At 47.5% G+C, this 1,153,433-nt stretch overlaps 11 protein-coding genes and 1 long non-coding RNA gene across 32 annotated transcripts; 6 read left to right on the top strand and 6 right to left on the bottom strand.

Annotated features, from left to right (window-relative positions):
- The first annotated feature begins 198,403 nt into the window (after positions 1 to 198,403).
- KIRREL3 (kirre like nephrin family adhesion molecule 3) lies at positions 198,404 to 730,935 on the top strand. Of its 5 annotated transcripts, none has more exons than XM_032868882.1 (18): positions 198,404 to 198,524; positions 200,987 to 201,440; positions 608,735 to 608,812; positions 639,173 to 639,322; positions 643,851 to 644,000; positions 690,007 to 690,164; positions 699,230 to 699,380; positions 705,289 to 705,394; positions 710,949 to 711,097; positions 712,381 to 712,508; positions 713,513 to 713,639; positions 717,472 to 717,572; positions 719,452 to 719,650; positions 721,233 to 721,268; positions 724,666 to 724,848; positions 726,497 to 726,606; positions 729,779 to 729,865; positions 730,436 to 730,935. In XM_032868882.1, exons 2-18 carry the CDS (start codon positions 201,386 to 201,388, stop codon positions 730,877 to 730,879), a joined length of 2,412 nt encoding a protein of 803 aa, XP_032724773.1. In that variant the 5' UTR covers positions 198,404 to 198,524; positions 200,987 to 201,385; the 3' UTR covers positions 730,880 to 730,935. The 5 variants fall into 5 exon arrangements, with proteins under 5 accessions (XP_032724773.1, XP_032724775.1, XP_032724772.1 ...); XM_032868884.1 differs by having other exon boundaries at positions 198,404 to 198,608; positions 724,666 to 724,773; XM_032868881.1 differs by having other exon boundaries at positions 198,404 to 198,608.
- Positions 730,936 to 739,485: 8,550 nt separating this feature from the next.
- ST3GAL4 (ST3 beta-galactoside alpha-2,3-sialyltransferase 4) lies at positions 739,486 to 771,590 on the bottom strand. Of its 5 annotated transcripts, none has more exons than XM_032868889.1 (11): positions 771,496 to 771,590; positions 748,474 to 748,549; positions 748,102 to 748,174; positions 747,611 to 747,691; positions 746,678 to 746,775; positions 746,392 to 746,452; positions 745,759 to 745,854; positions 745,473 to 745,662; positions 744,625 to 744,768; positions 741,398 to 741,541; positions 739,486 to 741,101 (listed from the first exon to the last, which is right to left on the bottom strand). In XM_032868889.1, the coding sequence occupies exons 2-11, from the start codon at positions 748,487 to 748,489 to the stop codon at positions 741,015 to 741,017; spliced, it is 990 nt and encodes a 329-aa protein (XP_032724780.1). In that variant the 5' UTR covers positions 748,490 to 748,549; positions 771,496 to 771,590; the 3' UTR covers positions 739,486 to 741,014. The 5 variants fall into 5 exon arrangements, with proteins under 5 accessions (XP_032724780.1, XP_032724782.1, XP_032724779.1 ...); XM_032868891.1 differs by lacking the exon at positions 771,496 to 771,590 and adding an exon at positions 771,040 to 771,058; XM_032868888.1 differs by lacking the exon at positions 771,496 to 771,590 and adding an exon at positions 763,679 to 763,756.
- Positions 770,684 to 773,806, top strand: LOC116874277. Its single transcript, XM_032868897.1, has 5 exons — positions 770,684 to 770,845; positions 770,947 to 771,184; positions 772,284 to 772,448; positions 772,574 to 772,661; positions 773,745 to 773,806. The coding sequence occupies exons 1-5, from the start codon at positions 770,750 to 770,752 to the stop codon at positions 773,764 to 773,766; spliced, it is 609 nt and encodes a 202-aa protein (XP_032724788.1). The 5' UTR covers positions 770,684 to 770,749; the 3' UTR covers positions 773,767 to 773,806.
- A 5,687-nt stretch (positions 773,807 to 779,493) lies between these two features.
- On the bottom strand, positions 779,494 to 817,206 carry DCPS (decapping enzyme, scavenger). The gene is made up of 6 exons (XM_032868892.1): positions 817,006 to 817,206; positions 815,679 to 815,859; positions 792,378 to 792,523; positions 787,062 to 787,175; positions 781,935 to 782,045; positions 779,494 to 779,835 (listed from the first exon to the last, which is right to left on the bottom strand). Exons 1-6 carry the CDS (start codon positions 817,204 to 817,206, stop codon positions 779,569 to 779,571), a joined length of 1,020 nt encoding a protein of 339 aa, XP_032724783.1. The 3' UTR covers positions 779,494 to 779,568.
- Positions 817,207 to 824,500: 7,294 nt separating this feature from the next.
- On the bottom strand, positions 824,501 to 840,205 carry TIRAP (TIR domain containing adaptor protein). Of its 4 annotated transcripts, none has more exons than XM_032868894.1 (4): positions 840,127 to 840,205; positions 827,921 to 828,082; positions 825,832 to 826,425; positions 824,501 to 825,229 (listed from the first exon to the last, which is right to left on the bottom strand). In XM_032868894.1, exons 1-4 carry the CDS (start codon positions 840,188 to 840,190, stop codon positions 825,210 to 825,212), a joined length of 840 nt encoding a protein of 279 aa, XP_032724785.1. In that variant the 5' UTR covers positions 840,191 to 840,205; the 3' UTR covers positions 824,501 to 825,209. The 4 variants fall into 4 exon arrangements, with proteins under 4 accessions (XP_032724785.1, XP_032724786.1, XP_032724787.1 ...); XM_032868895.1 differs by lacking the exon at positions 840,127 to 840,205 and adding an exon at positions 839,769 to 839,882; XM_032868896.1 differs by lacking the exon at positions 840,127 to 840,205 and adding an exon at positions 831,526 to 831,583.
- Positions 840,206 to 843,605: 3,400 nt separating this feature from the next.
- FOXRED1 (FAD dependent oxidoreductase domain containing 1) lies at positions 843,606 to 852,429 on the bottom strand. 2 transcript variants are annotated; one of them, XM_032868871.1, is made up of 11 exons: positions 852,299 to 852,429; positions 850,164 to 850,384; positions 848,043 to 848,153; positions 847,662 to 847,780; positions 846,467 to 846,561; positions 846,098 to 846,199; positions 845,675 to 845,751; positions 845,348 to 845,508; positions 845,087 to 845,216; positions 844,316 to 844,420; positions 843,606 to 844,127 (listed from the first exon to the last, which is right to left on the bottom strand). In XM_032868871.1, the coding sequence occupies exons 1-11, from the start codon at positions 852,381 to 852,383 to the stop codon at positions 843,873 to 843,875; spliced, it is 1,461 nt and encodes a 486-aa protein (XP_032724762.1). In that variant the 5' UTR covers positions 852,384 to 852,429; the 3' UTR covers positions 843,606 to 843,872. The 2 variants fall into 2 exon arrangements, with proteins under 2 accessions (XP_032724762.1, XP_032724763.1); XM_032868872.1 differs by having other exon boundaries at positions 850,164 to 850,427; positions 852,299 to 852,356.
- Positions 852,430 to 852,662: 233 nt separating this feature from the next.
- On the top strand, positions 852,663 to 857,839 carry SRPRA (SRP receptor subunit alpha). The gene is made up of 14 exons (XM_032868869.1): positions 852,663 to 852,899; positions 853,519 to 853,602; positions 853,874 to 854,037; positions 854,219 to 854,379; positions 854,645 to 854,804; positions 854,936 to 855,089; positions 855,314 to 855,405; positions 855,508 to 855,626; positions 855,759 to 855,845; positions 856,161 to 856,333; positions 856,435 to 856,648; positions 857,053 to 857,216; positions 857,305 to 857,403; positions 857,564 to 857,839. Exons 1-14 carry the CDS (start codon positions 852,783 to 852,785, stop codon positions 857,690 to 857,692), a joined length of 1,917 nt encoding a protein of 638 aa, XP_032724760.1. The 5' UTR covers positions 852,663 to 852,782; the 3' UTR covers positions 857,693 to 857,839.
- A 922-nt stretch (positions 857,840 to 858,761) lies between these two features.
- On the bottom strand, positions 858,762 to 908,784 carry FAM118B (family with sequence similarity 118 member B). Of its 7 annotated transcripts, none has more exons than XM_032868877.1 (10): positions 908,694 to 908,784; positions 890,924 to 890,989; positions 888,987 to 889,029; positions 885,606 to 885,698; positions 880,021 to 880,273; positions 870,295 to 870,522; positions 867,676 to 867,804; positions 865,413 to 865,698; positions 859,655 to 859,714; positions 858,762 to 859,408 (listed from the first exon to the last, which is right to left on the bottom strand). In XM_032868877.1, the coding sequence occupies exons 4-10, from the start codon at positions 885,689 to 885,691 to the stop codon at positions 859,395 to 859,397; spliced, it is 1,056 nt and encodes a 351-aa protein (XP_032724768.1). In that variant the 5' UTR covers positions 885,692 to 885,698; positions 888,987 to 889,029; positions 890,924 to 890,989; positions 908,694 to 908,784; the 3' UTR covers positions 858,762 to 859,394. The 7 variants fall into 7 exon arrangements, with proteins under 7 accessions (XP_032724768.1, XP_032724769.1, XP_032724766.1 ...); XM_032868878.1 differs by lacking the exon at positions 888,987 to 889,029 and adding an exon at positions 886,181 to 886,275; XM_032868875.1 differs by lacking the exon at positions 888,987 to 889,029 and adding an exon at positions 907,742 to 908,076 and having other exon boundaries at positions 908,694 to 908,743.
- A 93-nt stretch (positions 908,785 to 908,877) lies between these two features.
- On the top strand, positions 908,878 to 919,046 carry RPUSD4 (RNA pseudouridine synthase D4). The gene is made up of 7 exons (XM_032869006.1): positions 908,878 to 909,079; positions 909,446 to 909,611; positions 912,008 to 912,209; positions 916,431 to 916,524; positions 916,602 to 916,746; positions 918,134 to 918,231; positions 918,783 to 919,046. Exons 1-7 carry the CDS (start codon positions 908,891 to 908,893, stop codon positions 919,044 to 919,046), a joined length of 1,158 nt encoding a protein of 385 aa, XP_032724897.1. The 5' UTR covers positions 908,878 to 908,890.
- A 123,245-nt stretch (positions 919,047 to 1,042,291) lies between these two features.
- Positions 1,042,292 to 1,138,036, top strand: CDON (cell adhesion associated, oncogene regulated). Of its 2 annotated transcripts, none has more exons than XM_032868867.1 (20): positions 1,042,292 to 1,042,533; positions 1,076,687 to 1,076,814; positions 1,078,921 to 1,079,193; positions 1,080,654 to 1,080,800; positions 1,081,682 to 1,081,825; positions 1,082,672 to 1,082,959; positions 1,084,870 to 1,085,139; positions 1,091,371 to 1,091,721; positions 1,098,355 to 1,098,644; positions 1,100,170 to 1,100,344; positions 1,102,380 to 1,102,508; positions 1,105,788 to 1,105,991; positions 1,107,824 to 1,108,005; positions 1,108,575 to 1,108,680; positions 1,113,367 to 1,113,489; positions 1,117,043 to 1,117,264; positions 1,119,396 to 1,119,676; positions 1,122,811 to 1,122,890; positions 1,135,929 to 1,136,203; positions 1,136,807 to 1,138,036. In XM_032868867.1, exons 2-20 carry the CDS (start codon positions 1,076,736 to 1,076,738, stop codon positions 1,136,968 to 1,136,970), a joined length of 3,783 nt encoding a protein of 1,260 aa, XP_032724758.1. In that variant the 5' UTR covers positions 1,042,292 to 1,042,533; positions 1,076,687 to 1,076,735; the 3' UTR covers positions 1,136,971 to 1,138,036. The 2 variants fall into 2 exon arrangements, with proteins under 2 accessions (XP_032724758.1, XP_032724759.1); XM_032868868.1 differs by lacking the exon at positions 1,042,292 to 1,042,533 and adding an exon at positions 1,045,581 to 1,045,861.
- LOC116874269 lies at positions 1,130,502 to 1,134,568 on the top strand. 2 transcript variants are annotated; one of them, XR_004383958.1, is made up of 3 exons: positions 1,130,502 to 1,130,794; positions 1,134,018 to 1,134,043; positions 1,134,136 to 1,134,568. It is a non-coding gene; the product is annotated as an uncharacterized LOC116874269 (long non-coding RNA). The 2 variants fall into 2 exon arrangements; XR_004383957.1 differs by having other exon boundaries at positions 1,134,018 to 1,134,048.
- Positions 1,138,037 to 1,141,622: 3,586 nt separating the features above from the next.
- On the bottom strand, positions 1,141,623 to 1,151,969 carry VSIG10L2 (V-set and immunoglobulin domain containing 10 like 2). The gene is made up of 12 exons (XM_032869005.1): positions 1,151,879 to 1,151,969; positions 1,150,072 to 1,150,422; positions 1,149,558 to 1,149,833; positions 1,147,432 to 1,147,707; positions 1,146,630 to 1,146,878; positions 1,145,453 to 1,145,713; positions 1,143,846 to 1,144,136; positions 1,143,155 to 1,143,451; positions 1,142,351 to 1,142,473; positions 1,142,022 to 1,142,046; positions 1,141,860 to 1,141,912; positions 1,141,623 to 1,141,720 (listed from the first exon to the last, which is right to left on the bottom strand). Exons 1-12 carry the CDS (start codon positions 1,151,967 to 1,151,969, stop codon positions 1,141,623 to 1,141,625), a joined length of 2,391 nt encoding a protein of 796 aa, XP_032724896.1.
- Between the last annotated feature and the right edge of the window lie 1,464 nt (positions 1,151,970 to 1,153,433).

Raw genomic sequence — 1,153,433 nt, 5'->3', positions numbered from 1 at the left:
CTGTGTAGTTATACTGCCCTCGGTGGACACAGGAGGAAATTAAAGATAATTTTTATCTTTGCCAGAAGTCAGAGTTCACACAGCTCGATTCACAATTCCTTGCAACCTACCAACTCTTTGCATCTACTGTATGTCCCTACTCCCAAGTATGTGGTGCCACCGACCAGGGACCCTGACACTAACTCCCCCTGTGGTTCACATCTCGGCTTAAAGTTTTAAAGTGCAGGACAGTTTCCCTCCTCTGAGCCTACAGATTCAAGTGTGATTCGCTCAGCGCTCAAGCCACAAGTTCACGCTCTGGGTAAGGCGTTATTTCAGGCTCTGTGGAATGTTTTCAAATGTTTTAGTGGCACTATCTTCCTCCCTTCATGGAGCTTGCATTCTAGAAAGAGAGACGAGCCAGGAAAAAGTATCCATCACAGCATGTATCACACACAAACAGAGGAGGACAACCAGTCGTACTGATCATGTACTATGTTTACCATATACCAAACTCTCTTCTGAGCATTTCACATACACTAGTCATGGAAACAAATGAAGATCCCCCCACCAAATGAGGGAAAGCAATTCATTCGGAGCTTGCCATGACAAGGGAGCCAGTCACCATCCCCTGCATTTGGCAAACACTCAGCTGCAGCCAGAGGAGTGGGACAGTTTTGTAGAGGACAGGAGGGAAGGCTATGGGTGTGCCCCAACTGGAGGTCGTTGGTGTGGGTAAGCTGAAGGGAGGTTGGCTAATCAGAAGTAGGGCACCTTCTGTGACCAGTGAGGGGAGCACCTTTGGTTTTCTCCCCTTGGTCCTCTGTTGGAAGTGTGGGCAAAAATCAGGGAAGCTGGCAAGTATTGGTTATTCTTGACCACCAGGGGCTGATTGCTATAGAGGTTGTGGTTTGATTTCCTGAGCCAATCACTGAAGAAGGGGTATTCTATTTTTATATATAGCTGATCACTATCCGTTTGTCTACTCAGCCTTTTATAATTCACTTAAATGACAACAATTATGGAACATAGACACTGTGCTGGCCAGAAGAAAGTGGGGCACAGAAAAATTAATTAACCTGCCCAAAATCACATAACCAGTAAGAGGCAGAAGGCCATTCCAACCAGTTTCCTCCAGAACCCCTACCCACACCCACTATGCTGAAACAGTTGAATAGGAAAAGATTAACAATACAAAAGGAAATGGGCAAGAGAGTTTACAAAAAAGAAATGCAATAACCCTTAATATAAAAATGGATGCGCAGTCTCAATCAAATTAAGGAAAATAGAAACTAAATTAGAATCAGAAACTCTTATTATTTACCTATCTAGTTGGCAAATATCAAAAACTTTGATGATATACATTGTCGGTGAAATTGTAAATTGAAAAATCTGTGAAGGGGAATTTGACAGTATCTATCAAAATTACAAAGATATCTCTCCTTGACCGAACTGTTTTATTCCTGCGTATTTATTATACCGATTTTAACCCATGAGTGAAATGACATACAGACAGGGATATACGTTGTCCCATTTATCAGAGCAAACACTGGAAATGACCTAAATGACCATCAACAGAGGGAAGATATATCCCTAACGACAAATGCATATAAACACACACACACTCACACACATACACACACACACACACACAGATATATATATATACATACACACACTAACTCTTCTGGATGTTTTACATGTATTAACTCACTTAATCCTGGTAACAGTCCTATAAGGTGGGTACTCTCACTGTATCAGCTGATTAGATGAGTCAGCCAAGGTTAAGGTTAAATAAGCTGCCCAAGGTCATACAGAGAGCTTAGACTCAGACCGTCTGGCTCCAGTCTGTTCTTAACCACTGTGCTATACCCAACAGCTATTAAAAGTATACTGGGTGATGAGCATTCAGGAGGGCACTTGATGGAATGAGCACTGGGTGTTCTATGCAAATGATGAATCACTAAACTCTACCTCTGAAATTAATAAAACACGCTATGTTAATTGAATGGTTTTAAATAAAATTAAATAAATAGATAGATAGATAGATAGATAGATGAATGAATAAATGAATGACATGGTTCTATATGTACCAGTCTATAATGATCTCCAAGATATGTTATAAAGTGGGGGGGGGAATGGGGGCAAGGTACAGAATGTTATGCACGTGTGTTTATTATGTGTGTATATACATATATATATGGATATGTGCAAAATATATTCAGAAGGATAGCCCACTCGGTAGGGGAACTGAAGGACAGGGTTGAGAAGGAAATAATTTTACCGTAAAAAAACTTACCTTTTGAAGTAGGACCATGGACATGTTTTCCATTAAAAATACGATTATAAACAGTAACTCAGCTCATATCATTCTCCTGCTGGAGACCCTTTAATTGCCTACTACTTCACTTAGTACAACCAATTCCAGACCTCATAGCACAGACAACAATGTCCCACCTGCTCTATGCCTTCTTCTAGTGGAGTATGCAACTCTCCTGGCTTTCTCTGCCCAACTCTCAGGCCTTCTTTTATAGCTTAAACATTACAAACCCATTCCCACCTCAGGCCCTTTGCACATACTGTGTCTTCTGCCTACTATCTCTTTCCCATGTATAGCAACAGCTCCCTGCATCTTGTTCTACAGGCTTTGACTTAGCTCTGCAAGCATTCAAATCAAAGATGTTTCCCCCATTCCTGTTATTTTTATCACAGTACCCTGTTTTATTTTTTCACGTAGCTCTATTTATAAGCTGTAATTATTTATTTTGAGTCCACATTTTTACTGCCTTTGTAATTTTTTTTAACTAGAATAAAACTTCATTTGTCTTCTGTTACATGATCTTGCTAGCACACAGCACAGGGCTTGGCAAATAATAGGTATTCAATAAACATTTGGTTAATTGTTTAATTAATTAACTAATTAACCCTGTTGTTCACACAGAAAGAAACCCAGCATGTATGGGGATCTGAAGGACAGGATTTTCAATCCCAGCCTACAGTCTAAGTAGGAGACAGGAGGTTTTCACAGGAACTCTTCCAGTCACTTACTGAAAGGGTCCCCAAACTGCCTCTTGAATGGCAGTTGTTCCTGGGGGAGGGGAGATAAATGCATAAGTTTTGAAGTTAGATAGGCCGGCATTCAATTATGTCTAGCTGCACGTGCTGTGACTCTGGGTATAAATTATTTCACACCTACGAGCTTGAAGTGTGTCCTGCAAAATCAAAATGGTGGAAAGAGTATGAGGATGAAATAAAACAAAGGTGTCCATCTTGGACCGTGGGAGTCCCTCAATTATCAGTAATTATATGAGTGCTACCTCTATCCCTCTCTTAAATGCACAGGTGCCTTTGGAAACCAGAGAGAGAGAGAGAGATCACAGCTGCTGAGGGCAAAGCATGCTTGAAGGACTGGCACTCCCCAAAATCTGGAAGCAGGGTCCTTCCCCCAAGACCAGTCTTACTGCTATTTCTCTGGACCTGGTGATGATGATGATGATGATACTGATAGGACAGTAGCAAACGCTAAAGCTACTAGAATCGTCCTCACTACACTCAGGCCCCTGCCTATTCTCCTGGCCTCACAGCACAGAGCTGTATTTCCATAAACAGTGCAGTGTGTCCCTGCTGATGCCTACTTCATTAGTATGACCCCACGTTCTGTTGTAGTAATAAATTTGGAGCATAATGACTGCCTGTCAGGTCCTTTCAAATGCTCTGATGAAGGAGGATTTGGATGTCATTTTTTTTTTTCATGTTATTCCATTTCTCCTTGGGCTATGGAACCAAAGTTGGCTGGATCCTGTGAAACACCAAGGTGATCACTGACCTGCCTTTTTGCTCAGTCCCAGAAGATCAGAGAACCTGAGTGCACCAAGGCAGGGCAGACTTCGGGACTTCAGGCAGCCCTGGGCCCCAGGGGAAGCCGTGCCTCAGAGGGGCTCAAGATACTTGCACACAAGTCATGTTTCCCCTTGACAGTCTGTGTGTCATGACTCACAGGAATGATCACAAGGAACTCTACATGGCAGTGCCCTTGGAGATGGCGTCCTTTTAGTCCACCTGGAAGGGTGAGATTGAAACTGATGGGGGCAAGAGACTGAAGCATCCCGAGTGGTTTTGCATGATGCCAGAGGAAGAATGTAGACTCCTGGCATGCTGTTTTCCTGAGACACCCTTCCAGTCCCCTCAGACTTCTTCCCACCAGCCAGGAGGAAGACGTAAGTTAGGTAGCCAGCCAGAGAGAGACAGAGTTCTGCCAGCCAAACTCATCGGTCTGTCTTCAGGCTCTGAGAGTGTGAAATGGAAATGGATGGTATCCAGGGAGCCTGCTCTGATTTTATTATTTTGAAATGCTCTGGACACAGATTAACTCCCTTTGCCTGGTGTTCAGCTGTTTTTCTTCTCTTTATTCTTCTAGGGGATGGGGACAAGATGCTCAGTGATATATTCATGGGACAGCAGTATGTGTCCACCTCACCTTCTCGAGATGCCTCTCTCATCCCTTCTGGACAGAGATGCTCCATCTCAGAGTCTTGCCCCCCCCTGAATCAGACCAGACACACTCCTTCAGTGCCACCCCAAACAGCCAAGCTGTGCTTGTCCGGGGGAAGGGAGGAGGGAGAGGGACAGGGTAGCTGTTTCTCTCTGGCGGGGGAGGAGGGCACACATCAATCTTCCAGGGGTCCTTCCCATCCTCAGAGGGTTTCCATCCACTCTGCAGGGGATACAGATGGTCTTCCTCTGGCAACGTTTAGCTGCTTTGCTTCCAGCACCTCAAGGAACCCTGACAGGAGGTGGGTCACCTAGAATGAGTGATGATGTCGGTCTCCTCCAAGCTGGAGCTGAAGGAAGTCACACAAAATACTCCAGGCACCATCTGTGCGGAACACAGACAACCAGAAAGTAGGCAATTCCCCTGCAAAGCAGCTACGGCAGTGCCAGGGGTTAATTTGAAAAAGGCCATGCTGGCCGTGGAAGCACCTGGGTCCTCTCCTTTCCAGAATAACCTCCCTTCATTCATTAAACCCTTTTATCCCCCTTAGTTTCTCCATATGTTCAATGGGATAACTCCTAAGTGAAAGGCTAATGTTCTTTTGCTTTAACATGTCTCATCCACTATTTTAAATCCTTCACCCTCCTTTAACAGGTACAATATCTGCTTTTTCCAAGGCAGCATGGTATCGTGAGGAAGCAAATAGGTTTAGAGGGAATACTAGCCCAGCTCTTGGTTGTCCAATGTTGGGTATGTCATTTTACTTCTCTGGGCCTCCACTTTCTCATTCGTAAGTTGAGGATTAGCACTGTCTACTCGGGGTAAGATGAGAAAAACATGTGAAATAACTTCACACGGGTACCCCATCAGTGGTAGCTACTACTGCTACCACTGTCAGCCAGGGACGTGTTTTACGCAAATATTCAGTCCCCTGTCGTGCCTGGCACAGTGTTGGTACACAGTAAGTAGATACTCCGTAAATATCTGCTAATTGGTACCCTTTCGAGCTTCAAGGAAGAACAGAACTGTATCCACTAATGGTGTTATTCTTGCAGAATGATTTTATAACCCCATTAGTCTGAGAGAACAAAATGGAGCTAAAAATATTCACGTCAAGAGTTGTAGTGTCCAGGCCACTAAAACATTTGATTTTCTTCTTGTCTCCATCAAGTGCCAACATGTGAATGAGTTCATCTCGACTCTCCATTTTGATGTCTGTGTCAATGTGAAACCCACTCTGGGAATGAGCTGATGACACCCAAACTGTATCCTATTAACACATCCTCCTCTCGGAAGCTGCTGCTACTTTACAAAATGCCTTTGGGTGCGTTGCAGAGAAAACGCCAGTGACAAAGGAATCTGGGCTTTGATCAGAATTGTTTTCCTTTGCACTTCTCTCAAGGCACTGCGGAGAGTTTGCATTCGCAACAGGCTGACACAGTTATCCGTGGTTCTCATGAAAATCAAGGTGAGATATTGCTTCTGTTGTCCCCACATTTCTGGTCCAAAACACCGCTCCCAAGGATGGCAAACCATGCAAAGGGCTTGTGTCCTGCCATGTCTGAGGTCCAGCTCTGACCACCTTGCAAATGAGGCTTTGACCGTTTTGTAAGGACTGGTGTCCTCCCCGGGACCTGAATCGCCCTTGATCTGGGGCCACTTTGCCACCATCGGCTGGTTCAGCCCAACCCTAGCCTGTAAGACTGATCCTATCCCCAGGCAAAGGCCATGCAAGTCCCCTAAATCAGAGTTTCTACAATTCCCATTCTAACAACATTTATGAAATCAGACCACCTGCATCATTTCATCCATTCTTCTCGAAAGCCCTGTAAGGCAGGTAGTACTGTGATTCTCGTTTTACTTATGAAGAAACAGAAGCTCAGAGAAGTTAAGTCTCTTGTCCAGGTCCAACAGCCAGGAACTATTGGATTCAATTGGTAGAGCATGGGGGGACTTTGTTTTTAACCCCTTACATACTACTACCACCCAGCTTCTGCCTCCCCCTGTCGAGCAGCCTGATCTACCAACACTAGAGTCTTCATCAGGACTGGACTTTTTGATCTTGGTCGCTATCAGAACTTCTCAACTTCAGTGTGCATGTCAATTACTTGTGAGTGATGTGGAGAAAGGGAGGGCTTTACAGAGAAGGGCGATGGGAGGAAGGGCATTCCAGGCAGAAAGAACAACAGGAGAAAAGAGCTATAGACAAGAGCAATGCAACCATAGAGAGAAGTTCGAGTAGCCCAGCCCATCTGGTATTGGGTCAGTCTCCTTGGCAGTTCCCACCCTAATAACATCCTAGATGGCCAAGACTAGGCTGTCCAGATGGGGTGAGAGATACAGACAGGATCTGACAACCAGGACTGCAAATGACATGAAAAGAAACTAGATGTGAGTTATCAGAGAAGGGAACACATAGCTGGAAGGCAAATCACAAAGGCCAGTCTAGACGTGGACAGAACTGGTTTAACATAAGATCTGGTGTCCAAAGTTTCAAAGCGAATCCAAACCACAGCACGTCTACACCTTCCAGGAACCACTAAGCAAAGTGCTAGGTAGCACGTGCTCCTGGCAGGGACTCCATCCTTGGTTGAGCTGTTGGAAGCCAGCCTTGGTGTCTTGGCCTGCATTCACTAGATGTTTGCTATTCAAAACATGGTGTGGGACACAATATCACCTCTGTGGTATTCTTGCCAAAAACACATAACCTGAATCTAATTATGGAATATCAGCCAATCTCAAATTGAGGGGCATTCTACAAAATAACTAGCCTGTACTACTCGAAATTGTCAAGCTCAAGAAAGACAAACATAGCAGAGCAACAGTTCCAGATTACATGAAACTCAGGAGACACAACAACCAACACAATGTGTGGTCTCACATTGTATCCTGGACCAAGGGGGAATATCTCTGAAAAGGACATTATTGAAACAATTAAAAAAATTTTAAAACTATCTGTTTTAGATAATAATATTGAGCAACCTTAAGTTTCCTGATTTTGATAAATATAAAAAAAAAATCCTTATTCTTAGGAAATAGACATGTATTGAAGAATTTAGAGGTAGATGGGTACAATGTCCCCGGCTTACTTCCATATAGTTTAGAAGTATATGATGTTATAAACATGTGATGAGAAAGGAAGTAGGGCAAAATTTTTGCATTTTTATTTGGGTAAAAGTATACAGTGTTCTTTGTACCATTTTTGCAACTTCCATGTAAATCTAAAATGATATCAAATTTTTTAAGTTAAAAAAAGAGAGAAAGAAAGAAAAATATTTCATATATATAAGATGAAAGAATTGGTGTTTAAGCAGCAATTTATTAGAATGACAGACTTTCAGACCCCATACAAGACCCACAGAATCAGAATCTACATTTTAACAAGATCTCCATGTGATTTATATCCCCACTGGGAATCTTCATGCTATTATGCCCCAGGCTGGTCACCTGATCCCGGCTGTCAGGTATCTCAATCACAAATTACCTCTAAGCTATATCCCAAACTCCTGCTCATCCCTCAAAACACAGTCCAGAAGTCAACTTCTGTATGAAAATATTTTTCCCCTGCCTACAGCTCCCTTCTAAGATACTGTCCTGCAGTCAGTGCTTTCTAAGAACATTTTTAATTGTCTCCTCATTTTCCACATTACATTGGAATTCAGTTTCATTTTCCTATTAGAATAAAATACCTGTTCTTTGTGTATCCTCAGCCCTGAGTCAGGCAAATGCTGGTTTTAGGGAAATTTTGAGTGCATCAATGAATAAATATGTAAATGAATAAATTTAGCTCTGTTTCGTAAACCCCCATGCTATATTTAAGGCTCCAGGAACATACTGCTGGAGTCCTAGAAGAGACCAGAGGTAATTTAGCTTCAAGCCGACACATGGTATCTCACCAGTAGGGAATAAAGGAGTTGGTAGGAAGAGAAGTTCCCCACTGTAGATATCCATCCTCTAACCCAACATTGCTCCAATGCACTATGAAGATAACTAGTTTCAAGTTCCCTGGAAATTCTTAGCAGTTGTATAAATTGCCACTGGCTTTATGACCCAGTAACACATTATTATAGTAACAATTCATTGGTAATGTCTGCTTGCCACAAGATGTGTAGGTGTTCCAAAAACACAATAAATAGCAAAAGATACGCTTGACCAATACAATGGTTTAATCATGGTTACTAGGAGGGGAAAGAAGACAGGCCAAAAAGAGAGAGATTAGGAGGCTTGTGACATTGTTATCCTAATAGTTCTGTGCCTTTAAGAGACAGCCTTTTCTCTCAAATTCGGCAGGTGCAAGCAGCAATACAGGACAGAACATCAGAAAACTCAAATGACGGAAAGGAAAGGACAGGCTTTGGTTTGGGAGGCATGATCTTCCCCTCTTGCCTTCAAATACACGATAAAGGATGGATTTATATATAATGAGCTGCTTCTATCCAAGAAGTAAAGCAAATTTAAAAGAACCTACTAGTTACAATCTAGCCTCCCCGGTGTTTTCAGTAAAAGGATAATTTCGAATATCAAACCGCAGCATCCTAGGGCGTGTAAGGCTGTGTGGACTCCAGGTCTTTCGGTACAGATGAGATCGGCTACCATAGCACTTGCAGAAGAAATATTTTATTTTAACTCAACGTGGGACTTTTTAAGAATTCCCCCAGGAACGGGGTTTCGCCAAAAACTGGAGCTTAATTTAATGAGGGTGAAAAGTTTAAGAAAGAAATATAAAAGGAGAGTCTTGAAAGCACAGAAGACATTCGGAGCAGGAACCTGTGCCCAACTAGTTGAAACATATCAGCAATGGCAGTGAGCAGAATGGGCCCTTATGAGCTTCTGAGCCTCTCCAGGGATTTTCAGTGAACCTCTCACCAGCCTGCTGAGTGTGCCAGAAGCTTCTCAAATGTGCAAAGAAGAGCCATATAGGATTGCTTGAGGACGTTTATTTATTTTAATACCTACTGTGTGCTAGAAAACTTCATTTATGTCTGTGGGGGGAGGCAGCCTAACCTCCATTTTGCAAATACAAAAGCACAGAGAGACCAGATCACAACTGCCCAAGATCACACAGTCTTCAGAAAAGCCCCATCTCCTGACTTGAGGGAGGCCATAGCCATCCTTTAGAAAGCTGTCTCTGTTTATAGAGCCATCTAGTCACCTCTCTAGTGCCTCCTCCTATTCATACTCTGAACCTCACGGCACTGCAGGTGTGCCGACAGACGCCTACTCTGTTCTCTACTGGGGACCCAGTTACCAATCTCCCAACAGATTTATCATTTCAGCCTCCTCCTTTGATTCAAAGGCTTTCAGAGGCGCCTGGGTGGCTCAGAGGGTTAAGCCTCTGCCTTCGGCTCAGGTCATGGTCTCAGGGTCCTGGGAATGAGCCCCACATCGGGCTCTCTGCTTGGCAGGGAGCCTGCTTCCCCCTTTGTCTCTGCCTGCCTCTCTGCCTACTTGTGATCTCTCTCTATATATGAAATAAATAAATAAAATCTTAAAAAAACAACAACAACAATAATGGCCACTTTCACTCATGATGTACCTTCAATCCCATTTGGTTCTCACTGCAGCAGCCTTGAGCACATGCACTCAGCAACTTTGCCCAGACCTTAAATGTGAACTCCATTGATTAAGAATGTGATTTACATTCCCCTCAGAATGGCCATCATCAAGAAGACAAGGGATAACAAATGCTGGCATGGGTGTACAGGAAAGGGAATCCTTGTGTCCTGTTGCTGGGAATGAGAACTGGTGCAAACATGATGGAAAACAGTATGGAGTGTCCTCAAAAAATTAAAAATAGAACAACCATGTGATCCAGCAATTCCACTTCTGGGAATCTATCCAAAGGAAATGAAAACACTAACTCAAAAAGACATCTGTACCCCCATGAACATGGCACCATTGTTTCCAAAAGCCAAGACATGGAAGTAACCTAAGTGTCCACTGAGGCATGAATGGATAAGGAATCTGTGTTCTACAATAGAGTAGTCTTCAGCCATAAAAGGGAGGCAGATTTACCATGCATGACAACATAGATGGACCTTGAAGGCATTATGCTAAGGGAAGTAAGTCAGAAAGAGAAAGACAACTACTGTGATCTCACTTATATGTGGAATCTAAAAAACAGACAACAGACAAAGAAAACTCTTAGAAAAGGGATCAGATTTATGGTTACCAGAAGGAGAAGGAAGGAAAAGGGGAACTGAAGGTATGTGGTCAAAAGATACAAATTTGCAGTCATAAGACAAATTAGCACCAGGGGAAGGCAGGGACAACATCCTGACTGTAGGAAATATAGCAAGGTGTTAACAGAGTGGAGCCTAAGAGTTCTTAACACAAAGAGAATTTTTTTCTTTTTTTTATGGTACCTCTATGAGATGACGGATATTAACTCCACCTATTATGGTACTTATTCCACTATATATGTAAATTAAACCATCATGCTCTTTGCCTTAAACTCATTCAGTGACGTACATCAACAATTTCTCAGTAAAACTGGCGGGGGGGTGGATTCCAACAGAAAACAAAAAGAATGTGTCCTTCTTCCAACATTGACAGGACTGAAAATTTCCTTGATACCATGTATAAAGAAAAGACCATGTTAAGTAAATGAATGAAAGCAACAGAATCTAAGGGAAGCATGCAGGTAGGTCTGGGGAGGACTCAGCTTATTTCAGTAGGGGGGGCTGGTGTAATCTAGAAGCTTCCAGAGTGGACTGGAGGAGCCAAAGGGCCCACACTGGGGTCCAGTCATATCATAGATGGGGTGATGAAAAATCAGGAAATCAGGAGCAACTTCTTAACTTATTTCGGTGAGAGAGAGGTTTTCAAATATTGTGCATTCTGTGTCATCATTATTCAAATACTCTTTTTTAAAATTACTAGTTCTCAGCAGGTAACTGAAGACTTTGATTTACACAGTTATTCTCCTGTCTTGAAATACGCAGGTGTCCCTCAGTGCCTACCATGCCCGTGGGACTGAGAGAGAGCCCAGATCTCACGTGCTCACACTACCCCATGTCTGGAACACAGTAATTACCTCATGAGTGTATAGCTTAACAAATGTATCATGCTTTAAATGATATATTAGTTAATGGTGTTGTTGGTTTAACTGTCTTCCTCTCTGTATACCACCAGCCTGTAAGCTTCACGAAGTGAGGGCCCATGTCCTGTTGAGTTTACCTCCGCAGAGCAAGGCAGAGCTACTACCTAATATAAAAACTATTTGTCTTACATGATAAACCCTCAGTGACTGAGACCGATATTTGCAATACCCAACAAGCTGACCCAATCCAGCCTCACTAACATAATTTCTCACTCACCCATTACCCAAATACTGTGCTGTGCTCTACCCAAATTAACGATCCCTTAGGCCCTAAGTATATCATGTATTCACAAGTATTCTGGCCCAAGCTAAAGGGCCATTTCCCTTATATTATATATATATAATATATATGTATATATATTATATATATATTATATGTGATCATAAATTCAGAATCTAATGTTCAAAGAAGGACACCTAAGTGACTGGAAATTATCCCATGGTTCTGAAGAAGGAATAGCGTTTAGACTAGAGAAATTTACTTGTAGTGCCGCTCATTGTTTAAATATACATTTTTGTTAGATTCTGTTTTTGGTTTTGGTTTTGTTTTTTAACTTCCGCACTCCCCTTTTCCTTTCTCCTCAATGTCAACTGAGGATGTTCCGTGCTCTCATCCCTGTGGCGGGACAATCAAACATATTGATGTGTCTGCTTCTCTGTTCTCAGGAGGAACTTGTCTTCTAAGTCAAGTAAGCCTAATTCTTTCAAGATCCACAAATCAAATCCAAGAATTCTCCCACTTGCATCCCATTGTTCCACAACCAGTTTAAGAGCCAAATGATGCTCTATCATAAGCCTGTAATATACCATTTCATCTAGGCTCTGACACAATTAATGTCTGCAAAAAAAAAGAAGATATATTCGTCTCTATCAAATACTGAATTAAAAAAAAAAAGAGTACATGTCCTCTGACTCATGGCATGAAGCAGGCAATTGGAAAGTGTGGTATTGGCAGATTGGGAGAAAAACTGATGGTTCAGAACTTTTTATGAGTCAGTCTTTGTTTTGCATGAACTCAATGTAAACGAGCTTAGGCAGAATAGGGAAGTCATTGGTCCATTATAAGACCCTATAGATAGAGTATGTTTGGCAGCTGATCTAAGTCAACTCATACAAAGATTGGATGCTGACTGGGCTTTTGCCCTCACCTTACTTTCTTGTGACTATCACCTTCAATTATTCATGCTAGGTTTCTCATGAGGCTGGACCCATGGCCACTGGCAGTTCTCAAACTTATCTCTTCCCACCTTTACTGACAGGGTATAAGGTAGTCTCTTTCTTTGGCTTCATTTCAATAGAAGGTCCCAGAGAGATTCTGATTGGCTTGGTGTGGTCATATGACCAGCCTTAGGGCCAGTAGGACTCAACAGCATAGTTGCCCACGGATGGAATTTCAAACAAGTTTCACAGCAGAGGAGAAGGGAACTGCTCAGGAAAAAAAAAAAAAAAAAATTGACCTCTACTGTATACTTAAAGGAGAAAAAAAAATTTTTAATTCACAAGAGTTGTTGGTTGGAATGAAAGAAAAAAAGAATAAAAAGTCTCGACAATGGTGAATTCTCTCCTGTAGTGAGCCCCAATATAGAGATGAAGCACTTTGCTATAATCAAAGAAAAGGCTAAAATCAATATCTGCCATAATCCCCATCACAGTACATTATAATTTCCTGTGCAAGACTGTTTTCCCAGTGACAACTGAGCTCCCTATACTCAAGACCCTATTATATCTCTATTCCTAAGGGCAAACCCAGCACCACGATATGGTAGAGGTTTTTCTGCAAAATATCAGCATGGAAGACAAAAAGGAGGAGAGGGAGAGAAGAGATCCTTTACTCAAGTCGCTTACCATCTGGTAGAAGATTAGATGCGATGCAGACAACTAGAAGTGAAAACAGAATAATTAATACTGAATGGAACTATAAAAGCATCCCTGAGTAATTCAGAAGAAATGATTTCATCTACTGAGGAAAATCAGACAAACATTTGTAAGGAAATTAGCTTTTGGGTATTCCCAGAAAAACTCAATTTAGAGATCCAGAATGAGGAGATGGTGTCCAGATCAGAAACAACACATGGAGACATTGCATTGCAGCCCTATACTGCTAAAGGACAGCTGTCTTTCCCGCCTTATATGGGAGACTTCAGGGGTTCAAGGAAGATCCTTTATCCCTTATCTCCATAAAAAGTTCACTTTCACCTCTTCATGTTGCCTGAAAATTATTAGTAAGGTACAAAGACTTTCCCTCCATAATTAAGGATAAGATTTTTAAAATGTAAATATTCCTTGGACCAGAAACAGAGTTATTTATGTTAAGGAGTAAATGACTGATAGCTCAGGCTTTCTCTTAAAAGCTAACTGTGCCAGAAGGATAAAATGGAGACATTAAGTTCTGCAGATCAAAAAGACATTGCTGAGTGAAAGGTGATGAAAGAGAAGATAAAACCAATCCCAAGTAGGCAGGAATTGCATTGCATATTGGGCTGAAAATGCACAGTGACATTCTTTCTGATGCTTGACCTTCTGCTAGGAAGTAAAATAGGCAACCCCTGGCTTTGTTTTAGCATGTCTGAATTTTAGTAGATAAAACTTAGGTAGGAGTTTGGCTCAACACTAGACTCTATATTCTACCATGTCAGTGGAAATCAGCCTTTTAATGAGAATCAAATCAGCCCATTAAAAAGTAAGGAAGAGGGACACCTGGGTGGCTCAGTCAGTTAAGCGTTTGACTCCTTTTCAGTTCAGGCCATGATCTCAGGGTTATGAGATCAAGTGCTGAGTTGGGCTCCCCGTTCAGCACAGAGGCTGCTTGAGATTCTCTCTTTCCCTCTCTATCTGCCCACCACATGCCCCCACCACCACCCACGCATGTGCTCTCTTTCCAAATAAATAAGTAAAAATCTTGAAAAAAAGGCAAGGAAGAGTTTTGGTTTAGCATTAGTTATCTTGTCACAATGTCTTATATAACAAATTCAGGGACTTAAAAATAAACTTCGATCAGTGCTCACGGGTACATAACACGATGGTTACTTTTATGGGCCAATTTAGCTAGGCTGTGGTGTCCAGTGGTTGATCAAACCCCAGTCCAGATATTTCTGTGAAGGTTTTTTTAGATGTGATTCACATTTATAATCACTAGGCTTTAAGTAAAGCAGATTACACGCCATAATATGGGTGGGTCTCATCTGAGCAGTCAAAGGCCTTGAGAGCACAGATTGAAGGTCCTGAGGAAAAGGAAATCCTGCCTCAAGACTTCAATGTACAAACTCTGCTTGAGTTTCCCATCTTCTTCCCCTCCCCATAGATTTTTAAACTCAAGCCCACATTATTGTCTCTTATTTGAATTTCCAGCCTGCAGGCCTGCCCCACGGACTTCAGACTTGTTAACTGCCACAATCACATGAGCCATTCCTCAAAATCTCTCTTCTTTTCTCCATAGATGGATAGATAGATGATAGATAGATCGATCGATAGACAGACAGATAGATGCTCTATTTCTCAGTAAAACCCTGACTAATACAATAACTGGAAAGGTAAGCAATTCTTTGGGTCTCGGGTCCTCTGGGCTCTCTCACATGTGCAAGTATCCGGTCCCTGCCTGCTGTCCTCTTGTGTTCTAGGAGACAAGCACAGGCTTGTTGTCAGAGTAGTACAGTGAAGGCAAATAGGCAAACGAGAGAACAGAGGATCTCTTGAGGTCTAAACTCAGAATGAGGACACCACTGCATTCTGTTGGCCAACACAAGTCAAAAAGCCAGTCTGGATTCAAGGGGTGAGACCACAGACTGCATGCCTTGGTGAGAAGAGCAACAAAGTCAATTACAATGGGTGTGGACCCAGGGATGCCGTTCGTTGGGGCCACTATGCTGTCACCCTAACATTCTTAGAAAACGGCTCTGCAAAGTTTTCACAATGACACAGCTATGACCTGTAACCTAGCTGGATGACAACTAACCCTATCTGGGTGACTGCAGGAATGCGGCTATCCTCTGACTTTTTCTTAACATTTGCCCAAGCAGCCAGGCTGTTAAAAGGAATAAGGACTGTTGGGCCAAAATATCCTGAGTATAATAACCCTTAATAGTTCTATATACACAACATTCAACAGCTTACAAAACATTGTTGTATTCAGTATCAAATTGGATTCCTAAGATTTGGGAAATGCTAAGGGTATAAGTGGAATTAAAAAAAAATAAATAAAACAAAAAGGAGAGGAAGGAGTGAAGAAAGAAGGGAGTTGGGCCTTCAAGGCACTTCTGCCTCAAGACAAATACTATACAGAGTACTTCTTGGGGAGGGAGGGGGATGAAGCTTCTGTGAACCTAAGGGACAATTCTGAATTAGATTTGGAGATGGATAGTGAGTCGACCAAGATGACAGATGATATTAGGTGGGATATACGGCACCAAGTCCTGAAGCAAGAGAGCAAAACAATATCTTTAGAAGATAAATTTAGAGAAGAAATTCTTCCTAGGTGTTAACAAAAGTATATTAAATGTAGCTATGTTTTTATTTGTTTGAAACACTTTCTTCGTACCACCTTCCCTCTCTTAGAAAAACGGAGCAGGGGCAGGGGAAAGAAAGGGGCCCCGAGAAAGAGTGCAGGAGAGGGAAGAAAAAGGGAAAGGCTCGTCAAGGCTCTTCTACATATTAGTCCAGAGTCGCATCAGGGAGGCTGGAGATGGAGTGGGCGAGCGCCGTGAGCTACGCGGGGGGTACCCACCATCGGAGCTCCAGTGTAGGTGGGAGCCTGCCACGGCATGACTGGGAAAACAGAAGCGGCTCTGAAACAGTCACAGGCAGGCTGCACTGTGAAATGACGAGAGATTTAGGCAGATGTGCTAAGAGTTTGAACATCACTGTCCCTGTTGGCACGATGACAGAACTCCCCTCACAGCTGTCCCTGGAGTAAGGTCAAGTGTTAAAAACATACCCACAATTGAACGGTCTGATCACAGCATGCAGACCTTTTCAACTGCTCGGGGATATGAGGACAGCAGTTTGATATTTATTAAATAGCAGCGGGGTCTCGAGTAGAGTACCAATCCCTCCGGAAGCTCAGGTCCCAGCTCAGAGAAATTTTAAAGGCATAGAGCAAAAGGGAGGCCCGGTCTGAGCCGTCACCATCACCACAGAGTCAGGCTGAACTTTTATAATCTAGCCACTGTGAGCAGGAAACGAGTCCACTTTTAGCATGAGATGTTTTATTAATCTTCTCCCTCTTGGAAACTTTTCTACAGTCAGCCATCAGAGAAAACCCTAGATGATCAGGAAAGGTGGGAGTACTTTCCCCAGTGGAGATTATAAAAAGAAATCAGAATAAATGATAATAGGAGGCAAGAACAGCTACAGTCCACCCATTCTAGCATCTTCTCTAGTCCCGTCGATCAGAGGAAGTAGCTGGGATGGACAGAAAGGGTCTGACTGGGGACAGGTAGAAGAAAGAAGATTCTGCTAAGTGAAATCAGACAAGGAATTCCATAAAAGAATGTACAAGGAGTGAAACACAATTTAAAAAATGATATCCGGGGCGCCTGGGTGGCTCAGTGGGTTAAGCCTCTGCCTTCGGCTCAGGTCATCATCCCAGGGTCCTGGAATCGAGCCCCGCATCAGTCTCTTTGCTCAGCGGGAAGCCTGCATCTCCCTCTCTCTCTGCCTGCCTCTCTGTCTGCTTGTGATCTCTCTCTCTGTCAAATAAAGAAATAAAATCTTTTAAAAAATAAAATAAAATAAATAAAAAATGATATCCAATACCACAGATCAAAATAAATGTGAATTTAAGAAGATTCTACGAAAAAGCCTAAAACTAGAAATTTGAAGAAATCGATTTAGCTTGTATCTCTGCCACTCACTGGCTGTTACTGTATCTCCTTGAGTCTCAGTTTTTCCCTTGTGAAAGGGATAATAATCCTAACTGAAGTGTTTGGGGGAGCATCATGGAGAGAAGGCCTACGAAATGCCTAGTAAGCTATAAATGTAGCTATTCAAATGTTAATGTCCATAATTGGCATTATCATCATGTTTGATAAAACGGTGATTCTGGCACGTAAATTTGCATATTCATTAAAAGCTACAAAAATGCTGATATTATAACTGTAGTCACAGTTGAGGACCCAGTAGCCATCTAACTCTATCAAAAAGGAAATTATAGATAGACATGACTGAAATAGACCAGCCCTCAAAAGCTGATAAGGAAAATGAAAACTGGACTGTATCCTTAGCAAGAATGTCCCTTTAACCGTCTTCAAACTGCATATTCATTCGTGCCAACTCTCAAAGCTATTCTGAGACAAAGCAGAGATCACGGTTTCTCTCTTGGGCTTTCAAGAGCCCCCATTTGTATGGATTGAAAAATGGAGGCGCATGGAAAAGCAAGGTAGCTTGCACCAAATCCAGGTCTGCTGGGAACAGCCAGGCCTTTCCCGGCCGAGAGAACACCCCTGCAGAGAACCCAATCTTCTGGCTAGGGGTAAACCACAGACGAGAGGTAAAATATGAAATAAATGAAGACCACGTAGGGAAAAGAGAAAGATCATAGTCTGAGACATATTTTTAAAATAAGAAAGATAAATTCTAAGAAGGAAACGTGTCGGGAGAACAAGACAAATGTTGAAATAAATAGGAAAAGGAGACAAATTTGGGCCATATAGAAAGTAACATTCTAAAATGTTAAACAATGAGAGAAGAAAAGGTAAAACTGGGAGAGGGAGATAAATACCAAAAGGCAATAAATCATAGAAATAACACTTCTGAGAATTATTCTGAAGAAAACGCATCCCACAAAGTAAGTCTGCGAGAGTAAGACAAATGCAATGTGACTCGCAGATACAGATATCATGACAAGGATGAAAACCACGGTTGGGAAGATGAATGCCCCAAGTAACACTGACCGCCCTGGCCTTCCATAGGGAATCAGAATGGTAGGCGTTTCCCTAAACTCTTCCTCTTGGGTTGTTCTCCAGTCGCTGTCTTTTCAGGACTGGAGTGGAGGTCACCTCTCCCTTACCTACTATCAGTAGCTCCCACTGACTTTGTAAGGAACAGCTGGACTCTGTCTTAGCTGGACTCAGCGTCTTAGGAGAGACAATGTGCTCCTTAGCCACCGACAACCTCTCCCTTGGGAAAAAGCCACAACATGGCTCTGATTCCCAGAGGCAGACCTTGTCCCATGGAGGTGAATGGCTTCAAAGATGGCACTTGTCATCACACGTGATCACTCTTATTTGAACTGCTCACCTTCTTCCGAAAGCTCTCTCACTGCCTTCCCAGGGGTCTGTCAGGATCAGGGTTTTGGGTTTAGGCTCATCACCAGATTCTACTGTGAAAATCCTTGGACAAGATCATCCAAGATTGTCTGTCATGATGAAATCGAGGCTTGCTTTGGAATCAGACTAAGACTTGAAATTCTATGGGAGTGGAGATCAGCTGTGTGGTGTTGACTAGTGAGTTAAAGTCTCTGAAGCCTCTGTTGCCTCATCTGGGAAATGGGAATGATGTTTAATATTTAGGGATAGTTAGAGACAAGCATATATTTTACCTAAAACATCTAGCTGCTCTTAGGATTCAAAACCAGTAGCTGGAGGAATAATTATAATTCATCACAATCATAATCCTTACCTGCTTGTGGGATCTGGGTCCAGATGGACTGGAACCTGGCCACCACAGAAAAGCCCAGAAATGGGGGAGAAGAGGACTGGAAGCTTTAGCATCTCATCTGCGAAAGCAGGAATGAGTCAAATCCAGGAAATAGGAAGCATCCAGAACACAGTGATAACCATTATGCAGAACATCTGTATCACGCATTAGAGATTCATCAAGTGCTTTCACTCAAGAAGGGACTTAAACTTTGGATACTGGGTATAAATGACAGGATGGGAAGCCTACTTACTCTCTTTATAAAACACATTTTGACTTTGTGAAGTAGTTTCATATCCATTATCTAACATGATCACTTCCAACTCTGTAAAAGTAAATGGGGCAGAGACTATCCATCTTGTTCTCACAATGAGGAACCTGAGGCCCAGAAAGATGGTGACCGAACCAAGGTCATGCAAGGTCATGCAATCAGTAGGTGGCAGCTAGTTAATGGCTCCAGATTCACAATGATGCTTGCTGACAGCCATCCCATCCCTCTGAAAAGAGAAACGTTGCTACTTAGGCTGCATCAAGAGGACCCTCTTAGCTAAAAATACCTCATGCAAATGAATTCTCCTCCAGGGAAGAGAATACACAACCAAACAATCAGTGAGGGAGTAAATGCAGTTAACATGAAAATGGAGACCGGGAAATTGGCTCTCCTTTCCCCTCTCAAAGTGCCTGTCTTCAAACCCACAACTCAGTGTCGCTTGTGTGGTTGGAAGAAATGCAGAATTATATGTCAATTACACCTCAATTTTAAAAAGGAAAGATAAGAAAGTTTAAAAAAAAAAAAATGCAGGATCCGGGATCCACTGCGGACCCATTGAATCAGAATCTGCATTTTAACAAGATTCACAGGTGATTCATATGCAGATTACCATTTGAGAAGCACTGATCTAGAATAATTCAGAGAGGAAATCATTTTGCCATTGATATAGTCCTGAATTCACCTTGTCAGGGAAGAGCTCTGTTTTGCACTGCTGGACCAAGAAGACTTTTAGGATGTATGTACCTAATTGTCTGTCTTCACGCCCTCCCAGAGCACATCCATGCAATTGCCTACTTCAATTTGTCTACCTGAATCCCAATTGGCTCCTACCTTGACAGAATATATCCAAAGAGATCATAGTTGGGGGAAATCTTTGCTTCAGAAACAGACTTCATTGAGTTGGAAAGGGAATGAGCTTGACCTAAACCAGGCCATCTCAAAGGTCTCTTATATTCCTAAAATCCCTTGGTCAATGTTTCTATATTGCATTCTTGGTTTGAGTCCCTCGTTCTATGTAGGTTTCAGAACTTTTGCTTGCCCTGATGTCTGACATTTCTCTGCCCTTTTAACCTAATTACCTGGAAATAAATTTACTTGCATTGCTGACTGTTCTCCTAACTACTTCTGACCTATCTTATCTGGAGTGTCACCCACTACGTGATCACTCTTATTTGAACTGCTACTTCTGGGGTCCAGAGGAATAGTTTTCTCAGAATACTCTTGGGAAAGGCATGCTCAGTCCGTGACCCAGTTTCATTTGTTTTGCAAAAATAAGGCAGTTATACCTGGCTCTTTGCCTTGGAGGTGTGGGGACACATTACATCATGCATGGGGAGGTCTCCAAGGGTCCCACACAAAGATTCACCATTATTGAACAGTAGTATTATCCTATTGCCCCTCAATTAAAATAAGTGGCACTTAAAAATGCAGTAACAGCTGCTCCCAGCAGTGTCTCCTTGCAAAGCATTTGGGTTCTCAGTTTTTCCTTTTCCCTACAGCCTTTTACATCTTTGTTTAAGCTGTGCTTCACACACATTGTAAAATCCACAGGAATCCCAAACGTGAAATGCCCAATTCAACCCAAAACCAAAAAAGAGCTCAAGGCCCAAGAGAATGCTATGCCTGGACCCTGAAGGCCCTTTGCCATGAGAGCATTTTGTAGCAGAAGCTTAATGGGGTCTTCCTGTGATGCAGTCAAATCCACAGGCTTCACACTTGGGTCCTCTAAGAAGTTAGTGGCATGCAGTGAAAGGAAACACAATATGTCAACTACATATGTTTACCATTGGGGAAAAAAATCCAAATGCATCTGACTCAAAAGAGAAGGATTTTCATGCTTCTTTACTTCATTATATTTCATCTCATAAAATAATTCGTGTCAAATATAGAAAATGAAAAATAATCAACAGAAATAAGTTAACTCTTCATACCTTCTATTGTTGCTCACATCAGAGCCCTTATTCTGACTTCCCTTATGCTAATCATTGATGAACAGAGTTTATGACTAGCCCAAACCAGCACCTAAACCTGGGTACCAGATCTCATCAACTTCCCCACTCATGAATATCACTACAGAAATTCTCTTCTCTCTCATTCAACATCCCTTATTTCCTCTTGACTACCAAACCATTCCCATGAACATCCAAGCATACTATATTATTTCACATTTTTAAAAAAAGATTCTTTTAAAATTACACCTACATCTTCTTAAACTTACTGCTCCCCTCCCATTTTTTTTTTTAAATCCCCCATAAACAAAATTTCCTGCAAGTGTTGTCTCTACACACAGTCTTTGATTTCTTTCCTTCTATGCTGTTTTGAACATTTTCCAGTCTGGCTTTCACACCTCTGCCCATCTCCAATAAAACTGCTCTTATCGAGTTCAACAGAGAACAACATGAGGCTATACCAATTTTGAATTTTCAGTCCTTATTTCGTTTGATCTATTAGCAGCATTTGCTAGCATTGATCACTTCCTCCTGGATGCACTCTCTTCGCTGACTTCCAGTACTCCAACAACACTTTTGATTACCTTTTTACCTCACTGGTAGATCCTTCTTGGTCCCTTTCTCTGTTTCCTCCTCAGTTCCCTGATTTTTAAACATTTGAGTGTCCCGGGGCTAGAGCCTTAGTCCTCTCCATTCTCTGCCTACATTCATTCCCTCAGTGATCCCAACTGCGTGAGGGCTTTAAATGTCATGTTCATGTAGATGACTACCAAATTCATATATCCAACCCTGACATCTCCCTTTAACTCCAAATATTGGCTGCCTAACAGACATCTCAAACTTAACATGTCCCAAACTGACATCTTTATCTTTCTCTTCAAAGCCACTCCTCCCTCAACTGTTCCCATTTTAGTTAAAGACAACTCATCTTCTATTCGTTGAGGCCAAAACCATGTTTTCATCCATGATTTCTTTCCTTCTCTCATACCCCACAGCGAATCCAACAGAACTTTTGTTCTATTTACCATCAAACCTTTGAGAATTTGATGACTTCTTATCAACCTCCTGTTCTCACTGTGGTTCAAGCCACCACTATTTCTCACCTCCTAAACAGCCTCTGGTTACTGTTTCCATTCTCTACTGTCTACATAGCAACAAAATGGATCCTTTTAAAATATATTAAATCATGTCAGGGCGCCTGGGTGGCTCAGTGGGTTAAGCCTCTGCCTTTGGCTCAGTTCATGATCTCAGAGTCCTGGGATCGAGCCCCGCATCGGGCTCTCTGCTCGGCAGGGAGCCTGCTTCTCCTTCTCTCTCTGCCTGCCTCTCGGCCTGCTTGTGATCTCTCTCTCTCTCTGTGTTGAATAAATTTTTTAAATCTTTAAAAAAAATAATAAAATAAAATATATTAAATCATGTTACTATTCTGCTCACCTAATGGCTTCAAATCTTACTTGATAACTAAGTCAAGTTATCATTTTTAGGACTGCATTTATGCACTTACAAAATGATGATAACAGTGTTACTTACCTCATATGATCATTGTGAAATGTGAATACAATAATGCTTGTAGCTTGCTTAGGACAGTTCCTAGAATATTCTAAAAGACCCCAAATATACACTACCATCATCATCATCATAAAATGCATACATTGATAATATACTTAATAGGATCAATAGTATTGTATGTCTATAAAATATAATAAGATTTAAAGATAAAACTAGGAATTCTGTTCTACTTTCTGTCCATGTATTCTGAAGAGCCAGACTTAACCTCAGACACATCATAAGCCCTCTTTGGTATGGGGATAAATAAGATTGCTAAACAGGCAATGAAAGTTTCTTAGTGGAGACAAAAAGGAGAGGACACTAATAACAAAGTCAGTGAGGTAGGAAAAGTCAGTGACAACCACCAAGAATGCAGACAGGAAATCTATCCTGGGCACATCTGTCCATGGGCATTCTGTCTCCCTGAATTTTCTTCTGCCAACTCTGAACTCTGCAGCCCAGCTTCTTGAGTAGAAGGAGGTCAGACATTCATGACAATCTGCAACTGGACCTTTCCAGTCCCTCGTGCTAACTTCCCACCCCCACTATACTCTGACATCCCAATTTCTACTTCCTCCCTCACTCCTCCCATTTGGCCCCTCTCTTGCTTTTTGAGGAGAGCTGTGTCAGCTCTGTACCAGCTGGCAGAGAGACCCGTAGGAAAAGGTGAGTGCATCTTTGTGCTGGCGTCTAGTGATTTTTTTCCCTGTGTGTGTGGTTTCTTTTTTCCTCCTAAATTGACTATTACCATTTTCCTATTTTTTTTTCTTTCCTATCTGAATGGTACCACTAATGCAGGGAGAGAGAAAAAGAAAAAGAGCCAAAGCCCATTAAAATATAACAACAAAATAACCCAAGGCTCAGAATGCTGAGGTGGCTTCAAGGAGTCCTCGTTTCCTTTCTCATTATCTCTGTAATTCAGCTACCTTCTCCCACCCCCCCACCCCGAATCAAGCCCCTCCCTTCTCCATCTTCCTTGATGTTTTTATTTTCCACACTTGGCCTCCTAGTCTCCCACATTTCTTTTCTTCCCTTCCATTGTCCTGTCCTTCTTCTCACTTTCCCTCCTTCCCCGAAAGATTTCCTTTTACAGCCTCCGCCTCTTTTTTCAGCCATTTCATGAGCTATTGTTACAGGGTCCCTGTGCTATTAATTCTCACAAGAGCAACATCCTGAGGACACCGTGAGGGTGGTGGTGAAGGCAAACCAAAGGAAGCAGAAGACTATTCCACCGCAAAGAAACACATTAGCAGCAGACGATGAAAGGCACATGAAAAGCAGGACTGGAGACCCTGCTGGGGAGAGAAAAGAGCATGGGGCTCTAAAGCAGCAAGTCATATAGAAAAAATTTGCACCTGGGGAGAAGACAGATTCTGCCAGTTGAGTTGCTTGGTAACTATCTGCAGGTCATTAAACCTTGGCAGCCTCACCTGTAAAATGGGCATCACGAACACCACCTACGTCTTAGCCTTCGTGAAGATTAAATGAATGGTATGTAGGAGAAGTTAGTCTGACCACAAACTGCTCTACAAAACGAGGCGGTTCTTATTACCGGTGGACTCTCTTTTGAGGACAAGATATATATTTATTTATCCTTGTGGCCCCAGAATTAACAGATGACCTTGCACGTGGTAGGCAGTCAGTGAATTATGGAATACAATGGAGTTGAATTCCCATTCTTCTCACATACTCTGGAAACTCCCTAAATGTTTTATTTCAACAATAGCCATTTTTTTTCCTACTTCTCAAAATTACCAAGACTAAATAAAAAACGTTATTGCACTATAATGAAATAGCTCCTATGCAACCATTAAAAATTACCTGTTTAATGAGTTTAAATAGTCTGACAGAATGCTCCTGTTATATTGCTAAGTTTTTAAAACAAGATACAAAACTGCCTATATAATATGAATCCAAATATTGTGTCACATATACATATACTCCAAATATTACAATTACTATCTCAAATATTAACATACCAAAATAGCATTACTCTAAAATATTGATAGCAGTTACTTCTGGATTGCGAGGTTACAGTTGATTTTGATAATTTTTTGCCTTCTGGATGTTTTCAACAATGATTAAGCTATATTTTCATATTAAAAACATAAAATGCTATCTTAAACAAAGATTACAACAGCCAGGAACAACCACATGTACCCTTCCCCACTCCCACCTCATCCATAGTACTGGGCTCTTCCAAGATGATAAGCGAATATAGGGTCAGAAAATCCATAAGACACCAATGAGCGTATGAATTACTTAATTTCTGGCATATCACATCTAAAATCACAATGTCTTTATTCTCTCAAATACCAAAAACTTCATCTCTCTATGCAGAAAATTTGAACTGGGGTTCATGTTGGTGAGTCCAAAGATGAGTTACCATACAGTAAAAGGCAAAGGAAGAATGAAGAATTTCCTAAGGTCTTCGTTCAATCACCTGAGGGAATTCATTTCTCCTTCTCCTTGAAGGAAGCGTGCTCACAGATCACTGAGGGAAGGTTAGCCAGTTGTTTTAACAGGTGTGGAATCAAGAGACCTAACATATCAAGACCTCTCTGGTACTATGCAATGTCAGGATACCTCGGGTAGAATATGGCACTTGATAATGGACAAGGAGGAGGTAAGGTTTATGAAAAACCTGTATTTTGATGTGCTCACTGCTCTTCTAAAAGATACAGCATCTATCCAAACACTGACTTACTCCGAACCAAGCTCCCAACTTTCCCAAAGACTGTGGGGAGTGTTTCTTCACACTTGTTTTATATTTTTATATACTAAAGTCTTCAGTCCTCTTACTCCAAACATCTTGATCCTATTATTTGTTGGCGAGGACTTGCATCTGCTTGTCTGGAAACGTCCCTATGTTAGGTGAGGTCCACCAACGGTTTCTGCTTCAAGTAAACTAAACAAAGGTATCATCTGAAAGAGAAAAGTTAAAGACTGTAAACCTTCCAGATATTGTAGTCTGAATCAGAAGGAACTACAGTGTAAAATCACGGTCAAAAACTAGGTCTTCTGTGAAGCTATATCTTGAAATTTAATTCAACTCCTTAATGGGAAGCCAATAATTGGCAAAGTTAAGCAAGGGCTCAGAAGATCAAGAGAAATTTCTTGGACTCCAGGACTGAAACTGTTCCCCGGGGGTAGCATCTATGCAGACAAAATTCTGTTCTTGGACCATCCTTTTCTGGAACTTTATTCCTGGAAGATAGTTTTTAAAGCATCTAGACAAAAATGTGCCTATACACTATATTAGCCCTTGACACACGTCTTCTAACTGGTAAAACGCCTCCGAGACTCTTAGGTAACATTCTCCAATATATGCAGACATTTCACAAATTTTAGTTTCCTAAAAGAACTTTGTAAAGAAAATATGGGTTTATAACGTGGACCTAGGTCTTCTTTAGATTCACAGGGCACGTTTTTGTCTGGTATGGTTGTGCATTTGGTACATTTCACTGGGCAGCCCACCTCACCGGATCCTTTTCTAACACGGAATTGATGTGTGGGAAGCCAAACAAATATCTTATGCCAGAATCCCAGCTCCCCTGATGATAAGAGCTAGGGCGGCCATTTTCCCTTAGGTAATCTGATACCATATATATACACACTATCCCCAGTGTGTTATTTTTACTTCAAACTTTTACCTGGGTCCACTCAGCTTTCATGACTACCTGCCTCATTTATCTTAGCATGGACTCAAAAAAAAATTTTTTTTAAGCTTATAAGCTTTCAAATTTTGGTTGAATACTGCTCCTTGGACACTTCTCAACCTTTATAATAAATTTTACTTTTTGCTATTGGGTCACTGGATGTTTCATACCTTCCTACAGGGTCATTTATCTTAAACAACACATATTTTCTCATTGGTTGTATAAATACATATTTTTTTTTGTTTTATTCACCTGCAGCAGAGGGAAAAAATGAACTCTGACCATATAATGTGGTTATTCCTCTTCTGCCACAGTCACAGGAAGAAAAAGTAACACAGAGAACGTCAAAACCTGGAGAATGCCTGAAGTGCAAAGCCTTTTATAACTAGATTTCACAATATAAACCACTTTGAGAAGCTTCCAGAATGGCAAGCACAATAGTAAATCGACAGTGCCATCTGCCAAATGGCCTGGAGATGCAGAGAACCATTGGACTCATTAATTATTGATGACAATCAGAGTCAATTTGACTTCATTATGGGCCAAGAAGAGGAAATCATTAGGAGCTTGTTCTTAATGGACCTAAGTATAATGGGGGATAATCTGAGGGTGGCAGCGTCCATCTCCCCACCACTTCTCGTCCATCTCTTTGAGAGTAGCTGTGTAACCAGAGCTACACGAAGTGTCTAAATAATTTAGGCAAAAGTCAAGTGGCAGGAGGCTCTGAATTTCCAAAACCGAACATCTACCTGGCGTGGCTCACAGTTCTTCAGATAATTGTGCTAGCCTCTCTCGCAGGGAACAAGACTATTTAACCCAAATGGGGCTTCTTCCAGAACGTTTACCTGTTTTTATTCCATCGCTTTGGGGGATGATGCAAGCCACCTCCGCGGAGATTAAGAGTGGAGGAGCTAAGCCATGCCGTTCAAGTGTGGGGATGCAGGGACAGACTGAGGCTCTTGGTCACACGGACTCGGCTGCCTGGGCCCTTCACTGACTCCTGCATGCAGCCTCTGTTTATCCGAGCACAGAATTCAGCAAAGAAATGAAGCCGAGTACCATATCTGATTGGAACTGCAGGGGGCTTTCCGTAGACAGGATGCAATTACTCAACTTGGATTGCAGCCAGAGCCAACTCCTGTGATCACTCCGATTTCTTTGTATTTCTCTAGCACCTTCTCTAGCACCGCTCTTGCCGTTCTTTCATCTGAGCTTAAGAAGAACTCCTGTGCCTCCCCAGCAGCTTTTCTCTTAAACAATTCACTTCAACTGAACAACACGAAGCCTGTGATATTCCCAGTGTCGTTCAAACCATTCTGGGCATTATAAGCAAAGGGTAGGGCACCGTGTATGTGATCAAAAAAATTTAGTCTATTTGTGGGAACAAAATCTAAACCAAAGAAATAATCAGAGAGCAATAGAAAGGACAAGCAAGCGCAAAAACAAGAGGCCACAAGCCAGTGTTGTTGTTATTCCTAGGTAGGAAAGGGAAGCATACGCTCTCTTCTTGGCTACAGAGAACACAAAAACCGATCTTGAATCAAGTTAATTTGTTCATAGTCACATCTACACATGGGAAATTAACTGGGGTAGCATCGATGTGCTTTGATCATCTCTATGATCCCAATTCATTTCTGGGTTTAGACCTGGACTTTCTCTCCTTTCTAAAACAGAGGGGTATTTTTTTAAAGATTTTAATTATTGGGACCCCCGGGTGGCTCAGCGGGTTAAAGCCTCTGCCTTCGGCTCAGGTCATTTTCCCAGGGTCCTAGGATCCAGCCCTGCATCAGGGTCTCTGCTCAGCAGGGAGCTTGCTTCCCCCTCTCTCCTGCCTGCCTCTCTGCCTACTTGTGATCTCTGTCTGTCAAATGGATGAATAAAATCTCAAAAAAAAAAAAAAAAAGATTTTATTTATTTATTTGAGAGAGAGACAGAGCATGAGAAGGGGGAGGGTCAGAGGGAGAAGCAGACTCCCTACATAGCAGGGAGCCCGATGCAGGACTCGATCCCAGGACTCCAGGATCATGACCTGAGCTAAACGCAGTCACTTAACCAACTGAGCTACCCAAGTACCTGAGGGTTTTTTTAAAATCATACTATCTTAGAATTTTTCTTTAGCAAGTGGCTTGGTCACCATGATACTCTATATAGCTCATCTTCACTCAAAAACTTCCAGCAACACAGATGCCCCTTAATCCTTAGCATGGTGGCATTTTACTCTGATAGTCTGATATACACTCATGTACCTTTCTCACTAGACACTCTTAACAAATTAACTCAAAAATCTCTCCTGCTCATTTTTGAAGTGTCCTTTGCAGTTCACTTATATTTATTCTTTAAAGTTACTACTTCAGAATTTTAAATGGACATGGAATTTATTGGATATTACCGTTAACTCTAATAAGAAGCAAATCAAATGCAATTTCGAGAAGTTTCCATGATTATTAGTGCCCAGTATGCAGCTAGTGCAGTCATTCCCAAAACGGACACTAGAAAAAGCATGTTTATTTGAAGAGTATTTCAGGACGGCTCCTATTTTTCAGTATAATAAAGTACCTTCATGACTATTCAAAGTACTTTCACACACACGTTCCTATTTTTGATTCTTACAAAGATACTCTGAGGCACATAAGACGTATTTTCTTATTCTCGTGCTCCTGGCAAAGAAGCTGAGGTTTAGTGCTCTTCTGTGACTTGCCCAAAGTCATACTCCTAGGAAATATCACAACCAGCTATCCTGATTCCTGGTCCAGTGCTCTCTTTGCTGCAATCTCTTGGACTTTCTTAGATACCAGATGTCAAGAACAGAGAAATTAAACGAGACAGATTCTGCACTATTTGCAAGCTGACAAATGAGATTACTGCAGTCTCATGGATGGTGACAGAAAATATGAAACTCCTGGTTTAGAAACAAAGTACTACTATTCACAGCAATCATCATAGTCAGAATAACAGCATCTTATCCTCAGATGTCATAACCCAGTTCCTGCCGTGAACTGGGCCAGATGACTCCCAAGCATGCAGTAAGCTCCGTGATAGGAGAGTAACGCTAACTCTTGGGAACCCAAGCTTTTTATAATATGCATTAAATATGCTTGCCCTTTGCACTAGAAGGAAACATTAGCTTTATGATACTAGATAGTAAGAAACCTCCCCTTCTTTTTGGAGAGATGTTTGTTATGCATACATTCTTTTAAAAAGAGTCTGGAACAAAGGTATTCAGTACCTCAGTTTGAAAAATGTGCAAGAATATAAGAGATTGAAGAAAATTCTCTCACAATTCTAAGTTTTGCAGGAATTGTGGTTGGCTCCCTTATAAGCATCCTGTTCCAAGTGACAAAAACTGGCAAGTGGTTAAGTGACAAAGGATTTAAACCCATGTCTTTTCACTCTGTGTTTCATAGTCTATTGTTCTCTGCTACCTGTTCCAGAGTGAGGCAATATTTGGGGATAATGAGTATCTCTACATCCTCTAAATCATACCTTCTGGTCAACCAACTCTTCTTCAGTCCTGGTGTAGTCCAAATACCAAACATCCACTTCCCATATTCTCCACCCAATACATAGCAGGAAAATGCATTATAACTATGTAGAGAATGAAGATAGAAATAGATGGACTTTTGATCCTTTGAACTACTTGTCAAGAGTCTAAGTCCAAGATTTGGAGCCAGAGAGGAGATTGCATTGAATTAAAGGGTAAACAGACACCAAAGTGGGAGTTGGGGTTCCAACAAGGGAGGGAGAACACCAACAGAGCCTGAGAGCTAAATGGAGTAAAGGCAGATACTTAAGAAAACAGATTTATCTCATAGGAAGTTCATTCTTATGTTGCACCGTAATGCTCTTAAGGAGTAGCATCTTTGGGGAGAAATGAAACTCAGAAGTGCTGAATTTCATTTCTGGGTCTCCATGGTTTAGAGACCAAGGGAACGGAATCAAAAGATCTCACCTCTCCAGAAACTTACCAAAGTCTCAGGAAGGCTCACGATGTTTCCAGAAATGCTTTGTGCTATAAAAAGTCGACTTGTATGGCTTGCATCAATTGACCCCCATCCCTTTCAGCTTCTAGTTGGGTTCAGCCAACACAAGAAAGCAACTGAAGACCCAAAGTATACAAGGAGACTGCTACCAGAATATTAATTTTCCCAGCTCCTTCCACAGTTGACTATCTCCCTCTACCTAAGCTCACAGCTCTCATCAGGCCATCCTCTCTAGACACCTATTCTCTATAGCTTTATACCTTGGTCTCAGAGAAAGTCCAATTCCCATCATGGTAAAGTGCCATCTTTTGGGTTCTTAATTAAGCTTCAGCACTTGCTACCTGTGTGACTTTGGGTAACTAATTAACTTCTCTGTTCTTGACGTCCTTATGTGTAAAATTGAGCTAAAAATGCCTCAGAGTGGGGGCATCTGGGTGGATCAGTCTGTTAAGTGTCTATCTTTGACTCAGGTCATGATCTCAGGGTCCAGGATCAAGCCCCGCATGGGGCTCCCTGCTCAGCAGGGAATCTATTTCTCCTTCTCCCACTGCTCCTCCCCACTGCTTGTGCTCTCTTTTGTGTACTCTCTCTCTCTCTCTCTCTCTCTCAAATAATAAATAAAATTTAAAAAAAAAAACCTCAGATGGATATGTGAAGATTAAATAAGAAAATCCCTACCATAGTGCCTGACATATAGTAAATAATGGATCAGCATTAGGTCATTTTTAATCATTTTATTGTTGTTGTTGTTGTTATTGTTATTTTTCAATATCAACAGTATAGAAAAGAAGAACGTTTTGCTCTCAAAGGCCCATTAACTTTTAAAACTGAAAGACCTAGCTAGGGACCCAGTAAATGTCAGTGAACATATGGCCCTCCTAAATAGTAAAATGTCTAGAACCTATCATATTCATAGCATATTCAGAGCATAGGTTGCAAATATTTCAATCGACATGTCAAATATTAACAGCCTGTGTTTCAATATGTTCATTCAGTTCTAGAAAGATGTCATCTCCATATCAAGGGATTAAAATCATTGTGTGAATGTTTCCTCTAAGCTGAGATTCCTTGCATTATAGGATTCTCTATTATTAATCATTTTCTTTAATATCTTAATAATGTGATAGGAAAATCAAATTAGGCTGGTAGAAATTTCCCATCAAACCATATTAACTGTCTACTAAAGACTTCAGTTTTCTTCCTAATGAAAATGCTAACAGCCAGCTTAGTCTGCACATTGCATGGATCGGACAAGCTCCCAACCTTTCTTTTTTGGAGAATGTGTCAGAGCCATCTTGGAATCTCTCCTTTGTTGCCACTTACAACTGATCCGTTTCCAATGCTTGTCAATTCTATCTTTACACCAACTTCCCATTCTCTTTCTTTTTATGACTGCTTGGGTCCCCATTACATCTTGAGTAGGTGACTATTAGAGCCTCCAACAGTGGCCCCTACCAGGTCTTTTAACACACAAATCTGTCTTCTACATTGTTGTCATATTAATTATCAAAGTCATATCACTGAATATATCATCCCCCTGTTCAAAAGTCTTCTGTGACACCCTATTACCTACCAAAGGCAGTAGTAGGAGGACACATTCTTAGCATTTCAAATACTCCACATTCTGATGCTAAATTACTATTCCAAACTTATCTACTCTCCTTACTTTCTTTGATAGCCCAATTGGATTTTTAAGCTATGCTGAACATTTTCACTTTTCATATTTGTGCAATATTTCCAAATGCACTCTCTACCTTCTCTGTCCTGCTCTGTGCATGAGGAAGCTGACCAATGGGGGCTTTCTTGCTCTCTGGTTTCTAACTGGGTTTGGCATTGGAAGCACAAACAAGTGATCAGAGAGCTGGAGGAAAGTTAGCAACAGGTTCCTCTGCAAGCCAGAAGTGCTGTCAGGAAGCCTTCTCCGTATGGCTTTCTCTATTGGTGTTCTAGTTACTTCGGTCTCCTTGCTCTCCAGGCAAGATTCCAGATACTAGACCAGCCTTTGTTGGTATCTCTAAAGCCTGATCACACTTCTGCAGACAAACCCTTTATTAAACTCTCTTCAACTACACATTTCAGTATTTGCAACCATCTGTTTCCTGTTGGCACCCTGGCTGATACAGTAAGAGGGACCAAGAAAGGCTCCAAGAAACCAACCCTCAAGTATGATTCAGGGGATGGATATGAGGAACACATGGATAACCTAGAACCAGGAAAGGGGACCCTGGTTATCTGGGTTTCAGTGGCTCTAAAATTTTTCAAATTAATAACCATGGTACCATAGGACAGGAAGGTATGGCACTGTCATGACAGTAGCAATTCTAAAGTTGGGAGTCAGATGACACCACTCCTGCCAATCATAGAAAGAGCTCCCAGGGAAAAAGACATATTGAAGTCCTTCGATTTCCAGCTTAGTCCCTGGGGGGAAAATTAGAAAGGTCCCAGACAGCTTTGAGGGAAGCCCTCACCTCTTCAGCTGTAGGAAAGATATGGCTGAGCAAGGTCATAGGAAAAATTAAACATCAAAATGTGCTAGTTATCTCCTATTAAAAAAAAAAAAAAAGTAAGGGCACCAGTGGGAAAGGAGTGGAATCCTACGATATGAGATGAGGACATTTGGGCGATGAATCAGAAGAATCTGAGAACTCTGAACCTGGTAATTTCTCTGAACCTCCCTCATCAGTAAAGCAGCTACCCCTCATTTCCACCTTTTCTGATAGAATCCACCTTTCCCTGCAAAAAAATATCTTTAGTGACTTACATGAGGTCATTACCTTACAAAACAATTCTTCCACCACCACCACCTGAATTGCCTCCGGGACCATACCAAGAATTAGAGCCCGGAAGGAGAAGCATAAGGCCCAATCCAGGAAGGTGTGGCCTGTGCAGAGAAAGAGTTAAGGACTTCACCCGCTTGTAGTACACACTGTAGAAAAAGGTAAGATGGCAGAGTCTAAGGATGTTAGGTCAAGGTTGCCATTGCTGACACCATTCATCTACAGAAAGTTATCACTCCTGTTAGAAGGCCCTCTCCCTACAGCTCCCTTCTCTGGGTTTCAGTACAACCACCCCTTCCTCTTCCCCTTCAGGCTCAGAGGTAGTAATAGCTCCCCATTGTTGCCAGCCCCAAGGGATTGCATTACCACCTTCCTTGACTTCACTTAATTCTGCCCACAACATCGAACTTTCCTTAATTGCCTGGTCCGAGTGGGCTGATTCCTGCCAGGACCCTGACTGACACACTTTCTGGTTTCCTGCTTTCTTGCCACGGTGCTTTTTATTCACGCCATTTCCTCTGCTCAGAATTTCTGCGTACTCATCCTTCAAAGCCCAACTTAAAAATCAGTTTTGAAATGATGCTTTCCTGAAAGTGGTACTGATTTATTCCTCCCTGAAACCATACTTTTCTTCCTATATACCTCTTTGATGTTTCTTAGCAATTTCTTCTTTGCACTGTTGCTATTTCTAAACATGACGTATTTCCTTTCTCCATCATTAGCTTCCGGCAGGCAGTATTCATGTTAAATTCTTGTTTTTATCCTTAATTGGACTTGTCAAGCTGCTGGTCAGTAATAACAACCTTATTTAACTGTTTCTGTTTTTCAGGTACCGTTCTATGCCCCTCGTATATATTAACTGATTTGATCCTGCAACAGACTTTAGAAGTTACTACTATTATAATGTCCATTTTATAGGGAACAAATTGAGACTCACATAACTTGCTCAGGGCCATAAGCTAATAAACAGGAGAACAGGAGTCAAGCCTACCATACACTTTTAACCACAGGAACACAGTCCTCATTCAAATGAGCAGAAACAAGAAGAAAGCAAATTTAGACACACATTACAACATGATAACACATTATGCTAGTGAGGTAAAGTAGTTACAAAATGGTAAATAAGATTCCAGTTATATGGGATAGAAATCACAGAGAAAGAAAGTAGAATGATGATGTCTAGGGGCTGGGAGGAGAGGGAAAAAGTGAGTTTTTACTTAATGGGTATGGAGTTTCAGTTTGGGAAGGTGGGATGCTCTGCAGATGGATGGTGGTAGTGATGGTGGCATAGTAATAGGGAACATACTTAATGCCACAGAAATGTGCTCTTAAAAATGGTAAAAATGGTGAATGTGTTGGTATGGATAGTTTACCATGATTATTAAGTAATTAATTAATTAGTCAGTGAATTAATTTTTAAAAGTGAGCAGAGGAAATGCATGAGCCAATTAACAGATTGACTCATTAATTAATGATGAGGTAGCTTGTGGAGTGGACTGCGGCAAGCCTGAGAAGGTGAGGCAAGACCATCTCTCTGCATCTGTTTCATCATGCAATCCCAGTCAGGATTGCTTCCATGGCCGTGGGTCAGGTTTCCATATAAGCACTGATGTTTCTCATTTGGGAGCCCTAGCAATAATCACATAATCACATAGGCTAAAGGAGAACCTCAATCATTGACCCCTAACCAATTAAGTAAATGGTGAATTGTCTTAAACTGTGAGAGAACCAACCCAGTAATATCAGATTTTTCTAAGAAAATTCTTAGTTTTATGACCAGGACCATGGTTAGTAGACTCCCTCAGAAGAAGGGAAAGACCACCGACTCTACAGATGGAAGGTCTGGGCCCCACCTTGCTTCGCCCTCTCTTGTTATTCACCTTCTCTCCCAGAGCATTAAATACCCTCTACCTGCCCGTGATTCTCAAATCTTTATCTTCAACCTTGACCTCTTCCTAGTTCAGATTCAGATTTCAACTGCCTACTTGACGCCCTCACACAGACATCTAACAGCTATCTGAAACCTCAGAGTGACCAGACAGAACTCAGTTCTGCCCCTGCTCTCCCTCCCCCTGTGGAAATCTGCTCCTCACCCCAGTCCTTCCCAGTAAAACAAATGCCACCATGCTCCAGACCATTGCTCAAGCTTGAAACTACAAGGTACCCTTAACTCTTGTATTCACTGAGTCCACTCGCTCCTGTATTGTCATATGCAGTTTCTCTCTACTTCCAAATCTTCTCTGAAAGTCCGCTGTCATCACCACCTTTATCCAGTCTGCCCCCATTTCTCCCCCACACCACTGCAGTAACTCCCAAGTGCTCTTGCCTCCGCTCTCGCCCCCTGTCTTTCATGGTCTACACAAAGAAGCCAGACATGTAATTCTAAAAAACCTGAAGGATATCATGGCAGCCTCATGCCTAAAATCTTCTAATCCTCTCCACTTGAATTTAGAATAGAGTCCAAATTCCTAATGCTGCCCGACAAAAACCCCATGTAGTTCATGCCCCCACCTACCTCTCTCACTTCACTTCTTATCGGTTTTCTACTTGCCCATTACACTGCAGCCGAGCTGGCCTTCTCATTATTCTTCAAATAAGAATTGCTCATTCTTGTTTTATACCAACTATTCGTTCCCTCTACTCGTACTACCCTTCCCTGTATTATTCCATACTGACTCCTTTAAATGACTCAGACTTTGGCTCAAATATTCCTTCCTCAAAGAGGCCTTCCATGACCTCTCAATCTAAAGTAGCCACTGACTTACTCATTAGTCTTAATTAATTTCATAGTGTCTGTAACATTTTTCCTTCCTCCCTTCCTTCCTTCCTTCCCTTTCTCCTCTTTCTTTTTCTCTTTTCTTATTTTCTGTCTCCCCAAGCAGAATGAAGCTCTGTATTGAATAAAGACCATTTCTATCTTAAGTGTATTCCCCACAATATCCAATAGTACTTAGTACTGGGCAAACACTCAATATATGTGTGTTACATGTTGATTGTATCAGGCATTTTCATTTCTAGTAAACCACTTGTCCAAACAGAGTACACATCCATTTACGTGTAAAGTTATATTTGAGTTTCATTGACCTTCTAGCCTGGGAACAAAGCAACAGATTAAATTCCAGTGCAAGTTAATCATAAAAGCCAAACCTGGAAGCAACCTATGAATCTACCAACTGATAAGTGGATAAACACGTCCATGGAGTGGAAAAGTATTCAGCAATAAAAAGGAGTGAAGCAGTAAAACATACTGCAACATGGATGAACCTCAAACATGTGACACGAAGTTGGAAACATAAAACTAAGATGAGCACTAGGTGTTACATGCAACTGACGAGTTATTGAACACTACATCTGAAACTAATGATGTACTATATGTTAGCTAATTGAGTTTAAATTAAGAAAAAAACAAAACATGAAACTAGTTATAAAGAGCCACATAGGGATGGATGGGTGGCTCAGTGGGTTAATCATCTGCCTTCAGCTCAGGTCATGATCCCATCCTGGGATTGAGTACCACATTGGGAGTCCTTGCTCAGCAGGGAGCCTGCTTCTCCCTCTGCCTGATGATCCCCCCCCCACTTTCTCTCTCTCTCTCTTTCTGACAAATAATAAAAATAATTTAAAAAAAAAAAGTGTCACATACCGTACAATTCCATTTCTACCAATGTCCAGAACAGTTGAATCTATAGAGACAGAGAGTAGGTTAGTGGTTGCCTGGGGCTGGAATCAAACGCGAATTAACTATCATTGGACATGAGAGTTCTTATCAGGGTAATAAAACTGTTCTAAAACTGGACTACATTGATGATTGTACAACTCGGTAAACTTTAAATAGAAATCATTTGACCGTGCACTTAAAATGAATGAATTTTGTGATAAATTGCTCCTCAATAAAATTTTAAAAAACAAAAAACTACTTGCCACCTACCCCTTCCCTCCTCGCCAGCTGCCTGCCCCCCACCCCCTGCCCTGCCCCCAAAAAATCCCCAGTGAAAACATTTGACAACCATTCCCAATATTGCCTGTTTGGGGATATAGATTCCTTCCTATTTTTAACTAACTAACTAAATGGATTTTTTTTTCTCAGTCAGAAATCTACAGTTTTTCCCATTTACAGTGGCATCATGCTTAGCTCATCAACTTTTTTCAGCTCTTTTCTTTCTCTGACACTTGGCATCTCCATTGCTGTAACATAAACACAGAGTAACGAGTTGTAGTTGCAATTTATAAGGCCCACAGGACGAGCAAGAGATTCCCAGAAACAGAGACTTTAAGCAATAATGTGTAAAAATATCTCAGTCATAAATGGCACTTTTCTAATCTTATACTTACCAAATTGGTAAAGAGCTATATTTTATCGCCTTTTCACCTTAAATAACAAAGATAAATTTTAGAGGGAGCACTTCCACTGTCAATCCACCATTGCCCACCCCTCACCATGATCAAACTCTGAAAAACCAGACAAAAGTTTCCTAAGTGCAGCTTCCCTGACTTAAACAGGAGGACGGAGAATGCCGGAAGCACATGGAATCAGGTTATCCTGGAAGCGGAGAGATATTCTTATGCCCTGGGGATAAGTTGATGGAAGGGCAGACGGCACTGAAGGTACAAGGAACAAAAGAATCTGGAGGCTACAGATCACTTTAAAATGTCAAGAAGCAAGAGTTCGTCATGAAAGAGAATCCAAGGTTATCCTTGAGTGTTATGGTCCTCGTTTTTACATTTTGGGCCTTTAAATCTTAAGATAAATATTTCCTTAGCAGAAGACTTCAGCTGTTTCCATTGTTCACTCACATGACAAATATATACTGTGAGCCTACTGTGCGTCTGACGATGTATTATGGAAAGCGTCATGGTAGTCCCATCGGGAAAACAATGTGGCATATTTGTCGAGTACAAGTTTCAAAGCAAAATTCCTCAAGGTCAAGTCTGGGCTATTCCCTTGATTAACTATGAGAACTGAGGTAATTTACTTAGCCTCTTTAAGCCTCTTTCCTCATTTGTAAAATGGGGATGATGTATGACCTACCTCATAGGAATATTTACAGAGTAAGACAAGAGAATATATATGGAAGTCTTAGCACAGTGTCTGGGAAATAAGTACTCAGTAAAAGTTACCTTTTATTTCCTGAAAGAATTTATGAAGAATGGTACTATTTTTTCCTTTAATGTTCAGAGAAGTTGCCAGTGAAACAATCTGGGTCTGGAGTTTTCTTGGGGTATATTTTATCGGGATACTAAATTTAGTATATTTAGTGGGATACTAAATTTAATTGCTTTGATAGATATAGGGCTCTTAAAATTTTCTATTCTATGTTGCATCCACTGGTAATTTTTTTTTTGTGTGGGTCTTTTTGTTTTTTTGTTTGTTTGTTTATATTTGTTTCTTTGGGACACCTAGGTTGCTCAGTTGGTTAAGTGTCTGGATTTTGGTACAGGCTCAGATCATGACCTCGGGATCATGAGACTGAGCCCCGCATCAGACTCTGTGCTGAACATGGATTCTCTCTTTCCCTCTGCCCCCACTGCTCCCACCATCACCTCCACTCTTGCTCTCTCTAAAAATAAAATAAAATATTTATTTCTGGGCACCTGGGTGGCTCAGTCAGTGATGCATCTGCCTTTGACTCAGGTCATGATCTCAGTGTCCTGGGATTGAGCTCCGCACCAGGTTCCCTGCCCAGCGGGAAGCTTGCATCTCCCTCTCCCAATGCCCCTGCTTGTGTTCCCTCTCTCACTGTGTCTCTCTCTGTCAAATAAATAAATAAGACCTTTAAAAATAATAATAATAATAATATTTCTTTGAATTATGTTGTCGAGTTTAATGACATTAGTTGTTTATAATAGTCCCTTATTTTATATATATATACATGTTTTACATATGATACAGATGTAATATAATATTATGTATTGTATTATATATCATTATATCATATACTATATGTTTGTGTGTATATGTGTGTGTATATGTATATATATATATGTATGTGTGTGTGGGTGTGTGTGTGTGTATATATATATATATATCCATAGATTTCTGTTGTTTTTTTCTTTTCTTCTTCAGCTAGAAGTTTATCAATTTTGTTGTTTTTCTTCATAGAATCAGCTTTGGCTTTGTTCTATCTGTGATTTTCTATTTCATTGATTTCTGCTCTTATCTGTTATTTCTTTTCTTACATTCACTTTGGGTTTTTGATCTTCTTTTTCTAGTTTCTTAAGATACAATTTTAGACCATTGATATTATACTCTTTTGTCTTGGTAGAAGCATTTTAATGTTGTAAATTGTCTTCTAGACACTGCTTTAGAAACAAATTCTAATATATTATATTTTCATGATCATTTAGTTATATTTTGTAATGTTCTAGGTGATTTCTTCTTTGACCCATGAATTATTTAGAAACTGGTTGACAAATATTCAAGTTTTCTAGCTATCTTATTGGTTTAGAATTTAATTCCATTGTAAGGAACATGATCTGTATGATTTCAATGTTTACATGATTGAGTCTTGATTTATGACCCAATATATAGTCTATCTTGGGGAACACATCATATGTGTTTGAAAAGAATGTTATCCACAGTTGTTGGACATAGTAGTTTATGAATATTAATTAGATCACAGTTGTTGACTGCGTTGTTCAGATATTCTATATCTTCAGTAATTTGGGGAGAGGATCAAATAAGTTTCCCAAAAATTAAGGGAAGGATGTTAAAAGCACAATCTGATATTGTAGATTTTTCGGTATCTCCTTTAATAGAGTTTTTAAAGCTCTACTTTTAGGTGCATAACACTTTATAATTATTATATGTTGTGTTATGTATGAATTTATCTTTTTGTCATTATGAAATGTGTTGTTTTATCTTTGGTAATACTTCTTGTTTTGAAATCTACTTTATCTAATATTAATATAGCCATTCCAGCTGTCTTATGCTTACTCTTTGTATGTTGTATCTTTATCCATCCATTTTCTTTCAACCCATCTATGTCTTTACATTTAAAGCTCATATCTAGGGCACCTGGATGGCTCAGTGGGTTAAGCCTCTGCCTTCGGCTCAGGTCATGATCTCAGGGTCCTGGGATGGAGCCCTACATCTGGCTCTCTGCTCAGCAGGGAGCCTGCTTCCCCTTCTCTCTCTGCCTGCCTCTCTGCCTACTTGTGATCTCTCTTTCTGTCAAATAAATAAATAAAAAATCTTTAAAGCTCATATCTAGTAAATAGCATATAATTGTACCCTGCTTTTTTTTTCATCCATTCCAATACTCTCTGCCTTTAAACTGGAATCTTTATAGTCCACTTAATGTATATGTATGCTGGATTTAAATCCACAATATTATCATATTTCTTTGTTCATACCTCCATTTCCTATTTCTCAGTTATTTCTTTCCAGACTTTTTATTTTTGTTTTAGATTCAATTTTAATTTGTCTACTAGTCCTTTAAACTGTCCCTTTTTTAATAGTTGCTAGGAATTACAAAATATATCTTTAATTTTTCACTACATACTTAAAGTTAATATTGGACCACATCATATAAAATGTAATAATTTTGCAACTAAGTGGATGTATTTATAACTTCCTGGTCCTTTTTGCTTTTATTGTCAAATATATTTTATCTATCTATGTTATTAACCCTACAATGGAATCATTTTTGCTTAGTGAAGTGCACTTTCTAAAAACATAAATCAAACTCCTACATTTATCCTATATTTAGCATCTGTGCCCCCTTCAATTCTTCCTGAAAGTCCAGATTTCCATAAGGTATCATTTTCTCTTGGCCTGATCAACTTCATTCTGTACTTTTCTCCAGGCAGATCTGCAGGTGATAAATTCTCTTAGTTTTCATTCATCTGAAAACCATCTGTATTTTGTCTCCATTTTAGAAGAATTCTGGCTTGGCAGGTTTTGCCTTCAGCACTTGAAGGATGTCATTTTTCTGCCCTCTGGCCTCCATTGTCATCTCACCATTGTTCTCTCTGAGTACTGTGACTTCCTTCTCTGGTTGTGTTCAAGATTTTCTTTGAATTTTTGGTTTTTAATAGTTTGTCTTGTTATGTAGAGCTGTGATTTTCTTTGTCTTTATCATCAGTTTTCAGAGTTCTTGAATCTGTAACTTAAGTTTTCACCAAACTTAAAATTTTTTCATTATTCATTTATGCAAATAGTTATTCTGCACTCTTTCCTGTCCTCTGGAGACTGCAATTACATGTCTGTTAGAATTTTGCCATGGTCTTGGACATTTCTGAGGCTTCTTTTTGTCTTAAAAAATATTTTGTCCTTCCAATTGGATAACTTCTACTGACATATTTTTAAGTATACTGACACTTTATTCTCTTTTTCTTTTGTCATTGTCAGTACAGTATGCTTTTACATTCACTAAGTGAATTTTTTAATTGTAAAATTTTATCTTACTGCATTTTTTTAATTCTGGCATTTTCATTTTTTTATATTTATAGTTCATCTCCTGAAATATCCTATTTATCATTCATTACTATCATTTTTTTAACATTCTTGAACTCTATACCTACTAAATAAAATATCTGGATCAGTCTCTCTGATTGCTTTATCTCTTAAATATAAGTTGCTGTATTTTCCTGTTTTGTCCTATGTCTAACAAATTTGTTTTTTTAGTTTTATTTTAGTCCAGGCTTACTGAGTTATAACTGATATATAATATTATGTAAGTTTAAGATGTATAACACGGTGAACTGATAGACTTACCTACTGCTAAATAACCACCACCAGAGCATTAGCTAACATCTTCATGTCACATAATTGCCATTTGCTTTTTGTGTTGAGCGTATTTAAGGTTCACTTTCAAATATGTAATACAGATTATTAACTTTTTTTTATTATGTTCAGTTAGCCACTGTAGTGTACATTGTTACTTTTTGATGTAGTGTTCGGTGATTCATTAGTTACATATAACATCCAGTGCTCATCACAACACATGCCCTCCTTAATATAATCACGGTGATGTACATTAGATCACCAGATATTATTCATCTTATGACAGGAGGTACATACCCTTTCACCAACGTCTTCGCATTTTCCCTACCCACCCCCTCCTGGTTATAGCTATGACTCTTCTCTTTCTGAGTTCAGGTTTTGCAGATTTCCCATTTAAGTCATATCATACAATATCTGCTCTTTCTCTGACTTGTTTTACTCAGCATATTGCCCTCGAGACTTATCCATGTTGTTGCAAATGGCAGAATTTTCTTCTGTCTCACAGCTGAATAATATTCCATTGTACATTTATACCACATCTAATGTATTCATTCATCTATTGATGAACACGTAGGTTGTTTCCATATCTTAACCATTGTGAACAATGCTGCAATGATCATGGGGGTGCAGATCCTCTTTTAGATTCTTTTCATTTCCTTTGGATATATCTGGGTATATATACCCAGAAGGAGGATTGCTTCATCCTTTGATAGTTCAATTTTTAATTGTTTGAGGAAACACCATACTGTTTTCCATAGTATATTTTATCAAATGCTTTTTGTCTATTGAGATGATCATATGATTTTTATATTTTATTTTATTGAAGTGGTATATTACATTTATTGATTTGCATATGTTGAACTATTATTGCATCCCAAAGATAAGTTCCTCTTAATCATGGTATATGATTTTTTTTAAAGTACCGTTAAGTTTGGTTTGTTATTGCTTTGTTAAAAATTTTTACTTCTATATTCATCAAGGATATTGGCGTATAGTTTTCTTCTCTTGCATCTTTATCTGGCCATGGTATGTAGGTCATACTGGTCTTGTAAAATAAATTTGAAAATGTTCTCTTCTTTCAATTTTTTGGAAGTTTGAGAAGGATTGGCATTAATTTTTTAAATGTTTTGTAGATTCACTAGTGAAACCATCTGGTCCTAGGCTTTCTTGTGTTGGGTGGTTTTTGTTTATAGATTCAGTCAGACTTCCTACTTGTCCATGATTCAATCTTGGTAGGTTGAATTTATCCGCTCTTTCTAGATCATCCCATTTGTTGACATATAATTATTCATAGTAGTCTCTTACAATCCTTTGTATTTCTGTAGTATCACTTGTAATACCTCTGCTTTCACTTCTGATTTTAATTATTTGAAACTTCCCTCTTTCTTATTCCAGCAAAAGTCTTGGCAATGTTGTTTATCTTTTCAAAAAATAGTCCTTAAGTTTGTTAATCATTTCTAATGTTTCTCTGGCCTGTATTTATTTTTCTTTTCTTTTCTTTTCTTTTTTCTGGTCTGATCTTTGTTATTTCCTTCCTTCTTCTAACTTTGTCCTTAGTTTGTCCTTATTCTGCTTTCTTGAGGTGTAGTTTGGTTTTTTATTTGCCATCTTTTCTTTTTTTTAATGTAAGCACTTATCACTATAAGCTTCCCTCTTAGAACTGATTTTTCAGCGTCCCATAGGTTTTGATACGTTGTCTTTCCATTTTCATTTGTTTCAAGATATTTTTATTTCCCTATTGATTTCTTCTTTGACCCACTGATTTTTTTTTCAGGAGTGTGTTGTTTAATAGATACATGTTTGTGAAATTTCCAGCTTTCCTCCTATTCTGATTTCTAGTTTCATACTATTATGGTCAGAAAAGACATCTGGTATCATTTTAATCTTTTTAAACTTGCTAAGAGGTTGTTCCAGCTCTGTGAAAAAAGTTGACAGTATTTTGATAGGAATTGCATTGAATGAATAGATTGCTCTAGGTAGCATAGACTTTTTAACAATATTTGTTCTTCCAATCCATGAGCATGGAGTATTTTTCCATTTCATTGTGACTCCCTCAATTTCTTTCATGAGTATTCATTCTATAATTCTCTGAGTACAGATCCTTTGCATATTTGTTTAGGTTTATACCTAATATCTTACGGTTTTTGGTGCAGTTGTAAATGGGATTGACTCCTTAATTTCTCTTTCTTCTGTCCCATTGTTAGTGTACAGAAATGTAAATGATTTCTGTACATTGATCTTACATTCTGCCACTTTGCTTACTTCCTGTATGAGTTCCAGCAAGTTGGGGGTAAAGTCTTTTGGGTTTTCCATGTAGAGCATCATGTCATCTGCAGAGTGAGAGTTTGAATCCAGGAAATACAAATCAAAACCACAAATAGATATCACCTCACACCAGTCGGTTGGCTAAAATTAACAAGTCAGGAAATGGCCAATGTTGGCAAGGATGTGGAGAAAGGGGAACCCTCCTACACTGCTGGTGGGAATGCAAGCTTGAGCAGCCATTCTGGAAAACAGTATGAAGGGTCCTCAAAAAATTAAAATAGAGCTACCCAACAACCCATAAATTGTGCTACTAGGTATTTACCCCAAAGATACAAATGTAGTGATCCAAGGGAGCATGTGCACTCCGATGTTTATAGCAGCAATATCCACAACAGCCAAACTATAGAAAGATACCAGATGTCCATCAGCAGGTGAATAGATAAAGAATATGTGGTATATATGTATAATTGAATATTACTCAGCCACTAAAAAAATGAAATCTTGCCATTTGAAATGACATGGATGGAACTAGAGGATGTTATGCTATGTGAAATTAGTCGAGCAGAGAAAGACAATTATCATATAATCTCACTCATATGTGGAATTTAAGAAACAAAACAGAGGATCATAGGGGAAGAGAGGAAAAAAATAAAACAAGGTGAAATCAGAGAGGGAGACAAACCATAAGAATTCTTAATCATCAGAAACAAGCTGAGGGTTGCTGATGGGGAGTGGGGTAGAGGGATGGAGTAATATGGTGATGGATATTAAGAAGGCATGTGATATAATGAGCACTGGGTGTTATATAAGACTGATGAATCACTGAACTCTACCTCTGAAATTAATAATACATTATAGGCTAATTAATTGAATTTAAATTTTAAAATTTTTTAAAAAGAAAAAGTAAAAAAAAAATTGCTAACATTCTTTTTATGGCCTATCCTATGGTCTATCCTGGAGAATGACCCATGTGCATTTGAGAAGAATGTGTATTCTGCTGCTGTTGGATGGAATGTTCTACATATTCCTGTTAGGTTTATTTGTCTAAAATATGGTTCAAGTTCAACATTTCCTCATTAATTTTCTGTTTAGATGATCTATCCATTGTTGAAAGTGTGGTATTAAAGTTTTGTGTGTTTTTGTTTGTTTGTTTTTGCCATTTTTGTACTGTTGTGTGTTTGTACCTTCAGATCTCTTAGTATTTGCTTAATATATGTAAGTGCTCTGATTTGGGTGCATTTAAACTGACAATTGTATCTTCTTATGAATTGACCCCTTTATTACTATATAATGAATCTTTGTCTCTTAAGCAGTTTTGTCTTAAAGTCTATTTTGTTTGATATAAATATAAATATAGCTACACTTGCTCTCTTTTGGTTTCCAAGCACATGGAGTATAATTTTCTAGCTCTTTACTTTGAGTCTCTGTGTGCCCTTGATGCTGAAATGAATCTCTTAAAAGCAGTGATTTAGTTGGGTCTTGTTTTTGCTTTATCCCTCCAGTCACTCTATGTCCTTCAATTGGAGGATTCAATCCACTTACATTTGGAGTAATAATTGATAGGTTAGAACTTATTAACACCATCTTATTAATTGTTTTCTGGCTGCTTTGTAGATTCCTTGTTCTTTTCTTTGCCTATTACTGCCTTCCTTTGGGAACTGATGATTTTCCATAGTGCTATGCTTTGATGTTCTTCTCTTTGTCTTTAAAGAATCTAATGTAGGTTTTTGCTTTGTGGTTTCTGTGAGGCTTGAACAAAACACCCTACCAGTGTAACAGTTTATTTTACACTGATAACAACTTAACTGTGATCAAATACAAAAACTCTACCCTCTCTTCTTTTATGTTGTTGTTGTCATGATTTACATCTTTTTATATAATCCACCCATTGCAAATTATTATAGCTATAGCCATTTTTAATACCTTTGTCTTTTAACCTTTATACTAGATATGTGGTTAACAAACCACCATATTACATTATTATGTTGTTACAAATATTACATTATTTGAGAATTCTGAATCTGACTGTATCCTTACCTTTACCTACATATTGTATATTTTCATGCTACTAATTAGTCTCCTTTCATTTCAACTTGTAGAATTTCTTTCAGCATTTTTTATAAGGCAGGTCTATTGGTAATTAACTTTTTCAGCTTTTGTTAGGGAAAGTGTTTATGTCTCCTTAATTTATGAAGGACAACTTTACTGGGTAAAATATTCTTGTTTGGAAGATTTTGGTTTTGTTTTGTTTTGTTTTAGCACTTTGGGTATACCATCCCAATCTTTTCTGATCTACAAGGTGTCTGCCAAGAAATTTACTAATAGTCCTATGGGAGTTCCCTTGCATGAGATTTTTTTTTCCTGCTTTTAAAAACTTCACATTGTCTTTGATTTTGGACAGTTTTATTATAAGGTGGCTTAGAGAAGATTGTTAGGGATTAAACTTTTGGGGGGAACTATTAACTTTATCAACTTGGATTTCCAAATCTCTCCCCAGTTTTGGTAAGTTCTCAACCATTATTTCTTTAAATAACCTTTCTACACTTTTCTCCTTTCCCTCCTGGGATGCCAATGATGTGTACATTTGTTTCTTTTAATGGTGTCTTTAAGTCTCATAGGCTTTCTTCATTCTTTTTCATTCTTTTTTTATCCTCTGGATAATTTCAATTGCTATCTGCTAGCTCATTGATTCTTTCTTCTGCTTGGTCAAGTCTGCTGTTGAAGCTCACCATTGAATTCTTCAATGCAGACATTGTATTTTTCAGCTCCAAAATTTGTTTGGTTCCTTTTTCTTTGTTGAATTTCTCATTTTGTTCTTGAATTGTTTTCCTGATATTGTTAAGTTTATCTGTGTTCTCTTATAGCTCTCTGAGCTTCTTTAAAACAATTGCTTTGAACTTTTTGTCAGTCAATTCCTGGACCTCCATCTCTTTGGGGCCAGGTCACTATATACATTTGACAGAGTCAAGTTTCTCTGATTCTTGATGATCCTCATAGCATTGTGTAGGAATATGCATGTTTGAAGAAGCAGTCACCTTTTCCAGACTTTATGGACTGACTTCAGTAAGGTAAGACCCAACAACCTGTGGTTTGTAGCATTCTGGAGCATGTTGTGATCCCAGGTTTAGTGGTACAGGGCAGCAACTGCAGGGATGTGTACAGGCACTGGATCAGAGGGGCAGTGGGTATGTATCTCTTTGGCCCAGGCCAGTGTGGTCCACAGCATCTGTGTGGTAATTAACAAGCACTGCAAGGTTCTGCAGTGTCTACAAGGGGTGTTGGAATCTTCAGTGGCAACTCCAGGTCCTGTGGTAGGTCCATGGGCAGACAATAGAGGTAGCCAGAGTTATTGGTGCACATTCACTCAGATGTAGGGTCTAGCTGCAAGTGGCTGTGTACTTCCAGAGTTTGATCACAGATGCCTATATAGTGTAAAGAGCAAGGCGGGCAGCGAGAGTTGGGGCCATTTACATGCTCACTGGTAGCTGTGCGGGCCTCTGTTGTCAGAGTGCATTATCATGGCTGCTAGATCTCATCAGAACACATGCTAGTGGAGGCCTGTAACAGAGGTCAAGCCTGGAGTGTGCTGATGTACACAGTTTTGCATAGCATGCTAGCTGCCATGAACAAAGTAGTGCCGGCAAATGACAGAAGACAGGGCCTGATCAGAGCCTACAAGCATCCATGGAGACCCTGACCGGTGTGCTCTCCCATGACAGCATAATCTGCTCCCTACTGCCACCTCCCATGCATACTCCAGTGGAGGCTGTTAAGCTTCCAGGCCAGCAACATGGAAAAGCATTTAAGAGGCCAGCCCAAAGTCCACACCTGGCTCGGGTGTGGGGATCAACTGTGGGGATCTAGGTTAGAGTCTTACATTAGCACAGCTGCGGAGGTCTGAGCTGGCTGTTAAAGCAGTTCCTGCGCTGAGGTAGCGGGGGAGCAGGGACTCTGACGGATAGCATTAGCAAAAATACCTATGGGGTAAAATCTGGTGATTTCTGCAGGGAATCCACAGCAGCTCAGATGGCCACAGACTCATTTATGGTGAAATCTGCTGGATTTGGCTACAAAACAGGTCACTGCAAACTGTGACTGCTCCCACAGTGTGGTTGCTCCTGGGAGCCTTGCCCTTGTTCCCTGCTCTTAGTCCTCTCTATACGGCTCAGCTTTGCTGGTCTGGGTTAGGTGAAACCAAAGTGAGACCTTCGCACAGTGTCCTGAAAGGCTGAGGAAGATGGTTGCACACCCAGCTCTGGCAAGGGGAACCTTTTCTAGCTGGTAAGTTCCCTCTTGGCACCAAGCAATACTGGTCTGAGAGGCAGGATGACATAGATAAATGAAGTTGTCTTCTTTCCCTCCTTGTGCAGTTATTCTCAGGTTTTTTGTTCCCCTGTGTCCCTGAAGTTTTTTGTTTTTTGTTTTTTGGTTTTTTGTTGGTGTTTGTTGTTGTTGTTGTTGGTGGTGGTGGTGGTTTTTTTTGTTTGTTTATTTGTTTGTTTGTTTGTTTTTTAGTATACTTCAGAGCTGTCCTAGGGCTGTTTTTTGTTCATGGATAACTCTCTAATTATTGATCTTTGCAGGGGGACAGAAACTGGGAACTCCTATACCATCATTTTGGTGTATATCTAATAAATTTGAATTGCCTTCTAAACACTGTATGTGATACATACAGTATAGAAACTCTGGACTCAGACACAGCCCTCCAAAGAGTCTGATATTATTTGTTTTAGTGGCCAATTAGGTAGATGTAGATTCAAAATTCAATCTAGCTTTTAGTGGGGAGTGGCTGAAATCTCCGTCCATTCTTCATCCCTTAGCTGGAATTCTTGAAGTCTGCCTTGGGCATGCATTTTTTAAGAGGTTAGTCACAGATTTGAGCAAAGTTGGTTTACACACAGAAGGTGTGGAGTCCCTCTCTCCAGCACTCTCCTTCCAAGGATTCCTTTCCTCCTTACTTTCTACTAGCTAAGAGTGACCTAAACTCCATCCTCTGGTTCTTTAAGACGGTCTGATTATTGTCATCTATTTATAAGGTTCTCTCATTTTACCTAGTATGCTCTTGGGTCTGTGCTCAGAAAAAAGACAAACAAACAAACAAATGTAAAACCAGTCATTTGAGAATGGATTGAATAACATTACAGAAATTAAATCGAAAAACCTATCATCTAATTAGCAACAAGGAAGTACAGTAGAAATCAAAGATATGCACACAGTTTCTCTGGTCTGGAAAGTCTTCCTGTCCTGCACACATCAAAAGCCAATCCAGCCTTCTAGGCACAGCTCAAGCTGCCTTTCCCAGTCCACCATCACTCATTTCCACAAGGCATCAAGTGGGCACCGCCTCAGGCTATGTGGAACTGTGTGTGTTATATACCTCGCACTATCCAAGGTGATTTCAAGCTCTCTGAGATGAAAAACATGCTTTATGCATCAGTGTATGGACATACGGCCCATCACAGAGTAGGTTCTCCATAAATACTTTCTGATTAATTGATTCTCCCACTAATCTCCCTTCACAGTGTCTCTGATAATAGAGAAATAGCTCCTAAGCATCTTTAATCCTCACCATGACTTTTTAATACTTGCTAAACCTCCTCTCAGAAGGAATCGCTACACTTGCTATCAGGTTTGCTCATCACTCTAACGTATCCTGCCCATTTTAAAGGGACAGTGGAAATCCTGTGCTGAGAAGAGAGAACTCTTCTTTTTGAGTAGATAAAGACCTGAGGAAATATACTGAGCTGGTAAATATGTCCCTGTAGAATGGCTCTAGTAATGCTATGAGTGTCTTTGATCAGGAAGAAGAGGAACAAAAGAAAAACATTGTCTGCAGCCATAGGGCACTCCCTTTGGCCTTTACCTGTTGATATCAGTGCAAAGAAAATCCAACTCAAAAACGTTGATGCACTTAGACTGTAGGCATAATAAATGTTAATATGCAGCTGCTCACACCTAAAGGCTTCGTAGTATAACAAATGCAAAATTGGAATAAATATAGGCTCTGTACTTCTAGAAAGTTCCCAGAAGGCAGGAAATTGAAACACCACAGAACCCCAAAGCAATGGTAACAAAAAGGAGAGCCAAGATACCTTGGATCACAAAGTCCTGAAGAGCCCTCAGCAAGGCCAGTGGAGAGAGCAGATGGGCTCTCCTATGGGAGAAGCCCATGACTGGCTGACACTTTGATGGAGCCTGTTTTAAAACGTACACACACAAGCATTTCATCCTTCCTGCAATGAATGGAAAGAGGCAAGACTTGAGATACAGAGAAGTCTCCAAACCTTACTCACTTTATCTCTACGATGCCAAGATTGGTCCAATTGAAGACAAAGACCTGTTGAGAAACTCTCCTATTAGAGGGATGAGACTTAGGAGCCAAAGCAGAGACAGAGTAGGACCAGAGCAGAAGCAGAACAGCGTCAGGTAACTTACTGCCCACCCTCCCCATCGCACCCCTCCTTTTACCACCTCAGCTCTACTTCACACACCTCTCTTGGATGTGCAGCAGACAATGCAGCACAGGGTGCCCATCAGTCTCTCCTGGAATTTGACCCGTGAGCTCTGCATCCACTCTTTATTAAAGAGGCCCTGCAGCTAGAACAGGTGCTTCTGGATCCCTCCTACCTTAACATCCCTGTAGCCTCCACGACCCTGGTCCCTTGAATGGGTCAGTTCAACATGGTGCCATAATTGGTTTCCTAGTCTCAGTCTGCTACTGGATTCTGAGCTCCGTGAAGATAGAGATGCCACCCAAGTCATTCTTATAACCCTCATGTGTATCAATATCGAGCCTGGCACATGGCACACAATACATGCCTCTTGCTAGCTTTGTGCCTTGGTTTCCCCATCTTTAAATAAGGGTAATTAAAACACTTAACTCATAGGACCTCATTATTAAAAGATATTAAATGAGTTTAAACATGTAAAGCACTAAATCAATGCTAGGCCATAGGAAATACCCAATAAGTACTATTCATTATTATAATAGTTATTACTAACATTAAATTGGATTGTTGCAAGTGACCTTATATTTTTAAAAATTTGTAGTTTTTTTATGTTCTTTTTTTTTTAAAGATTTTATTTATTTATTTGACAGAGAGAAAGATCACAAGTAGGCAGAGAGGCAGGCAGAGAGAGAGGGAGAAGCAGGCTCCCTGCTGAGCAGAGAGCCTGATTCAGGGCTCGATACCAGGACCCTGAGATCATGACCTGAACCAAAAGCAGAAGCTTAACCCAATGAGCCACCCAGGCGCCCTAAAAATTTGTAGTTTTTTTAAAAAGATTTTATTTATTATGTATGCTAGCTAACTGGACATAATAAAAAATAAAAATTAAAGAAAAAGAGTTTGTTTATTTACTTAAGAGAGAGAGTGAGTGATAAAGAGAGAGCACAAGAGAAGAAGAGGCAGAGGGAGACACAGAAGCAGGCTCCCCACTGAGCAGGGCCCCAAACATGGGGCTTGGTCCCAGGACCTGGGATCATGACCTGAGCCGAAGGCAGATTCTTAATCAACTGAACCCCCCAGGTACCCCCCAAATTTGTAATTTTTAAGAACACCTAAAAGGACCCCTTATTTTAACATATTCCCTTCACTGAAATAAAAATTCCACATATAAAGATTCCTGTATAAAGATTCCATATATAAAGATTACGTATTTTTTATTAAAAAATTTTCTCCTTTACTCACTGATCTTTTGGAACATAAAAACCTCTGGGTGGAGGAACACCTTAAAGCCCCAAGTCTGAGTTTTTCATATGGTTTTTCCCCAGGCAGAATGGAAACACTGAGAATCTTGGAGGATGCCAATGGGCAGTGCAAAGCTGGAAACCATTCGTGCAAAAGAAGAAAGACTAACTTCTCTAGGGTTTAATTTTTTTTCATTTATAAAAGCAATGCCTGGCCTACAAGATTTCTAATGTGTTTTCATTCCTCATAAGCCATAAGCTCATTTATTTAGCTAATTGGTTGAACTTAAAATTTCATCTATGCTCAGACTTGCCAGTTGTTAGGGTAAAATCCAGCTCTCCTGGTTTTACTTTGGAAGCTAGCCTTCTAATTCTCTGGGTTTCCATCTTCTTATCTGTCCAATGGGCCGAGTGGAAAGGCAGAGAGCCTCTTTTGCGGGAGGGCTCACAACGAAGAAGGACAGGGCTGTTCCCAGTCTCAGTGAGAGTCCGAAGAGAGTCGCACACTAGGAATTCAAGGCATAACTACTACTTTTCTAGTCAGTTGCCTGCAAAGCTCTGTCCAACTGTTCTTTCTTAGATCCCTGTACCTTTGACATTCTATGCAGGCAAGTTCTCCAATACAAAATGACTTTGTCTCCTGCACTGGTTATATATGAACGCACACACATGCACGATCACAGACAGGCATGGCATATGCAGAACCATGCTACCCAAGATTGTACTTCCAAACATCAGCTTTATGAAGACATAACGCATTATGCCCATTTTACAGGTAGAGAAAATTATCTGCAGAGTCCTACCCAAAGGTTTCCCCAAGGCCCGTCCTGAAGATAGTAAGGTACATACCTGTGAATGGGTCCTTACAGACTCATGAGTAGGCTTCCCACAAGAAATGCTCAGTGACATCCTGAAAAAGAAGTACATATTTTCAAGGAGTGGAGATTATAGGACCAACAGGAAACTCATCAGACCCTACATCCCCATCAACCCCAACTCCAGGGAAAGCCCAAACTGAACTATAAAATATTGCACATTCCCCCAAAGAGCAGGTCAATAATAAAGGCCAGAAATCCTCCGAATAGGGAAGATTTAAAAAAAAAAAAAAAGCCCTGGTGTTACCACTAAAGATGCAAATGAGACCTCATATATAACATCGTGCCTGACTTCACTGATGGTATCCAGATTCCTGCTTGCCCATTCCAGCTGGTGAGGACCAACAGCCCTCCTACAGGCTGCTGTGCCCTCCTTCTTTGTTCTAACTGCTGGGAAGATGAAGATGCCCGGTGGGTACTTTCAATCATGCAGTTTTCTTACCACCAAACTCAAGGAAAGGAATTGGGGGTAGGGAGAAGGTCAAAGTGTCAACCTTTTCTCTCTTTTAATTTAGCTTTTCAAATGGAAAGAAAGGGAAAGGGGAGATGTTTTAGCTGACATCCAAGCCAGGAAAAGAAAGCTCTGAGACCCTGCTCAGAAGAGCAAAGGAAAAAGGTATCTTATATCCAGAGGTGAATAATGAGGCATTTCTGCTTGCCAATTGACTCTAAAGAAAATATTTATTTACTGAGAAGATGCTCAGGCTTCTGGGGTTCCTAGGTGGAAAAAAAAGTAGCTCATTGACCTCCCATTGGTTGTCCTGGAGAATCTAGAGAATTCAAACAAAGAAGTGCTGTAAGTAGGAAACAACCCCTCCCTGCCTGTGCTTTCCAGAAACAGCAGTAATAAATGGCTCCTGAGTCCTGAATGCTGGGGGGCTTGGAGCTTTGGGCCTCTATTGTGGAGTATGTGAGCAGCTCCCCAAAAAGAGAAAAACTGGGGACCTTAAGAGAAGAGCAAGTCTTGCTACAGTCCTTGGATGAGTGGCAAACCATGGCCATGAAAGCAAAGTTGAGTCCACACGGAAGGGGATTCCAGCCGGGCCATCTGGCTCCTGGGCTCCCAGAAAGACACACAGGGCTGATCTGTAAAGATGCACATTAATATGAAAAGAGCATGGCAACAGCAGTGTAAACTAAGTCATTGCCCTGGAGAATCAGGAAGGACAGGGACTCCATTCAAGCAAATAGCTGGCCGTTGGGCTGCTGCGGTTAGAAGGGGAGCCATAGGATGGGGGTTCTGGATAAAGCTCAGGCCAGCCTCTTGGATAATTCTTGGCAACCAAACACCCATGTAGAGTGAGGGCAGTGACTAGCTTCTAGCTAGAACCTTCCTCCAGATCAAATTGACAAGGGAATGGAAGGTTTTGGGTTGTAACATGAATTTCCTAGGGAAGGACACTATAGGGAATTTTTTTGAAACCCATAAAATCTGATTCTGATCAGTAGATTATGTTTAGCAATGCGGTGACAAGCCACATCTTATTAAATTTAGAGGAATTAGGTAGATTTCTAATCATGGAAAATAAGAGACAATAGGGAAACATGAGTATTTGTTTAATAAATAAATTTGGTCCAACGCTTGTAAATGAATGCCTAAGGACTAAAAGTGGAACTGTATCTAGAACTATTATGTATATAATACACATATAGCATGCATTTTCCAATCTTCCAATTCAACATGGCCCCACCAACGCCTTTTGCAATCTGTATTTCTTACCTGCTGAGCATTGTAGGTTTGTGAGCCTGTTACCAGTTGTGATCTTTCTCCAATTCCTTTTTCTTTAATTGACGAGGACACTGAAACCCAGTAAGTTAGGAGCAGAGATGTTTTTTCTTTAGGGTGCCTTCTACCGTGACATGTTCTTTCTTCTGTGGTAAGTAAATACCTGAATTATTTCTTCTGGTCCTCCAAGGTGTTTAGTTCCGTATGAAGAATTGGGTTATTTTCTGCCTAGAAATTCGGACAGCACCGTTCCCTCCATTGCATTGGCTTTGGGATGAAGGGTTCCTCTGTAGACAGAGCCCCTGGTGAATGTCCCAGACATGAGTGAACTTTTCCATCTGGGTCCTTCTGACCTTTCCTGCATTCATGCAGTTCCGCGAGGTTTGAAGAAAGGTAATGGTGCCTTTACTCTCTTCTTTTCTCACAATTCATCACCTTATTCTCAATTCAAGTCTATTACCTTTGAAAAGATCATGAAGAATTATTTTCCTTTTGTCAAATCTAAGTTGAAGCAAATACTCTTCTTTAGGCTTTGGCCTGAGACTTAACCGGCTTAGCTACCTGTTCAATACCTATCCTGGCAACTAAGTTACTGGCAATTTGCCAAGAGTTCTTTTTTTTTTTTTTTGTTAACTAGACTGTTGTTACCTTGGTACACTTTACTACTCAAAAGTGAAGTGTACTTGGACCAAACATTATAAAAATGGAGCTTCCTTAAAGGTTTCCAGACATGTGTCATCAGACCTAAGGGCCACACTCTTAATTATGACAGCTTTCAGAGAATGACAGGACATTTGCCCAAGTATCTGATCTTGCTGACCCCTTCTATGGGTGCCTCCATTACCTGTTAAAAAACAAATGATATCAAATGACGTCTTTGTTACACAAATGAATGTGTAATAGATTGAGTGAATGAATGAGCACATAAATGAACGCATGAATGAAAAACAAAAGGAAACAGCAAACAAAGTGGAATAGACCATAAGCAGTTGAATTGTTCAAATTGTCAATTCAATTCTGAATGCCTGGGTGTCTCATTCAATTAAGCTTCTGTTTCTTGTTTCGGCTTAGGTCATGATCTCAGGATCCTGGTATCAAGCCCTGTGTTGGGTTCTGTGCTCAGCAGGAAGTCAGTTTGAGATTCTGTTTCTCTCTCTCTCTCTCTCTCTACCCCTCCCTCCCCCTCTTTCGCTCTGTCTTTCTGAAATAAACAAATAAATCTTTTAAAAATTGCTAATTCTATACTTTTCAGTTTAGAGAAGGAGAGTGTTGAGCATGGCTTGGGATTGTCCAAGAACTTTATTGCAGTAAGAAAACTGAGAATTTAGTTCATTACCTTCTTTGGACCACCATGTCACTTGATGTTTTCTTGTGCTTGAAATTAAAGTCACCCAGACAAGAGGGAAGACAGGGAAAGCACCAGTCCCAGACTCCCAGGGCCAATGGGTTGTCCATCACCCCAGGGCTCTCCATAGTTGGGAAGGTGTCAAGGATTTTTTGAACATCGCAGTATAGTGTTCCAGATGCTACCTGGGAGTTGTTTTTTTTTTTTTTTTTTTTCTTAAGTACTGACTTCTTTTTGTTTCCTGATGTGGATGCCAGTCCATGAGGGATAATTCACCTCTTAAGTACAAATTTTGCCTGGCGCTATTTTCTCAGAGAACAGTCAATAAATACACATTTCTCTAAAACACATATAAATGGCCAAAAAAATGATTATCTATCAAACTGGGTTGATGGAAAGAAGAAAGGTTTACATTAAGCCTAATGGTCAATAGCCTGAAGTCATTCAAAAATCTGAAACTTTGACCTAAACACTGTGTTCCTCGGGGGGGAAAAATACTGTTTAAACCAGAGGACTGCTGGAAAGGTGCAGAGAGCACGGATATGACTTGAGCCACAACTGTTTCTGAGACTGAGGGATAGAGGTAAGCAGGGAAAGGTTATTGGCCATTTGACAGATCAGGAAGGAAAGTGAAAATTATTGATGTCATCTGGTCAACTGATTGCTGGGGACAAATCCTACTCACTGCCCACCAACTCCACAAAGGCCACTGTGCACTCAGTCAGGCCCAGGCAGACTCCACCGTAACTTCCCTGGGACTGACAGCTTGACAGACAGATGGTTCAGATAGGGACAGCACAGACAGCGCTGCCACCTCACTGTTCAGCCATTAGCACTTTAAGAAAGGAAGCAGAGTATCTCTTAAAGGAAACAAAGGAAAGAAAAGAGGGAGGAACACATCTCCTAAAAACAAACAAACAAACAAAAAACAGTCATAGAATTTGCTCTGGTTTGAGCCCTGCTTTCAATGCCAGTTAGAGTTCAGGTCTCCTGCTAGCATGACCTTGACCAAGGGCTGTTTCACAGTCTGCAGACCAGCATAGGCTGCTTCCTCATCCAACCAGTCATCCCATGGGTGGCTCAAGTCTTAACTGCTTCCTGCCTTCCCCTAGCTGACCCAGCATGCCCCAAAGCATGATCCTCACTGTGAATTACTGGCTGGGATTACTGAGCCGTGTTCCTTCAACCTGTAGCTCACATTTACCCTTCCTGAGCCAGGAACCCTCACGATCCCAAGAAGCAGTCTGCATTTGACATGTTCAGTTATATCCAGTGGCTAGAAGACTGCAAACACAGGCCAGATACTCAAATATTTCCTGACTAAATGACGGAATGAATAAAAATTTCTGTGACATTCAACTGTGAACGGGTCCAGAAGTCTTGAATTTACTATCTCACAATGTAACCAGGGCTGGATGGAATATCACCCCTCTGAACCCTCAATTTGTCTATCCTTTATGGGGCAATTGCCATTCTGATTTATTATAGCAAGTTATTTTTAACCTGGTAATGAGGTCTGTTCTTCAGAACAGACTCTTCTTATTTTGTGCATTCGACACATGTTTATTGAATACTAAATGTTCTAAGAGTTCTAGAGAATAAAGAGATGACTTATGTCTATCCTGTTTCCTCTCCCATGGATGTTGGAGGTGGTGAGAGGAGAGGATGTATGCCTGAGTTGAAAGGTGTGGGGATTGGGTAGAAATGGATGAAAAGTAGACAATTATTACAATAGTTCATGTTTATTGTGTGCTTATGCCTAGTAGGCACTTTACTAAATGCTTTATAAGCACTATCTCAACCCCTTACAAGACCTTCATGACACAGGCATTATTATTATGCCCATTTTACAGATAAAGAAACTGACCAGACTCACCCAGAATGGTTCAGTAATGGACAAGGCAAAAACCAGGAAGAACTTTCTGATTGTAGAACCAATCTCTTTCTCTCTCCCTCTCACACTCTCTCTCTGACACTCACACCTATACACACTCACACACACACCACACACCACACACACATGCAGGCATACCCACACACACATTGGAAGCTGAATGTATATTTAGTGACAATTACTTCTCTATTACTTGAAAACCAGTCTCACATGTGGAACTATTTTATTAAATGAACTGGACTTGATAAAATACAACCAAAAATGTAAATTTATTCTTTCTTCCATAGTCACTACAAAATCGCTCTGGATTAGTCTTCTCTATCCCTGGGATAAAATTTCAGGGAAGTCTTAAATCTGCCCAAGCTCCTTTTAATCACAAAAGTAGTCTCAATTCAGTAATTGTGTCCCCAAACATTCAGTACATCGTACTCATCAAAATGCCCAACTTCATTCAACTTTGGGATTCTCCTTAAGCCCCAGTCTCGGTTCTTTGAGGCTGGCAGCCTGAAGCAAGGCAACAGGTGTGCAATTTCTCTATCCCCCTCACCGCAGCTCTCCTCCACCTCTCCCAGGCCCTGGCCTTGCAGGACAAGAGGGAAATTAGCAGGAAACAACTGGAGGTTTCATGGAAGGTGGAGCTGTAATCTGGAGAAGGGCACGGTCTGAGTATCAGAGTTATCATTGCTGTATTTGTTGTCTTTTGTTTTTAAAAACCTCCTGCTGGGCACTGCATCTCTTTGATATGAGCAAAGTCTTTCCTCTGGGGATCGTATAGGACTTTCCTTCCAGAAACCTGGACCACCAACTCTTATTTGTGCCCTTTAAACAAAATCCCATCAAAACACGCCCAGGCCAGCCCCTACCACTATCCCTGCAGAGCCCATCCAGATGCTGGGACACATCTGTCTTTGTATCAGGAGTAGAGAAGTCAGTCTGTGCTGGCACCAGGTGACCAGCCCCAGCCTCAGCCTTAGTCTCCCTTGAGCAGAAACTTAAGCCTTTAGGTTTCCCAAGCTCCAGAGGGCTCCTAACAGGCTTTCTGAATGGCCCCTTGAAGTTTTTCTCATCTGCCCTGAGATAAGAAGAAAGAGAATTGCTTCAGTATTTCCAAACTCCTTTCCAGCCTCTCCAACAATTACTGTTCTCGTGTGCTGGATGTAGGGGGCCTCCACCTATGAAAAAGCAGCTTCCAAACCTCCTAGCAGGTCCTGCATAAATGATCTAGCACAGCCTTCTGGAGGCAGGACTGCTTGGCCCTTCTGGTATGGTTCTCAGCCTGTAGGGCATGAGGGCAAATTGAGCCAGAAGGAGTCACTTCACCATCCTGTCACTCATTGGCATGTAAGACCCCTTAACCCCATGCACACATATTTAACCATTGGTAGCAAAACTATCTCACTTTTGAAAATAGGTACCCTATTGGGCACCTGGGTGGCTCACTTAGTTAAGCGATTGCCTTCATCTTGGGTCATGGAGTCCCAGGATCGAGTCCCACATTGGGCTCCCTGCTCGGCAGGGAGTCTGCTTCTCCTGCTAACCTCTCTCCTCTCATGCTCTTTCTCTCTCATTCTCTCTCTCTCTCAAATAAATAATGAAATCTTAAAAAAAAAAAAAGAAGAAGAAGAAATGTTCATTTATTTAAAAAGAAGAAGAAGAAGAGAAAATAGGTGCCCTTTCAATACCATGGTCCAGATCCTTAATATTTGCACTCAACCCAGTTTTCCATAGGTCACCAACATCATTCCAGCACGCTGATTCTGGCCCCTGTGCCCTAATATCATGCTAAGAACCACCTCAGATGGGCTTTCTCGATGAGGTTGATTGTCTGCTTCTGGGCACTCGCAGAGTCCATGCTTCCAACCACCAACCTGGTGGTGAAGTAGGAATTATCATTTTACCACTCTGGAATCTAGCAGGTGGAGAGAAATGAGAAAGAAGAAAAACACAATGAACAAGTATCTTGGCTAAGAAGGTCAAAATGACTGGTGGCAGAAGTTTGTTGGGGGAAGAGAAGTACAGAATGACCATAATAACTGATGTCAATCAAATATTTGTTTGCTAGACATTGCTCTGGGCATTCTCCCTGCATTGATTTATTTAACTCTTACGCACTCTTAGGAGGGCTCTACGACTAGCTCCACTGTATAGATGAGAACATGGAAGTAGAGAACATCTACCTAACTTGCCCCAAATCACACAGGGAGTAAGAGGAGAACAGGTAGTTTGGCTCTAGAACCCAGGCTCAGAAAAGGCTCACTCTTTTGCTTCTCATAGATAAAGTAGTGGGAACTCAGAGGCAGACCAGGTGTGTGGAGTGCCATTTGTGTATAAGATGTTTAGGGTTATCCTCTGCAAGTGTTGGTGGATGATGGACTCTTTTTGTATAGGCCATGAACTAAGGATGGATCTTTATATTGTTAAGAGGTTGTGAAAAGCAACTCAAATAATAATACCAACAATAATACAGGACAGAGTGACAGATAATATGGTTCTGTGGCCTGCAAAGCCTAGAATATTTACTATCTGTCCTTTTATGAAAAGCTCACTGAGACTTGGCTGGACAATGGTTCTCATACGTATCATCTTGAGTTTTTTGAGTTCTGCTAGGATCTCAGTGAGCATCACCAAGACAGTAGATAGTGGAGGCTACCAAGCAGGAAATACTCCAGATTCCACCCTCAAAAATCCCGTAAGTGGAACAGCTCAATATTTTTAAAAGTTCAATTTCTTCACTAATATATTGTTTTTCAAGGATTCTACCACAAAAAGAAAATGGGAAACCAGTGCCACAGGCTACAGAAAACCATTATGGGCCTGTAACTGGGGAAGTGGGCTACAAAGCAGAAAGAAACAGAGGCTGGTAGGGGCATTCAGGACCAACTAAAGCAAGAGAAACTCAAAACAGGCATTAGAACAAAGATAGGAACCCATTTTAATAATCCTGGCCTGAGACTCTGGGGACAGGACCAGAGTGGCAATGACAGACTGGAAGGGGGAAGGCCTGGGGGACACCACACAGGAGGAATGATGGGCTTGAAAAGTTCCCACGTAGAAGAAGATAGAAGTCTTGAGGCTGACGTCAAGATTTCAAATGCTGGTCATTGGAGGCAAAAGGATTCTGCTGATGGAAGTAGTATGAGGAGTCAGACCTGGTTTAGGTGAAATCATGGAGCAACGTCCCTTAGAAACTTAGAAACCCTTAGAAACTTCGGTGGTTGTCCCTTCTGTCACCCATCTTGAGGTGCACAGGATAAGAAAGAAGACCACGTGGAAGGAAGCAAATTCTGCATTCCAAATCCAGTCAATACGGGGCGTTCACGAATATCCTAGCTCCGGGAGGGCTGGCCACGAGCTGTTCGTCTTAGGAACATTGTGTGGAGGAAGACCTTGGTTTTGGACTTGTGGAGTTCTCTTTCATCTCCCCCTTTTTCTCTTTCAAGATAGGTTTCAAAAATGGATAATAATACCACCACAAGGAGATCAGATGTTTTGTCTGCATATCTGAAATGGCATTTAACGGGATTTTATCTTTGCTCCCCTCCCTCCAAACAATGAACCTTAGAGCTTTCTCCTTCTTTCAGGGGCGCTCACAAGCTGCAATGGGTCCCTTGTCTTGGATCTGACTTCCGGTAAAGAATATAAACTTTCAGCCAGAAGACTTTAATTCCCTCCCATTCCCTTAGATCAGTGCCTGTGTCAGCAGGGTACTATTACAAGAGATTTTATTACATCTTATCCAACTGTTGGCAAGTTCTGAAATTTAAAAAGAATGGTTTTGTAGTACAAAGATTAGAGTGCTCCACAGAATACTAAAAAGGAAAAGAGAAAAACCGAAGTCATCAAGAAAAGTTTCTAAAAACCCTCTCTGCATATGCTAATTTGAAGAGCCTGCATTATGCACTTGGAATTTACTTTAATTATTAACGTTCCTTCTAAGCAGAGAAACTTCAAAGGGTAAATAGTCATCAGGGTTCAGGTACCTTCTTCTCTAAGTGTCTCCATAACAGCTGTGGTGGCAAGACAGCTATTTGGAGGTTTGCTTATTGTTGTTGCTGGGTTTTATTTTGTTTTGTTCTGTTTCACTCAGTGATTGCAAAATGCTTTATAAGGAAAAAAAAAAAAAAATCAATGAAGCTTCTACCCAGTTAGAATAAACTGAGATACAAACCGTGACTTGGCCCCAGGTCATTCTGCCAGTCCTCAAAGAACGCCCTGCTCTCTACATTCATCACTAGCTGAGGATCTGGCTTCCAAGGGAGGGTAAAAGAAGGGATGCATGTGGGGAGACCTGCTAAATGTGAGTATCTGAGACATGCCAAGGATACCAGTGCCAGGATGGGAGGGACTGATTAGTGAGACAAAGTCAGTAAGATGCAAACTGCTGTTGAAAACTCACAGCATCCAGCTGGATATACACACATGATCTTGGATGTCCTGGAAATGGCATGTGGTTCTCCAAAACAATCTCCACCATTGGTCCTCAATTCGAGGACATGCTGGCCCTCCTTCCCCAGGGGATAAGAAAGTGCCCTGCTATTCCGTTGCTAGTTTCACATCCTCCCATCTGCAGTGCTAGGTAGCAGAAGTTCCACTCTGGTGTGAAACAATGATTCAGAAGTCAGAGAAAAAGCCATCCAGGTAACACTGACCTCTTGAAAAAGATCATGATCATTTCTCTAGTTATGGGGTAATTATTTTCCCATCTAGCTAATATTTGGCCAGCTTTCCTTGTGCTCCTTAAACATCCATTTTCACCTAGACTGCCCTTTCCCTTGTTACCCTGAGCTGAAAAGTTTCTTTTCAGCTGTAGTCTCATGACTTTGTCTCAGTCAATTAGATTCTATCTGTGGCTCCAAAAGTAACCTATATAGGAGAATGTAACCTTTATACTCATATACCCCTGAAGGTTGCTAAGAGACCTGTCACTAGAAATCCACAAAGTCACCTGCTTGGTTCTGTTGGAAGACACACACACACACACACACACAGAGTACACACTCAACATTGGTGCTTATCCAAGATTAGAATAGTGATGGATTATTTTGAAGGCTGCAGAAGAATAAAGAAGAAACACAAGGCATAAACAACACTGATTTGCTCACTAATTAATTCATTCAACAAAAATTTCTTCAGTTTGTAAACTTAAAATATTCATTTGTACAGCCTTGTTCCTCAGTGAACTTGCTTCTACACAGAGTTCGTCAGAACCAATTATCTAACGAAATAGAGCCTCACTGATTGACAATGTCAGCTAAGCAAACCTTGTCTTCTCTCTTCTTGAACATCCTGTCTTCATTTTTAGGTAAACGTAGACATCTAAGGCCAGCTCTACTTCTAATAAATATCACACATTCAACTTAATTTCAGGTTTCTCATCCTTAATAACGCCCATTTAATTGGTATCATCATTGCCACTGTCACTGTCATCAATAAATATTTATGGAGCAACCACTGGGTGTCTTGTACCAAACCAAAACCCTTAAGGATTGTATAACCCAGAGGATATGCAGTCCCTGCTGTCTAGAAGCTTAAAGCAGTAGATGTTAAACAGATTAGCTAATTAATGACAAACAGTTGTTAAGAAGCTATGGAGTTTACCAAATCTGGAAAAAAAAAAAAAGAAAAGAAAATGAAAAAGAAAAACACATTCTCATGTATAATCAGTTATTTTGGATTTGTGGAAAATATTCTCTCTTTCCTGCTCATAACAAGCAGGGAGATAGTTTCTGTTTCGCCCATAGGGATCTCTGAATACAAATAATTCAAACAAAACTAAACTTTCAAACTTCATGCTTTCCCAAGGGAATCATCTTTTATTAGAAATAGTCACTTCAAAGGTTTGAGTAAATGTGCTGTTTTTTTTAAACACTGCGAGCAATTTACATTTTTGTGTGCACATTCACTAAATGATTCTGATCAGATTCAGGGAATTTATCCTGCCAGGAGTGCGATGAAAGTGTGAAACTTCATAGCACAGCGATATCAACCAATTAGTGACAGAAATTGGCGGGGTGTTCAAACCCCCCCAAATAAACTTTGGATCTGATGAATTTCTGACCCAGACTCCAGAAATGGTAGTAGGAGTTTATGTGTGTGTGAAGCCTCTTCTCCAGCAACCTCAAGGGCTTTTAAAGACATACTAGTTTCTGACAAGTGTCATTTATCACAATAAGAACCTGACCCTCTCTTTAGCACCTTACCAAAGTTTACAAAACGCTTTGTCACCCAATATTTTATGTATGCCCTCTTTAAACAATTCCACGAGTGTGATCTTATTATTCGTCTCATTTCATGATCAGAAAACTAAAGATTGAGGTTGACAAAATTGCACAGCTAAAACATAAAGGAACAAGATCTTGAAGCCAGATTTTATTTTAATATATTGGAATCTATCCTAAGCTGTTTGGGCCTGAAATTTTCAGATGGTTTTATATCAAACAGTATAGGGAGAGTAATGGCGATGGTAAAAGGAACCTAAATTATCCAGAATGACAGTATATGCATTACAAATATTCTAGATTAATGGTGACCTTTTTACATCCCTTGATGCTAAGCTGAACCACATCAATAAAAGACTTAAATCAAATTGCTAACTAGTCCTGTCTTCCAAACCAACAAAACCATGCAATGTGGATAACCTAGCAAAGACTTGAGACTCAATTAATATCCAGAGCTGATAATAATGGGTACACATTGGTACAGCTAAGCTGGTTCTCAACGACTAACGTCCTTTCTGATGACTAGTACATCCAATTAGATCCTAAATGCTTTCTGTAAGCCTGACTCCAAGGTGATTTTTGAAATTGTGGTTCCTAGAACCCTTACAACACCACTCTGTGATAAGCATCAGCCTAATTTTTTGCTCTTTTTTTTGGGAGGGGTACATTTTAAAGAAATTGCAAAACTTGTGATGATGATGATCTGTAACTCACACAGTCTATAGCTATAGGGACACACACCAGGGAAAGCAGAAACCAGCTATATTTAGATGGAGGGGAGTGCCAGTAAGAATCTCATTCTAGGGGCAATTATAACCTATTGTATAGTCATTGTAGAAGAGATGTGTTTCTTAATCTGCTTATCTTCCTCTTAGGCTTTACTTCCCTTTGACAAGACCTCTCTCTTAGCATAGTCTTGCATAATATACAGCAGAATGCCAATGAAGCATGGATAGTTCTCAGTCCTAAAAATCCTTAGGAAATCATCAATTCCCCACAGGGACTGGAGTCATTGATTCCCTCCTGGGAACTGCCTTTAGAAAAAATTATCTCAGAGGAATTTAGAAGCAGCATTAGCTCTGTCAGTGAGCCTAGAGGGGAAAAGTAGAGATAAATTCAACTTCTAATTCAATTCAATTCAGCAAGTATTTATTGAGCCTAACACAATCTTCAGCATGTGGAAGTAGAAGGCAGTCCTTGACCTCAAGGAGTTTGCCATCTTAGGGGAGGGGGAAGGGAGGCTGATCCCTAAGTGAGTTACTCAACCTCCTTGAGCCTGTTTCCTAAAGAGTGGACCTATGTCACCCCCCCAAACAAGCTGTCTGTTCCCATTGGATCCACTGGACCAGCTCCTTAACACTCATTCATCTTGTCTCCCGAGACTTTGCCCACGGTGGCACACCTCTGCAAGCGTTTGCAGTATAGCTCGGCATGGTCCGCTAACACTTTCCAGCTGTTCTCTACTGACATCTTCCCTCTACTCTGTTCATGATAGTTCATCAGCTCCCCTGTGTGGGTTACGCACAGTGTCACAAGCACACGTAGCCATAACCCAGCAGTCCCTGAACACCACACCTCTGTTCTCATCGTCCACTCTCTCTCTCTTCTTGTTGTTCTTGGAAAGGGCAGAAGGATCTAGATTTGTTCTTTCTGTTGTCATTGTTTTAGCAACTTGTGTTGTATCTATACATAAATCAAATTTCCTATGTAAATAAAGCTAATAAAGAATGAGCTTCAGGAGAACAAAGAGCTTATCAGACTGGAGAAGTGAGTTGGAAAAGAGGTTTAAGGACCAATTAAGAGGATGATTTGGAAAGGGGAAAAAATGACAGCTTACTTTCTACCAATGAGTGTAAAATCTGTGGGCAGTTCAGAAAACACCAGTCAGGGTAGCCTGGGTGGCTCAGTCAGTGAAGCATCTGCCTTTCGTTCAGGTCATGATCCCAGATCCCTGCTCAGCAGGGAGTCTGCTTCTCCCTCTCCCTTTGCCCCTCACCCTGCTCCTGCTCACGCTTTCTCTCTCTCTAAAATAAACAAATAAAATAATATATAAAATCTTTAAAAAGAAGAAGAAGAAGAAAAAGAAAACACTAGTCAGATTGACTTAATGTTCCCAGATTCGAAAATACCAGTTCGATCTATCAACATCACATGCGTGCGCGCGCACACACACACACACACACACACTCACTCACATGTACTCACACACACAAGACACAAATTCTATCAGCTGACAGTACTCTTGCCTCTCTGCGTGGTGGGGTTTATGCACGAAGAGAACCACATATACATCTCAATATTGAAAAGCTTTAAATGAAATAATAAACTAAGTAAAATCTGTGCTGTTCTCCAGCCATAATTCCTAATGACCTGAACGATCAGATTTGAATTTCAAATTGTGGCACTCCCCCCGAGTGCTCTGTTGCAACCTGGCAGCAAGGAGAGGTCCCCGTGCCTTGCCCGTATTCCTTCTCTTCCCACCTCAGGCTCTGATCTACAGCAGGAAGAGCCTCACAGACAAGTCTGTGGATGCCAGTCCGTCCACCAAAGCCTCATCCCCACCCCTTCCCACCACCTCCCTTGGTCCTCAGTGACCAGAGCAGGAAGAGCAGGAAGAGACCAGAGCAGGAAAGAGGCGCATTCAGATGCGTATATGAGCCTAGAGCCTTTCAGGTAGAGAATTTGGGAATCCTGGGTAGCTAGAGAGTGATCTCCAAAAGGAGTAAATGCTCAGAATACATACATCCCTTTACCCCCACAGACTCCTTGCCCCATGGGGAGGTAAGTATGGCTCTCTACTACCATGGATGGGCATCATTCTCTTTACCTGGGAGACTCATATTGCATTTTCATGAGATCTGTTTCACGCTTACAGAGTGCTGCCCCAAAGCGTGGAGCCCCAAAGCAGCCTGTCTTGCCTTGGGCTTCAAGTCAGCATGGACCAGAAGCAGTGTGGATCCCTCTCTCCTTCTCCCACCCCAAAGATATCCACGGAGTACAAAATCAGTGGTCTGGGACTCTACCATCTTCCCCTGACCACCTCCTGACACTGGATAATGGCTCATGGCAAATTTTGATCTCAGCCGTGAAGCATTCCAACCACAAATGAGGCTACCCAGTTATTTCAAGTCCATATTCTTGACCCTCAAATGCATGTGGGAGAGCCTTAGGGACTGTCACAAGAAACACAACTTCGATATCAAAGAAAGTGCCTTCCTTTGTGACCCTAATGCAAAAATAAGTCAAGAAACTCAAAGATAATCAAAGCATTTTAAATGGGAAATTGGCTCCCAGATACCCCATAATGGTTTGCAAATGCAGGTTTATCTCTTTTCTGTTTAATTCCTTTTAGTAAGTGCAGGTAGAGAGAGGCCTACTTTATTCCAAAACATCCTTGAGCCATAGCCCCAGGACTCCAGTTACTGAAAACATTACAACATTGATCAGAGCTATGATTCTAATATAAAAGGTGTCTATTATTGGAGGGCTCTGCTGCTAGGCAACATTAAGGGTGCTAGAGGGACTTTAGAAGGACATTAAGAGTCCTAAGACAGAAAACAGTTCCCCTGACTGTCATGACTCCAAGAGACAGATCCCTGAGTGAGGAAAGGCTGAGAGAGACACAAATACCATATAAGAAAATTAAAACATGGGGCACCTGGGTGTCTCAGTTGGTTAAGCATCTGCCTTTAGCTCAGGTCATGATCCCAGGGTCCTGGGATCGAGCCCTCGTTGGGCTCCAGCCCTCGTTGGGCTCCCTGCTTAGGGACTCTGCTTCTCCTTCTGCCCCCTCCCCCAACCCCACTCACACTCACACACTCCTTCTCTCTCTCAAATAAATAAATAAAATCTTAAAAAGAAAATGAAGACCCTAACTTAGGAGATCCCTTAATTCAGATAGGTTTCCTCCAACCTGTTGAGTCCCTGATGCTACAGTTTTCAGAACAATCAAAAGGAATTGACCTCAGGTCTTAGAAAATTTTCTCCTGCCAGGGACACCATTTCTGATTTAGGTAAGGCAGAAAGGCTGTTTTTGATACCTCCACAGTTTTATCTTTATAAGGACTTTATTTATACATGTTCCCCAAAGTTCAGTATATATGTTGTCATCTGCATTTTCCAATTTATAACCAAATAGCAACATTTGGGAGATGGAGTTTTTGTTCTGATATTTAAAGTGGGAAGACATGTTCCAGAAAGTCCATTTTTAGGAAAATGACTAATTGATTAGAGTCACTACTAATAGAACAGGTTGACATAACTCAAAGTGGAAAGCAGAGAATTATCAAGATAATGTATAATTCAGCCCAGATGGGCATTAGAATGTCTGCCTTGAAATCCCAATCCACTACATCAGTGGTTCTCAAAGCATGAACCCTGGACCAGTAGCACTGACATCACTAGAAAATTGTCAGAAACACAAATTCTCAGACCCCACCTCAAATAGGATCAAAATCTCTGGCCAAGGAGCCCAGCAATCTGTGCTTCTACAAAGCGACTCTGATGAACAATAAATTTCACTGCCCTGGATCATTTGGCTGTCGATCCTGGTTGCTCATTAGGATTATTTGGGAAGAACTGAACAAGTACAGAGGCAGGACCCAACTCAGATCAATTAAAACACAATCCACTGGGGTGAAGCCCAAGCTTCTTGGTAGCTTTTAAGCTCCCCAGGTGGTTCCAGCATGTGGCCAATGGCTGAGAATCCCTGTGCTGGATAATTTTTAGTTTGGTAGACCTAACTCTATGAACTTCTAAGCAAACTTTCACCCAAGAATTGGCAAGCAATCACTTACAAACAGGGGCATATTATAAAAGACCTATGCCATCAAGGTCTGATCACAAAGTCCACCTGGGCTTTGGACATATCTAGCTCAAAACTCCTGTATTCCAGCCTACCGAGCATCATTTGCACAGCTACAATTATTTCAACCATGGTTAAAAATGAAGGGAATTAAATTAGCTTGCAATCTTTTTACATGTTTCTAGAGAACATGTCACCTGTCACTCGGAATGAGATGTGCTTCTCCCTCTCTCAGGATGTGGTATAATGAGGTTTCTCTCTGAGCTCTGAATGCAGAAATGTATTTATGGCACAAAGGGAGATTTATGTATTTTCTAAAAATCCTGGCAGCCAATAATAGCCTTGACTGACTCTCTAGGGCTCCAAATGCAACTAGATTGTATTTGGATATAAATCTGGATGCACTGTAATCTTAGCCCTGTTTCCCTCCATTAAAGGCCAGATGGGGCAAAAGGGTTTGGAGGGGAAAAGTAATAAAATTATTGATAAAATGCACAAGAATAAAATACTAAGCCAGAGAAGGCCATTTCGGTATAATCTGTGCAAAATTCTCAGAGATACCATGTGTAAGTAGCATCTTAGTGACTATGCTAATGAATTCTGGGATAACAAGGATTCTATACAATCACAGCTTGGTGGGTAACATTTTTTTCCCCCTTAATGTCATCGAAAGTTGTAAGGAAAATATATTCAGAAAAGGATTTGTCCCAGGGTAGGGAAGAGATTCCAAAACTGTTTAACATCTGCCATCTGATATTTCCTCTCTCCTCGATCATTTCGTCATTCAAGAAAGTATTACTAAGAGAGTGAAAAGTAAAGGATGGTACTAACATACTTCGTGCCCAGTCTGCGATCGACGGGATAGCCCTCAGTCTCAAGAAGGCTGGGAATGAGGTAGATGGTAAGCAGTTCTAGAATCACTGGCTCTGGATTCCAACAGCTAAATATGAGTGCTCAGAAAACAAAACAAAACCTTAGAGTTGTCACAAGGCAATCTCTGAAAATGTGCCAAATAAGTAGCATAATCACTGTAAAAATTCGAACGAAGTTGTCTTGAGCTGTGTCCTAAATGGTACCAGAATCTGCCAGTTCCATGAGATGCATCCCCTTCACCAGGATGGAGCATTCTTGGAACTAATTTGTTTTTAGAACGTAGCATCTTTCTGCATTGTTGAATCCTGATAAATTGTATTCATGGCCCATCCATTGGAACCAGCTGTAGATTCATGACCACACAGGAGGACACCAGCAGAGGCCCAAATCTATGCAAGCTGGGTGACAAAAGCCCAAGGGCCATTGTATGTGCCCCAATATAGGGTAGCAGGTCAACACTGTCATAAATTGCTATCCTCCTGGATGGTGACCTATATTAGTTTTGGCTACTGCCATTTGGGGACTTGATAAAAAAAAAAAGTATCTGTCCTATAGAGCAGAACCAAGAGTAGCACAAATGCCCTAAAGACATTTTTCCAACTAAATTACATGCATTTATTTTTCACCATGGGGGTCAGAATCGAAAAGCTAACAGGCTCCAGAGGGACAGTGCATGCTAATTCCACTCATGGTAAAGGTCCTTTAAAATGCCACTCATGCCTGAAGCACTGATGAGTTTGCGAGTTGCCAGGCTCGAGGTTTGCTACGCACGCTCCCATTGGAACCCATTAGATGCCCTACAGATAGATGAGCTCTGCACAACCGCATATGTAGACCCACTATTCAAAAGTTTAAAAAAATTACTAAGCAATTACACAGATTTTCCAGCTCTAACAACAAGGCTAATGGCAGTCCAACTGCAATTGAGTACAGTAGATTAGTATGGTGCTAAGAGAGCTAAACTCTTTTCATTGAGTGCAAAGCTCCCATGGACCATGTAAATTACATCCAATTGCAATTCATAGATAATAACGGGGAGGGGTTGTGTTTGATGTCACAAACCTTGGGTGCCACACTCACCCACGTGGAAGCAGACCATACGCAACCCTAACCTGAACACACCAAAAGCCTCAAAGATGCTCTCCTATCCAACTTATGGAATATATAGACTCATAAACACGCTCTTCAGGTACTTGTAATATGCCAAGCTGAAAACAAACCTAGTTTGCCTACCCCTGATTTTACAAATAAGGAAGACAATGATACTTCCAAACTTATACTTTTGTATACATAGGCATGCATATGCCAGCACATGCATATATGTGTACTCATATACACACACACTCACACACACATGAAGGTGAACAGCTGTCTCACTTTGCCCCAGGTTTTGCACTCGAAGTCCCATGTCTTGTGGAACCTCTCAGACATGGGCAAACGGGATACTTGTTCACCACAACACACCTCTTTAATGAACCCTATCTAATTTTAAAAATCTTAAGAAGCTGAGTGCTATTAGACACTCTTCCAAAGATTTATCTTGTCAACTAAATTCTCTTCATGGGAAACTTAACCCAATTACCCAGGTTGGGGTCATTGGGGAACCAAAAGCACAAAATACAGACACTACCCAGGTTTCTACCTATTGTCACGTAACTCAGAGCATTTACCACCATTATAATTAATGGCCTACTGCACAACGGCTTGTTTAATATCTGCCACTTGCTGCTGTAAGTTCATGAAGACAAAGTGTGATCATGGGTTTCTCTACTATCTTATGCCAGATGCCTGGAATAGTCCCTGAGCCATGATAGGCATTTTATAAATATTTGTTGCACTAAAGGAACAGATGAAGAAAAATCAGTGGATGTCCTGGTATGGTCATGGGTTGGGGGTGCTTAAACTGAGCAACCCCAGCAAAGTATTTCTTTACAATTAAGGAGGCCAGAGAATATGCAGTTGCTTTTTCACAAAAATGGCCTCACTGTAACCCACAGCTCTGATCTCCATCTTTGATTACTATCACTATTACATCAAATAGTAATAAAAATAGCTATCGCAAGAAAGTTGAGCACTTTCTTCATGTCAGTAAAATATAAGGTACAGGTTTCATCCTATCTTAGGGCAGAACCACCATTCTCATAGTGAAGGATATTTGGGGAAGGCTTGGTCACTCTCCATTATGCCATTAGTCATCGGAAGGGACCCATTTCAGGAAGGTTAAATCTATCACTGACTGCCCATAAAAGGGATGGTGGACAAGTCCAGGCTGAGCTCTTCTCAGACATGCCATTAGAAGAGCACCCAGCACTGAGCAGAAGTTCAAGAATGTTGGTTAGAGTGGGAGGGGGTAATAAAGGTTATAACTGAAGAAAGAAAGTGAATGATGATGGGGACGATGCCTCCATCAGGGACAAGACATTGTTTATTTTGTGCCTCTAGTTCTATCAGAGAGCTGGAAAGTGTGCAATGATACCAAGGGAGGGTATGAGAGATTTCCATTCTAAACTCAAGCACAGCTTCCTGAAATCTGAGAAGGAGAATCCAAAATGATGAATGCTTTGTTTCTTGAAAGAAATTACCTGGTCCATCAGCTCAGCAAATCTACTGAAGTGTCCTGATGTAACATGCTTTGCACCTTTGCTCTGCCTGTCCCCTCCATCCTGCTACAAGAAACCTCAGCATCCAGGGGTGGCTTGGCCGCTCTGTGTCTCTCCTCGTCTGTTTCATTTCCTCCTGCAAGACCAGCTGCAGCTCAATTGTGGACCATGTAATTCAATAGATTTGCAGATACGTCTTGAGTCAATTTTAATTCTATTTAAAGGACAGTCGATAGAGTCATCTCTGGGGCTTCCTGAGATGAATTTCATATTCCATACACTGAACAAAATGGAAGGGGAGAACGCACTGCTCTTTAAAGATACAACTTAAGTTTCTAAAGCATTCCATGTTGGTCCCACTTCTCTAATTCATCAAGACTCTAGTCCAACTTAGGAGATTGTGTAGGAAATCTGGATGGCAAAGGAAGCATGAATTTATACATAGAAGTTTCAGACTGACCATTGTCCTTAGAGTTTGCCAAAATGGAACTTGTAGCCAGCCAGTTTTTCTCAGGGATTTCTCAGCATTGTATCTTTCCCTGAATTGATGCTACTCTCTCTGCCTGGGATGTCATTCCTTGCCTTTCCATATGTTCTCGTCCCTCCATGCTTCATGATCCAGCTCAAATGGCACAACCACCTCAAACTTTTCCTTTTTTTTTTTTTTTACATGATTTTGTGTATTGATTTGTCAAAGAGAGAAAGGGGGAGAGCAAAGCAGGGGAAGCAGCAGGTAGAGGGAGAGAGGCAATGAGCAGGAAGCCTGATGCAGACTCGATCCCAGGACCCTGGAATCATGACCCGAGCAGACACTTAACTGTCTGAGCCACCCAGAAGTCCCACACCTTGAACTTTCTCGTATCCTCTTCCCTCCCCCTCATCACCTTTCCCATGCCTCCTGTGAACATTGTCTCTTGGATGCATAATCATTCTGTATCTCACACTTTTGCTATTAAATGTATCTGTTTTCTTTTCCTGGTTCATCTGCAAGCTCCTTGAGGACAGGGTTTATAAATTTAATTTACTTTGGTGTTCTCCTGGATTCGTCAGGTTTTCAGGCTATGAGTTTGCTGTTCTAATGATGTATAGCAAATATGTCCAAAATTTCACTGGCTTAGAACAACATCGATTTTCCTCACTTGTGAGTCTGACCCTCAGCTGGGGTAACTTTTCTCGAGGCTGAATTCAGGTCTGCACCAAAGTTCTCTCAATCTGGGACCCATGCAGAAGCAGTAGCATCAACCTGGGGCAAGCTTTTTCTTTGGTGAATAGCAGGGAAACATAGGGTCAGGCTAAGCCACACTCATGTCACATCTCCTCCCACACCATTGGTCAAAGCATGTCATGTGGCCAAACCCAATGTCACCAATGAGGGAAAGGACTCGGCACTTCAAAGTCACATAGATGCATAATTCTACCCCGTTTAGGTCACCCCCACAGCCTGCCAGCTTCTTCTGATGCTTGCCTGAGTATCCAGGAAGTCCAGCAGTTATCACACATATTCCTAGGAAGCTTGAGCATGTTACCTACTACCTGTACTTGACCCTACACAATTCTAAAAGTTGTTTGGGAGTTCAACCCACAAGTAAGTGAGTAACCCCTAGAAAGTGACTCTGTATGAAACACAGTCTAGCCCTTGGTGACCTCCTAGCCCAATGCATATACACAAATGGGGAAAGAGGTGGAAGGAGAAAGCGGAACACCCATTGCTAAATGATGGTTGGAAAGTTTGGGGGGAAAGTAATCCACTTTAAGACACTGGTCCCAGCAAGAGTATTGCCAGTTGCCAGAACTCTGGAGATGAAAACAAGATCTTTGCTATTTAAGATTTTCCTCTGTTCCTGCTGGTTTTCCCCACCTGAAGGGCTAATCCTCTGCTGGCCTCGTCATTATCACCTCTGTGGCAAGACTCACTGCAGGGTCCAAATCCTCGATTGTGGGTTCCAGCGGTGAATGGCCAGCAGGTGAGTTTGAAACAGACAAACGACTATCATCCCAATTTCTCCGGGACTATAAAAAAATAAAAAGAGGGAAAGGAAGACAGATTCTCCAGGGAAGAAAGGGCCTCTTGCATATACTTGACTTAGCCACGTTCAAAGTGTTCTCCCTCCATTAATTCATGAGTACTGAAGTGTAAGTAGAGTGGAAAGAAGGGTCAGCACACACCTGCTCTTCCTTAAAAGGATAAAAAATAGGAGCCTGGAAAAAGCCAGTCGTTTCTGGAAGCTCAATAGGGATTCAGTCATTGGGCAAGATCTAGCATGTCAAGATGGTGGTTCCCAGAGGTACTATGCTTGTTTCCAGACCACACTCTGGAAAGTGTTATTATTAAGGCACTTATTTTGCTATTGGATGTCATTCCAGTCAGTGTCCACGTAGGTTTTTAATTGTATAATAAAGTCCATTTGTTTGATCTGCGATCCCAGCTTTCTAAATTGTGTTTGCTCCTGTATACGCTAATCCATACTGCTCACCTCTCAGCAATTAGTCAAGGCGGTCCCGGCCCTTAGTGTAAATTAATGAGGTTCTACCAGAATTGGCTTCTGAGGTTTTGATGAGACATGAGAATGGTTCTCTCTGCCCTCCTCCTCTCCCATGATATATGATCAATTTATTTAACTCAAATTGCGTTTTCAATAGCTCTCTCTTCCCAGCGTCAGCATGTCTGCTGTAACTTACACTCGAGAAAGGGAGTGACAGCGTGGTGTGGCGGGAGATAAGGCGGGTAGGAATAGGAGTGTTTTCTCTTATGCTACCTTGAATGAGCACAGTGACATTCGGAGCACAGACAACAATGTCAGTGGCAGCCACAGTCTTCTCTGCCAGGAACAATTACCTGGGGAGCATGGTGCTGCTTGGGCTTTCTATGAGATCTCCCGATGTGATGTTATTGGAATAATTAATTTATATCAAAGTGGAGCCTCACCCAAGTAGATACTTACACAGTATACTGTGCTCCCTTGTCAGACGGTTTCTTTTTAACAGCATAGAAAGCCCAAGTGAACATTTACTTCCCTATTCATTTACTTCCCTATTATGCCATAGAAATGAACTTAAACGTCACTAATAATAGCATCACTTTAAAACATAAAGTCGAGAGAACATATTCTCCAGTGTCACCACGATGGCATTATTTGTCTTGGGCTTAATTTGCCCTCACTGTGTATTATTAGGAGTTAACACTGTAGTTTTGTTTAATAACTGGCTTCACCACCCATGGCTGACTCCAAACTGATCACTCAGGCCTGCTGATGAAAGTCCTAATTCATCCTTGTTAGAGCAATTAGGGGGAAATTGGATAACCGTGCCTCTTCTTGCAAAGGTCTACGTGCAGCTATAGCCTATCCCCCAAGAGGTTAAGCAAACGCTCATTTTGGCTGCAAGTGAAATAGATACTTTCCTTGTAAGTGAGATAGTACCAAATTAATTTAGACTTCAAGAAGTTTTTAAGTGGGAGCTGGAGCTCGGCTTCTATTCTCCTCCTCACTCCGTTCCTCTCTCTGCACACAGCCAGGTTAAATGTTCTCTGCCATTAGAAATCAATTATGATTCCCTGCTATACTGCATATGCTGTTGTGGTATGAGCTACACCTCAGCATACTGACTTTGGCTGCCTTTTCTTCTTGCCCTTGACATTCGAGTAGTAATTTGAAAGTGGAAAACTTCTCAGACCATTACGACACATCCCGTCTCAGACCAATTACATTGGCCTGATGGGAGTGTAGCCATACACGGCTTCATTTCTGACTGGGAAGGAGTTGTCCCTGCTGCAGATGGATTTAACCAGATTGGAAAGGTTCAGGGACTGGGGAGAGGGTTACAAACAGGCTAGAGACTAGGGATGGGGGAAGAAATGCCCAAGTTAGGCGAAGTGTGACAAGAGATGTCTGGTGGGTCATGGCGGAGTTGGTATGGACCCAGAGAACAAAGGAAAACAAGAAGCAAGTGCCCCCAAAGTATCCTGAGATTTCTGATCCCTGCAGCAAGATCTCTGCTAATTTTGCTGTGAGCCTTGGTTTTGTCATTTACCGTCTCGGGTCTCTGATCTTTGTTCTTATCTGTGAAGTGAAACACTTGTGATCTCAAAAGTTCCTGTTGATTCTATAACCATTAGGAATGCTTTTTGCCACAAGTTATAGAACAAATGCGTTTGTTTGTGCCACAAGAAATTGAGAGATAAGTGGCTCTTGACATTAGTTCAGCGGCTTGTTATTTCCCAAGATCAGCATCTCTATAAACCTTTGGAGCTTTTTCTCATCTTGCCACTTGATGGTCACCCAGGTAGCTGCTGCTTTTCAGCTGTGACATCCACGTTCCACACCTGAGCAAGGGGACAAGCAAGAAACCTCCTCTTCCAGAGGCTGTCTTTTTTAGGAAAGAGATGCTCTCCCAGCAGATTTTTACCTATACCTGGTTTCCCTCGAGCATGAGCTTGGCCACCCGTGGGTACAAGAGAGGCTGGGAAGGGTTCCATTTTTCAGTCTCTGCAGAAAAAGAGGCAAAGTAGAATGATGTTGAGATGCGTGCTAATCAACCAACAGTATCTGCCATGGGCTTGGAGGCTTGGAATAGGCTATCCCACCTCAGCTTGCCTGTCGCTTTGCCTGTCTCAGATACACAGACTAGGGGAGTGACTAAGCATTGTTACTGCTCGTAAGCATTCCCGAGTCTTCTCCCTTTCCAGCCATGTTGGAGACAGGCGCAGCCAGGTAACTCGCTCTGGCCAATCACTTGCACGCAGATAGGACATGCATCCATTCCAGATCAAAGCATTTATCCGCCAGTGTGCATTCTTAATTTCTCCTCATCTCCCTACCCCTACATCTAAAGATGTTTCGATGGCAGACGCTCTATCAGCCTGGGTCTGAGGTGAGGACAAAATGGAGCAGAGCCACTGACAGCACATGAGGGTTGTGTAGGAGGAGTGTGACTCGATGAGTTGCTAGTTATCATAACATAACCTAGGGTGTCCCGACTGAAACAGATAGGCAGGGAGGATACGTTTATTCTCGATAACTCCACAACTCTCATCAGGCCCCTGTCTAAAGTCCATCATTTCCAGCTTGTGGTCCTGATTTGAATCATCTCTTTGACTCCTTCCTTCACTTCTGCCCTGCATTCTTAAGGGCTCCCCAAATGGCCAAGTGCTAAACCAGCCATGGAGACACAGTGGCCAGAAGTCTGCTGAGATGAGTGCCTCTCAGAGCCCCTTAGCTTTGTGCTGTGATGGCGCCACACAGAGGTCTTCCTTTCAGCATCTTTCTGTGAGGTTTCTTGTGGGTTCCTCCAAGCAGGCGAGAATGGGGATGTTTCCCAGGCCACAGCACTTGAAATCATTTTTGTGCTACAGCAAATCTGATAATGATAATGGCAATGGTTTTGTAACAAAGTGGCGTGCGATCCATTACTACTACCATCATCATCACTATTACCGTCGCCTCTAATAACAGTTAACACACAGGGAGCACACCCGCTGGACTGAGGCTTGGAAACATGTAATCTCTTCCCACTGAACATGCATCTTTAAGAAGCTGCTGGGATAAGCAAGTCATTGAAACCCCAAGAAAAATGGATATTCCTCACTTATAAATGCAAAGAGAGGCAGAGTAGGGTTGTGGAAAAGGGGCGGATCGGGCATTCGGGAAATTCCTTCCTTACCCACATACAGGCTAACCTTTGTGACCTAAACAAGGCTCTTATCTGCTCAGGGTTCTCTTTTCTCCAATTTACTATTAAAAAATAAAGAACCTATAGGGGCACCTGGGTGGCTCAGTGGGTTAAGCCTCTGCCTTCAGCTCAGGTCATGATCTCAGGGTCCTGGGATTGAGCCCCACATGGGGCCCTCTGCTCAGCAGGGAGCCTGCTTCCCCCTCTCTCTCTGCCTGCCTCTCTGCCTACTTGTGACCTCTCTCTCTGTCAAATAAATAAATAAAATCTTAAAAAAATAATAAAATAAAAAAATAAAGAACCTATATATGTGCACTTAATTCCTTGCTGTGTGTTAATGAACCCAGAGAGACCAACTTTGGCCTAAGAAAAATCTCCATCACGGTGAACTTGCCAAAACCAAGTACATGGGTCCGGTGAGTGATGTCACAGGCACCGGTTGTTCTACGATGATGTCACAGGCACGGTCACTCTACGATGACATCACGGGCACCGGTCGCTCTATGAGGCAGAGGAGGCTTCTCCTGCCCTGTGGGAGCTATTTGCTTATTTGGAAGGAGAGAAATGAACAGGCAAACAGGAATGGCTAAATACCCTTAGGCTATTTATTTGCAAATATGAGCAGTCCTGTGGTGTGTGTTATGCAGCAACACGGCAGATAGAATGGCGCAGCAGGGCTGGCCACAGTAGTTTACCAGCCTGGAACTCCTCACTTCCGGCTTCAAACTCACGTGTTATCGCACACATTAACACCTCATGTCCTTCCTGACACAGCTTGCTAACAGACTGGGCTTTGCCCAGCACTTGTCTTACACCTGTGCGAGGCAGTCTCGATCGCCTGGAAACATTGTGAGGAGCTGTGGGCTTCCTCCCCATTCTCTGTTCTAGGGGCTGGCACAGTCCATGGGCAGCTAGAACATAAGAGAGGTCAAGTCCCCTAAGGACTTGCAAATACCATTTAGAGGCCAATTTCCCTTCGAAAGGAAATATGGGCACGGTGACTCCTTCCTGGGATGCTGCTTTTCTTAATCTGTTTTTTCAATCAGTTTTTCCATTCATATCTTTTTTTTTTTTTTCCTGTTTCAAGATACCAGCCTACATTTAGCTGTCGAGTCTCCTTAGTCTCCTCCAACCTGTGATCATTTCTTGGTCTTCTTTCTCACAGCTGTGGCAGGTTTAATGAATACTAGCCAAGTTTTCTATAGCACACCCCTCAATTTGGATTTTTCTAATGTTTTTCTCAGGATTAGATTGGAATGATGGGTTTTTGTAACACATATCACAACAGGAGAAGTGCCCCCTTGTCACATATCAGGGGATACATGAGATTATCATGAGCTATCACCGGTCACATGATTGCGGATCACATGGTTTAGGTGGGAACGCCCAGCTGCTCCTCTATAAATTTATAGTTGTTCTGTTTATATCTCATTCTGCTCTACTATTTGGAGATTTCGACCACACTCAAGAAAAACAGAATTAAGCTCCGCCTCCACTTCCTAATTTACATACACTATTAGAATTCTTTTGCAAGAAAGATCTGTCCCTTTGGCACCACTCATTTATTTATATTAGTATGAACTACGTTTGTTTCAGACTTTAGGTTATAATTCAATACTATGTTATTTATCTTCTTGCTCAGAGTATTTTAGCTTCGGCCATTGGGAGTGCTTTCAGGATGACTCCTGTGTTCTTTTGATATGCCTCCCTTTTTCTTCCTTTCTTCCTACCTCTCTCTCTCTCTTTCCAGTGAAAATTTTCAGCACTTCCTAGCTGGCACTACAAGATGCTCCAAGCTTACCTTGCATGTTCCCTGCCCCAGACTTACCAGCGACTATTTGTCCAAGGAACCCTAGTTCCTTTTACTGGAGAATGGTATATGGAAACCAAATCTTGTCCTGAGTGTGCTCCTTGCTACTAGGATGTCATTGCCTCTAGACCATCTCGGCAAACTCAGCTAGGAAATATATACATGCATATTAATACATGTATGCACACATATATGTATCTGTCTGTATATATACATATCGATAAACCTGAGTTAATACCGTTGCCTCTGGAATGAGTCCAGCATGGGATTTGTTCTAGCTTTCCATCCTTTCTTATTGGGAACTTGTTTTTGACATTTTATTCCCATTATCTAAAATCCATTTACTTATTTGCCCAACTCTTAACCTCATTTTAAGTCCCTCTCATCCTTGAGTCTCAGTCGGGTTCCTATGTATAATGTCTCAGCATGCCTTTCATATCTTACTCATAATATGTGACTCTGTTTGACATTTGCATCCCCTGCTGCATTGAGTCACCTCAATGGCAGGACCAGGCTGACGTGCCCTCTGTTGTGCACTGTGCAAGGATTTGCTACATGAATGAAAGGGAGAAGTAAGAAGCCTAAGGCAATACAGGCCCTTCCAGGCTAGAGTCCCATTGTACACTAGGAAGGATGCCTGATCCTTCTTCGACACTCGATCTCATTACCCTGTTTTCCCATTACCCTGTTTTCCCATCTTCAGAACAATTATCTGCCACTATCTTGATTGTTTTCTGTCTCCCCCTACTAGACCATAAGCACCACTTGGGCAGAGACCTTGCCTGTCTTCTTTACCTCTGTATCCTAGAATAGTTTATCATCCAAAGCAGATTCTTGATTTTTAAAAATTGCTGGATAACAAAAACACTGCATTATTAGCTGTAAGCAGCAATGTTACTAAGAGTATTGCTTTTCAACTCAACACCCAAAGAACAAATAATCCAATCAAGAAATGGGCAGAGGACATGAACAGACATTTCTGCAAAGAAGACATCCAGATGGCCAACAGACACATGAAAAAGTGCTCCACATCACTCGACATCAGGGAAATACAAATCAAAACCACGATGAGATGCCACCTCACACCAGTCAGAATGGCTAAAATTGATAAGTCAGGAAATGACAGATGCTGGCAAGGATGCGGAGAAAGGGGAATTTTTGGTGGGAATGCAAGCTGGTGCAATCACTCTGTAAAACAGCATGGCAGTTCCTCAAAAAGTTGAAAATAGAACTACCCTACAACCTACATTTTTGGTGGGAATGCAAGCTGGTGCAATCACTCTGGAAAACAGCATGACGGTTCCTCAAAAAGTTGAAAATAGAGCTACCCTACGAGCCAGCAATTGCACTACTGGATATTTACCCTAAAGATACAAATGTAGTGATCCAAAGGGGCACGTGCACCTGAATGTTTATAGCAGCAATGTCCACAATAGCCAAACTATGGAAAGAACCTAGATGTCCATCAACAGATGAATGGATAAAGAAGATGTGGTATATATATATACAATGGAATACTATGCAGCCATCAAAAGAAATGAAATCTTGCCATTTGCAATGATGTGGATGGAACTAGAGGGTATTATGCTTAGCGAAATAAGTCAGTAAGAGAAAAACAATTATCATATGATCTCCCTGATATGAGGAAGTTGAGAGGCAATGTGGAGGGTTTGGGGGGTAGGAAGGGAATGAATGAAACAAGATGGGATTGGGAGGGAGACAAACCATAAGAGACTCTTAATCTCACAAAACAAACTGAGGGTTGCCAGGGGGAGGGGAGTAGGGAGAGGGTGGTGGGGTTATGGACATTAGGGAAGGTATGTGCTATGGTGAATGCTGTGACATGTGTAAACCTGGCGATTCACAGACCTGTACCCAGGGGCTAATAATATATGATATGTTAATAAAAAAATAAAAATTTATTTTAAAAAAATCAGACCCAAACCAAAAGTCAAAAAAAAAAAAAAAGAGTATTGCTTTTCTTAAATTCTATCGATGCAGGTATTAACCAGATGTGATTAGTATGCTTATTTTTGAGGCCTGTTTTGGTGACCTTATCATACAGGTATGTATGATACAAACAAAAAAATACCCAAACAAAGAAAGGTCAAAGTAAAACAGAAGAAAAGAAAAAATAAATAAGAGCCCTTAAGAACCAATTTTAGGCTACAATAAGAAAATAACTTTTTACAGATGCAGGGCTTAGAGGTCAAAGTTCAAGTCATTTACATCTGGGTTGGGGTTCTCTGGACATTTTTTCTCTAATGCTCTTCGTAATTTTTTCCACAACATAGTCTGTGCAAACTTCCAGTTTATGCTCTTTCCCTTTCCCCCTCCATCAGCCATCTTTCCCTCCCACAAAACTTATGAAACTTATGAAAACATATAAATCGTTCAAAACACAAACTAACTGGAGATTTGTTGGCTGAAGTAAAACAGGAAAAGGTTTGTCTGGGGTGGGGATGGTGGTCCGGCTTGCAGATTTCCCCAAGAAAGACTTTAGTCCTTGGTTCGACTCCGGAGTGCTTCTTTCTCATGTCATTGATCTGTAAATCACTTTTAGAATTGAAGCTTATGAATTTGGACATTTTTGAGTCAACTTTAAGAAATTTTGGAGCATGCCAGGAAAACATTTACTTTACCACTATTTTGAAAGAATTGTTTTCTACCCTAGGGGGAACCACCTGGCTGTGCATCGGGATCACCTGAGACTCTCACTAAAATACGGATTCCTGGACATCACCCCAGACTGAGTGAGCAGAAGTTCATCCTTCAGATGGAAGCTATAAACCCAGTCCCCCAGGTGATACCTAGGCCAGCAGCCCAGCGTTAGGCTGGACCAACCACATATTGTAATACTGTAAAAGAGCTTGTAACGGCACTGTTTAAGCTAAAATAAAACAATAAAATGAATAAATAATAATAAATAACTTAATAATAAAAATAAATATTTATTTATAATATTTATCTATATAAATATTTATAATATATTATATTTATTTATATTTATATTTATAATAAATATAATGTTTATAATAAATAAATAAAAATACATAAACATTGACTTAATATAAATAAATAATAATAAATAATAAAACATAAATAATAAATTAATAAGTAATAAATAACGAGTTAATAATAATAAATTTTAAAAACGAATAAATAAATAAACAAAACGAATCAGAATTCTGTTTATTCAAACCTCCAATTAATTTTTAATGTTATTTTTTAATAATTAATTTTTAAATATTATTGTTAAGTCAAGGAAGCCAAACTGGTTTCTTATCGTGCCCTATAGGAAGAAATATACTTCACATTGCATTCCAGTATACACACATATATGCATGTGTTGGCATGTATATAAACCAAGAGAAAATTCACAAAATTTTGTGAATTGACTGAGCCACCCAGGCTCAGTCAGTTAAGCATCTGCCTTTTGCTCAGGTCATGATCCCGGGGTCCTGGGATCAAGCCCCACCCCCAGGCTCCCTGCTCAATAGGGAGTCTGCTTCTCTCTCCCTCTCTGCCTGTCACTCTCCCTGCTTATGCTCTCTCTCTCTGTCAAATACATAAATAAAATCTTTTTTTTAAAAAAAGGAAATTCACAAAATAAAGTAAAAGTACAATTAATATTAATCATGATTTTCATATGATCAAATTTTGACTATCAAATAAAATACAGAAATCATCCCAAATAAACAATATAAGAATCTTCTAGTATTCTAGTATTCCATAAATGTTGATTTTGTGACCCACTAAGAAGATGCAGTCTGTGGTTTGAAAAACACTGAATTCGGGGCACCTGCATGGCCCAGTTAAGCATCCAGATACTTGGTTTTGGCTCAGATCATGATGTCAGGGTTGTGGAATTGAGCCCCCCACGGGACTCCATGCTCAGCAGGAAGTCTGCTTGAGATTCTCTCCCTCTCCCTCTGTCACTCCCCCCACACATGTGAGCGCCCCCATGTGCACACATTCTTTCTCTCAAATAAATACATAAGGGACGCCTGGGTGGCTCAGTCAGTTAACCAGGCTTCCTTTGGCTCAAGTCCTGAACTCAGGGTCCTGGGATCAAGCCCCGCCTGGTCTCCCTGCTCAGTGGAGAGTCTGTTTCTCCCTCCCCTCTGCCTTCCCCACCCCCCACCCCGCCCCGCTCCTCCTCATTCTCTCTCTCTCATGCTCTCTCACAAATAAATGAATAAGACCTGTTTCAAAAAATCAAATAAATAAATAAATAAATAAAATCTTCTTTAAAAAAGAGGAAAAAGAAAAATACACTGAACTAGTCCAGCCCCAGTATCCCTGTATGTTATTCCAAGCATTACGGAGTACTTAAAAAATATCAGAACTGCATTTTTTTTTTTAAATTCAAAATTAGGAAAACAAGCTCAAATGCTGAGATGCTCTTGGATTTATGAAACTACTTTAAACGCTTTTGACAAAAAGAAACAAACTGCTTCACTGTTTGATTGTTCAAACTACCATTAGCTTTTTAGCTCTAAAAACTCGCGGATCACTCATTTCACATCATGGTTTTTCCTGCTGTTTATTCCATCTCCTCCCTCAGCTTGGACTCTCCGTTTTCAGGTATCATTGACTCTGTAGAGACCCGAGTAGAAGCGACTCCAGCCATACGTTGTAGATGTTCGCTCTAATAAACCGTGTTCTCCGCTGATGTCCATCACACCTGTGTGTTCTCTTGCATGACTCATTTCTGTAAAGTAGGCAGCAATATCCCTTTTGATGTCCCCTGCCTGCTCCAGAACTCTGCTGAATTCCTACCTACTCTGCAAAGTCTTAACCCAACAAACTGTCCAAGCCAGCTACCCTGGACACAAATCTTTTCATTTCCTGTTCAAAAGCTCTCTTGTGCTCCTGAATGCTCACTAACTGTGCTCGTCTCCCTGCTCGTCCTCGCTTCTCCTAGCTGCCCTTCATGTTGCAACGTTCACGGGACCAGGGACAATAACCTCACCTCGCTGAATAACAATATCAAAGATATTGATACTGACGATGACACAGTAAATGCATTTCAATCCTTCCTCCAGCTCCTTGGGACACCCCAAGTTTACAAAAACTCTATATGCAGAGACTCATTATTCTAGAATAGAGGAAACATGGGGGGAAAGGAGGCATTCTTTAAAATCTGAGTTAAATACATGTGATAGAGAAGTTCAGCTTAATTTTTAAATACAATTAATAATAAAACCCAGGTTTAAAAAAATTACTGTTGAATACAGATCCTAAGGGACTTGCTTTAACATAAGTAAATGCTATATGCTTGGCAGTTTACATTTGATCTTAAACCAATGTTAAATGCCAGTTTTCATAAATAGTAATGGAAATAGCTAACTTTTATCAGATGCTCCTTGTAGATTGCTTTATTTAAGCCTATCTACAGTGCACTATAATTACACCCGTTTACAGAATCAAGGCTGAGATGTCAAGACGTGATCAAACTCGGAGCGTCTGGATGGCACAGTTGGTTGAACAACTGACTCTTGGTTTTAGTTCAGGTCATAATCTCAGGGTCGTGGGATTGAGCCTGCATTGGGCTCTGAGCTGGGCACAGAGTCTGCATGGGATTCTCTCTCCTTTCTCTCCCTGCCCCTGCTTCTTGTGATCTTTCTCTCTCTAAAAATAAATAAATGCATCTTTAAAGAATATATATGTAACTTGCCCCGGGGTGCATAGCTAAAGAATCTTGGAACACACAAACCCTAATTTCAGAGTGGTGCTCTTAACCTCACTTCCTAAAACTTTGTTTATTCTATTTACTTGCTTTGAAACCCCTGTACAAATGAACTGAAATCCAAAGCTTTATCTAAATCACGAAGGCTTTGGACAGAGAGTCGGCACAGTTGGTGACATGTTGTTGTAACTGCCTTGGGATCTAGGAAATGAAGGACAGACTTGCTAAAAATGGCTCCATCATTTCGGGCTTTGAAAACAATTCCTCTGTGAACCTTTATTTTTCAACTCTTATAATATTTCCAGATCAATTCTGTGGGGATCCCACCTGCTCCCTCCTCCCTTTGACTCCAAGGAGAGTCATTTTGGAGAGTTCCACTAAAGTGGAGGTGCCCTTTGTGAGTTAGAGGCCTGAGAAAAATTAACGTGTTTTGGTTTGCTTGTTTTGTTTTGTTTTTAAAAAGTCAAGACCTTTTTTCCCCCAGCTCCCCATAAGTCACAAATAGCTTTTCTTTCAAAGTTCAACCCTGTCAGGCCGTTAATCCTCCATGAGGAAAAGCGCATGTGATAGGTTTGGAAAGGTTTAGCTTTCAAATAAGGAAGTTATTAACTTTTACATTCCTGTTTGGCACCTTCTCAATGGTTCTAGAAGTCTCTGGGGAACTAAGAATCCCAGAAGCTGCCGGACTGAGGCAGCTACAAAAACCTTTTCCTCTGTGACCACCTGCTCTTTGCTCTCTACTTTCTCCTTTAGGAAGGAAGGTGCCGTGGCAGGGGAAGTCGCCCCAGGGCACAGAGTAGGGTGGGAAAAGGGGTAAAATTCAGAAAGGACACGCAGGAGAAGGCCAGCCTCCTGGAATGGAGGTAGCCTAGACTGGGGAGCGTGGCAAGAAAGTCTCACAATCTAAGCAGTGCCTCACAGAAGACATCTGCTCATGGAGGCTGAGGAGAGTAATCTAGGCCTCAAATATCTTCAGGCATATTACCCCTCAGCTTCATCATCCATTCGTTCATCAGGGTATTAGTAAACCAGACTTTCCAAGGCTACTCTTTCTATAGCAGCATACGGAAAACAGCGGGGAATTTAAATCAGAAGACCCGGTTTTGAACTTCAGGTCCAGCTTAAGTCAACACTCCTGAGCTGGTATTTCCTCACTTATCAGATGGGGTAATAGGATTTTTATGAAATTAGGGACGCCTCAGTGGTTCAGTTGATGAAGCGGCTTCCTTCAACTCAGGTCATGATCCCAGGGTCCTGGGATCGAGTCCTGGGTCAGGTCCCTGCTCAGTAGGGAGTCTGCTTCTCCTTCTCCTTCTGCCTGCTGCTCTGCCTACTTGTGCTCTCTCTTTGTCAAATAAATAAATAAATAAAAATCTAACCAAAAAAGATTTCTATGATGTTAGTAAGAGTTGGTGTTTATTGGGTGCTTATTATGTGCCAAGCACTGTGGGGTTTTTTTTGCTGTTTATATTTAATCCTTTGACAATCGTAAGAGGCACACTCTGTCATTACCCTCACTTTCCAGGTGAGGAAGCTGAAGTTGAGAGATGATATAACCGTTTGCTCAAGAGAACAGAGATCATTTCCAGGTTAGGACAGTTGAGAGCCCATTCACTTAGTCATGGAACACACAGCCTCCTGAGGTAACAAATATGAGAGTGTCTTGTAAATTCCAAAGAGCTGCACAACAGCCATTCTTTTTCAGTACATGGCATCCTGAGTAGAATTCCAGACTCTTGAAGTGACCCTGAATGAAACCCAGCAGAGCAGGAGGCACCATGAGGCCCTGGAAAGTGATTTTGTGTAATATGGTGCTTCTTAAACTTAAGCAGACTTCTGAAGAATCACATGGAGGGGTTCCTAAAATATAAATGATTGGGCCCCAAGCCCGAAGTTTCTGCTTCAGTAAGTCTTCAGTGGGGCCCAAGAATTTGCATTTCTCACAAGTTCCCAGATGGAGCTAACGTTGCCAGGCATGACCCGACTTTGGGCACCACTGGTGTTGTGGTTGAAACCATGGGTCTTGGCACCGGAAGTCTGTCTTGCTCGTTGTTGCCTTAAGTTCTCTGGGTCTCCATCTTCTCATCTACAAAATATAAAGAATATTAATATCTACACTGTAGACTTTCAATGAAGGTAGAGACAGTATAACACCACTGGACACCGATCTGGAATATAGGAAGCATCAGGGCGGCTGTCATGGGTGTGGGCCCCCTGTCTTCTGCAGACCCAGCTTTGTATTCCTTAAAGAACTTAACCACTAAATCCTGAAAGAGTTAAGTAGTAGACCATTGTAATTTTGTCTTTTAAAATCTGTAATTTCATTTTTCATTGAAAGGGGGACGAAGTCATACTAACATGTTGTATCAGTCAGGGTCTCAACAGGAAACAGATGGTACGCTCAAAATAGGAAAGTTCCAGGAGGGTTTATTTACAAAGGGACTGTTTCTAATATGTGGGTGTTGGGGAACCACAAGGGATAGTACAGTAACCTGGCGCTTAATAGTAGGTAAGCTGATATCACTCTGAGGCCAGAAGGAATAAGAAAGGAAGAAGCAGTTATTGGAGCCGTGGTGTAAAAGAACTCTTTAAAGTCTGCTGCCTTGAAAGCAGTGATCTGGGATCAAGGAGTACAACCAGTAGACTACCCAGCAAGAAAGAAAGCCCAAGGAATTAATACTCGCTCTCCTCCCTCTCTCTGTCACCTTCCAGAGCTCCCAACTAGTGCAAAGTTGGACTCTGTTCAGTCCAACATTGACCAAACCCAGCTGCAAGTCAGAGGGCATGGGAACCGAATGAATCCAACAGACATGTGTTAGCATGTGTGATATCATTTAATCCTCCTGCCAGCCATATTGTGTGCCCACTGTGCAGGTGAAACAGAGTTAAATTAGTGCCCAAAGTCACACTAGGTAGAGGTGGCTGGATGTTCAAAGCCAGACAATCTTATTCTGGAAAGTGTCCACTCACCAACTACAGTAGAGGAAGCTTCCGGAGAGAAATAAAAAAAATCTGAAATGTCTATTCTTGGTTAATACAAAAACAAATACTGTAAATTGTGGATATTTTCTAGTGGTGGAATCTAGGGTCTCAGTGACCTCAATCTGTCTTTTTAAGTTTTAAAAATAAAAATAAAAGGAAACAACCTTTTCTGTACACCACTATTATAAGCTGGTAAAATATGCATATGGCAATTGATAGAGTTGGCGATGAGAGGACGTGAGGATGATGAATGATTTTCTTTTTATTTTCCCCATTTCCTGAAGTTCTCTAACATGGCCAGATTAAACTTATACCTTTTAGCATAAAAGCAATCAAATAAAATTTTTAAAAATAAAGTAAAAAGAAGGGTGAACCAGACAATCTCTAAGTTCCCTTAAACCTTTTATGAGCTGACAATCTTGATGTCAATCTTTCTATCTCTCCCCTTTTCATATTAAAGCCATCCTGAAAATATGAGTAAAAGTCCAGAGACTCTGTCTCAAGTCTGTAGGCCCCATTCTTTAAGAAAAACAAAACAAAACAAAACAAAAAAATAATAAACAAAAAAATAACAAGGTGGTGGGGTGAAATGAAAAAGGAAGGGCAAAAATGCAATGAAACCCCTCTGGCTACCTCTGATCCTTCTTCTGTAGCATCTCTGTGACTTTTAGGAAGGTCACAGAGATTTAGAATAGCATTGGACAAAACTGATATGGAGAGATAACATGCTATAGAGGCATCCTTGGCAGAAGCTGTCACTGGAAGCTTAGTTCCTGACACAACGTTTCACCATGATGGGCATCTGGCTTGGTGCATGGGCATCACTAACAATGGCCACAGGTTCTGGAAAGTCCTCCAGGGGTGATGTGGTTTGAGATGGACCTGAAGGGATGGATCCAATGTTATGTGAGTGAGACACAAGCAAGAGGATTCCAAGTAGCAAGACTAGCACAAATGAAGAAAGGAGTGAGGCCAAAAGTGTGGGACAAAGGATTAGCTCCACTGGAATAGCTCATATGTTTGCAGGCAATGCAAGGGAAACAAAGTCAGAGAGATTGAGTGGCGCCATATTGTAGAATAGCACGGAAACCACAGCAAAAAGTCACTGGAGGTGACTGAACAGAAGATTTGTGCTCCAAGAAGAAAATTGAGACAAAATGTGAAGACCGGATCCATGTGGAGACAGTTAGGAGGTGGGGAGACCAGACAAGGTGATCTCATTGACCTTAGTGGGAAGTAGGATGTCATGAACTGAGGAGGCAACAACTAGATTAAGAGATAAAACCTAAGTGCTTTGACAGCTTCTGTCAGAACAGTCAAAAGCCGTCAAGAAGTAGATATGGAGTTTACAAGACTGAGCTTGGCCTCTGTTATTCTCAGCATGGTGCGAGGTGAGAGAACATTTGCCAGTTGCTAATGGAAAGGTCGGTAAATTTTCACCAAAGAAGATTGCACCGGCAGGAGCCAGTAACACAGTATGTGACCTGTTCATGACAGACTTCGGATTCCCCAAAAGGCGATTACTAGCTGAAACCGACCGGGAGGCAGGGCTGAATCCAGCGTACATTCCTCTTCCTTGACACTTAGGGCTGCCCGCACCTTCGAGGGTCCCTGAACCACCACTCATGTAGAATTCGAGGTTCTGCAAACCTGAAGTCATATTTAAAATTGCTCTCCGCACAGTACACAAACAAGCCCTTAGAGCAATTAAAGTCCTGGGCCTCTGCTCTCTTGCAGACTAATTGGCCAGCATGCAGCATGTGGTGTTGGGAGTCTAATTGCTCAGGGGGCAGCAGGCTCTTAGGCCTCCTGACCTAGATCTCTAGCGATCTCATCACACAGAGATTGCCCAGGCAGCACCATCTCCGGGGAGAGTGCGGGCCCAGAGAGGACCAGTACCTCATCCGTCAGATGGAGACCTGGCTGCCCCATACTGTGGGAGGCAGATGTTTTCCTCTTTAATTGTTCAAGATTAAGGTTTGCAAACGAAAAAATAAACACACCTCCTTCTGGCAATTATGGCCAATCAAATCACAGGCTTGGGGAAGAAAGATGGTGGGTATCTCCTCCCCTCTCTGCATGAGTCAGCCGCCCTCCCCTGAGCTCTCCTGGCCTCCCTGCGGGATTGTGTTTTCCTTCAGCACCCTTGTTCCCTCCCGTGATCTCTTCCAAGACAGCTGGGGAAGATGAGCACTTTATCCTAGGGGAACTTGTGTATTTTCCCCCCTCCCTCATTTAGTCAAAAAACCCTATCATTTCAATGTCCCTGTGGTAAGCACTGTGTTAGACACAATGAGGGATAAAAGTGGAGATTCAAGTGTTAGATCACCGCTAAATGAGAGAAATCAGGGAAGTCAACTTTGAGCTTCACTTCAAGACTAGGAAGGATGTTAACAGGCAAAGATGTAAAAGAGGACACTCTCTAGGAGAGAAACCATCTACGTCGGAAAATATCAGGCAAATAATTACCAGTCATGTTTGGGGTCCGGTATGGTAAACCAGATTGGGAGCATCACGCGAGCAGCGATATGACATTTATGCCTAAATTACGTGAAGAGATGAATAGCTAAATCTTGGATTGTTTGCATGACTGATAGAACAGTGATGACCCTTTTTGTGTCTGATGGAAAATGTGCATGATCTAAAAATGCTTCAAAGAGTTAACTTGGTTGCAGAACAATGTGCAAAATCAAATTAGAATTTAAAACACACACACACACACACACACACACACACACACACACACACACAAATTCTAATTGTCCTATAAAAGGAAAGAATTGATTTATCAGCAATTGTTCCTAATTAGACAAGTCCACTCCACTGTCTGACTAGCCAGCTGGCGGACACAATAATCTTTACACATCCGCACTCGGGCCAAATGAGCTACAGTTCATTTTAAATTTCCAAGTTTGATTTGAAAATATATACACCCCTTTGGATCTAATGAGATACAATCTGAATGATAAATACCAGTTGATTAATGGACACAGGGCTTCGGTTTAATAACAGTTGAACAAAAAATTATGTGGCTATTGTTAAATCTTAATAAATGTTTTAAATAATAAATTGGTCTATATTAACTGCTGGCTATTAGCTCTGTTATTTGTTATTATCTGGTAACATAGCACTTTAGACTTAATATGGCATTTATCATTGTTTACTTTCACAGTTATTGCTTACACCTAATGCTGCATTTCTATTTCTCCAGATTTTCAGAGTTCTCTTCTAATATCAACAATTACTTCCCTCTTTTTCTAAACCTCTGATGATCTCCTGCCCCAAACATAGCTGTACCACCGGACTTGTTGAAGCACTTACCTACTCAAGTGAAGAATCTGCTTCCAGAATTCTGCCAGACTCTCATCTTCCTAGGTCATGGTTGTGACTTGGTTTCCATTTCAATGATGCTTCGGGACTTACTGCAACCTGAGTCCTTCTGGTGACAGGCACCCCTTGAAGGGACTTCTGCAGGATACTCACCATCAATGTGAATTCCTCTTCTGTCCACTTATTGTGATGAGGGGGTTGAAGAGCACTTTTAATGAAAAAGAACTGGCAGCATCACAGCAGAGAAATGGCCCATAGTACACATGACACTAGATCTGATGGGGCTAGATCCCAGTCCTCTCTTGGATCACTTTTTCTACTTGAACCCGTGGAACAAGTCTTGGCTCCTTTAAGAGCCTCCAGTGAGAATTCAATAATTGTCTCTGTGGAAAGTATGAGTTCCCCCTAGTGCAGCATGATAAATCTTGGATAATAATAGCTCTTTCCAAAATAATCCTTAGACAGAAGCAAAATCCAACTGAGAAGGTTGTTCAGAGTCAAAACGTGGGACCTGGATCTGTCTTTTATTTAGCTCTATAAATACATTGTTTCTTTTGACACTGCTGTTGACATAATGTATTATTGTTACTATTCAGCTATTATTCCCTTAATGCCTTTTTTTTTTTTAATTTCTTGCCAACTCTTCATTCAATCGGCCAACTGTCCACTTTTAACCCTTAGTCTTCTGCTGGCCAGATTGTAGTTCTAAGCTTCTCCACTTTTACTACCACGAGTCAACACCAAATTTGAGATTTCTAGAAATGTTATCATAAGATGAATGGAGCAGATCCAGGCTTCAAAATGGCCCTGATTTTCACTCCATCATGATAGGGGGAATTATTAGGGAGAGGTGTTTTTCTTTCAGACATAATCTCCATATTTGTTATGTCATTTTCACAATATAGAACAAATTGAACTTTTTATGTCTATTCACAGAGGCCCTCAGAATGATACCCAGCTGTGTTCTGACTATAACTCATTGTGATGGTTCATTTTATGTGTCAGGTGACTGGGCTAAAAAATGCCCAGGTAGCTGGTGAACATTATTTCTGAGTATGTCTGTGAGGGTTTCTGGAAGAGATTACCATTTGAATCAGTAGACTGAGTAAAGATCCTCCTCACCAAAGATGGAGTGACCATCATCCAATCTCTTAAGGGTTTAAATAGAACAAAAAGGCAGAGGAGGGGGCAAATTTTCCTTCCTCTTGTGGGGATGACCATCTTCTCCTGCCCTCAGACATCACAGCTCCAGTTCTCAAGCCTTTGGACGTAAGGACATGACACCAGTGGTCCCTCGGCTCTTGGGCTAAATCCCATGACCAGTTCTCTTGGGTCTCCACCTTGCAGAAGGCAGATTGTGGGACTTCTTGGCCTCAGTAACCAATGAGCCAATCCCTATAATAAATTTCCTCTTGTATATATCTACATGTATCCTATTGGTTCTGTTTCTCTGAAGCATCATGACTCATATACTCATTATCCTGGATTGGTTAGGATTGGTTGTAGTGCGATTTACTTGGCAGAGACATGGAAGCTTTATCAGCAGAGTGTGCAAACAGAGGGTGATTCACCATGCAGTTCACAATTATGATGCTCATGACTAGGAGGGAAGGACAGAGGGAGAAGAGGACTCCCTGCTGAGCAAGGAGCCTGATGTGGGACTCGATCCCAGGATCCCGGGATCATGACCTAAGTTGAAGGCAGATGCTTAACTGATTGAGCCACCCAGGCACCCCCATCCTTGACGTTTCTACATTCCAAGTTCCCCCTGCTATCTCAGGTGGCACAGCTACCCATAATTCACCAGGTCAGGTCCCAGGTTCAAGCACTTTAAACACAAAACCTAAGTTTCTAAGACCCTGGGTTATTACCTCATCTACAAGTTCACGCTTTGCTTCTTTTTTATTTATGGGACAAACCAGAATCATAATTCTATTTTAAAATATCATAAGGCAGATTGTTTCATTTTCCTTCTTTAGAGTGTAATTATTCCTAATTCCACAGTTACTTTGCAAAGTGACAGTGTAGTGATTAAGAACACTCACTTTTAGAAAAATTTTTCCTATCACCAAACTCTATAAAAATTTAACTTCCTCCAAAAATTATGACGTTGTTGGGTAGTTTTTATTAGACAATTTTGGGGACTTGAAAGTTCTTTGTGACTAGTTCTCCCATACTCCAGCACATATATAATTATAATTAATTGCTTCTCTGCTCATTTCCTCTTTCTCTGGAAGGAAAGAAATAGTTTGGGGAAAATAAGAACAGTAGGACAAGCACAGAGGGGCCCTTTTCTTTGTTAACTGTATGGGGCTGACTTCCTGTGTAAGTGTACAGTCCATCATTTCAAGTCCTGGCTCTGCTGAACTGGGCTATAAGACATAGGCTAGGAAAAAGGCCATGGCATTGGATGGTTTCAAAACCAGCAATCAATGCCCCTCCCCCACACACACACACAGATTAGGAATTGACCTATCTCATAATCTGTCATGATGCTCGATGATACAGACTCTATAAGCAAGTGAGTTGGCAGACCCATGCCCTTGACCTTCTCTGAATCCCAAGTCAGATCTAAATCTGAAGTCCAGGAAAACAAGGGGCTTGATCACTCAGGTGTGTATCCCTTCCCAGCCCTCTCATTGACTGTGCCTACTCGTGGTTTGGAAAATCAAGCTTCAGGTCTGGAACCTCAGGAGCCTCAACCCGATGTGAGCTTGTGGAGGGTGAGGGCTAAGATTCAGATGCCCAAGGAGCTCATGGCCTCAGAGAAGTAGATTTGCCCGGTCATTTGCCTAGTCCCATCACCACAACAGAATCAACCTCTGTTTGGGGGCAGTTGTCGTGGGTGAAGAAGAGTTGGCTATGCCTCATTTATCCAATACAGTAGAAGTTCAATAGAAAAAATACATAGTCTGGCATGTGATAGAGACCGGAGGGATAAATAATTCCTTGGACTTGAGATTCTTAATTATCTGAGGCTCCATATGGTTAACCCTCCCTTCATTATTTCTGACCCCAGCTTTCTGACGTCGGACAATGGAATCAGAAGCTGAAATCTGGAGAAAAGGCAGGGGGACGCATATCCTCAGACTATTTCTAGGAGGAAGTGCCAGAGAGAGCTTGTGAAGCTTCCGTTTTAGCAAGCCCAAGAGGTGGGATAATAATAGCTCACTGCTGTGTGTGTGTGTGAGTGCGTGCGTGCGCGCGTGCCAAATGCGCTAAGCGCTTCCTAGACATTAGCTCATGCAGCCTCCTGGTTCCCTGGTGCAGCAGGTGAAAAGCTCTGATGCCACCCCCCGCGCGCTGAACATCAACAACCAAAGTGGATAAACCTCAGAACAAGTCACCGGTGCCAAGCGAGTTGTTTCCCTCGGCAACACCAAGATCTGACTAACAAATATGGATTCGATCTCTACTCTGTGCCTCAAATAGTTCCGAGTGAAATAGACACACTGGGGAAAATGGGACATGCAGCCTTTCTTCTTGATCATCTAGTACTTATAGGTCAGGAAAGGAAAGAATATATGTATGCCAAACATCTACGGAAGACAAGGAGGCGACATGGCCCCACATTGGAGAGCTGGGGCCACTGCTGAAATCCTCATGCCTTGGGCTTCAAGAGCGGCCTTGGTGGAGACTGTTGTGGTTCTTTTTTTAATGCTACAAATAACCCTTGTGGGGCCGTGGGCTCCTGTCTAGAGCTGCTACCATGACTTCAACTAGAGTTAAGACTTCTGTGGTTTTGTTTTTGAGACTCTGAAACTGCTCTCAAGACTCGGTCTCCCTTGGAGTCCTCCAGCCCAGCTACCACAAGGACAAATGCACGTCCTGGAAACTGCTGATGGCCCCTCAGAGGCGCAGTTGGAGCCCCTAGACGTTCCGGGTGGGCGGCTGATGGCCTCCGTTTGGGAGGGCGCACGTCTTCCCGTGAACTTGCACGCCGCGGTTCTTCCATTAACGAGCCCGTGGGTCAAACCGGGAGGCAAAGGTGGAGCACGACTGTGCACCGCCCCGGCCTCCCGCCTTAGGGTTGCGGAGGGGAGCCCCGAGGGCCCAGTTGGGCGGGGAGAGGTGTTCCCCCCCTGTCTCTCTGTCAAAAATAAAATAATAATAATAATAATAATGTTGATGATGAAAAGCCCATTATGGCTTGAGGGTGAAAATAACATTTTCATTCTGAAGCCTATATGAGGCATCGAAACATCTTCCCGCAGAAAATGATGAACTTGCACATCGGGAAGTGCAAAGAGTATTTAATCAAAGCCTTTAAGAAGATCAAACCTAATCATGAGATGTTAAAAAAATATACAAAAGCAGATAAGAAGAGGTTTTGGCTGCATGACCAGAATCTGAAAACCAGAAAAGAGCCTTTTAGGTTCTTCCACGACGAGGGAAATATGTCATTTTTTTTTTCTCACTCAGCAATCCAATTTACTCACTACAGTGGGGACGAGATAGGACTTAAATAGCATGGCCAGTCAGACAGCCTGGAAAACTGGGATGCTCTCACCAGGCTCTTGTTCTCCACATGGTCTGTTTTCAACTGTCCCCCTTTCCCTATTTTGATTCATTTTATATATGATTTTAAAGGAGGGAAAGATAATAGAGACATTCTAGAGGCTATAAATGAGTAGGTGCCGTGGAAAGAACTAATAAGGTCTCAGAGTGGTGTGGGGGCCCATCCTGCTGGCCCTAGGAGAAGCTCAAGGGTTCAGGGCTTCGTCTTTAGGACCAGGCCAGGGTCACAGGGTCACAGAGGGCCCCATATGGACAGTGGGATGCAGAAGCACAAAGAAAGCCTATAGAGTAAACAGGGGTGGAAACAACACCATTAGGGCAAGGTCAAGGACTTCGGGTAAACCAAGATTGTAATGCAGTGGTGTGTGGATTTGTTTCCATTCTTAATACGTCAGCATGATCAGGGCACCTGGGTGGCTCAGTGTGTTAAGCCTCTGCCTTCAGCTGAGGTCATGACCCCAGGGCCCTGGGATCGAGCCCCACATTGGACTCTCTGCACAGCAGGGAGCCTGCTTCCCCCTCTCTCTCTGCCTGCCTCTCTGCCTACGTGATTTCCCTCTTTCTCTCTCTGTCAAATAAATAAATAAAATCTTAAAAAAAAAAGTCAGCGTGACCGAAGGCCATCAGTACAAATGGAAGTGTACCAAGGACAGTGTACACGGAGGAACTATACCGAGAGCTACCACTGAGCAGTCACGATGTGCCAAGCATCACCTACGCGCTCTTGTACGTCACATCTGATTCGGCCCACGACCTCCCCAGGTAGACGCTCTTCACCCTCATTCTTCCTGGAGTCAAAAAGTTTAAGTCGCTGGAATGATCTAAGTCACAGCTGGAAAAAGCAAGACCTGGAATCCACTGCAGATCTGAGTCATTACAAAGGCTTTGCTCTTCTACTTCCGGAGTAATGCCCAACTCCTTTAAAACACGAACACTGCTTTCTATAACCACCTCCAAAAACAATTCCAGAAATTTTACAGAAAAGTAGTTGCACTCTCAGGATGCCGTCTACAGGCAAAACTTGGGATGCATTCACCTTCATGGCCCCTAGCGATCTCTCTGCAGCCCCAGAGGCTGTCATCCCTCATTGCAAAAGACTGCTACTAAAAAAAAAAAAAAAAAAAAAAAAAACAAGGAAAGCAAACATGAGCCCATGCCACCCCCGTATAGAAAAGAGAAAGAGGATCAACTCGCAAGTAGCCTACAAATGTGTAGCAGGAACCTCCATCCCTCCTCCCATCCCCTCAAGCTTCTCATCCTTTTGTAATATCCTCTAGTTCCAACATATGTTACAGATGACTGCTTTCCTGCCATTTACTTGCCAGCCTCCCTTGATTAAGACAGCCACTGTAGTTTTTTTTCTGATTTCACGATCAGAAATCATAGGGCAATTTCTCAGGCTCCACAATCTGCTAGGAATGGCTCTGTGTCCAGTTTGATGGACAGGTAAACACATAAAATACACACTTATCAAATCAGTGCATATAAAGAATATATATGTATGTATTATATACATACACACACACATATATACATACGAATAAATAGAAACATATAAACCAAATATGATATAAACATGATAAACATACATATGAATAGTACTAATTATTATAGCATAAAAATGTATAGCATTACATGGCTAAGAGTATGGGGCAAATAGAGGAATGGTAGGCATGTGAAGTTACTTAAAGGGTTTTACTTATAGATGGAAATGAGTTATAAGCAGATTTTGGATGGAAGAGAGAGAAGATAAAATGAATACTGCCACGATTAAAAGTAATCACGTAGCAATTCAGGGTACATACAGAACAAGGGTTTTGATATGTTTGCATTTTAGCTGAGGACAAATAAATAATCCACATTAATAGAAGAAAAACTAAAGGGAACAACATAAGGCATCTTATAAGATGCCACTAAGTTTTGTTCCCTCCATGACATTTCTTTCTGACCACCACTCAGCGAAAGGACTATTCTGGGGAGGGGGGTAGGACAAAAAGCCCCAGAACGAAGGCTAGGCTTTTTCCCTTCCTTGGCTTCCCGTCGCATCTTCTCCTGAGCCCAGGTCATCCCAGGGAAGGCTAGCAGGGTGCAAATACAGGGCACCAGATGCCTAACCCAACATCATTTTAGAAGTTTCTCATATGCCACTCCTACTTGGAACAGAGTAAAGGTGAACGTAAGAGAAGGCATCATGTCTCCATGTGCCTCTGTCTCTCTCTTATTCACCCTGTCACCTCGGAAGAAAGGAGTGAAAACAGGTAACAATCAGTCCTTTGGGAGTGGGAGGTGCTGGTTTGGCTCCACCTTCTGAGAGCAGCAGGGTGTGTCTCTGATGTCTGGGCTACCCAGAAGGATAGGAGCCTCTGCAACTTTGAGATAGCTTTTCTCACTCTCCTGAGAAGAACTTGATCTTATGATGAGCACAATTTTATGATCAGCAAATATACCGGAGGGCTCACAGGCTTTAAAACGTTCATCAGGAAGCCTCCACTACTTTGGGGAAGTTGCCTTTAGTCTTTTCATATCGCGTATGCATACAGAAGCACTTAGAGATTATGGATCCAAATCCTGGGACACTGGTGACCAGAATGGAGAGTTCTGGGTATCAGGATATCTAGAAAGTTGTTATCATTGCCTCTTGCTGCTTTTTCATCTCGGTAGCTAGATCTGGCTTGGGAGAGAATGCTACCTCTCTGCATTAAACCCTTGCATATCCACGATCTGCCTTTCAGGGACACAGTATCACTATCATTATTTTATCAAGGAGGCAATGACAGTACCTAAAAATCAAACGGCCCACAGTGGTTTGGTTCAAGGGCAGATCGCTTTGACCCACAGCCCAAACCACAAAATGCTGCAAAGACAAGAACACAGACAGCACGAACAGGTGCCTGTCCTTTGGAAAGCCCATGGGAAAAGGGGATGTCCAGCAAGTGCAGGTTTGAGGAGTCAAACATCTAGCAAAGGCTGATCCACATTACAGGAACAGAACTGGCGGCTGAGCTGCTGGGGTAGGCAGAGCGGTGAGGCTGGGGCCAGTGGCATCCCGGGAACCACGCAGTGCCCTGCTGGGTCCCATGAATGCTCACCTGACCAAAGATCCAGTTCTTTGACCTTCTGCAACATAACGGAGAGGGAACTGACCTTGGTATGTCCTTCCACCCACTTCACTTTCCTCTCCATCCTTAGTTCTCCCTTCCTGATATGGATTTTAAAATCTTCCCCTATGTTCTTTCCCTCTACTTTGAATTTCTTAGAGGTACGTGGCCTTTGCTCATGCTCTTCTCCTAACCCTGGGTCTTTGTTTCCTCCTTCTCGCTATTGCCCCTTTTCCTCTCTGTAATATTCCCTTCCATCTTGCTCTCATTTCCGATCCATTTTTCTCTCCTGAGATAGCAAAAGAACAAAAGAACGAGAATAGGAGTGATCCTTTGCACCTCCCTGAATGATTCATTATTTGAGTTTTTTTCATTATACTCTTTGAATGAGCTTCATAAGATCTATGGTAACTAAATACCCCATTTGTGTCAAATGCTCTTTTGATATGTTGGCACTGTCTCAATAAGCATTTCAGAGAATCTTCATCCTCTTTCTCTCTGTCACAAGTCCGATGGTTGGGCTTCCAGCTAAAGAAAAGAGAAGAAAGGAAAGAGAGAAAACATTTGCAGAAAGTCCAGCCCGTTTGGAGGGCAAGCCCTTGTGTTCCCTGGGCTCTTCAGGCTTTTGTGTTCCTTTGGGAGAGGGGGTCTGGGCAGGGAAGAAGGTCACAATATCCCACCCCAAAATAAGTCTCTTTGGATATTGATTACTTTGAACTGAAGACACTGAAGGGACTACAGGTCCAGGAAGGGCTCTCTGCTCTCCCCTTTTCTACCTAAAAGCAGGTCATAAAATTTCCCATGAGATAGGTGCCCTCCCTATTCCAGGAAGAGAACATTCTTATCACCAGAGACTGGGACTCAGCCACACACTGGATCCGTCCAAAGAGACCTATCAGAATAATTCTGATCTTCAGCTAGTTTCCCCCACATATTTCCCAGCCACTGTGCCCCAATTTTCCACCCCTGCAAGCCTAAGTCCCTTTTCCTCGGTCTTGCCACTTCTCCACAAATTTATCTTTCTTTGTTAAAAATGTATGTAAACTCCCAGTGCTGACAGCTCTCACAGGTCTCCATTTTTCCTGTGAAGGCTTCCAGGGGGGACATAAAAGTATTTAATATAATGTGTGTGTTTTTCTGCTCGTGATCTGTCTTTTGTTAATTCAATCCACAGGCCCGAGCCACTGAATTAAGAGGGTAGAGGAAAATTCTCCTCTTCCCCTTCAGCAGCTGTGCACGCCAGAGCACACATAGGCTTGCACAAGTGAGCGCTCCACAGGCTGAGAACGTCAGAGTTAGACATGTATGGCATCATGCAGACCAACCCTTTCATTCTGGAGACGCAGAAACCGAGACCAGAGAAGCCAAGTGAGTTGAGGAAGATCACACCACCGGCTCGTGTTCGCACCGGGACTGGAATCCCAGCGCTCCGTCTCCCGTGGCTCGGCGTTCTTTCCCTGGCTGACCCATCTAGAGATGGAGCTCAGAATCTTGCTGACTTTCCCTTCTGTAATCATTTTTGGCTCTATTATCCCTGAACTTGTCTGAAGTCTTCTTGAAGCTATTTCTGTTTTCAGTGTCGTGCTCCCAAGCAAGAGCCTGAAGCCACTGGGACGGAGGAAGAAGGGACGACGAAGGTTTTATTTTTGTTCCCTCTCAGATCCACGACCTCTTTCCTTCTGAGAGAGGCAGAGGCCTTGCAACTTAGGAGAGAGATCTAGGGGTGAAGCACTTTGATTCGGAGGGGTCTCATGGCCGGCGGTTGGAATTTCCCAGGAAATGAGTTACTGTTCCTTGTGCAGATACAATTTGACAGCAGACAAGGTATATAAGGGGTCATCTGCTCTGACTCTGCCCGTGACCCCCTGTCTGGTGCTTACATTGTAACCATCCGTGAGCTTAAAGTCAGAGTGGCTGGTCACTGGATGCCTCAGCCAGAGGCATCTAAACCTTTATCAGCCCCTGACAGGTGAACGTGGGGCCAAACTACCCAACTCGCCTCTAAATACATGAAAACCAGCCAGTGTACCATCTTCTTTGGTACACGACCCTAGGAGAGGCAGGAATGAACACAATTCACAGGTCCTAATTCCCAGGCAACCAGATCAAGTTCAGCTTTGTTTGCGAGACGTCTGCTTTGCCTCGCTTAGCTGTTCAGAGTGGAGAGATTTCTCCAATGTCTCTTGAAAATCAAAAGTTGGGAAAGGTCTTCTTTTTAATGAGCTCAGCCCCTTCCTGTTACTTTCCACCTTTCATCTTAGCCCCAAAAGGGCTTTGGATTTGGACCCTGGAGAAAGAGATAGGAAGGAGATAACCACAGGACCTGGGGCTGGATTCTTTCCATTTAAACTATGAAGATCCTGGCTGCCTGGGGGATTTGCATAATTCAAGGAGCCTATGGATGCCAAAAACCCGGGGTGACCAGAAATGAGGAAGTCTACCTAAGAGGTACGGGCCTTCCGGTAGGGACTGCCTCAGTAAAGAGAGAGAACAGGTCTTGCCACAGGGAAAAGGACCAAATCGTTCCCTTTCTTCTTAAGGAAATTATCATTTCAACTTTGCTCTGTCTTCTCTGTGGCCATTTAGAGGAAGGAAGACTCCCAATCTGCATTTAAATGGAATGATTTCAGGAAGCACAGAATAGAGTATAGGCTTTTCACCCACCCCATCAGAAAAAGGCCTTCCTCCCATTAAAATGGACAGCTGCTCTTTGCAAATGCAGAGGGCAACACTCACCCATTTCCAGTGGCCCTGACAGACCAAGGTTGCCATGATTTGGTTTGGGGGGATGGAGAAAGTCCTTCGCTCAAAGGAAAAAATCGGATGCCGTCTGGAATCCCACCATTTAACTTAATTGAACTTCCTCCCATGTTGCTTTGATCTGGTTTTAAGCAGCAGATGTCCCAGAAGAGGGAAAGCTTTAACCTATTATCAGTCCTTTATATCTAGGTATGATGCTGGGGGGGGGGGGGCTTCAAAAAAAGGTTTTCATTCCCTTAACAAATATGTGAAAAGCAGCTCAGCCGGGCAGGGGTTGGGCCAGTTTCTAAAGATCCCACCTCTAACGAGGCAGACCCACAGCCGGGCTGTGGGCTTTGCTGCTCAGGGTTAAGGTAAGAAGGCACAAAACGGACAAGGGAGATTTCAGCTCTGGGGTAGGGGAGAGGGGTCGGGCAGGAAAAGGGATCTGGGGAGCAATGAAGAGATGCATTTATGACATTTTTATGATTTTCCATTTCTGTCTCAGGCTTGTCTCTGATAAATGGCTCCCCGCTTGACTTCCAGGGATATAAGGCACCCGTCCTGATCTGGCTCTCCCTGGAAGGAGGGAGGGACAGGAGCTCTTCCCGTACACTAGGATTTTATTTCTAAGTCTCCCCCATCCCCACTTCTCAGGGCCGAGTCACTGCCCAAAGGAGAGTCCCATCCTCTTATTAAAATCTCCCCTCCGGTTTGCTTGGTCAGCATGTGAACCACCGAGGAATGGGCCTCTTCATTAAGATTATTTCTATTTCTGACAGGCCCTCGGGTGGGTTATGGGGATGGACGCCTCAGTCCGGCGCTGACTGATGTCCTCCTGCCACCATCGGTCTTGGTAATTACTTCTGGGGCTGACACTTCCCACACCTGCCTTGCCTTTGGGCCCTTCCGAGGAGCCGTTGGTGACAAGTGGAGGGACACCCCGCGAGGAGCCGGGGTGAGGGCAGTATGTGGGGGAGAACCCCGGGAAGCACCCCATCCTTGGCTTTCAGAAGAGAAGAATCAAGGCTCACTGGGGACGAGAGCGTGGACAGTGGCACACCTCTAAGATCCTGGAAAATTCATCCCCAGAAACCCTCTTCTCAACAGGACAGCCTTCTCCTATCACTGCATTTGCCCCCTGGAAAAGATCTTTATTCCATTCTTCCCTCCTGAGGAATGAATTCGGCATTCTGGCTTTGCTACACAGGTCTTAGAAACTATGAGAGAGCTATCACAGGGTTATACACGGGGAAAGGCTCACTGCCAGAAGTTGGTGGAGTGTTGGGGACAGGGGTCCATTCAGAATGTCCCAGGAAGGTTGCCATCCTTTCCCCTCTCTCTCTGGTCAGCCATTGTGAGAATTAGGATCTGCCAGGTAGCTCAGTAGAATTTCCGGGATGAGGGTTGACATGGATCAACATTTGGCAGAAACACTCCCCACAGCCAGATGACACTGATCGGGCCTGCATTCAGGCAGGAAAGAACCTTATTATGATTATCGTTATTTTACAGATGAGTTAAGTAAGATTCCAAGCAACCGCAGGATTTTCCCAAGGCCCTCGGGGTGGAAGAAGGGGTTAGAATCCGGGTCTCCATCCCCCTAATGCAGAATTCCACGAACCCCTCATCCTCTCTGTTTGGCTTAGAGAATGTAGAAAAGCCAGGACTGCCGAGAAGCCAGACTCAGTTTCTGGGTAGAAGGAAGCCCCCTGAGGTCTTGCTCCCTTGGACCCTCAGCTTCCTCCTCCCCCTCATTGGGCTGCGGTTGGTCAAGGCTCTGTGGGGAGACAGTTGTTCTCCCTAAAGGGCCGTGATGGAGCTTCTGCAGCAGTTTCTCTTGGGAACCAAAGAAGACATTTTTCACAGTTGTTTCTCCTCCAACAGATGATCTCTATCCGAAGACAAGTGCCAGAAACTCATGACCACCAAGCCAACTGTGTTTATGATCTGTACATTCATTTCTGAGCATGCTCGTATGGAGCACAGCTGGGCAACTCTGGGGTCCTAGTTGGGGGACACAGAGATAAACTGGACCCACCCAGTCCGCTCAGGAACTTAGCACCCAACAGAAGTGATGGCATCACCTTCCTCTCTCTCCTAGAGCTAATCTTTCCGGAGCAAGCTCCCATCACTGACCTTCGTGCTTCACAGATGTCATGTCCTAACTCAGAACAAGCCCACAAGGTCATGTGATGTGTCCAAGCTGTGATTCAAAGCTGGTCCTCCACCAGCTGAGCCACACTGAACATAGGCAACCAGATCCTCATGTCAGGTTGGGGTGTCAAGAGAGCTCCATGGTGTTTCAGAGGAAGAAGCCAACTCTTCTGTTGTCACCATGCCTGTCCCATGGCCTTGGAGAGCTGCTTCCTGATGTTCCACCAAAACAGCCCGGCAGCTTCTGGAGCCCAGCTCAAAGAAAGGGTTGCCCCGTGTCCAAGAACAGGAAATATTTCTCACTCCCCAGTCTCCTGGGAGAGGAAGTTCTCCCTCCTCTCCTCCCAGGGAGGAGCTCCTCAAGTTCCCTGCCTCCTAGAACTGAGATAAATATTGAACCTAGGAGAAGCCTTAGAGAGACACTAGTCAGCTAGATCACCCCTCCCCACAAGTTACAAGGAAAGAAACAAAGGCTCAGCTCAGCTTACCACCATTCCAGCCAAAGGCAAAGCCAGACCCCCAGGCCTGGCTGTCCATGCTTCCAACTCTGCGATTTCTTCGTTGGAGCTAACCGGGGAAATACAAAGTTGGACTTCTTAAGGAGAGTGACTGGCTTTAGCAGGTGCCATCTAGTAGGTCAAACTGGGGATAAATAGAGAAGCACTGATTTGGGGGTCTTAGCTGCTGTCAATCTCACCGCTTTCCCCAGCCTGACACTCGCAGAACATCAGATTCTGAAAACTCCCATTTAAAGGAAATCTCTTTCGGCTGATTAGCGCTGTGCTTTATCCCAACCAACAGCCTTTATTGAACACACCCTGCTAAGCTAAAGGTCTCTGGAGAATTGATTGTACAATCCTTGCTCTCCTAGTCTACGGACTGAGTCTTTGGAAACACCTGGACCGGAATTTCTGTCCGCGATCTGGTTTCCCCGTTCCCACTTCCTTACCCCGTCAATGAATGGGCGGGAATGAGTGACTTGGGATGTTTTTGGGCTGACCGAATCTGGAAGTCTGGTGTGTGTGTGTGTGTGTGAGAGAGAGAGAAAGACAGAGAGACAGAGAGAGAGAAATCAACCCCTGCTGCCACCAGTTTTATGAACGAGGACCCACAGTCACACGGATTTGGAGTTTGGAGAGGCTGAATTACCTAGGTTGTATCCTCAGTAGGAGAGGTTGTGACAATAGCTGGGAATGGGGAAGGGATGGTGGTGATGGAGATAACTTCTCCACCCCGAAGAGCAAAGGGATGATTTACAGGCCTGCGAGGCTCGTACCTGATTCAGCAGAAGCTCTTTGTTTCACTGCACCAGGTGAAATTCAATCATTCCCGGGCAGGGCCTTTGCCCGGTGAAGGGGGAGAATTGGGCTCTTGTTAAGTTAGGATTAAATTGCTGATTTCAGCAAATGAAAACTAATGACCACCGCTAGCCTCCCATTTGCAGGGGGTGCCTGTGGAGGTCATTTGGCCTCCCCAGTGAGGGGGGCTTGAGCAGGAAGAGCGTCTGGATGAGCTTCTGGGGGATGGTGAGGCTTCAAGGCGACTCAGCCTTACCCCTTGGAGTCAGACATTTCAAAGGACAGGTTTCTCGCTGGGGCTTATTTCCTTTCTGAGTAGGTACGGAGGGGAGGCAGAGGGTGAAGATGTGAGCCTTGGTTTCTCGAACTGTCCCCCAAGGGGTATCTACCAGGCTTTGGCGCAAGTGGCAAACCTGTTAAACCTTGGCGCAGTCCGTTATGGGTGTCACTTCTTCGAGTTTTGGTCTTGGAAAGCATGGAAACATGTTTACATGCCCTCTCCTGGCCCCCAGCAGCAGATCCACACCCCCTACCCCTTGCAAGGGCAAGGGCGTGATCGGCGTCTGCGTTCTCCCTCTCCGGGAAAGGCAGAAGAACATTGCCCTCAGAGAGGGGCCGTATCAACTTTCTGTCTTCAAGTATCTCCATCTCAGACCCAAATGTAGCTTAGGCCCATGCATTAGCTTGGCTAATCACAATCAACCTATACTAAAAATGAGGCTTAGCATCCACAATAATGATATTATCGGCTGAATAATTACTATGTGCCAGGCGCTAAGCTTCCTACAGCAGTATCTTTCTTCCCTTTTTTTTTTTTTTTTTAAATCCTCACCACGGCTTTGAGGCAGGTACAGCATTTTATACTCAGAAAGCTTCAGCGGCGCACCCAGGGTTCCACAGCGAGTAAGCAGGAGTCAGGAGCCAAACTCGGGGACTCTGACCACCCTGCCCTTTGCTACAGGTACGAGGGTTGTAGAAAAGGGTGGGGGAAGGGGAGCACAGGAGATGGGGAAACTCTGCTGCAAGGAGACAAGGGAGGGAACAGAAGAGAGCGTGCTGTGTCAGAGCAATTAATGTGCTCAGGTTTGGCCCAGACCCCGATTCGAATCTCAGTGCTAACATACTCTTCCCCCTGCTTCTTGGGATCTCAGATGACTGCTTGTCTCAGATTGTCCGTCTCCCTATCTGGTAGGCAGGGATGACGATGCCGCCCTCCACCCCCTATGCCCGGGTCTCTGCTGAAGGGTTTCTTTGTCTTGGAAGCCTCCCTGACCTTTCACCCCAAAACTGTATTACCCTTCTCTGAATATAGGATCTATGTAGTGTACGCATCACAGTGGGTTTTAGCACTTCCTCTGGCACAGTCTTTAAAGATGGAAACGGATCCTGTTCACTGTTCCGTCCTCAGCACCTCCTCAACTTCGAATGAATGAATGAATGAATGAATGAATGAATGAATGAACGAACTAGCAATGGGGAATAAAATGACCTGGAACACAGAAGACTTTCAAGAGATTAGTTGCACTTGACCCTTGGCAATGTGCCTGGGTCCGCTTCCGTGGTAAGGCTCAGGCACACTGTTACAAGGTGATAGCCATCAGGACAAAGAGACTTTTACCTTTAACATTTCTCAGGATTGGTCATTCTGGTTCTTGGACAGGGCCAGAAGGGTCTGGCACAGGGTGAGTTTTTCAGAGGCACCAGTGCCTTCTTCAGCCTTGCCCTAGACCAGTCATTCCATGAATATTGAGTTGATGGAAGGAGACATCCCTCTCCTGGTGTGTGTGTTCCCCAGGATGCTAACCTCGTTCTGAGACCACAGGGCGGGGTCTACGTGGTACCAAGTTGAAAGGCCACAGCTGAGGTGGGAAGGAATATGCACAGCCCAGGGAGCTACGTGTGGTCTCTGGGAATGTGGGTACGGGCGAGTTTGTGGGAAGGGTCTGTTGCACACAGCCAACCAGCTGAGGCCTTGACACCTTCTGAACCTGAAAAGGAAGCACTACACGGAGCACCCCGGGAATGTGGGGGGGCGGGGCAGGTGGGAAGGGCGGAGGGCCTGGACAGCCCATCCTACAAGAGTCCACACTTCTTCCACACAAGCAGAACAATCTTGTAAGGACCGATCCTTCCTCTCTACTTCCCTTATCCTCCCCAATTCCCCTCCGACCCCCACTAGTTCACCTCCACATCATCTGCTTCCCGTCAGGCTCTTGGCCCCACAAAGCACTACGTGGGAGTGATAATGATAAAAGCTAGCCTAGAGAAGAGAACATAATGAGCCAGGTCCTGATCCCATCTCCCACAACCACCTGCTGAGGCACTATTCTCCCCCTTTTACTGATGAGCAGGAAACTGAGGCACACAGAGTAGCTTGCCCAAGGTCACACAGGTTGAGGAACCTGAAATCAAGCCCAAACAAGCTGGCTTGAGCATCTCTGCTCCCAGATGATAGAGGCAGAGGGAGCGGGGAAGGAGGGAGGGGATGACCTGTAAACCAGAAAATCAAAGTGTCCGTGGGTGGGCAGCCTGGGCCCCCTTGAAAGCTACTCTCTTCCCCCTCAGTCTTCCGTGGCTGTGCATCTGCGTCTCCTACTCATGACTGGGAATTATGTTATTGGGGAACATGACATAGGAAATGTGCTCTCCACCTGGAAGGTGGTGGGTGGTGCGTGGTGTCCTCTGTCCTCCAGGTCAATGTCAACCCAGTTCCCCCCGCTGGCTGGCCCGGGGTACAGAGACACACTTCTGCCAGCTGGTCCTCGGGTTATTCAAAGAGGACATACGTGAGCTGAGACACTGAGCCTCCCAACACCCACCTTTCTCCCTTCAAGGCACACGCACACGCACACATACACGCACATGCACACGCACATGTACACGCACATGCACACACATGCGCCCTCTATCTTAACCCTCACCACGGGTGTCAGTGGCTCACCTTCCAGGGAGTGGAGCGGTTGCCCTGTGTCACAGCGACAGCCTCCTTCCCGTGTGCCTTCCTCATCCGAGGTGGCTTTTGACAACCCAGCAGATATTTTTCAAAGCACTTTTGTTTTTCACCGAATAAAGAAAAAAAAAATGTTCCTGTCATTGTTCACTGTGCTGTTCCTTCCTCCTATTAGCTCTGCTGAGATGCACCCAAAGAAAAGAAAATACAATTGCATACAATTAGCAATGGAAATTATTAATAGGAGCAAGAGATTCAATCCATTCTACAAGTAATTCTGTACTGATTTTAGTAATTGATAGTAATTAAACACTAATTAATTCATTTCCCAACTAATGTATTTACTTTATTTATGGGTATTCACTTTAATTACATTTGTTTGCATTCCTTGGGTTAAGTAGTACAAATTTGTTCTCTTCTCTGAAAATATTTATTTGGGCTTCTTTAAGTCATTCTTTGAGAACATGTGGGAGCAAAGACTAATTGCTTTGAATTGCAGCTAAGCACATTGATTTCTTCCTTTGGAATGTGGAGCTAATGGAAAGTGAAGTTTGCCACCTACCTCTCCTGGATGAAGCCTCACCTCTGCTCCCCTAATTTTTGGTCCAGCTGTCCAGCAACACTTCCTGTGAGCTCTCCTTTGAAAAGATCAAAATAACTGGGCACATGTTCTCCAGGGACCTGAAATGCCAAGGAATGAAAATCCCATTTCTGAGCCTCTTGTTGGCATGAGTGGGATGACCCTACAGATGACTCGTGGCAGGCATGAGTCAGTTCTTTGGACTGAAAGGCTGTCAGTTGCGTTATCTAGATCCCCAGGACCGGAAGTACAGTGCAAGCACTGCTCCCCGTCCAGCCACTCACCGATGCCCACGTGTTTCTGTCTACTGGCCACATAGCCTGTGTTTACTCAGTTCTCCTGGCGGGACACTCTCCCCGGTGTTCTGTTCCCGGATAGTTCCAGCTATTAGAAATTCTTCCTGACACGAAGCCCAAATCTGTTACTTAGAAAGTATCTTCTTCCCTGATTATCCCTGGACCTCCAACTATCCCACCCACAGGCCACAGAGAGTAAATTCAATCTCTTTCAAAGAGCAGCCCATCTGATGCTTCGCGGCTAACCTGGCAACGCCAGCTATGCTGGTCCATTCGACAACGCTCACGTGGAACGCATTTACATCCCATCAGCATCCTGTTGGCTGAAGAAGGTCTAGCCTCTTTTCATCTCCTCTAAAATATGCAAATGGTTGTGGTCTGACTCTTACAATGGAAAATGGAAGTGGCCTCTCTCAGTCAGGCTTCTGTACTTCTATTCATGAGCGCCTTAGTGTGGGTTGGCCACAGAACAATAATGAGCCATTTGAGATGTTGGCCCCGTGAAGAGCAACAAGTAGTATGCTGAGTGTTTCTGAGGGCTGTTACGAATACTGGCGAGGTCAAAGCGTTAAAGAGGCTCTCAGTCACAAAGAAGGTTTAAGAAAGCCCAGCCCTGGCATCAACTATAGAGAAGGAGACGTCTGCCTTGTTGGGCCTCCCTTGTTATACAAACCATGTTGTACCTAAGACTGGCCAAGAGCAAAATAGGGGAGGGGTCAACAAGGGAGACAAAACCCGTAGGATCAGGATGGCAAGCAGGCCTACACTCCTACTGCGTTATGCCGGCAGCAGACTTGACCTTGGAAGCTTCATCATAGTGTACCTCAAACCTCCCCTCCATCCTGAAGGAGAAAGAGGATGAGGAAGGGGAGCAGCAACTGAAGCAGGAAGTTGACCGGGGAGAGTTGGGGGTGGGTCTGCCTTCTGGGAAGCCCTGCGTTGAACGCCTGTGAGAAGTACATGACCTTGATAAAAGGTAAAATCCCAAATACACTTCATTCCTACATTCAGGGGCCGCCCCGTAAGACCATGATTGGATGTGTCATTTTTTTCACTAATTGGTCTAGACGGAGACAAAATGAGAAGCTGAGACAGCACAACTGGCTCATTGCTCATTCACTGGCCTGTGGAGGCACCAGCCCCCCCCCCCACCCGCCCCCCGCACCTCTGGGTGGAGCCTGGCCGGAGGAAGGGAGCTGAAGCCCAGGCGAGGCTGGGTCAGAGGGTTCAGCCCTGAGCTGTCCAGGAGAGAGAGTGCTGAATCAGCCCTAACTGCTGAGCAAGGAGGGTCTGCGGCAGCTGCTACCAGGACATAACTTCTGGCAATCCACCTTTACAAGCAGGGCAAGAGGTGATGGAAATAGCCACACAACCAAATTATTACAGAATTATGATTGGGGTTTGAATTCCTAAAAGAATTATGTTGGGGGGGGTGGCTGCGAGGAGTTGCATCTGGGTGGCTCAGTCGGTTGAGCATCTGACTGTTGGTTTCAGCTCAGGTCATGGTCCCATGGGTTGTGAGATCGAGCCCCGTGTCTGGCTCCACGCTCAGTAGGGAGTCTACTGAAGATTCTCTCTCTCCCTCTGCCCCTCCTCTCACTCTGAAATAAATAAATGAATCTTTTTAAAAATTAGAATTGTGTTGGAGAAGGGGTTGGGAGATCATCATAAAAAAAAAAAAAAAGCCCCATTTCGGGCCTGGATAAAGGCAGGCGGGTGCCTGATAAAAAGCCAATATTCCTTTCCAGACCTGATGCAGTGTCTTCTTCAGTGATAGAGAACCCTAGACCTCCGATTTTCCCTATTATTGCTTGATCTCTTAGAAAGCCCTTTCATCCTATTAAATAACTGCAGCCTATTTTTTGAAACGGCAGAGAGGATTTCCAACCGTGTAGAAGTGAATATAGCAGCAGCGTGGATGTATGTGGATTTTAATGAAAATTGTGTGTATGTGCACGTGCATACCATCCAGAGATACACAGACGGATGTGGTTTAGTTTTACCCACATGCAATGTAGGATTTGCATCTCCTAATCAGTTCAGGATCCAGAAAAGTAGCTTCCGATAGAAGAATTCCATTACTAGTCAGTCGACTGTGACATAGCGTACCTGTTCCATACCTTATATTAAAAAAGGCCTCTTTTCATCTCTTGTGCACGCGCTCGTGTGCGCGTACACACACACACACACCACGTTATCCTGACACGCCACAAGGGAAATCAGCCAAGAATTCATGAAAAAGTCCATGAAAGAGGGAAAAAATCAAGGTTCTTTGAATTTAGTTTTTCTATGAACTGGAATGAGATTTCAGGACCAGAATCTTTAACATGCTGTTTTATAATGAGGGAAGGAAGGCAGGGTGGGTTCGAGGGAGGCAAGGAGAGAGAGAGAAGGGAAAGAAGGAGGGAGGAAGGGCACTCTCACAGACACAGAGGAGTGTGAGCTCGATAAGAAGCTGCTAAATTGAAACAATAATTATGGGAATAAAGTGCATCTGACCAGTAAAGGCCAGACCCTCTCACCCTCTTTCCTTCCCTTGTCATCTTTGGAGAGGTGGCATTTAAGTACTGACTGGAGTTGCATTCACTGAGCCATTACTCACTGGGATTTGGCTCTGAGAGTGTAATGTTAACTAAACTTTAAGAAAATGAGAGTATAAAAGAGAAATCAGTTGGAATAGAAAGGAAGAAAAAACGATAAGACTTCACTGAGAACGAAATCCATTATCCTATTTGTTTGCTCATAGTGATCCTTTGCCTTGGTCGTTTCTTCCAAAAATAGACCCTCCCCACATTTAGTACGAGTTGTGTATTTGACTAAATTTAGGTAAGGGGATCCCTAACCAAAAAAGTAAGTGGAACACAGCCACCGCTCTTTAAAGGGAATAATTCAAATTGCCCATAGAACATCATCCCCACCATTCAGCGTATAGGCCAGAACAAGCTAAATATTCTGACCAGCTTTCTATTTAAAGTGAATTTCATAATCAAAAGCCTAATTACTGAAAGGCTCTCATTGACATGAGATGAGAACTGGGGCACAGCAAGTGACCTGACAATTCTGTACCTAATAAAAGACTGGGAACCGAAAATGAAGCAAAATGAGCTGAGTAAACCAGACAGAATCTTATCAAGGTTTGGAACCAAGTCGAGGGTTTGAGGAGGAATCAACATAACAAGCAAATATTCCGTTGTATGTACATTCGTGCTGATACATGATGATTCCACTTAGTGCTTTCTGTCCATTACCAATTTCACCGCATTTCTTTCCCATTCCTCACTTATCCGAGCCTTTCCCCTCCCGATACGTGGATGTGTGTCCACAAGCTCGCCCGTGTGGGGACCCCTGTGAGCATGTCACCTCCACCGATGAAATCAGCTGTTTGTCCGTCCTCCTGCATTGCTCCTCTCCTGCATGCCACATTATTGATCATCCCATTTCCCTTGATTACCGACACGCTGGCTCTCCTGTTTTCTTTCAACCCTGTGGAATTGATTAACCCCATCATCTGGATGTGCGTGCATTTTGAGCTCTGTATGTGTGCTCATGGGAGGTAGGGATACGCCTCATTCTCTTTCTCTTCCTTTTTGCTTGAATATAAATATTTAAGGCCACCGTGCTTTAAGCCTCTCTTTGTATGTTCTGTCCTAACAGTCGCATTCATTTCTAAGGCTTGAACCATCACCTCTATAAATCTGATGATCAAATTTAATGTCAGTCCTGGAATCAGTCCTAAGAACCCCTTTCAAATAGTCAGTGGCTTGATGAACTTCTCCATCTGTTTGTTCCCAGCAGGGCTTTACACCTGATACATCCCAGCTGAAATTCACTATTCCTCCTGTACCGCATCACAAAGGAAAGGAGCTTCCCGATGTCTTGCCCGTGTCTGTGATGACACCTCCTCCATCTTGGATCCCAAAGCCTCATCATCCTCCTTCCTCTTCTGCTCTGCACCTGATCCAACTTTGCGTTCCCTCGCTGTTGGCTCCATGGTATTTCCTTTATCTCCTGCTGCCACCACCCTATTCAGACACTCATAATCTGCCTCCAGGTTACTATAGTAGCCTCTTAACTGCTTTTGATGCCTCTAGTCTTCCAAATCTTTAATTCATTTTTACAAATCCCTGCCGCAGTGATCTTCCTAAAGCACTACTCTGATCACCTTACTCACCTGCCTAAAAAAGTTCACGTCTCCTGATTCGCTCAGTCCAAAAACAAACTCCTTAATCCGCACCCTCAGCTCCCCTACCACCACCCCAAGCTCTCACACAAACTGGCCCCAGCTCCCAGCTCCCTTCACCCTGAGGGTGAATGCTACAATGCTACCCTGAGCATTGTAGCCTGACTGAAGCGCTTACTACACTACATACTACTGTTTCTAGCTCCGTGCCTTTGTTCCAGGGGCACACTTGGCTTGGGCTGCAGTGCCAATTTCCACAGATGTGAGTCTCTGACTCAGGTGCCCTCCCCTCCTAAGAAGTTGTTCCTGGTCCCCAGCTGAAAGCATGTTCTATTCATCTGATCCCACCCACCTGTTTTTGCATGACCCCCATATCAATGTTAGTGTTAAGGTTGCAAAAGAGTGCCTCACCTCTTTTGGAAAACTGGAAATCCTTGAGAGTAAAGCCAACATGTTTACCACACAGTTTTTTCTCACTCAACACGTACCCATGCCTTCTGCATGAGTGCTTAACAGGCACTAAATGAATGAACACAGGTATGAATAAATACAGGTGTATAAATGCTCATACTTGCTCACTAAACACGCAGCCATTCACGGCAAAAAAATATGAATCAATCACTGTATACATCCATCACTTAACCACAGATTTACAATGTTCCTGCTCTGTGTCTATAATTGCATGCCCCCATGCACTCCTACTTAAAAAGACAGAAAAATGAACTCTGAACAAATGGGCAATGACTCTTTCTTTGAGTTCTGCAAGTCACCCTAGCATGAGCACCTGTGTAAAAGGAAAAGAAAACACTGGTGTTGCTCTGGAAATGCCAGGCCAGGTGAGAGAGAGAGGCTGGGAAGGGAAGAATTCCACACACCTTGGCTGGATCTGGGAGCCCAGACCAGGGCCATTCCGAGCTGCCGCTGAAGGGGTATAGAACCCCAACAGGAGAATATGCTTAAGGGAAGAAAGCTGAGCTGCAGACGATCCCAAAATGTCTCTATGTCACAGACAGCTTCCCAAAGAGACAGCAGACCACATTGCTATGGCTGACATGTAGCCGTGTGTGTGTGTGTGTGTGTGTGTGTGTGTGTGTGTATGGCAAGGGGAGGGATACAGGAATGAATGAACGAATTCAGGGCACCCTGATCAATTCCCCCTGGGATAAAACCCAAATGTCTGCTTCTAAGAGATAAACAGAAAGCTCTGCTCCTCAGAGGCATGGCCAGTGGCTGAACACCACAGTAATCTCCTCTGCACCGGGTCCCAGGCACCACGGCAAATGTGTGTCAAAAAAAAAAAAAAAAAAAGAAAGAAAGAAAAGAAGAAGAAGAAAGAAAGGAAAGGAAAAAAAAAAGAAAGAAGGAAAGAAAATGGAGGCAAAAAAGAGAATCTCACTAAAGGCAATAATGTGAATTCAAATACTTTTGCAGTTTGGATGAAAGCAACCAAAATTGATGTTGTTTCAAAGAGGGTATGGGAGCAAGAGCAGAGAAATAGATTAATTTGGCTGGAGAGATGAAGAGGACTCCCCAGCTAAGGGGTGGGCACAGGCCAGCTGCCAATGAGCGTGAAAGTACCATACATTTCCCAAGTACTTTGTACTGCTTGGAGCACTCTCCCATTTATTGTGTCATTTGATATTCCAAGAGCGGCACTGAACGGCAGCATGGGGGCTATTCCCACCCCCTCCCCCCACCCACCCTAGGGAAGAAGTTAACTGAGGCCAAGACATCCCCTCCCCCTCCTCCTCCCCCAGATTGGCATCCATCGCCTTTGGGCCTAATCTGGGGCTTTGGCTGGTACTTCTAAAGCTTTAATGTAAGTGTTACCTGGAGAATGAATTGAAATTCAGATTCAAGTTCAAGGTGAGGCCCAAGATTCTGCACCGATTACACTGGCAGGGGAGACCCAGGCTGCCCGTGCGGGAGCCTACTTGGAAGGGCATGGCTTTGGGTATCGTATCAAGGGGAACTCAAAAGACTTGCCTCAGCAGAAGTCTGACTATCAGCTCCTCATCTGGTAGTACATTACTAAATTCACACTACGAAAATTCTAGTGCAGATGTCACAGAGAGCTCCTCGTGAGGCCTGGGAAGGCTCCCTGTTTTCAAGGAGTTGGCTCTTGCAAAGCCCTCAGAATGTCCCAGAACACTAAGCCTGAAAAGGAAGATCATTGGCACCATGACACAAAGCCAAATTGACTCCTTCTGTCCTTCAAGAATCTCAACACATTCATCACCATCTCCGTGCTCCTTGCAGGGCAAGGACGGGCAGGTGTCATTACTCCAGCCTTTCTGGAAGAAGAAGGAAGGAGAGCACTGGCAGGGAGTCTCCTGGAGCGGGGTCAGGATGGAACTCTGGTGCCCTGATTTCTGACCCTGTGCTTTTAGATCAGAGAACAGAGAAAAGGCCACTTCCCTCATCTTTCCTATTGACCAGGCACAATGCTTGCATTCCATCATTTAAAACACATCCCTTTTGGATTTTAAGGGTTGTGTTTTTTTGGGGGGAGGGGGGTTGTTTTTGGTTTTGTTTTTGTTTTAGCTTCAAAATGTGGTATATATACACAATGGAATTTTTTTTATTTAAATTCAATTAAGTTAATATATAGTGTATTGTCAGTCTCAAGAGAAGAATTTAGTGATTCATCAGTTGCATATAACACCCAGATCTCGTTACTGCAAGTGCCCTCCTTAATGCCCATCACCCCACCCTTGTTTCCTACAGTTAAGGGTCTCTGATGGTGTGCTTCCCCCTCTGTTTTCATCTTATTTTGTTTTTCCTTTCCTTCCCCATGCTTGTCTGTTTTGTTTCTCAGATTCCACGTATGAGTGAGATCATATGGTATTTGTCTTTCTCTAACTGGCTTATTGTACTTAGTGTAATAACCTCTAGCTCCATCCATGTTGTTGCAAATGGCAAGATTTCATTCTTTCTGATGGTTGAGTAATATTCCGTTTTATATATATATATATATATATATATATATATATATATCACATCTTCTTTATCCATTTTTCTGTCGATGGGTATCTGGGCTTTTTTCATATTTTAGCTATTATGGACATTGCTGCTATAAACATTGGGGTGCAAGTGTCCCTTTGAATCACTATGTCTGTATCCTTTAAGTAAATACCTAGTAATGCAATTGCTGGGTTGTAGTGTAGCTCTATATTTTTTTTAAGATTTTATTTATTTATTTGAGAGAGAGAGACAGCATGAGAGGGGAGAAGGTGAGAGGGGAGAAGGTCAGAGAGAGAAGCAGACTCCCCGCAGAGCTGGGAACCCGATGCGGAACTCGATCCCAGAACCCTGGGACCATGACCTGAACTGAAGGCAGTGGCTTAACCAACTGAGCCACCCAGGCGCCTGGGTAGCTCCATTTTTAACTTCTTGAGGAACCTCCCTACTGTTTTCGGGAGTGGCTGTACCAGTTCGCATGCCCACCAACAGTGTAAGACGGTTCCCCTTTCTCCACATTCCCGCGAACATCTGTTGTCTCCTGAGTTGTTAACTGTAACCATTCTGACCCATGTGAGGTGGTATCTCATTGTGGTTTTGATTTGTATTTCCCTGATGCCCATCAATAAGGAGCGTTTTTTCATGTGTCTGTGAGCCATTTGTGACATACAATGGAATATTATTCGGACTTAAAAAGGAGTAATCCCTGTCACATGCTGCCACGTGGATGAACCTTGAGGACATTATGCTGAGTAAAACAAGTCAGACCCCAAAAAGACACATACCCTATGACTCCACTTCCATGAAGGTCCGGAGAATCACCAAATTCATAGAGACAGAAAGTGGCACGGTGGTTGTCAGGGACTGAGGGAGGGAGGGACAGGGAGTTAGTGTTTCATGGATACAGAGTTTCAGTTTAACAAGATGAAAAGAGTTCTGTGGGCAGATGGTGGGGACGGTCGCCGACAGCATCAATGTGCTCAGAGCTCCTGCACAGTACATTTCAAAATGGTTAAGATAGTAAATTTTATGTAATGTGTATTTTATCATAATAAAAAACAAGGGGGAAAAAGTGTTTTTCTGAAACCATAAACATCTCGGGCAGGAATGTTTAACACCTTCAAACTCTAATCATTTGACAACATTGGGAGAATTCATATGTTAGATATCTGTGACAACCAACAGACGCAAAGGTCGTACTAGAATGATGCGAGGAAGAAGCATCCAGGGGTAAAGGGGGACCACAAAAAGCAGCGGTGAGAAGCCACCAAAGGCTACCATCGCCTGCTTCCCAGCTTTGCAGAAAGCCAGGCCTGGGGGGGACCTGCTCTGGGTGCCCGAATTGACCTCGGAAGTCACATGGCCTGGGAGGTCTCCCAAGCCAGAAGTGCTCCTTTCCCCCATCCTCCTGCCCCGTGCTCACAGGCTGAGTTATGATTGGTTCAGTCTGTGGGACCCTGGGGTTCCGGTGCTGTTTCCAAGGAGGTGGCTTAGGGTCAAGGAGAATGGGTTCACTGATTTCGTGGCAGCTTGGCACTGCCTGTTCTCAGCGGGCTCGCTGAGAAGATGACAAAGAAGGAGAACTCCAATATCTTGATTCCCCACTCTGGAGCCTTCTGCCTTGGCCTCATCGCCAGCCCCAAATGCCCTTCAGAGACAGCAAACCTCCAGGAAAAATTAAATCCTCACCAAACACCCTTTAATTTTATCCACTTGGCTTAATGAAGGTTCCGGTATTAATGACCTCGGAGGCTTTCTGTCTGACAGTTCTGCTGGTAACTAAACCCTCTGCTATTTTCCCCCCGCAGCCTGAAATCTCAAACATCGCCTCTAATCTTATTTTCTATTTCTGGGCTATATTGCATTAGCACCTTTTTATTTCTCCTGGCATGTTTGACAGTGAGTTCAGGCTAGTGAGAATCATCTCTTTGTGCTGGCAAATGGGGATTGCATCGGTTGTTTTAGAATAATGACTTATAGTTAAAATTACCCCCAGGATATCATAATTACACGGTTGCAGCTTTCTTCTTTGACAAGGTGGAGAAGAGGAGCTCAGGTGGCCTATGGGTGGTTGCTTGGGGTAGGGGAGAGAAACACATGTGTACCCCAGGCTCCCCAGGAGGCGGGAGGACAAGGAGCATAGGCTGAACCTTAGGGTAAGATGTGATCCCGGAAAAGGTGTTCAGCCCCACCCGCCGCCACGGGCCTTCTGCCCATCCAGATGGAAATGGGAGAGCCACAGCCCCGGCCTCATTAAGGACGGCACAATTTACAGGATCCCCCAAACTTCCTGTAACCATGAATATCACACCCTATGGGACACACCAGGCTATCTGAAATTCACAAGTGAAATTTCCATTTGGCCTGACTCATTAAACAAAAGGTCTCTGCTAAAAGGGAAATGCTATTTGGGAGGGGCCCCATTATTAACATAAATAGATCAGCCTGGGTTAGCTCATGGGTACTCCACAGCATTTTTTTTTTATCTTTATGTTTGCTTTTAATAGTGAGATAAACATTATCTTACATGAACCCTGTAGTAGAAAGCAGTGGCCATACGGTGCTTGGGGAGACTTCTGTCCCTCACACCACCCCGTCTTCCACTCCGTCTCCATCCCCGAGGCCTCTGATGAGGAACGGTGATGGGGACCCACGTTGACAGCCACGGCTCTGCCAAAAATTCTAGCAGGGTCCTGAGGGGGTAATATCCAGAGACAGGGAAAGTGAAAAGCTGAGAACACTTATTCTGTCCAGTAAGAGGTCAAAGGGGAGGACCTTGGCCCTGACCAGGATGATGAGGGTACTGGACCCAGGGGAAATGGTGCTGGGCCAGAAAAGGAGCAGAAATGGGACCCGGGATAATGTAATTGCATTCTAGGAAGGGACAAGTCATCCCAAGGGACCAGTATAAGCCAGGTGGATATGGACTTTGGAGTCAGACCTGGGATCTAATCCTAGCTCCAACAGGATGACTGGTGCTTCAGGACAGATTACTTAACTTCCCTGAGACTCAGTTTCCTCATTTCTAAAATGGGAACAATAACGAAACCCAATAAAGTAGAACGAAAGTCGTAAGCACGAGGCAACGTGCTTCAAAGGGCGTGCGGCTTGTGGCTTCGCCTTGATGACCCAATGCAACCCCAACCCGTATGGTGATTGCCATGTAGCTATTGTTTGGACGAACCAAAATTGTCAATATCTTGCTCTTCTCATTTAGAAGTCCCCCAAATGCTGCTTTCAGCCCCTGGGAAAGGGGGTCAGGAAAATATCCCAAGGGAGGTGCGGAAGTTGGATTTGTTGAGGCTGGAGGAGATGCTATAGTGAGGTATGAATGGGCTGAGCCTGGACGGGCGCCCCGGCCTGTCTTTACTTGGTCCAGGAGCCCAAAGGGGTACTAGCAAGTGAGGCAGGGACCCGTGAGAAAGATGGTTTTTTTAAACACAACTTCTAATCTGTATAATTACTTCTAATCTGTGTAATTACTGCTGCTGGGCCAAGGCACAAGAGAGGAGGAAACTTGTAGACCATCTTCTCTTTTTGTTTTCCTCTCCATCAGAGAGACCTTGAGACCTCCCCAAGGTTTTGAAACAAAATTACATTTTTTCCTACCTCGGGGCAGACTCAGCCTGCAGGAATGAGGCTGCAGCATCTCCCGGATTGCCAACTGGGGCTACAGCAGAAGCAAGTGTGCAACGGGCCATTTTTTCAAGTGACACTAATTAATATGGGATTATTAGAAAAGCAAATCTACTTCTGCTCCTTGATTAAAACCCTCTGTGCTCCCCAGTGACCCCGTCTGTCCAATGGGCTTCGGCAGACACTCATGCTGAGGTCGCTGTCTGAGGAAGGAGGGACATCGCTTGATCCCCAGTCTCCTTCCCAGGTCTGCCATCGGGTCTAGTCTGTCACCTGAGAGCCTGGCTCAGGCTTCTCCTGGTCTCATGAGAAGGAGGGTGTGATCAGCATGGAGGATGGGGGCAAAGAGGCTGTGTGATTTCATGCAAGGTCCCAGAAGACCCTATAAAGTCAGCTTGTCTTTCACAGGGCTGGCTACCTAACCTTAGTGTCCTTGCCTGCTCTAATCCTGGGTATTGTACACTCACCTCCCACATTGTGCTGGGGAAGCACTATGGTAATGGATACTAATGAGCCTTCTACACCCCAAAGCCTTGCATGATGTGATGCTCAGGGTGGATGGTCCTGAGACCCAGGAAGAGAGGAAAAGCCCTCCAGTGCCACCATCATGTACAGTGTGAGTCTCAGTACAGCAGAGAGGGGAGAGTCCCTGATTAGCGTGGCTGGAGGGGTCACCATCCATTTCTCTGGCAGCAGCCGTACAGATGTGGTATTAGAAAGCACTCAGCTGTCCCTTCTGATTATGAGGATGCTGTGCCCATAGAGATCTTCCTAAGCCCGGCCCCTCTGAGATGCTGCCCTGAGAACCCCCACGCCCAGGGAGCTCCGGTGCATGCGGACTTACTCTCTACCAACAGGCTGTCCCTTTCCTTTCTTGTCTTACCTCCTCCTTGCACAGAAAGATCTTTGAGACTCTGCAATACACTTTGTGTCGTAGCTCCCTTGTGGCAGGGTGCCCCTGGTCTGGTGCAAATACGGGCTCACGAGCAGATGCTGACCAATTAAGCTGCGTTCTCCTGCACTTGTCTCAATGCCTGGCTTGGTGAGGACCCCCTGACTTCTTCGTTATGTAAGAGGGGCTCCCCTCTGGCTGCAGGAGCCTTGCCGAGGCCGGGAGCCCATCTGCTGATGGTGCTCCATCACCATAGAGCCAGGCTGGAGAGCCTAGGGGCCCCCCACACATCCTTTTCTCCTGAAGAGAAGTGGCATCTTTCCCCAGGGGCCCACACCCAGCAGGAAAAGAACCAGGACAGAGCTTTGTGTGTGCGGGGGCCTGAAAAGCCACATCCTCAGGTCAGAGGAACTAGATTAGCATTCTTTTTATCATTAGCTATTATTCTCTTTATCTGTCCTGGCCTTGACTTCTGCAACTGTAAAAGCAAGGGCCTCGACAGGTGACCCCCCCACCCCCGCCCCCGCGGTCCCTCCCATCTCTGAGACTCTAGAGCCCAGCTAGAGGAAAAGAAGGCCACCAGTAATTATATGAAAGAGGGTTAAACCCAGAGTCCGTTCCCCCATGGAGAGGCTTCAGTTCTGGAGAGTTGTGGGTCCTACTATGCCCCTTCCTAACCATGGCCAAGAAGAGTGCAGATATCAGCTACCTGCATGGCTCTGAGCCTCTGGAGCTAAGCTTCCATGGGTAGGGGGCTCCCGTGTAGGAGGATCATACCAGGGTGCCCGGGCAGCTCAGGCGTTAAGCATCTGCCTTCGGCTCAGGGCATGATCCCGGGGTCTTGGGATCAAGCCCCACATCGGGCTCCCTGCTCAATGGGGAGTCTGCTTCTCCCTCTCCCATTCCCCTGCTTGTGTTCCCTCTCTTGCTGTGTCTCTCTCTATCAAATAAATAAATAAAATCTTAAAAAAAAAAAAGAAGGATCATACCAACCCATTCCTTATACATTGACCTACGCACATGCCCTATATCATGTCAATGATACCACCATAAAACTGTGAAACTTGAAAAAAAAAAAAATATATATATATATGTATATGGCTTCTCAGAAAACATCTACTTCCTTTCCACCACCTTTGCAATATCATTTTGCCGTTGGAAAGAAAAAATAGGGGATTGTGCAGGAGGCTTTGTCTGTGTCCTGTTTTCTTGCTTTGTTGGGGCTCCGGAATAAATTTCCTGTTATTCTGCAGGCGGATAAAGAACGTTAAGCCCTTTGATTTTAGAGTTGGCAGCTTGTACTCAAATCCCAACTTCGCCTCTCATGAGCTGTGTGATTTGGGCCGGGTGATAATGGCCCCGACCCTCAGTGTACTCGTCTGTAAAATGGATGCCAGGTCTACCTGTCAAATGTGAATATGCTGAAGACAAAGTTATGCCCTTGGCTCCCAGCATGTCGCTGGCGCTCATGAAGCGGTTCAGCAAGTATAGCGGGGGTCTGCATGGGAAAGTCACACCCAGAACCATGTGAAGCTTCACCTTGCTTCTAAGTTCCAGCCTGTTTCTGTAAGATTTTTTTTTAGGTCATTTTGTTTTAAAGGGAAGATATCTTCAAAATGACTCTTCTGGATCCAACATTATGAGACGTGACATATCGGGGTCCAGCGTTAGCGAGGCTGGCTCCAATCTGATAACCCAGGGCTTCTTTGAGATTTTTTCCCCCCAAACACCAGTTCTTATTCCATTTTTCCTACAGTGGGACCTTAAGCCCTGCCTCTTCCCAGCCTTCTGAACTATCCTGCCTCAGAGGTATCAGCTCTGGGCCTCGACCCCCAATTCCAGGAGAGTACGAACAGTCTGATTTCTTGGCATCTTCGAGCTGTGTCATGCCCCTTTCCTGAGATGGCAATTTCTTTTCTGTTGTTCTGTTGAATACATTTTTTAAAAAAGATTCCCTTGGCTGCTGCCGCCTCGCTTTTCTTTGTGGTTAGGATGCAATGACTAGAATCGTGCACGTACTTACAAGTCAATTTTCCTTTAATGATGATTTTACCTGCTCTGAAGCTTATCAGAAGGAGGGTTTATGCACCCGGGGTCTCGGCTGGAAGCTTTCAGTGGGCCTCCACAGCTCTCCTATAGGCAGTGCACCTGTTTTGAATGTCGTCAATGCAATGCTAATATGCAAAACGATTTCTGGTGCAGGAACCGGAACCAACAGCGAAAGAAACTGTGTTTGGGATTATAAATCACTTCCCCATCAGCCGCTAAGCTTTCTTTGGGATTCGGAGGAGGAGGCGCTGCGGGCAGTGGGACCCTGTGACATCCCCTTTCCTGACTTCTGTTCTCTAAGAGAAGGATCCAGAGGGACATTGTTATATCTGGCAAGAGGGGATTAGAGGAGGTTACAGTGGAGGAGAGGTCTTTGGCAGAAGGAGGGAGCAAGGAAGAGGGCGTTTATTAGGCAAAAGGCACCAGACACGTGCTGAGATTTGCTTCTATAGCTGTGGCTGGCAGCCTTGGCGGAGGTTTGCATAGAGTGTTCTGGAAGGACTGCTCTACCTCTTATGAAGAAGAAAGGGCACCATTAAGGTTCATTAGAAACAACAGTCTATAATCCCCACCTCCAACAACAAAAGAGTCACTCTTGTGACTTTGAATTAACCTACTTCCATTAGCCAAACAGGAGAGTGAAGGTGATAGCTGAGTATCCCTGAAATTCAGTCCAGGCATGGCTGCCTCAGTTAACACATCTGTGAAATGGGTACAAACCATCTACTGAGGTCCCGGGCCTGGAAGGTTTCTCTCCCATGAGAACCATGCAGATTATGAGGGCTGAGTTCACCTCCTCTCTTGTTCTCAGAAGGAATGTGGGTGGCTACCTCAGAAAGCAGTACCTGATCACGGGACATAGCTCTAAAGACAACTGCCACCCTTTTATTGTGACTTAAACTGCATGCTCATCATAATTGAAAAGAGGTTTAGGACTAGGCTGGAATTCTTTAGACCAAGCCATAGAGTTCACACTGGGTTTGGCAGTGCTGGCAACTGAGAATTTTCTAGAAGGTTACAGAGGAGGTTTGGGTTTGGAGACCGGGGAATAATCAGCTGGGGATGGCAGTGGGTAAGAGGGGCCATTTTATGTCTAAGATGTTCCTATCTTGAGGATTAAATTGAAAGTTGCTGTAGGATGTCAGCTCTGTGGGATAAACAAGCCTGGGGCATCTGCTCCATGCGGGACGCCAGGCAACCATCCGCCCTCGAAGAGTTTACATAGCCATAAAAAGCTAAATGAAAGCACAAGGTGGCATATCCCAAATGTAAGAGCCTTAAATGCTGTGGGATTTCGAGGGAAGAAGAACTTATCATATGTGGGCAAAGAGATGAGGAAACTCGATCTGGAGCCTGCAGAACTGGCACGGAAGTTGCGGAGAACATTCTGGGCCGAGAGTGGCAGGAGCAAAAGCGTGATGAGAAATGAGCATCCAGGACAGGGCCACGGGGGTGGCAGCTGGGGCCTGAGGAAGCAGCAGAGACCAGGGAGGGGTGAAGACCCAGCGCAGAGGGGAGCCACTGGGGCAGGTCAGCAGAAGGGCAGTGCAGTCAGAACATGACACAAACTGAAGACTCCCCGGACAGCCAGCCTCAGCCCTGTGTGCCCCTGAGATGCAGGGGAGGCGCAAGCAGGTGGGGAACCCACCCAAAGTCCTACCAGCCCCGCATGCAAGTTCTCTTTTCACAGCTACAAATAGTCTGTTTTCATCAACACTAGAGGGGGTTAGCTGGCAGCTAGAACCCGCAGTGTCCCCGAAGGGCCTCTCTCCAGCACCGCTCTCTCCCAGGCTCGCTCAGGCATGCACTCGGGCACACCTGGGTCTCCTCCACCTGAGAACAAGGAGGAGAATCACCCTGACAGTCAGAGGGCGCACGGCCCCTGGTCCCATTCTTGGTATCATCGCATTCAAAGCTGCACTAGAGCTGTAGTCCCTCTGGATTTTCTCGGAGAAAAGAGTTATTTACTTCCTGGGCTTATTAAAAATGTACCCATTACCTGAATGCCTCCAGGCAACAGTACAAAAATATATTTTTAAAGGATGAGAATTCAATTAAGCAGAGACGCAGATTGTACCTCCAGCAAGTAGGCCAATGGGCTGTCCCCCCGAATGGACGGATGGCAGCCCGGATGTGAGACACCCTCCGTTCATTTGGGCTCCCCGAGCCCAGAGGGGAAGAGCCATGGAGATGTAAGTGTTCACTGGGTGTTTTATCACCTTCTGCTCTTTCCCAGTCCACCCAGAGCCTTCCACAGGCAAATGGCTATCAGAACTTTTCTCTTTCTGGCCCCGATCACCTAGTGCTGTTAGATAACCCTCCCTCCCTAGCAAGGGGTTAGAGTCAGGGAGCAGCCCAGGCTTAGTATCTGCAATAAGGCCGGGGAGGGCTGGGAGGTCTCAGGTAGCCGAGGTAGAAACGTCCAGGGAGGGGATTTGGACAGTATCACTTGTCTTCTGCGTATATGTTCCGTTAGCTTCATGCTTGGCCATAATCTGAAACAGCTTCGTGGGGAGGCTGTGGCCATCCCTGCAGAAATCCTGGGAGATAGGGAGCCATCTTTGCAAAACTCAAATATGATGATGTCCCTAAGAATCTCCGTGAGTCCCCAAGGAGTTAGGGTCCCTAACAGTATATGCACTACTTCATGATCAGAATGCTGGCAGACTCCCATCACGCCCTGCACTCTCCATTGCTCACAGCTATTAATAGATCCTCAAACTACTCTCAGCTAGTCTGCACCTCCAGGTTATTGGAACTGACACATCTCTCCCAAATATCTGGGGTAGCAATGTCATACTACTGCATCCAAATGATTCTCTTTGCCCTTCAAGTCAGTGGAGGCATCACGTGCTCCTGGAAGCCCTCCCTCCCCCTGGCCTTCCTTCTGGGGTAGGTGATCCTTCCCAAGCCCTAAAAAGCACCCATCTCACCATATTATAACCCTTTGCTTATTTGTCTCTCTGTCTGGCCTGAGTGTGAATTACTCAAAGAGAAGTTTCCTCTCAGGATGTCACTCACCTTGTCATTCATCTCGGGACTCCCGGTGCCTCAATGTAGAGCATCCAAGTTCAAATAGAGGCCTGCCTCTGACCCTGAAGTTTTCTAAGCCCGAGGCTCTCTTCTAGGAAATGGAAGCAATAATAGCATCTATCTTGTTAAAAAAAAAAAAAAATTGGTGAGGACAAAGTAAGACATGGCGGAGAATAACCCAGCTCTGCATCTTGTAATGTCCATGACCACTCTTGACTGACAGAGGGAACAGAGCTATAGCATATGTCCTTAACTTTTTCAAAATAAGAGACCAAGGCTGAAAAGTGAACTTACTTGCCTAAAGTCACGAGGAAGGTAAGGAGGTGGCCGAACTCAAACCTGGGCTTAACTAACTTCCAAGACCCTGTCCAAACTTTCCACATCTCAGTTCCCCTCACTCCCAGGCTCTGCAGACCAGAGACAACATCAACGTCTCTGCCCAGTCTCCATCCAGATGGCAAACCCTTTTCCCCAACAAGGGAAATGCAGTGGTCTGGGTTCTTCTGTCTGAAGAATTCACAAAACCTTCTTCACTCTAACCATCTAGGGCAGGGACTGAGTAAGTTCATGATAGACACATTTGTTTATATCTGGAAAGCATGATAGTTTAACGAAATGAGCAGTGGACTGAGGTCAGCTGTTACCCAATGAAACAGTGTCATCGTATTTGTTCCTTTCTAACCCTTCCTTTCCCCATTGTGAAATAAAATTTTGGAATGATTTACCATCTGGCTCTAATTTTCTGTGTTACATAAGTGAAATAAAAGAGTTAATGCATCACAAAGTCAAAATCAGCCTTGGGTTGCCCACTCTGGGATAATACACTGTTTCCATTCTTGGGCTTGGAAAATCAAAAAACTGCTGGTACATTTCTGCTGTCCACCTAGGTGAGGTCACTGTAGTTCGGTGAGCCACAGGGAGAAAACGTTCATGCAAAACGAAGATGGTTCAAGCCTTGCAGAGCTCCATCAGTCTCCTGGGGAGAGGGAAGCAGGTGTAGGACTCAGGGCCTGTGCAGTCTCCCAGCATCTTGCTCAGAGGCCAGTCCATACCTGCCCCTCAGATCCAGGGAGGGGCTTTTCCTGGAAGAGAAGATGCTTACAAAAACTGACTCTCCCCCATCAGCCATCCTGCAAGAGATTGATCAGCTGCTGGCCCAGCAGTTGCTACGAAGAGACCATTCTCCACTGGGGATCACAGCTGTGTTTACATTAACTGTCTAGGGTGACCTGCCTTCCCCAGACGCTCCCTTGCCTACTCAGCGTGGCGGCTCAGCTCAGAGCTCAGAGAACGCTTTGCTTTCAAGGAAAGGTGCATGTTTACCGTCGATGTGATCAGGCAACAGGGAGCCTGAGACCTGCTTGGCTTTTGCTGCAGCCATGCAAATGGCTATCAGAAACTTTTCTCTTTCAGGCCCCGATCACCTAGTGCTGTTAGATAACCCTCCCTCCCTAGCAAGGGGTTAGAGTCAGGGAGCAGCCATAAAGATGTCATCTGCACCATAGGCTGCCCTTTACTGAGCTGAAGAGGAAGCCCCAGGTCGTGGGCACGGTCCCTGGAGCTGAATGTGGAGGATGCTGACTTCATCTACAATCACTTCATCGGCATTTACCCACAATAGGACCTACATCCTAGGTTTGTTGCAGAGGTAAAAGGAATTAATACCGGGGTGCCTGGGTGTCTCAGTCAATTCAACTTCCTACTCTCGATTTCAGCTCAGGTCATGATCTCAGGTTCGGGGATTCAGTCCCTGCGTCTGGGTCCATACTCAACATGGACTCGCTAGAGATTCTCTCTCTCCCTTGCCTTATGCCCCACCCCCGCACTCATTCACTCTCTCTAACTAAAGAAAGGAAAGCTTTAAAAAAAAAAAAAAGAAAGAAAGAAAAGGAATTATTACATTCAAAGCCCTTAAAACAATGTCTGGCACAGATTATGCTCCAGGCAAGTACTAATTCTTAATTTCATTCCTTCAGTCCAGTGAATGTTTAGGGAACACCTATGACCGAGCCAGGCACTGGAGATGGAAAGTGGGAAACGAAGACCTACTTCCTTCCTATCCTTGAGATGCTTAAACTCTGTGGGTGGCATCCACGGGCATTCTCGGGGACCCCCTCCAAGAGCAAAGGAACTTGCCCTATGGGGAGGGAAGAGCAGCCACTCAAATTCCCATTTTCCAAGGTTGGGTGAGAAAAGTCACCCAGACTGACCTCTGCCTTTGCAGACGGAGGAAGAGTCCCACATTCTGTGCCTCCCCAGGGGCTCTCAAGGCACCAGTCATCAAAGCTGATCCGTTCGAATGAAATCTTATCCCATGTTGTCTTGACCCCGTATTTATCTACTGAAAAACTACCTTTCATCAAGGCTTTCAGATTTCGTTTTCTAGCAAATCCATTCTAGTTAGAATTAATTCCTAACCCAACCCTGTCTTTGTCTATAAGAAACAAGCAAAAAAAAAAAAAAAAAAAGAAGAAGAAGAAGAAGAAGAAGAAAAGAAAAAAAAAAGAAACAAAACTATCAAACAGTGAGAGAATAATCCTCATAAAACCTTATCATTAGATGATGGTCTGCTATTAAATGGACAGTCTCCCTACAGCAGCTAAGACATCTCAGTTTGGTGTCCTTCTCTGCAGACATGGAAAGTGGCCACTCAGTGTCCTCAGGGGATAACCCAGGGGGGCAGGGGTATCTAACTTTCTAAAATGCCAAGGACATATAGAGGAACATCTGGGAATTCCTCTTAGGAATTGATTTTAATTGACCCATTATTCAACAAATACTGACCACAAAGTATATACTAGACGCTAGAGGTAAAAAGTTACAATACAAATGGATGAGTGTGATGATAGAAATATGCATACAGTGGCCTCTTAGTGCAGAGTAATTTGTTAAAAAATGTTATTCTGGGGGCGCCTGGGTGGCTCAGTGGGTTAAAGCCTCTGCCTTCGGCTCAGGTCATGATCCCAGGGTCCTGGGATCGAGCCCCGCATCGGGCTCTCTGCTCAGCAGGGAGCCTGCTTCCTCCTCTCTCTCTCTCTGCCTGCCTCTCTGCCTACTTGTGATCTGTCTGTCAAATAAATAAATAAAATCTTTAAAAAAAAATGTTATTCTGTTGCTAACAAGCTTCCCAAATTCAACAACTATTCTCAACTATCCTCTGGAAATTCTTTGGATATATCATATTGATTAATTCCTTCCCCTGCCACGCCCTTCCCTCCCACTCCTGGTTCCTACAGCAAACTCCTATTCATCCTTCAAAACATTTTTCAGACTATCACAAGCATCTTAAGCATTTCCTTCCCTATACTACTTCTCTACATTTTTTCCCTATTTCCCTCTTTGCACATATTATCTTATATTCTGATTAATCATTTTCATATCCTTATTCTTTACTAGACCTATATTTCTTAAGGGTTTTAATACAATGCCTACCCTATACTAGATATTCTTAAATGTTGGTTGAACTGAACTGCGTATAACAGTATAATGATGTTACTAAAATGACCACCATCATAACTACTATTTTTGAGTATTTTTATGAATCAGGCATTATGATAAGTACTTCACATAAATTGGCCCAATTTTTCCTCAAAACAACTTTGAAAGCAGAAAGTATCATAGATGTTTTCTCCAGTAAGCAATACCTAACACAAAGAGTTTATTGTATGACTTGTTACTTTTCCCTTCATTCTTCACATCTCTCTCTGTCTCTCCTTCCCTCTCTCTCTCTCTCTCTCACACACACACACACACACACAATCTGATAAACCATCTTTGAACCTATTTCACTATTTTGGAGTTGATATCTGACTTAGCAATCTTATTTCTGTATTCCCACAGCACCCTTCATATGTCCATATAAACAAATATCAAGCTAGTACAACTCTAGATTTGGTTGTTTGCTTCCTTCCTTGAACTATAAATTCTTTGAAGTCAGACATGTCTCATTCATTTTTTTTTTCCTAAATAAACATCATGGTGCTTAGTACACAGGAAGTGTTCAATGAGTATTTATGGTAGAAGGAAGGACGGATGGAAGGAAGGAAGGAAAGAAGGAAGGATGGGAGGGAGGAAGGGCAACTTCTACCACAGACCAGGTGAGCTATTTAGGTAGACAATATTATTTCTCATAAAACTCAACACTCTTCAGCCAGGCAAAGGAGAAACACAAGATCAAAGAGCATACTGGAGTCTGGAATTACTGAGTTAACCAATCACCTGCTATATGTCGCTCATTATAGCATCCCTATTTCATAAAAAGAAAACTAAGAAATGTCGGTAAAATAAAAGGCCTTCAAATCCTCAATGGACTTTGAGATCTTCAACTTCTAGCCTGTTGCTTTAACTAGGGGACCCCACAGTTTTCGAAGACAGTCCCAGTGGCTTCTGGTACACTCCTCAAACCAAAGTGAGAAAGAACTAGAAATTGTGTCTCCAAGTATTTAATAATTTTTTACTACCATTCTGTGCCAGGTTCTCTACAAGGCACTGGACACACAGAGCCCTGTCCTCTGAGAGCTCTTGTTTCTAGAACTAGCCACCCCACCATCTTATGCCTGCTACTACTTAAGTCATCCAAGGTTAGCACATCAACAAGACAACATCTGTGCACTCAGCTGGCCTATACGAAGTCTGAGCTTACCTAAGGGGCAAGGAGAAAGGAAGAATAAACATCTGAAATTGAATTGTCTCCTGACTTTAGCTTAAGAATTGGAATGACTTTGGGGAGAAGAATTATGCATGGAAACTCTGCGTGAAATGTGCCCACTTTATTTTTTCCTGCATCACATTTAACAATTATTCAGAAGGTAAAAATAAATAAATAAATAAATAAATAAAAATAAACAAAGGACAAAAAAACAATTATTTGTAATAAATGTCTCTCCAGGAAAAAAAATCTCCAGATTCTTCAGAAGCTACCTGTAGACTGAAGACCGGCAACCCACTGTCCCTCATTCCCCCTTATATTCTATAATCTGACTTGCAGGCGACTTCCTGCACAGCCCATGGTCATGTGCCAAAACTCAGCCTTCTCCTGAGACACGGGGGCTGGGGTTGGGGTGGGGGAGGGGTTGTTTGTGCGGAGAATTTCCACAGGTGGGGATGCTCAGAGTGGTCCCCCATCCTCCTTCCTCTCTTTCCCCATCTTTTCCACTTTCTCTCAAGGTCAATCTAGACTGTCCCCCACTGGCTCTCAGGTGGTAATAGTTTACAGAATGAGATGGAAATCCAGCTCCTTTGAGGTAGAAACCAGCACTGTCCCCCATGCAGAGACTGCCACTCAACTTATCCTTCACCCTGCGACCTCCCAGGCACCTGTGGCTACAGAGTCCTAGGCAAGTGTTAGGTTGTCACATCAAGCCTTGATGCCCAAGGGGCTCCCCACCCACCAGGGCTGCTCAGGCAGCAGGAAGGCGATTCTAACCTATAATTTCTCATCTCGGTTAGCAGGTGACAGGCTCTGATAACATGGCATCCATATGGTGTCACCCCTTCTGCTGAGCACAATTTTAGGGCAAGATTCATACCGCTTCTCTCTGTGCTCAAAATAGATGCCCAAAATTGGGATAGAATTTACATAAGTTGGCTGAAGAGACTGTGTTCAATTAAAAAGCTTTTGTCGCCAAGAAATTTTTTTAGTTGATACATATGCTCCTTTATTGCAGTCCTATGGGGGGAAAGATTTTGGTTCTCTCTCTCACTCGCTTGCTCTCTCTCTCTACTCGCTCTCTCTCCTCTTCCTCCCTCCCTTTCTCCTTCCATCAATTAATAAATTAAGGAGGGGTTGGTTGTCTGCCCCCAAGGCTAAGTGAGCAGCAAATGAAGATACAACCCATATGGAAATAACAGGGAAACTGGCCCAGGAGGAAAAGAAGCAAGTGGTGCCTTCCTGTCTAGCCCAGGGCAGGGCAGGCTGCACGGCTCTTCTCTGTGTGTAATCTGGGCTCTGTCCCAGAGAGAATAGGTTGCCCCACTTTGCAGTCACCATAAATTCAATGGAATGCATTTTCAACTGCACGGACGCTGAGGCATGAATTTAGAAATATAAAACGTGGTTTTTTTTTCCCCCCATCATGCAATAATAGTGTTCTTAGGCAAAAATTGGGAAACGGAAAAATATAAAGGAGAAGAAAACACATTGGTGCTTTTACTTTCCAAAGATGAAACTCTGTTAGTTTGCTGCAACTGTATCTATTCGCACAAACTAGAGATGGGAATATACAAGTACTTTCCTATCTCCTCGTTTTTGTATTACTTTGTATTGTGATTTCCTGAGCATTTGTCTATATCAAGTACATTTCCAGAACGTCACTTTTAAAGGATGTATTATCATGTATTTAATCATCTCTCTAATTCGGAGATTTATATCCTTTCCAATTGCGTAGCTATCCGTCTGCAAATATTGCTGCAATTAACAGCCTTGACTTTGTATGCACCTCCAACTACTTCCTTGGTATGAATTTGCATGGGTTGTGATTTGAGGTGTCTACTCCTTAGTGAAGACAAGTTGCACTGAGCTTTTCACATGCTTTGGGACTGGTTCATCTTATGATTAATGCATGCATTTTTTTACAATGCCTGTTTAGCATCAGAAATGAAATCAGTGTTTAAGAAAGTAATTTGTTTCGAGTGTTTTCCTATAGAAAGCTAAATAACTCTGGACGGGACATCTGTTGTTTTTGCCTGTTCAGCATCCACCTTCTCCCCATAAGAGATGTATGTACAGTTGTCTCCAATTTCCATTCTTGTGCTTCTGGTGAGCTGAGGACCAATCAATCACCTTTGGATTCAGCAGTGGCCAATCAGACTCACAATGAGGGGTGGGCCTTGGACTTTCATTAGGGCTCTCTCTTTCCTCTGACTTAGCTGAGTTGGTAGAATAGAAGCCCAGAGATGCTAGGACTCCTCTTGGCCACCACATGGGAATAGTCCACCCAAGTATCAAGGTGGCATGGGAAAAAGCAGAGGTAAGAGAGGGAGATGAATAAATTCCTGCAAACATTTACAAATTCTGATCTACCTGTGCCTGAGGCTGAGGAAATTACCCCCACAGATTTTTCAGTTCTGTGAGTCAACATACCTATGTCCTCTGCAAATAAGCTCACTGGTGAACTATACAATTATCTAACACCTGCTCTGGACGGAGCTGTATGCTTACTATTCCCTGGCCAAAACTCGGGTATGACCGGCTCCAGGCTTACCACAAGCTGTAGGGCAAGACATGGAGATCATGAGGGTGTTTCCAAGGATGTGTAAGTCATGCCTTACTAAAAGGAAGAGACATAGTTTTGTTTTGATGGGATTTAACTGGAGCCTTGACACATTGGTAGAATTTCCATGGCTGGAGCTTGAGAATGAGGGAATAACACGGCAGATTCAAATAGCACGAGCCAAAGGGCAGAAGCGGGAAAGCCCTCATGGTAGCGTGATGGCGGGCATGGAGATTTGTCCATAATTCCTGAAGTTAATACACCATTAGCTGAAGAGGGAGCTAACCATTACCTGTAGCGCTGTAATTATGGAGTGATAATTACCCTGAATTACATCTCGCAATGACATATTCCAATTGTTTTTTCACCTACTGAACAGAAGGCTACTTGAGGCTGGACACAGCCTTTTCTCTGTACACCAAGCTCTTTGCACCTTGCCCTGTTGTACTACACATATTCCCAAAAGACTCATTGACCAAAGAGTAACTTCAAGCTAATTGCAGGGCTCAGTGAAACATAATCTATCAGACATTGAGAGATAACATCCTCACCTGGTGTCAGTACCCTCCTTGGAAGTAGGTCAGGCAAGTGAGTGCATTCACTGTTCAAACCACTAAATATTCTGCAATTCTGATCGCTGACTCTTTTGCTTTCCACGACATTCTCTACCTGACAGGTGGGACCTAACAAGGCACCTCGCTCATAAATAAGAACTTAATAACTATTGGGAATATTGAATTAATAAGTCCTGGACTTGGCTTTCTTTGTCCTTCTGGTCCTCCATCTAGCCACACTCGTCACCTTCCCCCTCATGACCTTATCACATCTTCTAAAAAACAGCTATTCCGATATTGGGCGCGAAGCTGAGGAGTGAGTTTTCTTGGCAGAATTTTCTGGCCCAAGGTGTACTTCCCAAACTATTCTGATCATGAGAGTCAGCTGGGGTGCTGGTTAAACACGTTGATTATTGGGTCTCTCCTCTGGGAATTGGGATTCATAAGCTTGGATGGGGGCCCAGGAATCAGGGCTCTGGACAGGCACCTGAAGTGATGCTTTGGGCAGGTTTGGGAAACCCTGTGAATCAGCAGAGCTCTCCTCGTTCTCACGAGTTAACTAATCACAACCATAAGCAACTAATTAGCATGTAGAAAAACAGTCCTGTGAAGTGAAGAGACCACGGTCAGGGGAATCCACTCTCTTGGACTCAGATACTACCTGCGACCCTTGCTATCTGGGTGGCTTTAAACAAATTAGGTAATCTCTTTGAAAGTGCTTCTGCCTTTGTAAAGTCAGGAAGACACTACTTGCCTCTTTCCCTCCAAGCAAACTAATGAGATGTTGCATGTATAAGTGTATCATCTAGGAGAATAATTTTTAGTTTGATGTCTTGACTGGAGGCAAAAGTCAAAGGGTAATCTGTCTGATGGAGGAACCAAGCCTGGCCCAGTCACTGATTATTTGTAAATATTAGCACCATGAAAGCGTTCACTGAATGCTTGTCCTATTCAGTGCCAACACACCAAAGCTGGAAGGTCATCTCAATAAATAACAATTAGCTTTATTGAGCACTTACTCCACGTCAGGCATAATTCTAGATGAATTATTCAGATGGATCAATTTAATCCTCACAATAGCTCCATGAAATAGGTGCTATTTTTATTGCTATTTTTTTAGTTGGTGAAGCGGAGATGTATCGAGGCATATTTGAACCATCTATGCAAGGTGTAACTGGCGGATAGTTAAACGATCAGTGAGAGGTCACACAGCTATTAAGAAGCAGAGCTGGGCTTTGAATCCAGACAGTGTGATTCCATAGTCCCCACCTCTGACCCACTAACCCACATACATAACTTCTCAAGATGTTGGGTGGGGTGGTCCCCATATTGATATGTAGAACATTCAGGGTCTCTATTTATTTACTTTGTTGTCCCTCTTTTAAAACAATGCAAAAGGGATCAATGAAAGACATAAATAGGCAGAACACAGAAGCTTTTGAGAGCAGCGAAGTACTCTGTGGGACAGGACAGGGATAGAAACGTGTCACTATTCCTGTGTCCGAACACACAGGACGCAGAGCTCTGAGAGTGATTTCTAACACCAACTGTAAACCTGAGGTGCTAATGATGTGTCGATGTTCATTCATAGATTGTAACGAAGTCTCACTCTGAGGGGACATGTTGATTTTGGAAGAAATTATGCATGAGAGGACATAGGGCAACTCTCCATCTCTTCCTCTCAATTTTGCTATGAATCTAAAAATGCTCTAAAAAAAGTAAGTCTATTAAAACAAAAATGTGGGACATCTAGGTAGCTCAGTCAGTTAATTGTCTGCCTTCAGCTGAGGTCATGATCCTAGGGTGTTGGAATTGAGCCCCACATCAGCTCCCTGCTTGGTGGGGAGTCTGCTTCCTCCTCTCCCTCTGCCCCTAGACCCTGCTTGTGCTTTCTCTCTCAAATAAATAAATAAAATTTTTAAAAAATAGAACAAGAGTACAAGAAGTAGTCGTTTTCCTAAAGACCACCCTATCGGCCAATTGGCCAATCATTATTACAAAATATTAACACTTGATGGCATGTCCAAAAACACTGAATCTGGGGGCGTTCTCATACTCATGTACCAATTGTATGCCCACAACTTTGAAGTGCTCTTGAGTTTTGGAATGCCTTTCAGGAAGGCACACACTGTGCCCCTGGGCCTTGGCAACACCTGGCCATTCACACCTGCACTACCTGCCTAACCCCTGAAGGTACTTGAGTTTGTGCCTTTAATCCAATCTCAGCCCTCCAAGGGGAAACAAAGAGCCCAGATAAATGAAATGGATTGCCCAAGTTCAAAGCAAATTAACAGCAGAGTCTGGAATAGATCCCAGCTTTCCCAATTCCAAACCACAATAAAGGAGAGGCCACAACAAGGTTCCGGCCATCAGAAAACAAAACAAAATGAAGCAAGCATGAAAGAGTGTGACGGATGAGAGTGTGAGGATGAGAGAGTGAGAGTGAGAGGATGAGAGTGTGAGGGTGGCTGGAGGCAGGGAACAGAGACCACTTAATGATCTCCAGCATGGCCTGCCTCCCATCTGGGTGGACTTGTCCTGGGGATGGGGTTGGGGGTGGAGGGATGGATAGCAGGACAGGTGCTTAGAGAGGCCACTCTGCCCTCGCAGCCCCCAAGGATGGCAGGGCCCCCCAGTCCCCATTGTTTATCACAGCGCCAGGAAGGTGGGAGTTGTTGGAAGGGCCCCTCCGCCCACTGAGGCAGGAGAGGCGAGGACGCATTTTAATTGAAGCCGGCAAAGGAGAATTCTGGAGTCTGGCCACCTTCTCTTTGCCCGGCGCCTCAAGGCCGGGGGAGGAGAGCACCACAAAGCCGTGCTCCCCGCGCTGCCTTCAGATGGCCGCCTCAGAGCGGCTTGTAGCTCTGGAGAACTTTTAATAGAAATCTGCGGAATGAAATGGGCTACAGCTGTTTGCCTTGATAAATATATTTTATGCTACATGCCTCAGCCGCCATCTGTTTGCTGATACGAGCACTTCTTCGTGGCAACTAAGGAGAAGTCATCAAAGGAGTAGCAGGAGATGGGTTTCTTAGCAGGTAGAGAGGGTGAGGCAGACAGACAGGGGAGCTGGCTTCAGGTTGAAAGGGACTGGCCTGAGGATGAAGGAGGCGGCAGAGGGCAGGCGCAGAAGAGGGGTGCACCCTGCAAGTCGGATAAGACACCCTCCCCATCTCTCCCTCCCAGGATTTTCCTGTGTGCCCTCCTAGAGTTCTCAGTCTCTCTTCCTTCCACCCACCACCTTTGGTCTCTAAAACCAAAAGCAAGATGCTGATGGGAATTGCAAGGTGCCCCCAGCCCTGGCCCGTGGCAAGCATGTCCAGTGGCACAGACATGTGGGGCGGGCAAGAGGCCTGGGGTCACTGCCCTGATCCCACTGACCGCAGAACCCAACTCCTGATATGGGCTGGGGGCAGAGCAGGCCCGAGAGGTGTCGAGGCTGGTGCCGCGGGAGTTCTCTCTCCCCTTCTGGGACCACCCAAATGCAGGGGCTGGTTTTCAAACACTTCTGCCCAGCCCTGTGGACACACAGCTACCCAGCCCTGCGAGGATCAGAGATATAGTCCCTGTTTGCTTAGAATGGATATGAAGGAGGAGGAATTTACCTGTTCTGGGTCTCTAAAATATTTGGTGAAAGGCAACAGATTTGTTTTCTCTCAAACCATCGAAGCAAGAGAACACAGGAATGTCCTTAAGAGAAACCAGCATCCACAGAGAAGGCTTCAAGAGTCCCAGGCTTCTGATTTCTGAATGAAGAATCTATGTGAGTTTGTCTCCGTCCTTCCTTCCTTCCCTCCCCAGAGACAAATGTGAGAGATCAATACGACTCACCACTGTCCTCAGTGGTTCCTATTTCTGGAATCTCATGGCATCCCCTGTCTCCCACCCACCAGCTGTCCTGTCGCTCCACGGAGAGAAATGCCACCTGTCCGGGAAACACAGTGAGCACCAGACGAGGGGGGCAAACAGACCCCCAGCAAGGGTCCCTGGGGCCCTAGGCCCTTCTCCTTCTTCCACCCCTACCTGAGGCCTGACAGGGAGGACACCCCTCAGACTTCTCCCGCTGGTGATGAAAGGGTCCAAGAGTCACTACCACAGCATCCTGGCACTGCCTCCCTTACCCTCACGGGGCTGGGAAAATCCCCCCTGCGGCCAGGTGGGAGGAGTTTCTGAGGCTGCGGGGGCGGGGGGGGGGCAGAGAGAAGGAGCCGCCCAGAGACAGGCTGAAGTGAAAGGAGAACTGGATCCGTGAGAGTGGAAAACAGGACACCAGCTTCCAAAACATATTAGTCAAAGACAAGCTGGATCGAGGACCTGCTGCTCAGGGCCACCTCCTCCCAAGGACGTGGGCAGGGTGACTGCTGGTGACATGCTTTGAGACACTCTGACAGAAGGCACGAAATCATTGTGTACCGAGGATTGTGATTTTCGGTCCAAGAAACCAAGTGCTTTGGACACGCTTGCAAACTGCTGGCTGTTGATCGGAGCCAAAGCGAGCCTCGGGCTCCATCAGAGCACCGGCCCCCGGTATTAATAAGTGTTTCCATGGTACTTGATATTTTACAATTATCTTTGCTAACACGTCTGCTTTAGCAAAAGTAACCGGCCAAATGTAAATCCGTCTGCCCTCCCTGATGCCTGCCAGCTTTGGAAGAAGAGGTCCCAGCTCGCTCGCTCACCTTAAGAGATTAGTAGGTCCTGCCAAATCCCCGGGTTTGCAGCGCCTTCCATCCACACTCGCTGGCTCCACACTTGCGTCTTCCACTCATTTCCACTGAGTCCACTTCCACTCATTTCCAGTCCAACTCAAGACAAACTCCATGCATTCGTTCATCCGTTTACTCATTCCACAAACATTTATTGAGCACCCACTGTGTACCCGGCGTCCTTTTAGGCACGGAAGATACAGCAGCAAATGAAAGAAACAAGCAAAACAATCCCGTCCTTGTGTAACTTACATCCAGTGAGGAGGTAGATAAACAAAAAGCAGATGATGATTTAGGACTATGAATAAAAATAACACCAGGTGAGGGGCAGAGAATAATTGGGAAGGGTATTATTATAGACCAAGGGATCCGATGGCCTGACATCTTGAGCAGAAATCTGAATTGAATGAGGGAGTAAGTTAGGCATCCGGGGGAAAACATTATAAGCAGAGGAACCAGCAGGTGCAAAGGCTCTGAGGTGGGAACATACTGAATGTTGAGAAACAGCAAGGAGGCCAATTTGGTTGGACCGGAGCCAAGGGGAGGCGTGGGTTGTCATGGTAATATACACTACCAGAGAGAGAGCCTTGCTCTGATCACAAACCCTCTCTTCTCCAGTCAGCCCAGCCCCACTGGCCTAACCTTTTTTGAGATTCTCTATTGGCCCTGCCTGAAGTGGGTCATTTGGACCTTATCAAGGTTTTGATAAGTTCGTAGCATCGCTATTTCGTGCATTTGTGTTTTCTATACCCACAGCAGATGGAGTTTCTCCAGATTTCCTTCTAGACTTCTGTGTCATTCCCAAGCCCATGGCCCTCCTTTCCATTCTTCCTTTCTAATATCCTGAGCGTCTTTCCACTGCCCCCTTGAAACCAGATGTTGTGGAAGAACCACATGTTGTCAGTTGTACGTTTCCAGGAACCCATCCGAGTACTCCAATAGCTTTTCTTTTTCCTTTCCTTTCCTTGCCTTGCCTTGCCTTGCCTTGCCTTGCCTTTTTAATCTATATGATAGACATTGTGCTAGTTGCTGGGAATAAATAGATGAACAAGACAGGTTCACTCAACAAGCACCAAGACTAGTGGACACACAAGTTATTATAGAAGAAGTAAACGCTAACACAAACATACAAATAAAGAACCCTGGGAGCACAGGGGAGAAAGCAATTAGTTTTTCATTCTTCCTGGAGAAGACAGGGAAGGCTTTACAGGGGAGAGACAGACTAGTTAGGCGCTGAAGGATGAGGCGGTGTTTCACAGAGAAAGAAATGAAAGATGTTAGAACAAGGGTTCTCAACCAGGGGTGATTTTATCTCCACGGGACACTTGGTCAATTCTGGAGACATTTTTGGTTGTCATAGCTTGGAGGGTGGCTGACTTCTGTTGGGGTACAGAACAGTCCCCCCAGCAAATACTAGCCTGCCCCCAATGTCAGTAGTAGCGAAGTTGAGAGACCCCACCTGGGAAGCAAAGGGAACACCATAAGAAATACAGAGCCATTGAAGGCGATGGCAGAACATGATGTCGGAAATGTAGGTTGAGCCATCCAGAAGAAGGCTTCATTTGCCAAACTGAAGTTTTACTCTGTAGACAAGAAATAGCCACTGAAAGAGATAAAAATCACAGCTGCTAGTTACTGAGCCTGTGTTCTGGGCCCGGACTTGACTGTATTACCTCTGGTTCTCAAGGGAGAGAGAAGCCAAGAAGACAGTCATGATTCTTTCTACTTTACAGGTGAGGAAATAGGGAAACCAAAGCTCAGAAAAGGGAATCTGCTTGCTCAGGGACAGTGACAACAGGAGATCCAGATTCAAGTGAAACCCTTCCAGTACCAGAGCCAGTAACATTGGTCCAAACAGTCTCTTCCGGTCTGACCTAGGGCTGTGCTGTGACTCCCGCTGGCTTCCGTGGACAGCTGTTCCCACCCGGGGGCTGCAAACGACATGCTCTGAATGTGGTAGGTGCTGAATAAGACCCTTCCAGTGGAAGGGGACACTGGGGAACATGTAAGTCTCTTTGGGAATCACAGGGCATGGTTCCATTCTTTCCACTCATTGGTGTATTTTGTGTCCCAGGAAATGTGTTTTAATTATTTCTGGAGAACACTTGAGCATTGGCTGATCTTTCCCTTTTTATCTTTCCCTCCCATCCTTCTCCCTTCCTCCATGCCTCCCTCTCTTTTCCTTGCCTGCTTGCCTGCCTAATGGGTTTCGTTTCTTTCCTTTTCTTTTCTTTTCCTTTCTTTTCTCTTTTATTTTCTTTTTTCTTCCCTTCCCTTCCCTTCCTTCTTTCTTTCCTTCTTTCTTTTAAAAGGATGTGCTTGACAAATTATGAATATTCACCAAAACTCATTTCTGTTTCCCCTGAGCACACAACCAAATGAAATTCCCCAGCTGCTTTGCAGCGGTGTAACTGAATTCTGGCCAACGAGATCTCTGTGGAAGGGTCATGTACTACTCATAGCCCATAAAAAATCCCCCACATGCCATTCCTGCTCACTGTCAGCACCCCCACCTGCATAAAGAGGACATGGAGTGTATATAGTTCAGCAGAGATGGAAGAGCACAGGCCCTTGGATCCCAGAAAGTCTGCCTGCCAACCCATTACTGCTGCATTAGGCTTAGTGTGAATGACGCTTGTATTGGATGAAGCCAGTAAGATTTGGAACTTTGCTTGTGACTGTAGTTGGATTTTCCTGCCCCACCTGGTATAGGGAGCCCGCGGGAGACGGAAGGAACCTAGAACTGAGTTTCCACATACACAGAAAATTCAAACAAGTGGCTTCTTTGGCTGAGGTCCCAAAGGCAGGAATAGGCAGGGATAGCAGTCATCCAGAAATCATCCTCCTAAAAGTCTGCTTCGTTATCTCTAGTGATGTTACTCTGTCTTCGTATATACCTCCAGATCTGAAGAGCAGTCGCTCTTCAGAAGGATGAGGAGCACATAGGAATTGCCTCCAGCTGAGTCAGCCCCACTGAAGGACTTGCCTAAAAGCCACGCTTACTGCCCTCTCTTCATGTCTGATGAGCCATGCCTCTCTGCAAAGACTCCTGGAAAACCACATCTTTTTTTTTTTTTTTTAAGATTTTTTGTTTATTTGACAGAGAGAGAGTGAGAGAACACAAGTAGGGGGAGCAGCAGAGGGAGGGGGGAAGCAGTTTCCCCGCTGAGCAGGGAGCCCAATAGGGAACTCAATCCCAGGACCCGGAGATCACGATCTGAGCTGAAAGGCAGAGGCTTAACCCACTGAGCCACCCAGATGCCCCCAAAACATCATCTCTTTACCAGTATCTTGTCACTCAGGATGAAATCAGAGTTTTACAGGGCAGAAGGAGAACAGATATTGTGTGGGAAACTCAGAGTCTTCCTTTAAAAAGGGAGAGGGGCACCTGGGTGGCACAATCAGTCAAGTGTCTGACCCTTGATTTCGAGTGAGGTCACGATCTCAGGGTCATGGGATGGAGCCCCGCATCTGGCTCTATGCTCAGTATAGAGTCTGCTTGAGATTCTTTCCCGCCCTCCACTCCCTCCCTATCGGTCCTTCCTTCCCCACCCCCGCACCCCCCAGCTCCTACTCTCTCTCCCTAAAATAAGCAAACAAACCTTTAAAAATAAATAAAGAAAAAGAAAAAAAGGGAGAGGATCGTGGTTTAGAATCAGGAATTTCCACCCAGACTGGTTCTATGACTGCTGCCTTCTGCCTCTGCACTGGGCAGTCTCTGGTCTCGGGGACCTATGGGATAAACATGTGGGGGTCTAAACTGGTTCTGGGGTAGATCTAGAAAGGCCCACCTTCCCCTTCCTTTCTTGGTTACCTCTGAGACAGGATGCTTTCCCCACCCATCCCTTGCACTCAGACAAACCCCGTGCATGCTAGCTCGCCCTCCCACCACAGTACAGCTTCTTCCCCACCCCCAGCACTCCTTCCAGCAGATTCTCCCACAACACAGAGCATCAGGGCTCCTGGGAAGGAGCTGCGTTGGCGCTCCTGGGCACTGGCTGCTTTTCACCCCTTCACAGTTAACACCATAAAAACACACAATCTCCTGCCATCGGACCAAGCCAATTTCCAAGTCCTATGTGAAGTTTGCGCTGCTCTCTGCCTCTCCCGCTCAGTGTTGCTAAACGCTGTTCCCTGTGGCACTCGGCACAGGCCTGCAGGGAGAAAATAACACTGAATTAGCCTTGAACATAGGTGTGGGGGAGAAAATACAGCTTTGCCAAAATGAGAATAATAAAGGGCTGGTAATCACCCCTTTAACGTTAGCACTTTGGGGTGCCACATAGAAAAAAAATCATGGTGGATTTTCAGATTTTATAATAGGGCTTACTGTATGTGGTTGATTAGTCCCTCTTCTTCCCACCCGTGTGCCCAAGCAGCAAGAGCAAAGAGGCAAGCCGAAGAAAGGGAAGCCAGCCTGCCTTGGCTTCTGGCGCCCAGGAAGCAGGCAGAGAGAGGGGCCCTCTGACTCAACAGCACATTGGGCCCTGGACCAAGGCAGGCTCCTCTAGCCTAGGCTCTCGGACAAGTATGCTGAGATGTTAGAAATAGACCTCACATAGTTTGGTATAGTTCAGTGATCGCCCAAGAGATCAGAAAGTTTCTCTTTGTTTCCCCCACTTCTATTTCACTGAGTCTAAATTCTTTTTCTCCATCTTGTATGAGAAATACCCCATTCACCTATCAAGGAGACTTCGGTAATCCGGGACAGTGCTTCCCAAATGTGAATGGGTGTACATGTCCCTTGGGTGTCTCAGTCGGCTGGGCGTTTGCCTTTGGCTTGGGTCATGGCTTCCGTGTCATAGGATCGACCCCAGCTTTGGGCTTCTTGCTCGGCAGGGAGTCTGTTTCTCTCTCTCTCTCTCTCTCTCCTGCCCTCTGCCCCTCCTCCCTGCTCATTCTCTTTGTCTCTAAAATAAATAAAATCTTTTTTTTTAAGATTTTATTTCTTTATTTGACAGAGAGAGTGACATCACAAGTAGGCAGAGCATTAGGCAGAGAGAGGGGGGGAAGCTTGGCAGAGAGCCCGATGCAGGGCTCGATCCCAGGACCCTGAGATCCATGTCCTGAGCTGAAGGCAGAGGCTTAACCCACTGGGCCACCCAGGTGCCCCTAAAATAAATTAAATCTTTAAAAAAAAATAGAGAGAGCCTGGGGTCGGTCTGAGACTCTGAATTCTGTCAGGCTCCCAGATAATGTCAGTGCTGCTAGACCATGGACCATACCTTCGTCTTGGCATCATTGACAAATAAACTTTGACTGGGTTAAACAACTGAGACTTAAAGATATGTTTGGGGTGCCTGGATGGCACAGATGGTTAAGAGTCTGTCTTCAGCTCAGGTCATGATCTCCAGGTCCTGGGATGGAGCCCCGAGTGAAGGTCCCAACTCAGCGGGGAGTCTGCTTCTCCCTCTCCTTTTGTCTCTCCTCCTGGTTGTGCTCTGTCTCTCTCGCTCTCAAATGAATAAATAAAACCTTAAAAAAAAAAAGAAAAAGAAAAGAAGAAAGATATGTTTGTCAGAGCATGGTCTAGAGTACAATCAGAACTTTGGATGGAAGACCCTATGACTTTTTTCTTTAGTTTTTATTTAAATTCCAGTTCATTAACATACAGTGTAATATTAGTGTCAGGTGTACAAAATAGTGATGTGACACTTCCATACATCAGCCAAGTGCCCTTCTTAATCCCCATCCCCTGTGTCACCCATCCCCCCCACCCACTTCCCTTCTGGTAACCATCAGTTCGTGAAGACCCTATGACTTTTAGAATTGCTGATCCCTACACCTCAAAAGGTCATGAGTCTAAGACTTAGAGGCATATTTGAAGTCAGAGCACTCTAACAACGAACCACTCACAGGACCAAGGTATATGAGAGACAGATTCATTGTTTCCAGGAGGCACCAAGGACTTTACATATCCTGTTAGCAGGTGACTCTTCGTTGTTTGATAGACCTGTGGGGAGTTTTGTTTGCAAGTGGCCTCCCAAGGAGAGAGGCCAAAGAACCTTATGCTTCCTTCCCTGCTTTGACAGCAACAAATGACTTTGTCAACAGCATCCCAAAGCCCGATGATCTTGGAGAAACTAAGGCAGGACACACGGTGTTCATCAGAGCACAAATCTGAAGGCTCTTTGCCTTCAAACTAGCCTCCTCGGGATCACCTGGTGGCATCAGGAATAGTAGGGCCCAGCTCAGCACTGCTTTCCAGAGTGCCCATGACCATCTTCCAAGCATATACCAGGCACCATGTAGAAGGGTCTCTCAAGTCTAGAGAATCCACAACAATAAATGGAGCCACCCTGTCCACCCAGCACTTTGCCCCTTACCTAACCTTCTTTCTCTTCTCCCGGCCATGTCAACAACCCCTTTCTTTCCTAGATTCTTCCGATTGTGCTTTATTTTGTCTTTGCTTCACTCTTTGATAGGACACATTTCTACTGCCTTCCCAATTACAACGGTGTCGCTTTCATTTCTCTTGTCTCCATTTCTAACTTTGGGATGGCAAATATGTCCTTCGGCTATGTCAAGTAAAAGTCTTCCCCTTCTAGGCTCTCTCCCAGGTGACCCCCTCCACACATGCTTTCAGTTACCATCTGTGTGCTGAGATATCCCAAACCTCCAACTCCAGACCCAGCTGTCTTCAGCATCCCAGAAATAAATACCCACAGGCACATCAAGTTCAAGGTGTTCTGAACTGTGCTGATCATTAGATCTGGAGGAATAAAGGAAAGAAGCAGGGAAAGAACTTGCTTTTTAATCTCCCAGCTCATGAAGTGACACTGTCACCTCCCCATCTGCTCCAGACACCTGGGAGCCACCCCCCACTCTTCTCCCTTCTCAGCCTCCCACAACTCAGTTGATGGTTAAGGTCTGGAACTTCCATCCTCCAAAATGCTGTGGAAGCTGCCATATTTTTTACAATTTCAGTGTCTTCACACCACCTTTTCTATCTGGGTACTTTTCCTCCTCTCTTTAAATGGCTTATGGTTAGCCACCTGGAGGACAATGCCCCCTTTGTCTTTGACTCACCTATAGCATGTTACCGTCTGTTACAGAGCAAGTGGCATGAGAACATGAGGCATGAGTGACTCAGGTACCAAAGGCTCTTGGTACGTCGGGGGCTCTAGCCAGCGCTCTACTGCCCCTGGCATTCTGTGTCATTTCGCCAATGCTGTCAAGGACACTGGTATTTTCCCCAGAAGAATATTTCCTAATGATTCCAAGAGAAAAGAATTACCCCCATGACTCAGCATTGAACAGAAAAGTCTGTCCACTCATGTTTTTTTTCTTTTTCTCTTTTCTTTGGTCTCCAGAGAGCATGTCCCAGGAGGTGAAAGTTTACCACACAAATTCCCCTCTGACTTCTTTCTTGTCAACAGGGAGACAGGGGAGATGAGAGGCTGTTTGGAAGAGATTAATGAGCCTACGTGCCAGCTTTTCCAAGAGCATTGTCTTCCTCCCTTTCTTTTTGCCTCTTCTTCTGCCCAGAACACTTCTCACAAAAGGGTCCTTATAGGCTGTATTCCACCTATCCCCAGGTGCTTTCCCAGAGCTGCTGAATGGTGCCGACAAGTTACCTAATTTTAGGTGACCTGGAATCTCAAGACTTGATTTCCAAGCACTGGGTCTGCCTGGGGCACACAGGTGGGCAGATCCCCAAATCTCCCAGCCTCAGTGTCTTCATTTATAAAACGGATCCCCGCCCACCGCAGTTATTACGCTAATTATCCAAAGTATTATCCGCATTTTTACAAACTGCACCGCATGCTACACAAATAAACATCACTACACACTGATAACACTCATAAGTTATAAACGGGCTTTTTTATTTGTCGAGGTGGTTACAAAATGCTCCAAAAACATGGAACAGTATAAAGAGAAGACGATAACGCAGAGGGAAGATGATGGTGAAACACAAACAGAAGAGATCTTGGTGACGGGAATTGGCAGCAATTAGATTCTGGAAATTGGGAGTGACAGGAAGTAGGTGTGGGGATGCCAACAGCGTTCATCCCTGCAGACCTTCAGAGACCACCTTATGGAGTAACGAGGATTTTCTGGAAACTCAGGGAGTGATGAAAGTGTCTAAAGCAGCAGAAGATCACGAGAACATTTTTATTTAATGAAGTCATTTGTGCTGCACTGTGGATATTGGACGTGGTTGGGTCAAGACTGAAAGTGGGGAAAACCAACTTAAGACTCTGGCAGTGACCCAAGGGAGAGGCGGCATTGCCATTGCTTGGAGAATAGCGGTGGGGCCGGGAGGTGAGAGATGGGCAGCATTGTCCCAGGTCACCATCTCATCTCTGACATCCCAGCTCAGCAACTACAAAAGACTGCCTCTAGGAAGGAAGGCACCGATCTGCTAACAAAAAGATCTGTGTTTGACCCCAGACTTGCAGATCGCTAATTAATTAATGATTAGCATTAGCTTTGGGGATTTGGGCCATCCACAAGCCAGCCTCAGTGTTCTCATCTATAAAATGGGGATAATAATGCTTGCCCTGCCTTGATGGCTGGGTATTCCTGACACTCAGGTCCAATGTGACCCACGATCTGCTTTGCAAGTTGCCAGGCACTGCATAATGGTAAAGCAGCCACAGCACTCCCTAGAGACCCACGCGAACCAAACACAAACGGAATAGACAGACATGAAGAGAAAAAGAACATTCCGCTCCTCATCGGGGCCTCCTGCCTGATGCTTCCCTGGCCTACCTTGACTTGTATTAGGCCGGGGCTTATTTCCATCGTTCTTTAAATTTTATAAAGCCTTTCATAATGAGAAAACTTTGCGAGAATCTTATTAGACACAGCAAAGACCAAAATCAGCACAAAGCTCACATATAAAAGCTTTAGGAAAAAAATAAGGATTTCTCTAGAGGCTCTATATGTGCTTAAATGGCACAGAGAGCTAAATTGCGAAATTACAAATGAGATGTGGGATGGCATATTTGATTATACGGAGTCATCTGCAATGCCTCATAACATGTAAGAAATTTGAGAGACTGTTTATCTGGCACTGAGCTCTGGAAGGAAATCTGCAGGAGAACGGAAGAAGCTCTAATAGGGCATTCAGAAGACAGAGGGTGTCCTTCGAGGGGGACCGCATGGGCTCACCTTCTCCTCTCGGGCCTCCAATCCACCTTCTCCCCCAAAATTCCAAAGGCTCCCATGAACTTTATTTGAATTGCCGCATTCGGGAAGAAATGGAAAGATTATTCCCATTTCACAGGTAATTTGCCTATGTCCTAAAACAATTATAAGGTATGGTGTCTATGCTCAACCAGTTCACAATCTAATAGGGTCCCTGTGATAGATGTCTGATACACAACCACTCTCCGCGGCCCGGTGCTAACAAGGTCTTGTACATCCGGTGAGAGACAGGAGAGCAGAGTCTTGGAAGCCGGGCAAACCAGCAATTACATCCTGACTGCTGCTTCCAGACCTTGAGGCCCCGGATGACATGCCTCAGCCTCCCCGAACCTTGTTTGATTTCTTCCACTGTGAAGCACAGACAGCAAAGTCTTGTCCTGTGGTGTCGGTGGAATTGAATAAAATGGTCCTGTAGGGCACGTACCCAGCGCCCCCCTCCCAGAAGTGCTCAATTAATATTCTGTGCATTTTGTGGCTTGTTAATACTCTACAGATGTCGTGGCAAGCCATGCCTTGAGCCCGAGATGGCACGAAGGGAGTATAGGGCCGTGTGTGATTCCTAGATCATCACCATGCTCTTCATCATTTAGGGACATCAAGGAGTTCCCAGCCACAGTACCCAAGATGCAGGTGTCATAGTAACAACTGAAGATTCTGGATTTCTCAAGCCCCAGGCAATGGGATCAGACACAAGCAGGTGCCCTCCCGGACCCGGCTTCTGCTGAAGCACCCTGACCCAGTCTCCTCTCCCCACCCAGCAAGGCCTCCCAGGGGCCCAAAGATGTTCAGGCCAGCTGGCTTCAGAAGACCAGCTTTCAGGCTTGCTGACTCTGCGAGAGTGCCCAGCAGGCAGGTGTGTGGGTGGGAGGCACTCACAGGAGCGAACAGATTGAGAAGGGCTTTGGGAAGTCTCTGGCACAGATGCCAAGGCAGAAGGGAAACTCTTCCCTGCACTCCATCTTCCTACCCCTCCCAGCCTTTCAGGGACAGGGGCAAGGAGCTTGAGATGGGAGCTTTCGTTTGAATCCAGCAAGGTCTAGAGCCCTCTCTTCAAATCTGGGCCATGGAGGCTATGACCCTAGAGGTCAACATCAAGGCGTGTGTAGTAAATCCCACATGGGGGTCCACGCCACTCCCAACTGCGAGGATTTATAATCGGACTACAGAAAGCACAGGTGAGTTTGGCACAGATGACAAACATGTAATGTGTGTGTGTGTGTGTGTGTGTGTGTGTGTGTGTGTGTGTGTCTGTTGAGTGTGAGCATGTACTGGGATAGAGATGAGAAGGTAAGACACTCATGTATTTTAATTTGACTTAATTCTTCATCGTTATTGAAAGGATGAGGATGGGACTCGGAGAGAATAAGGAAATAGGACAAAGGCATAAAGAGAAGGATTTTTTCTGTTAGACCCTCCCATTTTTCCTCATGCCACAGCTACCTCTCAAGGAGAGTCTGCATTTCCTAAAATTGTCCCATGTTACAATTCACAGAGGCACACGTATACACACAAGATTTCAGTAACGTCTCTCAGTTTCGGACACACCATTTAAACTTCTGTCTTAGAACTTGTCATAGAAAAATACTTCAAGAAACTTTGGCCAAGAGATCCTCCCAAATGATCAAACCACACACTTTTCTAGATTCTGCTGTCTCCCCTAAATCAATCAGCAGATAGACGTTAAAACCCCCCAAGTGCAGGGTCTTGTACCAGAACTTCCAGAAGATACAAGAAGGCCTGAGATTATTTTCTCTGCAGCAACAATCAATCACAAAGCTATACTGATTTGTTCTGCTAAATTTATCTCTGATCTGCCAATTCCTCCCTGTCCCCACTGCCCTCATCATCATATTTCCAGACGCCAACTTGTCGGTTCAAGTTGCCAGGTCCTCCAAGAAGCCTTCCCCAACCCAATCCCTGGCTTTGTTCAGTGTGCCTCATCTGTGTCCTCAGAGACCTTGAGCTTACATTTTTGGTAACACTTACCACACAATGTTAAAATAGAGTGATTTTGGACCTGCCTCTGACACTAATCTGATCACAATCTCTTTAAGAGCTTCATAACCCTTTCGCGTACAACACAGTGTCTGCCACTCCACTGATGCTCCAAGGACACTTGTTTGCCAACGCCTAGCCTCTGTCACAGCACATGTTACCGTGTCATAATTACCTACGGAGCCGGCCATCTCACCTAGCCAATGGTAGGCTCTGTAAGGACAGAACCCGATTTATCTTGGAGTCCCCGATGCCTACCACAACACTTGGCGCCTCCTTACAAACAAATGGAAGAATGAATGAATTACACATGAATGAATACATCTCCAGATTCCCTCTGATTTCTCTGAGGCTCGTTCTAATTCTAAAATAAGAGTTGATGTATACCACATGAGTGCACAGACAATAAACACTATTATATTTCTCAGGCAGAGCAGATCACTTTCAGCTAGGATGATTGGGGAAGATTTCAAAGAGGAAATGTGATTTCAGCTGGGACTGGAGGGCGCATAGGATCGGGGCGGGCGGATGGAGTGCAGAGGGGGGACCTTCTAAGAGGAAAGAAGAGCAGGAGCAAGGGTTCTGAGTTGAGAAAGAATAATCCCCTAGTCACCAGGTTTGTTTTCGGTGTCTGATCTGTATGGGAAGTGGAGGAACATTTCCATTGTTTGTTGTGCCTCCGCATTTCAGAGCTAGAATGTTATCTGATTTGTTCTTCACACCTGATCCTTCATAACAAAAGTTTCTGAGGTGGTGATGGGAGGGTCATAGAGTGACCACCTGTCCCAACTTGCCTGGGATTCGTGGTTTTAAGGAACTCAGAACTTGTAGTACTAAAACATGAAAAATCTCGGGCAAATGGGGATGAGGTGGTCACCCTTGCCCTAGTGAAAATACAGAGATACCCCAAAAGAAGCCAGATAAAGCTTCTGGAACCCACCCCACACCACTCTCCCTACTGTGGACCCCAGCTCCTGATGCATTTTCTCCTCTGAGGACGAAAGGAAATGATTTTACAACTGAAGAAAAATGTATTACCCTCTCCAGGAAATGTTTTCTCACGCCTTCCCCTCCTGATCCAGGGGCACCATCTCAATGCTACCATATGCAAATTGCTATCACACATTTACCAGTTATCACGTGGCGATGGCCTGCTGTCTCCCTTCCCCCCAAGCACAATAAGGTCCTTGCTGGCACGGACCGTGCCTGCGTGTTCTTGCAGCCTCAAAATACAGCACAGTGCGGACCACCCCATACGCATTTCTTCAGTGGATGCATTGATTGGCTGGTTCATTGGTGGGTTAGACGATCATAACTCACGATTTGAATATTTCACAGAAACATGTGTATCCATCCTAAGGTGACTAGAGCAGATCTTCCTGGAAACAACTCTATCTGCAGACCACCATTTTAAAGGGAAGATTGGAGCAGTTTTGCTGTTGAACAGAAATACATCATGGTACACCAGCTGATAGTCTCAGGGACCAGCTCTCTAAGGCCGAAAGGCTCAGGAAGCCTTAGGCCACTGAGGGCCCATAACTCCCCAGACACTGTCTTAGGTTCAGTGAGGAGCCAAAACAGCTTTCATAATGGTCCCTGCTGGTGTCGCAGCACAGCCCAGGGGTGGCAGCTGGTGGCCAGCCCTCTCTGTAGACTCGTTGGAAGCCTTGTCCCCAGTGGGCCGTGGAGCTCCAAGCAACTCTTGCTACATCATGCTAAGATTTGGGGGAAGGGACGAGCTGCAAGGGAAGGAATTCCAGTTTGGATACAGGAAAAAGGGAGGTTTTTGTTTTTTTTTTTTTTTAAAGATTTTTTTGTTGTTGTTGTTTATTTATTTGACAGACAGATCACAAGTAAGAGGAGGAGGAGGCAGGCTCCCTGTTGAGCAGAGAGCCCGATGCGGGACTCGATCCCAGGACCCTGAGATCATGACCTGAGCCGAAGGCAGAGGCTTTAACCACTGAGCCACCCAGGCGCCCCAGGAAAAAGGGAGTTTATGGATGAACCGGATCATCCCCAGGTTTTTCATTCTTAAAACCTTCAAAGCTCTAGAAGTTTGGAAGTATAACAGGAATGAAAATGCAAATACTTTCTTTCCACTCCATTCCCTAATTGCTAACATTTTCCTCTATTTGCTTGAGATGGCTCTTTGTGTTTTTGCTAAATCATCTGAAAATCAGTGGCAGGTATTTTGAGGTTCGACCCCTGAAACATGTTAGCAGTTACCTCCTAAACACTAGGCACTATCTCACATAAACACAATGGTTTGTTTGTTTGTTTTCTTACTCCTAGACATTTACCTCCCAAGACATTGGTCCATTAATATCATCTAATAGATCGCCCATATAAAAATGTCCCCAGTTGTCTTAGTAATAATCTACACCATTTTTTTCTGATCCAGAATCTAATCAAGAATCATCTGTTCCATGTCGTTGTCATTCTCTTAGTCTGGTTAGCCTTTTGATCTAGAACAGTCTCCTACTTTTTAGTTTTTTTGGGGGGGAGGTCTTTTGTCATGGGCAGTTTTGGCATCCAGTCTAGTGCCTTGTAGAATACCTTATAGTCTAGATTTGGGTGTCTCTTTCTTCACTCTCCAATTCAGAGTAGACATTTGTGGTATGAGTACTACATAGGTCATTTTGGAGCTTTCTCAGCACCTCTCTATCAGGAAGTTCATGATGTCATTTTGTTTCAGCGTTGACAATGATCCCACAAGGCATGGAAGCCTCCGGAGCAAGAACGAAAGTGGCAGTCAAGCAAGCTGTTCTATTTCTGTCACTTGGTTAAGGTGACGTCTATGAGGTTTTCCCACCACCAATGATCCTCTATTCTTTATAGATAATAAGTAATCTACGAGGTGGGGGGGACAGGGAGAGGGTGGTTGGGTTATGGACATTGGGGAAGGTATGTGTTATGGTGAGTGCTGTGATATGTTAATAAAAAATTTTAAAAAATTTAAAAAGTAAAGAAATAAAAAATTTAAAAAAAGTAATCTACGGGGTGAGACCATGTGAATAATGGATTCTCAAACAGCCTGGCCCCAGTGGATTTATCAGTAATTCATTAATGGTCTTTCCACGAAATACCACACTAGTGATTGCAAGTGGTGATTCTTTGAATTCTATCAGTTCTACATAGACAGGCCAGCATTCGTCTGCAAAGAACACCATGACGCCATCCACACACATACATGCTTATTGGTTAATTTTTGATCTCGAAATAATTATAGGCCCACAAGAAGTTACAAAAACATTCCAGAGGTTCCATGTACCTGACATCTACCTTCCCCCAAAGATAATATCCTATACAGTACATTATCAAAATCAGGAATTTGACATTGGTGTGACATCACTAGAATACCGATGGCATATGGATTGTGCTACTCTATCTTTAATTCTTAAATTTTGTCTCCATTTTGCAACTATCACTTTGGACTCATTTTTTCCATGGTATTATAATCTATTACCATTGTTATTCTTTCTCATGCTCAGATCGTCTCAAGTGTGACCTGAGAGAACCCCTTCGAGCCAGCTCTGGAATTTCATTGTGAGCCACCTCGGTCTTTGAACTATATTCTTTGCTTTCTGGTACAACAAGATGTCTCAAGCTCCAGACCTGTAATTAGCCATTTCTCCACGGAGCCCTGCTTTTTTCTTTCCTTTTTTTTTTTTTTTTCTCAGAGACTTGATCCTGATTCCAAGCCTGGGTTTCTTTCACTAGGGAATGATATTGATATTTAGGTATAAGATCTGGGTGCCCGGTGAGTTAATTGCTACTGGAGTTTTGCTTCAAAGACATTTTGTGGAGGTAAACCTGAGTTCAGACTGGTTCCTCTCATTCAAAGCCAGCATTACAGCAGTCTTTCTTCTCCTTTCCGATCCATCATATATTTCTATACTCCCTTCTGTGTGGATCCTATCACCACCAATGTGTTTAACTCATTTGTTTAGTCCTACAATATAGTCAAAATGATTGGAATTACTGTATCAATACCTTACGGACAGCAGACCTACTAAGTAAATTCAAGGTGTTCTTACAGTTCTTTTTTTTATAACCCACTTGGAATATACAGTTGAAACACTAGGCTTGAATGTTTTGAATTAATGATTTATTTTCTGTACATTTGTGCTATCAATTTGGTATTTGGTTGGCTTCCTTTGTTTCATTATGTATTCTGTTTTAACACTTGCTTTGTATTTATCTTAATGGTCTAATTTTATATTAAAATATAGGAAACCTTTATATGATTTTTAAGTCAAAATTATACAAAAAGATGTATCCCAAGAAGTCTATCACCCCTAATAATCCCTATTCCCTTATTCCTGAGCACCTCTGGTTTTTCTTAGTTTCTGGGTCATGTTTCCTGCATTTATTTATTTATTTATTTATTTATTTATTTATTTATTTATTTTAGTGAGGGGGTGGGGCAGAGGGAGAGAGTCTTTTTTTTTTTATAAGTATATGACGTGTTATTTGTTTCAGGGGTACAGGTCTGTGAATCATCAGTCTTACACAGTCCACAGCACTCACCATAGTCCATATCCTCCTCAGTGTCCATGACCCAGACACTCCATCCCTCCTTCCCTGCTCCCCTCCAGCAACCCTCAGTTTTTTCCTGAGATTAAGAGTCTCTTACGGTTTGCCTCCCTCTGGTTTGCTCTTGATTCATTTTTCCCTCCCTTCCTCTATGATCCTCTGTCTTGTTTCTCAAATTCCTCATATCAGTGAGATCATATGATAATTGTCTTTCTCTGATTGATTTATTTTGCTTAGCATAATACCCTTTAGTTTCATCCACGTCATTGCAAATGGCAAGATTTGGGGGGTTTGAGGGTTTTGTAATATTCCCTTGTATATATACACCATATTTTCTTTATCCATTCATCTATTGATGAACATCTAGTTTCTTTCTATAGTTCAGCTATTGTGGACATTGCTGCTATAAACATTCGGGTGCACATGCCCCTTCAGAACACTGCATCTGTATCTTTGGGCTAAATACCCAGTAGTGCAATGGCTGGGTCGGAGGGTAGCTCTATTTTCAACTTTGTGAGGAATCTTCATACTGTTTTCCAGAGTGGCTGCAGCAGCTTGCATTCCCACCAACGGTGTAGGAGGGTTCCCCTTTCTCCGCATCCTCAGAATGGCTAAAATTAACAAATCAGGAAATGATAGGGGTTGGTGTGGACGCAGAGAAAGGGAGAGAGTCTTAAGCAGACTCCATGCTGAGCATGCAGCCCAACATGGGGCTCGATCTCATGACCCTGAGATCACAACCTGAGCCAAAACCAAGGGTCCACTGTACCACCCAGACATTCCTCCTTCATTACTTTTTGCAAAAACAAGGAAGTAAGTACACGTGTTCTCCTTTCCCTCTTACATAAAAGGTAACCTGCTCTATTTACTCTTTCATGTCTTACCTCTTGCTCTTGACATATCCTGGAAATCATTTCCTATCATTTCATTTTCTTTTACATTGTGTATTTTCTCTAGTGTGGCTATATCACAGGTGATTCAGCATATCTTCTGTAAAAGAGCATTTAAGCTGACTCCAAGGTCTTCTTACAACAAACAGCATCACAATAAATAACCTTATCACAAGTGTTTCATATTTGTGGGTATGTATCTCAGGGTAAATCCCAAGAAGAATAATTCCTAGTTCAAAAAGCAAATGCATAATTTTGTTCAATGTGCCAGATTTTCCTCCATGGAGACTGATCATTTTACTTTCCCATCCACAATTTATGAGAGTGCCTGTTTCCCTACAGCCCCGTCAAGTGTGCATTGTCAACCTTTTGAATTCTACCAATCTGACAGATAAAACATAGTGCCAAAATGTACTTTTACTCTGCATTTCTCTTATTAACAGTAAGTTTGAGCAGTTTCTAAAAATGTTTTAAGACCCTCTGTGTATATTGTTCTCTGAAATGTCTGCTTCTTTTGCTCATGTTTCTTTCCAGTTTTCAAACTTTCATTTCTTGATTTTCAAATATTCTTTAGTATTACAGAGACATTAGCCCTTTCTTTATGCTATATATTACATATACTTTCTCCAAGTCTGTGGTGTGTTCTTTTGACTTTGTTTGTGGGGAGGGGGTTGCTATGCAAAATTTTAGGGTTTTTAAAAAATGTTTAAATATTTTTTAAAATATGTAACATTTATCAGTCTTTTTTCTTATTAAATCTGGATTTCCAATCATTATTGGGAGGACTTTCTCCACACTCTGATTATAAAGAAATTCACTTACTTGTGTGGTTTCTTTTCTTTTCTTTTCTTTTTTCCACATTTAAATCTCTGATCCATGCGGAGGATATTTTAGAAGATGGTGTGAGATATGGATCTATTTTTATGTTTTCCCAAATGGCTACCCAATTGTCCAATCCTTTATTAAGAAGGATTTCCCAGAGCTATCTGGAGGCTTTCTGCCCACAAGAAGTCCCACAGTCAACACTAGGCATGTCAAAACAGAAACTGAGGGGCACCCCGGGGGGGGGGCGCAATTGGTTAAGCCTCTGACTCTTAGTTTCAGCTCTGGTTGTGATCTCAGGGTCATGATCTCAGGGTTGTGAGATCGACCCCCACGACAGGCTCCACAGTCAGTAAGGAGTCTGCCTAGGATTCTCTCTCTCCTTCTCCTTCTATTCCCCTCCCCCCAAATGTGCTCTCTGTCCTCTCTCTATAAAAATAAATAAATCTTTTTAAAAAATCAAGAGTTAGAAAATTTTCTCTCTGTGCCTGTTCAGTGTGATACTGCCAAACCTTGAAAGAAAGGGAAGATGCTAGGGAAAAAAACAAAAAAGAACTCAGAGTTTCTAAATTATATAGTTTGCTTAATATTTTTAAGAAACAAGGGCACCTGAGTGGCTCAGTGGGTTAAAGCCTCTGCCTTCAGCTCAGGTCATGATCCCAGGGTCCTGGGATGGAGCCCTGTATCAGGCTCTCTGCTCAGCGAGGAGCCTGCTTTCTCCTCTCTCTCTGCCTGCCTCTCTGCCTCCTTGTGATCTCTGTCTGTCAAATAAATAAATAAAATCTTTAAAAAAGAAAAATATTTTTAAGAAACATATGCTAATGACAAAAATTTCAGGTTGAAAAAAAAATTTTCAATGAAAAGTAAAATCACCCTCTTCTATCAGATCTCTCTAGAAGCCATCAGGGCTGTTACGTTCTTCTATCTATCCACAGAGTCCATGCCTGTGCAGACAGAGAAAATGAAAAAGAGAGAGAGAGAGAGAGATGCTTTTAATGAAAGAGGAGGAAAGTGAGCACATATCTATTGAAAGACCCTTATCACTCGTTACCAAAAATTCCTACCTTCCAAAGGTTGTATATTTTCATTCCATTTTACAGATGAGAAAGTGAGGTTCAGAGTGACCTGTCCGAAGATAACAGGGCAAGGGGTGGAGCTGGGTTTGAACCTCCACTGTCTTCTCTGTACTATGACACGCATGCGCAGGGAGGGAGTAGTCACCACGGGTAAATGTCTGCTTGGAACTCATGGAGACACACTCGGCAGCATTCACCGCCCACAACAGTGAAGTGGCAGTAGGAGCAACGGGACACCCAGAGCAAGAAATGAACATATCATGTCATATTAACGCTTGGGCTTCACATGCGTATTCCTTCGGTGGGAATCTCCCCATCATGGTAAGGGCAGCCCATGCATCAGGGAAAAATCTCCCATCCCCAAACACTGACATTTTTCTGTAAGCTCAGCTATCAGGAAAGGAAAAAAAAAAAAAAAAAACTGAAAGAAAAAAAATCAAAAGAAAACTGGATTGTATCAAGAAACATTAGGAGCTATGACTCAAAGATACATGGGGGGCAGATCTGTTGACTCAGAGGGTCCATTTCTTAGTCACTTAACAGCTTTTACCACACTTTAATCTTTGAGGGAAAGAAAGTGATTTGCAAAGTGGGGGGAGGTAAAAATAAAGGACTGCAACAGAAGGATTTGCTTCTCAACAGCAGTTCCGTGGCAGCATGCAAGGAAAATATAGAGGAGAAAGCATTGTTATTCTATTCCAGAGAGAGGGCTTTTGAATACAGAAGTAGATGGGTGTCAATTTCTGTATATTAAAACATTCAAAACACAGCTCCGTTCCCTCAGAAGTTCCCTCTATTGTAGCAGAAATGTATTTTTTCTCATCTTTATGGATTACAACTTGGTAGAAGTACACATGCTAAAAGGGAATGGGGGAGTGAGGGAACAGCTCTCCTTGAAAGTTCACAAGCCACTTTCCATTTCCCTGGGGATTTTACCGCTTCTGGACTAAAAGCCCATGAACTGTTCCATTCCTTTGATTGGGATGAGACTCTCCAATAGGCACTTCATTAGTACGTGGAAGAGTTCTAGCTCATGATCAATCCTAACTCATCCCACCCTATCTGCTCTCCACTTTCCCCAATTTTCACCACCACAAACGATTTTGGAAGCACTAGAATTCTGGATTCTGTACTTGAGCTAGTCATGTGTATATTTTTTCTACTTTTTGATCACCAACTGCATACCTGCATTGCTCTTGCATGGATGTTGTAGGTCTTGCATAGATGCCCATTCTTGCACGGATGTCCATTCTTTCATGGATGCTCGTCTTTGCAAGGATGCCCATATTTGCATGGAAGCCAATTTTTGCATGGATGCCAATCTTTGCAGAGATGTCCATTTTTGCATGGCTGCCCATCCTTGCATAGATGCCCACCTTTGCATGGATGCCTATCTTTGTAGGGATACCCATTCTTGCATGGATGCCCTTCTTTGGAAGGATTCCCATCTTTGCACAGATTCCCATCTTTGCATGGCTGCCCATCCCTGCATAGATGCCCATCTCTGCGTGGCTGCCCATCTTTGTAAGGATACCCATTCTTGCATGGATGCCCATCTTTGGATAGATTTTCATGCAATGAGCTCTTTGCTGGAAGACAAGCTTCACTTCAGCACCTAACCTCTGACCTCCCAGCCTGGCATTAATTCTTCTCCTTTTCTCCAACCTTTACCTAATTCCCTTCAACTTCTGCTCTACTCTACTTAGGTTCTAGCCAAGGAAATATGCTGGTTCTACTCATCTCTACAGTCAGGAATACCCATCCCCATGATCTTCCTAGCAGGTATCCACACCCCTTCTCATTTAAAAATTCTATTAAAAATCCATGATTTATAACAAGCTTCCTCTGAGTTTTTTTTTTTTTTAATATTTCAAATAACTCCATTCTTACCCTTTGGCATCTGTCTACTCATCCATCAACTGATGCATTAATTAGATACTTGCTGTGTGCTCTACACAGCTAACATGAGGGGAAATGACATTTCTATAATGCTTTTCCATTTGCAAGGCAATTCCGCATCTGTTTTCCTATATCATCTCCACAATAACCCTTGAAGTAGGAAGGGCAGAATTAGTCACTAATCCCATGTTGCAGATTAAAAAACTGAGGCCCAGAGAGGTCAGGTGTCACTACAAAGTGACAAATTGGAAATTTCAGACACAGACCTTGTTTGGAAGCTTAGGAACTTCGTATCAACCATAAAGTTTATGTGCTCGACCATCCATGTGCCCCTCCCCAAAGCCCCCCCACACACAAACACACACAGAATCTATCTTTGTAGTTGCAATTTGCTGTAAGCATGTTTTTCTGTTTTTCTAATGTGTTTGTTCTGTCTTCCCTTTAATCAATAACGTCCCCAGAGACTAGAGCCCAGAGTGGCTCTCTGAGCGTGGTGCTGAAAGGGGTAAGGAAAAGTCAAATAAATCCACAACACTTAAGAACAAAGCTGGATAAAGATTTCAAATTGCACAGATGTTGTCCCATCTGAATTGCAGCTCTGAGTACTGAAAAGCCCATGCAGGTGGGCTCCCCGGTGTTTTACCAATTTAATAAGTATTAGCGTTTTGTGTTTTTTAAAGCAATTTTCATTCCGTCAACACAATTTAGGATGAATCAGCACTGACCTCTCAGTCATACTCCCTCCCCTAATGCAATAGCCAGTGCATGAGAAAAGCCCCCACAATGGACACATTATTGCCATCAAACTGCACACCCATTTCTCAAGGAACCCTTTGCATTGCTAGAGAACTGGATTAATCAGCACGGGCATGGTGGTTTTTGCATCTCTTAATTTACTACCAAACACTCCTTCTCTCCTGAGAAGAGATGTTTTGTTACGTGTAATTAGACCATGTACGCAATCCTATGTGGGACCTGTTATGTTGGCACAGGAGGATTGCAGAGCTGTCTCCAGGTGGGGAATGGTGACATGCTGTATGAACAAAGGTATGCTGCGTGCTCATTTGCAAACCTCCGCTGGCTTGGCGCAGGCAGGAGCGGGGAGATGTTAGGGCTGGAGGCACACGTGGGCTCAGCAACTGACTAATTGTCTGGGGCCTAGAGGTTCAGAAGATAATGGCTGAAGCATATGGTTTCCACTGCTTCTAAGGTTTTCTGCCTCCTGAGAGCAAGGCCGACAACAGCCACCACGAGGCTGAAGGGCCTGGACTTCAGAGCCCCTCCCTCCTTCGCTGGACACATGCTGGGGACCAGTAAGTCTCAATGCAGAGCTGGATCTGCTTTTAGGGAACCAAGAGGTAACTGGACTTCAGAGAATGAGGATGTTTCGAGGTCTTGAGCTCTGATCTGGGAGCTTTTCCTGAAAGCCTGAAACCCATAATTCCCAGCATCACCTGAAATGAAACTCTCAAAGCTCCGTCTCACAGCAGCAGCAAAATGAAAAAAGAACACAGAAGCACCATCTAGCCTGTTTTGAAAATTCTTCACTAACTTGCTTGGAAACTCCACTCATAACTCAAATTGTACTAGAAAAAGCTGTTCTGAATCCAAGTCAGTCAGTCAAAAACATACTAGCTTTGCTTTTGTCCTCCGCTGTCTTTCTGCTCCTGTTAATGATGAAGAAGCAAGACCAGTTGGGATGACTTCAGGCCATGTTTTCACAGAAGCCAGAAGCACACTGGCCAGACGGGAGAAGGGAGGTGTTTGACACCAACCACTAGACTCATGGTTAAGAAGCTCTAGAGTGTGGACATGCTTTGGGTCAGAGGTTCCCAGTTTGTGCTTCATCACCTACTAACTGAGTGACCTTGGGCAAGTCATTAGCTCTCTGAGCCTCCATCTTCCCAAGGATGATAATAGCAATAACATCTGGCCACTTTCCCAGGACCTTGGTGACCAAGAAAGAGCTCGCTAAGCCATATTCTGCTGCACAAAGGGAAAGCCTTGTTAGCCATAATACTGACTCTTCCCACCGGTGATAGCTCTGACCTGGAAGTTGGGGAGGAGGGCTCTCTAGCATACCTGGCTCAGGTTGGTCCCTTTGCAAAGGAACAGCACTCAGGAGCCATGCATGTGCCCATCACTCACCAAGGGACCGCTGTCAGAAGGTGCTGGAGGAGAGGCACCAGGGCTTGTGTCCCTCAGGTTTGACACAGCATAATTGTTTTGACATATGACGGAATTTGTCCTCACATGGGTCAGAAAAAAAGCCCAATACTGATGCTTTTCATCTAATTTCAATTACAGTCATTAAAACCCTTACTCCTGAGTCAAACCTTCCAAAAAGCCATCAATGACAGCCCATTACAGATGAGTTATTTATAGCGGTGCATGTTAATTTTACAGAACCACAGACCAATGATTCATGGCTTGGCATTAGTGAGAGACATCATTCACCGGGCTGAGCGATCTCTGACATAACCAGCACAGCTCTGTGTCTCGGCAGGGACGATTCAAGGCCTCTGACTCAGGGCCAGACCTTGCACGGAGCAGAATCACCAGAGCATCTGGGTCTTGGCCGTTCCCACCCATGGAAGACTTCTGCCCTCGGTGGGGAAGAACAGTACAATCTGATTTGGTATTGGAGTGTGACACCTATGGGATTCTGGCTGACATGAGACTGGCCCTGGGACAGAGTTTCAGCTCTTCCTTCTCACAATCTCAGCTGTTAGTCTGGGCATTCCATAGACCTCATATTATTTGCTGCTATTCAGTTGCTCTTGGGGGATCTGATATTCACCTGGGCTTGATGGAAAAAGATGGCTCTGGGGCCATCGAAAGCCCAACATCCTTTTATCCAAACTACTTCAACCTCAAGTTCATAAGTGCCACTTTGACCGATCAATATTGGGCTTCTTGATTCTCGGTCTATTTGTAGCTGAAATTCTCCCCCTTGATTAAAAATTCACCAAGAGGCAGCCTGATGTGACATTTATGAGTTCCTGGAAGTCCATAAATGTTGAATGTTAGAAATTAGCACCGAGTTGTTTAGACGATAAAAAGCAACAAGCAAGCAAGAGGGCTAATATTCAACACTCCTATATTTTTATTTTCTGTCTGCAGACACTCGTGGCAAAGGGGAATAACTACAACTTCCTACAAAGCCTTTCTGTATTGGATGAAACTTTGTACAGGTCCCTACCTCTAAATTAAACCCAATGAAGCGAAGTCGGTCTCCATGGAACTGACCGCCTTATTTCTTTCCCACCTCGTAACACTTTGGCGATGGGTAGCTTGCCCAGGTTCCCTGCTCTGTCCTAATGGGGGCCATGATAAACACTGAAATGAATTGCTTTTTTTGCTCTATCTTCATACAATAGTAGCTCTGAAATCATGGGGAGGTAAGTGGGTAAAAATAAATTTGTGACCTCATTATTTGGGAGTTTTCAACCGCAGAACTGTTCCACACTCCATCCATAATTATTTCTTTCAAATTATCTCCTACCCACAACCCAGCACTTTTCTGAGGCACTGTTCCCTTTTTTAAGTGACTTCTTCAGACATTTCTATAATGTTCTGCCTCTAGAACTTCTGGGCCATTGATCATAGTTCTGGGAGCTTTGCACCCTTCCTGGGATGCCTTGTCTAGTCGAGGCTGAAGTCAATGATGACACAGAGAAGGTTAAATGACTAAGACTCTAATCTCCACCCTGAGTACCATTCTACTATTACTGCACAGCCATCCGGAGAGTTTGTATCTAGAATGTCAATTCTGCCAGGCTGCTGGTACATTTTACACAATGTAAAGAGAGTCTTCTTGACTCTCTTCGAATGGAGAAACCCAGAAATGTGCCATATTATGCATGGATGCAGGAAAGTGCAATGGGAAGAGGATAGAAGCTAGAGCCAAGTTGTTGGACTTATCTCCAAGCTCTACCATTTCTTAGAGTGTGACCTTGTTCTTTATCTCCTCTGTGCGTCTATTTTGTCTCCCGTAAAAAGAAAGTGATCATGGTACCTGTCTCGGAGGGTTGTTATGAGAGAGACAATGCGCTGATATTTGGAGGCATTACCTGCCACACAGGAAATGCTGGGTAAGTTTTTGTTAAATAAGAGACTTTTCAATTTAGGAAATATTTATGGAATACTCACAGTCCGCTCTACAACACGGTATTAAGTAATGTGGGGATGTTAGAAAATGAACAGGTATTTCAGGCTTTAAAGACAGTGTGGGGAGAGGCATAGAAGTATACCAAATAGCCCAGAGAGTAGGGCTGGTACACGCTGTTTGCAGGTCTATCACACAAAGGTGATGCTGGACATGCAATGGAGGGAGGGACCACAGTACGTGGGAGGGGACCAAGAAGGTCGCACAAGAAGAGATGATATTCAAATTGTTCCTTAAAAGATGAGTGGTATTCCCAAGGGCTCCTAATGTGGAGCTATTGACAGAAGGCTGTCCCGTGCACCCAACACCGGCCCAGAGCCAAATTGCTACTCTGTGTGTTCACCCAAGGCCTCTTCGTATCTGCTCTGTGCCTCATTTCCCAGGTCTGCCTTCCTTTCTTCCTCTTCTTCCATCCCTCTCTCCACCGGCAAATTTCTACCACTGGCCTCACTTTTTCTCCAAACCCTTTCTTCTTCCTTATCTTTCAATCTCAAAAGTAACACAAGCAATTTTAAATGACTCAAATAATATAGAAGACCCTAAAATGAAAAGCAAAATCTTCCTCCACCCCTGACTCCTTGGAGGTAAGAGTGGTGTGGTGGTTATGAAACATGGCCAAGAATCCCTGATACCTCTCCCTCTGAAGGGCACCATTTGAGTGGACCTACAACGACTTCCACACGTAGAGAATCACAGAAGTGACAGTGTGCTTCCAAGGCTAAGGCATAGAAGACCATGCAGCACCTCCCTTGTTCATCCAACACTCCCTTGGAGCCACGAGCTGCTGTTTGAGGAACTCAGCTTCCTTGAGATAGCCCTGCTGGAGAGGCTACATTTGGATTCTCTGGGCGATACTCTCAGCGGGGCTGGCCCATCGGCTTCCTCCAGTACTTACGTAGCTTCCTCTCTTAGTTAACACACGTCATTGCACAAGCAAACCACAACTTATTTAACCTTTTTTTTAATGATAACTATTCTAGTAGCTTCTAGTTTTTTGGGCATTATGAAAAAAATCTGGCAATGAACACTCTTATCCATATATCTTTGTGCATTGTATGGGTGGTCCTGCAGGATTAAACTACTAGAAATAACATTGCTGAACCAAAGAGTATGTGCTTTAAAAAAAAAAAAAAAAAAGTTGTTTGGTAGATACTATCAAATTGCTTTCCAGATAGGCCCTGCCAATTTAGACTTTTCCTGATGGTGCATAAGAGGGCCTGTTTCCCTGTAACCTCACCAACACTGAGTATTATCAAACTTCTTCATGTTTACCATTCTGATGCTGTCTGTGCCTTCGTTATGATGTGCCCTGGCTTTATATGGTGTAAGCAAGCTCTCCCAAGTATGTCTTGTCCAAACCTGCAAATTCGTGGGGCTGAGGTGCAGCAGAGGAGGGGAGGGGGCATTCAAAATGGTAAAGGACAAAGAGAACACAAAAGGACAAGCTATTAATAACTTAGGGGCAAGAGAACTAATTTAACAGAAAGGGGAGCCACAGAACATCACAGATTTGCAGAGCAAATGTGTCAGAACACAATGAAATTCAGATCAATGACATTAGGCTAATGGCAGGTGTTAATCTGAGGTCCAGAATGGTGCAGTTAAAAAAGGAGGAGGTTGGGGGCTTATAAAATGAGGAGAGAGGAAAAAGGAAGTTCTCCCGGTTAATCGAAGTGCTCACTGGACAACTGACTATAAGTAGAATATTTTATGATTGATTTCAACTTGGCCAATTCCACAGTAGAGTCAGGAAGAGTGGGTCCCAAACCTAGCTGCCTAGCAATATTACCTAGAGCATTGCTTAGGAAAATAAAGAAATTTCGTCTTTCTCACCATCGCCCCGAACACATGCACAGTCATCGTGGGCTCCCATTCAGTTGGCTTGCCCTTTTGACTAACCCATCATGTCACTCGGAGGCAGAGCAAAGTTAAGGACAATTTTTCTGGAGCAGAGCTTCTGAAACTTCAACACACATCAGAATCACTCAGGGAGGAGTTATCAAAACACAGATTGTTAGGCCCCACCACAATAGCTGCAGATTTTTAGAATTTGCTTTTCTGACAAGCCTCCAGGTGATGCTGGTCCAACTTGAAGCCATTGCCATGGCCGCCATACGGGCACCAGCCACACTTAGGAACTTGCTGGAAATGCAGAATCATAAGCCCCTCCTCGACCTAATGAATCCGAGTCTGCATCTAACGAGATCCCCCAGCGACGTGAGCTTATTTAATTTGAGAAGTGATCCCCTGTAAGTCTTACTTCTATTGCGTTGGAGACTGTCCAAGGGAAAGGAGGCCTGAGGAAGTAAAAGGCTGCAGGAGAGACCCAGGTTCTAGTCCTTGTACTGATAACCTTGATGTTAAAAAACAAATTACTTCATCTCTAATGGTTTCTAATTCCTTGTAAATAAAAGGGACACACTGGGCTAAGTGATCTTTTAGATTCCTTTCCTTTTTTTCTGATTCTATGATTTCAATGACTCTATGATTCTAATTTAGTAATTGAACCATTGTAATTTAGTAATTGATTTAGTAATTTAGTAACTGAACCATTGTTGTGAGCTGAATTGTCTTCCCGCAAATACACAGGTTGAAGTCCTAACACCCAGGACGTCAGAATGTGACCACTAGGAGACAGGGTCTTTAAAGAGGTAATTAAGCTTAAATGGAGGTCCTCAGGGAAGGCCATAATTCAATATGATGGGCATCCTTACAGGAAGAGGCAATTAAGACACAGACATGTACAGAGGCAAGACCACGGGAGGACACAGTCAGAAGCGGGCCATAGGCAAGCCAAGGAGAGAAGCCTCAGCAGAAGCCAGTCCTGGCTGAAACCTTGATCTTAGACTTCTAACCTCCAAAATGGTGAGGAAATAAAAGTCTGTGGTTGAAGCCACCTGGTCTGTGGTTATAGCAGCTCTAGCTGAATAATATATACATATTGAGGTTTGTAACTAAATCCAGATTAGATTCTAAATACCAAAGTCCAGCTTCAATTTTCTTAAAGATTTTGTTTATTTATTTGTCAGAAAGAGATCACAAGCAGGGGGAGCGGCAGAGGGAGAAACAGGATCTCTACTGAGCAAGGAGCCTGATGCAGGATCAGGACTCGATCCCAAGACCCTGGGATCATGACCTGAGCTGAAAGCAGATGCTTAACCAACTGAGCTACTCAGGTTCGCTTGAGGTCCAACTTGTTATCAAAGCCCATTCCCCCATCAGACTGATAAGCTCCAGTAGGCAGGTTCTCCAAGAATGCCAGGGCTTTCCACATGCAGTCCCCCAGGTTTTCAAGGCAACAACAACAATGGTGGAAATTCATTTCCTTGGATTCCATATCAAAGAAAGATGGAACCCCTTTTACTGCTGAACCCTCATCCCACTTTCCCCGGTCTACTCCTCACTACCACACCCACTCCCACCAGCCTTCCCCGCTCTGCCTGGAGTTAGCTTCACATTTGGATCTCTGACTTCTGATCTCCCCCACCTCCTTTATTCACAAATCAAACAAAGGACACTACTATGCCCTGATTCTGACTGTTTCATCATCCCTTTGCCCAAGAACAGGTTTGTATTTCTTACATTTTCATTCAGATCATTTGTTTCTCTGCTAAATCCAGATACTGTTACAGTGCAAACAGAAGCGAGACATATGATGTCATGATCCCTCCAGTGTAGGTCCATTCAGATTCTTTTCCCACTTCGCTCTAGTTCCTAGAATAATACAGTTAGAAATAGGGATTCTAGAATTCTTCTAGAGAAATGCAAAGACCAGGCATCAAAACACTAACAGGAGAATTGCTATTGTTTTAAGAGCCCTAACGGCCAGACCATTTTTCATAAGGAAAGGCTATGGATACCTTGGGTGTTTTCCAGTAGAGACACAAAATAGTCAAAGTCCCCCAAAGGCAAGAATATTTCGACTTTTTCTGAGCAATGGGGAAAATGTCAAAACTTTTTGCTTTTTCCGTTTGCCCATCAAGGTAGTCTAGAGCTGTGCTTCTCAAATGTAAATGGGCATGCATACTGCCTGAGGGCCTTGTTCAGGAGATCTGGGGTGGGGCCTGAGGGTCTACCTCTCCTAATAGAAGCCCACGGGGCTAGTCCACTGATTATACCAGGAATAGCAAGGATCTAACGGCAACAAGATTGGATCCATGGTTTTTGCAGATTCACTGATAGCTGAAGTCCAAACTCTAATGTTCGTTTTCAGTGGGTGTAGGCCACTTGACCTTGACCGAGATGGGTGTTTGAGAGACACAAAACCCCGACTCCATTCACTCAGGCTCTTGACATCACCTGAGCATTGAAGAGGCCAGTGAGACCGAAAGAAGGCATCCAGTTTGTTGGCTATTATGGTACGTGATCTGTCCCTACTCGCGTTCCTGCACTGCCATGAATAGAGGGAAATAGGTGATGAAGGCAACCACAAATCTGAGTTTTAGAACCTAATAAACATCCCCTTCCTACCTTCCCTTGTCCTTGGAGAGACCTACCAGAGGCCTGGTTGTAAAAGTTCAGGAGAATTCTTGCCTGATCCCAGGCAAGTGGGATGGCAGTGGGACTACACTGCCATAACCAAAAGTACCCACGAACGAAGGCAATCATAGATGTCCTTTGTAATACACCAAGTTTCTGAGTAAACCCATAGAGCAGTTTTCCCAAGTTGTCAGTACCTTGGGGGTCACCTGGGGAACTTCAAATATTGTTATTGCCAGATACAACCCCAAAATATTGTGATGTCATTGGTCTGGGGTGTGCCCTGGGCTTCAGAAATTTTTTAAAGGCCCCAGTCCCCAACCCCAAGGTGATTCAAATGTGCAAACAAGTTGGAGCATTATTGCTATGAGAGTATATTGATTGATGTTGTATGATAATTGTTTTTCCCTGATTGACGTATTTCACTCATATGTGGAATTTAAAAAACTAAACATGAGGTCATAGGGGAATGGAGGTAAAACGAAAAGAAAATGAAAACAGAGAGGGAGACAAACGGTAAGGGACTCTTAACTGGGGAAGAAACTGAGGGTTGCTGGAGGGGATGTAGGTGAGGGGGTGGGATAACTGGGCGACGGACATTAAGAAGGACACTTAATAGAATGAGCACTGGGTGTTATATGCTACTATGACTCACTGAACTCCACTTCTGAAACTGATAGTACATTATGTGTTGATTAACTGAATTTAAATAAAATAAAATTTTGAAACTTTAAAAATTTTTTTAAAAGAGTATCCTGATTGAGTGCAAGGATGGAAGTGAGAGAGAAACTGTAGTTTTCTGAAAGATTCAAGACAGCTTCCACTGAATTGTTCATTCATTCATTCATTCGTTCGTTCCCTCAATCATACATGTGTCCAGGCCTTTATGCAACAGAAAGTGAGAACATACTTTGTACCAGTGCTATGCTGGGTCCTTGAGATGAAGAGAGGAAACACACAGGCCCTGACCTCAAGGGTTTAGTGTCAAGGTGGGAGAGGTAGATGAGTAAACAGATAACCAATGGAACCAAGAGTTCCATTGCCATGGCTGTAGAATATCTGAAGGATGACCTCTGTGACCCAGAGCTGTGTCCCTTGTGCAATGACCTCTCTCAGGTCCAGGCAACCACGTATCAGTTCTGATGCTAAGAGCATGCTGTACTCACTCATTCAATAAATATTTAGCGAATACCTATCATGTACCTATCCTTGAGTGAATTGCCGAGTAGATTATAAATGAAGCCATAGACTCAATAAGCACCCAATCTCTCAGAATTTCTAAATTTCCTAGGAGAATAGGTATCTCTTGCCTCTACCAGCTTGCCATCCATTCTCCCTTCTTCGACCAACATTCAGGACTTCCTCTAAGGGATAATTGCTCCACCATTCTCAGTCCACATTATCTGGGAGAGCTCCTTTCCTTTCTGCGGAACATCAAATCTCCGTGGCTCTGATTTTGTCCTTGGACTTAAACCAGGTGTGTATATAGACATGGAGCTATCGGCTGCCATCTTGAAATGCAAAGAGAGCAGCTGAGGATGAAGCCAACCTGGAGAAGAAAGCCAGGAAGTAGACGCTGGATCCGACCATGCTGTTTGCCTGGATGGAGCCATGCCTTTATCCCCCCTGCATATGCTCACAAATTCCCTCTGGGGCCTAATCCATTTTGAGTTCGTTTTTCTGTTATTTACAACCTAAAGAGTCCTTGCTGGTACAGCTAAAATGGATTTTTTCAGAAACATTTCCATTTGCGATTAAAAAAAAAAATAAACAAACCCATTACTATCTGTTCGTGAATTGCTCAGTTTCCTGTTTTGTGAAAATGTGTTTTTTAGAGATTCTATTCTAATATGTACTTAGGCGTATAAATGGAACTCTGTAAAGTAAGTCAGATCATGAGCTCAAGATGTTCTTCTGAAAAGTATTTAAGTGATGCTATACCTAGTTAGTGGCTGCCAGCTCATGGCTCAAAGAGCAGATGGAGAGAAAATTTTCAGGTTGTTCTATCCGTCTTCCAACAAGTACCTGAGAAACCTAGGTTTGAAGAGGCTCACTTGGGGGTTTTCACTGCCTGGATAGCACGGCTCTGGGGTTAGAATCACAGAGAAAGAGGAGCTGGGGAGCACAGAGGTCCCACAGCCAATCCGCTAGGAGTCCCAGCACAGGGGCGTGCTCAGCTCCCAGAGGACCAAGATGTCCTGGGCCCCAATGTGCACAGTGATTCCCACAAAGGTGGCAAAGATCGCAAAGGGAGCTGGAGGTTAGATGGTTAACCTAAGTTTATCTCTTCACCAACTACTACTGGTCCTTCTAAATATCTCTAAAATGATAGTCTTGGTGCACCTGGGTGGTTCAGTCGGTTAAGCCTCTGCCTTCAGCTCAGGTCATGATCTCAGGGTCCTGGAATCGAGTACCGCATCGGGCTCTCTGCTCAGCAGGGAGCCTGCTTCCCCCGCCCCCACCTGCCTCTCTGCCGACTTGTGATCTCTGTCTGTCAAATACATAAATAAAATCTTTTTAAAATTTTAAAAAATTAAGTTATAGTCTTGATTCCAAATATACAAACATTTTGTCCATTTCGTCATTTGCCGAAACTAATCCAACAACCTAATTGTTCTTCCTATCTTCTATAGCACATCCCGAGTCCATCCTCCACATGCTGTCAGAGCGATCCAATCACACTACCTACATAGAAACCTCCACAATTGTCCCATTACCTACAGAAGAAAGTTCAAGATTTCTGCCAGAGTCTGTTTTGCCCCTACCTGCCTATCAAGCCTCCACATCTAGTTCCCAGCAAGTGCTAGGCTGCTTCAAGTATTAGTACCTATGTCCATAGCATTCATCCTGTCTTCAACCTACTTGGAAAACTCCTCTTCATCCTTCAAAACCAATTCCTTCCTCTTCATCCTTCAAAACCAATTCCTTTCTTAGAATCCTTCCACCTTTAAAGCCAATTCTTCACTGTACTAATTCCCAATTACTTTTATCCTCTAACATTCTATATTGTATGTTTGTCCTTCCATCTAAATTTGAGCCCCTTTAACAGAGGATCAGTTTCTTATTCATTTCCCTATCTCTACTACCCAGTACAATGCCTGCCATATAGTAAGTACTCAGTAAATGTTCAATGAGTTAAACTGATCGCCTTTATCTTCAAGTCAGTGTTGAGGATGATTTAGAAAGAAGTATCCTGATAATCAGGGATAAGATGCAAATTGGGTTAAGATGTGGTACATAATAGCTAAGAAATAGTGATAAATTTTACCCACATGTTGACATCTTTTCTGAAGGAATATCTAATTTAACATGTAAAACTTAACCATATTTGGCTTTTGCATTCAAAGCAATATATTGTGACTAATATTGAAAGAACGTATATTTATAAACTGTGTAGGTTTGAGTTGAAGTCTCCATAGAAATCTCAAACACAAACACATATCCAAACACCTTCTACTTCACTCTGGGAGAAAATGGGATTCTAATTACCTCCCCTAAATTAAGTAAAAATGTCTAAGAGAAAAAGGAATTCTTTTAAAATAATAATAATAAAAGAAAAAGACATTCCTTAATTCCTAGTTATGCAACACTAAAATTAACTAGTTGAGGCAATCTAGGCTGAATCCAGAGGGTCAGAGCAGGCAATGGGAGAGAAAAAAATCCTTATCACCAATCTGCCATCCCCACTCTGGTGACTGGGTCCCTGAGCAGTGATTTCCAAACAACCTGGCTCAAAGCCAGGGGCAAGAACCAGATGGCCCCTCAGTTTGTTTTTCTGAGTCTCCATTCACCTTCCTGGAGAAGCCCGGCTTGATGTGGGCTGTGTTTATTCCTAGTAACCATCAGACTTACAACATCACTGCCAACGAGCTGCAGTAAAAGAAGAAGGGAAAAAAAGCAAGCAAGGAGAAGGAGCCAGAGTTTGCCTTATCAAATAGGCGAAGACTTTCACTTGCTTTTTGCTGGGGCTCTTAAAGTTGGGACTGGTTTTGCTGTTTCCGGGTGCCCTGTTTTGTTAAGGACCTACACTCAGATGAAAAGGTTGGGAACTGGGGGGGTATTCCCCACCCCCACTCCCCGATTTTACCTCTTTGTTTGCATCACAATTTCCTCATTCACACTAGATTAGCCTCTCCAGGCAGTACTCTTGGCCTCCTCCATGCCAAGGACACAATCCGGTTCATAAGTACATTAAATGCTTAAAAAAATAAAATAAATCAGCACTCGAGAGACAAATGTAACAACGTGGAATTTCTGGGTTCTCCACCAATCTAATTACAATGGCCGTGAAAGGACATGTGCCTAATTAAACTGCCAATCAAGCTGAAACGACACACATCCTATTTATACAAATGTTTACTCGTGTGGCGTAAAACAGTCCTTTTGACAGAGGAGGCGGCAACCAGTGATTAAAAAAACAAGAGAGATAAGGCGTCTCCACCAACAAAGAAAAGTCACCTAGCTTAACTTGGATTAAGTTAAAAAGTAACCTAACTTAACTCAAATACATCAGATTCAGGTTTTTTTTTCCTTAAAAAAAAAAAAAATCTTTTACTGGAAACGAGCATATCATGTGTCTAGTTTGCTCAATGTCTCCAGATCAAATAGATCCATTTTCTAGCAACAATCAGAGAACATGTCTGGCACCCCCGAAGTCCACCACTTTCCCCAATCAGTCACTCCTTCCTTCCCTCCACCGGTAGCCACTGTCCTATCTCACCGAGCTTCTGTTTTTGTCCTTTGGGTAAATGGAATCATAGAGTATGTACTCTTTAAGTGCCTGCCCTTGTCCCTCGACACAACGTTGGGAGACCCACCGGCCCCAAGTTGTGCTTACGTTGTTCCTTCCTATTGCTGGGTAGTATGACCTTGGGACTATCACAATCCACCCCTCCGGTCTGGTCCTGGTATGTGAGCTGTTGCCGGTCTGGAGCTGTTATGTGTACAAGCTGACCCTTGAACAACACGGATTTGCATGGGCCCACTTATATGCAGATCTTTTCCAGTAAATCTATTGGAAAATATTTTTGAGATTCGAGACAATTTGAAAAAAGCTCCCAGATGAACCACATAGGCTAGAAATATTGAAAAAATAAAGAAAAAGTTAGATATGTCATGAGTGCATAAGCTATCTACAGACATTATCTCTTTTATCATTTACTACCATAAAATATACACAAATGCATTATGAAAAGTTAACATTTATCAAAATTTACCCACACAAACACTTAGAGACCACATATTATCTTTTAATTTGTGATGTCTAGTGTTCGTAATACAAGTACCATCTTGCAAGACTTTATATCACATTAGATAGTATTAACGTACGAACTGACAGACAATTCATCTTGTAAACAAATGACGTAATCTCACGGTATTGATAAATACAGCACAGCACCGTAAATGTATTTTCTCTTCCTTATGGTTTCCTTAGTAATATTTTCTTTTCTGTAGCTTACTTGATTGTAAGGAGATAATATCGAATACATACAACATATAAAGTATATGTTAATCGACTGTTTCTATTATCTGAAAGGCTTCTGATCAGCATAGGCTATTAGCAGTTAAGTCCTGAGGTTGGAGCGTGGGTTTCAAATATCACACATAGATCTTCAACTGCAAGGAGATGCTGGCACCTCTAACTCCTATGTTGTCCAAGGGTCAACTGTATTGCTGCCATCAACATTCTAGAATGTGACTTTTGGTGAAATAGGTTTCCAGGAAAAAAAAAAAGAAAGAAAGAAAGAAATAGGTTTCCAGACCAACTGGGTAAGTAGATGGGGTTGTAATTGCAGGGTCATCAATTGTGCATACGTTTAGCATTCATTGATGTTGTCACGGTTTTCCAGTCACTCTCCCACCAGCACGGGGAAACAAGCTACCCTTGACTCTCTCCCTCGTGGCTTGGACTAGGCAGTATGTCACTGCCTGTTTTCAGATAAGGAAGACTTGTGAAGGTAACACTAAGGGACAGCTGGGGCTCCAGCTCAGGCCCTTGTCACCTGAACACTAGAGCTCTTATTCTCCCTGCTCACGGCCTCACAGGGGTTCTGATCTGGTGTGGGGGAAGGTACCAACTACACCTTGTTCTTAACGGAGCTCCCGGGCTCCTTTCTCCTCTGTCTTGTGTCATGGGGCTTGTAGACTTCACTTACCTCTACTAGTCATTCCACGCTGTGAAACCTCAATCTAAGTGGCAAAAACATTGCTTGGCTTTGGGGATCCAAGTCCTCCTCGTGTTCCTTCTCCACCTCTGCTAGTTCCTTCTCTCCGCCCCCTCCTCCCAACGTCAGTGTCACAGTGCCCCAAATCTCATCCTTTGCCGCTCTGCTCCCTGGCTGATTGCAGAGACCATGACTGCCCCGTACTCCAGATCTTCCTGCCTCTCCGGCTTTTGGGCACATGATGGGTCTGTTCTTCCTGTTCTTCCTGACACCTCTTACATTCAGCTATGAGGCTAGTCTGGCCAGTGACTATGAGCAGAAGTGACACGTGTCTTCCCTTGAGCCAGAACATTCCATTGCCAATGCAAGCCTCTCCAGAGCCCTCCTTGTCCTCTTGCTGCTCTGTCAGCCTGAGACCTGGAGTCAAGAAATATAAAGCAGACCTCACCGTGATGGACATACAGCATAAACAAGAAAGAAACATGTTGAAGTTACAAACCATTAAGATTTGGGAAGGTGGCAGGGGCACTATTTGTCCTCTAGCCTAACCAAACCTATTCCAATTGATACAATGAGAACATTTAATTCTGCAAATTTAGTTAAAACGTATTTTGACCATTCCTAAATTTTACCTCTTAGTGGATCCTGAACCCTTAACTCCAAACCCATCTACCCTACTATCTTTTCTAAAGTCTCTCTTGGAAAACTAATATATAGCTCAAATTGAGACATGTCCAAAGGGGAATTGCTGATCTCCACTCTGCCCCCAACCTGAACCACGCATCATCTTCCATATCTCAGTGAACAGCAGCTATAATATTCCCATGACTCAGGACAAAAACCTTGGAAATACTCTTGTCCCTTCTTTCTCTTATACCCCACATTGACTCCACAGCAAATCCTTACACACGGACTTCACTTTCAAAATAGACAAATCTAACCTTCCCTTGGTTAGCTGATTTAGAAACCATGGTTTTTTCAAAAATGCATTCTACTGGATATGAGCATTTTTACCCCCCTTCCTTTGAAACTTCTCACGACACACCCTCTCACCCTGCCCTCCAACCTATTTGCCACGACATCATACTCCTGGCTCTCCTAAACTTCTTTCTTTCTTCGTAGTCTGGCCATGTTCTGTCCCCCACAAAAGTTTGCTGATCTTCTATGAGAAAATCAGGGCTTCTTATGGCTTTAAATGTCATTTTATCCATGTCTCACACGATGTATAAACCATGTGCGGCAATGATGGTACCGGGAATGATTTCAGAAGGTATATGGATGAAGCCTTCCACTTAACAGTTAGTTTAAAGTGTATTAAACAAAATATAACGAGCACATAAAGCCTGAGATTTCGCAGATATGACCACTCAGATGAAGCCAAATAAATCAGCTAAGTCAAATTAAAGTAAAATATTAAATAAACACTACCATAGGAGGCACGAGGTAGGGAAAACTATAAACACACACACAAAGTTTAAAGAACACAGTAAGGATCCTCAACGAATAAGAGCCAGTTTTCTTCTGGCGGCCACCTGGAGAGCCCCATTTGCAAAACCCACCATACCCTCAAAATTAATATATAAACCTCAGCTGGATTTTTCCCTTAAAACCGATCCCCTCACTTATTCAAGGACACCACCCTTCCAGCAGGCCAAGTTCAATAACTGGAAATGACCTTTTATTCATCTTTATCTTTCATTGCCTTTATTCACTAGATTTTAAAATCCTCTAATGACTGTCATGTGTACCCTTTCTCTTTTATTTTCATTAGCATCACTCTAAGCCGTGACCCAATTACCTCATACCAGATCATTGCAATGACCTCCAAACTAGTCTCCTTGTGTCCATGTAAATTCAGATTGTGCTCTGCCTGGACCCTAAAATCATCATTGCCGTGTTCAGTACTTTCGGTAGCTTCCCCCAAAGGCAATGTTCAAGATCCCTAACCCCATTCTAACAGTAACTAACATTTACTTAGTTTCCTGTATGAAAAGCCTTACAGGAATCTTATTTAATCCTGACAACCACATGAGATAGGCAGGACAGATGAGGAAATGACTTACCAAGAGCTGGTAAGAATTCTATCCCAAATAGCCTTCAGCCAGTAACTTTAAACAGCCTCACTAGATTGCTCATTGATAAATTTAACATGATTTCTCATCATGTGCCAGCTTTATGTCCTCTGTTCCATTTCCCCCTTCCCCCTCGTTTAGGTGAGGCTCATTCCTGCATATATTGGAGCTTTATTAAGATCCAGGTTGGCCCTGATATTCCGCCCCTCCCACTCAGTCCTCACCACCTTCTTACACAACATCCAAATATGCCTCCCCTTTGTATAGGACCCAGCTCAAATTCCACCCCGTATATGTCACTAAAGCCAGAACTAGCACTGAAAGAAATAGATGGCTATCCTCCGGGGTCTAGAAATGCCCTTGCCTAGACTCTGAATTGGCCCCTTCCGGTCCTGATGTTAACCTGTGGGTAAATGGACAGAAGGAAAAAGCCAATAGTCCCACTCCATCCTATGAACAGGAGGTCCGTTCATCTCTGACTTGAGACTGTTTCAAGGTAACGCCAGTGGACACAGTTCGAGCCTTTGTTTTTCAACATTTTATGGGCACCGGACCTTTTCCAGCTCCCTATTCTTTATGTTTAATAGACACTCAGTAATTTAGTAACACGGGCTGATTTCCAAATGTGCCAGGGTTTCAGAGAGCAAGGAGTCCAGACACGTATCCTGCCCTGAGAAATCAGTGACTCGTGGAGCTCTGGGTCCACCAGCTCATCTTTTGCTTGTCGAGCTTTCTTCAGTTGGCCAACTTCTTCCTTGAGTTATCGTTCTCCACAGAGATCAGGAAAAGAAATAAAGGTGGTAAAGATAAGCTGTCTTTTCTGTTCTTTTTGTTTGATGAAAGGCCAGCAAAAATCAAAACAAACACACACTTCTTAGAACTTGACGGGAATTTAGTCATCATCTAGTTCTACCCGTTCATTTCAGAGATGACAAAACTGAGGCTCTGGCAGGAACCGTGACACACGCAGGGTCCCACAACTAGTCGCAGATCTGGGATTGGAACCCGGGGCTTGGACTTCCAAGGCAACTTTTAAATCCCAGGTCTATTCATTGGGATTCTAGGTTTGCAAACTTGGTTTAGCCACGTACTGTTCCCGGGATTCTGTGTTCTTAATTCTGCAATGCGGAGAATAGGAATGATTATGTCTATTTGGAAGGATTGTTGTAAGGATCCAAGTCGAATGAAGTAAGTAGAGGGCAAGAATCTAACACATGATAGTTGCTCAATAGATGTTCAAGCGATACAATCAGGTGACAAGAAGGAAGAACCTAGAAAAGACATATTTTAAGAAGGTAACTGAAAGATTGCCTCTCTAAGCCCATAAAGTTTCTGAGTAGCTGAGAGAGCGTTGAGATGGGGCTGGGGAGAAGGGTGGCAGCAGTGAAGGGGGGTGTGTTAAACGCTAAAGGTGTCTCAGCTGTTTGTTTTTTAAAGAAAAGGTGTGTGTCAGCTGGGTGACTCATGAAACACTAATTAAATTTTTGCTTCTTTTTATCCTCGTAAAACAAACAAACCACTTTTAGCAATGCCGAGCTTTCTGGAGACCCAAGGAAATAATTGCCTGAGTCTCACATTAATTTTTTTAGAAATTAGTTCTAAGTCTTAGTTTGGGCTTTGTTTTTCAAGACGTTACGTGAGTTACCAGAATAGAGTCATAGCTGAGGTGGCGACGCCTGATCCAGTAGGAAGAGAGACAAAACTGAGGGGACTTCTTCCCAGCCCTGTCACACTGTCTGAATGTACAAGCTTGTCTCCTTGCTGGGTCTCCGCATAGCAGTCCGTGGGTACTGTGCCTGGTCCTGAGGCTTCGATGTCTACCTTGGATCTGCTAGAGGTTCCTGGAAAGCAGATTCCCTGAGTGTCTCTGTCTGTCCTTGTCTCTTTGCTCTGGAGACCATCAAGCTTAGACCAAGGTTTGTGAGTGCTGATATTAAATGATCAGGATAATTCTGATCTTGCAAAATATTCTGAGTGTTTTAATTATGAAAATGTGCAGACGCAGAAGAGTACAGAGAATCATTTAACAGAGACCCATGTCTCTCAGATCTGACATGTTGAGTGGGGCTTTTTTCTATTTGTTTTAGAAAAAAAATTTAAAGCAAAAATTTACAGATAACACTGAACTCACCACGTGGAGATGACACTCAACCCCCCACCCCTGGCCCATCCAATTTCCCTCCTTCCCCAAAGGCAACCACCATCTTGCAGTTGAAATTCATCTCTATACTGTTGATACTTCTACTGTTTGATACTTGCAAACAAAATATAGTATCAATTTCTCCTTAAACTTTATATAAATGGAGGCGCCTGGGTAGCTCAGTGGGTTAAGCCTCTGCCTTCAGCTCAGGTCATGATCTCAGGATCCTGGGATCGAGTCCTGCATCAGGCTCTCTGCTCTGCAGGGAGACTGCTTCCTCCTCTCTCTCTCTCTCTCTCTCTCTCTCTGCCTGCCTCTCTGCCCACTTGTGATCTCTCTCTGTCAAATAAATAAAATCTTTAAAAAAAAAAAAGAACGAGAAAGTTTAAAAAAAATTTTATATAAATGATATCATCTGCACATATATTTTTGTATCTTGCCCTTTTCACTCAGCCCTATGTGCTTGAGATTTATATATGTTGACACATTTGAATCTAGTTCGTTTTGTTTCAGCTACTAGAAAATATTTCTTTGTATGAATGGACCACACTTTACCCACCACATTATTGATGGGCATTTAGCTTGTTTCCAATTTTTTGCAACTACTAATAAGACTGTAATGAATATCCTTGATCCTATCAGCTTGTGTACATGTGCAAGATTTTCCCTAGGACATACATCCAGAAGTCAATTCCTGGATCATAGGGCATTTATATCTTAACTTTACTGGATATTGACAAATTGTTCTCCAAAGGGGCTGTTCTAACTTATACTCCCATCTCCAGCTTATGACAGTTCCTCTTTTCTTTTCAGCGCTCGACCTTACAAGAACTTTATTCTTGTTCTTAATCAAATGGGTGTAAAAATGACCTTTCTTTGTTTTTTTTTTTTTTTTGGTTTGTTTAAAGATTTTATTTATTAATTTGACACACAGAGAGAGATCACAAGTAGGCAGAGAGGCAGGTGGGGGGGGGGAAGGCTCCCTGCTGAGCAGAGAGCCCGATGCAGGACTTGATTCCAGCACCCTGAGATCATGACCTGAGCTGAAGGCAGAGGCTTAACCCACGAGCCACCCAGGTGCCCACCTTTCTTTGTTTTAATATGTATTTTCTTTTTTACTAATGTGTTTACATATTTTAAAATGTATATCAACTCTTTGAATTTCCTCTTCTGTAGCTTCTTTAGTTCATTTTTTTTTCTAATTTCTCTCTCTTTTTTAAAACATGTTTATAGAAAGGTATTCTCAGTATTCTGGGAAATCATCCCTTGTTGGCCATGCAATAATGATTTCCATGTTCCTAGACTCTCTGTTGTTTCTACTGGGCCCAAAGACTCAATGTGAAAGTAGCCATGGATGAACCCTCATGTTCAGTTACCCAGGGGCAGTCTGTATGGAATGATCATGGCAGATCTCAAAAGCAATAATATGGCAGAGCTGGGTCTCAGAAATCCTGGTTTTCCAGACTCAGTTTGACCCGTGATAATCGGAGAGTTTTCAGACCACTTTTTTTTTTCATCTATAAACTCATAATATTAATATTAGCCTCAAGGGCTTTTGTGAAAAGCGAATAAAATATGTAAAATCACCTTTGAAAATGTTCTACAAATGTTAGCCATTATTAGTTGCAACAACTCAAATACAAACTTGTTGTATTAGTCTGTGTGGGCTGCCATAACAGAGTATTACAGACTGGGGGACTTAAACAATAGGCATTTATTTCCCTAGAGCTCTGGAGGCAGGAAGTCCAAGGTCAGGCTGTCAGTACAATCTAGTTCTAGTGAGAGCTCTCTTCCTGGCTTGCAGAAGGCTGCCTTCTTGATGTGTCCTCACACAGAGACGAGAGCAAACTCTGGTGTCTCATCTTCTTACAAGGGCAACAACTCTGTTGAATTAGGGCCCCACCGTTATGACCTCATTTAACCGTTATGGCCTCTTCGTAGCCCCTATCTCCTCTAAACACAGTTTCCTTGGGGGTTAGGGCTTCGTCATAAGAATGTTGAAGACACAATTCAGTCCATAGCAGTCGTGGTACGTTGATGTCCACTCATCTATTTCCGAAGGGACCTAAGTGTCTTAATTTTTCATCAGGACTAGATGGGAACACCATTAATTTTGCAAAGAAGTTATCTCTAGCTTGCTCTATTCAAAAGCATGACTGTTATCAAACCAAAGTTTGACCATTTCTCTGACTATCATCCATATGGAACAAACCCTGTCAGTCTTGTTTCCATGCCTGTCAGCTTAAAAGTGATTGGGTAAGCAACAGAGCAGAATTATTCACAATAGCCAAGATATAGAAGCAGCCCAAGTAGATTCTTGTCAATGGAGGGATGGATAAAGAAGAAGTGGTGTGTAGGCATGTACCCACACACACACACACATATACACACTGGAATATTATTCAGCCATAAAAAAGTAATGAAATCTTGCCATTTGCAACAATGCAGATGGAGCTAGAGTATTATGCTAAGCAAAGTAAGTCAGAGAAAGACAAACACTGTATGATTTCACTCATAAGTGGAATTTAAGAAACAAAACAAACAAGCAACAGGAAAAAATGAGGAAGAGAAAGAGAGAGAGTAAAGCAAGAACAGATTCTTAGCTACTGAAAATAAAGAACAACAACAAAAAAAATCCCTTAACTGATGGTTAGGAGAGAGGAGGTGGATGGGGGGATGGGGGAAACAGGTGATGGGGATGAAGGAGGGCACTTGTGATGAGCAAGGGGTGTTGTATAGAAGTGTTGAATCACTATATTTCGCACCTGAAACTAATATTACACTGTATGTTAACTAGTTGGAATTTACATAAAAGCTTTTTAAAAAGTGATCAGGTAAAGAGACTAGATCAGTACTGCCCAGTAGAACTTTCTGTGATGTTAGGGTTCCTGGGTGGCTCTGTCAGTTGAAGTGTCTGCGTTGAACTCAGTTCAGGATCCCAGGGTCCTGGGGTTGAGTCTCGCATTGGGCTCCCTATAGAGTAGGGAGTCTGCTTCCCTCCACCCGCAACATCCACCCCCTGCTTGTGCATGCGCACTCTCTCTCAAAAATAAATAAATAAAAACTTAAAAAAAAAACTTTCTGTGATGTTAGAAATGGTCTATAAAATCTATACCAACACAACAACCACATGTGGCTGGCTACTGGGCATTTCACCTGTGACTCGAATCACTGGAGAAGTGTATTTTTAATTTATTTAATTTTAGTAAATTAAATCAGAACTATAAATATGAATCAGACCTATAAATATGGAGAACAACCTGATGATTGCCAGAGGGAAGGGGGGTAAAGGGAGTGGGAGGTACCAGCTTCCAGTTAGGGGATGAATAAGTCACAGGGATAAAAGGTACAACAAAGGGAATCCAGTCGATTTTATCGTAATAGCATAGTATGGTGACAGATGGCAACTCCACTTGTGCTGAGACTAACATCACATATAAAGGTGTAGAATCACCATGCTGTGATTACCTGAGACTCATGGAACACGGTGTGTCAACTACACTCAAATTGAAAAATTAAAAATGAGTTAATGAATGAGTGAATTACATGTGGAGAGCGGCACGTAGGGAGTGGTTACTGCAATAGGCCCTGTGCTCCCCAGGCACGAAGGGACTACTCCAGCTGCTGACTTCTCCTCCCTTATCGTGAGCTCTGAGATCCCAGACTCTGTGCAAGAGGGTGCCTGGTGTCTCCCTGTGATTTAACAGGAATGTCTGATGATCTAAAGGAGCAAGAATGGAAGTTTGGGGCTCACACAATTCCAAACTGAAGTATGGGTGTGTCCGGGCTGAGGCTTGCAAGGTCAGGAGCGGTCGAAAGGAAGGACAACACAAATTCTAACGGAAACAGTCCTGCAGGAAGTGCAGCGTGAGCAAGGTCAGGCATTTGGAAAACACCAGATCTTTACCTTCCCCAAGTTTCCTTTTATTTTCAGGGAATCTGTAAGATAATCCATAACGATAGAGGGTTTCCAGATTTACGATAGTGAGGTCCTCTTGTAACCACTCCGGACTAAAACTCGACAAGCCTGAAATGAGAATAGGAAAAAAAAAAAAAAAAAAAAAAAAGCAGCCACTGGCGACTTCAGAAGGTTTTGGCTTTGAAAACGACTTTCCCTGGGTCCCAAACAGAAAGGAATCACAGAGCAGAGACGATTCTAGTCAGACCTGTCATTCCCAGTCCCTTCCACCGCAGGCTCTATATTCTGCTCCCCACTCTTGTTAGGACACTGCATAGAAAGTTAACAAATGCCAGTTCCCAGACTGTCTGAAACCTTGAGCAATTAGGTGAAAGGAGCAAGGCTCCCGATGCTCCCTTATAAGATCGTAGACACTTATGGATACTTACGGAAGTAGATCGTAGATACGTATGGAAGCCAGGATTCCGAATCATTGGTCAACACGGAACACAAGACGTCTCCAAATCTGCTCTAGAAAAACAGGTTTGAGAATACCAGCTTTTTGACACAGTGTTTAGAATCTTGAAAGCTACCTCTCCAAACACGGGTGAACACTGTCTCTTCTCTTTGGCTCACCCCGACACACACTGCCAAATTGTATTTACTGGGTTTATGATTTGGCAAATGCCTTTGTGTGCCTGACAGCCCAGGCGCTGGAATTATGAGAACTATTCTATTGTGTTCAGATCAATAGGCCAAACCCACACGTATTTTTTAGCTCAGAAAAAGCTTTCCATTTGCTCCCCTAATAGCCTTGAACATCTGTGCCAACAACCAGCAAGCCAGGACGAACTGTCCCCGAGCTTGAGCAGGGAGATGGGACAGAAGCCACAGCAACACCTTCAAGGTTCGGAGGCCCTAGGGGTCCCTTCACCCTCCGAAGTGTCCACTCCCTGACGAAGTCACCCATGCACTCCCTCCCCTCCTGCATTCCGCAGCCTTCTGAGGGCTGCCATGTGCCCTCGGCCGTGTGCCCTCGCTCATCGCTGTGGCTCTCCCAGAAGATGTCAGGATCCAGATGACGACAGGGACAATCTGGGCCACCTCAGAGAGGAACCAAGCCGGGAGGAATCCCAGTGACTTTTCCAAAGTCTTGACCATTCTAATCTGACTCTTCTACCATTGGGCCCCGGTGCCTTTTGTTACTCCTCACGTTGTCTTCCCACCTCCTGCCCAAGATTAAGAATAACCAGGCAAGTTTCTAGAACAATGTGCAGTTACCAACACACTTTCCTGAGACTGAGTTCTAATGCCCTCCCCAGGCAGTCCTGCCACTAGGTCTTGGAAGCATTATTCCACCTGACTGAGCCGCCTATCATGGGGGTCGTAATAGTAACAGGTCTCATATGGTTATTGGGATATCCGAGGGGAAACTCTCCTTCCAGGGGCCTCCACAGTCATGCACACGCGCTGCATCTAATTCGCTGTCCATATTCTAACTTCCATGAGGCGAGGTAGCACTGTTTCTCACCAGCTCTTCTCTCACCTAGACTCAATAACAACAGAGCGTGATAGGTTTAACACTACCCATGGTGGCATTTGGCCATGTCTTGCACCTATAAATTTGAAAAAAGAAAATAAAAGCAACAGCCTCACTTGGTCCCACGCCACAGAACGAGCAGAGAAAAGCTCGGGGATGCGCAGCCTCTCAGCCCAGCCCAGTCTGGGTGCCTTGCGAGGTTCTCCGCTCCCCGATCACCTGACTAACTTGCTTTTTAAACTCACCTGTGCAACAGGGTGGCCCTCCTGAGGCCCTTTGGGAGCTCCAAGGCCTCCTCGTGGCTGGCGATGACTCCTTAGCCTGTCCCTAAGATCAAGGTGTCCCAGTATGACCTACACACCCACATTCCCACGGGCACCTCCAGGCTTGGTCCCTGTGCCCTTGTTGACCCCATAGCAACAGGCAAAGGCATCTGGGACTAATGGAACTATTTTTAATTCAGAAGGAACTAATTTCAACTATTTTTAATTCAGAAGGCTTAGCCCATGTCCTCCCAGGCTTTGGGGGTAACCAACCTCCATGGGCTTTGGGGGTAACCAACCAATCAGTGACCCACTTGGTCATTCTTCCCAGAGATTCCTGAGACAGTAGAGGGCTTCCTAGTGAATATGCTAGAAATCCTGTCTGCGCTGAGCAGGTCCACGTCCACCTACTGGTGAGAAACAGGAAGAGAGCCTCAAAGCAAGGCCAAGGGTACAGGCGGTAGCCAAGAAAACAAGCACTGATCATCAGGAGAAAGAGGAAAGCAGACAAAGAAAGATGCTTTTAAAAGGAGAGATGGTATGTTTAGGGGAAGACTTCATTTCAAATTATCATCACACTGGGGAGGTTTAGAAGGAATTTCTTTCCAGAGAGACCTGAATTAAAACCATCAGATTCCAATGTTAGACATCAGGGGGGGCCAGCTGGGCGGCGGGGGGAATGTGGAGAAATCAAGTAGCACAGAATAATCAGGGATTGTAGAAAAGCTGATGGTATGGTCCCCTTAGATTTTTCTTTTTTATTGGAGAAAAATCAGGTACAATTTTGTCTTTATGGCAAAGTCTGCCCCCCAGCAAGGATTTACAACCCAGTCCAAGGGACCAGTGCCCCGCAAGTTCTGTGTATTTACTCCAAGTATCACATCCCTACTGCATGGAGGCAAGGCCCCTTCCCCAGAGCAGGTCTGCAAGCAGGAGAGAGAGTTGTTTTTCCCGACTCATATGTTGATACGCAGAAAGGAGGGCAGCGCTCCTCGCTACTCCGTGTAAGCTGTGCTATTGAAGTCCCGTTTCCTGTCAATCTTCCTTTTTTTTCCCCATGAAGCTTTAATTTTTTGCCACAGCACTTTCTGCATTTTTGTTTCCTGCAAACCTCAGGAAATAGCCTGAAATTAATATCGTCAGATGCTTCTAAAAGTGCTGGCTTGGCGGCATTGCAGAATGCTCCTAGATGCCGTTTTTGGATGAAAATATACCAGTTATGCCCCCATTGTTTGCAAGAGAGGTCTTTGAATGGAGTTGTGTCTGGGATGGGACCGCACGGAAATGCAGGTTTACGAAAGTGGGAATGGAGACCCGGCTTCTCAGAATGAAGAGCCAGACGAGCAAGAAACACCTCTGGGGCTCAGAGTGCTTTCTCAGTGCCCCAGCAGTGGGGAAACTGAGGCCGAGACCCCTTACTCTCATTTTCCACGTTGGATTTTTAAGTCTTGGGTATGATCCCGCTGCTCTAGGGCTTCCAGATATGGCTCCGAAGAGGAAGACAAAGTGTCGTGAGAAATAAAACGAAGTAGAGAGATCATTTATTAGCTTCTGTGTTCTGGAACTAGTACGGAGCTGGGGGAGGGAGCACCCCGATCCTCGCTTTTGTCATGTCTCACTGGCCCTGAGGAGCCCAGATCAGCACAGAGGCGGGCAGTTGTGAGAGCCAGCTGTGCCCCTGACTTGCTTTAGCATTTCTCTCTCTTTTTTTTTTAAGATTTTCTTTCTTTCTTTCCTTGACAGAGAGCGAGCGAGAGAGAGAGAGAACAAGAAGGCAGAGCGTCACACAGAGGGAGAAACAGGCTCCTCACTGAGCAGGGAGCCTGACATGGGGCCCGACCCCAGGACTCTGGAGCCATGACCCCAGCTGAAAGCAGCCGCTTAACCAACTGAGCCACCCAGGCCCCCCTTCCCTTAGCACTTTAAACAGACTAATGCGTCCCCACCTTGCAGTTTCTCTGCCAGCCCAGTGGGGACAGGTGACAGGGTCCTCCCACTTCACCAAGCGAGGACGTCACACCAAGAAACTTCTAGCAACCACACGAGCATGCTTTGGGGTTTTGAGGGGGCTTGTGGGGCATGAATCAAAATTATGGTTATTATTGTTCACTTCTGTATCTATGATCTCCAAAGAGTGTTAGATGAGGTCACACTCTTTCTTTCAACATCTCCAAAAATCTATTTTGAATTCTTTGTAATACTGAGGATTACGTAGTCTTTTTACATCCTTTGTGCTTTACTCACCTTTTGGATCAGTCAGCGGCAGCTTCTCCTCCGGTGCACAGTCTCCATCCAATCAATCTGGGACACCTGTTGATTGCACAACCAACTCCTTGTTGCGTGTGTCTATGTCCTGAGTTCAAGTCCTCCTTTCTCTCCAAGTGTTAAAACCACATAATTAACTTTCCTGCTCTGAGCCATCCTGCTGTGGGCAGTGGCCACATGACCTCCTGCCGTCTTCCTCATACATTGCTCTAGTAGGGAAACAGTGGGGCTCATTGGTCCTTCAGAGATCTTAGGCGAAAACCCATATTTTATAAATAAGGATGCTGTTCCCGGAAAGACTAAGTGAATCCCCCTGAATCATCTTGCTAACCGGGGGTCAGAGATGGAGTGACAGCAGCCAGACCATTGAATACCGGTTCTATCCTATGGCTTTTCATGTCCAGGGATGGAGCTGGGCTAGAAACAAAGCTTCCGAATACCAGGTACAGACCATTTCTTATCAGCGTACGGTAGAGCCACATAGCAAAAGAAAAGGAAGTCAGGAGGTAAACATCTCAGCACTGCTGTGGCTCTTCCACGAAGTCAGAAAACTCGGGTTCTTTCTTACTCCTTTCCTTCTCCCAAGCATGGGTCTTTGTTCCGTGGCGACAAGATGTCTGTTCCACCTCCAGGCCTCAAGATCACGTTCTAGGGGTGCCTGAGTGGCTCAGTGGGTTAAAGCCTCTGCCTTTAGCTCAGGTCATGATCCCAGGGTCCTGGGTTCGAGCCCCATATCGGGCTCTCTGCTCAGCGGGGAGCCTGCTTCCTCCTCTCTCTCTCTCTCTCTGCCGGCCTCTCTGCCTACTTGTGATCTCTGTCCGTCAAATAAATACATAAAATCTTAAAAAAAAAAAAACCACACATACTAGACAGGAAAAAGGAGAAGCAAGCAAAGGCCAAAGGGCCTGGGCCAGGTGAGTCCCATTTGATGAGTCATGCACTGGCTCTCCCAGAAGCCTCATCTAGTGGGCTTCTGTTGACCTACCGTAGTGGGGGACTTGGGTCACGTGATGCTCCTCCAGCTGCAAGGGAGCTGAGGAGGTCCCTAGTTTTAAGTGGTTACAATGACACTCAGAAAAAAATTGGGGTTCTGTTAGTAAGGGTTCGAGGATAATGAATACCCAACAGGTAACTGGCCATCTCAGCCCCAAATGCCTTCCTGCTGTTGTTCAGATATTCTCCGGTTCTACCCGACAGACTTTTCTGGTCCCATTTCTTCCCGCCCGCTCCGTATCCCAGTCCAGCCCAGAGCATCCCTGCACCACCCCTCTCCCCAGGCAGGTGCTGTTTTCTCTCCCTGTGTCGCCCACCCCTTTTCTAAGTTCACCTCTTCTTTAAAACCCAGCTGAGATAGTGCCCCGCTCATCCGAATGCTCTCAAATGCAGTCAAAATTAACCTCCAACTTTTCTATTCTTTCGTAACATATTGTATTTATCTCTGTTAAAGCACTACTCACATCCCACTTGGAATTATCACTTGCCATGCCTGTATCTGCCTCATTCAGCAGGATGGAAGCTTCAGAAGAGCCGAGATCATATCTTGTTTATCTCCAGCACAAAGTTTAAAGTGCTCTGTGTCCCATAGTAAATGGCTCGGTGTTTATAATGGAAATTTTTTTTTTCCCATTTTGCTTGCATGGCTAATGATAGGTGAAAATGAACATCTCAGAAAACTGTGTGAGTGAAAATGTGACTTCTCAACTCCCCGGAATAGTCTAGTACCACCCCCTCGGAGGCTGGAGGGTGAATTCTAGAATTCTCTTCCAGCCAGTGGACTCTGTGATCCATTTAACACCCAAAGGATCGGGACTCTATGATTCAGGGACTGGTGGCTTATTCTGCCTCCTCCGAGCTCTAAGCTCATGAGCGTGACATGGACCACAGTTCCTTTGCCCTTTTGATTGGATCTCAGCCCCCTGAATTTCCGCCAGGTTTTTCTGGGCTGACCTGTTTTCGTTTCCAGGCTGAATCTTTATTAAGCTGAAGTGACAGCTAGTCTCTCCATTCCCTGACCACCATCGCACCGCCAGGATTCCTTCTCATACCTTCTTCCCTGTGCTCTGTGCCCTGAGGAACTGACTCCGTGGCATTCGTCTCCAGATTCCTTTTCCTTCTGATGTCCCGTTGGATTCAGCCATCAAGAGTCACAGAAAGAGATGGGAGAGAGAAGGGGTTATGTTTCTTCCGCCGCCTTTCTGCTTCATGGTTAGGTCCTGATACGGGCAGCACCTGTCCCTCTATGACTAGAACTCTTACCACTTGCCCCCCCCACCCCCACCCCATGCTTCAGTTCTCAGAGGCTCCAGGGACACTGGTCCCACCACTCACTATTTCAGGGTGAGGGCAGTAATGGCTGAATCACTGTTCCTTGTCCCTAAGTACCCAATACCAGCTTCTATTGGTTCCCTTCACCCTGCCCACACCTCTATATGTAGTCTAGAAATTTCTTTTCTAGACTAAATCTAGAAATTTCCTTCAGATTCCCAACTAAGTTATTTTATGCCAGGATACAGGCTGGCATGCCTGCCTAGGCCCTTTCTCCATGATCTGCAATAAACGTCTTCAGTATAACAACTGATTCAAATTTTGAACTGGCTCCACAAATGTGCTTTCGATGATCGTCTCCGGAGAAGCCCTGGGTAGTGTTTTCCTTGCCTTCTCCAAGGACTGAGGGAATCTTCCCCAAAGACTCAGATCTGGTGTCTGTTTCTACAACTTGTGTGATCTGGTGTCTGTTTCTGCAACTTGCACATTTCAAGAATGAACCTCCTTCTCTAATACAGAAAATGACACCTGTCCTGGGGAGGGGAACAGGGGACATGTGCCTGATGGATATTAAAGTCTCTGGTTAATAAGATCTAACACTCAATCAATTGAAGAATGCTTTCCCCAAGACTTCATCCCTCTCCGGAGTCAAAAGGTTTGAATGCGGAGAGCTGATCTAATAAACATCAGGTGGTCACTCTTGGAACGCAGGACAAACCCTTTTCTGCTTTGTTTGTGTGCTCCCGAGTGGGCTGAGAGAACGGAAGCCCCCAAATTCTCCCTGAGACGGGCATCCGAGAAACACAACCTCAGGCAAGTAGAAGGCAGAGATAATCTTTTTGTCTTGTCTTCTCTCTCTCTCTCCCTTCTTCTCTCTCTCTTTCTATCTTTTAGCAGAGAAGAGGCAGCGGTGGAGAGAATACCCCTAAAGCACTTGTTCATTTTTGTGCATAGAAAGTGATTAACAAATCTGGACTTGATAGTGATTAGTTCAAGGTGAAGGCTGTCTTGCTCCCTCCCTGAGGTCTGCTGATCATGGTTCGCCTGTGTGTTTCAAGAGTTCATTTTCGGTCCTGTTTTCATTTCCTATATTTAGGCCAGATTTAAAAACCTGGAGGCTCGGTGTGGCTCCTATTTCCCCTGGGCCCCTCACCTATTCCCTTGTGCCCCCTTGCCCTGACCAGGACAACAATTACTACTTCACTGGGAGCCTGGATCAGATAAGAATGAAAGAAGCAAGTCTTCCCTTAGAAAGCAGAGAACAAAAGGAAATGAACACTTCCATTTCTGTTTCCTTGAGGCATATTAAAGCAGACTATCTTTATCTATATCTATATCTAAGAGATTAGACTATATCTAAGAGACATATTGTTAAATGCAAAGAAGACATAATTGCAGAATAATATATATCATGTGTGTCTCTATTTATTCAAATGTATATGAAATGCTTGTCCTTAGTTGTGTATGTAAACACATAACAAAAGACTAGATAGAAGGGTCCACACAAAACTGATAATGGTGGTTACCTCTGGGAGTAGATTTGGGGTAAGGATTGGTGAAAGAAAGTATTCACATTTCCCTCTGTATGTTGTAATATTTGATTAAGTGAGATTGTCTTTTTTAGCTTTTGCTTACATAAGTAATATATGACTTCAATCACCAGTAGTGCGTTCTTTAAAATAAAAAATTTTAGGTCTTTTCTTTCCCTTATGTTCTACAAGGAAAAACCAAATCAATTTTTTTAAGTTAAAAAAAAAATTGAGATTTCTTCACTTGAAATACATTCTCTATCATGTTAGGGTGTCATTGTGCTTCCTGATGATGATTTAAAATAGATAGTAATGAATCATCTTCCCCAGCAAGTTTGACTCAGTCAAGTAAAAATGATTCAAATGAAATCAAAATTAGGAATTAATCTCATTCTCTATTACAGTTATGCTTCTCCTATCGAGTTTTCTGGATTGTGATGTAGGAGATGAAACATCAAGTGGAAAAGAGAGGGCAGTGGGTACCCGTGTCTCTAACCTAGCCACAACTCAGGTCAGGCTTGAACCCTGAGCCTTCCTGCTCCAGCTGAGGCCTTTGCAAAACTTCCTTGTCTACCCTGCCCACAGCAGACACTCCTCCTCAGAGCCTCTGGGTCACTGGATCACTGTCAGCTTGTCTCAAAAGCTCATGCTATTGTCCTTTATGTCTTACTAGACTGGAACAGACTCCCCGAGGACAGAATGCAAATCTTCTTCAGCTCTATGCTGCCAGCACCTGTTTCTAATGCCTGACACAAAGTAGGTGCTCAATAAACGTGCCCCATGAATATTTGAATGAATGAATGAATGAATGAGTAAGTGGTTGGCTGAATCAAGCAATGCTTCTGATTCGTGTCTTCACCTGCATTGGCAAGTATTTGAGGATAGGGACCTGTGTCTTCAGTCTTTTGTGTTCCTTCTAGTGTCCTAAGAAAGGAAAGCATTCAGCAAATATCTGTTGACCAATCTCTCATTTATTTTATTTTATTTTATTTTAAGATTTATTTAATTTAAAATTTCAGAGAGAGAGTGGGGGTGGGGGCAGGAGCAGAGGGGATGGTAGAAGGAGGGGCAAGAATCTCAAGCCAACTCCATGCTGTGTGCAGAGCCTGACATGGGGCTCGAACTCACAACCCTAAGATCACAAACAGCTGAAACCAAGAGTCAGAGGTTTAACTGACTGAGCCACCCAGGTGCCCCAATCTCTTGTATTTTATAGGATGAAGAAAAATATTCACAGAGATTTATATCTTGGTGTTTTTTTTTCCCCTGCAAACCTATTGACAAGAAAGAGAAAAAGAGATGTTTTCTTTCCGTCATGGTAGCAAATTCAAATAGGGTACAGAAAAGTGGGAAATGTTTAAAAAGAGGAGAATGGAAATTCACCTCCTGACCTTTTCAAGCTACTGTCTCAGGACTTTCTATGCCCCTCTAGAGCCTAATGTTTTCTTACTATGTACTTTTTCCTCCCCGTCAGGAAGCACGCCAAAGCTCAGTAGAGAGCCCGTTGCTGAGTGATCTCTGAATTTCAGGTAGTTAAAGTAGAAAGTGGCACTTCATAATTATATAGTAATGGCATAATTATCTAAAGGTGCCTTATAATTACATCCCTCCTCCCCAAGCTCCTTGAGCTGCTTCAACTGGGATACATGGTTCCTGTCCCTTCCTGTCCTGTGTCAACGCAATGCCACTGGGCCAACAGTAAGCATTTGGCAGGGATGGTTGTATCTTAATAAAGGAGCAACCCTCCAGTGGATTCTTTCAAAAACTTAGAACTCATGGACTATCGTGGCTCCTACGTGGAAAATTCCATTGCAAGTCATTCTGCACACAGCGCCAGATAAATGAGATGGGAGGTTCAGAGATCATTGTGAAGCCGTTAAATCTAGATGCTTCTTCAGTATTATCTCAAAGGGACTCTGTGACCTCGGTACACCATCCTGAAGATCTCCCCCAGACCGCCATATGCAATTTGTCCTTATTTGTAATTTCCAATCCCATGACAACCAGATTTCCTATTGGTTTAGCTTTGAAAGAAAAGAAAAAAAATCACCACCACTCTCCACCAAAGAAAAATATCTGCATGTTTCCTTTGTCTTGAGGTGGAACAGAGCTCCAAAACGGCAACCTCAGAGCGAGCAACACACCCAGACACAAGGGCAGAGAGTGAAAACAATCAGCTCAGGGGGGGAATAGCAAGGGAACTTTCAGTCAATAGCATACATCACCTGCTTTGAAAAATGGCTGCCTGCATGAACACCACGTCTCAAGAAAGAAAGGGCCGAGGGAGCCATTAATGAAAGCAAGAAACTCAGTTTTACATCTCGTTCAAAAGATGGATTCACTGTACTCCTCTCAGTCCAGGTGGGTGAGTCAGTTTAGTGTGGAATTTGTCTGCCCTCACTGAAAACTCCGGTTAGGCAATGAATTATTCCAAGTAAATTAAGTGTATCGATCCCCTCCCCTTTCTGACACTTTGCAGATATTGCTATCAAATCATGCTCCATGCAAGTGTCAGTTTTTGCCACAGATATCTGAAGAGGGGAGCAAATAATCTCTTGAGTTTCTCAGAGCCTAATAAGTACTCGTGGGGTATGATAGACCTGGAGAGGACCAGACAATGAGATTCCCACTGTGATGAGCCCAGCTGGTTAACGTAGAAGGCTAGCACACTCAGCTGGTAAGAACAAGGTCCTGGGTGTGCTCCCATATTTCTCAGGGAGTATCAGGTCTGGGCACAGGTTCCTACAGAACTCTGGCCCATTTTCATGTGAAGGCAAGTAAGCCATAGAGAAGATCAAGCAAAGGAATATGGAGAGAAATCGTGACTCTTATCACAATTCTGCATGAACAGTCAGACCTCAGAGCCTATGAGTACGAAGTAGGCTGGAACTTCTATAAAGTGCAAGGAGTCAGCCTCTTTCAAGGTGAAGGCATGTGTCATTTTATTAGGGGGCTCAAGTCGGGCTTGCTTCTTTGATTTTTCTTCCCCATCATAATGATCAGACTCATCTTTTTCTGAATGATAAATTCGTAATCCAAAAACAACAAAACAAAAGATATTTTTCTGTCTTAACTAGTTGAGCTGTCTTTTTGGGCCAAGAACGACCATACAAAGGCTGTGGAATGTATTTCAAGGATGAATTGTCTAGAGATGAATGGTCTGGCTCAGATATCCAACAAATGTATACTATAAAGTATTATTTTCATCCACATTAAAGTCTCTTATCGCATTCTCAAATTCTTATGGTTGAAAGGACGTGATGTCTGAATTTGCTTCAAAATAATCCAGTGAGATGGGAGGAAGGGAAGAAAGATGAAACAGAATTGGCTATGGCTTGATCTTTGTTGAGGCTGGGTGATGGTCCGTGGGAATTCTAATACCAGTGGTTCTCAAACATTAGCAGGCATCCACATTATGAGCAGGCTTGTTAAAACACAGATAGCTGGACCCCAATCCAGGCATTCTGATTCCAGAGGTCTGGGGTGGGACTGATGGATTCACCTCTCCAACAAGTTGTCAAGGACTACTGATGCTGCTGGTCTGGGAACCCCACACTGAGAACCGTTGTATTACCCCAGACTCTCCACTTCTATACGATTACAAAGAATCAAGGGGGACTGATCTGGGCTGGCACAATGAAGCAAGCTGGAGAAGGAGTTTCTGCCTCTTTCTGCTCACAACCTCAGACAGACACTGACAACAGAAAAAACACTGAGCAATCAATTCAATTCGAACTGGACTGAGTTGGGGAAATTAATGTTGGTTTTTCTCATGGGCTTTGAACCTGTGTTCATATAATCGTTATGGAGTGTGCTGGCTTCTCCACTGGTTTGGGACTGTGCAATTAAACAATCTGAATAACGGGGATTTCTAGCTGTTCTTCTAATACAGGAGCTGGAGTTGGGCTGTGTTTTATATACAAGGCTAACACCACCTCCCATTTGCCTGAGACTTGGGTTTAAAATATGTACTTGGAAAGCTTTCCCTCTAGATTTTCAGATGGGCCAAGTTCCAGGTGATGGATATGGAATTTCTTGGATCTCATGGGGTCTAAAATCATCTGATGATGAAGAAAGAAAATCTCAAGCTTGAGACTGGATAGTCCTAGAAACAGGTCTTTGTTGGCCTAATTTTATTGTGTTTAGATGCCATTTGGTAAACAATTGCTAGATGCCAGGCATTGAGCAATACAGTCTGCAAAAATAAATTCCCCAAAATGATCCTTCACCTTGAAAATTCCCCCAAATGATCCTTGACCTTGAAGATTTCACACAGAGTGTAGAAGGTAGACGTGTAAATAAATAATTGTAATTGCTAACTATTGTATAATAAGAGCTCATAAATGCTATGGAAACTTAGATGAATAAGATGCTCATTTTTCACTGAGGGGAGGAGGAGGGAAGCAAACTTCCTATGGGATGAGAGTCCAATTGGTTCTCGAGCAAGGGCCATCTGTTTTTCCAAAGGGGTGAGGGAAGGAGGAAAGACATGCCAGGAGAGGAAATGGGCTGAGAACAGTACAGAAAAGGAAAAGTGTCTGTTGCCCCTAAGCCATGAAGAGTAGTCTGGCTTAATGGTGGGTTGTGAAGGAGGGGGCTGGCAGTGAGGCAGAAAAGGTACATTGGTTTAATAAGGCCTTATAACACGATGGAGAGTTTATATTCTACCGTAGGGAGCATGAGCATTTTTAAGCACGGGGAAGATATTACAGAACTGCATTTCAAATGCATGTGGAAGACCCAAGGGTGAGACTAGGCAGTGAGTTGAGGGGGTACGGATTTAGGCAGAGGTGATGAAAACTGGAACTTGAGCTCCCGAGTTGAGAATATTTCAGGTAGGAGGCCCATTGCTAGCATGCTAATAGGAAATGTGTGTGTGTGTGTGTGTGTGTGTGTAAGGGTCTGAACATACATAAACTTATTTAACTTTATAAAGATGGATGTACAACTTTTATATCTATCTCTAGATAGTTTTTTTTTTAATATGGACAGAAGGAAGGAAGAAAAGAAGGAAGGGAGGAGGCAGAGAGAAATCCAGGAGAGAAGGGAAAGTGCCGTACACAATAAGCAAACAAGAGAAAGGAGTTGGTCACCAAGGCAGGAAGCAGGACGAGGCTTGTGGTGAGGTGCACCTGTTCCCTGGGCTGCCAAAAGGTTTACTAAATTCTAACATCGATCGGCCCCAGGGCATGTGTGTGCCTGTTTGTGTGGAGAGGGGTCATGAAATGGAATAATGGGGGAAAAGAATAAAAAGCAGCATAATCTCTAAGACTTTGAATACCACAAATGAGTCATCAAGTGGAATTTCACTTTGTCTTTCCATATTTCCACAATTAGCCTATTCATGCACACAAAAAGAGCACATGGCACATTCCGAAATGACACAAGACTTGTTCTGAGCCCTGAAGAGGGATGCTGGGACCCGTCTTCCCTGCCATCCCTGGAGCGTGGACAGAGGTCCTGGCCTCTGCACTCCGACGGCGATGAGACAAGGCAAGGCGGCCCCGGCACCTCCTTTCATAACGCTTCTCATATCTTTTCTTCCCTGTAAATTATACTCTGCAGGCCTTTGCTGGGAGAGATAATGCTGCTCCCATGTGAATTGAATACCCAGTGCCCCTCATGCATGAGTGTGTCAAGGCTAACCAGGTCTATTGTTCTTAAACAGTGCTGCTGGAGAATTGTCTCCTTGTGCAGAATGATGCTGAAGAGATAAAAATATCTTTCATTTCTATAGTGCTATGCATCTTAAAGTGTGTTCCACATTTTGCAAACTATATATAGGCTCAATTCATTACCCATCCCCATAAAATACAGCCAGAGCCGTGGCAGGCACATGCCAGATGTTTGACAATGGTTTAATAACGCAGCGAAGAAGAAGTTAAATTGGATTCAGAAAACAGGAAATAGGATGTGGGGCACTAGGTAAACTTTTCCATTCATTCAGCATTATGTGTTGAGTGCCTACCACCTACCAGGGCAGGAGCTGCTGCAGGGATCGTGAACTGGGGAGGCCCTGCTTCTACCTGCATGGAGCTGCCGAGATCTCGAGGAAGAGTCACAAGCAGCCCCATTGTCCAGTTGAGTAGGATTTGTATGAAGACGGAGTTAAAAATACAAGGTGTCCTGATCCTTATTGCCTTTCAAGGGAAGTCTTTACCACCAGCCACCCCGGCCTCAGCACTCCCTTGCTTTAATGAAACGTTTCCATCCAATGCAATTATAGGATGTATGTTGAAGAAAAGCTGTTCTGGAACCCAGAATCCAGGCTGGATGTGGGGTATGGTTCCGGGGAAAATAACGAGAGGAGGGAAAGCACCGGCGGAGCGAGCTGTGGAAAGACTGAGGACGGTCAGAGCAGGGGGAACAGGAAGGGTTTGGGGGGAAGCTGAAACCAACAAGAGAGCAGGGCAGTCTGGGTAGATTTCAGGCCGGCCACTGTTTTCTCAGGGGTGGGGATCAGCCACGCCCAGTCACTTGCCCTGACCCTGGGGGCTCCGTACAAGCACCCCCAAATCTCTCCAGTCTCAGAGGGGTAGCCTCTGGAGAATAGGCAGCAGAATCTCAGGACTGGGAGGGGCGCTGGAGAGCCACTGTCTCAATCCAGTCATTTTCATAGATGAAGAAAGCCATGCCCAGATTCATGAAGTGACTGCAAAAATTCAGTGTGTCCAGGCCAGAGCCGGGTCCACAGACTCACCATGATGCCCTCCCTCAGGCTTGGTCTTTGGCGAATCAGGGGAGACAGAGTCATCCTGCCCTTTGGAGGACGTTTCCAAAAGCTGAAGACCTCATCCTTTGGGCCCTTCTGCACTCTCATGGAAAGACTGATCACAGGGATCAGGGCTTATAACCCACCTCCACAGATGTCCTAAAGAATTGTGGCTCAGAAAATGAAAAAGAAATTGGTTAGAAGACTGTGACTGTCCAGGTCAGACAGGCTGCTACCCAGGGAGGACCCCTGAAGACCATTTGGTCTCTGGAAGGATATGCGGCTTGGAGCTCTTATTAACTTACCCAGGACGGAGAGTCGGATTACCCTAAACTCCCGGGAGAGGCCCGTTCAAGATTGTTTAAAATCCCTGGACAAGAAGGTATTAGCCAGCTCTGGCAGGATATATGAAAAACAAAAGGAAATGTGGTTTATAATGTATCTGTGCAACAAATATTGTGAAGAGGCATTAAACAGCAAATTCTCCACTCATGATGACTGCCTGTCTCCTAAAACCACCTCTCCCTCTTCCTCTCTTTATTCGGAGTAACAGCACCTGGGGAACACAAGGAGACAGAGAGAGCGCGCCCAGCCACCAGGAACGGGGTGGGAGAGAGGGGAGAGGTGGGCGGTACAGATACAGGGCTGAAGGTTGGGGCTCTGGGCTGCATCTCAGCCCCCCATCAACTTCCTGTAGGGCCTCAGGCAAGTGAGCCTAGGCAGACCCACCTAGAAAGGATCCAGCCTGACAGATGACCTCCAGGGCAATTTCTGCGTCATGAAAAAGCCAATGAGCTGTTTCATAAAAGTTTTCCCATGTCTCCACCTGTGTTTATTTCCTTCCAACTAGAAGACAAACTACTTCCCAACTAGAAGGTATCCGTGTATTCATTCCACACGTCTTTCTTAAGTATCCCACACAGGCCTTTGCCCAAATGGAGGAAATAATAAATATTACAGACATCGAACTCACAGCCAAGGGAAAGGTCACTGGAAAGTAGTGATGAGCTAGGGTCTGCATGGCCAATAATGAACTCCAACAGGAGCTTCAGCAACAACTCCCCCCCACCAAACACACACCCCCACTGCTGCATCTAGACCCCACCTGCCTCACTCTCTTTGTCCCAGACCTCAGAAAACTCTGGGGCACGCTCTCTGCCAGGAGAGCCAGGTTTGGAAGCAGTCCTGCAGAGACTTGGCCCTTCCAAAGCTTCTTGGCCCCCGAGCAGCAGAATCTGCAGGCAGCCCTCATTCTCTGTGGGCTCCGGCCTCCCCGTAGCTCTCGCCTGCCAGCGCGAGGCGGTTCAAAGGACACAGAACTGGGCACTGAAGGCCCCGGAGAGGGGGCTGGGGACTGAAAAACTCGGCCTCCCGGGCTAAGGTCCAGGAGAGGAAATGCTGGAGAGGTTGCCACCTGCTGGCGAGGGACCCCGGCTTGCGCGGTGGGCGCATCAGAGACCTGAAGCCGGGATGGGCAGAGAACCAGAATTCGGGCAGTTATCCAAGTGCTTGGTTTTCTGCTGTCTCTTTAGGACTGTCATCTCCACGGGGTCGTGCCCGGAGCCCAGCTGCCCTCGCGTCCCGCCTTCGGGACACGCAAGCTCCCACGGCGGGGTGGGGGGGAAGGTCTTCCTCCTCCCCCTCCCTCCTCCCCTCCCTTCCCCTCCCCTCCCCATCTTTCCTCTCCCTTCTCCTCCCCTCCCTTCGCCTCCCCTCCCTTCGCCTCGCCTCCCCTCGCCTCTCCTCCCCTCCCCTAGCCTTGCCTCGCTTCGCCTCGCCGCACGCTCGGAGGTCTAAGACTCTCCACTCTTCTCCATCAGGTGGAGCCGTCCGCGCCTCCCGCCCCCCCGCCTCGCCCGCGAACTGCGCGCAGGCACCTTGCAGCTCCAGGAGGTTAACCGAGGCCCCGGAGGAGGTGAGGCCAAGGAGCGGCGGGGCGGAGATGGCCGGGCCGCCGTCGGGGCTGGCGCCAGAGCCGGGCCGGCTGTGGGTCCTGCAGGTACCGCTGTCGTTCTCGCCGCCCCACGTGGTGGCTGCCGAAGATTGCCGTGGTTTTTCCGGCACTCAAGCTTGAAACGCCTCCCGGTCCTTTTAGAGGCAGGCAGCTCACCACTTAATCCAAGCTTTCTTTTTCCTTTCTGCGGGAGACCGGAGGCTGCGGGGAGGGGGCGGAAGAGGGTTGGGGGAGGGCGGGGTGGGAGGAGAAGGGAACAGGCCCAGCTGGCGATCTCAGCGGGTCTGAGGGTCGTGAGGCGTCTCAGGGATCAGTGCGAGAGGGAAACAAGGTCCTTCCAACCTCGGATTCCCACCATCCCTCTCCTGTCCAAGATCGAGTGTGTGTGTGCCTGCGGTGCGCACACGCCTGTACGTGAGCCTGGTTTCGTGTATTGCACAGTTCGCTCGCTTCATGACCCTGGTTTTGTAATATTTCCTTGGGGGCTGAATTAATCTGGGCCCCAGGCCACTTAGGAATTAGCAGTCAAAATGAAACAGCAGCTTAAAGGATAAATGTTAGTTAAAATATCCAGTGTTGCTTTGTGGGTATGGTCTACATTCTAATATTATTAGTCTTCCTCGCTGCAAGGCTTGCCTTAGGAATGGTGCCCAGACTTTAAATTTCTCCCCTCACCGGGTAGGTTTTAATGGAGACCTCCGACTAAAGTTAAAGCACTCTACCTGCCATGTTCTCACTCTTGACATGTTGTCTGGCATAGGCTGTTCAGAATCACCACCCATCCTGTGAATGTGTTTCTGATTTGCCTCTTCTCTTTCACTGTCTTCTCTGTCAGCAGGGCTGAGGCTGTGCTGACTCTCTGCTTCTGTACCTTGTTGCTAATTTAGCTGATGGGACGCCTCTTTGGGGTCCTCTTGGTTTTTGTTGCTCAGCATTCCTTTTTCTCCCCCCAAAATTGCTTACAAATTTCCCTTTGATCTGTTTAACAGCCTTGAAGGGATGCAGTTAAATAAACTATTAAGTTAAGAATAGAAAAGTCAACAAAGAGGACATCTACTAATTTGTAGATCTCTGATGTCAACTGCCAGATGTAAGTAAGCTCCTACCAGCACATACTTTTCTCAGGCGGCCCTACTTCTCTTTTCTTGTTCATCAGTACCAAGGGATACATTTTTAAAGTTAACATCCACATGGAAACTTGGAGTTGGAATGTGCCTGGAAGTCAGTAAAATCCCCCAAGTACGTAATACTAATGGAAGGAAGGCTAAGAGTCCCCCAAATATGTCCCCAAGGTCCAATGAATGAAGAAAGCAGTAATTGATTTTATACTGTAAGGCACACACCAAGAGAGCATCTTTTAGCTTTGTCCCCTTACTCTTTTGTCCCTCCACCTTCTTCTGTAAAATGCTGCATATTATACACAGTTGTAACTATCCTTATAGTTTGTACCTTATGTGTTTACTCTGCTTCCATACTAAACTATGAGTTCCAGAAGGCATGGTCTGTGCCTGGGATTTTAGCTCCCCCAGTGCCTGCTTATCCCGGGTTTATCTAAATGTCCATCAAGGAAACAGACGTAGGTAAATTGTTTGTTATCCTGGAGGAAAACAGTTTGATTTGAGTGTGGGCTTCACGACAGGTAAAAGACCTGAAGGTTCTTCAGAGGCAGTTGCCTATGACCTTGGCCTCTCCTTCGCAATAGGATTCACAGCACCTCTTGGAGAAAAAGACACTCTCAGAGTGATGGAGTGCTTATTAGAGGAGAGGCTGCAAATGCAAAGGCAGGCTACTCCCCTCTCCTTGTTAGGAAATACACAAACCAGGATGGTAATAATAATAAATGGGCATGTGTCACAAACCTGCTTGATTTCCCTCTAGTTCCTTCATTTTGTTTTGGAGGACTAGTGCAAAGCAAACTATGGCCTAAATGTAAGGGTTTTTATCTCCCACCTCACCTCCCCCTTTTAAGAAAGTCTCCCAAAAATGTAAAACGTGCTTATCTCTTCCCCAACTCTGAGACTCCCGCTGCACGCGTTGGCCAAGTCCTTCCCGGGGGAGAGATGCATCCCCCCGCTCCTCGCGGCTTCGCTGTTTCCCTTTCAGCCAGTTCCCAACCCCCGTGCAAAGGCAGGGCACGCATATTTTAATGCGTGTGCATGCATATAGTCCTAACTTCACTCCCTTTGAACAACCTTATGCGGTGTGGACAAAAAGTCCCAGTCGGCTCCCCGTTCAAGATGCCTTTTGGTCAATAATGGTGACAAAAGCTGCATTTCCCCCCTTTTAGGGGGGAAAAAGGAGAAGGGAAGAGAGAACAGAGCCCCCCCCCCCCCATGCCGCCCTCCGCTTTGCATAGATCTCCTTTTTCCAAGTGTTTCCTCTTTAATTATGACCTGTTTCCCCTCCCTCTCCCCCCGCCCCAGCTTCAGTGAAAGGAGCCCTTCTGTCACTCGTCACTGGCTCCCGCGCCCGCCCGCTCGCGAGCTCGCTGTGGGAGGAGCCCGCCGGAGGAAGCCAAGCCGTGCGCCGGGGCTGCCGAGAGCCACAGAATGGATCTGCTCCGCGCGGGGACGTCGCTGACGAGCCCGGCTTCCCGCGGCGGCTAGGAGCCCGGCCACCCGGCCACTGGCATCGGCAGGCTGCGGGGACCTGGAGGCCCGGGGAGAGCGGGGCCGCGCCGAGGGACGGACGCACGGACAGACCGATGGTTGGCGCGCGCCCGGGAGGACCGCGGCGGAGGCTGAGCACGGAGAGCCGCCCGGGAGGAGAAACTCACTGTCGACCCAAGTTGCCCCGCCGGCTCTCCCTCGCGGCGCTGAGGAATGAAACCTTTCCAGCTCGATCTGCTCTTCGTGTGCTTCTTCCTCTTCAGTCAAGGTAGGAGCCCCGCGCGGCGGCTGGAGTTGCCAGGAAAAGTCGGCTGGGGTGGCGGCTGGCGGGGCGCGGGGGGTTGGGGGCAGAAATCGGGGGGCCGGCTTCGGAAACTCGCCCCGATCCTTGCGTCCGAGATGCGCCGGCGTGGCTTCTGTGCCTTTGCCAATGCAACAGAATGGTCCTGTTTATTTTCCTTCTGCAAGGAAGGGGTGTGGGAGGGGTGACTTTCTCCTCTCACTTGTCAACCTCCAGCCCAAACTCTCCGATGCAAATGAGTTCTTTATGCTCCGGTATGTTAATGAGGCAGTTATCTGTGAGGCTCTGGCGCCCTGAACTTCTGGGCACCTCCTCTCCTTCCGACTCAGGTTGGGAGAAGGAGCGGGGCGGGAAGGGGAGCTTTGTTTAGGTGGCTCTTTCAGCTCGAGGAAGGTCTGACTTGCAGGAGTGGATTCAGAAGCCAGTGTGTGCGGTTACACGGTGGCAGAGGGGGCCGCCCGTTAGCCAGCGCACCGCCGGGGTGATGTGCAGTGGCTGGGGGAGAAGCTGGGCAAGAGTTTCATTGAACGTAGTGTGCTCTGAATAAAGCTGAATTCTGAATCCCACACAGCCCGGATTCAGGGTCTAACGTGAAATGTCGCCCCTGGTGCTGATTGTTTACTTTGCGCAGCCTAGCATGGGCAGAGAGGCTGGTGGACTTTTCCGGAAAGAACTTTGCTACCTCTGGGCTGGCTCCCTGCCCACGGGAGCCCTGGGGTGGGCGTGGGGGGCTGGCCTGGGGAAGGGAGGGGGCAGGCGATCTGGGCAGGGGCTGCGGGGTGCCTACTTAGCCAAAGGCATCAAAAGTCACCTGTGGAATTGAGTTCGAAGGGGAGAAGTAAATCAGCTCCTTCCCACTGGTTAGGCATGCCAGGGCTGCCTCTGCCTTCTGAGGCAGCATTTGTGCCAGCCTGCTGGGCTCTGAGAGGGACAGGACTCTCAGAAAAATCCACAACAGAGCATGTCCATCTGTTGATTAAATGAAGGGTAAAAGTTTTCAAGGAAGCAGAGCCCCGCCATGGTGGGGGGGGGGCGGGCTGGCTTTGCAAGCGAACTGCATGTCTCCTTTTCTTTCCCTGTCAGGGAGAAGCCGCATGTAAGCAGAAACCCACACCTCCTGCCTCTGCTCCTGCAGTGGTACTCAGGGTCGCTGCACATTTCCCCTTTATCAAACTTTGCTCCTGGCCATCCTGATAAAACTCGGGGTGGGGGGGGGCTTTCCCCCATTACAATGTGTATATGCCCACCACCTGCATGTAATTATAATGTGGACACACATGCACATACTCGTGTATTCATAGGGGAGTGTGCATGTCACCAGGGCTCCCTACAGCAGCAGGAAGATAAATTGCCTTCCCTAGAGTTTTCAGGCTGAATGAATAAGAACTATCTCAGAACACTGGTATAGAAACAGTTTGGGTTATATTACCATTTTGTGAGATTACCCTCCTTGGATGCCTGTGTGCTGGCTTAGGGGCAAACACACACTCTCACACACTCACATTCCTGTTCTCCTTTGCCTCTTCCCACTGTACTCAGGAAGTCGCCTGTAGAATCCCTAAAAGGAGGAGCCCACCACGCCCCCCACAAATGTTCATGGGACCCGCGCACATGTTAATCCGCCCGTGTGTTGTTGGAAAACTGGAGCTGTGCTTCTCCTCTGGATTGGCATAAGACGCCTTTGGTGTCTGAGTGCCTCTTCGGTTGTCTGAACCACTGCAGTGTGCATCTTCTGCTTTGCTTATCCCTTTTTTCAGTACTGGAGCTCCTTCTTCGCTCTTCTCATAGGAATCTTTAAATATTTACCTATGGAGGTTAAATGCTCCGTTTCATCTATCCTTAGCCCTGAGAGCACTAGGGAGAAAGCACAGTGCCCTGCAATGCCTACTTCCTTGTGATTCCTGAGTGTTCTGAGCGTGGCCGGCACTGCCCGCCCTACCCAGTGGTGTAGATGTCACGGTCCACGGGGCTCCAAAAGAGGTCTAAAGAAAGACCATGAGACAAAGTGGTGGTAACCAGCCAAAATCCCTTGCATCACTGGACACTGTAGGTTCCATGAATAGATAGCATTGGATGACAGGAATTCAAGGGCCAAGTGGGATGCTTTTTATGGACTTTGGTGATATGTTACCTTTTGACTTGATCCATAGACCTGTGTTTTAACGTGGATGTTATCCTGAGTATTGTGAATCCCCCCAGAGGATTCTACTCAACTCTACACCTCTATGATCAGTTCCTAGACTGTGCCCACCCCTACCTGGCACTGTAGACTTCTCAAGTTATTAGTTCAAGTGCATCTCTTCCGAAAGGTCATGGGAGGACCTGCCCACAGGCTCGAGGTCACTCCTGCAGACAACCCCTGCCTGAATTTGTACCCTGCCTGGCGCGCCCTACTGAGTTACCCATTTACCCCCGCCCCACCTCCCTCACACTCTTCCTCCTGGGATGCTTTCCAAAGAAATGTGCAGGGACTCAGGGATGCCCCTCCTCTCAGAGAAAACAAATGTCCAGCCTTCTTTTTGGACCTTTTCCTGGCACTCTCGTGACACGTCCGTCTGCTGCCCAGCACCTCTCCCAGTGGGAGCCTATGTGTCATCTTAGAGTTTCTGGTAATGCAATTCTCGTGCTTCCAGCTCCGGTTGTCTCATTCCCCCTATGGAGGGAGAGCTTCAAACAGCGCTCTGAACACTTCCTTAGCAAAACACTGAAGTCAAAACTCTGAAAGTCCCTTTCAGTTGCCCTTTCTGTCCCAATGTGTCTGGTATTTATTCACGTTTACTTTTTCTCGAACCCCTTAATAGAGAGTGAAATCCAAGTCTGTCAGTGTCAGTGATACGCTGTATCCCCTCTCCATTTAAAGTTTGGGCTTCTCCTGTAAATGGGAGATTGAATATTTATTTATCTTTCCTAAGGTGGCAGTAGAAAGACCAAATGGCGTGCCTCCATTTCCTCCCCTGCCAACGTCCCCGGGCCTGGCTCCCCACAACGAAATGGCGAGCCGCCAGTGTGTGCTGCTTGTGGATTTCTCTCTTGCTGGGGACGCCACTCCCATCAGCTGTCAGGACCGCGTGCTTTGTACAGAGAGGGATAATGTCACAGCACAATTTGCCTCCTGTGGAGAAGAGGCATGTTCTGCTCCTGGGTGAAAAGGGATCGATTCTCTTGTCATCCATAAACTTGGAACTTACGACATTTTTTTCCCTTTATCATTTCCGTTTGCCCACAACTGTTTCCCTCCATGCCCTCCTTCATCTTCAAGATCCGCGAGGCAGCCTGCACCTCCCCGTCTTAAGTAGCTGCAGAGGAGCCATGCGCTCGCAGGACGGAAGGTCGTGTTCCGCAGCAGATCCAAAAGTCTGGGGAAGGCACAGTGACACTAGTTGGTGCCTTGAACTCAGACGCTCTTTGGAAAGGTGTTCTCTCTGCACACTGACATTTTCCCCTAGCACTCTCAGACTGTCCCTTCTGGCCTCAGAACCTCCCGGGGTTGGAAAGCTCTAACTCTGGCCCAATCCAGATCTCTCGTTGGATTTTCATGCATGCCAGGCTGCTCTGAGTGTGTTGGGGGATACGGGGGTGGGGGGGCTGTGAAAACTGGCATTTACTTGTCAGTGACAGTCCCTGAATTGAGGATTCACCTGGGCTGTCACCTCCCCCTTGGGAAGAATCGAATTGACTTGCTCTCCCGACCTGCTGGCAGGAGTCACCCAAAAGGCTCTCTGATGGCTACCTGAAGGTCAGACGTTCGTGGTGACATGAGTCTCCAAGGGGAGAGAGTCTGAAGCCAAGAAGGGGCAAATAGCTTGTGAGTGGAGACACCCAGCTAGGATGAGGAAAGCCATGAGGATGACGGGAAGATTGGAGAGGAAGGAGAAACTGCTTCGAGATGTCTTAACTTGGGAGAAGCTCCCTTGGGGAGGGAGAGGGGCACTGAAAGTTACCAGGAACACATCAGAGGCAGCCAGAAGAATGGGGGGCTCCTAGGGGGTACAGGCTGAGGAGGCATTAGAAAAAGAAACTGGGAGTGAACCGCAACTTAGCAAACATTGAACCTTGCCCAGAACTGTCATATAACAAAAGATGAGGCAAGTAATAAGCTGCTCCCCGCACTGGCACCCCGAGTGGTATGACGTCTTGTCTAGAGGAGGAAGAATGGTTCCTTTTGTCCTGGAAGGTCAATGCACAACTGCTAAGGGTGTGGGACCACTTCTTGAACAAATCCTCGGACACATCCCTTGGGCATGGGGGTGGTCTCCGTGTCTGCTGCCCAGCAGGGAGCTCTCTGTTGCCAGCCACACCCATTGGGGAGGGAAGAGAAGCTCCCCAGGGGGAGAGGGGTGCGGGTGGGGGTCAACGCCCTCACACGGCCCTTACAGGATACTGCAGGGGGCCTCCCTCTTGGGTTACAAAGGAGGATCTCACTTGGAACATGGCAGCAGAGAGCTAGGCATGGCACCAAGGAGCAGCTCTCCCTGGTGTGCCTGTGTTGGTAGGAGCCAGGGCCAGCAGGAGATGGGGTGGAGCAGGGGATTAGGCCTGAAGATGCAATTTTTCTTTTTTGTTCAGCCCAGTGGGGGTGACTTAGGCGGCATTATATTGCAGACCCAAAAAAGCGCATGAATAATCCAGAGTGAATTCAAGAGATTTCAATAGCAAAATAATAACAATACTAATGATACCTTTGATTTGCAGAGTACTTTTCTTCCAAGGAGATAAAAAGATAAACTGTTTTGGAAACATGAACAAGGAAAAGAAAATTGGCTGTGACGGAGGAGTGGGGAAGGAGGGCCAACAGCATTCATTTTAGGGTCTCCTAAAAATCGGGGCTGGGGAGGGGGGCTGTTACATGGGCAAGAGGCATCATTCTGCAGCTCCCGTTCCTTATCCTTCTAAAATGGTGAAATACATAACTTTGATGTGAAAAACCAGGCATTTTTAATGGGAGTCAACTAGGAAGTGTGAGGCCACATATCCTGCCTGTGCCTGGGAGCAGAGACCCTGATTCAGCAGTGGGGAGGGTCGGTAAGATCGGGAGAAGGTCAGAACTTGCACTTGGACTCTCCACCCTTGCAGCGATCCTGATTTTAATGATGGTGCTGGCGGCACAGCCATTGGGGCCCCAGTCTTCCCACAAGGTCAGTGGACACCCCAGTGTTGATGTAGCAGGGTCGGGCTGGGACGGCTTCTCTGAGGGAGGTCTGCTCTCTTGGGTTGCTTGTCGCCTCGTTGCTGTCCACAGGGAGTGAGGAGAAAAACAAGGCAGCATCCCATGCCTGGCTGGGCTAGCTTTGCCCTGTGTTCCAAATACAGGGGGTTTTATTTCCATCGAGGAGACGGAGTCCATTGCTTTGAGGCACAGATGATATTGTATATGGTTTCCTTTTCCCTAGGGGAACACCAGAATCTACAGTTAGGCATGCACGTCCAGTAAGAAGGTAGATAACTTACAGATCGTTGCAATACTTCTTACACGGTGATGCAAAGAATGCCATGTCTTGCTTTCTGCCAGACCTTGAAGATCAAGCCTGGAAGGGCTGCAGCCTTCCAGGCTCTCTTGGAATCCACACCGTTGCCATAGAGTGAAGATCTCCACTGCCATATTGAATGTGAACTTCCATTAACATTCTGCTTCTGAACCACGGAAGGAGCTAGGGATCCAACATTGTGCTTCCCCCCCACCTTTTCTCTTCCGAGTGTGAAAATGAGTACTCTGGCTGTATATTTCTAGAAGTCAGTAAATGTCAATATTGGATAAGTGTTTCCTTTCTATCACTGCAATTTAGCATAAGCTGCTTGGAAACAAATGTCTTCCGTAAGCATACAATGTTTCCATGAGTACACAGTCAACAAGGCTATGAGGATTAAATAAATGTCAGCTTTCCTTGAGTACACTGGTAACAAGTCAAAACAGTGGAAATAGTGACCAGCCTGGGAAAATCCTGCTCCCTGTTGAATTATTCAGTTGCAGTCCTGGCTGGGGCTTGGAGGGTGAGAGGGGCTCACCCACCCTTCCCTCTCACTCCCGGACGGAAAGGCAAGGAGGTCGCCAGACATAGAGAATGACCAAGATGGTCAGCTTCCTTGGCCTGTGTTCCCTGGACAGTTGTTTGTAAGTTCAGACTCTTTCTAACCCTTGCCTAGAAGACAGGAATTTGAAATCTGATACTGAGTTGCATGGCAACCAGGGCTCCCATTCATCATTCCACACTTTTCCCCAGGGGCTCCATACTTTTCCCGGTGTCTCAGAGGGCCACATTCTCTTGGTCTTTTTTGATGCACTTGAGGACACCAAAGCTCAGCCCTTGGCCAAGCAGCTTATTACTTGCCTCATGATAGGCCAACTGTGTGGTGGGCACTATGCCAGGGACTTCTGAGGCAAAGACCCCTTAAGACATTATTTCTGCCCCGGTAGGGGCTCTCCACCTGGTGAGGGAGCAGACACTTTGACTCATGGTTACGGGCTCAGAGTTGTCAAGAGTATTCTGAGAGCTGCTGAAATGACCGAGGGCATCAGGAATGGCTGCACAGAGGCAATGACTTGACTTCAAAGCATGTTTTGGAGCCCTCCTGGGGAAGCACAGAAAAGAGTGTTCTGGGCTTGCCTTAGTGTGTGCAAAGGAAAGAAGGCAGGACAGAATGCCATCTGTTCCGAAGCAATGGGTAGTGTGGGTGGCTGGAATATGAGTGTGTGGAGGGTTGTGAGAAGCTCAGAAAGGGGAGGGTCAGCTTGTCATAAATACCATGCTAAATGTTTTGATGACTTAACTCTCAGAGTTAAGTCTGTTCCTTAGAAACATTGTGAGTAGCTTCTGGGTCAGCTCTCCTTTCTGTGCCATGCATCCTGTGGATAAAAAAAGGGGAAGAATCCATTTGTTATTTATTCTTCTTGCTTTGCCATGTCTTTTATATGGGGCTTTAAAAATGTGGAACTGAATGGACATACACCCATTCTCTCCAGCTCACCTTCCTTCATAGCTGGTATGTAAAGGGTGGGGAGGAAACTAAGTGAGAGCGAAAGTGTGGAGGAACCAACCTTCCCTGTTGGTCTGCTTTCCAGAAGGAGGCAGAGAAGAATAGCAGGTAGACGTATATTTAAGAATAACGCGTTGGATAAAGAATGTGGCGGGGGGTGGGGCGCCTGGGTGGCTCAGCGGGTTAAAGCCTCTGCCTTCAGCTCAGGTCATGATCCCAGGATTCTGGGATCGAGCCCCGCATAGGGCTCTCTGCTCAGCGGGGAGCCTGCTTCCTCCTCTCTCTTACTGCCTACCTCGCTGCCTACTTATGATCTCTCTCTCTGTCAAATAAATGAATAAAATCTTAAAAAAAAAAAAAAGAATGTGGCAGGGAACCACGGAGTACTTGGAAGCAGGGATGGCTACGTGCACGCTGGATTGTGAGTCAAATGGTGGCCACTGAGGAATGGGACTTACCCATTTCTGGGGCCCCGAGAGGCTCACCTAACGTTGAGGACGAATGGTAGGTAAACCAGGAAGGGAGACAAGAACAAGGACGAGATAAGTAAGAAATGCCTAGAGACATTTTGCTGATGATTTCTTTGCTGTTCTGAGGAGAAAGCTAAGTTTTGCTGGCTTTGAGGAAAACAAGTTTACAAGCTGTGATTCCACTCAGAAGATGGTTAGAAATGTTTAGAAGTCTCTGGTATCAAGAGTAAAGAACGTCATGAGATCTGCTTATGGGTTCCACACTTGGGGCTGTTCTCATCAGGAATTGGTGGGGATTTGGCAGGATGAGCTCAATAGTGAAGCAAATACATGCATTGTTCGGCCAGAAATAGGCAGTGACGTAGCTAAGACTGTCGATACTTAATCCTAGTGTCTAAGGCCAGCCCGCTGAACAATTTCCCACTGCTGACAGTGCTCTGAGGGTAGAATTCGGGCTACCAAAAAGGGAAGAGTCAATTCCCCAGGAGCGGATCAAAGAGTAGACTAGATACCACACGAATCCTCTCCGACCCCATGATTCCCTGAATATTATGTTAGCAACAACCTATTGATTCTGGATAATAAATTCCTAGAAGATAGATGATGTGTTACAGATGTCTTTTTTGTCCAGCACATTTTCTCATAAGTGCCAGCAAAGCCTGTTGGTGATGGCAGTAATAATGTTTTGATGCTGCTGGTGGTGGTGGTGATGAGTGTTGGTGTAAAGCCTCCCAAACTGTAGAGTGCCATTCTCAAGCCCTAGTTCATTTCATTACTGTGCTAGCATGAGAGGCAGCTGTCACACTGTCATACCCTCCGAAAGGTCACGTTGCTCGACCAAAGTCACTCTCATCCGCTTCACTTTTTCATATGCCTCAATGCTTCTCAAGATGCTGGGAGATGCAGTTGCTTCAAATCATCCATCCTGAAAAATGCATGAGAAGATCCTAGGCAGTGGCATAAGAGGGAACATGTTCTTCAAACTTGTGGGAATCCTCGGTGGCTAGGCAGAGAAAAGGATTTTAAGGATTTCCCATGAAAACCAGGGAGCTGACCTTCACACCGAGCCTCGCACTCTGTCTTTTGATTCCAGGCTTTTTCTGAGTTGGTTCCTTCATCTTCTGACATTCAGCTTTACCTTGAGGCCATGAGGTTTCCGGGGGGAACCACAGGCCAGCCTCTCCGGCTGAATAGCAATCAAGGAGATGTTGCTTGGATAGTTCCTTTTGTGGCTGGGTTGACAATTAAAAAGAAAAAAAAAAAAAGCAAGAGTAGGAACTTTTATTCTCTTAATTGGTTGATTAAAATATCCATTTCTTTTATCTACCTGCCCTGGTGCCAGGCATGCTGTTCAGCACAGAGGACTCTGAATAAATGTTGGAATGTTGGCATGAATGGCAAAAAACAATGCAAAGGAAGAGAAAGCAGGGTTTCTGACATCACATGCGTGGGGGCTGACAAGGCCCCCCTGGGAGGACAGAGGAAGATCCCAGCTATTTGGAGTAGGAAGTTGTTCCTCTCTGAGTGAGGCCTTGAAAGAGCAGGGGGTCACCAGGGACAGCGCCAAGAGAAACACCCTCCTGTGAGCCACCCACTTTTCAGTTTCAACAAAAAATCCTAGCCCTGTCCTTCTGTTCTTTAATGCATCTCAGTTTCCATTTCTGTCAGTCACCTGGGAGTGTCACAGGTCACTCGGCTCTGGTGCACTGTGACAGCCCACCTGTCACCCTTGGCGATGTTGGGAGCTATGATAGCTTCAGGGTAACAGTGGGACCTGGCTGGCTCATCATGCAGGCAACCAGGGGACAGAAGCTTAGAGCTTTCTCCTGAAGACCTTTCCTGGGTACCACAGGAGAAGCGAGGCCACCCTCCTCGCCTTCCTGACCTTGTGACAAAGAGAGAGAAATTGCCAATTAACCTCCCAGTGGCTTGACCCTCCATATTCTAGGACCCACAGTTTTCCACGCCTCTCTGAAGAACGCTGGGTCTACCCCACATTCACAGGGAGTCCCATTTCATCAGAGATCTGGCCTCAGAAGCCTTTTTCTTACAGAGAACGGTGCACCTGAGTGAGGGGCCATGTGTGGGAGAGAGAGAGAGGGCCTGTTTTTCACTTGGGTCCACTGGTGGAAATATGTTGGGATGTGAAACCGGAGAGCACTGCAGTTCCCGCATCAGCCTGATGGTGGCAGCAGCAGCGCTTGCAAAGTCCAGGAGTGAGCTGAGCGGAGGCCCAGAGCGCCCTTAGTAGCAGAAGAGCGGCCCTTAGTAGCAGAAGAGCCAGACTCTTGGCCAGCTGCCTGGGCCCTCGCCTGCCCATGACAGTGGGGCTGGGGCAGCTGAGCCAGAGCAGGGAAAGGGCATGAAGGGAAAAGACCAAGGCTTCGGATTGGCAGCAGCTCCCCCTGCTGCCAGAGGCTCGGGTGCTTTCTGCTGTTTCTGATGGATGTGAGGGCAGCGTGCTAAGGGGAGTGTGAGCAGAGGCAGGTGGGTACAATTAAAAATGTTCAAGGGTGTGGAAGAGTTGCAAAGAGAGACCTCAGCTAGCTGTCCATTTCCTTATGGCAGGTGTCTTCCCATGCTGGTGTCTTTCCTGTGGGTGATGAATGCGTCTGTCCCTCAACGCCCACCCTCCCCTCCCCACGAGGGGTGGCTGGCAGCCAGGAGCCCCACTTCCTGTCCCCAGCCCCCAACCTGGGCCCACTGCGCTTCTCCCCAGGAGTTTGCCTCTTTAATGATCCAGGAGCCGATATTTCTGCTTCTGCTCCCCTCTCATGCTGGAGAAGCAAAACAAACAGTTGCTAAAATTAGTCTCATTATTCCTGAACTCCCTGGAAGGCTGAAGAGGTGCTACTCTGTTTTCATCTCTGGACAGAAACAGACACCATTAAGACAAATCATGGTAAGCAGTGGTTGTTCATTTCAGAGCGCAACTTACCGGGCAAGGTAACCAGAGCCTAAGGGAGGGCACTGAAATCCAACGCCCGCCCTGCGGGGAGGTGACAACTTGCCCTTTTCACCTTTTGAAGATTGCATGTATGTGTCTCAGACCCCAGAGTCAATTTGTGTGCAGCATAAACAAAGACAGTGGGACATGGGGTGAGGGAAAGGTGAGGCCATCATTGGAGCAGCCCACTCCTTGTCTTCTCTGCGTGGCTTGATTGGCTGGTGAACTGGCCGTGTACGTTGCCCGACACCATGAGACGTTATTTCATATCCATTAGGTTTGGGTTGCCAGTAGGATTTTAGATGAGGTTCGCTCAAACCCAAGCGGCTCCCGCACCTGACTCCCCGTCAGAGCCCTTTGCTGCTTTGCCACTAGCAACGTGAGTTGCCACCGGCCCGATCTGTCTGTCCTCACGCTGTCTGTCTTCCTGGGAAGGGGCCAGGGGAGTGAGGGAGAGGTTCCCAAGGGGGTAGGAGAGAAGGTAGGATTGTTCTGCCCATGTTATTAATGGAGGGCCCCTGGCACGTGGCAGGTGACTTCCTGAGCATCTCTCGTCAGAGAAGAAAACATTTTGCCTAAAGTTGGCAAAGCTGTATTTCCAGCTGCTGATCAGGGGCTGCATGGGTTAGCGAGGAAACAGAAGTGCCTCATATGAGAAGCTGCTGAGAGTGATGGAGAGTGATCTCCCCACAGAAGAAGGCGTTACACCCACGTGGTACGTGTCATCGGCTCGCTGCTTTCCCGGCCCCTCCGTGGGGCCAGCCTGCTCCCCACTCTTCATTCACAAACATGAGCTCCCTCCGGGCTTTGGGAATCCCTCGATGGAAAGCTGAACTGGGGAGAGGGGAAATGGTGAGAATAGGAAAGAGTCGAACCCCATAACGGTCTCCGGATTCCGGCCTCACAGCGTGTCTTTTAACTCCCTCATGGTTGCTGACGTGGAGCCAGCCGTGGGGAGGTGTCCCGGAGACCTAGGACCAGGTCAGCTGAGCTCTGCCCGCACTCTGCTCTGTCACCCTCCTGGCAGCCCAGTAAAGCAGGATGGTCAGCCCACCTGCCGGTGACAATGACCGAGGCTGATATCTAATAACTTGCCCACAGATCCCATAATGTCGCCTCTCCCTCCTGGGGAGGGGTGGGACCACCATTCAGACACTCGCTTGTACCCCTCTGGCCCCTTGCTGCCCGTTTCTTCAGGAGGACTCGCCCTCACGCTGGTGGCTTCCACAGCTGTGGGCCTGGCAGGGGCCGCAGAACCCCTGGCCTGGTCCGTGGTCCCCCTCCTTCATGGCTTGTGGAGCTTGTGACCAAGAGCGGACCAAAACAGAGGAAAACATTGCCCCACGGACAGAAGCTGAGTAAGAATTCACAAAGCTCCGCTCCCCAGTGGCGGGCGGGGGCTCATTGCTTCCCCAGCCCAGATGGAGTTGAGATGAACATTCTGAAAACCAGACACTGATTCCTTAACAAGGACCCATCACCACCTAACTTTCTTTCAGTGGATTTAAAAAAGAAAGAAAGAAAGAAAGGAAAAAAGAATAAACCCCATTCTGCTGAGAGAGAGATGACCCCGGTGTTAGCTCACCGGAAGAACGGAGCTATTGTACACGAAAAGGCGTTGCAGGACATCCAACCCCTCCTTTTTGTCAGGTCTAGAATAGTAAAAATGTCAGGAGACCACATGGTTCTGAAATGATTAATAATGGTCGTTAGAGGGAGAGAGAAAGGACTCTGAGAACGTGGGATAGTCTGAGAACCGTTCAGGCCCAGCTCTCCTCATTTCAGCTCTGGCAGGGTCATCCTGCCTGGTGTCAGAATTCATTTCTGAAGATGGCCTGTCTCTACCTAGGCCATGCTCAGGATCCTGGTATTAGCGGAAGATAGGCGCTTCAGATAAACTAGCAAAACGTCAAAGTTCCTTGACGTTTTCAAAGCTCCTTTGGATTGAATCAGCGCAGTACAGAGGAAGAAGGCAAGGCAAATAGATCTCTGCATGGGAGACCGAAAATTCCTTCTTTTGATGCCACAGTCTGGGCCTTTCGGTAGAACCCATGGCTTCTGTCGGCAAGTGCATTGTCAGCTGTTGCCAGCACTCCAAACCCACGTGGGTGTCCCTTGCTCTGGACATGAGCTTGGCTTTGGGTTTTCTCTTCATCAAACCGGGCAGAGGCATTCACAGAGAGAAATCCATGCTTTATAGGTGAAAACACTTGCATGCTGAGCTGATCAGACTGGGAGAAATTCCATCCGGAAAACCTTATTCCTTCCCTCCCCTGTTCTCCTGCTAATAATAATAGGAAATCTGCATTTCCCTCTCATGATCAACAGACAGTCATTGACAAAGATCCATGCCACTGAATCCTTGCCAAGGAAGGCGCAAATATACGTCCTGCTGTATTTTTTCAGTTAAATCGTCTTCTTACATCGTGCTCTCTGCCTTAAATGTTCGCGCAGTCAGTGCTGGGATGTTTCTGCCCTTCCTAAGGGCTCTTGCAGCCATAGGGACTGAAAGAAATCTTTCCTAGTCAAAATAGGAGTGCCCTTTGCGCTGGACCGGTCTACCCCTTTGTACGGAATAGTGTTTTATGGAATAGTGCTCAGAGTATGTGAATGTGTGAGGCATGGAGGTCATAGCTTCCCTCGCAGTCGATACTGAGATGCCTTTAAAACCACTGCTGAGTAGAGGCTTGTCCAGAGAAAGAAGGTGGGTGCATTTTGGTACAGAAATCACCTGCATCCCCTTTTCACACCACCCTGTCCTGCCCCGGCCTCCTCTCCCTGTGAATGCCGCTTTTACTCATTTGAGCTGTATAAGTGCTCTGGAGAGCAGTTCTAACCAGAGGAGGTCAGGGAGCTGCCTCGAAGAATTTTCACGTCACATTATTATCTCAGGATGACATGCATGGTGAGAACGGACTCAGGAATCACCATGGGTCCTGAGCACAGGGAACCAAACAAGCGAGAAGGCCAGGAACATGACAATTTGGAACAGGGTGGCTTTGCCGGTCTCTCGCTGATGTCACTGCTTTCCTCACGAGTGAGAAGAACACACGTCCCTTGCTGTCTTGTCCCACCTCTGGAGCTCCCAGGAAAGCCACGTGATCTTCTGCGCTGACAAGGAATAATGGAGCCAGGAGCGGCCATAGATTTTTTTTTTTTTCTTCCACTTGCACTTTAAAATGTTTATTTTAAAGTCAACACTGTACTCCAGAGACGCTCATGTCCATAAAGGATGGATTTTCTGCTTGGCACAGTGAAGAGATTCAGAATGTATGTAATAAATAATGCACCCCGAGAATTCTTGTTCTGTTTTTTTGTTTTTTGTTTTTTTTTAATCTTCAAGGTCAATACAACCACCGACATTGCTATTCACTTCGTTGCGAACTGGGATCTCCTAGCCACGTACTGTCATTTTATTTTCCAATTCATAAAAAAAGATGTTCTCGTCACCAGGCCTCTGGGTCTCTTTATTCAGCCCAGATCACCAATGGGAAACCGAAGGCAGGGACTGATGAATACAGGGGTGGAGAGGAGGGTGGGGAGCTGGTGCCAGGTTTGAAGATGCCCCCAGCACGCCCCGACCCCATGGCTGGCTGCTGTGTAGGCCTCGTGGGTACTCCCAGATGGGTAACGTAGTCATAGAAGAGAAGAATGGGGAGAGGAGCGCAGGTGCCTGTGGCTGTTTTAGTCTCCTGGAGACCCCAAGACTGTAGGGTTCAGAGCTCGAACTCTCCCTGATCCAGAAAGGCACACTCATGTACATGGAAGGTTCTCAAGTTTCCATTCCCCACCTTAGCCATGACGACAGCCAGTGCGCCAGATTTCAGGGACACAGAAGGCTCTGTCTTTGGATGGTTGTCTGTTTCTTTGACGGTGTCCCAGCACCTTCAGGAGAAGGATCTCTCTTCTCCATTCTCAAACCCTTCACTCCATCCAAGCCCAGCTGCTGGCGTCTCTGAGTGTGATTTGCTCCCTCATACCTCCTGCTTTTCTCGCCTGTCCTTCTTCCCTCTAGAAGGATCTCCGCTCTTTGCCATGTTGGCCTGGCCAACGTCTACCCTGAGGATTAGCTCAATTTACCTCCTGGAGGAAGTTTCCTTACTTCTCTCCTCATAGACCAATTTAAGTGCCCTACCTCCTTGTTTCCACAGCCCCCTGTAAAAACCCCTAGTAGTGCTCCTAACAGTATATTAAGAAGACTTTTTTCTATTGGCCATCCCTTCTAGATCGTGAGCTTCTGGAAGCCAAGGGCTGGGTCCTGTGGGTGTCTGTGTGTGCCGTGCTCTGTCCAGCTTGGGCACATAGGCGGCATGTGACCAGACTGTCACTAGCCTCTACCTTCTGTGCCTGGCATTTCTCTTGCCAAGCTGTGGAAGTGCTTTATCAGAGAATACATTCTACTTATCATTATTATTGCCTTCTGCAACCAGAGTACCTGTGAGCACAAAGTAATCCTTGGGGGAAAGGTGATAATAATTTAATCCCTCCTTGCATTTATATGGCACTTTATGCTTTCCCAAACCCTTTCGCATTTGTTATGGGCGACATTCCTCACCTTACTTGGAAAGGTAAGAAAAATGAAACCAAGTTATGGTAAGGGGCCCCTCTGAGGTCACACAGCGGTAAGTGTGAAAGTTAAGACAAAAACCTAGGATTATGCAATCTAGGCCCTGTGGTTCTCCCAGCCACCCTCCCTGTCTCCTTCCCCTGGGTTCCTGTTCCTGAAGAGCGTAGGCTTAGAGGGTGCCTGGTGGAGTGGGCCCCCAGGGGTGTTTCCTGCATCATCCCATGGGGCGTGGTGGGGTGAGGATCTCCATCGAGAGGCAGAATAGCAACTTAGGAGGAGGCTGGGTGGTGAAGGCAGGGAGGCTGGTGAAGTAGGGTTAGCTGGTTCCAACTGAGGCCCAAAGGTCTCTCTCTTGTAAAGGAGGCAAACTAAAGAGAACATCGTAGCTTCCAAGGACTCTCCCGGTGCCTGGTACTCGGCTAGAAGCAGCTGCTTCTGCTTCTTCTTCAAGATTTTATTTATTTATTTGACAGAGAGAGATCCCAAGTAGGCAGACGGCAGGCAGAGAAGGGGGGGAAGCAGGCTCCCTGCTGAGCAGAGAGCCCGATGCTGGGTTCAATCCCATGACCCTGAGATCATGACCTGAGCCGAAGGCAGAGGCTTAACCCACAAGCCACCCAGGCGCCCCGCCAAGAAGCTTCTTCCTGGGCAGCCTTTCAGTGGGTACATTGGCTATGACCCTCCCCCACAGCACCTCTGCCGTGAAGTGTCGGTCTGTCAGCCTGTCCGTCTATCAATGCTGTTGAGCGTCCAGAGCACCTTCCAAGAGTTCCTCATCCTCAGCCCAAGTCTGGGACACAGGCCCTGGACTCAACAGCCCCAGGAAGCCATTGCTTTGTCGCATACATATGGCATGGCTCTGGGCATGGACCCGGAGGCTGAAGGGAATCAAGCTTTACCTGCTAGCTGGCTGCCTCACAAAACAGTTTCTCACTGAGCAGGGAGCTTTGAAACACCACGAGGGAAGCATTGTTGTGGAACCATCCACAGGGGTGAGGCATCTGCCGTCCTCTGGTTCCATCTTTCCAGATGTGTGATGCTGGTAGTCTCTCTTCAAAGCAAAATACTGTGTGGCTTTTTGGGGGACCAGGGTGTGGGGCGGGCAGGCCTCCCTTCTCAGCTTCGTTCACCAGAAGAAAGAAGCTCTCGTGCCCCCGAGGCATCAACTGTATATTAAGATACAGAGATAAACTAATTGTTAGGCATCTAGGTTGGTGCCCGTTAGGGGCTATCCTTGAGGAAGAAAAAAATTGTTCTCTGTATTATTTTCTGGGTTCTGTGGTTCAGAAGAGAAACCGCAGGCAGGGTGGGGACTGTTCTCAGTTCCCTGCAGCTGTTGTGGCCACAGGACAAACTGTAATGACGTACAACACAAGTGTCTTCTAGCCTCGGGTGTGCAAAGTCTAAAATGGGCCTCACTGGGCTGAAGCTGAGATCGGTTCTTTCCGAAGGCTGCGGGGGGACAATGGGTGTCCTTGGCTCTCCTGGCTTCCAGTGGCCCCCTGCACTCCTTGGTTTGTGTTTCCTTCCCCGCATCACTGGAACCTCTGGCTTCGGTCATCGCTCTTATTCGAGCTGCCCCTCCCCCGCTTTCTCACAGGGATCTTGTGATCACACCAGGCCTCCCGTACAATCCAGGATAATCTCCTGTCTCAGGAGCTCTTCACTGGGTCACAGCCGCAGTCCTTTCTGCCTTGTAAGGTGACGTCTTCAAGGACTAGGACATGTCCACGTCTTTCTGGGCTCATTATTCTGCCCATCACAGGAAGGAACCAAAGGCACGTGGAGCTCGGTGGCCACCCCTTCCTTTCAGAACAGTGTAGCCCTTCTTATCCTCCCTGTCTGTGAGAGAAATCTGTGCCTCAGTCTCCCTTTCTGTAAACTAAAATGATCTTTCTGCCCATTTATATCTATAAAGCACTTTGGGATTATTGAGGGAAAAGTGTTTAGCAGGAGACGGTTCATATGATAGGATACTCTGACTTGGTATGAATTACACTTACATGGATCAGTCAAGCTACTTACTACCAGATGCAACTATGGTTGGGTCCCGTGGGGTTGAGACGTTGGGGGGGGGGCATCTATTAGATTCTGTAGTTAAACCTCACTAAATGGTTCTTAATAGCAATTTACTTTGGCTTCATTAGCACGGAGTATGGGAGCTCTCCTTTAATATACCATATAGCTCAGCGTCCTCCGGTCTTCGAAGTCATTGAAATGAAACGGAGATCTACACAACAACAACAACAGTGTAAGACAAAGAAAGAGGCGCTCTGTCTACACGCGATTGCCGTAGGGGTGGGAGGCTCACCGCCTGACCTTGGATTTGTCTCTCTTTGCCTCCATGCCTAGTTGAGTTTCTGGCTTTTGACGGAGGATCTGGCTAGGAAGGAGGCAGGGGGCGTGGATATAAACTGTGTGGCAGTGAACATGGGGCGGCAGGCTCCAGGGTGAGTGGGTGTGTCTTACCACGTAACAAAACGGGACAGCATCTACTGTGATAGTGTTAGGCACCACGTTGGGTCACTTAGGTCGTAAGATTCAGTCAGTTGATATACTTTAAAAGGCTTTATGAGGTCTCCCTCGGGTGAGAGGCTGAAGAAATTTGGAAGCTTAGCCCTTCTCTGCCCACCCCACCACCAGAGGCATCAAAATGCTGTAGGAGGCTTGAGACTTAAGACCCCTTCCCTTGGTGTACGGGGAGGCCTCAGACTGACTGACCTTGTCGGACTCCAGCTCTGGGGCCTGCAGAACTAGCAAAATGTGAGGCCCCCGGACAGGTATCTGAGTCACCCCCGCATCCCGTACTCACCCTGCCAGTTTCCCGGGGAGTCTGCCTCGGAAGCCCAGGAAAGAGACACAATCACGGACGATGATAGCATCTTCAAATAGATTTATGAAATGTTCCACCCTCGAAGAGTCTGTGTCCAGGACGGGTTATGTTGCTGTTCAAGAGTCCCCGGGAAGGCATCACAACCAGCTCTGGTCCTCAGGGCTCAGGGGAATTAAAGGAGAGAGACAAGTCCCGAGAATGATTATAATCCCATTATGCAACGCTCCCCCTATTTATTTCTTCATATGGATGAATTTGTATATATTTGCATTTTGTTCTATCTGATAATATGCATAGAATTCAAATTGAAATGACTTGAATAGATTTGAATATTAATGAGGCGTTTAAAGGCTGCCATCCCTGGCAAAGTCCCTGCAAGGGAGCGCGTGGTGCAGCAGCTCAGAAATCTCCCCGGGCACCAGCACCACCAGGCAGTGACCCCCAGAGGCCCAGCTGGGCCTGGGGCATTGGAGGAGGGACACACTATGGGGTGGAGAGAGAGGTCTCCCCTACAGCTTCCAGTCACCGAGCCCAGAGCCTACGCCGATAAGGGGAGTGTTGAAAACAGCCCATCCGCAAGTGTACGTGGCTTGAGGTGTTTTCAGACATATGGTTTTAACAGTGCCATCAAAGGCAAGATGTTTTCCCATATTAAGAAAAGTCTAATTGCCTTTGCCTCATAGAATTTGGTGGAAAGGGGCAGAGTCCTGTTTCAGCCAGACAGGTACAGGTGTGGAAAGTGCTAAGGATTATCTTCTGCCTAGAGTCCTACGGCTCCAGGACACTTCACACCTCCTGCTGCTTTTTCTACAGGATCATGGCAGTTGGTCAGCATGATCTCTGTGGGCCTGAAGGCCGTCTGTCCTTCTCGAGGCTCTACTAAGGAAACGACTTGATGCCAGTCACTGCAGCCCCTCAGTATTAACATCCGTAGCCTGCCTAGGCCCTGGGCTAAAGTCTAAGACTAAATAAGATAGAATGGCCTGTGCACTTGAGAAAGACCCACTGGGGTTCGATTGGCCATTGTTTCCCCTTTTCATCAAGAGACGTGGGTAAAAGGTAAAAGGGTAAAAGGACCTTTTAGGTGGACCTGTGGTGAGGCTTCAAATTGCTGAGCCTCAAAATCTGTAGACCAATCGTGTAAGAATAGTGATTTGTAGCAATTTCTGTCGGGTTACCAGTTCTCCCAAGCGTAGAGCTCTAGACATACCATTATTCATTGCTGAAGTACTAGGGATCATTGTTTCTAAGGGATTCCCAATTGTTGTATCTGTCCTAACTGAATCTCGGTTAGTTCCAAGTTCATGCTCCTCGTACCGTTTCTAATGGCCAATTATGAGAAGTAGTAACGAAAACATACTTGTGAGTCATTTAGCTTCCTGCTGTATGAGGTTCTCATGTCCACCCACTGTCATTTCTAATCCAACAATCTGAAAACCAAACTCCTCATTTTATCCCCCGTTGTAGTCCTAATCTCCGTCAAGGGTAGCCCCATATTCCCAACCTCCTTCTGAAACCGGAGGCATCACCAGCCCCTCCCTCCTCACCCACATCCGACCACTTCCACCATGACAAATTCCATCTGCATTTTTCTCTTCTTTATTGCCCTACTCATCCTCATCATTTTCTTCCCAAATACTAGAGCATTCTGTCGAGCCCATCACTTATTTCCAGAGTCATCTGTCACCCCTGTCCTTCACTAGCTTTATCTTCCCAGGTCACCCGTCAAATTCACACTTCTGCATCTTAGCCAGGTCCACAGGGCTACCCTTGGCCTATAAACCAGAGCCCGAATGCCTCCACCTGGTATCTAAAGTCTAACCATCTCCCCACCTTTAAGATACTCTGCAGTCTGGCACTGACTGTCCTTCCAGCATGATCTTTTCGCCATTCCTCCTTGCTCTCTAAGCCGTAGGGGGAAAAAGAAAGAATACATTGCACCTTCTATATCTTTGTTTATGGTGTTCCTTGGGTCTGGGATATTCTTTGCTCATCATTTCTTGAAGTACTCTTCATATCTCAAGGCTCGGCTCAAACGTCTCCTCTTCCATAACTTATTTCCTATTTCCAGCTCAGCGATGCTCTTTTCTGTGTGCCTCTGTGACCTGACGTACGTATTCGATCGCATCATGTATTTTGTCCTGACCAGCCTGGTGTTTTCTTGATACCTTATCAACTCAATCGCAGGTACCGTAAGGAGAGAAGAAACTCGAATGTTTTACAGTTTTTGTATTATCTCATCACCTAAGACAGAGTTCAACAACTCTTTAATGAGTAAATGAAATGAGTATGTGGGAAAGTTTTAGGACCGCTGAGGGCATGTCCAGGTCTCCGCGACATCCTGTGAATTCAGCCCTTGCCCTTGTAGCACCCGGCCTTCTAGGAAAGACGCTCCCATTTATTACGCACCTGCTACATGTGCCCGGTGCTTCCTCGTGATCATTTGATTCTCGGTTTAAAAAAAAAACACTGCAGAGATCCTTATTTCCAGTTTGCAGGGGAGGACACGGATCCTCACTGAAGTTAAGAAATTTTCCCTAGGTCACATCCCCAGTGGGTAATAGAATCAAGGTGAAGGACAGCCCAAGCCTCCTGGCTCCCCGTCTCAGGTTGTTCAAGCCACCTGGCGTCAGCCAGAGAGCAGCTTCCCCAGACTCTGTGTCAGGCTTCAGTGCTCCGGGAGAATGAGTTTCCCTCAAATCAATCCTGGATGTAGTTATTATTTTATAGGGATGTTGTAAGTTGATAAGGTAGCTCTTATATGTTAATAGCTATTGTAATGTTGTTCTTAAGGCCTATTACTCGTGCTAGTTTGTATTTTAATGTGTGCAAAGGTGATTACAACTTTAATATGAATGTTAAACAGATTAGCTGATTTATATGTAAAAGAAATAAATAAAGGAAACTCATACTCTCATTTCTATTCATTCCTCTGTCCTTCTCTCTCTTCCCGCTCTGTCCAAAAGCAGATGTGGTCTGTGGAGCATTGACAATGGAACAAAAAGGGAGTGTTTTCTGGGTGATAACTAGTGGTTATAGACGGGTCTTTTGTTCCAGGTGAATTTGGACTTTCTGTCCTTAATAGCTGCTCGTCTGAGACGTTGCACGCTTGACAGTGTTTGGAAGTTGTTTTGTTTGAGAATTGTGCCTTCGCCACTCTCTCCCGTCAGTCTTGTCTCCCACCTCTGCTAAGCCCCTGTTGTTTTCTCGTGCCCACTGGAAAGTGTGCCAAACTTCCAGAAAGGCTAGTGTCTGCCGGTGCACTCCCGTGTATCCAGGAACGCAGGGCACAGAAGGGAAGACAGATAAGAACACAAACAATGAGAGTGCAAAAAGAAGGGGGCGGGGGCAGGTCTGCACATGGTTATTTCTGCGTGGGCAGACAGGAGGGGTGCTAACCCGCCTGGTGGAAAGAAAACATCTTCCATGAAGCAAAGCTCCAAGGATGAGTGAAAGATAGCTAAGAAAATGAACGGAGGGAGGGGTGCAGGTGGTGGAGGTGTTTAGGGGAAGGAAAGGGCATTCCAGGCAGAGGGAATGGCCTGTGCTGTCCTGAAAGCATGGACTACAGCCCATTCAGGGAGCTGCTTGGATCTCCTCCAGGGTCATTGAGGTCTCTGGGAGCACTACTGACTTAAGGCACTATGCACAGAACCAGAGATCAAGAAGCTTCCCAGCCAGGGATACTTGGCGGAGAATGAACACTAATCTTAGGAATTATAATAAAAACAGGACACTGGGCATGGTCAAATACCTATCCTAGGCTGTAGATCTATTGCTGAAATCCATAGAAAGGAAAGATATAAAAAAATGGGTGATCAAAACAAAAGGTGACTCCAGAAAGATGGGAGCTTCAAACAACAAAACTAACTTTGACGGCACAATGCAAATTATCCTGATGAAATGAAGGAGGCAGCATCTAAAGAAACCAGCACGGCCTCGAAGACAACTGGCCAAGGAGCTCAGGTTGTAGAAAGACAAGTGCAATGGATGGGAGGAGGGGCGTTGGGCACAGGATGGGGTCAGAAGAGGAGAAGGGGTCAGTAACAAAGGTACCGGTGACATAAAGACATGGAATGAGCCAAGCTTGGAGAAAAAGAAAAAAGAAAAAGATGATCACAAGATATGACAAAATAGAGATCTTTAGGCTCCAAGAAAAAGGCTAAAAAGGACGGCTTTTCTTGAGAAATAAGCATATTAACCAGTTGTGGAGGACTTCTCAGCTTCTCATCTGGTACTGCTCTTCTGTCATGCTTTTCATATTTGAGGGAGAATAAACTTGGTCGAGAAAGGATTAAAACCTGGGACGGGCACAGCACATAAGAGGCTCTCTGTAAGGCAGTGGTTGAGAGTCACCTGGATCAAGGGCTAGATGCCACCAGGAACTTCTCCTGGCTCAGTTTACCCTTCTGTAAAATAGAGATAACAAATATACCTAAGTCAAATATTTGTTGAGCAGAATAAAGATACAAATAAGACACTCGTCTGACGCATTTGAGAACTCAGTGAATGTTAGCCATCGTGTTGTTTACGATGAGGATGAGATGCTAATCTGATTACCAGCCCCCAACGTAATTAACCTCCCAGGATACTGAAACGATCTGAAGATAGGATCCAGGAACCATTCTGGGTGGGCAGTCATCAAGAAATACTGGAAAATAGGAGAGTCTGGAAAAATACCACGGTTTTCCTAAAAGTGGAGGTATAGACAGGAGTGGATTCTGGAAACAGTGGACAGGTGGGCTTCATATAGACTTCCAGGGAAAAAAAAATCTTAAAGAGATTAATTTCATGGTTCATAAACACCCTGAAAGTTGCCCGTGGTCACCGGAAACCACCCTGGGCTTGCTTAAGAGCAGATCATGCTAACATCTCATTTAAGAAAAAAAAAAATAAATCAGCATTATAATTTCATAATATGCCTCTCCTTTGTATGTTGTATTATTCACAAATTTGATAAACAAATCTTTCTCTGTCAAGTGTATTATAGAGTCTTAATTGAAGGAGGGTTTATTTATTGAAATCTCAGTATGAGTCAGCAGTGTGACACGTTTACAAATAATGGATGCTCTGGCTCCATCAATAGAAAGGGCTGTGTTCATAGTGGGGACACCAGCAATCCCGTGGTGCTGTCTGCTGATGTGACCACATCTGGGATGTGAAGAAGGCTTTGAGAGCCAGGATGGTGAAAAGCCTGGGAGTTATGTAATCTGAGGGAGGGTAGAAGAATTTAGCATTGTTTAGGCAGAAAAGGTAAGACTTGGGGGTTCTCTAGCTTTATTGTGCATGAGAATCACCTGGGGTGTTTGTTTAAATTACAGATTCCAGTGACTCCAATCCTTATATTTGTAGAGATTCCGATTCATTAATCCCAGGAGGAGCTCAGGAAATTACAATCGAACAAACATTCCAGGTGATTCTCATTCCAGTAGTCTACGGACCATGTTTTAAAAAACATGACTTAGAGGGAATAAAATAACCATTCTCAGATATAAAAGTTAGAGTCTCCCATGTAGTTTAAAAGAGAGAACCCTAACCAAGAAGTCCTCAACTCTACTGTCGGCCACTGGGGAGGGTAGGAACACTGGTGTTCTCATTTCTAGTTTCCAGTACAGTGTCGGGCACACAGTAGGTGGTTAGCAGGTACTTGTTTAATGAAATTACATGAAGATCAGAGAAAGAATCATGCAAAAATGAAAGCTTACTGAAAATGAAGCAGGTGGCCTTAGGCAAGCAACCTGCCATCACCAACCATCTTTATGGGGAGACTAGATAATAATGGGCAAGAGAGGGCATCAAAGAGAGTGCCATGTTGGAAGAAGGGTTCAATAAGGTGACCACCAGCGCTTGCCACATTCTTAAACATGAGCCGAAGAAATAGAATATATTGGAAAAGCTGACGGCAGTACAGAGATAGTGGAGTCAGAGAGGTATAGATAAAGAAAACACGGTGACATGCACTATAGAAAAGACTAAGCAGCAAACAACAAAACGTTTGAAACACAAAGAGATGATCAGGTCTGAAGAAGCACCGAATGTTTCAGCTGTGGGTGTGGAACCTGCTGTATTTTACATCGTACGTAACTTAATTCAACCCTAGGTCTTCACTGAGCACCTACTGTGCACAGATAGGAAACCGAGCGAGCTGGTCTCTGCCTTCAAGGACTCCCAGGGTAACGTAAGAGGTCGTGAGCCCTAGTTCTGCCCCAAGGATCACAGAACAGAATGTGAACCTTGGCTCTCCTAGTGGGGAAAGAAAATGGAAGCATCACAAGGGAAGGTCAGTCAATATCTGTCCTATCAATAGCTGTATCCCCCACACTCCGAAGGTCACTGGCATATTGGGGGCATTGACAAATATTTGTTGGATGAATCAATGAAGCAGAGAATGAATCAATGAGTCAATAAAACTAGCATTTATTGAATCCTGCTTTGCATACTTTGTACATACCATTGCTCTTGAGTTTTCCAAACCCTGTAAAAAGTATTATTCTCCTTGTTGGGCAGATGTCAGGATGGAAGCACTGTTGAGTTACGTGCCCAAGGTTCAAAAGCTTCTAAATGAGGGCTGAAGTTCCTGAACTTGAGCTGTCCACCTCCTTAAACTTGGGCCATTCTCCTACCGTTCTAGTCTAGAAAGCCCCATTCTGGACAAGAGAATTGAGGCTCAGAGAGATGAAATTACCTCCTCAGGGTTGTCCTGGTCGTTTGTGGTAGAATTGGGTCTGGCCCGAAGCCCAGTGGTTTTAGGAGCAGTAGGTCCTCTTCACATGGCAGCAGCCAACCCCACTCCACCCTCCCATGTCTTTCCTCTGACCCTTGAGGACCCTTGGCCTTCACACAGAGGACTGTGCTCTCACTAGCTCTCTCTTTCAAACGGAGTAGGGGTCCCTGAGGCTACCTCCACGTTGCTTGGGTCAATTTGAACTTGGCAATGGGAAGGGCAGCTCATAATCACAGTGGTGTAGAATTTCTAAGAAGACTCCCCCACCCTAAAAATGAGCAGATTTTTTTACCAGGGAGCATTTAGCCTGTTACCCAGAAACCTGTGACTCACATGCCCACTCACGCAGATTGGCCCCGGGATTCTATTTCTGCCCGTTTCCTCAAAACCTTGAGTTGGCAGTGGGATAGGTTTTGGGGCTAAATTGTTCTCCATTCTCTAGGGTTCAGCTCTGCCCTCAGTTGTATGAATACATTTCCATTGACTTTGGCCAGTGTCCCGATTGAGTGAAAGGGAGGGCAGATGGAAGGCTATCCGCTGGGTCCGAGTAGCATCGTGTGCCTTCTTCTATCACTTTCTATGTAGGTGACAGGGGGAAACGAAGAAAGGAAATGTTAGCTGTAGCATAACTTTGTTCCTACTTAAGAGAAGAAGAATGTGTAGGCGAGGAAGAGAAGGTACATGTGATGTGGTGTGGGGTGTGTACCCATGTGCAGACATGCGTGAATAGGGTGTGTTCACACCGTCTCCATCAGAGGCCTTTGAGGCAAGCAGCAGGAGCTGTCTGGCTGACAGGAACAGGCAAGAATATCGGGCAGGTCACATAATTGCCAGAATCAGGCCCTACAGTGGTCTGAACAAGACCCTAGGTCATCCTGCCAATCGACAATGCTGACCCCTGCATGGGTCTTGCCACAAAAGCCGACTCTGCGGGGAGGGATTCTCTGCTTGACCGTTTTGCAACATCACTAAGTGTCCAGGGAGACTGAGTTTGGGAAGTGGGTCAGATGAGCAGCCACTAGGTCCTGGACCTGGCCCGCCCTCTAGCTGCAAGGGAGGCGGGGAAAATCAGGGCCTGGAATTTTGCACCTTCTACGTAGAACAGGAAGGAGCCTCTGTTACCCACTGAGATGCCTAAAATCACGAATTTCTCCCCAGTACAGGAAGGGCAGACAAAAAGAATAATATCTATCACAGGCACACCTGTTGGGTTTTTTACTCTTACCTTTGGGGTAACACAGCATGTGAAGGCGCATGTTTGTACAGTCCTTTACACTAGGCCTTTTCTGCCCAATCCCCAGGTCTAGGAAAATGCATGCAAAGTAAATACACCCTGTGATATGTTTCAGTGAAAAAGGGATGGGGTGTCGTACCCTCGAAATCCTCTGGACTCCAGAACTTTCCAAGCAAAAGAAACTGGATTAGCTTCTGCGTCGCTCCCATGCGGTGAGTTTATCATCATCAACTGGAGAAAGGGTTGTATAAATTCTCTACCGTGAATATGTCTAATCTAGACCGATTGCATTTTTGTATGTTGTTTTCACTCGCTGGGCTCCATTTCTGGCGATCCTGTCTGTACAGCGTACTGAGCCCCTGGCACCCAGATCGGGTATATTTGGAAGGATCACTGCAAGTCTATGTATTATCAGAGCTTTTTGAAATAAATCACAAGATTTCCTTGCCTCTTTCCTGCAAGCCTTACAGGATAGACCGTAGGGAAAGACACAGAAAGGCTTCCTTGGTGCCCTTTGCTCCTTTGGGCTAGAGATGTTTGTTTTTTGGTGGGCGCCTCCTTCATTAACACCTTCGGTTGAGTTCAAAGCAGAGAACCAGAATGAAATTTTTTCACTTCCATGACTCCACTGAGAGCTCTTACTATAGTAACTCCCCCTCATAGGATTGCTGAGTTGAGGTAACGTGATCCTGTTTTTACTGGTGTGAAAAAGAAAGAGTCTCCGTGATATGCCAAAGGTCAGATGACATCATGGGAAGACAATACCCAAAGCAGAACAGAAAAAGCCTGTCCCCTCCCAGTGCCTTTTGACTCTCACTTTCCCCATCTAGCTGTTATCTCTAGAGAATTTCCAAGCAATTTGTAACGATTACAATCTTTTAGATAAAGATCATTATTCTCAAGGTGTAGCTGGGAAAAGTGGGAAGCTGGATGGGTTGCCTCTTGCCAGCCCTTTCATTCAAGAATCAGAGACACTCCTTGATGATTTTTCACTAATGGTTTAACCTCCCCAAACAGTGTACTTTTCATGATGTTTATTCATTTTTGTTTCTGGGATTTATGTCACCGTAATGCAGATGATACATCAGCTCATAAATAGTCAAATACTGCATAAATAAGAGTCTGCTTCTTAGAGGGAGATGACAATGAAGAGATACAAAGAGAGACAGAGGCTGTTGTGTTTGGGAGACAAACAATAAATTAAAGAAAAATTGAAAAACATTATCTGTTTAATATTTCAAATCCTAAAACAGCCTGAGCCTTTCACAGCCACTGTAAGTGAAGGAGGTGAGGGAGACTCGAAGCCTAGGTAGAGGCCACAGCATCACAGACGGTGTCTGTCTGTCCTTCCATCACTGCGTAGACACCTGGCAGATACTGACCAGATTCTAATGCACAAGTCTTTCTACAGTTCCTAGACATCACTTACTTGGAAATCAGCAAACATTGTTTTCAGGGAAGCATTGTTCTGAATTAAACTGGATTCCTCACCAGGCCACAGACTTTTACCTACCTAGGAACGTGGTTGAGATGTTGTATGTTTGTAATTTTAAGCAAAATAGAAAACGCTCCTGTCACATTATCAGTAAACTCATTCGCAGTTGAGTAATTGAATAAGCCAAGATAAACTCAAGAACTGTGTAATTTGGTATTTAATAAAAGTCAGATTTTGTTATATGACAATATATTGGTGCAGTATGTACATGGCTTTTCTGGACCCTCTGAGAGGTTGGCTGCACACATTTTTAAGGGTTTTAAAGATTGATGGTACTGCTTTCTTTCTGTCTCATTTTGCTTCAAGCCTATGGTTTTTTTGTTTAATTGATAGATCCCCATCGCTTAGCTTTATACGTATCTATCCATAATCATTAGAATGCTGTTTAATAAAGACAATGTGAGAGAACAGAAGAAAGGGGAAGAAAAGAAAAAAGGAGAGGATTTCCCAGGGAATTAAAAAAAAAAACTTTATTAAAAGAGAGCTAAAGAGAAACGTGTATAAATATGGAAAACACAGTGACCCAAGTGAAATTAATTGAGCAGTGAAGAGTGAAAACCAGGAAGAAGAGAGGATTTTTCAAATGCATTGGGCACAAGGGTGATGGCAGAGAAGGTGTTGTCCATGTCCCATCCCCAGGGGGCAGTCTTCAGCTGGGGCAGTTTGGCTTTCTGGGACTTGGGTAGGAGGCACTTTTCAGAGCCTTCTGTCTTGACTCAGGTAGAATCTTCCATTCATCACGTTGACACAAGACTCTTTTTGTTTCCCTCATTGGTTTTGTTGGAATTAAATGCCACCCCTCCAGAATTATTTTATGTATCTATTTAGGCCCCAGCCTCCTGGAGTCCCTGGGCAGTCAATAATAGGGAGAAGGTAGAACAGGAGAAGACTCTGGAAGGTTCTCCTGCTGCCTCTTTTCCTCCACCCAACAAGAGAATGCTGGAAAGAACTCATATCCAACTTTGAGTAAACCACAAAAATTCCCCATAGTCAGGGATGCCATGTCTCCTCCTCAGTGAACTCGAATTAGCCTTGTACCATCAATGGTCTGAAGGAGCATCAAGGTTACAGTCACACTTCATTGAAGGTTCTTTCTCTACATAAAGATCTTTCTTCTCTTTACTCCCTTGGGTGGGATTTGCCTAAGTGGACATTTCTGTATTCTAGTTCGGGATTGCTTGCAGTGCTCCAAACACCATGTTGCATCGTCCCCCTCCGCACAGCCCCACAATCGTGACAAGATGTTCTTACCCCCCTGCCCTAGCTCATTCCTGCTCGTTCTCCCGGACTCTGCTAGGGCATCGGCTCAAGAAATTTCTTGTACTCCTTCCGGGAGTCTCCAGAGCACCCATGCTACCCTCCCTCTTAGTGCTCCCCACACCACACTGAAGGGCTAATACTTTTGCCGCAGCGGACAGCCTCCTCTCCCTGGAGGACTAGTGTATCTAAAGATAGAAAGCTACCTTCTCTCTCCATTCCCGCTGCCCACGGGAGGCTCTCGGCAAGTGCTCACTGAATGAGTGAAGGAAATGAATTTCCCCTGACCCCCGTGATGTCTTCTGACCCTTCTGCCCCCAACCTGTTGTCCAACATTGAGAGGTGGCTACTTGGCCTCTGCATGCCCTCTTCTGTCCAGCAGAAGTTGGCCGTGCCATGAGCCTGGCTCTCTCACGCGTGGGTCCCAGAGCACTGGTCCTCAGACGCAACCCTCCCTCCACACATCGATTCAAGGATAAGGCAGGGTTTTCTGGATCTGATAAGACTGTCAGAAAACACCTCTGATCATCAGTTGTTAGAGCTGGAGGGACCGCAAGATGGTCCAGCCGCACCCCTCTTTTGACAGGAGGGAATGGAGTCCCAGAGAGGTGCCTCTCCTTTCCCAGAGTCCCACAGCGAGCTTGCTGGTGGGCCCACGACTGGAACTTTCATTTTCCGCCTTGCCCCATTTGTAGTGCAAGGTCATGTGCGCCCGATTCCTGATTCATGGGCTCCCAAGAGCCTTCTCCGTGGATAGAGCGAGTAAAGGGGCGCAGTCTTACAAATGGACTGGGTAATAAACATGGCTGCGCACCCACCTTCCAGCAGCTTTCTTCGGGAGGAGCGTAGCACACTTAATAGGCTGCTTGTGAACAGCAGCAATTTGAATAGTTTCTCCGGCACGCTGTTAACATTTATATGTGCCCCATTTCATCTGTAATCTGCTTTTACAAGGCACTGGTGAGCCTCTGATGGCAGCACTCGAATGACCCAGACGGCTTCATCCCAAATGTTCAAACCGAGCTGAAAATTTGGGAGAACCGAAGGTATTCATCTCTGTACAAAATAAATAAATAAACCCAAACACATCGACTGAAACTGCTCTTCTCCATCCAGATACATTAACTTTTTCTTCTTTTTCCCTTTCTTCTTTTCACGTTTTGCCATTACCATGTTCTGGTTATTGCCCACATCTGGAGCAAGGCAGCTGTCCTGTAATGTGCAAGCTGCGGTATGTAATTTGGAGAACTTGAATACAGATATCTGTTAATTAAAAAAAATACAGAACCATGTTTGTCAGCTTGTAATTATGTAAAGAACACCAACTCCCAAACTAATTTAAAAAGCAAAATGAAAATAACTTTACCAGCGGCTTTATAAATTCCAGCAACTCTACGTTTAGCTATTAACTTTCTTCAGAGCATCCCAAAGTCCTTTGCCGACGTCTGTGAAGTTCCTTTGGGGAGAGCGGGAGAGCCCAGCAGGGATGTCACGGGAGTGGGAGTGGGCTGACAGGTCACAGGACTCTGCTCTTTGTCCCTTTGTGATGAGTCTAGGGTAGGGTTTCTCAGCCTTGGTGTTGCTGATATTTGGGGCTGGGTAGTTCTTGGTCGTGATGGGCTGTCTTGTGCAAATGCGATGTTTCACAGCTGGGCCTCGACTCACTAGGTTCAAGTAGCCCGTAGAGATGCCCTCCTCCCCAACTTGTGACAAACAAAAATGTGTCCAGACATTAACCAGTGTCCTGGGGGAAGGACAGGGTGTTGCCCCCTGCTGAGAAGTGCTGTCATTTTCATTTGCTGTCTAACGAAGGAAAGAGCCCAGGCCGTGGCCTTGGAAGACTCAGGGTTAAGCAGCTACCTCCCCATTCTAAGGATCGGACCTTGACCAAATCCGCTGTCTCTTCTTGACACCTGTTTCCTCATCTCCACGGTGGGTGGTCGTGGAGATCCAATAAGATGTAGATTTCAAATATATTTTTAAAAAGTCACACTGAAGGTAAGCTTTATCATCATTATTACTGTAAGGTGGCCCCTGATGTGAAAGTTTGGAGGGAGGCCCTAGGCCAGGTTGGCCACACTCTGTTAGGACTTGAACCTCATTAGTACAGAGCCCTCTATGTCCCAGGCTTGACGGGCAGGGAGAACTTGCCATGTGCTTTGCAAATATCTGGGGACATTAGCGAAGGAGCATTGAGGGAAATCAAACTGCTGAGGAATTGTTTTACTTACACAGGAGGAGGGACGAAATGAGGCCCCGCCAACCTCCTCTCTCTACCTGCTCTTCTCCCCAACAGGCCAGGATGTGTGTGAGCTATCCAGGGAGCTATGGGGCTGTGTAGACACTGGGCTCTAGGTCAGAGAGAACGTCAGAATCTTTTTAATGGTATTTTAAAAGTAAAGGCAGGTGGATGGATGAAGTAGCCTCTCGAGGGCCCTTCCAGCTCAGGAATTCCAGGATGCTGGGTATAGGGCTGGGCGTTCTAGAATCCAGACACTCCCTTATCCAAGCCACGAACTCCTGGGGGGAGTATTAACAGCAGCAGCTGTCACTCACTGAGCCATCGCTCTCTGCCAGGAAGCGTGCCACGCGTTTTCGGTTTATCATCTCATTTAATCTTCCAGACAGTTCTGTAAGATAGGTATCATTCCCATTCCATAGATGAGAAGGCTGAGGTGTTCGCTGTGAAGCTACTGGTCACAGCGCGGTTAGTGCCGTGCGCAGGATCAAGTTGGTCAGTATCTCATCTGAGCTCATTACGAGAAGCGTCTGTCACATGCCTCTGGACTTCAGACACATGAGCACTTGGGCAAGGAGCCTATGAGTGGACCCAAGAGAAGGATCGCCGAGCTGCCACTCGCAGACAAAGCCAGCATGCCTGGCGTTCCCAGGTCTCCTCCACCGAACACTGCACAGCCCCACGGCCTCAAGTTTGAAGGCCAAGTGGTATGGGAGGGTTTAGTAGTTTGCTATGATGTTAAAAATAAAAAATAAAATAAAGACAGGAGGGAGAAGCTGACAGCTTGACTGCAACACACACAATCAATACACCCAAGATAACAATTTCCGCAGAACAGTGCCTTGCTTATCCAGACCCCCAGGAGACGCATGCCGCTCTGACAATCGGCTGAAATTCTGACTTGCTACAGATCTTTTCATCTCCTGCCTGCTCTTGCTGACTTTTTCATTTTACATTATTAAATATTAAACCCTGTAAACACTTTCGTTTGTCTGTACCATCCTGTCCGTCAAATTACCCTTTCGTAACAGCATTAGATCACATTGGTATCATTTACTTCCCCGAGTAATTCCAAAATCCTATCTCAGGATAAAACAATGATGTGCCTTAACTGCTGGGGGTCAGGACTCCTGTGTTCTTTTTTCAGACCCTGCATCAGCTAACCATTTATATATCTTCAAGTCAAATTGTTTCCTTTCCAAGCGAATGGAAGGGGCATGCTATTAAGACCCCACTTGTTCCCTCTGACAGATTTAAAGGCGATTGAAATAACTTTGAAAATTCAACATTCTAGAAGTTGAGCCTCATCGGCTCAAGTAGTGGATTGCAGAAAGCATCTCATCAAGGCTACTCTCTTGATACCCAGAACATGTCAAATACTGTCACTTCTCTGACTTTCATTTCATTTCTCTTCCTTGGCTCTGGAATTGCTCATTATTTCCCTGTGTTAAATATCCAGAGAAAAATGGAATGAGGCCAACATGGTACGTAGGAAAATAATACATTCCAAAGTCAGAGGGAGATAAGATTGTTGGATTGGCTGTTTTTAGATGATCCAAGTCTCTGTCCTCTCCGTTAGCAAAGATAATCAAAAGTTTATAATATTTAAAATTCACCTTTGAGACAGTAGAAAAGAAAGGATAATTGGATCCACACGTTCAAATGCCAATTATTTGCACGTTAGAATTTTATGACGTTTCTCAGTACCAGCATCTCGGAGCCCTCCTGTGAAAGTCAAGGAAGTCCGGAGAATTGGAATCTGATGATAACCATTGTACAAATTGAAGAACAGTCCATGAATCTGTTCCCTCCCAGTGACCACCAGTGGACTCCTCTGAAGAGTTGAATACCACTGTTCAAAGGCTAGAACTTATGATATGTAAATACTTAAAAATACAGTGGAATCAGCCCAAGCAGATTTCCCGACAATGGGAGACAAGTTACTTGAATTGAAGAAATGAAATCAAGTGGACTTAGGATTTTATGGGGAACTTTAATGAAGACACCGTTCTATAGATCTTTGCTAGCCTCCCCCAGAACTCCCAGCCTGCCGTTATCCCCAGCTGATCTTCCCATTGTTGTGCTGTTTATTCTGTAAAGTAAAATTATTTAACCTTTTCTTGGCTTTAATGATCCATCTGTTGAGTTGGGAGAACAAGATGCTTATGCATCTGGCAGAGGATGGTGCACTTTAATGAATGTTTGGAAAGTACTTTGAACATGAGTGCTTAGTATTAATGTTGCTTTCCAGTGCCCTAGACGCTCTAATGAGATGGTGTCTTAATCTGTGTCACAGCTAATTCATTTTGGAACTGAATCTACTGTCTACAGATCTCAGTTTGGGGGGTCACTGGGAAGATTTAGCTTTCCTGGGGGTAAATATTGACCTCCTGAGCCTCCATTAATATTTACCTCCTGGGTCAATAAATGTCAGTGTTGACCTTGATAAAAGTCAATATCTCCCCAGAACCTCAGGGTCTTCTTCATCTGTGATGCCTTAGTTCCAAGTCTGTCACTTGATTCTCTTCCAATAAATCTTTATCTGCAGGACTTTATATATAAAGACAAGCTGTTTGCGTACCCTCAGGGGTAAAACTGCTAGGTATATCTCTAGGCACTGGTATAGACCTGCAGAAGTGAAGCTATCAGAGTGCTTCTAAGAGAATTCCTGATTTTAAGCTCATCCTCTTCTTCTCGCGGGGAGGGATCTTCTAGGAGGATCTACTTAACATGAAATAAAGTGCATACGAGGCCAAGTCCCGGTAGAATCTATCAGACTGGACAGTTCTGTGCACGGAATATCTGAAGCCTGCCCCTGTATCTGGGACTAGGGGGCCCTGTGCAAATGCAGCCCAGCCTTGGCTGTTAATCTGAACATGCTAACTATAATCACTAGTGCTCTTCTTGGCCAAGGAGTCCACGTAGCTCTCCCTCCAAACCACGAGCATCTCTGGAATGGTCTATGGGCTGGGCTAAAGTCTACTGTTTTATAGGTACAGATTTTGTCCTCGAGTAGTAAGAAACTACTGTGCACAGAGAGAGTTCTTGCCCCCTCTCGGCTTCCATGCATACTCACTACCTATGAGGGGCTGAGAAGACAAAATTGCATGAGACATGGTGCTCAGCACTGAGCAAACTTTCTCTGTGACACGGACGGAGTTGAATGGCTTCCTCATTTTTCCTGTGGCTCAGCTCATGCAAATACTTGCACCCATGCCTCTCCCACTGTGAACACGTGCAGACTGGAGACCTGGGGCATGTGTCCGTCTTTAGCGTTGGACTCCTGTGGGACAGGACTGGGGAAGGTCATCCACTCCAGGGACAGCTCTTCTAACCACCTCCAGACATTTTGCCAGCATCACGTCATCTGCAATCTTCAGGGAATTGTTGGGGAACTTGCTTTGGCTGAAGCGTGAGAAGCACGTTTTCTAAGAGTAGGAGGTGTCTGCCTTGTAGGGCCTATGGAGGGGGCGATCTACGGGAGAGAGAAGGGCAGTCGTGAAATGCCACATCAGTGGCCTGGCTGCAACGTTCTTCGTGTTTTCACTTTGGGGTTTGCATTTAATTGCTTTCTGTATAGATTCAAGTAGAGAGACTGGTTCGTCACAAAGTATTTTGTTCAGAAAGTTGCTGGGATAAACAGATTTCTAAAATAAAGGTATGTAAAAAACTCAAAACTCTGTCCAGCATGTCTTATGATAAATGAGACTTTTTATGCATTTCTCATTGATTTATCTGCTTTTAATGGGCCCATTTGTAAGGAGCAGTGCTTCTAAGTTTTCGAGGATGGTGTGTGTGTGTGTGTGCGTGTGAGTGCGTGTGTGTGTGTGTGTGTGTGTGTGTGTCTTCGGTAAGGGATGGTAAGGGAGAGTCTAGCAAGCCCTTCCTCTCAGCAAGCTAAGAGGGGAAGCTAGATCTCCATGATTCCGTCAATGCTATCAGGAACTCGAACTATCAAGGCCAATTCTTTTATTTGCCTAGACATTTCCAAATAGTGAGGATGATCGATTGGTAAGGAGATGAAAGGGAAGGAGACTCTGGAGTTGTCCACAAGTAGGGTCTGTGTAGTCTGGATTTTTTTTTTTTTAAGATTTTATTTATTTATTTGACAGAGATTACAAGTAGGCAGAGAGGCAGGCAGAGAGAGAGGAAGGGAAGCAGGCTCCCCGCTGAGCAGAGAGCCCGATGCGGGGCTCGATCTCAGGACCCTGGGATCATGACCTGAGCTGAAGACAGAGGCTTTAACCCACTGAGCCACCCAGGCGCCCCTGTAGTCTGGATTTTTACCTTAATTTGCAGCATTCCATCCTGCCCTTTACTGGTGTCCTGGCTGCCTCATCTTTATCCAGGAGCCAGCTCAGCATTCTGGTCTCCAGACTGTTAGCAGCTGCCTGGAGCCACAACTCAAATCAAATCCATCTTGATGAGTTTGATTAATTGAACTTCAAGAGTTTTGCTCTGTGCGGGTCTTTTGAATCGAGGTCTTAAGATCCCAGGTAGCGTCTGTGGGGAGAACTTTTAATGCACCCTAGGGTCTCTTTAGAAAGATTGGGTTTGCTTCGGTGTCCTAGGCTCCGTTTCTGAAAATGGCAAGCAAAAACAAAAACACGAACAAACAAGCAAACAGAGTCTCTTAGAGCAGAGCTCGTCTTCTCCCACAGGAGATACTTAGGATGGTAGCTACCTTGCTCTTAAGATAACTGCATGTTTCTGTTTTCCTCATTTCACATTTAATCAAGGGGAATTTGCCTTTTATTTATTTCTGAAAGTTAAAGTAGCTTCTTTTTTCTGTTTCTTGTTTCCTGGGTCATGCCAAGTTCTTATCAGATGCTGTGCTTTCCTTCCTCCTTCCCGTGGACTTTCAAGGGAGGTCTTTCATTCATTCAGTGAGACAAGAGCCATTCATTAAGTATCTGATATTTGTCAAGTACTTTGCTGGGAATTGAGGGGTTTAAAAAAAAAATATATCAATCAGGATTCCTGCCCTGAAGGAAGACAGAATCTAGCATAGAAACAGGCCTATACAAATATGGGCAGTAGACACATAGAAGAGATGATACAGAATGACCTAAAGCAGGACTAACGGACATGGAGGGTAGAGCTGAGATATGAGAGGAGTCAAGAGTTTAAGCGTACTGTCCTTGAGCATTAACTGGATTTAGGGAGCGTCAGATGGATGGCCCCAAGGTTGGGTAACAGAGTGAAAGGCAGGACACTCTCTGAAATAGGGACCAGCACAGGGAAGGTAAGTCTGTTAGAAAGTGCTGCCATCTCCTTTGGATGGGTTGGGAGAGTGTGTGTGCAAGAAATATCCTAGGAAGGTTATTAAGTTGACGATTATATATACGGTATTAGAGCTGGAGCTTGGTAGGGATCTGGACTAAAGAGAAGGGTTTGCAGTTTTTCAGCATATGGGTGGTGGGTGGTTGGAGCCTTGGGAGTGGGTGAGACTCTCTGAGTATAGCATGTGGAATGAGGAGAAAAAAATGATAAGACAAAGCCCCAGTAAAAACCAACATTTAGGGGCATATTAGGGTTCTCCAAAGAAACAGAACTCTCTCTCTCTATATATATATAGAGAGAGAGAGAGGAAGGAAGGAAGAGAGAAAGAGAGACTGATTTATTACAAGGAATTGGCTCCCTTGATTATGGAGACTGAGAAGTCCCACACTCTACCATCTGTAAGAACCAGGAGAGCCAGTGGTATAAATTCCTATCCAAAACCCAGAGGGAGGAAACCCAAGAAGAGCCAATGTTTCAGCTCATGTCCAAAGGCAGGAGAAAGCGGATGTTCCATTCAAACCGTTGGGCAGGTGGAGTTCCCTCTTACTCTTGGAATGGTCAGCCTTTTTGTTCTAGACAAGCTCTCAGATGATTGAATGAGGCCCGCCCACGGTAGGGAGGGCAATCCGTGTTACTCAGCCTGCTGATTTAAGTACTGTTCTCATTCAGCAATACCCTCATAGACATACCAGGATACTGGCTGTGACCAAATACTGGGGCCCTGGGCGAACTGGTCAAATGGCCATATAAAATTAACCACTGAGGCAGCAGAGACAGATAGGTTAAGAAAGATAGAAGAAATGCCCTCATTTTCATGAGTAACCCCCAAGCATCTTAACGACCTTTTTGCTAGGTAAATTTTGCATGTTTCCATTCATGGGCACACAGTATCATGACTGAACCAAAAAAAAAAAGAAAGAAGTGTGAAAGTCACCGGTAGACCATCTAGGTATTGTAGGAGAATTCACAGATCTAGAGGATTCCGTCCTACCCAGTTGAGTGAATGAAGTTGGTGTGTAGCCATAGGCAAAATGGCAGAGTGAATGAACATGCCCACGGGACAGGGAGGGGCTGATAAAGGGCTGATCAGGGTCCTGGATATGGGTCCCTCTTCCATCTCATCGCTTAGCAATGGGGGAGGGGACCCCCGAGCCAGATGATGGGAGGAGAGATGCTCCTGTAAAGAAGCTTCTTATGGGCTCTTTTTTTTTCCTTTAAAGACTTTATTTATTTATTTGACAGAGAGAGACACAGAGAGAGAGGGAACACAAGGAGGAGGAGTGGGAGAGGGAGAAGCAAAGAGGGAGACCGACATAGGGCTCGATCCCAGGACACTGGGATCATGACCCAAGCTGAAGGCAGATGCTTAATGACTGAGCCACCCAGACGCCCCTCTTATGGACTTTTAACCAAGGCTAACAGAAGGGTATTGCCAGGAGCACCAGTCCCTGTGAACTTCATTTAGGATCTGGCCTCCTGTGGGGACATCATCCCATGTCTCTAACACGCTGTCTCTGTGCCCGATCAATGGTCATGATCACACTTTCACACTCCCATTCCCACAAGCCCTTTTATTGTATTTTTTAAGACTCGAAACCAGAACTACTAGAAACTAGGGTAAGCTGACGTTTGTGAAGTGCTGGGGACTGTGGCCCACATACATTATTTCCTTGGCCTCTTGGAGCAATCCTCTGAAATAGCCCAGCAAACCTAAAACTCAATCCACTTGAGATCGTAAGACGCTCCAAGGCTTCAAGACAACAGAGACCTCTGTTGTTCATTGTGCTTTGTAAACTGCAAAGGAGACTACAATTGCATAATATTTTTGTGCACAGACACAGGAGTCTTTGACATAGATGGCACCCTGCCCATTTTACAGAGGAAGAGACAAACGTTCCTTGAGGTTGATTTGATAGTGGGTGCCAAAGCCAACACCAGACCCAGGTCTGTTGATACAGCCTGGCCCTTCCCGTGACCCTATGGTCCTTCAGCTTGCCCACAGAGGAAGAGGCCAAGCTTTGGCCTCGTATCTCTTTTTTTTCTCTCCAGTCCAAAGTCAGCACTGACTCAGCAGATAGCCTGAGATCTGCAACAGAGCCAACCCTGCCTCTCACTTCTTAGAAATATTTCCCATCCAAGAACTCACTAGACTGCCGTGGTCCAACCTTCCTCTACAGTCTGTGGCCTTTCTCAGACTCAGAAACTACAGAGTGGGCAGTGCTAGAGGTTCTGTCCTCAGATACCCTGAGCATCAGTTAAGATGGGTCTGGGCGCTCACCTTCCCCTGGCAACCTGTGACAAGCTTTGCCATAAAAAAAAGTTACATATTAATTCGAGACGATTAATCTGTGACTTGAAAGGGGCATCTATACCATACGTGTAACCTCTGGACATTTCGATTTCCAATCTGCACTGTGAGATAACATCCTGAAAATGAAATGTACTCATCAATTAGCAGTGTTCCTTAGGACAAACGGATCTGCAGGAGTGAGCAGATCTCAGCATCTGAGCCATGGCGATTATAAGCATGGAGCTGGATAGTCATGGGAGAAAAAAAAAAAAAGAGAGAGAGACCTGAGTATTTGGGCCTTGTGACAAGTCACAGAGGCTGGAAGGTAGAAGGTCAGCTGAACCACTGGCTAGCTCTGTCCTCATGGGTCTGAGCTCCGTGAATTCGTCAGTTTCAGGAGCCATTAGTTTGGCCACCACGGGGTTGATGGAGGGATATCAGAGAAGCAGAAAATGTGGGCTCTGCCGTGAAGACTTGGAAATGGTTGCACAGTCAGATCATGCCCAAGTGAGGTGGCTTAGAACTATCACCCAGGTTAGCACACACAGGAATCTAAGTTGAAATGGGGCCTGGCGGTCATGGGCGTGTTTTCCTGCCTCTGTGTCACCAAGCCGGGGTTGTGGGGGGGGGAAACCAAAATCATCTGGCAGCAGCTGTAAAAAGTGCTTGTAGATCCTTGGTGAGACGTCATCAGCCCAGAACGGTGCATTGTGTTTTCTTATTATATTTAATGGAAAATTGAAGCACTCGGATGTTTCCAAAGTGTAATTTGTTCTGATGGGTAGGCTGACAGTGAATTGGGCTGCTTCACTAGGGAAGAGTCAAAAAAATAAATTAAACAAATTAATGACTGTGACGCATTCCGGGGGAAGGAAAATGCAGTTGACTGTCTACCCCCGTCGCATCCCCTAACCAAAATCATCATTTTTTATTGCAGTCGCATCTCCTTGGGCCGCCACTTCTTGTGGGTATTTTTAAAGAAAACTTCCCCTCCAGTTGTTTCCTTTAGCCCAATAAGCACAGTTGCTAATTTTCTCTCATTTAGAGATTCCCCCCTGGAACCATATGCCATTAAAATGCTTAGACATGTGGAAATGGACTGATGAAGATATGAGGAGACAGGGAGTTGGAGATGAGGAGAGACTTTGTCAGATGGAATGACTCTGACAGCAGATTCACTAACCAGAAGAGAAAGAGGCCGCCACAGGAGGGCGAGGGGGAGAGTGGTACCCGGCTTCTAGAAGGGTCCAGAAGGCGTCATGTTCCCAGTGCACAGCTCAGAGCACTGCCTCCAGCAAGTGCTCCTTGGCCGAGTGAGTGAATGAGTGAATGAATGGACGGACGGATGAGGGAGTGAAGGAGACAGAGGAGCGCCGGATGCGGAGACACAGGCCCATGGGAGGGGCCTGGGAAGCTGGTCGCTGTGGGAGGCGGAACTTGCAAGCGGAGGGGGGCAAGCGAGGGCTACACCGAGCCCAGCGTGGAGGTTTGGGCATATAACCCTGGTGCAATATAGACCCACAGCTCCATGTCCCCTTCTCTCTCTCTCTCTCTCTTTTTTTTTAAAGATTTTATTTATTTATTTGACACAGAGAGGAGAGAGAGATCACAAGTAGGCAGAGAGGCAGGCAGAGAGAGAGGGGGAAGCAGGCTCCCTGCTGAGCAGAGAGCCCATGCGGGGCTCAATCCCAGGACCCCGAGATCACGACCTGAGCCGAAGGCAGAGGCTTTAACCCACTGAGCCACCCAGGTGCCCCTCCATGTCCCCTTCTTGACAGATCTTTTTTTTTTTCTTAAATTTTGCATTTATTTGTACAATTATGCAGCTCCTGTTTCCAGGGTAATATTCAAACCAGTGAAGAACGGGTATAGGGACAGCACGAGCCCACTAGAGCAGGCACGATTGGAGTGGACACGGAGGTACCAGACCAGACAGACAGCCACCCAGAGCAGAAGCCCTGAGTGTCTCTCACTCCCCGGGCCCAAGCTTTCTGATGTTGCGTGTCTGCTTTCATATTTCACATCAAGCCTCAGCACCTAGCCCCAGCCTCCAACAGAAATACAGTTCCGCGGTTTAGACGCTGTGCCTGCTCTGTGTTTAGGAGCCACTCGACACATATTGGTGGACTATTGAGGAGAGGGGAGAGGAATGGAATGGAGCCCGGCCTATAGTCTCCCAGGCCTCCCCAGGGCCCCCGGGACCACCCTGGTGGGCTGGCACGCAGAGAAGGGAGGGCAGAGGCAGATTCGGGCCTATGCGCGCCCAGGGCTTTTGCAGCAAAGCGCTTTCCTGGACTTGTGTAAGTAAATCTGTTAATGCTCTCCTGCTTCCTCCCCTTTGTTAGGGAGCCCGGCGTATTAATTAAAAAACTACAGGCCGCTGTAAATCTCTCCTGCACAAGGATTAAGCCAGCTTTCTGTCAATTGCTTTCAAAGTGATTGCTATTTGCTAGAGAAATGCTTTCTTTCGGGGTTCAAGCACCTTGTTTTCCCTTTTCCATCTCCTCCCTTACCTTGTTACCCTGCTGGCCCTTTCCCCAGATTCGTGCTGCTGCACACCTGCAGCGGGAAGACGGTGGTGACATGCCACGTGCCAACGGCAGGACGTCCTCGGACAGGCATGGCTGTGTGGGTGCTAATGTCATCAGTGCAAGGCCAGTGGGTCAACCTTGCTCCTATCGACCCCTCAGCTTCGGCTGACTTAAGGTACCCATGACCTATTCTTATCAGCCATCTTTGGGGTACCAGTAAGGGGGGAAACCAGAGACAGGGTCGTCTCGCCCATAACGTGCCTCCGTTCACCCTTCTTTTCTGCACCCATTCCATTAGAGTTACTCACTCTATGGCAGCGAGCACATCAAGAGAGACATTTCTGCCTTGTATGACGAAGAACTTTCAGATAGAGCTCTTTGATAGAGCCGGGCCATTTACAGAGATGAGACTGTGGTAAGCACTGAGTAATGACTGTTAAAATGAACTGCCCGTGAGATTCAACTAGATGACCTTTAATGGCCCTTCCTGGGTTGAAATACAATGTTGTGAATCAGGCTGTCTTAGGAGGTTTTCGAGAAGTTGAGAAGACCTCGCCCCTCCTCCACAGAGAGGGAAGGTTTGGCCCTTTCTGGGCCATCTGCCCTGCCTGGCTTGTATTAAATGCTGGAGGGGGACAGGGTGAGGGAGATAGGACAGCACCAGAAAATCGGGGCAGAATTAAGCATTTCTGAGCTGCCAGACTATTTGTGATTGCAGAATTCATGTGATCAGCAATGAATATTAAGTAAGTCAATAAATTCTCCATTGAAATAATCATCAGTTGTAATAGCTCAAAATATGTCTGAACGCAACCGTAATGTGACTATAAAATAAAATGTCAAATTTGAGGCACACTTTTTTTTTTTCCCTGAGAGAGAGACCTGATCCGAACTTCCCATATCCCCCTCTCATCTTCACTTGGGCACAAACAGCGTCTGACTCCATCCTCTAGGCCCCGTGATGTGAGGACTTTGCTACCTCAGTCCCTCTCTTCTGGAAACGTTGAGAAATGATAGACAGTATGGAAGAGGTTCACGGTCCTTGGTGAGAATTCAGGCTCCGTGTGCACACTCACACACACGCGCACATGCACACCCGTGTCTGGCAGACCTGCGTCTTCTGTGCACGCCACATAGCAGATTGTGCTGTGAAAGCCGGCCTCAGCAAAGAAGGAAAGGGGAAAAGAAAAGATCTAAATCAGGATAACATAAATAAGCCTGTGGCAGGCAGAGAAAAACCCAAACAACTAATAACACCAGGGAAAAGTCACTGCAGAATTTATATAAAAAAAAGCGTATCAGAAAAGCTGTTTGAGAGACCTCTGAGACGCAGAAATCATGAAAACTCTTTCCTGCCAGCCTGTGGCTTAAATGTGTAAGAATTACTCTTTTGTGAGAAGTCGATGACCGATTTGATCATTTTCTGTCAACAATCACTCTTTTTGTTTGTCGTCACACTTGGTGGATTGACGGGTCTCTCCTTTTAGCTCTCAAATGTGCATGCATGCACACACGTGTGTGTGTGTGTGTGTGTGTGTGTGTGTGTGTTTAACTCCTATTTGCATCTTTGATCTCCTTTCCTTTGGCTCTTCTCTTTGGATTGTCAACATGTTTAAGTCCTACACAAATAAACAAAACTCCATTGCTTCTTAAACCCTCACTGTTCCTCTGTCTCCTTTTTTCAACCTTTTATAAGAAGACGCATAGGACAAAGATATAGATAGTTGTCTTCGCCCACTTTTTCCTTAAAGCATAATTTCAGTTCTTCTTCCTCTTTTCCTTTGGTCAATTGCTTCTTTCCTCAAGAGGAGTTCATTGCTACAGACTTCAATAAAGTGGAAAGGCTGTCCAGGGAGCATTTGGCCGATCCCTCTGCCTCTCTGCAGGATTGATTGGACCAGTCGATCTGGCTGCTGCTTTTCCTTCCGTTACTCTGAGGCTTGGTTTTCCTTCTGGTTGCTTTGTCTCCAGCGTCTCATGTGCCAGCATAACAACGGGCACAACTGTCTTGACGCTTCCAAGTACAATTAAGTCCTCCCACGAGGGGGAGAAGGTACGCACGCTTTCCTCCTGACACAATACAGTCTTCTCGTTCAGGGCTATCTGCTACTTTGAGCTTCTCCTAAGTAGGATACACCCATCTACCAGTGGCCAGTACCCCCTGTAACTTCCTCTTATGTCCAGCACTCACACTGGTCAGTAAGGCATTGTTGACCATCTGTCGTGTGTTCTGCAGAAAGCCAGATGCTATGGGTGACAAACTAGCAACTGTAAGACATAGCTTCTGCCCCTTTGAAGTTTATGTTCTAATTAGAGGAAATCCAAACAAACAAAAGCCCATTATCAAATGCCCAAAGTGTTCATACTGATGCATCCAACTCTCTTTTAAACCTCAAGTCTCCAGATGATTAGGTCATCTCTGTTTCTTTTATTTTGTCCTTTGTAGCAAAAGGTGTGTGTGGCTCCTCTGTTCCGAGGCTCTCCTAAGCAGCTGTGCTTTCCCTCTTGTGGGGGACAGATGATAGCCCCAAACATGTCCACATCCTCATCTCCAGTGCCTGTGAGTACGTTCCCCTTACAAGTCAAAAGTGACTTTACAGACGAGATTTGATTACAGATCTTAAAATGGGGACATTATCCTAGATGACGTGGGTGGCCTTCAGGTAATCCCAAGAGCCCTTATGTGAGAGAGGGGAGGGGTAGTGGCAACAGGAGCAGAAATTGCAGTGGTGTGGGCCATGAGCCAAGGAATGCGGGCAGCCTCTAGAACTTGGAAAAATCAAGGACATAGATAGTCCCCTCAAGCTTCCAGAAGGAACCCAGCCCTACCAACCCCTTTTTTTTTTTAAATGTTTTATTTAAATTCAACTTAGTTAAATACAGTGTATTGTTAGTTTCAAGAGTGGGGCTTTAGTGATTCATCAGTTGTCTATAACATTCAGCACTCATTACATCATGTGCCCTCCTTAATGCCCGTCCGCCAGGTACCCCAACCCCCCACCCACCTCCAACCCATTTTTGACTTCTGACCTCCTGAATTATAACATAATGAATTGGTGTTGTTTCCACCATTTGCAGTCATTTGTTGTAGCCAAAGTCGGAAACTCACACACAATTGCGTCATCCCCGGCTACCTGACCCACACTTGCATCTTTGGTCTTTCACCTTCTTTTCCACAGGCTATGGGTGGCCAACAAGTGTACATTATAAATAAACAACTCCATTCGTTTTTAAACCTTCACCAGCCCTCTATCTTCTATTCTTTTTTAACCTTTTGCAGCTAGGTTACTTTAAAAACAATCTAAGGCATTGATTCTCAAATCTATCACCCAAATCTCCTGAACAGTTTTTCTTATTTTTTCTTTTTTTTTTTTTTTAAGATTTTATTTATTTGACACAGAGAGAACAGCAAGAGAGGGAGTACAAGCAGGGGAAGTGGGAGAGAGAGAAGCAGGCTTCCTTCCGAGCAAGGAGCCTGATACAGGGCTCGATCCCAGGACGGGATCATGACCTGAGCGGAAGGGAGACATTTAACAACTGAGCCACCCAGGCGGCCCCTGAAGAGTTTTTCAATGATACGCCTGCCCAGGCTCCTTCACATCCCTGCTGAATTGGGACATCCCCCCACAACCACCCACTCACTGAACTGTGGCACCTACCACACCCGTGAAACAATGTGTGATAAGGTAACGATGATTCTCCTCCCCGCCCCGCATCTTCATAACCACCAAATATTGGCACCACATGAGGTCTGCAGGCTCTGAAACTCTGCTTCATTTCACAGTACTGACCACCTTCTTTCTGGATATTCTTTCTTTGTCTTCTAGGTCCTCCTACTTTATCACTCAATCCTCATTTGTTTTCCTGCATTGCTTTAAAGATGAGTCATCAGATCTATGTGTATCTATTTATCTGTCATCTTTCTATCTACCTATTTTAAGTATTTCCATTATTAATCTCCTGTCTGTCTTCTGTGGGGCTCAGCTACTCCTAGTGTTACGTCTTCCCCTGTGTGGATAATTTCTCAACTTGAAGCTTCTTCTCCGACCTCTCTTTCAGCCCCAGCATTGCTTTCCCAATGGGTTGCTAGACCCTTCCCTATAATAGCTACGCTTTGTGAGATGACTTTAGTCTTTGCAACAGTCCCATAAGATCTTAGTCCCATATTCACAAATGAGGAACCTTAGGCTTATGGAAGTTATGCAACTAGCCAGGGGTCATATGTCGCTGTGAACCAGATTGAAAATGTATCCTCAGCATTCACCAGAATTCTCAATTCTTCTTCTTCTTCTTTTTTTAAGATTTTATTTATTTATTTTACAGAGAGAGAGCATAAGTAGGCAGAGAGGCAGGCAGAGGGAGAAGGAGAAACAGGTTCCCCGCTGAGCAGGGAGCCCAACACAGGGCTCAGTTGCAGGAACCTGGGATGGTGACCAGAGCTGAAGGCAGACACTTAACCGACTGAGCCACCCGGGCACCCCTCAATTCTTCTTCTGACAAATTTACAAAATCTATTTATGTAAGGAGCTTCTTTTGGGGGTTCTGAGTGCCTGAATTCAAGTTCATTACCATGCTTATGTTTCTTACTAACACAAAGAGTGAATATATTTAAGTGTGTCCATCTCAGACATGAGCTAAGGAGGATACCAGCTTTTCTCAGGGTGAGGTACCTATTTTTCCATTTGTATAAAACTTCCCTTGGTTATCAATTAAAAAGCCTTTATGCGCCTAAGGTCTTGACCAAGTTCACACAGAAGAAATTGCCCTTTTTCTGCACTGGGGTTTCTAGGACAGTGACTATATAGTGAACGTTTTTCTCCAGCGTTATCCCAGCCCCAGGTACCTGGCAGCATGATTCTAGGACTTTGCCAAAGATTATTTGAATAATGGCACACTATATTGAACTTGGGGATATTTTCCTGTGCCGTCCAGAAACTCGCTTTTTTGAAAGGACCCTTATCTTTGAACTTCCTCCTACCTCTGAGTCATTTCCCTGCCCTCTCAGGGCAGGAACCCTCTCTCTAGACTGGGCTAGTGTTGGGAACTCCCCTTGATTTGGGAGGCTCAAACTTTCTTCCCTAAGAGGCCTATCAGCTCAGGTCTGCTTCCTCACTTTTTCTACCAAGAAGTCGAGGTACCCTATGCAAATGGAACCCCTAGTGTCCAATCCTCACACCCTAGAATTCCAGACATAAATATGCGGATGGTGGCTCCCCCCACCCTTCAGTGTAATGTGAGATGAGAAACGGGAGAAGTCATCCCAGATCAGCACCCGGTGGCAAAGGTACTACCAGCAGGACCCCATGTACTACCTACATGGAGGAGGAAAGTGGAAGCTTCCCTTGAAATGCATCAAGCAAGAGTAGAGACCTGCAGGTAGAAGTAAGAATGAGTGGTGGGAGAAAGGGGGCCACAGAGAGGAGACTACCCTGGTTGAGCTGGAACATTTAAGAGCTATGAAATTGTTTCAGTGACTGGGCTCAGATTCCAAAGGATCTTAAACACCAGCCAGTAGAGATTAGCTTTGGTGTTAGGGACATTGGGGATCCTTGTCTATTTTAAAGCTGGAAAGTGATCTAATGCTTTAGGTTTCCATAAATAACCAACCAAAAGGAAGAAGGAAAGAGTGGCCAAATGTCTTAAATTCCTCTTGGGCCTATTGCCTGATTTATCTTGGACCCCAAACACACAGACATGTGCAGATTTTCTTGGATTATTTATTTTGGTTTTAATGTACACAGTGGAGAACTCGATGTGAGCTTGGCTGGATGCTTCAGAGAAAAGGGCTGTGTTGTGTATGCATCTGTTGATGCAACTGGTACAGACCATCTGTGGGTGGTTCCTGCCATTCTTAGCAGCCCTCCTTCTCTCTTGGAGAATGAAGGCTCCTACGCTGAGTCATTTGGTGGCCACTGAATTTTATTTTAGGAACGTGTCCTAAATACTGCAGGCTTCCCACGCACCATGCAGAAGAGAATGCCCTTTGAGAAGAGGATTCCTATTTGTCTGACAACAGCTTGCTGCCAGGGCGATCTCTCTCTTTTGTCACTGGCTGAATGGGGAAATGCTCAGCCTTTGATCTCCAAGGGCAAGAGCAACCAGGGAAGAAGTGTAGCAGCCTGCGATGGTTTGAGTCTGACAGACATCTTTATGTCACGCCACATGAAGAGGCATGGCAATCACTACTTCAGTGTTCCAGAAGGATCAGAATCATAAAGTTTAAAAACTGGAAGGGACCCAAGAATCCAACTGCCTACAAATCCCATCAAGTCCCTTTACAGCAGTTCCTGTTAGGGGTCATTCTGTTGCTTCTTGCTGCCTTCTTGTGACCAAAGACTCACCACTGCGAAAAGATTTCTAACCCACGGTACTCAGTAAGTTCAAACACTGTTAATGGAAGCACAGCTAGAGAGACTGAGTTAGACGTGTTACGAGCTCACCAGAAATCATCCTTGCAGAGCCCGCAAATTCCTACCTCGGAATGTATCTAAGGAAATGAATGAATGAATGAAATGAATGAATGAAAAGCAGTAGTAGCTATCATTTTAAGCACTTGTTCTGTGCCTTTTCTCAGAGCTTTCCGTATATTATTTTACTTATTCATTCAGCCCTAGTGTTTCATGGGGTGTGTGTGTGTGTGTGTGTGCACGCGCGCGTGTATGTGCGTGTGTGTGTGTGTATTTGGGAGGTTGGGAGGGTCAGGGATTCTGTGAACATTTTAGAGCTTTTGAGGACAAACTAGGCGTGTTTCCCCCCCACCCCTCATCCCCTGTCCTAGCTTCTGAATTGCTGTCCAGGCCCCAGCCAGTTGCCTCCTTGAAACTGAACAAAACATTTCCCCACTTTGCTTCTTATTCTATGGTTGGTTGGGGTCCGTCACTTTTCTCCTCCCATCCAGACAAGGCAGGTCCCTGAAGAGGTAGGATTTTTTTGGAAGGCTTTGAAGAAAGCTCTGAAGAAGGGAAACTGATGGGTCTTCTAAAAGCATATTAATGCTTAATTGTTTCTGATGTTCTTTGGGGAGCCTGGGACACTCATTTTCTTGATGTCTCAACCCTGGGGAAGAGTTGTACTATCTGTCATATCAGACCATGAACTTGGCTTCCTGCATGGCAGTTCTAGAAAGACGCCACTGTCTTTCTAGCTGTGAGCATACCATTTGACTTTCCTGGACCTTAGCTAATGTCACAATGGTTAGAAGAGGGTCTAGGTCCCCTTGAGCTCTCTCTTGCCCTGAGATCCTTCTAGAAACGGGAGCAGATTCATGCCCAGAGAGTTTTTCTCATGCCGTGCTTGAATCTTGATCAGTTTTTTTTTTATGATAAAGTTTAATTTCAATCATATAGAGTTGGTTTCTTATTAAATCAAAGGAGAACGATATCAAGCATGATAGGTATTGTACTTTAAGTTGATTACAAAAAGCATTTATTGAGGGTTAACCACTGGGCGATGGATAGAAAATCAATTACACGGTAGTTAAACATCCAATAATATGTGTTTTAATGAACAATTCATATTTAACACCTCTAATGAAATAATGAACTGTGTTGGAGTTTTGGGGTAGCCAAGCAGCCTTTGGGATATAGGAGTTAACTCTTAAGGAGCCTGACACCATGTTTTCAGAAATAGCATCTCATGGCATCATGGTATTGAGGGCTGGTTCACTTCCCATTCCAGCATGTTTCCTGACCCATCTAGAGGGAGATCCAAGACTACACTGACATCAGATGGGTCTGAAAGAGGCAATCATTATTTTGAACTCATTAAGATGATGCTGTACATTATGAAATCAACATTTCCAGATTTCTTTAGGTAATGTAGAGAGCCAGACCATCCTTTTTCCATTTCATTCCAGTCTATAGAGACCCTTCTCTCCTCTGTCTGCCATATTGTCTCCCACACGATGTAGGAGAGCCTGACTCAGAACCCTTTATCTTTAAAACAGGGTTTGCATGGATTCTGTTCATGAATAACTCAATGCAGTTGCTATTCATGTTTTTTCTTCTCACTACGCTGCCCAATCAAATGTGATTTCAAGACAGGAAGGGGCCAGCCATCCAGTTTCGGAACCTGCCAAGCCACCCACACTTCTGGCTTCCCTGAAAGTTGTCCTGGAATTTCCTATCTCTGCTTCTGCTCTGGGTTCTGTAATAATGCGCAGCTAGTGTTTTCAACGGAGTTCACAGTTTGTGGCTCTGGAATCAGACCATGGTAGAGTCTTTCAGCCTAGCTAATTCACAGATATTTTGCAGAGTTACCGGAGAGGTGAAGGAGAGAGCAAGGAGTAGAAGACAAGAAGAAAATAGCAGTGTTGAGGTGGCAATTGAAAATGAGAACCAGTGAAGTGGGGAGAATACAAAGTGGCTATTTCATGGGTAGAAGAACGCTGTAGGGGACGTTCACTCGTGAGCAGGAGAGGCTGAATGAGGAAGGGACAGTAGGAGTGAGAAAGCTAGGGACTCAGAAAACGCTGGCTTTGGTTGACATTGGGAGGCTCAGAAAACCAAGCTGGGAGTTAACACTTGGGAGTTTAGGCTCTACAGCCTGGCAGACTAGATTTCTGGTTCTTTCTGACCCTTTCTGACCTAGCTATGTGGCTGGAATGTTCTTTAACCCCTCCGGGCCTGAAGATGCAAAATCTGGGTGCTTATATCATGGACCGAGTACAAGGTCCACCACACCCTTCTCACTCAATAAATACTGAACAACGTGTACACAATCTCATCTATTTTCTATGATCATTTTGTGCAAATAAATTGCAAAAACCCATGTAGAGCATTTAATGTGTTGCCTGGTACATAATAAGTATAACCTTAATAATGGCGAGAATTACTATTGCATCTATTTTTAAGATACACAAACATCTGATTTTCTGGAGCTGTTTGATCTTATTATGTAAATGATGTCCTTCCTGTTATGAATATCGGGACCTGCTCTATGAGCTCATATCGTAGTGACTGACATAAAACATGTTTTCAAGATAGGTTAATTAAAGGGGTCAAGTGTAGAATTTTAGAGAGGGGAGGTTACCTTAACTGAACGTCGAGCCTGGCCTGTGGATTTCAGAGGCACGCCTGTGAATCCTTTTCTGACCTCTTAGAAATCCCCGTAGCAGAATGGCATTTGGTTCAGAGGAAGCTGAGGCCCAGAGAGGCTAGGTGATTTGGGCTAGGTGATCCAGTATGTGAGGATCAGACCAGAATCCTAGCTCCGGGCATGTAGTTCCCAGTATGGCAGCAACCAAGTCTTCCCTTCCAGGGGACTCCACTTCATTTCAGAGGAAGAACGATGACTTGAGACCTGGTATCTAAGTTCATGTTTCTTCTTCTCTAGTCTATTGCCTCAACCACTTGGCCCTGACTACGTAGGGTTCTTGTTCTCACAAGCCCTACTTCTAGGGCTCTGGGTTCCAGGGCCGAATTCTTGGTAGTTCTAAGTAGACAGACTTCTGGACTCCATCTGAATTTCTAAAACACCAGCTCTGCGATCGGGAGAGGCCCCAGTCTAGCAGTAGTCACCAAAGGCTGTGGGACGGGCCCATGAAATGTGCCAGGAATGAGATGAAAGAGGTGTTGAGAAGCAAGGTCCTCATAGCAGGATTAAAAATTGGATTGACCTGGGGCACCTGGGTGGCTCAGTGGGTTAAAGCCTCTGCCTTCGGCTCATGTCATGATTCCATGGTCCTGGGATTGAGCCCCACTTCGGGCTCTCTGCTCAGCGGGGAGCCTGCTTCTCCCTCTCTCTCTGCCTGCCTCTCTGCCTACTTGTGATCTCTGTCTGTCAAATAAATAAATAAAATCTTAAAAAAAAAAAAAAAAAGAATTGGATTGACCTGAGACAGATTAACAAGAGAAAATCAAATTTAATAGGTGCCTCTATGGGGAATCCACATAGACGTGGAAATTCCAAAGACCATCAGGCAAAATGAAGTACGTACATCATCCTGAACTAAGGGGAAAAGGGTAAGGGTCTGGGACTTCAGAGAAAAGGAAGACATTTCACAGGGCCATAAGAAGAGCAGATGTTTGGTAATTAGACATTTGCCCTACACATAAATGGGTCACTGAGCTAAAATGCAACTGTTAATAACACTTATTCTGGGAGAGACCCCCAATTTAGATTCTTCTATGTGTTTACAGGAGGGACACAAGTTTCTCTTGAACCCCAGGGCTAGTTGCCTTCAGCTCAAAATAATCCACATGCCAAAGTGGCACATTCTGGGTGGGGGGCTGTCCTGAACCCCATCACAAGTCCGTGCATTTGGGGAGGAAAATGGTAATTGTGCTTCTTTAGACAGTGATTCCCGACTTTTTTTGGCTGGTGCGGTGGGTTGATCAAAGGGAATTTGCCTAGAAGCAGGGACCTGGGAAGAGAAGATTTGGTGACTATGGGGGACACCAGAACATGAAGGGGCAGGGTGTGTGAGGGGCTGCATCCAAGAAGCATTGGGTCACATTTCCCCTCTGTCCTGGTTTCCTGTAGTCCTTCCCCTACCCCCATCCCCATTCCCTCGGGACCTCAATCCAGCGACCTCTTAGAGAAAGGCCTGACACATGACAAGTCCTCAAAATGTATCTGATGGATGAATGAGTCCATGGATCCAGGAATCCACGGATCCACGAATGAATAGAATTTTAGAGCTAAAAAGGGACCTTAATGGACTTCAAGTGATGACTATAACCAGTATCATTGAAATTATTAATTCCAGTAAGGTGACTCCTCAAATACTAACAGAAGCTTGAAAATGAAGAATTTATCATCATTGGCATGCTTATTGTTGTCCCAGTCATGCTGGTGGCCTGCGTGGGACTTCTCCCCCTCTTTTCCAGCTACCTCAAGGAGATGGGAAGGCTACAGTGTAGAAACCCAGTGCAGGCGGGGTCATCTGTCATGCAAAACAATGAGACTATTAAGGGGTATAGAGGTTAGCAGCTTCCTCTGAAGGCACCAGGGGAAAACCTGAGGTGTGCTTCCCCACGACCTGACAGAACATATCTGAAGACCTGCTAAATCAGGAGGACAGACTCAAAAGAGGGAGAACGACTTCTTTCCAAAGGACCAGATGTGCTGGCTGGAAGGAGGGTGAAGGAAGCAGGAGCTGAAATGGGTCTGGGTTCCCTCCATGAAGTGAGCGGAGATATTCTGAGGCCCCCAAAGCAGCCCCTTATGTCACACTCGGGGCTGAATGTCGCCGATAGTGGCTGAGGAGCTGCAAACGCCGGGTCACTGAGAAGGGATCCTGGTGGTCTTGTCATTACCAAAATCACACCGGGCAGCAGCGAGATGGGGGTGGGGCGGCAGAGATCAGGGCCATGAGAATCTTCGAACGTGTCAAAGCAGTTTTGTCATTGTGAAAGCAAACCCAAAGCGAAGCATAATGGAGAACTCGAGGCAGATAGAGTCTGTCAGGGAGATTTAATTTGTTTCAGAACTGAGAGAGTTGCGAGAGCCCCCGTTCTTGATTGGAGTGGACAGCGGAGAGGAGGGAGGGTGTGGGGCTGGAGCGTTTCATTCCAGATAGGACTCGGGTAAACCAATCAGAGAAATGTCTTCATTAGGGTCTTGAGTAAAAGGCAAGTGGAAAGAGGGCAGAGCACAGCCTGGAGATTAAATTTGGTCAGAGCCAATATCTGACAATCCCCCATGCTGTTATCCAAATGGGAGCTAATGCAACCACGAATTAGCAGCCCCAGGAGTGATGCAGGAAGGGATTCAGCTCTCTCCAGCTCTGCCCCAGTCTAGACAGAGAGAGGAGCCACGGGAGGCTGGCGTGGCTCTCTCAAGGCATGCAGGTGTTAGCGGTGGCAGCGGGCAGCAGGGGGGCCGGGGTTGCGGGGAGTGTGGTGGGTGTGGTTGCGAGGTGCCCCACTGGGTGTCCCCACTCAAGTCTCTGAGTGTGAGCCTCAGTCACGTCATAGCTTGGCTTGGCCAGCTCCGGGAAGGCCCAAGGTGAGTCCCACTTCTTCTGGAAGGGTTCACCTGCAAGGGACCCCCATCCCCTCTGAGGAAATGTGGTCTTTCATCTTCTCACCTTCCTCTTGCCAACCTGGAGCAGGACACTCTGTTCCCAGTCAGCCCTGGACAAAGCTCCCTGGCTAGTAATTGACCAGCTGCCCCCCCCCCCCCATGGTAGCTATGCATGCGATGAACGCGGTGTAATGGATAGGGTCGTCCAATCATTACGTCATACACCGGAAACTAACGCAACGTTGGACGTCAGCTATACCTTAATTAACAACAACACAATTAAGTAGTCCCCACCCAGCCCGAATCAATGAGTCTATCACCCCCCCATGATAACCTGGAGAGCAGCCGTCCCCAGACTTTGTTTTCCACAGACCAGAGTGTTAATGAAACTAAGAGGACATGGGAGACCATGGGTGGCCTTTCTTCTACTTGCGGAGAGGGCTCTTTAATGCCTGGCTTCGAGGAAGTGCCTTTCCTTGACCCCTCACATCTGTCATTCTGGCCCCACTGACCCCGCAGTCATGCCCTTTTCCCTGCCTTACAACCCGCATGGCACTGAGGCCCAGAAATGTATTTGATATTCATGCATTATTGTTCATTTATCTTTTGGTCTGTTGACTTAATCTCGTCCTGGGTTTGTCCTTCACCCGTGCGCCATGGTATGGTGTAAATAGGCTCTTACGTTCCTCATGGACAAAGTCAGCCATGTCTGGGTGACTCTGTTTGCACAATGCAATCTCTAAAGGGGCCTTCTTTTGATGATGTTGGCGATAATGATATCAGATTGTACCGAGAAGGGCAGAGAAAAGCTGTGATTAGATCCAGGAGTGAGGCGTACAATGGCAGAGATGGGAACTCCCTCCATCCCTCCCTGGGACGGGGCTCTCACTGTCAGCGAGCAGGCAAGAGGAGAGGAAGGATGAAGATGAATGTTTTACCACGGTGGCTGCTCAAGGCCCAAAGCCTTGAGCCAGTCTCAAAAGCCAGTCCCTGAGACTCCCGAGGGAAAGGCCCAGTGGAGCAGTACCAGGGCCTCTGGCACTGATGGAAACATTTATCAGAAATCCGTGTGAATGAGAGCTTTGGAACAGAGGCTTGTCCCAAGAGACTTTGTCAGCTGTGGGTGAGGAGTTGGGTGAGGAGTCAGGGGGAGATCTTAGAATAAAATCTTTTAATGTTCCTCTGCGCAGCAATATAGCCTCCTTAATATGACAGATCAGAGCTCCTGGCGTACTTTACAGCCTGCATGTTAATGAGCCAAGCCCATGGAACAGAGCCATTTGGTGTGGGGGGAGTTTACAAACAACTTGGCTTTGAGATACTCACAGAGAGAGAGAGAGAAGGGAGATGAGGTTGCCTTGAGAGTAGCAGGCCTGGAGGAGGAGGCCGCCTCCTTGTGATCCCTGGGACTCAAGGAAAGCCCCCTGGGAGAGTCTTGGCTCTTGGAGTGACCCCACAGAGAGAGCCGGGGAGGACCTCTGAGACTGCATGCCACTGAAGGACCCCATTCATTAAAATAATATGCGAAACACCCTCTAGCACATTCCACAAGTCTCCCCGGATGAATGCAGGTCACTGTCGCCGTCTGGCTGCCAGTGCGTGGTGCTTCAGTGACCCTCTGCAGCTGGGAGAGCAGGGGAGGGAAGGGGACCGAGGCTTTCGCAGGAAGGGGTCAGCCCTTGTTTGAGTCCGTGGTTAGGGTTATGTCCAGATCCCTTATAACCAGGATCTGGGGGTCACTTTGTTGCAGTGGCACAGCGGCCGGTGTTAACTGGGCTCTTCGGAACATTGGAGATCTCGTTATAAGAACGAAGATGATGGCGATGGTGGTGATGATGATGGAGACACCACATACTCAGGGCTTACCATGTTCCAGGGCTTTAGATGCAGGGATCATTTAATCCTTACACGCAATACTTGATAGTACTGTTATTCCATTTTTATGACCAGTAAACTAAGGCTCCAAGAGATTAATAATAGCTCGATCAGAGTTATAAAGCTCCTTAGTGGCGTAGAATGCAAACATATTCGTCACTGGGGAAGCGTGAACCGAGCTCCCTTGAAGTGTGTTTTATCACAGAATACCTGAACTGGGAGGAACTTCCGACATCATCTGGCCCAAACTTTCTCATTGCTCAGGTGAGAAAACAGCAGCCTGGAACACGCAAGGGGTCTCTGTAAGACGAGGCCGCCGGAAGTGGCCACGCGGGTGTTAATGGCCGCTCTTCTGAATTCTGTGCTTTCTTCTGTAGAAAAGTTTGGGCACGTGTGTTCTCCTTCGCTTTGGTGTGTTGCAGGACTTTAATTTTTAAGTAACTTATTGATGGCTGGTGGTGATTTGAGTGGGAGATGAAACTGAAACACGATGGAACTAACCCAGGGGAAAGCTTGCACCCATTGAGCAGTTCTGGTTGGCCTGAGTTGGAGACCTGGTATACCCGCCATCTCCCCCAGGGACCCGTCACCTGAGACGGGAGCTGCCCCGCCTTGGGGCTGTCTGGGTCTTGTCCTGGGATCCCTGTTCATCCAGGCTTGTATCTGAACACTCAGAGAGGATGAAGACCAGGGAACAAGGAAATGACCAGAGATGGACCTTCTTTCTTATCCACCTGAGTGTGTCCAGCAGAATGGATGTAAATGCCCGTTTATGCTCCCATGTGGGGCTGCTTAAGAACCACCTGGAGAGTCATTTAAAGGCAGATTCCTAAGCCCTACTCCCAGAACTTCTGATTCAGTAAGTCTAGGTTGCTGTTCATCTCTGTTTTTTAAATTGCCTCCCAGGTGATTCTCCTTATCAACCAGCATCAGAGCCACCGCTGAGGTCATCGAGCAAAAGCGCAGCAACAGGGGGAAAATCAGCTAACAAAGATGGCCAGTTAAATGAAAAAATGGTGGTGGAAGAGTTTTTGGGGTTTTGTTCTGTTTATGTTTTTCAATATTACCTCCGAGCTCCCCCCGGCAACGATGCTGAGGATGAGTCTGATGTCAAGGAACCAGAGGGAATGGAGTTATGGGTAAGATCTGTTATCTTAATGCCGATGAAATTTTCAATAATTACAGCTTCTTGTCAAACACGGAGGCTCAATTGAAATGAGATCATGAACAGTGTCTGAATTGTCTAGATCCGTTCTCCTCTATGTGTTATCCCTGGTAGTTAGCAGATAAAGCACCCATCATGCGAGGTCATTATCTGGGTAAGTGAGGCAACTAAGAATGGCAAAGTAGCAAAAATCAATTCTACAGTCACCCAGCCATGAGCAAATTCTCTGGGACAACTCAGGCTGATGTAGCTGGGGGAGAAGAGGGAACCAGAGCACCGTCCAAATAGCTTGGTGACAAGCATGGCCTCATTTAGTGCTGTCACCAGAAAGGATAAAGTCACTGCCTGTGGAAGCAAGGAGGTAGGGACAAGGGTAAGTTAGAAGAATTCTGAGACCGTTCCTCAGTTATCCAGCTGCCGGATTCCCTAAGTGAAGCATGGTGAGCCACGTGACGGGAAGAGTGTGGCAAACTCAGTATCAAGAACATGGTCTTAGCATGTGGCATGAATGTCTGGCCCCTCTGGGTCAAGCAGAGGAGAACAAAGACGCACACGCACCCATGCACGCACGCACGCGCACACACACGCACTCCATCAAAATGGGGAAAAAGTTACTTCTCTCCGTTGTAAATTTAAATGAAGTCCGGAGTAGTGAAGGCCATTTGTAAGGTCTGCTGAGCTAATGGATTCATAATGACTTTTAAAGCTTCACTCGGGTAAGAAATACTGTTCATTTTTTAATTGCATATAATTATACTTTTTCATAATCTAGGGCAGCATAGCAAAAGTAAATCTACTGGCTTAATTATAAATCTTTTTATTATCTGGAACCCTGCTGAAATAAAAGGAAAGAAACAACTATTGTTTTTTTTAATCTAGTAAAAAGGATTTAAAAAAAAAATACCCTTAATGTTAAATGAGTTATGATGCTTTTGACGGGAGAACACTGGTTTGTTCCACGTTTGATAATCTTTTGAGGGGGGGAAGGCTTTTGTGAAAGTGCCAGGGCGTTCTGACCTGCCTGTGGTCCAAACAGCTTCTTGTCCTAGGGGAGTGGTCATTTGCTGGTCTGTTCAATAAGCTAAAAGAGTCCCTTTTGTTACCTCTAGAGGCGGACCCTGAGAATAGCTTCAAGCTTGAAGGGGCAGGGAGGTGGGGGGTGTGCGGTGCTCCAGGAAAAGGTGGGAAGTTTGAAGAGCAGAAGCTCCCCAGAGCATAATCAGATTACTCTTTCCCCTGGGCTCCCTTTCCGATCTTCCCAAGACCCTTATAGGACCCTGTGGCCGGCCCAGAGTGACCCTGGGGGAAAAGATGTACCTCCAAAGGATGCAGGATGCTAACTTGGCCAGGAAGATTCATTGTTTTTATGGAGTTAAGATTTGCTGTATTCCTAGTTTCTTGTAAAGTGGAAATGCTGGATCGATCCCATATAGGGAAATAACACCATCTGGGAGGAGAGAGCCAAGTGGGCCTCCACGAGTGTGTCTGAGGGAGGGAGAGTAGGCTCACACAAACACAGGGCGGTTCTCCAAGTTCAGCTCTCCACGGGGCCACCCCATAAGACAGAGTCTGTCAGAGGCAACTGTGTCCAGAAGACTGCTATCTGGGTGGGCAGCAGAGGCCATTAGCCCTGGAGCCCGAGGAAAGCAGGGGGGGAGCCTCTTGGCGGCCCTGTCTCAGAGCACTTCCTGGACTGTCCCGAGGACCTGACTTCTCCCTGACCCAGAATTCCACGATCCCTTGAAAAGGTATCAATCCTGGATGCCCCTTGTTTAAATGACTCAATTATTCCATCATTGTTGGGGAGGCAGGGAACCCAGAAAGAAAAACTAATTAAGCTCTTGAAGGCTGAGTAACCCATTTGGGCCTGATGGAGATGAATGGTCTTGAAGCCGTCTCAGAAGGGGGACATTACTTCCTGAAAGGAGCCAGCAGTTAGCAATTAAATTCTCTGAACTACTTTTTACCAGCCTGCCCCAATTCCAACCCCATGCCCAAACCCCCATGGCACCTCTGTGGCCAGACTATAGTTCTCGGGCTTAGAATGCTGGCCAAGGGCTGCTTCTCTCTTGGAAGCCTCTGCCCGGGCAGCCTTCCCTGGGACTGGTCTTGACCCTGACATGGAGCTTACCTTCTCCTCGCTCTGACTCCAGCCTCCAGCCTGCTGTCCTCAGGCCGGTGCTGCCAGAAAGCGGCGTTTTAATTGGGAGAAGGAAGCAGAATCACACCTGTCCCGTGGAGAGCTCCCTCAGTGCCCTCTGATGCCTACCACTGGTGTGGGCTTCCTGGAAGAGGTGAACTTTAAGGTACAAAAGTGGTTGTAAACAGTGAAAAGAGAATCCTGTCCAGAAAGTTTCTTTAAGTGAGAGTTTAAAGTATGAACTTTGCCACATCCATGCAAGCATGATGACTTTTGCTCGCCAACCCGAATCGAGCTAGGAATCATCCAGCCCCATATCCAGGCATGTAATGCTTTTTATCGGTGGGTCACTTAATCCTAGGGAGTACGCTTTTATTCCTCTAGACCCCCCTCGTAGCAGACAAGACACATGCCAGTTCAAAATCCTGGCACTGGCACTTCACTTGAACAATGTACTTGACCTTTCGTAACCTCAGTGTGCCCATCCATAAAGTGAGTATAATACTACCTAGTTTGCACAGTTACAAGAATTAGAGAAAAGTCAAGTAACTCGTGAAGTCAGAGGCCTGGGACCTTCTCGGTGCTCAACAGGTGGCTTTTGTCACGGTCACGGTTGTTGCTGTATTACTAGACTCAGAAAGCTGGGTGCGAGTTGCTGTTTTTCCAGTGGTTGGCCGTTTGACCTTGGATGAGTTGCAGAGGTTGTCAAAGCCTTAGTTTTGGCATCTGTGAAGCACAAATCATCATTTCTACCTTACCAGGGAGGGAGAGGTTTGGCAACAACAAACACAACCCAAGCACCGTGATTTAAACAAGGAGGCTTAATTCATCTCGCTTAATATGTCTTCCAGGGAGATGCTTCGAGAGTTGGTCTGGCAGTTAACCGTGTCAGGACAAGCGACCCTGGGGGCTCTCTGGGGCCCTCTGGGCCTTTTGTACGGGCTTCTCCCCTTGTGCTTCCAATATGACTGCTGTCCCTTAAAGGCACCATCACTTGTTCTAGGCACAGAGAAAGCAGAAGAGGAAGGGACAGCAGATCTGCCTCTTTGGGTCCGAAAAGCCAAAGCTTTCCCCAGAGCCCAGCCAGCAAACCGATGCCCACATCTCAGTGACTGCAGCTGGATGAGGGTCAGGCCAGTTCAGGCAGCGGTGTTTGCCTCATGTCTGCTGATGGGGCCGTGAGAACAGATGGGCCAGTGTATGTTAAAGCGTTTTGTAAAAGCTTCACAAAAGTAAGTTATTATCCTTCCTCTGGCTCTTGTACAAAGGAGAGGCCAGTCTACTGGTAAGTGATAACTGTATTGTTCAGGTCTTTTAACCCCCACAGAGATAAATGGAAGGCATTCCGAAGGCAATGGTTGTTTTAGTACTAGCGCATAGGTCATATCCTCTTTCTGACCAAGCTGGGGGTTATCCTGCCTCACTCTGCCAGTGAGATGATGTTTGAATTGGGCTTGGTGACTTCAATTGTCTCTGCTTGATATAAGTAGGAGGCTACGTCCTAGATAAATACAGCAAATTTCTAGTACCAGCAGGAGGTATTCCTGAAAGGCTCATTCGCCAGTAATGGGGTGATGTTAAATTAATCATAGGTAGTCTCCTTAATGTGTGCCCTCCCATTCACGTACCCTCCTGACATCCTTAATAAGCATCTGCTATTTTTAACAGCTTTATGGAGGCATGATTTACATACCATAAAATTCACTAAGTGCACAATTGAATGATTTTTAGTAAATTTACACAGCTGTGCAACCATGACTACAATCCAGGTTTAGAATAATTCAGTCTCCCTCCGAAAAAGACCCCTGCCCATTTGCAGACAAATCCCCACACTCCCACCCACCCTCACCCTGCTCCAGGTAATTACTGAGCTACTCTCCGTCTCTGGATTTGTCTTTTCTGAACATTTCACATTGACACAGCTACACAGTATGTACTTTTCTGTGTCTGGCTTCTTTCACCGAGCGTGTTGTTGAGGGTCATGTTATAGCACGTGTCATTAGTTTGTCCATTTGTGTTGCCAAATAGTATTTCATTGTTAGGGATAAAGAGTCGATGATGAACATGTCAGTTCCTTCCACCCTTGGCTTATTATGAATATGCCGCTGTGAACATTCACATATACGTCTTTTTGTGGACATGCATTCTCATTTCCCTTGGGTAGATCTCTAGGAGATGAGTTGCTGTACATCATATGATAACTTTATTTGTAACATTTTAAGAAACCATCAAGCTGTTTTCCACATTTTAGTATATTGCTACATTTGTTACCATCGATGAACCTGCCTGGACACACCATTACCCGAAGTCTATAACTTACATTATAGGGTTCATTCTTGGTGTTGCCCACTCTATTTATGGGGTTTTGACAAATGTATAATGACATGTGTCCACCGCTAAGGCATTGTACAGAATAGTTTCACTGCCCTAAAAACCGTCTGTGCTCTACCTATTCATCTCTCCTTCCCTTCTGACCCCTGGCACCCACTGATCTTTTTACCGTCTCCATAGTTCGCTTTTTCCAGAATATCATGTAGTTATTCAGAAAGTATAAAGCCTTTCAGATTGGCTGCTTTCACTTAGCAATATGCATTTAACTTTCCTCTGTATCTTTTCATGGCTTTCATCAGCTCATTTCTTTTCGGCCCTGAATAATATTCCATTTATGGATGTACCTTGATTTATCCACTTACCCATTTCTACTCAAGGACATCTTGGTTGCTTCTAAGTATTGCCAGCTATGAAGAAACCTGCTACTATAAATAAAAATCTGGGCGCCTTGGTGGCTCAGTGGGTTAAGCCTCTGCCTTCAGCTCAGATTATGATCTCAGAGTCCAGGGATCGAGCCCCACATCGGGCTCTCTGCTCAGCAGGGAATCCGCTTCCCTCTCTCTCTGCCTGCCTCTCTGCCTGCTTGTTATTTCTGTCTCTCTCAAATAAATAAATAAAATCTTTATTAAAAAAATCTATGCGAGGGTTTTGGTGTGGACATGGTTTTCAACCCACTTATGTAAATATGAGTATGCTTATTGGATCATAGTGTATGTTAATTTTATAAGAAACTGCCAAACGAACTTCCAAAATGTTGGTGCCATTTTGCATTCCTACCAGCAATGAATGAGAGTTCCTGTGGCTCCACATCCTCACCAACACTTGCTGTTGTCAGTGTTCTGGATTTTGACCATTCGAATAGGTGTGTAGTGGCATCTCTTTGTTGCTTTAATTTACAATTCCATAATGATGTAGGATAAGAAGCATTTATTTATATGTTTATTCACCATGGGTGTTTCTTCTTAGGCGAGGTGTCTCTTCAGGTCTTTTGCTCATTTGTTAACCATGTTGTTCATTTTCTTATTGCTGATTCTCAAAAGTTCTTTTATATTTTAGATAACAGCCCTCTATCAGATACGTCTTTCACATATTTTCTCTCAGTCTGTGACTTGTCTTCTCATTCTCTTTTTGCCTTTTAAATTGGGTAGTTTGCTTTCTTGTTATTTTAAAAGAGTTATTGCTATGTTCTGGATACAAGTTATTTATCAAGTATTTGATTCAAAATGTTCTTCCACGGTGTGGCTTATCTTTTCATTTTCGTCTTTTGAAGTGTGGATGGTTTTAATTTTAATGAAATCCAAATTCTTCATGTATTCCTTTATGGATCATGCTTTTGTGGTTTATCAAGACACTCTGCCTCACCCGAGGTCACAGTGGTTTTCTACTTTTTCCGTTTAAAAGTTTTGTAGTTTTGGCTATAACATTTAGTTCTCTATCAATTTTGGGTCAGTTTGTGTGGTGTGAGGCAGGAGTCTAAATTCACACTTTTGCATGTGACTATCCAACTGTTCTAGTACCATTTGTTGAAAAAACTATTCTTCTCCCATTGAATTGCTTTGAATCTTTTCAAAATGTCAATTAGCCATAAACATAAGGGTTTACTTCTGGACTCTCAATTCTGTTCCATCAATTTAAATGTCTGTCCTTATGTCAGAACCAGACTGTGTGGGTTAATGTAACATGTTTCAGAATTGGGAAATGTAAATTCCATAGTATTTCAACTTTGTTCTTTTTCAAAATTGTTCTGACTCTTAGGGGTTTCTTGCATTTCTATGTAAATCTTGGGATTGGGATGCCACATTTCTGAAAAAAAAAAATAACAAAACTCTGCTGAGATTTTGATAGGAATATATTTCTAATGATATCATGATTTGGGAACAATTGCCATTTAATATTATTGAATCATCCTATCCACGAACATGAAAAGTCTCCACTTATCAAGAACTTCTTTAATTTCTCTCAGTGATGTTTTTTAATTGGCAGTGTATGAATTTTTCATTCTTTTGTTAGATGTCATTCCTCAGTGCTTTCCTGTTTTTGATGCTGTTGAAGATGTTGAATGTCTTAATTTTTGTGTTTGGATTATTGCCAGCATTTAAAAAGAAAATTAATATCTGTATCTTGATCTTATATCCTGTGAGCTCATTGAAATCATTTATCCTACCAATTTTTTTATTGATTGCTTAGGATTTCTCACCTCTAGGATCTGCTACAAATGCAAACAATTTTCCTTCCTTCTTCCTGGTTGCCAAGTGTCTGTTATTCAATTTGGGATGTCATAAAACATTCACAAAGAGTGTAGAAGAGGTCTCCAGGGGAGATCAGATGAGGACTGGGGTGGGAGGCAGGGCCTGCAAATTGGAGCTCGGTGGCAGAAGGGACGGGAAGTTTCTCCTTAGGCTTTAATGACTTTAGGCTCCCTATTCATTTCCCAAGGCGCTAGCATGAAGGAACCGCCATGAGAAAGCCATGCCTGGGTTTGATGGTAGGGACTTTGATGGAGAAACAGGAGACATATTATTTTTGAGGCCCTCCCAGTGAAATGGAACAACTCCAATATTTTTTTTTTCCACTTTGTTCCATGAAGAAATGGTTGGTTCCTCTCCCATTAATCTGGGTGTCTTTTTCTGCTAAGCAAGGACTGGCTGGCACCCCACCTCTTCCGAATGGAGATGCAGAAATAGTGACACAGATATGGCCAATAAACCATGGAGAAGGCCTTGAGTCTCTCTGCCACCACAACAGTAATTCCAACCTTGAACAGCCATGCTTCCTCCTCTCCAGTGAAGTGCCTTTTAAATAATGCCTCATTATTTAAAATGCAATGGCTATTACTGCTATGTGAGCTGTTATCTATTTATGTTGACTATTAATAAATTATTAGACCATATTGTGTGGGTTTTAATAACTCCATAGGAAGAGAAGCGTGGCCAGGAGGTGAAATCTCAGGCAATTACAAATTCATAGGTTGAGTTAATTTTTTTCTAACACACAGAAGCTGTTCACTTACAAGTAAATTAAATACATAGGCCTGTTGCCCTTACTTAGAATTCTGGTCATGCAAAGAGAAGAGACTCGCAGCAGATGCACAGTTCCTGGCGGGGAGAACCTGCGGGGAGCAGGCCAGAGCTGGGACTGCCCAAGGCAAGACCTGCCGCTTGTCGGGTTGTATGCATTGAGCCTCGCCCTTCAGTGTGGGCCAGAAACCTCCATCAGGATATGAGTGGTGATGGTCACGGTCATATCTGTGTGAGGCTAAGCAGGGCTTTTAAAATGTATTATTCTAAATCAGCCTTGAAATAGGGCCCCCCAAACGGGCCCGCTTGACTGCTTCCCAGATGAGACCCAGGACACCGCTCCCACTCATGTCCTTGTTTACTCTAGACAAACAGGGGCGAGGCTATTTGAAAATCAGAATTAGAGTGTCAGCCAGGGAGATTCTTGATGAACTCTGCTCTGAGAGGTCAGACAGAGGCAGAGAAAGCACACTTCAGCCGCAAAATGGAAATGGACTCCAATCATTTTCTTGTCAGCCCGGATTTTAAAATCAATACACAGCCTCCTTGATACATTCTTATTCCTTTTCTTCTTTTCTTGCTGTTGCTGAGGGTGATGATGGATTTCCTTCTCCAGCTAGCTGTGGATAAAATCCTTCTCTCCTTGGGACAAGTGTGCCATGTCCACACCCATGCAGGTGAGAGCAAACTTGCTATCCAGGCTCTCTCCAGGGGGTGGCATGCCTCGCCCCTGTGCATCTTTCCTCATCGTCTTTCCCCCTTGCTGTGAGGGGCTGACTCCGCCTTTCCTCCTTCATTGCTCCCATCTGGAAACCAGGAACAGTCTTTCCTAAGATGTCAGGAGGAAGAATGAATACACGTACATGGCTGTTTCCATTAAACACTCGAGTTATTGGGGCGCCTGGGTGGCTCAGTGGGTTAAGCCGCTGCCTTTGGCTCAGGTCATGATCTCAGGGTCCTGGGATCGAGCCCCACATTGGGCTCTCTGCTCAGCAGGGTGCCTGCTTCCCTTCCTCTCTCTCTCTGCCTGCCTCTCGGCCTACTTGTGATCTCTGTCTGTCAAATAAATAAATAAAATCTTAAAAAAAAAAAAAACTCGAGTTATTGACACAACTGGTACTACTCATGATTGTCACCCTTAGCCTTGCTGCTAGAAGACAGATTTGGACACAAAACACGTTCATTCTCCAGGATAGCCATCTTAGGGTCCTAGGGTGTCTTTTCAGGGGAGCTTTCTAAAGAAACGTTTTGGAAGGTTGTCCCCAGCCTGGATCCCAAAGATGCCGTGGGCTGCTGGAGCATCAGGAGGTTCTTCTTTGGAATTCCCTTCTTGTTCACATGAGCATGGGGAATGCTGCAGAGTGATTGACAAGAAGGGAAGGAGCAAGGAAGGAGGGAGTGAGAGAGGGAGGGAGGGAGGGAAGGTGGCTAAGAGATTCCATTCTGTCCATTCATTCACTCAGGCTTGATTTCAGGACACACCGCGTGTGCCAGTCACCCCAATTGGTAGGGCCAGGCATACAGCAGCACCCAAGACAGAGGCCCTTCTCCCAAGAAGCTTATTGACAAGCTGGGGAGACAGACGATGGATGTAAATAGACAAACAGCAATGATCTGCTTAAGTTCTGTGTCAGGATAGGCACAGAGGGCTGTGGGAGCTCAAAGGAGGGCGTTCAGCTCCCCCAAAGCTTTCTGAAGGATGACATTAACCCTTGTCATGTGTGGGAGTGGGAGATGGATGGGGAAACTGTATAAACAGTTTCTGTGTCTATAGAAGCCTGGAGAAAAATGACTGGCCAGCCTGGCAATTTCAAGCTGCGTGAGTGTGGCTGGAAAAGAGCATGGAGTAGAGAGTGACAGGTCAGGAGGTTGGCGTGATACTCAGTCTGTAGCCCACGAAGAGCTTGGTAAGGGGCCATGTGAAGGATTTAGGATGCAGTCCTGAGGGTGTGGAGGGCCATAGGGATTTGTTACCAGAGAGTGGTGACATGAGCAGAGCGCAGTGTCATAAGACCCTCTGACTGCATTGGGTGTCCATGGGTGGGTGGGTAGCGGGGGAGACAGGAGCCTGGTGTGAAGGAGGAGACTGGCCTGGACTGAGTGGTGACCTGGGAATGAAGAGAATCCAGGGACCCATCCCTCGTCCTCAGTGGGATCCTTGGCGTGGGGTCCAGACAGTCTTGGCAGGAAGAACAGAAGACTTCAACCAAGCAACCGGCTGTATAACAGAAACAGCTTTTCTGCTTAGAGAAACTTTGAGGGAGGAAGGGGAAACCCCTGCCGCGGGGCCCTAGAGAGCTCAGGAAGGTAAGGAGAGGCTTGCCCCAAACTCAGGAGGAGAACAGGAAGGTCACGGGTACCCGGCATGGACTTGGAAACAGTCGGGAGTGGCCTGATTCCAATGCACCAGACTCAGGGCTCAACGGGCCAGGGTGGGATCCAGAGTACAAAGACTGGAGGAAAAGAAGGCTTTGGAGAGTACCATGGTATTCATTCGTGAACTTACCAGGTTGCTCCTGTTACCACAGTAACATGTCAAGGGTTTTGTGGATCTGCGAGAATTAAAAAAAAAAAAAAAAAAAGTCCCTGAGTTACAGTACTCAAAGCAAATTAGGTCAGTGTTACGAGTTATTAATTTTAATGCATTAAGAAAAGTGTGCAGGGGGGAGTGAAGGGTTTTATTTTTTTTCAAACACAGCAAATGGGAAACAGCAAAAAGTACAACAATAATTACGCTGAAAGCAAAGTGAAGTGTTCCATAAAATGTAAGAAATGAAGAAATTACACCCCCCTCTTTCCTCCTTCCTCCTTCCTCAAGCGTGGTTTGGAGTCGGTGTGGGAGGTGGGTGGCTCTCCCACGGCCTTCTGATGCAATTACGAGTTCTCATTTCACTTCTTTGTGCTCTGCCGCGAGGTGTTACTTAAAGCCAAGCTGAAGTTCAGCACAGAAAGAGAGCACAGGGGGGCGTTTTTCTGGGCTGGGTTACGTTGAGTGTGGAATCGCTCATAGGCAAATGTGCAGTCTGACGAGGGAAAATTGGAAGCCGTGAATAGATTCTCCAGGAACTTTCGTGCCCACGAGGACACCGGGTGAGCGAGGGTTTTTGGTTTCTGGGCCTGGTTGACTCGCTCTGGCAGCTTCCTTCCCAGATGGAGCTCTGGGTCTCCGGGCTGCAAAACTGGGTCGTGTGCTGTTCCTGCTCCAAGAGGTGGCGTTGTGTGGTTTTGTTCTGTGTTATTGGACTTCCTGTTGTTGTTGTTTTACGTGACTGTTTTCTGTCCGATCGGTTTGGCCTCGCTGTTTTGGAGGCAAGTCAAAAATGCCTCGTTACGGATGGTGGTGTGTGTGGATTTGATCTCCAAGGTCTTGCTCTCACCCTGACCCTGCGTGCCTTTTCCTGAACACATCCTTGCCACGTGCATGCCCACACCTCTCCCCCCTCACTCCCCATCTGGGTGGCGTCCGGGTCCTTAGGTGAATTTTAGGCTTGTGGGGAGAATCTAGGACTCAGCGCTAGGCTGTGGTGGCATCGTCTCTTCTGACCTCCTCCTGGGGCCTGAACACTCTGTCCTGCTTGAAACACTCTTCTCCTCTGCCTGTAAGAGAACTTTCTCTCGTGCGCCTTTTCTCCTCTCCCTCACCACCCCATGCTTCCTTTCCACTCTGTCTTCTGTTCCCTGCCTGGGTTCTTAAAAGTACATGCGGACTCAACACCTACCACCCGCCCCCTTCTCTGTTTGCTCCTGACTTCATTCATTCCTTCCTTCATTCATTCTTTCTTTTTGCCAGTCAAGAGATTTTCTTGCGACTCTTGAGCCTATAATTTGGCCTTAATTTTTTTTTAAAGATCTTATTTATTTGACAGAGAGAGAGAGAGAGAATGAGAGCACAAGCAAGGAGAGAGCAGCAGACAGGGGAGAAGGAGAAGCAGGCTCCCTGCCGAGCAAAGAGCCCGATGTGGGACTCGATCCCAGGACCCTGGGATCATGAGGTGAGCCAAAGGCAGATGCTTAACCGACTGAGCCACCCATTGACCTTAACTTCTAACATAAGCTCAGAGGAACCAGTGAGGTACCACCAGCCATGCAGGTCATCAGCACTACAAAACCGTTTGTTTTAAAACTAAACTCAGCTTCTGCCTCTCCTCAGTGGCCATAGTTGTGACTCCACCCCACTCTCTGTGCGTGGATAATGCTTCTGAAGTAGCCCACGACCGTCCCTGTCCTCCCGCTGCCCCCGTCAGACCTGGGCTCCAGCCCCTGCACTCTCCAGCCCATTTGGAGACACTCTCCCAGACACAGGGCCAGTCTGGGGGGGCCTCCCCTCTCTGAGCCACTCTCTGCACTGGTTTCAGAGTTCTTGCAAAACCCACACCTGACTAGGAGCATTCCCTGCCTGTGGGCCTGCAACAGCTAAAGATGAAGTAGGAAGCGTTTCCAGGCCCGGGGAAATCTGGCCTCCAGCCATCAACTTCCCCTCTCTCATTTCCAGCCACTCTTCCCCACCCCACCGTCCAGTCACACATCTGCTCTTCCCTAAATGCCCTGTGCTCGTGCGTGTGTCTGAGTCCTTGCTCCCCATCTTCCCTCTGATGGAATCCATCCCATCTCCTCTCTGCCTAGCAAGCTCCTACTCATCCTCAAAAGCCCATGAAGCTCCCATGAAGACTGAGTCCCCCTTCTCTGGACTCCTGCAAAATACCCAGACTGTAGCACTTCCCACAGCACACAGTGTGTGGACACATTTCTGGCTCCCGTGTTAGGTCGCAACCCCCTTCAGAAGTGCTGCCTCAGAAACTTCACCCCAAATGGGAACATTTTGCCTTTGTTATGCTTGATTCACATCTTACTCTTTTTCTCAACTCAATTCTCCGCTTGTAACGGAAAAGTCGTGAGATTTCATCATAACCTACTTAAGACCGTCGATCCCAAAGGTGGCAAGACCTAAATGAAATGAGAGACAGAAGGTCTGGAAATATGGCTCAGGTGGCCTCCTCTGGGAGACAGGATCTCTCTAAGGTCACAGGTTCTAAGAATGGATACTCGGAGATTTTGAGAACACAGGAGCGCTCCAGATGAGTGACAAAACCAGTCCCTGTCCCTGACCCTTCTATGACTCTTGCTGTAGGTTCAAGGGGCTGGCAGGTTTGGGAGCAGTGAGGGAAAAGCCCTTGAAATTCTGGTTTCTTTTCTACTCTGTTATTAATTAGATGTAGTAAAAGGCATGTCGACAGTTTTCTGTAAAGCAGTCCAAAGGGAGAGTGGTCAAAGGAGAGCTTTCATTTTTCATTTATTAAAATAATGCATTATTTTAACGACAAAGACAGAAAGAAAAACGTAAGCCTGGTGAAATCTCACAGAAGTCCGACGGATCTCAAGCCTAGCATTGCTGAGTAGGAACAGGTAGAGAATGGTGTGTGCCATTGGGTAGTAGTACACGTCAGTATATCCGTGTGTACACGCGCAGTCGCAAATTCCACCAATATTTATTGAGAAACCACATGGTGGTAAGGTAGGCAGTGTGTGTGTGTGTGTGTGTGTGTGTGAGAGAGAGAGAGAGAGAGTGTGAGTGTGAGTGTGTGTGTGTGCGCGTGTGTGCACGCACGTGTGCTGTTCCTGGCAATAATTTGTACAACCCCATCTCCTCTGTCTGGCACATTCTGGACACAGTGCATGGGGGAACAGTTTTTTTTTTTTTTTTCCAGAAGCTAATCTACCTTGTGAATGGAAAGCTCCACTTTACTTGATTCTGTCTTTCAAGATCCAAGTAACCTATAATCTTGGCTCCGTTGTCAATATTTTGCCTGCATCTTTCCTCAGCCTTTAACATGCAGATAGGGCTGCCCGAGAGCTGCTGTCACGGCTCAGGGTAATAATCTGCTTTTGATTTCTTTTCCCTTCCTTTTTCCTATACCCTCTCTCCAATCCACTAAAACGGGGGAAAATCCATAGCGATCAGAAAAACTTCCGACCCAGACATCTTTCTCCTTTCCCTTTCATCCACCCCGCCCCCGCCCTCGTTAGTATTCAGAAACCACCCAAACCTCAGAGGTTTCCACACTGCTCGGCTGTGCACGGCATCCCAACCAGAGCGGGGAAAGACGTCCTCCCCGGACACGTTGCGGTTCCTCTCGGGCCGGTGCCAGGTGCCTTCCAGCACGCTCCCAGGCGTGAGTCTGGCAGCAAGGCACTGGGGCCGTGATGGCAATGGTCCAGGGCCTTCTGTGGGAGCACAGAGTGCTCGTAAAGATAGGAATTCAGCAGGTAGCTGTCCCTGACACTACACGCTACTCGGGGGGCCAGGGGAAGGGGGTCTTCCAACAACAGCCCCTCAGAGCCATGGTGCTGTCGGGGGCGGACCTGGAAGGGGAGGACTCTGTTGTGGCTCCATGGGGAGCCGCACGATCCCCTATGACAGGAAAAAAAAAAAAACTCAGATTGACCTAGGAGGCTTGCTGATGATACTGGGCATGTGCTAGGAATGCTTCATGTAAACATTCATTCTCGAAAGCCGAGAGCTCAGCATTCTTCTCCCCACCTTCCAGAAGAGGAAACTAAATTGCTTGGCTGAAGGGGCACGACGAGCAGGTGGCGGTCCAGATTTCCAAGCCAGCTGCGCCAAGCACCTGCCCTTTGTCTGTGAACCAGGATCTTCTTGGCTCCTGGAGAGGTGGGCGGGGGCCCGAGGTGATGTGTGGTTGAGGAGTCCAAGGCCCGGGGATGCGAGGGAAGGGGAGGGTCGTGCACGGCTGGATGCCAGGGGAAGAGAGCCAGAGCCTCTCAGCACTACGACTGCCCAGCTGAGGACAGGTTACGCTTCTGGAAATGGATGTCCCAGCTCCAGGTGTGCCTGGTTTCTGTCAGCCTCCAGCTGGCAGAGAGCCCTGTCATCTGATGTTTGCAGATACAGTGAGGAGGGGAAGGGCTGGAGAAACAATGGCATAAGGGGGAAAGAGAAGACAGGTGCGTGCACTCATGGGGCCTTGGCCAGGGAGCAGTGGCTGAGATGGGAGGGAAGGAAGAGGGAGTTGAGATGATTTTAATGCTCTTACCTTAGCCGAGTCCCTTGTGGTGGCTCTGGGATATTGGCTACTCTGAGCTGTGTGGAGAATGAAGCTGGGGGCCTGGCGGTCACTGACAGCAAGAAGACTTAATGCCAGGGGGGAGAGGGCAGACTGGGCAAGCTCCCAGGCACTGACATCTGCTCTCCAGTTCAGCCCTCGTGCTGAGCTCATTCCAGCCCAATGGCCTCTTCCATTTAATCCATAAATCCCCGTGATGCCTCAGGTGGCCTCTGTGACTCTGTGCCTGTGTCATGGGGCAGCCACTGAATTTTTCTGCTCTCCACTCCATCCGTTTTTTCCTTCGTAGGCTGTCATCACTGACTTACATGCTGGAGAAAAGTAGACGCTTGCTGCTGCCTGGCAGACTCGTCATGCGTGTGTGGCCTCCATTCACCTGTCGGGACGTATGCACACGCGCAGTAGATCCCACAGCACTGAGAGCCGAGGCAAAGGGCAGGAGAACCTTCCAGTTATCGGTGGATTGTAATGGCGGGGGCGGGGGGGAGATGGCAGTGGTACCTTTGCAAGGGCTGCCATGATCCTATAAACCCTCACCCTTTTCCTTGTGGAAGGAAGGAGCTTGGAAAAATGCACAGCTCTTTCTAGAACAACCTCTTTCAAGACTGTGTGCACCCCTTTTTCTTTTCCCTAAAGCACAACCCCTAGAGATTTCCTTTTATTTCTTTTGCTGTCTCCTGTACCACCGTAAACACACACACACATAGCCACAATGAATGTCCTTGCATTTGGGAAGTGAAACATAATAATAACAACTTGCATTCCCAACATCCAGAGAAGCACACTAGGAGGGGCAGAGAAATGAGGTGAGCGTGTCCGTGGGACAGGGACGAGCCCGTAGCTGGTGTCCAGTTAGTGCCCAGCGTCAAGCCACAGCAGGAGTGAGGGGAAGCATAAGGACAGGCACTTTGCTTGGAGAGATGAGGATTTTAATGAAGCAGTGCTTCTCTTTCTCTTTAACCCTTCTTCCAAATCCCCAGATGACCCTGCCTTTTAATAAATGTTGCTCTGGGCCAGTTTCTGGGAGAGAGTAAACAGAAGCTGAAGAGTAGTCAGTGAGTCGGGGGTGTGAAGCCAAATTTCTTCCTTATGGCAAATGAGCAAATACAATAATGACATAACATTAATAGGCACTGGACTTCTTGTGTTTCTCGAAATGCTCTTCTTTTAGCTCCCAATCATTTTTTTCACTGAACAAATATTTTTGCAGCACATGATAAGCATCGGGCGCTAGGTCGGGTATTGGGAGAAAGCTGCCTGAAGGATGTAAGCAAGAGAGTTAGAAGATTTAATTTGCGATTTGAAAGGTCCTTCTCTACCTTGAGAAGAATGGTTGAGCTAGAAGAGGAAACTAAGGCAGGAAATCAGTTGGATGGATTCTTCCAGGTGAGAGAAGATGGTGATCTGAGCTAGAAAGTGGAGAAGGAGCAGAGGGTAGAGTCAGAAGATGAATAACCCACCAGCCACAAAACTACTTAATGACTACTGACTATCTTTAAGGCACTATGATAGATGCTGGGAATAGACAGCAATATTTATGAGTATGATAAAAAGAAGGTAATGATGGGTCGTAGGAAAAAGAAGAAGACATCGACCACTGGGTGAACAGAATAGCCCCTCATGGCAATTGAGATCATGTGAGGAGGAGAGCGTTTGGGGGGCAAAGCTCTGAGTTTCATTTTGGACACGTTGAGGTGGAGTTGCTGATGGGACCTCTAGTTAGAGATGTCCGGGAAAAAGTTTGGGCTTGTGGGGCTGGAGCTCAAGAGAGGAACCTGCTCTGGGATTATGGAAAGAACCTTGGCAGAATTCTTAATGAATGCCAACATTTAAGAACGGGGGTAAAAAAAAAAAAATAAGGGTCCACAAGGCAGACTGGGAAGAGACGTCCACAAAAGTAAGAGGAAAGCCAGGAGAGGATGCTGTCCTAGAAACCCAGGCAAGAATGTTTCAGTGAGAGAGAAGTGACCCTAGTGATACTGAGACAACCAGTGGCCGTTGGAATTCAGGGCAATGAGGTCATTAAACCACAGAGAAAGACATATAGGAGGCAGGGTAGACATGGACACTGGAACACTGTGGGCTGAGGAAGGAGTGGCAGTGAGAAATCGGTACTGTAAAGGTATGCAACTCTTTCAAGACATCCAGCAGTAACTAAAGAGGAGACAATGGGAAGTGGCTGCAGGAATCCAGGGTGAAGGGGGAGTTGTTGCTGCTGCCCTGTTTTGAAGGTGGGAGAGATTTTCATGTATGTTAATCCTATGGAGAAGAAGGAGAGGGGGTAAAATTGACAGGACAAGTTCCCTTGAACTTGAGTGGAGGGAAAGAGAATCCATAGCAGGGATGGAGGGATTAGCCTTACCTGGACAGTGGTACACATTTCTCATGTAACAGGAGGGAACGTGGGAAGGATTGGGATGGGTAATGTCAAGATGATGGGTTTGGATACAAGACATTGAGAAAACACTTACCTGTTGACATCTGCTTTCTCCGGGACGTAGGGAGAGGCCCAAAGTTTAAGAAGAGTGGAGAAGGTTTGAAGGAGCCTTTGTGGGAAATGGCAGATCCAATCACAGAAGCTCAGAGGTGTTGGAGATGGTGTTGGGTGTGGGGGGTGTAGTAGAGGTTTGTAGATCATCCATTAAAGTGGGGCCAGTCTGAGCGTTGGCGTCATTATGTCCAGCTCTTCTCAACTTCCCAGAATTAGGCACAGAGAAGGGAGATCATCAAGGGATCTGGGGTTGGGGTTTTCTAGGAAGGTAAGATGTAAGGACGAGCGGTCAGTGCGGTGGTTGAAGTAATGGACCACAGGATCCGAGCTGGATAAGGAAGAAAGTGAATGTGTAAGGCTTTATAGGTTAGGGAGAAAGTAGAGGCCACAGAGTGGTGACCAAGAACACATCTGTCTTAAAACTTATTCTGGGAGGGGCACCTGGGCGGCTCAGTCGGTTTAGCTGGTTAGGTGTCCAAATCTTGACTTCGGCTCAGGTCACGATCTCAGGGTCCTGGGATCAGACCCTGTGTCACACTCCCTATGCGGCAGGGAGTCGGCTTGTCTTGATCTCTCTCTGCCCCTCCCCCTGCGCTCTTTGTCGCGCTCTCTAAAAAATAAATAAATAAATCTTAAAAAAGAAACAACTTATTTTGGGAAATAGCCAAGTGAGATTAGGAAATCAGGAAACTGTGAACACGAAGTAAGATGTCTCTGTTTATCCTTCCAGAAAAAAAGGGCCACAGCCCTGCCCACAAGAAAGAAAAAAAAAAAAGAGAGAGAGAGAGAGAATGCCAATAGTATCTCCTCACATGTTGACTTCTTTCACGGGAATCCCAAATCTGGAGAGCAAATGGATGAAATTCCACAGTGAAGTGAGTCTCTCTGCATTTATGAAGGTTTAACTGCACCTTTTGTTTGGAAGTGCAGTGATTCCATAGCATGATTTTAATGCTGTGCATTTATCTTTGTCCAATCAGTAGGTCTCTCGGGATCCTGAGATCCATGTTATGGTGATAAAAAAAGACATCTTATGGATTGAGTCTGGGGTGGGAGATCATATCAGATTGTGTGAAGGCGATAAAATGCAGTTGTTCAGAGCAGGAATTTGGAGGTTCAATTCCTAACCTAGCCATCTATCATCAGTTTGACCTTAGGAAAGGGAGTCAGTGTTTCAGAGCTTCCCTCTAGACAACAGGGAGAAAGAGTACTTCATGGGATTGATACAAAGGCTAAATGATATAATCATCATGAAATTAAATAAGAGGTTTATAACCACCCTTAGCATCATGTCAGGCATGTAGTAATTGCTCAATAAATGGCAGTCAGGGAGGGTAGTGATGCCATCACTGGTTAAGGCAGAAAGAAGGAGAACTTAGAGTCTAGCTACCAACCCATTGCCAGCTAAGCCAGCCCCACACATGCCCTGCATTACCACTCCTGCCTGCTCTCTATGGAACTCTTCAACTCCCCGGCATCTAATCCAAAAGGCACGTACTCCTATTTAGCCCATATCGGGCAAAGCGTTTCCCTTCCAGACCTCAGCTGACTGTGCGAGTTCAAAGAGCTTCGGCGCAACGGGCTTGGCTGAACCGAGGCCTGTCCTCGGCGCCACAGGTTGTACAACCGAATCGCCCGCTCTCGGCTCCGTTATCTACTCAAGCCAGAGAAGCGGGCCTGCCGCGTGTTGAGGCCTTGGGGGGGTGGCTCGACATCAAGGACCTGGGTATCAATTATTCTAATTGTTATTCCGCACCACGGCCGGAGCTGCCAAGGTTTAAAGCGGCTTCCATCCTCCAGATCCATAAACTTGCCCTTGGCTTATTGAGCCAACCATAGTAGTTTAACAGAAGTGATTTTAATTACTCGACCAGAACTACAGAAAGGAGGAAGTGAGGGGAATACATGGCTGTGATCAGTGTTTAACCAAAGGGCCCGGAATTCTCTCCCGGGAGCAAAGGTACTCATGACGGCGACAGTCCCCCCACCCCACCCCCACAGTGTTCTGTCCCACCCACTACGCCGGACCATACACACCGAGGCATCAGATGTAATTGAAACTCACAGAGCTCCTATGCCTCTATTCTACAAGTTACACCCATGTTTATTTACTCTTTGAAAGGTGCGAAAACCTTAGGGCACGCTATAAAATTCTATTTCCTTTGGTCTGTAGCAATATACCTCTTTCCCTCGGCTAGTGTTGTAGGAATGTCTTACACTTCTAATTCCCACTCTCTCTAATGAAACTAGACCAGGAAGGCCTGGCACATGCTTGCTACAATCAATTGGTCGTGGCTGCCTGACATTAATGTAGGAAAGGATGCTGATAAGGAACTCTAGCCTCGATTAGTAATGTCTGCCACAGGCACAGGAATGAGGGATAAAGCACCCTTTCTAGGTGCTTGCAATCCCTATCTTAGATTATAAACTTCTAGGTGACGGGGAATGAATGATCTTAGTTCTCTGTGTAAATGTACCTTACGTCATGAGTTACTGATGATGATGGTGAAGGATACGCATGCAGAAATAGAGTCATTTAACTAGTTAGCTAAAATCTGGTGCTTGCCCTCCAACCCATAAGCTAGTTCATCATCTTGTCAGAGAATAAGCAACTCAGTTTACACAGACTTCACTCCTTACACTAAAACAACTTGGACAGTCTAAGCACCGTCATAAATATTAGACACCAAATTGTCAAAATAAATGAAGGGGGAAGTTTTGTGGTGTGGCAAATTCTTCTCTTCTACTATTAAATCATGTTTATTTGCTTGCTTGCAATTCACCGAATGTCCCCAGCATCTGGTGATGCTTCTGAGGCTCAGCTGGGCATACGTGGGAGAGGGAGCGGCGTTAGGAGCAAATGAATGACAAACATTCCTTTTGCTTCTGTGCCATCTATCTCACTCAAGTTGTGTGTCCTTCAACTACCGTACCGTGGGTCTCTGTGTCTCCTCCGAGAGGCATGTATATCATTGTATACTAACCTCATATTTCTGAGAATGCACAAAACCAGTTTCCCAGGTGGCAGTAAACATGTCAGAGATCAGCATGGAGTCTTCTGGAAGCCTTGTTTGAGGGGATATGTCACAAAATCCACAGTCTGCCCCATCCCTGTGACCTGCATGATCACTCACCAAATGAGATCGAGGGTTCAGCGGTGACCAGAGGCACAGCCCGGTTGGATGGAGGAAGAGACATCCCACCGCCTGTATCATCTCATTCTCCAGAAACTTCACCCTGACTCTGAAGTCCATCCCTAAGCTTAGGAAACTAGGAGAGGGCACAAAGGGACTGGAACCGGAAATCATGGCAGCCACCAAAAACCTCATAATGGGAGCTAGATTTTTCCAGCCCATCATTCTTCATCCCCACAAAACTTACATCTGTGTGGTGATCCGTTGTCCCCAGGGGGACAGCTGCTGGAGAAACCCCACCTGCCTTCCATCGTGGCCTTTGGTGGAAGCACCAGGCTTAAGGAGAACCTGGGACTTTGGGTCATCTGACTAAACCTTCTTCTTCCTTCTACAGGTGTAAAACTGAGAAGGTTGGACCAGGGGGTCACTAATGTCCTTTCTGGCTCCAGAATGTCTCTTCAAGACCTACGTTCATATTCAGTCAAATTTTAGCTAACATTCATTCTAAGTCAGCATCCCCCATCCCATGATCAAGGGTAGTAAGTTTGTTTATCTTACTTTTTCACAAAGATGGGAAAAGCCTTCCTCAATTAAATTGCATAGCCTGGCTTTTCACACTGATCAGTTGAGCATCATAACTTAGTCATAGTCCCAAAGAAGGTTCAGAACCATCTGTCTCTCTCATGGGCTTTTTTCTGCCCTTGAGAGGGTATGAGCTTAATGAGTCATTCTCTAGCGTGCTCCCAGGACCCATGGGATCAACATCGCCTGGGAACTTACTAGAAATTCAGATTCTGGTGCCTCCCCCAAGACCTGTGAACTGACACACTGGGTGGGGTTCAGTAGTCTGGGTTCTCTTAAATCTTCCAGGTGGTTCTAAGGTATGCCAAACCTTCAGAAACAGTGACTTCCATGAAGAAAGTCACACATGTTGAGAATCAGGTGACCTGTCTTCCCAGTGACCAGCCGTGGGATCTTCAGTTATGTACACAGTAGCCGGCCTTCAACTCCTTTATAAATAGACTAAGGATGACTTTGCCTTTGTTACCCACTCAGACTTCCAGCCAAAAACACTCTGATATTTGCAAACCACTAGAGGACCCATTTCAAGATTAGGTTCGGAGCTTGCAAGGGAATGAGAAAACGTGACATGCTCTCACCTGAGAAGAGCAGGGTCAGGTTATGTCAGGCGTAACAAGGACCGAGTTGACTACAATGTGAATAAAGCTGTATTGGCCACCAGGACAGAACGCAGGGAGAGAGATATGACACTTGTTAAGCGGGGCCTTGCCTTGATGACAGAGGAGACTTGGATGGATGGTGCTCTAGGTCTCATCCAGTTTACTTATCTCATCCAGATACTGCTTTTCTGCCCTCTCCCTGCAAGTCTACTATTCTGGCTTGTCTTGCACAAAACCGTTAGAGCCAAGTGTATTGATAATTCCTGAATTCTTTTTCAGAATCATAATTGGCCAGATCTCTAACATCTGAGATATGGACCCAATGAGAATAGACAACTGTTCCTCAGATGGACAGACCCCAAAACAAACTTTTAGAATTGGGGTTTTAATCCTTGGCCAGTATCGTGGACAAGCAGCTTTTTCCCCCCCTTTTAAATCCAGAGCTAAAATCCAATTTCCTAAATTTTCTGAAAAGAAATGAAAAATATGCTTGGGGGAAAAGAGTGGCTCGGGAGAGTTTTTGGACTTCAAAACCCTCAAAAATCTTTTAATGATTTAACTGTAAAGGAATCAGAAACATACTGATGAAATCCCCCTTGGTATCCACGTGGTGCTTACAGGTTCTGAAGGGAAGATTCCAGCAATGAAATCTGCTATTTTTTTTTTTATCAAACCCAAACCATTTGAGATGCCTGGTAAACTTCAATATGATGTAATCTTATCTTTTTCATAGCAATCCCTTCTCCCCAAGGGCAGAAGGGGAAGGAAAGGCCTAATTAAGCAACGGTGGTTTTTAAGGTTAGAGTCTTACGGGGGTGTCAAGTTATCCTGTGCCGAGTTACTTGTGACGGTTACACTGACCCACAGATGTGCTGTGAATCTACAGTGTTGAAATGTTAATTGTCTAATTTTGTGCTACTTTTCAATATACATTTGGCGAGACTTGTTCCATGTTAAGTTCGGAAACAGTAAATTTCCAAGCTGTCATAATATTGAGGTCTCATGTGTATTGCCTGCTCTGCATAATTAATTGTAAAGTGATAATTTGTACACTAAGATATTTCCATTCAAACATGAAAGCGAAAGTCTCAGCATCTTTGCCTCCAGCAGGCAGAAGAAAATGGGCGGTGGTCTACGGTCCCAGGGCTTCTGCAACACCCTTCCTCTCACGGAGGCCCGCCGGCTTGGTGACCTGCAGGGACCTGCAGCTGCTCAGGCCTTGGCCCCTGTTGTTAACCCCACTACTTTCCGAGTCTCATCCGTTCTTGAACATTGTCCCAGCTCGGGTACTTACAATTTGCCTAGAGGGAACACTGCGTGTCCTAGGGCAATGGTGTTGGGAACAAGATCCGGTCTATCCTAATCCTGCTGATTCTCGGTGTGCTTGAGCTGGGGACCGGTGACCTGTTTGCCATGAGCATGGATTCAGGTGCTTCCTGGTCATGAACTCCCTCTGAAACATGTGCAAAGGTATCAATCGCAGAGAGAAACCCGCACCTCCGCTTGGCAATTCTCACAATCCATGTGCACCCTGCCCTGCCCCTCACTTGTAGTGCTCATACGTGACAGTCTCTTCCCAAGCCGACTTTGGGAGAGGTATTTTCTAGGGAGGAGGAAAGCAGTGTTTGGGCTTTAAATAATGGAAACTAGCTCCTATTGGCTTCAGCCATTGGAAGTTTTGTTGGCTAACAAACCAGAAATCCAGAGCTAGGCACTATTGAATGAAGGTACTGGGTCCATTCTTCTGTCTTTGTCTTATCCCTTCTTCCTTCCTGGAGTGTCTTTCCCTCATGCTGGCCTCCTTCCTGGTCACAGGATAGTGACCAGGAACAACCCAGGCAGTACGCGGCTAAGTTACACCCATCATTCTGCAAACACCCTTCAGCAAGCTGTCCTCTCTTGCATCTCCTTGATCTAAATAAGGTCATTGGCCCCAGTTCTGAACTGATTACTGAGAAGGGGGATTGGAGAGCTCTTAAACCAATCAGGCTCATTCAGGGAGCTGGGCTTCCCTAAGCAGTAGTGCTGCTATTCGATGGAGAAGTAGAGTGGATTTGGGGGAGTCAGTGGCATCCCCCAACCGCATTTGGGGGGATATCCCAAGTATCTCATGGAGAAGGGATATTATAGGAAGATGGCAGACATGAGCCCAGACTTCCTGGCCCCCGAGACAGGTGTTCAAGAACTACAGTATTTTAATCTCATTGGGTAGGTAAGACCAGGGGTACATTCCAAATTTCACCTGCCTCCCAGCTACTGCGATGAACCATACTCACTCGGCTGTGAGTCTCATCAAGAGAGCCAGTGGCTCCCAAGGGCATGGCCTCTCTGGCCTGTGAAGACGGGTGCACCCCAGACGTCACCACTCAGCACCCTCTTGTGGGTCATCATGATAAACTGGCATTGGTAATTATAGAAATGGATGAAGTTCATCCCTCGTTTCCATTATCACATCAAATCCGTCTTGGCTATGCCTCACCTGCCAAGCCAGTGGGAATGAAGAGAGAGGCTGGTAATTAGGTTGATACAGCAGGCTGCTTTGCGGTGCCTCAGATTCAAAACAAAAACCCTGGAAACGTAATGAATGTCAGGGGCAGGAGCCCCGTAGCTACACAGCATGGCCTTCTGGAGGAAGGCACAGTTCTTTTTCCTTCCTCTGCTCATCAGGATCTTATTCCAAACTAATGGATAAGATGATTTGTTTTGATCTCACAACTCACGGTGGGTTGCGTGTGTGTGTGTGTGTGTGTGTGTGTGTGTGTGTGTGTGATCTTGGTCGATGCCTGGTGTGACAGGTTCCAGAAACTGCCTGGAAACTCTTGAACAAGCTCGCTGAAGAAGAGTGACCTGCAAAGGGGAGTTTGTGTGGAGGGAGGTGAAGAGATACTTTGGAAGGTAGCATGCATGATCCAGAAAGCTGAAGAGACAGGAGCGTCTGAGGAGGGAACACTAGCTCAGGGTACCCGTGGGCATCACCTTTAGGTCCTTAGACGCACTCTGGCCGGGTGAGTTGCTTAGGGGAACAGATCGTGAGCACATCTCCAAGGGATGTGTCCATGCTTTTGACTACTTGTGCTTTCACTCTCCCTTGTCTTTCTGAAAAGAGAATGGGTCTCCAGACTCATCTTCCAGAAGCTGGATTCACTTCGCTGAGCCTCCAGATGTAGCCTCATTCTTGCCAATGGTCGGAATGTCCCCAAAACAATAGTCATGGTCGGGGCTCAGACTTCTTGCCCTGTCTCTACTGAGTTGTCCCATGTGCTATCCTTATGAAAACATTCCACTGTCCACTGGGGGCCAGAAGAGGAAATACCTTCATAATAGTCCCCCCGCGCCCCCAACCCCAACTCCCTTACCCTTACCACTTCCTGGGGCTTCATCCACATGTCAAATCATGCCTCCTTTGGGGAGAGGAGTAAGACAAGCAGAAATCTGGGCAGGTTTCCCCTTCTCTGGCTGCCAGTGGCCAGCAAGGCCATGGAGGTAATTTAATGGCTGGGCAGCTTTAACACCAGAGTGCCCTTCTCGGTCTCTGCAACAGGACACACATCGGATTGGGCCATATGGAGACTTTATCAGCAGATGCATTGGCCGCTTCCTCTGTCTGCAGAATCTCCATTAAGTTTTTTAATTAGACAAATGTCAGTTTTTTATTCGGGGTGAGAAACTGTTTTCCGAGTTTGACAACAATGCCATTTTCAAAGAGGAATCTCAGCATGAGGACTGTCTTTTCTTTGGTTGCCTCCTTCCCCCTTCATGACTCCTACTTGGAGAGGAAGAGTGGTTCTGAAAATAGGTTTTTGTCATTGTCATCCGTGCTACCACTCTTTCTTCCTGCCATCCCTTGGGATTTCATGCTTCTGGCTGCTTCCCCTCCCTCCCATCTCCTTCTGATCACAGTAACTTTCTCCCCCACACACGATAAAATATAGGGAGAATGACTGTGGATCAGAGCAGTTTGCAGAAGGGGTATTGGAAAGCCTACCCTTCCTTCCTCCTGGAAATTGGAACATCTACCTTTCGGTCTGGCTCCCTGCTAAGCGCAAGGGTCCAGTCCAGAGTCACTGCTGGATCTCTTCTGCTATTGACATCATCTGATAACAAGGATAGCCAGTGGTCTCTCCTCCATCAGACATGTTGGTTTCTACCAACTGAATGGAGCCAGAAGGGTTGAGAATTTCCTATATTCCATAAGAGTAAATATACTATTTCTTGGGAACAGAAGCATGATCTGGGTAATGCATTAATGTAGATTAGTTTGTTGGGGTTTGAGCCCCGACCCAGCTGCCCTGTTAACCATCTGATTTTGAGTCTTAAAGACGCTGAGAAACTAGCCCAAGTCTCTCTTCCAGAAAAAGGAGAATCTATATGATTTACCTCCTGGGATTGTGTAAGAATGGAATGGATTAGTTTATGGTAATCTGTCAACATGGCATCTGGGTCTTAGTAAGCTCTTAGTAAATAGTAGCAAGATTTATCATCAAAACTACCCACTGACTCAGGAGTCTGATCATAGTTCTTCCCAAATCCTTGTTAGGTCCCTTGTTACCCATAGAGATAACCAGAGTCCCAATCAAGGGTTTAAAGACCTTTTCTACATGCTAACCCCCAACTCCAGAAAGGCCTGAAGATTCCCCAGATGATCCCTTCTTCCGAGCCAGACAGAGTACTCCTTGGTTGACCCCTTCCTCTTCTTTTGAAAGAGAACCTTTATACCAAGGGCTGCATATGAACCAGATAGCTACCTCCTTCCCCTTCTTGAGCACACAAAGTCCACCTCCTCCAGGAAGGCGTGAGATGGGTCTTTTCAAAGCCTGGACGCTCCTGGGAGTGGAAGATTGAACCGTCTGCCAGGTCTAGGGGAGTCAAAACGCTATAAAGAAAATGATGCCTGATGATAGACTCGGGACTGAGTTAGGTTTGTTGCTTTGAGTTCAGATAGACAATTTAGGGTGATTTTAATGACTCCGAAATGTTTTATCTTTTACAACCCCTGAAACCACTGCTCTGCAAGCTTAACAAATGGTTGCCTTTCCATTCCTCGCTCCCTGTCATCTTCAGTTAATACAGGCTCCATTAGGAGTTGAGAAACTTATTATTGCAATAAAAAAATATATCCTATCCATATCACAGACCATATATCTGAATCTTGCATAACACCCTCCCAGGGATTAATCCATATTTTAACCAAGTGTTTTATAATGGTGGTGCTTCGGTTCCATGCACAACTATTTCTGTGAATGCCGAGAGGATAATAGCGAAAGGTCATCTCCGAGGTCTGGATACTGCTCTCCTAGGTTTATGGAGAACAAAGAGCATTTCCCCTTCTTCTGGCAGGCTTCCCAAGAGACTCCTCGCCTGCTGAAAGAGGGGAAGGCACCATAGGGATGGGTGCTATGGTGACAGCCCCTGCCCCTGTCAGCACAGCCCATTTCCAGTTGTCACCTCCCCCTGGAGTGGATGTGAGGGGTGCATCCCTGAACTTAGAACACCCTCTCATTGGCAGAGCCACGCCCTGTGAGTTGACCCTTAGCGAATGTTGAAGGAACAGGTACTGCCTTTCCTCATGAGTACCTCTTAGAGGCACTTGCCAGGCATTTCTATAATACAGTGTTTCATGAAAGAGGCTTTGCTCTCTTCCTTTGAGGAAATGCCAGGTTAGTGAAGAAGTCCCCATTCAATCCCATGGCCATAGTGCTGTGATGTAAAGAGCCTTAGACTGGGACCCGGGTTTTGGTTCCATGACTTCTGTTAACTCCTTCCTTTCCAACCTCACCCCTGCCCTGCCCTACGCTGGCTATTTTATACTCAACCTTCAAGTCTCAGTAGACATGCCATTTCTCCAAGGATGCCTTCCCATTTCCTCTCAGCCTCTTCAGAATACGGATTAGGTCTCCTATCCTTCAAGGTCATGGTGCTTTGTGTCTTCATAGCTCTCATCTAGATTGTGATCATGTATTTACATGACTCTTTGTTCAACGTTCATTTCCTACGTAGATTACAGTTTCCCTAAAAGCAGGAACTGTTCTATTTAATTTGTTGCAGAATCCCCAGTGTCTGGTGTAGAGGAGGCGCTTAAATATTTGTTGAATGAATGAACGAGCGATTTTGAGCAAATTACTTCTCTCTTGTGGCCTTTGGTTTTCTTAATAATTGTCATAATAGTCCATGTTTCTAAAATGCTTATCCTATACCATGCCTGTTTTAAGTATCCCACATAATAATTATAACTGTTAAATTATAATTATAATATAAAATTATTATAATAAAATTATCATAATTTAATAACTATAATTAATCTTCACAAGAATTCCATGAAAGGGTCTCTATTATTTCCTCCATATGACATATGAGAAAACTGAGCAGAGAGGTTAAGTGACTTACTGAAGGTCACACAGCTGGTAAGAGACGGAGCCCAGGTTTGAATCGCAGTGATCTGGCTCCAGAGCCCCTGCTTTGGTTGCACAGAGATCGTTTTAGCTTTTGGCGTATAGGAATTTAGAAGCCAACAATCGGAATTCACCTAGATTCATTTATTTAATAAATATATAAATATTTCTCAAATGTCTATTCTGTGTCCGGGAACTGGAGATAATGCAGTGGAAGCAAACATGCCTGCCTTTATGAAAGTTACATTCTGGTCGGGGGGCAGGGGGAGGAGAGGATAGTAAACAAAGCAAACAACAGATCTGGTAGGTTCCATCCTAAGTGCATTGGAGGCCGGAAAGAGGCTTGGCGGGTCTTGTGGGTGGTGTAATTTCATATGAGGTGGTCAACAAAGGCTCTACTGAACAGGTGACAGGTCTGAAGACACTGAGTAAGCAGGACATGGGGACACTTGGGGGAAAAGCATCCCAGAAAGAGAGAGGGCTGGGGGTGCCTGGGTGGCGCGGTCGGTTAAGCATCCGACTCTTGGTTTTGGCTCAGGTCCAGATCTCAGGATGGGGAGATCGAGCCCCAAGCCTGGCTCTGTATTCAGCAAGGAGTCTGCTTAAGACTTTCTCTCCCTCTCCCTTGCCCCTTCCCCCGAGCCATGCTCACTTGCTCTGCCTCTTTCTCTCTGTCTCTCAAGTAAATAAATAAATCTTAATTTAAGAAAAAAGGTTTTGTTGGCTGAAGTTCTCTTATGCTTTTCAACCTGTCCTTTCAGTGCAATACCTGGCCTGGAGTCTGCAAGATGTCTTTTTCTTATATTTCAAGGTGTTGGGTGCCATTGGAAATGACCTTCCGTTTCAATTTCCTCTCTATTGCAGCCAACACAAAGTGCTGGGAAAACTATGATATTCTTTGGTGAAAAGACTCATCACATATTTGACACAGATAATGATTTGATAAAATGCAGACAGCCTCCCCCCCCAGGAGATAGCTCTGTGTTGAGGGCATATTGGCAGACGTGGGAGGCACGGGGTTCTTGCTTACTCGCCATGTCTGGTTAGTGTGAGGTCTGGGGAAAGAGTTTGAGGGACATCTCCAGCTGGAAGAGAGGTGGTTTTACATTTCCACCAAGTCCACATTCAACTGCCCTCAAAGCAATAGTCATGGTCGCAGAATTTCCTGACGGATTCTTTTGTGGACTGTGTGCCGGGCCCCGTGTGGAGTGAATCACAGGCATGAGAGGGGATCCTGTGTTTGAATAAAAAAAGGGGACTCCAGATCCCTTCATAGATTTGCTTCCTCTTCCCTTGGAGTGTCCAAATGATGACCCTTTCTTCATGCATTTCCTTTGTCAAGCAGAATACCTCAGAAGCAGAAGATTTGGGGTTCAGCCAAACCACTCTGACTCATTCCTGCAGACCTCAGAAGGGCAGAGCAGTCCACGGTGAGGCAGACAGCCTGGAAGAAGGCCAAGTGCAGCCTCATCTGGGGGGTTGCCCTGGAGGGCTTCAGGGTCCAAAGGGATGGGAAACTTCAGGATCTCGTTTGTTTTATAATGTGTGCAATGCACATCTTCTTTTTAAAATACTCTTCCTGATTATTCGTGAATGTAATGCTCCCCAAAGTGCTAAAAACAATGAAAGGAAATGGTATGTGATTCCTGGGGCAGGAGAATCCACATAAACTTATTCTGCTGGAGGGAGATCCAACGTACTGATGAAGGCAGCAAAGAAATCGTTATTCAGGTCCTTGCTGTCACGTGGCGTCTACAACTTGCCTCGGTGGGAATAGGCTTGCTGTTAATACTTCCTTGTCTGGGCCTCAGCCTCCCTCTACTGATAAAAGACTAAGGATCCCAGCTCTTTCTCCACGGCTCCCTACCTTCCCAGGCTTCTCTTTAACAAAATTAACACCGCCAGCGAAAAGCATTTCTCTCACCATACCTGGCAGGATAACTTTGATTTGGAGACTGGGAGTCATGTCTTTGAGCCTCCTGCCTCTCCAGTGGTCAGCAGGGAGAGAGAGAGCCTATCAAACAGTCTTCAAAGGAAACAGAGAGCATGGGGAGCAAGAGGGGCCAGGGTCTGCAGTGAGAGCATCAGGGAGGAGCTGGGCTGGCCTGGAGACCACAGCAATGTAAATGGAGCCTGGGGCCTGAGGCCCACCTCCCAGCCTTGAAGTTGGCCAGGCATTTGGTTGTACAAAGCAGCTGCTTTAGCAGATGAGATGATTTTTGACCTGGAGACCTAAACTGACAGCTTTGTGTACAAGCCCCAAACAGATTCACTCTGCCCGTCAACCTGTTTTGTCTTCCCGTCTGCTCTGCGGCACCAGGAATTTGGGGCTAGCTGGGTGTGTGTGCAAGGGACCCCCTGCAGCACTCTGGGGAGCCCCTCCCTCCCCCGCAGCCGCTCCCCAGTGGGCTCCTTAGCCACCAGCCTGGGCTGACAACCGGCAGATAAGGTTCTACGTCAGGCCCAGGAGTTGGGTGAGTGATTACTCCATTTCCCGTATGTCTCTGACATCTTGTTATGGGTTCACGGTCAGACAGGTTAGACAACGGGGAGCTGCCTTTTCAGCACGCAAAATCACATGCCAATGCAGTGTGTGGGATGAGGCTTTCAATATGTTTGTGGGTCACAAATGGGATGGGTCTGATAAGGCCTCCAAGGAAAGACCCTCTCTCCCTACCGTCTGATCCCTGAGCGAGGAATAGTAAATGCCACACATTGTTTCCTAGGCTCTAGAATCCCGGTGAGAAAGAGAATGATGGGCACACCTGCCTAATGTATGGCTCTTGACCGAGCTGATGAATGGAAGGTCTTTAGGACCACCCACCCCTGGTACCATTTTGAAAAGAAGAAAACAAGGCACTTGAGAGTTAAGACTTTCTCTTAAAAGATTTTGCGTTTGTCTCACGGGAAGCCTCTATCAGAATCTCAGCTAACAGCCCACATATGAGCATCTCCTTTACTAAAAAAACACTAACACCTCCCCCTTCTCCCCCTCCACCTGTTCATGGCAATTTACTGGAAGCCAAGTCTGATCTTCACGGAGAAAACGCTCTGAATCAAGTCTGGATCTCCCTCTGGAAGCCAAGCTGTGTGGCATCAGCAGAACCTTCCATGGGTGATACAAGATACTGCAATAGACACTGAGCCTCATCCTGCCCTTGGTGCCAAAGCAGGGAATGATCCAGACTCCTCCAGATTGTTTTCTCCCTAGAAGCATTGCCACAAATACCCACCTGAAGATGGGTTTTTATGTTACTTACTATTTCTTCATCTTCTTGACATCATCATCATCATCGACAGACAATTATTTACCATGTATTCTAGCTACACTGGGAGATGTCCTAGATACCTTCAAAGAACATTTCACAGTTTCTATTCTCTGGGGTCTCCGTGTCTCAGAGGGATAGCACTGATGCTTACAGACGCAAAGAGAATGTTGCAAATATTGAGTGAACATGGAATGAAAATAGAAAAGGCAAGATTAAATATGTACATTATGCATACCTCCTCCCTTTACCCCTTTTCCCCCAAGCTACAGATGTGCTAAGCAGTGGCAGGGGACAGATTTTCTTGGTCCAAGTAGGAATAGTCTTAAAACAAATGATTTCTTTCCCTGCTGTCAAAGACATATATTTAAAGTCATCGGTAGAAAGCCGTCAGCAGCTGAGCTAAGAATTGTGGCTAGGAAATGCTAAGGAAATGTTATTAGGAGTGACCCCTTATTCATAAAAGATTTCATGACCAAGTCTGCAATGCCAATGTTGGTCCAGACCTCGTCTCTTTGTTCGACTGTAATATCCCCACGAATAATCAGTCTGATTGGAGTTGGAAATGCAGTAAATATCAAGGCATAATTTAACTAGCAACTGCAAAATACCAAATAATCACAGGCGTGGGGGCCTTTTGGCCATAAAAATGCAGACGTTTACCTTGAATGTTGATTGAAACCACCGAGATTTTGTGCCAAATGAAGCTTGAAATGTATCATCCGAACTACAGTGTCCAACAGATAAAAATAGTCCTAAAATCTTCACCTTTGTATTATAAAGAGGTTTCAAAAGGGATGCTCCTCTTAAAGCCAGACAATTTGCTCTGTGCCATCTTCATAAAATCATAGCAAAAGACTTTCAGGGTCTTACAATCTAGCCTCTTCACAGTGCAAAAACCCCTGCTTGAGCATTACCTCCAGGCCAGGTTGGAAATATGCCGTCTACCCAGGGCAGGCCTCTCACAGGGTCACCTCAGGGAGGATTGGTTCTGTTCCAATGGGAACCAAGGGACTGTGCTCATGGTTGGGTGCCTACAGCCAAAGCAAGCCTACCAAGCAAGGTGTCCAGATAATCCAGTCTCCCTTAAGGGGGTGGAAGCATGACTTGGGGTATATTGAATTTTCTTTCCTTTAGGAGCCTCTTCTTCTATTTCTTGCTGGCAGCTTCCATCGTCATGTTGACTGGTTAAGGTGACTCTGGGAAATGGTGGTGGTCCAGCGTATCTCATTTTCATAATTGCCAGCCTCCTGCAGTTGCAAACTTCTGAACATGCCATAAATCCAATAGACTGAATGACTCTGGGAGCTCGGCAAAGAGGCTACAGCTTTTCTGTTTCCACTGAAGCCAGGGTTATGAGTAGTAATAAACTCAGCAGTCAAGGTCAGAAACGTGATTATATGGGGAAATGAGAAGAGGGACAGAGAGAGGAAAGCTAGGCCAGAAAAAATGCTCAGCGATCCTTGCTTTGCTGAGTTTTCAAATTCATTAACAACCTCAATTATTCAATTCCTCCATTTTACTCTGTAATTAAACACTGTTACAGACGCTGTATCTACCGAGGAAGGAGTTCAAACGGCCTCCTCTTAGTAAGTGTGCAAATATGGTCCTTGCATTGTTAACCCAGAAAAAAAGAAAGAAAGAAAGAAAGAAAGAAAGAAAGAAAGAAAGAAAGAAAAACAGATTAAGAAAAGAAAGAAAAGAAAAACATGAGTGCATCAACCTCATACCTAATGGTAATTGTAGAGGGACATTATTTTCCCTCTCAATATAGCAAAGATGACTACAAGGCTTCCAGCATTTTTCTATAATAATTTCTTAAATCAAAAGCATATTTGCTGATAAGAGGGTGCTTTACCAGAGCTATTCTTTTTCAAATAATTAGACAAGCAAGAATAAAAAAAAACAAAAGTGCAATGTGTTTCTGGGTGAACGATGGTACTATTATTTTGTGTGTGTGCTTATTTCACAAGGTCAAAGAATCCTGGGCTCCTTTTTAAAAAGATTATTATTATTGTTTGGATGAAGGAATGAAGGAAATATAGCAAAGACGTTGGATGACAGCATTTTGGTCACCAGATTTCTGTTTATTTAAAGCAAAGAGAGAGGGAAGTCATATCCACATAGCCTCCGAAAGAAATGTGATTCAAACACAGGTTGGAGGAAAACAGAACACCAAATTGCAACTTTTCTGTGATGGGAACTAGATTTCTCCATACAGAATATTGGAAGGAAGCTGTGCGCTAACGCTCGCCCAGTTTTCTGTCCACTTCTTAATACATGGCATTATCTTCAGTTTTCCCTTATACCTGCCCCCACAGATTGTGGCTTCATAAGGAAAAGGAGTATGCCTTTCACTTCTGTGTCCCCAGAATTAGTTCTTTACCAGATAACTCAGCAGGGACCAAAGAAATGTTTGTTTAAAGAATTTGCCAGTGTAGGGTGGTATAGTTATGAGTAAATTCTCTTAAATTCCCTTTTACAAACTCATTTCATAGGAAATATGGCCTTGAAAGTGATGAGCAAATCTGCATTATGTAAATAATATGTGTGTGTGTGTGTGTGTCTACATATTTCAAATAGAATAATTCAATCCCAAGAATCAAACGCAGAGCAAGCCAGAGATTTTAAGCAATGGGAAGGAACTCCTTCTCCTCTAGTAAAGAAAAAAAGTAGGTTTCATCTGCCCGCGAACTGAATCTGTCTTTTCAGTTATCTACAGCCCTCTACACAGTGGGTCCTCCCTTGCCTGTGTCCACCACAGCCCCTTTAGGTGGGACAGTTGGTTGGCCCAGAGGACCCAAAGCCCTCTGCATGTTCCTTTAAGGTCACCCCACCAGAGCAAGTCTTTGTGGGTCTTCTTGACCGAAAAGTGGCACCCAGGATTCAGGATGTGTTTTGTAAGTCCCAGAAAGCTGGGCACTGGCGGGGGAGGGGGGCGTGTTCTCCACTGAGCTGTGGGAATAAAGAGTGGGGTCACGAGGCTCTGCTGCACCACTCATGAGACATTTCACGCTAGAGCGGGGGTGTCCCGGTAGCCAGCGGGCAATCGGTGGGGGTCGCTTTAGCTGTGAACTCTAGGATGGCCTCAGTGCCAGGCAAATTCATTGGTGGTTTCTTTCTTTCAAGGAGGACGACAAGGTATGGGAGGAGTTTGTACCCGGCACCGTCCGGAGGCGTGCATTTTACTGAGCCTGTTAAGTGAGAAAAGGACTTTTTGGATCTCTACTCTCAAGAAACATACAGTTATGCAGGAGAGATGAATTGAAATCACAACTGCATGTTTGGGGCTAGCCTCCGTCATGTCAGCATCCTATATGGTGGCTTCAGACACTCAAGTCGTGACTATAATCGGTATGGCTCGGGTTCAGATGATTGGGTGGGGGAATCGAGGGCTTTGAGCCCCATTAAGAGGTTCCCTGTAGGGTCGTGATTATCCCCAGCCAAACCCCATTCTTTCTCTGGCCACGATCCTATTTCATTGCTAATTGAACTGTCCCTGGGCTCCTTCTCCCTCTTCACATCGCTTCCGAGAGAATGGGTCTGCCCTTGCTGAGACCGCACGTTTTCCAGACTAGCAACAAGCCATCTCCTCCTGAAGAAGCCACACCTCCCCAAGGGAAAGGGGACAACTTCTTGCTGCAAGGGTGACAATGAGTCCTTTGTCAGCGCTGCCCACAGAAGAGAAAAACTGATAAGAGCAGAACACTAAAAAGAATCTGTAACTTGAAGCAGGTCCCGTGCCCTGGTTTGAGCCAACATCCCGGATCCCCTTTCTTGGTTCTGTACATTGGTCTTTGCCCCTGCATGTTCCTTTCTTGTCCTCTACCTCTTGCAACCTGCCCTCTTTTCCTACAGCTTCCAAGAAAAAGCAGTTGCTTGACTTAACTTGCGACTATTGTGAGAGCACCTTTAAGTAGGTGCAGTATGTCCCCTCCAACAGAATATTATGCAGGAGCTCGGCAGCCCTGAAGATACACAATCAATACTTCGCCTGAACCTTGATACCCTTGCCCATCACTTAAATATCATTACAGGAAAGATTTCAACAAGATCGCGGCACATTATACTTTAAAGTTTGACTTTAAAGGATGCTTGGGCTTTGCTGAAAGGCATTAGTAATGGAATTCTTTATCTCTGAGCTTAATTTATTCTAAGGAGAATAGGGCCATTATCTTAAATCTATTTTTTTTTCCAGCAGAGAAAACAGGCCTCAGAAGTCCAACACTTATAAAGAAATCATTGTTTAATTACTTTTCTCTTTAACCCTTTGCAAAAGGGGGTGGGATTGTGGTATTGGAAGATGAATGTGCATTCCGATCGGGAGGCCATTGACAGACTTACAATATGCCTTTTTTTGTTTTTGGGGGGTTTTTTGGTCATTTCTATTCCTGGGCTTCTCTGCATTTCTTACATGTGAAAACCCTACAATCAAGTTGTTTGTGTAGTTCTGAAACCCCGCTAAATCCACTGCCTCCCTTGATCACTGGTGATGGAGGGGTCTTTGGTTGGAAGGAGGCGGGGATGGCTAACCAAAGGAGTCATGTTCTGGTATTAAGCTACTTGGTATACATCAGGTGCAAGTCATGTTCTGGTATTAAGCTGCTTGGTATGCATCAGTTAGTTGCAAAAGAACCGTGTATTTGCACACATGGGAACAGATACGCTTGCATTTAGCTCCTTGGCTCTGGCAGTGGGTCTCCATCATGCAAAACAACTGGTTGGAAGAGCAGAGAAAATGTTCTACCAACTGACTATTCCTTTTCCAAAGCACTAGCCACCCGGTGATTGACAGGACTCTTTCTTGCTACCCTCCCCGGTGACTACGCAAAACTAAAGAGTGGTTGTAACATTGTAGAAGGAGGTTTGTACTCTGGGAGAGTCTCTGAATAGATGCCATATGTCTACAACTTCTTCCAGGGCCCCCACTTGCTCATTTTTTTCTGCTCGAATATGTAAAACTCAGCCACCAGGTCTCCGTGATACATTTGGTTGGGGCCAGGTTTGGGGATCACTTGTGAACTAAATCATGTATTCAAGTGTTATGGACCAGGGACAACGGCTTCCCTAGCCCTAGGCTTCGTTGACGTCCCTGCTCAGCCCTTTTCTTGGTAGCACCTTTCCCTCCCGCTGCCTCTAGAACCTTAGCCCTAGGATTCTTGTGGTTGGATATGCCAGTTGGTGAGAATGGCATGGCTTTCCAAGGGCTGAAAGTGATCCAGCGCTGGGGAAGTTTTGTCCTTCAGGGCACTCTTGCAAATTGGGTAGATGGAGGGAGAAAACCAGGCACCATTATATTTCCAGGAAAAGGAAGCATATCAGTGTTCCACATCTAACTTTTAGTTCCTTCTTTTCCTTTGTCAGGATGACACCTTTTTTTTTTCCCACCTGCTATTATCAGAGATTTTGTGTTTAATGATTACTGGGTCACATGTTCACAAGTGCAAATAATTGATGACCTCCATCTACTCGGCTGTCTTCATGTCTGCAAGGAGTGAAAACCTGTAAAGAATTCAGACAGGTTCCTGTTTCGATCAGCATTTCCAGGTGATCATCACACCCAAGTCAAAAAGTCAGTGTACTTCCCAAATTAGAGCCATCTGTATAGGAAATCTCCATTTTTCAGGAGCGTAGTGCATCTGTTGTTTGTTTTTTTGTTTTGTTTTGTTTTCCCACCCTGGTGGGTCAGTTAGTTTGTAATCGTCTCTAATTGACTTTCTACCTTCTGTTAGCCTTTATTACCTGACTCACGGGGAGCTCAGGAATGGGAGAGATTTTCCACCCGCTTTCGAATCCCCTCATCTTATAACATCTCTACTGATGTTAAGGATAAGTAGATTCAGAGGATAGTTGTAAAAGGGAGCCTGGACCGTAGCTATCAGAATCACCGTTTATGCTCGTCTCTACTCCATGTTTTCAGGTATGTGCTATTTTTTTTTTAAGATTTTATTTATTTATTTGACAGAAATCACAAGTAGGCAGAGAGGCAGGCAGAGAGAGGGGGAGGCAGGCTCCCTGCTGAGCAGAGAGCCCGATGCGGGGCTTGATCCCAGGACCCTGAGATCATGACCTGAGCTGAAGGCAGAGGCTTAAACCACTGGGCCACCCAGGCACCCCTGTATGTGCTACTTTTTAAGTTGAATATAAGCTGCAAAGACTCGGGTTAATCATCGTTCTCAACTTACGGCACATTATCACCCATCTAAGAACTCTGTGCTCTAGATGTTTCTACCTTTATCCCTGGTCCTCAGACCTATGTCCCTTCCCCTTCCCATAGGTCACTGCTCTATTTGACATATGTCTTTGAATACATGTAAATACATGAACACATGCAAAATATGTAGCATTTTCTCTGAATGACTTTAACTTACCTAAAGGACATTGTACTGTGTACATGATTGTTTCTTCTTCGGCCCAGGCTGGCTTTTAAGAACTGTTCGTATGTTTAGACCTTTACCCAGTTCTCATCTCTAACGTCTCTAACTGTATTAACAAGGCTTTATCTAGCTAGGCCCTTTTGATCTCTAAGTTGCCTCTAGTTCCATGCCCTACTTGCGTGAACCTATTTGAGAATTCTGCCATTCACGCCACCGGATAATATTTCTGGGTACGTCCGGATACCTAATGGCATTAAGTGTTGCCAGGTGTATTCTAAAGTAATTGATCAGTTTACATCCTTGCCGTTGGTTCTCTGACGTGCCTGTTTCCCGATGTGCTCACCGACCTTCGGCATCCCCCGCTTCTCTAACCTTGCTAACCTAATTGATACAGGGCATTCTTTCATTGTTACTTTCATGTTCCTCATTACTACTCAAATGTCATCCGGGAGTGCCCGAAATAAAATGCTCAGCTTCATGAGGCAGCTGTTGGAGCTTCCCAGCCTGTGTGAGCAGCAGGCTTCCCAACGACAGTGCTGACCCTGTAGGACTGCAGGGTCTCTGTGGAGTCTGAGCAGCTTGGACGACCCGAGCGTCCCCTCCCCCCTCCCATGCGGAGGCAGAGACACCGCCTCCCTGTCCCAGCTGCAGCTCGAGGGGTCCTCCATCGATGGATGTGCTCACACTCGCTTGGTTTAACGTTTCTGCCCAAGTGGCCCACAAGTGCCATCTTATCAGAGGATCAATTTTATATCAGAGGGTCATTAAATTCTTTTTTATGAGAATAAAATGGGCTTCCGCCACTGCATGTTGTACCACCGCGCGCCCGAAACTAGAGAGGAAATCAGAGTGGAAGAGATTTAACCAAATTATCCATCTTCAGAAAATAAGCTCCACTGCAAATGTATTTTTGATGTGGCATTGTGCAACACAAAGAGAGGAGAAATAAAAACACGCTAATGGTCCTGTTATAAGCGAGCAGGAGGACGTTGTGACTTTAACCCTCTGTGCATGCTGGGCTTCCCTCTCCTTCCCACCCACCGCCAGGCAGGGTTGGGGTGGGGAAGAGTTGACCACGTGCAGGACCCAGGCTGGAAGCTCCAGATGGACCGAGGTCCCATTGATTTGCACAGTCACTGGTTGTCTTTTTCCAGAATCAGAACACTTGGTGAAGGCTTTTAATGTCCTCTGAGGGTTGGGATACCCGAAGGGGTGGTCGGTCTTGAACTGTGTGACCTCCCCGCACCTTCCATGACTGACCTGCTCAAGTGGTAGCCTGGGAAGAACACCCAGCGGCCTCCCTCCCCCACCGGCTGGGCCTGTGGTCAAATCCCTGCTCTTCCCAGTGGGGCCCCGTGCTCAGCAAACCCCGTATGGATGGTGAGTTTGTTTCGGTGGTGGTGGTAGTGCCGTGGTGATGGTGTTTGCAGTCCATACCCCAGAGATCGTTTTCTTCTGTCAGTCACGTGGGTAGTTGCAAGAGCAGGGGAGAGAGAGGTCGAGGCAGCTTGAGTGGGGGAGTTGGTCACAAGACAGACCCCTGGGTCCCTGCTTCCCTGACCGCTTGCTCCCTAGTGTCCTGTGAGTGCACGGGTTTGGAGGACAAGGAAAGGAGTCAGCAGCATCCCAGGGAAACCACAGCATTACTTACTATAGTGCCCCCTGCTGGCGAGATGCGGGATTACACATGATTGGGTTAGGTAGGGGTGCGAACAGTTAAAAAAAAAAAAAAAAAAAAAGGAAATGTGTTTGGATACGACCTAAGGAGGGAAACAATTATACAGACGAGACCTACAGTGCTGGAGATGGCTGGGGGGAAATGCTGTGGTCACGCTGTCCCTCGCCCAGGCTCTGAGAAGGTCCTGGAAGCTCAGCCGGCTCATACGGTCTCCCACATGCTGGATGGCTGGTGCTGAAGCCCAGGTGGGGACAGGCCCCACATCCTTCATGCTTTCCCAGGGCATCCGTGCCATTATTCCATCCACTCGGGACGCCCTCAGCTCTGCCTCCGGGATTTTGATGTTTTCTCCGTTCCAAGTGAACGGCAGAAGTCTTTTTTTACTTTTATTTATTTTTATAATTTTTTAAAGATTTTATATATTTGTCAGAAAGAGAAAGAGAGAGAGAGCACAAGCAGGGGGAACAGCAGGCAGAGGGAGAAGCAGGCTCCCTGCTGAGCATGTGTGGAATGTAGGACTCGATCCCAGGATCCTGGGATCATGACCTGAGCGGAAGGCAGATGCTTAACCGACTGAGCCACCCAGGCATCCCCAGCAGAAGTCTTTAAAACGCGTGCCTGGCCGTGGTTCTGGTGAGGGCACAGGTGCGTGGAGCGGACAGAAGCCTCCTGACCAGCTCAGGTGCTGCTGCTCCCTGGGGATCATTCTTCTCTTTGCAGACGAGCAAAGGGCCAGTTCTGCCTCCATCGGCACCGTGTTGGTTTCTCAGATACGCAGTTACCTCGCAGTGGATTAGAGGCCTCGAGGTGTCCTGGAGAATGACTTCCCTGTGATTAATGGAGGCCTTGCCTTTAAAATGGCCCAGCTCCGTTTTTCCATTTGCCACAAGCCATGCATGTGCTCTTAAGAGGAAACAAGAATAGAAAAAAACTATTTGCAAGATAAGTAAAGAGAAATGTAATCCCTGAGTGGAATGAAGGGTGCTCTGAAATGAATGGGGGATAATCCCTGTGTTGTCTATTACAAATGCACTTTATTTTTCCATTATCTGGCTATGAGAATGTGCCATTCGCTCTAAGGGACAAAGCTGCTGCAGTGTCTTCTCTTTATGTCATAGGAATTGTGTACAGCAAGGGGTGTTCATTGCCTGGGGTCTGAGGCGGCCTGGCCAAGGGGGGCAGCTGGGCCATGTGGCCACTGAGACTCCCGACAAAATGAGTTCTGTTCCAGGCTCAGGACAGCCATAAAAAGGAGGCTTAAGGCAGTGAAAGAACAAATGTCCACCCACCCCCACCTGCTCCAGAGGCTGAAGGACCCAGCGCTCTATTCACATAGGCTTGCAATAACTAAGAGACCCATAACTCAGTCCCTTGCTCCGTCTGAGGCCTGGGACTGATCTGTTTCCTGATCTGGCATTCGGTATCCTTAAAGGGACGGCAGGAAAATTCCAGCGCCTCGTGAGACAGCATTGTTTCGTCCGTCCCTTTCCTCTTCCCGCCAACCCCAGGAGCCTCTCTGCCGCACGTGACAATCTCTGTTCCTGGGAATGACTTTTGAGAAGCTCAATCTCCCCCCAGTGCTCATCTGTCGATTCTTGCAGAAAGCTTTGGAGATCAGCACCCCGCGGATTCCCGGAGAAGAAGAACGCATTAGGAATGATCTATCTTACATTCTTGGTGGGTAAGACGGCTCCCACGTTAGTACCTAGCACACTCGAGAGCTCGTGTGATCACCGGTCAGGAAACTCTTATGGGGAGGGTGTAAGTGCCACTGGCCTGTTTCCATGCTTCGGGGCCTTCCACAGCCAAGTGCACACGTGGAGGTCTGTGGTGTGCCCGCAGGACGCTGCCTGCCCCAACCCCAGCCTGACCGGACAGACACACCCAGGGCTGCCCTCATTTTGTTCTTTCAACTCTTTGGTCTTTTCTGCCCTAGACCATCCCACGTGCTGCTCTCCCTCCCAAGACCGCCCTTCCCTCCGTGTTGATCATAGAATCCCAACTTATCTAACCTCAGAGCTCAGCTCAAGTCTCGCTCTCTGCTGGGGTCCCCCGGGCCCTCCCCCAAGGAGGTCAGGCCAAAGCACCCCGTCTTGCAAAACACCTTTTTATTTTCCTACACATGATTAAAAGTAAAAAATCAGTTGGGTTGTCAGCTGCTTGCTGTGGTCTCCCTACCCTGGAAGGTAACCTCAGGAGGCCGGTCTCTCCCCCCACTGAGATAGCCCCTTACCTAGTGACTAAAGAAATGAAGACAACCTAGTTTTCTCCAGTTTGTGCATAATCCCTCATTTCATCACTGCCTTCACTCCCATGGAAGGAAGACAGGAGGGCTGAGGCTCACCAGCGTCTCTCAAAACCACTTTGTCCTGAGGTCGCCCCCACCCCAACATGATGGTTTGGGCATGGCAACCATGCAAATATGTTTTGTCACAACTACCCAGCAGAACCCAGAGAGATGTCCGCTCAGGAGGCTTGTGTCTCATCCTTGTCATTTCCCCCAGCCCATGGTCCCCCGCGGTATCCAAAAGCCCACCCCGAACGCCGAGCCCCATGCGGGTCAGGGTAGCTGCTTATGGAGGCCAGCTCTCGGGCTTGTGTTCTGTTCTGCCTCCCAAGAGCTTACAGATTCAGAAACAGAAATTGATTTCGGCAAATACATCCAGAATATGCTGACCGCGTAATGGAAACACAAAACTATGGATGTGAAGGTCCTTATAATATACCTCATTTAATAATACAATCTTTTTCTCATCGGGAAGAAGCAAGTTAAAGTGCATTTAGAGGTGGCAGATGAAGGTTGTCCCGCTAAGGGAGTTGGATAGAAAGGATGGGAACCTTCCAAGTCCAGGGAAAAACAGATGATTTTTCTAGCAATAACCCAGAGAGCCTGGCCTTTGAGAGGGTCGATCCCACTTCCAGCCCTTCAGGTGGCTGGTTGACTGGTTCCGTTTAAGGCATGAGCTCAGCAACAAATTAAGTAAAGTGTCCCCAATAAATGCTAATAAGCCCCAAGAGGAAACAGGGGCATTCCCATGCATACCAAATATACTCATTAGCATCCCTGCTATTATGAAGAATAGCAAAATGACCTTGCAATCATTAGAAGCTTAAGATGCTATGACTTAAGTTTAGAGGGACACATATTACATTGTAAAACCTAATTAGTGTTACCTTTGCTAATTGCCACCTAGCACTAAGCTAGATAAAATAAACGCATGATGGACGTCCGGGGACATCAGATATAACCCCATCACCAGTTTTAAAGGAAGTGAAATTATAGGGGAAGAGCCATCTGAAAAGATGTTTTGTCTGAATTGTTGTGAGTGGTTTGCGGGAAGTGGGGGAAGCATGTGCAGTCAGTGTATTTATTTGTGTGAATCCTAAATGCTGAAATTTTCTCCTGAGAACACTGTTCCTCTCCTGTGTTTCTCTAATGTGAACGCCGGGATGCCAAACAATAGGGGGAAATTACTGTAGCACCAAAATCCTTCCCCAGCATGAAAACAGGTGTTCAGGGATACAGCGAAATTCTCTCTCACAGGCAATCAGAAGACTCAGCCCTCTCCCAGCCCAGACCTGCAGCCAGGACATCAGGCAGCCCTCTGTGTTCAGGAGTGGATCTGTCCACTAGATGAACTCTGCTTGGGTCTCTCGTTCACCCTGGAGGAAGATCGGGGAGCACTCGTGTGGGACTGTAAAGAAACTCCGAGCACCTTTCCGGCTCAGGGTCGCTGTGGCCATCGTGCCCAGGACACAAAGCTCGGCTCAGGTCCTAGTGTCTCTTTACCTTGCAGACAATATCAAAAATAGTCAAAAAGGTTGCGCCTCCAACCACACCCAGCCTCTGGAAATGCGTGCCTGCACACACACACACACACACACACACACACACACACAAACACACATACACACAGAGCTGCGCCTTGCTTCCAGCTGTGCTCAACATTCATAATAAGGCTGTGAAAGAGAAATTATTTTCTTAGGGTTGTCAGGGTATTTTTCCTCCTTCAGAATAAATGATAGCTGATTTTTCCAGAAACAAGCCTGTCACTTGTGCCTCTCTTGGGGGCCCTCCTGAGTATGTCCTAAACAGTACAGATTAAAATCAAGTCATAAAGTTTTACAACCAGCAGTGGTCGTAAAGCTAGTTTAGAGCTTTGTGTTCATGCTCGGTTCTGAGGAGGGCGAGGGGTCCTCCGAGGTCCCACTGCCTCTGCTGGGGCAGGAGCAAAGGAGGGAGAGGAAAACAGAGCAGGGAGGCCTCCTTCCACCCAGGCTTTTAGCTACTTTCAATATCGAGTGTGCGTGTCATATTTCATTTGGAAAAGCAAAACTTCCAAGGCTAAAAATAGCTAGAAAGTCACCAAGAGGCCATTAAGGACCAGGGAGGCTATGCGATTTCCCCCAGGTGCACCTGGACCCCGGCAGGACCAGAACCAGAATTTGGGCCCCTTGGATCCAGGGTTCCATCCCAGAGTTGGGGTTCAAGGAACATGAGGAGCACCCACGGCTCCCAAAGTCGGTGACGCCTTACAGCCCACACTTGCTGACTTCCTGAAGGACATGATGCTCCAGCCGTCCTTTTACAGACAGTCTTAGGCCTTCTTAAATAAGATTTTGTTCATGGAGCTCAATTTCCCAAGGATAGCAGGGACCTCACTTGGTGTGGGGGCGACTCATATTCTGCCTGCTGCTGTCCCAGCCTCCGGAGCCTCCCACACCGCCCCAGCTCCGGGAATGTCCCCTCCTGGTGGCCTTTCTTCTTTGACTCAGCTGGTCAGGGCTGGATTCTAGAAGCGAAATTGGCTCAGTGTGATTGCTGGAGTCGGTGCGTTTGCCTTGATGATTAGGCCACCTGGCTTCTCTGGGAGAGTGGCTCCTGTCACTTGCTGCCTGACACCGTTAGCACCAGCAAGACAGATCGGCCGCTGGAGCCGTCCTCCACCGGCCACCCTCGAGACCTCCACGCAGCGACGACGGCAGGATGTCCTCACAGGGCAGCCCCGAGGGGACACTTCACCTCCCTCTTCCTCCTCCCCCTCGTCCTTCCTCCCACCCCCGCACCCCCATCCTTTGTAACAGCCAGAGAGTTTTTTTTTTTTTAAGTGGAGCTGCTGATAATTAAAATTATATCTTTGTTCCACCAATGTATGAAACTCTAGGAAGTCATTATCAGAGTGAGACAGTGATATTTTGATATCCCTGCATCTTTTTGATACAAAGAATCAAGTTCTAAGGCACGAGGAGCTAGAGTACCACACTATTTCTTAATCGCCCTTTATAATTTGCGGTGTCTCGGGATGCTTCTCAGATGTTTCCACTGTGGCTTATGTACACTTCAAACCCGTGTGCCGTTAAATGCAGAAGCCAGGTACTGAATTAATGAAGGCAGCTTCAAAAGCCCACCTCTCTGGCAGGCTGAAGATCTAAGAGCAAACGCAGAGAGGGTGACGGGGCTTTGAAAAGTACTAAGCACGAGCAATAAACCTCATTAAATAAAGTCAGCGGAGTGGGCTTGGAACTGGAGTCAGGCGAGTGGGGGACGGAAGAGGGGACAGTCTGTTCCACAACTGACTCTGTCCGGGAGCTGGGGTTTGGGGCGGGGGGAAAGGGGTGGAAGAAGGGATTGTGTTAGGGACAGTCACGTGACCCAAACAGAAGCAGCACTAAGGGATGCAGCCAGGAGGAAGCTGGGAGAACACAGGGCATGGGCAGGCCACCGTGCTGACCGACTGGGGTAAACAAGCACTCCGAGTTGAAACGTGGGGTTGCTGATTCCTCTTCGGCTTCCCTCGGCCACTTTAGTAACGTCTCAAGAAGGCAGAGCGTTTGAGCAGAGCCTGCAAGGGAAGAGAGAAGCTGACAGAAACTGCTCGGCCGTCAGAATGGATCCCCAGAAGCCCTGTGCTAGCACATGCAGTCACTCTGTCGAACAGAAGCGGAGCAGGGACTTCTGGAACCCTCAGCGTACCTCTGCACACAGCCAGGGAGTAGGAGACTGGGGGCTCAGTCACTACGAAAGGGGGAAGTTCTTCATGGGATGTAGCTGACAGCACGTGGGACGATTATGGTGTCAGACTCCTGCATGGGTTTCAGATGTGGATTGGGGAATATTCAGGGAGTTACAGTAGGACACAGCAAGGGCGGAAAAAAGGACAGCTCGACCTTTGGGGCTCCATGCTTTCCCTCTACACTCCTCCTGCAGAGAACCTGAGGGCCCTCGCCGAGTGAGGGCTGGCCCCCTGGGATGACCACGGCAGACCCATTCTGGGCCATCATGGCAGTCAGGGCTGCCCATCCTAGGGACAAGGCACTCTCTGAAGGTGAGAGCACTGTTCTCTGTTGTGCCTGCTATGCACCCCACCATTCTCCTCCTGTTTCCACGCCAACTCCCTCTAATAATTGTGTCTCCGTTTTAATTCAAGAATTTAACTATAAAGATTACACTGACCCTTCCCTCCAGAATGAAGGGACGTGGGATCCTCCACCAGATTTATTTGTGACTGTAGCTGGGGGTTTATGTAAACTAATTTTATTACTCATGACACTGATGACAATTTATGCAGTGAATGCAATTACAGGCTATGATTGGCTGTCGCAGCTAAGGGCTAAAGTGCCACTTCCTGGGATATGCAAGAAAGAAAGGCAGAGGATATTAGAAAAATAGTCACAGCAGTATTTTTTTATAAAGTGATCCCCCCAAATCTTCATTCAAAAAAAAAAAAGCTAATTTAATTTCCCAAATATCCTGTAAAAGATATCTAATTATCCGCTCCTAAATTGCTCTCATAATTTTTCCAAAGTTCTCTGTTGTTGGTGCCTTGGTGAGTTCTCCTTGTCTACAAGCGACAGGCTGCTGTCTCAGTGCATGGGTCCCAACACAACCTACTCAAGACGACACTTCCCAATACTGGGCGAAGTCCTGATGCCTCTTCTAATGTGTTAGCTCACCAAATCACGAGATATTTGAGACCTAAGACTTGAGCTGCTTTCATGTATAGTTGTAGGGGCAATAGAAGGAACTGGCCTCTTTTTAAAAAAATTTTTTTTTTGCTTGTTCTTTGTTCTAAGAGGAAAACTTAAAAAAATCAGAACAAGTCATGGTACATCCAGACAATGGCATAGTACTGAGCCCCAGAAAGGATTGAAGTGCTAACAACACAACAATGTAGACGAATCTCACAATACTTATGCCAAGTGAAAGGAACCAGCCCCCCAAAGGAGTTTCTACTATGTGATTCCATTTTTGTAAAGTCCTAGAAAAGGCAAACCTCTTTTTTTTTTAAGATTTTATTTATTTATTTGATACAAAGAGAGAGATCACGAGTAGGCAGAGAGGCAGGCAGAGAGAAAGGAGGAAGCAGGCTCCTTGCTGAGCAGAAAGCCCGATGCAGGGCTCGATCCCAGGATGCTGAGACCATGACCTGAGCCAAAGGCAGAGGCTTAACCCACTGAGCCACCCAGACACCCCAGCAAACCTCTTTTTTAAAACAGAAGGCTGAAAGTTGCTTTCCTGCAGGAGGGCAAAAGGGAGAGATCAGAAAAGTGCATCAGAAAACTTTGGGGACGTTGGGTGTGTTCGTCATCCTAGTGGCAGTGATTGCTTCATGGTGAACACATGTCACGACTTCTAACATTGTACACTTTAAACACATGCAATTTACTGAATGCTAATTATAGGTCAATAAACCTATCAAAGCAAATACACACCCTTTATTAAGTCCTGGCTCCCCTGTTGACTAAGTATGTAACCTTAACTTCTCTGGACGATAGTTTACTGACCTGCAAAATAGAAATGATAAGTCTTGTCCCACAGGGGTATTAGGACCATCAACATGAGAAAATAACAATCCAGGTGTGTGTGTGTGTGTGTGTGTGTGTGTGTGTGTACACATATATATGTACACATATGTATACATATATATGTATATAAGTATACATATATATGTATACTAACAAATTTGTAAATGGTCTTCATCAACTTCAACCACTGTATAAGTGAAAGGATTCAAAATAATTGCTCTGGGCCTTGCCTGCTACCATGAGGAGAGCCGGTACTCTCTCTTTGTATAACTGAAGGAGGACATCTGACACTTAGTAAACCTTGTTTGGCACCACAGAGTCTAAATATTATCTAGTCATTGAACTTCTTTGTTGTTGTTTTTTTTAAGATTTTATTTATTTATTTGGCAGAGAGAGACGGAACACAAGCAGGGGGAGTAAGAGAGGGAGAAGAAGGCTTCCCGCTGAGCAGGGAGCCCAATGCAGGGCTCGATCCCAGGACCCTGGGATCATGACCTGAGCTGAAGGCAGACCCTTAATGACTGAGTCACCCAGGTGCCCCTATTCATTGAACTTCCGGTAGGGAATCATGGAATCCTGAAATGGTACATCTTAGAATAGGAGGGAGGTAAGCGAGTGCAGATATCCCATCCTAGCATCAGACAGATGAGACAGAATGATGTCTAGCACCTGACTTGGGGCCCCTGGCCCTGTCTTTATAAAGGATGCTTAATGAAGGATATCGTGGTGACTAGGCTGATGGAGACGAAAGTCCCAGAACGTTTTGGTGTGCTCTCCCTATGCTCTTCTCCTACGTAGGAATTGATCTGCAGAGAGCCTGGTAAGAATCTGATAAAAGCCCTTTAAATTCACAGCACAGCGAAGTGGAATTGAGGTAGGGGCTGAGCTGAGCTCCCTTGCTTGAAAGACTCTTCCAGGCCCAGGTAAGCTCTGAATTGTAAATTGTCTGATACCAGCCTTTGTGGCGCTGTCTGGATTAGCAGCCCAAACTCTCAGAGTTTTCTCCCCAGCTTCCCAGCAATCAGTTCAGCCCACTTGATCGCGCACCTGCCTCACTCCAGCCCATGCTGTGTGTTTATGTTGCCCTTTGCAGATTCCAAAATACTTTCACAAAGTTATCACATTTAGTCCTAACCTTTGTTCTATGGGGTATGTAGAACAGGCCCTATAGGATTCCGGTTTATGGTTAAAGGAATCGATGCCCTTGTCGGAACAAGATTTGCTCAAGGACCCTCACTGAGCAGAGGTAAGAGAAGAGTCAAGTCTCTACCTTCTAACCTCTGTTCCTATGCTCTTCCTCCCATCCCCAAGGAGATGAATGACATCACCCTTGGCTAACTCATTCTGAAGGCAACATTATGCCTATTCCCGTTTTGCACATGTGACAGAAAGAAGTAATGTGACTTACATGGGGTCACACAGTGGCCAAATAGAGATTGGTCCTGCCAAATGCAGCCTTCTTCCACTGTATGAATTTCATCTCCAATATTCGGTTCATTTTAAACATTGTTTCTGCTGCGCATGCCATTCTGTGGCCTTTACGTTCTGGGCCAAGGTTGGGGAAACCTCGGGGTGTTTGGGGGTGGTGGGGAGGAGAGGGTGAGGAACGTAAACTTGCTCAGTAGACCAGCCCAGATCCCTTCCCCCCTGCAAATATGGATGGGCTGTGGAAAAACACCTCCCAAGTTGGTGAAGAATGAGCAGTGACCCTTTTGACTTCATGAATTTGGAAAAAGAACAGCATGGAAGTTAAATCTGGGCAGATAAGAGAATCCTCCTTGGAAAGCATGCTGACCGTGACCGTCATCAGTAATGCTCCTTACTCCTTAGCCTCCAGTCCCCAAAGCATCTCCCCACTGTTCCACTGACAAGACACGCTTGTCTTTTAGTCTTAGAGTGATGAATGCACGCTTGCTCTAATATTCATAGGGTACATTCAACGCTGAACCTGAGCAGTTATCAGCAGTTTTGGGTAGTCAGACTCTGATGTTGCAGATGACATGATACCTCAATTATCCCAAAGCAACCATTTCCGAACTGCCATCCCTAATTTTGTGCCCAGTTTATCTTGCAGGGACCCCCTGCATGCTCCCCTCCACCACTGCCCCCTGCCTTTCCCACATTGTCCCGGAAGGATAGTCAAGGTGAAGCAGTGTCGGACAGGTAGGCTGATCTCTGGTTCCTGGGCTAACCTCCTATTTTGACTTTCCTGAGCCCACTCAGAACCATTATCCTCTTTTCTGAATGTTGAAGGTTTCTTCCCCCCCCCCGCCCCCCACCGGAGGAGACATTTATAAAACTGATCACTACTGGAATGTGAATTTTCCTGTCAAGGGTGGGACAGAATAAAGAATGTGGCCGTTATTCTCTGCTCATAAAAGAGGCTTCCCTCCAGCTGTTATTCAAAAGACGATCTACATCCTCCCAGCCTTGGGTCACCCTTCAGACTGGCATTCCCCAGGCAAGGACCAGCCCGATGCTCGGTGCGTGGGACCAAGGTGTCCACCGAATGCAGAGCTTGGCTCTCTAGCACAACTGTTCACTAATGGTCTAATTAACTATTGCAAACTTCAGAGGACCCAGCTAACTATAATTGAGAGATCAAGAGAGGCTGCCTGGAGTTAGACATGCATACTAATTACTGAATTATCCAACACCTGTTTTGGAATGTAGCACGGAAACATGGCTATACTTTCAGGCAGAAGACCTCCAGTTTAAGTGAAAAGTTTGTCTTTAGTGAGCAGAGTGAAGCCCTCTACTGTCCGATGAACCATACACCATTCTTATTGGCACTGGTAGGTGATCAAGCGAGGGCTAAGGGAGTATAAACGAAGGCAGTAAATGAAATATTCATGCAGTGAGACCTTGGGAGGGATTCTGAAGGGGAAGACAGGGAATGCTTCAGATGGGTATAAATGACTCTGTTGATACCACGACGGAAGCAATGCTCAGTATTACTGTGTTTCACTATATTTCACTATATTTCACTTCCGCATGGCCATGGCAGAAGATGTCGCCATATTGAGATTCCCACTCAGAATGTTGCAGATTCCCGCACTCTTTGCTTCCAGCTTCTCCCTCCTTCAGATCCCTGGGTTGGTTCCACCATCGAAAGTGCTTATCATGAAGGACTGTTGGGCTAACACCACTTAGCATCTTCATTAAAACCAGGCAGAGTGGGATGGAGGCAAGGATGTCCAACGAACGGTGAGCAGGGGAGGGTGTGAAAGAGTCAGAATCTCGAGATAGAGAAGAGCAAAAGAGCAAGGGCCGAGAGAGAGGAGATAGCTCGGGCTCAGGGTGAGAAGTGAATTGAGCGTAGAAGAGAAGGAAATCTCCCATGGTCCCATTCCTCATGTTTACCAATTTGCTTCTGTAACCCATCATCAGTGATCTCAGACAGTGGTGAAATCACGCTTACCCTGTGAGCCTCACAGTTTCTTAGATGGAACATTTGTTGCCAAATAGAACAACGAGACCTCTTTTCAAAGCCCCCAAATACTCTAGAATTACACAAGACAATGGGGCAGGCCTGGGGCCCATAACCTGAGGTAGCTCGTAAGCCAGCTGGTTGTCCTCCGCTCCGTGCTCCAGCTAATTGAAACTGTCTAATTCAGGAAAGAAGGGAGTCTCAGTTTCCACAAGAGAATTAACAAATAAATCCTAAATAAAAAACAGACTCAGTAGTGTGCTGGCTTTTTCTCAGTTGGAAGAAGAAGGCTTTATAATGGTGATGATGATGGTGATGGCAGTGATGGAAATGGTTAATATGATCCTGGGCATTTACCAACAATGCAAACAAAACTCAAATAGATCTAAGGTTTCTAGATTCTAGGGTGATCTGTACTTCAACAGTCTTTCCCAAGAAATTTAATACATTGGATAAAAAATAGACCTGAAATTTTCTCAGAACATCCATTTCAGGAAGCCAGTCTAAGATTTCCACATTGCCATCATTTCTCAAGGAAGGCTGTGCCCATAATGAAGGCAACATGAAAGTGTTCTTGTGGAAAAAAGAAATAATAACTTTAACTGAGGGCACCCATTTAAAATAAAGCACATCAGAGGGGAGGTGGGTTACAGGGCGTAAGGAGTACACTTACCATGAGGAGCACAGAGTCATGTATGGAACTGTTGAATCGCTGTGTTGTACACTTGAAAGTAATATAACTCCATATGTTAACTGCACTGGAATTAAAAGTAAAAAAAAAAAAAAAACCAACAAAAAAAAAATTTAACAAAAATAATACCAAAGGCAACATGGACATCGCAGAAGATGACACCATACTGAGGTGCCTTCTCTTTCCCACCATACTTCTACTATGGATCCAAGAGCACTTGAAGGTGAATCTTTCCAGACTTGACACGCTTCTGCCTTTGAGATCTTTGTCACTGCTGAGATGTAACAATGAAGACATGATGGCTGTCCAAGACTGGAGACTATAGTACCTATGGACGCCAGATTCCTCTCTCATATTCAAGGTCTTAGCGGTCTTTGAAATGACCCTATATCCGACTACATCCAATCTCAGTGTAGATCTTCTGTATTAAGTTTGAGTCTGTGGAAGGGTTTATACATTTAAAAAATAATCTGGGGCACCTGGGTGGCTCAGTCGGTTGAGTGTCTGCCTTCGGCTCAGGTCATGATTCCAGGGTCTTGGGATGGAGCCCTGTGTCGGGCTCCCTGCTCAGCGGGGAGCTTGCTTCTCGATCTGCTCCTCCCTCCCCCCTCCCAGGCTCTCTCATGCACAAACTCTCTCTCTCTCTCTCTCTCTCTCTCAAATAAATATATAAAATCTTTAAAAAATAATAATAATACGCTGACTCAACCTGTTGCCCCTTCACTCAACATGTATTCCAAAGTAGGGTTGGTTGAATTATCAACTCCAAATGATGTTAACTCTGCAAACGTTGTCACGTATTGGTCGTCCAGTTTGAAGCTCTTGAATTGCTAAGCAGCCACTTGTCCTCTTGTGTATCTCAGACCCTTACTGACCACTCCACCTCTGTGCTAAAATATGGTTGCTGGGCTTTTCTGGATTACCCTCTCCACTTCATTAGCCTCTCCTGAGAGAGGACATCATGGCTTTTGAGCTCTCCATAAGCTCGGCAAATCTCTTTATCTCATTTCTCTGGGAATATGCCTCAGAATCTGCCATCTAGTTGAACAATTAATTCGTTTTCTGGGTTGTGATCTTGGCTTGCTTGCTCATTTGTCATTTTACCCTGAGGACTTTGGGGTTGTGTCCTGACCAACCCACCTCTGCTTTCTCAGAGCTCCTCAAGCACCTTTTCTCTGAGAGAGCCCTTCATCCTGGCAGTTTGGCTATGTAGACCTACGCTTTTCTCTGTACTTGGATCTTGAGCCCAAATTATAAATTTTTTTTGTACACACACATATCAGTGTGGGTAAAAACCCTCAGGTTGAGTTGAGTTCATGTTAACATAAAGTCAAATAACAAGGTTTAAGTTCATCGATCGGCCCATTCTAGAACAGTATGTCTCCAACAGTAGTCCTGGAGCTACTTCCAACAAAATATCTAAAGTGATGATTTAAAATGTAGATTTCCAGTGACCTTCTCCACATTGCTGCACAGAATTTTTGTTCAGAATGGAGTCCAGGATTACTAACAGGCTTCACAAGTGAATCTTAGGCACACTGAGACCCATGCCACTACAGATCTTTTCTTCTAACCAGTAGACCCAAACTATTTTTTATTCATTTATACAGGCCTATTGCTTCATGGTGTCTTAAAGTCAAAATTATCATAAAGACTCATGGGGATCATTGAGGGCATTTGTGCCCTCTCCCGAGGAGCCCAGACACCCTCCATTTAATACCTGTAGAGCTGGGGACCTCGTGACGTCAAGAGACTTCCATTGTTGAGCTGCTCTAATGATCTTTGTGCTGATTCAAAAATTGTATCTCTGCCTCTCCATTCCAGTTTTTGACTCTGAATAAATGCATAACAGTCCTTCTTTTGTACAACATGCTAATTTTGGGTCATACATTCAAATTATCAAGCACTTTTGAGCACCTTTTGTGAATCTGTAAACCAGCCTGTGGAGGGCCTGGGCATTCCAAGCCAAAGTTCTAGACCTGATGCTTGTGCCTGAGCTCTTCATAGTGTGATGCGGGGAAGAGGAAACCATATGCCTAGGGAAGAAAATGCCAATGTAGACATGCTCCAGGAGTGATGAGGTGAGAGCAACAAGTGCGATAGAATTCATGACATTCTAGAACATTCACAGATTAAGTCCCCTTCCCGAAACTTGAAAAGAGTGGTGAATATTTTTCCAAGTGCAGAGAATGAGTAAAGGGCATTCCAAGCAGAGGTGCCAACATGAGAGGAGTCATGGAGATTATGACAGTGACCGTGCACTTGGGACTAGTGCAAAGTTCTGTGTGCATAGGACCAAGAAGACTTGGATGTGGGAGAGGGACGTGACATGAAGTGAGGCAGGATGCGTTTGTTGAGAACACACTATAAAGGGTTTTCAATGCTCGGCTGTTGGAAGATGCCTCTCCTGACACCTTTGGTCCCCTGCTTGGCCTTTTCCTGTTGTCCCTTTTCCTCTGAACTGTAGCTGGCTTCTTGAGGACTCTCTCCAGCATGTGATGACCTTCCTATCTCCTGCTCAGCTACCAGGGACTTAGGCCCCTGAGTCAGTATTTGACTCTGTCCCTTTTTTGGAAGAGAAGAGCAAGGCACATTACGGTAACAAATCCTACCTGCTTTCACTTAAACCCAAGGATATTCATCGCCTTTCATGGAAATGATACTGGCTGTGGTGGGAGAAGCAAGCATGTGCCCTGAAATTGGCCTATGAGCAGATGGGCTCGGCAAGCAGACCTTTGAGGTCTGTCTAAATTCTTACCTCTTGTCTCCACTGCCTAGTCCCTGAGGGTCCAAAAGCTCATATCAAGGAGGGCAAGGGTCTCTGAATCCATGGTCCCTGGAAACTCCAAAGCTTTCTTCGTTTGGGTGACTTTTGAAGTTTCTGTGAAAAGCTGTCCGTCAAAAGGTACCTATTAGTCGAAGTGCGTGATAGAAATTTTCCCAGCAGTCACTGTGGTCAGAGAAGGCGGAAATCCTAACTAGAACCTTCATTACTAGAAGGTTCAATTTATTCACAACCAGACTGCCCTACTGTGCATAAGCAAGATGAAATTCTAAAATGTGTCCCATACTGCAAAGAAGGTTTGGAATTATTAATCTAAATGAGAAGGTAATGTGTGCACCTGCTTTAACAAGTGGTTGGCAATTTTTAGATACATTGGAAAGGATCCTTTAGTGAAAAGTGTTCTCAGAGAATGTCAAGAGGGCATGAGTGAACACGAGGTTTCCAGAACTAAAGTGCTCATTTCCCAGACGTTCCATAGCACAAGAAAATGATATGGAAAATGACCTTATCAGGGGCCCATTTAGGACTTGACCCCAGGAAATCTCCTGAGGGAGGCTTCTAATCTCCAGGCACTGCTTAGCTCATCCTGATTTCCTGGCAATTTTGGCACTTGTTTTTCAAAACAGGGCACCTTTTCTTCTCTCTCTCTCTGTAAGTTGCATTAAGAGCTTTAGGCAAAAACAGCCAGTTTCTAAGCAGGCCATAGCCTTGGACTTCTTGTCTTGGGGATCATGACCAAGGAAGCTGCAGCAAGGCTTGTTCTTCATGGATTGAACCAGGCCCCTTGGCTGGGAAGCCAGGCCGGAATGGAGTTTGCATAATGCCGGCCCGGCTGTGGGCTCTGCAGCCTTTCACACAAGGGCACCGCTCTGGAGAAGCCTGGAGGAAGAAAATGGGATCGGCTGGCACCTGAGAGAGATGCCCCGTTAGCAGAACATAGGGGAGGGGGAGGGGGAGCCACACACAAGGTTCAGCCCATTTATGCCACTTGGTTCCATTCTGGCTAATAAAAGATAGACTCCCCTATTAGGTATATTACACTGTCACTGTGATTGGTGGAGGGAGCAAAGTACTTATCAGCTGAGTGAGTATTGGCTGTCACTCCTGTTATCAAGCTGCCTGCTTATTTGCGATTTTATTTTCAGATGTGATTGACAGCTGGATGGCTCTGACATTCTCGGTGCAAACATACAGCCTGTTATTATGCTTGCATTAACATTTTGATAAACACATGGTGCAGCATTGGAAAAGTAATTACATGTCATCACTTCAGTGCTTCATCAAAGAAAAGTTTACTGTGTAATTGCTCTGTGATTTACCTAGGTAGAATGTGTTACATTCCACGAAGCCTCTCTCTATTTAATAGTTTACATTTACTCTTTAAAATACACAATATCCCTTCCCAGGGGCTTCCATGGTCTAAAATAAACCTGGCAATATAATTTAGCCTTCCATAAATATACTTAGATATTACTGTGAAGTACTTTCGCATAATAGTTATTTAATGCTAAGTGTAAATATTCAGTGCATTATATTGGCTGAGCTATCCAAAAAAAAGAAAAAAAAAAGAACTTTTTGACGACAGGGAAAAATGGAATATTGTTACCTTGGTTTCCACATTAAGAAAGGGGCCTTTTGCCCTTGTATTTATATCCATGCTTTTCACAGTGACATCTAATTTTGCAATAAAGTGACTTGAGCTGAAGCGCCTAGCAGTAGAATCTAAAATATTGGTTCTTGTTAGTGTTTAAAGAGCTCTTCTGATGTGGCACTGAAAGGTATGCTGGAGGAAAGCACAAATGATTGCAGGGTACTTGGGAAACCGAGCCGAAGGGAGGGTTTGAGTGATGTTCACTCGGTGGGATCTATCTGAACATTTGGATGTCTAGGGAGCAAAAGGTGGGGGTGAGAGGATCGAAGCAAGTAGTTGTTGAAAGCCCCCGACAGAATCTCAAAATTTAAATTGCTTTTATGACTGATATTGGTAAGGCACTTTGAGTTATCATGTGCTTTGTAATTATTGATGAGTAAATCCTTGCAGCTGTAGCCAAAGTCAAGTAGGCAAAACCTTTCTAGGATGCATAATGGTCGTGTGCACATCTGGGTTAGCCACCACTCAAGAAAGATTAGGCACAAGGAAGTATTGGGGCAGGGGGTGGGGGCAAATGACTATCACAATAGCTCATCCCTTTAGTTTTTCTACCTCCAGAGTTCTTCCCTGTTAAGATGCTCCCCAGTAAGTACCATGGCTCCCTTCTTGAATGACTGAGTGAGGGACAGTGGTCTATTCCAGGAGATGGAAGTCCCAAAGAGGGCTGAGCACTCAGGAAAGGGCATGGTATTGTAGGTCTCCAGAAATAGAATCTTCCGGGTCATGAAGTCATTTGAGTCCTTGAGATGGCCTTCACCACTAATCCAAGTGGTCTCCCTGCCAAAGGATTAGTCTCTCCAAGGATCCACTCAAGGATCAAGGTACCAAGATTAAATGTCTGAACCACAAAAACCTGGGCGAAATCCAAAGCCGTTCGATTTTTCTGGGACAAAAAAGCCCTTTGGCAGAACTCATGGTTGCGTGGAAAGTAGTTTGGCAGTGAGAAAATCGGGAGAAATGGAAGAGATTGCAGGCTGAGCTTGAAAATGAAGGTGGGAAACTCACATCTGGACAAAGACAAAGAGGAACGGCAAAAGGATCACAAGAGCGTGCGGACCTTGGTCTGGATCAGAAGGGCCTCTAGTTGTCCCAACAGCATGACATCTGTTCAGCTGGGTCTAAAGAGCGATGGCAACTTTCTCAGCTGCCTCTCCGGTGCAGCTGGCAGCCACAAAAAAGAAACAGTTAAAATACTCATTTCCAGATGTGTGTAACGGTTCAATAATTCCACGTTAGTGTATATTAATCCTCTCTGGAAATTGGCATTAACTCGGCTTTAGCACTAGTCTAAATAAACACATCAGCTCTTAGAGCAGGAGCTTCTTTGCATAACAGCTGCATATAGCATCTGCATCCTGGTTATAGGTTCCCTCTACATTACCTCTAAAATGAGCTCCCCTTTCCCTCTTTACATTTAGCCGGACTTGGAATATTTCCTCCTCCTGCTGTCAGGGATGGGAAGAAAGATGCCACTGTAATTGCCAGTTGGCCTGCGGAGTAATGCCCTGTAATTGACAAAGATTGCTTAGCTGCAAGGAGGAAAGATACACTGATTAGGAGAGATCGTTTTTAATATTGCATTTAACCTGCACTCTGTTTTTCCCCTTTGCTTTTCACCTGAGCCCTGGAAAGGATGGCTGTCATTCTTTGCTGTGCCACTTCTCTCTGAAGGAGAAAACCAAAGCGCAGTGAGGTCCACAAGGGAATACTTGCTACCTTGGGAGTAATTTCACTGTGATGAGAGGCTGAAAAGCCTTAATATGGATATATGCCGAATTACCCAAAAAGTGAATTTGTTCCCCCTCCCATTTAATGTAGCCTTTGACCTACCCATCCCAGAGGTGGCCAAGGCTCTCACCATTTTTCATCCGTGCCCCAAATTACTAGGTCCTATCTTCAGATCTTCATTATTTTCGGTTTTTGTATGTTTGTTTGTTTGTTTTGGTTTGGTTTGGTTTATTTTGGCTCTTGCCTTTGCTTCTAAATTCAGGGTTTTGTTGCATTTTTTTTCCTTGAGAATCACATTGACTTTTTTTTTTTTTTAGAGAACTTTATAAAAAATTGCACTGTTGAAAAAAAAATATATAGGGGCTCAAATGCATTTTTCATGTCCTTTCATGCTTTATTGATTTTTTTCTCTCATTTTTCTTACAAAAGAAAGTTTTAATGCAGTTTTGGGAAAAGAAAAGTAGTCAGCAGTTGCTGCCTCCCCCAGGACTGAAAATACTGGACACCTTGCTTAGAAATGCCAATGGCGTGTATCTCTCTATCAGTCTATCTCTCTAAGGGCATGGAAGGTGGTGAAACCCCATTAGTCACCTGTATGTGACACTGTTCTTCTTACTACACACTATTTTAATAGCTACAGGGGACTTCTAACTTGCCACAGTTTTTAATTCTGCATTGAAGTTTAAATGTCCTGCAGGGACTTTCTGATGTACCTATGGGACATTCAATCTGAAGACAGAATAATTGTGTCCGAGAACTACGCCACCTAGAGAATATGTATTTATCCATCATCCCCCATCCACATACCTACCTCTCTGTCTGTGACTGAAAGATCTGTCTAAAATAGAAAAGCACTGGATTAAGAGTCCGGGGAACCCAGGTTTGAATCTCAACTCTAAGACCTTGGACAAGTCACCTTCACTACTTGTAGCCTAGGACCTGTGATCTGTGAAATGAAAAGCCTGGGCTATATCTATATTCCTAAAGAGGAATCCAACCTTAACGCTGTAACAATTTCGCATCTATGATGTTACTATTTTGCTTTCTCATGCATAAGAAACAAATGTGAATGGTGAATTCAAGATCTCTGTGTTATTACATACTGCTGTCTGTCACATACAGCTGAATATTATATTGTTTCCCTCAGCCCTGTTTTTTTGTACAGCATTCTGTGCCCGGAGATATTTTGGCAATAATTCACCCAAGCTCTCTCATTTGCTGTTCAAAGTCACCCTTGCACATACAGAGGTTATGCTAGCCAAATCAGGTTGATAAGTAGTGATAATTTTCCAAATACCCAAGTCAAAAATGCTTTCGTCTAAATCAATTGATGCTGAAATTATTTTAGCTCCCAGGATAATTTACTTCGTTTCTCTGGGATAGATCTTGTAGTTGTGCCTGGGAAGTTGAAGAGGGAGGTGAGTGAAGGAGAGAGATTCTTTCTGTTGCAGGATTGGAGACCTTAAGCAGGTGGCCTGAGTTTCATAGATCAGATGATCTGCTTTCCCTGACCTTTTACCAACCAAGCCCTGTCCCTTCAGACTTGCATTTGACCTGAAGGTACAGAAGCCATAGGAAGATATGGAAAAAAAATACATGCATATATGAAATCCGATGTTCAGATCCAAGCCTGGTTCTGGGTGTAATTTGGCTCTCGGCTGGCTGTCCATCCCATGAAGAGAACTCTTCCCTCCAGTGGATCCAGCTAAGAAACATGACAGTGCCTCTTCTCTCTTAACAGAGCTGGACATCTGCTTGGCTTGCCCCTTCCCTTTCGGAACATCTGCCAGGCCTCCTATCTGCCCAGCAAGAGGTCGCCAGCCCGCTTGGCCAAGCGCCACAGCCAACTTTTACATTTGTGCAAACTCAAACTCCCTCCCGCCCATTTCTTATCTGTTGTTCCTTTTCCTTTGTTCTCACTAATCCAACCTTTTACATCGTTTCTGTGTTAGTCCATGTTAGACATGTATGTCATTAACTGTACGGGCTATCAATTATGAAATATTTTGGCTTAATGACAAAGTCATTACTTTCTCCTTTTTTAAAAAAATTTTTTAGATTTATTTATTTGAGAGAGAGAGAGAGAGTGAGTGAGCACAAGGAGGGAGAGGGAGAAGCAGACTCCCTGTTGAGCAGGGAGCCCGATGTGGAGCTCAATCCCAAGACCCCAAGATCATGACCTGAGTTGAAGACAGACGCTTAGCTGACTGAGCCACCCAGGCTGCCTTTTTTTTTTTTCCTTCATTAAAAAATATTTACTGAGTGGATACTGTGAACCAGCACCGTGATAGCTGCTATCAAGTAGCAAAGAACAGAGTGACATGGTCTGTGCCTGTTTCTCCCCAAATGTCATGCGCAAGCAAACCATCCAGACGGCGGCCATGTAGAAGCACCTCTTCCAGATTTTTCTTTTCTCTAGTCGATGCCTTTAGCCTGGTAAATGGATTCAGTGATCCTGCATCTGGTAGATACATTCCCTCCTGGAGGGCTCCTCTGTAGGCTAGCTAAACAGAGCCCGCTCAGTGGAACTCACCAATTCTTATTCTTGGGAGAAAAAAAAAAAAAAAAAAAGACTCAAGCCTGATCTCGGTTGTCTGTTGAGCCCATAATATCTAGACCAGAAAGTTCTGAAGGTTAGATAGAACAGGTACACTTTGAAGTGACTACTTGCAACACGAGGTCCCCTAGCACCACCCTCCTGGGTTCCCCTCCCATCACCAAAGTCAAGGTGGCTAGTGGGGAGGGGCACCTGCCAGGCTGTGCTCTCCACCTCTGGGGAATCAGAGATTTAATTTCCATTTCACCTCCAAGCTTTGGCCTGTTTATAACATCTTATGATACAGGGACAAGTTCTCCCGTGAGATGCCATGTTTTCTCTCAAAGTATTCATTTCATTAATGATCACAGCGTGTTATTATGTTTTCCCTGTACTATTCTATAGATCATTTTTATGATGTAGATACAAACTCTTTGATATTGTAATTGTGAATCACATATTATGAAGACAAATGCATTGGGCATAATGAGAATGGATTGCCAATAAAAGTTGGAAAACAATGAACCATTTTTAAAAGCTAACCCTTATCCGGAGCACTGTCACTTTGAATGTTCTGTAGAAAGGCCTTTGGATGGAAGTAGCTTATTTTTAGTCTAACGTTGATAAAGGTTTGACTTTGGTAGCATCTTAATTATCTGATAAAAGCCAGAACCCTCTGCCTTGCTCACCTCTAACGTCTAATGACTTCTGCTGGCATTAAAATTATTGCCATGACTCCAGAGAGGGAAACGAGAGATAGCAGCATTGGATTTCAGAGATGTGAATTAGAGTTTAAAGAGTCACTTGGTTTTGTTTAAGCAAATTACAAAAATAATGGGTTGCCCTTAAAAGGTCTGTCTCATGTATTGTTATATCCTTTACTCAAGACACCCCTGACAGCCCCATTCCCCAGATTATGTTTCCCACTAGTCATCAGGAGAAAATGGTGATCTCTGGGGGTGCTCTCGTCTGTGCTTGTTCACTTTGCTTCTAGATTCTGAAGAGCAGAGAGGGGATGAGGGCAAAGTGAGCCAGTGTTCCTGTGCCCCGAACGTAGGGTCACACGTGGAGCTGGGTTGGAGAATAAATCGGTTGATCGGTTGGTGTAAATTCACAACGTCTTGTAACTTCACCTAGGGTTGGAGACTGAGCTCCCTAGAGGACAGTGTGTGTTCATAAGCCACCAAGTAGTAAACAAAACAGACACAGAGCTCTGCCAGTTGAAGGGCGGTAAGGTCACAGGAGAGCATGATGTAGACTGAGCTATTAGCTGTGTGACCTTGCCCAGGTCACTTCCCCTCTCTGGGCCTCTGTGTCTGTCTTAGCTACAAAACTTAACATTTCACGAGCCCCCGCGGGCCGGGACTCTGCAGCCACAACTCCCCGCACAGCCAACCGGGAGGCTTCATCCCGGAAACCTCCCCTCTCGAAGAGAAAACGTGCCAGTTTAAGTATTGGAGGAAGACATTTTGCCGGGTTGACCCAATTCCCACATTAAGAAAATAATGCCCAGCCCATATGGTTCATTCCTTCCCAAACTGTTTGTTTGCCGTCACGCAGACCTACCCTGAAAATGAAGTATCTGCTGTAGTTTCAGAATCCAAATGGAGCAGAATGCAAATGAGGAGGATAATGGTAGAAAGGACATTTACTCTGAAAATTCTTTCGGGTGTAGTCATCAGCCGCAGAGAAGCCGCCGGTGTTGATTTTTTAACCACGTTGCTTCGTAATTCAAGCATGTAATTTTTACCTTGAAGAAGAGGTGTCATTTCCTGAATGCCTTCCCCCGCTCTCTCTTTTTTAACTTTTTAAGTTTTTATTATTTATCTTCAGTTTTTAGTTTTTTGCTTCAGCCTGCATCGACCCTTGGTGGTAAGCAGTGAGAGATCCGAAATAATGGGCTTTTCTTTGCCCTGGGTCTACGCTGTATGACCTGAGCCGGGAAGGGTAGGAGAGCTTCTGGAAGCCACAGGGGCTTCCTGTCGGAGTCCTCCCTATCTGATGCCTACCGGAGATGGAACTAGGTGTGACATATGCCACCAGAACAGAGGGCTTCACTGAAGTAATAGTTGGGGTGGGTACCATTGGCATCTGTCAGGAGAGAGGGTTGCAATGCCACGGACAGTGTTGGGTTAATCTCAGTAGCTGGTGGTTTGAGCTAGAGAGATGGGATTCCTTAGGAGTCCTTTTTGGCCGGGGGGACAGTGAGAGTTGGTGTGTGTGTCCCCATCTATGGCCTGATTGGATTCATCTTATAATTTCATATCTTGGCATCTTTTTATACTAGATAAACAGTGAGTACTCCTTGGCCTGGAAACGATTTCTGCCCAGCACCCAGATAGTGGCGTTAGGCTGGACAGGTGCCTGGAACCGCCCCCCTCCCGCCCTGCTGGGGCACCAGGTCCTCGTGCACACAGAGGTGTCTGAATGCCTTTGTTCTGGGTGTGCGTTACTCCTCTCCTTAGCTTTTAGTGCGTTGGAAAATAATTTTCATGGGCTAGTAATTATATAAAAATTGCTTTTGCTTTAAACAAGAATTATGCCTGAATCTTTTGAGCAAGAAGGAAAACTTGCAGAGGGAATCGTTAATTTTGAATAAAAACACTTACTTTCCTGTAACCAACAAGGGAGGGAAACAGGAAATTGGTGTTTTCTACAAACAGCCCAGTGCCATTCCCCAATCTGTTTGCTTGATCTATTATGCAGTCACCTGCAAAGTTGAATGTCTTGTTTGGCCTGAATCTGACTTTTATTCTTTTCCCTCTACCTATTTTTTAAGGGCTGTGTTATATGCATACCTCAGCCTTCATTTGCATCACATTAAAGTAAAACATTTTAAATTTCTTCACAGCAGAAGTAAATCTGACAGACTTTATGAAGCTATTATACCTGCAGGTATTTTATACTTTTAAAATACATTCTTGTCAAGCTATCTTAATTATATTATTATATGTACTTTTGAACTTGTATCCGCTATTCCGTGATATATTACACTTTTGACAGAACTGTCCTAAAAAGCTACAATTTATATCAAAGTACCCTGGCTGAACAAAGATGTATCTGTTATAGAATTGGGAAGAATTTGTTAATTACCACGCTGGTATGTGTAACCGGAGTTGGAGCGGGCTGCCATAATTTTCCGTCTAGGTGATTATGGAAGTTGGCGCGTCACCCTTGGCCTTCAGCAGCAGTGGCCAAGGAAGGTAGCTGATCTCCAGCAGCTGAATGACTCAGCATCAGTGGGAGAACACTGGCATGGCCTGGACGCCTTCAGGGTGTACTCCTGGAACCAGGCTGCCCAGACCACAGCTGTCCGTAGGGGAGTCATTCGACCCACCAAGAAAATAGAGGGCTGGTCGGCATCTAATTTCCTTCCTCATTTCTGTTCAGTGTCTTTCTGGCAGCACTGAGCGGGAACGTGGCCACACTCCCAGAGAAGGTGGACACAAGACTGGGGTGGGGTCAGGCGGGGTGGATACAGGAAAAGGAAAGTCAGAAGCTCCAGAAAACTTTTCCAAAGGCACAAGGGGCAGAGGTTCCTCCAAGCGGCGGCTTGGGTCTCTGTGTAGCTGTTCTCTCTGCACACGGGGCAAAGGGGGCCTCTGTCATCCCTACAGGCAACCCAATCAGATGGGGGAGATAGCCTGAATTGCTCCGGTCACGGTCACGCCTCTTCCTTCGTTCCCCGATGTTGGGGTAGCCTGAGGGGGCACACTCTGTGAAGGCAGGCCTGCGGGATGGAGCAGGTCCTTTATGAGATGTGTGGAGAGAAGGCAGAGCTGGTTTCCATCCCAGAAGCTCGGGGCTTCCGGTCTCTTCTGGGCTCAGGTCCCACCTCCTTTCGATGGTCTGCTTTCCCTCTCCTTACTGACGACAGCACTCCTCTGATCACACACACACACACACACACACACACACACACACTCGATCTGAGAGAGACAAGCTCATTATCATGGATGTGCTCAAGCAGATGCCACAGAGGGGATTTCTCCTTCTAGGGAGAGGCTGGTGCAAATGACAGGCCCTTTTCCTCTCAGATCATCTAAATTCTTCCACAGCAGGTCTGCAAGTAGATCCGCAAGATACTCCGCTCTTCTGCTGAGAGGCCAGGGGAATGACTATTTGAAGCTTTATTCAGAACCCTCATCCCTTCCCTCGGGTAAGGTTTGATTCCCTTCTTTTTCATGGTCTCCCAAACCCTATGAGGTATATCTGTATCTGGGACAATCAAAGGTGCAGAGAGGGTCGGTGACTTACCCAGAGTCACACAGCATAATGTAACATGATGGGACCCAAAAACCCAACTTGCCTACTATCCATGCCATGGGCCTTCTCCCCTGATTTCCTTTGCGGTCAAAGACGGCCCTGCAAGTTCCTCTCTCACTCAGACTCACAGGTTCTTTATAAATGGTGGCGGTGGGGAGATCCCCGGTTCTTGCTTATTCTGCCCACGCACAACCTAAACCTGAGCATCAGAGCAGACCGCGGTATGCTCTGCACACCCTGGCCAAGAGAACACAGCTGTTTGAGGGATGGAGATGGCTTCGAAAGAGCTATTTGGGACTGTTTCAGGCATCATCTTTACCAAAGAAGCCTCTTGATGTCTGCTCCTGGCTCTAGAGGGCCCCCTCCAACCCCCACTGGACTGGATTCCGGGGCAGAAGTAGAACTGCGAGCCTAGAGAAAAGTGCTCCATGCCTCTTGAGGGCAAGTGCATGAATTTGGATCCAGGCTCTCTCTGGGGCAGGAAAAAAAAATTCCCATTGTCCTATGCAGAAAGCACACATCCCAGCTGGCCCCACAAGTACCCTGTGGCCCCCACAGGACCACGCCACCAGGATCTCCTTTGTCTCTGCCCATGGCTTCACATGGCGTGGGCAAAGCCCCAAGGCAGGAACCGAGCAGTGGCTATGGCAAGGGCACCTGCTCGTTCTGCCCTGCGTGATATCTCCTCGGCGTTACTGGGGGTGGCTATGCTCCGGGCCTCCTGGAGGCCATGCTCACATTATTGCTGCTGCCTTTGCAACGAGTGGAATTGGAAGCATGGAGGTTAAGGGAGCATCTGTCTGTCCAATTTGGGGCCTGCCAAGCCTGGGACGAGGAGGGCGTGGTGGAGGCAGGAGGGCTCACCGTGGGGTGGTGGTGTGGGCTGGGCCAGGAGGCTGTGTCCTGGGGAGCAGTTTGCCTCCCACAACATGGTGTCTGACTTTTTGTGAAGGACTCACTTTCTAGGAGACTTGAATCTCTAGAGTTTAGGGACAGAAGCCTTGGTGGGAGAGCACTCCAGCTCCGATCGAGCCCTCTGGCTCTGACCCCGCAATGGCAAGCCATTTCCGAGTGGCAACCCACTTGACTAGATGAGGCTTCCAGCCGGCCTCGGCCCCGGAAGCCAGCCTGGCTCACTTGCCACCTTCAATAATTATGTCCTCGGCAATAGCCAGCCATCTAGTGCATCAGCTGTCGAGTGTGTGGCTCAGGCGGTCCTGGCGTCTCAGGGAGGTTATGCGGCATGGGCCGTGCGGCAGGGGCCATGTGGCAGAGGATGGAGGATACACTCTGCACCCTGGCAGGCTATGAGGCGAGGACAGAGAGGACACGGCCTTGGACCGTGGACAGGAGCCCTGCCGAGGACAGCGAACACCAGGGCCACGCACTCAGCAGTGCTCACTCCTGCTCGTTCATCACGGCACTCTTGGGCTCTAGTTTCAGAGTCTGCACCAGGCTGGATGAGCTTTATCAACACGGGCCATTTGAAACCGGTCGAGAAAAGGGTGCTGGTGAGACCGTTTGAAAGGCCACTCAGGGTTGGTACAACAGGATAAATAAAATAATGAACCCATTACAAGGCACTTTCGAGCCACTGTGGCTTTGGTAGCTGAACTTTTATCACTTTGGAAGCCAGAGAGAGGCATAGGGATTAGCTTGCCTTTGGACCGAGGGGTGTTTTTTTCTGCGTAACATGATCCAATTTAACGACTATCCACGGAGCATCCGTTCTGGGAGAGGAACTTCCAGCAAAGACGTGATGTGGCTGAGCCCCTGCTTTCAAAGACTGGACGACTCTAGCTGGGAGTGAAGGGAGGTAGGGGGCTGATAAGGCAGATGCTTAGATGAGTATATCATGAGAGGGATGCTGTCGGCGTCCTATGAGCATGCAAAATACCCAGAGCTAAGACTCTTGACATGATGAATGAATGGGTCGACCTGGTTTACTATACTTGGACAATGGGTGAATTTATCTATGAGCATATAAGTATATCTCTGCAATTCATGAAGACTATGGTGTCCTACTTTGGGTTCTCCCAGAAATAGACCCTGCAATTCAAGAGCAAGCAGTTCATTTGGGAGGTGACCCCACAGTGGGAAGGTGGGAAGGAGAAGGGAGAGGAAGGGACGGCATCTACAAGAATTCATTATCCAACAAGTCACCATGGGGCCACCCAGAGAACAGACCTCAAAGTCATCCAGCCGAGCGTTAGGGAAGCAAGGTGTTTATCCCCCTGCCTTCATCTGTCCCTGGCTGAGGACTGCTTCCTCTTTGTCCTGGTAGGAAAAGATCCCTTAGACCAAGGGTGCCACCATCAGTAGCCTTCTGCACTTAAGGGGACAGAGCAAGGCTGTGACTTAGCAAACTGAAGTATACACAGGACTTTCTCTTAGCCGCTATACTACTGTACTTTATCACGCTTCACCCTCATCACCAGCTGTAGCAGAGGCTGTGCAAGCCCCACAGCTCGGTATCATGAAGAGCGGCAAGGTGTGAACGAATCCCAATGCCGCCATTTTGTTTCACTGAAGAGTAAAGGCGGGTATTGGGGTCAGTGTCTCGTGACCACGCTCTTCCCTGTCTCCCCAGTGAAGGCAATGTGGCCGTCCTCAAAGGCCCACTGGCCCTACTGACTTCTCTTAAAGCTCTCTCCTACCACACCAGTGACCTACACTGATCTGCGGGGTCCTTTCATTATTCCCTTTTCCCATGCTCTGTGCCACACAGCCCTCCCCCAAGGCAGCCTGGCCTTGCTCTCTGGTCGCCACCTCCTTCCTCCAGCCTCAGCTTCACCTCCGCTGCCACAAGAAGGTTTCTCCTTCTGCCCTGTCCTCTGTGTCTGCCATGTCAAAGTAGGTGCTAAATGGATGTCCGGTGGTTGACTTTGCTGTGGTCCGGGATTACACTTCCCTAAGGAGAAGCTCGTTCTGCCCTCCCATCCGCACCCACCAGTCTTCCTGGAGCTCTGCATTATTTAGGTTTTTCCATAATGAGGAGAAAGAAAAGCACCCACGTCTGGCAGCTGTCTGGCCAGTCGATGAAGGATTGAGTTTATATTGAACGTCTCTTGCGTGTCTGGCTCTGAGGCGAGGTGCTGGAGGGATTCAGAGCGAGAAGGCACGCGTGGCTTCCTTAGGGAGTTCACAGTTTTATCGTGGATCTAAGCGAAAACCTAAAAATCAGTTACCTCAGACGTAATACTGGACTGAGAGGCGGTAAAAGCAGTGGTTAAAGGCTCATTAAAAAAAAAAAAAAAAAGAGGAGGAGAGCAGAAACTCTGAGTTCCAATTCTGGCCACCTTACATGCCTCCCAGCTGAATGTAGCCCCAAGTAATGACCTCACTCAGGCTAAGCCTCCATTCCGTCACCTGGAAATATCAACAGCACATCCTGATGGGTTAGAGCGGGTGGAGGCATTGCATGGAAAGCACGCGGCACCCAGCAGTTGCTCCACGACGTTTATTATTATGTGTTACGTAATGTTAGTGCTGAGTCTTCCCTGATTCAAGTCACAGCTGACTCCCGAGTCTTTGGAAGTCTGGGGAAGCAAATGAGTGGAAAGAGCTGGCTTAGTCACGGGAAGAGCAGAAGATCGAGTGGGTGTGAGGTTGGCCCTCGCAAGAGTTTCAGAAGTGGGAGCGATTACGGGCGGGGAGTACAGCTGTGCGAGAAGCTCCACGGCGAAGGCAGGTGGCGGGCGGGCATCTCCAGACACCTGGAGCCACGGGCTTGCAGGGTGAGTGGGAAGAGAGGCAGGAGCACAGGTCCTGAAGGGAGGGACTCGATTCGTCAGGAAAATGGTTTTAGGTCCCTAGGGCAGGCGAATAGCGTGAGGGTAGTGGTGTTTCAAGAAGGGCATGGTGATGGCAGTGTAGGATGGTTCTAAGTTCAAGAACCGAGAACAGGGTTCACACACAGGCTGTGGCGAAAGAGAGGACACCCTGCCTGCCCGGGCTAGGTGGAAAGGGAAGCAGAATCTCCCTGCGAGATACAAACCGCTTTCCCCTCGTTGTCTTTCCTTCTCGCTGCTGGGAAGTGTGGCTTCTCCGTAGTGCTCAGACGAGGGAGAAACCCCAGCGTGCCCCCATACCCCAATAGCTCTCCTCGGGTCCCAGTCCAGATACACAACAGAAGCAAACATATTTCTCTTTCTTCTCTTTCTGGGCTCCAAAGACGGCCTGACATTAGTAAATCACCGCAGCAGCCTTTAAATGATGTATGAAATGAAAAATCCCTTTCCTGTGTATTGGGAGGCCCCTGCCTAGCCGTGGGTTGTCTCTGCTGGCCTGGCTACTGTATTATTCAGCGCAGAGACTGCCAGAAACTCAGTGGAGGTGAGAGGCTTGGGATCACAAAGAAAAACAAAGTTTAAATTAAACACACACACAAAAGGAAAGGAAAATATCTACTGAAACATATACAAGTCTTTCTCCCTGGCCCGCACCTTTTTAAGACCATTTCTGCTGAAGCTTTTTAGCTGGGAAAACTTTTTCTCTACTTCCTTGGGCATGTTTCTTCTACCCTAAACCCCTATTCTCATTCCTTAGTTTCTGAGTTATTAACAGCTTCAGAGGCCTGTATAATTAACAGTATGTCTTTTTTTTTTCCTTTTAAGACTATTTATGTACTCTAGAAAGAGAGAGACAGTGCATGCAAGGGGGACGGAACAGAGAGAGAGGGAGAGAGTCCTAAGCGGACTCCCCACTGAGTGCTGAGCCCGAGGTGGGTCTGGAGCTCCCCACCCTGAAATCACGACCTGAGCTGAAATCAGGTATCTGAAGCTTAACCAGCTGTACCACCCCGGCACCCCTAGTTGATAGCATTTCTGTTCATTTCTCCATGACCTTTCTCAACTCCTGTGAGCGGTTGTGGATGGTCAAGGTGGGAGGGACATCCATAATGGATTCGCTCAGATTGGCTCCCCTCCCCCACCCCCAGAGTCCTGCAGTGTGGCCCCGTACGGTGTGCAGGAATGGCTATTGCTACAGCAACCCGCGTCTGCTTTAAGAAGCCGGGGAGGCAACTGTCCACCCGACCTTTACCCCAGCATCTGCTGATCCCAGGCTAAACACGTCCGTGACCCACTCTGTGAACCCCATCAGTACAGAATGCAACAGGCAGCCTCTTGCCTCTCAGCCTGAGCTACAAATAGACTGAGAGCCTCCTCTGTCTGCTGGGAGACGAGGCTTGATCAATTTGCTTTTAGCCGATGAAATAATCATCGATGTTTAGACGGACTTCTAATCTTGGCGCAGAACAGTCAAGAGGCGTTTTAGCTATAGATGGTAAAAGGGTTCATCCTGGGATATATTTAGCCATGTGGCCTGGGGGCAGGAGACAAAGAGGACTTGGGATCCAGGAAACTTGTGGGAGCTAGACCTGCTGTGTGCCTGGAGGTGCATCCCATAATTGCCTCCACTTTCTCTGAACAGCCCCTAGGTGGGCGCGGAGGGTTCACGCACAAGTAAGAGCAAGGAGGGGAGAGGAGGGCCTCCGGGCTAGGTACTGGGTCTGAGACAGGATACAGGGTGCGTTCTGTCCTTGCCTACAGGCTGGGAGGAAACAGGCAGGTGAGCAGACCACTGTGGGTAACCAGCGAGAACAGTGTGTGTGCCCCGACAGGGAGGAAGGGTCCGGAAAGCTCAGGGCAGGCCCCCTGGGACCACATTGCCTGCACCTGACTCCTGGATGCAGTCGGTACTTGAGCAACGTTGTCCCTCCATCCTTCGGTTTCCTGACCCATTAAACGGAGATAAATCTATCCTAAACTCATTGGTTTACTGCGAGGGACAGATACATGAAAAACACATACTTCCGTGAAGCACAGGTCCCGACTTCTTATGGGGAGAAGAGTGAGCAGGGTGTCACCTGACCCTGAGTGCAAGTGGCGTTTGCCCAAGGCCAGTGCCCACGGAGCTGGAGTCTCGTATTTGTGTCTAAAAGGAGTGGGGCCAGGGAGAATTCCACAGCTCCGCCCCTGCTCTCCCGTCTACCATGTGGCTGCACATGTCGCGGTGACAAGGCAGATGTCTTAAGAGGCACATGGCCATCGTAGGGCACTTGCACCTTTCTCCAGACTTCACAGGGCAAATGAGAGGGGGGATGCTCCACGACCAGCATTTTCAGGATCATTCCGGAAGCTACCCTCCTCTCACTCAGGAGACAGAGGCTCTGGGACGGAGTGCGAGGCTGAGTTTGAATTAGGTGTGACTCGTTCCTTCCTGGGACTCTGTCTCCTCATCCATGAAATGGGAGTAACAACCACATTTTCTTGACTTCCCAAGGGAAATAAGTAAAGGAAAAGGCTCTTCACAAACCAGAGTGTGCTCTGTGCTTTATAATATACTTTATCTGGTCAGACACTCTCTTCTGCCAAGTGTTTAGCTTCAAGCAGGATGCCCAGGGAGGGAGGTGGGAAGAGAAAGCCAGTGCCTACTTGACCACATGTATCCTCTGAACCGAGCTGACACGTGGGGTGGCCAGGTCCCAGCAGTCCTCATAGAACTTGCTCGTGGCCCACCAGCTCTGGAAGAGCTTTGGCATCCAGTCCAGACCTGCAGGCTCCCTTTTTTGTACGATCTTTGGCAAAGGAGGGATGCGGGACAGAGGAATGGCAGCTGCTTGGGGTTTTGGAAAAGCCAGAGAAATCTCCCCCTGCACATCCAGCTTTAAGTGCCTGCAAGGATGTGAGCCTCATGCACATTGCGTTCCACACTACGTGCGTGCACGCATGCAGGCCCCACTCCCTCTCCCCCCTCCCCCATTCACACTTCTGGGACCCAGACTTTGGGCTGAGCTGTCTTCCTGGGCAGCTGGCCCCCAGCACAGAACGGCAGCTGAGCAGTCCTCCTATCCTTTCTCCAGGTAGCCCATTCCTAGCCAGCAGCCCGGGTGCTGCAAAAACACCTCCGTGCTTTCTCCCACACCTCGGTCCCGAGGAGGAAGGCAGCAAGGCCCCAGCAGCTAGGAATCAGCAGGAGTTGCTGACAGCCTTTCAGACAGTGGGGAGCAACGAGGAAAGGGCGAGGCCAGTCCCTAACCATCACACTTCCTACACATTGAATTAACGCCTTGTCACTCACAGCTCGGTCTCCCAGTGCTGGCTGTCACGGCCACAGAGCAGGTGCGATGCCCAGGCTCTCTGTAGTCAGGGAGCCACAGCGAAAAACTGCCAGCCAAACTCCCACTCTGTCTGTTTCTTGAACGTCTGGCAGTGTAGACTCAGCCTCAAGGGTCTACACTGTCAAATGTGTCACTCTCTGGCAGGTAGACTTCTCTGTGCCTTTTCTCTGTCTCTCAGAATCAGAGAATGCGGAACTGGAAGGGCCCTTTGGTGTCGCTGATGAAATAACGAGGTCCACGGGGGTTCGAGTAGATGGCAGGGGTGGTTGGGAGAAACTGGAGACCAGAGGATAGATGTCTGCCTTCCTGGTGCAGTGCTCTTTCTGTTGCCTGAGCAGGGAGACCATTGAACCTGTACATTCATTAGGGCTTCTCACTGCGATCACGGGGCAGGGACCAGAGTGCCCCTTCCAAGCCTGCCATCCATGTCCCCGTGCCCGTAGAACTGGCACACCTCCTGTCTGCTCCGATGGGTTCAGGTTTACCCGGTGGAAGAAAGCATCTCCCAGGAGGAACGGAGTTTTGTCAATACCCACGGCAGAGAACGGGCTTGATTTCCAGTAAGAGTCAGTGAAGCTGGGAAAATTACTCATTACAGTTTTATTGATATTCACTTCACCCTGCAAATGACGTGGGTTAGTTCTGACAGGATATCTCCATGGGATTGGCTGAGAATCCATTTGGGGGGATGTGGGTTAATGGGGCTGAAGAGACTAAAGGTTTCAACTGCATTGGCCCTATTTGGGGGGATCTCGTCTGTCATGAGGATCAGACGATGTGTCTGGAATTTCTCCGGTGTTTTCCTCTCTCGCGCCGTCTCACCTAGATAGCACTGGACCTCTTCACTTGGCTGTGGCTCCGTTCATGAGGGCTGCTCACTGCCAAGGAGGGCAGGGGGCTAGAGGGACCTCTCTCCGAGCCTGATGCCCACTTGCCACACAGACTAAGGTAGTTCTGACACTAACAGTATAGAAACATGTGACTGGATGAGGCGTCTGGGTGGCTCAGTCAGTTAAGCGTCCAACTCTTGGGTGTCAGCTCGGGTCATGATCTCAAGGTCGTGAGGTCGAACCCTGCATTCAGCTTCACGCGCTCAGTACAGAACCTGCTTGGGTTTCTCTCACACTCCCTCATGTTTTCTCGGTCTCTCTCTCCCTCTCAAATAAATAATTAAAAAAAAAAAAAAAAGGAAACACGTGATTTAGTGTTCACCTTGTGCAGAAAGATTTGTTACACATGGGTATGAACGGAGTGCCCCCAGACCTCAGTGACACCCTGTTGGATGGACATGTCCCTTGGACGAGCACCAGGGAAACACTGTCCATCCTTCCTGACTCTTGATCCGGGCAGGGAGAGAATTAATGACCGAACACTTAAGTGTGGGCTCTCTTGGGCTGCCGGACAACCACCAGTATATAAGCACAGACAAGCTCAGAACCACACGTGGGGAGCTTTCTGAAATTGATGACGGGCTTTGACGTAGATTATCCCAGTTGGTTCTCACCAATATCCTGTGACATGAATAGGGCTACAGGATTTTTTTGAATTTGTTATACAGGAATCCCCCGCCTTTTGAAAGATCATGGTATGCCACTTCGCTTTAATGAAAGACCTACATTAGTACCTGTTGGCTAAGCGTTATAGAGGTGGCACCTGAACCCTGCACAGCACTGGTGGCCCCATCAGGCTCCTTCCCCAGAAACCGCTGGCTCAGCATCTCGGTATTCACCCCCCAGAGCTTTGAACTGTGTCTGTGATCCATCTTAGTTTACTTCATGCATCCATTCAAAAGATGTATCCTAAGGTATCAGAAAAGCGTAAGAGAGGATTTGGGTGGGGAGGGTGGGTGTATGAACGCTCAGAAATTTTTCTGTATTAATTAATGGCAATTGCTTCTTTGCTCTACATCATTTTGGCTACCTCAGGTTTCCTAGGAATGCTGTGTTCCTGTCTCAGGGAGCAAGGGACACTTGTGCTGGTCATTTGCCTTGTTTGTAAGATCAGCTCCATTCCCCACACTTCCCCTGCGAACTCTGCTTTCCAGACTCCCTTCCAGCTGACTTCGAGGCAGACTCAGCCAGCGCAGGCTCTCACAGCGGTGAGAGGGTGGTGGAGAGGGGCAGTCAGTCAGGCAATGTCACCCTGCTGTCTCAGCTTTCGGGTGTCTCGAAGATGGCAGGTGTGTCTCTTTGGTGGTCCCATCTCCCACCCGCTGGCCCTGACTCCTGAGTTGAGGAAATACTTCCCTTGTGTCTCTAGTCCTGGCTTGGACTCCACCTTTGGGGTTCCTCAGTCTCTCCTGTTGGACTACCTGGCATGGATTCTGCTTACCTGGATACAGCCTGACCCATACATTCCCGGAAATGATGAAACCAAGCCCCCAGGACAACATAGGTAGGAGGTGCCGTGTCTTCTAGTGCAAAACACATTCTCATGCTTCCAGGACCCGGCCCTTTCCCAGCCCATGTGAGGACAAGGAAAAGGAGCACTCAGATTAATACAAATCTGTTCTCAACCCAGAGAGAAAAGCCAACACAGAAGAGGGGAGCAGAGAGGATGGAGAATTTGTTTACACCTGGGAGCGTCTGTAAAGACTGTGGCAGAGGTGGCTTTGGGGCCTGGTAGAACACAAATACGCTGAAATGGGTGTGCAGGAGGTCCTTATTTCCCAAACTATGGAGAAGGATCAAGTGCAGGCTCACTCCGCTTTCAAAGTGTCCATCACTGCTGACCTGCACTGGTACTCCCAAGATGGGATCCCAAGATGTTCATCCTTTCTCACTTGGACCAAGGCTGTGGTCTTCTCACTGGACTGTCCATCTGTTCTCCACCCCTATTAGGAGTCCCTCTGAAACATACATCCAGCCAAACCAATGTCCCATCTAGAAACTTTTGTCAACTCCTGTAACTTTTAGGATTTGACCCATGATCCAAGGCCCTTGATAGTCTGGCTCTTCTGTCTCTCTCCAGCCCGCTGTCTGGTCACACTGGGGACAATGGCCAACTCTTGAGCAGGTCATGCATTTCTCTCCCTTGGCTCAAACTCTTCCCTCTGCCTGGAACGCCCTTCTCCATCCATCAGATTTCCTTCCTGTCATTCAGTGCTCTTAAATGATACCATTTCTATAACTCTCCCCAGAACTTCTGGCTGAAACATAAATAAAGGCTCCTTCCTCTGTGCTCCCAGAACCCACTGCTCACACTTTCATTAATTTTTTATCAAATTGTCATATCGTTGTGCATGTACGTGTCAGTGCCTGCACCACAGAGCTCACAGCCTGGTGAGGGAAGCCTGACTTCTGCATTCCCAGCACTGAGCACCAAGCACTGACACATAATGAATGTTTTTCAAGTGTTTGTCTCATTGAAATTAATTCCAGTGTCATCCCTCCTCTTCCTTATCTCCTTACTCCTTTCCTGAATTCCCCCTTACTTCAGCCACAGGTCAAGAGTGCCTCTTCCCTTCCAGGCTGTGATGGGCTCTTGGAATCTGGGGCCTGAGGCATGAGAATACTGAGCCACCAGTGACCCAGACACAACTTTTGGGGGATTGTGCTTTTCCACATGGTAGTATACCCTGTCAGAGTTCAACATAGCTGTAAAGTTAAATAATGGCTGGGGAAAACAAAATTAAGAAGAAAATTCCAAAAGGGAAAGACATTTGTTTTCAACTGGGATAGGTACAGATTTAAAAAGAGGGGGGTAGTAAGCCAGCAAGAGGTACTGTGTCGGGTGGACCAGAAGTAGCAAGACTCAGGCTGCAGTTGGTGCCGTAACAAGCAGTCTCGCCCCTTATGGCCTCTGGGGGAGCCCGCCTCTCTGGCCTCCACTCTGGCTCTTTTGAAAGTCACTTCCTCTTCCAGGAAGCTGGTGGGGGGAACCCTTGGGAAAAAACTTCTTTGTGCAACTTTGTGCAAACTTCTCAGAACTGGGTAGCAGTTTTATCTCTAATGACAACTAATTTGCAGATGTTTTAATCAACGTTTTAAGCTTTTTCCATGTGTATTAGGTGTGTGGTTTCCTCTGTTAGATTATTAATGAACTCTGGTCCCCGAGAGGTCCCGTGGGGCAATCCCTTCCTTGCCTCTCTGGGTATGGCTCCCTCCCTATCCTTTGAGACTGCTGTCCACTGTCCAGTCCAGTTGCCTATTTATGGACAGGTTACATAGTCCTGTGGTTGGAAGCAGAGACTTCTGAAACAGACTGCCTGGTTCCAGTCTCAGCTAAATGGAACTCCAAGGCTTTGGGTGAATTTCCATGTCTCAGCTTCCTCATGAGGAAAAGTGGGGATAAAGGTGGAGGCTCCTTCATGGGTCCGTCTAACCCGGTGAGACTAGAATAAGTCTAGAATAAGACTGGAATATATGTAAAGTGCTGAGAACAGTACCTAACACAGAATCCGCCATGGGTAAGTATTTGCTTTTAGTGTAATTATTTTTCACCTGCACAGCCTGTGGTCCTCTCCTCTTCCCACCCGTGGGCCAGGGACAAGGGCTTTGACACCGTATAAAGTCTTCTTTATAAGACTCTCCCTAGATGGGTAACTCGGCAAACATCAACTGTTGTCCTTGTCTAACTTGTTTAAAAGGAAGTTTGGGGGACACCTGGGTGGCTCAGTTGGTTAAGCATCTGCCTTTGGCTTGGGTCATGATCCTGGGGTCCTGGAATCGAGCCCCCTGCATGGAGGGGGGGGGTCTCTGCTCAGTGAGGAGCCTGCTTCTCCCTCTCCCTCTGCCTGCTGCTCCCCCTGCTTGTTCTCTCTCTCTCTGTCAAATAAATAATTTTTTAAAAATCTTAAAAAATAAATGAATGAATAAATAATAAATAAATAAAAGGAAGTTTGTGTCCCAGCAGTTCATTAAGTAAATCTGAGAGAAACCAGAATCCATCACTGGCTGGGACCTCTGTCCTAGGACACTAGCCCTTCAGCCAACTCCAGGAGCCCCCGCTGGGAACGGCACAGCTTAAAGGAGGCTCATTTCCCTCCCAGACTCTTTCCCCAGCAAAAACCACAGCCCCTGCTAACAGCCTGAACATGCGGCTGCAGAAAGGCCTGCGTCTGCAGCCATCAACAGAACTATGGCCGAGATGGTTTGGGAGACGGTCTTTCCATCAGCATCGCTTTGCAGAAGACTCTGTGTACTGATTGCCTCTATACAAGCCTGTTGGCATGTCCTCCAGCAAGAGCAATCCAGCTCCCCTTCCTCCTCAGGACCCAACAGGAAACCACACACAGACACAGACACACGCACATGCACACACACACGCACGCATGCTCTGCTACTGACGCGGCCTTGCCAAAATCAAAGCCAAAAGATGCGTCTGCCTGGTGGACGGTGGGTGAGGAGTCCCGCCGGTGCTGTGTGTGCACGTGTGTGTGTCTGTGTGTGAAGGAGGGGTGGAGGGGACACATGCTAAGCTCAGAGGAAGTCAGAGCTGAGAGATTAATCTCTTTAGCTGATGGCAAACAGCACCCAAGGGCGAGCAGTACGCATTTCACCACATCGTGCCAGCCTTCCCCTTCCGCCCGCGCACCCCTTCTCAGCATTTACGACGGCCTCTAGGGCACGGAGAGGGAAAGTGCATTTGGCAATGCTAATGTCTGCTGTTTAAGTCCTGTTGCCTCATCGAATCTGGCCCAGCAGCCTCTCACGACGGCAGCCTTTGCTGGGATGTGCGTTGTCCTCCAAGGTTAATGAGAGAAAAGTTCCGTTGGGTGAGTCTGGTCTGTATTTGTGTATATTTGTGTATTTTGCTGCCATGACATGATGGCTGAAATGGACCAAATTGCTTCCCAGTGTGAAGCCACAGTAATATTTCTTGGGCTTTGGTACATGAGCCTCCTGGCCTGCTTGGCTGGGGCCGTTTGTGCTGTAAGTGGGGCCTTGGCTGGGTGCCTGTGTGATCGAGTTGCATGTCTATTGCTTATTTCATCTTCAACACGAACTCTGTGCCCTTCCGCTGTCTGGAATGGGGCCAGGGCACCCGCTTAGATTAGATGAGGTTAATTTCCCCAAGGTGGGGCGTGGAAGCAGGAGAGGAGGGCTTCCTTGCATCCCTGTAACAGTATTCTACTGCCTCCAACCACCGCATCCCGGGCCGAGCAGGATGGCCCAGCCTCATCCCTGCAGCTGGTGACCAGGGCAGCTCAGAGACTCTCCTTCACACCCCACCACTGCCTCCTTTGGAATCAGACAAGGGATTGTGTTAGCAACCATGTTGTCTCTGGGGTCTGGAAGATTGCCATTCCAGTCCTATACATCCTGCTTACAAGAGGTATGACCTTGGAGGAATTTCCTGTCTCAGGTCAGAAGCTTAGATGCCATCGCTGGGCAAGGATTCCTGATGAAGTGTTCCCAGGAGAAGCAGGAAAGAGAAAAGTAGCAGAATAGAGACAGGAAGAAGCCAAGCAAGAGTGCGATTTTAGGCAGAGCCGCAGAGCCCCTGTCTCGGCTGATCCTGCAGAGAAAGATGTGTGGAATGTAAATGCATGTTAGAGTGTATCTAATTCTGAGCAAATACTCATCCCTCACACCAGTTGTTGGCTGAGGGCCCAAGGGGCATGAATGCTCTCAGGTATTGTTCATTCTCTGAAAATTGGGGCAAATAACAGGGCAAGATGTCTCCACTGGCCCAAGGGCACACACACACACACACACACACACACACACACACTCCATAGTTGCAGGTGGGACCAGGGCAGGCCAAGCACATGAGGGTAGAGATGGGCACATGGGACAAGCAGAAAGACATAGGGGTCTGGGTGGGGCACCAGCTGTGTCCCTTCCACTCTCAAACCTATGAGCCTTATGGCTCTTAGTTGCTTACATAAATGATCCCATACCTGGAAATGCACATAAAAGCCAGCTCCCTTCTCTTCTACACTCCTATCAGGTTTCCTGCCTCCCTTCAACAGTTGCACGCAGTAAGAAACTGAATGCTCGGGACCCTGGGTGATTCTGTTGGTTAAGTGTCTGCCTTTGGCTCAGTTCATGACCTCAGAGTCCTGGGATTGAGTCCAATGTCGGGCTCCCTGCTCAGCCAGGAGTCTGCTTCTTCCTCTTCCTCTCCCCCTTCCCCTGCTTGTGCTCTGCCTCTCAAATAAATCAATAAAAATCTTAAAAAAAAATATTGAATGCTCATGATACATTGTTAAGTGAGAAAATATTTCGGGATATAAAACTTTGTCCCTGACATTTTCACCATTTCATAAAACATTTTAAAAAAACATAGATTCCCGGAAAATGTTGTTAGAATATACTCGACATGCTCACAACAATTATCTTTGGGTACTGGAATTATGAGTTATTTATTTTACCTTTATACTTTTCCTGACTCTTCTATCACAAGCCAGTGTTATTTTTTATTTAAAAAAAAAAGATACATTAAAACACTGCATCTTAGAAAGATCAAGTAGTTTAATTAAATACTGTGAGAAAAAACTTAAAGGCCATCTTGTCTTCACTTGTTCCCAACTCCTATGTTTAGGTGCAGAGGCAAAGTTGTGAGGTAGATAGATTTTTATCTTTGATTTTTAACTCTTACCCTACTTACATATTTGCATTTTAATAGAGATTCTGCTGGATACTGTGGCTTAAATGAAGTTAAGCAGGATTCTTTGCTGTGAAGTTTCCCTGAGCCTTCACTGTCTGAAAGTGCATTATGACTCTTCTGGGTAGATGGATGGAATAGATAGCCTATGAGCTGTTCCCTGGGGAGCAGCAGAGTGAGTTTTATCCCAGGGACCAACTTTGGGAAATATGAGGCTTAAGGCAAATGGAAGTCGGAGTGTCAGGAGCCCTTTAAGAAAATTTTTTAAAGGCAGGACCATCTTTTGCTGCCTCCAAACCTCCTCATGTTGGTATCCACTGGGTCCACAGCCTCTGCCCAAGCCCACCGCCCACAGCCTAGACCAGGTCCAGAAGAGCCCCGACCCTGAGAAGCTCTGACAAGTGAGCCTAGAAATAGTGCAGCAGCAAGGGTGGAAGGAGGGAAGAAAACATGGGTCATCATCCCGAGGTGGGGCTCCTTGTGTCCCAGACTAGACGGCACCCAAAGCCAGCAGGAGAAACAGGCGGGAGGAGCCTGCAAGACGAGAAAGGCCAGGATCAGGACCAAGGATAGAGGCAGAATCTTGGCTTTCACTGAGGCTGGCCACAAACCAGGGACATAATGCTGCTTTTTGACAAAGCAGTTCTGAGTGGTGAAATAGCAAATTTGTGAAATATGGTTGCAGAGAGTCTGGTCTAAGAGCAGTTTCTCTGACAGCCGGCGTAACACGATGATGATGTGCCCAAGCTCCGGAGTCAGACTGCCTGGAGAGGAGTTCTGCCCGCATCAACCTCCACGCTCCCAGAGAGGGGCTGAACCTCCCTGCCTCAGACTCCTCATCTCCATCTTGGGCATCAAAGCCAAAGATGAATCTACATCTATGGAGGATTTTTTTAATTAGGGCTGTAGCTAGTTTTTACACGTGGAGAGAGGAGGGATGCTGAAATGATCGCCAGGAACCAAAATGGAACCCTGGGACATTGCCGGTGGGGATGTAAGTGGCACAGCCACTGTGGAAATCCGTATGGTGGTTCCTCCAAAACCAAACAGAATTACCATATGACTTAGTGATGCCACTCCTGGGTGTCTGTCCAAACAAATGAAAGTGGGAACTCAAAAGATATTTACACACCTGTGTTCATAGCATTCTTCACAATATCCCAAAGGAGAAGCAGCCCAAGTGTCCATCAACGATGAATGGATTAACAAAATGTTCTATGTTCATACAATGGGATATTATCCAGTCTTATAAAGGGGAATTTCTGACACATGCTATCACATGGATAAACCTTGGAGAAATAATGCTAAGGGAAATAAGGCAGACACCAAAGGACAGAGGTTATGTGATTTCACTTATGTGAAGTACCTAGAATAGACATATTCATAGAGACAGAAAGTGGAATAGTGGTTGCCTATTCTAGGGAATGGGGGAATGGATAATAGGGGGTTATTATGTAATTGGTACAGAGTTTCAGTTTGAGAAAAAGAAGAAAAAATGGATCTCGATGGTACTCATGTTTGCACAACGTGAATGTACTAAATGCCCTGAACTATACACTTCAAAATAGTTAAAATAGTAAATGTAGTATTATGAACATTTACCACAATAAAAAAGAAAGAGAAATATCAACATCAAAGAGAAAAATAGAATTTAAAAAAAAAAAAAGCAACTGCGTGAGGAGTTGAAGCCAAATGTGGGGAGAAGTTTCTCCCCCTAGGAAAAGCTCTCCCCTCCCCCAACACTGGAGGGCCCTCTCTCCCTCCATGTTTTCAGAACAGGCTGGTGTGATACAATTCCTGTGCGTTATTTGCTGATGCAGAGGACTGAAACAGTTGACCTTGGAGATCAATCGCCATGCATTTATTTTCTGCCCCACTGTCAATGTCGTTAAGTAAAGACCCAGAAACATATTGTTAATGTCTGACATGCAAAGTCTCTGTCATGTCTATGGAATGCAACAGAGTATCAAGGTTTCTGCAAAATGAGCCCAGAGTTATTGAAAGGAGTTCGAAAAAAAACTGAATTTCATAAAAATTCTTTTGAGAATCATTGTTACAGTATTGTTACAAATCCCTAGGGAGCATATGCATAGTGACAAAAATTTGGAGGGTGCTGGGTAAGTAGGAGCTGTCTTAGGCTGGCAGAACTGTGGGTGGATGTTTTCCATGTTTTAATTTCTTTTGCAGCATCAAATATTGTTTTAATAATAAATTAAATTGACAAAACGGTAACAATAACATTTGGGAAACTACACACGTGAAGAGCGTATTAGGATTGACATTGTTTCTCTTCCCCACTTAAAAGCCCAGACGTAGGAGTGGGGTAGGTTGAAATCAGAGACACAGCTTATTACAAACAAGGCCAGTCTCCTCATATTAAAGATTCAAATTATGGCCACAGGATAACTTCATGAGATGACAGTTCACAGAGTCAATAAAACCCCAGTCTGTTTGGAAAGCCAAGTTGCCCATATGCCAAAATACATATTTTGCAAATTGCTTAATTTACATTTGAAAGGACCAAACCTTAATTCTTCAAGGAGCTGAGTGGAGGGATTGAGAGAAAGTGAAGGAAAAAGAAAAAAGAAAACCCACCCAAAGGATGCAGTCTTAGCATCCTTTCATGGTTTTGCGATAGACATAATTTGATTGAAGTTGATAGTGTTTAGGAAAAGGAAATATTTTTCCATGAGGAAAGGGGAAAAAAAAAAAAACAAAAAACTCAGCAACAACACAAAGGCCTCACCAGAGTTACATGGTCTTTGTTGCCAGTGAGATTTTATGGACTCAAGAATGGAGACAACAGCTTTCCAGGAGAAATAACACAGACACACACACACACACACACACACACACACACAGTGGAAGTCACCTCCTCTGGCCACAGGTGCATTTGGCAAAAGACACGGAAAGAGCAGCCCCTGCCTGGATATTGTCTGAGGGCATCTTTGTTCTAGACCAGCCTGAGGACCGACTCACAGCTTCTGCTCAGGGAGTCTGCCTGCCTTCCAGAACTGGGCACGAAGCTAAGAGCACGGGGACCAGGTTCAGAGCCTGTCAATGCTTTGCTATGGGGCCTTTAGCACGGTGCCTTGACCCCCTGGCTCCAGCTTCTTCTTCGACAATGAACATAACAAAAGCACAACAGATATTTTGACCTCAGATGCAATGTCTTACATTTGTAGAGGGATTTCGAACCCATAAGGTGTTTTTTTCTGCTGGTCCCCACTTCACCGTGTCATGGATGTCCCCAGCTGGTTCTATGAAGGCAGACAGAGCTCAGGCATGGGAGCCACAAAGCCGGGTGACCTTCTGCAGAAGACTTCCTATCTCAAGAATGAGTTTCCTGGTTGTGATGAGAAGTAAGAAAATATAAGTAGGATGCCGGGCACATAATAGGTGCCCAGAAGCAGTCAGTGTGCTCCTTCCCAAACCACGCAAGTTGAATAAGGGGGATTAGATGATTGGTCTCAGGTTAGATAGCTAATAAATAGCAGGGCTGAGATCAGAACCACAAGCATCTGAATCCAAGCAAGCTGAGTGTTTGTTCCCCTCATTCTCTCCCTGTCTTATCCTCTCAAATTCCTGGAAAGTCATGCTTTGTGAAAGAATGGCAAGAGGAAAGCCAGTGCAGGCAGGCAAGGAGATGGTAGCTACCCAGGCCTCTTGAGAGGCTGTGGCCTGCTTTATAGCTGCTTCTGTGTCTCCTGGCCTGGTTATTGGATCCCCCTGCCTATGTGTGTCCTAAGGGAGCCCAGAAGAATGATCCAGCTTTATGCTGTCCCATCAAAAAGGAGCAAATACAGAGCTTGTCTCCCTGTCAGGATGTCTCACTCTCTCACACTAAGGGGTCTACCACTTGTGTCCTGCAGGCCAGAAAAGAGAAGGAAACACTCCAGGCGATGGGGTGGGAGGGGGTGTTGAGTCTGCTGTCTCTGTGGGGTTGGAGGACTGGGAAAGGGGGAGATACCACCCGGAGTGACGCCAAGAGCGTGCTCCAAAATCGGTTCAACAATTACTCGCTTTCTCTAATTTAGCTAGAAGTGTTTCTATGCAATATTACCGAGGAAGTTTCCATGAAACCATCTAAGCAGTGCCTCCCCCAAGTGTGTAAGTGACGTCCTGATGCCTGGTCCAGGACTTTTCCCATAGCAGCGTGCCATTGCGGGAGGGCACCACAGCCCCATGACCCACATACTCAGGTATCCAAAATACAGCCCTTTCATTCAGTAGGCTACCTAAAAACGCAACACACACACACACACACACACACACACACACAGGCAATGTGGTCCTGTGTGTAATTGGAACATGGGTAAATGGTCTGAGATCAAAGTCTTCTCCGTTTAGGATCCTTCTCCTTCCCAACCCTTGGAACCAGGACAGACAAGGCCCTGTCACCTTCAGAGAGGGGCATCCAGGCCCCACGAGGGCCACCTATATTACTTATCTGAACTTCCAAGAGCAAATCCCACTCTGCCATTGACTCAGTCGGTGTCTATGTGGCTCGGTCCCATTTTATCCCCTCACCCTCCATTCTCACTGCCTCTTTGGCCTGGCTGTTCAATGGGGTATCCTGAGTGAGGCAGATGGAGGTCTGTCGTCCAGGGCCCTCGTCGATCAGCCTTAGCCTCTCCAAATAGCCGGGGCCCCTCACCAGCTAGATTCCCAGGTCCCACATTTTCACCAGTTGAGTTCCGCCTTTGACTGTGGTGATAAACATTGGCTGAAACACTGTCCTCTGGAGTTCCTGGCAAAAGTAGTCTCTGTTGACAGCAGCGATGCTAACCGGGGCAGGCCACTCACTCCTGTCCCTTCGCCCGTATCCGCTTAGATGGGTTTGTCCCCGGTCCTGTGGAAGGTGCGGAGAACATGACCCCAGAATGAGGAGATAATAAGAAGTGGCAGCAGCTTGGGAAGAGGAGGGGGGCCAGGGTTCACTCTGTACACCCCCCCCAATCAAGGGAGCCTCCCTCTGGGGGTCCTGCCAGGTCTGGAGGCCAGGCTGCCAGAGGCCAAGTCCCCTGCTCAGGGCGCCACTCTGGGTAACAGCTGCCACAGGTGCAGGACCGCAGCCGTGCCCTCTCTCCGTCTGCACTTCCTCTTCTGAAAAGAGAATGGAGTCCAGAGAATGGAGTCCGCCTGACAGGATGGCAGTGCGGCTCCCCTGAGACAATGCGGGTGAAATTTCTGAAATCCCACAGATTTCGTAACTCTGTCATTGGCTCTCCGCGTCTGGCTCCTGTAGTCCAGGCTGGGCCGCCCTGCTGGGGCCTTACCTTTTCCTGGTGGCTGAGGGAAGATGGGCTGCTGCTCCCTGCCAGAACCAGATTGTTTGTGATTACTGTTCACCTCTTACTTTCGAAAGCGAAATGAATAAAACGTATGCAGGTCATGGACACTAAAGAGCCTTTTCATATCAATTTGGGAGGAGTTGTCAGCTTTGATTTATTAAGTAAAGTTCTGAGACAGGCTGCCGGCGTGCTGTCAGTCTCCCGATAATGGATGGGCCTCCCAGCTGACTGCCCGGTGACGATTATGCGTCCCAGCCCCTCAGTCTTCAAGAGAGGCCGCCATGGAAAAGGCAGCACACACATGAAGACAGACTCGCTGGCTTGGTGGCTGCGGCCTCCTCCCCTTCATCCCTCCACCTCTGGTCTCTTCTCTTCTCTTCAGTGCACCCCACCCTATACCAGTTCTCTCTCAGACCCGCCCCCTCTTTAGCCAAAGGTTGGGAAACTGGGTTTTCCAAGCCTGTCTCTTCCTCACCTGTTGGTTACCTGTCAGGAGGGACAGGGTGACAAGGAAGACCATACCTGAGCAGGCTTCCCCAGAGACCCCATTTCTTTGCCAGACTTTAGGACCTCGCTCATAGTAGCCAGTATTCCATTACCAATTTGGCTCATTTGGGGGTTCATAGTACAACTGATTAGGCTGTGAAAAGTCCCTGAGGGACGGGACTGGGCCGGTCCAAATGAAATCCAGGAATTGAGCGCTGGAATCGCTCCCTGCTGTCATGAATAATAAAGTGAATGAGCTCACCCTCTCTGACACCTACCATGAAATCTCTCCCGGGGTAAGGATTTCACGAGGACCTTTACACTTGGAGATCTTCCAAATTCCCCGTGACTCCGAGGCAAGATCAAATCCTATCTCTAGACCTCCACGCCTGCCTTTCATAGGGTGGGGACACAGTTTACCTGCACCAGTGGGTTTTCCATTAGTGTTTTTTCTTATTTTTTGTCTTGCTCAGAGACTGTGTATTCCTCCTGGGGAGCTGTTCTGTGTCATCTCTTGCTGGTCTGATTGTGCAGGATATTGTCCTAAAGGGCAGGAGAGAACGAGGAAGCTGTTGTACAGAAACAGGGACCGGCCTCTCAGTTTGGCCTCGGATTGTGTGCAGTTAGGCAGGAAGCCCGTGGATCAGATAAACTCAGAACTCTCCAGTTCTTCAGAGAACCAAGTCAAGGCCTTGCTTTTGCAGAAAGAAAAAAAAAATACCTGTATCTGTGATGCTCAGTCCTTCTGAACTTGGCCCCTGTTCTCGCCTGACTGAGAGGGCAGCTCTCAATCGGACTGAGGGGATGTCCTGCTGAGTCAAACTCATGGTCAGCCCAGCATCTGTGGCAGTTGGCTCTGTGGTGGGCGGTAGTCCTCTTTCTGAGAATGTGTCCGTGTCCTCTCACCAGTAACTTGCCCTTCACTGCCTCTCAGTTGTGGTGCCACCAGCTCGTGACACCTCCTGGACCTCACTGTGTAAGCCATCATGGGGGGCCAGAGCCAAGTCTGACCATGAAGCTCTGCAAATTCTTCTCCCTGAGGAGGAGGCACCACTAGACCCGTTCTAGCACTGTTTCTAGAATTCGATCCCAAGGGAGGGTGACCCTGTGGATGTTAGGGGACCTCATCTGAAAAAAAAAGAGAGTGAGCCCCGATACAATCATGGTCTTCCAGTGGGTAAGTGCTTATCCCAAGGAAGAAGGGGCCCGGATGCTGGTGCTCTCCACTTGGAACAGAGTCGATAGAAAAGAATTTGTATCACAGAATCCTAAGAGAGTTAGACCTGATACAAGGGACTGTTTTCTCATAACTGAGAGAGTTAGGCCCTAAAGCAAAGTTTGTAGACGTTCCTTAGAAGTTCACACATAGACGGTCGAGCAGATGGGTCCCTGTGGCAAGGGTCAGACTGGACTCAGCTTCACGGGTTGAATGCACTGTCTTAGTCCATCGTCCCGGACACAGAACCTGGATATAGCATCTGATGAAGCCGAGCCACCCCATGGCAGCTCCATCAAAACAGGCTCGGTGACTCCTGTCCTGAGTGGTCCTCCCCAACACCCCATCCTGAAAGTGCTCTCCTCTCTCCTGTCCTGCCTCTTCACTGAGCCAGAGCTCAGTGGAGCTGGACATGCCCAACCATTCTCCCCGCTGCCATATCCTTACCCAGCCCCAAACCCCAGGGAGACACAGAGGTGGGGGTGGAGAGAGGGAAGGAATGTTAGTCCCTTAGGACTGCGGCTTATTCCTCCTTGTTTCAACCCAAAGATCTGCCTTTGAACCTGGCCTTTGTCTTCTCTTGCACAGACTAAGTAGAAAAAAGACAGTTGTTGAATAGGTACGCATAAGAATAAGACCTTTCTGGCCCATTAAGAGAGAATCGGAAAGACTGCTGTCAACAATAATTAAAAGGGGTACCTAGACCCCGAGCGCAGACAGCTCCCTTAGGGACAAAGATGATATTATAGGGTACAAAGGAGCTAGTACGTTTCAAGTTAATTGCTACAATTAATTGAAATGTAACGAATATAACTTTGTTGCAAGAAATAAACATCTATCAAGTACTTACAGTGCCTGGTCCTAGGAATGCAGATCAGTTGAGTAGGACTTGTGGCTTTGAGGGCCCAGCCATCTGGCGAGCCAGACCAACATGGAAGCAAATAATGAAGTACTGTGACCTTACAAGTGCTATAAATAGATTTCTACAGTAAGCTGTAGGTACCAGAGGCAGGATTCATACTGTAATGCCTTCTTTATGCCTGGCACTCTTCTGGATGTGGGGATACATGGTCAGGAAGTAGATACAGGCCTTGCCTTCATGCGGGCTTATGGTCAGACGAAAACCCCTCGCTCTTCCTGAGGAGCTCAGATGAGGACCCAGGGGAAAGGGCCCGAGTCTTGCAGAAGAGAGCTTTAGTTGTTCCACAGATCGACAAGGGGGTGGTGAAGGCTGTCTGGACAGAGGAACAGAAAGTACAAGAGCATAGAGATACAAAAGCATGGCCTTCTCTATTATTCTGCAACCCCAGGGCCCCCCTGCCCATCCAACTCGACCGTTGGATTTTGTGAGTCATGGGAAGTGGGACTGTGTTGCTAAGACGTCGTCTGAAAATGGTCACTGACATCCGTAGGCTTGATCCTGGCACTGGAACATTCTTGAAAATTTTAACTAGCATGAACCAGTCCCCGTGGCCATGAGATTCCTACAGAAATCCTATATAAACTGAGAAGAAACCCGTGTGGATTTTAGTAAGTTCTAGACTTGAGATTTGCATGAGTTGCTTCTTTGTGCTGATAGGAAGGATAAGAGAGAAACTCTGTGCCCGGGGCGCCGGGGTGGTTCAGTTGTTAAGCCTCTGCCTTTGGCTTAGGTCATGATCCCAGGGTCCTGGGACTGATCCCCGCATCCGGCTCCCTGCTCAGTGGAAAACCTACTTCTCCCTCTCCCTCTCCCCCTGCTTGTGTTCCCCTCTCTCGCTGTGTCTCTCTCTGTCAAATAAATAAAATCTTAAAAAAAAAAGAAAAGAAACGCTGTCCTCAAACTCAGACTCCAAAATGGCATGAAAAAGAGTGTTTAGCAGTGTCAGTAGACAGCCAGATCATTTAAATCCCCATAGTGGATCTTGTGTTTTCATATGTCACTCTCCCGGGCCACATTGCTCTGTGTGCATGCCCCCGGTGAGACTTGATTTTGTGGCTTTCGCTGTGTGCACTTGCCTTCCCCAAATTGAGAATGTAGAAAGCATTCTGTAAGACAGCCAGCCGAAAGACGATTCATCCTTGTCCACTTAAACATTCATGACAGCTTGCATTTTGGTTCAAAAAGACACTTGTTTATTTAGATAAGATTTAATTTATTCATAATTTACCTAAATTTGCAGGAACGTGCATGTACCTTTTAGCGTGGAAGTAGCATAATACATAAAACATTACCGAAGCATGCCAATAGGACAGCGACAGCAGCAGAACCCGCCTGGATGTTTTAGGGAGATAACACATTTCCACCAGAGCAGAGACCTTCACACAATGGCCTGGGATTGCTTGCCGGTAATGTGCTGACTCAGCATCATCTTCTCACACAAGGCAAACTTCTTATTAAAAACTAAAATGTCTATACTGTGGTGTGACGTTGAAGAGCAGCTTTCGGGAACCAGGCCTGTGCTGTCTTCTCCCTGGTCAGGAGTCACTTCCACCATTATTCTCTAGCCAATCCGTTCTCCTCTGCCTGTCCCCAAACAAAACAACAAACTACCATGCCCTCTACATTTCCAGCCCTTGGTTGACAATTTTACCTTCACATTCACTTGCCCATTCATTACTAAGGTCCGTTGTTCACTTGTTGCATACAAAGACTATTCTAGACTTATTTCAACTGCCTTGTAGAGAACCTTATCTGTCTCCCACACCAGACAAGGAACTCTCCCAAGGCAGATGCTGTGTCTCGTTCACCCAAGTAGGACAGTGGCCAACCCTGACCTTGGCCTATTGTAGGTGATCGATCCATGTTGTCCATGATCTTGGTCATTATTTTCAGCAGCATATGGAAATTCTTAGCAATAGAGGGGAAAAAAGGAACTTTCCATGAAAGTTTTCTGCATGAAAAACTTTTCCATGGCTTCTCATTGGTTATGAGCCTGACATGCCCTTCATCCTGACCCTACAGAAGAAGAACAGTCTGGTCTTAACATAGAGCCAGCCAGGGAAGTGGCCTTTCTTGGTATGCGGGGTCTCTCCAGTGGGGACGCCATGTCTAAGCTTTGAAGGAGGAATTGGAGAGACACAATCCAAAGAGAACTTAAGAGGATTTAAAGGAAGGGGATTTGATTGGAGTCTTTGCTACCTAAAGGCATTAAAACTTTATAATGCCAAACAAGTCCCGTTTTTCTTTATTTATGGATCATATATTTCCCCCCTTTATTACTGCCATACATTTTTCCAGCCTGACAGCTGATAACACTGAAAATTCACTGCTAGCAAAAAATTCATTTACCACTCTCCCCAAGATAATAATTTTTAAATTAAAGGAGAAAAAAATACATGTACATCTATCTGCAAAAATATCCATGTTGAGTATCAGCCCTGGAACCCACAGTCCACACTGAATATGGATCTGGGGTTGAGAATCACATGTTGATCAGAGTTCAGGGGGATTCTTTTAAAAACATAACACGCAAACATCTGTTAGCTATTTACTTGGGGAAGAAATATCAGACCAGGCCATCTTGGTTTCCCAGAGTTGGTGCAATTTAATTTCAATTTGTCAAACACGGTACCTTGGTGGAGATGTGGTTTTTTCTCCGTGATTTATTAGAAATGTTCTAAGAGGGGCAGTCTGTCACTCCGTGTATTTCAGCCAGTCCCCTTGAAGTTTCCTTTTCTTTGGCTTGAGATCCAGATCCACGAGAAAGGGAGAAACAGCCTAAGAGATAAAAACCACAAGGGGGAAAAAGAGAGAAATCAATGTGCTTTAAACATGATGACAGGATGGGTTGTTTAAATCGCTTCTGCACATTGATTTAAAGCATGCCCAGTAGAAACCTCTATTATATTAACTATCTTGTCCCTTCATTTCAATCATTGTAGTTGCTGTATCTTATTACCTTCCAGACAGATGATGTTCAAATATAACGTTGAGTACGATTTTTTATTATTATTATTATTATTTGTTAGAGGAATGATGGGCAATGACTTAGAGGTCTGGGGACAGTATTAGTATCATAAAGAATGCGAATTCCAAATAACCCAAGGTAATGATAAATCACCTGTGCATTTAACTATGGATTATATCCTAGATGCGTTTCTCTAAATGACAGCTCTTTCAACCTTCAGAAGTGTAGAGAGATGGGATGATTCTGGCCATAGACTGTATAGGTTGTTGGAAACGGGGAGCAAGTTGCTGTCCCCAGTGATATAAACAAAGCTTCCGGTGTGAGAGGTGTCTTGACAAAATCCCCTTTCATCTCAATTGTCAGACTGCTGACATCTTTTGTAAAGTTACTTTTAGCTGGCTTACCCATACTTCAGTTCTGAGGGCGGGGAGCCATCATTCCCCGTGTCATTTTGATATTTTCATACCAGAGAGACTCTGTGACGGTCATAGGATGCGAAAGAGTGGAGGGGGGCTTTCTATTCTGGACCCAGGTCGTAGATGAGATCTGGGTCCCTTGTAATTATTATGCAAGTAATCCAATGAAAAAGAATCCAGCCCACCAATTCACTAGGTTTCTATCCCTGCTCTGAATCTTGGAGCATCTTGGTGAATCAGGACCACAGATTTTCATTCCAGGCTTCAAAAAGTTTTCTGAGCTGTATTTGGACGTCTTCTTTTTTACACACTGAGTGAGTGTTTTCATATATGTTGTCTCCTTCAGTCTCACAAGGCTGGGTAGATTAGACCCATTTCGCAGTTGAAGAAACTGAGTTTTGGACAATTGTTTACCCAAAGTCACACACTTGTTAAACACTGAGATAGGGATTCAACCAAGTGGTTTTCTATTCCAAAACTTCTGTTCTTTCCTCTGTACTGCACTAGTCTGAAACTGTTGTTTTATTCATTCATTAATTTTTTTAAAGTTGTATTTTGCTTTGTTTTGTTTTGTTTTAGAGAAAGAGTGCACACAAATGGGAGTGGAAGGGGCAGAAGGAGAGAGAGAATCTCAAACAGGCTCCACATTCAGCCCAGGGCTCAATCCCACAATCCTGAGATCATGACCCAAGCTGAAATCAAGAATCAGATGCTTAACCAACTGAGCCACCCAGGTCCCTCTGTTCATTTAACCAATGATTAGCCATTTAACCAAATTTAACTGAAAGATACTTACTCAATACCTTCTCTATGTCAGGCACATCGATGTCCAAGGTGCCTAGGATCAAAGCAGGGAACCACTGACCCTGCTATTAGGGATCTCGGGTTTTGTCAGGGTTTAACATGCAGGTAAGTTTGCTGGGTCAGTAGAAGAGCTAGAGCTGGGGTGTGCCCGGGGTGTCATGAGAGCATAGCTGAAGTCTTCCTGACCACTAGGTTCAGGGAGAACTTCTGGAAAGCGGGGCCCCTATCTGAAATCTTATCCTGAAACATTTGCATGTTTCATCCCCTAGAACGATGTCTATCTTGTGCACTTGGAGGTTATAATTCATAACTAGGGGGTCTATTGACCCACTCTGCAGTGAGGAATCAAGGCAAAAAATCTCCACATGTTTTTTCTTATCTGTACAAGTCCTATACACAAAGAGGCAGTTGGCTCCCTTGCTGTCATGTTCTTTCATGAGGTAAAAAAAGGAAAAATAGTAAGGGAAGATGGAAAAGAGGGAGGCAGAGAGAGAGGAAGGGAGAAAGAAGGGAAGGGAATGAATGGAAGAGAAGGGGAGGGAGGAAGGGAGGAAGGAATAGAAGGAGGGAGGGAGAGGAGGGAAGGGAAGAAGGGAGGGAGGGAGGAGAAAGAGAGGGAGAAAAGAAAAGAAAAACAGCTCCATCCTTTGGGAGTCTGAGACAGGCATCTTTAACTGAATTGTCAATACAGTAAAGAATTTTTGAACTGTTTGGTTTAACTTAAGTTCAGGCAGCCTGTTCATCTTCCTTATATCTGCTTGGCTCAGATCCTTATCATTTACCTTTGAATCCTGGTAAGGAGAACAAAGGCTATTTATCAAGGCTTTGTTGGAGTCAGGACTTACACCAGGCGAGAACCTTCAAGAGAACAGGTGTAATAGTTTACTTGGAGGCCCTTTTTTCTCCAAGGCCCTTTTTTCGCCTACCAAATGCGCATTTCCCCCTCCAGAGTTAGACCAACTGCATCATTACAGGAAACAGTCCCCCAAGAGAATACTGCACTTCCGACATCAACTACAAGTTCAGAAGTGTTCCCAAAACTACCGTTAGGTTTGATCAATTTCTTAAAGCAACTTACAGAACTCACTGGGAACTATTTATACTCATAATTAAGGTTTTCTGCAAGGAGAAGATTCAAGCCAGCCAATGGCAGAGGAGCTCAGGGCAGAATCTGGGGAAGTACTAAACGCAGGGCTTCAGTTGTCTTTTTCCTGTGGCATCACAATGCTTTACCTTCCTGATATTGACGCCTGGCCATACATGGGGAATACTAGCAACCAGGGGAACTCACCTGAGCATCAGTGTCCAGGATTTTCACTGGGGCTCCATGACAGAGGCATGATTGATTCATTGATTGGTTGATTGATCATTCTCTTGGTTAATCTCAGTCTCCGGGTTCACTGATGCCATGTGACCCAATGCCCCTGACCTCAATCACATCATTAGACTCTAGAGTGTGAATCAAATTTCCCCCTCCCCCCATACAAATGAAGACACTAGAGACACTGGCGGAGACACTGACAAAGGCCAGACTCTTTGGGGGCAAGATTCAATTCCTTACAACACTGTCCCCAGCACCCAGCTCCCAGCACCCCTTCATGTAAACTTGGCTTTTGTCCTCTGGAGTCCTACAGCACATTGCCCATGCCTCTGTTTGCACTGAGTATCCTCTAAACTCCTCGGGCCCAGAGGCCAGATCTGAATACTTACTCTGTGTCCACACTCAGCACCTATCGAGTCAAGCGCAGACTAGGTGTTTAATGCATTTTAGTTGGGTCAAATTTTTCTATTTTATGAGCAAACCCATCTTTGCATGGATTTATAAGGAGTTTGCATCTTACTGGTTGCTTCTCTTTAGCTCTCTGGATGACATTTTACCTTTTTTTATTTTTTTTTTTAAGATTTTATTTATTCATTTCACAGAGATCACAAGTAGGCAGAGAGGCAGGCAGAGAGAGTGGGGAGGCAGGCTCCCTCCTGAGCAGAAAGCCCAATGCAGGACTCAATCCCAGGACCCTGAGATCATGACCTGAGCCAAATGCAGAGGCTCAACCCACTGAGCCACCCAGGTGCCCCCATTTTACCTTTTTTAGACGCAGTTCTTCCCTTACATCGAACTACAGGACATCGCACTTTTTTTTTTTTTAAGCTTTTACCAGCATGTAAAACCTGTGGCTGCATCTTAGTTTCTAATGGTCACAGAACCTTCTTAACTCTGACCAAGCGCCGTGTAGCTTTCCAGGCACGTCGATCATGTCTACAGGAGAAAATTCTTTCCAAACCCTGGGAGATACAGAGTCCAAAGCAGCTCTTCCTTGCTTTGTTGCTATTTCTTCATGTGGTGACATTATTAAAGATAAGTCTGCAGGAGAATTCAGCCCGCTGAGAATCAGTCACAGGACTTTGGGTAGAAAATTCCGCCATGGTAGAAACAAAAAACTGCCAACAAGATGTAAAAAGTTGAGAAGTGGCCAGGAAGCCTCTGAGAAATGCACAATTTGCATGCACCTGGGTCGTTGTTGCTTTTTTTTCTCCCTCGTATCTGTTGTCGTGTGTTTGCTATCGTGTGGGTGGAGCCCCGATGTTCTGAGCATGATCAGTAGGAGGAACGCTCACCAACAAAGCAATGATTTGCTTGCCCCGAGCTTCTAATTACGTGCCAGCTGTGGAGTATTCCTCACGTGTCTGGGAGGGTGCACAGACTAGGTTCCAGTCTGCCAGCTGTGCCTCCGAGAGGGCTGCTGGCAATGCGGGCAGCCCGTCCCCCTATGCGTCAGTGAGCACGGACGGCAAGTCAACAGTTACCCAGACTCCTGTCAGGAAAACTCTTTGCCCTACACAGTGGGATTGGGCAAGACTCTGAGATGGCAGAATTTCAAACCAACAGCATCTCAAGATAATACTCAGTAATGGCATTATTCAGAGTGCCCCCTGAGTAATCTAATTTCTAATCTTTCCTCAATAGTGAGCTGCTGAGATGATCTTCAGTGTCATTGGTTTGTTCTCTCTCCTGCCAAGAGCCAGAGTCTGATAGAAGAGATTCTTGGGGCTTCTAAGGGGAAAGTAACTCCCACATTGTGTCTGTGACTCAGGCTTTTCTCTTAGCCCCGAACCGGTCAGGTGTTAACTGCTGTACCAATGCATAATTTCACCCTGGTTTCGACCTGCTCTCATGGTTACAGTCATCTGGAAGGTCAGCTCTTTTTTTTTTTTTCTTTTTTTTTTTTTAAGATTTTATTTATTTGACAGAGAGAGACAGAGAGAGAGATCACAAGTAGGCAGAGAAGCAGGCAGAGAGAAAGGGGGAAGCAGGCTCCCTGCTGAGCAGAGAGCCTAATGTGGGGCTCCATCCCAGGACCCTGAGATCATGACCTGAGCTGAAGGCAGAGGCTTAACCCACTGAACCACCTAGAAACCCCAAGGAAGGTCAGCTCTTGAAAGAAATCATGCCCCACCCAAATTCCGGGGCCTGTGAGCTATGGGAACCTCCGCACCCAGCCTGCCATTGAAGGGGATATGATGGGATCCTAAGACCCTACAGAGTGGCTCCAGAAATTATAGGTCATCTAACCTCAAATCACAATCTGAAATTATATATGGCCATACATTTAATGGGGGCATTTCAGCTACCCCTGGTACAAAATTATAACATAGAAAAAAGATCTTATAGAGACAGGAGACAAACTTTCTCCCAAACACTCATGCATGTGGGTAGATGCATTCAGGGAAGCAGACACAGAGGGCACGGAACTTGAAAGAAGAGATGGAATGGGCCCCAAAGACCAAAACAAAATGAGGCCATCCAATGAGATAAAACCCCAGGAAGCGACAGGGTATTCGTTCTTCCTCGCAAGTCTGGAGTCAGATGTAAGCCGCATATCATTTTCGAAAGTGTAAGAAAGACTTCACCCGACTTGTAAAAACCAGGAGCAAAGAGAAATGTGGAACTCAGGAAGGTGGGGGGAATGTGTGTAATGATTTCCGATCAGGGTCTGTGGGACCCGGCAGAGAGCTCCGTGTGTCCTCAGCCCATCCGTCTACCTGGGGCTATGGTGTGCTCAGAGGGCTAAAGGTGTGAGGGCATACATCCTTCAGACACGCGAGTGTGTCACCACCTGTCTTCACCGAGGGATTCCAATTTGCATGTTTCACTATAAGGGAACACTTCACAACTCATTCCACGGCTCTCCTCACAGAAGGCTGCTGATCTGTGGAAGGTTGCTTCCTAAGTGGGCGCCACAAATGAGTGGTCGACAAGGCAGCATGGAGCTAATTCCGCAAATGCGCAGATAGCGTAGTCGGACGCATTTCTCTGGCAATAAGGAAGGGGCTGTGTGGACAGAACTGTAGCCGGCCTCTGGACCGCACCGATGAATCCCATTCGCCACAAATTCTTTCAGTGCCTTTTTGTGTGTGCGCCTTTTTGTAACGTGTAGGTGTGCCTATTTCACGCTTTCAAGGGCTCATTACCTCGGGAAGTAAAATAATTCGCAGTAAAAGGGAAGATGGGGGCCCCACATTAAAGCAAGCTTGCTTTATCTGTGTGCTGTTTTCAGGAAGAAGGGTGGAACCGTGTGACAAATCACTTCTGTTTGAAATAGTCAAGAGCCGAGCATCCAGGAGACTAGATAAGAGAACTTGAATGATCCTATTATAAGGATAACAGCAGTGAGAAGAGTCTACGGACGGCATACACGGGCACATTCGGTTGATTTAAAGGTGGTTTGGCAGCCTGAGACTTGAATTCTCTGCTTTGGATGGCTTCCATGCAGACCTTTAACATTATTTTAACATAGCTTGATCTGTGTGCCACGGTGAAGTCAACTTGAACAGATCCATGTTAAAAGGAAGGGCCATCCGTGCACCAAACAGTCACGTAAAAACAAGCGCTGTGAGGTCCTTGAGGAGTAAGGGTGCAGGGAGGGGTCCAGACTCAAAAGGAAGAGGTCTTCTGTTTTCCCCGTTGCCGAGACTTGGGCCACACACGCCCTTTCAGAGCCCACATCTGCTCATCAAGACATTCCCAGCATGCAAGCCCAACACCAGCCTGGAGAACAGGGCCCTTCAAAATGAAAACACTTTAGGAACATATATTTGCAAGGGTCATATTGCGGGACCACAAGTTTCTCTCTCAATCCGGTTCTCCCCTAATGAGATACACAGCCCCAGCTTGGAGTAATTTTAAATGTGCAGGGGGTCTGCTGTCTTGACAAGACTCCAGCTTCAAGCTTTCCTTAGGAGAATTCCAGCTACTGGGAGGGGAGAGGAGGATTGCCTTTATGTATACCCTCGTCCAGGGATCTCCTTATAAGAACAGTTTTATTTCAAAACAGAATTCTCACACGTTCATTTATTTATTTTCTCCATCACATTTCTCTCCCCAGCATATAATCACGGTATGAGGTTCACTTTTAAGACATACATTGACCCCTAGGCCTTCGGTTAGTAGATGCAGCACCGAGCGGAGGGAGAAACATTTCTTCACACAGGGTACATACTGAAGTTCATTCTGAACATATCAGCAAGCACGTGAATAACTTGACCTTGTTGTTCCATTTGACTCTTGCTTGCTGTGGAATCAGGGACATGTAGCTCATTTCCCTTATTTTAAAAGAAAAATGCAGAAATATTTGATGGGGACATAGCATTTAATTTTTCAGAGTTCCCAAGGTTTAAATAGTGTAAAACCAATATAAACATAAAGACTTAAGGAGTATATGATTTGTGCAGTTTACATAGATATAGATAAATTACATAGATGTAGATTAATATCCGCACGTCCACCAGTTATATGCCATGCAGGCAATTTCTAAGTAATTTTACAAATAATAAGACTTTCCAAATGCTTGGCCAGTAGTAAGCCATTAGTCCTTTGACCACCTGCCATGTCTAGCGATCACGCTGAATAGCTTTTGCAGACTTAGAACTTGAGGTTGTTGCTTTAATCACAAGGCCTTAGGATCCCCTCCGGAAATATACCAGCCCCAGTGCACTTCAAAAAACCAAACCAAACCAAAACAAATACATATTTTCTCTCATGTGTAACCCCACCTTGTAAGTTGGGGGTGCAAATTATTCAGGGACACATTCAGGAATTGCTGAGCCAATTAAGGAAGGTTGCATTTGTTGTTTCTAGAAGTACCTTGAGACCCTCAAAATTATGCAGACCAGTTTGAAAAAACAGTGGTTCCAGGGAATGCTTTCAGGCTGTGTGGAGGTCGCCTGATGGTTATTCAGCATAGAAGAAGATGGATGGGTGGGTGGATGGTTGGTTGTTTGGATGGACGGACGGATGGATGGATGGATGGAGAAAGAAAGAGAAAGAGACAGATTCAATAAATACATTTCTGTAGCCCTTGCTCCCCTCCTAGAACACTATCTTGGAGAGGTTCATCTTGCACCAGTGAGTAAATGGGATAGTGGCAATCTCAAAATTAAGCTTACCTGATAGCTATCAGATAATACCTTACACCAGGTATCTGATACTTACCCAGCAACCCTAAAGTAAATATCACTGTTCCTGTTTTACAGATGTAGACAGAGTGTATGACCCATACAGAAGAAACAATTCGCTTAAGACCAGAGAGCTGGTATGTGGCAGTGCCAGGATTCAACCCCGATTTTGCACGATCCACAATCCCTGTGTCAAAGCTTAGCATCTGTACAGTCGGCGTGATTTTAATACCCAGATTTCAATTAAGATTTTAATACCTATGGAAAGACGTATGTGGATGTCCCCTTTGGCCATAAAGCAGCATTCCACTCGTTACAGTGTGATCTTTCTTCCGATTGTTCTAACGAAGGAACTTCTAATAACCAAATGGATGGAGGCTTCAGAATCCAGGCATTGGTGACACAAACAACAACCACTTCTTGGCACAGGGAAGTAGCCTGTTTGGGAAGAAATCATTTCAAGAGCTCTCACACTTCAGCTGCTATGCTACGTTAGTTTCTCATTCAGGCAGTTAGACAATGAAGGCATCTGGCACCAATACCTTTCTCAATGCCTGCCTGGCCAATCCCAGCCTCGCTGGCCCTTCACAGCCGCACTAAAATCCAAACGCTAAGCGGTGACTGTCACCAAGCCACCTGTAGAATCCGGGGATGCAAAAGGATAAGTCCCTCATTTAATTGTAAATGTGAGCTCCTTGCAGTCCAATTCAGAGGGCCGTCACTTAGAAATGTTAATGCTATTTATTGTAGCATGCATGGGATAATGGCATTTCTCAACATCTGTTTTCATTTAAAATTTCCAAGTTGCCTTTGTGCTCCATCCTGCGGGCACTGCTCGGTAATGATGCTGTTCATACTTAGGAAGCAGGAGGATGGAAAGTGGCAAGTGGGAACCCAAACAAAATATTATTAATGAATATTTGCAGCTGCTGGTGGGACTTGGTGAGTAGCTGCCAGCATCAGTGACAGAATTCATCTTGTAAAATGTACCTGTGATAAATATCCACTAGGAGTGATTAGCAAAGGTTATTCATTCATGAATGACTTGCAAGCAAACCAGCAATTTGATTGCCACTGGTAATGGGATGTATTTTTTTTTTCTTTTGCAAGGCAACCAGGGACTTAAGATCACAACATGGCCACCATGGCCACACTCAGCTTTCTCTTTGTAACTTGAGAGGTTGAGTCTGGAAGAAGATGATGAGAGAAGTGTCTGTGTGGTTAGGAAATGAACTGTGGTGAGATCATGCACATAGGTCAAGACTCAGGTCGAAATTCATTTCTTCCAGCAGCCTTTTGAGCAACTTCAGCCTTCTGGAACCTTCCTTGCAGGTTCCCACTGCACTCATCTGACTGTTCCATTCATTTAGCATTTAATCAGAGTTTCCCTTTTTACGGTGAAGCCTTTCACTTGTGCATTTCTTATCTTTCTTTATATACTGCAGATTCTTAAGGTTCTCTTACCTCTTTGCCACCATTGCCTTGACCCACCATAGCCTCCATGCTTGGTTCCTGGCACCTAGCGGTTCTCGTTAACTGTTTCTTAAATGAAAAACTATGTGAATAAACACACGAATGAGTAGTCTCCCCAAGCCAAGCCGAACTACAAACCAAGGATTTCTTTTTTTTTTTTAAGATTTTATTTTTAAGGAATCTCTGGACCCAACATGGAGCCCAACGAACTCATAAGATCAAGCATTGCTTGCTATATTGTCTGAGCCTATCAGGTGGCCCTACGAGCTAAGGATTTTAAGTAACTCCAGGATAGGCACGAAAGTGGTCTGACAGCTAGGGGATATACTCAATAATGCTGTGATGCTGTTGGTGACAGGTGGTGACTACACATATGGGGATGAGCTTTATGTGTAGGATTGATGAATCACTATGTTGAACACCTGAAACTAACATAACGTTGTGTGTCAACTGCACTTTCATAATAATTTTTTTAAGTAGTTTGAACGCTACGGCTCATGAAAACATACCTGGAAGGCAAAAAGCATACCTCTGACCTTTATTTTTACCTATAGAATCTAGGGGGTGACTCTTCGTCAAAAAGATTGACCAAGATCTTTTTAATCACCCAGGAGTGATTAACAAAGGCTATTAATTCATGAATGACTTACACACAAATTGATTTCTTTTCACATCCATTTCTACATCTTGTGACGTTTATTCTTTGTCTTTCCTGGGGTGGAGGAAAATTCTCTTAGCTTGCCATTAGCACCCCGTGACACATTCCATAGTTTTAACTCAGACTTTTAGCCCCAACAGGTCTGGACAGGTCTGTAGTTGCTCAGTCTCCCCTCCTGCTTTATTCGAAGGCTACTCAGGATGGAGGAGGCCTCAGAGCCTTTACCAATACCATGGGAATCTCTTCAGGCTGCATACAAGTGGGCCTGGAAGTGTCAGGAAGTCATCACTCCTGGGGACACCCTCAGCCAATGGGAGATGGGAGCACGAGGGTAAACCCTCCAGCCTCCTTTCCCTTGGGGACTAGTCTGGAAGGCCTTTGCTAGGATGTCCCAGATCAGCACTCATGGCATTAGCCTCAGTAATGTGCTCTCCTACTGGTTTCCTCTTCCCCATCTCATTTTTCCATTCCTTCATCCTCATGCTCATGCTCTGAGAATGCCCTCCTGGTTAATTACCTATGCTCAAGCCCTGGTCACAGACATTACTTCCAGGGGAACCAAATTACTCAATGTGGATCAGCTCTGACTTAAGGAAGAAAGAAAGAAAGAAAGAAAGAAAGAGAAAAGTTAATTGAAAGTCCTGGAACCTAGACATCCACAGGATGGTGCCCTTCAAAGTCACAACCTTTAAAGGCTACACATTCATTCCACAAGCTGGCATTGGCCTAGACATTCCTGGGAATATCAGCAGAACCTCTTTACAAGTCCGGGCAAGGGTGAAGCCATAAGGCACCTGGGATGCTAGATGTAAGTAAATGCCCATTGGGGGTGCTCGGGGGTGGGGGGTTTGCCTTAGGTGTTCTCATTTCTCCCCTTGTCCTTGCTGTTTACAAAGCACATTAGACAACTGCTCTTAGAATCTAATTTTATTTTAAACCATTGCACTCTAAGAAATCTAGAGCTTTTATGCAATGATTTCCAAGATGCCTTCGTAGTAGAGAGCAAGCGCACATGTGGGGATGGGAGTCCCAGAGGCCAGAGGCCAGGAGAGCTGCCTTCTAGAAGTGCCCACCACTCACTAACTATGCAGCCTCAGTCATGCCAACATTTCCAGATGGGAAAACTATGTCCAGTCGATAGGGTGGGTGTATGGATTGACTGGGAGCCTATAAGGTAAAGCACTCAGACTATAAGTAGTAAACCAGGATACATGGTAAAGCATTGGACGAATTACTCATTTTTAAAAAATGCTATCATTTCATGAATGTTTGCCGTGTGTCATGCACTGTACTAAATACTTTGCATACTTTATTCCACTCACTTCCCATTATAATCCTCTAAGGTGAGTCATAGTATCCTCGTTGTACAGATGAGAAATTAAATCAGAGAAGATAAGGAAAATCACCCCCTCACCAAGGTGACATGTCAGCTGAGATTAGACCCAAATCAGTCTGATTCTAAATCCTGATGCTCGGGGCACCTGGGTGGCTCAGTTGGTTAAGCACCTGCCTTCGACTCAGGTCGTGACCTTGGAGTCCTAGGATTGAGTCCCACATTGGGCTCCCTGCTCGGTGGGGAGTCTGTTTCTCCCTCTAACCTCTCCCTTCTAATGCTCTCTCTTTTTCTCTCTCACATGAATAAATAAAATCTTTTTAAAAAAATATTAAAGCCTGATGATCTTAACATTATGTCATTTGTTGGAATTTTATCCAGAGAAGACCATAGGACAAGGTGGCGCCAGCTTCTCTTTTGGACTAGGTCAGGTACAGGCAGGAAGAGAATTGCTCCCTTCTCCCACCTGTGACTTGACTCTCCCTCCCAAACCTGGCACCCCTTTACCTTACAGAGGTGCAAGTCAAAGCAAGTGGCATGGACCAGAACTCATGCATCCTCTCTAAAGTGATCGCTTGGAAAACGCTCTCCTATTCAGTGGTGCAGCCTGTATCCCTACAGTTCCAAAAACCCATTAGCATTATTTAAAAAACCGGTTCAAATGAATATCCTCTAAAGCACATTACTATGTACCTCACCCCCAGAAGAGACAACACCATTACCTTTAAAACAGTCCAGACTGGGGGCACCTGGATGGTTCAGTTGGGTTAACATCTGACTCTTGATTTCTGCTCAGGTTATGATCTCAGGGCCCTGAGAACCACACCCCCCAGCAGGCTCCCCACTCAGCCCCTTGCCCCACTCATGTACCCTCTCTTTCCTCAAAATATAAATAAATCTTTTTTAAAAAGGCAGTCCAGATTGTCCAAGGCAAGAAATTCAATGAAACAACTGAATCTGGGCAGACTGTCTTTGGACTATTTCCTCCAATCAGGTCTTAATATCTGGGAGCACAGAAAGGTGGATGACATTTGGTTCTTCCCTATTATTTATCTAAACACTGTACCAAGCATGAAATGGAAAAATCCAAACTAAGCCAAAGGCGGCTAGGGTAGTGAACACCCCCAGAGGGATGAAAGAAAGCCCCTCTCTGTACCATCATCCTAACAGACTGGGAGAGGAGGGTGGTCTCTGCTTCTACCGCTTCATTTCAACATAGCCACAGAGAAGCTGTGGCAGAAACTATCTCTTCCTGGGTCAGAAATGAAATGTCCTTGTGCAAACTTCGTGTTTTGGGGGAAAGCACCTTAGGCATGTGATAGATACATGTGTGTTGCCTTCCCGTCTTAGTGCTACATTCCTGGAGGCAAATAGAAATGGTAGCATCAGGTTGAAACCCCACAGGCTCCTGCCTTTCAGCAGAGCAGAACACATACCTTTGGAAGAGTTCCAGCATCTGCGTTGAGCGATGTCTCCCGACACCTCAAACAGATATTTCCCAGAACATCCGAATCCTGGAAGTTCAAAGCAGAAATAGCGTTTGAAAAAATTGGAAGAGAGTCAGAGGAGAGAAAGAATGATGATCCAAAGCCTGAGAGACAAAAGGACCCATTTCATAAATAGCCATCAAAGAATCTTATGATTGCTGCATGGTAATGTGGGGGCAAGGGGCAAGTAAGTCAGTAATCAAAGCGAGGAAAGAGGGACGCCTCTAGGACTACTGCTTCATTCATTCTCCATTCATTCCTTCTGCGCACAGTTACCGAGCATCTCCATTGTGCCTGGGCACACAGGTTAAGGGGTTCGGGATACAAGGGTCATCAAACCCAAGTAGAGTCCCCACCTGACAGCACTCACCATCTAGCAGGAGAAACCCATGTTGATGGAAGGATCACACAAATAGAAGTTCCCTTGTGAGGTTGCTAAGTGCTGGGAGGATGAGACATCCAGAGCTGTGGATGAATATGATGGGTACATGTCTATTCGGGAAGATGTCTCTGAAGAGGGGAGATCTGAAGGATGGCTAGGAGTTAACCAGCTCTAGGGAAGGATCACCACTCAAAAAAGTCTGCAGGAGGAGCGATGACTAGCAAAGAAGATGAACAGAAAAGACCTTGGGAGGGAGGAAGAGCAGGAGGCAGAGCTACCTCCAATGAGGAGGCGCCATTGGAGCGAACCCCGCCATTCTCCTTGTGGTTTCCGGTGCTGATGAACTGGGCAGAGGAAGACTGGCAGGCTCAGACCCCAAAATGCCCCTGTCAGGCTGAACCCAGAGGGAAGGTTCGTCTTCATAGGCTATTTCCCAAGAGGGCTGCAAATTCCACCATTGGAGAGAGGAAGAAAACCTGATGACCCATGTCAACTCAGTGATCTCGGGCAAGACCTTAATCTCTCTGTGGCCCAGTTTTTTAATCTGTCAAATGGGGATGATAGGGGTACCTACCTCACTGACTTACTGGGGGGATTAAATGTGTGGATATATATGGTGTGCCGAGTCAGGGGAATTCAGGAGAGCCTGAGAACTTGGATGGGAGGAAAAGTTGCATTCTTATTTTACTCCCTTCTAAAAGAAATTTACTAGGCCTTTAACAAATATAGACAACAGGAGTAACGACAGTTACCTGTGACATTGTCACTGAATAAAATCTCAGATACTTTCATGACACATGACTGTTTGCAGGATCTCAAAATATTGTTTATGGCGGTCACTACTTGAAATTATAGGAGATATTAGGCCTTTACAGGATCTTTTTGTTCATTTTATTGATAAAGAAGCCTACACTTTACCGCTCATTTGTTTTCCAATATTTTTATAATCATATTTCAGTTTTATTTCTTTCATTCGTAATCCTCATTATTCCAAGAAGACGTCCTCAGTGTCACCAGACCGTCAGACGTTTAAGAAGTCCTGTTCTGGGTCAAGTGTTCAGATCCTAAGCATAATATAGGATTTTATCCCTAAGAGCCCTTGGGGTGCCTGGGTGGCTCAGAGGGTTAAGCCTCTGCCTTCAGCTCAGGTCATGATCTCAGGGTCCTGGGACTGAGCCCCTCATGGGGCTCTCTGCTCAGCAGAGAGCCTGCTTCCCCCCCTCTCTCTCTGCCTGCCTCTCTGCCTGCTTGTGATCTCTCTCTGTCAAATAAATAAGAGCCCTGTCTTTATTGTCCCACCTACACCCTTAGTGTAGTAGTCACTGGATGGTGGACAGCAGACCACACTCCGAATCAGAAGGCCCGTATGCCAACCAGGAAACTCCCTGTGGCTACATGTGAGACTTCGGGCAATTTGTTGACCCTCTCCAAATATAAATGTCCTCATAACAAACCTTAGGTAACATAACATCTGCCTCACAGAGTTGTCATGGGTATGAAATGAGGGTTATTTCTGTGAAAGCACTTGGCATAGACAGGCCCTCCAAAACCATTCTTTGAATCGGATTCAAGGCTGTGGGCTTTTCGGGACATTTGCATACGCAGACATCAGCTTATAAGATGAGAATGCTTTTCTGTCTCCCTCCTGCAGGGACTGGGGGCCCCCTGGGATGCTTGGGGATGGCTTTGACAGCAAGGTGCCAAGAGGAAACCTGTGTTTCCATTTCCAGCCCTGTCCCCATAGGCAAACCATGCTGAGCCAAGGAGTTCACAAAGATCAACGTGAAAAGGGAAAACAATTTGTTCAGGGACCCTAGAGTCAGATACTCAGTATGCCAGGCTTGTGGGGTTTTTCAGCTTTAATCAGCATCAACTTGATCTTATTTTGAGGGATGCTAATGAGTCCAGAATATCTACAGGTAGCCCTTCCCATTCCTCCCTGCCCTCCAGAAGGCCACTTGGCACTGGGGTGCCCGGACTGCTCTTCTAGAGTCGGCCGTCAGCTTCTCCTCCGTGGCTTCATCTGGGAACAGCGTGCCAACAGTGCTTGTCACGTTGGTTGGGTTTTTGTTTTTTTGTTGGTTTTTTTTTTTTTTCTTTTTCCCTCTCCTCTCTCTTCTTTTGTTGAGTTCCATTTTTCTGAAAAATAATTTATCGTGGCAGAGAAGACAGCAGACAGAGAACCCTGGAGACTGATTTCCCCCTATTTATCCAAGGCACTGGCCCGGTGCTAGCAATGACAAAGCACGCACGTTCCCCACGGCAGGGACCCACCAATGAGACCAGCCAGGCTCTGGAGTTAAATAGCTTCTGTTCTCTGAGGAGCTCAAAGCGCTTTAGAAACATGAGCTCATTTGGGGTCCATTCTGACCTGGATTCAAAGTGCTCCAGGATCCTCCCCGGACACAGCTGTCTGAGACAGCCTGCCTTCCTGCTGAGGCCATTTGGTCTGCCTAGAGTCAGAAAAATGGAGGCATAAAACCCAAGGCCAATGAGCCCGTAATGAAAAGCAAGGGCCCTGGAGGTTAGATGAGCGACTTTCAATTGGCGCCCCATGGCCTCCAGGCTCTGATGTGTGCCTTAGCCGAAGCAGAATGCTTTCTTTTCTGACGATCAGAATAAATCATGAATAGGAACGCACCTAGCACAGTGAGTTGCCAATAGTAGATACTCAATACATGTTAGTTGAATCCAGACTGTTCAGAGTGGTGCGAGCCAATGAGTTCAGGGCTTGTTGTGTTACTGAGGATGGATAGCTTCATCTTACATCCGGCCGCCATTTTGCTTTCCCTGGGTCATCTCTAGTGAACACTGGAGATGTGTGGTGGGTTGGAAAGGGCCACAGAGCCTTTGACATCCTTCCCATTGAGAGGTGCGATCACTGGATCCCGTGGAATCTGGGCGAGACCTCTGACTGCTCTGACCTATAAGAAATGGTGGGTATCGGGGTGCCTGGGTGGCTCAGTGGGTTACAGCCCCTGCCTTTGGCTCAGGTCATGGTCCCAGGGTCCTGGGATCTAGCCCTGCATCGGGCTCGCTGCCCGGCAGGGAGCCTGCTTCCTCCTCTCTCTCTGCCTGCCTCTCTGCCTACTTGTGATCTCTGTCTGTCAAATAAATAAAGAAAATCTTAAAAAAAAAAAAAAAAAAGAAAGAAAGAAATGGTGGGTATCATGATCTGTATTTCCTGGCCCAACCCTTAAGAGATGATCTCTGCAAACACTGTTTCCGGAAGCCCTGTTCTGAAGAAGTCCAAGTTAGCCACCTTGCAGGGCCCCTCCAGTTGGACCAGCTGAATACCTCTATGGACCAAAAGAACCCCTTGACCAAGCCCTCCCTGTCTGAGTTCCTGACTCATGAATCATGAGCTATAACAAAGTGGTGGTGAGTGTAGTTTTGTTATACAACAACAAAAACCTCACTGTTATGTGAGTCACAAAATCACCCAGGGTCAGACCACCTTCCTCAAGAAGACATATATTAAAATTAGATTAAAACAGGAACAGGGTAAGAAGTCTATAAGGGCAGGAGCCCCTGGCATGTGTGATCCGTGCCCCGCTTATAACTGGGGCCCCTGCAGTTAGGGGGGGGGGAGAAAAGGTCCCAGAGGAACAGCCATATCTCCTCTCCCTTCCCCTTCCCAAGTAATAAAGATAGTCATTTTTGTCATGTTTGAGAACGTGCTCCGTGACCAGGCTATGTGCTTTATATAATAGTAATGCCATTAGCCAACTCTCAGGTGGCCCTTCCCGTGTGTCTGGCAACATTCTGATCCTTCACACAGAGGAATGGAGAAGTCAAGAGTCTTGTTCAAGGCTACAGATCTAGAGGTACCTTGCAATATTTAATTCCTCCATTAACTCTCTATATTACTTTCCTATTGTTGCTGGAACAAATTACCAGAAAGTCTGTGGCTTGAATGAAACAAGACAGATGTATCATCTTATAGTTCTGAAGGTCAGAAACCTTAAATGTATCACACTGGGCTCAATCCAATGTGGTGCTTGCAGGGCAGTGATCCTTCTGGAGGTCCTAGAAGAGAATTAGGTTTCTTGCCTTTTCCACCTTCTAGGGGTTGTCCACACCAATGCTTGGTATGTGGCTCCCCAACTTCACCTTCAAAACCAATAATGACCAGTCAGGTCTTTCTCATGCTGCACCATTCCTGAAAGAACTCTCTTGCCATCTCCTTTCCCTTGTAAAGACCCTGGTGATTACATCAGGCCACCTGGATAACACAGGCTCATCTCGCCATCCTGCTAATTAGCAACTTCATTCCATCTACAACCTTAATCCCCTCCTTGTCATGTAACATAACATAGTCACATGTTCTGGGAGTTAAGATTCAACCATCTTTGGGGGGGGGGGCATTATTCTGCCTACCATCCCCTGTAAGAAGGGAGTGATTCTATCTCCCCCGTTATAAATGAGGGAGCCAAGAATCATGGTAGTTGAAGAATTTTCTTTGTGTGTGAGTGTCACACACACAAAAATGGCACTTCACCTGAAAACTGTAGGGTCACGGGCTAAAAAGCATTCTGGAAAATGGCTAGATAAGCCTTTCCCAGAGGCAGGGATGTTGTTTGAAAGTCAACTAAAAAGATCGCTATGCCTTTCCACCAACTCAGGGAAATAGAATTTTCTGTCAGTTTCATAGTGGTGAGAAGCGTGATTGGGGGTTTTCCCCCTGCCAGCTTGTCCAGCCCTAACAAAAGAGAGAGAAGCCTTGTCTGGGAAAACCCCTCTGAGATTGCTTGCTTATCTGTCCCCAAGAATTGGAGGAACAACATTTCTCATATCCAGTAAAGCCTTCTGATAGTGAACTCTGTGATAAGGAGACTTCATTCATATTGAAGCCAGAATTCATTGCCCTGCATCAACCCTCTCAGTCCTGAGAGATAAAGAGGCAATGTTTTGGAGTTCTTTCAAAACATTTTATGTGCCCATGGTATTCCAGCCCTAAAAAGCTCAAAATATGCCCCACGCCATACATCACAAGCCCTGCCCCAAACGCAAGGCCTCGCTCTTGCAAAGCTACTGTGCTCACGTTCCTCATAAAATGGCGGTCATTCACTGAGCATTGGCTGCAAGTCAGGCGCTTGAGATGTAGGACCTTAAATCCTCACCAAAACCCCTGGAGGTGGGTGCTAACCTGTCTTCTTACCCTTAGTTTCCACATGTGAAAAATGGGGATAAGGAAGCTGTCTCCAGCGGGTAAGTGGCAAAGGTAGGGTTTCAACCCAGGTCTTTTAGGCCTGGGCCACTTTCCATTCTGTCTCTAACCTGTGTGCTCTGCCTGCTCATTACTTGTGCTTCTGGAGGGCTGTCCCCGCATCTGTCATTTCACAGGACTCCTGGCCCTTCTACCGCCGCCCCACCCAGCATGAAACCCGCCTGGGATGTTCTGTCTTTGCTGCCTACTTTAACCAAAACCCTATACCTCTTACACTGTGATAGCCCGTAACTCTGGGTCTTTATACATCTGTATCCCTGGGGTTTATTCACTTTCCCAACACAACTTGGGAACTCCTCTGGGACAGAATTCATCTCTTACACAGTATCTCACTTGACAGCATCCTGGAGCCCGCCGTAGGATTCGCTGCCCTTGTTTGATAAGAACACCCTGACCTGTGGATTGACCGACTTTATCTTCAGAACATCGATGTTATTAAAGAAGCTTACTATAAAGTTCCATCAGAAAAAATTAAGAAGCATATCTTGCGTCCATGGCCAATTTGTTGTTGGGTTAAACCTGGAACTTACGTATTCCATATCCCAACTCCCTCTGCGGCATTCTCTCTACCCCATGGGCTAGCTGTCATCGTTTTTCTTAAAGATAATTACCACACTGATAAAATGGGACAGGGACCATGGTATGTTCTGTTCATTGGTGTACCCGGAACAGGGCCAGGCCCCTGGGAGGAGCTCGAAAAATATTGCGCAAATACATGAAAATTGTTGAAAGTACTTTGAATATAAAATTCCAGATGAGTTCTTCAATTAGCTATTAATTAGACGATTAACTTAATTATCCCTGATCGAATGGAACCCAGGTGTTCTGGACTCTAAGCCAGTGCAGAGTCCAACTCTGAGAGTTTAGAGTGGGGTCTACATAGTGATATTTTTAATGCCCTTCCTGGATAATTGTGATACACTCTGAGGTTCAAGAATCAGTGCTTCATTAGAGGATGGTTCGTTGTGGGTTCTGAACCTGGCAAAGGGCGATAAGTCACACTGATCACTTGTCTGCAGGTAAAATCCCTCTGACAGGGTTGGCCAAAGCAACCCTTTGACCCTTCCGCCCTTATGCTCAGAGAGGGGTCCAGAGGACTGCATCCTCCAGGCAGTCCCCCAAAGTGGGACCAGAGTCCCTCCAGAAGGTCTGGCGCCGTCGGAGCTGCGAGAGGAGCTCCCGTGAAGTGGTCTTAATTGGGGCGGCTGCACATATCTAACTGGGAGGCTGAATGGAGGAACCATCTATCAATTCTGCCAGTGACAAATGGCAGGAAGGAGCAACCTCCCACACAACGGGCCTGCCCGCTCTTGCTCATCCAGACCTCATTATGCCTGAGAAATTAATATTCATGTTGCTTTGCCTTGACGAGCAGGGTGGAGTAATGTCAGAAGTGGTTTCCTGGTTCTTTGTCATCTTGCTGTCTGGTGCCTGAGTGGCACCTGGGGCTGGACCTGTATGCAGGAAGCTCCCGGGTTTGCTCCCTGCCCATCTGTTGATGGCATCGCCCACAGGCCCTGCCTCTCTTTCCCCATCCTTCCTCCTCTTGCACAGGCTGGTGGGAGTCCTGATGCTCAAAGATGCTCACACCTCTTCCCCAGCAACTGGGCCACCTTCCGGCTCATTTTCCCGGGCCTGCCAAGGAGGTTCAGTTCAACAAAATGTATTAAGGGTTCACCATGAACCAGGCTGTGGGCCGGAGTAGGGATGGGATGTAGGGAACGCATTCCTGGCCACAGGGCCACTCACCGTCTCGTAAATGTCTCATATCTAAGGAGGTTGAATGGCTGTGAAATCCCGGCAGAATTTGGGAACCAGAGACAGGAGGGATGGACGGCAGGTTGAGGCAGATCTGAAATCAACAAATGCAGTGACTTTGTGAAATCTACATGGCGGGGGTTGGGGGGGTCCTGCCAATCAAGGAGGACTTGCTTCTCTGTAGTAATTCCTAAGCCTCCAGAGAAGTCTAAAGAAACACACACACACTTCAATTTCTACTTTAAACAACACACATAGTAAAGTGGAGGGCTAATATTTTACGGATCCCTGTATCATCCTAGGTGCTTGGTATACGTACTTTTATTTAATATATGCAGCAACTCTGCAAGATAGATGTCACCATAATTAGGTGAGAAAACTGAGACTCAGAGAGGTTAGGGATCTGGCCCAAAGCCACACAGCTAGTAAATGGTAGAGGCAGGATTCGAGTGTCCTCTCCCTTACTCTGAAGCCAGCTGAGGTCCTCCTACTCTGCCACACTGCCTCTCCCTACAAACACTTTCTTCCTTGCTCACTCTTCCTAAGTCATGTTTGGCCTTTTCCAAGAGTCAGGAGCAACTGCAAAGATCTGGACTGTAGTCTGTGCTTTTCCCTCCTACTGTAGCCACCCCCTGACCTCCCCAACTAGGAACACGCTTCATGTGGCATCTAGCTGCCTGCACACCTCTCCCCCCGCCCCCTACCTCCCGGCTGTTCAGTGTGTCTGGCCTTGACATTGAGATTTGCCTCAAGCTGATCTCTGACAGATGCTCTTGCCCACCTGAGAGGGAGCCGCTGTGCCAGCTGCCTGCAGGGTCTCCACATCCTCAAAAGGGTCCTGATAGTCTCCTCGAGATTGAGCCACGCTGGTGGGGAGCACAGCGCCTTAATGAGCTTCAGCTCTTTCGAGGCTCTCCCCCCACTGAAGGCAGTGATTAGAACGCCGCCTGGCTCACCAGAGGCTCTTGTGAAGGGAACCATCCCGGAGCCAAGCAGAAGGGCACCGACATCCAGAGTCTGCACCCTTGGATTGCTGCTGGTGAACAAGTCAGAGCTTCTCTCCTCTGGGTGACCAGAGGCTCACCACAGTGATCCCCTCGGCCCTCAGATCGCGCTGGAGCTGGGGCAGCCAGTGCTCAAGAGAGTTAAATCCAGGAATGAGTCCATTCCCTGTTACTCCATGTGCCATAATGATGTCATTTTCTGTGCGTGTCAGGACGTGAACAATTTGGGGGAGTTCCGAACACAGAGCTCCGCATAGCTTTCCAATCCCTTTGAGACCTGACGTTTAACATTGGGTCTGTTTGCACTTCTGCATGTCATGTCATGAGTATCATTTTGTTGTCCCTTGGACTAGAAGGCATGAATATGCAAGGCCACTCCTGCTGGTTTGGGGGGTGGGTGGTAACTAATGCAGGGCTTCCATCAGTGGGGCAGGCTTGATGATGTGGATGTCTGAATGGTCAGAGGAGTGGGCAGAGTTGGCCCATCCCTCGCTCTGGCCCTTCCATTGAGCGATCCAGCAAGCAGCATGGCCACCCCATCCCCTTCTGCCTCTGGAGACCAGGAGGCAGAAGCCCTTGGTCACCTTGCTGTCCTTAGCCAGCAAAGTCATCTAAGTCGCCATTGACTTCTGCTAACTGGCTCGGCCATTGCCATCCACGTGTCACACCCTTCCTCTTTGAAAACCTGTTGTGACTCAGGCAGATCCTCATTTCCTACCTTTTCCAGTTGACAGATGCCAAAGTAAACATCTTAAACCTGGGGAGACTTGTTGATTTCCTCTACCTCCTCTGGTCTCAGACGGGCTGATTTATACACTTGGCTCTTGGTGTATCTATCTATTTGTATTCTTTTCTCTTTCTTGTTAATTTGAATAGAGCTAGCTTTTTCCTGTTTGGCCTTTTTTCCCTGCACCCCCACAGCTACAGGCTCCTCCTTTAGCCCTGCTTTTAATGCAGCAGGTTCTCCCTTTCATCAGGTAACATGTTCTCTGTAACTACTTTTGATTGTGCCCAGTATATTTGCATTTGTTTAACGAGGCTCTGCTCAGCGGCTCCTCATAGGTGCTCAGCCTGTGATTAGAAGGAATGTCATGCTCGTGCCATTTCCAGGTGCCTTTCAATAAATCAGTTATTTCTCTTTTCTGAGTTTGTTTCCTGGACAATTAGTGATTGTGGTGAGCCTCCCACGGCCCCTAGAGTGGGTTCCGTCTATCGCAATATGGAGAGCAAGGCTTGGAGCCAACAACAGCCTTCGGTTTTGCTTTCAGGTAGCCTCTGACCTTCCAGTTTGGGGGAGTGAGGGTGAAAAGGAGAAGATCGATGAGCATCCTGGAAACTTGGTGTGTGAGCACTTGGCAGATTCCCTGGTTTGGAGATTTGTACCTGGGTCTGACCTTAACATTCAGCTTTGGGGATTATAAATAAAACTGTGCCAGGACTTGCTTTTTCCATAGTGGGTCTCTAACTTTACAATTCTAAGCAGTTCTAACAGTTAATTCAGAACTGAGGCAAAGAACCCAGAGCCCAGAGAGATGAAAGCCGCCATCAGTCCTCTCCTAAAGACAGCGGGCCATTGTAATACCATTGGCTTGTCTAACAATGGGTTCCCCACTCAACCTCAGGAAACCGTAAACTCAAAAAGAAGTCTTCCCCCAAGAGGAGAAAAACAATTTGCCTATTGTCTGTGCAATTTTAGGATAATTGAGCTGACGTGCATTTGAATGATAATGAATAAATACTATTCTTATTTGTTATTTACCTACTTTCTCATTTTAACACACAGCACTAGTGATAATTACCAAAGTCTATATTTATAGAAAACTGACTCTTTCTTAAGAATCCAATGGGGCAATTATCTCCATACTGTATGTGCTGTTTTTCTGTAAATGTTGAAAATTCAGTAATTATCACTAGAACTCACTGTGGCATTTTGAATACAGATACAAAATAAGGAAGGAGGTCACTTATTCATTAATATTCAAAACACACATTAATTCTTCCTTTTCTTTCGTGGATGAGCTCAGCTTTGGGTTTTGTAAGAAGTTTACATAAGCCAGTTGAAAACTCTGCTATCCTGTGGCTTTTGTTTATTGAGAGTTGATAAGAGCTTTATCAAAGGGAAAGTAGAATGAGAAATATATCTTATAATAAAAATAATTTATTGAATACTTATTATGTGTCAGGTATTGTGTGATTTCAGAAATTGTCCTCTTCATTTCCTTGATGTCTTTACAAAAAGTAAGTACTATCCTTCCCCCATGTTACAGAACACTAGACTGGGGATTCAGAGACGTTAGTAACGTGCTGAGGTCACACAACTACAGAGGTGAGAACCAGCAAGAGAAGTAGGGTCTGTCTGGTTCCGTAGCCTTGTCCATTGCGTGGGAATCTAGACTACACTGAATTCATCACCGTGGCTGAGCTGGAAGCTTGATATACCCAGACTTGACTCAGTGGAGAGCTATAGTCATAAGGGCTACTTGCTCCATGTGGTTCCAGAGAATGATGAAAATGTCCGGAGACTTGCGTCATCTATTTTAACTAAGCCAACACCGTTGAGAGTAGACTTCCCTTTTCATAAGACTTTGGAGCCCAAAGAATGGGCCATCAGGTTTTGGTGTTTCCGTGTCACTGATTAGTCCTCTGGTTTTAGGGTACAGTTGCAGGAAAGTGACCTCAAAGAATCCACTCTTCTTTTTTGTTTGGGCTTTGGTTTCTTTTAGTACTCTGCAGATCCTGACTATGAAGCTCTGAGTTAAGGACTCTGTTCACTCACTCATGATGGAGACCTCTTTGCGAGAAGTTCATCATCTATGTAAACCTCAGTGTCAATCATCTGGCCTTATGGGTCCTAATGGCAAAAGGGTTAATGGTAGTCAAGATGGTATAAGGATCCTAAGCTCTCTATGAGTTAGGGAATTCATTCTTCAGTCATTCTTTGGGCAGAAATCCCATACACTGCAGTGGAAGTCAGGTGGGCAGAATCCCCAGGTAATATTTTGGCCCAGAATATTTGTAACTTTTTAACCAAAAATGTCATCTTGGCGGTGTGGATGTAGGATAAGAGGATAAATGAGCAGCAACCCGAGGAGTTGTAAGCAACAGGGATCAGAGGTCCCACCAATTTATTTGCTTCGTACGCAGGTGGTGCGAGGCGCTTTGGACTAATGAACATGTTTTTAATGATTTTGAAGTGAATCCCAAAGCCTTGTTAATACTCCAGTCACAAAGGGAAATAAGTCTAAAAATGCCTTCATCTCCCCGAGTCCTGGGTATCCGAAGGCATAGTCCTTGAATCAAGTTATTTTCAGCTCGAATGCATTGCTGAATCATTTCATCTAAATTTCCACCACCTCCCTAAAGTCTTGCAGTTATTACAAGGAGAGGCAAGTCCTATTTCGATGATGGAAGTCAGTTTACGCGGCTGAACTAGGGGAAACGGGACGCGACCCATAGGGAGCTGAGGCGAATGAAATGGAAAGCAGGCATTATCGCCTTGATCTGCTTGTTATGTGCTCAGTGTGGTCCTCCCTGGCCATGAACTCCAGGGGGAGCCCAGCTTCCTGTCAGAGCTCAGGTGAGCGGGCTCCCATAGCCCTCTTCCTACAGGACACCCCGTGTTCTCAGGCAGGTGGATGGCCATTGTTCACACGGGACCAGAGAGACAGTGCCACGCCCAGAGCTCAGATTAGAGCACAGGTTGACTGTAAGGCATTGGCTGACTGCTTGAGCCTAGTCTCAGGGAAACAGTGACTTTGCTGCTCATCTCAACAAGGAGGACCTGAACATCCAACACAGTGGCCCGAAGTGGGAGCAAACTAAGAGAGCCTGATTACTAACATGACCTCTCAACCTGCGATCTGACAGGTTAGAATCTAGTGATCAGATAGTTGCTTAGCATTTGTGCAATGTCTCCCGTGTGCCGGATACTTCTGGGTACTAAAGATGCAGAATGGACTCAGGCAGATGTGCTCCCTTACCTTTCTAGTAGGTAGGACACTTCGCACTAGAAATGGTTCGTTGTGTTTGCTGGGTGACATTTGTTACGGAAAGCTGTCGGAGTCCATCAAGAAACAAGGTTGTTTAGGCTGAAGACTACACCCAAAAATTGTTGGCCTGGGAGCACGCCCCTTCCCCCAACTTGTTGCCACTGTCCACATCAGCTGCATCTTCAAAGAAATATTAATGAGAGCCTACTAGATACAGAGCTTTGTCATCAATGCCCGAAAGGTCCAAAGGCAGGACAGCCAAGGTCTTTGGTCTTCTCTTATGATCACAATAGAAAAAAAACAGGTTAAGTGCTAGAAAATGACAAACTGTATGCTTAATAGGTGGAATCTATCATATCTGGCCATCAGGATAAATGGTGCACATGTAAGTTGAGGTTGAAAATTCTCCAGTCCCACAAGTGCTTTAACCTCATATTTACAAGTGACAATAGAAGGTCTGTAGCGTGTCAGTATCAATGCTGGGCTCGTGGGAGGACTGAATTAATCAATAGTCTCTTGACTTTTAATTAATGTTTTGACAGCTTGGTCTGATTTCTTTTAGGCCTAACGAAGTTCATTGCTAACGCTGAGTAGTTACAAAAGAAGGCTTTAGCTGTAAGTTGGCCCCGTTCATGTCCAATGCACACTGGTTCCTACTCACTCATTCATTTTCCATCCACTCATGCATTCAGCCAAACAACTATTTATTGAGAATTCTCTATGTACCAGGCACTTTCAAGGTCCTAGGGGTATGGAAGTAAGTAGTCTGGACTCAGTCTCCTGACCCTTTTGGGTCTTACAACCCAGCAACCTGCATGGGGAAGTCCAGACAAGGACCATAAGACTCCATAACAATGTCACCTGTTTTCTGGATCAAAGTTCTCCCTGGAGAAGAGGGTTTGATGGAAGGGAGGGGAGGACAGGGTCAGGGAGCACCTCCTTGAGAGCAGCAGCACAAAAGAAGTGACGGTGTCAGTGGGCCCTGGGGGTACCCCGGACATGACATTCCTTGCTAGGAATTGGCGATTTAAACGTTCAGATTCAACCCTCAGCAGGGACCGGCGCCATGCCAGGGGGTGCATGAGCAGGCGGAGAGCTGAGGCGGCCAATGGAATGGAGCAGATGGGGTTTGTCCAAAGGGCTGCTTGGCTCATTAGTGGTCACCCTCCTTTCCGCACAGGCTCCGACATGCTCGCCGACACCCGCAGCTGCCGGGGATAGAGCCCAGGGCTTGGGGGTGGGGGGGCTTAAGACAACCTCCAGAACAGCCATCCCACTCCCGGGTTGGCAGCCAGGATGGCAACGAAAGGTGGAAACTGCTCCTTCTTGCTCAGCCTCCCTGATTAATTTGGTGTTTCAGACCCAGTAGCCCATGAGGTCTTCATCCCTTTCCGTTAACTCCGTTAACTCCTCCAAACAGATGTCCATTTTATGAGCCATTTCTGAGCCTTTCCTTGGGAGCCAATTTCCCCTCCTCCGCATTAATGCCTCTCTGGCTTCAGCCAGCCTCCAGAATGCTAGCGATGCCCAGGTGTAGGGCTGAGCACAGAGAAGATCTGGGGGCTTATCCTTTTTCCTTGCTGTTCCATTCCCATTTACGGGATGTTAGCAAGCCAGTTAACCTAACCAGAGAGAGCCCGTTACAGCTTGGAAACATGTGAAAACCAGAGATTCCGGAGCGACCCTACAGGACTTGGGGGTTTATACAACCTGTTTTTTTAAGGGCTGTCCAAGAAAGAAAGCCTCACATGTGTGCAGAAAGCTAATATTATGGTAATCAGGGCAGTGTGGTGCGGCTGTGAGTTTTCGACAACATAACAAGGAACTTATCTCTGTTTTCCGCTGTTACTGCATATTCCTGGAATCCTTGCTTGCTGGAGAGGAGTGAATAGAAGATTTATTTTATATTGTTAGACTGTCAACGCACTCTAGAGCAACAACTTTCAAATGATAACTTTCCAAGCCTACAGAAGTTGTGAATTACATGCTTTTAGTCCAGTGTGAGCCCAGGGGCTGACAGCTCTCCCTCTCCCCATCATCCTTCACTTGGCCACTCAGTGCCCTATATGATCAGTGACTCAACACACTGCCCGTCCCAAACCCAATGGGGCTATTATTAAGAATGACAGAAATCTATTTCTGGCCATGAAGCAAGCTGAGGCGACTGACATGTCATCATAGAAAGAGAACTTTTTGACACCTAGGCCCCCAGAGCCCCCAGGAGAAACTTCTTTGCCAAAATTGAGACCATTTCAAGTTAAGTGGGTGTGAGAAAGGATTCCGAGGTAGGGTGGGGAAGGGAGGGGTGGGGGATGTGCAATGAGATGGAGGTGGTTTCACGGCTGTTTTGTTTTCCGTCTTCTGCCTTGGCTGGTCACTTAGATCTTGGGGGAGAACACAGATATTCCCTAGAAGCAAGCGGGCATGAGGGCAAAGCCTTGTAGGCGGCAGGACCTGAGGCTCTTTTTCCTTGATCTCTAAGCAGCTGAGGACACTGGGAAGCCTCTAGCGTCTCCACTTATCCCAGAGCTATTGAGTTAATTAATTAGCAAACAAATCTCTCCAGCAGGGCTACCAATAGATAACATTCTGAAGACAAGGAACGGGACAATTGAATTTTCGACTCCTGCTTCTCCCCCTTTTTTTTTTTTGCAACTGCATAGAACCTTCGTTATTCCACCTGGCACAGTGGGTGGTCACATGTCTATCTCCCCCATTGGATTATAAACTCCTTTGGGGGCACGGTCAGGGCCTCTCCTATTGTCTCCCATCACCCAACATACAGTGTGCTTCGAGCACACCTCCATCGAGTGCTACCGGATTGAATTAGGGTTCCACCTGATAACAAGACTGATGGCCTTACGGTGCCCCTGCTTGAACACAGAGAATATTGCCTTTTCCCTTCAGCGTCATGCTTCATTTCATTTGCTCCTAGGGCCTGGGAGTCAGGCTCGTTTTCAAGACTGGGTGAGCGTCTTCTTCTCCGCTGCCCCTTAATGAAGGTTCTGCTGAAGCCAGGGGCTCCGTGTTGTGAAACTGTTGTTGCGGTGTTACTCGGGGCTGCTGAGCAGCTATGCTTTTGGGTTTATTATTAGAAGCCTGTACACAAGGGCTGGCTCCTCGCCTGTTTTTGTTTTTTGTTTTTTTCTTTTCTTTTCCTAAGGCAGCTGAAAACAGAATAGTTCCATTTGTTTTGAGGGAGGAAAAAAGAACAAGAGACTTTGCAAACAGTTATGAAAAAAGCAGAATTGGACCATTTTGGAACCTCCCGACCTTGACAGTGTCCCTCTAATGCTATATAAACATTTGTTTTCAGTATTTAATAAGCTGCCAGCTGACAAATTGCGGAACTTTTTGCAAGAGCCCCTTATCTTTTCTAGAACCACTGAGATGGCAAAATATATTCTCTGTCTCAACAATTCACTCTATATTTGCATGTGGAAATTGGAAAGAAAGTTGTTTTTCTTCGTTTGCATGACAAAACTCAGACCCCAAAATACAATTCAGCATTTAATTTGAGCTCGTTAGAGAGTGCAGAAAAGGCCCCCAGCCAGTTTGGCTCAGGTTTGCTGCTGATGTTTCTGTTGTTACAATTAAAATTGATTTATAATGCTAAGGACACAAAACACCTCCGTGAGTTGCGCCGTGAACCTGGGGAGTCAGCGGCCCCACGACATCACTAGGAAATAAGAAACACAAACCCCTGTGAAAAACTGCTGTTATTTTAAGGCTTTAATAACTAGGTTACAGTAGCCTGACAGAGGCTTCCCCACAACGTGAGACGGTGGCCATTCCGCCCGGGGCAAGGAGAAGTTGTCAGAGTCACCCCATGGAAGCCGCTCCTGATCACAGCTTTGCCAAAAGCAGATCGGGGAGAAGAATTTAGGACATTTCATTTTTAAACGCATCATTTCCTTCACCAATGCCTCCTCCACTTGCTTCCTTTACCCTCCCAGGCTCAGGAGGGGGCTCCTCCAAACTGCAGGCCCTTGTCCCCGACCCCCAGGGCAGGGGCTGTACCCCTGCTGCAGGCATGGAGTAGGGGCACCCAGCGATCACGGGGAACCCTCCTCGCTCGTCTTCCTCCCGATCTGCAAGTCAGGGCCTCCATTCACTGCATCGGTGCTGGGTGTTGGGTGCTGTGTGGGCGCGTGCGCCTTGCGAGGCACTGAGGGACACGCACACACACACACACAGCCTACACCCTCAAGCTCTCAAGTGGAAGGTGGGCCAACAGGCAGTGGTAACACGGAGCTAGAGTCTGGGAACGGGAACCCTGGAATCATCTTCGGGCAGGTTACATGTCCACCTTGAGTTTCTTTCCAGCATCTTCCTCAGAGAGCTGTGGTGAGCATTACTGGAGAGACCATCCACGAACCAGCTGACGGAGTGTCTGACACGGAGTAAGCCCAAAATAAATGATAGCCATATCTGTCCGAATAAAGAACTGTGGACCCCCGGAATAGGACCACTACCCACATCTCCGAATGGGCAGGCGGGACAATCCCAAACACCCTCTGGAAATGGTCTGGAAGACTGTTTTGCAAAATCCAGGTGAGGGGTGGGGGGAAAAGACAATTCAGGCAGCAGAAGCAACAAATTTCAAGACATGTAGCCGGGAAAACGCAGTGTCACCAGGTGCCTGTAAGTGGCTTCATGTCATGATGACAGGCAGAGTCTTTGTTCCCGACTGTGCTGTGGACCTAGCACCATGGCCCAGGGCGAGACCACCATTTCAACTTTTTCATCAAAATCCATTTTGAAAATTTTTCATAGTTACCTATGCACGTGAATCGTTAGACCTGTCGCTAACTAGAAGGTCTCGAGACCTCGAGGCTGAGGGTTAGCGTGAGCGTTGGCTGCCGGTTAGAAAACCTGCAAGCGGCAGAGGGCAGGGGTAGCAGGACTGCGCGGCCTCATTTTCCAGAACCGTCCTTTCTCCTCGTGTCTTCCTCGCTGCCTGGAAATGCAACCAACCCTCCCCTGAGCACTTTGACGGGTGTCTGGGCCACCGTCCGAGAGCTCAGTGTGAGAAGTTCCTTCGTTAGCTGAGACTATAAGGCTTTATCCGTGGGAGTTGGGATGGTCAGGAGAACTACAGCCCCAGCACGGGGTGGGGTGTGGGCAGTCCCTTGTCCCAGCCTCCCTCCCTCCCACTCCCAGGCATGCCGCGTACAAGAGAAGATCAGGACCCTCTCCTCTCACGGACACCCCCTCTGCAGAAAACACAGTTAATGTCTGATCCTTTCCTAATAATGCTGTTACTATCCCTAACTCCCAGGTTAGGACTCTGAGGCATGAGGGAGCTCATGTAAGTTGCCTGCAGATACACACATCATAGAAGGAGGAGTTCGGCTCAGGGAAAGTGTCTGCTGCACCAGAAGTCCATTCCTGCCTAAATAGAAGACTTGTCTAACCACTAAAACTATGGGAGCTCTCTGGCATTGAATTCTAGAATCTTAGGACTGTAGAGGACTTATTTTCTCACGAACCGCCCCCCCCCCCCCGCTTATTCCCCCAGAGATCTGCAGGAAGAAGTGACTGTTTGTCCAAGGCCCCAGAGCTGTTCGGGGGCAATGCTAGTCCAGGGACTGTTTTGAAGGCAATAGATTCTTTTTTATTACCGTCACCATTAGTTTGCCTATTGTTGTTGTGAGCACATGAGGGAGAATATTATTCATGTTTTTATTACCTCCATGAGGCTCATCAAGGCTAAGAATGAAGACAATAGCTTTCCCTGAAGATCTAAGCTCTGTTTTCCTCTTCCTCATTCCCCAGCCTCTCTTTTTGTCTTTTGGAAGTTCGAACTCAAATTGGGAGATTCGAGGTCTGGATGTTTGTGTAACAGCTAGGCTGGTGGCTGTTCAGGCATTTAATTTGGCATGTGACATGTTGGGTGTGGATTTTTTAAGTGTGCTGAAATAGTACCAGGGCGGAGTTGGGGACTCAAGCACGTGAAGGGGACCGAGAAGGAGCAGGTGGTGCTAATAGCCCGAGACCACTCAACTCACCACTGCCCAGAGGGTTGGGTTCCAGCCTCTGTCCCCTGGAGGTGGGCAGGGGCTTAGAAGGTGAAGCTGAGCTGAGAAAATCAGAGATAACAATAACGTCTCCTTTCCTTCCTCTCTCCCTTCCTTCCTTCCCAACTTCATCTTTCAAGACTCCCTTCATTCTTCCCTCCATCTTTCCTTCCTTCCTTTCTTCCTTTCTTCTTTCCTTTCTCCTTTCTTCTTCCTACCTCCCTCCCTACCTACTTCCTTCCTTCCTTCCTTCCTTCCTTCCTTCCTTTCTCCTCCCTCCTCCCTCCCTCCCTTCTCCCTCCCTCCTCCCTCCTCCCTCCCTCCCTTCCTTCCTTCCTCCCTGGTTTTTCCTCCTTTTTTCCTGCCCCCCCTTCCTCAGTCTTTCTTTCATTTACATACTAAATAAATATTTAATGGCTATTGTATACTTTGTAGTATGGAGATTAGCAATCACCCCCAAAATAAATGTTCTCCAGATGTCAAGATGACAGGGTGAGGAAGTATTATTCCATTTATTCATTAATTAATGAATGGCAACTTAGAGATGACTGTTTGCAAAAGAGATCAAGGTCTGTTTTGATGAGACATCACACAACACCAAACACTGGGGTTCAAAGTGAAACCAAATGGTGTGGGTGGTGGCTGGTGGAGGAAGTTGTCCAAATAGTGTACTAGGACCTTTGAGGTAGATGGCTAGAACATTTGAGTAATTAAAGCCCCTCCATCCAGTGTGGCTTGTAATGGGTTAATCTCTTTTCCCCTCCGGACCTGTTTATTAATGAGAACTAACCCTTCATCAGACCGGCAGTATGAGACCTAAACATATAAATAGGTCTTTAATTGTTTTTAGAACACTTGTCATCACTGCGTCATTTTATATATTCATTCATGAAATAATCTGAAAACAAAGATGTGGATTTCATACATTGACTTATAAATATATACATGTACACACAGGCAAATCTTTCAAGTTAAGAATCATCTAGCAAACCTCATCAGACCTCATGAACTGTGCTCCTTAAATAAGCCCACTTTTTAAAAATCTCAGTCCCTCGTAACCCCTCCCACAACCACACACCCATCCCAAATTCACCCACCCTCTGATCTCAGCCCTTAGCCAGGAGAGGTCCAGTCAGTCACTAGAACATGAACCTTGACCTTTTTCGTATTAGCAGTCCCTTGGAAAACCTAGTTAAATCCTGGAACTCACTCCCTAGAAAAACGCACCCGGCATTTGCAGATGGTTCCAAGAAGTTCATCCGCTCTTAGGAATCTGAGCATTCCTAGGTGGGGAAGCCCTGCCTGGCGAAGAGATTCCTATATATCAATGACTTCCTAACTTCCGTTAGGAAATGTAATAAATGTGATCTGTCTGTGGCTTGTAGTTTTGTTCGACCTACAAATCCCCATGTTTTTTTTTAAACAAAAAGAAGTGACTAACTTCAGCAGGGAGGTATATTACAATGTTTCTTTCTCCTTCACTAAAATTTCTTTTTATCAAAAGATATTTTCCAGGGTGCCTGGGTGGCTCAGTGGGTTAAGCCTCTGCCTTCGGCTCAGGTCATGATCTCAGGGTCCTGGGATCGAGCCCCGCATTGGGCACTCTGCTCAGCAGGGAGCCTGCTTCCCTCTCTCTCTCTCTGCCTGCCTCTCTGCCTGCTTGTGATCTCTGTCAAATAAATAAATAAAATATTTAAAAAATAAAATAAAAAAAGATTAAAAAAAAAAGATATTTTCCCATGGGTCACCTTCTCCCCCTCCCCCCCAGCCAGAAACCAGTTTCAGACCTATTTCTCAAGGTGAGGTTCATCAAAGGACTCCAATTCGCTGCCTCTGACATCTTCCCCTAAGCCCCTAAATAATGGCTATCTTCTGCTTTCTGCAAACAAGAGGAGATTTGCCATTGGAGAGCATCTTTCAGTTTATAGACATTTCCCTTCCACCCTTATGTATTTAAGGAAGAAAATTGCCACTTATTTGTACAAAGTAAATTGGCTTATGCTCCATGATAGGCTTCTCCACTCTTGCCTCTGCCAGGAAAAGGTCATCCTCAGACTTTCACACTCTGCGAAACTCAGAGATTCTTGACAGCGAGTAGAGAAATCACACGCGCCTAAACTGTAATTTCTTTCGTGGATTAAGACCTCAGTGGTCACAGGTTTTGGGTATCAGCAAGTTCGTTTCCAAGCATATTGCTGGCTCTTGAGCAGGATGTAAATTGTACGTCCTGCGCCCTTAATGAAATGTCTGAGACAGACACACACATAGACACACGTGTGCACAGGCACACACACCTACACATGCATGTAGGTATGCTCCCAGGCAAACACACACGCATAATACGTACTTACAGTCTCAGACACACATATACGCATGCACATAAATACAGACACGCAAGTTCACATGCAAGTTGCTGTCCCTCTTTTCAGCATCGATAAATTTTCTGTGTACCATTCTACGCTGTCCTACAGCCGAGGGCCCTGTTCCAAGTTGTTGTTATCAGCCATCACCCTGGCAGCTGATACAGACCTTGTATGTGTGCTGGTGTGGTCCCTGATCCCCCCCTCTTGCACTTGAGTGTGTCTGTGGATAACTGAGATGAAATGAACATAAGACAACCAGATGAGACAAGAGATAAGATCCCCACATGCTGTCCCAGGTCTAGCACAGTGTAGAAAGTTAACTCCTATCATAATGGGATGGAAGGCTTCCTTGGATGAAGAGGCCATCTATTCCTGGGGACTCAGTAATTTACAGGAGAATTTCATAGTAGCCAGATATTATAATTTTTACATATCATAAGTTTAACTAACAGTGAGTTTGTAATATAGATTCTTCTAGTCCTTTGGGAGAAGGTAGTTTCCTCACTTTAATCCTCTGTTAACCGTCATGGGACTAGCTGCTGCTCCTAGAGAGAATCGGGGCCTTTCGTACCTCTGTGCCTTTGCATAAGCTGTTCCCTCTGTTAGTAATGCTGTTCCTTTGGTTCCACCCCTGGTGGTCTCTGGTTCTCATTTTTGGGGCCCAGCTCCATCAGGTTCATCTCGTGCAGCCTTACCCACGTCCCTCTACACAGCATGGACATGTCACAGTTTGTTAGGCAGTCCCACTGCACGAGGAACGTGCCACTGGGGAACTCACGCTACATTTAATCAGTTCATCCCAGACTCCGAAGACCGGGTGTTTCAGAGGGCCAGGTGTGCTCCTCAGGCTCCTCTCTGCTCCCCTCCACAGGATCGCACCTGGCATCCTGTCTGGGCTGGCCCTTTATTTTCACATACTCAGTGCTTCAGAACTGATGAATGAAGGAATCAATTAGGCAATTCTGTAATACACATTTAGGAAGCTCCCGGGGAATACAGCTCCTGTATATATAGAAACTGTTTCTCTGTGCCTTGTGAATGATGAGCCCTAGTACTAATGCTCTCTCCCAAGGCTGATCTTCCTCTGTTTCTGCTACCACCTGCCTGCACCATGCCTACTCTGTGTGTAGGATTTTTTTTTTTATATTTTATTTATTTATTTGACAGAGAGAGACACACAGGGAGAGAGGGAGCACAAACAGGGGGAGTGGAAGAGGGAGAAGCAGGCTTCCTGCTCCGCTCAGTGCGGGGCTCAATCCCAGGACTGTGGGATCATGATCTGAGCCAAAGGCAGACGCTTAATGACTGAGCCACCCAGTGTGTGTAGGATTTTTAACCTCTCCTTGGTTAGCTTCTCCCGTCGAAGCAGGGCCAACCAAGAAAGCAAGAGAAACCACAAGCAGATGCTTAAGGCAGGAGGTAAAGGGCGAGTAGTAACCGTGACATTGAAACAGTTGCTGAATGTCTACTGGCTTTGCTCTTCTTCTCCATTGTGGCCACAGACAACTGGTTGGTGGTGTCATTTGCCTGTGGGAGAGCAGTTCATCGGGGTGTAATCAACGGATGGGGATTTGGGGTGTTTTGGAGCCAGTGGGGTGGAATCTGGTTTTATTTTTGCTTCTCTTAGATTTTAGAATAATTTAACTTTTTGTTTTAAACTAATGTTAACTTAGAAAGGACCCCGTGACAGGCACTATGGAGGCACGGGTGTCTCTTCTTCCCGTCCCGTGTTGTAGGATATGTGTTTTGATTCCATCTTACAGGTGACAAACAGGTAATGGAGATAAAGTGCTGGGCAAGGTCCTATAGCTTGGTGAGTGGCAGAGGGAGGATTTGAACTCAGGGCCTCTGGCTCAGAGCCTTACACTCTTCGCACTGCATCCCAGAAGTGAATTTCCCTCTCCTTTGATCACCACATGTTGGAGACTTGAGGATAGATAACCCCTGAATCACAGAGGTCATTTGGGGCTATGTACCTCCCCATCCAGGCTGGTGTCTGTGGCAGGGATAGCCCAGCACCTGGCATGGTGTTCTACATAGAGCAGAAACTTAAGAAACATTTGATGAGAAATGGTGTTATTATCTGGAGTCCCTAGAGACGCTGAAAACATTCATGAAAGTTAACTATCTGCCAATACTTCGCTTAGAAAATAAAGCAAGTGTGTTGTTAAAAAAAAAAAAAAATCCCTATAAAAACTGAAACTGGAAAGGGATACCATTTCTAGGTAATCCTCAGTTAGGCAGAATAAACTTGGTTAACCCTAAATCCGTATTTCTTTTCAAGCCTTCAAGTTAATCAAAGTTTTACTAAAAATCAGAAAGCCCAATGAGATCGAAGCTTTGCAAAGGTCAGGTCCACGGACGTGCATGCCCCAGAGACACTAGGGGCTAAAGCAGTGTGCCCAGTGTCCTCATTCCTAAACAGCCCTGTCCCTCACCAACCCTCAGCAGCCAGCAGACATCCTATTAAGTAGAGCTTCCTAAAGCCACAGCTCGGAACCCAGCCACTGTGCTCTGCCGTCCCATTATCCCCTCTCATAGCCTCATCCCCTGTGTAATGATACCCAGCTTCCTGTCGGGTCCTTCATTGTCTGGGGGTTAGAGAGTTCTGTTCAGCCGGAAAGCCTGGGGTTCACGCCTGGCCCTCAGAGCGGCCCGTTTGTGTGCTGGGGACAGAGTGTTGTATCTCAGTCACTAATGGAGCTGAAAAGGTGCCTGGGGCTCATTATTCTTGAGGTAATCCTGAAGGTCACGGTCCTACAAATGCTGTCTGCAGGCAGAAAAGGCAGGAGAGAAGCATATTTAAGATATTTGAGAATCCCGGCACTTTTTTTTTTTTTTTTTTTGCACATACAAGAGGTATAAGGTTTCTGATATTCCACTGCAGCTGAATCTTAATCAAGGGAGAAATCCCTCCCTGGAGACCTCTGTACCTGCCATATGTGTCACTTACACTAATACCTAGTAAGGCTTTATTTCTCCAGGACCCGAGCCCCTCCTGTCTGGGTTGCCATAGTGCAACCCCCTGCTTTATTAGGAAAACGTTGCTTGCCCCCACTAGAAGGTGGAGCAGGAGCTCAGGCAATGGGGACACTGGGACAGGTCAAGATCATGGTAAATAGAGATAGAGGCTGTCGGTCCCGCTTGGGGCAGATTCCAAATGGCCCAACCTAGTTTCTTGTTGGCCTAGGCCATTTCCCTGACCTCTCCCAGGAAATTCTTAATGATGCCAAGCCTCTGGGCACAACAGATGGGCCCTGCCTGATCCAGTGACAGATGACCTGGGGCCATGTAAAGAATGGAATTTAAGAAACAAAACAGAGGGGCGCCTGGGTGGCTCAATTGTTAAGCATCTGCCTTTGGCTCAGGTCATGATCCACACAGTCCTGGGGTCTAGTCCTGCATCAGGCTCCCTGCTCAGTGGGGAGCCTGCTTCTCCCTCTGCCTGCTGCTCCCCCTACTTGTGCTCTTTCTCTTTCTGTCAAATAAATAAATAAAATCTTTAAAAAAAAAAAAAAAGAAAAGAAACAAAACAGAAGAGCATAGGGGAAGGGAGGGAAAACAAAAACAAGATGAAATCAGAGAGGGAGACAAACCATAAGAGACCCTTCATCACAGGAAACAAACTGAGGGTTGCTGGAGGGAGACAGGTTGGGGGATGGGTCACTGGGGGATGGGCATTAAGGAGGGCACGTGATGTCACGAACACTGGGTGTTACATGCAACTGATGAATCACTGCATTCCACCTCTGAAACTAATAATACACTCTATGTTAATTCACTGAATTTAAATTTAAAAAATGAAGTGGAAACATTTGAAGAAAAAAAAAAAAAAAGAGTGTGGTCCTCCGTCCCGGCTCACATTCAGATCACAGGGGAGTTTCGGAGTCACTCCAGAGACGCTGTGTAATTGGTCTGGAGGTGGGCCTGGGGAACTGTTATTTGTTTTAACTCCTCATGTGATTCTGAAGAACAGCAGAGAAGGGGGACACTCCTCCGAAGCCTTCTCCAAGACCCAGCTCACTCTCGGGCTCGGTCCTCTTCCCACCCCCTCACCCAGGGCAGGCTCGGCTCCTTCGGGTGCTGCAGGAAATCTCGCACAGCAAGCCTTCCATCATTCTCCCGCAAGTTCATCCAGTCTGACACCCCATCCTTCCTTCCAGCTTCTCTCTTGAACCCAGCTTTAGACCCTTAGAGCGTTTGCTGCCTCAATCAAAAAGCATTTCTTAAGCTACTGCTACCCCACATCGTTTCTCTTTAAGAGATCCTCCGTGCTCATCCCGAAGACATGTCCACACAGCCAGGTAGAACCATAGTGACCAAAAGGACCTAAGGGATGCTGGAAGGGCAGGACGAGAGCCAGATAGTTCAGAGACCCTGTGTGCGAAACAAGGCTGTATGATAGCCCCGCCCCGAGCCCCAGGCCAGTGCAGACATCAGTGGAACACTAATCCTTGAAGTCAGTAGAAGGAAGACCTGTAATGCTCTGCTTTTCCTGCTGGTGATCTCTTCTGTTCTTTTAATGAAACATTAAATGGCAAATTCTTTCCGCCAAGAGACGTTTTCCTAATTCTTTAGTTACCCCTGCTTTTCGGGGATCCGGTTCATCTGCTTCTGTGGCTCTGGATGCCCAGCCCGGGGCAGACCTCACAGGAGGCTCCCTGGACTCCAGTCGGCAGGTCGGGAATCCCAGTGGGCAGTGAGCTCAGGTTCTGGCAAAGCAGAAGCCTGGGACAACATATTTTCAGAGATAGGGGGCCTGCATGCCTAGGACTGAAGGGTGAGGCCTCTATGCATCTCTCCAGGTCCCCCCTTGGAGCCTATGAATTAGGGAAGTGGTGGAGGCTGCAGAGATGCCTGCCCGGGGCCCCCAGTGCCAGGAAATATTTCCTCTTCACCTGGCTTTGGTGGATGCAATGAGCCAATGAGCTGTGGCTACAGAGGTCATCAGTTTCTCACAGCGGGGAGTGGAAATCCACCCCATTTCAAGAAAGCTGCCTTTCTCCTCCTTTCCAGGCACAACTGGATGGAGCACAAAATCCAGCCAGTGCATCACTTTGCAGCGTCCACATGCCCTCAGGATTTGCATGTACATGCAGATGAATTGTTTCAAGTGAGTCAGAATACAATTATTTCATTTCCCTTCCCTTCCCAAATTGTTGATGTTTAGAAATAAATTGCTCCCGGTGCTTCTGATTTACAAGGACAAAATGCGAATGTGGGAAACAGGTTCAGTGGAGTGATTTGAATTTCCATTACAATTACAGTTCTTTTCAACCATATGATTCTGTGCTTTCCTGGTATACATCAGCCCGGAGCTGGCCCAGCTCAGGGGACGGAGGCTGTGGCTGCCACGGGCCCATCAGTAGCCCAATCCCACAGCCCCAGCTGCCACAGGCCACTGGAGGGGGAGGAGGGATTAGGACTGAGCACCACAGTCAGCGGGTAATAAAAGGAGTACCTATCAGGGTTTACCTTCCTGGGTCTGCTGGGAGGAGGGCGTAGTTGAGTTCACAGGAAACAGATGACTGGGGCCGCTCTGCTCCGAGAAGCTGGAGGGTCCTGGACAATGACCAGCAGATTCTGACTTCCAACCAGCTACAGCCATGCCATCAACATGATCCTGGGATCTATCGGGTCCTGGGATCGAGTCCCTCTTCTCCGCATCGGGCTCCTTGCTCAGCCGGGAGCCTGTTTCTCCCTCTGCCTGCTTCTCTCCCTATGTGCGCTCTCTCTCTCTCTCTCTCTGACAAATAAATAAATACCGAGTAGATTGAGTCTCCTCTGGGCCAGGTATTGTGCTAAAAAACTTGACATGTTTTACGCTCACAGAGGTTCTGTAAAATAAGTTGATTTTATGAATGGGAAACTGAGTCTCAGAGAGGTTCAGTAAGGGACAGAGGCAGGGGTTAAGTCTGAATCCGTCAAATATTCAGAGACCAAGCTGGTGATTCCTGCACCAGTCCCATCCCCCACATCTTCAGACACAGGGTTTAGAAAACTGCAGTAACACCCCAGGGTTCTGGTTGGCTGATTCCAGGCAGTCCTGAATGTGGACCTCAGGGAGTCTGACTCTCTCCCCTTCCCTTTTCCCACAGGCACTAAGTCCTGCTCCAGACAGGATGCAGAAAGGCTGCAGGCTATCAGCCTTTCTGACCCTGGCCCTGATAGGAAGCATCGTCTTTGGTATCTGTCTCCCTCCCCGGTCTGTGCTTCTCCGCCCCACTGTCTGGCAGGTGTTTTTCTGAGTCCCAGAGCTTCCGCCAGACTCCCAAGCGTTCTAAGCTACAGATCGACTCGGGAGCAGCAGCATTTAAAACAAGCATGGGGGGTGAGGGAGAGCATTACCTAACACAGGAAGGAACGCAGCGATGTCTCTAGTGCCCTGTCACCCAGTGGGTGCCTGCTCATGCTTCCCACAGGAAGGAGAATTTAGGTTCAGTGGCTGAGACAGTGGGGCTTTTCAGATCACACCACTTACGCAACCTGCTTTTTTTAAGGTGCAGGCCCGCTCTGCAGGCGCGGTTGCTCCTGGAAGAAATCCCTCTTCCAGCCATTCCGTTCAGCCGGTCTCTGTGCTTCTTCCTTTCCTCCAGATTAAGCAATGCCCACACCCTGTGCAGCCGGACAGGGCCCGCAGAATTCTCTCTCCGTGCAAGAGAATCTTGAGCCTGGAACCGGGGAAACCAAGGAGCGCACAGGGAGGGAGCCCCTCCCAGTTTATACTATTAACCGGTCTTTGGGTAATTGTTCACCATTTTAATACATCATTGGGGAGGCCTTATTTTGTGTCTTGCTTTTTAGTTTTCCTTCCCGCGGCCGCTCCCCTGGTCACCTCTAGGAACTGAAGTGTGTGTTCCCAATTCCAACTTGACTGCATTAGCAAAACTAGAATAAAGCCTAGGGTCCACCCCCCATGGAAACAAAAGTGTCCCAGGGAAAGGATAGTCTGAATAGCAAATTAAGTGGAAGACATGATAGCAGAGTGGCTTCTTATTGGCTGTATGAATAGCAAAATAACCAGACAAGGTAATAGCTCAGCATGAAAAATGTGCTGTCATTTTTGATTCATGCTTTTCCCGATGCCTGTGTGAGGCTTTACCCAGGGTAGGAACGAGCCTGGTGTTACTGAGGCTGGCCTGGGAGAGCTGACACCCTCCCTCCTAAGAGCTGTTTCTTCTAGGATCCAGGTGGGGAAGAAGATCCAGGGATTCAAGCAGCACTATAATTAATTTTTTTAATTAATCAGCTTTGTTTCTTAGAGCAGTTTTGGATTTACGGGAAAATTGAACAGAAAGTACAGATATCCCCATATTTCCTATTATTAGCATCTTGCATTAGTAGGATATATTTCCTACTACTGATAATCCAAGACTAATATATTATTATTAATTAAAGTCTCTGGTTTATAATCGGGCTTACTCTTTTGTGCCATACAGTTCTATGGGTTTTGCCAAATGTGTAATGTCACATATTCACCATTACTGTATCACACAGAGTAGTTTCATTGCCCTAAATAGTCTCCTGTGTTCTGCATCCATTCCTCCCTCCAAACCCCCAAGTGCTCGCAACTGCTCGTCTTTGTACCATCTCTGTAGTTTCGCTTTTTCCAGAACGTCGTGTGGTTGGAATCATACAATATATAAGCTGTTCAGATGGGCTTCTTTCCCGTTAACAATATACATTGAAGTTCCTGCGTGTCCTTTCATGACTCGAGCGCTCATTTCTTTTCAGTGCTGAGTAATATTCCATAGTCTAGCTATATCACCGTGTGTTTATCCATTCACCTACGGAAAGACATCTTGGTTGATTTCAGGGTTTGACCATTATGAGGGAGGAAAGGCTGCTATGAACATTCGTGTTCAGGTTTTTGTGTGGATGTGACATTTCAACTTGTTGCAGTAAATATCTGAGGAGTGCAATTGTTGGATCAAATGGTAAGACTATGTTTAGCTTTATAAGAAACTGCCATGCTGTCTTCCAAAGTGAAGGCGCCATTTTGCATTCCCACTGACAGTGAGTGAGAGTTCCTGTTGCTCCACATCCTCACTAGAATTTGGTTGTACTTTACTTTTAGAGACATCCATATAGGGGTGCCTGGGTGGCTCAGTCGTTAAGTGTCTGCCTTTGGCTCAGGTCATGAGCATAGGGTCCTGGGATCGAGCCCCGCAATGGACTCCCCGCTCAGCAGGAAGCCTGCTTCTCCCTCTCCCACTCCTCCTGATTGTGTTCTCTCTCTCGCTATCTCTCTCTCTGTCAAATAAATAAATAAAATATTCAAAAAAAGAAAGAAAGGAACATCCAGATTATAATACTTTAGTACTCCTATAGACCAAGATTCTATGACATTTTCACATGTATTCCTCTTTTGATTTTTGTTTCCACCCTGCGAGGAAGATTTTGTTATCCCCATTTTACGGGCGAGAATACTGAAGCTCAGAAAGATTGTACAAAGAGGCCAAGGTCACAGGCTAAGTGACAAGGGGAGGGGCTGGGGTCCAGTCTTCTGAGCCCAAAGTCCATGTTCTCTTGCTTTGATCCCATTGAAGCAGCCGAGGAGAAGGTACCCAGGAGGGAACTATGGAACCAGGCCAGCAGACTCTATCAGGCTCTGCCAGAGCTAGACTACCCAGGAGACAGCCCGAATGTGTCCTCTGGGCACCCAAAACACCTTTTGGATACAACTCCAGCTGTCATGACAAACATCAGAATGTCGTTGGACGCCTCACCTTTGTTTTAGGTCTTACAGTTGTCTGTATTTTAAAATAACATAGGCAGGTATCTCTCACCCTCCCACCAGCATTGGAAACTCAGTTATTAGAAATGCATTCATTTCGGGCTTTATATAAGTGCAGATTTTTCAGTAAGCTCTTACTGAAATACAGGCAGTGGTTGGTAGTGAAGGGAAGCAACAAGTGCTTTCCGATTGCAAACTGAGTCACAGGAGAGCTCAGATGTGCAGAGGAACCGGAGTTACCCCCATCTGCCTGTTCCTTATCTGAACTTCTCATGAGCAGGTGTTTGGTCCCCTCCAACACACTCAGCCGGGTGTAATCATTTAAACACTTTAGTTAATTCTCAGTCTCTTTGGGTGAAATGCAACTCCTCCCTTTCAAACCTTCTGGGAAAAGACTCACACTGACCTTGCACGGATTCTTCCATGGGGGGAGGGTCACTGTTGGTGAGAAATGACGTGCACCTGCTGCCACGGGAGCCTTCTGCTGAGCCCCCGGGTGACATCTGGGACTGGTGTACCTTGCTGTCATCTGTCTCCCCTTCTCTCTTTCTCCCTCAACCTCTGGCTCACTCATCAGACTTTCTGATTCTCCGTCCATGTCCAAGGGGATTTGGCAAGGCTTGAAAGGCAAATTCACCTCTCCCTCAGCCCAACCTGGGGTCCAGTGGTGGCATCCAGGGGTCCGGCGGTGGCACCCAGGAGGGTCGGTGGACACTGTTCTCAGATCCTGCTCCCTACAAAAGGCTTGGCTCCGGTCTCCTGTCCCCACTCACTCATTTTCATACGTGCCCTAAGAATTCATTTCTTTTGAAAAAAGGCTAAGAAAAGGAAATAGAGCTGCATGATATGTACAATTTTCTGCAAATCCCGTCAACATCAGGAGGGGCTGGGCTTTCATTTCCCACGAGCTGAGGCCCAGATAAAACTGCTGTGAGCCTGGTGAGTTGGTGGCTGGCAGCATTCGACCCGGACCAGGGACGAGGAATTGCTATTTTTATGACAACACTTGCTGCTCTCCCTTTAGGATTTAATACCTGAACTATTTCCCATCTCATCAGGTCAACAAATAACAACAAAATTGTCAGTATAGCACCTCCCCCCAACCAAAGTGTGCTCTTTCCTCCACAAGAGGTTTCCTAACCACAGACCCTTCTAAAGCAGACAGACAGCGCTCAGGAGGCAATTTCTGATCTTTTGTTCACAGAGATGGCTTTCCCCTCACCATTCTAGCAACAGACAGAGGCCATTCCAGGGACCTATCTATTTTTCCTCCCAAACCTAACAAGTTAGCTCATTTTCATTTGCATTCTCATTTGTGAATCCTCCACACCACCCGATTTAGTCAGTATGCTATTTTATTCGTAATTTTTAAAAGAACACAGGCAGTTTCTAAGCAGAGCACAATAGGCATTGTTCTTGTTTATGATGTTTCCATCCATCACTTGCCCCTCTGGGAGCAGGAGCAGGAGCAGGAACGGGAAGACAGAGGCAAAGCCCGGCTGGTGGTGGAGACCCACAGGGATGGCAGAAGAGCGCCCCCTACCTGCACCGAGTCCCCAGGGTTCCCACCGCCTCTAGGCTCAGGTTTGAAATCACTCTTTTCCTCTGACTCGCTGGTGATGATGTGTGCTCTGTATTTATTCATTCGCTCATATGCTGTTTAGGTTTACCTCGGGCTGAGTGTAACACATGCCAAAACAACAGGAAAAAATAATTAATCCAATGGTTGAGTTGTTTGTATTCCAGGTTTTTCTTTATTGAGCACTAACTGTATGCTAGAGGTCATACTATTAGATTCTTACACTAATCCTAAGAGTTAGGTTACCAGACTCATTTTAGAGAGGAAGATACTGACATTCTGCAAAACTAAGTCCTGTGATCAGTGGCGCCAGATGAATCTGGGGTGAGCCTCTTGCCATGACTGTGAGGCAGCAGCTTCTGATGAGGAATCTAAGACTCTGGGCCTTTTCTTCTGTTACCCACCCATTCTTTCTTCAATGAACCAGCATCTGCCTCAGACAAGGGGCACTGCCTGGCAATTTCTGACTGGGGAGAAAGAGACAAGTGGACAGGGGAGAGGGTCAGTGAGAGGACCTCTTGGGGCGGGCAAGAAGGGGAATCCAATATGGCGCTCAGACTCCTGGCTTGAGCAGCTAGGTGGACGGAGATTTTAGTTATGAGGAATAAGAAAAGTATGTGGTCTGGGGGAAGCAATGAGAATAAAGAGGTTGGCTTGGAAGGAGCTCACCGTGAGGTGCCTGGGAGACATTCAAGAGAGGGTGTCGAGTAGGCAGTTAAGGTTTGGGCTGGAGATATAAATATGGGAATCATATATGATGGAATTGATGAGATTCTTGAAGAAAGCAGTGTAGAAAGAGAAAGGTCAAGGCCAGCGACCTATATCTTGGGAGCGGGAAGCAAAAGACCCTATCAAGGAGACTGAGAAAAAGCCAAGAGAGAGGTGTGAGTGGGAAGCAGCAGAGTGCACTGTCCGTGAAGAGAAAAGCATTTGGAGAAGCTGGGAGGAGGCGACTGTGTGGAACGTTTGCTAGAGCTAAACAAGATGGAGGCAGAGGTAGATAGTCCTCAGGATTTGGCAACATATAGGCTGGCCATGGTCTTGGCAAGAACATGTTTTTGTAAACATAGGGCATAAACTAGAAAAGGTAGGTTCATGTGTGAATGGGAGGAAGCTAAGTGGAGCCACTTTTTCTAGAAGTTTCCTTGAGAAGGATTCAGGGGAATGGGATGATGGCCAGAATAAGGTGTGGGGTTTCAGGGAGACTTCAAGAGTGGGAGATCGTTGAGTATGGGTTGGCTTGCTTTTTGCCTAATGGGAATGACACAGGGAAGAGAGAAAGAGTTTCAGGAGGCAAGAGAGGGAGGAGGTAATTTAAGGAATCCTTGAGAAGGCGGGAGATGAAACACAGAGCACGTGAGGAAGAGCTGGCTGTTGCCACGAGACGCCAAATAGAAGCGATCAGAAGAAAAAGATGAACGCGGAGGTAGGTCTGTAGATCTGGTGGCAAAAATATCTCATTTCCCCAGAAAGCATGAGCGTCATCACCATTTAACAAACCTGTGTGAAGGGCCTGCTTAGCCCTGTGGATGCAAAGGGGATGAAGAGTAGTATTTGCCCCTGAAGAGTTCATGGTCACAGGGGGGAGGTAGACACCTCGATTACACCCTCGTTACATGATCGAGTTATTCCCAGGCTGTGTACTGCAGGGGAACGACACCACCCGGGACATCCTAGGGTCAAAGAAAGCTTTTTGCTTTGTTTGACAGGGTGCCGAGCCTCACACACTAATAGGTGCGTGATCGATGTCGTTCTTTGTTGGTAACGATTATTTAGAATTCCAATTTTCTACCAGCGGAGGTCATGCTTTGGGAACCGAGGTCTGCAAAACAGCTCATTATTTCTCCCTCCTCCTCCTATGCCACTGACAGTCTACTTCAGGTGGAACCCTGACCATCTGCAGATCAAAACAGTTCCTTTGATAGTGGTTGTAAATCTGTTGAGGTCAATAATGTGCAGAACTGGGGATGATGAGTCCAGTAGGGCTAAGGCTGGCTTTTAACCCAAATATTGTAGAAAATACAGTGTGGCACGGCAGAACGTAGGTCCTCCCTCCATCCCTAAAGCAGCCCCCTCCTGGTGAGCCGGATGCTCCAGCTCAACATGCCCAAGAAGTTCTGTGCTGTCCCTTCAGATGGCTTCAACAGGACTATTGACCCTGTGCCAGGGAAAGGTCAGGGAGGCAAGAAAAGGAGCCTAGCCCCACCTCGGTCTCATAGCCAAGGGCCCCAGACCCTGAAGAAATACAGACTCATGGGGCACCTGGGTGGCTCAGTGGGTTAAAGCCTCTGCCTTTGGCTAAGGTCATGATCCCAGGGTCCTGGGATCGAGCCCAGCATCAGGCTCTCTGCTCGGCGGGTAGTCTGCTTTCTCTTCTCTCTCTGCCTGCCTCTCTGCCTACTTGTGATCTCTGTCTGTCAAATAAATAAATAAAATCTTAAAAAAGAAAAGGAAAGAAATGCAGACTCAGTTTGCACACCCACCCTCTCTGCGGCAGCGCAGTGAGCGGGGTCAATCATAGGCCAACCAGTGGGAGTGGAAGTCCAAAAAGACCGAAATGGAAGCCAAAGAACTAGGATCTGCAGAGCAGCCATGGGAGCTAGTGGCCATAAGACTGGAAAAGAGGGGCACCTGGGTGGCTCCGTCAGCTCAGGTCATGCACTCCCCCTGCTTGTGCACTCTTTCTCTCTCTCTCAAGTAAATAAATAAAATCTTAAAAAAAAAAATGGAAAAGAAATTTCTCACCTTTCCCAGCCTCAACTCCATCCCCCTCTGCCCTGCACCCAGAGTGCCTAACAAGATGTTAGGTGTTGGGGGGGCAGAGGATTGTCAAGACCAAGAGCATGGGCCCTGGGACCTGACTGCCAAGTTTGTCACCGACCAAGCTGTGGTTGCTCCTGACCTCGCGCTTCGGTTTCCCATCTGTAAAATGGGGATGATTATGATGATGATGTGAAGAGTGGCCACATCGTCAGGTTATTCAAGGGAGGAAATAGAGTCGTTCCTGGTTCCTGGCACCGAGTAGATATTTAATAAATAAAACCTGGGTAAACACAGAAAGGAGGATTTGTGGGAGCCGACCTGCGGCCATTGATAGAAGAGGATCTGTCAAGCCCAATTCACTGGGAGTTGTCCCTCCTAAGGCAACTGTCTCCACTGGCTGAGCGTATGGCAGGCTCAGAAACAAAGGCCCAGGCGAGAGCATTTGTGCTTTGCTGGGCGGTGAAAGGAAAAAGAAAGAACAAGAAGCGAGTTGATTGTGTTCCTGAGACCGGCTGTCCAAACTGTACGGGTCCCTTCTGCCAGACTGAGGAGCTAAAAGAACATTTACATTCATTAAAAATTTATCTTCCCAGGTAAAAAAAAAAAAAGGACCCATCTTCTTTTCCTCTCATGAAAACCATAAAAAGAAGATTCCAGAAGTTGGCACAAAAAGTTGGATCTCCCTTATCTAGCTCTGGAAGGAAAATGGTGGGGGAATTCTGTTGTGTTTTGGGGGTGCACTTATGTTTATTGGGGTGGGGTTGGTGCGGGTTTATTATTCTTGGCATTTGGCAAGGATCCAAATTCTGTGAGTAGCAGATACCATAAGGCCACTGGCCCTTGCGATATGACTAATCGTGCCAACTCCCCGCGCATTAAGCAAGCTGTTTGCTTGTGGTCCACACGTTGCAAATCAAAGAGAATCCTGAGAACACGAACAACGGGGGGACGATAAAATGTGGGTTGATTGGCTCCATTATCCCATCATTCTGTCATCAGCCATCCTTTCCTGTGAGTGGCCCCCTGGCTCAGCTAAAATTACATCTGGCCCATCCTCCTACCGTAACTGCCCCACCCACCCCCGTGCTGGCCCTTTTAATGCGGATAAAAGGCCAAAGCCCACCATGCTCCGTCAGCCAAGATTTCCTCTAACTGCAGATGAAGGGATATAGAGAGAGCCCCCCCGTCTCTCCCTTCGGACCCCCACTTGCAAAAACACGTGATACTGATTGCTCATTCAGAAGCACCGGCTCTATCTCCTGCCCTCCTTTCCCACTAGGCTCCCGTCACTACCCGCCACCCAACCAGGAACTGTAGCCTAATTAGGGTATCAAGCAAGGGCCTCCTCCATGGTGCCTTGCAAGCTGGACCAGCCCAATTAGGGCTCTATTGCTTCGGCCGAGCAGCTGGGAGGCAGGGACACTGGCACGGGGTGAGGAAGTGCATCTGCTCCTTGGCCGCCTGGCCGGGAGCAGCATGCGAGCCTGGGGTTGGCCCGATTCCCCCATTCAGCCTTGTTTGACAAAACTCCCCTCACTTTGATAAGGAAAAGACCCCCAGACCTGATCCTGGGGGAAGTCAGTATGTCTGTGTTGGGAAAGCTTTATAAGCCCTTCTTGGACAGGCTGTGTTTCTGGGGAGGTTATTAATTTTTATTAAGTTTCTTTTCTTATCGATGGCCATTATTATGTTTTTCTACACATACAATGGAACCCCTTTCTACTCTTCATAAGCATTGGGGGACAACAGGACTTGACGTATTTTTAAAATAATGTTTTCCATTAGGATTCAATATTACCACATCATAGAAAATTTGGAAAGTAGAGAAAAGGAAAAAAGGATCAAATCAAATCCCACCAGTCTAATACAAACACTGTTAGCATTTTGGCAAATTTCCTTTGAGTCTTTTTCTTATGCATATTTTAACATAGTGGTAATAATCTTTACTTATATTTTTTATCTTCCCCCCTTTTTTCACTCAGCCTAGCTATCATATGTAATTTTCATATTATATAATTCTCATAAACAATCATTTTAAGGGTTCCATAATATTCCATCAAGTGCTATGACCATAATTTTTTTAACCATTTCTCAGCTGTTGAATACTTAGGCTGTTTTTGCTATTATGCTTATAGATTTTTTGGTGTGTAGAGTAATTTTCTGAGAACACATTGACAAAAGTGGGTTTATGGAGTCAGAGGGTCTGAACGTGTTTTTGATTGCTGATACCCGCTGCCCAGTTGCTTTCTAATTCATGTTCCAGTCTAACCATATTCCATAGGCTTCTTTGTCCGTATTGTTGCTGTTATGTTTGGGGGGACATATGACCCCTGCATTGCACTGATGTGGTGGTGATGGTCTGGACTACCTTGTCCCTTACCAAATAGACCCTTCTATCTTCCCTAGAACGCTTCACACCATAGGGCACTTCATGGACAAGGAAGGAACAAATGAGTCCCCTAGCCATGCTGGAGGGAAAGGCAGCCTTGGGAAGAAACATATCCGTGCATTTCTTTGTTAGGATGAAATGCAGAAAATTAATGTTGGACTTGTCATGCGTAGCTCAAACTGGTTGTTTTTGCTGTATTAAGAGATTTTCTTACAGAGAGACACCTGGCTAGCTGTCACAAGGCCACATGTAAATAATGACAAACAACTCTCTGAGGACACAGCTCTGGATTGATTCTTCTTCCCTCCAGCCCTAATCCCCCCACACCTCCCAGACTTCTTTGCCCCCATGGGGGTTCAGTGGAGTTTGATGTACTTATCTTTGTGGGCAAAACATAAGTTGAGAATGCCTTTTCTAGAAAAATATCAACTTCTTTGACACACCTGGCTTTTCTACCTCCAGACAGGTAGAAAGCCAGAGCTGTAATTCTCTAGGTTTGGAAAGCAGTGCTTTCTTGAAGATGACTCCATTGACCACTGGTGCCTCATGATGTTTCTCCTGGAAATTCATGGGTGATCCCTGTCGTGTAGCCATTTATGATGCATCTGACTATCCTTCCGTTATTAGCAATAATTAGTGCTATGTTTGGATGCAGGATAAGCGCAAGACAAAATGATGATAGAGGGTAATTTTGGCTTTAGGATTGCCACACAAGGTTGTGCGGGTTGTTCACTGCACAAGAACACCAGGCTGGTGGGAGAAAGGAAATAGAGTTAAGTTGAGACTGCTACTCTGCTTACCAAAAAGACTGATACTCAGCCACTATTCAGTTCATGTACCCTAGCATGAGGTGATGTCCACTTATTATTATTATTCTAGGAGTACCATTTTTTAGAATTAACTTTTTATGTGGGAACAGTTTTAAATTTGCAGAAAAGTTGCAGGATAGTAGGGGGAGTTCCCATATACCCCACATCCAGTTTCCTCTATTATTAATATCTTATATTTGTATAGTATACTTGTTACCATTACTGGATCAATATTGATACATTATTATTATTAACTAAAGTCCATACTTTATTTAGATTGCCTTAGTTTTTTTACCTATCATCCTTTTTCTGTCCCAAGATCTTATCCAGGATACCACATTGCCTCCTTGGGCTCTCCTTGACTGTGATGGTTTCTCGGATTTTGTTTGTTTTTGATGACCTTGACCTTTTTGAAGAGTACTGCTCAGATATCCTGCAGAATGTCCCTTGCCTGGGATTTGTCTGATATTTTCTCATGACTTAGACTGGGGTGATGGGTTTTGGGGAAAACCACAGACGTAAAGTGCCATTTTGATCTCATTATATCACGGGTACCTTCCATCACTGTAATGTTTCACTGTTGAGGTTAAGGTTGATCACCTCCCTGAGGCCATGTTTGTTGGGTTTCTCCACCATAAAATACCCTTTTTTCCCACTTTGCCTTTTGCTTTAGAAGGGCATAACTCTGTGCACCCCATATTTAAGGAGTAGGGAGTTGGGCTATTCCTTCTCAAGGGCAGAGTATCTACAAAAATAATTTGGAATATTCTGCCCTAGAGATTTCTCTATCTTCCTTATCTAATTTTGTACTTTGTTGTGTATTTACCCAATCATTTATTTACACTATGAGTCTATATGTAGTCACATGTCAGTATGGACTTATGGACATTTATTTTGTACTGTGGGTTGTAATCCAACACTACTTTGTTTTGTTGCTCACATTGCTACATCTTTGGATATCGGGAGGTCTTTCAGTTGGCTTCTGTCCCTTTGGTATATGCCCCATTATTGTGGGCTTCTTGGGCTATACTGAATTGTGTCCCCAAACAAAAAGTGCTGAAGACCTAACCCCCAATACCACAAAGGATAACCTCAGAAATAGAGTTGCTGTGGATGTAACCAGTTAAGCTGAATCTATAGCCATGTAATCCTAAGTAACTAGTGTTTTCACCTCTTCTTATATGAAGAGGACAAGGGGGTGCCTTGGTGGCTCAGTCTGTTAAGCGTCTGACTCTTGATCAGGTCATGATCTCTGGGTCCTGGGATTGAGCCCCTCACTGGGCTCCACACTGAGTTTGGAGCCTGCTTATCCATCTTCCTCTGCTCCTCCCCACAAACTCTCTCTGTCTCTCTGTCTCTGTCTCTGTCTCTTTCTGTCTCTCTCTCTCTCTCTCTCAAATAAATAAATAAATAATCATTAAAAAAAAAAAAAGAGGAGGAGAGCAACATGGAGAAGATGCACATGTGGAGACAGAGACAGAGATAGGAGTGATGTATCTACAAGCCAAGAAACACCAAAGACTATCCATAAACACCAGCAACTAGGAAGAGGCAGGGAAGGATTCTCCCTTACAGGTTTCAGAGGAAACATGGCCGTGCTAACACCTCAGTTTTGAACTTCTGCCCTCTAGAACTATGGGATGATCAGTTCCTATTGTTTTAAGCCACCCAGTTCGTAGTAAATTATTATGGTAGCTCTAGGAAACTAACCCAGAGCACTCCCTTATTTTCTAGCACTGCAAGATGATCTAAGGCCCTCTTGTATGTGACTTCCCTCAGTCCTAGAATCAGCCACTTCTTCCAAGGATCTCTGGATCTCTTTTTATCCTTCTACTAGATACTGATATTAGAAACCAAAATCTGGATGCCAGGTGTGCTTTCTGCCCCTGGAGTATTGTTGCTTCAAGGCCTTCCCAAAAGACAGAGAGAGGAAGTTTGTGTGTGAGTGAACCCTCACACATATACATTATCGATAAATATTTTATATGTAACATCTCTATCTATGTGAAGTTTAGCATATATCTATGCTGATGTCTCTAGCTCTAATCCCTGACCACTTTGTAGCCACCTCCTTTTGCTCATCTGTAACTTTCACTCCAGCAGTGAGAAGCCTCGTTTCCATCATCCATCCACCACTTACCTAACTGCTCAACTCCAGGGTACAAGTATAGCAGATCAAAATTGTTAACCCAGGGATTCCTTTTTAAACTCACACAAAAGATGCTATATAGACTGGTACACATCCCCCCCCCAAACTGCATTTGCTCCCTGAAACCTCTGCCCTCCACCCCCTTCCCCCATCTTCTCTAACATCCAAACTAGTCTCCCAAACGGATCTGTTGTTACTGGTTATTTATACCTTCGCATGAGTCAAGATGAGCAAGGCCAAGTACAGGAAGAAATGCACGTCCAGGTCTCAGCTTTGCTGAACAGACAAAGCTTTTCTTCTTATTCACATCAGATTCTGATTCAGTTGGAGCTTCTCCCTCCACCTCTAGCTGTATCGTTTTTGAACTTGGGGCCTGCAAAGTAGGGACAGGAGAAAAAGAAAGATCACGCGCAGGGCATTTTAAAGACCCAGACCTGGAAGCCACCTACCTTCCCTCAAGCCACACGCCACAACGGTCTCACAGCCGGAAGCTAGTTTGGGAAGGCCAGGCCATGGGGGTCTCCCTGCAAGTTCAAGGAAAGGAACCCATCACTGAGTACATTGCAACATCTCTGCCTTAATTTCCATGTGAATTTAGGTCAATGTGTTCACTCTCCCCAAACCAGTTTTTTTTTTTTAAGATTTTTTATTTATTTACTTGACAGAGATCACAAGTAGGCAGGGAGTCAGGCAGAGAGAGGAGGGGAAGTAGACTCCCCACTGAGCAGAGAGTCCAATGTGGGGCTCCATCCCAGGACCCTGAGATCATGACCTGAGCCGAAGGCAGAGGCTTAACCCACTGAGCCACCCAGGCACCCCCCCAAACCAGTTTTACTTTAAGTCTTATTTTAACTTGGTAACAAGAAAGGGCTTGTTTATAATAAAGGAATTTTAAATAAGGGAGAAGAGGAGGGGTAGTTTCGGAAGTCTTTTTAGTGCCCCATCCCTCCCCAAAATCTATCATATGGGCAGATTTTTTTTCTACCAATATGGTGATGATATCTGATTTTTTTAAAAGCTCCATCGCTCATTAATGTCTCATCCAAAGCAGCTCTGCAGTCCGCTTTTATCAAAAGTTCAGAGCGAAGGCGGCAGATGAAGTGGGTGAGCCGTCTGGCCCTTTGGCGTCCTTGCGTGATGCGGGAGCCAGGGGGAGCTGGGGGCACCACTCAAGGGCACCTTCCTTCACATGATTTCTGCTGTTCTAGAGGAGAACACAAATTTTTTGCAGAAGGGAAGTAAGCCTCATTCTTCATAAAATCTGAGTCCTAGAAGAAACCTTAAAAATGAGGTCTTAGTAAGTTTAAGGACATGGAATGCTTATGATAATTGAATATTAAGGGGGAGGAAAAGTATGAGACAAAACTGTACGCAGAGAATGATTTCACTCTGTAATATCCTATGTACAGAGAAAGCAGAATAGACTAAAATATTCATGATGGTTGTTGCTGGGTGGTGGAGTGATGGGTGTTTTTAATGATCTCATTTAGACTTTTCCATATTTTCCAAGTTTTCTATACTGAGTTTACATGACCCTTAGAATATGAAAAGGAACGCTTAGAAAAAAATTTAAAAGAGGCCCAATCCAACTCCCCTCCCCATCCCAGTATGGGGAAACCAAGGCACAGAAAGAGTAAACCATTTGTTCACCATCACACAGATATTAAATCAAAAGATCAGGAGCCAACGTGCTAGCATAGATCTCGTTCTTCTCCATGGCTCCTGTTAGAGCATAGAGCAGATGTAGACCCAGCCCTCGGGGAGCTCACACCCATGCCACACACACAGCCACACACACCCCCTGTTCACTCCCGCCCCGAATGTCCAGAGTTTAAACATATCTGGACTCTCCATTTTAGCCCAGAGACCTGGGAGGTCTTGCAGTCTCTGCTAAGGGGACAGGAACTTTCAGTTAATATCTGACATAGGCAGGCCCTGTGCCAGGGGCTTATGACTCCCTGAGACCCAGTAATAAGAGCGGGAAAAGGAGGGCTGGGAGAGGATGACTAACATTTGAATTCACAACAAACCAAGCCATAAGGCTGCTTCATCCCCATTTTATAGATGAAGAAACTGAGGCACTCCCAAGGCCACCAGTGGCAGAGCTAAGAAACAGACTCATCCCAGGATTGCTGGCCCAAGGTCCTCCTGAGAACAGCATTACCACTAAGTTTCACTGCTCTCCCACGTTTCAGCCTCTTAAATGCTCCATATAGGAACGCCAGGTGGCTTAAATAAGTGTCTGCCTTTGGCTCAGGTCATGATCCCAGGATCCTGGGTTGGAGCCCTGCCTCTGGCTCCTTGCTCAGAGTGGAGTCTGCTTCTCCCTCTGCCCCGCACCCCTTGCTCATGCTTACTCTCTCTCCCTCTCAAACAAGTAAATAAATAAAATCTTAAAAATAAGATAAGAGAAAAGCTCCATGTAAAGGTGTGGAATGCATGTAAAGCCCACAGATTGTATCCATGCCTGGGATTTCAGTAGGCTCTCCAGCCTCACCCTGGAAACACCTGTCAACTTAGCACAGATGGCCGGGCCTGCGTCCCGGGAGGATAGCTATGATGCCAGATGTGGACATCTGGCCCCTTCTAGGTACCCATTTACCGTTGTACAGGACATCCCCCAAGCTTGATACCCTGTCAGAAGGCTGCTCGGGGAAGATATATACTGATGAGAAATCTGAGCCCCCAAATTCATTTTTCAAAGAAGCCAAGCAAATCTGGTGATTTATTCTCTGTCATTCTGATCCCAGCATATGTTCCACATCAGGTAAGTGAGATAGAAGGGATGGTTCAGCAAACATTAAGTTAAAAGAAACCCTGTCAGGCTTCCCCCGAAAAACTGGGTTTTATTTAAAGCCACAGAGTAATTAATTACATTGAGTATAAAGCTCAGGCTCTCTCCTGCACACCACTTCTCCAGTGTTTTCCACAGAAGATGCTGGGCTTACACAATCGTGCACACGCCCACGCGAACTTCAGTCCGTGTTTCTTCCTCACTCTCTTCTTTCTTGTCTGCAGCCTGTCCCTGTTTTCCTTTAAATCTGAATCCCTCCCTGCCTGTCTTTCTCTGTGCTTCTGGCCCGTTGTCCCTCTCCTAATCCCTCCTCTCTCTGCCCTTCCCTGTGACTGCCGTGTCTAGTTCTGGAAGCTCAGTCCTCCCTTCCACCCATAACACGGCTTTTCTACCTGTTGGTGCCTTGAAGCCAGGCTCAAGCCAGCTTACCCCCTCCGGCTCTGCCTCTGGCGATTACCTAAAACTTCTTCTCGCCATCCCTGCCAGCCCTGTCTCCTCCTGAAGGTACACGTGGTGGCAGAGCCCTTGGTTCATTTGATTCCACTAGATCCTAAGAAGGGAATGGTATGGCACGTGACTAGTTCGTGGAACCCGGAACGGCTTCTGAGTAAGGGACCACGTCATGCGGACTGCAGCTTGCTACCGTAATGACTGTTGTGGACGGAGCCCTGTAGATGGGCAGATGGAAGGAGGGGAAGAAGAGAGGAAGGAAGGAGATGATCAGTCCATTCATACATTCATTCAAGAAGCATTTATTAAGCGCTGTTGCATGCGAAGCTTCGTGCCAGGTGTTGAGAATATGGACATAACGTAAAACATGGTTCTGTTTCCCAGCAGTATGGTTGGGGAGATACACGTGCAAGCAAGCGTTACAACAAAATGGGAGACGTGTTGCAAACAGTGATTGCACGAGATTCAGGTCTATAGAAGGAGACCATAACATGGCTTGAGTGGGGTAGATAGAAAAGAGCGTGAAGATGGGTTTCGCAGGAGACACTTCTGCAAACCAACAAGGTAGGAAAGGAAAACAAAGAAGAGAAGAGGAAGAGTAGCCCAGTTCAAGTCGCAGAGGAATAAAGGACGGAGTTCTGTTAAGAGACCTGCTGGTAGGGAAGGGCTGGGACAGAGGTGAGTGGGCAAGGAAGACGTAAGGTCTCAGAAGCAGGTCACAGAGCCTTAGAAGCTTACCAAGGAGTCTAGACTTCAGTGTATGGTCAGTGGGAAGATACCAAAAACAGAAGCAAGGGAATGACAGGGCTTATCTTGTATTTTTTGGTAAATCCCTCTGGCAGGTGAGTAGGTTGGATTACAGGTGGCTGGAGACAAGAGTCCAGATAAGGAACAACAGGGCTGCGCCGGCAACAGCAGTGCGAACACATGTCAGGGGCATCTGTGGGGTGGTAGGCCCTGGGCTAGGGGCTCTTATACCTGTCACCTTGTGTATCTTCAGACACACGTAGACAACTGCATAGCTTATCACGGCAACACGGAGCACACACATCTGGTAGACTATCGGATCCTAAGAATGACAGTTCCTCTCCACTGAAATATACAGATGGGTCCTTTAATGCAATTGAAATAGATTGTCTTGGTGTTTACACAGACTAACTGATAGCTTTTGTTCAAAAAGAGCTAACATGGCACTCTTCGTACCCCGCTCGTGGGATTCTATGTTGGCACAACCTTCCTGAAGAGCATTGTGGCCGTACTTCTCAAAAGCTGTGAAATATGCAACTTTTGTTCCAGCAATTTCTATTCTAGGAATTCCAACTAACGAAAAACTAGGGGTGTGTGCAAAGACCTAGCTAAAAGGATATTTAGGGCAGCGTTGCCATCCTAAGTAAAATACAAATTGCAACAACTGAGGCGTGGCTTAATACATTCCAGCAGACCTGTACGGCGGCTTAGTCTCCAGCCATGAAATGCCGTGGGGCGGAAGTCTATTCAGAGACGTGGAAAGACATTCACATCGATTTGGCTCCTGTTCAAAGAGGCAGTCTACATGGAAGTGGGTGGTCGCTATGCAAACACAGCTTCAAGACAAACTTCTTGCACTAGTTTCCAATGTATTTTTAAGTGAAGGAGAGAGATACAGAACAACATATATAGTATGACACCATTTTAATTAAAAAGAAAAATATGCACATGTGAGTCTCATGAATATACAGCCCTAGAAAGGGCGGCAGGATAGCTCCTGAAATGTTCTCTGTGTTTATCATTGCGGAGAATCATGGGAGGAGGAGGTGATTTTAATTTAATCTTTTGGGTTGGTTTTGTTTTTTTTTTTTCCAAATCTTTTTATACAGTGAGCATGTATTTCTTATGTTAAAAAAAAAAAAAGAAGAAGGAGAAGAAGAAGAGAGTGGGGGAAGGAAGCCCATCACAGGCCGTACAGCTAAGTGGTGGGTGAGTCTACCCTAACCCACTGTTTCTTTTCTTTTTTTTTTTTTTTTATTTTATTTATTCATTTGAGAGAGAGACAGTGTGAAAGAACGTGAGAGGGAGAAGTCAAAGGGAGAAGCAGAGCTGGGAGCCCGATGTGGGGCTCGATCTCAGGACTCTGGGATCATGACCTGAGCCGAAGCTGAGCCACCCAGGTGCCCCCCCCATTGTTTCATTTATTCGCCCATTGTGCTTGATGTTCCAGCTACTTCTAGACATCTCGGGATGTACCAGGGACACAAGGATAATTAAGCATGGGTCTTATCCTCAGGGAACTCACCATCTAACAAGGAGATTGATTAATGGGTGAATAGTTACAATGTTATAACCTGTTACACTTGTTATAATGGCGTGACAGGTGGAGCAGTGATAGAAACATTTACGTGGTTTTATGGGATCCTGGATGAGTCTGGGTTTATCTTGTAGCCGCTAAAAAGTGACTTGCTTTGGGTTGCTACAGTTCTGCTCTCCATGTCTCTATCCCAGTCTGCTCCGAGAATGGCTGAGAAAGAGGTGGGATGGTGTTGGGGTAGGGGAGTTTAGCGGGGAGAGCACTGTGCTGGGAGTCTATCCTGGCCCAGAAAGTCTTTGTTGTCTGTGGAGCAAAACTTTGTGGTTTATGTATAAGACCTTTCTCGGGCCGTACCTGCCTTTCCAGCCTCCCCTGTACGGTTGCCTTCGTTAACTCCACATGCTGCTCCACACCTGAACTGTCTCCTTTAGACCTTCCAGACCCTTGAACAACTTGATGGCTTTAAATGTCTTGGTCTCTCTTCCGCTAATGCAGTGTTTTTCCACCTCTCAACACCTCTGGCGTTTGGGGCCAGATAATTTTGGGCCTGGGGTTCCGTATCCTGCCTGGGCATTGGAGGATGTTTGCAGCCTCCCAGGCTTCCCCTCAGGAGACGCAGGAGCGTCCCTCCAGTCATGACAATCAAAAATGCCTCCAGACTGTGTCCAGTGTCCCCTGGGGAGCAAAATTGCCCCAAGTGGAGAAGCACTGCAGTCACTGACCATGTGACCTTGGAAAGGTCAAAGTTGGCCCTTAAAAGTAGACAAAAGCTGCATACCGCCCTGTGGTTCTGGCCGTCCGAGGTTCTGTCAGCGTTTGCTGGCCTCCTCCTGCACGCTGTGGATGAAGGGGGGACGGGAAGAAATCTTGTTCCTCTTCCCTCAAGTTGCTGGGGAAACAAAACCTGTATTTATCAAACAGCGAGCAAGCCTCGGATGGCAGAGTGTTCGTGGAGCCCCGCTCCAAGGCCCCGATGGCTCCCCCGGGGCAGTCCCCTGGTGATGCTCTTCCAGGGCCCTGGGGAGAGGAGACAGTTTCTCTCTTGATATTTGAGGTGTGGTAACGCTCACAGATGGCAGTGCAGACGTCTCTCAAGAAGCAACATGGGGCACCTCTGGTTGCAAATCCAAATTTCCGACACCTCCCCACAGGCCTCTCGTGGACATGGCTGCAGCTGGCCCGCTCCACGCAGGGCGGGGAAGGCTGGGCCACTGGGGGCTGAGTATGAGCCCCCATCCCCAAGGTCCTGTCCGAAAATGCTTCCCCTGGGGAAAAACAAATAGCAGGGCATTCCACTAAGCAATCCCAATATTCTCTTTGGATGACTACAGAATTTTAATAGTTTACTTCTGCAACTCTCAAATCCTTGGTTTGTCCCAGAGACTGGTTCAGCTCATGCCAGGATATCCCCCCAAGCTTCGGAAGGAGGCCCTGCATTGGGTCAAGCGAGGGCTTATGATTGAGGAAGGACTCAGTCCCTCTTGAGGACCTGGACTGACCCTCGTGTTTGCTCTCCTGGTATTGAAACCCAAGGTGGACCCGGTCTCGAAGCCGGAACCCTGCAACACCAGATCTCTGCTAAGATGTATCGTCACGACTCTCGTGCATCCTGTCCTCTGATTCTCACAAACACCAAGAGAAGTAGGCGACAGTGTCTTCAACCAGCCTCGGTTGTGTGAGGTTTCATCGCTTGCTGAAGTTGGCACAGAAGCCAGAACCCAACACCCAGGTCTTCTGACTTCCCACGCGGGCATCCTGGCATCTCAGGAAACTCCATCCGGGACACACATCCCCTTCCCCAGGCTCCTAACCCCTCCCTCTGCAGAGTAAGAACAGAGACATGGAGAGACCATAGCTGCTCTTGCATGGGGGAGGGAAATCCCCTGGACACAAGTCTGGGCCAGCTTCTAGAGGCCAGGGCCCCAGCACAGCTGCAGAGACACAGAAACGCCCCCGACGTGAAGGATATTCCACAAGCCCCCAGGCCAGCCTGACTGTTCCCAGGCTCCTAGTATGCTGTGTTGGGAGCCTGCCCCCGGACCTACAGGAAGGGCTGGTGTTCGCCAAGCCACAGAAGTCAGGGGTCGTGAGTCAGCCTGTTTCTCCAAGTTCAGCAGGTAAAAAGAACAGGGTCATGGCCAGTATGATGTGTGAGAGAGCCTCAGACTCCTTGAGAAGAAGACAATTCGAATCCCAGCCCACCCCCCTAGTTGGGCTCCCTCATCTAGAAGAAGCAAATAAAGAGCATTTGCCCCTCCACGGTCTGTATCGGCTTAAACATAAAAATCTAAAAATCACATCCTTCAAATATGTTTTCCTATAGCTGGTCCACGAAAGGCAATTTTTTTTTTTTTTAATTAGGATGTATTTCTTGAGCAGTTCTTAGGCAGCAGGGTAAAAAGACAGGCTCGGTCCTGCCTCCGTGGCCTGGAGACCAGGCAGGCCCCAATCGGGCAGCTCAGACTAGCATCGAGGGATGGATGGGAGAAGCTGAGAGGAGGGTCACGGCTGTTAAGGAAGGAAAAGAGAAGTGACACTGTTCCAGGACTCATATTTATCTCCTAGAGGGGGAAGATGGGCACCTCCATCAAAGAGGTACCACTGCCTGCATCCCTCATACAAAGTTTGCTTTATTAGAAGAGTCCATGTTGGGATGCCTGGATGGCTCAGTGGGTTAAGCAGCTGCCTTCGGCTCAGATCATGATCCCAGGGTCCTGAGATCGAGCCCTGCATCAGGCTCCCTGCTCAGCAGAGATCCTGCTTCTATCTCTCCCTCTGCCTGCCACTCTGCTTACTTGTGCTCTTTATCTCTGTGTCAAATAAATAAATAAAATCTTAAAAAAAAAAAAAAAGAGAGTCCATGTTGCTGGGAAAGATAAGCAACTTGGTGCTTAACTCAGTGGGACCGGGGAGAGTTCCATTTTGCTGTCGGGCCCCAACGCCGCATCCATCTGAATTTTTAAACCAATGGACTCCTTCAGTGAGTGATCTAGCAAGCAGTTTCTTTTGCTTGCTTCCCATGACTTTGCATTTTTTTTTTTTTTTTTTTTTTTGGCGGGGGGAGAGCAACTGGAGATGAATGGAGTGATTTCTAAGAATGAGTGGCTGTTCTGGGAGCTGGGAGCTGGGTATGTGTTGTGTGTCCTCCTGGTTTGGAAATACTCGTGTGCACTGAACAGCGGGTCCTCCGTAGCAGCTCAAGGAACTCGGTCTTTATTTTTATGGAGATGAATTGCATTGCGGGAGGTCTGGGGCCCAGCTGGGCGTCCATCCCGGGGTGCTGTGGGGGTCAGGAATCTCGCAGACCGTGTCCAGGACTTGATATAGGGAAGCACCTTAAAAAATAGGAGCTTTGCAGAGTGCGAAGCCAGACTGCACTGGAGCTGGCTGTCAGCTCGCTTCCCAGGGACGAGGCAGATCTGTTGGCTCAGAAGATAGGTCAGCGTCTTGGAGAGCGCCCTGCCCTGGAGAGATCACCCCAGCCCAAGGGCTCAGCTGTCCAAAGCAGAATTGTTCCAACCGGAGCTGAAAGAACTTGACGGGAGCCCCATTCTGCCTCTGGGGGAGACCCAGAGGTCGTACAGATGCAGAATTGGGGTACAGGAGTGTGCCGCTCAAATCTACCCTCGGCCCCCCCACCCCCGTTTGCACGCTGCACACATGCATGCTGCACTTGGCTTGAGGGAGAGCCCACATGGTCTGGGTCCTGGGTCTGGGTAGCCCAGAGCTCTGAAGAGCAAAGCAAAATGCCATCATTGAAGTCAATCCTAACCGCTTCCAAGGCCTCCCCCTCCAGTGTGTCTGAGGGCAAAGCCCATCCCAAAGGCCACAGAGGCCCCACTCTGCTGCCCGAGGGACCCAGTGCACAGGCTCTGGCCACCAGCTAGAGACGACTGAGGTGACCATAAGCATGGGTCCAAGTTTCTTCTCCCTCCTCATATATACAAGGTAGTCCTTCCTAGAGCCTGTTTCCTATGGGAATTAAGGTTAGATTTTAGGGCCCTTGTCCGTAACCCTCATCTCTACTTCCTACTCCTTCTTCATTTGCTTCTAAAAAATCATGAGCATCTACTTCATTAACTTGACATGTAGGAGCCTGTACACGAGTACTTAGCAGAGGTCCAGCCCCAGAGAGCGGACTTCCCATAAGGGGCTTTGGTGTTCACTCTGTTACCCCCAAGACCCCCATCACACCTGCCTCTGCTCAGAGGACCTACAGTCCCTCTCCCCTGGTCTCTTTCCTGTTTGTCAAGATACTTGGGGGCACAGGAGACAGGGAGTATAGGGAGTGGACTAGAATGTGTCCTGCTGCTGAAGCTTTGGAAAGTCCCCAGAAGTATCCAGATCATTTAGAGTTACAAAAGTTTCTGCTTTTCATCCATCACTCACTAAATACTCATTCTCTGCCAGGTTCAGGGTTAAGGACTAGGACTACGGAGACAAATAAAGCAGGCAGGTCCTGGGTTCTAAGGAACACATGAACACATACACACACACAGCTTGACAGAAGCTATGACAGAAGATTTTCCTATGACAGAAGTTAAAGCTCCCCCTGTAAGAACTGTGAGTTGTTTCCATGATCTCTGCATTTCTGCCCTGACCCAGGTTCTAAACCCAGAGTTAGCTTGCGTATCTCATTGGGCTTGCATTCATTAGGGTTCTTCGGAGAAGAAAATCGGCAGGACGTGTGTATATATAGAGAGAGATTTATTTGAAGGAATTGGCTTACACGATTGTGGAAACTGGCAAATCCAAAGTCTGCAGGGCTAGAGGCCCTGGAAGAGTCCCAGGCCCTTGGACTCAAGTCCAAAAGTCCTGCTGGCAGGACTCCCTCTTGCTCGGAAGAGGTCATGCTTTGTTCAACCCAGGCCTTCAGCAGATTAGATTAAGTCCATCACAGGTAGACCACATCGGAAGCCACTCTCCTTCACTTCAAATCTACCAGCTTCATCTTCGCAGAAACTACATCTTCACAGAAGCATCCAGAATGTTTGACCAAAAATCTGAGCACCATGACCTATCTAGGTTGACGTATGTAATTAACCATCCCAGCCCTATCCTATCAGGACACAGAATTGCAGTGATTTCAAAGATTCCTTCATTTCCAGTAGTTTAGGAGTCTAACAGCTCTAGTAAACCAGATGCAGACAGTCCTTTCCCTGTTGGAACTTTCCAGAGAACCAAGCTATCCTTAGCGGTTTGCCCAAGATCACTGATGCCACCAAATGATTCCCTAGCTTACTCCACATGACAGAACCTCAGGACATAACCTAGCTCAGTGGCCTAGTTCTCTTGGTGAGAATCATCTGGAGACACTTCAATAAACAGACTCCCGGCCGTGATCCTGATTCATTAGCTGTGGCCTGGGCATTGGGAGCCTGGACCTTAAAACCCAATCAGCAAGGAAGTAGCTGCTTGGGACCTGGGAAGAAACAGCCCCAGGGCAGGAGGTGGCAGGAAGCACCATGACTGCATTCCCGGAATCTGCTCCACTAAGGAACCCCCAGATGACTTCATCATGGGTGGTCTATGGGCACACTTAGAAATGCTGGCCTGGGGGCGCCTGGGTGGCTCAGTGGGTTAAGCCTCTGCCTTTGGCTCAGGTCATGATCCCAGGGTCCTGGGATTGAACTCCCCATCGGGGGGTCTCTGCTCATCGGGGAGCCTACTTCCTCCTCTCTCTCTGCCTGCCTCTCTGCCGGCTTGTGGTCTCTGTCTGTCAAATAAATAAATTAAATATTTATATATTTAAAAAAAAGAAGAAGAAGAAGAAGAAAGAAAGAAAAAAAGAAATGCTGGCCTGGCCTCTCCAAGGTATCACAGGTAGAAGCATTGTGTGCATGTGCAGCGGCGGTGGGGGGGTTGCGTGCAAAGAGGATACACTTAAAATCAGTTAGCAACTTGCCCTTCCCCTTTGCTCTCTCCAACCTGCCTGATTGCTTCCCTGTCCTTTCTGCCCTGTGCCTGAAGCTTCCTCCTCTAAACCTCTTCTTCAAATGACAAGTCATCCCTGTAAGGCACCATTCTTGATATTTCTCTAGCTCAGAAATGGTATTAGCAGCCTCAAGGTGGGGAGCCTGCTCTTACGAAAAGAAAAAAAAAAAAAAAATTGGCATTCTTCCTGAACTCCCCCCAACCCGAATCTTAACTTGTTTTTGTTTTTGTTTTTTATTTGTCGTATACCTTTCCTCCCAACTAACACTTGGAGACTTCCTTAAACCTGCTCTGGCAGGTTTAGTGGTCTAGGAGAGGTGAGAGCCGAGCCATAAATGAGAGCCCGCCATGGTTCCCTCTGCCCAGGGAATCAGCTGGGACCCCCCTGCTCTCCAGGCAGATGGAGAGATTGTGGTTCCCAGAAAGTGGCCCCTCCCTCCACCTCAGGCAGGAAGCAGGTGGAGAAGAGGGGAGGCAGGATTGCATTTGCGGATATGATGATATAGCCAAGGCAAGAGGTTTTCTCTCAATGCTGTTTTCTCTCGATGGACGCTCAGCTTGTCAACAGGAGAATTTCTAGAGATGGGTCTCGGATCTTTGTTTCCAGGGTAGATTTCTGCAGAACAAAAGCCACGTCTAGCTGGAGTAGTCTGGACCCAATTTACTCTTCCCATGACAATTTTTTTTAATAAAGGTATTGACTGACCACCAGATGATCTTATGTTGGTCACTTCTAGTGTTTCACGGCCGCAGAGGAAGCCAGTCATTCATTCCGCGCCCAGGTAGACACAGCCAATACAGTGCTAAATATGAGAAATAGCGACGTGCTACCATGGAAAAGCCGACAACAAGGCTAAGAAAAGAGGGAAACAAGCAATGGACAAGTGGATAATGAATCAGATTTCTAAATACCGTGAGGGAGAGCGGCAGGCAGCACTGGATAGTGGAGAAGGCTCAGATGCCCTGAGTGGGCGCTTCAAAGTTGAAAACCTCACTTCGGCCAAACGTTCTCCATCAAATCATTTAACCTCTCTAAACCTCTGTTTCCACCTCTGTTAAAAAAAATAAATAAATAAAATTGAAGTGAGAGGATACAACTTTGCTTGCCAGTTCGGTTAGGATGACCGAGATCATGAGAGGGAAAGCAGCTCGCGCAAGACTCGGCATATGACCCCTTGTGGTGAATTTCAGCGCCCATCTGTGTCCCTTCCCTCTTCACAGGGCACTGACTGGCACCTCTCTTTCCCACCTGGCATGACAGGTGAAGCCGAAGGCCCGGCTTCGGGAAGAAACCAAAGCAGGGAGGGTCTTCTTCAAACATCATCTCTGAGGGGGAGGTCCAAGAATGGCGGGTGACCGTTGAGTGACTCTGTCTTGTTGGGCACGACTGGGTGGAAATATCCCGTCATTCAAAACCTGTGCATCCCAGCCGCCTCTGTAATTACTTGCAACAGGAGGCATGATGGACTTCGCCTTCCATTTTATAGCCGTCAAGGCATTTTTTAAAAGATTCTGTTAATTGCCACTTGTAGACGATTATTATCTATTCAGAATCCCCTGGCGCAAATGAATCACACCATACATGTGTCTGAGTCTTTCAATCCATTCACTGACCCCACAGGCCGCTTAGGCTGTAGTAACGAGAAGAGGAAGTGACTGGCTGGCAGGAAAGGGCCAGAAGTCTTGGGAGTAACCAGACGGCTGTTCCGGGTGTCTGTAGGTCGGGGAGGAAAACTGTGTATGAGCTCTCTGGGGAACATTTAAGGCAGGAGAAGAGAAAGGAAGTAAATGGGCGGGCTCTGTTTGTAACTGGAGGGAGCAAATGAGACGGGCTTTTGGCCAGCATGCGGCAGGGAGGCTCAGAGAGCCCTCACCCAACTCGGGATTCCTGGTTGCTTGCTCAGTTGCTATTCCAAGTTCAGCCAACTGTTCAGACTCTGAAGGTTTTGAATTGGGGAAGGAAGGAAAGAAGGAAGGGAGGAAGGAAGTAAGGGAGGGAGGGAGGAAGGGAGGGAGAGAGGAAGGAAGGAAAGAAGTAAGGGTCAGAGGGAGGGAGGAAGAAAGGAGGGAGGGAAAAGCTTGATGCACCTGCAAAGAGCCTACCTAGGAATTTTTAATGGGACCTGGAAGTCCTCCCATAGAGGGATCTAGGGATTAGTCAACACGGTTACTCACAGAGCTCTAGCTTCGTCAACGCTACTAGGTATGTATTATTACCCTCATTTTATAAATGAGGAATCAAGGCTCAGGGAGGTGAGGTCAGTTGCCGAAGGTCCTACAGCTCATCAGAGTCGATATTGAGACCCACCTCTTCTGATTCCAGAACCCCGGTTGGAAATGATAGTATTTTTCTGTCTCTTCCCTGGGAGCTAGGGCATATGAACTCACCAAGGACAAATTTCTACTTCCTCACCCTTCGCAGGGCCTAGCATTGGGTAGGAGATTCGGGAAACCTTTAATTAAAAGTTGCTAAATGAAGGAAGGAACTAGGGGATTGAGAGGTTTGTCCATGCATTTCAGTGTTAAATGGAAATATGCCCAGGGCATGAATATCATATGCAAATCAATATCTATCATGCTCATTAATGCCTGTGTTGGTGTTATACTGGAGAGAGGAGAAGGTTGCGTGGTTTTCACTGGGGTGGGCTCCCCTTCTTGATGACAGTATCTTCCCAATCATGTCTCGTGTTGACTTGAGGAGATATTGCAAGATTTGTATGACTCTAGCCTCTCTTTATCATCTATCAAAACTCTATCCATCCTTCAAGATTTGCTTCCGTGGAGTGTACCCTGACTACTGGCCCTTATCAAATCTATTAAGCCCCTACCATGTTCCGGGCCCTTCACTAAGAGAGACACATGTAAGCCGGTAATGGCAATGTATTAGACCTTGTGCAATATTAAAAGTGTGTATGAAGGAGGAAGAAAAGGGAGAGATTGGCAGGAGACAGCACCTACAGGAAGGTTGGGGAAGGCTTCACAGAGGAGAAATGTCTGAGTTAGATCTCCAAGTCTGCATGGGAGACTGACAGGTAAAAAGATTGAGAAAAGAGATCCCAGGAGACAGCCTATGCAGAAGCATGGAGATATGTATTTTGGAAACTATAAGTACTGCTTGTTTTAAAAGATTTTGAAACACAAAGCAGATCGCATTACTTCTTTGCTTAAAACACTTCGCTGGTTCCCACCCACAGAGAAAGCAGCGTCGACGCCTTGCTGTGGTTGGCATGGCCCACCACATTCTAGTCCCTTCCTTCTGCTCAGACATCATGCCAGGCACTTTTCCCCAGACTCATCAGCTCCAGCCATGGCAGCCTCCCTGAAAGACACCTAGCTCATTCTCACCTCCAGACCTTCACACTTGCTGTTCTATCCACCTGGAGCTCTCTGTCCTCGGCTCTACTCTCCCCCCATTTTGGGGAGAGAGCACTCTCACATTCCGGGCTCAATTCAAATGTCCTATCTCTATCCCATCCCAAGTAGTCTTCCGACATACCTCTAGTTACTCATTACCATATTTTACTTTCTCCTTTGCACTTTTCATTGTTTTAATCTATCTTACTTATTTCTTGATATCTTTCTCTTCTCAACATATCACACCAGAAGTTTATAAGATCTGCAGCCTGCCTGACTGATTCACATGCATTCTTAGAGACCTGGGATATACAGTGCATGCAAATAACAAGCACTCGGTATTTGTGGAGTAAGTGGGTGGATGGATGGATGGATGGATGGGTGGGTGGATGGGTGGATGGATGGTGGATGGAATTACTGCTATTTTTCTCTTCGATCTCTTGTTGTGTTTATAGGTGTTCAGAATGGTTTGACAATTATCTAGCTGAATTCCTGGGACCAGATGAAATTTAGGTCTCCTACACCTGCCCCCAATGGTGGCTCAATGGATGGTGGATGGATGGATGGATGGTTGGTTGGATGGATGGATGGTGGATGGAATTACTGCTATTCTTCTCTTCGATCTCCTGTTGCATTTATAGGTGTTCAGAATGGTTTGATAAATATCTAACTGAATTCCTGGGACCAGATGAAATTTAGGTCTCCTACATCCCCCCTCCCCGCAATGGTGGCTAGATGGGTGGATGGATGGATGGGTGGTTGATGGATGGTTGGGTGGTTGGATAGTGAATGGATGGATGGATGGATGGGTGGATGGATAATTTTTTTTTTTAAATAGTGATAGTTACTGGTCAAGGCTGATATAAGGAGCCATAAAGTTTTAAAGTTGGAGAGATGTTCAAGGAACTGTGGATACCATGAAGATAATTTGGACTTCATCCTCTAGCTTATAGGGACATCAGGAAATCATCATTATCACTAGATAATTTAATATTTGATTACATCTTGCCTTGCATTGGCTTCTGAGAGTTTCTTATGCCTGAACCTTAACTCACCATTAAATTGCCAGCCACATAGCATTAGTCAATTTCTGCAGAGAATTCTACTTAGTCTTTCAACATTCATGACTTTATGGGTACTTAGGGGCAAGTTTCCTTTTTCAAACCTCTCTAGTACTGGGTTGAACATTGAAGATGTTCTCAATAAACATCTGTACGGATTGAGTGTCTGAGGTGGTCCTTTAAAACAGTAAAAAGAAAGAAATCGGAAACCAGTCACAAGTGTTGGTGAGGATGTGGAGAAAAGGGAACCCTTGTGCACGGTGGGTGGGAATGGATATTGGTGCCACCACTATGGAAACAGTATGGGCACCCCTCAAAAACTAAAAATCAAATGATTTGAAATATTATCCAGTGAAACCACTTCAGAGTACTCGTTCTAAGGAAATAAAAAGTAACTTAAAAATGTACGCACTCCTCTGTTCATTACAATGTTTACGATAATCAAGACGTGGAAGCTCCCTAAGTATCCACAGTCGGATGAATACATAAAGTTGTGGCTTCTATATGCAATGGATTATTACGTAGCCTTAAGGAAAGGAAATCCTGCCATCGCCCATGAAGGCGTTATGCTAAATAAAAGAAGTCTGACAAAGAAAGACCAATACTGTAGGATCTCGCTTACTTGCGGAATCTTAAAAACATGAATAAATAAATTTAAAAAGCCAAACTCATAGATACAGAAAACACATTTGGTGGTTGCTTGTTAGAGGTGGGGTGGGAGACACAAAATGGGGGAAGAGGTCCAAAGGTACCAAGTTCCAGTTATAAAAGAAATAAGTCCCCAGGCTGTCATGTATAGCATGGTGATTGTAGTGATTAATAGCTATTGTATATGTGTATATGCTAAAAGAGTAGATCTTAAAAGTTCTCATTACAAGAAAAAGCCTTGTAACTAAATATGGTTTGAAGGTTAAGGCTTAATTGTGCTGATCATTTCACTACGTACACAAATATTCAATCATTATATTGTACACCTGCAACTAATATAAAGTTTTATGTCAATTATACATATGTATTTATATATTTAAAATATATATAAACTTATATATAAGATTTTTTATATATTATATATATAAATTTATATAAATAAAATATATAAATATATTTATACAAATATTATATTAATATATTATTTATATATATATAGTGCATGTGTGTGTGTGTGTGTATGTACACATTTTTTTTTAAAGAAAACAAACATGTCTCCAGCACTTCGGTACCTCAACGATGTCTGGGTGCTGGGCTAGGTGCTTTCTGTGCTGGGTTCCCACGGCTGCCCTGAGCTGCATGTTTTATTTTCCCTATTCATGGGTAAACTGCAGTTTATAGAGAATAAGCCGCCTAGACAATGGATTCTGGGCCGGGGTTTAGACCTAAGGTTCAGGACTCCTTCCATCATTCCTTGCTGCCCTGGAGTCGATTTTGTGCCCACATTCTTGGCTCCAGCCGTCCCAAGGACTGTCTGTCCCAGACTCAGGGGCCACGATAAAACCAAGTGCCCAGCGGGCTCCCTCTGGTCTCTGGAGCCTGATCACTAATGGCATAAGCTGCCTCTTGCCTCAACCATGCCACCAGCCCCCTCCCTTGGCCTTTCCAAGAGGTCCTTTGACCCTTGGGCTGGGCGCCTAGCAGAAAAAGCATAGAGAGGGAGGCTGATTCCTAGGCTTGCTTCCCAAGTCCTAGTGCATGCCATGGGTCCCCCTGTCTCCCCACTTGAACCTGACTCCCCTGGGAAACCCACCACTTCCACCGATGTGTTTCCAGCATCATCCCTAAACCTCCACACGTAGCAGGAGTTCCGAAGGCTACGGGGCAGGACACATCTCTTTGTTGCATGAAACCAGCCCCCTGTACCTCCTGCCAAATGTCCACCTTACCCAGGAAGCAGTCACTGTGGCACCCCCTGCTGCAAGCAGAGCTCTTGGTCTCCTGTGGCCGGACGGGACTAGGGCTTTGTCTTCGAGCCCAGCTCTCTGTGCCTCAGTTTACCCACATGCTGGATGGAACATTCCCTCTCTCCTACCTCCACAAGGGAATCCTAGGGACTAATTACTGTAAGCAAATCACTTTAATTATCATAATTATCAACAGCGCTTTCTGACCCCCAGTCAGAGAGATGATCATTAAATTTTGCAGCTCCCCCCTCCTCCTGCCCAAGGCCGAAAGTTAATCCCATAAGTCCCTGTTGATATGACAAAAGCCCCAACAAAGCACGTCCCTGAGCATACCCCGTCTGGGGAAATGATAATGGAATGGTTCTGCCAGCGTCACCACGAGGCACAGCAATCTCTTGGACCGTTCCCGGAGACCCCAGTGATGCCATCCCCTTCCCCGCCAACACGTGTGCTGGCCCGGGGATACATGGTTGCACACTTGCTTATCTTCTTCACGGAATAAATGAAAAAAAAAAAGGGGGGGGTGGAATAATGCCATATCCCAGGAGGAAAAAAAGAGAAAGAATGCAAAGTAGCTCAAGATTCCAACCCTGCCCCCCTCTCCCCCATTTTTTCCTTCTCTATGTAGGAGTGAGTGTTCTAATTCTGCAATGCTGTCATTACTGTAATGGGCTTGGCAGGCCCATATTATAGCACTGAGGCTGTCAGCAAGGGATGACACGCTGTCTGTTACGGGTTCCTACTGTTCTCAGCCAACCGAGGGCCAGGAAGACAGGGGAGGACGAAGGGAGGGAGGTGGGGGTGGGGGGAGAGGCTCCAGTTAGTTTAGGCACTCTAAGACATGATCCTTTTAACCCACTCACAACATTAGACATGAAATGATGCTAGATGCCGCCACCCCTGGAGGGCTGGGATCTGGAAATGGGAAGTAAACAGCAAAACAAAGAGGTGACCTGACTGCACTGAGAACAGCCTTCCAGCGCGGCCGAGCTCAAATTGCTGGCAATGGATTCTGCAACATAGAGTTAAAAGCGAAATTATAGGGGCACCTGGATGGCTCAATTGGTTAAACGTCCGACCCTGGACTTCGTCTAAAGTCATGATCTCAGGGTTGTGAGATGGAGCCCGGCATCGGGCTCCATGCTCAGCGGGGAGTCTACCTGGGATTCTCTCCCTCTGCCCTCCCTCCGCTTCTCTCTCTCTCAAATAAATAAATAAGCCTTTTTAAAAATCTATAAAATGCAAATTATAGAGCACTGGATTATGGGGCTTGGCCAGAGGAATGTTTCCCTATTCAGGGATCAAATTTAAAAAAAAAAAATTAACTGGGGAAAGAAACCCATGAACGTAAACCTGGTTGGAGCATCCAGCTCTAAACACTTTCTCACATTTCAGCCCCGCTACAGGATCCAGAAGTAATTCATCACCCCGAGAAGAGAGTTATGTTTAACCATCCCAGCTGAGGTCAACTTCGTTGCTGTGTCACTCCTTCTAAAACTGCCTGACTCCCTTCGCCTGAACTTGGACCTCACTAGAGGGAGAGGGTGAAGAAAATTATAGGAGTGCCCTCTTCCCGGAGCCCCAAGGAAAAGGGCTTTCTTAAATGAAAATAACTGCAGAAGTAAACAGTGGTGACCTGGCAATTATCAGAACATTGTTTATTCCATGTAGCTAAATGTGGAGTCACAACCCCATGGAGACACAGCGTTACCGACACCTCTGATCGGGAAGCTCACCAGCCGTGTGCTCCGGGAGGGCTGGCGGGGCGGCTGTGGCCGTGGGCTTGCTAATTTTGATGCCACTGCTGGTCCTCAGGAGGACTTAAGCAGTGTTGGCACGGGCCTTGGCTCTGCTCTGCAATGCCTACCATTGGGGGCCTCCCTGGAGTGGAGAAATGCCAGGAAGAGAGTGGGGAAGGGCCCAGGGGCTTTGCTTTCTGGAATTAGAGCAGTAAGGAGATAAATCTGTAGATGGGCTTGCCAACCATGGTGTCAAGATTCTCCTTAGGGCAGCCCGGCAAGGTCACGGTCTCTCATTTTACAGATGGGAAAACTGACACCTAGTGGCTACAAAAAGAGTTTGCAAAGTCATGGGATATGGTTGGGCCAGGGGTTGGGGACCACCAGGGGCTTCTCAGTTACCAATGTGTGGCCACAGAAGGTTTGAGTATTCTAGATAATTTGATCATTTAAGGAATGGTTTCCTCCTTTTATCTCTAGAAATGGCATCATTGTCCCCCTTGAGCTATCTCCAAGCTGATATCTTTTCCTTTTCCTTTACCTTGTATACTGTTTGTACCCTTGAGTTCTTCACACTGTAGCAAGGTCTTCTTGTTCCTGACAGAAAGAGCTGAGGTGTGGAGGTGAATGACATTTGGATGGCTTGTGGACGCGGACCCAGGCCAGGATTATGGAGGCTTTGGACCCAAGGTCCTGGGTAAAGAGGAGCTACCCCTTTGAGACTGACATAGGACCACAGAAGTAGCCGCATGTCAGGATGGGGCCCCAGAGGCTGACAGCACAAGCCCGAAGCAGCTGAGTCACGCGTCCCACTCGTGTGGGACGCAATAAAACCAGCGCTCAGGGTCTACCTTCCCAGAGAGCAGAGAAGTCACAAGGATCCCATATACGGAGACTCCTAGAGTGAGTGAGCAGTTGTTTTAAGGACTGAGATCCAGTTGTCATTGGCTCCCAAGGGCTGAGGAACCTCACAACGCAGTGGGGTGCCACGAAGAAGGGGGGGCATCAGAGCTGGACAGGAAAGAAGGTCCTCGGTGCTTCTGGAAAAGATGTCTCTACAGAGAGCGACACAGCCCTGAGGCCGCACTGCGCCCCACCCCCCCGCCCCTGTTGGAAGAACAGAACTCTGTAGGTTCCCTCTGAGGCCGAGCCCAGCACAATACAGTCGTTTTCTCCTATCTACGTCTAGCCAGGAAAGAGACGGCCAGAGGCATGACGCATGACAGAACCGATATTTGCCAAGGCTCAGGGCGCTGCTGCTGCCAGCCCGTTGACCAGAATGACCCGCTGTCTGATGCCTTTCGTGGAGAAACTGAGTTATGTTTCATCTTGCCCCAGGGTATGTGGGTGAGTGGGTTAGACAAGGGAAAAGTTAGCGTTTTATTCATTCTGATCCAAATCCCTTTTAAAACTCAAATGGCATGCATAATCTTCCCCTTAATTAAAGCTTCTGAAATATCACTGGGCATGTGCATTACCCCCCGCCCCCCCTCCCCGGCCTTGGCCTCTCTCAGGCGGGATGACAGGAAAGCTTTACTGGAGCGCACGCGGGTGGCGGGGGGGAAGATACGGGAAAGGAGAGAAAAGGTTCAAGAGGCAGAAGGCAAGACAGTGGGAAGGTCTGCTGGGAACTACATGGGAAACGTAATCGGGTAGAAAAGTTGGGGAGTCCTAGAAGCCATTCACACATACTACATGCTGTGCCTGTTACCATGTTCCTTCCCCACCTTTGCGCACATGAGGGGGTGTTTCTGTTACCCTGATTTTGCAAGTGTGGAAACTGAGGCACAAACGCTTGATGGCATTCAAGGTCAGACAGCAGGAATGAGGGAGAGCACGGCTTGCTCACCTCCTGCCAGACCCCACCTGGGCTTCGGTCCTTCAACAGGGACACACTTGTGGGGTAATTCACAGGGCTATTCTCCGACACTGTGTGTGTGCCGTGTGGCTCTAAAGAGACTAGACTCCTCAAGAGAAGGACCCCATCATCTGTCACCTCGATGATGCTTCTCGCCCCCTCCCAGCTCCTGCCCTCCCCTCCCTCCCCTGCCCCAGGCTCTGTTCAATGCTGAGCAAAAGATGAGAAGGGAGAGGAGCTACCAAAAGACCCTGGCGTGGGCGTGGACATTCCTGAGGTCATTCGCTGCATGTATTGGAGATGACACTGCAGCCACAAGGCAGGTCGTGGAACTGTCACTTTATGGCAGGCTGAAGTTGGCAGGAGTTCCAGAAATCATCCGGCCTAACTCGCTCCCTTAGCGCGGGGCCAGGGGAGCTGTGCAAGCTGACGCAGCTGGTGAAAGGCCGAGCCAGAATGCGCTCTTGACCCAGCCCGGCCCCCTCTCCTCTCTGCCGTTCGTGGAGAGGAATGTGTGTGGAAGTGGGGTCGATCCTCCTGGGCTCTTGCTCCTGTCGCACTTGTAAACCTGAATCCCAAGAGCCCTGAGTAGGAGTGGCCTCTGAGAGCCTATCTCCAGCGCCACTGACCGCAACCGAAGAGAACAAAGAAATAGAGCAGAAATTCGGGCCAAGCGTGGGTTGGAAGGACCTGTTGCAAGAGGACCCCCAACCTCAATGGCATGTTGTTCCTGCTTCTACTTGACTTTTGACCAACAGGGCCTGCTGAGCAGGTGGATGAAGGAGAACATGACAGGAGACTCCACCCCTGGGGCCCTCCACTGACGATCGCCATAGCAAACGATCTCTAGTCATGGCCGTGTGACAAAGGCCCAGCTTAACCTTTCAAACCAAAGTAAGAGTTCATTACTTGAATAGTCAGCAAGTGGGCCATGGAGCGTGACTCCCAGCTCTGGTCCACAGGGATTGCTCTAGCTCCCGCTGTCGTGCCCAGACTTCAGTCAAAGGAAAGAGGACACACAGACAGGCAGCATCTGCCTCTTTCTCTCAGGTCCCTAGTCCAGAACTTGTGGACGTCCCTTCTGCTCACACCCCGTGGGCCAGGACTTGGTCACATAGCTGCAAGGGAGGCTGGGAAATGTGTGGCTTCTTCTGGGCAGCCATATTTTCTCATATTCAGAGTGCTCTTTGCCAGTAGCTAAAGAAGAGTGGGAGAATGGACAATAAAAGACAGCTGGTAACTTTTGTCTCCGTGGACGCTATTTCTAACGAATGTTGCTCATCTGCTTCGGCAGGCCCGCGCAACTCCGTTCCCCAGCCCAGGGGTCCTGCTGGGCAACGTGGCGCTCACCAGGGGAACCACAAAACGAAAGGTGAGCAAGCCAAGATGAACCCCTAGGAGACCCAGACGAAATTCAATTATGGGAAATTCAGAACTGCGGATCAGAAAATGAGATTGAAAGCAAGGAGCTACCTCCTGGGGAGGGCCCCCAAGAGATTTCATAGTAATGAAGATAAAACCAAAAAGAAATACTGCAGATGATAAACCTGCTCCAGCCCCCAGGGGCTGAGTGCGGAGCCCACTGGTCTACCTCATAAGATCTGGTGATATACAGAAACTACACGGTAATTACATTTCTACAGGATTAGTCCACATTAAGAGCAGCTATGTCCCAAAGTAATAACAATATAACCAAATAATCTGCTCTGTGAGTTAGGCTTACATTTACTTGCTAACCCTCTTTCTATTTACTAATCTTGACACCTCAGGGCATTTACACTGTCTACTGCTAACCTCCCACTGAAGGACAAAGGAACAGGGGATGGGATGGGGTTGTCTTGCTCCCAGGGGGCGGTGGAGAAATGGGGACTAAACACTGCCCTCTGCTGGTGATCTGCAGGCAAGTCACCATATACCTCCGTCCTCCGTGAGTCAGAAAATCCTAAGGATGATCTTCCATTGTCCCCTCCAGTGTGATCCTCCCGGAAGGTCTGCCAAAAACCTTGGCCTGGGAAGCGCTCAGGGGCCTGACAGCCTGATTACCATCCCTCTTCCTTTGGGCTCTGCATGGCCCCAAGCTCCTGTCAGCTCCCTCGCTGCCCAGAGCTTCCATTCCTTTTCCAACCGGTCAGGACAGGGGTTCCAAACCCTAGCCCAGGCTGCGGAAGAAGAGGTGGGTTGGAGGACGTGGGCGCTCTCCATGCCCAACCCTGTGTCTCCGTGGTCCAGCATCAAAGAATGGATAGAGGAAGTGACCTTCAGCTTCTCACTTCCACCTGTAGTGAACAGTATTGGTCCTAGAGGGGGCAAATGGACAAGAAAAAAGAGCCTTCCTTGCCCACCACCCCCAACCGGACGAATCAGCCTCCTTTAACAGTCATTCCTGAAGTGTGTTTAGCACTTTCCAGCTTAGAAGGCATGTCCACACCCACTGTTTCACTGAAATCTCAAGACAATCCTGTCAATAGGTGTTATCATTCCTATTCTATTGATAAGGACACTGAGACACAGAGGTAGTTCAACCAAGGCCATTAGCACTAGTAAGTGATGGAGCTAAGACCAGAATCATTGAGTCTGGCTTCAAGTCCTAGACTTTTTTTTAAAAAGATTTTATTTATTTACTTGTTTGTTGGTTTGTTTAGAGATAGCGAGAGAGCACGACTGGGCGAAAGGTAGAAGGAGAGGGAGAAGCAGACTCCCCACTGAGCAGGGATCGGGAATGGGACTCGATCCCTGGACCCTAGGATCATGACCTGAGCTGAAGACAGCCGCTTCACCGACCGAGCCACCCATGTGTCCCCTCAAGTCCTAGCTTTTTCTAGTATTTCACAACGGCCTCCCTGTTCCTAGCAGATCCTGACTAGACCTGGAGCACTTGTCCATGCTGCTTGTGCACAAATTCTTCCAGCCATAGTAGCCGCTCAGTGAGAACAGGCACGGAGTCACAGGTGCTTCTTTGGATCACTCTGGCATCCAGCTCAAGACCAAAGGAGAAGGAGATTCTCGCAAATGAATGAAACAGTTGCTGATGGTCCATAGAAAGGCAAACTGTAAGAACGCACTATAGAACAAGACTCTGAAGGAGCCAGCTACCAGGAAGAAGTGAGGACAGTGCAGGTAGGCCAGGCAGAGAAAGCTCTCCTCTCTCTGCGAGGGGGCTCACCTCCTCCTCCTGCTGTTTGAGCTCGGCCTGAACCTGATTTGATGATCCAGACTTCACAGTAGGGGAGCAATGAGCAATAAAGAGGAGACACACGTTGGCAGCCTCCCAAAATTCCAGCATGGAGACCTATGGGTGACCCTCCGACAGAGAGAGTAAGGAGGAAAAGAGAATCTCAGGGTTGTCAGGACCATGTCTGGCACACCTTAAACACCCAGTAAACATTTGTGATTCAGTGAATGGGGAGCAAGAGAGAAAGGCTAACGGGGATAAGGGCAGCTGTATGAGACAAAAACCAGCGGCATGGGAAATCTCCGAAGTCTTTCTGCCTACACGGGGAGTCTGGGGGTGGGCGTGGGCTGCCTATGGACTCTAGACCCATGTTTGGGCTTCCTTACCTGGTATCATTTCCCAGTACTTGTCCACGTTGGCCATTCTTCTCTGAAAACACCTCATCCTATCTTATTATGGGTGTATTGCCCTACCCCCAAAGAGAATGGAAACTATGAGTCTTCACTTGGAGAGACTCTATGGATAATTAGTTTCTCAGAAAAGCATCTTTCTTTATTGTCTGAATAGAAGGATGTATGAAACGTTAGACATGTTTCTGTCCAATGCTTATAGTCTGGCTTCTTTATGGTCTTAGAAGTATCATCTTTGGCAGTATTTTTGTAGATACAGCTAATGAGCTCTTCCTTCTAGAAAATTCTCTTTAACAGCAGGTCATTCTCCTGGCCAACACAATATGTGTTGTTTGCTAATGATTGCTAAAGATTTTTCTTTTATCACTAACCCCCATCAACAAAAAGTTTCAGCAGTCACCCAGAATATATGCATTTCTGTGTAAATTATATCCATATATTCCAGCCCTAGTATTATAGGCATTAAAAAAACCATTTCTGCAAAACAGGCAATAAGGAATTAAGAGAGAAAATACTTTCTTCCTGTACCCAAAAGAGTCCAGTGACTTCCTCGGGTGCCCACAACCACTTTGGAGACCACTGGTTTACACAAGATGGCACCCACTGCACCCAAAGTAAATTTAACAAAGAAGCACTTTTGTTTTCTTGGGTAGCTCCTGTGTTCCAAACCAGTGCTCAAATACCTCACTCTAAAGGGTTCCACTCCATCTTGTAAGGGTTAAAAAAATAACAACATGCCACACTTCATATCAGTCAAAGCTTTTTTGCCACAGAAGCAGTTTTAGGGAGAAATTGTCATCTAGCCCCACAGTTATGCAAATGTGATAGTTATTTTTGACACTGGTAAATAATAGTTCTGTATGCAGAGACACTGTTTTCTTACCTTATCATGCAAGGTCTCAAGTCATAATTTAGATGTTTGTAAGTGATTAGCATTTTGGGGCGATGGCAAGTAATTTGTGCAGTGTTTCCCATCTATCTCCTACCTCGAAAAGGTGATTAGCACTTTGGGGGTTGGGGGGGAAGACATGTGTGACAAATTGCTTCTCTGATCAAGGCAAATCAAGCTGTCTGATGGGATGATTGGCTGACATATATATACAAGCCATAGCCTGGGTTGTCCCGTGTTCACATTAGAACCAACAAAGGCTGTCTTTATCAGACATGTAGCTGACTTCTCTTGAGGTGGTGTGAAGAGTGAGGGGTTTACTACCCCTCAAAATAGTATTACTACAAATTTTTTGATGCGGAACAAAAATAGAATGAAAATATGCATGTGATGTTGGTAATAATACAACAAGCATAGTACTGTGATAAAAATCTTGAGAAAACCGCAAGACAGCATTTCCAGCCCACTCTAAAAATAGCTAATTGAGAAAGATTCCTTTATGCTAATGCTCTTAATTGCCCGGGCATCTTTATAGAGAAGTCAGTTAGTTACTGGCTAGTACTTTGAGAGTCTTAATAGCCAAAACCAGGAGCCCAGTTAAATAATATCACAGCGGGAACGCTGGTGCCTTCCTGCAAGGCTGTACTGAAGTCTTTTGGGCTAATTAGTGAATCACAGCCATCATGCAAATGAGCACCTCCTGATTGGCAACAGCTTATATCTTTCTCTACCCCCCATGCAAATGAGGCCAACCGCATGGTTGTTTGTAGTCCGATGCAGAATGAGAGAGGGATAAAATTTTAGAGCCAATCTCTTTCAGAGATCACATGGTTGAACTTCCCAGTTTATTAGATAAGGAAACCGGGTCTTCAGAGATTAGGATTCTTGCCTTGCATTCCTTAGTTAGCTAGTGATGAAGCCAAGCTTCATTCCAGGCTTCTTTTTTTTTTTTTTTTTTTTTTTTAATTTCCCAAAGTCTCTTCTTTCCCTCCTCTTTTTTATTTTCTCTTGTAGACTTGGAGATTTTGCACACACAAACCCATGAAGATTCTATTACACAAACAGGGAGACTGAGGTTGATGGCATATAGTAACCCCAGATCAAGGTTTGAAGGCACCCAAGGACCGCTGGGCTCACTGTCCATCATGTGAAGCTTGAGCCTTTGCTCACGGGAAGACTCCTGCATCTTCCAGCACCAGCGGGAAAGGATATGAACATGACTTTCATGAGCCCTTGAAACGCCTTCCCCACGTTACTTAGGAAATCCCTGAGGTTTTTCTTTTTTTGCCCTAGAGGTCTAAGCTGAGGACCCGTGGCTTCGGCCATAACAAATTTGTGTTACGAAGCCTGTACGCTTCGGAATTCTTGGAGCTGTCCTTTTCTTTCCTTTGTTTTCCTTTTCTTTCTCTTTTTCTTTTTTTTTTTTTTTCCTTTTCCAATTCCTTTGTAATCATCTCAAAGCCAAGTGCTCATTTCCACTAGAACTTTAAACATTGTGCCTTTATGTAGCACAGCTTTTAATTTTCCTCCCTAACAGAAGTGATTGTTTATGTTGTAAATGCCACATTAGTCTCCGTGAACTGGAGATGGAATTGATTTTCATTTCAGAGATTTCACAGCTTGCCCCAGAACTTTATGCTTGATTGCCAATGCTCAGAAATGCATGGGCTTCGGAGAGTTTCAGAAATGATGTGTGTAACATGGCATATAAAAATGTGAGAATTGGAGCTGCGTTTTTTGGGGGGGTGGGGGAGACAGCCCCTTGCATCTCCGTAGCTGCATCTGGCCAGACACTCACAGTATCCAGTGCCTTGAGTATCAGGGACACCCTCAAGAAACAGACTTTAGTCCCAAGTCAGCTCATCCACAGTACAACCAACTTTCCCTGCCAGAAGGCTCTGGGAGATGTATCCCTTCTTTCAGGAAGCACCTGCCCAGAACTGCTCAGGGAGGGTAGAAGTCAAAGGAGGGGTAGCACGGACCTTGGGAAGCTCAGAATCTAATTGGGGAAAGAAAACACAGGATGCCACCAGCGAATGTGGCAGACACTTGTGGATACACTCCAAACCGAATTCAGAGTGTGCACGGCTCCAAGGAGCAGGAAAGCTACACAGGCTTAAAGGGACTGGAGGTGGTACGGAAGGCAGATGTCAGACTGACCCAGAGGAGAGGTTTTATTTTTATTTCTTCTCCCCTGCTACTTACAGAGCCGCAGCCCCCTCTTCCTTGGGGAGACAGTTGCATTTAACTGCTGAAGCCAACGTGACAGATGGTTCCACTCTCTTCCAGGGAAGTGAGATCATGCCAGAGGCGTTCCGTGGGCCTGGACCCATGCTACTTCTGGCTTGGTCTTGGTCAGCTGTTGTCCTGCCCATCCACAGGGTACCGCTTCCCAGGGGTCTGCCATAATTTCCTGGGAAGCCCCTTCCTCTTCGTGAGCTCTTCCAAATCTGGAGTTTTTAGAACTCAGTTGACAGTCAATACAACGTAGTTCAGACTCAGACATCCGCTGTCATTCTGTTGACCATGTATGGCATTTGACAGACCATTCCGGAGGGTTTGCGTTTAAGGATGGGACGGGCAGAATAACATCTCAGCGGCACACAATTTACATAGAGGAGCTGGGGATGGCGTAGGCTGCTAGAATATCAAGGGAATCTTATTTTGAATGATTACCATCATTGTTATTGTGAACATTTCTACTTAATTATGTCTAGCTCCATCAAGCTATAAATATGTATATATTAATGTTAACAATATGAGCTTTATTGGCCGAAGACATAATCGGTGATTAAAACAGAAATCTCCGGACGTCTAAAACTGCTACCCTAAATTTATGATAGAGCATAAAAGAGCCCCAATTCCATTGTTAGTCCATTAACAAGACTTTTATATATATATATATATATATATATATATATATCAAGATAACAACTGAATACGATTTAATATTCCCCAGCGGGTCTCCCAGATTGGGTGGTGGGGTCGTTAAGGCGGTGGGTAGTGCTATTTCTCTCTCTCTCTGCCTGTCTGTCCATCTGTCTGTCTGTCTGTCTGTCTCTCTGCAAATGGCAGATGGCAAGGACACATGCAGGGTAGGAGTGAGGGAGTGGGGAAAACTGCAAATAAGTGGTGTGGAGAAGAGTTACTTGAAGCTGTCAGGGAGAGATATTTTGACAGGGAGAGCTGGGATTAGGGCCTGCCAGGGGGATGCTCAGGACCAAAGAGGGTGGAGTTGTGAGTTGGGGGTAGGGTGGGAGGAGGGGGAGGGGAAGGGGTGTCAGTATGCAGACCTTTTCCAGTACAGACCGTTTTCTTCTCCTTAGCTGTTTTTTGTGTTGTTTGGTTCCCCCCCGCCAACTTTCTGGTGTGTTTCTCTTTTAAACAGAGTGGGGAGAGGAGGTGGTTTTATCAAGCCAAGTTCTCATTTTGCATCAGAGAACAGTATTGATTTTTCTACCCATGACTGCTGAAAATTAGAATTTCTTCATGAAGCTGGGTTCTTTTCTTGTCATGTTCCTTATCTTTTTAAATATGATTACCTGCACTTCAGGGCTTCATGGCTAAAATCATAATGAACTTCCCCACCCACTGCAGCGCCGGGGACTAAGAGGGACTGCCTGAGGCCCATGGTTGTGGCTGTAAGAGGGCCCGGCTAGGGCCTGGTGCTGGGAGAAAATCTTTTCCCTCGGGTTACTTAAGGCCCTATCTTTGGGCCACAGGCTTATTGACTTACTACTAATTTTCTTGTCAAGCTAATTCTTCCAATCAAGATTTAAAACAAACTAGGAGGGTACTAAAGTGCTGGAGATTAAAGCTTAATGCTTTTTTTTTTCTTTTTTTTTATTTGATTAAGATACTCTTATCTGTGTTCTCCCGGCCCAATTTAAACTTGGCACAAACCTTCCTTAAAGGGCCAGGCTTGTTTCAAGCAAACACGATTCCTTCGCATCTGCCTCTCCTGCTGTGTATTTGCTCACTAGGAAGAAGATACAGATTATTCCCACTGCATCAACTTTTAGGCAGCTGCTCAGTGCAATTTTCTTCAGTGTCTTGCCAAGGAAAAAGAGACCAGTCATTTCCTAAGTGGTGATTTGAGGTGACCTGTATTTTAGGAAACTGTTGGATTCGCCATCAGCTCTCTCCTACCAACCTGTAGACCCAAAGCCTTTAACAGAGAACTGCACTGGGAGGGGAGGCTACTGAAAAGGGGGAGATAATTTAGGAAGAACATAGCACAGTCACCTGACACCACGAAATGCCCAGACTCACCAGGACTTTCTAAGGGGATTTTTTCATTTATTTCTGATCCCCATGCTCTGCTTCTCAAAGGATGTTGATCCCCTTCATCGGGATCTGGTAAAGACGTTATCTACTAGATAGCTCATAAACCGAGTAGACAGCGCCCCTCCCCTTCTGAAATGCTCTGTGCATGCTTATGGGCACCATCAAAAGAAAGCTCTCCAAGCAAACAGCCAGCCTGACTATGTGGTCTGAGTTGAAGACTAGAAACAGGCGAACAGAGAGCATAAAGTTAAAGAGGTAGGTCCCGGGGATGCTGGTTTCAGCACTGAACATCTTTATTTCCCATCAAGTTTTCTTTTAATCTTTGCTTTCTATTAAAAGTCTTCTCAAAGCTAATGCAATAAATTTAGATCTGTAGCCAGATGCAAAGCAAAACTTTTGGCAGGGAATACTCTATCAAAAGACATTGCAAATGAAATATGCTCTCCCTTGGGGATTATTCTACAGTTTAATTTAATTTGATATTTCAAATTAAATTAATTCAAATGGTTATGCAGTTTCCAGGGAAAACAGACTTCATTTATGATGTTCTGCCACCAAATTGTTTAGCAGCCTTCATATATCTTACATTGTTAACGAAGAAAGATAAATAGTGACAAGGTAGGCTCTTACCCTCATTTCTCAGTCCCAGCCTTAAGAAGAATACAAGCAAATCCTCCAACACCGCGTACTCCCTTATGGGGCGGCATAAATATTTATTAAGACCATTATAGTTAAGACTAATACTATCTGTGGACCCTGCTATCTAATCATTCCTGAGCATGTAATGAAAACGCATAGAGCCTCATGAGAGGAACAGATGTGACGATTCCCATTTGATGACCAAGAGACAGGTGGTGGAGGGATTTGCCCAGCCTCATACAGGGAACTGGGAGGAGAGGCAGAAGCTCAGATCCAGGGCCCAGGTTCTCAACCCTCTGCTTTATCAGGCTATGCTCCTAGTTTGTACCTCCTCGGTAGGTCTTCATATAATCTGAACTGGGTCTGCGCTGTCCAAGAAATTAGAATATCGAGTCATTACTGAGTAAATGAAATCAGTGTAGACATTCCATCTGGGGAGATGGGGAGAAGACTTATGTCCCACAGTTGTCTTTTAATTACTTTTATTTTTAAAATGATCATACGGTAAAATTGCCTTTTTTTTTTTCAGTTATCTTCCTCCCCACTCCCCCCCCACCACACACACACACACACACACACACACACACAATGTAAGCTAACACCATCCTTTTGCAAGTGTGGATAGCCAGGAGGGGGACCCAATGTCCCCGTTGTTCAGGATGGAGGTTTTGGCTCCCTGGGATAACTGAAAGACCTTCCTGTATGGTTCTGGAAAGTCTAGCTCGCTGAGGGCCAGAGAAGGCACAAACCCTCTGAAGTAGCAAGTGGTGCTTTGTTCTCTGATACTGGGTCACTTTAATTTGAGAGGCCTTCTCTGGTAGCGGCAGTAGGCAAGCAAACGTTTACCAACATGTTATACCTCCGGGAACTTTTTTGCCTGTTTTCTTCTTTCTTTTATAGAGCAGGTTTACTGGACGTACACTGTTCCTTGGGTCCACTGATGTCATGTCCCTAAGCCCTCATGTCCATATTGACTGGAGGAAGGCAGAACCTTTGGTGGAGAGTTTAAATCTTGGCTACAGCCTTCATACCCACTGGCCACATGGAAACGTCAAGGCTTTTCTGCTAACACAGAATTTAATATCATCACAAGAGACTTGGGAAGAGCCCAGAAAGCTAGATATACTGCAGTTCATTGCTACATTCCTCAACAAAGGATGCATGTTTTAGAGAAAGAAGGGGGTTTATCTAGACCAAGATCTCCTCACTGCCTCCAGCAAAGCCTTTCCAGCCCCATTTCCTCCTAAAACCCACAAAGAAACATGTAGAACCAATTGCTCTTTTTCATAATCTCCCCTTTGAAAGAGTTCTCCTCCAGGGGTAGAGCCAGGAGAATCCATGGCTTTCAATTTCTTTGTCAGAAGAAATGGAATTTGCATTCCTTTGACATGTGAACCTTTGGGGGGGAGGGCAGGGGAAATATTAATCATTAGAACAATGATGTTGCTTTACACAATGGATGCTTGTAATTTGTACCTAAACTTGAAAGGGTTCGGTGTTCTACAGTTCCGTGTCCGTTTCCAGGTACAACACCCGGTGGGTTTATTCTTCTGTAAGGATAATGCTATTATGCAATCATTATTATTAGCACAGTAATGATCATGTTAATTCTACAGCTACATAATTAACTCACCAACCAGTTAGCGCCTAGGATCTCTTAAACTTCACAAGTGCCTAACTAATCCTGACAATTTGTAATCATTTCAGTTCTTAGGAGAGGAATCTACGGAATCCTGAAGCCAGGAGGCTCCTAAAGACCGTCACTAGTTCCATGGCTATACCCTTAGCCAGATACTTAGCTTCAGAGAATTAATAAGGGCTACAATGTCTTAAATACCTACCATGAGCCTAGGAAATGTTTAAATACAGTATCTGTTTCCATCTTCCCAACCCAGTGATTTCTCTCTTTTTTTTTTTTTTCTTTTTTGCAAAAGAAGAAATGGAACCACAAAGATATAAAGTAACGTTTGCAAGGTCACATCACCGTCTCGGCAGAGCTGGGATTTGACACTAGCTCTTTCTTGCTCTCAGACTCCCATTCTGACTATAGCACTCACCCACATGGGCTTACAGATAAATGCTAATTGACAAGTATGGACTTTTGTCTCTTCTTTTTCTATTCATCCTCTTTCACTTTACTATTTCAAGTTATTTCCTCTCTGGCTTTCTTATTATATTCAGACAAACACTGGGATTTAGCACTAAGTTCTCGCTCTTTCTTTTCCCTTTTTCACTCAATGAAAACGTTCATTGAGAATTAACTTGCAGTGGGTATTGTAATAATTACTGTGCACAGCTTTTTAACCCATGGTCCCTCCTGCCCCCCCCAAGATCTCACATTCCAAAATGATTGTAACTCTCTTATCAAAGGGCTGATTGTGTAGAAAACGGTCTCTCTCTGTGACAAATACTAAACGAATCAAATTTATTTAGCCAGCGGAAGAGAGACTCGAAGAGTGTTTTTAAAACAGCTTTCAAGTTCATAACAGAGATATTGAAAACTTCCCAGCTGTTCTCCATCGCCAGCAAGAATAGAACAGAAGGAAAAGTGGTTCGCTCAAAGCAATAGACATTCTGATTATGTATAAGAATTTTCTGACTGTGAAATATTGTTAGACAAGGAGGAAGTTTACTGAGGTGGTTGTCCTTGAAGACCTTTCAGAGTTAGACGGTGGATTATTCAAGGAGTGGATTGAGTGAGCTGAGTAGAAGGGTCATCTGGTCTGAGTCCCGGGGGTCCACGGAACACATTCAGGCAGCTCGTCTACACCGTCCACATGAAGGGGAAGTTCACCAATATTTTGGTAAAGTCTACGGCAGAGACAGAAGATAAAATATGTTTTGTCTAAATGATCCAAATTGATTTCCCCGTCCAAATCACATGTATACACCTCCATGTGGAGAAACTAGACAAGATCATTTTAAGATAACAAACTTAATTGGGTTTATAAAAATCTATAAATGTTTTTAGCTCCTTAGAGATAGGAACCATGTAAATGAGAGCGGTCTCTAGAGTGATAGCCATTGAGTATTTGATTAGAACACTTGGGAAAATGGAAAGAGATAAGCCTCACTCTCCAAGGACCTGGGTTCTAATTCTTGCACCACCACTTGTTTCCTTATCCAGTTCATATGATATGTCTGAGCCTCCTCTTCCTTATCGAGAAAGTGAAAAACATTATACGTACTTCCTTATAGGGGGAGAGGGAGGTCAAATAAGGTCGTGTTTGTAGATTACCCAGCAGAGGGGTGCCTGGGTGGTTCATCTGGTTAAGCCTCCAGTTTGGTTAAGGCTCAGGTCTCATGGGTTACGAGATCAAGCCCCGTGTCAGGTTCTGGGCTCAGTGAGCAGTCAGCTTGGGATTTTCTCTCTCTCTCCCTCTGCCCCTCCCCTCAGTCATGCTTGCTCACATGTGCATGCTCTCTTTCTTTCCCTTTCAAAATAAATAAATAAATCCTTAAAGAATCAATCAAACACCTAGCAGAGTGTTTGCCAATATAGGTTGGTTTTTTCCCTGCAAAATGTTCCCTGGAACTTCCATTCTGGCTTGGGCTGATGACTCTGGTCCAGCCCAGGAGCCCTCTCAAAGGCCTAGCTGTTTACGTTCACTGGCAAGTTCATACCACATTCCTAAAGCTCTTTCAGCCAAATCTCTCTGATCTGGGCCCTTGTTTCCGAAGACGGTAGGATAGGAGGGCCTCTGCCCAGCTAACCTCACTTGATGCTCAGTGCGGACTTTGGGCACTTATGCATTTGAGCATCAAGCACTGACACAGCCCGTGTGTCATAATAGAGAGCATTTTCATGGCCCCTCCAAGGCATAGGACTGTGTTCAATGGGGCAGATCCTGAGAAGGTCACCCCATAGTGGAAGTGCTGAGTTGGATAGGAAAACACCCAAGTTCTGGCCCCAGGGTTACCAGGGGGATCTTGAGCAGGTCATTCCACTGCTCTGTGCCTAAGTACCAACAAGCCTTTATTCCAAGCCTACTGTGCGCCAAGGACCGATTGATTACATCCATTTCAATCTCCACGGTAAGCCCCATGGTGGAAAGTACAACCCTCATTTTTACAAATGAGAAACTGAGGCCCAGCAAAGTTGGGAAGTTTAACCAAGGACCTTGGACAGCTCATAAACACATGAGTAGATATTAGGACCCAAGACACATGACACTGAAATGCTCTCACACTCTGCTAAATAGCCCTGACTCAGTTTCCTCATGTAGAAAATGAGGGTGGACTCATATGAGACGTGAGAGTCTCATATGGCCCAGATGGCTGATGAATATCATTCTAGACTCCTTCCCAGCCTCAGCAGCCAGCCTGAGCACATTAAGGGTGGAGTTATGGAAATGATCACAATGATTTCCATCTCTCTTTCTCCCCTTCCCCCCAACCCAGCTTCCGCTTAATTTGTCTCCCTTCCCCTATAAAGACTTTTTGGGAGTTCTCTTTTATTTCCTTCTTGGGGAAATAATTGTTGATTTTTTTTTTCTTTTTTAAGGAAAGACTTTCTGGTGGCAGGGGGAGAATTAAAACAGTACTTTTTGAAGAAGTCACATGAAAAATGATCTTATTTCCTTTGGAGATGCTCTTTTAATAGAATTATGAGCCATCTGCTCTCCTCCTCTTCCCTTGTACCATCTTCCTGGTTTTCAACCCCTGGTGTCCCCCTGAGAAAACTGGCAGGGCTGGGTGGGGGAGCGTGGGGGGCTGGGGGCCAAGCCATTCCCATCACGCATCAAAGAATGGGCTACTTGCACAAGGCTAGCAGTGGATGCCGTTTAGCAAAGGTGTAGGAAGTCTCAGCCAAGCATAAAGACCAACAAATGTTCTAGGGATTAGCAGATAAGTCGTATCAGGAGAGAGCGAGAGAGCCAAATTTATATAGTTGAGAAAGGATCTGGCTCTGAGGGAACACAATCATGGTCTATAAATACCTCCATGAAAACAGTATAAATGAAGTAAGGGAATTAATCACCGGCTCCAAAGCCGGGAGGGCAAGGTGCAGTGGCCCCCGGCGTTGCTCGGGAGATGGAAAGCACAACAGTAGAAAGTTCAGAGCTTAGGGAAGCAACTGGGCACAGGCCCCGGGCTCTCCAAGGGAGGTGGCCGCGCTCCACGAAGCCTGGGGACTGGAGTAGAGGAGATTAAATGCTAATAGCAGCACAAGTCCAAGGAGGCCCAGGAAGGCTAGATGGAGGTCAAACAAGATGACCTAAGCGGCTCTCCCACCTATGATTCAATGAACTGAGGAGTAATTACTTGCTCTTGCAAATTGCTTGGTAAATACACTGAGTAAATCAAAGCAGCCCATTTCAGCAGCAGAGGAGCGGGGGATGAGCAACCCGAGGCTGCAGACTCCGCAGAGACCCCAAGCAGAGCTGGGTTCTGTGCCTTAGTTGTCCGTGACGTCGGCTGGTGCACCTGCCCCGGGCTGAACTCACATTTCTTAACATGGACAGTAGCTTCCCTTGTCCAATGGCGGGTGCCCAACCAAGGGCCAAACCGCCACAGCTTCCCCCACCCCACCCCCCTTCTGGAAGAATCTCCCACCTGCACCTGCCTCCCAGTGGCACTGCCTTCCTGCCATACCCTCTCCCTTCAGCAATATTAATGGCGCCTGCCTAAGTACTCGGGGCCTCCCCTCCACGGGGCCCGTTTAAAGATGGACTGAAACGCCTGCTGGGAATAATTCTGCCCGTAGGCAAGCTCAAGAATTATTGATGAAATAACCTTTGGGGGCCTGAGTCTGGGGTTTTGCAGATGCAATGGCAAGATTATTGTTTAAGTGGGGACTTGATCAGGCGGTGACCTAGAAAACAGTTAGTTCCTTTATTGCTTTCGCAGCTTCTTGGGGCTAACGCTATCTTCTGCCACGGACGCCAGGGCAGCTTATCGGAAAAGGAAGTGAGGGGAAGTAGGCCTTGAGACCCTGAGTTTGTCTGCATGCCCAAAAGTCCAGAAAGTACCAAGGCAGCGTCTCGCCCCAGGAGGAGAGGGTCCCGGGGACCTCCCTGGAGTTACCAGGCCTGGAGTGGCATAAAAGAGCTCAGCGTTGCAGTGACTTGCTGTTTTTGCCTTAAAAGCTCAAGCTCATCAGACTCGAGGAGCAGATCAGTCAATGACGGGGAAGTAGTTGTTAATGGAGGAGCCCTTCACGGGGGCCACAGTGCTCGGCACAGTTCTGTTGTAGACTGAGAAAGAGGAGGGCAGAAAATCATCTGGGAAAGCCGCATCTGTGGCCAGAGGGACAGGGCAGGAGGGCAACACCTCGCTCTAGTGTAGGCTTCCAGCTGACCACGAGGATCTAAGAGGCAAAGGCCACTTGGGAACCTTCTGTAAAAAACAGCTCAGCAGCACATAGAACGGGGTGCAGGGGTCCTTTCTCTACTCTCTGCACATATCCATTCTCTCACCCCTACTCATTCCTTCCCTCGATGTTAAATGGGCACCTATCCCATGCCAGATACTTTGCCAGGTGTGGAGATTCCAAAATCAATAACACAGGCTCTAGTTTCAAGGAGCTTGAGGGAGATGCACCTCTTGGTCATACAAGGTACTAACACTACAATAGAGGATATCAAAAGCCTTCCTAGTGAGCACTGCAGAAAGCCCTGCTTTGCAGAGAGGTAACTTGTGAACAGGCCTTTGAAGGAATTGTAGGAGTTTTCCAGTTGGAGAAGGGCAATCCAGATTGTGGACAATGAGACTGCACAACTTAATCTGGGAATGGTAAATGGTCCAGCATAACTGGGATGCGGAATGCCTACTGGGGAAGGGTGTGAGATAACAAAGCTTCCAGGACCAAGGTCTAGAAAGATGCTGGATTCTGACCCAAGAGTTCTGTTGCCATTATTTGAGTGACTCCTCACAATGCTCTAAAGTGTCAAATGGGTCTCTTAGCAAGTCTAAAGGGACTCTTAGCAAGTCTAAAGGGACTTGCTAAGAGTCCCTGCGTGTGGGGACAGATTAGGGAGGTGAGGTCTGCTAGCCTGGGATAAAGTCACCCCCCCCCCCAAGCTCTGTGTCAGCTGGATGGGCTGGGAGGTTTGAGATTCTAGAATGCTGCAAGGATTCCAGTCATTTTATCAAAGGCAGTCAGTGACACGGGAAGGACACAGGACATGAGCATGGCTGTTTCAGAATTTACCCTGGTGGCAACACAGACACACAAGAGCAGGACAGGCGCTGAAGGCAGAGAAACACCACCGCTCCGTGGTGTGTGCGAACTGTCCACCTTGGAGCCACCTGAGGTCCTCACCCAGACCCAGCGAACCAGCCCCTCAGACTGGAGGGGCTGGAGGATATGATTGTAATTAGCTCCCCGGGTGATTCCTAAGCGCAATGGGGATTGGGGACAATGCCTTGGGAAGCGATTGCAAAAGCCCAAAATACTCCAGGTGAGAAACAACAAGGACCTGATCATGGTGACGTAGAAGGAGGCAGGTCCAAACTTTCGGCACAGTTCTCAGGGTGTGGTTGGGTGAGGGAGAGAGAGAGGTCCAAGATCACTTGGAGGTTCCCCCTTGGGTGACTAGTTGGCCGGTAATGGTGATGCACAGAGGATAGAGTTTAATTTTTTAAAAATCTTTTGTTGTAGCTGGAAGTTACACCAGAGGAGAAATCTGGTAAGTCATTTGAAACTCCAGTGTGGAGCTTACAGGACGGGAGGTAGATCACAGCCAGAGATACGAATTTGGGAGTCTTGACATATGCCCCCCACTGCTGTATAAAGTCAGTCCCGATGCACGAGGCACTTCGTCGGCACTTCCGTAACACCTTGTAGAGCATATCACACCGCACTGTATCTGTTTTATGAAGATGATCCTCCACTAAACCACATGCTGATTAAGGGCAAGGACCCGTCATTCATGTTCATATCCCCAAATAAGCAGTGCCGTGCCTGGCACATATGAGGGTCTTTTTTTAAAAAAAATGCCAAACAAATGCAAGAGAACAGAGAATGTAGGCAAACTTGAAAGAAGTTCTGAGGACCTAATCTCAGGGACCAGCAACATTGACAGGGTGGGTAGAAGAAGACAAAACTGCAACAAAGCCTGACAAAGAGGGGCCGGAGTGGGAGAAGGAAAAGCAAAGGAGAATTAGGACAAGGAGAGGAGAGGGAAACCCTACAGGAATGGCAGGGTGGCTGACAGCATCAGTGGCTACAAAGGAGCCCAACAGAGCTCTGGCTGGTCCTGGTGGCCTCTGATGGTGTCCCTTTCAGGAGTGAGGCTGGGGCTGGTACCAAGATCATCAGCATCCAACACCAGGCCTGGCCTCCAGAACTTTTGGATGGTTCTTTGCTTGCATATACAAGCAAATTCTGCATCATAGGGGTGAGTGCCAAAGCCAGGGAGACCCACTCTGTGTCAAGCAATGAGGGGCCGGAAGAATCCAGAGGGCCCCTGCGGGCTCAGCTTTCACTCCAGCCTCCCATCGCAGGGGAGTTCACTGCTTAGACCACCTGAGGCTACCTGGGTCCTTTTTTCTCATCTGCTCAAGCTCCAGTAAGCTTGTTCTCATACAGGTCTTGGGGATTTGGGGGGAGAAACAAAGAACCCCGGGAATGGCCATGGCAGGTGTACCAAGTATTTGCTGTAATGCAATCAGTTGTCTGGGTGTTCTGTTTTGTCCTGTTTTATTTTTCTTTTCTTTTCTCTTTTCTCACATTGGTCATGTTTCACTGGACTCAGCTCATGTGATCACACTGTAAAATTCCACTTTGTCTTTTTTTTTTTTTTTCAGATGTCAATAAGTGAGCCAAATGCTGTTTTTAATGAGCTAGGAAATTGTTCAGGCTTCTCTCTCTCTATCTCTCTCTCTCTTTTTTTTTTTTTCCTTTTGAATTGCTATAGGGTATACCTAAAAGCTTCAGTTGGAGGCCCGCAATTTCAGAGTGCTTTTCTTTAGGCAAAAGAGGCCATCCTGTATCACAGGGATATCACTGCTGCTCAAATTCAAAGAGTCTGGAGGAACCAGGATACAGGGCTTGGGAAGTGGGAGGGTGATGTTGGGGGAGGATCCCTGAGAGCCTCTCAGGGGGATGGTCAGAGTCAGGGTGAATGTCAGGGATGACAGAGGTGCCCACTAGTCACCAGGGGTCTCCCCCTTGAAACTGGACCCTCTAGCCCGAATATTTAGCTGCCCAGTGGACATTCCCACAAGGATGGATTCTACCACCTCAACCAAGTAGGTCTCAAACAGGGTCAATTACCTCCCACAAGAAACTTTTTTCAACCTTCATTTCATGTCTACTATGTGGCAGACGTGATTTTAGGTGTTGGGGTCACAGCAGGCAACGAGACAGACATGGTACCTGCCTCCTAAAGCCTATATGCTAGAATGCAGGAAGAGCATATTGGAAATGTTGTTGACATGGTCGTGAGTGTCATAGATAATAATAGTAAGAGTAAGGTTTATGGAGTCCTTACCATCTACAAACACTATGGCCAGTACCGTGGGTCATAGGACAGGGAGACCTGGCTTTGTCTGGGGGGGTCAAGAAAGGCTCTGAGTCTTTCTCTCAGCCACATTTAATGGCCCCTTTGGCCCCAATAATCTTCCAGATACACACACTGGACACTAAGTTTTCTGCCTCTTCTCATACCTTCCCCTCTAGTATGTCTCCAAGGCGTGATGCTACTTCTGTCACCTTCCCCCTGCCCTTCTAGCTCTGCAGACTGTCACCTACCCCTGGAATATTACAACAGCCCTCCCACCCCAGCCTCCCTGCCTCCAGCCTCCTTTCCATCTTCTCTGATCTGCCTATCTCCAGATAAACTTTCCAGAAAGGCTGCTCCCTGATCAACATCTCAGTCACTTACTCAACAAATATTTATCAAAACCTTTGCCCTCCTAAACCCCCAAAAAATCAGTTTGTGTGTTTCAAAAGAGAAACCCATGCCAAGTGTGTCCCTTCCCTAAAGAAAAGCCAGCCTCCTTAGCCTGGCACTCAAGACCCTCCCTGCCAGGCCAGCTTCCCAGGTTCATCTTCACAACTGGCCTCTTCCCCCATTTCCCCCAGCCCAACTTCTGCCTTCCTTAGCCCCTCTCCATGTCGAAATCCTACCCATCATGAGGACCCCCACCAAACGTCACCTCCCCCACGGAGGCCACATGTGCCTGTCTACGTGTGTCTCACCCTCTCCTATGCATAACCCCCACACACTCCCGAGGGCCCTGCACATCCTCGTGCGTACCTGCCCCTGGGGAGCCTTGGCTTTGCTCAGGAACCGTGCTGAGCAACTCAGCCCAATTATCTCTTATCACAACCCTCTTAGGAAGATGGCGCCACGACTACATCCCCACACTACAGATGAGTTAAAGAGGTCAGGGGAATCGCATACATAAGGTCACACTGCTAATAAGTGGCAAAGTAATGATTCAGACCCAATTTGGACCAAATCCCATGTATGTGATACCGCACTGCCATTCACCAGGCAAGAACTCTTCTTTGAACAGTTATGGACCCCAGTTGCCTTGTATAGCGCATTGCATGCGGTGCACACTGACAGTTAAATTCCCAGGACTGAACACAGGGCCCAGAACGTCTCCTGCACGCGCAGTAAACACCTGCAAATGCATGAATGAAACAGTTACTGGGCACCACAACAAACTTCCCGAACCACAACAGGGAAAGTGGGACCTAACTGGCTCTAGGTTAACAAATAATCTGGGTGATTCTTCTTTCCTTTTCTTTTTTTTTCTTTAAGATTTTAATTATTTATTTGTCGGAGAGAGAGCAGAAGCACTGAGAGTCGCAGGCAGAACAGGCAGAGCAGGCAGGGGGAGAAGCTGGCTCCCAGCTGACCAAGGAGCCTGATGTGGGACTCAATCCTAGGACCCTGGGATCATGACCTGAGCCGAAGGCAGACGCTTAACCAACTGAGCCACCCAGGTGTCCCAGTCCAGGTGATTCTTATGCTACCAGCCAACACCTGTCCACAGAAGGATATGAAAAAATGGATACAGCCACCCTGATTTATGAAAAGGGAAACTGAGGCCCACAGGAATGAATTGAGCCCAAGGTTAGCAGCCTGCCTCCCCTCCCCAAGCAATCACTGTGGCTGGGCCTTGCACAGTCAGCCTGGCCCTAAGATAAGATAATACCAGTGAGCAAAAAACAAGCCCCTCTCTCCATCTATCCTGGCTCTTAAAGGGATCTTAAATTGGTTTTCCTGACTCTTTCCTCCGAGGAGGTCCTTCTTGAGGACCTCATCTTCAATAAGCTGAGCGGGGGACAGACTCCGAGCGGCTGACCTAGAAACTCCAAACCACAGCAAATCAAGTCTTTGACCCAAAAGTACCTTGTTACTGGGTTTTGATTCATGCAGATCCATCATCTTTGGGATCTACTTCTTGCCTCTTCAGAGAGGAGCCATGTTGCCAGGCAACCAGTGTGGCAGGGATGTGGCAAAGCTATTGATCGATAAAGTTCTGCCTGTGTAACCTCTCCCTGCAGCTGCGCTGGGCCTCGCTGGTTCTCGAACTCACTTGTGTGATCATTTTGGAGCCGCTGGGTGATGTATTCAAAAAAAATAAGTTTGGAATTAGACATGCTTTACCCCACATACTGGTTGCATGATCTTGACGGATCACTTGCTCTCTCTGTTCCTTGGCTTTGTCATCCCTTATTGTGAGAGAAGACGAATGGGAAACCCCTGATTGCTTCCAGTTCTGACATCTGTATCCTGGGTTCCATGACCTTGGCTGTGAGCTGCTGCTGTGATCCAAGTTTAGCCTGATGAAGACATTCGGTTCTGTTTCGTGTTAGCTACTCTATGTTAACAGTCCAGCCCACCGAGGCATGAAAATAAATTAGAGAGGCTAGGATGTATTATCTTTTCGTGGAAACCCCCTCCTCCCAACCCCCAGTTTTGCCTTGCTAATAAAACTCCCTTGCACACAGACAGACAGCCCAGCCCGACTCACTGGGAAATCCTCGAGAAATGTCGTCCATATGTTTTTAAGTCATTTACACTGAACCCATCATAATATTGTTCTTTGAAGATCCATTTACATTTGTTCTAAAGGCTTATTTTAAAGCTTATGCAAATGAACTAGATTAAGGTTGCATTCTGGAAGCCGTAGCTGGAGAATGGGAAGTTCAGTTTCAGGCTTGGTGTAAATAGAGTTTCACATGTGTTCTAAATAATTCTCCCCTCTTAGCCCACATGTGACCGGAGGTTCTCTGTGAGTGAAATGCTAATTGAGGGCAGTTAGGAGTAATGGAAAGAGCAAGGGAATGGCAGCCTTTTCTTCCCCCTTCACTAGCCTTATGGCTTTGCGTGAGTCACCCAGATGTCCTCGGTTTCTAATTCTTCTATGGGACCCACACGGGAACTCCATGGTTCCCTGGTAGCAGCAGCATTAGAATTCGCTGAGGACCAGATGCTGGACATCTGAGTCTCCAAGAGTGAAGACCCAAGGGTCTGGGTTTTTCACGTGCTCCCCAAGTAGTTCTGATGTGTACCCAGGCGTTTGATAATCTGATCTCTCCTCCCTACCAACAAGATTCTACAACGGGTTGCCAAAATATCCCCTTATCCCTACCTGGGTCTTAAACTCTCCCAGGTGCTAACCATTCCCATTCACCCCGCTCATATGGCCTCTGTTTGGACTCCCAGAAGTTTGCTTTTGAAGAATCGTGATGCCCTTATTGAATTCTGGTTAGATGTAAGAAACCCATCACTTCTCCCCCTCAACACACTCTGATGGGGAACCTGAAGCTGGGAGCCCAGTATCTGGCTGCATTACAGGCCCCTGGAAGACTCATCACACTTGCCCTATGGAAGTTAGTGGGCCAACAGGTGAACAAACAATACTGTGTCTGTGAACTTAAACATGTATTAACATCCATATGCACATGTAAGTGTTGGCTGAGTAGCTTCTGGGGGACCTGGATTAGAACTTGAATCTGTGCTCCAAAGGGCTGGCAAAAGTGGAGATGAGGAGAAGACACAGCGCAAGGTCAGAAACTAGGGAAGAAAGAGCCCTCTGCCTAACAACAAACGCCTTGTCTTTGACCTGAATTGCCTCCTCCTGCTGTTGAGAAGAGAGGTTGGCTTGCGTTACATAATGTTTGGGGGTGGTTTTCCATTGAGTGCCTGCAGAAATGAGCTCCTGGTGGTGAAATCTTCTCCCTGGTCTGCCACTTCCCCTCTTCTCATAGCCCCAAAGTAAGCACTGTCTGGTAATATTTCCAAGAGCCTTGTCACTTGTTATACCATGGGGTACACTCATGGAACAATGTATATCTTCTGCTCAATGAGTCTGGTTTTTTCCAAGGACCATGACCTCATTTTCATGTAAATCTAACAAGAGTTACCTTCTCTGCTCCCAACAAGAAAAGGATCTGTCTGAGCCTGGTGAGGAAGAATTAGGAATTGGTCTTTCATTTCTGTCCCCTACCCCTACCCCCTTCCTCACTTCCCCACTCCATCAAGGCACCATGCACCCCTCTACCAGCTCCTCCATCTTGGTGTCTCAGTCAGGCTTCAGAGTAGGGTCTCATTCGTCGTTTCTTCCAAGATTAGAGAGGATGCTGGCACAGAGCAATGCTTTGTCCACAGGAATAAATCGCAAATATAAGCAAAGGGCTTGCCAGATACATGAGAGATTTATAAGGGAGAGTATCTCGTGTCGCGCCCATGTCAGATCGTGGTATGACCGCTGAAGGCTAGTCAGGGATCTCCAGATGGGCTGTTCTCCAGACAACTTGCAGATGATTGCAGTGCCCAGAGTAGAGTGAACACTATCTCCATTGAATCTAGCGATAGACCACTTAGTTTCTTTCAGTCCAATTTTTAAAACCATATTTTACATCTCTGCTTCAGTTCCGTGCCATCTGCATTTTCTCCCATTAATCACATAGAACTCCCCACTGTAGCTTTCATAACCTGCTCAAAATGAATGTGGAGAGAAAACATAATTAGATGCCACTTTTTAAAAATAATACCTTGAAAACAGAGCCACGACTTAAATAAAATAGGAGGGAGGGAGGAAAAAAAATCACACACACACACACACACACACACACAGTTTGAACTAATGGGCAAAATTACCTCAGGTTAAGTTGGATTTTAAATCAGTTTCTTCTTTCTCCCTTTCCTTCTCTGCCCCCTCCCCTCCCGCGAGTCCTGACAAACATAGAGTTCAGCTGGATGGATGATTAGATTTCCCCGTCCGTGCTGAAACAATGAAATATTTCTATAATATTAAACCCGTCAAACTGATCAAAGTGCAGTGTCAAAATTCTAAGTGCTCCTTCTTGCCCAATCCCCTCAGCTCTGGCAAAATGGAGCACTTTTTATTTGCTGGCCCTCAACTCCCTGAGGTTTTTAAAATCTGACACATGCTACCTGATTTGCAGGAGGTTTTTTGCTATGTTCCTACTGTAGGTGTTTTCCAGCATGGGAGCCAGAGGAAGGAATTGTTGGTGCGGGCTGTGTCGCCTACCAGTCCCCTGGCAACCCCCAAACGCCCCTGAATGTTGCTCGCTTCTCCTTCTCAGCCCCACCTGAAATGCAGACACCACCAGGACGCCATCCTACACCTGAGCCAGGTGACAAAACCTCAAGAACAGAGCCTTAGCTGGCATAATAAGACCCAGGTAGGGGTCCCAGCGGCGCCACCCAGCACCCTGACCGACGGCCCCAGTACTACTCTGGAGTTGCTCGGTGCCTCAAAGTCTCAGCTGCTGTCTCCCTAAAACCAGAGTATCTCAGGGATGGCCCTCAGCCCATCCCACAAGGCTGTTTAAGCAGAGGAAGAGAAGAAAGTGATTTATGGAGAAGCCCATAACTACACCAATATAAGGTCCATTTAACATTATTATGAGGATCACCTGATGCCCTGCGGGCAAGTCAACAGGTGGGCAGATCACAGAGTAGGCAATTGACCTTGGTCAATTGTACGTGGGATCCACGTATGGAGGGAGCATGGGACGCTGGGAAGAGCCCCACTTTGGAGCCATCCCAGGCTGGAGTGGAGTTTCTGTTCTGCCACTTGCTGGCTCTGTGGCCATGAACGAGTTCCTTGGTCTTTCCGAACCATGCTTCCCTTTGTATGATGTAGATAACACGTACCTGCCATTCGAGATGGCTGAGGTGTCAGGAGAGTCAGACGAAACCTAGAGCCAAGCACCTGAAAGACAGTGGGCATTCAGCAAATGACAGCTTCATCACGGAGCATATTTTGTTTACGAGACACTGACTGGAAGAAAGAAGAGACAGGAGACGCCGCTCTGCCTTTAAGGGGCTTCTTGTCTGACACCAGATCAGGCCTAGGGGATGAGGGGGGCAGGTGAGGGAGTCCTTTTCTTCTCTTTCTTCAAAAACTTTTTTTCTGAGGTAACCACTTCACGAAAGCCGCCGAGAACCACTTTCTGAGTGGTTGCTGCTTTTGTTGTTGCTTTTATGTGGGGTTTTGTTTGTTTGTTTCTTTGGTCTTTTCGGCCCTCTGTTCCTGAGACCTGCTAAGGCTGAAGTAGGAAAGGACATTTCTGGGATGGAAAAAAGGAGGGAAGGAGCCAAAAATGGGATGGTCACAGTGACTTCATTTCTTAACAAATGGGAAACAAGCTCAAGAAGTCCAGATTAAGTGCTGTTAATTACCACCCAGCAAATACTGAGCCACAATGTTGCAGGCCTAGGAAGAAAAAGAAAAAAAGAAAAAAAGGACACTAGGGCTGAATGTTAACTACGGGGTTCCGTTAGCAAATCCTATGTCACATTCATGCGGCACTGAGCAAGCCGAGGTAGGCATGGGCACACCAGGCACGGTCTGGCCCGAAGCTTCTGGAAAGGCTGCTTCCAGCTGCTGCCTCTGTCTGGAATCCTGGGTGAGGAGGGCAAGAGAACGTGCCCTGCCCAAGGGACAGGCAAAGGACCAAATAAAGTGGGTTGAATAGGGTGGGCTGATGGCTGCTCCTGGAGGCTTCTTGCCTCGGGATGAAAGACACTCCTGGTTTTGTTCCTGGGCTTGGCTGTGGACCTTGCACACTTTGTAACTAGCCTTAGGAAGCCTTAGGTCTACCTGTGTTTTTTAAGTCCCCTGCCCTGATCCTTGCATACCGAACCTTCCTGCCACTCACCCTGTCCACGGATGCCATCATATGTTGGAAGACTCAGCGGGGGGAAGCACTGATGGGTCCCATGTGTCATTTCTGTGCTAAGTATGCATGTCGGTGTCCCATTCTGCTCACCATCAGTGTGATTGCCATGGTTATACCAGGAGGGCAACTGAGACTTAGAGATGCAGAGAATTTGCCCAGGTCCTTCGCCAGGATCTGCATGTGACCGAGAAGCTCCTATTCTTCCTATCTGCCTACTGCCCCTCTCCTAGACCCCAGGACTATGGGGGCTGCTTGGGTGGCAACGCACGGGGACAGGGTCATGAGATACCACTAAGCCTTTGCTCTGCCCACTGCGTCCTTAGTGCCCTGTCCTGAAAGCCGGTGGCTGGCGCTCTGCCCTGAGGGTGTCCTGCTTCCCTCTGGCGTCCCAGGGCCCCAGTCCCATGAGCTGACGGCCACCACACCTCGAAAGCAGCCCCGGGCTTAGGAGGACGCACTCATTCTCCCCCTTGGCAAGCACTTCCCACTCCGCGCTTCCAGATCCCACCGAACCCACGTGAGAAAATTGCTAAGCGGAGCAAAGTGGGATTCTTACTACTTGAGAAAACTTGATTCTTATTTTGTTTTTCTGAATTCTAAATAAGGGCACTGTTCCGGAGGATAATGTTTTCTGATGTAACAAATTGTTGGCTCCTTAGATAGTTAGATAATGCCTTTCCATACCCCACTGACAGCCAGGGTAGGGCACGCCCTTGGAGCTCTTGCTCCTGGAGAGCACAGGGTAGCAGAAGGGAGAAGTCTGGTGGTTCCCAGGGACGCTGTCGCAGTGACGTAAGCATGATCTTTGACCCTACCCTCACTGAAGAGCCCATCTCAATTTTCCTGTCAGTCAGGAGGTTGGTGTGGATCGGGGTTTCTCAGTCTCGACATTTCTGACATTTCAGGTAGGCTGCTCCATTGTTGTGGGGGGCTGTCCTCGGTACTGTGGGGTGTCGGGCGGCATCACTGGCCTCTCCCCGTTAGACCCCCATAATATAGTCCCCCCCCCTCCACCTAGTTGTGATGACCAAAAATACCTTCAGACACTGTCAGATGTCCCCTGGGGAACAAAATCATGTCTCACCTGAGAACCAGCCCATGATCTCCAAGAGTCCTTCCAGCTCTCAAGTTCTTGCTTTAGAAGGTGATAGAAACACTCAAAAGAGCTTCGATTAGGTTGCTTGACAAGAGATGGAAACCCATCTCCAATCCCAGCTCTAGCATTTACATTTGACCTTCTTAAAACTGGTCAGATTACTTCACTTCTCCGAGGCTCAGTGTGCTTATCTGCAAAATGGAGACGATGTAGTTCCTATTTCATAGGACTGATTAGATGATTAAGTGAGAAAATGTATGTAGGACTTTTGGCACGTACTGTATTGCCCCATAAATGGTGCTATGATTGTTAGGATTATGACTGAAAGTAAAGCAGACCATCTGCTTTCTCCATACAGTCCCTCTTGTGACCAGATTCACATAAATGCAGGGTAACCAGCCAGCAGTGAGAACTACGTGTGGAGAGAAATTAATAATACGTATTGAACATCTACTGTGTGGTCAGCACCGTGCTAGGCAGTTTCCTCCAAATTCTCCAACTAAATCAGGGATCGACATCATGGAGGGCTAATGAATGGAGGGAAGCTAATGGACGTACCCATACATCTACCAAATGTACGGTTCATCTACCAAATGTATGGTTCACCTACCAAACATAATAGTTCAGGGTCTGGAGCTATTAGGGTGTTTATTTTGTACCTTCATCATCAGGAGTGATTCCTTTCACTTTCTTCGTTAAATTACGATCATCCCCTCATCTGTGACCCATGACAAATGCCGTAGATGAGAAAGGACAAAATGGAGAAGTAATTTTTTGCTGGATTTATTCACTCATAACGCATTCATGTCTGCTCTTTGGTTTGATTCTGCCCAAAGGGCAATTTACTTTTGTTCGTACAGAAAGAGCCAAGGAAATAATATCTGTCCTTAAATCTGAGTTACGGGTTTCGATTTCCTCTTCTCTGGTTTCCCGTCTTCCGGGGCCTGACAGCTGTCTGGTACCCTCCAAAGCCACCTTCTCCAGCAAGCCCCCGTTGCTGAGAGCACATCCCTGGTCTGGCCTGCCCCTCAGGGAGGTTCTTCTCCTCAGCAGAAGTGTTGCTCTGTCTCTGAGTCCCAAAAAAGAGTGGGCGGAGGGGGTTGGAAACGGGGCCTGGGGAAGCTCTCCCTTTCTTTCTTCCTGGTTGGTCAGCCCTTGGGTCTCCCTTGCTCCGGGGTCCCCGCGATGCTCCCCTGTCCTGCTCTTTTCCTTGTCTTTGCTGTTATTCACTTCCTGGCCCTGCACAGCGACTTCAGGTCCAAGCTCAGACGCAACCGTGTTATGACATGCCCGCTGAGTGTCAGTTCCATGTCTCATCCAGCCTTCCCAGCAACCCATGTTACAGAGTCTACAGAGAGGTCGAGGGTACCCCTCAAAGTGACCAAAGGGGTCGGGAAGGAGCTGCTGCATCCCTCCCAACTCCAAGTTCCAACACGGGTCCCTCTGTCCAGCAGCAGCCAACCACAGCTCCAACGGGAAAATCCATTCTTTCCGAGGATGGAGAAACATCCCTTGCGGAGCCCCGATGCTGCAGATGCCCAGATTGCTCCAAGCACTGCCCCTGATAGGCGCCCGCAGCAGAGCTGACCAGACGAAAACGCCATGCCAGCCACAAACTCCACCCGAGCGTTCACACCCCTGTGTCTTTGAGCCATTCATTGCCCCTTGGCTTCAATCAGCATCCTTGTCCCCAACCCCCCTTCCCTTCCATCTGGTGGACTCCTAGTCTTCCTCCAGGATCGGTTCAGAGATCATGTCTTCAGTGACAACTTCCCCGACATCCCCATCCGTCTCCCCGCCCGTGCAGCCTCAGGGCTCGGCTCACGTTGCTATACGACAGGCAGCACGCCCGTCTTCCTTGTCACTTTCAGGAACTCCCGGCACGTGAAACTACTAAATAAAGATTTTTTAAATGAATGAATGGTGGACAGAAAGATGGGGGAAACCTTGAAGCGAATTAAGGAAAACAGTAGTGGAAGTATTTGTTTAGAACTGGGTCGTAGGAGCACAGAATTTATTCCAGGAAAGCCTGGGAAGAGGGGTAGAGGGGAGCCTACTTCTTGTCTCCCACAGACTGATTTCCTGTGCTGTGGTGCTTCTCCAACTTCAGTGTGTGCGCACATCCCCTCGGGATCTTGTTAAAATGCAGATTCTGAGTCCCTGGTGCTGGGCCAGGGCTCCCAGGTGAGCCCGAGCTGCCAGACTACACTTGGGAAACTTCTGGGCTTGGTCCCACCTGGTCTGAAGTTGCTGGCCTGTGACCGCGAGCTCCCAGCAGGGCCTGAACACCTCAGCATCCCTGTGCCAGCTTGGTAAAACAGCCGTCTGCTGGTTTATTTATTCCCTCCCATTATCACCAGGGGAAGAGGATCTGAAGACATGCCACATCTTGTTTACAGCGAGCCTCAGAAAAGTTAAAAGTGCAAGTTAAAAAAAAAAAAAAAGCATCTACAGCCCCTTAGAATCACACATATCAGGGAAAAAATGGGCTAAAGGAAATTCATAAAATATTAAATGACACTGTGTCAAGACACAGATAGGGGCAGAACAGTAATTAAAGTAAACAGCACATCAAAACTCTGGCTAAAGCCGTTATTTAAATTGAAAGTAAATGTAGGAACTGATCATGTAGTCTTGTATAAATGTGTTTCCAAGAGCCTTTTAAGAATATTAATGATTATGGAAGAATAATAGCTGAATATCAATGATCATTTTTACAGCAAGTGACAGCTCAGAGGAAAAAGAAAAGAATCAGGATCCTTCAGAGGATACAAGCTGGTTTGATCTTCCCAGCACATTGTGTCCCTCCAGGGGACAGAGGGAGGAGGATTAAGGTGTCGCAAACTGATGATGCCGCTTTCCTGCAGGTGTGAGGGACGGGAAGCCACTTGGACAGGGTGCATTGTCCATGACCGTGGTCCTCCCTCTCGTCTAAGACCCTGCTGAGCTCTGTGTGCATGGCCCCCCGGGTCTTCACCCTCTCTAAAAGTACTTCCCCACCTTGCTTTAAAGTTTCTGAAGAGTTCAGCAAACCAAAGCCAGAAGTGAGACTGGAAGGTACCGGAGCTGACTTTTCCACGAAGGTCCTGGAAAGTAGAGCTCTGGATGGTAAGGTGTTTCTCCTACGTCAGAGCTAAAGGGCTCCGTGTGTCTCCAGATGCCACCAGAGCCCAGGGTTCATGTCTTCACCACTCAGGCTGGGGTCCGGTCCTCCTCCTTTGACGGAATACAAGGGGTAGGCAAAATGTCTGGGGTTCCTAATAAAACACTTACACACCGCTGTTGACCTTTGGCTCAGCCTCATGTTAACGTCTGATGGGCTTGGATTTCTGGTGAGATGAGGGGCTCCCCACTGCTGCCTTTTCTCCCGAGAGCCCCCTGAGCAAAATCTCCTAGTGGGTAGCATCTAGACATTCCAAGTTTATTTTCCTTAAAGAATCCCCTGTCTCCTCTCCTCTGTTCTCCCAGATGGCAGCCAGCCCAGAAGTGGGGTCCTGGTTTTGGTCCCTGCTTCCCAGGGCAACTCCAGCCCAGGAATCAGAGGGAAATGCTCACTCTTCATCATCTTTCTGTCTCTGGCGCCAGCCTTCCAGAGACTTGTGGGGCGTTGGATTAGCCATTGTTATGAAGCTGCTTAGGCCTGACTTGCTAAGTAGAAAACATAGTCTCACCCAACCGACCAGAGAACTCCACAGAGTTTTGAGGCCAAGCCCAGCTAACCCCAAAGCATTGCTTGGCTTTCCTCTGTGTGCTAATGTTTTCTCAGTGTGATCTCATGAGGAGGAGTATCTACTCCAGGATTTGGGCGTCCATGCCTCGCTGGACTCAACATAATAGTGAATTAAATTATTGAATTATTATCAACCATAAAATCATTTTATTATTAATAAGAGTTTCATATGATTACTACACGATGCTAGCCATTGTTTGTGGCAGTCCTTCCCAGATTTCCAGCACTGAGTGCCATTCCTGTAGGAATGAATCCTCTGTCTCCTAACAGAGCAGCTTGTCGAAGCTTGAGGACAGGGAGGCGAGGAGGCGAGATTAATGAGATCCCCCCCATTCTTGATGCTCCCTGGAAACCTGCCTCCGAGCAGCTAGCAAGGCCCCTCTCTTCATGATTTCATTCAATTCTGGCAGCCACTTCTTTCTCTCCTCCCTGCTGGGGGCTCAGTCCTCAGTTGCTCCCTCAAAGACTTGCCTTCATCAAAGTAGCTACTGTTGCCAGCATCTTTCTTTCATAGGCCTTTTTGTTCTTCGCTTTTGATCCGGCATATGCTGGGGGGCCGGGCTTTTGTCTTTCAGCTTGTGAATAAATGCAAGCGATTAGGGAGGCAGCAACAGCCAAGCAGGATTCACTTCTTGCTCTTCTCTGTCTGAGGTTGGGGGCTGGGAGCGTCAGGGAGCTCAGGACATACCAGTGGCCTCCTTGGAGCAATCAAGTCTGATGAGCAAAACATAGATTGGGAAGTCCGAAGCCCTAAGTGTCAGGCATGGTCTTTCCATGTGTCTTTCCATGTATGTGAAGGGCAGCCAAGTCTGCTTCCTGTCCCCATTCACTCACCAGGCACAGTGCAGGGCGCTGGGTCTCAGGGAAGACTAAGTCACCTCAAGAAGACAGCAGAAGAGTGAGGGGTCGCCATCAGAATTCATCCAAGCTGTGGTGGAGAGGACACCCAGCTGAGTCTCGAGTTACAAGTCAGCAATGGCCAAGTACCAGCAGTGGGTACGGCGGACTGGGTGCTGGGACAGGGTCATGGGAGACGTGAGCAAAGTCCTCAGGGCAAGAGAGAACTGGCTTTACTCAGAGACCAGCATGTTGTCTGGTTTCGCTGGAACAGGGCTGGGAGAGAAATGGGAAGATGGGGCTCAAAAGGGGGTAGGCAGGGGCCAGACCCCAGAGAGTTTTCAGACCATGCTGAGAAGTTGGGAAATGAAGCCATGCAGACAGATTTGCTCGTCAATTGAGAATTCTCTTGGCAGGCAATGGTGAGAGTGGCCTGAAGGGGGGATCTGATGGTGGAGAGTCCAGGTGGGAAAATGGAGCATAGTCTCAGCCAGAGGTTCTTTGGCTCTGCACCGTTGACATCTTGGACTGCGAGCTCTTGGTCTCGGGGGCCATCCCATGCGCTTTAAGAAGCTCTTCAACTCCCTGGCCTACACGCTTTCAATATCAGTAGCAACCACTCAGTCTCGACAATCAAAAATGTCTCTCCTAATTTGCTTTGTACCGAGACCAGAAATCTGCACTGAAACAAACACCTCATCTGATGTTTGAAGGTCATCAGGTTTGAAGAGCTGAAAGTGAGTGGATGGCATAACTTTGGCAAAATCCAATGTGAATGTGAAAGCGATCATAACCCATTTGCATCAGATGCCCTCGAGACAAAAATATATGCCGGTGTATCAATGGTCGGGTACTATTTGTACGTATATAGGTTTCAAGATACATGGACACACCTTGGGATAGACCAGGTAATTATGTTATAAACCAAATATAGCTGTGTCATGTCTACCCAAAATGATCAATTTTGTCTTAGAAATGATAACATATAGTTTTTTATGTGGGCAATAATAACGCAAGTCCATTTGGCTATTCAATTTGTTCCTTTTTTTTTAATATATTATTTGTTTATTTGACAGAGAGCTAGAGAGAGAGCACAAGTAAGCAGAGCAGCAGGGAGAGAGGGAGAGAGAGAAGCAGGCTCTCCGCTGAGCAGGGAGCCCGATGCGGGGCTCGATCCCAGGACCCTGGAATCATGACCCGAGCCGAAGGCAGCCACTTAATCAACTGAGCCACCCGGGCGCCCTATTCAATCTATTCTTAATATAAATAAAAAATATATTACTTAAAATTTAAAAAAAAAAAATAAAACACGAAAAGGCCGGGGCTCCTGGGGTCTCAGTGGGTTAAGCATCTCACTCTTGATTTCAGCTCAGGTCATGATCTCAGGGTTGTGAGATCAAGCCTCACATCGGGCTCCACACTGACCATGTTGCCTACTTAAGATTCTCTCTCCCTCTGCCCCTCCCCACCTTCCTCTCTTAAAATTTAAAAAAAAAAAAAAATGTCTCCAGATGTTGCCAAATATCCCCAATGATGAGCCAAAAGAATCACTTACCTAAGCCAACATGGCAAGATCCTGAACTGGGGTGTGAGCATAGACACGTGAGGATGGGCAGAGACTGGAGGCACACTTAGGAGTCAGGCTGGGAGGGTAGCTAACTAGATGTGTGGGATGGGGGAAGGACTGAGGCCAGGAGGACCTCAGGTTTGGAGTGACAACTAGGGCCCGTTGGCGGTGCATGGGGACGGTGGAAAGCAGAGGTGGATCCGACCTGGTGGAGAAGGTAATTAGGTCATGGAGGCTTATCACTCTTGAGGGACTGTGGGTCCCCCCGGGTGGGAGGATCCAGAAGCAGCTGGCTCCGCGGTGCTGAGGGGCAGAGCCGGGGTGAGAGACAGATCTGAAATTCTCAGTGGCTGATGAGACTACCCTCAGGAGGGGCGTTCTGGGCAAGAAGAGGGCCCAGGACAGTCAGGACAAGCCACTGAGAAGAAATGGTCAGAGAAACTGATGAAAAATCAGGAGGACAGTGTCCCAGGAAGAAGACAAGAGAAGGGTATTTTCAGAGGAGAGCCGTCACAGAGCCAAATGTCATAGAAATGTCAAGGAAGGCATGGGCAGAAAAGTGCCCATCAGATACCTCAAAGGATTGTTTTGGGAGCAGATGAGCTTTTGAATGTGAAAGACCTGGAAAAGGTTAAAAGCACTAGACAAATATGACATGCTATTAGCAGTTATTAGGTTTCCCTCCCTAACCGGGAGCTCCTGGTGCTTCTGGCCACAGTGATCTCCCATCAAATAGCAGGTGTGTCCCCCCAGGTCCACACTGCTGACTCTGGCAGGCCCACACCCACCTGTGGGCTCCCCACCATCTCTGCAGCAAAATGCCAGGGAGCAGGCCCCTGTCTTCCTGTCGGCTCCATTGTTTACCAGGAGAATCCCTGGACAGACTCAGGTGAGCAGCAAAAAGCAAAAAAACAAAAACAAAAAAAGCAAAAAGTGTGTGGACCCGCTCCTTCCCTCCAGTGGCTCTGTGAGGGCTCTGAAACCTGGCGATATCGCAGAACTGCCCAGATCTCGACTTTCCATCTCTCCTGCACTCTGTGCCTGAAACGACGCTCCCTGGACTTCACTTCCTCCTTCTCTCTTTCCATACCTTGTCTGTGAGGTACCATCTCCCTCCTCTAAAACAATTAGATGTGTTGGTAAGCCAGAAGGAAGGAATTCTTACGTGTCTTAGAAGTCGGTTTCCGTACTCTTTCAGGCCGTTTCTTCCTGGGCACCACTCTGACCCACTCATCAGGCTTAACCAGCATGTGTGCCTGCCCCAGAGCCGTGTGGCTGGGCATCGCCTCAGCCACTGAGGAACGTACTGCCCAGCCCACACACCTCTCCTCCCGCCCCTCGGGCTCTGCCCTGAAGACAGACAGCACCCGAGGAGCGGGGTAGTTTCTGTGAGATGCACAGAGCTCAGGCACCAGCCCCGTGCGCATTATCTCAGGAGAGTAGAGAGGCCACGGAATCAGCACAGAAGGCGGGGGGACTGCGGGTGCGGAATCTTTTGTCCCAGGGGACCACGTTACTTACTAGACAGGTCTGCCCCCTCAACCCTTACCAGCCTTCACTCCATTGGAGGTACTCCTGGCTTCCTCTGCCTCCCTTCCCCACCCTGGATAAAGTCAGTGTGGTCCCGGGCTTTTGGGATCCTACACTGGCATCACTGAACCCTGGAAACCAGTAACTGCGTGCAGCAGGTGGCCAGCAATTTAACATAGATCATTTCAGCCTAGGGAGCAGGCGCCACTGAGCTCCGTATGGCCAGGCAGGATGCCCAGCACTGGGAATAACGGAGTAAGTAAGACATACCCTGCCCCTTTAGGGGGCTGCATTCCAGTGAGAAAATGCCTCCCCGGACACCTCCTTTTAATAGGGGGGTAAGCATGACACATACAATGAAAGCATGCATGGGGTGCTACAGGACCATGTCCATTCAACGAACAACTACATACCCATTCTGTAGAGGGGAAAACTGAGGCTCAGGGGCTTCCCATGACTCACCCAAGGTCACAAAGCTCTTCAGAGGTCCTCCGACCCTGCACCTCTGTGTGTATTTTCAGGGGGCTGGCTTCCCTGTTGGGGTGACCACAGCTCCTATGCATGGCCCTGCCCTGCAGCCTCATTATCCCACCACGCCCAGCCCCTGTGATTCTGGCCACATCTGTGAGTCTGATATGCCCAGCGACAGACTGCCTCTGTCTTACTGTCGTGTGGAATGTGCTGGGAGGCTCCCAGGTGGCTCTGTCCTGCTTCTTCCAGAGCTGCTGCATGTGGGGTCTCCGGGGGGACTGCTCACAGCTGGGGCAGCCCTGCTCTAAGTTAGTCACTTCCCTCGGGTTCTCCTCATCCCTGGACTCTGGGGACCCAAGGCTTCAAACCAGCTTTGTGCTGCCTGCAGATGTCTTCACCTGGGTCTGTGTCAGATGAGTCCCCCAGACACAGCTGTGACCCACCCCACTACCCACCCACCCCCCCATCCCCACCATTGGAAGTCACAAGTTTGGCCGTTTGCCCTCACACAGACCATTAGTGTTTCAGTAGCCATTGTGGAAATGCATCGAGCAAAGTCAAATCTGATTTTCTTTGAGAGGAAAATCAAATTCTACACTTTGTGAGGCAGACTGGGAGATTAGAATAGGGAGGACCAGAAAAATACAGCTCACCCAGGGTGGAGTGGCCAGATGGAGGGGCAGGGCAGAGGGGAAGGGCCGCCGGGCAGGGTCGGGCACTCCCTGAGGAGTTCTCAGCCTTCTGGCCTCCAAGTCAACACAGAAGCCAGCTCCTCCAAATTTACACTCAGCACTGAGCCAAGGGACTACTGTCCATGGACTTGTTTAATTTTAAGATCTGTCAACTCTGTGGCCTCTCTCCTAAGGCTGAGGCCACCAAAGAGGCAAAACCCCATGTTTCCACTTAGAAGTGCAGAACACTTTCTTAGCGGAAAGGGAAGTGAGGAAGAAGGGAGGGGGCATCTGAGCCAGGCCTTGAAGGATGAGTAGGAGTTTTCCAGGAGGAAAATAGAATGGTGGTGTTCCTAGCACAGGAATATATAAACAAAGGCATGGAGGCCCAGAACATGTGGCAAGTTCAGACATGGGGGGGAACCCGATGCGAAGTTTCACTGGGAGAAGGGAATTGATAAGGGTGGGGGGAAAGGCTGGAAAGGTGGACTATAGGCGCTCTTAAAAAAGACATCCTGAGAAGCTGCGATCTGCCATGAGGCCAAAATTTATAGCCAGAGAAGCCCTCAAGGAAACACAAGGAAATTTCTGAGGGAAAATTCTAGAAACCATGTCAGAGATCTTCCCTTGACTTCTGAGGGATTTTAGCCTTAAATGGATCCCCTGAAATCACTGAATGAATTTTAAGAAACTTAACTTAGTTGTCAGACTGGGTTCAGTGGAGCCTGAGGGCTCCAAGAAGGCCTCCGAGACCACCCCATTAGGCAGACACCACGACATGGGCCTTCGACTGTTGAGTCAACCACTGTCCACTTTTGAGAGATTACCCTCAAACCCGCATCTCTTTGAACCTCGGTGATTTCATGTGTAGAACAGAAATGAAAATACCTGTCACGACCACCTAGCCCACTGCCTGACACAAAGTGTAGTCGTTGGAAATATTTATCATATGTATGATTCATTGACTTGTTGACCTGTGATAAAGAGGAGTACAGGAAAGCCGTTATTATGGTTATTCAGACTCTAGTAAGAACTCTGGGGACATAAGCAGGGGTTGGTCTTTCTTTCCCAACTCAGCCTTTGAAAGGCGTCTCATTGGAATTCAAAAGGGGAAAAGCCTTAAGAAGGGAGGCAGCTAAAACATACACCTGGATGCAGTTTTGGCCTGATGTGTCTACGGAGCAGCTGGAGAGACCTCTCCAGCCCTCAAGGAGAGAAAGGTTGTGCTCCAGCTGGAAATTCATGGAGCCCACCTATCTCACCAGCAGCCCCTCCCAGATGGTGCTTGGATCTTTGGAGAGGGCTGATAGGGAGTGACACGGCTCAGAACCTCCAGGGTTTCCGTCTGCTGGCTCACTCACTCTGCATCTTGTCCAGAAGAGGAATGAGCTCTGACAGGACGTCTGCCTGGACATGCGCACTGTGTGCAAACTGGACCTGGGGGTGCCTGTCTTGTGAGGATCTCAGTGGATCACGGCCCAAGTGTCCAAGGTGTAGAGAGAAGGAACTCATGTCAAGGAGACAGAAACAGGAAATCTTACACAGGAACAGGTCTTCCCCCGGCGATGGCACAAGACACCTTCCTCTGAGGGGTAAGATGGGGGTGACTCTCTTCCCCTCATTATCTCTTAGGTCTCTCCCTCGGGCCAGTCAGGGTATGTGTGGTATCTCTGACTAGCCTCGGCGAGGGCCTTGATTTTGACAAAGAACCAGGAGAGCCACAAAGGCTCAAAAGACAGCTTCAGCATTCTGTTTCCATCACGTGTAGCCGGGAAGCTGCCTCCACGTCCTCTGATCACCACGGAGTTTCCTGAAAGCCATCAGATCGTCAGGCTAGCTTTTTGCAGCTGTGTTCTAGAATAGATGAAAACACACAGGGACCCTTGACAGGGGAGACAGCAGGGATGGTTTTTACCATCTTGTTTCCCTTGAGGAAGCTGCGATCACCCCTCAATTTGTAGATGAGGGAACGGAGGCCGAGCCAAGTCAGGGACACCCCCGCAGCCCAAGTGCCTGAGTGCCAGGATGGGAGACGCAGTCTGTCTGGACTCCGTGTTCTTTTCCAAACCACCGTGCAGCTCCTCATTCAGTCGGCCCCTAAAGCACTGGGGCTTCCTGCCAGAGCTGCTCTCACTTCACGGCCCCACCCTTCCAGCTCAGCTGGTGCCTGATGTGCTTCTTTCTTAGCAATCCCATTCTCTTTCCTCTGTCGGGCATGGGAAGTCAACCCTCTCCCAGAGCTGCTTCCAGCCTCTGCCCTTCTTAGGGGTCAGATCAGACACCCCAGCACTCCTCTGCCTTCTTCCAGCTGCTCCCCGGCTCCTGGTCCCCTCCCTGCCCCCCTTCCCATTTTTCCAAGTGTCTTCCTCAACCCTAGCCCTCCAGTGTCATCTCCATACCTAGCAGGGCTGACCACAAGCCAGCCACTTCCTCCCTGATTCAGGTGATCATGCCTGGTTTGTCCAGGGCGGTCCTGGTTTGTGCTTATCATCCTGACACACTTATTAAAAACTCCCCATTCGCCAAAAGTGTCTCTGCTGACATGACGGGTGTCTTCACTCAGGCTGGACAGGAGAGGGAGCATGAATATAACCCCCTTGGATCTAAATTGAAAATAATTATCAGGTCTTCCCCACTTTTTATCCATCTAAGGTTCTCATTTCCTGATACGTATCCTGAAATCTAGCACATTTCCTTGGGGTCTGATTTTTAACTACTGTGGTAATATCCTTCTTGGGGGGATTTGGGGCGTTGGTGGCATGGAGAACTTGGTATCATCAGGGAGCCCCTGCCAACATCAAGACCTTGATGTCAAGATCAAGATCAATGTCAAGATCTTGTCCCATCTTGCTGTCGTGCCCCCTTCTGCGGGCAGACAGCACTGTGCTAGGTACCGGACAAGGCGAGACTCTAGAGTCGCGCTGAGTAAATTAAATTAAATTAAATTCATCCCCTCTCTACCTTCAATGTGCCTGCCGTTGGGCATCTCCGACTCTGAGCACTAGGGACACGGTCATGGCCAAAACAGATAGAGCTCCGGCCTCCTAGCAAGCGGGGAGAGAAAAATCCACAAATAAATCTATGATGTCAGGTAATGAATGGTAAGATCAAGAGAGAAAGACAAGACAAAGTAAAAGAGATGGCAGGCAGAAAAGAAGTAACAAGGACCAAGGTCCTGAGAAGAGAGCCTGCTTGATGTGTTTGAGACAGAGCAAGAAGGTTAGCACAGTTGAGGCCTAGGAAGTCAAGAGGAGATGCACGAGCTGAGATCAGAGAGGGAAGGGGGCCAGACGTTGACCCTGAGCCACTGAACGGTTTAAACACAGAAGCAACAGGATTCTGTTTACCCTGCACAAGGATGGGTCTGGCCCCTGGGCCCAGGAAACTGGAGGGACAAGAATAGAAGCAAGTCACCTCTTAGGAGCTAATGCTCTCTTCCAGGTGCAAGGTGATGCCATCTAGGAGCAGGAGGCAGCAGAAGGGATGCTGGGGAAAATAGTCACTTTCTGGGTAAAAGAGTAGATGGGAACCATTAGGGAGAGAGAGCCAGCAAGGATGACCTGGAAGGTTGTAGCTGAGCAACAGGGAAAACAAAGTTGCCATCTACTGAGATAGGGATCGGGGAGGGGGCAGGATGTAAAGGGGGCAGGCTGGGAAGCAGGAGGCGGTTTTGGTTGGCTAACATTTTAGATGCCCATGAGACATCCAGAGGGAAATGTCAAACAAGGGGAGAGTTTTCAGCAGGCGGAAGGGGTTGAAAGCCATAGAGCTGAATGAGCTCATGGAGGGAGTGCGTTTGGACAACCCGGAAAGCTCTGAGGTCCTCCCACATTTGGGAGTAAGAGCGATGGCGAAGAGCCAATGCTCCTACTGTGAGATCAGAAAGGACCCCAAAGAGATCGCTCTCCCCAAAGAGATCGCTCTCCCAGAGGCTAAAAAAAGAAAGCATTCAAGTGGGAAGGGCTGATCAACCATGTCAGCCCAAGAGTTGACCATTGGATCTGGCAGTAACCTTGAAAAGCGCTGTCTCCATGGGGTGCTGGGAGCAAACTCTGAGTGAGTGGGTTCAAGAGAGGATGGATGAAGGGGGATGTGAGGCAGCGAGAGACAGCGCTTTTGAATTCTGTAAAAGAGAACACAGAGAAACGAGCTGTAGCAGGAGGGAAACCAGGGTCAAGGGAGGTGTCTCCATTTTTAAAACTTAGATATTACAGCATTTTTGTAAGAAGATGATTGAACAGAGAAAGGGAAATGATGGCACTGGAGGGAAAGGGGACACCTATTTGGATCAATGTCCTTCGATAGGGTAGAGGGGCTGGGTTTCAGCAGCAAAGTGGAGGGAGGGTTTGGCTCAGGGGCAGAATGACTGAGTGACTGATGTCCCTCTGGGATCCACCAGTCATGGTGGGGAGGGGGAGGTGGGGGTGGACTCTGGCCAGGGTGGTGTTTCCAGAGCCCAGAAGCCCCGGTGAACTTGGCAAGTCACTTATTGTCTAATTATCAGCTTCCTTGTCTTAAAATGCTCACCTCCGATGACGTTTGGGAAGAGTGAATCAAATATATGCAGGGCACAGTGCCTGTCCCATTATAGGGGTTCAGTAAAGGCCAGGTTCCTTCTACCTGCCCTCCTCTGATTTGCCCTCCAGCATGTCTCTGGGGACCTCCGAGTCATCTTGAGAACGCTGGATGGCCTTTCTGCTTCCAGGGGAGCTGAAAGCAGGAGCAGCCATGAGCTGTAGTTACCCCAGACACCCCTCCCCTACGTCCCTCTCAGTGGATTCTTACCTGCGAGTTTGAGGAGTTATTCTGCTGTGGGTATTTTTCATTTCTGAGCAGCCGGGTTCTATAACCCTCACCTGTTCGATGCTAGAAAGAGCTACTGCCCACTGAGTAGAAACCCAGCCAGGAGCCCCTGCCCCTCCCCCCCACCTCCCACCCCATGGCCATCGTGCAGGACAGGTGGGTGTCCGGCCGGAAGTTCAGACCGGCCTGGACTCAGGCAGCCTTGACAGAAGAGAGGCCCAGACCCAGGATGCTCCCCTTCTCTTAGCCTAAGCTCTGCAGGGCTCCCCAGCCCAGGTAGGAGCTCCGTGAATCCTTGACCCAGAAAGACTGGATTCTTGTCACGAGGAAAGGGTCATTCCAGCTCCCATCCACGAACTTCCCAAGGAAAAAATGTAAAGTTCTGTCAAAACAGGTTAGTATATTAGCAATCACGGCTCACTACCATCTGTATTTGTTCCATTTGAGGCGTTTGTGATGGTTAGCCACATTAATTATTTCGCTGCTCAAGTCCCTTCTAATTTCTGAACGCTGTTATTTCTAAGAAAGATGGAAATTAAATATGCCGCACATCAGCACAGGGTGGCATTACAGCATGCTATTAAGTTTGGAGGCTGAAGCTTGGCGGAAAGTAACTTTGCTATTTGTAATCACAATAAAGTGTTTTATATTGTGACTCAAAACGAAGAGCAGTGTGGATGGAAATGGATTTCTTGGTTGCACAGTTACCTGAAGTCCCGCGAGGGGCAGGGGCCAGAGGCTGGGGTGGGTGGGCAACCCGAAGACTGAGATGAACAGGGATGGAGGGGAAGGTGGACTGGACAGAGGTCCCCAAGTCTGACCACACCGCCGACCCACTCAAGGGAGGTTTTTAAAAGGACCAGTTTCCAGAGAGAACTCCCAGAGACTCCAGGTTCGATAGGTCTAGGGTGAGGGGTAGCCAACGATGAGAACATTCTGCCACCTGTGGTTCTGTCCCAGCTTCTGGAGCCCCTGTAAGAGAATTTACAGAAGGGTGTGAAGAGCAGGTGTACGCCAGAGGACAGTGACGACTTCCGGAGGGCTTTGGTTACAAACCGTGTTCACCGATCCATTGTTTCCCTGGACAGCATGACAGCCTGGGAAGGGAGCTTTCATTATGACCATTAGCAGCACAAAACAAGACATGTCTTCCCTTCCTCCTAACTCCCACCCCCACTGCCCCCACAAAAAGACACCGTTTAGTTAAACAACTAAAATGCCAAGAGGGCAATCTTGAAGGTGATGTCCAACATGGAGATCCACAGTGAGCAAAGACAACTCTTTGTCAAAAGCAACATTGAGACTCCCGGCTGACTGGGGTTTGGTGAGATCAAAGGCTTCTTTGAGATCCCTTCCTGCTCGAACCTATACTCATCCTCTCACTTGTTCATTCATTTATTAAAAATGTGCTGCACTGCTAGGATGCCAGCCCTGGGCCAGCAGGGTGGAATGAAACAGACAGGCCTTTGCCCTCCAAGGGAGACAGACAGACAGAACCAGAGGAGACAGACAAGACCGTGAGTACAAGTTGAGCAGAAGAAGCAAAGCAGATACTGATTGAGAATTAACGGGTAAATCCCATTTAGATGGAGTCCAGGATAAAGTGAAAATCAGCTGATATGAATCAGATATGAATCAGCTTTCTCAACTGGTGCCGCACCCCCTCCACCACCCCCAACCCCCGCTCAGCCAAAGGCAAGCTAGCAAGTAACTTCTTGGCCTGACTTGGCTATTTTTTACATCAACTGGGTTCCAGTTTCTGCTGGGAAGATGGCTCCCCCTGGTGGTTGGAGGCCTAAATCATTACGTGCTACTGTACAGTATAGGAATGAATGTCGTCCTGTGCTTTGGTCCAGAGCCCAGAGATCCAGAAAAACAGGAGCTAGGCTGTTCCCCTGAGATGGGGCCAATTTTGAATCATCTTAAACGTCCTTTATTCCTGAGTTTGAATCCACACCGTCCTACTTCCTCAGTGTTGTGATTTGGGGACAAAGATACTTAAATTCTCTGAGTCCCCGGTTCCTCACCTATGAAAAGGATGATGATAGCACCAGTGTCAGGGCATCAGGGTAAGGATTAAATAAGATAACTAAATGACACCTCCATGTGTGGCACCGAGCAGGTCTGTAGATGTTAGCTGCTTTGTTCTTCTTAGCTTGAGATTTTCTACATCTTTCTTCCAGCTCCTTCCTGTCCCCTTTTCTCTCCCTGTGTCTTATTCCCAAATTCTCATCCTGCCCTTTCTTTCTTCTTTCCATGCTCCTTCCCCTGGGTTCCTCCTTCTTTCCCTCCTGTCTCCCTCCCTTCCCTCCCTTTCCCCATCTCCTTTCCTCTCTCTGCTTCTTTCCTGTCACCTCCCATCCCTGCCCTCCCCTCTCCCCCACGCCACTCCTCACCCCCACCACATCTTCCCGGCTCCTCATGCCCGACCTCTTGCCAGGACACCTAAGAACGAACACCGGGCTTGTTGAGGGTCCGGCCGAAGATAAATTGCATTCCGTGCTGAGGCAGAGAGGAGCCATTTTTCTGTTAGTCAATAACATAGCAGATTGCTCTTGTGTTCTTCAAAGGAGCACCAAGAGCTTTTCTGCGCACTTCACACAGCAACACTAGTCCCTCTGCCACCGTGTTCATCTTCGATGAGGTCCCAGAACACTCCATGTCCCCTCACTCTTTGAAAGGCTCTCTGATGGCCGCTGCTCTGGCTTCCTCCTCCTCTCCTCCCTGCTCCCTCCCTTTTTCTCACCGCATCTCACATCTCTCTTTTGCACCATCTCACGTGCTCCCTGTCCCTTCCCTCTTGTTTTTTATTTACAAAATGGCCCGCCTTCCCCTCTATTCCCAAACTGCATTTGCTCAAGCAGCCTGCAATAGCTCTTCCCTGTCACTGTAAAAAGCTTTTTCATCTCCATTTGGAGCCATTTGCCCCGATCATTTCTCTCTTCAAGATCACACTGATGAGCCCATGTGGTCTATAGCTGTCAACAATTCCCAGGAAAGGAGAGCACTTACTTAAAACTCGTATTTTAATTTGGGGACCCGTCAGGGGCTGGCCAGCACAGCACGGAAGCCCTAGCAACTTGCCCAGGCTGGCCAAAAGCGCACTGAGACCTTCAGGAAGGAAACTGAAAAACACAGAATGGCTGACTTTCTTTCCAAGACAGATGGATGGGGGAAGTAAGCCAAGATTGCTTTTCTCAAGTGATTCTTTCTCTGCACAGTTTTCTTTAAGGAGGAAGGAAACAGAATCATCAGATGACAAAACAGAAACTCCATCAGTTGTCTGGACATTTTTCCTGGTTAGAAGGGCAGTAGCCTTCCACACAGAGCCAAGTGCCAGGAGTGGAGGGTCCCCAGCGATGCAGTAACACAGAAAGGTTGTTTGTGAGTTTAGAATTAAAAAAAAAAAAAAAATTAAGCCCAGTTCTTCATCCTGTGGCTTACTTGAGGCCTAAGAGAGGGGGAAAAAAAAAAAAATCAGACAAGTAAAACTCTGCAAAGTATCCAGAAGACCTCCTTTCTCTACAGCAGAACTTGGTTCATAAGCCTTCCTGCACACCTTGGGGCGGCTGAGGGTCCCGTCATCTCATTGGGTCCCCCTCAAAGTAGATGCTGAAACAAGGACTCAAATGTGCATAGTTTGTTTGGGGAGCCATCCCAGGAAACACAGATCTGGGGCGGTGAGCAAGAAAGGGAAGAAAAGGAGCCAGCGAAGGGTTCTTGTCAAGTCAAATACCACCGTGTAAGGTGACGTGGAAACTGGGCTCTTCATCCCCCCACAAGCCCCCTATCCATCGTTTGTGGAGGCTGTTTCTAAGGCAGTCACTGCCCAGCATCTCCCACTTGCCTGGTACATGGACTGAGCTAGTTCCCGCAGCTGGGAATGATGTCCCCCTCTGCCGGCCCCCCGAGGAGTCACACGTGTTCGCACAGGTGTCTTCTGCCTGTAGAGCTGAGTGCGAGGGGGAAGGTGGGCTGCACTCCAGTCATATCAGTGCTAGGCCTGTGCTCTAGGCCAGAGGGGCAGCAAGCTTTTTCTTATTATAAAGGGCTAGAGTGCAAATATTTTAGACTTTGCCACCAGAAGCTCTTTGTAGCAATTTCAGTTGACCTTTGAACAACGCAGGTTTGAACCACGCAGGTCCACACGTACAGGGATTTTTTTTTTTTCCTATAAAGGAGTACAGACTGTGAATGTGTGATCCCTTTCATATGATTTTCTTAATAACATTTTCTTTCTCCAGCTGACTCTGTTGTAAGAATACAGTTTGCAATATAACATACAAAATGTGGGTTAACCCACTGTTTGTGTTAGGGGTTGACTTCTGATCGGCGGTAGGTTATGAGTAGTTCAAGTCTGGGGACAATCAAAAGATATACATGGAGTTTTGATGACATGGTGGGGGTCAGCACCCCTACACCTGACGTTGTTCAGGTCGTACTCAATCCTGCCCCTGTAGGAAGGGAGGAACATAAGGCAAGGAAGGTGTCTGGGGTACAAGACCAGGGCTAGAGCTGGACTAGGGGGAGTCCTCCTTATATGGTGCACTCCAGGCACCTCCCTTTCCTGAAACTAGTCTTAGCTTGACAGTGTGAAAAAGCAGCTACACCCAGTGTGTACCCAGATGGATAAGTCTGTGTTCCTGGTTTTGACAAAACCAGCAGAGAGCTGTCTCCACTGAGAGGCCATGGTCGGCCCACCCCGGCTGTAGCCAGACTGGCCATTAAAGTCTTCCAAGCACCATGCTTCCTCCTGCCCGCCCTTTCCTCGTGCTGCTCCCTGTCCCACCCACCACCTCACCTCAAGGAAGCCTCCTCCCACGCCCTTGGCCAGAACCCGTCCTCCCCTGGGCCCACACACACTTCTACTCTCCTTCAGAACATTTCTAACAGTGGTGATTGCATAATTAGTTGTGTAATTAGTTGTCTAATGTCTGTCTCCCTCCCCACAATGTAAGCCCCGTCAGTTCCCAAGGCTTGTTAAGTTTGCGTCCTCACCAATCTGGAGCCTTTCCCATCCTCGCTGCCTTTGCCAGTCGCGCCCTGGGTGAGGCCTGCAGTGTTTCTCCCCAGGACTCCGCAGAGCTTCCTGACTGACCCCTAGATGTGTCGCTTCTCAGCTTGAAAGCATCCAGTGCTCCCCTGTGCCTTGTGAGAGCGTCCGAACTTGTAGGAACCCATTCAATCCTCATGCCTCTGCCAACCTCAGCCAACTCCCCTTGCTTCCGCTATGCTGGTCTACCAGTTGTCCGTGACTTTCTACATGCGAATGCCTCCCTTCCCATGCTTCTCAACATCCGGGCAGGCACTGGGCTTCCCTGAGAGACCTTTTGTCCTCACCCACTCAAGACACACACCCCAGCCTTGTTTAACTTCCAGCACCGCCCCAGCCCCTATACTTACCTGATTTTTGTTTCTTGCACTGCATTACAATTGACTGTTTATCTGACTGTGACTTTTTTCAGACTCTAAAGTCCCTGAGGCCGGGAGCCAAGAACCTAGAACCCAGCACCCAGCCCCTAGCACCATGCCAGAGCTTAGGAGACAGTGAGTGAGTGTCTGGTGAATGACCAAAAACCCTCGGAATACCTAAACTGTGGTTTCTCTCCAGATGAATGGCAAAACTATCTGAGTGACCTCTGACCACCTGTTAGTCTGTGGGAGGAACAAGGATGGAAAAAAGGGGGCCTTGGCTGAAAAGCAGCTCCCTCTCCATCTGCTTCTTTTCTCTACTATTTTTTTCGGCGGGGGGTGGGGGGTGGGCGGGCAGCTCGCTGGTTGTCACCAGCTTCAGAAAGCCACAGTCCCAAGCGTGAAGACAGCCTGCTGCCCTCCGCTCCTTCCCACAAGCCCCACACAATGACTGGATAGAAGCAGTGGCTCCTGATGTCCTGGGTACAGGCTGTCGTGTCCAGGCCCTCATGTGTGTCCTGGCTTCAGGATGGAGACGCCAGCACCAGGAGAATAAGGGTAGCAACCTTGGGCCTCCATTTCACCTTCTCCCGCATCCCTAGGAAACAGAGGGGACAGGCTGGCATTGGACTGCACTCCATGAGCTGGAGAAGAGGGACAGGCAGCAGGAAGGGCTCCCTGGCTCCAAGAGGTCCTGGCCATCTACTGTCATAAAAGCAGGCAGACGGAGGGGACTCTGAGGGACTCGTTCCCTCAGCCCTTTCCTTACTCAGCACGGCCCCCCTCAGGAATGGCTTCGGTGAGGACAGCCCTGGCTGTCTTGTCCACCGTGTGCGGACGCACGCACTTGCACACACTCATGTACACACTCCGCCCCACACCCCCTTATCTGCAGCGTACATTTCCCCCTCCAGGCTCCCAGCAGCCAGTTGTACTGTCACTTTTGTGATTGCAGATAATTCACATTCAAACAAACTCTGACTCACCAGAGACACAGAAAGAAAATGCTCGTGAGAGTAGGAACACTGCAGCTCACTGTTTGCTTTCCCCTTGCCGAGCATCTTTTATATCCGGAGAGGACCATAGGGATAGGGGATTGGCTGGCGACAGTGAAAGCCAGGGACCACTGCACTAAGGAGCAGTAGGTCAGTGCCACTAGGAAGTAGGCTTCTTGGACCCCAAGGTCTCATATCCCTGGAGTATCACGTTCTCAGACATGTCATTGCTTTCTACGATGAGGTGCTCTGTGGCTGGCTGTGTGGCAGACTGCCTGGAGAGGTGGGCCAGGTGGGAGGGTGGCTCTATGGCTTAAAGAAGATCTGGCCTTTGCCAACAAAGCATCATGAGGCAATGCAGACTATACTGGAAAATCCCCACCTTACTTAATCAGACCTCTTAGCCCATCCCCACTAAATCTGAATCTCTGTGGGACTAGACAGGAGTGAAGTCTTCCTTTGGTTTTTATCCTTACAGCAAACACAATACTCGTTTTGCTAACCATGTGGGAACCGTTGATTTAGTAAGTTAGTTCAAGAATTCTCCATAAGGGGCGTCTGGGTGGCTCAGTCGGTTAAGCGTCTGCCTTCAGCTCACGTCATGAGCTCAGGGTCCTGGGATTGAGCCCCGAATCGATCCCTCTCCCTCCGCCTCTCCCGCTGCTAGTGTGCTCTCTGTCTCTCTCTCTCAAATAAGTAAAGTCTTTCAAAAATAAAAATAAAAAGAATTCTTAAATTCAGGTGGTTCCTGGCTCGTGCATCAGGCGGGATGGACCATTCCGTCCTAACTCCACCCTCGGCCACCCACTTGGTGAAAAGATGGAGCAGGGTCTTTTCTCTAAGGTTGTAAAAGCGCTCCACGGTAACTCGGGGTTCACGTTTGAAACCAGAATGCGAGAAACCTGTGTGTTTGGCCATTCGATGGTTAATTTGCTAAGTATAGACTACTCTCTTGAGGGAAGGTGAACTCAACCAGTTTCTCACCGTGCAAAAGCACTGTCCCGAGGAGGGGATTACCTGGAACCCAGGGCTCCCAAACCCGTTCCCCCACATGGATCTTCCCCACAGAATTCTCTCTCCCCCCTCGCACCCCGCTCACTGTGAAGAGACCCAGCAGGTTGAGACTGTTGTCATGCATTCATTAAAGCCTCGTTAATTATTAAAATGGTATTTAGTGGGGTTTAGCAACTCTGAAATAAGATTTCATGTTTGTGCCAGTTGTTGAACTTGGGTAATTCTGTTCTTAATAATCGATTGTGAACTGTTTGACTTGGAATCACTTTTCTTATTAAACCCAAACCAAACCTTTATTTGAGATACTTAATTATAAGTGAGACTAATTTGCTTCCCCTCAGGGCACCAGGGGACTCTTGAGTCCACACTAGGACGAGGGAATCCCGTGTCTGAGGACAGAGAAGGGTGCCGTCCCTGGGAGATCGGGAAGGGGATGGTTATTCCGTAGAACGCCATTTGAAGAAAGAGTCCCCCAAGCTCCCATCTGCGTCCACATTAACTGGAGCTTTAAGGACGGCAGCGTTCTCGTCTCATTCGGATGTCAGCACGCTGGGGAAGGGCATTTGAATGATATCGAGCTGTCTCGGGAAGTTAGGGCTGGCTCCCCATTTGGGTACTTCTGGGACCGTGCTGACTATAAAGATGAGAGGGCGGAGGTTCTAAATTTTGGTGGAAAGAACAAGGAGCTGTTCCTCCTTTTCTCAGCTCTGTGAAGTCTGGTATTTCTGCCCCATGAACTCGGTGAGCGTGCCTTCCTGGACAAGGCACTGCTCCCAAACCCCATCTGACGGTCAGGGCTCTGTTCCTCCGGACAGGTCTGGGGTCTTGCCCATGCCAGCCCTCCTGCTGGGGAACGCAGCAGAGCACAGCGGGATGAGCGCAGCCTTCCCGGGGAGGAGCGTGGGGTTCAGCCCCCAGAGCTGGTGCTCGCTCTCTGTGTCTCCAAGAGATATTTGCTATCCCCGCTCTGAGCTTTGGATCCCACAGCTCTGAAAGGACTGCCACAGTTCCTACTTTGTGGGTGCTTGTGAGGATTAAAGCTAGTGAATGTGAAATGCTCGTAGAGTCGCGCGGCGCTCGGCGTAGAGAAGATGCTCAGTAAAGCTACCTCTTATTTTCAATCCCTCCCTTCGTGCCCCATCGCCCCCCTTCCCCTACTTCAGCCAGAGCCTGCTTGGTCTCCTGTATTCGTTTGCTGGGGCTGCCCTACCAAAGCACCACAGACCAGGTGGCTTCAACAAGAGAAATTTTTTCTCTCACGGTTCTGGAGGCTAGAAGTCTGAGGTTGGTTTCTTCTGGGGTCTCCTCCTTGGCTTGAAGATGGCCATCCTTTCCCTGTGTCTTCACATGGTCTTCCCTCTGTATGCGTCTCTGTCCTCTTCTTATAAGGACACCAGTCGGATTGGATCTGAACCCTCCCTAATGACCTCATTTTAACATAATCGCCTCTTTAAAGAGTCTGTCTCCACATACAGTCACATTCTGAGGCACGAGAGCTTAGGACTTCGACGCATCAATTCTGGGGAACGAAGTCAGTCCATAACAGCTCCTCCCGTCACCACAACCACTCGTTGTCTGGACTTTACCCAGTTACGGGTGAACTCTGCCTTTTCTGCTTGATGCCTTTCCGCCATTGAGCCTGTCCCTCCATCCCCTACTCCTCCTGGAGAAGAGATAGGCCTGATTGCAACCAAGTTCCACTTGGGATAGAGTACGGGTAAGGCCAAATAGTCCAATCAGAGCCGTGTTTTGGGGAGAGTTCTGCATGCCGGGAACAGACATGGAATTACTCTAATAATTTCTTGGTCCTTTTGCTTAAGGAGAATAAAACACATTTCATAAGGTTGCTGACAGTATTAAATAAGCAAAGAGTGTAACACAGTGCCCAGTGCAATGTAGGCATTCAAACATCTCTGTCCTTCTCTCTTGACTGGGAGGGATAGGCTGGACACAGTGTTAAAGCCAGATCCATCTGGCCATGAAGACACAGGCTGTACCGCGCGGTGGGGGACAAAAACTACTGGATTAACAGGGATCAGGGCAATCGCAGTGGGATAAAGAAGAAGAAACATTCAAGAGATACCTGAAGGAGAAACACTGAATACAGGGGGTGTTTGGATAGAAGGAAGGGAGAATGAAAAAGAAAGCGAGAGATCATAGTTGATCCCACGGTCTTAGACCTGGCTTAGTGGGAATGGTGTCTTTAGCAGAAAGCTGGAGAGTGGAGGCCGGGGGTGTTGATAAAGTCCATGGAGGTCATGCTGAAGGTGAAGGTGAGATCTTGGAGGCAGTGGGGAAATGGGGGAGGAGGTCTGGAGCCATCCATTGAGCTTGCCACTCTTGGCTCATCTGTCCTGGGTGCCTCTCCTGGACCTTGAACCTCACGCCTTCCCAACTGGAGGAGGCCCCAGCTGGGAACTGCCACTTGTTAATTAAGCTCTTGTTACTGATGGTGATGACTCGGGTCTTGTGTGCCCTGGGCCAGGGTTTGAGACCTGAGATCAAGGACTTCCATTTCCAGTCCTCCCCTCCGGTGATTCTCTTTCAAAAGAAAATAGGGTCTTCACAGCTGAATTACAGATCTGATTTCCCATTTTCCAAGAGGAAAACAAATAGAATTCCTAAGCAGGAGTGCTTTTCTCTCTAAATACCCTTGGTGAGTAGGACATTGTTATTCCAATATTGTTTATTTCAGACTTTCCAGGCCTTCTCAGATGCTTGACTTCACATACTCATTTTGCCTGCTTTAGTGGCAATTTAACATTGTAAACTGCCAGGAAGAAAAGGGAAGCAGCACAGGCAGATGAGTTTTCAGGCAGCATGAATATTTTCTGACTCCCTGGCCAGGGATTTCTTGCGCGTGTGAAAAGTCAGCGGAAGAGCGAGACAGTTTATTTCTTGATCATCAGTGACACACGGGTACTTTAAGACCTGTGGCAATCATCACCTTATTTGGGAACACCTACAAGAGGCCCATCCATCTCCTGGTTTACTTTCCACTTACCCAACCAGGCTACCCCATGTGATATTGCAGGCGAGGGAACAGGCAAGAGAATGAATGAGTACGGATGGGCCCTGAAAAGAGAACTATTTCCCCAGAGGAGGCAAGGAGAGGGTGGTGTTGGCTCAGGCTTGGAAGGGTTCCAGGAAAGCAAGAAGAGCTAATCACGGGGACCAAGAGGAAGAGCTTAAGAGCAACGACTGAGAGGCATTTCTCTACTCGGGGAGAAATGATCCAGGGACGGGAAGCCTATCTAAAGTGCTGTAAGGAGCCTGTGGAAGAAAATAATGGGTTAGAATAGAATGAAATGGAAGCATTATATGTGGGGCTGGCAACAAAGGCCAAGGACCTTTGACACTGGCTCCAAGAGCAAACTGCAGTCCTGGAGGACATGCAGGCTGGAAGACCTGAGAAGCAGGCTCAGGGTGCCGGCCATAAGCAGAGAGATCCAGGGAACCAAACAGAGATCCCAGAAAGAGACTCAAATGTCTGAGTGGGGAGATAGCATATGAGAAAGGGGTATAGCAAAGCAGTGGGGAGGAAGTTCAATTAATAAATGCTGTTGGGCAACTAGCTAGATAATTGGGAGAAAAAAAGATTAAATGGGATCCCTTTCTCGCTCCTTATACCAAAACAAATTCCACCTGGATGAAAGATAGATAAATACAACCACAAAATGTATCATGGGTGCCCGTGTGTGTTTGTATACAAAGTCAGAGGCGAAAAACTCATCTGTGAAGACAATATCTGTAATAGAAATGATGAAGGACTAATTTCTTTCGTTTTGTTATCTGAGAGTTCTTAAAATGCAATAAAGGAGAGAGTTCTTGGGAGCCAGTAGAGACACTGGGCAAAGGACAGTCACCCCCCCCCAAAAAAAAAAAAGCTAATAAACATATCAAAAGACATATCACTTCAGTCATCATTGAAGAAAAGCAAACTAAAACACGGTTGATTTCTTTTTTAATCTGTCAGACAAGAAAAGATTAAAAATTTGATTATATCCCCACACCCTTGTGGACAAGGGTGTAGAGTATCTGGCTCCTTCATACATTTGTGGTGGAAATAAAAAATGTGGTAGGGCCCCTTTGGAGGATGAGTTGGCAATATCTATTCAAATTTTAAATTCACACATCATTTAATAAGAATTTTATTTTTAGGAATTTAACCTGGAGAAATCTATTGATACATGTACACAAATACACAATTATCGGAAGGCCATTACTCTGTCCCTACAAGGAAGTAGGTACAACATAAAAGCCTTTCTTACAACATGAGTTTTATAAAATTATGGTACAGCTGTTCAGTGGGTTAGTAGGTGGTCATTAAAATTAATAAAATCAGTTGACACATTTCAGTTTTCTATTTCTATGTAACAAGCCACCCCGCAACATAGTTGCTTAAAACAAAAGCCACTATTGGCTATTGTTCATGACTCTGTGGCACATCTGGGTTCTGTCTGGTGGTTCGTTTGCTCTGTCTGGTATCACCTGGGGAGCTGCCCTCATATGAAGGCTCGACTGGGCTGGAAGACTCAAACGGGTCACACAGGTGGCTGGCAATTGGTACTCACTATGTCTCGAGCTCACTGGGTGCTGTTGGCCGACTGCCTCAGTTCTCCTCCTTGGGTCTCTCCGTGTGATGTGGGCTTCTCACAGCATGGCTGCCAGATTCCGAGAGGAAGCGCCACAAACACCCAAAAGCAGAAATAGCAGATCTCTTGAGGTTATGTCTCAGAAGTGACACAACATCGCTTTCTCTGCCTTCTGTAGAGGAAGTGGCAAAATCTTTGGGGCCAATGGTAATCCTCCGTGGTGTATTTTCCACTTATCCACACACACATGAATCTATCCATCTACCCACCTACCTATCTATGTATACCTGCAGATACATAGACATAGGTAACATTTCTAGAATGATACACAAGAAACTGGTGATAATTTTGGCATCCATGGAAAAGGACGGACTTGTTCGTACGGTTGTATTCTTCATATGCACACATATCTTTTTGGATTAAAAAAACAACTTTTTTTTTTAAACCAAACCCATTTATTGACCCAAGCATGGGTCAAAGCATGACCCAAACTATGTTCAGTGGCTAAGCTATCAGTTTACTATCTGCTTAGGAAGTTTAGCGCCAAAATACCTCCTGCTCTGATGGTGTGGCTTTATCTTCCAAGGACTTTGGTGATTTTTTGTAGAGGCAGAAACCTGGCCAGCCACAGAAGTTGGAGACTTTTGTCCAAACAACATGGTTTGAGGAAGATAATACTGTTTCCCTGTGGGTGATGGCCTATTGTGAACCGCAGGCATCTTCTTTCTGAGGGACCCCTGGCTTGTTTTGTCACGAATTTTAATTGGTTTCTGTAGTAAGCTTTGGGACTGGTGTAGGTGGTGGGGCCAAATGTGCCTTGCTAATGCAGACGTCCAGATAATCATGGAAGCCCAGGTCTCAAGAAGGACTCAGATTTCCCTTCTTTGCCCTAACTTGTGTGAAACCAAGACATCTTAAATAAAATGCTGTCTGTGTATCAAGAGTAAGCCCGATGCACACGCATGCATATGAGTGTGGATGGAACAGTATCCTGGAAGAAAATTGGAGAACCATGACCCCAAAGCTGAAGGTTGTATTCTGCTGAGATCTCTGAGCCAGGGCTTCTCAGGAGGAAGACCTTGAGCCCCACTCAGCTTCGATGAGCCCCTGCAGTCCTTTCCAGGGCTCCACTCTGATAGTGCTCATTCCTTCCTTTCTGCCCCCCCCACCTCTACCCTCCACTGCCTCCCACCCACACACCTCTGCCTAGCTCTTGTTCTGTGCTCATTTGGTTCGGCAGTTAAATGGACATACGTGTTCAGTTTTCTGGGTCTCCAAGCCAAGGAGCAGGTTCTAAGTGACACATATAAAGTGTGCACATATGTGACTATAGAGTCATATCTACTGTGTGTGTGTGCACATGTGTGTGTAGGGGGGTGTGCATATGAAGGGAGAATGAGTCTGGTGGCATTCTCTCTGGAAAAACAGGCCGGGCAGTTTTGGAGAATTGGTCCAAACAATCTGAAGGCTCCATTTCTCCTTCATTTTGGGGAAAGGCAGGGGGAGCAAAGAACCCATATGCTCCAAGCCCAGCCACTGCAACACTGGTCCCCGAGTAAGATTCATGATCCACGTTAGGGGAGGAATCCCAAGACAAGGATGATGGGAGAAGAATTCTGCCACATTCAGCAAGAGCATCCCTCCCTTCTTCCTTCCCTTGGAGAAACAGGGTTCTGAGGTAGGGGTCCTGGACGTCAAATGGCCCAGGCCCTGGAGTCCTAGCTCCATGCTGCCCCTTAGTCTCTTTGGCATAGAGGATGAAGATCAAGAGCAATGGTCTAGGGAATCAGCTGGTCTTGGGTTCAGATTACAGCTCCATCACTCCCTATCTGACTAACCTGAGACAGGTTCTCTAATCTATCTGGCCTCAGTTTTCTCATCTATAATTTGGAGGAAGGTAATAACAATACCTACCTTACAGGGTGTGAGGGAAGGTAAAATTTAAAGAGCTCCATACAGAGCCTGACACAAAACAGGTAAAGGACGCTCATGTTGCCGCAGCTGCTGCTGACAATGATTTTGTTTGTTCCTCACAAGAACCCTGTGAGCAAAGATTTGCATAGTACAGCTCTCTGAGGCTCCATTCTTCCACAGTCTATGCAACTGGCAACGATTAGCCTTGAGCAATGCACAGCCTGCCCAACCATCCATGGCGGCCTGGCCTGTGAGGTACACCAGACAAGGTAAACATGCAGGAAGTGTCACAACTAGAATGAATCCAGGCTTCCTAGCCTAAAGAGGCTCATCAAGAGGGAAAGCAGCAATTGTCCATCAGGTGCTGCAGCCAGAATAAAAGACTGCAGGTGTCACCAGCCTTCAATGAGCAAGGCAGACCTGGGCCTCATTTCCTCCTCCAGGCTGTCACCTCCTGGGGACAGATTGGGCACAGGTGGCACCCAGTTCCATCAGCCCCCTTCAGGGTACACCATGCTCCCTATGAGATGGCGCACACAGGCTGCTGAGCGCCCGGGGTCTACATTTATAAGTCACACAGAGACACAAAGGGCACATCAAGGGCCCTGTCTCTTCCCCAGGGCAGGACAGGGCAGGGAATCTTACAGGCTTCTACAACACAAGTGTTTTCCATCTGGCAGCCCACAGGTGTTTTGTTTTGCTCCGCTTTGTTCTGGAAAGTGTCCACTGTAGGGCTGTACTGGGAGACCTCTCAGCGCTGGGGCCCCTGCTTGTTCCTGCTCCCCGATGCCAGCCTGTCAGCCGTCTGGGCACTGAGTAATGTGGTGACACCCACCACACTGGACTTCACCTGAAGGTGCGACATACACAATAATGATAATAGTAATCATAATGTCATACACTTGTGAATTCCTGTGCACCTTTCAAGGAGATCTCGCTTGCCTTAATTTGTTTTCAGTACAAGTACAAGCTTGTATAAATACCTGTAGCTACCATCAGTAGGCTATAGTGTGCATGACAAGCCCCACACTCCACATCTCCCATGCGTTATCATTTCATTCTCACAACAGATCTATGAGGCAGGGATTATTCTCCCCCATTTTACAGATGAGGGTCTCGATGGGAAACAGGAACCTGGGCAGGCATTGCCAAGGTCATGTAGGAGGTCAGCAGCAGAGCCCAGATTCAGAGTCAGGGATCTGTGGCTCCAAGCCCACTATCTCAGTCATCATGCTCTATTTGTAAGTTAAATAGGGAGATGTGTTATGACCTTGTTATAAAGAAAGGAATTGAGGCCTGACAAATGTTACAGAACTTGCTCAAGGCAACACAACAAGTTGATGACACATCTAGAACCCAGGACCTGGCCAACATTGACCTCGACTAGTCTAAGGGTCTCCACAAAATAAATGAAAAGCAAGAACAGAAAAAACACCAAGGAATCTTTTGTGGCCCCTTCATAGACTGTTTGCCTACCCTCATTTTTTTTTTATTATTCTATGTTAGTCTCTATACAGTACATCATTACTTTTTGATGTAGTGTTCCATGATTCATTGTTTTCGTATAATATCCAGTGCTCCATGCAACCTGTACCCTCCCTAATACCCATCACCAGGCTCACCCATCTCCCCCACACTCCTCCCCTCTAAAACCCTCAGTTTGATTCCCAGAGTCCATAGTCTCATGGTTCATCTCCCTGTCTGATTACCCCCTTCATTCTTCCCTTTCTTCTCCTAATGTCCTCCATGCTGTTCCTCACGTTCCACAAGTAAGTGAAACCATATGATAATTGACTCTCTCTGCTTGATTTATTTCACTTAGCATAATCTCCTCTAGTTCCATCCATGTTGATACAAAAGTTGGGTTTTCATCCTTTCTGATGGCTGAGTAATACTCCATTGTATACAGAGACCACATCTTCTTTATCCACTTGTCTGTGGAAGGGCATCTCAGCTCCCTCCACAGTTTGGCTGTTGTGGACATGGCTGCTATGAACATTGGGGTACATTTGGCCCTTCTTTTCACTACTTCTGTATCTATGGGGTAAATACCCAGTAGTGCAATTGCTGGGTCATAGGGTAGCTCTATTTTTAATTTTTTGAGGAATCCTTATAGTGCAGGCCAGCAAAGGATTTGTCCACACTCTCCCAGGGAGGATGGAGTGTGGCTGCTCCCCAGGCTGGGAGCGGACTCCAGGACTCTTGTGGGAGCTGCCTCGAGGCGAGCAGGTGGGGTACCAGTGTATCTCCCCTGCCTTGTGCCTTTCCATCTCTCTCCTCTTGCAAAGGGAGTTCTGTGGTCCTCTGCTCCCCTTTGCTCGTTAGCACGCTGTAAGACTTCCTACGCACAGCAGGAGGGAAGCTACTTTGAAAGGTACCCAACCTAATGACTTTCCGAAGAGTCTCCATTTCACCATGATGGGCTGGCTGCAGGATGACAGGTTGCAAGCTCAAAGCCACCAAGGAGAAAGGGCCATTGATTCAGAGCGTTTGTACCCCGCTGCCTCCCTGCAGCTTCTCTTGGACGTCCTTCTGCAGCGGTGGGAACACATCCCCGTCTCTCCCACCATACCACAGAGCCCAGTGGGCTCCGTGTTTCGGCATGTCTTGTTATGTGGCGGTGGGTACAGTAACTCCTCCTTAGTGACATCAGCTCATCTAGGAATTCATCACTGGGGCGGGGGGAGGGGGGTCCTCACGCATGCAAACACACATACACACCGATACTTTTGTGCAGTTCATTTGTTATGAAAGAGACTGTTTTACTGAGAAATGAACGTCGGTGTTGGGAAGTGACTGAAATACATTGAGATAATTTCTTTTTAGCGACTTTGTTCAAATGGCCCTTTCATGACAATACCGTGTGGTTTTTGCAAAGAGACACCGACATATGCCCAGTCTTTCAAAAGCTATTTTGGGATGAATGGACTACTGGGCTGCTTTGTGGGTTCTTGTTAAATGAAATGAATCTGGTGGCCTTAATTCTGGGCTTTGTCTACACGGCCGGACACAAAGCGAGGAGTTGCTGGAAGGGCTGAGACAGGAGCTGGGTTTGAAGGGACGGAGCTCATTAGCCTGACACTGCCGAGGAAGGTGCGCCCATGAACGTCCTGCTTGTAAAGAAGATCTCGGGGTGATATTAGCCCACCACAAATTTAGGCCTGTTGGACATCATGGGGCAGGGAGGAGGGTTGCAGAAGAAAAGATTTAATGCATTGAACAGTGAGGTTAACCTCACAGACAGACTATATCTGGCCCCCACGGGCACCCAGCTGCTCCTTGGGACCAACTCCCCAGCCCTCTGAGAAAGGCACCCACTAGTTTCCCTCGGGACAAGGTCCAGCCAGGGAGGGATTCATCATGGCAAGAGGGCTAGCACAGCCCAGTCTCACCCAGAGGCAGGAATCAGTAGAAGGAGATTATGGTACACATAGTACAGTGTGATAACCTCAACTAGCTTTCCAGCCCTGCTGCTCAGGGACGTGATGCCGGGTGTTTAGGGAAAAAGGGGTCATGTGGAAGGGAGAGTAAGCTAAAGAAAGAGTGTAAGGAACTCAGGAGACAAGGTCACTCTGGTAGGTGGCCTCACGGCACATCTGCACAAGTGGTAGGAGGGTGGTGTTTCCCCCTCGGGAGTATAAGCAATTCCAAGCTTATGTGAGATACTCTGCTGAGCCCTGGAGCTGGAAGAGAAGGGTTTGAAGGGATCCTGTTGGTAACCTGTGTTCCTTACTCAGAACCACGAAAGGTGGGCTTGCGACCCTGCATGGGCAACTGACAATGGGATGGGCGGGGAGCTAGGAAGTTTGAACAGAAGAAGGAAACTTGGAGCCGGTTTTCGAGGATATATAGGAGCTAGGAAGGAAGAGGGGAAGCAGAGGGAATCCTGACAAAAGGGAGCATGGACAAAATATCGGGGGCAAGAAAGAGCGAGGCAGCAGCAAAGAGCGGGAGGTGGCATTCTTTCCCAGCACTGCTGGAAAGGCAGCAGCCTTGGAGGGATGCTCCCCAGCCTTTCACATCCAAGATTTCTTTTGATTCTCCAAACACCCCTGGGGGTATTAGCCCCATTCTACAGATGGATCATGAGCTTGGGCATGCACACAACTCATTAGCTGCAGTGCTAACGCGAAGAGTGGAGGGGAGGGAGCTGCATCCAATCCAAACCGTCTCCTCCCACCAGAGTGGGCGCAAAGGGAGTGTGAGAGCCAGGGGAAGCAAGGAGGAGGAGGGAATGAGCCAAGCTACCATTTTCATCAATCCTAAAAAGAAACAATCTCCATCTTATTTGAGATCAATGGCTCCGACTTATCAAACGTAATTTATAAACTCTGTTCTCTGAGACCCTAGAAGCTGTGAGGTGGACAGGGAATATGAGATGTCCCCGCACCTGTCCTTCTGCCCTGAACCATCCTGAACAGTCCCAAGGGCCTCGCAGGGAAGTGTTTCTTATCAGTGTAGCAATCACCCTGCTTGTGTCCGTGGTAGCACTGTTCCTGTCATCCAGACTCAAAGGCTTGGAAATCAGATGTGACCACTGCCTTCCTCCTGCATCCTCAGAGTCACAACAGTGAATGTTTCATACTGTTTCGCATATCCATGACTACCATGCTGCTCTAGACCTTTAATTCATCAACTGTGTCCACTTCTCTGGACACAGTTTGTCCCTTTCCCCAGTGTCATTCCCCCCCCATGTGACACCAGGTGATCATGTAATCATGATCTAAGACAAAACTTTGGCCCCTTCACTTCCCCCTTCAAAATCATCGTAGCGTGACGTAATTGCTCAGTAAACATTGCGTGAATGAAATGCACTTAGTGCGTCTACAAGGCCTGACCAGTAACATGCAAATCCCTTTATCAGCCTGCAGAGCCTCCTACAACATGGTCTCAAGCTACTTTTCAGCCTTATCTTCACATATAGGCTCACTCTGGCCCACTCCACAGAAAATTGAGCCATTGTTCTGTCCATAAAGAGCTTGTACATTTATACTCTATTTTGATTGTGGCTGGTCCTCAAACAAGAAATCCCCTTCCCACTACCCTTGCCCACTCTCTGTGGCCAAGTACACGCCATCTATCAAGACTCTGGTGGGATACTCCTTTATAAGCTATAGAAGGTCGGACCTAAAAGACGTGTTTAAGAAAAAAGGAGAGAAGCACATTAACTTACCTCCCAGGTCACAAAGTCACTTCAGTTCTCTAAATCTCATTCGTATTCATCTGTTTTTTTTTCTTGTAAAAATTATATTTTTTCATTTATTTGACAGAGAGAGAGATCACAAGTAGATAGAGAGGCAGGCAGAGAGAGAGGGAGAAGCAGGCTCCCTGCTGAGTAGAGAGCCCGATGCAGGGCTCGATCCCAGGACTCTGAGATCATGACCTGAGCCGAAGGCAGAGACCTAACCCGCTGAGCCACCCAGGCGCCCTTGTATTCATCTGTTAAAAAAAAAAAAAAAGAAAGTGGTATGGACTGCCCTTATCCCACAAAATTGTCAGGAGGATCAAATGAGATCATGTATGTGAAAGTATTAGGCAAATGATTATCTGGAGTTAAACAGTAATAATTACAATGTATATATTACAGTGATTGGTATACATACATTTTTCTCTCCCTGATAAGTTCAAGATCTGCATGAATACAGTAACCACAAGGCACATGTGGCCAGGGAGCCCTGGAAATGTGGCTGCTCCAATCTGAGATGTGCTGCAAATAGAAACACACTGACCAGACTTCAACGACTCACTACCAAAAAAAAAAAAAAAAAAGTCAAATATCCAATTAATAATCTAATCAGTAACCTTTATCACACATTGAATTAATATTTTGGATATATTAGCTTAAATGAAGCATACTATTGAAATAAACGCCACAATCTCTTTTTGCATTTAACATGGCTACCAGGAAATTTCAAATTCTATACATAACTCTCGTTAGATTTCTTTGGGACATCCCTGCCCTAGAGAATTGGAAGCGTGTTGTATTTTGCCCTATAGCCCCTTGCGGGAATACCGTCCCTATTTGTCCGATGGATTATGATGTGAGTACACTCTTTTTTCATCCACGCGGGAACGCTCGGGTGGAGGAATGGAGGTGATGTTGGATTGTGTGGGGACGAGCAGGGTGCAGGGCTCTGGTTCTGCCATCACCTCCGAAGCCTGCAGCAACGATAGGTCACTTCCCATGGGCACCCACAGCCACCGCCCCACCTCTCAGCGCTCAGAAGACACAGGGTACTAGCCTCACTTTCCCTTTTTCCTGGCCACCCGCTCCATGATTAGGGACTGCTTATCGGCAGGGGTGGGGAGGTGAGTTAGGGTGGGATCTTTCACTTGAAAGCGAAACTCACCTATGACTCACCTGCAGGGACCTGCCGTCCAAAGGAGTAGCTCCTGAGATCACAGCCCCCACGGTTCCCTTCCAACGCAAGGGAAACCGGAAGCCCTTTCCCTCCTGCGTGTAAAGAGGCAGTGACTCGGGCGGGATACCTGGAGCCTTTCCTACTGGGGTCCATCACAAGGCCACCTGTCTTCTATGGGACACACTGCCAAGAGCAGGGACAGAAGCCAAATGCAGTTGGAATCACTCAGACACTGGGCGGGGGCACTGGGAAGCCCTCCCCACACCTGTGTTGCTGAGCCGCCGAGGGCCACGGACACTCCCAGCCCCTCCCAGCCCCTCCCTACTCACCTCTCCCCTTCCCTTTGGATTCCCCTTCTTCCTCAGGCAGCAGAACCTTTGACACCAGAGACACAGGAAAGGGATAGTCCCGAGCAGAGGATTTGGCTGCCGTCAGGACACAGGGACCAACGTGTGTCTCCAGGAGGGAGAATCACCACCAGCCCCCTCGTGGCCGCAGCGCATGATGACCGGTCCTCTCTCCGGGGCTGACCACCAAGACGGGCCGGCAGACGACAACACCCAAGTTGGGGGGACCGTGGGGCCCTGCCTTTTTCTGACTTCGTAATAGCATTTGTAGAGATTATACGACTTTTTAAAATAGAGTCTTAGCAGGCCTAGGAGAGGGATTTGTCTCTCCTGAGTGTCTTTTCTTCAGGATATGTGTCAGAAGAATTCTTAAATCTTCAAAAAACCTTCATCTCTCCATGAGATGAGAACGTGGTAGCAGTAAGGCACAGTAAAAAACCTGCTGATAGACAGATGGAATGGTGTAATTATACGCAGGAGGGAGAGAGGGAGCGTTTGCTGAAATTATTAGTGTGGGCAGACAATTAGAGGCTTTTCCAGAAGATTACACTTTTCCCTCCCATCTGCGCTCCATTTAGGAGTTTTTACATTCACAATGCTATTTCCTCCTCAGCTGTGCCATTTGCCATTTTGCCCAAATTATTATTGTGCTTGACTTTGCGTTTGCTCAGACTTCCCCAGCATCCCGTCTCCGCTTCTTGGCACATGCCGGCGCTCGGAGCCTGCTCCCACTCTCCTCCTCATCCTTCCCATCTCTTTTCCCTCCGCCCTCCCCTCCACCTCCTACTCCTGCCCCCAAAGGAGACTTGAAAATGTCTACCAGGACTATGGCTGCTTTTCGGAGGCTGAGCGGGACGTGATCTGCCGTAAAATTAGAGAAGGTGATCAAAGTGATCTATAGCACCGCGTTCTGTCCCCCTGGGACCCGCTCCGAAGCCATCGATGAGCCCCCAGGAAATTGTTCAACTTGGATGAACATTTAGAATCTGTGGTTTGGACCAGGAGGAAGGAACCAGCGTTGTCTTTCCACCCAGTTCTGCCTGAGTTCAGGTCACTGGGTATGGTCCACATCTTCCAATTTCTTGTGGGTGCCCGGATCTAGAACCCAGCACCTCATTCGTACTCCCTGTTCATTTATTCATTCACTCAACACAAAGGCATTGAGCATCTATTGTGTCTTAGTCTCAGGACTTAAACTTGGGGGACGGGGGGTAGAAGAGAACCAACATTTACTCCGTGGCTGCTCCCAGTGAGGTCCAGCAAAAGGCTCTTTGGCAAGTGGGAATCATTGTCTTCACATTCCAGATGGGAAAAGACATTCTATGAGGTTGAGTTGGCTGCCCAAGTCAGAGGCAGAGTGCCATGGCCTGGATCTCTGACTCCAAGGCTAGTGATCTCAACTGTATACCTTCGGTCCCAGGAAAACAGACGAAGTCCCTGCCTTCTAGTGGCCCTGTCATCGGCTGGATAAGCAATCAGAGGAACATGGCAGTAGTAAATACGGAGGGCCACGAGCCAGGGGAACGAAGGTCTGCAGAAGCCAGGAGGAAGAAGTGACTGAGCATTTACAAGGAGCCCGATGGGAACATGCCAGAATAGCAGCCTGAACGTTGAGTAGAAGCTGGCCAGGGCGAGAAGCAAGGAAGGGGCCCTGTGGTCCAAGAGGCCAACAGGTATGGAAGGCTGGTGATTGAAAGGAAGGAGCCAATACTTCTCTTTAATGTATTTTTTTGTCCAGCCTTTTTCCCATTCTTTATACCATTTTATCTCCCAGCAACCCTCAGGTAGCCAAGACCGTCTCCACTAATGTAGATGAAGAAACAGAGGCAGAGGATGGGTGAGTAACTTCCTTAGAGAGGAAGTGGCCCCACAGATCCACAGAATGATCCCTGGGCAGACGGTGGGACTCTAGTCTAGCTCCTGATCTGTCTCCAGAGGGCTGAGGTGTTTTTGGGTAGTGGAGTATATTCAATGTGGCCAACACAGTGCAGGCAGATCGCGTGCTTCTGAGGCAGGAAGAGAGCCTGATGTCAGCTCACCGAGGGTGTTTTGAACAATGCGATGGGTTGGGCTCACCCCATGGCGATTGCACAGCCCCGTAATGGGGTATGGTGTGGTGGTGGTGTGGTGTGCTGGTTGGCAGCGTCTGGCGGTGGATGGAGGGTGGCCGGGAGGGAGAACGAGCCTGGAGGAGGGGACAATCCGTTAGAAGGTGAGTCCAGGGGTCAAGGGAAGAGGTGAAGTGCCTGGGGTAAGGCTGTGGAGGCAGAGGCAAGATTGGGTATCTGATGGGAGGCTGGACATGACGGAGTAGCAGAGGTTGAGGACCACTAGGAAGTTACAGCCTAAGGAACTGGATGGACAGTGTTGCCGTGAACCAAGCAAGGGGTTCAAGGAGGAAGAGCAGGTTCAGGAAGAAAGGGGAGAAGAATAAATTAATCAAGAAGGAAACTTGAAGCCATCAAGGCTTTCTTCGTCAATTCGTCAGAGGAGGCAGCAGTGCCAAAGAATTGGGAATGCTCCCATGAAGTGTAGATAATCTCAAGCCATTCCACTAAAAATAAATTAGAAAATAAAGTTTTTCAGGTGACTCCACATCTGGCCACCCGCTTTCATGTCTCCATGGGAGACGAAGGATTCTCCCTCTTGCATCTCTGCCCTAGATCCCCCTTTGCAGGACTGCGGAGGCCCCAGAGATGTGGGAATCCACAGACAGGCAGGCCCACGGAGACACACAGACAGACGGAACCCACACTGAGTGGGGGGCAGGGACCTTTGTTTCCCTGGCTCGTCAGAATTCCGGAAGATGAGGGGAGGTCAACACTGCAGGCTAGTAAAGAACTCAGGGACAGGGGAACCCAGTGGCTTCAGAGGGGCTTCCTGAGCCTGGAGAGATGGGGGTGCATTGATGAGAGATACAGACGGTGAAGCCTTGGGAAATGTGAGAGCGACTGATGCCAGCTTTACCAGCCAAACGGAATTCAGGCTGCCACGTGACTAAGAGACTTGGGGAGTGGAGGGTGGCAAAGCTAATCCCAGTGGATTCTGGGGTCTCTTCAACAGTACAGGCACAACAGCAAGCCCTGAGCCAGGATTCAGAAAAGCCGATTGCACTTCTGACTCAGCCACTGGCTTGGTGATCTTGGACAGGTCCCTTTTTCTCTCCGATCCCTCTGGCATTTTATAAATCTGTGATTCCTCTGATCACACAGATAAGAGCAACCCCCAAAATTATCCATGAATAGAGTCAGGGCCAGCACGCTTTTTCCATAAAGGGTCAGATAGGAAGTATTTCTGGCTCTGTGGGCTATCCGAGCTCATTCAGCGAGTCGTCTCTGCCTTCGTAGTGAAAAAGCCACCAAAGACAGAATGCAAACAAGTGGGCTTGGCTGTGTTCCAAAACAGCTTTATTTACCAAAACAGACAGCGGCCAGATTTGGCCATTGTTTGCCGACCCCCAACATAGAGCATTCTGGGCGCAGGGACCCTTGCAATCTTCCAATCAGAGCAAAGGAGTGAGGGAGACGTCATTCCTTGCGTGGCGCGTGGTGCACAAGCCCCGGAGATGAGGTTAGGTCTGTCTCTTCCAGCTGTCCTTAGAAGGGGGCTTCACAGTTCCTGAAGACCGACCGATACTACGTAAGTCCTTCCACATGCACAAAATATCTGCATCCTCATTGTTAATGACAAGTCTGGGGCACCTGGGTGGCTCAGTCAGTTAAGCCTCCTGACTCTTGATTTCGGCTCAGGTCATGATCTCAGGGGTTGGGAGATGTAGGCATTGGGGTCTGCAATTCACCACGCAGTCTGCTTGTCCCTCTCCCTCCCTATCCACTCCTCCCCTGACTTGCTTGCTCCCCCACCACCCTCTCTCTCAAATAAATAACCAAATAAAATCGTAAAAAAAAAAAAACAGCCCTCTATTTGTAACCCCTTTCAGAGATTTAAAAAATAAAAAGTGGCTCATAGAGATTAGGCAACTGTCCTAAGATCACACTACTTAGGGTAGAACCCAGATAAAACTTCAGACTCAGAAAGGCATAGCACCATTCATGATCCAAAGAAGCCTACTCTTCTTTGTTTGAAGGTCTGGTCCTGGCCCCCAAACCTGCCCCTCAGAGCAGCTTTCCCTGCACCCACTCAGAGCTGACTCGGCCCAGGCAATCATTCTCCACACTTTTCCTTGCTTCCTCGGCAGTATTTTCCATCCCCACTTCTGAATGTCATGGAGCGTGATGCTGACACAATCAGGCAGAATCCCCAGTCCAGACAGCCCCACAGCCAGGGGAGACACAGATCCAGCACACGCGTGCTGGGATACACTGGAAAAGTGCAATTCACTTTAAATAGATTCCCATAAATAAGCAATAAAACAGGAACAGCCATTTGCAGTGAGCATTTCCAGGGTTTGATGAGCTAGGAGTTTGGATGGGGTGGGGGGGGTTGGGGGGACAAAGAGTCTTTTTCATTATTTCCCCATCCCTGCAATTTTCTTTTACTGCCTGATGACTTTGAAGGGGTGGGGAGATGAACGTGGCCCCGTAGGGATGGAGCCAGAGCTCCCATCTCCTGCTGCAGTCTGCCAAGTTCAACTTCCCGATTGTCCGAGGGTTTCTTCGTGAGCTAGGCCTCTGTCCTTCTACCTCTTTGACCTGCCTTGGCCTGCCTCCCTCCACCGACAGCTTCCAAGTGTCCTGGGAGATGAGGTGAGCAGACAAGGTTGGGGTCCCGGGGAGGGGCAAGAACTAGGAGGCTGATTCCAGAGAATCTGAGTTTTATAAAGGTGTATCTAGAAGGTAGGTGCAGGGGGTACAGCCCAGGCCAGGGTATGGTCAGAAATGTCTTCATTTCCTTTCTCTTTTTCTCTGATGTCAGACATGATTCCTTCGCTAGGAGGTGACCTGCCTCAGTTTACACTAATGTGGCAAGCTACAGAGACTGTCAGTGGTAGACAGTCCTTTTTGGAAGCTCACCTGACTTAGAATGCTGTACTCTAGCTGTGAGTGTGTGTGTGTGCGCGCGCATGTGTCCATGCATGATATCACACACTTGTGTGTTCACTCTGTTTGGAACCATGTCCCATACCACAAGTACATGCTTCTACAGCATTCCAGCATAGTGTCTTTTTTCTTGTTGACTTTTCAAGCATTCTTCCTCTCCTGACAGGAAGTTTCTACCTTATGACTCCCCGCAATCCACCCAGCCTGAACCTGTATTTAGAGCAGAGCCTGCTGACAACCTCCTTTGACTTTGCTCCTCATTCTGAGTCCCTGTCATGCTTAAAACCAAAGAATCCGCTCTATCCAAGATCTGATGTTCTCCTCGTATCCAGCTGTTCTTTCCATTCCCCCAAAGTCACTGCCCTTCTGAGGACTCTCTTGTGGGCGTGGCATTCAGTGAGGCTCTCTCAACAGCCATGCTGCCGACCCATGTTACAGATGGGGCACACGACGTAACTTTTGGTTTTCTGTTACCATTTATCATTCTCATGTTGTTTTGTGTGTGTTCGTCTGCTAAGCTGTCTGGATAGGATAACTACACACATTCATACAGACATTTCTTCATCATCTGTCTGTATCGGTAGTATTGGTTAGCTATGGCTGTGTAAGAAATAAGACCAAACTTGAGGGCTGAAAACTAGTAAGCATTTCTTATTACTCATCTAGCTGTGTGTCAGCTGGGCAGCTTTGTTAACCTGGGCTGGGATCAGCTAAATGGAGCTGGACCAGTCACATGTTTTTTATTAACCTATAGGGTCATCTTGGGTGGCCACACTCACATGTCTGGTGGTGGTGTGGCTGTTGGCAGCGGTGACAGGACCATATATCTGGCATCGTCCAGCAGGTTATCACAGGCCTGGGCACGCAGGGGCAGCAGGGCTCCGAGGGGGTGCGGGGAAGCATGAGACCTCAGCTCAGAACTAGACATCCCCATTTCCAGCACATTCTGTTGGCCACAGCAAGTCACGAGACTGGTTCAGATCCAAGGAATGAGAAATGGTGGAAACGGCAGTAAAGTCACATTGCAAAGGGTGTGGATTCAGGGAGAAGGGGAGAATTGTCTGCCATGCCCACTATTGGACATATACATAACATAAACCAGGTCAAATCCAAAAATTGGTTCCATTGTAGCTATACCCATTTATGTGTTCTCATCATCCTGTGTACACAGCTCTGATCTCTTCCAAGTTTGGCCATGGTGTGGTCATCTCGGGACCCAGCTCAAGGGGGGTAGGTCTTTGTTACTGCCAAATACGTAATCCAATTGAATAGATCATCTATTGTTTAATGAGTCACCCCATGAATTCATAGGATGACAGTAAATAAAATATGAATCCAGTAAGTTTCATTACCTCTTTTAATAACCAATAAACAAGCATTCACATCTTCTTCACTCAAAGAAGGCGAATCTTGCCCAGAGAGCAGAGAAGGGACATAGGTGGGACTGTAGCTTATGGTCTCTGGCCAGTCTGTCTCCTGTGTGCTCAGACTGCTTAATTATGTGCTCCAAGGTTTTCCTCCCTCCAGATTCGGGGCGTCTGGGAGCTTTTCATCTGTGGCCTCACCCCCTTTCATCGTATCAGTGACTTGTGTCGAGACACAAAAGAACTAAATGCAACCACTGACCACATACTCTCATCTTTTGTCCGTGAATGACTCTTTTTATTTCTTTCTTTTTCTTAAAAAAAGATTTTATTTATTTATTTGACAGAGAGAGATCACAAGTAGGCAGAGAGGCAGGCAGAGAGAGAGGAAGGGAAGCAGGCTTCCTGCTGAGCAGAGAGCCCGATGCGGGACTCAATCCCAGGACCCTGGGATCATGACCTGAGCTGAAGGCAGTGGCTTAACCCACTGAGCCACCCAGGCGCCCCAATTTTATTTCTTTCTTAATTTATGTGTTTGTCCTTATTTATGTATTTGTGACTTATGTATTTTGATTTTGTTTTTGTTTTTGTTTTTGCTTTTGTTTTGGTAGAGGGACAAGGTCAATATGTTGGAATTCTCCATAATAATTTTTTTTTTCAAATGTTGAACTGAACCAGAGATTTTTCTCTTGAACATTTGGCAGTAATTTAACAAGTGCTTATAGAGATAGCTCCTGCCTTTTCTTTTCCTTGTAGTAAAAAAGTATAACATGAAACTTACCATCTTGGCCATTTTTAAGTGCCCAGTTCAGTAGTGTTAAGTCCGTTCACATTGCTGTGAAACAGAGCTCCAGAACTTTGTCCTCTCACAGTCTGAAAGTTTATACCCATTAAGTAACAACTCCTCATTTCTCCTAGCCCCAGCTTCAGCTAACCACCACTCTACTTTCTGTTTCTATGATCAGGACTACTTTAGATATTTCATATAAGTGGAATCATGCAGTGTTTGTCTTTGGGTGATGGGCTTATGTCACTTAGCAGAAGGTCCTCCAGGTTCATTCGTGGTTCGTTCGTGGTGTAGCTTTTGTCAGAATTTCCTTCCTTCTTAAGGCTGAAAAGCATCGCATTGTACATATCTCTCACATTGGTTTATTCATTCATCTGAAGGTAGATATTTGGGGTGTCCACACCCCTTGGCTGTTGTGAATACTGCTGCTAGGAACATGCATGTGTCCCTACTTTCCAATGTCTTGGATACATACCCAGAAGTGAGACTGCTGAATCGTATGGTAGTTCTATTTTTAATTTTTTAAGGAAACTCCGTCCTGTTTTCCATAGCAGCTGCATCATTTTACATTCCCACTAGCACTGCGCAAGACTTCCAATTTCTCCACATCCTTGCCAGCACTTGTATTTTCTGATTTTTTGATAGTAGCCCTCCTAATGAGTGTGAGATGATAGCTCATTACTGTTTCATTTGCATTTCTCTGATAATTAGTGACTTTGAACAGCTTTTCATATGCTGGTTGGCTGTTTGTATCTTGGAGAAGTATTCAAGTATTCAAGTTCTTGGCCCATATTTTATTTGGACTCTTTGATTTTTGTTTTTGTTTTTGTTGTTGCATTTGTGTATTTTTAAGTACTTTGATAAATGTCCCTTCACTCACCAACAAACAAGAAAACAAGAGTATTGACCTCAGTCTGTATTGTATCCCCATCTTCCTCTGCCCAGAGCAATGAAGTGCTGTCTTGAATCTTGTGTTTGTTACTGCCTTGCTTTCCTTTTCTTTTTTTCAAATGAAGTTTTATTATAGCTACATATTTTCTTTAAAAAAATAATATTTTGGCTTGGATTGATTTTAACCTTATATAAAAAGTAGCATGCAATATTTATTATTTGGGGGCTTGCTTTTTTTTTTTTTTCACTCAAATTCTATTACTAAGACTAACCCGTATTGTTGCACGTGGCTATTGCTCATTCGTGCTGGCTGAGGTTTACTGTTGTATAACACACCCGCGCTACAGTACATTTATCCATTCTCCTGTCGGAGTACATGTGTATGGATTCTAGGGTTTTGCTGTTCATGAATAGTGCTGTTATGCACATTTTTGTCCATATCTACTGGTGGACATGCGCGCGAGCTGCCCTTGTGTATTTTTCTAAGAGCGAGATTGCTGGGTTGTAAGGTATTTGTTCAACTTCACAAGACAATACCAAACTGTTCCCCAGGTAGCTGCATGATTTCACACTCCCACCAGCAATGTGCAAAAGGTTCTGTAGATCCACACTCTATCAACACTTGATATTGTCCACCTGCTTAATTTCTGACAGTCAAATGAGTGAGGAAGGTATCTCATTTGCCCTCGATACACATTTCCCTGATCATTAATGAGGCTGAACATCCCTTCATATGTTTATTGGCCATATGTGTTTCTTTAATCAAATTAAGAACTTCTGTTCATCAAGACACTGTGAAGAAAGTGAAAAACAAGTTACAAAGCAAGGCGAGGTATTTGCCACACACATAGCTGACTAAGATCTAGTGTGAAGAATATAGACAAGAAGAGACAACTCACTCCGAAGAAAATGGGCCAAAGAAATGACAGGCATTTTGCAGAAAATCCTCCTGGTTATTATTATTAACTCTAAAGATGTGTTTGGATCCATAACAGCAGCTAGTCAGAGAGTGGAGTTTTCTCACATCAAATGGAAACTTTCTTTAGTGTAGAAGCAACTTTCCAAGGCCTTGTCCTTAGCTAGTTCAGAGATGAGTCAGAAAAGCCTGCTACTTTCTCCCTTGCCGGCTAGAGAAATCATCTGAGTCCAGAAAAGGTGTTCACAGGGACAAAAGCTCAAAGCTGAGATACTCTCCATATTGGTTTCCTGGGGACAGTCAGGCCTTAGAAAACCCTAAAACTCAAGGTGTGAAATCACCATCCTTCCCAAAGAGAATTGCTCAACACTTACCCATCAGGAACCTTCCAGAGCATTTCCAGGGAAAGTACAGAATCTTCCCTTCACTATTAATGCACTGAGGAAGGGAGGACCATTTCTCTTCCTCTAAAACTGCTCTCAGGGGACGTCTGGGTGGCTCAGTCGGTTAAGCATCTGCCTTCAGCTTAGGTCGTGATCCCAGGTTCCTGGGATCCAGTCCCTCAACAGGCTCCTTGCTCAGCGGGAAGCCCGCTTCTCCCTCTGCCTGCCACTCCCCCTGCTTGTGCACTCTCTCTTTCTCTCTCTCTCTGACAAATAAATGAATAAAATCTTTTAAAAATGTTTTTAAAATAATAAAACCTCTCTCAGACTAATGACCAAAAAAATTATTTGTATAGAACCAATTTCTCTCCAACATTCCTTGGAGCCAAAGAAATGGTTAAATATCTAGGCTTTGAAGGACTTCCCTGCTGGGATGTGAGTTTCTGGTGGAAAGTAAAGAGAAGGACTGTAAGAGGGCAGCAAATAAATGAATTAAAGGCAACAGACACTAGCTGTCAATCATCTTCAACATGGGCTGCACGGCCGATAAAGCCCACAGAGGTCCATTCTGGAGTACAGCTGAGGCTTCCTTCCCAGGCCGGCCCCCATGCTCTGGGAGGGACATGGAGAAGGAAGGTCCAAGTTCTAGGAAAGCATGAGGCAGAGAGATAAATAGGGACTGAAATGAGAGTCGTCTCTCATGTCCCTGCTTCTGTTTCACTAGCCAGCCTCCAAACGTGTTGCTTGCCATTTGCGGTTAATAGCAAATGTCTTCCCATATTTATTCACTTACCTGTCAGGGGTACATATTCCCTGTGCAGCAGTGTGATATCTGAATAGCAGATTATGCCTTCGGTGCTAACCTGTCAGTCCCAGGATATCCTCCGCGGAGAGCCAGGCAGCCACGGGAAAGTGACAGGCAGACAGGTAGCTAGTTGCACTGACTTGAAGAAAACTAACTAAAAGCCGGACCCTTGCAGTGGAAACTACCAGAGGAACTGGCTAACAAGACGTCCTTTCCAATTTCCCAGCTGGGTTTGGATGGGATCATTAGATGTGTCTACACTGGGGAGTGCCAAGGTAAGACAGAGCTAGGTGATAAGACGGGCAGCTAGAAAGTCTGAAGGCTTCTCTTCAGAACGGAGGAAACATCCTGTTTGGAGCAGGGAGGAGCTGGAGTGGCCGAGGTTGTGATCACCTTGGAGGTGAGGGTGTTAGATGACAGGTCAGCGGCGTGGGGTCCCTAAATTCCCAGGTGGCACATGTGAGTCGGACTGACTCTCCTCATCCTCTGGGCGACCTGTTCTTCCACATCTAGATGAAGCAAATTCCTATCCCATCTTCTAATCTCAAAGGCCACCAGCAGAACATACTGGCTCGTTTGGAAATCATCTTTCATAACCATTCCAGGATTCTTTCCAGTTGCTAAAGCAGCTAATCCCAGGTTGTTGACATGTCCAGCAGGACCATGGGTCAGTCTATCACCTGGTGAAGATGGGGTGCTTCACGCCGAATACATCATTACAACTCATTCCCTCCCTCTCTCTCTCTCTCTCTCTCTCTCTCACACACACACACACACACACACACACGTCACTTCTACATAGCTTCTTTATAGCCAGCCAAACAAAAATAAGACCAAAAATAGGAAAAAAAAATTCTCCTGTCCAACCTTTTTTTCTTCCCCCTTTATTCCTTCCACATCACCTTCCTACTCCTCGTTGGGGCCTAGAGAGTTCTGGGTAGCTAGTGTTTGATGTTATTAAGCAAAAATTTCTTGTGACAGCCGCCATGTCACCTTGTAGTCTTTTGGCATTGACAGAGACAAGAACAGAGCTTATAAAATGCACACATTTCCTTCCTTACAGGAAACTGGGACAACAACAGAGCCTTATAAAATACACACTGTCCTCCTTGCCGAAATCTGCTGCTGTGTACTAAAAGCAAGAAACAACAATTCCTTCCTGTATTGTTTAATTATGAGCTGACGCAGCCAAGATAAAGGCCCAACCAATCGAGGGCTCCGAAACACCAGTCATTCTCTGAGGAAAGCTGAGGTTTACTCTCTCCTATTATATTTGTTATGATTTTAGTTTGTTCAGCGGTAAATGCAATATTGACATTTAGAAACTCTAGAAAAAAAAAAAAAAGAAAGAAAGAAAAAGGCAACCAAAACATTTGCTAGCTTCAAATATTTGAGCAGTTTCCAACCGGAGGCCATGGGTTTTTCTCAGTTTTTAATTTTAGTTCCCTCACTGCGCCCCCTCCCCAACATTTCCACAGAGGCATATCTTCCAGTCAACAATGTATTTGCAATCGATATCTTTTCTGTAAAGCATGCATGCAATCATGTTCTAAATGGAAAAGGAAGGTTATTGAGTGTACTCATTGAGATCATCTGACTGTGGCCAGAGCTAGGCGAGGAGTTAGTCAGACAATGGAAACCGGACAGTGGGGAGAAGGATGCTCTCTGAATTACTAATTGACAGTGTTGGCAATCATGCTGAACCCTCCAGCTCCATCCATCTTAAAGCCCAAATTATTTTAGGTTTCTTGATATTGACATACTGGCAGAGGCAGGGAGTTGTTCTTAAAGAAGGAGTGCATCTCCTTCCCCTTAACATTTTCATAAATAGAATTATTTATCTCTCCAATCTAACTAGTGCCCAAGATACCCTTTATAGGCATTGAACCCTTTCTTTCAGTTTTCTATATAGTTTCTTTTCTTTTTGGATGTGTGGGAGGACTTCTTCTCTGCCACCAGTGGCATCTGTGACTCCGGGCTGGGTCTCTTCAAAGTCACCGCGTCATTACACTGCTTCTATCTCTGCCCACCATTATCCATGGACTTCTACCACTCTCTCTCTAGACTGTGAATGTTCTGGAATAGAGAGGCCTTGTGGCATTCATCTAGGTATCTCCAATATCCAAAACAATGTCTGACATGGAGGAACAATGTAAATTTATTGAATTAAGAAATGAAAAAAATGCGTGAATGAATCAATCAATCAATTAACTGAACATGTCAGAGATGGTAGCAGGAGAATATTCTGGTAAACTGGAAAATCTGCTTAGAGCTAATAGAGAATTCTCTCTCACACATACCCCTACCCATCGCCACCACTATGTTGTTTCCAGAACGGGCAACTCCAAAGGGCTGGAGGAATTCCTAGGAGGCTTGCTCTGTATTCTTGTCATTTTCCCACATGAAAGCTTCCAATGAGGTGAGACCACCTTGTTTCTAAGGTTTAATGGTTCAAAAATTAAAATATTTTATAACTAACTTTGAACTAGGTGAATAGGGTGTTGTTATGTATAAGAGGCAGTGAGAATTCTTTCCTCTCTGGGCCAGACAGAAGGGGATTTTTAAATGAAATATGGCACCTGAATCAGGATGACTCTGGCAACAAAGCCAGGAGAGAAAATAATGACAAGCTTATTGCCTGGCACAAAGCAGGGCTCAGCAAATGTTCGAGGTAATGTTGTATAAATTAATCAGCTCCTTTTTGTGGCATGCTTCCTTCATGTACCCATTCATGGACTTGAGCCCTCTTAGGCATGTCCTGAAGTTAGGCACATTCTAACTACATCCGCAGCTTCGTCCCTTGCCTCTCGTGTCCTTGACTCCCATGGCCAGTCACACTCGTGACTTGCAACTCCAGGAATGCTATGCCCTCCTGGGTCTTCATGCTTTTGTATGCAGGACTTCCCTTTGTCAGTGTGACCATTCTCCTATTATCGTCTCCTCAATAGCTCGTACTTACCTTTCAAATTTAGCTTAGGGTCACAAGCCAGGAAACTGTCCCTCACCCATGCTCCTCCTTCTCCAGTGCCCCACCACCCCACCGTTGTCATAGCAGCCAGCTGTCTCCCACAAACACTCAGCACACAGGACTGATGCCCTTTGTATACCTTCCATTCTGTTGGTTCATAAGGTTCATGAGAGTAAGCTGATGTTTTCTGTCTCTGTAGCCCAGCACCAAGCACAATGCCTAGAATGGTCCGTAGGTGGTTACTAATGAATGAATACATAGATGGATTAATGAAAGAAGGCTAACCACTGAAAGAAGGCTGGAGGTAACCTTGAAGAATCTACACAGTGAACAGAAATCTGCCTCTAGACATGAGCTGTGAGTCCGAAAAACATGAGCAGATAGATGGGATGGAGGGCGAGAAGCTCAAAGTGAACAAGAAGGTAGAGACCCCTGCCAACAAGCAGGACCAGAGAGAAAGGAGAAGTTTATGGTGTCGGAGGCTGCCTGAGGCGGGCTTTACTCAAACCACTGGGATAGTGGCCACGGAGCCAGAGCAGAGAATCTACCCCCCACCCCCTCCGCCGGGGTCTAGAAAGCATGAGAATGAGATATCTCATGGAAGGGAAGTAGAGGCGGAGTGACACCAGATGAGTGAGGCTTTCCCATGAGGACTGGGTTCAGCACTGATGGAGTCCAAGCTGCTGTGTGGAGAGCTAGCATGAAGGAAGAGGCTCCAGGAGCCCCTCACTCAGGCGAGTTCACCATCCCATCCTGAGGGGTGCAGAGTGGCTCTGGAAACTGAATGTGTGAGCAAGGACTCTGAACAGCCAAGATGCTGCTAATAGTGGGGAAACATTCACGGTTGTCATAAGCAAGAGATGAGATGGAAATGACATGTCACAGCATTTTAATTTAGCCTTTGTATTTTAGAATGTTTTAATTAAGGTTTATCTGTTACCATTATGACTGTAATCCTGAGAAGGGCCAAGTCTGCCCAGGCATGGGGAAGAGAGGAGGAAAATACGTCATAATTAAAATAATTATTAATTTAATCTCATTAAGTAGAGATTACTAATTATTGTTGCTATTTTTATGCATGGCGGGGACAGACCCCTCCGTGAACATGTCTCATCAGTTTGCGTGGAGGTGGAGTGCGGCGATGCCTGGGAGATCCTTTCTCTGAGAAGGTGGCTACCCCGTCTCCTTCCCATAGAGTTTCTCCCCGCAGATATCCTTTGATAACTGCTGCACAAAATCCATACCATGTTGGGTTTGAGAGAGAGGTTCTATGTTTGGGTGTGTGCCCACCACCCTGTCCTTCACTCCCCTGTGCCTAGCTAGACGCTCCTTCCTCTGCTCTCAGGACCCTCTGTGGCCACCTCGCCATCTTCACTGCTCTGGACTTGCTTGCAGATCCCGTTCCCCTAGCAGGCTGGGAGCCCCTTGAAGAGATGTGCTGTGCGCTTTGTCTTTGCATCTCCTCCAACATCTCTTACCATCCCAAAATCTGCAGGGAAGCTGGGTCTAATATTGTTTCAAAATTGGAAGAAAGGAGAAAGGAGGAAAGGAAATGCGGTAGGGGAATGGGTGATAAGATAAAAGGCAAAGAAACCTGTCCTACTGAGTGAGGCTCCTTAGTGACCTGGACCAGCAAATTCTCCATCTTCCCAAGGGCCCATCCGCCCTGGACCCAGCACCCACACCACACACATATACACGCACACACACACGTAACCTCCTAGAGCTTTCCATTCCTCATAGGTGTAAATGACTAATGAGTATCAAAGCCAAGTGATTAGGTGGCCTTTACAAGCTTCAGTAACTACCAGCATAACTATAAGTCACTCTGGCATCCTAAATGCCTGCTTGGAAAATGTAAACAAAAGAGGAGACCTACCCAAAGGAATGAATTTCATTGTAAAATATGTTTTTTGTATTTAACCTTCTTGCAAGTCAAGTGAGACTTACGTGGATTCGAGGGTTCTAAACCCAATTCCAACATGTGGGGTGGAGGGGATTTCCTACACTTCAACTCGATTCTGACACTGTCTACCTGGAGACAGCTTCAGATTCCGCAGGTTAAGGCCTGGGTCCCGTGAGACTGCCCCCACTTCAAGATGCCAATCATAAGTAGCAGGTCCCCAGGTGACCCACAAGCTCTGTCTGACTTGGCTACAAATCAGAAGTCCCCACGACGCCCTCCTTGGGTTCTGTTAATTTGCTTGAGTGGCTCAAAGAACTCGGGAAAATGCTTACTCATGTTTGCCCATTTTTTAATGGCCGCGATAAAGGATATAGATGAAGGCTAGAGGAATAGGGACAAGGGCAAGGTCTGGGAGGGTCCCAAACACAGGAGCTTCTGTGCCTGTGGAGGTGCATCAGCTTCCTGGGATGGACATGTTCACCAACCTGGATGCTCTCCAAACCCCAAGCCATTGGGATTCTACTGGGGCTCCATCACGTACGCATGGCAAACCATTAACTCCAATCTTCCTCTCTTCTCTCTTCTTTAGAGAATGGGGGGGCAAGGCTGAAAATTCCAGTCTTCCAGTGATTAGCCCCCATCCAGGAGCCCACCCAGAGTCACCTCATTAGAACAAAGGACACTCTTATCACTTATGAAGTTAGGAGGGTTTCAGGAGCTCTGGGGAGTTCCTGTGCCAGGAACCGTGGGCAGAGACCAATACATTTTTTTTCTGTTTTCTTATAAGGATATTCATCAAAATAATGAAGGGACACAACTAGCCAGATGAAGTCATAGAATAATGGATACAATTTACACTGATGGTTTCTCTGATATTCCTCAGAGCCCTGAGGTTTCATTGGAAGTACCTTAGAACCACTGCTGCAGGGGAGGGTGGTGGGAGCTGGTGTAACCAGTACGTCTTGCTTTCACTGCTTTATATAACAGTTCTTTGTTTAGATCTAATTTGTGAAAAGAGTTCTGCTGTGTAAAAAGCAGATCTAATCCCTTTCTGCCTTTTAGAGCAGAGGAAACAGGTCCTGAAGCTCAGAGGTCCCCCGGCCGGCCGGTGACAGAGGCGGGCACAGAGGGCACATCAGAGACTCCAGCCGTGGCTCTTTCCTCCTCACCACACCCCTTTCCCTCCCCTCTGACCTGCACAGTGAGTGTCCTGTTCCCGGGCTCTGAGGAGCCCTGCCTGATGTGGGTGGCCCACAGACCAGGCGTGAGGTTCAGCTCAGCCTCAGGCTGTCAGTGAGCATGCTGCTCCCCCATTGATCGCCTTCAGAAAGTCCCAGAGCCAGACCCCCGGCTCTAGTTCCCAGGACCCTGGAAGGACCCTGGAAGGACCCTGGAGGCCACAGCCCCCCACAGCTCCTGCAAGGGGCCAGGCAGGAATTACCTCTCGCCCCCGACAGACTGATGACAGACCCGCTTCTCTGGGTCCTGGCCTGTGTTTCAAGAATACATCTTGTTTCTACTCTGTAAGCAAGTTTACCTCCTGAGAGAAAGGAGGCTGCCCGTCGCGCTGAATGGGGCCTAATTGGCTACTTTCCCTGCTCGCAGACAAAATGGAAAAGGGGCTGATATCAGCATACTTATTTTCGGCTCCCGTGCTTTTAGCTCCCCATTCCTGAGGTCTCTGGGGTCCCTGTGCTCCGCAGCTGACACCCTAGCTAATCACTAACGTTTGAACACTGACTGTGTATCAGGCAAGTGGCTAAGAGAATCACACGTCGTCTTCCCAGCCCCTCCATACGAGAGGTACCCTTGTGCTTCCCATTCTGCAGAGAAGACACGGAGGCTTGAGAGGTCCAGTGACCTCCAAAGTCAGAGATGCTCTAAGTCAAAGGCAATGGACACTCCAAACTCACAGCTCCTAGTGAGGCCCAGGAGACCCTCCTGGTGTCAGGTGTTCTGTTGCATTTACTCACAAACCTTCATCCCAGACAAACATTCCCATGCTGCCATTTCTACCTCCCAGATCCAGTTTATGCCCTTGAAAGTAGCTCTGGGAACTCTTGTCACCACCATCTGTCCCCGTTTGGGGAGGCCAGAAAATTTGCCTCACAGTACCCCTACCATACAGCCAGAAGGGCTTGACGTGGATTCTTAGCTCTAAAAATATCTCCTAGAAAGGTATCTGAAATTCTATCAGGAGTTCTTTTTTTCTTTATAATCTTAAACATTGATCCCTCCTGCAGTATTTTCTTAAAATACCAATACCCCTAAAGGGTAACATAGTGACTTCACAGCAATCGTAGGCTGAATTAATAGACCAGATTTCCTGTCCCCTCTGCAAAGGCTGACCAAGGAGTTCACCACTCCGAGATCTTTGCTCATCTCTGGAAAAGGGACCTTATGCCCTCTCATTTCATTCTTGGGGCAACCCCGGGAGGGAATATTATGATCACAGTTTACAGATGAGGACAGTGTCATTCAAAGAGGATACAGTTCTTCTCATTGTCACTCCTTCCAGGCTGGAAAGAAGAGAAAGTGACCGTGGGGCTTGGGGGGAGGGAACACATTCCAGAAAGGCTTCAGGAATGGGCATACGTGACTTTCGTGAGCCCTGAGGACCCACCGGCCTGGGCACGGAAGTGGACACACACTCCACACTAGTTTTAGGACATCTACTCTTCTTTTCACACAGGTCCTGTAGATGACTTTTTCAGTGGTTAGGGGTGGGAGGACTATTTGATGGCTTTGCATCAAGTAATAGATAACACAGAGCTTTGAATCCAGAAATGACTATGAAGATTTAGTCCAATCTCGACATCTGACCTCCTGATTCCCAAACTAATATTTTCTTTCTTCCTGCTAGGTTATGGGATGTTTGAAATCTCATGTGTAAGAAAAAAAAACCTTCTGAAAAATCTTTCTGTTACATGATTTCATTTTTTTTTTTAAGGTATATTTGATTTGCTTGCCATGTACTTCTTGTCTCTCAGGACCCGGGATTCTGAAAGACAGATTTGTCAGGAATACTGATCCAATATTATTAGCTTTGCAGTGCCCTGAAACAGAAGGGAACGTGAGGGGGATTAACACGAAAAGAAACTCAATAAGGAAATGCTGACTGAACACCTACTGTGTGTGAGACATCCTGGGAACTCCAGTGACAATAATCTGCAAAGCTCAACGTTTGAGTCCAGGTCATATGGCCAGTCTGGGGTGTCTGTGTGTCTGTGTGTCTGTGTGTGTGTGTGTGCATGCACACATGTGCACATACGTTTCCATGGGTACGCACGTGAGCAAGTTCTTGCCCCCGCTCAGTTCTCCACTTTCCCATGGTGAACTGAAATGAATAAATCCCCATAAACTGCTTCCCTCACGAACAACCTTAGAAATAAGTTCTATTTACAAATATTTCATCAGCCCACCTACCTCAAAGCCCTCTGCTCCCCTGAAGACTGTAGAATAACGTGAATGAAACTCAGAATGAGTTCCTTCTACTGGGCATCAATCATAACCGTCCTGGGCAGGTAGCTATGCTGTCTGGGGCAAGGCTACTCTTGGAGCTGTTAGGGAACGTCTGTAAATTCTGGATGCAAAAATCCACGGCTTTGGGGCCTGGACCCTAGATAGCCAGTCTAGAGAAGGAGGGGACAAGGGGTACCTTTGTCAAGCTCCTGACATGATTCCTTGCATTTTTACCACCTAGGAGAGCGCTCCAAGTCCCTTTAGTCATTGCTGCAGGAAAACGTTTTGACATGAACTCTCATACATCATGACAGAGGTTAGTTACCAAAATGCACACATTTGCCTTAGCCAGTTTCATTTACTACCCTTTAAATTATTTCTCAGCCTTGCAAATCTTGCTGTGACAGACAGAGTGAGGGGGGGAACCACTAAGTGTTCATTTTTCATATAATATATTCCAATCCTGTTAGGTCGTCCTGCTGAAGGTAATATTTCTGGCATTCATTTAATGAAATTGACATTGATGAATGGTTAATTATACAAATTACATTCTTATTAAATCCCCTAGAATCAGTGCCTTAAAATTTCCTAGCTATGGGCTTCTTATGGTTGATATCCTTTTTTTTCTTTTGCTCTGAGTATGTCCTCTGTTGGCTGCTATAAGATTCATTCTGCATATTTTTCCCTCCTTTAAGAAACTTTGAAAAGCATTAAAAATCCCCTAGTTAAGGCAATTACTGTAGATAAGTTAATCTGCATGGGATGTTTAAACCCCAGTTCTTGCATATGTTTATTGGGATTGCTTCCATTCTCTAGACAGTTTCTGCCCTAGGGGTGGGAGGAAGGAGGGGAAAACCACCTCCTGCTCAATAAAGGTCTGATGGCTGCGAGGGGGAGAAGCTCGGCTGTGTGGCCAACTCCCTCCTTTGGCTGCTGGCTCTCTCTATGGATCTGATAGAAGAGTTGATGTTGGTAGGCTATCGGGAGAGGATCGCTAAGTGGTCCCTAGCAGGCTAAGTATCACCGGACGACACCTGTTACCCAGTAGCAGCCCGTGTTTTGCCTTTTCGTTGGGGAATGGAAGGATGAATCCTATTCGTTAAGCAAACATTTTTTTCTGTCACCCTGAGTGGTCACAGAGGCAGCAGATTCTCACTGAGCATCAGCCGGCAAGGAGTAGACACCTCAGGGAACTGGGAACCATCTCAGGTAATTCACGTGTTTTTTGGGGGAAAATTCTTGTTGAAGAACAGCTGCAAACTTGGGATTGTTTCCTCCCAAGTAGGAGAGGCAACAGGAGAACCAGACCCAGTTTGCAAAACCATCTCGGTCTTCCTTGGTGCTCCTGCCATGGTGGGAGTGGCTTCCTGCTCTGGACCCACAAGCTGCAAGGGGAGCCTCTGATGGGCTCCATGGGCTCCGCGGGGTCTTGAGTGTTCCTCTGGACATTTTCCTCCTCACACCCCTGTCACTCTCGGACTGTCATTGGCTGGGGCAGGTTAAGGCTAAGTTGACTAATTTCAACCTGTAAACAAATATGGCGCGTTTGGACTCTCTGTGGTAGGCTGCAACAGGTCCAGTCACCACTGAGACTGAAGTGCACCTCATTTCAGAGGGTCAGGAGGACAGACCTCGTGATGGATGCTTAGAGTCAGCCAAACTCTAAGCTACACTCATCCCCACACACCAGGGCTCCAGGGAATGATCTATGAGGTGATACAGTACAGCTGACCATTGAACAACGATGCAGGGGTAGGGGGCCATTAGGGACGCCAACTCCCCATGTGGTTGGAAATCTGTGTATACCTTTTGATGTCCCCAAAACATCGCTACTCATAGCCTACTTCAATCAGGAGTCTTCTTGAGAACACAGTTAATTAACACATATTTTGTACTATATATGGACTCTACCCTGTGTTACAGTAATCGAGAGAAAGGAAAATGTTTGTAAGAAAAATCGTAAGGGAGAGAAAATGCATTTATACTGCTGGACCGTCAACAATCCACATATAAGTGGACCCGCGCGCTTCACACCCACGATGTTCAAGGGTCAACTGTCTAATGGTTAAGAGTACTAACTCTTGGGTTCAAATCCAGACTCTGCTATTTCCTGGCTGTGTGACCTTCATACACTTAAACCCAAGTGTGCTCATTTACAAAATGGAGGCTATAATAGCTCCTGCTTTGGAGGGCTGTTGTAAAGCTTCAAAATGAACATAAAGCACTTATCAAAGGCATCCACGTGGGGCTCAATAAGTGAGAGTCTTTTATATTATTTAGGAATGTTTTTCAACTACAAGGAACACAATGCCCTTCTGACTATGGTTTAAACCATAGGGACATACATTGTTTGCTTAACAAAAAGTCCAGAGGTAGATGGTCTCACAGTTGGTCTACCGGCTGAGAAATGTAATCCAGAGCCCAGGCTCCCTCTGTTTCCCTATTATACCATCCATAGCCTGTCACTTATTTTTTTTAAGACATTCTATTTTTTAAATAAAACTTACTTTTTAGGACAGTTTTAGACTCACAGAAAAATTAAGTGGAAGGTACAGAGATTTCTCATATCCTCCCCCACCCCACCCCCCAGACATGCGCTCCCTCTCCTGTTAGCAACACCCGCACGCCACCTTTCCATCCTCATACTTACAATATGGCTGCCCAAGTTCCAAGCATCACATCCACATTCAGTGCAGGAAGAAGGAGGAAGGAGAAACTCCAGCAAACTCTCACAACAAGCCTTTCCATTTTTTAAGAAAGCAAACTGTCTTCCCTAGAAGTCCCCTAGCAGATTTCTCCTTCTATCTCATGGGTCAGAACTTGTAAGGAGCAGGAAGCTGGGAGTGGCTTCTGAGTAGCTCTACCATTAGGATCACCTCATTCTGCCTCACAGATTGTCTTAGTAAGCGAGGCTAGGCGTGGCCATCTTGCTGCTGATTCAAGGGCGCATGGCCACCTCCACTGATAGCCCCTCTCCATGCAGGTTTTGGCACTCTCCTGACAGAAGCACAGGAATGGGTAAGACCTGGTGAAGGGCGTCAGGGTCCTTTTCTGCTCAAGTTCATTTACTTCCTTAGAAGCAGCTCTCACTGGAGCTGCAGGGGATCTGACTCTACCATGCTGACCCAGGACAATACGCCTTTCCCCACTTACTCTCTCGGCCTCCGAATCCGTGCCCGTCCGTGCTGGAGTCAGTCTGTGCCATCCCATATTACTAGTTTTTTAATTGTACATCACAGCGGGGGTTGGGGGGGGAGATGGGAGATATTAATCAGGTGCTGTAAGCTCAGCGAGTGATTGTAATAAATAGACTATTAAGTTAACCAAGTTTTCGGCTTCACTAGTGAAAGCTGCCATCTATCTTGTGTGGTTTTCCGCATGCTTCATTACCACATATAACCATACTGAAAAAAATATGCCTTATCCTTTATAATGAGATGATACGTTCCCTGCAGTGGGTGTAGCAGACCTCGGATTCCAAAGCTCCACCTAGCTGGAGCCTGCAGACGGGTGTCTAGCTGTGTCCCAGGGCCTGGCAGCCAAGGCGGAGGCCAGGGCCAGGGCTTGGGGGTGACCACAGCCTGAGCCATCTGGTCTGGAACATTCCCAAGGCACCGGGGTTCCTGCGGGCTCAGACTCCTGCCACACTCCCTCCCCATCAGGGAGAAGCAGTTAAAGGAGGGGAGTTCACTCCAGCCCATGGGGAAACATCCTGTTGTTGCTGAAATTGTCCTCATGCTGCTCTGGCCCAGCAGCTTCCATGGGACTTGGTGGAGGAGAGCCCACGCACGCAGGCTGCTGTGGGTTGCCCGTGTTCTCTCTCCCATGCCGTCCCTGCTGCAGCACTTAGCAACGCCGTGAATGTTTGCAGGCAGACAGAGCCCGATGCCCATCTGGCGTGACTGCTCCCGGTGTCAGGGCCTTTGGCAAGGCAGTTAATCCCTTTAACCTCAGCTCTCTCCTCAGTAAAATGGGGTTGATAAGGCTGCCTTCTGGGAGAGGTGGAAGGAACTAGATGAGAGCACAGAAAAGCACCCAGCACTGTTGCTTAATGCCTGTATCCTCCCCCCAGAGTGAAGATTGGAGTTCTCAGATGGGATGATGAAATCCTTAAAAATGACAGTAAATTACATAGTGTGTGGTTCCGTTCCTATGAAATGTTCAGAACAGGGAAGTCTACAGAAACAGAAAGTAGATGAGTGACTGCCCATGTCTGGGGAGACAGGGGTGGAAGCTAAGTCTAAAAGGAGAGGAAAGGGGCTCCTGGGTGGTTCTGTCGGTTAAGCGTGTGACTCTTGATCTCAGCTCAGGTCATGATCTCGGGGTCCTGGGATTGAGCCCCATGTCAGGCTCTGTGCTCAGCGCAGTGTCTGCTTGAGATCCTCCCTCTCCCTCTGCCCCCGCACCACTCATGCTCTCTCTCTCAAATAAATACAATATTTTTAATTAATTAATCAATCAATTAATTAAAAGGATAGGAAGGTAATAGCTAAAGGGAGCAGGATATCTTTTGGGGGGTGATGAAAATGTTCTAAAATTGACTGTGGTGATGGTCCCACAAACCTGCAAACACACTAACCCCCCCCAAATGGAAGATTTCAAACGGGTGAATCGTACGGTATGAGAACTATATCTCAATGCAACTATTAAAAAAACAAAACCATCAGTGCTCATCAAAATAAAATGTTTATAGGAGCAAAAATGGCACCCCGTAGTGGCATGGGCGGGGATGGGTTGCATGTGACCTTGAGTGATCTCCCTGATCTAGACAGGCCAACGCAGGTGCCTCAAGTCCACATGCTCAGAGTCTAAGGCCAGTGCAGGGCATCCTGGAGGTGAGAACGCAGGAGACTCAGAGACTCAGGAGCCTATCTTTAGAGGAACACCCAGCACCTTCTCCAACCCCCACCAAAAAAAACAAAGAACAACCCCCACAAAATACCATGTCTGCAGCCGCTGGTTTGAGAAACAGCAGTCTTAAGGTCATTCTCCAGAGCCAGCCCGGCAGCCCCGGGGATTGTGAGAAGCCCCCCTCAGGAGGGCGTTCCCATGACTGAAACAAGGATGGATGTGACAGAATTCTCTCCGGGATATTAGCAGGACTTCTCAGTCTCCTCCCTTCTAGAGATCTCCTACCTGTGCCTGACCCTTCAAAGCTGAGCTCCCTACAGTCCTGTGCTTCCTTCCGAGGTGGCTGCCCCCTTGCCAGGATGCCCACTACCACCCTGACACTGATAACACCCCCATTTGTATCTCCGGGAGGTCTCTCTCCAGAGCTCTGGATCCAAATGGCCAAATGGTCCCAGGCCATTCTACCCGGATGTCCCCGAACCATCCCACACCCAGTATGCCCCAAACCAAACTCATCATGCTCTCTCTTTCCCTCCCTCAGACTTCCTGATCCTACTGGGTTCCTCCTTCTGGGCATTCACCTCATGGTGCGTTCAAGTTCTCAAACCGGAAGCATGGAGTGATCTCCAGTGCCTTCCTCATATGTGTGTCCTCTTCCGCCGGCTACATCTCTTCCTCTTCTCTGCCTGGATGACTGCTGTGGCCTCCAGGCTGCAAATCTCTCTCACTAATCCATTACCCATACAGCTGCTGAAGTGATCATTTCCCCACTTCAAATGGCTTCCCGTTGCCTACAGAATAAAGTTCAAACTCCTATGCATGGCTTACTAAACCTTTCATGAACTGACCCCGTGCGCTCATCCCTTTTTACTCCCTGCCTCCGCCATGACCAGCTCCCAGTCAGCCAGCAAGCAGGCTCTTTGTTCCTGGGAGTGACAAAGACAGACAGTAGACATGGGGATGCCCCCCACCACATGCTGGTGATTGACCCCTTTGTCCCCACCACCCCCAACTGGAGGGAAAACTGTCTAATACTGCTGCCTGCGGGCTTCAATCCTATGAGAGCAAACTTCTCTCTCTATAACCTACTCCATCCTTCACCCCCGTGTGAAAGCACACGTAAGCCAATGCTAAATGTTTTCTATTGTAGCCTTAGTCCAAAATTGTGGGCTTTTTAAAATATAGAATTGAGCCTTAATTAGTAATATTCCGAGTGTATAATCACAGAGCAAAGCAAAGAAGGCCCAGCCCATTAGGTCAAACATGCTGAGTGCTGTGGAAGGCAGAAATCCATTTCTAAAGACATGAACAGTAGCTGGAAACATAAAAGGTCAGATCATTGGCTCAGTTGGACTTGATTATATGAGATTAGTGTGTAGATAAAGGCCCCAAAACTGGGATGGTGTGTTTAAGAGATAAATGAAATCAGCAGGAGAGAGGTGGTGCTAGTGTCATTTCCCTCCGAGGATCTAAGGGGCCAGCGGGAATGAGCAGACTATAAGCTCAGAGGTGAGGGCCTTCCACAGACACTGAACTTGGAAGTGACCCAATAGAGCCTCTTGACCTGAGGTAGACCCCCTCATCTGTTTTCTGGTGAACATACCCTGCACCCCTTCAACTTGTCTCCTACTTTTTTGCAGGCAGAAATTAAACTCACTCTGCCATCTCCTCGAGCTACCCAATGCTATCAACATGAATAACATGATTCCATGGCTGCCCAGGCTGCGGCACTAGAGGAAAGGTTCAGAGAAGGCCAATCAGCTTCATAGAATCCATCAACTGTGAAAGTCTCTCAAGCAGAAGTTAAAATTCTTAGCCCCCACGCACAGACCCTGCCCTCCTTCCCCACTAGCCTGTTGGAATCCCCTCACTGCAAAATTTGAAAGAGACATGAAAAGAATATTTTCCTTTTGTGGGACCTCAAGCAGTACAAGGCCTTGCGTAATGTCATTATCAGTTTCTTAAATGGGATGAGGAAAGAGGATGGGTACTGAGCCACAACGTCTGGATTCTAGCAGGAAAGGGACAGACTGTTGGAAGCTCTACCTCCCTAAGTACACCAAGCACCAGCCCTCCTCTTACTGTTGACAACCTGAACTTGTTCAAGCCTGTCCTTGGTGACACTGCTTTGTCCAGACACCTCAGTATGGAATCGGGACTTTCCAGAACAAGGCCAGGCACGTAGCAGGTGCTCAGCGAGGACTTGTAAAGGCTGTGAAGTCCTGGGCAGAGATCCCTTAGTATGCCTGTGAAATCCCTTCTCCCTTCGATGCAAACGGGGGATACATCTCACATGAAGATAGAAGATCTAGTCTTTGTAGTTCTTTCTAAGCTACAGAATTCCCAAAATATTGCTCAGAAAATAACTGCCTCCCTCCTTTTTTTCCTATAACATTCCACCAGAGCCAGACTGTTTCCAGTGCAGGGCCAAGCACTGAAGCATTGTAGCTTTAAAGTCCTGCCATGCAAGACTCTCCTTTAACATGTGAGGACATGGAGACCCAAAAAAAGTGAAGGGGCTCATACAAGAACACACAGTTCATGGCAGAGTCATGACCAAAGTAGCTTCATTCTCAGAGAAGCTTTCGAATAGATGACCCCTACTGGTCTATACTAAGCTCTGTTATCCCTCAACCCTTCCACTTGTTGATTCAGGAAAAAACACTAAATATGGAGGGAGGACCATCTGTCCTGGTGTTTAGAGCTTCTTGAAATGCATCTATGAGGGGCACCTGGGTGGCTCAGTCGGTTAAGCATCTGCCTTCAGCTCCGGTCATGATCCCCAAGTCCTGGGATCGAGTCTCACCTCCAGCTCCCTGCTCATCGGGGAGGCTGCTTCTTCCCTACCCCTCGGACCCTCCACTCCCCTCTGCTTCTGCTCTCATGCGCACACACACTTTCTCTCTCTCAAACAAATAAATAAAACCTTTAGAAAATAAATAAATAAATGCTTCTATGAGCAGAGCAAGGTTTGATAAATTTCCCAGCGGAGGAAAAGCCTACAGACTCCAACCTAGAATTGTTCTTGGATTAGGAGAATATTCCAAAAATTCCTCACCGTTCTGCTCCAGGAATCTCACATAAGGCACATGTGTGATGAGTGAGGCCCTGGGCTCCCATTCGTTCCTCCTTCTCCCGTCCCTGTGCCAGCCCTGATTGTGGCAACGAGTGAAAACACAGATGAATTTTGGAAACAAATTAAGGAGCAATTATGAATTCCTTGCCTTTAGATGCTTCCCTTTTCCCCTCGGGTCCCAAGAATTAACATAAATTCCTTGGTCAGGAGAAGCTATCAAAATACTATCCATCTGGATCTAATTTCCAGAGCTGCCGGGCTACAGAGTGACCAGAGTTAAAGGTCTGTTCATAAATTTCCCTCCCGGTGCTGCCTGCCTGAGCCCAAACTCTACCCGCAATCCGCCTGCCCTGACCAGATAACAGATGGGACTGGCTCTGATTCTGCACACGCAGCACAGCTCCCTCGCTGACCAAATTCTCTCTCTGCCCTTCCAAGCCAAATATGGCCCTGTTACCTTGAACTTCATTTGTCTGGGTCGTCTCCTTCCCTGCATGTCTTTGCAGGTATGGCTGCCCAGTTAGCTGAATACAACCAAATGCCCATTGTCTAGATCTGTTCCTCCATTGGCTATCTGAGCCCTCGACTGCACTCTTTCTTCCTGGCTCTAGCTACACATTGTTGGGAGGATGGGGGGGATAGTATTTCTGTATGTAATGCTGTCCCCAGAGAGTGACAAGGGCGAGAAGTGGAGGAAACTCAATCCTCTTTATTATATATACTACTTTCTATAGTTTAAGGGAAGATTACTAAAAATAGGCTAAAAAATTGTTGAGATTCAAGAAAAGGTTAACACAAAACAATTAGGATACAAGATAGGGAGTCAGTTAGTTGGTTAACTAGTTAGTCAGGTGCTTGATTAATTTGGTTAGGTGACAAGTAAGGGAGGAACTCATTACTATAGATATAAGAAATACTCTACCAGCTATCCAGCTAAATAGCAAATTCCCTAAGTATTCTTAGGGTTGTTTTTATTATCTTTGTATCCTCTATCTCTGTGCCTAGAACCAAGGATGAATTAAGGATGAGATATATATATATCTGTTATACCACACCACCGTTACAGTATCATGCACAATAGTTTCATTGCCTTAAAAAAAATTCCCTGTGATTCATCTGTTCAATCCGCTCCCCTGTCCAAGCCCCTGGTACCATTTGTCTGTTTCCTTTCTCTATAGTTTTGCTTTTTCCAGTGCCAAATAAATGAAATCATACTGCATATAGATTTTTCAGATTGGCTTCTTCCACTTAGTGATACGTATCTAAGATTCTTCCATATTGTGGCCTGATAACACCTCTCTTTATATTGCCAAAGAGCATTCCACTGTATGGATTTACCCAAGTTTGTTTATCTCCTCATCTACAGGGGGACATCTGGGTTGTTTCCAGTTTTAAATTGTTATCAATGAACTTGCTATAAGCATTCACACGTTGTCCTGTGCAGATAAGTTTTCAAATCAGTTGGGTAAATACCCAGAGGTGCAATTCCTTGATCCTATGATAAAAGTATATGTAGCTTTGTAAGAAACTCCCAGACTGTCTTCCAAAGTGGCCGTGCCATTTTGTATTTCTGCCAGCAATGAATGAGAGTTCTTGTTGCTCCACATCTTTGCATTGTCTTGTCAGCTTTTTCAATTGTAGCCATTCCAATAAGTGTGTAGAGTATCTCATTGTATTTTTAATTTGCATTTCCATAATAACAGATGATACTGAGTATCTTTGCATATGCTTACTTGCCATCTGTATGTATTCTGTAGTGAAGTCTGTTCAGATCTTTTGCCCATTTTTTTTTAATTGGGCTGTTTGTTTTCTTACTGATAAGTTTTAAGAGGTTTTTATCTGATAATGTGATTTGTCAATATGTTCTCCCAGTCAGTGACATGTCTTTTCAATTTCTTAAGGGCATCTTTAGCAGAGCAAAGGTTTTTAAGTTTAATAAAAATCACCTTTTTTTCTGTTTGCATCTAAACACTCATCACCAAACCCCAGGGCACATAGATTTCCTGCTCTGTTTTCTTTCAAAAGTTGTATAGTTCATACTTTACAGTTAGGTCTGTGTCCCATTTTGAGTTAATTTTTATGTAGGATGTAAGACTTATGTGTAGGTTCTTTTTTTGTATAAAATTGTTCTGGAACTATTTATTGAAAAGCCTGTCCTTTCTTCTTTGAATTATCTTTGTGCCTTTGTGAAGAAATCAGTTGAACATATTTGTGTGGGTCTATTTCTGGTCTATTTGTCTATTCTTTCCACCCTTCTATTTGTCTATTCTTTTACCAACACCATGCTGTCCTGATTAGCGTAGCTTTATAGTAAGTCTAGAAATTGAGTAGTGTGAGTCTTCCAAGTTTGTTCTTCCTTTTTAGTATTGTGGAGACTATTCTTAGTCCTTTGCCTTTCTATACAAATTTTATATTCCGTTTGTCTCTATCTACAAAACAGCTTACTGGGATATTTATTGGAATTGTTTTGAACTTATAGATTAAGCTGGGAAGAATTAGCATCTTAATGACACTAACTCTTCCAATCCACAAACATGGAATGTCTCTTTATTATTTAGATCTTCTTTGATTTCTCTCATCAGTTTTATAGTCTTCCAGTTAAAGATCCTATACCTATTTTGTTAGGTTTATACCTAATTTTGTCTGTCTGGTGTTTTTTCTCTCTCCCTTTCTTCCTTTCTCCCTTCCTTCCTTCCTCCTTCCTTCCTTCCTTTCTATCTTTCTTTCTTCCTTCCTTTCTTTCTTTTCTATTATGAATTGTCGTTGTTTTCCTTTCAAATTCTTATTGTTTGTTCCTGGTATATAGGAAAGAAGTTGACTCTTCTTTTGTTTTCACCAAAGGCACAAATTTTTATTTCCTTTCATTAAACTGTTGATTACATTCCATAAAAGTTAAACTGTAGTCTTCAAGAGTCGGCCAAAGTAGGCAGAATGCCATGGTTCTGACTTCCTATTGAAAGCAGTTAACTTTCACGTGCTCACTTTATATTCTGCAAACTTGCTGTTCTTGCTTATTAATTCCAGGTTTTTTTAATATATATATGATTCACAGTTTTAAACAAAGACAATTGCATCCTCTGTAAATAAAGACAATTCATTTCTTCCTTCCTGAGCTGTATACTTCTTCGTTTACTTGTCTTATTACACTAGCGAAACTTCCAAAGCCATGTTGAATAGAAGTGGTGAGTAGGCAGAAGCAGTCTTTCACTATTAAGTATAGTATGAGCTCCAAGTTTTTCCTACACTCCCTTTGTTAAAGTTATGGTAGTCTCTTCTATCCCTAGTTTTTTTATAGCTTTTATTATGAGTGGACATTGAATTTGGTCAAATACTGTTTCATTTTTAGAAGATCACTGTAGCTGCTGTGCAAGACATGAAATTTTAGGGAGCAAGAAAAGAAGCAGAGAGATTGGTTGGGAAGACCAATACTGGGAAGACCAATCTCTTCCCTCACGAGAGTTGATGGTGGCTTGAACTGCAATGTTGGCAGTAGAGGGAAGGAAACAGATTCTAGATGTATTCTGGATCAAGAGCCAATAGGACTTGCTGGCATGTTGAATGTGGTGGGAGAAGGAAAGGGAAGAATCAAGATGCTTGAGCAGTTGAGTGGATGGTATTGCCATGTACCAAGATGCCAAAGACTTGAGGGGGAGAGGGTAAAAGTCTTTTCGGACATGTTACAGTTTTCAATAAATAATTAGACCTCCCAAGAAGGATTCAAAATGGCAGATGAATGTATAAACCTGGAGCTCAGAGGATAGGTGTATGCTGGATTTACAGTTTTAAAAATAATTTATATATCAGGGATATGAAACCCTAGGATTTCATGCAATTACCTTGGGAGGAAAAACATTAAGTGGAGAAGAAGGGAAAACCCACAGCTGAGTTTTCCTGGAGTCCTCCAAAGTTTGCTGCCGGTTGTGTAATCTGAGTCACAGGAGGGCTTGAATGACTCAACCACAGACTTAGTAAGTATTCAGTGTGTGCTGCTGAAACCTATAGTCGTATGCTGGAAAAGATGGAGTAATTCCAGACCAGGAGTTAACAATCTCACCATCCACAATTAACAGAGGAGTCCTTAAATACACATAGCTAATGTAAGAATTAACAAAAGACACAGAAAGATGGGGGAATATGCTAGTGGGTTAAAAAAAGATGGGGTTCAACAGAGGAGGTGGTCCAAGATCTGAAAGCTAAAGGAGAGGCAAGGCCCTGAGAAGGGGAAAGACCTCATAAGTGTTTGAAAGGACCTAGGGGACACCTTATCTCAGGGCCAGGACACTAGATCTAGAGGGTCCTTTTACTTTCATCTGTATAATGGGTCTATTAACTTCCCATAGTCGTCAAAAAAGGAAAAGCCTGGGGCACCTGGGTGGCTCGGTTGGTTATGCATCTGCCATCAGATCAGGTCATGATCTCAGAGTCCTGGGATCGAGCCCCCACATCAGGCTCTTTGCTCTGCAGGGAGTTTGCTTCTCCCTCTCTCTGCTCATGCTCTCTCTCTCTCTCTCCCTCTCATCTCTCTCAAATAAATTTTTTAAAAATCTTAAAAAAAAAAAAAAAAGGAAATCCTGCCAAAACAAGTAAGAGAAAGATCCACATGGCCATATAGGAGAAGATAAAGAACAAAGAGCCTGTACATTGGGGTGATGAAACATTTCTAGTTAGGTCCCTACCAGAAAACTTTTTGCAGGAGTAGAGATGGAAAGTCCTAACAGGGGAATAAAATCTCAAGACATCCCTGGCAACCGCTCCCCGCACAACCCTTCTTCATCTAGAACCTTCTTGGTCTCTGTGGACGCAACCTCAACCATGGGCAAGAAGGAAAGGGGGAAACTTTCCTTAACTCTACAATAACCCACGTCCACAGGAATAGATTTTTAGCGGCACTCTCAGGGCTAGGGGTTTAAAATGGAGCTGAAAGTTATTAACAACCCCGGTGAGTCACCTGGGGGAATTAAATTTTTAAAAAATGAATGGCCTGCCAACGGCTCTTTATAGATTTGAGTCTGCAAATGGCACATTGCTCTCTGACTCTCCGCCATAATGAAAACCAAGAAGGGGTCCTTCTGTCATCCTGGGGAGTCGGGAGGAAACTAATGAGGAAGAGCAGGAGGAAAGGCCTCCAAACTACCAGTTGACATGGCTTTTTTTCCCTCTGGAGAGGTTCCCCCAGCTTGGACAACCAGTCAGACTATGGGAGAGGGAAAAGCAGTCTGGGGAGAGGAGAGCTCAACCTCTTTCCGTAGCCAAGAGTTCTGCTATCCACCCTTCCTGAGGTGCTGAAATTGCTCAGAGACAAGATTGCTGACATCCGGGATCCCTAAGGAGTGTGACCCGATAGTCCTAGAGAATAGAAGCTACAGGGTTCCTCTCCAGGATGTAAGGATGCCAGGATTTTAACTGCTTTGTCTCAACATCGGGAAACACCAACATCCTCCGACCAGCAGGACTTTTGTGAGACATTCTCAGGGTCACTGCACCTGCCCAAAGTGAGGAGGTTTCCCTAAATATCCTCATCCTGGGGGTGCGGGGGTGGCTCAGTCGGTTAAGCAGCTGCCTTCAGCACAGGTCGCTATCCCAGGGTCCTGAGATCGAGCCCCACATTGGACTCCCTGCTCAGCGGGGAGCCTGCTTCTCCCTTTCTCTCTCTCCCTCTGTGCATTCGCTCACTCTTTCTCTCTGTGTCAAATAAATAAAATCTTAAAAGTATAAATATACTCAGGCTGGGTTGTTCTCTGAAATAAATGCCCCCCACACACTCACACATGCACACTCACGCTCTTCTCAGAAATGTCAGTTGCGAATACGCTAAACGAGGCCCCCGGGAGGAGTCTTGGGATCCAGGGAGGACGTCCCGCCATACAGCTGAGCCCGCTTGAGCAGAGATTCTGTTTGGGAACAGGAGCCTGCTTGCTGGGTCTGTCCCAGCAAAGGAGAAGTCATTATAGCCATGGTCCCTCTGGGGAAAGCAGGTTCTCATGAAGCCGCCCTTCCCTATTCTCCCCTAATCTTCCTGCCACCTCGCTTCAGGCATTGAAAATTCATCCTTTAAAAACCTGCTGCTTTCCGGGCAATTCCCATCTGCAAAACTCCGTTAAACACATAAGCTACAACTATGTGCAAACAATGGAGCTCTCTCTATAGCCACATTATTGCTCTCCCAGCAGCCAATTCTAGGCAGGCAGTTTGGATCCGAAATGTTTGTCAGGCAACTTAATATCCAGCCCTGTGCATACAGTACTTCTGAAAGATATTTGCAACTCGAAATTGTTTGTCTAGAATTCAAGGGAATAGAAATGGACTTTTGCTGTGATTGAATTCATTAGAGGCACATTCTCTGATTTTTTTTTTTAATTTCCTCTAACTCTCGACTTTCAAAAAGTTATTTCCCTAAGCTGTTCCATCATGGAGTGGCTGGAGCCTTTTTCTTCTTTATTTTTTGTTGTGGTGGTGGTGGTGGTGATTGTTTTAATCCAAAGCGGTATCTTTCTGTGAAATAAATTGGACCAAAAGATGCAGAGTTGACAAATCAAATTGCCTTGTTCAACAGGCTGCTCACTGACAGCAACAGCATTTCTTAGGATTGATGTCAGGGATCAGAGTCCTGTAGGACTGCGGTGGGACCCTGAGCCTGAGGCTATCGGTCAGGACCTCTCCCTCCCCAGGAATTTTTCAACAGATGTTTTCACATCGCAGACCCAAAATGTACATGCCCACACCAGCACGGCCCATTGAGCATCACATAACCTCAGTGACTGGCTCCTTTATTTATTTATTTTTTTATCCATCTGATGAGAGACCTCACAGTCAATACAAATAAAAATGGGAAAAGTAAAAACTCACCAGAGAGAAGAGAGCCACATTCAGCCCTAAGTGTTCATATCTCGCAGCAAGAAAATAAGCCAAGTCGGTAAAGAGACTGGATAACCAGGCAGCACAAATCACTGATATTGCTTTCCTTGTGCCATGGAAGTGAGAAAAATGTTTCTTCATTGTTTCTAAGTGAAGGAAATGGGTTATTGTCCAATAAGCCGTGCTGTAACTTTCTGCTTGTTAGATTTGTCCCACCTTGGTAAACCCCTGGAAGGCTCAGCAGCCCCCAGAGCGCTAATGACCGCCGGCCCACTATTTCTCAGCAGCTGGTTATGTGGTAGGTGGGTTGCATGCTCACCTCCCTTCCCCCCTTCCCCTGTCTCTAGAGCACGTCCTTGCTCACTCTCACCCATGCAGGAAGAGGAGCTGGTGCCCGGACAGGAGGTGAGACCAAAGGCTGTTAGCAGGATGGGGAGGAGGAAGACAGGGAGCTAACCTTGACTGATTTGCCAGGAAGCCTGGGATCCTAGGAATCTGCATTCTTCCTGGTTCACCAGACTCCTACGGCACTTCCTGTTTTCTCATGTCTGTGAAACCGACAGGCCAAAGGACAGTTGGTTCGGAACCACGGGTGCAAACCAGAATCTCCTAAGTAGTTCTTTGAAAACAAAAACGTCCAGATCATACCTCCAAGGATTCTAATAACAGCCATAAAGACAATAGGAGCTTGTACTTACATAGCCTATGTAGAAACTATTCTAAATTCATATAAATTGCCTCATGTAATCTTCATAACAGCCCTGGATGGTAGGTTCTGTTTTACAAACAAAGAAATAGATGCATACAGAATTTTAAGAACTCTTCCCAGGGTCACATGACTGGTTAGGGTTGGAGGTGGGTCCCAAACCCATGTATATTTCCAGACTCTGTGTTCCTTATTACTAGGGCTTGATCACTAAAATATCTCCTGAAAGGCATGCCTGGCTGAGAGTTACCATACTAAAATTTTTTAAATATTCTCAGAGTCTCAAGAAACACGTGTGACACAAACAGGTTGCGTCCTCCCACAAACGCCATTTGCAGACTGCATTAGCTGTGTTGGCGCTTTCTTGTTAATGCACCTCAGTCGGTTTGTCAGTAACAGCGATGACACCTGCCTCAGACGGGGGCAGAGAAGTGTATAAGAATTCAACAGAATTTGACGAGCAGCTACCAGGGGCATCTTAAACCCTGTCAGTTAACATGGAGGATACATGCTGAATAGAACACAATCTCTTCTCGTGGGGTGCAGGGAATGAAGACACACCCCCAAAGAGTCATAAGGTCATCAAAGACACATTGAAGGTTACGGAAACCTAGAGTAAGGTCACAGTTGATTCTTCCCAGAGGGCACAGGGTGACAGCTTTCCCGCTGGCCCCCAAAGGACGAGCCCCAGGATTTGTGGGTGAAGCCAGGAGGGCATTATTGTCTAAGAACAGAGAGTGTTCATGTACTAGGAAGCAGTTTTCGTGTGGCTGAAGCTAAGGGTAAAAAAGGATGCCATGCCATTCAACAAAGTGTCACTGAACTGACCTTTGAGGGATCTGGAACAGGTGCATCTGTTTCCAAGATAACCCACAACTCAGGGAGCGCCAGTGAGCACCTCCAAGCAATGAGCAGCATTGGGGGTGTCAAAAGGGTACAGTAAAACTATCAGACATGGGGATACTCTGGATAGCTCTGATACAGAAATGACCCCAAGAGGGTGAGGCCTGAGCTCCTTGAACCTTTTGGCATCCCAGCCCCAGCAGAAGACCTGCTGATTTCCCTCACTCTGGGATGTCTGCGGCCGATTCTCCTTTACAGCAGGCAGGGGGACCTGGTGCAGCTCATGTCAAGGCTGAAAAGTGACGTCCATTCCATGAGCTCTCACTGTGCTTGACCCCATACCTCTGCAAGCCTCCTCTTTCATTCATTTCCTGACTATCCCACCGGACAAGGTTGGGTTCTGTGGGGTCCTCTCTGGGCTTTGCCCGCTGTGTATATTAAGTGCTGGGGACGAGGATAATAACATTGGGAAAACCAGAAGTGGCCTCAGTATTAGTGTACAACCTAAGCTCTCCCTGATCCTCAGAGTGGTGATAGAGGGGGGAAGGTGCATTACGGATATTCCCACTCAACTTGCTCTAAACAGCTCCAGTATTAATGGAAATTTTAATGAAAAACTAAGCCTTGATTAGGTTGCCATGCAGAATTCCCACATAGGCAGAGTCTGGTTAATTTCCCCTGTGCCGGGGGCAGAGGCTCAAATGCACACACAGACACACGCACGTACGTACACACACAAATCTCTCAGCAAATTCCCTCCAATCTCCAGGCCAGTGACACTCGTGTTTTCTTCTGCCAGCCTGCTCCAGAGTTTTATACGGGGCCGTGGGGACTCTCCCATGTTTATAATCAGAGAGGCTCAGAGGTCAGAAATTGCCAGAGAGTGCCAAAGGGAGGGTTCAAGTCCTCTCTGCCTCCTCTAGCTGCTCAGACTGGATCTGCAGCTAGTTACAGGGAGCAGTATGTTCAGAAGTGGAAATGCAAGAGGCTAGGGGCTGTGCCTCTCCCATGCTGGGCAGCCTGGGGCTCCCCACTCCCTTGGGAACCCGCTAATTGTACAACTTCCAAAAAAGAACACAGAGGCATCCACTCCCCTGAGAGTTTTTAATTATGACAAGCAACTCCGTCTATCCTTGTGTAGTGGAAACCAGCACCTCCCTAGGGAGAACCAGGAATTGTAGGAGAGAAGCAGTCAGTGGTTTTGTCTTGTGAGAGCCAGCGGAGATCGGGAAACCTCCCCCACAGCAGGTCCCTCCTCCAGGTCCCCATCCATGGCATGGGAAGACGCACTGGCGCTCTTCCCGCCGCTCCTTCCTGGGCCAACCCTGCTCATTCAAGCCTCTCTGCCGAGGAGAGGTCGGCAAAAGGAGAGCAGATCCCTGGCTCCTGTTCTGAGGAGAAATAAATGATCAAGAAGAGAGATGAAACAAAGAAATAAGGAAGAAAGAACCAGAAAAAGTCAGCTGCTCCACTCTGGATGGCTAAAGCCCCTCCCGCCAAGAACCCATGGGAAGCGGAGATGACACCGGGGGTCTCCATCTTCCTGCCCTTACAGGGCTTCCCGTTCCGTCACATGGTCTGCTTTGCTTTAATTTCTAACATCCTTCTCCAGGGGCCTGCCCGATTTCCTGGGTTCCCAGATGGTCAAGAAGTCACTTTCACTTGGTAGGGTCCTGGGCTGTCGGTCAGAGCTGTGCGTTGTTTTGTCATATGAGTCCCAGATGCTACTGTCCACCAGTTGCCTGACTCCTCTGTGATGGGTACGGGAACACTTCAGTCGCTATGAGGCGGTAACACTTTCCAGGGGGTGAAGTGAGCACAGCTTTCACCTTTCAGACCCTGGCTGCCAAAAACTCTTCAGGGAAAGTCAACCCTCTTTCTCTCCTCTCAATAGGCTTTTGGCTCTCTTTCTGTGTTTCTCTCTTTCCCTCTTCCCTTCCCATCTGCCCTTCTGCCCCCCCACTGCCGTTTATTTCCCGGCATCCTGTAAAGATGAAGAGTGCAAGTTCAAAGGCTGGGTTTGATGCTCAGCTTTGTGAAGTGAACCAGGCCCTCCCAGTTCACCGGTATCACAGTAGAGCCTCTAGCTCAGACTTTCTCATCCTGCTGGCACATAGAATCTTCTAGGTATTTTTTAAAAATTATCCTCATTGGGGTTCCCCCTCAGACCAATTAAATCAGAATCTTCGGAGGTAGAGCCTGGGTATCTGTATTTTTGTGCTCCCCCAGAGGATCCTGTGTACCCAATGGAGAAAACCACAATGTCTAGGCTGTTGACAGACAGCAGCCCCCTCTACGGTAATCTTCCCAGCACACAACCTCTGGTTCTGATAGAGGGCAGGTATAGGGGCTGGAAAAAATAGTCAGCAGAGCCTCGGGCTACCAGGGGACCTACTGAAAAGACCCTTTGGGTCCAGACTAACCCCAGACATGAGCTTTCTGACCCTCCTGAGTAATGTATCACCTCCTTCAATTACCTGTCAGCCCAGGTGATTCGTTCCCAGTTATTATTTGGGACGGAACACAGAACTATAAAAGTTGTAGGGGACTTCTCTCATTCTTCTTGCAAAAAGCAGCTCGTGAGCCTGTCTGACAATAGTATCTGTTCTCTTTGTGATAAACACCATACAACCAAACAATACTTATCAGAAACCCACAGGAGGCATGACCCACTGCTAGTTGCTATTTATTCTAAGAGACAGCGTCTGTGCCATTTGGGAGTTTATGTCATAAGAAAAATGACACCATCCAAAACACAGTTACCCAGAAGGCAGTTACAACTTTGTGCTGTCTTTTGTCTTTTGTCTTTTTTCTTAGTGTGTTTTGGTTTTGAGATCTAGTTGGGGTATTTCACCAAGGTATTAAATGACAGAAGAGCATGTCTATGGCCCGTAAACATTGGTGGTTTCTTTAGAGTCTGGGTTTCTATAGCGGCTTAATACTTCCACGCCTTTTGTCTGGTCTCCAATGATCTCCCCGCTAGCCTCTATCTCATCCTTGCTATGCAAAAGTCAAAACAAAAGCAGAGTCGTTTGCCAAGCTCCCATCCCCTGTAGCTTCCTGGATGGTGTTAATACCCAGTCCAGGGAAAACCATATTGCATCTTCTGTTGGTTCTGGGAATGGCTTCATCCTTTACTAACCAAGCCTCATCTTTGTCAGAGTCAGTGCATGTTCTAGCTGTGGGACAGTTTTATGGTTTCCTGCCTTCGTAATCCATGTAACACGCTGAGCAAGATTGCTTTCTCTGGCCGGGTCGTCCTTAAAAGTTAGCTCCTCCTCCCGTGGGCATTCACCTGACGTTTCCAGCCATTTATTTGGCATTCTCAAGGAACCCTTCTCATCCAGGCAATGGGTTCCCCTCTTGGAAACAGTCCAAGACACACAGTCAGTTCTCAATTAGCCATGCTAATGGACATGAGCAGTGGTGCAGATAATCTAAAATAGCAGATTATCTGGAAATCACTTTTATTGGCTTTGGAATAAAGGTAGTGATGCAGTACACGGAAGTGTGCGTGTATTAGTGTGTGTTCCAGCAGTATCACATTTTCTGTGGATTGTCTGTTTCATAGGCACCAGAGTTTGCATTCTGTGAGGTAACATCATTGGAAAGTGGGAGTAAATATCCCAACTATTTCAAGAGTGACGGAGGAAAGCCAACATAGAGTTAAAAATGGGCCCTGCGGTATTTACAGAGGCAATGAAGACAGCCGCGGACCTCTGTTTCAGCAGTTTTGGGGCACTGCAAGGCTTGTTCCATCCCACCAGGGACCCCACTTGGCGTTGCATGCCCCCTGGGAGGTGGCTCGTGCCCACAGTCTGCCCCAGGGACACGGCTGTCAGGAGAACCTCCAAGCCACAATCTCTCTAGAGGCTGCAAAGTTGCCCCTGCTTCTTGGCCACACTCAACTTGTACTGCTACCCCCTTAACACACGAAGAAGGGGTGAGATGTGGCAGCCGTCAGGTGTTCCTGCAGAGCAGGCATCTCACAACCTCCAGACTTTCTTGGAAGTTGATTGCAAGCTCTTGAGGGCGGTCTTGAAAGGAAACACTTGGTGGAAAGTGGTTCTCAAACTTTATCGAGCATAAGATTCACCAAAGGAGCTTGTTTTAGCTGTGAACACCTGGGCCCTAATCACAGACATTCTAGTTCAAATGTCCCGGGTAGGTCCTTTGCTTTGCATTGCTCTCAGATGTGCCAGCTTTGGGGAGCTATCCTTTGAGAACCTTTGTTTAGAGAACCATTCTGACTGCTTCGGATCTGATGTCAGGCAGTGGCTTAAGTGGAGATGAACACTGGCCTTTTCAGGGCCGTTTCCTCCCCAAACTACTCTGTCTGGGCTCAATTCTAATTTATGATGAACCAGTAGGGGCTGTAGATGGACAGGGGCTGGGGGGTAGAGTCTTCATCAGGTGGGCTTAGCAGAGGGTACAGACACTTGGGCCAGGGTACGTTCTTCCCAGCCTGGCCATGCCCAGAAATGCATGACCCACCCGTTTCTTAGATGACACAAAATAATAATAATAGCTACTGTTTACTGAGCACTTACTAGGTGGCCAGCGTTATTGTAAGTGTTCCACATGAATTTTCTGATAGAATTCTCTTAAATCCTATGAGGTGTTATTCTCATTTTGGGAGGCCCTGTGGAGAAGCTATCTCAGCCTGTGTAGAGCCAATTTTAAAATAAGAAGGAAAAATAAATAAATAAATAAACCCAGCATGTTTGAGATTCTTGAAGAAAAGACAGCATGTAAATCAACTAATTATTATTAACATTCATGACTATATCCTTGCAGGCAAAAGGGGGGGAAAATTATTATTTTCTGTAGTTTTCAAGGAGATGGTTCAGACTAGAGCAATTAGTTAACTAATTGACCAGTTGAAATGGTTTTCTGTGATCCTCTCGATTTTGGCCCACTGGCCTACTCTCCCTGTGAAATATAAGGGTAGGTCAATCCAACAGCTGTGACCAACGGCCTAAAATGAGGTTGTCGCTCCAGACAATTTCCCATGGCCCAAGATCAGAGTAGACAGAATAATAGTAAGTCCAGTTGTTTATGTGATCATTAGTTTTTAAAAAATAAGCAGTAAGATTCGCGGCCACCTAAAGGATCCTACTCCTGCTAGATTAACCAAATGTTGTCAGGCTTCAGGCAGAATCAGGCAGGGTCTAGTAAAAGAGAAGCAAATGGAATAGGGCCTAGAGGCAACAAGAAGAGAAAGCTGTTGACAGGGAAGCCCTAAAGAAAAAGAAAAGATCTTAACGAGATGCAAATCCCATTCAGGAAAACTGTCCAAGTCAGTAATTAAAGCACATCAGAAATGTAGGTCTGGCGAGGTATAAGAGATCAATAGGTTAAATACTTGATGTTGTTTAATCAGATACTTAGCACAGATCAAATATTACCTTATTGAGGTTATTAGGCTAAATGAGGGTACTGTGGTGGTGAGCATTCATTACCGAGATGCCAATGGATCATGAAAATAGCAAGGTACAATCCTGAGTCACCTCCAGCCCCAAGATGAGGAATAAGGAGACCAGAAAGCTTGCAGAGGACAAAGCTGGTATCTGTGTTTTTCTTTGGGAGTAGCTTAGGAAATTGGGATTATGAGTTTCCCCCAGAGAATTAAAGTGCCAAGTCCTGAAATGTGTAAAAATAATGATTTCCTTGAAGCTGGGTATACCTACTGATATGCAAAAGTGAAGTAGGGAGCCACATTATTCAGAACCATGGAAAGTTCCCTCATTCTTGTAAGACCATTCCCTCTTTTTCTGTGTATTTCCGTAACAGACGTGGCTGAGTTGAGGGGATTAAAGCTGCAAATCTTAAAAAATACTTCCTTGGGAAGGGATCACATGGTAAAAGGAGCCGACTCAACTCTTCCTGGACTGGGAGAGCTGAGACTGAGTCACAGGGACCGGTGACCCTTGGGCTTCAGCAGTGCCCATCTTCTCCACCAAACGACTGGGTATCCAGAGGGAGATCTTCATGGATTGATCATTAATTGTGTTCTGCCAACTTTGCTGGCCTCGATCTGGTCAAAAGCCCACTCAGACTCCTTTCTGGGGTGGAGACAGACTGTCTCTGTATTATTGTCCCCATCCTCTTATCTCACCTCATTCCCAACGCATCTGCAGACCCTGGGTTTCTATAGTTCTTGGCCCCGCTCTGGGTGAGAACAGGAAAAAGGCTCTACTCCTTCTCTTCCAAGAAAAGCACATCTTTGGGCATCAATTCCACCAACAGTTACCTGGCAAACCTGTGTCCTGCCTCACCTGGAGGCTTCTGATCCATTTCTCTGTGTGTTGATACGCTTGGTTCACTTTTAAAACAGGCTAACTAGCTGGATGTTAGGCTGAGCTCTACTTTTTGGGGAAACAATCCACCGGCAGTTTTCTGACTGGGCCCTTCAGAGCTTTGGGGTTCCCAAAAGGTCCAAAGTGCCTCTACAGACAATCACTGGGGAGGCTGAGCAGGCAGCGCCCAGGACCTATCCGCTACCAGCCACCCACTGGTTTATATCTCACTTAGACCAATTTTAGATGTTGAGATTCCGTGTAAAATCTCATCGGAAAAATAATCTACTACTTGAGATAAAAAGGTTTGAAGTCATTATTCAAGCTTTTCTAGAGACTTCAATGATAATATCTTTTACTCTGTTCCCTCCCCAAAACATAATAAAATAACAATAATAATAATTATTGAAGGCTTATTATTTGCCAAGAGTTTTCAGTACATCGTCTTATTAAAACTTCTTTTGCAAATGAAAACACTTTATTCTACAAATGAAGAAGCACAGAGACTATGGTTAAGGTAATAGCCCAAGATCTCACAGATATCAATGACAGGAACAGCAGGCATCTTTCTGACGTCAGAGTACAAGCTGTGTAGCCCTGCCTGAGCCCACTCACATTCAAACACTGCTCCTGCTGTGTCTCCACTTCCAGAGATATCTCCAGTTTTTGACTCCTTGGCAGAGCATAAAAAACAGACAGTTTCCTGGTCCAGTGAACTTACAGGATTCTCATTTCCACCCACTTCTGGAGAGTTCTATTTAACTTCAAACATCTCCTCTCACCCCTTCCCACCCATCTTCAAGGGTCATAGTGTTTTATTATGAAGACATCCTAGTCACCAACAGTATCAGGAACAAAAAGAATAAGAGAAAGTTAATTTTATCCTCAAAATCCAAACAAGGGCTAATGTCTGTGTTTGCTGGTGCTACTACTGTTGGCCAATTTTAACAGAGTGGGTGGGATTCCTATCATATTATTGCCACACAGAGACCTGAGCCCAGACAAACCTAAGAAGCCGAGACCACCAGGACTCCCCCACCATTCTGCAACCCACTGACATGTCTGGGGCACAGGCTTCATGGATCTCTCCAGGGTAGACCAGCACACCCTACTCCCAAGAGCACAAGAGTGCTATGAAAATTATACAGCCACTCTTCTCAGAGTGGCTTCTGGTCCCCAGAGTGATATAGTAGCTTCTTTTCCTGGGTAGGGAATGAAACAACTTGACAGGATGAGGGAAAGCATTTGAGTTGACAAGTGAAGTGATTTTTTAACCTTCCAAATTCAGTTGTTTGTGGGGGGAGTGCAAGGGTGAAGGAGAGAAGAGGCAGGCGTGAAGGCTTCAGCAAGTCAGACTTTGCAGGGGAGCAAAGAAGGCATTTGTCAGAGCAGAGAGCTGTGTAAACCCACCGAGAATTCAAGCAGTTAGCACCTTGGCGGGGCCCTGCCTTTGCAAGCTGTGACCTAATTTTGAGAGATGCTGCTCATATTGTTTTCCAGATAAAAGCAAGCAACAGCAAAAGCTCTCCGGGATGAGGCTTTGACATCAGGAAAAATCATCCTGACTCAAATGACTAATCCCCCTCTTTGCCCTCTTCCCATACTCCAACCCTGCACCCTTCCCTCCCAAATCTTTGGCAGAACTGCCAGATCCCAAGTCATCAACACAAAGACGGACGGATGCGTGCCATCACCACATGTCTGCTGGGGGTGAGAACCATGGTTAGCACGGTCTTGGCCAGTGGGTGAGCTGGAAACATTTCTCGGGACCTTCTCCCATCCCAATTAAAATCCAGCCATTTAGCCGCCTTTTTCAAAAGGCCAGGAAAGAGCAAAGGGTTATCTCTGGGGTCCATGGATGGCCCTCTGCAAACCTCTGTCCTTTTACATAACAGGACAGTAATAACATGTAGGGAGAGGAGGCAAAAGCTCTGAAGAAGCAAATCCTTGGGCACTCGGGTGGTTCAGTGGGTTAAGCCGCTGCCTTTGACTCAGGTCATGATCTCAGGGTCCTGGGATGGAGCCCCGCATCAGGCTCTCTGCTCAGCGGGGAGCCTGCTTCCTCCTCTCTCTCTGCCTGCCTCTCTGCCTACTTGTGATTCTCTCTGTCAAATAAATAAATAAAATCTTAAAAAAAAAAAAAGGAGCAAATCCTTAAAACACTCAAGGTGTGAAATAAAATCGAAAGGGCTAAAGCAGAGTGGAAGGCAAAGGGTGGAGAGATTCTCCTGAAGTTCAAGCGTCAAGAGTCTGTGCTTCTGAGGGGCTCAGACCTCCCACGATGTCAGGCTCTGTGGCTGTCCAGTTGGAGGGACGTGGTCCAAGGTAATACCCCTCCCCAGACAGAAGTAGAAGGGCGAGTGGGGCCCTCATGTGCTTAGGTGGGGCAAGAGAAGGGCATCCCTCCAAAGCAGTGGGGCCTCCTAGATTCTCCAAGCTCCTCTTCATCTTTAAGTTACTATAAGACAGTCTCTTCTCAGTGGATGTTCCTTTCTTTCTCAGAGGTCTGCCCGGAAAGACCCATCCTCTAACCATCTTTAACATTTTAGAGACAAATATGCAGAGATCGGAAAAAAGGGCACGTCCCTCCCTCAAAGTTCCTTTCAGTTTATATATGCTGGCTTCACCTACCTAGGATTAGTTCCTCCTCTTAGCTCTGAAGTGGTAACAATCTTGGATGCTAAGGAGAAAACATCCTTCGGCAGCTTTGAGTGAAACCATCAAGGGACCCCAGTAGAAAAGGTGCCCCACTCTCCACCCCCTGCCAGGGGTCCTAACCATGAGCCTCACTCAGCAGCCTAATGAAACTGAATACAGAGATCTGAAGATGAAGAGATTCTCCGAGGAGAAACTAATAAGTCCTAGTTGCCCTGGGAACCAGAAGCCCATGATAGGAAGATTCAAGAATGTTAAACTCTAGAATGGGGAGTTATGGTCTCCCTGTGACTGAGGTTGAGATGTGTGCAGGGCTTTGGGCCTGGTGTGGCAGGTAATAAACATATGGGGCCCTTACCCTGAAGGAGGTTCCTCTATGGGGAGACATTGTGGGATCTCCCCCGGGACCCCCTTATGGGCATGTAAAAGAGTCTTTTCAACTACCATTTTCAGTGGACTGATTGTGACTACAGCAGAACAAAGGAGTCATTTTCCATTGGATAGCATAAGAGATGAGACAAACGGGGTGCCTGGGTGGCTCAGTGGGTTAAGTCTCTGCCTTTGACTCAGGTCATGATCTCAAGGTCCTGGGATCGAGCCCGCATCAGGCTCTCTGCTCAGCAGGGAGCCTGCTTCCTCCTCTCTCTCTGCCTGCCTCTCTGCCTACTTGTGATCTCTGTCTGTCAAATAAATAAATAAAATCTTAAAAAGAGAGAGAGAGAGATGAAACAAACATCAAAGGCATCCCTGCCCTGACTACTTCCCATTTCCGTGTCTCATCAAGCACCGCCCCCCCAAGTCGGTGAACCTGAGGATCGGGCCTTGGTCTTACCACACCTCGCCCAGCTTCTCCCACTGATCAGATGGGCTCTGCTCATGGCCCTGGATGGCGACGTGTCACCCTGCCTGCTGCTGGGACAGAGCTGGGCCTCAGCCTCCAAGTGATCTAGCAAAGGGCTCTGTTGTGTCCGTTGGAGACCCACACACCCCTGGGGTTGCTTTCTGCCCAGCGCTCTCCAGCCTTTGCATGGCACTTTGCATCTGTCAGAGCAGTTTTGTATCCATTTCCCTCCTTGAATTTCATGGCACTCCTGTGAGCTGTCATTATCTCCATCTTCCAGGAAGAAATGAGGCACAAGAGAGCGACACCTAGTCACTGATGGAGGCTAGGAGCTTGGCTTCCTGGCTGGGTGCAGCTGGGGCCCCTTCTGTCACCCTGGCCCCATCCACCCTTCCATGAGCACTCCACATCCCTCTTCCTTCGTGGACCAAGGCCCCAGGGCTGTCACCTCTGCTGGACCAGAGAAAGCTTACTGCATCTCTCAGTTGCCTGGTTATTCAATCACTCTCTTGTTTACTTAAATTCTCAGGTGTGCACATATATCCTTTCCAAGAAAATTATAAACAAGGTGTCTGGCATGAGCTTTATTACACCTGCTCTCTTTCTCCCCTCCCCCAACAAAACCCAATTAAGAATGTAGAAGACATTTAACAAATACCACTGCTAGATACATGAATGAATGACTTTTTTAATCAAATATAAATTAAACTGGTGTCTCATCCAAAGCAGAACTTCTTTTTGCCATTAATCCCTGTAGAGCTTCTTCTGATGGCAGGAGGAGACCCGCGAGGTAGCCGGTCCTTCTGTTGCTGTTCCACAGACGTGGACTTTGGGGAGGGAAATCGAAATGCCTCTTACCTGGTGGATTGCCCATGGAGTGAAAATTTTGGGATTTCAATTTTTGAGAAATGTGCAATTGGAGAAAATTAAGATTTGGAAAAAAAAAAAAAAGAACTATTCTAAGTTCCCCCATTTGGAGTCATAATAATAGGGGTCAGCTTCATGGGATTATAGGAACAGCTTGGCTCTTTGGGAGCCATGGATGAGGCTGTATGGTATAAGGACCCCATGCAGGGCTTCAGAGTCAGAGATCCCTAGAGTTCCAGCCCCACTGTGTCCTGATCAAATGGATGACTTTGGCCAAGTAAATTACATGACCTCTCGTCCTCACTCCCCTGACTTGTGAAATAGAGGCCATGAGAGCGTCCGCACATAGGGCGGCAGAAGGATGGAATGATATAAGGCATGTAAAGTGCATAACATGGTGCCTGACATTTACATGGTGCCCAACGTATGGTATTGATTGTGACTATGGCCACAGATCCCTGAGGAAGTGTGATCCAGGCCCCCTATACCGCCTTGGTTCCTCCTTATGTCCTAAGGAAAGAAGTTTCCTGCCCATCAACCTTCAGAGACTCTAGCCCCTGGTCATCGGTCAGAGGGTGTCAATTCCACATAAAGAACCAAAAGTCCTTAAAAATACTGAGGCCCCAGTGAGGCCCCAATCTGAACAAGTCCATCTTCCCATTCTGAGGAACTGAAATCCCAGCTTCCCAGTGGCCCCCAGAAGCTTCCGTTCTTCCTACAGGATTTCTCCAGACAGATCAGATGCCACACACGCCCGCCCTCCCCCTGGCCCAGAGTTAATAAGGCCTTGCTGTTCGAACAAGGTCGACTTTCTCTTTCTGCTTCATTCTCCCGATGGCACAATGACTTCCTCCACCCTCTTTGAAATATCTGAACTCAAAAACGTTAATTAGGGACTTCCTATGACTTTATGGAGGTGTCATGATTAGACCTATTATTACCACCCCAAATGGGGAAATTGAACATCTACTGCTTTATGAACTCTTTATCACAATTAATGCTACCTCCAAAGCTTCCCATTTATTGGGTTCTCCGGTATAATCATTCCTTATATGTGCTTCAGGACCTTGTACAAGTACAAATAATTTAAACTAATTAGCTTATTATAAAAAAGGAATGAAAACAAATGGCACATGAATGAATTGTGAGGTTTCATATGGAATTAATATCTCCCTAATACCCACAAATTTGGTAAATTCATTATACATCTATAATCAAACCTGATGATTCCTCTAGATAATTCAGAAGTAATTATGCATGAACCGCTGCCACTTATTTTAAAGCGCTACCAAAATAAGAGATTTATCCTCAAGATCCCGTTAGGCTCCAAGATAACTAGCACAAACCTGACATGTCCTGTCAGAAGAAGGCATTAGAAATTACGTTGCCTTTGCCTCCCCATGATACCTCCCCTGACATCTGTAAAAACAGCACAAGCCTGAGGAACATTCCCTGATTGAAACATGGAGCTGAGCCTTCTCTGGGATTTGTCTGTGAGCTTTGGGGAGGATCAGAGAGGGATCCCCTGTGGGAAGAGCCAGCAAGACCCAGGGAAACCTCACCCAGTGTACATGATCACCAATTCCCAAGGGCTATCCTTAGTCTAGTGGAGGGGTCCTGTGGCAAGGGACCATTTTGTCCTTGCAACACGGATTCCAGCTCTTTTCCAGCAGCACCTGTAGGAAAGTCAGGGCCATGATTTTAGCAGGCTCATTCAACCTGGCCAAGTGAAATTTCCCCCCCTCTCAGCTACCATAGCTTTTGATTTCTAGCTCTCTGAAAATATAACTCACTCTTTATTTTCAGATACAGCTCCTATTTGATCAGATGTTTCTTCAAGACTTTGACAGTGATATTTATTACCTATACTTACTATACATATGTATGTATGTATGTATCTATATATAACAAATATTTATGTAACATTTGTGTGTCAGACATTGATATACCGGGAAATAAAACTGACAAGTATCTAAGTCTTCATGGAATTGACATTCTAGGGGAGGAGACAAAACGATAACAAATAAGTAAGATAAATAATATATCAGATGGGAATGAGCACTATAGAGAAAAATAAGGCAGGGAAAGGGATATGGGAACAGGGATACATTGCAAGAGTGTGGTGCTAATTTTAAAGAAGGTGGTCAGTTCCTGAGAAACTGATGACTGATGTCCCGAGGAAGTGAGGAACTGAACAATGTGGATAATGAATGGCAGCTCGTCTCAGACAGAAAGAACAGCAAGTACAAAGGCCCTGAGGCAGGAGTAGGACTGCCATGTTTGAGGAACAACAGAGAGGCCAGAGTAACCAGAGCAGAACACCAAAGGAAGAGTAGGGGATGAAGTTAAAGAGGGAAACAGACCACAGAGGGTGCTGGAAATCAAGAAAAGGTTTTTCACTTTTACCCTGAGATGAGAAACCTCTGGACACTTTTTAACAGAGAAATGACGCCATCAGAATTGGGTTTTTTTTTAATGATGAATTGATTTTTTTTATTAACATATAATGTATTATTTGCCCCAGGGGTACAGGTCTGTGAATCGTGGGACTTGGTTTTAAAGCATCGCTCAGACTGTTTTTTAGGGAAGAGAGTATCAGGAGGCAAGGGTAGAACCGAGAAGACCAATTAGGATGCTCTGACAATTTAGGTGCACGATTTTCCTAACTTGACCCAGTATATAGCAGTGAGGGGGGTGAAAAGGACCAGGTTCTGAGTTTACTTTGAGGGAAGAGCCAACAGGATTTGCTGACAGATCAGATTTTTTTTTTTTCCATAAATGTTTCAGCTCCCGAAAGAGTCCCTTAAACCCAGAAGGGGCCTGGTAAATGTTTGCAGAATGAGTGGAGTAAACATGTGCATAAATGAAGTATTCAAGTAAGTTGGGCCTCACTTAGAGGGTTGGGGTTGAATTTGATTAGAGGAAAAAGAGCATACCTCATACAACTGAGTCTCTCTCCGGGGGCTGAGTTTCCTTACCTAGTAGAAACTCATTAAATATTTCTTGAATCAGTGAATACATGAGTTAATTAAAATAGATGTGCAAGACCCAGGACTTTGTTCTAACTTCCAAATGAAACCCCAGCAGACAGGCCCTGGGTCTGGGGGATTTTCTTTCTCTAGCCCCCATCAGACTTGCAGGGGTAAGTCTGGGTTCCATAATTATTGCACAATGGTGCCGAGGCTGAGGTCCCCATTGGACCCACGCAGAAAAGTGTCTAAAGTTATCATCTGACCTCCTGTTTGTCAGTGGTGGGAAGATGAGAAATGCTTCTAAGTGCTTAAATGTCATCATCATTACTAAGTTGCTGTAGGAATAAAAATTCAGTTTATACAATTGAGGATCATTAAACCCTCTTCTGAATCTGATGCCAAAATTGAAATAATTGGCTCGCCGATGGTACAACATGGAATATAACTACAGCGGCTGGTAGGAAATGTGTTGTTCCAACATGAAGAATGGAGTGGGAACTTGGGTAGCTAGACTGGTTGGGTTGGCAGGGTGTTGCTGTGTTGCGATCACCATCGACAGCATGGATCATGATTAAAAATACTTGGAGTGTGAATTTAGAGTTACAGGAAAATAAATGGATGTTGCAATTAAGCAAGTGTTTTAGGTCCATTGGATTTCTCAAGGCATGGCTAAATCCTGTTTGGGGAGGTCAACGGCAGATCAGACATACTGATACGAGGCCCGGGGAAGGTCTTCAATGAGAGCAAAATAAATAACGGAAATAATAGATGGAGCTCCAGTCCAAGAACAAAGATGTGTTTTAAATGAAAATCATTACTCACGGATGCTGGGGCTCAAACGTAGAGAGATCCAGTGCTGACTCTGAGGTATGGGGAGACCCACTGGGTGACGACCGTATCACTCACCTGCAGATGGTAATGCTGACCTGGGGAGGTGGAGGTGGGGGGGCGGGTTAATTAGCTGCTGGTTGTAAAGCATTATTGCTTTGCTGAGTATTATTATTTTAATAAAAGAGGCTCATGAAAACGTCTCTGGTGGTAAGTCATGAGGAATCATTTTGAGGACAAGAGTCCTCATACATCATCCTGAGTGCCACCCATGTATTTGAGTATCAACAAAAAATTTACTGTTTAAACATAAATCTCTGGAAGAAGTTGAAGTTAATTAAAAAGGTTTAACAGCATATGCATTAGTATTAGTCCTGGCCCTCTTTAGCATGGAAGGAAGGGAAGGAAATAAAACAAGGTATGTGAGGAAGCAGTCAATGTAGGCATTTAATTAAATGCGGTCCGAAGCATAGGCAAAGACACCTCCTTATCTGCCATTCAGGGCAAGGAGAGAGAATGGGAGGCAGGGAATGTTCCCTGAAGAGCTATTCATGTTTTTAATTAACAAAGGCTCTGAGAGTCCTTCCTATATTCTTTTCTTTAGAAACCCAGAATTTCACCTTGTGCCATGATGCTTTCTGTTCGGGTGTGGGAGGCCCCTGGCTAAGCCCCGTAGCCCAGGTTAAGCGCATAGTTTCTGATTTATGCCCAACAGTTACTCATGGATTGGTTCATCCACGCCACAAATATTTGTAGAGCTCTCTGCAGGATGCTCGGAGCCCTGTTGACTGAGGGGGGTGCCCAGGTGGTGGCCTCTGTCTTGCAGTGGCTGACCATAGAGCGAGAAAGACTGGCTTATCAGCCAGCCCTACCACGTGGCAAATACTAGGAGACAGACATGTATTCAGGATCTGGCGACCATAGATGAGAATGTTTCAGGCCCATGTAAAAACTAAATCCTTCAGGGCACCTGGGTAGCTCAGCCAGTTAAGCATCTGTCTTCAGCTCAAGTCGTGATCTCAGGGTCCTGGGATCGAGCTCCCTGTTAGTCTCCCTGCTTAGCAGGGAGCCTGCTTTCCCTCTCGCTCTGCCCCTCTCCTTCACCAATGCTTTCTCTCTCTCTCTCTCTCTCTCTGTCTTTCTCTCTCTATCTATCTCAAATAAATAAATAAATAAATAAAAGCTTTAAAAAAAAAAAAAAACCTAAACTAAACTAAATGCTTTAATTGGCCCAAGCCTATGACCACAGGAAACCAACCTGGGGATGTTTTGCCGCTTTTGACTTCTCGTAACATCAGAGTGTGGTGCCTCCATCTTCTGGTCCCACTATCATTCCTATTTTCTCCTCCATAACTTCCCGGCTGCACCCCTCCTGTACAACCTTCAGAATCTGCCCTGTTCATTCCACTTCTGTTCATTTCTTCTCTCTCCCACTGTTTGGAGTGCTCTTCTCCCTTTGGTTCCTACCCCTCCCTCAAGGTTTACCCCAAGTCCACCACTTCCATGACGTGTATCTTGACTCTCCTGGGCTAGAACCTGCCTCGTAAGCTTTGGAACATTTGTTTATCAAGTGGTCTGGTCAAAGGCACCAGACTCAAGCCATATGTGGCCAGTACCACACAGTGTAGCACTTAACATATTTAATGCTTTTACGGTCTACTGATAATTACTTGTTGATAGATGTCCTTTGGTCCTTCAACTCAGGCTTTAACTCTTTGAAGCATGCAGAAGGAAATCAATAAATTCATCCTAAATATTGTTTTCCCCAGAACCACTTCAATTTAAGCTTTTTGCTTCAATAATTCCATCCATTGTACCATCTCTCCATCCTTCTTACCTCAACTATAGGTGTTCTGGAAATGACCAAAACTTCCTCAAGGATGTGAGTGGCAGTCTCTTCACCCTCCGCTTTCTGTCATCTCATCTTTTCATTCAGTGACTTCCAGTCCTCCCAAATTCTTGACTCCTTCAATTTCAAGCCCTCTTCACTCCAATGACCTCTGTCTCTACCCCTTCTGCATCTTGAAACTCACAACTCAGAGCTTCTAAACATTCAGATTTTCAATTGTCAAATCTCCCTCTATCGTCACCCATTTTCTCACTCCCTCTTGACCTGCTATCTGGTTTTCCCTTGGTCTTCAGTCATTTTACCCACTTCCCTCCCTGGCTTTCCTCAGTCGAAGCCCAGTGATCACACATTTTACCTGTACTGTGGTGAACACTCTAGAACCGCTCATCTTTTCATCCTACCTACTTGGTTCCCAGTCCTCTATTCTTAGGATCCTTTGGATCCACACAAGTCTAGCATGTCACTCCCATAAACTGAGAGTGGTTTTAGCCACTTCTCAATCACACCCTTCCTCACCCCTAAGAGAATGTCTTCACATTCTTACCTCCATTTGTAAACTGTGGCCTGGAATTCAGGAACGATAGGTAGGTAGGTAGGTAGGTAGATAGATAGATAGATCGATCGGTCAATCGATCTAGCTATATATTGAAATTCTGTACTTGGGTTTTCTACAAGATTCCTACTTCACTGTAGCACCTAGGTGGCTCAGTCAATTAGTTAAGTGTCTGCCTTTGTCTCAGGATCATGATCTCAGGGTCCTGGGATCAAGCCCTGTGTCGGGTTCCCTGCTCAGTGGGGAGTCTTCTTCTCCCTCTGCCTCTACTCCTCCCCCCAGCTTGTGCACTCGCTCTCGCTCTCGCTCTCTCTCACTCTGCTCTTTCTCTCTCAAATAAATAAATAAAATTTTTAAAAAGTTTCCTAATTCACTGTCTAGAACATAGTTTATCTTCATCCAAAACTCTTGCTTCTTCTGTGTTCACAAACTGTAGTTGGCATCACGGCCTTCTAACTGATCTCTCCCTAAATGCTCAGGGTCAACTCTGATTCTCCCTCTCCTTCACTCTCTACATCCCACAGGTCACCAGCAGCTGTTGATTCTGTTTCCTTTTCCTTCATTTTTACTACCACTAGTTTTGTCAAGATCCTCATTTAAGCTCACTGAGATTATTGTTACCTCCAAACTCATCTCCCGTCTCCAATTAATCTCTAGTATAATCCTACTCTTTAATTGCCACATTGAACTTCCTAAAACAGGGCCAATCCTTTCACTAACGATTCACGGTCGCCTGAGGATCAAGCACATACTTTCTGGCATAGCAATCAAGACTTGCCCCAGTATAGCCTCCACCCATATCTTCAGTCTTCTTACTTGCCTCTCCAGGAAGAGCAACCCACTCAGTCTCACGTCAGTGCTCATGCTGTTCGCTCTGTCTGAAATAGCTTTCATCTACACCTGTCAGGATTTTCTTCATCCTTCAAGACCATCTCAAATATTGTCCCTCCCAACTGTGGACCTCTCTGCTATGTTTCCCTAACATTTCTTTATTTGTGATTCAATGAATAGTTACCAATTATCTACTATATGGGAAGACATTTAATATTTATTACTTTATTTAATCCTCACACTAACCCTATGAGATAGGTATCGTGAATGTTCCTGTTATATAAGTAAGAAAATTGAAGTCAAGTGAGTTTAAATTTCCTGCCCAAGGGGCGCCTGGGTGGCTCAGTGGGTTAAAGCCTCTTCCTTCGGCTCAGGTCATGATCCCAGGGTTCTGGGATAGAGCCCCACATCGGGCTCTCTGCTCAGCAGGGAGCCTGTTTCCTCCTCTCTCTCTGCCTGCCTCTCTGCCTACTTGTGATCTCTGTCTGTCAAATAAATAAATAAAATCTTTAAAAAAAAAAATTTCCTGCCCAATATCATAGAGTTTGTAACTGGCAGAGCCAGTTTGAAAACCTAATGCCTGTGCTCTTCACCTTAGCGTAGAGCTACTCCTCCTTTAGTACTCTCTGCCTTGCCTTGGATGGAAAAGAAAGAGGGAAAGCAGGAAGGAAGGGAGGGAGGAGAGAGAAGAGGCAGGGAGGGAGGGATGCCCAAATGCCTTTTTACTCCTCTAGATTATAGGGTCTTTGAACTCAGAACCATGCTTAGTTCACCTTTGAATTCTTCACTTAGAGCATGACACAGAGGAGATGTTTATACCTAATAAATGATGGATGTACTGCTTAGAATTTTTCACGTACTAAATCATAAGCCTGGAAGGGACATAAAGACACTATGTCATCCATCCCCTGTCTCAGAAAGACTGTAACCATGCTGCTTTTTGGTCCCATCCTACCACCTTCTGTGTCATCACTCCCTAAAACTCCAATACATCCATAACTACCTTTCCTGTCTGGTGCTCTTGACTTTTTGAGCCTTCTTGTGTGCTTATGGCCTATTCCCAAATGTTAGCTTGGAGATAGTAGTCACCCAAGGAAGTCAGACCTCTTCTTCTTAGACTGAGAGATTGCTTGGAAAAGGCAGAGGAGAGGGAGGGAATAGGAATAGGAGGGCAGAGTTCACATTCTGTGCGTTTAGCTCAAGCTGGGCCACATGGTGGGTGATCTGCTCTCACAGAGAGCCAATTTCATCCTCCTCTGTTCCCTGTTGGAGTCCTAAAGCAAACTCAGTGTTGTCTCCCAGGAATGCTTTGCTTGGATGGGCAGAGCCACAGTATCTATAGGGAGGCTTGGCACAAACAGAGCCTCTTGCTGGTGTCAGAAGAGGTAACAGTGAGAACTAATCACCAACCCCAGGGAGAACGGCATAGGGAGGGTTTTGAAGTTGGTACTAGAAAGCAGGGAAGTATCTGTCAAAATCTGTTCCTTGACGTGCTAACAAGATTGCTGGCACTCCCTCTGCTCCCATGGGCTATGGAGATCTTCCCTTTCCGAAAGGGCCTTTGACTGTCCGTGAATGGCCCAGCAGCTTCCCGCTGAGACCTGGGCTTTATCTGAAGCATCCAAGGACATCTGCACATTTTGCAGGGAGACTTTTCCCCACTGGACACCTTTTGTGTGATAGAGAGAGGGCCCTTTCAGGGCTGTCACTCAGAATTGCAGAACTGACATTCTAGCCCTAAAAGAGAGTGGAAGCTGGGGATATGCAAGTCCAAGCAAGGGGACTTGTGAGGAGAAGTTCAGTGAGCAGTGCATGGTTCTATATAGAATTGGACTTACTCTGAGTTCTAAAATATCATGTAAATTAATATTTAAATGGCATCCATGATTTAAATATGGTAGACATTCTGGATATTGGAGTTAGGAGAGAGGGAGGGGAAAGAAGAAGACAAAGAGAGACAGAGAGAAAGAGATCTTAGTTATATAGTAGGAAAATAGGGTTAGCTGCAAGGATGGGGTGGATCATCATGCAGACCCAATCTTCCCATAAGAAGCTAAAAGGCCCTTGTTGAGTATAATCTTGGTGAGATATATCCCCCTGGCTAGAACGTTCTTTGCTTGCAGTCTAGATGGGAATAGCAATTTCCTAATTTCCTACTGTAACTAGTAAAAAGTATACTTTACCTCAGACTTTTGTGACCAAAACTTGTAAAACTCCACATGAGACCCTGAATCCTGTTCTGATGAGAGAATAACTTTGTAGCCACCAAGAGGGTCTTCTGAGGCAAGGTCTGGAGTAGATGTCCTGCTCAACCCAGAACCATGAAGAGATTATAGCAGTAATCTGACAAGAATAATCGTAGCTTGGACCAGGTGGTAGTAGAGGAAGTAGTGAGAGGTGGTCGGTCTATGTGTGTATTTTGAGACAACGGTCTGTGTTGACACATTGGACATGGGTATGAAAGAGAAGAGTTGACGACCACACCAAGGTTTCTGGCCTGAGAAACTGCAATGACAAAACCACCATCTGAAAGATGAAGAAGGCTCTGAGAGGGGCAGGTCTGTGGGAGAACATCAATTCTCTTTGGGACGTGTGAAATTTGAGGTGCCCACTAGACATCCAAGTGGAGATGGGGAGTAGGCAGTTGGAAATGGGAGTCAGGTTAAGGGGAGCAGTCCAGGCTGTGGATATAAATGTGAGAGACATCAGAGCCAAGTTGGTGTTTAAAGCTATGAGACTGAATAGAGGCCAAGAGAAGCAATCGAAGGACGGAGCCTGGGGACTGCACTGTGAAGGTCAAGGGGAGGAGAAGCCAGCAAGGAAGACAGGTCTGTGACCTAGAAAAAATGACCAGAGTAAGGAACTCAGAAATATTTTTTCATACTTGCCTCTCTCATGGGCTACTCCTCACATAGTTAGGCAGAGTCCTAAATAAAAAGTTCCCCATGGTGCTCCCTGAGATTCAGAATGAGCCTATGTGAAATAGCACCATGAGAGGGTGTACCTTTAAGACTAAGTTGTGTGGTTCAGGCCAAGCGCTATGGAGTGTATTTATCTGACTGCTGGACTTTTCTTAGCCATACTTTTCAGGTGCAGACGGCCCAGGAGGAAAAGCTGACTTAATTCAGAGGCCAAATTCTTCCCTCAGATCTATGCATGTAATATATGCAGGGAGCAGATTGGAATGCTTTTGATTTTGCTAATCTGAACTGACAGTCTGTTTGCTAGTTCCAGATGAGGACGACTCTGTGTGTGTGTGTGTGTGTGTGTGTGTGTGTGTGTGTGTGTGGTGTTCAGTTAGTTTTAAGAAGCCTTCTTTCCCACACCAAAGTGGGACCCTAGAACCCCCACCTCTCCACTGTCCATGGCTATTCCTCAGGGTGGCCCAAGCCAGTCTCCACTCTACAAATGATAGGAGCTCACAGGGACTCCTGAGCTGCTGAAGGGAAGTGATGGTCTCAGAAAATCATAGAGTTTCTCTGCCTTATTTTTTTTAGTAGAGTGCAAGGAAAAATAAAACAGTAATGGCTTGGGAAGGTGGGAGATTAATTGTCTTCTCTGGGCACGTTCATTTCATATTCATTGTCACAGTACTGATCGTAATGAACCTATTTAGTATTCATGCAGATGTCACATCAAGTTCCTCCATAGATGTTTTACTGTAATTTAGCATAAGTTAATGGATATCTATATTAAAGTGTTCCCAATTAAGCAAGCGGCCTTTCTATTCTACAGGCCAGATTGGATTGGATGGCCATGAAGTGTAAGCAAACTAAGCCTTCTCAGATCCCAGCCTCAGAGGTCAAACCTGAAATGAGTTTAGCTCCTTCTTGTGTCTATTCCACAGGAATCCTAGTGGCTCAAAAATAACTTTGTAATTGACTGATCCAGACAGATGAGTTGGAAAGTGGTTGATTGATGGGCCCAATATATTTGAACAAAATCAACACTGGGGAGAATACTAATTGCTCAAGGCAGGCGAGCTAGCACAGCGGACATGAGAATAGAGTCAGGATTAGCTGATCACATCTCCAGCTTGCAGAACCCTGAGACTTGCCGGCAACTGTCCTGGGATGCAATTGGTGGTGGTTTAGCATCTGCCTCCTGCACTCTTCTGGATTAGAAGCTGCCACGTTGGAAATGGTTTATTGAGCTCAGTGGAGGTTACTTTTCAAGGCTTAAGGGATTGGGCTCCATTAAAAAAAAAATACAAACAACTTTTAAATTAGGTTTGGTCCAGCAAAGGAATTATTTTTCCTTCATGCTTACCCAGAAGTGGAAAAAGAAAAGGTCCAAAAAATTCAAACAGAAATACAAATAGCTACTAGACTTTCATTGGAGATAGAACTGATTCAGTCAATACATAAGGTTTCTTTTTTTAAAATGTTATCAAAAGGTCAGAGCCAGTGGCCTTTGAAGGCAAATCTCATCTGACAGAGGTGGCCCTCCAGAGCTTTAGTCTCCAGATCCATTAGCACTGAAGTGTTGCCTTTGACTGGGCTTCAGGATGGTGGGGGGCTGGCCAAGCCCCAAAGAAACCGCAGATTTGAACAACACAGCCCAGGACTGAAAGACACCAGCAGGACAAATGGAGATTCCTCTCCTATTACTTGAGAATCGTGATTCCCTCCAACAAAAAAAATCATTAAACTGCATTGTTCCGGGCCCTGGGGATACGTAGTGAGCAAAACAGAGCTTATATATTCTAGAAAAGGAGATGGGTAATAAATCAATATCCAAACACTGTGCCTTCTGTCACTAGGGCTGTGGGAGACTGGATGATGTTTCAGGAACCACCTGGCTCTTCTCTTGTACAGCAGTCCCTACACACACACGCACACACACACACGCACACACACCAGCAGCCTACTCACCAAGGTTCCTACACTGAGTGAATTTCAAGCCCTCAGCCTAGGCTTCCACTCATCACGGTGGATCCGTGACCACAACTGGGCACCAAATGATTGTGGTGATGAGAAAGTATAGGATAAGTGAGGGGGAAATGAGGAAGAAGGACTTATCCACAGAATAGATCTCTCTCCAGTTCATCTACAACAACATGGCTTCCCCTCACCTGAGTACCTCCACTTTTTGCTAACATTGCCATATAGCCATACAGTAATCATTTGTCTTGTGTAGATGCTGTGAGCCCATGTCAGACCCACGATAGAATATAGAACAACTCTCATAGTTTTAAACTTAGTTGAAAAGGAGGGTTGGGGAAACATGAGAGTCTCTGGCTCTCCTGAGGAGATGGACTTTAGTCACAAGCAGAAGACAGATAAGGTTTTCCAACAAGAGGTGATGGAATGAAAGAGGAAAGTGGTGGTACTTTGGATTCTTCAAGAATAAGTAAGGTGTTTCTATTCCAATCTCTCTGGCATGTTTTAGGAAAATGTTGTCAAGAGGAAGTGATATTATCTCAATGTTCTGAGTTCTGTGATTCTGAGAAGTCAATGCTGAATTCCAAAGCAAAGTCAGTTATCATTCCTGTTCTGATCTCCCCATTCGTTACAATTCTCCCCACACACTGGAGCAAGTATAGACTTTATAAAGATTCTGGACCTTATTGATCCTGGTACCACACATGTGCTAGGGAACGGGGACTCTCCCAGGCTAAATTCTCTTCATTCCTCAATTTTATTTCAAGTGTCCCCTTCCTCAGAGAAGCCATCCCTCCCTCTCTACCCACTGACTCAGATGTCTCTCCTCATGCTCCCAGTGCACTCATAACATGTGTCACAGTCTGCAGTGATCATTGATTTACTTGTCAGTCTTCCCAGCTACCATCTGTGTGTCCCCAAAGCCCAGTGCTAAACTTGGCAAATTGTAGACACTCTGTAAATATTTATTGAATATATGGATGGGTGGATGGGTGGTTGGATGGGTGGATGGGTGGATGGATGGATGGACAGATGTTGGAACCACTGATTATTAGTGTTTGCTAAGGAAACTCCTTCTCTGCCTTTTTATCCTTTTTTTAAGTGATCCCACTCACAGGTAGCCAGCCCTAGAGAAAGAAAGAGGTCCCCATTCTCCAAGTAGGATTTTGTCAGCCCAGACATCACTAAGCCATATTTTTATCGGGATTTAGACATGACTTTTTTTTTCTTTCTTCTAACACTAAGAACTGAAATAAACCCCCATTGGTGGCATTTGCAAGAGGACAAGCTAGCTAAGTGTGCCTGCTGGGTTCCAGGTAAACAAGTAGGCAGAGATTTGAACAAGAGGTTAGAGAAGAGAAGGGAGGAGGCTAACAGAGACTGACCCATTGTGCTAAGGAGGAAGTGGTATCTGCAGTGGGAACATGAGGCCATGGGCCAGAAGAGGCTAAGACAGTCTTAGCAAAGGCATTCTGAACATGCAAAAGAGAGCAGAGAGCAGAGGGTGGTTCACCATGATTCACTAATGCTGCTACTGCTAATTACTGAAATTTCCCAGTTACTCTGAAATCAGCCCATATGGAAATCAAAACAGCACATCCATGAGGAAGCTCTGTTTTCCACTCCTAAAAATAGGTCCAGCTAAAAATCCTGCTTTAGGCTGGATCTAGGTTATCCAGAGTATAATGAGGAGATGAGAGTGATGCTGTAAGGGATGAAGAGTAGGGTCTGAGTCCTCTTAGAGCAAAGGCAAGCCCCCCACCTTTACCCCCTCCCTTAAGCAGGCTTCTGGAGGAATGAGAAAAGGAAGGAGGGAGGTGACCTAGTATTTACCAAGTACCTACCCTCCTAGGTTAGTTCACATGTCATCTCTTTTTTTCCTCAACAATGCAATGGGAAAGGTGTACATGTAGTGCACATCATTCTCAATGTATTGATGAGGACATGGACTCAATGACATTAAGCAACTTGCCTAAGGTCACCAGTCAGTGGTTAAGCCATGATTTAAATCCAAGCCCAAGTTATTTGGACTCTCACTGTGTGTTATCGCCATACTTCCCAACTTTTGGGAGGCACAAAGAGCTCAGCCCATCAGGCCAAGACCATAACCAGCAGCAAAAAATAAAGGATCCTTGGCAGGTACTAAGAGCACTTATAAGAGAGTACTGGTAAGGGAACACCGGTAAGGGGTGTAGAAGCACAGCAGGCAGAAATTCTGGGTCTGGGATGCCAACACAAAAGACCAGAAGCCAATAGAAGAACCAAAGGACAGTGAGATCTGGGAGGCAGGATGAGGACGCTCAACATTCTGCAATGTGAGCCCAATATTAAGGCAGAGCTTCCACACATCCCATGGCTTCATACACCTCCTTTCTGGGGCCAATCCCAAGATCTGGGCAGTACTGAGCCTTCAAGAGAACAAACAGAGTAAGGGAGAAAGAGAAAGACAACTCATTTATAGGACACATGGGTGCTGTTTACATGCCTTCTCATTTTAATCTTCCTTCTGATTTTAATAGGTATTTTCTCCATATTCTGCAAAGATAATTAGCTCAAGAATAATGGTAATAATAATGGTCCACATTTATTGAGTACTTAGTACAGGCCATGCCCTATGTATGTCTGTATATCTCTATGCCATAACTCTATGGATATCTAAAGATATCCAAATTTTTCAAAAAATTTGGAGTTTCATGTGATTTTCCCAAGGCCATAAAAATAATAAGTAGCAGAGCTGAAATTCCTATGTCTGCCACACGAGGGGGGCTGGCTTTTGAGAGCAGACTTTGACTCAAGGTATTTGAGCCTAATGGGAGACACATCACTTCCTATAATGACCCCTCTCACAAACTTCAGGCCTGTTGGTCCCTCCTGTGACTTAAAAATGTGCAAGTTATTCTCCAGAATTCTTCACTGTGTTCACATTCTTTATCGTTCTCTTTGGAGATGAGAAACAAAGGAGGATATCTCACAGAAGGGCAGGACCTCTCTTTTGCACCTCATGCCTGGGCCCCACTCTGCTCCTTATAAGGTGCTTTTCATACCCATTGGCTCTGCAGACTCTCCCAACAACCTTCTGTGATGGGTAGAGCAGGTGTTTTTATCTACATGTTACAGTGAGGAAGCAGAATCCCCAAGAGGTTTCACAACCTGACCAAATATCCAGTTGGTGTCAAAGCCATGTCTCAAATCCTAGGTCTATCTGACTCCTGACCCAGAATCTCTGCTCTCTGTGATCTGGCAGGGAGGCCAATCCCCAGGGATACACAATGACCAGCTGAGAATACATCCCAGCCTCTAGCTTTCTCTACCCTCCTCCCCCCACCCCCAGTCTCATCTCTTCCAGCTGTCTGTTGCACCAAACCTCTGGTCACTATTTATCCTTCCAGCCCCACTCTCCTATGGCTATTAAAACCACCCAACACCCCAATCCCTTTTTAAAAAAACATTTTATTTATTTATGTATTTATTTATTTAAGAGAGAGAGAGAGAGCACGAGTGGTGGGGAGGGACAGAGGAAGAAGGAGAAGCAAACACCCTACTGAGCAGGAAGCCTAACACAGGGCTCCATCCCAGAACCTTGAGATCATGACCTGAGCCAAAGGCAGATGTTTACCCAGCTGAGCCACCCAGGTGCCCCCCCAATCCCTTTTAGTGAGGAAGCTTCTCTAACCCTAAAGTAATTCTCAAGTCCAACCTCTGTGGGTGAAGGGAGGAAAAAACTGGAGATAGTGATTTGCTCTGGACTTCTAGACAGGGATAGGCCCCTTTCTTTGAGATTTAGAGCTTCTTTTAAGGTAAGGAAAAGTGTTCTTTGTGCTTATTCTCAAATCTAGCATTTTTATGATAGGTTTTAGAATAAGTAGCCCAAAACCTGGAAACGTCCCCACTTCTTAACTAAATGTAGCAACTATAACTAGGGGCTGCATGAGGAAATGTGCTGGCTTTATTTCCTGAGTGCATAGATCCTCTCCCCTTTGCTCCTCATAGCAAAATGAGCCCCACTTGTGAACTAGAGAGGCAAGACACATAATGGAAAGAACACTATCAAGGGTCACCATAACCAGGAGGGGCCAAACCTGTAGCGCACGGCTGAGGGTGGCTTTTTTGGGAAATCTGATTCTTTCCTGAATAGAGAGCACATGGTCCCAGCTGGCTGGAAATGTGATGTGAGGAGGGCTGAATAAGGAAAAACTTTGACCCACCAAATTTGATTGGCAGGAACTTTGATTCCTACCAGGTTTATCCAGGGCAAGGCTAACCAGAGATGCCTGGTTCCCTTTAGTACTTTTCTGAGAAGAAAGGCAAACTTTAAAACCTTGGGGCCCAAGGGTCAAGCCTCATTTTGTCCATGAAGTCCCCCAGCCTCTCTCATTCAAGCGGTCCTTCCTCTCAACTCCACAGAGTTGCTCTACCTACCCATTAGACCCACCCTCTGAGATGATCATCTGCTTCACCTTGATTAGACCCACAGTTGTCCCAGGCATAGATACTCACCCAGATACTCACCCAGAGAGGCCATCAACTATGATGAGTATCGACTTTGGAGTAAAGACTCTTGGCTCTGTCCCTGCCCAGCTATAGAACAAGGAGAGAAAAAAGGACCTTCCTTATTCCATTATTGTAAAGACTAAATGGAGTAATTCATGTCAAGTGCTTATCACAGAGTCTGATACAAAGTTTGTGCTCAGCGGGGAGCTCTCACCACTCAGTAAGGGAAGGTAAGTCAGGTCCAATCCTGCCAGCTGACAGAGCAACATAAGCAACACACACAGTCCGCATGCAAATAGACCTTCTACACTGGATCATTCCAGAAAAAGAGACTGTTTTCCCTTTGAATGTGAGCTTTGGAGCTCCAGATCACTAAACTAGACCTTGAAAGCAAGAGAGAGGGGTTCTCCTCTGGCCAGGTCTCATTCACATGGAATAGATTGTACTTCCCAACAAGATGGAAGAAGGCTAGAAATGGTGTCTGAATAATGTTCTTGCTGTTCTTGCTGCAGGAACATGACAGAACCATGAGAAACAAATCTCTGCTGGATATGCCCATTCTTTCTGTCCTTTCTATATCTACACTATAGATAAGTTGTCAGCACCCCAGTCCTACTTAAATAAATATATTTGCTGGTACGAAAATGTGAACTGAGAGATGATTAAAAAGAAGACAAGATAGTGTCTAAACCGAAATTTAACAGCTAAAGAGTGATTTAAACACACACACACCATTTAGATCCCAGTAGCACAGAGAAAGAAGGACCAATGGAGATTCGTAAGTGTATTCCTCACGCCTAACCATGCAGTTGGGAGCTGTCCAAGGTTCTGACAACATAGCCTGCATAGCCTGAGTGCCTGGAGCACCTGGAAGCAGAAATGAGTACTATGTTTTCCAGAACTGGCCAGCTAGAGACAGAAGCTAGACTCAGATATATTGAGAAGGAATACAAAATAAGAAAACACAAATAATCCTACCTTTGGCAAGTTGCCACAACACTGCAACAGTCACCTCCCTGCCTAGTGTGTGCCCAGGTCAGCTCACATTTGTCGTGAAGAGCTAAGCTGTAATGCACTGCCCCTGAGTGGACATACAAGGGACTTGGGAGAAATGGAAAGTGAGGAAGAAGTACACGTAAGAAGGCCTTACAAGGGCACCTGGGTGGCTCAGTGGGTTAAGCCGCTGCCTTCGGCTCAGGTCATGATCTCAGGGTCCTGGGATCAAGCCCCACATCGGGCTCTCTGCTCAGCGGGGAGCCTGCTTCCCTCTCTCTCTCTCTCTCTCTCTCTGCCTGCCTCTCCCATCTACTTGTGATCTCTCTCTGTCAAATAAATAAATAAAATATTAAAAAAAAAAAAAGAAGGCCTTACAAGATCTTCCACCAGTTTGACCAAGGGGCCAGGACACGGTGCTCGCCCCTGTCTCCTGGGACCTGCTCACTACATTACTTCCTCCACAAACCCACTTTGTAAGCAGGACAGAAAAGCAGCAGAACAGGGAAAGGCACTGGGAGCATGGGGAGGGTGAGCAAGAAAGGATGCAGATAAGAAAGTAAATGCTCAGTGCTGGGAGTAGGGAGAGGGGAGGGTAAGAAGGTAATCTGTGTTATTGCCAATGTGTCAGTCACAATTACTCACTAGCGAGAGAAGTAATAAAGTTACATTATTCACACATTTCGTGGAACAAGCTATTCAATGCTGCCTTCCTCCCAGCCAAATATTGTGATAATTTTAGAGATCATAACTTAATTGAACAATGAATTAATAATCTCACGTGTGGACATTTTCCTTTTGTGTGTATGAACCAAAAAGCCTAAAGTTTTCTTCCCATTCTCTGGGCCACACAGAGTCAGTGAAGCAAGACACACAAAAATTTCTCATTTCAGGGAGAGACCCATGGGGCAATTCTTTCTTTGTCTGAGATTTCTTTAGCCCATAATATGAGCACAGGTGAGAGAAATCCAGTTAAATATCCACAAGACATTGCTTGGTATCAGTGGTTCTCAAAGTGTGTGGTCCCTAGACCAGCAGCAGTAGCGCCTGGGAACTTGTTAGGAATGCAATTCTTGGGGCAGCTGGGTGGCTCAGTTGGTTAAGCATCCAGCTCTTGATTTTGGTCAAGTCTTGGTGTCAGGATCATGAGCAAACTCTGCATCAGGTTTTGTGCTGGTTTTGTGCTTGAGAGTCTCTCTCTTCTTCTCTTTCTGCTCCTCCCCCAACTCTCTTTCCCTCTCTAAAGAAGAAAAAAAAAAAGAAGGAAAGTAAGAAAAGAAATGCAGATTATTGGGCCTCCCGGACCTCCTGAATAAAAAAACTCTGGGATGGAACCCAGAAATCTGTAATAGCCTTCTAGGTAATTCCAGCGCCTAGTCGGATGTCAGAAGCGCTGCTTTATATAGTCTTGTTGGCCTAGAACCCAGGAAGGAGGGGTTCCTGGGAGTCTAGGAAGCCAACCCTTCCTCCAGATGGTTCAAAATCAGAACATGATGAAGAAGAAATCAAGACCCAGACCATAAGACCAGGAGTCAGTAATCAAGGTTTTCACCCATGATCCCTGACTTGGGAAAAACTATAAACCTCACTGAGCCTGTTCCTCTGCAAATAAGGATAATAATTCTTGCCTCTTTGCAAGACAGTTGTGGGGATAAAATGAGCTAATGGGTTTGAAAGTGCTGTGAAAACTACAAAGTGCTACACAAAAGTAAGGGATTGTTATTATGTCAATACAGGGAAAGCCTGTGACAGCGTGACATGCACTCCCTTCAGCTACGGATGCAAATCATCTCAGGGCGAAGTGGATCCACCTGCACCTGCCCACCCCCACTTCTCTCTCAAAGCTTCTCTCCTCATCTCTCTCAAGTCTCTTTGTGCGCACACAATTATACCTTCTCTGGGCTGAGCCAATGGCAGTGTGGCTTAGGGAATAAGGAGGGATAGAATCAGCCCAGTATATTTACTTGTACACAGGAGCAATTTCACATTGTCAACGAGTACAAACATCATGCTGAGGTTTGAAAGGACAAGTTCCACTGTCAGACTATATGCTTCAAACCCTGCTTCCAACCCTCACCAGCAAGCCACTCCTGACTCCCTTTCCAACTGTGTAAAATGGCATTAAGAAAAGAACATACGTGATACAGATAGGTGAGGATTCAACAAGATGATATTCACAAGTTCAGGCACCTAGAGGTTGTTCCATAGCAGCAAAAAAAAAAAAAAAAAAAGTGAATAAGCAGATGAGTGAATATTGCCCACTGAAGCATGGTGGGCAGAAAGAAAGGTTCACTCCGTATTTTCGTGTGGACACATCAAGGAGAAAGTGTGTCTCTCTCCCTGTCATCAGGGAAGCCCGCTTGGGTGGCATGGAGTCGAAAAAGGTATGTTGAGGGATGAACAGACCCTAGTACAACTGGTCACAGTATCAGGTCAGGGAGAGGCTCAACTTGTTGGGCCACTGTGAATGGTAGTGGTAACTTGAGTCCAGGACCTGCGGGGTTGAGAATACCAACCCACACCCCTGGGCAAAAGGTTCAGTCAGGAGTCAAAATTGAGCCCCTTGATTGAGGGCAGGGCATGCTCCTAAAAGTTCAAGGCTCTGGAATGAGGCAAATAGTCAGCTAAACCGAGATCAGAAACCTCCTCAGGGGCTGGCCCAGAGCAAGGTAGGGAGGTAAGCCATCCCTGGACGAGAAGAATTCTGGAAGCCTGGCTAAGAGGCTTTATCTCAATGGAGTCTTTCCTACCCCGAGGTCAATGCCCTTACTCACTTCCCCACAAAATCCTTGAAAATGGAGTGAAAGAGGGAGATATTCTAACCAATTGCTAGAATGCCTGCTTCAGCTCTTGGCTAAATATTTGTAAGCCAGAGTATGCTCCTCAAATTCTTGTCAAGTCACTCAACTGTGGTGACCTTATCTATAAATAAGAATAGCACCATAGCCTGCATAAAACATTCTGGGGAAGAATGAATCCCATTTCCACCGACCTCACTCCACACACACACACACACACACACACACACACACACACACACAGGGCTTCTCCTCTTCACTACAATGGCCTTTGGATAAGTTCGAGGAACAATCACTGGGTCCTGGGAAGAAAACTCGCTAGCATTTTTCCAAACCCAACTCATCTATCTCTCTGGAAATAGGGCCCTTTATCACCAACAAGACTTGGCGTTCTGTTACACATCAAAACTGACATCCCAGGAACAAGCTGAAGCCAACATGTACCTCTAACCTTGTGTCCAGTGAAAAGGAGTGGCCTGGAAAAGAAGTGATTCTGTCAGGATCCTGGCAGAAAGCAAATGACACATGTGAATTGGGTAATCTGGAGAGAGTTTAAGAAAGGAATTGTTTCCAAGCTTGTGCTCAGGGAGTACACAAAGAAGGACAGAGGACTCTGGGGCTAGAAGGAAAGGCAGCCCATACCACCCCGTGCCTATAAGGTTGAGGGGAGAGAGTGATTAATGGAATCAAGAAGGAGAGCATCTCACAGGGTAACCACCTTAACAAGAAACTGTGGACTTCAGTCAAGAGGGAGACCAGCCCTTGTTGATCCCACAGGGACAGATCCGGGGAAACCAATAGTCTAGCCTCATTGTCTTGCCTCCCTCCGATGTCCTGCCAAGGACTCCTCATGGGCTAGACTCAATCCACAGCCTCTAGCAAGGAATTACACTGATGCAGTCCACACAGTTGGGATTCCCAGGGCACAGGGCAGGGTATGTGAATGGGGAGAAGCAAACAGAAGGTATTTTCCACCCCAGGGAAAGCGATAAAAGCCTTTTTCTCACAGCTGTTTTGTTCCCCACTCCATTTAGCCTTTTGGAAAGCAAAGTATCACAAGAGGCCCAAGAAACACCCCTTTGGCCCGGAAGCCCCTCAGCTGGTCCCTCGGCCCTCTCCCCAGAGCTTCATCCCAGGAAGCTCATGAGGCTGGCAGCTGCCACTTATTCATGAGCCGCTTGGATCCCCACTGTGCTTCCTGGGGCACAGACATCTGCTTGGCTCCAGCCAGCAGTGTGCTCCTGGTCTGCCTCCACCCACGTGCGCATGGTCTCTGTCAAACCAAGCCCACACTGTGGGCCCACACGAAAGAAGAACGCTAAAACCCACAGAGAACAACACTGTCAAAAGAAATATGAGACACACTCCTTTTGTACCGGCCTGATCCAGGAGCAAGAAATGTGCACCCTTTGGGGACAAATGGGAAGAAAGGAGAAAACTAAAGTGACAGAGGCATTTTAATTAAAATCTTTAGCTTGCATTCATGGCCAGTCATTCCCAGCTCCCTGTAAATGCTCATTATCAAAGATTGACACATTTTGTAGGTTGGGTGCCTCTGTAGGTTGCCTCCATGCTACAACAAGACACTTTCACAACATCCTCTGTTGTTCAGACTTTACCCAGGACAGACCTGGGAGCAAGGAGCATGGGAGCAAGGAGCCAGGGCTGGGGACAGGGGACTGGCACCAGATTACAGTCTGGACTCAGGGAATTCAAAGTCTAGGGGAAGATGGAAACTCAGTATCACCTTTCCTGTATAGGAGGAAAGGATGTCAATCGAGGGTCTATTTTCTGGTAGGGACAGACAAGAGGAAACATAGGCACTGCCCTAAGAGAAACATAAATTAGACCTTAGAAGGAGATCTATAGAAAGGTCAACAGTAGAACAAATCGTTGAAAAAAAATTGTGAAATCACCCACCATTGTTTATGAGAGCTGCAAGAATGAGGTCAACAGCCATTGATCAGCTGCCTACTATGTGCTTTCAGGGTACAGAGCCTAGACATGTGCTCAAAATCCAGGGTAGGGGTGGCTAAGTATGTCCACGCAGTCACTGGAAGGTGGGCTACATAACCACAAAGCGCAGGGTAGCACTCCAGCAGCAGCAGGAGAGCATTTCCTTCTGGGATCTTCTCACATCCCTTGTCATGGAGAAGGTGAGGGTGGAGGGGTCTCCAAGGAGGGGGAGGGTTTGGCAGGATTCAAGAGGGAGAGCAAGGACTTGGTACTATGAGTGATGGAATGATGCAGGCAGGAGGCCCTGGAAAGTCAGGTGAGGTATGTTCAGAGAAATCCATAGGGTTGATTTTGCCTGAGCAAAGAATGCTCCCAGATATCCCCAAATTAGAACCATGCTTTGGACTTATTATTTCATAGTTTTTAGGGTTTATATCCTTCAGAATATCTATTTTCTCATTAGAGCCTCTCAGCAAGCCTACACGTTGGTTGGGCTGGGATCATCCCCATTTTTTGAATGAGAAGACTGAGCTTTGTCTCATCCATTCATTCAGTCTGGCATAACAATTTACCATAGATTATGCAGGTCCTGGAGGTTGGAATTCCGAGATTAGGGTACCAGCATGATTGGATTCTCGATGAGGACCCTCCCTCTTCCTAGTTACGTCTTTATGAGACCTTTCCTTCTTGTGTGTAGAGAGAGATCTTGTTTCCTCCTCTTCTGAGAAGGGCTTTAATCCCAACATAGAGAGCTCCACTTCATGACCTTAACGAAAGGTCTCCCCTGCAAACCTGCACCTCTAATACGACACTACATTGAGGGATAGAGCTGCAACATATGGAAATAGGGGGGACACCTAGCCCTGCTAGGTGATGGGAGAGACAGACTGAGGATCTAGGCCTCCCAATTCCTGGCCTAGCCAAGTGACGACACTGCCACCCTCCTATGCTATCATACAGCAAGGGAAGGAGAAGACCAGGGTACTCTGAGCTGTAACCTCCACTGGGCCCTGTGAGTTCTCTCTGAGCATCTGACATCCCTCTAAGCCTGCCAACACCCCCCCACAAAGAACATCCCTCTCCCTCAGCCCTGCTGTCCATGCTATCTCCCTTCTCTCGAGCTAATGAAGCAGCAGGCCCCACGCAGGGTCCCAGTGACAGCTGCTAGAAGCTTGTTTACTGAAGCCAACCACTGGACCTGACAAGACGTGTTAATTAGGAGATGATGTGTCGTGGTAGGACGCATGGGCCACATGGCAGCTGGATGGGCAACGTCAGCCACCATGGAACCAGGGAGGCTGCCATGACCTTCTTAATTAAGGAGAAGCTCGGCCCCCTCACCAGGTGACAGCCCCAGACTGGGTGAAGACCGTACCACTGTTTGTCCCAGCAAGGGCCACCCTGAAGCCTGCCCAGCAATAAGGTTTGGCTAGAGGGCTCCCTGGGGGAACAGAGGTGAGCTAACAGAGCTGCTACGTGGCTTTCAAGTTCCTCCCCAACCTGGCCTGCATCTGCTTCTCCTTCCACATAGGCCCCAGCAATTCCAGGCATCATGCGATCACCTTTCCCAAACAGACACTTTCACGCTTCCAGGAACTCATTCAGTTCCCTAGGCCTGAAATTCCTTTCTCTCTACCCCCTTCTATTGAAATAACATATCAGTTAAAATTTCAGTTTCAATGCTCCCTTCTTATAAAAGCTTTGCCTCACCCCTCCCTCTACACGTATGCACATAGGCACACATGCATACGCACACACACACCCCTTCCTTTGAGGGTGGGTTCAATATTTCACTATTCCTTAGTTGTTCTTATCAACAGGCTAGCATGCACCTGTATGGCCACTTCTTACAATACCAAATATTTTTATACTGACTGGTAAAGAGTGACTATTCTACACCCTCTCACCCAACATGCTTCTACTATTCCCAGACCTTCCTGGAAGACGCCCCCCACTGTCCAGCACCTAAAGAGCTATGCTTGCCAAAAGGCCTTCTCTTTGATTGGTCAATGCACACACCGTGCAATGTCTGGATATTTGCTCATCAGTCTGGTGTCTATCAAAGTAGGGTGTGCTATTTCCTCCATTAGAACGTCTGCCTCTGTTCCCCTAGGGGTTGATGGTTGCACGTTAAGCCTAGGCCCATTGTTTTCAAAGAACTTGGTAGAGAGAGGGCACAGCCCCCAAGCCCTCCCATATGATATGGAGTTGAAGCACTGCTTTTCTGCTTCTCAGTCTCAATCCCACGAGAGCCCATCTTGGACCTAGGACTACAGAAAGGACTACAAAACTACAGAGAGGGCCAACATGTGCACCCTAAACCTACTGATAGTTCCTGACCCAAAAGCTTTCTATTCCAATATACGTTCCCCAAGTCATTGAATAAGGACACAGAATATACCTACTATGTGCCAAGAAGTGGAATACTGCAATGAGAAAGGCGCAACCCTCATCACAGAAATTCACACTGTAGTAGAAGTAGATAAGAAAACATAAATACAGCCCAGCAAGAAAGCTGTTATAATGAAGATAGAATAAAGGATAAGCTGTGTTTTGTGGGTTCTCAGAAGAGGAGCTGCTCCTCACTACACAGAAAACGCAGGGTAGTTCTTTTTTTTTTTTTTTTAAGATTTTATTTATTTGAGAGAGAGAGCATGAGCAGAGGGGAGGAGCAGGGGGAGAAGGAGAAGCAGGCTCCCCATTGAGCAGGGAACCCCATGCAGGGCTCAATCCCAGGACTCCAGGATCATGACCTGAGCCAAAGGCAGATGTTTAACTGACTGAGCCACCCAGGCATCTGAGGCAGGGTGGTTCCCAGGGGCAGGATGCAACTGGCTCTTTTTAAGGATGGATGAGAGTTTCCCAGGTTGCAGATGGGGGTAAGCCACAGAAGACAGAATTTCATGTATAAAATATGCAGCGGTTAAGAGGGGCATAGAATGGTTGGCAATGTCCAGGGTGGCTGGGAACAGGAGAAGGAGGACGTCAAACTGAAGACAGGTGATGTTGTGAGGATCATGCCAAGGAGTTTACCCTGTCAGCAGAGAGGGGCTGATGGAGGTCTTGATGGCAGAAGTGACAAGATCAGAATTGTCTTGTAGCCAGATAATGTGAGTGGCAGGATGGAGACTGAATTGGAATGTTAGGAAGGATGGAGCAACCGGCAGAATTTGACTGAAATGGGTTTTGTTTATAATTGATTTCTTACGATCACCAACCCTAAGGTTTTTACAGAGCTGTTTTGGAAGGAAATGTCACTTACTTCAGGTCATACTCATGTTCATATCCAAACAGTTTTCAGAGATCCTATCTAAAGGTGACTGGGAATAGACCTGGACTCTAGCCCAGTCTATGACTGTCTCACTGTGTGACCTTGAGCAAGAAAATTAACCTCTCTGAATGTGATCACTCGAATCGTGCATGGAAGTAGTCGTATGCTCAGATCGAGCAGGGCACAGGGTAGGAGGTGTTATCAGAGGACCCACTCCTGCAGGAGCAGAGGAGTTCCACTTCATTATGATCAGGGACAAGTAGTGTTTCTGGTCGAAGGAGGGAGGGGAGAATTTACCCAATTCTCTGCAACAGGGTAGGGTCTGCCTTCCCAGGGCCTGGGCAGCTTTCATGATAAGAGTGTAGGTTGCCATTGCTTCCTAATTATCAGTGACTTTTGGGCTGTAAAGTCCAAGGTCCTTGGAGTCCTTGACCTCTGCTTTGACCACCACCACCCTGCCCCACCCCAGTGCCCACCATCCTTAACTTGGCAGGTGAGAATTCTACCACTGAACCATCCATGCCCATCCTCAACTTGTCCAAGGTCTTGAAAGAGGGCAGGCTACCTCCCCAAGCCCAGGGTCAGCATCCGAGGGCCCCTTCCAGCAGCCCCGCCCTCACGGTTGGCCTCAAGTCAAGCATCTTGAGGTCGCCCCACATTACATCATGACAGATATTATTGATGCTTGGGAATTACTCAGCCCTTTGAAAAATCACAGCCACAATATTTGTCTCCATTAACATCCATGGCAGCATTTCAGTGAATCAATAGGACACTTAATGCTGAATTACATGACATGCCCAGGCAGCCTGCCTCTGTGGAGTATAATCTGTCAGGTGAATAACAGGAGAGAGCATTCCAAGCCCACTGTGAAGGCACCCAGACTGGGAAAGGGAGACCCGGGTTTTTACACCAGTATAAACATGCATTTGTTTACCTGCTAGAAATGAACCACAAATGCTTGGGCTTTCCAATTACAATTGCCTTTTGAGCACCTGATGGTGCTTTCCTTGTCTTTCTGCTGTAAGTGATTCATGCTTCGTGGTCTAAGACAGACCTGGGGTTTTGTTTTTCTCCTAGTGGAAATCAGAAGAGAAGAAAAGAATAATTTGTTTAGTGAGAATAACAGATGATCCCAGCTGTACAAACTTATCACCATTCTCTGACCCTCCTATCTTTCATTCTGGCTTTTTCCCTTCACAGGTCCTTGTCCTTCACTCCTATTGATTTGACCCAAAATGCCATTTTCCTTGTTAGGAGCCTGACCTGTCCTCCAGGGATCTCAAAGCTTTAAATCAACATCCATCACTAGCGAGGATGGTCCTTCCTCTAACCAGGCCACAGGTGAAAAAGCAGTCACTGTAGATTAAAAAAAATACAAAAAAAAACAACAAAACAAAACAAAACAAAACAAAAAAAACCTAGTTCCTCTATTCTTCTCCTGTGAGCTTCTGCCTCTGATTCTGACCAGTATAAGCATTATTTACTGGATTCAGACAGCTTCTCACTACTAATTTCTGAATGGACTGAAATATCTACCTACCAGCCCTTCTGAATGGGGAGTGTGTGTGGGGGGGGTGCAGGTAGGGGTTCAACCCACACCCAAATACATGGAAAAGGACACTACTGGTTGGTTTGTTCTTTTTCTTGAGGACCTAGAATTTCACCCTATGTCTTTGTCTTCCAGCCTGACTTTTAGTCAGTGAGCTACCCCTTACCTCCTTTAGCTGCTCTGTTATTTTAAGAAAGCAAGAGGGGATGCCTTGCATGCCACTCAGCTCTGACCCCAGGTACCCTCTCTTTCCTTGTTGGCCCATCTTCCAAGGCCCCTTTTACCTAACTTGTCACTCTTGGCTAATTTCTCTTCCTTCTTCATCATTCAAGATTCACACAGATGCTTTTCTGATTATTCCACTGGCTGTAAATTCTCATCAGCACATCAAGCAGTCAACATCAAAAAAATACCAACATAGTCCCTTCCTTCAAAGACCTTGGAATTCCAGCGAAGGAGTAACGACCTGAGAAAAGCACATTTGGAGGGGATGCCCATGGAGATGCCAGAGAACTAAGAGCCCCCATCCCCGCCCCCGCCCTTGATCCATTTGTTCATAATCCAGACCATTTCCTGCTCCTGTGCCACTCCCCAGGGGGTTTGGCTCAGACACCATTAACAAGGGATGTGATTTCTGGTGAGGCAGACCATGCATGAGCAGAGGCCCTTGGCTTCCCTTTAAATGACATGTTGGTATGTCTTTCTCCCTGGTGGGTACGTTGAGGAGAGGGAGAGAGGAAGAAAACTGTCCTGCCAGCTGGTTTTGGCATGTTGCTGTAAACAGAAGACTTCCTGTTTCTGTTACCTTACCTCTAAAACGGAACCAAAGGTTGTCATTAGTGGGTAATACTTTGTAAACTACATACATGATATCAATGCAATTCATTAAGAGCCTGGATGCCGGACATCCAGTTGCCTAGGTCTGAATTCTGGATCCACTACCCCCTTAGTTGTACGAACTTGTATCAAATCCTTGCACTCTCGGTGCCTCTGTTTCCTCCTTGTAAAATGAGATGAGACCCAAATATCATCTGCCTTATGAGATCCGTGGTAAAGATTAAAAGAATAAATATAGATAAATTATTTAGAACAGTGTCTAGCTTATAGTCAGCACTATAAAAAGTGTGGCTGTTGCGATTACTTCCCGCTTTCAGAATTTGAGGTCCTGGGAATCAGGAAGGTAGCCTCCCCTCTAGTGTCATGAAGGCGCCGACTTCATTGCATTGGTTCCTGATGGGAGTGTGTGACACTTCGCTGTGATCGTGGGGGCCTCTCATTGCTGTCCTGCAGAGGATGATCTGTAGCCGTCCTCTCTCCAGGGAGATCAGTAGCTTCATCACTCTGGGGCCAGAACCAGCTCCTCTGCTCCCACCTGCAGCAAATCTTTGGTCCACAAAATGGGTACTCAAATTTCAGCATGTGATACAATTTGTTGCCATTGTTGCCATTTTTAACAGCATTGAGAAGGCCCCTTTCAGAAGAAGAGTAATTAAAACAGTATCCACAGGTGGTAACTTTCTTTAAGAACACCAGGTTCTCTTCTGGAGGGTTTAGCCTATGAAAAATTACTGTCTGCAAAGTACCTTGAAGATGCAGTACGAGCTACAAACCCCAAAGAGATTAGCAACTAGAGCAAAAGAGTGACATAAATGCAATCCCGGATATCGTCTCTAATCTGCAACCAGGTCCAGTCCCCACACCCGCCAGCACCCAGCCAGTGCCCAGTCAGCATACAGACAGTACCTCAGAGCTGCCCATTCCAGAAATAACACAACTGACAGTCCCAGGCACTACAAACTACTTCCCTCCCCTCCAGCCCCCCAAGTTTGTCAGTGAAAAATGTGAGCATTTTTCACCCATGCTGGACAAGATAATTATCTTCATAAGGTCTGAGAAACAGGATGATGTATCTCATTTTATATAGCACATTAAGGTTAGAATTTAGTGCAAGGCAGTAAGACAAATCTAAAAATATAAAGTAATATAGTAAAATCAATAGGGATTATTAGGAGCGAAGTGTTCTATCTGAAGCGATAAAGCCTTGGAAATGCAAGAAAACAATGTTCTGGTAAAACTATAACAAATGACTATGATTTAATCACTTGGCAAATAACTTGGTATTTTGATGGGTTTTATAGTTTCACGGTGTAAAAAAAAAAATGCACGTTAGGGATTCATCCAACATGGTTCTAACAAAGAGCGTATCCAAGAGTAGTATCATTTTGGCAATTTATGCTTTTAAATAATAGTATATTATTTCCTACGTAGATCTTTTTAAGCCTCTCACATGCTTTTAAGATTTCACTTGCCATTAGGCTATCATTCTGAAGATTCAAGTCTTTGAGCCCAGGAAATTCTATTATTCACTACTTTCTCCCACTTCATAGAACAGGCAGGCTCGGAAATTCCTAGAAGAATGTGATTTTCCTAATGCTTTTTCCTTTAGCTGGCTACTAATTCCAAATGTTGGTTTACAAACTAGGAAGCCATTTTATTTGAAGTTCCCATCCCCTATTTAAATAACCTAAATCAAAAGGGGCTCTTCCCCTCCCCCACTCAGAGCTATCCTGAAGAGTCAAATGAAGATTCAACTCTTGATTTAAGTAGCTACATCTTGGCAGTAATTAACATGTACATCAAATACTTTTTTTTCCATTTGATATGATATGATACTAGAATTTAAACCCTGATGAAGGTGCCAAAATTAACAGCAATGGGAAATGAATAATAATTCTTCCAAGATGACTTTGCCCTTTGCATGAGCTCACATTCAAGCCCTCTACCAGACTCTGTGCTCCATTCTTAAGAAATCTCCAAGCCAGGCACACAGGTCAGTTCCAAAGATCTAGGAGTCCAGGAAAAACAAAACCAAAAATAAAACCTCGGCCCTACATCCATCACTCTGTATCTTCTCAATCTGTTCCTTGGACACCGACTTCGTCGCTAGTCTCTTCTCTAGGAAAAAAGCAGAGCTTGTTTTCTCTGGGTTTGGATGATTTATAAGAAGCTAGAGAAGGAATTTAAAGTGGGGTGTGAGGCAGGAAGAAGAAACCAAGAGACCTGTAAAGGCATTTGAAACAGGCAGGAGGAGAGTGAGTGTGGGACTAGAGGAGAGGCTAATTGTAGTTCCTCCTTTGTGTAACAATCCCTTGATTTAACTTTCTAAAGCAGGGGTTCTCTGTGTTTGAGGGTGTTCAAAACTTGAGGCATGAATGAAAGCTATGGCCTCTCTTCCCAGAAATGCATCCATCACACACATGAGTGTGCATATACATACAGTGTCAGGTACGGGGTGTGTGGATCTCTCCACGGGACTCCAGAAGTCCCACGTGAAGAACAGCTGTCCCTTAAAGATCTGGCCTACTACTCTTCATCAGCAGATGTCCATGGAACTAACGATCCCTCTGAATCCTGGCCTGGTCAAATGTGTGTTTGATCCTGGGTACCACATTTCTTTTTTAAGATTTTATGTATTTATTTGACAGACAGAGATCACAAGTAGGCAGAGAGGCAGGCGGGCTGAGCAGAAAGCCTGATTCAGGGCTCGATCCCAGGACCCTGAGATCATGACCTGAGCTGGAGGCAGAGGTTTAACCCACCGAGCCACCCAGGTGCCCTCCCCGGGTACCACATTTTTAAAAGGATGTGGACAAACAGGAGACTGGTGAATGAGGAATGATCAAGACGGTGGTGAGTCTGGAATCCAAGCACCAACTGAAATACCAGAGGAAGTAGAGAGCTGGAAGGAAGTATGATGGCTGATAAAAATTTCAAGAGCCTTGTTTGGATTTTTGTTTTAGTTTGATATAGGAGTCATTACTAGAGAAGCCACATTTGGTCAGTAGGAGAAGGAATAATCTCCCAATGACTAGCAGTGCCTCTTTGCAATCCAGTCTTCACAGGGCATCTTCCTAAATTATGAAGCAGATCTGTCCCTTTCCCATTCAGACCCACCCAATGGCTTCCCACCACTTAGGATAGAAGCCCAAGTCTTCACTAAGGCGGGGCTGGGGGCGGAGCCTAGATGCGTGGCCCCGGCCTTCCTCTCCAAGCTCCTCTCCTCCCTTCCTCCTCCTGCTTGACTTCTGTCCAGGCAGCTCAGGCTCACCTCACAGCCTTGCCATGTCCTGTTTCCTCTGCTTCCGATGCTCTTCCCTAGACATTGGGAGGATGGAGCCTTCTCAGCTGACTGGTCACCTCTGCAACAAGGCCTTCCCTAACCCTTCAGTCTAAAGTGGTCCCCGTGCCCAGGCTCCCTCTGCGGCTTGTTCCATCACTTCCAGTGCAATTTGTCACCGCCTGAAACCCTAGTTTGTTTACCTTTGAAATGTCTCATACTTGCTCCCCCAAGTAGAAATCAAGATCTATGAGAGCCGGGCCCTTCCCTGGCTCGCTGGCTTCCAGAATAGAGGCTGACACATAGTAGGCATTTATGAAATACTCCTTGGGTGGTCAAATGAGTGCTCAGACAGTGACACTTCTGCCCCATGGGGTAATTAATGAGTCTTCCACCAGGAGAGGTGGGCAAACCAACTCACGGCCCTTCTTGGGGACGCTCTGGGAAGGCTCCTGGCTCTGCATAGACACGTCAAGGTGAATGCTAGTTTTTCGTTCTGAGGTTTGCATATTTCACAGCCTCACGCCACCGACTGGTAAAAGCATGTCAGACAGACCTGGGTTTAAGCCTGGGTTTTGCCGCTTAGACATGGTGGACTCTACTCAGGTCAGTTCATCCCTCTGGATTTCAGAACTTCTCCTCTAAAAACGGGGAATGAAAATACCTGTCTTGCAGGGTTATAAGGCATATTTAAGAAGATACCATGTGTAATATACCTAACACAGCACCGCACGTCGAGTGGGGACCCCATAATGGTAGAGCAAGTTGTGCGTCGTCATTTGCACGACAATCCCTCAACATTTGATAAGAAGGTCGATTTGTGGGCAATAGTCAAGCTAGAAGAACTTTTATTTTTTTATTTTTTTTTAAATATTTTATTTATTTATTTGACAGAAATCACAAGTAGGCAGAGAGGCAGGCACAGAGAGAGGGGGAGGCAGGTTCCCTGCTGAGCAGAGAGCCCGATTCGGGGCTTGATCCCAGGACCCTGGGATCATGACCTGAGCTGAAGGCAGAGGCTTTAACCCACTGAGCCACCCAGGCACCCCAAGCTAGAAGAACTTTTAGAGGATGTCTTAATTTCCCAAGAAAATAATATGCCACTGCAAATTCTTTTTGAAAGCACGTAAGTGTAAGTTCTAAAAAACAGAAATCAGCTTACCCATGCCCTAGACAAAGCTCTGGACTTCTCTGCAGTAAATCTGAGTCTCCTCCTTCTTAGCCCCCTCCCTCAGAGTTAAATGAGAGAAGGGGCTGTTGTCCTTGAAGGACCTACGTCTAATTCCGTGGCATGCCCGCCCACCAAATCTGGGTCTGTTTGGTGATGAGAGCAACTTTCCAGCCTGCAGGTGCCCCCCAAATTCTCCTATCCTTCGAGTCCAAAGTATGGCCTCAGCCTGGCTGGGCTCGGCGGACCTCCTCCTGGAGCTCCCTTGGAAGATCCACTAGGCTCCTGGCCAGCGAGAGCCTCCACAGAAAACACCCTCCCAAATCCCCCAGCTTCAGTCCAGGCTGCCTTGAGTGGATCTCGTCTGGAAGAAAGTATGATATAGTGAAATAAACACAAGGGTTTAAGTCATGTTTAGGTAAGACTCTCACTCTAGTTCCTGATTTAATCTTCAAACCGCTCTGGGCCTCAATTTTGTCATCCATAAAATGGCAGTCCTATCACGTACCCCATCCATTTGTGATCGGCAGTAAATGGGACAGTGCATTTTAGGCGCCCGGTTCTCCTGTGTTCACTGCCTTCCATGTCCTTACCTCCTCATCACCACCACTCCTGGCCCTCTGGAGAAGGGGTTGTCTGGGACTCCTCTCTGCCTAGCCAATCTAACATGAGGGTCTCCACTGTATCTAACAAATTCCCTTTCTACATGAGGCTGATGTTGGCCGTGCAAAAGAAGAAGGCCACAACCTTTAAAGTAGCACACATCATGTGAAGGAGTCCCCCATTCCAGCAGCTCTTCCTCCCTCTTTCTCTCCCTCCTTTCCCCTTGCCCTGTGCTAGCCCCTCTCCCACCCATTCTCCCAAGCCTCCATCTCCCGTAGCTTTCAACTCATTGACAGTGCCATCTGAGGGATATCGTGTCTGTGCCTTTGGCTATGCCATCACTTTGATGCAACACTCCCTTGGAGCACTCCCTCCTTCATCAGCCGCCCCCACCCTCTGCCTTGTACCCTGAGCCACATGGCGATGCAATCACCGTGGCCTTGTGAAATGAACAGACACAAACACGAAATCTCACAGCCAGAGCAGTCCTGCATCTTCCCCCCACACACACCCTGCCTCCACTCCCCACTCTGTCCCATCGCCAGGTGCACATGAAGGAGTTTGCTCCCCTGACTTGTGACCACGGGGCTTGTTAAGGCAGGTGGCTAGAGGGGGACAGGATACCCGTTACCCGAAGATGACCACAGCTGCCACGGGAGCAGTTTCACAGGGGACCAGAGATAGTGAGGTTCTGCCTCTGGACCAGACCAACACCTTGCTTGCTGGAGGGGCCAGGGTAGGGGCCAATGGGAGCAATAGGCCCAGAAGACCTAGGATTTTAAAATCTGCCCAGCTCCTGGAGCTGTCATCATCTGGGCCCATTCTAACTCCATCCATATTCAGCCACGGCAGATCAGATCACCCAAATAGTCAGATACCTTCAATCCTAATCCATCCAGGGCTGGGGAGCCCTCCACCTGCACAGACAGCCCCCTCTGCATCCAGGCAGGAAGGGTACCCCATCAGTTAGGAGCACAGGCTTTAAGTCAGACAGGTTCGAATTCACAGCCCACCTCCGCTACATGCTAGCTGTGATTTTGCACATTACTTAGTCTCCCTGGTTAGGAACCTCCAGCTTTCTGAACTGCAGAGTGGGGTAGTAAATATACCCACCTCTTAAAGCATTGGAAGTGTCAAAGGAAATAAGCAAGAAAAGTGTTTTGCAGAAGTGGACATTAATGATGATCATGGAAATGAAAATAAACACTTGTTGAGGATTATGCCAGGAACTGAATTAGGTACTGGGAACACAGAGATGAAAAAGATACAGTCTCGAGCTGGAGACAATGGTCATAAGAGCAGGTGACGGGGAATATGGGAGCACAGCTCTATATTACAACAATCTTTCCTTGTAATGCAACAGAATCCGTTTCCCAGCCCTGCACTCCCTGCCCCAAGTTCAGCCCCCTGGAGCATCGAAAATCACTCCGATCCCTCTTCCACATGACAGCCTCTCAGCCTCTTGAAGACCGCAAATCATGTCCTCAGAAGCCCCCGCTTTTCCTGGCTAAACAGTCCCGGTTCCACTCTAAAAGTAATAAGCCTGCCTTATCTTTCTACATGCCTTTCTCCGAGGAACAAAAGGTATTTTAGCAGCCACGGCTCATCCATCTGCTCAGCACCACGGGCCCACAAAGAAAGGAAGATTCACCTGCCCCAACCCAGACCTGATACCGAAAGAAATTCAATTCCATTCGGGATCCCTCTGGGGCTCCCAGCTCAGAATCACGAGCCAGTGACTGTGGCCCACTTGCTGTGAGCTCACCTCACCAACCGTGATGGGTGAGGCACCACTGCCCAACTCCTAGCATCGGGCATCCAGAAATCCAGGCGAAACGTTGAGAGCCTCTGAACCAGGGGTTCTCAGTGCTGGCTTCCGGATAGAATCCCCTGAGAAGTGTTCCATAGAGACAACAATGTCCAGGCCCATTCACCCACCCACAAGAAATTCTGATTTAATTGATCTAAGGGCCCGAGTATCAAAAGAGTCTTCAGAGCTCCCCCAGGGTATCATAATACACAGCCAAGATGAAAAACCCATCCGTCTAGCTCACCGATTCCTTTTGCACTTGCAAAAATAACCCAAAGAACAGAAGGGAGCTGTCCAAGGTCACAAAACTAGTTAGAGGGCAAAGTGGGATTAGAAGTTGAGGCTCTTGCCTTACAATCTGGCATCTTTTTCACTAGGCTATCTGGAGGTTAACATCCTGACTTCAAACTAGAATCCCAGGTGTGTGCCATCAGATGTTATAGACAAATAGATCATTGGATCTAGCTCTTTCAACCCCTAAGCCCCCCGTGTTATCCCCTCTTCTCTTCCTAGGTCTGCCTTACTCTTCCCTCACCGCCTTACCCCAGTCTTAAAACGCGGCATCAGAAATGCCATCCTCAAAGAGAGAGCTCTCTTCAGTTTTCAGCCACAAGAATTACACAGGAAAGAACCACATTGTAAATCAAGAACCAAAAGCAATTCTTAAAACCAAATTAAGGTCCTGAACATTCAGCAATGCCTCTTTGGAAATCAAGGCACTGCCCTGCTAGATAAAGGCTACAGAGGGAGAGGGGGAGGGGAAGGAATGGTATTAAAACTCCAGAAATATAATCTGAAATAAATAAGTGATATTTTCTGGCCAAGGTAATGCAAGGGTTTTAGTTCCCAATGTGATGGAGCTACTTTACATTTTAATAAATGCACATTGAGAAAATAATATTATTGCTCTGATATTGGGAGATTATTTGTGAACATAAAATATTAGAACTTGTCAGGAAGGCATTTATTTTCTTTTTCCTTCTTTCTCTACTGCAATATTCTTTCACCTAATAGAAGATGATTGCAAAAATAATTATATCAAACAGTGGCCAACACACACAAAATAAATCGGAAAAAATGAAGGTTATCTGGCATGAGATTGCAAACAGGAGAAGGGGAAGCAAGTGTCGGAGCAGGGAGGATAATTATACATCAATCAGATGATTAGAGAGTGGGTGGAAAAAATTAAGGAGACTGATTGGTTGCTGAATGTTCCGATCCCAGATGGAAATCAGAACATGGATCGGAACTCATTAGTCAAATTATCCATTTCCTATATTCATGTGGAAAAGCCAAAAATGCGGATGGAGTTCTGTGTTTGAGAAAATAATCTAACCTTGAAATGCTGTCATGTGTGAGCCTGTAGTCACAGAACACTGGAATCAGTAACAAATTTCTGATGTTTCTTAGACTTCTGGAATTATGTCTCCATGTACATACATGAAAAGGGATTCCGTGGCTTTTAATGTATTTCTAAAAGAGCCACTTATCAAAAATAAGTAAAAAGTAAAAAAAATGAAGAACCACTAAACTGGTCTATCCCCTTCATTTAAAAAATTAAAATAAATAAATAAAATTATTCCCAGAAAACAGTTTGGCATTTCCGCCAAAAAGTTAAATGTGAAGGTAACCATGTGACCCAGCAATTACACTCCTGAGTGTATATCCAAAAGAAATGAAAACCTTTGTTCATGGGAAAACTCTACACAAATATTCGCAGCAGCTTGATTCGTGGTAGCCAAAAAGTAGGAACTCAAGTGTCTATCTCATGATGAGCAGATGAGCAAGATGTGGTCTATGCATATAATGGAACACTATTCAGCCATGAAAAGGAATGGCATATTGACACTACAATATGGATGAGTCTTGAAACCCTTATGTTCACCGACAGAAGGCTGTCACAAAAAAGCCACATACTGTATGATCCCATTTCTACAAAAATGTCCAACATAGTCAAATCCATAAAGACAGAATGTAGATTAGTGGTTACCCACCGTGGGGTAGGAACTGGGAGCGATTGCTAATGGTTATAGGGTTATTTTTAATGTGAGGAAAATATTCCGGAATTAGCTAATGGCAATGGTTGCAAAATGTTGTAAATATATTTAAAACCCACGGGTCCATACATTTTAAAAGGGCGAATTTTATGTTATGTGAACTATATCTCATTTTTTAAATGAGCATACTAAAAAAAAAAGAACTATCTGCAATAATATACTCCCACGTTCACCAGACAGTAGCCGAGCCAGCTAATAAGGGAGCATAGTGAGAGCCAGTATAAGATAGAGGAAATTAATCCAAATTAATGTCACATGTATTTATTCATTCAAAGATTGATGGAACCCTTATTATATGCCTGGTGGGCCACGGTGCCAGTGCCACCATAGTGAATACAGAGACATACACTTGCTCTCTTGGACTGACATTCCAGTGGGGGGAGACAGTACATCAAATACACAACAGCTGTGTGATTATAATAGCAATGAGAGAAGTGAAGGCAAACCACAGGTGAAATGAGAATGTATGACGGGGCCTGAGTCTGGGGGGCCTTCCTGGAGGAGGTGGCACTGAGTGGGGGTAGGTCAGGCATGTTAAGGAACCGAAGAGCCATGTGGCCACAGGCACCAGAGAAGGACAGAGGGGCATGGTGAGTTCTAGAGAGGCAACAGGGGCTTGCAGGCAAGTTAAGGACTTGGGTCTTCAGCTGAAGCTGAGGTCAGTCTGAGGTGTGATCCGTCCCCAGAGCATCCAACTGGCTGATCTTCAGAGAATGGTGGAGGAGAGGCAGCTCCGATGCATGTGCTGACAGCATGGGAGGCCACCATGGTCATGTCGTCAAAAAAGCAGTCCAGGGACAAAGTGTACCCAACGTGCGTACAGCCCAGCCTGGAAAGCAGCCAAGTGTGAGATACTTAGGGGAAGGACACAGGAGGGTAAATCTGTGCTAATTCTACAACATCTGGACTTGGGCACGTTGTTCTGTCTGCCCCTGCTTCAAGAGAACTAGGGGAGCCAGAGAATGAGCAGGTGAGAATAAAGACAGCGAGGGGAGGCACAGGAAGATGGCCTGCTGTCCTCAGAATCAGGTTTGAAGAGACATAGCTGAAAGGGAGAGCGGCTTCCGTGTGTGCTCAGCAAGGATAGGCACAGAGCGAACACAGCTGGTGGAATCAATCACACAGAGAACCACCCTTGAAGTTTGCAAGAAGTCTAAACCTAAAAAAAAAAAAAAAAAGGAGTCTAAACCTACAAAAGCCATTATCCCTCAGAGGTGTTAGAAGCTGAACATGTCAACAGGTTATAAAAGGAAAATAATGGAGAAGGTTTCCATGATGCTGATAACAGCAGCCAGCGTTCTGTGAGCCTTGGGACCCAAGAACTGGGCTAAGTATGGGATATGTGCTACCTCATTTAATTTTCCCCTGACTCTTTGAGGGAGGCTGTCTTGTTATTGCCACCTCTCAGACCAGGCCATTTGGACTTCAGTTAACGCACATCCCCAAGTTCACAGGGCTAGGAAGACGTGGAGCCAGACCTTCCCACGGGCAGTTCCCACCCCCATCCCCACCCCTCCCACCCCTGCACTCAGCCCTCAGGCAGCCCTCCATCACACGTTGTCCAAGGCTCTCAGACATGTCTGGGTTCCTCCTGAATCTGATTCGGTGGCCCAAAGTGCCAGCCTTCAAATCCCTGCCCAGATCAGGCTGTGAAGTCCAAGAACATCTTGGGCTCTGTGAGAGGCTGATATTCTCTGCTCTCTAAGGGTGAAGGTCCTTCCATGCCTACAAGAGGCAGGGAGCTGCTCACTGAGGCAGCTTCAAATGGCCATGAAGGAAAGGGCTCCAAGAGAGATAGAGAGCCCTCTGGGTGACCTCAGGGACAGCTGCTTCCTCGTCCTCTTTGTCCCGTCTGCAGTCTGGCCACTTCCACACTCTGGTTAGCTCCATCGTCTCCTGTGTGATGGTAACACAAGAGACTTATATTGATTGGGGGGATGGCTTTATGGCCCACAGGGCATCACCAATATCCTTTCCTAGTGAGTAGATGGAGGTCAGGGAAGGGAAGGAAAAAATTCCTCCCCACCCTTAAGGTCTTCCAGCTGGACTAGGAATTAAATCTGCATGAGACAGATGAACAGGAGGGGGGAAAAAAAAAAACCGACGTTTTATTATGTGCACTTGGAGGCCCATTACCAAATTGAGAGAAAGAAATGTCTAAGATGGGTAATTTTTGCACATTTTAGACAGAGAGGCAATGCATTAATAAGGAATTTATAGGATAAGGAATACAGGTGTTTGGGCTGAGGTAGTAGATTAGTAAAAAGTAACAAGGTTGGGGCGCCTGGGTGGCTCGGTTGGTTAAGCCTCCCACTCGTGATTTCGGTTCAAGTCATAATCTCCAGGCTGGTCCGGGGATGGAGCCCCAGCGTCAGGCTCCAGGATCGGCAGGGCATCTGCTTCTCACTCTCTCACTCTCCCTCTGCCCCTCCCCCGCTAAAATAAATAAATAAATAAATAAATAAACAAACAAATAAATAAATAATTTTTAAGTAACAAGGTTATTTTTGCAGGTTTTTTTTGTTTGCTTTTTTTTTTTTTTTTTACTTTAAAGTCATTATCTCGTGATAAGGATGTCTTTTTTTACTTCTTAGTATAGGAAGGCTATTTTCACATGGGAGATTTGTTTCCTGCTTTCTGGGGGCCCGAGGAGGGTCTGAGCGTCCTTGTCCCAGTGTTCTCTTAAGTGAACTTTCATTTAAAATAATCAGCATGGCAAAGTGGAACATTTTGGGAGCCTGCCCTTGACCCTTACGTCAGTACCTCATCTCACCAAACTTACTCTGTTTTCCCAGACGTGTCCCTTTTGTCCTCGAGCCCAAAGGTCCATATGTTGACATGAAGTGTCACTCAGGAAACTGCTTAACAAGACCCCCTTACAGATGGGACATGGAAATACCCCTCACCCTCTTGCCAGCGTTCTGATGCTCTTCTGAAGTGGGAGGCAGGGTTGTATAAATGTTTAAGAGCACAGGTTGTAGAGTGAAGCCTTTGCAGCCGAATGAAGGCATGACGTTGGGCCAGGTTACGTCCCTCCCAGAGCCGTCAGCATCTTCATCTATAAAACAGAAATTCTAATAGCATCTGCCAACCACGCTAGATTCTGAAAATTCGCCAAAACTACCTCCATAAAAATCTTCTCTCGATGTCTGTCACGTAGTAATATTTAGTTAATGTTAGCTGCTATTATTAGTAATGATTCACAGAAAATGGTCACAATAAGAGGGAGTTGGAACAGTGGTTCTCAGTCTTGGCTACGTATTAGAATCACCTGCAGAGCTTCTAAAATTCTCATTGGGCGTTAACCCCACACCAATTAAATGGAATCTCGGTGAGAGGAGCCGTTGTCAGTACTTGTCAAAGCTCTCGACAATTCCAACAGGCAGCCCAAGTTGAGAACCTCTGGAACAGGCTAACCCAGATTCCACTTCCTCCCAGCTGCACCGGGCCGGACTTAACACCGGTGAGTCTACCTCGAGGTCCCCCCAGCGGAGCTAGACAGGAGGCTACCACCTGAATGTCAGCACCTTCTGACACATCCACTACCCCTCTCTCCACGCATCTGCCTTGCAGGGAGCCACTCTTGGCCTCAAAGTCACTTCCGGTAGGATGAGAAGGAAACCTTCCTCACCCATCTCCCAAGGCAAGGTAGGAGCTGGTCAGCTAGCCATGCTGTCACACTCAGGATAGACTAAAGGAAATCCTAAGTAAGAGATGCTATGTAAATATGCAACAAACTCAGCCCCCGCCCCGGGGAGGACACCCATGAGCCCTCCTGGCCAAGGGCTAAACTGAGACATAAAGGAAGCCTCCCCTTTCCCCCCAGCCTCCCTCCTGGGGTCCCAAACTCAGTGGGAGTGATGCGCACCCAGGTGGGTGGAGGGTCCTCAGTTTAGCACAATTAAATGTAGAGTTAGCATTGGAACTTAGCCCTGTCTCCATGGGAGATTTTTCCTGTTCTCCTATAATACTAACTGCGTTTCTCATCCCATAATGGACCTGCTGGCCTGAGTGTTTCCTCTGCATACCCCAGCAGTGATCTTTCGTTTATCCGGGGCTCGGATCATCCTTAGCCTGGCTGGAGAGCGGCTAGGCCTGCACCCGCTCCTGCCCCAGGCTTTGGTCTCTCCACTGGGCCTCCCCCACTGCCCTATCCCAGCACAAGAAGCACACTCCATGCACCATTGCAGCTAGACCCCAGGAAACTGCAAATCACATGCACTAGTTACCAGCTTGCAAAGGCTCCCAGCGTGTCCCCTCCAGGCCCGAGTTCCCTCTACCACCCAGGACCACCAAGGCCTTAGGCAGGGAGGGTTAAGTAGGATCCAGGAGGCTGTGTGGATGGATTGTTCAAGGTGACTACTAGCTCAGAAAAAAAGTAGCGGCGATGAAAAAGGCCGTTCTGGGGAGGGGAGAGGTGTGTTCCTAGAACACCTGGCGGGGGAACGCACTCTAGTAAAGCCAGAGGCGCACCGCCCACCGACAGAGGAAGGGCACCGGGGGCTAAACGCCGTGGAAAAGCAAGGTTAGTGAATTTAATGAGGTGATCTTAGGCAGCTTAATTCCGCTGGATAGCCCGGGGCTAGAGGAGGAGCCCTGCACAGGAAGTCAGAAGTGAAGGCTATGCTAATTAGATTTCACAAATGCCTTTGTTATTCAGCCTGCCGGGTCGTGGGCGGGGCGGGGGGGTTGTTCCGGAGACACCACTCCCCACCCCCTGCAATTGCTTCCCACCTTTCTCTCCCACCTGACGGATCAGCCCCGCCCACCCCCACCCCGCCCCCATCCCGTGTTCCTGGAAGTGGTGACCCGCTCAGACTCCTTGGAGCCTCCCGGCCCCGTGGGGTGGTCTGAATGGTGTGGATGGAGCAGAGGCACCCAGCCTTCTCTCCTGCTTGGTGAGACACTGGCCTGGCAGGCAAAGGGGGTGGCAGGAAAGGCTCGGGAGAGATCTCAGTGGCTCATCCTTGTTGCGGCGCTGGGGGTCTCTTTCCCCAGCAGTGGCTTTTGTCCTGACGTGAGTGATGACCTTAACTGTCTTCCTGCCCCTGTTGGTTGCAAGCCCTGGAGGGCAGCACCCCTCTCCCTTCACCTCTGCACCTAGCAGGGCTAGGACTCAAAGAGGAAGAGGTCTGGAAGGGACAGGAGGGATAACCTCTCCGAGGGACTCAGACCCCTAATTATGCAAGTCATAGAAGACTCAGTTTCTCCATCTGGAAAATGGCTAATCGCAGAAGCCCCTCAGGGAAGAACACGAACTCACACTCTTGCGGGAGTGAAGCCTTGCTTTGACCTGGCTGCTTGAGTGTCACTCCTCCAAAGACAGGGGGAAGCCACTTAATGCCTGCATGATAATAACAGGGAGCAATTAATAATGACAATGGTAGTCTTCTGAACCCAGGGGGCTGCTTATCTGCAGGTGTGCGATCCCGAGCCGACTTCCTGCTCCCGAGGGACAGCCCCACCTATGGAGAGGCTGCTCCCTCCAGTGGAAGGCGACGATTATGGTCAGCAAACTCCCACATCTCAGCCTCCCCCTCTGATCTGGCCTTGGGCTCCTTCTCTCCCAGCTGACGGTTCAGGGTCACATCAGAAAACAGTGGGGGCCATCACACACTCACTGGGTGTGACACTAAAATGTGGTAAAGCTGGTTGACTCCCCCCGCCCCCACCAGCCCAGCCTTGGTTTCCTTTCCTGTAAAAGGAGGAGATGGGCCAGTCTCAGCCTGAACCCCTTCCTGGCCCGCCTCCCCACCCCAATGATGGTCTCTTCAGGGAGGTGTCGGCTACCCCTAAGCCCAGGACAATCCTGTGGCTGGCTCACGGCTGCCCAGGAGAGGCTCTTGGAAGCACACTCCGGGCTCTTACACAGCCCTGGAATGACAGACTGTGTGGCACGCAGTTCTCCAACTGCTTACTTCTGCCAGAATTACCTGCCCGCTGTGTGGGTCTGAGCTCCCTCCTCCCACCACACTCAGGGTCTCCCCGCCCCTGAGTCCCGCCCTTCTTCGCAAGGTCTAAGCATTTAGAGGGGGAGAAACAGTGCAGAGGAAAGCAAGCCTGTTGATGCGCGGCAGCTCAGGGAAGCTTTAAGGCCTCTGCAGAGCTGGAGGAGAATGTCCCCAGAATGTTAAACATGCCCCTTGGGTTCCCTCCCCTTGCTGCCCACCTTGAATCAAGTCACTGGGCTTGGGAACTCAGTCTGGAGTTCTCTGGTCCCAGCTCTGCAGCGGCCTCACCCTACTCCCCCACACTTGAATGTCTAGGGTCTCAGCCTTGATCCGCTCTGTCACATGGAGGGACACTTAGGATGTGGCCCGGTGACTACACTAGGGAGGTGAGGTGGGGAAGGTGGTATTCAGAGAGCCCGGACTCTCCTTCCCGTGGCCCTGGGAAAAGAGCAATGATAATAAGAATCATTCCTAAAGTGTTGGGGCGCCTGGGTAGCTCGGTCTATTAGGCTTCCGACTCTTGATTTTGGCTCAGGTCATAATCTCAGGGTCGTGGGATCGAGCCCCGCATGGGCTCTGCACTGGGCATGGAGCCTGCTTGAGATTCTCTCTCTCCCCCTGCCCCTCCCCAGATTGCTTGCACGCTCTCTCTCCGTCTCTCTCCCACAAACAAATTAATTAATCTTTAAAAAAATTCCCAGAGTTTCGTTAGAATGTCCCAGGCCTGTTCTAGGGGATTTACACATCTAACTTATTCAATCCCCACAACAACCCTAGAAGATGGGTATTACTTCTTCCCTGCATTTTACAGACTGGGAGAAATGGGGACACAGAAGGGGAAAGTAACTTGTCTAATATCACAGAGCTGGTAAAGGATAGAGCCGAAATCTGAACCCCAGGGAGACTGGCTACAGAGCCCACAGCCCAGAGCTGTTCCTTCTTAAAAATAATATTTTACAATTCGTGTTGCTGTATCTGCCTTGAGTGCTTCAGATGCTAGACACACTGTGCTAAGAACTCGACCCACGCCAAACCAGGGAACGCTCCCAACAGTCCAGTGGGGCAAACGCTGTCCTTGCCTCCATTCCGCAGCTGAAGCAGTGCAGGCTCAGAGAAGCTGAACATCGAGCCCAAAGTCACACAGATGTGAACAGTCGACTGGGGTGCCTTCTCAGGTTGGCCTGAGTTCACAGCCTGAGTCCACTTGGCAACTTTGGCCCCCGATGCTCTTCCATGTTCCCCTCCAAAGGGCACGCAGTCCCAGTGTCTGCTTTCCCTGAGCCAAAGGATGGATGCAAGCTTCTCTGGTGGCTCCCTTCTGCCCGCTTATTTCTGATTTGACCCTGGAGGAAAGGAGCAGGGAGAGGAAATGCTCTGCTTAACTCCCAGGGAGGACTCTGTCCTCCTGCTGGCCCACACCTTAGCTCTTCTCTAATGTATCCCATGCCCCCTCCACAGCTCCCCTCCTTCCCCCGGCTCCCAGCATGCCTGCTTCCCCGGGCAGGGATGCACAACTCCAGGGCCAGCACAACAGATATGTATGGCCAAGAATGGTGATGTATCTATTAAGTGAAAGCGACAACTTTCATTAACCCAAGTAGACATTATTAAAACGTGCTGGTTGTCTCCGGGAAAGGAAGCGCCTGGCTCAGGCTGGAGCAGAGCCCCTGCTCATGTGCTGCAAGCTGCTGAGTGTGGGCCGGGCCTCCCTCTGGCACCCTGCGTCTCATCCATCATTTCCCATGAAGCGAGCCCCATCCTAAGCCCCGCCACATCACTCCCCTGACAGCACTCGACTCATGACTTCGCCCTCTGGCATCCCTCTGAATCAGGAATCCTAGGCCCAGGTGGTCCAAGGCCTGGAGCCCAGGGCCGCTCAGTGACTCACCCTGTCTGCACCTGCGGAGCTGCCCGCTGGGGCGCTGATGGACTCCATTAAGTGCAACACCCAAAACCTGAACGGAATGCCAGCTGTGGCCAAGGGGGCACCACTGGAGATGTGGCTTGATGGGGTCCTACCTTCCAGGGCCACTGGGGTCAGCGACTAGGTAGAGTTATATCTCCGGGGACCCCGGTCGGGGCAGTTGGGAGCCCAAGGGATGTCAGAGAGGCCAGAGGATGGAAGGGTGGGAGACAGGACTATTGGGGCAGGACCACCCCTGCCTGCTGTTGTGACCGCGGGCCTTGGCTGAGGTCAGAGAAGCAGCAGTAGTAATCACATCAACCACTGCAATTTACAAAGCGCTTTTACATAGAACCTTCTCGTTCACTCCTCCTAAGTCCTGCTGTGAGGAAGCTAGCATCAGCCTGCTTTCCCCTTTGTACAGGTGATGAGAGGAGGCTCCAAGAGGTCGAGTCACATAAGGGAGGTTGATGAGTGGCAGCTCGCGGCGGAGTGCCTGGGCCTCCGACCCTGCGTCTGGTGCTGTCTCCAGACTTCGGCTCATCTCGCAGTTCTTTTATTAAATTCCAAACCCTGATGCTGGTGAAGTTGAGACGTTCTTGTTTGGAGCCCCCCCCCCATTCTGTGCAACCCCACACCCATGCCCAGGTGCACAGCAGGCCCAAGCGATGTTCTGTGCGCACCTGCTGGCTGGCCCCTTACGGTGGCGTGTCGGACCTGTGGCCGCAGAGGAGGGCAGGAGTCTGGGCTGGCCCATGAGTGATGGCGGCACCCCCCCCCCCTCCTCCTTATCTGTACAGGGAATTCCTCGTGAGCCTGTGGAGGAGACTGGACAAATCCTCTGGTACAGGCCGGGCACACAGTAGGTGTTCAACTGAAAGGGCGTGTGATGTTCTTCTGAAGAACAGCGAAACCACGCACCCAGACAGATGCTTACCCAGTACTTACATACAGCTCCGCCTTCGTCCCAGGTGAGGATCAGCATGTCCCCTACTTTCACAGGTGGCCTCTGTGCCTGCTCCCCTGCCTGTGCTCACCCTCGCCACCTCTGTGTCTTTGTTTGGGGATCAGAAGTACAGTTGTCATCATCCCGGACACCCAGAGGAGACAGAGCAAGGACGGGGGCTGTAGCTCAGTCACCTCTTACCTCCATGGCCTGACATCTTGCCAGATGTGATGGATTATCAACAAATATTAATGGATGGATAGAAGGGAGGGAAGGGGTAGGGAGGGAAAAGGCCAAACAAACAAAAAACTGAGTGGGTGATAAAAAATCATGACAGTCTTTGGCCAAGTGGCCATCTCAACAGATTCCTGCTCCTCGGCAAGGCAGGGCTGTGCGGCTGGTCTCGGGGCCAGCGGGAGGAGGGGTGTCCATTCACGGGACATGGGTAGGAGCCCTGTGTTGGGGGACCGCAGGACCTATCCCTACTCTCTGGCCTGTAGCTCTCTTCTCTTCCCTTTAGGAGCCTGGCCATTCCAGAGCCGCCAGCCCCCCAGGACCCAGAGAGGTGACAGCCCCAGCTCACCTGCCAGGCTGTGGCTGCCCCCAGGGGCTCGGATTGCCCAGACCCTGTGTCCTCCCCTCCCATCATATCTGTGGATGGATGGGGGCCATCTGAGGAGATCTCTGTACCTTCCTCTCACCTCCTGTGTCCCTCTCTGCTTCGGCAAGACCCCCTGGGCTCAGCACACATCACCACTTGGCCCTAGCAACCCTCCTCCCCATGACCTCTCCTTCCCTAGGCTCCAGGGCGGTTACTGCTCCCTTTTTCATCAGGAATGAGGGCTCTCCCCACAGGGGAGGAAAGTATTTCTCTCCAAACCAGCTGCTATGAGACAATGCCAGGAAGGAGCGGGAGCTGGCAGAAGCCCCCCCACCTGCCTGCCCCTCGGATTCAGAGTGAAATTATTGCTTTAATCAAAATACTAAGCTAAACAGGGAGCCCCAGTCTCTTTACCTTGGCACGGGGGCTCAGCAGCTCTGGAAACCTGTAGAGGATTCTCAAGATGATAGCTTAGCCAATGCAAAATGGGTCCCTTCTCGGAATGCAGCCAGAACCCCCTCCCCTGCTGGGTGGCCTGGATGAGGTTCCTTAGAGAAAGTATCTCATACTGGTCCCTATGCCCCACCCAGTCAAACCTTCAATAATCATTTACTGGGACCCCTGCAGACATGGCTGAGTGAGAAAGGCCTGCCCTGCTCTGGACCTTTTTACCTTGGGTTGACCTTCACCCTGGCGTTAAACGTTCCCAGAGCAGCTGCTGAGAAGCTCAATGAACAGCCCCAGTCAGAACAGAAAACTCAAGGTAACTGAGTTGATTAAGGTTGTCATTCCAGGGTACAAGTGAGGGTCACAAGCTGGAACCCAGCCCCAGTGCCTGAGGCCCAAAGCTAAGATGAAGCTTGCACCCTGATCATCATACAGGCGTCTATGTGCCTCAGTCCCTCCTTTCTGCAAGGCAACTGGGAGAGAATGAAGAGATCAGAGGCACTGAGGAAAAGTACCTGGATATGGGTCTCTGTTCCATCACATACAAGCTGTGTGACCTGAGGCAAAGAGCTTGACCTCTCTGAACCCATCCCTCATCTGTCTGTTGAGGATATTTTCACTGGCTGGTTGTGAGGATCAATGAGATAACGTATGTGGACTTGCTCTATAATCCACGAGGCACTTGACAAAGGCAAGTTTGCAATTACGGCACCAGCGGCCCAGGCCGAAAAGTACAGAGGGCCGGGGGCCAGGCCTGGGGAGAGGAGTTGGAAGGAAAACCCCATGCACCACAAGCTCTGTAACCCTAAAAAGCTCCAAGGGCAAAGGTCTCCACCTGAGCGGCCTCTGACGGTGGACACACAATGAGCTCTTCTTCAGAGGCTCAGCAAAAGGCACAAAAACGCTGCCTTCCCCAGACTGACCTCTTGGCCACCGCTCTGGGGGAAGGACTTTGTTTTGTGAAAAGGGAGGGCAGCCATCCTTCATCTCGGTAAACAAACTCAGCCATTCCATTAGCTCCTGCGAGGTGTTGACCTTGCAACAGGAAAAGGCCGCCACCCCACTGTGCGTGTCCTTGCTCCTTGCGCAAGTCCCCGGGAGAATCAAAGGGACAGTCTCCAGGAACCTTGTTTCATCTCAGGCGCTCCCAGGATCCCTTGTCTTCTGAAACTCCTGCTGGCCAGCATTCGTGGCTCCTGCCACAGTGTCCACTTTAAGGTCCTTGAAGGGGGTGGGGGGCAGATGCCGAGGAAGGAGGGAGGGGCATGAGAGGGAAGGCACCGGCTTTTATTGGGCACCTTACTGTATGCCAGGTTGGATGGGAAGAAAGAGCGCAGACAAGGGTTCCTGGGTGGCTCCGTCAGTTAAGCATCTGTCTTCTGCCCGGGTCATGGTCTCAGGGTCCTGGGATCAAGCCCTGCATTCAGCCCCCCCACTCAGCAGAGAACCTGCTGCTCCCCTTGCTTATGCGCTCTCGCTCTCTCTCTCTCTCTCTCTCTCTCTCGCTGTTAAATAAATAAATAAAATCTTTTTAGGAGAGAAAGAGAGAGAGAACGCAGACAGAGAAAGGGAGCTGGGCTCAGCCGCGCTTTGGGGGAAGGTGCTGGCCACGCCCTGGGGAGGCCTTGCTCGCCATTCTTTTCTCCGAATTGGGTTGCCTTTGGAGGGGAGCTAGGCCTAAGGGAACAGGACTCCATAAAGGGAGCACAGCGTAGAAGTTGTGATTTGGGGATTAGCAGGGGGTGAGTGAAGCGGCCAACAGGTGGGAGTTCGCGTGGCATCACGGGTGACAGAGAAAACTGGACACGCAGGGGCAGCCCAGGCCAGGTGGGGAGGCAGGGAACACACCAGGTTCCCTGGTGCCACAGGGAGAGGGACTGGCTGAGTAGTGAAGGAGAAGGCTTCTGTTTACAGCCATCTATCTCCCATAATTAGCCATTTAGGAAGAAAATAGCCTTCAAATTCAAAGGTAAATTGACTTACATTGGGATAATAATGTTTGATTGAGCACAGGAAGTTCATCTTTAGAGTATGAGAGCAAACAAATTGCTTTTCTTCCCTGATGCTGGGGAAGAGAAAAGAGGAGCTTGCAGGCGATCCTGGAGCTGCGTGCCCATGGCCTCGGGTCATTAGCAGGCTCGGGCTCAGCCACCAGACTCAAGGTGGGCTCCACTCAGTCCCTGCCGGTTGATTCCTGATCCTTGTTTTAGAGAGTTTTTAAATTATACTGCATCTCATTGATGCAGCAATCAGTTATTATTGTCAAGAAGAGCATGAAGAGACATAAATTCCCTCCCTTAGATAGAGATCGGTTCATAAATACATTTCTTTATTGCTTCCTAGATTGGAGAAATTGCTTGGATTTGGCTTCCTCGAACGTGAGGGTGGCGCTGGGGGCTGCTGAGGGGCTTAGGTTTTGCTTCTGATGAAAGTTGTGAAGCCCTGCGTGATTTCCTCTGGAAGGCACTGCCTTCCGAGCTTCCTGGACTAGGGGGCAGGTGGAGGGGAGGGGGAGGGAAGAGGGAACACAGCAATAATTAAAATATAACGTGATATGTGTTGTGATAGAAATACGACCGGATGTGGGACTCAGATAGGGAACAGCCGCTCTCACCGGAGAAGTCAGGCAATTCTTTCGCAGAGGAGGAAAGTTTGAGTTGAGCTTTGAAAGCTAAAGTACAGAAGTGAATTATCAGAGATGCACAGAGACCCCCACGGCCTCCTTGGTCAAGCCTCTTCTGGCACTTCGAATTCTGACAGAAATTCAGATTTTACTTAGGTTACTAATAGAAACCAAGAATCACCTCCGTAGAGCTTTATCTCAGCTACGTCTTTCTTCCATTTATTCTGATAATGTATTTTTGGAATAGGGGTGGAGAGACTCGGGCAGTCATAGATTTGAGCGTGTGTGTGTGCGTGCGCACGCGCGCGTGCACATGCAAGCACAAATCTATCAGCTAGGTGGCTCATGGATGTGGAGGGTTTAAGTTCTTGAGTCTGAATATAAAGGAGCAAATTGAAGCAGACATTTTTAAAGTTAAGAAGGAACTGTGTTGGGGCACCTGGGTGGCTCAGTGGGTTAAGCCTCTGCCTTCGGCTCAGGTCATGATCTCAGGGTCCTGGGATCAAGCCCTGCATGGGGCTCTCTGCTCAGCAGGGAGTCTGCTTCCCCACCCCCCCGGCACACCTGCCCACCTGCCTCTCTGCCCACTTGTGATCTCTCTCTCTCTGTGCCAAATAAATAAATAATCTTAAAAAAAAAAAAAAAAGAAGGAACTGTGTTAGTTATCTACAACTGTGTAACAAATGACCCCAGAACTAGCTGCTTAAGACCAAACACATTTATCATCTCAAAATCTCTTTGGGTCAGGAATGTGGGTGTGGCTCAGCTGGGTCCCCAGCTCGGACCTTAGTCGCTCACGGGGCGGGGGTCGCTCGGGAGCGCCCACACGTAGTGGTCGGCTGGCTTCTGTTCCTTGCAGGCTATTGGATTGGGGGCTTCAGCTCCTCACTGGATGTGGGCCAAAAGCCACACCCACCCCCATTCTTGCCACATGGGTCTCTCCAATGTGGCAACTTTCTTCTTCAAAGTCAGCAGCCCAGAAGACAGGAGTTAGAGTGTGGGTGCCAACAAGACCGAATTCAGAAGTCACAGGTTTTGGTACCTTAATTCCAGATGTAACACCTCATCACTCCGGATTTTCTAGTCACTAGAAACAAGACAGGAGGTCCAACCCATGCTCCAGGGAGGGGAGTACACACACACACACACACACACACACACAGACACTCACACACTCACACGTATACACACATGTGTTTGAAAACCAGGAGAGAGATCACAGGGAAGCCGCCAATCACCGGACCTTGGCCATCAAGCCAAATCCCCCAAAAGTAACCCAATGGAAACCCAGCTGAGAACCGAAGCCAGGCTCAGAGCTCTGGCTCTCTCCCCAGAGGCCCCCACCCCAACCACAGAGAAGGTCGCATATCAGAAGGATGGTCAGCAGAGGGCACTAGAGTGGGAGGTGTCCTAGAGGAGCGGACCCAGAACTTAGCTACCCAACAACTTTCAGAAGTCCCCTTGCAGATGCTCGTGATGACCCCTGGACTCCTCTCGGGGCATGACAGGCTCCTAGAGGTTTTCATTTGAAGGAAAAGCCGAGGGGGCCCCAGTGTGTCTCTGCAGGCGCCTGTGTGCCTGACCCAGCTCCAGCCAGATGCTGGGAGAGGAAGGGCAAAGCAGAGAGCCACCCGGGGGTCAGGGGAACAAACAGCCCAAGAAGAGCGGTCACCTCTCCACTTCAAGAGTTAAAGGCAACAGAGAAGAAGAAGAAAAGAGTCAGGGGCCGAAATCGCAGGCACAGTCAAGAGCATGCCTGCCTCAGAGAGAGTCCGCTGGGGGCCAAGACAGCGCCGGGAACAATGCAGTGGAGGCAGCCAAAGCAGCCAGAAAGCCCCGGAAATAGGGTGCCCAGACTCCTGCTCTATGACATCTTCATAGATTAATAAGGCTTTTGAGGATTTCCAGAAATGTTTCTATGACTCAGAGCCTAAGAGGGGCCAATGTGGGGCTCTTTGAAGCCTCCTTTTCAGCAGCTTGAAACAGCAGCCGTCTCTGCACCCAGCAAGGAGGGGCAAGGCCCAGGCGAGCCAGGGAAAACTATTGTGTCTCTAGAAAATGGGAGCCCACAAGGGGACTTTCTAACAGCCCTGAGCAAGCCATTGAAGTAGGAAGGCAGGCACATGCCTTAGTCCAGGAACAATTATCCGGCCCAACAATGGCAGGGAAGCAGCCACGGCTTGGATGCAAAAACCACCTGATCTGCGGACTGAGGTGGAGGGCATTCTCAAAAGCCCTTTGAGGAGGCCCTAGAAGGCAGAGATAACGTCTAAGAGGCAAAACAAGAATTATTGTTCCCATTGCGGAGAGAAGGAAACCAAAGCTCAAAGACATTTAATGATTTACCCAAAGTCTGTTGGCAATAAATGGGAGAGTGGGTGGTCATTCTCTAACAGTTTGGAATTCCCTCGTTAGCAACAGAGATCCAGAGTGCCAGCGGCGGAAAGAAGCAAGGGGTTAACTCTTCTTTCACATAACACGAAGTCTATAGGTAGGCCGGCAGCCCATCCTGATCACGGGCTTCCATGCTCAGATTGTCATACCTCATGGTCACAAAATGGCTGCTGAAGCCCCCAAGGCGTCAGCTCCACATTTCAGGCAGGAAGAAGATGAGGAAAGAGCCAAAGCTGTGCACCCTCCCAGGGGAACCTGCCATTGTTAAAGAAGCCCACCCAATAGTTTCTGGTTTTATCTCAGAAGCCACCTTTCACTTTTTGAGGGAGGCTAGGAATTCATATTTTGTTAGCTTACTTACATTCCCACCTTAACAATACAAGGATTTTGAGAGCAAACAAATGGAAGAATGTATATTACATAGGCAAACAGTACTTTTTGCCACAAGATTCAGATTTCCTAAATTTAAACCCAAAGTCTTCCCACTCTTTAGACTGCCTATGACAAGCGTGGACAGAATGGCCCAAACTATTGTCCACTACCCTGTACCCTGGCCTAACACAGAGCCCCTGGCCACACTGAAATATCCAGCATCCAGGGGCCCTGCTGCCCACGCATCGGCACCGAGCCAAGGGCCCCAGGAAAACATTATTTCAACTGCTCAATCTTGAGTCCCGTTCACTACCAACCTGCCCAAATCATGTCTCCAGCAGGTGCTGTCTGCTTTGCTAGGATACACACTGAGCCTCTATGTCTCTTAGGGCTTCATAGAACCAGCCATGGACCTTAGCTTTTATTGTAGGAATATGATGGGATACTGAAGGGGAATTCAGTGGGGGGTGTGCTCCATTCCAGACACAACAGTGTTTCCCAGGGATACAGTGTTGGTCAAGTTCTGTTTTAAAAAAAAAACAGTACATGCGGGACTCAAAACAGCAGGACAGTCAGGTACGTACTTGTGTTAATTTCCCCGAGATCAGAAACAAGTGCCCATATCCTGCCCCACTCATACCACATCAGGAAACACAAGGGTCCCATTTTTCACTGGTGCAGAAAAGAACCCCAAAACCAGCCGCGGGGGGAGGTACTTGAGAGAGCAGAGTGGAGCCACTTGCCCTTTGAGACCAAAATAGTTGGGAGCTCCAAAAGGAAACTGTGAAACCGATGACAGAGCAGCGTGACGGGCCATCCTCTCCACCAGCTTCCTGTTGCCCCATTTCCAGATTTCTTCCTGTGACATTTCAAGTTACAAGGCTCCCATCTCAGAACTTTGACTTTGAATGTCTTTTCATATTGGCCTTAAAGAAGATGGTGTCATCAGTGACCTTTTTAAAAGACCACGGGGGCTTAATTAAAAACTAAACTTGGCCACTTAATTCAGACGATCCTGTCGAGTCCTCAGCACTGAAGGGAACTCGGGCTTGTCAGCTTGCGGCCAGCGGGCTGCTGGCGTTGCCCTTCGGTGTCCCCGCAACCCAGCGCTCCGGGCAGGTGCTGGCCCGGGGCCCCAAGACCACCGATGCTGCTCTTGGCAAGAAAGCCCAGGGGCTCTGCGGAGAGTGGAGGAGCCCATCAGGGAGACCGAGGCATCTGTGCAGGAAAGGCTGTCAAAGGAAAAGAATGGGGACCACCTGGGATTCTGGGGACGGTGATTCTAGAGCGAGGGAATTTCTCCTATGACCTTGCTTCCCTCTGAGTGACACCGTGGAGCCACTGGGACGGGCGTAATGACACCATCCTTCTCCCTCCTCCTGTTTTAATGATCCTCGTCATGGACATTACATGGGTCCTGGGGGCTACAGCGCGGGCTCTGCCTCCCTCTCCCAGCCCCCATCACCAGAGGTCGTCAAACTCATCCAGAAGACCAGACCGGAGGATTATTTCCATTCTTTATTAGTGGTGGCTTTCAGTCCCCCTTCTCAAAAGAGGAGAGCAGGGCTCGAGGTGCAGATGTCAGCCGTGAAGAGTTTCATGCTCCCCACCTGGGGTCTCCAGAGCCAGTCTGGACAGGTAGCTCACTCCAGCTCCACACTCTGCCCCAAGTGGGCGTTCACCCCTTCCCGACCCCTCCTCTCTGCTCAACTTTGTTAAGAGCCCCTGAAAGAGAAGAGGAGGAGGTTGATGAAGTACGTCTTGAGGGCTCTCCGGCCTGTCGGCCCAGGGACCCTGTCACCAATGCCCCCAGCTGCGGGGAAATGATGCTGCCAGTAGCCAAGGGGAAATCTGCATCCACGGTCAGTGCCGTCTGAGGAAGGAGGCTGCGTTCATAACAATCAGGAAGACCCTGCTGGGCCCAAGGTCACAGGCAACTGCAAAGTGGCTTTTTCCAGGAGGTGCCGCTGGCACTGAGGAAGGAGAAATGCATGACAGGAGGCTTGCAGAACTCCTGAACACAAGTTCCTCCTCCGTGCCCTCAGGATTTTGTATATCTGTAGGACAGTGCCTTTTTCAATGTTCTTGAATAGGAGCCACGCCCAGACAGAGAAGGGAATTGGCCAGGAGTGTGCATTGGAAATCAGAGAATTTTAGAGTTGGCAGAGGTCTTAGAGAGTTTCTACTGCTGTGCCTTTGTACCCTTGAAGGTCCCACTCATCAGGCCTCTGAGGCCCAGGGTGTTAAATGACTGGCCTGGGGGTTCCAACAGTGGTTAGCCCCCCTGCGAGGTAAGAAAGGAGTTGCTCCCCACCATCCCCCCTCCCCAACACATGCCCGCCCCACCCAGAACCAAGCCCTGCCCTTCACCGCCATCCGGGATTTCTACCAGCTCCTTCATCCTTCCCAGCCCATGCCTCTGCTTTCCTCCTTCTGCGGGTAAATGAGTCCCGAGGCCTCCTGAAGATCACTGCTAGACAGGCCCTATGGCCAATGTGGGGGATGAGGTCTTAAGAGTGGAAGGGAGGGAGCTAAGCGATCTTTCCGTTCCCTATTGAGGTAGAAAGGAGAGGAGACCGGAGGCTCTGCCAATGCAAAGTGGTTTGGCAGTCAGTCGGCAAAGATCCACCCATCCAGGGAGCACCGCTGAGCGAAGAACGGGCCTGGCCTGGCCCCCTGTGGGAGGACTGTCAGATTGCCTTGCCCGATGTGCTGAGTACCAGGGCAATAATGGCCACAGTCAGTGGGTTAATGTGCAAAAGTTCCTGGAGAGGTGGTAGGAGAAGACGGACTTCCCAGCTTTGAGGGCAAAGGAAAGGGGAGCCACAGGTCCTCTTGAGAATCTTCTGGAAGCTATGACAGCTCTGAACGCCCTCCTTCCTTAGACATTGTGTGCATATTCACTCTAGGGAATTGCATACCGCCCTACAATGCACACTTCACCCCAGTGGAGGGCACTGTTCTAGATTGTTCCACACAGACAGGGCCAAGTGGTCCTGAGAAAGCTACCAGCAGCAGGCCAGTGAGTTGGCTGATCCATCAGCAGGCAGTGGGGCCACCCCAAACCCGGAGGGGATGTGGCACGCTGGCCAGGGCAGGCCTGCCCACTGCGCCCACTTAGCACGCTGCCCTGTGCCCACAGTGAGCTCACAGGAGCGAGGTTGGGGTCTGGGGACCGGATGACAAGCCCGCTGGCCGCTGTCAGCCAGAGAGAGCTAGTGGCATGGAAATTCAGCGCCCCTGCAGGCTCCCGATAACAGTGCTAAATAAAGGTAATTTTCGAGTTCCCAGTTAATAATGGCTGAGCACACGAGCAGTGACTGAAGAGTCAGTCAATTACTGGGCGAACTGTTGGGGCCCCACTCCAGGAGTCACCTGGCCCGTGGTCTGCGTCCACATAAGGATGACCAGAAAACAGCGTCTTGGCTCCATGGGAAGCCAAACCCACAACATATGTTTCTCCAAAGCTGAGGTATTTTTTTCCTATTGAAGAGCCATTCAGATAAGCCCCGTGTCTGCAGAAAGGGTATGTTCCATGGGCTTCCAGCTGAGAAGCTCTTTATGCAAGCCTGCTCAGGACCTCCTCTTCTCTAGCCCCTCCCCAGCCCCAGCCTGCTCCAGGCCGCTCTGCCCTCTGCTTCCCTGAAACAGACCTACTCCCCACTAGCGGAGATGCTTTCTCTTGGCCCCCTTCCCTGGACCCCCCCCCCCCGCCCCGCCACCGCACCGCACACACACACACATATACCCCATTTCCTAACTGTGTGACTTTGGACTTTGATCAATCTTGGTTGTCTCACCCACATAAAGGAAATGAGGTTTACAATAACCATTGGAAAAATACCTACAACAGGGCCGGAGACATCACAGGCACCCAGTGTACTTAAGTCCCCATACAAAGGGTCCAGCAGAAGATTCTGGAATTTTATTTCATGGCCCACTGGAGGCTGTGACCAAGCCTTTAGCTCTGTCTCAGAGACTTATCTCGGAAGGATCCAATGACAAGAAGCCCCCAGCCCCAGCACTGCAGGCCCCCAGGATGTCAGGGCCCTGAGGGGTGGCCTGGGCTGCTTGGAGTCCTGAAATAGTGAGCTGTGTGACCATGGGCTAGACGCAAAACCTCTCTGAGCTTCCATGCCCTCATCATAAGGGAAGTCTCCACCCACCTAGTTACCCTCAAGCATTACCATGAGGAGCCGTGGGAGCATCTTCCAGGATAGCAGAAGCACCTGGGGGTTGTACGCCCAAACTATGTCACTGCCAGAACACGTGAGACGTCACCCTGGGATTTATGCCTTTAGGTTAAGCGCTTCTTTTGTTAAGTATTTATACCCTTAGGTTAGGGCTGGTTCCAAGCCTCAAGCCAATGGTTCGACTTTAACACCTTAATACCACATTAATGGATTGGATCACTTTCTAATGCGGCAAGTTCTCAGGGGGTTGGGGGCGAAATGAGACCCACTGGACAGATAAACTGTGGTGAGGGAAGGAGGAAGAGAAGGAAGGGAGACCTGGGTGGGGTGCCCAGCAAGACAGGGTCCTAGGAAGTCTGAGCTCCTGGATATCAAGGTGGGTGAGGGAACGAGGCAGAAACAAAGCCAGGAAAATGAGAGGGTAACACAGACAGCTTTGGTTCCTTCCCAGCTTTCCTGGGGCTGTTTCCTACATCACTTCATCCCTCTTCTTATACCCCATATCCCTCTTCATATACCCCCACTTGCCAGGAATGGTCAGGGACTCGCCGTTACCAGGTCAGAGAGCTTCCTACGCTCTTCCCCCTCATCCTAGACAAGCTGGCGCGCTCCTCTCCCCACCCAGGAGGACAGAGACTATTGTCTGTGTCCCCAGCCTCCTTGAGCCGGGGACAGCAGCCCCCACGGGCACCACTCAGGCCCTAATTACACCCTCCATCACTTTCCCACTGAGGCCGAAATGGGGACAGATCGCTCACCAGGCAGTGGCAGTGACCTTCACAGATCGTTTCACCTCCATTCAGCCCCCTCCTTGCCTGAGACCATGTTCCCTTTCATCTGGAGCCTTCACCGAAAGCCGGAGCAGAGCCAAGTGCAGCCATTGGAGACACAACCTGTGGGGTCGTGGAGGCGGTGGTGGGATTCAGCCCTTGGCCGCACAAGAGGGCGACAAGAACAGGCTTGCCCACCGTGGCTCATTTCTGGAAGACCTGGACCCTTAGGACTGGCAGAAAAGGCTAATAGTTACCAACCTTGGGACTTGGGGACCCCCCCCAAAAAAAGTCAGTGCCCTCTTTGACTGCATTCTTTGCAAAACGACGTTCCAAACAGGGAGGCGATGTCCCCCTGAGCTTAGCTTCGTCGGGCTGCATCTGGAGTCTCGCGGTCAGTTCTAGAAGTTCTGTTTGAAAAGGGGTATTAACGAAACAGAGAACACCAGGGCGGTTTAGGAAAAGAACTGTGCCAGAGGAGGAAGAGGCAGGACGTACAATGGTTAAGAACACGGGATCTCCAGAGTCTGCTGCCTGGGTTCACATCTGAGACTCTGCTAAGCTGGTATTTGTATTCGTCTCCGTCTTTGCGTTAATCTGGGTGCCCAGAGGATACGCGCTGGTGCAGCTGGGCCCTGGTTGGTATTCAGAGGGTGAGGTCCCGTTCCTAAGGACGAGACATGGCAGAAAGGGGGGAGCTCAGGTGGTAAATGAAACAGGCGGCAGCGGGGGCACCTCGACGGGCCCAGCCCAGACCTGGTGGGGCAAGGATGCTAGCACGGTGAGGCCAGGTGGCAGGACACAGCAGGGTGAGGTACAAGGCATACTCGTGGAAACTGAGGCCGGGAGGTAGGGAGCCGCACCCGCCTCCTACAGGGAGTGTCAGCAGCACCACACAGGCCCCAGGGCCCTGAGACGTGCTCCAGGTTCAGAAACATGGGCGTTCTTACCCCCGCACTGCCACTTAAGGAGCCGTGTGCCCGAGTGCACAGGACTCCACTTCCCTGAATTTGTTTCATTTGCAAACAGCGGTAGCTGCTTCCCAGGGCAGGAAGAAGGAGAAAGCACTGAGCAAGACCAGCCCCCAGACCCAGAAGGAATACCAGCTGCCTCTCCGTGCTGCTTATCAGTTTTCCAAGGACGCTGAGCCCTCAGCCATAGAGCCGGTGCCAGCCCTGCCTGCAGGGAGGTGGGCGGATGACTGGCCGCCATAGCCCTGCTCCCTTGGCTGAGAGTGATGATCGTCATGGACAAAGCGGCCAGAGCCCAGGTTGTAGAAGATTCAGAGGGTGGCTGCGCCCCATTTCAGGGAGTCGCTTTTCTTCCCCTCCCTGCAGACGCAGAGATAGCCCAGACTCCTCCAACTCTGGAGGCTTTGGAGAGCCCTTCATCTGCCATCCCGTTATTTGTTGTCCCTGTTGTCATGAAGCACAGAAGAGAAATATTGTCTCCAGCCAGAGCCGCAGGAGGCAGACACCTCGAGAGGCAGCGGCTCAGGGCTGCCGTAATTGCTCTGATTGGAGCATTTTGTCAGGTTGCTGGGACGGACCTGGGCTGCGCGGCAAGTTGCCGGTGCCCAGGAGTTCCGGGAAGATCCTGGGGGCTTGTGGCTCCCTTGAAGAATAGGTGCTGGGTTCCACGCGCCAAATTGCTATTATTTCTCTCTCCCTGCAGCAAGCTCCCTGCTGGGGTGACGGATGCCCTCCATTTTCCCCGGGTCTCCCACCGTCTCCCCGACCTCACCTCAGCTGCTCTCAGGAGACAGAATTGTAGCCTTGCGCATAAATCCATCCACTGGACACATATTTCTGGAGCGTCTATTAACCGCCAGGCTGTGTTCTAGGTGCTTCGGGACTATCGGGGGGCGGGAGGGGATAAAAGTCCCCTGAACTAGGGGGAACAGACCCTGAATAAAATCATAATACAGATGTTAGGGCACCTGCATGGCTCAGTTGGTTGGGCATCTTCCTTCGGCTTGGGTCATGATCCCAAGGTCCTGGGATGGAGGCCCGTGTCGGGCTGCCTGCTCGGTGGGGAGCCTGCTTCTCCCTTTCTCTCTGCCTGCCGCTCCTCCTGCTTGTGCTCTCTCTCTCTGTCAAATATTTTTTTTTAAATCTTAAAAAAAAAAAGTTAGTTTTACAGAATGCTTCAGTGCGAGTCTTAGGGGAGGAGAGTGGGCGGAGCAAGGTAGGCAGGACTGGGAGTGCCTGGGGCCAGGGCAGGCTTTTGGATTCCAAGGGAAACAAACGGTCCCTGAAGGCTTCTCTCCATCCCCTCCCTGCCGAGGGCCCCCTAACAAGGTTCCACCAAACCACTCCAGGGGGTTGTTTTATTTTAGCGAAGGAAACCCCAGCCTGCCCCAGATTCCTGTTCCCACCCCCCCACTCCAGCCCGTGCAGCCCTTCCAGGTGCCCAGCATTGTGAAAGTCACTTTTTTTTTCTTATCCTTTCAAAGATTCATCCACTTATTTTAGAGAGGGAGTGCACAGCTGAACAGGGGGAGGAGCAGAGGGAGACGGAGACAGACGGAGACAAGCAGACTCCTGCTGAGCGGGGAGCCCCAGGAGGAGCTCTATCCCAAGACCCTGGGTTCACAACCTGAGCCAAAACCAAGAGCCAGATGCTCAATTGACTGAGCCACCCAGGTGTCCCCGCAAGTCACTTTTAACACGGAACATCCCATTTCTTCCTCTCCCCAAGGATACACATGGCCAAGTACACTTATTCCCATTCTGGATACTGGGGCTCTGGGAGGCTGAGTAATGAAAGCCAAGGTTGCACGGTTTTAGTAAGTGTGGCTAAGAGTCTAGTCTAGTAAGTGCTAGAGCTGGAACTTGGCCAGGACTTTGGCTTCCCTATCTGGACTCTGGGCCATGATATGGTGTTGCCCTCACATCTCTGATCACAGTCCACCCGAAACCATCCCATGAGCCAGGAATGATAAAGCCCATTTTGCTCGTGGAAAAACCAAGATTCACAGAGTGTAAGTAACTTGCCACAAGTCACACAGCTACCAAATGGCAGAGCCTGGACCCCCTCCCAGAGATGCCTCTTGGGCCAGTGCTCTCTCCCCGTGCCCCAGATCGCACATTTTCCCAGGTCAGCTTCTCCTTCCTTCTCAAAGCCCTCCAAAGACAGACCTCAGCCCCTCTGTGCACCCAGTCCCTGGCTTTCCTTCACTCGTTGATCCCTTGCAGTCAGTCACCCCCCATGAACAGGAACAAGAAGAGAGAAGATAGACGCCAGTGAGGATTGTGCTCAACTATTTCACTTAAGTTATAATCATTCCTAATCTAAATTTGCAGGAATGTATTACACAGGCTAATCATTCACACATATTGTACTGCGGTTTCAATTTAGGGGAAAGTAAAAGCCATTCAGGAGGCAGAAGTATGTTAAATGAACAACTCCCAGATTACCGTCCTTCAGTTAGATAAAGCACAGCAGGGGTAGGGGTCTTGGGGTTTGAGGTTGGCTCTTTTCTTCCCCCCTGGGCTCTCTTTTTGTTTTGGTTTTTGGCTTTTGTTTTTTGATTCAGGGATCGGTGCTCTCTACTCTGGTTTGGGTGCATTTCTGGCTCCTCCTTCACATACAGTTAAAGGCTGAGGAGTCCAAGACCTTCCAGGCTATAGGTTGGCGTGAGGGAGTGGCGGTGGTTTGGGGACGTGTTGGTTCCGTGGACTCATGCCTGATGGAGGAGACACATACTTGGGGTCTACAACCGGTTCCGGCTGACCTCTCAGCCTGCTGCCCACTGCTCCCTCTCCAACTCCACTCCAGCCCATACTGAGCACGCCGTCCCCCAAGCACAGCATGCTCTTCCGACTTCAGCATTTGGACGTGCTGTCTCCTCAGCCTGGAATCCTCTCCGGCCCCATCTTCATCAGCTGGCTTCCTGATTGTCCCCCAGGTTTCAGCTGTGATGTCCTGTCCCCTGTGAATCTTCCCTAAGAAGCACCGTGCCCAGTTAGCGACCCTCCCTGCACATCATCAGGACATCCTAGACGCACCACACTGTGTTATCATTGTCTGCTGACCTGTCTCTCCCGCTAAACTCCCCACTCCTTGCGGGCACGGACTCGGGCTTGTTTACAGGTGTGTCCCTCCACCTAGCCATAGCAGGTGCTCAATAAATATTCCCTGGATGATTCAACAACCCAAGCATTCCCCCACCGATTTGCCTTCCTCCCAACACTTTCAGAACCTTTGCCACATACCTGCTTCCAGACCACATTGCGAGCTAGCTAGGTGTTCTTGTCTGACCCAGTGGCCCCAAGGAGCTCCAGCAGGTCAAGGTTCCACGTCACTTGTAATGGGGCGCACCACTTTGTAATAGCTATCTCAGGACGGACAGGTGGTGACACCGAAATCCTCACGGCCCAGAAGAGGTGAGGAGGCTTGCTGCGCCATCCTTCAGATCCAAGCCATCCTTGGATCTGAAGCCAAGGACCCGAGTTCAGTCGCAGGTCCCCTGCGTGGATCGCGTGACTCTGAACAGGTTGTCTACTCAATCTCTCCGAGCCTTAGTTTGAGATTGATCAACTGAAGGCTACCTCTCTCTGAACACTGTTATAAAGACCGAATGACAAGTAGAGCGTGAGGGGAGTTATGCACTTTGAGGTGGCCATGTCCATTTGAGCAGAGAAGCCACAAGACACCCCACCCCACCCCCTGCTACCTCTCAATCATGCTTAACCAGGGGGCTGCTCAGCAAGACAACTTTGTACTTGACTGTGAGTGTCCAGCCCCGCTTGGATTACCTCGTTACCTAGTTACTCTGTAATGATTTAGTCCTGGAACATGGCGGCATTAAGCAGTGTGATTCTTATTGATTCTGGCCCTGTGTCCCCCATGAACAAGGACACGTGAAGAGTAGCCTCTATAATTCAAGATCCTCAGGTGCCTTTTGGGGGCCAAACGTCTTGCTGTGTTTTCCCGGACGTGTACGGTAATCTGAGCTCATCCTTCACATCCCGCCTTGGAAATGCAGCCACGTCAGGGGAGGGATGCTGAGGCTGAGAACTCTCCGATAGTTTGTTTTTAAAGAGAGGAAGTAAAGAATAATGTTCGTGTTCCAAGCTGCTGAGGGAATTAGGAAGGCAGACGGCCATTACTCAGGTTGGAATCCTGCCAGGGTTTATGATATCATTTTTATTTGCCAAGAAAAACACCTCCTTCGTATCTCTCAGGCAGTGAAGGGAAGCCAAAGCCCAACCCCAAACACGTTCTGTGCGGAAGGTTTAAGACACACAGACGGGGCTTAATGATAACGGTGGCCATTTACATTTATGGAGTGCCTTTTAGCTCAATGGACCCCCAGGGTTTGACAAACATCATGGACAGATGAACAGACAGGCGCAAAGTGCTGCGCAGTTCCCTTCGCACCCACATTTCTTCCAGGAGGCCTCCCCGGAGCCCTCTTTGCCATTTGGCATGAAGGTGGAAACTCCGGCACTTTCCTATCCAGGTCTCTGCTTCCAAACGCTATTAAGAAAACGGGATAAAAGTACCTCCTGTTGATAACATTCCACACACTCTCGTGGTAAAGGTTAATTCCTTTCCAGGGTGTTCCAGAGAGCTACACAAATGAATCCGAAGTTGTCTGATAGCTGATGTTGTTGACTTGAAGGGCCATTATTGGGCTTCTGGCCCGTTGCTTGGGAGGCATGAATGCTGGTGGCTTCCGGCCTTCAACTTGAATGATGTCAGGGCGGGGCAGCTCTTCCAGGTCTTCCTGAATCCACCCTCGCCGCCCCCATCCAGGTTCAGCCCAGTGAGACGGAGGGAGAGGGGCTGGTAGGGCTGACAGCCCTTATTCCGGGCACCCTGGCACTAGAGGACAGTTGAACCCATGTGGTGAACTTGGAAAAGGGATCTCTGCTCCACTCAGCCAGCCTGGACAGCAAGACTGGGCCAAGCTTACAGGAGCCACAGAAATGTGTGCAAAATGGCTTTTCAGACCAAGGGCCATGGAATGGGAAGGAAGAAGGGGGGTTGTCTAAGAATCCAGGAGCACGAGGAACAGCTGTCAGAAAGGGTGAGGCTTGACAGGTGCTGGGGACAGGCAGGGATGGAGGACGCGGATAGGGGTTGGCAGACGATGTAGGGCTATTACACAGAGTCTACATCTGGATAGCAAGAGATGGGAACCCCAACACCCTGCTTCTTGGCCACCAGCCAGGACCACCCTCTCTCCAGGAGCTGGGCCGGGCTCCCGGGGCTCATGGGGGTTATTTACTTCCCTCATTGACCACCCAGCCTGCACCTGCAGTCACGTGCTGGGTGCCCTGATCGCCACTGACGGGTGTTTCTCCGATTTCGCCCATGAGGACGGCTTCGTGACAGATCCATCATCTCGTTTTCCTGGAGGTCCTGAGGGGCAGCCACCAGACTGCACACGCTGAATGTCAGCTCCATTAAGCTAACACATTCGTGTCGCTGCAAAACCCTATTTACACATAATAAACATGGGGATAGACACCACGGAGGAAATAATACGGTATTGATTAAAACAATGGCCGGTAATGCCTTCTTGGAGGCTGCAGTCACCAGCGGCCTCCTTAGAGGCCCCTCTCGCTGGCTGAGTGTCCCTCTACCTGGCCGCCGCAGGTTCTCGTTCTCCAAACCAGGAAGACAGACCTCTGCCTGGGGCATGGAGAAATGAGCAGATGCCCCTTTGAACGGAGCCCTCGCGGTGTGCCAGGCCCCGTGCTAAGGGCTTGATCTCGTTTTACCCCCCAGAGCAGCCCTTGGCAGGGGGTGGTGTCAGTATTTCCATTTTACAAAGACAGGAGCAGAACAGAGCAGAGCTCAGCGTTTTGCCTAGGGTTGCTCCACAGACCACGGATTTGAAGCTAGGTCAGTTGAACTGCATAGCACGTGCTATATTCATTATGCTAGACTCCTTTGTGCATTCGTTCTGCAGCTATATGTGTAAAGATATAGCGAGAGAGAGAGCGAGCCATGGCCAGGAGGCCAGGCCTTAGGGGCTGGGACTCCGGACAAGACTTACCCCTGATTGGTAGAGGGTGGCCAGTACGCAGCTCAACGTTGGCCACAATCCCAGCTCTCCTCTGCTAGGAAGGAGGCCTGCAATGTAATCAGTCCGGAGGTTTCAGAGTCTCCGAAATGAACAACCTCATTTTGGAAAGATAGAACTGCTGGCAAGCCTAGAGCAGGAATTTATTTTCCCTAGGAGGCAGGCAACCCCTCGGTTCTGAAGGAGTCCTCCCCAGCTGAGGACAGCAGGAGGGTCTGTGACCACAGACCGGTATGTCCGATGGAGGAAGCTCCGGTCACACACAGGAGGGGAAGGGCCGGGGCAGCAGGCCAGGTGGCTCAGGGTAATTTTGCATGAGGACAAGGAGCTGGTAGAGGCCGACCCCCAAGTATCCGGTCAGTAAGGAGCAGCCGGTCTCTGATCTGTCATTTACTGGTTGTGTGACTTTGGGCAGCCACGTAAGCCGTCTGAGCCTCGTACCAAAACTAAGGAGAATCCTACTTCTGTGTCAGTGTGGTGAGGACTCCGTAGGAAAATGAGTGACGGCGGGGAGCACTGACCTGTTGCGCAGCCGGCACTCAGTAATATCTCTGTCTGAGGGCAGAAGGGAATTCTCGGTGACCCGCCTTTTCTGTCCTCGAGGGACTGCAGGCCTGCAGAAGTCCAGAGACCTCTGTGTTCCATTCAGCTCTCACCCCTCGGGGAGACCTAGAGCGGAGGAGGCCTGCCGTGACTCAGCCGTCCCCGCTGAGTCCAGACTAGGAAGGTAAATGGGCAGATTTTGCATCTGCTGAAATCCTTGCTCTGCCGGTTCGCTTTCTCCCGCTGTAGCTGAGGATTTCTACTAAAGCCTCCAACCGTGTCTGGATTATTTCTTCCGGCAGCATTAGGGGAGGGCGTTCTGATCCCCACTCTCACAAAACCCTGAAGGCAGAACACAAGCCGAGCTTAGCAAGGCTGGGAAAAGCGGTCACAGGTGCTGTTGGAGAAACCCAGGCCGCGTAGCAAAAAGCCCATCCTCGGAGAAGGCAGTCATGCGGAAGAGGGCCCCAGGTCCGATCGAAACAGAGAGGCCCCTGAGAGTTCAGGGCCAAATAAAGGGGAGGAGCCTGGCTCTGAAATCTGGCAGGTGTGGGCTCCAAGCCCTCTGCCACTTAGCGGTGTGACTTTGGGCTGGGCGCTGGACTCCCAAGGCTCTCTGTTTCCCGTCTGGGCAAGGACACTGAATACCTACCCCATGTAACCAGGGAGCCAGGAGGCCAGGTCTGGTCTGTTACAGGGACTCAGTAAGAGTCCCCTTTCCATCCTCCTTCTCTCTTGGGGGGCATCTTTCCCTTCCTTGTCAGAACACCAGAGGCTATCCAGGTGCAGTGTCTTACTCTGGTTCTGAGACCTGATCCTGACTCCAGTGGAGACTCCTAGATCAGGCCACGGCCAGGGCAGACAGAGGGTCCCTCAAACCTGAAAAGTCTGAGGCTGGTTCTTCCTTCTTGGACCCAGAGAGGAAGACAGAGCAGAGCAGTCCCGGGTCACACACGGCCCTGCTTGGCCAGGGAGCACAGAACCCATGCCAACCACCTTGCCTACGGGAGACTCGTGGGAAGCCAGTGCCTGAATGCCTGGAGCCACATGGAGCTTGAGGTAGGCAAGCTGGAGACTCCATCGCAAGTAGACAGGAAATTCCGGCTCCATCCTCCACATCCACAACCCTCCACAGTATGCCTCAGCCTCCCCTTCCAGATTTTCCTGTGCAGATGCCGCCTGGCTGCCCCAATCCATGCTCCCCCTTGCCCGTTCCCACCCTGAATCTTCAACCCTCCTTGAATTCCTCCCACCTCGAATGCTCTCCCCTGTCTCCTAACTGGTCCCCAGCATCTCATGCAGCCCAGTTCTAGTCTCATCTCCTCCATGAAGCCCTCCCTGGCCAGACCAGCACAGTGACCATCGGTTTCCCTTTGGGTGTGCATCCTGTGTCCCCGCTGTTGGGGCCCCTGGAGAGCTGAAATGAGCCCCGTACATCAGTATACATTCTATTCTCAGCTTTTACTCAATGTCCGGCCCCGTCCAGGTGGACTATTTTTAAAGACCTCGAGATCCAGGGAGACAGGCAGACAGATGAGTGGGACAGGTAACCTTAACAGAGGTATAAAGCTATGGGGGAGCAGAGAGGGGGGCTGGGGACCCAAGTTACCAGCAGTGGGAACCCGCAAGGATCATCCAGACCAGACGTTGAGAAAGACACAAAGGCCGACCCGCTCAGGGAATCGTCCCCATGGGGCCAATGTTGCGTGGGCTTCTGTGCGTGTCCCCTTGTTTCCTCCGTCCCTGTCCTTCATGCTCCCTCTCGCCAGTTCTCCCCTCTCGTGGCTTCCTGCTTCGACTGGTGCCGTGTATGATTCATGAGAGAAGTTACTAGTTAAAGGAGAGAGTGGGTCCCAGAGACCCCGAGTGCGCGGCCGAGCAGAGGCGCAGTAGAAATCTAATAAGTAGATCAGAGGGATAAAAGCTGAGACAACAAGCAGGAGGGTTTAAGGAAATGAGGATCTTCAGTCCATAGTACCCGAGGAGGTCATAATTGACAGAGCAGCCTGAGCTCCCCAGGCCCCCGCATGGAATTTAAGAAATTGGATTTTATACTCACCTGTGTTTGGGAACTAACTACCCTCTCAAGTGATAAACTCCAAGGGCTCTTGGTGGAAATCACTAGAACACACTGCCATCGTCTGTTTAGTCTCTACCTGTTCATCTTCCGGAGCCATGGAAAGCTTGCGGGCACCTTGGCTAGTTCTGGTGTTAGACCTTCTGGCTACTGCTTCATAAAGTCGGCCTGTGCTGGGGGCAGAGCCCGGGCTTCAGGCTTGATCCAGACCCAGCAGTCATGTGGCCTCAGACAGTCATGCCACTTGGCTACTCTCCCCAAAGGCTAGGGTAGAGTTTGGAATGCAGGAGGGATGCCCAGTTTCTAGGATACTGGTCTCCAGGTAGGTCTCCCCCCTCCAGGGTCTTGCACTCACGGTGGTCCAAAGATACCCGGATCTTCCCTTGCAGAGACCCGTGTTCCCCGGATCCTGCCCTCTGCCATCGACCCGACTGAGTGCAGAAGTCCAGAGACTGAATTTCTCTCCCGTGACATTTTGATGAATTTAGACCCAAACTCACTTGGCTTATTGATCCTAGAGAAAATGTTCATCCTTTAAAGACCACCCAACTGCATACTTAATCCATGTGCCACACACCTGGTCGATAAGAAACGCCACCAAGACAAACACAGAGCTGAAGCCTTTACTGAAAGAGGACTTGGTGACATTAGAGTCCTCTCTTCTTTCCACTCCAGCAGAGCTCCCCCGCCATGGAGGCAAGTGTCCCCCCACATCCCCCCGTCCCCCCCAGTCTGAGTGGTGGTCTACAGGAAAGCCGTGGGTTCTCAGCCCACTCCACTGCCAATGACATGCTATGGGACGGCGAGCCAGCCCGTTGGCCTCTCTGTGCCTCAGTTTTCCCATCTGAGAAATAGGAGATGGGCAGCTCCCTCACCACTTCTATATGGAATGAACAGCATCACCGTGTGGAACGGCGCCCAGCACAGTGTAGCTGCTCAGCAAACACGACTCCCCATGCTTTGTTTTACAATCCCAGCACAGAGACCCTAATCTGTGGCTCTGAAGTCTTCGCCCCTCAGCTAATCAAAAAAGGCCCTCTGGGTGGGCCTCCAGACAGAAAGCACCAGGGAAGAGAGGAGGCAAGTCAGCACACCCCCATGAGCGTGTGCGCCCACACTCAGCGGCGCCGCGCAGGGCCTGACGCGCACCGCCAGCCCTGCCGAGGCTCCGATGACAGCATTCTGCAGACGGAGAGGCTGAAGCCCGGTGACTTGTCCAAGTGATGTGACACTTTCTCCCACTAACTGATGTGTAAGGGAAAGGAACTAAATAGATGCTGTCTAAAACAGAAGCTCAGGAAAGCGAAAATTGTCTGTCTTGTTCACACGGTATCCATAGCAACCGGAACCCACTCGTAGGGGGAGCTCTCAGCAAATACAGGGTGAGTGACAGAGCTCGTGAATGATGGAGAGAAAAAAATCCAAGAAGGAAACCTGAATGACTTGATGCTTAACCACATAAGGCTGACCCACCTCAGAGGCTGACTTATGGCATGTTTCTGGAAGACAGAAAAAGGGCCGATGAGAGCAGAAGCTATACAGATTTCGGTTCTCAAATCCCCAGATGAACTCGCGGACCTGAGGCCTCGTGTCGGCCCCCAAGGTCTGGAAGGGAACTAAGGTGCCAGATCAGTTGGCGACCTGTCAGACAGAAGGCTAGACTGACCCGTTTTTTTTGGTCACTCATCCAACATAAGCATGTATTGATTGCCTGCTGTATACCAGGCTCTGTGCTAGGTAGGAGAGTCGCAAGGATTTGTTGAGCTGGTCCCCGTCTCACAGTCATGAGCGTGGAGCAAAGGATAATAAGCCATCATCTCATCCGTAGAAAGTCTCATAACAAAGGGATGTGCGAAGCATGGGGGTCCAGGAGAGGGAGTGCCCACCTGCAGGGATGGATGGAAGAAGGAGTGGAGAGAGGGTTTCCTTAGAGGGTCTTGAACTAAGGATGACATGAGGTGTTTGAGGGCAGTGCAAGAATCCCCAGCTCGCAGGAACAGAATGGGAATCAGCAGGGCACGTCCTCAGACCCATTCAGCATGACCAGCCTGCGGTAGGGCAGAGGGCCGGTCAGGAAACGAGCCTGGGGAGGAAGGCAGGCAATCATCCCTGCCACCCAGGGTGCTCCCAGGATGGGAAAGGCAAGGACGCAGCTCTGCGGCAGGTGGCCCTGGGGAAATGACTTCACTCCTCTGAGTGACCGGTTCCTCCTCCGCACAAGGGGGAATGGGGTGATTTCTAAGTTCCCTTCCAGTTCTAACATTCTATGACATTTCTGACTAATGCACAAGGTCAAATATGTACACAAGACCAGAGGCATAAGAAAATACCCCAAGAAACGTGGGTTAATCTAGTGCAAACAGTATAAGAACCGAATAGGCTAGCTAACGCGGGCCGTGCTGGAAATACCTGTGGACTTGTCCTTCCCGGCCACACATCCTGGCTTCCAGAGCCCTGGGTCATGCCCAGCACAAACGGAAAGGGAGCGTTCCCAGCTGAGCCCCCGGGAAGCCTGGCCCTGCACGAACGCAGTACCCCCAGTTGGCATTACAGAAAGGAGCTCTGGAGAGAGACCCCTCACCTTTGTGTGGTGCCAGGGTCTGAAATTAGAATTTCACCTCATCCCACAGAGCTCCCAATGCTTGGAGGAAAAAAATGCATTTGTAAAAATTAGCAGGAGCTCTGGTCACCAAGGAAGGGGACATCTCAGACCCAGCCAATCATAAAGCTTGGGGAATCTTCACGATCTTCTGGGGAGACCCTATTCGTTTGGTTGGGGGAGCATTGGTCCCTTTGGGAATACCAGAAAGCCACAGTTGTCTCCTACAAGAATGTCTACACTCAATTTTGTGTGCATATTCAGAAGGACATAAGAAGACCCGATGGAGGCCCCTAGAATTCCCCTCCCCACCAGACATCAGGTTAAGTCTCCTGCCCTAGTTCAAGCTCTCTGTTTTGCAAATGAGGAAACTGAGTCCCAGAAAGAGCAGGTGACTCACCCAAGATCACCCAGTGAATGGGAGCAGAGGCAGGTTCCCAGGAAATTCAGGCCAGCGTCTACCCCAAACAGGGAGGCAGGCAGCAGGACCCAGGATCCCTGGTGTGTGACATGGAGCTTGGTCCCTGCAGATGCCACGGCTGCACTCGAGCAGGGAGTACAGAAAAGAGGGACAACCAGGCTCTGGTGGCTGGTCCCCAGGGCTTGTGCTGCCTCCCCGGCTGTGGGCCGTGGCAGCCAGCCTTCCCTGTGGAGGAGGGACCTGGGTGTCGGTGTGCTGACTCAGCAGCTTCTGAGCCGTCATTCCATTCACCACATGGAATGTTCCTCGGGGAACACTGTGGGGGTGGGGGATGGTTCCTCACAGGACACACCCTCAGAGCTGCCCAACTTCTCACCTCCACAGTGTGAGCAGATCTGTATCTGTGAGAGGTAACATCCTGTACCTGGGGACAGGGGGCGGGAACCAGGATCGAAGAGAACTCAGACCAGATTCAGGTCTCGGTTCTGCGGCTCTAGAAATGACCTGCCGTGGGCAAAGGATTCAACCTTCCTGAGCCCTGTTGTCGTCCACTATAAAACCGGGGTCTTTATAATAATAAACCATGTTGTTATTTTTCTGACTTTTGTTTGTTGGGCACTTAAAATATGTACAGCCTTTGTCGAATATGTGTGGACTGGTCATAGGAACACACCTGTCCTTACCTTCCCCTCCAGCTTCCTGACCAGGTATCCCCAGTCCTCACCATATAGCTCATTAGTCTCCATTTCACAGACTGAGGAAATGAAGGCAGTCACCTCTGATCAGAAGGTCACAGAACTAGGAGCGCCTGGGTGGCTCATTCGATTAAATGTCCTACTCTTGGTTTCAGCTCAGGTCATGATCTCAGAGTCGGGCTCTAGGCTTAGCAGAGTCTGCTTGAGATTCAATATCTCTCCCTCTGCTTCTGCCCCTCCCCTCGCACGCACGCGCGCTCTCTCTCTCTCTCTCTCAAATAAATAAATAAATGATCTTTAAAAAAAAAAAATCACACTACTGTGTGGGAAATCCCAAGAGCTATAGGCCCAGTGGTCCCAGCTTCCTGGGCTGGCTTTTCTCAGCCTCAGGAGCTGGGGGAGGACCCGGCTATCCCGTCCAAACCCTGTAAGCCAGGACAGCTGTGGACATTCTACTCCTCTGACCCTGCACTTTAAAGACTGTTCTTGTGTTAGACCAGGGTCCCTCATGGTGTCCTCCAACCAGAGAACCATCTCCAGACCAACAGAAGATATAAATCCTTCCATAGCTCAGGCCTGGGCCACCAGCCCCCATCACGTGGCTATGACAGCCTCTGTGGTCAGGACAGAACCCGAGTCAAGGTCGCTCACAGTTTCTTGCAGGCGAACAGGTCATAGACACACATGGCCTGCCTCTTCCCACATTTGCTGAAACCTGTGAGTTCCCTGGCTCCGATACGGACCAGGAGTGGTCAGTGTGGACTCAGGTCTGTTGTGGTTGCTCCCGTCCCTGCTCTGAGAGGTATGAAGTGGCCCACGGATGATCCAGCCAGCAGGCCGGTGGGGGCAGGTAGGCAAGGCAGGAGGTGATCAGTGGCGGTGAGTACCATTTTCCCCTCAGAGGAGATTTATCTAAGATGTCAGCTGCAGTCTGGAATTCCTTCTCATTCTCTCACTATAATAAGGGAGTGTTTGTGCTCGTTCTCTCTCTCTCTCTCGTGCTGTCCCAGCCATCCTCATCCTTGGCTCTGGTGGGGCTGCCCAGCTGGAGGGCCCCGAACGCCTCCCCTCCCCGGGACTCTGCGGTGGCTGTGTAGGGTTTGTGCCATCCCCAGCATGCCTGAGAGCAGTCAGCCTCCCACTGGGATGGCCTTGTGCAGAGTAAACTTTCATGTTCTTATTAAGTGATGGCTGGTGGTTCAGAATCTCCCCTGCATCTGTTTGGTCTTGATTCCTAATCAAAGCTCAGGCTCTCCTTTTCCCCCTCGTGCTGAAAGATTGGCGTTCAAGAGAAGAAAGGTGCTCTGATGTCCGCTGCTGGGCTCCCAGCTGGGATGTGGGGCCCCGAGGAAGATGGGGAGGCTGGGTTTTACCCCAAAGTCTTGGTTCAAATCCCAGTTTGGCCATGACCAGCTGGATGACTTCAGGCATGTCTCAAACCTCTCTGATCCTCGATGCCCCCGTCCAGGAATGTCTCATGTCCTGCGGGGTTCAAAGAGAACATGTATCTGGCATGGAAGGACTTGAAAGCCCTGTGGGGGTGTTAGCCGCTGATATCTGGACACGACTGCATCATCCGACCGTGTTTCCAGTCCCTTAAGGGCAAAGGGCTTCCATGGAGCCTTCTGGAATTCGCAGACCTTCCATAAGGCATCTTGAGCAAGAACAAGGAGGTAGAGCCAGGATGTGGCACTCCCCCTAACCCTCTCCCAGAGGCATCCCCCAGAGACGGCTCACCCCTCCCTGCCCTCCTCACACCAAGCAGGAGAGACTGCATTTGCACACTCTGATTTTCCAAGGCAAAAGAGACCCGTGGTGCAAGGGCCTCCATGTAGCCACATGGATAGCTAGATAAATAATTACTAAATAAATAAATAAATAAAAATAAACAAAGAAAGCCTCAAATGAGCTTGAATTGCTACCGTGCTGAGAGGTAACTGGCAGATTCAATTTAATTATAAGATACAAAGTTGTAATGGGGTGTGTGAGGCTCAAGGAGGATTTCAATAATAGGAGGACAGCAGGGGCTCTGTTGCCTTCTCCGCTGGCTCTTTTCCTAACCCCACCACCTCCTCCCCTCCCTTGCCCTGTGGGTTGGGGCAGCGGTGGGAAGATCAGGGCTGCCCCGGAGGCCGAGGTCCACCCCAGCCCCAGGATTTGCCTCCTCTCTAGCCTCAGCGCCCACGACCACCCCAGGTAGCAGGCCCGGGGCCGGGCCTCAATCAGGACACCCGGGGAGGAGGCCCAGAGCCTCGAGGGGCTCCATGCTCCCAGCCCTGCCTTCTCCTGCCCCCGTGAAGATGTGCAGTTTCCAGAAGACACAGCCCCTGCTCTAAGGCAAGGCGTAGTCACCGGACTGTGAAACGACAACTGTGATTTATTTGACTGGGAGCAAAAGCATGCCATCCCCTGGTCTCCCTCCTGTTCAGCTTTCTACCCAGAAAGTGGAGGGGACATTCCCCAACCCACTGAGGCTTAGCTGGCCCCCTTCCAGCCCCAGGACCCTATAGTCAGAGAGCGTGTGCTCTCTCTCTCTCTCTGTCATACCAACCCAGCTGCCCACCTCTGCCCTGGGGTGGGGGTGGGGGGCTGCCATGTTGGAGGGCCCTATATTCCACACACTCCCCCGACTCCCAGGACATTGTTGCCCTCTTCTGCCCCCTTCCCTTTTGCCAGTGAAAGCAGATATCTGCCTCCAGGCCCCCATCCTCGCTCTTTTCAGCAGGACGTGGGCCAGGGGGCAGAGGCTGGCCATTCCTATCTGACTGTACTGATCAATGCCTGAAGGCCAGCTTATGGCCCTTATGGGATTCTCTTGGTTAATCTTCAGTATTTATGATTTTATTGGGGCCACAAATGGGTGACAAAGAGGTTTGCAAACTCATAAGTAAACAGCAGTCGCTCTCCATGCTTCTCTTCCTTGACCCCACCTCCCTGTCTCCCCGGGGGGCAAGCCATCCTTTCCCAGGCATGGACTCTTCAGGAGCCTAGTTCCCACAAGGACGTCTCAGCAATGCCGATGACTCCATTGCCCAGCACCCTCTGAACACACATGGTCCCTTTCTTCCCACCAGGGTCTCTCCCAGTCACCTAGGCTGTGTGCTCAGCATCCAGACGACATCCCAGCAAAACGACACAGCCTGGGCTCTGGGATCAAATGAGCCTAGATTTTGTCCCCGGCTCCAGCACTTCCCCGCTGTGTGACTTCAGCTAAATTACTCAACGTCCCTGAGCCTCACCTGTACAATGGGGCTAATAATCCCTCTCACGAGGAATCTGTAGGAAGGTTAAGTCCAAATATAAATTTTATATTCAAAGCAGTTTATTGGGCCTCTAACTTCCCAAAAATCTGGGGCCTCAACAGAAATGCAGGAGATGGGGAGTGGGTGTGCGGGGTAAGGGTCGACTTGGAAGGATTCCTTATGGCCCTTGATCCTAGTCCTTTGGGGACTCCATTGGTCCTAAAAGAGAAAAGAGATGACCTCTTTCTGCCTGGCCTCCTAGCTGTGATTGACTGGCTACACCATCCTGAGCCTCCCTAGGGGACGGACATACAGCTGTCAAGTATCTGGTCCCATTCAAACCTTACTCACCAGTTCCAACTTTCTCTTAGGAAAGGTCTAAAAGCCTTGCAGGCATATGGCCTTCAGCAGTCCCCGTTCCTCATGGGATAAGTAGAGTGATGACAGGCCAGGGGGAGGAATGGCCTTCATGATCCTGTTTCTCTGTCATATTCCCTCACAGAGCAATTAACCCCCTGGGATCAGACATCTTAAACCAGAGATGGCTGAGGTAATCTTGTCCATGTGATAAAACTGTTTCCATCAAATTCTTCAACCAACCTTATTAAACTCTCCCTGATCGCTGCACCTCTCACAAAGATATCATACCAGTCATCCAAAGAACCTCACTCATAATCAGGTTTACTACTGGTTTTGACGCTTACCAGCTCTATGACCCTGAGCGAGTTATTGAATCTTTTGGATTACCCGTTTCACGTTTTATCCAATAGGAATAATAATATTTATAATATTATAATATTTATAATATTATATATATAATATTATATATATTATAATATAATATAATTTTTATAATTGAAGATAATGCATGCGGAGTGCCTAACCCAGAGACTAATCAATCATAAGCAATCGGTCAATGGCAATTTTAATTGTAATGGTGAGTTAAGTGAGTTTAGCCCCAGATGATACCAAAGAGGGATAAGGCCAGGCTGCATCCAGCCCCCAGGGGGTGGGGTAGCCTATGTCCAGATTCCAAGGTACACGGGGGTGTGGGAGAGCCTGCCAACCGTGGGGCCTGGACCAATGACCAAGTGGCCCAGCGGAAGGCCACGTTCTGAGTCCGTTGGCGGCCACATTGAAATTCCAAATGATGAAGAGTTGGGAGAAAGACCCCAAGCAGCGTCTGAGGGTAGAAGATGAGCCCAGCATTTCATGAAAAGAAAGATGACAAGAGCCAGGCAATGTCTCAGAGAGCCAGCCTGCTGGGATGGGACTCAGCCCGTGGAGAGCATATCTCCCAGAGAACTGAGAACAGAGCATGGCAAGGTGCTCCAGGCATGCCATCAGGCAGACAGGTGGACTCAAGCTTCACCCCTCAGTAGCTTCAGGACCCTCAGTCAACACCTCGGCGCTCTAAAATGTCCATTTCTTTATAAAGAAAGAGAAGAATAAAAACACCTGTCTTTACAAGGTCCGTGTGAAGGGGAAACAAGATGAGAAAAGTAAAATGCCCATTGCTGTTCAGTTAATGGCTGATGTGTCCTGACCACAACGGACAGAGTAAGGCCAGTGTTGCAGGAATCTGGGGAAGCCAGAGGAGTGATGACCACGTGGGCCCCGGACTGAGAGCGGGCATGTGACATCTGGGGCCAGCGGCAACATGGACAATCATGAGCCCCACAGCTGGTGGTGAGGAGTTGCTGATAGACTGCCTGCCTTGGCCATCCTGTGGATAGCGCCATGCTGGCCTGTAAATGGAGGGCGAGGGCGGACGAAGGGCTTCCCCAGTGTCAGTTTCTGCTGGTTGGTGGCTGAGGCTGTGCACTCCTTACCCTCAGGTGTCTGAGGGAGCTGTTGTCCCTGCAGGAGCTAGCAAAGATGGGCCTGTCGTCACCAAGACTCTCTGGAATTATCACAACGATCGTTAACCCTTCCTAAAGGAGGGTTAGCCACTTGAGCTTTTCATGTAATTCATTATATATTTTAAAAACTTAAGACTGTAGCTGTTTCAGGTTTCTCTTACAAGGATTTAATTGGGATGTAATAGCATAGTTAATTAAATACAAATCAATAATTTAAAACAACTAATTGATACTTAATATGAATGGGGGATAAACTTAGTCCTAATATAATTAACTCCAATAGGTAATTAAATAGCCATTATATCTTTACAACAATGTAAAGTTTATAGTTCTTTAATAAACTTTGAGTTAGCAAGCAATGAGAGTCAAAAATTATGAAACAGGTATTACTGGGCTATTAAACATTTATTACTTGTCCTGGAGGGCCAGAGCTAGTCACTAGTCAGGATTAATAAACCTTTGCTATTCCTCTCTTCAGGCCTTTTACCAGAGAGGTTGATCAGAAAACTGGGATCTCCGTGTGATTTATGGATATCATTATTGCCTGGGACGTGAGCTATGATGCTGCAAACAGGATGAAACAGAATTGAAGCAGAAAGCAGGAGTTTAGTGGAGCATAAGGAATAACACAGAGGACATTAGGAGAAGGAGAGGAAAAGCAAATTGGGGGAAATCGGAGGGGGAGATGAACCACGAGAGACTATGGGCTCTGAGAAACAAACTGAGGGTTTTAGAGGGGAGGGGAGTGGGGAGTGGGTGAGCCTGGTGGTGGGTATTAAGGAGGGCACGGATTGTGTGGAGCACTGGGTGTGGTGCATGAACAATGAATCTTGGAACACTGCATCAAAAACTAATGATGGGTTTTATGGTGACTAACATAACACAGTAAAAAAAAAATTATTTTTTTAATTTAAAAAGAAAAAAAAAAAAAAAGGCAAGAGTTTAGCAGAATCAAAGTGAGGACTTTCCAAACGTGACACTCTGGCATCCTGGGATCGGCCAGGCATCCCGGCAGGACTTTTGGTGGCCCATCGCCCATGAGTCAGGCCATCGGGGCAGACACCCAACAAAGGCAGACCCCCAGAGAAATCTCCAGCCTTTGTGGTCCTGGGGGTGGGGATCACCCCAAGCCCCGCAACTCCTTTGCCCCCTTGGGGCCCCTGCCACGACTCAGGCCGTGCACGTGGAAATAACTCGCATGCTGCTCGTGACCCTTTGTTTTCCCAAAGTCCTGTGTTTGATTTTTGTTCACCTCTCCATAAGGATGTGCCTTGCATATTCAACCAGACTGTGATCTCGCTGTGCCGGGAGGCTGGCCTTCCGTGCCTTTGCCTTGCACGTGGGAGCATGTTGATGGGCGACTCTGGGTCAGATATCCTACTGGTCACCCTTTGTTAATACACGCTGACTGGGCAGGGCTGGTACGGACACTGTGGGAGCCTCTACCCATCCTAACCCACTGCTTTTTATGTCGTTTGGTACATAACGGATTGGTCTACAGACCAAGACATCTGCCCTCGAGGACAGAAAGGCGGATTACGAATGTATTTCTTCAGATCTAAACTCCTGCTCACACAGGCCTCCGGGACCCCCCTCACTCGGGAATCCCATCACCTCAAACACGACAAGTCCAAAAAATGCGCCATTTTCACCTCGCGCCCAAACTGGCTGCCTTAGTCTGTTACTTCTGACCCAGACACCACCTTTCCCCGTTCTGCCCGACTAAATCCACCGTGGTCGTCGGACCCCTTCCTCTGCTGGAGCCACTCTGTCACTCAGGCCATTGTCCCTTTCCCAGAACGTCTCTCAGATCCATCCCTGTGTCTCCATCCCCGGCCGCTTAGCCTTGCGGCTCACCCACCTGGCTGGCCTTCCTGACGCGCTTCCTCTTCCGGCCCCTCAGCGAGTGTCTACCCTACGAGCCTCCAGAGGAGGCTGCCTGGAGATTCTTTCTGTCTCCTTGGATGAGTCTTCCCTTTAAAGAAGGGGGAGGATAAGCATGACGGTCCCTACCCCCCAATCCGATATTTCGTTTCTGTTTCCTGCACTCGCCCTTATCAGCTACTTGATCCTAGGCACCCTTCCCCCAAGTGCCTCTGATTTCCATATGAACCATGAGCAGAGGGTCTTATTCTCCGCGTCCACATTTTAGAAATGAGAACATTAAGGCGCAGAGAAGCCCTGAGCGTTGCTCCCTCTGGCGTGTGGGAGCCAGGCTCCAGGCAGGACTGACGGTTTCAAAACATACGTGGCCTCCCGGTGACTCCAGCCAGGTCCAGCTGACGCCTTCTCCATATGGTCTCGGGAACCATCTGGCGAGCTATTTGCGCCCCCCCCACCCCCACTGCTCTCCTGTGTTGAGGTGGCAGGGAGATAGAGGCTCTGAAGGTCCCCCTGAGAAAGCTCAGGGTCCTTGCACTGGCTCTCTGACCTCAGGCTGTCTTCCGAGAGCGGGGACAGGGAGCAGATGTCAGTCCGTCACCGCGCACCAGGAGGATGGCAGGCGTCGAACAAATGCGGTCCCTCGTCTGGGCTCACCCCCGCCCCTCCGCCGTCTGCATCCGTGCTAAAACCATCTTTATAAGATGCGAGTCTGGCCTGTGGGTTCCTTCTGAGGTCTGTGAGGGAAGAATCTGTTCCAGATCTCTCTCTTGGCTTGTCGACAGTCATCTTCGTGTTCATATGGCATCCTCCCTCTGTGTGTGTATGTGTCCGTCTGCCTCCAAATTTCCCCTTTTATGAGGACACCAGTCACATTGGCTTCAGGCCCCCTAGTGGCCATTTTAACTGGATTATCTGTGCCACATCCTTACCTTCAAACAAAGTCGCCTCCTGTGGTAAAAGAGAGCCACAGTCCAGGCCAGAACCCCAGCCCAGCCAGGACCAGCGACCTGTGTCCTGTATTGTTTTGATCCACAGCCTTGGCAGCCCTGGGACCCCAGACCTTACCCTGAGACCTAAGCTAGAAATCAGACCTGGATTCTAATCTGAGCATTGTTATCCGCTTTGACCTTGAACTGTCCTTTTACTTCTCAGAGCCTCGGTCTCTGCAACCAAAATGGAGGAAATAGACCATTCTTCCTCGCCTACTTCACAGAGCTACTGTTAGCCTCTAATAAGGTAGTGAATATGACAGCATCGTGAAAAACCAACCATCCCGTAAATGTGAAGTAATAGCACTGTATCATTGTTATTACTACTAAGAATAAAGAAATCCTAAAGCTAGAAAAAGGCCCATCTTCACCCTGTGAAACTGAAGGAAAACGGTTCCATTTATAAAGACGTCCCATTTTACTCCTCTCAGAGGAAATCTCACGTTTCCGAGACTTCTCTTCCAATGAATTACAACTTTCATACACTCGGCAAACACCCTCACCTAACTTACTCCATTGTGCCACGTCTCAGCCCACCTGATTTGTTCTGACCTGGGGGAGGGGAGAGCGGGTCATTAACCCAAGAGTCAGTGGTTGGCCCTTTCATTCAATCCGAAGACTGTCCCTGAGCTCCCGCCAGGTGCCAGGCACTGTGCTCCGGATCAGGAACTCAGAGCTGGAAACAGCAGAGTCCTGACCCTTCTGTGGCTCAGTCTAGACGCCTGGAGTTCCTGGGGTGCATACCCTTCTCCCCAAGAAACATGTGCTTTCCCCATAAATGTTTCCTTTCATGCTAGTATTTCTTAAGCCTTTGCTCTCCCCAGCCCCTCTGCAGGTGACCCTGGACTCCTTTGCTATTAACTTTCCTTGTAAGCCAGGATGGTTTGATTCACGTTCATCATTTTCCATGGGTGCCTTTGGTGCATCTGGTGCTTCTGCTACTGGTAGGTGCTTTGCCAAAGGCTGCAGCCCCAAGGTCTCCAGGGAGAAAACCCTGATATCTTGCTGTTAAAATGGGCATCTATGATCTGACTCCACCTTCGGTCCCAGTGCCATGTGACAAGGACGAAGGCAGTCTGGCGCCTGGTCTAGCTCACAGAGTGAAAGATTCCTGTTTTTTGTATCACATTCGGCCATCTCTCCTCTAAGAGCCTGGTTAGTCCGGTGAGGTAGAGTTGCCCCAAGACACAGTGCTTGCTTCCTGCTTCCCCCTGGCCCTGTCTTTGCTCGGTGCCTTTGACAACACACCGTCTCCCCACCTGGGCTCCCACAGTCTCCTCCCCGCCCCCACTTCAGCCCTGTTGGCCTGCTTCCTCATGCGCACCCAGTGACCTCCAATTTAGCTCTACAAATCTCTACAAAGAACATCCCAAGCTTTCACATGTGGATAGATGTCTAATTCTCACTCCACTAATTCTCCAACCTGCTCATTCTTGCAAAGAACCCAGTGGCTTCTCCCCACTTCTCAGTAAGGACTCCATCGGAGAGCACTCTCCCTCAGTACATGTCGGCAGTGTGCTTATTAACGCCTTGTAATACAGCTGCCTAAATAATTAAGACTAACCCACACGTGTCAAATTAAATGAGCCAGATACATTGAGAAATTGCTCATCCTCCATTTCTTTTATTAATCAGGTTTCTAAAAAATTCTTTTCCTGCTCATTTGCAAAAATCAAACATGGTCGGTGAGACTCTTATAATGACTGTACATATGGACTCTGTCCTCGGACAATGCATTATGTGACTAAGGGTAGGTTGAGTTGGGGTGGTAGAGACAGCCAACACAGATGATCTGGATTCAACTGGGTCCACCACGCTCTCTAAATCTCTAGGAGAATTATGCCCCCTCCATTTCCTTGAAAGCTTAGGCGGGCGGTCTAGCAAAACCAACAGGAATGTTTGGCCTAAATCCATCTAACATCTTCTGCCCCACTACCTGAACCCACCCCGTGTTCCCCTGGGCTCGATGTAGGAACCCCAGCTCCTTTTCTCATTAGGAATCCCTGCTCATGTGCTTTATATGGGCATAAGAAGTCAATGGAAATATAATAAGAGCTGTAAGCAGTTGTATGTTCTGGCAATGAACAATGCCCGTGCGATTATAATGGGCTGGTTGACTCTGCCTGTCGTCAGCTCGTCGAGGCTTCTCTACAGTCTCAGAGTCTTGGGCAAGAGGCTATTGTTCGCGGGAGCTCAGCTCGCCTCCTCACAGCTTGTACTTCCGTCGGCCCCCTCCTGGCAGGCTGCATTCCTGTCTCTTGAAGGTGGTTGTTAGAAAGAATCCACAAATATAGTAAGTAAACATCAAAGGGGCTTTGATCCGCAGGGCCCTCGACAGAGCAGGAGCCCTTGAAGAAAGGGCCAAGGCCTTGGATGAGGGAACTTAACATCGTCAATTTGGGCGCGGGAGATGTAAAGCTGTTTGAAGTGAGGTTGGCTTGGCCCTGCCTTCAGACGAGCTCGCGTGGAAGGGACGGAAGAGAAGTGAGCGCCTTTGGAAAAGGCACGCTCAGATCTGCTTCTCTGCTCTTTACTGATAGTTAATAAACCCCTTTAAAGAATTGGGAGATCAAAGCTAGCAACCTCCCAAGGCCATGGCATTCTGCCACCGCCCGCCATGCTTTGTTTTTCTCTAGGGCAAGAGCCCCTAAGCTTGACTTATATGTTTCTCATGGGCCCTTTCATCCTGCAAACCATGGAGGGTAGACCTGGGTGACAAGAGGTGGATGGAGAGGTAGGGAGGGGGAAATGAGCCCACCCTGTCTAAGCTCCAACAGCCTAGATACTACCTGGCCCGGGCTCCGAGAAACACCCAGTGTCACGAGAGAAGTTGCTATGACACACCACTCAGTGGGACCCTCCTTCCCTGTGGGACCCATGGAGGGAGCCCCTGGGTGCCCAGAAAGTGTGGCAAGCCCTGGGAGGGAGTGCAGTCACATGCCCTTTCCAGAAATCCTACCCCTTTTCCATTCGCCTCAGCAGCGGTTGCATTTGTAGGAGTCCTAAGCAAAGCGGAGGGGGTGAGGAGTTTTAAATAATCCTGGGATGTCATTTAGCATCTTTGAATTTGGGATTTCTCACTTGCATAGTATGAAGAGCAATAACCTGTCTGCCGACCTCAGGGGGTACCATGGGGGTCAAAAGAGGAATTTGGTGTAGAATGGCTTCAAACTCCATAAGGTGCTTAAGATAAACCAGGGTTTAGAAGATGAATACCAGCCTTCTTCTGAGGCAGACGTAACTCCAGTCCAACACCCATGCCCAAGGGGCACCCATTTATCCAATAGCATGAAAAAAAGAAAAAGTCTCTTGCTTTTGCTACTTAGAATTATTGTTCCACCTTGCTTTTCCCTGTTGTGTCAAAGTCCTGTGGGACCGGAATCTACACCTTGCGTCTCTTAGCCATCCCAACCCCTGTGCTCCATGCTCAACCAAGTCCACGCTTCATAAGCCCTTGAAGACAGCACTGCCTTGTTCCTGAATATGAGATTGTCCAGGAATCCCCAGACCCAGAAACTCATTCTCTCCCAAAAAGTAGACTCCTCTACCTCCATTTTTGTGTCTTCTTCCAAATTCGCCCAACCACTTCTTCATTCCTCCAAACTACGCTCTTCTGTGTCTGCTTGCATTGCTCCATCTTGGTCACCACTCGCTGGATTCTGCCTCTCCTTTGGCAGACCTGACCACAGTCCCAGCATGAGGTGGACAAAGTCCCCAAGCCTGGGATCTATAGAACCTCACTAACCTATAGAGAAGTGGTTATGAGCGTGGACTCTGGAGCCATACTGCCTAGATTCAAACTCCTGGTTTGCCACCAGCTAGCTCTTCCAACTAAGGCTGTCTACTTAATACATCTGTAAATGGGGATGATATAAAATAGAGATAATACTGGTATACAGCTCACAGGGTTATTGCGGGAATCAAATGAGGAATTATCGGCTTAATAGGATGCCCAGATCATAGCAAGTGCTATATAAATGTTATATAAGTAGCCCTGTTTATGAGGGCAGCAGCTTCATAACCCCCGAAAAGGGGCCTTCACTGATACAGGATCCATTCCCCGCTCATTCACCTGTGCTTTTCTTCCAGAGCTGGGCCTCCAGAAGAGAGGATGCTGTCTGGTGCTGGGCTACATGGCCAAGGACAAGTTTCGAAGAATGAATGAAGGTCAGTGAGAACCTGCCCACCCTTCTGGGGGTAATGAGGAGTTGCCCTGCAACTCTGGTCCCGGGAAGAAGAACCTGGGACAGTGGACAGAGCTGTTTAATTTCCATGAAACTCTTTATATAGAAATGTGGGGAAGAGTACCTAATGCCTGAAATACTGTATGCTGATTCCTTAGCACTTTTTCTCATGCTGTCTTCCAACCCCATCTGTGTCCTCTACTTCTCTTTCTCTCTCTTCCCTACCTTTGCTCCCCAACCACTCACCCAGCACAATTAAATCTGCTTCTATTATCTTTTTTAATCCAGACCTCTCTACCTTTCTCTTCTATCATTCACATTTTTTGAATGCCTATTGAATAAACAGCCCCTTACAGGACACTTGGGAAAATACTGAAGAATAAGGCAGGGTTTTTATTTTCAAAGAACTTACAATGGGAAATCTGCCCTCTTTCCCAACTCCACTGGCCCTACTTCTCCTTTCTTACTCATGGCCCATTCTGCCTTCCTCTTGCTCTGGGTCTTTCCTCTGGGGCTTGACTGGGTCACAGAAGGCGACAGAAAGGTACTGACATTGATATGGAGGCTGGGAAGTAAACGGAATGCTGTCACTTGTGGACCTGTTATAATAAAGAGCCAATCCCCTCATCCCCAACCATCTGTCTCCGTGCAGCTAATAACCCTCTCCATCAGATGCCACTAGACTGTCAGGACTCAAAAGTAGAGAAACAATGGCTGGGGATGCCATTTATTCATTAAAGTCAAACAAATGAAGCCCTGGCTCCCCACCAGCACAGCTTGCCAGGAGCTGGGCCCCTCCCCTCCCAAGGCCTGATCCCCTGTACCCTCATTGCCATTCCAGGCATGGAGGAGGCAGCTCACCTGTATCACCACTATCCCCAAAGTTATACCAAAGTTCTGATGCCCTCTTCCCATTCCTCCTCAGCTGGCTCGTCTCCCACCCCACAGTCCATGACACCAGCACACCCACGGGCTCCCCAGACCTCACACCTTGCCAGCTGTAGGTTTGTGGCCAGCACCCATCAGGTGGCAATTCGACAAGAGCCAGGCCAACACAACTAAGCGTAAGGAGTAGCCCCTCCTGCATTTTGCAACCCGTCTGTGTGAGAAGGCAGCAGCCTCAAGAAGGCACTTCTCATTTGTAGGAGCCCCCTGGCTGAGCACAGCCAGGCTTAGGGGCTGCACTGTCTGCATCCTGCCAGGTGGTCTTCCTCCCTGACTTTTCTCTTGCTCAGCCTACCTCCTCCCTTCTCAGCATCACCTGGGTGAGAGGGCTAAGCAGTAACTTCTAATTTGTACGAATTGACAGGGCACCTCTGTCCGTGGTGCTGAATAGACACATTCTCTTGCTGGCGTTGCTCATTAGAGAAGCTGAAAATGAGGTTCACGGGGATCGGGGAAGCCAAAACGTCAGGAGCTGGGCTGGATTTGCAACCTCAAGCTCCAAGTGTCTGACCCAGAAGAAGGACACCGACTGCAGATCCTCAGGCCTAAAAAAGAATCCCATCGCAAGGCTGATGAACACGATTTAACAACCCTGCTCCAACCACTTTCACAGGTGGCTAGGGAGGGGTATAGTAGTCCGCTCAGGCTGCCTTAACAAAATACCTCAGACTGGATGGCTTAAACAACAGAACTTTATTTTCTCACGGTTCTAAAGACTGGAAGCCTAAGATCAAGGTAGCAGCATGGTCAGGTTCTAGTGAGAGATCCCTTCTTGGCTCGCAAATGGCCGCCTTCTCACCGTGTCCTCACCTGGCAGAGAGAGAGAGAGCAAGATCTCTGGTGTCTCTTCTTATAAGGACACTCATCCTATCAGATCAGGGCTCTACCCTTATGACTCCCTTTAACCTTCATTACTTTTGTAAAGACCCTATCTTGTAATATAGTCATGTTGGGTGTTAGGGGCTTTAACATAGAAATGGGGCCTCAGTGCATTTGCCATAGCAGAAAGTTGTAATGGTAATACTGAATGAGAGATTCAGAAAATGGTAGGAAAAAGAAATTTAAGATTAAGTAGAGTAGATACTGTTTAAGTAAAGAGGGAAGGAAGGGAGTCAGGGGAGGGGGACTATAGTAGGACTTGGAACTAAGACCAGGATCTGATTACTTCTGAAGACAGTTAGCTTTGCTTTCTACAACAACTTAACTAAGATGGCATTGTAAAGAGGTTTTCCTGTTAAAATGGGAAGATACTGAGATGCCTGCTTGGCTCAGTGGGTTAAGCCTCTGCCTTCGGCTCAGGTCATGATCTTAGGGTCCTGGGATCAAGTCCCACATCGGGCTCTCTGCTCGTTGGGGAGTCTGCTTCCCCTCTCTCTCTGCCTACTTGTGATCTCTCTCTCTCTCTCTCTGTCAAATAAATAAATAAACATCTTTAAAAAATAAAATAAAATGGGAAGATACCAAAACAATGCCCATTCTCTCCGAACCCCTTCTCCAAACACATGCAATCCAAACAAATGTGTTATTCTTTTCAGCTGACTGTGGTCAACTTGATTAAGAATAAGTGATTTCCAGGTGCCTTAGCCCCTGCCAAAATCCTTCCCTAAGGGTAGACCCATTAAGAATAAAGCAAAGTATTCAGAAAGAGGGAGGGAATGGAGGCATTGGCCAAGGCCAAGGGGTAACAGAGCAGCTAACTCCCCACCCCAGCCTCCCTCTTTGCCTGTGGCTGTCACACTTCCCAGCTGCCCCAACACCAAGATTCATGCATAAGAACACAACCAGACACCCAGGAGCTGCTGCTGGGTAAACAAGGAGACAAAGAGATAGCAAGCAAGCTAAACCATGGCAGACGATGTGTTTACAAATCTCAGCTAGCAAACAGGAGACCAGATAGGAGGTGGGTGAGACAGAGGGGCAGAAGGAGAGATGCTTATGGAGAACGGAAAGGACCTGCAGGGGTGGGGAATGCTCCTCTGCCCCCACTCCAGTGTCTTGTGACCCCAAGTGCCCCCATCATATATGTGTTGCTCTCTCTAAAACTCATAAGCCCAAACTCCAGACTGTCTGCAGAGAAGAAGAGGTATCAGTGAGCATGAGGAGCTGTTTTATGGCTTATAATTATCTTGTACCATACTCAAAATAATTATAATTTCCACATATTAATAATTGAACTGGAATAGCAGCCATGACATAGATCAAGAAACAGAAATGTCTGTCCATGCTGCACTATACACCTAGGTATAAATTGAACAATTGGTAAAATAGTAAAAAATAATTTTCTCCCAGATTCTGGAATTAGTGAGATATTGGAACAATTAGCTGCTTCTTCCATTAAAGATAAGGTGGTAGCCATTATATTTCCAATTTAGAATAAATATAAAAGACTGATTGTTCTGTATAAAAGCATATTTGTTCTGTTTAACAGTGTCTAATCGGGTGTCTGTCACCTGAGGAGAAGTGGTTCCCTATTTCACCTGTTTTCTTGTTAAGTTGGTGTATTTTTATTTCCCTCCTCCTCCTCCCACCCCCTACTCCTCGCTACATTCAAAATAATAATAATAATAATAATAATAACAGCTTGAGAAGGAGCAAGAGAAAAAATAATGAATGAACAGGAGTTTTTATGGATCTGGGGTTTATCATAAGCTAGAGTAATCACAATCGGCGCTGTTAAACTTCACAAAGCAATAAAAAGAAAACACTATTCAAAGGTCATTTAAGGAGGCATGTGTAGTCAATGAGAGGTTTGCTCTATTCAGGAGCTCGTAATAGCTTCTAGGGTAGAATCCGCAGCATTGCAGGAATAGAGGTGGTGGGTAATGTGTGCGTATTTGCGTGTGTGAATGTCTGTGTGTGCGTGTGTGTGTGTGTGTGTGTTCTCCTGTTTGGATTCAACACATCTGAGGCATCAAATGGAGACACAAACAAAAATCAATGAAGGGCAGACGAAAGAAGAAGAAGTCAAGACAGATCAGGCATAAGAATATCTGGCGTGTTTGACATAATTGTCTCCATGTAATGAAGTACGCGGTGCTTTAAAAAGGAACTGCTGGGAGGAGACCATTTATTTATTCATCAAAAGTTCATTGAATACCTACCATAAAAATTATCCCAATTTTCATAACAAATGCTAGACAGTGTTCTAAGCTCTGGAGCTTTCAAAGTAAATAAGACCTAATCCCTGCCCTCGAGGAGCTCACAATTAAAGCACATGCGTACGTCTCCGTGCTACTGTCACCTCCACAGAGAAACCCTGCCTGATCGCCTTACCTGAATTAGATACCCCTCTTCCCACACCATGATACACCATCGCGGCAGCCAGCTTATTTATTGTATGGCAGTTACTCTAACTGGTGATCATTGATGAGACTGTCTGTCCCATCAGGAAGGTGAAGACGCTGCTCCCTCCTTTCCTCACCTATCCCTGGGCATGAGCCCGATGTCTCACACGTAAAGGGTAGTCCATCAACTTTAACTTATGTAGTTAATTAGTGCCCTGAGTGCACAACAGAGGAATGCACAAAGCCATCCACAGGTGCAAGGTGGGTCTTGGGCAAAAGAACCATCAGGTAGCGTAAACCGACGTGGAGACTTGCACACAATGAGTGTCCCCATCTCCAGCAGTTCCTTAAGTCCTACCTCTCAGCTTCCCCTCTATTCTGGTACAATAGCGCCTTCCTCGAGGCCAGGACCCAAGCAGGTCAGCAGAGGGAATGTCCCCGCAGGCGGGTCTCCCTCCTTTCCACACTACCTCTCCTTCCTCACCCCGTCTACTGCTGGGCCACCTTCTTGAGGCATCTCCAGACAGATATGTCCCACCAGATCTACCAGGGAGCTGTTTCCACTGTTTCCTCATCCTACCCACCCATTCCCCCCCTCACACACACACACCCTTATATTCCCATCCCTTTTCCTGGCTCTTCTCAATTACCCAGTTTTCCTGGAGCTCCCAGAACCACTCACCTTCTCCATGCACACTGCTTGCCCGGGGCTGATCTTATTCACAGGGGGAATAGAAAGCTCTCACATGGTATCTGGTGAGGGGGTCTGCCTGCCCCTTGAAAAGCTTAGTACTCCTCTATGTTAGAACTTAAAGCCTAGCAGTTACAGTACAATCTGCCAACTCAGGGAGGCCCAGGATCGATGAATGACTTGCCTCAGGTCAATAGGAAGCAGCCAGAAAGAGCTGGTGATGGTCCGGGAATTGTGGTCCCAGAAGAGCCAGGGCCACACTTCCAGGTGTCCTGACATCTGGTCCAGTGCTCTTGGAATTCTGAAAGAGGAGGCTCAGACCATGAACAGAAGGGAAGCCGGTAACACTTCACCTTGGTTTGGTTTGCAGAGCAAATGCAGAGCAAGCGGAAGGGGCTTGGGGAAGAGGGGGCAGGACACAGAAGTCTCTGGTGGTGTGAGGCCTGGAGTGAGAGAACTAGGTCAGGGAAGATCATGTCTCAGGAACCCGAAAATTCTGTTAGCCCCTATGTCAAGAAGGGGAAATGAGGAAGAGGAAGTTGAATTTGAGCAGAAGGAGGGAGCCCTGGCCTCCCTCCCTGCTAGCTTTCTGAGGCCGAAGTGCGCCTGCGTGGGAGGCTCTCCTGTCTGCCCAGAGGGGTGCCCTCTCGGGCCACACATCTGGAGGGGCGGCAGCTTTCCCGGACCTTCCGCATCGCGGCTCAGAGAAGGGAAAGCAGAAATGCCTGCCAGCGCAGTGGTTTTCATTTTCCCAGGAAGAAACAAATCCAAGTGATTAGTCAAGGCAGCTTCAGCTCACTGGAGACCTCTGGGTCTCCTGGGGAGGGGCTCCAGCGTCCAGGAAGGAGAAAGTGGAATCCACAGCTGGCAGGCCCCCTAGAGGCTCTTGCATGCTATGCCCTGCAGCTCCTGGGCAGCTCCACCCTCCCAGTCCAAACTCTGCGCATAGACCTCCATCACAGTGCCTGTCCTCCCGTCTCACCCATGTGCCGGAGGCAGAGCTCTGGGAGGGTGGGACCCAGGCACCTGCTCCTGGATCTCTTGTTGATGGCATGGAGTCTATCCTTTCTTTCTGCACCCCTGTTCCCCAATCCACAGAAATGAGTAAAAAGGCCCCAATTTCTTACCTCTCCCCCACAGAGTTGATAAGAGAAAGAGGTGCCCCACCAGTGTAGTGGAAGGAACACCTAAAGGTAAGGGGCCAGCTCTGTGACCTTGGTCACGTCCCTGAATATCCAGATGTCAACCTTCTTGTGGATGAAATTCAAATAATGTTGGATACAATCATCTGTAAGCCTTTAAAATGTGATGATTCCAAAATCTAACTTGGCTCGGGGCATCCAAGTGTTGCAGTTGGTTGGGTATCTGGCTCTTGATTTCGGCTCAGGTCATGATCCTGGGTCCTGGGATATCCTCAGGTCCTGGGATAGAGCCCTGTGTCGAGCTCCATGCTCAGTGAGGAGCCCGCTTGAGGATCTCTCTCCCTCTCCCTCTCCCTCTGCCCCTCCCCGCAGTTACGCACTCACACACGCGTGTGCTCTCTCTCTCTAAAATAAATGGACGGGTAAATCTTTTTTTTAATCCTATCTCGGCTTTAAACACCCTGCCCACACCCTATTCTCACCACTCATCCCCTAATTTTAAATGCTTTGGTCACCAAAGGAACCAGTACCGGGAAATTGACTGACTGGCTTTGCTTAGGAGCCTTACGGGGAAGGCAGATCTGTGTTTCTTCTTCCTGTCTGCCCTCTGAGAGTGAGGTCAGGCCCGTGTCAGCTGTTCCCTGGGTGGCAGTGAGGGGGTCGAGCAGACCTAGGGGACATGCTGTGCTTTTTAAGGAGCAGAGGAGAAGCAGGACCCTGGCCCAGGGTCCTCGGCTGCCTCATCCGAGCAGGGGTCCGATGACCTGCGAGCCCCTACCACTCTGACAGCAGCAGCCATAGCAGCCTGGCTTACACTAAGGGCTTACAATTTCCAGAGACCATTCTTTCACTGCCTGCAAGAGCCCCCAGGATGTTAGCTAATACTGTCATTTTGTTAGTTGGGGCTTTTGGGTGCATTTTTTCTTATTTCATTTTTCTTACTGATGTGTTTCCTTCCACTGGGGCTGCAAAGCTGGTTATTTGTATAATGTCCCTGTTTATTATTTATGACAAGACGCAGATTTCCAGGGCACTTTATGATTGTTATTTAATTCACTTGGTGTCTTGAAAGAGGGGACCCGCCATTTCCATTCTCCTTCTACGATCTGATAGAGAATTCCAGTGTTTCCCAGGCCCCATTCCTCCAGCCACCATTCCTACTGGGAAACCTGCTTATTTAAGGCAAGCTGGGGTCCCATAGGCCACAGACCCTGCCAAGCTCCTTTTCAAACTTCCTTTTCTCTCCTACCCATATCCAGTCCTCAGTAAGACCTAGAAACGTCACCTCCCAAATATCTCTTGAATCCATCCACCTTGTCCATCTCACAGGCATGGCCCTTGTCCCCACAACCTCTCTTCCTCACTGGATTACAGAAGTGCTCTCCTTACTGGTTCCGTGCATCCATCATGCCCCTGCCTTCCCTCACAGTTCATTTTCCACCTTCAGCCAGAACAATATTCAAAATGCAAGTCTAATGTCACAGTCTTCTTGAAAATAGTTCAATGGCTTCGTGTTGCTTTTAGGAAAAATACCAAAATCCCTGGCATGTTTTATGAGTCTGTACATGATTTGGTTCCTATCTACCTCTTTGGCCTCATCTTGCCCCCTTAACACCATACCCCAGACACATCAGTCTTCTTTCAGCTCCTCAAACAGGAATGCTCCCATCCGCCCCAGGACCTTTGTCTATACTGGTCCCTCGTAGCTCAGTCTGCACATACAAGTTCATATTGCTATTTTTCAATTAATACTTGCCTTGCCTACTAATCTGTAAGCTCTGTTGGGTCTCCAGGATATCCCAGGACCCTAGCATAATGTTTACACAGAGTAGACATTGAAAGAAGAGCGAGCAAAGTGACCTTCTCTGCCTCTGGTCAGTGGCTCCCAAGATGCTGGGACTGGGTGATCTGAGAACCAGGGACCCCTAGAAGAAACCTTACAGATCACATGGGGACGAGGAAACGGAGACCCAGAAAAGTCATGTGACTTGTCCCAATTATCACAGCCTGTGAGCCACACAGCCAAGACTCGAACCCAGGCTTCTGACCCAAGGGGCCATCCTCTTTCCTCTTGACCATGCTAAGTTCTTGAAGTCTGGGAGAGACAGGGTTGAGTGGATCAATCAGGGAAGTCTGCCCACTGAACATGTGTTGAGGCTATGTTCTGAAAGAGATGAGAAGCAAAGAGAAAAGGAAGGGGAGGGGCTTCTTTGATCTAGACGTGCCTTATACAGAGTAAAGCCATTGCCCCCTATGAGCCCAGGACTGTGCCAGACATAGGAGCCTCAGGGAGGCAGGACACAGCTCTGTCCTCAAGAACTTTTGCCCTCCACTGGGAGGGGACCAGATATATTTCATACCAAGTTAATTTTGTGGTTGTTTTGATTCTGTTTCTCCTTTTAACATTGTGGTGAGTATGCTTAATGGTTAATTACTGTAGCTTGGGAGTCAGAGAAATCTAGATTCAAATCAAGTATAGGCTGAGCCGGTTTAGAACCATATCATCAAAGGTCCTCGAGGCCAGAAAGGACCAGAGGTCATCTGGTCCACACCCTCTTCTAATGGCTCAATATCCCCACCATGAACCAATGCATGTGAACCCTTCTGAGTACGGCGGTAACATGTACTCACTTCCTCACCAACCATGCATCCCACACTCAGTCTGTGCCTCGCACAGTGCCAGGGCGCCCTTGACCTGTAGGGACACAGCACCTGCCCCCAGGGTTATCACAGCCATTAAAATACAATGTCATAATTGCTGTAACCAGCTATGCCCAGGAGCTAGGGGAGCAGATACAGGGAATCCAATCCAACTATGGGCTAAGTGAGTAGGGCCCAGGAGTGCCCCCATAACTGTTTTTATGAAGCCATTGCAACCTATGCTTGTACCCCTGCAAAAATAGAAAACTTGCTATCTACAAAGGCCATGGGCAGCTCCTCAGCCAGGCTCTCAAGGTCTTAAATATAACACCCCTGCAACCCCATGTGTCTACAGCTTTATTGTCCAAATGCACTGATGTCCGTGGGACCCAAGGACTTAGGTGGCAGCCACTGGCAGAATCCTGGGGTCTCCCTCTATGCCTGCTGTGTCCTGAGGAGGCTTCCTTTCTTCTCTCTGCCTCCCTACCCGCCCCCCATCCTCAGTGAGCCTCAAAAGCTTCACCGCTGGACCGGGAGACCCTCCCTTCTCCCCCTCCCCAGGGAGAAGGAGTCTGAATAAATGAGCGTGTTTAATGGCCTGCGGTGCCATAAAGTTTTTAGAGATGTGTGCTGGAATGAGCAGGTTCAGGCTGAGATGAATTATCCACGGCTTTTATCAAAGGAGAGTCAATAAAAACCTGAAGGAGCTTGCCCCATCTCCATAGAGTGGCCCATGTCACATCACTGGGTCCCGCGTTCTGGAAATAATAATCGGACAGACGTATTTTTCCCCCCCGTTCCATCTGCTTTCTTCCCTACGCCTTCCCTTCTCAAATGTATTAGTTTCTATGGAAACTGTGTTGTTACTGGTATGGGAGGAGTTTAATGACATTCAGAAGTACCAAATCAAGTCCATTTATATAATGGTTTGAAATACACATAATGGCCTATGGAATATAGGACACGGTGACAGTTTCAGTAACTGCGTACAGAGTGTGGGATAAATAGAGCAATGTAATACTCCCCACCTCCAAGTCAAATGTGCCAGGAATAACCACTATTCTTCATACTAAAGAACAGCACTTCTCGACCATTATTCCTGAAAGGATCTCAAACCCTACACCAAGCTGTTCTCCTCTCACTGAGGAAGGACATTGGCTGATCATTGGTCCTCTGCACCCAGAGCTTTGACCAGAGTCCGCCGGAGCAGGTAGAGAGGAGAGAAATGGACCTCAAAGAAGAAAGGAAGGGAGCAGCCATTCTGCCCCAGGCTCTTGGGGAGGGGGGAGTGTGGGGGGAGGGGAGGGTCTCCACCCCAACCAGCCTGCCGGACCACATTCCTCCTGCATCTGTTTATAGGACTAGTCTCTGTCCGACTCAGAGATTGACCAGGCACCTACTGTGTGCCTCGTGCTGTGAAAGACACGAAGATGAACGACACGAAGATGAACGACACATCCAGGATGCCCTCATCTTCGCTCAGCTTCAGCCAGCAGCCGACCCTAAGCAAGGTCTTGCGTGTCATGGTCTGTCTGGGAGGCAGAGGGACCCTTGGCTCAAGAGAAAGACCTCAGGTTGCAGATAACCGGAGATGAGGAGTTAGCCTTCGGGCCCTGAAGTGGGCAGGCCTCGGGGACACAGAGAGGGAGGGAGGCCACTGACGAGTCAGCTCAGCTCTCAGAGAATTTTGAGTCCAGTGGGAAGACAGGCACAGAAGACACCAGCAGAAGGCAGGGTGATGGGAGAGCTACAAATGTACCGGGGATATGTTCGTGGAGCACAGAGGTGGGGCAAGCCATTTCTTCTGCCTGGAGTAACACTGGGGGAACCCCGAGAATCCAGGAGAAGGGTGGGGAGCTAAGCTGCTAAGACACAGGGCTAGGGAGGCATTTCCACACACTGACATCAGTCACCCTCATGGCATCACAAGTTAGGTGTGTTAACTCCATTTTGAGAGTAAAGAGGCTCAGAAAGATGAAGTCATCTACCTAAAGGCACCCAGCTATGACCTGGTAAAACAAAGACCCAGTCCAGGTCTGCCCTGCCTGGGGGAGCTTTGTGAATTTGGGGGATGAGGGTGGGGTGACTCCCTCTTTCACCAGCAAGGGCAGACCTGATTGAGCTCCTGTTGTGGATCCATATAGACCTCCCCCCGCCCATGGCCACCAACCACTCTCTCCCACATCTCCCCACCTTGCGCTGCTCACGGACCCCCGGTCAGCCAGCAAGGCGCCCCCTGATCCTGCCCCAGATTGATAGAGACTAATATGGAGTGAATTATCTAGAATTCACACCCTGGGGGTACAGGAAGGAGGAGAGGAAGTCTGGGGAGGGGGTGTGTCAGTTCCGGTGGCCCCACAGGCATGTTTTTTCTACCCTGTCTCCAGCCTCTTCTCTCCCAGCCCTGCTCTAAAGCCCATTGGTCCAGAAAGAGGACGAGGGACCCAGCATACACCTTTCCCTAAAGCAGCATTTCTACAGCGGGATAATAGGTTTTCGGTGAAATAGAACCGCAGCGGGTAAATAACAGTGGGAGAAGCTGGGTTAGCCCTCACTGAACAGGTCTGTCCTATAGAATGTCTCAGAGATTCTAATATGCCAAAGGGCGTGGTGAGCCACCAAGAGGGGTGTATGGTTCAGAGTCTCCCCAACTTATTTGACTACAAAACATGCTTTAGGACTAATGTTCCCTGGAATCCATTTTGAGGAATGATGGTTTAAGGCCCAGATCCACCACCAACATGTGTGAGTTTTGTCAAATAAGAGTAACTCAAGCCTGCCTATGAGAAACAGTAAAATAGCTGGTGGCGGGGGCGGGGGGGGCTTTAGAAACTGTAAAACAATAGAAATAAGATGGTGCTGTTATTTACATGAGACAAACACATTGCTTCCCAAAGAACATTGCATTAGAAGTCAAACAAAAATAAATAAGTAAATAAACGTCTTTAAAAATAAGTTTGGTTCCTGACTAGGTATATGACCTCGACCTTGACCTCACTTGACCTATATTTTTTTCATCTGCAAAATGGGTATACTTGGTGCCAAGGCTCTTTCCCCTGTGCGGATATTGCAAAGAGAAGCTATGCATGATGATTGTGCTAGTGCTTTGAGAAAGCATAAAGTACCGTAAAATGCAAGGCATTATTATTAGTGTTCCAGGCTAAAACCCTCAATTCAGTCCCGTTTTGCTGAGATCAAAACAGGAGGAGTACTAGGAGAAGGGACCGGCTAGTGGGAGAAATAACAATGACTAATAATTTTCATCCATATGTATGATGTTAGGAGCCTTGTATGAGCATGTCGCTGAGGGGAGAAAATGAATATTTCATGAGTAAACACTAACTGTAGTATTAAGATGAAATGGACAGAAAGGCCCCGGCTTAGCTCTGCCACCAGGTTCAGCGAGGAAGGTCAGTACGGGCTCTGTGGTCAGGCTCCAGGGAGCGGTGCTTCCTTCCAGGCGGGAGGGAATAGCTCAGCCTCCCAGTGGAGATGGAGCGCTGTCTGTCCCCGGTGACTGGTGGAGATAGTCCTGCCCCGGGAGACAGAAGAGCCAATGACCACACATAAAGCACCTGAGCGGCCTTGGGCAAGTTACCATAGCCGTGTCCACACTAGAAAACAGGGGTAATAAGATCAGCCTTGCACGGCCGTGAGGTCTCAGTCCAAGCCCAGCTGTTTGGAAGAGGGCTTTGTAGCGCACACGGGTGGGAAGTGTCATTACTCATTTATTCGCTCAACGGACGTTTATTGAACATCTACTAAGTGCCAGTCACTGCTGTGGCCACTCATTTGTTATTCGCTGTGTGCCAAACACCCTGTGCATCATTTCATACACATCACCTCCTGTGATCTTCACTACCGTCCTGAGAGAAATGAAGAAATGAGACTCAGGAAACATAAAGAACTCGCCCCAAGCCAGATGGCTAGTAAATGGCATGGTCCAGAGCTGTAAGAAGCCAAAACCCTTTATTCTACACTAAATGCCCCATCCTTGTCCATGGTACTTGTGCAGAGCCGGTGGGGAACCCTGCTTCCAATGCCAGCCAGCTCTGCTCTGGTCCGTCCATGCTTTGTGCTTTCTAACACCGGGGCTGGTTTCTCACCCGAAGGAGAAAACTTCTCAGTCCCCTCTTTTCACTCTCTAGGATACCTTCCCTTTGTTTTCTGTCCCCACACTCTCCCCCCGACCTCCGTCTGATCGTCTGTCCTCCATGATACAGTCACCCTGGGGGTTTTCACATCCAGCCCTGTCCAACAGGACATTTTCCTCCAAGACCCTGGGCAGCCTGTAACTCTTGGGTGGTGTGAACATCGAACACCTCCCACCCCTGTAATACCCTTAGAAGATAGAGGCATCAGATGGGGCAGTACCGGGGTTAAACCCAGCCAAATCTTCCCCAGCCCTCTCTGCCCACCACGCAGCGCACAACCATCTCCGCAAATCTCTTCCCTACAGGGCAGTTTCGTGTTATCTTGGCTCATTCTTTCTCCAGAGATGAAGAGATTGTTTTAAACCCGCCGCCCACCAGCTCTGCTCCTGGCTTCCAATGCCATTAAGTTTCATTATAACAAATAAACACCACAATGACATTTATAAGTTACCACTGAGCACAGAAGCACAAATATGAAGCAGATAAACTGCATTTGATCCAAATAATTACTGCAGGCAATATTGGGCTTAGTCTGAGCTGGCAGCCGGGTACCGAGTAATTTATTAGATTGCGTAAGGCAATGTTGCACGTTGAGTTTTTCATTATTGTGTCTCTTCCCCTCTCCGTGGTCTAAATAGGTTAGAGAGTTTAGACAGTGCCGTGGCCAAACAAAGACAGACTTTGCTCAAGCAGATTAAGGCTGGGAATTACAGCCAAGTGTCCGGGAATGTCTGCTTCCCAACCAACACGGCACTTGAGAGAGAAGAGAGGGTTTCGGATTATCTTGATCCTGCCAGCCAAGGACGGTTCCCTGTGTGTGCTCCCCACCCACTGGCCCGGAAACAGAAGGAGGCCCCACGAGGGAGTACGTGCAAGGATGGATGGAGCTCCCAGGACTCCGAGCCTGGGTTCCTGCCGTGTGCCTTTGTGCTCAGCCAAAGACCATCTCTACCACAAGGCCCTCCGTAGCTCCGGGCAGTCTCAGACCCCAGTCCCAGACCTCTCCTGCAATAAATAAAGGGAAGGAAGCAGTGTGCCCGCCAACTCTGCAAAACAAAGCAGTGAGAGCTGGCTACCGGCAGCCACCTCCCTGCCAAGCCCAAACTCATAAAGTTTGATTCAAGGGGTTACAATCCCTCCCATTCAGAGTCCCTCCTGCCCCATTCCCCCAGCCTTAGTAAATTACCCAATAAGCAGCAAGGACCTGTAGTTATTGTGCAGTTAAATGGTATTTGCCCAGTAAATCCTGAGCAGGGTACTAACGGTGATATACAGTAACTAATTACGGACATGAATTCTCTCCCCAAGACACCAAGTGTTACCAAATATTGTTGCGTTTAAGGGAGGAGGCTTGAAAGCTGCTCTGTTTCCCTCCAGTGAAGCCGGGAGTAACTCTTCTATTAGAGTAGCTGTCTGCACATCTAGTGGCACTTCTGGATAGAGATAGAGACGTCCCGGGAGCCGGGCCCGAGTGGGGCCTGGAGAAAGCTCCCATTCGCTGCCCACCCCACCCCACCCCCGGTCCCATGCCCCCTGCGGAAGTCTCCCTCCAGCCACTAGCTGGTCCTTTTTGGACAATGGATGAGAGGTTCAGCACTAGGGTGGCTGTTGCAAAGGCGCAAGACCCCAGCCGGGCAGGGAATGGAAGTCATTATTCCCCCAGCCTGGGACCGAGCGAGAAGGCTATTGGGACTTTGCAAAAAGCTTCTGAATGGGGATGCAGCAGGGGAAGATTAAAAAATGCTTGAGCCTCTGCCAAGCTGTGGACAACTCTTGCCCTAAATTTTTGTTCTTGGACCTGCTCTCAGCCCCAGGGGTGCCTGGGGGCATCAGAAGTTTCTCTGGCTGACAGGGATCTGCAGGTGGGGCAGAGCCTGTGCCCAAGGCAAGAAGTGGGTGTCCTGTCAGGCTCCTCTCTGTTTTTGGAGCACAGCTGGGGGCAGCTGGAGGACACAGTAGCCAGTCTCTGTTTTCTGAAGAGGAAACCACGAAGCTCAAACACGCTCTGGGCTTACCGGGTACTAATGGAGTAAACCAAGATTCAGAAATAGAGTCTGCCTGCTCCAATGCACACCGTGACCTTGGACAGGTTACTTAACCTCTCCAAGCTTCTGTTTCCCAATCCCAAAAATAGAAGATATCCTCTCTATCTCTCAGTACCGTTGATGTGATAATGGCTAGCTTTGGAGTTCCCCCTGCTTTAAGGGGGTCCCCTGAGAAGCCAGTTCCATCCTTCCCGCCACTAGCTCGTCTTCTGAGATGGGCTCAGTGACCCAATGTAAGCCTCTTAGAAGCTAAGAAAAACCCTCAGCCCATCCTGGGTGCTTCCCCCCAGCATATAGTCTCTCTCCTTCCTCTCAGGGTGATGGTAGCACAAAATGTCTCCTTTACCAACACGTCCACTTTCAAACAATCAGACAGTCACAGTAATGGCAAGTTTATTTGGTTTGGTTTGGTTGTTTGGTTAGCGGCTGCATTTTCAGGGTTGGAGAAGGTGATCTGAGCCCTTGCCAGGGTCACAGTCAGGTGGCGGCAGGCTGGGTTGGGAGATGTATGTTTGCTGTGGGACATCGAGCCAACCGCTGCGATGAGTCTTGGCATTCAAGTCTTCACATCAGGACGGATATTAGAACCTCCTCCACGGGGTGTCGTGCGGGTAGAAGAAGCAAAATAATATACACGAAGTTCTTCATGGAGTATAAAGTGCATGCAAGACTTAGCTGTGGTTAATCCCCTTAACCAACCCGAAGAACGAGACCCATAGTCCCAGGGCAGTGTGAAGAATCACTTTTTTAATTAGGACACATATATAGTCAACTCTCAATTATCTGTTGGCAAATTGTCCCCATGCCTGACAAACTCTATCACCAAGATTGCTTAATGAAGTCCTCTGTTAACATTTCACAGCTTCTTATTTTGCTCTTATTTGCATGAATCTGGGAGGGAATGAAAGTCCTCTAAAGGCGAAACCTGCTGGTATCCCTGTCCCCACCCAGGGGAAGGTGTCGAGCTGTGAACATGGGGAGCTGGGGAGGGTGGAGGGTGGCCCGCCTCCAGCTGTCAGCCAGGACCAGAGGCGATGTTCTGTGCCCGGCCGAGTCAGCAGCAGCGAGGAGCTCCATCACTGGCTTTGGTTTTGTTTTGTTGAGTATTAAAAATTCCCAGAACATGAAACGCATCCACATTCAAACGTGAATACCGAAATGCATTCTGGAGTTGAAAAGGCATGTTACTTAGTACTATTCATTATTTTGCACTGTCCTTCACTTTGGATTACTCACACCCTTGCTTCCTCTCCATTAGCGAACATAATTACGAGTTGGTTGTCTTTGGGCTCCAAGAAGGGAGAAATGTGGGACATGGTGATCTACTCCCTGTTGGGAACGACTCCAGAAGCCATGAGATGGTTTCTCTATAAATACCATGTCTGGGGTGCTGTCCCCGACACAGGGCTGGTGAGTGGTACAGAAGCCGCTCATTTCAAGACCAGACTGCCATATCCACACGGGGCACCTGGCGCCCAGGCCCGCTTTGGGATCTGTCTATGGGAAGCAGCCACCCTGCTCCTCATGGAACACTTGGAAACCATCGAAACTGCACAGGACCTTCTGATACCTTGAGCATTTCACAGCGGGACCTTGGGGTCCCCTGCACAGTAGCCCACTGGCTGGAGAGGCCCCTCAAGCTTCACCTAGCCTGCCCCCAACCACCTCACACCCTGGCATTCCATATGGGATTCCACTGGCATAGGATTGCATGCACTGGGAAAAAAAAATTAGTGACAACCACTGACTTCATCCAACGACCTCAGGGAGTGGCGAAGGAAACATGGTGCGCCTAGAAGGAAATGGCAGCTGGACCAAGTCCACAGAAAAACAAGTTCCCCCATGGGGTGCCTGGGTGGCTCAGTGGGTTAAAACCTCTGCCTTCGGCTCAGGTCATGATTCCAGGGTCCTGGGATCGAGCCCTGCATCGGGCTTTCTACTCAGCAGGGAGCCTGCTTCCTCTCTCTTTCTCTGCTTGCCTCTCTGCCTACCTGTGATCTCTCTCTGTCAAATAAATAAATAAAATCTTAAAAAAAAAAAAAAACAAGTTCCCCCAAACCAGAAAGAACCCAGTTCCCCCAGGCATCCCACGGTGCCTCCCAAATGGGCACCTAAACCCACCTGTGGCCGGATTGCCCCTGGGAGTTGTAGAATGCAGACTCCTGGGCCTAGCTCAGACCCTCCATCTCAGAATTTCTGGCTGGGAGCCCAGGAAAGTGTATTTTTAGCAAGTTCCTCGTGTGACTCTTTTTTTTTTTTTTAAGATTTTACTTACTTATTTCACAGAGACAGAGATCACAAGTAGGCAGAGGCAGGCAGAGAGAGAGGGGGAAGCAGTCTCCCTACCGAGCAGAGAGCCCGATGTGGGGCTCAATCCCAGGACCCTGAGATCACGACCTGGAGCCAAAGGCAGGCGCTTAACCCACTGAGACACCCAGGCGCCCCATCTCGGGTGATTCTTATGCATGTGAGCGTTTTAGCACACTTTCCCGCTGGCAAGGTCTATACCAGGATAAAATGATTATTTTAATATGCTTGTTTAAAAAAAAAAAAAAACCTTGAGGGTTAGGGCATGGATCTTCCTCAAACAGACCAAATATCCTTGAGAAATTTGCCTTTACCTCCTCGTCGCTCAGTTGTATTCTTCTCAGCTGTGGGTTCTCCCCACCCAAAAATAAGACTTTGGATAAAGCAGAACAAAGAACCTTAGGGCTGAAAGGGAGGGACCTAACAGATTGAGTCTAGACTCTGCATTGTACACACGGGGAGTCCTGGAGAAGGGAAGAGTCAGGTCCGAGGGCACCCAGGTCAGAGGTGGCAGAAGGAACACCAATTGTGTTGCCCGCCCCCCCCCCAGCACGCCTCCCCTCCTGACACAGAAACAGTCCCCCAGGTCACCTATCACCCCTTCCTGCTGGCCAGGGAGAGGGGACCTTGATGCCTCCATCCTTCTCATCTCCTCTCAACCCCTACCAGTTCTATCTCCAAGTGGGTCCCAAATCCACTTTCTTCTTTCCACGGATGCGGCTTTAGCCTGAGCCCCAATGACAGCAAAATCTTCCTGATCAGTCTTCCCGTCTTCAGATTATCCTCTTTCGCCCACCTTCCTCACTGTCCCCGCTGTGATCTTCCCCAAAACTCAGATCTGAGCATGTGGGTCAAACCCTTTGATGATTTCTCATTAAGTGCGAACTTAGCGTGCACTCGGGGGCCGACACACTCAGGCCTACCATGATTCCCTAGCAATGCGCCCTACTGAACACATCCGCACGCCCACGTGCCGTGCATCTGTTCCTGCCTGGTTCCTAGCAACGGTGGCCGGGTCCACCTTTTGGGTGTGGGTGCCCAGGGCGAGGACACAGCTTCCTGTGTCCTTCCAGTAACTCTTAGAAAAGGGAACAGAGGGGCATCTGGGTGGTTCAGGTCATGATCCCAGGGTCCTGGGATCCAGTCCTGCAGCTAGCTCATTGCTCAGCAAGGAACCTGCTTCTCCCTTTCCCTCTGCCTTTCCCCTGCTTGTGCTCTCTTCTCTCTCTCTGTCAAATATATAAATAAAATCTTAAAAAAAAAAAGAAGAAGAAGAAGGAAGGAAGGAAGGAGGGAGGGAGGAAAGAGAACAGAGATGCTGGACACTATGGAGTTAGCCAATCCACGGCCCTGCCTCCCAATGGTTCCCACCCTGATCCTCTCTAAGAAGGTAACCATATAAGCTATGTCTGCCCACAGCCAATATCCACACTTCCTTTCAGACCCTAATGATTTAGCTCTCTCCTGCTCTTCAGCATCTCCTTCTCTCTCTCCTACTGCTCCTTGCCTTTCCCCAACAAGGGTTCAGGGAGTACATATTCCTGAACACACAAGAGCCTGAGGCTCAGAGACAGAAAGGGGCTTTGCCTGGGCCCCATGGCCAGCTCGCAGCAGGCCTGAGATTGCATCCTGGCTCCTAGCCTTCGTGGGCTGCCGGAGTGTCTCCCAACTCTCCTCCATCACGTCCCCCACCATTGTCACCAAACCCTGCACTGCTCTGCCCTTCCCATCTCGGTCAGACTCAGGGAGGACCACAGGCAGGGATGGATGGGCTCCTTCCCAGGTTTGATGCGCCAGTATTTCCAGAAGCACTTATCAGTACCCTCTTGGCATCCAGAGCTTGGCTGAATGGATGGAGGATTACCTCCGCCTCGCTCTCTAATGAGGACAGTGCAGGTTCTGGCCCGGGCCACGGGCTGATCATCAGTAGACGAAGGATTTATAGTGACTTTGGAGTCACCCTGCCTCGGCCAGCCCCATTGCTCTTCATTAAAGCCCCACACTGTCCAGGACAACCTTGGCGGAGTGTGTATCCGGGGGAGAGGTGTGTGAGACCAGGAGAGTCACAGGTTACCTGGGTGCCCCCAGCTCAGACAAGACACAAAGATGGGAAAACGTGCCCTCGGAATTCCTGCCCCACATCCAGCCCCGGGGAGGAGCAGTCTGGCTTTCCTGTGTAAGCCCAAACAAAACTCCAGAGCAATTTCTGGAATGTCGGTCATCTCAGCAAGCTGCTCCTCACCTGTGTATCAGAATCAAGTTGCTAGTGGCTGCAGATGGTAATGTGGAGGGTGAATGTGTCTTCAGGTCTCTCTCCCGGCAGAGGGTCTAGCAGAAACAATGGACCAACAGCCCCTCTTCCACCCCACCCCCATGCCCTGCTTTTCTGGCTTCTCTGTTGGTGTTTCCAGTCCCAATCCAAAGGAAGAAGATGGGGTTAGATGACCTCTGGCCATCCCAATAGGGCTCTAAGCTTGTGCAGACCTCGGCGGTGGTTAACTGTGCCACCCAAGACAGCGCTCCCGATCTGTCCAGCCTGGAGCAACCCTGTCCCTCTTAGGTGGGCACATCAGCATCAGTGACTTCCCCTATTTGGAGATGAATTCCCAAGTCAGCCCCAGACGAGAGGACATATTGCAGAACCACCTCTCCTACTACCTGAGATATGAATGCTCATAAGTTATTCATACCAGCTTTCTCCAGACCCATGAAGCCAACTACCCCCAGGATACCTTCTCCTGGGGATTTGGGGCCCCTCTCCATCAGCGTATTTCCAACCCCTCCTGAGGGCGTACAGGGCTCCACACACTTTACACGAAATGCCCCGTGTCATTCTCACAAACAACCCAGCAAGCACTGATTACTGTCCTGGTGGGGAAAGTCAGGTGCAAAGGGCCTGGGGAATGTGCCCAGGGGCCACACGGCCGTAATGGCAGAGCCAGAGATCCAGCCGAGATCACGTGGCCTCAGCTCTTGCTGCTGGAGTATGTTCTGACCTCCATGTGCTACTTACGCTATTTCCCATCTCCGGGAACATTCCCTCTTTGCCCTCCTATCCGTTAGCCTCGAGGGCACGTCAGAAGCCAACCCTTCTGGGACTCCTTCCCTCATTCCCTCAGAAGGAAGCATCCTTCTTCCTTGGGACTTTCTTTATACTTCACTTTGGGCCCTGGTTGTGTGATGCCAGTAATTCTGGTTCCTTGTGAGCCTATTTGTCTCCTCCAGACTCTACTCCTTGTCCCAGAAAATAGATCCGTCTCTCGTCTGCCTCCCCACACCCGGCCAGGGGTCCTGGAAGTGCTGGGGGAGACCTGCTCCTGCCCATGGCTGGCACCATTGCTGGTATTCGCTCACTCTCCAGAAACATCAGTTGTCTTCGTCATTCTGCTCGGGCACAAGCACAGTCCCATCACCCCCAGCTCCCGCTCCCCTGAGTAGGTCATGACAAGACATTCTCCCAAAACTCATTCTTCTGCATTAGGAGCTGGTCCTGGGCTGAGCAGCAGGAAAATGGCAGAAGTCCAGTCTTGGGTTTCTGGTGTGACCTGAGTCGTCCTGCCCTGGCCCCGTCCCACCCTGCCGGGCGTCTTCTGGTGTCAGCTAGGGGCAGGAGCCAGCTCCTTCCTCCCCCTCCCTGGCTGCCATCTGCTTGCTTCTCGGGAGCAGGGTAGCTTTCCTTAATCTCATAAGACGCAATCTGCGTCCTCCGGGCTGGGGAAAAGCTGGCAGTAAATATCCGCGTACAAGCATTCTTAAAGCCTTCCCCAGCTCGTCACTCATAACAGAGGTGACGGCAACACTCTGTTCTGCATGGCTGACCAGGAAGCTTCGGGAGATGGACGTGGGCTGGGGTCGTGGCGACGGCAGAGCTACCGGGGGGCCCTACAGGCTCCCTCTCACCCTTGAGACCCACGGGAAGGAGCCGATTCTAATCGGTGCAACTTCCCATTTCCAAAGCCTTCTGGGATCCCTCATGCCAGGTGCTCTGTGGCCCCACTTTTTTTTTTTTTTAAGATTTATTTATTTTAGAGAGAGGGGAAATGGAGGGGGACTGATGGGGAAGAGGGAGAGAGAGAGAGAGAATCTCAAGCAGACTCTGCACCCAGCTTGGAGTCAGAGGCAGGGCTGGATCTCATGACCCTGAGATCACGGCCAGAGCTAAAACCAAGAGGTGGACGCTTAACCGGCCACGCCACTCAGGTGCCGCAGAGTGTGGCCCGATTTTTAGTGGTCTTGGGCTCAGGAAAGATTCATGGATGGTGATGAAAATAAGAACAACCCTTTGGGAAACACCTCTGTGTACCGGGATCATTGACATATGAGTCCTCTCCCCACGGCTGTGCGAGGTAGGTGTGTCACTCCCATTTCAGATAAGGGTGAGGAACGTGCCAGGTCATACTGCTAGTGACGGGGCCGGAGGTCCAGCCCAGGCCTGCCTGACCCTGTGTGCTTTCCATTCTCCAAGATCCAGGTCCTGGCAGGTACTCAGAGCAGGTCTTTCAGCGCACTCGTCACTCATGCCTTCGCTTGCGTGTTTTTCCTAACCCAGAATGACATCTCTCCTCCGTCGCATTCCCCATATCATGATTCCTCCTCCATGAAACCTCTAGGTTTCCTCCCTCCAGCCCTCCTGCTTGCAACAGGCCTTTCTCAAACCCAGAAAGAACTTTATGTGACCTCTTGATGAGACTGAGCCCTTTCTCCCTTGTAGCTTAGTGACTCACAGTCAAACGTGGCCATCTGCACACTCTCAATAAGTTTTGCTCAATGTCCTGGGAGTTGAAGCAGGCAGAGTTTCAGCTGGGCTGCCCCGCGCTCTGGCACAGGGGTGGTGGTGGGTGCGTCCCCAGGGCACGAGACAAGTCCTCCCTCTGCCTGCTCCTGGACCACTGGGCATCCCCAGGGCATCACTCAACCTTTTGGGGGCCCTGTGCCCTTATCAGCTCTCTCCCCCTCTGAAGGAGCAGGACAAGGGTGACTGTGTACATGGGTTTGCAAAGCACTTAGAAGCCTGGCAAGCATTCCAGGCGGCCTAGTTCCTGTGCAGGAATGGCTGGGATTAACCCTCAGGGCCGTGGTCTCCGGCCCTCAACCTGCTGCTAGAGCAAAGCCTTGGCCAAAGAGCCCTGTCCTGGGGTCGGGGGGGGAGAAGGCATACCCGCGTGCCAGCCCTGGACCGCCTTGGATCTGAACCCTGAGCATAGATAGAAAGAGAATGATGTCAGGGACAAAGAGACATCAGCACCCTGCCCCCACATCATGCTCCAGGGAGGTTTGCACTGGGCCTTCTCTTTTCAGCTACTCTAACCCCAGATCTCATGCCGTTGGCACCAACCCATGCTGATCCTGTGTGTGTATTTCTGCTAGCCCCCCGCCACGGAACCACCTGAGCACCTGATCAGTGACTAGGGGAGAGGCACAAACACCTACATCCACAGGGGTGACAACAGACTCGGGACACTCAAGTACTAGAAGGTGTCCCCGAAAGATTGGGGCTGACAATTATGAGTGGCAGGGGTGGGGGACCTGAGCCTGCCCTTAAGGACCCTGACCACCAAGCACATGGGTCCACTAGGTCCTCCTCCTGCTTGTTTTTTTTTTTTTGAAGATTTTTAGTTATATATTTGACAGACAGAGATCACAAGTAGGCAGAGAGGCAGGCAGAGAGAGAGTGGGGGAAGCAGGCTCCCTGCTGAGCAGAGAGCCCAATGTGAGGCTTGATCCCAGGACCCTGAAATCATGACCCGAGCCGAAGGCAGAGGCCTTAACCCACTAAGCCACCCAGGCGCCCCCTCTTCCTGCTTGTTAAACACACACACACACACACACAGTCTCTCTCTCTCTCATGCACACACACACACTCACACACACAGTCTCTCTCTCTCTCATGCATGCACACACACTCACACACCCAGTCTCTCTCTCATGCACACACACACTCACACACACAGTCTCTCTCTCATGCACACACACAGTCTCTCTCTCATGCACGCACACACACTCACACACACAATCTCTCTCTCATGCACACACACACTCACACACACAGTCTCTCTCATGCACGCGCACACACACAGTCTCTCTCTCATGCACACACACACTCACACACACAGTCTCTCTCTCTCTCATGCACACACACACACTCGCACACACAGTCTCTCTCTCTCTCATGCACACACACTCACACACACCCACACACACAGTCTCTCTCTCTCTCTCTCTCATGCAAACACACTCACACACACGCACGCGTACACCACAGTGGCCAGGTCCCCAGAGCACTGTTCTAAAACCATCACTCTCGGTGATTTGGCCCTTATAACCTCGGTCTTCCATTAAAAAAAAAAAAAAAATGCCTCTTCCCTCCCCAGGAAATAATCAGGAATTGAGAGGTGATCTTAGATCAGGGGTCAGAGGTGTGTGAGCTCAGAGGGAATCATGGGGTCCTCGGCATTTTAAATATTTTACTGGAAGACGGTGGGGACCTCCCAGAGCCAGATGGTGATGGTTCATTCCGTGCTAATGTGTCCTGCAAGTCCCCAGAAGAGTCTAAGGTGAGGGCCACGTGGCCAGGCCTGGGAGGGGGTGGCCTCTTCAGGGAGCCTGCTGGGCGGATGGAGATGAAGGAGGAAGGAGGGAGGAGGGACGCAGGGCAGAGGGGCTGCTTTCAAGAAAGCAGCCTGGAGAAGTCATGAGGAGAGAGGCAGCTGGGCTGCACTGCTCCCGAGAGGAGAGCAGAGGGAAACAGCTGGCAAGAAGACCGAGGACCAGGCAGACAGGGTAGCAGGAGTGGAGGACTCCCAGCTGTGCTGCTGCGGGAGGTGGAGGGTGGGAAGGATACAGGAAGCTCTGTCCCAGGACTGGAGCCCAGAAGCTTCCAGAGCTTCGTCCCCGCCCCTCTCTAGCCCAGGCTGCACCTGCACCTGTCCTTTTCAGCGCTGAAGAGCCCTCCTGCCACCTGCCACTCCCGCCCCCACACCTCCTCCCGCCTGCCAATCACCAGCCATCCTGACTCAGAGCCCGCAGCGCTGGCTACACCGATGGTTCATCAGGCTGGGGCTCCTCAGAGCCGCCCCCCTTCCCAGCCACATACGGCCCCTGCTTCCTGCAGCTTGAGGAGAAGGCGCCCAAAGGCCGCACCTGCTAAGCACTCCTGCGTCCAGCCTCCTCTCCTCACCTGCTGAGCAGGTTGGGCAGGTGGAGGGGGGAGATCTCCGCACTGGGGGCCTTCAGAGCTGACTCTGAGCCCCACTGAGCCACTGCAGAACCTCGAGGCTGGCATTTCTCCGCTCTGAGCTCAGTGGGGAGAACCACCTCCCTCCCGACTTCAGAGTTGTCAAGGCCCAGGTGGAGAGCTGGGAACACGCCCTCTTGCCCTGCAAAGTCCACGGCAGCGTGGGCATGTAGGGAGCCTGCAGGCTGCGGACAGTCACCTCACGGGCTCTCCAGTGGCCCCTGGAGCCTCCTGTTCCACAGGGCACCTCCCTTCCTGGGATGGTGAACAGGAAAGTGTGCCTGCAGCACCCCTGGGACCCCATCCCACTCAGTCTAACCCACCAAGTGTGTTTCCATCCAGGCCCTCCCTGAGAGTCTCCCTAGACTTTGCAGTCCTGGCCAAGGGCAAGGGAGAGTGTGGTCTCAGGCGGGTTCTGTGCATTCCCAGAAGCCAAGGACCGTGTAGCCAAGGACCCCAGGAGGCAGCTCAGGAACAGGACTGCTGGGCCTGATGTCCACCCCCCCCCCACACCACTCAGTGCCCTGGGACCCTGGGACAGACTCATCCTCGCAGGGGTCTGATGGGGCACCTGTCACACAGGACTGACTGTGAAAAGCATTTGGTCAAGTAACCCACGTAAAGCTCTAAACGCTACGTGCAATGAAAGTTACCTATTATTAATTCTACAACAATAAAGTATTATTTGTGATATATAGCTAGTTCTATATATTCATATAACAACACAGCTATATAGGTAATGACTATTTAGACAATACCCATAATTATTATACCTCTTTTCGTTCCTACTCCCCACGGTGGCCAGTACTGGACTGCGCCCTGAACCCTAGCTCAGTGTTGTTGACCAGCAGCTGGCAGGGGCCATGTACACTTTGAGAAAAGAACCAAGAAACTGCTTTTCACTCCAAAGATCCCCTGATTCTCTTTAGATGGTCTGAGGACCATGGGTTGGTGGGGTTAAATAGAGGGAGTCCTGGTTTGTGGATAAAAATCTGAGTCTAAGGGCGCCTGGGTGGCTCAGCGGGTTAAGCCTCTGCCTTCAGCTCAGGTCATGGTCTCAGGGTCCAGGGATCGAGCCCCGCATCGGGCTCTCTGCTCAGCAGGGAGCCTGCTTCTCCCTCTCTCTCTGCCTGCCTCTCTGCCTGCTTGTGATCTCTCTCTGTCAAATAAATAAATTAAAAAAAAAAATCCGAGTCTAGACCCTTAATTCAATAACCAATATGGGATAGTGACAAGAAAACAGCGTTTGCAACCGGAGACATTTGAGTCTATTGTACCTGTGGGTACAATACACACCACTGTGTGACCTTAAGTTACACTTGGGCTAACTGGGTGACCTTGAGCCTGTCACTTTATTTCTGGGAGCTCAGCTCATCTGTGAAATGTGGTAGTAACACCTGATTAACACTGTAGTTCTATTCAGACTTGGTTAAAGTGGGTCTTCCATGAATAACCCAGTTATTTTTATCCGATAAAGCCTGACTCCTCAAGACTCTGACCCTTTGCCTTCATTTCTCACCTCGTTCCTATGTGGTGTGCTCGGCACAATATCTCCCTAATCAGTAGTTTAAAACATAAAAACAGTTTTGCTTCGTGACCGCAGATCTCAGGGGACAAACAGAGTAGGTCACAAGTCAAGTTTATTCAGCCACAAGGTCACAAGTCAAGTTTATTCAGTGAGTATGCACTAGATCAGGTGCCGAGAATATAAGACGAAAAAGACGGCCGTGGTTCCTGCCCTCAGTTTACCCTCTATTTCTCACTTACCTTTGTTCCTTTGGCATCTAATATATAGTAAATGCTCAATAAAGGTTTGAAGAAATGAAGGGGGGGGGAAGATAAGGAGCAAAAGTGGGGAGGAGGGTAGAAGAGAGAAGTCAGTCACCCCTTGGTGACCGGAAGTGCCTAGAGGCACAGGCAAAGCTCTTGGAGGACAACTTGGCATTCAGTGAGGTCGGGGCTGGTTAGGGAGCCCGGAGAGAGGGGCGATTCCACAACGGTGGGACGTCAGTAACATGGGACATGTAACGCGAAGGAACGGCTGCTGAGCACCCGGGGAGAAGGCTGTCGAATTTTGGAGAAGCTCATCAGATGCTGTCTTGCAGAGCGTGGAGAGCCATGGACTACGCATCCCTTGCAAAAGGAGAGAGTGCACGAGGAAAGCGGTGGTTTAGGAAGAAGAGTCAGGGTTGGACCCAAAGGCATTCGCAGGCTGTCGAAAGAACCTAGGCAGAGGTGGGGAGGGCCCAGACTTCGGGTTGCAGAGGTGGGAATGGAGGAGGAAAGGGTGGGTCTGAGAGGTGCTCTGGAGGAGGGGCTGGGCCACACTTGGTGATGGAGACAGACTGAAAATAAAGGAGGAAAGGGAGGTCGCACTGACTGCCAGGCTTTGCAGCAGGAGAACGTCAGTGGGCACAATGGGAAACTGAAGCGGAGAACTCGGGATGGACGGCTCGAGGTGTGCGAGTGGGCACAGCACACACTCTGTGTCCCGAGAAGAGTTGTGTGGGTGTGTGGTTGTACAGACGTTCACTCCTGGAGGGAAGGACCACGTCATACCCATCTGTTCCCCACAGCACAGGGCAAGATGGCAGGTCGCAGTCAACAGTGTTCTCAAGGAGCTTCCTGTCAACCTACCTTAATGCCTAGGGGGTTCTAGAAAAGATCCTGGGCTCACTCACTTCCTGGGAGCAGGAAAGACAGGGAAAAGAAACCAGCTGTGAGGGAACAGATGAGAGCATTTTCTGGCCAAGAAACTATACCTGCGGACGCACGCTGTGTTCCTAGGGCCTCTGAAGCCCGAAGGAGAAGACTCAAGGTGTGTCCTCTGGGTGAAAAGACAGCGTGCCCGACCCTCCACCGCCCCTCCTCCCACAGCAGAGTGACTTTTATCGACTCTAGACAGTGACCCTCAGCTTGTGATTCTATTTGAAAAAGCGTCTCATTGATTTGAAAGAAAAAGTATTTCTAGTGGCATGTATTTAATGCACAGAAATTAAAATCAGATTGAAAAAGAAATTGTCAGAGCACCCATCATCCCCTCCCCAAAAAAATGGGTAATGTCATTTGGGTGGTTTTGTTGAGACTGTCCAGTGTTATCTCTCTCTGCTCCCCGCAACCCCAACCCAACCCAAGAGACATTCTTTCCATAGAAAAGCCTGAAGGGGTCCAAAAAGACCCAATGTGGGAGCCGAAAGCTCTCTGAAGCCTGCTGGGATGGATCGGACCATCCTCCCCCTCCCCCTCTCCACACCCCGCCCCCCTCCCCTGTCCCTTCAGGCTGCTCTCTGTGGGCTCAGGGCTTACTGGGGGGATCTCATGGTTGCCCCAATGCCTGGCCCTGAGACACGGTCCAGAGTGAGCTAGTGAGCTCTCTCTGTCCTCCTCCACAGAGGATCTTGGCTTTCCTGCACCAACCAGGGCTCACCCCCCACCAACACGCGGCAACCGCAACCCCTCGGGATGCTCCCTGTACCTCAGCTCTCTGTTACCTTCACCCACATCTGAGGAAGCGGTACTGGGGGTGGGCGGAGGAGGGAACACCTCCCGCAGCAGGGTCCACACCACTGGCTTGCAGCCTTCTCGTTACCGCTGACAACCTGCTAATTCTCTCTGATAACACAATCTTTGACAGCCATTGCGGCTGTCTTGACACTGTCCTTGCAAGAAAGATTTTGAGATAAAAGAAGGAGTTGTGAAATCATCATTGAGCTGGGAGAAAAGAGCCTCAGAAAGGAGTGCCCCCCACAGCTTTCTCCCTCCCCCTGTCTTCCCTCCCCTCCCCTCCTCCTTGCCCTCTTTCCCTTCCCGGCCCCTTCTTCCAGCCTCTCCGGCACCCTCCTCACATCCCTCCATCCTCTGGCTCCTTCTCCAGAACCCCCCCACCCCACTTTTCCTTTCTCTTCTCTCTCCTCCTCCTCCTTCTCCCTCTCTTGTTTTGGTGCCAGAAACAGTCTAATTACAACAGAGAACTTGAAGAGCCTGAGAGGAAAAAAATAAATAAATTAACCCACCACAGATAACTGATTAAAATGTCCTATGAAATCTAATTTGTAAAGCTCAAATCAGAATAAAAAGTGTTACTCCCACAATTCAGGGCCAATTTGATTTTTAATGAGACCCCTCAGAGACCCAGCCAAAATCTCATCAGGCTGCAACCGCGGCTACCTTCCCACCTGCCACAGGCTCTCTGAGGCGCCCCCCACGTCTGCTCCTGGGGACCCCCACCACCAGGCCTGCCATTCTGGCCCACTTCCCTCAGCTTCTTTATATGTCCACCACTCCCTTCTTCGGGCCACCTGCTGCTGAGAGCATGGCCTTACCCATGGTCTTACCCAGGTCTGAGCCTGGGCCATTGTGTCCCCAGGATGGGCAACAGCTAGTTTCCAGGACCTCTGTGGCCGTCCCTGACTCTCCCTTGTTGCAGGAAGAAGAGGCCGGGGCAGCAGCCTGTCCACCAGGACCCCCTTCCTGAGCTGTGTGTCTCTAGCTGCCGGGCAGGGTGTGGGAAAGAATGTGGGCTTAGAAGTCACAGAGAAACCCCCTTACCCCCCGCTGCCTGGTCAGACCCCAGCTCCACCACTCATTAGCTGTGTGATCTTGCATTGGTTGCTTTGCCTCTCTGGTCCTGTTTTCCTTGCTGTAACATCGGGCTATTTCTGCCTTGACATGTCACTAAACAGGTTATAGAAGGGAGGGCACGTGAAGCACTTTCTGCTGTGGGCCAGGGGTTCTGTAAATGTCAGTGTCCTCTTGTCCGTGCACCTGCGGCTTCCCAGGGACCCCGGATCACCCCCAGCCCATTCCTCAGCTTCCCCTCCAGAACCAGCGGATTTGGGCACTGCACAACTCAGTAGGGGAAAATACAGTCTATAGAGACAGAAAGTCTTATATTTTTAGCCCTTGTCTTGCCACTAGACACTTTGGGGATAATTTAGCCAACATCCAAGCCCCTGCAAACTGCACTGGGTAATGTCCTGCGGTTACGACCACTGCAAAGCTAAAGGTAGTGCATACGCGAGACTGGCTCGGTCACGATCAAGCACGGCCCCTCTTAGTATTTGCCACTTCCTTGGGCCCCATTTCCTCCTCCAGAAAGTGGGGATCAAAACAGTACCTACCTCATAGGTTGTTATGAGGGTGAAAAGGTTAATGAGCTAATATTTTTAAATCTTAGAACAGTGGCCGAGACGTGATACATACCGGGGGTGTGTCTGGGTCACACCGATGAGCGGGCTGGCTTGGATGGCTCGGGGCCATCTCGCTCCCAGGGGTGCATGGGAGAGCTTGGGGTCACACCCGTGACCTTCTCCCAGGTGGTAGGGAAGCCGGAGCTGGGGCTGCCACCAGAAAAATAGGGGCAAAGCAGATACCCCTGCACTTGCTGGGCCACACTATACCAGCCTGGGAACCACCAAAACAATAATGTTTTCCCTGAATTCTTGGGTTTTTAACCAAAGCGCTCTACTCCCTGTCCCCAATTTGCCTTCTTGAGGCACACCGCCACAGGATGCCCGCTGCTGGAGGGCTCTCTCCTGCTTCTGCTCTGTAGTGGGAGGAGGGGCAAGCCAGCAGCAGCAAGTGGAAAGTGGCAGAGCCAGTCCCAAGGGCGGCGGGCTCGGCCTCTTTGGGGGCTGGAGGAGGCTGGGTCACTATGTGTGTGTACTAAGGACTGATGAATGGGGCGGCTGAGCTTCGAGCCAGCTGCTAGAAGCAGGGAATTAAGCTGGGGGCAGATAGGAAGCTGTTGCTGGGCCCCAGGCGGGAAGTAAGATTCAGGGGCCTGGGGGGCATTGGGGGTGCTTCTCCCCTGGGCCAGCCTCTGCTCTGCTTCTTAACTGGGGAAGCCTCCAGACACTGCTCCCTGCGGGTAACTGACCACTGTGCTTGTTTCCTTCCCAGGCCAAGTGTACTCCTTCAGCCAGCAACCCCAGGACCAGGCCGTGGTGTCAGGCCAGCCAGTGACTCTGCTGTGCGCCATTCCCGAATACGATGGCTTTGTCCTGTGGATCAAAGACGGCTTGGCTCTGGGTGTGGGCAGGGACCTCTCAAGTGAGTACCCCCAGACCTCCCCAGGAAGGCCTGGACCCCTTCCCTGCCTGACCCAGCTACCCTCCTCAGGAACCCCACCTTCATCGGCATTTGGAGATTAAATCTCCAGATTTCACTGTGCATCCCCCCTGGGGCAGAGTCAAGGTGGGCTAGCTCTGGGTCCAGGACCCATAGGACTCTGAGAGCCCTTCCAACCACCGGTAATGAATTATCCATAAACCCTCAAATCCGGTGGCCAAACCCGAACAGGGTGGCCCTGAGGGATCTCTTCAAGAAAGTCAAACACAATTCAGGTAAAGTCAGATGCCTACAAGAAACGTGTTCCCTTTTCTTGGCCCAGAATGTATCCCCCACTTAAGTCATCGCCTGGTTCTTCCCGGGTTTCCATCCACTAAAGGGAGCCAAAGAAATTGAACTCTCACAGAGGAACCAAGTTGGTTTTACGGGTTACCGTGGGAGGGAAGAAAAGAAAAGGAGCCCACCCAGGCTGGTTTTGAGCAAGGATGTCCCAGTAGGCTCCCGTCACTTGCAGCTGAGCTCCCCCAGTTGGCGCGACGTCCTCTCATCTGTTAACCGTGGTGAATGTCAGCCCTTAAGCTCATACAGATGTCTTTCTGATCCATCCTCTCCCCGGAGAGACAAAAGAATAGACTCAGCCACCCGGTCACTCACCCATCAGCAAATATTATTCTCCCCTGGGGAGGTGGGCATGCGACTGCTCTCGAGGCTTAGCATAACCTGGAAAATTCGGGATCCAGGTGTCCCCGCCATTGGGGAATGGCTGAGGGTAGAAGAGGAGAAAAAATATATATGTATGTATTCAACTGAGAAGTCTCTTTGCTTCTCTCATGGTGTATAGCTGTAAGAAAATAAAAATCGAAGTGCACTCAGGAACATGATGGTTGGGAAATTAATATTTTAAAATGTGAGTTATGTCTTGCCAAAAATGTATATTGAAACATTATAGCCATGGTCAATAGCATCCCCGGGTTTGAGTGCTCCAGCCCCGCTGAGCATGGATAAAATACACAATAATATCTCCAAAATATACTGTGCTGCCATAAAATTTAAGTATTATGGGAACCAGCCAATTTCAGGGGCTCTGAACTTCCTTACCCTAGAGAAACTGGGGGAATGATCTCACCCTCCCAAAAGAGCATCACTCAAGCTCTGCGTGGCTTTGAGCTTGGACCAGGATCTTTGCTAGCTAAGGAGGTGCTCTGGGTTCCTGGTCAGTGGTTTGCAGCCTCCAGGCAGGGACTGGGGTCTTTTCTGGGTTGGTGGCCAAGAGGAAGCCCCAGGTCACCATGGATGTTCATCACCACACGGATAACTGACCCTGTGGCATCCAATTCCATGAATGGCTTTCTTGGATCAGGATTGGGTCCTACTAATTACTGAGGGACAACGGGGTTCTGATTAATTGGGGTCTGTTTGCTCTCTGACTTGACCTCACTTATATAAAGAAGGTTGTCTGTCTCCTTGCAAAGCCACCGAACTCAAATTCCTAGGAAAGTGTTTTCTGTTTGATCACCGATCCCCAAAAAAGCGTCAGGAAGATAATGACAGAAACTCACATGCTCCATAAATACTGTTTGCTTACCTAACAAGAAAGAGGAAAAGGTCCCGATTTCACTCAGCAGGTATTCACACAGCACTCGATAATGGCACAGGTTTCCCCTTGGGGAAACTGAGGCCCAGAATTGTTAAGACTCTAACCTGCCACAGTTCTATCCTCTTTTGTTTTACCTTTATCCTTTTCTGTGTGACCCGGCTCAGCTGACCAGGAATCATGCCCTCACTGAAGACCTACCTACCCGTCTTTCTGTTCACCAAGGCTGGAAAACACTTTCAAAGGAAATGATTTATAAATGCATGCCCTCAGATTGATAGAACATTCTTCTTCTGAGAAGCCCAAATGATTCTCAGACATTATGTCATAAATTACAATGATCCACAGGGAGAAAAGAGGATTCCCCCCTTTATTTGACAGGTAAATGAAGTCACAGTTGAGAAAGAAATTGATTCAAACATACAACCAATCCCAATGTGTGGGACCCTGGGGGAGGGGAGAATTCTGTTAGGGATCCTAACACCCAAAAATCCTGGCACCCTGCATGTTCTCGCCTCTAAAGCAGGGACCCTTTTGGCTATCCCAACTCACCGTCATTTTTCTTTAAACCAGCATTTACAGACTCTACTCTCTGCCACTCACGTAACATGAATCGTCCCACTTAATCTTCACCGTGACTCTATAAGATACTGATATTGTCCCCATTTTGCTGATGAGGAGACGGACGCACGAAGAAGTTCAAGTAACATGCCCAAGACAACAGAGCTAGGAAGGGACAGACTGGGCATTTGAACCCGGGCACTGAGACTGTAGAACCCAGACTCCCAATAATTTTGCATCCTCTGAGCATAGCTATGAGTCATGATCCTATGGAAGGAGCTAGAACTTGCTCAGAATCAATGCCTCTGGGCCTGTGTTTTCCAAAGATCCTGCCAGTCCATGGGACAGCATTGCAGCTCGTTGCCTAATTAGGCGAATACAAACAAACCCATCACTGATGTTTTCAGCAGCTCATGAGAGCAAAATTCCTGCTGCTGATAGCTTGCAAGACAACAAAAACACAAGCTCCAGCCAAGATGCCTGCAGGAGACCAGGGACTAATCAAGGACAGCGGGATCCAGAGGCTGGGCTGGAAGGGCTGGGGGCGGACAGCCGGCTACATTGAGGGCAGCAGCGGGGAGAGGGCTGGGCAGGAACCCGTTTCCAGCCCCTCGTCCTGGTCCTGGGGAGAGCCAGCTTAACTTACCTGGGCTTCTTCCCAAAGCCCAGCAGAGGGCAGGAAGGACGGGCAGGAGGGGAGGTGGTACTCTCGGGGCTACAGCCGTCTGCCTTGTGAGCACCTTGGGCTGGGCCAGAACAGCTGTGCCAGGCGAGGCTGTTTGCACGATGGGGACGATGCTAGCCATGAAGACGTGAGCCTGAAGGGCTCAGCTGCACAGGAAGCCCCCATACTGCATACTGGGAAGGATCACAGCTGTCTTCCGGACAAGGGATGTGTGCCAGTGGCCCCTGTACTGCTCACCTGTGGGGACGCCTGCTCCACCGCTGCAAGACCCTTAGCTTACGATGTGAGGGAACTTAGAGCTCCGATATTCCATCTAGAATAGAAAGCTGCTCTGCTGTGTCCCTGACTGTGCTTGCATGCAGCTACTGATGGGGATCTCACTACCACCTCTGGCACCCTATCCCTGCTGGACCTTTCAAATTATATTAAGAATATTCTAAAGTATTTCCCCACATTAATTCTGTCACTGGTGCTAGCTCTGTCCTTGGGAACTCCTTGAACATATCTAACCTGCACTTACAGACGGGAAGCATTTGGAGAGCTATTCCATGTCCCTCTGTCTCTCTGTTTCTGTCTCTCTCTCTTTTTCTCACTGGCTTAAGCCCTAATCTTATTCTAAAAGTTCGGATAGACCAACCCCTTCTTCCTACAGCACATTTCTGAGAACTCACACTGTCCTGGGGAAGGTCTTTTAGAAAGAGGAGATGTTTGTAGCTGCTGAAGGGTGTGTGGGCCTCTGAGGAAAGAAGGGAAGAGAACAGGGAGGAAGGTCTCTGTAAGAGGCTGGTGGATGGTGGGGAGGAAAGGAGACAGAGCTCAGGTAAGGGGACGATGGGAAAGAGATCCTTCTGGAAGAAACTAAGGAGGTCTCGGGCCCAAGGGCCAGGACAGGGGATCTGCCCAGCCTGCCCAGCCACGACTTCTGTCAGTATTTACATTCACCCTCCACAGCAGCAGGAAAGTTGATTAATGATTTATAATTCTCAAATTTTTATTTATCCATTATTCATCACCAGTAGTATAAGGGCCCTACATTCCTAAGTGTCCTGAGTGCCTCATAGTCAGTGCTTAATCAGGCCCTGGGGTCTGAGGTGGGGAGGAGAAGTGACCAGAATAGGGCCCCTTCGGGTTCAAGGTGGCCAGAGGATGCCGGGCACTGTTCAGGTTTGCCTCGATTTCTACTTCCTGCCCATTCTGAACTAACCCCCCCCCCCAAAGTCATTCTTGCTTCTTTTCCAGAGATTTCTGTTTTCTTCTGTCTCTTTCTTACTCTGTCTGCTGAGAACTGCAGCCTGGGTCTCTCTGTCTCTCTGTGTGTCTCCTTATCAAAATGCATGTCTGCTTGGTAAACCACAGCGCTGAGCACACTGCTTACCAGAGTACCCACCCTGCTGTGTCTTCCCACACTCAGCATTTCCATCTCTGCTCTCTCCGTCCTCTCCCATCACAGCCTCTCCAATATTCCTAAACCTACACGCACACACACGCTGCCCAATACCCAGAGAAAGCTCTTTTTTTGTGCTCCTCACGCCGAGGTCAGGGCCCTGAGCGGTCACCTGCCATGCCAGCCTCCAAGCCCAGCCCCAGCTCGCAAGTCCCACTGTGGTGCCTGTTTGGCAGGAACGCCCCCCCGTGGCCCCGCCCCCCTGACATGCGCACTGTGTCCACAGGCTACCCACAGTACCTGGTGGTAGGGAACCACCTGTCCGGGGAGCATCACCTGAAGATCCTGCGGGCAGAGCTCCAAGATGACGCCGTGTACGAGTGCCAGGCCATCCAGGCCGCCATACGGTCTCGCCCCGCACGCCTCACCGTCCTGGGTAAGAGCTGTTGCCGCGCGGGTCGGGGAGGCAGGGGCGAGGATGCTCCGGGAAGCACCGTGCGCTCGCTTCCAGAAGGGCCTCCACACTGGGCGAAGCCTAAAGCGGTTCCGGCGGCTGCTGCCCCACTGCGTCAGGACCCACTTCCCCTGCTAAAAGGGGAAAGTGAAAGTTCCTGCCCTGGGAATCGGAGGGTACTGCTAAGCAACCTGTGACCCTGTCCAACCCCAGCGGGTTTGACTCCAGCTTAAGGTGCTAAAAGGGGCTCTAAATGCCTATTTATTCCATGAGGAAGCGTGTTCTGCACGCGTGGTGGTTGTCAGGCCGGGTGCTAGGCAGTGGAGATATGGAGGAGAGTATGACACATCCTCGATTCCGTTCCGTCTCCAACTAGGTGCTAACAAAGCATGATTTCAGCACTCCTAGGGACCACTGCTGCACCTGTTCCTTCCCCATGCTCCGCCGCTCCCTGGGAGCCCCGGCTCTCTGCTAGAGAGCTGACTGCCTACATCATTCCTAGGAAAATTCATTTTAGGCCCTTATGCCAAACCAGACCTTCGCCCCTTGGCCTTTCTTCCTCTTGGCTTCCCAGGGGCCCAGTGGCCCTAAGACACCCTCCCTGGGAGGTCTCCACTCCTCCACTCAGGCAGACCCACCTGAGGACGAGGGAGTGAGCTCGGCTCCTCTTAAAGGGCCTCCTTCCAACTTTGAGGTCATGCCCTGTCAGCTCCCTTCCAGCCAGCTGCTACTGCGGACCAGGCCCCTGAGAACCGAGCCGTACACAGAAGGCATAAGGGCAGACATGTGCGTGCACTGTAGAAACCCTCTCAAAGCCCTTCCACTTATGCTACCCCGGCTATTGGGACGCAAGACAGTGGGACAGGGATTGTTGGCCTGGATGAGAAAACTGAGGCTCAGAGATGCCAACGGCCCCAGGGTTCTCCCGGCTAGGGCTCTGGTACCAGCGCACTGCCTCCTGGGTGAGGCTCCGCCAGTCCCACAAAGGACGGGACCCAGGCAGCGGAGAGGGGAGCCTGCCTGCCTCTTGGCAGGTGCTGTGAGGCTCCGACCACAGGGTCAGCAGCTGGGGTCCTGCCTCCTTGCCTGGAGGATAAGGCACGTGGTTGCTCCTGATGAAATATTTAAGAGCGTGTCAGGTTATCTTCAGATGGACACGGCAACACGCGGGCACGTTATGCCAAGCACGGCAGGAAGCCCAGGCGGACCACTTACCAAGCTCGGGGCTTGGATTCTTGAGACTTAACTCTGGGCCGACCCCAGAACCTCCCCCTGGCCCCAGGGTCTCCTCTAGCCTGTGATTAAGGAAAGAGAAAAGCAACCGGGTCCGGCGGGGTAAATACGCTGGGACAGCTCAGTCCAGAAGGGCCCACAGAAGAGGAATCAGGGATAAGAAAGGGAGAGACAGACTCTTCACGTCTCCCAAGATGGTGGCTAGAACAGAATGGGGGTACAGCATGGTGCAGAGGTGTGGAGAAGCGCAGGAGGATTTAGCATCTAGAATTTTTCTGATTTTTGAGTATTGTGCAATGCGGGAACAGATTTGGGCATCTCCAGAGATGAACCCGTTCCCCATCCTCAGAATAATCCGCCTTCTGCTGCCTTGCTCCCACTGTAGAGGGTACCAAAGAATGCTAAGTTGAGAGGGACCTAAGCACTGCCCTCTCCTAACTTCACGCAGGACCTAGACTAGATGCACACACAGCTCGTCGTCAAGTTCTCATCCTGCTTGCTGTCTGAACTCTGCCTGTCGCACCCAACCATTCACAGCCTGCCTCCTCTCCCCTCTCACGGAGGTCACCAAGCTCAAAGTAGTCCAAATGTTGTACAGATGAGGAAATTGAGACTCCGAGAGCAAAGCCACTCATGGCTTAATGACCACTCAAAATAGACCCCAGATTTTCTAACTCCAGACCAATGCTGTCTGCATCCCTAAATGCCACCACAGTCTGCTTGGTCTAGTTGCTTAAGGGCCGGGCTGCAGAGAGCAGGGCCACAGAGTCTCACCTGGACAGACTCAGTTTCGTGTTGGGTCACATCTCAAAGTCTCCGCCATCTCCGTCTCCTGTGTCCAGACCTGGCGCAGAGCCGGTTGACATGGGGAATATGCTTTACAAGTCTGGAAGGCAGTTGAACAGGGGGAAGGGGGACCTTCTAGGGGACCCTGGCAGCTAGGCTGTGGGATTCCTGAGAGCTGGAAAAGGAGCCTGAGAAGGCATTTGTCCAGCAGCCTTTCCTAAAGTCTCCACCAACCCCACTCTTCCTAACAAACTAACCCCAGGCAAGAAAGAGCTGGCCCAGACTCTGCCTCCAGCCCCTCCTGATCACCCTGGTCCCACCCCCTGAGCTGGTCCAGCAGGTGTCCACCCCCACTTTCGCAGGTCCAGCCGACCTCCGCCAGAGGCACCCAGCCCAACTGAGTTTCTTTATGGTGCACAGCCCCACCTACTGCCCTGGAGAGAGGCCCTGTGTGCAGAAGCTGACCCAGACTTCTGGAAGGGGAGCCCTGGTCTGCTCACTGTGCTGCATAGACAGAGCAGCAGAGCGAAGAGGGGCGTTGCTACCCCGGGCAGCCAGCTTCCCAAACAAGACCCCATCTGTTTTGCTGTGACATCTCAGCCTGGGAAAATGTCCCAGCCAGTTCCCCAAGGGAGGGGCTGCCTTCCCTGTGTTCCAGGAATGAGAGAGCTTCCTAATTTAGTCTGTATTTGCCTGAGATAGATTTTTAATTAAATAAAGTAAGAGCCTGATTAGAACCTGCGGAAGATGTGAGAGCAGAATCAGATGGCATTCCAACAAAATTGCAAAGCAAACACTTTGGCTGGAACAGAGGGAGACCCGTGGGGGTCTTCCATCAAAACACCAAGTGAGGAGGGCAAATACGAGACATTATATGGCCAACAGATGTGCATTGTTAAAATATGCATCTGCCGGGAGCCTGCCTGGAGAAACCAGAGGGCCAGCTCACAGAGCCCATAGTGCTCCGGGGAGGTCATGGGGACCCAGCCCCAGCAGCCAAGCCTAGAATTGCAGACGCATTAATTAGCCTTGTGTTTCCAGCTCCCAGATGCAATCAGGCCAGGAGCAACTTAGAGCTGAGCATTTGCTACCCTGGGGGGCGGAGGGAGGGAGCTAAAGGACCAGGAGAGCAAGAAGGGGAAGGGGCAGAGCCAGGCAAAGATTCCGGGACACCCCCCACCCCTACCCGTCCAGGTTAACGGCCAGGCTGCATTCCCTCTGTGGTCCAGGGGGCCCATGCCTTGACTTGGGCCAGGCTGAGAAAGGCATTTTTCCACCTGCAGAACATCTTAAGAATCATGGCAGCCCAGAGCAGCAGACTTGGAGGCAACAGTCATGGTCCTACCATTAACCAGCTCTGTGATCTTGGCCCTGATACTCCACCTCTCTGGGTCTCAGTTTCCTCATCTGTAACATGAAGGTGATGATAAATAAGATGGTCACTAGGCACTGAAGGGCTCCCAAAACGCTGTGAACTCTACAATACGGGGTCCAGCTTGCCGCACCAAGTAGTTGAGGAAAATGGCCCTATCTCCCACCAGAACCAGAATTCACGAGGGAGACTGAGGCACAGAAAGTAACAGAGTGTTTTGTGCAGCCTCTTACTTTGAGTCTGGAGAGGGGAACCTCTCAAAGTCCTGCCCAGCCCTGGGATTCTGGACTTGGCTATGCGTGTTAACCCCAGAGTCCTCCTTCTGTCTGCAGCTTCCGTGCCTTCCGAGCCATGTCTGTGGGGATTCCGCTTAACGGGACATCCTGGGACCCCCGTGCACGTGTGCGGAGCCAGCGTTAGCAGGAAGAGTCAGGGGCTGGGAGCAGAACCCCTACAGAGCTCACTCATTGCGTGCCCTTGGGTGAGGCCCTTAGGGCTCCTGTGGGGACTCTGGTTCAACTCTCTGACCAGCACTTAATATAGGGCAAGTCCTCAACATAGGGTAGGGTTTGTTTGGTTTTTGTTTTGTTTTGTTTTTAATAAATGAGTTAGTGAATGAATGGCATTTCTCATTCCTCATCTATGAAATGGGGATAATAAAAATCAAATCTCCCAAAACTGGTGTGAGCACCAAACTAACACACACACACACACACACACGCTAAAGTGTCACACACTCTGCAGTTACAGTCACACACACGCACATGCAGACTGCGTCCTCCTCCCACTGGCGGGAACCCCAGGGTTGACAAATACCTCTACGGCCCCAGGGCCGGAGCCTTAAGGACGATACTGCATTCGATCTTGCTAACTGCCTGAAAATTTGAGAAGCAAGGAATTGGAGGACCTAGATCAGGGAGGAAATGGAAGCTAAGGTTTTGATCAATGAATATTTCCTGAACACCTACTAGGTGCCCCGCACTGAGCTCGACAAGTGAGGTTCACGGGTCAGTGAAAGGGAACACCAGCCCTGCCTTGGTGAGCCTGAGTCCTGGCAGAGAGAGCCGGTCAATCCATAGTAAACAGGTTAAACAAATGAATTGTGAGGGTCAGAAGTGGATGGTAATGACCCCTGGGGACACAGAGAAAGAAGAGCAGGGTGGGGGGGACAGGAAGTAGGCAGGGGAAGATGGCGGGTAGCGGGTTAATTATTAAAAAGGGTGTTTCCCCAGTCTTCCTCCCATTCCCCTTATCTTCCTGGCCCGTTCTAATATTAACTCTGCTGTCTTGTGGCTCCCATTGGAAACAAAGCTTTCTAAATCAACATGAATTATTTAATGATGGAGACTAAGTCAATTCAAATAAAGAGGGTGTCTTTAAAATTATGTCAAGCTCCAGACACTGAGGAGGCAAACACGGAGACGGTCCAGAAGGGTCCCTGAGTTTCCAGAGCCATGATACCCGCCCCCGCATCTCTCCACCAGAGCAGCTGGGGGGCCCGGGTTCCCTAAATGCCTGGCGCTGGCAGCAGCCCCCAATTCCTGACCCGCTCATCCTCTGTGTAGGTGTGTCCAGAGAGCGGCAGTGAACAACTTGGGTCATCCAGCAAGGGAAGGCAGAGCTGAAACACAGCCCGAGAGCACCGGCTTCTCTGGCTCTTCCAGAAACGGGTGGCAAGAAACCCAGCCACAGTCTCCATGTCAGTAAGGGACAGACCGAGCTGTTCTTCGGGGGTGAAGAGGCCCCCCCCACAGAACAAAGCCCAAGTCCCCCCCCTTTTAATTCATCTCCTTTCCCTCCAGCCCCTGCTCCAGCACCCCTTTGCTCCAGCTCACAGTTCCTTCCAATGCCCACACTTACGTGCCTTCACACCTGTGTGTTGCTGCCTGGAAGGTCCTTCCTTCCTTTCTTCCCTTGGCCGACTCTTGCTCCCCTGTCAGGAACCATCTTGGACATCACCTCCTCCAGGAAGCCTTCCCTGAATGCCACATGGCCTGGCTTTCCCATTCTGTGCTCCCTTAGCCCTCCGTCTGCACCTCAGTCACAACACTCAACTCACGATCTTGAGAGTAACCGTTTCCCTGTCTGTCTCCCCCAGTGGGTCTCTCGCCATCCTGCCCAGGACAGCCTGCAGGCACATACTGGGTGCTCAGGAATGCTCATCATAGAACTGTAGCAACCAGGCTTGGGGCAAACAAGAGGGAGTTCCCCCTCGCCGCGGGGTACGGTGCCTGGCAGACACTGAGACCCACGGCTGTGTCATATTGTGCGTGTTGTGTTTTGTCGTGTCGCGTTGTGTTGTGTTTAGAGGGGCAACGCGGCTTCGGGGTAACAGCCCAGACTCTGAAGGCCAGACGGCCTATCCTGGAAACCTAGCTGTGTCGCTTTATCCATGCCTTGACCTTGGACGAGTCCCCTGCCCTCTGTGCCCCGGTTTCTTCATATGTAAAATGGGGTGATAGTCCTCCCTGCCCTCTTAGGGTTGTAGAGAGGATTTAACAGGATAATTGATGTAAGACATTGCTCAAAACAGCGCCCGGTAAGAGGCAAGCCACAGAAGAGACTGCCGTTATTATCATACTCGTGGTGGGGGTTATTATTATTTTTGCCATGCTCAGAAGCACCGACAAGCAGCCCTTCCTTCCTGGGGGGCCAGGAAGGGGGCCCTGAAGAAGCTTTGCCATCCAGCACGCAAGGCAGAAAGACGCGAATCCTGTGGACCTCTCCCGGGCTCGCACGCCTGGGAAGACAAGCAGAATTGATTTCCTTATCTCCTGATTAAGCTTGTTTTTCTGGGCCCCGGCCTGGTCTTAGGTGCTGTATCTCATTTGTGCTGTGTGTCTGCTTCCTGCCACATTCATTACCCTGCAATCACCCCCAAATAGGGGCAGCAAACAAGCCAGAGAGGGGAGAGAGGAGCAAAGGCAGCGTCCTTATCTCCTGAAGTTCCAGATGGGAGCCGAGGTCTGAGCTATTATCCCCCTCAGCCCAACCCCCGAGCCCCCGCCCCTGACACCAGCTCCTTCCCACTCCCTTCCTGCCACTCTGCCCTTACTGGGGGCCCAGGGACAGAAGCAGAGTCTCCTCCTCCATGTCTCTTGGGGCACCATGTGCCCCTCTTGGTTTAATTTGCCTCCTGGTTTAACTCTGTGCTTACCTGCTTGGGCAGGTTATAAGGTGAGCGTGGTCTGAGGGCATTGAATTACCTTAAGGTGACCAATAGTCCCTGTCTTCTAAATTACATTATAATATAATATAATAATATTTATTTTAATTAACTTATTTATTTTATTATTATATAATGATATTAATATTATTAATGATATTAATTATATTAATATACTAATAAAGTATCATTGTGTGATTATATTTATATTATTATATTATATTATATTGAGGGTAGTTAGCCATATGACCTCCCTGAGTAGCTGCCCAGAGCAGTAGTCGGTGGCATGTGGAGGTTGGGCAGGGCAGGAGGCAGTGATGGAGGGTCTCTCTGGAGGCTCCTGTAACCACTGGGTCAAGTACATTGACTTCAGAGCTGGGCCCTCCCTCCTGCTGCCGCCCCCCCCCCCACAGTCTCCCTGATTCTCTAATCTTCCATGGAAAGGAATGCTGCCCCCCTTCCCCGCCACCACCAGCCTGACTCCCCATCTACCTGTTCTTCATTTCAACCTCAGTGTCAGAACAAATTGCAAGGCCCTAAAGGGCTTGGGGGTCCATCAGGGATGGAGGCAAACTCAGTGCTTCCCTTTCGGGCTGTGTGTAGTGGGGGAGGGCAGGCAGGAAGTGGGGAGACCTGATGCCAGAAACACCCATGCCTGCCTTACCCTCCCTAGACCCAGCCAATGAGAAAAGAGCTAATCAGCCTATTTAAATGGTCTCGCTGCAGAAGCCCAATACTCTGCCTTGGACTGGAGGCAGCGTCCCCAGTGGCCAACCCACGGCCAGGCCCTCCTCTCTGCCTTCCAGCATCTCTTGCTTTCAACAGCAGCACAAGGGAAGGCAGGGAGGTTCTGTAGGAGCCCACTGGATCTGCTGCACAGGCAAGGCGCTCCGCCTCCAGCTCCCTGCCCCCACCACCCCGTACGGAGTTCTGCTGACCCCTCGGGGGTCCCCATCACTACATGTCTGAGGCTCCCCAAACAGCCCCATGTCCCCGAAGGGTGCCACCATCATACCCCGAGCACTGTCACGCCTCCGGGTCTAAGCAGGACAAGGGCCCCCACCTGGAGGTTGGGGGGGCAACATCATTGTCCCAGGTCTGCCACCGACATGGCAGGCCCAGGTCTTTGCCCTTGAGACCTGGGATAGTGATGCGTAACCATCTCTGGACCCTCTGTCTCTCTCTGTCTGATAAAATCAGAAGCAGGGAAGAGGAAGTGCAAGTCCACGCCTCGGTCCGGCTGTGATTTGCCTTCATTTGATGGTAGTTTGGGGGTCGGGTCTGAGGGGCACTGTTCCCATTGTTGCCTGGCTCTGAGGAGCAAGGATAATATGTTCTTCCACTGCTTTAACCAAGCGTGACCCTGGGAGACGCTGAGCAGTCTTCACTGCTCAGCAAAGGGGAGCGTGAGCTAGACTGTGGAGGGCTGCAAAACGACCTTGATCTCCTGGCATCGGCCATTTGCCGTGGAACCAGCAGCTGCATGGGAGAGGAGAGCCACCTTCCTGTAACTTCCAGGCTGCAGCTGCCCTCAGGGGGGCCCTCACCTACTTTGCCATCAGGGGGCTGCTTCCTCTGCCTTGGGCATGGCTCCCGCATGTCCCCGCAGGCCCGAAAAAGCACAGGCAAGAGCCGGCTTATGTCCGGGGGCCTTGCAGGAGTCCTGTCAGGAAACCCAGCTGGCCACATACGAGGCTCCCTGCTCGTGCATCAACCGTAGGCACACACAGACACCTCACCTCAAGGACAAATGCACGGTGTGCATGCACACACACACACACACACACTCAATTCTAAGCATGGCCGAATCATGGTGGAAAAACACAGGGACCCTCGGTCAAGAGAATCTGTCACTGTTGGGAAATGAACAAATCTTAGTAACTCAACAAAAGCACTGACCGTCCCCTCCCAGTCAGGCCCAGAAATGAACAGAGCAGGTGGGGCATGAGAGACCCAGCGTGAGACCCCGCTTTTCTACTGATTCCCCGTAATGAGAAACCAAGTGCAGTGAGAATGGGTCACAGAGACCCAGAGGGAGGGCCAGGGCCAGCAGGGTCCCACCCAGGAAGGAATCGCCTCTCTCACGACTCCAGCCTCTGGGGCACCATGGGTGTCCCGCCCAGGACGGTGGCCCAAGCCAGCCCTGGGGGAGGCCAGACCTGCTGAGCTGGGCAGGGAGACTCCAGGGGTAAAAATAGCTCGCCACTTCTCCGCTTCAGCCTCAGCCCGGGCCTGAGACGAGGGTTTCATGGCAAATTATGGATTTAAAACTAGCAATGAATCTCCATTACAGCATGAAATGAGAAAGGAAAGCACCACCAAATGAAAGCCTTCCCCGCGGCAGCCAGTGGGGCAGGGTAGGGGTGGAGTTTCAGCAGGGAGGTTCCAGATGAAGTCACTTGCACAAAGCACACCCACAGAAGCGGTGGCAGAAAGAGGGTCCCGGGAGATGGGGCAGAGGCCGGAGCCCCTGAGGAGACCCCTGCTGTCCCAGGTCATCGGAGGACACCTACGTGGCAGGGGTGTCACTTCTCTCCAGAGCAAAGATGCATGGCTATCTCAGGAGGGGGAACAGCCAGAGCTTTGTTAGTTTGGGGCTGTGTTGGGGTGCGACCCAGCTGGGAGGTCTGGCCAGAGAGGGGCATTTTGGGAACCCTGGCCCACTGCCTGGTAGTCCTCCCCTTAAGATAATGGACCATCAGGATACAGGTCTCCTTCCAGCCCCAGGGAATTCCAGGAGCCCCCTTTGAACCGTCACATTGTCCCAGGGCCCCCAGCATCAGGGAGGGGCCTGCACAAGGAACCGAAGGCTTCCTGACAGCCCCCCCACACCCTGTTTCCCAGATACGCCTGGGGAGCCAGGGTCTCTGGACCCACAGCATCCGTTTTCCATCCCATTAAGTCTCATTATCAGAGGACTGCCTGCTGCTTGTTTCCCCCTCGCTCCAGGCCTCGTCATGATTCTGTCCAGTCAGAGGGTGTTTTCCTAAGTGGGAGTGTGCTAGGCGCCCAGAAACCCATGCAGGTGCTTCCGTTTTACCAAAGTAAGTACCTGAGCCCCGCAGCCCAAGAAGGCTGGCTTCCAAAAGAGTGTCACGTTTTCACAAGTCGATCAGGTGTTTGTAAATGTTTATGGAAAGGAGGAACTTTCCATGTGTAAATATGTCAGGAACCGTGTTAGCGGCTGAAGAATCACCCGGTGCCTGCCAGGAACACCATAGCAGCCTGGAGGGGCGGGGGTGGGAAGCAAGAAGCAGAAGGGCAAGCCCATGGCCACACAGCCATCCCGCTGGAAGAGCTGCACCTCCCAGACACACCTCTTCCTTCCTGCTCTGCTCGCTCCCTGTCTCTCCTCACAAAGAGATGGACACACACTCGTTCCCTAGGATGATGGAAAGAACTCATCTTGCAAATGGCTAGGAGACGAGAGGAGAGGGGAGGGGAGGGGAGGAAAGGAAATAGACTAGAGCCTGAACAATACATGGGAAGGAAAACGCATCTTCTCGGACTGGGAAAGTTGGGCTCTAACAAAGGGGCACCTGGGAAGACCCTGGCTCTCTTCCAGCCCTGGCCCCAAATACCAAGTTGGCCTGGGCAATGGTTCTCCTGAAGACTGAAACCTAACCTTGATTTAGAGAATCAGAACTGGAGGGAATCCACCAAACAAGGCTTCTTCACTTCATTTTTTCAGCACGGGTCTGGGCACTTTCCATGTGTCAGATACTGTTCTAGGCACCAGAAATATACATCAGTGTGTGGCCCGATAGATTATGAACAGAGCAAAATCTCCTGCCTTTGTGGAACATATTTTCCTGCAGAGGGAATTAGACAATAAACAATAAACATTGCAAGAATGTTATAGTCTGTTAGAAGGCGGTAAGTGCTCTTAAAGTAGAGCAGAGTATAAGGAGTTGGGTTTCTTAAGAGAGGACAAGTTGAGCAGACAGGGGGGACCTCCCAGGGGAGCTGAACTTTTTTTCATCTTCCCATTTATTTTTTAATAAATGAGAAAGAGGGGGGAAGCAGGCTTCCTGCTGAGCAGAGAGCCCAATGCAGGACTAGGTCCCAGGACCCTGAGATCATGACCCAAGCTAAAGGCAGAGGCTTAACCCACTGAGCCACCCAGGTGCCCTTTTAACAGCTTTCTTGAGGTATAATTTACATACCATTAAGTTCAACCATTTTAAGTGTATAGTTCAATGATTTTTAGTAAATGAAGGGAGTTGGGTGGCCAGCACCCAATATTAATATGAGGCCATTTCCATCACCCTAAAAAGATCGCTTGTCGATCTCCGTCCCACCCTCAGTCCGAGGAACCACTGATCCTCCTTCTGTCTCTATGGACTTGCCTTTTCTGGACATTTCATGTAAATAGATCCATACAATATGTGATCTTCCCATCTGGCTCCTTTCACTCAGCATAGTACTTTTGAGATTGGCTTATGTGGTTGCATGTACCCATAGTTCATTTCTTTCTGTTGCTTTTTATTGATAAATACTTTGTTTATCCATTCATAACTTGATGGACATTTGGATGGTTCCAGTTTTCAGGCTATCGTGAATAATGCTGCTAAGAACATTCATATACAAGTCTATGTGTGGGTATATGTTTTCATTTTTCTGGGAGGGGGAAAGAGAGCAGGGGAAGGGACAGAGAGAGAGAATCTTTAAGCAGATTCCCTGCTGAGCACGGACCCCCCCCCCAAGGGGGGGCTTGATTTCACGACCCTGAGATCATAACCTGAGCCAAAATCAAGAGTCGGCCACGTAACTGAGCCACCCAGGTGCCCTGTTTTCATTTTTCTTGGGTCAGTTCCTAGGAGTAGAACAACTAGCTCATGTAGAAAGCTTATGCCTAACTTTTTTAAAAAGTGTCAAACTCTTTACCAAAGTGGCTGCATCATTTATTTCATTCTGACCAACAATTTATGAGCATTCCAGTTTCTGTATATCCTCATCAATACCCGTTACCAGTTAGCTCTTTATTATGGTAATTCTGGAAAGTTTCAGGTGGTATCCCATCGTGGTTTTGATTCCCTTCCTTTTTTTTTTTAATTTTTTTAAGATTTTATTTATTATTTGACAGAGAGAGAGAGAGATCACAAGTAGGCAGAGAGGCAGGCGGTGGGGGCGGGAAGCAGGCTCCCCACGGAGCAGAGAGCCTGATCCGGGGCTCGATCCCAGGACCCTGAGATCATGACCTGAGCCAAAGGCAGAAGCTTAACCCACTGAGCCACCCAGGTGCCCCTTGATTCCCTTCTAATGACTCCCGATGTTGAGCATCTTGTGATGTGATCAATTGATATTATCAATTTCTTTAAGATTTATTTATTTATTTTAGAGAGGGAGAGAGAGCACATGCACGAGTGGGAGAGGGGCAGAGGGAGAGAGAGAATTTTAAGCAGACTCCATGCCCAGTGTGGATCCCTATGTGGGGCTCAATCCCATGACCCTGAGATCATGATCTGAGCCAAAACCAGGATTCGGACACTCAACCAACTGAGCCACCCAGGTGCCCAATAATTACGATTTTTATTGTTCAGTGAAATGTCTATTCAGAACTTTTGCCCATTTTTACATTGGATCATTTGTCTTATTATTATCACGTTAAAAGAGTTCTTTATGTATTCTGGGTACAAGACTTTTACCAGATATGAAATCTGCACATGTTTTCTTCCAGTTTGTGGTTTCTCTCTTCGTTTTCCTAAAGGGGCATTTTGAAGCACAAAAGCTTCTAATTTTAATCAAATCTAATTTCACAGTTTTTTTGTTCTGTTTGAACTGTGCCTGGTGGCATAGTTGGTTAAGTGACCAACTTTTGGTTTTGGCTCAGCTCACGATCTCAGGGTTGTGAGGTTGAACCTCGAATTTGGCTCCATGCTCAGAGGGGAGTCTGCTTAAGACCCTTTCTCCCTCTGCCCCTCCTCCTGGGCTCACTTTCTCTCAATCTCTCAAATAAATACATCTTTTATATTATATCTAAGAACTTTGTCTAACCCAAGGGCACGAAGATTTACTCCTATATTTTCTTCTACAAGTTCTAGAATTTTGGCTCTGAGATTTAGTCTGTGATTCATTTTGCGTTAATTTCTCTGTCATTTGTGAAATAAGGACTTAAATTCATCATTTTTGCATTCAGCTATCCAGTTGTCCCAGCATCATTTGAAGAAAAAGCCTGTCATTTCCTCCACTGAAGTGCCTTAACGTCTTCATCAAGTAGCAACTGACCAAAAATGTAAGGGTTTATTTCCAGGCTCTCAGTTCTAATACATTGGCCTATGAGATTCTTCTTTATGCCAGTACTATGGTGGCTTAATTACTATAGTTTTCTAGCAAGTTTTGAAATCAGGAAAAGCAACTCCAATTTTATTCTTTTTCAAAATGGTTTTAGCTAATTTAGCTCTCTTGCATTTCCATATAAATCCTAGGATCAGCTGATCAAAATGGTTGCTGAAATTTTGATAGGAATTGTGTTGGAGGAGAACTGTCATCTTCACAATACTGAGCCCTCTAATCCATGAACACGTGACGTCTCTCCATGTGTTTAGATCATTAATTTTTGTAGTTTTTAGCGCATGTGTTGTTCTTGTATTCAGTTCATTCCCTAGCATTTTATTCTTTGTGATGCTGCTGTAAATAAAATGATTTTCTTAATTTACTTTTCAGATAATCTGTTGCCAATGCACAGAAAAACAATTGACATCTGTGTATGGGTCTCAGATCCTGTAACCTTGCTGTAACCACGTTTTTAGATTTTAATGGTTTTTGTGAATTCCTTAAGATTTTCTGCATATAGGATTATCTTGTCTGAGAGTAAAGATAGTTTTACTTTGTTTCCAATCTGATGCCTTTTTTCCCTTGTTGAGTTGACTAGAACTTCCAGCATGAAGTGAATAGAAGTGGTAAGAAAAATATCCTGGATTTACTTCCAGTCTCTTTCATCATAAAGTATGTGATCTATAAATTCCACATGGATGCACTATATCAAGTTGAGGAAGTTTCCGTCTGTTCCTGCTTTGTTAAGAGCTTTCACCGTGAATGATAGTGGGTTTTATGAAATGCTCTTACCACATCTCTTGTGATGATCGTGTGGTTTTTGCTCTTTATTCTATTAATGTGGTATATTATATTAATTGATTTTCAGATATCAAACCAACCTTGCATTCTCAGGATAAATTTCAGTCATGGTGTATAATCTTTTTCATATGTTACTGGCTTCAGTTTGTTCATTTTTGTTGAGGTCTTTTCATCTATGGTCATGATGGACAGTGGTCTGTGGTTCTCTTTTCTTGTGATCTCTTTGTCTGGCTTTAACATCAGGACAATGCTGGTCTTGTAGAATGAATTGGGAAGTGTTCCTTCCTCCTCTATATTCCGGAACATTTTGTGAAGGATTGATAGTATCTCTTCTTTACATATTTGATAAGATTTATCATTTCTTTACTTGATATAGCTCTACTCAGGTTTTCCATTTTGGAGGTGGATTTTTTTTTTTTTAAGATTTTATTTATTCACACAAGAAAGAGAGTGTGTGCATGCAAGAGCAGTTGGGGGGATGCAGATGGAGAGGGAGAAACAGACTCTCCACTGGGCAGGGAACCTCAACACGATGCTCGATCCCAGGACCCTGAGATCATGACCTGAACCAAAGGCAGACACTTAAATGACTGAGCCACCCAGGTGCCCCTAGAAGGTAGCTTTTAAAACAAAGACTTGAAGAGGTGAATGTGTTGGCTGTGAATCTTGAAATAAAATCCCTACATTAGGGGCGCCTGGGTGGCTCAGTGGGTTAAGCCGCTGCCTTCGGCTCAGGTCATGATCTCAGGGTCCTGGGATCGAGTCCCGTATCGGGCTCTCTGCTTGGCAGGGAGCCTACTTCTCTCTCTCTCTCTCTCTCTGCCTGCCTCTCTGTCTGCTTGTGATCTCTCTCTGTCAAATAAATAAATAAAATCTTTAAAAAAAAAAAAAATCCCTACATTACCTGAAAAAGCAGTCATTGAAGGGTTCTAAATAGAGGAGTGGATGATCCAAGTTCCATTTTTTTTTTAAGATTTTTATTTATTTATTTGACAGAGAGAGAGAGAGACAGTGAAAGAGAAAACACAAGCAGGGGGAGTGAGAGAGGGAGAAGCAGGCTTCCCGCTGAGCAGAGAGCCCAAAGTGGGGCTTGATCCCAGGTTTCTGGGATCACGGCCTGAGCTGAAGGTAGACAGTTAACAGGCAGCCCTCCAAGTTCCTTCTTTAAAAGGATCACCATGGCTGCTGGATTGAGTACAAACTACAAGAGGACGGGGAAGGAGACCAGTTAAGTGACTCTTGAAGTGATCCAGGTAAAAGGTGAGGAGACTCCGACCAGGATGGTGGCAGTGGAGGTAGTGGACAGCAGGTGGGAGAAAAAGAGAGGAGTCCAGCATGGTGCCAAGGTTTTTGGGGTAGTGCCTTTCATCCCTGTAAACTTGGATGCAAAGACCTGAATGTAGATATGCATTTCTGGGGTGCTGTTTTACATTCTCATAGGAGTCAATCAGTACTCTCCCCAAAGCTTAATAACTAATATAGACCAACTTATTTATTTTTAGGAAACTATGGCCCAGAAGGGTTGAGCTACTTCCCCAAGACCACTCAGCTAGCTAGCTGTGAAGCTTAGACGATCCCAGGTGCTTTTTCCACTGTCTTGGGAGCTTTCGTAGGAGCATGTGTGATCGGACCCCTCCCCACAAGTCTAATGGGACCCACTCTCTCCTGCCTAGGAGCACCTAGGGAAGACGGCCCCTCCTCGACTTCCAGCTTCTAGGCTGCACCTGCCTCTCAGACCAGAGTGGCCCTCCTTGTGCCCACGTCTGTCTTCACTCCCGCCGTCCCCCTTTCCCATTGCCCTTGGCCCATCTGGGGTCCACAGGCTCTGAAACCTCCCCGGGCAGATCTGGGAGAGAGCCTGTCTGCCATCCACAGCTCCCTTGTCCCACAGAGTGGCAGAAGAGCAGCAGCTTATGTGTGGAAGAGAATGAGAGCCCTTGGCTTTTATCTGTGCTGAATCTTATCTAAGGAGGTTCAGGTACCAAGAATGAGAGAGAAAAATAATTAAGGGAAAGGCAGGTGAAACGTTGACTTTATTATTACTTAAGTGCTGCAAAGCTTTTAGTTCTTGTTTTTATACCAATGACACCCAGTGAGGGGGAATCAGCTTGGCCCACTATCTGAGCCACACACCCGCTCACGCCACTTCCTGGCCGCCTATAAATCACATTCAATGGCTTCCATTGGCAAGACAGAGGAAATAATTAAGGCGAAGGTGGCTGAAATGTTGATGTTATTACTGTAAAGCAACAGCCTCTTTAGTTTCTACACCAACGAAATGCAACCAAGGGAAATCAGTTTTCACGATTACCTTTCGGAGATGCAAATCCAAGAGCCTGAACCCAGGCTCGAAGGAGGCGGGTACCAAACCAGGAAACATTTCCAAGTCTGTGGCAGTCTCTCGGGGGCTTTTAAGCCCACAATTTACCTTTTGACTGCATCCTATTTTCTCTCAAATCCTTTATTTCCCACTTATTTATTGACTAGAGACACAGTACCAAAAGGAAAACGAGAGAGAGAGAGAGAGAGATTCTCCAACTGCTGGTCTTAAAAAATCCATCGCAGGAAATGGTTCTCTGGAGGGAGGATTTCAGCACTGGCTGTGAACCAGTGCTTAATTGAATCTCTTTACTCCAAGGTATGTCCACCTGGAGGGATGGCTTCTTTGGAATGCCACTAGACAGAGGACCTGCCCCATCTTATCCTGCCCCAACAGGGGGATGGAAGTGGCTGGGGGGGCTGTGGGCAGCGCTCCCAGGACAGACCCCTGGGCCTTGCACACATGACCGTCTGGGACTCTGCCTTCCCTGTAGACACATTTTCCAACAAAGTGTGTCAACCGCAAACCCTATGCAAGGGGTAGCGTGGGGTTTGCCAAGGAATGAGGGACTATCGAGTGGACAGAGGCTGTAGAAATCCCTGAGCCCAGGTTTGCGAGAGGCAGCTGGCAACGGGCAGGCCACATAGTCACACAGACATGTCTGCTTCGCTCCCAGAGTATCTTTAGAGGTTTCTAAATCCGTTGCCAGCATGTAAGATTCTGAAGGGTTTTGTATTAAAAATTCACATTTCTGGCTTCTGTTGCAAAGATCTGGCAGTATCAAGGCCATTTGCCTGCTGGGCAACAGCAATGGAGGGGCGGTTCCCCTGAGCGCAGTGTGGCTCCCGGGTCCCCGCTCACTGTTGCTCATCTCCGCCACTCGCTGCATCCACCTGATACTGAAATCCGCCGTCTCTGGTCTCATCGAGCCCCATCGTGGACTCCCAGCGTGCACCTGGCCTGAAGCAGGATGAGGAGGGGGGTAGGCAGAAGGCCAGCAGCATCCAGTCATCCCAGCCAAGTTACCGAAGGCAGGCTTGCAGGAGGGTTTTAGGTGAGGTTTGGAGCATGAGTGGAATTTGAACAAATTAATCAGTTTGTCATAGATGAGTGGACAGTGTGTTCCTTCCCGGCTAACAGCGGCTCTAGGGTGACACGAGCCCAGAACTGGTGACCAGGCTGTCTCCTGCCACTCACCTCCTGGTATGAAAACGCTCCTTAGGGAGCGTGACATTTAAACGGGACCCGTGACAGGCGGGAGCGGGAGGATCCGTTTAGCAGGTAGTGAATTAAGTAACATTAGGCTCTCCTTTCCGATGTGGTGGGGGAGGGGCGTGTCCTTTATTAATCTAGTATTTTAGTTAATAGAGAGTTATTATCCCATCCTACCCACATCAGCCCCGAAATAATATAAGAATGCATTAAAAATAGATCCCATTTTCCTACTGGAACCAATAGGAGTCTCTGGCAGAACTTGTGGCCAGCCTCATTTGACACAAAATAGCCTTTGGTTCTAGGCTCTTCGTGCTGCCCATGTGCTGAGGTCCCACTGGAGGCTCTAGACCTGCTGTCTGATGCAGCAGCTGCTTACCACAGGTGGCTACTTGATTTTAATTTCAAGTTAATTAAGATCAAATAAAACTAAAAATATAGCTCTGCAATCACACTAACCTCACTTCCAGCGCTCAGTCGCCACATGTAGGTTTGAGAAAGCTGGTTTAAACAGGACGCAGGCATTCCTGGATCCTCTCACCAAATTCCATCTCATCATCCTCCAGCAACCCAGCAGCACCCACTGTAGAGGCAGGTTCAAAGGCCCGGACCTAGAAATGTCAAGGTCAGCTTCCCGGAAGCGCCAGCATTAATATCGTAATGCGGTCTCTGAGTGGAAGCTTCCCGGCTCCTTTATTCAGCAAATCTTTATTAAATTCCTACTCTCTGTAAAAGTGTCAGAGACAAAGGGGAGATGCAGAAATAGTAAACCATCCTCTGTACCCTCAAGGAGTTTATAGCCACAGGACAGAGAAAACACCTAAGCCACTTACTGTCATATGAGGCAGAATGAAAAAAGTATTTGAATATGTAAGCAAAATACAGAGAAAGTGTTCGTTTCAATGGAGAAGATCTGGGAAGGCTTCACAAGAGAAGCAGCTCCTGAAATCTTCCTGGATAGAATCAGTAGGATTTTAGTAGGAGGAGGATGAAAAAAAATCATCATAATAACACAAGCAAAAGCACAGAGACGTCAAAAACAGCACACTCTGAATGGAGAGCCGGGGTTCAGGGATGACTGGAGTGGATGAGGAAGGAACGGAGTGGGTGAGAAGTGTAATGGGAGGCGGCGCTCCATAAAAAAGGGACTTGAGCCGTGCCAGAGAGTTTGAACCTTGGTTATGAGCAGTGGAAACCATTGTAAGCGTTTGACGAAGTTTATCTCCTGACCTGAAGACCCCTGAAAAAGAGCCATATGGCATATGGGGCATGGGTCTGAAGGCAGGAAAGTGCCCGCGTGTTAGATCCTGGTTAACAGAAGGAAGGACAACCAGGAGTTTGCCGAAGCACTTGCTAGAGACAAGAAAGGGCAAATGCTGGGGCAGGGGTGCTGTAGTGGGGTTGGAGAGTCCCTCCCCCCGATTTTTGTTCGCCTAGGGACTCCTAGGGAACACCTTGAATGCCATTCAACTCAACATTGATTCTAGCAACAAATATCCCATGGTGACTCAGCATATTATTCTTGAATAATCCAGAAGTTTCCATGTCTTGGGGTCCTGAGCCATTTTGTAATTGGTATTTGCTGAAGGCCTACGGTGGGCAGCTCAGCTGGGGAAGGGACCACCAGCAGAGACACAGGTGGCCCCCGGAGCCCGGTGACCTGAGTGCCTGCTTCGCCCCCACAGACCCACCCACCTCCTGTGCCTTAGCCATGCCCATACTCACTAGCAGGTCAGAGGATGAAAATCACGGGTGCGAGGTCACCTGCTCCCCACGAACGCCTTCCCCCTGTATCTGTGGCACTCAGCATGCCCCAGAGACTATTAGCACCTCTCTGGGAATATTTAACTGAAAACAATTTCTAGTTGGGATCTGTTATAATTACTAATTAGATCTGATTATAATTATCTCTCGCTGCCATCCCTTACCTTGACACACAGGATAGCACAAGGCCTGGCGACAATTAGCTGTGAGTCTTTCCTGATACACTGGCTGATTACGAACACAATTGCAGGGTCGGGGGGAAGAGCCTGGCTTATTAAGGGAGGCTGCTGTTTACCAAGGAATGTTGTGATCAAATTAGATTAAAATTAATGAGGGGGAAACTCAGAGTGCAGAAATGTGCATTTTTTCCCTCAACTATCTCCTTTTTGTCTCGGCTGATGACATCATTTGGGGGAAGAAGCTGACTCCTTTGTGTCAGGGTCCCCTTTTTTCCTCCACCTGGGCTTTTGGGGCTTCTGGCCACCGCGTCCCCTGCCCCCTCCCACTCATCAGCCCAGTCCAGCTCGGAGGGAGGCACGGGATCTGATGAACAGACTTTCGGCAAATCTGTCCCTTGAACTCTCTGAGCCTCAGTGTCCTCATCTGTAAAACGGGGAAACACTTACCTGTGAGCCAGCCACCTGCCCCAGTTACCTGCAGGGCTCTGGGGATTGGGAAGTTCTGGGGGCCCCACAGGGTTCCATGGCTAGGGCTTAGTCATCTGCGAATCTCTGGGCTCAGGCCCAGGCTTAGGGCAGAGAAAGTGCTGATAACCGAACCTCCCCCATCCCTCGCCAGTGCAGGAGCCTCCCTGCCCCCAAGAGCAGCAGGCCCCACGTGGGAAGAGAAGACAGATGAGCTGCCTTGTCCCTGGGCACTCACACAGGTGCGGTCAGCCTGGCTTCCTCTCTGGCTGAACAAGTGGGGGAACTTCTCCATCAGAGGGGTCCACCGCGAAGAAAGTAAGCAGGAAAGCCAGCTGTGCTGCCTGGACCAAGTCAACTTCGGGCTCTGGGCTGGGGCATCCTCCTCCATAAAGAGCGTTCTAGACAACCAGAGCTGATTCTGCAAAGCAGAGGCAAGCCGGAACAGCTCTCCAGGGCCCACGCGGTGCGCCGTCATGGGCTCAGTCTGGTGGCGGTGGGCTTGGGCACCAGGGAGACCTGTGTGATTTGTCTGACCCACCCTTGATATGCTACCTCCTGGTGAGAGACAGCAGAGAGGTGGGGCAACAGGAAAGGGCCCTTGTCAGTCATTTCGGTGAAGAGGGGCCTCGCACACTCGCACGCATGCATGCACACACAAGCACACGCACCACCGAACGGGCTCTTAAGCCCAGGCACATGCAAAGTGCATTCCCTATATAAAGTATGTTAATTTATGCAGCCGCTCTGCGAAGTATTTGACCTGCAGGCTGAAAGGATTCTCAGAGGGATCCAGGAGTACATTTTCCTCTGCCATTACCTGCCACCTTCAAGAGTGGGTCCCCTCTCTTCCCTCCGCTGCTTGGTTCCTTGCCCGCAGGTCCCTCCCACCCTCCTTCAAGAAGCAGTTCTGGGTGATTGTAGTTCCTGGGGGTCCAGAGAGAAGTTTCTGGGACTTAGGATCTGGGTCTGTCCCTGTTGGCTGAGCCCTGCTTCCCCAGCCCTGACTCGCAGCCCAGCACAGTTAGCACTGAGTCTTCACGTTTGCCTCCCACCCCAACTTTTCTGCGGGCTTCTGTTCAGCATTCTGAGCTCGTGAAAAAAAAAAAAGCCAGACTTAGCCCTCAAAGCTTTGCAATCTACCCTGAACTAAACCTCCTTTTCCAAGAATCCCTAACTCTACCCTGCTTCCTGGAGGTCTTCCTTCCTGTTGCCTCCATCGCACCCACCCCTCCCTCCAAACTTGGCCAAAGACTTGGATTCCCATGTAGTTGAGAAATGAGCTGGCGAGGAGGCATGGTGTGGTAGAGAAGACACTGGACTTACAGTCAAATTTCTAGGCCCTGGTCTTGCGTGCCCTTGTCGAAATCACTTAGCCTCTCTGACCCTCAGTGTCTTCTTCTGTAAGAATTAAGAATACCCGCCCTAGCAGTGTTCTTGGCTATCAGTAAAGAGAAAGATGAGTATGTATAGGAAAGCCTGTTACGAACAGCACAGTGCCTCACGATGTTTGGAGCACAGGTTCCTTTGAGAATCGGCCTGCCCTTTCTGCAAAATGTGTTCCGGTTGTCTGTTGCTGTGTAACAAATCAGCCTGCACTCAAGGGCTTTAAATAGCAGTAATCATTTATTAGCTCTCACCGTTTCTGCAGGTCAAGAAGCTAACACCAGCTCAGCAAGATGGCTCTGGCTCAGGGTGTCTCATTGCAATCAGACGTAGGAGGGGCGGAGGGGCTAGGGTCACATCAAAGTCTTCTCTCCTCTCCTCAGGCATCTCTCTCCATCTGCGTGTGGTCTCTCCGCGTGGCCTCTCCTCACGGTGGCTTCGGGGTAGTGAACCTCCTGCCTGAATGCTTAGGGCTCCAGAGTGCCTGCCCCACCTCCACTGGCCAATGCCGGAAAGTGTTCTGTTGCCCCCTGGGGCGCCCAGAGCAGAGTGAGGCCTCAGCCCACATGCCCTGTGGTTAGCCATCTGCACGTGGGAACCCCTACCCTTCCCCTCTCGCTGACACACAGCCTGCCTTGCGGGCTCCCTCCAGCCCCGGGGGCCTGTGGCCAGAGTCCACGCGTGGCCTTTTCTGACACCGCCCCCACCTTGTGTGGCTTTGCTCTCTGTCTGGGGGCACAAGGCGGGTGCCCGGGCAGCCGACAGCTTTCCTGCCTCCGCTAAGCTCTGGGGAGCCAGGGATTTTAAGACCAGCGACAGGAGGTCCGTTTGCCAGGCTCCTGCATCCAAATGGGGCTTTGACAGACTCTGGCCAGGCTGGCATCTGCCTCATGGCACTCCAGAGTCTCCAACTCCAGCAAACTCAGAGACTGAGCACACTCCGAATACTGGACCAAGGACTGTCAGAGCGGAAAAGGCCTTGGGGACCCGCCGGTGCAGAACCAGAGGCCCTGGGCGGGAAGGGTCTGACTTAGGGTCCACCTTCCTCCAGCCTCAGCTCCCCCTCCTGCACGCCTCCAGCTCACTCCTCTTCTCCCAGCACTTGGCACACATGTGACTGTCTCTCACCTTCTCTTGCTTCCTTCCTAGTCCCCTCTCAACACCCCCACCCTGCATGCTGCATAGGCCTGGCAGGCTTAGCCATCCCTGGGCTCCCCAGTGTGGTCTAGGTCCCTCCCAGGTTCCCAGGTACCCTGCATCTCCCCATGTCAGTCCCGGCACTGTGTGGGTCCCTCCCCGCACCTGGACTCTATGTCCCCTGTGGTCAGGGACCAGGGGTCCTTACTGTCTGCACCCGGCACCTTGCAAAGGCCCCACAGAGAGCAGCACTCAGTAAAGTTGGTGGAACAAATGAATGACCACCAAGGTCACCAGCAAGCTCGGGCAGCTTGACCTCCACCAGCAACCGTCCACTGCATGCAGGAGCTCAAAGCCCACTCCAGTTGCTGGAGAAACACCTGGAGGACTAGCCAGGTAGGGTTTCCGCTGCGCCCCAGCTGCATTCCCAGCAAGCAGAGCCCTCCCTTCCCACCTCCAACAGATCAATTCATCGTTGAGCCCCAGTTTTCTCATCTGATAAACGGACATAATAACTGCCTATCGAAAAAGGCTGTTAGGGGGCGCCTGGGTGGTTCAGTCATTGGGCAGCTGCCTTCGGCTCAGGACCTGATCCCAAGGTTCTGGGATCGAGTCCCACATCGAGCTCCCTGCTCAGTATGGAGCCTGCTTTTCCCTCTGCCTGCCGCTCTGCCTACTTGTGCTCTCTCTCTCTGCCAAGTAAATAAATAAAAAATAAAAATAAAAAGGCTGTTAGGAAAATCCGGTGAGCGCTCCGTGTCGACGTGTCTTACAGACTGTGAGCTTTGGAAGGGAAGTTAGAAGCCGTTGCTCTGACCCAGTGGTGGGCCGGAGGGGGCTTGTACTGCCCGTGAGAGCCAGAGGTGCCTTCTCTTCCCGACTCTGCCAGCAGCTGCATGTTGGTAACTTGAAATTGGCTATCGCGGGAGCGTTCGAGCCATAGGCGTCACCGAAAACCGCCATCAGGGTTTTGTTTGGTGTCGCATTGTGTTTGAAGAGCCGCCTTCCTGGCACGCCATTGCTCTAGTCCCTCCCCTGATGTCATCTGAGACCTTGGGCAAGTCATTGTACCTTCTGGGCTCTCCGTTTCCCTGGCTGTAAAATAGAAACAAGTCTCGCTGGCTGTCCCCACGATTCAGAAAGACCGTTTGAGATGAATGGAAACACCCTGGGCTCTCTAGCAAAACCAGGCTGGAGAACTCCCAAGTGTGAGCCATCGTTCCCTGTGATTAATGGCCTTTACTATAATCACCCTTCATCATAAAGTAAACCAGAGCAGTGACTAAGCAGTGACTCACACCTGGAACCGTGCCCAGACTGGAGACACTAGGGATTGGTTCAGCAACCTCCCAGGGAGCCGGCCGGGCCAGGGGCTCTGGCAGGGCTCTCACGAATCAGGCCACAGGGCCACCCTGCAGAACCAGCACGACAAGGCTGGGCCCCAGGGGCCCAAGCTATGACGCACGCTCTGCCCTTACCTCACAGGTGGCCTCAGTCTTCTCACTCGAACCCTGGGAGCCTCCAGGGATTGCCAAGGAGATGGAATAAGGTCCTGCATGGGAATGTGTAAGGTGCTCACCTCCCAAAAAGTAGGGACCACAGGGTGCAGAGGGGGCCTTCAACCAGAGCACGGGAGCTGCCCATGGCCTGGATGGGCCCATGGATGGAATGGAGTCCATCCACCCATATGCAGATGGGAGAGCTGTGTCTCCCAGTATGCAGCTAGTAGCTGTTCATAGGAAGTGCCTACAGCGTGCCCTTGCTATTCTAGGCACTGCAGATACAATAGTGAACAAAAACGGAAAAAGTCACTGCCTCTGCCTGTGGAGGGAGACAGATGGTAAACAAACAGTTCTGTAATGTCCTGAGTGCCATAAAACAACACAAAAGCAGGGTAAGGAGGTGGAGAGCGGTGGGGCAGAGATGTTATTTTTCTGGAAAACGAGGGAGGGCCTCTTTGAGTAAGTAACACATAACCAAAGATCTGAAGAGAGAGAGAAAATGAGCCAAGCAAACGTTTAGAGAAAGAACATTCCAGATGGGGAGCACAGCAATGCAAAGGCCCTGGGCCAGTTCTTGTGATTTCCCAGAAACAGCAGAGAGGTCTGTGTGGCTGGCTGATGCAGAGTGAATAAAGGAGAGACTGATGGATATTAGGTCAGAGGGATCAAGGGGCCAGATTTTATCGGATCTCGCAGACCACAGTAAGGACTTCAGACTTAACTCTGATTGAGAGAGGGAACCACCAGAAGCTTTGAGCAGAGGTGAAAGCTATGAAAAGGACTTCCCAGCAAGGGCTGTGGGGGCAAGGATGATTGCAGGAACCTGGTTAGGAAGCTGCTGCCAGATCCAGCCGTTAGGTCTTGGTGACCTGCCTAGGAAAACAGCAGCACAAGCGTGAGAAGGAGTGAGATCTGTGCATATTTACATGGTGGAGTCACAGCCAATGGAGTGTGAGAGGCAGAACAAAATCAAGGGCACACTGTAATGTCTGACCTGAGCTGGTAAGAGGTCAGGACTAGCAGAACCCCCATGTCCTGAGCAGAAGGCAAGAGGAACCAGATGTGATCTCTGAGCTCCCCTCCTGCTCCGGGGTCCTCACTGGACACTAATGGGGCCCCTCAGGCAGCTGCCCCTGTCTCCTGCCCTCCACTCAACTTGGGGAACCATAGATCTGAGAGCACACACATAGGGTCGCCTCACTCCTAAGGCACTGCTGTCAGCAAGGTGCCAGGCCCCGAGGGGAAATGCTTGACATGAGCAGTCACACGGGCCTTCAGAGAACCTTCAGGGAGGCGACTTACAAACATACAAGATGATTCCATACGGAAACCTGGCCAGCAAGAATCAGTGGGACAGGGAGAGATGCAGACAGACAGGGAAGGCTTTGGGGAGGAGGCAGAACTTGGATCTGCAGGATGAGCCACTCTGGGGTCGTTCAGTAAAGGTGGGGGGGCCTGGGAGTGGAGGGAGGAGGGGCGTTCCTGTGAAGGACCTGTGGTGGGTCAGAGGGTAAGAGAAGCTAGGGCCAGGTGACAGAGGACCTCAAAGTCAGACTTAGGGTTCAGACTCCATTCTGCAGACAGAAGGAAAGCACTGAGAAGGCAAAGAAAAGCAAGTCTGCAGGCCCACCCCTGAGCTGTCTGCCTTTACCGGCTTCCATTTCCCCAACGGCCTTCCTGCAGTCCCTCCCAGCCCAGCCCTCAGCCCCCAGCCCAGGGTCTGAGCTGATACTGACCTGCCTGGAGGACAGGAGCAAAGGGGGACAAGCCAAGGGTACAGCACTCTTCTGGAATTGGTCAGTGCACAGCCTGGCCAACCTGGCTGAGCCCTACCCCTCCTACGCACTAGCTCAGAGCCTGCGGGAGCCCCTGCTCACCAGCTTCTCCCTGCCCCACCATCCCTGAGGCCCAGAGGCCCCCTGCCCTGATTAAGGTATGTCATTGCACAGAGAACTTGATGGATGGCCTCAGGAATGGCTGCCCATCTCTACCCGTAGGGTCTCTGGAGCCCATCTATCTTCCCTTGGCAGCCTGCTCCCACCCCATTGCTCGTGTCCCCCTAGGACATTTCTAGGCCTGAACATGCCCCAGGTGGGTCCCAAGAGCCTGATGGGTCAGCCTGCATTTTGTCCTTATCAGAGACAGGAAAGGAGGGCAGTTTCCCTCTATGGGGAGGCAGCTAAAGCAAGACCAAGGTTGGGGTAAGGCATGAAATTTAAGAGGCATCAAACAACTCAGGGATCTAGATAACATTTTAAGGTAAAAATTTTCAAACTCCAAATTAACGCTAAAAAAAATCATTAGTTTCTGAATAAAATACCAAAATATTCAATAGAGACCAGATCAGTAACAGCACCAAGCCCAAATCCATCCTGAGCCTAAGGCCAGAGGAGAAATGTGTGCCCCTGTATCCATGATTTTATGTCATTTTTTAATCATTAATTTTATTTTTAGAACATTAAAGTGCTTGAAGAAATACTGAAACGCACATGATTTTCAACCTAAATACTTCATTTACAACAAAAACAGAGTTTGTCATTCTACTCTCCTGGCTCGGGTGGGAGCAAATGTGTCAGTAATAAAATCATCTACTATCTACTTCTCTTTGCTTATTTCATTTTTTTTTTAAATATTTTATTTATTTGACAGAGATCACAAGTAGGCAGAGAGGCAGGCAGAGCTAGAGGAGGAAGCAGGCTCCCTGCAGAGCAGAGCCCAATGCGGGGCTCCATCCCAGGGCCCTGGGATCATGACCTGAGCCAAAGGCAGAGGCTTTAACCCACTGAGTCACCCAGGCGCCCCTGCTTATTTCATTTTCACTTGAGAAAATTGGTGTATTTGATCATTTCTTTCGACGAGGCGGTCACCTTAAATCATTTTAAATGAATCTCAGCTTCATAATCCTGTCTTTATTTAAAATTGTGATATTTTGTTCACCGTGGCTGTCTTTGCATTTGTGTTGATTTTTTAAAAAATTTTTATTCAAATATTATTTATCTCCATGATTGAGGTTTGGGGGTAGGGGGATGCACCGTTACATTTTGTACCTGGCGCTGAGTTGGCACAGAGGTGTTGGACCGTCTACCCCCAGCCTAAACCAGGAAAGTGTCCCAGGGCTGGGGGACGGGGGAGCAGTAGGAATGACCCAGCTCTGGGTCAGGGAGTCATGGCTTTGTGTTTGGGAGGGGCGAGCTGGGGATGGAGAGTGCAAGATACAGATGGCTGAGTCAAGGTGCTATGGGGAAACAATGACCTCAAGTTCAGGTTCCAGCTCACATTCCTGCTGTGTGATGATGGGCAACTCTCTGATTGGTGATGGGTCCTTTCCTCCCGAGTCCAGGAGGGCACCTGAGGCCCGTGCCACCCTACCTGCCTCAGTGGGTCATGGTGAGCTTCCAGAGAAATAACCAAGGGGGAGATGCTCTGGAACATTCCATGGGAATGACCGCCCCTGCTGCTCAGCCAGAGTCCCCAGGGCTAGCCCAAAGGCTTTCTGGTCACTCAGTGCAGCCTCGGAATGTTCCGCCTTATGTCGAACTTCAGGCTTCGGTTGCTGCTCCCTGGCCCATCCTCCTGGAAGACCAGCCTCTTTGTCCTTCCCGAGGGCTCTCATTCAGTCCTACCGCCACTGGCTCCCAGCCAAGGCTCTGGGGCTGCAGCCTGACGTCTCTCCCCCAAGGATCAGAGAGGCAGGGAGGAGATGGGGAATCAGAGCAGGTGAGAAGACATATCTCGCCCCGTGGAGCCCATCTCGAGCCCCCTTCAACATCTTGATAATGCACCATTAATGGCTGTTGAGGCATAGGCCATTTGGAAGAAAAGGCCCTTTCTGAGTCAACTGATCTAAGTTTTGATAGGAAGCTGTAGAAATCGCCTGGTGGTTGTTTCCCCTCCAACAGCAAGAGCCCCACGTCGTCGTAGAGGCGTGTTGCCTGACAGGAAATCAGTAGGCTCGCCCTCCCCTGCGTTTTGCTTCTGTACTCTCGTCCCCTCCCCTCCAAGTAGAAACACCTCTCAGAGAACTGGATAGACAGAGGCTAATTGGGAGCAGGGAAGAAACTGCAGGAAAACTAATGAGCAAGTGTGTAAGTGAACATGAGCTGAGATGGGCTTCACAAAGCCACCAGGTCCATCTCCCTGCCTCATGGTCATGTCCTGCCTCAGGGTCTTGTCTCTGTGTCACACTCAACTCCTCCCTGACCTGGGCTCAGGAGCAGGGGAGTTTGGATAACAAGGCCAGTCCTCTCTCCTCTACCTGTGTCTCTAATGACAGTTCTTCCTGATGTCTAACCTCAGTCCCTCATGCTGCAACTTGAGCTCATCTTCCCCTTTCAGCACAGGAGACTAGACATTGACCGTCCTCCATGTTATCAGTGGCCTCTGCTCCTAGATATCCATCTGTAAGTCATTCTTGCACTTGATAAGTCCTGAGGAATCAGGCCAGCAAGTATGGGGGCCATTTGGCTCATTGAAGATAAGAAACTAAAAGTCTGGATTCTGAAATCATCCTTTCTGAAAAAAACGTATCTGGGCTGCAGCACCCCAAGGGGGAGTAACTTGCTGTTTTGCCTGGAGCACAGCACTCACCTTCTCTGAGCCAGCTCCTTTATCCGTCGAATAAGGGAGCGTAATGGAGTCGGAACAGCTCCTAGGGCCTTCCACGTGACAGCCTCCATCCCACCCACGCTGAGACACCTGGGTCTCTGCTCGGGGGCTGGATGTGAGCAGGTGCTCCTGATAGGGCCTCCTTACCTGCCGTAGACCTTGACAAGAGAGGCAAAGAACACAGGAGCCAAACAGCTGAGCCCCAAGCAGAAAAGGGAACTGTGCGGCAGCCTTCAGCTAGAGCTGTATGGCCTTGAATTAGTTCTCAGCCAGCCTTGTATGATGAGGAAGAGAGGGCTTTCTTCCTCGTCCACCCACCCACACAGAGAAATGGGAGAAGGGAAGAAGTGCCCCCATTCACCCACACTTAAGCAGCCCCACTCAGAGCCTCAGCTCTCACTATAATTCTCATGTCTGCACAGAGCTCTGTTTACAAGCTCACTCATCTTCTCTGGGCCTCCATCACTCTCTGACAATATTTACTGCTGTGCCCACTTTACGGATGTGAACACTGAGGCTTGGAGAGGTGAAACTTGCCCAGGTAAACACAGCGGGAGAGCAGTGGCCCTGAGCCTCAAATCCCATCTTTGGGACTCCGGTTTCACGATGATCTGCAGCCCTCCTTTCTCTCCACTTAGACCTCCTTGAGACTCTGGAGTGGACACAAAATCCAGACAAAGCCCCACCTCCATTCTTTGAGGAGAGACCATGCCCTCCTCCTTTCTAAAACCCCTTCCTCGGGGACTCATCAGACTTTGGCTCACATCATGATCCCAGGGTCCTGGGATTGAGTCCCGCAATGGACTCCCTGCTTAGAGGAGGGTCTGCTTTTCCCTCTGCCTCTGCCTCTCCCCCTAGCTTGTTCTCTCTCTCTCTCTCTTGATCTCTGTCAAATAAATAAATAAAATCTTTAAAAACTAATTTTTTTTTTTAAAGATCCTCCCTGGGAAGGTGGGCTGTGAATTACTCAGCCTTCAGCACCCCCTGTTTCCCAAAGAGCAAATGACCACCTCTGACTCCAGAGGTCCTCCTGTCTGACCTGCCTTTGCCTAGCCTCTTGGAGCCCCCAGCTACCACCTGGCAGCAGATGGATGAGGCAGAACCATTCTTTGGGAGATAGAGGTAGGGGGAGAGAGAGGAGAGGGTTCATAGAATTCCATCTCCCAGCATCAGCCCACCGACCGTTCAGAGTAAGTGGTATTACCTCTCTGTGTTATGATGAGACGCAGGCTCAGAGAACTAATTAAATGACCCAAGACCACACTGCTAGTAACTGGAGAGGCCACAGAGCAGCCCCAGGTCTGACTCCAGACATAGCACGACATCCCCAGCCTGCTGGCATGGTCGCTGAGGTTGTGTCAGTCCCCAGGAACCCCGTGTACCTGTAGAACCCAGTGGCCTGCCTGGTGAGCAAGCAATGGCTGAGGAACGCTGCGTGCGGAGCCCGCCCTGCCAACCTCTCCCAGCGATCGTGTCCAATAAATGCAAATTAGCTCTAATGGGAGTCGGAAATAAACATACTCATAAAGTACAGCTGCCTTTCCTCCCCTCCCCCCAGCACACACACACGCTCACACGCAATGCTTTCCAAAGTCAAATGCAAATGGTATTTTCAATTACATACCAGATTTGGATTATCCACGCCTCTGGCCACAAATGTTAGTGCCCATCACAGGTTGCTGACTGGCTCTAAGACACATCCAATACATTTCACCTCAAACGAGCAATGAAGACATTACCCCATCTACTCCTCAGAGCGGCTAATGGGCTGTTCCTGAGCGACACATTTGCATCTGGACAGATATACGCAGCCCTTACACCACCCCACCACCACCCCCAGACTGCTGTACCGTGACAGTGATGCAGATCTGAGCTGAAACCCATGTATTCTGACTCTGGCTGATCCCAGGACACTCACAGCAACTCAGTGCTGCCCCATCTTTTTATAAAGCAGCCGCTGTGCACCATTGCTAATCAAAGGGGAAGGGGAGCCTGGGGGGAGAGACGGCACAAAGAAGGGAGGCGTTTAAGGATCCAATTGTTGCTATCCTTGAGCAAGGGGTGTGATTGAAGGTGGACAGTGGGGAGTACAGAGGGTAAGAGACTTGTCTGAGGTCTCAGCAGAGCCATGGGATACTAGCTGCCCTGGGTCCCCAACTCAGCGACTCAAATGCCTATAGCCATCTCCAAACAAGCCATCTCCTTATGAGTCCCAAATTGTAGTATCTCCCCAGTCTGGCCCATGAGTCCAACATGGAGTGCCAGTAGGATCATGCAGGACCTTCTGGAACATAGTAGATGCTCAGTACATCATAGTGGTTGTTAGTGTTTTCTAGATCTGCCCCCTCTCAAAAGATCCCCAGGTTTTCCCCGTCCATACCCGCTTCCCTGGGCATCTCTTCTTACTCTTCTTACTCTTCTCTTGTGTATTCAGAGCTCATCTATTGAGGGCCTACTCCATGCAAGCTCTCAGCTGGGACAGGAGGGATGAGGAGGGATATGACAGGGCTGCTCCCCCTCAGGAAGTCACCCCAGCTCGGCTCCTCCACCCAGCCACCCACAAATCCCATGCAGCAAGACCGAAAGGAAAGCTTCCATCTGGCTCAGCCCCACGCCACAGGCTGAGGCACCGAGCGGGACCCTGGGACACACAGACACAAGAATAGTCCCTGTCCTGCCGATGCTCAGTCATAGTCTAGTGAAGTACGGAGGAAGCATTTAGTGAAGGTCTCATAGGTGTCCACGAGTCAGAAAGGAAGGGACAGGGGCACCTGGGTGGCTCAGTGGGTTAAGCCTCTGCCTTCGGCTCAGGTCATGATCTCAGGGTCCTGGGATCAAGCCCCGCATCAGGCACTCTGCTCAGCAGAGAGCCTGCTCCCCCGCCCCGCCACCCTCTCGGCCTGTCTCTCTGCCTACTTGTGATCTCTGTCTGTCAAATAAATAAATAAAATCTTTAAAAAAGGAAAGAAAAGAAAGGAAGGGATGGACTCTCATTCTGGGAAGAGAGAGCAGCCCCTCCTCCCCTCCCCCTAACTCCTAGGGATGTGAAGGCAACTACGCAAAGGGCTAACTCTGGGGAGAGAACCTAGCACAGTGGCAGGCGCCCAGAGATTTGTAACCACTTCTATTGTTAACTGGGATGTTAGTGAAAAGATTAGGAAACTCTGAGGAGCTCCTTCTCCATTCCAGGCAGGTCTGGGCAACCCTCCCACCTCCACCCAGTCTTGTACCCTGTCACAACTTATGTGCCCTGTATGGCATTCTGGGGAGATCTGATAAGGTCATTCAAGGCCACTGTCAGCAGGAAATGCAGGGGCTCTTTCTGTGTTGTTTCTCCTGCATTACATGTAAATATCTGACTTGAGCTTTTTTCCCTCCAGCTTTATTGGGATGTAACTGACATTATATAAACACTTTGTAAATTTAAGATATACAATGTATTGACTTGTATACATTTCATATATTAGGAAATGAGATTATTACCACTGCATTAGCTAACACCTCCAACCCATCACATCCATCATGGCCATTTCTTTTTTTTTTTTTTTTAAGATTTAATTAATTTATTTATTTGACAGAGAGATCACAAGTAGGCAGAGAGGCAGGCAGAGAGGAGGAAGCAGGCTCCCTGCTGAGCAGAGAGCCTGATGCAGGGCTTGATCCCAGGACCCTGGGATCATGACCTGAGCTGAAGGCAGAGGCTTTAACCCACTGAGCCACCCAGGCACCCCGGCCATTTCCTTTTTGTGGCAAGAATATATAAGATCTTCTCTCTTAGCACCATTCAGATACATAATACAGTATTAGTGGTTATCATCAACATACTGTACGTGAGATCCCCAGAAGCTATTAATAACTGGAAGATTGTCCCCTTTGACCAATATCTCCCCATTTCCCTCACCTGCAGCCCCTGGTAACAATCACTCTACTATCTGTTTCTCTGAGTTTGGCTTTTTTAAATTCCACGTGTAGTGATATCCTACAGGATTTGTCTTTCTCTGTCTGACTTATTTCACTTTAGCATAATAACCCTCCAGTTTCATCCATATTTCATCCTGTCAGAAATGGCAGGATTTCCTTCTTTCTCATGGTTAAATAATATTCTACTCTATATAGTTATCTTTTTCCAAATCCAAAACATATGAAGAACTCATACAACTCAATAGAAACAACAACAACAACAACAACAATAATTTTTTTAATGGGCAGAGGACCTGAATAAACAGCTTTCTAAAGAAGACATACGGGGGCGCCTGGGTGGCTCAGTGGGTTGATCGGCTGCCTTGGGTCATGATCCTAGGATCCTGGGATCGAGCCCCGCATCGGGCTCTCTGCTCAGTGGAGAGCCTGTTTCTCCCTCTCCCTCTGCCTGCCACTCTGCCTACTTGTGCTCTCTCTCTGTCAAATAATAAATTAAAAATCTTTAAAGAAGACATACAGAGGCGCCTGGGTGGGTCAGTTGGTTAAGGGGCCAACTCTTGATCTCAGTTCAGGTGTGGATTTCAGGGTCATGAGTTCATACCCCGCATTGGGTTCCATGATGGGTGAGGCGCCTACTTAAAAAAAAAAAGAATACAAATGACCAATGGGCATATGAGAAGGTGTCAACATCACTACTCTTAGGGAAATGAGAACCAAAACCACTGTAGGTATCACCTCACATCAGTTAGAATGGCTGCCATCCAAAAGATAAGAGACAACAAGTATTGACAAGGGTGTGCCCTTTTTCAGACTTAGAGACTTCTGCTTTCTCAAAAACAGGACCCACCTCCCATGGGTACCGTGCCTGCCACGGACTCCATGGTGTACCACCCAGATTCCTTTTCCCCCTTCTAGACCAGAGGACAGGAGGACTCATTCCCCAGCTCCCAGAGTGTCAGAGACAGCCAGCTCTGCTGAGTACCTGTCTGGGGATCACCTGTTGTTAAAGGGAGAGAGCGCCCCCTCCTGTGACCAGCACCTACAGAGTATAAGGCCAACCCGGAAGAGGACAACCCCAAGGGCCATCCCAGAGCCCCAGCTCCTGGAGGGTCTGCTGAGACTTGACAGTGCTACCTTCACCGTTCAGATGGCCCCTCTGGCCAATCTTGCCTCCTTTGCTCCCATCAGGGGCTGGTCCGGAGAAGACTCTACACTACACGTCCTAGCTCTCTATCTCAGAGTGGGCTTGCAGGACCCCAACCCACAACAACCCCTCCCAGCCCCCCACAGGCCACACACAGCCCAATTAATCCGAGCAATGCCCTGGAGTTGCAAAGAGGCGATAGACTCTTCATGTCTTCGTGGTAACATCCCAAAAGATTGCACACGGTCACCCATAAAATGTACCCTCTCTACAGGAAATGAAATGCAGTGCTCACCAACTTCGGAGGAGAGACGTGCTCTCTCTCTCCGTGATAGGAGATTTCAAAAACATCTATAATGCTAAACTGTAGATGAACATGAAAACGCCTTTTTATAATGAATTCTAAAAGCGTTGCCCTTTTTCAGACTTAGAGACTTCTGCTTTTACAAAAACAGTCTCCGATCAGGGGGGAAAAAAAAACCACTTTGACTTTTTCCTCTTAGGACTCTGGCAAATAGCAGATTTGGTAAATTTGCATGAAGCTAAAAGGTACATTTCGTGGTTTTCTGGGATTCCCTGAAATGAATTTTTGTGGCAAGAGACCTAGAGAAAGCACTAGGCTTTTCTCCTGACTTAGCACGCTGCCCTCTTGGCACGCTGCCTCGTTTGCACATTCATCTCTTTGCTGAGCAGGTGGCTTCCACGTCTTGGCTCTGTCTCTTTCGCCCTTTGCCTGTCTCTCCCTATTTGTCCCCCTCCATGGACTTCTCTGTCCCTGTCCCTTCTCATCTCCTCCTCCAGCCTTCCCCTGGTTGCTGCAACCAACAGGGACATGGTACACAGTCACGTTTTCATCATGCCAAAAAGGCATTCCAGATCTCTCGCTTTAAAAGCCAATTATTGGAATTTCTTCTGTTGATTTGGTAAATCCCTTAATGAGGTGACCTTTCCCCTGTGCCCCTCTATCCCTGTAATTACTTCTGAGGCTCTAGGTACTGGGAGGGGAGGTTTCCTGCTGGCCTCATTTCCCTGCTTTGTGAAAGCCACACAACTCCTCAAGGGGGTTGATTTGCCAGATGGGAGCCCGTAGCAAAACCAGCCATATCAGTTCTGCTTTCATTTATGGAACCAACTTGGACACTCCTGAGTCCCATCAGCCTTTTGCTGGCTCAGGATGACTGCCTTGAAGCTGTGGAAGGGACAGGAGGCACAGAGTGACTGCTCATTCATAAACAGCCACACAGCACCAAGGTTAGGACCAGGCCGCCGGACTCACAGGGGCCTGAGCCAGATTCCTGGTTCCCCTACTTGTGAGTTGCGTAACTGTCCCAAGTGAATTGGCCTCTTGCCTCAGTTTCCCCATCTGTACTATAAGGATGCTTGAGGGCCCACAGCATGAGGCTACTGTGATGTTTAAACATGTCATTGGCAGCCCATGCCGCCATGATAGATTTCTCCCTGAGACCCAGCCATGGTGAGCAAGTGAATCCTAAAATCAAGTCAAGGGCAGAACTAGCTGGAGAGTTTGGCCAGACACGGCAAGGCAGCCACAGCCCATGTTTCCTGCAAACACACAGAGAAAGGGGGCTCACCTTGCCCTGGGACCGTCCGCATAGGAGCTGAGCTGAAGAAAAAGCAAGTCCTTTCCTTGGCAGGGTGACCCACATCCCAGGTGCCCAAGGAGGATACACACACCCTGGGCTTGCCTTCCCCTCCTGCCCCTGCCTGGGCCCGGGGGTCCTATGATGCACTCCCCACAGCACACTGTTCCTTTTGCTGCTGCTCTCATGGGACTCCCTTTCCCTAGTGGCTTCTCCCTCCAGCCACCAAAAGGGCTACCTTGTGCCTGTCATGCTGTCTGTCTACTCACTGGTCACACATCAGCCACCATCACGCAGTGCCAGGCACTCCTGGCACACACACACACATACGCACACACGCCTCTCTGCACACGGTGCCTGCTATCTCCTGCCCTCCCCCGCCCCACCAGCCTTCCCTCTCTCTGCTCTTATTACATCCTCGGATTTATTTTTCTGTTCAGTATTAGTGACAAATCCATCTCCATGCAAATAGCCCCTTGCTGATGAGATGGCTCAGACCTTCTTTCAGGGTTTAATTTGAAATAAACAGAAGACTCACCCTTCCCAATTTGAGGGGGGAAACACATGGTTTAGTTTGACTCAGCCCCCACCAGCCTCTGTCTCCCCTGCCCTCACCCCATCATGGTAGCCCCCTCCTCCCTAGACGGTCCCCTGTCCATCCCATCTATCTCCGTGAGGACTTTTGGGCTCTAATCACCTCCTCATCACTGTGATTTCACAGGAGGCAAAGTGCTGGCCATGACATCTAGGAAGGCTGGGGCCGGGGACACAGACCATGTCCAGAACAAGGGATTGAAACAAGCTGTTGCCTGTGCGATAGGCAGCTGTCTGTTTCCACGTGGACTGACATACTGAACAATGACAATGATATCAAGAGCTAGCGGTATGACGTTCTTACCACTGGGCCAAGCTTTGAAACAAGGCACTTGTATTAACTCATTTAATCAGCATGATGGCCCCATGAAACAGATACAATAATATCTATGACATAGACAATATCTCGCAAAGAGAATTAAGTGGTTTGCCTGCAGTCATGCAGCCAAGAGCCAGGAGACAGGAGCCAAGCCAAGTACTCTGCCTCCCTTCTTATCTCCTGCCCATCAGGATCTCTAAGGGAGAGGTGGGCTTTCCAGTGTCCTGAGCCTTTGCGTGTTGCTGGAGTCAGCGGACATCTGAGATGAGCTGGTGCCTCAGTTTCCACATTTCTAATATATGCATAATGATTGTATCTACCTTATGCAGGGTTGTTGTGAGGCCTGGGTGATCACTTCCAAAGTACTGGAAGAGTTTTAGAAGTATTGTTAAGTTCTGGAAGGATTGTAAGTCCTATGTCAATCAGCATCAGCTATTACCCATTATTTTTATTGTTTTCTTTTTACGGTGTCCAAGGTGATGTGCTAGGTGTTGGGGGAGATGCACAAGGCATCAAGACTCCTACTCTGGAGGGGTAGGGAGCCTGAAACAGGTCCCCAGATAAATGTAACACAGAAGGCAGTGATAGCCGGTGTAAAAGGGACGAGCACAGTGCTAGTGAAGAAGGGGAAGTTTGCTTCCGGCACAGCCAGGTCAGGCAAGACACCAGTCAATAAGTACTTTTTTTAACATCTTATTTATTTATTTGAAAGAGAAGGCAAGAGAGAGCCCAAGCCAGGGGAGAGACAGAGGGAGAAGCAGACACCCTGCTGACCAGGAAGCCTCATGTGAATGGGACTCGATCCCAGAACCCTGAGATGCTGATCTGAACCAAAAGCAGGTATTTAACGGACTGAGACACCCAGATGTCCCACCAGTCAACGAGTCCTGACTGAGACATCACTGTGGGCTGGATACTAAACACAGGGATGGAAAAAACCTGATAAGGACCGGCCTCAAGGACCTCACAGCTACTGGGACAACCACAAGCTGTTGGAGGTGGCCTATGGCTCTAGGACAATGAGAGGCAGGTGCTAAGTCGGAGGGGACTTCCTAGAGGAGGTGACAATAACCTGAGCCTTCGAGAATGACCAAGAGTTAACAAGGCAGAAGTGGTCTTTGAGCTGATCGGAGAGAGAGCTTGGGATTCCAGCCAGTTAAAACTCAGAGTAAGGACATTTCTTTCCAGAGGGAAATTCACAAGCAAAAGCATGTCATTCTAAAAGGGCAGACTGTCCTTGCAGAGAGGGGAATGGACCAGTCCATCTAAAGTATGAGAGGAGAAGCTGGAGGGTAGGAGCAAGGCAGACAGTAGGTTACTACTGAGTATATCAGTTAGCTTCCACTGTGTAACAAATCACCCCAAACTTCAGGATTTAGTGAAGTCAGCAGTGGGCGAGCTCAACTGAGATGGCCCACCTGTGCACCACATTGGGTCAGCTGAACCCATACATGCCTTTGTAGCCCATCAGCAGTAGTGGCCTCAGCTTCATGGGCACAGAATATGGGGGGACAGGAGGCAGGAGAAGCCAAGCCAGGCGGAGCAGCTTGGGATTCCCCTGGGGTGGGGGGGCATCGGGGTCTTCACCCAGTGCTTGGCGACCTCTACTTTCCCAAGGGAACAGAGCATCAGACTTCTAAGCCCCAAGCACTCTGCCTATCATCTTTCAAGGGAATGAATCCCGTCTGCTTGGAGAACCAATCATGTGCCCCATCCATACAGGGCTGGATGGTTTCACAAGGGCTCTGCCACACTGCATCTCACTTGATCTTGGCAACTACACAGCCAATCTGGTTTTATTATGGTCCCTATTTTATAGATGAGGAAACTGAAGCCTAGGGAGGCCAAGCAACTTGCCCAGGACCACAAGCTAGTGAATAAAGGACAGAGGATTTGAATCCAATCTGCTTGGCCTTTAAATTAGCCAAACAAGGGGAGATGGACAACTGGGAAAGAGGGACTTATTTCAAGAATTGCAACTCATTCTTATCCACAAGAGGAATTTGAGTCAAAAAGGGGTGAAAAATGAGGCTAGAGATGTTGGCAGGAGTTAAGAAGTTCAGACTTTGTCCAGATGGCGCTAGGGGATCTTTGAATGCTTTATTATTTTTTTTTTTTTTTAGATTTTTATTTATTTATCTGACAGAGAGAGAACACAAGCAAGGGGAGCAGCAGACGGAGAGGGAGAAGCAGGCTTCCCATTGAGCAGGGAAATCGATGCATGGCTCTATCCCAGGACTCTGGGATCATGACCTGAGCTGAAGGCAGACCCTTAGCCAACTGAGCCACCCAGGCACCCTCTTTGAATGATTTCAAATAAAGGAATGTTAGATATTCAGCAAATTGGCAAGTGAATGGATCGGTGAATGGGGTAGATGACCAGACATTTTAAAGATCACTCTGGGACAGTGCGGAGCATGGGGAGAGGGGTGAGGTATTACAATCCAAGGAAGAAACGCTGAGGGGCTGAGGCAGGAAGACTATTGGGAATGGAAAGGGAGAAAGAGATGGGAAAGGTATTTCAGAGCCTTCACAGGGATGGTTAGCAATGCAGGGGTAAAGGAGAGTAGAATCCAGAAAGACGTGCAGATTTCTGGCTTCTCTGATTAAATGGCTGTGCCATTCCCCAAAGTGTGGACAATGCTTTTCGGGGGTTCGTCTGCACACAGATGTTGGCTGAGTCCTCAGGAAAGTGATTTCCTTCTCCATAGACCGTGTGTAGAATGGCACAGGCCGGGCAAGACCAACAATTAAGGGTGGAAAAAAAATGGAAAGTAACATCCAGGAAGGACAGGAGAAATCCAGAAGAGAATCCCATCCCGGAGGCCAGCTTAGGATCTAGCCACTCCCCACCTGGTCTCATTTATCATCATTGTATTCTGTCAACCCAAAGTTATGTGACGTATTCGTTATTGTCCGTCTCTCCACTAGGGCAGGAGCTCTGAACCCCCAGTGCTTCACAGTGGGGCTGGCGCCGAGTGGCTGCTCAGTATAGATTTTCTGAATGAAAGGGGACCTCGCACTGAAAAGCAGTTCTGCAAAAACCCCGACAACCCCAGTCCTGTGTTGACCTTCTGCGGTTCTGCGCTTTGGCCATGAGGTGGCGCATCCCCGGGAGTGAGGAAACGGGAGGCTGGGGTTTCCTGTAGCCCAGAACCTGACGGCAGGGCACAGTGACAGAAGGAAGAAGTGAGTGGGTCTGACCAGCAAAAATCATTCATCTACTCCCTATCCGGCCCTTCCCAAGCACCAACTGCTGGCCAAGCCGATGCCTCTGAGAGCCCTCTGAAATTGGCCTGGGGAGGCGAGCCCACAGGCAAAGGCAGAGCCCCTCCTGCACCCACGTGGGGACAGAGGACCATGATGAGGGCAGGAGGGCTGGTGGTAAGGGCTCTGACTGGTCACTGCAGCTTGCCGGGTAGGTCTGTAGGCTGCCCTGACTCTAGCGGATAATGTTATAGGGTCCAACAAACCAGGATCCAAGTTCCAACCGTATCCCTTGTCTGCTGTGTCGCCTTAGACAAGTGATTTGCCCTCTCTGAACCTGTTTCCTGCTCTGCAATATGGAGGTGCCAATAGTACAGTTTCGAAGGATAATGAGGATAAAACAAGAGAGCCTTTGGCACAGTGTCTTTCACATAGCACCCAAACTAAATATTATCCTTGAAAATTGGACGTAATAACCAATATTTGCAATAGCCTTTGCAAAGCTCTCTCTGCATTCTTCATATCATAAAAGTAACCCTCATAAACGCCCAGCTAGTATCTTTATTACCCCACTTTCCAGATAAGAGGGCAGGGGCTGTCAGATTAGGTAACCTGCCCGCAATCATGCAGCTTGTAAAGTAATAGACTCAACCCAGGTTCAGCTCAGCAAACACAGCCGGGGTGTCCCCTTCGAGGCAGGTGCTAGGCCAGGTGATAGAGATTCAGGGTGGGTGAGGTGGCTGTCTAGGGGACGGACAAACATCTGCAGATCACTTCCATAGACCAGGTTAGCTACTGAGACAGAAGGGTCCCCAGAATGCTACAGGCTCATAGACAAAGCAGGAGATTCCCCAGGGATCGGACAACCCCTTAGTGCAGTCTTGAAGGCTGAGTCAGAGGGAGCCCGGAGAAGACGAGCAATGAGAACTCCAGCATTCCCAGTCAAGTTCAAGAAATGCCCTGGGCAAAGAAACCAACCTGCGGTGGAACATGGTTCATGCTGGGCCCTGACATCAAGCCAAATTTCCAGCAAGCAGCAGGTGGACCTCCTCTCTCTGACTTAAGTCCTAGGAACTCGCAAAGGGAGCGGGGCGCCAACAAAGGGACAGAGTCCCCCTGGGGGCTTTCACTGTCCAATGAGCTCCTCCTTCCAAGCACTCATCAGTTTGTAATTTTTCTAGGAGTCCTCACACACTGTGCATACAAATTATGCGGGGTCTTTTTTTCAGTGCTGATTCTGATTCGGGAGGTCTTGGGGCGGAGCCCAAGGGTCCACGTTTCCAAGCAAGCTCTCAGGTGAATCGGATGCTGTAGGTCCTTCCTGGGCACGTGCTGAGTCGTGAAGCTCTCCCCATTGGCTCCCAGAGGGCGGGCCGTGTTCAGGATGCCTTAACCACTCTGTGCTCTCTGGGGTGACAAGGAAGAGGCTGGATGGAAGTAAGGGAAGGATGAAGGCCAGGGGGCAGACGAGAGGGAAGGAGGGAGTGCTCAGTGTTGGTTGGCCTGCAGGCCCGAAGCTAGAGTCAAGGATGCGCTGAGGAAGGGCAGCCCAGAGGGCCCTGGGGGCCTTCCCTCCGTGGGGTCAGCATTGGCACTCCCAGCATGAACTAAGCCCTCTCTGCATCCCAGCCAGGTCCCTGGGGCCTGGGGCTGAACACTGATGCCTAAAAACAAGGAAAAGCAGCACCAGCAGCCAACCTCCCCCTGCTGTCGTCCAAGTGTCTCTGACCTGTCGCCTCCCCAGCCTGTGAGCCAGAGGAACCGGGCTGGTCTCCCTCTTCCACCAGCAGGAACGGTGCTACCTCAAAAACAGACTGAGAACCACCCCCACTCCCTCCCCCAAGCCCTCCCAGCCCAGGCTGCTCTCTCCAGAAATAGCAGGAAGCGGCCCGTCCCCCAGCGTCACACAACAGTTTCTGCACTGCCGTCCCAGGGAGGGCTAGCAGGCTCCCCCTCTTTGCCAGCCCCCAACAGTCACTCGTCCACCACCCCCAACTCTACCCCCACCACACACACACACACACACACACACAGTAAAAAGTGCTGACCCCAGAAACCAATGCCCATGACAGACCTCTCACCCAGCCATCTTCGGTTTATTTACTCAACAAATGCATGAGCTACTACAGGCCAGGCACTGATCCAGACACGCAAATACGGCAACAACCAAGACAGACAAGGTCTTTCTCTGCTGTCAAGAAGCCTTCTTTGTCATTAGGGGAGACAAACAATAGATGAACCTGGGCATAAAGAAAATAAAGGCGGCGGGTGTGTGTGGGTGGGGGGAGGCTCGCAGAGAAGAATGGTGGGGGGCTCTTCCACAGGGTGTCTGGGCCTCGCTGAGGATGTGACATTTCAGAGACACCCTCCTTGACGGGAAGCAGCCGGCAGGACAAGGATATAAATAGAGATTCCAGGCGGAGGAGAGCCAGGGCCAGTCCTGGGCCGGGGGTGAGCTTGGCGTGTTTGGCAAACAGAAGGGTGGTGGGCAGGGCATGGTGGGTGAGGGGGGTAGAAGGAAGTCAGTTTCAGGGACGGCCCAGGGCTGAAAATGCAGGCAACAGGGAGGAGTCCGAACTATGTTCTAGATAGAGTGTGAGCCGCTGGCAGGGTCGACACAGAGCCAGGCCACAGCGGCATTGGGGTTTCTAATACACCACTTCCGGAGAATGTTGTGTGTGTGAGAGGGAGACCCAGGAGTTCCCTCCAAAGAGCTCAGGGTCAGTGAGGTGCTCTGCCGTGCTGTGGGGGCAGGAAGGTGGCCTGGCTGACCTCCCGCTCTTCTCCAGCAAGACCGTCCATGTCCCTGCTGCTGGCCTTTGTGGGCTGATGTGCCCCATCAGCCGTCTGTGGAAACCAACCCTCTGGGCCAACAAAGCCCCTGAGGAAGCTGGCCAGGGGCCCACCTAGGTGACCCACTGGATTTTGGGGGGAGCCCCCTCAGTGCTGCCCTTGGCCTGGCACCAAGCAAATTTTCCCAGCCTGTTCTGGCAAGGTTGGCCAACCAAGTAAAACAAGACCATGAGTCAAATGAGCTTGACACCGTACGGTCACTGGGTAGGCTTCCAGGGAGCAATTCCAGAACAGGGCAGAAATCCTCAAACTCCCAGCTCCACTCTGCCCTCTGCCCAGCCAGCGTCCTGTGGGAAGGACAGTCAGATGGTCACCCCAGCATACGCTCTGGTCCAGAAGCTCGAGGCCTTCTGATCACGGGACCCCTTCTTAGAGACAGCTGTGGGGCTGAGTGGGCCTTCCTCCGCTTCTCCCTGCAGAATCCTTTATTTCCTAAGAGGGCGTAAGGAACCTTAGTACAGAAAACAGATGAAAGCTTTACCTTTCCGGTGGAACCAGGACGTGCTTCCCGAGTCCATCCCCATCCTTCTCTGCCCTCCCTCGAAGGTAACTTTGGATGACGCTGTGCTCTCTGGCCTCAGCTTCCTCCTCCGTCAATGCGCCACCTGACTTGGTCTCCCTACCTCACCTCGCTGCTCAAGTCCCCTCGCCCCGGGCAGCAGAGCTCAGAGAAAAGTCCTCAAGGGCCCCTTCCCACGCAAGGAGAGATGGGCGCCCGGCATAGCCAGGACCAAGCGCCCCTTTGATCATGGGACAGTCATTTGAGTGATGCGTCCCTTTGGCCAGCGGTGCCCATGGAGCCGGCCCCTGTCTGAGCCCGAGCTGTGGCCTCCCCGGGCTCTCTGTCCAGCTCTGGGGCTCAGCTCTGCCCCGGGTGCCTTCCGGGCTTCCTCGGGCCTCAGTCACCCAACAGTTAATGCATTTCTTCTTGACTGACAATGAGCACAACACCAAAACAGTCAACTATTTTTATCTCCGGATTAATCACAAAAGGCTAACGCTTCCACCTTCCCTGTGATTAAAAATTAGGAGACCAAACTCTATAGTGGTTCAGGATAATAACCAATCCTGTGAGGGCGACGTATGAATAATGCATCTCCAGGCCCCGCGGCTTGGCCTCCCCCCCCACTCCGCTGCCCCACACCCAGCAGCCCCAGCTCCGGGCCAGTCTGAATGGAGAGGTAATGAGTCGCCCGTTCCGTCCGCGCTACAGCTGCCAAGAGCGACTGTTGATTTCTATTCAGCCTCCTGGCCCCCAAACTCCTCCCTCCTCACCCACTCCCACCCCACGCACCCCGGCCCCATCCGCACCCCCTCCTACCCCATCTGGTGTGCAGCGAGGCAAAGGCCAATCAATAATGCATAGCTACATGAATAACCGCATGATAACCACTGATTTAGGAAGATATAATCAGGACCCATTCTGAGGAGGGATGTTCGTGTGTGTGAGCGTGTGTGCGCGCCCGGGTACTCATGAAGCGGGCGTCCCACTCCCCTCTCCCCTCCCCTGCGCTCCCTCTAATCCAATATTCCAAAACACAGGACTCCAACGGCAAGAAGGAAGCTTAGCCCCTCGCTGTATCTGGTTTTTAGAAAGACCTCCTCGGGCTCTATGCTGCGATCAGAGTGGGATAGGCACCTGAGCAAAGGCCTGGGGACAGCTGGTTCTCCAACCTGCTCTCACACTGGAACCCTCCCGAAGCTTGGGGTTCCACCGCCAGAGATTGGAATTTAGTTCGTGGGGTGCGGCCTGCCAATGGGATTTTTTTTTAAATCTCCCCCAGAGTATTGTAATATGCAACCAAGGTTGGAAACCACTGTCTCAGACCCAAGACATGTCGGCGCCAGAAGGAACTGTCCAGATCTCCTGTTGTCCTTTCATCTTTTGTATCTGGTGAAACAAAACCAGAAGGTGGGACCCCGTGCCCCAGTTCACCCCTCCTGATTTAGGGTACTTTCTACAGGACCACACCTTCTGGCTCTTCCCTGGAGAGTCCCAGAGACACGGGGTGGTCCAGTGTTTTTTCTATTCTTGGCACTTGAAATGGTTCTTTCCAATGTCTCTTGCTCTCCAGCTCAGCCTGGAGCGCCTCCATCCCGGACACCTACTGGAGAGAAAGCTGCCCCCACAGAAAAAAGGGGGGCAGGAGCCCCAGCCCCGGCCCTCCCTCCTGGAAGGGGCCCAGCATTGCACAGAGCTAAAATTCCCCTCATCAACAACTGTCACACACACACACACCCCCATTGTGGAAAGCCCTCATTAGCCTCCCTCTTGCTCTCTGGCCACACCAGCACCAAAGAGGCCTCCGGCACTAATGAGGGAGTTTGGGGTGGGCGGGGTAGGGGGTGTGATCCTCATTGTCCAGCCCACAACCAGCATCTGCCTGAGCCCAGAGCCCCCTGGGGAGGCTGGGCAGGGTTGGATGAGGCTCTCTGGGCCAGGATCTCCAGTGGAGTTCTGGGGCTGATAGCATCTTGGAAACCCCAAGGGTTTCTTTTTCCTCAGAAAACAGAAACATGGAAGTTGGCACTCACTGGGCTATAGTTCTGAACTGGGCCTCCTCCGGGCCAGGAAGGAAGGGGGCACAGCCACAAGCTGAAGGGGCTGCTTTGCTGTTTACCTGGCCCCAGAGCCTCCTGGAGTCTCCTGGGTGCCCTAGGAGAGTGGCAGATGAGGGCAGGCCCTGGGAAGGGGAGGGAGGCCAGGCAGGTTGTGGGCTCGGGTCCCTGGGTCAGGACCGGGCCGGCAAAGCTGTTTGACCCTGCTGAGTCCATCTTCCCGGATCCCACAGGGCAGAAGCTTGCACAGGGCCTGGATGGAGGCAAGGACTTTCTCCGGCAACTGGGCAAAGAAGGCCTTTTCTGCTAAGACCCCCATCCGTCAGCACCCGATTTCCCCTCCATCCATTCGCTCAGCAAACATGCAGCTCAGCTCTCCTCAGCCCTCCAGAACTGACTGGCTCAGCCCTTCCCTAGGGGTGGGGTGAGGAAGGTGGAGGAGAAGCCTAAGGACCTCCCAGGGGTTCTCCAGAGAGCCCTTCCCCTTCTGTGGTTTGTCTGTTGGTCCAGGGAGGAGAGGCAGGGAACCACAGAAACCTGAGACCCTCCATGTGTCCCTAAGCACGAACATGAGAAGAGGCTCTGTGACCTTAGGCCAGTCATTAAACTTCTCTGGGCCTCTCCTCCAAGTGATGGTCACCTGTCATCATAAGTGCCCATCCCCCATCCCAGGGCCATCCAGGGGATCAAAGGGGTGACTCCAGTGGTCTTGGCAAACATTATGGAGTGTCAGCCAGCAACTGGGCCCTGTGGTGGGCCAGGTGGGAGATGCAGACGCTGCCATGGACATCTTCCCTACGGCAGCACCCCCATCTCTCGGGAGCCACGAGTCTCCGATCACCCCACTGTGAAATGCAGGAGAAGTGGGGACCAGAGATTCACCCTGACTCTGGGATGAGACAGTTGAAGCCATTCTGGAAGAATCAAGCACTAAGGAGGTGCGAGGGTTGCATAGCCCTCTGAAACACCATCTCAGTCTTACAAGGTTGCCTGCCCCCTGTCCCCTGACACCTGCAAGGGCAAGGAGTGGAGGGGAGCTGCAGGTGTCAGAGGCCCTGGCCTGGGGCCCCGTTCCCCAGCAACCTTGAGCTAGTCACTTAATCCCGCGGAGCCTCAATTTCCAGATCTATGTCATTGGGATAATAATAATGTTTACCTTGCAAGACTGTTGTAAGGATTAAATCAGACGACAGATGTGATTTGTTTTAAAAAAAGAGAGAGAGAAGTTAAAAAGAAAGAAAGTACAGATATTATCTGGGCAGCGGAGCTTTGCCTCCCAATCTGATCTGTGAAACGGAGCTAATGATGCCGGCCCTGTCCCCTCACGGCTCATCGCGAGTGGCGGATGAGATGATGGCATGAACATCGGCTGCAAATAAACATGCCGTGCATATGTCAGGGATTATTGCTGCTGTTGCTATTATTGTTATAATACAAGGGGATTATACATTTTATTAAAGTATGATAATTATTGTTTGTCATCAGCTCCATAAAATCCACCCAGCCCAGCCTGCCAGCCCTGCTGGAGGCGAGCAGGGCCCTCAGTCTGACCTCTCTACTCCTCTCTCCCCCCTCCACCCCTGCAGTGCCACCTGATGACCCGGTCATCCTGGGGGGGCCTGTGATCAGCCTGCGGGCGGGGGACCCCCTCAACCTCACCTGCCACGCAGACAACGCCAAGCCTGCAGCCTCCATCATCTGGTTGCGGAAAGGAGAGGTCATCAATGGGGCCACCTACTCCAAGGTGAGGCCTGGGGGCAACGGGAGGGGCGGGGCCGCGGGGGGGGCCGCGGGGGGAGGGGAGGGGCGGGAGAGCCCCCTTTCCCCAACTCTGCCCCTCTTGCAGTGTGTGTGTGCTTTTTGTCTCCCATTCTTCCTTACCTCTCGTTGTCTTTTTCTCTCTCGCTCTATGTCAATTTTTCCCTCTCATCCTCTGTTTCTATTTATCTGACCTTTTCTGTCTCCTGACTGTGTAACTCTGTCTTCCTCTCTTCTTTCCTGGGGTAATTGCTGGGCTCGGTCAAGACCCTAAGAATAGAATAAGGTCGGAGGAGGAGGCTCAGGGACAGAAGTGGCCAGGGCCTAGGGTTGCTAGATAAAATACAGGACACCCAGTTAAATTTGAATTTCAGTATAAGTATATACCAAAATATTGCATGGGGCATAATTATATGCCATACTTGGACTAAAAAAGTTACTCACTGTATATCTGAAATTCAGATTTAACTGAGTGTGCTGTATTTTTATTTGCTAAATCTGGCCAACTTTCCAGGGCTACGAGGTAAGGCTGTTTAGGTTCTTGCCTGTCCAAGATGCCCGACTGAGGAAATCCAGCCCATAATCCCTCACGATGCCTTGCACCTGCTGTACCTACCTGCAGGGGTGTCTTTCTGTAATTCACACAAGGTACCATGAGCCGGAAATGCCCTGAACTGGCCCCTGTATACTTGGGTCTTTATTTTCTACATTTTATGATGCTTTGACATCCCAAAGCCTTCCTGATGAGGAGGGACTGCCACTCCCAGGCATAGCTAATTTCCTAGAGACGGAAACGCAGCGCAGGGCACACGCCTTTGATATGCAAATAGCCCAGCATCCAGACCCTCGCCACCTCCTTTTAACCAGCTGGGAGTCCGAGGTGCTGGCCTCCTCCAACTCTGAATCCCTAGGGCCTGGATAACTGGAGATCAGTCCTACAGCCCAGAGCTTCTGGAAATGATTCAAACCACCCAATCCCAAAACCTTTGTCCATTCCTTCCCTCAAGAACCGCAACAAAGGCGGGCACCACATTTTCCCCTTGCTCCCCCTGCCTCCGGACCAACCCTGAGGCATCCCCGTGACCCTATGTGGAGCAGGGCTCCCCCTCCTCTTGGGGGCTGTAACAAATGACCTTCAATCTGGCACTCATCCCCTGATCTGCTGGCTTTTTCCTACCTGAATAAAAATAAAATCCCAGGTACAGGTTAAAGCCTCCCCCAACCAAACTCCACTCAAGGAAATTGTAAACAGAATCCCAGACCGCGTTTATATATCATAGAGCCTTTAAAGATGAACAGGACGGTGGAGGATGGCTGGTCCAGCTCCCTTGATCTACAGATAGAAAAGCAAGGCCTGAAAGAGAAGTGACTGCCCTTCTCAGTTGGTGAGTGGCCCCAACCACAGTCTCGTGGCACCCAGGGCTGCGTTCCTTCCTGTGTTTTCTCAGTACAGCCTTAGACAGAGGGACAGCTGCTGCGAGGTTGTGTCCGCCTCCAGGGCCAACCAGCACGCCCAGGCTCTGAAACTGGAGGTCTGGGCCTCCAGAACCCCAGCTCGCCTCTTCCTGTGGCTCTCCTTGGCTTCAGAAAGTGGGGAGATACATGACCCGTTTCCCCACTCCCACCCCACCACCAAGCTCCTTTTCCTGGGTCTTGAAAAAATAAGCAAGGCTTTCATCACCAGTTGGGGCTCTGAGGCCAAAATGACGCTTCTCCGAGGGTATGTCTTTCCTCTCCAAACCTGACTCCCCGCCAAGGAGTCAGCCCCAGGGCTGCTGACAAAGCCCCACCCCGCTCTGGGCCCCCACCCAGATCCTGGTGCCAGAACCCAGGACAAATGCCTTCCCTCCCGCACAAGTCCACCCAGGGGGAAGCTGCTGGTTGAGAAGTAAATCTCTCACTCCTGTCCTGGGCTGGAGCCGCCCTTGTTATGGCCGAGGGAATAAATCATCCAGACAAGGATGAAAAGGAAGGCAAGGGGTATTCCTTCCCATCTGGGCATCTGTCCAGTCCCTTCCTGAAGCTGGGTCAGCCTGCGGCCCCTGCCAAAGTTTCTGTCCTGCAGAGGACACACCCTATGTGGGGAAGAGAAAGGTCAGAGTCACCCTGCTGCGCCCGTCCGGGGGTCACCTTGCCCCAGTGCACTGCATCACCCATGTGGTGAAGGGCCCTGGGAGAGCCTGGAAGGGTGCTACAGCAGGCCAGAGCAAGAGGCCACGCTCGCCCTCTGCACCCCCGTCCCAGCCCAGTTCACACTCCTGCAGACCGATGACCAGCAGGACAGCACCGGGCAGCCAGGGGCCGGGGTTCCAGACCCTGGTCTGTGAATTTCAGGAAAGTCATTCCTTGAGCCTCAATTTCCTCTCCGGTAAAATAAAGGGGTTGGATCAGACACTCTGTAGAAGTAGGGCTTGGGCTTCCATAACAAAATACTACAGACCCATGGCTTAAACAACAGACATCTATCTCTCCCAGCTCCAGAAGCTGGAAAGCCAAGATCAAGGTGCCAGAAAGGAGGGTTGCTGGTGAGCTCTCTCTTCCTGGCAGAGGCACCTTCTCTCTCTGTCCCCATGTGGCCTTTCTTCTGTGTGTGCAGAGAGACAGATCTCTGGTGTCTCCTCCTCTACTTACAAGGACCCTTAAGCACCCTTATGACCTCATTTAACCTTAATTACCTCCTTAAAGGTCATATATCTATATATAGTCACACTGGGGGTCTGGGCTTTACCATGTGAATTTGGGGGGCACACAATTCCGTCCAGAGCAGGTCCCTGCCAGCTCTGACAAACAATAAACCTACGACTCACCTAGCAGTGCTCACGTGGAACCAGCTCTAGGGGCCACCATCCTCTGCTTCCCCCTTCTTCTCCCAGTACTGCAAGCACCAGTCACAGAGGCACTTCTGATGACCCAAAGGCACAGCAGCCCCCGAGGTGTGAGCCGCTGAAACAGAGAGAAACAGAGAGAGGGTGTTAAGAGATCACTCAAATGTGCAAACTGTCAAGCCATGCCCAGGGACCCCAGAACACATTGCCTGGGGTAGCCCTGCTGGCCCCGAGGTCAGAAGCCCTCAGCATTTGTCACCCAGTGCTGGTTAAGCCCAAGGCCCTGGAGCTGGGCAGCCTCACTTTGAAACCAGGCTCCACCCCCTTCCAGCTCTGCCATGGTAGCAAGCTAGCTACCTAACCTTGCGGTGCCTCAGTGTTCTCATCTGTATAGTGGGAGCAAGAACAGTGCCTGCCGCAAAGGATGGCTGGAAGGCTGGAACGAGAAGAGTGCCTTGCTGGAGGGCTCTCTGCCTGGCCCTCACTTGATCCTCTCAGGCTGCAGGGCACACCTTGATCTCCCCTTTCCTAGATGGGAATGTCCGTAAGACTGTAGGGCTCCATCACATATTATGGTAACTTAGTCTCTCTGCTTCAGTTTCCCCAGCTGCAAAACAGGGTGCTGTTAGCCACAGACGCCCATAGAGCTGCTATGAGACTTAAGACGAATGATGTAGAGAAAGCACCTGGTGGGGAGTCAGAGCGCTGGCCAGTTACGTTAGACCCACTTCTCAGACCTCCATCCCAGATCTGCCTCCCCAGGGGTCATCCACCAGCCCTGGTATCAAGGAACCTTCTTTCTGCCGTCCAGCATGTGGCCAGCAGGGGAAAGGTGAGCCAGCAGGACGGAGGACAGCATCACTGAGGATGGCCAGGCCCCTTGCCCTGGGAGGAGAATCAGGAAAAGGAAACACCCTCTGCCCCCCAACCCCTGCCCCCAGCCCAGGCTGTGGCGCCTCTCCTTGAACACGCCGCCACCAACACCTTGGTGGCCAGAGTGCCTGGGGGGGTGCCTGGGACTCCTGGCGGGTGTCTAGCTGCAGAAGCCTGGGAGCTGGTGGCAAGGCCTCTCTCCAAGTACCCCCTTCCTGGACGCCCAGCCGCCTTCCCTGGGCTAGACACCAGAATGGCGATCACGTGGTATTCATCTGGAAAGCCAGCGGCTACACAGACCAGGAGAGACAGGACAGGTTAAGGAAGAGGGGGGAAGCAAGAATGGCCTGAGCCCAGAGAGAAATCTTCCTGGCGAGCCAGCTTCCTGCTCTGTCTGCTACTTCCCCAACAGCTGATGGGCGGCAGATGAGGCCCTGACCCTGATTATGGGGATGGGGGAGCAGGTAGGAAAGTTGCGTAGTCGTAGGATGGCCTGCCTGCCACAACGCCCGGCCCCCCCACCCCATGCCAGTCCTGTATATATCTACGTCGAAGCCCCTTGCTCTCCAGGCCTACAGTTTCAGGCTGCTGCCTACTCAAGGGGCCCTCCACTCACCCACCACCAGGACATGGAGCCTCATTAGGGCCCTGCGCTAAGAGGAACTCTGGAACAATCCCTCTTAAGGCCCTCACTGGGGCCCAGCTCCCTCCAGGGGCCCCTCTCACTCTGTATTCCCTCTAATCAGTCACCCCAGCAGCACCCCCATCTGCTTCTCTTAGGGGCCCAGAGTCTCCACCCAGCACGGCAGCCCCCGGCCTCTTCACCTTCTTTGTGAAGGGCATCCGTCCTCACCCAGGGCACAGGACTGGGGGCCCCAGGGATACAGGGTCTGCAGCCAATGGCATTGTGGTTCTCCACCTTCCCTTACAGCCCTCATTGGAGCCACAGGACAAGAGCCCCTAACGGATCCCCCAGGCAGCTATAAAAAGGGGAAGCAAAGAGATTTAAAAAAAAAATTTTTTTTTAAAAAAGGACACAGCAGGTGAGGGAGGTGAGTGAAGGAGGGAGAAGAGGGAGGCCTTGTTGCCAGGCAATCAGGCCTCACTCCAGGGCTTTCCAGGCTGTTTGCATATCAATTGGCTTCCCAGAATTAGCACCAGGGTTGGGGCACCCACCCCCACTCACCCACACCCCCTCATTCCCTTCAACCTCCGCACAGCATGCCCCGCTCCACCCCGGTCACCTGTGTTTCCCACACAGCCATCTCCAGGCTGCCCGCCTCTCCGTGGAGCCTCTGGGCTCTCCACTGCCCCCTGAGGCCCAGGGGGCCTTGGGAAGAGCCAAGCGGCCTCTGCTGCCCACACTGGACCAGCGCACGCAGGATGCACGCTGTGCCCCCAGCCCTGCCACCCCCCCACCCCCTGCACCACCCCCCTCCCCGCCCGCCGCTCTGGGCCTATTGTTGAATGCCTGGTGCCTGCCCTCGGGGATGGCGCCTGGGGACTAGGGACACAAGAAGCTGCACGGGGCACACAGGGTTTAGAGATGCCTCACACAGCCACAGGGTTAGTCTGGAAAGTTCAGAAGCTGCTCGTGGATGGGACACACACACATAAGCGGAGGGGTGGAAAGCCCACCCACGAAGTCTGCTGCTCCCACACTCACTCCCAGGCACATGCCTCTGATCCGCATCTCCAGACCCTGGTGGGCTGGGCCCTGGTAAAGCCCGAGGAGCTGCCATCTGGGTCACATGAACTGGGCTGGGGACTCTAAGGCCAGCATTTGGCCCCACATTCCTCCACCAAGCTGGAGGAAGGGCTGCCTCAGGCCTTGGAGGCGGTGGCCTCAGAGACAAAGTGACTTGCCATTAATAATCCACTTACCCTCCCCGAGCTGATTTGCATGCTAATGAAGGTTTCTGGAGCAGGAGGTGGGAGGCTGGGGCTCGAGGTGTGTCCCAGGAGCCCAGTTCCGGGAAGGGAAGATGGACCATGGACCGGGTGGAGCTGGGAGAGGAGGGAAAGTGGAAAGCGGGCTGGGACAGGAACCTACAAATGATAGAATGTTCCCCCTGGCCTGGCCTGTGGCTTCAAGGCCCCAAAGTGCAAAGGCTTCATTTGTATGTGAGGAAAGGGAGATAGGGGAGATTTGTGAGAGGGGAATGAAGGAAAAGAAAAAAGAGAAAGAAAAGGAGCGAGGATAAGGAGGGACTGCCGAAGGAAGGGAAAGTAGGTTGAGAAGACAGACGGAGGCCAAGCGCTGGCCGCTGCAGAGCAGACAGGCCACCAGATCAGGGGTGGGGGAGGGGGCAGCTTTACACCTGCGGGTGAGCCTGGGGTCCGATCCCTGGGAGCTGGGGCCCAGGGTGAGATGCTCAGCTTCCCAGGGGAAGCCAGCTGCTGAGGCCCTGCCTTCCCCTTGCTCTCCCCTTGCTTAATGAACACATCTCCCTTTTCTCTAATTAGGTGGAACAAACAACTTGAACCAGAATTTTTATTTCCCAGAAAAGCACATGCCCGGACACAGTAAATATGTCATTAATCATCATTCGGAGGCTCAGGAGCACCCTGGGTGGGGGGAGGAAGGGAAGCAGTCAGAGGGCCTAATTAGGAGCCTGGGCCTCCCTGCTCCCCTCCCACCAGCACCCGGGCAGCCCGCCTCCCTCCCACCAGGCCGGGAGCAGATCAATGGGAGAGGTGCCCGGCAGAGTCAAACTTAATGTAAATGTTCTTGTTAGCACAGTGTAAAAGTAAAGAAAGGGGGATGGGGAAGAGCCATACAGGCCTTCCCCACCTCCTCCCTCCCTCCACCCTACCCCAGGTCTTATTTCCATCCAGGAAATTGTTCTTCTTAGTGCTTGGCTATTTATAGACACGTGAACCAGTACTGTGATAGGGCTTGGCTTGAGGCTCAACCACCCGCCAGCCCCGTGGCCCCCATCCCCACCCACTAGCCCTGTTCTGCTGGCCTCCAGTTTAGCTCCTAGCCCTGAGGCTGAACTGGAGACCCTCAGCCCACTGATGGCCCCGCTCCAGGAACCCCGCTGCCACCCCACTTCCTGGGGAAGGAATGTGCCACGGGAGCCCGCCCAGGCCCAGGTGATTCTAGAACGTGTGACAGAAATAGTCCAGACCCCTGCCTTGCTCCGTGGATCTCTCTGGCATCTCAGAATAATATGGCTTTATCTAAAGCAGGATGCGCTTGTTCTAGACAGAGGCTCAGGGCATGTGCTCCGAGTGCTGGAGGCCACCAGCTTTGCTGACAAGGACCACACAGAGCTGAGGACCCCAAGAGCAGGTTTCAGCAGCTAACATAACTGCTGCTGTTAAGTAACAAAAAATTTGACTAAGTAAAGTTGAAGATCTAATTGGCTTTATTAAATGATTCATGAATCAGGCTGCATCTCATCCAGGAAGTAGAAAGGAGTTCCAAGGAAGTGCACAAAAATGGAAGGTTTTTAAAGGCAGAGATGGGGAGGAGAAAAGGAAATGATGGGCAAAGAATGCCTCCTTTCAGGCAGGGTCCCCCTTAGGGAGAACAGGAGGATGACCTCCCCTGCCAACCAGGAGTTTCCAGGTTGGCTGGTTAAATGTCACATCCAGGGGGCACTGGGGTCAGAAACTGCAGGAGGCTAGCTAGGCATTGGGTCTTGGTTTGCTGATGGAGGGCCCTTAACGCAAGTGACTCCATTTTGGCTGGCTGTCTCCTTCTTAGCACTGCTAAGTAGCTCAGTGAACTTAAAAGTCTGCTGAATCCCTCTCACCGTTCCCCCCTTTAAGTGAAAATCTTACTAACCACCGTCTGGCTCACAGGGAGCAGTGAGGGGAGGGTCACGGCCTCAGGGGTCAACGTCCTCAAATCCCAGCCCTGCCCAGCAAGTTTCTGACTCACTTTGAACTAAGTTTTCTTTTCTATTCAACAGAGCCAGTGCTCCCTTCCTTTCAGGGTCTGGTGAGAACAGTACCGGTACTATCTTAAGGGAGGTTTTGAGGAAGTAAAAGCTATTCATCTATCCTCTGGCTCCGAGCAGGTGGAATGAGACCGCGTCCGCCACCCTTCTCTGGAGGGAGTTAAGAAGCTTCCCAGGATCAAAGGTCTCGGAGTACTGAACTGAGTACTGACTGTTGCCCAACACAGCTCCTCAGCACCTACCTTGCTGGGTCCCCAAGCCGCCAGGGAGGTAGCTGGAAAGGAGCACAGCACGGCCTCACGGCCCCCACTGGAAATGGAAGGCGGGAAACCAAAAGCTTTCAGACTTGCCTTTGTTTCCTAGAGCCGCCCTCACCACGTCCCGCAACCGGTGCCTAGAGCAACCGAAATGTATTGTCCTGCCTCGTGGAGGCCAGAGAGTCTGAAATCAGGGTGTCGGCGGGTTGTGCTCCCTCCAGGGAGAGTCTTCCCTTGTCACCTCCCCTTCTCCTGGCTCCTGGAGTCCCTTGGCTTGTGGCCACATCACTCCCGTCTCTGCCTGTCTTCCCACGACCTTCTTCCTCGTTCCTTCCTGTGTCCTCCCCTCTCCTTCGAAGGACACCAGTCATTGGATTTGCCCTCCCGCACCCCATCCAGGATGATCTTGTCTGGAGATCCTTAACTAATTACGAATTACTTAGCTGATCTCTGAAGACCCTATTTCCAAACCAGATGATGTTGTGACTCTCCAAGATGACATGAATTTGGGGGGGGGCACTCTTCAGCCCAGTATAGGACCCTCTTACTTATCTCACCCCCTACTTGAAGTGTCAGTTTGGTAGAGTTCTGCAGTCCCTCCTGGTCTTGTCTATTTTTTCCTCTGTCACCAGGCCAGCAATGGCATCTGTCCCACCTCCAATTGGTTGGGGTTCTAATGAGGTCAGGAAGTGAAATGATTGGAAAGGTTGGAAGGGTTTACATAGATAAAGGAATGAAATGGTCAGTGTGCCTTGATTCTACGTGCATCCCCCACCCAGCCCTGCCCTTACCCCCATGCCCCAAGCTGCAGCCCTTCGTACAAATGACATCACGGCCTGGGGGGAGGGGGGACAGCACCTCCCCCACTACCGGCTGCACGTGCTGCCTGCAGACCCAGAGGCCCCCCCCAGACACCAGAGGACACCTGCAGGCGGATTTCCTTTGGACTCTACAAGTCCAGGCTTTTCCCACATGGTGGAATAGTTCCTTTGTCCCTCGGCAACCCAGGGCGTGGCCAGGCCAGGGAGCCGTCAGGAACCCCTCAGCTGTCTGCAGACACTTGCACCCTTGGCTGTCTGGGGCCGAGGGCGGCTGCTTCTCCGCTGAGGCTGGGTCACGTCTTCCCCTACCTGCCCAGGCCACCGCAGCCGAGTGACCTGGGGGCTTCTCTCCCTGCTCCCTCAGACCCTGCTGCGAGATGGCAAGCGTGAGAGCATCGTGAGTACCCTCTTCATGTCCCCGGGTGACGTGGAGAACGGGCAGACCATCGTATGCCGAGCCACCAACAAAGCCATCCCGGGAGGGAAGGAGACTTCGGTCACCATCGACATCCAGCGTGAGTACTGACTCAGCCCACGCAGGGGGCCAGGCCTGCGGCAGCACACCGCCCCCCCCCACCGCCCACCTCTGGCACTCCCTGCCCGGAACACAGGTCGGGGGGAAGAGCCAGGCCTGGGCAAGCAGCTCACCAGAGCCGGCACCAGAGCCGGCACCACAGCCTGCGAGGTGTCTGAAGACAGGAAATGGGTCCGACGGCTCCCCGGACTGGCCCAGGTTGCGTTTGTGAGCGCCCCGAGGGCTCGTCCTTCTTATTGTCACACGAAGTCACGACATCAGATGAGAATCTTTGGCCGATGACTTGTTCAGGCCACATTTCCAAACTGTTTCAGGTAGAACTTTCCACATCAATAAATATAAAGCAGGCCCCTAGCTCTGCCTTACCCCGGGGAGCCCTCACACTCCCTTGGCGAGAAAGCCAGGGCAGAGGGCCTGGGGGCAGCAGGGAGCTCGGGGCTCCCCCCACAGCAGCCCATGCCCTACAGAGGGTAGGTACACGGGGGCCCCTCTTACGGAAGGGTTCAAGGAGAGAAGAAGCAGAGTAGTCTTTCAGTCAGCCCGTACTTTCCAGGGACCGTTTCGTCTTTACAGCAACCACTGGAGTAGGTTGCCGGTGGTCCCTCTGTGGGAAGGAGTCACCCCAGGGTCAATCATCCTGCCCAAAGCCACATACCATCAGATGTAGAGAGCCCGGCTTTCTGCAGCCCACGCCATAACCCCTCTTCTACACTTGCACCCAGTAGGTCCTCAGCAGGTGTCGGTTCTCACAGTCAATGTCAATAGCCATGAGGCATTCAATCCCCACCAGCCCCCTATTCCAAAAGTCACCTAAACAGACTCCCAGCGCTTTCCTACAGTCTCCCTCAAGTGCCTGTCGGCCCCAGAGAACAACAACAACAACAACAAGTGCTCAGAAAGGTGGTCCCACAACCTTACTCCCAGCTCCGGACCAGCTTGGGTCTGAGTACCAGCACTCCGAAGTGGACTTTTCTTGCCTTAAATGCCCTTCCCCCTCCAGGGAGCACGATGCCACCGTGTGCTGGGGGACGATGTGGCAGCAGGCTGGACCTGACGGCTGGCATTCATTTCCTCCTTACTACTTTATTCATTCTACATCAAATTCACTTAAACCCCCAGCCTACCAGCCCCGCTCACATGAGGCTTCTGGGTTCTGTGCTCCACGTGGCTCTGTGGGGCTCTGGGGCTGCGTCCGGTGTTCCCAGGGCCTGTCTTGGGAGCCAGCGAGCGGCTGTCCCCAGTCTCTCTAGAACCCTGGCCGCTGCTACCTAGATTCCAGAAGGCAACAGAAACCGTTGTAACCCTGAGACGGGCTTGCTCCACACACCCAGACCCAGCCGCTGAGTCCTTGGAGAAGCTTTATCTTTTCTTTACCATCTTCACGGGCTAGTAACCCCCACTCTCTCACACCCACCAGCTGGAGGCTTCTTTTTCTGTTCCTCATTTACTGAGAGCCAAGAACAGCGGGGCCCTTGCCAGACCTGGGACCAGGGTGATGGGAGGGAGACGCTCACTCTGACGGGCCTCCCTGCCTGGCTGTTCACACCCACCTACTTCTTCTGAGCACCAGCTGTGGGCCCAGCTCTGGACAGGAAGCAAGATGCTCTGGGGATCCAGTGGTCCAGCATCCCAAAAGGCTCCCCGACCCATGGGCAGTGAGGGCCGAAGCTTGTCACACACTTTACTCCGGGGATGCCAGTCCCCTGTCCTTGGACCACATGATGTCCCCAGTTTCCTCTTGCCCTTAGACTGACCGCGATCAGAGCTCTCTCCAGACAGGAGCCCAGTCGGGGAGGAATAAGGGTGGGGGACATGAGACATCCAAGCCTCCCACTGCCAGGCTGCTGGATGGACCCCCCCACAGATCCCCAATCTGGTCAGGAGGCCCACACCAGCTATGGAATCCAGCACAAAAGGAGCCAGCCGGCACCTCCCCATGCCAGCAAGCCTGGGCCCCTGTGGGGTAGGGGGAGACTCAGCAGCAGCCAAGCTCCCCTCTAGGCAGTTATCCATCACACTGGGAGAAGCCCTCCTGTCACCAAGAACACCACCATCCTAACCACACCCCACCAGCTATTCAAAGGCACTCCCCTAATGCTCTCTATGATGACCCATTTACCGGGGCACACGGCTGACAGTCTCCATCAGAGGAGGATACCGGCCTGGCCCAGTCTCCGCATCCTGGCTGGCTCTCTTTCCAAGGACGCCTCTGCCACTCAAGGCGGGAGGCATCGGGCATGAGATCCCAGAGAGGCTGCAGCCCTGGTGCCCCAATTCCTAGGTCAGCCCCATCAGAGGCCAGACAGGGATGTGGTCAAGGCCACAGCATTCCTCCTGCTTGAAATCCCGGCTCTGCCACTTACTGAATGATGCTGGCCTGGTTCTGTAATCACTGTGCCTCAGTTTCTCCCATCTGTGCAAATGACAACGGCCGTCATACAATGGCTGTGAGGATTCAATGAAATCGCTCAGGGATGCTTCCAGCATGGTGCCCGACACAGGCTCAGCTCGCTGCACCTGTCCGTTGTCCCTCCCACACAGAGTTCCCCTCTCAACCCGAATAGGGGAGAGGTCTCCCACCCCTTGCCCCCTCTCCTGAAGGTGTTCCCCTCTGCCTGCCTAGCAAAAGCACACGTTCTCTCTACCACCTTCCCTCTGCCTCCATCCTCCTCCATTTACCCACTTGTTCATTCAGTAAGCGTCCCACTGTTTACTGTGGACACCACAGGCCGGATCAGAGCTGCCTTTGCAAACCTGCTCATTTTCTCAGTCAACCAAGAAGCATCCAAACTCAGCAAAAGCACATTTGTTGTTTGTTTCCCTTGGTCTTTATATGTTACCCAACGGAAGACAAAGCCCCCAGATTGAGTAATGGGAGAGAAAGCTGAACACCCCAAAGTCCCACTACATCTGGACGCTGCATCCAGCTGCCAAGTCGCAAATGAATGTGCCATAAAATCACTGAGTCATGGAGTTTCTCCCTTTCCCACCCCCACTCGCTGTACTGCTTCCCAGAACACACACGCGCGCACACACACGCACACGCAGGTTGCTGATGGAAACACTAACAGACTCTCAGCTCTAACATCTGTTCAATATGATCTCAGTTCCACCGGCGACATCAAAGCCGCCCTCCTGCAAGCAATGCAGCCGACATCACAAGTGGGATTAAAATCGTGTCTAATAGTCGGATATGACATAAACTATTTATACCTCTGGAGCCTGGCAGGCTCCTGAAAATTCATATCCGGCGCATCCAGAGCAGAGGGGGGGACAGAGGGACACAGGGACCTCAGGGTTCGGGGGGGAGGTGCAGATGAGACTGGCAGGTGCACCAGCCTCCTGGGGACCCATTCTCTTGGGGCCCTTCAAGAAAGCTGGGGTACTAAGGATTTAGCCCAGGTTAAGAAGCTGCCAGAGAAGGGCATGCACAGGATAAAGTCAGAATGGCGAGTGGCAGGAAGGGACCCTAACAGGTGTATACTCCATTGCCATGCTCCCCAAGACTCCTCACTCTATAAAGGACACCTGGGTGGGGAGGGTCCTCCTGGAGCTACCCCCCAAGTTCTGTGCCAAGTAGATTCTACGTTCTGTCCAACTGATGCCATGACTTCCTCCAACAAGAGTTGGATTGAGGGACTCTGTTCTTGCTCTCAGTACTGAATTTCACAATGCAAGGCCGTGAGCCAGCCATGCATTTGGCTCTAGATGGCCATCACCAAATTCCTGTGCCTTAGGACAAGTTTCTCCAACATGCAGCGAGATGCACACTCCTCCTTGGGTCTCCACATCTCTAGGGTTGGGGCCATCGGAGCCAGAGGGGGCCCTCGGATGCCCAGTTGAGGCAGCTGACCCTGCAGAGAAAGAGAGCAGGGACCACTGATGAGGGCCCTGGAAGTTGGGGGCCCTCAGCTTGGGGTTGTGAGGGGCGGGGGCAGCCGATGGGCAGCAGCTAGGGAGAAGCTACAAGGTTCTGGGGGTCTTAGCTCTCCACGGGGTGGGAGGAGGAGAGCTCTCATGGCTGGTCCTTGCCACGTGCCTCCCTCCTTGAATTACGCTTTAAAAACAAAGATTGAGATCATTGAAATCCCTGTCACCTCCCTTGTAATTCTCCATGAAATTCTCCACGGCTGCCATAACAGGAGCTCCCAGGACCGTGGTCCGCATCTGGATCTCATGCAGGGAGATCGGGGTCCCCAGAATAGTCCACCAACCTGCTCAGGAACCAGAGTTCTCTCCCCCATGTCTTTCAAGTTCCCTGCAGATACAGGTGCAACCTTGTGGGCCACCTCCCTGGCCCCCGCCGCTGGACCCGGGCACTGTGCAAGGAGGCAAGACCCAGCTTGAGCACCAGCAGGACAAAGAGGGCCTGAGTGGTCCAGGGATCCCAACGCCGGCGTGGGCTGGCCTCGGTTCGTAGCCGGGAGCCTGTGCCTAAGACTCTAGGGTCTCAGAAGCCCACCTGTGGTTTCAAACAGATGCTCAGGCTGGAGCAGCAGGAGTCCTGCTCCCCTCGTGGGGCCCTTCACAGGTGCCCAAGAGGGGTCAGCATGTTTCTCCGTGGTCTCTGAGAAACTGGCTTCTGCTGCTGCTGAAAATGGGCTAGAAGGAACCCCTAGAAAGTCCACGTACCCTCCCACAGTTTGCGTGATCTCGGGTGAGGACTGGCCCGAAGATGTGGCCCGGGACCCTGCCTGAGTGGCGGGGACCAAACTGCCTCCTTACTCAGCTGAGGCTTGTACCCCAGCCGGCCCTATACACCATAATGAGGACGAAGAGCAGGTGCTGGTCTCCTTTCCACCTTCCTATCTCTCTGCATCTCTCTCCTACCTCTGTTCTCTAGTCCTTGATACTGGGTGGTCTCTCTCCCCAACGCCCCGTCTCACGTTCTGTCTGTCTGCTTGGTCTCCTCCAGTCTTTTTGCTTTTAGTCTGAAATCTCTGTCTGCTTCTATGTTTCTGTGCACATGTCCATCTCTCTGTGTGTCTCTCTCTAGCTCCCTGCTCTCTGCTTCTCTCTTTTTCTTATTCCTCTGCATTTCTCAATCTCTCTCTGTCTCTGTCCATGTCTCTCTCCCTGTCTCTCTTCTATAAAGGTGTCGTCTGCCTGCCTCCCTCCCTTCTGTCTCTATGTCTGTTTCCAGTTCCCCTCTCCTTCCCCTCCACCTCTCCCTCCTCTCTTCCCTCTCCCTCTCCTTTCCCTCCCACTTGCCTCTCTCCCTCCCTCCCTCTCTTCCTGTCTCCTCCACCTCCCACCGTTTTGCACTTCAGAGCCTGCCTTCTCATCCTGTTGCAGGAGAAAGACTTGCCCAGCCTTGGGAGCTGAGGGCTGGGTGACACCAGTCGCGGCCCAGCAGAGATGATCAGGCTGATGAAAGGGTGTAAATGCCACTTTCAAGTTAACAGACGCACCAGAACCTTTACACAAACAGATATGAAACAGACATTTCAAAGACCAAAAAAAAAAAAAAATGTGTATTTAAATGGGGCTTAGAGTCCACGCTCCCCCTTGTGCCCCCTGAACCCTCTTTTCCCACCTTTCTTGTCAAGTGTTTTGTTCTCGCTAAAGGCTGGAAGATGGGCAGCATGTGTCTGGGGACCCAGGAAGCCATGCCTCCTGTCTGGTTGTTCATTTAAACACCAGGCCTTGAATCCACATGGGGATCCCTGACCCCCCACCAGGGCAGCTGAAGCAGACACCCCCAGGGATTAAGGGAGCCCCCTGCTGAGACCCCCAACTTTTGGGGGACGACCAGGGTGGTGGCTGTTCTCAGGGCCCCTCCTGGTAGAATCTCTGGCCTTTACCTTCCCTGTCACCCAGGGGATCTCCTTGCCCCAAAACCATGGGCACAGCACCCCAGTTTGCAAAGGAATCTCTTCTCTCTGCAGACCCCCCACTCGTCAACCTGTCGGTGGAACCACAGCCAGTGCTGGAGGACAACGTTGTCACGTTCCACTGCTCCGCAAAGGCCAACCCGGCTGTCACCCAGTACAGGTAAGAATCCTGCTGATTCTTACAGGGCACCACCTGGCCCCTGGACCCCTCCACACCCGTGCCCATCACACAGGCTATCATTCGTGGCCTTGGGTGCACAGCGCACGGGCTGGGTCACTGGGGGAGCCCAGGATCCTTCTCCCTTCCCCACACACCTATCCATCCATCCCTGGCCAGGGAGAAGTTCCCTTTCCTTCTTGTACATGCAAACACCCCTCCACCGGAAGCAGTGGGCATAACCCCTTCTGTTTGGAGAGTGCTGTTATCCCTTCTTTCTGAAAAATGGCAGAGAGGCTCTGGGTGAGGAAAAAGGTAAAACAACCAGGAAACTCAGTAAGATCAGAACTTAGATCCGCGCCATGGGCTCACCAAACTGCTCACCTGTGCAGGGTAAGATTTCGGAGACAGAGGGCCCTGTCCAGCAGGCACCTCGGATCATGTCCATCCGGGGCCCCCATGCATCCCTGCTCACAACACTGATAAAAGCACCACTGTAGTTTACCCGCTTGTCTCTCCCTGTTGACTGAGCTCCTTGAAGGCAAGAACTGCAATTTAGCAACTTAGGGCCCGCAGCATGGGGCAGAGCATGGGATGGGCAGCGGGAACCTTATAACGCAGGCTGGCTCCCCGGGGCACCTCCCTGCCTGGGCACCCCTGCAGGACGGGATTTCAAGAGACGCAGTGCCCTCAGAGATGCTCAAGGGCAGACAAGGACACTCACCTCCTTTAGATGCCCTGGGGAACTCGCCATGGCCCTAACTCGGAGCTGTCCTTCCCCGCCAGCCCAGACTTGATGGTGGAGCCCAGAGCGTCATCTCCGCCATTGAGATGGGTTATTAAGCTGCAGCGGCCGGTGCCAGGGATGCTAATGGCCCCAGACTAGATCATCAACTGGCCAGTGGGAGTGGAGGACAGGGACGACAAGAGGCAGCACAGCCCAGAGGGCTCGTGAGAGGAAATGGGCCAAAGAGACAGCCAGAGAGAGATTCGGGTTGGACGCAAGGAGGAGCTCCCCGCAGTGCAGATAATTGAACGACACCGGGACACTGGAACCCAAACCCAGGAAAGGCGTGGAATCTTTCTCCTTGAGGACATTTTAAAATAGGATGAAAAGCCATCTGTCGTGTCCCGTGTGACCATTCTCTGGGCCCAAGGCAGGGCAAAGTGCGTTGCAGAAACATGGCCCTGGGGCCCTGCAGGTCCGGGGGGCGGGTTTGGTTTGGCTGAGATCTGGCATCTGTCTGGCATCTGTCTGGAAGTAACTGAAGATGCAGAACACACAGCCTGAGAGAGGCCCTTTCTCGGGGCTTTCTCAGGACACCTGCGGTGACAGGGTCGGCCCCTCTCTGCCGTCGCTGTCGCTCGTGCAGTCTGCTTGCAGTCCCTAAACGCTAGGTCTCAAGTGCCCAGAGACCTCAAATGCCCGTTTCCCTGGGCAGGCCCGGACTCCCACAGGTGCCCTCACTGCTGTCCCAGGAACACCTGTGGGACCCCAGAGACCAGAACACATAACTTCCATGGCTCTTCACTGCCAGGATCCGGGTCATCTGAGGACCCAGTTATGGGAGGGCTGGGCAGCGGGCAGGGCCATGATCGGGGAGCCGGCGCTGTCCCCCACCCCTCCCCTGCCCTCTGACCAGGACAGTGTGAGCCAACACCCCAGCAGCCAGGCTGCCCGCCTGCCTCCTAGAGTCACCCCCCTCTAGAAGCAGAGCACCAGTGATAAATGATGAAGTTCATATCTCCTTCTGGAGGGATCACCATAAAGAAATGTGACAGTAGGGGCGCCTGGGTGGCTTAGGTCATTATCCTGGAGTCCTGGGATCGAGCCCCACATCAGGATCCCTGCTCAGCAGGGAGTCTGCTTCTCCCTCTCCCTCTCCCCCTCCCACCGACTCATGCTCACTCCCTAGCTCTCTCTTTCTCTCAAATAAATAAAACGGAATCTTAAAAAAAAAAAAAAAGAAAAGAAAAGAAATGTGACAATACATTTAAGAACTAATGAATCTAGGTGAAGGGAACGTGACAATTAATTGGCCTATTCTTGCCATGTTTCTCTAATTTCAAAGTGGGGTTTTGTGTTGGGTTTTTTTGTTGTTGTTTTTTTTTTTAACTAAAAAGTTAATAGGGGCCCCTGGGTGGCTCAGTGGGTTAAAGCCTCTGCCTTCGACTCAGGTCATGATCCCAGGGTCCTGGGATCGAGTCCCGCATGGGGCTCCCTGCTCAGCAGGGCGTCTGCTTCCCCCTCTCTCTCTGCCTGCCTCTCTGCCTACTTGTGATCTCTGTCTGTCAAATAAATAAATAAAATCTTTGAAAAAAATAATAAAAATAAACTAAAAAGTTAATAAATAAACAAGCATAGAGCTTGCAGGTTTCCCTCTGCCTTCACCCTACCCTGTAGGCCTCCAGGATCCCAGGTCAGCCCCTGATTACAGAGGGGCCACCGGTGACAGAGGTGTCCGAAGGGGCAGGCCTTCCCGCACAGGCTCACTCTTGGGGCGTGTCACCTGCCCTCATGGCCCTCTGATTAGCAGAAGGGCCTGAAAACACATCACTGTGGACCACATTCCCTTCAGGACCCCAGAGACTTTGAAGAAGGCCTTCTGGCCATTAGGAAAATTTGGGAGAGCGGAGAGAGAGGAGGGCCCCCGTGCCCACCCACACCGGCCCAGCCCCTCGAGGCAGGGCTCAGCCCGCAGGCGGATGGTGATTCTGGACGCCGCGTTGGCCTCCGAGAAGAAAAGCCTTAAACAAATCTCCTTACATAAGTACATTGATTTTTCCCAACTGACTTTGACAAGATTGCAGGGATCTGTGTTTCTTTACTTGCATGTTCATCCTGATTGCTTCTTCCTGTGATGTTCCGAGGCTGTGATCTCAGAAATCAGAGCTGTGCCTCCTCCATCCCAACACCTGGGAGGGGGACATGGGCTGGTGTGGGAGCAGGGGCGATGGACTCAGCTCTCACTTCAGCTGCCCCCAGATCCAGGAGCCGGAGGCGGGCAGACCGGGTCCTGGCACACCAGGAAACGCGTTTTCCCACCTGTTTCTCGGGACTGTCCTCTGAGGCTCTCCGGGAGCCCCCATGTCCCCCTGCGGGTCCCAGGGCAGGGACCACCGCCCAGTGTGAAACTTGGGACTATGTAAGGACAGCCTGTCAGCTGTGACAGCCAGGCCTCCTGATTCTGTGATATAAATAATTAATCCTCTTACATTTGCTCCGGCCAAATTAGACATTGATTGGGAAAAGCTTAATCTGACTCCTTTTCAGAGGGGCTGGGGGTGGTGGGGTGGGAGCAAGAGTGGAGGCGGGGGGGGGGGGGGAGGGTCCAACTGGAAGGAGGAGGTGGAAGGTAAGCCAAAGGAGAGGGAGGAGAGGGAAGGACTGAGAGACCTGGTTTTGCTCTCGGGTCACCCTGGACCCTGTGGCCAGCTGCTGGAAGGGGTGGTTTGAGCTTCTGGAAGGGATCCCTATAGAGGGTTTTATTGGTGTGGGAGAGGAACATAAAGAAAGCGAGGGAAAAGACAGACTGAACAGGACTCAGGGATTCAGTACTTCGGGGACTCGGGACGCCACCAAAAAACTTTGGTTTGGGTTACTAGAGGGCCCAGCCCCCGCAAGCGGCTCCTGCCTGTGACCCTGGGAGAGGAGAGGCTAGGAATTTCTCTTGTTCGGCCTCTAAGGAAGCGACAGGCCCTGGGGGGCTAAGGGCAGCCGCTGCACAGGGGCCCAGGCTGGGACAGCACAGCCCTGCTTGTTCCCCAACTGTCTGGCTGGGCTCCAGGCCTGTGGGAGCCCCAGCACTTCTGAGCTCCTTGGGGTGGAACTCACACCCCCCAGTGACTTTCACCATGAAGGGCCCCATCTTCTCCAAGAACTCCTCCAACGACAGACGAAGACAGCCCATCAGAACCAGCCCTCCTGAGCCCTAACCTCCCTACCCCGAGCCACGAGCAGGAACGGGAGAGCAGGAGGGGCTCACCCTGCCTTCCGCAGCCCCCCTTAGCCTCCCACGCCTGCCCCCACGCTTCATTCAGCGGGGCAGAGGGAGCAGAGGTTGGACGCAGGTCCCCAACTGTGTCTGGGACTGAATTCTCTGCCTCAGGCAGGGGTTGTGCCTGACTGTTAAGTCTGGTCATTAAATTAAAGTTAGAAATTGAAATGATTCATGAATAACTCATAATGGTTTGTTGGGAAGCTCCTTAAGCTCTCAGGGAGCTCTGGTTTGCTCTGTTGTTAAACTATAATTGTTATTATTAATCATGTTCTTAATAATTATGTGATATTAACTCACGATCGTAACCACACGATGCCAGCCTGGGCACTCCATGTGATGCCAAGACACGGCCATCTCTCGGGGCGGGCCGGGAGGGAAGGCAGGAGACGGTCCTCTGAGGCACGAGCTCTGGCTGCAGGACAGAGAGAAAGGGGAGGTGAAGGCAGGGGCCGCAAAGAAGCTGTAGCTACAGGGATTTGTGGTCATGGGGTAAAAATAAGATAAACACCCCGAAATAGGCTTGAAGAGGAGGAGCCCGGTTGGAAGTTCCGTGATTTCAAAAGCAAGTGTTGTCCACAGCGGGGTTAAGCCAGGGGAAGCTATGAACTCTCTCCCAGGGGATCTGTAGGGAAAGGCCCCAGCCTCACACGTGCATGCGCACACACACATGTACACACACACACGTGTGCCCCTGGGAGCTCCTAGCACAGCCTTGCTGATAGCATGCTACCCTGACAAGGACGGGTCCACTGCAGTGATCACCGTCCCAGGGCCAGGACCAAAGCATCCCCTGGGGCTTTTCCATCTCTTGCCTCCAGTGGTACCGATGGGCGGATGAAAGACGTCAGCACAGCCCTCTTCCCGCCCCTCTGACCAGACCAGGACGGATGGCACCGAAAACCTCTGAGGAGTGAAGCCAGGGTGGGAAGCTAGAAGCTGGGCAGGAAAAAGAGCAAGAGCCATCCCTGGGAGGGAAGAGGGGGCACTGGGAAGGGACCCACCCTGGGGACAGGAGTCAGGACAGGAGAGCTTCAAGAGCTGGAGGAGGGACCCTCAGGACCCCTAGCTAACACCCGTCGCACAGCTGTCCATCTTGTCTGGAAATGAAGTCCATCTGTGGGTACGCACCTACGTGCTCATGCCGCTAGTCCTGACCTCCTTCTTTTCCAGCGGCGATCCCAGTGGACAGGGACTGACAGTGGCTTATTCCTGTCCTAGCCAGTCAGATGGGTCAAGCTACTGATTAGTCCACTCCCCCATCTCCAGAATAACCTGCTAGTCACCCGCAGACAAAAGCCCACCACCTCCAACACCGACTCCTCCCCCAGCCCCGGAAGTTACTCCTCTGCAGAGATTCCTGCCCGCCCCCTCCCCGCCCCTGCACTGAGGAGCGGGTGGGGGGCGTGAGGGGGTGCGGGGGGGCTAGCCCTGTGCCACCCCATGCCACGTCCCGCTTTCCAGCTCCTGGAGAGACACACACCCCCCCCCCCCCGCCGGGTGGGAGGAACACCCTTGCCATCGGAGGTCCACAGCAGCTCCCGGGGCCTGTGTTGCAGGTGGGCCAAGCGAGGCCAGATCATTAAGGAAGCATCTGGAGAAGTCTATCGGACCGCCGTGGACTACACGTACTTCTCAGAGCCTGTCTCCTGTGAGGTGACCAACGCCCTGGGCAGCACGAACATCAGCCGCACGGTGGACGTCTACTGTGAGTGCGGCGGGCGGGTGGGCGGAGGCGGGGCGGGGACGGGGCATCCCCAGGCGAGCCGCCCCCCCCCCCGCCCCCGGGGTGTCTCTGCTGGGGCGCAAGCTCACAGTGCTGCCCACTTTAAGCAAAGCTTCTTGGTGGGTTGTTTCCGGCTTCCCTCCACCCTCGACCCTCATAGTAACCCAGGGAGGCAGGGGTTATTATTCCCATTCCTCAGATGCGGGGTGGGAGGCCCAAGGTCACTCGGCAAGTAAGTGGCAGAGGGAGAACCAAGCCAGGCTCCAGAGAATCCCCTTGCCGACAGCAGGCCCTGCCGCCTGCCGTTGGGGACCCGGGTATGCCTCCCTTCTGGCGCCTGGTGGGGAGCTCTGGGGAGCCAGCCCAGCATTGACCCATGGGTTGGATGATTTCACGGTGATAAGCATGAGCTCCTCTACTGGATTTGCAGTTTGAAAAGCACTTTTACAAACTTTCTTATATCTGACCCCTCCCCTTACCCCCAGGGGCCCCAACAGAAAAGTGCGCTTATTCCCTTTTCAAGGGACTAATCCGGGTCTCCGGACCCTGGTTTTCACAGTCTTCGGCTCCTGGAAAGCAGCCAAGCAGTTCTCTGCACACCGTCCCATCACCGCGCCTGTAGTTCCACCACTGCACCCACTCTGGGGACCAAGGTTTGGTCCCCAGGAGGCTCTGGTTCCAGGTGGTGTGCAGTGGGGAGGCGGAGAGAAGCTTCCACTAACACTCACTGACACTTAGCAGGGGCCTGGGGTCAGGCCCAGCTACTTCACGGGGGTTGGAAAAAGGCTGGAAAGGGCTAGAACAGAGCATGACCTGCAGGCTCCAAGGGTGTGGAGAACATGGGGAGAGGCATGGCTTCCTCCAGGCCTTGTCTCAGAGCCCCTGAGAGGACCCTGGACGGGCTCCAGGAGCTGGGCTCCGGACGCACAGGGTAACTGGAATCCAGATCCCCAAGCTGAAGCTCGGAGGAGATAGACAAGGACCTAAAGGCAGACACAGAAAGCTGCCACCACCCAGGATTTCTGGAGCAGGAGGGAGTCCCTTCTGCCTGAGGGCTGGGGTGGGAGCTTCCTGGAAGCAGGACAAAGGATGGGAGATGGGGGCAAATCCCAGCAGAAATGGGGCCAGAGCACTCTTTCCTAGGGCTGTTGCTGCCAGCGGGTGGACCTGCGGAAGGCCAAGCTGGGAAACTGGGGGTCTCTCTTCCTTACTTCCAGAGCTCCCAGCCCACCAAGAGCCCTGTCTCCCCCTTCCTCCCTTCACAGTTGGGCCCAGGATGAGTACAGAGCCCCAATCCCTGCTCGTGGATCTGGGCTCCGATGCCGTCTTCAGCTGTGCCTGGACAGGCAACCCCTCCCTGACCATCGTCTGGATGAAGCGGGGCTCAGGTGTGGTAAGTCCTCAGCTCAGACCCCACAGGGGCCTTGGACCACCGGAACTGCCTCGTGGGGCCCCTCTCACTCTTCGACTGGATGCACTAACCTCCAGTGTAAGCTGAAGGGAGAAGGAGCCCAGAAAGAAGAGAGGGAACCCCAGATACTCACAGGTACCCCCTCAGTACTAAACACACTCAACCATTACAGTTTCGCCCTACCATAAACCTTAGAGGAGAAGCAGATAGTCACAGATGTGCCGGGAGTAAAAAGTCTCTAGAAAGCCTTTTCCACTTTCCCCAAATGGTTATCCTTTAGCTTTTGAGCTAAGTTTCATGGTCTTCCTGTGTTCCTATTTTAAGATAAATGTGTTTTTTAGGGTGTATAAGTTTATCAGACACCCCTCCCCTCAGGAGGAGCAGTGAGAGCTTTGGGAGGGAAGTCAAGGGAGAGGCGGACAGAAACTGGTCTCCGTGTGGCCTGCTATGGGCCGGACACCGCTCTGTCCTGTAAGCAGAGCTGCCTTGCCGTAGAAATAAAGAAAGAACATCAGAGCAGATAAGTAACTGCCCCAGGCCACGTAGGTCATCATGGCCCAAGGCAGGATTCGAACTCAGAGCCAGCTAAGGCCAATGTCTTTGGATCACCCCCAAACTCTATCCCAAAAGGATACTGAAAATGACTCTGAAAAAACAGGTCCAGGCACCCGCAAACAAGATCGCTGGGGGCAGCCTGGTTCAGGTTGGTGGGCAGCCCTGTCTGCGAGACAAAGCCTTCGGGCCCCAGCCAGGGGCGTACCCTCCCCTCTGCCCTTGTTCCCGGCCCTTAGGGCTTCAAGCTGGTGTGTGGCTGTGACTCTCCCCTGGCCAGCTCACGGGACTCACAGCCTCCCACCCCACCCCCACACCTTCCTGCCATGCTGAAGACCGGGTCACTTACAGCAGGCCCGCCTTGCAGCCCTTCTGGCTCTGGGCGACAGAGCCCTGCTCTGCTCTCTGTGTCTGACCCTCCACAATTCTCCCAGGTGCTGAGCAATGAAAAGACCTTGACCCTCAAAACCGTCCGCCAGGAGGATGCTGGGAAGTACGTGTGCCGAGCCGTGGTGCCCCGGGTCGGGGCCGGGGAGCGAGAGGTGACCCTGACGGTCAATGGTAAGACCCCCCGACTCATGCTAAGTGGGGTGAGAGGGAGCAGAGAGGGGCCCAAGGCGTCTTGGTCCTAGGCACTGCCTCAGAGGGACTGTTGCTAGTTCTGGATCTATAGCACTTCTACCCACCTCTTCGAGTCCATGTCAAAGCCCAGCCCTCAGGTGAGGAAGGACCTGGCTAGTTGGGTCCCCTTCCTCCTTCTTTGGTGCTTGGAAGTGCTTAAAAGTGGTAGCTAATTAATTTTACCCTGGCCAAGAGGAGGGCGTCCGAGGATCACTCCACAGCCGACTCAGATAACGCATCCACCCTCTGATCTTGACCTAGGCCTTGAAGGGAATTTAAGGGAGCGTCTCTGGGAGTCTGAGTTGGCCCCTTCCCATTGCGTGACCGCTGCTCAGTCAGAGAGACCTGTCACAATTTCCACAGGACCAAGCATTCAGGGGGTCCTCCTGAGGGCAGATTCTTATCACACACCATAAAACCATTACAGCAGGAGAGGGTTTTCTGACGGCCCCAGAACACAGATGACTGCTAGATGACACGTTTAGGGGACAGAGTGTCAGAACGGCCTGGATGATGCCCTGTAGAAGGTCCCAGAGAAGCTGGGTCCAACCCAGGAAGGCTGCAGCACCTCGATGGAAATCTGGCGTCGCGTCCAGGGTATGGGCTCCCGCTGGGATGGGCAACCAAAGCTGCAGGTTGGAAAGATCGAGAAAAGCTAATGCCAAGCCCCTCCACTGTTTCCAAACTTCCTCCCTCCACTGGGTTTTTGCATTCCCTTTGTGAGCCCCCTGGTCCCACAGAGTCTGCCTCAGGTCAAAGCCCGGAGGCTCTGAGCCGCAGCGGAACCGAGCCCCAGACCCACCTTTGCAGGACCCCTGGGTCCTGGCCCCAGATCAAGGTGCCAGGGAGGGGCTGAGCCATGTTCTAGAAATCAGCGATCCTGGCTTCATCTCCGCCCAAGCTGTCCACAGGCAGCCTCGCCCATTCTCCCCCTTTGCTAGAAAACTAAAACCAGCTTGGTTCTTCCTCAGCCATCCCCCTCCGGGGGCCCCATTAGCCAGCATCCCCCACCCCTCATTGCTCTGTCTGCTTTCTTTTCCTCTCCTTCTCCCCCAGAGTCCTGGCAACCCCAGAGGAAGGGCGAATGTACTCAGAGCCCGGGAGCACTCACAGGCCACCTGTCCTGGGCAGAACCCTGACTCAGGAGTCTTCCTGCCTCCCCCGTGTCCCCAGGATGCCACCAATAAATTGGCACTGCAGGGCTAAAAATAACAGCATCCGATCGCGCCTCCGTATATCCATGGCAACACAGGCTGCAGCCTTTTCCTGCTGCTCTGGTGTCTGACACTGGGCTCAGGCACCGGGACCCATGAAAGCTGTGGCCTCCCCCGACGCCCGCTCTGGGTGCTGGCCCATGACTGTGCCCAGTTCCCATCTGCTGGCCCCGGGACCAGACCAGCGGGATGGGGACCCTCCAGGGTCCCCAGGCCTGAAGCTTTTAAAGGAACATCCCCATTTCTGGGGAAAACAAGACGGACAAAGGAGGGACTGACATTCCATTGTCACTTTAGATGTTCCGGCATTTCCCAGCAGGGATTCAAAGTGGTTTCTTGAGGAGGTTATGCACGCACACCTCAGGGAGGACATTTCTTGGAAGGGACACCCCAGCCTGGCCCTGGCGGCTATGCAGGGTTTGATCTGAACCCCCGCCCAGGGATTGCGTTTATATCCCCTTCCCGCCTCCAATCTTTCCAGCACAGGGTCCCCTAGATCACCAGGAAGAAAAACACCCAAGAGATCAGAGTAAGGCCAGGAAGCTGTTCATTTGTTTCTGCTGAACCAGGGTCATCTCACCCGGATGCAGCGGGATGAATTAAGTGGCCCGGTCGGGAGGGAAGAGCCAATGTGGGAGAGGAAAGAGCTAGAGAACAGGTGGAGTGATGGCGAAGCCCTTTGGAAAAGGGCTTTGGCTGGGCTGAGGGGAGCAGACATTATGAAAGTATCCAAAGTGAGATGGGGTTCTCACAGCACACCGCAGCTGGTGGGCGACTGCTGCATTGCCTTCTGGGGAGTAAACTGGCGTGGGTCTTACCTGGTTTGGCTCAAACCAGGGATCTGCAGGGAGGGGTAGATAAACACCCTCCCGCCACTTTGACTGCCCATCCCCACCTGTACTCTGATTTCTTTTTTCTTCTAAGAAGCCCTTAAACACTTACGCATTTGCCTGATGGCTTTTAGAATGCCCGAGAACCACAGCCCCCCCCCCCCCCCCCCCACCCCGCCTCCAGAGAATTCCTAGTTCCTGGGAGGTGAAGGGGAAAACGTTTTATGGTATCATCACTTTCAGTCGGCAGCAAAGCCAAGTGCCATCCAAGTTCCTCAAACATCAAACCCTCCTGCCTTTTGGCCAAAGGCTTCTTGGAGCACAAATATGTAAGAGAGACACTCGGCTCAGCCCAGGCTCGGAGCCACCCCGGGATGGAAGCCCCTCCCGGAAGGGTCCCCCGCATCGGCCGCACCCAGCTCCAGGCTGTTAGGCGTCCTCAACTCCATAGCAGTCACCTGAGTGTCTCCCAGAACCTCACCCCCTCCCTTGGCTGAGACCTACTCATAGAAATGCAAATCTGTTTTAATTAAGGCGGCTAATAAACAGCAATTATGTTTGCAGCAGTTTTTATTCTGTTCCGAGCATAATTTTTGCCTGTCCTCCAGATCCCTTGCTCGAGCTCTTTCTCCTCCGTTTTCTGCCACCTAAGACCCAGCATTTTCCCTGAGGGATTGGGAAGGAGGCAGGAAGTTCTCCATCCCTACAGCCCTGGCTTCAGCCGCCCCAGCCCCCCCCCCCAGGAGATTAGCTGAGCAAACAGCTGACTTCGCCCCTCGTCCCTCCCATTTTCCCAGCCAGGTGGGCCCTGCGCGGGGAAGACTTGGGTGGGATAAAAGGTAGAACTGGACAGGAGGCGCGCTCTGAGACTGCAGGGGCACTCTCTAGGCTGTGGGATGAGGTAGGTAAGATGGGGACTCCTGGACACAACCATAAACATTTTCTTTTACACACACACACACACACACACTCTGGATGGGATCATGTCCTGATCAGCGTTGGACCCGTGGTCTCACCTGGGCTGTCTCGGTGGCAGGCAAGGCCATGAACTACGGGATCTCCTAAGACAGACGTGAGATGAAGCTTGTGAACATGCCTGGCGCATTCCCCCTAACCAGGGTGATCCCACCCGCCCCCTTGGTAGAGGAACGTGGGCATTTCTTGCTCTTTCCCCCCCTTGCTTTGCCCGGCCCCTGCCGAGGACACCCGGTTTGTTAGGCAAGCGCGCCCTCTCCTGGACACGGAGCAGAATGGCTCAAACGGAACAGCCGGCTAAGGCAGGGCGGCATTAGAGAGACTAAGTAACGTTACTTAGCATCCCTTCCTCCCCGACGCTTCCCCTACTCCCTTCTTAGGTTTCCCGCCTCCTTCATAAAGCTTTCCCCACCTGCCGGGCAGGATGGTTCTCTCTCCTCTGAAGTCGGTTTGCACGTCATGTGTACCGCTCCGCAGTATGAGCACTCACCGCCGTTTTATGATGCTTATTTATGTCTTCTGGGCATTCTGACTTAGAAGTGTTCGCTCCTCAACCCTTGAGAGGTTTACGACTGAACGCTTAATTTCTCTGTGAGCCCCCTGCCTTGCACTTCACCTTACACATCCAGGTCTCCAGTAAGTGTGCGCTGAACGAGGGGGTTCATGGGTCAACTTCTGAACCCCGCCCAAGAAGGGTCCAGCCGGGCACCTGCCTTTTCCTGTTTGCCTGACGTGACGCTATTTCCCCAACAGGACCCCCCATCATCTCCAGCACCCAGACCCAGCACGCCCTGCACGGGGAGAAGGGCCAGATCAAGTGCTTTATCCGGAGCACACCGCCACCAGACCGAATCGTGAGTACTCTGGGGCCCGGAGGGGAGGGCTGGGGCCCTGCCCACTCAGCCAGCAGCCCAGTAGCTCATCTCAGCCTGCCGCCTACGGCCATCAGGCCTCTGAGTTTCCCGTCCTCCACGGGGAACATTTCACCTGCCTGGGCTGTCTGGGAAAGGCATCATGGAGACAGCGGGCTCCCAGGGCCAGTCTGCAGGTGTCTTTAACTCTGCTCTGAGCTCCAGCTGGGCCCCAACAGTAGTAACAGTAATGCTTCCAAGTTTTGCGTCCTAGGAGCAGAGGGGCGAGCGAGGGTAGCAGAAGGGAATGCTAAGTGATTGCTTCCCTTTCCTGGGTTCAAGGCCCATCTTTGGCAAAATCCTAGACAATGTGTGGTTTCTGGTCGCCAACCTCCTTTCTTTGTCCCCCACCCCCCAAGTCCTCCACAGTCCTAATGCTCATGGAGAGCCCTGCCCCATGAACTTACTGAGTTCTCCCCTGCCCCCCAAAAAAGTACCATTCCATTTTTCCCTCCCTTCTGCAAAACTCATCCCTGTCCCCGAAGGGTCGCTAAGAAAACCTGAAGAATTCGCACTTGGGCCCTGCCAGATGTTGTAAAAGCCAGCGTCTTCACCCACGTCTATCTGAAACCAGTGGGAGCCCAGGCATGAAAACAGACAAAGGGGAGCATTTTCTAGCATTAGTGGGATTCAGATACTATTTTTAGTGGCCCCCAATGCCTGGCATAGTCCTGATGGAAGTCTGCCCGAGGGCAGCTCCGTCGGGGAGGATGTAGGGGTTGCGCACTGAGCAACAGGGGTGTGTGCGTACCAGGGACTGGGACGCTGCTCAAAGAGTCATCCTGTAAACTCCAATATGGTTAGGGCATCACTCGTGTTACACACTTTCTCAAGCATTCGGCTCATTCACTATCTGAAAAATTCACACACAATTTACAGGAAGTCATACATAGATCTAATACCTATGAGCCCCCCTTCCCTCTGCCCTTTAATTTTTTTTTCAGTTATAACTGTAACCCATGCCCATCAGAATAACCCGTTCACTCTTGAGCATGTTTGCACGATCTTTTTCTTCATAAAGATCTAACTCTTGGCCCATGGCTCTCAATGAGACAACCTTGCCCTCCCCCTCCCACCGGGGACATTTGGCATCGTCTGGAGACGTTTCTGTTGGTCACAATTTGGACCCCACCAGCATCGAGCAGGTGTTGACCAGGGATGCGGTTGAAATTCCCGTAATGCACGGGACAGCCCTCCAACCAGGAACGTTCCAGTCCTGCATGTCACCAGTGCCAAGTCTGAGGAAACACAGTCTCCTCACCTACCACCTCTGCCTGCAGAGATGGCCACATTCACCCCAACGCTGCGAGCCAGGGCCCGTGTGCCGGCGCTTACACGCTGAGCAGCGCAAAATGGCTCTGACAAGAATTAAGCTCCCAGCCTTATAAACTAAGACAGGTTAAGATGGTCACAAATACACCTCTCGGATCATGCGTTTGTGCGAAGGAGCAAAGCGGCCAAACTAGGCTCAGTCACTCTGGGGCTGGTCTTCTACCCACACCTGCCAGGGCAGCCGAGGGAGAGGCTCCCATCGCTGTCACGGGGTTCCCTGTCTGCCTGGAAGGTGTCCCAGGAAAGAGCCAGAGAAGTCCCCCGTCCGTGGAAGTGCCCTCCGAGGTGGCCCCACCTTCACGTGTGCGTGCATGGGTATGCGCGTGTGTGGCGTGATGCGTGTGTGTTGTGACGTGTGTGCGGACCCCTCTGTGGCCGTGAGCATGGACCCAAGCCTGACAGCATCTGCCCCAGAGCAGGGAGGTGGCAGGGCGGCACTGGCAGAGGGCGGGTGCGAGGGTCTCCTCCTCACTCTGAGCACCTCGGACAGGCCTGGTCCTGGAAGGAGAATGTGCTGGAGTCAGGGACATCGGGGCGCTACACAGTGGAGACGGTCAGCACCGAAGAGGGGGTCATCTCCACACTGACCATCAGCAACATTGTGCGGGCCGACTTCCAGACCATCTACAACTGCACAGCCTGGAACAGCTTTGGCTCTGACACGGAGATCATCCGGCTCAAGGAGCAAGGTGGGGGCCGCCAGGGCCGCCAGGGGATGACGGGACTGGTGCGCCCCCTCCCCAGCTAGACCTCCCCAAGTAGGGCCCCAAGCAAGGTCCTCCAGGGTCCCGAGCCGGCAGAGCCCCACAGAGGCCACAGGTGGGTTGACCAGGACAAGCCACAGAGCAATTCCTAACATGCTCTGTAGCCGTGGTCAGATCACCAGAAGTGGCCCCTGGGGTCCAGCTCCCCCAAAGCCAACATCCTAACCCACACCAGGAAAGGAGAGGTGGGAAAACCTGCTTAGAGTAAGGCTTCTCCAGGACAGTATTTTCAGGAAAGGGTGACCACAGAGCAAGGCAAGCTGATGGCCGTAATGAGCCTTCCAGGATCTTCTAAGGGCCCTGGCTTCTGTGCACTTGGCATTTCCCTAGTGTCCTTGGGGGGGTGTCACCCACTGAGGAGTGTCCTTGCGGGGGTACACTAGGATGAATGTGTTGGGGAGCCTGGCCCAGGCCCGTGAAGACAATAAGTCAGTCCAGTTCCCCAAGCGTCCCCCAGAGGGTGCCCCTGCTAAGCTAAGGGGTAGCCCTTGAGCTGCCTCAACCCCTGGGTCATGGGGGTCAGGTTCAGCTCACCTGCAGTTCCTCCAGGAACATAGAAGACATACGGACCACTGTGCTCTGAAGGGGACGCCAGCCAGAGGGCAGTGCTGGGCCAGAGGGCTCAGAGCTGCCGGGCGGGCGAGGAGGTGGGGGAAGGAAGGCTCATTCCCCCTGCCCCCCACCCTCCCCCCGCCGGCCCCATGACCCCTAGGTACAGACTGCCCAGCTCCTGGTCAGAGAGATGCTGAGAACTCTGGTCTCCGCTTTCAGATCTCACTCAGACCACAGGGTGGGAGCCTCAGAGGGGCACAGAGGGGCGGTTCTGAGATGCTCTCGGAGAGCCAGCAGCACACGGGCAGCACATGGGACCTGAAATGGGCTGCAGACCTTGCCCCTTTGCCGGTCGGAGTGGGGGTGAGAGGGAGGGCGCTCAGTCTACGTCAGACAGAGCAGTCCAGGCTCCTCGGCCCTGGCAGTGTCTGACCCCTACAAGACGAAGACTCACCCACAGACTGTCAGGGCCCAGCAAGAGATTCTGGGCCAAGCCAGACCCCTCGGACCTCAGTGCTACCCTGTGGGTCAGTGTCTCCCTACACCTCTTCACTAATAATGCTGCTTTGCATAATGCTTCGCACATAATCTGCATACTGTCATCTACACATCATCCTAAACCCTCCCGGTCACCCGTTGCTTGCCCTCCATGTCTTCCCCTGAGTGCCCCCACCCCCATGCCCTCCCCTTAGTGTTCTCCCCCCAACCTCTCCAGACACCTCCCCCCTCCAAGCCTTGACTTCTCTCTGGTCCCTACCCCTTCTGGCGTCTCTTCTAAGTCAGTCTGAAGGAACGCCCAGTTCAGTTCAGCTAGCCTGGGTCTGCTGGGTGGTCCCAGAAACATGAGAGAGGAGGGAGCCCCTCATCCCGCTCCCCACCAGGTGGCCGGCCCCAGGCACCCCCCACCCTGGCCAGCCAGGCCCTGGCTGTGGACGCTTGCTTTATTTCCAAACAGGTTCGGAAATGAAGTCGGGAGCCGGGCTGGAAGCAGGTACGGAAGGAGACATGAGAACTCCCCCGGGCTGGGAGGAAGGGACCTCTGGGCTAGCGGGGGAGGGACCCTAAAGGGGTAGGGAGGCCCTGTGCAGGCCACTAACTTTTCTGCCCTTCCCCCACCCCCACCCCCCCACCCATCTCCAGGCCTTAGTGCAGCCAGAGCAGGGAGAGGGACTCCCAGCCAGCTCCGGTCTAGAGAACCTCCCAGCCAGCTCCGGTCTAGAGAACCCAGAGAACTATCTCCTGTCATCACAGCCAGAGCCCACAGGCTACCTGCACCCCCGGACACTGGCTCCACTACCACCCTCTCTGTTCCTCCCATCCTGGCTCTTCGGAAACCCCGGGTCTTCCCCTCTGGGTTCAGGTCGCCCTTGGCCTAGCCTCCCTCTGTTTCCAGGCTCTCCCGACTCTTCCCTCTTCCCAGCATCATCACCAGCTTGGCCATGCTTCCCAGGAAGCCAGGGCCTTCCAGCCCCTGGGCCTGCATAATCCATGCTAATCCATGCTTTCTGCTCCTGCTGCTTCCTCCTCCACCCCACCCCCACCTCCTGCCTGCCTTTCCCCCACTGAAGTGTCCTCCGGCCACTCATCGGACTGAGGCTGCTGGGCAGTGCCTCCCTCCCCAGGGGCTCAGCAGCAAGGGGGTCCTCGGGCTCCCAGGGTTGAGTTGCTCCGTCTTAGGACCCCACACGAGACAACTGCCTCCACTCTCCAAGCAGAAATCCAAAAAAAGAATCAGGACATGGCAAGCCAGACTCCCTGGGGCTGACCAGCGCCCTGAGGAAGATGTGGGGGTCCTCTGCCACAGTGACCCTGAAGGAACTAGGGCTCTCCAGTGCCTGCATCAAGCTCCTTGGGGGGACCACACACCCTCCTTTCTGGGTGGATATGCCCCTTTAAGAGCACCAAAGGGGCACAGGCAAGCTCCCAGAGGCAGGCCAGACAGTTTCGGATTCCTGCGGTTTTCTCCATCGGAGCCACCCCTGGTGCTGGAAGTGGTGTCCCCTTCCTGTCTCCATGTCACCTGTCTGTACACACTCATCGGCAGCTCCTTGACACCTTCTTTCCTGGCTGGGACTCCTCGTGCCTAGTTCCCCTCCTTGGGAGCAGGGGAGGCTGAGCAGGAGGACAGCCCCTTCCTCCAGCCCCTCTCCATTGGAACATCCAGTGGGACAGCCTGCCCAGGCAGCCTCAGCCAGCCCACATAGTGGGCTGCAGAAGGCCTGCCACCCCAGTGGTCCCCCTGTCCCCAGCAGACCCTCTCTCCCTGCCCCGCTTGCCCACTCGAGACAGTTCTCCACATAAGACCGTGTCCTTTAACAAGGGAAGGAAATGTGGCCTCACAGGATGCTGAGTCAGAAGTCACCTTAGATCCTGTCGCCTGGTCCTCTAGGGAGACAGGAGAGACATCAAGGCCTGGAGAGCTTAAGGATCCTCCCACTCTCATCCTTTGGCTTTGAGCTCACTAAGATAAGACTCGAATTTTTCCAAGGAGACCTACTAGGAATCAAGGAGGAACCAAATCGAACCCAAATTAATAAAATTCAAAACCACAGAACCAATGAGCTTCCAAAGCCATTTTCCTTACCTAACAGAATTAAAACCCAAAGACAGAAATCATCTATGTACCAAAGCAAGCTCACGGGCCTGACTGAGGTCCACTGAGGTCAGGTCCCCTTTGTCACTCCTGACTGTTGACACCACCCCAGGCACCTCCCATTTTTAATCCCTGAGTATTCTCCACACTCCCCTTCTCCTGTCCCCTCTCCTGCCACTCTCACAGTGGTCTCAGCCACCAGCAGGCCCATGAAGAGTGCCCTGTTGTCCACATCCAGCCTGGCCGCCACCAATATATGCCCCAGGTGCCTGCTTCTCCTGGGAGGGGGGCACCCACCACCCAGCTGCTCCTCCAGGGGCCAGGGTTGGAGGGGTTCTTCCTCTCTTCCTCGATTTAAAGCAAAAAACAGCAAGGAGAGGCTAATTCACAGCCCAAGACAAAGTCCTAGACATCCCACACTAACAATGTGAGGCAGGTTAGGGGGCAGGGAGCTCAGGCTCTAGAAGGAATTTTCTTCCTACTCAAGGTTCTGACCTCGCTACGTTTCTTATACCCCTCGAGAAACGGGAACAAACACTTGACTAGGGCTGGCTCAGCTTCAAGGCCTTTCCTTGCCATTCACACATCAAAACCCCTGTAACCAACCCGAGGTGGACACGTAAGGATCCCATTTTAGAGATAGGAGAGGTGAGATAAGCTGCTCAGAAAAGGGGCTAGCGTCTGGGCTGTCCGGAGCACGTAAAGTTTGGAGGATGTTGTGTGATGCAACAGACGGAGCTGGAAAGCAAGAGGAGGCCTGCATTTGCCCTGGCCTTCTGCAGCTGTGTGTCCTTGACCAAGTCATGAAACCTCTCTGGACCTCAGTGTTTCCATCTGTAAATGGGAGGCTTGTACCCAGCAGGCCCGTAAGGCCTCCCTGCACCCCAGTTTTCTAATTCTATTCCCAGTGGGCTATTCAGGGCTCCAAATCCTGTGTTCCAGCCCATAGGCAGCCACAGAAGGGCTAGGGCTGTCTGGAAGAGCACACCCGCCCCCCCCAGACCCTCCCCATCCACATCTCCACCAGGCTAGGGCACCAAATAGATAAAGTCAGAAGGGAATGCGGGCTTGGACAGTTGTAGTTCTGGGCCTCTGTCAGGGAGGGCTACCAGGATGCCTGGGGACTGGCGGGGGAGGAGAAGGAGCAGGACAGGGGGTGGGGGGCTCAGAAAAAGAAGCATTTCTCCTTAGAGAGGTGGGGGGAGCTGAGACCCTGACCACCCCGCATCCTTGCACCTTGGGCCTCTGGGAGCTGCTACTCTGATGCCCAGCAGGCCTGTGAGGCCTCAGGCCCAAGAAGCTGGTGGTTCCTGTCCACCCTCCATTCCTGGGAACGGGAAGAGAAGGAGAGCACAAACCAGGCAAACAAGGGAAGTGACCATAGTCGTTTAAAAAACAAACAAACAAACAAACAAACAACCCAGGACTTTCTACTCTCCAGCCACCACGTGATAGACTGTTCTTGGTTTAGTACAGAAGGGAGCTAAATGACACCCCAGCCTTGACCCCCCATTCCCTGTGTCTGCTTGCCTCCCTCTCAGCCCACCACTGCTCCCCTCTTCCCCAGTCCCTCCCACCCCCTCCTCCATCCTGAGTCCCACTGGACCTGACCCCTGTTGGACTCTGCCTGGGGCCCCCCAGGCCCCCCTCAAGGCACTTCCCAGGAGGGCCTGAGTGCAAGAGTCTGGCCCCCCCACCTGGCAAAGGCTTCACCCGAGGAAACTGGGTAAGGCCCTGGTGGGGAGAGTGGGCTGTCCCCGATGTCTCATGGGCTGTGCCTGCTTCTCTCCCACAGAGTCTGTGCCGATGGCCGTCATCATCGGGGTGGCCGTAGGAGCTGGCGTGGCCTTCCTCGTCCTTATGGCAACCATTGTGGCCTTCTGCTGTGCCCGCTCCCAGAGAAGTACGGGAGGGAGACCCGGGATCTCAGGGAGGGGGACAGAGAAAAAGGCCAGGCTTAGACTGCTCCGGAGAGCAAGTAAGCAGGAGTGCCGTGAGCAGGGGACCCTAACCGTGCTGTGAGCTGCTGGGGTAGGGATGGGTCTTGGGTGTCGGCTTACGCGCTGCGCTGTGCGTAGTGTCCGGCATGTAGTGGGCGCTCAGCCGACATGGAACTGAACTGATCTGAACTCGGCCAGCACTGGGGATTGAACACCTACGGCTGGATCCACCCGTAGAGAACTCTGGGAGGGGGTTAGGGGAGAGGTGACTTGATTCTTGCCCTCCAGGTTCTGCTAGTCTAACCAGAAAAGCAGGCCATCTACACGGGGTGCGGGTGCGGGGGGGGGAAGCATTCAAGGAATCCCTTTGTGAAGCCTTTAAAGGTCTGCGGTCACTAGCCACAAAATTCTGGCGTTCCTACCCTCTTGAGGAATCACGGATGCCTGGAGTTTCATCCCGAGTGCCGCTCTGACCTTACGTGTCAAACACAGATGGGCGAAGTATGAAATGAGATGACTGAGTGGAGGAAACCAATGGAGGCACAGGATTCTAGCCCTACCTTTTTCTGTCACGTGTGCCTGGGCAGGCCACAACTATTCTAGGCCTCAGTTTCCCTGTATGTAATAGTAAGGCTGTGCATGATGAGACTTTTAGGAACCCGCTGGCTCTAACCCTCGATGATCCTAAGGCACTACATGAATAACCAGAGGAAGCCGACTCCCTCCTCCACTTGGATCTGTTAGAAGAAAGCGGGGGCGCCTGGGTGGCTCAGTGGGTTAAGCTTCTGCCTTCGGCTCAGGTCATGATCTCAGGGTCCTGAGATCGAGCCCCACATCGGGCCCTCAGCTCAGCAGGGAGCTTGCTTCCCCCTCTCTCTCTCTCTCTGTCTGCCTCTCTGCCTGCTTGTGATCTCTCTCTCTGTCAAATGAATAAAATCTTAAAAAAAAAAAAAAAAGAAAGAAAGAAAGAAAAGAAAAGAAAAAGAAGAAAGCAGGATGTGCCCTGCTAGTTTCCGTCCACTCGAAGCCTGGCAGCCGTGGCTCTCTTGCCCGCCCCCAGTGATGTGGTCTTGGAAACTCCAGCGCCCTCTCGGGGGAAATCAGAGGGAGCACGTTTTAGCAAGAATCTTCCAACAGAGCTCCCCGACTGTAAATCGGCCGCCTCCCCAGAGGCTGTGAAGTCTTCACCACGGAAGCCGTGACCCGAGAGCTGGACTGCCACATGCCGGGGATGTGACTGCTTTGGGTGGGGGGTGGACCCTGGGAACCCGAGACCCCTTGTGACAGTAAGATTAGTGATTCTCCGAATGGAGGCAGAAGAGCCCGGTAGAGTAGGCCACGGAAGACTTCTGGAAGGAGGACAGAAAAGACCTAGCTCTGTAAGGCAGACAAATGGACAAGGGTGGCCGCTCAAGGCAGGGTGGCAGCAGTGGAAGGCCAGCGTGCGCCTAACACGGCCCCCAGAGAAAGAAAGCTAAAGCCCCAACAGCCCACAGCACATCCAGACAGGTGTCCCACTGGGGCAGGGGGTGCGGTGGGGATGACCCGGAAGCTACTACTGAGTTCAGGGGCTGGAGGGTGAGCCCTGGGGACAGCGGTGGGGGCGGGGGTAGGAGTGACACTTCAGGCCCTGACGCCTAAGGATGAGGACTAAACCTGTCATGTGCTTTCCTATTTCACGTCCAGATCTCAAAGGGGTTGTGTCGGCCAAGAATGACATCCGAGTGGAGATTGTCCACAAGGAGCCTGCCTCCGGCCGGGAGGCTGAAGAACATCCCACCATCAAGCAGCTGATGGTGAGAATGCCATCTTATCCCCACCCCATCCTGACCTCTGTGCCTCGAAGGTCCTGGTTCCAGAGGCTTCTTGGCAGCCCGGAAGCTCCCGAGAATTAGAGCATCGCTCAGGATGTGCCCTCCCCCCATAATAGGTCAGGCACCCACTGAACCTTGGGTGCCTCCAAGAGTTCTCGTCTGTCTGCTGCATTGCTCTTGATGTCCTGGAGACTCAAAGCCATCTAAGATGCCGTCCCAGCTTTCAAAAAACCTGTTCAGTAGAGAGACAAGACACGTATAACGTGCCATGATATGTTGTCACTCAGTACATGATTATACTGAACATGCTAGACAGTCCGGACATGTCCTGCCCCTCCCCCTTCTGAGCCCCAAAAGTCTGCAAGAAACACAAGTTCTTCTTCAGAAACCAGAGTGCTTACCAGAAGCAAACTCGTAACTTTTCAGCAAACATAAGCTTGCCCCTCCTCTTCCTGATTCTTGTTCATAGACCATAATCCACCCAGCTTTACAAGAAGGAACCTGGAAAACTGTGCTGAAAATCTCTAGTACAAACTGGGTCATGGTTCAAATACGTAGGAGGAGCAGCAGCAAGCCCGGGGGTGTGGAGCATGGGTCTCTCTGTGCCTCAGTCTCCCCACCTGTGAAGTAGGGATGAAAGTCATAGTGCACAGGGCCATGTTGAATGAGGAAACCCATAAAGGGCTTGAAGCCTGTGGAACATAGTAAGTGCTCAGGAAATGTTGGCCGCTGTGTTGCTGTGAAATCACCCGTCCCTTATCTGTCTCCACTAGATGGTGAGCGAGCTGCCTTGTTCAGCCCCGTGTCCCCAGAGCCTCGCTGGTGGAGGCTCACCAAGGTTATTGAGTTGAACTGACATTTTCCTCCCCGGTCTTTTTCTTTCCAAATCTCATTCTCTGGTCCTTCCAATTGCACTTCAAAAACCTCAAATGTGCACCCTTGCCCCAGTCCCCTTATGACTGCCCTATTGGAGCCTCATCATGGCTCCTTGGACTAGGACCACAGCCTAGTGGTCTCACCACCTTTTTTTTTTTTAAACCACCTTATTCAATCCACCCTCCAGAGTCCCACAGAAAGGGTCCATCTAGAGTGCAAATCATATCCTGTTACTATCCTACTTAATATTCCTCAGTGCCCCACCCCTGTCTACTATAGTCCAACCACCAAGCATGTCATCAGGCCCATCACTGAGAGGCAGCTGCTGGCCTTTCCAACTCCATCTTCCTACTAAATGCACCTACTAAATAGGCCTCCAGACACCCCAAAAACTTGCTGTTCCTGGCTTTTGAGTCTTTTATACCTCGAGGCTTTGTACAGGCTGTTACCACTGCCTGTTGATTTTGCTTGTTGAATTTTACATTCTTCAAGGAGAATCAGCTCAAACGTCACTTCCTCCATAATTGTCCACGTTTGTCCGCCCCCCACACTCCCACTGCTGGCAGAGCTGCACACTTCCTGCTCTCCTCAAACACATTGCACGCTTCTTTTATTGCATTGCTCGGATTAGACGTCAACTCCCCAATTAATTCAGAGTTCCAGAAGGACACGTTCCCAAATCTATGTGTGTCTGTTTCCCCAGGCCAAACACCAGTGTCTAACCCAGGGGAGCAATTAATCTTACAGGCATGGAAGCCAGAGCCTAGATCATGCAAGAAGCAATGGATGTCTCTGTAGATAAGCTTCATCAAGGCTGGTGTGAAGCATCCTGGCCTGTCCTTCTTCCCAAACAGGACCTTGAATTCTCTCCCATTGGGACATCCTGATTGCCTCAGAATGTCTCCACACCCTGCAATCCAAACCTTTGAGAAAGAGTGGGGGTCACTCAGTAGTCAGTTAAGAGGGTGTGCATGGTTGGGCAGGGGGAGGGACTTTGGCAGAGGGACCTGCTGAGAGCCTCCTCTCCCCAACACACGCCCTCCACCCTCTGGCCCCTGTAAAGCCCCAATGTTGATGAGAGGCAGGCTTAGAAGTTGAATCTGGGGGGAAAGCCCTCCGATCCAGGCTGACCCACAGCATTCACCGGAAAATGAAAGAAGCAGTATCAGCGAGGGCGAAACAAAACAAACCCTCTGGCTGATGCCATAAGGCTCCAAAAAGAGACCAAGAAAGTGAGTCACAAGGGAGAAGAAACATCCCAGCTCAGACAGTGGGTGGGAGGCTGTCCTAGATCATGTCATATGCAGAAGTGACACCCGGGAAGCATCTTTGTGCCGCAGGATAAGCGTCACCGTGGTTCTCCAGATTTATGTACCTACCGTGTGCCAAGCATGCGTGATTTTCCACCTTCCGTCTAACTGTTATTTTCATTTTCAGTGATCGAGAGCTATGCCCTTCCATTCATTCCTGCAACACAAACGTAACATTTGTGACAGCACTATGGTCTCTCAGGCACTAGGCTAGGCAGGACAAATCAAATCAGTTACCTGTGATTCCATCCCCAAAGCATTTTGGTCATGACCACAATAGACAAAGTGCTGTGCCAGGCCTGTGGGGACCTAAAGAGAAGCTAGAAGTGATCCTTGCCCCGAGGCTTTTTGGCCTCTGTTAGGAAGATAACGTTTGGCACATCAAAGTCACTGCTATAATAACAGGTATGGCCCCTGTTGGGAGCATCTCACAGGTAGGCCTGCATGGTGGTTCTTTCCTGAGACCTTCACTGAGCCTAGCACTGGGTGATGAGCTGCCCTGCTGGGACCCCAGCCTGTGCCCTCTGAACCCAGAGGTTCCATAACTATTTGTCTACAGACCCAGCTCCCTGTGGTGTACCGCTGTATCTAATGACCCTTGATGTGCCTATGCCTGGCCTGAAATTCAGTAAATGCTCAATGAATGAAATTGACTCCTCCAAGTGAGACCTCTAGAGGGGATGCCCTAGCCCAAGGGAAAAAGCGTGGTCTCAGCAAACTGCCCCTCCCCTCACCCCCCCACCCCGCTCCTCCTGTCTCTCCCTGTCTCTCAGGACAAGTGTCCAGGAACAATGAGGACATCTGGACTCTCCCTCTCACTCCTCTACCTGCCTTCCATAGGCCAGGCAGTGAGAGGAGGGGCGCAGGGGGAGGCACAGACAGCAGGCTTCTTTTGAGTTCATTCCTCTATCTTCTCCTGGACGCTTAGCCCACATCCAGTCCACTGAGCAGCCATTTTTGGGTTGTAGATGGACCGGGGTGAATTCCAACAAGACTCCGTACTGAAGCAGCTGGAGGTTCTCAAAGAAGAGGAGAAGGAGTTTCAGAACCTAAAGGTAAGAAGGTCCAGCTGTGGGATTCTGACTTCAGCTCTGATGCCTAAGCCCCAGATCCAGACAAACAATGACAAGAAACCAGGAGGCCGGAGGTCACCTGGAGCACAGGTGCCTGTTCTCTCCCTGAGATGGGTGGCTCGTCTGCCCCAGGAGAGAGGGAAGGCTGAGGTCTCGCTGTCCTTCTCTCCCACGGCTTCCTTACAAGCACAATTTTTTAAATTAACTATCCCTGTTCTGGACAAAAACAAAAAACCCTTCAAGTTGGCTTCTCAGCAGGCTTTGCACCCCCCGGAACCTAGCGACCCGTCGCCCTTGGAGCGCCCCCTGTCGCATCCCTTCGGGATTTCGCCTCCCCCACAGCCCGTCTCCCCCCCCCCCCCCCCCCCCCCCCCACTCAGCTGCAGGTTCCAGCCACACCGCTGTGTCTCCAGCTGTCCCCTTCCTTCCACCCGTGTCTCCCCAGCCCTCCCTGGGTCGGGGAGGACCGGCTGGGCCAAGAAAGGCCCGGCCGTGGTGGGCGCCAGGCTGTGCCCGCCCGGTGACGCTGCTGTCGCTCCGGCCCCCTTCCAGGACCCCACCAACGGCTACTACAGTGTCAACACCTTCAAGGAGCACCACTCGACCCCCACCATCTCGCTGAGCAGCTGCCAGCCGGACCTGCGCCCCGCTGGTAAGCAGCGCGTGCCCACGGGGATGTCCTTCACCAACATCTACAGCACCCTGAGCGGCCAGGGCCGCCTCTACGACTACGGGCAGAGGTTCGTACTGGGCATGGGCAGCTCGTCCATCGAGCTGTGCGAGCGGGAGTTCCAGCGGGGCTCCCTCAGCGACAGCAGCTCCTTCCTGGACACGCAGTGTGACAGCAGCGTCAGCAGCAGCGGCAAGCAGGACGGCTACGTGCAGTTCGACAAGGCCAGCAAGGCCTCCGCCTCCTCCTCCCACCACTCGCAGTCCTCTTCCCAGAACTCCGACCCCAGCCGACCCCTGCAGCGGCGGATGCAGACTCATGTCTGAGGATCCCAAACCGGGGCTGGGGAGGGCTGCAGGGGCGGGGGGGGTGGGGGTGGGGAACAGGGTCGTGCCACCTGCTGGCTCTCCATTGACTGTGGGTGCGTTGCAGAGGACCCCAGAACCGGCTGCCTCCAGGATAACCCCCCGCCCCCCCGGAGGGCCTCGGCCACCGCCCTGCTCCGAAGCCCTGATCAAGCACAAACCCCGGTCCCCAGCTGCTGCGTGCCAAGCCGGCGGGCGGGGTCGCGTTTCGAGGATGCAGCTGAGTGCTGTGCTGTGCTCTGTGCTGGACACTCCGGTCCCAGCCCTTTCCTGGAGGCCCACCCCCACCCCCACTATAGGCGCTCGAGGCAGCTAGAACTTGGCTTTCATGAAACTGCCGTCCACTCTCCGGCCTCCCCGTGAGCTCTACCCCTTGCTGCCCACAGCCCTCCCCTGTGCCTGTTGCTCCTCCACAGTCCCAGGGAGGGGGGGGTGAAGCGCTTTCCAGCACTGAGCTTCCCCCCCAACCCCCACAGCGACCCCTGCTGCTCAGAGCCCAGACCCTGGATGCTGAGAAGCCAGAAAGGGCCCCGGAGCATCTCTCCCACCACACTGACCATGAGCCCACCCCAATTTGTTAGGTGTTTTGTGTCCATATTCTTGCAGTTCTGTCCTTGGACTTGAGACCTCTGAACTCTGAGGTGGGACTGGCCCCGTCAGGGACAGGTGTCCTGGGAGGGAGAGGGAGAGGCAGGAGGGAACATGGGCGCACCTGGGGAAACTTGCCCACCACTCCCCTCACCAGGCTGTGCAGTTCAGAGGCTCCCCGCCCACCCCTGCTTCCTGTACTGCCTTCCTCCCCTACAGCACAGTCGGAGTCAATATAATAAGTGTGAGAGCTTCCCTGGGCCGGGGTTCTTCCAACTGTCATTGCAGAGAGCGTGTCCTGGAGCACGTAAGGCTTAAGGGGACTAGAGGTCAGGTCCTTAAAATGATGAGACTTGCCTTCTCAGCTGCTGAATCCCCAGGGGCCTAGATCCACACAAGGAACCAGGGTCCTGCCTTCAGTAGGGCTCCACGGGCAAGAGAGAAAGTCCATCTACACATCACCCCCCCCCCACTCACCACCTGAAAATAAATGTTAGGGCCGTTACACCACCATATCCGTTCTGTCCTTTTGTTCCTGCAGAGCCACGGGAAGAGTCAAGAGCTCCGAGTATGATCTGGGAACACAAGGTTCTTTGCCCTCCTTTGATTCAGTTGTCCTAGATAATGAAAGCAGGTGATAGTTCTGGTATTAACCGCACCCACAGGCAGGCTCCCTCCCCAGACGGTGTGCAAAGGCAGGACCCGTGCCAAATACAGCATGGAGGCAACGTGGTCGTACTGGGCTTTGGAGGGGTCATTCTAGGCCTTTCTCTCGGTGATGTTCTGCAAAGGAAGCTCCCTCTGTCAGGGGTTCAGGGCAGGAGGCTCTCTTCAAAGAGCCTATGCCACTGAGCTCCCTAATACTCTGAGCTTTAATTAATGTCCGAATGGCCTTGTTTGTACGGAAGACTCCAGGTAGTGATGGAAGACCAGATGGGATGGACAGATAGGGGCAAGTTAGAATGTTGACAGTGCGGCAGGATCCAAAGGGAGCTTTGGAAAACGCAGAGTGTCCCTAAGGTTGGAGGTCCCTCCTAGGTTAGACCCCTTCTTGTCCAACCTTCCCCAGTAATCCTTCCCCGTCATAGGAACCTGTACTCAAAATCTGTCCTTCTTTCCATATGTACTGATTCCTTGGATGGCCCCAACCACAGATTCTATACATAACCTTCATAACTCCTCCACCCAGAAGAATGTCCTCCTTCTACCATATTTCCTATTGCCTCAAAATTCCCCAGTTCCCTAGATAACTTCCTTTGCAGCCCCCATGCCCAAGAGAGTAGAAACTGATAAGAAATGTAAATGTATATCCCAGTCCACATCCAGCTCCTAGTGCCGTTCTGGCCCCACATGGATGCCGGGATATTGGCCCCTGTACTCTCTAGGTCAACCTTGACAAGGCTGCTTCTTTCCTGTACATGTTTTGCTTCCGCCAGCAAGGAACAAGGGTCTAAGACCATATGCAAGGTGGTATGCTGTGCCAGAAGAGGATGACTCAAAGATTAGTCCATTAATTCCTCCCAGCCTTCCCCACCTCAGAGGAGGGTGACACCTGCCTCCTAATTTTCACCACACCTCCCTTGTCCCTTACCCTTTCCCCCAGTCACATACACATACGTAGTTCTCATAAAAGGGTCTCCACCCATTCTTTCCTGGAATCTCAGGTCATGACAGCATAACCAGAAGATCAAGTGAGAACTCTTGTTCTCCCGTAGAACTGAAGGAGCTCTCTCCCTCTCGAGCTTCAGGCAGTCGGGATAGGGATGTGAACTATCATGGCAGCAAGTAGAGAGCACAGGGGCTGTGCTACCAACACCTGGCCACGCAGAGCCCAACCCCACGAGCTCTCCCCAATGCACGAATCCAGCAAAGAACTGCTGAAGGGATAGGAGGTCCCAAGTAAGATCTTGGCAAAAGAGAAGAACAAAGAGTGGGGGACATTAGCAACATCTGAAGGCTTCTGGAAGGTCGAGGCCTTGAGAAGGAGCCTAGACTGCACTCCATGCCCACCTAGGTTGTCCCCAGCCCTATTTCCTTCTCGCAGAACAGTGAGGGCACAAAAAGCTGGTAAAGGCAAGGGTTAAAAAATGTTTGGAGGCAGAGGGAAGCCCTGGGTTCTCCTGTAGGTGATTTCAAATGAACGAAAATTAGCGCTCTACATTTGTAATCTTTTTTAACCATCATAAAGGATCACCATTTTACAGACGAGGGCATGTGGCTTCAAGAAGCCAGAAGATTTGCCCAAGGTCACAGGACTAACAAGTGGCAAACTTGTTATACACACACGAGCTCCCCTGTAAAATGTCTCCATCCAAAACACAAACTCAAGGCCACTGTCATCCTAGAATATGATGAAAATGGCCAACGGTAAAGGCCACCTGCTGGTTCCCACCCCGGGGTGGGGGTGGGGGAGACAGGCTAAGCAAGGAGAAACCACGGCTCCGTTAGGAAGGGACTGGAGTACTCCACCTCCAGTCCCCAGACGACCTGGAAAGCCCGCACTCCTGGAAAACAAAGCTATTCTGTGTATCCAGTCACCCCCACCACTTCCACCAAGACCAGTATCCAGTTTTCTGATAGCTTTAAAATTCATTATTGGCTCCCAGTCCCTGGATGGGAGCCCGGTTTCTGATTCTCAGGCTCGCTATCAGTCTGGAAAGCCCAGGGTCATTTCCAGTACCTCTTCGACTTTCATGGAACAGGAAGCACTCTCACATGATGAACTAGAATACCACAGCAAATCCGTTTCTGATGAAGATGATTGAAACAAGGGCTCAAAAGTAATAGGCCTCGAAGCTGCCTTTAAGCTTCCGGAGTGGAGAGGACCCGGGGAAAAGAAAATAAACATGAGGCCGTCCTTGGGAGGCTTCTCAGAACAGGAGAAAAGGAGCCAATGGAATTCCATTTCTCACCGCCTGCATGGGAGGCAGTGTAAGGCGTGTGTAAGGCGTGTGCTATTATGGAATTTGAACTGAAATCCCAAGGTACACACCCCAGGTTCCATTAGCTCTGCCCAGGTATCATGTGTGTGGTTTGTGGTTTACAAGGTCACCAGAAAAAAAAAGACCAAGGGGGAGGGGAGGTCCTGCCATTAGTTGATGCTCTAGGAAGCTTCCCCAGCAAATAAACTCTTTATTAAAATTAGAAGTATAAGTAATTTAAATAAAAACGATCTTAATTTGCATAGAGATTTTTATTTAACATACCACTTGCTGTGCCTATTTAGAGACGAAGGACATCTCAGCTAAATCTTAAATTTTACTTCCCTTTTACAAAAAGTCTTATAAAAACCTCTAACCTAAGTTGTTTTTAGGAGCTGTAACTGCACACCAGCCATTTATTTGCAACTTTAACATCAAAATTACCAGCAGTCTTTAAGAATCACTGATAAAGAGCTCTCACTCTGATGGTTACTTCTTGTTAGCAGTAAGGCTCCAATCATCTTTTCCCCAACCCCTTTATGTTTCCGTCTTTCTAACTAGGTCATAAAGTGGGGAAAATGAGAAAATTTTAAGCTAGTCATCTGTCTAAAAATAAAGATTTGTTTCCCTGGATGAATACATTCTTGGTATAAGGAAAGGAGGACTATCCGTTCTGTCTCTCTAACTCCTATTCCTCCTGGGTCCATCTCCCCCTCCGCTCTAACGGCTAAGTCTTTGACATACGCTAAAAGCTTTCATTATCACAGGCCCTGTGGGTTTCTTCACTCCTACACAACCCTCATCTTTAAAAGGCCTTTTGTGAACACATGCCATTCACAAGCGGCATCGTTGAATTGTGACCACATCCCCGCTGCCACTCCATGTCCCCAGAGCCCCTCTCTGGGACAGCCCACCCCCATGGTCAGGACATCCTCAACCCCTGAGCTGGCTGATCAGGGACCCTGAGCTATGCAAAGCTATCTCTTTCCTTTGCTTCTTAACCTTTGGCCCTTGAAAAAAAATATTTTTTTAAGATTTTATTTATCTATTTGTAGGAGAGAGAGAGTGCACAGGCAGGGGGAACAGCAGGCAGAGGGAGTAGCAGGTTCCCCAATGAGCAGGGAACCCAATGTGGGACTTGATCCTAGGACCCTGGGATCATGACCTGAGCCAGAGTCAGATGCCTAACCGACTGAGCCACCCAGGTGTCCCAGGCTTTGGACATATTTTGCAGTGCTAGGAAACCATTCAAATAATGCTCCGTGTTAACTGTCCTGTGTCATGAATCTAATTAATTAATGTTCAAAGACAAGGTAAATGGAGTCTCAGGAAACAGGCCTTCTTTGGAAGAATCTGGGTCTTGATTAACTGGGGCTTCTTCCGAAATCTGTTACCAATTATGCAAGGGTACAAGTGCTACTGAGAAAAGGAGCTGAGTATGGGGATTCATCCTCTTGAAGGTCACTTTCAGTTAGGCAAAGACATTGTCAGGGGGATTAAATTAACAGATACCACTTTCACCCCCCTTTGTAAATTTGACCAGTAGGCCTTGTATTCATTACACTATTGGACATCGCATTTGGGAGAAATACTGAATGAAGGAGGAATTTTCCGATAAGAACCTCCTCTCTTTTAATTTAAAAGTTTCTCTAGCTCTCCTGCCATGTGCGCCCACAGCAGTGGGACAGAAACCTACCGAGAAAAAGAACTGGGTACCATCTCCCTACCAGACTCTTAACTTCTACTTTTGTGTGAGATCCCCCCGGCCTCAGGAGAGAAATACATTTTTAAGCAAGAGAAGATACTCCTTAAGTGTTAAAGTTGGTGATGTGTGTAAATAGTGTTTTAGGAAGCCTCAGAATAATAGATAGTTCTGGAATAGCTTAGTTCAGTAATTCCAACTTCTATCCCCTAGGGTGATTTCAACATCTGAGCCTTCTCTCATTCCCTCCGCCCAGCTCCACCCACCCGGGTCGTGCCGTATTCTTGAGAGAAAGCTGTGTCTCTGCTGAGCGGTGGGTGGGCTTTAAATTGTTGGTCTTCTCCAGGAACCTAATCACCCCCAACAGTCTTTTCCCCAAAAAAACTTTCGTCATACCCTCTGTGCTGACCCTCCTGGACAGGGCTGTGGTCTCGGCCACCTACTCCCACCTTCTCTGTAATCACTTTCATGAAGTGGAGACTTCCAATGCATTTGGGCTCCCCCCACCAAATCTGACACCTAATGAGCTTCGAGGTTCATTTCTCGGACACAAGATCCCCCAAGGGTCTCACTGCCAAAGAACTGGACCAGAAAACAGGCTATTACTACAGACACTCACCATATATCCCTCCCTAGACTTTTAAGCTGGAAAATTTTCCTGGAACCGTGTCTGGGTGCAGAACCATGGAAATGCTCAAAACGAACACATAGTTGTCTGAAGCTATAATTAAGACATCGAAAAGGTCAGAGGGTCTAGAGGAGAGCATCCCAACTCTGAGATTGACCTTGTCAACCTTAGCTTAGGAACCCCTTCTGGAATGCCATCAAAATGGGTCTTGTTGCCCAAGAAAGCACTTTCTCCAAAAACCCCTGAAGGCATCTGACTTCAGCTTGAAAATCACTGCCAGAGAGCAGTTTGAACTCACTGTTCACTGTTAGATTATGCAAAGCCTGCATCTGAGTCATTTTGCCAATGTCGTACTTGTTGTGGGTGATTTGAAGACAAAGACTTTTCTGTATGTTACTCGGTAACTGTGCAAGTATTTTGGCCTTCCAGATGTATCCCTCACCTGTTTCATATGCTTTCCGGGATTTTCCATCACGCAAGGCAGCTTTCCAATCTAATATTTATATCATACTTTATAGTCTGTACAATGTTGTCACAACCATATTCCCATTAGATCCTTAAAACCTCACTGTGACACAGGCACACGTGACACAGATGGAGGAGCAGAGGTGTACTCGGCTAATTACATGATAGGGAGAACCCACGATCGGGCCATCCGTATTTTTTGTGCACTACATCTTGCCGCCTCAAAGACAGAACTGTTTCCGAGCTCAAATTTTTTCATAAGCTAGACAGCCTCTGGGGTAATGCAACTGGATGTACTTATGTCCTCAGAAAGTGTAAATAAAAACCCGAAGTGTCCAAAATTAAGGCCACACCATGTGATGTGAATATAGAATATCATTTATTTAAATGTGCCCCTGAGCTACATAAAAGGCCTGAACTCTGTCTGACCCAGCTAGGCGGTCGCGCTGGGGATCCCTTCACTTCTCCAGGCCTCAGTTTCCCCCTCTGTCCACACTGGATGCAAATCTCTTCCACTCCCTCGCGGTCGAAGACCCTTTCGCCCAGGCCTCTGAGGTGAAGTCAACGTGGGTCAAGTGAAGGAGGCCCAGTCGGAGGCAGAGGAGCCCTGGTTTACACCGGCTGAGCAAACTCGGGCAGAGGGGCGCAGATCCCCCAATCCGACCAGGTCTCCCTCTGCAGCCGTCGCCAGGCCCTGAGCCGGTTGCCAGGGAGGCGCCGGCCTCAGAGGAGGCGGGGCGCTGGGGTGAGTGCCCCAGAGGACTCCAGGGTGGACTGCGGGAGGTCGCCGCCCGTCCCCACCCGGTTCCCACCCTAGCCAGCGCAGCCGCCCTCGCGTCGCCACCGCACGCCGCCCTACAACCCCCTCCCGCAACGCATGCGCACCCGGGCCTCCGCCTCAGCCGCTGGGGGCGGGGCAAGCCCAGCACCGTAGGGGCTCTGCTGCCTGTAGGCCAGCGGGAGGGAAGCGCGCGTGCGCCTAATTAACACCGTTCAAGGACGCCAGGGATTAGGTTGGGCTGTGCGCGCAGACCAGACCCTGGAGTTGAGAGAGGCCAGTGAGCTCATCCTGGAGTCTAGACTGCTGGAGCAGTGATGCTGGATGCTTGTTAAATTTCCAGATTCCTGGGCCGCCTCCCCCGCGGCCTGGATAAGACCCAGGTATGCATTCTTAAATCACCCCCAGATGGTTCTGGTCTAAGTGGCCCTCAATGGCTGGACAACCCTCCTGGCTCGACCACCCTCCTGGCTCAATCAATGTAGGAATCGGAGCATAGACACAGAGAAATGACTGACCCACGGTCGTACAGAATGACATGCCAGAGCCCTGTATCGAACCCGGATGCGTAGACTTGCACTCACATGCTTTCGCATCGTGTTCCCTACTTCCCCTCCTGACTCATTTTCAGGGCACGTTTGTTTAATCAGTACCAGGCAGACAGGGAGGCAGTTCATTCTCACTGGTTGAGCTAACGGAAGAACGACAGTCCCTTTCTCAGAACACCGAAAAACCCCATCCAGCCGCTCCAACAAATCAAAGCTCTACTCCCCGTTCTGACTCTGACATTGGACCAGTACTAAGGCACCCTGCAATGTGCCTTGGGGCTGGGGCACACTGGAGAGAGCTGAGCCCACCCAAAGGAACAATGGCCAGTCTAGATGTGTCTGTCCCCTCCCCACAGACACTCTTATCAATCGTGAAATTCGCTGCATATGGCATCAGAAGCGTAACCCAACAAGAATGTAAAACGCTCCCTCGTCTATATGCATGTGTGTGGAGTTTGGGGGGGCAGGGGTGGGGGGTCTGACCCATCCCTGTGTGCTCGATTCTGGCTCAAGTTTAGGAGTGTTCAGTAATAGGCAGTGGCCCCAGTCCAGGACAGCTGGATCATATGTGCTGACAGCCACTTTCAATGGCCCTGGATGGGGAAATGGACACTCCCTTGCATACCCTCACAAGAAGCTGCTGGGCAGGCATCAGGGATAGGCAGAGCTTAGATCCCTGCACATGTTCACACCCCTGCTGGAGTCAACAGGTTGTCCCCCACTCCCCCCCGCCCCACAACACCCAGGTCAAAGCCTGGGAGACAAAGCTTGCCCCTGTAGAGTGGAGAGGACTAGGGGCTGCAGAGGCTGGGGCCGTTATTTGCTTTCGGACTCCCCCTCTCCCCTAGGGAGAGCACGGTTAGCGGTTAGCAATAGAGGCAATTCTATGCCCAGGGATGGTCCTCAGGACTGTTCTGGGGCCTGAGGATAGGTGTTCGCAAGGCTCCTCCAACGTTCGGCCCAGAAGTGGGTCATCTTCCCCTGCTTCTCCCAGATCTCTGCCCCTCTTTATCTGTCCTGTCCCAGTCTCGCTGTCTCAAAACCTCAAGGCTGCAACTCTTTCCGAGAAAGCCAGGAACACAGCTGTGAGTCCCATTCCCTGTAGGGGAGTTCCAGCTCTCCCTCCTGGCTCCAGATGTAAAGGAACAGCTGTGGGGGTGGAAAGATGCCCAGTTGGCAGCTAAGCAGGGCCTGGGAAGATGGAGAACAAAGCAGGGAGATACAGGCAAATGGCAGGGCTCTCCTAATTCTAGAAACCCAAGGAAAACAGCATTTGTCCCCTGGCCCGGCAACCGGCGGGACAGGCCTTGCCAAATCCCTCAGACATGGCCCAAACCCTGCCCATCCCAATCCTGACAGCCTGGGCCACTGGGCAGGACCTTCTGTAAACTCCATTTTATGATTCCCACTTAATCTGAGAAAGGAAACTTGGCTTCCTTTGTCTTACTCCACCCCTGTCCTCAAACACACACCTCCCAGCATGAGGTTTCAGAAAGGAAGGCCTGGAGGGGGAGAGAGAGGGAGCAGAGAGAGGAGGATGGGTTTCCGCCACTCCCATCTGGCATCCTCCTGCCTCTCCCTACCTTTAGGATGTAAACCAGGATGAAGAATGCCAGGCTGGGTGTCCAGCAGACAGCCCACTCTGGGTGTCACCTGCTTGCCTGCTTCACCAGGGTGACAATGAATGACTTGGCACCAAGCACTGTACCCAGTAATTGTTTCTTGAATGACCGTGGCCTCCTCTGGTCCCACAGGGTCCCAGAGACACTGCTGGTCTTTAACAAGCCTGTCTAGTGCTAGGAGAGGGTGCCCCCTGCCATGACCCACTTGCCCCCATCCATGTCCTCCCCAACCTGAAGGACACAGGGTGTCACAACTGCTCCCATTTTAGGAAAAATAGTTTAATGTTAGGTTTCAAACCTCTTTTCTAGATGAGGGCCCATTCTCTGTGGGACCCCCATCCCAGTGCTTTTCCCATGCCTGCTGGGAGATAGCAGCCCCTCTCCGAAGGGCACCCACCCGCTCCAGACGTCCCTGCCCTCCTGGGAGGCCTACTCTGGGGCTAGGCTTTAGTAGGCCCTGCACTTTTGTGTTTTTATCAAAAGTGGGCAGAACACTGTATTTTGCCCCTTTTTCGACGCCATGGGACCAGCCCGTAGCACATTCCTACCCTTTAATTAAATAGCCCATTAAATAAGCCCCCGGCACTGGTGGAGATGGGGCACCATGGCACAAAGCCCGTGCCTCGGATGGCCTCCAGCCACCCCGGGGCCTCCATCCTGACCAGATCCAGCTGCCTTGAGAGCAGCCAGGGGCACGGCCCTGTCTCAGGCCCGGCCAGTACCAGGACCCCTCTCCACACAGGGGAGGGGGAGTCCAAGCAGGTCACCAGGCACCCCCACAGCCACGGATGGGGTCGTTCAGGCGGCAGAGCGGGCAGACGGGTGGATACAGCTTCCGCCCCAGTCAGAAGAACGTGAGGTTCTTGACTGCTCCGATCTCCAGCATCCGCTTGATGGCCAGGGCCTCCTGGGAGACATTGTGGCCTGACCCCTGTGGAGACAGCCAAGGAAGCAGACTAAGGAACTCCCAGGGACCTCCCCGGCCCAGCACTCTCTGATGCCCCCCACAGCCCCCGCACTTCTAGGAGCTCCCTGCCCCGGGTTGGCTCCCAGAAGGACAACACGACCCGTATGGCCAGATACCGAAGACTTAGGCCAGGAGACCAGGGGTCTGAGTTCCAGTTCTGACCCTCGAGCAGCATCTGAGCCCTTAGCACCACTCTCACCATCCCCCTCCCCAGGGTCCCCAGCTCTGTCCCAGCCAGCTCAGAAGCAGGGGCCGCTCACCACCATGGACTTGAGTGTGATCTGTTCATAGTAGTGAATGGTCTGCTTCCTGTTGTGGGCATCTGGGTAGCCAAAGCCGGCGATATGCACCAGGTCGCAGAGGTGGAGTGCCAGCGTGATGGCCAGCAAGCCGGTGGTGGGCTTCTGAAAGGGTTGTGGGGGGGAGGTATTAGAGGGAGACCTGCATCCTTCCCCGCCTTCTAGGCTAGCACTTCGCAATAGACTTTCACGGAAATGTTCTTCCTCTATGCCGTCTACACTGCAGTCACCAGCCATGTGCAGCTTCTGGGCAGGGGCGCGGGGCTGGTGCAGATGCATGTGAACCGACTCTTTCACTTTATTTAATTGTATACTTAATTTAATTAACTTAAATTTAAATGTAAGTAGCCACAGGTAACTCAGGGACACCAGGCTGGAAGGCCGGCTCAACACACCTCAGGGAGGGCTTGGGCCTCGAGGCAGTGATTCCGCGTTGAGCGTTTTACCCTGCAGAACACGAGTGTGTCCCGTCTTCACAAAAGCACTTGGAGGTGGACACATTTTACAGATGGGGAAACTGAGGCTGACAACTTCATTCAAGGAGTGGAAAGGTTCTGCTCTCTGCCTTGGAAAACCTCACCTCTTTCAGAAAACCTGGGGGGCCCCCACTCACGGGCTGTGTGGCCCTTGATGAGGATGGGCTCTCCCCTTCCGTGAAGTGGGGACAGCAGCACTGTTCCCACCCACCTTATGGGCTGCTCTGCGGGGAGGGGGAGACCTACTTTCTCCATCCCTAATTTGTCCACGGGGATGGGCAACGTGATACCCTAACCTCAACCCTTTTTTTTTTTTTTTTAAGATTTTATTTATTTGTCAGAGAGATAGAGAGAGTACAGGTAGGCAGAGAGGCAGGCAGAGGCAGATGGAGAAGCAGGCTCCCTGTGGAGCAAGGAACCCGATGTGGGACTTGATCCCAGGTCCCTGGGATCATGACCTGAGCTGAAGACAATCGCTTAACCGACTGAGTCACCCAGGCATCCCAAATCTTGCCTTCCTCAGCTCCAACACCCTGCCTTCCTGACCACTTCTGCCGCCCACTCCCATTTATGAACTGCTCCCTGGACCTTGTCAGCCCAGGTTTGCCCCAGTGTCCCTTCTGAGCATTGCCGTCATTTCATCTGTCTCTTCCTGCTGGGGTTTTCCCCTCCTGCTGTTCTGACTACCACTACGTTCTTACCCAGTTCACATGTTTGTTGAACCACATTTCCAGGGCCTGCTAGACCGCTCTGCCTCATCACCGGCTCCTGGAACCCGCCAGACTCCTCTCCCCCTGAATTCCCTATATTAGTTAAGCATGTTACCACCCAGCTAGCTGTCTAAGCTGGAAACCTAGAATTACGAGAACTCTCTCAACTTCACCTGCAAAATAAATGGTGTTGCAGGAGGTCACTAAAATAGCCCCCAGTGATCCTTGGGTGCACGTGGAACCTACCAATCTGAGACGTAGGACATGACATTCAATTGCCCTACAGGTGCCATTGGCCCTAAGATAGAGAGAGCATCCTGGTGGGCTTGACCTCATGAAATGAGCTTTAGCATCTGAGTCTAGAGGTCGGCAGTGGAGGAAGTCAGGGGTGGGATGCACAAGAAGGATTTATCGTGCTGTTGCCGGCTGGAAGGTGGAGGGGGCTCTCTCGAAAGAAACACACACAATCTCTAAGAGCTGAGGGTATCAAGGCTGAAAGCCAGCAAAGGAAACGGGACCTCAGTCCTGGAACCGTAAGGAACTAAATACCTCTGACAAGAAGGACCCTGGAAGTGTGTTCCCCCCACCCCACTCCAGCCTCCAGATAAGAACTCAGCTGTGCCCCGCTGGACCACCGATGGCCAGAACTATGAGTCTATCAGTAGGCAATACCTAAAGCCACTCAACTCTGGTGGTTTTTTAAGCAGCAATGGGAAGCTGCTATATCCAGGGCATGCCTTCCATTTCCCCCTCCCACAGCCAGAAGGTGGGTCCTGGTTCTTCTCTTATCTCCCCGCTCCAGCCTTCGTCCTCTGCCGCACACCCGATCAGGGGCATAAAACGCCTCCTTGCTGTTCCCCTCCACTTCAGTTGTGCTAGAACTCAGTGCTGGAGGAGCTGGTTGGTCTTGCCAAAGGAAGTACCCTTTCTCCAAGTCCCTGCCGGATGGGCCCCATAACCCCTCAAAGGCCCAACTCCAAGACCACCTCCTCTGGTTGGGGGCTGGGGGGACTCCCAGCAGAGGTCTGCCCCTCCTCTCAGCTCCTCCAGCATTGGGAACAACTCCCTACTAGGGCATGCTGCCACTCCCTGTTACAACCTGTATGTTTATTCTGCTAGACTGAGTGTCCTCAGGGCAAGGTGCATATCCTACACCCCAAATGTGCAAACATGAGGCCAGGGACTGAGCAGCCACAAAAGAAGGCATTCAACCTAAGCTGAATCAGAGTAGATATTCAGTGAAGAATAAAATTTTCTGCTGCGAAATTTGGCAAATACAGTGAGCATCCCCTGTGTACCAATCTCCGTGATAGGCATGTTATATAATTGTGTTTTTAAATTCTACAAGGGCCTTAAAAGGTCAGTACGAACACTGAACACCGTCCTCACCACACAGATAAGGCTCCCAGTGGCCAATCTGCTCAAGGCCACAGAGTAAGAAGCAGGACAGCCAAGTCCTGGCGATGTTTACTAGCTATCTCTGACAACTACTATCCCACACGGCCTCTCTAGGGGTTCAGACGGCACGTGTGGAAGTCCTTGGGAAGGTAGGGCTAAAACGCAAACCACAGCTTACAGAACTGTACTGTGACTCCCCAACCTGATACATGGCACGGAAGCAGGGCACGCAAGACAAACGAAGCTCGAGCTCCTTTAATTCACTCTGACGAATCCATTCCAAGATAAGATCACAGATAAAGTGACCTCACAGCCAACTGCAGACATTCTAAAGTCAAGGCCACAGACTGTTCCAGCAACTCCCTAGTTTATAAAAACGCTCCCCTAACTTTCTGCTCAGCAGACATCCTCCCCCAACTCTCCCCGCCCACAGCCAAATACACTGGACTGAATACAGGGGTCTGGGAGCTGTTCAAATGCAACCTCGGGTCTCTGTTGTTACTTTCCCCCCTCTTGGGGTCCTCCAGGGCTTCCGAAGCCTCTAGAAACATCCTGTCCCAGCCTCCAGATTCCCAGCCCACCACCCACCGTCACCCGCACGCACCTGCTTAATCTTGTGCGGCTGCTGCATGGGCAGGCTCAGCAGCTTGTCCGCTGCAATCTCCATGAAGAAAGGGTTGAGAATCCGAACCTGCCTGGGGTTGACGTCCCAGATGAGGGGAGGCTGCTTCCAGAAGCCCTTTCGCACCTGCGGGGCATACGATTGGAAGGGAGAGATGGGGGTGCGCACACGCCTGTTTCTCAAGTCCAGCTGGGCAGTGCTCAGCGGGCAGAGGCCCCCAGGAGTGCAGGGTGAGACGGGAGGGACGTGGAGGCCAGGCCCGCACCCAAGAGGGAAAGGGTGACCAGAGAGGAGTGGGGAGAGGTGGGAGGACCCTACTGGTTGAGCAGGGGGGTGGCCGCAGTGACAAGCTGTGTAGGGTATCGGGTCCAACTACTGCCCACTTCCACCAAACAGGTGGAAGGGGCTTAAGCATGGGGCTGCGTAAACCCTTGGTGAAAATGCTCGATGGGACCAGTGTCAGCATCTGACTAGATGAGAAAAAGACACAGGGGACACCACCCAGAAGGACAGACCTTCTGTTCTAGCCTACCCCTGCCTGGAGAGGACTACTGACCAGCTGCTTTCCTCCCAGGTTTCTCACTGGCACACACATTTTCTGGCAGCTTCCCTGGCCTGGGCAGCCTCAAGCTTGGAGTGCCCACCTCATGCCTGCAGGCTGTCAGACCCTGGCTGCTGTGGTGGCTTCTCAGAAGCCCCACAGAACATGGAGTTCACACCTTCCCCTCCTGGGCTTTCACAGGGCAGACATTGTAGAGCGTGAGGTCCTCAGACAGGCAGGGTCCCGTCTCGGAGCCCCACCCTCTCCCATCCCCCGAGTCCCCGCTCACCCTCTTCTTGTCACTCAGGATGGTCTCAATCCAGTGGAAGTCCATTGCCTTGAAAGCTACCAGGACGAGGAGCGTGTCTGGATTGTTCTCCACTTTGGGGTTGAAGTGGGCGGACTCCGGGTAGAAGAGACGCATGGTGGTCTTGGAGCCCACGTCGCCCTCGTAGCCAGCCACTGGGGCATTGTTCAATCTGAAAGGCCGGGAGGAGGAGGCCCGTCAGCCGGAGGCCCATGGGCCTGTCGACAGTCCCTCCCAAACAGAAGGGACAAGCGCCCAAGCTACAGACCTGATGACCACGTCGTACTTGTTGATGGCGTCCCCCAGCGAGCTGTTGCGAAGCCGGTGCCCGTTCCCCACCACCACGCAGCGGCGACACTTGAGACTGCCGTGGGAGACGGTGATCAGCCCCCAGGGAGACCCCTGTGCCCGTGCTGCTTAACTCCTGATCTGGGTCTGCCTGGGGCCTGGCTCGGGATTCCTTCCCAGGATGCCTCGGCCTCTGATCCCCACGGACCCGGCATCTCCAAGGAGCCCCACTTAGGGTCCTGCTGACTTCCCAGCCCTGGGCTTTCACGGCAGAGGAACTGAGCAGAGAACAGAAGGCGGAGGAGGAGAGGAGGGAAGGCTCCTAGTGGGGACTAATAAGAAATCCCATTTCAAAGCCCCCTCGCCTGCTGCCCAGGTCCGCGTGTCATTAGGGCAATACCCTGCCTGCTCCAGCGCCTGGATGCCCAGGTCCAGTTGCCGTGGACACTGGCGTCCCTGCCTCCCCTGGAGACGGGCAGGCTGGAAAGAAGGGTCAAATTGGCCCCAGGGGAGCAGAGATAGGAAGTCTCGCTGGGAGGTGCTGGCCCATGACTATCTCTGGGAGGCGGAAAGGAGAAGGTGCCCAGACTCGGGGCAAGGACTGTCTCCTTACCTCTGGATGCTCTCTGGGATGGAGTAGCTGGTGATGGCTAGAACCCGGAGGAGCAGGTCTTCTACAAAAAGATGCAGATTGGGAGGGGCCAATGACAACAGCCAGCTTCCCGAAGGCTGCCAGCTCTCCCATCACTGCTCCTCAGAGCCTCTGCTGCCCCCTCCTCCTCTGACCTCAGCATCGGAGCCTGGCTCAGAGCGTGGGCACCGGGACCATGAGCAGCAGAGAGCGAGAAGCAGCGTGGCCGAGGTGAGCCCACCAAGTCCATTCACCCAGCCGCTCTTACCACTCCCCTTGGTCCCGTAGGGCAGCTCATAGGCAGACGGTGTCTTGACCCAGAAATAATCCTTCAGCTGCAGGAAGATGGGCTGATCTCGGGAGTAGCTGCGGAGGTGAATGCAGGGCCGGGATGAGAAAGGGATTAATCTTAAAGAAGCCAGAAGCCAGGGTCAGGTCAGGCCCCTGACTAATATTCTATATGTCATATATAGTAGTATGTAATATTGTATATAATAATTATTATATATCATGTATTAATATAATATTATATATAATTATATATTTTAGTGATATAATTATATGATATTTTATCATATAATGTAATATGTTATATAAACTATATATTTTTATACTTAAATATATTAAATATTTTAATATACAGTAATATATATTCATGGTATATGTTTTTATATTATGTAATATATAAAATTATAATATATAATAACATTATATATAATAAACATATTATTTATAATATATAAAAGTAATGTATAATATATAATATTTGGGGCCCCTGAAACCTCCAACTCAATGTATAAATTATATTAATGGGGCACCTGGGTGGCTTAGTCGTTAAGCACCTGCTTTTGGCTCAGGTCATGATCCTGGGGTCCTGGGATGGAGCCCCCCTGGACCTGCTTCTCCCTCTCCCACTACCCCTGCTTGTGTTCCCTCTCTGGCTGTCTGTCAAATAAATAAAAATCTTTTAAAAATTATATTTATATATTATATAATATTGTATATAATAACATAATTATTCTGTCTTACTATATTGCTTATATATCTGTATGTTCAAGGGCCTCTCCTCCCCTCACGGGTCACCTAACCCATGTCCACTAACGCGTTCCCCTCCATCTACACCAGCACTGAGGCCCCCACCCTCTGAAACTCCCCGCCCACCTCGCCCTATACCCGCCCCACCTCAGCCTTAAGTACTTACTTGCCGAACAGCTTAGAGGCCTTCCTCTCCACTTCTCCCTGGAAGCACGGCTCCTTCTTCTCTGGGATGGGAAAATAAAAACTAGAGACAGAAAAGGGAGGAGGCAGGAGCTCCAGTCAGACCTCTCGGGCCCAGGGGCCAGCGTCCCAGGCAGCCTCCACTTTCTCCCATGACATAGGTCCCCAGGTCCCAGCGAGTGACGCACAGGGTAGAATCCTCTCAACCCAAGTTCACTCAGACCAACTCATGGCAGATCCAGCTCTCCTTTCTCTGAGCAGCTCTGGGGAGGAGTCACAAACCTTGCACCCCGAACCCACTATCTAACCTTCCTGGAAGGATATCGCGCTAAAAGCTGAAGGAAGGGGCCATACCCTCGCCCTTTGAACCCTCCCAGCCCCACTAGGTCGGCCACCCCTGACACTCCATCCCTGAGCCCATTGCTGAGAAGAACCAACGGGAGGACCGGGAAGCTGGACCCAAGCTCCAAGTACCTGTCTTCCCGGGAGATAGAATACCACACCATGACGACCAGGACCAGAGCCAGCATGGCCAGGAGCTTCCAGCCTGCAGGGCACATGCACAGAGGGGCTAGAGGCAGGGACAGGCAGAGACGGCCCCAGGCCACCGACCCTGTTTTGGGCCCCTGCCACCTCCAACTCAAGCAGACCCGGTCCCCAGCCCTCGCCTGGCCGTGGTTTTCCAGCACCGGGCTTGAGCCTGTGTTTCTATGGTCCTTCAAGATGAACAGAGGGCCCCCTGGCCATCTGCCTGTCCCTCCACAGCCCCCAGTGGGTCACAGATGCTGAAGACTGCTTCTGGGGGGCCCATCCTTCAGGGTCGGGGAGCCCTGGGACAACACTCACGGGACTTGCTGATCATGTTTCTCAGCGGGTAGCAGGGTTCCTGGGGAGAGCTGTCATCCCGGCTGCCTCGGGCCACCTAGGAGGTTAGGAGTCACAGGTGTATGGTCAGCTCTGGAAACCTTCTACCTAGAGCCTGGAGGACACAACCGCAGCCTGCCTTTCCTTCTCCAGAAGGCACAGAGCTGCTTCCAGGGTGGCCACCCAGAGAGCAGACATCCTCTAATCCCTTGAAAGCAGCATCTGGGGTACAGGTGGGGAAAGGGAACCCAGATCGCACTCCTCAAAGATGAGGTCCCACGCCAGACAGGCCTGTTCGAGCTTCCCTGGCGTGGTTTCTTGGTCCCCTTCCTCAGTTTGACCTGGGAAGGGCCAGCTCCAGGAGGAAGATGGGAAGTTCTACCCACATTTGCCATGGAAGTGAACTGTATGGGGCTATGATTTGTAATTTAGGCAGTGGACATTTATCATTCTCCGCCATCCAAAGCAGTCCCTTGTCTCTGCTACCACCCACCTCTCTGTCCTCGGTCTCCCACCACTCCAGCCAAACAGATCCACTCTGGCCTGGCGCTGGGGCTGTGGATGGCCCCCCAGTCCTTCTAGATTCTAACTAAATGCAAACAGGGTCCAAGCCCTCATCCTCCCAGCGCTGGGGGGTGGAGGGAGTTCCATGGAGGCAATTGTCTGAATGGGAGTGCGGGGGAGGGCAGGCATTGGTCAGAGAAGATGGGAGACCCTTTGGCATGGCAAGGACAGGGCTCTGGAAGGGGGTCAGCTGCTAAACACACATAAGCAAAGAGGTCCCTACACCCAAACTCAGCCAGGGCCACGCTGCAGAGTCACAGGGGAAACAATTTAGACAGCCTGCACAGAACACCAAGAGGTGCGGGACAGCAGGTGCCATTTCTGTCATCCACTCAGTGTTCCCCACCCCCGTCACCTGAATCAGAAGTTACCCTGGGCCGCTTCCTGCAAACACAGATTCCAGGGCTCCTCCCCGGGTCTGCTAAATCAGAGAGGGCGGGACCTGGGACAGGCATTTTCACAAGCAGCTCAGGTGATCCTTGGGATCGACCGGGGACAGGGACGGAAGCTCCAGCTCTCAGGGAGACCTGGAAAACCTCCAATTATTTCCTCAGGGCAGGAGACAGCATCAGGATGAGAGCTGGTTTTTGTTACTAATCATAAATCAATTATCCTGAACTGTCCTATTATGGAGTCGATGCTCTGCCCCCACGCTCCGCTCTGAGTCCACAAACACCAAAGAATGAGAGTCTTGGCAGGTGGGGGGAGGGGTGTGGAACCAGAGCCAGGCATCCTCAGGAGAGTCAGGAGCACCCATCCCCAAACCCCAGTAGGGATGGAGGATGACCCTATCTAGTGAAGTTCTGGATTTGTAGTTAGGAGACATCAGTGAAAGTCACGGTTCTAGAAGCTTCTCTGACCCCTCCTCCGAAAGTGGCATGCCTTCTTCCTACAGCCGCTGCCAAGTCATTCCTCACCCCGGCACAGTCCAGAGCACTTCTCCTGATCTATACTGAGCCTAGTTACTTCCTTGCTTGCTCTCTGTCTTCCCCACTGGAGTATGAGCTACTTGAGGGTACCAATGCAATCTGATTCCCAGCATCTAGCACACGGCCCAGCACATAGCCAGTGCTCAGGAAGTACTACTGATGAATGGCACATTGGGTTACCTTGGCGGTGGTGGTGGTGGGGGGGTCATTGTCCCTCTCTGACCCTCAGTTTCTTTGGCTGTGAAACTGGGAAGTTAGCCTAAAACATATTTTAAATATATAAATATTGTGTAGAACTATTTATATATTTGTATTATGGAGACGATGTTCTGCCCCCACGCTCCACTCTGAGTACACAAAAAATATATATATTTTGCAGCTCAAAATATATTTATCACATCAGCACCACGGGCATCACTAGGGACCTTATTAGAAATTTATAATCTCAGGGCACCGGGGTGGTTCAGTCAGTTAAGCATCTGACTCTTGGATTTTTGCTCAGGTCATGATCTCAGGGTCATGAGATCGAGCCCACACTCAGTGGGGAGTATGCTGGCGAGTCTCCCTCTCCCCTTCCCCCCTGCTCGTGCTCTCTCTCTCTCTCAAATGGATAAATAAATCTTAAAAAAAAAAAAAAAATGCATGCTCTCCTGCCCCTCCACACTGACAACATGAGGATTTGCACTTGAATAAGATCACCTGAGGAGTCACAGGCACATTCAAGCCTGAGAAACACTGGTTCAGGTGGATGTTTTTGACCTTGACTGAACAGGAGAATCGCCTAGGGTGCTAACATTTTTTAAAAATAAGAAATAGGGGCACCTGGGTGGCTCAGTGGGTTAAAACCTCTGCTTTCGGCTCAGGTCATGATCCCAGGGTCCTGGGATCGAGTCCCACATCGGGCTCTCTGCTCAGCAGGGAGCCTGCTTCCTCCTCTCTCTCTGCCTGCCTCTCTGCCTACTTGTGACCTCTGTCTGTCAAATAAATAAATTAAAAAAAAAAAAAAAAGAATTAAGAGCGTCTGGATCCCACACCTTGGAATTGGGACTTGATGCGTCTGGCCCAGCAGCGGAATCTGCTCGAGCGCCTCCGGGGATTCTAACAAGCCGTGAGAGTTTAGAACCGCAGAGGAGGACAAGGGCGGTGAGGATGTCCGCATGACAGCCAAAGCAGGCCGCTCGGACTTTGAGGTGTGCCTTCTGACTCAGTGGGCGAGGCTGGACACGAATTCTAACCAGCTCCCAGGTGGTGCCCGGCCGCTCCGCGGGGACCACGCTCCGTGCTGCAGAGCTCCACACCAGGACCCTCCCAGCCCTAACACCTCCCGACTTCACGAACCTCACCCTCTCCTCCCTTCCACTCTCTCTCCGTCTTCGTGACCAGGACTCACTCCATTTCCTGGCAGCTCCCTTTGTATCAGTAGGTCATAACACTGCTGGCCTGACTGGCCTAAGGCCAGGACCTGAGGAGTTTAAAAATACAGAGAGGCCTCGGCCCCAGTCTCCAAGATTCTGATTTAATGGGTTAAAGGCAGTGTCCAGGCACTCCTAAGTGAAAAACAAAACAAAACCCAACCCCCCCACACCTCTCTTACAGGGAAGCCAGCACGGACACCAGCACTTCGAGCGAGCTCCACAGTAACTGAAAGATACAGACTCCACCGCCCTCCAGGCCCCACTGGGGTGGTGGAGACCTTTGGCAGCGGGAGGTGAGCACAGCGGACTAGTCGGATCCCAAGCAACACGGCAACTAGCCCCCTTTGACCTCCTCCCCAGAAAGCCTGCCTGGCGATGGACGTCTTGGTTCCCAAACGGTGTTGGTGTGTGAGAAGCAGACAGCTGAGGCTTAAAGTTTGCCCCAAGACCCCCCCACCCCAGTCTGGGGTGTCATCAGCCCAGCCCTCCCCTCCCTGGGCCAAGTCCCGACCAGAGCCCGGCAGCCGCAGACATTCCTGGCGCCCGAGCTTGTCCGGTGGCGGCTACCCCAGGTGGACCCACAGCCTTCTCCCGGCCGTGGGCCGCCCCGCGTTATTGACCAGACCCCTGGGTACGAAAGGACACGGGGAAAGTCACAGGACAGTACCTGGGCCAGAGAGCAGGACTCTGCTCCACTCATGTCCGACATGCAGCAGCTCCTGCCTGCCACCAGCCGCCAGGGTGACCAGCTCCCCCGACACACTAGGCAAAGCTGACCCTGGGGCAGGAAGCCCGCGTGCTCTCAGGTGCTCTGCCAAATAGCGCAGCAGTCCCTCGCTGACCTGAGGCCGCGAGCACGGCCCCGGACCTCGCTGGAGGGCAGAGCCCGGGGCACAGGGTGAAGCATGAAGGCCCCGGAAGGGGCCACTGTGCCTCGGGCTGGGCGGACACTCTCCGCCTCACACACAGCAGGCACCCACCTGCTACGTGAAGCAGGAGGAACGGAATGCGCACCCGCCCAAGGGCACAGCGTGATGCCAGGTCCCTTGGAGCCCTGGGGCCCAGCGAAGGGATACGGTCAACTGTCCCCGAGCAGGGGTCTGGGAAGACCAAGGCGGGGAGAAGCAGAGGCTCGGTTCTTATTGGTTCAGAGACCTTGAGCAAGTCACGTAATCAATGTCACTGTCCCTTTGTTTCTGCAGGGAAAACACTGGAGCTGCCTGCTTGCCCCATCTAGACTCAACCACCCCTCCTGTTCCCTCCAGTGCTTCCACCAGACATCGATCCCTGCTCCCCTCGCCAGGACCTTTCCATCAGGGATCCCCCTTTGCCCTGCTTCTGCCCTCTCTCCTCTTCACTCCTACTAAACAGACTTCGATCTCCACCACCCCCCCAAAAAAACAAAGCCCTCTCTGCTTCCACCTCCTCTTCCGGCCATCCCTGCATGTCCACCTCCGCTGGTCACACTTCTGTATCTGTGCCCTATCCTCTCCGACCCCACCCCGGCTCCCACCTGAATTTTCATGCAGAAATGGCTCCTCCTCCTCCTGAAGCCATCAGCAGCCTCGTGCCAAACCTGAGGAAGTTCTATTTTCTCTGCCTCCTACTCTGAAGGTTTTGATACTGTCGGCCAATGCCTGTGGCTTGAGTCAGGACTCTCCCTGTTTCCCTCTCTCAGTGACAGTCTCTTCTGGCGCCAGTCCCTTTAAGAGCTGGCATTCTCCAGGGATCTGTCCTTGAACCTTTGCTCTCTTGCCTTTTATTACAGGACAAGTTCATTCATTTTCAGATGTCTGCCTGCTGATCCTACCCTGATGAGTCAGACCCTCCCCAGACCCCACCCTCGTGTTTCTGGTTGCCTGTGGCCCTTCCTACCTGCATCTTCCTTAACTCTCCAGTTAACACGTCACCAGCTAGACCGCTTCTCCCACTCTGCCCCATCCACTCCCGTACCCACAGGATCATAAACTCAGTCTTCCAACATCTGCCCCCGCCTCACGCCATCCCCACAAAACAGTTAGTAAGCATGATTGATTCTACCCCATTTCCTCATTCCAACCAGCTCACTGAGCAACTACTGAATGCTTGGCTTTGTGGGAGGCACAGGGGATGTGAGGCTTTACAAAACCCAGCTGAGAGGTGACTGGCTGGTTCAGTTGTAGAGGCAGGAAACTCTTGGCCTCGGGGTTGTGAGCTCGAGCTCCATGTTGGGTGTAGCAGTTACTAACAAAATAAAATAAAGTAAAATAAAATAAAATAAAACCCAGATGCGGCATGAAGGCCACCGGTCTAGAGCCTCAGAAACACTTTATTTTTAAGATTTTATTAATTAATTTGGAAGAGGGAGAGAGAGTGAGAGTGCACAAGCAGGGGAGCGGCAGAGGGAGAGGGAGGAGCAGGCTCTCCATTGAGCCGAGAGCCTGACACGGGACTCGATCCCAGGACCCTGGGATCATGACCTGAGCTGAAGGCAGACGCTGAACAAACTGAGCCACCCAGATGCCCCTCAGAAATGCTTTAGAATACAGTCCTCCATCTCCTGATCTCCTGTCTCCTTGAGACACAACAAGTCTGGATCCCATCCCAATCCATTTGCTTCCTAATTGGTCTCTGTCACATGTCTTTCCTCATTCAACCCCTTTCTTTGGAACTGCCAACAAGGTATGCTTGCAAGAAATAATTTGGAACAAACCACCCTCCTGCCTCAATGGCCCCCATTCCTTAAGTGAAAAGCCAAAGCTCTTTAGTGGCCATCAGAAGCCTTTACCCTCGGGCCCTAGGTGCTGAAGGCACACCTCCCACCCTCTTCCCAAGCACACCGCGGAAGCTGCCTTTCCCCCTCCCCTCTGCCCACCTCTGCAGCAGGATACCCTAAGCCCCTTTCCCCCAAGGACAACCCCACTCCAGCACCAGTCCAAAGGGCTCTTCCTCTGTGAAGTCTTTTACGATATTTCTAAGAACCGATGTTTTTCTTCTCACCAAATATTGTTTATAACTTGCTTCTGGCACTTAACAAGTAATATAATTTCATGTTATATAATTACTGCTTTTCATGTCTCACCCACTATCTACTGACCTGAAACTGGAGGCTCGTTTACACCAAGAGTCTATTAGACCTGGATCACAAGATGCTTTATCCCCTAATACAATTTTATGTTATGTTATGTTTTGTATCTGGCCCATGAGACTATGACCTCTGTGGTCTGGGAGAGTTCTTTGTATTTTCAGACTCTATTATAGGGTTCAGAAGGTAGCTGATGTTTTGTAAACATCTGACACACAAGCAGTCAGATGAGATTAAACACGCATTACATCCCTTATTAATTACTAAAATGTACAGCGCACTTACCCTGTGGGACACCAGGAGGGTCCCCATCCCCTCGCCATTGCTTTGGCGACCAGATAAGTCACTGTTGTGGGGGGTGCACACGGAATGTTTAACAGCATCTTTGACCTCGACCCACCAGATGCCAGCAGGAACCCCAGTGCCCGGCTGTGACAACCAAATTGTCTCCAGACATTACCAAATGCTGAGAACTACTCCGCTAGACATTTTTAAGGGCTGTCCAAGTATGATCTCAACCCTATAAGTTAAGCACGATCATGACCTCCGTTGCAGAAAAAGGGACCCAGGGTTCAAGAAGGGTCAGCTACTTGCCTAGGGAGGTAGAGCTCGTGAGGACAAAGACTGCGACTCTGGCTGCTTGGCTCCAGAGCCCACGTGTCAAGCCCCCGAACCCCTATGGCGTCAACAGATCTCCTATAAGGGAACGAGTCCCTAGACTCCGTGGTCTCTGGAATGTCCAGGGCTGTTCTTCGGAGCAGGTAACGGAACTCGGTCCTCTATCAGATCCAAGTCCTTAGAATGCTTACAACAGCTACAAGCAGCCTCCCGTGCTCCCTCTCAGGCAGCTTCCTCATGGGACACAGTCTCTATCCGATGCCGTGGCCTGGGGCTGCTCGGGAAGCTCTCCAGCATGCTTCCAGTGCATACAACTGTAGCCACGGGATTAGCGCTGCCCTCCATCTGGACACCAGACTTCCAGGAATGCTGGCTAAGGCTGCTCTCACTTATCACATCACATCCCTGGCACGGGACTTGAATCCTTCAGCTGGTCAGCCGGGCCTCCTGGGCCCTAACTCGGGTGGCTACCCTGTCCATCCAAAGAGGACTGTACGTGACACCTGCTTTCCCACATTTCCCCTTAGGAATCTAGGGTCATGTTTCCTCCAAGCTCAGACTCCACGGCTGACATTCCAGAGGACACTCAAGCAGGACGGTGAAGTTAATGCAGCTAATACAATCACTAGGTAAGGCAAGATGGTGACATAGGCCACTGGGTAACCTACTTTAATCTCTCATTCTTGGATGGAGATGGCCAGCTAATGGCAATTCTCCAGGACAGGTCAGTCACTTGCATCACTTCTCAGCTCAAAAATTCTCCATGGCCTCTTGTGGCCAAGAGAGACCGGGGCTCAGTATCTCTTCACTGACTTCTTTATGCACTTTTGCTACCTGCCATTAAAAATCCCGTACACATCCAACGTTTCTGGTCCCCCTCCCCTGCTTGTAAGATTTTCCAGTTGTTTTGTTCGCTGCCCTATCACCCATGTCTAGAAGAGTGACTGGCACACAGTAGGCTCTCAATACAAATTCACTGAATTAATAAATGATCAATTCGTCAGGGACGTCATTGGAACCAGAGAGGAAGAGGCAGTAACAGGAGTCTGAGATTCGCTCTATCCACTCTGGCCCAAGCCCTGGCAGGACACAGCCTTCAGACTTTGCCTTCTCCCCATCACGGAACAGCACAGTGGGACCACAGTGTGCCCGGGGTGGGGTCGGGGGAGCAAGAGGCCTGCCCTGGCCCCAGCAGAGGGCTGAGGAACTGGCCAACGGCCTCAAGGCGCATGAGTGGGCAGATGGGGCAGTCTGTCCGGCCACCCAAGCTTGGAGGGAAAGGGGCCTGGTAGGCTTCCCACGGAAGCACAGAAGCTTCTCTGTTCCCCACCCTTGGGGTCCACAGGCTGCCACCTCCCCCCTGCCATCAGGCACCCCAACCAGCCCAGCCCTGCAGCCTCCTGGATAGAAACACTGTTTTACCCACTTTATCAGCTGTCGGTCACAAGACACCAGAGGGAACCACTTGAAAATCTTACTTCTGGTGTCTGCGCGGGTGGGGTAGAGGCTTTGAATTCCATTGTCTGGGTGAGAAACCTGAAGCTGTGTGACGGGGTAGAGAATCAACCAGGATGGACTCAGAGCTAGGATAAGAAAAGGAAAAATCTGGTGGGGCTGCGGACCTACCCCAGGGGCCCCCCTGCCCCCGCAGGGGCTCTGGGATTTTTAATGGCAGGTAGCAAAAGTGCATAAAGAAGTCAGCTTCCCTCCTCAGACCTCCCACCCAGGAGCCTAGGAATTCGGCCCCAGGGAGCCAAAGCTAAAGGTACTACCAGAGCTGGGGCTTGAACTCAGGTCACCACCAACACGGCCAGTCCCCTCCCTCCTCTGGCCTCCACAGGCCTCTTCTGAAAGCAGAGGACAGCACCAGCCCTGCCCTGTCCCCCACGGTGGCCCCCAGCCAGCGTGGCTCTGGAGTCCTTGCCGTGTGGCTGGTCCACACTGAGGTTTGTTGTAAGGGGGAACCATACACTAGATTTCAAACACTTAGTACAAAAATAAAAAGGAACCATCACCTTAAGAATGATTTATACTGATCACACACTGCGGTAATGTTTTGGCTCTACTGGGTTAAAATAGTAAGATTTATTTCATTTCCTCATTTTTACTCTTTAAAAATGTGGCTAACTTAACATATCTTAAAATTTTATTTTTTTACTTATTTTCAAGATTTTATTTATTTATTTGAAAGAGAGAGAGAGAGAAAACAAGCATTAGGAGCGGCAGAGAGAGAGGGAGAAGCAGGCTTCCCACTGAGCAGCGAGCCCAGCGCAGGGCTGGATCCCAAGACCCCCCAATCATGACCCGAGCTGAAGGCAGACAGTATACCGACTGAGCCACCCAGGCACCCCATAAAATTTTATTTATTTTAAGTAATCTCTACACCCAACGTTGGGCTCAACTCACGACCCTGAGATCAACGGTGGGATGCTCTTCCCACTGAGCCGGCCAGGCGCCGCTAACTTAGCATTTTGTAAGATTTGAAATTACATATGTGGCTTGCAACTGTGGTTCCCACTGCGTTCCTCTCGGACCTCGCTGGACCAGGCCATGTCTGTGATTGCACAGGAAGCACGCGTAGAAACTTAAAGCAGTAGACCTTTCCTGGCCTCCATCTCAGAGAGGCTAACTCAGGGTGTCTGGGATGCCTGCAGAGGGCCCTGGTCATTCTGAGGGACAGCCATAGTGAGCACTGTCCCGAGGTCTCAAGGCGGGGCAGAGCTGGGAAGTCTCCACTCTTCCCTGCATCCTGCCCACTCCTCCCGGGCGGTCAGGGTTCTGAGCATGGAGGCAGAGTTCAAGGGGACATTGTCACCTGGCACCCCAGCCCAATCTCTGCTCTGCCCACACCCAACCTCTTCCTGACCTTGGCAACTTGCCCCAGTGCCTGTGCAGAACCGGCCTCTCGGCTATCCCTCACACACTGCACCTGCCCAGGGCCCATGCAGATGGCCACGTTTGTGCTGGCAAGCAGGTCACAAGGAATGGCCTACTCTGGCCCAGAGCTGTGCCTCGGGGACCGGCCACCAGGACTGAACCCTGCCTCTGCCGCTTAGCACACCTAAGCCTCGGTCTCCCAATCTGGAGGTAAGGAGCCCCTACCACGATTTTCGCTGGGCTGGTTAGCGAGATAATGGAGAAAAGACACACGGGAAATGCTCCGTGAATAGTGACTATTAGCCATATTTCTTTCTCGTGTGCTAAGTGGAATCCAAAAGCTGCAGCTGTCTGGAATGCGGGGTGGTTAAAACATCACTGAAGAAACAGTATGTTTTAGTCAGTCTGTTCCGTGATCAAAAGCAAAGAAATAAACACTGAGCCTTACGCGACACACAAATGAGTATCCACGGGACTGAGAAAGTCCTGGATGACGGCCAGGCCTCCCCGACGCTTCCTAAACACGCCCTCCCCTCCCCAAAGGAAGGTTTTAGCTTGCATGCCCCCTCCACACTCCGAGCCCCATTTGAGAATGGAGACAGGACTGAAGGTCGGGGTGGGGGAGGGGGCTGCAGTCAGTGCCAACAGTGTGACATCTGAGTCCTTGTCTGGGCAGGGGTTGCCTGCAGTGAAAATGGTCGGGATCTGGAATCCCAAGCCTGGACCTCCCTCCCTGGCTTCCCTTGTCCTGGCCACTCTCCCGTGCTGCTCCCAGCACACGGTCCCAGCCTACCCAGCCAGAGGTCTCCTCTCTACCCCCACACTCGCCTCCTTACCCCATCTTATTCCCTTTGTAGCAACGACACCGCTCCATGTCCTGTACTCCTGAATCCGTGCACCCCGAGAAAGCGGAACTCCATGCGGTCCATACCATCTCCAGCCCCAAATTTAATGCCTGTCGCATGGTGGGTCATAGACAAACACGGAAATGAACAGATGTCTAAAATGCATGAGCAGAACAAGTGTGGACAGAAAGTTTCATCAAATGAAAGCATCCCACGCCCTTATTTTGCAAAGACCTGAGCACCCAAGGCGCCAGGGGCTTGCTAGAGGCTCAGCTTGAGAGCCGGCAAAGCCACCAAGCGCCACGTTTTTTGCCAAACACATGTGGCTAAGTGCACAAACAGACCCTTATCACCAAGGCGGCGTGGTTTCTGCAGAAGTCGCTATCACCATCTTTGACTCCCCTGAATCACTACCAGCTTTGGGGGGACGGGACCATCCAATGAGCTGATATCACTCATCAAAAGCTGGGGTGGTCCCAGGGCAGCTCCAGGGCTTGAAGGTGCCCTATTACCCAGGTAAACTCACATCCTCCTTTGTTGTTCCCCAAGAGGGTCTGCCTGAGCCAAAACCCCAGCCACCCCTCCCCAGACCCCTGAGCACCTCTGGCATCCTGGAGGCAGAGGAAAGGGTCCTGGACACAAACCCAAGGTCCAACCCAGCCTCCGCAGTGAGGGTCCAGGCATCCCTGGACAAGGTCCTAGATCTCTCAAGGCCTCAGATTCTTCCTCTGTGAAATGCAGGTCACAAGGGCAAGTTCTGGAATGTGTATGAGCCTTGAAAGCCATCCTGGGATTGGAAGCCTGAAGCTTTAGCTCCGACCAGGCTGACACCGGGCCCTTGGCAAAAGGAAGCTGCAGGGGTTCCTTCCTGGTCCAGCTCTGCCCCAGAGCACGGTAGCTCCTCTCCACGCAAGGTTTCCCCATCCCAGCAAAGGGAGGGGTCCACAACCGCAGCTCCCACCTGCTACAGTAACCATGAACATGCTCTCCTCTCCTGGCTGCTGAGCCCACAGCACACACGACACAGGATGCACACAGCTGCCCAGGGAGAGAGGCAGAGACACTGCCACCCTGACTGGTCCGCACTAAACCCGGGCCCCTTGTACTGGCCAGACCCTAGGTGCACTGCTGGGGTGTGAGAAGCATAGGGTGGGAGAGAGGGAGCAGGCTTCACTGGACAAGCCACTTGAGCTCTCTCTCTGGGTACATCACGTCCTTGAGAAGGTGCCCGGGCCCCTGATCAGTCCCACCTGATGGCCATCCCAAGGGGATCCAGATGGGGCCCCCTCCGCTGGCCAGAACCCCCTTTCCCTAGCAGCTCCAAAAGCAGTAGCCCTCCTCACTTCTTTCCAGAGTGATGTTCCCTCTGCTGGTTGTCCCCTCTCAGGCAGGTGCTCCTCAAGTCCCCACTCGGGGAAAGGGCAGGGCCATGTTCAGTCCTGGGACCTCGAGGGAGGTGAACACTATGCCTGCCAGCTCTGGCCCAAGAAGGGTGGCTCTCAGCACGGCTGTTCCAGATGGAGCAGCAGGGAGACCTCTCTCCCCTGGTGATGTGCACTGCCCTGCAATGGCGGTTCTGCAACGGGGAGGCTTTGGGGTGTCCACAGGGGAGGACCCACTCCTGAATTCCCAGCAGGAGCCTGACAGAGTGAGAGGAAGAGCTGAGAGTGGGGCTCGGGGTGCGCGCATATGCTCAGGGGCGGCAATAGGGCCCCTGGGTGGGGCCCTGGACAAGAATGCAACCCGGAAGAAGAAAAATCAAGACTGCACTTCTGGCCGCAGCCTGTCCCCTGCGAAGGGCGAAGCCAGTAAGACAGGCCCTTTTAAGATTGTTGCACATCGGTGAGACCTTTGAACCGACTCTCCTCCAAGGACATCGTCAGCGATGACGTAAGGGGACGCCTGGCTAGCATTTGAAGTGCTGCTGGGGAAGGTGCTGACCCTTGGGGGGGGTCCCTCGGGGCAGAGCCTAGAGCACAGCCTGTGGGAGCACTGGCTGGAGGGCTGGCTGGCATGATCAGAGGGGACCAACACCTACTTCTGCCCCAGGGCTCTCCCACAGGGTAAATGTGCAGCCAATCTGAATGCCCACAGCCTCACCCACAACCCAGAGCTGGGAGGCCCCAGAAAGACACTCTGAACCCCTCAAGCCCACCCTACTCCTGCCCGCTCGAACCCTCCTGTGTCAAAAACCTACAAGCACATCTCTACAGAAACACACAGCTCTCTGCTCAGAGGCACACCCAGACCCGACATGGAAACACAGAGGAACGTAGTAACCCTACACACTCGTACACAGGAACACACCCCTCGTTCCTTCTCCTCCCCTGCCCATTCCCCCCAACATACAGCTTCTGAGGTCGGCTGGGCCCCCTCGGCCAGGGTGCTCTCCTCCCCCATCCTGCGGCTGAGGGCACTGCCCACCCGGCTTCAACTTCACCTTCAGCTGTGGCCGGTTTGTTTGTCAGGCTACAGGTCCCTGGGGCTCCCAGCCAGGGAGCGGGAGCTTCCAGAGGAGCAGGGAGTGGCTACGCTGGCCCTCTGGGGCCTTCTTTTCACCTCTGAAAGTTGGGTAAAGAGAAACCCTGGACTCCTGGCTCTTAGCCAGGAGAAGCCCAGCTCCCAGCAAGGGAGCCCCACTCCTGTCATGCTCAGAGGTACTGGGGAGGTGGGCACTGGGGCAGAGGGGCTGCAGGGAAGCAGACGGGAGGAAGATTCACAGCCTCGTAAGGATGTCCCCAGAAGGGCTGGGGAGTGTCTCAGGGCAGCCTGGGACCTCAGTCACGCATGGGCCAGAGGCAGCTGGCCCGGGGAAGGGTACCCCCGCCTGGCGCCCTCACTCACCATCCTCCTGGCCTGGCCTCTTTGCACGGACACCTAACCCTGATCCCTCAGAGAGGGACTGTCCTCCTGGCCAACCCCCCTCCCCCTCAAATTGAGGAAACTCCTAGGCCCTCCCCTAGCCACCCCCCTGACCCACTCAGGCCTTCATGTCTCCAGCCCTGAGGCATTAGCAATTTCAGGATCATCCCAGACCTGGGGAAGGTGGTGGGAGGGCAAGGCACAAGCTGCTCAGGGCCTGGGGACTGAGGATTCTAGGGCTCGTTCAACAGGTCTGGGCTTCGCCCACACCTCCTCTCCACGGAGCTATGGCTCAGGTCCTATGGGATACCTCCTGGGCAGACACCCTAAATCTAACTGAGGGCGGTGCCAGGGGTCAAACCAAGTGCCCGAGCACCCCAAATCTGGGGCCTTGCCAGAGCTCCTCCCCTGGTCCTTTGAGGAGTCCTCCCTGTTTTCAGCTTCCAAGAATACAGCCCTGTTACTCCACCACTACCTTGGGACAAGCACTGCCCTCAGGGCTAAACGGGATCCAGAGGCTTTTTTCAAAGAAGCCTGGTGCCAGATAAGGACTCGGGGAAACTGAGGCACAGGGAAGACGCAGACCCTGAGAAAACCCAGGAGACCACGCAGCCACGGGGACCCTGGTCCCACCTGGAGGCCCACAGGTCCTCCTGCCCTCTTCCAAGTGTCTGTTTTCTCCTGCCCGGGAGCTGGCAGAGCAGGGACCTGGGACAAGGTGCCGCCCATCCCCAAGCCTGGCTGGCTCACCTGGCCTTCCCGGCCTGTCAGTCCAGCTGTTCCGGAAAGAGAACATTTTCTTCTCACTGTATTTGGACAGCTGCAGGGATAGTGATGGTGAGAAGAGAATGTTTGATTACTGACAGAGGGGGCAGTGCGGGGACAGGGCCACAGGGCCTCCAATGGGCTGGGCAGAGGGCTGGAGCTGTGGGGAGATCCTGGGCGAGAGGCTAGGGACGGGGAGCTAGGCGGGGGCCTGGAGCAGCCTGACAGGACACAGGGAATGCCTGCCATTAACAAAGAGGGTCGCCAGCGGGGCTTCTGGAGCCGGGCCAGGGGCCTGGAGTAGTGAATGGCAGCCCAAAAGCAGAGAAGAAAATGACTCCCTTCTTTATGAAAGTGCTCAGCTACGGGGCGGGGGCGGGGCAGGGTGGGGGGTTGCCCAGCCCCAAACCCTTCCTTCCAGACAGATCCCTAACCCTTCCTCAGCAGGTCCGGGTCCAGGTCCGGGGCTGGTGGGTGGGGCTCAAGGAGAAGATGAGGCATCAACTGGGCAAAAGTCAGAAGCCCTAGAGATCCAGCTCGTTCCCACTTTCAAAGACGGCAAGTAGAATTGTAGGGTCAAGACACACTGTTTCCTCCTCTCTCCTTCCCAATGGTCTCTCTCTCTCTCTCACTCCCCTTTGCTCTCCTCCCCGTGTCCCTGTCCCCTTTCAGCCATCCTGTCCCGGTGTCTCCCTGTCCCCATCTCCACCTCCTCCTGCCTGCCTCCCCCCAACTCCCCACCCTCGGGTTATGTAAGGGGCCTGAGAACACACAGAGGGAGCTTTGTTGTCAAACCAAATCCATACGGAGCCGGAATCGGCCAACGCAGCTGTTCCCCATTCCCTCCGCCTTGGCAGAGTTGAGACGCTGGGCAGGAAGCCCCCACACGCCTCCATTTTGGGAGGCGGGGGGCAAACGCTGGCCCAAGGGCCCCCAGGCAGCTAAATGGGTGGCCAGAGATCAGTCATCCTTGCGTGGGACTGCAGCAGGGGACCAGCTGGCCCACAAGACAGTACAGAGCCCCGTGCAAAGCCAGGTCACAAAGACCACAGAGAGGAGAACTCTGGGCTAGAAGCAGGCCTGGAAAGGGGGGTGGGGGAAGAGGACACAGACTCCCCCAGGCCCACCTGTATTCTTGTCCACACACAGATGCACGCCCATGCTCTCTTTCTCCTGCACAACCCACGTACACACTCATCCACACACTTACAGCGTGCACACACACACACACCCTCCACGTGGGCTCACCTGAAAGGTGTCTGAGCAGAAATCTCCCTGCTCTGACCAGCCTCCTCCACCCCAGCAGGTCCCTCTGGGGAAAGAGCTGGAGCTCTGGAGAGAGGAGGGGGGAGGGCGGAGGTCAGAAGCCAGAGAAGTTCCACCAGCCCACTCTTCTTGGGAGACCCTCAGGCTCTTGGACCAGGTCCCACCTTCCTGCCCAGGAGGACGTCCAGGGAGGTGGGTGAGGGCCCAGGGAGCAGAGTTTAAGTTTACTTTGAGTTTCCTCTGGGCCGGCACTGTCCCTTCACCAAGCCCAACTGCTGGAAGAACCATCTCATTCGAAAATTCTGGAGCTGCCAACAACAGCAGGTGCTCCTGAACCCCCAGAGCCCAGAAGGGAACCTCCCCGACTGCTGGAAATCCAGCTGCCATGTCAGGACCACTTGGATGTTGAGGCAAGGAGCGTGGGGGACTCCGGAGGACAGAAGGGGAAAGAAGAGGAGTCAGATGGGAAGGGAGGAAGAGGGAAGAACGGAAGGCAGAAAATGATGAGAAAAAGAAAAAAAAAGAGGAAAAAAAGGACCAAGGAGCAGACCAGCGGAGAAGGGGAACAGTGATGTGGGGAGAAGGGCCCACACAGCCCGGGAGGAGGGGCCCCCCCTCCAAGAGCACACTCCCCCCTGCCAGGCCGGGGCTAGCCCCTCCGAGGACAGAGCAGGTCCTAGAGAAGCAGGATGGCAGTGGACATTTCTAGAACGTGTCCTAGCCCACCCAGTCCCCCATTGGCCATGCCCCTGGGGGTAGTAGAGTCCATCCTGGTCTTTGGGGCCTGGATGACGTCAGGACCTCAGAGAAAGGGATGAGATGGGGGCAGGGGGTGGACGGAAGGGCAGAGGGACCCAGGCTCATTCCTGACACCAGCTCCTGCCTGTGGGGAGGGGATGCTCAGGGAGCTTGAACAGCAAGTTACTTTTTTGAGTCTCAGCTCCCTCATTTGCAAAAAGAAACAGTTACAGAGCTGCTACTATGCGGCAGAGAGGCTCCAGATGCTGGGACACCTCAGGGAGGAAGGCAGTTGCGGGTCCTGCCCCGTGGTGACCTCCAAGGCCTCTCCCAACCTGCAAATGTTTACCTCCCTGGGCCTCCCAAACCTGGGAGGGGGGCAGATGCCACGAGACCAACTCACAGACCAGCTGATGGAGCACTAATCACCACCTGACACCGGCCGGAGGTTACAGACCTGGGCGCAGACGAGAGAAGACAAAGGGTGCCATCAGCAGTGAGTGGCTCCCGCCCGGCCGCCTGCCTCTGGCCGCTGGGACCCAACATTGGACACTCTTCAGCATCTGGGCCCTTCCTTGAATCCCAGAAGACACGGGCGGCCTGGTGTTTACAGAGTACAGGATTCCACGCCCTGGGGCATCACTGGAAACACTCTCTCGATCCGAAGTGCGGGCTCCTCAGGGGAGGAACCCGAGTGCCTGAGGCCTGCGAGCTGGGAAAGGGGACAAGCCTGGCACTTCCACCACACCGCCCAGAGCACCCCTCAACCCTAACCCCGTCCCCCATATGGGGCAAGACTGGGACTGAAGGGCAGTGGGTCTCCCCTACCCTGTCCCCATACGTGGCACGAGTGGGACCCAAGGGCACTGGGGCGCCCAGGAGGAGCTGGGCAGTCCAGCAGGCTTCCCAGAGCAGAGCCTCGGGTTGGATGCTGAAGGACACTCACCATTTAGGAAGGAGGTTACCCAGAGTAGCCAAGCCATGGGCAGCACAGGGGAGGGAGACAGATGGAGCAAAGAGGAGATGAGAACACACGCGGCATGCTACTGGGAAAATAAGCCTTAACGGAGTTGAATGGGGGGAGGGTCCCAAATTAAAACTCTTTAAAGTCCAGAAAACCCTCTGTCCTACTTTCACATGAGATTTTATGTGGAAAGCCTTCGAGAAGGCATCGAAGAGCAGCTGTTAGGGTTGAAGCAATAATAGGGGTGAACCCCACCTCCTAAGTGGACACTGGAGTGGGGCTCCAGCCCTAGGGTCACCTCTCTTGGCCCCGAACGGGAGGAGAGGACCAATGAGAGGACAAGAGGGGAGATTAGGACCCGTGTGTGCAAGTACCTCAAGTTTGGGCTGAGGAGGGGAGACAGGAACACGAACAGGACCAGCTGCACCAGGGAGGGGGGCTGGAATGAGGGGCAGGCCCTCCTCAGGGGGCAGCCTCCTATCCATCCCTACCTGTGTCTCCTGCCTGCCTCTCCAGTGCCTAGAGAGGCCCCGGGTTGGGGGGTGGGGTGGGGGGAAGCATGGCAGCGAGCGGGGCCAGGCCAGGCCCTTCTCGGACAGACAGCTCACCTGTCAAAAGGGCAGCTTTCTTCCTTTGCCTCAGGAAAAGCAGGAAGGAAAGCAGGAACACAGTGAAGACAGAGAAAACCCAAGGTACCTCTTCCATACATTTATCAAACAAATATTTACCAAGCACTTACTGTTTGCTATACATCATTCCAACCATGAATATAGCAGTGAGCAAGACAGACAGGTTCCTGGAGCTTACACCAAAATCCTAAAATCTCAGGGGAGAAAATACCTTAAAAGTTTTAAAGCCCGCTGCACACCACCAACATACCCCTCCTAGGCCTGCATCTCCCTGGGACTGTCCCTGTCAAGGTCACGGGTCTATGCTTAAACATCTTTGATGATGGGCAACATGCCCCCTCCACAGGAAGAAGTGCGCTCCCGAAATCTCCAGCGGGCCCCATCAAGGGCCCTGCTGGCCTCCCTCCCCAGCCGGCCTCCACAGAGCCTGAGGCAAGGGAGTCAATAGAGCATCAGAGGCCCTGGGAGAAGGTGCAGGTTTTATTTTATAATGACACAAAATAGAAGGATGCATCTCTAGTTCTGCTCGACCTGGATGAGGTGCAGGTTTTATTTTATAATGACACAAATACAAGGATGCATCTCTAGTTCTGCTCGTCCTGCCCTGCCAATGACCTGGGACCAACAGAAACAAGCGGACCCCATGCTCACCTGTCCAGAGCTCCGGGGTCCCTCAGCCTTTGCTGCTGTGACTGCCCTGCTCGCTTCCCTTCCAGAAGCCTCTGGCAGTGGTCCCCAGGTCCCCAGGGCGTGCCTTCGCTGGCTCCCACTTCCCTCCAGCTGTCCCTTCCAACCAGTCCTCCCTCCCCGAGACCTGAGCCACCTGCAGGAGCAGGGGCAGGAGGGCCGTGGGAGGGGCGCCTGTGGGCGGGCCCAAAGGGAAGCTCACCCCCACCCCCGCCCCTGGGACTGAGAGCGGCTCTCTTGAAAAAGCTTCTCCGGACAGGAGCCAGGCAAGGACGGGTGTCGAGGAGGATCCGGAACAAAGGTGCTCCTGCCTGGCAGGGATCTGGGAATGGCAGACCCTGGACCCTGGGGGCAGCCCCACTGGCCCAGGTCCCCGAGCTCGGACCTGTAGGGCCCCGCCCCTTTCCCACGTGTCGCCACGGTTGGCGGCTGAGGCCTTGCAGCCCTGTGGGCGGCAGCCGGGGAGCCGCATTTCCAAAGGAATAGGAGCCGGGCGGGCGGGCCAGATGGAAGCAATTACCGGGGGGAAAAGAGGGAGAGGTGGGGGCCGGTAGGGCGGCCGTGGAGATGGCCCCGGAGGGCAGAGAGGGAGAGAGAAGAGCCCTGCCCACCTGACCACAGAGGGCTGACAAGCAGGGAGCCTGCACTCTGGGCAGGGGTGCCACGGCGGGCAGGGCGAGGTGTGGGGTTTGGGTAGGCACAAAGAATTCTGGGCTGGGAGTCTGGAGGCGGAGGTTGTGGTCGGCCTTGTCACTAACGCACTGTGGCCTCAAGCAAAGCCCTTCACAGCTCTGAACCTCTTCAGGCACCAAAGGACGGGGAAACGAGTTTGGGGGAGCAGTGGAGAGCTCAAATGCGAAAAGCAGGTTTCCAAAACAGCCCCAGACACAAGTCCCCCGCTCAGCTGCTCAGGAGCTGTGACCTTGGCCAAAGTTTCAACTGCCAGAGCCTCATTTCTTCACAGATAAATGGGCTGAATGAAAGGTGTGTATGAGGCTTACAGGAAGGGATAGAAATAAGCCTCCGGCACATCCTTTTCTTTTGTTTGTTTGTTAAGCGTATGGGCCAGGCTTTTAAGAAGTGCTTGATTGGGTGCCTGGGTGGCTTAGTGGGTTAAGCCTCTGCCTTCAGCTCAGGTCCTGATCTCAGGGTCCTCGGGGGTCCGGAGGGCTCCGGCTCTTTGCTCACCAAGGAACCGGCCTATGGAACCCCTGCCTACGTGTGATGACTGTCAAATAAATAAATAAAATATTTTTTCAAAAAAGAGAGAAGCGCTTGGTTGATACATGGTAAGTACTTGTGTTATTTGCTAAGCCTTTTTTATTGTAAGGACAGGTGTTTACAAATGCTGCTAGGGAAGAGGACACGGGGCAGGCGGTGGACACAAGGAACACGGCTATAGCCCCTGGAACCCACGCCCTCCTGCAGGAGGATTTGGATCAAAGGCAGAAGCAACACCGTGTGGGCCCAGCCCTCTGCAAATGGGACCCCATCCTCTCCAGCCACCCCCAGCCTCCCCATCCCACCCCAGGAAACCAACCAGATCCTGGAGCTCATGACCCACTCGGCTGGGCTGAAGAGGGAAAGTCCACGCAGGAAGGAGGAACCATCCCGCCACACAAGGACAGCTGCCTGTGGGCTTCTGCTGCCCGGCCTCATCACACTCGAGGCCCCGGGAGACACTGAGGGCTTCACCAGGCCTGCACCTGCCCTCAGTCCTAGCAGCAGCCCCTCCTCCCTGCTGGGCAGAAGCCAGGGCCTCAGACTCTGGAGTCATCCCAGCATCTTTCCACAGGGCAGCTCTGCAGGGCTGGGGTGGGCACAGAGAGTGTCAGGAGCTGTCTGTATGTCTCCTGGTCCTAAGCAAGGGGCCAAGACCAGAAGAAAAGCTGCAGTTCTGGACGCTGAAGGCCCTTCTCACCCTGGAAAGCAACTGACCCCCCGCCAGCCGGCTGACAGAGCTCAGCCCCTGCTGGGCTTCGGGGCACGGAGCTGGGGCCCAGGCCTCAACCACTTGCAGCTAGATTCAACCACTTCCTCAGTCTGTAGCATGAAGAGTGACACACGCACACGCACACGCACACGCACACGCACTGGGAATGCGGGAAAGGTCAGGGGTGATTCTGAGGCTGAGGGTGGCCGGCAGCCCACCCAGAGGCCCTCAGAACATGGACGCAGGAGTGCTGAGCCCTTCTGGGAAGGGAGAACCAAAGGGCAGAGAGGAAATAAAGGACCACAGCTTCCCAAATCTACCTACGCTCATCCTTTTCTCAAGGCAACCAGAAGTTTCAGGTCAAGGTCCCACACCCTAAGAAGGAAGCAGGGCCCAGATGGTGGGGGTAAGGGAAGCACCAGCTAGTTGGTGGAGGCAGGGAATATCTCACCACAGGGCAGCTAAGGAGTCAGTGGGTGGGGAGGCGACGGAGATTTCTCTAGAAGTTTTCTGGGCACCCTTCCCTCACTACCCGACTGCCCTGCTCTCCAGAGACCAGGGTCCATCTCCAGGGGCTTGGGAGCGCAGATGAATTCTGGTGCCTGCCTTGATTTCCGTCAGCAGACTTGGCCCTCAGCCTCTGGAATGTTCTGTGACACTGATCTGGAGGGTCCCTTTCAGGAGGCTGGAGCTCTCCCTCCCCTGTGGGCTGTGGAACCATTTTGTATTATTCTAAGGTAGAGCAAGCCCTTCCCCAAGACAGAAGGTGTAAACCATCCTGACAGGAGGAATTCATAGGACCGCTGGGCAGCCTCTCTGAAGTGAGACCCAGAGAAATGTGTCCAGGTAGGGTCCAAGGGGGCACCCAAGGCAGGGTAGAGGCCAGGCCAGCATGGGGTAACTACAGAATGCCCACAGGTGAAGCTGGAACAGAGGAAGGGGGTCCAACTTCTCTGCTCCTGCTGGGGAAGTTAAGCCAGGGAGTGGTGGTGGGGGGGGGGGGGGTTTCCCAGAATTTGTTACAATTCCAGAAAGCATCAGATTCTTGGTTCTACCCAGAAAATTGGATCCTAAAACAGCTGAGAGGGTGGAGGGGGCCACAGAACTCTTTTTCTGAGGAGTGGTGAGCAAGTCACTGCTTTAGATAGAGAAGCTGGAGAGAAGGGAAGGCATCCCGGAAGGCGCAGTGGGCTTCCACGGCCTGGGCCTCAGGAAAGGCGCTCCTGCTGTCCTGAGCAGTAAGCCATGCGTGAGCGACAGATGCCGTCTTAGCCCACAGTCCCGGCAGGCGATCCAAGCAATTCGTAACTTTCCCTTCCTAAATTCTTCCAACTACGCGCCCCTCCTCACTCCCTCAGCTTGGGCTGGGGAGGGGAGAGGGACTGGCCCCAGCTCCTGGCTCTCCTGCAACCGCCTGATGAAATCCAGGGCCCCCTGGACGGCCAAGATCTCCCACCCAGTGCAGCGATGCTGAGGGATGGTCCAGAGAGCCCTCCGTGGAGAGCGGAGCAAAGCAAGGTCCGAGCGCCACCTCCGCTCAGGCCCACTCCTCCCGGCAAAGAGAAAAGACCCCACAAGGTCATTTCCAGGCACCCTCTCCGGAATTAGGGGGCAGCTCCGGAGGGCGAGTAAGAGCGTGGGAGCAGCACTACACTGCTTCCTTCACGCAGGCACCCTTCCGAGCACTTCACACACATCGACGTATTTAAAATCACTCTCGCGAAGGACACGGCCAGGGCCCGGAGGAGGCAGGAACGGAGCGCAGCTCAGCAGAAAGCAGCCTGGGCTTGTGCCTCGTGCAACAACCCGGCGCTCACCAGGCCCGTTCCCAGGGTTCTGGGAAGAAGTCAGCCTGAACTTGGCTTTCTCGCTGTGCCTCCCTCCAGTGGTGGAAAGCACAGGCTTTCAGAAGCCTGTGGGGGTGCCCGCCCGTGGGTGGCCATGAGGTCAGACGAGCACAGCTGAGCACCTGAACATTGCCTACACCCCTCACCCCGCCCCCCCCCCCCCCCCGCCTTCCAGAAGGAGCCCCCTAGCTAAGCAAGGCCTTCAGGACTGGCTCTGTGGAACAGAAGAAGCAGCAGCTGTCCATCAGGCCTCCCATGGCCCAGAGGGAGCGTCCCCCCAAGACTGGAAATGGAGGGGGCAGCTACTGGCAGACATGTTGGCAACTCTGGGCAGACCAGGAGGTGCCTGCGGTAAGGGTCCCAGAGAGGCAGACAGAGAAGCCCAGGGGTCTGGTCGCAGCTGGACCCCACCCTCACCCCAACCCCAACCCTTCCCACTGTCCACCACCCAGGCTGCCTGGAGGCACAGGGGCCTAGGCCCAAAGGCCCCCACCACAGGGACCTGGTATCCCGGGCACCACCTGCCTGCAGCTTGCAACTCCCACCTTTGGGCTCTGCTTGGCGACCTTGCGACTCCTGCACACGGATGGACCCAGCCAAGCCCGTCACCTCTAGCCAAGCCAGCCTACGGATCTCCTGGACTCCGTGGGGGCAGTTGTGCGAGACACCAAGGTTCAGAGGATGCTGATGGTGGGGACGCCTCTTGAGCAGGGGCGCAGGGGTGGGGGCTAGAAACTTTCCGGAGAAGAGGACCATCCCGGTGGCTCACTCCAAGGGAGACGAACACCGGCTTCCCGCGAAAATATGGTCCAGAGAAAGGGATCCCGGGGCTGTGGCCGCCCCACCCCAGCCGGCCCAGCGCTGCGCCCACGTGCCGGGCCGACCACCTCCCCCGGGCCGCAGCGGCGCGGGGCGACGGAGGTGGGGACCAGAGAGCCGGGCCCCCGCGGCGCTCCCGCCCTCCCCCCGGACCCCACGGGGGCCGGCCGCCGCGTACTCACCCTCGCGGGTGGAGCGGGGCGGGGCACGACACTTTCGCGCACAGCTCCGATCCGCTAGGCGCACGGGCTGGCGGCGCGGCGCTGGCGCGGCGGCTTCGCTCGGCCGGGTCCCTGTCCCGGGCGCGGGGCGGGCCTGGGAGCGGGGAAGTCCGCCTGCGGGGAGGCGGGGGCCCCGGCCGGGGCCCGGGCGGGGGGCGGGGAAGGGGCCGGACACGCTTGCGCACACGGCCGGGGAGCCGACTCCGGGGAGCGGGCGGGCAGGCGGAGGAAGGGCGGGGAGGCGGAGGAAGGGCTGGGGCGCTGCCGCGCGCGGGCGGGGCTCCTGCCCGCCGGCCTTGGACTGTGTAGGAGCCGCGGAGGCCCGGGGCCGGGAAGCCTGGGCGCCCGGGGCGGGCGCGGAGGGGCGGAAGGGGAGGCCGGATGGGGTGAGGGTAGAACCCGGGAGGGCGCTGCCTGTGAGTGGCGCCAAGATGGATGTGCCCAGCGCAGCCTCCGCACACTCTCCTGGGAACAATGAGACCCAACAAAGGATTCTTGGCTCTCCCACGTGGTGAACCGCGTCCGTCGCTCGCTCTGCAAAGTGAGGCACGGAAGGGGGAGGGCCTTGTTCCGGGAGCCCACCCCCCCATCCCCGCCCTGGGCCCCGGGGCCAGGTGCCCTAGACCTAGACCTGGGCCTTTCCTCTGCCCTCGTCTGCACCTGCAGCTCCGAGACTGCTCCCTCTGCCGCCCCTCTTTTGCACACCAGTTTTGGCCTTGAGAAAGCTTCTTGGTTTCTGTTCCTTACAGAAGGCGCCAGGCACACTGTCGCCAGGGGAAACCCCATCAGACTCCTGACCCTACTTCCTTGGGCTCAGACATCCCCATCAAGCCTGGAAACGGCGCAGGCCCAGAAACCTAGTCCAGAAGTTACCCCCAGGAAACCCACGGCCCCCCAGGCACTCTCTTTCATAGGTGGATGGTTATTCCATGGGTGAGCGGTTTACTGAGCCCCTGGTGGGTCGCCTAGTGGGAACAGCCTGGTGCTAGAGGCTCCCGCCACTCCCAGGAAAGTCTAAGACCTGGTCCCTGTCTCCCAGGAAGCTTAGGGTCCAGCCCCAGAGAGAATGATCACAATGGACTTCTGTTCAAGAAGAAGGCAAGACAGGAAGTGACTAAGTGTGAGGTGTGAGTAACCGACAGTAAGTGCAAAGGGGATTCAGAGACCTGCCAGCTTCAGGTTCACTTCAGAAGAAACTGGAGGGCTTGTTAGTTGAGAACAGGTAGCTCAGGAGGCTCTGCTGGAACAAAGTGGAGAAGGCTTAGGTGAACAGGGTGACCCTCCAAGTTCTTCCATAGGTGACCGTTTTGTTCTAACTCACACCTTGCGCAGATGGGTTCTTTCTGCATCCCACCCATGTTGAACTGAATGTTTGAATGGTGCCATTGGCTTGATCTGTCAAGCATTCCGCCGGAAAAGACTTAACTGCATTCAGCTCGAGGCCTAAACTAAGCTTAGCTGGGTAGAAAGAAGCCAGTGGCTCAACTCAGTGCCCCGAGCCAGTCACGGGGAAAAAGGGGATATTCCGCACCCCCACCCCCAGTTTCACGGTCAGGAAAACTGGCCCAAAGAGAGTCATCAGGTGCCCAAAGCACCAAGGTGAGTAGTTTGGCCAAGCTGAACCGAGACTCGTCCGGCTTCTAAACTTTGCTGACCCTTTGATGAGCTAGATCTAAACCCAGTCTGCGGTTCAGAAGGGCCAGCTCTCCCTCCTGCGGTCCTGATTCCCAAATCTACCTCTGTCACTGCATTGCTTGAGTTTTCTTACTAAAAAAAAAAAAGAAAAGAAAAGAAAAATCACTATATTTTGTCAAAAGGTATTGTTGGTATTAAACTAGGCAGTGGACAGGAACTTGCTCTGGAAGTTCAATGGCACTATGTAAGTGTGTGTTATGTGATGCAGGCGGCATCCCTTCTCTAGCTTATGGAAGTGGTCAGGTCTCCCCCGCCCCTCGCTGATCCCAGGTTACCCGGTGCCCAGAAGCTAACTGTAATTCTGGCTCCTCCCCTCAGGCCACAGTGTGCTTACTCATGATCTTTCCCCTTCGGGTTTCTTAATGGCACAACCAGATGCTTAGCTAGCTGCCTGGAAGCCATATCATCAGTGGGGCAGGGGAGAAGCAGTTCTGAGGCCTTTTGATCCTGGAGGGGTGGAGGAGGGATGGTCCTGGAGCCATCGGAGCACCATCCAGCTCCTTGCACCCTTACAGGACACAGCAAGAGGTCATATGATGAAACCAGCAGGGGTTTGACAACGCGGGACTGTTCTTCCCAGAAGCTAGCTGTGCCAAGGACAGACAGAACAAGACAACCTGACCAGCAGCACACTGGGTCCTGGTGCCGCTTGGAGCCATGCTGCTTCCGTTCCTTTTTCCTCCACCTCCCTTGACCTCTCTGGCTCTGTCTCCACGGTGGAGGAACTGGGGCAACCAGAGGGGCCACGGGAGCAGAGGGAAGGGGCAGAGGAGCGAGGGGCACCACGGAAGGGGCAGGTGCTTATCAGCCGGGGAAGCTGTGGCCCCCAGAGGCTCCTCCTTGGCAGGCGGTGGGTGTGAGTAGGAGGCCCAGAGCCGCTCGGCAAACGGGCGTCGCAGGCTTCTGGCTCCCGTCCCTCTCATGTGCCACGTTAACTTCCTGCCCACCAGGAGGAGGGAACAGCAAGATGCCGTGTGAGGAAGAAATAAACCCAGTCCAGCATCTCAGACGCTTTTAAAAATAGCAACTCTGGGAGGGTAGTTCAGCTCCTATTTTTATCAGATTTATATGGCCGGACCATAGAGCTGAGCTGTTCCCAGGGTTCTCAATAGCAGGCAGGGGACATCACTGTTGTGTTAGAAACCTGCCGGTAGGCCAGGGCATTCCAGGAACCTTTAGGCTGGACAAGATCCCAAGAAGTCCTTGCGTGCAGCCCTCGCCTCTGCTTGGGGCCAGTCAATTAACCACAGGTAGTTTATCTTTTTTGCCCAAAAGTCACTTGGTTGCTGTGCCCTCCACTGCGTTAATCTAGGATTTCACAGCCCTTCTCATCAGGAAGTTCTTTTAAATATCTAGCCCAAGTATCTCTGGTTACATCCTTTTTGGTCCTTCTCACAGTAGAAAAATCTAGCCCACGTTTACCCTGTGGCAACTACGTCTACAAAAGGCTCTTCTTTAATCCCCACAAAACCCCTCACAGGGAGCACTCTTACCATTGATAAATTGAGAGCAGTTATGGAATTGTCTATTGCCTGCGATCATACCTGGGGAAAGGTGCAGATGCTGTGCCAAAGCCATCAGACCATTTGCCTCCCAGACGTGCACCCTTAGCTCGGACTTTGACTTCATCACAGTCCCAAAGGACGAAGCGGCCCGTGTTCTCATTGTGGACTTGTACGTCATGCTAGAAGCTTGGCTCTAGATCCCAGCGTGCTGAGCCACAGTCCGCCTTGATCACCCAGCCTCTGCTTGTGCAGGCCATTTGGCTAGCAAATGTAGCCTGGAAATTTGCCTTCTCTTTCCATAAGGTCTCCCAGCCCCCTCTGCCTTTTTTGGAAGGCATTCACTGCTTTTGTCATTACTTTGTAATGACTACCTGGGTTCCTCACTAAATCATAAGCTCCATGTGAGCTCTATCTCCAGATTCTAACTTAAAAAAAAAAAATTCGGGGGGCACCTGGGTGGCTCAGTGGGTTAAGCCTCTGCTTTCAGCTCAGGTCATGATCTCAGGGTCCTGGGATGGAGCCCCACACCTAGCTCCCTGCTCAGCAGGAAGTCTGCTTCCCCCCCCCCCTGCCGCCCTGCCTGCCTCTCTGCCTACTTGTGACCTCTCTCTCTCTCTCTCTGTGTGTGTCAAATACATTTTAAAAATCATAAAAAAAATATTCGGGAAGATGTGCAAAACATGTGTACTGAATTGAAACACTTTAAATCAATTCAGTCCCTGCTTATTTTTTAAGTGGCTAAAACATGGTAACTTCAAGTGTGTGTAGATTTCAGAATCCAGTATCATCCACTAATAATAGCGCTAGAACAAACACAGGGTTGCCAACATTTATTTATTTTGCTGGGTGAGGATATTTTAAAAACAACCACCACCAATGACAACCATCTTCTTTAAAAAAGGACATTTTAAGATCATATATACATGCTTGGAATGAAGATTTTGGTCCTTTCTGAGAAGGAAGAGTTGGCCGATCTACATCAGTCTATTCAGAAAGAAAAGAGATACACGAAAGACGTTTTGGATATGGAAGCCTTACAAGAGAAACAATTTCAAGTGTTACTTTGTATGTAAATATTTCTTGATTTGTTTCTCCGTCTGGGACTCTGTGTTTAACAGAGACATGCAGAGTCGAGCTCACATGTCCCTGTTCCAAAATGTTATTTTTCTCCATTTCATGAAGGAATGTTGACAAATCCAGGACACTCAGCAATTTTGCTCTATGAGGAAACTTTTGGGCAAAATGAAAGGAGCCAAGGAACAATAGCAGTCATGCTTCCTTCCTTCTGCAGCCACGACGAGGAGATAGTAGGCCAAGTACGGAGGGGTGACGGCCAGTTGTGGACACGTCCAGGATTTTTCTGGGAAGGGTGACATCTCCCACTGCTCCAGCACAACAGGGACACAGGCACGCACAGGGAAGGCACGGAGTCAAATGCAGAAGGCCTTGGTGGCAGCACACAGGACATGTCATGCTGCCGGAGGGGGCTGGTGTTTGCTAGCTGCTGAAGGTAGGGTCGAGGGACACTGGATCTCACTCAGGAAGCTTTCTTGGGCGGCAGGATGTGTGGTTCTGCAAAGTGACATCAAGAGGAAAGCTAGGGCGTGGGGCGGGGGGGCGGGCCTGGGTGGTGCGGTCAGTTGAACGTCTGACTCTTGGTTTCTGCTCAGATCATGATCGCAGGGTCATGAGATTGAGCCCCGCGTTGGGCTCTGAGCTCAGCGAGGAGTGTACTTGGGCTTCTCTCCCGCTGTCTCTCTGCCCCTCCCGCTCCCTTTCTCACCTCTCTAAAATAAATAAATTAAAATCTTTAAAAAAAAAAAAAAAAAGGAAAGCTAGGACAGAGAGGGGATGGTTCTCACTCTGCATCCCCCTGGACTGAGAAGCAGGAGACCTGGGTTGAATGGAGTTTCTTTACTTGAGGGGAAAGCCTTCGTGGGGTGGCGGGGGGGGGTGACCCAGTTGCTGTGACCTGCTCCAGACCCACGGTGCCTGTGGTGGAGGGGGTGCACTTGGACCCCTGTGGTCCCTGGGAACAGACTCCCTAGAACTGGCAGGAAGTGGCATGCGGTCAGAAAGCTTGGGTCTTCGAGAAGAGGGCCTCTGGGAGTTCAGATGAGGGACTGACCCCTTGACTCGGCCCGTTTCTTGCTGTAGCCGGAGACACCAGGATTCAGGTAAGGTGGGGTTGCCGTGAAGACACGGTCTCACGTGGTGATGAGGGCAGGTCAGTGTATGTCAGACAGGGACTCAGCGGGATCAGTTTCATGGCTCACCACACTTCTGACCAGCCGTTTCCTGGAGGAGAAGCAAACACTCTAGTGGGCAGTGACACTGGCTACCGCAGGGGCCTTTGGGGGCAGGAGGTCAAATTCCTGAGGTCTTCTCTCCCTGAGCAGTCTGCAGCTTGCAGGGCTGTTCTCTGGGCCTTAGTGACTACAGCTTCAGGCGCCAGGGGAGAAGCGATCCTCTTCCCCTGGAAACAGAGTTTGTCCTCAAGGAGGAGCACCTCCCAGCATGGCAAAGGAGCAAAGCTCTTAGAACCTCTCTAGAACAGCTCTAACTACCGTCTCATCCAACGCTCCCCCAACCCACTGAGCTGCACTCAGGGAGTGTACAGGCTGGCGGGTCTTGATCTTCCTGTTCCCAGCGCCGCCTTGCAGTGCTGGTCCATCCAAGAGGTTTGCTAGAAACTTGACGGATGGGTGAGTAAACCTGAGAGGAAGGAGGAGCCTGACAGATCGACCTGGGGAGTCAAGTCTGGGGAGGCACCTTAGTGCCAGGGAGATGGAGACCCTCGGCCCCTGGGAGGTTCCCCAGCGGTCTTATTTTGGGGTCAGGGCTGGCCACCTGCCAGTCTTTTCCAAGCACGTACCGTGTGTGTGAAGCCAGCGGAGAGCCCCACCGGCAGAACCTGATCTTTCAAGAAAAGGTCGCTCCTGGGATTGGGTCCCTCCACTCTGTCTGCAAGGAGGGGCCTCTTGGGTCGGCATCCCCTCCACTCCTCTGCACCCCTCAATTATCTTTGCGACAGTTCTTGTACACGGACTAAACGAGCCGGGGTTCCCGACAAACTGGCCAGACGTTTTGCTGCTTCATCTCCTTCTGGGGAGGAAGGCAGCTGCCCCCCAGTGCCATCCCTCTCCCTGTAACTAGTCCCTTTGGCCTCACTGTCTTATTCCCCATGGGCTATCCTGCCAGACATGCAAGGGGTCAGCTACCCCGCCAAGCACTGTGATCCCACAAGTATGTTCCGTTGGTCTTCCTAGGGGACCTTGTACACCAGCCTGTCCCACATGCCTGTTTTCAGGGTAGCTTCCTGGGTGCTGCCTCTTTTTATTCCTACAGTTTGCTTGGCTGTCTGCCCCAGTAGCCTGGAGGGTAGGAGCTTCGGCTTCCCAACAGCTAAAGCACTGCCTAGCTCCAAAGTCGATCAGTAAGTCAAACCGTACCAGAAAGCAACACCAACACAGGACGCTTCACAGATCCTCATCCCTGTTCTTTCACAAGGGAACAGGCTCGGGACACCTGGGGTCTGGTCCAAGGCTATGGGGTGAATGTCAGCTCCAGGGGGAGACACGTCAATTTGTTCACCATTCAGCAGTCTCCAGGGCAGTGCCTGGCCTGCGATGTACGTTTGATAAGCCTTTGACTCTGAATTGTTGCCTGGTTCTCAGTCCAGGAATTGCAGAACACGGGCCATCCCTACCTTATGCTTCCTTCTTATCACTTAGCAGAACCGAACATCCTGAGAAGGCCTCCCGAGGAAGCACAATCCAGAGGGGCTGAGGGACTAACACGCCAAGGCCAGCCCCTCTCCGCAGTGCGATACCCACACGTCCCCCGTGCTGAAGTGAGTGCCTTATGTGTCCAACTGCATGCCCTCACTTGCGTGCCTATGACGTCACCCTTCCCAGATAGGCCCCCGCTGGCTCCCCAAGGCTACCAGCCTCGCTCTGGAATCCCTTCCTGGCCTGCAGATCCTTTGGCAGAGACCCGTGTCGCTGGTCACACCTCGAAGCCGAGCCCCTCGGAGATTGCATCCCCACCGCAACCCTATCATTTTGCCCTTGACAGGCTGTTTGGTGTTTGGTCTTCCGGCTGCTCTCTGTGAGTTTGTTTTGTCTTCCACCCTAGATAACAACCTCAAGGCCAGGGGCTCACTGACCAAATAACAGAGGCAAACGCAAGCTTTTCTGGGCTTGCATCATCTGATTCCTATTAAAACCCTCCCACTTCCAGGCGGCAGTCCTGCATCCTTGTCAACAAGAAGTTTTATCAGCGGGGTTGCGATCTCCGTTCTGGGGAGGGCAAGAGGAAGCCCTGGCAAAAACACTCTATAGATGACTTCCTGAGAGTTTTTGTATTTGGTTTTTTGGGGGAACTCCTGGACACGGACGCCTCGAAAACCACGAGGAAGATACAGCAAATGGAAAGAAGGAAGGGGAATGTGAGAGCAGAGTAGGAAGGACCAAAGATAGGGAGAGGCACTGCCCGATCCAGGACATGGAAATCACCCAGAATGGTGCTTACTGGGATTTAGAGAAAGCCCTTGGCATATATCGGGGTCAGCAGAAGCCACCACCCCAGACTTGGCTCCTGTCCCAGATATTCCTATCCTGTTCTGACCATGCCACCTGCCTCCCCAGGCATCAGACCACACCAAAGGAGACCAATATTTTATTCACATCCTAGGAATAAGCCAGTACAAAATACATTTTAAAAAAAAAATTCACGTGGTGCTAAAAATCCTGAGCCCCTCCCCAGGTCCCTCCCACCCCCGTCCCTAATCCCACACATCTGTGCTCTTTGCCCGGCAGCCCCTGGGTTGGACTCAGCTTGTCTGGGCCTCCTGCAAGAGCCTGAGCAGGGGGTCATCAGCCCTGAGGGCGAAGGTAAGGGTGCGCCGCTGGTAGTGGTCCGGGTCACACTCCAAGTTCTCGATCACATCCGCTAACAGATGAGCCCGCTCCACGCCTGTGCCGGGGGCCTCGAAGCCCAGAGCTGTGAAGTGCACGTGCAGATGGTAGTAGGAAGGCAGGTAATGCAGGTACACGCGGAGCTGGTCCCCCTTCACCTGGTAGCGCTGCAGGATGGCCTCCTGAGGAGAAAGGGGGTGCAGGAAAGGGGTCACTGTGCTCCCCATAGGCCCTCCTCTGGCCCTGCTCCCTGACTGGACTCTGGACCGCTGACAGAAACCCCCAGACACTCCCTCCCTTAGCTGGCTGCAGGTCCCCATCTTCCACTGTAGGATATCAACAGAAGCAGGTGACAGCAGCAAAGCAGAGGCTTTTCTCCCAAACGAAGGGAGCGGGGGCCTCCATTAAGGTTCCACACGCCAACTTAGATGAAACACTGAAGCTCCTCAAACAGCTGCTGCTGGGACTCTAGGAAGTCCCAGCGCTGAAGAACAGGCCCCAGAGGTCCAAGACTATATGGACTGTCCTCCCTTGCATGCCTGATGCCGACTTAAATCACTGAGGAGGTGGGAGGGGGGCTTACACCCTCTCTTAGCACAGAACAGAGTGAAGTGGGGGGAACAAGGGTGACAGGGATGGGCTGAGCCGAGGCCTGGTGGAAGAGAGAGGAAGGGGGAGGGCACATGGGAAGGGCTGCTAGAAGACCCAGGGAAGGTCTGGCTGGACTCCTGGTGGAAGGAGAAAGCACTGACTTTGACCCTGGCTCCCTCTGTCCACCCCCCACCTTGCTCAGGGGTAGGGCTATTTCTACCAAACCCCCGGTCTGGAGCCTCCAAGGCTTGGCATTAATAGGAGAGTCTGATTTCCACCGCGGGTGAAACCCTGAGCAGGTCAGAGGTGAAGAGAAAAAGATGAGGGCCTCAGTGGGCTCAGAATACAGCCCACAGTCACATCCTGCACTTGGAACTCTGCCTTGGGATCTCTGCAGTGGTGTGAGGCCAAGGCTAGGGCACCTAAAGCCCTTGGGGGGATAAGTACAGCTGGCCTGTCGGGACGAGGCTGCCCGAGCTGCCAGGACAAATGGAAGTGTAGGCCCAGCATTTCCCTGCAAGAAAGACGCCACTCTGCCATCCAGAGGCTGCTTCAGGAGAGAAACGAATTACTCCACAAAGATACAGGCAGCCAGAGAGGCAGTGAAGTGGGCAGGGAGGAGGGAGAAGGGGGGACAGGGTGCGGTGGCAGGACAGCTGGGGTCTAGAGGTCAGCAAAGAGCGGCTCCCGGAAAGCCCTTCCCCCACGCTTGCAGCAGAACCACTGAGAGCAGCTCTCCTGGCCGGGTACCCTGGTGACTGTGGGGCCCCAGCACAGGGGCAGCGACCTTGAATGCCTGAGTGAAGGAAAGACTGGGGACCACCCCACAGGATGGGATTTCGCAGCATCCCACCGACATACTGAGGCCCAGGGAGGTGAGCTGATGAGTCCTGCCCAGGCTTACTCAGGTGGTGGGGGTCAGAATGTCAGGACAAGACCACGACCCAAGATTCTAGACCCTTTTCCCTCGCTTCCAGGGCTCCTCTTTAATTTCATGTGATTCAGCAAATAGTGCCGTACAAAGCACCCCAGGACGCCAGGCGCTACAGAACCCAGGCTCTGGCCTCAGGGCAGAGGAGGAGGGCCGTGTGCACACATCGGAGTCGGGGGCCCATCTGCCCAAGAAACGTGTCTGGCATGACCTGGCTGTCATGATCCTGGGAGAGGAAGGATCCGAGCAGAGCTGCGCAGGAGAAAAGCCCGGAGGCAACAGCGAGAACCCAGGCAGAGAAAAGGCGGCTAAAAGCGGAGCTGGAGGAAGGGCAGGACCAGGGGACAAGGGCCTTGTGAGTCCATCTAAAGAGCATTCCTGGGCGCCTGGGTGGCTCAGCGGGTTAAGCCTCTGCCTTCAGCTCGGGTCATGATCCCAGAGTCCTGGGATTGAGTCCCGTGTCGGGCTCTCTGCTCAGCGGGGAGCCTGCTTCCCCTCCCCTCTCTGTCTCTCTGCCTGCTTGTGATCTCTGTCTCTGTCAAATAAATAAATAAATAAAATCTTAAAAAAATAAATAAATAAATAAATAAATAAATATAAAAATAAAGAGCCTTCCTGGGGTCGTGGGATGGGCATCCAGAGAGAAGCCCTGTTCCCAGATGGACTTCTGCGAAGCATGAAGAAAGTGGCCAGGGAGCACACGGGCACTAGAACAGAATTCATCTGGGTTTCCGTGTGGATCTGGCCGCGATGACTCACCTGGCCCTCCCGGAGGATGTTCCTGAGCAGCGGCAGGTGCTCTGGAGTGAGGTCCCGAAGCGATCGGATGCCGCGGCGATGGCAAATGGCGATCAGGTACAGGTCATCGAGCTGCACAGAGATCGGCAGGGGTCAACCAGGCTCAGCAGCGGACAGAGCCAGGGGAGGCTGCCTATCCTGGAATCCTTCAGGGAAGCCAGGACACACCTGCCCCCAGGCCTGCTGCAGTGCCGGCCACAGACAATCCTGGGGAGCCCACGGCAGAGCCGGTCCCCCGGGGCAATGGGGGCCTCCAAGTGCCTGGGATGAGTGGGATGGTCTAAGGACAGAACTTCTCTTTATTCTTCCTACTCAAGAATATCATATGGGAGTATTTATATTCTCACAGAACTGATGGGGGGAGGGCTAGGAGGAGAAGGTTCAAGAAAATGCCAAGGACAACTCTTTCCCTCCAAGAGTTTATGTGCTAACAGAATGTACCTAAGTAGCTACTACGAGACAAAGTTTTTCAAAAGCACAGGAAGAAAAAGGAAGACTAGCTAGGGTGATCCAGACAGGCTTCCTGGAAGAGGAGGCAGAGAATCCAGGTCTTAAAGAATAGGTAGTGTTTAGAAAAAGGGCATGCAGGTAGAAGGAACAGTGAAAGCGAAGACTCAGAGGGAAGAAAGTACAGAGCATGTGAGGGGGTTGAGGAAGCAACCTGATTTGTGGGGAGTCCAGTGCAGGTGTAGAAGGATTTGAAGGGTGAAAGGGGACCCCAAAGCCAGCTCAGGAATGAACACACCAGAGTGCTAACCCTTTTTCTCTCTTCCCCTATCCCATAGGACTCACACAGGATCCTTCCTGCTGTCTTTCCTGAAAACAGTGCCTGGCCAAAAACCTGGAGGTTGTAACAGTGCAAAGAACCAAAGTCAACAAGGTCTTGCGCCAGAAGGCAAATGCACTCTTCCTCCGCCCAGAAAACCTTCCTGCCCCTCCCGCTCACTCCAGCCCTGACCTGAGCTGATGCTCACATCCATGTGCAAGGCAGGCCCCAGATGCCAGGGCTCCCGGAGTGAGGCACGGGGGAACCCCAGAGCACCCCGCCGGGTAGTCTGAGCTGCTACATTCCTCAAGGGCATGATCCGGGGACCGTGAGTCACCCGACCAAATCCCCGAGGGCCCCAGTTTGAAAACTGAGAAAGAGGATGCCCATATGGAGCCTGCTGTCCAACTGTGCCCCTGCACACCAACACAGTCTCTTCATACCACGGACATTCTTCTCTAACAGTCTGGCCTCTCAGCCTCAGGCCTGCTCCAGACGAGCCCCGTGGGAACCACCCAGAAAATGGCTAAGCTGTGCCTACCTAAGCCGCAGTTTGCTCCCAAGCCCTCTTGAGACTTTCCCTCCTTAGGGCCTGTGCCCAGGAAATTTTCCCTCTCTCTTTCTAGGAGCCCAAGAAGAAGCAGGAAACAAGACTGCCTTAACCTGGGGTGTCTGCATGTCTGCTGGTATCTTCAGCTGTTCTTACGTGCCCCTGTCGCAGACTCAGGTAACAGTAGCACTTGTTTTAGATGACGTCTGCTGACAAATCACAAACACGACATTAAGTCACACCTCTCTGCCCCACGGGCACGGGAGGCGGCATGAAGCTGGCTGCTGGGCATCTGCTCACAGGGTGCATGAGAGGGAAAAGCAACCTATCCTTTGATAGCAAATGTGACCCCCAGATTTTCCACAGGCAGTTCAGGCCCGCAACCCCCACCCTGGGGCCTAGAGAAAGGGTCTGAAGAAAGCTAGACAAGGAGCTGGCAAGGGTCTCAGACTGGTACCCCCGAAGGCGGCCCGCTGATCACTCCGGGTAGACTAGACACTATCAATCTCTTTTTATGAGGCAGGACCGCAGAATCCAAGTAAGAGCTTCCGGGCAAGGGGCAAGATGGAGAGTGGCCGGAGCCCTGGGGAGCCACCTCTCCACCTCGGGAGTGACCCAGAGGAAGAGTTTCTTGGTCTGGGCGTTTTAGACCCAAGAACCTACCTGAGATGAACTGAAAGTACACATTGTGTCCACTGAGGTCGATACGTACACACACACACAATATGCAAAGACTATGACTGGAAGGAGACACAAAGAAATTGTCTAGGTTAAGGGGACAACTTCCAAGCAAGTATTTGTACTACTTGCATTTTTATTGCGCGTCTGTGAGGAGGGAGCAGAAGGCAAGCTGAGGACAGAGCATAGGCTGACACCCCGCAAGCCCCTGCCTCCCTAGGTGGGATCTGTGTCACATTCCTCAGGCATCCCCGCTGCCCTAAAGCCAAGGGAAGGAAAGACAAATGGTTAACGTAGAGAGATTACACTCCTGTGGGACAGGGGTCTCTCTCAGTTTACAAATGTCTTAGTGATTCACAGGAAAAAAGCATTCTTATCAATAAGGTAACTTCTAGAAGGAAACTGCCAACATCTTAACGTTAATGCTTTGCTAGAGGGAAAAACAACCTTAACTCCACAATGGCAAGGCCTCTAATATCTTGTAGGTCCTCTTCAGCTTAGGAAGCTTCTTTTGAAAACCTCTCTTTTTCTTTACTCCCAAGTATACAAACAGCCACCCCTCACAGTCTGGGGCAACAGCTCCTTCTGCCCGTGGATACTGTCCCCATGCTGTAATAACACCACCTTTTTGTACTAAAAACGCTTTAGGAATTCTTTCTTGGTCGTTGGCTCTGGACCTCACCTACATTCCCAAACTACATCACATTTATTAACTAGACCATAAAAAAAAAAAGCAAATAAAAGAATATACACGTGATTTCTTACACGAACTGGGGAAGGGAAGCAAGACTCTCTAGCAGACATTAGGCATTTGACAAATACATGTGAAGTGGACAGATGAGTAGACAGACAGACGGATGGACAAAGAGTCTCTTTAATCGTGGGCCAGCAGCTGCGAGCATATCTTTATGATATACTTTCCTTGGGAGAAACAGCAACAGGAGAGATTCTAGGGTGGCTAGGAAGGCTCCTTCAAGCAAACACCAGAGTACCTCTTTCCTCAGTCCCTTCCTGGTATGAGGACAAAGAACAGAAGTCCAGGTCCGGTCTGTCTCACCTGCTGGCTACACTGGCAAGTTCTAAAGGAGCTGTCCATTTCAGTGTTCTGTCACAAGCCAGGGATTCCAGACAATGAAATACCGCAGCACTGAGAGACAGACGCTAATTAAGCAAAGGTTAAGAACAATTGCACCTGTATGGCCATCAAAGGGAAGTCTGACATTTCATAAGCCTATTCATAAGCCCCAAGGGTGAGCCCTGTGGCTGGGAGCCCTGTGCCCTTCCGGAAGACTTTCCAGTCTTAAAGGGGACAGACAGGCATTTCCACTGGCAGGGCTCGCAGGATGCGGGCCAGCACAAGGTCAAAAGGACGATGCATTTTCTTTAGTTATCTTCTTCAAAGATCTCAGGAGGTAGAGGCAGTTGCCCCTACCTCCTATTCCATCTCCCGTGACCCAGTCTGCGACCCAGGGCCTTCAGGCACAGGGCTGCCCATGGGGAGACAGGACAGATGGGGGCTTACAGAGCTGCACAAAGGCGTCGCCCAGAGCTGTCACTAGCACCCCTATCCTTTGACCTTGTCCCAGCTCCCCAGAACAACTCCAGAGCCAGGCCTTGCCTCCTCCCTCGAGGCCCGTGGTGGGGATAACCTGCAGGGCTGGGGGTGGGGGGAGCAGACACCGGTATGCTGGCAGCCTCCCCACCACTACCCTGCCCTACCAGAGTCAACTCCTTTGTCTTATCGGGCTCGAACAAATCACCACTCAGTGCTACAACTTCTGAAAATTCCCTTCAGATTCCCTACCATCCCTCCAGCCAACTTTAGGAACTCCCAGGAGCCTCTCTTAAGAGGTAGCTGGCAAAAAAAAAAAAAAAAAAAAAAAAAGAGGCAGCTGGCATTCACTTGCCTGGGTGCTTCTGAGCGGAAATCTTGTCCCTTTCCCCTATCCACAGGCCCTCAGCCCCCTTTTTGGGCAGTGAGGGAGCGGCATGGTAGGTCTAGAAATTACCAAATCAAAACAGAGTAAACTACCAATGAGCGCAGTTTAGGACCCAAAGGCAGGCCAGGATGGAGAAAGCAGGAGGGAAGGTGTGCATGGAGATGTGATGGGCAGGACCCTGGAACAATGCCTGTGTGTGAGGGGTCCAGGAAGCAGAAGGGTCCACCCAGGGGCAGCACAGCTCAGATGACTCAAGATCTGAACTGCAAGAGAGTGTCCCTGCTCTCCACTTGCTACCCAGCAATCCCATGTCTGGCTTCCTCGGCCAGGCAGTGGGTGGCCCCTGGCCCACCACAGGCTGAGCCTGGCTTGAGGCCATGCTCCAGGCCATGGTGGGGACAGCACTTCCCACCACACGGTACTCTGCCTGTCGCAGATACCGTCGTTATTAAAATTCCACCCAAACAGGTGGTGGTGCACTATGGCTTTGGTGGTGGGCTGGGGTGGCAGGGGAAAGAAGAGTGAGACAGAGGGAGTCTGCAGAGCACCTGAGAGAAGGTGAGTCAGGTCAGCTCTGCTGGAAACCTGCTCTTTACCAGGATGGAGGTGAGGGGCATGGAGGCGAGGAAATAGAGCTTAGAGGGTCAGGTAGAAGCCCTGGCCACTGGAAGACCCCTCTTAGCCGCAGGTGGTGGAGGGGACCCCTCCCGGACTGGGCGGTGGAGGAGACCCCGCCTGGACTAGGCGGTGGAGGGTGGGTTGGTTGCCATGGTTCCTTCCTATCAGTGCCTCACATCACGGGCCTGCCTGGATCTGCTGGAGTCCAGGGGCGTGGAGAGAATGTAAATAGTCCTCAGGGTTCCAGGTACTCCTGGAAGGGAGAGTGGCGGCCAAGCCACTTGGCTGGCCGAAGAATGGCCTGTGTGGTTATGGATGCAAACATCACCTCTTTCTTCAGCCCCTGGGTGGGAGGAAAGCCAGGAAGAACTTTAAGTGGACACATGAAGGTGTACGTGTTTGTGCCCAGCTCAGGCCTCCACTGTTGGTGAGTTCACACTTGCTCGGAGAGACCTACGTGGGAAAGCAGGGCAGGACGAAGGACCAACAACCTGAAGCAAGTTACGAGAGACCGGAGAGCCCCAGCAAGCTTTTACCTGCTGTTGGTTCCACTTGAGATCGGGGATGAGGACAAAGCCATCGGAGGGATCTGGGTTCTCAAAAACAATCCGGTCGGCTTCCGCCTTCTTATCTAGAATGTTGTACACCCACTGGAAGGAGTGGGGAGAGAGAGGGTTCACACAGCTGCTCTTGACCTCAGGGGAAACACCACAGACCAGCCATCAAGGGCCATTAAGCTCAGGGGGTTCTACACTCCAGCTGCCTTGTCCCCATTGCTCTGCTCTCAGGGGTCCAGAGACTTCCCCTCATGGGCACTGCAGCTTGGACTGGTCCAAGCCCTTTAGGTCCTTCCTGTGGACATGCCATGGACATGCTCACTGGGCCTCACAGGCCTGTTCAGCGTCCATCCCCTCCGTTGCCCCCAGGACTCAGGGATGGCTATCTCCATAGGCCCCTCCCCACTTTATTCAGGACCGCATACAAAGCCGATCACAAGGAGCTCCTTCTGCCAGCAGGGCAGGACAGGCCGAGGGCCCAGACATTAACACGTGTGGGCTTTGCATCCGGCCAGGTGGGACTCTCGCCAGCGGTAGGCTCGGGGCCTCTGGAGCTGCAGCAGTCTCAGCTGACATGGGCCCTGTATGACACAGCAGAAGTGGCTCTACCGGGAGACGGCAGTTACACAGACCTTTCCTGTCAGCGCAGGGCCTCCGGCACCACCCCCACAGACCTTTTTATCAGCTGCTGGCAGTCTTCAGAGAACCCTTCCCTGAGTTCTAGTGTGGATCCCAGGACATCCCTGGGATAGGGTCCTGGTGGCCTCTCTGAAGAAGCCAGCCTGCAGGGAGGTTAAGATAGGAAAGCCCCTGTTCTCACAGGGCTCAAACCTATAGACCTCTTTTCTTCTCCACTTCCCCAGAGCTCTGAGTCAACTCTCAGCTTGAAATTTGAGAAAGGAGCCTGCTAGAGAGCCAGAGACAGGGCAGCGGCTGGGCTGGCCCCCAGGAAGGGCCTCCTAGCTCGCTGAGGGGGTTGATCGGGGGGCCAGGGCACCCACACAACCAGCCAATGGTGGGCTCCTCTGCCCATTCCCAGAAGTTCGGGCACAACTGGGGTCCGCGAAGGCCAGTGGCAGTGGAGGCTGGTCTGGAGTCTGCCCACCTCATCCCGAGTCCACATCCTCGGCTCTCAACTGGCATTTGTAAGGTCAAATGTGACTGTCTGAGACAGAGAAGGGAGGAGAGGGTGCCTGCCTGGGGAGATCCGGGGCTCCCAGACCCCCTGGTAGGGCCCACCCACTACAAAAGAGAAGCCTTCCCAAGAATGCTGGCTGTGCCCTCTTGCTGGGAGTGGGCTAGAGGCCAGTCAGCAGCGGCTTCCTCGGGCCTCAAGGGGCCGTGGCGATGCACAGCCCAGCATGTGGAGACAACCACGGAGGCATTTCCTTTCCCACTGGAAGGCTTGCTGGGAATGTGCTGTAGGAAAAAAAAAGCCAGAACCTGACCCAAAGCACCTCAAAAGTAAAGAAGAGGTAACAGGAGGAGAACACTCTGTGGAGAGCCCTGGAGCGGCCTCCCTGGGGCGCCTGCTTATCTCTTGCCGACAGGTAAGCCACCCCCACTCAGACTGGAAAGCTGTGTGGTAGTCGATAGAGAACAAACTGGTTCTGGAGCCCACCAAAGCTTGGTTTCCTCTCCCACCTCCTCACTAACTAGCTGACACCTTGGGTAAGTGGCGTATTCTCTCTGAGCCTCAGTTTCCCCCTTTGAGGGGGAGAATGATACCTGTATGTCAGGGTGGAGTGGAGTGTACAGGACTGAGAGTACCCAGCACAGCACAGGCCCTGAAGAGTAGAGGCAGGTGCTGGGAAAGCTCCCACGCGAGGGGCCATTGGGCTGCAGCCCTGTGATGACAAGAACGGGCGCTCTGCTGGAGGCCACGCACCGAGAGAGGAGGCAAGCAAAGGTGAGGTGGTGGAGAGCAGCCTACCATGTGCCTGGGCCCAAGGGCCTCCCTGGGACTCCCACTCACATGCACTGGTATCCCCACGTGGCAGGTTAAGGAAAACACAAACACGAGAAGTCCACCCAATACCAGCCCAGAGCCTGGCCCCAGAGCCTACACTCCAGGCCACGTAGGGAAGGCCTCTGGGAGAGCGGGAGGGACGTGCATTCACGTCCAAGGCCCAAGCCAGCAGCCTGGATAAGGGGGAGGGGGGACACCAGGGAAGAGAATTCACACAAATCACAAGGTGGGGTGCATGTAATGGGCAGCGAGCCCATCAGAAAGCCAACCCAGAAGACGCAGCCAGCCCTGGCTTCTGGAACACACCTGGCAGACTTCCTTGAATTAGGTGACACTGGCAATTCCCCTCCCTGGGGATACCTCCCTCCCTGTCCACTCTCCTCCTGCTGAGTGCTCACCCACCTGCTGGCCGCTCTCCTGGCCATCTTTCCCCTGACCACACCTCCACCTGTCTCAGCTCTGCCCTGGCCCCAGCCCCAGCCCCAGCCCCACACATGCACAGCAGCAGCGACCACGCCAGTGCCTGGTGCCTGCTGGGATCCATGGCAGGTATGTGGTCTGTGGCACCCCTCTTGGTCCCCATTGGAACCGCAGTCACATTTTCCAGACAAGGAGCTGGGCTCACAGGTACGGGGCACCCACACTTCTCAGAGATGGCAGAAGTGGAATCCGAATTCTGGGCTGACATGCCACAGCCTGATGACTCACAGGACCGACAGGTTTAGCCTGATGGTCCCCAACGCCTGGGACCCGGACGTCCAATGGCATTGTTTGATGAGCTACAAGCACCTCAGACATGAGGAGCCAAACAGGGTAGTCGGCTAAGAGCGCAGGCGCCGGGGGGATGTGGCCTGGCTGTGAGTCCCATCTCCAAAGTGTCACCGAGAAGATTCAGTGAGGTGATGCACCCCTCCCAGAATGCTGGAACCGTCCCCACACCCAGGGAGTGCTGGCAAGTCCCAAACTAAACTGTCTCCCACATGACCCTCTCCACCGTCCACGGCCCCCGTCCTGGTTGAAGATCCCACGACCTATGCACGACCGCCCACGCGGGACCTGGAGCCACCCCAGACCCTTCGCTTGCCTCTCGGAACCCGCCACCTTCCAGCCCTGCTTCTCAAATCCCCGCTGAAGCCTTCCGCCACTGCCGCGGCCTCGGTCCAGACCCACCTGGGCCCTCATAGCCTTCCTGCTCCCATTCACTGGACACCCCAGCAAGTCTTTAAATCCCATGGAACCCATATGCTGAAAACCTTTTAGGGGACCCTCAGTACCTATGGCAACTGTTCTGAAATCTGACGATCATTAGAAACAGAGATTTAAAAAAAAAATACAGATTTCCCAGCTCCACTCCCTGAGCATTCTGACCTAGGAGATAGGGAGTAGGTCTCCATACTCTGTATTTTTAAAACTCTCCACAGGCAATCCTGATGAGCTGCAAGGGCTGGGAGCTCCTGGTCTTCCGACTAGGTGCACCCGCCTGCTTCTGGCCCCTGCTCACCTTCTCCTATTGTCGCCCGCCCATCCCCCGGGCCTCTGTGCCTCTGCACTTCTCTTCCCTCTGCTTAGAAGGCCCTTCTCCAGCCTGTCCACCCAGCAAACTTCTGTTTGTCCCTGAAAACCCAACTGGACGACCCCTTCCTCTGGGAAGTCCCCGACTCCCTGAGCTAAGCAACCCCCTTCGTGTCACTACCAAACCTCGCATACAAACCACCTGTGGGATAGTATCCCATTATATCACACTCAGACTCCGTATCTGTCACCCCTACAGGACTCTGGGGACATTACAAGTGTTTACCTTGGTGACCCTCCAAAGCCTAGCACATGGCCTGGGACATGCTCAATAAACCTAACGACTGTTGTCTGATGAGCCGAGTGCTTGTAAACGTAACTAGAAATAGTCAAGAAAAAAACACACGAGCGCTTGTGTCGAACAGAATTTGGCAGAGTAGTGGGATTCTGTATTATTTTCCAAGACAACTAGATGGTGGTGTATAAGAAAGTACATATACCACTCACATCAACTTTAAGTGCCTCCTCCTTTGGATCCCATATTTGTGCAATCAGTGCCACAGAACACATATTCCAGGAGCTCCCTCTAGGACCCTGGAGAGCAGCAGCTGTATCTAGGAAGACGGAGATCTAGCTTCTTTCCACTTAGAAGACAGAGGGAGCAAGTGCAAGGACTTAAAAAAAAAAAAAAAATCGAGCCAGCTTGAGCCAGAGGAACTGGTGCAAACACAGCACAGGGGGGGCCAGGGCTACCAGCCAGCGGGGTCATCCCTGGGGGAAAGAGGGCTGTCGGCACACAGGGCCTCCTGTACATCTGCCAACCATCTCCACCCTTGTTTTTCCCAAGCGCAACTGGCCTCTCCGGCAGGGCCCCCACACCCAGGGTTCCTGCCCTCCTTCAGGCCCAGGGGACATGGCTCTGAGTGTCCTGCACATGAGCGGCCACCATCGCTATGACCTGAATTGTGGGGAGAGGAGGGGAGAAGCGCTCAAAGAGAACAAGGGGGAGTGACGGACAGACAGACGGTGAGAGCCAGTGAGTAAGCAAGGCAACGCCCCATCCATCATATTTAATGCTGAGCATTCACTTGGGGCCAATTCCAGGCAGAGGCTCTGGTTGGCACTGGGCCTTGGGCCAAGGAGAAGTTGGGATCTCTGAGCTAAATGGCCTTGTGTCTGGTCTAGTCACAGAAGACGCTGCCAAACCTCACATTAGCCCGAGAGAAGAGGTCTTGCCCTGAGCCGCCAGGGCCATCAGGATCCTGCCCTGTAGGGAGCAAACGCAAGGGGAACGAGCAAATGACGTTTCTACTCTGGGCCTCGACTCCCAGAGGCAGAACTGGGAATAAAAGTCTTGATTGGGGTTAGGGGGCGACCCTGGCATCGGTCCTGACCCATTCACAGACCCAGGTGAGGGCAAAGCCCTTCTGGGATGGTATCAGTGCTGCTGGAGACACAGATTCTTCAAAGGCCTAGAGGCTGCTCCAAGAGGCCCACAGAGCCTCAGTGGCAGGCCCAAGACAGGGGTCAACTCCCTTCCCCGTGAAGCCTTCCCTGACCCTCCTGGATACGAGTGAGCACCTCAGCCCAGAACTCCCTGGGCCCCTCGGTTTCTCCTGTCTCCTGCAGTTACTTCGGCATCTGTGTGTGGACCTCTGCACCGGGAAGGACACGGGCCCCCTGAGGGCAAGTTTTCCACTGTGCCCTCGGCCCAACCCCAAACCTGTGGGACAGTGCCGGCCCCCGAGAGAGCCGGGAGGGAGAGTCAATGGCCACAGGGAGTCCTCCGTGTCTGCACCCCATGGGCCGGTCACCTGGATGCTGAGGGTCTGGGACTCCAGGTGGGGTAAGGTGATGTTCCTGTAATTGCTTCCCGTCTCTCGAACCAGGCGGAGGTCCTGACGCAGGTACTTCTGCAGGTGCTTCTCTGTGGCGGGGTAAACCACAGTCGTCTTCACGTCTGCAATGACAAACACAGCCCGGGGCTGCAAAGTGAGGCGCACTCTCTGCACAGGGGCCCGCCACCGTCTGGTCCCCAGCACAGAGCGGGGACCCCAACCCCGTCTCTGATTTCCTAATGAGAGGAGCCAAAGACAAAGAGGTTACGGTCACCCGGAATCCACCCGGCGCCTCATGCAGGTCAGCTCCTGTGGTAAATCACACTCAGCATCCGGGAGCCACAGGATTTTTGCTGGTGGGTCACTGGGCCCCTTGCCACCCTTCCCCCTCTGTTCTCGGCCTAAGGAATGAAAGCTTTTGGACACTTGTTACGTAGCAAATTTCTTGGTATGTGGCTTTCTGGACCTGAAGCTGAAAATCTGACTTAAAGGTAAGTGGCCTCCCCTCCTGCAAAGCAGAGGGGCACAGCGCAGTGGTTAAAGGCGCTTTAGAGTCCTGGCTCCACCTGTTACTGCCTTGGGACCCTAACCCCTGCCCAGTTACTTAACCTTTCCAAGCCCTGACTTCCCCATCTGTCAGCTGAGGATAATAATAGCTCCTATGTCCCAGAGTTGGGAGGATTAAACAAGTTAATACCTGAGAAGCACAGAGAACAATGTCTGACACAAAGTAAATACAATGTCAGTGCTATTTTTTTTTTAATATTTTATTTATTTGACAGATAGAGATCACAAGTAGGCAGAGAGGCAGGCAGAGAAAGAGAAGAGGAAGCAGGCTCCCCACTGAGCAGAGAGCCCGATGCAGGGCTCAATTCCAGAACCCTGGGATCATGACCTGAGCCGAAGGTAGAGGCTCAACCCACTGAGCCACCCAGGCGCCCCAGTGCTGGCTACTTTTAATCAGCCTGCCTCAACCGTGGCACCACTGCCATTTTGGCCCCGATACTTCTCTGTTAGAGGGGCTGGGCACAGCGGGATATTTAGCAGGATTGCAGGCTTCTAACAGGAGGTTGGTAAAACCCTCTTTCCAGCTGTGACAACCAAAAATGCCTCCAGACAGTGCCAAGTCTCCCCTGGGGGACAAAATTGCCCCTAGTTGAGACCTGCTGTTTTCATCAGCGGGAAATCTTGTAGTCTTCCGAAACAGACTCTAGGCTAGGGTCCCGGTCCAACACCACCTGGTTTGGGTTATATCCTTTCCCTATTTCTAATAACACCTGCTACAACTGTTATCATTTACATGTAGTGCTTCAATATAGATATTAAGGGCAGGAAAGGAAAACAGTATTCTAAAATCAGCCGGGATGTTTCTCAGAAGGCCCATGTCTTCCCTGACTCCCTTATCTTTGATTCAGAGTGCTCTCTGAGGGAAACCAGAGGAAAGCCCAGTGGGCACATTTTAACACTCCAGGGAATTTCCACACTCGCCTGCATACCTGCAGGCCCAGCTAAGAACTACTAACCTTTACTTTCGTACCTGGTCTAAGGATGTAGGTGACTTGAATCCCCATTTCACAGGAGTCAGGACTCACCGGTATCATGTGGCAGAGGTGACACGGGACCTGGGGTCACCTAACCCTAAAGCCGGTGCTCTCCCACCACCTGCCAACTGGCCCCATATTACTCCAACAGCCAGTGGAGAAGGCCTGACATGCTACACCAAGCATATGACTTCTGGTGAGGATCAAAGGTCCTGGTCCATCGGCTCTGGGGGGTGCAAAGCAGCCCAGCGCAAAGACACAGGCTCTGGACCCAAGCTGACATAATGTTCTCCCCTTCCTGTGTGACCTTGGGCATAAAACCTCTCAGAGTCCCAGTTTCCTCATCTGTTAAAGAGTGGTCATAAAATCTGCCCCACAGAGTTGTCATCAACATTAAATAAAACATGTCATCTGGACCACTGGCGGCACTGTTGTCACCCCATTTCCTGGGCATTTCTGGATCTGACCCTGAAAGGGAGGCAGAGGCCTCCTCACAACCCTCAGGGCAGCAGCAAACAGATCTTCACTCCTCACTCCCAACACTCCCTAGGAGCCCTGCTAGCGGTCAAGTACACCCAGATCTCAAGACACAAGAGAATGCCACCAACAGACCGAATGACATCTCCTTAACTCCTGCAGTGGGCTCTAGAGAAATCCCTTATCCAAGAGCAGCTTGGCAGGGAAGAACAGCCTGGGTTCCAATCCGCACTTCGTAGCTACGTGACGGGGACGTCGTTATGGGAAGTCAGCGAGCAGTGGATGGGAAGCCTTTAGAAAGTGTCCCCACACAGAGTAGTGCTCTTCAGATGCTAGCTCACCTTGTTGTGTTTGCGGTTACTCTGGTAGCCCGGGCTGGCAAAGCTGTGAGCGACGGCACTCCCTTGGTATGGGGGAGATGGCCGGGGACAAAGGCAGCGTGCACGTTGGAGAACAGCCCGCCCTGCCGGCCCAGAACACACAGCCCTGGGCTCACGGCCTGGGGCTCCCTGGCTGTTCCAATCAGAAAGCCGCTGGGCCCGCGAGCATGCCCCCGTCTGCCAAGGCTTGTCAAAGACTGCCCAGCCACCCAGGGTGCTGGGAAACAAGGGCCTCCGCAGGCCAGCCCTCTCCTGCCTTCCCTCTCAGCGGCAGGGAAAACACAACGCAGTTTCCAACTGCTCACTTCCTGCCATCTTTCTTCCTTTTCTGAGTAACTCTGGCCTGGATGCCTAAGCCCCGCTGGTGGACCCTGAGCCCCCTCAAAGCCACTTTACCCGCTCGGCGTCCGGTCTCTGTCAGACCACCCCCCAGAAGCCCAGGGCAGGGGCAGGCCGGCCTCACACACTGGCATCAGGGGTAAGGGCTGGCTTCCATGTCCCCCGAGGGGCTGCCACCCCCTCAAACCTGGACCACTCCCCTGGCTTCCTATCATGGCCCACAGAGCCCTCGGCCACCCTGCCCCAGCCCTCTCTCTAAGCTCACTGACCACCATCTCCCCCTGGAGTCTCTGCCAGAGCCACACAGACCTCCTTACAGTCCCACTAACACAGCCCACCTCTAGACCTACAACCAGCTGCTGTCACTGCCAGGCAGGCCTCCTGACCTGAGTCAACGGCAAAGCTCTCCAGAAGCCCAGCTTGAGAAGCTCCCTGGACCACATGCCGCCTGTCTTGCCCGCCCGCGTTTCCTCACTACCTGACAACAGAGTACGGATTTATTGTCTGATTCCCCCATTAGACTGTACCTTCCAGGAGGACAGGGGATTCTCTCTGCCTTTAAAAAGATTTTTAGGGGCACCTGGGTAGCTCAGTCAGTTAAGCACCTGGCTTTGGCTCAGGTCATGATGTCAGGGTCCTGGGATGGAGTCCTGCATTGGGCTCCGCGCTCGACGGGGTCTGCTTCTCCCTCTGCTCCCCACCTCTGCCCGTGAGCGCTCTCTCAAATAAATTAAAAAAAAAAATCTTTTATTTATTTTTTTGACAGAGAAAGACCGAGAAAGAGGGAACACACGCATGGGAAGAGGGAAAAGGAGAAGCAGGCTTCCCGCTGAGCAGGGAGCCCAACGAGGGCTCAATCCCCTGGGATCATGACCTGAGCAGAAGGTAGACGTTTAACGACTGAGCCACCCAGGCGCCCAATTAAAAATCTTTATTTAAAAAAAAAAAGTTCTAAAATCATTTTATCCCCAGCACCCAGAATAGCACTTGGCCTACAGGAGATACTCAATAAACACTGAACAAGTGGATAAATGAAACTGGCCTTCTAGACATCAACACCAGGAAAGGCAATTTTGAGCCAATGTTGAATAAAATCCCTGGATAACAATCAGTATGTTTGTCAATGCGTTTCTCACTGGCAGACGAAAGCAAACACTGGTGTCTACCCAAATGCCAAGTCGAGGTGTTGACCTGCAAGGGAACCTCATGAGAATTCTGGTCAAGTGTCAATGCCCAAAAAATGCTCAAACCACCTGGTAAAAATATGTTGGGGAACAGGTGTCCATATGCAGTCTCAAAAATATCACCCCACACATTACTTATTAATGACAAAGGGACCAGGTGACCCGAGTTAACATCACTCCGAATGGGACACACCGACATCGAGTGCCTCTGGAGGGCTGTGCGGTGCTATCCTGGCCAAAATGCGTGGCCCGAATCTGATCAAGAGGGAGTGTCAGCCAGCCCCAATCCAGGGACATTGTACACAACAAGCGGCTTTACAACCCTTCAAAAGGGTCAAAGTCCGAGAAAACCAAGAAAGACAGAAGGACTGTGCTGGATTAAAGGCCGCTGTAGACTGGCCTGGATCCTGGAGAAGGGAGGGGAGTTCTGCTGGAAAGATGGTATTGGAACAACTGGTAAAATTTAATAATGGTCCCGACCTCACAAACCAGCCTTGTAGAAATGTGAAATTTCTGAAAACTGACCACTTCACTCTGGTTCCTAGGAAACACACACTGAAGCGCTTAGCAGGTATGATGTCTGCCACTTACTTTTCAGTTACAACAGTATAACAAAATATTGTATGTGGAGAGAGAAAAGGCAAATGTGGCAAAATGCCAACAACAGGGCTTTTTCTTTTTAATTTAAGATTTTACCTATTTATTTGTCAGAGGAAAAGAGCAAGCGAGCACAAGCAGGGGGAACAGCAGGCTGAGGGAGAAGCAGGCTCCCCGATGAGCAGGGAGCCCCGATGTGGGGCTCGATCCCAGGGCCCTGAGATCATGACCTAAACTGAAGGCAGATGCTTCACTGACTGAGCCACCCAAGCGTTCCAACAATAGGGCTGTAGGGTTGAAAAAATTTTTTTCAAGATAAAAAGTTAAAGCAAAAAAAAAAAAAGCACTGATAGCCTCTGGATCCTCAGAGCTAACTGCCTACACACACACCAGGCACTGTTCTAAGTCCTATGTGTATATTAACTCATTCGCTCCCCACAACCAATGTGAGGTGGGTATTATGATCCCCGTTTCACAAAGAATCTGTGGCGCCTACGTTCCCACTGCTCTGTCTGGCTCAGGACCAGGCTTCGGCAGTGGTACCATGATGCCAACCCCGTGGGTCAGCAGATGAGGCCTGACGACCTTCCTGGTGCCCTCTGCCAACCTCCACTTAGCAAACTGACTTACGGAGGCCCTCTGTCCAGGGTGAGTAGGACCAGCCACCTTCCCCACCCAGTTTTTCCCTGTGGTTAGAGAAACAACAGGGAATGCAAAAAAGACCCCCCAAAAACAAGAACCCCCCAAAACAAAACACCTTGGAACAATGTCAAACCCCTCAAAAACCCATCTCTCATAATATTCACAATACAATATAGCTGACCCTCAAGCGACAGGGGTTTGAGCTGCATGGGTTCACTTACACAAGATGTTTTTTGATGAAAATGCAATAGGGTACTGGCCTAATGTAAGTGCATATTCGTTATGCTTCTCTTAATAACACTGTTTTCCAGCTTATTTCACTGTAAGAACATAGGAGGGGACGCATATGACATATAAAGTATGTTTTCAACCGCTTGGGCCACTAGCAAGGCTTCTAGGCAACAGGAGGCTGTCAAGTTATGTGTGGATTTTCACCTGCAAGAGGGATTTAGTCTGGGGAGAGCAGGGAGTTTGGGGGGGGGCGTTTAGCGGGAGGAGTTTCAACTGCATGGAGGATCAGCACCCCTAACCCCTATATTGCTCAAGGGACAATTATACATTAAGAGGACTTCCCTGATATTCCTCATAAAGCCTGCCCACCCCTCGTGCTTTCAAGCTTTGTTTTTATTTTTAATTCAAGGCGGGCTGGTGCATACGTTAGAGTCATGTGAAGTTTGGTTTTAAGTTTCCTTTTCCTCCCCACACACCACTTTGAATTCTTCCTGCCATTTCTTTGCTTTTGTACTCCTACAGTTCTAAATCACACATATTTTCCTTTGCTGTTTCCCCTTGACTTTTCACTTTTACTATCACTTATTAACTTCCCATTATGGAAGACAAGGGTTTAGCTTTTTACCGGCACCTGCACACAAGCATTCACACCCCCCGTCCCCCGCCAACCCTGTCCTCACAGTACAACTGCGTTACAGTGGTGGATAAATCAGTATTCACTGTCAGCACTACTAGGACGACTGAAATGTGGTACACTGCTAAATACGAAGACTATTTTTCCTTTTTAGCACAATTTTTGGTACATGGAGTAATTACTCTTTTATTTGCTCACTTTTCTGTAAACCTGTCACTAATTCACCCCCACATACACTTCTGTTTATATAAATTTCCTTTTAATGTTAAAACTCGGGAGGAACACAAGCAACATACCCTCCCGGAGCCTCTGACTCACTCAGCAGGTGCTGCGCAGAGCTGTGCTCTGGGACCTCCGAGGCGCTCTACCGTCGTAGGGGGTGCCTCCCCTACTTTGCTTCCTGAGTCCACTATCTGCTTCTTTCCCGTTTGTATCTTGATTTTACTACAGCAGTGGTTCTCAAATGTCATGGTGCATCAGAACCACCTGACTAAGGACGTCTGTGGTGGGGCCCACCAGTGTGCCTTTTTAAAGCAGTTCCTGTGTGGAGCTGCTGCCACTAGTCCTGGTCCAAGGACCAGACATCAAGGACAACACTTAAACACAAAAGTCAAGTTGCTACCAGAGCTAGGGTACAAGGGAGATCCACTTAGAGACCTGGAACATCTGAGAGGGTCTTTATTCTACTGTCACATGTAATTAGGAGTTTGGCAAAAAGAATTCTATGGTGGAAAGCAAGGACCCTCAAAATCTGAAAGCTCCATGATCTTCTAGATTGTGATGCTGCTGTTGAGAAGTGGGAGGTCATTCTGATCCACAGTCCTTTGTATTGACCTGTTTTCTTGTTGTCCTCAACGTCCCAATCGTGCTGATGGGTCTTGGAGTGGTTCCTACTCATCCCTTGAACTGGGTAACTGCTGAAGCCTTTCAATCTCAGAAATCACGTTCTTCAGTCCTGGGAAACAGTCTTATTTCTTTGGTCATTTTCTTCCCTACTTTCGTCCCTGTCGCTCTGGAACATCTATTGGGATATGCTCTTCCCCTTCCACTTTTCTTTTCTCTCCTGTTTTCTCCTGGCCGCTCTGCTTTTGAGTACGTTTTCTTCAACTTCTCTTCTACTCAAGTTTTTGTTCTGGCTACATATATAATTTCTAAGAGCTGTAAAAAAGTTCCTCATTGAGGGCATCTTAAGCATTTGATAGATTATAATTTATCTCGGACATTAACAACAGTTTTTGCAAATTTCTTCTCCCTACATAGTTTTCATTTCTTCTCAGTTCTTCTCCTTTCCTTCTTGTCTTTATCAATGGACATTACTCAAGTCTGCTTACCCTTGCCTGTCCACTCACTCGTATATGAGGGCAGAGCACCAGAAAGCTGATGGGAAGCTCTGCAGACATAGCTGCATTTACCTGGAGTTTCATCTTAGGATGATTGGGCTGTGCCCTTGCACAACAGAACCCCCAAGACTCTGTCTTCTCGGTTGGGCTGGTCAGATTCTCCAAGCAGGACTCTCCCAGTTTCACCCATGGAGGCGTAAGCCTGGCTGACAGCTGAGAGATGAGGAGGAGAAGCAGCTGGTGCATGACAGGGGAGGGCAAAGGGTGACCTAACACTGCTTGTAAACTTCCACTTAACCTTTGAGCCCCTCCACCGCACCTAGAACCTCTAGACCCTGTTTGACTCTCTCCAGAGGCTGGATCTCTGGGAGGAGTAGCTACCAGCCGTGTGAAGAGGGACAGGATATATGGGGCCTGCCGGCTCAGGTTACCCTCCCACACATCTGCTGGGTCAGTCACTCCTTCCCCTGTCATTTCCTAGCCTTGTCTCCTCTTCCTTCTCTAGCATAATTTTTTGCAATGTAACTCCTTTAATGTCACTGTTAATGAGGGTTTGAGAGGAAGCAGATGGGGGCAAAACACCCCCTTTTAACTGGAAGCCCACAGCCCTACCATTCTATCTCCCTTATAAGGATCTTAAAAAATTTATTATCGAGGGGCCCCTGGGTGGCTCAGTCAGTTAAGCGTCTGCCTTCAGCTCAGGTCATGATCCCTGGGTCCTGGGATTGAGCCCCACATCAGGCTCCCTGCTCAGTGGGGAGCCTGCTTCTCTCTCTGCCTGCTGCTCCCCCAGCTCATGTTCCCTTTCTCTCTCTCAAGCAGATAAATAAAACCTTTAAAAAAGAAATAAAGAAAAAAGAAAAAATGTATTATTGAAGTATAGTTGACATACAATGCTGTGTTAGTTTCAGGTGTACAATATATCGACTTGGCAATTCTATACATTACTCAATGCCCACCCCAAGATAAGTGTAGTCAGCATCTGTCACCACACCACGTGATCCAGTAAATCCACTATTGGATATGTACCCAAAGAAAATGAAAACACAAATTCAAGAAGATATACGCACCCCTCTGTTTACGGCAGCATTATTTACAATAGCCAAGAGATGGAAGCAGCCCAAGTGTCCACTGATTGATGAATGGATAAAGAAGATGTGGTCTGTCTGTACAACAGAATAGTACTCAGCCATCAAAAAGAACTGAGATCTTTCCCCTTGTGACACCGCCAATGGACCTAGATGTTATTGTGCTAAGTGAAATATGTCAGTCACAGAAAGACAAATACCATATGATTTCATTTTTAGGTGGAATCTAAAAACAAAACTAACGACCAAAAAAAACTAAAAGTTTGTTCCAGTTATAAAATAAGTCAGTCATGTAAAGGAAAGGTACAGCCTAGGGAACACAGTTAATAAAACTGCAGGAATGACGTACAATGCTTTCTTTTTCTTCTTATCTGCTTATTGCCACCTGACCTATTTGTTTATTTATGGTTCACCTCCTCCAACTGGACGTAAGCTGCTTGAGAGCACAGACTTTGTTTTATATATCCTGCGCGCACTGCCTAAAATGGCACCTGACACATATTAGGCCCGAACAATATGGTAACAGAACAGAATATATATTATGCCACTTTATTTTTCAAAGAGCATATGCGTATGCACAACTGCCTACACATAAGAACACACAGAAGAAAAGTCTAAAATTCAGGACATGGGCGCCTGGGTGGCTCAGGGGATTGATCTGCCTTCAGCCCCGGTCATGATCTCAGGGTCCTGGGATCAAGTCCCGCATCGGGCTCTCTGCTTGTCAGGGAGCCTGCTTCCTCCTCTCTCTCTGCCTGCCTCTCTGCCTACTTGTGATCTCTCTCTGCCAAATAAGTAAATAAAATCTTAAAAAAATAAAATAAAATTCAGGACATATTCTAAGATGTTGAAAGGTTATCTCTGGGTGGTGGAGTTATATGTAATTGTAACCTTTTTAAAATAACTTTTTGGGGACATTTACTACATTTTCCAAAACATGTGTGGATCACTTATGTAACAATTACATTAAAAGCTGAAAAACAAGTTGCACCTTAAACAAGCCCCAGAGAGGTTAAGTAATTTGCCCAAGTCGACACAGCCAGAAAGGGGTGGAGCTAAGATCTGAACAGCAAGCAATCCGGCTCTTCTATGCAGTATTGATTCCCCAATGCTCCAGTGCCACTGTTTCAGACCTTTCCCTAAGAAACCTGTAGGAGCGGGTTCTCCAAAAAGCAGCCTTATCAGACAGGAGAAACGTGATTGCTCCCAACTGCTCCCAAACACAGGTAAACAGCGTCAGCAAAACCAAAGGGCATAATAAGGTGCCCGAGAGACTGGGCTGCAGACTGGGAGGTCTGGAAATAACATGAGAATGTGCAGAGACCCAATAGCAGGGCTGCACTCCCTGTGCTTCCTGGGGAGGGCTGGGGGTGGGAGCCAGGTCGCACATGTCCTTTGTCTCTGGGGGTACCCTGAGGTACTCATCACCAGGGTACACTGCAGCCAGATGCTGGGCTAGAACAGGCTTTGGTGGGGGCACACACAAAAGGCACACCAAAAGAGGCGATCCCACTTACAATAGGAGACAACGGCTGTTTCAACTTATGTGTGTTGTAACCCCCCCCCCACTGCTCCCCACCAAAGATGCCAGTGCTGGCTCTCAGGGAAGGATGCCTGTGGTGGGGTCCGAGGAGACGGGCCCTGTGGTGGTCTTGCAGCCCTTGTGGGGCTTGGGGGAGCAGGGATGTTTTGGCTGCATGGATGGCCGTACCAATGCATCCCAGATGAACAGATGAACAGTGGCCCTGTACACACATTCCTTCTCTCTGCAGCTCAGGCAGGCAGGCTGGTGTGCCCCTGGCTAGGCCAGCTCTGTCCCGCCTCATAAGATCCTTAGGAATCTCCTGAAAGGCCTTCTCCAAGAAATAAACCCAGCCCCTGTCCTCCACCCAGACACGAGAGCCCAAGTGCTTTCGGACAGGGAGGCAGGGCTAGGTAGAGGAAAAGAGCAGTTGCCTTTCTTGCCCTCTGCCAAAGCTCGCCTAGCCAAATCCCCAGGAAAATGCTGTTGCACATGAAACATGAAAATGCAAACCACAGACAGTCTGCTCTCCTTCCCATACACATGTTCAAACAAGACTGCTTTCCAGCCGTTACTGATGACTTCTACACGATGAGGTAATTTCTATGGCTCAGTCTGTGGCTTTTGCTCTCCCTTCATTATGATCAGCCAGTTTCAACTTATTTGACCCAGATGTGCAGGCTAGGGGAGCTGGAGAGAAGCAACAGCAAAGCATGATCCGCATGTGAAGCCCACCCCACCTCCCACAAGGGCCAAGCAGAGACACCCAGGTGACAGGGCATGACTGGCAGGGTGCACTAGCAAAGAACCTGGGCAGAAGGACTGGCAAGGGAGAGGGGCTACAGGACCTCCTGGGGGACATGCGTTATCTTCCCTCCTCTTGGGGACCTCCCCTGACGAGGTGACCCTCTCCTCAGCCCGGCCTCATGGTGGCCAGAGAGCAGGTGGAGGCTGGAGAGGAGGTGGTCTGTGTTCTGCATCGCAGGGATGCTGGAAGTATTCAAGGGGAGGCCTGAAGAGACTTTCAGATAAAAAATAAACAGGAAAAAATAAAAAAATAAAAAATAAAAAAATAAAAAATAAAAAAAAAATAAACAGGAATAAAGGGCGTGGTCAGGATCCTACTTAGAGGCTTTGGCCGCTCCACAGCAAACCTTCAAACCACTAATTACCTGTCTCCAGGGCAGCTCAGAGATGCTATTAGAGGCAGAGGAGAGGCACATGCTGATTTTAGCCAAGCCCTGGATCTGACAGGCTCCTTCCCTCCTCCTCCTCCTCCTCCTCAGTTCTCTGAGGCCTGGGAGGTAGAGGAGGCACAAACAACAGGACCCGATGGCCCACAAGCAAATTCGGCAACTCTGAATGCTTCTCCAGGGCTACTTGCGGTGGCCTTCGGTTTCATGGTCTCAGAGGTGGTCCGTTAGGAATGGGAAATGCTGCTATACGGTGGCTGTGGGGCTTACAGAACTCCACAAAGTTCCATTTGAACACGACTGAGAACTGGTACGGAATGAGATAATGGAGGTGTGGACGGACAGCCCTGCCCTTAGAGCTGAAAGACCCCTACAGTCCCACACACAGGAAGCAGCTATTCTGGAGTTAAGCAGACCAGTCTACAAAAGCTGTTGTACCAAACACTCAGGAGTTCTAAAACATGGCCCCTCTCACAACTTCCTGCCTAAAGGCACTTCCTTATTTACTCAGAGAGGGGCACAGGGACCCGGTCTCAGCGCAGTACCCATGGACACCGCCACGTTGTGTGTGCTGGTAGGAAGGGGGCAGAAGATCAAAGGTACAGGGTATATCCCCCACAGAGAGGGGCCTTGGACTACCAGAATTTTAGGTTATCACTCACTAAGAAGTCTGGATCAGAAGAACCAGGCTGCCACAGGCTGGCAGCCACAGCCGGAGCCAAGCAATGAAGTGGAACCAGCTATCCTGTGGGTAATCTGCCTTCGCCCACTGGTCCTGAGTAAGCTGACTTTTCTGCTGACTTGAGCCTCAAGACTGCCACAGAGTCTTGGGACCTTGCCCCATCAGGGGGAGACAGAGAACCAGAACACCAGTCTTGTGGTGTTTCTTCATTGCTTCTGAATGCAATGGCTTCTCCTGGCTTCGTGGAAACCATGAGTCTAAACGGAGAATTGAACATGTGGCCTCTGCTCTCAGCTGAAGGGAGAAGATAGGGACACAGAGAAGGCAATGTGCAAGGGTTCCCTGAGCTGAGGTGGCAGGGGAAGAAGAGCATGAGTCAATTAGACCACCAAGAGAAAGGAAGAACTCAGATTCTGTGTAAAGAATTTTACCCAGGAGTTAGGGGCCTTTCCATCTTGAAATGTCTGCTTTTTGTTATTCTACTGTCCCTCTAAGGGGACAAAAGGGGCTTGGTTCCCTGGTGTCAGGAGCTCTGAAGCACCCAGGGAGAAAAGTAGACAGAAATCTGGCATCTTGGGGCACCTTGCTGGCTCAGCTGGTTAAGCACCTGTGTTTGGCTTGGGTCACAATCTCGGGGTCCTGGGATTAAGCCCCATGTCAGGCTCCCCGCTCAGTGGGGAGTCTGCTTCTCCTTTTTCTTCCCGTTCATTGCTGTCGCTCTCTCTCAAACAAATAAATAAAATCTTAAAAAAGAAAAGAAAAGAAAAGAATTCTGTCATCTTTAGGTGGCTTCAAGTGATGAAACCAAAGGAGTAGATTCCTGTGGGTTCAAAGCCCAGCTTATGCCAGGAGCCCACCCTAAAGCTCTGTCCACAGTACTGCCCTCACCCAGAACTCCCCTTCTACATCCCACCCTCCCATCACCAAGTCCAGCCGTCCCAGGGGCCACCGCGTCCCCAGCCATTGGAGGACCTGCACCTGAACACCCTAATCCACCCGCTCCCAGTGTGCACCCCTCCATAGTTCCGTGCTCTCCATTAGTATCTCAGGTCATTTCTGTAGACAGATGTAATTCACCAGAGTTTGGGGTCCACGTATCTTGGGAGAATGCAGTACTTGCTGATGAACTGACAAGCCCCACACAACAAGGGTCATTCAGGCTGTGAGGAAGGAGGCAGAGGCTCTAATCCAAGCTAATCTGATCATCTGCTTCTTTGTTTGGTGATTGGAGGCTAACATCCTAAGAAATATCTACTCAAGCATCAAATAAATACATTCTCAAATAATTCAAAAGTCCAATCCCCAAATCTTTTCATTGAAACATACACTAACAATAGTTGGGTATTTACTATCCCAGTCTTTAATGAGTTTACATATATATGAACATATCTACATAGAGATCTTTTTTCAAGATTTTATTTATTTGAGAAAGAGAGAGAGAGAGAGTGAGTGAGGGTGCGCACACAAGGTGGGAGAAGGGGCAGAGGGAGAAGCAGGCTTCCCACCAAGCAGGGAGCCTGACGTGGGGCTTGATCCCAGGACCCTAGGATCATGACCTGAGCCGAAGCTAGGACCTCAGATGTTTAACCGACCGAACCAGCCAGGCACCCCAAGGTCTTTTTTTTTGTAAGTATAAATGGGCTGATCCTTTATGTGACCTCTGGCCTGACAGTCCATACCTAGCTGGCTCCAAGTACCCAGGCACAGAGGAAGGGAAATGAAGGCTCAACCAAAGGGCACAGAGAACAGCTGTACCAACTGGTTCCATCCAGTGCCACACCCTCATCCCAGGGGTAGGCACTTAACGCCAGATGAAAACAGGAGGCCTGTCCTCCAATGACAGAAAACCATGGACTAGAGCAGTGGTAGGCAAGCTTTTCTGGAAAACGCGACAGTAAATATTTTAGGTGTTGTAGGTGATGCTGTCCCTTTTTCATATTCTTCTTAGTTTTCTTCTGTTTCAAACGACCCGTTAAAAATGTAAAAACCATCCTTGGCTCACAGGCCATATAAAAAGCAGCAGCCCACAAGCTATAGGGGACAGGAGAGTGGGAGGGGTCCAGCATGGGCACGCTCCAGCGTGCCAAACGGCGCCCACCGGGCCTGCTCTCCATCCACACAGCACTGGGCCAGCTACTCATCCGGGACTATTGTGGAAACAGACCTACCAGTGGATGGTGAACAAAGCCCACATCAGCTCACCAGACTAGCAGCCCGCCTCTTCATTTTTAAACACAAATGAGCTAACATTCACCAGACATTAAGAAAAAACCAGCAGCCTGAAAAAGAATGACCAAAATAAACAACCAAAACCAGATCCCAGAGGAAATGAGATCATGGAAGGGTCAGGAGATAATTTTTTAAATAATTCTAATTAGTGTGTTAGAGAAAGTCAATTTGGACCTGTAAAGCAAGAGCAAGATGCTAAGAAAATGAAACAGAGAATCAGAGGGAAGAAAATTAAAAATATGATTGCCAAATTAAAACCTTCACTAGAAAGGTCTGGAAGATAAAGTTGAGACAATCTACTGGACTGTAAAAAGAAAAGAATAGGAAAAAGGAATAGGAAAAGTGGGAGAACAGAAACAATACACAGGATCACTCTAGGAGACTAACATCTAATAGGGTTTTCAGTAAGAGGAAATAAAGGAAACAAAGGGAAGGAAATTATCAAAGAAATAACAGAAAAAATGTAGAGTGAAAGAATGACCTAAGACTTTAAATCAAAAGGGTCCAAAGTACAATGAATGAAAAAAAAAATTCAACCTTGACGCAGCTGTACAATGCTTCAGTACACCTAAGATAAAGAGCATACTAAGATAAGCTTCCAGAGAAGAAAACTAACAAAGCAAGAAGAAAAAAAAGAATGAAAATGAAAAACCAAGTTAACTGTAAGAAAATGAAAATCTATCATCAGATACCTTGTTAACAACAATGGATATCTGAAGTCAATAGATCAGTGTCTTTAATGTTTTGAAGGAAAAGAAATTTAAATTCTGTATTCGGTCAAACCATCAATCAAAAGTGAGGGCAAAATAAAGGATTCTAGGTTTACCTTTCATGTGTTCTTTCTGAGGAAGTACTTAAGACTGTACATTAAGTAAGAGACTAAAACAAAAGAGACATCAAATCCTAAGAACAGTCGATCTAACCCAGAAAAATCTGTGACAGGAAGGCTAAAGTTGAGGGCATACAACAAGCCTAAAGAATCAGCTGTCCAGATTGGAGCAGCTGGAAAGAATGTTCTGGAAACAATATTTCCAGGAAGGAAGGACTTATCATGTAATGAATTATCAAACTAAGTGGCTGGCTAATTTCAAAAACAGAGTAAAGGCTCAGGATTCTTTTAGCCACAATTTAAAAAAAAAAAAAAAAAAAAAGAGGCAACTAGAAATTTTATGAAGGAAAAACGTAAAGTAATGGTTCAAATATGAAGTAAACTAAAAAGCATCATGATCTGAAGAACTGCTGGGATGTGCAAACAGAACAACCTAGATATTCAGATGCATCCTCGTTCCAGGAGTAGGAGGGTCTCAAGCACTGGGCAGGTAGGAGAGGAACCAGAATCCTAGTCCGCTGCTTGAGTGTGTAGCGCGCATTAATCTGGCCACATTAATGTAAGGCTGTTTACTGGTGGGCAGCTCAGAATCTACTTACAGACAAAGCACACAAGACTTGACTACAATCATGGAACAGAACATACCATAAACAATGTGAAATACAAGCGTGGTGGACAGAAGCCAAGAGACAGCAAAGCAAGAGAAGGCTAGAGGCATGGATGGGTATTCTTAACTGACAGAGTGACAGCCTCAAGGAGAGGGATCAAGGGCTAACAGTTGCAGTGTATTTAGGATTCCGAAGGTAATTTTTTTAAAACCCTAAAAATAACAATATAAACAAAAAAATTGGAAGGAGGGCACCTGGGTGGCTCAGTGGGTTGAGCCTCTGTCTTCGGTTGAGGTCATGATCCCAGGGTCCTGGGATCAAGGTCCACACCAGGCTCTCTGCTCAGCAGGGAGCCTGCTTCCCCCTCTCTCTCTGCCTGCCTCTCTGCCTACTTGTGACGTCTCTCTCTGTCAAATAAATAAATAAAATCTTTAAAAAAAAAAATGGAAGGAGGGGAAGAAGGGTGAGAAATGTATAAAAAGGAACTAAACCTGTCCATCTCCACTGTGGGGGACCAAGAAAGTCAAATTGTGACAAATCACGGAGTTGCATTAGCTTATTTTTCAGTTAAGGGTCTAGAGGAAACTACCAGAAGCACTAATCCCAGAAATTCTCTTCATGGTAGCTGCTTCTGGAAGGCAGGACCAGGGTGGGGCAGAGTGGTACAAAAGCCTGTTCCAGGCCCTGTATATAAGCCTTCCAGGCCTATTTGAGGACTTGACCATGTGACTGTATGACTTTGATGAATGGCCTAGCCCTATCACAGAGAGATCTATTCAGTAGATCCAGATTCTATATTCGAGAAAGCTCCGTAAGCATCTGTGATGAATAATTCTAGTTAAAAATCACATTACTAAATAAATCCCTGAAGTTCCATTCAAACCTGAGATACTGTGGTTCTCTGCTCTCATAGGATACCGAAGCCCATTGAGGTGGGCTAGCTAGCTATCGGATTCCTCATTTTTCATTGAAAGGAACTGAGTCTCAGAGCAATTCCACGACTTGCCCTGGTGTGACCGCCAGCTGCAAGCCTGGAGTGTTTCTCATGTTAGACGATGGGGCTCTTCAGTACTCGGGCCAGGAGGTAATCTTTCTGGCAAGATTTTCCCTGTTGGTCACTGTTCAGAGACCTGAACCTCAGCTGCAATGAGAGCCCTGCAGAGGACACTCACAGGGGACGGGGCGACGAGCCCGTGCCGGTATGTGCAGGAGTGGAGCCCACGGTGCCTGGTACCAAGCCTTCTCCTCCAGTAGCCGGAGGACCTCCCCACACTGCCCTATTCTGCCAGGGCTGGCCCCCCGCTGCAGTGTACTCCAGCCCAGCATAGGCTCCCTTGTCCGCCAGGGAGAAAAGAGTCAGGCCCCACCACTTCTCTGCACCAGAAAAAAGACGGTATGCAGAAATACAAGTCTGCTAATGCCCAAAACCCAGAGGAAAGGAGGCCTCAGTCAAACACTTTCAGTCACAGTGCCTGGAAACCAAATTTGAGAATGAAGGCATGACCCTATAAATTAGTGGGGGAATATTCTTAGCTCTTCTAAGGACCTGCTGGTTTTTCTATTTTTTTGTTTTGTTTTTTACTTAATTTTTAATTGGAAATACACTGTACAATATAAAACGTGTGGGGCGCCTGGGTGGCTCAGTGGGTTAAGCCTCTGCCTTCGGCTCAGGTCATGGATCGAGCCCCGCATCAGGCTCTCTGCTCAGCGGGGAGCCTGCTTCCTCCTCTCTGTCTCCCTGCCTCTGCCTACTTGTGATCTCTGTCTGTCAAATAAATAAATAAAATCTAAAAAAAAAAAAATGTGTGTGAATACGTATGTATACATACTTTTACATATACATACTTTTACATATACATATATGTATGTAAATATAAAAGATATACTGTTTAAAGACCTAAAATAAAACAAAAGAACACTCATGCATGGAGTGTGCAGCCCAAGAAACAGAGCACTCCCAGAACTTTGGACGTCCTCTCAGCCCCGTCCCTACCAGGGATAATCGCTTTGCTGAATAAGGCATTCATCATTTCTTTTTTGGTCTTATTAATTGTATTATTTATGCATGCATCCCTAAGCAGTATACTGTTTAGTTCTGCTTGTTTCTCAACTTTATCTAACTGGAACCACCCTGTGTGTATTCTGTGTCTTGCTTCTCTTGCTCGACATGGTGAGATTCTTAAAAGTATGTAGTTGTGGTTCGTTTACTTTCACTGCCTGAAAGAAGTGGCCCAGTGCAGGGAAACACCTTGATTTACTTATCAACTCTATTGTTAATTGATATCTGGATTGTCTCTAGTCTTTTCTATCGTGAACAATACTACCAGAGGAAACTCTTATGGGAATGGCAAGTTTTTAAAATGTTCCTTCCCAACAAGCCCTCAGTCTGGACTCCAGGGGTCCCGGTTTTGCCTCTGCAAGGAGCACAGGGAGGACAACTGTGCTTGTAGCTAAAGTATCCGGAGTTCTCAGCAACCAAAAGAAGATGTCATTCCGAGGTTCCCTCTACTACCTGCCCTGGCCTCACTCTCACACAGACGCCTTCTCCTCCTCTGAACCTGAGATTCCACGCGCCTGCTCTACATTGGGGAAAACAATTGGCCTTTTTAGACAAGGTCTGGATTTCTGAGTCACACCCCTCTCCCTACTATCCACCCCCTCCTTCCCCAGGTAAGAGAGAACAGAGATCTTAATGAAAGGGCTCCATTGACAGGCCATGGGCGTGAGAGCATGAGAGCTGAAGAAGGAAATGATCCAGGCTCTGCCCTGCGCAGACAGCCGGGGTGGCACTGACATGCCAGCTGTCTGGCCGGCTCGGCCCTCACGTTTGCCACATGGTCACAGGCGGAAGAAAGGAAACCTGCCTGTGGTCAGGGCCAGGCATTTTCCCATGTTAGCTATACTGCTCCACTTAAGGCTCATGCAATCTTAAAGGGAGAAACCCCATAATAGAAGATGATTAACACTTACAAAATACCCATCATATGCCAGTCACTATGCTAGGTGTTTCATGTGCCTTATTTCCATGGGTTATAACCCATGACAGTGATGATGAAATTAATTTAGGAAGTTAAGACCAGCATTTAAAAGGAAACAGACAAGAGTGGAATCCAGTTGAAAATACTAAGGGTAAGTATTGTTTTGTGAACCTTTTGTTTCTCTTATATCCACATGTGTTTATTCACAACTACTGGGTCACAGTGTAAGATGGATCTCGCACTGTGGGCAGAGGCTAAAACATTTTCTTTTTTTTTTTTTAAGGCGGGCAGGGGAAGAGGGAGAATCTTAGCGGGACGTGGGGCTCAATCTCACGACCCTGAGACCACAACCTCAGCCGAAATCAACAGTCAGATGCTTAACCAACTGAGCCACCCAGGTGCCCCTAAAACATTTCCTTATGTCATTTGTTTTGTAACTATCCCAGGATATGTTCAGTTACTAACCTAATTTAACAAGAACATAACTGAAGCGACTTCCCCAACTACATCTGTGTCGCACACCGCAGCCATCAACTGCCCCCTCAAGCTCAGAGCAAAACAGCCTCTTTTCTGTTCCTCTTTCCTCCTCCAGGACACATGCTATTTCCTCGGCCCCAAATATTCCCCCACCCCCCTCACCAGCTCTGCACAGCTGGTTCCTTTCCATCCTGTGGGTCTCGGCTTGAGTGTCACCTCTGCAGCAAGCCCCCTAGGGCTCCCAGCCGAGCAGCCCCTCTCTAGCTCATTGCCACTGAAACGCTTGTTTCCTTGTCTGCTGGCTGCCTCTGTCCCTGGACGACAACTCCAAGGACACTGCGAGTATCTAATGCACTCACCTAGCATAGCACCAAACGCGGAGTTGGCCCTTCATCTCTGTTAAATGAATACAAAAAACTTACCAAGTCTTCACAGCTGGTGAAACAGCAAAGCCAGGATTCCAGCACAGATGATATCTGACCCGGGGCTTGCTCTTCACCTCTGCACTACACTAAAATTCAGAAACAGCATGACACTGCCTCGAGCCACACTTACTTAATAAGTATTAGCACTAGGACAGGACCTGAGCCTGACTCCAACGCGGGCTCTCTCTATGTTGTCAACAAGGTGGGGGCGGGGGCACGGGTGGCTCGAAGTGGCAGCCTCTTGGGGTCGGCTGAGAATTTGGGAGGGATAAAGGAGGAGGATGCAAAACCTTCAGGCTGGAAGAAGAGATTTGCCAGTGAGTGGAGAAACAGCAGAAGAAATCAGGAGAGCAGTCAGCTCAGAAATGGGGGGTGGGGGTGGGGCTTCCCTGAGCAAGTAGTATTATGGGAAAGACATCTGGAAGAATAGCCAGGGATGACAGAAAATCTCAAAATGGCAACTGTCCAGAGGGCTCTGGGGGCCAAGGCTATAGGAACCATGCCTTAAGGACTCTGCAGGCAGTGTTAATAGTTGGCGTCTCCAAGAATCTGAGATTGGAGAGGTGGGGCTGGGGCCCAGAAGACTGGCACAGAGGCCAAAGGGGCCAGCCACAGGGAATACTGTGGCAATGCTGCCACCTCGTGGCTGTGGAACACTTGGCCCACAGGCAAAAACTGAGCCAAGTTGGTTTGTGGGTTCATTTTTCAGCAGCATTTAGTGACCACCTACTATGGGGATGGGCTGTTGGGGACTGGAAGTGGGTCTGACATGGCTCTAAACTTCCAGGACTTCTGTTTCCTACACCCAGGCAATAACCAAACCCTGTTGAGTTTACTTCCCTCTTTCATAGTAACTGGCAGTGTCCCACCCCAAACAAGACTGCAGGCAGAGTGGGTGTCTAATTCATCTCAAGCTCTAGGACCCAGCACAGGGCCTTGCAGTAGCTACAGTAGCTACTATTCAATATGTGCTAAGTGTTTTTAAAGACCTTAATGTATCTGAGTCTCATATTTTACCTAGAAGGTTCCAGGGACCTCCAAAGAGAGATACCAAGTAGGTGTTTATTTCAACGAGCCCTGAGTCCTTAGAGGGAGGGGTGGAGGATGGAGATGGAGAAAGAAACATGGGCATCACCACACACAGATGGTATTTAAAGACCAGTACTTCACAAAGTCTGATGTGCATGTGACTTGCCTGGGGGTTTCGCTAAAACAGATACTAATTCTGACCTCAGAGGGGGCCTGAGATTCGGACTATCTAAGAAGCTCCAGGATAATAGCCATACGGCTGGTCCACGGACCACACTTGGCCTGGGAAAGAATCTGGAATTAATGGGGTTATGAACTGGGGTTCTGGGGGTTCTGAAGATGAGCTCCATGGCCTCTTTATCTAAATCCAGCAAGCGAAGAGTGGCATTTTTATTTCTAAAGCAGTTGTTTAAAAAAAAAAAAGGAAGGAAGAATATGTGAAAGAGACCACTGATGCGGCTCATTAAGCTTAAAGTATTTCCTCTCTGGACAGTAGGTCTGCCAACCCCTGATCTAGACCATTATCCAGGGTATATGGCCATACGAGAGAAAGACAGAGAGGAGGGCTGAGCCTTGAAACAAATTTTTATGACTTCCACTCACTGTGCCTAGTTTGGAGAGGGAAAATAAAAGTAAAATGAGCTGCATGTATACTAATGCTTATGCTAAGACAGTGAGCCCCAGACACGATCGATGAGTTCCTCCCAGGGGATAGGGGGTAGGAGTGGGCAATACTAGGAAAAAGGAAGGAAATGTTTGGGGTTCTGAGTGGGAAGGAAGACCTGTAGTGAGCAGGATAACCAACTGCCTCTTTCAGTGCTTAGCTTTAAAAAAAAAAAGACAAAAATAGAAGGCCAGGGCAGAGGCCACGACCACCTGTGTGCTACCGGTATCACAGAAGTACTAGAAAAATAAAAGGCAAAGGCAAGGCTGTGAATTCCACAGGGTTTCTCTGTTCAGCAGAACCTTCTGTATTTTGGCTGGGGGTGGGAAACGTGGATAGAGGAGCTGGGGAAGGTGAGAGAAAACGGTGGTGGCAGAGTAATGACCTGAGAGCTTATAGTTTGGGGGCTGCCCCAAGTGGTGTTTGGCGACAGAGCCTTCTGTCCTGCTTCCGCCACCCCCTGTTGAGGGCTACATTTCCTCAAATGTCAGCGCCTGAGAAAGTAAATAAAGCTGTCCGTTTCCATCAACTTCAACCAATCAATCTGGCTCGCCTGCCGCGGAGGACCAGGCTGCACTGCCTTTGGTCATGAAAGGCTTGCTTGTTCCACGTCAAGTGTTCACATATATCTCCAAAAAACAAGAAAAAACAGCACCCTTTCTTGGTGGTACAGAAAAGATTAAACTTAACAAAAGGGCTGTGGCAGAGTATCTGTAAAGCCAAATTATTCTCAAATGCCAGAGGACAAACAGAAAGATAGAAGGATATTACAAAACTGTCATGTGCTACAAAGTTAATCCCAGAATTTCCTAGTTGGAACGAACCTTCACGGTCAACCGGTCTCCTTCACGCTTCCAACAATGCTGCCTATTAAACCGAACCATCTAAAGGGAAAAAACCCACATCATGCCTAGTTTTCGACATGGAAGCCAAAACAAAATAAAGGAAATAAGTAACTTCTTTTTTTTTTTTTTATATATAAAGATTTTTCTTTATTTATTTGACAGAGAGAGAACACAAGCAGGGCGGAGTGGCAGGCAGAGGGAGAGGGAGAAGCAGCAGGCTCCCTGCAGAGCAGGGGGAGCCCGATGCGGGACTCAATCCCAGGACCCTGAGATCATCACCGGAACCAAAGGCAGTCACTTAACCAACTGAGCCACCCAGGCACCCCCTCTTCTTCTTCTTCTTTTTTTTTCTTAAGTTTTATTTATTTACTTGAGAGAGAGCTAGAGTGAGAGAGCGAGAGAGAGAGCGCGCGCGTGCACAGAGGGAAAAGAGAGAAGCGGACTTTCCAGGGAGCAGAGAGCCCAACATGGGGCTTGATCCCAGGACCCTGAGACCATGACCTGAGCTGAAGGGAGACACTTAACTGACTGAGCCATCCAGGTGCCCCAAATTCTTCCTCTTAATAAATAAAAAAATCCTGGCAATCCAAACAAATCTCTTGCCTTTTAGCCCATGAATTCCTGTCCTTCCCAAGTCCATCCCCCTTGATTGCACTCAGTGTCTCCCACACTAAAAGTGAGTTCCTGATCTTTGCAGCACCTTACATACTGTTCATCCCACAGCAGCGTGGTGAGCGAGAGCTCATCTACTGAAAGATCTTAGTTTTTCTCCCAACTACTGGCTGTGTGATCTTGGGTAAGTCACTTAACCTTTCAAAACCTCCATTCCCTGACCTGTAAAGTCCAGTCATAATGAGGCTACCTCTGAGTACTATATATGATAATACGTGTAAGATACTTAGAATGGTGGCTAGCACAATAATAAGAATTCAGCAAGTGCTGACAATCATTATTATTCGGTTAGGAGATGAAATGTTTTATTCCATGAGTCACACTCCGTTCCCCAAGTAAACTACACCAATCTCAGCACTACTGACATTTCTTTATTATGAGGTCCCATCCTCTGTTTTACAGAATATTCAGGAGCATCCCTGGCCTCTACCCTCTAGGTACCAGCAGCAACCCCTTCTCCCCAGCTCTGACAAACAAAACTGTCTTTAGAATTTGCCAAATGTCTCCTGGGGAGGGAAGGTGCAAAATCCCCTCCTGCTTCCATTGGGAACTACTGCACCAGAATATGCAAACTAGTTTTGGAGAGAAACCAACACACCTCCTAATTTCCCACCAATGTCCCCCCCATTGCCCCACACCACATAAAGCCACCTCGGCCACCACTTGCTCACCGCTCAGCTGCCGTGGAGGAAACAGGTGATAAGTGCTGTAGATATCATTGGAGAACTGCAACTGGAGCTCAGGGTTGCCCTTCAGGAGCTGGGCCACCTGCTCTACCTGAAACGGTGTCTTCTCTAGGATCACAACAGCATCCTCTCCATCTCCATCTCCATCCCCAGAGGTCTCATTCACCTGTAGCCAGAGACACCATCAGTGAGCCCAGGAGCAGAGGCAGAAGCTCTGGGGCCTCCCATTTCTTCTCCCAGAGCAGCCATCTCATTAACCCAAATCCTTGGGGCAGCACTCTCACATCTTTCTTCTGAAAGATGCAAAGCTTCTCCACTTTCTTCTATTTTAGGCTTGCAGGGCCTCTGTCAAATTCTCCCCACTGTACAGATGAAGAAACGTGTCAGAGAGATTAAGTGATTTGCCCAAGGTCACAGGAACAAACTAGAATCTGGGTATCCCAGTTAACTCCTAGCTCAAAAGTTCTCATAGCTAAAATCTTCAGCAGGTGCTACAGACAGAAGACAGGGCTAAGAGAACTACAGGGAATCATGCAAACAAAACAAGAGACACAGAGGCATGGTAGCCTAGGCCAAGGTCTTCCTGATCCTCCCAAAATGAGAGCTCCTGCTAGGAATTCTAAAGAACCCTAATACCTATCTGCGACTGGGCCTCCTCACTAGTTCCCAAGATGGTCTCAGTCTCTCCTCAATCCCGTCTATAGAACTGAGCACATGGTATTAGAGCCCGCTGTACCTATTTGTACCAGAAGATACACTGCATCCCTGAAAATCGGGGATGGTAACTTTCATCTCTAGGTCTCCAGCACCTAGCTCAGCGCGTGAAATGTGAAACTGAATTAGCAATTTAATAAACTGTCTCCTCGGGTGGGGCTGAGATCCTGCACCGCGGGGATCCTATCTCCCACAGTCTCTATGTCGTTCCATAGACGGACGATCCAGCAACATTTGCTGGTTCCCAGCAGCTCTATGTTAAATGAATACATAATGAACGGTTTGGAGAATTCAACACGTGATTTTAAATCTGCAATACTCTCTACAAGTTACTTTTAGTAAAGAAGGACTTAGGAAAATTAACCCTAAGTCTGTGGATTTCCTTGATTCCGTGGGTAAACTTGTCTCCTGTACGCCCCTGCCCCCACGCAGTTTAGTGGTACACTCTCCCGCCCCCCCCACCAAGTAGTGCGATTGGTATTTTCCGGCCGAGCGCGGGTTTTAAAAAATAAATAAATAAATAAACAAATAAATCCGCCTCCAAGGCGGTGATTGGCTCACCGCCACCCGCATCCCCGCCCCGGGCTCCTAATGGTACCTTCCCATGGAGAAAAATGATTTTGTCCCTCGCAGACTCCCTCAGCACTTTTTTCACTCTAAAGCCGGAGAACGGTAAGCGCACAGGGGCAGAGGTACCATTCCCAACTCCCGTTCCCTTTTCTTCTATGACTGCGGCTTCCGCCTCCTCCGCGTCTGACTCACGCTTTCTCTTGCTAGGTTGAGGCGCTAGGTCCGCCATGTTGCTCGGCTAGAGCTGTGCGCCTGCGCCAAGCCCAGCCCGGCCCCGCCCCCTTTCGGCGCTCCGGCCGCCGCCGCGTCCCGCCTCCGCGAGGCGCAGCGACTACAACTCCCGACGGGCTCCGCGGCCTGAGTTGGTGCTGAGGGAAGAGAGACCAAGGCCTCGAGTCCCTAACCCTACCAGCTAAAGATGCTGCAGAGTGGGGCCGGGGGGCTCCGAAGGGCCGGACCTGGAAAACACCTTTAGACTCCATGGATGCTTTGATACCTGACACCCTGGGTTGAATAATGACGTTTTAATAAGAATTACACCAATATTGCTTAATTTGCATGGGAAGAATGTTTCTGAAATCTGTTGAGCCAGTCTTATTTCTTGATTTTTTATGAGAGTCATTAAACCATTTCCATTTTTCATCCATTTTCATTTCACAGAAATTTTCTTCGTGTTAAGTGCCGAAAAGAAATGGAAGTGAGGGGCACCTGGATGGCTCAGTCAGTTAGGCATCTGCCTTCAGCTCAGGTCATGATACCAGGATCCTGGGATCGAGCCCCATATGGGGCTTCCTGCTTGGTGGCGGGAAGCCTGCTTCTCCCTCTCCTTCTCCCCCTGTTTGTGTTAACTCTCTTGCTGTCTCTCTGGCAAATAAATAAATAAAATCTGAAAGGAAGGAAGGAAAGAAAGAAAGAAAAGAAAAAAGAGGTGAACAGGGCAGAAATACATTTATGTCACTCTCTTTTCTTCCAGGCTGGGGACTTCTGCCTCCTCTGTTAACCTAATTTGCTCATGTCTCTGCTATGCATACAAAGATGTAATTTGCAGCTTGAATATGAATCATCTGTCAGAGTTTCTGTGCTTTGCTTTACTTTTTTTTTCCCTATATAAAACTTTTACTTAAAAGAGAGAAATTATAAGTTTTCAGGGGGCCGTTATTTCTGGCTATCCCTTTTTCCTTGGTGTTATTTGATAGATACAAATTATTTCAAATTTACTAAAAAATTGTGCTGTTTTCTCCAAAGTCAGTTTTGAGTTTTGTTTTGTTTTTTTTCCAGACAGAACGAATGAGCGGGAAAATTTTTGCAATTTTCATTCAGTCAAAGTGCACTGTATGTCCATGACTGTTTGCTTTTGGATTATTTCTATCAGAAATATTATTATGAATTGGATAAAAGGCCAACTGTTTTGTGAAGTAGAGAGCATTAGGAGGGAGACTTAGGATCTGAAATAATTATCTTCAGTCCAAAACTTGTCCATAGGTTTCCTGGATAACATCCCCCACCTGTGGGAGTATACAGCAGGAGATGTTGAATTATGTGTAAGGCTAGAACAAATGTCTTTGGGGATTAATGGCCATAGCAAGACCTGTTCAAAAATCCAAGGCTTAGATCTTATGGAAATTTCTGAGTATGTATTCTCTTTCTTTCCCTTTTTCCTCTCCCCCATCCCCACACCAATCTCCCTCTATCTTTCTCTCTCTCGTTCTCTCTCTGGAAGAGAATTTGAGCAGAGTATCTATGTTTTAACAACAACAACAACAAAAAAAAAATGCCCTGAATTAGGAGCCATGAACTCTTGGCCCAAAGCTGTGGAGCTTTGGGCAAGTCACCTACCCTCTCTAGGCTTCCATTTTCTTTGTGCCAGACACTGTCCATCCTGAACAAGCCAGGGAGATCTCTGCTTTCATAGAATTCATAATTAAATGGAGATGAGGAAAACAAATAGGGTAATTTTAGATAATGATTAAGTGCTATTTCTAGAGTAAAACAGGACAAATTGATAGAGTCTGGGGATAGGAAGGAGAAAGGGTAGTCATGGGTGGCTTCTCAGGGAGATGACATTGAGCGGAGACTTGAAGGATGAGAAGGAACCAGCATGTGAAGAGACAAGGGAACGTGTATTTCAGGCAGAGATGTCAGAATGGTGAAGACCACTTTTTGGAAACAGAAATGGCCCTTGTGGCTGGAAGGTAGTGAGCAAAGGGGAGTTACAAAATGAAACTGTAGAGAGATTTAATTCATTAGTGGCAAATTCACCAACACAGGTTTAATTTTGATTCGGACATCCATCAGGTCAGAATTGCACTCCTAAAAAGGCCTGGCTTAAGGAAAGGAAATCATAGGAAGCCTCAGCCACCAAAGGACCTCTTAGGATACCAGTCAGCAGAGTGCAGCCAACCTTGACGGCAACACCACAGGGCTTCGCTTGAATCGGAGTCATTTGTCTGTTGACGCCTTTGCACTGGGGCACCTGAGTGGCTCAGTCGTTAAGCATCTGCCTTTGGCTCAGGTCATGATTCCAGGGTCCTGGGATTGAGCCCCAAATCGAGCTCCCTGCTTAGCGGGAAGCCTGCTTCTACCTCTCCCATTCCCACTGGTTGTGTTCCCTCTCTCGCTATGTGTCTCTCTGTCAAGTAAATAAATAAAATCTTTTTTTTTTTTTTTTTTTAAAAGAAGGCCCTGCACTGTCGCATCTAATAGCCGCTAGCCATATGTAGATATTTACATTTGAATTAATTAGAATTAGATACATTAAAAATTCAAACAGCCATGTTTCAGGTGCTTGATAGCTTCCTGCGGCTACCGGCTATCACACTGGAGAGCGCAGATGTGGCTCTCTACCATCACAGAGAGTTTAATTGCTGTATTAGAAGGTTATTACTGGCAAGTCTTCTTGAAGAATCTCAAAACTTCTCCCAAATCTTTTATTTCTTTTTATTTTTTAGAAGATTTTTTTATTTTTTATTTGACAGACAGAGATCACAAATAGGCAGAGAGGCAGGGAGAGAGAGAGGTAAGCAGGCTCCCCGCCGAGCAGAGAGCCTGATGCGGGCCTCCATCCCAGGACCCTGGGATCATGCCCTGAGCCAAAGGCAGAGGCTTTAACCCACTGAGCCACCCAGGCGCCCCTTTATTTATTTATTTATTTATTTATTTATTTTAAAGAAGGACCAGGCACTTCCATTTCAGGCTTTACAGTAGATGAGATATCCTAAAGACAATTCAGCTAAAAACACCAGAATGTTCTGGCTGCAAAATCAAAAACATCCATTTGCTTCCATTGCTGCTCTCTTAATAAAATTTTCAGAAATGAAACATGTGGGAGTAGAGTCTATGGAATGCTAAGTGGACACTGAAGCTTAAGTTCTAAGAGTGGTTGCTGGTTTCTAGAAGTCTAGAGCCTTGAGCTTTCAGTGCAATGTTTAAGGCACAGGAGACAAGCCCTGGGGGCTAGTAGAAGGTAAGGGACTGGAAGAGAGCATTTCCCTTAGAGCCAAGATCTCTAAGGTCCATCACCTCAATGAAAGGGGCAACTCTTAAAAACAAAACAAAAGCTCCCGCATTAAAGGAGACAAGATATTTAGGAAGGTGATCTGCCTCATCATCTGGCTGTGGAGGGAAGAAAAAAGTGCCCTGAAAATTCATAACCACAGGCCGTTCCTCATGCAGGTAGAATTCAGATTTGTACCATGTGGTCCAGGAAATTCAAATTGAAAATTTAATTTATTTAAGCTGGTCTTGTATTTTTCATTAACCGACTTACTCTGTGCTAAAGTGACTCCAGAAGAAACAGAAAGTCTAAACAGATCTATACCACTTTAAGACATTGAAATTGTGATTTTAAATCTTCCCACAAAGAAAATGCTAGGCCCAAATGGATGAACAGATGAGTTTACCAAACATACAAGGAACAATGAGTTCCAAGCTTAAACTCTTCAATGAATAGAAAAAAGGAACCATTCCCCATCTATTTTTCAAATGAAGAATGACTGACATACAATATTGTATTAGTTTCAGGTGTACAACAGTGATTTAGTATTTATGTACATTACAAAATGGGACACCTGGGTGGCTCAGTCAGTTAAGTGTCTGTCTTTAGCTCAGGTCATGATCCCAGATTCTCCTCCCTCTGCCTGCCGCTCACTCTGCTTATGCTCTCTTTCCCTCTGACAAATAAATAAAATCTTTCAAAAATAATAAAAAAATATATACATTACAAAAATGGTCACTACTATATGTCTTGTTTCCACCTGTCACCATACAAAGTTGTTACAGGATTACTGACTGTATTTCCTGTGCCATACATTACATCCCAATGTCTTAATTATTTTATAACTGGCAAATTGTACCTCTTAATTCCCCTCACCAGCTTCATCCACTCCCCAACTATTTTAGAAGGTTGGTATAACCTTGGAAACACAACCAGAGAGGGCAACACAAGAAAAGACAATTATGGGCCACTTCTACATATGAACAAAGATGCAAAACCCTAAAGAAAATGTTAGCACTCTGAATCCTGTCATTTATGACAGAGGTAGTTTATTCATCATGGACAAATTCAGTTTACCCCCAGAATGTTAAGGCTGGCTTAACATTGGAAAGTCTAATGTTATTCATTGTATTAACTAATTTAAAAGAGGAAAGAAAACACATTGTCTTAGTAGATGGGGACATTTTAGATTAAATTTAAAACAATTTAAGATGTGTAAAACTCTTAACTAGAAACAGGAGACTTACAACTTGTTAAAAAAATTTTGAGGGGGTGGTGCCTGGGTGGCTCAGTGGGTTAAAGCCTCTGCCCTAAGCTTGGGTCATGATCCCAGGGTCCTGGGATCAAGCCCCATGTCAGGATCTCTGCTCAGCAGGGAGCCTGCTTCCTCCCCTCTCTCTCTCTGCCTCTCTGCCTACTTGTGATCTCTCTCTGTCAAATAAATAAACAAAATCTTTTTTTTTTTTTTTAAAGATTGCTATTGTCTCTTTCAGCATACTGGCGGTCTTAGGCAGCACAAAAATACAAGGAACTAAAGCTTTCTGTTTTGTTTTGCAAAATTTTTAAAAGGTTTTATTTATTTATTTGACAGAGATCACAAGTAGGCAGAGAGGCAGAGAGAGAGGGGATGCAGGCTTCCTGCTGAGCAGAAAGCCCAGTGTGGGCTTGATCCCAGGACCCTGAGATCATGACCTGATCTGAAGGCAGAGGCTTAACCCACTTAGCCACCCAGATGCCCCTTGTTTTGCAAATTATATGATTATCTATAGAAACCAAACAAAGTCTGTGGTCTTTTAAGTAATTCAGCAGGTTGCGTAATATTAGATCAATATGCAAAAGAACGGTGATCCTTTCTACCCGTAATAGATAAGAAATATAAAAATACCTTTAGAGTGGCAACAGAAAATATAAAGCACTAAGGAATAAATCTAATAAAAGTGACTGATTATAAAACTTTATTGAAATACATTTCAAGATATCAGTAATGGAGACATACCATTTTTCTGGAGAAAAAGATTCAATGTAAAAATGATCAATTCTTCCCAAATTAATCTCTCATCTCAATATAAGCCTAATAAAAATACTAATAGGCATTAAGACTTCTTAAAAATCATAGTAAATGAGCCAGTGTGTCACTTAGCAGGGATACACAGACACACCCACACATGACAGTATAATGGCAGCAGTGACCTCACGATTGGTAGGAGGAAAGGGTGGACTGACTACTGGTCAGTAAAGAATGGCTATACAAATGGGGGGGAAAAATTGGGCCTTTGACTTACCAACCAAGAACAACAACAAAATCAAACCCAAGCAAAACATCCCAGTGAATTAAAGGCCTAAATGGGAAAGAGCTCCAGAAGAAATTATAGGAATAGGAAAGGATTTCCTAAAGAAGACGCAAAAATACAGATTACAGTAATTGGTAAACATTTTTATATTAAAAAAATAAAGCTTTCTGTTCTTTAAAAGATACATCAAAACTCCTAAAAACATACACAGTTTTAATACAGAGGAATAAAATAATGCCTGGGATTTGCCTCAAAGAGATCCGATGGAAAGGGAATTGGGAGTTATTGATATGAGCTTAGCTCTGAGTTGGTAACTGGTGAAGCTAGGTTATGGGTATATGGGGATTCATCCGATTTTTCTCTTCCCCTTTGGTATATGATATACATAGGATTTCTCATAAAAAAGAGAGAATATTAAATATTATGGCAGTAGGATACCAGCTTCACCCACCAGATCAGCAAACATTTCACACTCTGATGATTCTATGTGTTTAGTAAGAACATGACAAAGTGGGAAATCTCCTACACAAATGTTAGGAACATAAACTGACATAACCAGTTTGGAAGAAAGTGTGGTATTTTCTACCCAAACTGAAGGTGTGTATTTACTCCCCAGCTGTTCCCCATCTGGGAGAAATCCTAGAAAATCTCACCATGGAAGCCTGTACCAAAATGTTCATAAGCTCATTGTTTAAAAAAAAAAAAAAAAAAAAGATTTTATTTATTTATTTGACAGAGAGAGAGAGAGCACAATCAGGCAGAGCAGCAGAGGGAGAGAGAGAAGCAGGCTCCCCGCTGAGCAGGGAGCCCAACTCGGGGCTCTGTCCCAGGACCCTGGGATCATGACCTGAGCCGAAGGCAGTCGCCCAATCAACTGAGCCACCCAGGCACCCCGAGCTCTTTGCTTTTGATAGCAACAAATGGGAAACTACCAAATGTCCATTTGTGGTATATTAACATATCAAAATGAAAGTGAATTTCCTGGCATTACATGCATCCACACGGATAAATCTTACATGTGAGCAACAAAAAGAATTTGTAGAATACAAACATTATAATACCATTTACATACAGTACAAAAGCATGTAAAGGTAAACATGTCAGGGATGTGTTACATGAAAAGCCAAAGAAATTCAAAATTCAGAATCATGATTGCTTCTAATGGGAGAAAGAATGAGAAGGTGATTAAGGACACAAAGGGGGTACCATAGGGATTGTAAGGTTTTGCGGCTTAAGCTGGGTGGAAGGTACGTGTGTGAATGTTGTATTTAGTCTTTTTGTATGTAATAAAATAATTCATAATTAAAATATAAATTTTTTTCATTATATATAAATGTCAAATGTTTTATACCTGAAACTAACATACACACATATCTATATACACATATATCTGTATATATATATACATTTTTTCCAGTAGAAGGAGGGGACATGGGAGGGGAAGGGAGAGAAGAGGCACAAAAGTACCCATCGGGGGAGTAAGTTCATTTTGGTTCAACAACAGGCTTACTAAGAACAGATGAATGAAACTTTATCTGTCCTATGAGGTACACAATCATCTCCCAGAAGAAAAGAGCTGACCTCTCTCGGTACAGGGGTAAAGGACCGCGTAAAAGCATGAGTTCTAGTCAGACCTTTGAGGCTTTGACGAGGCCCACCCGACTGTGAGTGAAAGCATTGGTGGGTGGGCTTCCGAGCCCGCGGTAGGCACTGAGATTTACCTTCTCTTCACTCTGCCTACTCCCTGCCTCCCCCTGTCTATTTAGAATGGTTTCTGGGTGTGTGTCTCTACGACACACACAAAATAAAAATAAATACGGTGCAGTGCGGAATGCGTCTTTCATGTAGTTTTTGGCGTGGACAATGTCCCTGGGAAAGGGAAGGGCAGTAGTGTGTGAAGAACTAGGTACCTGGCCTTTGGGGACACCAGCCCCACTGAAGCGTGGAGTGCAGGCTTCTAGCTTGTGACCCAGGTGAGTCGCCTCTTGGGGGGTGGGACTCATCTCTCTACAGTCCCAAGGGAAGAAGACGTAGGTATGTGCCAGGTTTGTGTGTCCAGCGAGGCGGGAGGCAAAACAGGGGGTATCATCTTGGTGTTAGCACCTCCTGCCACCTACAATTTCTGGCTTCCCCATGGCCATCCTGGCGAGTCCCCAGTTTCTGCATGCCTTCCTGGGGGCAGTCCCCAGCTTGCCCATGACCTTCCTGGGGGAGTCCCCAGCTTGCCCATGGCTTTCCTGGGGAGGCCACAGTAATGGGTGCCCGGTGGGCCGTCTGACCACAGGATTACATAGAAAGTGCTAGAAGCTCTGGTTCCTTACACCTCGTCACAGCAGCTGGAATCCGAGGCCCTGTGAAGCCCCGTGAGGTCCTGTGAGGCCCTGGGCTCTCTAACTCGGTTTTCAGCTTTGCTCCAACTTGCTGGGTCCCGAGGTGATATAAGAAGTATCAGCTGATGGTCTGCAAATCTGTAAGAGACCAAAGAGAATCACAAGGCTTGTCCCCCTTCCCAAATCCTGACGTCTCTGTTTCCCACATCTTCTTTTTTATTTCACTTCCAAACACACGGTAATCCAATTCCCCCCCACCCCCCCGCCAACCCCAGCCCCAGATACCCAATTCCTTCCTAGTATTTGGCACTATTTTGCCTTACTAAGCTAATGTCCATCCTGGCATTTTCCTGGCTGTGGTTGGACATCGCTAACCTGAGTTCAGTGACAGAAACCTAATACTACTAGTACTTACAATAATACCAACTGATACTTTATTGAGAACTTGGCACGTGGCAGGCTCTGCCAGCTACCAGTACTTTCCTGGGCAGGGCCGTGATCTGAACCCCCGTTCAGTGTATATACTTACTTTGGGCCATACCTCATTCTCACTTTACCAGTGGGGAAACCCAAGTACGAAGGGGTCAGACAACTTCCACCGTCTTTTCCAGACCTGCCCTCTGCGCTAATGGGCTACAGTGGCTGCCTCCTCAAAACCAAAGCCAGTCAGACGCTGTGGCCCTGTGGCCCAGCTGCCTTTCTCCCTTGCCCACCGCCACCCCCCGCCCCCAGTAGCTTACAACGCATGACAGCCTCCTTGACCTGCCGAAACCCGCCGTCAGGGCCCCGGCCGTCCACGAAGTACATGAACCGGAGCTCGGCAGGGTAGGCAGCTCTGGTGAGGCCCGACATCAGCGGGATGGTGCGGCCCTCGGACCCGGGGGCCTCGCTCAGGGCCTGCAGCATCTGGTACTTGCACCACGGGTCCCGCAGGAAGCCTGGGGTGATGAGCAGCACCCGACAGTGACTGCTGCTCAGGGCCTGGCACAGCTCGGTCACGATGGCGCCGCCCGGGGTGGCGTCCCGAAGCTGCAGGAAGCAGCGCAGGCTGGCCGTGCTGCCCTCCAGGTAGGAGACCAGCTCCTGGGCGGCCACCAGGTCCTCCTCACTGTGGCACACGCAGACATCGTAGTCCTTGCTCCAGCGGCCGCCGCCGCTGCTGCTGCTGGTGCTGCTGGCACCCCCGTGTGTGGGTGGGGAGGTGGGAGACCAGGCTGAGCTGAGGCCCAGGGCGGGGGGTTCCTCCTGGGAGCTCGGCTGGGAAACATCCCTGGAGGTGCTCTCTGCAGGGTCCAGCGGCTTCTTGGGCTTCGACAGGGCCTGCCGGAACCAGTCTGTGGGGGACAGAAATGCTGCTCAGGTCGGGTCTGCTCAGCAGACCGCGTCCGCATGGCCCTACACAGGGGACCCCACACCCAGCAGGTCTGCCCGTGGCCCCGCATGGGAAAACCGTGCCACCTGACTCTCAGAGACCTACCGCTCTGCTCTTTTGTTCATCCTTCGGGACTTGCCTTCAGGGTCCCATTATCTTCAAAGGTTTGGGGAGGTCATAAAAACTCTGGCTCTTTTATGAGTCACAAGAATGTAACATACAGCATATGGGCTCTAGTTAGTAATACTCTATTCCCTATTTGAGAGTTGCCAAGAGTGGAAACCTTCCAAGTGCTCATCACAAGAGAAAAAGTTCTGTGATTATGCATGCTAATGGATGGTAACTAGACCTTGTGGTGATCATTTCACAATATATACAAATATTGAATTATTTTATTGTACTGCTGAAACTAATATAATGTATGTCAATTATACTTCAATAATTAAATAAACAAAATGCCTTTGGGGTAACAACAATATGGGGCAAAGAAAAAAAAAAAAGAAAGGAAAGGAAAGGACTCTGACTTCTACCAGCCTGATTAGGAGAGATGCCTTTGCCCTATTCTAGGCCTTTTGATTTCTAGTACTGTCAGCTCACTCTACCCCCAAACTCCCCACTAGTGGTGACTAGCCGACCATCGGCTCGTCTGTAAGCAGAGCCATGGTAAGCTGGTCAGGATTAATCAATTCCCAAACCCACTTTCTCTTGTAAGGGGAGGTGGATTTAGATTAAGGTGGGCTACCCTTTATGGGAGGGAAAGGAGGGAAGGATTGGCATCCTTTTGGCCCCGAGAAGTCCCAGATTTCTAAATCTGTTGCTAAATGTTAAAACAAAAGCCTGGAAGAGGGTTACTGCTCAGAGTTCCTGAAAAGCAAAGTCTAGTGATTACAACCTACACTTTGGAGCTAGGCATCAATCTGATTGTGGACCTACACCTTGCTTGCCGTATGACCATAAGCAAGTCAGTCTACATCTACCATTTCCTCATCTGTAACATAGGTTCATTTTAATTGTTGTTGAAGATTAACTGAGATAATGCAGTGCCTGGTATATTCAAGTATTCCATAGTGAGATCAGCTCAGCTTCCCCAGCTTTTGATAAGAACAGACAGTTTAGTGTTCTGGAGATTAATTTGTTTTCTCACTCTGCTTGGCTCCTTCCTCTGATAGGTTTAGAAAGACTTTGACGAGAAGTGCTCAGCACCAGGGTTTCCAGGTTAGGAATATTAGCTTAGCATGCATGGAAAAACTGTGAGCCCAGAGCACCAAGGTTCTATGATACATGCCTCTCTCCTCACTCACCACAAAGCATGGGGGCTCTGAGGTCAAGGCCGGAGCCCAGGAGCCCACCATCATCAGCCTCCCCCCATGTCCTGCTGCATGTGGACCAGGCAGCCCTCCCACTTCACGCACTCATAGCTGTGAACACAGTGGAATTAGGAGTTGGCTTCCACTCACCAGCCATCTTGCCCAGAGGCTTCTTGGACCGGGAGCGAGGAGCTGGGAAGGAGGATGATGATGATGCCATAGTAGGGGGCTCAAAACTAACCCCATGAGACCAGGCATTGGTAAAGTGAATGAAGGGAGGGGACTCAGTCTTGACCTTATGGAACAGCCATCCTATAAGAGACAGAGAGACAGGATCACAAAAATTGTACTTACATTACTCTCAGTCCCAGTGTGAGCTCTAGATGTTCTCTCCTAATGCCTGACTGAGCCTCAGCCCCTCTACTTGTCCCTGATCCCTATCCCACATCAACCACTGTGATTGGGTCCGGCTTCCAGAAAAACCCAGATCTGTGGAGAGTGGCGTGACAGAGTGAGAGCCCAGGGTGAGCTGTTGAGTGACTGTCCCCTGCTGTACCTGGCCAGGTGCACCTTAGGGTTCTGGGGAAGGACAGATGGCAGGAAGCTCTGGATCTAGTCTTCCTGTGTGGGAGGAGGGGGTAAAGATGGCGGCGGAGTGGGAGGACCCTGGGCTTGCCAGTGCCCTGAACACAGCGAGAGAACTCTCAAATCATCCTAAATACCCACAGAAATCCACCCAAACTCCACAACTAAAGGGAGAGAAGAAGCCACATTGAAGAAGGTAGGAAGTACAGAGACCTGGTGTAGGGGAGAAACAGATTCTGGCTGCTATGTTAAGGGGAGGGGAGAGAGCCATGGTCGTAGAGAAGGGCTGAGACAGAGGAGCACACAGGAGATCCGCACAAGGCGAACATTTAACCCAATGCCAGTGGCTTGGGAGGCGAGAGGGGCTGAAATTTGTGAGATTTTGCAACCAGCGGGGCTTAGAGCCTGGAGTTCTAAAGATCGGAGGATTTGGCTGGGCTAGAGCTCGGAGGGTGCCACCCTGCTCCTGGAGAGAAGGCGGGCAAGCAACTGGGGGGTGGTGGCTTGGAAACAGCCATCTGAAGAGCACCTGGGGCATGCAGGGGGCAGGTTATTCACTCTCCCCTCGAGAGGCAGCAGTCTCAGAGACAGACGCCTTTCTCGGAACAAAGGAGTTGGCCAGCACCATTTCCCTGTTGCCCCTCGGCATAAACAGAGCCACCAGTGGCAGGCAGCTCTGTGGGACACTGGCTGCCTAATCAGCTTACACCAAGCCTCCCCACCACTCTGGTGGGACTGCCCCTCTCCATCAAGCTTGTCGCCTTCCCAGCAGTGGTGGCCCCCTCCGCCAAAAGAACCAACACAAAGCCCTGCCCACACCACATCTCCTGATGGGAGTGTTCTGTAGGGCTCTAGTGAAAGCAGCGTCAGGTGTCATTTAACAAGCAGACCAAAGCACACCTAGTTAAAACTCAGCACATGATGGCCAGGGACCAAACACTGCTCATTGCTGGCAAGGATGCCTCTGCCGACAACTGGCCTGAAGGACAGAGCAGCCAAAACACAGCAGCAGAGTGCAGGCAGCATAGACCAGAGACACTAACTGAAGCACCAGGCCCCGGGGAACTCGGTGACCTTTTCTTCATAAGGCCATTTTCTGGCTTTTCTAACACAGAGAAGAAGGCAGATACTTAGATAAAATGTGAACATGGAAGAATTTAAACCAGATGAAAGAACAAAATAAGGCCATGACCAGAAATCTAAGAAAAGCAGGTACAATTGGCATGTCTGATAGAGAATTTAGAGTAACACTCATAAGAATGATCATTAGACCTGAGACAATTAAAAACTTCAGGGAGACCCTTACCATAGAGTTAAGAAATTGCATTTTAGAGTTAAAGAGGACAATAAATGAGACAGTAAACAGGTGTGATGCAATGAACCACAGGGTGGAAGAAGCAAAGGAACAAATTGGTGACCTAGAAGGTAATCAAGCTGAAGGAAAGAGAGACAAAAGGATTATGCAAAACAAGAATAGACTTAGGGAACTCAGTGACTCCACAAACAGAAAACATTTGTATTATACGGATCCCGGGGAAGAAGAGTGAGGAAAGGGGGCAGAAAATTTATTTGAAGAAGTAATAGCTGAAAACCTTCCTAATCTGGGGAAGAAGGAAGCAGATGTCCAGATCCAAGAGGCAAGGAGAACCCCCAACAAAATCAAGAAAAGCAGATCCACACCAAGATATATTATAATTAAACTGCCAAAATATAGTAGTAAGGAGAAAATGTTAAAAGCAGCAAGACAAAAGAAGATGGTTACTTATAAGGGAAAATTCATAAGGCTTGCAGCAAATGTTTCAGCACAAACTCTCCAAGGCAGAAGGCATAATATAGTCCAAGAGTTGAGTGGGATAAATCTGCAGCAAAGAATACTCTATCCAGCAAGGCTTACATTCAGAATAGAAGAGAAACAGAGAGTTCCACAGACAAACAAGGACTTCCTGTGTCAATGCTAAAATCCAAGGACAATTGCAATTTGGACAAACAATTACATATCCAAATAGATGTTGAACAGTAGAGAGAGAAAGCACATGCAAGAAACCTTGGGAGACTTCCTCCAGTCTGCCTTCCACTGAGTAACTCCCTCCATCCACCTATCCATCTGCTCATTGAAACACCACACCTCCCTTCCTCTTTCCCCCTCTCCCTCAACTGTCAGTTCAGGGAGATAGTGTCACATAGTGGTAAAGTCTACAGAGTACGGGCAGAGAGCCTGGATTCTCACCTCTTTTTAACTGCGGCCCCTGGCAAGCTACTAAATCTTGCTAAGCTTCAACTTTTCCATCTTTGAAATTAAAACTAGAACCTTCTCAGCTTTATTATGAAGATCACGACATAATTTATGTAAAGTGCTAATGATTCAGCATATAATGTTCAGAAAATAATGTGGGTTAGCATGTATTTAAAATAATCTAGATATTGGAGGGATACGTTATGTTCATGGTTTAGAAGACTCACTATTGTAATTTTCCCCAAACTAATCTTAAGGTCTGTGTTATCCAAATTTTTTTTGGTGGGGGGTGCAGGGATATCAAACTTCTAAATTTATATGGAAATGCAGAGGACCAAGAATCTCTTCAATGGGCAATTTGTTGTATTTCCTTCTTACCACGATGACCAGGCTATCCCTGATAGTGGAGGTTCTGTTAGCCCAGGTTTCTGGGCCAACACGAGGTGGAGCAGAGCCCTCCCCCATCTGAGGTGGAGTTTCAGTGTTGGCATGTGAAGGGCTGGTAGAGCACTTGGCTCTAGAGTGGACAGAGCTGCTTGCTTTCTCACTCTGAGCTGTCTGCAGAGGTCAAAACAGACCCCTGGGAACTCATAGAAAAACTACTTGTTTTGTGAAACACACAGTAATAAGTTTCCAAGTTGGAAAAATGTTATTCAACGTTGAGGATGATGCTTTTTGTTCACTGCTAAATGCTATATGCCTCTATGCCAAGCCAGGGACTATCAGATGAGTTACTGATGACTCATGAAACTATATCAAAGTTCAAAAAAAAAAAAGACAGAACTTAAACCACTGCAGCAAATGGTAGGGTGGGGAGAAGAAGTGAAGTGGGCACAGGAACCAGAAACATCTCGAAAGAAAAGAGCAGTTAGTTGCCAAGCCAGGGACGGGACGTGAAAAGGTGAACATTGTCATGTAGGTGTGGTTCTTTTCCTACCTCATATTCTTTGGATTTCAGACAGCCTGAGTGGTATGCCGAAGTTAAGGAAGGCAGTGCCTGATAACCGCTGATTTGGAAATCCTTTTCCCTCTGTGGGGTTGCTGTCCCTCGACATCTTCATTTCAACCATTCCAGATGCCCTTTCTTTCTCCCAGTAGTAGACATGATGTCCCTGGGTTTTTATGTAATTTAAATATTTTTTATTAAGATTTTATTCATTTATTTAACAGAAATGACAAGCAGGCAGAGAGGCAGGCAGAGAGAGAGGAGGAAGCAGGCTCCCCGCTGAGCAGAGAGCCCGATGTGGGACTCGATCCCAGGACCCTGAGATCATGACCTGAGCCGAAGGCAGAGGCTTAATCCACTGAGCCACTCAGGTGCCCTAAATATTTTTAAATTACAGTTTTTTCTTACTTTTAAAATTATTTGACAGTTTTGTCTTAATTTAATTTAATTTAATTTTTTTAAGATTTTGTTTATTTATTTGGCAGACAGAGATTACAAGTAGGCAGAGAGGCAGGAAGAGAGAGACGGAGAAGCAGGCTCCTTGCTGAGCAGAGAGCCCGATGCGGGACTCGATCCCAGAACCCTGGGATCATGACCTGAGCCGAAGGCAGACGCTTAACTCACTGAGCCACCCAGGCGCCCCTTTGTCTTAATTTTAAAGTTATTCGACCTTGATAGACTTATAAACCGGAGAATCACTTGATAGTCTTAATGGTAGTTTAAAGCTTAGAAACTAACATAATACTTTAATCTTCTTAACGGATATAGATTTAAGAGTTTCAGTTTCTCATTTTATGGCATGACTTGCGCTTTTGGCCATACATGCTGATTTTTTGGGCAGTTGCCTTTTCTCATTGCTTGGTTAAGAAGAAATCCAGTTGCCCAACAGCATACGCCGCTGTAAGCAGGTTGGTATAAGCCCTTGGGACTACTATTACAGAAATGTTTAAATACAGGAAAAGACAACATCTTTGACATAGGATAATTGAGCAAGATGGCACACTAAGTTCCATTAACCCTACACACTGTCTACTTCCCGGAATCTAAAACTCCACCACACCTTCCTTGTTATCTTTCAGTTCCTGTGCAGCTGAAGCTATGGGGCTATCACACTTAAATACACTTTACTCTTTACAGGACTTAGAACTAGTCATCTATGAGAGAGAGGAGACGCAGCTGTCAAACTATGAGAAGTTAATGAACTTAAATCTCCAAATGGAAGGTCTAATTACTAGGTCTGTCTAGTCTTAGATTCATTGTGTGACTTAGGAACAGTCACTTTTCCTTGTGCTTTTTCAGAATTCATAAAGTAAAATGATATATACCTAAACGCCTGCTTTATAGATCATTACAAAGGCTTGATAGAAAATTACTAAAAGCTTCTTTTAAAAAAGCAACAGCATGATCCTTTTAGTGTTTTTTAGGATGCTTTTGCAGTAGGATATGTAGGAATATATTAGGTGAGGGAAATATTATCAGGTTTCACTGTACAAAATATAAAGCGTATTAAGTATTATCCAATATCTAACAGGTGTCCAATCTCTATTACACAGGGAATGTACTGAAACCTATGAAGACATATGATTAGGATATGTATTTTAGGGCACCTGGGTGGCTCAGTTGGTTAAGTGACTGTCTTTGGCTCAGGTAATGACCTGGAGTCCCATGATCGAGTCCCGAATGGGCTCCCTGCTCAGTGGGGAGTCTGCTTCTCCCCTGACCCTCCCCACTCACATGCCCTCTTTCTCAAATAAATAAATAAATAAATAAATAAAATCTTTTTAAAAGAGAATATGTATTTTATATCATTTATACTACATTTCTGCTAAGCAGGAATCACTGTCAGTGGTGGACAGGGTAACGGTCCCAGAAAGATATTCACATCCTAATCCTCAGAACCAGTGAATATGCTACCCTCCATGGCAAAAACGGACTTTGCAGATGGGATTAAGGATCTTGAGATGTGCAGAGTATCCTGGATTATCTGAGAGGGCTCAGTGTAATCACGAGGGTCCTTCTGAGAGGCAGGCAGGAGGGTCAGAGTGAGGAGGAGTGACAGCAGAAGCAGAGGCTGGTGTCATGTGGGCCCCAGAGCAGGGAATACAGGAAAAGGCAAGGCAAGCAAAAGGATTCTTCTCTAGAGCATCCAGAAGGAACACAGCCCTGCCAATCCATTTAAGACCTCTGACTGCCACAACTGTCAGCTAATCAATGTCTGTCCTATTAAGCCACTAAGTTTTTGGTGATTTGTTACAGAAGCAGTAGGAAATGATTACACGATCTTTGATTGTCTGTCCTGCTAGTGAACGGAGGAAGCCCTGAATCTGAGGGCGAAAGATCGGTCTGTTCAAAGGTTTACATTGTCTGAAAGTTTTTCACTTCTTTGATGAACAAATTATCCTGACACTTGATTTTGACTTTAAGAACACTGGTTTCAGTGATTAAGTTTGCTTCTCAAACGTTTCCTAAAACCCTTGGTGGGTAGGATCGTTAGGGCATGCAGGAGAGTATCATTTAAAGTGCTCAACTGTTAATAGCTGGATGGATACAATACTGTTGTTTCCAAGAGCGGTGTGCAGATGAGTAGACTGGTCCCAGGGTGGACTCCATGTTCACACCCATAAGTGTGGGCCAGACCCATGACTTCTAACCGACTGAATATGGCAAAGATTATGGAATGTCACTTACCTGGTTACATTACCATACACATGACGTACACATGAGTGTATATGCATTTATATGTATACACACACATTATGTATATATCTACCATATAAGATATGTACACATGTTGGGGCACCTGGGTGGCTCAGTGGGTTAAGCCTCTGCTTTTGGCTCAGGTCATGATCTCAGGGTCCTGGGATCGAGCCCTGCATTGGGCTCTCTGCTCGGCAGGGAGCCTGCTTCCCCTTCCCTCTCTGCCTGCCTCTCTGCCCATTTATGATCTCTCTCTCTGTCAAATAAATAAATAAAATCTTAAAAAAAAAAAAGATATGTACATGTGGAGTGCCTGGCTGGCTCAGTTGGTAGAGTGTATGACTCTTGAACTTGGGGTCATGAATTCAAGTCCTGCATGGGGTGTAGAGATTACTTAAAAAAAAAAAATATATATGTAAAAGATGTGTACATATGAATATGGCATGTATATGAATATCATGTCATACTTGTATGTGTGTGCGTGTGTGTTTATGTGTTTGTGTTTAAATCCATCTTAGCCGACTAAAGAGTGATTTCTTTACTGACTTTGAAGAATCTGCCAACCTCGTTGTGAGAGGGCCAGTGTCAAGAAATTGCAGGCAGCCTCTAGAAGCTGTGTGATCTCTAGAAGTAACCTCTAGAGAAGTAATCTCCAGATAACAGCCAGCAAGAAAACAGACCTTGGTCTTACAACTGCAAGAAGATTCTGCCAACAAAGAACAACCTGAGGGAGCCTGGTAGTGGCTCTTACCCCATTTTAATCCCAGTGGCTTTGTGGCCCCAGCTAGTACCTGGACGTAAGCCAGGTAAGACCCCAGCAGAAGGCTCAGCCAAGTCTTGCCTGGGCCCTTAACCCACAGAAACCACGAGATAATAAACAGGTGTTGGGGTATACTGCTCAATTTGTGGTCACTTGTTACGCAGCCCAGAAAACAAATACAGGGACTAGCAGAAATGATGGTTTAAATGACAGTTCCTGGGCGCCTGGGTGGCTTAGTCAGTTAAGCCGCTGCCTTTGGCTCAGGTCGTGATCCCAGGGTCCTGGGATCGAGTCCCACATCGGGCTCCTTGTCCAGCAGGGAGCCTGATTCTCTCTCTTTGCCTCTGCCTGCCACTCTGCCTGCTTGTGTTCTCTCTCTCTCTCTGACAAATAAATAAAATCTTAAAACAAAACAAAACAAAAAGAACCTTAAAATGCCAGTTCTCGTGCCCCCTCCCAAATCTACTGAAGTAAATCTCTAGGTAAAGCTTGGGAAAAGGATTTTTAAACAAATACCCCAGGATTCTGATGTACCTAAGAAGATTGGTCTAGTGGCTTATGTCAGTGGCTCCCAAACTAAGTTGCATTATTCTTATCACCTAGAGGGCTTTTAAAAAATATAGATACTCCTGGAAAACCTTACTCAGTATTTCAGAAATGGGGCCCAAGAATCCATTTTGGAAGAGCTGTCTAGGAAATTCTGACCCAAGGAACCACTAGTCTCAATTTATATTGTTACTTATTTTTATAAGCAGTGAAAGAGCAAAAGCAGCCCAGTAAATCTTGAGATTGAATTTATGAAATAAATTCCAAATGACTGATTCTGCTATCAAGTCAAATTTAAGATGGAACTCTAGCAGGCAGAGAACAGTCAGAGAATTCTGGTTGATTAACTGAAGTCTTATGACCTGTATTAAAATAAATCATGTTCATGGGCACATATGCTTTCAACACTGTATTTTATAAGATTTTGAAGACTTTAAAAATGTCAAAAGGTATATATATGTGCATACGTGTGTATAATGGCACCCATTTTTAAAAATTAAATTATAAGTCAAAAGTATTGTAACTTTGGTTATTCAAATCTGAAACTTCAGCTGAAGTTCGGTCACATGGAACTATCTTAGGGATCCAACACGAATGAGAAGCATTATAATTAATGTTGATGTATTTTGCAAAAAAGTAGCAAATTGGTCTTTGGGAAACTTCAGTTTCTCAGTTCTAAAAAATTCTCTCTGCTTTTGAAACTGTATCATACAGGGGCTCAAGCTTATTTTAACTAAAATGCTATAATTTTTTTTTTAAGGGGCGCCTGGGTGGCTCAGTGGGTTAAGCCTCTGCCTTCGGCTCAGGTCATGATCTCAGGGTCCGGGGATCAAGCCCCTCATCGGGCTCTCTGCTCAGCGGGGAGCCTGCTTCCTCCTCTCTCTCTCTGCCTGCCTCTCTGCCTACTTGTGATCTCTGTCAAATAAATAAAATCTTTAAAAAAATTTTTTTTGATCTCTGTCAAATAAATAAAAAAATATTTTTTAAAAAAGGTTTTATTTATTTGATAGAGATCTCAAGTAGGCAGAGAGGCAGGCAGAGAGAGAGAGGAGGAAGCAGGCTCCTCGCTGAGCAGAGAGCCCGACTCGGGGCTCGATCCCAGGACCCTGGGACCATGACCTGAGCTGAAGGCAGAGGCTTTAACCCACTGAGCCACCCAGGCTCCCCTAAAATGGTGTAAATTGATTTTGTATTTACTTTGCAGTAGATCTGATGTAAATACGCAGCATTGAATGTAATATAGATTGTGCCACTAGTAAATTTATGGATGGATACGGTTTACAAGTTGTGCCAATTATATACCCTTTTACACTAGTCCCCTATAGACCTTACAAAATGACTACTTTATATATATACACACACACATATATATATATATATTTTTTTTAAAGGCTTTGGGAGGCATAGATTTAAAAAAAAATACCTAAAATCTTAAAGAAGAACATCGCAGAGGAGCTTCCACCACCAGAATAATAAAGACTTATTATAAAGCACTATTTAAGGCAACCTGCTATTGGTGCAAAAGTAGACAGATGGATGGAAAAACAGGGTGTCTAGAAACAGACCCACATCCATACAGTTTCCTGATGAATGACAAGGCTGACACTGCCAAACAGTGGAGAAATGGTGCTGTGTCAATTTTGATAGCCTGTGGAAAAAAATAAATCTTGACCCATATCTTACACGATACAAAAAACTCAATCTCAAATGGGCGGTAGATAGAAGTGAGAATAACAAGAAAATTGCTTTTAGAGGAAATTATAGGAGATTATCTTCCTGATTTCATCTTCTGGTTATTTAAAATTGAGATGTAATGTAGTATGGTGAGTGCTGTGAAGTGTGTAAACCTGATGATTCACAGACCTGTACCTCTGGGGCAAATAATACATTATATGTCAATAAAATAATCAATAAAAAATAAAATTAAGATGTAATTGACATATAACATATTAGTTTCAGGTGTACAACACAGAGATCTGAGATATGTATATATTGTGAAATGGTCACCACAATAAGTCTAGCTAACATCCATCTCTACACAGTTACACATATTTTTATCTTGTGATGAGAATAAATCCACTCAGCAACCTTCAAATATGCAATACGGTTTCATAGTCTAGTCACCATGTTGTAAATTTACAATCCCCAGGATTTCTTTTATTTCATAACTGGAGTTTGTACCTTCTGACCACCTTCACTCATTTTGCCCACCCACTACCCCCTGGGGTAAGCAAAGATTTTTTTCAACTGGCCATAAATAATACAACCGTATGGGAGTGGGGAGAGCAATCTGGCAATGTTAAAGGGAAGAATTTCTGTTCATCAAAAGACATCTTCGAGTGAAAAGGCCATCTCCTGAGAAGATAATTTAAAAATATATATCCAGTGTTTCATAACCAGAATATTTAAGAAGTCTTACAAACTAGTAAGAAAGTGAAAATCTATTGGAAAAAAATGGGTGGAAGAACGGGACACTTTGCAAAAAGGGTATCCAAATGCCCAACAGACATGAAAAGATGCAGATTCATTACCCCTAAGCAAAATGCAAAGTAAGACCTCAGTCCAACACCAGGGCCGGAGCACTGAGCAGAACAGCTACAATGAAAAAAAGAGACAGTATCAAGTATTGGTAAAGATGTTGAGGAGCAGGAACTCACTGCTGGTGGGAGTGTAAACTCGCACAACCACTTTGGAAAACCACATGGCACTGAAGTATACTAAAGCTGATCATGAACAAACCCAGCATTTCCACTCTTAGAAATATACCCAACAGAACTGCTCTACATGTGAACCAAAAGACAGCCACAAGAATCCTCCCGGCACTATTCAAAAAACCAACAAAACAAAACAAAAAAAACCCCAACCTGGAAACAACCTCTGTCCATCCACCCAAGTGGCCGGTAGAAAGTAGAAGTAAATTGTGCTCTATCTGCACAGTGCAGAATCACACATCTGCTGAGATCAATGAATCAGGGCTAAATGCAACTTGGCTGTGTCTCACCTACTGAGGATAAAGTACTACACGCAAAAGGTAGGTACCCGTGAGCCCATATATCAGAAGTTCAAAACCAAGGAAACGTTTTATGATGTGAGAAGCCAGGATAATAGTTCCCCCTTAGACGAAAGTAGTCCTCGGAAGTGGACATAGAGGGCTTCCGGAGTGCTAGTGAGATTTTATTTATTCTGGATGCAGGTTGCCTAGGAAATGTTCACTGTGTGAAAACTAGGTTAGCTGTACACTTGTGACTGTGCAATTCTCTGTATGCAGGCCATATTAATTTTTTTTAAGATTTTATTTATTTATTTGACAGAGAGAGAGGCAGAGAGGCAGGCAGTGATGGAGAGTGGGGGAGCAGGCTCCCCGCTGAGCAGAGAGCCCGATGCGGGGCTCTATCCCAGGACCCTGGGATCATGACCTGAGCCGAAGGCAGAGGCCTTAACCCTCGGAGCCACCCAGGCGCCCCTGTATGCAGGTCGTATTTCAATAGTGTCTTAAAAGTTAAAATAAAGAATAACTAGATGTGACTTTCTCCGACCGTCACTCCTGGCCCTGGGTGCCCTCTGCTTTGGTGTCTCAGCTACGCGAGTACTCGGGACTGTCCCTCTCTCAGTGGCACTGACCAGGTTTGTGTTGGGATTTCTAATCTGTCCGTCTGCAGGGGAAGGACAGGGCTGACCCCTTCCTGTCCCATGCTGTCACTCCGCGCTGCACAGGTTGCCCTGCCCAAGACAGACGTTGTGAAAGAAATGCCTCCGTGGGTCATGACCCCTAACTAAAGCCGTGTTCGTGCTGGAACAGTCGCAAAGGCCATCGGAAGAGCAAAGAAGGACGTGAGGAGACCGTGGCAGAAACACTGCAGTGAAAGATGGAAACCACCCGACCCGGCTGGGCTCTTCAGCCCACACGGAAGGGGGTTCCCTGCGCTAGCTCCTTCGCGACGGAGAAAGGGACTTTCTTGGAAAGCCTGTACACCCATTTCCGCGTTCAGGGTGCCTGTGGCACCCAGGTGGAGGGGGCAGGAGAGGGGAAGGCGGGCCCCCGGGCAGACGTGCCGCGGGGATGCGGCCAGTCCGGAAGGGGGCGCAGGGGTGCAGGGGCGCAGGGGCGCAGGGGCGCAGGGGCCCCGCACTTCCCGGGGACCCCGCCCCCGCGGGGACCCCGCCCCCGGCCCGCACGCCCAGCTCCAGCGCCAGGACCCCGCCCCCGCCCCCGCCCCCGCAGAGGGCTCACCTGCGCGTGGGTGGCGGCGACCCCGGCGCGGTGCGGGCCGCGGGTCTGGCTCGGGCTCCCGCGCTGTGCCGGCCGCCCCCGGCGAGGGGGAAGTGCGGCGCGCAGGCCCGGGCAGACCGCCTCCCGGCTCCCCGGTTCCCCCGGAAGCGGCAGGGCGGCCTGGCCCGCGGCCCCTCCCTGGCCCGCGCCCTGGACCTGCAGGGCCCTCCCGCCGCCGGCCGCTGGGTCGCTCCGCCCGGGAGCCGCGCCTCCCCGGTGCTCCTCGCCGCCCAGCCCACGGGGCTCGGAAAACCCCGAAGCCCGCAACCCCGCAGAAACTTGCAGAAGAGTCCGTGCTCCCGCGTACCCCAAAACGCACCCGGACAGCCTGAAGCCTCGGCTTTGTTCTGTGTGGGGGAGAAGGATAGAAACCCTTGCTCCATTCATTTAATTTTCTTAACGCCCTGCAAGGCCAGCCGCTGTACTTTTTTTTTTTTTTCCCCCTACAGTTACGAAAAGTGGAGGGGACGCCTGGGTGGTTCGGTCGGTTAAGTCGCGCACTCTTGATTCCGCTCAGGTCCTGATGTGGGGTTCCCGAGATCGACCGTGGGTGCGGCTCTGCTCCGCGCGGAGCCTGCTCAAGAGTCTTTCTTTCCCTCTCCCTCTACTCCTACCCCACGCGCGCACTCTCTCCCTCCAAAAAAAAAAAAAAAAAAAAAAAAAGAAAAGTGGAGATTGAAGGGCTACCACAAAGTAGGTGGTAGCGTGACTCTCACCGCAGAAGCGCGGGTGAGGGGGTCGCACAGCTGAAGCCGACGCCGAACCCCACGCTCGCAGGCTGCAAAAACGAGCGGAGCCAGCCGCTCGCCTGCCGGCTTGAGGATGAGCTTTCCTGAAGGACCAGGACGGCTGAGGGATGGAGGGGATACAACACGTAGCCTTTCCCAAACTTGTTTCACCGTAGTAGAAATACCAGTATCTTCCTGAGGGGGTGTTCCGTGGACTGCCAGTTTGGGAAACGTTCCTACAGCCGTGTGCCCAGAATGCTGGACGATGCGGCTGGTTTAATGGGACGGATGGAAGACCCATGGTCTCCCTTTCAATCTGATTTCCTATGTTTCTCACCAGCCAGCAGGGCGAGTTAGTGGCTAATCCTGGGAGGCAGCCTGGGCTCGGGCTGTACAGGAGGGCTCTGGAGCAGGATCGCTGGGGCTCACACCCAGAGCTCTTCACTTACTAGCCGTCTGACCTTGGGGACGGACATATGTGGCCTGTCTAGGTTCACTTTACTCATCGTGAGGTTATAGTATCTGGTTCCCAGTGTTGCGGGGAGGAGTAGGTGAGATGAAGTAGGAAGTACAGGAAGAGCTTCTTTCACCCCTTATCAAACACACCTCTGCTTGGCCGGCTGGGTGCTGGACGGCTGCTTTTCCCTCCACCCACCGGGTCCTCCCACTCCCAGCTGTGCTCTTCAAGCCCGCCCCTTCCAGAAGTCTCCTTTCTCCTGCATTCTTAACCCTGCCCTTCCTGCCTTGTTCATTACCAGCCCTGTACCACGTCGTGCTGTTTGGAGTTGGGCGTCCCAGGGGTTGGCCCTCCCATAAGACTGCCAGGCCTCTGAAGCCAGGGCTCCCCCTCCAGCTCCAGTGCAGGGCACAGGCCCTCCGGTAAGCCCTGGCTGAGAGCAGGTCCGGGACACCCATGGCGACAGCTCAGTGTTGGGGCAAAGATGAAGGAGGCTTTGGACTGAGAGGGAAGACAGATGGCAGGATTAAGTGCTCTCCTACGAGTTTGAAGAAAGCCCTGTGAAGCACAGAGACCTCATGAATGCATTCTTAATTGAGTAAGTACTGTGTTTGTCATCTTGAAGGCCATTTTCCTCCTGACCCACAGAGGGGGTAGCTACTGAGGGCAGGCTGAGTGGACACTGGGCACCTGAGGAAGCTGGCTGATAACCACCGTGATGGGGTGTTGGCCTTGGCTTCAGTTGTCCTGAGCCCATGCCCCTGGCAAGTTCCTTCCTGTCTTTCAGCAGGATGGTTCTTCCTTTTTTGCTCACCTCATCAGTCCTGGCTTTTCCCCACCCCCACCCCAGGGGCTTCTCCTGTTACCTCACCTGCGGACCCTTTCCCCTGTCTGCCCTCCCTCACACAGTGATCATTAGTCAGGCCCATATTTCGTTTCCTTCTTCTCCCCAAAGGCTGCTGTTGAGGGGGAAATGAACATTTTACTAGCTGTCCCTACTCCCATTCACGTCTCCCTTCCGAACAACTGTCCCTGCAGAGCCCACTGAGGCACACTTCTTCCCAGGACCGCTCTCCCTGGGGGCCCCACTGATCTACATGGTACCGATCCAGCCCGCAGCATGCATGAATATCGTGGACCACTCCGTGGTTCCTGTGACACCTCATGCTCCTGGCTCTTCTCTTGTTTCTCTGGCCATCTCTTTAGCTTCCTCTCCTTTGGTTCAGCTCTACAAATGACATTGGGGTCCCCCCGCTTCCCCCTTGGTCCCCTACTCTTCTCCCCTTGTGGGGAGGGATGCCATTCTCTTCCGTGGTGTCCATCTCTCTACAGCCTAGGTCATCCTGGGTGCCCAACAGTACATTCAACTCCCAGCTAGACAGTTCTACCTGAAGTCCTGGGCGTACCCTCGACTCGACATGTCCCAGACTGTACCATTTATCTTGTCTCTCACCCTGCTCCTCCCCGATGTCCTCACCTCCGTGAAAGGTAAGACATACATCTAGCTTCCCAAGCCAAAAACCCGAGTCTTATTTGACCCCGTTTCCTGTGACCACTGTCCCTTCTGCGATACACATGCTTCTTGCCAGGACAGAGCAGGTCCCTTCGTCTCTGCCCTGGGGACTGCAGCGACAGCCTCCCATCTGCCCACCCCCCTGGCTTTGACATCATAGCCTATTCTACACAAGGCAGTCCGGATGACTTTTCTAAAAGGAACGTTGGAGCACGTGCTTCTCTATCGAAAGCCCATAGAATCCACCCCAAGCTCCACAGCATGGCTCTTTGGCTCCTGGCCCTGCCCCGCTTCTTACTCTACCTCCCTTCCCTCCCTCCATGATCTCGCCTGGACAAATCCCTTCTTGCCCCTTGAATCTTACTAACCCTTGGTCCTGGGCATTTATCTATGGTTTTCCTGAAGCCTGGAATCAGCCCGTCCTCGCTCTCACTCCCCGGGCTTCCCCTCAGTGCATTCACTTTGTTAAACTGCTCTCGTCTTATAGGTTCAGTCCAGAGGTCAACTTCCCTGGGAAGCTTCATGGAGAAACACCGGGTGAGATGGGGTTCCGCGACCTGGGCTTATTCCCGGCACTACGGAGACGACACTACATCGGATGTGGGCTGAGGGGCAGGGCAGAGGGAAGAACTCTCCAGTGAGGACCTACAGGTATGTGCCTGCTGGCATGTCCCTAACATGTAGCCCTGGGCCAGGCCCAGAGCTGGAACTGAATACAGTGAACACACGAAACCTTCCCTTCCCTCTACAACCGAACCCCTGCAGGGACTCAGCAAGAGATGACATTCCTTTGCAAACAAGTTGCCTACACACAGGACTTAAGAACGTTCCTGGGAGAAGGCAGGGCTTCTCCCAGTCTGGTATCAAAGGCAAGCAAGTGCTGGGAGGTGAAAGAAGGGACAGAAGCCCAGGTGGAAAGAGGAATCGCATTTATTGATTGATGAATAGGGTAAACAATCACTAAGCCCGGGCCAGGCTGCCCTGTGCTGCTCCCTGCCTGGGCTCGTGCCTGCCCAGAGAGGCAGAGGCCATGTTTCCGGGTCAGTGCCAGGAAGAAGCCAGTGCAGGGGCCCACACGCAGGTGCTCTGTCCATCTACCTCGTTGGGTGGCCTTGGCCCGGGCCAGAGATCAGTTCTGGGTCTCATCCCATCATTTTGTTGGCCTGGGCCTCAGGCACGTGCCTCCCAGAGCCTCCAGTGTGCCCACCTGCCCGCCCAGCCCCGTGGGACAGGATGAGCAGAGTGCGGGGAGAGGAGGGTGGAGGAGAGCTTGGCTTGAGGCTGGGGAGGAAGTCACAGCGAGGAGGAGGTGAACATGAGCCAAGGGTGGCGCACGGGGCAGCTGGGCCAGCAAAGAGCTTATGGGCTCAGATGATGTTGTGCTCGTGGACCTTCTCTCCCAAGTGAAAGCGGTTGAAGAGGAAGGGGCTCAGGTTGATCGTCTGGAAGTTGCCGTGCAGCACCATCTCTGCCACAGCTCGCCCCACAGCAGGGGCCTGCTGGAGCCCATGGCCACTGAAGCCCGTGGCAAAGTACATGTTGACGACGAGAGGGTGGGGACCCACCACGCCGTTCTGGTCGAAGGTGTTGTAGTCGTAATAGCCAGCCCAGGCACTCCGAACCTGCGGGCGGACAGGACGTGGGGGTTCCCAAGAAGGTGCCAACACACACCGCCCTCACTCCCGCTCAGGGCTCGGTGGGATGGGTCCCCAGACCACCAGTCCTTAGCAGGTGAGGTGGGGGGCGTGTGGCAGCGGACAGGCTTTCCAAGGGGACTGTGGTGCTCCAGGCTCATCTGCCTCCTAGTTACCTTCAGAGACTCAAAGGCCGGGACCCTCTGGGCCAAAGGGGGCCACACCTTGTCCTGGAAGAACTCGTGGTCCACTTCCAGGTTCTCTGGGTCCGGTTCCTCCTCCTGTGGCGAGAGGTGGGGACGTGGCTTATACAGCCTGGGACACAAGGGCGGACCCAGACCTCACCGACCTCCCTTTACTCAATCCCCTCAGTAGGTAGGGAACAGGGAGGAAAGATCCCAGTTCAAAACCAGAGGGGCTGGAGCATTAGTAACACCGCTGGGCCCTCCAAAGAGCCTGACTCACTCACTCACACTCTCTCTTTTCTTTTCTTTTCTTTTCTCTCTCTCTCCTTTTAAAAGATTTTATTTATTCATCTGACAGAGAGACAGCGAGAGAGGGAACACAAGCAGGGGGAGTGGGAGAAGGAGAAGCAGGCTTCCCACTGAGCAGGGAGCCTGATGTGGGGCTCCGCTCGATCCCAGAACCCTGGGATCGTGACCTGAGCCAAAGGCAGACACTCAATGACTGAGCCACCCAGGCGCCCCTTCTTTTTTTAAAAAGATTTTATTTATTATTTATTTGAGAGACAGAAAGAACGAGCATGGGGAGAGGGAGAAGCAGGCTCCCTAGGCCAGTGTGGGGCTCGATCTCACGACCCTGGGATCATGACGGGAGCTGAAGGCAGAGGCTTAACTGACTGAGCCACCCAGGTGCCCCAAAGCTTGATTCTTTAACAGCAGTCGGCCTACATCTCCCACCCAGCACTCCAGCCCTGCTTAGCTTACCTCAGTGGGGCTACAGCCGCCCAGATAGTTGTTGCCTAATCCTTCCCGGCGGAAATAGGCTCCACTGGCATCTATGACGAACGGAGTCTCCAGGCCTGGCCCCTGGGGACAGTTCCACAAGTACACATACCTGCCATGACCAGTGGGTTAGGAGATGGTGGGAAGAGCAGCCCCCCTCCTTCCCACTGCATTTAACAAACTCTTAAACACTGCTTCTGTCCCTCTCTCACCAACCTCCTCAGCTGCCCCAAGGGGCGTCACCTTTTCCGCGGCTCCACAGGTAGCTTGGTGCCCTGCAGGGTGCCAGGTGGTCCCTTCCCGACACCAGCCAGCTCCGCGATCTGGCCGGACCAAGCCCCTGCCGCATTGATCACGATGGCACACTCCACAGGCTGGTACTCCAGGCTGTGGTCTATCTTCACCTGCAGGCAGCAGAGCGGGAGGGGAGGGAGGGCCTGGCCCACACACTAGGCACCATGGGCCTCAGTTTACCCAGACGAGAAGTGGGCAGAAGATGATCCAGACCACAGTTGTTACCTTTCTCATCCCCCCACTTTGGTAAGGGAGATGCACAGGCTGGGAACTTACGTGAACTTCATGGACCCTTTTCAAAGTCACCTCTTCCCCACTTGGGGTCTCTGCGTGGCTAGACGAAGAGACAAAACCTGCAGGAAAAAGAAAAAAAAGAACTGAAGCCTGAAGAAGACGAGATTGGGATTCCATGGGCTTCAGGAGGAAAGCAAGCTGGAAGGCCAGGGCTTTCCCCCACAGAGATGGGGTAAATAGAATGAACTTGGCCGCACACAAGACAGGAGCGTGCTGAGACCTTCAAGCACATCGTAAGTCAAGCAGAGAAGCTGAGTTAGGACCGAGTCAGGATAGCCAGGACCAGCCCTCAGGAAGAACCCCCCCTTCCCCCCAACTCTTCCTTAGCCCGTGAGTGAAGGTAAGACCCCGTCCACGCCTGCGCCCTGGCTGACCCAGGTAAGACGCATGGGATCTCAGACTCACGTGTCACCTCTCCCTGGCAGAAGAGGACCCCCATGGACTGGACCTTTCGCCGAAGCCCCTGGAGCAGAGACCAGGGGTCAAACCAACCTTCATGCTCCATCCCTGTGATGAGCAAGAGGACTCAGGAGACAGGATTCGGACCCTTCTCTCCTACTGGATTGCCCACGCCCCTGACTCCTCTTTAGGGCTCCTAAGCCAGGGAAAGTCAGTTGCCCAAGGGCACCAGAGGCAAATCCTGTGGAAGGACAGAGAGCTAGCATGGCCTGGCGGGGAGACTGCTGGCCAGGGGGAAGCACTGCTTCTCGATGTAGCTGAGACTCCCGACCTGAGGCTCCCCTTGACCCGAGCCCCTCTGCAAGCAGGCCTCACCATAGGACGCCAACGCCACGCCCTCTGGGTTTATCCAGGGAAATTTGTTCCGCAGCTGCTCAGGAGACATCAGGCAGACCTTGGCTCCTTCCTGCCTGAGAGAAATGCACGGCCGTGTGCATGTGTGTGAGAGGGGCGATGTGCAGAGCGGGAGAAGCAGGGACCCCAACTCCACAAGTAGGGATCCTGCCTCATTTGGGTCACTTCTTTGCCCCAAACCCCCCAAGTTTTCCTTCTTGCTGAGTGTGTCAAGACCAAGCCTCCTAGTCATGGCTCTTCGACACCTGACCCCGCTTTCCCTTCCTACAACCTGGTATCCCTTGGCCACCCTAAAACCCCTGCCATCCCCTAACTATTCTGTGGCCTTTCACCACAGAGCAGGTCCCTTGGTTCCCTCCCCTTCTGCCTGGAATGGCCTTCCTGTCCACTTTCTAGTACAGTCCAGTCCACCTGCACAACGATCTCCTATGGGACACTGTCCCCCAAAGAGAGCATCTCAGATCCTAAAAGAACACACTCGCAAGCCAGGCTGCCTAGTTCGAATCCCAATGCCACCACTGACTGGCACTGTTTGCCTCAGTTTACTCACATGTAAAATGGGGATGTTTGGGGTGGCTACATGAGTAAATGCTGCATCTGGGACATTACCTCATGTCCCTCGGGAGACCTGTAAGTCTACTTGTTAAACATACACACTCTTGACCGACCAGGAGACACTCAGGCCAGGGGCTGCCCACATCGGCTGGCCGCCTGCATTTTTGTATGTGAGCCACACTCGTTTGTTCCAATTTTTGTCCATGTTTTGCCTATGGCTGCTTTTGTTTCAAATGCAGAGTTCAGTGACAGCCACAGAGACAACAGGACTCCAAAAGCCTAACACGTTGATCGTCTGGCCCTTCTGGGAAAAGTGTGCAGGTTCCTGGGTCCCTTCCTAGAGGTTCTGGCTTATCAGATGTGGGATGTTCCAGGTGGTTCTTAGGATGTGGCAAATTTAGGAACCACCGCAGCAGCGTGCCGTCCACATCTGTGTGACAGCCCGGGGTACCAGAGGTGTCGTATGTGTTACCCGACAGACTGAGCTTCCACATGGTCGGGACCTGTCTTGACAACTCGCTCGCCCCATATCCTGACTCGGTGTCGGAGCTGTGCCAGGTACGCAGCTGAGGAGCAGCTGGTGGCCAGGCCAGGCACCCACCTCTGCACCCGCACGTTGCTCTCCAGGACTGCGGCCCCCTTTTCTGAAGCCAGCAAGAGATAACCTGAGGGGTTGAACTGGATGTCCAGGGGAGGGTCGTCAACCACAGCTAGGTACTCCTATATGCAAAGAAAAAAACTCTTTAGGAGGAGCTGATTTAAAGAAAGGAAGGAGGGCTCTCCTGGCTTCCTCACCAACAGCTCCTGAGACTTAGAGAAGCCCTTCTCCTCTGGGTACCCCACTGGGGACAGAACTAGAGATTCCAACTCCTACTTGCCCGAACTGCTTGTGCTCCCTGATTCCCCTGGCCAGCTGGGCGGCTCCTCTCTCTGGGCTAAAGGACTGGTCACGACCCCAACCCCCGGATGTCTTTGCACGTACATTGATGTTCCGCAGAAAATCAATTGAAAAGAGGGAGAGCTGGATGTTCTCAGGCACCGAGAACTGTTGCCGAATCCCGCCCACAGACAGCACGGTGGAGGCCTGGGAATACTGTGGAAAGAGCAAAGTCACTGAGGGAGGCCAGTATCCTGTCACACGTAGGCAGAATCCTGCAACAGAAGCACCTACAAGTCGAGGGGAGTCCTACTGGCAAGTTTATAATGTTTTTTTTTTTAAATGATTTTATTTATTTATTGGAGAGAGGAGAGCAAGAGGGAGCAGCAGACTCCCTGCTGAGCAGGGAGCCCGACTCAGGGCTTGATCCCAGACCCCGAGATCATGACCTGAGCCGAAGGCAGATGCTCAACCGATTGAGGCCCCCAGGTGCCCAATAAAGATTCTATTGTAAGGTTATAATCTAAGAGAAGCTGAGGTAGATACACCCGTACGCAAGGCAACCAGCACCCAAAGAGGACAATAGTTATTAAAGTCCGTCTTTGCAGGAAAAAATGAAACAAGATGGGGTCGGGAGGAAGACAAACCATAAGAGAATCTTAGTCTCACAAAACAAACTGAGGCTTGCCTGTGGGTAGGGGGTCGGGAGAGGGCGGTGGGGTTATGGACATTGGGGAGGGTATGTGCTATGGTGAGTGCTGTGAAGTGTGTAAACGTGGCGATTTACAGACCTGTACCCCTGGGGCTAATAATACATTATATGTTAATAAAAAATTAAAAGTAAAAATAAATAAATAAATAAACTTCTTCTTAGCAGACGTGCAGAGCAGATAGAGTTGGTCACATAAAAGGGCTGGGCACCGTGGCACAAAATGGGAATGGCCTGGAAGTCCAAGGGCAGGAGATTAGCATTTCATCTGCCTATTGGAAAATAGAAGAATATGACTGAACTAGCAAGATTTGTGGTTAACTGGCTGTGGCTAAAACAGGAACAACGAGGGGTGCCTGGGTGGCTCAGTTGGTTAGGCAACTGCCTTCAGCTCAGGTCATGACCCAGGGTCCTGGGACCGACCCCACATTGGTCTCCCAGCTCTGTGGGGAGTCTGTTTCTCCCTTCTCCCTCTCCTACTGCCCCTCCCCGCCCTTGTCCTGTCTCCCTCTCTCAAATAAATGAATAAAATCTTAGAAAATAAAATAGAACAACTGTGCAAAGCCTCAGAACTAATAGAACCTTGGGGTGTCTAGGTGGCTCAGTGGGTTAAGCCTCCACCTTCAGCTCAGGTTATGGTCTCAGGGTCCTGGGATCGAGCCCCACATCGCTCGGCGGGGAGCCTGCTTCCCCCTCTTTTTGCCTGCCTCTCTGCCTACTTGTGAGCCCTCTCTCTCTCTCTCTCTCTCTGTCAAATAAATAAATAAATAAATAAAATCTTAAAAAAAAAAAAGAAGGAAGTAATAGAACCTAGGAGAGATGAGATGGCTGTTTGTATTCGTTATAGCTGGAATACAGTCTCCCTTAGTCAGACCTGTGGGCACCCAGAAGATCCCCTGTTTTAAAATTTGCTTTTTCTTCTTCTTTTTTTTTAATGAATTGGAACCTGAATTTTATTTTTATTTTTATAATTTTTACTAACATATAATGTATTATTTGCCCCAGGGTTACAGGTCTGTGAATAATCAGGCTTACATAATTCACAGCACTCACCGTAGCACATACCTCCCCAGTGTCCATAACCCAACCTCCCCCCGAAAACCTTCAGTTTGTTTTGTGAGATTAAGATTCTCTTATGGTGTGTCTCCCTCTTGATTCCAACTTGTTTCATTTTTTCATTCCCTACCCCTCCAATAACCCTCCATCCTGCCTCTCAAATTCCTCATATCAAAGAGATCATGTGATAATTGTCTTTCTCTGATTGACTTATTTCACTCAGCATAATACCCTCTAGTTCCATCCATGTAAAATTTGCTTTTAAAAGCAAAAACCTTACTACCAAAGTCTCTAATTTGAGGGAGGAATCACTGGGACGATTTCTCAACAAGAACCAAAGTATAGTCCTTTGGGACCTTGGACCTCTGAAGACTGAAGTCTTTCCTCCCCTCAGCCCCCCTTGCCCCTTAATACAACAAGTCCGTGCCCCACTCATGCCGCCGCCCTCCCCCAGACCTCACCGTGTGGTCCCGTTCCACCACCAGCACCCGAATGGCACCTCGTGGCTTCTCCAGCCTCTTCAGCCAGTAGGCCACGGACAGGCCCATCACCCCACCCCCCACAATCACCACATCCGAGTGTTCGGGGGGCAGGTAGCTGGTGTCGTGGAGTTGAGTCCAGGCTCCTCCGGGAAGGAATGACTGGATCTTCTTCTTAATCTCGGACATCTTTCCATTCCAGTCTGTGGGACGCAGTTATGGTGAGAAGGCCATTCATTCTCTTTCCTGGTGGTAAGGGGTTGGAGGCTCGGCGCAGGAAAAGGTGGCTAACGGGTCACTGAGCTGGCTGTCCCCATGGCCATGCCTTCCATAAGGTCAGCTCACACCCAGCAGTATCTGTAGGTTCACTATATAGTCTGTATGCATTCGGCTCTCTGCCTTCTCATGCATCATGCCCAGCAATGCGAGATTCAACTTCTTAAAATGCACACTCTGTCCTCTCTCCCTAGGCCAGGTGACTTATGCATGTCCAGCGCCTGTGCACACTGCTCTTTCCTCTGAGCCCCAGGCTCCTGTGTTCAACTGCACTGTCCTCTCCTCTTGGATGTTCCAGACTCCTGGACCCATAGGTCCTGACACACCCCAAGCTGCAGTGCCCTCTGAAGCATGATACTCTGAGTGGCATCTTATCCTGGACATCCATCACCACTAGCAAAGCTACATTCATGTCCTATCTATTGTCAAGTCCTGATGGCTTTGCCTCCTAAATATCTCCCCAATATGTCCTGTCTCTTTTCCCATCTCTGCTACCCCACCCTAGACCAAACCACCATAAGCTCTCGCCTAGATTAATGAAAAGCCTCCTAATTGTTTCCACTAATTCCCCTCTTGCCTACTCAATTCTTCTGCATCATAGCTAGAATATTTCCCAAGCACTAATTTAATCACATACTGTCTTGCTTAAAACCTTCCAGTGGCTTTTCATTACTCCAAAAATAGAAGTCCAAAATCTTCAACACGGCCGAAAAGCCACTGAACAGTCTGACTCCTGTTTTCCTTGTTCTCTCCCTACTCTCCCACTCCAGCCCCTTCCACACCTTGGTGGTGCTTTATTTCTTCCCATCATGGGGAACCTACACAGGGGTTCTTCTGTTTTGAAACTCTGTCCACTTCTTTGCCGTTAACACCTTGCTTCCTTTCCTTTTCAGTTTAGTTATCTTCTCAGGAAAGGCTTTCCTGACCCCATATACTATCAAAATCTCCGGTCACGCTGTCACATTACCTCATGCAAGACATTCGCAATTTTGAATTTATTTGTGATTGTTTCATACTATACCATGCCTGCTTTCTTCAGCAATATATCTCCAGCCTAGCACTGAACCTGGCACATCGTGTAAGTGCCTTGAATAAATGAATCCTTTTGTCCTTCACAAGATTTGTAACTCGCAAATCTCCACGTCTTTTCACAGACTCCAATACAAAGTCTAAACTCTGCTCAGCAATGTTCAAGTATCTCCTTGATCTGCGCTTACCTTCCTTGTCCACACTACATTTCCTATTGCTACACAAACGCTCCATCTACATGGCTTTTGCTAGTTCCTTGCACCAAACCAAGACTTCTCCTAACGTTTGCTCGGTTCTCCAGAACTTGGAACACACACCGTCCTTGAATCAGTAAACAGTATCCTTCAAGGCTGATCTCTGTTCCCACTACCAGTGCAGAGCATTTGTCCGAGTTGGGTTCTATCCAGTCTCGAACCGGTATGTGGAAGTCTTCCCTTTCCAGGTACACTCCAGCCACCTCCATGGGACATATGCTCTATCCTCTTTCCCTTCTTTCCTCCTTAACAGCCACATACTAAGCACAGCATCTGCAGGCTAGCTGCACATCTATCTGCGCAACCAGTCAGTCAGCCTGGCTCTCTGCTATTCTGGTGGTAATTTGAGGCTTAGAACGATTTGTCACCTGAGAAGGGCATCCTTGGGATCCATGTATCTGCTCAGGCTTTAAAAGATCCGGCTAGCAAGCTTACCCCTTTCTCCCAGCCGACCGACTGTCTTTACATCGTGGCCCGGGTCCCGAGTTTTGAAGGTCACAAAGCTGGAGACTGGGGCTACCCAAGAACCACGATACCCTCCGCTGCCCTCAACTTTACCCAGAGTGGAGCCTCCTCTGTGTGTGCCTAGCCCCCGGCCCAAGACGTCCCGCGCCAAGGCTAACTGCAACGACCTTCGCAGCATGGCCACTTTACGCGCGGCACCTTTGAGACTCGGACCGCCCCTCCTCCCTACGCCGCACCTACCCCCGGGTCACTGCCCCACGCCGAAGGCCGTTCAGACGAGCGCGCCCATTGGCCAGCGGCCCTTTCGGGCCCCGCCCCTAAGCACTATAGGCTGCCGTCTCCGATAACCCCGCCCAGGCCCGCCCCCACCCGCCATTGGCGAGTACGGTGTCTACGACAGTGCTGCGCGCCCTCGAGCGGAGGCGGAGAGAGAACGCGACGCCTCTGAGCGGAAGTGCGGCTGAGCCGGTTTCCGGGGCCGCTGGTGTGACGTGTCCCGCGCTTGGCGCAGCAGGAAGCGGCGGCGATCGCGGCCTGAGTTCCCGGTGCCGGCCCCGGCTCCTCTCCCGCTGCCGCCATGCTCGACTTCTTCACCATTTTCTCCAAGGGCGGGCTTGTGCTCTGGTGCTTCCAGGGAGTGAGCGACTCATGCACCGGGCCCGTTAATGCGTTGATTCGTTCTGTGCTGCTGCAGGTATCGCTCCCCGCGGGATCAGAACTCGGCTCGGCCCACTGACCCGGTCCATAGCCCCTTCAACTGATCTCACACCTCCCTCCCACCTTTCCCCGGCTATCCCGGACTGGCCGCTCACTCGTTGCCAGTACTCCGCTTCTTTCTTCCGCCCCCATCGGACCATCCCGCAACTTTGCGACGCCCCCCTCCCCTCCGTTTCTGGGACTCTAGCCGAATTGCGGCGCTTTTTGAGATTTCCCATAGTTCCTTCCATTTACACCCCCCCCCACACACACACCCCGCCCCGCAGCTTGCTTTTCTGTTTCGAAGGCTGGGTGTGATAATGGAAAAATTAAAAACTGTAAATAGTGTACAGCTGCTAGTAAATCAGATTGTATCATTAAGTCCCTTCTTGCCTTCCCACTAACCTCTTTTCCTCTTCCCCCAAACTTGGTACCTCCTTCTCTGCCTGATGGGATGCTAGAGAGCAAGGTCCCAACAGCCTCTTGCCCTGGGAACAGGTCTGACTTTGGGGGAAGGGTCTGTTTTTTTTCCCCAAAGGTAATCCTCCTAGGGTCCAAGTCTGGGTTTTCTGGGTAGTCGGAACTTGAGACATACACCCTCCCCTTTTTTTCCCCAGGAAAGGGGAGGTAACAACTCCTTCACCCATGAGGCACTCACACTGAAGTATAAACTGGACAACCAGTTTGAGCTGGTGTTTGTGGTAAGTCGGGTATTTAAGAGGGACAGTATTTACATTTTCAGCATAATCCTAATTACTGAGAACCCTAATTAATTGTACCCAGTGTATATGATGAAGTAACTGAGAAGACAGAAGGCGGAGAGGGAAAGGGAAGACGTTCCTGAGCTCAGTCAGGGAGCTTGGCTGCCCCTCAGGTCAGGGAAACCTGCCAGGCCACTGAGCCAGTCTCAGGAGGCCTGCGTTGAGTTGGCTTTTAAGCAGATCTGTTGGCTCTGTTTCTCTCCCTGAACAGGTTGGTTTTCAGAAGATCCTAACACTGACGTATGTAGACAAATTGATAGATGATGTGCACCGGCTGTTTCGGGACAAATATCGTACAGAGATCCAGCAGCGAAGTGCTTTAAGTCTATTGAATGGCACTTTTGATTTCCAAAATGACTTCCTGCGGCTCCTTCGGTGAGAGGCCACCCCTCTGCAGAATTGATTTTCATGACCTGATGAGCTCCCTTCTTTCCTGAGGGTGGTTCAAGGGTAGTAAATAGCATTGAAACACACTCTTGAATTTGTTGCCCAGTTCTAATTGACCTCTTGGTGTGAGGGTCCTTTTTCTGGACTTTGATCACTCTCTTCTCTCTAGTGAAGCAGAGGAGAGCAGTAAGATCCGTGCTCCCACTACCATGAAGAAATTTGAAGATTCTGAAAAAGCCAAGAAACCTGTGAGGTCCATGATTGAGACACGGGGTGAAAAGCCCAAGGAAAAAGCAAAGAACAGCAAAAAAAAGGGGGCCAAGAAGGAGAGTGAGTTTGAGCTCCTTGGACATACAGGGGCATGAAAAGTTAACATGGCAGTAAGGACTGAAGTTGTTCCCCGTCTTTCCCTTTGTCATCGCTTGTCTCCCTTGCTCAGTGCCCATCACACTGTCATCCCCAGTCCTTGTCATCCCCAAGATGTTTGCTCCTAGTTTCCTCTTAATAATTTGGGTAATAGTAATTGGGGTTTGGAAGACTATCTCCCATTTGTTGGAATTTGGTCGTTTTTCTCCAGTGAGTTTTCTCCTAACAGGTTCTGATGGCCCTTTGGCTACCAGCAAAGCAGTTCCTGCCGAAAAGTCAGGTCTCGCAGTGGGGCCTGAGAATGGGGTCAAACTTTCCAAAGAAGAGCTAATACGCAGGAAGCGAGAGGAGTTCATTCAGAAGCATGGGAGAGGTCTGGAGAAGTCCAGGTCAGCATTCTAAATTTCATCATAAATACTGTTACCTAGCTATGTTGGGGGCAGGGGAGCTCGTCTCTGGCTCTTGGGTGGATGATCCCTCTCCTACTTCACCGTAACCCTTTGTGCGTAACCCTTTACAGCAAGTCCATGAAATCCGATGCTCCAAAGGAGAAGGGCAAAAAAGCACCCCGCGTGTGGGCGCTGGGTGGCTGTGCTAACAAGGAAATCCTGGATTATAGCACTCCCACCACCAACGGAGCCCCTGAGGATGCCCCACCTGAGGACATCAGCTTGGTAAGAGGCATGGGCCAGTGTGGGTTACCATTAATAAGAAGTTAGGGAGAAGGTAGAGACTAGGGAGGGCAGTACCTTTGGTTTCTATGAATGAAGGGATGGGTCCCATCTAGAGTTTTCCAAATCAGAGATGGAGGAATGGGGACATGGTAAATCCCAGGCTTCTTTTCCCTCAGCCCTCAGTGTTCCTGATCCCATCTTGTTCCTTTCCCTCTACCCTCCAGATTCGAGGGACTGGGCCTGGGGGGCAGCTTCAGGATCTGGACTGCAGCAGCTCAGATGATGAAGTGGCCGCTCAAAACACCACCAAACCCAGGTAGGGGAATTTCAGGAGGTGGGTGCTACGGGTGGCTCCAGGACAGATGAGGCTTGACTCCTGCCCCCTGGCGTCATATGTATCTATAATCTGTGCCTACAGTGCTACCAAGGGAACTCTGGGTGGCATGTTTGGGATGCTGAAGGGCCTTGTGGGGTCCAAGAGCTTGAGTCGTGAAGACATGGAGTCCGTGCTGGATAAGATGCGTGATCATCTCATTGGTAAGTTCTGAGAACGGGGACTCATGGTTATGGGACAGGTGGTGGAGAGGGGAACCACCCCAAGTTCTCTTCTGTACCATAGGGTTGTTTACTGTTGACTTGGCACTCACACGTCTGTCCCTGTCTCTCTAGCTAAGAATGTGGCAGCAGACATTGCAGTCCAGCTCTGTGAATCTGTGGCCAACAAGCTGGAAGGGAAGGTGATGGGGACATTCAGCAGTAAGTATCTCTCTAAACCAGGAAGCGCTCAAGGCATTGTGTGCACCAGCCAGTTCAGCGCGTTGACCTCCATTCATACTAGGTGTGTGGCTTGTGGCAAACTCCTTCCCCCCTAAGTGTCTGTTGCGTAACTTAGACCTGAAGAGTTCTGAGAACTAAAGGAGTTAACACTCGTACAGTGCTTGGAATGCTGTGACATGTGGTGCGGATTCCTGGGACAACAGCCTTGGGTTCTCCAGATCTCAGTTTCTTGGGGTGCAGGGGGTTCCCGCGAGTACATTCCTTGGGTTTCACAGACCCACCACCCCCTTCTAGCGGTGACGTCCACAGTAAAGCAAGCCCTCCAAGAGTCCCTGGTGCAGATTCTGCAGCCACAGCGTCGTGTAGACATGCTCCGGGATATTATGGATGCCCAGCGTCATCAGCGCCCTTATGTTGTCACCTTCTGTGGCGTTAATGGAGTGGGGAAGTCTACTAATCTTGCCAAGGTCAGTACAGCCCCCCACCCGTCTCAGACATCCTTTCTTCACACTCCAGGTCTTAGTGACTCTGGTTCTAGGGCACTGATTTCTTTGCTGCTTTTGCCCAGATTTCCTTCTGGCTGTTAGAGAATGGCTTCAGTGTCCTCATTGCTGCCTGTGACACATTTCGTGCCGGGGCTGTGGAGCAGCTGCGCACACACACCCGGCGCCTGAGTGCCCTGCACCCCCCGGAGAAGCATGGTGGCCGCACTATGGTGCAGTTGTTTGAAAAGGGCTACGGCAAGGATGCTGCGGGCATCGCCATGGAAGCGATTGCCTTTGGTATGGTACACAGGAGGGTGGGGGGCTGCTGTGGGCCCCTTTCATGGGCTTCCCTTGTGATCCGCAGAGGGTCTGGGATCCCCTCCTACCAACTTATTGCTCAGCAGCAAGTCAGGGCAGTGAACTTGCTATATGGAGTAGCTAACTGTGGGCAAAACTAATCTCTTCCACCCAAGGAAGCCTCTATTTGGTTTCCTTTATCCTGTTGCCATATATTTCCTTGAATGTTTCTGATGGCCAAGCACAGAATAGGTTTTTGCTCACAATACCTTATGACCAGATCTGGAGCCCAAGAAAGCAAACATCTACACTTTTAATATAGCCAGGTTACCACTTCTTGAGAGAAAGGTAGGATGAGCAGGACAGCCTAGAAGTTTTGAGTTGACCACTTTTTTTCTCTCTAGCACGTAACCAAGGCTTTGATGTGGTGCTGGTGGACACAGCTGGCCGCATGCAGGACAACGCCCCTCTGATGACTGCCCTGGCTAAGCTCATTACTGTCAACACGCCTGACTTGGTGCTGTTTGTGGGGGAGGCCTTAGTAGGCAATGAGGCTGTGGACCAGCTGGTGAGGGCTAGGGTCTAGTCCTTCTCCCAGCCTCAGCTTTGGCCTGCTGGGTGCTTCTTGTACTTACCCCTTGTTTCTCCCTTACAAGGTCAAGTTCAACAGAGCCTTGGCTGACCATTCTATGGCTCAAACACCTCGGCTCATTGATGGCATTGTCCTTACCAAATTTGATACCATTGATGACAAGGTAACTATATGGATGGTACGGGACGGCAAGATGGGGAGGGGTGTCCTTCACGGGGAGCTGATGCTCTAAGGATATGCTGTTGCCTCCAAAGCTTCCTGTTACAGAAGGGATAGGAAAAAGTGGCCTTGAGGTGATTGTGTGTCCCCTTTCTCCACTTCAGGTGGGAGCTGCTATTTCTATGACCTACATCACAAGCAAACCCATCGTCTTTGTGGGCACTGGCCAGACCTACTGTGACCTACGCAGTCTCAATGCCAAGGCTGTGGTGGCTGCCCTCATGAAGGCTTAATATGTCTCCTGCCCCAAACCAAATCACTGCTTCCCCCCAAAGCCCCTCTTCCTATAACAAGAATGTGCTTTAGAGTCTGTGAGCGACTTCTCTTCAGTGTAGTACAGAGGCAGAGTGATGGGAGCCCTAGGGGCTGGCAGCCCAGCCTCCACCTGCAGGGAGGGCCTAATCATGTTATAGTCCACTGCCCATCGCTCCCTTCCCTGACGGCCCTTCCCACCTACTCAGGCATTCCCTTCACTCTGCCTACCCACTCAGTCTCATTACAGCTTTGAGCAACGGTTGGAAGACCCAACACCAGAGCTTTGCTAACTGACACAGTCACAGGGATGTCTGAGCACAAGGAGCAGTCGAGAGACTTCTGGGGCCAGCTCTGGGTTCTGCCTTGGATACATAGCTTTCGGGTCCCTGGGGCCGATGGTACCCACCACACTGTGGCAGTGTATGGCCTGTTCTTAATTGCTGCTAATTCTGATGATGACCCCATCCCCACTGTTTCCTCAAGGCATCAGCTAGGCCAGAGTGATTTGTTACAAAATGAACGAAAGGAGTTCCTGCTTCCCTCAAAAATAAAGGGAGCTGAGCTGCAGTGTTGCATTGGGCTTCTCAGCCTTCCAACTCTTCCCTGCTCCCAGAATCCAGATGTAAGCTTTGCATGTTCCCCTTCCTGGGAGAGAACCAACTGTCAGAAGGGTATACAAGTTGCCCCTCTCCCCCACCCCACTCTTCACCTGAGCGGATCCTGGCTTTTCTTCCTCATCCTCTCTACAGTGCCTGGTAGACAAGTGCTACGTTGAAGAATACAAACCTCTTGTTAAGACTTGTCCTGTAGCTTGGTATTACAGATGTGCTATTAGTGCAATAAGGTGAAGGCTGTCTGCCCAGAGAAATACATAATTTATATAAGAAAATAAATTTCATAAGTAAATTGCCTTTTATGTCTCGGAGTTATTTTATACAGGATTCAAAACTAAGATCCCACATCACACTGCTTCTAGGCCTCAAGGTAAGAAGGGAAACAGAGCGGGAATTGATAACGAATGGTTGTCGAGAGAATGAGATCACCCACTTCAATGTGAAAGAACACAACCCTTAAATTAAGTTACAAAAAGTAGGCTCATTTAGTGCCTTTGCAGGTTTTCTAAAGGGACTCTAAAAGTAGAGCCAGGGCCCTGGGAAGTAAATGAACAAGCTTTTAATACAGCTCAGTTATGTAAAATACTGTACACTGTAAAAGATCTAGAAAACTAGAGCTTCAAGTCATGTTTTAAAAAAGCCATTAAGCTTAATTGAAAAACCAGGTATAGAGTACAAAACTGCAACAAGGGCCACGGTGACCCCACGGCGTCTAGCTCCCAAGTCCTTCATGCAGGGCTGGAGCCACAGTCAGTGGAGGTGTCGAACTGATCTGCTGTGTGGACACAGGCATGTCCAGCGCAGGGGTGGGGGGAGGCTGCACTGGGCCCCGTTGTCACTTGGGGATTCGTGAACTGGAAGAGGCCGCAGAAGATCAAGAACCAGTGGGCATGAAGGACTGAGCTGGAGCACCCCCCCAACCCCCAACTCTACCCCCAACCTTCAACCTCTGGGTTTTGGTACTTCCATGGAGCTGTGCTGGGTTCTTATAAGTTTACTTGTTAAATACTCTCCACAGTCGGGCCTGACACCTTGGTCTAATGCTGATGATCTCTCCAGCCCCCTCTCATGTTCTACAGTCTGTGGAGAGAAAGAGAATTAAATGAAGTCTCATGAAACAGTATATGTCCAAAGCTGCAGATACTAAGTCCAACTTAACCCTTCAGGAGACAAAACATCACAGATACTAGGAATCTTGTGATAGACTCCACAGGAAAATACAGAATCCTTAACAGGTGGAAGTCCTTGCTCTCCAAGCTACTAAACAAATCCTAGAAAAACATTTTCTGCCTATGAAGCTGACAAATAGAATAGGAAATAGGGTACCTCTTATTTCACTGTGCGCCGCCGAGGAGCCATTCAGCTGACCTTCTCTCACCATCCCTGCCGAACAAAACGCAGATCAGTATCCGATATTAGACCGGGAAGTCAAAACTCCTAATACGAAGAAAACCAACCCACCAAAGGGTAATGAAATAACATGGTCGAAGAAGGATGGCATTATTTAGTAATGAGGACATCACAGACAAGAGGATAAGGAGGTGGGGAGAATGAACTGGGTTAGTCTTTAGGTAAGAGGGAAGCAGTAAGGTCTGCGAGTGCACTAACAGTGCAAATAAAGCATTAAATGGGCAAGAGTGCGTCTGCTGTCCCTAACTCATTTAGAAGGCCAAATTTAGGTAAAAATCTAGGGATGGAGACGCGGAGCAGCATGCAAGTGAGCAAATTCAACCAAGGAGAAGAGTGAAAAGTAGCAGATGCTCTCACAACACAAAATCAGTTTCAACCTGTGCTGCCCAATATGGTGTCGTGAGCCACATGTGGCTCAATAGTTTTACATTAAAACCTTTGTTCCTCAGCCACGCAAACCACATTTCAATGCCCAAAAGCCACATGGGCATTTGGTTATGGTACTGGACAGGGAAGATAATATTTCTATCACTGCAGAAAATTCTATTGGACAGCCCTGGGATAGAAAATAGCATAGGAAAAAGTTTAAAACTAAACACGTGGAAGAAAATAGTCATCAGAAATATGAGCAATTAGAGTCTAAATGAATAAAAGCACAGTACTCCTACAAACTGGTACTGGTATTCCCCCTCTTGGAAAGAACTTTAGCAACAGCTATCAACCACTAAAATATTCTTGCCCTCTGACCTAGTAAAATTATACTGAGAACCCATCTGAATGAAATTACTGGCAAAAGGAGAAACTGTAGGGATGCAGATGTAATTCATTGCCAACAGTACTTACAACAGAATAAACTAGAACAAAATTAGAAACTGCCTAACGGGAAAAACTGGGTAAGCTAACATCCACATTGGATTTTTTTTTAAAGTGATAATGCTATAATTTCTTTTTTAAAGATTTTATTTATTTATTTGACAGACAGAGATCACAAGTAGGCAGAGAGGCAGGCAGAGAGAGGAGGAAGCAGGCTCCCTGATGCAGGGCTTGATCCCAGGACCCTGAGCCAAAGGCAGAGGCTTTAACCCACTCAGCCACAGTGGATGAGGCACCCCGTCATCCACATTGGATTATAACACAGTCATTAACACTAGTGGTTATCAAACCAGCCATACAGAAAAATATAGGAGACTAGATCACTGAATAAAAACAGTAACATGACTATGTATACTTTGGTTCACAATAATGAAAAAATGCACAGGAAAAATTGTTAATTGGAAATACACCAAAATAACTGCTTGTATTACAATAATGAATTATAAAATTTTTTCCTTTTCCCATTACTTGATTTTTCTGAAATAAATATACTAGAACCTACAGAATCTTTTGAATCCAAGCAACTTTCACTATGCAAAAGCAAGTACACAGCAAGTATGTCAGGAGCCTAGCAAATGTTCAGTGTTAAACAACAACAAAAGACCTCTTACCGCTTACTAGTAGGTACCCACAGAGACTCAAATCATAATCAAGGATGGAGGATAAGCTTGACTTGTTGTTATATGTTTTTAACCTAAAACCGCTCTGCTAGATTTCAAATCACAAACTCAGCTGACCACTCTACTAAAGCCCCCTGACCATACTGAAAATCCTTCATTTTTAGAAGTTCAGAATATTCAACTAAAAGATAGAGGAATCTGGGAAAAACCACTTTGGGAGGAAGACCAGAGAGCTAATAAAAGAATCTGTGACATTCTTTAATACCTTTTTTTTTTAAATAAAGATTCTGTTTATTTGAGAGAGAGAGAGAGAGAGAGAGCAGGAGCAGGGGGAGTGGCAGGCAGAGGGAGATGAGGAAGCAGGCTCCCCACTGAACAGGAAGCCCGATGCAGGGCTCAACCCCAGGACCCTAGGGTCATGACCTGAGCCAAAAGCAGACACACTTAGGTGCCCCTCTATAATACTTCTGATAATTTTTGTCGAGAGAAGATTTCGTTTAATAAGAACAGCTGTCCAGGGGGGGTTTTATTATTGTTTTTAATTTTAGCATCTTTCCTGGGCAGAAGATCTCAGAATGCAGATCAAAAGAAATATGTAGAGCTTGGTAGGTACCTCTTGTTTAATGACAATAGAAAATGCACAATGGAAAAGCCGACTCAAAGTCCTAAGTGTGGGCCAGCAGCAGAAGAATCTGAAACACTGCAGGCCAGCAGAAAACGCATCCCTAAGAAGAGAAAATTATTTTCATAAAAGAGACAAACCCAAAGGTTTGTCTTTTGAAAGTGTTTTCTAAAAACCATAAAAATACTAGAGAAGAACATAGGCAGTAACCTTTTCGACATCAGCTGTAACAGCTTTTTTCTAGATAGCTCTCCTGAGGCAAGGAAAACAAAAGCAAAAATAAGATACTGGGACTACATCAAAATAAAAGGCTTCTGCATGGGACGCCTGGGTGGCTCAGTTGCTTAAGCAGATGCCTTCAGCTCAGGTAATGATCCAAGGGTCCTGGGATCAAACCCCTTATTGCACTCCCCGCTCAGTGGGGTGTCTGCTGCTCCCTCTGCCAGCATCTCCCTCTGCTTCTCCCTCCACCTGCCCCTCCTCCTGTTTGTGCTGTCAAATAAATAAAATCTTAAAAAAAAAAAAAAGACTTCTGCACAGTAAAAGAAACAATCAGCAAAACTGAAAGGCAACCTACTGAATGGGAGAAGATATTTGCAAATGACATACCTGATAAAGGGTTAGTATCCAAAATACATAAAGAACTTAGCAAACTCAATACCCAAAAAACAAAGAGTCCAATTAAAAAATGGGCAGAAGACATGAACAGATATTTCTCCAAAGACATACGGATGGCCAACAGATACACAAAAAGATGTTCTTCATCACTTGCCATCAGCAAAGTGCAAATCACAACTACAATATCACCTCACACCTGTCAGAACGGCTAAAATCAACAACGTAAGAAACAACAATTGTTAGTGAGGATGTGGAGAAAAAGATACCCTCATGCACTGTTGCTGGGAATGCAGCTGGTGCAGCCACTCTGGAGAACAGTATGGAGGTTCCTCAAAAAGTTAAAAACAGAACTACCTTATGATCCAGCAATCAGACTACTGGGTATTTACCCAAAGAATACAAGAACACTAATTCAAAGGGACACATGCACTCCTATACTTAGAACAGCATTATTTACAACAGCCAAGATATGGAAGCAGCCAATTAAAAAGAATGAAATCTTGCCATTTGCAATGACGTGGATGGAGCTAGAGAGTAAAATGTGAAGCAAGATAAGTCAGAGAAGGACAAACACCATATGATCTCACTCACGTGTAATTTTAAGAAACCAAACAAATGAGCAAAGGGGGGTAAAGAGACAAATCAAGAAACAGATCTTAACTACAGAGAACCAACTGGTGGTTACCAGAGGGGAGGTGGGTGAGGGGATGTGTGAAACAGGTGATGGGGATTAAGGAGGGCATGTGTGATGAGCACTGGGTGATGGACGGAAGTGCTGAATTGCTATATTGTGCATCTGAAACTAATTTAACACTGTACGTTAACTAACTGGAATTAAAAACAGTAAAAAAGAGGTTTTCTGAAGTCTTCTGGAGGAAGGGTTGACACAATTTTTAGTGTTCATTTGTGGTGATGTCTTTTACAAATCTGGTTCCATTCTGATGGATAGCCGCTGATAATAAGGGCTTTGGAATTTCTCATTACAGTAGAAGTCCACTTAAAAAATCTGATTCACGGGGCGCCTGGGTGGCTCAGTGGGTTAAAGCCTCTGCCTTCGGCTCAGGTCATGATCTCAGGGTTCTGGGATCGAGCCCCGCATGGGGCTCTCTGCTCAGCGGGGAGCCTGCTTCCTCCTCACACTCTCTCTCTCTGCCTGCCTCTCTGCCTACTTGTGATCTCTGTCAAATAAATAAATAAAATCTTAAAAAAAAATCTGATTCAGAAAAGAAATCAAGGAATAATACTAGGTTTAGGAAAAGTTCTCTCTATATTAAACTACTGTACTTTATTAGGCCCCCTAAGATGCATCCGGATCGACAATGCAAATACATATCAACATAGAACTTTTCAAGAATATATACCACATACAACAGCAAAGTTTTAAAAAGCATTCTTCAATTTAGCAGATACCAAAAAGTTTGGCCTTTTTTAGGGTTACTGGGAACTTGCCTGGGGCCACTAATAAACTGAACTTCTATATCCATTTGGCTTTGTTAGAACCTGGAGGTAAAATGACAAATGAGTGTACCCCTAGACTCTATCTTAAATACCGTAATAGTGTTCAAATAGTATTTTTTAAAAAATGTGTTCTGTTTGTAAAGATAATGCACAATTACTGCCAGAAACGCTAACACAGAAACAAAATACTAAGAAAAACAAAACTTACATCCTACCACAGAAAGATAACCACAGTTAATTCAGTAAACATCACTCCAGATACTTCCCCATGCATACAGAAACAAAAACAGAATACATCTACAATTCTGTAGGAATGGGATGGACCGTGGTGGCGTTTTACAACCTGGTGTTCTTTACTCATATATTATGTCTCTAATGTTTTTTCAGGCAACAAAATTTTCCCTCTTATGGCTTCACTGTGTTCCATCAATTACGCAAATGCTGATGTATTTTTTTTTTTAAAGATTTTATTTATTCTTTTGACAGACAGAGATCACAAGTAGGCAGAGAAGCAGGCAGAGAGAGAGAGGAGGAAGAAGGCTCCCTGCTGAGCAGAGAGCCCGACACGGGGCTCAATCCCAGGACCCTGGGATCATGACCTGAGCCCAAAGCAGAGGCTTTAACCCACTGAGCCACCCAGGCGCCCCCAAATGCTGATGTATTTAATAAAGTCTATTAACTGGAGTATTTTAGGTTGCTTCCAACTTTTTTTTGCCATTATAAAAAAAATGATTTTATTTCCATACCTTTATCTCTATACAATTGTGTAGTATAATTGTGCAATTGTCCAATTATCTCCTTAGGAGAAATTTCTTTTTTTCTTTTTTTTTTTTTAAAAGATTTTATTTATTTATTTGACAGACCGAGATCACAAGTAGGCAGAGAAGCAGGCAGAGAGAGAGGAGGAAGCAGGCTCCCCGCTGAGCAGAGAGCCCGACGCGGGGCTCGATCCCAGGACCCTGGGATCATGACCTGAGCCGAAAGCAGAGGCTTTAACCCACTGAGCCACCCAGGCACCCCTCCTTAGGAGAAATTTCTAAGATAAATTTGTATCAAGTGGGATTTCTAGATCAAAGGTTTTTAAATTTTGAACATATTCCAAACTTCCCCTTCAGAAGAGCTGTACAAACTTTACCTTCCCATCAACACGACGTGAATATATTTCTTTCCTCACAGCTTTAGCCAAAACTGAGTAATTTGTCCTTCTTTTCAGTTTTGAAATCTGTATTTTAATTGCATTTTACTGAGAACTAGTGAGGTTGAGTATTTTTTCATTCTTCCTACTTCTATAATAAACAGCTGGAATATGTCTTTGTCCACTTTCTTACTCTCCAATGGCATTTTAGTCTAATTTGAAGACTGACCATGATCTCCTTTCCTAATACAGGTGGAATTATATTTCTTACGTTGGTAATGATTTTACTCATCACAGATACATAAAAGGTCAAAGAGCTATTGCTCTCAGTCTCAAAATTCACCTTACCTGATCTACCCCTTGTGGATATCTCACATGTCAGCCGCTTGAAATATTCTGGGAGATCAGCATATTCATTTCCATAGGAGATGACCTTAATTCCTTTGTCCAGCATGTTTTCTCGAAGCTTCTTGAACTCATCCACATCTCCTCTCCGAACGAGCATGAAATGTTCTAAGTCAGATTTATGCTTCACAGCTTCCAGAAAAAGGGCTTGGAAAGTGGTGTCATCCACAGTCCAGCCACAGCCCAGGAAAAGGAATGACTTGTTTTCATAGAGTTTCTGAATCTCTCTCTTGCGGGAAAAGAAACAACACGTTAATGACACTGTGAAGACACATGTAAGACATGTCCGAAACAAAAAGGTCAACAGGATCATAACTACAACGTTTAACAGACTGTGATGGCCAATTAACCAAATTGCAAGATCAGACTCCTTTGTGGGATGAATATAAAGAAGGTATATTCATCCCACAAAGGAGTCTGATCTTATTGTTTATTCCTATAACTTGATGACTGGTCTAAAATTTTATCTTTACTGGACATTCTACTGCTCTCTATTCAGGCTTTCACTGAGTAGGCAGGGGGCTACTTGCTATACAGCTTATCTGTCAGATCTGTATGTCCAGAGGCCATAAGGCACTGAGAAGTTTTCAATATATCTTACTCTTCCCTTTTTTTTTTCTTTTTTTTTTTTAGATTTTATTTATTTATTTGACAGACAGAGCTCACAAGTAGGCAGAGAAGCAGGCTGGGGTGGGAGGGAAGCAGGCTCCCTGTTAAGCAGAGAGCCCGATGAGGGGCTCGATCCCCAGACCCTGAGATCATGACCCGAGCCATAGGCAGAGAGGCTTAACCCACTGAGCCACCCAGGTGCCCCCCTCTTTCCATTTTCTAGATCATTATTTTCCTTTTTTTGCTTTATAAACTGAACCATGGGATCACCAGAGAAGATAATTCCATTACCAGATTTGCTAAAAAAAAAAAAAAGAAAAAAAAAAGACACTTACCAAGAACATTAATATGTATGTGTGTATATATATGCATATATATAATATACAAACATCAGAGATGATTCTGCTCTAGGGATCACTCAATGTCAAAGATGGATGTAATAAAAAGACATGTCAGGGAAAGTATAGGTGAAAAAAAGTCCCTTATGCTTTAGAAAGTATTACATTTCCCTGGTTTTTCTTTTGCTACGTCATATAAAAAGACATTATCGTTCTAAGTGACCTACTCCTGAAAACAGCCAGTATACACCGTTCTCAGAGTTGGGGGGCCAGTGAATTTTCTCCAAATAACCCTGGCCAGAGAGTGCTTTACACATTATGTGTGAACAAGTCTAAAACTTGTATCTCAAAACACCCACAAGTCTTTTCCACAAAGTTTTATCATCCTACTTAGAATTTCTTTGCACTGAGCAGTAAGTGTGATAATTCAATATAAGCCTACCACCATTCACACACAGTCTCTTCAAAATGTATGTTTCTAGAGTGACTGGTCGGTAAAAAAGTGCATATATTATTACTGGCACAGAGGTGGTTTCATACTGTAATAAACCAAATGATGAGGAAGGGTAATAATGTCATCTTTGTAGGCAGGGAGGATGCTGGTGACAGAATGCCATCTGCTGGCTGTCAATCAAGAACAAAGTAAAGGGGGCGCCTGGGGGCTCAGTGGGTTAAAGCCTCTGCTTTTGGCTCAGGTCATGATCTCAGGGTCCTAGGATCGAGTCCCGCATCGGGCTCTCTGCTCACCAGGGAGCCTATTTCCTCCTCTCTCTCTCTCTCTCTGCCTGCCTCACTGCCTACTTGTCATCTCTGTCTGTCAAATAAAATAAATGAATAAAATCTTTGGGCCCCTGGGTGGCTCAGTGGGTTAAGTCTCTGCCTTTGGCTCAGGTCATGATTTCTCAGGGTCCTGGGATTGAGCCCCACATCGGGCTCTCTGCTCAGCAGGGAGCCTGCTTCCTTCTCTCTTTCTCTGCCTGCCTCTCTGCTTACTTGTGATCTCTCTCTGTCAAATAAATAAATAAAATCTTTAAAAAAAAAAAAAAGAACAAGGTAAAAACCTCCGGCTGGACACCTGAAAAGACATTCTGCATTTCCTAAACTAGCACATGCACAACCACAAGCTAAGAAGCACAGAAGGAAAGCTTCACCTTCCAGTTTTAACTCATGGGGAAAACGTTATCCCGTGAAGACCGAGCGTGTATTCAGAGGTTTCCCAGGAAGGCTTTCCTGCGACCAGCAAGAGCAGCGCCACTCACCATAACTTCAGTGTTCCTGAGCACATTCTGGTACCCAGCTGGATGGAGGACAATGCCACTAGGATTAGTGTAGACCCCGTGGATGTGTAAGACGCTCAGCTTCCGCTTCTCCTGAGCCCACTCTAGAACCTGTATAACACAAATATGGCTCAACCAAGTTGGCAGGGCTGAGCATTTGCTTAAAGGTCCCCATGGGCACGAGGCTGCTGGCATGACACTTCATGATACCGTAGGGCAAACATTTAAGACTTAGTGTGGCTTCAGTTTCCATTCCAGGCACGGCTGTTAGGGCTGATGGAAGCATGCCTGGTGATTTCGCTTTGAACGTAACCATCAAAAACTGAAGTGTCATCATTTGCAGAAATGCTAGGGCTCATACCACTGGTGATACCCATGACAGTTTGGGAAGACTGTTTCAGCAAAGATCCCCAAGGTATCACACATCCTATATCCAGGCACTGTGCAGTCCTTTTTCACACTTACTCCAGGCTTGGCTACTGGCTTGTTTCAGCCAACAGGGCCTTAGCAAACAGGATGCAAGCAGCAGCTTGAAAAATGTTGGCACAGATTTCATTTCCCTTTTGTGGCTTCTGGAAGCCGGCACCATCACATAAGAAGCCTCAGCTAGCCTCCTAGAGATACGTGGCCCAGCCAAATGCCCATACCGGCAGACATGGGAGCAGGGCCATCTGACAGCAACCCCGCCTGGGCCAAACCACCTCGTGACTGCAGCCACGTGGGTAACCAGCAAAACCAGCACGAATGCCCCGGTTCTGAGCCTAGCCCAAATGCTCACTTCACGATATCAGGTGCAAATAAAATGTTTGAAGCCCCAAAGTTTCCGGGTGGTTTTTTTTGTGCAGTGGATAGCAACTCTGTCCCCTGAGTTACCTAAAAGGCTACCAGTGAAAAATAATCACTTAGATGACAAGGGTAAAGAGAGACACCTGGATGTCACTGTTCCATTTCCTCAAGGACTTGAGAAAGCATAATTTCATTCTCCTATCATTCTAGAGAAAATCAGGTTTGGGTTAGGGAAGAGGCACAGAGATGCTGCACGTTGAGTAACACCAGGTTGCAATCTCACCACCAGTCAAGGGCGTTAATGCACTTGATTTCAATACTGCCCTCTTGTGGACTAAAACCACAAAGCAAACCTTCCAGGATGAAAATGCAAGAGAAAAGAGCCAAGTCTGAGAGAAACCCCTTATTTTGAAAAGGCCCTTATGCTTCTGTTGCTGGTCATAATCCCAGGAGATTATATCAGGAACATCAGAGAAGCTGTTTCTTGCCATTAATATTTGAATTTCGTTCAATCATCTATGATTTCAAAAAGTATTTACTGAGCACCTGCTACGTGCCAAGTACTATCTTAGACGTCAGGGTAAGGGCTGATGCAGTATCTGCGCAAATGGAGACAAACAGTGAGAAAACAAACCGAGATTAAAAACTGAAAGTTACAGTAAAGTGCCATGAAAGAAATGGGTAAAAATAATAAGGACAGGCCCCTTCAAAAAACGTAAGGGCAGGTCAGAGAGAGACTTACAGGCGAAGAAGGAGCTGACCATACCAAGCACGCAGGTAACAGGTGGGAAACATGCCAGCCAGAGCCAACCAGCCTTCACGGCACCATTTCTTTACATTTGATTTCTTTTTAAAACCTGACCGCAAGCTCGGCCAAATCACAAGAATGGCATTGTAGCTGCTGCTCTGGCAGAGACAGTACTGTGACAATAAATGTCAGCGGGTGAATCAGTTTTCTATCCAAACTGTTTATCTGGGCTCTAAGTCAGACAAAAAGGTAGGTTCCTTGGAAAATAAAGTGGAGAAGGAAAATTGCAAAATACAAAGCAGGACAAATGAGACTTGGTAGCATTTTATAACCTGTTTTTTCTTTCTTCCTTCTTCATTTCATCATCTCTGATTATGGTAATGGAAATATTTTCCTTTTCATGGCTTCACTGTATTTCATCAATTAAGTAAATGTTAGTCCATCTACAGAATCTCCTACTGGTGTGGAAGTTCAAATTACAAACTCAAGTGACCATTCTAATAAAAAAGCCTTATCTTCTTAGTTGACATAGATCAACATCTATAATTCAGTATTATGGTAAGTGGCTTAACTACATACAGCATGGGCTGTATTAAAAAAAAACAAAACACAACTCTCCTGAGGTTTCCACTGAACATCAACTTCAGCCCAGCTATCACTTGGCTTGAAAGTTGCTCTTCAGACATCAAAAAGTAGTGTTCATACATTTCTTATAGAAGCCACGAAGAATATATCCTAAGAAAGAACTCTAAATCAGTATTGTGCTCATCTGATATTAGCAAATGTTAAAAAGATCTTACAGTTTAAAAGACTTCCTATAACCTTGCTTTGAAATTGCGTGAAATTGTCAAAACTCACAGACCTGAATACTTTTCAGAGCTGTGCGTTTTACTCTGTATTGATTTTATCTCAAAAACGAAAAAATAAAAATCCAACTAGGGACAAGAATCTTCCTTTATACCTCAACATAAATACCAGCAGTGTATAATATACCAACTAGAAAACAGTTTTTCTGATGAAGATACAACCCACTAGCCTGAAGAAGAGACCAATCCTTTACTTGTTACCTTTTTCTCATCAGTAAGGTCAAGGGATTCGAGTTGTTTTCCCTGATCTGCTGCATACAGTTCCAGGAGATTATCAAAATTTGTAGTTAATACCAGGGCTCCATTTTCCATCAGGTGAAGAACCGACTGAAGAAGCTGTTTTCCAGAATCTTCCATCTTTGACTCCAAATCATCAAATACTTCATATAAACAGTCCTTGAAAAACGTGGATCGAACATTACTAGTTCGCTGGGGAGGGATTAGAAAGAGAAAAATTAATTCCACGTGTTTTGTCGGTCACTTGTTTTGATTTCAATAATACAGCAAATTTTTGAAGAATACTGTACTTAAGAATAAGGATAAAATATTGTCTACCTCAGAAAGTTATACTAAGAAAAACGGGAAACATGCCATGTGCTTAGCACAATGCCTAGCACATAGTAAGTGATCAGTACTATTACATCACATGCAAATAAGCATAAATTCTCTAAACAAGCATTTTTATAGATTGAAGAAAATGGGCATGGTCAAGATGTTTATGGATTTAGGAAAAATGGCTTATCTTATCCCTGCCTGCTTTTTTCCCTTAGCATAATTCAGGAATTTGTTTACAGGTATGCTGGGAAAAATACTATATAACAAAGGTTACCATAAATCTGCATTTTGCAACTGTTTTTAAAAATACCAAACATTAATCAGTTCTAAGAAGACTTCCTTTGTTTTTTAAAAAATTTATTTATATCTTTTAAGATTTTTTAAAAAACTTATTCATTAGAGAGAGAAAGAGAGAGAGAACACGCGCACATGAGCAGAAGGGAGGGTTAGAGAGAAAGGGTGAAACAGACTCCCTGCCCAGCAGGGAGCCCAATGCAGGGGCTGGATCCCAGGACCCGGAGATCATGACCTGTGCTTACGGCACACGATTAACCAACTGAGCCACCCAGGTGCCCTTCCTCCTTTTTTACATATGGTTTACCTGAATAAGGGCTCTCCCAGTTTCATTCTGAGTATAGGTAAATATCTCAATGACTAATGAGGAAATAGAATACAAACCCCTGGTAGAAGGTGGCTTTATAACTTAAAAGAAGTGAGCCCAAGGACACAGGAATTGCAAAAGGAATGTAACTACGTAATGTGCTATAACAAATGTCTAATTCCTATCTTGTTCCTGCAACTATCAGGCCGTTGGATAGTATCAAAGCAAGAATCAGTTCATAAAGGCCCCAGTATTTCCCAAACTCCAAGTAACTGTACTCAGCTACTATAACAGAGGTGTCTGAGCTCCTTTCGTTTTTCCTCAAATCAGTCCCCCTACCTTCCTGGTTTTGTGTCTCCTTCTAAATAGCTCAATGCTCAGAGAAAGATCTGTTTCCATGGAACCACGTAAGCAGATTCATAAAATACACTTCCATTTGCAAATTCTTTTCCTAATTTTTCAAAGAACTTTATAAAATTATCCAGTCTTTAAATTATACCTACCAACTAGAAGAAATGGTAAATATTTAAACATTGGAAAACTAGAGCACAGAGGTGAAACTAAAACCACAAAGCGAAGGTGGTGACACGCCCTGAAGTTTATCTAGTCTGTCAATCACTAGTCCATGCAACATCTACCGTTAGACAGGATTCTCATGATACGCTGTTGTCAGTGGGCTCAGAGTCTCTTCTGGTGCTAGACAGATGGTATAGCCCATATTTATGTGGCTAAGAATGTGGGGCATGCTTTTCAACTGTGACTTGAACAATCCGATCAGAAACAGTGAAGAATTTACAACCATACTTAATGAATTTCACCACATACATGAACTATATAAAAAATATGACTCCCCTTTAGTATCTACCAAAACCACAATCCATTTACCCTACAGTCTCGCAATCCCATCTCTGGGAATATATTCCACAGATATACTACAAACAAATGAAATGACATACACAAGGTTATCACTGCTCTGTTATCTGTAATAATAAAGGACTGGAAACAAGCCATGCAATCTGCGTGTAGGAAATTGAGATGGCCAAGAACCCATAAAGGAGGCCAGTATGGAAAGATCTCCAGGATATACTACTAAGTAAAATAAACAAGATACTGAACAGTACATTTAGAGTGTTACCTTTTGACATGGGGGATGGAAGAGGTAGTGAGATAGAATAAATCTAGTCCTATTTTGTTTGTTTTGCGAAAAAGGAACACTGAAAGGATACTCAAAAAGTTAGTAAGAGTGGTGACCTATCCGGGAGGGGTGAGTTTGGGAAGAGGAGGTAGACAAAGACATGGTGGGAATGAGATGTTGCAATGTACATAAACCTTTTTACCTCATTTTGATTTCTGCAAGGTGCATACATAATATCTATTCAAAAAAGCAAAACTAAGCTTAAAATTAAATAAAAACTATGGTGATTTCAAGAACTTCCCTGTTGTGTTTTGTATCTTCATTTTGTACTCTGATTCATACTCCAGCGCCAGTTTAATCATTACACACACAGATAAAAATACCTGCGTATACAAATGGGTAATTATGGGTGTGGACTATTTTCTTGCTTGTAAGGAAAGAAATACAAAAGGTTAAAAGCCTGGGAATAAATGTTCTAAGTCACTTATTTGAGCTATATCTTAGTTCTATTTCTTTAAGTTCCTACATCTTGTGTAGCGACACAGAGAGGAAGGAAGAGGCTTTCTGTAGCTGTGCTGATTTCTTCAGACTTTTTTTAAAATTATTTCTTTATTTCTTTTATTTATTTCCTCAGACTTAAAACGAACATTTCTTTCTCTTGAAGTATGTGACCCTAGAACTAAATTTCCCACCAGTAGCCTAAGCAAAGACAAAGGAATGAAAACAAACAAGGAGGTTCCATAGTCAAAAGGAAATGCCAAACTCCCACACAATTTTATGGACGTTTTCTTATTCACTTAAAACAGTGAAATGAAACCAATGGTACTGGAGCTCCTTCTACCCTTAACTCTCATTTTTCTGATCCCAGATACAGTAAAAACAAAATCCTGACTCTTTCTCACCAAAGTTACTGACATTCATAGTGTACTTACTATGTGCCAAACACTTCATATACATTATCTAACTTACTCTTCGTGAGTTAAGTAGTATTAACCCAGTTTTACAGATGCAAAAATAGATTCTGAGAAGTGAATTTTCCCAAAGTCCCAGTGCATTTAAATGGCAGAGTCTGATTCTGAAACCCAAGTTCTCTGTACTGAATGCACAATATCACCTCCCTAGTGTAAGAAACACCTGCCTCTCTGCCTACTTGTGATCTCTCTGTCAAATAAATAACTAAAATCTTCAAAAAAATAAAGTAGGTTTCAAAACACAGCCCATGGTCCCTGTGGATCTCTAAGATTCTTTAAGGAGTTTGCAAAGTAAAATTATTTTCATAATAATATTAAGGTCATTTCTGTCTTTTAAACTGTGCCGATATGTGCACCAATGGTACAAAAGCAATCGTGGGTAAAACTGCTGGTGACTTAGTGTGAATCAAGACAGTATAACTCAGCTGTGCCTGTAATCACTGCATTCTTCATGACCAAAGACTTAGAAAAAAAGTCCCAGTTTCACTTAAAAATGTTCTTAATGAAGCAGTAAAAATTATTGTATTAAATCCCGACCCTTCCTTTTAAAAGTCTGTATGAAGAAAGAGGAAATGTGCACAGAGCACTTCTGCTGCAGCCCGAAGTATGATGGCTGTCTCCGGGCAAAACATTTGTGTGATTGAACTGTTAGCTCAATTATCCGTTTTTTCATCAAACATTATTTTTACTTGAACAAATGATAAACTAATCATTCGGAGTTGGGTATTCTCAGGCATTTTTGAAAAAACAAATGAAGCGAGCCCGCCATTTTGAGGGAAACAATTGAGGACTGCTGTTATGGTTTCCTATGACAAAAGTGGAGCTTTCAAGCAAAAACCAGAAATTAAAAAAAAAATTATTTAAAATCAATTTAGTTAATATATAGGGTAGTACTAGTTTTAGGGGTTGAATTTAGTGATTTATCAGTTGCATGTAATACCCAGTGCTCATTCCATCAAGTGCCATCTTTAATGTCCATCACCCCATTACTCCCTCCCCTCCAGCAACGCTCAGTTTTTTTCCCTATAGTTGTCTCTTATAGTTTGTCTCCCTCTCTGTTTTTAATCTTATTTTTCCTTCCTTTCTCCTATGTTCATCTGTTTTGTTTCTTAAATTCCATATATAAGTGAAATCATATGGCATTTGTCTTTCTGACTTAATTCACTTAGCATTATACCCTCCTGCCCCATCCACATCATTGCAAATGGCAAGATTTCATTCTTTCTGATGGCTGGCATTATATATATTATGTATCTTCTTTATCCATCCATCTGTCCAGGGACATCTGGGTTCTTTCCATGTTTTGGCTATTGTGGACATTGCTGTTATAAACACCGGTGTGCATGTGCCCCTTTGAATCACTGTTTTTGTTTCATTTGTATAAATACCCAGTAGTGCGACTGCTGGGTTATAGGGTAGCTCTATCTTTAACTTTCTGAGGAATCTCCACACTGTTTCCCAGAGTGGCTCACCAGTTTGCATTCCCACCAACAGTGTAGGAGGGTTCCCCTTTCTCTACATATTCACTGACACGTGTTGTTTCCTGACTTGTTAATTTTATAGCCATCCTGACTGGTGTGAGGTGGTATCTCATGGTGGTTTTGATTTGTATCTCCCTGATGCTGAGTAATGTTGAGCATTTTTTCATGTGTCTGCTGTTAGTCATCTGAATGTCTTCTTTGGAGAAATGTCTGTTCATGTCTTCCTGCCCATTTCGTGACTACATTTTTTTCTTTTTTGGGTGGTGAGTTTATAGATTTTGGGTACTAGCCTTGTATCTGGTATGTCATTTTTGAATATCTTCTCCCATTCTGTAGGTTGCATTCTAGCTTTGTTGACTGTTTGCTTTGCTGTGCAAAAGAAAATGTTTATCCTGATGAAGTCCCAATGGTTCATTTTTGATTTTGTTTCTGTGCCTTTGGAGAAGTGCCTAGCAAGAAGTTGGCTGTGGCCAAGGTCACAGAAGTTGCTGCCTGTGTTGTCTTTTAGGATTTTGATGGCTTCCTGTCTCACATTTAAGTCTTTCATCCATTCTGAGTTTATTTCTGTGTGTGGCATAAGGAAATGGTTCAGTTTCATTTTTCTGCACATGGCTGTCCAATTTTCCCAACATCATTTTTTGAAGAGACTGTCTTTTTTCTATTGGACATTCTTTCCTGCTTTGCCAAAGATCAGTTGGCCAAAGAGCTGAGGGTCCATTTCTGGGCTCCCTATTCTGTTCCGTTGGTCTATGTATCTGTTTTTGTGCCAGTACCATGCTGTCTTGATGATTACAGCTTTGTGATAGAGCTTGAAGTCCAGAATTGTGATGCCTCCAGCTTTGGTTTTCTTTTTTAACATTACTTTGGCTATTTGGGGTCTATTCTGGTTCCAAACACATTTGAGAACTGAAAAACCAGAATTTTAGAAAACTCTAATGGGCCACCAGGAGCTTGACAACCTCCAAATACTTATGTGATGAGACTGGTGGTATTATTGATGAATGTAATTTTTGAGCTGTGTAGTGAAATGTGTCAATATCTAGAGGATATATGTAACTCAGTGAACCAAGATTTTCTAAATGACAGATGCATGATGTTACAAAATCATGCATGGGCGAAAGATTTATTCTAAGTGCAAGATGGATCATGGATTTTAATGCAACAGAATAGGAAAAGTTCAGATTCCATATTACCATTAATAGGGATGTGATTTCAGATTCCATACTGCTATTAATCTTTAGGAAGGAAGCTACCACTTAACTGAGTTTTTAGTGTAGCATCAACAGTGAATATCTGTAAGTATCTAAAAAGACTATTAAAATACTTCTTTCTTGGGGCACCTGGGTGGCTCAGTGGGTTAAAGCCTCTGCCTTCGGCTCAGGTCATAATCTCATGGTCCTGGGATCAAGCCCCGAGTCGGGCTCTCTGCTCAGTAGGGAGCCTGCTTCTCCTCTGTCTCTGCCTGCTGCTCTGCTTACTTGTGATCTCTCTCTGTGTCAAGTAAATAAATAAAATCTTAAAAAAAATAAAAAATAAAAAACAAAAACTTCTTTCTTTGCCAGCTACACACCTGTGAGACCTGACTTTTTCCATATACTTAAACCAAAACAACACACGGTATTTACAGCAGATAGGAGAATGCAGTTGTCTTCTATTAAGCCAGATATTTAAAAGATTTTTTAAAGTGTGAAACGATACTATTAATTTTTAATTTCTGGAAACTGTAATTATTTTCCACAAACATGTTAATTACGTTTACATGTGATAGGCTTATTGGTACTGTTAAGTAAATATTTTAAACATTTCTCAATTTTTTTAAATTTTATTTATTTATTTATTTTTAAAGATTTTATTTATTTATTTGACAGACAGAGATTACAAGTAGGCAGAGAAGCAGTCAGAGAGAGGAGGAAGCAGACTCCCTGCTGAGCAGAGAGTCCAATGTGGGGCTCGATCCCAGGACCCTGGGATCATGACCTGAGCTGAAGGCAGAGGCTTTAACCCACTGAGCCACCCAGGCGCCCCCATTTCTCAATTTTTAATAGTGAATATTGACAGATATATTCTACAGAAACAAAAGCTACTTGAGTTTCTCAATAATTTTTAAGAGTATATAAAGGAGTCTTGAGACCAAAAAATTTGATAATTTCTCCTCTACTGCAACTGACACTAACCCACAACAAATTTTAAGGTTAGTAATAAATTTTCATCCAAAGATAATTAGTGACCCCAGTTTGATGTTTGTTGGGTATACGCTTACTGACACTGACTTCAAAACTTCTCATTACTTTCAATCACAATTCACCCAACTAGTAAAATCACGCTTTCTGTTCTCAGGAGACCACTGTGATGGATGAGTGAAGGTTAAAGCCAAGACGAGAGTGGCATGACAACACTGTACATCCTAGTCTGAAAGAGAACGTCTTCATCCACGGACCAGTCTTCCTAGTCTAACACAGTACTCATGAGCCTTTTTTTTCCCCCCAAAAAAGATATCATTTTTATTAACTAACTGGCTGACACACTTCTGTAATACTTTTCCTTTAAATTTTTTGGCTACGTACTCTTTAATTACCTTTTTATACAACAACAATTTTGTATTTTTTAAGACATTAAAAAAGTTTTCTTTCCTCTTTGCTCTCGTGTGCTTTATCAGATATTAATACAGCCACTCTCACTTTCTATTGATTAGTATTTGAATTACACATTTTCTATCCTTTTACCTTTAACAACTCTACTGACCTACAATTCTCATAACATACAATTCACCTATTTGAAGTGTAAATTCAATGATTATTTATAGATTCACAGATACCGCAACTGTCACCACAGTCAATTTTAGAACATGTCATCATATCAAAAGAAACCACGAGGCCTTTAAATATCACCCGGCTGCCCTCCATCTGTGCTCTAGTCCTTGCCAACTACTAATCAACTTTCTGTCTCTAACAGATTTCCTTATTCTGAACATTCTGCATGAATGCAGCCATCTAATATGTGGTCTTTTGGGACTGGCTTCCATTACGCTAAGGGTCATTCAAACTGCAGCATGTTATCAGTACTGAACTCCCTTTAATTGGCAAGTAGTATTCCATTGTATGGATGTGCTGCATTTTGTTTATCCACTTGACAGTAGATGGACATCTGGGTTATTTCTACCTTGTGCCTATTATGAATACTGCTACCCACATTTGTGTGTGAGCTTCTGTATGGACATATGTTTTCATTTCTCTAGGGTCTATCCAGAAGCAGAATTGTTGGGTCAGACGGTAACTCTATATTTAATTGTTTGAGGAACTGCTAGACTGTGTTTCACATTGTCTGCACCATTTCACAATCCCAGCAGTAGATGAGGGATTCAGTTTCTCTACAGCCTCACCAACATTTAACTGACCTTCTGAGTCTAGCCATCTGGTGCATGTGAAGTATACCTCAAGTGGTTGTGATGTGGATTTTTCTAATGACTACTACATGAAAAGATGCTCTACGCCTTTACATGCGCTCACTGGCACATGGAGCCACGTCGATTCAAATCCTTTGAATTATTTGCTTTTTTTATTGTTAAGCTATAATAGTTCTTTATTCTGGACACTACACCCTTAGGAGATAAATGAATTGCTAATATTTTCTCCTGTTCTCGGGCGGGGGGGGGGGGGCAGGGGGGGGGGGCTGACTTTTTACTTTTTTGAGAGTGCTCTTTGAGCCCGAGAGCTTTTATGTTTGGTAAGGTGCAGTATATCTACTGTTCCTTTTGTTACTTGTGCTTTTTGGTGTCGTGTTTAAAAAACTGCTGCCAGGTCCAAAGTCATGAAGCTGTCAATCTGTTTTCCTCTTGGAGTTTTATAGTTTTAAGTTCTTTTATTTAGGTCTTTAATCCATTTTGAATTAATTTTGTGTATGGTGTAACACAGAGGTCCTATGAACTCTTTAAAGCTTACTAATTATTAGCTTACTAATTATTTACACTGTTCTAGATTAGTAACATTTTATCACAATTAAGGACAAAGAAATGAGAAGAGGAAGTAAAAGGTACTAAGTTTCTGAAATGAGTCATGAACCAAGAGGAAATTACTTTTAAATGGCTCTCTTTTAGGCTAACTTTTAATGACACTTCTTTCCTATACGCCCAAGGGCCTGGGAAGAGGGTGTGGGAATCAACACTAATAATTTACTTTATAAGGGGCGCCTGGGTGGCTCAGTAGGTTAAGCCTCTGCCTTCAGCTCAGGTCATGATCTCAGGGTCCTGGGATCGAGTCCTGCATCATGCTCTCTGTTCAGCAGGGAGCCTGCTCTCCCCCCACCCCCCCGCCTGCCTCTCTGCCTACTTGTGATCTCTGTCAAATAAATAAATAAAATCTTTAAAAAAATTTTACTTTATAACAAGAGTTTTTTTTTTTTTCAAAAATATGTGATTTATTAAGATTTAGAACATGATTTGGCTACTCTATTATTTCTAAGTATATCTTAAATGAATTCTGATTTTTGAAGGCATTTTGAAGACAGTGCAAACAAGGAGATCCTTATTATTCATGAACTGGTATCCAACTCAGCTTGATAAGACAAGACAAAATTCCTTATAAATATTCTGAGTGATCGCCTTTAAAAGAAACATTTAAAGAAATGGTGTTGCTTAACCCAAAAAGGGTAAGAATGATCTCTAATCTTTCTGGGGTTCCCTAAAAGGCATGGATGGCAGGGAATGCCACTATCACAGTAATGAGCAGAGAAAAAATAAATTCAAAACACAGCAATAATGGGACAGTGGTCTCATTTTTGTAAATATAAAGACCTCAACATCATTACTGCCACCATCTCACAGACACACAAAGACAAACAGACACACACACGCAAGCATCAAGATAACTACCCTGAATAGGGTCCATTAACAGACCTTTTGTGGAAGAGCCAAGAGTTATGCAAATCTATAAGCTAAAGGGGCACCTGGGCGGTTAAGCCTCTAGACTCTGGATTTCATCTTGGGTCATGATCTCGGGGTTGTGAGATCGAGCCCTCCTTCCTACTCTACTCTGGGTGTGGAGCCTGCTTAAGATTCTCTCTCTCTCTCTCTCCATCTGCCCACCCCCCCTCAAAAATCCATAAGCTCGCAATGAATATCCTTGTCAAATTCAGCACATGTGTCACAGTTTCAGGAAATAATGCCAAGATACACAGGAGGATACTCACAGGAGAGAGTTTCTGGATAAGGTCATGGGCAACATGGACAAGGTTTTTGTCTTCATGGAGACATTTCTGAAATTTTCTGCTCTCCTCATCTTCTAGAAGATCAAAATCAATGGCGGCATCCAGTAAGGCCTGAATCAACCCCTTCCAGGACTTCAGAGCTGGAACCTGAGGTGCCACCGCAGCACTAATGCCTGTTCCAATCACCAGCACAAGTTCCCGAGGCTTCTTCGTTTTTAAGCTTGGAAGCAGCTTCCTGAAAAAGTCAACCAAACGAAGAGGATTGGGAATGTCCAAAAGATAGGAGACACATGGAAAGGCTGTTGAAAATCATGGTTTTCAGCTATCACTTTCATAGTTGCAAAGAGGATATTAACAGTTTCTGATACCTCTCCTGAGTATCTTAAGCAAAAAGACCAGAATATTGTGCCAAGGCTTGCTGAAAAACCTATTTCAGGAATCCTAAGAGGCAATCTTTAAAGGTTTTTTGTTTGTTTGTTTCTGTTTTTTTGAAGATTTTATTTATTTGACAGACAGAGATCACAAGTAGGCAGAGGCAAGCAGAGAGAGAGGAAGGGAAGCAGGCTCCCCACTAAGCGGAGAGTCCGATGCGGGGCTCGATCCCAGCACCCTGGGACCATGACCTGAGCTGAAGGCAGAGGCTTTTACCCACTGAGCCACTCAGGTGCCCCCTAAGAGGCAATCTTAAAAACAATTTTCTCCCTCATAGTTCTTTGAATCTAAGAAAACCCACTAACAGTAGGAAAAGAACCAATTAAATTATAGCCCAGCTGAGTTCTGCGAACTAAATTATATTTCAAACCAACATTAAATTTCAAAAAACATGGATTCCAGAGAGAAAAGAAATCCATACAAATTAAATTCCTATTGTTGAGAGATATAAAACAAGAGATGAAAGAAAGCCAAAGTTAAGCTCAATTTTGTAAACACTAGTACGATAAAATTGAGCATGACTAAACTGAGAATGAGACCATCAAGTATGGGAACACATTTCACTTACATTTTGTTCTAGATTTCTATCTGCAAGGCAAAAAGGAAAAAAAAAGAGGAAGAAAAAAAAGTAGCTAACAGAATTCTGAAAACACGGGAGCTTCACGTTACCTAAATAAACAAAGCTATAACTATTCAACAGATATGACAAGAAGTGGAAAACATTCCTTTCTTACCATGAGAAGCACGGAGTTCTGTCTTGAAGAGAAGTACAGACACAAGTTTTGTGTTTTGGTTCTCCATACCCCACTCCACCCCACCCCCCACACTTCAGTCTGGAAACTACATTAAAATATGTTTGAAATATTTACTCACTTTAATTTTTGCTGATGGCAGGTGTTTTCCAAGAAACTGCCTTTCTCAATTTTTTGTCAAAATAAAAGAAAAAGGATTTGCATTTTGGTATAACATAAGAAATAGTACTTTAGGGGCGCCTGGGTGGCTCAGTGGGTTAAAGCCTCTGCCTTCGGCTCGGGTCATGATCTCAGGGTTCTGGGATCGAGCCCCGCATTGGGCTCTCTGCTCAGCGGGAAGCCTGCTTCCTCCTCTCTTTCTGCCTGCCTCTCTATCTGCTTGTGATCTCTGTCTGTCAAATAAATAAATTAAAAAAAAAAAAAAAAGAAAGAAACGGTACTTTAAGCCTTGGGAAACCTGTTTTGGGGAAACAAACCTTGCAACTGCCTTCCCTATTTCCAACTCCAGCACTTGGTCATTCAACAACTATGAAAAACTTACCAAGTACCAGATACTATGGTTGGTACTAGTGATGTTTCTTTTTTTTTTTTTAAGATCTTATTTATTTATTTATTTGTCAGAGAGAGAGAGAGAGAGAGTGCACGCGTGCGAGTGGGCGCACACGAGCGCCCACAAGCAGGCAGAGTGATAAGCAGGGTCCCTGCTGAGCAAGGAGCCCAATGCGGGACTCGATCCCAGGACCCTGGGATCATGACCTGAGCTGAAGGCAGCGGCTTAACCAACTGAGCCACCCAGACGTCCCATTAGTGATGTTTCTATGAATAAAATGAAGTCCCTAATCTCAAACGTTTAGTCTACTGGAAAAGACTGGTAACAGATATCAGAAGCAAATGACGAAAATGAGTTTCAGTTCAAGGCAATCAAGATATGGAAAATACACAAATATATACTCATGGAAAATTTCTAGAGGGATTCACAAGAACTATAAATAGTGGTTAACTCTGGGGATTGAGAAGAATAAGGATTTTTACTTTTCACTTGATTGTACTGTATTATTTGAAATTTTTTTTACCTCTTCCATTATAGGTTTAGGGTGTAATTCGCCTAATTTAAAATTTCTAGTTAAAAAGGAAAAAATCAGCAATTGTGTTTCATTTCTGATTCTTCCTAAAACCACTAAGTAACTAATTTTTTTTAGAAGGCATAAATTCATAAAACTCAAAATAGGGAAAGATGACAGCAGACAACACAGGCCAACAAAATTTTAGGAATTGTACAGTAAGAGATGATTCCCTCTGTAGAACTTTGGGAGTGTTCAAATAAATCTGAAGGTAGAGGAGCAGGTGGGGCCAAAACAGAGAATTCCCTGCAAGGCCATATTAGAAGCAGTTAGAACTCTATGACCAGAGGCCTGCTTTCCAGAGAGGCTATACCAGAGGGTTCTGTATCTGAGAACACTGTGCACAGCTTGGGAAAGGGAATTAAGTAAAAGTCAATATATGAAATATAAGACTCCCCTGCATCCTTCTCCGAGAGGAAGACTCTCAGACAATGGCAGTCAACCTTATACCTGCACCCTATGCCCCCCACCCAGGATTCCTTTTTTGGGGAAAAAGGCCAGCATGAGAGGAAAGACCCACACATTCTGATAGGTTGGGATTCCTCAGTTACAGAACCTGGCCCATGGTTGACACCCACAGTGAAGCCCATCAGTGACCAAGTACCTTATGCACACATAGGTTCTCAAATTGGCTTTTTAGTGTCTTCTCTTAAATATGAGCAAAGAAAGGTCACTTTACATTTGAACAAAGCCCCCGGTGTGAGAGTTACACCTAAACAAACTCGCAGATAGAAAGGAATCTGCTGGGGGCACCTGGGTGGCTCAGCCTTAGTTAAGCAGCTGCTTTTGGCTCAGGTCATGATCCAGAGTCCTGGGATGGAGCCCAGCATCAGGCTCCTCACTCAGCGCGAAGTCTGCTTCTCCCTCCCCCACTCCCCCTGCTTGTGTTCCCTCTCTTGTGTGTCTCTCTTCATCAAATAAAGGAATAAAATCTTAACCAAAAAAAAAAAAAAAAAAAAAAAAAAAAAAAAAAAAAAAAAAAAAAAAGAAAAAGGAATCTGCAGGAAAGAAGTGACAATACAGGAAAGAGAAGAAAATTGGAAAAGAAAACAGTTATCTCATGTAGATTTAAAAACAAAGGCATATTTGAAAAATGAACAAAATACTATAAAAAAGGGGTGGGCAAACAAATAGATTTCTTGGAAATTAAGAATGTCATGAATAAAAAATTTGTAACATTGGAAGAAAACCGGAAATCTCTGAGAAGGTATAATAATAAAAAAAAGCAATAGAAAACTAGAGTCTTGGGGCGCCTGGGTGGCTCAGTGGGTTAAGCCTCTGCCTTCGGCTCAGGTCATGATCCTAGGGTCCTGGGATCGAGCCCCACATTGGGCTCTCTGCTCAGCAGGGAGCCTGCTTCCCCCTCTCTCTCTGCCTGTTGCTCTGCCTACTTGTCATCTCTGTCTGTCAAACAAATAAATAAAATCATTAAAAAAAAAAAAAAAAAAGAAAAGAAAACTAGAGTCTTGGGGCACCTGGGTGGCTCAGTTGGTTGTGTCCGACTTGATTTCGGCTCAGGTCATGATCTCAAGGGCCACGTTTTTGGGCTCTGTGTTGGGCATGGAGTCTGCTTAAGATTCTCGCTCTCTCAGGACACCTGGGTGGCTCAGTCAGTTAAGGTCTGTCTTCGGCTCAGGTCATGATCCCAGGGTCCTGGGTTCGAGCCCCACGTCGGGCTCTCTGCTCCTCAGGGAGCCCGTTTCTTTCTCTCTCTGCCTGCCACTCCCCCTATCTCTCTCTCTGTGTCAATAAATAAAATCGTTAAAAAAAGAAAAAAAGAAGATTCTCTCTCACCCCCACCCCAAGCTCACATACACTCTTTTATTCTCTCTTAAAAAAGGAAAAAAAAAAGAAAAAAGAAAATTACAGAGTTTTACTGCAAAAGGTCCAACAACCAAATACCAAGAGTTCTACTACAAAGGCACAATACAGAAAAAACTGTGAAGGGAATTATCAAATAAGAAAAAAATTTTCCGAAGTGAATTATCAGTAGCCAACTTGGAAAAGGCCACCTGATATCTAGACTCATATGAAGGTACATCACTGTGAAATTTCCGGTTATTGAGAATAAAGTAACTATTCTGCCTCAAATGAGAAAAGAAGAGGTCCTGTAACACAAAGGGCTGGGAATCAGCAAAGACTCATTATTTTGGCAGGAATACATAGCTGCTGGCTGAGGATGAGTAATAATTTCATAATTCTAAGGAAAATGATTTCCTACCTAAAATTTGACACTCAGCCAAATCATCAAATAAATGGACAAATATAATAAGGACATCTTCAAATGTCTCCAAAAACTCTTTTCCTGTGAATCCTTACTAAGGGTGCATGATTAGAGTATTTTTCAGCAAAATGAAGGACCACACACCAAAAAAGGGCAAGACAATATCCAGGAAAGAGAGGATCCAAAACAGGAGAGATGTAAAAGGAATTCTGGGGGTCACGGGAAAGGAAAACGGCAAACCATCAGCAATGCAGCAGGTCTGGAGAATGATAGTCCAGAGCGGAGGCCAGTCCGGAAGGAAAACCGAAGGGAAAAAAATCCATGAAACAATGTAAACTAGTAAATTACTGATGAGTGTCAGCATATCTAAAAGATTTTTTTTTGTCACAGAGTTTGAAGATAAGCTGATAGGTACATAAAAAACAAAGCAAACAGAAAGAGAGAGAGAGAAAGAGAGAGAGAGGGAGAGAATAATCTGGTGGAAAAAATGAACAAAAAAGTATAATCAAACCACTGTTAGGCTCAGCTATGAATACTATTAATATAGTCCTATATGTAACTATTAGAAAACTGACAACCAAACATTGTGACATAAAACACCAGGGAAATGTGGAAAGAGTGTTTTATGTGTGTGTAGGGTGGGGGCAACATGTGTGGAGAGGCTCCAGGAGAGCAAGCCTAATCCTCATCTTCATTAGTTGGAAAATAGATAAAACCAAAAACTAAAAAATAGCAGTAAATAGACAGCATTTAAAAATATGGATCCAAGTATTAGAAGAAACAGATAAAAAAGCTGAAAGTGATTATCTCTGGAGAGGGAAAAGGCATTATAAGCTTGGAGTACTGACTTGGAAATTATGTACATTTATGACCTTTTTAAAAATAAAAGTTAAAGCCAAAATAAAAATGATTTTTATATGAAGGTCAATATTAATTTGTGAAAACAACTGGGTTTTGGGAAAGTCTGTTTGTTATTTTTTGTCATCTACCATTAATGGCAATTTACTAAATGTTCCTCTATTCCCTTCCCTTGTTTACCTGGGCTTTTTGGTGGGGGGTGCGCCATCACTGAAGAATCCAAGAATCTTGTCTATATCAGAGGCCTGGCTCCCTGTAGAAGCCATCCAGTTTCTAAAATAGATTAAACACCACAGACCACAATTAGATCTGTAATATATACCATTTAAAATAGCACACACGTTAAACAGTTTTAATGAGATGTATACCCTAAAGGTGTTCTAGAGGTAGTCCCTGCTCTACAGAGATTCATTAATTAATGAGCATCTCTAACTTAAAGAATTAAATTCATCTGAAAGAAATTAACCTTGAAATTATGACTTTGATACTCCATACTGTCATCTTGCTTCTGTTCCTAAAGGCTCCCCCCAACCCCTTCTTCCCAAAACAAAACAAAAATTGATGTCAATTCATACCAATTATTGGGCACGACTTTGTGGAGCCCAAGAAATACATGCTATTCTCCCCTGAGACTGGCTTGGGAAGACATAGGGAATAAAAACAATCCATGGATAAGTGCGCTAATAGACCCCAATTATCCATTTACTATTAACTAAAGAAATCACGGAGTCAAGAACAGAACAATCAATACTAACTTGCTGATTGTTAGACACTCCTTATTGCTGAACTACTATGTCCTCACAGGCAGTGAGGCATGTCTCCCTAGCTGAACACACTGGACTCTGAGACTCTGTGATAAACAGGAAAGGTATTATCAAAGATGCGTGAAGAAGGACCAATTATGTTCAGATGATGGGATAACTAACAAAAGTAAGAGACTTACCACGGATTAGAGTGAAAATTATAATGAGAAGTTTTAACCACACAAAATTTTAGTAAATTTGCTAAATCTAAGGACCATTAATTCTAAAACAGAAAGATTTTAAACAGTGTGTACATACACATCCAAAAAAAGATAATACAAGAGTACCAGAGTTGTGGATGTTTTATTACTGTTTTATGGTCAATGTTTAGAAATAACCCAGGGGCATCTGGGTGGCTCAGTGAGTTGAGCATCTGACTGTTTCAGCTCAGGTTGTGAGCTCAGGGTCTTGATTTCACAGGTCACATGATCGAGTCCTGTGTCGGGCTCTACGATGAGCAAGGGTTCTCTCCCCTTGCCCCTCACCCCAAGCACCTCCTCTCTCTAAATAAATAAACAAATCTTTAGAAAGTGAATTACTACTAATTATTTCAAGTTTACTATTTTATAGAAAGCTTTTTCTTTATGTAAACATTTTCTGAAGTTTGCTGAATTAATTTTTCTGGTAAACAGATGGCTCCGTTCCTTACCCCATACTGTTTCACACATAATGGAATTCTTTGGTATCATAATCACTAGGAATATAGGAATCTCAAAATCATAAAGTGAGTTAGGAAGTAGGCCATTGTTCTAGTCACATCTTTGATTCTGTTGGTGAGAAAGCTGGGTCTCAGAGAAGACGTGTGACAGTAAGTTGTGCCTTCATAATCATTGGAAATGCCTGTTAAATGTACGTGTTTTTAAAAATAAGGTCTATTATATAGCTTAAAAGACAGTATATATTTTCAGGCTCTAAACTCAAATTGCTGAACCGGAATCTCCAGAATCTTCAGGAAATTCTTATGAGGAGGCAAAAAGGAGACATCCAAATAAAATGCAGTGATTTTTCTACAACCCAGCTAACTCTGTTAAATGTGGGACATTTAACACAGCAGGCATACCATCTGCTATATATTACAGTCAATACCATCCCAGTTTGCTAAGAGTTAATCATCAATAAAATATTTCCATTAAGTTTTAGTTTATGGAAGTCATTTTCTACTCTCAAGTCCAGTCTGTGCTTCAGATTGGAAACGCAGTGTAGGAGAGCGGTTACTTCTACGTTACATGAGATGACCCATTAGCTTGGGGATAGTTTTTAAAAATACACAATGAAAAGTGTGTATGCTCATGCTCTTTCCTGAAACACGGTTCTAAAAGGCCATGATGTGAACAAATTAAACCCGTGCAAAAAATACTGTATTAAGAAAGATTAAAGAAAAGTAAAAAGGGAAGTAACTTAATGTTATTAAGTTGTGAAGACAGACATCTTTAGAATTCAGTGCTCAGTTCAGCTACTAAACCAATTTCAGCCAACTGTTAGATAGTGTTTACCACATGCCAAACACTATTTACAAATATTAACTAATATAATCCCTATAAGCTTATGAAATACCATGATTACCCTATTTTAGGGGTAAGAAAACTGAAGGACAGGAAGGCTGGATAGCATAATTCAAACCAGTGGTCTGCCCCCCAGACCATGGTCTGAACCATTCTATTTATTACAACCTAAAAACACTCTCGAAGTAGTAGCATCTCACCTTTATGTTAATTTGTTTTTAATTTGCAGGCCAAAACTATCAAAAAAGAAAGATCCCACATTCTAGAAAGATTTACTCAAAATAATTCTGTGTAATGCTTGACAGCTGCTACGTGACCTGGCGCTCTGTTGATGGAATCATGGCACCCAGTTAAAATGAGAAGCTAAACGAAACAGCTTTTTCTGGTGACAAGTGCTGTGTTTGTTACATATCCCCTATTACCACTAATCTACCTAGACCGGTCCTATCATTCTCTCCTGGAAAATATGCTAGGCCACTTTTGCTGGATTCTAACAGATGATAAATTCTTGATGTTTACACTTGAATACTAAGCTTTTTAATTTTTTTTTTCCTTTACAGAGTCTACTATTCTGAAGGTCTGCTCATTCTACATAATTTAAGAGAATTAAATATGGCCAACAGCTCCTAACAAGTTGTTACTGCAATGTTTTGAGTCCTCTCATTTAGGAACTGAATGAGACGAAATTCACATTGTCACATTATATTTCATCATATACACATCCTGCTTTGTAACACGATAACATCTTTCCTTCAGGCTAAAGGATGCCTCATACACTACAATCTCACATATACACCCAGTGGCATCAAAGCATAAACCATATCTTATTTCTTCCAGAGTACTGTTTCAGAAAAGAAAGAAATCCATTTTAGTGTTTACCCTAAAAAACATGCAGTTACTTACAAAAAGCTTCCACACGGATTATGAAAATCTTATAAAGAATTCCTAACATGTATCAACTAGTTCACACATTAACTTCTTTATGTGATCACTATTTGAGCTTTTCATTTCAGTGGGACTTGCTATGTACAGCAGAGGTGGGAAAAGCTTTTCTGCCACAAGACAAAGGCAATTAATTACCTGTGGCAGTGTCTTTGCCACTACAATTACTGCTAAAACCACCAAAAAATCCTTCAAGACCAAGCAAGAGAGCTCAGCAAAATAAAAGTCAGATATTTGGTAAATGCTGAGAAAAGTAACAGCAACCTCATTAAATTTTGTAAGGCCCAAGTCTGCATATAAGAAAGGACACTTACACTTTGAAACCTGTCCGCTTGTCAGGAAATAGAATGCTTCCATCTGGTGAATGAAAGGGAAAAACCAAGGCAAGTGTTTTGGGAAAAATCCATTGAAACACGGAAAAGGGACAAGAAGAAAGGAGGTGGTTAGGACTGAAATTAAATTCATATAAACCAGCAGACTTGTGGATTTGAAAACATTAGCAAATCACAGTAGCTCTTGCTTTCCTAGCATCTGGGTGGTGCAATGATAGCAAAATTTGGCTCCTTTTCTAGTTCAAGAATCAGAGTAAGGTCTCTTCCTGTGCCTCCAGTGTGGGGTATTCAGCACAAACAACTGGGAGGCCAGAAGGAACTCAGAATATATCTTGGTTTATGGGTGGATGGAATAAACCAAAAGGAGAGAAAAGTTCTAATGATGACATTTTTGCCTAGAAATAAAAGATTTACAAATGATTAGCTTGGGGAAGTGGTACCTTTCTCGTCTTAAAAGATCGGTTGTATTTACAGCATGCTTTTCCCCATTCTATTTTAAAAATAAATAATTAAATAAAAGGGTGGTAGCTGGGTGGCTTAGTCAGTTAAGGTCTGCCTTTGTCTTAGGTCATGATCCTAGGGTCCTGCCTGGGAACAAGCCCAGCATCAGGGCTCCCTGATCAGCAGGGAGTCTCCTTCTCTCTCCCTCTGCCCCTCCGCCTGCTTGTGCTCTGTCTCTGCTCTTTCTCTCAAATAAAGAAATAAAATCTTTAAAAAGATAAAACAAAATCCAAAATGGTATCATAATGTACTTAACATGTTTTTTTAAAAAAATAAGACCATGACTAGAATGAAAACTGGCTTATTTCTCTAGTATAAACACCTAAAAGGGTTAACTTCATTTTTTAAGGGAAAAAGATAGTCATCCTCCAACTTGGAAGAAACCAAATCCCTCTAGTTGTGGCTTTTGGACTAATTCCAACACATCTGGTTTTCAACAACTATGGGGGAGGGAGAGAGGAAGAGATATCCAGTGTAAAGTCCTACAAAAGTGTACTCAACCAGCTTGCTGACAATTAACAAATCAAATGTTTTACTCAGGTCACTGGTGAATTCAGTTCTATAATGTAGGCTGCACCTTTTCTTATCAGTGTATAAAACAAATTTTCCATTTTCTTCCTTCTAACACACACACACACACACACACACACACACACACACAGAGCTGATATAGAGGAATTAAATCTACACGCGCTAGGGCGGGATTCCTGTGTACCCGCTCTTGAAGCATTTCCTCTACCTCTGCTTAACTCAGTTTGCTCTTACTTCTGTATCTAAATTGTATGTGTCTGACATCCTCTGTGTTCTGTCTGATAAGATCTGCATCACACTTATTTCCTGAAAATCTGCTGTAACATAGTCACTGATAAAATGTTAGACTGATACTACCTACTCTTGGTATTTTACCAGCAAAACACTGACCCATATAGGAGCAGTATATGAACGACCTCATTAGAAGTAGGTTTCTGAAAGACTTTAAAGAATAAGAGGTTTGCCCCAAATTCTAGAAAGTCTTTTTTAAAGATTTTATTTATTTGTCAGAGAGAGAGAGAGAGAAAGATAGGCAGAGGGAGAGGCAGACTCCCGGCTGAGCAAGGACCCTGATGCAGGACTCAATCCCAAGACTCCAGGATCATGACCTGAGCGGAAGGCAGACAGATGCTCAACCAACTGAGCGACCCACGCACCCCTAGAGAATCTTTTAATTCAAGTCCTAAGATCAACCATGTTGATATTCCAGGAAAAAGAGCTCAGATGTTTCCATGTATATATTTCATGTTTTCATGGTATTTTCAATTATAAAACCAAAATAACATATCACGTACTGGGAACAAAACTGTTTCAAGAAGGAACAGTAACACATCCAAATTAAAATTTCATTTGAATTAGAAGCTGGTGACTGAAGTTGATGATTTTACCGTGCAAAGAATGATAACTTCCTTGTCACTGCTCTCCCTCCTGTGAAGCTTCTGAGAAGGTATACCCTGAAAACAATGACACATGTTGCTAAGGAAGGAGACTTTTTAATAAAATATTTTCCATGTATCAAGTACAATCACACAATTTCATCGCAAATGGCAAAGGGTACTCACTGAAAATGAAATTAAATAAATCTTCAAGGGCAAGATTTTATGTTCTAGGGAATCTCTGAAAACTAAATCCCTCCTCTGAAGACAGTGTGGGTTATGTATGGCAAATACTGTCAAGGGCTTCCTTTTCAGACCAAAAGTTACCAAAAGACCACCATACTGCTGCATACAAATGCAGATTCATACAAGTTTGGGCATCCCAGAAGATCTCATCATTATAGAGGATCTCTCTCTGAGTTAAAATCTGAACAGCCTTAAAGAAGGGAAGACTTTTCTGTAGCAACAAAAATAAAAATGTTTATTAAGAATTAAAAAAAAAAAAAAAGAATATCCCACCTCACTCCCCCCCTTTTTACTTTCTTGAGGATTTCTGACTTCAAACAGTACTGAATTTGACAATTTAGAAAAAAGTTATATTTTGACAACATAAAGCTTGGCAAATGTTATGATTAAAAACCCTAAGTTTACCTGAATGTTAACAGTGATTAACTGAATTCATGGTCAATCTGAGGTGAAACACCTCAGAGGTCCCTACAACAACACTGGCCATGGAATCCAACCCCATTAAACAGCAAAACCAAGGACAGAATATAATATACAAAGTAGATTTGTTCTATAATTATTCTTAAGAGTTAACTAAAAGGAAAATAACACGTTCTTCATTAAGATAAGCAAAGAGAAATCACTCAAGTCCAATTTATTCATTACTTTCAAGTTATGCATTATGTTCAAGTGCATAAACAGATAAAAAAATAATTGAATAGATACGCATTTTAGGTTCTTAATTATGTTTAAAACTCAGTTATCAGAATACCATTAACTTGCTTTGAGTGTATTCAATTTCTTTTTTTAATAAAGATTTTATTTATTTATTTGAGAGAGTGAGAGAGTGCGCGCACAAGCTGGGGGGTGGGGGCAGAGGGAAAGGGAAAAGCAGACTTTCCACTGAGCAGGGAGCCTGATGTAGGGCTGGATCCCAGGACCCTGAGATCATGACCTGAGCTAAAGGCAGATGCTTAACCAACTGAGCCACCCAGACGCACCCATATTAAATATCTTCTGATCTTGTCATGTAACAGCTATAATGTCTACTAAATGTCAGGTTCTTAAATTTCCCACTTAGAAGGGCAATGGAGGGGTGCCTAGGTGGCTCAGTCGGTTAAGTGTCTGACTTTGGCTCAGGTAGTGATCTTCTGGTCCCAGGATCGAGCTCCACGTCGGGCTCTGCACTCCACAGAGTCTGCTTGGGATTCTCTCTCCCTCCCGCTCCCTCTCCACTTCCCAACAGCACACACACTATAACAGATAAATAAATCTTAAAAAAAAAAAAAAAAAAAAAAAAGAGTGGCAATGGAACTTAAAAAATGTGGCTTTTTTAGAGGCTTAAAAACTGAGGCAGTCTTTTCCCTTAAAAAAAAAAGAAGAGGGTAGACTACTAAATTTTGGGGTGATTCATATGCAATCCTATCTGGAGGAAGAAGAGAAAAAGCCCTGCAATTTTTTTTTAAAACCGCTTCTAATTGGCAGTTCTATGAACACATACCATTTCCCTTTTTTTCAGCGAGAAGAAAGTATAGCTCATCCTTGAACAATGTGGGAGTTAGGGGCACAACCCCCTTCATGAAGTTGAAAATTCACATATAACTTTTGACTCCCCAAACCACTGTTGACATAAGCCTTACTAGTAACACAAACAGTTACTTAACACATATTTTCTATGTTATATGTATTATATACTATATTCTTATAACAAAGCAAGCAAGAGAAAATAAAATGTTAAGAAAATCACAAGGAAGAGAAAATACATTTACAGTGGTATACTGTATTTATCAAAAACAAATCTGCAGGGGTGCCCGGGTGGCTCAGTAGGTTAAAGCCTCTGCCTTCGGCTCAGGTCATGATCCCAGGCTCCTGGGATCCAGCTCTCTGCTCAGTGGGGAGCCTGCTTCCCCCTCTCTCTGTCTCTGCCTGCCTCTCTGCCCACTTGTGATCTCTGTCTGTCAAATACATAAATAAAATTAAAACAAAAACAAAAAACAAATCTGCATATAAGAAAACAATTCCATTTACAAACTGCACCAAAAATTAAAATACCTAGGAGTAAACTTAACCAAAGAGATGAAGGACCTGTACTCTAAAAACTATTTACCACTGATGAAAGGATTTCAAGATGATGCAAAAAAAATGGAAAGACATTCCATGTCTAGATTACTGTGGGTAGTGTAGACATTTTAACAATATTTATTCATCCAACATTGTTAAAATGTCTACACTACCCACAGTAATCTAAAGATTTACTGCAATCCCTACCAAAATACCAATGGCAATTTTCATAGAATTAGGATAACCAATCCTGAAATTTTTATGGAACCACAAAGACTCAAATTAGCTAAAGCAATCTTGAAAAAGAAAAAAACAAAATAGGAGATACCACAACCCCAGATTTCACATTATGTTACAAAGCAGTAATAATTAAAACAGTATGGTACTGGCACAAACACAGACACATAGATCAATGGAATAGAACAGAAAACCCCAAAATAAACCCACAATTATAAGGTCAATTAATCTTTGACAAAGGAGGAATGAATATACAATGGGAAAATGTCTGTTCAATAAACAGTGTTGGAAAAACTGGACATCCACATGCGAAATAGCGAAAGTGGACCGCTTTCTTTCACCACACACAAAAATAAACTCAAAATCGATTAAAGACATATATGTGAGATCTGAAACTATAAAAATCCTAGAAGAGAACACAGGCAGTAATCTCTTGGACACTGGCTGTAACATTTTTCTAGATATGTCTCTTGAGGCAAGGGAAACAAAAGCAAAAATAAATACTGGGACTACATGAGCATAAAAAGTCTCTTCACAAGAAAGAAACAACCAACAAACCTAAAATGCAACCTACTGAATGGGAAAAGATATTTGCAAGTGACAAGTCCAAAAAGGATTAGAATCCACAATGTATAAAGAACTGCTACACCTTAACACCCAAAAAACAATCCAATTAAAAATGGGCAGAAGACATGAACAGACATTTCTCCACAGACATACAGATAGCCAAAGACACACTGAAGATGTTCAGCGTCACTCATCATCAGGAAAATGTAAATCAAAACTACAATGAGATAATCACTTCACACCTGTCAGAATGGCTAAACAAAAAAACACAAATCACAAGTGTTGGCGAGGATGTGGAGAAGAAGGAAGCCTCTTGCACTGTTGGTGGGAATGCAACCTGCTGCAGCCACTGTGGAAAACAGTATGGAGGTTCCTCAAAAAATTAACAATAGACCTACCCTACAATCCAGTAATCACAGTGCTGGATATTGATCCATAGAATACAAAAACACTAATTCAAAGGGATACACGCACCACTAGGTTTACTGCAGCATTACTTACACCAGACAAACTATGTAAGCAGCCCAAAGTCTATCAATAATTGAACTGATAAAGAAGAAATGGTATATACATAAAATGAAATATTACTCAGTCATAAAGAATCAAATCTTGCCATTTGCAACAACATGGACAGAGCTAGAGAATATAATGCTACTCAAGATAAGGCAGTAAAAGAAAGGCAAATACCATAAGATCTCACTCATGTGAAATTTAAAAACAAAACAGGGGCGCCTGGGTGGCTCAGTGGTTTAAAGCCTCTGCCTTTGGCTCAGGTCATGATCTCAGGGTCCTGGGATCGAGCCCCACATTGGGCTCTCTGCTTAGCGGGAAGCCTGCTTCCTCCTCTCTCTCTCTCTCTGCCTGCCTCTGCCTACTTGTCATCTCTGTCTGTCAAATAAATAAATAAATAAATAAATAAAATCTTAAAAACCAAAACAAAAACAAAGAAGCAAAGGGGGAAAAAAAGAGACAAACCAAGAAGCAGACTTTTTTTTTTTTTTTTTTTTTTTAAAGGAGGCTCCACACCCAGTGTGGAGTCCAACTCTGGGCTTGAACTCACAACCCTGAGATCAAGACCTGAGCTGAGATCAAGAGTCCAATGCTTAACCAACTGAATCAACCAGGCACCCCAACAGTCTCTTAATTATAGATAAACAACTGATGGTACCCAGATGAGAGGAGGGGAGGAGGGAAGAGTAAAATTGGGAATAAGGATTAAAGAGTAAACTTATCATGATGAAAAAAAATCTACATATAAATGGACCCACGCAATTCAAGCCTGTGTTATTCAAGGTCAACTGTAGAATGTTTTGCTTCAGCAGGTCAAAGACCCATGTGTCTGAGCATTTTCTTTAATGGTCTTACTTCAACTTCAACTTCGTGGGAAACTAGGGTATAAACAATGTACAGCAATGCATAGTTAGGACTTAAAAAAAAAAAAACCCATCCCAAAACAACAACAACAAAATGACAAATTGGGAAAGGAATTGATGAAAAAGAATTAAGAAATTTAAAAAAGATACTCTATGAAAAGTAAAATTCAGAGGCATGGGAAAAGATTACGGCAGGCATGGCTGGAACAACTCCAGTGATCGCGCTGGGTAAACTGGATCTTTACAAAGCACACAGTGCGTCTGAAACACAGGGCACTGAATCCATGCACCGATGTAAACCACCCGGCATGCAGGGGACTTAGGCAATACTCCACCAGATTGTCATTGATTAGGACCTTACGAATGTAGCGTGATGATTTACACTGGAAACTCTTAAACACAAGGAAAACTTCACAGAATCAAAAAACAGAAAATTAGAAAATGAGACCACCTAATTAAAAAATGTTAAAAGGATTTAGAGCTACTGAGTTTGGAAGAAATAAGGGAAGTAAACCAAACCTGCTCTTAAAGGGCAGTTTCCCTAAGGATTTCCTAAGCCCAATCCTCAAGACTATCCCTGCTCCTTTTAGAGACAAGAACCTTTGGCACCCCTGCCATCCTTTACTACAGAACAAAGGCTTTTGGCTTCAACCTGGAGACCTAGAAACTGGAACGGTAAAGATTCAGCTTTTACTAAATGCTAAGTCTTAAAAGCATGTGATCCAACATCATTTCTTATTCACAGAATAAGAGATTTTTGTATGTTCAGCCGCTCTATGAAATGAACTTAGATTTTGTGTTACTTTGGAATTATCTAATTCAAGACATGAGTGTAGGTGTTCATCGATTACCATCTACAGAACATTCATGGGATGGAAATTCTTAGTCCTATCATGGTATCATGTATTTTTGGCTTATGAACTTCTTTGAAATTGACTGATGAGAAACTCCTTCCTAGAAAGCCGAGGAACTCCATCCCTCTCTCTGGACACTCTAGCCTCCTCCCTGGTACTCATATAGGCCCGGTACACTCTGGTCTAGGGGCTTTTGTTTGTATTGGTCATTCCTTCTGGCTGGTATGCTCTTCCCAAGTTTCAAGTTTTTGCTCAAATCATACCTTCTCAATGATGCTAGCCCGGCCACCCTACTTCAATCTGCCACCTCTCCACTTAATGCATTAGCTGCTCTACTTTTTAAAGATTTTATTTATTTAGAGAGAGCATGTACATGAGCAGGGGTAAGGGCAGAAGAGGAGGGAGAGTATCCCAAGCCGACTCGGCACTGAGCGCAGAGCCCAACGCAAGGCTCAATCCCATGAGCCTGCAATCATGACCCGAGCCACAAACAGGAGTCAGATGCTCAACCAACTGAGCTCCCCAGGCTCTCCTAACTATTTTACTTTTTACTTTAAAGCCCATACCAGGGGCGCCTGGGTGGCTCAGTGGGCTAATCCTCTGCCTTCAGCTCAGGTCATGATCTCAGGGTCCTGGGATCGAGCCCCACATCGGGCTCTCTGCACAGCGGGGAGTCTGCTTCCCGCCCCCCCCTGCCCACCTCTCTGCCTACTTGTGATCTCTCTCTCTGTTACATGAAGAAATAAAAAAATCTTTAAAAAAAAAAAGTAAAGCCCATACCACTAACATGCTAATTACATTTATGACAAGCATAATAAATATACTAATTATGTTCATTATTTGTCATCTGCCTCCTCCCACTGGGAAATAAGCTTTTCTAAGGTAGGAATCTTTGTTTAGTTCACAATATATCCCAAGATCATAGAACAGAGGGCTCAGTCTGTTGAGTGTCTGCTTTTGACTCAGGTCATCATCTCTGCTTCTCTCTCTCCCTCTGCCTGCCACTTCCCCTGCTTGTGTGCACACTCCGTCAAATAAATAAAATCCTAAAGAAAAAGATAGACTCCATATATTTGGGCGCCTGGGTGGCTCAGTGGGTTAAACCTCTGCCTTCGGCTCCATCATGATCTCAGGGTCCTGGGATCGAGTCCCACATCAGGCTCTCTGCTCAGCGGGGAGTCTGCTTCTCCCTCTCTCTCTCTGCCTGCCTTTCTGCCTACTTGTGATCTCTGTCAAATAAATAAATAAAATCTTAAAAAAAAAAAAAGATCCTAGAACAGTATCTGGCACACGGTAGACTTTCAGATTTTAGTAACTCAAATGCAAAATGTTGCTCATGATTTGAATTACAAGAAAGAATTTCCTGTATTACAGACAACACATTTCCTACTAAAAGAAATACCCCATTAATGTTTTTATGTAGCAAAATCCATGAAAGACCATTTCTTTTTAAAATGGAACATATGGGAAAAGCCACATTCCTGTGAACATTGCGTGCACAGCAAATCCACATCCAGACTATCATTTTCCAGATATGGTAATGATCATAACAGTCAGTGACAGTAATCTGATTCTAGCCGGCAAAAGAAAGATCTCAGACTTAAGGTTTCAAGACTATCCTCTGACACTAACTGAACATTTTTATATATAAATCATTTTATTTTTGTAACTCAAGTTTCTGACATCTAAGATGTAAACTGATGCTTAAGGCAAGCACTCTTTCTGGCAAATGACTCCAGGACATCCCTATTTCAAGACTTAAGAAATCAGTTTCTGTATTTTATGTATTAAATCTATCTAAAGTGCTTTCTTTATGCACGACTAGAGAAGAAGAAAAGCTTATAGAGGCAAAAGGGATTTCAAAACACAAATAGGATTAAGTCACAGTTTAAAAAACATTCAATGGCTTCTCACTGTGGTTAATAAAATGAAACTCCTCACATCATGGCTACAAGACCCAGCTTGATCTGACACCAGCAGTCCTCTTTCTAACACCCCACCCACCCCTCGCCCTCATACACCAGGCTCTAGAGCCACATAGGACACACACACTTTCCCGGCTCACGCACAGAACATGGCTTAGGGTGGTATATATTCCCAATATTCCTGCCTTCCTCCCATCCTTGAAGCCTCAGCTTACCTGTTACCTCATGGAGTCTGCTTATCCACCCCCTTCAATCCCATTTACACTTCAGCTCCTTATCTGCATCTCTTAACACTTGCAATGACAGGCCTCTCCCATAAGAATAATTGTCCTCTTTTAGGACAAGTACAGTCTTATTTATCATCCTATCCCCAGACCCTAACACGTTCTCTGTTATACAGTAAGTGTCTAGACAGCGCAGTTAAATGCTCAAATACTTGCTGACTGAAAGAGTATATGCCCACTATGAGTTAATTTGAGGTCTAAGAGATCAACAGATACTTTTAATTTTATAAGCTGTAGAAACAGAGTGAATGGGTCAAGGTGAAATGTTGCATCTTTCATGCCAAACAAAACCTTCTGTGACTGATCTCCACCACCCACCTGTTTAAGACTAATGTTCAGTGCTACACATAGAAATTCTCACCTGCTTTGGAAATCCTCATCTTTTGGTTTTCTCCTTCCCAACTACATGAAAAGAAACTAAGATTACATAATACGTTTGTGAAAAGCCTATAGATTTGCTTTATAAAACAAAGCTATGTGCACTTAATTCTGCCCACTTTTGGGGTACCTGGGTGGTCAGTCTGTTAAGAATCTGCTTTCCGGGGTGCCTGGGTGGCTCAGTGGGTTGGGCCTCTGCCTTCGGCTCAGGTCATGATCTCAGGGTCCTGGGATCGAGCCCTGCATCGGGCTCTCTGCTCAGCAGGGAGCCTGCTTCCCTCCCACCGCCCCCGCCTGCCTCTTTGCCTACTTGTGATCTCTCTGTTAAATAAATAAATAAAATCTTAAAAAAAAAAAGGAGTCTGCTTTCCCCTTGAGTCATGATCCACGGATCCTAGGATAAGCCCCACATCTCGTCGGGCTCCCTGCTCAACGGGGAGACTGCTTCTCCCTCTCCTACTCCCCCTGCTTATGTTCTCTCTCTCAAATAAATAAATAAAATCTTTAAAAAAAATCTTTTGTCCACTTTTTAAAAATTTTTATTAACATGTAATGTATTATTTGCCCCAGGGGTACAGGTCTGTGAATCGTCAGGCTTACACACTTCACAGCACTCACCATAGCACATACCCTGTCCACTTCTACTGTACAGTTTTCCTATGGCCTGATCATGACTCCATTCTGTATATCTTACAGTTTAGAATGACAGGGATTGTATTAGTCCCAAACTGTTGAATTTTCACATTCAACTACCCATTAAATGCCAGGCACTATCCTAACAATATTACTATTACCACACCCACCTCACCGCCACTGAACACTGCATCGTATTTACAATGAGCCAGGCACTGTTGTCTACGCTTTACAAATGTTCACTCTTCTATGAAGTGGACACTATTATCACATACCACAGATATCACAGATAATGGAACTGAGGCACACAGATGCTAAATAATTTGCTATGGGTCACACAGCTATTAACGCATTAGCTATTAACACACTGGGAGACTGAGGTCCACATTGCAAAGACATAATGGAATATGGTCTCACCAAAGATGACTAAGATCGTACCCTGAAGGGCCATGCCTTTTTTTTTTTTTTAAAGATTTATTTAATTTATTTGACAGAGATCACAAGTAGGCAGAGAGGCAGGCAGTGAGAGAGGAGGAAGCAGGCTCCCCATTGAGCAGAGAGCCCCATGCGGGGCTCGATCCCAGGACCCTGAGATCATGACCTGGGCTGAAGGCAGAGGCTTAACCCACTGAGCCACCCAGGCGCCCCAAGGGCCATGCCTTTCAAAAGCCCTGCCTTTTAGGGGAAATAGAACTGTAAACAAATATTTGTAACACATTTGTGCTAGGTTTAATATACTTGCATGAGGTACAGGAAAGATCAACAATTGTGCTCAAGGGAGATCAAGAAAAGCTTTATGGGAGATAGATACCACCATGGGAAAATTCAGTGAAATAATTAGTATTCATCTTCCTTTAGGTCTTGGAAGCATCTGACATTTAACTCCGTTCTCTTCTGGATATCAGATTTTCCTGAGTCTCCTCCTGTCCCGCTGGGGTAAGCTCTTCTTCCTCTGTCCCATCCTCAAATATTCAGGGTCCTCAGCAAACTGCTTTACGCTCTCCATCCGGTCACTTCACATACCCTCCCCACCCCCACGAGCTACTCCAATGGCTTAAAATACCAACTAAATGCTAAGGACTTCCTTATCTCAATCTCCCAGCTCAGACCTCTTGGGCGTTTGAGACCCAGGAGACACCTGGATTACACAGCCCTTTACAACTTAAACATACTTTCAGACATACTTCAGACTTAAAGGTCAAAAAACAGTTCAACAATCTGTACCTTACCATGTGTTGTTAGGTCTCTGACCGGCAGAAATAATCTCTGGGTCACAGGGCTATGTGATTATTTCCCTCCTCCTGTTTCAAGACCAATGCAAGTATTTACTGATTTTGAAAGAACGGTCATATACTTTATGAATGCACTTGTAAGTCAATTTTGATCATCCTTAAGAGCAAGAGAATGATGGATGAAAGGCAACTCAGGAAAGTGGTTTAAGCTTGTACCCTTAGTCTAGCTTGATATTCTTTCCAGGATATTTGCTTTTTCCTAATAAAAATGAACTGAAAAAAACTCTCTTTGACCCGGAAATGAACTGAGAGATGAAAGCATTATTTGGTCCTGAACCAGGAATCTGAAAGCTAAAAAAAAAGGAGCTATGATCTGCTACAGAGGCCACCACAACTAGAAAGCTCAGGCGAAGTTTGAACAAACAGCTTTAAAAGCACTGCTTTGCTGAGCAGGTAGCATCAGTCTTAAAAAGTAGCCAGTAAAGTACCCGAGGAAAGAAACAGTAAGAGGAAAACAGGTTAGGAAGACCTAAAAACATACTTTGTTAAAGAGCGAAGGAGGTCAGTGCAAGAAGGAGGGAGGAGCTCACTGGTGGGAGCAGCGACAGAGGGCTGAGCAGCTCGAGCCCAAGGGACATGGACACTTTATCAGGGAAAAGAAAGCACCTCTCCTCCTTGTCTAGCAAAGGAAAAGGTCCCCAGTAGGCCCCGTCAGAAATATGTCAAGTACAGTAAAGTACAAAGAGCAAATGAAAACCACCCTGTAATCCCACTTGGTGTTAATGACCACTGATATTTTGGTTTCTGTGGAGCAAAGTGGTTTTCAAGAGAAACTCTTGGAAGAAGTGCAAGCCTGCTGGTTTCACACTCATCAGTTCCGAAAACTGTATTTGTTAGAGTTTGCCCCTGCTTTTACACGGAATTTTCTGCATTACATATAAATCTCTCTTTTCATTTTTTTCTTTCAACTTTTCTTCCTTCATCTGAGTAAGATTAATTTTTTAACAGTACTCAAATAGCCTACAGATTCATCAAAAGAGCAGTAGCAGGTGCTTCTACAGTAGAATAAAGAAAGCAGCAGAACATTTCTAGTGCCTGAGGGCAGTGAGGGCAGTGAGGGAATGAGGGTGAATGAGACCAAGGAGGGAGAAAGCAGATGGCTGGACCATCCCCAGTCCTGCTGGACATGGCTTAATGGGCTCTGTAAAACTGTGGGGTGAAGCACTAAGCTCTCATTACATGCAGGGGCTTGCCATTTTGGGGGGGCTGATACTCATTCTGGCAAGTTACTATGGAAAGCTGCTCCAATGCAGAGACCAAAAACTGAAAAACTTTAATGGGTTCTCTTTGAAGTTATCAGTGCCATATAACAAGAATGGATGTTACGAAAAAGGATCAAAGAGAAAGAAAAGAGGGCAGGAGGGGGAAATCAGAGAAATAGAAGAAGATAATGTCCCAGAACGGAAGGACGTTATTTTCCAGGATGAAAGGGTCTGCTGAGAACCAGAACGATAGATGAGGAAAGTCCCATACTCTGGTACCTCATTAAGAAAGCCCAGAACACCAGGGATAGAATATTCTCAAAGCTTCCAGTAAGAGAGAAAAGAAAAAAACCAACGAAACAAGGTCTCATAAAAAAGGATTTGATTGCTATGTCTCTAGAGCAATTACAGACACCAGACAGCACAATCATGCCTTCAAAATTCGGAGGGGAAATTACTTCCAACCTAAAATTCTGTAATATTTCCAAACTACCCGACAAGTATTATGGGCATTCAAATACTTCTTAGGAAATAAAGAGGCAAGCCAAGAAATGGGTCATGGGTGACAGCCCATGAGGAGAGGGAAGGACAAAGGTAGCTCCTGAATGATACCTGAATAGTTCTCCATTGGAAACATCAAGTGACACATCTGAGCTCATGGAAAATATTACTAATAAGAATGTGGCAATTATGTTGGAGCATCTGGGAAAAAATTAACAGTATGCACGTTATGTGAAAAAAAAACAGTCAAAGGTCAACCTAAACACAAGAGAGGAACTGAGATAGATCATCGAGCTCAACAGGCTAATCACTGGGGGAGAAAAAAGCAAGACATAACATATCAATGATTTAAAAATATGAAGATAATGCCTGAGAAAAGAGCAAAGTAACAGAGTGGCTGCCTCTAAAGAACGAGATTATGAGGTGGGAAGAATGGAGGGACTGCCCCACACCCCATTCTTCTAACACTCTTTCTTTGAACCATGTATGTTGATTACTTTAACAAAAAACAAAGTAAGAAGGAAAAAAATAGCAACATTTAAAATCTGCCATTTTTCTTTCTCCATGCTTTAGTAACCCAACCTTTCTTCCAGTCTAACCATAAACAAATGAACTTTTTGGCTGGAGGCCTTGTTGAGCAGGAAGGAGGGAGGGCAAAAGATTCCTGAGCTTTTAACTCAACATCTTCCTGAATCAAAATTTCTAGAGGAGGGATGTGTAGATTTAAAGGTAACGGCGGTTCTCCCCATCAAGCAAGTTGGGGAAATGCTGCCTAGTACATGGGGATCAGTAAACTCGAGCGTGGGTTTGGTTTTCTAACTCAGACAGTGCAGCTCTCCTATTAACAGATAGTGGAGATGATTTTCGTTAACGCAACAATATCATTAGAATACAACGCTTACAGTATATTCCAATCATTAACAACTGAAACGCATACAAACAACAATCTAATCTTTAACTTACTGTTGTTCAAATTTTCAAATGCAGAAAACAGGTTTGTTCAACTTGAGCAACTATCTGTTCCAAATACCTTCTTGAATTTCTCTAGAGATCCTGACAACCTCTGGCTTTTATCCAACCACATGGTTGAAGAGTCCCTCAGTTTTATATCGTCCATGTTCTAGAACATGGTTTTCCATCTTCACCCTTCCAATGTATAGAAAATGCTCTAATGTAATGATCTTATTTTAATTTATAATCACGAAATGCTAATAACTTGAGTACCTTCTACATGCTAGACATCCCATATATTGATCTGGTTGATAACTGCAACAATACTATTAGATATTATTAATTATGTGACACATATGGAAAAACGGAGGCTGAGAATAAATGCTTGTAAATGACAAAGCCTTGTGCAAACCCCAGTGTTTTCAAAGCTCATGCTCTAAAAATACCATGCTGCCTTACTTCTGGCAAGCACTGGAATTTCAGAAATCATCTAATTGTTCACCACACCTGCTTTTTGGGGTGACAAATTTAAGGTCCAAAACACTAAAGTGAGTCACTTAAGTGGCAGAATTAGGTAAATTCCGTATCTCTTGATTCTTACCCTATTGAAGGCTTACTTAACAATCTATGAACCTGGTGCTATACTGGTATGCAGGACATACCTAATATTTTGGGGGCCTTAACCACGTGCTAAGTTCTACACAAGCGCTTTAACCTGCATGAACTCACTTAATCCTTACAGGAGCCCTAAGGCAGACACGATCCACATTTCACAAGACAAAGAAGCTCAAGTGAGAGAGGTTAAGAAACTTGCACAAGGTTAAAGAGATAGCAGGTTGCAGAGCCAGGATTCTGAAACCATCTTTCTGAATCCAAAGTGCAAACTCTGAGCCAATGCGCTCTGAACGCCCTTAAGGTACAGGCTGCACGTCCCTTCTGAATGCCCAGTTTTATTTTTCTAATTAAAAGAGCATGCATAATGTGAGGGCTTTTCTCGAATCCTGATGCAAACAAATTTACTTAAAAAGAGAGACCAGCTGCAAAATTTGTCCACTGACTCCTTGCTTAGTGATACTAAGAAAGGTGTGATAATGGTATTGTGTTTTTGTTAAAAACCAGTTCTTATCTTTTACAGACACACACACTGAAGTGTTTACAGATGCTTCAACATCATCTGGGAGGTCAGGGCGGGTGCAGAACAAGAGTGGCCCTGTGTTGGTTTGTTGTAGAGGCTGGCTGATGGAAACATGGGGTTCATTATTTTCCCTACTTCTATAAATGTTTGAAATTTACAATTAAGAAAAAAATGCATGATTAAAAAAACTAGAAAAAACATGATATTAACAGTATTTGGGAAACAGAGCTATGGAAGATTCCCCCCCCCTACACATTTTCTGTATTACTTTTATAATGGAAAACACAAACTATTTAAAGAAATTCTCTGTATTTTCTCTAAATAGGCAGAGCAAAACTGCCCGTAATCTAAGAAGGTCAAAACATTATGACAAAAGCATTTCCCATCTCTTCACCAGTTAACTACTTTTTAAAAACTTTTAGAAAGGTCACTTTGTAAGGGTAAGTAAGATCTTCAAATATAAACTAGCCAAAAGCATAAAAGCACGTAAGAGAGAAATAAATTAGAGGACGATTTAACAAATACAACTAAATATACAATTCCTTTCAATAGTTAGCACTGGTCAAAGACCTTGATTGTGTAGTAATGCTGACTTTCCTAAATGGTCAAAAAGGCCACAGGCTAGGGATCTCCTCAGCCTATGGTGTGGTCAGATGGGGACCGGACTTAGCCTCAGCTCCCAGGCGAGCCAGCTGTCTTCTGTGGGCACCCTCCAATTTTCCTCCATGAAACAACATTTCCACATGTACCATGGTATGAAAAAGTTTGGGAAGTACTGGTCTAAGCCAGACCTGCCTTGAGCATCACTCAAAAGCCAAATAAAATGCTGACATGGAAAAAAATAACTAACACCGATATTATGGGTTATAACACAATGTTTTAGAAGACCACTGCTTTCTAATTTTTTTTTCCCTATCTGCACTCCCTCTCATGCCCCATATTGGGGAATCTTACGGTCTATTCCAGCACCATTCAATGAAGTGACCTTCAAATATGAATGTTAGCTCAGTGGCATAAGGTTAAACTCTGGGGAAAAGAGCAGAATCCTGATTCTCTGTGCTTATGCTAAATGTATGCAAGCTAAGTCTGAAGTAAGTTCCACTTGTTAAGAAAGGACGTAAGTAAGTGTCAATGGAAAAATCCTCAAAGAATAGAAGATTGGACTTCTAAGGATCTTCTTTCAAAGACAAAAAACTGGGGTGCCTGGGTGACTCAGTTGTTAAGCCTTTGCCTTCTGCTAAGGTCATGATCCCAGGGTTCTGGGATGGAGCCTGCATCAGGCTCCCTGCTCAGCGGGAAGCCTGCTTCTAACCTCTCCCGCTCCCCCTTCTTGTGTTCTCTCTCTCTCGCTGCATGTACGTCTCTCTCTCAAATAAATAAATAAAATCTCTTAAAAAAAAAAAAAAAAAAGGACAAAAAAACTGAGCCCAAGTTACTTGTTCAGGTTCACAAGCAGCTAAGCTGGGACTAGTCCCCAGATCTCCCAGCTGCCAGTAACTGCACCTTCTGAGACACCTCCAAGGAGTTCCTGCTAATTCCCTCTTTGAATCTGAAAGCAAAAACCATCCAAGTACTTCTTGCTCTTCAGGGAACTGAACTCTTGTTAGTCTGCAACGTGCAAATCATTATTTGAGAAGTCAGAATCTAACTTCATGCCACTAATTAATCTTAAATTTGTGATATTTAAACACAAGTTCCTTTATTAGTCACTCTTTGTTTATATTTGTGAAATTACAAGGTCATCTTGTTCATGGACGCTTCTGGAAATAGCCTCAAAAACGAATTATCAAGTACTTCTTTAAATAGTTATGTGGGGGGAACACACAAGGATATATCAAAATCTATGTAAATAAGTCATGTTTGTAGAATGAAGGCAACACTAGACACCACTAATAGAATTTTCTTCCTTGTACTGAGAAAACAGTACAGACAAGAGGAGTCCCCAAACAAAAGGAGAATGTGACACGTGTTGAAGTTGGAAAGTATGTAAGTACAGGAAAATTAACTGCCTAAAATAAAATCAATTGAGTGACAAAGGGAAAAGAGGCAATATAGCATTAAAAAAAAGACAGACAACATATTTGCATAAATTCCTGTATATGCAGAGAGCAACTCTAACCACATGCTTTAAATATTAAGATATAACTTCTGTACCCATATTGGATAAAGCTGTATTATGATTAAAAAAAAAAAACCAAAAAACCTTTGAATTCTTCAAATATCTTTACAGTTTCAAAAAGAAAAACCTGAAAGTTCCTTCTCTAGAAGAAAAAATTGACCAGTGTTTTTATTCTTAGGCACTGTAGTGTGTACCTTGGGTTACCCTGAAACCCAAGAACACAAGCTCTGTGTCACCAAGCATTGACATCTGAGTTGGTTCTTCATTTGTTTCATACCACAGAATGCCAATTCTGCAAGAACACGTGTCATTTCTGGAATGCCATTAAGCACAGGTTAAGGAAGGAAGAGCCCTTATACAAAATCATAAAAGTCCTATACCTAAAACAAATTTGTAATTAATGTAATGATATAAATTTAAATCTTGACATTCACATTTCAGAGTCCTTGGAAAAGGAGGCTTCACCTTACCTGTGAATTTGCCAGGAAAAGAAAAAGAGAGAGAGAGAAGTTGTGTCCCAACCTCCCTCGGGAATCTTTGAATTTATATCCTGATCATCTGTCTTATTACAGAAACATACATACACAAACCTTCCTCCCCACTCTTTACAAATACATTTACTCCTACCTCCATTCTTCAGATCAAAAACTGACAGAGAGAAGACAATTCAAATGTTCAGACACATCTAATATATGTCTGTGAACGCACTGCATTCATCTAAAGAATGAATATTTGTGGGTCTACTCTGAGCCTAAAGTGGGGATTACAAAGAAACCATGAGTCTTCAAGGTACTCAAGACTTCAGCTGCACCTGCCAACCACATATCCTGACTTGTATTCATAATCAGTTCAAACGCAAAGAACAGTACAGTGTAGGGAGAAAGATCATGGGATAAAGCATAACCTCTTTACTGTTCCCCTAGCCTGCAGCATCCCGGCTGAATCTGTCCTGCATTCAACTGCCAGATTCATTTCTAGGATTCGAGGAGTCTCTCTCCTGCTCAAGAAGCTTCAAACACTCCTCATTACTTATAACATCTAGCTCAAACTCTTCTTCGACTGAAGAAGTCTTCTATAGGTTTGCTCCACTCACCTGTTCAACTTTACTCGTGCTCAATATGGCTCCCTTCTGCCAATCCCTTTCGGAGAGGTAAGTCGCAAACCTAATTCCACTACCTACTGGAACTCCTCAAGGAGCCTTCATTCTCAGCAGTCTTAAAAAATTGTTTCCTCTAGTGTCGGTACAGATCCATTAGTTTTCTGAACATCCCTTCGGAACTCGCCATTAGGTTTCTTAACAAATGGCAGGTATGTCCCAAGGTATTTTTCACATTAGCACCCCAACCAGAGGTTCATCTTTCCAGACACCCCTCGGTGAAATCAGAGGGAGTCGCTTGCAGTTTGGGCATGGGAGTTCCAACACTGCACCTTGGAAGAGAGGGAGAGAGGGTTGGGGGGGTTGCAAAGTAGGAAGGGGGAAACATGAAGGAAGCATAAAAGGGAAGGGAAGGTCCGTGCTCTTTACCGTATTTTCAGTCTTGTCTTTGGAAGGAGCGGGAGAGCGTAAGGAGAGAGGAGACTCCAAAAAACTCAAGGTGTTCCCTAGGTAGGAATACGGGCTGGGGGCCCCCGGATAACGGAAGGGTTCTCATCACCCCTGGGAGAGAAGGACAGGTTACAACCCGAAACAAAGAGGAGGTGAGGAGTGGAGAGCCTACAGAGATCGGGCATCTCCGAAGGTCGAGCGGCAAGGAAATGAGAGGTGACACGACGCGTCCCTCAGGGGGCTGGCCGGACACCAGGGATGTGGTTGCCAAGAGGGACGAGGTAGGCGCCTAAGAAGGCTCTGGGGCGAGCGTTTATGGGGCATCGCTTCCACGGGGCGCGGGGGCGGGGAAGTGTTTTTGAGTGGGGTCTTCCCGCACAGGGAGAAAAGGATCCCGGTGCAGTGCTCTCCGAGAACAGAAGCCCCGGAGACGCGAAAACGTTAAAGCGTTGAAGAACCGGCATTTCCTAGCCCCAGCCCTGCTTCCCTACACACTCACCGAGTCTCCTCCAAACGCCACCGCTCCAGCTGCAGCTACCGGCCGGCGCAGCCGCACTCAGCGCGCACCACCCCACGTGACTCGGCCCAGAGCCCGCCCCCTCACCCTCCACGTGATCCTCAGGACCCGCCCATACCCTCCTGCCTCTTGCCCCTCTCCCGCGCAGGGTCTAGATACGCCCCTCCCCTTTTGACAAGATGGCTGCGCCCAGCTCTAACGCGCCTCGCCTCTGGGCCTGGGGTTCCAGGCAGCGTTTGGGGAATGTCTTTAGTCTCGTCTCAAAGCCATTTTGTTCGGCCGCTGCTGCGTCTGGGACCATGAGTGCCCAGCGATTAGCGGAGAAGCTCCGAGCCCAGAAACAGGAACAAAAGACGAAGCAGCAGCCGGTGAGTCCGAAAGGACCACAACTCCCAAGAGGCAGTACGTTCCCGGGTTGTCCGGCTGGGAGTGAGGTGGGAGGGTCCGGACAGATGTTAAGGAAATGTGGAGGATCTGTGGAAGAACGGGGAGAAAGGAAAGGGAAGAGATCAGTATGGTACCGTATCCTCCTGCGGGCTGGGTCTTTGGCTCCTGCCGGCCTCAGCCCTGAGCACTGCGTGGAGATAGGTAAAACAGACATGCACCGTCGCTCTCAAATTATTCCGGGAAGGCGCGAGTCCAAAGCAGAAATAGTCATTCCCAACCCAAATTGTCACCCAAACTTACTGAAAGTCTTCACCAGTCTTTTCCTGGCGCTCCTTCTCTCCCCATAGGTGCCCACAAGCCCTGTTCAGCGGAGAGTTCAAGAACTAGTGCGGTTCACAAAGCAGCTGCAACGAGTCCACCCCAACGTGCTTGCTAAGGCACTGAGCCGAGGGATTGTGCACCAGGACAAGGATCTCGTGGTCATCAATAAACCTTACGGTCTCCCTGTGCATGGTAAGGACCACGTGGGAGAGGGAGGGGGGTGCTTCTGTTTTCACTAAAATTAGGGACAACTCTGACACATTACTTACTTGTGGGGCTCGAAGACTTGCATTCAAAATAATTAAGCTTTTGTAGAGTACTATATAAGGCACTACTGAAGACAGAGATATAAAAGACAGTCTCTGCATTCCAAATATCTGGCAGTCAGCAGTGATTTCTGGAATGCACTGTGTCCAGACCTCCATGGAAATTTTTATAGAGAAATACTAAGGCTGTGTGTGTGGTTCTTGTCTTCATGTTATGTTCCATCAAAACTGGGAAAGAAGAGGGGCACCTGGGTGGCTCAGTCGGTTATGCCTCTGACAGCCCAGTGTCAGGCTCCCTGCTCAGTAGGGAGTCTGCTTCTTCCTCTCCCACTGCCCCTCCCCTCTGCATTATACCTCGCCCTTCCTCATTCACTCTCTCTCTCAAGTAAATAAATTAAAAAAAAAAACAAACAGAAAAGAAGAAATGACATATAAGAAAAAAATAGATAGCACTTTATTAAGGTTCAGATCATTTCCCCTTCTGACAATGGCACCACTATATTTTTTGCCTTTATTCACAATTTTCCCACATTCACTAATTTTTATAAGTACTCTGTTTCTATTTTTGGCCTATAAATCTCTTGTGCATAACGTGTTCTGGTAGTTTATTACCTTCTATAAGTAATGGTATTTCCATATTTCCATATAATGACTCTGAATTTCCTGCAAGGGTCTTTTTTATTGCACATTTTGTTCACATGATCCAGAATATAATTTCATCAGTTAAGTCCAGACCAAGGAAAATAGTCCATCTTCACTGAACAAAGATCAGAAAATCTCAACCCACAAGCCCCAAACTGCAACATAAATCAGTCAGCCACCTCAAGCCATGAGTGGAGACAGAATAACCTGAGAAAAATCCGATCTTATACTATGTATGGGCAAGGATCAAAGAAGGACCACCTTAAACATGCAGAAACTCCAATCACAGAAACCAATATGAAAACTAATAAAAAAAAAAAAGGGGGCTGCGGAGTTTCAGCCAAAGCAAAGATTCAACTGCCCTATAGAGAGATCTCTACTATTGAAAACGTACACAGGATACACACACACACAAAAACACATATAAATCTGGGGGTGCCTGAGTGGCTCAGTTGGTTAAGCGTCTATCTTTAACTCAGGTCATGATCCCACATGATCCCAGGGTCCTTAGATTGAACCCTGAGTCAGGCTTCCTGCTCAGTTGGGAGCCTGCTTCTCCCTCTGCCTCTGCCTCTCCCTCTGCTCGTGCTCTCTCTCGCTCTGTCTTTCTCAAATAAATAAAATCTTTCAACAAACCCTACATATAAACCTATATAGAAGATAACTTCCTTTGAAGAGTTTATAGAAATTATAAAATATAGAAGATATTTGTGTTATTAAAAGTGCCAAAAGATACATAATAAGTTGCGTATTCATGATAAGAACTTAAAAAAGAATAAAAGAAAATGTGTGTGTGTTTGTGTGCACAGAGTACTTAATGAAACTCCAGGACGCCTGGAACTTAATGGACATTGAAATATTTCTGAATAAATGTTGAATGTAGTTGTCGAAGACAGCTGGAGTGAGATAAGAAAGATCGATAGAAAGAAAATGCAGGGAAAGGGATTTATTGGGGGAAAAGGCATCGTTGTGCTAAAAGAATGCTTTTTGGGGAGGTAGGGAGAAAAGCATAAAGACAAGGAATTAAGTCAGACATTGCCAAGTGTTCTGTGTATTTTCTTTTTCTGTCTTGATCTTTTTCTTCCCATTCCTCATGAGATAACTATTATCCAGATATTTACATTTTATAGATGAGAAAACTGAAAGTTGGAAAGATTAAATCATCTATTCAGGGTCAGTGGCTAGTTAGGCCTAGAATAGAACTGAGTAGCATCTCACCTAACGGTCATCCTCTTAGCTCTTCTGTAATGGCTCAGGAGAGCCTCACAGTATTGTATTTACCCTTGAGTTTACTTAGCAAATTCTCAAACCTTTGTTTATATAGTGAAATATCAGACCTCCTCATTTTGATTGCTGACTTTATTATGAATGTGCAAGTAGATTAATAAGTATATATATATATCTGAGGAGCAGGCCACATGCTGTAGGCCAATGCTTCTCAGACATTATGAAAAGGCATGTGAGTCCCTTGAGCATCTTGTGAAAATGCAGATTTTGATTTAATAGTCTGGGTTGGGAGCCTGAGATTCCTTTCCAACAAGCTCCCTGGGCTTTGACATTGCTAGTTCCTGGACCACATTTCAGAATAAAGCTCGTGAAAACATTGACTTTCTTCCCAGGTAGAGTTCTTTGGTGGGATCTTTTACTGGCCACCAAAACCTGTGGCTCTTCCCTTTGTAGGTGGCCCTGGGGTCCGGCTGTGCATCAGTGACGTATTGCCCATCCTGGCAAAGATGCTTCATGGCCACAAGGCAGAGCCCTTGCATCTGTGCCACCGGCTGGACAAGGAAACTACAGGTGTAATGGTGTTGGCCTGGGAGAAGGAAGTGGCACATCAAGTACAAGAGTTGTTTAGAACCCGTCAGGTGGCAAAGAAGTACTGGTATGAAGCCCATTGCCAGTGGTAGAGTTGGTATAAATGAAGGCATCCTTTTATTTCATTGTCCATTCATATGGAAGGACCTCCTGTTAAGAGAAGACACTGTGCTAGGACTTATGGGCGTATGAAAAGAATAGGAAAGAGACTTAAGTGCTTAGGATCTTAGAGTCTGTTGGAATAGAGATTCCTCATTGTGCTTGTGCATAAAAATTACTGAAAATTAATTACACAAATAATACGTGATTTTATTCCTTTGGTAAAATCATCAAAAAACAAAGATAAAGCAAAAATTTTTTGGAGAATCTACCCACTCTGTTGTTCTAGTCCCTTCCCTTGGGATAGTTTGGTTTTTATTCCTCTGGTCCTTACTCAATGTATTTATGAACATGTCTGATATATACAGTGTGTGTGTGTATTACATTGTACACTGTACACTGTACTTTTTTTTTTTTTAAGATTTTCTTTGAGAGAGAGAGTGAGCATAATCCGGGAGAGCAGCAGGCAGAGGGAGCAGGAGAAGCAGGCTCCCCGCTGAGCAGAGAGCCCAACATGGGACTCGGTCCCAGGACTCCGGGATCATGACTTGAGCTGAAGGCAGACACTTAACCCACTGAGCCACCCAGGCACCCCAACACTGTACTTTTCTTTTACCACTTAACTATGTCTTGGAGATCTTTCCATGTTAGTGCATATAGGTTTACCTCCATTTTTTTTAATAGAAGAAAGACAGGTGAACAAAACTGAAACCTACTCCTATCCTCCATCAACTCAATTTTCTTCCCCAGAGGATATCACTGTTCTAGTCTTCTGTAAGCTTCCTGCATACAGGGCATGGATAAGTGGATTATTATATGGCACTGAGTTTTGCACCACTTTGCATCCTGCTTGATTTCACTTGGAGAGCATTTTGCATGTACCTTTAGATCTCCCTAGTATTCTGTTGATGGCTGTATCATCGTTTCCTTATTGATGCACATTGAGTTAACTTCCTATTTTTCAGAGTCTGTTGCAAAGAATACATGATTATATCTTTAAGACAGATTCCTAAAGATGGAATTGCTAGGTTGAAGGGTATACACGTTTAATATTTGCTTTTTGTTGGTGGTGATGGTTTGTTTTTTTTTTTTTAAGATTTATTTATTTGAGAGAGAGAGAGTGAGTGAGTGTGAGCACATGAGCCAGGGGAGGGGCAGTGGGAGATGGAAAGGGAGAGAGAAACTCCCGCAGACTCCCAGCTGAGCGTGGGGCCTACCACGGGGCTCCATCCCAGGACCCCAAGGTCATGAGCTGAGCTGAAACCAAGAGTCAGATGCTTAACTGATTGAGCCACCCAGGTGCCTCTCACACATTTAATATTTGAATAGTTACTATTATTACGTAGGCCAGGTTTTCCTCCCACTAGGGTAATGAGGACCTACCTCCCCCTACAGCTGACCAGAGAATTTTGGGGGTTTGCCACTATGATGAGGAAAAAAAAAATGTTTTCTATTTCCCTGTGTATCAGTGATATTACTTGTCTGCATGTTTATTGGGTTCTCATGTTTTTTTGAGTTTCCCTTTCTGTGAACAAACAATCTCTTTCCTTTGCCTGGTTTCTGTTGGGCTATTTATTATTTTCTGTTTGATTTGTAGCTACTCTTTTTATCTTTTCGAAGTTAGTCCTTTTTGTGCTACAGATTTTGCAGCTACTTTGTGATCCTGGGAGCCTTTAAAAAATCTCCATGCCAAGACCCACCCACAGAGGCCCTGATTAATAAGTCTGATGGGTATGGGCATCTGAATGTCTTAAAAGCTCCACAGCTGACTCTGCTGTGGAATCAAATGTAAGAACCGCTGTGATGAGAGGTTACAGATAATGGCAGAGGTTTAGCAGACTAACTAAGGTCAACAAGATCTGTGTTCAACTGTCAGCTGTGTCGTTTACCAGCATGGGTCCTTACGCATGTTCTTAAACGTCTCTAAGCTTTGTCTTCATAGGAAAAATGAGAATAATGGAGTTGAGGAGAGAGTTAAATGAGACAGTACATATTGAAGTGTTTGACATAGTACCTAGCTCATAGTAAAAGCTGAAAGACAGAAAATTGAGACTATCATGTATACTAGTAATCCAGATATAAGTCTATAAAATGTGTTGGGGCACCTGGGTGGCTCATTCGGTTGGTCAGCTGACTCGATTTCGCCTCAGGTCATGCTCTCAGGGTCGTGGGATCAAGCCCCACTTTGGGCTCCACGCTCAGCAGGGAGTCAGCTTCAGGATTCTCTCTCTTTCTCTCCCTCTGTCCCTCCTCCTGCTTGCTCATGCGTGCATTCTCTCTCTCTCCAGAATAAATAAATCTTAAAAAAAGATGTTATATTATTTGTGAAAATTGTTTATGAAAGTTTAGACTTGGTAACCATTTTATGGAGGAATTGAAATCCGTTCATTGTGTGTTGATGAATGAACAGGATTTGATAGACGAGATGGAGAACTGTGTTTTAGATGGCGGGAATGCATACACACAAAGGACGAAAGCAGGCAGTGTAGTTTGGAGTGGGGAATGGTGACCGATAATGCTGGAAAGGTAGACTGGAACTCAGTTAATGATGGCCTTAAATACCAGGTGCACAAAGTAGGAGTTAGCAGTAGAGCATAGCAGGCGACTGATTAACATCTACTGGCATACTATGATAGCAACTTGTTACGGTTATTTGTTTGAATCTTCTTCTTTTTTTAATTTGACCGACAGAGATCACAAGTAAACAGAGAGGCGGGGGTTGGGGGGACGGGGAAGCAGGCTCCCTGCTGAGCAGAGAGCCAGATGCAGGGCCCCATCCCAGGGCTCTGGGATCACGACCTAAGCCGAAGGCAGAGGCTTTAACCCACTGAGCCACCCAGGCACCCTTGTTTGAATCTTCTTACTAGACTTTGAATTCCTTGAGAGTGGGGATTTTGGTCTTGTTCATCTGTACAGAACTAGTACCTCCCTAGATCAATGCCTGATTATGTTCCTGGAGTGTATGTAGTGAGTGAACATTTTTGAGCAGTAGTGTTGTGTCATTAGGAAGAGGGAGCTAGCAGTTAAAACTCAATTTAAGTGTGGTAAAATATATCAGATGGCAGCCCAACTGCCACCAGCCCAAAATGAGGTGTCCAATGTGTGACCTGTTGTGGGAGTGGGCTTTGGTTCTGTGATAGGCCACCCAGCAGGACTCCTTCATCATTGACCTAGAGGAGGCATAAGCGTAAGGACAAAAGAAAGGGTTGTCTCCCCATCTCTGACATGATGAAAGGAGACCTCCAGCAAAATGTTTATTGAGTTGTTATGGGAGTTGTTTCTGTGACTTTGAGCCAAGTTGCCCTGTTGTCTACCTGGCAGATCCGGTAGGTGTGGTCCTGTAACTTTTTCATTCCACTCATTCATTTACTTATTCATTCATTTCATATGCAGTCAGGACTTAACCATCTTTTAAAAAAAGGATACAAAACCATATTATCCTCATTATTTTTTTTTCCTTAAAGATTTTATTTATTTATTGGACAGAGAGAGATCACAAGTAGGCAGAGAGGCAGGCAGAGAAAGAGGAGGAAGCAGGCTCCTCAAAGAGCAGAGAGCCTGATGTGGGGCTCGATTCCAGGACTGTGGGATTATGACCTAAGGCAGAGGCTTTAACCCACTGAGCTGCCCAGGCGCCCCTACCCTCATTTCATTTTAAACCATACATACTCATTTTGGGGGGCACCTGGGTGGCGCAGTTGATTAAACGTCCCACTCTGGGTTTCAGCTCAGGTTGTGATCTCAAGGTGGTGAAATGGAGCCCAGGCTCAGGGCAGAGCCAACCTGGGTTTCTCTTTCCCTCTCCTACTGCCCCTCCCCCTCATACACACTCACTCGCTCTCTCTCTCAAATACATAAATCTTTTTTAAAAAAGAAAAAAAAAAACTATACATATTCATTTTTAAAGGTTGGAAGGAAAGACCATGTTATAAATATAATTTTTTGTTTTTTTCCCCCAATAGTCTATAATTAGCATACATTACTTCAGTAGTAAAAAAAAGATGCGTTCATAAGAGTAGAATCAAGCTCTCAGGCTAAATGCTATGACAGCCTATGACTTGCATGCTCCGTTCTTAAGAACTGACCACAGTAGAGCAGAAGGTCCAGTGTTACAGCCTCTAAGTAGGCAAATCTGAGGATCTCCCCCCTCACCTCATGGCTTAAGCCAGGGTCTGTGTGTTACGCCCAGGACCATCACGGTGCGCGTCCCTGTGCCCCCGGCGGGAGTCGTGGACATCCCTGTCATCGAGAAGGAGGTGCAGGGTCAGCAGCTGCACTACAAGGTGGGTGAGCTGTCATCCCCAGGGGCTTGGCTTTTCTGCTCTTCTTTGCAACTGTGTCTTGATTTCTTTGGCATCAGATGACGCTGTCCCCAGGCTTCCGCATGGAGGATGGGAAGATGGTGAGAGCACGAAGCAACCGGAAGGCACACACAGCTGTGACTCAGTACCAGGTGCTCAGCAGCACTCTGTCCGCCGCCCTCCTGGAGCTCCAGCCCATCACCGGTGAGGCATCACCTTTCTGCTGGGGGATGGCAAGAGCCCGGGCTGCTGAGCCGCATCCAGGGCCTCGCTCTGGGTCCTGCCCTTCTTCCGAGCAGCTGGTGCTATGAGAGGGCTGGGATTGCAGCTGACGTGTTTGAGAGTGTGCCTCTGGTGCTAATCCGAGGCTGGGAGCTCCAGTGGGGATGGCTGTTTAAAAATAGTAGGTAGCAGGAAGATATAAATAGTTTGCTTACATTTATTTAAAAATCTGCAAAGTGGTTTCTCAAAAAAATTAAACACAGAATTACCATATAATCCCAGCAATCCTCATGGGTGTCTACGCAAGAGAATTGAAAGCAGGAGTTTGGAAAGATCTGTGCACAGCAGTGTTCGTGGCAGCATTATCCCCAATAGCCAAGAGGTGAAGCCAGTCTCGAGGGCCACCGCCAAATGAATGCGTAGACAAAGTGTGTGGGCAGATGACGGAATGAGTATGTCTTGAAAAGGAAGGAAATTCTGACATGGGCCACAATGTGGTTGGACTTGATGCTAAGTGAAAGAAACCAACACAGAAGGACGAATGTTGCGTGATTCCACTTATGACACACCTAGAGCACTTAGATTCAGAGACCAAGTAGAACAGTGGTACCCGGGGGCCGGAGGAATCGGGAAGGAATGGGGAGTTGTCGTTTAATTGAGTTTCAGGTGGGGAGGATGTTTAACATCCTCAACTTTCAGGAGTTGTCGTTTAACAGAGTTTCAGGTGGGGAGGATGCTTGTGCTCTCTCTCTCTCTCTCTCTTGCTCTCGCTCTGTCTCAAAATAAATAAAATCTTTCAAAAAATGGTTAAGATAACATTTTATGTTATGAATATTTTGCTACAGTGAAAAATGTGCAAAGCACTACTATTTAGCATTCTATAATAATGTTATCTAAAAATAAAACAGGGGTCATTGGGTGGGTCCCCCGGTTAAGCCTCCGACTCTTGACTCCGACTCTTGATTTCGACTCAGGTCACGAGCTCAGCGGTGGTGAGATTGAGATTCTCTCTTTCCCTCCCCCTCTGCCCCCCCCCCCCCCCCCCCCCCGCCATGTGCGCTCTAGCTTTCTCTTTGTGTCAAAAACAGAACAAAAGTTAATTAAGCACGGAGAGATACCAGGTTGATGATAATGGTTATCTGCAGTGGAAAGGGAGCTGAGGGGGAGGGGAACTTAGAGTCTTAACGGCATGTGTGATCTTATTTCCTACCAGCTTATAGTTTCTTCTGTTCTTCTTTATACTTTGGTGTAGGTGCGGCCTTGCCGGTCTTACTTCAGTTAAATAGGGTTAGAAGCACAGTAACACAGTGTGGTTTCTGGAGCTGCTCAAGTTTCCTCTCTCTGTCTCTTTTTTGTTGTTGTTGTTAAGGAGTAAAACATCAGCTTCGAGTTCATCTGTCTTTTGGACTGGATTGCCCAATCCTTGGTGATCACAAGTACTCAGACTGGAATAAGCTGGCCCCCCAGGTGACCCCGGTTTGTCTGTGCAACAGCTAAGGTGGGGGGAGCTTTCGCTTTCCCCTTGTTAAAGTCCGACGTGAGTCACCGCAAGGATGTTTTGACTGTACTGTACTAGTTACCCAAACTAGTCGCCTCGCTTAGAGAGAAACAGCTGCTGTTCTCACGGAGCTGCAGGATCTGTTCGCAAAACCCTTGCGCTTCATTTGTTTGTCTTGGATTGTGTTTGGAGGCGGGACAGGTGGGGTTGGGGGAGGGCACTTTCTGGAGGCTTCAAGCAGCCTTTCCTGCTCTTGGTGAAGATGGGTGGGGGACACTTGTTTATCTCTTGTCGTAGCCCATTCTCTAGGAAGGCTGATAAGAGCTTCCCTGGCCTGGTGATTTTTCTCTCACCTGAGTTCCAAACCCTTCCCGGGAATGTCCCTGAAGCAGGCTGTCCACTGCTGTGCCTTCCAGGGGAGTTAGTGGTGGTTCCTTTAAGTGGAAAATGTCTGTCCCTGTGTGCTGCTCAGGACGAGCTCTTGGCCTGGGTTTCAAGAGGCTATCTTGTCTTTGTACAGAAGCTGTCTCTTGGTACCCTGAAGAAGCTGGGCCTGCACCAGGCGAAGGCCCGCCACATCCCCCTTCACCTGCACGCGCGCCAGCTGATCCTGCCGGCCCTGGGGTCCAGGAAGGAGGAGCTCAGCTTGGTCTGCGAGCCTCCTCACTTCTTCATCCGCTCCCTGCAACGCCTGGACCTACAGACGCCAAGTCAGGATCCGAATGGGGGCGACGAAGCCAGACGTGAGGGCACAGTTAAGACCACTGGGCTGTTGGGCCCCTGAATCCTTCACTTTGTTTCATGGACTCTGCTAACTTCTCACTAGGGACAGACTCCAGAAGAGCCAGGTGTGGGAAGTGGAAGAAATCCAGCTGCTTCCAGGCCTTTACTGGACACTAAATCCTATTTACTGAGACACTGGCCGCACTCTGGAAAAGCCTGTGGGGAGTCTCCTTGCCTCCCAGTCTCCTTGCCCAGAGGAAGAGAGCCCAGTACCAGGCGGACTGGGTCCATAATTGAAAAAGGAGAAACTCGAGCACAGAATCTGTGCTCCGAAACTGTTTACATCCAACAATAAACCGCTTGATCTATCCGGAAGGCTCCGGTGGTTGGAAAGGGCGCGGGGCGGTCATCTGACTGCTGGAGAAATTCAGAAGCAGTTAGCCACTGTCCTCGTGGATGTTCAGGATCTAATAGCAAAACCTCTCTGCTCCACTTGTTTTGTCCCAGATGCTGCAGACCCGTCAGAAGGCAGGATTCTCTCCAGCCGCAGCACAGGAGCCTTGTTGTGGTAGTGACTAGAGCCTGCAAAGGGGTGTTGGAGAAGCGAGAAAAGCAGATGTGAAGGCCGGCCGGCTGGCAGGCCCTGGTGGGGAGCACACACGGTCCGGAGAGGGCAGTGGTTAGCTCCAGCTCCGTGCTGCTCTGTGGGAACAGGTTTTCTCTTTTTTTTTTTTTTTTCCAGAGAGTCAAGAAACCCAGATGCTGTAGAGTCTTAAGCAGTGGGGGGCAGGGGGGGGCGACCCCCCCTTGTACAAAAATCCACATGTAACTTTTGACTCTCCCGAAACACATATTTTGTATGTTTTGTGTATTATATGCTGTATTCTCACTCAGCCAGAGAAAAGAAGACGTTATTAAGAAAATCATAAGGAAAGGAATACATTTACGGTTCTGTGCTCTATTTATCAAAGAGAAATCCGAGTATAAGTGGCCTGCGCCGTTCAGACCCATTTTTGGTGGATAAGCTGTATTTATGGGAAAGCTCCAAGTGTATTAACTCACTAAAATGAATGTGTAAAACACAGCTGTCCCCAAACCCAGGTGGTCACCAGGTCTGCCCTGTTTCCCTCTAGAACCCCTCCTCTGAGGATGGGCTTTCCTCGATAGTCCCACCCCACCTCCTGAGCACCAGCTTCACTCCCCACCACCTCAACTAGCGTAGGGCAGTTCCCACCAGAAACCAAACGCAGAGGGGAGTCTTGAGACCATTCTCCCCCCCCCCCCGACCCCCCGCCGTCCCTAGGGGCAGGGCAGGGCAGGGTGATACTGATTAGGACAAGGACACCGCAAAACACATCCTTATGTTTTCTCAATCTGCTGTCCTTGGCTCTCCCAGCCTCCGGACGGCTGTTAGCCGGAGGGCCTGGTAGGGTATACAAAGACTCAGCCTTGTATCCGGGCTTGCAAAGCGTGCCATGGGTGGGGGGTACAGACCCCATTTCCCCAGTAGAGGGGGAAGTGCTGCTTCGTGCACTGTAATCCCAACACTGACGACCTGGGGTCAGGCCAAACCACAAGATAAGGGCACGGTGTTCCACAAGACTCCCCTCCAGACACTAGCTGCAAGCTCAGGGCTTCCCAGACAACCCCCCACCCTTCTGCTCAGCCTAGGGGAGGAATGTTTCCCTCCTCCTGTAATGGGTTCAAGGGGTAAAAGAGCATCTGGCTCCAAAGGCCCCAAACAGGCCTGGTTCAGCCCCAAGGCAGAGAGACAGGCAGAGGAGTGGTGGGGAGACAAACGGGTTTATGTCCGTGAGGCCAACGCTGGGAAGACAGCGGACTCAAGTCACAGAGACTGTCTCTGAAGTGCGGAAAATACGGCCAGGTTTACAGGAGGAATATGTGGGACAAAGGTCGGTGGGTCCATAAGGGTGGGCGGTGAAGGTCAGGTTGATTGTTGTCTCGGTGTCAATCATGTGGGGTCTTGGTGGTATCAGGACAGTTGTTACTGCTGCTGGAGGGGGTAGTCTCCGTTCCTATCAAGGGATGCTTTGCCCCCAGGGTCCTTTGCCTGAGTTGAGAGATAAGCTGGAAAGAATCCAGAAGTACAGACAGGGGGTGGGGGGGTGTGTGTGTGTTGCTGAAGTCCTCTTTCAAACCCTCTACCCTGACTGGCTCTAAACATTAAACTGATAGAAGAACAGGAGGTAAACATACAAATTTATGTGATACAAGTTTTACATGGCATAGGGGTCTTCAAAAGACCCCCCCCAAAAAACAGACTTGTGTGCTTTTGGGGTTTTTTGTTTTTTAGTAGTCTCCATGCCCAGCGTGAGGTCCAAAGCAGGGCTTGAACTCACAACCCTGAGATCAAGACCCGAGCTGAGATCAAGAGTCAGATGCTCCACCCACCGAGCCACCCAGACTTGTGTATTTTTGTGCTGGGTGTGATGAGGAGTGGACAGTCATGGAATGTGGTAAGTTAAGAAGGAGTGTGGGGTAATTGTACATTGAGGGAAACTTAGCAAAGCCTATTAGGATTCTTCTTGACATCCCATTGTCTGTGCACAAAGGAGATTCTCCTTTCCTCTGGTATAAAGATGGCACCTCTCGGGAAGGTGTGATCTGTTTCAGAGAAGAAGGATTGGGGGGTGCGGTGAAGAGGTCCAAGTCATCTTCCTGTTTGCCATTTTCTCAAACTTCTTCAGCTTAAAATACTCAGTGTGCCAAGGTACCATATTTTGGGGTAGCATTTCCTGAACCCCATTGCTAAGTAGCTACAAATTATGGGATTCCCGCTCTCCCCTCAGGATTAGTAATTCACTGGAACGACTCCCAGAACTCAGGAAAGTGCTACACTGGCCGTTTTATTAACAGCAATCACAGGGTAGAAATCAGGAGCAGCCAAAAGGAAGAAAGGGTGAGGTCTGGGAAGGTCCCAGACTTAAAGCTACCCTGTCCCTCCCTTGGGACACAGCACACTCTTCACACTCTGGTGTGTGTCACCAGCCAGGGAGGTGGCTCAAGCTTACACGCTGAGGTTTGTTTTTTTGTTTGTTTTTTAAGATTTTATTTATTTACTTGACAGAGATCACAAGTAGGCAAAGAGAGAGAGGGAGGGAGGAGGAAGCAGGCTCCCTGCTGAGCAGAGAGCCTTGATGTGGGGCTCGATCCCAGGACCCCGAGGTCATGACCCGAGCTGAAGGCAGAGACTTTAACCCACTGAGCCACCCAGGCACCTCCCATGCTGAGTTTTTTTTGGGATTCATCCTTCAGCGTGATTGATCAGCTCACTGGCCAGATGACTGAACTCAGTCTAGTTCCTCTCTCCATCTCCACGCCCCGACCTCCAATCACCTGGGTGATCGTTTGGCAAGGCCAGCCCCATCCTGAAACGACCTGGGAGGCCATAGAGTCCCTGTTGATGCCAACCATCGGGACCCATCAGAAGTAACAAAGCCACACCTATGGTTTGGGAAACTGGATTCAGGGGCTTCCTCCCACGGACTAAGAACAAAGGCCTGGCAAATTCCTTGCAACAATTGAGTTTCCTTTCTAACCCACCCCCCCTTCAGATCCCTTTGCCTTTCTGTGCCCCAGGGAGTGACAGCCTTGGTGGCTCCCTGTATAGATGCCCCCATGCCCTGGTGCCTTAGGGGCCTTAAGGCAAGCGACCTTGAGATATTTCTGTTCACGTCCTCCCTCGCCTCCCACTGAGCACACTCCCACCTGCTACAGTCCACGGAGTTGAGGACGGATTGTCATCAGGCGTGGTCGTCACACAGTACAGGGAAGCTCTCCTTTCCTGGATCTTTTCACTTGCCGTGTAGACGCAGTCAGGGAGCTCTATCAACAGCCTACACACACCGGTAACTCATGCCATCTAGTCCCCACCAGCATGCCCATACCCACCACACCCCATCCTAGATGCCTCGACAGTCAGAAGCCCCATGCTGTTCATATCACCTCTTCAACAGCCCCCCCACCTGCCCTGCCAACTAATTCCCATTCTCACAACGGGGGTGCTCTTTGCCTCTTCCCAGCTCACTCTCTGGGACTCCTCGATGGCTGTGTGCAGAATGTCTTGCGGGGCAATAAACATACAAGTAGGGAGACTCGTGAGGGGCCCAGATAAGCTGGGACAGGATTGGAGATGAGTGGACTAGACAGGTTTAAAATGAAGCTCAGGAAGAAAGAAAAAAAGAAATGCAGCTCAGAGGAAGTCCAGTGGGTACAAGTGATGGAGTATGGCGTGGAGGTTGAATCTAAGACGACTCCCAGAAAGTCTGAGCAACCAATTAGATGAGGTGGGTAGGCAATAAATAGGGAAGGAACAGTTTTGGGGTAACCCTCCCAGTCCCAAGTGAGTGCTGTTACACTTCACGCATCCACCAAGGGAGGACCAAAGGACGGTCGTTACCCAGTGCTCCCGAAGCACGGTGAGCGTGTGCCTGTCTTCATCGTTGAGCCCTGACCGCAGAGCATCTTCATCATTTCCTCTAATTATATCTGCCCTCCCCCAAGCTGTGACCTTCTCATGGGCAGGCACCGAATGTCTGTCTCCAGCCCCCAAGCCCTATACTTGTAAACCCTCCGAAAGTGACTACCGACCAGAGGCAGCTGTAGCGCTGGGGGTGGGATGGGGGCGGGCATTCTCAGTCTCTGGAGCCAGATGGGCTCAGGGTACACATTCTGACTCAGCTGTTTATTTGCTATGACAGTGGGTAACTTATTTAACTTATCTGAGCCTCAGTTCACTCACCTGCAAAATGAGTTTAACGAGAGTACCAGTATTATATATTTTAAGGATTAGCTGAATTTGTATTTAATTCCCAGAATAGTTCCTGACACACTGTAAGAGCCCAGTTCCTGTAATATACTACGTTGAAACAGGTTTAGTTTGCCATTTGAAAAACATTTTTTGACATTGAGTTCACATACTGTAATATCCATCTAAAGTGTATAATCCAATGGTTTTATATTCACAGAATCAGACAACCATCTAACCTAATTTTAGAAAATTTTCACGCTTACAAAAAGAAACCTTATGCCCATTTAGCAGTCGCTCCACATTCCCACTCATACCCAGCCATGCCAACCACTAATCTATTTTCTGTCTCTATAGATTTGCCTATCTTGGATACTTCCTATAAATAAAATCATGTTATCTAGGATCTTTTGTGCCTGGCTTTTTCCACTCAACATAATGTTCTTGGGGCTCATCCATGTCGTAGCAGAAATCAGTACTTCATTTCTTTTTATTGCTGAATAATATTCCATGGTATAAATATACCAATTTTTGTCTATCCGTTTATCAGTTAATGAGTTTTTCACTTTCTGGCTACAACGAAACAAACATTTATGTACGTTTTCATTTTTCTTGGGTACCTGCCCAGGAGGTATGTACACACCTAGTGGAGTTGTTGGGTCATGGGTAACTCTGCTTAATGCTTGTGCAGTGGCCAAGGCTGTATTGCAAAGTGGTTGTACCATTTTGCATTCCCAGCAACCATGTATGAAGGTTCCAGGGTCTCACCAACACTTGTTATTATTGGCTTTCTGATCATTGTGGATATGAAGCAATTTCCCATGTTTTTTTTTTTTTTTTTTTTTAATTGAAGTAGAGGGGCACATGGGTGGCTCAGCTGGCTAAGTGTCTGCCTTCGGCTCAGGTCATGATCTCAGGGTCCTCAGATCGAGTCCCACATCGGGCTCTCTGCTCAATGGGGAGTCTGCTTCTCCCTCTTATCCTTCCCCAGCTCATGCTCGTGCTGTTTCTCTCAAATAAATAAAATCTTAAAAATAAAATACTATTGAAGTATCATTGACATTTCACATTATATTATTTTCAGATGTACAACATACTGATCCGATTTTTGTATACACTGCAAAATGATCACCATAGCCATCACCATATATAATCACAAATTTTTTTGTGATGAGAGCTTTTAAGATCTACTCTCTTAGCAACTTCCAGATAAGCCAGTTTTACTCATGATATATATGTGACATCCCTAGGCCTTATTTATTTTATCACTGGAAGTTTGGTACCTTTTGGCCCCTTTCACATATCTCACACCCCCCCAACCCTGGCCAGTCTATTCTCTGTATCTCTGAGCTCTTGTTTTGTTTTGTTTTAGGGTCCACATGTCAGTGAGATCATACAGTTGCCTTTTTCTGTCTGGTTCATTTCCTTAGCATAACACCCTGAATTCCATCCACGTTGTTGCAGAAGGCAAACTTTTCTCTTTTTTTTAATGGCTGGGTAATATTCCACTGTCTGTGCACACTACATTTTCTGGATCCATTCATCTACTGATAGACACTTAGGTTGTTTCCCTATGTTGGCTTTATCATTGTGGATTTGATTTGCAATTTGCTGATGGCTAATGACACCGAGCATCTTTTCATGTGTTTATCAGCCATTTCTATATTTTGTTTGAAGAAATATCTATTCAAACATGTTGCCCATTTTACAATTGGATATTTGTCCTTTTTAAAAATTAAGTTGTGAGAGTTCTTTATATATTCTGGATACCAATCCTTGATCAGATACATTACTGTAGGTATCTTATTGCCTTCCGTTGTCTTTTCACTTTCTTGATTATGCTGTCTGCAACACAGAAGTTTTTTTTTTAATGTAGTCCAATCTGTTTTTCTTTTTGTTGGGTGTGTTTCTGTTTTTTTTTTTTTTTTTTTTTTTAAGATTTTATTTATTTGACAGAGATCACAAGTAGGCAGAGAGGCAGGCAGAGAGAGAGGGGGAAGCAGGCTCCCCGCCGAGCAGAGAGCCCGATGCGGGGCTTGATCCCAGGACTCTGGGATCATATCCAAGCTGAAGGCAGAGGCTTTAACCCACTGAGCCACCCAGGTGGCCCTCTGGTTTTTTATTAATTAATTAATTAATTATTTAATAAAAGATTTTATTTATTTATTTATTTATTTAACAGACAGAGATCACAAGTAGGCAGAGAGGCAGGCAGAGATAGAGGAGGAAGCAGACTTTCTGCTGAGCAAACAGCTTGATTTGGGGCTTGATCCCAGGACCGGATCATGACCTGAGCCGAAGGCAGAGGCTTTAACCCACTGAGCCACCCAGGCGCCCCCTTCTGGTTTTTTATATAAGAAAACATTGTCTAGTCCAAAGTCCTGGAAATTTCCTCCTATATTTTCTTCTAATAGTTTTCTCGTTTAGTTCTTGCCTTTAGGTCTACGATCCGTTTTAAGTTAATTTTTGTATATGATATAAGGCAGGTGTCCAACTTGGCATAGGGGCAGCCAGTTGCCCCAGCACCATTTATTGGAAAGGTTATTCTTTCCCCCATGGAACTGTTGTGGTAAATTTCCGTTTTTGGAAGTATGCTGGGTCAAATATAGATAATTTCACAGAATACAATTTAGTTTTGTTACAGTATTAATGTTGTGGAGAAATAACTGCAGTTTCTGATTTGGACACCAGATGGCAGCAGTCTCCCACATTTTATTCCTCCTCCTCCGAGCTACCAGTAGGAACAGGTTTTAATCAAGATCACGTATCCTCCAGAAGTCTTGCTGTCTTTTTCTACGCTGTGATAAGCCTGGCTTTGGTTACCCTAACCTTGTAAATCTCGGTGCCCTACTTTTTTAAAGTGGAAAATCTGGAGGTTTCCATCTTCTGGTGGAGAGAGGTAAGCAGAGGGAGACCATGATTTGGGCTCCCCTCATGAGTTTGAAATCGAATTTGATTCATAAACACTCAGTTATAAAAGCACGACAGGTTCCTTACAGAAACGTAGAACGTATAGCCAAGCTGTTCTCAGCTACCAAAACACCTGCTGGAAAGACACATGTTCCCACCCCGCGGTTGCAGAGCTTTGCTAGCTAAGTTCTTCGCTTAGTTCTTAGGTCTTGGCTGATTTTATTCTGGCTCAATGTGGTAAACAGTTGCAATCTCTTTGTTGATCAGAAGCATTGATAGATAGTTATGTATGATTCTGATTAATAAAAACAGGCTGATGAACTATTATTTGATAAATAGGAGGGGAAAGGAAGGTAACAAGTTCGGCAGCCTTAAGTGCACCAGCCATATGAGTGACCACTGTTGCTGCTCTTCCCTCCTCCGTTCTTCCTGGGGGATAAGTGCCTCCAGAGCAGGCCTCACCCCTTCTTCCCCCACAGCCTTCCTGACCCTGACTTAGGAGTCGCCAGGGCCCTGGCCCCACCAGTGCCTTCCGTCTGCATCCGTGGGCCTGTGGACCCCAGCATCAGAGCCGACTGTGCGCCCCCTTTTGCCTGCACAGTCTGTCCAGGGACAGCTGCAAGAGAAGGGGGGCGGGCCGTGGAACCAGGGGTCGGCAGCCTCCCTGTACAGAGAGACGGCAAAGGCCAGCTCTGCCCGCAGAGGCTGTGTGCACCAAGGCTGCCTTCAGCACTCTGGGAGAGATTACCGCCTGTCCATCAGCAGCTCCCAGGACCCGGGCGGGATGGCCTGGACCCATTCAGGGAGGAGGGCCAGGGGAAGAGATCCCCACTTTGATGTGAGCCATGAGGTCAGGCAGGGAGCAGGAGGTGAGGATCGAGGGGGAGGCCTGCTGGAGACAATCTCCTTTCCCATCTCAGGCTTCCCCAGGAAGACAGGAAGACGCCAGCTTCTCTTGGCGCCCCTTTCATCTCTCTCTTGTGTGGGGCCAGGTCTCTGCCCAAGCCTCGGGGCTGCTCCGTGCTTCCTGTCCCAAACCTGTGTCCTGGATGTGGGCCTCAGCCTGCCTTTCCCAGTGTGTCCTGGGCCTGTTCACATGCCCTCTCTGGGGGGCAAAGAGGGACTGTGGGGCACCTAGGATGGGGCCTAAACCCACCTACTTGGTTTGTAGTTGATTCTACAGAGCATGTGGTAATGATCTCCGGAAGGAAAGTCAGAGAAGAGCATTTCCCTTGAGTACCTGGAGTCCCAGGACCCAGAGGGGCTCTACCTTTAACTATATTCCCGGCAGGCGCTGCAGGTGGCTCTCTGGCTCCTGACCATGCCTACCTCCCTGCTGGGGAAGAGAGAGGAGAGGAACAGGGAGGGAGGCAAGAGGAAGACGGAAGGACAGGCAGGAGGAGATAGCCACTGGCCCCCTTGAGCTCCTTGCTCTCCTCTGAGTTGTGAGCACACACACACAGACACACATACACACACACACACACACACACACACACACACACACACACCAGGGCCTTCTCCAGGCAGTCCTGAAAAGCTGCCAGCTCATCCTGGCCCAGCCCTGGAGTCTGGCCTTTTTCCTGTCTAAAGTTACAGAATTTTCCAGAAGTTTCCCTGTGTGGGTCCCCCCCCCACTCTGGAGTTATAAACCAGATATTCCCTATTCCCCTACTTCTCTGGCCTGGGGAAGAAAAGCCAAAGAGGGAAAGAAAGCAAGACAGAGGGTCTGCGATCAAACGCAAGGCTTATCATTCTTTCCTTTCTCCTACTGGGAGTTTCAGAAACCCACTTGTAACAGTAGCTGCAACATTCAATGCTTGTTGCCTACCCAGGACCTCTTACTTATATTAGGTCATTTAAAGCCCAGTAGGGACACCTCGGTGGCTCAATCAGGTTTAGCCTCTGTCTTCGTCTCAGGTCATGATCTCCAGGTCCTGGGATTAAGCCCTGCATTGGGTTCCCTGCTCAGTGGGGAGGCTGCTTCTCCCTCTATCCTACCCCCATGCTCGAGCTCTCTTACTCTCTCAAATAAATAAAATCTTAAAAATAAAGCCCCCAGTAATAGTAAATTAGCCCCCCAAAATATAAAAGCTACCCCCAGTAAGCCTCCTTGCGAGGAATAGATCCCTGGGATATCCCCAGGGACCAGGGGTCCTAGACATCAACAGAGAAGTCCCTTCCCGGATACCCCGGGGATGGAGGCTGCCCCAAGAAGAGAGCAAGCTGTGTGTGTACTTGGACCATGAGCTTAGCTGTATCACATTCTCTCTGGGCCTCAGTGTCCTCACCTGTAAAATGGGCAAGGTGAGACAAAGCCTATGATCTCAGTGTCTGATGAAGACAGTCTCTGAGACCCCTCCTAGTTGCAGGACCCCGAGTCTGATTTGGGAGAAGAAATACCACCCTGTCCCCTTGCCCCACACAGTTCCTGCCTGAGAAGCTTCTGTGTCTCAGAGAGGGCAGAGGAAAAACTTAATATTTGGATCCAATTTAGGAGTCTTTTTTTTTTTTAAGATTTTATTTATTTATTTGACAGACAAGTAGGTAGAAAGACAGGCAGAGAGAGAGAGAGGAGGAAGCAGTCTCCCTGCTGAGCAGAGAGCCCGAAGCAGGGCTCGATCCCAGGACCCTGAGATCATGACCTGAGCAGAAAGCAGAGGCTTTAACCCACTGAGCCACCCAGGCGCCCCCTCTTTTTTTTTTTTTTTTAAGATTTTATTTATGTATTTGACAGAGAGAGAGAGAGCACAAGCAGGGGGAGTGGCAGACAGAGGGAGAGGGAGAAGCAGGTTCTCTGCAGAGCAGGGAGGCTGACGTGGGGCTTGATCCCAGGACTCCGGCCGGCATCACGACCCGAGCCAAAGGCAGTCGCTTAACCAAATGAGTCACCCAGGCGCCCCTCAATTAGGAGTCTTGCCTAGCATTGGAGGCAGAGCCTTCCAGAAGGATGGTGGCATCCGCCACTGTCTTGGTGGTGAGTGATCAGCCATTCCAATCAGAGCCGCAGCCACTAGCTTATCATGAGCTCTCACAGGGTCCCAGCAGCTGTGTGTTCCCTTTGGGTGATCTTAAATCCTCCGAATACTTCCCCTCAGCAGGTATCTTAGAAACCGGGAAATCAAGGGAAGTAACTTGCCCATGGACCAGAAGTGAGGGGCTGAGATTTGAGTCCACCTTCTTACCCATCATTCCTGCCCGACTTCAGATGCTGTCTTAGATTTCCAACAATGTTTCTGGTGAAGACGTAGGTCTTGTGTTAGGATCTCTGGGCCATTAGTAGGTTTTCCTAGAGTCTCCGGGGAGTGAAAACTGCCCCAACTATGCTATGCTTACTACAGTTGGCAGAGAAGTAGCAAGGGAGCAGGAGACGGGTCCTCTCCCACCGCGGACAGAGATTGGAAGTCCAAGCTGGATGTGCGGAGACCTTGGGGGCTACCAGGAAATGCCTGAGCAGTCAGGCCCCAGGAACCCATGTGAGGGGCCTCCACAGCCACTCAGGAGATCACCTTAGGGGCAGGGCAGAACACAGGTGGTCCCCGGACGGGGTTGTCCACTGGAGATGGAATTAGAGACCAGAATATGGCCGACCTCAGCCGCCGCCGGAAGTGCGCAGGTGTGTGGGAGGACACAGCCTCTGCAGCTTTGGAGGGGCATGGGTTCCCTGAGGAGTGTGGAGTGGTTCAAAGGTGTTCACATGAAGCCAGGGCCCTTTGGTTCCTGACCTGAGGGTCAGAAACCCAGCACACCAGGGCCAGCACACCCTGGCCCCAAATCCGGGTGGGGGAGGGTTGAAGTTGCTCTGTCAGAGTTTTCTCCCCCAACCCCAGCCCTCCCGAGCCCAGTGCCCAACATCACTCATCCCTGGGCAATTTACCTGCCACCAGAGTCTGTATTTGCAGCAGCGAGAGGGTGAGGGGAGGTAGAGGGGGAGGGAGATCAGAGGGGGGAAGCCTGGGGCGTGAGGGACACCAGAGGCTTTGTCCCTGTGCCCACCATTTTGGGAGGGAGGGGCAGGGGTCAGCAGCGGCTTCACAACTATTGGCAAGCCGCCCTGTGTCTGGGTCAGGGAATTAAGCTGTCCTCACCTCTGCAGCATGAATAAGGTCTGGGAGGGCTGTGACAAGAGCTGTCAGTGCTGGTGTCCTGTCCCAGCAATCGCTGACCAGGCCAGGCAGCTCAAGACACCTGGGAAAGATAGGTCTGGAAGAGTAAGGTCCAGGGCCTGCTAGGGGGAGGACACAGCAACCTTTGTATGCACCTGCCCCTCATTGGGCACAGGCTGCTTCCTGCCGGGGGCTCCGTCCCTGTCCTGCCTCCCCAGACCTGGACTTGGCAACTTGCATCTCTCCCCAGCCCCTGCCTGCCACCTGCTCGAGGCAAGGCACTAAGTTTCTCTGGAGAGCTTGTCCTAGTGGGGATGAGGATAGGGACGAGCTTCAAGGTGAAGCTGGTGACAGCAACTGTTGGGGCGTTGGTCAGTGTCTGCCCTCCCTGTCTTCCCCTCTTGGTTTCTTACTGAGCAGATGCCAACCAGCCTGCCAAGTGCTGGAGGCCACTTGGGAGGTGTGTGAGCTGATGGGAGGTGTCCTCATGGATGGGGGTAGCTGGGTGACCCCTAGAATCCCGCTTGGTCCTGTCTTGGGAGGAGATCGAGCCTCTGTGGGAGCTGAGCCCCAACCAGAGAGGGGCAGAAAAACCTCAGGCCACATCTCCCCAGTCCCCAAGTCCTCCCGGGCTCTATGGCCTGACACCTTAATCCAGCTAGGGCTTGCCAAGCTCGAGTTGCTGTGGGGGAACGTCTGGGGACCGAGGTTCTAGGCCCTGGGCCTCAGCCCAGCTCATTCCAAAGGCATCAGGCCAGGTAACTGTCCCCAGGGGCTGGGCATGGTGGGCCACCTCCCTGGGCAGCAGCCTCAGACAGTGTCTCTCCCAACGTGCTGGCATACAGGGGGAATGTGGGCACTCTCTCAAAAGGAAACCTGCATCTGGCCTGCTGTCTGCCTCCATGGACTGCCCCAGTGTTTTCCAAGGACACATGCCTTCTCTGCCAGCTCTGCAATTCCATGCTCTCCTCTGGCCTGTCCCGAGATCAGCCTGGAGGGGCTCCAGACCAGGGTTTGGGGTACGGGGAAGGGGAGGGAGCCTCTCTGACCTTGCAGTTCCTGGAAAGGAGTGATGCCCCGGGTGGACCTGGAACCTCCCCGCGGCCCATGAGCTCTGGGTGAGTGACCCGAATGCTGGCAGGTCCCCAGAGCCACTCCTCTTCCCCACAACGGTCTGAAGCTGGACAGAGGCGAAAGGAGAGTGAGTTACACCCCACACCCGGGTTTGCCCTCCAGCTGGAAAGCCAGGGACGAAGTGGGAGCCATTCCCAGGGAAATGGTGAGCTGTGACTTATCATCCGTAGTCCCCCACATCTACCCACCGACACCTCCTGGGCCCGGGCTCTCCTGGGCAGTGGTGGAGGCACACACGATGCTCCCCAGCCCTGAGTCCACAGTTTGGATGGTGTGGGCGACGCAGACAGGGTATTATGAGACCCCCGGGAAGAGCAGGTGCAGCCTGGGCGTAATTGCCAGTGCAGGGGGGAAAGGGCATCCTGAGGGGAGAGGGCAGGTTCAGAGCTAGGTCTGCAAGCAGTTTGGTGTAGCCCGAGGGCAGGGCCTGGGGCAGGAAGGGGCAGGGCTGGGGAAGAAGTGCGGGCCTGAGTCCCTGAGCTTGGACTCTAAGGTTGGACCCCTTGGGGGAGTCAAGGGGACAGAGGCTGCGGAATCCCCCTTGTGGTGGGTAGGGCAGGGGCTGCCGTGGGTCAGCATGTGGGAGATGGGGCTGAGGTCCCTTGGTGATGCTGTCAACGGGTGACTGAAGAAGAACATGGCTCTTCTTGCATCCGACGTCCCCAATCAGCCCCACCTGCGCTCCCGGTGGTCCTGCAAGGAGCCTAGAAGGGTCTGTTGGACTGGCAGCTCTTAGGGTCCTTCTTGTACTTCCCAGGAGCTCTGGTTCCTGATACCCCACAAAGGCCCTGGAGGCAGGCTTCGGGTGGACTGATCGCAGACCCAGCGTCCCAGCCGGCCTTTCCCCGGGGCGTCTCCATCTGCCCCTCAAAGCTCACGGGGAGGATGGGGCGGCTTGAAGCTGCCTCTAGGGTTCCAGTGGGGAGAACGGGAGAGGAAGGCATTGATGGAAGGTCACAGCCCTCTGTCCTGACCCCCAGGATCCAGGTCAAGAATTCTCATAGCAGAGTCAGGCTGTCCATCCCCTGTTGCTCTGCCCCTGGTGTACTTCTGCTGGGGTCCCTCTGGATCCCCCTCTCTTCCTCTGTCTGTCCCTCTCTTAGCCTTTGTATGTGTTCATCCCTCTGGTGTTTCCTTTGCAGTCCTTCCTTCTCTTCAGACTTGGGTCTTTCCCCCTGTGGCTCGCTCTCTGCCTCTTCCAGCTCATTTTCCGTCTCCTGGGTCTCTTTCCTCTGTGTGAATGCCCTTCCCTCCTCTGGGTGGCGGCCTGGTCCACATCTTCTCGCCAGCCTCCCCTTTCCCCAGGAGCCAAAGGCAGGCGCACTGCCCTCACCTCTGTCAGTCTGTCCGAGCTGGGACGCCCTTCCCAGAGAAAGCTGTATGGACGGTGCTCTTCTCCCTGACACCCTGAAGCTGGGGGCTGGGGGGCGGGGCGGCTTTAGCCCCTGATAATCTCCACCAGTTCCAAACCCACATAAACAACCCTGGTACAAATACGCTGCTCCACAAACACCCTCACCCTCGGCCTCCCCTGGACCCCTCCTGCGTAGAAATACTGACACCGCCCCACCACCTAAGGGCTGTCACCAACGCCGCCCTGAGTCCTGGAGTCGCACAGCCTGAGCATCCTGCTGGCAGTGGAGGGGTCGGAGGTATGGGGAGGAGGGGGTTCCGTAGGCTGGGATTTCAGGGGCTATCCCGAGGGCTCACTTCAAAGCTGGGCTCCCTCCACGGCTAACACTCTGGCCTGAAGACTAGAAAGAAGGACGGGGTACATCTAGCCTCGTTATCACCCCACTTCCTCAGAAGCCTTCAGTCTTCCTCAGATGGTCTGGAATTTTCCCCACGTCTGGAGGAGACTTGCCCGGATCCTGCTCACCTGTTGGGACCCTCACCTTGTTCCCGTCCCTTGCGGGCACCCCGCTCTCTTTCCCTCTGGTCCTCAGATGGGCCAGGCCCTCCCCCAACTTAGGACTCACAAGTGCCTCCCCCCACTTTAGCTTCTGTCCACACCCCAAGGCCCCTGGGTCTGTCTAAAGCCCCTCCTTCAGGTCTCGGCTTCACCACCCGGGGTCTCAGGGAACACCGGCCAGAAAGTCACCTGCTGGCCTCTGGACAAACAGCTTGTTCTCCAACGAAACGTCTGTGTTGACGCCTGGCCAGGGCCAAAAGGAGGAGGGGCAGCCATGGGCATGTGTGGGCTGGGCTGTGGGGCGAGGGGGAAGGGAGGGAGGGAGGGGGACTGGGTTTAATGAGGTGACTGCCACTTGTAAATGAAACAGAAGGCAGTGCAGCTTGTGTGAACTTTGACCTCTCCTGTCTGTCTTGCCTTTCAACGGGAGCTTTACGACGGCCTCCCTTGGAAGGGACCCACCACACGCAGCCCCCGGAGGGCAAGGTTGGACGGGAAGCTCAGTCCCAGGGTGGAGAGAAGGAGGGCTGGCACCAGGGGTGCAGGATGGGCTCACCACAGCCCCGAACATCCGCTCTCCCAACAGGAGCTTTGGAAAACAGAAGCAGGAGGCTAGAGCTGAGGGGCGTCCTTTGCCAACCTGGAGACTTCTAAAAAATGCAAATTCCCAGGCCCCATGCCTGCAGTGTTGGTTTGGGTTGGGAGTATCTTTTAAAAAAGCTCCCACAGCGATTCTTAGACTCGGCCAAGTTTAGCAAACACTGTCTGGGAATACACGGTCATGTCGACGGGCGGCCGGACCCTCAGCTCACGGGAGTAGGAACCTCCCGTTCCCAGAGACTGTCACTGGCTCCATTTAATGAGGACCCCCCCCCCCCAACACCAGACACTGTGCTAAGTGTCTTACAGTCACTAACCCCCTGGGCCCTCCACACGTCCGCAAGGCAGAAGGCATTACCTACATCACACGACGAAGTATGAGCAATGGGATGGAGATGAAAGATCTTGCCTGAGGGGATACAGAACTGAGATTTGAACATGCGTCTGATTCTAGAAGTTCTGTTTTTAAGCAGAATACTGCTCCCACTGTCCTTCTGGGCCAACGGAAAGGTTGTCGTTAACACCGAGGTGTCCAGACCAGGAAAGCATCGTCTCAGTGCATTCTTAGTCCTGGGCCAGCTTTGGACTTCATGGTTAACAACTACCCCACTGGGCGGAGACGCTTGTCTATCTGTCTATCTGTCTGTCTTATTCTTGACCTACACCCCGGGTGCCTAGCACAGGTTTGGCTTGTAGAAAATGCTTAATAAATTCCCGTCAAAACAGTGCTAAATACTATTTAAAAAAGAAAAGAGGGGCTCAGTGGGTTAAAGCCTCTACCTTCGGCTCAGGTCATGATCTCAGGGTCCTGGGAACGAGCCCCGCATCGGGCTCTCTGCTCAGCGGGGAGCCTGCTTCCCCCTCTCTCTCTGCCTGCTTTTCTACCTGCTTGTGATCTCTCTCAAATAAATAAATAAAATCTTAAAAAAAAATAAAAAGAAAAAAGAAAAAGATTCCCAAGACAAAGTACAAAGCATGCCCTTCTTCGCTGGAGGCCCCTTCAGAGAGCCAAGAGTTTTTTCCTTTCTCTTTGGAGCAGGAAAGTGAGTTTAGTTAAAAAGGATAACATCTGGGGAAGGGTCCTGGGTATGCAATTTGAGAGAGGGTCAGCTACAGGAATAGAGGGATGTGCCCCCTTCCCTCTGCCCTGCCGCGCCCCACCCCTGCATCTAGGAGGAGGAGTTTCAGTGGGATTTTTCTCCATCCCCCCACCCACCCTCCGGCCCCAGCCTCAGTGCTCTTCTGGAAAGGGTCTTCCCAAGAGGTGCCCACTCCCAGGGCCCAGGCTCTGCAGGGTCCTTGCGCAATGAACGTATCGGTCGGTGGCTTTAGCTTTGCCAGCATTTCCTTCACTCAAAAACGACTCCCTGAGGGCACCAGAGTGGCTCAGTCCATTAGGCGTCTGTCTTTGGCTGGGGTCGTGATCCCAGGGTCCTGGGATGGAGTCCCACGTGGGGCTCCCTGCTCAGCGGGGAGACTGCTTCTCCCTCTCCTCCTTGGTTCATGCTCTCTTGTCTCCCTCTATCAAATAAATAAATAAATAAATAAAATCTTAGAAAAATCCCAACTCCTTGACATTTTCATTCTCCCGCCCTTCATCAGCTCCCAGTCTTCTCCATTCCTGAAGATCACAAGCCACATCCTTTCTACTTTATATTGCTAGTGCCTGGCAAATATGGGCACTCCATAAGTGATTGTTTTTGGTAAGTCCTTTTTTTTTTTCTTTCAGTCTGGGGACAAGCAAAAAGGCGGCGGGCACATGGGAGGCGGAGGAATGTCACCAGCGCCTGGAAAAAGATTTGTGCTGAGATGCCCCCTGCACTGGGACAGTGGACATGGGTGGTGAGGTTATTGGCGGAGCTGCCCCAGCATTGAGGGATGGATGTGTCCTCTCCTGCTGAAATCTTAACAGAACAGAAAGGAACCTTTCCTGTAAGCAGGAGATGGTCTGGGAGGCTCCTGAAGTGTTCCTCACCCCACCCCCTGGAAGCTACGGCCATTTCCCCTTCAGGTAAAGGGACAATGAAATGGCTCTTACAAACCAGGATACTGTGGAGAGTACAAGGTGGCGATCAATAATTGCACAAGGACGACAGGCTTAAGCCAGGACGGTGGTCACCCTACTTTTGGGTCACCCCGCCTTCAGAGTTTGGAGTGCTGGAAGCCAGGAGTTCTGACTCCCAGCTGATGGCTGGAGCAAGGGGCAGCTGCAAGACATGGAACAGCGGCCCTGGAGGGAGAGGTGACGTTGGAGCAGGGGTCCTAGAGAGGAAGGGGCTGGGAGGGCTCAGAGCCGGGCTCAGGCTGCGGTGGGTGGCCCAGGTGCGCTGGGAAGCTGGGGAGAGGGGCTCAAGTAGACTGGACTGGAAAGGGATAGGCCCCCCTGGGGAGGTGCGTGCTGGACAGCCTGGGAAGTGGGTGCCTTCCCCCACCCGTGATTCCCACTCCAGGTCAGCCCGAGAGCAGGACTGCATTATGCAGACCCTTTGCAGAATCTGATGAAAGCCACTGGCCTTCTCAGAAAACACAAATGCTCTCCCACATACTCATCTGCAATTCCAGGGCATCACAGATGCCCTTGATCTTAGGAAATGAGGTTCTCCCTTTCTCTCTCCCGCCCTCCCTCCTTTTCCTTTTCCCTCTCCCTCTCTTAAAGATGCACTCACAGAGCTTTATTGAGGATTCATAACACCATAAAATTCACTGAATTAAAGTCTGTAATTCAATGGTTTTTTGTATATCCACAATTTTGGACAACCATCATAATTAATTTTAGAACACTTTCAACACTCCAAAAAGAACACCTTCAACTCTAAGTCATCACCCTCAAAGGCCCCTTTCAACCCAGCCCAACCACTAATTTCACCTACACTCTGTGTCTAAGGATTGGTCCATTTTGGACCAATGAATCCCATTCATATAAATGGAAATAGATAGCATGTGGTCCCTTTTAACTGGCTTCTGTCACTTAGGATGATGTTCCCAAGGCTTGTCCTACTGTAGTATGTAATAATACTCAATTTCCTTTTGTTGCCGAATAATATTCCATTATAGATACACCAAATTTTGTTTATTTGTTCATCAGTGGATGGACATTTGGGTTGTTTCCGCTTTTTGGACTTTTTAAAAAAATATTTTATTTATTTATTTGACTCAGAGAGAGAGAGAGAGAGAGAGACAGAGATCACAAGTAGGCAGAGAGGCAGGCAGAGAGAGAGGGGGAAGCAGACTCCCCGCTGAGCAGAGAACCCGATTCGGGGCTTGATCCCAGGACCCTGAGATCATGACCTGAGCTGAAGGCAGAGGCTTAACCCACTGAGCCACCCAGGTGCCCCTCGCTTTTTGGACTCTTATGCATCATGCTTCTTTGAACACTCATGTATACATTTTTGGGTGGATGTACGTCTCCATGTCTCTTCGGTTTATATCTAGGAGTGGAATTGCTGGTGACCTGATAACTCTATGTGGAACTCTCTGAGTTCCATAACCCTCTGACAACTCTTTGAGGAAGTGCCAGGCTCTCCCAAACAGGTTGCCCCATTGTGTAATACTGCCAGAAGTGTAGGAGGGTTTCAGTTTCTCCACATCCTTGGCAGTACTGGTAATTACCAGTCTTTTTCGATTCTAGATAGTCTAGTGAATGTGAAGCTGTATCTCGTTGTGGTTTTGATTTGAAATTTTAGGAGTGCTGATGCTGCTGCGAATCTTATCATGTGCTTATTAGCCACTGTATGTCCTCTTTGGAAAAATGTCTATCCAAATCTTTTGCTCATTTTTTTTTAAAGATTTTATTTATTTATTTATTTGACAGACAGAGATCACAAGTAGGCAGAGAGGCAGGCAGAGAGAGAGGAGGAAGCAGGCTCCCCGCCGAGCAGAGAGCCCGATGTGGGGCTCGATCCCAGGGTCCTGGGATCATGACCCAAGCTGAAGGCGGAGGCTTTAACCCACTGAGCCACCCAGGCGCCCCCTTTTGCTCATTTTTGAAGTGGATTGTCATTTTATTACTGAGTTATAAGAGTTTTTATGTAAAAGTCCCTTATCAGATAAACGATTTGCAAAAATGTTATCCCATACTGTGGGTTGTCTTCACCTTCTTGACAGTGTCCCTTGAAGCTGAAAAGTTTTTGATTGTGATGATACACAATTTACCCATTTTCTTTTTTGTTGCTTGTGGTTTTGGTGTCATATCTAAGAAACCATTGTCTAACCCAAGGTCACAAAGATTCATACCCATATTTTCTTCTAAGAGTTTTCTATTTTTAACTCTTACATTTAGATCTTTGATCCCTTTTGGGGTGCCTAGGTGGCTCAGTTGGTTAAGTGTCTGCCTTTGGCTCAGGTCATGATCTCAGGGTCCTAGGTTTGAGCCCTGCATTGGACTCCCTGCTCAGCGGGGACTTTGCTTCTTCCTCTGTCCCTCACTCCACTCATGCTCTCTTTCTCTCTTTCACTCACTCACTCTCTCTCAAATAAACAAATGAAATCTTTATAAAAAAGAGAGAGACAAGTCTTTGATCCACTTTGAGTTAATTTTTGTATATGGTGTGAGGTAGAGATCCAACTTCATTCTTTTACATGAAGACATCCAGCTGTCCCAGCACTATTTGTTGAAAAGCTCCCTTCCTCTCTACGTTTCCCTTCACCTCTCCTCTGCCCATGTCTCCACTCCTGAGAAAGGAATGTGGGGTCCTTGATTAGCCATGTGACCTTGGCCAGGTCACCCATGTCTCAAAGTCTTAGTTTTCTCCTTCCTAAAGATTTGTAAGGTGAGCATCTTTACAACTCCTTTCTCAAAGAATATTCTGTGAGGAGTCAAACAGATGATAGAGTAAGTTGGGGGACAAATTTTATGAGCACTTACTATCAGGTGCAGAACCCTGTGTTTGATGGAATGAAAAGATCTCTGCTTTCTCTGTCACATCCACTCCTTGGGATTTTATGTTCACATCCTTGGGTACTTGGTCCCTTCCACTTTTAGCTGTTTAGTAACCCCCCTCCCTGCCCTCAACAATAGAACGTCCTAAAGCTTGAGGCAATCTTTTGCCTTTTCTTTTTTCTTTTTTCTTCTTTTTTTTTTTTTTTAGGCATCTCCAATGTGTTGGGATTGTTCTAGGCTCAGAGTGACTGTCAGCATGCTGAAACATCTCTTTTATGAATAAGGCGGTTGCACTATATTCAGAAAGGCAAGGACAGGTAAAGAGTTCATCTGCTTTATGAAGTCTGGAGGTGAGTCCTGGGGATTCCTTGGGCCATGATTCCTCTATCTACCTTCTCCCCCTCACCCATCCATCAGTCAATTAATTAATCAGATTATTTTCATCACTTGATCTGAATTGTTCAAATACAACCTACCGTGTAGAAGGGGAGCTGAAACCCTCTGGACCTCTGGATTTGTGGTGGATTGAGAAGGGAAGATACAAGGATGACTGCCAGTTTCCTTGCTTGTCTCTAAGAAGGGGCTTTGGAACTTCCCTGTCTTTGTCTGAGGAGGTCTGTATAGAGATGCAAGGTTGAAAACGGACATTGGGTCAAGTACTGGTCTCACCATCTTTCTATTAGTTATGGACCTTGGCCAAGCCATTCAATCTCCCTAAGCCTCAGTTTCCTGGTCTATAAAATGAAGATAATGTGATAAATTCCTTCACAGGTAGTTGTGAGGATTAACAAAACAGAGTCTATAAAGCACTTGGATGATACCTTGAATAAAATAAATGTTTCAATCAATGTTGGGTAGTAGTAGTATTTTCTGTTTTTCTGTCCTTTATCTGGATTACTCTTCTGGGAGCTTTCCTGTGATGACCTACCTGTCTCTGATGCAATGATATTACTTGTCTGGCTGACAAGTAGGTAGTTCCACACTCAGGCTAGGAATATGGAGGAGGACAGGGTGAGGGCTGGATTGAGAACTCAGAGGAGATGGGAAGGAAGGGAAGAGCTCATCCTTGGGTCTTCTTTAGAAGTAAAGAGTTGACTCTTTTCGCCTAGCTGGCATCACCCCTTAGCACTTCTTCCAAAGCAGGTATGATATCCCTTCAAGCCCTTTCTAAAGATGAAGGCCAAGTGATTGGTTGTAGTCTTAGCTGAACTTGGCCTCCATTGTGACCTCTAGGTCATGATAGGACTTGAGAAAGGCTGCAAGTAGCCCATATGGTGTCTCCCTGTGAATTTCAAGAGGGTAAATTTCAACCCTCTCTGGTCCAATGAGGCCTAAGCCAAATTCACCCCTTAACTGGTGCTTTTTCATAGTGTATAACCTGCACATTAGTAATTGCCCTACTTAGAGGACAGAGGGAATCCAGCTTTAACATTTCCTAAGGTATTCATGAACTCCTGATCCTGTGAGTTTCAACCACAGCTTCATGCTGTAGGAGCCTCTCATGAAAGGGGGGAGAGAGAGTTACAGCTTCATGATCACTGAAGCTGCTTGGGGAGAGGAACTTGAAGGCAAGGAATGAGGGTGTTTCTGAAGGACACCCTGAATTCTAGGGAAAAGTCCAGTGGTGCCTAGAATCCCCCACCTGTATCCCACAGGGTAGTTTCTGATCCTAATGCTGTAGTGCTGTAAGAGGGGCTGATTCTTTGTTTTGGGGGATGGCAGAGGGCTCTTGCTGGAAAAAGGCAATGAATGCCTGGTGGGGGGGGTTGCTGCAACATTCCTTCTGAGTTCTTATGTAATAGCTTTCCTCTATTTGCTTGGAATGGTGCCTAAATTTTGCCATTTCTCTCAGGAAAGAAAGAAAGCACCCAGTCACCCACTGCACATCTGCTTCCGGTCATGCCCCTCCTGACACTAGCTCTGCCCATCATCACTGTGTGTGGCGTGGTGCCATTTCATCCTGAGATGCCACCACTCTAGCCCTCACCCTCGGCATTTGCACCTTTTGGAGTCAGCTCGTCCCACTCTGACACTTGTTCTCACATCACTTGCCAGGACTGATTCTGCAGAAGACTCCATGGGTGATGTTCTCTTTCTGCCTCTTCTCTTGTGATGGGCAGACCATCACAAGATGATGATCTGACTCCCAGGCATGTCACCTCCAAGATGAAGGTGACTCCCAGTGATCTCTGTGTTGTGGTCTCCACCTACTTGTGTAATCCCCTTTCCTGGAGTGTGGACAGAAACTGCAACCCAACTCCTAGTGAAAAGAATACAGTAAAGGTGGTAGAATGTCACTTCCTGCTTTCATTACATAAGAGGTAACTTCCCTCTTCTAGCTTCCGTCTATTGCCTTCTTGGGTGGCACGGATGCAAGCGGCCATGTTGTGGAGACCCATGTGACAAAGAACTGAGGGCTACTTCAGACCAACAGCCTGCAAGGAACTGAACCCCAACAACAATTGTTTTTGGAAGTGAATCCTTCCCCAGTTGAGCTTCAGATGAGACCCTAGCCCAGACCAACAAGTTGAAGGCAGCTTTGTGAGAAACACTGAACCAGAGGACCCAGCTAAGCTCTACCTAAATTCCTGGCCCACAGAAACCATGAGATAATAAATGTTTGTCGCTTTAAACCCCTGAGGTTGTAGTGATTTGTTACACAGCAATAGACAACTAATACATCTTCTATGTAAGTCCTTCCTGATGCTACATCATTCTGTCAAAAGAATGTTCTTTCCAGAAAATAGAGTATACTCTTAGATTCTAATGGCACTAATGGCTTCCTGTTATTGTCTGCAGAAGTATACATCTTAGCCTGGGAATTGTCTGAGGGAGGCTTGTCCTAGCTGAGCTTCTCAACTGTCCTGGAAAATGTGGCCATCTGGACACCGCTTTCATGGAGGGAATATCACCTAGGAATTGAGAGACAGTAAAGGACAAGAGAACGCACATCCCCCAATTGTCTAGGCCCCTACTCACAATAAAGACTATTCATATTCTTTGCTAGCCCCCCTGTCTCTAGCATGTAGATGAACATTTCGTAGTTACTCAGTGTTTGCTGACTTACTTGATCCAATTCCTGACAAAGAAGTTCCAGACACCATCAAGGACATCTATTACCTAAATTCTTGGACATCCAGCACAAAGGATGGGAGCAATGTTGGATCTTTGAAGACTGTGGTGCTGAGAATGTAGAGGGAGGTATCTGGGCCAAAGAATCCAGATGGGAGGCTACCCGAGTAGGCATCCCACACTGCAAGGGAAAAAATCTGCCTCATCTGTCTAAAGCTTTCACGAGTCTTCACCTTGACTCAAAGGCCTGAGGGAAACATCAGAATGGTCTTGAAGAGACATTTCACTGATTTCCCAGGGTCCTCCCTTTCTCCCTGGAAGAAGATAAGAATAAATCAGACTGGGGAATTGGAAATCTCGGCTGTTACACTGTGAGATTTGTTCATATTGGTAAACTTTTCCATTTCCTTCTTCAAAAATTAGAATTGGATGAAGAGATCTCAGACATCGGAAGCCCAACAATCTGATTAGGTAGGGGAGGTGAACAGATTCATGCAAGGTTGTACTATCAATTGTTGCAAGTCTGGTCTAGAACCCAGTGCCCTCTCCATGTCACTCCTGTGCTGCTCTGCCTCACGAACGGGGCAATTTATAGCCATGGGAGCCAGGACATTCTAGCAACCTCAGCCAGGGACTTCCCACACTCAGGGTGAAGCCCAGCTGAGAACAAATATGGGAGTGCCTGGGACAGTGGCCCATCTCCCTGGCTTCCCTGGAGCTGTAAGAGTTGGGAGTGCATTGGCAGCATGAAGCATCTTGTTCATATTTTCTCGGCTGGGCGGTCCTGGCAACAGCCCTTCATTTCCTGTAAGGGAATGAGTTTTTAATCTCTGAGCTCAGCCTCACTTAGGATGGGGTGGGGGTGGGGGACAGGAAAACGAAATCCTCAAAAAAATAAGCCTTCTCCCTGTCCCAGGACACTTGGAGGAGCTGGTGGTGCTGGCAGTCTCGAACAAGGCACCCTGTCCTCACTGGCATTGGGCGGAGACCTGGGAGGCCTGGAGGAGCCCAGGCAGAGGGAAGCCACTCCCCTGAGAACTTCTGCCCAGGCTTGGGCTCACAGTAAAGAGCCTGGGTCTTTCTTCTTCCATTTAGGACTGGCTGGAGGTTCAAAATCATTTTCCGCACCCTGGCCATGCTCCATGTTGGATCTCAGTTCAGAGCATGTCTCCTGGGAAGCCTTCTTGACCCCCCAAGTGTGGATTAGGTGCACCTCTTAGGCATGTCCATCATACCCTGCGTCCTATTCCCAGCTCCATCCATTATGAGAGTTGCCTGCTCGCTTGTCATGGGCCAGACTTCAACGGCAAGACATCCCTGTAAGAAAATGGTTAACAGTGGGATTGAGCAGAGAGAGACTGATCCTGTCATCACCTCATCTGGTCCCACAAGGCTCTCTGGAGCTGGAACGGCCCTTCAGAGTTGCTCCTGATGTGGCAAGATGGCCAGCTCTTCTTTCCCCACATGAGCTCCGCCCCCCACGAGTGGGGTGGGGCAATTGCCGGTGAGGGACAGCATGCAGCCATGCGTGCCCCACATTGCCAGTAGCTGGGGGTGGGCCTGGCAGCCACGAAGGGGGGACTTGGGCCGAGCACCAGAGGATCACTGTGAAGATGGAGACTTTTTGATTGCCATGGTAACATAGATATTACCTTGACACTTAAGGAGCATTCTATAAATATTTGAATGTAAATGAAAGGTGGCATTTTGGGGGTCTTTTCTTCTCTGGGCTAAAAATTCCAGAGCCTTCAAACATTCATCCTGTAACATGATTTTCACTGTTTGCGTCATCCTTGTGTCTACTTGGAGTATATGCCTTTTCATGTAACACCCAGAACTTATAGCAAGACCCATGGAACACGGCTGCATTAGCACATTCTTTAGTCTACATGCTGCTTTTCTACATACAGTGCAACCTGAGAATTTTAGCAGCAGCCTCCTCTTGTTCCTGCAGCCTACTAAAATCCAGAAGTTCTTCTTTCCAAGTATGTTCTGCTGGCTTCCATGTCTCACCCTTAGAAGGTTCTGTGGTGTGTGTGTGTGTATGTGGTGTGTGTATGTGGTATGTGTGGTATGTGTGGTATGAGTATGTGTGGTGTATGTGTAGTATGTATATGGTGTGTGTGTGTGCTGCAGTGTATTTGAGGCATGTGTGTGGTTTGTGTGTATGTGTGTGTGTATATGGCATGTATAGGTAGTATGTGTGGTGTGTGTATGGTATGTGTATGTGGTATGCACATGATGTATGGTGTGTGTGTATGTGTGTGTGGTGTGTATGGCGTGTGGTGTGGTGTATATGTGGTACATGGTATGTGTGGTGTTTGTGTGTGTGGCATGTGTGTGGTATGTGGTATGTGTGTATGTGTATGTGGTGTGTGTGTGATGTGTATGTGTGGTATATGGTGTGTATATATATGTGTGTGTGGTGGGTGTGGTGTGTGGTGGGGTGTGTGTGGGGTGTGTGTGGTATATGGTGTGTGTATGTGTACAGGGCATGAGTGTGTGGTGTGTGCATGGGGGTGTGCATATGTGTGGTGTGTGGTATGTGCATATGTGTGGTGTGTGGAGTGTGTGTGTCGTGGGGGTGCTTGGGGGTGTGGGGTATGTGTGTGTGTGTGTGGTGTGTGCATATGTGTGGGGGTGTGTGTGTGTGGTGTGTGGGGTTTGGGGGGTGTGGCGCGTGTGTTTGTGTGCATATGTGTGGTGTGTGGGGTGTGGGAGTGGTGTGTGTGTGGGGCTTGGGGGGTGTGGTGTGTGTGTGTGGTATGTGATGTTTGTGTGGGGTGTAGTGTATATGTGTGGTGTGTATGTGTGGTATATGGCATGTGAATGGTATGTTCGGTGTGGTGTGTGATGTGGTGTGTATGTGTGTAAGAGAGAGAACGAGACCTAATTCTGGATCTTGTATTTATTCCTATTAAATTTCATCTTGCCTGATTGGCCCTCTGGGTCTGCCTGACTGAGATCTGGGTTTTCTTGACGGAGTTTTCAGTTTCTCAGGCTCATCTGAGAGTCCGACTCTCTCCAAAACAGCCAACACACACTGTGGTCTCAGCCCTCGCCAGCACTAATCTGATACCTTACATAGAAATTTCCCCTTAATCCTCACAACAACCTATGAGGTAGGCCCTCTTATTTGCCCCATTTTGCAGATAGAGCAACTGAGGATTGGAGAGACGAATTCCTTTTCCCAAGGTTACAAAAGTTAATACATTATGCAAAAGGGATTCGAACTTCATCTATCTGATTCCAACACATGCTTTTAACTACCACAGTATACCATCCCTATGTCTTCATCCAAATCATTTAATTACGGAAGGAATGACTCAGGGACGATACTATTGAGGAGATAGCATGAAGAAGCATATGGAAGAAGGGATCTCCCACCGTCAGAGTGAAAACTCTAGAATGTGAGGTGAGACGACATCATCTATCCCAGCTGTATCTTGCCACATATACCAGTTTGCAAAGGACCCAGGAACCCCATGGAGAATAACTCAGATATTTATATATATATATCTGTATCCATCTGCAAACCTGAAAATGCAGGGAGGCAAAAGGGAGCCAAAAAAATTTAAAAATGAAAAAAAAAAATCTCTCAAAGTCAGTGCATTGACCAGGGACTTCGTACGTACATTTCCCTTTACCTAAACAGCTCTTAACACTCCCAGCCTCCCCCTCCCACCCTCACCTTTCCGTAGCCCTTTGCCTAGCAAATTCCAATAGATCCTTCATTCTCACCTTCAACATCACTGCCTCTAGAAAGCCTTCCCAGATTACTTAGACACATTAATGTCAGTTGGCGTGTGTTCCTGGAGCACCATGCCCATCTCCCTAATCTTGCCACCCCTGTAGTGACACAGTTTCTCATCAAACTTCTGCTAGACCAGAAATTCCATGAAAGCAGGGGCCTCATCGGTCATGTTCTCCACTCCAACCCTGCCCCTGGCCTGGGCCCAAGCAGGCTGTTCGGCGATCGGTGGACAGATTTTGAAAACAGGAGGTGGAGGAAAGAGGCAGCTATCCGGTCTTTCCTAAACCACCCTGCCGCGAGCTGCCCCTCGTTTTATGTCGTCCGTCAATCGCTAGAGCTCACCCCACCTCACCCCCACAACCTGGCTTGGCTTTGCTCAGTGTTCATTTGGACTGGTTTCCACCATCACCAATCATTGGCAGGAAGGGAGGGTCTGCAGGGCTCAGGTCAGCTACCCCCCGGGGCACGGCCCTGCCCATGGATGTGCAGTGGGATATCCGGAGCCCGGGGCCTCCAGCTACGCCAGCTCTGTCCTGCTGTGACTCTGGGATATGTTTTTATCTGCCACAGAGAGTCAGTGTTGGAAGGATTTTAAAGATGACAGCGGGGGCGCCTGGGTGGCTCAGTGGGTTAAAGCCTCTGCATACTGCTCAGGTCATGATCCCAGGGCCCTGGTATGGAGCCCCACATCCGGCTCTCTGCTCAGCGGGGAGCCTGCTTCCTCCACACTCTCTCTCTGCCTACTTATGATCTCTGTCTGTCAAATAAATAAATAAAAAAGATGACAGTCAAGCCACTGCCTTGCACCATGACTCTGACAGTGAGGTCGGACCTGGCGAAGGGAGGAAGTCACTGCACTGGGCAGTCATCACCAGGGCTCTGTATCTCCACGATGGTCACGCTGGGATCATAGCACCAGGACAAGGGCCGAGGCTCCTGGGCTCTCCCACCATCCACGGCTGCGATCTCGACTTCCCCCACCAGACGGGAACAAAAGGAGACAGCTGCTGACTTACGTACCCATGGAACGTTGAGACTTCTGGAGTCCTGACCTTCCGATTGCTTTCTTAGCCAGTCAGTGCTGACTCTTGGCTGTGTGACAAACGTTACGCTGTGTGCCATCTCACTTATCCTTACAATGCCATTGCAGATAGAGCAGGATCCTACCTCCATCTTGCAAGTGAGGAAAACCACAGCTCGGGGACCTCATGTGGCTTCGCCGGTGGAAAATCCAGCCCGAACGTCTAGGCCTCCTGATCTCTCTCTCTCTCTCTCTTTTTTTTTTTTTTTGAAAATTCAGGTGTTTTATTCTTTTTTTTTTTTTTAATTTTTAAAAAGATTTTTATTTATTTATTTATTTGACAGAGATCACAAGTAGGCAGAGAGGCAGGCAGAGAGATAGGGGGAAGCAGGCTCCCCGCTGAGCAGAGTCCGATGCGGGGCTGCATCCCAGGACACTGGGATCACAACCGGAGCCGAAGGCAGAGACCCCAACCCACTGAGCCAACCAGGTGCCCCCCAGGTGTTTTATTCTTAATGGTCTCTGAGATCAACCTCCTTTTTTTCCTTCTTTTTAAGAGAGTCAGGTAGGGGCAGAGGGAGGGACAGAGAGAATCTTTTTTCTTTTTTTTTTTTTTTTAAGACTTTATTTATGTATTTGACAGAGAGAGAGAGAGAGCACAAGCAAGGAGGGGCAGCAGGCAGAGGGAGAGGGAGCAGGGAGCCCGTTGAGGGGCTTGATCTCAGAACCCCGGGATCATGGCCTGCACTGAAGGCAGACGCTTAACTGACTGAGCCACCCAGAAGCTCCTAGGCCTCCAGGTCGTTTTGAGGTCCTGTGTTCTTCCTACGACAGCCACTACCAGCTCAGGGAAGGCATTCCTTCCCGCCATGGGCCTCGGGGGCCACTGGGTATGGAGTGTCTTTCTGCTTGGGATGACACATAGAAGCCGGCAAGATCACCACCAGGCACACAAGTGAGTCTGGGAGCTGGCAGTTTCCTTCCTCAGCCATGTGAAACTTTTCCAAATATGGGGAGTCATCTGTTGGTGATGTGAGGACTGGGCAGCTTCCCCTCTCATCATTAGCTTGGCAGCGATGGAAAGTGAGTCCAGAAAGCGCCCTTGTGTATCATAAAGGAAATTTAAGCCGTATGTTTCTCATTCATTTACTCTTAAGTCATCAAAATGTTGGTTTTAAAGGGGCTTTTGATGTCCAACTTGCTTTCTGTTTTTTCATGGGGTAGAGAGAGAGGAAGTCACGATTCTCTAGCTGTAAACCGTCCAGTTTGGGGAAAGCTGGAGATGATCCAGTACCCCAAACACTGGAAGGATAGAGGAAGCTCCAGGCAGGGCTCTGCTTTAGGAACCCTGATGGAGGGTTCATTTTCACCCAAAACAAACCAAAAAAGCATAGGTTGGACACCATGATGAAGAAACCGTGGCTTTGACGGCATATGACATGCTGGAGACAGCGGATACAGTCCTGGAGCTGGGGTTTGAATCTAAGTGCCCTTCTCTAGAGCTCTTAACATCTACTGCCTCTTGGAGAAGAAGGGAGGGCATTCCTCAGGCAGAGAGAAAGGGAAAGAACTCTCCAAGTAGAGGATACAACCTCCGAGAAGACCCCAAGAAGGGAAGGGCTTGGCGCATGTAAGGGACAGAAAGGACAGTGTGGAAAGCATCCAGAGGGCCCAAGGTAAGGCTGGCCTGGCTGGCAAGGGTCTTGGGGTCAAGGCAAGGATGTGTTTCCTAAGCTAAGAGCAGAGGGAAACTGTTGGAAGGTGGAAAAGCTCTCCAGGTGGCACATGAGTTCAGGGCTGAGAACCACGGGCTATTGAAGAGAGGAAAGTGGACACAAGAGAATCCTTGAGGCCAATCCTTGGAAGTTCATCTAATTCACTGTCATGTCCTTAGGGGACATGACAGATCTAAACTGCCATGGACACATGAGCAGATGTCCTGTGTTTGCAGAATCTCAAAAAAGGAGCTCCTATAACCTCACGGGGTCCTCCATTGGCTGGTCCAGGAGCCCTCATCCTAATTCTTTCCTCTACAATTTCAACTTATTTTTGTTGAGTCTCAAAGGACTGAAAACAGTCAGCATTTGCTCTAATGCAACTTGCCCACGCTCTTAGGCAATCGCCAATGAAAAACATTCACGGGACTCGCACTATGTGAAAGGTTCCGTGAAGATGGGAATATAAAGAATCAGAAGACATTCTTTGGCTGCAAGTTGCTCTTATCTGGAGAGTAAGGAAAGAAAAAAGAAAACTAGGAACACAAGGCACGGTGTGCTAAGTGCCAAATAAAATCTTCCTCTGATTCCGCCTTAGGCAGCCCTGGATCGTTCTTTGCCTGTACGCCCATTACTCCTGGGACTTACATCACCTCCACACAGCGATTGTCCCATGAGATGTGGTCACTTGCTTCCATTCTGTCTCCCCAGCAGACCGTGCTTCTTCAGGCCCAGCTGTGTCCCTTTCCTCCCTATGTGAACCCCTACCTCAGTACGTAACTTATAACACGTGCTCAATAAGTGTTAGATGAATTATTCAATCAATGGTAGATAGTAAGTTTCTCTTAGGGATTCAGAAGATATTAAAAAAAAAAAAAGTTGGACAAAGGCAGTAAAGCACTTACCCTAGACCTAACATTTCATGGTGGCCAAGGAGAAGCAAAATGATGAAGCAGAAAGTGGTTGGAAGAAGGTCCCTCATAACCAAACTCCAGCTAATTTTTTCCAGGTTGTAGTCATGGCCTCTAACTTGAAACACAATGGATTCTGGGAAAATTGACAAGCAAACTGTTCTAATCTGTGGATGAGTGTTGAGTCATGGAGATCCCAAGTCCATCCTGAGCATTGTCTTAGGTGCGGGAGCGCCAGATGTTGTTCTGGTCTTTTGGAGTTTCTTGGGACCCCACTCTTTCCACTAGAGACTGTGCCCCCTTCTGAGTTAGTCCCTTTCCCTCTTGCTCAAATTAAAACAGCTAATTTTAGATGTTTCCTGATTACTCCTAGCTGGGTCTCATTAGCAGAATTAAAACAGTTGGAACCTCAGCTGGAGAAGGAGCAGCTTTCAGGGGTCCTGGTCTGTTTTTCATCTCCACTTTGCTGTTGATGTTGGCTGCCTTGGAGAAAAGCAAAATGAACTCTCTCCTAAGAGAGTGGACCACAGGCTGTTGGCCGAGTGCCTGAGCCAGTGGGTGAGGGGTGAAGGAACACATGTCCAAGGGAATGTGACCACCTCTGGTGGCAAGCACATGTTTTGCTCCTAACACATCTTGAAAGTGCATAGGCATTCATTTTTTCATCTATATATTCATTCAACATTTAAATGATCACTGCGCCTACACCAGGCTCTCAACTAGTCCCCATCCCTGGTTCTTAGGATACGGAAGCGTTTAATGAATAGTTCCTGCTGGCCGTGAGCTCACTGTCAGGTGGGTGTAATAGACAAGCGTATGACAACCAGCCCACGGATCTGTGTAGAGGTATGCAGAGGACATTGTGGTCATATAATAATAATAACAACCAGTCATCTTGGAGTGTTGTGTTCTAGGTTCTGTCCAAGGATTTTACATCAGTCCATTCACTGAATCCTCACAATAACCCTGTGAGCAGCGAGGAGGACCACCAAACTTAGTGGAGGGTGGGAAACAAAGAATAGGCATATAAAGGAGGGGAGGGCATTGCCAGCAGGTGGAAAGCCATATATAAAGGTTTGGAGGCCCCACATGCAGGTGGAGTCTGGGGATGTCTGTACTTCTTCCTGCAATTCTTTTCCTCTGTCACAACAAAAAAAAAAATCCCTACAAATATTTTAAGGTTGGTCATACTCGTTAGATCATGAGCTGGATTTCCAACATCTCCAGGGCGTTTTTTTGGTTCCACTGAAGACCATCTCTTGCCATAGCTCTGGTTTCCTGCTGGATTTGCACCTTCTCTAAGAGGACAGGACCATGACTGGGAGCCTCTTAAGGGCCAGCATCATTGCTTCCCTCTTTCTTGCCCCTCTCCCTGTTCCCGTAAGACCCCAGAAACGTTCTTCTCACTTTTAGTCTAGAACCTCTTAGGAGGGCTCCTTTCCCTCCACTAACACAGTTCATCTCCTAATGTCACTGGTCCCTGGGGCCTCTCTCATCTCTTCTCCTAGTGTCCCAGTCATTCTGGGACTGTCCCTAAGCAGAATGAATAGCAAGGAGACTTCAACATGGCTCGTGCGGGCCACCCGAGAGCTCAGCGTCTTCCTGTCCAACAATCTGATGTCCAAATGGAGATTTCTGTGGAATCTGAACCAAAGGATTGACAGGAAGCCCAAATCCAAGCATGGACAGTGCAAAAGGATGTTGTAGAGAGAGAGGAAAGGACAGAACCATTTGGGTCACACAAGAGATACTTCTGGAACAACTGAGAAAAGTGAACCTGGAGAGACAGCAAGGCTGCAAATAGTGACTTTTCCCATCCTGAGTCGGTGGCCTGAGAATCTTGGCACATCTGACCCTCACTGCCACTTTTCAAGAACCTGAAGCTCCTTCTCGGGTTCAGGGTCCTTTCCCTCTCTTCTGCATGTCCTTTGTCCCAAGTCATAGAAAGAGAGGTTCCAAGCCCCAGCAAGGGACAAGGGGTCAGGGAGCCCTGAATCTGGCCTCAGAGGGAACAGGACAGTGACTCTCCAGAAAGTCAGCTTTCTTTCTGCCTTGTGTCTTGGCTCTGGGTGATGATCCTCTCCAGAGCACTTCAGTCCTAGAGTCTCTTTTAATGGAAACAAGAGACTCGTAAATCCCCAGGCCAGACTCCCTTGGAAGCTCCTGGCTCAGCCCTGGCCTCCCGGGCTCCCTGCCATGGGCAGCGTTTCCCAATCTCCTCTCCCTCTCCCCAGACAGACTTCACACATTGACTTCTGGCTCTGGTGCAGCATCCTCTACTCATCTGGCTGGAGGCCTTGGGCCTGCTCTGGTCACGATGGTTGAACATCTTTGGGATGGACTAAAATTTGGGGTTGCTGGATCTGGAGATGCTGACCCAGCATCCTGAGGACAGGCTTATAGATGAGTCTTTGGAGAAGTTCCAGAGAGCTAGCAAACCAAGAAAAGTTTAAGTGAAATCTACCCACTACCCAGCGCCCAGGTTCCTCCATTCCTTTTGTGGCCCCATCCCAGGATGCTGCTCCCCACAGCCCCAGCCTGCTGTCTGGGAGTCTGTCTCTCTTCCACTTTGATGAAGGGGCTCTTGGCCCCTCCCCTCCCCTCTTCCTTTTCCAGTCAACCTTGTCCTTCGTCTAGAGGTCATGAGCAGAGACCTCCAGGTGCAGCCAGGGCTGGGATAAGAGGAGTCAATCCCACACTGTCAGGCAGATCTGTCAAGAGGGTTTTAGGGTTTGTAATTAGGAGGGCCAGCTGGGCTCCTTCTTTAGTCTTCCCCCTCCCCCCACCCCCAGTCTGGCTGGTAACCGGACTTCTTTTTTTTTTTTTTTAAGATTTTTATTTATTTATTTATTTGACAGATCACAAGTAGGCAGAGAGGAAGGCAGAGAGAGAGAGAGGAGGAAGCAGACTCCCCGCTGAGCAGAGAGCCCAATGCGGGACTCGATCCCAGGACCCCGAGATCATAACCCGAGCCGAAGGCAGAGGCTTTAACCCACTGAGCCACCCAGGCGGCCCGGTAACCGGACTTTTTAAGATGCAACCAAAAATAAATAAAGAAAGAAAGAAAGAGAAAGAGAGAGAAAAAGAAAGAGAGAGAAAAAGAGAAAGAAAGAAAGAGAAAGAAAAAGGAAGGAAGGAAGGAATGAAAGAAAGAGAATGAAAGAGAGAGAAAGAAGGAAGGAAGAAAGAAAGAAGGAAGGAGAGGGAGGGAGGGAGGAGGGAGGGAGGAAGGAGGGAGGAAGGAAGGAAAGAAACGAAAACCACTAACCCTCACTTCTTCCCTGTGTTCTCAAAATCACCTTGTCCTGGGTTTCTCTTGAATCCTGGGGTCTTGGGTCTTTTCTGACAGAGGAAACGGTTTCCTGGAAGTTGTCAGAGGAGGGAAATTTTTTTCCTTTGTGTTACAACAGGTCAGCCGTGGGGCCGGGGCCCGGAAACCCAGCCTCCCCATGGTCTATCCTTGACTGGAGCCTACAGAGTGGGGTGGAAATCATCTGGAAGGCCCCAGGAACCCTGGAGGCTGGTCAGGCTCAGGCCCTAACTTTCAGGGTGACCTTGGACCCTCTTTGGGTCTCAGTCTTGTCACAGGAATAGGAGAATTCCCTCTGCTTTTGAGGTACTCCAGAAAAGCAACTGCAAGAAAAGAGATTATTACCTGCAGCAATGTGTGTCAGGCCAGTTCAGAGGAAACTGGGTTCTAGAAAAGTGTTTCTTGCCAGTTAGGACAAATCTGAAACCCCTTGGGGAGGGGTTGGGGGGGGGATGGGAGGTCTTTCTCCACCTGCTCTCCCTCGCTGCTACAACTCTCTGTCTGCCCCTCCTGGGCCTCACTGTTTTCAGGTCTCACTCTCTCTGTGGGAACCTCCCGCTTGGGGACCCAATTACTGGAACCTTCAGGAAAGTTTAATTGAATATTTGTATTGAAAACAGGAGCCAGGGCCCATGGCCCCAATTCGAGGAAGCCTTGGGACAAGAGGAGAGCTGTGTTGGCTTTTCCTTCCGGATTAGAGACCTTCCATTGTTCTGAGAGCAAGAATGAGGCTGGGGGGTTCTTTCACTGGCTCTGCAGAGCAGAGGTTAGGGCCTCTGGGTGCTCTGGACTCTGGGGCCCAGCCTGGGTCTCGGGAGCTGGGGATGACCGGCTGCTCAGCCCAGCAGTGGAGCGGAGGGCTTGGGTTCGAATGTGTGCACAAGGCACAGTGAGGAGCACCTCTGTGCAAGGCCCTCGGCCAAGTGTGTGTGCCTCTGGGCATGTGAGACAGAAGCATCGTTAGCGACCCCAGGGCTTACCAGCCAGGTGGCTAAGCTGGCCACGTGACTGTGCATTTTTATTGAGGCCTAAGAAAAGCCATCCACCTCTGTCTCCCTGGAAGGCACGAGATGCCTCTCTGGTGAGCCGTTCATCTCCAGCCTCCTCACAGCTGGGACCTGCCGTTTCCCAGCCTGGCTTGCCGGGAGGAGTTGGAATAGGGGATTGATGGGGCTCCCTTTTTCTCTCAGGGTGAGAGCTACGATGACTCCAAATCCTGGCGTCCTCTGGTCCTGCTCCCCACCTTGACTATAATAAATATGACTGTTTATTATCTGAGTGGATTTGAGAGGCGGGGCGACTTGCCCTGGGTCCGGGGCGGAGGGATGTCTCCTGAACCTCAGGTGCACTCATGTGTAGGGTCTTGCCAGGTAAGAGTTACCACAGGCCATGATTTCATAGCTAAGGACAGTTTGGTCATATTATTCGCTTTCTCAAGGCCATGCAGCTGGCTGCAGCTGGGACTTGAACACGCGTTCCAAAACCCACGTTCCCCTTATGCCATACCGAGAGGCAGAACCAGGGGGTGGGGGGTGGAGGCTTTGGGGCTAGGCTAGACACCTGAAAATTTGGTCCTTCTAATTCTTTTTCTGAAGAAAGATTGTGAAATGAGGTGTGAAATTCCTCAGTCAAACCTCCCCTTCCCCTCTTCCCTCCCTATCCATCCTCGGAGGCCAGGCGGGAGTTGAGATAACCACAGCTGTCATCACTGAGGGCCTACTACGCGCCAAGCCCACTGTCCCAGCTTCATATGGGTAATACGTGTGGTCCTTGTCACAGCCGTTGGGAGGGCGTCCTTCACCTGATTTTAAGACGGAAGCAGAGGCACGGAGATGTGGAGTGTTACTCCCTCAGGGAGCGAGAGGCCTGCCTCCACGGACCCGGAGGTCACTGCCGAGCAGCCCAAGCCAGCTCCCTCGACACCTCACTGTCTCTCCAAGGTGGCCTCTGCTGTGGTCAGAGGGAGAGAGAAGGGGAGGGCTGCCATTCTCTGGTCCCCAGGCTGTGCCACTTCCCTTAGCTCCTGGCAGCCCAGAGATGAGAGGAGGCAAGATTAGACTTGCTTTGGACGCAGAGGCACCTCCCTCTTCTTGTGCCTGGCTGGCCAGGGTTCCAGGGCAGTGAGCTTCCTTAGTGCAGTCCTGGGAGACTCGGGGGGGGGGGGGGGGGGGGGGTGTTGGCAGCGGCCTTGGTGGGAGGAGCACACTCAGGGGGCAGGATGTGGGCAGCTCTTGTATGTTACTGGACCTGGAAGGGAGGTGACAACACATGGAGGCATCAGCATATCCTATGTAGTCCCTTTGCCACCTTGTCGGAGAGGACCTGGGGTTCAAGGGGGATGGGAACATGGGAGGAGCCCGAGTAACGGACCCGGGAGTTCGGGTCCCCACCTGTGAGGCTCCCCATGCATGGGCTATGCAGCGGCACGAGCTTAAATCCACTCCAGAGCCCAAGCAGACCTGGGAGGGTGCTGAGGCTGGCTCCCTTTGCAGTAAGAAATGCCGCGGTTTCTGTATCAGCTGAGACTTGTGACTGTCCTGGAAGCTCCTGGCTCAGGACCCACAGGCTTGTAGCTGAGAACACGGTGGAGAGAAAAACCACATGTGAACTGCGGCTGCGGGGGCGCTCAACCATTCTGCTGCCCACTCGCCCTCCTCCACCCTCTGGACCTGCCCTGCTGCCTTCCCCTCACCCCTGCCAGAGCCCAATACACAGCCCAGCTGCAGGACCGTCAGCCTGTCCTAGTGTCCTCCAGCTCCTGCACAGACAGACCCTGGCCATCCTTGGGGACCCAGAGGGCGGGGTGGGGTGGGAGGAAACAGAAGCTGGAATTTAGACAGAGTCAAGGCCACTCTGCAGAGGGGGTGGGGGGGGATGGAAGGGGAGGAGAAGCTGGGGGCGGCTCTGGGGAGAAGAGGCTGGGGATGAGGGCCTTTGGGCCATTTGGGCAAGAGGGGGTTATGTAAATAACATGCAAATGAACCCTTTATTGTGTTTTGATCAATAGCCAGGCATTTTTTATCTTTGACTGGAAGCTTTGGTCTCCATGGGTCCCAGCAGGTCACCAGGTGGGAGGGGGCTGTGGGCTCCACAAAAGAAGGATGGGAAGGGAGGAATCATCACTTTTGTCTGCCCAGGAGCTGTCACACCGAAGGGACTAACCCAGGGGGGACTGGCGGCAGATAGACCCCGGGGAGCCCCTCCCGGTGGGCCGGCTGCCAGCAGCACCGACATTTACAGGCTGGGTGTGCTGGGGGCTGGTGGGTAGGGCGGGTTGTACTGGCCTGATGGATGGGGCTGGCAGCAGCTCTAGCCCCCCTACTGGGGGTCGGGGGCCCAGGCTCTGCGGAGCAAGGTCAGGCTGAGGGCGGAGGGAGCTCCTGTAGCCAAAATGTCCGTGGCGGGGGGGGCGGGAGGGGGCCAGTGAGTGGGGTGGGGGGCGCGTTAGGAAGGACTGGCAATGGGAGGTGGGTGTCTGGGTATTTCCCATCGCAGAAGCTGGCAGGTGGAGGGAAGAGCAGGTCCCTTGCGGGGGCAATTAAGCTACACTCTGGGGGGACTTGGCCAGAGAGGACCAGGTTGGGCTGTGGTTTTAGTCCCAAAGGACTAATGTGCCCGTATTTGGTGTAGCTATTAGGGTGCCTGTGCTGGGGTGTAAATGCAAAATATAGGCAAAGCAGATATTGCTATTCTTGTCAGGATCTTCTGCTCTACCTCCACACACACACACACACACACACACACACACACACACACCCTTCCTTTCATTAGAAAAGGAATCTGGTTTCCATGGAAACCTGGCCACATAACTAAAGTGTCTGAATTTACATCCTTGAACATAAAATAAAGTCTCTCCTCCCACCTGTATACTTTCCAGTGTTCTAGAATGCGATGCCCGAATTCGCCCCTGCTCAGTCCCAGAAAGTTCACCCTCTCCTTTCATGCATGCTCAGGGCCCTCATTTTATCTGAGAATTGCGGGGTGGGACTGGGGGGCGGTCTGCCAATTCCTGCCTTGTGCTTGCAAAACTGGGACCCACTTGCATGTCCTCAGAAGTAGGAGACCGCCACAAGCCCTACCAGAGGTGGTCCCGTAGCTCAGGCTGTCCTGAGCTGGGGGAGATCTGTGTGTCTGAGCTGAAAAGAGCTGGGAGGTGTGCAGTGGGTGGTTCTGGACTTCTGTAGGAACACAGGAAGTAGCGGTCATTGTCGTCTTTCTTTTCAGCCCATTTTACAACCTGTGTTGTTGCATCAGCATCATCTCCCAGAAGGTGGACAGGAATCCTGGGCATTTGCCCTACTTGCTGGCAAGAATCTTGCTTCATCAAGGTTGAAGGCTCTCTGGGACGGTTTAGGGGTTGAGGCAATAGGGCTGGGCGGGCGGGGGGGGGGCAGCAGCCAGCTGTCCAACTGGTCACCTCCTCACTTCATAAATTCCCCTGCCACTTCCCCGGGATACCTTGAGTTTGACCTGGGCGTGGGGAGCCAAGTCCTTTCTTTGTCCCCTAATAAACAGCCTCAGCCACTGCTGGCCTCCAGCTGTTCTGCAGCCTTTTGGGCCCCTCCCCCACTCACCCTAGAGGTTCTTTCTCCCTGTGAAGTCTCATTAACTGGAGGCTTGGGGCTAAGGCAGCGTTCCTACAGACCACCTTTCTCCTTATTAGTGCAATCATTTCTGTTCTGTGTGATGGCCCAAGCTTCTCCTGGAAGCCCGTCTGCACAGAGGCTCCTCTGAGGCTTCTAGAAAGCACTGCCTGTATTCTCAGAGTGACCAGAGCATTTCTCCCTTGCTGGGGGCATGGGGGGAATTTGCTAGGTCTTCTCAGGGCCCACAGAAGGCAGCTACTTTTGGATCAGCTCCGAGATGGGTTGGTCTCTCAACACCTCCAAAAGATGCCTCTCCCCTTCTTTGCAAAGAGATCTCTTACCTCACGGCATTTGCCCACGGGAGACCTAGAAGCTCAGTTTGCCCAGAAGGTTTGTCTCTGTGTGCCCAGGTTCCATTCCTTGTCACAGCTCTTTTCCTCCCTAAAATTCAGTGCAAAACCTGAGCTGGGTGAGAAAAATCTCAAGAGGAGACTTGGAATGATCTTTGCAGGTGGTGTTAAAAAGAAAACCGCAGACCCAAGATGGCGTTGCTTAGGCCAAATCACCAAACTGAGGCTTAATTAAAGTAATTGCCTTTTCGACCTTCCCTAGAATCCTAAGTCTTAACCGGTCAGTTAGGAATTTTTTGATCAGCACCAATGAGGTAATCTGCACATGGACCCTCTCCATGCCTCAAAGATGAGGTAATAATTTACCTACTAAGACCTCTCTGCCCACCGCCCCCACCACCACCACCAAAGGAAGGTGATCTGGCCCGGCCAGGTCAAGAAAAATCCTTTCTTTTCTTTTGCTAATAACTTTTTTGCCCAGCCTCCTCTCTATAAAAACCTTCTATTTTGTACAGGTCCTCAGAGCTCCCTTTCACTAGCTAGATGGGGTGCTGCCCCATTCATGCATCGCTTAATAAAGCCAACCCGGGGGGCGCCTGGGTGGCTGGCTTTGTGGGTTAAGCGTCTGCCTTCAGCTCAGGTCATGATCCCAGGGTCCTGGGATCGGGTCCTGCATTGGGCTCTCTGCTCAGCGAGGAGCCTGCTTCTCCCTCTGCCTGCTTTCTCTCCCTGCTTATGCTCTCTCTCTTTCTAACAAATAAATAAAATCTAAAAAACCCAAAACACAAGAAGCCATTCAGATCTTCAGATTTACTCAGTTAAACTTGTGTTCTTTAACAGTAAATTTCTCCCAGGACATCTGAGCGGAGACTGGACTTTAGGCTCTCATGTGCATGGCTTCCTCAACTCCCCCCGCCCCCCTCAAGACTTCAGTCTCCAAAATCCAAAGGGCTGTTCTACCTCCTTTTCCTAGAAATAGATGTGTGGTGGTAAAGAGTTAAAGATGTACTGTCAGACAGGCCTGGGTTCAAATCCCGATGCTGTCACTTACTGGTTGGGTGACTGGGAGATGTTTCTGAACCTCTCTGAGCCTCAGTGTCTACATCCGGAAATGGAGTAACATGGCCCATAAGGTTGCCGTGAGCATCACAGGAGAGAACAGACCTCAGTCACACAAGGTAGCTGTTATTATCCCAAGGACAAGGCTCGTGCATGTGTCTGTGGAGTCCCAGGGAGGATTTTGCTGCTATTCTACATGCGCCGGGAATGAATGTATTTCCCCCTCTTGCCCCCATGCAGGGAAGTCCCAGAACGCCCCGGGAGTTGGTTTCAACAGAAAAGTTATTTGTCTTCTAAAGAAGACATGCTGAGAGGCAGTCTTTGAGAGGATCCACAGGCACTGGGAATATTGGTTATCCCGGGAGCAGGAAGGGGAGCTCAGGGTGAGACGTGGGATGGGAGGGATGCTTTCCATCATATGTTCTTTTGCCTCTTTTGTTCTGTGCCTACCTCATATAAAACCTATTTTAAAGAATTAATAACGTTCAAATTGAAATGTTAGAAAAATTAAAAAGGAGACATAGGGAGGGGCGCCTGGGTGACTCAGTCATTAAGCGTCTGCCTTGGGCTTGGGTCATGATCCCAGGGTCCTGGGATGGAGCCCTTCATCGGGCTCCCTGCTCTGTGGGGACCCTGCTTCTCCCTCTCCCACTCCCCCTGCTTATGTTCCCTCTCTCGCTCTTTCTGTCAAATAAATAAATAAAATCTTTTTAAAAATTAAAAAAAAAAAAAAAGGGAGACATTGTGGGAGAGAAATTCCCCAAGCTTTCTTAATTCCTGATACTTGGCTGTTGGAGTTAGGCAAAGGGCTCATCGTGAGGGGTTCTTACAGAGGAGAAAAGAGGTGGGCACGGGGGTTACAGGGTCTAGTGCCCTGGGGAGGTTGTGGGGACCTGTGTGGAGTAATTTCCTCAGTGGGTTTTTTTTTTTTTTGTCTAAGTGCCTTGTCCCAGCGGCTCCTCCTGGTGCTGGACATAGGCCCTCAGCGTCAGTGGGTACCCCGTGCTGTACTATACCAGGGCTCAGAGGAACAGCAACCACATACTCTGGAGGCCGCCTCAGTGAACCCTCTCCCTGCCGGCTGCCCTCGTTGGCTTTGTGTTTCCTCAAGGCTTAGCCCAGATCCTGCCTCCACCTCCAGAAAGCCCTCCTGTTCCCACCTAGTCAGAATCCACCCATGCCCTCACACTTGATCCTCTTTTCTAATTCTTTCTCTGATCTTTTTTATGTTATTCGTAGCCATTTGGGTGCCAGTCCTGGCTATTAGCTTCGAAGCCACTTGAGGACATAGGGCAAGGCTCATACGAGTTCTCGAATTCCCAACCCAGTGCCTGGAATCTGAGAAGTTCTCCCCCATGCTTGTGAAGGTGAGGGAGGGAGGGAGGTGGGGAGTAGCTCTTAGGCCTCAGGACCTCCCAGACAGGCCCCGATATGTCCTGATTCTTTGAGCCTCAGTTTTCCATCTGTAAAATGGGGTTGCAATCATGGAACCCATCTGTGAAAGATCAGCTAGGTGGTACTAAGAGTTCTTGGGGACCCCTGTTGGATGCTCAGTACATTTGGGCAGTGCTAGCTCTCATTTTGAGACCACATGCGACCTTGGACTTCTTGTCAGTTCAATTGCATACAGATTTTGCCTTTCTACCATTCCCTGTATGGCTTCTTGATGTCGTAGGTCATAAACGCAGTCAGCATTAGGCTGGGCCTTGCTTCAGTGCTCTTTACCCTAAGGGATCAGCCCTTGGTCCCTCTCCACCACCGCTCTCCAGCGAGGCCTCAAGGCAAAGCTGCCTGAATCTGCCCCGCCTGCCAAGAGGACACCAGGGCCAGTGCTCGAGGTGTGACCAGCGGAGGCCTGTCTGGGGCACGCGCCTGTGAGCAGGGCAACGCCCTGCTGAAATCCTGACCTCATATCTTCCCTTCCAACCTGCATTTCACACCCCCCTTGCTGCTTTCCCTCCTTTCTCCTTCACTCTTGCTTTGCTCTTCTCCAAATCCTCCATGGGCTTGAATCTGTAGATGAATGAGGGGCAGGCAGCAGGAATGTGTGTCTGATGGGAGGTGGGTGGATATGGGAGGAATATCCATTGCCCTCACTGACCACCTGTCTCTGGCCCGTCTTCTGGTCTTGCTCCTGGTAGGAGACCATGGGTTACGCTGAGTGTGAAGAGTCTCCTTTTCATCCCATTGATCATTCCATCCTGGTCCTCCTCACTCTGTCACCACGAGGCCCACTGGAGAAAGGGTCTGGCTGAGGTTCTTCTGTGAGTAGAACATTTCCATGTTACGGTAACGGGGCCTTAAATTTCATGTCCACAGAACCCATGATTAGTCCATGGAATGAGATCCTCAGTCCTTTTCTCAGAAAGAGGGCGTCTTCTCCCATAGTCCAGAGTCTTGGCGCTGGGGACATGCAGGACAGCATCACCAAAGGTGACACTCGACCCATCCTGGGGCTTCTTCTTTCCTATCTTCGATGACAGAACAAACCCTCCGATCTCCCCAGGGCAGCAGAGACCCAGCTCAGAAACCGCAGCTGCGGACGAGGGTGCCACACCTGTGCCAAGCACCTTCCCCAGCTGCACCTCCTCCTCCTCCTTCCTTTGGCCTCTTCTCTATCTGGTCTGTAATCCTCGGTCAGAGTGGAAGTGCCTTCAGATTTATATGGTGCTATTTACTGGCCCTCTGCCAATTAGTGACACTTTGAAATTCCCTTATATGACGCACTGCTGCTCTGACAATAAACAAGTCATTAGCTGGGTCGGAGGGCAGCTTCCAGATGGATTTGATTCATTGTTTCTGAACCAGCTCAAGAGGCTCATTAAGATGCAGGGTCCCTAGTCCAAGGCTCAGGAAACCCCTAAAGCAGGGGGTGCAGATGGGGCTTCTGCACACTCAGGCGCTGGGTCACTGGGTCACCTGCTTTCCCCTCTGATCCTCCCCAAGGCTCATCATCACCCCACCGCTGGGGGAGGGGATACTAATCACCCCCGCAGACTCTATCCTCCTTCCCTAAGACACAGACACAGGCCTCCACAGGGAGTGCCTCTGGCCCTGGCAGGCCAGCCCCTGCCTCCAGCTTACAGATGTAGAATCTGATGCTCCAGAAAGGGGAAGTGACTTTCCCAAGTTCACCTGACTCATGAGTACTTGAGATGAGACTAGAACCAGCTCTTACTCTTGGTTTAAATCTCGACTTATGACCCACATTACGTCCTAGGGGGAAAAAAAAAAAAAAAACAAAAAAGACCCAGTAATTTGAAGAAGAGCAGGGTGGTGTCCTAGGCTGGAGCTTTGTTTAATTTCTGCCTTCCTCCTCCTCTGACCTCCTCCCATACACTACCTCCTCTCAACCTGGCTCATGGGATTCTGCATAGATAAAAGGGTCCCGTGTTGGTGTCCAAGGGTCTTGTATGTTTGAGCAGATACATGAGCAACCTTGTGACAAAGCACTGGGCTAGGTGTTGTGGGAGAAGCAAAGATGAATTCAACAGGCTTGGTCTGTTTGCAAAAACTCATGAACTAGAATGCAGAACACAATGAAAATGTTACCGGGAGGTAAACACAGAACTTAAAGTCTGAGTGGCAAATTCTACAAGCTGAAACCATGATGATCAGGCCACGGGGGATAGGAGGTTGGATAGAGCCCTAGGTGCTGAGGGACTAGGGTTTTGATACTGAAATGGGGGTAGGTGACCTGACCTCTAGTTTGCAGATCATAAAAGATAGGGAGCTAAAATGAAGACCTCTACAAAAGCTGGGACCTTGGAAGGGAAGGCATCCTCAGAGAAATCACAATTAGAAAAATATCACTTACAGGCTGAGGGTAGGACAATTAAAGGCTCTGAATAGAAAAAAGCTCTCCAGTGAGAAATAGGAGCTCCAGACCCAAACCAAATATAACTACAGTGTCATAATTTTCACTATTGGAATTCCCGGGCTGAGAAATTAAAGTAAAAATAGGTTCCAGACCAGTAAAACTCATGGTGTATCAGGAGAAGGAATCATGAGACTGTTCTAGAAGAATATGTTTTCAGGGCAACAGCATTCTCTCAGCAAAATATACTCCCCTTTGAAGTTGTCCTAACAATAAAACAAATTGCAAACCACATGAGGAAGTGATATGCCATTAGGGAAAGTCAGAAAACACGTCAAGTTAGTTTAGCATTCTAATAACGTAAGATAGAGAAAATTTTTAACTTTTTAACATAAATAGAGAAACTTTAAACTATCTGTTTCAGATGGTTAAAAAGATGAAAAAGAAATACAAACCATAAAGGATAGGATACTTTGAAAGAGAATGGGCAAATTGATAAACAAATAAATAATACTTTCTAGAAATGAAAAAGATAGTCATGGAAATAAAAGCTCACTGGCTGTGCCAAACAACAGATTAGACAAAGCTGAACAGAGAATCAGTGAACTGAAAGACAGAGCAGAGGAAATTACTCCAAATGCCCCACAGAAAGATGAAGAGAGAGAAAATATGAAAGAAGTTAAGAGGCACAGAGGGCAGAACAAGACGGTCCAAATGTTCCCTACAAGGGGTTGCAGAAGGAGAATGGGGGAATGGCAATGTTCAGTCTTACAGAATTGATGGAACACATTCGTTCTTAAATTGAAGAAATATTGGGAGTTCTGAGGGAGACACATAAGAATAAATTCACATTCAGCTATGTTCCCTGAGTGAAACTGGGCTCAAAGAAGCACAACCAGTGGGTGAGGGACCAAGAGAAAGGACGGCTTCATTTTGTGCAAGAGTGTTGGGAAAAGTTTATGGATCACTGAGGTTCCAAGGGCAGAGTAGAGCTTTAAGAGGCAGAGAGAAAATGGTGAGGCCAGCAAGGAGACCCAGAGAGTAGGAAAATACGAAGTTTCAGCCTGTTTGGCTAGTTTCTGAGCAGATTTTCCCCCATTTTGTTTTGGATAAAGCTACCTGGACTCTGGATGCCTGTTCACTCAAGGTTTTGGGCATCCCTCCATACTCTGTGCCTTCACTCAAACCCCATCTGTGTTCATCCTGCTCGGGTCCCCGGCTCTGTCCCTGAGGTCATCACGACTCCACAGCCCCAGGAAGGTGTGGGCTTCCCCTGCTCATCTTCTGGAGACCACTCCTAACCCCATTGCCCTCTGAGGCCTCCCCCTCCTTTTGGGGGCTGAATTGAAATTGGACTCTGCAACCTTCCTTCTGTCTCCTTGGGGTCCTTCAGGGCATGAAGGGCCTCTGCTCTGAAGTGGACAGCGGGGGCTTGGCGTGCTACATCTGGGTCTTGTTAGTGGTGCCAGTGGCTTCCAAGGAACAGAAAAACCTGGCCATGGTAATTGGCTCATGAAAGCTGCATGTTGCTGGAGGGGGAGGGAGGGTCTGCAGAGGAAGGGGAGAGGGCTTAATGGGAAGCAAATGCCATGGAAGAGCCTAGTGCGGACCCCCCCCCCCCCCCCATTCATGGCCATTAGCATTCCTCAGACACCTGTAGGCACTTGGCCCTGGCTGGGGATGGGATGTGCTGAGTCCTCCCTGCTGGGGCACAGAACAGAAAGATGCAGTTTGGTTCCAATTAAGGGGGCAGGGAGCAGGGCTGGATGGGAGGCGGGAGACCCCTTTCTTGTCTCTTTTGAGAGCGTGTGGTTTTATGTGGCCGTTGTCAAGTTCTCTTCCACCTATGGTTATTTACAGTGACAGCCAAAGAGCAGTGGGCTTGGGGGACTCGATGAACCTGGGTCTGAATACAGATGACCCCTTTCTTGGCTTTGCAACCATAGAAAAAGCACTGAATCACAGGCGACCTTGGCCCCTTCCCTGTAATAATGAGGGAATAATGTCTACCAAACACGGTTCCTGTGAAAAATAAATAAAATAGACCATTTGAAGATACCTATGATAAAATAGATACTCAGAAAGTATTCATTCCTTTATCCTTGGCTTGGTAAGTACCTTTAGGGGAAGAACGGTGTCTTACTGGTCTTTGCAGTCCCGGAGGTGCTGAATGCCAGTCACACAAAATCGACGATTGAGTAAAGGAGGGAGTGACTACCCTCCCCACGGAGCTCCCCCACCGCTCACACTAGTACAGGTCAAAGGTCCGCTCAGAAGCCCGAGAGGCGGGGAAGGAAAAGCCTGAGTCCCCCAACGAGTCATGGAAAAGACCATGGAGGTAAGCTGTTGACCGACCGGTAAAAAGGTGTATCTCCTTGAGGCCTCTTGAAGAACTCACTCCATCTAAACATTGGGAGATTCCAGATGCCTCTCACAGGAAGCAGGGAATGGTGGCCAGGAGGAAGGGGGGTGCCCTGGCAGAGGGAGCGAGCCTGGCCCAGGGAAGGACGCCCTCTCCCTGACTTCTCCCTCCCTGGGCATGAAGGTGCTGTGGTGGGAAAAGGCAGGGAGTGGGGGCTCGCCTGAGGCTGGAGGAGGGGTGAACCGGTCTCTGGGGCTGGCTTCCCTCCAGCTGCAAGGGCCCCTCTGGCCGGGGCCTGTCCACCTGCTCGCCAGCTGCTGGTGCAGCCCTGGTCTCCTGCCGCATCTCCCGTGCATCCCGAGTCGGTCGCCCTTCCGAGCCAAACCTCAGCAGAGTACATCTACTGGCCGTTTATTTTCTGTTTGTCTTGGGTGTGACACAATCTCCATTCTTCACTTTAATGACTTCTTTCTTTATTATTATTGTCTCAACCACTCTGTTTATTTGCTTTTCCCTCACCCCAACCACTTTCCCTCTCTTCTCCCAGATTGGCCGGGGCCCATGCCAGCCTGCCCTGCGCCCCTCCTTCCCCCGGCTCCCAGCCTGGCCATCTCCCATGGCATCCCAGGGCCCCACTCTCCCTGCTGGGAAACTCACTCAAACCAGATGTGACTTCCTTCTTCTCTTCCTCCTCCTTCCCCTGATTTTCCAAGTGCTGCAGGGCGGAGACGGGGAGGAGAGGGCTTCCACACACATCCTGCTCTCCACCCGCTCCGGCTTCCCTGCCCTGCTCTGTAGGCCATGCCAAGGAAGGGCAGGAGAGCAGTGCATGACAGGACATCTGTTTAGTGCCAAAAGTGAGGGGTGGTGGGCACAGCTGGGCAGGATTGTTACCCCTGGGAGCTTAGCCAACAGGTGGCCTTGGTCCCCTGTGCAACACAGCTGTCCTGGAAGGGTTGGGGCATAATCCATGAGATTAGATGTCCCACAGTCTTTGACTATGCTTTGCATCAAGTCTCCTCTGCCCAAATATTGCCTGATTTGCAATATCTTACAACTGGCTAGTAATTATGGGCTAGGAAAGGCCTTTCTATCCACTGTCCCAGCCACCCCCTCCATAGCCCTGGGACAGAGGAGTGTCCAGCATCATTTAGCAGATAAAGGCCAAGTAAAGATTGGAACCCGAGTCCAGTCTGATGTGAAGAGTAGCTGATTGTCTTAAAAACCGGGCCTGCTTTCTCCACCTGGCCCCATCCGACCGAGGCTTCAGACCGTCTGGGACATGCCTCTCTGTTTCTAGAATCATTTCTACCTCTGGCCACAAAGCGTCATTGGAATTTGACCTCTGGGATTATCATCGGGATTGTCAGAGGTGATGTTATAGCTCTCACTGGGCGATGAATATCGGGGAAGGCAAGAGAGGCTGGGGAGGGGTCTGTCATCAGAGGGGGAAGGGCGGTCAAGTCTTCACCCTGTAAAAAGTCACCCACCAACTAGCTCAACCAGAGGCCAGGCCACATTTTTTGGGGGCCTGAGCTTTTATTATGCGGTGGTGGGTGGGAGGCTCACTTGAAGCAAAAGAATTCACAAGTACGATCCAAAGTTACCAGGACCTTTCACAAGGCCTTGCAAGGAGCCTGTGCAAAGATCATTCCCTTCTGGGAAAATCCACCTGCAAACACAGCCTGAGCAAGTTCAGTCTGAGCGCAGAGGAGGAGCCTCAGGGAAAGCTGTCGTTTGGAATAGACCAGAACAATGAGTGGTTCTCAACCCTTGGTGAGCCTAAGGCACACCTGGCCATGTGTTAAAATGCAGGCCGTGCATGGTACCCAGGAATTCTGCTCTGCTGGATCTGGGGTGGAGACTTGGGGCCTGCATTCTAGAAAACTCTTTAAAGGATTTTGATCCTGGACCTCTGGGGATCACGCCGGAGGAAACTGGTCCAGTGCCGGCTCGGTCACAAGGAAGGTGGAGAACGGGAGAGCCCTTGCCACAGCCATAGAGCAGATCAGTGGCTGAGGCCGAGCTGGGATCCGGGTCCTGGGTTCCTGGTCACTGCTCGTTCAGCCTGCCAGGCTATTTCTGGCCAAACTCACTTCCGGCAGAAGGTTAGTAACATGAAGAGTAGGGGTAGCTGGGGTGAAGTGGGGGGAGGCAAGAAGGTAAGTGAGATAACTTTGTGAGGGACAATGTATGCAGCCATCTTGGGACTCTTGAAAGGTGACAGAACCCTGGGCCCAAAGGCAGTGCCCAGGTCACTGGGGAGGGGACCTTTAATTGCTGGCAGGTGCGTTAGGAGTGGAGCAGAGCCTCTCCCAGAATGGAATGTCAATGGAATGGTGGCTCAAAGCCTTCCGGAGCCCCCAGGTCAAAGGTCCCCATCAAAGGACCCAAGCGTCAACTGTGAGTCCACATGACCCCTCTCATTAAGCCAGAAATGCTGACTGACTCTTTGTGATAGGAGCTTTGTTTGTTTATTTGCTCTGGCTGGAGGTTTGGTCTAAATATGCAAATGACTCTCATCTGCCCATTCATGAATCATGAATCCAGAGTCTCCTGTGAGGGCCTGGTACCCTGGGGAGGAGACACTGGAAGTGGCTCCTCACCACCCCGAGGGACTGAGAGGACAACAGGAATGGGGACAACAGAGAGTCCCTTCGACTCACGGGAAACACAGCTCCCTCTTGGGTCTGGGCAGGACCCTCCCCGGCAGAGGAACCCCGCTGCTCACTTGCCCCCTTCTCCGGCTTGTCCCTGAGGAGCCCTGGGCGAGGCATCCCTCATCCTTCTCCATGGACCCTGCCAGGCCTGGGCCCGTGGGGCAGGCCAACAGCCCCAGAAGGTGGAGGGAGCCCCCAAGCACTCTCCCCTGCTAAAGGGACATAGACGCTGCTCCAAGTTTCTAGAGGAGCCCAGTCGGCCTGAGAGAGCCAGGGCCAGATGCTCTTGACCGTGGCCTTGTCACCGCACAACCCCGGCGGTGCCTGTCCCAAAGCATTCTAGAGTTGTGCGACCAGGCGGCCTGCTCTGGAGGGCCTGGTTGCGTCCTCCCTTGCTGCCTGCTCATGGGGAGAAAGGGCAAGGACGGTGGAGGGAGAAGGCAGGCCTGCAGGGGGAACTGCCTACTCAGCACCAGCTCTGCGTCAGGCTCCGGGCCGGGCCGTTCAGGTGGGCAGGCAGAGGCCGGAGAGAAGGACCGAGAGCAGGGCCGGGGGCGGGACAGGGAAGCCGCCAGAGGAGGGCCAACCCCCTTGAAAGCTGCTATTGTTTGAGGTCTCTGCTCAGAGAAGGCCCCAAGTAAAAAGAGCTTGTTAGAGAAGGCCAGGCTGGAGACAAGCCGCTCTCAGAGAGCCAGTGAACCGTGCGAAATGACTTAAACTAACAGCCCTGACTGCACTGGGCTCGGACCCAGGAGTCAGTGTGCTCATCAGAAATTCATAGAAGGTGCCCCGCGGCTCGGCTTTCTCTGGCTGCCTTGTTCATTGAGCATTTTTTTCTTTCCAGTCCCTCGGCTCTGAAAGGGAGACAGGGGCTGCCTGATGGGAAAGATCAAGTGGCCTTTGAAAACCTCTCTCTGAGTTTATTAAACCCTGGGGCCAGGGCAGGCCGACCTGGAGGCCCAGCCAGGCCTGGCTCCGCCCCCACCCCCCTCACCAGCTCCCTGCGGAGAACCTGGTCTGTTCTCCTGTCCCAAACTTGGCAGGCCTGTGCTGGGGACAAGGGAACAGGAGGCGGGGTGCGAGGGAGAGAGGGTCTTGGAGGAACGGTAGTGAAGACACTCAACTTTTCCCAGAAAACGTGGGAGACTATGTGTGTGTGGGGGGGGGGACTGGGCAGAGGTAGAGGCCCTCGCCCCCACAAATGACACAGACCTTCTCTCCCTCAGCCCCTCAGGACACCCTCTGCCTCCCACTGGGACTCTACACTCCGCCATCTCTCCAGAGTGTTTGTGCTGAAGGGCCACACGGAGGAAAGTGGGAGGAGGCAGGGGCTGGAGGGTCTCTAGGCCAGATCCCAGCTCAGTGACCAAGTAAGGGCAGGAATGAGGCTTCTCAGAGGCAGGCTCAAGTTTCCAGGATCTGGCGCCCCTCAGCGATGGACAGAGAGGTAAGGAGATCACACCTGCTGAGGCTCGGCTGCCCCCCAGCCCCCAACTCCACAAGGACTGGCCTGGGCCGAGTCAGCTCACAGAAGCCTCCCGCTGAAGGTAGACACTCAGGACCAAAAACTCCAACGAAAGTGCTTGGTAAGCTGGCGCTGCGACTTAGCGTGAAGGACAGTTATGGTAGATTCACCTTTTCACAAATCCTTTCTGAGGGCCTTGCCCGGGCCGACACTATTCTAGACGCCGCACGTAAGTGGAGCGCAAGGCAGTGGTCCACGTTATTGGGGAAGGGGCCAAGAACTCTGGGAGCATCAGCTCAGTCATAAACACGTGCGATTTCTTTTTTTTTTTTTTTTAAGTTTTATTTATTTATTTAACAGAGACAGAAATCACAAGTAGGCAGAGAGGCAGGTGGCGGGGGGCGGTGGGGGCGAGGGGGGGCGGACAGACTCCCCGCTGAGCAGAGAGCCCGATGCGGGGCTCGATCCCAGGACCCTGAGATCATGACCTGAGCAGAAGGCAGAGGCTTAACCCACTGAGCCATCCAGGGGCCCCAGACACATGCGATTTCCAAACCCAGCCGAGCGGCTTACCCACCTGTCGAGCCCGGGGCCACTGCCTGGGCTCATCTCAGTCTGGGGAAGGAAGGAGGGAAGAGTGGGAGAGGTCTGTTCTCCACATTCGAGCTCCCTCGACCAGTTTCTTTCCTGGGGATCCGAGTTCAGTTTCTTTTGAAAAGACGTTCCTGCTTATTTCAAAAGTTGAAAACCATCAACCCCTTTCGCTCAGTTTAATCTTTTCGGTCTTGTTCCATTTATTGTGTCCCCTCCCCAGGTCCTGCCAAGGCAAGCAGCTCCCCCTGCCATCCCTGCCCTCGCTGGGTGCCTCCCATGGAAGGAGGTTGATCTTTCGCAAGCCGGCTTTGGATTCAGACTCTGTCCGCCTCTGTCCCCTTTTACACTTCCCCTTTAAACAAGGTCAAAGTTCTTTAAAGTTTTCCCCAAGAGTCTTCTTCCCAGGAACAGTAGAGAATAAACACATGGGAGTGGTCTGTAGATAAAAGCTGTCCCTGGACCCTGGGGAGGCTACAGGGTACATGAGTGGCCCTAGTCCCCACATTTGCGGGCCTCCTTCTCCTGGGCCCAGACAGCTAACGGGTGCGTTTGAAGGACTTAGCTCCCAAGCCAAGGCCAGCCCTAGTTTGCTGCTGGAACTATGGGCCCGCGTGTTGTCCTATAGATCAGGGAAGCGAGGAAGGAGATTGGGATGGGTTGTAATGTTGAGTCAACCAACCAACCCAGTCTGGACTGGCATGGAGATCTCGGCTCTCCTATCACCACTTCCCAGTTTGGGGGTAGCTATCTGGAGCACTCTGTTTACGCAGATCCTGAAACCATGTTGCTGTTTATTATTATTATTATACTATATAATATAATATCCCGAGAGTGTTACTTTTGGCTCCTGATGCCTGCTGCAGGCACGGCTGGGGGAATGGTGACATCTATGCTTTTTCCTTGTGTTGGAAAGAGCGGAGGCTTCCCAATACTCATTCGGATCCTATTTTTTCTGACCCAAAAAAACGAGAACACGCGATTTGACACCAGGTCAGAACGCTTGGATTTGGGAACTGTGCCCCAGAGTCAGCACATGTATTCATTGTCTGCCCCTTCCTAGAATCATAGTTCTTAAAGCTGCTGTTCTTAAAGTTCTTACAGTTATATACAGTTCTTATATCTTATATCTTATAGTTCTTAAAGCTGCTTGGGGCTTCTCTGAGAGGTTCTACCTTAGCGGTTTCCAAACTTTTACAGGTGTACAGCAGTCAGCCTTGTCTTCAAGGGTTTCCTACTACAGAAACAGCAGCAAATACAGCAGGTAACTCCGAGCTGTTCTGGTTGGAACGGGGTGTGGGACAAAAGGTCCTGTCCGCTGTGAGCTTCCTCCTGCCCACTGCCTCCCCGTCCTCTCCCTGCTCTCTCTGTTGCCTTCCAAAGAATAACTTGTTGTCCTCCTCAGAGCCCATGGGAAGCTACCAATGTTCTCCTTATGTTTTTAAGAGACTATTTTAAAAATACTTCTGGTGGGGTGCCTGGGTGGCTCAGTGGGTTAAAGCCTCTGCCTTCGGCTCAGGTCGTGATCCCAGCGTCCTGGGATCGAGCCCCGTGTAGGGTTCTCTGCTCACCAGGGAGCCTGCCTCTCTGCCTACTTGTGATCTCTGTCTGTCAAATAAATAAAAATAAAGTCTTTTAAAAAAAAAATACTTCTGGAGAGGTAAAGGAATCAAGACCCAGGCGTTTGAGTTAACTGCTAAGTTATGCATTTACATTCCTTCATGCTCAAATTCTCTAGTCCCCTTGCCCCCAGCAGTGATGGACCTCCTACTTTTTTTCCTTCCCCCCCAACCCCTGCCTCGTCTTGGCTGTCCCAGCACCCCGCTGTGCACCCCCTGGATAACCTGGCTATGCTCGCCCTGCCTCTCCATGCCCACAGCTCCCTTGGGATCCCAAGTCTTGCCCTCAGCCTGGGCTGCTTCTTGGTGTCCTTGGCCCCTTCCTCTTTTCTATCACATGTCCACCTCCCCTAACTCTGTGGGCCCAGATGGGCCCAGATGGGATGGGTCAGGGGACAATAGCAGCCCAGGACTCGAGCCCTCCGCTATGTTCTGGAACGGACTCTGCTGTCCTCCTGTTCCCTGCCTGCAGGCACGCTCTTTTGCAGAATGCTCCCCCTGTCTGGTTCTCTCACCCCCTACTCTGTCTTCTGTGCTCCCTCAAATGACCTTCTGCCCACACTTTTCCCCTCCATTTCATTTTAAGAGCCTTTTGGAGACCGTTCTCTTCCCCAGGAGCCTCCCTGAATTGAAGGGAGGTCACCCCATTCATCCTCCCTGAGCCCAAAGCCCACCAGCGAGTCGTGCTGGGCACCACGCCAGGGTGAGTTTATTTTGTTCTTGGGTGCTGAGCTCTGGTGTCTTCCTGATTTATTTTGCGGTCTGCGTGTCCTCTGCGTCTGTCCACATTTGCATGGCTGTGTGGGGAGCACAGCCCCGCGGGCAGGCATTTAATAGAGGACAATGAGAAAAGTAAACAGGGCAGCTGTGTTCGCATGGGTCAGGCTGGAACCCATGTGGGAGGAGGTGGGATAGAGGAGTTTCTCCTTGATGGGGAACTTCGGGCCTATGTCCGCTGAACTTGCCCATCCCCATCCAAGTCTCTGCGTCCTGGGTCCAGGTCCGGGGCTTGGCTGTGCTGACAGTCCTCTCCTCACCTCCCCATCCTTCACCTCCCTAAAGAACTGGGCTGAGTTTCAGTGTCTGTCAGCTAGTTCAGGGGGAGGGAAACATTAAACACTGCAAACAGTGCTTCTTGGAGCTGGGTAAACTCAGCACACCACAGTTTACTTTGCTGTCAGAAATCCCTTAGCTTACCACAGAGCAGAACCCCCCGAGAACCAGGACCCCCACCATCGCCCTCCTCATTCCCCGCTCGCCGCAGGAGAACTGCCTCCCTCTCCTTCCAGCCCTAGATCCTTCTAAAGTGCCTGCCCTGCTCTGTGCCCCCCACCCTCCCTCTATCTATCGCTCCTTCTTATGTTTCCCCCCTACCCCGCCCCATCTCCTCCTCCTGACATTTTCCAACCGACTCTGGTCCTTCCTGAATCCTCCTCTGCCCCTGGTGTCCAGCAGCCTGAGGCCAGAGGAACTCCCCTCTCGGGGCAGAGATGGGGGCAAGGAGAGATGAGGTCTAGGCACCTTGCGGGAGGCAGAGAGAGACCAGAAGGCACCCTCTTTTCTTTTCCTCCTCACTCTGGATAACAAACCACGGATTGGGGTGGGGGGAACAGCAGATCAGGCAAACGCTTAGAACTGGTATCAGGAGATTGGAGAAGCATGAAGGGCAGCAGCCGCTCTCTTCAGTTTCCCCGGGGCAGGGGTGCCTTGAGGGGTTTTGAGTTGGGAACGAGGGCGTCCCACGTTTGGGACCTAGCTTTGCATTAACTTGAATGTTCTTCAACACGACAGCTCCAAACCTCCCTGGCGGCCTCTCCCGGCCCCCACCTTTCCTCTGAAATTTGCAGCCTGAGCCAGGTTTTCTCTTTGGCTCCACTTGGAAGCTCAAACCTTCTGGGCTTGAGATGAAACACATGGTGCTCTGGAATGTGGCTACCAGCCAAGGGAATGCTCAGAGGCCCCCGCAGAATTTGCAGCCATCTGCCTGGGGTTGAGCTGGGGGTGCGTAACAGACCATTTGGGGCCAGGAAAGAGCAATGGAAGCCGAGGGCACTTTCCTTCGCTCTATCCCACTTCGAACTAGCGCCTCTTTCAACACTCCAGTACATCCCGATGTACTGTATTTCCGCCCCTGGGGAGACCCAAAGCCAGGCTTGACCTCAGATGCCACGGGCCCAAGCCACTGGCTCCAAAGTGAACAGGTGCTGATTAGCAAGGCATTTTGCATATTCTTTGAATGTTATTCATTTCCTGCCAAAAGACACAAGCGATTTCCCCTGCCTTCTTCCCTCTGGAACCCGCATTTTCGGCTCTTCCTCCCCAACTCCAAAGAACTTATTGTCTTTGTCCTTCTGAAGGCTGTTGCTGACCCCACTCCTATAGCTTCACCTGTCCTCAGTGACCCTGGTGACCCAGCTGGAAAGTCCCCAGCTGGATGAGTCCTGGATGCCCAGCCTGCCCTTTCTGGTGTGGTCAGAGGGAGCACCATCCTCAGCCTCTAGGAAGCTCAGGAAGAAATTGGCTTTTTAAATCTTGACCCCTGTCTACTAGGAAGGCCCCGTCTTGACTTCTTGGATGGCGACAGGGCCAGGCTGGAAGGCCTCTGGCAGGAACTAATCTCCCGGGATGGTTGGATTGTCATGGGAGAGAAGTGGCTGGTGGATACCCAACCAAGGTCACGGGTCAGACAGCTCCATTCCATGGAAATCTGGAGGTGAGAAGCAAGGAGATAGGTTTAGGGAATTCCTAGGGGTTGGAAAGGATCTTTATTTAAATATTTAAGGATATTTATTGAATTATTTAATTCAATACTCCACTATTATTATTTATCATTATCTTTTAATTACGGATAATCTAAGACCCAGAGGGCCAAAGCGATTTCCTGAGGCCTTTCTCTGGGTTAGCAGCAGAGCTGGAATCAGAAGCCAGGACTCTTGACTACAGAACATTACCTCCTTACGCACTCTTTTGAGAAATTCCACCATGTCCCTGGAATGCCATGGAAGGGACCACTGCTTCAGTGGACCTTCTGTCTCCCCAGCCTTGGCTGAGAGGGATGGCTTCACGGAGGGTGAATGTTACCTGTCTCTCGGATGAACCCCAGCACCACAGGGAGGATTAGACATGGCCTGGGAGGGATATGTCTGCGGCCCAGAGGGCTGTCTCCCCTCTTTCAGGCTCCGCTACCTGTAAGCACGTGTTCTAGTACTTGGCCACAATGGATGTGACCAAGAATAAATGCCCAAGGCCAGCCAATGCATTGGCTGGAGGAGAGCCATTCGGTGTTTCTCTCTTTAGAGTTTGAAATAGAAAAGCACATATTCTATAGCCATTTAGTCATAGAGAACTAAACTAAACCACTGAGGACTTGGGATGGGGCCATAAAATAAAACCACAGGCAAACCAAAGTCATGCGCAGAGACAAGTTGAGATAGGAGCCCAAGAGGAGAGAGAACTATGGGGTTTTGTCCTTCATTTATTGGGAATCCCTTGGTGCCTACCTAGCTGTCTCTCTCTGTATCTACATTTCATATGTGCGTGGGTTTCTGCCCATTGTGAACAAAAGCACTTTGACCAGAAGAGATGAGATCAGGAGCATTTTAGCTTAAGAGTCCCCCAACAAGCCCAATTTGAATGAGGTTGGAAAGCTCCTGTTAAGCGGCAAGGCACATTCCCTCTCTGTCATGGGAGAGATGGGACTTCTGGGGGGCGGGGCTGAGTTAGGGACTGCTTCTCCCCAGTGTGGCATAATGAGGGGAGGAGAATCCAGTCACCATACGTCCCTCCCTCCACCTTCCTTTAGGGAAAATGCTCAGATGCTTTGGGGTCCCTTGGCTTGACCAACGCTCTGTCTCCAGTTTCACCTCCTGGAGAATGTTGTAACTTTCACCTGCTGGAGAAATGTCCTCTGCTAGCCTCCCATCTTTCTTCCTCTGCCCTGGGAGTACCACTGTGTGTGTGTGTGTGTGTGTGTGTGTGTGTGTGTGTGTTAGGGGATGATGGGGTTGACGAAGACAATGGAAAGATGCTCCATCGATTGCCAGAATGTGGGCTTGAGGGAACAAAAACACGGTCAGCTCCATGTAAGTTGGCTTAAGGACTTCAGGGTTGGGAAGGAGGTGACAGACCCATGAGTGTGCCCCACACTGGCTCCGAGCAGAGAGAGAAAGCTGTCCCATCTCAGGATTCGCCGGCACCCTCCCATCTGGAAGACAGAGCTGTGTCTTGCTACAAAGCTACATCTGTCAGCCAGATGAGCGGTACCTGTAAAAACTTCCCACATCAAGCCTTGTGGGGCTAATGCCTCTTCCAGAGCCTGCTGACAACAGGAAAACGATCCCAGGACTACGATTCCCAAGAGACTCGGTGGAGATTCTTGCCCTTGAGAAAGGAGCGGGGAGTTTGATGTTGCCCACAGGTCCACAGACACCCCTGCCACCTCAACTGGCTGTGGGAGAGGGCCAGAACCAATGAGGGGAGAGATTAGGAAACAAAAGCAGATTCCCAGAAAAGAGGGCCTTACCTCTTTGGGAACATCGGTCCCGGCCACTTACAGAGTTCCTCCAGCGTGCCCGGCCTCTGACGGACAGGACGTCTCTGGGCTCTCAGACCCTGCAGAACACGCTTACCGACCTCCTTGTAGGGCAGAAGGAGCTGTGGCTCTGAGGGGGGGGGGGGTCCCGGGACTCCACGGTGCCTGCTGCTTCGTGTCTAAGAGCAACAGAGCCATCTTCCGGATACCCGGAGACCCATGTGGGGAGACCTTGGTCAAATCAGAGCAAAAGCGGGAAAGTCAGCCTCAAACCTTGATCTTGGCTTTCTTGGAACTGATAGCCTAAAGAGACTGGAAAGGCTAAGAGCCCGGTTCCTGAAAGTTACATGGGTGGGTTTTTTTGTTTTGTTTTGTTTTGTTTTAAATATTTTATTTATTTATTTGGCAGAGATCACAAGTGGGCAGAGAGGCAGGCGGGGGGTGGGGGGGTGGGGGAAGCAGGCTCCCTGCTGAGCAGAGAGCCCGATGCGGGGCTCGATCCTGGGACTCTGGGATCATGACCTAAGCCGAAGGCAGAGGCTTTAACCCACTGAGCCACCCAGGCACCCCTTGTTTTGTTTTTTAACAAACACGCCAAAGCCTGACTCTCCAAACACACGTACCGTGCCTTCGCCAGCAGGCCCCTGGGAAAGCTGTGCTCTCAGGAGCTGCTCTTGCTCCGAACAGTTTTCGAACTCCCCTTTAGCAAGATGGCCTTCGGGGCTTCCAGCACATTCCTTTGAAAATCCCCAGCTGCGGCAAAATCTCTCTCTTCAATTTGCTGGGGCAGGTTTGATTTTTGGGGCAAGAGCCAGAAGTCATTTCAGATTTGGGTGAGAGTCATCAAATTGGGGAGTATTACTATTTGTATCATTTGGGTCCACATGAGGTGCAACTCCAATGCTGAAAAGGCCTGAAAAGAGTGGAGCCTTTGGGGTCCTTTTAAGAGATGAGCCCAGGAGTCCCACAGTGACTGAAATGCCAACAGCCTTGCAGGGGGCTTGGGGTGGGGCTTGAATAAGATCTGAGGTTTCTTCAGAGGGAGAGGCGCGATCAAACCCAATCAGGGCCTAAGTAAAAACACACACGGTTCCATAAAGTGGCCTGGGAAAGATGCCACGTTAATAAAAGGGAAAAATGCAGAGGAATGTGTGAGGAGGGAGCCGTTAAGAAAATGCAAGGGCCCATAAACTCTGCCGTGCAAATGCCCCCCACCCCTCTCCATCACGGATCCAACTTGGTTCTCATTAGAACTCACAAAAAGCCTTAAAGAAACCAGCCTCTTCCTGGAGCGGCCGAGGGCAGAGCTGGACACCTGGCTCATGTCTCGCCTTTGCTGATCTGCTGTGTGTCCCTGGCCCAGCCACCTCCCTCCTACCTGTCTCTGGGTCTGACTGCCCTCGAGGAGTAAAGTTGCTCCTTGGAGTGTCTCATTAGTCCTGCAGCCTTGGCAGGCCAGAGTGCTTGGTGTAAGGAAGGGGGGGGATGGAGGAAATGAGGAGAAGCAGGGACCGCTGTTTCCATGCTGGCGCGTTCTGAAACACTATTTATGTAATAGGAGTCATTTTCCCCTTCATCTCCCCAAATTGGCCTCGGGGACCAGCCAGTCCTTTGGCAGCTGGCCAAAGTCTTATCATGTTTCCAGGCCCCAAGCAAACAGGAAATGCACTCCAACTGTAGTCAGAGGGTTAGCTCTCAGTGGAACTTCCCCATAGTCAGGAGTCAGCTGTGAACAGTTCAGAAGATGGGGAGGAGACCCAATGTAAAGGCTGGAGGAGCCCCTGGCATGGGCAGCAGGTGGGAGAGACAGTGCATGATCAAGAAAACAAAACAGAGAGAAAACCTGAACAGGTAACTAAGTATGACGGCACAAAAGATCGAGTCTGCACTCAGTATTTAAGAGGCTAGAAGGAAAGAAACGGGAATGACTAGACTAGCTGGGGTCCCAAGGTATTACTTACCGCAGTTTTGAGGGGATGATAAATCTCACAGCAGAGATCTGCCTGGAGCCAAGAGAAGGCTTCCGATGGCTGTGACCATGGCGGGGGCGGGGGGTGGTATTTGAGCTTAAGTGGCAGCATTCACCATGCACAGTAATAGAGGGGGGCAGCTGAGCTTGGGGGACAGGCAGTAGGGGACGTCTTACAGCAGTGCAGAGCTCAGACTAGCACAAGTAGTACAAAGAGTTTGTGCAAATGGTTTGGGTGCAGTTGTTAGGGGATCCCTGCTGGAGTGGTTAACACCGAAAGAGGTGACCTAGGACGCCACCAAATCACCCAAAGTTTTGTGAAAACTGAGTGTACTCTTGCCTCCATGCCTGGGAGCAGGTGCCCTCGGTCCACGGGGTTCCTTCCAGGCTAGGAAGCTTGACTGCTTGCTCTGAGATAGATGTTGGCCGAACTCTTCATGCCCTGCCCCCCAGTTCTGGGGTTTGTGGTCGGATGCGGAGCGGGACTGATCGTCTGTGCTTAAGAATCTGTGCTGGGAGCCAAGGAGCAGGAAGCAGCCGAGATGCCTCCAATTAATACTGCAACTTGAACACCCTCTCGAAGAAGACTCTGCCGGGAGATCTGACAGAATCTCCATGGTCTGGCCGGACAGCTGGCAGCAGCTGCAGGGCCCCTTGGGTCTCCCTGAGCACAGGGATTGTGAAGAACCTTCAGCCCCGGCTCGCAGACATCCTGTGAGATCAGTCGAATCGCCATTCCGTCTGGTATAGTTGCCGGGGTGGGGCCGTCATCATTGACCAATGAGAATCAAGGGCAGAGGCCTTCAGGAGCTCATATTCTCACCTAATATGGGTCGCCGTGATGTGTTGTGGAAGGCTGGAAAAAGCAGCCAGGAAGGAAGGGACATGTTGGGTGGAGCTGGGGGACAGGGTCCTCCTGTCATCTTTGGAGTGGCCCGCTAGCCAAGGCCTCCCCACTCCCTGCCCAAGCTCCAGGGGGCATTCAAGGCGCAACAGGTCAATTTTCAAAATCACCTGGGAACTTATCCCTCCTCAACAGGAATCCCAAGCTGGAACTGAGTCAAAGAACCACAGAGTTTTAGGGCTGGAAGTGATGTCTGAGATCATCCCGTACACCTGTTGCATGCGGCAGTGTCACACCCTCATTAATGTCAGAGTCAGAACTTCAAACTCAGGTCTCCTGACTTGACGGCCAGCAGTCAGTCCATCACTAATCTGGATAACCCAGCTTCAACCCCTTTGACCTAGCTCTCCAGAGGCCAGCATAGGTGAAGACTAAGGTAAAAGGGGCAGGAATTGGGCAATAATAGTGTATGCATTTCAACAGGAGGTGATTGACCCACAAATGAGATGCAGAGTTTGGGGTGAATGAGCGTTCCAGACTTTGCAGAGTGAGCAGCGGTGGACAGAGTATGGGGTTGTGAGTCAACAAACCTTGGTTTAGGTTCTTATTCTACCACTTAGTCACCATGTAACCCAGAAAACATTATTTAGGGGCACCTGGATGGTTCAGTGGGTTAGGCCTCTGCCTTTGGCTCAGGTCATGATCTCAGGGTCCTAGGATCGAGCCCCGCATCAGGCTCTCTGCTCAGTGGGGAACCTGCTTCCCCCTCTCTCTCTGCCTGCCTCTCTGCCTGTTTGTGATCTCTCTCTGTCAGATAAATAAATAAAATATTTAAAAAGAAAGAAAGAAAGAAAAGCATTACTTAACTTCTTGGGGCCACAGTTCATTCATCTGTTAAGTGGGGGCTAAAAATACTGTGGGATTCTTGTGAAAAATAGCGTATGTGATAAAGTACTTTGCACACAGGGACGGCCAGGCAAAGATTCACGGTTATTCTGATCGTTGGGGATTATCAGGGCTTGAGCTGTTGAGTTTGGAGGCTGGAATAGCTACGGTTGAGATTCTCCGAGTTCTCTGAGCTTCTCAGTAGAAGAGGGAAATCCAATCTTAGAAATGTTTCTGCTCAGCAGTAGGAGCTGAATTAGGGAGGGCAAAATCCAGGCCAAGGCAAGGCCAAATCCTCCAAGGCCAGGATGGAGGGTCTGCTACACAGTGAGAAGCCTTCGAGGGAAGGGTGGCAGGCTCTGGTTTCTGCCCCAAGCATCCAAGCCTCCCGGAGATGACATCTTTTGCAGGACGAAGGAAGCCTGAGGCCTCTCCACCTGAGCAGGAGCCCTATCAGCTATCTCGGGGGAGGGGTGAAGCTGGGAGAAGGGGAGAGTTTGGAAAGGGGGCTGCCTGCCACGAGGCCCACACGCTTTAGCCAAAGCTTCTTGGAGTCACTTGCGCAAAGGCACCCGCGGCATCCCCTGTAAAAGGCCTGATGGCGTTGCCCTCCTGACTTTTGGTACCAGCCTCCAGTGGGAGGCATGAAATGGGGGGTGTAGCATAGGGTCCCAGAAGGGGCAGGGTTGGCAGAAGAGAGGGTCCTGTCGTGATCTAGCCCAGAGCAGCAGGTTTTCATAGGTAAAAACCCTGCTGTGCCGGCTGAGGTCATTCCTGGCACTGAGTCCCCGCTCTCTGCAGACGCCTTGCAGGTCTGTTCTAATATCCACAGCAGCCACATTCCTAACCAGGGTGGGTAACGGGCAAGACTGCTTTCCATCAAAAATTATGCCAATTCACCAGGGTCAGATATTTCAGAGAGAACTGAGGGTTTTTTTTTTTTGGGGGGGGGGGGTTGTTTTGTTTTGTTTTTTTAAAGAAGAAAATAAAAATTTGTAGGGAATGACTAAAAGCAGGACTCAGAGTGGAGCAAGGTCCTGTGGGCAGGAGCAGGGAGGAGGACGGAGTGACTCAGGGAGGAGGGATCCGGGGTCATAAGTGAGCCAGAGAAAGGGACAAATGGTTTAGGCATTGGGGGCTGGGAAAGAGCCCTGTTTTGGCTGTCTCAGATCCTGATGAGTTTACCTGCTACCGTGACTCATTCATCCATCCACTAAACCCACACTTGATTTCTCCTCTATGCCAAGTGCTGTGCTAGCAATACAAAGAAGTTACATCTGTTATCTGTGTCTGTGTAACAAATTCCCATAAAATGAACGGCTTAACACAACACACGTTTATTATCTCACACTTTCTGTGGGCCAGGAATCTGGGCATGGCCTCTCTGGGCCCTCTGCCTCCACATCTCTCCCAGAGCTGTGATCAAGGTTTTGACCAAGGCTGGGGGCTGGTCCGAAGGCCCAGCTGGGGAAGGATCTACTTTCACGCTCACGCGGTAGGTGGCAAAATTCAGTCCCTCGAAGGTTGTCGCACTGACGACCTTGGTCCCTACCTTGCTGTCAGCCAGAAAGATTCCTCTGAATTCCTTGCCTGGGCCTCTCCTGCCTGGTCGCTGGCTTCTTCAAAATGGGCAGGCTGAGAGGCAACAGAGTCCGCTAGCAAGTTAGAAGTCATGATTTCCCATTCTATTGGTTAGAAGCAAGTCACAGGTCCCACCCATGTTCAAGGGTGGGGGGATCTCATGAGGCTGTGAAAACCAGGACTCGAGGATTGTCAGGGACCACCTAGGAGTCTTCCCAACATGAAAGTCAGATCGTTTCCTGTCTGCAGGTGACTCGGAGTTAAACAATGAAGGTAGTTCTAACAGTCCTGGGGAATGCGGCCTACTGAATGCCCACAGTGCGCCAGGAACTGAGTTGGGGAGGTCCCTTTATGCACACTTGCTCAATCTCCATGAGGTAGATACACTTAGTATCTTCTTTCGAGGGGAGGGAACAGAGTCTCAGTGAGATCACTTTAGCAAGACGTGTAGATGTTTTTGAACTTAAATATGTCAGACTTCAAAGGCTCTGTGCATACCCCCTTCATTACAGGCTTCCCAGATGAATGGCAATATGACATGGACAGTGTTGTAACAGTCCCTGTGTTTGGGGGCACGGAGCAGGCTTTCAGAGGTGATGACACGGAAGAAGCAATGGAAAGAACAGCAACAGGACCCTAGAGGGGGTCCGGGGAATGGAGTCGGCATCTGACAGACGACCTTTCTGTCTTTTTAGACATTCTCCCAGCCTATCTCCCTCTTTCCTTCTTTCCTTATCAATCAGGGCATAAATATTAACTCTGTCCCTAGATTCGGAGTATGGTAGGAAACATTCATGTATTGGTTCCCTGCTCTAAAGGTGCCTACAAAGAGCCAAAACCCAAACCCAAACCCAACAAATGACAATCGGACTCAGGGGGTCAGGGAACCCGGCCTCAGTACTGCACAACAGAATTGACATGGGTTCACGCAAGTGGGGAAGCAGACCCAAGGAGAGAAGTGTCCAGGCACTTGCTAGGAAGAAACAGCAGCAAGTGCAAACCCAACAGCTGTTTGAAAGCACTCCGAGCAGATCTGGAAGCCAGTGGCTGTTTGGATTAGCTTTCTAATTGGCTGAGTGTTAGCAAAGCCTCGTGTGTATACAATGGGAATAGTTAATCTTGTCTATTTGTATATCCACTCATGTTCTGTCACTCCCTGATCTTCTTAGCGGTCTGCCTCTTACTGTCGGTTTTCGGCCAAGAGAGGGTTTACAGCTAAGGGACCCTTTCTACGCATCCCCTGGCACAGGTGGGCAGCAGGAGGAAAGCCAAAAAGAGGACGATGGTGCCAACCAACCAGGGCTTCCTCATCACAGCCCGCCTGTCTTGCCATACGCACCCCAGGCCAGTCCTCCTTCCCGCAGCGCCTGCCTTCCTGCCACCCGCATTCCAGTCATCGAACCCACATACGTCATGACGCTTCATGACAAACCTGGAAGTTAGGCTGTATCATTCCGAATGAGAGACCCGAGAGAGGTTAGGTGACTTGCCTGGTGTCAGCCAAACAGCTAGGAAGTGGCTGAGCCAAGACTGAACTTAGGTCCAGCACTCGGGGTCCCCTGTATTGTCGCTGCTAGCCTACCCTCCCCCACATCACGTTCATCATAGAACATCCTTGCTCAAGAACCCAGAAGGGCTTCCTTTGGCCCACTGTGTTAATTGTCCACATGCCTTTGCCGGCATCTTGGGGTTCTTCATTCTTCAGTACTTGTCCTCCCTTTCCCCCATAAACCCATGTCACCTCTGCTGTGGGCTTCTGCAGTGTGAGGCCAGGGTCCCTGACTCCCACCATCAGATTGTAGGCACCTTTAGGTCAGCAACCAACATCGGAACTTCTCCCATCAGACCCAGACTGTGCAAGGTAAGTATTTATTCCCTGACTGACAGTGAAGGAGGGAAAGATGGAGATAGGGCTGGGAGGACATTGAGGGTAGGAAGGTCTTCTCTCGGGTGCAGAAATGACCCCTCTAGCTGAGGGGCCTCCTGTCTCTATCATTATTCACTCACCTCCTCTGTCTCTCTGGGCGACTTCCTTCCCTATCTTTGACTTTCTGGCGTCTGTTAATGATTTTCTTTTCTTTGTGACCTAAGCATGGTCCCAAAGTCCTCCTTATAATTGCTCTAGGCTCGGCACATGCATCTGGGGGGCAGGGAGGGGGAAGAAGAATTCTTTACATATGGTGATGTTCATGTCAAAGATTCAGCAAGGTTATGGCTAGGACATGGTCTAGTCTTCAGCGACGCCCCACAAATGGGACTGAAGCAACCACATCGTATTTTGGGAAGTTCATTCAGAGAATCCTAAGGGGATGACCATGCAAGTGAGGAAGAGAGGAAGTCGAAGAAGCGTTAATTTCCTCTAATCTCTACCAATCTCGTATGTAACTACGGCTACCGCTGGCTGAGCATCTCCCACGTGCCAGACACTTTACCAAAGGCTCTACGGAAATCATTGCATGTCGTCTTCAAAACAGTTCTGTAGAGTAGTGTTGGGATTATCCGTGGGGAAACTGAGGCTCACAGGGATTAAATCGCTTGTTCAAGGTTACACAGGAAGTGTAAGAGTCAGGAGTTGAACCCAGGCTGCACGACCCCAGAAACTTGACCCTTAATTTCTGATGCCAGTGGGTGATCTCATGGGGTGTGTGTGTGTGTGTGTGTGTGTGTGTGTGTAGAGGGATTCAGGCTGGGACTTGCGCTGAGAGAAAGACAGAAGCTTGAGGTTCCTCCTTTTCTAGGAAGGGGCCTGGGGTGTGGGCTCCTTCCCCACCTAGCACAGCCCTTGGCTGTGCAACTTTGCTGAAGTGCGCAGCTGGCAGGAGCCCTGCATTTTTTAGGCCCCAGGCTGCCTCCTTATCTCAGGGAGGCTTGATTTACGTTCCTCTATCTTATCTTTGCACAGGGCCCTGGTGATGGATTTCACCTTCCGCATTTGGAGGCTTGCTCCTTGCCAAGAGCTCTGCCCCCGCTCCCCCCCTCCCCAAGACGGATGGATGAGACAGCCTGGGGCTCGCTCTTACAGCCGCCCTCCACCTCCTGCCTCCCCCAGCTCAGGCAGAGAGAGGAGGAGGATGCTCTTTCTGATTGGAGAAGGTGAGGGGGGACCCAGCCCCTGCCCAGGCCTGTCCTCACCGGAGATGAGTTAGGGGAGGGGGAGGGGAACAAATAGTAGTAGGAGGCTGGTCCTACTTTCCTCTTTGTTTTGATTGTTCACCTGCCTTTTAAATTTAATCTCCACAACCACCAAATGAAACTGCTTTTGTAGTCCCTTTTTACAGATAAGGAAACTGAGGCTCCACAAGGTTAAGGTCACAGAGACAATATGTGCCTACCATGTATCTTCTGGCAAAATCCTTTGCATCTTTCATAAAACGTCAAGGAGGACAGAGTTCTATCTCTTTGGAGCTACGCCTACCCCACACCTTCCCTTCATGTTATACTTCTTCAAAACCGACCCATGGGTGAGGTCACAGCAGTCCATACTTTTGCAAGGGTGGGTTCGAAGGGAGGGAGTGTGGCCCGTGGGAAGGGGAGCGGGAAGGCGGGTGGTGTTGAGTTAAGGCCTGAGCTCTAGTGAGTAAGGTATGCTTGAGTCGAGAAACTGCACTAAGAGATGGTGCGAGGTTAACCCCCTTCTCGTGCCGGGAAGGGAATCACCAATGAACCAGTTTCTTAACGAACAAGCACTAAGAGCCTTCAGTAGGCATTGGTCGGGTGACACACAGTCATATAAGGCCAAGAGTCAAGAGAACAGAAGGCAAGTAAACATTTACTGAGGTTCCCTGTGTGCCAGGCTTGGGCTAGGACATTTGCTTATCTGATCTGATCTGCCTAATACTCTTATACAGTGGGGTCCATGATCCTCAGTTCGGAAAACGTGGAGTCTCAGAAAGACCAGGTCATTTGCTTCTGGTATTAAAGCTGATAGTTGTAGAACAATGATTTGAACCCCAGGTAATCTGACCCTAAATCTGTTCGTAAACTAGAAACTTCTCTCTTGCCTGTAACTTGGGAAGTGTCTCCTGTGGACTCAGAGCTGCACCTCGTAGCGGGCAGCCTAACTGGGTAACCTGTACTACCTAACCCAGCCTGCATACATCCGCAAGACTTCAGAGGGAAGAGAGAGCTAGTTAGCAGGAGGCATTCAGGTTACTTGCGGAAAGAACGCCAGATGCACCCTTGCTGACTGCGGGCAAATCTTTAAGGACCTGGACTGTGCCTTGTTCACCTTTGTGTTGCTAGGGCTTAACGCAGCTCCTGGCCCGTTAGTAGGGGCTCAACAAATGTAGGCTACTGGCTTGGACTGAGGAAACTTTAGTTTTGGGGGTTCAAAACCATAGAAGCAGGACACGTGGGTGGCTGTTGGTTGTGTGTCCAACTCTTGGTTTCGGCTTAGGTCACGATCTCAAGGTCGCAAGATCGAGCCCTGCTGGGCTCCGTGCTGGCTGTGGAGCCTATTTGGGGTTCTCTTTCTCCGTCTCCCTCTGCCCATCCCCCCACCCCTCAACCCCCACTCGCACATGCGTACTTTGTCTCTTAAAAACAAAACAAAACATAGAAATTTAATCTGTGGACAGGCCCAAAGTATACAGATTCATTGAGTAGAACTCAAGGAAAACTAATGAAGGGACAGGCACTCTGAGCAAGGAGGAAATAGGTAGATGGGGCATTTGGAGATGCTGTTATAGAAGGTACATCTTTTCTGGCGTCAAGGAGACCTGGGTTTCTAGTCCCAGCTCTGTCACTTACCAGCTGAGGGAACTTGGGCAGGTTGTTTCCTGTCCATGAGGCTCACTTTATTCTTTTGTAAAGTGAAACATTGCACCGGTATTCTAATAGCCCTTTTAACTCTTAACATACTATGAATTTTGAATCATTAGCAAGAGAGTTTCACCTCTGACAAGGATGCGTTAGGGGCTATCTGGCCCAAAGACAAGCACGGACTAGGTGGCATTAGCAAGGTCTTTTCAAGCCTGTGGGGCTGGCTGATTTTAAAGAGGATACAGCCTCCCATTTCTAAATCTCCTCTCCATAGACATTTGACTCAGTCTTCAGAGCCATCGGAGAAGCTGCAGTGTGCAAAGTGGCTCATCCCAGAGGGGTGGGGGGCAGGGATCAAGAGCAGGAAAACCACCACTCTTGTGGGTAATTCTCAGCTCCCCAGTGTGCTGGCCATCTCCCACCCAGGACTAATTTGCACTGCTAATCTGTTATGTCTTTCTTGGTAATTTAGCACTTTCAGACAGTTATGGTTAAATTCTGTTTATTTTTCTAAACCTCACAAAAGCCCCATAATACAGCAAGGGAGTTGAGCTGGAGAAAAAGAGGGGGAGGGGGAAGTTTTTCTAGAAATATAAACTCAAGGTTCAAATGCTCTTCTCCATCTGCAGGACAGCTGTTGTGGCACCCCGTCCATCCCGAAAGCTCCAGCATTCCATTTCAAGGCTCTCTTGCTGACCCCCTCCCACCATCATTCCTTTGACAGAATGTGGCCTTGAGATCAAGGAATGGCAAGCTGCCAGCTACAGACACCTGACACAAAGTCTCATCGCCCTCACCTATCTCTTTCTCCTCTCCATCCTCACTGTGGGGTCAGGATGTGGGTCATTCCTTCCTTTTATCCAAGGTAGGAGGAAAGGAATGAGGGCTGGAAAGCTACTGCACCCTATGTGGCTGAGTAGGAGGAAGTTTGGGGTCCAAGTGGGGCAGCACTTAACCTAACCTAACCTAATTCTAACCTAACTTTAAACTAACCCTAACCTAACCTAACCTAACCTAATCCTAACTTAACCTAACCTAACCTAACCTAACCTAACCCTAACCTAACCTAACCTAATCCTAACTTAACCTAACCTAACCTAACCCTAACCTAACCTAACCTAACTTAATCCTAACTTAACCTAACCTAACCTAACCTAACCTAATTCTAACCTAACTTTAAACTAACCCTAACCTAACCTAACCTAACCTAACCCTAACCTAACCTAACCCTAACCTAACCTAACCTAACCTAATCCTAACTTAACCTAACCTAACCTAACCTAACCTAATTCTAACCTAACTTTAAACTAACCCTAACCTAACCTAACCTAATCCTAACTTAACCTAACCTAACCCTAACCTAACCTAACCTAACTTAATCCTAACTTAACCTAACCTAACCTAACCTAATTCTAACCTAACTTTAAACTAAACCTAACCTAACCTAACCTAACCTAACTTAATCCTAACTTAACCCTAACCTAACCTACCCTACCCTAGCCTAACCTAATCTAATCTAACCTAAACTAGCCCTAATTTAACTAACCCCAACCTAACCCTAAACTACTCTATCCTATCCTAACCTAACCTAACCTAATGTCCCGGGGAGACTTCTTGTTTTCCTCCCCAGAAGGTGGCCATGTGTCTAATTTCTCAGCTCTGGCTGGGAATGGTGGGAGAAATTGGTATCAGAGCATTTTTGCTGACTGGCTGGCTGGCTGGCTGGATGACAGCTTAGAGAACAGACTGAAGATTAAGCAAGAAACCGGAAGACCAAGGCCAAGATCATTTAGTTCACCAGACACCCTGATGCCCCTTGGGAAGAAGAAAGGTGGCATGGAAGAGGCAGCCAAGGATGAGTTTCAACTGAGGCATAAAGGACACAGACCTAGATAAATAGGATCTGAAAGGTCATCACCTAATCCAAAGCTTTGTTTTTTGGGGTATGGCATCAAAACTCCAGGGCACAGTGACTTTAGTGACCTCCTTAAGATCACAGAATGAGAGTGAGGACTTGGGTCTCTTGACTATTTGGTCCCTGGAAAAATGTTGGTCTCCTCTTCCCCATATCACCTTTAACTCATTCATTCCAGAAAAGCCCCTTACTAAACCTCTCTTTGGGGCTTTTTAACATTAATATGATCTGAATTTATCTTGAATTAAGGTCCTTGAGGGATGCTGGAATTTGCCTTGTGGTCTCAGGACTGCGCCCACTTAAAACAGAAAGGGTGAGTGAGGATAACAGATGCCAGCCCTACAAGGTGCCAAGCCTTCCTTCCTAGAAGTCTGTTCCAGTGGTCTGACATCATGGGACTTTATGGAGCCTTGAGCAGAGGTGCTCAGACCATGTTCAGTGGTCAGGAACTTGGATAGGAACACACATTTTCCCCTTGGTAATGACTTGGAGGTCCCAAACAGGACCCATCATTCCCAGTCTCAGATTTTCTAACCAAGTATCTAGTTAGAGGAAGATGTAATCCACGTGGGTCAGACTCACTGGTCTCTAGATTATACTAGAGTTTGATTCTTGGGATGGTTTGATATGTATTCTGCTTTTTTTTTTTTTCCCCTAAGTTTTGGATGGCCAAGTTGTCTTAAACAGAATAAACAGCTACCCTGAGAGAAGGAAGGAAGATTCAAATACAGACATGGGGATTTCTCCCTTAGGTTCACCTTGGGATAGGAGGTAGGCAGCAGACCAAAACCTCAGAAACAGCCTTTAATTCCTCTAACTCCTGGCTCCCCTTCGGTTTGTACTTCTGATATGCTGAGCCCTACCAAGGACAATCACCGGGCCCAGAAGATGGTCTCACCCCAGATTTATGGCACCCCCTGGGAATACACAGAGGTCCCAGCAGATAAGGGCCCCAGGCCATTCCAGATTTTCACTACTCTTCTCAAGACCTCAAACCCTCTTTCTCAATGGTTTTCTGTTTTCCAGAGAGAAGGGAGTCCATCAAGAAGGATTTCCCTCCACCATCCGTCACCCTTTACAAACCTCTGGGCCTCAGCGGAGCTTCTCTTCAGTGAAGGCCGCTTCTGAAGGGCCATCCCAGCTTCAGAGCTCTCCGCTCTTCCAACCGCATCGTCCTTCAGCTTTTCTCTCTGCCAGTTCTGCTTCTTTTGCCCCCTCATTCAGCAGGTGTAGTTCCCCAGTAATTCTCCTGCGTGAAAATCTCGGAGTCTGTTTCTGGTGGAACCCGGCCTGAGACAAGAGTGTTTCGGGTTGAGGGGCCTTGTCCTCTGGGACCTTATCCCCACCTTTTTCCTGAATCTTCAACCTCCATCTCTTCTTAGCATATGCACTTGTTTAAGTCTCTCCCATATTAAGAAAACTGAAATGAAATCTTCCTTCTACCTGACGTCCCTGTAGCCACTTTCCCTTCAGCTGGTCTCTCTGTTTTTTTTCTTTTTTTAGGATTTTGTTTTATTTTTGTTTATTTATATTTAGATATTAATTTAATTTTTGTTATTAATTTTAATTTTATATTATATTTTATTTATTTATTTATTTTTTTGACAGAGAGAGACACACACATACACATAGCGTGAGAGGGAACACAAGCGGGAGGATAGGGAGAGGGAGACGCAGGCATCCTGCAGACCAGGGAGACCGACACGGGGCTCGATCCTAGGACCCTGGGATCATGACCTGATCCAAAGGCAGGTGCTTAACGACTGAGCCACCCAGGCACCCCAAACATATGCGATGGACAACAAGAGACAGCAGATGCTGGGGAACAAACCTGGGACCTCATACCTGCAAAGCATGCGCGCTACCACTGAGCTACATCCTCAGAACCCCTTCAGCCAGTCTTAATGACGCTCAGTCATACCCCCACACAGCAGCGAGAGAGATACTTTTATGAAACAAAATCTTGTCCATCACTCCTTTCCTCAAAGTTCTTCGGTGCCTTCTTATCACTCTCAGGATAAAAGCTAAATTCTAAAGCATGGCATTAAGAAAAAAGTCCTGTGTGATCTGATTTGTGTCTGTCAGTCCGGCCAGAACTCATTTCTCCTTCCCACTCCACCTCTTTGGGCCATAGCAACATTGAAATTCATTGTTCTCTCCCAAAGCACAGTGGGTTTTTCTTACAGCTCTGCATTTTTGCGCTCTCTCCCTCCGCAGCCCCCATTCCCACTTCTTGGCTTGTCCACCAGGAAGATGCCCCTTCATACTTCTGGGTGCAGCACATGCGTTGTCTCCTCCTGGGAACTCTCCCTGATTTCTCAAGGCGAACTCAGAGTGCCCTTTCCCTCACTTCCCCCTCCTGGATGTCACACCTGCCCCCAACCCCATAGGACAACCATCTTACTATAGTATTGCTAATTTGAAGTAGGAGCCACCACTCACCTCTTTATGTCTACATTTCTCAAGAGCAGTGTCCATATCTTCCCATCTCTCTGCCTCCTAGACAGAGTGCAGGGCCTGGCAGGTAATGGGCACTCAATAAATGTTTAATGAGCAATAATGCCTAGCTTTTATCGGACGCTTTCAGTAAGGCCAGGCAAAACATCTGTGATGCCGTGTAGCTCACACGATTTCAATCACCTTACAAGGTGGGAGTCGTTATTCCCATTTTAAAGATGAGAAAACTGAGACTCAGAGGGTCAGGCAGCAGTCCCAAGCTGGGAAGTGGTACAGAACTTAACGCTCGCTGCTGTTTGTGGTTGTTTGCGCCACTGAATTTTCCATGGAGGCGCTCTGCCTCTCGCACCTCCACCAGCCCCCAACCAGCCAGTGCTCACACGGGGCCTCTGCCCATCAACTCGGGCATGGAGGCCTGCACTTGGCCAAGAAGTTTCTGGCATTCACAGTTCGGCGGTCGTTTCTTCTGTGTCAAAATCCTCTCTCGATGCTGGAGTCCCACAGCCCTGCTCAGACTCTTCCAGACCTGATGCCCAGTTTCCTGGTTTTCCAGCTGAGTTCTGCTTCCTGAAGCCTACAGACTTGGAGCCAGCAACGCTCAACAATGCTTGGTTTCTCAGACTTGGCTGGCTTGATAGGTCTGTCTTGGGCCTTCAGCCCTGGTGTACACCCCAGTCTATACCCCTGGCTCTGAGCTGAACGCTTCCTGTGTAGACCCAGCCCTCTTGTATGCCAGGCCTTGATTTGGCACGCCTCTTGCCTTGCCCTGAGTCGAGACCTTGTTATCTGCTCACTCTGACAGCAGCTCAGGAACCAGACAATCAGAAAAAGCAGAGGAGGGGGGGGGGGGGGGGGGGGAAATGCTTAGAAAGGCCCGGGAATGCTGATGAGGAATACTGAAGCTGATGGGCATGAGGAGTTACCCCGGAAGTCCTCATCCTCCCCTGCCTCCCTACCCTGCCCCCAGCACCTAGGGTTGGAGAGCTCATGCCTGAACTCTGGAGCCACAGGCCCACTTTCCATGCTTTTGCTCAGTGCCTGCTTGTTTCTCATTATGGCAAAGCTACAATGAAAGTGCAGGTAATAGTCTCCTGACTAACAGGACTGATATTTTGTACTCCTTTTTATTGCTATGGTGATGGTCATCAGTACCTGACTGTAATTCATTATAATTACAATTAACTGTATGCAGTTACTGAGGAATAACACTTAATTTTTTTTTTGAGATTTTATTCATTTATTCGACAGAGGCAAGTAGGCAAAGAGGCACGCAGAGAGGGAGATGCAGGCTCCCCACTGAGCAAAAAGCCTGATGTGGGGCTCGATTGTAGGACCCTGAGATCATGACCTGAGCTAAAGGCAGAGACTTAACCAACTGAGCCACCCAAGCACCCCCAACACTTGGACTTTAGAAATATACCAGGGCCAGATTGATCTGAAACTATTTTAATGATAATGCCTCAATTTTGTAGGTCATTTAAAAAAAAAAAGATTTTATTTACTTATTTGAGAGAGCAAGCGAGTGAGAAAGAGAGATCACGAGCAGGGGAGAAGGGGAGAGGGAGAGGGAGAAGCAGGACTGGATCCCGGGACTGTGGGATCATGACCTGAGCAGAAGGCGGACGCTGAGCTCCTCAGGCGCCCTGGAGGTCATGTTTAATAGAGTGCACTTTCACATGTATTATCTGGTTCCAACTTGGTTAGTGCGGTTTGTTGTGTTTTTTTTTCCGACGCTGAAGGAGAGCAGAGCAGGGACTAAACACCATGCCCTATGCACCCACCACTGTTGAAGGGAGCCACGCTGGGCTAGAGAGGTGGTATATGGCATCTGATTAATCTTTACAAAAGATGGATATTGTAGAGGCAGAAGAAACTAGGTAGATTACCTACTGTCCCAGACAGAAAAGCTGGGACCTGAAACCAGATAGGCCTGATGCTGACGCTTACACGGGGCTGCTGTGCTTTGGTGCCCAACGCGAGGCCTGGCCTCTGTCTATGGCTGTCACCACTTGCCTCCCACTGCGATCTGGGCTTCAGCGCAGCATTAAACACCACCCCGTTCTCACCCCTCGAGTGTTCTCATCTTCTTATGTGTCGAACATGAGTCCCTGCTGTTAACCTCCAGTTCCTTTGGCCTGAGATAATTTTGCCTTTCTTGCTCCTTAGCTGGGACACGGACTCTGACATTCCCATCTGACTTACTGACGAGGGGGTACCTGGCATTCGATGCCGCAGGAAGTCGCTCTTCTCAAGGAGAAGACAGGCAGCTCCAAGGTCATGGTAAAGGCTATGGTGACTGTGAGAGGGGTCCTCCTCTGCGTTGCCCAGGCCTTGATGAGAACATCATTCCAGGGGGCATATGTGGCTCAGTGGTTAAGTGTCTGCCTTTGGCTCAGGTCATGATCGTGGGGTCCTGGGATTGAGGCCCGAATTGAGCTCCTTGCTCAGCGGGGAACCTGCTTCTCCCTCTGCCCCCCGCTTGTGCTCTCTCTGTATCTCAAATCAATAATTAAAATCTTAACAGAAAGAGGAGGAAGAGAAGGAGGAGGAGGAGGGGGTTGGAGGAGGAGGGGGGGGGGGAGAGGGGGGGGGGGGAGGAGGAGAAGAACCTCATTCCAGAACTAGGTGTCATCTCTTGACACCACCACATGGATGGTGCTTATCCCCTTTAGACTGACCACAAAGGATGGGCAGGGGAAGGGGCCTTTCGTGGGGAAGTGGAAAGAATTCTGGTCCAGAGCTCTGACCCTGCCTCTGTAAGACCCGATGCTCAGGTCTTGGCAAGTGTCCTTGTCTCCCCGGACATCCATCGGTAGAACTCATCACTGTATCACCCCGAAGGTCTTCTGGTCTCCCTGCCATCCTGGGGTCCCTCAGGGCTACCCTCAGCGGTTCTTGGAGGCCATCCTCCTGCACAGGCAGACGCACAGTAGAAAGAACCTCAAGTCTGGCTGTCTGTGCCCCTGAGGTCCCCGGTCGCCCCAGCACCCTGGCAGCAGGTGGCAGTCTCGGTCACGGCGTTAAAGGGAGCCAGTGTGTGTGAGAGGCTGGAGCCCGGTGGGGGCTCCACGGACTGCGGGGAGCACCGGCGAGTGCCTGTGAGTGAGTGTGTGCAAGCGTGCAGCGGGCGAGTGTTTATTTATTCTAGGAGCGGTTGCTAAGTCGGGGTGTTTGCCAGGAGAGAGCTGCCTGAGAGCTGTGTTTGTTTACTCAGCAGAGAGCGGGGAAGGACAAGGAGAGAGACAAGTGCAGGCTCCATTGATTTAGAGCTGGTCCGGGGACCACTTGGAATGGTCCCCCTCTGTGGGCACTGCTGCTTCTAGAGAGCCCCTCCCCCCAGGGACACAGCTCTGGTTTGCCCTCCGCGGCAGCTGTTTCTACTCCTGACCTCCCTTCCACGCGGGGTTGAAGTGCCTATGCCCCACCAGGGCAGCTGGCCCACCTTCCCTTCATGCTGGGGGTCTCCAGGGCACAGGGCCCTGAGAAAAGGTGGAGGATCCAGAGGAGGGGCGTGGCGTAATGACAGAATGAGTCCCTAACCTGGGTTCCCCTGACCAGTCACCGCACAGCCTTTGGCAGGTCACGTGACCTCCCGGGGCCTCCCATTCCTCGCCTACAGACCCACTCCGGAGTCCTCTTGCGGACGCACAGTAGTATCTTTCGAGAAGACAGGCAGACACGGACCGCTTTCTTCTCATCCAACTGAGCCCGTGGGTGCAAAGTCCTGCTCCTGTCAGTCCCACCCCTGCCCCAAGCACTGCCGCCCCTTAACTTAGACTTGGTTTTCCAACAGGCGGTACATCCGTGCAGGACTCCTGGCCCCCTGTGCTTGGTCTTCCAGGGTATGCAGTGGGTCTATGTTCCCTGTCTTCAAGAGAGAGAGAGCGAGAGAGAGAAGACAGACCAACAAAAGACCCTCCTGACTCCCTGTCCACCCCCCGCCAAGGGCCAGGAAGGCATATTTCCTCAGTAGCTGGAGCTGGCTGAGCTGTGGGCTCACTATCCCAGCTGGGTGGCCCTAGGGACTCCTCAGAAGCCTCTACCCCCGCCCCCTCCGGCCCCAGCAGTGTGTCTGCTAGTCTCCCAGCGATCACTGGCTCCCCAGACCCAGGCTGGCTGGCAGCCAGGGGTGGTGTTCTGGCTCTCGTACCAGCCAAAGGGGGTGGCAGGAAGGCCCTGCTAATCCCCTGGAGAAGACTTCTTGGCTCTCGGAGAGGAGTGGCTGCCTGCGAGCTGCCCCTACCCCAGAGCCATGGAGCCCTGTACCCCAAAGTCCTTTAGGCAGGCTTTATGCCTTGGTGTTCTGCGCACACCCCCAAGGGGCTTGGGCTGGAATCCCAGTTGGCTCTGTGGAGAGGGAAGGAAGACTGGCTTCTTCCTACTTTACAGGTTAAGGCTCTTTTTGAATCTATAGTTTATCCCTGTTCCTCTCGAAAACCCTGAAGAATTACGAAGCAAGAAGGTAGGTGGGCGCTCTGTTCCCCTCCAGGCTCTAGCGTCCTCTGGCTCCCGTTAGCCCTTGGACATCCCCAGCGACATTGGGAGTTGTGACCAGGACTGCCAAGGGCTACTAATTCCTTCCGCTCCTCCTCCGGCGGTCACCCTGCCACCCACCTCTGCCCCCTACACACACAAACACATGCACAGACTCGCCTTCTGTCCCTGAGGCGGCCTGTTCCCCTGGTGCCACATAGAAACAGATGAAGAGCTGGAAAAATTGCCCCAGGGCCAAAGAGAATCAATATGGAAAAAGCAGGGAGAGAGGGAAACCAGATACAGATGAGGCGGCCAGCCGGGGAGGTGGTACTCCGCCTGGCAGACCTCCTGCTGTCCTCCCAGGGAACCAGGGGCTGGGCGAAGGGCCTCGGTCTGCCTTTCTCCCTGCTTGCTCAGCTGGCATGCCTCCTTCGAGATGTTGCCAGGCCCCTGTTCCTTCAGGGGTCCTGCCTTAGTCCTGGATCCAGGAAAGAGTAATCCTCCCCCATAAGCCAATCCCTCCCCGAGCTTGGCTGTTACTGGGTAAGCTAGACACCAAGGGTCTAACTATTCTTGCTTTCCCTTTCCTTCTTCTCCCATCCCTCCCAGCATGGTACTCTCCCAACATGGTACCAAAGTAAGGCTTCGAGTTTGGGAGGTGAGCAGGCTGCATTTCATTGTTCCCAGCAGCAAAGAGGCAGCAATTCTGGTCTCAGTTCAAGAGATCTCTACATTCCCCAGGGAGCTGGTACCATCTACCTTGTTTGACCCTAGAAGGTTATTTAAGGGCTGCTTCCAGGCCTGGCTCAGCACCCTCGATGCAGGAGGGACCAACGCTGTGGCACTGAAGAGGGTCAGGAGCATGGGTCAGCAAATGGAACTGCCCCCCGCGTGCCCCCCACCCAGGCCACGCTTTGGTGCTGGCATCCCCAAGGGGAGTGCTCCAAACCAAGCAAGGCGCACCGTGTCCGGGTGGACCCTTCCCAAACCATTTCTATCACGCATCATTTCCCAGAAAGTTTCCAAGATGGGAACTCGCAGCTGAAGCTGGTTGTTTAGATCGGAAAATCTGGATGTGGAGAAACCAGGAAGTCTCCTCACATGAACCTTGCCTGCAACCTCTCCCCACTCCCTTGGCCTGTCCACTCGTCTCTGCCTGAGTCATGGCAGCAACCAGTCACCAGAACAGGGAGCTTTATGAGGTGCCGGCCGAGTGCTCCCCTGCACGCCAGGACATTTGCTCCTCCTAAGGCCCTTCCTGATACGTTATTGCCAGCTCTACCCAGAAGAAGCGAGAACTCGGGCCCAGGGACGTCATGTGGCCTGCCCGAGGACGTGCAGGCAGTGGGCAGCAGGACCTGACTGGAAGTCTCGAGTTCTTCCCACAGGATCAGATCCTTTCTGTCAGCAACCCAGAGACATGTGCGGGGGAGTTGGCGGGAAGGGACAGACTTGGTTGGCTTCTAGCGGGTCTTTGGTGTGGCCTCAGGAGCAGGAGGAGCTCGTGAGGGGCTCTCTGAGAGGTACCTCACCTTCTTCCGCCCCAGATCTGCCTGCTGTGTGTCTGCCAAGAGCCCCCCGTTCCTCCCCTGCATCTCCACGTCTTCCTTGCCTTTGCTTTGGGGGCGAGGGCAGGGGTCGCCCCGCGAAGGTGGCAGTGCTCTCAGGGCACGTTGGTCCTGTGCTGCCTCATGTGCCCCATCCAGGCTTTGGCGTCACTGCTCAGGCTGAACTCTGTTGGGAGGCTCCTTGGACTGGCAAAGAAAGGACCCTCTCCTAGGCCCTCAGACTTAACCACGTGACCTCCAACCCAAAGTCAGACCCTTCTGGGCCTTCGCGTTCTGGAGCGGAAGGCTATGGGAACCCAGATCTGGACTCAGGCAGACAGAAGTGAGGTGAGAGGCGTGAAATGTACCCTGTTTTCCTGAGCAGAAACCTCTCCCAGGCCCATCCGTTCCCCAGGGCCGTTGTTCCCTTCAGACGATGACCTTAGAACCCCCTCCGCCAGGCCTCTCAGGGAAGGTGATTGCAAAAGCCAAGTTTATCCCAAGTAATGCAATGAGTACATGCAGGGTGGGAGAGGGTGTGGGGAGGTGGGGGGTGGGTGGAGGGAGGAGGTTTTATACAAAACACATGTTATTGCCACTATTCTAGTTATCTTGGATATTTCCTGCATGTTTGTCACCATGGTAACTGACTCAGCACGAAACCTTGTTTGCTGGACCCTGGGGTCCAGCATAACGGCCATGTGGTGTCAATTTGGACCTCTTGGTGCTTTTCTGTCTCTCTGTCTGTCTCCCCCAGCTCCCCCGTCTGTCTTTTCATCTTTGTCTGTCCTCAGCCTGTCTCTGGGACTCTCCGTTTTCTCCTTCCCAGAAATAGATGTTCCTGCATCCCTGCTCCGCCCGCCCCAGACCCTCCCTCAGCCTCTCCTGGCGGCCCTTGACTGAGGATGAACCAGAATGGACGAGGAGGCTGCATCCCACAGAAAAAGCAGGAGGCTGGCTCCGGTGGAGAAAGGGCTCAGCCAGCCCTGGGCTCTTGGTTTGGAATAGATCTGTGCTACCTGCCTGCCGGGAAGGGTGGGCGTGGGCCTGGGAAACATCGGTGAAAGGGATGTGAAAAGTCTGATGCTGACTTTCCCTGTGTGGGGGCGTGTGCATCCCCACCTCTCCAAGCCATTGTTCCCCAGACTTTTGGGGAAGAGATAGGGATAGAATGGCAGGAAAGGGGAAGGGAAGCTCAAAGTCATGTGAGAGAAGCAAGCAAAAAGTGAGGGTCCCCCTAGAAGGGAGAGGCTTGGCAGCGAAAGGGCTGTGAGGCCTCTAGGCTCTCTGGTTTCCCTGGGGACTCTCCCCATTTCTGGGCCGGGGCAGAGCCATGGCAGACAGCCGTGTCGCTCTGTGGGAGCAGCCGGCAACAGAGAGGGTGTTGACAGGGACAGTGCGTGAGGAAGTTGGGCCAGCCGTCTGGAAAAGCTTATGTGAGCAGACAGAATGTAAACAGGCTGCCCCATGGGAGGTGAAGGTGTCTCCTGGCCACCCCTCCACCCAGGTCCCGTTCCCATTGTGCCCAGGAAGCCAGGCCTGGACACCTCTTGCCAGCCTCTCTCTACCGTGTTTCCTGCATCCACACCCCTTTGGCCTTTGGGGTAGGATTAAGTGTGGAACAGCTTTTCCAGATCCCCTTCCCAACTTCCACATTTGTCCTCGGCTGTTTCTTATTGTGTGGGATCCCCACTCCCTGAGCAAAGTGGGCCTGGGGGTTTTAACAGACCCAGATCTCCGGGCAGGGCTGGTCACCCCCACGGGACTGCTTAGAGGAGAGGGGCATAGAGAAGACAGAGGCTGGGCTAGGCAGCCGTGGGGCTCTGAGAACAGACTCCTGTTGCCCCCAGGCGGTATCCACAAGGGTGTGCCATGTCAGCCTTCTCTGGCCCGGTGTCTGCCAAGGAGGGGCAATCCTCTGGATGGGTCCGAGCAGCAGGAAAAAGTGGGAAAGGGCGGTTTGAGGGGTCAGCCAATTGGAGGCAGGGGCCCTATGGACTTTGGGGTGACACAGGGGCTAGGGACCGATCCCAAGGGAAGGGACTGCCTAGAATTAAGGGGTGTGTTGGAGCTCCAGTCATACGGAAAGGGATTCAGGATGACCTCCAGTCCAGGGGGGAATTGGACAACCAAATTGGAAACTGAGGCAGGACCAAGTGGGCAGAGATTCAGGGGAGACGGTGGACTGGCCAGCCTCAGAGAGCCTGGTGTTCGCGAAGAGCATGAATTCGGGAACCAGACAGACATGGCTAATGTCCAGCTCCCCTCCTCAGCCTTGGGCACATCAGAGAACTCTCTGAACCTCAATTTCTCACCTGTAAATGCAGAAAACCCCGATTTTGCATTCTCTTAAGGAGTAACTAAGATGTTCTCCAAAAAGTTCCCCAAATCGTGTCTCAAATGACATGGAGGGTGCTTGGTAGTGTTCTCCCTTCCCTGGAAAGAGAGGATGATACTTCCATACCCTCCCCGTAAGACCAACATGCTTCTTGTTTTTGTCAGGATTGGTCCTAACCCTGTCTGGCTCTACAGGGGGCAGAACCAGGGCCCTTGGCTAAGAGGAGACTTTGGGATTTCGAGCCTCGAGGGCGGCAGCTTTGGGTGGGATGGGCTGTCTCCTCCTGGGAGCACAAGAGGGCAGCTGTGAGGGTCATGGGTGGCGGGGGAGGGGGTGGGAGTGTCGTGCCCATGTCCTGGAAACCAAGTCACAGGGTCCAAATCCACCCGCTTCCTTAGGGGTGCTGTGCAAGCCTGGCTGCGGAGGTCTCCGTGGATGACAAGCAAAGGGGTGTTCCCTCTCCCGAAGCTGTAGAAGACACTAGTGGCCAGCTGACAGACAACCCGGGGCCCCTGAGTTAGAGTCTAGAGTCTAGAGGGCACCTGGTTGTGGGGGTTGGGGGAGGTAGACCCCTGACACAGGCAGCAGGAGCCAGCGTGTGAAGCCAGGAGTGGGGACCGAGGGACATGTGCATGGGATCGATAGCTGAGTCTGGCAAGGAGCTCTGGGCAGGCGCGGGCAGGCCTCGCCGTGGGAACTGGCAGAGTCCCCCTTGTGCCTCTGGCTCTGAGGGTGGGACACCCAAGTGTGCCAGGCTGGGTGGACCCACGCAGGGCCTGCCTCAGGGACATCCCATCTTTCCGGGGCTAAGGGTCCCATTGGTCTCTCCAACTCTGCCCAAAGCCCAAGGCCACAGACTTCATTCCTCACGTTGCCCTCTACCTGGTGTGAGTCAGCAGTCCTCTGCAAGCCTGTTTTCCTGTTGGACCAATGACTCCACGTGAGAGAAATGAGTTGTGAAGAGGGTTCCGGTGCTTCCAGAGGAGAGGGTGGGCCTGGGAGACAGCACGAAGAAGACAGAAGAAGGGCGGTGAGGTGTGAGGCCCAGCAGGGTTCCAGCTTACCCCACAGCACTGCTGAAGGGGTGCAGGGCTGAGGGAGGGGCTTTCCAGCTCTCTCTGTCCTCAGCCCTCTCCGCAGAGACCACATCTCAAGACTCAAGTGTCCCCTCCCAGTGACTCAGGCTTTGGCTGCCCTCCTGCCCACACCCAAGGCTGGGTCCAGTGCCCTGAAACAGGAAGGGCTGTGGTGAGGGTGCAGGGGTGGGGGACTGCACCAGCCTCCCCGCTGTCAAGGCCTTGGGCAGAGACAGGCCTAGGCAGAGAGGGCCTGTGCACCTTCCTGGCCATGTCCCCCTGCGCCACCTTAGGACCGTGAGTTTGCACAGGGGCCGGGATCTGTGCTCCTCCCCCAGCCCTGAGCCCAGCAGGCTGGTTGTTTCTCATTAGCAAAGTGTAGTATGTCACCACCACCAAGGCGATGTGTATTTTTGTTCTATTTGCTGGAGCCACAGGTAGATAGCGCTTGGGACATGAGGACTGAGCCAGGGACAGGGCCTGAGGGACCCGGGCAGGGGCTGCGGCTCTATGGGGCCATGCCATTTGGAGGCCACGGGAAACCACGGTCCCTGCTAGATCCCAAAGGTGCCTAAGCAAAAATGTGGGGGGTGGGGGGGGAAAGAAAGGAGGAACCAATGACAAGGGATTGTAGTTATTGTAACACATTATATTACAATCACACCGAGGGACTGTGATTATAGTTATTGGTCATAATTGTTGTTAATAACAAAGACTAGCATTCACTTACTGACGACCAGCCTGTGCTGGGTGGTTCTTACTTCTACACTGCATCTTTCATTCTCTCAGAAACTCCATTCTAAAGAGGAGGACACCAAGCCTGAGGAAAGTTAATAATTGATCTCGTTCTCACAGTAATGAGGCCTTATAGATGGCATCTGAACCCAGGATCACTGGTATCCTGATATCTTGTCCCCAAGGACACAGTCTGGTAAAGCCTATGGGTGCTTTCTCGGAATAATGCTGTTGTTGTTGTTTAAATACATGAGGAATGCCTGGATGGCTCAGTCGATAACATCCAGCTCTTGGTTTCAGCTCAGGTCATGATCTTGGGGTAATGGTATCAAGCCCTGCATCCAGACTCCATGCTCAATGTGGAGTCTGCTTGGGATTCTCCCCTCTCCCTGCACCCTTCTTCTCCCTGCTTGCATGCTCTCTCTCTCCCTTTCTCTCTTAAATAAATAAATAAATAAATAAAACCCTTTAAAAAAATTCATTGAATTTACAAAGGAAACCAATTATATCGAAATGTAGTGTCCAAACATTAGAAATACGTAATGTGGCAATGTCTGTTCTTCTTTATTAACACATTAAATAACAATATTTCAAAATAGTGATGAACGCAAATAATATTTTGTGATACCAGCAAAAACTGCTATGTGATTTCTATCGGTAACGAAGTCACAGGTACTGACAATATTTATATTTTTAATTGAAGGAAGTGCTAAGTACCAGAGGACAGTGAAAATAAGGGTGTGACTTTTTTCCTTCCCATCAAAGTTCCCAGACCCTTAGAATTTTATCTGTTGATGCCCAGGGGTCTAGACTCCAGGTTAAGAACCCTTGCTTTGGAGGGAAATTGTTACCACCTGCATGTAGGGTGTTGGGCAGGTCCCCTAGAAACCTTCTGTTTGCTTTGGCGGTAGAGGGTGTGCAGACCATTTCCGGCCAATGGACCTCTGTGCCAGAAGGGGATGTCTCACTTCACTTCACGGCCCAGCTCTGAACTGCTCTGTCCCAGTGACCTAGTTGGGATTTACGGTTACTGGATTTAGCAAATAAAAACACAAAAGGCCTACCTAAATGTGATTTACAGAAAAACAATGAAGTGTTTATTTTATTTTCTTTCTAAGTAGGCTCCACACCCAGCATGGAGTCTAGTGCAGGGACTGAACTCATCACCCGAGATCAAGACGCAAGCTGAGATCAGGAGTCGGATGCTTAACCAACTAAACCACCCAGGCACCTCTGAAGTTGTTTTGTTTTAGTATAAGTATATCCCAGGCAGTATTTGGGATATATTTATATATTTTTTATTGTTTTATAACAGATTTCCACAAAGGTAGCAACTTAGCAAAAACACATTAGCTCATAGTTCTCAGGGTCAGAAGTCTCACAGACCCAAAGTCTCACAGGCTGAAATCTAGGTGCCCTTTTCTGGAGGCTAGGGGGTGAATCAGCCTCCCAGTTCAGTTGGGTTGTTGCTGAATTCAGTTCCTCGTGGTTATAGGACTAAATTCCCTGCTGCCTCACTGGCTGTCAGTCAGGGTGCCCTCAGCTCCCAGAGAACATCCACGTTGCTTGTCATGTGCCCCAGCCCTCTGCAAGCCAGCAAGGATTGGAAATTCTTCTCCTGCTTCAAAACTCTGACTTCCCTCCTGCCACCACCTGGAGGACACATTTTACTTCAGAGGGGCTCATGGTGATGACATTATGCTCATCTCGATCACTTCTCTTCTGCTGCACAACCTAACAGTCTGGGGAGGAACACCGAGAGACGGAAGTCACGCGGCATCTTAAGATCTGCCTGCCACGCTGACACTGACACCGTATCTGCTGTTCATGGCTGCCTGGGGACCTGGGTGCTACTGACAGCCTAGTGGGGTTGTACCCGCCACGGACATGTCCTCAGGACCGGGGGCAACAGTTCTCTCTTCTCAAACTTCGTTTCCTCTTCGAGAACATAACTCTTTCAAATCCACGTGTGTGAATTGCTGTGCACCCAGCGGGGACAGGAGCCTTTCTCTGCCTTGCCGCATCTCAAGTGTGAAGGTGGGGTCTGACATAGGCATCCGTCCGAGCTGGTAAGGAAGAGGCTGGTTGAGAAAAGTGCCACATGGCACTGGTGGGGGAGACAGATAACCAGCATACCTTGGTGAATGGCAGAGGGAGAGGGATTTTTGCTCTTAGAATGGGGAGGGACTGGGGGAGATTGGCTTAGCTCAGGATGAGGTTCAACTTCAACGGGACTTTGAGGACTTGCAGAGGCAAACATCAGGAGGGTGTTTGGGGCAGAGGGGACAGCAGAAGCAAAGCCAGGTGGGGAAGGGAGCCAGGGTACAATGAGGTGGCCTGTGCCACTGGGGGACAGGGCATGGGGGGCTGGGGGGAAGGGAGGAGGGGAGAAGGAGGAACATAGTCCAAGAAGGAGATAGGAGTCAGACTGGATGCTTGGAAAGCTCCACCAGCAGGCCAGGGTGTGCAAGCTGCAGAGTGCCCCCGCTGGGAACACAGCTGCCATAGAATGCTGCTGCCCCCTCGGCTGCGGTGGCAAGTAGGGCTGTGGGGCAGTTGGGAAGCAGCCTCGCACAGTGGACAGAACGCTGGCCTAGGGGCTGGCTTTGCCAGTTACTCACAGGCAGACTCCCGGCCACGCTGGGAACATTGAGGAATAGTCAGGAGCCAGTGTGATTTGAGCAGAGTAGTTAAGGGGTGAAGTGTGTGTGTGTGTGTGTGTTTGTAGGATGATACGGGGCCTTGCAGGCCATCAGAGATGTTGGCTTGTATCTTGAGTAAGAAGGGAAGCCAACAGAAGGCTCTCAGCAGAGCTCCAATGTTATCTAAGTGTTAGATGGTAACCAGAGCTGCTAAGAGGGGCAGTTTGGGCCTGTGCTACCAGGCAGGGTGTGGACTACAGGGACCCCAAGTTACAAGGTCTCTGGCCACAAAGAATGTGCACTGTCCTGAGGAGACATAACAATGTGCAGTGGTAGGACCCAGGGCCTTAAGACAGAAGAACCTGGGTCTGAGTCTGCTCACTACCACTTCCCAGCCTAGAAAGTTCCTGAGGTCTCAGTTACCTCAACAGGAACCCGATAATGACTATCCCTGTCTGATGGGGTTATTGCAAAGACTGGCTCACCCTCAAGTGCCTGACACAGAAAAAGATCGCAGCTGATGGGATTAAGTAAATAATGGTACCAGGCACGTTCAGTTCCTCATCAAGCAGTGCAGATAATGGCGGCCAATGGTATTGGAGGCTGTGAACTCCTCAAGGTAGGGGAGATAGGCTAGCCTCCAAAGGTGCTAGGAATCAGGAGGAGGAAGGGTGACGGGACCCAGCAACAGCCCAGAGGCAGGAATGAGCACAGCATGGTCTCCACCAAGATATACAAGGTAGAGCCTGGAATGACTGGGGGGTGAGGTAGGGCATGGGCAGGTGCCAAATGAGGCTGATTGGAAGGCTGGAATCAGAAAAGCTTGAATATGAATTGCCTAATTGGAGGAGACTGGGAGTGGGAGAGAGACTAGTCTTGGGAGGGTGGGAGGGAGGAGTGGGATAGACCCACAACCTGGCTCATACTTTCCCCATGGTGGGGTTGGGGGGGGGGCCTTGGGAGGTGTCCCAATGCCCAGGATTGCCACATAGGAGGAGGTGGGCCAGTTTTTCCTGAAACTGGATCTTTCAAGCAGCTGAGCTCAGCCTGAGGGACCATGGCGAGGGGACAGGGGACGGAATCAGGCTGTTCCTTCCCAAGGCATCATTTCTACCAGCTTCCCTCCAGGGCTGACTCCCTGTGAGAATGGAAGCTGGCTTAGGGATGGAGGGGGCAATGGCAGGGGCCCGCCTCGAAACCTAGGAAAGCCCTCAAGGGCACCACTTCCATTGGGTGCAGCCTCCAACTTTCTCTCTTCCAGCCTTAAGGTGTGGCTGAGAGCAGAAAGCCTCAGATCTTGCATTTGGGCCTGTGAGCCTCTGAAGAGCTCAGCGCTGGTGATTCTCAACTCGGACACACCAAGGACCAAGTGTCTCTGGAGTTAGTAAAGGAGGTTGGGAGCTATTCTAGTGTTTATTTAAAAAACTCACAGAAATCATATATTTTCTGCAATCAGGCTAACTCCTCCCCATCCTTCAGATGTCGGCCTAAATATCACCCTCTGAGAAGCTTTCTTTGACTTTTTCTTTTTTCAGATTTTAATTTTAAGTAATCTCTGCACCCAGTGTGGGGCTCAAAATCAAACTCATGACCCCAAGAGTCGCACTTTCCACCAGTGGAGCCAGCCAGGTGCCCCCTAGACTTTTTGTGGAAGTCAGGCTCCCAGCGGGAAAAATGGCTCATTCAAACCCAGGAGGTGAGGAAAGTTTAAGAACGATCTTTGACAAAGTCATTGGCAGGACTGAGTGACAGTAACTAGGGGGGATGTGACAGGTAGAGAGCACCCCAAGCGTCATTCTCCATAGACCTAATGGGACAAAGGAAGGGGGCGGTTATTGGAACCCTGTAAGCCCTGTAGCCATAAGAAGGGGCTGCCTGACCAGCACTGTGGCCTTCAGCACAGGGTTGCAACCTCAGCCCACCCATGCTGGCTGACCCTGGAGGAAGCAGACTCGCCCTCCTGGGGCCAGGGCCTCCCATTGGTGAAAATCCAACTGGAAGCTCAAGGCGGGGTAATACGGGCATAGAATAATCTGGAGGGACAGCAGGAGAATATATAGCATACCTCTTGCATTATTCTGTTCTAGCTTCCATAACAAAATACCACAGACAGGGTGGCCCAATCAATAGAAATTTCTAGACGCTAAAGTCCAAGATCACAGTGTTGGCCAATTGAGTTCCTGGTAGGGAGTCTCCTCCTGGCTTGGAGACTGCCACTGTGACCTCACAGTGCACATGTGGTGGGACAGGGAGAGGGGGTCTAGTGTCTCTTCTTATAAGGGCACTAATCCCATTGTGAGGGCCCCACACCCATGACCTCATCTGACCCCATTACATCCCAAAGGCCCATCTCCAGTACCATCAAACTGGGGGTTAGGGCTTCAACATACACCCGGGGGGACACAACTTTCAGTCCATAGCACCCCCCCACCAAGGCTGCATTCTGTGCCTCCTGAATCTCCCATCCCACCTTGGGCTTACCCAGAGCATGATGTTACCATACTGTGCAGTAGTGGTGTTTTCTTGTCTGCACCTCCTTCAAGACTCAGTCTTCTCCAGGGCTAAGGCCAGAGTGTATTCATATGTACTCAGTAAGATTCACTGGGAAGATGAGTTAGAAGGTGGCTCAGACTAATGAAAACATCTCATTTCCTCACTTTGGCTGGGATGACATCATCTCAATGTGGCAAAGGCAGTTATCTCCTATAATCAGAAGCTTGGATTACCAGTGAGGTAGGCCCTTGATTAGTAAAACATGAGGCAAGAGTTAGTTAGTAATTTAATGAATTCAATTTGTTTTGTGGACAAGAATCCTTCAAAACAATTCATGGGAGGTAAGAGGGAGAAGAGGAGTCCTTCATGCTGAAAATCTCCCAAAATACCCCATCAGTCATGATGGGTGGCCCACTCTAAGAGCACTTACGTATTTTGTATGACTCAGACCAGGCCGGCAGGTGGTCCTCCAGGCCAAGCAGGTCCCCATTACAAATGGCATTAGTGAAGCCTGTCTGCTTCCCTCTGTCTCCACTGTCCCTCTGGAACCCAAGCCACTGCCCACTTCCAGTAGGAATGACGTCTTACCACCCCCTTCCTTTCCCAGGCCTCCTTACCAGAACCCTGGTTTGGATATCTCACCTGCCTGGTTTGAATCCTGGGTCTGCCACTCACCTGCTGTGTGACTTTGGATGACATACTTAACTTCTCTGGGCCTCAGTTTCCCCCATTTGTAAAACTAGGATAACTGTGTAGATGGAAGAAAAGGTATTGTACGTCTAGCCCGGACATCTGTTCCAGCAGCCTGACAGACCCCACTGCTTCCACTCCCGGCCACTCCTCCTCCTTTCTTTTCTCTGCCCACTCACACCAGGGTATACCGTCCCCCCTCACCCACTCAAAACCTCACACTGGCTCCATGTTTCCCTTGGAATATGATCTAGGTGCCTAGGCCCTCCCCCGTCGCAGCTGTTCTCAGCTCTGGGCTGGGACAATATTCCTCCCACTTTTTACCTGTCATATTTCAGAGCTTAGCGTCCTTTACTCAGCCCTCCCCGGGCTCCCGAGTCCCCTGTTAGGTTCTCATGAGGGCCTAGACTTTTCCATCACCATGCTCATTGCAAGTAGGCAAGACTCACTGTGACTCCATGCAGGACGGATCAGGGCCTGTCTCTTCATCCCACGGGGGTGCTTTATGAGAACAGGAACCTTCATGGCTTCCTCTGCTGTTGGATCCCCAGTGGCCTGTGTAGCGCACTCCAATACATATTTGTTGAATGAATAACAAAGCGAAAAGGCTTTCCTGGAATACCAACAAGTGTGCTGGCTAGACAAAGACTGACATAGAGAACTACTCAGAACACCACAGGATAATTTGTGTGGACCTGTCTCCAGAGACAGGCTCCTGTCAAGCTTGGGGCTTGAGGATTTCAAAGTGAGGAGGAAAGAGTGCTAACTAACTCATGAAAACCGGGCTTACGGGCGCCTGGGTGGCTCAGTCGGTAAGGCGTCTGCTTTGGCTCGGGTCACGATCCCAGAGTCCTGTGTCAGGCTCCCTACTTGGCAGGGGGTCTGCTTCTCTGTCTCTCTCTGCCACTCCCCCTACTTTTGTGGTTTCTCTCACCGTCAAATAAGTAAATAAAAAGAAAGAAAGAAAAAGAAAACTGGACTTAAGGCCTCACATTCCAGGGGGAAGTGAATCGCACAGGAAAAGTCATATTTGTCAGGCATCTCAACATGCCAGAAACCTCTCCTACAACATCTTTTTAAATCTTTACGGTTATCCTTGTTTTACAAGTGAGGAAACTGAGACCCAGTGAGTCAAGTGGCCCATCCAAAGTCACACAACAAACAAGGGGCATGGTCAGGATCGCAGCCAGGCAAGTGAGGTGTGAAAGCTGGTGTTCCCGTAAGGAGGCCTGGGAAGGTGGGGGGGGCGGTGGTAAGGCGGCACCGCCAGACGAAGTGGGCAGCCGTTTAAATGGGGCTTATGACAGAAAAGCACCTTATCTATGAAAACGGGGTTTTTCTGAGACTGAGGCTGTGCAGGTCCCTGGAGATGGCCCCAAATTGGACAAACCCCAGAATGAGGGTCTGGGCCCCACTGCAATCATCTGCCCTTAGAAGGAGCAGCAGAGCTGTAGACTGGGGGACCGTCCTTCCCCAGCCAAGGGCCCCTACAGCGTGTCACAGGGGCACAGGTAAGGAGCGAGGCAGTGCGTGGTGCGTGGGGAGGGCAGTATAAGAGCAGGGGTCATTCCTGCCGGGCTGACCTCAGCTGGGTAATGTGATCAGCCGGTCATGGTTCTGAGCCCTGATTTGGGAAGAACAAAGGGGCCAGGCCCCTCGGCCTCCTCTAGCCCAGGAATGCAGCTGGGGCCAGGCCGTGACCAATCAGGAATGCAGGTTGGGAGCAGGGCAAATGCTGTGTGCACAGCCAGGCTTTCATGCACTGATGGGAGCCCAGCTCACAGAGCTAGGCTGACAGGCCCCTGCACTTCCAGCTTTGATATCCCAGCCCTGCCTTTGGGGAGCCACACATCCCCAAGCTGTCCACCTGCTGTGGCCCCCGAGGTGGTGGTGGGGAGGGGGAGTGGAGGGTCCAAATCCACTCCCACCCCCCACCCCAACCCAGCAGAGTTCCCAGGTTCCAGCATCTCCTTGTCCCCCTCTCTCTGTCTCAGGAGTCTGAGAGAGAGGCAGGGAAGAGAAGGGAGATCCCATCGAGGGTCCTGTCTGCTCCTTAGGGCTGAGGCCACCTGAAGGCCTAAACAGACAGATGTCCCACAGGAGAGGCTGCCAGCCTCAGCCAGACACTGCTCAGAATGGGCATGGAAACCTCTAGAGGCCACCCCCTCCAGGGAGGTGAATAATGGTGGGGGCAAATAAGGTTGGGGACATCTGACTCCTGGGTTAGAAGCTGAATGCCTTCTGCATTCCAAAGTTCTTCACCTCCCCTCCCATCATTGATTCCCACTGGTCTGTGGGATCCGTGTGGTGTCCTCTGGGCCAGGCCTTCTCTGCATCCCAATTACCCACAATCCCCTCCCCTCCGGCCTCCTCTTCCTGCACTTTCTCCCGTCCCTGCGTGTGAATAGTAGCCGTGCTTTACTGTTTACAGAACACAGTTTTTCCACACTAAATTGTTGGATCCTTAAAAGAACGCTGTAAAGTAGGTAGCCTTGTCCTCAGTTTACACAGGAAGGGAAGAAGGAAGTGGGAGGGGGAGGTTTTGGAGGGAAGAAGTTCAAGGCTATTGGACGGCTTGCTCACGTGGATATTATAGTGGTTGAGGATGATGGCAGCGTAGAGACGGAAAGGATGTCGGGGACAAGGAACGTGGGAAACTTTCTATCCCCATGCCTGGATCACGGCAGGCATTCAATAAATGTTTGTTAACTAACTGACTATGTCCAGTGTTCTCCTGCTTTTATCTTCCCTGCCTTATGGAGATAGAAATCACCAATGATAGGGGTGCCTGGGTGGCTTAGCGGGTTAAAGCCCCTGCCTTCAGCTCAGGTCATGATCCCAGAGTCCTGGGATCAAGCCCCACATCAGGCTCTCTGCTCAGCAGGGAGTCTGCTTCCCCCCTCTCTCTCTGCCTGCCTCTCTGCCTACTTGTGATCTCTGTCTGTCAAATAATTAATAAAATCTTTATTAAAAAAAAAAAAGAAAGAAATCACCGACGATAGCTTCCAAAGGGTGCTTCTCAGAGAAGTCAGCACTTACGTTATAGACGTAGTCTCAGTGGAGAGATACTGGAGAATCCCTACAGGAAGAGAACAGAGGAGAGGACCTTCCCAGAGAGATCTCTCATCTTCCAAGGCTTCAGAAGCCCCCAGCACACAGGAAGGAGATTTTGATGAAACAGAAATCAAGCTTGAGGAGGCCCGGCATCCACTCCATAATCACTCTCCCAGAGTTGTAGAATGTAGAACAGAGGGGCCTTAGACACAATGCAGACATTTGGTTAGGAAGAAAGAAAGTCTCCCTTATCACTGCTGTTCTGTGGGTCAACCCTGGCTCTCAGCAGCTCCTGGGTTTTTCCCATCCCAGTTCCCTAAGCAGAAGGAAAATAGGGCTCCTCTGTCCTCCTCATCCCATATGAGAGGTTCTGGGCAGAAATTCTGCATGGTTCTGTTTGAGAGGGGCTCACCACCCTTGGACGATCATGGAGGCTCTAGAAATAAGATAACGCAGCATATTCAGACTCTAGGTTGAAGGCTGCAGAGGAGGGATCAGTTCCCCAAGACTGAGGAACAGCACAGACATCGCCACTGTGTGAATCATGAGCTGGGCGATCACCCAAGCCGAGTCTAATGCAAAGCAATTCATTATAGTGCTGTTTGTAATAATGAAATTTCAGAAACAACCCATGTGCTAGTATGTTAGTAGGAGGGAAACAGGTGAGTGAATTCTAATACCTCTTCTGAAATCCTATGCCACCATTAAAAGACTGAAGTAGAACTATGCATCTCTAGATAGAAAAAACTCATAATAGATTAGGTTAAAAAGTGCATGTTCCAGAAAGTCTGTAGAGTATCTCATTTACGTAAAACAAAGCAAAACAAAGCTCTATGTATTTATAAATTTTTATATATATATATTTATAAGATTTTATTTATTTATTTGAGAGAGAGAATGAGAGAGAGAAAGCATGAGAAGTGGGAGGGTCAGAGGGAGAAGCAGACTCCCTACCAAGCAGAGAGCTCGATGCAGGACTCGACCCCGGAACTCCAGGATCATGACCTGAGCGGAAGGCAGTCGCTTAACCAACTAAGCCACCCAGGTGCCCTATATATTTATATATTTAAAATTCACTTCTAAAAATTTTCAAAGACTATACGCCAAACCGTTAATAGGTTTACCTCTACATACTGAGATATTGGGGGGAAAAATTTACCAAAGGCATATAGTGCTTTTGTGTTAAAAAATGAATATAAATGGGACACTTGGGTAGCTCAGTCAGCTATGTGTCTGCTTTCAGCTCAGGTCATGATCTCGGGGTCCCGGGATAAGCCCCACACTGGGTTCCCTGTTCAGCAGGGAGTCTGCGTCTCCCTCTCCCCTCTCCCTCAACGCCTCCCTCCCCAGCTAGTGCTCTCTCTCTGTCTCAAATAAATAAATAAAATCTTTAAAAATAAAAATAAATGGATATAAATGGGAAGGAAAAGGTCCAGGAGTACATAATACAAAGAAACAATGACCATACAAGATCATACACCGGAAAACACAGAAAAGTGGTATTTAGAATCCTAATCTTTAAATCCCGCAGGAGATGGATTTTCTTTATGTATCCCTCTGTCAGCCTAGCTTCAGGGACAAGAGAGTAGTGAGGATCCAAGGGGAATCCAGGCCAGACAGCAGCTACGAGGAAGCAGTAAAAGCCCGAGGCAGAGGAATGGAGTGTGTTCATTCTTGCTGCATCTCGCTGATGCTGCAAACTGCACCCCCTCTCCCCACATCACCCCCTACTCCGCAAGCATGCCCTGGCAAGTGACACATACGTCTGAGGGTCAGGAATGGGTTAAGCCGGAGCCTTGCTGGAGAGAGAGAACTGGCTCTCCTGGGACATGAAAGGAACTCGGTGACTCCTGGTGGTAATGAGAAATGAAGAGGCCCAGGTCCGACTCAATTAGAGTCTCCATCCGAAATGTAAACCAGGTTCCCGGCCGAATGCCCCCTTTCCCTCGTCCTGGTCCTGGAGTCCCAGAGGACAGCAAAGAGAACAATTCAGCCTTTGGAGCAGCTGCCTTGTGGAGGCCACAGCTGTTTGCTCCAGGAGGACCTTGCCCCATGTGGGGAGCACTGGCCGTTCGACCCCCCTCTCTTCCTTGCTCCCGGGTTCTGCTGAATCCCCTCAGAAGCCAGATTGTATCCTGGCTAACTACCACCAGCTCCAGAGCCTCCGCCCAGCATCTTAGGGTCAGGAAAAGACTTAGGGGCTCTGATAGACGTCAGATGCTTGGGGAATTATGGGAGCAGGAGTCCCTAGCACTAAACCCAAATGCCTGAGATTCCTGCCCCCCAACCTGCTGCCACGTTTTTACAATTCAGGGTACTCAGGTTACACCGTCCGTCCAGCCTAGTGCGGTTTTGTTTCCATTAGCTCTGTAGTGGTCCACGTTTTCTGGGTACCTCTGAGTCTCCTCATCATAAGCTTCCCTCCTAATCACCCCCAGGACTCTATCTCTTCATCCAATCTCATTTGCTCTGAAATCAGATGTGAGGCTAATTGCAGTTCCAGCATCTTCCTGCTGGATGGCCTTACAGCATTATGACAAGTTCCTTTTCTTTTCTTTTTTTTTTTTTTTTTAATATATTAACTTGTATATTTGACCTGAATTCCCCCAGACAAAACAAACAAACAAAAAGACCCCAAAAGACCACACAAACTACCCCCCAAAGCAACAAGAACACCCACAAGCTAACAAACACATGATACCTTGCAATATTCTTTTCCTTAGGCCTATCTCACAGATGCAGAAAAGTACTCTTAATAAATTTGAAATATATCATAGATTCCTTGACTAAAATTAAAACTTTTTGAAATGTGTACTAGTCAGCTCAGGCCACCATGACAAAATACCACAGGCTGGGTGGCTTAAACAACAGAACAACCCATTTCCTCACAGTTCCATAGGTTGGAAGTCTAAGATTGGGTGCTAGCATGGCCACGTTTTGATATGAGCTCTTTCTGACCTGAAGATGGCCAACTTCTTGTCATGTTATGACAAGTTTCTTAATATACCTGTCTGGGCTTTGGTTTCTCACCATATAAAGTGCAGATTAGAGCGAGGAAGAAATGAAGTAATGTACGTAAAGTCAGTCTATGATCGAGATGAGCATCAAAGCCCAACCTCCTCTGCACGTCACTCCTACGATCAGCGAAGGGAAATCATGGGACCTCCTAAGGGCCAGGGGAATCACTGGGGAGAGGAGACCATGAGGGAGGCTAAATCAGGAGAAGACATTTACTGAGAGAAAAGGCAGGAGTTCTGGTTTATGACGATCCCCTAGACCAGTTGTCTCAAGAGAGGAGGCGTGTGACTGGTCCGCATAGGAACTCTCCCCACAGATGCGGCCAGTTTTCTCAGTGGCCAGGCAGTGGGGCACAAGATCACAAGGAGAACATGCGTTGTTCTAAAAGTATGTGCGTGTTACCTGAGGTAAGACAACGACAAGCGTACATTGAACCTGATTATAGATGACATGGCAAGGTCATGAGGTCTGCTGTAAGTCCACCTTAGGACAAATGGGAGGATTTGGAGATCTTGGTTCATGGTGGAAACGGGATGGGGAAACAGTGGGAGAGCAGGGCTCCTCCCATCACCCACTGCGTGACCTGAGCCAAGTAACTTCCTGATTGTCTCCTCTGTGAGGCTGCATGAGGCAGGGGCTCCATGACAGCAGCTTTCAAACCTTACCCGGGAAGGAAGTCCTATAGCCCCATCAGGCTCCGCTTGCACACATCCGGCTTCTCTGAGCCCAACTTGTTTGAAAACCCCATCAGAAGCAAGAAAAAAGACAAAGCGATAAGGCAGGAGGTTTGTGCATAAGAAGGGCTCATGAAAGAGAAATAAATCAAATGAGAATGAAAACAAAATAGTAGGTTTGGAGGTGGAGGAGAGAATGATCCAGAAAAACCACACAGGGATGCTTGGGTGGGTCAGTCGGTTGACTGTCCAGTTCTTGGTTTCAGCTCGGGTGATGATCTCGGGGTTGTGGGATGGAGGCCCGACTCCAGCTCCCTGCTTAGCAGGGAGTCCACTTGGGGTTCTCTCACTCCCTCTCCCCCCACTCTTGAGTTGTCTCTCTCTCTCTTTCAAATAAATAAATAAATCTTAAAAAAAAAAAAAAGACAAGTGAGATACTTGAAGACGGTGCCAAGGTGGGTGAAGACCATGGACCCTGCTCTGTGTCTTGGTTGCAACCCCATGATTTGGGGCATGGCTCTTCTTTGTGGCTCAGTTTCCTAGTTTGCAAAGGGAAATAAAAATGTTTTCTTTATTGGGCGTCCCTGCTGGTTCTATCAGCAAATATATCTAGACACAGAAAGCTATTAACACAGGGATCAGGACACAGAGGGAAGTATAGTTAAGACAGGAGAGACAGAGAAACAGATACACAGAGGAATGTCAGGTCACAGGGGCAGGGGGACACATGCACAGCTTTGGGCATCTCAGGGTCATCCCTGGGGTCTCAAGACATCACTTTGCTCCCCCACCCCAGGTCTGTCTCCAGGACACGGTTGCCACAGTCACACTCATCTCTGACACGCTCTCTCACACACTCACATACCCACATGATTTCTTGGGAGGGAGGGTCCTTCTGTTCTCTCCATTCTACTGCATTTTTTTCTGAATGTTTGCTATTTGTTGGACACTGTGCCGAGAGCTTTATATGTGTTGTGTCATCTGCACAATAACCCTGCAAGGCAGGTAAGAACTACTGAGTAGCTACTTCTTACAGATGTGGACACTGATGCAGAGAGACGTTAGTTATACAGCTACTAGAGGTAAAGCCAGAATTAGGGGACCGCCAACCTTTCACAGTGACCCCAGCTAGGATATGGTTAATGTCCACGTGCTTAAAATAGTATCTGACACATCATAAAAGCTTAATAACTATTATTGTTGATTATTTGAAGGAGCTGTTTCTTGGCAGGTGAACAGTGGAGTTCACATTCAAGCACTGGCTTGAACTTCCAGTTAAAAATAACAGAATTAACATACTCTTTGGGGGCACCTGCGTGGCTCAGTCATGAGGTGTCTGCTCTTGGCTCAGGTCATGGTCCCGGGGTCCTGGGATCGAGTCCCGTGTTGGGCGCCCTGCTCTTCGAGGAGCCTCCTTCTCCCTCTCGCTGCTCCCCCCGCACCGATCCCCTCATGCTCTCTCTTGCTATCTCTCTCTCTCTCTGTCAAATAAATAAATAAAACCTTTAAAATGCAGTCAAATGCTCTGCCACTGAGCTATACCCCCAAAATCTTTAAAATGAATAAACATATTCTTTAACGTCATTTCTTCTGAAACACCATTATAACAAAAACTAAAGAAAACTGAAAAGAGAAAGAGAGCATAAACTCACAAAAACATGGCAAAGGAGGCAGCAGCAACAAAGTCCTGGAAGCTAGGGGCACCTGGGTGGCTTAGTGGGTTAAGGCCTTTGCCGTTTCGGCTTGTGTAGTGATCCCAGCGTCCTGGGATCAAGCACCGCATCGGGTTCTCTGCTCAGCAGGGAGCCTGCTTCCCTTCCTCTCTCTCTCTGCCTGCCTGTCTGCCTACTTGTGATCTTTCTGTCAAATAAATAAATAAAATATTTTTTAAAAAAAGTTCTGGAGGCTAGAAAGCATATTTAGTACATATGATTCTAGTAAGTGGAAAGAGTGTAAGCAGGCCTGGGAAAGTTAAGACCCAGCTCAGACAAAAACACCCCACACTACATCTCTGAACACCCAGAGACTCAGGAATTTGTGATATAAAATGCTTCCAGAAGGGGAGGGACAAAGTAAGCAATGACAAGAAGACTGGTTGAGTCCCACCTGGCTGGTTCAGTTGGTAGAGCTGCGACACTTGATCTCTGGAGTTGTAATTTCAAGACCCACGTTGAGGGTAGAGATTACTTTTAAAAATAAGAATAAAAAAAAAAATCTTGGGGCGCCTGGGTGGCTCAGTGGGTTAAAGCCTCTGCCTTCGGCTCAGGTCATTATCCCAGGGTCCTGGGATCATGCCCCACATCGGGCTCTCTGCTCAGCAGGGAGCCCGCTTCCTCCTCTCTCTCTGCCTGCCTCTCTGCCTACTTGTGATCTCTGTCAAATAAATAAAATCTTTTAAAAAAAATCTTAAAAATTGGTTGAAAGTTTGCTTGACAGCAGGTAAGCCCCAGATCCTTCCCCCTGCTCCTTGATCCCATCCTTAGCAAAGACTAGACCTCTCTGGAGCAAAGCTCTCCTCTAGAGGAGATAAAACAGATAGTTTCTAGGCTGAGGGATATCATGCACGGAGGTACATGAAAACAGGAGAATTAAGCGCAAGTTCACCAGCCTTCTTCCCCCAGGTGGTGAAAGCCAGGTTTATACTTTCCAGGCAAGAGATCAAATAAAGTTTTCTCAAATGACATCAAGAGTTTCCCAAGGGAGGGGTCCTGGCTGGTTCAGTCAGTTAAGCGTCCACCTTCAGCTCAGGTCATGATCCCAGGGTCCTGAGATCACACCCCACATCAGGCTCCCTGCTTGTGCTCTCTCTCCCTCTCTCTCAACCTGTGTCAAATGAATGAAGAAAGAGAGAGAGAGAGAGAGAGAGTGTGTGTGTGTGTGTGTGTGTGTGTGTGTGTGTGTGTGTGTTTCCCAAGGGAATGGGCCAACAAGCTCACCTGCAGTGAACTCTGCAATGATAAGCCTTCCCATGCACCGCTAAGCACCATTACACAGCTTTTCGGCGCTCTGTCGTAAGCAGCCATCCAAGAAGCACTAGATATTTGAAGAAAGCTTCTAACCTGAAAAGTGAAGGCTCAAACAAACTAATAAAAGACAAAAAAGTCTTACAGAAAACAGAGAAAAGGCAAGGGAAAGGAGAAACTCATATACTTAGAAAGAGGTGATATTGCATCTAGAAGATAAGAATGGATGCTATTTTTTTTTTAAAGGGAATTGTCAGGTAACAATTCCTATCTCTAGGAATTCAGATCAGATCATGATCTGAGCAGGAATCAAGAGTCAGAATCTTAACCAGCTGAGCCACCCAGGTGCCCCGAGAGAGAGAATCTCAAGGAGACTCCCCGCTGAGCATGAAGCCCGGCACAGGCCTGATCCCATAACCCCAAGATCATAACCTGAGCTGAAATCGAGAGTTGGACATTCAATTGACTGGGCCACCCAGAGGCCCCAAACTCTCTGTATCTTTAAACTATGTGCCAGAAAAATTTTGACTAGACAAAAAAACGTGATCAAAGACAGAAGGAGAAGCAGGAAGTAGAGGAAAAGAAGAGAAAGAAGCTTAGAAGAGTTTGGTAAAGACTGGGTTCTGCTGTAGTTTGGGCAAGTTATTTCCATTATTTAATTTCTCTGATTTCCTCCTCAAAAAAGGAGGATAATAGTACTTAACACACCGTGTTCTTTCTTGTCTCCAATAGATAGTAACTATCATTATTGGAACCACTAAAGCATTAACCCTAGTTTTCTTATGTGGACCAGGGAGGTAATCACCTGCCTCATTCAATGGTTGAGAGCTTAAATGAAGTAACAAAGTTAAACCTCAAATTCATCTAGAACTGGGCAAAATATGACTTCAGTATCACATCCATTTGTGCCCGGGGATGTATCTAGAGTTTCCTGGATGAAGTGCTCCGTGTGAAATGTTTTGCATGGGAATACCTCCCATCTTAACCAGCAGAATGTTCTTAACTACCAGAACAGCTGTATGTTCCTGGGGAAACAAACAAGCAAACCACAGCCATCATAATGCCTGAGGGCAATCACATCTGGGCAGCGAGGAAGGACCGGAAAGACCAAAGGAAAAATTCTCCCTGATTCTGTGCTCAGCATTTATTCATACTTTGTCCACTTCCAAAAAGATCAGTGATGACGCTGTAGCGAGAGTCACTCAGAATTCAAGGGCAGAGAGTCTGGCTGCAGATCCCTAGCTCCCTTACCGGCAAGTCGTTTCTTGAGGTTCTGTATCCTCACTAGCAAATTGAAACTGGTAATAAGAGCGTGGACCTTATTATATGGTTATCATGAAACTTAAGTGAGATTACGTATATATGTCTATGTGTCTAATGTATGCATGTATATATTACAGTATGTGTGTGTATGTGCCATATATATGGCAAATGACTGTTTCAAATGAAAAACAAATCCAGACCAGTAAGGAGAGACTTTCAAGCAGAAAAGACCATTGCAAATTTGGGGGAGGGGACAGAATTTTGCAACTGGGAGAACAGTATTGACTATAGGGTCTGCAAACATCTCAAGAGTTCTGCAAAAAGGGATTTTCTTCTATAGAGAGGAGTAAACAAAGCCAGAAAGAAGGAGGTGTGAGAAAGTGGGCATAAGGGACAGTAGATCAGAGAATGTCCCCCCACCCCGACCCCAGGCCGGCCTAGTCTCAGGATAGGACAGTTGCAGGCTAGTGGGAGATGGGCCAAAATGTTTAGGGGGCCTGGAGGGAGGGCAGAAGGTAACTGAAGTTTGAGGAATAAGCATGTTGTTCTGAGTGATCAGTGGGGACATGCAGTTCAGATCACTATTTCTAAGGCAAAGAAAGACAATTTTGAGGGTCTATGTCTGGCCTTGTTGTAGGTCAACAGGGAGGACAATATTAAGTATATGGGAAGGGTGATTCTTTGCAGACAGTCGTTTTCTGGAACACGAAAGTCGGGGGGATTTACCAACGTTCACCGTTTTCCAGGATTACGGGGCCCAGGCAGACTTTGACGTTGTCACTATCCAAATGTGACGTACTACTACTACCAGTAGTAGTAATAAAAGTATTAGTAGTAGAAAATAAGCCTAAAATCAAAGTAAAACAAACCAAAAAAACCTAAACAGGGGGAAGAGGAAAAGCACAGGCTTCTTCTGTTCTAGGCTTCTTGACAACTAAACAAAAATGGAAACACTGATTCTCATTGATAAAAGGCAAAGAAAAATAGAAAAGCTCTTTCTGGTACTAAATTCAAAGCAATTTGTCCTATCCACGCAAAGTGTCACAAGGATTCTGAATGGACCACGTAACAAACAACACCTTCAACTAGAGTTTTGCAAAACAGGCAGAATTCTTATGATAAGGTTTTATGATAATCTTTGACAAAAATTCATATCAAAACATTAAAACACTATTTAATGAAGGCATTTCTCTGGGAACTAGAGAGTCTTGAAATCCAGGTCTAGAAATATCATCGGCTGGTAAGGAAGAACTTGGTTTCTTGGAGTCTGCTTTTATCAGAAGTAGGATCAGCATTCTCATGCATGATCTCTAGTCCTCCTGATGGCCTGCAAGGTACGTGTTACTATTCTCCTTTTACAAGTGAGAAAACAGAAAGTGTAAATGGCTTTGCCAAGGTCACACAGTCAGAAGACTGTGGAATCCACCTAAGGTTCATTCCCTTTCCCTGAAACCAGACCACATTGAAGGATACTGGATTAGGTCGAGAGTATGAGTGACAAGCCCATCGTCTTCAAATCTCAATGGTCTCAAGCAGACTGGGCAGGGGAAGTGGATGGTATTTCAAGGCTCAACTTCCACCTGAGTGTCCAGAGCTCAGGTTCTCTCTTCTGATTGAAAGGAGACCCTCCAGGTTCTTCTTTGCTTTTGTCTTACTCAACTTTTTTGGGGTGGAGGGTGGGCAGCATTTGACAAATTGCAATATCCTTTCTGTTATGGACATACAGTAAAATAAATTGTATTTACTAAGATTGTGCACACTGTCTTCTTAGCAGATGGTAGTTTTGCATTTCCCAGGCCTATATTTTATGTGAGGGAGCAATTGGGGTTCTCAAGCTGCTCCCTGTTGATCACCGATTTTTCTCTCTATGGTTGTGAAGGAATCTGGAAAAACCATGATCAGAATGAGGTTTTTACTAGCCATTCATTGCCTAGACTCAGTGGACAGGAAATGGACCAACTAGATCCCTAGTTGTCGGTGTTCACATAAAACCTGCATTTGGATACCACCATGAGGATCCGAGTCCACAGGAAGCATTTCCTGGCAGAGCAAATAACAATCTAGAACATTCTGAACTGGAACACCATTCTGATGCCTTTTCTTTTTCTTTTATTCTCCTTTGTCCCTGCTCCACATTTTAAATTTAAAAAAATGTACACCCTAATGCATTTGGAATAGGATTATCTATAGATGGATATTTCTGCTTCAGAAAGAGGAGGGTAAAGAGACCTCCGCATGGAGATACGATATGCCTTCTGTTGGGCGTGACCTAGGAGTATGCTCAGGGGGTCATCCTGGCATCTCACCATGCTCAGAAAAAGTGATTTAACGATGTTCTAAAACACAATTATTATTTTTGGCAGATAACATCCTCCAAAGTTGGATTGGCTCACACAGCGTACTCCCACAGATTGGGTTAATCCATTCAGCAGTTTAAGAATGCATTTACGATTAATTTTCCTCCTAGAGCGATCAAACCACTTCTTTAAGCTAGATACTCTAACGGGGCATTTTGTGGATTTTGTGTGGCTGGGTAGAGTCCTTGACTGGCAACATTCCCTCTGGGCATATCGTCAAGGCTCAAGCAATTTTGTGAGGGCCAGGCTTTTCAAATGGAGTTCATTTATCCTCAGGGAAATACGCAACAGACCACAGGGATCAATAAAGCCGTAGGATAAATATGGTTCATTTTTCTAAGAATATCCTTTTTATCGAAGACTTTTCGTGAAAAGCGTAATTTAACAGTGAAGGGATTTATCGAAAATACATTATGGAGTAGAAACATATTTGCGTGACATTTTAAGAGAAAATGGGAAACTTTAAAGGAATCTCATGTTAATGACAGGCTGCTTCAGCTACGTGTGTCTCAGATTCTTCAGGCGCCCAAAAAGTTCTCAGTATTGGAGGGGGAGGATCCCGGAAGACAGTCATTTAAAGTGACTCCACTGAGGGGCCCCTGGGTGGCTCAGTCGGCAAAGCGTCTGACTCTTGATCTCAGCTCAGGTCTTGATCTCAAGATCATGAGTTCAAGCCCTGCATTGGTCTCCACTTAAATAAAGTGAATCCACTTAAAAGGGGGACCAAGCATATTCCCTACCAAGTACAGAGTATGGAGGAAAAGTATAGATTCAAATTTTATATTGAAGTTAAACCAAAAATTAAAAAAAAATAAGTTCTTGTTACCTCATGTTTACCAAAACTGAAGTTATAATCGCGAGCATGTGGTATTTCTTTAAAGAACAAAGGCTGATTCACGTTTTGGGAACGTTTCCGGCATGCCACGTATACGAGCTTGCAGCAGGATACATCACCTTTCTTTCCGTTTTGACTTTCACAACATGACCATAAAGTAGGTTATGTTCATAAATATGTTCCAAAGGTCCATCCATGTCCTCAAGGAAATTAGATCCCTGTTATTCAAAAAGTCTCTTTCAGAGCACCTAGCCAGTCAAGAATTTTGCCGATTTTCTCCGCAATCATTAGCAGTCTGTCATTTTAGAAGGGCTTCTCACGTGTTTCAGTTTTCCTGACACTCCTTCATTGCCTTTGTGAAACCCTGCAGGGCGCACACGTTTTGCCATCGTCTTTGCATTGTTTTGTTGGGCGTTCACGTCTAACACTCAGACCACCAGGCAGGACCTGAGAGGGGAAGATGCTATGCAAGGTTTGGGGTGGGAGGCCAGGGGTGCAGTATAGAAATGAATGGTGGGGTGAAGCAGGAGGCCAGTTTTATAAGTGGTCCATTCACTAGCAAATGTTTTCACACCTCGATGACATTCTTCTTCCCTACATAGCCTTAGAAATTACAGGGACTCAGACACACTTCAAGAATGGAGACTAGTACGCACGCTTTTGCAATGAAAGATACTTAAAAAAAAATTTTTTTTAAGATTTTATTTATTTATCTGACAGACAGAGATCACAAATAGGCAGAGAGGCAGGCAGGGAAAGAGGAAGGGAAGCAGGCTCCCTGCTGAGCAGAGATCCCGATGCGGGGCTCGATCCCAGGACCCCGGGATCATGACCTGAGCCAAAGGCAGAGGCATTAACCCACTGAACCACCCAGGCGCCCCTATAATGAAAGATGCTTTAGGAATGGTGGGAAAGGGGCACCTGGGTGGCTCAGTATGTTAAGCCTCTGCCTTCGGCTCAGGTCGTGATCTCAGGGTCCAGGGATAGAGTCCTGCATCGTGCTCTCTGCTCAGCAGGGAGCCTGCATCCTCCTCTCTCTCGCTCTGCCTGCCTCTCTGCCTACTTGTGATCTCTCTCTGTCAAATAAACAAATAAAATCTTAAAAAAAAAAAAAGAATGGTGGGAAAGCACGCTATAGTGTAGAACGTTGGGAAATTAGCTGACCCCTTGTTCAAGAACTGTGACAAAATGAGATCAGTTTCTTAGAAAAACTCTGCCTTTACTTGCAGGTGCCCCTCCAACTTTACTCTGCACGGAGCTGGAATGACCCTCCACCTAGGTAGGATTTTGAAACAAGATCAAATTGATCAGGAATCAAAATGATTCCCTGCTCTGCTGGTTTCCATGTATGTGGGTCTATTCTCATTCATTAACAAAGGATGTCAGCCTTCCAGGGTCTCTTCATGGAATATAATACTGAACGATCTGCCATTTGGCCATGATCAAAAGTGACATTCATGACAGTTCCTCCGAAGAACATAGAACTTACCCATTTCTCCAAAATTCAAAATTTCTATCTTTTTGAAGCAAGGGTCCTAGTTCTGGTCTCAGCTCTATCTGCCATTGCGATTTGAGACATGTCTAAGCAAATCTAGCAAACTGGTGGGCTAAATCCTTGAGAAGTCTATTTGCATGAAGGACCAAGGAGCCTTCTGGGAAACAACCCGAAGGGAAAAGAGAGGTTGACAGTTTGATACAGTAACAAATGTTGGTGTTGAGAGGTGCCTGGGTGGCTCAGTTGGTTTGGCATCTGACTTCAGTTCAGGTCATGATCTTGGGGTCCTGGGATTGAGCTCCAGCTTGGGCTCTGTGTCCAGTGGGCAGTTTGGTTCTTCCTCTACCCCTCCTCCATTCCTGCTCTCTCTCTCCTAACTAAATAAAATCTTAAAACAAAACAAATCTTGGTGTTGAAGGGAAAGAGAGAATATTTCTGAATACAACTTGTTGGAAGGAAGGGATAATCTTGTGCACAATATTTTGGGGGTTTCTTCCTTGCCTTTTCTGGGCTAAAGATGGAGAAGGGACAGCTTCTTATAACAATTAAGAGTTGTTTTAACTGAAATCTTAGCTGGTATCAGGGCATAAGACTGTATTGCTTTAGTGTTGATAATGTTAAGTAGAAAGTTGATAATGTTAAGTGGAAAGAAAGGCGTTTACTGTTTTCCAGTTGGGAACACTGGTGTTCTGAGGGCTTCTGAGAGCTGCATCTCACTCGGAAGGGCAAGGGTGTCAATGTCCACAGGAGGTCATGATACTGACCAGGCCTGGTATGACCCATGGTGCTGCTAGGGCCCTGCAGAAAAGGCAGCTGACCTGGGACTTTCATGCAAGTGGTTCCCAGCAGAGGGAGCCGTGCCCAGGTGATGCCCAGCAGATGGGGCTGGGTTATGAGCACCTGAGATACACTCCCTGAATTCTCCTAGGAAAAATTATGGGAAGACTTTGTAGAGAATGGGAAGTCCTGCCTCAGCAGATCGGAGCGAGAGGCAGGAAAACGGGGACTGGTGTTAGGGTGTCACCATGGGTCCCCTAGTCTGATGTGACCAAACCAGGATAGTGTAGTAGATGCTGTTGGCACTCAGCCTGCAGGCATACTGGCCCCTGGTCCCAGGCCAGCACCTGCCTGAGAGCTTCCTCGGCCTGCTGGGGCCTGCTCTGTAGATGACCACGGCCAGCAGGAGGTGCCAGGGAGTGAATGCCAGGGACTGATGGGAGTATAAATGCCTCAGCTCCCACACCTCAGGTAGATGTTTAATACTCCTAATACCCCCCAGTCGGGTAAGCTCTAATTTCTCATCCTAGTAACTAGCCTGATTACACATCTTTGGCAGGGCTTCTTTTCCTTCTCTGTCTCCCTGGTCCACTCCTTTACCGGTGTTTACTGGAATCCTATCCCAAACAAATGACTTGCATTTGAATCCTTTTTTTTTTTTTTTTAAGATTTTATTTATTTATTTGAGATAGAGTGAGACAGAGAGAGAGAGTGAGAGAGCACAAGCAGGGGGGTGGGGTAGAGAGGGAAGCAGGCCCTCCATGGAGCAGGGAGCCCGATGCGGGGCTTGATGCCAGGACCCTGAGACCATGACCTGAGCCAAAGGCAGAGGCTTAACGCCCTGAGCCACCCAGGCGCCCCTGTGACTGCTTCTTCAAATGAAATCTTATGTGAAAGATACATCAAGTAAGTTTAAAAAAATTTACAAAGCTGCTCTGGTTGAGAGCAGGGGGTGAGAGGAAGAGGGACACCCCTCGCTCCACTTGGGCCGTCCCCTGCCCCATCTCCCACTGGTCCTTGGGTACCACCTCCTGAGCCGGAGGTCTCTGCAGAGCCCAGGCTGACAAACAGCTTCAGGGATCAGCCAGTAGGGTGTAGGGCCCCAGAACCCAGGACCAGGACTGGGCCCCAGCAGCTGAGCCAGGAGCCATTCTGTCAGCACCGGGGAGAGAGGGGACCCCTCCCTCCCGTCTGCCCATGGGCTGAGGGGCTGAGGGCCACCCTTTCCAAGTTTACCTTAAACCAGGCGCTGACCCACAGGTCAAGAACAAGCCTCAGGGCTCTGCCCCAGCCACCCACTTCTCACTTCCTCTATGTCTGGGCCCTCTTGTAGCCCACTTGACACCTCTTCAGGACACCCTTCAAGGTGTGGGAAGATGGCAGCTGTGGGGCTGAGCAGAGATGAGGGGCCTGGGGGCCCAGGGGTAGGGGCTGGGTGTGAAAGGAGCTCGTCCCACCGGCCTCTGGCTCTTCTCCGGATGACAGTGGTTTCAAGCTGAGACTCTGATGCCCCCCTCCCCCTCATTTGTCTAATAAGGAAACCTTTTTGACCTAGCCTGTTAAAAGTCCCGGCTCTTCGTCTCATTACTGCCAAGACTCGCACTAAAGAGGCGAAAGCTGGCAGCCTTGGGCTCCCTTCAACTTGGCAACTGCCCCTCAGGGTCTGTGTCTCCAAGTCCCAGCCTCTCAATAGGGCTGTGTTTTCAATCCTGGTGAAACAAAGCGGGGTCTCCCCCCCTGGGCCTGAGCTCTTCATTCCCATCTTTCTGTGGGGGATTAAGAGGGGCTCTCTTGTTTTGGTGTCACTCTCCCTTTGAACCGCTGTGGCTTCATCGAGTTTCAGGCTCAGCTTCCTGCCAGGAAGTGGATTTACCTCGGATTTGTTGTTACTCTCTACACAGGAGGATGCCGAGGGAGAGGGCGAGCCAGTCCCCTTCTCCCCAGGCAACCCGCCAGGCTCCGGTCTTGCCCCCCAAAGGGTTCCAAGCCATCTCTTCCTCCCACAAAGGCAAAATTGGGGACTCTGCAGGGAGGGGAGCCCCAGGCTGCTCACTCATGGCTGGGGATGCCCACACTGATGAGAGCTACAGCCCACCCTCTGGGGCTGTAGCTCTCCACCTGTTCTTACTCTGGCCTCGAGAGTCCCAGAAAATTGGGTGAAAGAGATGTTTCCGGTGTGGAGCTAAGCTCACACAAGAGGACAGATCTCTTGAGTGCCAATCTAGGACCATTTCTACCTCACTACTTTTGAAATGTGTGTTTTGACCTTTATTTGCCATCAACAGAGTATTATAGGCAGAGGCCTTGGAGTGGGGGTTGGGAGAATGTGTGTAATGGAGGAAGGAGGATAAAGGTCATTTGATTTTTGGTACCCTGACACCCAGGCAAAAGAGAGATTTTTTTTTCCTGGAGGGGATGCTATTGTCTTTATCCCGGAAAAAGATTTCCTGGAAAAGATCAAGAGAAATATCAAAGTATGGTCAGGCTCATGTTACCTGTAGTATGTAGAAAGTGGTTGTCCACTGCCATCAAAATAATTTGTCTTATTAACAATCAGGGAAGGGTGAGCTGTGGCAATAAGAACCCACATGGGTCCGTATTTCTGGAAATCCTACTCAGGGGCACAGAGTAGTCCCCCGGAGAGTTTTCTAGATCTCAGGCAAGGGAAGCTCAAGAAAGGTAGTGATCTTGCCCAGGGAAAGAGACCATCTCTGGATCAGGACAGGTGTGTTTTGTTTTTTGGGTTTTTTAAAAGATATTATTTATTTATTTGGGGGGAAGGGGCTAGCGCACAAACAGGGGGTGGGGCAGAGGGAGAGGAAGAAACAGATTCCCTGCTGAGCAGGGAGCCTGACACAGGTCTCCATCCCAGGACCCCGAGATCACATCACGACCTGAGCTGAAGGCAGAAGCTTAACTGACTTGAGCCACCCAGGCGCCCTCAGGACAGGTGTTTTTTCTTGCTTGTCTTTTTTTTTTTTGGTCATGTACACTACCAGTTAAAAGAGAAAATTGCACTCCAAAACTGGGAGTGGAGAATCTGAGATGCGCTGAGATTAAAACAGGTGTGGAGTGTGAATGTGAGTCTGGGTGTGAGAGAGAGACAGAGACAGGGATGGGTCGAAGGGGAAGAAAGAAGCTCGGAACATTCACAGGAGAAGGATGGGCGGAGCTGCTGCATGTGAAGGGCAAACACTAAAAAAAGAAGCGTAGCCCAAGTGGATGAACGGAGGTAAAGGGAGCCCGCGGATGCTGCCAGCCAGGGCCTGGCCCTCCCCTGTGCACCGGGTCACGGGCCTGAAGGGTGCTGGCTGGGGCCCTGTCTGCCCTTCTCCTCACAAAGCCTGGGTTGTGCTCTTGGCAGGGCTGGGCGGCCCCGGTCTCTGAGGTCCTGGCTGGGGCTGCCTGCCCTGGGAGCCTCCTTGTGCCGCCAGAAGCCCCAGATTTGTCCAAGTGCCAGTACCTAATGAGGAGCTCGTTTGAATCCATGCAAGTATGAGGGAGCAAGGAGACATGCTAATTAAAGTGATTGCTGTTCTTTAATTAAGCAATAATTCCCCCAAAGAGGGCATTATCATGCAAATAGAGCCCTCTTGGGTGAGGTAAGGGCTTTGGACAACAGCTGAGGTCTGTTAATAAGGCCCCTGAGTATTGGAGGGCAGGGATCCAGAATGCCCCATTGAGCTGGGTGGTAGAACAAGGGAAATAATCACGGCCCGCAGCCCGCAGCCCTGCAGCCCCGCGCCGCCTTTTGTCTCTCCAGGCTGTGGCTGCCGAGCTGTGGGAGGCAGGGACCCTCCTCTCCTCCCCGTGCCTTCTGCCCAAGAGAGTCTTTCAGAGCTGTGTGGGGTGGAGAGGTTTGTAGGACAGTGTCTAGTTTGGCCCTTTGTACGATCAATGCCCCATTATCAGAGCATCAGCTCAGAAGGGGCGGAATGAGGTGGGAGCGGGGCTCCTCCGTGCTCATACACATAGAAGAAACTACAAACCGTCGAGCCTCATTCAGCTTCTGGAATGCGTTGGAAAGCACACCGAAATCACTCCAGCATCTGGGGGTGGGGGGACCACGGCTGAGCTGCCTCCCTCTCCAAGACCCAGTTTCCTGGGTCGCTGGTCACTGATTTACCCAGTTATCCTGTGGGTATGTGCATGTGAGTGAAAGCACGAGGCACGGGGCCTGCCATCTGACTTGGGGGTCTCAACCTGGGCTGACCTGCCCCAGAGCAAGGCTGCCGGATAAAAACAAGCGGTTGTATTTTTATTCGCTAAATCTGATAACCTCATCCCTGGGGACCTTGGCAATATCTAGAGATATTTTGCATTGTCACGACCGGAGGAATAAGTGTTACTGGCATCTGGTGGAGAGAGGTCAGGGTTAGTGCTAAATGTCCTACCGGACCCAGGCCAGCCCTCCCGCCACCCCTGAAGAATTATCTAGTCCGAAATATCCCGTCGTGCTCAGGTTGAGAAACAGAACTCAATAAATCTGAGTTCAGTGAAAAACTGAGTAAGGAGATGGTACATTTTCTGGAGCAAGAGCTTAGCAGTGTGGTTATAAAAACTCCCCCAGGATGAACGCTTGGAGACATTTCTCTCTTCTCAAAAGGCAGCGTTTGGACAAAGATTGTGTTTGTAAAATACTGAACGGACAAACTAAGTGCTACGGGCTGGAGCTGGGAGCCTCGTTCAAGGACCAGGACCAAAGAAATGGGTTCTGGAAGCCGGGTTCCTCAGAGACCACACAAAGCCAGCTCTGAGGTAAGAGCAAGGTACGCCTTCATGAGACCAGAGCCTGGAAAGAGGCCCCAGGACCCAGCCTGAGGGCAGAACGAAGCAGCCAAGAGCAGGTGTCGCTGACCTAGATCTGGAAGCAAGAACTTGACGTTGACGGTAACAGTAATAGCAGGGCTCACGCTTATATTGAGCTTACCGTTCTAATTGTCACCACAGCCCGGGGCGGGGTACGATTATGATCCCTGTTTTGCAGACACAGAAATGAAAGCACATACCCAGGGCCACAAGACTGCTAACTAAGCGCCAGGATTTCCGAGAGGCTAGCACAGCCAGGCAGCGAAGTCGGCAGGGAGACTGTCTCGGTGGTCGCAGATCTCGAGGACTCTTCAGTGGACTGTGTGGAACTGAGGCCCCTCAGCAAAGTGCCTGGTGGGCCCCGAGCTGTGCCTGCATGGGGTGGGGGAGGGGCTCTGGGTCCCCTGGCGGGCTGTTGGAAGGCAAAGGCGAGGAGGGGGAAGCAGTCACCAAACCTGGTTTTGACCCCATCATCCTCCCGACCGCCTAGACGGCTTTCCTAACTTCTGGGGCCCGAGCCTGGGAGGTTGACTGGTGCTTCTAGAACTGCCTTCCTAATGGCCTGTGTCTCAGGTGGAGCTTATGCCCTGCCGTGGGGGAGAAAAAGGCGGAAAGTCAACAAACCAGGCAATGCAGCTAAGGGAAGATCAAGCCTCTTGCTCCCAGAAATCTTGGAGCCCTTTCAATTTTGTGTTCACTCCCTGCAAAATAAATGTTTTGTGTTACAAGGAGACAGAGATAGTATCTCATCGGCCCTATAGTTTAGCACGGCCGCCTCTGCCCACGGCTTGCTTGACGTTTGGTGGGGGGGGGGTGGGGGGAGGAGCATAGAGAAAAACAGGCCCAGGTTCTGTTTGCAAAACATTTTCATCAGTCAAAAGCTGTCAGGGTTGCAAATATTAAATAAACCCTGATTCACGGAGACATATACCTTGCTTGGCTTTGCTGATCGGCTGGGTAACAGACAGAAATTACGTTACTGTGAAAAGTGACAGCTCTAACATTCTGCAGACTTCTCAAGACGGCTCTGGCTTTTTCTGAACAAAGAACAATCCACAAAACGCCCATGGTTTGCAATGCATAGGAGACTGCTTACAGGATCACAGACTCAGGCACTCTCCTTGGTCAAAGGGGATGGGGTGAGATCATTCATTTAATGGCCTTCCACCTCCAGGTGGGGCTGGCTGGCCTGGGAGGTCTTCTGCCAGTGGATTTAGTGAGAGTGTGGCCCAAGCCTCGGGCCCTTACCGTGAGTTCCCTAAGGGCCAGCCCCGTTTTTTCCATTGCAGAATTTATAAGTGGGTTTGAAATGAGAGCATAGTGTTGCTTTGCCAGGAACAAAGGTTTTCAGTGTATTCCAGTCACTAACCTAAGACACCATAATGTAAGCCAGGCTCCCCTCTCCCCAACTCTAGCCAGTCCTGAAGTAAAAGTTCATCCAAGAACAATAATAGTAATAGTATAGCCAACACTTACACTGGGCTTGCTACGTGCGAGGCATTGTCCTAATGCTCACAAAACCAGGAGGGAGGGACTATTACTACCATCATTTTGCAGTGAGAACTTTGCTGTTTTCCTTATTCTAAAGTCAGGCGAGGCTCTCGCCTCATCTCTTACTTTCTCTTTGGATCCCCAGGTTGTCCCCTTCATTCTGCATGAGAACAATGTCTTCTACCAGCTTTGAAACAGTTCAACCCGGCTCTCTCTGCGGTTCTTTTCCCAGAACCATTTCTCTCTTGCTTTGTAAACCCATAACCTCCGTGGACACCATGGCGAACCAGCATCTACGCCACGACAAACCAGTGTCACACAGCTCACTTTACATGGCTTCCTCTCTGTCGCAGAGACGCCTTTGCGTGAGAGTCACGCGTGTGGCTTGTGAAGCGCGTGTGGTGGGATTCGAACCCAGCTCTGTTCTCTCCAGTTGTGCCACCTTGGGCCAGTCACTCAGTCTCTCTGAACTTTGGTTTCTGCGCCTATAACGTAGGAATGAGAATGCCTCTCTCACAGGAGTGTTAAATGAGTGCTTGTAGACAATGCTCCAAACTCTACGCCTGGCACTGGATAAGAGACTACGTAAGTGCCTGTTTTATTTCATCAAAAAAGACTAAGTATCTCAAGAGCTGAGACACTGTCATGTCCTTCCGCAGGCAAGCCAGAGATGGACAAAGAGAAAAAGCCTGAGAAGCATTTGTTGACTTGCTTGGGTCTTTGGTGGCTCAAAAAAAAAAAAAAAAAAAAAAGGCCAGGCAGATATATACTGACCTGTCCCACGGAAGCAGCAAAGCAGGAGGCAGACATGAAGAAGGGTAGAAACATTATGTTTCGCCTGATGATATCTTGTGCGTGCTTAGTAAACATCATGGAATACATGTATTATACTTAAAAATCGGCAACATCAGCCTTGAGAACCGAGGCAGCGTCAGCATTGTAAAGGTAGCGAGAGAAGCAGAGGAATCGAGAGAAGAGGGATGGTGATCTCGTTTGCCTCCTTCGTGACTTTGGCTCATTTTTCCAAGAGCCTGTTCTGTTCCAACCTTCTGAGCCGTCTCCGGGGCGGCCTTAGGGCGGAAATCCGCCCAGACCCAGGCACTAGAGGAAAACAAAGGGTTGCCTCTCCAAACCGGGGGCTCCAGCCGTGGAGCGAGAAGCCAGGGAATGACCATCTCTCTTTCCTCCGCAGACAGATCGGACGGCTCACAGGCGGGAGTCTAGACGGGCTGACCGTCTCGGAGAGGTCCTGAAATGGTTCCCGTGTTAGAGGACTACCCAGCCAGGCTTCCCGCTCCAGAAGGGGCCCTCCGGGTGACGACGTGCCGTGCCTCCCAGTCAGGAGTCTAAGAGGCTGACTTGTGAGAGAGAGGGAGGTAAATCTGGTCTTTTGCAGAGAGGAGCAAGCTGTCTCTGAGCCATCCTCCATGCGTGGAGGCAAGGGACAGGGCCTGATGAGCTTAAGAGGGCACCGTGTATCCCCAAGGTCATGGCCCCGGATGGTCAGTAAAAAAGAAAAGGATCTCACCATGGAAAAAAGTCTGAGTCTCAACGTTTTGTATTGGGTTTGGTTTATTTTGAGTTTCAGTCTCCGAGCCCCCATCTCCGTTCCTTCCAGCTCCAGAAAGGCCTCTGCCCTCCCCCTCGGGCATTTGTGAAGAATGTTAAGCAGGGGCAGCTCCTCGGGCCCAGTCCTTTCATCAAGGTGGAAGCCCTTTGTGAAGGGGCCCAAGAGACGCTGGGCGGCAGTGGGGGCTAATTGGCTCAGTGTTGAGCTTTTGACAAATCCTGAAATGAATACAACAGAGGAGCTGGGGAAAGAGGTGTTCCTGAGTGCAGGTGGGGGTCTGAGGAGAATGGAAGGGGCCTGTGAATGGACTCTTCGACAGGTTTTCCCATGCTCCCTCCCAGCCCGGGACCAGGTCAGGGAAGGTGGCTAACATCAGCCTCCCTCCTCCCCCGCTTGTCACCAGGGAGCCCTGCAATCCGAAAGGTGGAGGAGACAGAAGGTACCCCCCAATCCAAAATATCTCCCTAGGGATCTATCTGCTGCAGTATCCAAAAGTCTACACCTTGGGGGCCGTTCCCTAATGATGCAGCTGCTGTTAGTTACTGACACCGGTCAATGAGTTCCCTCAAGCCTGGCAGGCCGGAAACATGCTGGTAAGCACCCCCGGCCAGTTTGCATCTCCAACCTGGAGAAATCTGGAGAAAACCCTTCTCCTTCTTCCGTTGCCTTCCCTCCATTCACTGTCCCTTTGCAAGGAGGCCTGAGGCAGTGAGCAACAATTTTCTGACCATAATGGCTCATCAGACAGTGGCAGAGCATTTGACTGCATAATGGCTCATCAGAGAGAGAGAGGGGGGTGGATTGGAAGGGGAGTGGAAATGGCTACTAATTTCAGTTGTTCTCAATCTCTGCTGCTCTATCCTAAGCCTCCACATTCAGGTGTCTAGCTCCCAGGTGCTCTCTCCCTCCTTGCTCTGCCTCCTTTTCTGGCATAATCATGGAGGTAAAGGCTGTATCCCAAGCTGCTGCGAGGAGACCCGCCAAAGCAGAAGCCACTAGCTTCTTTAGTCTGTTTGCTCTGCTCCAACAGGCCGGAGTTCCAGGTCTGCTTTCATGGTGTCCTCGCCCTGTGCAGCCCTTGTCCAGGATCTCTCAAGCTCCCAGACCCCTGATAAGGTGATACAGAGGACTGTTCAGAACCACTGTCTTAAGGGGTAGCAGCATGAATGCCTCTTATAAGTACATTTAAACTTCTTTTGTTGTTGTTAGTTTTCAAACAGTACAATAATGGTTTCTGGAGTAGAATTCAGTGATTCATCGCTTCCATACAACACCCAGTGCTCATCCCAACCAGCGCCCTCTTTAATCCCCATCCCCCATCTAGCCCACCCCCCTACCCACCTCCCGCCATCATCCCTCAGTTTCTTCTCTATAGTTATGAGTCACTTATGGCTTGTTTCCCTCTCTCCTTTTTTTCTTTCCCCTTCCCATATGTTCGTCTGTTTTCTTTCTTAAATTCCACATATGAGTGAGGTAATGCGGCATTTGTCTTCTCCTGTCTGATTTACTTCACTTAACATAATACACTGTAGTTCCATCCATGTCATGGCAAATGGCAAGACTTCGTTCTTCTTGATGGCTGAGTAATATTCCTGTGTGTGTGTGTGTGCCACATTTTCTTTATTCATTCATCAGTTGATGGACATTTGGGCTCTTTCCATAGTTTAGCTATTGTTGATAATGCTGCTATAAACATAGGGGTGCATGTAACCCTTTGAATCTGTATTTTTGTATCCTTAAGGTAAATACCTAGTAGTGCAATTCCTGGATGGCAGCGTAGTTCTATTTTTAACTTTTTGAGGAACCTCCCATACCGTTTTCCAGAATGGCTGCACCAGCTTGCATTCCCACCAACAGTGCAAGAGGGTTCCCGATAAGTGCTTTTAATTAACGAGAAGAAAACACTAGGTTACATAATGCAAAAGTGAGACGAAGAATAATGATTCATGAGATTTCCTTTTTAAACATATGTACATGTTTATTTTGTTAACAAGCACAATGAAATGCTTACCGGGTGCCAAGCTTGTCTGATTTTTACCAGTCTTCTAAATTCATGCCACTTATGAATAAATACCTATATGCTATTTACAGCAAGCATCGTCCTTATTACGAATCCATGAAAGACTCTAACACAAACCAACAACTCATGTGTGCTCCATCTTTCATTGCCCCTGTAACATGAGAGGTGCTCACAGCTAAAGCAATTAGAGACAACTTTGGTCTGTAGGAGAGGAATTCACGATGATTCCTACCACGATGATGATGATAAAAATAATAATAGTTCATCTTTATTCTTGATTATGTCCTTGTTTCTGGGCCAAGTTCTTTATAGGCATTACTTCCCATAACCCTCACCAAGTCTTTGCAAATGGTACTATTTCTGTTTCTCATTTTGGTGAGAAAACAGATGCACCAAGCATGTTAGGTGCAAGTTGGTTTTCATACCATTCTCTGCCACTGCTCTAAGGAGTATTTGCAATGGATACGGAACGGTGGTTGCCTCAAACCAGAGAATGGAAAGTCACGGCAGTCATTACATGGCATGCCTGTTCCGTGACACTAGCCTAGGGGCTGTTGGACACCTTCAATCCTCAAAACCAGCTGGCAACATGTTACATGGGTACTTGTGCTGATGAGAAGACTCACCCAGGTTCACACTGCTTACGGACAACAGGACTGATAAGAAGAGTTCCAGCACCTCCGGACGACAGGACTGATAAGAAGGGTTCCAGCACCTCCGGAGACTAGCCCAGTTAGAACCACCCTAGGTGTTAGGTATCAGGAAGGGGACTTAAAGCAAAACCTTCCAGCAGCTGCTAAGACATTATGTCAAAATCTTTGTGTTCCAATCCATGCTAGAGCTACAGACGGGCCAGAATTTGCTCTAACAACACCAGCCTCTTAGAGACCTTGGCATGATGTACCTCCTTTTTCCTCTTTTGAGAAGAAGGAGGGAAATTCTCCCGTAGAGAAAAAGTGATTGGCCTAAGTTCACACAGCAGAAGGAAGGATAAGGAGAGATCTGGGGATAAATTATACTGAACAGGTTTCCCAGTCTTTCCCAGTCTTTAGTTCAGTGCTCTTTCTACAAGACCATCCAGTCTCTAGTAACTCATTCGTTAGCTGCCCCCTCTGCAAATGTCCTCAGCCGGTCTTTTTCTTTTTACGTCTCAGACAGGGATGGACTCCTCTGCTGCACGCATGCAACAGAATGATATGGAAGATGGCATCCGTATCTGCTTAGCACCTGCCAGTCTTTCTTTTTCCTGTAAAATGATCTCCACGTTCTTCACTAGTGCAAAGAAGATGTGTAAAGTCATTTTTTCTCTCCTGGTGGGTCGGTAAATTAATCTAGCATCACAAACCCAGTCACAGAGTTAGGTGATGTGTGTGTAATGGGTTTAGGCAGTGAGTCTCCGGGGCTTAGGCTGTTCAGCATAAAAAAGGCCATAGAAATCTCCCTCTCTGTGAAATCCTCTTGCGCATAACTCAGGAAATGTGCAAGACAATGAGAATACAGTCAAACTATTGGAATTTCTTTTTGAAGAAAAAAAATATCTTGCAGGGGCAAACTGTTGATTACCAACACTGGTCATGGTAGGAGGGCTAGCTACCTTGCAGTTATCAGATGTAAAACTCTGAAGGCTTGGGGGAGGGTTGGGCCATTTAATAACATGTCAATATTAAATTACATCATAAATAATCAGAACTTCCTGCATATTTAACGGGAACTTTGTTGTATAAATTTGGAAATTATCCAAATAGAACAAGCGACTTCTGTTATTACTGACCCTCCCCCCCACCCTGGGGTTCAACATATTGTGGGGGTTTAGTTGTCGTTTTGAACTTTGGAACTCTTAGCAGAGAGTAAAAAGAAAGGCCCTAAACCAATTGACTTTTGATGGTCATTCTCCCTTCTCTTTGTCGGTTTTAAATGGATTAATGGTTTTCTTATGCAAATAAGATAAAATAAAATCCAAAACCAGGACCCAAAGCAAACATGTGAAGTCACTGTTAGTCGGAAAACCTTCAATAGACTAAGCCAGCTTGATAATGATACCCTTTGACCAATCTTGCTGTTGCCAAAAGGGACACTTCTTGATATTTGCCCCATCTATTAGATAATTTCTAGCCCAAGGATATTTTAGAGGCTTAAAACGTTAACGTGAGTTGGTGTCAATCCAGACAGTAAGATTCGAGTTTCTAACCTAAGATACAGATTAGTTATTATGATGACCCAAAGGATAAAGTCTCAAGGTCTTATTTACAATTCAAACCCTCCCTATATGGCTCCAATTGGCTGACTAACTTCATCTCCCACCGCTCCTTTGCTCTAAGCCCTGGGCCAAGCCCTATCTGGAGTCTTCTACCTGCAATCCTGCTTTCACAGGAAGGAGGAGAATGGACCCAATTTTTACTTCTTTCTGAGTCTTCACCAGTCTCTGAGCTTAGGTTAAGTTCTCTTTCCTTCCTTTTCTTTTTAAAGATTTTATTTATTAATTTAATTTAATATATTTATTTGAGAGAGAGCCAGAGCATGCAAGAGTAGGGGGAGGGGCAGAGGCAGAGGGAGAAGCAGGCTCCCTCCTGAGCACGGAGCCTGACTCGGGGCTCCATCCCTGGACCCTAGGATCGTGACCCGAGACAAAGGCAGATGCTTAACTGACTGAGCCACCCAGGCGCCCTACAAATACATATTTTTAGCCTCTCCCTCCTAACTCTATATAAAAGGGCACAGCACTGTATATGCCATTCTGCTTTGACATCTCGCTCCCTATTTTCCATTTCAGGACAGCTCCTAGAGTACTCGCTTTTATCCTCCCAGTTTTACTGTGATGTGATTGATAAACAACATTGTATAAGCTGAAGGTGCACAACATCATGATTTGATAGATGGATATATTGTGAAATAATCCCCACAATAAGTTAACATCTATCACCTCCCATAGTTATAATTTTTCTTCTCATGGTGAGAACATTTAAGATCTACTCTCTTAGCAGCTTTCAAATACACAACACGGTATTGTTCACTATAGTCCCCACGTTGTATGTTACTTCCATAGGACTTACTTAAAATCCCCCCTTCCCCCACCCGTCTCTGGTAACCACCAATCTGTTCTCTGTTTCTATTAGTTCTATTACCTAGATTCCAAACACAAGTGAGATCATCTGGCGTTTTTCTGTGTCTGGTTTATTTCATTAAGCAAGAAAGTCCATCCATGTTGCTGCAAATGGTAGAATCTGGAGTATTTTCCATAGCAACGCTCCAGAATGTCCCCCCCCCCACACCCCTTTTTTCCGGCTGCATACTACTCCATTGTGTGGCTGTAGTTCCTCATGATGGACATTCTGGTTGTCTTTAATCTGTCCTAAACAATGTTGCAGTGAATGGGCCTTTGCATGTAGCATTTTATATGAATGCAAGAGTATCGGGAGGATAAATTTTAAGACTGGAACTACTAGATCAGAGGGTCAAAGCATGTGAAATTTTCCTAAATGTCATCAAATTTTCTTCCCTGGAGGCTGTACCATTTATTCTCACCACCAGTGTATGGAAGTATGGCACAGGCATTAGTATCCCCATTCTATGTATGAGGAAACTGAGGCACAAAAAATATAAGGGGACGCCTGGGTGGCTCAGTCGGTTGAGCCGCTGTCTTCAGCTCAGGTCATGATCCCAGGGTCCTGAGATCGAGTCCCGCACTGGGCTCCTTGTCCAGCAGGGAACCTGCTTCTCTCTCTGCCTCTGCCTGCCACTCTGCCTGCTTGTGCTCTCTCTCTGACAAATAAATAAATAAAATCTTAAAAAAAAAAAAAGAAAGAAAAATATAAGATCATGTAGTTACTGCTCAGACAGGGACTCATACGTGTTCTGCTGCCTCCTACTCCTTCAGTGTTTATCATACTATTATCAGTGTTGTTACTTATTTTACATAGAGATAGGCCCAATCCTTCTAAGGCTTTATGAACACAAGTCCTGAAGTTCAGAGTCTCTCTAGAAAACAGAAATTGGGGCAATTAAGTCAGTGCCTGGTGAGAGTGTGGGAAAAGGGAAATGCAGTAGGAAAACTTGGGAAATAAATACAAGGTGACAGCTGGTCACTGAACAGATGCTCCTGTTTGGCCACCAGGGATGTCTCCGGATGAGGAGGACTAGAAAATCACGCCACTGGGTGGAGGAAGGGAGAAGGAATGTGTTGAGCTCCTCCATGTCCTTCTCACATCTAGGGGGCAGACGCACCCACACTTCTGGTTGGGTCAGCAGACCTTCTCGGATGCTGGGGGAGTGAGATCCCAAGCTTTGCAGGCTCCAAGAACAGCAGGAAGAACCCCAAATGGGTCACTATGATAGATAAGGGTCCTAGAGACAGGTGAGGACAAGGGATCCTGAGGAAGTCCATAGATGTATTTAAATCTAGGCATTTTCTTTAATTTGGTAATTTATGCCAAAAATGTGCTCCATGAAAGTCTTTTAATGGACACATTTATTTGTAGTGATATTAATAGAGAGAAATATTCTTTATTGTTATCCTTGTACATTAATGGACAGTAATCAAGAGTCCAGCCTCTAGAGCCAGGATACGTGGGTCTGAACACAAGTTCTGACACTGAGTAGGGGTATGCTCCTGGTCAGGACACCTCATGTTGCTCGGCCTCAAGTTCTCTCATTTGTAATACGGGACTCATGCTTAAAATAATACTTGGCATAACAAGTGTTATATAAGCATTAACTATTATTATTATTATTATAAGATCTAACTTTTATTCAGTGTTTGCTATTGCCACGCACTATTTACATGTTTTACCTCAGTTAATCTCTCTAGCAATCCTATGAAAGGAGGTCATATTATCAACCCTCCAAGAGGTATCAATATCATCTCACTTTCAGAAATGACGAGAAGAAGACTCCAAGAGTTTAAATAACTTGACCAAGTCCAATGAGGTGGAGTCAGAATTTGATGTAGGTTGGCTTGACTCTACTCAGTCTATCATATTACTCTTAGAGAACCAGTTTTAACATTTATTTTGAATTATAAAAGCACCCAATTCAGGCCTAAAAGTAATGAAATCTACATCCGTGTCACTTAAGCATCTGTCAACCTTCTATTCATTGTGGGCGTGGGCACTTGGCTCATGGTATTTCTCTTAACGTTTCTCTCGGTCTCGTCACTGTCTCCCCATCTCCTCAGCCCTGATCCCATAAATTAGGTTAACCTGAAATCTCTACACCACTTCCTCCACCAGCATCCATTAGCCTCCTAGACCTAATCATTACCCAGAACTGTTCCACTTTGGAAACGGTGATCATAACCAAAGACCTGGTGGATTTTTCACTCCTCAATCCTGTAACAACTGCTCTTTAACCAGAGAAATATCCTTTTCTTTTGACATCTTATTTTAGTTTATCATTCCTTTCTAGCTCACACTGTGGATCCTAGGATTGATGATTTAAATTACTTTCTTACCAATATCCTGCATTATCCTCCTTTTCACACATCACCCAGCAAAGCTCCAAATTTGGATCAGAGTTAGCTTTTCCCTTTACACTTGAGTGGTTACACTTTGATAGAGAAAATCAAACCATCATGCACATGCTTCCACTACGAATTCATGATCCCCAACCTCAGCCAGGCTCTCAGCATCACTCCTTACTCCTGCGATTGATTTTCAGCTTTCAATTTTCACCTCTCATTTTTCCTAATGGCTATTCCAAACCCTCACCACCTTCCTCAAGCATCTTCTTTATGTTACACACCTTGAATTCAGTAAGCAACATTCCCTCCAAATTCATCAGGATAACTGAGGGCTTTAGATACTGGAGTTTTAAAGCTTGGCCACAACTTTAGAGGTTTCCATAGTCTTCCTGAGGGGATCACTTCTACTTTCACAGCATAAATATACTCCGTGCTGATGACTTTCAAGTTTATATCTCCAGCTTAGACTTATCAATCTTGTGGACACCTGTCCATGGAGGTTCCACAAGGACCTCAAATTCAGAAGGCTCAAAATTGAACACACCATTGTTTCCTTAAAACCTGTATCTCATGTAGGACATTACAATCTTCCCAGGCACCATGGGGTAGGGGGCATGACCACCATCCCCTCAAGCTAGGAGGCTGATGTCATCCTTGAGTTCCCTCTCTTCTTCACTTTCCACATGCAGTTTTCAAGTCCTGCCAAGCTTTCTTCTTGTTTATGGAATCTCCCCTCTCTTCTCTGTTATTCTCTTCTCTCTTATTTTATTGTGGTCCTAGTGCAGTCTCTTGATCCAACTGGACAGTTGGATGGCTTCTGAAGCTTCCCAATTTTTTTATCTCAGACTTGGCTCCCTCATTCTGTCCTCATCACTGCTGCTAGCTAGATGATGTTTCTAAACAAAAACCTGATCATATCCACTCCCACTTAAGATCTTGTACTGAATCCCTATTGCCTACAGAATAAAGTCCCATCTTCTCGGCACGACATGCATGGCCCTCTGTGATGTGGCTTTAGCTTCATTCTGCAGTGCTTTCATTTACCAATCCCTACATAGCGCCTTAAACTTCAACCACAGGGTAGAGTCTGCAGTTCCTGTGGGCTGCCTTGCTTCTCACTTCTATACCTTTATTCATCATGCCCCCTCTGTCAAGATGCCCTTCTACTCCCTCACCTTTACCTGGCTAGCTCCTACTATCTTTTAAGACTTAGTTCATGGGTCAGTTTTTTTCTGGAAGCCTTTTTTTTTTTTTTAAGATTTTATTTTATTTAGACTTTATTTATTTACTTATTTGACAGGCAGATCACAAGTAGGCAGAAAGGCAGGCAGAGAGAGAGGGGGAAGCAGGCTCCCCGCTGAGCAGAGAGCCTGATGTGGGGCTCGATCCTAGGACCCTGAGATCATGATCTGAGCTAAAGGCAGAGGCTTTAACCCACTAAGCCACCCAGGTGCCCCTGGAAGCCTTTCTTTCTTTCTTTTTTTTTTTTAATAAATCTTTTTTTTAAATATTTTATTTATTTATTTCACAGACAGAGATCACAAATAGGTAGAGAGGCAGGCGGGGGGTGGGGAGCAAGCTCCCCGCCAAACAGAGAGCCTGATGCGGGGCTCGATCCCAGGACCCTGGGATCATGACCTGAGCCGAAGGCAGAGGGTTTAACCCACTGAGCCACCCAGGTGCCCCTGGAAGCCTTTCTTGACAAGCCACCTTCCCCTTCCCCCGAACTCCAGGCAGTATTAGCAACACTGCTTTTGGCTCCCACAGCTCCCCGTTGATTGCACTGAAGACATCTCAGCATACTTACCCATTTATGTGTCTGGATCACAATTACCTGGCGAGCTCTTTGAACCTTGGGGCTATGTCATATTTCTCTATATACCTCTTTGCCTAGCAGGGGCATAGAGTAAGTGCCCGATAAGTATTTTTTTTTATTTCTTTTTAAAGATTTTATTTATTTATTTGACACACAGAGAGATCACAAGTAGGCAGAGAGGCAGGCAGAGAGAGAGGAGGAAGCAGGCTCCCTGCTGAGCAGAGAGCCCAATGTGGGGCTCGATCCCAGGACCCTGAGATCATGACCTGAACTGAAGGCAGAGGCTTAACCCACTGAGCCACCCAGGCACCCCCCGATAAGTATTTTTAAAGTAAATGTTGAACAAATAAATGCATGACCCATTAATGAAATACTATTTTATATATGATTTGATTTTTCCACTTTATGAACAAGGCAGAAGGAGAGGAATCAGTATCAATAAACATTATTTTTTACAATAAAGAGTATCAACTAGAGGCATAGTGATAGTCAAATGGCACAGTGAGATGGGGGTACCCAGAGAGGAACCAGGAAGTGTTTACAGTGTAAGCCTGTGGTGATGGACAGCTAGGATTCCTACAGAGTAGCCACAGGACACCTGCAAGACTTCCATCCTTAGACATACAAAACTCTTTCGGTTAAACCCTCAGTGGTTATAAGTTTTATTTGCTGAATGAGAAATCACTTAATATACCTTAAGTTAAAAACATACAGATTTGTGATGGAAGTAAAAAACGGGACAATGGAAAGCAAACTAGAGTTGCCGATCATTCACCCCGCCCCTCCCCTGACTTCTTAGAATCTGATGGTTTCACAAAGACCTGGACATAGTAAGAGCAGAAGACTAAACTGTTTGTCCATCACCACTTTCAAAGCATTTCTTTGTGGAATTCAAGTAAGAAGGTAAGGGAGACTGGCATGTTTTTCTGAAGTTCAGTACTGAGTGTTTTTATTTTTATTTTTTTAAGTCAGCTCCACTCCCAGCGAAGAGCCCAACTAGGGGCTTGAACTCACATTCTGAGATTAAGACCTGAGCTGAGATCAAGAGTTGGTAGCTTAACAGACTCATCCACCCAGGCACCCCGGTAGTGAGGGTTTTTGAACTTCAGGTATCACTAGGACTTCTTTTGTAGTTAAAGTAATAATAAGTAATAATGGTGGTAAAAAGAAAAGAATAGAATGCTAGTTAAAGTTATTATAAAGAAGTCACCGTCCTCGAATGCCCAGTGAGATGCGGGTGCTTTTCACTAAGTATCATACTTAACGCTTCACAACAACCTTGACATAGAAATTATTTTTCTCTTTTTCTGTTTGAACAACTGAAGTTCAGCGAGATCAAAAACTTGAGGCAAGTCCAAAGGACGGCGTGGGGAGACTCTGGGACCAAAGGCTACGTTAGCTTCACCAGGTGACCCTGAGCCTCTCCTGGTCACTGAGCTTTGTTACCTGCTCGCGTGCATGTGAATGCAGGGCGGGATGAAGCTGTCTAAGGAACTAAACACTGAACGTGCTGGAAAGCCTCAGGAGCCACAAGCGGCGGGAAGCTGGAAGCAAAACTGCACAGACTAGGTAGAAGCCAAGAGAAGGGCTGGACTCGCGGGCTCCACGGAGAACTTAGGTGGCTGGGCGAGGGGCGGAGCGAGGGGCGGGGAATGGGCGGGGAATGGGCGGGCAAACAGGGGAGCGTGGAGACCATTCGCGGACCGGGCAGAAAAGCCGCCTCTCCGGGGGAAGCGAGGTGAGGACAGAGTGAGCGAAGGCATTGTGGAGTCTCTGTGAGTTGCTAAGGCAGCTCATCATCACCATCCTAAACCAAAGCAGAGACCGGACTCGACCTTCCTGGGCTGGCTTTCCCGTAGAGCAAGCAGGAAGGGGATTGGGAGAGGGTCCTGCACAGAGTGCCCCCCTGCCCCTTGGCAGATTGGTACGGCCCATCCCCCCGCCGCTGATCTGGCAGGCTGCGCGCGCACCCTCCGGCGGGGCGCGGGCCGGCGGGGCGCTGCGGCCTCTGCGGCCCGGTTCCCTCCTCCCGCTCCTCGCGTGCTCCTCGCTGGCCCCGCGCCCGCCGGTGACGCGCCCGCGCTCCTTGCCGGAGAGGAGCGCGGCCGCGGGGGCGCGCCCCGGTGGCTCCGCCCCCCCACCCGCTCCCTCCCCCGAGTCCCGGGTGACCGGCTCGCGCGGCTCGGTGCAAGGAGAGCGGGGACCCCGCGCCAGCCCGCCCCTGCGTCCCCGCCCCGGCGTGCGAGGCGCCGCGCCCTCCTGCTGCCCTGCTCTGTGCATGGAGGGGCCCGTTCGGATCGCAGCCGCCGCCGCCGTAGCCGCCGCCAGCGCGCGGGGGATGACCTGGGGGTGGCTTTCGGAGCCGGCTGCCGCGCAGGAGGTCCGGGGACTGAGGCTGCCCCGCCGAGAGGTGCGGGGGTGGGCCCGCCGCAGGATCGGAGGGAGGGGTGGTCCGGGGACCCCGGGCTTGGGGGCCACGCGGCTCGGGCGCGGGAGGTCCGCGGGAGGGCAGGCCGGCGCGCCCCAGAGGGCGTAGGGGTACCCGGCTGCTTGCGGGGTCTGGGAAGGGCAGCTCACGGATGCCCAGCGGGGGAGCTCCGGATCCTCGGGGACTTTGAGCCACCTCGTGGGAGGAGGCGGGATGAGGTGTCAGTAACACGCTTAAATCTCTTTGACGGTGATCCGCTGGGGCAGGTGAGATCCAGCATAGCCGGGAGTAAGGGGCGCCAGCACGTTTTCCCAAGGGAGCGGGATTCCTCGCCTCTCTCAACCTCCATCCCGCAGAGCGCCTGCGAGAGACAGTGATTTATGTGTAGGGAGAAGCAAGAGAAATTTCCTGCACAATGTATCTTTCCCTGCCTTCACAGACTCAGTGACTTCCCAGCCCCAGGGAGTGTATTTTTCCTTCTCCTCTGTAAAGCTTTCTGTGGATTGCATTATCATTTGCTAAATACATTACAGCTCGCTATTTATTTCGGTCTGCAGCTTACAGACCTTTGTTGCTTTCTCTCCACATCTAGGGATTTCAATAATAAATCACTGAGGAGGATAGATAGACTCTCTCGCCCTTGCCTTCATTGTTCTCCCTAACCCCACCAAATCAGGTGGAAGGCTTTCCAAAAGGAGCTCTTCTCCAGAATGCCTTCCTTTCCTGGTCAGGACTATCAGAGGGTGGCAGGTGCTTTAAGGTCAGGCTGCTTTCCAATTGAGGTCTAGAATTTAGGGAACACCATTCACAGAAAATGAGCCCCTATGTCCTAAAACAAACGCTGTGAGAAACAGAAAATTGAACCAAAAGCTAACATGAGATTCATTCTCAGGGCAGTGGCCAGCAAAAATGAAAGAGGCCGGTCGTGTTTCCATGCCTTACTGATACCATTACCCTCCGACTCCCAGCTGACCGCTTGACATACCTGAAGGGCAGTGTCAAGGAGGAAAAGGTAGGGAGGGGAGCTGAAAAATAAGTGGGTTTATTCTCAGCGCAATTCTAAGTGTTCTATGACATTTTATAGCTCATTTAAAATAAGTAGTCTACTTTAGCTGAAAATGGGGGGGCATTATTCAACTTTTAGGACAAGATGAAAGAAGAAATTTCTGGAAATTTAAAATTAGTGCTTAACTAGAAAGCATTCTTAGGAACCCAGAGAGGCACCAAATACTGTAGTTTCTGTTATGCACATGTTGAAATAAACTGCCTCATACTTTAAGTTATATGAGAAGGATGGAGAAAACCTGTTTCATTTTGTAAAGACGTGCCCTGGGTGTGTGCTTGGCAGTGGGTAGAGCAGAAACATTTATATTTCTATAAAAAACACACAAGTGTATATTGTTTAACTTTCATGCAAAAACTCGGATATAGTATTTGCAAATCTGTCTTTGTTTGAATAGTTTAGTCAACCAGGAAAATCAGTTACTAGAGGTACTGTGCTATTGTTTGTGTAGTAAGTCACTTGGGATGCTTTGATTGATTGCTATGGTTCTCATGAACCTCCTCTTCTGTGGAAAGTACTTAAACAGCTCTGACCCTCAAGCCGGGAAGTACAAAGAACCCTTAGGACTTGGAGCATACTGATCTAGCCTGTGTAGTTTGGTGTCTGAATCAGTCTTACCCTTTGCCTTCTTTTCAAGAAAGGAATTAAGTTCACTTAAAGATAGGACACCCCCCCCCCCAAAATCAGCAAGGTATATATAGAGATGGAGGCTTTGTGTGGGAATAGGAACGTCGGTCATGGGCCTCTGATCTAAGGAGGTCAGGTAAAATACGTTGACTAGTTCTCCTGCTTTTCTTTTTCCCACTTTGCCCTTATGCTGTCATAACTTTCTAGATGATTTCATTTATGGGTTTGTCAAGATAGACATTGAAGTAAAAATTTTCCTCTCTAGAAATGTTTCTTTTGCACAAATTTAGATCAAAAATTGGTGATTATGTCTGAGCGTATCCTGGGGAAATGATTTCAGGAGTTCAGCATTGTCTTAGTGAAATTAGGCTGGGGTAAGAAATTAAAAATAACTAATTGAAAAATTGGTTATTTATAACGTGTAATTACATTAGCTATGGCCTTGTAATTAGCATTTGTACTGTGCAGGAAAATATGTAAGACAGCACATCAGGAGAGCAGTTGAGTTGTCTACACAGGTAGTCTTTCTTTAGATATATGATCTTACTACTTAATAGGAACTAATTAGATTAGAAAGAGAATTTGGACTCTGGTTGCTAAATAGGTTGCTTTGAAGGACTTGATTTTATGGTGATTTTTTTGACGAGTGCTTTTTTTTCCCCCAGAAGTTTTATTAACTTGGATTGAATTAGAGAAGGTTTTATTGTTTTTATTCAAGATTTTATATTGCATCTAAACTTTCCATTTATTTATAAACATTCCATTTATACATTTTTATTGTGTATATGGCCCTCATTCACTTTTAAGGGACTGAGGAGGAGGGCTTTGATTCTTCTCAATTAAAATTGTAAGATCATATACAGAATATCCTTCGTGTCATTTTAAAAATATTGGATTACAATTATGTGAAAAACTGTTTTTTTTTTTTTTAATCCTTCAAGTTTTCCATCATTGTTTGTGCTCTTTCCCCCATTGTCAGGCTTAAAACATACAGTATCATTGTCATCTGTCCCCTGAATAATGGTCCTGAGGTGATATTATTAATGTGGCTTTTTAAAATCAAACTAATTATACTTGCCTAAAAGAGCCACATGTGTGTGATTCTAGCTGCCTGGTGCCTTTTGAGAGCCCGGGAGACAAGCTAGTGAATAGAGCTGAAAATTCATTCTGTATTTGATTAAATGGAACAGACTCGCTGCTCCTTACCCCAGCAGGGGCTATGAGATCTCTTGATCCCCGAAGCGGCTCCAGGACCCTGGGAATTCCATTAGCGAGCACCTGAGGAATTTCTGCCCTGCAGTGCCTTTTTTGTATGTGTGTATGTGTATGTGTGGAGAGGGAGTGGAGCTGAGTGGTGATGGGGCGGTGGAGGGAGGGGGGCGGAGAGAGGCTACATTGGAAGACTCCATATGTTAGCAGATCTAAAATCAAGGCATGACTTAACAGCTTATCTTGTAAGAGAAAAGCCCAACCCGAAGGCAGATTGCTAGTCAGGACTTTCCTCCAAGCAGGACTGCGTGGGGACGTGTTGCTAGCACTGAACAGAGTGCCACTCTAAGTACATAAAGTCGCTTCTCTGCTTTCCCTCCGAAGCACAAGCATATACACGTTGCAGCCTTGGTAAGTCTTCTCCGAATGATCTTTTGATAAATATGTAGAATTGTGTTACAGTTTGGTCTTGCCTGGAAGGGCCGATGTATTATTCTAATAACTTTTTAAACTGAGAGCAAAATCAGACTTTTATGGGAAGCCAGTTGCTTTACAGAGATGAAAGGCTCATTTGAATAGGCATATTTTAGTGTGCTCTTTTGTTTTTACATCATTTTATTGCATTCTTGTTACCTTGTTATAGAATTCAAATTCATGGGCGGTGTATGTTTCTTTCCTGCTGTCTTTTTGAGGGTTCTGATTTTAAGTATCTTTTAAGACATTGCTTTGCAGACTTGCTAGCAGCCACAAGCAAATGAAAATATATCTATCAAAAAGGTTCGTGTAAAATCTTTGGAGCAAAATTTTTGGAAACATGAGTGTGTCTTCCTCCCCTGCCCGCCACCCCCCCTCCCCACACACCCACAGCTGCCCCAAATAATTTTTGGATACAAACATTTTTCAGGATATTAGTCCAGTTTGTTGCTTGTGTACTTTTCCAGGAGGAGCAGTTCCGAATCTTGGATGGTATTGTTAATTGATTTTCATATTCTGAGAAGAATTAAACACGAATGTGAATTCCAGTGCCAGTTTTCAACTGATGCAGAATGCTGTAGCTTATTCGATGGTTAATTTGGTATATTTTGTTCCTGATGAAAATCATGTCATGTCACAGTGCTTTCCCCCCCTTCCAGCATGTAGTCCTCTCCCAAATTCTCACAATGCAGAGTGCTGGGAAAATAAAGAAGCCTTTTAGAGACCACGTTTAAGTCTTTCCCACCTTACTCCCGGGTATCCCTTTTCTAGTGCCGCCACACTGAAAGGACTCTTGAATGAGTTGGAGTAAACACTGAAGTCAGCAGTGTGTCTGTCTTGGTTCACAGTGGTTCAGACTCTTTTGCCGTGTGATATATTTTGATGGCCAGAGATCATAAAAAAAAAAAAACTACCCCAAAACACATTTTGTTCTGCTACATACCAGTTGGAATGTGCGTAGGACTTCAGTTCTGGACAGCCAGCAACGTGTCTTGCAGTCACAGAATGAAGGAATGGTGAAGTCCTTGTATCTGAATTCAGAGGGAAAGAAATAGTCGGGTTATAGGACTGAAATGAGATCTAGTCTGCTTTCTGTTTTGTTGCTTATAGCTGCCTGGTCGATTTTATTTTTAGATTACTGTCCAGAAACAGAAGAAAAAATTGACACATAAAGCTTGCTCTTCAGCTACATATTCATGTAAAGAGACTGGATCGCTGTTTTTTGTTTGTTTGTTTGTTTGTTTGTTTTGTGAGCCGGGGCAGTGAACTTGACCGAAGTCTTGGTTTCCTCATCTGTAAAATGGGAATAACAATAGTATCTCTTACCACTTGTGGGGACTCCATGGGATGATGAAAGTGAATTGCTTGGATATACCAAATCGACTCTGAGGGTTAGCTACTGTTACTTGTAGTAACTTTTCCCGTATACATTAGTCTATTACTCTGATTCTGTGTAGTTTCTTTGAAGTACTAACTAATAAGAAATTCTTGGAAGTTAGTACATACAACTATAGTTGTAGTGTGCTACCATTTTCTTAATTTTGCAGTTGAACTGAAATGTTACATTTTTCTAATGGATTGTATAACACAATACAATATTGCATTTTTCTAATTGATTGTATAATATAAGAATGTACATGAGTATACAGTTAATGTACACCGAGCAAACAGCTAGGCTTTACATATGCACATATGTGTGGTAACTATGACTATATATAACTATATAACTATAACTATGACCCAGATCAGGATCCAGAATATTTCTTTCACCTCGGAAGGTTCCTTGGTGCCCCTTCCCGGACCACCCTGCCTCCCCCAGCAGGCAGTTATTGTTCTAACTAGTCCCACCGGACATTAATTTGGGCTGTTCTCAAACTATATTTATAAAAATGGATTCATATGGTATATACTCTTTTATATCTGTTTTCCTACACTGCTCATTCATATGTGTTATTGTGTACGGTAGTAATTTGAGCTTTTTAAATTTTTAGAGCATCTTTGGTGTGTTTTGAAATTTGTAGTAGTCCGTTTTATCGGCACATTGGGTATGTGGCCACTGGGAAGAAAGAAAATAGCACTTCTTCCTAAATTATTTGACAATCAGATCCTAGTAGCTAGCTTAGAAAAATTACCATGACCTTATTTTTGTACCTAAAATTGCGTAAAAGTAGTATAATTATTCTTAGTCACAATTACATAAAGCAAATCCATGAATAACTGTGTGTTTTAGTTTTTAATATTTTGTTTAAGTTTTAATTTTTTTTTTTCCGAGAGAGGGTGTGTGTGAGTGGGGAGGGGGTGGGGCAGAGGGAAAGTAGAGCAAGAATCTTAAGCAGAGCTCAGGGCCTGACACAGGGCTCGAGCTCAAGACCTGGAGATCACTACATGAGCTAAAATGAGGAGTTGGACACTTAACGGACCGAGCCACCCAGGCGCCCCTTGTGTGTGTGTGTTATTAGAAGGGAAGGAAGAGACCCTCAAAGCAGAGAAGAAGGACCATCTAAGGTAGCTTATATCTTTCGTGCTTAGCATTTAATCCATAATCAATACTTAGAAATGTACAGAAGAAACAACTAGCCCAGCATTAGCGTGATGCTCTTTTAGAAGAGAACACAGCAACACAATGTTCTTTTGAAAAAGAAAAAGAAAAAAAAAAAACACCCAAAAGGAAAGAAAGTGGAGCTAAGACATTGTTATGCTACGGAAAAATTTTGAAGAACAGAACTGTACCCCCTTCAGGGAGAAGGTTTTGGCTTCCTCCTTGCTGTCAGACAATGCCTAGATGTTTAAAGTTTCTGTCCGTGTTGTTGGAATTCCCTCATGTGCTAAATAAAATTTATTTCACCTTAATAGTGAAACAAGGCTACGAGATGAGGTCACTGATTTAGAAGGCCACTCGTTTGTTTCTTAAATTTTGGAGGGGGTTGTAGTTGAGGTAAATAGCTTGTATTTCTCTTCTTGGAAATGTTGAGGGAGGATTTTCTGGATGTTCTGCTTGAACACAAGCCACTTCTCTCTCAGGAGACACTGTATTTTGCAGCTCTTGTGATTTTATTAAATCTTATGATTTCATACTCCTTGACACGAGGTCGTTCTTCACCCACAGCCATGTGCAGGGATGGATTCCCCTGGACTCCAGAGAGACAAGTTGTCCCCTTTTCTACTTACATCAGACCACCAGGGGCCCAGATTTCAGGGAGGTGGAGAGAGTTGAGATAGTGATCCGTGATTCATCTTTTGTCCTGTAGGGGCGCTCCAAAGATGCAGATTTTGGTTCAAAAGAAGGAAGAACTGTGACAAATAGGACTGCCTCAGGATAGAAAATGCTCTTTTGAGGGGACTTGAGCAACTCTTACTAGACACTTGCTGAGGACACTGTGGAAGCCATTTCTTCCTTGGGTGAGAGATTGAACTGCATGACTTCTAATGGCACTTGCAGTACTGAGATTCCATGAAATGGGCTTTTCTGAAGGAGTGATTTTATATAACCAATCCATGTGTAATCGTGGAGGGAGAAAAATACGTTACAAAGTCCCAAACAGCCACTGGGGAAATAAATTTTCTCAGACCAGCCCTAGTTTAAAGTTGAGGACTGCCTCTTCTTGTCAGCTCTTTTCATTCTAAATATAATTCTTCATTTAACACTAATAAGTAAATGTCAGATATTCTTTCTTACTTAAAGAGAAAATAGGGACTTTTCCAATATTCTAAGTATGTAAGTGTCAGAAACAGTAATGCTTTCAAAGGAGAGTAGTTGCTCCCTTTTTATGGAGGGGCACAATGAGAATTTCCTTGAGTCCCTCCACTGGCCGAGTTATTTCTTCACTCCTAAAACAAGTGTACAGTCAAAATGATTAAATATACATCTTTACTGTCTGTTGTCTCTCCTCCACCCTACTTCTCTATACTTGAATTTCAAAAGAGAGATAATTTGAGGAGGAAAGGCCGATACTAGTGACTTATCCCATCCATAAAACTGTATTTGGGACATTTTCTGAGGTCCATAGTTATTTAATCCAACCATGTACACATCTTATATCTGCAAATATATGTTAATAATATTTAATAATGGATATTTAGAATGATTGAAGGGAGTGTAGAATCCTGAGTCACCAAGATAGTATCTTCCCTATTTTATAAAGCAGAAAAGAATAGTAGATGGAGTTTTCATGGTTTTGTGTTTATGCACATGAACCTTCTGTGCCCTCTGTGGCTCTCAGCAGGTCTCTGTCCTCTCTTCTCTGTTGCTGCTACCTTTTACTCCTCCAGCATTCTTTTTTACAATTTCAGAGGGGAATGAGAGGAGATTCAGAATGTGAGACCAAAAAAAAAAAAAAAAAAAAAGTGATTCTGCATGGTAAGCACAGCTTCAAATAATGAAGATAATGCTTTAGATAAAAAGTAGTTAAATGTCACATTGTTATTGGAATTCATGCATGATGTTTTAGCAATTTTACTTTTTTCTTGAAAAAAATTCTTAAATTGTAAATGGATGAAGTTTTAAACAATTTTTTTTTTTTTAACATTTAAAATGTGTATTTCTCTTCTGTGCAACGTTTGGTGTCCAAAGAGCTGATTTCATGTCCTGTTTCTAAGATACTCGGCATTGCAAGTGTTTTCTTGGGTATCTGGGTACTAAAAAGTGCATTCTGGCTTCTGTCTCTTGCCAGGGAAATGCCTGACAGTTACTGACTTTTTATGGTATCAGAGTAAAAGTAATTCGTATTCTCTCTTTTACTATAATGGTGATATCTGTTCAGTGAGTGATTATACACACTGCCTGGTTGGAGGTAAATTTGACAAGGGGGACGAATGTCTAATGGATAAAATACTACTTTTATCAGGCCATGAAATTACTCTAGTGACATCAGAACTTGGCAGCCTCTTTTATTCCAATAAAAACAGAAATAGCATTGTAAGCTAGGGATAAGACATTTTTCTTGTCCATTTATTTTGGCTTATTTTCATGGTTTTGGTCTCAGGGTGTGCATATAACAAAATAACAACACAGTAACAGGCAATAAGAATTAGGGAGTGAAGGTAGTTTCAGCTGAAACAGACATGCTGTTTATCCGTCCTCTCGGTTTCAGTCATTTAAACTGTTCCTCTCAGGTTGGTGACTAGGCGAGCATCAGGGTGGGTAGGAGGAAGCCTCATCTGTTAAATGGAGTTAAACTTCATCATTTGGCTTGATAGGACCTCGCTTGCAGTACGTTGAAAAAGTTTGGTGATCGGCTTATAAAATTGTCACGTGTCTGGGTGTGATTACAAATGCGACAGTACAGTTTTGTAGAAAGGGTGCTGTTTAATCCTTTTTTATAATCACCAGTGTAAAATAACATCGTGTTACCAGTTAGTTCAATTTGATTGGATATAGTGTTTCCTCTTGCCTGTTTTACCCTGTTCACTCTTACTGTGAAATTAGATTTTTAGATGTTATGATTTTTTTAAAAGATTTATTTATTTGAGAGAGAGGGTGGGGTGGGGAGAGATGGGCAGAGAGGGAGGGAGAGGGAGAAGCAGACTCACACTGGGCGCAGAGCCCCTTGAGGGGCTCAGGCTCAGGACCCTGAGATTAGGATCCGAGCTGAAACCAAGAGGTGGACACTTACCAGACCACACACCCCAGGTGCCCCAGATGTTCCCATCATTCAATGACAGTGCCTATACCGGGTTTCAGTTTGGTGTCCCGGCATCTAAGCAGTAGGTCTGTTGACCCAGGGACTACTAAGCACTGAGAAGATACTTTCATCATGCTTGATAGGTCATTAGACTTCTGAGTAGAACCATACTAAAGTCTGACTGCTACGTTCTCTCCATGATTTAACTTGTGGGTTCACCTCACTGTGATCACCTTCTTAAACAAGCTCATTTTATTTCTCCATTAAATCTTTTATAGTAAGGAGAACTATAGTTCTGATGGGTTAAAGTATATTTCAGAGTTTTTTTTTTTTTTTAAAGATTTATTTATTTGAGAGAGGGAGAGAGAAAGCATGCACACACAGAAGGAGAGGGAGAAGCAGACTGCCTGCTGAGCAGGGAGCCCGATGCGGGGCTCGATCCCAGGACTCTGGAATCATTATCTGAGCCGAAGGCAGACGCTTAACTGACTGAGCCACCCAGGTGCCCCCAAACCTGCTTCTAAGTAGCTATTTTTACTTTACCTGTTTTTAAGTCATATTATAGTCCGATTAGAATGGTTCTGATCTCTTCGTCCGATCTTTTGATTCCTATTTACTGATAGTTGGGCATATTTTCTCTTTTAATGGTCAAATCCTTTTTGAGATTAAAATAAAAACATCAAAATCCTACCCTGCATTTCTAATTCCAAGCTCTAGTCATCTTTTTTTAGATTTGTGCTTTAGTTGGATTTCTCTTTTAAAAGAAATCGCAATACTCATGTTTTGATTGTAGACCTATATAGGTCTTTCATATAATTTTCATCATATGTTTTAGTGCTAATTTTTTTTTTTTAATCCCATGGCTAACTAAAGCCCATTTGAATCATTATAAGATGGGTTGTTAACTGTGGTCTCCTATTAGGCTAGCAAACACAGTTGTCATTATTTGTTACTTCTTTTGTGTTTGAAGATGCGTTTTAAAAGAGCTATTGTCATAGTGGTTAGGCCTTAAACTAATTTCACATTTGTTACTATGACAGCAGCCACAGTGGGGTTTTTAATCATATAATACAGCTTGTACAGAGATTGATATCAGCATCTGTGGCATCAAATACATTTTAGCTCTGGGATTTGACTACATACATCTTTCTGTTGTCAGTAGGGATTCTTGCAGCCAACTCCCAAAGTGGGTTTCTAAAAGTGGCCCTTCCAAGTCTGGGCTGTATCCCACCCCACAGGAAAATGGCATAAATTGTTATAAAGAAAAATTGTCAATGTTTTACTTATTTTGGGATCTCTCTTTGAGATAGCAGCTAATCGGAAAAGATAAGGACATGATTAACCCTGTAAGACAAAGATCAGATTCATGTTTTCTTAGCTAGCTGTGCTTAGATACAGAATACTTAATTAGTCATGATCACACTAAGGATAGGCACTACCTATCCAACAAACTCCTAAGGCCTTCAACACACAAGAAAGAAACTGAGTTTTGAGTTTTTCATTCATTTCTGGGTTGATGAAATTATTCTCCCCTTCATACTGAAATGTGAGTCATCTCCCAAAAAAATACTTCCACTTGACATTGGAAATGAAGTCCCCATTTACTTGTAAAAGTTCCTTCTAATTCACTGAGAAATACTAACCTCTTTTGTGTCTGATTTACCCGGAGTGAACGTAGGGCTGGTATACTGGGGCAGTTAACAGGAAGGAGCGTGGTGACGGAGGCCTGGCGGATTGCTTTTGCAGACCGGGAGTCTTGTCTCTTTGGGTGCCCTGCAGACGTGCAAGAATGGTGCCTCCAGAGGACTGGGAAAGCAAAGTACTGTTCCGTCTGGTGTTGCATGCACAGCACAAGTGGGTGTACCTGCCGCCCCCATCCCCCCTTGCTCACTTAGCTCTTTGCAGAGGAGTGGCCCGTCCCAGCAATGACTACACCGGTTTCATGGTTCTTTTTATTCCATACACAGAATAATTTTCTCCCGTCTCTGATGTCATCATTTCTTAAATAAATTTATACAGCCCTTTGTACGTGGCAGAGTGTTTTACAGTTTTGCTGTGTTTTTGCTCTTCTGCTTAAATATATGACGTAGTAAAATTTTCACGAGAATGGAAACCATGAATACAATACGTGATTGAGCATTAGTAACCGATACGAGAGTTTTAATGTGGCTCAGAGTTAGGTGATCTTTAAAATCTCTGGCATGTTGGGAAAGGAGGTTCTTTGAAACTGTAGTCTTTCTTTTTAAGCTTTAAGTGGGTTATAATTGCACACTTGTCTGTGCTTAGGAATAGAATAAAATACTTCTAAACTGGTTTTTTTTTTTTTTTCTCTTTGACATTTCTATGCCACAGACTCTGTGTTATACATTCTTTTGACCTAAGGGAAGTTACGGAAGTGAATTTTGCCTAAGGTGAAATTGATTCCCTGGCGTCTTGGATTTTTAAAGTCTTTCCTTTATAGAGGTCACTTTATTTTTATTTCTAGCCACAGGGATGCTTCTTTCTTTAGAGCAGGGACGTGTGTGCTTAGAAATTTTGTAATAGAATGTCCCAGGTGAACAAGAAGTTCGAAAGCCCTTTCCAAGTCTATGTAAAGTAAACAAAATAGCAAAGGGAGCTTTTTAGAAATAAATCTCATTTTATATTTGTGTCTTTGATTATGGAATGAAGATAAAATCTAAATTGATATGCTCTTTCTCTTAACAGTTACTCCATGATACCCTTGTATCCAAAACATGACGGGTGATATTCAGAGATAATTTAGTTGTTCGTTTCCTGGATATGTAGGAAAATGAATGCAAGCTTTACAGTTTTCAGTGAGCCTTTTAATGTTGCTTTGGTCCGTTATTGGTTATTTCCTTTTCATTTTGTATCAGTATGTCATGTTGGCTGAAACACATGTGAATGCTAAAGCATTTGGTCATAGCCAATTTGGGTCATTGCGGTGAAAATCAAACCAGTTGTTAGCTATTTAATGAAATGATTTAAAAGTGGCTTTGATGACCTGGTTGAGAAGGAAAGAAAGAAACATAGATATTCCTAAAGTCAAATCCTGCCCCTCCTCCTTCATTGGAGTGAAGAGGGAGCTTTAATAACCAACAGAGACCAGCTCCCAGTAAGAGGTGTGAGGCTGTTTATTTTCACTCTGGAGATGTATATACTACAGAAGGAAAACTCTGGCCTTGCTTAACCTAAGCAAGTCATTACTTATCTACGATCTGGCAAGCAATTTGATTAAAGTTGACAGAGCTCATATAATATCAGAACCAAGCCCTCTTAATGATTGATGAAACTTGCCTGTAAGTCTTTTTTTTTTTTAAAGGAGAAAAACTAAATAGGAACGCATACTTGTTCAGATCTCTAATTACCAAGTATAAGCCAAGTCTATAATGTAGTTTTGTCTGTAGTGATTAATAGGTATTCATTTGTATGTTTTTTTTTTTTAAGGTCATGATTAAATGGCTTCAAACTAATAATTTCATGTTAGCAGGTTAATTTGGCTTTTACATGATTCAATTCTTGAAATTTTGAAGTTCCTACTTCATATTTTTAACATCTTTTAAAGGTGGTTTTCTTTGTTGTTTCTTTGGTATTCTTTAGTGGTAGTTTTGATCAATTAAGAACTTTCCTCTTTGTTCTCTTATCAAATTGAGTTAGTTGAAAAAGTCTTCAGCTTTAATGTTAATTTTTTTCAACCCCTTGCTCTCTAACTGTATAAACATGGTTTGAACAATTATCATAGCATATTTGGGCTGGGAAGTGTTGTGGCTTATTTCTTCGCCGCATTTCTTATTCTCATTCCCAACAGATTGATAGCAAGTGTGACTTGAATGTGCCCAGTGGTCTTGGGATGCTTTAAACCAGGATTCTATGTACAGTGCTGAACCCAACTCATGAGGATCATTGTTTCATGTCCTTCATATGCTGCCTAGCAGACAGTCAGTACTGGACTGCCACACCCCTCCCCCACCCGTACACCTTGTTTTAAGTAAATTTAGCATGTGCAGTTTTCAGATTAATGAAGCAGTTGAATCGAGAGCGAATTAGTTTTCTGTAAATGGAATTTTCTTAACCTGGGAATTTTCAGGCTTTGTATCATCAGGGTTTGGAGGAGGGTAGGCTCAAGGTGTCAAAACCAGATTCCACTACAGTCTGGTGACACAACCTCCCTGTGCTTTAATTCTTCACCTGCATGATGGGAATGGATGAGAGCTTACCAGGCTGTTGGGCTATCTCATTTAATGTTCAGGTCCTGTGATCAGAGTACGGTAGGTTCTCCTGGAGGGTGAGAGCTGCTGCTCTGATAGAATGTGCTGTCCCTGAGATGAGGGTTTATAGTCAGAAAATAGGATGTTATTGTGACGTCACTGAATTAGACCGTTGAATCAAAATCAGATGAGTGGAGGTTAAATTCTGGGGAGCTACAGATGTGGGAATAAGCTAGAACTGATGATTTGTTTCTGTTTTTGGATTGGTTAGAACCTGGTGCATAGTGAAGATTAGAACCTGGTGTGTAGCAGAGAGCTAAGGGGGATCTTTTGGGTAAATTTCTGTGACTCTCCAGCATTTGACTTTCTTGTTCCATATATTTAATTTTGTAACTGTAATCTCCTCTTTCTCCTTTCTATCTCCCCAAACTCAATATAATCATATCAGTTTAATTGCCAGGAAAATAAAATTCGCTTTGTGAGAGATGTATTTCATACCTATCCTTATTGACATGTTCTGAGAAGAAAGGGCTACCTGTTCTTGGAACCCTCTGCTCACTTTTCTCTCGATGATTTTCCCAACAAGTGTTGTCATCTCTGGGAAATCCCAGTGCTTTCTAGAATTCTTATATGTGTACTGCATGAGCTTGAATCGTATGTCCTTTTACATTCTTTTCTTTTGGGCTTACATATGGTCAGAACAAATAAACCTTTCACTGGGATGGTTAAAGAACAGCAATAAAGTGCCATTCCCCAGTTGTTTCCAGAAAAGAAATAGGATAGACATGGAATCATCAGATGCAAATATTTGACTTGGAGGTGGGCCGATTATGCACACTGTTGTCAGCCCCACCCAGCAGCTCCCCTATGTTGTTTCTAGCTGGCCAGTGTGAGTCTGTTGCCCTCAAGTGACTGTTGCAAAGTCTGAGGGTTAGCAGTGGAGGGGGATCCAAAGAACTGGAGACATGAGTTGTAGAATCGGTTAAGTGTTGAGAATTCTATGTGTTTCTTCTACCCCACAGGTTGGCCTAAGTTTTGGTTTATCACTGGAATCCAGGTTTTCAGGGAAGCACAGTAATGTCTATCATGATACTGAGTGTGTTTGCTGGAGAAGACGTTGGGTCACAACTCTGCAAATGCACAGACTTTAAGATATTCCTTCTGGGGCCTATAACGTAGAGGATAAAGCTTGACTATATTGCATTTATAGAGTTTTCTTAGGGTAGTGGTCTTGGTGGCTGTGGAGGTAGGTAGCATTTATAGGATTCTTTTAACTGTTTTGACTTGGGGAACTGTGAATCTTGTGTTTGAAACTATAATTCTTGTCCTATCCCTCACCCCGACTCTCAGCTCAGATTTGTAGGGATGTGTGAGATCAAGGAAATAGCTGTGTTTTTGGTTAGTTAACAGAGTGTCTTAACTGAGATGATAATGGCTTGTATTTTTGCTAAAAAGGGGTCGAACTTGGATAATATATGACTTTTTCACAGGGAAAAATTCTCATAAACGAATGTTGATTAAATTATTTTTATTACTAATCTCAAGTATATACAAAATAAACTAGATGCAAAATTTTTAGAAAACTAAAATTTACAAAATAAATACATAACTACAAAACCAATATAATCGAAACATTAAAAGTCCTTGAAATTTTTTTAGATTATCAGTATTGTTTAATAGAGAAAGATAGTTATGCTTATTTTATATTTCTCTTGCCTATTTGATTTGGCTCTTTTGATTGAAGCACAATTAATATTTTTTTTCTTTTTTTAAATAATGACCTTGTTTTTAACTACCGGCCTAATATTTTGTGGACAGTCACTTTGAAAGTACACTGTTCTGTGTGGTACTGGGAACTTTCAAACCCATTGAATGAAATGTGTGGGTGTATTAATACTTTTGGTTGATGAACCAGAGTAATATGTGATCTTTGTAAAAGTGTGTTCGTAAGGCGTAAGGCTGTGTCAGCCTTTGCTGTGTCACATGCTTTTCAAGTTTGTTGCACTTACGCTGCCATGAGCTAGAAGAGAATTCACATCTGCTTTTCTTCTCACTGATTCCAAAACTTTCTTTGTCCGCTGTATTCTGTAACATCACTTGACCTTCCCATGTCATGGACCTGATCCAAAAACACAAATGCCAGTTGGGCACTGGTATCTCGTGTCCCATCTTCATCGTCTGGCTGATGACCCACAGTAAGCCTATGGTAACTGAGCTACAGCAGGACAGAAACAGTGAAATTCATAAAAAATAATTTTCATGCCTCCAGCAACCCATCTGCAGATTAAAATGGAGAAAGAGAGCTAAAACCTGGTAGGCTTGAGAATCCCTCTGGAGTGAGAAGTGGCTGTGGATTCACACTGAAGTCAGTGGACATAAAAACAGATTTGTACTCAAGGCCTCTCTTTTATTCAGGAGGCTGTGTGTAGAAAGGGGTAAGCGTAGGCCTGGGGTTGCCCTGGGTTCACACGTTACCCCTGCCACTTATTAGCTGTGGGACTCTGGGCAGGTTATCAGAGCTTTCTTTACTGTTACCTCATTTGTAAAATGGCAACAATACCTATGTTTAGGATTGTTGTGAAGATCAGTAGAAGTACACGTAAAATCTTTTGCCTGTAAACTTAATAAATGGTAGTTGTTGTTACTCTTTGGAACAATTAATCTCTTAGGACAGCTGTTTGGTAAGATGTACAAATAGATGTATTTCCACGCAAACCACTTATTCCCTAGTGCCTGGTGGAATCAAGAGGCAGGGGTGTGGTGAAATATTGGAATTATTTGGCAAGGTTTTTTTAGGCTGCCCAAAGAGCCTGCCTCCTTATTACCATTTCCAAGGGACCTACCCTTACCCCTGGCAATGGACCATTGCTCTCTGGTGCTGGGGCAGGAAGACGACAAGAGTACTGACTGAAGCATTTGAGTCTTTCTCTGGTAACTCTGACTTAAATACTCGTACGGTCTTTTGAAATCCTAATTTTATAAATACTTATAAAGATGAACTTATTTATTTCTACAAACAAACCAGCAAGTTGGTTTGTCTGATATTGACAGGAAGTGTCTAATCTAACCCACGTGCATGTATAAATTAACATTGTGGCATTTGGCTTTTAAAATGTGCTTGTTTTCCTTAGGTATTTATTTACCAAATTCGGGACTTTAAAAAGTGTTATGAAAAGATGGGACAGATTGACTTGATAGTCTGGGGGTGGGGGTTAGGCAGCAAAGCAAGGTTTATTGAATGAGAGCAAAATGATAGCACAAAGCTTCCCAAGGAGGGAGGGGACCCAAGAGGGTTGCCCTTGATAATTTTATAAAACTATTTGTGGGTTGACCCAGTTAACTTGGCCAGTACTCTTTACGTATCTTTGAAATTCCTCCTTGAGAGTTATTTTTTAAATTTAATAATGCTTTATGTGGTAGGATTTTGTTTACATGACTTGCCCTTATAAAAATTCATACCACATTGCAGGAAACATGACTATGTACAATAGAAACCCAGATATTTTAGTCTGTAATGCCAGTCTCTGTCATTAATGTGTGAAGAGTCCATTATTTTAGCTACAAATCCTTGTAACAGTCTGAAAAGCAGAGACTTCCACTTACCCACCATTGGTCCTGTGCTTTCGGAACTTTCAAGATCATGGTGAATGCTTTGCAGACCCTACTGGGTCATTTCTGTGTGTGAGCAAAGTAAGAGTGCTTTTGGTGTTGTATGTGGTATCCTTTTCTGTTCAGGTTTAAAAGGACTTTTTGATAATGGCTGCTACTTAAACTCTTTTTTCTTTTGCCTGTGGCTTTTCTGTAATCCTGGGTCATGCCCTTTGTTCGTCATTTGGGTTAAGTACCTATTGAATTATATTAGTTATTGATTTAAAAAATTGCATAGTAAAACATAAGTAAATATGGGAGTTCGCTTCTATGGAAGACCAGATAAACTCAGTGAACAGGTCATAGACCATTAATGCTGATTCTCTTAAACTGTTGCTTAGTAATGTGAGGACCATTCTCATGTTATCTCTTTTGGCTTACTAGAATGTACATTAGTCATCTGCGAAATAACTTCGTAAGGCCCAGGGAACATTGCTGGGTTTCTCTCAATGTACATTTATCCCTTTATCAACATTTATTCAACACTCATTTTGTGCAAGAAACTTCCCAGGTGTTGGGTAGACTGTCGTGAACAAAACAGACATGGTTCATTTCCTTCAATCCAGGTCTGGGTGGGAATCATTTATGTGACTGGTAAATCTCCAGCCTCGTTCTTTTTTCCCACTGTATGAAGAGTCAGATGAAAATCAAATTCTGTACTTTGTCTTCTAGGACGCCTCCTTGGCTATAGTTTTAACCCAGGGGAGGTCAGACTACAGTGAAAATCAAAGCCATTCCTGAAGAAGGAAAGACGTTTTAAAAAGCATGGAGTTTTAGAGTAGCGTGTGAAGAGAGAGTCATGGGAATTTTTTTAGTTGAGCGTAGGGGTATCTGTGTCAGTTTCCTGCCTCTCAAATGCCAGTTTCCCAGCAAGGTCTATAAGTCTGGCCTATGTTGAAGAGGAATGTTTCTTTTCTCTTCTTCTTCTTTTTTCTTTTAAAGATTTTATTTATTTGTTTGATAGACAGAGATCACAAGTAGGCAGAGAGGCAGGCAAAGAGAGAGAGGGGGAAGCAGGCTTCCCACTGAGCAGGGAGCCCGATGCGGGGCCCGATCCTAGGACCCTGAGATCATGACCTGAGCCGAAGGTAGAGGCTTTAACTCACTGAGCCACCCAGGTGCCCCGAAGAGGAATGTTTCTACTGAAGAGTAAGGATTGCAGCCTGGGACCAGTTGAGGATCTTTGAGTGGCAGAAACCCGTCAATACCAGGAAGATTAAACATGCTGCTTTAGGGACATTTGTTGGTTGACATTTAAGATGAAAAGCTTCAGGATGTCTGTGTTTAATGGTCCTTTGGGGGCACAAGATTTAGCCTATTTTGAAACCAAGTGTATTGAGCTGTTGCAATACATATAATTACAATATATAATTATATAACTGAATATAACATATGATACATGATACTAATTAATATGTATAATACATGCATCTATAATATAACATACCCAAATGGATAATATGTAATATGTGTAATACCACATAATATTAAACATACTGATCTAAGACGGTGAAAACTTAGGTCTATTGATTAGTTGTGTGTCAACATTGATTTTCAGAGCAGTAGTTTATTTATTTATTTATTTATTTAAGATTTTATTTATTTATTTGACAGACAGAGATCTCAAGTAGGCAGAGAGAGAGAGGGAAGCAGCCTCTCCACTGAGCAGAGAGCCCGATGCGGGGCTCGATCCCAGGACCCCGAGACCATGACCTGAGCCGAAGGCAGAGGCTTAACCCACTGAGCCACCCAGGCTCCCGGGAGCAGCATAGTTTATAATGAATTTTTTATATTTGGAGTAACACGAGGAACGACCAACCAAAAAACATGCAGTAATGACTTCCTAAAGCCACATTTATTCTGAAACAGTGTTTTGCCTACCTGTTTGTTCTGTACTAATGAGACAGTGACCACAGATGACAGTCTTTAAATTTTTTTTTAAAAGTATTCTTACTTGGCAAATTGTGGGCAAGCTTACGTGGGACATGCAGGTGCTTTGCTTTAATTTTCAGTGTTCCTGGTTACTGACATCCAGATGTCTGGGAACCGCTGCTGTAGATTAAATCTAGCAAATTCTCAGTATGCAAGTTGTCCATCCTGGGATATGGCTTCTTCGGGGTTTCTCATGCTAGCTGTTTTGTCCATCTGTGAGATTTATGCTCGGGTGTTGATGATGCCTCATTATCAGGAAGGGTTCTCTTCCTTGCTGCAGCGTAAGTTGGCTTTTTAGCCTTCTCCAGCAGAAATGGAAATGCCTCACTTAGTGTTAAGTGCACCTTTATTGTTCCATGTGCTGAGGTCAGGAGGCAAGCACCTAAAAAATCTCGTTATATAAAGGCTGCTTTTTAGATGTTTTATTAGTACTGCTGTTGGTTATTTTAATTAGTAGTATGTTTTATGTGCGCCCTGAGGCTGTTCAGGCAAAGAATGTAATTCAAATAAACAAAATAATATCTGATGTTTTGGAACACCCACACGTGCCATCTGGGCCTTTACTCTTAAGGTGTACTTACTTAGGTTGGCAGGGAAGCTAGGAAGAGAAAAAGGAGAGGATTATGTAGTGTAATGAAATGTTTTAAACGTCCGTTCTTGGAAAGCTTGATGACCAAGTTTTTAGCTTGGTAATGCCATTTTCTACGTAAGCGGTGGTTCCTTTTTTTAGGGTAAATATGAAGTTTGCATGAGAAGACCTGTCTTTTCCATTGTTTGGCACGTTGCTCACACCTTTTACCTCTTTCTGACTGTTTCTGGGGACCTGCGAGTACCTGAGAGATAATTGGACTGTCACATGGTGGACGGTGCTTTCACAATGCAAGAAAGTTTGCTAGGGTGATTTCCACAGGGTTTTTGTTTTGTTTTGTTTTGTTTTACTTTACTATAAAGTAAAGGGGCCACCTCTCCCAAGTTTTTACAATGAAATCGTAAACTAGTCTCACTTTTTTTTCTTTTTGACTTGGCTTTTTTTTTTTTTTTTGAGTTTACACAAATATTCTCTTTTCTGTTTGCAAACTGAAGTGAACTATATGCTTTTGACTTAATTTTGAGACCCGAAATTGTGTTGATTTTGGATACCTTTGCTGGATTTTCCTGCCATTCCCTCTTTCATTAAATATAGTCTTTTTGGAGTTTGCCAAAGATGAGGCAAAACTTGTGTAAGAGGTGCACCTGACCGTTTAAGTGTGTGTGTGTGTGTTTTTCCCCACCTAAACATAGCACTTGTAAAATGTTTGTCATAAAGCTGGAAAAAATTATGGAGGTTTTTTTCCTTCCTAAGCCACACTAAATTAGTAAATGTTCTACCTGACTGACATTCTCTAGGAAAAAGAAATATATCCATTTAGAACACTAACTTATTTTTTTAAAATATGTTTAACATATATGTTAATGTTAAAACATTTTATAACATTAAAAAAATACCATTTTTAAAATAAGGGCTACTGCCACTTTTTGAATCTTTTTTCTGCCTTAAAAACAGTTTTAAATGCTATTGTTTGTAGGTAACCCAAGAGTTAAAGATGTCAGAGACTTAGGAAATGAGATCATGGTGTCTCTATTGTCTTGTTCTACTTTATTTCCCCCCACCCTTCTTTTTTTCCCCCAGCTACCTTGAATATAAGTACACAGTACATTTTCTTTGTGTAAGTGAATGAGGAACTGCTTTTTTTGTGTTTTGGGGCTATAGATTCAACTGCACTCACAATCTGGCTTAGAAAATGGATCTAATGAAGAGATTTTAGAGTATTAAGCTGAGGCTACAACCCACAGCACTTTTTTTTTTTTTCCTTTTCAAAGATTTTATTTATTTGACAGAGAGATTGAGAGAGGGGACAAGCAGGGGGAGCAGCAGGCAGAGGGAGGAGCAGGCTTCCCACTGAACAAGGAGCCTAATGCAGGACTCAATCCCAGAACCCCGGGATCATGACCTGAGCTGAAGGCAGATGCTTAACAGACTGAGCCACCCAGGCATCCCAACCCATAGCTCTCTTAAAATTCCAAGACTCACATTAATTATGTCATTATGTAGAGAATGAAACTGTAATGCTGCTGTAAATCTTACCAAAAAACCGAAACAAAACAAGACAAAAACCTCCCCATGTTGTTCATAGAAGCCAATGATGACAAGTCTTTCCAGGAGGAGCCCCGCTACTAAGGTATATAGATGTAGCAACATACAAAATGTATTCTGCGGATGGAACGTGTGACTGGTATTGGATACATAGGAAATGTTGAGTATAATGTAATATAAAAGATTTTAAGAAATATGCCAGAACTTATATATCTTAGTTAGAGTCTGTAAGCTGTGTCTTCCATCTCACATTTTTGTTACTACACCAAGACACTGGGAACTAGTTATAGCACTGTAGGAAAATTCTTGGTGTTCTTAATTTGTTGGGAAATAGCCATTAATGAATACATTGGTTGATAATGTTGGAGTTAAGATACTGTAGTTTTGGGGACGCCTGGGTGGCTCAGTGAAAGCATCTGCCTTCGGCTCAGGTCATGATCCTGGCCAGGGTCCTGGGATCGAGCCCTGCTAGAGGGGAGCCTGCTTCTCCCTCTCCCCCTGCTTGTATTCTCTCTCTCTCTCTCTTTCTCTCAAGTAAATAAATAAAATCTTAAAGAAAGAAAGACACTGTGGTGTTAAAAATCAGGTGTGATTATAAGAACATATTAAGAATCTGAAAATAGTTAACAAAACAAAGGATTTTCAGGGAAGTAATGCACAGAGGAGTTATCAATGGGGTAAGTTTTTGTGTCTTCCAAGTTGGGCCAGTCTCCTGTGGTTTCCCCAGTAGTGTATCAGGTGCGTGCGTGCGTGTGTGTCACGTGTGTCAGTGTGTTCTTGAATGGTCTTGACCCTCCTGTTTCCTTTTGCCTCCTCGTAATGTCAAAACACAGGCACTGTTGTTTGCTACACACTCAGCCTAGCAGAGTTGTTCCCGCAGGCTTTGCATTTCTGGGAGATCCGCCGGACCTTCAGCTCTCCCAGCTGGATTAAAATGACTGGCGATGTTGTGCTGTGTTTGCAAAGATACCGTGATCTTAATTGATTTTTCCACTTTCTAGTCCACTGGGGCCTTGTATCTTGATCATTGCTTTGGCTCTAACTGCCTAGCAAAGTTTTCTGGGGTGCAGGTTTTCTTCTTATAGGCCAGTGCATATTTTTATATATCTAGAGACTTAACAGTCTGGGGTGATTAGGTATTGACTACACAGTCAACTCCGATTGACTTGTGTGTCCATTTGTGAGTGTGCCTGAAGAGCCCCAGGATCAGGGCACAGCCTCTCTTAGACTCTGTGAGAACTGCGATGGAAAGTGTGTCTGACCTAGTTCCCCTCACCAGCTGAACAGAAAGCATAGGCAGCTAGGAAATCCAGACTCCTTTAGTGATTTTATGCAGCCGTGGTTAAAGGCGGAATGAAGTTCTTCGAAACCTGGGTCACTCTGTCCCAGGTCTCTAGGAAGCTTCCAGCTGAGCAGGTAGCAGAGTATAGAAGTCATTGTGATGGCAGTCCTGTGCTCAGCCAGCATTGATTTCAATTTTTTTGCAGCATAGATTTTTTTCTTAGGTTTCTCATTTTTTCTTATTTTGCTTTCCCCCAAATGTTTGACTGTAAACATTAAAATCCATTGCATGGAAATGAATTTCTCCTTGAGGTTTTATTTCCTTGCTATTAAAATGAAATCCAAACTGAACCCCAGGGAGGGTGAGTCTTTTGGAACATCCAGGGAGAACTTTGTTTCATTTGGTAAGGTCTCAGCAATGCGCTGGACATAAAAACAGCTTTATTAAATTTATTACCTAACACTTATCTAGAGCCCCTTTTCAAATGTTTTCATATTCCATCCTGAATCCAAAAAAAAAAAAAAAAAAAAAAGTTAGCCAAATGTCTGTCTGGGTCTTTTTAAGATCAGTCTCTTCAAGTTTAACTAGTTCTTAGCAAACTTAAAGTCTAATGCTCTTAGCTAGCTTTTGTTTCATGGTTATCAAAACCCTGTTATTTTTTTTTCTTTCCCCGTAAAGCCAATGCCAGTGGCAACCTTGAAAAATCTACTGAGTGTTCACCTGTGGCAAGTGCTGCCTCTTCGGTGCCTGCAAAGTAATCCTCTTGAAACTTGGCTATATTTTGTCTTTTTAATAATCTCTGCCAAGTCGCTTTGTAGAATTTTGCTGTTTGTCTGCAGCTGTGTTTTAAAATACTCGTAATGCGCCCATCCAGCTCACGGTGGTTGCCAGAATTATCTTATCTCCGTGATTTTTGGTTTCCTGTGTTCTAGAAGCAGGAAGAAATAGTCTCTTTGAAAGATGGTGGAACAGGAACACTTGGCTTTTTTTTTGTTTGTTTTTCAAACACACACATATTGTGAATAGAACCTAACGGTGCACTTAGACCCCCTTCTCTTTTGGTGTGTAATTAGGACCACACTGACTCCTCGAGCCCCTCACTGTTGCCTTTTTCTGCTGGTGACCTCTGACCCCAGTGACCTTTCCTGGGGTTAGTCCTAGGCCCTTTTCATTGTGTTGGAGCCCAAGCGGCTCATGTGGAGTTGATTATTTCTTTGCTCATTTGGCCTTTTTGGTGCCCTAGCTCCCAGTCACTGCCATTTTTTCCTCTGCTTCTGACGGTCCACAGTGAAAGGAAATGCCTTCCGCAGGCAGCAGGACCCGTCTGTAGGCTCGGCTGACGCGACGGAGGCTGGGGGACGTGGGGGGGGAGGGTGTGAGGTCTGTCAGAGTCACTGGGAAGGAGGGTGCGGCCCTTCTGGGCATCAGCCGGACCCTTGGAAGAGCTGGGTGTCCCTGGCAGGGTTCCAGTCCTGGTGGAGCGGGGACGCCCCAGGTCCCGGATGTGGGCCTGGCTGTTCGATGGCCTCCAGCTCCGCGCCTGGAAGATTTATCTCTTCCTCCCACCGCCTCCCAGCTCCTTGGCAGGTCGGCGCATGCATCACTGTCACTGCACATGACTGACTGCTCTGAGGGAGTCTTTCCTTTCTGAAGGGAGGAGGATCACCCCCGTAGATGAACGAGCTGATGGGTCGCTGGCGTCTTTGTGGCACTTTGCCGCTTTGTCCTCACCCTCCTCCTGCCCCTACCCACTCCTGCAGTGAGATCACTGAGAGATGTGTGGCAGCTGTTTCTCTCCGTTTTCGAGGCCCCATGGGGACCCCGGAAGGACTGCTCGGATCAAAGGCTGGAGGGATCGCGAGGGAGTCAGCCGTTAGAGGGATGGGTCCGATTACCCCAAAGCGGGTGCTGTACCGATGAGTTACTCAACTCTCCGTCTGAAACTAATGATGTCCTACACGTTGGCTAATTGATTTAAATTAAAAAAAAAAAAAAAGGTAGATGCGTATGAAACTCAATGACATTTTGAAACTCATTTTTAAGAAATCTGAGGGTTCATCCCGAGTTCATCCCCCCTTTCTTCTTTGTTTTAAAAGGCTTTATTAATGGTATTGATCACGTGGATTGTTTTGAATGAGGTGTCGCTCTGCCTTCCAGCACGGTGGATTTTTTTTTTTTTTTCTTTTTTAGGATTCTTCCCTCCTGAAAAGGGAGCAAGAGTTTTGTCTGTTATTTTCCCTTCAACTCTCATAGAAGCACTTCAGACTTCTTTCTGCTGGCCTCCTTGATCTCTTTCTTAGAGTTCTACTTACGGTCAACTCAGCCCATTTTCTCTGTGCCTAAAGGACACACTCTCCATTCCCTGCCACTATCAAAATGGCGACGACAAACCATGGAAAGCCCTGCTGCTTTTCGTGTGTTTCCTGTACTAGGTGACCACATGTCCCGCACTCACTTGTCCAAGTAGAAATCTGGACAGCAGCCTTGTTCCTTTATTTAAGGTTGGAGCCGTGGGCAAACAAGTGGACGCTGATGTATTCCAAAGACGTCTGTCTCAGAGACCATTTCTTTCCCGGCCCGGATCATTCACTATCTAAGGCCTGTCAGTGCCACCTTTTAATAACATCCGGTAAATATGTCCATGTCTTAAAAAAATTTTTTTTTAACCTTTTAAGTCTATCCCCTGCTATTTCTCTAGTGCAGGCCCCCATCCTCTTTCCCCAGGGCCTTCTCACCTCCATTCCTCTTGTCAGCCATGCTCCACAAGGCAGCGTAAGTGATTTTTTCAAAGGCACAAGTCAGATCTTGTCCCTTGTCTGCTTAAAAGCCATTAATACTCCCCTCTCAGGATAAAAGCCAAATACCCTGACCTGATTTATATTGTTCCATATGCCGTAGCTTCTGCTTACCCGTGCCAATCCCCCCCTCCCTTTTTTCCCTCCTCTGCAGCCATACTCCCTTGCTCCTTCTAATTCTGGGCACACACAACTCCTTCCCTTTGGAGCACCACCTCCCCTTGCTCTTTCTCCCTCCCTTCCTCCCTCCTGCCCCCAGACTCATGCATTTACATTCACCTGATCAGTGTTTCCTTGAGAAGTCGTCTTCAACCTTCTCAGACCAGGTGAAATGACCCGTCTGTGTTTCCTGTAACACTTCTGCTTTCTTCAGTGGTTCATCCATCCCTCCCGTTAACTACTGTAATTCTGCATAACCTTTACTTCCTAAAAGCGTTGCTTCTTAGGGAAAACCATTTCCATGGATGTTGATGGGAAAAAATCATGATGGATTCCATCCTGATCCAAGATAGCCTGATCCAGGTAGCAAAACAAGTCAGCTGAGCAATAAAAACAAACTTGTAAACAAACAAGTTGTACAGGTGATAAACAGTATTTTGAGAGTAAATACAGAATGTTCTTAAATACAGTGCAGTGAAGTTACTGTGCTCAATCACGGAAGAGAAGGCTGGAGGCTGGTGGCTACTGGAGGAGGGCCTGGAGGAAGTCCTTGTCTCAAGATGGTGGAGAGGCAGGAAAATGACATTCAGACAGCATGGAGTGAGCTGCATTCATGCTGAACTGAAACAGAGTTACAGCCCAGAAAAACTCCTGAGGGCAAAATCAGGCTAAAGGGAGGTGCTCCCCAGTTTCCAGGACGGGACACAGAGAGCTTAGCCGAAAACGCTCTCCGTCCTCCTGCTCACTTGGCTTCTGTACACAGAACACAGTGTTTTGGGTTCATTCAAATACAGCAGGCCATTCCCATTCTCCGAGATGAGACTTTCTAGAAAACCGTGGAGTCGTGGACACTGGTGGGTGTATCTTTGCCTGAAACTGTAATATCAAAGTACTGCATTTTCGTTTCTGATTGGAAAAATTGTGATGCCCGATAAAGAAAAGGCGTCCAGAAAGTAGGACGACTGCAGGAGCCCTTGTGAAAAGGCTGATTGCTCTGTGAGGCCAGTGTGTGTTTGGGCGGCCTTGTTAGCTGTCCCTTCCCTTACCTGAGCACGAGCCGCAGGGAGACAGAGGTCCTGCTTGTGGCTGAGTTCCCAGCAGACCAGTGCATACAAGAGAAATTCCTCTCAATATATTTCACACTGCCATTGTGCTGATGACACTTTATTCCAAAGCTAATTATGTGCATGCCCTCTTTAGACTGCAGTATCCTTTAGTTCAGGAAGTGTGCCTACCTCATCTTCCTTAATCTTTGTACCCCCACCCCATAGGTTCTTGCCCAAAGTAGATGCCCTGTGTATGGAATTAATGGACTGTGTATCTTCTAGGAAAAGTAGGGTTCTTTGAAAGCCTACGCAGAAAACAGTTTAGCTTCCTAGCTAAACTATCCAAATATTCAGAATGAAGAAAACTTTTATGAGATTTATAATTTGATGTGATTAAGATCAAGGTAGCTCAATGAGTTTAAAAAAAAAAAAAAAGGTAAGTGTATGTTTGACTTCCCTCATTGAAATGGTGCTGAATTAATCTTGAGAGTGTTTATTCAAAAATTTTTAGGTAGACATGTTCTATTTCTTCTTTTGTTTAGTTACTGCAGAAGACTTATTTTTTAAATCAACGGGAGACCTAGCATGTTTTGGAATAGATTAGTTGAAAAGAGAAGCCAGTCTTGTTTTTTTTTTTTTTTTGTTTTTTTTTTTTTGCCAGTCTTGTTTTTAAAGAGGGAAATTACTGTGTCATGCAGAATAAGATCGTTTTAAAAAGGGAAACTTAAAGAATTTTCTGTTTTGAAGACCTGTATGGATCCCAAGCGGAGTTTTTATTCACAGATTAATCACGGTTATTCCCTAAACCTGAAAGAAAACTATAAGAAAGTTTGATATAGGAGTCTAGGGAGGGAGATAATTCAGAGGGACGGCTTTGATCATCCTTAAGAAGGCAAAGGCATTGCTTCAAAAACAAAGGAATCAAATCTAGAAATTCAGGAAAGACTTTTCCCAAAGGATTATTCTGGCAGCATGTTGAAAAGAGGTTATAAAAGCATTAAGTTCACAACCTGAACAATAAGTTAAGTAAATGTTAGGGAAGTATTTCCTTTCTTATTCTAGGACTAGGCATACCTTTAGCTTGCTTTTGCCAATAGAAATGCTGCTAAGCCTGGGCTGGCATAGAAGTACGTACAATAAGTTACATAAGACAGATTTTCTTCTATGTAGAGGTGAAGGAGAGCTTCAAGGAGTCCCGATAACTAAGGACATATACCAGTCATCTTTAGGAACATCAGGCTAGGACTCAGGGAGCAGCACTCATCCCATGCAAAAGTGGGGAGCCTTCCAGTGATTTTTATAGCATGGACAAAAGAGTTGTGCCCTGATTTGTACGCTTAATGGGGTACTACACCAGGCTGTTCTATTTTGGTTTTGGCTTTTTGTACCCTATTAGTCTTTTCCCTGGAGAGATAGTACTATTAGGTGCTTTCTTGGGAACATCTCACTTAAATCAGCTGCTCACAGCTCCAGTGAAAATAATAGAATTATGTTGGCCATTAACTTCCTCTGAAGATATGAAGCAGGTAGAACTTCCTCATGGTCCTGTTAATTTCTTCTGAGACCAGTGAGTGGATAAGCCTTAAGAGTTCTGATTTTCACATAGGGTATTGATCACGTCTTTGCTGAAGTCCAGTAGTAAGACAAGAACAAATCCAGTTTAAAATCCAGTTCCTTGGGGTACCTGGGTGGCTCAGTGGGTTAAAGCCTCTGCCTTCAGCTCAGGTCATGATCCCAGGGTTCTGGGATCGAGCCCCGCATTGGGCTCTCTGCTCAGCGGGAGCCTGCTTCCTCCTCTCTCTCTGCCTGCTTCTCTGCCTACTTGTGATCTCTGTCTGTCAAATAAATAAATTAAAAAAAAATCCAGTTCCTTGAGTTATTTTTATCACCCCTAGTAGTTTAGGGAAGTAGAGGTGTTTAATGCTTTATGGACAAGGGGTGCCTCGGTGATTCACTTGGTTAAGCATCAGCCATTGGTTCACGTCATTATTGAAGAGTCCTGGGATGGAGCCCCATGTCGGGCTCCCTGCTCAGCAGAGAATCTGCTTCTCTCTCTCCCTCTGTCTGTGTGCACTCTCTCTGTGTCTCTCTCTAAAATAAATAAAACCTTAAAAAAAGCTTTCTGGATAAGAAAAGCAATAGGGAAGGGAGAGTAATGTTTTGAAATAAATGGTAATTTACTATTTTGAATGCCAGGAAATATTGCCAGAGTGTTTCTGTCAGCAATTTTCACATACAAATTTATTTTTGGAGAAATGCATTTTATAAATTAAAATCACCCAGTATAACAACAGTGATCCTGCAAGCTACTTTACAATAAATTTTGGGTAAAAAGCAGAGATTTTTGTTTCTGTGGTGTTTTTTTGCAATTGAAAGCTTAGAAACTAACAAGGGTTGATAAATGTCCACAGTGTCCAATCCTTTTACTTTTTTGGGTAGTTCTTTATTTAAAAAAAGATTTATTTATTTTACAGAATGTGTGCGTGGTGGGGTGGAGGAGAGAAGGGGCAGGGAGGAAGAATCTTAAGCAGGCTCCGTGCTGAGTGTGGAGCCTGACATGGGGCTTGATCTCAGAACTCTGAGATCATGAACTGAGCTGAAACCAAGAGTCAGAGTTTAACGGACTGAGCCACCCAGGCAGGCTCCCTTTGTTGTAGTTATTGTTATTTAAATTTAAAAGATTATTTTTAGAAGTCCATGGTAGATTAAATAGTAAATGTTGCTTTGTGCCTTACCAAATACTTTAATTGCTCAAATTCATGTGTGACATCCATGCTTTGCTCACCACAGGGTAAGGATGTCAACCATATTCTAGTGACTGGGAGTCTTCCCCCCACTATGCTGATGGTGGTTATTGGGGGTAGGGTTTACATTATTGCCATTTTGGGGGAGAACCACTTGACAGTATATATGTTAAGAGTATTAAGAATATTTTTATTGGGGCGACTGGGTGGCTCAGTTGGATAAGCATCCGGCTCTTGAATTTTGACTCAGATCGAACCTCACATTGGGTTCCCCGTGCTCAGCAGGGAGTCTTCTTCTCTTTCTCTCTCCTCCTCTAAAATAAACAAATAAAATCTTTTAAAAAGTTTGTGCTTCTTGACTCAGTAATTCCACTTTAAAAAATTTGAAAATGTAAGTAGAAGAGTAAAGATTTATGGACAAAGATATTTATAACAGCATTATCTGTAATAGCGAGACAAATATACATGGCTACACACCCATATAAAAAAGGTAGCCTAATAACCCAAAAGGGAGTGCTTAAGAAAATTAAAGCACATCTATTCAATAAAGTATCTATGGCTGTTATAGGTTGTTTATTTAATGAGTAAAAATGATCATTAGATAAAAAATGAATAAAGCATGATTTAAAACTATCGCATATATGTTATAATCTCAGTTATATATATATATATATATATACACACACACACTCACATATATGGAAAGGATTAGAAGGAAATGCATCAAAATATTGATGTGTTATCTTTAGGTGGTAGAATTGCGTTTACTTGCTTTTGTTCTGTGTTCTACACATTGCTGAATGTGTAGTGGGTTTTTTTTGTCAATGAATATTTACAGAAACTCTGTTAAGAGTTTTCTACTTGTAAAAGTAATATATTCATTGTTGAATATGTGAAGAAAACTTGAATATTTTATTTAAAATATCATCTGCCTGTTAACTACATTGGGTGCTTTAAAATTTTTTTAAATGAGAAAAACACTGAAGTTTGAAACATGACATTGTAATTTAACTCCTATTCCATCTGATATGATTTAAATCACAATTCTGTTTTTAATTGTTGCATGAGAATATTTGGATGTTGTGTATGTTAGAACGGAGGTCTAACAGCCTTTGGCGAGTGGGAAGCCAGAAACGCTGTGCAGGCAGTGGGCTGGTGTGATCCTTCCGTGGACCTTTCCTCTGCTGCCCCCTGTTTGCAGATCAGAAGAGAGGGTATGAGGAGGACGGGGTAACAATTTCCATGCAGAGGAAATTAAGGTTGCTGTCTCCCTTGCCGGGGTAGGTTTCTGTAGGTAAGAAAAGGAAGAAAAGCAACATACATGTTAAGACATGTAAGAAGACAGTAGGAGCCTTGCTCTGTTGTGGTAAACTTGATCAAAAAAACAAAATTGGGGACGTCTGGGTGGCTCAGTGGGTTAAGCCTCTGCCTTTGGCTCAGGTCATGATCTCAGGATCCTGGGATTGAGCCCCACATTGGGCTCTCTGCTCAGCAGGGAGCCTGCTTCCCCCTCACTCTCTGCCTGCCTCTCTGCCTACTTGTGATCTCTCTTTCTCTGTCAAATAAATAAAATCTTGAAAAAAAAAATTGTCCATTTGTTGAAGCAGTGCAGGGGTAATACGGAAATATTTACATTATATATAAATATACATATAGTTGTTGTTTTCCAGTAACTTCTTAGTTCAATAATAACAGTAACACTTTAAGAGTTTCCTTTTTTGAGGGGGGTGCAAAGATAGTACTTTCGGAAGTGACATAGCATTAAACAGTTTTCCAGGAGTGCTAATGGATATACTCTGCTTCACACATCACCCCACTTTCCTTGTGGTCCGCAGTGTTTATTTGTGAGATTAGGTCACTGTTGGTGGCTGTCGCATGTAACTTCAAGCTACCTGACTCCTTTCGCAATGGAATCCAGGCCCTCGTTCTCGTTCTCACTGTTCTCTAACAAACGTGGCGAGCTTTCCTTGGGTATCAACGAAGTCAACAAATACGATACGGTCGTAAGTTCTTTCCAGCTTCCAAAATCAACTGACAGCACGTTGCAAGGAACCCAATGGAAAGACAGAATTCATCCCAGATGATCCTGTGGGATCGTTTAGGTAGCAGTAATGAGCTGTGAAGTTTTAAAGGACAGCTGTAACGTAACTCAGCAGATCATGTGCTGGGGTTAAAGTTGACTCTGCTGCTTGTTTCACTGCTTTCTGATAAATAAATCGTTGAGGAAAGATTTGGCAAAAGGAACGCCCCTCCTTGTCCTCCTCCTCTCAGGACGGCGGCTCCTGTTAACAAGTTGTTTGAGTGTTTACTTTGCCTTGACTGCTGACCAGTACTGTGTCAGTCCTTGCCGTTGAACCAAGTGAGAATTCAAATAAACCGAAAAAAGGTTTTCACACAGCTGGCCTCTTCCGCCAGTGAGTGGTACCAGAATATCCTCCCACTTTTTGAAAGAGGTCAGCAAGAAAAAACTTCACCGGCATCCGTGATCTGATATGTGATCCAGATGAACTTGAATTGGCAACTCCTAGATTTTGGAGCTCATGGTGCAGAGAAGGAAACAGATCTCGGGAGATGTTATTTGATGAATTAGAAGCCACACTTAAAGTCCATGCGTTGTATTTCTACCCGATTTTATCAAAGGTTAGAATTGACCTTTGCATATGTGAATATGCACATAGAATTCCCATTTCTAAAATGTCATTCATGTAGCTTTCTCGTTAAATTTTGTTGTAGTAATATTCCATAGTCCTAGATTCAGTGGCCAGCCCTGGCCAAGTAGGCGTGTGGGGGAGAATTTGCAGACATAATAACCACTCTTTGGATCCCTAGCCTAGCGGGGTACCTGGCTTAGAGTAGGCACTATTAATATTTTCGCTGATTTTAAAAAATCATGTATATGAGTGAATGAACGGATGAAGGAATAAAATATATAGCTAGAATATGCCAAATTCATGTGAGATGACAGGTCTCATTAAATACTACTTTTTAAGGTACTTCTGGGAATTACATTATATTGAGGTATTCCTTTCATTTTGAAAAATGTCTCTTCGGCGCCTGTTTTTGGCTGGGTGTTAGAATTTACAGTGTTAAATACTGGCTCGTTCTTGCCTTCCAGGAGGACATAGTTATGTAACCAGATACATTTCAGAACAGAGGGATGAGTCCACGGGTAGATATGTGTCCAAGGCGTAGAGCAACGTAGATGAGGAATGAACCATATCTGGAAGGTGGCATGGACATTGTTAATTCTAGTAATTTTATTTGTCATGTTTATTGTCCATTCCCACTAGACTAGATGGGGTACATTTTTGCCTGTGTCACTTATTCCTATTTACATATTTTTAAATTGCTCTCTTGCTAGCTTCTAGAATAGTACCTGGCAAGTAATAAGTATTCCATAAGCGTTTGTCACACAAATGAATGATTTTTGATAGATACTGTAAATCCCTCCAAAAGAATTTACCAATATTTCCACCAGCAGTAGATGATTGTGATTTTTTAAAAAAAGATTTTATTTATTTGACAGAGAGAGAGAGATCACAAGTAGGCAGAGGCAGGCAGAGAGAGAGGAGGAAGCAGGCTCCCCATTGAGCAGAAAGCCCGTCCCAAGACCCTGGGATCATGTCCTGAGCCGAAGGCAGAGTCTTTAACCCACTGAGCCACCCAAGCGCCCTGATGATTGCGATTTCTACCCACATCCTTTACCAGGGCTGGGTTTTGTGAAACCTTTTTTTTTTTTTAAGCCTTAGCTCAATGTGTTATCTCTGCATTAAAAAAAACACAAAAATGAGCCTTCCCTTGATTGCTGTGTGTCTCCAGCAATTCTCCCTATTTTTCTGCTTTTATAGCAAAGCTCTAGAAGGAATTTCCTGTGCTTTCTTTGTTTCCTCTCTTCCCATTCTGTTCTGAACCCACCATCAGGTGCTAGTCCCTCCTCCATTGAAACCATTCTTGTCAGTATCACCTGTGCGTTATGGTGCCTTCAAGCCTTACTGTATTTCTCAGCAGTGTTTCCAGTAGTTGCTCATGCTTTCCTTCTAGAAATAGTTTTTTTCCCCCATTTTTCTCCCTGGACACAACATTCTCCTGGATTTCTTCCTGTTTCATTGGCTACTTCTTCATGGTCTCCCTGGCTTTTACCTTCTCTGCTTCATCTCTGAAGACTGAAGTATCCCAAGGTTCCTGCCTGTTCTCTCCTCTCCTATCATACTTTCCTTAGAGCTTATTTAGTGCTGGGGCTTTCGTGGGTCTGATGTCTGTATTTCCGACATCTCTATTTCCAGCTCTGACTTCACACAGTTCTGGACCCCATTATGCACCTGTCGACTTGATAGTAGTACTCGGATGCCTCATGGGTATCTCAGACTTACCTTCCCAAAACAGAATGGCTGACTAACCTCTTCAGTCCATCTCCCCCTTTCTGGGCTTCCCCATTTCAGTAAACAGAGCTATTGTGGATTCTGTTACACCAAAAACTAAGAGTTATCCTTGACACATCTTTCAATTCTACCCTCTAGCCACGTGTTGAACAAATTCTGTCGGTTCTACCTTTAGAATATATTCTGAGTCCACTTTCCTTACCACCTCCGCAGCTGACTCACAGGTCTGACCCACCATGTGCTCATCTCTCTCCTGAGTGATTACATTACCTCCTACTTGGTCTCCCTCTTCCCTTCCTGCCACAGTTCCATCTAGTCTCACCATAGTGGTCTGTGGGTCTACAAAAAGCACTGAAATGGTATCTGGCACATACGAAACACTATGTAAATGTTTGTTTTTATTTATTTTTTATTTATTATTATTATTTTTTTTACTGTTTCTGTTTTAGGACTGTAAAGGGGGGATGCATTTTGGTGGTGGTGAATTTTAGATGCTTGTACAAATACTAACAAATGCATACAGGCAGCTGAATCAAGTATTCATGTAAAGCGATGGATTCTGTATAATAGGAGATGTTGTCTTAGCGCCTTGGAAGGATGAGCAAAACTTCCGTGAGCTTAGTGTCTAGAGATTAGCGTGAATTGGGAAGATACGGGTCATCGAATGCCTTGTATCTGCCACACTCTCTACAGAGCTTTCAAAGTAAATGGCAGCCATCATGCTCACAGCTGGGACTGTTCAGATACAAGATTTCAGCTGTTTTGGGGGTGTAGATGACCTTTTCCTCCTTTCTTTTTTCTGGACGTCTTTTAGTGAGCCAACGCCGGGAAGTCTGTCCTGCCTGCTTCTGTAATCTGGCGCTATGCATCCAGATCCTTGGCCTTTACAGACACTGTTGTACCTTGTTACTCTCACGGTTCTGTGCCCTTCTGTGAATTCAGGTAAGAGTTGAAGCATGGTAGTGGGTTTTTTTTTTTTTTAATTTTAAACCTTAATTCCAGTAACATATAGTGCTGTATTAATTTCAGGAGAATGATACGGGGATTCCGCCATTCTCTACATGACTCCGTGCTTGGCCACCATACGTGTGCCCTTTAATCCCCAAGAATGGTCATGTCCAAACTCCCAACTATTCCTCTTCTTAATCCTATAAAGAAACAAACTTCAGCTTTACATCCTCACCGGCGATCATAGTTTCCAAAGACATTTCTAAGATTTCTTTGACCCAGCTGAATGATTTAAAAAACGGATTCATTCAGCAATTTCAGGATCTCTTTGTAGTGCTTCTGGGCCTCGACAGGCCTTCCCATTATTTTCCTTAAAATTTTTTCCTCTTGTTGCCTTAAAAACAAGTATCGTCCTATCACGTTCTTTTCAATAAGAGGATATGTTGCAAATGTCTGAATTTGGAAATTGTAACAGGAATAAAATGCTGACTCCACACCACTGAAGAAATTTTAGAATCAGCATGTATTAGGACTCAGCTTGGGGAGAACTTGGTTCTTGGAGAGAACTGTCACTCTCTCACATAACCTTGTCTGAGTTTCTCTCCACTTTTGTTACTGAAAAGCTTAAAAACATAGATTGTTGGGGCGCCTGGATGGCTCAGTGGGTTAAAGCCTCTGCCTTCGGCTCAGGTCATGATCCCAGGGTCCTGGGATCGAGCCCTGCTTCGGGCTCTCTGCTCCGCAGGGAGCCTGCCTCCTCCCCTCTCTGCCTGCTTCTCTGCCTACTTGTGATCTCTGTCTGTCAAATAAATAAATAAAATCTTAAAAAAAAAAGATTAAAAAAAAAAACACAGATTGTTAAATGTGTACATAAGCCTGCACCCAGCATATGGCCCTCAGGCGTTTCTTTTAATTTTAGATTTGTGTACAGATTCCTATAGAAGTCATAAAGAAATACGAGTGATGTTTATTCATTAAGTAATATTTATTATCTCTGTTAAGAATACTGTATGACGGGGCGCCTGGGTGGCTCAGTTGGTTAAGCGACTGCCTTTGGCTCAGGTCATGATCCTGGAGTCCTGGGATCAAGTCCTGCATCAGGCTCCCTGCTCAACAGGGAGTCTGCTTCTCCCTCTCCCAATCCCCCTTCTCATGCTCTCTCTCTCTCTCTCTCTCAAATAAATAAAATCTTTCAAAAAAAAAAAAAAAGAATACTGTATGACTTTTTATAAGCCAAAAAGCTGATCTGCTGGTTTTATTTCTGTTTTTGTTCAACAAACCACCTCAGGAATTTAGTCAAGAGAGGCACTTCCCTCAATCTTCATTTCTGGTGAAATATCCTGTGAAAGTAGGGTTAGCAATTTACTGATTTTTTTTTTCTTTCAAGTAGTTTATCCCCCCAGATTAACAGTATTCTTGTTCCCCCCACCCTTTTGGGTGGGCAGGGGACATCTGTTTTGATACGTGAGAATGCACCCTCTCCCCCAAGCTGCTGAGGAAATGATGTCACATGTAAAACTATTCTAAACACCGAATAAAACTTAAAATTGACACTGTACTTAGCTTTATACCCCCCAAAAAGGATAGACTTTGTATTTCAGCATGACTGGACATTGTTTTATATTAAAGGGAAGTAGTAAGACCGTAGCCATTATTTATAGAATAACTTAGTCTTAAAATCAAATCCTTGCTGAAGTAGGAGAGAATTCTTTTTATTTTGCAAGTTAGCTTCAATTTTTCAGATTCTTAACTTGCATTCCCTAGAAACTACTTCATAAAAAGAGCCATTTGCCATTTCTTCTTACAGAATTCGTATGTTGTCTGATTTATATCAGAAGGTTTCTCACCTCTTCTACCCTAATCACTAAGTCTTAGGTTAACGTGTTGCCCTTTTTTCCTTCCAAAAATGGGTGTATAAAAATGTTCCTAGAACTTTTACAAGCATTAAGAATAGTAACAGGTATTTTGAAATAAGGGCTTGCCTGTAATTACATAGATTGAGATGAAATGTATTCAATATACTCTTCTTTCTCTCTCCCCTTACCTCCTTTCTCTCCCACTCCCCCTGCCCCTTGGCACGTGGGGAATGTTTCCTTATAGGGTTGGCACCTTATTTTATTTCTGAGCCACTGTCCGCCGTCCAGAAACTTGGTGGACCCGTAGTACTACATTGTTCTGCTAAACCTGTGACTGCTCATATCTCATGGTTGCATAATGGAAAAAGACTGGATAGAAACATGGAACAGATTAAGATTCATCAGGGGACTTTGACTATCGTGTCTCTTAATCCCTCCCTTTCGGGTTCCTACCAGTGCGTCGCCAACAATAGCATCGGTGCCATTGTCAGCAGCCCTGCGACAGTATCCACTGCTGGTGAGTTGAATTTTGTCTCTGATATCTATGCTTTTTCCTAGAATTACCGTTAGCACTTGCGTTGTTGAATTGAGGGAATTCCGAGCGTGGGCTGTGGAGTAAATGCATTGGAGTTCTCATCCCAGCCTTGACTCTTGCTGTGTGTTTAACTTGGGGGAAATGTCCTTGAACCTCTGTGAGCCTAACCTCCTGTCTTCATCTATAGCAGGCATGGAAAGAACTTTTCTGTTGTTAGGAAAACAGTTTTCTAATGAGAATTCTGAATTCCTTTGTGAATATTTAAAAGCCCTTAATAGCAACAGCAACAAAAAAGCTGTTGTCTCCTTTGATACTCAGTTGTTTCCTGCAGTCCTTTATCTTTCATATCTAATGGTCTTATTTGTCTTGATTACCGAGTGATTTTAATTTATGTAATTGAAACCAGGCTAAAGAAGCAGGGAAAAAAAAATAATTGACCGTAGCAAAAGGAATGTTGAGTATTGAACTTATGGAAAATCTGTAATGTGGTGGTTTTCTTAGTAGGTTTGAGCCATCTGCCTTTCAAATGGTGATGGCTTCCAGTAATGGAAAATGTCTTTGTAAGGGGACCCCTATTTACAGAACAAATCTGGATTCCCCAGGAGTCGTGAGTTTGTCATAACCGAGAAGAGTAAATGTTTTTGTAGAGCTGTGACCCATGGACTGCTCCAAGACACACACTGGAAAGGCCGAATTCCTAGTGGCAGGCGGCCGAATGCTTTCAGCCTTGGAGATAATAAAGTGGCTCCATCTGTAGCGAACTTTAAGTAGTGAGAGGGATTGAGAGAGAAATGATACACTGCTTGGTTTTTCAATGTCCTAGGTTCGTTCCTGTGAACCATTTTATTGCAGTGTGAGTACCCACAGAATAAAGATGCATAGGGAACGTGAGTTTTGATGAGGGACTGGATTTGAAAAGGGTTTAATCCCAACAGAATGGGAAGGGCTATGCTTTATAGTTCTCCCTGACCTTTTAAAATTAATTAATTAATTTTTAAAAAGATTTTTTTATTTGACAGAGAGAGTATATGTGCACACAAGTAGGCAGAGCATCAGGCAGAGGGAGAGGGAAGAAGCAGGCTCCCTGCTGCTCAGGGAGCTGGATACGGGCCTGATCCCAGGATTCTGGGATCGTGACCTGAGCTGAAGGCAGATGCTTAACCCATGGAGCCACCCAGGTGCCCCTCTCCCTGATGTTTTAAGAGCCGTTTGCTTTTCTTGTAGTCTCCTAGAAGCACTGACCTCTGGAAAAGGTTGCCATGACTTAGCTTGAGCCCTACCCCAGCTACTTTCTGAGATAAAAAAAATAATACCACTCTGTAAAGGGAGATCGGCTGCCACCAATGGCCACGTTGGCAGTTGTGGCTCCTGGTTTTTTAAATTTCCTTTGGGGAAGAGAGTTCAAGTTCGCATTTATTTATTTTTCTACTTATTTCTTTTAGTTCTCGGTGACTTCAGTTCAGCAACAAAGCATGTTATTACAGCAGAAGAAAAGAGTACTGGTTTCATTGGCTGCAAGGTACCAGATAGTAACCCCAAGGCCGAGGTGCGCTATAAAATCCGGGGAAAGTGGCTGAAACATTCCACAGGTGAGACCTGCTACAAAAAAAACTAGTGGCGCCCATAGAATAAAATGTCATTTGCCTGCTGTTGAGCAATGTGTGCTAGGGACTGTGCATACCAAAAAATAATGCATAAACTATATTGATTGTCTCTGTTCTCCAAAGTGGAGACAAGCACAAGTGGCTACAGTATATAAGTAATCACAGCCTCATTCATTCAGGTCTCTACTCACATATTTCTTCTACTGAGAAGACCTCTGTCATGGCCCCCATCTAAAATATTATGCCCTGTTGCTCTCTGTCCCCTTTACTTGGCTTCTTCTTCTTTTTTCTTCCCACAGCATTGTGTTATATGTAGTTTTGTTTGCTTGTGTCTTATTTACCCCTTTCTCTGCCACCCCCATTTCCTGCATTGGAATGTTGGCTGCGTGAGTGTTAGGCTTTTGTCTGCCTTCTTGATGGCTGTGGCATCTGTGACTTGGCCCTCGCTGGCAGGATTTGTTGAGAAAAAATGAAAGCACAGGCATATTTAGAAAAAGAGACAATGACCACAGCTACCACCTTGAGCAGACCTCCACCTACGACACTGGGGATCAGTGCTGTAGGTGGAGGTCTGCTCAAGGTGGTAGTTGTGGTCATTGTCTCTTTTTCTAAATATGCCTGTGCTTTCAGCATTCTTAACAAATGATCTGTTGTCAGATGTTTCTGCTGGGTTTAATTTTTTTTCCTCTAGTACTGTTGACTTCTTTTCCCCCTGCCTTGACTTTCCCTTTCTTTCATTTAATACATTTTTCCTGACTGCTCACTTGCTGCTCTTCTCACGTCTGAATTTAAAGCACAACTATCAACCTTCATTTGTTGTGATTGGTATCTTCTAGAGGCTTAACTGCATTCCCTTCTCTCCTCAGAGAATTACTTAATCCTTCCGTCGGGAAATCTTCAGATTTTGAATGTGTCTTTAGAAGACAAGGGATCATATAAATGTGCAGCTTTTAATCCTGTCACACATGAATTAAAAGTTGAACCCATTGGCCGAAAGCTTCTTGTGAGTCGTAAGTATTTGGGAGAATAATGGTAACTAGGAAGAAGTTACCTCAGAGGCCTTCCTTATAAAACATTGGGAAATCAGAGTTCATCCTCTTTGCTTATTGTAAGAGAATCTTATGAAACATTAAATACATAAATGCATTATGGAATGGTATTGAACATGTTTTTATTTATTTATTTATAAAGATTTTATTAATTTATTTGACAGAGAGAGAGATCATAAGTAGGCAGAGAGGCAGGCAGAGAGAGAGGAGGAAGCAGGTTCCCTGCTGAGCAGAGAGCCCGATGTGGGGCTTGATGCCAGGACCCTGGGATCATGACCTGAGCCAAAGACAGAGGCTTAACCTACTGAGCCACCCAGGCGCCCTTGAACATGTTTTTAAAAGATAATGAATTTTTAGAAGAGAATTTTGGTCAAGATTGACGGAGTAGAAAGCATATGGAGAACTTGACCCTTCACTCAAGTAAAAAGAAATTACAGAGAAAATGTAACTTTATATCCATGGTAATCAAATTGGTGGCTATCTGTGAATTATGAAAAAATATGTATTTTTCTCTTGCAGGTTATGGTAGCTGAACGGGATAGAACCAATAGTCAAAGCACAACAAAGTTGTAGTTTCTGGTCTTGTCAGAAATCTAACATTTTCTCAACCGCTAATTCAGAAATAGCTCTAAAGGGTCACCAAGTGTTCTAATTTTAATTCTCAACTAAAAATGAATTAGCTACAAGTCAGACCTCGTAGCGTAAAGAAGAATAAATGGGAAGGTGGGAAGGCTCTCACACATTTGCTAAGGAAGAGATTGGATGTGAATACTTAATAATAAAAAATCTTTTGTGTTCTTTTTCCAGGCCCTTCTTCAGAGGATTTTCACATTCTGCACCCCACCCTGTCACAGGCATTAGCTGTCCTTTCTCATAGCCCTGTCACGCTGGAGTGTGTGGTGAGTGGGGTCCCAGCTTCTGAAGTACACTGGCTAAAGGATGGTCAGGATGCTGTGCCGGGAAGCAATTGGAGAAGGTTGTATTCTCATCTTGCCACAGACAGCATTGACCCAGCGGACTCTGGAAATTATTCTTGTATAGTGGGAAACAAGTCTGGAGACATACAACTTGTGACTTACATGGTTAATGTACTTGGTAAGATGTTCCTTATTAAACTGGATTTCAAGTCAGGCCGATTTCCTGGCCTAACTGATCCTTGAATGGAAGATCTTTTTTTTTTTTTCCTTAAGATTTTATTTATTTATTTATTTATTTGAGAGAGAGAGAGAGAGAGGGAGAGAGAACAGGAGAAGGAAGAAGATCAGAGGGAGAAGCAGACTCCCTGCGGAGCTGGGAGCCCAGTGCGGGACTCGATCCTGGGACTCCGGGATCATGACCTGAGCTGAAGGCCATCGCTTAACCAACTGAGCCACCCAGGTGCCCTTGAATGGAAGATCTATTTGGGAACTTTCAATGAAACAGGGACTAGCTGGAAACACCTATACCAGTAGTCAGAACAAGCTTCATTTTTTTAAAGGCCTGCTGAGTTTGGCAGAGTTTCACAGCATTTCTTGTGGCACAGAACATTTCACCTGGGCTGCTCGTGAGAACCTCACCCCCAACCTGCTTATGTCATCCAGACCTTGTTCTTCCTTCCTCATGACATGGAGGACAGAGATGGGAATTCAGGGGGATGGAAGATTCTGGGCTGTATCAGTGTGCAGTACCTGGCAGTAGTAACTAAGAGTACTGACTGAAAAATGTCATCTCAAAAAGGAATCTATTTCAGAGCGCCTGGGTGGCTCAGTCGATTAAGCATCCCTTTCAGCTCAGGTTGTGATCCCAGGGTCCTGGGATCGAGTTCCACATCAGGCCCTTGCTCAGCGGGGAGCCTGTTTCTCCCTCTCCCTCTGCCCCTCCCCCTGCTTGTGCTTGCTCTCTCTCTCTCTCAAGTGGATAAATTAAAAACACACACACACAAAAAAAAACCTATTTGATTTTATTTTCCCCTTTGGGATGCTTTCACTGTATCTGGCTCATAAAATTTCCATTATTTCCACCCACATTTATATATATACACTGTATCTCAAAGCTTCTCCTTTCCTTTCTTCCAGCTACCTACCTCATGCCTAGCAGCAAAAAATGTTTTCTGTCATCAAAACAGATTTTCATGCAAGCCAGAAATAGTAGGTAGTAAGTGGTTTCATAGTAAAGACAGTTTTCATAAACTTCTACATGCGTTTCTTTGCAACAATGGCCTGACCGAGGTAACACAGGAAATAAGGAAGGGTATGGCGGGTGAGCTTTAAAGTGCAGTGAAAATCAGGTCTAGATTAATATGCATAATCAAATAATTTGGGCGTATGTTACAAATGTTGGTAAATGATTTGCTTTGTCTAGGTATAAGTGATTTGATGGATCTTAAAGTATCTGTCTAAACTTAAGGCAGGGGGCGCCTGGGTGGCTCAGTGGGTTAAAGCCTCTGCCTTCAGCTTAGGTCATGATCTCAGGGTTCTGGGATCGAGCCCCGCATCGGACTCTGCTTAGCAGGGAGCCTGCTTAAGCACTCCCCTCTCTGCCTGACTCTCTGCCTACTTGTGATCTCTCTCTGCCAAATAAATAAATAACATCTTTAAGAAAAAAAAAAAAAATTAAGGCAGAACTGACCCTGGAAAAAATTTAACTTGCAAATTAGAATTCTTCTGTTTTGGCTCTTATTTAGTGTGAAATCCAGGGAAACTATTTATTTTAAACAAATCACCTGAAACAAAGGCTCAGAGAAGCCCAAGAGGTGTGTGTGTGTGTGTGTGTAAATTAAGTGGGTTGAGAGATCTAGAAAAAGAAACAATGACATATTAGTTACATACGGTTTATCCTATTAGAAGAAAGTTCACATACATTTCTAATTTTTTCTTGATGACCACAGCGGATGGGAGAATGTGAGTGAACAATGAAATTTGGTTTCAACTAGTTACTGGTAGAGGAAAGATTTTCTGTGTCTCATGTGGTAATTTCAGAAGGTACCTCTTAGGGGCTCGAGTTTAATTTATTTGTTTGATTTTCAGAAAATGCTTCAATTTCAAAAGGATTACAGGATCAGACCGTCTCTCTGGGTGCCACAGTACAATTCACTTGTGAGGTTCACGGGAACCCAACTCCTAACCGTACCTGGTTCCATAACGCACAGCCTGTTCGTCCTTCCCCACGACATCTCACTGCGGGAAATGGACTGAGAATCAGCGGTGTGACCCTGGAAGATTCGGGGCTGTATCAGTGTGTAGCAGATAATGGGATTGGATTCATACAGTCTACTGGGAGACTTGAGATCGAAAAAGGTAGGCTTTGGGTCCCGCAATCATAGGGAGTTTTACTTTTACAGATAGGCTTTTGTTTTGGTTGAAAATATAACATTTTTACTAAAAAGGTATAATCCTATTACCATAACAAAACTAATGCCTATTTCCCACGTTCCTTTCTAGTTCCATGATGAAGCAATATTATTTGATCATCCTCACTGGAAAAAAAGTTTTTCCAGCTTTTTTTAAACAATTTCTACCTAGTTTAAGAGGCATGTGGTAAAAATCTCTCATTCTTGTTCCCCAGCCAACCATATTGCTTTTAGAACTAACTAGTTTTATCAGTTTTTCTTTCTTTTTTTAAAGATTTTATTTATTTATTTGACAGACAGAGATCACAAGTAGGCAGAGAGTCAGGCAGAGAGAGAGGAGGAAGCAGGCTCCCTGCTGAGCAGAGAGCCCGATGCCAGGCTCCATCCCAGAACCCCGGGATCATGACCTGAGCCAAAGGCAAAGGCTTTAACCCACTGAGGCACCCAGGCGCCCCGTTTTATCAGTTTCATGAATATTCTTATATGTGCATTTACGATCACTCACACATAACATGTCTGTGTGTATTTTAATAACATCTGTTTGTTTTTTCCCCTAAACGGTGGTGTATTCTTCACCTTGAAGTTTTCACTTAACGTATCTTGGATATCTTCCCGTATTAAAGAGTGTTTCATTCCTTTTTGAAATTGCTGCTTATTAGTATATCATGATATAGTTGTAATGATTTGGCTAGTACCTTATTGATGGCTGTTTGTAATCTTTTGCCATTTTAAGGAGTTAAACAGTGAATGTCCCTCTGCGTAGATTATTTTACACAGGTGTGAATATCTGTACAATAAGTTCTAGAAATGAACTTGCTGAATAAAAGCAGGTATGTGTTGGTAATGTGGGTAGATATCACTGAGTTGCTCTGCAAAATTGTTACTGGTTGGGGCACCTGGGTGGCTCAGGGGGTTAAGCCTCTGCCTTCTGCTCAGGTCATGATCTCAGGGTCCTGGGATCGAGCCCCGCATTGGGCTCTCTGCTCAGCGGGAGCCTGCTTCCCCCTCTCTCTTTGCCTACTGCTCTGCCTACTTGTGATTTCTCTCTCTGTCAAATAAATAAATAAAATCTTTAAAAAAAAGTTATTACTGGTCTTTATACTCTTACCGTCCAGCAACGTGTAACTGCCTGTCTCCTCCTATCCTCACCAAGGCAGGGTGTTATTTGTTTTTTAAATCTTTGCCAGTCTGCTAGGTTAAAAAAAGTACCTTTGGATCTATGTTTCTTCTATTATGGTGAATTGGGCTTCTTTTCACGGGTATGAGTCATTTGAATTTGCTTTCCCATGTATTGACTTTTCATTGTCTTTTGTCCATTTTAAAAATTAGATTGTTGGTCTTCTTTCTTGTGGACTGGTAGTTCTTTATATATTAGGGAAATCAATCTTTTGTCTATGAGTTATAACTGTTTCCAGTGTCAAACAGTCAGTGTCATGCAGGCCAATTCTCTGATCTTCGTGCAATTATTTTAGAAGTTAATAGTAAATAATTTTTAATTGGCATTTATTTGGAAATGTAAAATTATACTCCTCAATAGTGGAGTTAAAAAAAATCCTTATAATGGAAATTTAATATACTTTGGTAATGAAAATGCCACAGATGGAATCATGTAGGATATAGCAAAAATGGAACTTGGCAGGAAATGTGTGCCCTTTAATGCTTATAAAGAAAAGTTTTTTTCATAAGAAAACTGGTAGGACTGAAAATTAGTGAGCTTAAGTGAAATAACAGAAGAGATTTAAAGCAGAGGAAAAGAGATAATAAAGATAGGAGCAGAAATCAGTCGAACAGAAAATGAAGATAAAGGAGAGAGGATCCGTAAAGAAAAAGTTGGTTCTTTGTAAAATCTAATGGCTAAATCTTTGGCAAAATACGAATAAACAATAACAGGAACAAAAAGTAAAAGCCTTATAGAGACTAAAAGTAAGAATGTGATGAACTTTGTGCCAATAACTTACAAATATAGGCAGAAATGGACAAATTCTTAGGAAAAATACAGCTTAGTAAGGCTGTGACTTAAAAGGAATTAAAAAGCCTGAATAGTTCGGTACTGTCAGGAGGAAACTGATTAGGAGTTTAAAATCTTCCCACAGAGAAAACACCTGGGTTTGTGGAGAGTTCTACTAAGCTTTTAAGTAACGGGCCATTCCAAATATTACACAAACCCTTCCAGAGAAAAGTAGAAAATGGGAACTCTCCAGTCAGTATGATTTTGATTTTAAAAATCATAAAGGAATGGCATAAGAAAGGAAGATCAAAGGTCAGTCTCATTTATAACACAGATGCAGAAATCCTATGTAAAATATTAGCAAGCCATCCATATATAAGAAAAGGAAATCTATCTTGTTTAAGGAGTTATCCCAGGAATCTGTCAGAAAATTTAAAGTGTCACTCATCCTTTTGATTGAATAAAAAAGGAAAATAATATGATTATATCAACAGAGGCAGAAAAATTTGACATATTTCAGTATCCCTGTTACATGCTCTTAGAAGAATAGAAGTAGAAGGGAATTTTCTTAATTTGACAAAAGTATCTAACAGAAACTTACCAGAAACATCCCTTTTAGTGGTGAAATATTGGAAACATTCTCTTTAAAATCTCTTGTGTTTATCATCATACTGGAGATTCTAACCACAGAAGGACAAGAAAAATAAGCTATCTAAGGATAAGAAAGAAAGAAACCAAATCATTATTAATTTATAACTGCCGTGATTGCCAACATAGAGAATTCTCAATTTGCTTGCAAATTATTAGAAATAATAGAAGCATTTAGCAGGGTGGCTGGTGGGAGACCAACAAGCAAGAATCAGTGTCTTTCTATATGCCAGTGTATTAGGTTTCTCCAGAGAAACAAAACCAATAGACTATATAAGATATAAAAAAGAGGTGATTTATTATAGGAATTGGCTCACATGGTTATGGAACTGGAGAAGGAGGAAAGCCAGTAGTGTGATGTGTTTGTGGGGAGGAGGAGAAGCTGATGGTGTGAGTCCTGACCGAAGTCCGAAGGCTGGAGAAACAGAAGGGCTGATGTCTGGTGTCCGAGGGCAGGAGAAGGTGGATCAGTTTTAGCAGAGAGAAAATTCACCTTTCCTCTGCATTTTCATTCTACAGGGCACTCAGCAGACTGGACGGTGCCCACCCATGATGGGCAGTGCCATCTGCTGTACTCTGTTCACCAGCTCTCATGCTGATCTCTTCCAGAAGCACCATTGCAGACACACCCAGTTATCTGGACATCCCTTAGCCCAATCCAGTTGACACGTAAAATTAATCATTATAAGCAGCAACAAACAGAAAATATAATTTCAAAGTCACCTTTCAGTATTAGCAACATTAAAAAGACCCAGGTAACTTAGAAAGGTAGACCAGTTGGTGGATAACCCAAATTCAGTATTAGACAGCTGTCAGGTCATTTCAAAACCTCTTCTGTAGATTCGTGCAATTTCAATTAAAATCCTATCAGAATATTTTGAGAATCTTGACAAACTGATTCTGAAATTTATATGGATGAGCAAAGGCCCAAGAATAGCTAAGACATAGGAAAAGAAGAAGAAAAAGAACATGGGGGACTTGTTTTTACAGATATTAATATACAAAAATCTGTGGCAATTAAAATATATCGCAGTGGTGCAGGAACAGATAGACTCTTAGAATGAGACAGAGACCACCAAAGAGACATTTGCACGTAAGGACTTGACTTAGGTCATGTTGCTGTTGACCAAGAGGAGGCTATCCATTTCAAGTTTTGATGAGGGATAACTGGTTGTCAAAATGAAGAAAAATTAAATACCTAAGTCATAATGTATACAAAGACAAATTCCTAGTGGATTAAAGTCCCATCTATGAAAGGAATGATGACAAAAAAAGAAAATAAATTTATTTATTTATATAGAGAGTGTGAGTGGGATTGGGGGAGGGGCAGCAAAAGAGTGAGAGACAGAATCCCAAGCCGACTCCCTCCTGAGCACGGGGCCCCCGATGCGGGCTTTGATCTCACAACCCTGAGGTCATGACCTGAGCCAAAATCAAGAGTCAGATGCTTAATCGACTGAGCCATCCTGGCACCCTGAGATGGCAGAATTTTTGAAGAAAATACAGGAGAGTGTCTATCTGATTGGGTTTCAAAACTTAAGACACTTTGAGCTAATTTTTTAAAAAAGATTGATGCAACTCCATTGAAGTTAGAACATCTTTGTTATTAAAGGATACCACTAAAAATGGAAAGAAAAACAATACACCGTGAGAAGCTACTAGTAACATATCTGGAATTTCTGAAGAACTCTGAACCATGACAAAAGAGATAAAAAATATGTACAAAAGTCATTTCACAAGGGAGGGAAAATATCGGTGACACAGGTGAAAAGATGTTCAACTTCATTAGTACTCAGGGAGATGTAGGTTATGTCCAGTGAGGCAAGCTGTTACACTGACTAGATTGGCAAAAATTCAGAAATGTGGGGCGCTTGGGTGGCTCAGTGGGTTAAGCCTCTGCCTTCGGCTCTGGTCATGATCTCAGGGTCCTGGGATCGAGCCCCGCATCAGGCTCTCTGCTCAGCAGGGAGCCTGCTTCCCTCTCTCTCTCTGCCTACTGTTCTGCCTACTTGTGATCTCTCTGTCAAATAAATAAAATCTTAAAAAAAAAATTTCAGAAATATATTTATACCAACTGATGGTTTTGTCAAATGTAGGAAGTAGGGCTGGAAGAAAAAAAGGCTGCGCTGGAGAAAATGCCATTTGTAATTAATATTCCATTGTAGGTGCACTTAAAAATAGCTCCAGGGGTGTCTGAGTGGCACAGTCGGTTAAGCACCCGAACTCTTGGTTTCAGCTCAGGTTGTCATTTCGTGGGACATGAGATCGAGCCCCACATCGGGCTCTGTGTTCAGCCCGGAGTCTGCTTGAGTTTCTCTTCCCCTCTCCCTCTGCTTCTCCCTCTTGCTCTCTCTCTCTCTAGAATAAATAAATCAATCTTAAAAAAAAAATATCCAGAGAATGAATACCTACCTAGGACCACAAGGAAAGAGTTGGTGTCACCGTCGTTTGGGAAAAAAGTGTTGTTCATGTATATGGTAAGAAATACGTTCATCAACTTTTACACAGAACTGGTTTCTCTCCCAGGATTTTTGTAATCAGATATCCTCCCTCCCCTGACCCAGGAATTAACTACGTTTTTGTGAAGGAGTATTATTCTGTTTTATGCTCCTTTGCACTGTTTTCATGTTTAAAGCCTGAGGTTTTGGTTTTGCCTGTTCTGTACTTAGAGTGGTCAGATGTGTATGGGTTACATGTTGGAAAGCTCACAACACATTCCTTTATATACATTCCTTTTTTCCTATAAGACAGCAAGTCTAAGAAGGAGATGTCTAGGAGCCTACAATGAAGAATTCTACTTTTTTAAAAAATGTTTTTATTTGAGAGAGAAAAGCACAATCGGGGGAAGCGGCAGAGAGAGAGGGAGAAGCAGGCAACCCACTGAGCAGGGAGCCCGATGCGGGGACTCGATCCTAGCACCCTGGGATTGTGACCTGAACTGGAGGCAGATGCTTAACCTGAGCCACCCAGGTGCCCCAAGAATTCTACTTTTTTATGGGCAGTTTTACTTGCTAAATTTGAGAAGGGAACTAAAAAGCAGCGAGTTATCTTTGTTTTAATTTTTACTATCATTACTGTATCACTCTTTGCATGTGACTGTGCAGAAACTGTTATCTCTGTGAATGAATATGTTCTCCATACTGTTCTGCGTGTAAAACACTGCTTAGAGAATTGTTAACTCGATTTACTTTGGTGATCATTTCACAAAGCATATATATGTGTCGAATCATGATGCTGTGCACCTGCAACTAATGTTATATGTTGATTATAACATTAATGTTGATTTAACATTCAGTTAAAAAAACATTGTTGAAGAAACACATGTATAAAGATGCATTGAAGACTGCTACTTGGGCACAACATTGAGAACATTTATGCAGTAAGATGAGTTAATTTTTTTTTTGCATTGTAGATACAATGATTTTTTTTTTTTTTTTTGACAGAGAGAGAGATCATAGGTAGGCAGAGAGAGGAGGAAGCAGGCTCCCCAATGAGCAGAGAGCCTGATATGGGGCTCGATCCCAGGTGCCCCAATACAATGATGTTCTTACTTTGTGTGTGTGTGAATTACTTTTTTAACAGGCAGCGGATTCAAGCCAGTTATAATTACATCACCAGCCAGTGTGCAGGTGGTAGACGGAGACTTTGTTACTTTGTCCTGCAACGCCACTGGAATGCCGGTCCCGGTCATGCGTTGGTACGACAGGCATGGGTTGATAACCAGCCATCCGTCTCAAGTGCTTAGATCCAAATCCCGGAAATCACACTTACGACCTGGGGGCTTTGACCTGGAGCCGATCTACTTCATCATGTCCCGGGCTGGCGCGAGCTCCCTGTACATTCAGGCTGTCACCCAGGAGCATGCTGGGAAATACACCTGCGAAGCTACCAACGAACATGGCAGCGCACGGTCAGAGGCGGTCCTCTCAGTGGGTGAGTGGCCTTTCTTATTCTTTTTCTCAGATGGTAGGCGATAAAGTGCTTTGAAGCATATTATTCTCATGAGTCCAGCAATCGTCCTCCCCGCCCCCACCACCTAGATAGTGAAATACAGAACTGTAGTTTTTGGTATTTGGTCTTCACATGAACCGATGAACCTTAATCTCCCTTTCTGATCTTTCTTGTTAGGGCTGTGGTTGTCCTGTGGACAGCTCTCCTTTGGGAGCAAGCCCTAGTTATGACCTCTTTGTGTGATTAATGCTTTTGGTTTTCTAAGCTACTGAAAATGGTCATTGCAGACATTTTTTTCAAGGGAGCCCTTGGTAAGTACAGTATCCAGAGTCTCGAGCACTGAGAAAGTGGAATCGTGGTCCTATCAAACAGTACCTCTTACTCAGAGTTACCTTTCTAATGGAATGTATAACATTTATTCTTTTTTAAAAAAAATTAACATATAGTGTATTATTTGTTTCAGGGGTACAGGTCTGTGATTCATCAGTCTTACACAATTCACAACTCTCACCATAGTACAGACCCACCCCAATGTCTACCATCCGAGCCACCTGATCCCTCCCATCCCCCTCCCCTCCAGCAACCCTCAGTCTGTTTCCTGAGATTAAGAGTCTCTTATGGTTTGTATCCCTCTCTGGTTTCGTCTTTCACTTTTTCCTCTCTTCCACTATGATCCTCTGTCTTGTTTCTCAAATTCCTCATTATCAGTGAGATCATATGATAACTGTCTTTCTCTGATTGACTTATTTTGCTTGGCATGATACCCTCTTGTTCCATCCACATCCTTGCAAATGGCAAGATTTCGGGTTTTGTTTTTGTTTTTGTTTTTATGGCTGCGTATATAACATTCATTCTTGATCTTCTGCTGATTTTTGGTGAGGATGTCTTAAAGGCTTTTTACAGTTTTTGAGGAATTAGTGTATAGAGTATCAATATTATTAAGGTTAATTCAAATCCAAACCTTCTGTCAGTGAGTACTTAGAACAGCCTTCTCCCGCAGGTGGTCAGTGGAGTGGAGACTGTCCCCTTACTTATCATGAAAGGGGCAGAGTACTGCCCTTAGTTTTGGAGCTGAGGGCCCTGCCGTGGGCTGCTGCTTTAGAGAGCTTCATGTGGCCTTCTTCTGCCTGGGCCCTCAGATCCCACATGTCAAAGAGTCCACGGGGTCAAGGGGTTGTGCTTACCCAGAGCCTGGCACCCATGTTCCTCCCTGCGTACAGCAGGACAGGGCTCTGGAATTCCTTGCTTTCATTAGTTCACAGTCTGGTTCCACACAGCTCTCTCTCCATGGCCTGTCCTCCAGAGTGCAGGCCACACCACCAGTGGCCGGGACCGTTAAGCCAGGAGAGTGGACAGGGCGGCAGTCTTTTGCACAGGAGTGAAGGCGAAGTAGACAGAGGTTGGATGTGTACACATGTATTTCCATCCACATGCACATGGGGAGCCTCTAGTTCCAGATGAAGCTGGAGGTGGGGAGAAATGGGGAAGGCCAGGGACTTCTATTATCCTCTTGTGCCCCTCTGTGCGTGCCAGAGGTGGAGGTGATGGGGGGGGTTAAGCCTGTACGCTGGGTTAGTTAGCTTCCTGGCTGTGCCACTTAGGACCTTTGAGACCTGGGACAAACCCTTGAACTCCTTTCTGCTTATTTCCTCATCTGCGTAACAGACATAGCAAAGGCCGTCCCCATCAAGTAGACATGAGAATTGAAGGAAATTGTACGTGCGAAGTGTTTAGAATGGTGTCTGGCAGTAGAAAACCTTCAAGTGCTAAGTATTAGGTTATAATTATTGCTATCTAATGAATAGTACATGGTAATTACCCCAGGTAGTGGTTAGGAGTAGAAGGAATAGTTACTGATTTAGTCATCTTAAGAATCTTCAAAGCAGGGCGCCTGGGTGGCTCAGTTGGTTGGACGACTGCCTTCGGCTCAGGTCATGATCCCGGAGTCCCGGGATCGAGTCCCGCATCGGGCTCCCAGCTCCATGGGGAGTCCGTTTCTCCCTCTGACCTCATCCTCGCTCATGCTCTCTCTCACTGCCTCTCTCTCAAATAAATAAATAAAATCTTTAAAAAAAAAAAAAAAGAATCTTCAAAGAAGGTGGTTGAGTGTTGCATAAAGGTATACATTTATAAAAATGTGTGTGTGTATGGATGCAGGTGTGTGTGTACATATCTGTTCTGCTAAGCAAAAATAAGAGTGACTCTACTCAAAATTGTTAGCTCTAAGACAGGTGTAGCCCAGGCATTGCTTGTATGGAGTGATTGTGTCATGTAAATACAGGGTAGCAGGAGGCGTAGACGGGATAGTCGTAGCTGATGGAACTAGATAGTTTGTCTAACTGCCTCGCTTTAAATATGAAAGATCTGAATCCCTTAGAAGATGCATAAGCTAACTTGTTTAGGCTAGAACTTTCTAGAGCTTTAAGATCTCCCCCCCCACTCCTGAGGATTTTAAGTCTTGATAAATGCCCTTATCATGTATAGTAAGTCACCCCATCACTGATATCCTACCTAAGTGGCCCTTGCATTTCCTTTTTTGCGTGCTCTGTAGTTCTTAAGATCCAGGTGAGTTCATCAAAGCACACAATATAGAACAACCCACTTCTCTTTACAGGAGTCTGAGCCTTATCAAATTCTAACATACTGAGAGCTTATTTACTTTGTTTTTTTTTTTTTTGTGAAGAGGGGAGTAAGCAAGGTCAAAGAGATGACTACCCCTTCTCCCCCTTTTCTCTTAGCAGAGACCTTGGGTTTTGAGGTGTTGGGTGTACAAATATTTATAGAGTGGGTTGTAACTCTCAGAACTACAGTGGGAGTTGGCCTGGGACAGTCCGGGGAGGGTGGCTGGCGTGAGTGGTCACAGTGGGAAGGGCTTTGACAGATTTGGTTATATTCCTTGTTTAATTAGTTTCAGTTCAGAGTCATTAAATTCATTGCCATTAAAAGCAGTGTTTTTATTAGTATCTTTTCCAATTCAAAAAATGTCCTACCTTTAAAAAAGATGTCTCATCTGACCATTTCACAGTTTTCTTTTTTTTTTTTAAGATTTTATTTATTTATTTGAGAGAGTGTGTGTGAGAGAGAGAGATTACAAGCAGTGGAGAGGGGGTAGAGGAGAAGCAGATTTCCTGCTGAGCAGGGAACCCAACACGGGACTCGATCCCAGGACCCTGGGATCACGACCTGAGCCGCAGGCAGATGCTTAATGGACTGAGCCACCTGGGTGCCCTCACAGAGTTGTTTTGAAGATAAGTTGAAGTAACGTATGTGAAAAAACTTTTGAAAGTAGCATTGAGCCCTTATAAATTGTGTCTAGTAGTTCATGAGTATTCAAGTTATATTATTGGAAATAGTAGAGGGGAAGGAATTGGATCTCCTTCTTAATAAAAGCTACATAAAGTCTCACTGCATCCTAAAGAGCAGAAGTGGAATTTTGACTTTCATACGGTTAGACCCCGGCTGGAGCACAAGTTTGTCTCCTGCCTCTGGATCAGTTGAGGCCTGTGGTCTTTAAACTCTTGTCCAGCCGAATACCATTTCCCAGTGGTAACCAGCCCAGGGGATCCATGAAACTGCTAATGATTAAAAGGTCATTCTGCTACAAGAGCATGGAGATTCCTCAAAAAGTGGAAAATAGAGCTACCCTATGTCCCTGGTGGGACTAGTGGGTATTTGCCCCAAAGATAAAAGGTAGTGATCTGAAGGGGCACCTGTACCCCAATGTTTATAGCAGCAATGTCCACAGTAGCTGAACTATGGAAAGAACCTAGATGTCTATCAACAGATGAATGGATGAAGGAGATATGGTATATATATACAGTGGAATACTATGCAGCCATCAAACCCCCCAAAATCTTGCCATTTGCTAAGATGTGGATAGAACTAGAGGGTATTATGCTAAGCAAAATAAGTCAATCAGAGAAAGACAATTACCATGTGATCTCACGGATATGATGAATTTGAGAAAAAAGACAGCAGGTCATAGAGGGAGGGAGGGAAAAATGAAACAGGATGAAACCAGAGAGGGAGACAAACCATAAGAGACTCTGAGTCTCAGGAAACCAACTGAGGGCTGCTGGAGGGGAGGAGGGGTGGGAGGGATCAGGTGGCTGGGTGATGGACACTGGGGAGGGTACATGCTATGGTGAGTGCTGTGAATTGTGTAAGACTGATGAATCACAGACTTGTACCTTTGAAACAAATAATATGTTATATGTTAATACAAAAAATTTAATAACAAAATAAAAATAAATTAAAAAAATAAAAGCCATTCTCTCCACCCTGAGCCCCAGCTGAGTTAGCGCCCATTGCTCGAGTCCCTCTGGCCACAGCAACAGCACTAGCTCACCCCCTTCCCAGCCAGCCCATGTTCTGACTCACTAGGTAAACATGGGCAGCTCCAGAAGCAATATTTTGAAGTTTGTCTCCATGAACTTAATTAGTTTTCTCCTATATGATTTTCTCTCTGGCGTTTTATTTTCTTTAATGGAGGACGCGTCTGGGACACCTTTTCTCTTTTAAACTGAGAACTGACCCTACACTGTTAGCTGTATTTTGGGGTTTGTTTTGTTTTGTTTTGTTTTGGGGGGGGGTTTTTTGCTTCTTCTCTCCTGAACTGCCCTGATTGTCCTGAAAACACACCCACCTTTTTTTTTTTTTTTCCTAAACCAGGAATCCGACCTCATTGTGCAAAAGAAACCCTTTCACATTGTTTCCCCTGCTCCCTTCCTCTGCACAAGTGGTCAAATATAGGAGATGTTTTTGTCGCCAGTACGAATAGCACTTTAGAGAAAGCAAGCTGTCAGTACTTGGGTTTCATGGTGCTGGCCGCATACTTGTTTTCCTACTGCTTTCTCGTTTTTGACAGCCGCCCTGCTGACAGTCTTCTGCTAGCTCTTGTCACCATCTCCCAGAACCTTCATTTCTTCATCTGTAAAGTAGGAGTGGCACTATCTACTGAAGAATGTTGTTTGGGAATTTAATGAGATTATATTCCTTAAGAGTTTAGCACAATGCTTGGCACATAGTATGTGCTCAGTAAATTTTGGGGGGAGTGATAAATGCAACTTATTTATTTTTTCAGTGCAAATAAAAGTATTTTTCCCTTCTCTGGATGTTGTAGATGCTTTTAGTCGTATTAAGACTGTTGGCTTGTTTTATTTTTCTTTAGATTGGCAGTTTTTTGTTTGTTTCTTTATTTTATTTACTGGAGTGGCAGTTTCTTAAGCCGACCTTTGATTCTATCCAGAAAGGGCTTGCTTTGGAAATAAGTAAACTCTTCTTCGATCTTTGCTAGTCTTGTTTCATTTCTCCCCTCTTGTTGAATATAAACTGTTTTGCTTGTGTAGGGTAAGTATTTTAGCTCTCCAGTAGCCCCTTTATTTATTTATGTTTTAAGATGGATTTATTTATTTGAGAGAGACGGAGAGAGAGGGAGCCAGCGAGCGTTCGTAGGGGGAGGGGCAGAGGGAGAGGAGCTGACTTCCCACTGACTTCCCAAGGCAGAGCTCCATCTCAAGACCCTGAGATCGTGACTTGAGCCGAAACCAAGAGTTGGACACTTAATCAACGGAGCCACCCAGGTGCCCCCTCCAGCAGCCCCTCTGTTATCTCTTACGTTTCTGTGGGTTGACCGGATGTAGCGATGGCACCTGGGGCTGGAACAACCTAAGTGGCTTCACTCCCACATGTGGCGCTTTTGTGAAGGCTGAAATCCCCAGCTGCCTCCCCTTCCTTCCCTCCATTCCCCCCGTGCCCCTGTAGTCTCTCTGCGGGGCTAGCTTGGCTGTCTGGATGTGGCAACACAAGAGTAGAAGTGCCAGGCCTTCTTAAGACTCAAGGCTGAAAGAGCACAGTCTTACTTCTGCCTTCATTGGTCAAAGCCCATCCTAGGCTCAGCCCCCATTCAGCAGGGAGGGGACCACCAGAGGGTGTGAATGCTGAGGGCTGTCTTTGGAGACCCTCTGCCCAGTAGGTCATAGCCTCACTCTTGACTGCCCAGTAGGTCATAGCCTCACTCTTGACTCTTTCCGTACTATTTAGTTCACCTTGTCCCCAAGGGAGTGCATTGCTTCATTACCAACTGGAGTTAATGCTCTGTATTCTCCAACTTAAAATCTTCCGAGGTTAACCTAGCAAATTGTTGTAAAAGGGAATACTAGCATAGAGCAAGAAAGAATAACGTCCTTCAGATCACTCAACTGCGGCATCGTGAAATTGATTTTGCAGTAAGAGGTTGCTCCCGGAGGTTAGCTGTTTCCATGAATTACAAATTGAGATGCTCCTTCTTTTTAGTTCTTGGGCTCAGATTGTCTTTATCTGTGTGGCCAATTAGATGGCTGTGTAGAAGGCCCTGAAATAATGAATTTCCTGGGGTGCCTGGGTGGCTCAGTGGGTTAAAGCCTCTGCCTTCAGCTCAGGTGATGATCCCAGCATCCTGGGCTCGAGCCCCACATTGGGCTCTCTGCTCAGCAGGGAGCCTGCTTCCCCCTCTCTCTATGCCTGCTGCTCTGCCTGCTTGTGATCTCTCTCTCCGTCAAATACATAAATAAAATCTTTAAAAAAAAAATGAATTTCCTTAAGCTTTCTCTTCTCTCTTCCTCCCATCCTCTGCAGTTCCTTTTGAAACAAATACAAAAGCAGGACCGGTCACAGCTTCGGGTCCCTTTCGGAATGATAAAAGAGATGGTTCAGAAGCTGGATCGTTGAGCTCCTTTCCAGTGAAGGAGCACCCCAGGGCAGTGGACTCAGCACCAGAGAAAAATGCCAGTGGAGCCGCCGTCCCAGATGCCCCCATCATTCTGAGCCCTCCGCAGACCTACACAGCTGATACGTACCACCTGGTCTGGAGGGCCGGGAAGGATGGCGGACTGCCCATCAATGCCTATTTTGTGAAGTATCGAAAGGTAATCTCTTCTCATTTGTCAGCTTTCTCTTCACATGCCTTAACGTTGTGTGTGGAACATGTGCTTATTTTCTTTGACTTTTATGGAGCTGCAGGAAACAGAACAGGGGTGTTCTAGGACCGAGTCTGGGAAAACTGTCTCAGTGGTCATGCTGGATTTACCAGTCTTACAAAAGCAGTAAGAATGAAGGATGCATAATTTCCCCCAAAATAGGAATTCTAAGAACCCAGTGACTTCTTGATGTTTTTTTTATCAAGCATTTTAACCCCTTGGGTGCAAAGCTCTAGAAACCGCTCTTTAAAGATAGTAAAGAGATAGTAAAATACAGAGATATTTTCTGAGTTAGTAAAATACAGTTTATTTAGCAAATAAAGCAGTTTCTTATTAGAAACCCTGAACAAAGTCCTCTGGCATAATTTCTGATGGTTATGTTTACTTCAGATTATCCTTCTTCGTTGTATTAGAATGTGATGTTGTTTGGTGATTTATTTGGGTGAACCTTGATCCTCTCAGTTGATTTTTCAGTGCTTATCCTTCCAGAGGCTTCTATTAAAGCAAAATGAGAAAATCTCCTCTATTTTTTTTAAAAGATTTTATTTATTTATTTATTTGTCAGAGAGAGAGAGGGAGAACACAAGCAGGGGGAGCATCAGGAAGAGGCAGAGAGAGAAGCAGGCTCCCTGCTGAGCAAGGAGCCCGATGTGGGACTCGATCCCAGGACCCTGGGATCATGACCTGAGCCACAGGCAGCAGCTTAACCAACTGAGCCACCCAGGCGTCCCAAGAAAATCTCCTCTGTTTAATGAGACTGACTAGTAAATGAACCAAAGATGCCCTCCTAGTTAAAATACCTTTCTTTGTCCAAGCCATTTTGGTACCCATTTAATATCTGGAAAAATGAACATGGTGATATTTGAAAGTTTATTCACTGTTTCTAACCTGAGAATTCCAGGTAAAGAAACTTTTATTGAGATTCTTGCCCATGCAAAAATTTCCCTCCAGTGTCATTTCCTGGTTCCATTAAGTAAGACACAGCAGATTAGATCTTTTTAAAATTTATTTCCTCCAATACATGTGGAACGTGTCGAAATAGGAAAAATGCTGGACCTGGATAATGGATAATTGCAGAATTCATATGTGCATACATATTCTAATTTATTATATATTATCATTAATACAGATTATTATATACTTATTCTATGCTCCTATTAGCGCAATAAGAAAGGATTATTTTTTCCTTCATGAGTAAAGGAAACAAATTCTGGGAGATCAGATAACTTGCTTGAGGCTATAAGTTAGTGGTAAGTAGCAGAATCAAGAGTCTTTTTATTCCTAAGAATTCCTAAGTTGTCGCTACATGTCTCCTTCTATTTATTAGCATGAAGAAGTATTATGTCTCTTTTGCTTGCAAGGGGGATATTCCATACCAAAATCCATGTGAAACTGAAGATTTTCTCCAATTTGAATGGAAGGTTTTTCCTCCCCGAATCTCCTTCTTTTTAACGGCTTATTTTCTCTTGAGTAGCTAGATGATGGTGTTGGCCTGGTGGGAAGCTGGCACACAGTTCGAGTCCCAGGAAGTGAAAATGAGCTCCATCTAACAGAACTGGAGCCCTCTAGTCTCTATGAAGTTTTGATGGTTGCAAGAAGCGCAGCGGGTGAAGGCCAGCCCGCCATGCTCACCTTCCGCACGAGCAAAGGTGAGTATCACCTTCCTTAGGAGGAATGAGCTGGCCGGCCGGATGTCACTTTATTAGTTAAGTGTCCTTTTGGGTCATAGAGATTCTTTTTTTTTTTTTTTTTAAAGATTTATTTATTTATTTATTTGACAGAGAGAGAGAGAGAGAGAGATCACAAGTAGGCAGAAAGACAGGCAGAGAATGAGGGGGAAGGAAGCAGGCTCCCTGCTGAGCAAGGAGCCCGATACGGGACTCGATCCCAGGACCCTGAGATCATGACCTGAGCCGAAGGCAGAGGCTTAACCCACTGAGCCACCCCGGCGCCCCGAGATTCTTATATATAAATTCCCTAAATAATTTGATGATCGTACCTTTTGGGGCCATGCATGTTGTATTATGCCATCCCATCCAGTGTTCAACAAATATTTCTCAGTGTTTATGATAGGTAAGGCATTAGTGTAGGTGATGTAGGGAAAACAAAGATGCTCAAGACAAGATCCATCCTAACGGGGCTTCTCCTTTGTTAAGGAGGGTAAGACATAAATAAATAGCAACTACAGGGCAGGATTTCAGTTGTGCTAATGTTTACTGAATGCCTTCTGTGTGCCGGGCTGTAAACAGAATCGACAAAACTCCTTGCCCTCATGGAGCTCACGTTCTAGCTGGGAGAGACTTACACCTAAGTTATAAGTACATTAGGAAGTGGTGAATGCCATAAGAGACGTAAGTTAGGGGATGGATATAGGAAGTGGGTGTGGTAGCAGTTGTCACAATTTAAGCGAGGTGGCCAGGGAAGTCCTCAGCGGGCATTCAGCAGGGGAGCAGAAGGTCCAGGGTGCAGTGGGAAGGCCACATGGTTATCTGGGGAGAGAACATCCCAGCTGAGAGAGTAGCAAGTGCAGAGACCCCAGGGCGGGGTGCGCTTGAGGTACCCTAGAAACACTGAGGGGGGCCCTGTGACAGAGGCAAAATGAGGAGGCTCTAGGGGAGAAAGCTCAGGGAGATGACAGAGGGGCCAAGCCACATGGTGCTTTGTCGCCCCTGCAAAGACATTGACTTTGACTCTGAGTGAGCTAGAAGCACTGGAAGGTTTGAGCTGAGTTGTGACACTGTCTGCCATATGTTTCAACAGGGGACTCTGGCTGTAGGGTAAGGATAGACTGGAGGAGGGCACAGGGTGTCAGCAAAGAGGCCAAAATATGACAAGTAAAGGACTTAGAAGATGCTGGAGGAGTGCAAAGAAAGGATGTCCTTTTTGTGGGTTAGCTTGTTGAGGGTAAGCTTGATTGACAAGACGCCATTATGGCTTGGTCATCAATGGACAAAAAGACCAGTGAGTGGAGCGGGGAACAGGGCAGAAGAATATTTTCGTCTAAAGTAGAAAATAAAAGGAGGTATGATCGAGAAGAAATTTATTTATTGGCTTTTGGAAAAGACCCTTTCATACTAATGACCGAGTCTAGCTAGAAAAAGAATGAGTATTTCTTACTTGAATTCTATTTTGAGTTAATTTTCATAATCAGCCCACAGTTGTTTATAGAATCTGACCTATTATAAATACTGAATAATAAGCAGATATTTCGGTTTTATAATAATCACCCATTTTCATTTTTTGCCTCTTGGAATTTTCAAACTCAACATAATAATTTTCCCATAAAGAGACAGAAGCTCTTTAAGCATGAATTTTATGCTTTGGAATTAAGAAATAGGTAGAAGAAAAACGCATGAATAGTTTGAAAGCCTTTACTCTACTTATTTGGCTTTTTTCACTTTGTGGTGTTTATTCTGTGTATAAATGAAAGTCTGCCTGATGAAGAAAGACACCTTTTTAGTTTTCCCTTAAAAAGGCTATTAGAAAAAGACAACATAATTTTCAAGTTCGATTCCTCAGATTAGCTAAGTATTTACAATGTAGGTCTGAAATTTAGACCCTGTAACAGAGAAGCTCTAATATCTGTATACTAGTTGAGTTTTTTTTATAATATCTTTTCTTACTTTACATATACACAGAAGTTTATGTTGCAGTAGATGAGTATATGTCTTCTAACTTTTCTAGAGAAAACAACCTCATCGAAAAACACGCAGGCGTCCTTACCCCCCATGGGCGTCCCTCGGCGCCCCGTTGTTTCAGAGGCTGTGGACAACTTCGGAGTGGTCCTTACAGATTCCTCTAGGCATAGTGGAGGTAAAGTGGAGAATCTTCATTTTATTGATTTTGTTTGTTTACTGGTGGACCTGACATGTTTCAAATTATTTGGGGATTGGAGTGGGAAAGAGTGTTTGTCATTTGGATTATAACCTCTTCCAGGTCCTACTTCAACCATTTTTTTAATGCCCTATACTCAGATCTTGGTGACTCACTGTCATGATTGGTATTTAAGGTAATACACTCAGATTCAAAATGTTCTGGTACTAAGGTTATATAACTCATAAAAAGGACTTTTCTGCTTTCTCTTTGGCAAAGAAACCAAATTTATACTTTGAAAGTCTGATCTCTCTCACTCTCTTTTTTTTTTTTTGGTGACTTATCAAAATGTATGGTGGTACCTATAGAAAGATTTAGGTTTTTTTTAAGCAAACGATTACATTCCATACTGTTTTATTGCTGTATTTTGTCAGTGTCACACTCCGTTTTATTGCTCTATCTTGCCAATTGTATGGTTTTATTTTTAATTTTTTAATTTTTAATTTTTTTTTTTTATTTATTTTTTTTTTTATTTTGTCAGAGACAGAGGGAGAGAGAGTAAGCGAGCACAGGCAGACAGAGAGGCAGGCAGAAGCAGAGGGAGAAGCAGGGTCCCTGCCGAGCAAGGAGCCCGATGTGGGACTCGATCCCAGGACGCCGGGATCATTAATTTTTAATTTTTTAAAGATTTATTTATTTATTGGGGGGAGGGGCAGAGCAGGAGAGCGAGGGACAAGCAGGCTCTCTGCTGAGCTCAGAGCCCAATGCGGGGCTTGCTCTCACGACCCTGAGATCATGACCTGAGTTGAAACCAAGACTTGGATGCTAGACCAATTGAGTCACCCAGGTGTGCCCCCCGCCCCCTCCAATGAGTGGTTCTTAGATGTCATAGTAATACAGTTTTCAAAAGACATCTTTTTAGTATTTAAATTTCACACTTACCAATTCTGCAATCACAACATAATGTACTTTCTGTGACTGTGTTAATAGGTGTTAGCAGGGCATCGAGGAAGGGCTTCATGTTCCGTTGCTGAGCTCTGAGAATGTTGAGGCTTCTCTTCCCTATTTGTATAGTCTGTCATGAATTGGTCTCAGACAAAAGCGAGTCATGACATTTGAACACTTTCTGAACCTCTCTGCTTCTTCAGTATCATGAGCCTCTCCTGCTTGAGTCCTTTCACCTCCGAGGAGCTGTTCAGCAACCTGAAGCAGATTGCTGACTCAGCCATCAGCTTTATCTGAGTAAAGCTGCCCTCTGAAAAACAAAGACCGTCTGATTTGTGTAACACACTCAGGTAGATGCGGACCAAATGCTGTCGCAGTGAAAGTAAAGTCAGTCTTCCTTCAGGGGGCGTTTACAGCATAGAGGGTGACATCGACAAGAAGTCAGTAACCAAATAGGGGGTAATATAGACAAGGGAACCCATAATAATGACTTTGATTCATTATGCCTGAGAGTCTACACTCGGTGTTGATGCGATCACAAGAGTATGTGAAGGAGGCCGGTGGTGGTAAGAGAGGCTCCCTCCGCTAAGCCTCGAAGACAAGACCATTATGAAGACAAGGATGGATGAAGGAACAGGAAAAGAAGTTCTAGGGAAAGAGATGAACGGTGGACATGTTGTATTCCATTTAGAGATGGGGAGGTTAGAGAACTGATTTGGTTTGACTGGTTGCCATGGAGAGTGACGCCACCGTCGGGGAGGCAGGCGGGTACCTTGTAGAACGTACTTAGAATGTCAGTCTTTCCCTGAAAGCTGTGAAGAACTCTAAAGGACTTTAAGGAGGGGGACAGGGGGAACAGCCAAAGATGAAGCTAGAGAAATAATGGGCGGAGTGACAGAGGGTCACTGTGTCCAGAAGGACACAGGTGACAGACAAAGGGAATTGAATCCATATTGAATGAAAGGGAGAAATGAGGTGACCCTGCGCTGGGGTGGCCAAGAACCATTTACCAAGGTGGGTAATCAAGATTTTTAGGTGCAGATTATGGAATGAGTTCCAGAAGTCCCAAGTTTGGAGTTATCCGGGCAGAGATAGCCATAAGAAATGATTTCTTGAATCTTCCGAACAACCCTATGAGGAAGATAGCCGGTCGGTTTTGCAACTTAGGAAACTGGGGCTCTTGGAGGTCATGCATTTTTTACTGTCGCTGCTCTTCACATTCCGATTTTTTTTTTTTTAAGATTTTATTTATTTATTTCACAGAGATCACAAGTAGGCGGGGGGCGGGGAGCAGGCACCCTGCTGAGCAGAGAGCCCAATGTGGGGCTCGATCCCAGGACCCTGAGATCATGACCTGAGCCGAAGGCAGAGGCTTTAACCCGCTGAGCCACCCAGGCGCCTCCAAACTCCAACTTGTCTCTGGTTCATGTCACATGCTTTTTCTTTTAGATCTTGATGATTCTCCTATGTAGAGATTCTTTTCCCTAATAATCTTCTTCTGTTCAATCTGTGCTTTTTGTCCTTGGATGAGTTTTAACCTTCTGGGAATCAGTTGACGGAAGTTGTTGGTTATCTAGGACCAAAAAAGAGATTCACTAACAGTTCTATTCATTCTGTTTCCATTGCTTTCTAACTTGAAAGGAATACAGTAAGTATCACTCAAAAGTTGCCTGCTTTGAGTATTTTCCTCTTTTTATCCAGTATGCAGTTTGTTTTTTAAATGCTGCCATTTTCTCCATACAGGTACCGTGGGCAACGTCGTTGTGTTCTTTCTTATGTATTTGTGTTGGAGCTAGAGAGATGTTGAGACAGAGTGGTCTTGCTTAAGGAATGTGGCACAGGCTAGACAGCAGGGCTCCCTTAGTGACTTATCTAATAATCTGTAGATCATCTGCTGAATGTGTTTATAGTTTGGGTGGATTAAGAAAAACATTTAAATAAAATCATAACTAATTTTAAACATTTACTGTAAATTATAAGCGCAATCAGACATGAGGCACCGAGTAATAATTACTTATACACTGTTTAGCTCTGAATCCAAAGTAGCATGGTCACTATTCTCATTACCATTTACTTTCAGTTTTTTAGAGCTAATTCTCAAGTTTATATATCTTGCTTTTCCTTCCTTTTATTTCCTGTTTTTGGCCATTTCGTTGCCTGTTAGCTTTTAACAGAGGGCGGGAAGATAGTTATGATGATGTTACTAACTCTGCTAATAAGTTTGGTGATGAACCTTTAATAAAATGTTGCTTAGGAATTTATCCCTTTCAGTTTATTTGAGTTATTCTTGTCTCTGACACCGTGGGTTATTGGAATGGATGTTTCCGTGTTTAGTTCCAGAGGCACCTGACCGGCCTACCATCTCCACGGCATCGGAGACCTCTGTCTACGTCACTTGGATTCCTCGGGCCAACGGGGGTTCTCCAATCACTGCCTTCAAGGTCGAATACAAACGGATGAGGACCAGTGATTGGCTGGTGGCCGCTGAAGATATCCCTCCTTCCAAACTTTCTGTGGAAGTTCGTAGCTTAGAGCCAGGTAGTAATACTCAAACATTTCCTTTTTTGCCATCTGTGCTGACTTCATTATTATTATTTTTAACATTTTATTTATTTATTTGAGAAAGAGAGCACGAGAGCCAGAGAGTTTGAGAGAATGAGTGAGGGGAGGGGCCGAGGGAGAAGCAGACTCCCCGAGGAGCAGGGAGCCCGGTGTGGGACTCGATCCCGGGATCCCGGGATCCGCACCTGAGGTGAAGGCAGATGCTCAACTGACTGAGCCACCTAGGCGCCCTGTGCTGACTTTAGATGCCTATTTGTAATGATTTTGTATTCCTCTAGTTGTTAAAGTAATGGGAACCTATTCTGTGAAAATTTGAAAGGAAAGAAACTAGAGAGAAGAGAATAAGTCACCGGAAACCTACCCATCCAGAGATAAGCTATGTTTACACTTTGGTATATTTTTTGTAGCCTTTTTTGTTTTTTAATCATACCATAAATCATGCCAGGATCATGCCATAAATACTGTTTTGTGACCCCATTTTCCCTATATCACAGGCATTTTCCAGTATCATTAGAAATTCTTCAAAAACTCAGTTTTTTAATAATTCTCTATCTACTGTATATTATAATTTACTTATAATTTTTGTCTGGGTTTTGGATACCTTTAACTGTCAGTAACTTAGAAAGAGCATTGCGATGTCATTGTGTATGTGTGTGTAGGTGTTTTGCTATGATTACATGTTTTAAGAGGAAAATTGCTTATTATTTGACTAAAATTGTTTGCTCTAATGATGAACCTCAGCCTAGTTATACTTAGCGCTTAGGCTATGGAAACGAGAGAACACCTAAGTCTTCTTTGCTCTGTAAGTCTCATTTCAGCAGAAGGAGCCCACTCCCCCACCGTCGCCCCACTATCTTGAGGCTGCTTGCGTGTAGTTAAACCGCATGAGAGAAAAGCTGTCATCACAGATGATTTGCGTGGCTTGTATCTGTTAGGTTTCATGACCATTTTGTTTATGGACTTTTAGATGGACTTAGCAGCAAATGCCTGTGTTTGTCTGAACAGGTAACATGAGCCTAGGGGACTGTAGGTATCGTTGGGAGAAGGTGACAAGTTTTAAATGAGGGTGAGACTCAATAGCACTTTTTAGGCAGAAAGCACCATCTTCGGAAGCCCAGGTTATGTCTGTGCTGTCAGGAAACACGCTGGAGGAGTCTCTATTCTTTAGATGCAGAGCTTCAGAAGCTCACAGTCCTTAGAGTTTTTCTTTTTTTAAGTACTTAATATGTAATGCAAATAAATGCCTTCTGTTGTAGTTTAAATCCGCTCCTGATTCTTTCTTTTTTTTTTTTTTTTAAATCTGCTGCTTCTTATCCTATTCTTGTTGCAATCAGAGTGACATCTGCTGTCACCCACACAGTGCCCCTTCCGAAGCGTATTTGCCCTGTTAAACTTCGCTTCGGTGGTTTCTTTCAAAGGGAAAAGACCCTAGTTTTGAGCACAGATACTTCAACTAATACTGTATTTGATGGTTATGACTTTAGAACATAACGGTAAAGAGAGTAAACGTGCTCTTTCCCGTTCTCTACACGCCCCTTCTGTGACAGACGTCATTCCTCTTCCGTGGCATTGTCTCCTGGTCACTCCTCCTAAGCTCTTGGAATCTGGGTCATCATAAACACACGCTACTGGCCGACAGAAGCTGGCAGGCGGGTTGGAATCAGTTTACCGTATAGGCTTCAGAGGACGTGTTTGTTAACATGGAGACTTGAGTGCAGTTGTCTTGTTCTGACTGTCATACCTTCAGCTGTCGTATGGCCATTTATTAAAAACTGGGTTTTTTTTTTTTTTTTTTCCTCCCTCAAAAGGTTCAACATACAAGTTTAGGGTCATTGCCATCAACCATTATGGCGAGAGTTTCCGGAGTTCGGCGTCTCGTCCTTATCAGGTGGCTGGGTTCCCCAATCGTTTTTCTAACCGTCCGATCACAGGGCCTCACATCGCATATACCGAAGCTGTCAGCGATACCCAGATCATGCTGAAGTGGACGGTGAGTGGGACGTCTTCTCTATCGAGACACGTTCTCGTTTGGCCACGTTGACGATCGACTTAATGGTCTCATCACCTGGTATTGTGATTAGTAAAATGTTTTTAACTTTTAAGTATTTGGCCATGTTAACGATCGATTTACTTTTCTGGTGACATGATATTATGAATAGCAAATGTTTTTAACTTTTAAGTCGGGGAAAATTGAAGGGCACAGATACTTGTCTGAAAGCACATGTGGGTAAGAGGGGCAGGGCTAAAAATAAACTTGTCTCTTCAGCTCTCATCCAAGTGTTAACTTAATTATCCTTTCAGGATCTGTTTCTTCTGAACCAAATGTCCCTTTCTGCTTCTGAACCTTGTGAAATATACTACTTTATTTTTGCTCAGCCCAACAGAAAAACTAAATGCACTTAATACCTTTGACTACCTTTGAATTAACTTCAAAATGGCCGTAAAGGATGTTTGCAAAATGAAGCTAGAAAAAGATCACCACACAGATAAAGGAATCTTCATGGCTCTGAAAGTTACATTTATTTTTGTCCTTACAAGTCTTTGCTTCTCTTTTTTTAGTATATTCCATCAAGTAACAATAATACTCCCATTCAAGGATTTTATATCTACTACCGGCCGACAGATAGTGATAATGACAGTGATTACAAGAGGGATGTGGTAGAAGGTAAGTCCCTCGACAAGCTGGAGTCCCAGTAAAGAGCTTGGATGGAGGGGGTTTCTAAATATTATGAGAACCATCATCCCAGGTTAAGGTAGAGAAAGCATGAACTGTTATGTCCACTATTACTTTGACTTCTTCCCAAAGAAAGACCGTCTTTCCAATTTAATATATGCAGTAGCTTACATTTTGGTCATAGAAACAATTACCGAAGTATGGGGGAGATACCATTTGTCAGCAGTTCATCTGAAAAAGAATTCTGTTTTCTGTTTTATTTAAATGAATGGTAACCCGGGTATAAAGGTCACTTGCAACTGCTACTGTATTTTAAAAAATAGGTCTCAGTCCCAGTTCCACTGAAGTCTGTACTAGAACAAGTGCATCTTGAGCATGTAATCCACTTTTAGAGATGCTGAGAAATTGGAGTATACGTAGAGTAAAAACCAGCCGAGACAGTGAAGGGTGCCAAAACTGCCTTTCCCCTGCACTTAAAATCTGATCCAGAACTTTGCATGTGGTCTGAAGGCTGCAGATGGTCTGCTGGCCACTGTCTACACCCGCCGCCAGTCTTGTGCACCCTTTCCTCACCCTCCCTCCCCCCACCATGTTTCTTCTGTGACACACTGGCCTTCTGAGTTTCCTTGTGTGCACCAAGACCTGTCTTGCCTCGGAACGATGACACGTGGCAATTCCTGCTACTTCCTGTGCTCCTCTTCCAGTGTCTTATTTAGGTCACTGCACTTTTCTGTTGTGTGGTTCAATGTCATTTCCTCAGATAACACCCGCCTCTGTATGTGAGATACCTTGGGTGTAATTTCTAACTGTGGCCTTTATGGTTCTGTCGTAGATGTCATCATGGTTGCTGTGTAAGGAGTGGGTGTGTCTGTGTGTGTGTGGATATATGAAGTTATTTACTTAGTTTGTCTCCCTCACTAAATCTTAGCCTCTCTGTAGGCAAGGAGCCTTTGCTTCCCATGTTCTATTCCCAGCCCCTACAATGGTGCGGTGTTCAGGATTTATCGAATGAAGGAACAATTGGAGTCCAGAAAGAACAAGGGAATGTCTGGGGATGATGAGGCTGGAAATGGGGTGATAAACAACTAACATGACAGCTGTCTTCACATCCTGACTGATTGTTAAGCGGAGGAGAAGCTCTCCCAGTTGGGGGAAGGGCAGCCAACAGGAAGTAGCATAAGGAAGACCCCTCTGTGCAGCATTTTTAACAAAATAAGAAACTCCCTAATGTTGGAGCTGTTCAGTAGAAGCTGGTTGCTTATTTCTCAGTGGTGTCTTGGAAGGGGTTCTTGTTTTGGGAAGAAGTCTTCTTCAGAGGGTTTTTTTTGCACTCCCAAGATTCTGACTCTGATTTGCTAACATCCCAAATGGGTCATGTGAGAAAACAGCCCTAGGCCAAGGTTATTTTCATGTGACTTCTTGACATCGAATACTGCCTATCGTTTTTGGTAGCAGTAGCCTTATAATAAGTCAGTTTAAATATGCTCTATCAGGCTTCTTTAAATATTGTGGCATTCCTTTTAATGTTTATCCGGTGGAGTGTCTTTTGTAAAGTAGTAAAAGGTTATCATCTGAGTTTTAATACCTGGTACATAGTAGGTGCTCAGTAAATATTTTTTGAATCAAAGAGTGATTATTTCTCTTCATCTGGAAAAGTAGGAAGCAAATCAGTTTCTAAAATCTTGTTTAAACATGAAGAATTGAGGAAATGAGGTAAGAGACTTGTCAGTGGCCAACCTATTCTGTGAAGTTAGGATAGTTGCTGTCCTGAGGGAGAAGTGACCAGAAGCAGCATGCGGGGTAGGGTGCCAGTACCGTTTCCTTTCTTGACCTAGGTATTGGTAGCACGGGTACGTTCAGTTCATGAACTTCAACAAACTGTTCAGTTAGGGGCACTTTTCCATACACTCTTCACTTTTTTTTTTTTTTTTTTTAAAGATTTTATTTATTTATTTGACAGAGAGAGATCACAAGTAGACAGAGAGGCAGGCAGAGAGAGAGAGAGAGAGAGAGAGAGAAGGAAGCAGGCCCCCTGCTGAGCAGAGAGCCCGATGCGGGACTCGATCCCAGGACCCTGAGATCATGACCTGAGCCGAAGGCAGCAGCTTAACCCACTGAGCCACCCAGGCGCCCCTACACTCTTCACTTTCTAGAAAGGCTATCCAAGAAGAAGAAATGGTTAAGAGTTGTTAGTCACTATTTGAGATATGAGTCCTAGTGAGGTCTTCATTTTAGTTTAGCTGGGTTAGGAATGTGGGGCTGTCAGACTTTCTTTTTTAAACTCTTTCGGCAGAGGTTAAACATTTGCTAAATAGTTCTAAACAAGGTAAATGTAAGTAAAGGGAAAACTCCCTCTGTCTCTCTCTCTTTCTCTTTCTCCATGTCTCTCTTTTCCCTACCTCTCCTGGTTCCACCAGGAGGGAAATATCCACCAGTCACCAGTTTTTAAAGGATACTCTCTAGTTAAATCTTTGAACTTTTGCGAGCTTGTGGGGTGTGAACATAGTGTGTGGAACTGGGAAATTACTTTATGGGAGCTTCTATATCCACTAGTAGTGTCTGCAAATACGAGTTTTGCCTTCTGGTTCACAGAAAACTTGTTTATAAACTTAGTAGACGAAGCAGTTAGATATTTAAGTGGGCTTCACTGTGCTGTGTAATTTGCTTATTCCCTATTTTCAAGTTTATGCATTTGAAATTCTTTTTGTGGTAGTTTTAAACTATTGGGCTGTTCTCCCAAACCAAGGAACAAAAGTATTTACCCTTTGCACGTAATGTTCTCTTTAAAGTAAAGTTTTAGATTACTTCTCTGTATTGACTCAGAATTGTTTAAGCTTTTGGGGAAAAAGTCTGAAATTCAATTACAGTGTTAAAGAATCCACTAAGAGCAATGATATTAAGTTATCCTATCTTCTGAATTAAGTTCCACATTGGGATAAACTGTAAATGTTTCTGGCAGACAGTGCCTTTGTGATGAATATTTGTGTCTTACAAAGTTGAGTTTCAAATAAATGAAAGCATCAGGCAGGCATCCTAATCTCTAAGCCTGTTGCTTTGGTTTCTCACCTTTTCTAAAATATCCTTTGAGAAAAAAATTACCCGTTTAAGCACACGTAATGCTGGTTGGTTGACTTTCAACCTGATAATACACTTAGCTGTCTTATTCATCAAAGATCAGTAAAGACTCTTTGTCTCTACTAGTGATTTCTGTCATTTAGCCATTCGAAGAATTACCCTAACAGTGGAATCCTGATCTAACAAGATTTGTGTTCTTTTAACAATTTTCTCTCATTTGTAACATATCAGAGGTGTAGTTTAATTCCTTTTTGCCTAGGGCTTTGAAGGGAAAACTTCAAATCTGGGGTGGAAATTATTCGGGAGAATGTTTATAGTTAGGTGAGGGTAGGGCTGGGCAAGAAAGGACCCAAGGACAGAGAAAAAATAGAAGTCTTTGAGAAAGTTTGTGGAATTTCAAAGTAGATCTATTCCAGTCTTTGAGTCAAGGTTTTGAGTCAAGTTTATTGTAGGATCCTCTTTACACTTATAAAGGGGGCATAGAATTCCTTACTTCTCAAGCCTTTCAGAGTCCCTTGGTCCTAGAACAAGCAGATTCTCTTCATGTAAACTGTGGGTCTTTATGAAAGAGGGATTTTGTGATGGTGACCTGCAAAAGGGGTTGTGTTTCCGGTTTGGAGTATTTTTGTCTGTGTTGAATTAAAAAGGAACCTAGTGCTCTTGGTCCTATCAGCCAAGTAGATTTATACTTGGATGCTTGGTTTGGTTTTGTTTTTCCTCCCCCTTCAATTAAGTCTTGAATCAGTAGGTGGTATAGTTGAGTGAACTGTGGAAACAGCTTGAAGAGGTATTTTCTAAGAGGGGTTAAAGGTGCCTGAAGAGTTCACTGAATCTGGCAGAAGTGTCCCTGTTTATTAATGTTCGTCACATGCCCATGGGAGTGAACATGGAGAGCGAGGCATTCAGGAGTGCTCAGTTGAAGAATGTTTCTAGATGAAACACCGGCCGTGTGCTGTGGATAACAAAATCATTCTGTTGGAGGTATTATGTGGCTTGGTGACCCTGACGCAAAAGAAGAGAAATAGTGGGAACAGGAACCCATAGGTTCCCCTTGTAGATTTTGCTTTTGATGATTCTCAACCATTTATTCAGGCACATGCTGAGCTGTCTGTTCGTGTCACATTCAGTCCAGTGGGATGGAGAGTTTCTCTAAGACCTGTCTTGTAAATAAATGGTCACTTGTCCTGGATAAGGTACCATTTGTGGATCTCGTGTACAGTATTCCTGTCTGGTGGACAGAGTAGATTGACTCGCTAGGCTAACATGGGGCATCAGAGGACTTGAGAGTTTTTGTTTTTCCTTCACCTATGTATAAAGCCAACATGTATTTTATGAAAGACTCACCATTAACTATTTATAACAAAGCAGAGTATTAGTACCAACGCACAGGTATGGCTTGAATTCAGTCTACCTCTTGTCCTTTGTTTCATGGCCCATAAAAAAATGCTGTTTATCTGGGGAGTATTACTAAAATACATCTATTAAGATGGTTTTCATTGCACAGACTGACTCTACAGTGATACATGCTATTCCGGCCTTGTTTTGAGATCACCTTGCAGGTCGTACGATACGTATAACTTCTTTTATATTTTTTCTTTCTAGGTTCAAAGCAGTGGCACATGATTGGCCATCTGCAACCAGAAACCTCCTATGATATTAAAATGCAGTGCTTCAACGAAGGGGGAGAAAGCGAGTTTAGTAACGTGATGATCTGCGAAACTAAAGGTAGGAGAGGAATGAGAGCTCGAGCTTTGTCCCTGGATGATGCTGGAATTCCAAACTCTGCATTATTCCTTCTGACTCTTGATGTGTTTACCTAAGGAAGCGTCTGCTTTGGACCGTTCCCTAGGTGTAGGTATTAAGACCATCCCAACAGAAAATAGAATATATTGGCTAAAGCACTTCTCTCATTAGTTTACTTAAGCATTGATTGTATTCATGAATTTCAGTAAGTCACTTCCCTTGTTTTTTCTCTGCACAAAGAGAGTAGAAGCATTTGCTGGATGATTTCTGCAAATTGGAATTGCTGCGAGAATTAGAAAACTTCAAAACAAAAGTATAATTTTCAGGAAGAGCGCTTTGTACGCTTTAAGTGGCTTCTTGCATGACAGTTATGCATAACACTGTCTACTTCTTAAGCACCGTGGCTAAGTTCAGCGTCAGCAGTGTGCTAATGCTAAATTGAAATTCTTGACTCTGCCAGTGTATGGATTGTGCAGTGTCTTCTGTTTTTAGGATGGCAGTGCTACACATGAATGATAGAAACAGCTACGTGGCTACTTAAAAACTCATGTCCAGTCTCAGTTAATTGGACCAAAAAAGGGACTGTTTTAACTTGTGTCTGTTTTTAAGAACAAGAGGAAATTTCCCCAAATCCTCACCTATCCCCCATACCCTTCTAGTCTCGGTGGTCAGAACTCAGTCACACTGTGCTCCCCAGATCATTCCCTGGGAATGGAATGATTGACCAGGACCTACTCGAGTTGTGTGGGGTTTGATGGACAGCTGAATGGAAGTGGGCTCTGCTAGTGTGGGAGGAAAAGGCTGCTGAATGGCAACCTTTTGTGCCTGCGATAGGTGATTTTATGATGCTGATTTAAAAGTGAAGAAAATGAGGCTCGGAAAAATGGAATTATAAAGACAAGACGTAGTTCCATCTTTTAATGCTAAGTCATGTGACTTTCTGCAGCAAAACCCACATATTAAATCTACCTTTAAGTCTGTATATACACAGGCCTCTAGATTTACTTTGGTTAGTATATATTTGAGGGGCTTTTTGTCTCAGTCACTGTGATATTATGTTAATGGACATTTCTTACTTGCCTGTAGAGTATTGTAATACTTGGGGCAAAATTAAATAAAAATGAAATTTATCATCTCTGTCCACAAGACATTTAAGAATCTAGCCAGGCAAAACACAGACAACAGTGTAATAACTGTATCGTTTAAATAGTATTATGATAGAGCTGTGTCTATAATTGTATGCCTCATTAATTGCTGGAGGAGAAGACTTTGCTGGAGAAGAAAAGGTTCTGCCTACAGACTTTCAGGTCACTGACAAATGAAAACACCTCTTTAAAACATTAGCCATGGGGCGCCTGGGTGGCTCAGTGGGTTAAAGCCTCTGCCTTCGGCTCAGGTCATGATCCCAGGGTCCTGGGATCGAGCCCCGCATCGGGCTCCCTGCTCAGCGGGGAGCCTGCTTCCTCCTCTCTGCCTGCCTCTCTGCCTACTTGTGATCTCTGCCTGTCAAATAAATAAATAAAATCTTAAAAAAAAAAAAAATAAAAAAAAATAAAACATTAGCCGTTCATACTGAATAACTTTCTCAAATGCATGACACAATTCCTAGCCTGTTTAAAGAGAGAACGTAGGATACACAATCTCTGCTTTTAAAGAAATGAATCCAGGTTCTGGTTGTGAATCATGATTGTCATTATTGTCATTCAGTAAAGTTTTCCAGGAATGACAGAGGGGCTGAGGCCAGCCGTTCCCCCCTGCCCTTAAAGATCATAGACTGTCATGATTTTTCTTTGGTTCTTTCGTTTCTCATCTCACTTTTCTTGTCTCATGGTCTTAGCCTCTCCTTCCTCTTCTGCCTGCTGCTGCCCTCTCCTCCCTTCCCGCTCCTCCTCCCTCCCCCATCCCCTCTGGCTCCTCCCCCTCCCCCTCCCTTACCCTCTTCTCCCCTCCCTCTCCCCACCTGCTACTCCTCCTTCTCCTCCTCCTCTTCCTAGTGCTAACTTTGTCTTCTTATTGCTGTTGATGTGTCTCACTCACCATCCACCACAGAAATTTTTAACTTTAGCAGAGACTGGCAAAATCGTCAAGCTTGGTAGAATTATGAATAAATAAAGAGTAAATGAAGAGTGAATAAAGCCGATGGACTTCCCTGTGGGTAATTGTGATCTTTAATGTATGACCTGCAACGTCTATTTTGCCTCAGAAACCTGTTTGTTTTCTTTAGAATTGGCAGGGATCTTAGAATTGTCTAGTCCAACATCCCACCTGAAGTAGGAATTTCCTTTAGAGTCTCTGCCAACTATTCATCTACTTCTCAGGGTTGGAGACCTCTGTCCTTCGGAAGATGGCCTCTTCCTTATGGATTCCTAGCTCTGTTCTGCATAGTGGTGCTAGAAAATTGAACCCCAACATAATGTCCATTGAAGTAGAATTTTTAAAAAATATATTTTTATTTATTTATTTGACAGAGATCACAAGTAGAGGCAGGTAGAGAGAGAGGAGGAAGCAGGCTCCCCGCTGAGCAGAGAGCCCGATGCGGTTCTCGATCCCAGGACCCTGAGACCATGACCCGAGCAGAAGGCAGAGGCTTTAACCCACTGAGCCACCCAGGCGCCCCTGAAGTAGAATTTTTTAAGGACCACTCTGCTCCACTGGGTCGTTAGGAGCCATAACAGGAAATATAATATAATAGCGAATAGTAACAAAGTGGATTGAACACTGCCGTGTGGCAGGCTCTGTTCTAAGTGCTTTACATGATTAACTCGTTTACTCTTCATTACAACCTTGCTGTAGAGATTTTATTTTTATCTCTAGTTCCCAGATGCAGAAACTGGTTCCTGGAGGTTAAGGTCATGCTGCTAGGGATAAGTGGTGGAACAGAATGTGCCCCCGGGCCGTCTGGTTCCAGAGAGCCGGCATCGGCCACTGTGCTTTCTATGGCATTTAAAGCATTAATTAAAGCATATTATTTGAGGACAGAGAAAATGGGGTTTGAGTCCCACCTGTTATTAGCTTTTGTTGTCACTATTTTCCAGAATATCAACGAACTAAGATAAAGAACTGTATTTATGTGGACCCCAAAGGTCAATGGTTTTGGAATGCTTAATGTTAAGCGGGAGGTTTTTGGAGTTGTATGTAATTGTTTGGTCCAAAGTTAGATCTTTCATCTCAATCACATAAAAGAGGCATAAAATATGTAATCTTGAATCCTACTCAGCTCAAATTGTGTCACATAGAGAGGAGTTTCGGTCCCGTCCGTAAGGTTGAGCAGGTAATCAGACAGCAGTTGGGTTGCGCCGAGGGCATTTCTTTCTCTGACGTTATGATTTCTCTAGTAATTGTGGACCAAGACTTCAGCACATCAGATTTTTCAGCTTTGGAGCACTTGCTGTGACTCACTGGTGGTCAGATCATCCCAGTAACAAGTGTAAACAGACTGGCTGTGCATTCCTACCCAGACCTCCTTCAGAGAGTAAACCATTCCACAGAGTCTGTATTCACTCTGACATCATGTTTTCCTTTGTATGTCAACTAGTGAAACGCCTTCCTGGAGCTTCTGAGTATCCCGTCAAAGACTTGAGTACCCCTCCCAGTGCTTCGGGAAGTGGACGAAACGCCGGGCCTGCAAGCAGCCCCAGCAGAAGCAGCGACATGTTGTATCTGATCGTTGGTTGTGTGCTCGGTGTCATGGTCCTCATTCTCATGGTCTTCATTGCCATGTGCCTGTGGAAGAACCGCCAGCAAAACACCATACAGAGTGAGCCATTCATCACTCTTTCCTTGTCTTTTTCTAAAGATGGGTAGGAAAATATTGTCAGAATAAATATTGACCCCTGATACTGTCGTGGGTTCGTGTCATGGTATAAAGTGTGTCAGTTACTCTGCAGTCAGGCGAGGTGACTTTCAGACTATTTGAGCTGTCAGCCAGAGCAAGTGGAGCATCACATAAAATTGCCCAGTAGAAATAAACAACAAAGCCAAAACCGGGCAGGTCTCTAAGTAAATAGCCAACTCTGCTGGGAAACTCTGGCTTTGTCAGACCACCGAAGAGCTTGAGTTCTTGTAGCATGGGCTGTGGAATTGTTGCGGGAACACCTCCGTACTAGTGCAGGTCTTGGCAAAGGGAGTAGGAAAGGCTGGAAATGAGGGAGAGGAATACTTTTCTAAGTTACTGTTATGGAATGACCTCAGTTAAGGTCCTGTTTCAGTCCCTGAGGTACCAGTACTGCTCCCGCCTGGCATCTCTTTCCCCCTATGTGTGTCTAGTAATGGGAGTGTTGGTGCCATATGAAAACAGATAACCTAGAACCCCTTTTCCCTCTTCTTTCCCTAGTTTCTCTCCTCCCCACCTTTCTTGTTTCTCCCAGCTCTGATAAGACAAGGGGATCGAATCAGGGAGAGACTTTAGTCTTTGGTGGGAGGAGGTTTTTTGGTTTCCCCTTTGACTCCAGAATAAGAGAATCAAAGCTAATAGCTCAGGGGGAAAGAAAAAAAAGGTGATTTGTTTCTATTGAACTGGTGCTTTCTAGGAGATAGACAGGGAGAGAGGTGGTGGTGGTGGTGGTGATAGGCTTAAAGGGTTGGAGAACATTTGATTGAGTCTTTTTCTAAATTGTTATCGTGTCATTGACTTTAATTCTGTGAGTGTGCACTCAGTCATTAAAAGAGAAGTGCTGCTCTAGTCGTCTAAGCAAGCTTGATCTTGTTAAGGTCATTTTCCTTTGTGACTTGGTGATATGTTCAAAGATGGAAATTTATGGTAGTGATTTCCATTCAGTCATATTCAGAAGATACTCACTGATTGTCTTTGATGTGCCTGGCACTGTGTTAGACAATGGGGATACAGTGGTAAGAAACTAAACCTGGCCTCTGCCCTGACAGCTTATAGTTGTTGGGGTTTTTTAAGGATTTTATTTATTTATTTAACAGAGAGAGAGAGAGAGAGAGATCACAAGTAGGCAGAGAGGCAGGCAGAGAGAGGGGGGAAGCAGCCTCCCTGCTGATGCTTGATCCCAGGACTGTGAGATCATGACCTGAGCTGAAGACAGGCTTAACCCACTGAGCCACGCAGGTACCCCTGTTAGCTTATAGTTTAGAAAAGATAAGCAGGTATACCGACGATAACTCACCTGTGCAAGAAGTTGGGTAACAGGAGGAAGGACACCTCATCTAGTACTTGGCCTGCTCTAAGACCTTTGAAGAATTTATCAAAACTCTGCCAACAAGTCCTGTACAATTTAAGTGCTGTATTTTCTAAGGGCTGTTCCACTTTTTCTAAATACGTGTAGCAAGTGTGCCTCTGGAATTTGGAATTTTGAGGCAACCATTTAAGTGCTTTTCATAAAAGGAAATGGAATCATTAGCCTTTTGCCTTTAGTACCCCACCACTTCCACATGGGCTGTATGAACCAAGGAACCAATTATCAGTGGATGTATACACAGCTCCATCCTTCATTTAAAAGTGTTGCTTATTACAGTTTAAAATATCCTACCTAACATTTGCCTTCTGTTGTTGTTTTATAATTTCCCTCGGCACTTTGAAGTGTGTAGGAGTTTAAACACTCTCTTTTAATGTTGCCGGTACTCAGATGGTTGCAACTTGCATGATTTATTAATTCTCTTGAGTAATTTCTCTCTGGTTAATTTCTCTTCCCACTAACAAGGCCTTAATTAACTCAGAGTTCCTAGCTGTCTCCACACAAGGAAAGAGCCATAACTTTCTTAAAGCCTATCTCATAATTAGACTTTAAGTGAACACATTCAGGGCATTTTATTTTAGTGTATTTATAGTTTCTTAGGGGTTTATTAATAAAACTGCCTAAGCAAGAAGATTGTCTTTTTCATTATCTTAACTCCCCCCCCCCTGCCTTTTTGTTCTCTCTTAACAGAGTATGACCCTCCAGGATATCTCTACCAGGGATCAGATATTAACGGGCAGATGATGGAATATACTACTCTGCCTGGCACAAATCGGATAAATGGGAATGTTCATGGAAGCTTCATAAGCAATGGCGGTCTCAGCAATGGCTGCTCCCATCTTCACCATAAGATCCCCAATGGAGTCAGTGGAGTCATGAATGGGAGCTTAAACGGAGGGCTTTACTCGGGGCACACAAGCTCACTACCCAGGAGACATGTAGATTTTGAACATCCTCGTCACCTAGTAAATGTAAGAGACCTAATTATAAATAAAGCCTCCCTATACCCCATGGTGCCGGGGAGCAAGAACAGGGTCAGCCTACTTGGCTTTTGTCAACATAGAAACCTGGGTTTATTAGACTAAAAATAGTCTGTGTTACTGGCAGCGCCTTGATGGAGAGTAATCTCTGTAAGCGTTCTGTTGTCAGGTGATAGTTACATTCGTCCTCATATATAAATCACTGGTTCATATTTTAAAATTATTTCACAGTGAAAGTAGAATCCCACTAACAAACTGGCTGGAAGTTATTCTTTTTCTTTTCTTTTTTTTTTTTTCCAAAGATTTTATTTATTTATTTGACAGAGAGAGAGATCACAAGTAGGCAGAGAAGCAGGCAGAGAGAGAGGGGGGAAAGCAGACTCCCCGCGGAGCAGAGAGCCCAATGCGGGACTCGATCCCAGGACCCTGAGATCATGACCTGAGCCGAAGGCAGAGGCTTAACCCGCTGAGCCACCCAGGCGCCCCTGAAAGTTATCCTTGAGAGTTTGAAATACCACTGGGCATAGAGTGGACCCAGTACTTTAAATTTGCTTTATTTAGAGCAGAGTCTGAAAACTCATAGGCTTTAGAGGAGCCAGGTAGATCGTGAACTTGAGCAAAGCAGGTGGAGGTGGTCACAGCTCAGAGAGCCCTAGCTACAGCTCACACCAGTTATGGGCACACAGTACTGAGGGCCTGCGGTTACCGGGTTTTCTGATTTTTTTCCAAAATATCTTGTAAATCTAGGCAAAATTGCCAGATTTTTTACCTGTTGGCAACTACTTCCAATTTTTGGAAGCATTGCATAGGCCACGCGGAACCTATCTGCAGACCACCAGATTGTGACTTCTGACCTATAGTTAGTTTCCTTTGTTTGTTGGGTCCCACGTGCGGTAGGGTTGTTGCCTGTAAGATTTTTGCCTTTCATTTATTTATTTATATTTTTTGTTATTTTTTTTAAAGATTTATTTATTTGAGAGAGAGAGAGAGAGAATGGAAGTGCAGGGGCAGAGGGAGAGGGAGTCTCAAACAGACTCTGCCCCAAGTGCAGAGCCTGATGCAGGGCTCAAGTTCACAACCCTGAGAGCATGACGTGGGCCGAAACCAAAAGTCGGGTGTTTCGCTGACTGCACCACCCAGGTGCCCCGGGATTTTTGCCTTTTATAATATTAGTATTCTTTAGCCACACGGAGTGATAGAACTTGGAAAACGCTTTATTTCAGGGAGAATTCAGTGATACGGTTTAATTTTGAAATGGGAATAAATGACTAGCGTATTTTACATTTATGCTGGTTAAAGAGGTTCTCTGCATTAGGAAGTTTGATTTATTACACTGTTTGGCTGTGCATCCACGTTATTTTTCAATCAAATGGGTGATACGCTTGGTTGCTCTCATTGTGTAATCAAGCACTCATTGAAGTTTTTGTCATTGTTCTGATTACAGACAAATTTGCCATAACCCACGAAGTGCTAAAATCTGAAAAAGTTCAGAGTTTTTTCATCCTCAACTTCAACAAAGATTTAGTAAAATATTGCATTTGGAGAGCAAAACTGTAATACATATTTGTATCTTAGAGCTGGGCATCTAATGGGTTTTGGGTGATCTATTTTTAGTGTATTGTAGAAAAATACCTAGTTTGCTTGAGTGCATCTCATTACCAAAAGAGAATAATGATTTCATTATTTTACGTGGAAAGACATGGCTTATATTCAGACTTCGTAAACGTTTTGGTCACCATTCCTGGTCCAAACTACTAACAGTGCCCAAGAAACGAAAGGAGAGAACATTAAGGTTTGAATAGCACATGCTGTTTCCGTAAGAAGAAAAAAAATAAACCTGATGTTTGATTGAGGATTTGGACACGGCAGTTTGGGTTTTTTTCAACAATGAATTACTATTTAAATAATAGTTGCCCCTCCAGGTGTACAATTTTAGAGGTCTCATCTGTGGTTTTTACTCATTAGTTTTCTTATCTTTTCTGGGTGGGAGGAAGTGGGGAAATTTTCAAAATACTGGTGATCATAAAAATCATCGAATTAACTTCGATGTGTTTGGTGATTCAAGTAACACATTACCCCGTAGGCTGACTTCATTTTGCGAAGCTTTGAAGCTTCTGCTCACAGACGGAATGTAACAGAAGCTATTCTTTCTCACAATGTTTTCTTAAAAATCCCTGTTGCTAGTTGGATCAAGAATGTTGAGGGATGTTTTCAGTACTTTGGGTTTGCTTAGATTCTGGCTGTTGTTACGGGATGAATGGAAATGGAAAGTGTTCTGGGAAAAACAATTGCCTGAACTTTCCTTAACCTTGAAGAACTGCCCTGGGTTTGGGTGCACTGTGACAACCTCTCCCATCCTTATCAGACTCCGTTCTGCTGGTTTGCATCTGAAAGCAGAGTTTTTACTCTGACCGAAAGGCTGGTTCAATTCTAAACATCAGTTGTGGAGAACTCTTGACATTGTATATGTCAAGCAAGCGTTTTACAATGAGGTATGTGTTAATCTGGGCATTTTTCTTAATTGCCGGGCAGTTTCCGCCAAAAGCAACATCAAAATATTAATCTTCCCCTCCAAGTCATTGCTGGCTGAGAATCTACTCCATCTGGAAAAATATAACGTGTTCTAAAACTTAGTGGAGTCAAGTGAACAGACCTAATCGAAATAATTACAGGAAAATGAAGATGGGTTTATCTTGTGACATCATTCAAGCAGATTTCCACCCTGTTTCTCTAACGGGCATCATGTGAAATCATTCCTTAACTGCTAGAAAAGTAAAAATGAACAGGAGGTTCTAACGTACAGTGTATTCAGGACCCAGTAGATTTGAACCACTGAAGGGGAAGTGACTAAATTTCTCCATTTCTTTGGCTCCTTTCAGGACAAAAATACATGGAAAAAAACATGGCAGTCAGCTTGTATAGTGTAGTTTCAGTGTTGTATGGAACTCACTTGTAACTATTGGTGAAGAATGATAAGTGTAACCTTGTTTGGGGGTTGGTTGAAATAGACCTTGTAGCTATTTATCCCTGGCCTGGCTTTTCCATTTGGGGCTATTCCGTTTCAGGTCTGTGGTATCTTCACGACGTGTGATTCTCTTTTTCCCTCTACTTCCGTCCCTGACCAGGGTGGTGGACTGTACACAGCAGTACCCCAGACCGACCCGCTGGAGTGCGTTAACTGTCGAAACTGTCGGAACAACAACAGGTACATGGCTCTGGGTTTGCATGGGTTGCTGGGAACATGGGGTAGGACTCTTGTTTTTGCCCCTTCCACCAAAGGAGGTTCTTGACAGTACCTAGGCTATAAATCTCAGAATTTGGAGACTTAAGTGGAGGGCTGTTACTAATTTTTTGGCCCTGCTTTGTAATCTTCACCTTTCTGAGCCTTGGGGTCTTGAGATAGATGGACAGTATTAAAGATATTGTTTCCTACTGAGATATTATTAAAAGTTTTGATGTTTGTGAAATCTTTAGAGTCATTTCTATACACAGACTTTGTCTTTTTTCACCTGTTCTTTTCCACTCTGTGTTATGAATGAGAGTGTGTTTGAATGTTAGGGGACAGATAAATGTATAAAGTAATGTGTTTTCATAAATTTTCTTACTGGATTATTCAGTACCTTTTTTTTTTTTTTTTAATTCTTAAAAGCTTGCGATAATTAAGTAGCAAAACCTCACTTTTTTTTTCCGAAGCTTTCTTTTAATTTGGGGGATTTGAAAAAATCATTAAGTGACATGTGCACTTATAATATTTAACACGAGATAGAAAAATGTAGAGTAACATGTCCATTTCAGTTTTGACAATATCAAGGAAGCTTTCAGGCTGCCTCTATACATAATAACTCCAAAAGAGTATCAGATTTTCCACTGTTTTAAAGTTGTGTCCTTCAGAAACCTTAGTCCTTTTTCTCCCGTAACAATGGTATTGGGTGACATTGTCTCAGAAGTCCTCCCCAGCCCTAAAACTCTACAGTTTAGCAATTGTGTTAGAGTTAGTACATTAAATATAAGTATGGATTGGAGTTTGGGTATTTCATTATTGAAATGGAGTGGGACCTACATTTTTTAAATCATTTACAAGGTGTCTGGAAATTACCAAAACCAGAACTTGGAAGTAGCTGGTCAACTACAGATTGACCAGTACATTTCTCAGCGTGTGTTTTGAGAGTCACATAGCAAAAGCAATAAAACTTCCTGGAGGTTTGTCCTTATCTTTTACTCAGCCCACCTTAGGGTGTCTGTGTTAGCAAGAGCTATCTGCCTATTTTGTATACTGAGTTGTTCGTTACGTTTTTAAAATTCTGTCTGACCCTAGCTAAATTTTAAGTTGTTTATAACATTGAAGCCATATTTTTGTCCTGAGCTGGCTGTAGGCTTTATCACAGTTTGTTAAGAACATACTAAAGATGTTTCATACACCTGGTAAGTAATCAAATAGACCTAATTGAGACAAATGGTATTGCCTAAAGACGTAATGTATTTTTCTATGTGATTCTTGTGGCCATCGGCAGATCTCAGTTCAACATTGGCATTAAAGCGATATTACAGGAGAACCTCGGGCTTGAGAATAAGCAGACAGACATAGGATTTGCTGCTGCTTAAATCCACAATCTTGGGAAAGTTACATAATCTCTCTGTGGCTATATCCTTATCTGAAAAATGGAAAATTGCCCTAGGAAATGTAAAATCACCCCAACGTACTCTGATGGTAGATTTTGGTAATTTGCTGCTAATCACGTCTTTATGATGAAGTTACCATCCTGGTACCAAAAAGACATCCCATTTCTTAAAAGAACTTTTATGAGCGGTTTCTACCATCTTGCATTAATGGCCATTTGTATATTTGTGTGGGTGAATGTGTGTGTGAGTGAGTATGTGTGTATAGTATTGGGGGCTTTTGTTACACGTTTTTGTTTTTTTTTTTCCCTTTAAGACAATGAATGGGCAGTTACAGTTCTATTAATTTTTTAAGTTGATGACTTCTTGCATTTCATACCTAGGAACATAGGTGTGTTCTCTTTAGTCTGAGAAAATCAGCTTCTGTTTGTCCGTGGCTTAAATTTACTTCTTTCCTACATGAGTGTTTAGGGCAAGTCTTGGCTTGCCTGCGTTGCCTCCACGGTTAGCCAGATGTCTCCTCTGGCTCCCATGAGCCATTATGTGATTTTGATGCTTAGCAATCTGCCAGATAAATATCAGTAAATACCTACCTTCAGCTCTGGAAAATTGGAATCAGTAAATTTGAAGCTTCTAACTCTTTTGACTTTGAAATCGAAAACAGCTATCTTTGCTCAAGATACCCCAACTGACAAAATCTGGAATAAGCTTTGAACGCTGAGAGGTAGAGAAGCACAATTTTAGTGCATTTACACTTTTAGAATGTTCACAAAACTAACAATACCTTTACATCTCCGAATGCTCATTGAACTAAGGTGGACACACTTAGAGGCATAATTTCAGTTATGTTAGATGAGGGCTCACCTAAGGGTGAACACGGGCGTGCCTCATTTTATTGCACTTCTTTGCTTTATCGCACTTTGCGGATACTGTGTTTTTGTGGCCACCGTGTATCACACAAGTCTGTCGATGCCCATTTGCCAACAGCGTCTGCTCACTTTGTGTCTCTTTCACATTTTGGTAATTTGGGCAGTATTTCAAATTTTTTCCTTATTCTGATATTGTAACCTCATCAGAGATTGTGACTTTCTGAAAGCTCAGATGATGGTTAGCATTTTTTTTTAAGCAATATTGTATTTTTTTAATTGAGGCATGTATGTTTCAATAATAAAGGTGTGGGAGGGATGTGAGTTTTTTTTATGTTAAGCAGAAGTGGGGATATTGGTTAAATGTTGAAAAACAGTGGGTTAATTGCATCGTATTTCTCTGGAAGATTTTTGAGAAGGGGAGCCCTGTTTTCAAGAGATGTCTTTAGGCTTGATTAGTGGTAGCAGGACACAGTGGGATTGCAGGGAAGAGACCAGCCTGATGGTTTCTGTAATAAAGACCCTAGCTTTTGTGCAAGGAACGAGTATAGGAAGGAAGAGATGGGGGAGGTTCTAGTGTGGGAATCTTTTTTTTTTTTTTTTAAGGCTTACCTGTTTATGTGAGAGAGGGGTGGGAAGGGGCAGAGGGAGAGCAAGAGACAGAATCTCAAGTCCATTCCCCGCTGAATGTGGACCCCAACATGGGTCTTGATCTCATGACCCCGAGATCATGACCTGAACCAAAATTAAGAGTCAGATGCTTAACTGACTGAGCCACCCAGGTCCCCCTAGAGTGGGACCCTTTAGGACTTGGCCATTGACTGATAGGGATCTAGAAAAATAAAGGAGGCTCAAAATGATTAGAAAGTTTCAAGCATGGGTGGCATGGTAATTGCCATGGTAATAGTCATAGAAATGAGGAACATAAGGGGCACCTGGGTGGGTCAGTGAGTTAAGCGTCTGCCTTCAGCTCAGGTCATGATCCAGGGTTCTGGGATCGAGCCCCATGTCAGGCTCCCTGCTCAGTGAAGAGTCTCCTTCTCCCTCTCCGTCTGCCCGCCCCCCCACAACTTGTGTTTGCTCACACTCTCTCTTTCAAATAAATAAATACAATCTTGGAAAAAAGAAAGGAAGGAAGGACAGACAGATGGGGGAACTTAATAAAATGACATATTGAGAAAAAGGGACAGATTTGGTTTTGGGCATTTAGAGGTCCAAGTGCCAGTCGGCTGTCTAAGCCAAGGAGACAGATGAAGGTGCTAGTGTTGGGTTCAGGGGGCAGATGGGTACTATGAGACATATTCAGGAGTCATTTGCTGGGGGAAAGAATTTAGGCATAATCAACAAGTAGTCATTTTCCTACTTAACAAACCAGCTGGGCAGCTCAACTCGTAAGCCAGAATGAGCCAGTACTCTAACGAAATGTTCGCATGCTCCTCTCTACACACTATTTTTATCTGAATATATCGGACTCCAGTGGAAGGTTCCCAGTGGGGGAAAGAGTGTCCCCGAGCGCAGCAACACACAGACTTTAAAGGTCATCATTAGGCAAAACCTCAGAGATCATTCATGGTATCTGCGCTTCCTAAGCATTAACTTTATCTCTCCTCCTGACCATCAGCCACGTATAGCTTGCGCTTCTTCCCCCAGATGGATTATATCCATTTTTCCAAGCTCGTTTTTATTTGGCTACTTCCTGCCCACTTCCAATCTTTCTAGGACCCTTAATATCTTGTTCCTTCCTGATGGGACCTCTCCGTTCATCTGTGAATTCCATCAGTGTCCTCTCTACTCTTTTGCAAATTATCAAGACTGATGGTAAACAGGCAGGATATAACGTCAATCCTTTCCCATTAAGCTAGCCAAGCAACTGACAAAAACCCCAGATGATTACATATCCAGAACCACGCCACTGCCTTTTAAATTGAGAAGAGGAGGAGAGAAGGAGGAGGATAGAGAGCTTTTGATTTATTTGATTAAAATCTGTTACATTCTTGAAATGCACAAGGATTTCTCAATTAAGTCTTTAGTGGAGGGGATGGACTTCCCACAAAGCCACATTCTATACGCCTCTTTCTAGCTGTCCATGGTGAGCTATTACAAATCACTCTTAAATCGTGAAAAGCGTTCAAATTAGCTGAATACAGTGAAGCAGGCATTTACAACATGCCACGAGAGCACGAGAATCAATAAAACTCCGCAGACTGCTGCAATGTACATTTCCTCTTACTTGTTCTCACATTTTCACATCAGTATTCCAATTTAGACAATAAAAGCAACGTTTTCTCTCCAGATAGCTACTGCCAAAACAGAGGGATGATAAAAGTGACTCTGTTAAAACTCAGTCTGTCTCCTATGGCTGATCACATAGCTACTTCAGAACTCGCCATAAAAACCAGAGGCAGAAAACACACAAAACCTAAGACTTGGTTTCTTTCCCATCTGTGGTAATCTTGCCTCATTCCCTAAGAAAAAAAGTTCAAAGCACTGTGATTTTTTTTTTTTAAGATTTCATTTATTTGACAGAAGGAGACACAGCAAGAGAGAGAGAACACAAGCAGGGGGAGCAGGAGAGGGAGAAGCAGGCTTCCCACCGAGCAGGGAGTCTAATGCGGGGCTCGATCCCAAGACTCTGGGATCATGACCTGAGCCGGAGCCAGACGCTTAAGGACTGAGCCATACAGGTGCCCCTGTGTCTGATTTTTCAAATTGCTCATCATCTTCCTTTTGGGGAAGTTCTATATTTCCTACTTATAAGATGGAGACTAAGGGCCCATTTTCAGGGAGTTAGGTGGTTAGGATAGTGTCTTTTGGTCTTTTATTTGTAAGATAGTGTGCGTGTGAGCTTGTCATGTTCAGTAACGTAGTCATTTATTGTCACCTATTATGTGACAATCACCAGTAAACTAATTCCCAAAGGGCAGTTCCCACTCTGAGACGGGGGTCATTACATCCAGTAAAGAGTATACGATAAGAGTGGGGGACAGCCATGGCCCTGGGGGAATGTCATCAGGGTGCTGTTGCCTAGTAACTGATGAGCTTCCAAAATTAAGCCTGGGTCAGCAAACTAATGGAGACACTGGGGCAAGAGGAAACAGAAGTGAGCGGACTAGTAAAACAGACTAGCACCAAGATGTGACTGTTTCAGAAGTCTCAAGGACATACTCATGAACATACGTGTCATACGTCCAAGAGATTTACGGAGATCCAGTCTTTGCCCTCTCGCCGTAACCAAAAGAGGAAACTTATGCAGGTATCTACTCAGAGTAATTCTGTTCGTAATCGTGCTTATCAAATATCCAGCTGCTGGGTATACAGAAATGGAACACTTCACTAGAAAATATTTTAGGGGTCCTCGGTAGTTTTCCTGGAATGTCCAAAATACATTTAGTGAAATACTCATGCAACACACTCATCCAAGCGCAATTCTGTGCCAATCTCTGACTTCCTAGTGTGTGCTCCTCAGATGGTTGGTTCAAGTTTATGACACTGTAATAGTCCTTCTTCTATCTCACAGGTTTGTCAGGGCTGTCCTGGTAACTGAAAACATATCTTGGTAAACTAACAGGTCTCAGACCACCTGAATCCGTTTTAGCACATACTTTTGTCCGTGGCAAGATGCCCAGAATTCTATTTACTCAATGTTTTTAAACTTAAAATTAAGAGAAGTCGTTTCATTGAGCCGGAGACAACTCCGTTAAAACCTTCACTCTACCTTAAGCCAATAATAACTGCAATTGAAGGATTATCTGGGAACCCTGAGGCAGTGAAATTATAAACTCTTTGACTATATGAACTGTAAAATGTGCAGTGGAAGAGCATCTTGATGAATGTCAAATGTTTGCAGATAGACTCTTTTGACCTGTTCTGTTTCTCACTGCTTGGGGTCTTTATAGATATTCTTTCATGTGACTACCTGATAGCTTTAGAAATTTTAGTTCAGGAGGTGCCTGGGTGGCTCAGTCGTTAAATACCTGCCTTCGGCTCAGCTCATGATTTCAGGGTCCTGGAATCAACCCCCGCATCAGGCTCCCTGCTCTGCAGGAAGCCTGCTTCTCCCTCTCCTTCTCCCCCTGCTTGTGTTCCCTCTCTTGCTGTCTCACTCTCTGTCAAATAAATAAATAAAATCTTTGAAAAAAAAAAAAAAGAAATTTTAGTTGAGGTATTAATCAGTAAAATTGTTTTCACATGCTGTATTCCTAATTCTATTCAGAACAGGTATTATATATATTTTTTTTTTAAATTTTATTTTATAAAGATTTTTATTTATTTGAGAGAAAGTGAGCGAAGGAGAGAGAGAACACGAGCAGGGCGGAGGAGCAGAGGGAGAACGCAGGGCTCGATCCCAAGACTCCAGGATCATGACCTGAGCCAAAGGCAGACATTTAACTGACGGAGCCATACAGGCGCCCCATTCCTTTTTGTATACTTTGTCCTCTATGCTTACGTCTTAGCACATAACCCCTAAGTTGAAACCATTTTTATGCCAACACCTGTAGATACCTGGGATAGAATGAAATTATTTACATGTGGTTTGTGGTTATCTAAATGGTTAATGCCTGATGATTAGGAGTTAGGATTTAGTGTACTGGAAAATTTTAAATCAGTTTGGTGTATCCTCTTGGAAAGTGGATCATCTAATTCGAAGTATGATCTTACTGTCAACACCCTTCTGTGAATGGAGAGTCACGATTCAGAACCAAAGTAAACGGCTGCTACTATCCTCTCTATTTCACTTTGCTGAAAAATAGATACCAAAGAATAGGGAACTATAAAATTGTACTTTTTTTTTTTCTTGTGAAATATATGTCATTTCTTTTAAAACCTCTTGTGTGTTGAACCTGTGTGTTTGCCCTGGCACAGAAGACCAGGTTATCATCCATAACTGTTGGCCGTGGCCCCTCTGTCTTGGCCATCCCTTGGGTCCTGCCCCACCGTGTGATTCACCTCGGCTACCTCACAAAGGTGCCTCTCGCTCAACTGTCAGGGCTGCCCCCACACTTCATTTAAAAATCTCATCCTTCACTTTAAATGAAAGAAATGAACAGGGAAAAAAGAAACTAAAAGGAAAGAAACAGAAAAATTTAAGGCCTCTTACTACCCGGTGAGTTGTCATTATTTTATGTTAACATTGTGAAATTTCATTCCTCTTCTGTGTACCCAAACAAATTATTAATTTATAAAATTTTGTTTTTAGGGAACTTCCCTGGTTTTTCTAATACTGGCAAGTATTTTTTTCTTTTTTTCCTACAGTTTGACTTTGCTTCTTTTAAATGAAAACTCTTCTTTCTGACCTGATGACCCTTTTTGGTCTTTTGGGTCTCTAGGGCCTCTGTGTGACTTCCAGATTCTTGCAAAGAAACGAGGCATCAAGCCAGAAGCTCAGTTAGTTAATTTTACAGCATCATCGTTGGGATTTTTGTTTTTTTTAAAGGACAAGACTGTGTATTGTATGTCTCATTGTTTTAAGAGCTTTCTCTGACACTGAGGCTAAGCATTGCCTGCCCTCATGGGGAGTTTAAGTCAGACGACTTTGAAACCAACAGATAAAAGAAAACCCAGACAACAGAGCCTGTGTTGAAAGAGGACACAGATAACTACGGCAGGGATACAAAAATCTTCGAGGGTAAGTGTATCTGTTCATTCTCCCTTTAGTGGACATGTCTCACCTTAGTACTGGGCATTAACAAGGTTTTACAGGTATTTTCCAATTAGTTTAGTCATGGCCCCTCCCTGCCCCTGATAATGAATTTACTTGCTTAAGAAAAAGGATATTTTTTTAAAAATCTGATTTTTTTTTTTTTAAGATTTTATTTATTTGACAGACAGAGAGAGTACAAGCAGGGGGAGCAGCAGGCAGAGGGAGAGAGAGAACCAGGCTCCCCACCGAGCAAGGAGCCCGACGTAGGGCTCGATCCCAGGACCCTGAGATCATGACCTGAGCTGAAGGCCAACACTTAACAATTGAGCCACCCAGGCATCCCAAAATCTGATGTTTTAAGGTTTATTAGTTCAACATTTTTGAGATCCTATCGTGTGCCATGAACTATGTGCGTGGTGCTGGATACCATGACTTTAATTAGAGTCCCATTTACCTCAGTTCTTTACTACCTCCTAGACCATTTTAATTCCATTCCTTCTCTAGGGTTTTATGTTATTTTTGTCACAGGTTTTCATTCTACAAATATTTAAAATCTTCGAAGACATTACAGTTACTATTTCTTGACGTCAGTATTTATTCAGAATTCCTGACACTTTCTTTCTTTGTTGCTCCTGGTTCCTTTCTGTATTTCCTTTCTCGCATCTGCTGGCAATCGTTTCCTTCAACGTGAAAAACCGCCTCTGGTATTTCTTGTATTTCTTATAATAACAGGTCTGAGGGTCACAGAGGCGCCCAGCATTTTGGTCTGAACACGTCTTCAGGTCCTCTTCCTTTTCGAAGGATCCTTTTTACAGTTCATTGAATTCTAGGTTGGCAGTTACTTTCTTTTTGTACCTTAATCATGTCGCATTACTGCTTCTGTCATTTCTGGTGAAGAATCATTTGTGCAGTTAGTACGGTTCCCTGTCAGAGTAATAATGTCTGTTTCTTCCGGCTGCTTTTATGGTTTTCACATTGTGTTTTGCTTTCAGCAGTTTAATTGTTCACATCCAGAAGTGTATTCGTCTTTGTATTTATTCTGAATAGCTTGGGGTTCATAGGACTTCCATATCCGTGCTGGAGCTTTCCTCAGTTTTAGCAAATTCTTAGCCCTTATGTCTCCGTATGTGGCTTCTGTCCCATTCTCTTTTCTCTCCTTCAGAGAGACTCCAGCTGTATATGCTTTTGAGCTTTTCACTTTTCGCTATGCCTCAAGTGTCTTTTAAGCTTCCTTCTCTATTTCCCATCCTTTTTGTCTCTGCACTGCAGTCTGAATGGGGTGCGACGCCTGCTTTGTGCATGTGGCCCTCTGTTCATCTGTGCCCAGTTAGCTCTTTGCCTCGTGTATTCAGTTCTCAATTTCAGTTATTCTACTCTTGTAGTGTAGAAATCCCAATAGTGGGCCTAGGTGTCTAGTAAAATTCCTCGTCTTGTCATCTGTTTTCGTGAATGTATGCATCCAGGTCTTTCAAAGTCTTTGCCTCGTAACTCGGTATATGCATCACTTACTTTTCTCTCGTTCCTTTCTCTTGATGGGCCTGGTAGTTTTTTTATGAATTCTAGGCAGTGCGTATAAAAACTCACAGAGGCTCTGGAGGAGGAGTTCTTTCTCCAGAAGGATTGGTTTTGGCAGGCAGTTTGGCAAGGGGCACATCACTTTTCCGCAATCTGGAACAGAGCTGTTTTACTGCTGAACTTCCGTGGCTACAAAAGCATTGTCTATTTCTACATCACCGTTATTTGTACAGCGTAAATCTTCAAGGGTCCCAACGGAAAGTGTTTCTCTCTTCAGGAGACTCAACTCCAGTTTCTGTCTTCTCAGTGCCATGAAAGTGCTGGGAGGCCTGCTCAGCGTCTTAGCTTTGTAGCCCCCACCTTCTGCTTGATGTCTCAGCCTTTTCTTTTTGCACTGAATCGGGCAAATGCCTCAAGAGGAAAAGTGGTATGGAAACTCAGGTTCAACATTTACCTTTTCTCTGGAGAGCCAGCCATTCAGGTGCTTGCTTTTTTGGGTAGTTGCCCTCTGATGACTTCAACAGATTTAAAGTAAAAATTTCTCCATTCTTTGTAGTAGTCCTTGGCAGGAGAGTCGTGATACAAACTAATCAGTCATGGCCAGAAAACAGCAATTTAATTTTTCAGAAGTTATTTCCAGCAAGTCATGGTAGCCATCTAGATTCCCCTGACCAGAGATATTTCTGGTTTGGGGAAATCGGAATCCTCCTTATTCTGTAGGTCTGTAATTGCTACCTGATGTAATTTCCTTGACTGTAAGACAGTTGAGTCTGAACTTGTAGGAAAGAGTAGACACTGGTCTCTAGCTGGTCACATGGAAAGTACTCTTTCTCACCAGCCACACATCTATTACCCTTTTCACAGGTGAGTGCTGACAGTGTCTTTTATATCTTCTTATATAACCCCACGTCACACCGTAGCCATTTGTTTACTTTTCCCATCTCCCCTGCGTGACTGGAAGTTGGAAATCTGCTGTATTTACCTTTATATTTTTAGTGTCTGCCACAGTGTCTGACATTTAGAAGTTGTTCAGCAAATGCTTTTAGAATAAAGGGCTCTTGTATGTTAGGTTATTTATATAAATGGATAATATCCATTAAATTTTCATTAGTAGTATCTGAATTCAGAAAGGTAGGGTTTCTGTGGGTTTTTAATTTTGTTTTGTTTTGTTTTTCTTTTGTTTTTGCCTCTGACCATGTCCCCCATTTTGGGTAAATACCTTACTTAGAGTCTGTATTTGATCCCATGAACTGAAAATATGTAGGGGGAGTCTCAGGTTCCCTAGGCATTGGGACAATGGAAGAGACCAGACAAAATCCAAGAAGAAAAGAACCCAATAACACAGACATTACCAAATGGCTCAGAAGATCAGTGCTCACCTTTACCAGCATCCCAGGGAAGTTTTTAAAATTTATAGTAGAATAAGATGTAGCATGAGACAAATAATACCATACTATCCTGGAATCATGATCTGTCTAGCCCAAAGCTCTGATTCTGTCTCCAGCAAACTTCCTTGTATACTAGTGCTTCCTTCATTTGTTATTGGCTTAAGACATGCATGGAAACAGTTGGGTTTTATTTGAATCAGGTATATATTTCTTCTATATTATTAAAACTTAAAATATAGTCCTATATCTTTTACTCAAACTATTCTGTGCAAATTAATGCCTCACATACTTTGCTTTCATTTCAGGTGACAAGTATTGAATTCCACTAAAGGTATAGTAAGTATATTTCTCTATTTGAAATGAATGTTGGACTTACTTAAATTAAGGATCTGGTTTTCTGACAGATATCTTACTCTCTTGCAGGTTCAGATCTTTCTTCCTGCCTAGCATTCAGTATTTCCAATAATTTGAACCAACAGAGATGCTAGTAACATTTTTGTGGACGTCCTTGACTGATTTTCATTTGCCCCAGAAATGTAACATTCCATGTTAAAAAGGTGGAAATCCAAAGAATGCTTACCTTTATTCCCTAACATTGCCTAGCTACATCATACTACCAGTCAGTGCTGTGTGTTTCCTACCTAACATGCCCAAATCAAAACCAAATGAAATGTCTTCATGAGAATCTTCTTATAATTGTGGAAATAAAAAGTATATTTCTCTAATTCCAGCTTCTGTTAGTGATGGACTAGCTCGATCATTCACAGGTAATAATGATGAAATCTGGAGCATTTGGAAGTATTAGAGAATAAACAGAAGCAGGCGGAAACTGAATAAATCTAACCTTAAAAGACAATGTCTGACAGTTGTTCATGGATTTTTGCTGGAGGGCATTCTCCAGTCTTGGGTCAAGGACCCAAACAGAAGGTGTCAGAGGGTGGAGTTTAAGACCAACAGACCAACCAGAAAATTGGCGGGTGGGGGGGGGAAGCCAGTAAATAAAGCTACTATATGGGTGAAGAAGTAGGAAAATAGGATACTTAAGGAGGAAAATGTCAATAGAAAAAGACCCTGAGGTGACACAGATACCACAATTAGCAGGCAGTAACTGAAGGCAGCTGTTATAAATATGTTCAAGCACCTAAAGGAAGATAAACATACAATGAATTCACATATGAGGGATTGCAGCAGAGAAACAGAAACAATAAAAAGGACCAAATGGAAATTCCAAGCTGAAAGGTATAGTTAACTGGAATGAAGAATTTACTGAATGAGCTTAACAGCAGATTGGAGACAATAGAAGAAAGAATCAAAGAACTAGGAGATCAATAGAAATTATTCAGTCGGAAGAACAGAAAGAAGAAAAGAAAACACGTATCTTAGATGAGAGCAAGAAATAAAAGTAGAGCAAGATTGAAATGCTCAGTGCTAATAAATTCTAGCAACTAATTATGCAAAGAAAAATTTAAAAATAAAACTTGGATTTTGAATGTCTAATCTATGTAGTGTTTTTTCCAAGGGTGAGAGGGAACGTATTATCTGACTTCAAAGCAGTGTGTGTTTGTTGGCTTTCATAAGATTAGTCCTCTCATGTGGCCGTAGGTTTCTTAGCTTTCTGTTCTCTTCTTCCTCTTTTTCTCCCCTATTCCTTCCAGTGACCAATGGCCTTTTTCTTTTGTGTGCTATATTCAGGAACCAATTGTTGTAAAAAGGAAGACAACTTCAGACACAGACCAAGGCAAAGGAAGCCTGTGAGATAGGTCCTCACATATGGTTGTGTTTTTTTTTTTTTTTAAGATGTATTTATTTATTAGGGGAGGGGAGGGACAGAGGGAGAAGGAGAGAGAGTCTTAAACAGTCTCCATGCTCAGCGTGGAACCTGAGACAGGGCTTGGTCTCATGACCATGAGATCTTGACCCTGAGATCATGACCTGAGCTGAAACCAAGAGTCGGATGCTTAACCAGTTGCGCCACCCAGGCGCCCCCATATATGGTTTTATTCGTAAGTGGTGCATTCTCCTGCTGTATTCCATTTTAACTGTAATTTTTGAGTTCTTACTATATCAAATCATAGTCAATCATTTCATTATTTTTAAGCACTAATCTTTCTTAAGAACCTTGGAATACAAAATACGAAATGATATTTCAAAGTAAGTATCTTCTAATTATTAATCCCTCTAGACACAATCCTATTTCTTTTGGTTGTATTTTCTAGGTGTTTCACGAAAACTAACAGCACTTTCAGCAGCAGCCCCCTTCCTGTGGTCCCAGTGGTAACATCTTATCCTCAGGATGGTTTGGAAATGAAGCCCCTCAGTCGCATGAAGATGCCTGCATGCCTGGCTTCCACAGTCCCCGACTGTGGCCAGTCAGTTGAAGAGGACTTCAAAGATGACATGGTGCCAAGACCTGCCCAGCATACTTGCTGTCAGGACAGTAGGAGTGAAATCAACTCTGAGTGCACAGAAGATACAGCAGAGTTCAACAGAGGTACTAGGTGACATTTTAAATCTTGAGTTTCTAGCTGGTCTCTAGTTAGGTAAGACCTATATGAGGACAGTTGCTTTCAGGACGTTCTCTCTGTGATCAAGTCACATATTTCTTAAATAGTGGGTGGGGGGTATTGGGTACTGCAAAAAAGTTGACTGTATAAGGAATTCTGTGAAATTCTGTTATTCATATCCTTCATCTCAGGATATTAATCCCATTACAGTTTGGAGAATAAATCCAAGGGGGTTTGATTTGGTTTGTGCCTGGACAGTAGAGTTGCTGAAAGAATGTATTGTATCATCACGGGCCTCTTTTATCATTTGAATTGCTTCTGGAGTTGTAGCTTTTCCTTAGAATGCTTATTTGTGGGGTTTTAAGGGGTTTGCTTTAGCCCCGAGGTGAATTATACAGCTGTTCATGAGAGCTCAACCTTATTTTAAATCTCTAAGACCTACTTTCTTTCTCAAAGTCAAACGCAACATAACTGGGCTCTACATTTACTCATTACTCTTTTCTTTATTGCTCAAAGTAATGTTGCGAGACTGTTGTTTATAAATCCGCCTTTCTGATTTCATAATGCTCCCAAACCTCTGTGTTTTTCAGGAGACAGCTGTGTCCATTCAGAAACAGAGAACAAAATTTTAAGTTGGAATCCTCTTATTTTGCCTCATGTGTCCAAGGACTGTACTGAAAAGAACACCTGGTCTCCTCCTGGCATTCCTTTAGACAGCCCTGCAGGGGTCCTTCAGCAACCCCAAGAGACCTGAGGGTGTGCAAACGGCCAGTCATGTTCCCACTTCAAGCCAGTAACTGCACAAAACAGGCCAGGGGATGGACTGTGTGAAGGACATGAATTCAAATCAGAGAAAATCATTATTTATTTTTTTTGTAGTAGTAATGTCCTATGAATGTATCTTAAAATGTGTGCCCTTTTATATTATTTATGCCTTAAAATTTCCCTCCTCCTTCCTCCCCCTCGGTAGGAAGCAACCTAGTTTTGCGTAGTTCTCAATCATCTGAGAGTGGTGGCATCATTCCATGTTTCCGAGAAACTCAGTGACCATAAGAGCTCCTCCTGCAAGGATCCAGCCTATTGGCCAGTTCGGCTAAGAGGGAACTGAAGTTTTCAGATGGAAAGCTGTCTTTTGGTGTATTGTCTTATCAGACTTTCTGAGAACATTTGAAGTCACGCTTGGTTGTAACTTAGTGTTTGTAATAGCAGGTGTCTTATGAATTTGAGTACCTTCCACAGAAGTGATAGGTGAGCTGTTGGCTTTCTGTCTTCATAGGGGCACAAATGATGTTCAGTTTTCTAGGCACTAGTCACAGACGGTGTCATGATCATGGTTGAGGTTAAGGTCTGTGGAGTATGTAGACGGGATCAAAGCTAGAGAGAAAAAGATAGCCCTCTGGTCCCACTGCATCAAAATTGGGTTGGCTTATTAAATTGTCACTGTAGGGCTCATTTTGACTGTTTCTAAGAGTAGGAACAAAATGAGTTTAAAGTGGAAAGAAAGTAGACTTGGAAAGAAAGACCCCCATTGTGCTCCCGGTGTCACACCACCTGAAAATGACTATTTTTCAAGCTTCCAGCATGGGCAATACTTGGACGATGTGAGTGTCAGAAAAGATTTAATTTGGAGGGAAAGGGGTATGGTTTGAAATTTCCTGACTTTTTTCAGAATGTCGTCATCGTAAACATACACCTGAAGCTTTGGTTAGTGGAGCCCGTAAATCACAGTTACGGCTCCCTCTGAGTGACAAGGACATTTGCAGCTGCCTTGGGAAGGCCTTTCTTCTCCACATCAAAACACACACACACACACACACACACACACACACACACACAAAAACCACACACTACTCCTATTTAATAGCTATTTTAATAACTTGAGTCAAACTTCAATGGATGACTGCTTGTTTTCAGATTGTGCATCCCTTTTGGGGGAAAAAAATAGAAAATGATTCTCTTTATGTGGAGTCAAGCAGTTTCAGCAATAATTGAGAAAAGTTCACAGTTCCTCAGAATTGCAGTGAAATAGACTAGAATACTATGTTAAGCAACTGTTTCTGTAAATGCATCAGTATTCCCTTAATGTATGCCTACGTATCTTATAAATAGAGCTGTTAGCAAAGTACGCTGTTTGAGCTGGGTCACTCTGCAAGAATGACTTTGAGTAGAATGTAGCGAGTGTCATTTCAGGGTCAGGTATTAGGGACGCCGTTGAATCGAGTGCTGCATTCCATATCGCCATACTGAGAGTATACTGGATTTATTCTTCCCGTGGTGTAGATGCCATTAGCTTTGCGGGGGATAGCTGCATCCCTTACTTCTGTGACTAGCAAAGGACAGAATCCTCGTGCACAGGACATGAAAACATACCGTGTTTGGCCAACCGAGACACAGCCGTGCTGTCACACAGGGAGTTTTAGAAAACTGGGGAGCAGACGTTTGTGGGCAGTCATTTTGATTCAGGAAACACAGGTGTACTAGCATGAGCCTTGCCTCATAAACTGCTTTTAAAGATTGAGTTTGGATATGGGATTTGTGCACTAGGAAGAGAAGATGACTTTCCCTTTAGGGCAATCTTACTGTGGACTGCTTTTATTTATATTATTAGTAACGCTGTTTTAAGTGTTATCCCTCTTATTGTATTTTATTTATAAAAAATGCCTTTATATATTGAGACGTATAAATATAAATATATAAATATATATATAAAATTGCCTTACCGTTCAGGAGTTATGCATCCCTCCTAACCTTGAGTCGTTCTGAACTTGTATGACCTACCCAGTCGCCAACAACAGTCCTGCCTGATGTCGCTTCCCCAGGAAGTCAGAGGACATAGGAGCATATCGTGAACCCTCACAACAGATCTCCAGCACAGTCCCCCACCACAGAGCTGGCGCTTCAACCCGATTTACCCGGAGCCGTAATCCGAGCTCCTTTCAGTTTTCCAGACTGCTTTCCAAATACATGCGGTTCCTCTTGCCATGGAACCAGCCCGGTTCCGCGTGCTCTCTCCCGCCCTCCCTGCTGCATGCTTCCTCTGACTCGACCCCACAGCCCAGAAGCTGCCCTATGTTCATGCGGGCGGAGCTCCGTGCCTGTCACTTGGTCTTCCCAGAATCCCCATCTCTCCTAGTGACAGCCCTCACCACCACCACCCCCCGCCTGGGAATGGGATCTTCCCTGGGCCCAGTGAGCACGACATTGGTCAGGCCTCCTCTGTTCCTTCTGGTCTTAGAATTCTCTGTGGTTCTTTGTTTTAGTGTCAAACTCCGCCCCTGCTCCTGGTGTGTCATTTCACTGTGTCCTTTTCCCCCCATTACGTACCGATCGTCTGCTCATAGGTGCTGTACAGGTTGTGAGTGAACTTGCAATGTTTTAACACCTTGTGAAGTGGTCTTTTAGGAAAGCATTTCTTTCTGGGTTTTGTTTTTGTGGAGTGAGTCTGTGAAGGCCAGTATCCAGAGAGCTCATTACGGAGAGAGTACTGCCAAGAGCTTGACTTCATGGCTGGATTTCACCTGTGTTGCTCTGTTTTTTTTTTTTAAAGTAATGGCTTTGAGATGCATGTTTTTGTATCCTATTGAAAAGTATGTTTTATTTCCCTGAAAGTTGTAATGTTATGTTTGGAACTGTACATATTCTAAATGATGTAGCGTTGACAGGTTTTGTCTGGTTGATATGACTTTGTATTAAAAGAGAACGCTGCTTTCCTGGAGAGTAGCATGTGAAGATGGGGACCGTCAGATACTCCCCGTTTGTATGAAGCTGCTTGTAGCTTGTAGTCGGGGTGGGTGTACGTCTTCCTCAGACCTCCATCCCCGTCCTCTTCTGAAAATCCCCATCGCATGTCCCAGAGCCACGTGAGTTAATCCCTTCTGTTCTGACCACAGAGATCCGGGCCCTGAAGGAGCAGGATCTAGGACAGCCAGTGTTTCATGGGGAGCCTGGGAGTATCCCTGAGCCCCGGGGGGCTGTGTCCGAGCAGGCAGACCCCCCCACCCTTGAGGGGGGGTGCTCTGTGTCTCTGGAAGGAAGCAAGGAGGGACGGAGAGGAGCCTGAGGGGCATGGAGAGGAGTGAGCCCTCCTCGCTGTTGTCTGTGCTGACCATTGGACCATCTGTGGGAACCCCTGGGCAGACGTTTCGCCTCTACAAGAAAAGCAGCCCTATAAAAGAAAAAATGTCTGGGCTGCTTTGACCAGAAAGGGTCTTTGGCATGGGGTTTTACTCCCTGTGTTGAAATCAGTTTACTCTGTTTTACTCCCTGTGTTGAAATCAGCCTCCCTTAAACCTCAGCTCCAGTCCTGAGAGCCTGGAGAGAACTTGAAATCCCTTTTCTAATAAAGTCAAAATCTGTGAGAACCTAAGAAGCAACTGCAGTTTCTGTCCGTTTCCCGTCTCCTTTCAGGCGCCACTTATTCCTGGCAAGATCGTCCCCTGGCTTTCTTGCCATTGCTTCTCATCCGAGTCCCCTGCCGAGGCAGCTCGGCGTCCTGACGCTTCTAGTCAGTGGAACAAGCATTCATTTGTGTTCACCCTGATTTCAGACACACGCACACACACACACACACACACAGGAGCCCATGAGTCATGCTGGCAGCAGACTGAGTGCGACAGGAACGGCCCCCGTCCCCTGCCAGCCAGCTCCCCCGGGCCTGGTGGCAAGCAGCGGCACCTGGTCATGCTGACACAGACTCCTGGAGACTAGTGACCATGCCTCCCTCTGGCCACTTCGGGCTCCGGGATACTCCTCCACCAAGGGGAAGAGAGACACAGAGACCCAGGGATGGCCACCTGGCCCGCCGCCCCTCTGATGAAGTCGGTCCCATAATTGAAGCTTGTGCTCTTGGGGAAGGAATGTGAGATTTGGGGAATAACTTCTAGAAGGGCGCATTTCTTGCTACAGTTGAATGAGCAGAGCACATACCTTCAGATCCTGCTTCCCATCTCCTAGCCACCCCGTCAGTAGGAGAACCTGGGACCCAGCCGGGGTCAGCCTCTCCCTGTGGGAACTGCAGGGGAAATAGTCTTCTCCCAGTGATAGCATCTGGTAGGATTTATTTAGCAACTGCTCAGTTCACAGGCTTTGTGCGGAAGCGGCTAGCTTGCTCATAACGCACCAGGCACCGTGCCCAGAACCACCCTTCTCACACGGCCTTGGACACCCGGTCATCTTTTCTCCAGTTATGTGTCTTCCTCATCCTTCTGTCTCTCCCTTCCACAAGCTGGGCCAAGCTGTCTCTTGTAACCAGGTCACTGAGAGGTGCTGCGCTGAGCCTTGCCCTTGCTACGAAGGCGGGAAGGGGGAGCCGGTGTCTTAGCCATCTGGTAAAACCAAGTGTGACAGAGGGATCTTTCCAACTCCCACCTGTCTCCTCTATGCGTATTTGGGGCCCGTCTTGGGACCTCATGGTGTTGCAGTCACAGTGATGGTGACATTAACTGGCGCATCCGTGAGTTCTTGTGCAGGATCCGAACCTGGGTTGGTGGGTGGCGGTTCGATGCCTACAGGCACAAGCAAAGGAGACAGACGCCGTGGAGGCGTCCCTGATTGTTCTCAGGACCAGAGACAGCATTGTGCATGAAACTCAGGACTGCTGTCCTTACATATGAGTAATCATCTTTGGGATGAAATCATGCTTACCAGCCTCTGCCTCCAGGCCTTCCCTTGAATCCCCGTATTGGTGGCTTTGCTCCCTGAGGGCAGAGTGGGAGAGTGAAGTTAGTGACTGTTACACTTCCACGGCCTTCCCTTCCAGGTAAAGGACAATCCCAACCCTCAGAATGACTGGGGTTCTACACTCACATGGGAACCAGCAACTGACCAAGGCCTGTAGGAAGGAAAGAAAGTGCATATCTTGAGCAACCCAGCGTAGATTCTGGGGAAAAAACCCTCCCTTTCCAGAAAGACTCTGTCCTAGAGACCCCAGAACACAGAGGGGGTGGCCCCAGATGCCTAAGTTTGGGAGTTGGAGCCCGGATGGACAGCTAGCATTGGGGAGAAGACACAGTTAAGGAAAACCCGAGATACCTTGCCCAGCGCGGGGTGGGGGAGGGGTCTGCATCTCTCCTTGGATGGGTCTAGACCTGGCCCCCATGGAGTCAAGAAGCCCCGCCCTTGAGCTTCCCACTCACAGGGGAAAGTCTCCGGGTGCCGGGCAGCATATTGGAACACCAGCAAGGAGGCCACCGTCGCCACCACCACTCCTGTGCCCGCTGCACCCAGCACTGCTGGATAGGCGCTGAAGGGGGGGTCCGCTAAGGGTTGAAAGCGCTAGTTACATGGCTTTGGAGCCACTGCTGAACTTGACAACAAAGGCTGCAAGGGCAGCAAGCAGGCAATGCCCCATGGTGGACATTCAAAAGCAAGACTGGACCCCCAGAATCCAGAGGTCAAGTCGTTGCCAAGGAAAGAGGTGCTCTCTGCATGCCTCATGCTCTAGAGCTTTCACGTCCCCAGCCAAGTCCCCCATTTCTGCCATAGAAGGCAGAGGCCAGTTGTCTTGGCAGCTTGGGGGTGAAGGGAAGGACACCACGAAATGTGGAGTTCCCAGAATGGAGAGAGAGCCTCAGGAAGCTGAGAACCCACCTGTACCCTGGGAGGTGAGACTGAGGCACAGAGTTGGGCCCCTCCCCTTACTGAATCGCCAGCACTCTGAACCCCACCCCATCGCATTTCTTCTGATTCAAGCTGAACTGTGGCTCCTACCCCCAGGCCCAGGGCCTCCTGGGCCTCCCAGGGAGAGATGGGAAAGACAGCAGCAGACCTGACCTGAGGGGAGGGTGGAGAAGAGGAAAGACCGGGGAATGGAGGCATTGGGTGGAAAGGGGCCAAAGGAATGGAGTAGGGGATGCCCTGCGAGGAAGAAGAGGGACCTGGGTTTGGGGTTCGATCTTGGGGAGAAAGGGTGGGTGCCTCTGTGGCCGTGGCCTCAGCACCTGGTGTCTTCACCTCGGAGGGGTGTCCAGCCGTGTGGTGATTCAGAGCCAGGACACGGAAGGCATAGCGGACACCTGGGTCCAAGCCGCCCAGTTTCCGGCCCCGGCTCTCAGGCTCGATGTCCCTGGCCGCCGTCTCCCAGGCCCCAGCTCCCGGGCTTGGGACGCTGGCCCTCCGCTGCACCAGGAAGCCCGTCAGGTTCCCGGGGCCCTCGACGGCCCAGCGCAGCTGCACCTCTCTCCGGTGCCTCCCGTAGGTCAGGCGGCGGATGGTGACGTTGGGAGGAGCCGGGTATCCTAGGGGAGGGGGCGGGACACACGCAGGCACCTGAACCACTGCAACCACAAGGCGTGCGTGTACCTGGGGCCCCCAGCTTTGTTCTCCTTTGTGGAGAGACAGCCAGTAGCGTGGCACCACATTGGAGCGTGCCCTTCTGGTCTGTGTCACCTTGGTTTCCTCATCTACAAACTGAGCGAAAGGTGATTGCGACACCAAGGGGAACCGCGGGCCTGCATTCAGGAGCGCGTCGCAGTCGCGTTCACACAAGCCCATCTGGGTCCGCGCTGGGGAGGGCCTGTCGGTGCCCGCGGAGCGCACGTGTCCAAATTTGGAAGCAGAGGATTCCTGTGCCTTCCCCTCTAGGGCCCCCTGCCCCTCGCCACACACAAGCGCCAGCTACACCTGACTCACTCCGGACCTCCAGCAGGACGCTCCGACTGCTGCTGCCCAGGGCGTTGCGCGCCACGCACCGGTAGGAGCCCCTGTGGCCCGCGGGGTCGGCATCCCGGATGCGAAGGTGGAGCTGGGCGCCCTCCGGGTGCAGCGTGAATCCGGAGGTGCCGCCTTCCACCTGCCGTTGCTGGGGCCCCAGCCACAGGAGCCGGGCAGGCGGCATGCCCCCCAGGAGGGCGCAGCCCAGCCAGGCCTCTCCGCCTTCCAGCACAGACACTCGGGACTGAGCCACTGCCAGTTGGGGGGCTTCTGCGGGGACAGAGAGAGTCAGGCTGGGAGGGGTCTGCCGTACCCAGGCTAGTGGGAAGGCTGGGCAGTGAGGGGCTGGCTAGCCCTGGAGGGGATGAGGAGGGGAAGAGAGACAGGAGACAGGGCCAACGGAGTTGAGAGTGAAGCTTGTCTAGGGCTAGTCTGCCGCCTCTTCCAGGCTCCGATTCTATGCCAGCATCCTAGCACCATCTGCTCCAGGCTTTCCTGACAGTAACTGTGTGCCTCCATGCCCCTCAGCTACCCCGCTCCAGTCTCAGCTCCTACAGGCGGGGCCCCTGCCTTACTCACCTCTGTATTAACCGCCTCCCTCCCAGCACCTGCCAGTGGGGCCCCCTTCTCCCTAGTGGCCCACCAGTTCCTTGCCCCAGGCACAGGGCTGGGCCCAGAGCAGGTGCTTAGTTTTTATGTACTGAGTCCTAAACACCCAGCGTTTTGGGTGTCCGTGAATCTCCTGGGATGGAATTTCTAGCCCGGAGACTGAGTAATAAGGGAGGGAAATATTCCCAGGGAAGAGTCTCCTGAGAGCACCCAGGGACCAAGATATGAATTATTTTGTGAGAACTGTTATATGTGCCTGCTCCTCTGTGTGCTTTTCCCACATTTTTCACTTTAATACTTAACTCTTTTTTTTTTTTTCTTGATTTGGCAATAAATAGGACTGGCGGGGGCCAGATGAAGACAGAAAGAAAGCAGACCCAGAACCCATAGAGGCAGTGAGAGAAGTAGAGACCTCTGGTGCCTGAAACATGAATGCAAGGCAGGAATATAATCAGGCATCTCTCATGCAAATTAATGCAAATGAGGGAGACAGAGTCACTGGCCAGCCAGACGGGGGCTGTCCAACAGCCATAGCCCAGCCCCATGTGACTGTTGAACCCTCGCAATGTGGCTGGCCCACACCTGCATGTGCTGTAACTAATTACACCAGATTCTGAGGACAGTAGACTAGGATACCTCATTCATAATTTTTTAAATTACTATACATTGAGATAATCATATATTGGATATATTAAGTTCAATAAAACGTTTCTCTTGTTTCTTTTTGCTTTTTCACATGTGGCTACTAGAAAATTTAAAAATTCTATATATGGCTCACATTGTATTTTTATTGGACAACACAGACCAAGACCAAATGCCCTGATTTTATGGATCAAAAACACTTGAGTCCCTGAGAGATGAATTGGCCCAGACTCACGTTGCATTCCAGCACAGACAGCCCCCAGGGCCCCTCCTCCTGATTCCAAAGGGGCTGCTCTCACACCTCGGCCAGAACCAAGCCACAAGCCTCCACTCACCCAGCTGGAGCCGGCAATGGGGGTCAGGGACCCTGAGTGGGTGAGTGCCCCGGCAGGTGAACTCTCGGCCAGCCAGGTCTTCCTGGGCCTGCAAGAGGTGGACAGCCAGCGAGGGGCTGCTGCCATCCAGGGGCTGCTGTTGCCCATCCAGCCAGCGCAGCAGGGCAGGGGGCTGGCCTCCAGGCCACTCACAGCTCAGCATGATGAACTGGTCTTCGACTGTGGCTGTGGTCCAGCAAGTGGGGCTCTGGAGGGGATCCCCTGGACAGGGAATAATGGCTCAGCATGGCTGTACAGGAGGACAAAGGGCTTTGTAGCCCTACCTTTTCCTTCTTCCCTTCTTTCCTCCCTCCTTCCCTCCCTCTCTCCCTTCCTTCCTCTCTTTTTCTTTCCTTCCTTTAGATTTTATTTACTTGTTTCAGAAAAAGAGAGCACGCGCACAAGCAGGAGGGTCAGAGGGAGAGGGAGAGACTCTCAAGCAGACTCCCCATTGAGCGCAGAGCCCGATGCAGGGCTCAGATCTCATGACCCTGCCATCATGACCTGAGCTGAAACCAAGAGTCAGATGCTTAACTGAGCCACCCAGGTGCCCCTCCTTCCTTCACTTATTGCCTTATTCACTCGCTCATTCATTCATTCATTCATTCACAGTTACGGAGGGCTGACCATGTGCCAGAGTAATCATGGGAACAGACACCAAGCAATTACAATATACTTTGATGAATGCTCGAGTACAGGTACAAAGACAAACTCTCTGGGGCTTCAGGCAGAAGGACTTTAAAGACAGGATGGTATCTGAACTTCATCTTGGGTGGTGGGTAGAAGTTTTCAAGGCAGAGAGAAGGCTAAAGGCACATTTCAAGAGCAACATGCAAGAGGGTGGTAGTAATCTAAGGTCAATGACAGTCTGCCGCTGGAGGCTGGGAGACAGGCAGGTGCCGTAGGACTCCAAGCCCAAACTGCAGAGGACACGGCAGAGTGGTGGAGACCTGGCTGGCAGGGAGAGCAGTCGGGAGGGAGGTCTGAGCTGAGTGCTGCCCACCTCTTTGTTCACGGCAAGTCTTGGAGACTGTGATCTGGAGCCCCTCCTCAGATCCCAGGGCTCCTCGAGGGCGCTTCCCCAGCCCCTGCCCACACCTGGAACATCAGCGCCCTGCTGTGTCCTGAGTCCACTCACATAGCGTGATCCTGCAGAGGGCGGGCAGCGCCAGGGCTGGGTGCTGGCCAGCACAGATGAAAACGCTGCCGTTGGGGAGCTGGGTGGCGGGCTGACTCCAGGTGACGTTGCTGAGGGCAGTAGGGCCAGCTCCCTGGGGCCCTTCCCACTGCAGCTGGGCAGCTGGAAGCCCCCCAGGCCAGGTGCAGACCAAAGTCACAGCCCCGAGGGTGGGGAGCACAGCACAGGAGGGCTGCCCCTCAGGGGGATCTGGGTGGAGAAGTGGGTGAGGATGGGCTGGACAGATGTCCCCGCTGGGACACTGTGGTCCCCAGGCCCAGCTGGGGGCCTGGTGGCCACAAGGCGAGGGTAGGAGAAGTAGGGAGAATTGGGTGGGTGGGGAAAGATGGATTCTTCTGAGGGGCTGGTGAGCAAAGAGCTGAATTCTCAGGTCAAGGGGCTGAGGGGGTGAGCAAGAGTTCGGAGCCCCTGAGGAATCCCAGGGGCCCTTGGAAGCCCCCAGCTTCCCCTAGGTTCCCCATTGCCCAGTTTCTCCTTTTTGCTGCTGTGTCCTTTGCCTCATGGTCATTTCTCTACCCTTCTCTGTGCCTCAGTTCAGTCCCCAAAGCCATGGAAAGAATCACTTGGGGAACAAGGTCCAAATAGGGTCAGGGGTTTCCCTCTCCCTGCCCCTTCCCACAGATTTCACAGCCTCTCTCCCTGCTCAGCAGCCCCATCTGGCTCCCCAACCCCCATCCCCGACAATGTCCATGCTGATTCCCACAGGGCACGGGGCTACGGCAGCCCCCACCCACACACTCACAGTAGATGGTGAGCCTGGCGCTGGCCTGGGTGCGCGTGTCCAGGCGGCTGTTGCGGGCCAGGCAGGTGTACAGGCCTGTGTGGGCGCGTGTGGCACTGGCGATGGTGTAGACAGGCCCAGTGTGGACCTGAGTGTGGTCACGGAGCCACACGTAGTGACTTGGGGGGTTGGATCCGGCTAGGCAGCTCAAGGTCACCTCTTCCCTCTCCTTGGCCCAGAAACCCTCCTCGCTGAAGCCCAGTGGCTCCACGGAGATCACAGGATTGTCCGGACCATCTGGAGGGCAAGGAAGACTTGTCTCATCTCCCCGGTCTTCTTTCCTTCACTCACTTGTATAATCTTGGTTGCACTGACCATCCAACGAGCCTGTGTTATGTGCCTACCCTGACAACCAGTGGCGAGGGCCCCAAGGAACTCAGGGTCTGGGGGCCATAAGTCCAGTCAAATATAGGTGCTCAGGGTCCGTGGAGGCAAGCTCCCTAGGCTGTGGGAGGCTTCCCAGAGGGACTGAGGGAGGGGGATGGCAAGAGATGGCTAGGTAGGAGAAAGGTAGGGCGCCAACCTTCCCGGTTCAGCCAGGATCGAGGGGCTTCCTGGGATCGGGACGCTTGGCCCCTCTAGACTGGAGAGGGCAGAACACAGGGTGTGACGATGCCCCGACCATGATCCAGGGCCAGCCCTTCTCACTTCTTTGGGTCACTGCCTTTCCTTCTTTCCCGTCTTTCTGACTTCCTCTGCCTGCCATTCTTCTCCTCTGTCTTTCCCAAGAACTGCTCGCCTGTCTCCTCCGTGGTCCTGAGTTTGCAATCCTACAAACCACCACCCACAAGACAGAACAGCATGAGTCCTGGCTTTTTAAATCCTCTAGATCAGCATTGTCCAACAGATCCACAGATCTTTTTAAATTTTCCAATTTTAAATTTCCAAATCTTAAAAAAGGAAAAATGGCTAAACCCAACCAAGCAAAACAGCATCAATAGATTTTAATAATTTTAATAATATTTTGTATTTAACCCAATACACCCAGAATATTATTTCATGTATAATCAGTTATAAAAACTATTGACGAGCTATTTGGGGTTTTGGTTTTTTATTTTTGTCTTTGTTTGTTTGTTTGTTTTGACTCAGTCTTAAAAATCCAGTGTGCCTTTGGTAGGCTGAGCACACCTGTTTGGTTCAGGCAAATCTGCAGGGCTCGAGCCCCGTGAATGGCAGCCATGTTGGACAGTGTGGCTCTAGACCGTCCTAGTCTTCTTCCTTTCACACAAACTTCTAATTCCATTTTTAAGTTACTTTTTTTAATTGCAAAGTTTCATTAGTTTTATTTGTTCTCTTTACTGAAAGAAGTACTCTGGTCATTTGTTTACTTTTGTATTAGGTTGTATTGTATTGTCTGTATTAGGCTCTTCACTTTTGTATTAGGTTCTCCCTCATTGCTTGTTTTGGAGTTCCTTGTGGGTTCTGAAAAGTAATCCTTTGTTTGCTCTTCATGTGCTTTATTTTCTTTAATTTTTATTCATTTATTTGAGAGATAGAGCAGGAGAAGGGGAAGGGGCAGAGGGAGAAGCAGACTCCCCACTGAGCAGGGACCCTGACATGGGGCTCGATCCTGAGACCCTGGGATCATGACCTGAGCCTAAACCAGACACCCACCCGATTGAGCCCCCCAGGCACCCCTCTTCCTGTGCTTTAAAGACAGACTTCTGATTTCTACCTTGAGGCTCTCAACTGTTGACTTGGGACTAACTTGCTGCCCTCTCTGTCCACTGTGTCCCTCCTTCTGGTTTTCCCACGGTCCAGTTGATCCCTGCGAGGCCTTCAGGCTCAACCCAAAGGCTAGCTCCTCAGGCCACCCCTTTTACCATAATTACGGGTAAAATTGTGACGCCGAATGTATGTGCATTTTCCTGGGAAGAGAGGCTCATGACCTGGAAAAGGCTAGAACTCCTGTAGTAGATCCATGTCTGATACAGGGAGTGGGGGGGCCCACAGTGCCCTGAGGCTCTCGCTATTGGAGCTGCTCAGCGGGCTGGGTGCTGCTGGGGGGCCCTAAGGTGTGTCAGGAAGCAGGGTGCAGAAGGGAGGGGAGGTGCCAGCCCTGACCACGCACCCCCCATGTGACTCACAGATGACATCAAGGAAGGTGCCATCACTGCTCAGCTGGCTGATGGTGTTGTGGGCACGGCATATGTACCAGCCCAGGTGTGTCCTGTTGACCGGGTCTAGCCGAAGCCACCGTTCTGTCACCTCCACCAGCTCCTCCTCCCGGCCTTGAGGTGCCCGATGTTGCCAGGCAAATGTCACAGGCTCTGTGCCCTCCCGGACAGCACATGTGGCCAACACGGAGGTCCCCTCCACAGGGGACAGGTCACTCAGCCTCACCCGAGGCTTTGATACAGGCACTGGCCAGAGGAAGGAGAGGCCTGCATTTGTTATCGTGGACCCAGGCCCGGATGGGGGTTTGGCCTGCCCACGGGGCCCTGGCCCTCCCCTCCTTGCAAGCCCAGGTTTTCTCACTCCCCCAGGGCAAGGTCCTGTGGCACCTGGGCCTGGCCCAAGGCAATGGGAGGCACATGCAAGTAGAGGCCAAGCAGCACACAAGGCCACTCAGGTCAGACCCATCCCAGCTCGGCCCCTCACCCAGCACGGCCAGCGAGAGGTAGGAGTAGGTGGTGTGCAGCTGGCCCCCGGCCGCTTGCAGGGCCTGGCACAGGAAGTGGCCTCGGGCCCCCTCCCGCAGCTCCTGCAGCACCAGGCTGCTGTTCCGTAGACTAACGGCCCCCAGAGCCGAGGCCCCGGCCTCCACCTTGGACTCTGCTCCATTGGTGACAGCCACAGGCCGGGGCGTCAGCGAGCCCAGGGGAGTGAAGCTCCAGAAGACCACGAGAGGGGCCAGTCCGGAGCCACAGGCCAGCTCCACGGAGCCACCCCGCACTCCTTGGATGGACGTGGCCTCTTCGTCAGGGCCTCGGTGGGTCGGATGGGGTGGCCCTAGGGACAGAGCAGCAATGCAGGACGTCTGGGCTGGCCTGGGCTCTCCTGCTTCCCTTCCTTGGGCCCCTCGTCCTCCTTCCTGGAGTGGGTTTGAGCGAGCTCTGGAGTTTCTTCTCCAGCTGTGCTGTGGGAGCCGGCGGCCCAGGGATTCTTGACCAAGATCAGCGAAGAGACTGGAGCCGAGGCTCCCATCCCCACGTGCCATCAGACTACTGCAGAAGCTTGATAAAAATATATACTCTGGGGCCTCATCCCAGACCACAGAGTCAGCATCCCCAGGGCGTCAGGGCCCAGGAATCTGTATTTTCAACAAACATCCAGAAGTCGATTTGATGATCAGCCCAAGATTGGGAGATCTGCATGGCCACCGGCAATTCAGGCTCGGGGGTGGGGGGCTGTCTCTGCATAAAGATTCCAGGGGGAGTCCAGACCCACTGCAGCAAGGGGAAGATGTCAGCAGCGTGCTGGCAGCCCAGCCAGCATGCAGTTGTCAGCCGCTAATTATGGAGTGTCTGTCCCCATACCAGGCACCAGGGTTACAAGGACAAATGAGCCACTCCACCAAATGAGCCACTCGGGGAGCTTTCAGTCTATGCTGTTCTTTTCTGCTCAGGACCTAGCATGGAACCGCGGCATGTGCCTGAGCCCCATGTTCTCCTGTCCCCCGTGGCCTGGTAGCTCTAATGTGCTGAGTTTCAGCATACACGGATGATGCCTCAGATGAAAAGGCATGGGAGTGATTCACATTAGCTTCCGTTTGTTGAATGCGTTTGTGTGAAGTCCTGCACACACATTACTTGTTGACCTTAACTGTCACGGTAATCACATCCCCCAGAGACTCTGAGCATGAAGTCACTTCGTCTCGAACCACACGGTAAGTGGTCGAGCTGGGAGTGGGGCCTGGCTGCCCATCTCAGGCTCTCCCCCACTGCTCCCAGCTCCTCCAGAGAGAGAAGGGGAGACAGGCATGGGCAGCAAGGGCAAAGTTCTGCTGCTCCATTGATCAAGAAGCAGAACCCTTAACCCAGAAGCTGCTTCTTCCCAACTCTGTGGACACTGCTCTGGCCCAAGCTGCCAGCATCTCTCAGCTAGACTGTTGGTCTCCCAAGTGCTCTCGGCAACCTGAAGACCATCCACTTTGGAGGCAACGTTGGGAAGCCCAGATCTGACTATGTCACACCATGCTTACTATCCGATGGCCACCGACAGGATGACCCCAGCCTTGGGAGGGTAACTCAGCGTGCTTTCTGTGCCCTGGCCCCGCCTCCCCCGCCTGGCACAGAGCAGTGGCTCGGGGCATGCTGGCTAAGCCCTAGCGGATAAAGAAAGCTGAGGGACTTCATTGAATGGCTGTGCAACCATTTAAGGGAGATCCCAAAGAAGGCAGCGGGAGAGATAGCAGGATGTGAGTGGGGAATGGTCCACCGGGCGGGGTGGCCGGAGCATCACTCACCTGAGGCCCCTACATGCAGAAGGCAAAGGGGTGTCAGCAGCAGGAGGCTGAGTGGTCTGTGCAGAGCCCTCGGACCTCTCCATGGCCTCATCTCCCTGGGTGGTTGTCTACCTGGGGCTCCTGCCTGACACTCGGGTGCTCTCTCTCCAGAGCAAAAGCCTGGCCCCGGAAGGACTGGGGGTCTGGCTCGGGTTGCCAACCTCAGCCTTCTGCCACCCTTTCCCTGCTCTCCTGTTACCCTTGCTGGCCCGATGACAAGTGAATTATTTACCAGATGATTCACTCCATCCATAATGCAAAGTTGGGGAGGGCAAGACCTGGCTGGGACAGATCTAGGGGACATGCCCTGAGCTCCCTGCATTTTCATCTTAATGATAGTATAAAATTAGGCACCAAGCATAGAGTTGAAAAAGACCCTAGTCTCAGCAAGTCCAACCACCTGCCTGGCGTGCAGTCCTCCAGACCTCAGGGGCGAGGAGATTCAAACACATCTTCAAATGCCCTTCCTCCCCCTTTGTGTTTTGCTCATGTTTTATTGGGAGAAACTGGTAGAGGGTGGAAGGAGCTCGGGGTTCAAACACAAAGTCAGGGTTTGACTGACTGACTGTGAAATCAGGAAATTTCTGAACCTGAGTTTTCATTTCTTTGCAGATAAATGAGAATAATAATACCTTCTTTCCTGTAATGATTATTGTGGGTATTAAGTGAACACCTTTTATTAGCCTAGGGGAAACTTCTTGGGTGCTAGTAATGTCCTATTTCTTGCCTTAGGTAGAGGTTAAAGTTCATCAAGCTGTGTATTTTTGTTGTGTAAACTTTTATGTGTGTTTCATAAAATTCTTTATCTCTCTCTCTGGCACAGACACATGTACACTTGCACACATGCACGCACACACTCGGGCAAACAGTGCCCAGCATGTAGCTCGTGTGCTGTCCTTCGTGTCCCCAGTCAGAGCTGATCTACGAGGCACAGACCCTTGATACTGGAATGGAGACCAGCTGTCCCATGGCCCTGGCTGTCTCTGATAGACAACCTGACATGAGGTCAGTTTTCCATCCTCTGGTGTTGGGTGTAGGTGAGAGTCCCAGACCCCAGTGAGATGGGGGATCTGATGTCTGGTGTCAGGTTCATCAGGGCTCAGCTGGGACAGGAGCTGTCAGAGCTGAGTGCCCCATGGGCTCTTCCTGGGCCCAGAGCGGCCCACCGAGGCTCTCTCAGCTTCTCCCTTGTCCTAGGGTAGTGGATGACCCCTGTCCCATTCTCATTCAACCACGGCCAAGGCTCTTCCATGCCGAGCCCCTGTTCCCTCCTAACTTGGCTTTGAGTAGAACGGCAGCTGGTCCCTGGGATTTAGGCTCCCATGTAAGGGAGACTCTGGAAGGGAGAGTCAGGGAAGAAGGTGTTTTAGGATTCCCAGAGAAACAGAACTGGTAGGATGTGTGTGTAGAGAGAGATTTACTGTCAGATCTGCAGTTAGCAAGCTGGAGACCCAGCAGGGCTTATGATATAAGTTCTAGTCTGAAGACTGGCAGGCTTTAGACCAAGAAGAGCTGA

The sequence above is a fragment of the Lontra canadensis genome, unplaced genomic scaffold (assembly GCF_010015895.1).
Source record: "Lontra canadensis isolate GAN:19392208 unplaced genomic scaffold, GSC_riverotter_1.0 scaffold36, whole genome shotgun sequence".
Lineage (NCBI taxonomy): Eukaryota > Metazoa > Chordata > Mammalia > Carnivora > Mustelidae > Lontra > Lontra canadensis.
Note: the sequence above shows the minus strand (reverse complement) of the source record. Positions and strands in the feature narration are given on the sequence as shown.

What these genes read in the sequence shown, in the direction of transcription:
- KIRREL3 (XM_032868882.1), top strand. Translation starts at nt 201,386, where the DNA reads ATGAAACCTTTCCAGCTCGATCTGCTCTTCGTGTGCTTCTTCCTCTTC. An exon ending in CCGGCTGTCACCCAGTACAG is followed by an intron (nt 705,395 to 710,948) that starts GTAAGAATCCTG and finishes CCTGTGTTGCAG; the next exon opens with GTGGGCCAAGCGAGGCCAGA. An exon ending in AGGAGTTTCAGAACCTAAAG is followed by an intron (nt 729,866 to 730,435) that starts GTAAGAAGGTCC and finishes GCCCCCTTCCAG; the next exon opens with GACCCCACCAACGGCTACTA.
- ST3GAL4 (XM_032868886.1), bottom strand. Translation starts at nt 762,679, where the DNA reads ATGGCAGGCATTCCCTGTGTCCTGTCAGGCTGCTCCAGGCCCCCGCCT. An exon ending in TCTATCTCCCGGGAAGACAG is followed by an intron (nt 747,692 to 748,101) that starts GTACTTGGAGCT and finishes TTCTGTCTCTAG; the next exon opens with TTTTTATTTTCCCATCCCAG. An exon ending in TCACACTCAAGTCCATGGTG is followed by an intron (nt 741,102 to 741,397) that starts GTGAGCGGCCCC and finishes CTGTCTCCACAG; the next exon opens with GGGTCAGGCCACAATGTCTC.
- LOC116874277 (XM_032868897.1), top strand. Translation starts at nt 770,750, where the DNA reads ATGGCCCAGAGGGAGCGTCCCCCCAAGACTGGAAATGGAGGGGGCAGC. An exon ending in CCAGGCACTCTCTTTCATAG is followed by an intron (nt 772,449 to 772,573) that starts GTGGATGGTTAT and finishes CCTGTCTCCCAG; the next exon opens with GAAGCTTAGGGTCCAGCCCC. An exon ending in GAAGTGACTAAGTGTGAGGT is followed by an intron (nt 772,662 to 773,744) that starts GTGAGTAACCGA and finishes GCACCCTTACAG; the next exon opens with GACACAGCAAGAGGTCATAT.
- DCPS (XM_032868892.1), bottom strand. Translation starts at nt 817,206, where the DNA reads ATGGCGGACCTAGCGCCTCAACCTAGCAAGAGAAAGCGTGAGTCAGAC. An exon ending in CCCAGACCCTCAGCATCCAG is followed by an intron (nt 787,176 to 792,377) that starts GTGACCGGCCCA and finishes CACTCCTTCCAG; the next exon opens with TGGGTGTACAACATTCTAGA. An exon ending in TCAAGTGGAACCAACAGCAG is followed by an intron (nt 782,046 to 787,061) that starts GTAAAAGCTTGC and finishes ATCTCTGTGCAG; the next exon opens with CTCGATGACCTGTACCTGAT.
- TIRAP (XM_032868893.1), bottom strand. Translation starts at nt 829,381, where the DNA reads ATGCTGCCTGCACTCTGCTGCTGTGTTTTGGCTGCTCTGTCCTTCAGG. An exon ending in GCCTCTGGGCAAGATGGCTG is followed by an intron (nt 826,426 to 827,920) that starts GTGAGTGGAAGC and finishes TGTCCCCCACAG; the next exon opens with ACTGGTTCCGGCAGGCCCTG. An exon ending in CAAGGAGGCTGTCATGCGTT is followed by an intron (nt 825,230 to 825,831) that starts GTAAGCTACTGG and finishes GGTCTCTTACAG; the next exon opens with ATTTGCAGACCATCAGCTGA.
- FOXRED1 (XM_032868871.1), bottom strand. Translation starts at nt 852,383, where the DNA reads ATGCTGCGAAGGTCGTTGCAGTTAGCCTTGGCGCGGGACGTCTTGGGC. An exon ending in CTGCCAGGGAGAGGTGACAC is followed by an intron (nt 845,752 to 846,097) that starts GTGAGTCTGAGA and finishes TTTTTCCTGCAG; the next exon opens with GTTTTGTCTCTTCGTCTAGC. An exon ending in CGGCCTTTGAGTCTCTGAAG is followed by an intron (nt 844,128 to 844,315) that starts GTAACTAGGAGG and finishes GTCCGCCCGCAG; the next exon opens with GTTCGGAGTGCCTGGGCTGG.
- SRPRA (XM_032868869.1), top strand. Translation starts at nt 852,783, where the DNA reads ATGCTCGACTTCTTCACCATTTTCTCCAAGGGCGGGCTTGTGCTCTGG. An exon ending in AGAGGTCTGGAGAAGTCCAG is followed by an intron (nt 854,805 to 854,935) that starts GTCAGCATTCTA and finishes AACCCTTTACAG; the next exon opens with CAAGTCCATGAAATCCGATG. An exon ending in GGTGATGGGGACATTCAGCA is followed by an intron (nt 855,846 to 856,160) that starts GTAAGTATCTCT and finishes ACCCCCTTCTAG; the next exon opens with CGGTGACGTCCACAGTAAAG.
- FAM118B (XM_032868877.1), bottom strand. Translation starts at nt 885,691, where the DNA reads ATGGCTTCTACAGGGAGCCAGGCCTCTGATATAGACAAGATTCTTGGA. An exon ending in ACCTTACTGATGAGAAAAAG is followed by an intron (nt 867,805 to 870,294) that starts GTAACAAGTAAA and finishes TGTGTTATACAG; the next exon opens with GTTCTAGAGTGGGCTCAGGA. An exon ending in TCAGGAACACTGAAGTTATG is followed by an intron (nt 865,699 to 867,675) that starts GTGAGTGGCGCT and finishes TTTTCCCGCAAG; the next exon opens with AGAGAGATTCAGAAACTCTA.
- RPUSD4 (XM_032869006.1), top strand. Translation starts at nt 908,891, where the DNA reads ATGGCTGCGCCCAGCTCTAACGCGCCTCGCCTCTGGGCCTGGGGTTCC. An exon ending in TTACGGTCTCCCTGTGCATG is followed by an intron (nt 909,612 to 912,007) that starts GTAAGGACCACG and finishes TTCCCTTTGTAG; the next exon opens with GTGGCCCTGGGGTCCGGCTG. An exon ending in GGAGCTCCAGCCCATCACCG is followed by an intron (nt 916,747 to 918,133) that starts GTGAGGCATCAC and finishes GTTGTTGTTAAG; the next exon opens with GAGTAAAACATCAGCTTCGA.
- CDON (XM_032868867.1), top strand. Translation starts at nt 1,076,736, where the DNA reads ATGCATCCAGATCCTTGGCCTTTACAGACACTGTTGTACCTTGTTACT. An exon ending in AGATCATGCTGAAGTGGACG is followed by an intron (nt 1,108,006 to 1,108,574) that starts GTGAGTGGGACG and finishes CTCTTTTTTTAG; the next exon opens with TATATTCCATCAAGTAACAA. An exon ending in CCAGCAAAACACCATACAGA is followed by an intron (nt 1,117,265 to 1,119,395) that starts GTGAGCCATTCA and finishes CTCTCTTAACAG; the next exon opens with AGTATGACCCTCCAGGATAT.
- VSIG10L2 (XM_032869005.1), bottom strand. Translation starts at nt 1,151,969, where the DNA reads ATGAGGCCATGGAGAGGTCCGAGGGCTCTGCACAGACCACTCAGCCTC. An exon ending in CGCCAGGCTCACCATCTACT is followed by an intron (nt 1,146,879 to 1,147,431) that starts GTGAGTGTGTGG and finishes TTCTCCACCCAG; the next exon opens with ATCCCCCTGAGGGGCAGCCC. An exon ending in GCACCCGGAGACTTTCCCCT is followed by an intron (nt 1,142,047 to 1,142,350) that starts GTGAGTGGGAAG and finishes TCCTTCCTACAG; the next exon opens with GCCTTGGTCAGTTGCTGGTT.